The 1,153,433-nt window shown below is 44.9% G+C and overlaps 5 protein-coding genes, 1 long non-coding RNA gene and 2 pseudogenes across 10 annotated transcripts; 3 read left to right on the top strand and 5 right to left on the bottom strand.

Annotated features, from left to right (window-relative positions):
- The first annotated feature begins 4,061 nt into the window (after window positions 1-4,061).
- LOC115897591 lies at window positions 4,062-8,206 on the top strand (annotated as a pseudogene).
- Window positions 8,207-11,890: 3,684 nt separating this feature from the next.
- Window positions 11,891-22,793, bottom strand: LOC115897590 (golgin subfamily A member 6-like protein 22). The gene is given in 14 exon segments (XM_030930854.1): window positions 11,891-11,990; window positions 12,640-13,772; window positions 14,461-14,557; window positions 14,845-16,622; window positions 16,938-17,187; window positions 17,511-17,652; window positions 17,982-18,040; window positions 19,424-19,530; window positions 19,626-19,719; window positions 19,786-19,836; window positions 20,928-21,001; window positions 21,004-21,033; window positions 21,036-21,054; window positions 22,710-22,793. Coding segments are annotated over 14 exon segments (3,975 nt in total). The 3' UTR covers window positions 11,891-11,933.
- A 161,556-nt stretch (window positions 22,794-184,349) lies between these two features.
- Window positions 184,350-307,036, top strand: APBA2 (amyloid beta precursor protein binding family A member 2). The gene is made up of 12 exons (XM_030931682.1): window positions 184,350-184,407; window positions 243,360-244,350; window positions 264,191-264,271; window positions 265,319-265,355; window positions 282,495-282,640; window positions 288,004-288,090; window positions 291,103-291,288; window positions 294,926-295,105; window positions 296,128-296,340; window positions 297,995-298,114; window positions 302,964-303,104; window positions 305,758-307,036. Exons 2-12 carry the CDS (start codon window positions 243,400-243,402, stop codon window positions 305,827-305,829), a joined length of 2,214 nt encoding a protein of 737 aa, XP_030787542.1. The 5' UTR covers window positions 184,350-184,407; window positions 243,360-243,399; the 3' UTR covers window positions 305,830-307,036.
- Window positions 307,037-308,595: 1,559 nt separating this feature from the next.
- FAM189A1 (family with sequence similarity 189 member A1) lies at window positions 308,596-763,900 on the bottom strand. Its single transcript, XM_030931413.1, has 11 exons — window positions 763,574-763,900; window positions 579,525-579,581; window positions 448,616-448,726; window positions 389,978-390,112; window positions 340,425-340,532; window positions 328,176-328,336; window positions 327,533-327,668; window positions 316,599-316,674; window positions 314,718-314,942; window positions 313,160-313,234; window positions 308,596-312,099 (listed from the first exon to the last, which is right to left on the bottom strand). Exons 1-11 carry the CDS (start codon window positions 763,790-763,792, stop codon window positions 311,783-311,785), a joined length of 1,620 nt encoding a protein of 539 aa, XP_030787273.1. The 5' UTR covers window positions 763,793-763,900; the 3' UTR covers window positions 308,596-311,782.
- On the bottom strand, window positions 427,776-429,251 carry LOC104670272 (annotated as a pseudogene).
- NSMCE3 (NSE3 homolog, SMC5-SMC6 complex component) lies at window positions 457,657-459,368 on the bottom strand. Its single transcript, XM_010373451.2, has one exon. The coding sequence runs from the start codon at window positions 459,223-459,225 to the stop codon at window positions 458,311-458,313; it is 915 nt and encodes a 304-aa protein (XP_010371753.1). The 5' UTR covers window positions 459,226-459,368; the 3' UTR covers window positions 457,657-458,310.
- A 108,981-nt stretch (window positions 763,901-872,881) lies between the features above and the next one.
- LOC104678436 lies at window positions 872,882-874,949 on the top strand. Its single transcript, XR_750184.1, has 2 exons — window positions 872,882-873,069; window positions 874,661-874,949. It is a non-coding gene; the product is annotated as an uncharacterized LOC104678436 (long non-coding RNA).
- Window positions 874,950-897,592: 22,643 nt separating this feature from the next.
- TJP1 (tight junction protein 1) lies at window positions 897,593-1,028,719 on the bottom strand. 5 transcript variants are annotated; one of them, XM_030931096.1, is made up of 28 exons: window positions 1,028,243-1,028,719; window positions 1,006,777-1,006,833; window positions 979,392-979,516; window positions 978,217-978,319; window positions 970,379-970,655; window positions 966,113-966,216; window positions 965,380-965,548; window positions 964,917-965,064; window positions 937,976-938,115; window positions 936,668-936,773; window positions 932,576-932,726; window positions 929,597-929,705; window positions 928,401-928,620; window positions 927,941-928,125; window positions 927,743-927,838; window positions 924,600-924,682; window positions 923,498-923,708; window positions 923,100-923,200; window positions 917,101-917,451; window positions 916,518-916,757; window positions 914,998-915,870; window positions 914,761-914,858; window positions 913,335-913,562; window positions 907,961-908,130; window positions 905,697-906,174; window positions 903,073-903,290; window positions 901,663-901,806; window positions 897,593-899,145 (listed from the first exon to the last, which is right to left on the bottom strand). In XM_030931096.1, exons 1-28 carry the CDS (start codon window positions 1,028,267-1,028,269, stop codon window positions 899,051-899,053), a joined length of 5,307 nt encoding a protein of 1,768 aa, XP_030786956.1. In that variant the 5' UTR covers window positions 1,028,270-1,028,719; the 3' UTR covers window positions 897,593-899,050. The 5 variants fall into 5 exon arrangements, with proteins under 5 accessions (XP_030786956.1, XP_030786957.1, XP_030786958.1 ...); XM_030931097.1 differs by having other exon boundaries at window positions 901,702-901,806; window positions 1,028,243-1,028,708; XM_030931098.1 differs by having other exon boundaries at window positions 901,723-901,806; window positions 1,028,243-1,028,708.
- Window positions 1,028,720-1,153,433: the final 124,714 nt, after the last annotated feature.

Here is a 1,153,433-nt window from a genome sequence, read left to right as displayed (position 1 = left end):
TTTTTTTTTTGAGACGGAGTCTCGCTCTGTCTCCCGGGCTGAGTGCAGTGGCCGGATCTCAGCTCACTGCAAGCTCCGCCTCCCGGGTTTACGCCATTCTCCTGCCTCAGCCTCCCGAGTAGCTGGGACTACAGGCGCCCGCCACCTCGCCCGGCTAGTTTTTTGTATTTTTTAGTAGAGACGGGGTTTCACCGGGTTAGCCAGGATGGTCTTGATCTCCTGACCTCGTGATCCGCCCGTCTCGGCCTCCCAAAGTGCTGGGATTACAGGCTTGAGCCACCGCGCCCGGCCAGGTAATTCTTTATAGCAATGAGAGAACGGACTAATATACCTAATGACTAATGTTGTTGAGTATCTTGGATGCTTGTTGGCCATTTTTGTACCCTTATCTCTTTTTTATATTTTTGACTTTTTAGTGGGATTTTTTTGAGACACTGTCTCACTGTCACGCAGGCTGGCCTCAAACTCCTGGGCTCAAGCAATCCTCCTGCCTTGGCCTCCCAAAGTGCTGGGATTACAGGTGCCAGCCACCGTGCCTAGCTGTTTTTGTATTTTTGAGACAGGTCTCACTCTGTTGTCCAGGCAGTGGTACAATCATGACTCAGTGCACCTGGACTTCCCAGGCTCAAGCTATCGTGCCACCCCAGCCTTCTGAGCGGCTGGGACTACAGGCACGTGCCACCATGCCAGGATAATTTGCCTTATTTTTGTAGAGATGGGATCTCACTGTGTTGCCCAGGCTGGTCCTGAACCCTTGGGTTCAAGCAGTCCTCCTGTCTCAACCTCCCAAAGTGTTGAGATTATAGACATGAGCCACCACACCCAACCCTTCATTTTAAAGAAGCCGAATTTTTGAATTCTGACTGAGATCACTGTATTTTTTTCTGTCCTGTTCCTAGAATTATGCTTTAGGAACCAACTAAAGACAATGAAAAGTGATATTTTCTTTCTCAAAACAGTTCACATCTCTTGAGATAAGATAAATCTATATAGCCTCAAAGTCTTAATTTTTACAATATGTGAAGACATTGTTATCTTTCTAACATATGAAAAGAGATTTTGTTTTCTCTTGAAAGGAAAAAGAAGCAGTCATTCTAGTAAACTGTTTTCTCCTCACACTTAGAGCCAAATGATAAGGAAGTTATGGAGAAAAATCGACTACAATGAGGTTTCCTATAATGTGAATTGCCTGAACTTCTGTTTCAGGGCCAGAGGTTATGAATATCACTAAAGCATGGGATAGACAAGTTCACTTCACTTGGACATCTTGTAACTTGTTCCTCTCACGTTTCTGTATGTTCCGTATTTGATGCTAGGATGCCTATCAAGGAACCTCCAGCTGACCTGTCTTTTACAGAAGTGACAGCGTCAAGAAGAATTCAGGAACATCTGAACTCAGTATTTGCATAATTTTAAGTTTCATAGATGAAACTGCTTCTTTTTGTTTGTTTGTTTGTTTTGAAACAAGGTCTCCCTGTCGTCCAGACTAGAGTGCAGTGCCATGATCACAGCTCAGTACAACCTCCACCTCCCGGGCCTAACTGATCTTCTCACCTCAGCCTCCCAAGTAGCTGGGACCACAGGTATCTGCCACCATGCCCGGCTAATTTTTTTTTTTTTTTTTTTTTTGTAGAGACAGTGTCGCTTTGTTGCCCAGGCTGATCTTGAACTCCTGGTCTCAAGGAATTCTTCCACCTCAGCATTCCAAAGTGCTGGGATTACAGGTGTGGGCCACCGCAGCACCCAGCTACCAGAACTACTTAGTGTGCGTATTACGCTGAAGTTCACTGACCCTATCTACAGTTCTTTTCTTTTTTTCATTTATTAGATTGCAAGAAATACAATTGTTAAAAATACAAATAGATTCTATATTGAACTTCCATTGCAAATGGCACACACAGTAGAAATACAAAGAAGGGAAGAGTAGCTTGGTCAATGGTTTTGTTGGTTGTTAGTGGCTTTCATTTTGGTTTGGTTTTTTGAGACAGAGTCTCGCTTTGTCACTCAGGCTGGAGTGCAGTGGTGCGATCTCGGCTCACTGCAACCTGCCTTCTGGGTTCAGATAATTCTGGTGCCTCAGCCTCCTGCGTAGCTGGGACTACAGGCATGTGTGACCATGCCCAGGTAATTTTTGTATTTTTAGTAGAGATGGGGTTTCACCATATTGGCCAGGCTGGTCTGGAACTCCTGACCTCAAGTGATCTGCCCACCTCAGCCTCCCAGAGTGTTGGGTTACAGGCGTGAGCCACCATACTCAGCTGGTTGTTAGCATTTTGTATGTCATTAACAAAAAGAATGGCCTGAATTTATTGTGCACCTACTGTCTGGCAGTGTATTTATTTTTTACACCAACTGTCTAATCTTCACAACAAATCTGCAAGTTAGGTGCTTAGCGAGTAGTACCAGTATTTTTTAAAAACTGAAATAAAATAGAAAATATCAGAGCACATTACATCTAGAAAGCATTAGGTATTCTTTTTTTACAATTTAGTTTCAATTGTACATTCACGTATTTGTGTACCGGGTTGTAATCCACTTGGATTACATGGTAACAATGAGTCCACAGAACTGGGGTATATATATTCATCTATTGGGAATGAGAGTCTTTGGACACTTCAGTGACATAGACTGCAGTGTAGCAGAAGACCATCTTAGGCTGAATTTTGCCCTCTACTGACTTAAGATGTGTCAAATTTATGATCTTAAATAAGATGAAATAGTGTCACCTTAATTTTCTTGCTATCAAAAATTTCAGATAAGGAGCATTTTTTTTGTTAGCTGATGCTCTGTGATACTAGATACTGTTTAAAGTGTTTTTCATTAAGATCTAACAACTTGTTTAAATATGTATTCATTTTGCTATTTCACATCTTTTATTAAATGATATATTTTTACAGGATTATGTTTAAACCTCATACATGTGTATAACTTTCCTTCCGAGAGGAATCTGGCTCTTAAATTCCTGTGTTTTGGGAAATCGGAAAGCAGTGTTATACATGAGAAAAAGGCCTTGCAGCCTTCTTCAGTTACTGAGTGAAAGGAGGTTTCTTCACATTTAGAGGCAGTTCTGCCTCTAATCCTTCAAAATTATACAACTGTCTTAAAAATCTGGTCTCAGAGGAAATCCTCATAATTTAAATACCCTCTTGATCTTTACTTGTTTTTCCCCAACATGTAGATATTTTCCTCAGGTGATAATCATTCAAGTAAAATACACATTAAAAGAGTACTGTGTGGTTATACGTTTAGTGAACTTATTACAAAATATAAGACAAAAATTGGGTACAGGTAGAGAAAAGTGCCTGCTTTAAGAAGTATGTGTTGTTTCCTTGTCACATTCAAACTGACCCCCTGTGAAATGCAGAGAATAGCATGTGATTCGGAATATGCTGCTTCCTTGAACTGTTACCAGTAAATATGAATCATTGTTTCTGTCAGCCTGGCAAATCCCAAGATGGAACTGCTTCATTCATTGGAAAGGGACAGTCCAGTTGCAGGTTTTCTGCAGAAAAATGAGGCTGGAGGAATGCATCACGTCTGCATTGAGGTATTTTAATTATTTTCATGCTTCATATTTTAAATCTGTCTGTTGCGAATGTCTTTTACTTTTTTTTTTTTGAAGATGGAGTCTCGCTCGCCAAGGCTGGAGTGCAGTGGCCCGATCTCAGCTCCCTGCAACCTCTGCCTCCTGAGTTCACGCCATTCCCCTGCCTCAGCCTCCCAAGTAGCTGGGATTACAGATGTGCACCACTATGCCCAGCTAATTTTTATATTTTTAGTAGAGACGGAGTGTCGCAGTATTGGCCAGGCTGGTCTCGAACTCCTGGCCTCAAGTGATCCTCTTACCTCAGCCTCCCAAAGTACTGGGAATACAGGCGTGACCACCACGCCCGGCCTTTATTTACTTTATATATCTCACCTACTACTGCTGCAGTCTGCCAAAGAGAGGATGTGCTCAACCCTAACTTCTCCAAACCATCCCAAAGGGGAAGTTGGCTCCATGTCAACAGTGTTGTTTCTTTTAAAGACCATATGTCAACACACCAGATTATAGTAAAAGGATGTCGAGGGAGCAATATGAAAGCAAGCCTGAGAGTCCTGGAGAGAAGGTGGCAGAGCTGCCTTTTGAAGGTAGTCACTCCCTCAGACCCTGCTCTTCCTGCCTTGTTCCTCCAGTTGTCAGATTTGCTGTTGGGGCCCTCATGGGGCAGGAGGTGAGGCTGGACTGGGAGGGAGATGGAGAAGCTGCCAGAGGTTCTTTTGGATCTAGAATTGAGGCAGCAGTTCCAGCCAGGTCTGGAGGTTGGGGCTGCCCCCCAGTCCCCAAGGGAATGGTACTGATTCCAAAACGTGGCGAGAACTCCCTGGTCGGGAAAAGGAGGTGTTTGCTCCCTTGAATCACCTGAGGCTCAAAGGCCCAAGGGGGAGAATGAGGCCAGCTCACTCCCGCTCCATCCCCTCCCTTTAACCCTGAGCTGGTTAGCCTCCCAGACTCCAGTCCCTTTTCCTAAGTGCCCTCCCTGCAAAGTCTGCACAGAGCCGCGCTCCCTTGCACCAGCTCACCCCGTACCGTCTCGTCTTTCAGCAACCCCATGGGTTTGAACTTGAGATGATTCATTTTCCTAAAAGCCTCTTTGGGCTGAGGGAAGGCATGGGTGGCTCTGCGAGTTTTGAAGTGAGGGCTGCCTCTTCTCAGAGCTGCTGTGAGGGCCGGGGCCACCCTCCCAGGCGGTGTCTGTGGGCTGGGCAGCAGCTTTGCCGGCAGCCTGGGTCATCCGCACTGGTCTGGGAGGCTGGGGGGCACCAGCTCCTACTCCCGATAGGGCCAAGTCTCCTTCCTTACCTAAGAGCTGTCTTGAAGAGTGGGCACAGAGGAGCCAGCAACCTGGGAGGTGTAGGCACCTGGGAGAACATCTGCACCTCAGTCACAGAGAGAAGTCTCCAACACAGCTATTGTAGAGATGGGGAAACCGGGCTGAGAGGGAAGGGGGCTTGCCCAAATCACCAGGCCTGGAATGTTTTGAGCTTTGGGGGTGGATCTCCCAGGAAACGTGTTTTATGGCACCGCCGCCTCTGCTCAGCAACCCGGAGGTGTGGCGGGCCTGGACAGACAGCTTGACTGAGGGCCAGGCTGGTGAAGTCAAACCTACCACTCAGGAAGGAGACCCAGACCTTCTCCAGAGTTGAAATGTGAGGACTGCCTTCTTTGGGCCTCAATTTCCCCACTTGAATTCCAAGGACCCTTCTAGCTCCTACACTCTGGGCCAAGCTTTTCCTCTGAGCCCCAGTCAGTCTAGAGGACCAGGGCTACATCTTCCTTGGACAGAGACCCACCATAGGGGCAGCAGGAGGTAGGGGTGGGGGTAGGCAAGGTTCCTGTAGGGAGGTGGAGCTGTCATCAGAGATGGTGTCCGCAGGCAGTGGGAGTATCGTGGCTCTGCTACTACTTGCTGGGTGACCCTGTGCCATTTCTTTCCCCACTCTGGACCTCAGTTTCCCTATCTGTTCTATGGAGATGAGATGCCTGCCTACGTATTTGGGGACTTGGAAGTGTGTGGGGCAGTTGCAGTGTTTCTTAGGTGTGGTCCTGGGGCAGCCTACACCACCCCATAGAGATTTCCGGGCCCCACCCTAGGCTCACAGGACCAGAATCTCCGGGAATGAAGCCTGGGAACTTGCATTTACATGGGCATGGGTGATTCTGACATGATTGAAAATGCACTAATAGTATATGGCAAGTTCTTTATAAAAGGTAAATTCATAGCTGCCCTTTACTAAACATAAGTCTCACCTTCCCTTCCTCAGTGAAGGACACACACCCCAGTTGAAAGTCACTGTGCCTTTCCAGATGCAGAATCTGACCTTTCCAGTAAGATTCTGTTAACTGTTGCTTTCTGTAGTTTGTATTCCAAAACAAGGGGAATAGCTTTCCATTTTTTCAATATAAATGTTGAAGTCAGATATGCTTTTTCAAACTGGACACACACTCACACAGTTTAGAATTTCAGCTATGGCTTCCTCTCAAATTATCAGCCCATTTCTGCCAGGGAGCAGTTTTTCCAGACAAGACCCTGGACAGAGGCTGGTGAGGCCCCCTTCTCATAAGAATCACTAGATCATGACTGACCCCTAGAGGTAGCTTCTCTGCTTAACTGTCAGCCCGTGGGCTGGGATGTGACCCCCAAAGCTGCAGCAGAAGCTTCCGCCCATCCTGGGCCCCCCTGTCATCTGTGGGGAAAGGCCTGTTCCTTGTCTTCTGAGCCCAGCCGGCCTCACAGGCATTCCGCAGAGTGGAAAGTGGAAGCATGTGCTGTGCTTGGCCGGGCTCTCCTGCACCCCTTTTTGGGGTGAGGCGGAGTGCATTCCAGCCCCAGCATCCCTGCGGTTTATTCCCACCCCTCATCCCCACCCCCATACACACTCACAAGTACAAACACAGGCACAGTCACGGGCACACACCGCCCTGGACAGCACCATTTCCAGCCTCGGCAGGGCAGTCTCCTTACAGGGAAGTTAATGAGGCACTAAAAAAGGCTCAGGGGATGGGGAGAACCTCTGTTGAGAAGAGGCTCCTAGACCTATTTCTGCCTCTGACTTGCTGGGGGTCCCTGAGAAAGTTGCTTCCTCTCTGGTCTCAGTTTCCTCAGCTGAGAAATGGGGGGTTGGGCCAAATGGTCTAAGGTTCTGGGAACCTCTCAGTCAGAGCCCGTAGCTGGTGGTCAAGATGAGGGAGAGGCCCTCGGGGTCAGCTGAATGCCTGAGAGGCAGGACAGTCTTGAAGGTGAACAACCTGAGCACATCAGGTGGGCTCAGAGCTGGTGCATGAGCCCCACAGCCTGCAGAGCAGCCCTGGACTTGGGAACCTACTCAAACCAGCCCGGTGGAGCTGCAGAGATGTGGGGTCCAGCCTCTCCTACCATTGGAGGGCTGGGGGCTGGGAGCTGCAGATTCTGTCCCTACAGCTTCCTTAGACACACCAGATGGGCTGGGGCAAGACACACCCCTCTCTATGAAATGAGCAGTCAGTCCAAATAGATGCACTAATGAAGGGCTGTGGGATGGACCCAGCTGTAGCCTGGGACTACAGACAGGCTTCCAGGGTACTCAAGCAGCTGGCCTCTGAGGTAGCAGCCCCAGGTATGAAAGGCAGGACTCAGAACCTAGGCCAAGCCTCCATAGGAATGGAGAGTCTGGGCACTCTGCAGGAGGGGCAGCAGTCAGGAGGTACGCTAGCAACATGTTTCACAAGGTGCCCAATATTGCATCTGCTCCGATGGGCAGCGAGTTGGAAAGTGGACGCCCTGGGCAGGGTGGCGGCTGCTTCTCACAGCCAGGAGTCCAGCCCAGCACCACCTGAGTCCACCTCTGTCCTGCTCAATTGGGTCATCCATGTTCTGGGCCCTTTGGGACCACCCACAGGGGGAGGGCTTTGGGGCGACCAGGTGAGCTGGCCCTTGTGGGAGGATATAACCAACACCTGAGCCTGGGGAGTCAGGCAGCCCCTCGCCAGCATCCCCAACCCCACCTCTCCAGCCCCCTCATTCCCTGATCCTCCCATCCACTCCCCTGCCCCAGCAGTTTCCTCTGCTCACTCTCATCTCTTTTCCTGCTCCCAGGCTCGCCTGGTCACATGTCCTTCACTGTCCTCTGAGTCTCCCTCTTTCCAAGCCGCCTCCGCTCTACTTGACACATTCGCTGTTAAGACACCACAGTACACAAGCTCAAGTCCCTGCACCTCACCTTTACTCCCAGACATGAGAGGGAGATGACATGGAGACCCAAACGCCACTTGGCAAGAGATCTGGGGTATGCAGAGGGGCAGATCGGAGGCTGTGGAAGCTCCAGGGGCTCCTTGGAGGAGGCTGCATTTCAGCTGGCTATTGAATGTGGCTCTGAACTGAGATCTCTACTTGAAGCTCCAGACCAGGAGCCAGCTGCCAGCAGGACCCTCCATTTGGTGTCTCGGAGAAACCTTGCACTCTGTAGGCCTGTTTCATAGGGAAATCACCACGTCAGACCCAGTTGTACACCAAACCCACATTTGAGTCAGGGGCTCCTGCCCCGCATTGTGAGCACTCTAGATGAGCCAGTGCCGAGGGGGAAAGAGCTCTGAATGCCAAATCATGAGTTTCAACTCCACCTCCAGCTCTGAGAGCTGTGGGCAGGGAAGAGCGCTAGTCCAGTGTGCTGTAGAAAGACCAGTCTGCCACTGTATGGCACATGGATGGCGGGGATAGAGTGCAGGTGGAGAGACCAGAAGGTGGACAGGGCGGGGGAGGCAGGGACATGGCTGTAGCTGTGGAGATGGGAGGACAGACAGGACTTGGTGGCCACTTGAATGAACCAAGGGAGGAGTCTGGAAGAGACACCCAGTTTGGTATCAGATGTGTGGAGCATGGAATGCTGTTCATTGATCGAGGGAGGAGGAGGAGGAAGAGGTGTGGCATGGGAGGAGGTAGCTGAGCTCTGTCATGAATGTCATTTGAAGTCCCCAGGGAGAGCCAGGCCTGCCAGCGCCTTCACTGCTTCAACCGGCCCTCAGGGTGCCTGTGCTCCCTTGCCCTCTCAGCTCCCACTTTGTAGCTGTCAGCTGCAGTGGGGGACAGCTGCTCAAGGGTCCAGCATGTCTCTGTGTTTACCCAGGGGACTGCCACGTGGCCCATGCCCAGCATAAGCTGATGGACCACCTTCTGAACAAAACCCGTTACAACAACCTGATCTGCCCAGCCACCAGCTCCTCACAGCTCATCTCCATTGAGACGGAGCTCCCCCTGGCCCAGTGCATCAGTTGGTAGGTACAGAGGACACCTGTGGCTCAGGCTCAGGTGAAGAGGCAGCTCATGCCCAAGCCCCGGGCAATCAGTGTCCAGAGGAATGAAATGACTAGAGTTGACTCAGACTCACCAATGCATAGCGGGGAGGCTGGAGGAGGATCCATGAGGTTTACAGGTGTCCAATATTTAATGAGGTCATGATTTTGTTAAAGAAGAAACCAGGGTGGGAGCGGGATCGCCAATGTCTAGGCAGCCAATGGGCCTGCATAGACTCTGCTCCACTGAGTCTCCAGCACGACCATAAGCTTCTCCTCCTCATCCTCCTAGCCCCACCCTACTCTCTCCCCCAGCTTGCTCAGCAGGTGACCTTACAGGCTTCCTACTTGTTGGAGGAAATAAGAACCCAACTGGGGGAATGGACGGGTGCGGCGGCCCAGGTGTAGTGGCAGGACCCAGGGCAGTGCAGCCTCTACTGAGCCAGGAGGGTGAGGGTCTGGAGAGTGGGCATGGCTGCTGCAGGCATGGAAAGGAGGCGCAGATGGCGGCACTCCCAGGGACCAACGTCAGGGTCTCCGTATGTGGATGTGTGCAGAGGTGGGTGCTGAGGGAGGAGGTGCAGGGAATTTCTCATCTCTCTACTGCCTCTGAGTTGGAGATGTCAGAGGGAGCCATGGCCCACTGTAAACTAACACAATGTCCCCACCCATAGGGTTAGAACCCCTCCCCTGGAGGCAGCTCTGAGGGGAGCAGTCACATATGGAGAATGCAGGGTGCTGTGTCCAGCCAGGGGAGGGAGGTCACCAAGGGCATTGACCCTTCTCTGGCCAGGTGGCTGCCTTCTGACACACCAGCCTCTCTCTCTAGCACAGTGGCCCCCACACACCCAGCCCGTCAAACCTACAGCCCTCAAGAAGGCTTTGGCCAAATTAATGAACAGCTCCCTCTCTCAGGAGGAAGCACAGCTGAAGGATGAGGAGGGCAGTAGAGTTGTGTATGCTCCGCCCCCTCTCTCCACAGTGGGACCTGAAAGAAGGGGGCTTTCAGCCAGGCTCTGCCAGGCTGGGGTCTGAGTGTCACTGTCCAGCTATTGGCTTCTTGTTTAACGGGTGAGCCCAGCTGCTCCTGTGCAGCTGCCACCCTAGTGAGGGTGAACCAGCAGGCAAGTGACATTTCTGAGCTGGGGTATAAATATTAGGCTGTGGGCTGCTGGGCCAGGAAGGGGTGTTTATTTTCAGTTTGTTTATCCTTAGTGCTGGGTAAGGCAAGCAGGTTTGTCAAAGCAGTTCTTTTGGGGAGGCCAGAATCCTGTACCAATGTCCTCAGCACGTTCATCAGCTGCCGGGGGAGTGCCCGACAGGGTTAAAGCACAGGAGAACTTTCTGGATGATAGGAATGTTCTATATCTTCAAAGGAGGCGGGATACATGGGTAATGCATTTGTTCAAATTGATCAAAATATATACCAGATCTGTGCATTTCACTGAAGATAAATTATACCTCAAATTAAAAACATTTTTTAAAAGACAGATGGGCTGGATGCAGTGGCTCATGCCTGTAATCCCAGCACTTTGGGAGGCCGAGGCGGGTGGATCACCTGAGTCAGGAGCTCCAGACCAGCCTGGAAAACATGGTTAAATCCTGTCTCTATTAAAAATACAAAAATTAGCCAGGCATGGGGGCACAGGCCTGTAGTCCCAGCTACTCAGGAGGCTGAGGCAGGAGAATTGCTTGAACCCAGGAGGCAGAGGTTACAGTGAGCAGAGATCACGCCACTGTACTGGAGCCTGGGCAACAGAGCGAGACTCCATCTCAAGAGAAAAAAAAAAGACAGATGAAGGTTTTCAACTTTCACTGAAGGCAGAGTAGCTTGTTATAGATTAGCCTCCCCACAAAAGCAGTTACAGAAGCTGGACAAAAATGTGCCCCCCACCAAAACAACCTTTTTTTTTTTTTTTTTTTTTTTTGAGACGGAGTCTCGCTCTGTCGCCCGGGCTGGAGTGCAGTGGCCGGATCTCAGCTTATGGCAAGCTCCGCCTCCCAGGTTTACGCCATTCTCCTGCCTCAGCCTCCCGAGTAGCTGGGACTACAGGCGCCCACCACCTCGCCTGGCTAGTTTTTTGTATTTTTTTAGTAGAGACGGGGTTTCACCATGTTAGCCAGGATGGTCTCGATCTCCTGACCTCGTGATCTGCCCGTCTCGGCCTCCCAAAGTGCTGGGATTACAGGCTTGAGCCACCGCACCCGGCCAACAACTGTTTGAAGGTGATTGGAGACCTCAGCCAGGACTTGAGTGACCAGGCCAAGGTGACCTTGACAGTCTGTAGTGCTTTTCCGACATTTGGTGATTGGTTAACAGTAGAGGGCTAAGAGGCTAAGAAACTGAGTATGAAGTGGTAGTTAAGAGGCTGGAGACCCTAGCTGAATGTTTGGCACTCACAGGGCTGAAATGACCTAATGAGAATTTGGGTCCCAGTAAGGAGATGGGACCTTGGTGGGGACCCTAGAAGGGTCACCCCTAGGAGTCCAAATGAATAAAAAATAGACCAGCCGTCACAAAAACTAAAACCTGCTTTGAACCAGCTTAGTCCCAAACCAGATGAAGGTGATCTGCGCTTACTCCAATTGTGTGCCATGAAGTCAAAGTCAATACTCTCTGGAGGCAGATAAAAGTTTACTAGGAATGCCGTAAGAAAAGACAAGACTCAATGAGAAAGAACAAGAAAAAAACCAATAGAAACACACATGTAAGGAAGATAAGGAAGAAACTTTGTTTTTTTGTTTTTTTGTTTTTTTGTTTTTTGGAGAAGGAGTCTCGCTCTGTCACCCAGGCTTGAGTGCAGTGGCACGATCTCAGCTCACTGCAACCTCTGCCTCCCAGGTTCGAGCGATTCTCCTGCCTCAGCCTCCCAAGTAGCTGGGATTACAGGCATGCGCCACCATGCCCGGCTAATTTTTGTATTGGCCAGGCTGGTCTGGAACTCCTGACCTCAGGTGGTCCATTCACCTCAGTCTCCCAAATTGCTGGGATTACTGGCATGAGCCACCGCGCCTGACCAGTATTTTGCCACAATTTAAAATAAATAATTTTTTTTTTTCAGGTTTGTGCTCAGACTATATTCTAAATGGCGGCCGACTCCTCTCCAGGCCTTGCTTCCGGCTTTTAGATTGTTTTTGCCTTCTTGTCATCTGCTCGGTAGATGGCAGCTTTCAGATGCTCCTAAGGGGCCAGGAAAGAGAGTGAGAAGCCATAGAGGCTGCCAGGTCGTCCCCCTGAGGGCCCCACCCTCATCAACTCCCTCAACTGGGTCTCCTGCACTACTGGTGGCCATCTCGACCACCACTTTGCCCTGAGCTTCCTGCTGCTGCAGCTGGGCAGAGCCTCCTTCTCAGAGGCCAGCTGCTGATAGGTGGCCACGTACTGCTGCAGGTGACCCAGGTAACGGTCTCGCTGCTGCTGCAGACTCTGAGGCTATTGGCTCTTCAACTCCACCTACAGGATAGGCACCAGGGTAGGTAGTGGCTGGCTTCCAGATTCTGGGCCCATAAACAGGGTGGTGAGGGCACAGTGGGGCCCTGTTATCTGCCCAGGCCCCTGGCACCTGGCCCCTTCCTCCAGGCCTGAGTGACTGCCTCCCTTGACTAGAGGCCCATGCCTCCCTCCCCAGCCTCAAATCTCACACCCTTCTTCCCACCATTTAAACTGTAGGACACAGACTGGTGGAAAAGCAGAGGGAACCATCTGCTAAGTTGTGGTGAGGTCGCTCTGTATGATCTCCAGGGTTTTGCAACCACCTCCGCCTGCTCCCCCAGAGTTCAGCCTTCCGCCCCAGCTCCCCCAGCCTCTCCTCCTATTCCTGCAGCCTCACCTCCTGCTCCTGCATCTTCTCCTCCTGCTGCCACAGCCTCATTTCCTGCTCCCGCATCTTCTCCTCCTGCCTCTGCATCTTCTCCTCCTGCTCACACATCTTCTCTTCCTGCTCCCACATCTTCTCTTCCTGCTCCCACATCTTCTCTTCCTGCTCCCACATCTCCTCCTGCTCCTGCATCATCTCCTCCTTCTCCCAGATCTTCTTCTCCTGCTCCCGTATCTTCTCCTCCTGCCTCCACATCTTCTCTTCCTGCTCCCGTAGCTTCTTCTCCTGCCTCCACATCTTCTCCTCCTGCTCCCGCATCTTCTTCTCCTTCTCCCACAGCTTCTCCTCCTGCTCACACATCTTCTCCTCCTTCTCCAACAGCTTCTCCTCCTGCTCACACATCTTCTTCTCCTGCTCCCACATCATCTCATCCTGCTCCCGCATCGTCTCCTTCTGCTCCCATATCTTCTCCTCCTGCCTCCATATCTTCTGCTCCTGCTCCCGTATCTTCTCCTCCTGGCTCCACATTTTCTCTTCCTGCCTCCGCATCTTCTCCTCCTGCTCCTGCCTCTTCTTCTCCTGCTCTCGTATATTCTGCTCCTGCTCGTGTATCTTCTCCTCCTGCTCCCGTATCTTCTCCTCCTGATTGTGCATATTCTCCTCCTGCTCCTGTATCTTCTCGTCCTGCCTCCACATCTCCTCCTGCTCCTGTATCTTCTCCTCCTGCTCCCGTATCTTCTGCTCCTGCTCCCGTATCTTCTCCTCCTGCTCCTGTATCTTCTCCTCCTGGCTCCACATTTTCTCCTCCTGCCTCCGCATCCTCTCCTCCTGCTCATGCCTCTTCTTTTCCTGCTCTCGTATATTCTCCTCCTGCTCGTGTATCTTCTCCTCCTGCTCCCGTATCTTCTCCTCCTGATTGTGCATATTCTCCTCCTGCTCCTGTATCTTTTCCTGCCTCCACATCTCCTCCTGCACCTGCATCATCTCCTCCTTCTCCCAGATCTTCTTCTCCTGCTCCCGTATCTTCTCCTCCTGCCTCCACGTCTTCTCTTCCTGCTCCCGTAGCTTCTTCTCCTGCCTCCACATCTTCTCCTCCTGCTCCCGCATCATCTTCTCCTTCTCCCACAGCTTCTCCTCCTGCTCACACATCTTCTCCTCCTTCTCCAACAGCTTCTCCTCCTGCTCACACATCTTCTCCTCCTGCTTCCGCATCATCTCATCCTGCTCCCGCATCGTCTCCTTCTGCTCCCATATCTTCTCCTCCTGCCTCCATATCTTCTGCTCCTGCTCCCGTATCTTCTCCTCCTGCTCCCGTATCTTCTCCTCCTGGCTCCACATTTTCTCCTCCTGCCTCCGCATCTTCTCCTCCTGCTCCTGCCTCTTCTTCTCCTGCTCTCGTATATTCTCCTCCTGCTCGTGTATCTTCTCCTCCTGCTCCCCGTATCTTCTCCTCCTGATTGTGCATATTCTCCTCCTGCTCCTGTATCTTCTCGTCCTGCCTCCACATCTCCTCCTGCTCCTGTATCTTCTCCTCCTGCTCCCGTATCTTCTGCTCCTGCTCCCATATCTTCTCCTCCTGCTCCCGTATCTTCTCCTCCTGGCTCCACATTTCTCCTCCTGCCTCCGCATCCTCTCCTCCTGCTCATGCCTCTTCTTTTCCTGCTCTCGTATATTCTCCTCCTGCTCGTGTATCTTCTTCCTCCTGCTCCTGTATCTTCTCCTCCTGATTGTGTATATTCTCCTCCTGCTCCTGTATCTTCTCCTCCTGCCTCCACATCTCCTCCTGCTCCTGTATCTTCTCCTCCTGCTCCCGTATCTTCTGCTTCTGCTCCTGTATCTTCTCCTCCTGCTCCCGTATCTTCTGCTCCTGCTCTCGTATCTTCTCCTCCTGCTCCTGTATCTTCTCCTCCTGCTCCTGTATCTTCTCCTCCTGCTCCTGTATCTTCTCCTCCTGCCTCCGCATCTTCCCCTCCTGCTCCTGCCTCTTCTTCTCCTGCTCTCGTATATTCTCCTCCTGCTCGTGTATCTCTTCTCCTCCTGCTCCCGTATCTTCTCCTCCTGATTGTGCATATTCTCCTCCTGCTCCTGTATCTTTTCCTGCCTCCACATCTCCTGCTCCTGCATCATCTCCTCCTTCTCCCAGATCTTCTTCTCCTGCTCCCGTATCTTCTCCTCCTGCCTCCACGTCTTCTCTTCCTGCTCCCGTAGCTTCTTCGCCTGCCTCCACATCTTCTCCTCCTGCTCCCGCATCATCTTCTCCTTCTCCCACAGCTTCTCCTCCTGCTCACACATCTTCTCCTCCTTCTCCAACAGCGTCTCCTCCTGCTCACACATCTTCTCCTCCTGCTTCCGCATCATCTCATCCTGCTCCCGCATCGTCTCCTTCTGCTCCCATATCTTCTCCTCCTGCCTCCATATCTTCTGCTCCTGCTCCCGTATCTTCTCCTCCTGCTCCCGTATCTTCTCCTCCTGGCTCCACATTTTCTCCTCCTGCCTCCGCATCTTCTCCTCCTGCTCCTGCCTCTTCTTCTCCTGCTCTCGTATATTCTCCTCCTGCTCATGTATCTTCTCCTCCTGCTCCCGTATCTTCTCCTCCTGATTGTGCATATTCTCCTCCTGCTCCTGTATCTTCTCGTCCTGCCTCCACATCTCCTCCTGCTCCCGTATCTTCTCCTCCTGGCTCCACATTTTCTCCTCCTGCCTCCGCATCCTCTCCTCCTGCTCATGCCTCTTCTTTTCCTGCTCTCGTATATTCTCCTCCTGCTCGTGTATCTTCTCCTCCTGCTCCTGTATCTTCTCCTCCTGATTGTGTATATTCTCCTCCTGCTCCTGTATCTTCTCCTCCTGCCTCCACATCTCCTCCTGCTCCTGTATCTTCTCCTCCTGCTCCCGTATCTTCTGCTTCTGCTCCTGTATCTTCTCCTCCTGCTCCCGTATCTTCTGCTCCTGCTCTCGTATCTTCTCCTCCTGCTCCTGTATCTTCTCCTCCTGGCTCCACATTTTCTCCTCCTGCCTCCGCATCTTCTCCTCCTGCTCCTGCCTCTTCTTCTCCTGCTCTCGTATATTCTCCTCCTGCTCATGTATCTTCTCCTCCTGCTCCCGTATCTTCTCCTCCTGATTGTGCATATTCTCCTCCTGCTCCTGTATCTTCTCGTCCTGCCTCCACATCTCCTCCTGCTCCTGTATCTTCTCCTCCTGCTCCCGTATCTTCTGCTCCTGCTCCCGTATCTTCTCCTCCTGCTCCCGTATCTTCTCCTCCTGGCTCCACATTTTCTCCTCCTGCCTCCGTATCCTCTCCTCCTGCTCATGCCTCTTCTTTTCCTGCTCTCGTATATTCTCCTCCTGCTCGTGTATCTTCTCCTCCTGCTCCTGTATCTTCTCCTCCTGATTGTGTATATTCTCCTCCTGCTCCTGTATCTTCTCCTCCTGCCTCCACATCTCCTCCTGCTCCTGTATCTTCTCCTCCTGCTCCCGTATCTTCTGCTTCTGCTCCTGTATCTTCTCCTCCTGCTCCTGTATCTTCTCCTCCTGCTCCTGTATCTTCTCCTCCTGCCTCCACATCTTCCCCTCCTGCTCCTGCCTCTTCTTCTCCTGCTCTCGTATATTCTCCTCCTGCTCGTGTATCTTCTCCTCCTGCTCCCGTATCTTCTCCTCCTGCTCCTGTATCTTCTCCTCCTGCCTCCGCGTCTTCCCCTCCTGCTCCTGCCTCTTCTTCTCCTGCTCTCGTATACTCTCCTCCTGCTCGTGTATCTTCTCCTCCTGCTCCCGTATCTTCTCCTCCTGATTGTGCATATTCTCCTCCTGCTCCTGTATCTTTTCCTGCCTCCACATCTCCTCCTGCTCCTGCATCATCTCCTCCTTCTCCCAGATCTTCTTCTCCTGCTCCCGTATCTTCTCCTCCTGCCTCCACATCTTCTCTTCCTGCTCCCGTAGCTTCTTCTCCTGCCTCCACATCTTCTCCTCCTGCTCCCGCATCTTCTTCTCCTTCTCCCACAGCTTCTCCTCCTGCTCACACATCTTCTCCTCCTTCTCCAACAGCTTCTCTTCCTGCTCACACATCTTCTCCTCCTGCTCCCGCATCATCTCATCCTGTTCCCGCATCGTCTCCTTCTGCTCCCATATCTTCTCCTCCTGCCTCCATATCTTCTGCTCCTGCTCCTGTATCTTCTCCTCCTGCTCCCGTATCTTCTCCTCCTGGCTCCACATTTTCTCTTCCTGCCTCCGCATCTTCTCCTCCTGCTCCTGCCTCTTCTTCTCCTGCTCTCGTATATTCTCCTCCTGCTCGTGTATCTTCTCCTCCTGCTCCTGTATCTTCTCCTCCTGCCTCCGCATCTTCTCCTCCTGCTCCTGCCTCTTCTTTTCCTGCTCTCGCATCTTCTCCTCCTGCTCCCGTATCTTCTCCTCCTGCTCCTGTATCTTCTCCTCCTGCCTCCACATCTTCTCTTCCTGTTGCTGGTACAGGCGGTTCCACAACTTGTTCTCTTCCACCTGGGCTTGGAGCTTTGCTGACACACTCTGAAGCTCCTTACCCAGGTGGTCAGCCTCCTCCTGCAGCTGCTGCTGGAATAGTGAAAGTGTTGGTTTGAACCTCAGAAGGAAACAGACTCATGAGCTACCCATATAAATGGAATCTATAAAACAATGGTTTTCACCCATGATCCTTCAAAATATATATTTTTAAGCCCTAACTCTTGAGATTCTGATTCTCCAGGCAGGGCCCCCACTTTGTAGATTTTTAGCATACTCTGGAGGATTCTATGGGCCAGAACAAGGACCCCAATTTTCTAGCTCTTGACTGGAGCCTCCCCATACCCTGCACGATGCCTAGACCATGGTCCCAGCCGGACGGGGATCCCGCAACCCCTGGGGCTGCAGCCGCTTGCCTGTGGCAGCAGGAGCTTGGCCCTCTCCAGCTTCCTTTCTAGCTCCTTTACGTTGAGCTGGATCTCAGTCTTTTGAGTCTCTTGAAGTCGAAGTTTTTCTTCTAATTTGATATTTTTCTGCTTCAGCTCCTCATCGATTATGCTATGGCCAGAGACAGTAGAGAAAGGAATGAACGAAGAACAGAAAGGAACGCTTTGGTGGTCAGCCCTCTGCTTTCACCCCACAACCACAGAACCGTGGCACTGGATGGGACCCCAGGAATTAAAAGTCCCAGGTGGCAGGCCAGAGAGAAGACATGAGTTGCCTGAGGCTACCCCGTGAGTCAGTGGCACAGCCGGCACTAGAGCTTCCCTGTGCACACATGAAAACCTGTATGAGCCTCTCACCATGCCCACCTGTACCCCCACCTCCCAGCACACCCCCCAGGCTAAGAGCCCCCAGACCTCCCATCCCACTTTCCCCCAACCTACGTGTTCCTGTACAGTTCCAGACTCAGGGCGTCCCTCTCCTTCGTTAACTCCTCGATGTACTGCAAATAGAGCAGGTGAAGTCAGGATAGAGTAGGCAGAGGAGCGGCTGGCCGACCAGGAACAGCAGCCACAGTGACTCCTCCACACACCACTCCCCTCTCCCAGTCACACCTGACATGCTCTCAAGGCACTTCCAAGCCCACAGTCTCATTTGTTTTTCTTTTTTGTTTTGTTTCTTTCTTTCTTTTTCTTTTTCTTCAGGCAGAGTTTCCCTCTTGTTGCCCTGACTGGAGTGCAGTGGCGCAATCTCAGCTCACCACAACCTCCGCCTCCCGGGTTCAAGCGATTCTCCTGCTTCAGCCTCCCAATTAGCTAGGATGACAGGCATGTGCCACCACAGCTGGCTAACTTTGTATTTTTAGTAGAGATAGGGTTTCTCCAGGTCAGTCAGTCTAGTCTTGAACTCCTGACCTCAGGTGACCCGCCTGCTTTGGCCTCCCAAAGTGCTGGCATTACAGGCATGAGCCAGAGCACCCGGCCCTCATTTGTTTTTCAAAGAACTCAGTAAAAGTGGAAGGGACAGGGAAAGAGACTGAATTCATGGCTGACTAACAGGGGTCCAGAGACATCAGATAATATTGCTGTTGTTGTTACTGTTATTACTACCACTGTTGGAACCTTTACTGAGTGCTTCACCAGGCACTGCGCTAACAATCCCGTTTAATCCTCACAACCTCCACAGGAGACGGTTACCATTATTACCTCTATCGTGTAGATGAAAAACATGGGGTATTAAGGGTTAAGTGCTTGCCTAAGATCACTTAGAGCTGGGGTTTCAACACCCAGGTATATCTGATTCTCTAAGCCCATTCTTTCACTGGGGGTAGGGGCACAGATAGGAAGGAGGACATTAATCCTTTGTTGACATTTTGAAAGGATGATACGTTCAAATAGTCCAAAACTCAGAAAGTACAGAAGGGAAATATCTCCCCCCAACACTGTTCCTCTCTCCTGAGATGTTTATGAATCCTTACAAACATGTTTATTGTATATTACCATAATACATACGCACACACACACACACACAGGCTCCCTCTCTCAACACAAATAATAACATACTCAAGCTACTCTTCTGTACCTTTATGGTACAAGTACCCTAACCGCCACTTAGGACTTGGTCAAGGCCACAGTCAAGTATAGGCAGGGTGGGCACTTGGCCTGCGAGCTCTATGTCCGGTGCTCGCTCCCCACAGCACCCCCCAACTCACCCACAGCAGCCAACTCAGCCCCCGTCAGCCTCTAACCACCACACACAAAAGCAGCAAGAAATGGCCACGCTGTCTTCTGAGCAGGACACTCCATCCGACAGAAGGGACTTTTAGGCTCACTCCTCCATCTGCGAAGCTGTGCTCCCAGGGGACGGGGCAGGTGGTTGGACTCACCCTGTCTGCCTTCCTCTTCTGTGTGGTGATATCAGAGAGGGCCCACTCTAATTCTCTGGAAAACTTCCATGATTCATGGAGGCGGCACACCAGATCCCTGGTCTCTCCTGGAATGAGAGACATTCAGATGCGGCCCAAAGGACTCCCCCTAAAGGCCTGTCAAAGTGCCAGGTTTTAAGATGACAGGGTGCCGGATTCCCACCTTGCAACTGCTGGACAGCATGCTGGCTGTAATAGAGTTGCCGTCTGAAGCTCCGTTTTCTGAATGTAAGGATTTGTGTGGTATGAACCTGGGCCTTTGGGAGAAAAGACAAGCAAGTGCTGAAAGAGAAGCAAAGAAACCTTCTCCACCCTCCACTCACCTCTAGCTCCCTCCTTAGGGCATCCTGATGTTGGTGGCTTGCCTTCGTTTCCTACAGAAGAGGAAGACAGAGCTCTTACCAGGGGGAGGCAGAGATGGCACAGCAAGAGACATGCCCCCAGAATGGCACCACTGCCCCAGGACAGGCCCACCCATGGGACCAGGTTATCAGGAACCCTGTGGGGATGGGGTGGAATCTGAAGGGTGAGCCTTCTTCCCCAGGCTGGGTGTGGGCAAGATGAGACTGGGGCCTCTACATCTGAGTGCCCTCCAAACCCAGCAGTCATGTCATGAGTAAACAAAGAAATCACATTACTTCTTCCAGCTGAGCTCGGTTCTGTTGTTTCTGTGGGGAAGAGTGAAAGGAAGGTGACTGAGGGTGGCCCCCTCGACTCTATTCCCCAGGCCAGGAAGCGGGTAGGCAGGGGCCAGGGATGGATTTTAAAGGTAAAGTTCTTAGACCCAATGAGAACACCAGCTGGTAAACTCTTCTCCACTCCCAGAGAAAAAGGATTTGGGTCTTGGTTGGTTTTTGCCCACAGCCACAGAACTGAAAGTCTGAAACTAGATTCTCTCGAAGAGACAGTCACGGAAACCTTCAGAGATGGAGTGTGAGAAAAGCCCACCCTTCTGCCAGCTTGTGATTTAGAAAGGTACATTCATTCAACAAACATTGACTGAGCACATACGGGCCAGGGACGGTTCTTCACAGTGAGGATATAGGACGGAAAAGGCAGACAGGAGCCCTTGGCCCCGAGGTTTCCATTCTAGTGGGCCTTTAACTCTCAGACTCTCAGAGCTAACAGAAACCTGATACTCTCTAACTCTACCTCAGGAAACGCAAGCCCGAGAAGGAGACTTTACAGCAGGCCGTGGACTAGGGATTAACATAAAACAACAATGACAAATCTCATTTAAACTTCACCAATGTAGGTCAAACCACACCACTCCTATTTTGTAGATGTGAAAAGAGAGGCCCAAAGAGCTCAAGGAATTTGCCCTAAATCATATCCCCAGCAGATGGAGAGGATTCAAACCCAGAATTCTTAACCAGTGCCTGGGAGATCTTCCACAATCTTAACAATTACCCTCCACCACCCCTTGGGCCCTCTGTCCCCAGGAGCCTGGCCAGCCAAGACTCACATCCTCTGGTGAGTGGCAACCACTAGAAGTGGTTGTCTCAGGGTTAGCGCCATTATTTATGTTCTTCTTTTGGCGTCGCTTGCTCCTGTACCAACACGAGGGTTGCCTGGGGATGAGCGTCTCTCAACTGTGGAAAGGAAGAGCAGTGATACTCGTGAGAACTACAAGCTCCTACAGTCACATTCTGCTTTACAGTTTATACAAAATACTCTTATACACCATCTGATTTAATGCCACCAACAACTGTAGGAAGTGTTGTCACAATCACTTAGTGACTGAGAGGGATTGATAGCATGGCTGAACAAAAGGCAATAATGGAACTTAAACTCAGTCTTCTGGCTCTGAGCTCTGGGATTTTGCCACAAACTAGGCAGCTGCCAGGGACCAAAACCAGAGGCAGAGGTAGAAAAGCAAATATTAAGTAGGCAGGAACTGTACACTGTGTGGTTTAGAGTCATACATCCTCATGTCTGTTAGTGTGAAGAACGGCACCACTACCTCTCAAAATTTATATTAATGTATCCTAATGGCAGAAGGCAGCCTTTCTGTGAAATCTGGGAATTTAACAGAAAGAGGACAACCCAACCCTCACATCAGAAGTCTTACATATTCTTATAAGTTTATCTGACTGTCACCCCTAAGTACATTAATGTTTTGTCTCTCAGTAGACTCAAGGGAAACTGATGCTTCAGAAAGATACCCCATATTTATCCTGTGGCACTCAAAGTACCCCAGGTGGAGCTGAGATGAGGAAGATTCAAGCTGTCAAGTTCAGTTTCCCAAGATCTGTTCCACAGAAGATAGGCAGATCTTACTCCAGAAACCACTGACTGAGGGGCACTCTGGTCCTAGAACAATGCAGAATTCAAATCTGAGGTGGGGAACTCAGAAACAATGTTTGAGTCTCTCTGGAGAGTAGAAGCCTGGGAGAAAACCAAACCAAACCCGTTCTCCCATTGCCCCCCAGAGACACTGTCAATGTGTTGAGCTCATGGGGGAGGTGTCGGCTTTTCACACTGTTAGTGTCTGTATAAGGAAGTAAGGCAGCCTGAAACCTCTCTCTCCTAGGTCCCACAGTCCCCAATGCCCTTCCAGCTGGAAACCTGTGCTACAACCAGAGGAACCAGAAATGGGCAAGAACACTTAGGGGACTGGGTCCTAAGACCAAAGACCAGTCTCGTGGCAGTAATGACAGTTCCTAGAGGGACTGTGACATCACTACATTCCACTCCTCAGTGGACTGGTGGGGAGGACACGTGAGTGCAATGCCCAAGTTGCCGCTTTGAGATGGGGGGGGGATCACAGGATTGGGACCCAGGTCCTTGGAGATGCAAGCCCCAAGAGCCCAGGGAGGTCAGGCTTTGGGTGGTGGGAGGTGAGGGCCGAGTATGGAGCAGGGAGCCCCAGGAGTCACCTGTCCAAAGTGACCATGGGCCAACTAGTGAGGGCAGGTTCTGGGGCACCCAGGTCCTTGGAGACCTGAGCCCAAAGAGCCCAAGGAGGTCGGGTTTGGGGTAGCAGGAGATAAGGGCAGAGTATGGAATGGGAAGCCCTGGGAGTCACCAGCTCAAAGTCACCCTGGGGTGACTGGTGAGGGCAGGGGCAGGACTCACGAGGGGGTTGGGCTGGCTCACAAGATTTGGGTGTGGGGAGTCCAGAGGCACTGTGTGTGGGGGGGTCCCAGCCTGGTGTGCCTCAGCAGTGGCACAGACTCTGACAGCAGCTTGACTGTCAGAGGGCACCTGGGGCTGGGTTGGGGTGCCACAACCTGGTGCATTTTACCTTTTCCTTGGCCTTGGCCATTTTGATCTGTGGGGTTTCTTCGGACATCATGGGATGGGTAGGGCGGTGGGGTTGGGGCCACATCAGCACAATCCAGGCGAGGACAACTATACACCTCCAGTCACCTACCAGGTAGCTGTGTGACTGAGCCAGAGGAGGCGTAACCAGGGCCACACCAGAATGCAGAATAGGGGCGTGGCCTTAATGCTTCAAGCCTATTGGTCAGTGAGAAAGATGCAAGGGAAAGGAGGCGTGGCCAGACAGCAGCGTGTCATGACGGACCTGTGATGTCACAAGGAAAGCCGCCCATGCAACTGCTGTCCCCGCCCACTCCAGGAGAGGGGCGGGGCTGGCTTTCACTTTAAAAACTTTAAAACTTTATTACCTCAATTGAGGTACAAATGCTATTAAAATGGAAATTTTATAGTGTGCTTGATGATTGATAAAGCAGACTATATTATCCAACATTCCACTAAGATAAATAATCACAATGATTTCTCTTTTTTGAAAAAACTTTCTCTTATTCTCCTACATCATTGTTAAGGGGTTTTTGGTTTTTTTAAAAACAAAAAACAAACAAAAAAGAAAACAAGAAACATGTCTAATATCTTTAGAAACACAAAGCTTTTGAGCCAGGTGTGGCGGCTCATGCCTGTAATCCCAGCACTTTGGGATGCTGGGGTGGGTGGATAACTTGAGTTCAGGAGTTCAAGACCAGCTTGGCCAACATGATGAAACCCTGTCTCTATTAAAATACAAAACTAGCTGGGCATGGTGGCAGGTGCCTGTAATCCCAGCTACTTGGGAGACTGAGGAAGGAGAATCCCTTGAACCTGGGAGGCAGAGGTTGCAGTGAGCCAAAATCGTGCCACTACACTTCAGCCTGGGCTACAGAACAAGACTCTGTCTCTTAATACATACCTACATACACACATACACACACGCACACACGCACACACGGAAAGCTTTCCATTTAATAAGCACTCAAAGTTCTTTACAAGTTTAAAACACATACAGGACCCTCTAAAGTAAGGCTAAATGCTAAGTGATGGGGGAGAGGAAAAGGACATAAGTAACTCCCACTCTCATGAGGTTAATCACTAAATCCTATTTTTCTAGAATCACCTGGCCTCTCTAAGCCCTGCAAATGAAACTGCATTTCTCACTTGATACTTGGCTATGACTTGCAATCATGAAAACCAAGAATTGTGTTCTGTCACTGTGTCGTGCTTGCTACCTGGGATCAAGGGTTGACTTTTTCATGATTTGCTCCATTACCTGTGTGCTTCTTATCCCAGACCAAACTAAGCTTTTTTCTAGAGTTCTACAATTTACAGTTAGTATATAAGAGTGGTTCTCAAAAATATAGTCTCTGAACCAGGAGCACCTGAGAATGTCATAGATGTAAATTCTCAGGCCCCTGCCTAGACCTGATGAATCAGAAACTCTGGAGTAGGGACCAGCAATCCATGCTGCAATAAGCCCTCCAGGTGTTCGGGAAACTGCTGGCATACAGCAGGTAGAAAAATGTGTTTCCTTCTGTAGGTCCAAAGCCAGGGATACTATATGTTCTGTCTCGATATGAAGCAATGACATGCAATTAAAAGACATAAATCTCCTTCCTACTTCCACCCCCTAGCCAATGTGTTTTATTTTTACAAGTTCAAATAGAAAGCGAATGGCAATCAGAGATTTCATCTGAAAAGTATGTTTACAAGTATTAGTTCTCATCCAGCCTGATCTCATCCAGTATCATTTATATCCTCTTACATCTAAGGTTTTAGAAAGGGATCTTCACAATGTAAGACTCAGGCACACTAGGAGTTCTATGATAAAAGACCAAGTAGATCTGAATGTCCAAACTTACTAGAGAAGAAAAGTGAAATCACTGGCTATATTTTCACATTGCATTCAACAGGAAATTACAGTTTTGAATTGTTTTCACCTTCATCCTTCCAAGTTAATAGAATTCAACTGGAACACTCCATTCTTCCAATGCCTCTGGCCAGGCAAAGTTTTACTGTATTACTTCCTGCTTTTCAATGGATATAAAGCAGAGTCCTGGTAGGCACATTTTGTATACTTGCAAAGATGCAAAACTTAACAGGTTGCTCTGTTCGGTATTAAAACAAAAGTCCTGTAAACCTCAGATGGTGAGTGTAATACTTTAGCACTAGCACGAAAGCCTCAAATATAAAAAGATACCAAGAATACCACTAGCAAAAACAGTAAGCTCTTGGCCGGGAGCAGTAGTTCACGCCTGTACTCCCAGCATATTGGCAAGCAAAGGTGGGGGTAAGTCAGGAGTTTAAGACCAGCCTGGGCAGCATAGTGAATTCACATCTCTACAAAAAAAAAATTTTAAAATTAGCTGGGCATGGCGGCACACACCTGTAGTCCTAGAGCTACTTGAGAGGCTGAGGTGGGAAAATCGCTTGAGCCCAGGCGTTTGAGGCTGCAGTAGCTATGATCATGCCACTGCGCTCCAGTCGGGGTGACAGAGTGAGATCTAGATATTACATTCTGTCCTGCTCCTGTTTCCACTAAAATCACTAAGTTAAAACGTTTTCATTCAGTGGGATAAAAATTAAGTGAAATGTGACTTTGGTGTTGGCTCGCAAAAAAATAAAGGAAAAAAAAAAATAAAGGGAAATGACAAATTACTTACTTGGAGAAAGTCTTGGTAACCTCAATGACAGATAAAAGGCTTGTATCCTTAGCCTATAAAGAAATCTTTAAAAAATCCCAGCTCAGAAAAAAATGAATGATTTCCAGCAGAAAATGGGCAATGGAGAAACCGGCCCTTCCCACTAGAATAAAAATGGCCAATGAGCATATGAAAAAGATTCAGAAGCACTAGAAATCACAGAAATGTAATGAAAACAATGAGATGTTCTGCTTAAAGACCAGCAAAGATGACGAACGGAAGGGGGAACCTGGAGCTCTGTCCCTGTTGGTGGGAGTATACACTCAACCAATTTTCCTACAGGATCATTTGAAGATTTCTTTGAAAAATCCTAAAACTGTTTTATATTATTTTTCTCCATATATTCTACTCCTGTGAATTCAGCGTAAAAATCCTTGCTCGGGTTCATTACAATGATATAGAAGGAAATTCAGCTCTGGGGTGGCAACGATTCACTTAACATACATGCAGCTATTAAAAGTGATAATGCCAGGATATATTTCTCCCATAGAAACATGCTTAAAATATAGTCAGTGACAAAAGACCATGTATTATGATTCTACTTTTTAAAATGTTTACATGCATAAAAAGTGTAAAAAGGAACCAGAATGTTTTGAGTGGAAAAATTAAAGATTTTTCTCTACATTTTGTCATCCAAATCATTACACAAAGAATGTGATTTTCTTTATAATCAGGGAGAAGTGTTGTTTTTGTTTATTTATATTTAGATTTCTTTTCTTTTTTTTCCTTTTTTCTCCTGTATGTATCCCATGTATGCTAGCGACCTTGAATCCTTTCCTCTTGAGGTCAGTCAGCCCATTTTTGGGATGTGCAGTACACAAAGCTGCCCCATCTTCCATTTATTTATTTATTTATTTATTTATTTATTTATTTATGACAGAGTCTTGCTCTGTTGCCCAGGGTGGAGTATGGTGGTGTGATCTTGGCTCATTGGAACCTCCACCTCCTGGGTTCAAGCGTTTCTCCTGCTTCAGCCTCCTGAGTAGCTGGGATTACAGGCACCCGCCACCACACCCGGCTAATTTTTTGTATTTTTAGTAGAGATGGAGTTTCACCATGTTGGCCAGGCTGGTCTCGAACTCCTGACCTCAGGTGATCCACCTGCCTCTGCCTCCCAAAGTGCTGGGATTACATGCATTTACCACTGCTCCTGGCCCTTCCTTTTATTTTCTAAGGTCTGGAAACATTTTAATTTTAATTTTTTTTTATTATTCTCAGAGTATTTTTTTTTTTTTTAATCTGTGAAATTGGCCGGGCGTGGTGGCTCACATCTGTAATCCCAGCACTTTGGGAGGCTCAGGTGGGCGGATCATGAGGTCAGGAGATCGACACCATCTTGGCTAATATAGTGAAACCCCATCTCTACTGAAAATACAAAAAAATTAGCTGGGCATGGTGGTGGGCGCCTGTAGTCCCAGCTACTCCTCAGGAGGCTGAAGTGGGAGAATGGTGTGAACATGGGAGGTGGAACTTGCAGCAAGCCAATGCACTCCAGCCTGGGCGACAGAGCGAGACTCTGTCTCAAAAAAAAGGTATGAAATTGAGGAAAAGACAAAGGAAAGGCTGACTCCCTACCCTCCTGGTACTACTCTTCCAATTTTTCTGCAATTGCTATGTATTAATATCCACTGGGTATTAAAAAGATGGACAGCCCCTTAGATCCTTTTTTCTTAGCTATTTCCCGTAATCCCACTTCACTCCTTCATTCACTTATTTTTAACAGGGTAATGTGTACAAATACATAGTTCAGAAAAATTTAAAATTTAGCTGTCTATAAAAGTATATAGCAAAATCCCATTCGTAGTCTTATTCTCCCTCCACAGCCAAACACTTTTAATTGGTTTCTTACCTATCATTTCAGAATTTATCTTTGCAAATACACAGGTATATACTTACTCTACTCTTCTCTCTCAACACAAAAAGTAGCATACCACACATACGATACCATTCCTTCTTTTAAAAACACACACAATCTATCCGAGTTCTTCCACGTGAGTGCAGAGTCTTTCTCATTCTTTTTTTTTTTTTTTTTTTTTTTGAGACGGAGTCTCGCTCTGTCGCCCAGGCTGGAGTGCAGTGGCCGGATCTCAGCTCACTGCAAGCTCCGCCTTTCGGGTTCACGCCATTCTCCTGCCTCAGCCTCCCGAGTAGCTGGGACTACAGGCGCCCGCCACCTCGCCCGGCTAGTTTTTTGTATTTTTTTAGTATAGACGGGGTTTCACCGTGTTAGCCAGGATGGTCTCGATCTCCTGACCTCGTGATCCGCCTGTCTCGGCCTCCCAAAGTGCTGGGATTACAGGCTTGAGCCACCACGCCCAGCCGAGTCTTTCTCATTCTTCTTTTCAGCTGCACAGTATGCATCATTTGGATGGACCACAGTTTACTTCACCAGTTCCTGTTGGTGGACACTGAAATCATCCCTATCATACTATTACAAAAAATAATGCCAAGCACAACCACCTACACACACCGAGTTCATTTCTGAATCTGCCTTTGAGGAAGCCTCTGTTTGAATCACCTTAAGGTTGCAAGGCTGAAAAGTTTGCCTCTTTTTTAGTTTTCATTATGTATAGCAGTATGTAGCAAGACTCCCTCGAGCAAAGCAAATGCACTCTTCGGAGATTTCATAAAAATAAATGGATAAACAGACCATTCAGGGTAACCATTTCTATTTAACTATGCATATGTATATACAGAGTACATGCATATCCATAGAAAGTATCAAATCCATCAAAGCACTGACCATTGCCTCAGTATGGTGGACGCATGGAGTGCTTTGTAGACCTCCTTGCCTATCAGTTCTTTCTAATTTCATAGCAGTAAATACATACTATTCTTGCAATATAAAATTTCAAAAAATATTAAGTTAAGCGGATACATTCCCTCAGTCTGTCCTATATTTGTATAGTACTCCCGAGAGCTCAAATATCACTTCATTAAAAAATGTTTGTTTGGCCGGGCGCGGTGGCTCAAGCCTGTAATCCCAGCACTTTGGGAGGCCGAGACGGGCGGATCACGAGGTCAGGAGATCGAGACCATCCTGGCTAACACTGTGAAACCCCGTCTCCACTAAAAAATAGAAAAAACTAGCCGGGCGAGGTGGCGGGCGCCTGTAGTCCCAGCTACTCGGGAGGCTGAGGCAGGAGAATGGCGTGAACCCGGGAGGCAGAGCTTGCAGTGAGCTGAGATCTGGCCACTGCACTCCAGCCTGGGCGACAGAGTGAGACTCCGTCTCAAAAAAAAAAAAAAAAAAAAAAAAAAAAAAAAAATGTTTGTTTATTGTTTCAAATATAGAGACAGGCAGGGTCTGGCTCTGTCGACCAGGCTGGTCTTGAACTCCTAGATCCTCCTGGATCCTCCCACCTCCACCGCTCCAAGTGCTGGTATTACAAGTGTGAGCCATCATGCCCAGCAGGCTTCATTTTTTTTTTTTTTTTTTTTTTTTTTTTTTTTTTTTTTTTTGAGACGGAGTCTTGCTCTGTCGCCCGGGCTGGAGTGCAGTGGCTGGATCTCAGCTCACTGCAAGCTCCGCCTCCCGGGTTTATGCCATTCTCCTGCCTCAGCCTCCGGAGTAGCTGGGACTACAGGCGCCCGCCACCTCGCCCGGCTATTTTTTTGTATTTTTAGTAGAGACGAGGTTTCACCGTGTTAGCCAGGATGGTCTCGATCTCCTGACCTCGTGATCCACCCGTCTCGGCCTCCCAAAGTGCTGGGATTACAGGCTTGAGCCACCGCACCCGGCCCATTTAAAAAATCTTTCCCCAGCACTCCATATATTACTAATTATTCCTTTCTTCTTGTTTAGATGGCATTTTAGTCATATCTCTATGACCTCACTTGTCACATGATGACCAGTTGCTCACTTATCTGTCTCTCTTGATTGCCCATGAGCTCCTAGAGAAGAGTCTGACTTTCAGCCCCTTGAACAATGTGTGACACGTACATGCCTCATGCACAGAGAAGTCAAAGATGTCACTACAGTGTCATCATTCCCAGAATTCAATACCTATATTTCTATATTGTTCTAGATGCTCTGCCAACAACCTGAGAATGTTATGCTGTTTCCCTAAAACTTCCATCCATTAAGGAGTGTCTACAGTCATAGTTAACTTAATTATGATATGCCCTCTGGCCAAGCCCGTTCACAGTTTTTTCTTTAGGTGGTTTTTATTTTAATTGTTGATTTTGATTGTTTGCTTTCTGTTTTTTAGTCTAGGAGTGTTCAGTAAACTTCACCATCTCTGTATCTGTGTCCCTGCATCTGCTGGTCTCTGCTCGGAATGAGGCCTCAGAGTTACTGGTAAGAATTCCTACTCACCCTTAAAGAATCAGCTTAAATAATACCTTCTCTGCGAAACCTTTATATCCTCCCATTCTTTCAGTAGGAATTGAGAATTCCTCAACTCTTGAAACATTTGTGCCTCTATTAGTATGTATCAGTCACTGAACTAACTGCCAGGATAGCAAGATGAAACTGTAGACCCTGCCCTGATGGAGCTTCTGACCTAGTGTGGAAAACAGCCACATGAACAAATAACCACACTATAACATTAGATGCAATACCAAAAGGGAGATGTATTGAATATTTGATATGTGTCAATTACCTTGTTAGATGCTTTATTAACAATTATCTATGATCATATTAGATACGTATTTGAATTGGACAGAAGGCCATGAAACTCTAGGACTGCGATACTCTCAATTGTCTTCTAAAGAAATTGTCTAAGGGTTCTTTGTGAATACGCGACAGTCATACAACTATTGTGCGACTGTGGCATACACAAAAAGCATATCTGTAACACATCTGTATGACCAATAATGCATAAAACCAACCTTACTTCTTCTCCTTTTTTTTTTTTTTTTTTTTTTTTTTTTTTTTTTTTTTTTTTGACAGAGTCTTGCTCTGTCACCAAGCTAGAGTGCAAAGGTACGATCTCAGCTCACTGCAACGTCCGCGTCCCGGGTTCAAATGATTCTCCTGCCTCAGCCTCCTGAGTGGCTGGGAATACAGGCACACACAACCATGCCCAGCTAATTTTTTGTGTGTTTTTAGTAGAGACGGAGGTTCCCCTTGTTAGCCAGGATGGTCTCGATCTCTAGACCTCATGATCCACCGGCCTCGACCTCCAAATGTGCTGGGATTGCAGGTGTGAGCCACCGAGCCCAGCCAAAACCAACCTTCTTTGGCCACAAGTGACTGGACCAGGGCTCAGTGCTTCAGCTAAGGACAACATATAGGTTGAGCCTCAGGTTGGTCAATCACCAAGGACATGACGTGGCTCAAAATTCTCCCTAACAGGGACCTTCTGTTTTTAGAAGGTGACACACTCATCCAATCAGATATTCTCTCTTACAAAACACAAATGTTGGGCGAACAAAGGAAAAGAGGGCAGGTCTTCAGAGCTCAAATCCTATCCTAAATGCTGCTAAATTAATCTTGTGGGATGTTTTGAAAGTACTAGAGCCAAGAGACAATATGGCTGCTTAGATGACTTCCCATCCAAGTTTACATTCAGCCCTCATCACCAAATGTGATATGTGTGTGCCTCTTCCTTGCAACCCACCGGGGCCTAACATATCATATCACCACTTCTGAAATCAGGAAACCAGCTCAGAAGTCCAAGAGCTTGACCAGAGTAGCTCAGTTGGTAGGTAGCAGAATCAGAATTCAAAGACCAAGTCAGCACGATTCTTCTACAATATCCTGCCAGTTACATGGGCAAGTGGCCTCAAAATCAACAAAAGACAAGTAGAGGTTGACACGCGTCAATGAAGAGAGGCTCAAAAGGAAGAGTTTATACACAAGACTAGAGGAGAAATGTTCTGAAAGAATGTCTGGGGATGTGAAGTGTGGGGGGGGGGCACACCAGGTTTCACCTTGGTCAAGTGAATCTCTAGTTCCAACCTGGGCCTCTCCCCCGAGCTCCAAACTTAGCTATCTGTCTCTCTTACTCTACTATAAAATCCACAGGGCAGGACCTTAATCTCTAGCTTTTTCATCACAGATTAAAGCAATCTGCCTTATAGTAAGTGCTTAGTAAATATATGAATGAATAAATAATTGAACTATCAAAGAAGCTAAAGAAACATTCCACATGCTGGGGAAGGGGTTACCATGAAACAGACCCTAGCAGTCACTTACAAATACAGTTGACCCTCATTATTTGTGGATCCCGTATTTGCACATTTACTTACTTGCTAAATGTCTTTGTAATCCCCAAATTAATACTTGTGAAGCTTTCAAGGTGGCTCCTGGGTATAGACACAATAGCGAAAAATCTGCCGGTCCTTGCACACATCCCAAGCTAAGGTCTAATAAGGTGACCCTCGGTCTTCTGGTTTCAGCTCTCATACAAAGATGACAGAGGGCAGAGATGGTAGAGGGCAGTGCAGGGTAGTGTAAGAAGCTCTGGCTGGGGCCAACTGGAGGAGGTCTGAATCTTAACTCTGGCTCCTGTCAGTGGGGTGGCCTCAGGCAAATCACTTAACACTTCTATACTTTCTTTATTCTTTTGTAAATAAAGAAAATGTACTCTACCAGGAAGAGTTGTTTTTAGGAATTAAGGTTATAACCTGTGTGAGATATGTACATATGTACATATTTTCCCTGGCAACAAGGGTTTAGTATTTGATTAACTCAGTGTTCTAGGCAACTTTATAGAACTACTGCAAATAATGAGAATTAACTGTAATTATTTATAAAGAAATAACAGAGATGTAGACAAAACAGTTATGTGAATGAGCTAGAGGCAGGCTTCAGGAAGCTTCTGAAGAAACAGAACTTCATCAGGCACCTAAGTTGTGGAAAAGGCTTGCAAGGAGAGAGAACGGCGCCTACAGAGAGAGATCCAGATGGTGGGAAACAACAGGCAGGTTCAGGAAACAGCACATGGGGAAGTCTAGCGCAGAAGATGAGTCCGGAACACGGCGCCACAGCACTCCTCTGCACCCTGTATACAGCCTGTGCTGCAGAACCTCACTCTCTGCATGTAATTCTTGGTTTCTAGTTCTCTCTTCCATTAAACTATGAGCCCCTCAAGGTCAAAGTCACTAGGAAGAAATCATAGCTAGAGTCCTCTAAATTTGCAAACAAGTTATTACTAAACACAAAAACACCCAAAAAGACTGTACAAACATAACTTTGGTTTTCAACTGCAGTCACAGCAATTCACAACTGGTACAAATTTGCAATTTGTCCAGGATTTTTCTCTGATGACTGCTTAACTCTGCCATAAACTCTTTTCATTGTTTTAGACACCCAGACATTGTTGGAAGTTTTAAGATCTTGCTCTTTTTAGCGTAACTGATTCATTGGTTGATTGAGATGGAGTCTCATTATGTTACCCAGGCTGGTCTTGAACTCCTAGGTTCAAGCAGTTCTCCTGCCTCAGCCTCCCAAGTGGCTGGGATTACAGGCGCACTCCACTGTGCTGGACTCTCGTGTGATTTATTCACAGGGCTTAAACATATGGTCCAGTTGACAATGTTGCCACGACAGAGTAAAGGTTTCTTTTAATTCACTCTAATAGACTTACCTCTCTATATGCAAGATACAACTTTACCATTGTAAAATACAAGGAAGCATATATATATATATATATATATATATATATATAACAAACAGGAAAAGAAAGCAATATAATTTTTTCCACAAAAGCTTGCACAATCCTGGTCAAAACACAGTAAACATGATATTAAACTCACAGCTTACATTTCTCCACTGAGAGCTAGAAAAACAATGCCAGTTTTTGTAAAGTCACAAAACTAAGCACTGTGAGAATGTACAAGATTTTGTAAACTTGTATATTCTCCCCACCCCCACAGACAAGTAGCCAAAGGAATCTATCAGTCTTACCCCAACACTTCGATCTCCTGCAACCTCCAAAATAAAACTCCCTGTCCAATATCTGAATTTATATTTTCAGATGTCTAAAATCTTCATCAAAACTAAGAGTAGTACATTAGCTTTTCCCCACAAAATTCTTGGTATAATTTTACTTAGGCACAACATAGTTTGTACCATAATCTAAAAACATATGGATAGAACTAACAATACTAGAAATCAAATGAATATACTATGAAGGTGAAAAGGGAATAGGGAGTGAGTGTTGTTTTTAAACAGATTCAATGTTGTTATTACCCACTCAGGTTGGGTGTGATCAAATCATGTGCTGTACAGCTAAGTATGTCCTATATTTTATGAGAAAGTAGGGTGACAAATTATTTATTGAGGATCTGCTGGGTGCACAGAGGCATGCTAGAAGCTATAAGAGACTTGATTCTTGCCCTCAAGAAACTTCCAAGGTTATCGACTACTCCCAAAACAAATAAGGAGCGATGCTCTCTCAAATAGACATATGATCAAATGTGAAATGGAGGTGAAGATGAGGAAGGCCTTAGGCTCAGAGATTGTGTTCAGGCCTTTATAGGGACATTTCTTTGACATAATCATATGCATTTAAAAATAAGTTAAATTGTCATCAGATCGTTCTGAAATTTACAGAGGATTTTGTTGGTGAGAAACATATTTTATGTGTAGACCCATAGGTCTATACATATATATATGACCCATGGGAATGTATGTGACCCATAGGAATGTTTTTAATGTTAACTGTTAAACACTTCCGTTCACAATATTTCCACCGTTAATGGTCTATATCTTTTTTGGAGCTGATGTGGAGAAGTCAAGGACCATGTGCTAATTGCTATTTGATGTTATTCTGTGAGGAGAATTGATTGGCTTTGGGTGGGGGAGAGGGTTGGAAGTTGAAGACCTGAAGGCAGGTCTGAGTCAAGAAATCTTGCCACTGACTTCTGGAAAGTCTGTTGATTCTACCTTTGGAAGTGCCTTTAAATACCTTATGGAAGGCTGAGTATGATGGTTCATGTCTGTAATCCCAGCATTTTGTGAGGCTGAGGCGGCCAGATCACTCGAGGTCAGGAGTTTGAGACCAGCCTGGCCAACATAATAAAACCCTGTCTCTATTAAAAATACAAAAAGTTAACTGGGCATGGCGGTGGACAGTAGTCACAGCTACTCAAGAGGCTAAGGCAGGAGAATTGCCTGAACCTCGGAGGTGCAGGTTGCAGTGAGCTAAGATCATGCCACTGCACACCAGCCTGGGTGACAGAGCAAGACCCCATCTGGAAGGAAGGAAGGAAGGAAGGAAGGAAGGAAGGAAGGAAGGAGGGAGGGAGGGAGGGAGGGAGGGAGGGAGGGAAGGAGGGAAGGAGGGAAGGAAGGAAGGAAGGAAGGAAGGAGGGAGGGAAAGGGGAAGGAAGGAAAGAGGGAAGGAAGGAACGAGGGAAAGAAGAAAGGGGGAAGGAAGGAAGAGAGGGAGGGAGGGAGGGAGGAAAGGAGGAAGGAAGGGAGGGAGGGAAAAAGGAAGGAAGGGAGAGAGGGAGGAAGGGAAAAAGGAAGGAAAGGAGGGAGGAAGGAATGGAGGAAAAGAGGAAGGCAGGGAGGGAGGGGAAAAGGAAGGAAGGAAAGAAGGAAGGAAGGAGGAAGAGGGACAGAGGGACGAAGGAAGGAAGGAGGAAGGGGGAGGGACAGAGGGAGGGAGGAAGGGAGGGAAGGAAGGAGGCTGAGGCATGAGAATCTCTTGAACCCAGGAGGTGGAGGTTGCAGTGAGCCGAGACTGCACCACTGTATGCCAGCCTGGGCAGCAGAGTAAGATTCCATCTCAAATGAAAAGGAAATTTGAATGACCTGCAAACATAGAAGATTTAACATCAATATGAATGAGGGGGATGGACATAGGAATGACAGTGAGATACTAGCATTCCTAGACATCAGTAGTAAATGATTAGAAAATCATTTACTAATCACACTAGTCCTGTGAGTATAATAGAAAAGAAGATTGTATTCACAATAGCAACAAAAGCCTTAGAATATATCTGGCAAAATACATACAAGACCTTTCATGAAGAGTATTGCTGTGGTCTGAAGGCATCTCTCAAAATTCAAACTGATTGCCAAGATACTATCTTAATAGTATTAAGAGTTAGATAGTATTAAGAACTGGTGTCTTTAAGAAGTGATTAAGTCATAAGGGGGAGCCCTCATGGATGTGGTTAGTGCTTTATAAAAGGGCTTGGGCTCACGCCTGTAGTCCTAGCACTTTGAGAGGACAAGGTGGGTGGATCACGAGGTCAGGAGTTTGAGACCAGCCTGGCCAACATGGTGAATCCCCGTCTTTACTAAAAATATAAAAATCAGCCAGGTGTGGTGGTGTGCGCCTGTAGTCCCAGCTACTCGGGTGGCTGAGGCAGAGGAATCGCTTGAACCTGGGAAGGGAAGGTTGCAGTGAGCTGAGATCATGCCACTGCATTCCAGCCTGGGTAACAGAGCGAGACTCCATGGCAAAAATAAATGAGTAAAATAAAAGGACTTGGGGGTGATGATGAATCTGTTCTTTCCGCCGCATAAGAACATATTATTATTATTATTATTATTATTATTATTATTATTATTATTTTGAGACAGGGTCTTACTCTGTTGCCCAGGCTGGAATACAGTGGTGCAATCACTGTTCACTGCAGCAACAGCCTCCTGGGCTCAAGTGATCCTCCCACCTCAGCCTCCCAAGTAGCTAGGACCATAGCCTTGCCACCACACCTGGCTAAATTTTGAATTTTTTTGTGGAGATGGGGGTCTCACTATGTTGCTGAGGCAGGTCTTAAACTCCTGGGCTGAAGGAGTCCTCCAGCCTTGGCCTCCCAAGGTGCTGGGATTACAAGTGTGAGCCACCGTGCCTGGTAGTTCATATTATTTTGAAAGCCCCGTAATAGTAAGTGCCAGTAAGGACATGGAACAGCAGGAAAACTCGTCAGCTCCTGCGTGGGATGTAAACTGGCACTGCCAGTTTGGAGAGAACTTAATGTTGTATCGTGAAGTCAAAGATTCCTGTGTTCAATGCCCAGCCCTTCCACTTCCTGCTGTGTGCCCCAGAGAGACTCACACATTTACATGATAATGTTCATAGTCACCCTTGTGTTGTGACAACCGGAAACCACTTAGATGTCCATCAACAGGAAGGTGGAGGAGTAAACTGTGGGATCCTCAGGCAATGCGATATGACCTGGAGCAGGGGCCAGCAAACTCCTTCCCATCTGCCAGATCTGGCCCATGGCCTGTGGTGGTGCAGCCCAGGAGCTAAGAATGGTTTTCATAATATTAAAGTGCCACAAAAACAAAACCGGCCGGGCGCGGCGGCTCACGCCTGTCATCCCAGCGCTTCGGGAGGCCGACGCAGGCGGATCACGAGGTCAGGAGATCGAGACCATCCTGGCACAGCGAAACCCCGTCTCTACTATAAATACAAAAACTAGCCGGGCGCGGCGGCTCACGCCTGTCATCCCAGCGCTTCGGGAGGCCGACGCAGGCGGATCACGAGGTCAGGAGATCGAGACCATCCTGGCACAGCGAAACCGCATCTCTACTATAAATACAAAAACTATCCGGGCGCAGCGGCTCACGCCTGTCATCCCAGCGCTTCGGGAGGCCGACGCAGGCGGATCACGAGGTCAGGAGATCGAGACCATCCTGGCACAGCGAAACCCCGTCTGTACTATAAATACAAAAACTAGCCGGGCGCGGCGGCTCACGCCTGTCATCCCAGCGCTTCGGGAGGCCGACGCAGGCGGATCACGAGGTCAGGAGATCGAGACCATCCTGGCACAGCGAAACCCCGTCTCTACTATAAATACAAAAACTAGCCGGGCGCGGCGGCTCACGCCTGTCATCCCAGCGCTTCGGGAGGCCGACGCAGGCGGATCACGAGGTCAGGAGATCGAGACCATCCTGGCACAGCGAAACCGCATCTCTACTATAAATACAAAAACTAGCCGGGCGCGGCGGCTCACGCCTGTCATCCCAGCGCTTCGGGAGGCCGACGCAGGCGGATCACGAGGTCAGGAGATCGAGACCATCCTGGCACAGCGAAACCCCGTCTCTACTATAAATACAAAACAAAACCGGCCGGGCGCGGCGGCTCACGCCTGTCATCCCAGCACTTCGGGAGGCCGACGCAGGCGGATCACGAGGTCAGGAGATCGAGACCATCCTGGCACAGCGAAACCGCATCTCTACTATAAATACAAAAACTAGCCGGGCGCGGCGGCTCACGCCTGTCATCCCAGCACTTCGGGAGGCCGACGCAGGCGGATCACGAGGTCAGGAGATCGAGACCATCCTGGCACAGCGAAACCCCGTCTCTACTATAAATACAAAAACTAGCCGGGCGCGGCGGCTCACGCCTGTCATCCCAGCGCTTCGGGAGGCCGACGCAGGCGGATCACGAGGTCAGGAGATCGAGACCATCCTGGCACAGCGAAACCCCGTCTGTACTATAAATACAAAAACTAGCCGGGCGCGGCGGCTCACGCCTGTCATCCCAGCGCTTCGGGAGGCCGACGCAGGCGGATCACGAGGTCAGGAGATCGAGACCATCCTGGCACAGCGAAACCCCGTCTCTACTATAAATACAAAAACTAGCCGGGCGCGGCGGCTCACGCCTGTCATCCCAGCGCTTCGGGAGGCCGACGCAGGCGGATCACGAGGTCAGGAGATCGAGACCATCCTGGCACAGCGAAACCCCGTCTGTACTATAAATACAAAAACTAGCCGGGCGCGGCGGCTCACGCCTGTCATCCCAGCGCTTCGGGAGGCCGACGCAGGCGGATCACGAGGTCAGGAGATCGAGACCATCCTGGCACAGCGAAACCCCATCTCTACTATAAATACAAAAACAAAACCGGCCGGGCGCGGCGGCTCACGCCTGTCATCCCAGCGCTTCGGGAGGCCGACGCAGGCGGATCACGAGGTCAGGAGATCGAGACCATCCTGGCACAGCGAAACCCCGTCTCTACTATAAATATACAAAAACTAGCCGGGCGCGGCGGCTCACGCCTGTCATCCCAGCGCTTCAGGAGGCCGACGCAGGCGGATCACGAGGTCAGGAGATCGAGACCATCCTGGCACAGCGAAACCGCATCTCTACTATAAATACAAAAACTAGCCGGGCGCGGCGGCTCACGCCTGTCATCCCAGCGCTTCGGGAGGCCGACGCAGGCGGATCACGAGGTCAGGAGATCGAGACCATCCTGGCACAGCGAAACCCCGTCTCTACTATAAATACAAAAACAAAACCGGCCGGGCGCGGCGGCTCACGCCTGTCATCCCAGCACTTCGGGAGGCTGACGCAGGCGGATCACGAGGTCAGGAGATCGAGACCATCCTGGCACAGCGAAACCCCGTCTCTACTATAAATACAAAACAAAACCGGCCGGGCGCGGCGGCTCACGCCTGTCATCCCAGCACTTCGGGAGGCCGACGCAGGCGGATCACGAGGTCAGGAGATCGAGACCATCCTGGCACAGCGAAACCCCGTCTCTACTATAAATACAAAAACTAGCCAGGCGCGACGGCTCACGCCTGTCATCCCAGCGCTTCGGGAGGCCGACGCAGGCGGATCACGAGGTCAGGAGATCGAGACCATCCTGGCACAGCGAAACCCCGTCTCTACTATAAATACAAAAACAAAACCGGCCGGGCGCGGCGGCTCACGCCTGTCATCCCAGCACTTCGGGAGGCCGACGCAGGCGGATCACGAGGTCAGGAGATCGAGACCATCCTGGCACAGCGAAACCGCATCTCTACTATAAATACAAAAACTAGCCGGGCGCGGCGGCTCACGCCTGTCATCCCAGCACTTCGGGAGGCCGACGCAGGCGGATCACGAGGTCAGGAGATCGAGACCATCCTGGCACAGCGAAACCCCGTCTCTACTATAAATACAAAAACTAGCCGGGCGCGGCGGCTCACGCCTGTCATCCCAGCGCTTCGGGAGGCCGACGCAGGCGGATCACGAGGTCAGGAGATCGAGACCATCCTGGCACAGCGAAACCCCGTCTCTACTATAAATACAAAAACTAGCCGGGCGCGGCGGCTCACGCCTGTCATCCCAGCGCTTCGGGAGGCCGACGCAGGCGGATCACGAGGTCAGGAGATCGAGACCATCCTGGCACAGCGAAACCCCGTCTCTACTATAAATACAAAAACTAGCCGGGCGCGGCGGCTCACGCCTGTCATCCCAGCGCTTCGGGAGGCCGACGCAGGCGGATCACGAGGTCAGGAGATCGAGACCATCCTGGCACAGCGAAACCCCGTCTCTACTATAAATACAAAAACTAGCCGGACGCGGCGGCTCACGCCTGTCATCCCAGCGCTTCGGGAGGCCGACGCAGGCGGATCACGAGGTCAGGAGATCGAGACCATCCTGGCACAGCGAAACCCCGTCTCTACTATAAATACAAAAACTAGCCGGGCGCGGCGGCTCACGCCTGTCATCCCAGCGCTTCGGGAGGCCGACGCAGGCGGATCACGAGGTCAGGAGATCGAGACCATCCTGGCACAGCGAAACCCCGTCTCTACTATAAATACAAAAACTAGCCGGGCGCGGCGGCTCACGCCTGTCATCCCAGCGCTTCGGGAGGCCGACGCAGGCGGATCACGAGGTCAGGAGATCGAGACCATCCTGGCACAGCGAAACCGCATCTCTACTATAAATACAAAAAACTAGCCGGGCGCGGCGGCTCACGCCTGTCATCCCAGCGCTTCGGGAGGCCGACGCAGGCGGATCACGAGGTCAGGAGATCGAGACCATCCTGGCACAGCGAAACCCCGTCTCTACTATAAATACAAAAACTAGCCGGGCGCGGCGGCTCACGCCTGTCATCCCAGCGCTTCGGGAGGCCGACGCAGGCGGATCACGAGGTCAGGAGATCGAGACCATCCTGGCACAGCGAAACCCCGTCTCTACTATAAATACAAAAACTAGCCGGGCGCGGCGGCTCACGCCTGTCATCCCAGCGCTTCGGGAGGCCGACGCAGGCGGATCACGAGGTCAGGAGATCGAGACCATCCTGGCACAGCGAAACCGCATCTCTACTATAAATACAAAAACTAGCCGGGCGCGGCGGCTCACGCCTGTCATCCCAGCGCTTCGGGAGGCCGACGCAGGCGGATCACGAGGTCAGGAGATCGAGACCATCCTGGCACAGTGAAACCCCGTCTCTACTATAAATACAAAAACTAGCCGGGCGCGGCGGCTCACGCCTGTCATCCCAGCGCTTCGGGAGGCCGACGCAGGCGGATCACGAGGTCAGGAGATCGAGACCATCCTGGCACAGCGAAACCGCATCTCTACTATAAATACAAAAACTAGCCGGGCGCGGTGGCTCACGCCTGTCATCCCAGCGCTTCGGGAGGCCGACGCAGGCGGATCACGAGGTCAGGAGATCGAGACCATCCTGGCACAGCGAAACCGCATCTCTACTATAAATACAAAAATTAGCCGGGCGTGGTGATGGGCACCTGTAGTCCCAGCTACTCAGGAGGCTGAGGCAGGAGAATGGCGTGAACCCTGGAGGCAGAGCTTGCAGTGAGCCGAGATGGCGCCACTGCACTCCAGCCTGGGCGACAATGCAAGACTCCGTCTCAAAAAAAAAAAAAAAAAAAAAAAAAAAAAAAAAAAAAAAACCAGCCTGACCAACATGGCGAAACCTTGTGTCTCCTAAATACAAAACAATTAGCTGAGCATGGTGGTTCTGTGTGCCTATAATCCCAACTACTTGGGAGGTTGAGGCAGGAGAATTGTTGAACCCAGAGGGTGGAGGTTGCAGTGAGCCGATTGCAGCACTGCACTCCAGCCTGGGCAAGAAGAGTGAAACTCCATCCAAAGGACAAACAAAACCAAAACAACAGCAAAGCAAAACAAAGAGTTTGCAACAGAGACCATATGTTGCCTGCAAAGCCTAAAATACCTTACTGTCTGGCATTTTACACAAAATGTTTGCTGATCCTTCATCTAGAGCCACATGTATTCACACAAAAGAAATTTCTAAAAATAATGTTAAGCAATAAAAGTAAATTTTGAATAATATGTAAAATCACATACAATATATAACATCCATGGACATATGCATATTGGCTAACATTTAAAAACATGTTTAAAGACACCCACCTAAGCAGCAGAACTATAAAAACTGTACAGGGGTGATAAACTCTAAATTCAGAGGAGTGGGTACCTCCAGGGACGGGCAGAGCAGTAAGCCCGGGGGAGGCTCTGGGAGTTTTATTTCATACATAAGTTTGCTTTAGTTGGTAAAACAAGAATAGAAGGTCTGAAGCAAATAAGACTACATATGAGTATATTCTGATAACCCTGGAAAGTGGTACTCAGGCATTTGGTATATGGGTTCCTACAGATTTATGTATGTTTGAAATATTTATTTATTTATATTTATTTTTGACTGAGATGGAGTCTCTCTGTGTCACCCTCGGCTCACTGCAACCTTCATCTCCGCAGTTCAAGCGATTCTCCCACCTCAGCCTCCCGAGTAGTCGAGTTTACAGGCGCACGTGACTATGTCATCTAATTTTTATATTTTTAGTAGAGACCGGGTTTCACCATGTTGACCAGACTGGTCTCGAGCTCCTGACCTCAAAATCCACCTGTCTCAGCCTCCCAAAGTGCTGGAACTATAGGCATGAGCCACTGTGCCAGCCCTGAAATATTTAATAATACATTTAATTAATTTATTTATTATTTATATTATTATTATTATTTAGATGGAGTCTCACTCTGTCGCCCAGGCTGGAGTGCAGTAGCGTGATCTGGGCTCACTGCAACCTCCAACTCCCGGATTCAAGTGATTCTCCTGCCTCAGCCTCTCGAGTAGCTGGGATTACAGCCTCGTGCCACCACACTCAGCTAATTTTTTGTATTTTTAGTAAAGATGGGTTTTCACCATGTTAGCCAGGATGGTCTCGATCTCCTGACCTCGTGATCCACCCGCCTTGGCCTCCCAAAGTGCTGGGATTACAGGCTTGAGCCACCACGCCTGGCCTTATTTTGTTTTGAGGAATGCCTTTTGGTAAGGGTGCCCAGGAGGAGGATGGCTGTGGAGACGGGCAGGTGCCCTCCTTGCTATGCAACTGGCTGACGTCCTGGCCCTGGGCTCTTCCCAGGACTGCCGTGTGCCCTTTTTACAGTTGCCTTGGAGGTGGGTGAGCCCAGTTCTCTCCACCAGCTGAGGCCCAGGCTTCAGTGGTGCTGGCCAGAGAGAACGGAGTTAGCGGCCCAGGACCTGCGGAAATCCACAGCAGGAGTCAGAGTCTGACTTTCCTGTCTGGGGAGTGAGATGGTGGATCTCGTGGTCTTCAAGGAATCATCCAGCTCTGTTTTCCTGGGCCAAGGGTTTGTCCCAAGACCTGTGGCTGATGCCCTGGGCTCCAGCCTCTCTATCCAAGGGAGCAGGGCTGAGCAGAAGTCGGCCTCCGCATTCCTGGCTTTTCATCCCCATCCTGAGCTGCCTGTCTCTGGCGTCCCCATCAGTGCTGGTGCCCCTTGAGGAGAAGCCTCCCAGAGGAAGAGTTGGCCAAAAGGGGTGTTTATGTGTGACTTGGAAGGCAGAAGGAAAGAGACAGCAGTTGCTATCTGGAGGTGGCCGTGGCTGTCCAGCATCACTGGCCAGGTCGAGGTCCATTCTGCCTGTGCACAGCAAGTCCATCACTGTGACACGGGTGTTGCAAAAGATAAAAGATAGATTCACAAGACCGCTAAGTGAGGAGGTGGGAGAACAGCGCTCAAATCCTTATCTCCCTGGAGATAAGGCTGAGGGCTGTTTCTAGGTTAGGGAAGTGTGATGGTCTAAGGTGTCGGGGGAGGTGATTGGCAGTGGGGAAAAATGAAGTAGTAGGTTCCTTTTGCTCAAGTGTCATCAGGCAGCCGGCTGGGCTTGGTGGCTCATGCCTGTAATCCCAACACTATGGGAGGCAAAGGCGGGCAGATCACCTGAGGTCAGGAGTACGAGACCAGCCTGGCCAACATGGTGAAACCCCACCTCTACTAAAAAGATGAAAATTAGCTGGGTGTGATGGTGTGTGCCTCTAACCTCTAACCCCAGCTACTTGGGAGGCTGAGAGGGGAGAAGCACTTGAACTCAGGAGGCGGAGGTTGCAGTGAGCTGAGATCACGCCACTGCACTCCAGCCTGGGCCACAGAGCAAGACCCCGTCTCAAAAAAAACCCAAATGTGTGATCAGGCTTCTTGGCATTTCACAGGACATAAGTACAGAAAATGGTGGCATTAGCATGATCTGAAGGTGGAGTGTTGGGCTCTGAAGGTGGAGTTTTGGACCCTCTGAGGTCCAAATGGACCTTTTCTCAGGCACGTGCACAGGTCCAGTTAAAGGGTCAGTGGTCTCAACCGGTTTGAATTGGACAGGAGTTGGCCCAAGGTCCTGAAAGATAATGGAAGCACCATGGCCATGGTGACCTATGAATGTTATCTATAATGCAGCCAGTGAAGGTTGAGTTTCAGTGGTCAGTGTACCGTGGCCTTCGGGTTCATGGAAAAAGGAAAAAAAACAGTAATACGAAGCAAGCGGCCGAAAGCAAGCAGGGCAGGCTGCCCTGCACTGTGACCTGCTGTGGCCCCAAGTCCAGCACCAGTCACTTCATCGCAGACCCACAGATGGGGGCTCCACAAGGCACAGCGGCCCAGAGACCTCTCCAGGGCCTCGCCTTTGGAGGTCCTACTTAGGTGGCTGGGCATGCTTCAGCTCAGAGTGACTGATTGGTGACCTCCTCGCTGACCCTCCAGCGGTCTCCCCACACCTCCAGTTCCCAGCCCCTCCACAATCCTGTAAGGTCTAATTCCACAGCAAATCCCTTAGCCTGTGCTCACATGGTTCTGCTTCTTCCCTGACTGAATCCTGACACTTCCTTCAAGGTGGGCGTAAGTGGCGAGCGCTCTCTGGGCCCTGGGAATGCACCTGAACCAGGATGCCCCTCCCCAGGGGCCTTCCCTTCTTCAGCAGCTCCAGAGGGAGGCTTGCTTCCCTCAGCCCTTAGCAGAATGATTTGTTAAAAGGGTTACATCAGCCCCACACTAGCCCGAAAGCCCTCAGGGACGGGGCAGGGTCTTTGATCCCCATCTCTTAGGGCGGTGAGGAGGAAGCCACAATATGCTGGGTACCTGCTTGGTGCTAGATACTTCATCATTTTATCCTCGCAAAAAGCTACTGCCCCAGCTTGCAGTGAAAAGCTGATAGGGAGGGAGGTTGCTGGAGCTGGAGTTTGACCCCACACTTGAACCCACGCTTACCAAGTACCAAAGCCTACAGGTCCCGTGACCTGCCCACCTTCCCACAGCTGCGGCGGCAGGGATTTCTGCCCATGTCTGGCCTCTGCTGGGCCCTGAGGTCCTGAGCTCCTGGGCCTTGCTGCTCTCTGCATCCCATGGCTCCCCCAGGAGGAAGGAAGTCTTAGAAAGGATGCATTCAACTGCCCAGTCTCTATAATAATTATTATTTTATAAATATACATACATATAGGCCAGGCGCGGTGGCTCACGCCAGTAATCCCAGCACTTTGGGAGGCCAAGGCAGGTGGATCACGAGGTCAGGAGATCAAGACCATCCTGGCTAACACGGTGAAACCCCATCTCTCCTAAAAACACAAAAATTTAGGTGGGCGTGGTGGCAGGCATCTGTAGTCCCAGCTACTCAGGAGGCAGAGGCAGGAGAATGGCGTGAACCTGGGAGGCAGAGCTCGCAGTGAGCCAAGATCGCGCCACTGCACTCCGGTCTGGGTGACAGAGCAAGACTCTGTCTCAAAAAAAAAAAAAAAAGATATACATACATATATATTATTGCTATCTCTATTCTCTGAGCACCATTCTGAATGTTTGTGTCCCGCACACATTGTTTTCTCTACCGATACCCTTCCTTCCATTTTTCTGCCCAGAAACCCTAAGTGTCCTTCAAGTGCTCGAACTGTATCTCTTCATGAAGCCTGCCCTGAGCTGTCATAGTTACAATTCATTTGTCCTTCCAGTGCACTCAAGACCTACCTCTGTAACAAGTGCGTTTGGAATACACTGCTTACTGCTTCACCAAGTCTTGTTAGGTGCTTCACTAACGGGCAGTTTGGTTACTTCCAGTGAGTCATTATTACATGCAATACTGCAAAGAACATCTTTCTGCAACTTTCCTTAGATCTATGTGCTTTTTTCCTAGGGTGAACCCTGCAAATGGAATTGTTGGTAATAGCCTTTGTGTAATTCACATTTTTATTTTTACTAGATACTACCAAATGGTCATTTTTACATGTCTACCAGCCATTTTTAAGTGTACTTGTTTACTCAAAATCTTACCAATGCTCGATATTATCAAACTTAGTTGTTTTCCACTATAATGGAAGGAAATGGTGTTTTATTTATTTTAATGGAAGGAAAGGGGGAAGGTCAAAAGGCTGAATTTCTTTTTTTTTTTTTTTTTTGAGATGGAGTCTTGCTGTCACCAAGCTGGAGTGCAGTGGGGCAATGTAGGCTCACTGCAACCTCTGCCTCCCAGGTTCAAGCGATTCTCCTGCCTCAGCCTCCCGAGTAGCTGGGACTGCAGGCCTGCGCCATTATGCCTGGCTAATTTTTTGTATTTTAGTAGAGATGAGGTTCCACCATGTTGGTCAGGCTGATCTCAAACTCCTGACCTCAGGTGATTTGCCTGCCTCGGCCTCCCAAAGTGCTGGGATTACAGGCATGAGCCACGGCACCCGGCCTAAAAGACTGAATTTCTATGATCACTTGTAAGGCTATTGAACACTCCAGTTTTTTTCTCATATTAATTGCCTGCCATGTCCCTTGCCCACTTTTTTCTATTTATAGGATTTCTTTTATATGTTTGAGATGCTAATTATTGGTCATTTACGTATGTTGAAAATATTTCTCTGTTTGTCATTTGACATTTTCTTTATTTTCTGTCATACTGAAGTTTTAAAGTCTTTGGATGTCAAATTTACCAATCATTTCCTTTATGAGTTTTGCCTTGGGTATCCTATATTAGAAGACATTCTCTTCATGCAAGTTTAATTACATCATTCTCCTAATAAGTTTCAAGGCACTGTCCTATATTTTCTTCTAATAATTTAAAATTATTTTTATTTGTTAATTTCCTCTGGGTTCTATTTTAAGCTATTTTCCCAAATAAATAGCCCATTTTCCCAGTACCATTTACTAAATAATCAATTCTTTCTCTACACATTTCAAATACTCCCTCCAGCAGATATAAAATTTCCACATAAATGTGTCTGCTCTTGGGTGCTTTATTATTTTCTGTTGAGCCATCCTGTCCCTGAGCCAGTGTGATTCTGCTTGATGATTGAAGTCTTCATACCAAGTTGGCAAATTTCCCCACTTTCTAACTACTTTTTTAGAATCATCTTGCCTATTTTTGGATCTGAATTCTGAATTCATCCCTCTGAATATTTGTTTGTTTGTTTGAGACGGAGTCTCGCTCTGTTACCTAGGCTAGAATGTAGTGGTGCGATCTCAGCTCACTGCAAGCTCTGCCTCCCGGGTTCACGCCATTCTCCTGCCTCAGCCTCCCGAGTAGCTGGGACTACAGGCACCCGCCACCACGCCCGGCTAATTTTTTGTATTTTTTTTAGTAGAGACGGGGTTTCACCGTGTTAGCCAGGATGGTCTCGATCTCTTGACCTCGTGATCCACCCGCCTCGGCCTCCCAAAGTGCTGAGATTACAGGCTTGAGCCACTGCGCCCGGCCCCCTCTGAATATTAAGACAATTTGTTATATGCAAAACTTCAGTGGATTTTTATTGTGATTGCAATGAATATGTAGATTAATTGAGGGGTTATTGACATCTTTGCAAAGTAGATGCCTCCCATCCATAAATATGGCATATTTCTACATTTAATCAGTCGTTCTTTTGTGTCCTTCAGCTAAGTATTATTTTCCGTTTTTAATATGACCTTATTTCCTTTTCTTTTCTGATTGGTTATATGTTGTAGTATACAAAAACTTTTGATTTTTGTCTTTTTTTTTTTTTTTTTAATTGAGACTGATTCTCACTCCGTCGCTGAGGCTGGAATGTAGTGGCATGATCTCAGCTCACTACAACCTCTGCTGCCCGGGTTCAAGCGATTCTCATGCTCAGTCCCAAATAGCTGGGACTACAGGTGCACACCACCATGCCCAGCTACTTTTTTTGTATTTTTAGTAGAGGTGGAGCTTGGCATGTTGGCCAGGCTGGTCTCAAACTCCTGACCTCAGGTTATCTGCCCACCTCGGCCTTCCAAAGTGCTGAGATTACAGACATGAACCACCGTGCCCAGCCAAACTTTTGATTTTTGTATGTTTGATATTGTGTCTGATAATCTTGCTGAATTTTCTTAATCGTTTAACAGTTGGCTGGGCACGATGACTCATGCCTGTAATCCCAGCACTTTGGGAGGATAAGCCAGGTGGATCACCTGAGGTCAGGAGCTCAAGACCACCCTGGCCAACATGGCCAAACCTTGTCTCTACTAAAAATACAAAAATTAGCTGGATGTGGTCCCAGGCACCTGTAATCCCAGCTACTTGGGAGGCTGAGGCAAGAAGAATCGCTTGAACTTGGGAGGTAGAGGTTGCAGTGAGCCAAGATTGGGCCATTGCACTCCAGCCTGGGTACCAGAGCAAGACTCTGTTTCAAAAAAAAAAAAAAAAAAAAAATTAACAGTTAATATTCCTAGAATCTTTAGGGAAGCAACTGTATTGTCTATGAATAATAATATTCACCCTCCTTTCTTTTTTTTTTTTTCTTTTTTTTTTTTTGAGACGGAGTCTTGCTCTGTCACCCAGGCTGGAGTGCAGTGGCCGGATCTCAGCTCACTGCAAGCTCTGCCTCCCGGGTTTACGCCATTCTCCTGCCTCAGCCTCCCGAGTAGCTGGGACTACAGGCGACCACCTCGTCGCCCTGCTAGTTTTTTGTATTTTTTAAAGTAGAGATGGGGTTTCACCGTGTTAGCCAGGATGGTCTTGATCTCCTGACCTCGTGATCCGCCCATCTCGGCCTCCCAAAGTGCTGGAATTACAGGCTTGAGCCACCGTGCCCGGCCTTCACCCTCCTTTCTAATGTTTGTGTAGCATTTATATTTTCTTGTCTGATTACATTGGATAGGATAGTTATATCATGTTAGAGATTAGGCATGAAAACAGGCATATTGGATTATTCCTTGTTTTAATGTCTTTATTCTTTCTTCATTAAGCATTATGCCAGCTGTGCATTTTTGGTGAATACATCATTTAAGGCTACATGTAGTCACAGAAAAAATAAACAGGATTTAGTGACTTAAAGAAATATAGATTTCATTTTTGTCCCTTAAAATGTGCAGAGGAAGGCCGTCTAAGTTGTTTTTGTTCTTGTGGTTACAATGTGGCTGCTGTTTCTCCAGGCCTTGGATTGCCCTCCAGGGAGGGAAAGAGGAAAGGTAAAAAGACTGAATCTGTCTCTTTTTAGCTGAAAAACATAAATTTCTCAAAAGTTTTAAGATTATATTGCAATTTTCTGCTGGGCATGGTGGCTAATGCCTGTAATCCCACCACTTTGGGAGGCTGAGGCGGATGGAGCACCTGAGTTTGAGAGTTTGCGACCAGACTGGCCAATGTAGAGAAACCCCATTTCTACTAAAAATACAAAATTAGCCGGGCGTGGAGGCGCATGCCTGTAATTCCAGCTACTTGGGAGGCTGAGGCAGGAGAGTCGCTTGAACCCGGGAGGTGGAGGTTGTGGTGAGCCAAGATCACACCACTGCACTCCAGCCTGGGCAACGAGAGGGAAACTCAGTCTCAAAAAAAAAAAAAAAAAAAAAGTGCAGAGGCGGGCAGTCCAGGGTTCTTTTCAGTTTCCTGATACTTCTTTAGCCATGTTTTTGTTCTTATGGTTACACTTTGGCTGCTGCTTTTCCTTGGGTTGACTTCCAGGGAGGGAAAGAGAAAAGGTCAAAAGGCTGAGTCTGTCTCTTTTTAGCTGAAAAACAAATTTCTCAAAAGTGTTAAGATCATACTGTAATTCATTTTTTTTTTTTTTTTTTTTGAGATGGAGACTTGTTCTGTCGCCAGGCTGGAGTGCAGTGGAGTGATCTCAGCTCACTGCAACAACCTCTGCCTCTGCAGTTCAAGCGATTCTCCTGCCTCAGCCTCCCGAATAGCTGGGACTACAGGCACGTGGGACCACGCCCGGCTCATTTGTTGTATTTTTAGTAGAGAAGGGGTTTCACCATGTTGGTCAGGATAGTCTCGAACTGCAGACCTTGTGATCTGCCTGCCTCTGCTTCCCAAAGTACTGGGATTAGAGGTGTGAGCCACCGCATCCAGCCTGCAATTTCCATCTTTTGGCTGCACATAAGTTATGTCACTATTCTCAGCTGTGGGAGTGTTTAACTGGGTGTGTTGCATCCTCTCTGTTAGATAGGTTTTAAAATTTCTGAATAGGTACTGAATTTTATCAATTGCTTTTTTCTTTCTTGATTGAGCAATTTTTTTCTCATCTTTTTTTTTTTTGAGACGGAGTCTCGCTCTGTCGCCCAGGCTGGAGTGCAGTGGCCGGATCTCAGCTCACTGCAAGCTCCGCCTCCCAGGTTCACGCCATTCTCCTGCCTCAGCCTCCCAAGTAGCTGGGACTACAGGCGCCCACCACCTCGCCCGGCTAGTTTTTTTTTTTGTATTTTTTAGTAGAGACGGGGTTTCACCGTGTTAGCCAGGATGGTCTCGATCTCCTGGCCTCGTGATCCACCCTTCTTTAAAGAAATGTTTATTCAAGTTTTTTTTTTGTAACATTTTAAAAATTGGGTTATATATTTTTTCCACTGTTGAGTTGTACCAATTCTTTATACGTTTTGGGTTTTGTTTTTTTGTTTTGAGACAGGGTCTTGCTCTGTTATGCAGACTGGAGTACAGTAGCACAGTCACAGCTTACTTGACCTTCTGGGCTCAAACCCTCCTCCCATCTCAACCTCCCAAGTAGCTGTGACCACAGGCACACACCACCATGCCTGGATAATTTTTAAATTTTTTGTTGAGACGGGTTCTCACTATGTTACCGGGCCTGGACTCAAACTCCTGGGCTCAAGTGATCCTCCCACCTCAGTTTCTCAAAGTGCTGGGATTAAGGAGTGAGCCACTGCACCTGGCTAAATGTTGGATATCTACCCCTAATTGGCTGGGTGTGGTGGTTCACCCTTGTAATTCCAGCACTTTGGGAGGCTGAGGCGCTTGGATCACTTGCCGTCAGGAGCTTGAGACCAGCCTGGGTAATATGGTGAAACCCCACAATGGAGTTTTGTCTTCTTTAACTGAGAAATGAGGATCGTGACCATCCCTGCCAAGCAGGAGAGGAGATGGGCTGATATGTGCAGTGAGGCCCAACGTGGTGAAACCCCGTCTCTACTAAAAATACAGAAATTAGCCGGGCATGGTGGCGGGCGCCTGTAATCTCCACTACTCAGGAGGCTGAGGCAGGAGAATTGCTTGAACCCAGGAGGCGGAGGTTGCAGTGAGCCGAGATCGCACCATTGCACTCCAGCCTGGGCAACAGAGCAAGACTTTATTTCGGAAAAAAAAGAGTAGTCACTTCAATAAATGGTGAGACCAGCTTTGCAAAGATGACGATGGTGAGAGAAGTCTAGCATGACTGACTCCATCCCGCTTCTAGTCTCACGGGCTGGCTGTCTTTGCTTATTCCTGGGCATAGGCCAAATCAACCATGGGAGAAATTTAGTTCATAGTCTAACGTTGCCATTTCAAGTCCACAGGGGTCCCCTCTTTCCACTCCATGCTTAGTTATGAATTTATTACTCTGCTTTAAAATGTACATATTTTTTGTAATCCCAGCTACTCAGGTGACTGAGGCAGGAGAATCGCTTGGACCTGAGAGGTGGAGGTTGCAGTGAGCCGAGATCGCGCCATTGCACTCCAGCCTGGGAGACAGAACGAAACTCTGTCTCAAAAAACAAACATGACTTGAAATGGTCATGTCTTTCTTTAAAACCAAAGAACGTGTGCATGGCGGATGTCTTCCTGTCACTTCGCACAGCCTACTGCCACAGTGCCTGAGCCCCACACCCCAAACTCACTGTCCTGCTCGGGGACCGCCAGACCACACTGAACATTGAGGGCACCCCAAGTACTCTGCTATCCTCACCTCACTCCTGCAGTAATTGGCTAAATGAATAATTCAGAAGTGAAGCCAAAAAGAGAAATGCACATGGGGAACAGGAGAGGCGAGCAGAGGCCACAGCCTGGAGGCCTGGGCTGATAACGCTGGGAAGAGATGTCTCCAGGGACTGCCTGTGGGGAGCAGTCTGCCATTCAGAACACACCTAGAGAGGCCTCAACCACTAATAGCACCCATTCCTGAGTCCCCTGCCTGCCCCCAAAACTGTCCTTGAAAACCCCGGACCTCTGGGCCATACAAAGGACTCCGGTCCTTTCATATGGCTGGCACTGAGTTAAACTCCTTACTGCAATACCGTGGTCTCAGTGAACTGGTTTTGTCTGTGCAGCAAGCAGGAAGAACCCACCGGGCAATTACAATGGTATTGGGAAAACTGGATTTCCACATGCAAAAGAATGAATGCTGTTATCCCAAGTGGTTGGGGATGCAATCACAGGGGTGTGGAAATGGTCCTCATGCACTGAGTCCACCTCTGGGTGAGGCCACAGGTTGAGTCCAGCTGGGATGAGTCTGAAAAACATCTCAAAAGGCCAATCTTAGGTTCCACAATAGTGATGCTATCTACAGGAGTAATTGGGGAAGACGCAAATCTTGTGACCTCTGGCCACATGACTCCTGAGCAGTAAGGGCTTACAGAAACTATGCCTGTATTTTCACAGAATTCAGTCTCCCCACAAATCCTAATCTTGTGGCCTTCATTAGTCTTACGAAAGTGGGTTCAGCTCCTGGACAAGGACAGGATCAGTTTTAGGGAGGTTCTATTATCATCCTTGCTTCAATGTTAGCATAGCAGACAAGGGCAGAACCAGAAATTAACACATGCGGGGGAAGTTATACAGCACAAATAGGACAATCTGTGGAAGAACCAAGGGAATGGTGATAGCAGAATGTCAGGAAAGGACTTTATCATGTATAGACCTTAGAGAAATAGAGAAGGAACTGAGACAAGAATCAATTTGAATCCTTGGAAATAAAAAACTGTAGTTACTCACCATGTTGACCAGGCTGGTCTCGAACTCCTGACCTCAGGTGATCCACCTGCCTCGGCCTCCCAAACTGCTGGGATTACAGGCATGAGCCACTGCATCCAGTCAAGAAGGGACTAGTCTTTCTCCATCGTGTCCTCTTGGTGCCCTTGTCAAAAATTAGTTGGCGGGATATGTTTAGATTTATTTCTGGACTCTCTGTTGTGTTAATGTCAATTTTTCCATAGCCTCTTCTCCTCTTTTTCTTTTTTTTTTTTCTTGCTGCAAAAAGCTTTCTTTCCCTTTGGTCCAAGGCTTGGGAGAAGGCTGCAGGGTGGTTAAAAAGCTGCCTACTGGCTGGAAGGAGAGGTTGGGCGGAAGCCCTGATCCCAGGAGGTGCAGAGGTGCCCCTCAAAGGCTGCTGGGCTCTGGAGGCCCTGGTTGTGGTTGTGGGTGGGCTTTTGGAAGAGACACTGGCGCAGGCGGGCCTGGGGGCTGGCTGGCCAGCAAAGGTAACTGTGGTGGTTGCCCATCGTCTTGATGAGTTTCATCTTCCCATTTAGGAAATGGCTGTCCAGAAAGTCACAGAGATGAGGGTCTGTGTGGGCAGAACCGAGGGCATGCAGATCCATGAGGGCCTGGTTCAAATTCTTCTCCAGGCAATGATGGCTTTGATGGCATCCATGGTTTTCCCCATTCATCTAGAAATGGCTTCTGCGCACCTTGGAAGATGGTGCAGCTGGTTTTGCATTTCCAAGAGACACACCGTGCCCTTGTGCTTCTATTGAACCAACTCACGGAAGCAGCAGCCAAAGCGCTCCAGAGCCACTCATTGTGGTTAAAACAGAAGCCCAGGAATGGTAAGTGCAGGAGACCTGCCAAAGCACATGGACCAGGCAGCTGACCGCAGCTTCCTCCTCGGTGGAATCATTCTGACGAATCTGGGAGATCATGGTTGGTTGGCAATAAGGAGCTAACCTTATTTCTAACAACAACGGTGTTGGCTGGTCCTGGAAGCAGGATATGGCTGAGAAGATGGTCCTGGAGGTTGCAACTAGAGAAGAGATTGGAGGTTAGGAGAGGCTGGAAGAGAGGGAATCCTCAGGTCTGTTCTGTCGAAGCAAGGGACAGATGTGTGAGACCACCGGGAGTGCTGCCTAGACCTGCATTTTTTCTTTTTTTTTGAGACAGAGTCTTGCTGTGTCACCCAGGCTGGAGTGCAGTGGCGCAATCTTAGCTCACTGCAACCTCCGCCTCCCAGGTTTGAGCAATTCTACCGCCTCAGCCTCCTGAGTAGCTGGGAGTCCTGTAGGAGCCCACCACCATGCCCGGCTAATTTTTGTATTTTTAGTAGAGACGGGGTTTCACCATATTGGCCAGGCTGGTCTCTAACTCCTGACCTCAGGTGATCCGCCTGCCTTGGCCTCCCAAAATGCTGGGATTACAGGCATGAGCCACTGCGCCCAGCCTGGACCTGCATTTTTAATGTGTGTCTTTAATATGCAGAACATAGATACGAAATGAAAAGAAATCCGATATATTTTGATTTTTATGTTATTTTGTTGTTTGGTTTTGGCGTCTTTTTTGAGACAGGGTCTCACTCTGTCACCTTGGCTGGAATACAGTGGCATGATCATAGCTCACTACAACCTCAAATCCTGGGCTCAAGCGATTGTCCCACCTCAGCCTGGGGCTACATGTGCACACCACCACGTCTGGCTAATTTTTTTATTTTTAGTAGACACGAGGTCTCGCCATGTCGACAAGGCTGGTCTTGAACTCCTGAGCTCAAGCGATGAGCCACCTCGGCCTCCCAAAGTACTGGTGTAAGCCACCGAGCCTGGCCTGATTTTCTCTTTCTTTCTTTCTTTTTTTTTTTTTTGAGTTGGAGTCTTGCTCTGTCGCCCAGGCTGGAGTGCAGTGGCACTATCTCAGCTCACTGCAACCTCTGCCTCCCGGGTTCACGCCATTCTCCTGCCTCAGCCTCCCGAGTAGCTGCGACTACAGGTGTCTGCCACCACGCCCCGCTAATTGTTTTGTACTTTTAGTAGAGACAGGGTTTCACCATGTTAGCCAGGACGATCTCCTGACCTTGTGATCTGCCTGCCTTGGCTTCCCAAGGTGCTGGGATTTATACAGCCTGCAGAACTGTGAGCCAATTAAACTTATTTCCTTTATAAATTACTCAGCCTCAGGTATCTCCTCTTTCTTTTCTTTTCTTTTCTTTTTTTTTTTTTTTTCCTTTTCTTTTGGGACAGAGTCTCTCCCTATCACCCAGGCTGGAGTGCAGTGCTGCAATCTCAGCTCACTGTAACCTCAGCCTTCCGGGTTCAAGCGATTCTCCTGCCTCAGCCTCCCAAGTGGCTGGGATTACAGGCACGTGCCACCATGCCCAGCTGATTTTTGTGTTTTTAGTAGAGATGACGTTTCACCATGTTGGCCAGGCTGGTCTCAAACTCCTGACCTCAGGTGATCCGCCTGCCTCAGCCTCCCAAAGTGTTGGGATTACAGGCGTGAGCCACTGTGATGGGCCAGGTATTTTTTCGTAGCAATGCAAAATGAACTAATACACATGTCAGTACCCACAACATACCTGGAATATAGCGGCCCATCAGTATTTGTTGAAGGAAAGAAATATGCCACCCTGGCTGGGCGCCTTGGCTCATGCTTGTAATCCCAGCACTTTGGGAGGCCGAGGCAGGTGGATCACGAGGTCAGGAGATTGAGACCATCCTGGCTAACACGTTGAAACCCCATCTCTATTAAAATATTACAAAAACATTAGTCGGGCTTGGTGGTGGGCGCCTGTAGTCCCAGCTACTTGGGAGGCCGAGGCAGGAGAATGGCGTGAACCTGGGAGGCGGAGGTTGCAGTGAGCCGAGATCACACCACTGCACTCCAGCCTGGGCGACGGAGCAAGACTCCGTCTCAAAAAAAAAAAAAGAAATATGCCACCCCACTCTGGAATATGCTCTGTATTTGTTACCTATAACTGCATAACAAATTACTCCAAAACATGGCAGTTAAAACGGTATACATCTATTATCTCCCAGTTTCTGCAGGTTGGGAATCTGGGCAAGGCTTACCTGGATGCCCGCAGCTCACAGTCCTCTGCAGGTTGTAGTTCAGCTATAAGCAAGGTCTGCTGTCATCTGAAGGCTCACCTGGGGCTGGAGAAGCTCCTTACATGCACATGGAAGTGGTGTTCACGGGGCAGCCTCATGAGATTCATGTCCAAACTCACTCACCCACCTGGTTGCTGTCAGGCCTGAGTTCCTTACCATCTGGGCCACCCCACAGGCTGCATGAGAGTCCCCACCGTGAGTGTCCCCACCATGAGTGTCCCCACCGTGCAGCAGCTGGTGAGTCAAGAAAAAGAGAACAAGAGAGGGCGTGCATAAATGGAAGTCATAGGCTTTCCTTTGTAAACAAGTGTCAGAATTCACATCCCATCCCTTCTGGAGTTTTTTTTGTTTTGTTTTGTTTTGTTTTGTTTTTTTTTTTTGAGACAGAGTCTCACTCTGTTGCCCAGGCTGGAGTGCAGTGGCACCACCTCGGCTCACTGCAAGCTCAGCCTCCTGGGTTCACACCATTCTCCTGCCTCAGCCTCCCGAGTAGCTGCCTCAGCCTTCCAAGTAGCTGGGACTCCAGGCACCCGCCACCACGCCTGGCTAATTTTTTTTTTTTTTGTATTTTTTAGTAGAAACGGGGTTTCACCGTGTTAGCCAGGATGGTCTCGATCTCCTGACCTCGTGATCTGCCCACCTCGGCCTCCCAAAGTGCTGGGATGACAGGCGTGAGCCACTGCGCCCGGCCTCCAGGTGAGGACTCTTTGAGGGGCTGTACATACGCCCGGCCCTCCAGGTGAGGACTCTTTGAGGGGCTGTACATACGCCCGCCCTCCAGGTGAGGACTCTTTGAGGGGCTGTACATACGCCCGCCCTCCAGGTGAGGACTCTTTGAGGGGCTGTACATGTTCATTGCTGTGATACATCCCAGAACTGAGGCATAACCATGGTGTAGATCTGCAGACCTGCTGGGTCCACTGTGAGTCAGATTTGGGGCAAAACTCCATTATCACCTGACTACCATAAACCCCGACTTTGACTGGTAGCACACACTGGCATTTTGCTTCCTAAGAATATTCTAAAAATTTCATAAGTTTTTTTTTTTTTTTTTTGCAATGGAATCTCACTCTATCGCCCAGGCTGGAGTGCAGTGGCGTGATCTCGGCTCACTGCAACTTCTGCTGCCTGGATTCAAGTGATTCTCCTGCCTCAGCCTCCCAAGTAGCTGGGATTACAGGTGCCTGTCATCGCACCGGGCTAATGTTTGTATTTTTAGTAGAGATGAGGTTTCACCATGTTGGCCAGGCTGGTCTTGAACTCCTGACCTTGTGATCTATCCACCTTGACCTCCCAAAGTGCTGGGATTACGGGCGTGAGCCACCGCACCCGGCCAAAATTTCAAAAGATTTAATGTCATTTTAGAGCCCATGTCCAGAAATCCCCAAAAGGTCGTGGCAAGTCCTTTTTCTCCACGCACACAAGCCCTCAATACATGGCCAAATGTCCCTATGGGGAAGAAGTGGACGAAGATTTACAGCATATATTTGTGGCAATGTCACAGAGTCCTTCCTTGGGACACTGAGCCTTCTCTTCAATCAAGGGACTCTGAGTCTGTGAACTAGTTTCAATGTGGAAATTTGCTATATTTATTTCATTCCTTGAGGCCCATTAGCAACTGGCAAAGGTCATGTGGGTCACAGCGTTCTGGTGATCACTGTCTTCCTGCCCATTACAACGAATATACCCCTCTGTCTTTGGTGGTTCAGAACTGCTACCTACCACTGTGGAACTCCACCATCACCCATGAAACCAGGGGAACCATCTCAATAGTGACACTGCCCACTCTCAGACCTGGTCCACGGAGAGCAACCACAGGGTATTTAAATAAGAGGCTAATCTCTTTAGATATGGGAGAGCTGGCAGTTTCCACCAGCAAAGCAAAGACTTGGGTTCAGACAGGCTCAAGGTTCAAGATTCGCAGCTCCACCTGCATCTACTCATATGAATGCGGACAGCCTCTAGAGGCTGGAAAAGGTGGCCAGGTGTGGTGGCTCACTCCAGTAATCCCAGCACTTTGGGAGGCTGAGGCGGGTGGATCACAAGGTCAGGAGATCGAGACCATCCTGGCTAACATGGTGAAACCCTGTCTCTACTAAATATACAAAAAATTAGCCAGGCATGGTGGCGGGCACCTGTAGTCCCAGCTACTCGGGAGGCTGAGGCAGGAGAATGGTGTGAATCTGGGAGGCGGAGCTTGCAGTGAGCCAAGATTGCACCACTGCACTCCAGCCTGGGTGACAGTGCAAGACTCTGTCTCAAAAAGAAAAGAAAAGGAAAAAGAAGAAGAAGAAGCTGGAAAAGGTGAGGAAATCATCTCTCCTAGAGCCTCCAGAAGGAAGAGAGTCCTGCCAGCACCTTGGTTTTAGTCTATTGAGACCCACGTCAGACTTCTAACCCATAGAACTGTGGACTGACCCATTTGTGTTGTTTTAAGCCCTGTAGTTTGTGGTGATTTGTTACAGCAGCAGCAGGATACTGATACACTCACCTTCCCCTAGAACCTAGGAGATGGCTCCAGGGAAGCCTTGCCTCAACTCCTCTCCAGGAGTCGTGTCTTCTGCTATCTGCCACATACTGCCAGGAAGTGGCACTCTGAGTAGAAGTCCTGAACAACCCTTCTCTTGGAATAGCTCCATCATTTCCCCAAATTCTCTCAGAAGTTCAGTGACTTATGGGCATGGATGTCCAATGATTAAGTGGGGAAGATGCCAGCCTTAACCTCTTGTTGTTATTAGTTTATTATCTACCAACAGTCATTGTCTATGGGAAAAATCTAGCCTGGGGGAGACTTCGTGGAATGAGCTTCAGACCCGTGGCTGCAGTTGGTCTTGAGGCTATAAATGATAGTGAACAACTCCCTCCACGTTACAGGTTAAGTTTTGTCCCTGTAAATATTCTTATGTTGAAGTCTTAACTCCCAGTATCTTGGAGATAGGGTCTTTACAGTGGCGATCAAGTTAAAATGAGGTCATTTAGATGGGCTCTAAGCCAATGACGGATGTCCTTATGTAAAAAAGGAAATTTGGATACAGACACAGCCAGCCTGTCACTTCAGAAGGCTGAGCCCACGCTCCATCACGCCAGAAACTTCTGGCTGGTGTGGAATCTGACAGAAGCATGGGTGTGGACCTTATGGCCACGTGCCCATTGCTATGCTGCCCTTGCGAGAAAGGCAGTCATGTGGTCCGAGGATCCCACGTTGGTAAATCCTTAAATAGTGGTCCTGGCAAAAAATGCAGATTTATTTCTGGAATATATGGCAACCCCAATCAGGGTGAATTGTTGTAATTTTTCAAAGCTGAAGAGGTCTCGTGTAATTGTTTTGCCATTGAGTGTGCTGTGGTCTGAATGTTTGTGTCTCCAAAAAGTTCGCCTGTTGGAACCTAACCCCCAGTATGATGGTGTTCTGAGGTTGGGCATTCAGGATGTGATTAGGTCTTGATGGTGGAGGCCTCATGAATGCGATTCGTGTCCTTACAACAGAGGCCTCAGAGAGCTGGCTTGCCTCTCTAACATGCGAGGGGACGGCTGGAAGGCACCATCTATGAACAGAAATCAAGAACTCACCAGGTACTGGATGTGCCAGCACTTTGGCCTTGGACTTCCCAGTCTCCAGAACTGTGAGAAATACATTTCTCTTGTTTAGAAGCCACTCAGTTTATGATAGTTTTTTTGTTTTGTTTTGTTTTAGACGGAGTCTCGCTATGTCACCCAGGCTGGAGTGCAGTGGCGTGATCTCGGCTCACTGAAAGCTCCACCTCCCAGGTTCACGCCATTCTCCTGCCTCAACCTCCCGAGTAGCTGGGACTACAGGTGCCTGCCACTACACCTGGCTCATTTTTTGTATTTTTAGTAGAGACAGGGTTTCACCGTGTTAGCAAGGATGGTCGCAATCTCCTGACCTCGAGATCCGCCCGCCTCGGCCTCACAAAGTGCTGGCATTAGAGGCGTGAGCCATTGCGCGCGGCTGGTAGTTTGTGACAGCACCCCACATGGACAAAGCAGGCTGGTTGGTGGTTTTGAGGGGTGGTGGCTGACAGGGGCTCAGCATGGTCTGTGATGCTGACAGATTTGACATTCCGCAGTGATAGTCCTGGCTCAGCTTTGATGGGAGGAAGTCCCTGCTGTTGGGACATCCGTAGCCTCCTTCTCTGCCACCATGGCCACTCTTCACAGGCCCCTTGTGCAAGCCTAGGGCTGCCTGAGGGGAGGCATTGGTAGACATTGACCCAATGAGTCCTCCTGCCTGCCTGGTTGGTGGTTTCATGCTTCTTCTCTGGTGGGCATTGATGTGCAACACCACGACATTTTACGTGGTGCCCACTGCCAGGAGTCCATCCACATGTGGCCACCTTGTCAAAAATGTCCAGCCTTATTCCTTAGACCCTGACCAAGCAGCCAGGCTGTGTGCTATTGTCCATAAATATAGCTAATATTGGGCCATTCCTCACTCCATTCAAAGTGAATGACCACGTGCTTTGCCTGAGGCTCTGCCCATGGGAGGATTCTCCTTCTCCACTGTCTTTCAGGGCTCCCCTGAGAGGGGGCTCCCCTTCTTCCTGATCAGAGGCCTGACTCTGGCCTGGGAGAGTGCTGAGGCTCCTGCTTCTCTTCACGTGACCTGGGCCAAGCCTCCTCCTTCGGCTGTAGGAGTTCACATGCAGCCATGTGCCTTCAGTGGGTTGTCAATCAACCTGCGCCTATGCTGTTCTCTCACCTCCCTCCTGCCTTCAGTCATCAGAAACATTGCCCCATTCAGGGCACACCCTTCCACTCGGCTTCCAGCTTGGCAGAGCTGCAGACCAGGGAGCGTGCTGGAGTCTTGGCCCTCCACTCACCGCTGGGACTCAGGCCTTTCTGCCCTCTGCCTGGTGAGTCACTTGTCTCTAGAATCCCAGCCTCAGAGTCAGTCTCACAGGCCACTTCCTTACCAAGGTTCTTGGGTCTGTCTGGTGCCCTAGAAGCAGAACCAGAGATGAAGATTCCAGTGCAAGTGACTCCCTAGGGAAGCAGGACAGCTGGTAGAAGATGCTGAGGAAGGTGCAATTCCCAGCCTTGCTTGATCCCCTGGGGACCTCCGGAGCATCAGTGACTGCTCAGCGCTTGTCCCACCTCAGGGTAAGAAGGCTTCCGTGTTCCTGCTCCCATTCCAGGCCTGGGGGTAAAGGAGCTGTATACTCCCAGGCAATGCCAGCTCTCTGCTGGTGAGGGCAGAGCCACTGCAGTGGTGTGAGGGGTAATTATCCAAGGAGAGTGGAGGTACAGGCCTGGAAGAAAAGCTGGCAGAGGGTGCCCACAGGACAGCACAGGCAACATTGATGTTGGCTGCCACGTGCTGCTGGTGCCTTCGTTTCAAAGATGTTATCTGGTTTTCTGGGGCTGCTAGAACAAAGTACTGTGAATTGCAGGCTTGAACAGGACACATTTATTATCTCACAGTCCTGGAGGCTGGAAACCTGAGATCAAGGTGCAGGAAGGGTTGGTTCCTTCTGAGACCTGCGGGGAGACTCTGCTCCAGGCCTCTCTCCTGGTTTCTGGTAGCTGCAGAAGTTCCTCGGCTGGTAGAAAGCATTCTCCCTGCACGTGTCCACTCTGTTTTCTCTGGGTGCATCTGTCTCTGTTCAAATTTCTCCTTCTTATAAGCACGCCAGGCAGATTGGGTGAGAACCCACTCTCGTGACCTCAACTTCATTCAATCATCTACAAAGACCTTCTCACCAAACAAGGCCACATTCACAGCTACTGGGGGGCTAGGGCTTTGATTGTTTTTTTGTGTGTGGGGACACAATTCAGCAGGTGCTAAAATGTAAAACATAGGGTGTCTTAAAATTGATGACATGTGGCACGACCTGGACTCTCCTGAGCCAAATAGTAGTTAGCATGTGTCTTTATTTTTATTATTATTATTATTTTTGAGACAGTCTCACTCTGTCGCCCAGGCTGGAGTGCAGTGGTGCCATCTCGGCTCACTGGAAGCTCTGCCTCCCGGGTTCACACCATTCTCCTGCCTCAGCCTCCTGAGTAGCTGGACTACAGGTGCCCACCACCATGCCCAGCTAATTTTTTTTTTTTTTTTTTTTTTTAGTTTTAGTAGAGGTGAGGTCTCACCGTGTTAGCCAGGATGGTCTTGATCTCCTGACCTTGTCATCTGCCTGCCTTGGCTTCCCAAAGTGCTGGGATTATAGGTGTGAGCCACTGCACCTGGCCTGCATGTGTCTTTATATAAAATTTCTGACTTGGTCTCCTAAATGCACAAAATATCCCCAAACATAATACAACCCTGTGGTTATGTACAGGATTCAAATAGCGACAGATTCTCAATTGAAAACTTGATCCTGGCCGAGCATGGTGGCTCACACCTCTAATCCCAGCACTTTGGGATGCTGAGGCGGGCAGATCACGAGGTCAGCTCGAGACTATCCTGGCTAACATGGTGAAACCCCGTCTCTACTAAAAAAAAAAAAAAAAAAAAAAAAAACACATAAAATTAGCTGGGCGTGGTGGTGGGCGCCTGTAGTCCCAGCTACTTGGGAGGCTGAGGCAGGAGAATGGCGTGAACCCGGGGGGTGGAGCTTGCAGTGAGCGGAGATCGCGCCACTGCCCTCCAGCCTGGGCAAAGTGAGACTCCGTCTCAAAAAAAAAAAAACAACAACAACAACAACAACAAAAAACTTGATCCTGAGCAGTCCTATTGCAGTGGTTGAACTGACACCTCCAGCTCCTCTGAAAAGGCGTCTTTCAGTAACACTCAGGTTTGGGGGGGACTAATAATTAGAATGAGCTTCCGACAACTCAAAGGACTCCACCCTTTCCCCAGCGCCTCCTGCTAGAGGAAGTATGTGGCTGTGGCTGTGACTTGAAAGCCCTGTGGGAACTCACAAGGTGAGGCCCGCTCTTCCCATGTCCTCTCTCTTGCTGCCTCCACACCTATGAGAACGATCTCATCCCAACATGCCTGGGAAGGCCAATTTCAAAGGCACACGCACAAGGTGAACGCCTTCACAGCGAAATAAATGAGGCCTGGGATAGACTCTTCCAGTATTCCCTCTGCCTGGAAAGTCGGTGAGACCCCAGCCTGGAGTCAGTCCCCGCCCCCATCCACTTACCAAGGAGAGGCTGACAGCTTGGAGTGCGGTGAAGCCCTGCAGCGCAGCGCCGAGTTTGGATCTGAACCCCTCACCTGTCCCCGGTCCCTGCCCCAGCGTCTCTCCTCTCTGCCAATCTTTGCTGAAGCCCCTGGGTTCCCACTGAGCTTATGAATCAACCTGTGATCCATGAGGGAAGGGCCCAGCTGGACACAACGCCTTCTCTAAACAGGTGGTCAGCGGTGGGAATCGAAGGCACCCTGCAAGCTTATTAAGACAGATCTTTGGGCACGAGAAGGCCTTGAAGTGCTTCTGAAATATTTTTCTTCAGTTCATTCATTCAGTCAGCAGAACCCATACTTAGGGCCTCCTCATATCTGGGCATCTGACATGAGCTGTGATGTGTGGGGTGGGGGTCAAAGCAGGTGTAGTTCCTCTGAGGGAGGGAGGGAGAGAGAAAGAATTGCTGATCACACGAATAAAGGATTGCAAACTGCGATAAAAGCCAGGGAGGCCAGTGCAGGCTGGCATGAGCACGCAGCCCTCAGGATTGGGCCCAGTGGGGTGGCAGTTGGTGAAGGATTTCCTGGAGAGCTGAGGGCTCCGCGGGAAGCACGCTCGGGCCAGGAGCACTGAGAAGACTGTGAGCGGGGACCTCACAGAGCGGTGGGGAGCAGGGCCACTGGCCTCCCTCCCCTGCCTAAGGAGCCTGGTGTGGGGAGCACCACTGCTGGCCCATTTGGAACTCCCAGCCTTCAAGGCCTGGCTTTCTGTGGGGAGTGGCTTTGACAAGAGCGTCTCTGAGAAAGCACCAAAGAGACCACAGCAGAGAGAAAACAACCCTGCTGCAGGGGAACAACTCTGCAAAGGCTTTGCTCTGGGAACTCTAAGGCGGCTTCCTGGGGTCACTACATTCTGTGTAAAGGGTTCCAGGAATGCTTCCAAGACAGGCAGTCAGACCCAGGGAGATGAGCCCAGACCCAGTGCGGTCATTGGTGCAGGGTGAGGGTGGAGAGCGGGGGCACTGGGTAGGGAGGAGGTGGAGGCACAGAGCCCAGGACAGGGCAGCGGAGGAGGAGCAGGAGGGATGGGCTCCACACTGAGAGCCTGCACACTTCCTCCAGGAAGTCCCCCCTTAGCTTTTCTCTTCACCAGGGAACCACCTGTCTGTCATCTGCCCTAATGCAGGCATCAGGGTTGTCCTTGTCACCCAGCATAGCAGTCCCTCAGGCCTCACCAGGCAGAGGCCCTTGGCCTTACCCAGTGGAGCAGGCACTCAGCTATGCCCCTGGGAGAACAGTGCACGCACGTCCCCTGAGCCCTCTCCTTTTCCTGGTGCTGGGCAGCATCTGCTGTTGGATCTCGGATGATCCTCTCCAGGCCTGGGCTAGGGGTACTGAGAGGGAGGACAGGCATGGGGTGGCGAATATGACTCACAGGTGCCACTACTCTGCTCAGGAGCAGCGGCGCAGGACGACTGGACAGATGGCATGGGGGCCCTGCCTCATCTAGGGTGGGCTTCCTGCAGGGTCTCTGGCTGGACCCCCAGGGCTGGGGTCACAGCCCCATCACTACCTGGGTCTCTGTCGCCCCATACTGTGGAAATATAGCAATGTTTTTTTCTCGTTCTAGGTCATTCATTACTTGTGATTAACTTTCATATATTTAGACTTTCTGGCCTGGTGCGGTGGCTCACGCCTGTAATCTCAGCACTTTGGGAGTCCAAGGCAGACAGATCACAAGGTCAGGAGATCAAGACCATCCTGGCTAACATGGTGAAACCCCATCTCTACTAAAAATACAAAAAAAGTTAGCCGGGCGTGACGGGCGCCTGTAGTCCCAGCTACTCCGGAGGCTGAGGCAGGAGAATGGCATGAACCCAGGAGGCGGAGCTTGCAGTGAGCCAAGATGCCACCACTGCACTCCAGCCTGGGCCGCAGAGTGAGACTCCATCTCAAAAACAACACCACCACCACCACCAAAAAGACTTTCTTCCATGTAAATAAATGGACATATTTGAAGATATTATGGCAGTGGGGCTGGGCACAGTGGCTCATGCCTGTAATGCCAGCACTTTGGGAGGCCGAGGCGGGAGGATCACCTGAGGTCAGGAGTTCAAGACCAGCCTGGCCAACATGGTGAAACCATGAAAATACAAAATTAGCCAGGCGTGGTGGCGCATGCCTGTAATCCCAGCTATTTGGGAGAATTTCCTGAACCTGGGAGGTGGAGGTTGCAGCGAACGGAGGTTGTGCTATTGCACTCCTGCCCGGGCAACAAGAGTGAAGCTCCATCTCAAAAAAAAAGAAAAAAATAATGGCAGTGGTTCTTAATCTCAGCACATCTTGACAGTGATATCTTGGCTTGGACCAGTTCATTGCGTGGGTGGGCACCTGTCCTGTGTATTGCAGGATGTTTAACAACGTCCCTGAACTCTACCCACCAGATGCCGGTAGCATCACTCCCCTATGTTGTGACAGCCAAAAACATCTGCAGACATTTCCAGATCATTGCAAAATCACCCCCAGTTGAGAGCCACTGACATACAGGGTTGGGCCCCAAGTTCTCAGATGAGACTGGGAAAGGTGGTTCCTTTTGTATAAGCCAAGTGTGAGCAGGACTGAAGAACAAGAGAGGTGAACTGGGAGCCTGGGGTGAGGCCATTCAGGTCATGGTCTCGCGCCCACGGAGAAGCCACATTGTGCAGTTGTCCTTAGAGTCCCCACGTGTGGCTCACCAGGGCCCTCAGGCGAGCTCCCGCAACGTTGAAAGTCACTGTGTGGCCCAGCACTAGCCACTGTGAAACTGCTCCTTGTGGGCCCGTCTGCAGCGCTGGCCCCAGCACACATCTGTATCTCCCCACACGACAGCCAGTCCAGCCTCGGAAGGCAGCTCTCCGAAAAGCTCCCGGAGCCATTACCGCCACGCACTTTATGCTCCCAATTCCTTCCGTTCTTTCTCAGACACGGTCTACAGCTCCAGGGGAGCTGCTCGTATCAGATTGTTTCAGGAACGGAAATAGGCACTGTGACAATGAACGCTGCTGCTCTTTCTGGAAGCCCACAGCTTTGTTTCTTCCTACTACTTAAAGCTACAACAAATAACCACCATGATTCTCACTGTATCAGTGAGGACTCTTTTTTCTTTTTTTTTTTTTTTTGAGATGGAGTCTCACTCTTTCGCCAGGCTGGAGTGCAGTGGTGTAATCTCTGCTCACTGCAACCTCTGCCTCCCGGGTTCCAATGATTCTCCTGCCTCAGCATCCCGAGCAGCTGGACTACAGGTGCACGCCACCACACCCAGCTAATTTTTGCATTTTTTGAGTAGAGACAGGGTTTCACCATGTTGACCAGGATAGTCTTGATCTCTTGACCTCATGATCCGCCCACCTCGGCCTCCCAAAGTGCTGGGATTACAGGCATGAGCCACGGCGCCTGGCCAGTGAGGACTCTTTAAAGTTACAGGAGATAGGAGCTCAACTTGAGCTGACTTAAATAACAGAAATGTCCAGAGGCAGGGAGATCAGGCAGGGCTGGACCCAGAGCCAGATGCTGTCCACCTTCAGCTCTGCTTCCCTCCACTGTAGCCTCACTCTTCTGCGGGCCCCCTAATAGGGCAGCTCCAGGCTTGGATTGTCCTTACTGCTTACAATCTCAGTGGAAAGAGTGCTGCCTTGCCAGTGCTTCCAGTGAGGTCCTGGGATGCAATCGTAAGGGTATTGGGTTCCATACCCACCCCTCAGCTAAGCCCTGGAGTCGAGGGGATGGAATACATGCAGTGGCCACGTCCAACTCATATGCCCACCCCAAGTGACGCAGGACTGTTGAGTGGGGCAGAGGCCTGTTCTTCTAAATCAGGGGGCTGAGGATGATGAGGGAGGGTAGATCTGGGGGCACTGCTTCATTCTCTTTTCCTGTTAATCGCTGACATGCCGCCTGCCCTACCAGCAGGAAGCCATCCCATCCCTGGGTTGAAAATGCTCCTTGCCCTGGGAGCTCAATTCTCTTCCAAATGCCCCACGGCCATAGGACAGGGCTGTCAGGCCTTGACGGTGGAAGCCCCTTGATACCCACAGGCAGCCTTGCAGATGAGTCCTACCTGCCCTCTTCTGGCTCCTTGTTCCCTACTGTGGTGAGTCCCACAGCAGGCTCTGCCTGGCTCACAGCTCTGCTCCTGGTCTGCGGCCATCCCTGGCCACTTGTCCCGAGACACATCGCTGTGGGGCTGGGATCAGAAAAGTTTCCAGTATCCCCTCTGGCTATGTTCTCTGGAACTTTCAGGCTGGGTGCTGGGGTCCTGCCTGGCTGCCCCTTCCTCTGGGGAATGGGTGTCGCCAGCCTGTCTGCCCTTCTGCACCTCCTGGCTCTGATCTGGGTCATCCTGGCCCCCCAGGAAAGTTTCCTGTGCTGTATCTTGGAAAGGAGACGTTGCTGTCTTAGTCCTTCCCTCCCAGGAGGCCCGCCCTCCTGTGGACACTGACTCACCTCCAACACTCTGCTGCTGATCAGACTCACACAGGGGGTACTGGAGGGTGGCTTCGTTCCTGTCACCGTCTGGCCCACCAGGATACTTACGGTGCTGACTCGTTCTGTGTCCCTGTAACTAGACATGCTCAAGTGCCTGTCTAGACCATATTATACAATAAGAACTTCGCTCTTTCTTCCATATACAGTCCATACTATAGACGCTACCTATAGCCACACCTAATGATCTCTGCGACCTTCACTCTGTTATCTACACAAAAGAGTCTCTAGGATAAAGAAGGTCAGCACTGCAGTGATTTTCCACCCCTACGTACCTTAACCAAAATGCAGTTGGTGACTGGGCGTGGTGGCTCATGCCTATAATCTAGCACTTTAGAAGGCCGAGGTGGGCAGATCACTTGAGGTCAGGAGTTCCAGACCAGGATGGCCAACATGGTGAAACCTTGTCTCTACTAAAAATACAAAAATTAGCTGGGCATGGTGGCAGGTGCCTGTAGTCCCAGCTACTCCAGGAGGCTGAGGCAGGAGAATCGCTTGAGCCTGGGAGGCAGAGGTTGCAGTGAGCCAAGATAGTGCCACTGCAATCCAGCTTGGGGAAAAGAGCTAGACCCTGTCAAAATAAAATAAAATAAAATAAAATAATAAAATAAAATAAAATAAAATAAGTACAATACAATACAATAATACAATAAAATAAAATAAAACTGCAGTTGGTAACTTATCTCATGAAAAGAACAAACCTCTGCTCTTCCAGCACACCAGCACCTGCACAGTGTGTCCCTCCTCAAAGGCCCTCCCGGTGGGTAAGGGCTATATTTCAAGCTCCTCCACAGACAGTCTGGCCTGCTGACTGTTCTGTGTGGCTCCCAAGGCCCGGGTCTGGTTTCCATTGTTTACAATTATCCATTTATTTCTACAAAGCCTGGATTTTGAAGAATCTGAGTCTTGAGATCAGCCAAATAAATCAATGGTATTTACTTTTCAGGAAGATACTAGCTTCTATGGTTGTCAAAGGCATTTCCATGCTGTCTCTTTGTGTCTTCCAAAATAAAGCAGTGGGTCTTGGAAAAACCTGTTAGAGTGTGATCTGGTTAGTGATTTTTCCATTGACTTCAATCCTGAAGGCAAGAAAATCAGACGGCCACAGCGGGCTTTAGCATTTCCTTCTCACACACCCTGGACCTTGGGGGTTTTCTAGGCCAACTTCCTCACCTCAACCCAGGAGCAAACTGTACCGTGGAGGCCCCAGCTGATTTACCTGAGTCCCCCCCAGCTAGTGCCTTAGCTGGGATAGGAATGCAGGTCTCCTGACTCTTGGTTCAGGCACTTTAGACTCCACGAGGATAAAATGAGCAGTCAGCAGGAGGAGCCTATGAGCTCGAAATTCACAGGCCCAAGAAGGACTGTGCCAAGCAGTAACTTTATGAAAGGGAAGTTATTCTGCCATCCCCTCAGAGAGAGGACATGTCTTTATTAATTAAGCACATTTGTACAGTCAGCCAAAGAATGAAGGAAAAATTAGTATTCTGTCATTTGGAAGTTTTGTAAAGGAACATCTTGTTCAGCCTATAAAACAGTGCATTAATCTTCTGTCCTATATAGGAAAGGCATATGCTATTTTAAAAAAGTAAGTTAGGGTGTGAGGAATTGACAGGTTTCCAGCTCCACTTGGTAACACTTTGCAGGAAATCTGGACTGGTCCAGGAGCTCCTCCAGGCTGAATGGTATTGGCATTAAGCCTGCAATTCATGTATGCTGTCACTAAGTGGTGGTAGGGATCACAGCCATGTGGTCCAAACATACAGTCACAGAGCTTCCTTGTTCTTCTTTTTCCCCCCAAAACAACAGACAAAAGATTTTAGAGATCTTTAACTCTCCAAAGGGTTAAAAACCAGGGTTACAAATGATAATTGCATTTTTTCCCTCAGGGATAGATAATATCATATACTTCAAAAACGAAAAGGTGCTGCGCATGGTGGCTCACGCCTGTAATCCCAACACTTTGCGAGGCTGAGGCGGGCGGATCATGAGGTCAGGAGATCGAGACTATCCTGGCTAATGTGGTAAAACCCTGTCTCTACTAAAAATACAAAAAATTAGATGGGCGTGGTGGCGGGTGCCTATAGTCCCAGTTACTTGGGAGGCTGAGGCAGCAGAATGGCGTGAACCCGGAAGGTGGAGCTTGCAACGAGCCGAGATTGCACAACTGCTATCCAGCCTGGGCGACAGAGAGAGACTCTGTCTCAACAAAAAAAAAAAAAAAAAAAAAAAAAAATGGAAAAGGAAAATCACTGAAAAGTTTTCCTGTCACCCCCGCTCCAGACACTACTTTCTTTCACAAGGGTGACCAACATTTTTCATTTTCCTGTGATCCTTCCAGAAAGGCGTTATGATTGCATATGAACATTTATAGGCTCACTGTTTTTTCCTTTTTCCTTTTTTTACTCACATGGTGGCATACTACACACATCTTCTGCCCTTTGTTTTCACTTAACAATTATCTTGGAGAACTTCTGGTGTTCATTTATTATGCGTTTCTTCCTTCTTTTATGGCTGCATACTATTTCAGTGTCCGGAAGTGCCCTCATGCATTGAACAGTCACCTTTTCATGGATATCAAGATTGTCTGCAGTCATTTACTACAGAAACACAGCACCATGAATGATTCTACTCATGCCTATTTTGCACGTGTGATATACAAGTGGAAAAATTCCTAGAAGTAGAATTCTTAGGTCAAAGGGCTTGTGCATTTGTAATTCTGATCGACATCATCTGATTTTCCTATGTAGAAGTTGTACTGATTGGGCCGGGCGCAGTGGCTCAAGTCTGTAATTCCAGCACTTTGGGAGGCTGAGGCGGGCAGATCACAAGGTTGGGAGACTGAGACCATCATGGCTAACATGGTGAAACCCCGTCTCCACTAAAAATACAAAAAATTAGCTGGGTGTGGTGGCGGGTGTCTGTAGTCCCAGCTACTCGGGAGGCTGAGGCAGGAGAATGGCGTAAACGCGGGAGGCTTCACGGGAGTGGCCGATCTTGCAGTGAGCCAGGATCAACTCACTGTACTCCAGCCTGGGGACAGAGCGAGACTCCGTCTCAAAAAAAAAAAAAAAAAGTTGTACTGATTTATACTCCCATGGGCAGTATGGGAATCTGCCGGTTTCCTCTTGCTTTCTGGAATATATTGTGTTACTGAACTCCTGGGTCTCTGATCGGTGGACACAATGGCATCTCAGCGTAGTTTTAATTTGCATTTCTTCTTCTTTTTATGAGATGGAGTCTCGCTTTCTTGCCCACGTTCAAGTGCAGTGTTGCAATCTGGGCTCACTGTAACCACTGCCTTCCAGGTTCAACCGATTCTGCTGCCTCAGCCTCCTGAGTAGCTAGGATTACCGGTGCTCACCACCACGCCTGACTAATTTTTGCATTTCTAGTAGAGACGGGGTTTCACTATGTTGGCCAGGCTTGTCTCAAACCCCTGACCTCAAGTAATCCACCTGCCTCGGCCTCCCAAAGTGTTGGGTGTGAGCCACCACGCCTGGCTTAATTTGCATTTCTTATTATGAATAAGGAAGTACAGCTTTTCAGATGTTTAAAAGTCATTTGTATTTCCTTCCCTGTGAATTGTTGCTTCTTACCCTTTACCTGTTTGTTTTGTCTTTTATGTTAAGAGATAGTTTCATCCTGCTGCCCAGGCTTAGTGCATTGGGATGATCATAGTTCACCGCAGCCTGGAACTCCTGGGCTTAAGTGATCCTCCTGTCTCAGCCTCCTGAGTAGCTGAGATCACAGGTATGAGCCACGGTGGGGGCCTGGTGATAATCTGTCATGCCTTCGATTTTTTTTTCTTACCAATTTCTTGATGCTGTCTAGGTATTAGGGAAATTAACTGCTTGTGATATGAATTGCAAATAATTTTTCCCCCTTTGTTGTTGACTTTGCTTATGGTAGTGATTGCCATGCCAGAGTTTCTTTGAAGTCAAACTTAGCTGTCTTTGGTTACCACTTTTTGATTTTGTTGCATACTTAGAAAGGCCTTTCCCATTCCAAGATACTTTTTTTTTTTAATTTAAAATTTTAAGTCCCCAGATACAAGTACAGAACGTGTAGGTTTGTTACATGGGTGTATGTGTGCCATGGTGGTTTGCTGCACCCGTCAACCTGTCATCTAGGCTTTAAGCCCCACATGCACTAGCTATTTGTCCCAATTATGCTTCAAAAATTCTCTGAATACTGGCAGTTGGCTCAAGCTCACCAGATTTGGGGGTCCTGAGTGATGCTGGCGGCAGGCCTTTACCTTTAGTTTTAAATTTATTTATTTTACTTTTTAAAGTGATAGGGTCTTGTTCTGTCACCAAGGCTGGAGTGCAGTGGCACGACCATAACTCACGGCAGACTTGAACTCCTGGGCTCAAGCGAGCCTCCTACTTCGGTTCCCCAAAGTATTGGAATTATAGGTGGGAGTCACTGTTCTTGGCCTTAGGCCTGTATCTTTCATCTTGGTGGACTGTGGACATCAGCCGTTATCCCTCCTGGGTGCTGGGATGGGGCTTCATTTCCAGTGACTGGCCCAGAGCCTGCTCATGGGAAGATCTCAAGGGAGGCTGTTGAAGGAACAGCGTGCAACTGGCCGGCCCACACACATTCACACTGATGGGGGTGGGGGTTTGAGGAGGTGGGGGGTGTTGTGTGGATCAGCTTCAGGCACAGGTGTTTGGTTTCCTATGGGATGTGACCACATAACAGTAAGGCAAGAAGATGACTGCATTTATCTTCTGGGAATCACTTCTTCCTAATTGTTGCTCCCCACTATTGGCATTGGAGAAAGGCTGGCCCACAGGAGGCTGGATGAACTTGGTGTCAGCCAGGTAAGCAGAATATCTGTGCAGGTGGAAAGTAAGCAGTGAAGAGTGCTCATCTGAGTGGGGAGGGGCACAGGTCAGGAACCTTGCTGGCCTGCCCTGGCCTTTGCCCCTTTGGCCCTGTGGCTACAAAGCTCCCCTACCAGGTGCAGCCCCCACTGACGACTCTGGCCCTGGGGGCCTGTGAATGTTTGGTGGGGGCAGGGTGTGGAGAGGCCAAGTCCACACTGTATCTAACCCTAGACCATCTCAGGATTCAGCTTCCCCCGGCCCCTTCTCCTCAGGGTCTCAGCTCTGGCCCTCAGGGCAGCAGGAAGATGCGCTCTCCTCACCCCCCAGTCCCCCTGCCCTTCTGTGCCCCCCCCCCCCACTTCAGAACTTTCCATGCCACAGCTTCGCCTAGTCCAGCCACAGGAGAAAAGAAAACGAGGGCAAATCACCACGATTTGGGGGTGGGAGGCACCTGAGCCCTCGCTGTGCCCAGACAAGGCATCCTGTGCCTGTCCCACGGCTTATCACATCTGCCTCGGACTCAGTGAAAGAGCCAGAGGGCCGAAGGTGACACCGGAGTCTCCAGCATGACCTTCGAGGGCCTCCAGGGGATTTCTCAAGCAGTAGGGGGGGAAGACTGGCTCCCCTGGGGATGCATGTGAGTGTTTGGGAGTGTGTGCTCCCCAGGGCCCCGCGGAGGTCAGGGTCCTCTCCATTTAGGACAGCAAGGAGAGAAAGGCCTGGAGTAAGGCCCCGGGGCTGGGGGCTAAAGCTGCACAGAGTATCAGAAACGGGGTGCTGGGATGGTTACCGGGGACCGCCAGGGAAGACTTGGAGTCCAGCATGCGCCTAAGGGAGCTGCGGTGGGGAGGCAGCAGGGGGCCTCCCCTGCCAGATGGGGCTTTCGGAGGCCGCGATCCCCGAGGGTTCTTCGCTCTAGGGTCCCCTATTACAGCTGCGCGGCGCGGCGGCCCGGGCAGGGTGCGGAGCCTCGCGTTCACCGGCTCTACCTGCGGGACCAGAGCCCTGCAGCTCCCCAGCCAGCAGGGCCAGGGCACGCCCGGGAATCTGTGTGCTCCCCAGGACCCGGGGCGTTCGGGGCGCCGCGCCTTCCAGCGCCTGGGTTCCAGCCCCGGTCCCGGACACCGGCCTGGCGGGACCCAGGTTCCGAGTGCACCCTCCTGCCCTGCCGACTGCCCCAGCGCCGGGGTCAGGGGGCGCAAGGCCTAGCGCACGCCCGGCACGGACGCATCTTTGTCTTCCCTCTCTTCCCGGCGCGCGATCTAGCCGGGATTCGTTTTCCGGCGCCGGTGTGCCCAGCGGGGGTGAGGCGGAAGCGGCCGGGGCCGGGGGGCGAGCCAGGCAGCCGCAGGCCGGTGCGGGATGCGCCCCGCAGCCGCGCCGCGTGCGCCCGGCAGAGGCGGCCCTGCGTGCCGTACGCTGCGTCCGGGGCGCGCCCGCCGCTACTCGGGAAGCTATTCAGCTTCCCGGGCTCATTAGCAGTCGCGGTGTGCGGCTCGGCGCGGGCTCACAAAGAGCTCGGCCTCGCGGACTGAGCCGGCGGCGGCGGCGGGGCGGGGACGGCGGCATACCGGGGCAGCCCAGCGCCCTGGCCAGGTAAGCTGGGGAACCTGGGCTGCCTGACTCGCCGGCGGCGGCAGCCTGGGGCCGCCCGGGGCGCCGCGAGAACCCGGACGCGTGGGGGGCGGCGCGGAGGTTGCGGCCCGAGCGCTCCCGAGCGCTGCCCTCCGGACTCGGCGTGGCTGCGGGGCGGCCGCCGAGGGGATCTGGGGGTACAGCCCGGCGGCCCCACTCCTCTCTGTCCGGCCCCTTCCCCCTCCCACGACGGGAGGGCGGGCGGGCGGGGCGGGGACCAGGCGGCGGCTCTCGCATCCCTGGCAGGGGGGCACCGCGGCAGGGGGCCATCCGGCGCGGGCAAGAGGCGCTGTGTGGCGGTGCTGTCCGCTCGGGTTCTGCCGGGCTGGCCGGGCCGCTTGGCACCGGCATCAAGTCCCCGTACCGGGCGGCAACTACTGAGTTTGGGGTCGCCTCTGGGTTCGCTGCCCTCGGAAAACCCAAGCCCAGATCTTCGTCCCCTTCCCTTTCCCTTTATAATAAGGCCCAGAGGGATAAACTTATAAATTAAAAACCCCACACCCCGTTGCCCCTGGGCTGCAGGTGCCCGGTTGGGGGCACGGCGCGGACCTGCCCCTTGGCCTGGCCCCTTCCCCATGGCAGGCACTGCCTGGCAAGGCTGCTGGCGGGAGATTTGGCTGCAGATGGTGAAGGAGAACATCGAGGCCCCCGGTTCCCAAGCAGGGAGGGCTCCATGGGCCGGGCGGTGGGGCCTCGGTGTGCCCAGGCGGGGAGGGGGCGAACTTCCTTTCGCCAGCGCCTGCCAAGGACCCCCGTGGAGAGCAGAGCCTTAGAGGGGCCTGCTGATCTTAACTTCGTATTTACTGGCAGAAGGAAGGCTTAATTTTTCAGATCTATTCAGATAGGACCTGGCAGGCACCAGACGTAAATCTGTGGACTGAGTGCAGTCAGCTCCTAAATGGGCATATGGAGGGTGAGGCACCCCAAACTCGGCATCTTGCGTCTGGCCCTGTTTTTGGGCTAAACTGCCTCTGGCCTCTTCAGGCTCCTGTGCCTCTTCCTGTTTTTGTTTGTTTCTGTTGTCCTTCCTCTTTGAGAAAGGACAGTGGTTTTAGAAATAATGACGGGAGAGCTTTGCAGATTGAAGTGGGACAAGTTTTCTTGAGGTGCATGTTGGCAGGTGCCAGGAGCCTGCAGGCGGCGTTTTCTCAGGCCTCTGGGTCAGGGTCCCTCCAGTGAGGTGAGGCAGGGGTTTCTCCCTTCCCGGAGGTGTGGCCACTATGCCGAGGACAGGATCTCCGTTTCTGAGTCTGGGGCATCCAGGATGCTCTGCCCTCTGCGCTGATTCCTGGGTGACCATGGGAGGTGCTCCCCTCTGCAGCTTGGGGTGGAGGGAGTCTCCTGAGCTTAGGATTTGCGGGACAGGAGGGCCAGGGTGACATGGACCTGGAACGCTGGGATGCCGGGCAGTGTCCAGAGCGTGAGTGGATGAAGCTGGAGCTTGCGGCTGTGTGCTGGCAGCCCTCCCTCGGTGGACTCTAGCAGCATTGGCAGGGGGGCCCTTGGAGTGGGCTCCATGGCTGGGCTGGGGGGTGATGGCACTAGCGACGGGGCACTGAGTCTTCTCTCTCATTTGTTAGGAAGTGCGGATTGTGCTCCTCCTCACTGTCTCCTGGCCTCATGGGATTCCAGAAGCTGCAGGCTGAGTCCCACGGGCTGTGAGTGTGTGTGGGCAGGAGAGTTGGGCGGGTGCTGGAAGGAGGTGAAACGGGTGACCGTCAGCTCCTCATTCTCTTCCACCTTGCGTGTTTTCTCTGACACCCCAGACCCAAGCTGTGGCCTGCTAATTAACTTGTTTACATAACCTTCTTAAGTAGTTCTAACCTTTTTTTTTTTCCCCAACAAAATGTTAGTTTTACAAGCATAATTGGTGGGGATGGATTGTGAAATGGAGGTGCATAAATACCTAGTTTGCCAATTGAGCTAAGAAATACTGGATAAAAATAAGAGATAATTGTAAAAGACACTGATCACACCCCTGGAAGCTGAGAGGGGTGATAAGACACCTTGATTTTTCTAGACAAAACTGAAGAAGTCAGAGGAAAAACAGTTGATGCTGAGGTTGGCATCAATCTGGGCTTTGTTTGGATTGGGCCGTGGCGGCGGCGGTGAGGGCTGTTGTTGGGGAGAGTGGGGGTTGAGCCTGGCTGCAGAGGTCCCCTCCAGGCCTCAGCTCCTCTCCGGCGCTGCTCGCTGTCCTCTGCCACGCATACCTGCCCCAGTGACTTGACAGGTGTGGGCCTCAGGTGACACCATGGTCTGAAGTCTTGGAGAAACCTTTACTGTCCAGGAGAGAAGAGGACTGGCGGTCGGTGGGCATCGAGATCCTGCACACATCACTGGGTGGCTTGACTGGCTTCGGCAGAGATCACATGCCCTGCCTCGCAGCCTGGTCCTTAGAGAAACAGAGAGTGGAGAGAGCTCTGGGCCTGGGTGGCGGCCCTGGCTGCACCACTCACAGGCTGTGTGCCCTCCCCGCACAGTCTCAGTTCCTCACCCTTGCCAGGTGGCCGTCAGGACTGGGGACGTGGAGGCACAGGTAGGGTGTAAGGTAACCACTAACGACCAGGCAGGTCTCCCCAGTGTAGGTGAAGTTTGAGACAGTTGCTCACCCGGAGGCAGCATGTGTGCCCAGCGGGGGTTGGAGGTGCTCATTGTTCGCTTGGATGGTGGTTGGGCTGAGCGCCCACAGGGAGGCTTCTCTGGCTCCTTCCTTTCCCAGAGCTCCTCCCCACCCCCCTGCCGCCCACCGCCTGGGTTGAGTCCAGCTCGTGTCTCAGAGCAGCCTGCTGGTACAGGCTGAGTCAGCTGTCGTGGGCACCATCTTTTCTCGCCTCTCCTGAAGCCAATCCTCCCCTCTCTCCCTGTCCAGACACTCAGGGGAGCCCCAGGAGGTTGGTGACCTCAAGATCATGCAGCCAGGCTCTCTCTGTGGAACCCTACGTACTGGTGGGGTGCGATTGCTGTGTGCATTATGATTTCTGTGCTGGCTGTGAGGTTTCCCAGGTTGGGCTGTGGGGTACCCCTGACTCTGCAAGTTGGCTCTGGCCGGGTGTGTCACCATTGTCCAGGCCTTCAGTGTCTTTCCAGTGCTTCCTCCACATCCATGTTACTTGGCTGGATTTTCTCAAGTTCCCCTGCTTGCTCCCAAGAATGGCCCCTCCAGGCTGCCCTGGCTCCAGGCAGACAGGCTTATTGCCTAGATCTGCCCTGGGTTGTCCCCACCCCATCCCCACCTGTCATCTTGGCCCATGTCCATCCTGGAGATCCCAACTGAATGTGGGCTCTTTCCCGCTTATCCCTTGGTCCTCAGATTTGCCAGGCCACTCTTGACTCCAGGCCTTTGCACTTGTTGTTCCCACCCCTTTTGTATGAGCCACCCCCAGATGCCCACCTGGCCGGCTCCCTCACTTACTGCCTGCTCCCTGATAGCCCTACATAAATTAGCGTTACTTCCCCTTCTCTTGTGAACCTTGCTTTGTGTTTCTCCTTAGTACTCACCAGTCGTGTGTTATTTACATTCTTGCTTGTTTATTGTCAGTTTCTTACCACTCAAATGTAAAAGACTTTGTTCACCTCTGGATCCCCAGTAGCTAGAATAGTGCCTGGCACACACAGCCTTAGTGCTATCCTTGGATGAGCGAGTAAATGAGACATGGGAGCATTAGTCTCCTTGCATCACATGTCCTGCTCGCTGCGCCTCCTTTCCCCGAGTCCCAGAGCTGGAACCTAGCTGTGTTCACATTTGGATCCCCCTAGAATGTAGCACAGACCCTCACTCAGTGGACAGTCAGGAAAGAGCTGCAGAATTGTACAGGGCAACGTCAGTTTCACATAGGCCAGAGGAGAAGGTGGTTGGGAAGGTAACCAGCCCAAAGAGTGAGCTTTCTGATTCTGCACTAGGATTCCTTTTTGGATTTTCGGTTGTTTGGGTTCTCTGCACCCAGGCGGTCCCTGCTGCCAGAGTCAGCTCTGCATCTCCCTGCAGTCACCTCGGATGTGGATGCACTTTGGAAGGAGGCACCCCCACACCCAGATTCCCTTCCCGCTCCATCTGGATCTTTCCAAACTTGTCTTATATCTAATGTCAGACTCTGTCCCAGGGCTCTCAGCCACTCTGCTTTCCCTTCCAGAAGCCTCCGCCTGCTTGACTCTCTCCTGCCTATGTCCTGGCCTGGTTAGAGGAGATGCTTTAGTTTTATGAGAAAGGGACTGGGAGGTTGGAAAAGAGGATGGAATTTGGAGTAACAAGAGCTCAGTTCCAGCCTGGCCCTGCCACTAATCCCTGGGGCCCAAGGCCTGTCACCTGGCTTGAGAGTCTTTCTCAGCACCTGTAATACACGCATGAGGCCTCTTGCCTGTGGTTGTTTTCAGGCACAAACATGATGTGATATTCAACCGATGCAAGATATTTTATGACAGCAAGGGCTCTGTGGTGTGGCCACGTGGCTTCGGGCCTGTGCGGCTTCTCTTACTGTCCTGAGAGTTTTAAGGGTCAGGTTTGTGAGTTACAGCTACTGCGTAGTGAGAGCATGCAGAGGAGGCACGTCATAAACTCTAAGGGCTGTTTTAATGTAAGGTGCTACATCTGTTGCTTTGTGTTTCAAGGATCAAAATTAAGAGAAAAAAATATGGAGTTGAACTTCCTGCGTTGAGTGACTGTGAAAATATTCTCATCTCTAGTTTTCTGGAAACAGAAGCACCCCAACGTTTGAAGATGATTTTGATGGCAAAACTCCTGGAATGAAACACACATCATCGGGCAATTCTGTGTGTTGAGTTCCATCCCTCTTTGTTTGTCATTTTAAATAATTTTCCAACAAATCCAAAAGGTGCATCTTAACTTTGAAACGAGGAGGCTGGGGACAGGTAGCTGAGCTGTGGGTTGCCTAAGAGCACTCTGCTGTGACGGGGCAGTGCTGGCCATTGAGCCTGAGCTGGAGATAGCGTGAGGCCCATGTTTTCTCCCTGTTTCCTGCTGGGGCCCGTTTTGTATCAGATTTGTTTTTAACAGGGTGGGCATGACTAGGACTTATGACCACTGGCGGGCACGTACAGGGCTAATTTTCAACACGTGCCAAGAGACTGATGGCTGGCATCGGAGAGTCATGGAAATGCCACAGATGACGTGGGCCCTTCACAGGGATGGGCAGAGGGTCTGGGAGCTTGCCCTCCAGGAACATGGCTGACATGGTTGGTGGGACACTAAGGTGTTTTCCATTTTGCATTTGAAGCCAACATGGATTGTTAGCACTTCTTGTCCCTAGAATCAACTGTACAGAGAGACGCTTGGTTCTGAAACTCTCAGGCAAAGACAGTTCTGGGGAAACCCTAATTAGTAAATAGTGAGTCGGAGAACGCTTGACATTTAGCATTTTCAGTTGCGATGTATATGTACAGTCATGCGTCACGTGACAATGTTTTGGTTAATGATAGCATATATGACAGAGGTCCCATAAGATTATTATGGAGCTGAAAAATTCCTATCGTCTAGTGACATTGTCGTAAAGTTGTAGTGCAGTTACTTTATTTAAAAAAATTTAATGTAGCCTAAGTGTACAATATTTATGAAGTCTATGCTAGTGTACAGATGGACTCACCCAGAGAAATTTCCAGTCCTGCAAGCTCCATTCGTAGTAAGGGCCCTAGATGGGGTACTGTGTTTTATCTTTTTTTTTTTTTTTTTTTTTTTTGATACGGAATCTTGCTCTGTCACCCAGGCTGGAGTGCAGTGGCGCGATCTCGGCTCACTGCAAGCTCTGCCTCATGGGTTGACGCCATTCTCCTGCTTCAGCCACCTGAGTAGCTGGGACTACAGGCGCCCACCACCACGCCTGGATAATTTTTTGTATTTTTAGTGGAGACGGGGTTTAACTGTATTAGCCAGGATGGTCTCGACCCTCTGACCTCATGATCCACCCACCTTGGCCTCCTGAAGTGTTGGGATTACAGGCATGAGCCACTGTGCCTAGCCCCTGTGTTTTATCTTTTATACCATATTTTTACTGTGCCTTTTGTATGTTTAGATACATACTTACCATTGGGTTACAGTTGCCCACAGTATTCAGCATGATAACATGCTGCCCAGGTGTGTAGCCGATAGCCCAGGTGTGGAGTAGGTTTGTATAAAGTATGCTCTGTGATGTTTGCACAATGATGAAATTTCCTAATGACAAATTTCTCAGAACACATCCCTGTCATTAAGCGATGCGTAACTGTATGTGCGTTTGTGTGTGTGTGTGTATATGTGTGTATAGATATATAATTTTTTTTATTTGGTTGGTTTTACATTTCCGGAATTCACTCTCCAGCAGGGCAGCTCTAAATATGAATTGCTCTGAACTGTTGCATTGTTAATTTAATAAAAGAAGTACAGTTTATGGTTTCCCACAGTTGGTTTGATTGTCAACTGTCTTGGAAAAATCCATTGTTTCAAAAACAGGAAAACCACTAATTGAGTGAACGGGTGCATTTAGGGATGATGGATTTTTCAGGTCTCTCTGGAAGCAAGTGTGTGCATTGTGCAAATAAAACACAGTTTCTGTTTCTCAGTCTTTTGGTGTAATAAGTGAGCCATGTGCTCTAGCATCTGTCTGTATTATCTGGAGCTGGTGGCAGCTGTCACGGGTGTGGTGCAGTGGGGCCAGGCATGTGTTAGGGATTGCAAGCTCTGGGAAGCCAGGCTCTGCCTCCACGCGTGAGCCAGCTGTACAGCGTCACTGCTCAGAGTTTATCTTGACTCATCCCAAGAAGGCACGTGGAGATCTGTGTCTTCTTCCTCACCAGCCACTGAATTACTGTGGATGGAAGAGATGAGATGTGTGCAACTGTTCTGCTACAGTAAAGCACTTAGTCAGTGCAGTCACCAGGGTTAGGGTGTGTGTGTTTTACCAACTTGCCTGCTAGGTTTCAGATACCTGGCACTACCTGCAGCCTCTAATTGATTCTGGCTAGTACGTGTGAAAGCTGTCAGCTGAGTGATGAATGGACCGATTTTGGCCACAGGTGCCTTCTCTTCCCACCTGGCCTGACTGCTAGATTCTGAGCCCGAGGCAGGACTGAGGGGGTCACATTGATGGCTGATTCTCTCGGGAATGGCATTGGGTGAAGTTGAGGTTTTCCTGACCCACAGGCCCTACTAGAAGTGCTTTTTTTTGTGCAAGTATTGTGAAGATTCTGCCTGTGAACTTTCTCTACCCTTCGAGTCCTAAGGTTCAGGTACCTGGAAAGGAGCATGTCATCGTTTTGCAGGTTGGATGTGCGGTTGTTGGGGAGGACGTCTTTGTGCTATCTTGGGTTGGAAGCTTTGAGGGCAGAAGCCCCACCAGACCAGGAACTCCTGATTGTATCTTTCCCTTGGGCTTTCACAGATTTCAGCTTCTAAATTAATTGCATTTTATTAAGTAATGGTTTTCTTCTTGATCACAGGCGGGCCTGTACTTAATCAGCACTGAGGACTGGCGCTACTTCAGTTAATTTGATACACCCAGAGGCAGCCTCACCTCCAACTTGTCTTGACTTTGTTTGGGGAGCTGCCGTGGGGGACCCCTGGACTGGCAGCATTCCCACCCCTCACTTTGGCAGCCCTGGCCTAACTCCTTGTATGTGTTGCTCCCTTTATCCGTCACATAGGATGGCTTAATCTAATAGTGGAAACAAAGGGGTGCGGGACACTAACGTGGTAGGTCTCACCTTGCCCATCATTCACCTCTCAGTCCTTTGACACTCAGGGACTCTGCAGTGGTAGAACCGGGGGCAGGTACCCTTCTCTTTTCTTGTCCCCGGGTCCCTTTGCCTAGAGCTCTGTTCATCCATCCACCCATCCACTCAGTAGGTATTTTCCATTTACTGTATTCCAGCTTTCTTGTTCCCAGTTTAAAGCTTGGTGGGATGAGGAGAGAGAGCATGGAGGGGGCTGCTGGAGAATGTGCAGTGGTGTCGGACCCCCATTCTGGCTCTGGGTCCAAGTCCCTCCTAGAGAGGCACAGTCTGGCGGATGTGAGAGTCCCACGGTAAGTTGGGGTAGATCATGGACCCCATGCTATAAAAGTGGGTGGATTTGTCTCTTCAGAGCTCAGGCCTGAAGATCCCTCCAGGCAGAAGGGCGAGCCTGGAGTGGGGCATCCTGGGCACAGGGAGGACCAAGTTTTTGGCAGGAGGACTGTGTGGTTTGTGTAGGTCAGAGCTGGAGATGGGGGTTGGAGGGCAGTTCGTGACGATTAGGAGCTTGGTGGCCCTAGAGAGTCCTTGCTGTGGGTTGGGAGCGAAGCAGATGGGCCAGTAACAATGCATAGTTTACCAAGCGAACTCTGGGAGAGTGATTTCTGCAGCTGGCTTCCCTGGCGGACAGGTCAGAGCGTGGGAGAATGACACGGTCAGGGGCGTGTTCAGGGGTGCATCTAGAGGTGAGGGGAGGGGGCAGGGAGGTGCGGGTGGAAGATGCGTGGCATGGGGTGGGGAGGGACTCGGTGAGGATGCAGGAGGGTGGCGGGGGCAGGTGTCTGGCCAAGGCAGCTCCTGCGTCACTGAGGGGCTCGGGAGCCCGCTCCCTACTGTGTTCTGTAGGAGGCGGCAGCTGCTGCCAAGTCCCAGCCTTACTAGTGCGGATGTTTAATTTTACCCTTTAGAGATTTACAGGATTTCTGGATTAACTTGCCCCTGTTCTTCTACAAGAATGACAAAATCCACAACAAACCATTCATCACATTATTAATTTGCTCACCCAGCCTTAACCTGTGCAGCTCTGCTGACTTACCCTGGGTACACAGGGAGGCCTGGGTCCCACAGGCAGCTCCAGTGTGAAGGGGTGTGGGTGGCAGTGCAGGTGTGGCCTCCCTGCTGCTGGACCCCCGTGGCTGGCCTCAGCCGACTGGACACGCAGGCTGTCCTTAAGGGCCTCCCAGTGGCTTTCTGACCCTGTGTCAGGAGAGGGGACTGCAGAGGACTTGGGAAAGGGAGCAGGAGCAGCAGCGCTACAGGGTGATGGGCTCCAGAGGCCTCTGCAGCAGGGGCAATCTGGGGAGACATTTGGGTGCCTCCTGTCCGTGGCCTCAATATGTCAGGGCGCCTGCAGGTTGGGCCCTCTTCCCCTTTCGGATGGAGGGAGCTGTTCATCCTCTGGCTGCTGGGTCAGAAGTATCTCTTACCTGATAATGTCAAGAGCCAGAGGTCCCTGTTTCATGGGTCAGTTGCTGTATGTTTTGGAGCTGCAGTCAGTCTGTTTTTCTCACTGGCGTGGCGTGGAGGTGTGGGACAGTATTCCCCGCTGTGGGGCCCATGTCCGCCTCATTACCCCTGTCTGCTGGGGCTGCGCTGGTCACTGGCTGAGGCTGCCTTTGTTACTCCATGCGCGGTAAGTGGAAAGGCCTGCTACTTGTTAGGCTCCTTAGAAACCTGATTTGAAGGCTGGGCGTGGTGGTTCATGAGGTAATCCCAGCAGTTTGGGAGGCTGAGGAGGGAGGCTCGCTTAAGCCCAGGAGTTTGAGACCAGCCTGGGTAACATAAGGAGACCCCATCTCTACAAAAAATAGAAAAGTTAGCCGGATGTGGTGGCTCACGCGTGTGGTCCTAGCTACTCGGGAGGCTGAGGTGGGAGGATCGCTTAAGCCCAGGAGGTTGAGACCAGCCTGGGTAACATAAGGAGACCCCATCTCTACAAAAAATAGAAAAGTTAGCCGGATGTGGTGGCTCACGCGTGTGGTCCTAGCTACTCGGGAGGCTGAGGTGGGAGGATCGCTTAAGCCCAGGAGGTTGAGGCTGCAGTGAGCTGTGATCGCGCCACTCTACTCCAACCTGGGTGACAGTGAGAACCTGTCTCAAAAAAAAAAAAAAAAAATCTGATTTGAAGGAGAGAGCTCTATTTGATGCGGGGGTTGGGGGTGGAGAGCACCTCTGTGAGTAGACCTTTCTATCATCTTGATGGTTTTAATGAGATATCTAATATTATGCTAGTATTTCACGTCAACCGATGTTCCAAACCTATCTACCTACCTACCTACCTTCCTTCCTTCCTTCCTTCCTTCCTTCCTTCCTTCCTTCCTTCCTTTCCTTTCCTTTCTTCCCTTCCTTCCTTCCTTCTTTCCTTCCTTTCTCTGTCTCTCTCTCCTTCCTCCCTTCTTTCCTTCCTTTCTCTGTCTCTCTCTCCTTCCTCCCTTCCCTCCCTCCTTCCCTCCCTCCTTCCCTTCCTTCCTTTCTTCTTGATGGAGTCTTGCTCTGTCACCCAGGCTGGAGTGCAGTGGCATGATCTCAGCTCGCTGCAAGCTCTGCCTCCTGGGTTCACACCATTCTCCTGCCTCAGCCTCCCCAGCAGCTGGGACTACAGGCACCCACCACCATGCCCGGCTAACTTTTTGTATTTTTAGTAGAGACGGGGTTTCACCATGTTAGCCAGGATGGTCTCGATCTCCTGACCTTGTGATCTGCCTGCCTTGGCCTCCCAAAGTGCTGGGATTACAGGCGTGAACCACCGTGCCCGGCTTCTTTCTTTCTTGTGATATAGAGAAACTCTGGTGTATTTAATACATTGTGTTTCACAGCAGGGATCACTGCCTCGCTCGCCTATCATGGTGTGGGGGCAGTGCCTGATTCTGGAGATGGCTGTCATTGTGCTGAGTGGATCAGCAGTGGCTGCTCCCAAAAAGTCCGATAAAACCCACCTGTATTTGTAGAAATCCAGATAGAGTTTACTTTCCAGTGGCCACCGTTTTAAGTACAATTAGATTTAGTTTCAAGGAAGTAACTGGAGATCTAATACATTAATTTGAGACTGATTTTTGTCCCACCCATCCAGTCCCTGACAGTGGTCCCCAAACTCTCCATCATGTTCATTATTGGAACCTTCCAGGCTAACACAGGCTTAGAGTCCATTATGGGGTGTTCAAGGTCCAGAATTCATGTCACCTGATTGCTTGGACACAACTGGACCTCACATCTCTGGCCCTGACACCAGAAACTAGGCCTCCATCTGCCAGTGTCTCAGTGGAATCTATTTTAACAAATGACTCATCTTAAAATAATGCACTACGTAATCAACAAGAAAAGGAGAGAACAACCAGTAGGAAAACGGCAAAAGACACGTCACGTGCGCGTGCACACGCGCACACACACACACACACACACACGTCCACTAAAGAGATGAAAAAGCACTCCACTCCATTAGTCATCAGGGAGATGCAAAATGAATTGTAAATGGGACACCATTCCACACCCACCAGAATGGCTAACAGCAAAAGAGCAGAAAAAGCCGGGCACAGTGGCTCATGCTTGTGATCCCCGCACTTTGGGAGCTGAGGCGGCTGGATCACCCGAGGTTAGGAGTTTGAGACCAGCCTGACCAACATGGTGAAACCCTTTCTCTACTAAAAATACAAAAAAAATTAGCTGGGCATGGTGGCGGGTGCCTGTAATCCCAGCTACTTGGGAGGCTGATGTGGGAGAATTGCCTGAACCCAGGAGGTGGAGTATGCAGTGAGCCAAGATCGCACCACTGCACTCCAGCCTGGGCGATAGAGTGAGACTCCGTCTCAAAAAAAAAAAGCAGAAAATAGTAGGTGTCGGTGAGGATGTGAGACAAATGGACCTCTGATTGCTGGTCAGAGGAGACATCTGCTTTGGGAAGCTTTTTTGTAGAATTAACTAAAGCTAAGCTTACAAATACTCTGTGACCAGCAGTCTCAATCCGAATGAAATGGAGTAAAATGGACATATGGGCATTAGTGGCCTTCAAATGACATCAGGTTCTAATCCTTGAAACTGGTGAATGTTACTTTATATGATAGTGGTTTTGCAGATGTGTTTAAGGATTTTGAAATGAAGAGATTGTCTTGAATGATCTGGGTGGGCCCTAAATGCCATCCTCAAGGATCGTATAAGAGAGAGGCAGACAGAGATGTGGCCAAAGAGGCAGAAATTGGAGTGATGCAGCCACAGCTCAGGGAACGCCGGCAGCTAGGAGAAACTGTACAGGGCCAAGGAAAGGATTCTCCCCTAGTGCCTCTGGAGGGAATGTGGCTCTGCCAACAGCTTGATTTCAGCCCAGTGAAACTGCTTGCAGACTTCTAGCCTCCAGAACTGTGAGAGAAGAAGTGTGTTTTCAGCCACCCAGTTTTGTGGTCATTTGTCACAGCAGCCATTGGAAACGGATACAGCCATCAAGAGACACACGAAAGTGTCCATAGCAGTGCGATGGTAACTGCCAAAGTGCAAATAAACCAGATGGCCATCCGCAGCAGAATGGATCCGTACCCCGAGCATCTTCTCACCAGGTACACTGTACGGCAGGCCGAGAATGAGCAAGCACTCTGCGAGAGTGTGCCAGCTGTGCGGATGGGGCTGGCCGCGTGACGTTGAGCAAAAAAACCCAGATGCTAGAGTGCATACTGCGTGATTCTGTGTCTAGGAAGGGCAACAGGCAACCGGCTTGTGTGGAAGTCAGGTTGCCCTCGGGAGATGGTACTTAGAGGAGACCCAGGGGGAGGGGAGCGCAGCTTTTGGAGGTGCTGATAATGTCCCCTTTCTCTATCTTGGTTTGCATAGGAAGGTTCCATTTATGCTATGGAAATTTTGTGTGTATATATATTGTGTGTGTGTGTGTATATATATATATATATATATATATATATATATTTCAAGAAAAGTATAAAAACAGAGCAGTTCATCACTTTGGAGTTTTCAAGGTGAAAGTTGAATGGAGTGAGTCATGGCTTCTTTTACTGCTAGAACAATACTATCAAAATCGAGATTATACTTAATGTGAGATAATTAGATTTTGCCATTACAACAAAAGCTTCTAAATATTTAGATGCACATGACGTTTTCTAAGTGAGATCAGGGTATGTAAACCCGCGTAGGACACTAAGATCTATATAGATTTCATTGGTGTGGATAAGTTATCTGCAGGAAATGTATTTTTATTTCTGCATATAAAAGAAGCTGTGTTTTTAAAGAAAACTAGACACAAGTAACCCAAATGTTTAAGTATCAAATATTATGTGGTTGCAGTTGAGTGGGAAACCGAAGAGCTTTCAGAAGCGCAGTCGCGGGGAGATGCTACACATGGAAAACTCCTCGGGGCAGCCCCATATCCTCGCAGCCCGGAAGTCGTGGGTGGAGGTTCTATGGCACCACCTGGCCGCCTGCCTCCCCAGGCAAGGGCCCAACCCCTCAGGTCCCCAGAGGTGCCCTCTCTCCCTTGCCCACATCTCTCCCTGGCCTGCCTTCCTTGCCTCTTCCACCTCTGAACTTCTCATCTCTCTGGACTCTACTTTGCCCCTTCCTGGTTTCCTCCAGAGCTCTCACTCTGGCTGTGAGCCCACCAGGATAGGGCCACGTCGCTGAATTCAGAGGAGAGAGACTCTTTGTCCGACGACTGTTGACCTCGTAACCACTCAGCTTCGTGGGCCACAGTGTGGTTGAGTGAGCACGGCCACGGCATGGGTTCACCTGAGGCTTTGTGGAAGCCATGAGCACGGCCACGGCATGGGTTCACCTGAGGCTTTGTGGAAGCCATGAGCACGGCCACGGCATGGGTTCACCTGAGGCTTTGTGGAAGCCATGAGCACGGCCGTGGCATGGGTTCACCTGAGGCTTTGTGGAAGCCATGAGCACGGCCGTGGCATGGGTTCACCTGAGGCTTTGTGGAAGCCATGAGCACGGCCGTGGCATGGGTTCACCTGAGGCTTTGTGGAAGCCATGAGCACGGCCGTGGCATGGGTTCACCTGAGGCTTTGTGGAAGCCATGAGCACGGCCGTGGCATGGGTTCACCTGAGGCTTTGTGGAAGCCATGAGCACGGCCGTGGCATGGGTTCACCTGAGGCTTTGTGGAAGCCATGAGCACGGCCGTGGCACGGGTTCACCTGAGGCTTTGTGGAAGCCATGAGCACGGCCGTGGTGTGGCTTCCCCTAAGGCTTCATGGAAGCCATTTTGCACTGCGGCCGGTTGGAGGCCTCCATGTGCTCTGGGCGTCGTGTGTTCCTGGCCTTGCTCTGTACAGCTCATCTGTGCATGTGAGTTCACTTCCTCCTCAGCCTCCTACGGAGGCCCTGGGAGACTTTGGGCTGGACATGCGTGCAGGCCTGGTCACGGCATTCCTGCAATTGTGCTATCTGTGGACTATTTCCGATTCATAGAGCAAAGGGTGTAGAAATGCAGAATGAGCATGTAGAGACCTTCATGGTTGCCTCTGTGTGTTGGATTGGATAATAAAGTGAGGAATGTCTTTAAAAAAAATTCGTTTAGGTACTAATTCAGTTTTATTTTATTTTGCAAAAGTAGAGATCTGTAATATACTGGGAAAAAACCAGTCTTTCCCCCTAGATGGTTTGCGACCCAGTGGTGTGAAGTGTGAGAGTGTGTCGGGAGAGGCGAGGAGGAGGCAGGGCAGGTGGAGGGTCAGAGAGCGGGAGGTGAGGGACCCCTGGGGGAGAGGACCTCAGTGTTGTGTCAGTTCCTTTAGAAAGGCCCACTGCCCTGCCCCTGGCTGGGGCTGAGCCCTGGATCCCAGCACCTGGCACAGCACCTAGAACTCGGTAGCTACTCCAAGTGAGGAGTTGGAGCCCCAGACAGGTGGACTGGGCTGTGGTCACGGGTGGCAGAAGCAGAGCCTTTGTTTACATCAGACCTTGACCCTGTGCCCTGTAGGTCCTCCCAACCCTCCTTCCCGGCCTCTCCCTGCCGGACCCAGGCTTCTTTGGGCTCATTTGAACAGCCTGGCAGTGTGGCTGCATGGGAATGGGTGGCAGATGCTGTTCTCCCCAGTGCTAATCACTAATGCTGGGCACCGTGCATCAGCGTTGTGGTGACGGCAGCATTGGGTGGATCTTCAGGGAATGTCTCTTGTGCCCTCTCAGGGGCTCTGAGGGTCCCACATGACAGAGACCAGCATCCACTGCCCTGGCCACTCATTCGGGTCACTTTATGCTTGGTGACACATTGTTGTTGCTCAAACTGAAGCCTCCCTGTGGCTTTGTCATCTTCTCTCCAGCCACGGGAGCTGTCCTGACAGACTCTCCCTGTCACCTTGGCATTTTACTACTGCGGTGTGTTTGGTGACATTTGTAAATGTGATGATTTTTTTTTTTTTTTTGCTGTGCCCTTTGTTGCTGTGGCTGCTTCTACAAACGTGAGGATGAGCCTTCGGGGGCTGCTTCCTGGAGTTTTAGCCCTTTAGCCTGGGCAGTGCCCCTGTGTCCTGTTTCCCTGTCAGGATGTCCTGTCCCATCTGCAGCCTGTTCACCCTGCAAGGACTTCTCTTGTGTGTCTCTGTCCTGGGGCTGACTGGCTGCCTGGCAGAGAGGCGGGCACTCACTCATTTGTACGCCCGCTCACCCAGGTCCTCCTTGTAATATGTATTGTAAATTGTATATTGACAACTTACCCTTGCCCACATACATGCGGCCCACTGCCCTGCCCCTGGCTGGGGCTGAGCCCTGGATCCCAACACCTGGCACAGCACCTGTAACTCGGTAGCTACTCCAGGAAAGTGGTCAAATGGTTTCAACAGCTCCACACCCCATCCCATGTCAGAGAGATTGGAGTACCAAACGCAGCGATGCTCTGGTGGTCATTCCCAGGGATGTGCATGAAGCAAGCTGGTGTCATGTGATGCAGTCACTCGAGGACCTCAGAGAGATTTTGTGTCTCCAGCCATACTGCGGGCACACTTGACTCTGTCCTGGTGCTTGGGTAGCACAATGGCTTCATCAGCCATCACCGTGGCCTGAGGATCTGAAAGGGTGTCTGAGGAGTGGGCCTGGTGGTGCTGTCCCCACCTCCAGACCCCACCCAGCTCTGGGATTTGGGGTTGTCTGAACTGTGCCCCACCCTCCCAGATCCAGTGGGAGCCAGCCTGGCACGACACAGCCCTGTGGCTTGGGCCAGGCTCTCTCCGTGGTCTCCTGGCTGGCATTTGCACTATGGAAAGCCCCTCTTGCTGCGGGCCTGTCCTTGCCTTCAGCACAGCTGGGATTTGGGGTGGGTTTTCTGTATGTGGTGGTGTGTGTGGTTCAGAAGCACAGTCGCATGACTTCTCTGTGCCCTGGACACTTTCCAGCTGCATCTCCCGCGTTTGTGTTTGGGGGGCGGCACTTTGTTTATTATACCTGGGGAAGGGTTCAGTGGTCCTGGCTGCAGCCCCTTCTGATCTCCCTGTACCGTGGCCACACCCCTGACTGGTTTTGCCCTAGATGATTGATGTGGGAGCTGGACTGTGGCCAGAGAGTCTCCCTGCCCATGTTGGCCTGCGGACTGCTGCCTGGCCACCCTGCGGGATTGTGGACGTCTCAGGAGTGAGCGTTCCAGTGTTTGCAGTGCCGAGGGCATCATGCTGGGTTCTGGCACACACACAAACCAGCATCGGGAAGCCTGGACCCTGCCCTCAGGGAGCTTTTGGGGTGTGTGTGTGTGTGTGTGTGTGTGTTGGGGGTCTGCGGTGGGGGAGGGGAAGAATAAAGGGCCAGATGGGGCTCCAGCAACGTGTGGCAACAGGAGGGAAGATTCAGACCTGAGTGAAGCGGGCATCAGAGATGGGGGGGTCTTAAAAACCCAAGGGTAAAGGGGAGTGCATTTCCATCCTCACTCCTCCAATGTGGGCTGCACCCAGTGACCTCTGTCCACGGAGCCCAGTGCAGAAAGGGGTAGCAGAAACCCAACACACACTGCCTCAGCCTGGGGCCACAGTTGGCGCCAACAGCAAGTCCTGTGGGTAGCACGTGCCCTGGGTGACGTGGGGGAGAAGGGCATTTTCCCTCTGCAGCCCATCCTCCTCCAAATCCATTACCACTACATCATTAGGAGGAAAACTCCAGACAAATTCCGGTAGAGGGGCATTCTACAAAATACCACGCCAGTCTCATCAAAATATCAAGTCCGTCAAAACTAAGGACACTCTGAGATGCTGTCACAGCCAAGAGGAGGGCCCTCTTCCCCTTCCAGGTGGAGGGAGCCTGACGAGATGCAGCAGCCGAGCATGATGTGCTGTCCTGCAGGGGGTCCTGGAGCAGAAAGAGGGCGCTAGAGAGAAACTGTGGAAATCCCAGGGAAGTACGGACTTGAGTTAATAATAGTGCATGGAGATTCATTAATTCTGATTAATATACTGTGCTGATGTGTGCCGATGTTAATAATCGGGGAAGATGGCTGTAGGTATATGAGAACTCTGTGGAGTCTGCTCAGTTTTTCTCTAAGCCTAGAACTGTTCTAAAAATGAAGTCTATAAAAGATTGTTGGAAGGCAGATTGTGTCCCTCCACCATGTTCCCGGTGGTGGGGCCTTGGCTCCAAACCTCACTGTTCTCCCATCTGTCTCAGGACCCTCAGCTTTGTCATCCTTTTTGGTCCATCTTTACTGTTCCCATGAAAACTGGGGGGCAAGCTCGTGTTAGTATTTAGAATATGTATGTTTTAGTGCCCCAAGTTTCTGGGTGCTTGAAAATGACTGGTTTCTCAGATACAGCCTGCCTGGGTTCTGGGGGCCATCCCTGGGAGAGAGAGAAGCCCAGTGACTTGAGCATGGAAGATTTTGAGAACAAAACATCAAAGCCTGGTTTGCTGACGTCCTATGGCCCAGCTCACTTTCTGGGGTGCCGGCCAGGTTCTATGGTCTGATGACACCGGCAGCAGTGTCCCTGGCCTCTGGCTTTCTGTTATGTTCACTAGAAAAGGCGAATATGTCCTGTGATGCTCAATCCCCTGGTCAGCCCCTTAGGCTCACTTACAGTCAGTGACAGAGACCATGTTTTTTTGCGGGGACGACATTGGTCACGATAGACCATAGTGACCAAAGCTGTTGTAACTGCTGTTGACCGTCCAGTGAGGAGGCAAAAGAGAGCCAACATCTTCATGAACTGGGCTGGCACCTGAGCATTTATGGCCACAGTATAGCTGAGTAGCTGGTCGATCCACTTTGTTCCTGTAGAAAGGGGGGCCTGCTGGGGACACAGAAAACCAGCCCTGGCCACTGAGTTGGCCATTTCAGCTTCAACTTACTTGAGGGTCAGTGCCTGTATTTGTGGTGGAGGCCCAGGATGAAATGAAAGGGAGTCCAGGGAGGGTAGAGCTGCTGTCCCATAAATGGGCGGGGACCCTGTGGTCTCGTGGAGTCAGCAGGGACAGCTGCGGTTCAGTGGAGAGTCAGAGGGGCCTTCCTGAGACCCCACGGGCTCCCTGCAGTCTGGTTTGCTGCTGGCAATGACATCCACTTTGCAAGCTGACGTGAGTCATGACAGAGCCAGGACCTGGCCCAGGGGAGGTGCTGGGTGAGGGACAGGCAGTGCTGTGTGGTGGGCCGGTGGTGGGAAGGATCCTTCTGGAAGGTGGAAGACCTACACTGCCGAGGCCCTGGGCACGTCACAGCCTCCTCACTTGTCCCCGCGGAGGGACAAGGACAGGACAAGTCAGAGGAAGTGATTCCTGTGGGTCTCACCACTCATCCGGATTTTGTGACAAAATTAGGTTGAACCATATGAAACTGTTATTTCTGTATGTCAAAAAGTGATCCAATATAGGCAACTTCATATGCCTCAACTCAGCAGTTTAGCATTACAGCGACTTTTGGCAAGAGAGAACACTTTTATTTAAAAAACATTATTTTTAGTTATCACATATGAATTCATTCATTGTATTGGAAAATAGAGATAGCAGAAAGCAAAAGGAAGAAGCTTTGAGATACCCGACTCCACCTGCCAGGGGCCCTCCTGTTATTCGCCCACGATTCCTCCCTGTGCCTGGGCACCCAGGCTGCCAACATGCCTTCTCCTGGACGGTATATGAGGAGCTTTTTGCACAATCATGGACGGTTTCTTCCACACCCAGCCATATGAGTTTGTACTTTCTGGAGCTGGACCCCAGGGTTGGACATTGAATTTGTTTAGAATGTTTTTCTGCTATGAATGAATGCTGTAATAAATATCCTTGTAGTTGTGTTTTTTGTTTTTTATTGGCAGATATTCATGATCCCTTATGATAAATTTACAAGAGTAGAATGGCTGGGCAAAACGTTAAGGCTTTTTTGATTGACATCCGGAAAAGTTGTATTGTCAACTTTTCCGGCTTTGACACTAATAGTGTCAGCTTTGGTCACTATTGACAGTGAGAGGGAGGGGTTGCCCTCCCTTCTTCCTTCCTTTTCCCTCTTCCCTTCCTCCTCACACCCATTTGATGGTACAACATTGAGCAGCATCCAGCAAACAGCGTTGGCGGCCCCCCTTGGTATCTGCAGCACGCAGGCCCTCTGTGTCCAGCAAACAGCGTTGCAGCACCCCTCAGTGTCTGCAGCACGCAGACTCCCTGTGACCCAGCTTCCTAGGCTGGCTGATGGTGTTTGGAGAGGAAATCAAGAACGTATGGGGAAGCCGATGGAGAATTTCAGAGACTTCCCATGACACACGAGGCAGTGGGAGTGGGGCTGGAGAGAGACTTAGTTATTCCAGGGAGAGAGGCCTTTTCTGATTGTCCCACTCACCAGCACACTGAGGGGCTGGGCCATTGACCTGATGGGCTGGGGACACAGCCCTGGCTCATGTGCAGTTATTTCTTCTAAACATGTCTTATTTTGTTGGGGATCTGGCAAGTAGGTTGAAACCAAGCCCTCCCCTGGTTGCTCACCCGCCTGGGACTGCACAGGTGCCTGGGAGTCCGATGGCTGGCAGGCTGCCTTTTGAAGCTTGGCCTGGTGTCCCGGAGCTGTTGGTCGTCCTAGGAATCCAAGGAAAAGCTGCCAAATTCTGCGGCCCCAGGAGGATCTTTGTCCTTCTTTTGCAGAAGCAGTAGGTGGATTTGCTCTGTTGAGCTGGGAGGAGGAATTTTTAGATTTCCTCTGGCTGAAGAGGTTAAAATGGAACCAACTACATCAATTCCCCAAAATTGGACTTTGAAGCAAGCTTTCAGAAAAACGGACTAGACTATTTTCTATGCGTAGAAGCAAATCCCTTGGGAACTTCTGGTGACTTTTAAGGTGCTTGTCTATTTGGTTTCATTCTCCAATACTGAGAAGTCTTTGATAGCTAGAGGCTACCTGGGTAGGTCAAGGCCTGACGGGCAGGCAGCACTCCCCAGCAGAGCTAATCATTAAAACAAATAGATCTGCCATCTGTAGTTTCTGTTTTGCGTTTTGAGGTGGAGGTGTTGCTATGTTGTCTCTAGGCTGGACTTGAACTCCTGGGCTCAGGCAGTCCTCCCGCCTCAGTCTCCTGAGTAGCTGGGACTAGAGGTGCATACCACTGCATCTGGCTTGATATCTCTGTTTTAAAAATCCTGTCTTCTAGCAATTGTCTTGTGTCTCTAGAGGAGAAAGGTGCCATTTTTCTGGCAGTGGAATTTGGGGTTGAGAAGGATCCTGGCTTCTTCAGTGGGGGCTGGTATCTAACATGCTAGATCTTGAGATCCTTTAAATATTTTTTCTGATTATGAAGTTAAAATGTACTAGTTATAAGGACTCGAACTTTACAGAAATGCATCATGTAGAATAGAAAATGAAAGCTTCCCCCCAAGTTTCACCACTGCCCTGTTCAGCGCCCACAAGGATAATCATTATTACAGTTTGGTGGAGATTCGTCCCATTTTTTTTTTTTTTTTTTCTGTCTGTGGAAATATTTTACTTGTCTTTTGCACAAATACATATTTTGAAAGTGTTTTTCAACAAAATGAGATCCTGTTGTAAATAAGATTTGCAGTTCGATCCTCCAGCTGTGTGTCTTAGCCATGGTTCCTTGTCTGTTGTGCATAGCAGCATTATTTTTTTAAAAACTTTTACTTTAAGTTCTGGGATACACATGCAGATCGTATGATAGACTGGATAAAGAAAGTGTGGCACATATACACCATGGAATACTATGCAGCCATAAGAAAGAATGAGTTCATGTCCTTTGGAGGGACTTGGATGAAGCTGGAAGCAGCATTAGTCTCTCCGACACTTGCACAACATGTGACCGTTTACTTCTTGAATTTTAGGGTTGTTCCATTTTTCACACTCACGGAGAATGCTGACATGTGGAGTCTCGTACATTAAACCCTTGCGTCTGCGTGGGGTTGTTTCCTTGGCATAGGTTCCTAGAAGTGGACTTGCTGGGCTGAATGGTGTGGGCATTCAGAGTGTCAACAGATATTGCCAAGTTGCTCTCTGGACAGGTGGTGACCATTTTAAATGATGCTGGTGTGTGGGGCAGCGGTGTCCCCACTGGCACTCTCTGGACATCGACACTTTCTGGACATGATCAGTCTTTGTGGTTTCATTCAGTCATGGGGGTATAAAGTGATAGCTTATTTCATTTTGTATTTGTAAAAATTGTAAATGACAACAAGCTGCTTCTCGTGTGCTTAATACTGATTTGAATTTCTCCTTCTAATTCTCTTTTTCATTCTTGCCTCTTTTCCTCTTGACTTTTGAAGGTTTTTTTTTTGTTGTTGATTTATAGGTGTTCTTGGTACATAGCATTATTCCTCATTTGCTGTATACATTGCAGATATTTTTTCTCAGATGCCACTTGTGCTGTGATTTTGTTTAAAGACATATTTGACAATGCAAAAATTTGGAATTTTTACATTGTTATATCTATCAAAGTTGCTTTTTTAATTACCCTGAATTTTGTATTTTACTTAGAGAAAGGGTTTCTCTACCCTAATATATGTAACACCCTCCTGCATGTTCTGCTGATACTTGATAGTCCAGATTTTTTTACATTTACATCTCTTATTCAATCTAAAATGTATTTTAGATATGGTGTGAGTTGGGGATGTAGATTTCTTTGTAGGAGTATTCAATTTTCCAACTTAATTTCCTAGTCAGCCACTTTGACCTCTCTGTTTTGGCAGGTTTGTCATGGGTTAAGTTGCTGCTGTGTTCTGAGTGTTTCTCCTGTGTTTCTGGATTCTCCATTCTAATTTACTGCTTTATTCTTGTGCCACTATCCACCGTGCAAGTTACCGTGGCTTTTGGTAAGACTTTGTTTTCTTAAAGGGCCATTACCTCTTCATTCCTCTTCTTTTTTCATTTCCCCCAACCTTTTTCTATTATCCTTTGACTAGAATCCTCCTTTCAGCAGGAGCTAGGCAGAGCAGCTGTCCGTGGGCTCCCCTGTTGGCTGGGAATGTTGACCAGGATGTGGGAGGAATCAGGCGGGAGCCCCTGGCGGGATGGTCATTGTAGCGTCTCTGCACCTAAGTGATTTGTTTTCGCAGATATCAATGCTCAGGATTGATCAATCTCAGGATCAATGCTTGGGAAGGATAGAGCTTGTGTCCCATCACAGATATGACCCCGTATCTATGCCTCTTTGTGAGGCTGGCTCATAAAATGAATGGGCACCTGAGCCACTCTGTGTGGTGCTGAAAACCAGGAGCACTCAGGTGACCCTTTCAGCCGTAAAGTCTGCCTTTCCCCAGGGGAGTGGCCACCGATGGTGTGTTTTCTATTTGAACCAACTCTAAAGGGGCCTTCCCAAGTATCAGAAAGAAACTCAGGTTCTTGACATAGGCAGGGGGAACCCTTTCATTTCTAAAATCTGTTTAAAAACCTTAATGTTCTTTAAAAATCCACTTTACCTTTAGTGAAAATATCCTCTTATGCATTTGCAGTGACACCTCTGTCCTCTCTGAAGTACCCTGTGAGTGCAGACCTGTGCCTGTGACCTGGCTGGACCCTCGGGTTTTCCTGAGCCAGCCATTGGCCCTGAGCTGCTTGTGCTGTAGACAGGGCAGTCCTCTGGGCCTGGATAAGAGGTTTTGCATGCTCCTCACAGTTCACAGCAAGCGTGGGCCGTCTTCCGTGACTCCTGCCTTGTCCTCCGTTAGTAAGTCATGCCCCTGTCACTCCCTGATGGAATCACTCCTCTGAAGTTATTTTATTTATTTGTTTATTTATGAGACGGAGTCTCGCTCTGTCGCCCAGGCTGGAGTGCAGTGGCGCGATCTCGGCTCACCGCAAGCTCTGCCTCCTGGGTTCACGCCATTCTCCTGCCTCAGCCTCCCAAGTAGCTGGAACTACAGGCGCCCGCCGCAACGCCTGGCTAACTTTTCGTATTTTTAGTAGAGATGGGGTTTCACCGTGTTAGTCAGGATGGTCTCGAACTCCTGACCTCGTGATCTGCCCACCTCAGCCTCCCAAAGTGCTGGGATTACAGGCGTAAGCCACCGTGCCCGGCCCACTGAGATTATTGTTGATTTTACACTGAGGCTCCTGGTTACCCGACGGAGGAAACATTCTGGGAGAATCAGCTGGTGAGATGCCTGACCCCACTCTCCTGGCATCTGACATCAAGGATATCTTAATATTTTTAGTTTTAAAAAGTCGTGATAAATACATATAACATGACATTTACCATCTGAAATACTTTTAAGTGTATGATTCTGTGGCATTAAATACACTCAGTGTTGTGCAACCATCACCATCATCCATCTCCAGAACTTCTTCATCTTGCAGTCTGAAACTCTGTGTCCATTAAACACTTCCCGCCTCTCCCGGCCCCGCTTCCGCCTCTCCCAGCCCCCAGCAGCCACCATTCTACTTTCTGTCTCTGTGAATTTGATGACTCCAGATGCCACATCTGAGTGGAATCATACAATCATTTGTCTTTTTGCAACTGGCTTCTTTCACTTTGCGTGATGTCCTCAAGGCCCATCTGTGTTGTAGCGTGTGTCAGAACTTCCTTCCTTCTTAGGGCTGCGTACTGCCCCCATTGTATGGATAGACCATGTTTTGTTTGCGGTTCATCCCTTGGACATCGAGAATATCTCACACAGTAGAAAGAATCCAAGATGCCAATGAGGACTTCATCTTGGTCGCCTCTGCAAGGGTTGGGTGGACAGGCCAAAGCTACCTGCTCATCCTGCATTGAGCTGGATGCTGGGCACAGGTGCTGGACACACAAGATGCAAACTGGAGCAGGAGCCAGTTCCTGCCCCCAAAGTACAGCAGCGACATGCCATGTTACTACCAGCCTATCCGGGGCTTATAAAGTTAAGAAAAGAGCTGGCCGGGTGCGGTGGCTCACGTCTGTAATCCCAGCACTTTGGGAGGCCTAGGTGGGCAGATCATGAGGTCAGGAGATCAAGACCATCCTGGCTAACACGGTGAAACCCCGTCTCTACTAAAAATGAAAAAAATTATACGGGCCTGTTGGCGGGCGCCTGTAGTCTCAGCTACTCAGGAGGCTGAGGCAGGAGAATGGCGTGAACCTGGGAGGCAGAGCTTTCAGTGAGCCAAGATTGTGCCACTGCACTCCAGCCTGGGCGACAGAGCAAGACTCCGTCTTCAAAAAAAAGAAAAGAAAAGAGTCTGTATCCATCCTGAAGGCTGTGTGACCACAGGGCTTCTAAAGGATGCTTCTGTGTTCCCAGAATTAGGTGGGAGCTCCTGAAAGGCTCTCTTTTATCCCAGTGCTCTTGCTAAGAATGGAAAGCCCCTCTGCGTGACTGCAGTAGCTGGTGCGATCCTCTGGTCACTCGCACCAGAGTCTGGGAGGTCGTGGCTTGCAAAGCTCACCTCTCATAATGGGATGCCAATACATACTATCCGAAGTTGGTATACCCAGAAAGAGAGTTTAACATTCTTTAGAGAGGTGAAAAATAGCCACCAGTAGAATTAAAATCAGAAATAATGACCAGGATGGCCAGCGGAGTGGGGAAGTCCAGACTGGGGAATGGGATGTTTCATTACAAGGTCTTTCAGCATTTGTTTACTTTGGTCTGAGCGAAAGAATTGTCTCCTTTTTTAAGGGCCACGTACAGCAAAGGACTGACCATCTGTCAGACACACTGGTCAGTTCTGGCAAAGCAGGATTGGAGGTTTCTGTCCTCAGGTGGGTGGGCAGGGACGGCAGCTTGCTGAAGGTATCCAACAGCACCGGGGCAGGAAATGAGAAGTGCTCAGTGATTGGTGGGACCATGGTATCTAGCACAATGATTCCTGCCAAAATCTTAATGGTGTGCAATAAATGAAAATGTTGCCCCAGTCAGATGGGACTAGCGTTTTTCAGCAACCTTCAAGGTCTTGTGTCACAGGAATGAAGATCCGAGTATTTCCCACCCATGGCGGGGCTGGTGAAGGAGTTTTCAATCCTGGGCACCCGGAGCTGTGCCGAAAGCCTCTGCGTCACACCGCCTGCGTTAGTTGGGAAAGAGAGCTCCCACCATTCTCTTTTAACCCTTGTCCTTTTGTACCACAGCAGTTGCTTTCCTGGAGATCAGAACCACGACTGGGTTTAACATCATCTTTGGAAATCCTAAAAGGCAATGAAGCAATTTTTCTCTTTTCATTTTTTTTTTTATATAGCTGTGTCAGTTTGAAATTTTATTTTCATATCAGTTCTAATAGTATGTCTGCTTGACATAGTTTCTATTAAATGGGCTTGATGAGAAGCTATTTAAAAATTCAGATATTTAGAGTTTCAGGGCCCATCGTCTTGATTTTTGGGGCAGTACTTCAATTTCAGACAGGGTTGTTCTTTTCCAGAAAGATGGGTCACTGAATAATTTACATTCTATGGTTATTTTCTGAGGAACTCTTTCCAGTTATAAATGGTAAACATCTTCTAGGTTTTGCAGTAAGAAATAATTGATTATGTTAGAAAAAAAGAACCAGAAGAAGATGTGATTTGAATTTTGAGTTCCTGTAAGTACCTTCTGGAGCAGAAGGTTTTGTCTTCATGGATTCTGCAGTCTTGGATTTGGGGACTCGGTTGCACTGAGCTGTGCTCTGTGGGGAGGAGCCTATGGGCAGAACAGTTTGGGTTCTGCTGGCCGCCTCTCACTGTATTCAGGGAGGCTGGGTCCCAGAGAAAGACGACAGCAGTGAGGTCTCGTTGGGAAGAAAACTCGGCTACCAACCCTGGACCATTTTGCTTTCCCTGAACAGATAAGATAGTCATTTGCCTGCTTTGGGGACGGTGCCTGTGGTTCGCACAGGACGAGGTGGCAGCTGGCTTGCCTGCTGGCCTGCTTGGTGGAGATAAGATGTTCAGACCCACCGCTGTTATTCAGGGGTGGTGGAGGGAATTAATGCACTTCCTTCTGTCCCCCAATCTCATTTACGTGTCTCTGGAGCGGAGCATGTGTTCCTTTTTTTTCTTCACCTCAATAGAGCATTTAAATTAAATAGATGTTGCTTTAGCCACTCAGAGATGTTTCACACTTAAAAAAACAAAAGGTAGCTGCTGCCGTGATTCCTTTGCCCACCCCTACACCGGGGCCTCGTGGGACAGTCCCCGCTTGGCTGTGCTGAGCCCATCTGGAAGGGTTTCTGATTCTAATCAGAAGTGGAACAGTTTCAGTGCAGATTATAGGTTTATGTTAGCCTTAGTGATGGAGGGATGGAAATAGATGCTTCCTCACTATTACCATTCCAAGTGAAATAATGAGGCTGCATATTTGCAGTGAGCTGCTGAAGCCAGACGTCACTAGAGTAATTTGGATTAGTGGGAAGTTGGAACATATTGTTTTAAAAGCGATTTCAAGAGCATCATCTTTGGAAATCCTGTATAGCAATGAAGTGATTTTTTTTTTCACTTTTTCATTTTTATTTACGTTGCTGTATGGTTGAATGTTTAGTTTCATATCAGTTCCCTCTAATAGCTTACGTGCTTGAGATATTTTGACTTCTATTAAATGGGCTTAATATGAAATTCTATTCAATAATTTTTATTGCTATTTGGAAGACCTGGACGTGTTTCCAGTTTTCATATTTTGGGTCATGGAGATGCTACTTCCCATCCATTTGGTGACATGTAAGAGTCAGGCCATTTCCAGGAAAGGCCGGAAGAGAGACTATGTGTTTCTGAGACTATGCTATGGATTAGGACATGTGGGTTATTCAAAGATCTGTCCTTTTGTGCTTTGAAATCTGAAATGTAGAAACCGTGGCCTCACTGAGGAGGCGTTTTAGAATATGCAGGGGGGATGATCGGGACTGGATCTCGTAGTTGGGCACCACATCCAGTCCCAGACAGCATTGCAAAGGCGAGGAGCCCATGAAAGCACTGAGCTCCAGCTGTCGGCTACTTACCTCCTGGAGCAGCAGGGTGAGGGGGCTCAGGCTGGAGAGTCCTGATGGCTGCCTGGTTGTTACAGGATGTTACAGCTTAGGCCTGGGGACACAGCCGAGCAACCCCCAGAAGTTGTCTCTGTTCTTTACTTTTCAGGTTCCCTGGAGGCAGGAGAGGAGCTGCCCTTATTTCTGGCAGGCACCCTGCTACATTATTGAGCAATCTTTCAGGCTGCAGAGATGTCAGAGGAGGGCCCTAATGTATCCTGATTTTGATTCTTTTATTCTTTTTCCCTAGGCCTTTTACTTGCAGGTATCTTGAGTACCTTGTGTGTATATTTACTTTGAAAGCACACATTTAAATGTTTATAAGGAAAAGGTGCTAAAGACATCCATCGATCCATTCATTCTTCATTCAGCAAATACCTGTTGAATACCTACTGTGTGCTAGTGTGCTAGGCACTGCGTGGGCGAGCCAGAGGGCTTTATTGCTCCAATGAGCTTGCGTTCTAGTATTCTAGTTGTTTTCACGCATCTGCGCTATCTGGGACAGGCACCATTATGGTTTATTATATATGAAGCAGCATGTGTCTGCACTACAGTTTGTGTGTACCGTAGATGGGCAAGGATCGAGTGCAAAAATTTCTGGGTCAAAAGGGGTTGGCTTGGGTCAGGCTGCTCAGTAGCTGAGGTGAAAGCATGTGCCACCCCTCCTGATAGAGGGATCCTTGCTGATTGTGTGTGACACCAGAGCCTCCATATCTGTCAGCTGGGTTTGTCCTCACAATAGCTCGAGGAGCAGGTGGGGCCGCATCTGGAGGTTTGGTACTCTTTCACACCTTGCTGGGACCACCAGGCTGCTCAGCAGTGGCCCGTGCCCACCACTGCACCTGCCGCCCTGTTCCATCTCTGGGACCTGTCAGGTCACAGTACTACCTCCTGTCCCTTCCCCCTTCTCCTAGGGGCTCTGGCTTCAATCCCCTGTGCCCAGGTTTGCAGACCACTCCCTGGGAAGCTGTCCTGGGATCTGTGTCTGTCTACTTCCTGTAGTCTACCACCGGGAGGTAGAAAGGGACAGTCTGCTGACCTCCAGTCTTTCCATAGCAGTGTCTGAATGGATTCAGGAAATCCTTGTGGAGCCCCGGTATGTGCTGCTGCTGGCTTAGGGGTTCAAGCCACAGCAGTATATGAGACGGGGGAGCCCCCATTTGTGGGTCTCACCATCTTTAGAACTTTAGCACTTACTTAAATTTAAAAAAATTCTACTAGTTGTAGCTTAAAGTCACCGAGTTTCTTTCATTGTGTTTGATGACTTTGAAGCCAGTTTGGTAGATTCTATTTCATGAATAGTCCTTGCTGTGGTCTGACATCTGGGTCAGTGAGGAGCTTGGGCCCCTCCCTAGAGCCTCTTGTCCTGGGCTGCAGTGACAGGCTGCGGGCCGGTGGGGTACACTCACACACACCCCTCTAGGAACACTGGGGTCCTGGATAATTATGCCAACGACAGGCTATTTCTCCCTCCATGTGGACGTCCTTGAGGTGAAACATTGGGTTTTTAAAAAATATTTTAGTCTTCTGTTGTGTCTAGTCTGAAAATTACTTACTTGCTTTTTAATTCTGTGGAAGTGTTTCCTAATGGAAGGGTCAGAAATGTTCTCCTTGCACTTTCCATTAGTGCTGCAGTTGAGAGAGGGAAGGGGAGCGGTCAGGCTCCCCCTCCTCGTCCCAGGGGCTCTCACAGGGGCTGCTTTGAGGTATAGACCTTGGAGAGGCAGCTCACCTCCGAGCCTGGTGTGTGAGAGCACAATGGTATTAGGTGACTTTTGAAGGGAAAGCAGGTTTTGGAAGAAGATCTGTATATACAAAAATACTGTATATTTCACCTTCATCGATGAAGGATTCAGAATTGCAGCAGAAATTTGAAGGATGGCTGGGGGTTTGGGGCCATCTTGCACGTGGCTTCCTTTTGGAGTGCCTTTGTTCTTCTGTGACACCCATGGGGCCTGAGGGTGCGGCTGGATATTCCACCTGGATTGCAGCTGGGTAGCCGTGCTACAAGCTGCTCCTCCTCCCGTGCAGCGCACTTCCCGGGTCCTGCCGCCCCGCTCAGCTGCACAGCCCATAAGGGACTGGTCCTGTCCACGCACTCCGGATCTCCCCTTCCTGAGAAAAGTTACAGAAAATATCTTCCCCAGGATTCCTGGGCTGCACGACCCTGATCAGCCCCTTTGTGAGAGCTGCTTTGGGTAGAAACGGGGACACAGCTCGTTCTTTCCTCCTGGTCTCTTAGTGCAGTCAGGGTTCTGAGCTGATAGGGGCCTGGCCACTCCCCACCTGAGCCTGGCCTCGGCTGAGCTGCTCATCAATGTGTGTCCCGGGCAAGCGGCCTGCCTGTTATCTGCAGTGCACAGGTGTGCATGTGTGTACATACATACACACACCACACACATACCATACCCACCTCACACACACCGCACACATACCCCATACACACCACACACCACACACATACCATACCCACCTCACACACACCACACACATACCCCATACCACACACATATCATACCCACCTCACACATACCGCACACATACCCCATACACACCAGACACCACACACATAGCATACCCACCTCTCACACACCACACACCACATGTATACCATGCCCACCTCACACACATAATACACATATCCCATACACACCGAACACCACACACACATCATATCCGTCTCTCACACACCACACATTACATATATACCATGTCCACCTCACACACACTATACATATACCCTATACACTCCACACACATACCATACCCACCTCATACACACCACACACTTAACCCATATACACCACACACCACACACATCACACCCACCTCACACGAACCACACACCACACACATACCATGCCTACCTCACACACACCACACACACCCCATACACACCCCACACTGCAAACATACCATACTCACCTCACACACACCACACACATCATACCCACAACACACACACCACATACCCTATACACACCACACACCACACAAATACCCCATACACACCACACACACACACATACCCCATATACACCACACCACACACACACCCTTACACATCACACACCACACACATACCCCATATGCACCACACACCACACACCATACACATACACCATATACACTACACACATGCCACACATACCACACATCACACACCCATCACACACACCACACACATACCATGCCCACCTCACACACCACACATACACCCTATACATACCACATACATGCCATACACACCACACACACCTCATACATATTACACACACACCACATAATACCATACATACACACCCCATACACACCACACCCCTCCATACATACCACACACCACACAGCCCATAGACAACATACACACACCACACCATACTCTATATACATATCACATCACCCATACCACACACCACATTCCACACAGACATCTTATACACACCATACACACTATACACATACCACGCAATAACACACACACACCATGCACAGCCCATACACACCACACATTTGCATGCAAACTACTCATTGAATGAAACTGAATGATTGTTTTCCCACGTTAATACTGTCCGCCTGCACACCCCCGGCTGTCCTGGCCAGCACATCCCCTGGTCCTGCCCTCCCTTGGGTCAGCACTGCCTCCTGTGTTTCGGGTGTCTCTGGCTGTGCCCTGTGGCGTGCTCACATCCTGATCGTGTGGGAGGCTGGCTCCTCTACTCCAGTGGCCAGCCGTCCTGGAGGAGACCAGCCTGTTTGCCACCTCTCCTGATGCCCAGAGCGGCGGCCCGTGCAGGAAGTCCTGCTTCCTCCCCTCGCTGTCTGCCGTTGCCCACAGGTCACTTTGTTTCAGTGCCGACATCTCCCCAGCTAGAAAAGCAGACCCTCAAAAACGCACAGGTGGGTTTGATTAAAATGCTGGTGAATATTAAATGTGTTTTGGTGAAACACTCAGCCAGTACATACATTTTTAATAAAGTAAAATGTCCAGGCCCCCTCTGCTCCCACCTCTCTCCCCGCTCCCCTCCCCAGAGGATATGGCTGACAAGCCTTTGGGGGTTTCCCCTTTCTGTGTGCCTTTGCGAGCGTGTATGGGCTGGGCAGTGTGTGTATTCTCTCGCCATCTTGACGGACCTGTAACTGGGATCTACACACGTTCGCTCCCTGCAGCTCACTTGCTGTTTTCCCTCGAAAACGGGCCTGTAAGATCCCTCCCTGTAGTGCGCGTTGCCCTGCCTCTTTAAAAACGCCGTCGCCTCTTCCAGCGCGTGAACTCTGCCGTCGTTCGTTTAACATTCTCTTATTCATGGGTATTTAGGTTTCCAGTTTTTTAAAAGATTGCGGCAATGAAAATCTTCAGCATCATTTTTTATACGTGTGAGTCCTCCTGGAAATGGAGTTTTTGGGCACAAGGATATGCCTGTTTAAAGTTTTGATAGAGAATGCTGAATTGCCTTTCTGAAAGATTCATTCTAAAGAAATACACTTCTGCAAAAAAAGGGAAAGCTAGAAAGAAAGCAGTTCGCTGCCAACAGCTCAGTAGAGAGAGGGGGACTCTCTGAGGCCAAGAGGTGGGAAATGTGGCAGCCTGGGAGAAGCCAGGGACCTGGGCAAAGGGTGACATGGTTACTAAGGTTTCCTTTGCTGTCCCCATCCTCCCTGCCCTCCCTCCAAACCCCCAGGAGAGCAGTACTGGGGAAAGACGGTACATAACTAAAATCCTGAGAATTCTCATGAACACTCCTCAGTTTGGAGAGAGAGGGACTGTGATGAGGGGGGTTGGGATGGTGTCCGGAGCCTGACGGCCCTCACCAGTGTCAGGAGAAACCCGCTCCCCTCCAGGGCTCCTTCCTTAGGGTCTGGCTTGCACTGCATTCTGGGAGATTCCCGTAGCCCCATCTTCCCTTTACCCATTAACCCTTTAATAGTATCCCATTCTCACATTTAGCCCTTTGAGTCAATCAACTACCATATTAAAAAATTAATAGACTTATTTTTTTTCAGCAGTTTTAGGTTTATGGGGAAATTAAACAGAAAGTTTAGGGAGTTCTCCTGTACCCCCTCACCCCATTTCCCCCCTTTCCTCATTATTAACATCTTACATTGGTGTGGTACATTCGTTACCTTTGATGAGGTAGTATTATTATTAACTGGAGCCCATAGTTCAAACATATTAGGGTTCACTCTTCGTGTTGTATATTCTATGGGTTTTGACAAATGTGGAATGACTCAGCTACCATGTCTTTGTTTTAGTAGATCGTCAGTTGCTTTTTGTCTTATTAGCTGACTGCTGCTTTGAGAAGACCCTCTTGTCACATCCTTTTGCACCCTGGCTTACTGTGGCGTGGGGCAGGGGTACTGGGGGCCAGCTGGCCTCTGGGGAGTGGCACTCACTGCATCCTGCCCCTGCCCCACTCTGCTCCTCTCTGGTCTCAGCAGCCTCCCTTGCTCCTTTCACCTGCCTTACCCCAGCACAGCTACCTGCTGCTTAGATGCCACTAATGGGGCAAGGAAGCTGCTCCCAGTCAGTCTCCGAGGATTCTGCCCAGAGAGGGGTAAGAATCACCATGAGTGTTTGCTGGGCACTTGGGAGGTGCAGGCTCTGCGGGAAGGCCTGCAGGCTGAGGCGGTCTGCTTTGGGTTTTGCAGCATTGCCTGTGGTCTCCCTGGGTGAGGGAAAAGGCACAGGGAGGTTAAGAAGCGTTCCTGGTGCCACGGAGCCGGTCAGTGACACAGCCGGCTCTCAATCCAGGCCACTGACCTTGGCAGCCAAGCCCCTTCTTTATTTTGGAATGGCCACCCGGCCAACTGGCACACAGGGAGAACTCATGAAAGGAGTGGCTCACTCCTGAAGGGAGAGGGACACAGGAGCAGCCTTGATGTGCTGCACCCCCTCCAGGCCCCAGTCCCTGTCCTCGGAGGAAGCGGGACTCCCAGGTGGGCGAGGTGAAGCAGATGGCCTCCGCCACAGCGAGGAGGAATCCCGGTGATCCTCTGGCTTCCGCATCATTGTGGGAACACTCGGGCGGGATGTATTTTAAAGGAGTGCCTGATGTGTGTGGGTGTGGTGGGGATGGGGATGGGGGTGGGGGTGGTTGCAGTGGGGCCTATGCAGGATCCCGATTGGAGGGGGCTGCAGAGGCTACTGCTGGCCCGCGTGTCACCATGGCAGCTGGAGAGTGGGCGACGGTCGCTTGGCGTCCTGCTTGGGGTTGTTGCCCACATCGGTGAGCAGTTCCTGTCCCGCCCGCTTACTGCGACGCTGGGCAGGGCCGCTTGCCTGTTAATTGTGGGGATTCTCTCTCTCTCTCTTTTTTCTTTTGGAGACGGAATCTCTCTCTGTCACCTAGGCTGAAGTGCAGTAGCGTGATCTGGGCTCACTGCAAGCTCCGCCTCCTGGGTTCACGCCATTCTCCTGCCTCAGCCTCCCAAGTAGCTGGGACTACAGGTGCCTGCCACCACGCCCGGCTAATTTTTTTGTATTTTTAGTAGAGACGGGGTTTCACCGCGTTAGCCAGGATGGTCTTGATCTCCTCACCTCATGATCTGCCTGCCTCGGCCTCCCAAAGTGCTGGGATTACAGGTGTGAGCCACCGCCCCCAGCCAATTGTGGGGATTATCTGAGAGTTGCTGGAGTGTTCTGCCCTTCCCTGCGAACCTTTTACCTGGGTGGGCTGGGAGAGAGGCCGAGCCAAGAGAAGGAGGCAGGATGCCACACACGCCCTGCAGGGAGGGTCATCTGCTAGGCACTGTAACACACAGAAAGCCAGGAGCCTGAGCCCCGCCCGCGGTTGTTGAATGGAGGGAGAATGAACAACCGCTGACTCCTGGGTTCCTGGGAGGCTGTACCTCTGTCCCTCTGCTCCGGGTCAAACCGGCTGTATGCTTAGCCTCAGGAACATGCGGCAGGTGGCAGCCCATGGCCCCATGGCAGATAATGGTGGTTTTGCAGTGTGGTGTGCTGTGGGGGCTGACGGGCACAGCTGGGCAGGCCAGGCTTTCTCTGGCTCAGGATGCGGGGCTGGTTCTTCCCAGAGGAGGCAGAGGTCAGGGAGGAACTCTTTCCCTGTGTCTCCTGAACAGCTTCGTCAGCACACCCTGCAGTGTGGACTCAGTGAGTGTCCTGCAGCTCTGTTGTCCCACAGGGGCTGTGTACATTCAGCCCTCAGGGCAACCTCTGCATTTCCTTTCTGGGGACTCCCAGATGAACCCTGCTCTCCCAGGTCATCCTGCTCCATATTGATGTGATAACCCCTCCTCAGTCCGAAACATCTACTGGCCCCGTTTGTCTGTGGGATAAGAACGGGCTTGAGCATGGCTGTCAGTGCTCTGTGTGGCGTCAGTGGCATGTTCTGTGGCAACTTCTTTCCTCTGTAGCCCGGTATCTTTGACTCCCAGCCCAATGCTCCCTTCTCATCTACCAGAGGCCCCTTCTCAGCCTTTGCATTTGCTTGCATTTATCTTCCTTCTTTAAGGCTGCATTTGAGGGTTTATGGGCCAAAAGCGTCATGTCCAGTCTGTAAACTGTGTGCCCTCTCGGGGCCAGGTAGGAGCCCGAGAGGAAATGGGAGAAGTGGTCGTGAATGATTGTGAGGACTGCAGAAAGAAGACAGGGCTGAGAAGAGTGTGATTACCCCCAGAATTCAGAGATGCCTGCACCAGCTGGGTTTTGAAGAATGAATAGGAGTTTTCCAGGAAGATTCTAGAGGAACAACAGCAATGAAAAGATTTGAACATGGGCACAGAAGAGATGAGGCACAGATGGCACAGGGATTTGGGGTGTGATGGGGCAAGGCAGCCATAGGCAGGGCGTAGGCCCAGGACCTCAGATGCTTGGCATGCCATGGCTTGGAGGCCATGGCCTTGTCATGCAGCACTGTGTCTCCATGGGCCCCATCAGAGTCCCTGGCTCTTGGTGTGCCCTTCATGCCCACACCACGGTGGGAGCAGGCAGGTGGGGTTTGGCCTGAGTTTCCCCCGAATGGACACTACTCCCTCTTGTGCTTCAGTATCAGAGTGGGCCCATGGGGTGGGAATAAATGTTTGGGTTTAGGAGGCCTCCAGCTGGGTGGCCTGCTCCCAGGCAGGAAACACAGATGAGAGGAAGCAGCAAGTCGGAAGGCAGCAGCCGTGGATGTTAAAGCTGGAGGGACCTCTTAAGTAATGGGTGTCAGCTCCCTCGTTTGATGTGGTAGGAAGATGAGGGTGAGAGGGGTTGGGAGCAGGTGCTGGAGCTGGAGCCTGAACCCCCACATCTCAGTGCTGCCATCATCCTTCATGGTCAGGAAACTGAGGCACAGGCAGGTTACATAGTCTTCTCAGGATGTCAGTGGCAGAGCTGGGACGTGAACCAAAGTGTCTGTCTCTGCAGCTCAGTTCTGTGCGAAGTCCAGCCAGATGGTGCTGATCAGTAAGGGTGCTGGCTGAGCACTGATGGCCACCTGCGTCTCAAGGAGAAGCAGTGTCACCTGCTAATCTGATGGCTTCTCTGGGCACTGGCACGTGGGCCCCATTGCCCTTTCTCTGCAAGGGGTTTGTTTAGTGTGTTTGGAAACACATCCCCCAGCCTACTAGGTGTGTGGCGTGCACTATTTTAAGATAAATAACCCAAATCCCACAAGCTCTGTATCTCATGCAGCATTTTGTACTTTGAAAAACCAAGTTGGGAACAGAACCCTGATGAATGTGTTTCATTTCCTGTCAGAGCAAATGAAACCTGAAATATTAATGGCACCAGATTTCCCTTATCTTCCTACAGAAGGGCTGGAAAAATGTATTCCCCACAAACTTAGCATGCAGCTCTGCTACCTGTGGCCCGAAATCATTAGTTGTCTGTACTCACTGACCCTTGGGAATAAACATGAAAGTTCACTTGAAGACTTGGGGGAGAATCACGGTCAACCTGTGACTTGGTTTTTCCGATATTCTGCTGCTCTGGAGAGCCTTGGAGTTCAGCTGCTCTAGAGATTCTGGAGAGGGAGCTGTTAGCCTCCCAGAAGCACATGTGGCCCATCGTTGCCGTCCACACCTGCCCCTCTGTGGGTGAGTCAGCGCTTTCCTTTCTCAGCTGGTGGATGCTTCATTTGTTTGTATTCTTTTTCTTTACAGTCTCCTGAATATTTACACATTGCCGAATCTCCCGTGGACAAACCACCAACAGGCCAGGACTGTCCCGTGGACAGACGGGGTGAGCCTCTTCCTGTGTCTGGAGATTCTGAGTGAGTAGAACCCGTCACGATCCCCACTGCACTTAATGTGGCATTCATGCCTGAGTCTGGGCTGATGTGCTAATTGGGGGCCGTAGGAAGAGTTATAGCCACCATGGCCCTCACCTTTCTCTAACAAAAGCTTAAACACAGCTACGCTAAATATTTTTGCTTTCTGCTTTCACAGACTTCACATACACTTACATTTATTTTGAGGTGAAAAGGGAAGGACAGACATTTACAGGGGACCAGTTGCCAGGAGAAGACTGCATTCCCTGTGAACCCGTCCATCTCACCTCTGAGATCCTGTCTCTGGGACGCCCCAGGTCCCTTTTCCCAGCTGCACTGAGGCCTCCGTCCTCCTGGGGGAGCTGTGCTGTGCTGCCTCCTTGGGCAGCCTCCCTTCCCCATGGGTGCAGATGGGCCCGGGGCATCCTGGTGATCAGTTCTTCCCAGGGACCCAGGAGGAGGGGCCGGCAGGAAGTGGGCAGGTTCTTTCTGCTCGACCTGGCAATAACAATTCCTAAATTGTTCAGCACCCCAGGCTGCTTGCCTTGACAACCAGGTGGCCAGTCCCAGGCACTGCCAGTGTAGGCAGGGCCCTCCCCAGGGACAGCAGCAGGGCAGCCCAAGACACTGGTGGTCACACAGTTAGTCCCCACAAGGCGACGGTACGGGACACATTCTCGAGCTGCCTGCAGGGTCTGGTTGTGGGAGCGGCTCAGCCCCTCCTGTAGAGGCAGGAGCATCCTCAGCAGCTGACAGTTGTCCCGCAGGAGCCCTGTGCCCAGTGGAATATCTCAGTGCAGTGCACAGTGGGGCCACAGCTGGGCCACAGCCATGCTCTGTCCTTTAGTGGACCATCTGAGCCGTGTTCCACCTGCCTGTTCCGACACACTGGTCTCCCTCGATGACCCTGCTCCCACCGGCTTCCCCATGGTTTCGATCTGTAACCCAGACCCTGTTCCAGGAGCTGGCTCAGCACTGTCCTGCTCTACACCCTCTCTCAGGGGACATTCTAACCTGCCCCGCCTGTCCTGCTCCTGCCTCTCAACCCAGAACACTGCAGGTCCTTCAGGTTAATTAGGTGAGACCTTAGAAGCAGGGACAGCAGGATTTATCCCACACGCACCATGCACTGTGCTGAGGAAGCCGCGGTCACTCCCCTCATGGTCACTGGGGTGAGGAAACTGAGGTTGTTGCCCATGTGGTAGAACTGGGATTCAGAGCCTCGGCCACGCCTCAGTCGCCACACTGCACCCTGTGCAGGGCGCTGGGGAAACCAGGCAGCTAGGACCGGCCTGTGCCTTGGGATGCTTATCCAGACCACCCACCCTCACCCCCTTTGCACCTCAAAGGCTTGATCTACTTTTCAGACACAGTTTTTATGTTGTCAGTGTGATACATAGCGTATTTTAAGACGTCAAAGAATTGTATAGGTTTTATGAAAAAAATGGCAGACCCCTGGCCTCCCAGACCATCTCCCCACAGCCCCTGCCCTGCCCACTCCCCATAGATTACCACTTTCAGCTGTTGTCGCTTCTTCCTCTGGATTTATCTCCACGTTTGTAAAGAATATGGGCACGCTACTATTTCTTAGTCTCCTGTTGTGGTCAAGATTTCCCTCCTGAGAGCTGCTCCATCTAACCCTAACCCTAACCCTAATACATATGGTTATGTCGTCATTTAGGTGAACCCTTGTGCAGTGTGTATCAGTCAGGATAGGCTGCCTCATGAGGCTGTAACAAGCATCCCCAGAGCTGAGAGAGTTCCGTTTCTCTAGCCTCCTGCCCTGGGGGTGGGTGCTGAGTCTTGGGGAGGTGTGGGGTGGGGGGAGGGGCCCCAGGACTCAGCAAGCTGGTGCTCACCAGTGTCACCATGTTCCCTGCCCTCTTCTCATATGGAACCCGTGGTGCCCTTTTGCCAGGGCATCCCTGCTCAGGGGTCAGGATAGTCCTCCTCGGAGTGGCTGGGGGTCTGATTCTCCCTATTTAGACCATTGAGTAGTCCCCTGCTTTCGGCCTCACTCCCTTTCTGTGCTGGTGTCTCAGTGCTTGGGTCTTTCGGGGTTTTAGAGGTGGGCTGTGAGGCTGGGCACGAAAAGGCTTCTCCGCCTCCCCCTCTCCCCGGGGCTCCTCATCCCTGTGCTGCCTCAGCACTTCATCTGGCAAGATTTGCAGGTGCAGCTTTCATTTCTCATTCTCCTGGTTTTGAGTGACTTTAAGAGAAGATGCAGAAAGGCTGTGACCCCACCTCTAAAAGCCAGCAGTCAACCTGGCCACTCTTAAGCCTGTTCTAGTGGGCTTCCCTCCCCGTCACCCTGCTGTGACAACATCCCACGAGGACAGACTCGACACAGGATTCTGTCCTCGCCTTCCCGAGCGCCCGGCAGCCCTGGTGCTGTAGCTTTCCCTCTCCCCTCCTTGTTCTCAACCTCAGGAGGAAACTGTCATTCCTCACCATGAGATATGATGTCATCTGTAGGTTTTTTAAAAAAAAGGTAGGTAAAATTCAGATAACATTAGCCATTAACCATTTGAAAGTGTGTAATTCAGTAACATGTAGTGCATTTGCAGTGTTGGGCACCCACCATCTGTGTCTAGTTCCAACACATTTTCATCATCCCAGAGGGAAACACTCCATTAAGCAGTCACTCCCCAGCCTCCCTACCCCAGTCTGTGGCAGCCGCAATCTGCTTTCTGTCTCCATGGACTTACGTATTCTGAATGTTTCCCATAAGTTAGAAATCATATAATTTGTGACCTTTTCTTTCTGGCTTCTTTGGCTTAGCATAAAGTTTATGGGGATCATCCATGTTGCAACATGTGTCAGAACTTCAGTCCCTTTTTTTTTTTTTTTTTTTGAGATAGAGTCTCTCACTCTGTCGCCCAGGCTGGAGTGCAGTGGCGCGATCTCAGCTCACTGTAAGCTCCGCCTCCCGGGTTCACGCCATTCTGCTGCCTCAGCCTCCCAAGTAGCTGGGACTACAGGCACCGCCACCACACCCGGCTAATTTTTTCGTATATTTAGTAGAGACGGGGTTTCACCGTGTTACCCAGGATGGTCTTGATCTCCTGACCTCGTGATCCACCTGCCTCGGCCTCCCAAAGTGCTGGGATTACAGGCGTGAGCCACCGCGCCCGTCCCAACTTCAGTCGTTTTTAGGGCCGAACAATATTCCATTCTGCAGATACACCACATTTGTTTGCGCCTTCAATTGATGGACATTTGGGTTGTTTCCATCTTTCGGCTGTCAGGAATAATGCTGCTGTGAGCGTGTGTGGACAGTGTTAGTTTCCGTGTCTGTTTTCAACTCTTTCGTGTATGTATTTAGGAGTGGAACTGTTGGGTTCTGTGGTAACTCTGTTTCACTTTTCCAGGAACTGCCAAACTGATTTCCACCGCAACAGCTGCGCCACTTTACATTCCCGCCGGCAGTGAGTGTGGGTGCTCCTTTTTCGCCATCCTTGCCAGCTCCGGGTGCTCCTTTTTCGCCATCCTTGCCAGCTCTTGTTAGCTTCTGTTTTTTGTTGCCTTGTTTTCATTATGGCCAGCCTACTGGGTGGGAAGTGGGATCTGACTGTTGATTAGCATTTCCTGAATAGGTTTTTTGGTAGATGTTCTTTGTCAAGCTGAGGATGGTCTCTGCCTAATTTCGTGAGTGGTTTTTAATGAGAAATGGGTGTTGGATTTTTGTCAGATGCTTTTTCTGCATCAGTTGATCTGATCATACAATTTTTTCTCTTTAGTCTGTGATGTGGTAGATTATGTCCACTGATTTTTCTAATGTTGAACCAACATTGCCACCTTGGAAAAAATACCACTTGGTTGTAGTGTATAATTCTTTTTAAATGTTATTATATTTGATTTGCTAATAATTTGTTGTAGATTTTTCAGTTGTTTGCTCCTGAGAGGTAGTGGTATGTCGTTTTCTTATCATTTGTTTGGTTTTGATGTTAGGATAATTTCAGCTTCATAAAGTGAGGAAGTGTTTCTTCTCTTCCAGTTGCTGGAATAGGTTCTAAAGAGTTGGTGTGATTTCTCCCTTTGCTGTTTGGTAGAATTCACCAATGAAATCTATCTTCCTGTTACTGGTTTTTAGTTTAATTCCATTGTAGTCTGAGAATATATTTTTATGATTTCTATTTTTAAAATACTTGTTAAGATGTGCTTCATAGCTCAGAATGTGGTCTATCCTTGTGAATGTTCCGTGCAAGCTTGAGAAGAATGTGTATTTTGCTGTTGTTGGATGGAATATTCTACAAATGTCAATTCGATTGAGTTGTTGTATGGTGCTATTCAAGTGAACTGTCCTTGTTGATTTTCTGTCTGCTTGTTCTATCAATTACTGACAGGTCTTGAAGTCTCCACTTATAATAGTGGATTTGCCAATTTCTCCTTTAGAATTAAAATTCTATCAGATTTTGCCTCATATATTTTAATTATCTGTTGCTAGGTGCATAGCCTTTGAGGATTGTAACATCCTCTTGGAAAATTGATTTTTTATTATGTAACGTCCCCTCTTTAAAATTTCCTTGTTTGGTAGTCTGCTTTGTCTGAAATTAATAATGGTAATGGTACTCCAACTTACTTAGATTAGAGTTAGCATGGTATACCTTTCTCTGTCCCTTTGCTTTTAACCTGCCAGTGTCTCTGCATTTAGAGTAGATATCTTGCGGATGGCATAGAGTTGGGACTTGTGTTTTTATCCACTCTGAAAATCTCTGTGTACTTAGATTAATATCAAACTTTTTAGTAACTGTCTTCTGTACTTGCCAGAGACTTGTTTTTCTCTCTCCTCTGGTTTCAATGGACCATTTTATGTGATGCCATTTTATCTCCTTTCTTAGCGTGTCACTCATACTTCTTTTTAAAAGTTTTACAATATATGTTTACAATATATATTTCAAAATCATCTAAGTCCACCCTCAAATAACACTATATCTCTTCCCATTAGTACAACTACTTTATAACAGAATACTCCCAAGTCTTCCTTTATGTCCCTTGTGACATTGCTGTTAATTATTTCACTTATCCGTGTCATAATCATACAGTACATTGTTACTGTTACTGCAATAGATAGCATTTATTTTTATATCAAAATAGAAAATTTTATTTCACTGTTATTTATTCCTTTTTGAATACCTCTTTTTTTATGTAGAGCCAAGTTTCTAACCTATATAATTTTTCTTCTGTATGAAGAAAAATCTTTTAACTTCTATTTCAGGGTATATATGCCAGTGATGAATTCCCTTGGTTTTGTTTGCCTGAGAAACTATGTCTCCTTCATTTTTGAAGGATACTTTTTCTGGACATAGAATGCTAGGTTGATAGTTTCTTCTTTCAAAATGTTAAGGATTTCACTCCATTCTCTTTTTTTTTTTTTTTTTTTTTTTTTGAGACAGAGTCTTGCTCTGTTGCCCAGGCTGGAGCTGCAGTGGTGCTGTCTTGGCTCACTGCAGCCTCCACCTCCTAGGCTCAAGCTATTCTCCTGCCTCAGCCTTCTGAGTAGCTGGGATTACAGGTGCCTGCCACCATGCCTGGCTAATTTTTGTATTTTTAGTAGAGATGGGTTTTACCATGTTGACCATGGCTGGTCTCGAACTCCTGACCTCAAGTCATCTGCCTGCCTCAGCCTCCCCAAGTGCTGGGGTTACAGACGTGAGCCACTGTGCCTGGCCTACCCACCCTCTTCTTCCTTTCCTGGTTTCTGATGAGAAGTGGGCTATAATTCTTATCTTTATCCCTCTCTAGATAAAGTGTTTCCCCACCCTGCCGGTCATTTCCCTTGGTCATTTTCTCTTTGACTTTGGTTTTCTATAATTCAAATATGATATGCCTAGGTGTAGGGTATTTTGCTTTTTGTTTTTTTGTTTTGTTTTGTTCTTAGTATTTACTCTATTTGGTGTTCTTTGAGCTTCCATGATCTGTGGCTTGGATCTGTCATTAATTTTGAAAATATTTTGGCCATCATTACCTCAAATGATTTTCTTCTCCATTGTCTCTTTTGTCCCCTTTTGGTATTCCAATTACACTTGTAACATCTTTGATGTTGTTCCACAGTTCTTGGATTCTTTATTCCCCACTACAAAAATATTTTCATTTTTTTGTAGAGATGGGGTTTTGCCATGTTGCCCAGGCTGATCTTCAACTTGTGAGCTCACGTGATCCTCCCGCCTCAGCCTCCCAAAGTGCTGGGAGTACAGGCGTGAGCCGCTGTGCCCGGCCTCCCCACCATCCTTTGAGTGCATGTGTGTTTCAGTTTGAGAGGTTCCTGTTGACCTGTGTTCAGGCTGATTATTTTCTTTTCTTTTTTTTTTTTTTTTTCTCTGTCGCCTGGGCTGGAGTACAGTGGCCGGATCTCAGCTCACTGCAAGCTCCGCCTCCCGGGTTTACGCCATTCTCTCGCCTCAGCCTCCCGAGTAGCTGGGACTACAGGTGCCCGCCACCTCGCCCGGCTAGTTTTTGTATTTTTAGTAGAGACGGGGTTTCACCGTGTTAGCCAGGATGGTCTCGATCTCCTGACCTCGTGATCCGCCCGTCTCGGCCTCCCAAAGTGCTGGGATTACAGGCTTGAGCCACCGCGCCCGGCCAGGCTGATTATTTTCAGCCATGTTGATGAGCCCGTCAAAGGCATTCTTCATTTCTGTTAATAGGTTCTTTTGGACCAGGCGCAGTGGCTCACGCCTGTAATCCCAGCACTTTGGGAGGCTGAGGCAGGCGGATCACCTGAGGTCAGGAGTTCGAGACCAGCCTGACCAACGTGGAGAAACCCCGTCTCTATTAAAAATACAAAATTAACTGGGCATGGTGGCGCATGCCTGTAATCCTAGCTACTCAGGAGGCTGAAGCAGGAGAATTGCTTGAACCTGGGAGGCGGAGGTTGCAGTGAGCTGAGATCACGTCACTGCACTGTAGCCTGGGCAACAGAGCGAGACTCCATCTCAAAAAAAAAAAATGTGTTGTCCTTTTTGCCTTCTTAGCGTGCCTTGTAATTTTTTTGAAGCTGGATATGATGTATAGGTTGCTAGGAACTGAGGTAAACAGGCCTTTAACGTGAGATTTTCTGTTAATCTGGCTGTGGGCTACGTGTAATGTTTGTTGTAGCTGTGAGTGCCGGAGCGTTCTGATCCCTGCAGTGCCCTTGTTTTTGTCCTCTGGCTCTGGGCTTCCCTAAGTTCCCTTCCTCAGAGAGAGTGAGTGTCTTGCAGTTTGCCCAGCTTTCACCTGCTGTTGCACACTGGAGTCCTGTTGGTGTAGTTGTAGGGTGTGGGGAGGGCCAGGGGTCTATAGTCTTCCGATTACACCTCAGCCTTTCTGTGGGCCCATTTCCCTGGGCTGTGACTGTCACGCATGTTTCTTCTTACATAGCTTTTCCAGACCCCACACAGGAGACCAGAGGGGGCTGGACTCAGGAACGCCCTTCCCCCATGGCTCTGCAACAAAGTTCTGGTAAAGTCTTTCCCTGCAGGAAGCAGGCCTTTGTCATCGAGAACGCTCTGGCTGCATTTCACCAGGATGACATTTCTCCTCTCTCTGCCAGAGTCACCAGGAGATGTCTCTTGGGTTTTCATAGGTGAGAACCTAGTGGGGATCCTGGAGGAAAAGCCCATGAAAGTTTCGGGGCCCCCTAAGACTGTGGTTTCTAGGAGTTTCTCAGTCATGGGAGTCCACCCTTGGCCTGCAGCAATTTGTCAGAATTACCCAAACGACTGTGATGTGGCCCTGGAGGCTCTGTTCCAGGTCAGTGGATCTTTGGATTTGGCTGTCTCTCTGGATTTCCGGGGGGCAGTTTGCAAACTCAGTTCACTGGTGAGTTCAAAGAAAGTCACTGATTGTCAGTTTGTGCACCATTTTCTTGTCGTAAGGATGGGAGTGATGACTTCCAAGTTCTTTATGTGTTGGAGCAGAAACCCCAGTCCTTCCCCTGCTTTGATTTTCCTGACTCTCACCCCAACTGGGAATCGTGTTCATTATTTGATGATTTACTCAGTTGTCATCCATCTTCTTAATTAGAACACAAGCTCCAGGGAACCGGAGTGTCAGTGTTCCTTTGCGTCCTTGCCCCCGCAAGACAGCCTGGCACATTCTGAATGAATACACCAAAAGGGATAAATAGCGAGGCCAAGCCACCTGGCTATGGATGGCTGCTCATCTGTAGGATGTCTCATGCCTTGTGGTTTCAGTGAATTTGAGACACACATGAGTGATGCTGCCAATGGGAGGCTCCCAGATGTCCTCAGCAAATAGAGGAGTGACCGCTCAGATCCAAGGGTGCAGCACTTCCCGCCTATCACTGGGAGCACATGGGCTGTCTTTAGCATGGCACTTTCTATGGTGCTGGCGCCCAGGCTTCCCTGGGGCAACAAGGTTGGCCCAGTCGATAGAGAAGAAGAAGGGGGCTTTTCTGTGGTCACTTCTGCGTTGCCAGTTGTTTTGCCCTCTTACCGTGGCTAAACCTTCTGTCTGTACCTGTCCCACATTCCCAGTATTCGGCTTTTGGGATTGCAGTAGTGGGACTTGGGTGCAGTTCGCAAAAAACCAGTTTGCTCCCATTCTCCACGTCTTGTCGACGGTCCCACTGTCAGCATCAGTTCTCGTGAACAGATTTCTAAACCATCACCATCTGTTCTGCTCTTAATTTCAAGTGTAAAAAATATTATTTTCCTAATTCTGTCAAGGGGAGGGAGAATATGTATTCCTAAAGACCACAGTTCTTACATGAGGAAGTGTGGATCTGCTGCCCACCTACTAAAGCAAAGGTTGCTTCTGCCCATCATCAAAGCTGTTGAGCAGTTATTTACCTAGAGGGTAAAACTGGCCCATTCGCATCTCTATAAAAACAAGGTAGAAAAAGGTGGAAGTAGCTGAGTTGGGGAGGTGGAAGGGGGGCAAAGACTATGTCTCCCGTCCCTCCCTGACACTGCAGCCCCCCAACCCTCCAGCCCCCGCCAATATGGGTAGGAATGGGCTGGCAGGGCTGCGTCGTGGTGGTCCCTGCTGCTGCTGGGGCTGTTTCCAGAAGAAGGCCCGGTTTCAGGCATGACTTCCCCTCAGAAGTCATAAGGACGGTAAGGTCCATCTGGGCGGGTGCTGAGCTCTCCACTATGGGAGTAGGATAGAAATGAGCATCTTTACCCTCAGGGCCCCTCTGAGCCTGCCCTGGGGGTGAGCTCTTTTTCTGCTTAAATTAACATTCCAGGCAGGCCCTGGAACTTTCTGTCATTCTAAGGCAATAAAAGGTTCTTTGGTTACTTTCAATCCCAGGAACAGCGTTGGTCAGTCATGAAAAGGAGTAATTATAAACTCTTTGGAGCTTCTCCCACCCGGCTGGAGCCTGACCCGTCTTGGAGCCGACCGGGGAGGGAGGGCTGTGTGTCCCCTTCTTTCTTCCTTTGCCTCTGTTTTTGCTGGCCAGGGAGCACTCCGAGGGATGGAGTGTCTGGGGAGAGGGCACTCTCTCCACGAGTGGGCTGTGTGGCACTTCTAGCGTCCAGCAGATGTTTCACTTGGACCTCCTGTCTCCGGCAACCCTTGGGTGGGTTTCTCAGAGATGACCCTGCTGGGAACTTGCAGCTCATCCCTGCGACCTGGGGGAGGCCTTGCAGGGCTGATGCCCTTGACTGCACCCCCAGTCCTCCCCTATGCCCTGTGGGAGTGCTCCTGGGCTGTTCCTTCAAGGCGGCCCCAGGCTGGCCCCACACTGGTGGGAGCAGGCAGCTTCTCCTTGGGCAGCTCCTCGTCTTCCCCTGTGAGGCAGCTCTGGTCATGACCTCCTGCGTCTGGATTCTCAGGAAACTCAGGTGCCGTGTCCCCAAACACTGGGGGCAGCTATCCTAGGGGTCTGCTAGAAGCCCTGTTTGGGAATCAAGGTGAAGCCACCTCCCCAGCCCCCTCCATGAGGTACAGCCCTTCACGGAAAGTCCCTGTTCCTCTCCTGGTCCCCTGTAGGCCAGAAACCATGCTGGGGTTGGGAGCTGGGAGCATCTGTTGATGTGGGATGCAGGCGTGCTTGTCACCTCTTCTGGCCCTCAGGGCAGCAGGACAGCTTACATGAACATCTCGTCCCGCCACCGGTGGTCTCTGGCAAGAGACTACTCCAGTCGGTCCCCCTGTAGCTCCTGGATCTTAGCGGGGGCCTGGGAATGGGAGGCCACAAGGAGGTTCCAGAGCTGGGTAAAGCCACTCAGACTCAGAGGGAATCTCACGCCACTGTCTCCTGTGCCCCTATCCCCTAGCAACATGGAGCTGATGAGGGATGACCTTGCATCCTTGTCCCCTGTTCACTGAGACCTGGTGCTGTTGCCACCATGGGCCCAAACATCCACTGCCCTTTTAGCAAGGCAGCGCTGCTCCGCAGGGTCCGGCCAGGGAAGCGTCTGGCTTTGCACAGGTGGAAGATAGTGACCATTTCCAGAGTCCGTTGCCAGGCTCCACGCAGTTCAGGTTCCACGCAGTTCAGGAGCTGTTTCTCCCTCTGAGGGTCCAAAGTGGTTGTTTTCCGGAGTTTGGCAGTACCTAAGGGTTAATTGGGATGTTATTGTCTGCATTCGGCTTAGAGATAGGAAAGTTTTATGTTTATTCAGATGATCAGTGATTTAAAATTACAATTTTAGTCTTAATTGTATGTATTTGGAGATCCCATTTAAGTCTTTGGAAATAATTGCAGAGTAATATTTTGGGAAGTTATATTACAATGCACAGACGTTCAAGTGGAGAAAGGTCCCTGCATGTGAGCCTTGGCCTGGCAGAGGGACATCCGGGACAGCAGCCACGGCATGCAGCCCTCGCCGCTGGGTCTGGGCATGGCTGCAGCTCAGTCTAGCCCTCCTTTCTGTGCTGTTGCGCCCCAGGGAATGCGGCCACACAGGCTGCAGTTGCCTAGACTGACGTGGTGTCAGAATCACTGTCTCTGCTTTGGTAAGATGTCCTTGGGAGGGGAAGGGAGCCAGCCAATGAGATGAGGGTTAGGAGGGATGACAGGGTGGAGCAGACCCTCATGCTGGCAGAAGAAAGGTTCACATTCACCAGGGAGCAGGTTATTCTGAACCCTGGAAAGCTGAGGGGGGCACCTGGAGTGCCTCTGCAGCCCACAGCATGGGGTGCTGGCTTCTGTACCCTAGTGCAGGTGCAGTGCCATGAGGTGCCCATCCCTTGCAGTGGGGTAGGGTTTAAAACCCATAAGGCAGCCCTCCCTGGAACACAGCCCCATGGTGTTTAGAGACTCTCTCCTCTGAGCACGTGCAGGATGTGACAGTGCAGATGGGCCTGGTGCTGCAGTCTCAGAGACACCCATGGGCTTCCGCCATGCTCTTTATCCACCAGGGACAGTAAAAGCAACGTCCAGGGTGGCTTACCCTCCTGCAGAGCCTGTGGCAGGACAGCCAGGGTTCCCTGACGGTGGAGATGGTGGACGGCCCCATGGGGGTTGGTCCCATCTCGCCAGCAGAAGTGACCTGTGTGGCCTCAGTGGCCAGTGCTGCCTGTTGTGGTAGTGGATTGTTTAAAGCCAGGTCCCATCGTGGCTCCTGAGGGGAATGAAAATGAGGAGTTCTTTGCTGTGATCTGATGCTTGTGTTCCATCAAATCCATGTGTTGGAATTCTCATCCCCAATGTGATGGGGCTTTGGCATTCTCATTCCCAAGGAGGTGAGGCCTTAAAGAGGTGTCTTAATCTGTATTCTGCTGCTGAAACAGAATACCACAGACTGGGTAATTTATAATGAACAGAATGTTATTTTTGGCTCAGAGTTCCAGGGGCTGGGAAATCCAAGGTTGAGGGTTGCATCTGCTGAGGGCCTTCTTGCTGCATCCTGACATGGCGAAAGGCATCATATAGCAAGCAAGAGAGGGAAGGGGGCCAAACTCATTCTTTTTTTTGAGACGGAGTCTCGCTCTGTTGCCCAGGCTGGAGTGCAGTGGGGCAATCTCGGCTCACTGCAAGCTTTGCCGCCCGGGTTCACACCATTCTCCTGCCTCAGCCTCCCGAGTAGCTGGGACTACAGGTGCCCGCCACCACGCCCAGCTAATTTTTTGTATTTTTAGTAGAGACGAGGTTTCACCATGTTGGCCAGGATGGTCTTGATCTCCTGACCTCGTGATCTGCCCGCCTTGGTCTCCCAAAGTGCTGGGATTATAGGTGTGAGCCACCGCGCCCGGCCCAAACTCATTCTTTTGTTAGGAGCCTGCTCCTCAATCGCTAACCCCTTCTGGCGATAATGGCATTAATACATTCATGAGGGTAGAGCTTTCAGGACCCGATCACCTCTTCAAGGTCTCACTTCTCAACATTGTTGCATCGGGGATTAGGTTTCCAACACATGAACTTTGAGGGGCACATTCCAACTCTAGCAGTGGGTGCTCAGGTCCTGATCAGGTCCTGGTGGTGGACCCCTCACGATGGGATCAATGCCCTTTCAAAAGAGGCTGCAGAGAGAGCCTCCCACCCTCCACCATGTGAGGACAGAGTGAGAAGGTGCCGTCTCTGAGCCTTCTCATGTGAGCACTCACCAGGCACATAATCTGCTGGCTCTTTGGTCTTGGACTTCCCAGCCTCCTGAACTGAGACAAGCAAATTTCTGTCATTTATAAGCTACCCAGTTTATGGTATTTTGTGAGAGTACCCTAAATGGAATAAGACTCCCTTCAAACAAATGTACTGCTCTTTGAAAGAGAGTGTGGGGCTCACAGTCTGCTAGTAAAGACAGTTGTAGGAGCAATGGCAAGCCTGCACTGGCTCAGATTTTCAGACCTTATCATTGAGTTAGGAGCGAAGTCCTCGACCTGAGGTTTTATTGGTCCAAAGTCAGGGCCTGCTGGAGCCCCACAGGTTGCACGCTTGGCCTGTGGAGCCGTTTTCTTCAGAGCACCCGTCTCCCTTCTGCCTTGTGCCAGGCCCAGCAGGGACTGAGGGTAGAATAATGACAGGCACAGCTCCTCCCCTCAAGGAGTCCACGATCTGCGGTTTGATGCTGGAGCCCAAGGAGTGGCTGCCCACATGCGCGGAGCAGAGGGCCTGGGGAAGTTCCAGGAAGAAGTGACTGTGCCAAGGCTGCAGGAGTAGAGGCAGCCCAGGAGAAAGGGGGTCATGGGCTGGGGTTGGGGGTGGTTCCATGCAGAGAGAGCAGCTTGCACACAGGAAAACGAGGCATGGAGTGGGCGGCTCCTTCCTCCCGGTCTCTAAACCTGTGAAGAGGGGGCTGGGGAGGAGAGCAGGACTCACAGGCCGGCCAGCCCTCCACAGCGTTGAGAACAGAGTGAAGAGGTTGGACTGTGTCCTGTGTCCTGGGGCCGGTGCCACTGCCGGGTTTGGAGCCAGGAGGTACTCAGTGGAACCTGCTGTGTGTGATTGGGAGTGTGGGGAACGGTTTGGGGTGGGAGGCAGGACAAGCAGCTGTGGACTCCTGTCTGCAGGTGAGTGCCAGGGCTCAGTGTAGGTCCTGATTGGGCTAAGTAAGGTGCCCATCTGCCTAGAGTCCAGCTGTCCTTGTCTGGTCTGTAGACCCTATTGTCGAGGTCTGGCAGCTAAACGCTGGTCTTTCTGAGATAATGAAGAGGGAAAACTTTAGAGGCAGAACGAAGACCTTGCAGTAACTGGTGACATCCCCACAGGGTCTAGGTGGGCGAGGTCTATTGGCGCCTGTGTGGGAAGGCGGGAAACCTGGGGCTTGCTGCCAGCCACAAATGCCACACTGGGCTCTGCCTAGGCTCTGGGTGCTTTGGTTGCTGAATTTGGTGGTGGCTCGGGGCAGTCACTTGTCAGTCTCAGTGTTTAATCCCCTGGGGCCTCCGCAGAGCCATAGGAGATGGTTCACCTCTGAAGAACTGCTCCATGCTGTGCCTGGTAAGCTTGGTTACCCAGGGATGTCACAGAGATGGGCTGTGGGCCACACGGGCTGAGCTCATTTCCGCCCTGCCACCTACACCTTGCTGTGGTTACTTTGGCAGTGTTTCCCCAGCAGGAGAGCAGGTGGGAGGGGAGGCAGGTCCCTGAACTGGGATAGAGCCTGGAGACCTGGGTGTCCTCTGCTCTGTTGTACTGACCCTCTGCATGCTTATGAAATGAGGGCAGGGGTTCTCAGTGCTCCCATGGCATGGTGAGTATAATCCGTGAACGATGCCCACACAGTTCCTGGCATGCTCATGGCATGGTGAGTATAATCCGTGAACTGATGCCACACAGTTCCTGGCATGCTCAGTGTAGCCTTGTTGTTGTAAGAGAAAAAAGCAGGGATTCTCCACTTCCCCACAGAGTGAACTGGAATGAGGAGAGACTGGTATTTCTCCAACACGAGGTTTCTTTGGATTTTTGTGCTGGTTGATACTCCCTAAATCACAGGTTGCCTTAAAGAGAGCAAGAGCCCCGCATGGTGGCCTGGACCCTTGGGGCCCCCTCCATCCTATGCACCTCGTGGCCCAGTCTTTACCTGCTCACCATGCACAGCACTTCCCGTGGGTTTGGAAATGTGTCATCTGCGCGGCAAGGATGGGAATGGGGAGTGGGAACCTGCAATTTAGGGTCCAGGTAGGTGGATTTTAATTTAATTGGCCCCTGGGGGATTCTAGGGCCAGCAGAGCTCAGTGCTGCTGCTCTCTGGGCCTCCGGGCCGTGAGCTGCTGGGGGAGCCCCTCTGGAAATGGACAGTGGCTGTCCAGGGCTTAGGACACTAGGGGGTGAACAGAGGAAGCAGAGGCATCTGGGGCTGAAGTGCAAGGTTGCAGCATGAAGTTCAGGGTGGCAATGCCCATCCTAGCAGGGCAGGGCTCAATCTGGAGGACTGGCATGAGGAGGTGGAGGAGTCAGCCAAGCCCTCCCCTCAGCCTCTCTCCAGACACTATAGATTCAAGGTCAGGTCTGCATGAGGACAGCCACTTGATCTCGGCTGAGGTTACAGGAAGGGAATCGGGGCAAGGGCCAGTGAGTTTGTTTCTAATTTGGGTCCCCTAATTGTCCAAGAGAAGAAAAGCCTTCATTTCTCTTTCGCTAAGTTTTATACTATTTTAGTTCACGTTCTTTAACAATAGGTTATTCATGCAGAGCTCATCTCTATTAATCAAAACGTATGATTAGGCAGAAAGCCCTATTCCCACACCAGAGTGGTGAAATGCAGTGCATGTGTGTTCAGATCAATTTTGGAGGTCTTGATTTTGTTTTGTTGCATATTTATTGGTTTGCTTGCAGAAGAATGAAGTTTTCTGGCCCTCTGGAAATTTTTTTTTTCTCCTGAGAGGTTTTCCATTCTAGTAGAAATAGACGCAGAGTTTGGCTTGCAGTGATGGTGGTGTTAGAAGCGGCCCTGTACATTTCAATGTGGAAGACGTGATGGTTTTGTGTTTGCTCCTCCAGTTGTGCCCCATGGCTGTCTTTCTGCCAGCGCTCTTGCACATTTAGTTCTTGAGCGAGATGTTCTAAATAGAAGCCATGGTCCGTTTGGTCCCCAGCCTGCTGTCCTTCTGTGACCCGCCAGCCAGCTTTGCTTAGGGAGCTGTGAGCCCCTCCCACTAGGCTACAAAGTCATGGGCGGGAAAAGCATCTGTGCACGGCCAGAAGCAGAGCACCCAGGCCCAGGTCTGTCCCAGAGCCTGTGTGGACCTGGTGAATGGCTGTTCAGGTCAGAAGGGGGTTTGGATACACTGGTTCTGTATCTCAGAGGCTAGAGTAGCCCCCAGTGTATTTCACAGAAGTGATAGCAGCTCCTATCCCAAAGCACTAGTGCCAGCTTGTTAGGCACGTGCTAGGTGCCTACTTCAACATCTCCTTTGTTCCTCTCTATCGCCTGCTGTCCCCTGCAGAGGGGAGCAAGGAGGCAGAGAGTTGGCTGGTAGCAGCCAGTGTCCACAGAGCCCCGGGGCTCCCTGACTGGGCTGTGCCACCGGGGACAGGCAGATAGACCCCAAGTAAAGTTAAAGGGAAGCACAGTGGGGCCTGCACAGGATGTGAGTTAGAGGCTCTGGTGACAGTGATACCTGGTGGGGGATGGGAGACAGGGGCCTTGCTGGGACAGACAGGAGACCAGGGGCCAGTGGCAGAAATGGTCCCCGAACCATCCTCACGCGGATGGTGGCCTCCACCGGGAGCCCTGTGTGTCTCTGAACCTTAGTCTCCCTCCCTCCAGTCTGCAAAATAGGCATAATAGAAGTGGTGCATCTCACTAATAAATCTGTGCAGAAAGAGAAAGCAGTTCGCAACTGCAGAGCACTATTCAGATCTTCCTGGCTTTACCTCCAGGATCGTATGCCTCCGCTATCTCAGGAGACACAGGCCTCCCGTGCGCCTGGTGCTCGTCTCTAGGTCATCTGAGCCATCATCCACCCCTCTATACCGGGGACAGTGTGCTGCCAGGAGGGGCACCAGAAGAGGTGTCCTACAGTGGCTGAGCTAGGATTCGAGGCACTTCCTGCCTCTTCCAGTTCCTCGTGGGCCAGGGGTGCTTTGCTCAGATGGTGCTGGGGAGGAAGGGCAGTATCTAAGGATGTATTGAGAGGGTCACGTTCAGGTGTGCCATCTTCTGAGGGCCGGAACCCTCTCACGACAGTTTGGCCGTGACTGAATTCCCATGTCACAGAGTGCGCTTAGGGTGTGGCTCTGAACATTGCTGGCAGGTCAGGTGGAGCGTGGCTGCTCTGCGGAGCTGTGCCCAGGTTCCCTCGGTTCCTGAAGCTCAGAGGTTGCAGGAGAGAGGGCCTCCTGGTGGCTGCTTACTCTGCCCCGCTGTTAAGTGCCTGGTCAGGAGAGTTAGGCCCCTCACCCCCTCTGGGCCTCAGGGATCCCACTGAGGATGGAGGGTGTTGGACTTAGTTTCTTTTTTTTTTTTTTTTGAGACGGAGTCTTGCTGTGTCACCCAGCCTATAGTGCAGTGGTGCAATCTCGGCTCACTGCAAGCTCCGCCTCCTGGGTTCACACCATTCTCCTGCCTCAGCCTCCCGAGTAGCTGGGACTACAGGCGCCCACCACCATGCCCAGCTAACTGTTTTGTGCTTTTAGTAGAGATGGGGTTTCGCCATGTTAGCCAGGATGGTCTTGATCTCCTGACCTCGTGATCCACCCGCCTCGGCCTCCCAAAGTGCTGGGATTACAGGTGTGAGCCACCGCGCCCGGCCTATTGGACTTGGTTTCTTTAGCTCCAGCCAGTCCTGTGGCCTCTCTGCCACTGTGTGAATGTCCCCAACCCCCCACCTGATAAGCAGGTGTCCTGAAGTCATCAGGGATTTGGACCTAGTTATTAAAAAGCAACCAGCGCCTGGGCGCAGTGGCTCACGCCTGTAATCCCAGCACTTTGGGAGGCCGAGGCGGGCGGATCATGAGGTCAGGAGATCGGGACCATCCTGGCTAACACGGTGAAACCCCATCACTACTAAAAATACAAAAAATTAGCCGGGCGTGGTGGCGGGCGCCTGTAGTGCCAGCTACTCAGGAGGCTGAGGGAGGAGAATGGCGTGAACCCGGGAAGCGGAGCTTGCAGTGAGCCGAGATCACGCCACAGCACTCTAGCCTGGGCGACAGAGCAAGACTCTGTCTCAAAAAAAAAAAGCAACCAACTCCCTTAGGAGCCTCCAGAGCAGAGGTTGCCAAACTTTCTCAGATCACAGCACCCTGGATCTCAGCAATTTCATGGTATTTCTAGACCAAAACACACAGCTAACAACTCTACTTTTTAAGTAAGTAGGTCCAAACCACATGGTATGTATGTCCCAATAACTTGGAAGCCGCATGAGAAATAATACTCATAAATGGAAACAAATGTATTTCATCCTAAACCACAATTAGAAACGGAAGTGTGTCTGCTGAATGAGATTGGCACCATTCTCATTTCCTGTTTGATGCTGACTTTGTGTGGGACTTGCTGTTTCAAATTTTATTTTTATTTTCAATTTGTATACACATATCATAGTTATACATATTGTGGGGGTACGTGTGTTTTTTTTTCTTGAGACAGTGTGACAGAGTCTTGCTCTGTAGCCCAGGCTGGAGTGCAGTGGTGCCATCTCAGCTCACTGCACCCTCTACCTCCTGGGTTCAAGTGATTCTCATGTCTCAACCTCTTAAGTAGCTGGGACTACAGAGGTGTGCCACTTGCCTGGCTAATTTTTGTATTTTTAGTAGAGATGGGGTTTCACCACGTTGTCCAAGCTGGTCTGAAACTCCTGGCCTCAGGTGATCTGCCTGTCCTGGGCCTCCCAGAGTGTTGGAATTACAGGCATGAGCCACCGTGCCTGGCCTACATGTGGTATTTTAATACAAGCATATAAATTTTAAATTGTGGCAAAGTACACATAACAAAGTACCATCTTAATCATTTTAAGTGTATGGTTCAGTGGAATTAAGTACATCAACGTTGTTTTGGAGTCATCACCATCAGCTATCTCCAAAACATTTTCATCTTCCCAAAACTGAAATTGTTTTAATTGCGCACGAAATAGTACCTCTCCTTTGCCGCTTCCTCCAGCCTCTCCCAGCCACCACTCTGCTTTCCCTGTCTCTGAATTCACCTCTCTAAGTACCTCGTGTAAGTGGAATCATGCAGTCTTTGTTCTTTTGTGACTGTCTTACTTTGCATGGTGTCCACAGGGGTCATACACGTTGTGGCGTGAGTCAGAATTGCTTTCTTTTTTAGTGCTGAATAACACTCCATTGCATGAATATGCCACATTTTGTTGATCCGTTTGTCTGCTGCTGGACACGTGGGTTGCTTTCACCATTCGGATACTGTGGATAGCGCTGCTATGAACAGGGGTGTACAGATGTCTCCCTGAGTCCGTTCTTTCAGTTCTTTTGGGATATACCCAGAAGTGGAATTACTGGACCATATGGTGGCTCTTTTTTAAACTTTTTGAAGTGCCATGCTGTTTTCCGCAGCAGCTGCACCTGTTTATGTTTCTATTATGCCAACAGTGTACAAGGGCTCCAGTTTCTCCACATCCTCACCAGCACCAGCACTTGTGTTTTCATTTGTTTTTGTTTTTCTTTCTTTCTTTCTTCTTCCTTTTTTTTTTTTTTTTTTTTTTTTGAGAAGGAGTCTCACTTTGTCACCCAGGCTGGACCGCAGTGGCCTGATCTCGGCTCACTGCAAGCTCTGCCTCCTAGGTTCACGCCATTCTCCTGCCTCAGCCTCCCAAGTAGCTGGGACTGCAGGCACCCGCCGCCACGCCCGGCTATTTTTTTTGCATTTTTAGTAGAGACGGGGTTTCACTGTGTTAGCCAGGATGGTCTCGATCTCCTGACCTCGTGATCTGCCCATCTCGGCCTCCCAAAGTGCTGGGATAACAGGCGTGAGCCACCACGCCCGGCCTCTTCTTCCTTTTTTAAATGGTACTATCCCAACAAGCGTGATAGCAGGAATTTGCTTTTAATTACGGCAACTTCTGGCCTCACGAGATGTCTTTCAGAGAAATGTAGTGTGATCTCACCTTGCAAATGAGAGCTGCCTGAAGGCAGTGGTGCATGCGGTACTGACAGGTGCCAAGGGTCGCTGCCTTCCCCATGGACACCTGGACTATGCTGCGGTGCCCCTGTGGGTGCAGCAGGGCCCTTAGGGTGCCTCCGTGCAGCTTGGGAACCATGGAACCAGACAGTGTGCTTCAGACGAGCAGGTGAGCAGAGAAACAGAGCCGTAAGGACGGGGGGTAACGTCCAGTCCATGGTTCCGCGTGGAAGCACGATTCACGGAGGCAGCTGAGGGGCAAGTGTCGTGTACGGGGCTGTGCGTTCCATCTCCACGCTTACAGCCCTGCAAAGTGGGAAGAGAACGGAAGAGACAGGAGAGAAAAAGTTCCGTGTGGTTTCCCAGAATCCTGTAGGTAGTGAGAGTCTCAGGATTGTTATTCCTAGCATGTTTTGTGTGTAATGTCAGATGAAGCAAATGATTACTGATGTGATCTTTTAACTCTGAGGACCTTGACCAGGATTTTCAGTGGGGAGGAGAAAGGAGATACGGAGGAAAGGTGCTCCGGGTTAAGAAAGCCTCTGGAGGCTGGGCACGGTGGCTCACGCCTGTAATCCCAGCACTTTGGGAGGCCGAGGCAGGCAGATCATGAGGTCAGGAGATCAAGACCATCCTGGCTAACATGGTGAAACCCCATCACTACTAAAAATACAAAAAATTAGCCGGGCGTGGTGGCGGGTGCCTGTAGTCCCAGCTACTCGGGAGGCTGAGGCAGGAGAATGGCGTGAACCCGGGAGGCAGAGCTTGCAGTGAGCTGAGATCGTGCCACGGCACTCCAGCCTGGGCGACAGAGCGAGACTCCATCTCAAAATAAAAATAAAAATAACTTGTGAAGCAAAAAAAAAAAAAAGAAAGAAAGGTGGAGGCACAACCAGTGGTTAAAGGGTACATAAAAGGCACACATAGTGTGTGTTTAGGGATGTGTGCTACACGGAACAAGGTAGGGCTGTGATTGCCCCCCTACCAGGACATGGTCGGGGTGCCCAGGGAGGCTGGGTCCCGAGGACTGGAGTGGCCGACAAGGCCCCTCTTCTTCCCTGCCTGAGGATTGTAAAGGTTGTTTCATAGCTATTTATTAAGCTAAATATTTACACTGTTTTCTAAAAAATAAAATTATTTTAACAACATAAAAGTCAAAGGAAGAAGTGCCTGGGAGTGGTCTTGAAGCTGCAAGTGGGCAATTGTGAACAGTCTGCCAGTGTGGGACGTGGTGCCTCGTGGGTGCGCCGTCTCCCTCCACTGTGGGCCCCCTCTTTCCTGCAGCACATGCAGCTCACTGCTGCCGTTTCCCGTGTCTTCTGTCTTCACTCTGACCCACTCACATCTTTGTTGTCTGCGGTCTGTGCTTTGCTAGGGGACCTTGGAGTTCTGTTGATGGCTATGACTTCATTCCTTGTTCTTTTCCATAAGGAACTGTGTTGGGAAAAGTTTGTCCGATGATTCCATGGTCACGCCTTTTGGCCTGTCCTGTGAGGGGCGAATGGGGAGCATGTGGAACTTATTGCTGCCATCTTCAGAGTTTCTTGGGGGAGGAACTTGGTGTGGTTTGTTCCAGGCTGAGCCCACCCTGAGGTTGGTTGTGGGACCCACCTGCCTGGTGCAGGCTGCCAGGGTCTTCCTGCCAGCGTGGGATCCCACGCTTTCCTCTTCCTCCTGCACCCATCAGACCCAGGGACACATGTGTGGGTCCTTCTCCAGTTAGTGACCTGGGAGGCGTCCTTACTCCAGGACCCTAGTGAGCGTCTATTGGAGACACCCAGGCATGCAGGCCAGAAGGACACGCCCAGTTGTGTGGCTGCCTCTTCCCTGCAGGGAGAAGTAGAAGGCTGGCTTGGGGCTTCTCCCTCGGCTGGGCCTGCATTGTCCCCAAGGCCTGTGGCCGCTGGAGCAGCCCTTGAGCGACTCTGCTCCTTTCTGGGCCTCGGTTTCCTCATTCTCAGTGGGGGCTTCTGCCAGACTATCTGGGGGATGTTTTCAGCCCTCTAATTTGTGCATGCTGTGACTCACCCAGAATTACAGAGCAAAGCTAATGGAATCAGGAGTTTATAAATCCTCCTTCCTTCCTCACACGGTTCCTTGAGGTTTTGAAAACTACCGTTCAGAATGAGACAGTGGCTCTCTACCTGAGGCCACAGGGTTGTCTGTGGCCTGAATGATTTCTGGCCAGTTTGGCTGGGTGAACCCCAACGGCATAAACATGCTAAAGGCTTCTTCCTTGCCCTGGGACCCCGGTTCTGGCCAGGCTACAGGGCTCACAGCTCAGACCTGCCTCTGCCCAGGAGTGACACGGTCCCCTCTGCTCACATGCCACGGAACAGAACTGCCATGTGGCCCAGCCTAGGAAGGCCAAGAAGCATGGGAGACTCCCAGGCTATTCGACAAGCAGGACCTGTCCATGTCATCTCCCATCTGTGCCCAGCATCTGCATCTTCCAAAGAGCACCGGCCTGCACTGTCCTGTGAAATGCCACTGCGAGCCCTTCCTGGCAGGCGCAGTTAATCCTGTTTGATGGGTTAGGAAACCAAGGCTCTGAGGGAGGCTTTCGGTGCCACAGCTGGGAGGTGAGAGTTGTGAGTTGCAGATGTCTCAGCCATCCCGAGTGTGTCCATTCTGGGTGGTGGGAAGCTTTTCACTCAGCACTGAGTACGTGATGCCTGCGGTGTTCTGGGCCTCCTCCATTAGGAGTCAGGGGTCCTTCTCCCCAGGTGGCTCATCAATGGCCCTGGCTCCTCCAACCCCTCCCTGGGCTGCACCTTGGGCTCCACCCATTCCAGACCCAAAGGTCCATGGGCCAACTGGATACCGCCCCTACATGGTGTGCCCACAGGCTCTTATGGATCCCAGAGGGCCCCTTTGTCCTGCTTGGGGAGGCTGGTATGGCCCTTCCACAGTGCCCTGCTGTGGCTCCCATGCTCCCCGGCTCCCTACTGCGTCTGCTGGGCGTTTGAACAGCCTCCTGCCCTAACCCTTGCATCCTGCCACCCTGTCCCACTCTCTACCCGGCAGCCAAGTGATCTTTTCCAGCAGCATAGCTGACTGAGTATTGCTGATGGCTGTGACTGCTCTCAGGATCAAATTGTGTCTCTTCCAAAAGAGATATCCGATAAGATTGACTTGGAAAAGAATATGAATTGTGGTTGCCCAGAGCTCCTTCATGGTTTGGGATTAAGCCATGCAGAAAGGTGTGCAGGAGCCTAGCTCACCTGCCAACCCTGCCTCTTGCCATCCTCTATTTTGTATGCTCAGTGACCCCAGAAAATTGCTCTGGCCCTTGGATTTACCTCCGGGTCACTGTCCATCCGGTACCCTCTGCCTGGGAGCCTCCCTGGGTCTCCATCACCCGCCTCACTCATGTTTCCGCTGCACGTGGCATCTACTTCAGAAGGGCCCTTCCGCAGGGCGCCTTCCCAGGCTGGGTCTGGCCTACCCTGTGGACTCGCTCCTCACAGTACTGGCTACACACCCTCAAGCCCAACTGTTTCTTAGAGTTGGTGTCCGCTAGGGTGTGAGCTCCTGGTGAGCAGGAGGACCTGTGCCTTTTATAACCTGGTGTGCTGCTCGGCATGCGGAAGGAACCAATGCAATGCTGAGAAATGAATGGAGCAGCTGTACCGTGCAGAGATACATGCAGAGAGGGGCAGGAGGAAGCCTCCACTTCAGACTTCAGTGTGAAAAAGAGCCACTGGAAAAGAACATGAAGTGTGGTCGCCCGATGCTCCTTTGTGGTTTGGGATGAAGCCCTGCAGGAAGGTCCCGGCAGCGCTGCAACCCCGCCATGCTGTTTGCTCCACGTGGGTTCTGGAGTCTGGTGGCACCTGGAAGAGCAGATGGAGTGGAAGCTGCTAGAAGGTGGGAACCTGAGGGTCCTGGGTTGGCGGAGGCCTTGCCCGGACTTTGCCTAGGGAGGCAGTGGGCTTCCTGCTTCATTTAAACCTTGCACTGCAGAGCTGGGCCTTCCTTGTTCTTAGGGAGGCTGTTGCTTCTTCCCAGCACACCACAGCCATGCAGGAGGTGCGGCAGAGCACGTAGAGATCCATCTGGCATCTCGCAGCCAGCCGTGGTGCGACTGTCAGGACTCTGTGAAAAACAAGGTTTCTGTTTGGCGCGGGGACGACCAGAGGGAAGGAGACTGGTAGAGCATAAGGATTCAGCCGACCGTTAAAAAAAAGTCAGAAGCAATGTAAGTCAAAACTCAGGATATCTTAGGGTGACCTTGGCCACTGACAGTTGTTCGTGTTTGAGATCACATTGATTCTTGCAGCTGTCCAAGGCGCTTGAAATAACCACTCCGGGTGATGTCGTTGGGATGGTTTTGTCAGCACTCAGGATTTGGGGGTTTGATATGAAAATTTCACGTTACAAAAAAGGGAGAAGTGCAGTTTTGTGTGTTTAGGGTTATTAGTGACTAGACATCTGAAAATAAGGATCCCCGCTCATTGCTTTTTTTTTTTTTTTTTTTTTTTTTTTTTTGAGATGGAGTCTCACTCTGTTGCCCAGGCTAGAGTGCAGTGGCCGATCTTGGCTCACTGCAACCTCCGCCTCCCAAGTTCAAGTGATTCTCCTGCCTCAGCCTCCTGAGTAACTGGGATTACAGGTGCATGCCCCCTGCCTGGCTAATTTTTGTATATTTAGTGGAGACAGGGTTTTGCCATGTTAGCTAGGCTGGTAACTCCTGACCTCAGGTGATCCGCCCACCTCAGCCTCCCAAAGTGCTGGGATTACAGGTGTGCCGCTCCTTGATTTTTGTTGTTGTTCCCAGGAAGATTGATGGAGGGAAAACACACTCTCTGAAGAGGAGATCCTGTGTTTACAGCCGTCTTAGATAGAGTCGTGACGAGGAGGAGGACTCTGGGCCGACAGTGTATGAGGGTTCCGCCTCACAAGGCTGTTTAGTGTTTGTGCCCACACTGGGTGTGACGGGTTGAAGCAGTGGATAACAAGCCTATTACTGTTATGCAAATGTGGGTGGCATAGTTGCAGTCTTCATGCATTTGTCTCTTCCTAATGAGTTTCAAAATCTTAATTTAGATCTTGATTTTGTTGCAGATAGGATTCCAGTTTAAAGAGAGTATGTCGTTAAGAGACTGTGGTAGACAGAAAAATGATCTTCAAAGATATCCACACTCTAGCCGCAACGCCTGTAAACTTGTTACTTTATATGACAGAAAGGACTTTGCAGATCAGATTAAGTTATGGATCTTGAGAGGGAGAGATTATTCTGGATTATTCAGGTGGACCCTTATAATCATGGTGACCCTTATTAGAAGGAAGCTGGAGGAGTTAATTGTCAGAGGAGATCTGTGACAGCAGAAGTGGAGATTGGAGTGATGCACTTTGAAGATGGAGGAAGGGGCCGAAAGCCAAGGAATGCAGGTGGCTTTTAGAAGCCAGAAGGGCAAGGAAACAGATTCTTGCCTAGAGCCTCCATAAAGAACCAGGCCAGCCAACACCATGACCTTAGCCCAAGGAGACCTGCGTGGGACTCCTTCCTTCCTTCCTTCCTTCCTTCCTTCCTTCCTTCCTTCCTTCCTTCCTTCCTTCCTTCCTTCCTTCCCTCCCTCCCTCCCTCCCTCCCTCCCTCCCTTCCTTCCTTCCTTCTTTTTTGAGACAGGATCTTGCTCTGTCATCCAGGCTTGAGTGCAGTGGTGCCTTCTCAGCTCATTGCAACTTCCACCTCCTGGGTTCAAGCCATTTTCGTGCCTCAGCCACCCATGTAGCTGGGACTACAGGCACCTACCACCATGTCTGGCTAATTTTTGCATTTTTTTGTAAAGATAAGGTCTCGCTGTATTGCCCAGGCTGGTCTAGAACTCCTGGGCTCAAGGGATCCACCTGCCTCAGCCTCCCCAAATGCTGGGATTATAGGCCTGAGCCACTGCACTCAGCCCTCTGCCGGATTTCTTTTCTTTTTTTTTTTTTTTTTGAGACGGAGTCTCACTCTGCCGCCCAGGCTGGAATGCAATGGCCGGATCTCAGCTCACTGCAAGCCCCGCCTCCTGGGTTTACGCCATTCTCCTGCCTCAGCCTCCCAAGTAGCTGGGACTACAGGCACCCGCCACGTCGCCCGGCTAGTTTTTTGTATTTTTTAGTAGAGACGGGGTTTCACCGTGTTAGCCAGGATGGTCTCGATCTCCTGACCTCGTGATCTGCCCGTCTCGGCCTCCCAAAGTGCTGGGATTACAGGCTTGAGCCACCGCGCCCGGCCCGGATTTCTGAACTATAGAACTGTAAGAGAGTAAGTTGGTGTTGTCTGAAGTCACTAGATTTATGGTCACAGTAGCCGTAGGAAGCTAACACAGAGATTCAGGGACCAAACCTTTCCATTGCAGCAAGGTTGATCAGTTGTTCTCTCCCATCATGGGGCTCCCATTTTGCTCAAGTCCTATGTCATTGTCCCTCTTTTCCTGGAGAGCAGGAGCTGACTTCAGATGCCAAATCTTCTTTTCCTTCCACGGTGCACTCGCAGCTCTTGGGAGGTGCAGGTTCTGCCTGCTACTCTTCTGGAATGGTAAACGCTGGGCCCTTAGTGGAAATGACAGGTGAAATGGAAGGCAGCTTCTTGCGGGCAGTGACAGGACCTGCAGCGGGCCTCTTGGAGCTGGCACTGAGGGCTGCTCCTCCCACTCTGTGGGTGTATTGGCTGCATGCTGACTGGCCATCCTTGTGGTTGTGGCCTGGTGTGTGTGCAGGTGGACAGAGGCCGGAGTATCCTTGAGAGGCTGTGCCTTCTCCCGGCTTCTGTTGGAGCCAGAGCCATCAGGGAGCCATCACCTGTCCTGTCCTGGCCTGGCCTGGCCTGTCATGAGTGCTGGATTCCTTGAGCTGCCTCTCAGGCTGGGGGATGAGGTGGCTGCACTCAGGCCTGGCTTCTGCAGGCTTCTTCATATCTGTGGAGCAGCTCCACCACTAGAACCTGTGACATGAGAGGCCTGTAGCCCGGTCCCATCATCCGGAATGGAGAGGCAGCCCCCCAGCCTCCTGGGGACCGGAGCTCCTTGCCTGGGTCATCACAGAACTAAGCCTTAAAATCCGGCTGCCTCAGCAAAGCACCTCTGGAGACTCAAACCACCTTGTAAATCTCACTGGGAGTGAATGCTTGACTTTTTACTCAGTACCAGGACTACATACTAGCTCATTTACGGGTTTTTCCTCTGAATTGCTAATGTTCGAAGTGAAAATTTTCAAAGCTGACTAATGCCTCTGCTTCAAGATTTCCTTTCAGGCAACTTATTTATATATAAAGCAGCTCTTCAAGGAACACTAACAAACTAACAGAGTCACTTGCGTTAGGAGACTCAAGAGCCAAGTCGTGGCTCTAGGTTGGCCTCGCAGGGTGTTAGGGAGCCAGTTCTCCACTCCGGAGCCATGGGCTTCTGGGTCCTTGCACCATCCAGAGAGGTGATGGTGTGGTAATTCCCGTGTATAGAGTCTACTGTTTTCAGGCGGCGTTCGCATCTGTGGTTTCATTCAACGTTCAGAGCAGCCCCCGGGGTCAGTTCACGTAGAGGAGTCAGAGGCTCACGGAGGCTGAGGGTTTGCGGGGTCACCAGCTCCTAAGAGGGGCCCTTTGGGCTGAGGCCAAGGCGCTTTCTTTCTTGCAGGACAGAAATTCTGTTGTGCACTTTTCCTTTCTTTGCCATAATGGCCGCCTCCTTCCACCCCATATCCTTCTTCCCTTTGGCCACTGTTGAGTTCTGATTAGTTTTGAGAAAATAATAATAATAATAATAATTAAAACTCTGGGAGCCTGAGACTGAGGAAAAGTCTCCTTTCGTAGAGATTTTTGGCCTAACATGTTAGCTCCCTGCCCTGTGTAACTTCGGAGCTGGCAGGTGATGGGGACACGCCTGTTGGAGAGCGCTGGTGGGTCCAGTTTTGTCCCTGCAGCTTCACCGGCTGTCAGAGCCACAGCCTTCATTTATGGCTGCGCCCAGGAATATTTAACAGCAATTTCCTTTTTCTTTCTTCTTTCTTGTTCTGTCTGTGTCAGTGTTTTGTGGTCTGACTGTACCCGTCTTCTTATAGGCAGCTAATGTAAACGCTGATTCAGGCTGTGCCCTGTGGTGTGGTGTTCAGGGCCTTGGCCGGAAGCCGTTGTTTGGGAATGAACCACATGGTGGGATATCTTGGATCTCCCGGGCCAGGCACAGAGCAGCTGCTCAGTAAATGTTGCTGAGTGAGAGGCCGGGGGGTTGGTGAGGATAGGCAGGGGCATCTAAGCCTTCAGAGGAGCTGTCAACTGGTGGGCAGCCAGCAAGTCCAGCTCGAGGAAACACCATGGGGCCCAGGGGCTCTGCATAAGAAATGGCGGAGGTTTGGCTTCACTTTTAGTTGTTTTGTTTCTTGTTCAGGTGAGGAGAACACACCGAGGAGGAAGGAGAGTGAGGCTGGCTGAGCGTCATGGCCGGGTGGTAAAGGAATTAATAACCCAGACAGGTTGCCCGTTCGTGTAAAGTTGTCTGCACTGCTGTGATAGAAACTGCTGTGCTACTGAAACCTTCCGGAAAGCAGGCCACCCAGAGAGTGACTTGGGCAGGTGTGTATTTCTGTGTGCATCAGGGAGAGGAATACTTGCAAGGAGCAGAGCTTCCGGAAGACCAAGATTCAGTGGAGGCAGCAAGTCAGGGCCGGGCAAAAGTTGCTGGGGGTATCTGCGGAAGGGCGCTTGCCAGGGTGCATGGATGGATGTGTTAACCGGCCAATTCCTATGCGTCACTAAGGAGAGGTGCCTGCCCTCCTGGGATCTGTGCCTATTCTATTGCTTTTGTTGGTTTTTTTTTTTTTTTTTTTTTTGAGACAGGATCTCACTCTGTCACCCAGGCTGGAGTATAGTGGCACAATCTCAGCTCACTGCAACCTCTGCCTCCCAGGCTCAAGCGATCCTCCTACCTGAGCCTCCCAATTAGTTGGGACTATGGGTGAGCACCACCATGCCTGGCTAATTTTTAAATGTCTTGTAGAAACAGGGTCTCACTGTATTGCCCAGACTGTTCTTGAACTCCTGGGCTCAAGTGATCCTTTTGCCTCTGCCTGCCAAAGTGCTGGATTACAAGCGTGAGTTACCACGCCCGGCCTCTTGTTGTTATTAGTAAACTTTTAATTCTAGAACAGCTTTAGAGTTATAAAAAAAGTTGCAAAGACTGCAGAGAATTCCCATCTTTCTTCCTCCATTATCTCTCTCATTAACATCTTACATCACACGGTGCATTTGGCATAACTAAGGAACCAACATGGGTCCTTTGCTGTGAACTAAACTCTGCAGTTCATTCCAGTGTCCTTAGTTTTTGCCTAATGTTTTTTTTTTCCTGTCCCAGGAGCCCGTCCAGGCCACGATGTTACCTGTAGTCCTTGTGTATCCTTAGTCTCCTCTGATCTGTGGCAGTTTTTCAGCTTTCGTTGTTTTTAATGACCTTGATTGTTTCGAGAGTACAGGTCTTTGTGGAATGTCCCTCAGTTTGGGTTTATCTGCTGTTCTTCTCATGGTTAGACTGGAGTTACAGGTTTTGAGGAGGAAAACCACAGGAGTGAAGCACCATTTTCAACATACAGCAATGTTACATGATATCAACATGACTTGTCACTATTGATGTTGACCCCGATCACCTGGCTGAGGTAGCATTTGCCAGTTGCTCACTGTAAGATTACCCCACCTGGGAGGCTGAGGCAGGAGAATGGTGTGAACCCGGGAAGTGGAGGTTGCAGTGAGCCGAGATTGCGCCACTGCACTCCAGCCTGGCGACAGAGCGAGACTCCGTCTCAAAAAAAAAAAAAAAAAAAAAAAGTTTATCCCACCTTCCTTCCAGAGTCCTCCTTGGAAGGAGGTCAATGTGGGGAGCCCATGCTTAAGGAATGTGAAGTTACACTGCACCTCCTTCATGGGGGTTGGGGATATCTGTAGAAATTATTTGGAATATTTCTACATGGGAGACTTACTATTCTCCCCCATTTATTTGTTCAAACATTTACATCAGTATAGATTTGTGGGTATATAATTTATACCTTGCTTTATAATCCAGTGCTGTGTTATTTATTTTATTGTTCAAACTGTCTCAGCTTTGACCATATGAAGCTCTTTCGGGTGTGGCCTCCCATGTCCCCTTCAGAGACCCCTACCTTTTTGTTTGTTTTGAGTACAGTCAGTCGGCTGTATCTGTGAGTTCTGTGAGTTCTGCATCTGTGGATTCAACCAACTTTGGATGGGAAATATTTGGGAGAAAAATAGCTGGTTGTGTCTCTACGGAACAGACTTTGTGTCTTGTCATCATTCCCTAAACAATACAGTATGACAATTATTTACATAGCATTTACATTGTACTAGGTGTTATAAATAATCTAGAAAGGACTTAAAATATACTGGAGAATGTGCATAGGTTATATGCAGATTCTGCACCACTTTATAGAAGGGACTTAAGCATTGAGGATTATGGTATCTGCAGGGGGGCCTAGATTCTAACCAATCCCTTACAGATACCCAAAGAAAACTGTACCTCTTTTTGACACAAGATACTTAGGCTCATCTGGAATGTTTCCTACCCAGTGCTGGACTCAGCTATATCTGTGAGGATCCCTGCCTTGTTTTATTGAAGAATCGTATCTCGAAACCAAGGTGTGGACACGGAGGGTTCTTGTTGCCACCGAGGTACATTGCTTCCAGGCCCTCTCAGCAGACAGAGCTGGGAAATACGTGTGTATGCTAATCTGTGTATACATGTGTATCTCCTATGGTTTTTAAAATTTTTTTTATTTTTTGAGACAGAGTCTTGCTCTGTTGCCAGGCTGGAGTGCAATGGCACGATCTCTACTCACTGCAACCTCTGCCTCCCAAATTAAAGCAATTTTCCTGCCTCAGCCTCCCTAGTAGCTGGGACTACAGGCGTGCGCCACCATGCCCAGCTAATTTTTGCACTTTTAGTAAAGACAGGGTTTCACCATGTTGGCCAGGATTGTCTTGATCTCTTGACCTCGTGATCCACCTGCCCTGGCCTCCCAAAGTGCTGGGATTACAGGTGTGAGCCACTGCCACTGCACCCGGCCTTTTTTTTTTTTTTTTTTTTGAAGACAGAGTCTCACTCTGTTGCTCAAGCTGGAGTGCAGTGGCACAATCTTGTCTCACTGTAATCTTCGCCTCCTGTGTTCAAGGGATTCTCCTGCCTCAGCCTCCCGAGTAGCTGAGATTATAGATGTGCACCCCCATGCCTGGCTAATTTTTGTATCCCATAGCTTTTTGAATGCATGGCCCCATCTGGCGGCCCAGCCCTGGACCTAGCCTCCTGATCACTCAAGGGAACCATGTCCACGTGTCACATAGTAGAAAGGAAAACTTGGACAACTGACTGTGTAGACAGGAGCAGCAACAACAAAAAGACTTGGAAGGCTTAAAGAATATTTTCCAAGTATACACAAATACAGAGAATGATAAGAGGAATGACTTTGAGAGCCTGAGGCAGGAGGATTGCTTGAGCCCAGGAGTTCAAGAACAGTCTGGGAAGCATAGGGTGACCTTGTCTCTACCAAAAAAAAAAAAAAAACAGAAAAAAAAAAACCAGGTGTGGTGGTGTGCACCAGTGGTCCCACCTCCTTGTGAGGCTGAGGCAAGAGGATCACTTGAGCCTGGGAAGTTGAGGCTGCAGTGAGCCATGACTGTACCACTGCATTCCGTCCTGGGTAACAGAGCAAAACTCTGTTTAAGAAAAAAAGAACATCTGTGTACCTACTATCCAGTTTAAGACATGTACAAATATAATTCAGCCTTCCATGAGCATGCCTCCCCAGCCACCCCTGTGAAACCCAGTACGTTGAATGTACTGTTTGTTTTTTGGAGGCATATTTTATTTTTACCCTGCATGTATGCCTAAATGATATATCCCATTGTTATGATATTTTCAAACTTTGTAGAAATGATATCTTACTATGTTCCTGTAACCTGAATTTTCATTAACTGAGGCATTTTTCATGTATTTATCTTCTTAGCAATCCCGAGAAAAGCAAGAGTCACTATCTCCATTGCACAGGTGGAGAAAGTGATAACGTAGCACAATGATGTGATTTTTGCTCACTTCAAGCAGCTAATGAAGGTGGACTCACATTTGTATCTTCAGAGCCCAAGTCCATGCTCTTTGTACGACATAAATGTCGAGATTCGTCAGGAAAAGGAAGAACAAGCAGGTCTTGTTGGTTACTCTGTGACCCTGTTGCTTCCCTGAGGCCTGGAGGTCGTAGTGTCTCTCTTAGCCTGGAATCCCAGTCTCCATCTGGGTTTTGCAGGCTCCAGGAGTTTTGATGAAATGAAGACCCATATGGCTGGTTGAGACTCCCACCCCCTCATCACTCCCTACCAGCATTTGTGCAGAATCCTCCTCTCCTCCTGAGCCTGGAAATAACGCGTGGCTGGCTCAAAAGTCAGCCCCTCCTTATTTTAGCACCAGATGCTGCCCCTCAGCTTCACGCTGCCGTCCAGCAGCGTTGCCTGTGGTCCATGGGATTGTGGCCTTCACACTCAGCATTGAAATAGCTGCCTTCCACTCCCATCGTAGGAAAGAGAACGGAGTCTCCTGCTCCCACTCTCCTGCCCCACCCCCTGCTGCTGGCCTATTTTTGTGCTTTGTTTTCCTGTAGAACTTCTGGAAAGAGTTTCTGCAGTGGCTTTCTCCGTTTCCTCCCTTCCCATTCTCTCTTATACCCACTGCAGTCGGACTTTTGCCCCTTGCACAGACACCTTTCCTTACACTTTTGACCCCATCACTTAGAGATGAAGATTTCTAAGACTCCAAGTCTCCAGATCCAGTGGTCAGCTCTCAGTCCCTTCCCGTGTGACTGGCCAGCAGTGTTTGCCACAGTCGTCCCCCCTGGGAAACACCTTCTTCCCTTGGCGTGTCGGGCACACTGTGCTTGGGATTTCCTTCCTGCTTCACTGGACTTTGCTCAGTCCCCTTTGACCCGTGAGTGTCGGAGTGTCCCTGCGGTCAATCCAGGCCCCTCTTCTCTGCTCGGTCCACACTCCCACCATGGTTGACCTCATTCTGTCTTGTGGCACTGAATGCCATCCTCATGCTGAAGGATCCCACATTTATCTTTTAGCTCCGATTTCTCTCCTGACCTCCAGACTGTACACCCTGTTGCCCACCTAGCACTTTCCCTTAGAGTTCTAATTGACACAGCAGGCACCAAGCTGTCCCTGGCTGTCTCACCCCCATCTCCCTATCTCAGTAAATGGCAGCTCCATGCTTCCGGACGCCTAGACCATAGACTTGGAGCCAAGCTTGACTCCTGTCTCTCTGAAACCCCACATGGAATCTGTTTCATAAGCTGCCGCTGGTCACACCGGCACCGCTGCCGTGCGATGAGAGCCTGTCGTCTCCTTACTAGATTGCTGTGCCAGTTTCCTAATGGTTCCTGTTTCCACGCTGACTGCATACCTTCCTACCCAGGTCTGTGTCTGCTCAGCAGCTGGTTTACTGCATACAAACTTAAATGAGATTGCTCCTCGGACCAGAGCTCTCCATCCCCCCCCCATCCCACTCAGAGTAAATGCTGGAGGCCCCTCCTCAACTGACTTTACTTCCTAAAACTATCCTGCAAAATCCTGCCTGGCTAATAACTTTATCACCTTCTTTGTGTTGGTTCCAATGTTCCCTTCTCCAGGTGGCTTCTGCGGACTTTGGTACTGGCCCACATCTCTGCACCGGTAACCCCCCACCGTGCACAAGAACCCCCACATTAATTCTGTAGCTTCTTTGTTTATTGTTGTCTGTGCCACTCCAGACAGGAAGCCTGTGGGGGTTGGGGTCTTGGTCTGCCTTCTTCAGCCCTGGGCTCCCAGTCCTGGCATCTGCTTGAAGACGGTGCTCGCGGTGAGGCTGCAGCAAACTCACACTTGACACCTGGGAGTGAGGGCCTCCTGCCATGCTGTGCTCTGGCCTCTCACCTGCGTCCTGCTAGTCCTGGGCACGCCAGGAAGACAGTCAGGGAATTTCTTTCCCCATCTGCCCTGGCATCCTCCAAACCTGGGGACCTTTCTAAGACTTGACTGCTTGGTGACCGTGTGTGTGCTCCATGGATTTCTGTCCAGGAGGGTCCCTCACTCTGGCCCTCGGGGCCACGTGCATGTGGACACTGACTGGTAGGGTTGGTTTCCTATGCAGAGAGCCGGACCAGAGGCACAGCCGGCCCACCACCAGCTCCATCGCTCACGGTCCGCCCAGTCCCCGGGCCTTTCCGACGCTGTGCGCATCTGCATTTGTTGCAATGAACAGAGCCTAGAGTTGTAGGGCTTTGTCAGACAGTTTGATTTTCAACCCCATAAAAAATGCATTTTACTGAACCACCTAGGATGCCTCTACATTGTAGACCTCAAGCAGAAGTTTCAGGAGACGATTTCTTACTCTCATTAGAGGTGATGCGTTTTGTGTGGTCTTCGGTTTCATTGCCCCGTATCACTTGACGATCTGCCTGTGGGCCCCAGCAGTCTGTAGGTCGCAGCTTTCTCAGCCATACTTCCTGTTCTGGAGGAGAAACCTGAGCTGCAGAGCTAAGGTCCTCGCTAAGGTCACACCAGTGAATTCACCAGACAGCCAGGATTGGAACCCTATCCTCTGATTTCCATCCTGTGGCTTTTTTAGGCTGGTGTAATTAATTTTAATGATTGGACCATTGTGGCTTATTTAAATTACCCCAGGAGGAACATCAGCTCTGTTTAAGAAATGTTATTGTAGTTGCCTTACCTGCTCTGTTCAGGGAAATGTATCTTTTGTGAGATTTCTTCTGAGTAATTAAGAGGGTCTAAGAAGCCAGTTTTATAGTCATTTATTTAACTGTAGAGAACAATGAAGTTAAATACAAAAGCTGGTTCCATCTGCAAGAACATATGAGTGATTCGAATTAGAAAAGGTGTTCATCAAAGCACCTCCCAGGTGCCTAGGGAGGCGTGGGGCGCCTTGGTGGGTTCCCTGAGGGTCGGGCCGAGGCCTGGGGCCAGGGGCACAGTTCCATTGCACTGGGTGTGTTTGGTGGCAGAACCTTGTGCTTAGAGTCAGGTGTTGCTTCTGGCCCTCGGTTGCTTATTCCTGCAGGCGTGGCTGGCCGTGGACCCGTAGCTCAGCAACCATGGAGGAGCTGTGAGAAATGCGCGGTCTCAGGCCCCACCCTGCCTCTGCTGACTCCGAACCTGCATGTTAACGAGACTGGGAGTTTGTATGCACATCACAGCCGGTCTAGCTCTGGCCTGAGGACTGGGGTCTGTGGTTTCTAGTTTTTATCATCCAGCTGGTCATCCTCAGCAGTAGAGAGTGTGGTTGGTTACCATGCGCAGGGCACCATGCTAGGTGCTGTGGTAACAGAAGGGCGAGGCAGAGCCCTCCCGGCCCTCTGGGGCTTGCTATCTCCAGGGCAGGCAGGGGCTGGCGTATCCAGTTGTACACCATGGTGTTTTACAAAGCACGAGTGCCATGGACCCCAGGGGTGGGCTGGATTGAGATGCAAGGCGGGAAAACAGGTGGGGAGTGGTCCCAAGCAGGAGGAACTGCATGAGGAAAGGTGCAGAGGCTGGAGAGATGCAGATGCAGTCAGGGAATAGCCAGTGTCAGAATGGAGCAGGCGACGCCAGGTTTTGGAGGCTTTCAGTCCCACGTTTAGATAGTTGGACTTTCTCCAGTGGGTCATGGAAGCCACGATAAACTTTCTAAAATTAAATACTATTTTATTTAAAAAATTGTGTAAAATACACATAACATAGAATTCACCTTCTTGAACCATGTTTAAGTGTAGAGCTCAGTGGCATTAAGTACATGTACACGGTTGTGCAGCCATCACCCCCATCCACCCCCGGAACTCTCCTCATCCTGCAAAACTGAAACTCTGTCCCCATTCAACACTTAACTCCCATTCCTCCTCCCCTTACCCCCTGGCACCCACCATTGTACTTTCTGTCTATAATTTTGACTACTTCAGGTGCCTCATATGAGTGGAATCATGTAGGATTTACATTTTATGACTGGCTTGTTTCACTTATAATGTCCTCAAGGTGCACACACGTTGTAGCACGTGTCAGAATCTCCTTGTTTGCTAAGGTTGAGGGATACTTCCTTGTGTGAATAGACCACATTTTGTTGATCGTTCATCTGGGGAAGGACGCTTGGGTCGCTTTGGCTTCTTGGCTGTTGTGGATCATGCTGCCGTGAACATGGGGGTACAATCTCTTTGAGCTCTTGTTTTCACTTCCTTCAGGCATACATCCAGAAGCAGAGTCATTCCTACGTCATATGGTAATTCTACTTTTAATGTTTTAAGGATAGCATTTTCCAAAGGGGCTGTACCATTTGACATTCCTACCCACCATGTACAAGGGTTCCAGTTTCTCCACATCCTCACCAACACTTGTTATTTTCTGGCTTTTCAATTGTGGCCACTCTGATGGGAGTGGGGTAGCAGCCCTCTGTGGTTTGGATGCCGTTTTCCTGAGGCACGGTGGTGTGGAGCACCTCTGCTGTGTGGGAGCACTGTGGTCTGGTGAGCAGGGGCTCTGCAGTGGGGAGGCATGTGCCAAGGCTGTAGGAGAGGGCAATGGGTAGTGCTGTGCATCAGGTTTGGGGTGATGGGGACGTGCCCCTTGCACCTGTACATCAGGCCTCCCCCATGCTACTTTGGTGGCTTCTGTGGGAACACAGTATGTCCAGGGTGCCGTCCCCAAGGCAGAAGGGAGCACCGTCTGATTCGATGTGTGGCCTGTGCTGCACCAAGCCCACCACGTTTGCCCTATAAGACTGTGTCCTGCTGCGACTGGGTTGAAGTCAGAGGAGCCGAGACAGGTAGGGGAGCATTTGGAGGACGTGTCCCTTGCTATGGTGTCTTTGCAGAAGTGGCCAGCACTTGCACTGCCCAGTAGTATTTTCGATGCTCCTGGGAACATGAGAGGATTGCACTTCTCCGCTTTCTCAAAGTTAGATAAGACCATGTGCCTTGCTTCAGCCAGTGACATGTAAGCAGAAGTGACTTGTGGGTAGTAGCTGGAAGGAACTTTCTGTGCTGTCCTTTGTCCAGTCACATGGGTCCTAGAAGCACATGCCGAGGAGGAGGGGCTGTAATAGCAATGTGGCTGTTGTTTGCTTTGGATTTGCAGTGGACTTCGAGTGAGCAAGACAGAAACGATTACTGGGCCCAGGCCCTGTGGTGTGGGAGCTGTTTGTTGCCGCAGCACAGCCTAGCCTATCCTCAGTGATCCAGGAGGAACCTGAAAAGTATTTTAAGTGCACAGATAGGTGAAGATGAAAGTGTAGTGTTTTGGGATAATTCCACATGCTTGTTAGTATCTCCAACAGTTTCAAGACTTGGTGGAGGGGCTGCACTTTTCTGTGGGTAAGTCTCTCGCTGAAGAGTTCGTTATCAGCTGGTAATGGCTTCATTTTGTCAGCGGCACAGAGTTCTGGCTTGTGCGTGTCTGAGGCCTGTCCCCACTGGGGCAGGGAGCTAATGAGAACTCATGAACCCTGCATCTCTGCCTGGCTTGAACGGCCCGTGTGTTTTCCAGTGCTTATCAAATCCAGTGCCGTTTACATTCCAGGGGACAACTTCAGACTCTGTGAACCTCATTATACTTCCAAAGCAGGAGGGTCGTTGTTTTTGAGCATTATTCCCGACTTTTTTTGTTTTTTGTTTTTTGTTTTTGATTGCAGAAATGCCTTTTTAATATCAGACAATTTCCAAGTTTTCCTTACTTGGCTATAGTCTTGTTTTTAGTACTGCTTTGTTCAATTACTATTCATTAAACAAATCTCTTTATTTTAAGTTTATTTCTTCTGTAGAGCTTCCCTCCCCTCCCCTCCCCTCCTCCTCCTCCCCTCCCCTCCTCCTCCTCCCCTCCCCTCCTCCTCCTCCTCCCCTCCCCTCCCCTCCCCTCCCCTCCCCTCCCCTCCCCTCCCCTTTCCTTTCCACAGAGTCTCCCTCTGTCGCCAGGCTGGAGTGTGGTGGCGCGACCTTGGCTCACTGCAACCTCCACCTCCTGGGTTAAAGCAATTCTCCTGCCTCAGCCTCCTGAGTAGCTGGGATACAGGCATGTGCTACTACGCCCAGCTAATTTTTGTATTTTTAATAGAGATGGGGTTTCATCATGTTGGGCCAGGATGATCTCCATCTCTTGACCTCGTGATCTGCCCACCTTGGCCTCACAAAGTGTTGGGATTACAGGCGTGAGCCACGGCATTCAAATATACACAAAAACAGAGAGAATTGTGATCTCTGCAAATTCATGTGTTGAAATCTTCACCCCCAGGACCTCAGTGTGACTATTTGGAGAGAGGATCTTTGAAGAGGTAATTGAGTTAAAATGATGTCATCAAGGTAGCTTAATCCAGTCTGACTGATGTCCTTATAAGAAGAGAGTCAGACACAGACGCAGAAGGATGGCCGTGTGCATACATGGCGGAAGACAGCCGTGTGCGAGCCAAGGAGCGAGGCCTCCTCAGCCCTGCTGACACCGTGATCTCAGACTTCCAGCTGCCAGAACTGGAAGAAAATCCACTTCTGTTGTTTAAGCTCCCTAGCCTGTGGTACTTGGTGATAGCATTCCTTGAACACTAATGCAGTGCCTGTGTGCTATTGTTCAGCGTCAGCAGTTCCAGTTTTTAAGCATCTTCACGGACTGCCCCCGAAGTGCAGAGAGCATGGGGCCTATAGCAGAGAACTAGGCAGCAGCTGCCCTTATGAAACTGACACTCTACGGAAACTGGAAAAATTCGTGAGGACAAGCTTCAGTTAACAACACTTTGAGCCTGGGTGTGGGAGCTTGAGCCTATAATCTCAGCACTTTGGGAGGCCAAGGCAGGTGGATCTCCAGGAGTTTGAGAGCAGCCTGGGCAACACGGTGAAACCCAGTCTCTACTAAAAATACAAACAATTAGCTGGGCCTGGTGACAGGCACCTGTAGTCGCAGCTGCTCGGGAGGCTGAGATGGGAGGATTGCTTGAGCCCAGGAGTCGGAGGTTGCAGTGAGATGAGATTGCACCACTGCACTTCAGTCAGCCCAGGTGACAGAGTGAGAGCACTTTGAGGCTGGGTACAGTGGCTCATGCCTGTAATCCCAGCAGTTCAGGAAGCAGAGGCAGTAGTACTGCTTGAGGCCAGGAGTTCAGAACCAGCCTGGGCAACATAGCAAGACCTCTGTTTCCACAAAAAATATATTAAAATTAGCTGGGCATGGTGGTGCATGCCTGTAGTCCCAGCTACGTAGGAGGCTGAGGCAGGAGGATTGAGCCCAAGAGGTTGAGGCTGCAGTGAGCTATGATCATGCTACTGTACTCCAGTCTGGGTGACAAAGCAAGACCTTGTCTCAAAAAAGAAAAAAAAAAAAAAAGAGCACTTTGAATGATCATAATCATAATCATAATCATATGACATCTGTCTGCCTTAGAAACCCTCGCTGGTGGATGGTCACACATAATGCCGGTGGTCTGCCAGGGGCAGATGAACTCGCACACCCTCCTAGGTTCCCCTTTCGGGACTGAGGCTTCAGGTATGGGAAGGGTTTGTGAGTAAATGGATGAAAATGGAATGAGAAGCATGGCCTGAGCAACTTTGCCCCCATCAGAGCCAACCTATCACGTGGACCAGGATTCAGACCACCCTGGAAGAGGAACCAGGATGCACCCATCATTCTTTTTTTTCTTTTCTTCTTGAGACGGAGTCTCACACTGTCACCCAGGCTAGAATGCAGTGGTGTGATCTCGGCTCACTGCAACCTCCGCCTCCCGGGTTCAAGTGATTTTCCTGCCTCAGCCTCCCGAGTAGCTGGGATTACAGGCTTGCACCACCATGCCTGGCTAATTTTGTGTTTTTAGTAGAGATGGGATTTCTCCATGTTGGTCAGGCTGGTCTTGAACTCCCAACCTCAGGTGATTTGCCTGCTCGGAGTCCCAGAGTGCTGGGATTGTAGGCGTGAGCCACCGCGCTGGGCCTGCACCCATCATTCTTACACAGTGAAGACCCAGGAAGATGATGAGTCACACCAGGAAGTGATTCATTTGCTTACTGATAAGTTCATCCAGGATTCCTTTAAATACCAAATCCCCATATACACTTAAAAATACCTAGTTCACTCAGCAACAGTGTGCTGACTGACGGAAGCCAGACATGAAAGACTATAAGTGGTGCAATTCCATGTATAGGACGTTTCTAGAAAGGGCCTAATGACAGAGACGGAAAGCAGACAAGGGTCTGCCTGGGTCTAGGGCATCCATGGGGATTGGCTGCAGGCAGCGATGAGGAACCTTCGGGGTGATGAGGGTTCTCTAAGTGCGTCGTGTGCCTGAGTCACTGCGACATTCACTAGAAGTCCTCCGTGCTGAAGGAGGGTGAACTGTGTGGGGCCCAAGTTCTATCTCAGGAAAGCTGAGGAAGTCACTCAGTTCAGCTCTGTGAAAATCAAGGGAGTCTTCTTGGAGGAAGTGGGCTCTGAGCTGGATGTGAATGATCGAGGGTCTTTGGTAAGGAGAGACAGCTGCAGGGGACTCCCGATGGAGGAACAGGATCCTGGGGGAGCGGCCAGGTGGGTGACTGAGGCAAATGGAAGGAGAAGCCTGTCACAGGTGAGGGCGTTGAAGGGAACTGCAGGGACACCCAGCGCTTCTCAACTGTGGCTGCAGATTTCCAGCTGCCGTTTCTAAAGGGCAGGTACCTGGGCTGCACTCCTGGAGGTTTGGATTTGGTAGGTCCTGGGTATAGATCCCAGACGTTAGCATTTTTAAGCATATTTTTAAATGAAGTGATACTCGAATTCTTTCATTTTCTTTTTACTTCTCAGCTTGTTGCTTCTCTAAAGAGATACCTCCCTTTGTCCATTATGTGGTCACCCAGTGGGACAGTTCAGAGAGAAAAGGCTGGGTGACATGTGATTCTTCCACTTCATTTGCCAGTTTTGAGGATGATGAATTTGTTTCCCATGACCTTCCAAAGGTGGTTTTTAAAAATTTATTTTAATCTATTGTCATGAACTCCTGGGACGTGAACGTGTTTCATAGGTTTCGAACCACTGCAGTCAGTATCCTCACTGAGGTTCACTGTGGCCGGTGGTAGTGTCTTCAGCTTGGCCTCTGAGACCTGACCTGATTCTAGTTATCTTTGATAATTTCCTTGTCTTTAAAAAAATTATAATTGTATGTATTTTTTAATAATAAAGATGAGTTTTGGCTGGGCGCGGTGGCTCACGCCTATAATCCCAGCACTTAGGGAGGCAGAGGCGGGCAGTTCACGAGGTCAGGAGATTGAGACCATCCTGGCCAACATGGTGAAACCCCATCTCTACTAAAAACACAAAAATTAACTGGGCGTGGTGGCGGGCGCCTGTTGTCCCAGCTACTCAGGAGGCTGAGGCAGGGGAATTGCTTGAACCCAGGAGGTGGAGGTTACAGGGAGCAGAGATTGCGCCACTGCACTCCATCCTGGTGACAGAGTGAGACTCTGTCTCAAAAAAAATAATGATAAAAAAATAATAAAGACAGATTTTGCCGTGTTGCCCAGGCTTGTCTTGAACTCCTGGGCTCAAGCCATCTGCCCACCTTGGCCTCCCAAAATGCTGGGATTACAGTGTGAGCCACCATGTCCAGCCTAACTTCCTTGCCTTTTTAAGAGTGAAGCAGTTTTGTTTCCCATTGCTCTTCCACTAGCTTAAGGTATGTGTTAATTTATTATTTTAGGTTGTCCTAGAGGTTATGATCTGCAGACTCATTAGATGCTAGTGATGATGGTCTTCTTTAATTTGGTACTTTAACCACTTGCCGGCCAAGGCAGGGACTTTGCATACAGATATCAATATGATGTGGAAGGCAGCTACACTCACCACCACACCACCTGCGAGAGATCAGTATGTTTTGAAAGTTGCCTGGAGACCTTGGTGGCAATTCAGGGCTGAACACTCTGGGTTGGGCACTGGGTGGGTGGCAGGTGCACTGGGATTGGATGGGGCGCTGTGGGAGAGAGGACCAGACCCAAAGCCTTCAGTGAAGAAGGCCGGGTGTGAATTTTTTAGCTGGTTATCAGGTTCGTATTTTATTTTATTTAATTTATTTATTTATTTATGTATTTTTGAGACGGACTCTTGCTCTGTCACCCAGGCTGGAGTGCAGTGGTGCAATCTTGGCTCACTGCAAGCTCTGACTCCCGGGTTCACACCATTCTCCTGCCTCAGCCTCCTGAGTAGGTGGGACTCCAGGCACCCGCCATCACACCTGGTTAATTTTTTGTATGAATATTTCTTTGCAACTTCCTGTGAATCTAAAAATGTTTAAAAAGTTAAAAACAAGAGCATATCAACTCCCCCCAAATTCTAAAACAAGCCTATTTGTTGGATTATGTTATCAATGAGACCTTGGTCACAGCCCCTGTTTAGTGGACTGTGGCCAGCTTTCTCACCCGCCTCTGCTGGTAACAGAAGAGAGTCACAGCTGAGTTCAAATCCTGACTCTGGCACCTGCCAGCTATGTGGCTTGGAGAACCCATCTGGAAGGTTCTCATCAGTCCTCCACTTCTCATCTTTCAGGTGGGTGGGGAGGATGAAAGGGCATCTTTCAGGCAAGGCTCTCGGCAGATGCTAGGCGCAGGGAAGGCCCCTCACCAGCTGAGGATCTTCAACGATGTCCCTGCAGGACCTGAGCTCATTAGATGCTAGGGACCTTGAATATTTCAAGAAGGTCCTGAACACTCTTCACTTAGCCCTGCTTCAATGCTAACATTATGCATAACTATAGTACAATAGTCAAATCAGGAAATTGACAGCGGTGTAGTCAACAGAAACTATTCAGACTCCAGCAGGTACAATTTGTGTGTGTGTGTGTGTGTGTGTGTCATTCTGTCCAATTGCATGTGCAACTTCATGTAACCACCATCACAATCAAGATATTTAATTGCATCATCAGCAAAGGGCTGCCTCATGCTACCCCATTGTAGCCACATACACAGTTCCTCTTCCATCATTCCTAATCCATGGCAACCACTGGAGGACATTTGGAGTTTCCAGTATGGGGCTGTTAAGAACCCAGACCCACTATATGAACATTCACTTATAAGTTTCTGTGTGAAAACAAGTTTTTATTCCTCTATGATCAGTTATCTACAATTGCTGGATTGTATGGTAAATTCATTTTTAGTTTTTTTTTTTTTTTTTTTTGAGACGGAGTCTTGCTCTGTCGCCCGAACTGGAGTACAGTGGCCAGATCTCAGCTCACTGCAAGCTCCGCCTCCCGGGTTCACGCCATTCTCCTGCCTCAGCCTCCCTAGTAGCTGGGACTACAGGCACCCGCCACCTCGCCTGGCTAGTTTTTTGTATTTTTTTAGTAGAGACGGGGTTTCACCGTGTTAGCCAGGATGGTCTCGATCTCCTGACCTCGTGATCCGCCCGTTCGGCCTCCCAAAGTACTGGGATTACAGGCTTGAGCCACCACGCCCGGCTCACTTTTAGTTTTAAAGGAATTGCCAAACTATTTTCCAGCGTGGCTGTACCGTTTTATATTCCCATTAGCAATGTATGGATGATCCAGTTTCTCCACATCCTTGCCAGCATTTGGTGTTGTTACTGTTTTTTATTTTAGCTATTCTTTCTCTTTTTTCTTTTTTCGTTTTTTTTGAGACAGAGTCTCGCTGTGTCGCCCAGGCTGGAGTGCAGTGGCATGATCTCGGGTCACTGCAAGCTACGCCTCCCAGGTTCATGCCATTCTCCTGCCTCACCTTCCTGAGTAGCTGGGACTACAGGCGCCCGCCACCACACCTGGCTAATTTTTTTTGTATTTTTTAGTAGAGATGGGGTTTCACCGTGTTGCCAGGATGGTCTCGATCTCCTGACCTCGTGATCCACCTGCCTCGGCCTCCCAAAGTTCAGGGATTACTGGCAGGAGCCACCGTGCCTGGCCTATTTTAGCTATTCTCATAGGTGTGTAGTGATATCTAGTTGTGGTTTAGATTGCATTTTTCTAATGCCTAATAATGTTGGGGATCTTTTCATATGACTATTTGCCATCTGTGTATCCTCGTGGGTGAAATGTCTATTCATCACTTTTGCTCATTTTTTTTTTTTTTTTTTGAGACGGAGTCTCGCTCAGTCTCCCAGGCTGGAGTGCAGTGGCCGGATCTCAGCTCACTGCAAGCTCCGCCTCCCAAGTTTACGCCATTCTCCTGCCTCAGCCTCCCAAGTAGCTGGGACTACAGGTGCCCGCCACCTCGCCCGGCTAGTTTTTTGTATTTTTTAGTAGAGACGGGGTTTCGCCGTGTTAGCCAGGATGGTCTCGATCTCCTGACCTAGTGATCCACCCGTCTCAGCCTTCCAAAGTGCTGGGATTACAGGCTTGAGCCACCGCGCCCGGCCTCATTTTTTTTTTTTGAGATGAAGTCTTTCTCTCGTCCCCCAGGCTGGAGTGCAGTGGCGTGATCTCGACTCACTGCAACCTCCGCCTCCCAGATTTGAGTGATTCTCCTACCTCAGCCTCCCGAGTAGCTGGGATTACAGGCACCTGCCACCACGCCTGGCTAATTTTTGTATTTTTAGTAGAGATGGGGTTTCACCATGTTGGCCAGGCTGGGCTCGAACTCCTGACCTCAGGTGATCTGCCCACCTTGGCCTCCCAAAGTGCTGGGATTAACAGGTGTGAGTCATCACAACTGGCTCACTTTTGCTGGTTTTCTAATTAGATTTTTTTTTTTTTTTTTTTACTGTTAAGTTTTGGGGCTGTTTATATATTCTAGATACAAGTCCTTTGTTAGGTATGTGATGTGCAAATAATTTCTCCCAGACTATAATTTTTTTTCTGTTATCTTAACTTGACTCTTGACAGAATGAAAGTTTTTAATTTTGAGGAGGTCAAAGTTTTATCAAGTTTTTTCCTTTTATGAATATTGTGTTTGGTCTATGTCTAGGAGCTCTTTGCCTAATCATTAAGGTCCCAACGCTCTTTCTTTTGATTTTTTTCTACATGTTTTATGGTTTTATATTTAAGTCCTTGATTGCATTTTGAATTAGATTTTGTGTAAGGTATGAAATTTAAGTCACATTTCTTTTTTCTTTTTTTGCCTATGGATGTGCAAATACTCCAGCACCATTCATTGAAAAGGCCGTCTCCCCTCCACGGAATTACTTTTGCTCCTTGTGAGAAATCAGTTGGGCATATTTGTAGGGATAATTTTTCCTGGGCTCTCTCCTCCGTTCCATTTGATCTCTACGTCTCTCCCTTTGCCTGTCCCACACTGTCTTGATTACTGTATCTCTGCAGGTATCTTGATTACTGTATCTCTTCATATCAGGCAGGATGATTTCCCCCATTTTTTTCTCTTTTTCAAAGTTATTTGGTTATTCTCAGGCTTTTCTCTTTCTAATAATTTTTAGAATAAGTTTGTCTGTATCTACAAAATACCTTCCAAAGTTTGACAGGACTTTTGTTAAGCCTGTCAATCAATTTAGGCAGAACTGACCTTTTAACTATGTCCAGTGTTCCAATCCATGCGTTTGTCTCTTCAGTATTTAGGTCTTTGATTTCCTTCCTCGTCATTTTGTAATTTTATTTTATAGATCCTGTACATGTTTTGTGAGATACATTCATAAGTATCTTCTCGTTATCTTTGGAGCACCTTGAAATGGTGTTGCATTGAACAGTCTTGATTTCCACTTCGTTACTAGTATATAGACATGCAATTCAGTTTTTCAATGTTGATCTTGTACCCTGAAACCTTACTGAACTGTATGTTTTCCTCTCAGCACTGTCTGAGCTGCATCCGACCAATTTGGTATGTCATGTTGTCATTTTAGTGCAGTTCTATATAGTTTAAAATTTCCCTTGAGATGTCCCCTTTGACCTGTGGATTAGTTAGAAGTGTGTGGGTTAATTTCCAAGTATTTGGAGATTTTCCTGTAGTTTTTTGTCACTGATTTCTAGTTGGAGTTCATTTTGGTCAACATATTCTGCATGATTTTAATTTTGTTGAATTTATTTATCTATTATTTTTATTTATTTATTTATTTTTTTGAGACGGAGTCTCGCTCTGTCTCTCAGGCTGGAGTGCAGTGGCGCGATCTCAGCTCACTGCAAACTCCGCCTCCCAGGTTCATGCCATTCTCCTGCCTCAGCCTCCCAAGTAGCTGGGACTACAGGCACCCGCCACCATGCCTGGCTGATTTTTTTTGTATTTTTAGTAGAGAAAGGGTTTCACCGTGTTAGCCAGGATGGTCTAGATCTCCTGACCTCATGATCCGCCAGCCTCGGCCTCCCAAAGTGCTGGGATTACAGGCGTGAGCCACTGCACCCGGCCCCTTTCTTTATTTTTAAAATGTATTTTAATTTTTAGTTCTTAATTGTGGCAAGAGATACATACAAATGTATCATCTTAAGCGTTGTTTAGGTGTACAGGTCAGTGACGTTAAGGACATTCACACTGTTGTCCAGCCATCACCGCCATTCATCTCCAGAATGATTTCATCTTGCCAAAATTGAACCTCCGCACTCATTAAGCAGTAACTGTTCATTCCCCTCTTTCCACACCCCCCGGCAACCCCCATTCTACTTCTGGCTGTGAATTTGACTATTCTAGGTACCTCAACGTAAGTGGAATCCTTTGATATTTTTGTGCATGACTGACTGCTTTCCCTTAGCATAGTGTTCTCACAATGTTGTAGCAAGTGTCAAAATTCCCTTCCCTGTGAAGGCTGAATAATACTCCGCCGTATGTGCGGACCACATTTTGTTTATCCATCCATCCATGATGGACAGTTGAGTTGTTTCCACCTTTTGGGGACTGTGAATAATGTTGCCGTGAGCCTGGGTGTACAAATACTCTCTCTGAGATAGATCCTGCTTTTCATTCTTCTGGGTGTATACTCAGAAGTGGGATTGCCGAATGATGTGGAAATTTATGTTTTTCATTTTTTTGAGGAACTGCTATGCTATCTGTCCCTGTCTTTTCCTTACAAACACCTGGGGAGGACTGTGGGACATTTGACCTGTGGAACGTCTCCTGTCTTATTTTGGATGGGTGCACTCCTGGTGAAGCTCAGCGTGTCCCTTTGTCCTCTCTCTTCTGCATATAGGCAGCTGGATCCAGCACCTGCGCCAGACTTGGCTCCGTCTCTGGCAGGATCAGAGGAAGCACTCTGTGTCTGTTCGCCCATCTTTCTGTGAGCTGGCAGCCGTTGATGCTCAATGCCCCTTGTTTTGGGTAAAACTGTGTCTCCCCAAAATTCATTTATTGGAATCTTAAGCTCCAGCATCTCAGAACCTGCCCTTATTTGGAGAAATGGTCTTTACAGAGCTTATTAAAGCAAAATGAGGTCATTAGGGCAGGCCCTAATCCACTATGCCCAGTGTACTTCCAAGAAGACGAAATGCGGATGCAGACACGTGCAGAGGGAGGATGGGAAGATGTGGTGACTCCATTTGAACATAAACACGGCTGTCTCTTGCCCTTCAGTCTTGAACGCTTTGCTGGGCAGGAAATCCGTGAGTGTCTTAAATAGGCTACTCTATTTTTTTTTCTGGAGGTAATCATGGTTGTCAAAAAGTCTTGAGGGTCAGGCACAGTGCCTCACCCCTGTAATGCTAGCACTTTCGGAAGTCAAGGCGGGAGGATCACTGGAGCTCAGGAGTTAGAGATCAGCCTGAGCAACATAGGGAGACCCTGTCTACAAAAATCTTACCTTTCATTTCCCTTCCTTTCCTTCCTTCCTTCCTTCCTTCCTTCCTTCCTTCCTTCCTTCCTTCCTTCCTTCCTTCCTTCCTTCCTTCCTTCCTTCCTTCTTTCCTTCCTTCCCTCCCTCCCCCCCCTCCCTCTCTCCCTCCCTCCCTCCCTCCTTCCTTCCCTTCCTCCCTCCTTCCCTCCTTCCCTCCTTTTTGCCTTCTGTCCTTCCGTCCTTCGTCTCTCTGTGTCAGGCAGGCTGGATTGAGTGGCACAGTCTCGGCTCACTGCAGCTCCATCTCCCAGGCTCAAGCGATTCTCCTGCCTCAGCCTCCCAAGTAGCTGAGATTACATGCACACAACACCAAGCCTGGCTAATTTTTGTGTTTTTAGTAGAGATGGGTTTTTACCTATTGGCCAGGCTGGTTTCAAACTCCTGACCTCAGGTGATCTGCCCACCTTGGCCTCCCAAAGTGCTGGGATTACAGGTGTGAGCCACCGCGCCAGTCTTAACCTTTCATTTCAAATAAAAAGGAGCTAACTTGGAATTCTGTGTGGCTCTCAGTGTAAAGATAGAAGGACACAGAGTATTTTGAAACATGCCCCTCCCTCATCAGCAGGTGTCCTGCTGTGTCACACATGACTGTCAGTTCCCGACCCCTGGGCCGGCCGAACAGAAAGGTGTCCGGAGTCGGAGGTGGCCTCTGGGAGGTTCACTGCCCGAGGGTCCTGTTGCCCCCAGGACTGGTGAGGAGACTGAGGATTGAAGGGGCCAAAAGCTGACAAAATTCTGTGCGGGGGTTGAGCAGCGGATTCGGGTCTGAATCATTTCCTGGTTCCTGGAATATTCCCACTTAGGTGCCAAAGCCAGAATTGGAGGGAGCGTGGCGCCTACTCATGGAGCCTGCCAAGGCGCTGCCAGCTGCTCGCAGGCCAGGCCGGGCAGGCAGAGCCTCCTCACTGCCTGCTGGCTTTGGAATTCATAAGTTTCAGACACACATTCCAGCCTTCACTGATTGTTCAAGGTGACACGTGATTTTCAGACTGGACAGCTTGGCCTCTTGTCTGTTCTTGTGTTTTCCTTTATGTGCCCGGATAATATTAAACCCTTCCATGATGCTGCAAAAACCAAGTAGTGCAGCACACACCCCACAGCCCGAAACAGCTGCAGGGGCATGCGCCAGTGGTTCCGAAAGGAATACAGAGGCGTGGGGTTTCCGAATCTGCTGGTTGTTTTATTATGTATTATTATAGATCATGTTGTTCTAAGTTATAAAATAAAACTTATGTTAATATACATTTATACAATGTAATATGTTATACATTATATAGCATGTAGTGATATATGATATAATGTATGATACATACTATATAATAATTTGTAATATATTATAATTATTATAATAAAAATGACTGGCCAGGCACAGTGGCTCATGCTTGTCATCTCAGCCCTTTGGGAGGCTGAGGCAGGAGGATTGCTTGAGGTCAGGAGTCTGAGAACAGCCTGGGGCAACATAGTGAGACCCTGTCTTTCTAAAAAGAAAAAAATAGTAATTTATTATTATTATTCCTATTTTTATTTTTATTTTATTTTTTGAGACAGAGTCTCGCTCTTTCGCCCAGGCTGGAGTGCAGTGGCGCAGTCTTGGCTCACTGCAAGCTCCGCCTCTCGGGTTTACGCCATTCTCCTGCCTCAGTCTCCCGAGTAGCTGGGACTACAGGAACCCGCCACCACGCCTGGCTAATTTTTTGTATTTTTAGTAGAGACGGGGTTTCACTGTGTTAACCAGGATGGTCTCGATCTCCTGACCTCGTGATCCGCCCGCCTCAGCCTCCCAAAGTGTTGGGATTAGAGGCGTGAGCCACTGTGCCCGGCCTCCTATTACTATTTTTATTTTTATTTATTTATTTATTTATTATTTTGAGACGGAGTCTTGCTCTGTCGCCCAGGTTGGAGTGCAGTGGTGCGATCTCGGCTCACTGCAAGCTTCGCCTCCCGGGTTTACGCCATTCTCCTGCCTCAACCTCCTGAGTAGCTGGGACTACAGGCTCCCGCCACCTCGCCCGGCTAGTTTTTTGTATTTTTTTAGTAGAGACAGGGTTTCACCGTGTTCGCCAGGATGGTCTCGTTCTCCTGACCTCGTGATCCGCCCATCTCGGCCTCCCAAAGTGCTGGGATTACAGGCTTGAGCCACCGCGCCTGGCCTCCTATTACTATTTTTAAAGGACAATTTTGGAAACACACTTTACCTTTTCTAGTGCAGCAAAGAGTTTACATTTTGTCACCTGAAAGTGTCCTGGAAAATCCTTCCTAGTTTGTTGTAATTCTAACAGTCACCAGGAAGGCTACTTTGAGAAAATCTCATATGGTATGAGGGAAAACAAGAACATTCTCATGTTTTTGTCTTGCTGAATTAAAAAAAAAAAAAAAAGCAACAACAAGAAAAAACAAAGCCCAGGGCTGGGGTTAAGTAAGTGAAGGAGGAAAGGGAGTCCCCACCTGTCCATGAGTGCTGCTCTTTGCCATGCACACACCCGTATGTGTGCCCATGTGTGTGCACACAGACACCACGGGGTCCCCTTGGAGTTACCAGGCAAATGCATGTCCTCAGCTGTTGTGCCTTGATGTCTCCTAAGCTACATAGAATCCCCTCAGACCATGCCTAACACCCAGGACACCAGGGCAATTACTCACACGCCCATTTCACTCTCACCATGTAAGTTGCGTTTTCTATTTTCATTTCATTTTATGTCACGTTTCTTCAACAAGTAATTATTCTAGGGCTTTACAAAAACCCTGTGCTTTCTTAGTCTATTTATAATGGGTAAGAAGTTGTTTTTATTCAATTTCTTTTCTGTCTGTGCTTGCCGTTTTTTTTTTTAATCACGATTGGATAAAGGGGGATCCCTGCAAGATAATAGCACCCACCAAATTAGAGTCTCTCCATATATCTCCCAAAAAAACATACAGTTAATCAGGAGGAAAGTATAGTTGCTTATAGTCCATGATTATAGCACAACTAGGGGACAATTAATGTAGCAAACCTCTGTGTTTCCTCCCAAAAACGGGGACAGGGTTTCAGGGCCAGGCCAGAGCCCCGAGCCATCAGAACTCGGCACAGGAGAGTGCAGCAACGGCCTGGTCCCACCCTCACTCTGGAGATAATAAGAGACATCTGAAATGTGACTCAGTGGCTTCTGAGGGAGTAAAAGAGAGAGTCTTGGAATGTGCATGGGATGGGAAATTCTGCTCCTGGGAGATGTCTCCTGGAGGTTTGGTGTGAAAGGGAAGAGAAGAATTAGCTGAAAATAAGGGACTTAGTAAAACAACAAATCATCCACAAGGAAGAGGTCCTCTAAGGGGAGGAGGAGGTGGAAGAAGAGGAAAATCTCTCTCCCTAATTAAAGGAACAGTACTTTAGAGAAGTAAGAAAAGAGTGCACGGCTGAACTGTGTTTCTGAGCAAGCCACACAGCTCTTCCCTCCCAACTGACTCTACTAATCAGCTTTTGGAGAGTCTAAGTAAATTAACATAAACCTAAGCACACCTAGCATCCATGCAATATTACCATAAGAAAAGAAACAGAAAATGTGTAACAAAATGCTGGACATGGAAACAGCCAAGAAGTAAAGCAGCACAAATGAAATGTAAGTAACAGGCAATTGTAAATGTGAAAAAACACCATGAGCCACCTCTTCATAAAATGAGACTGGAAATGGATAAACAATGGGACAATGAAGACAACTCAAAAGAGATCCAAGAAAACTTTGATGACTAATACAGTCATCTGTATTTCCATGTAGATTTGGGTCTTATTTTATTTTAGGAAAGTTTTCTTGACTTGCAGTTTTACATTTTTAGTTCTGTTCCATTTCCTTGTTTTAGTTCTTCAGGGTCAACAATTACAGGTAAATTGCATCTCTTTCCAACAGACACTTTGGTTTTGATCTTTTCCATTTCTTTCATTTCTATCCTCACTGTGCTTTCAGCTGTAACTACTATCCCTTTGGGGCACCTTATCATTTACTGTTAATTTCAGAGATTATCTTAGACTTGTCTTCATTTGCTTTCCTTAATTAGCTCTCATTTCATATCTCCCATTGTTTATCCATTTCCAGTCTCATTTTATGAAGAGGTGGCTCATGGTGTTTTTTCACATTTACAATTGCCTGTTACTTACATTTCATTTGTGCTGCTTTACTTCTTGGCTGTTGTCATGTCCAGCATTTTGTTACACACAGGGCCTCCAGGCAAAAGGACCAAGTTATTTACAAAGGAAATTTACAGAGTTGTTTACAAAGTTATAAGTGATATACAAAGTCTGGTGTCAGACTTACAACAACAACATAGAAAGCAAGACAGCAGTGGCACAACGCTTTTAAGAAACTCAAGGAAAGAAAACATGAGTGAAGGATTTTATACCCAGCCAATGGTTCTTTAAGTGATTCAGGAACAAAAATACTGTGCCTACCAGGCGCACTTAAAGAATCGGCTGGAATTAGTGATATGTCAGGGGCTGGACGGCAGAAATGGGCTGCCCTGGTTGCAGGCAATGAGGAGTGTCATCATCTGTCGACAATTTAAAAACAATAATAAAACTGACTGAAAGTCAGTCTGCTTTTTATTGTGACTGTGATCCAACACTTTCAAACGGTGTCAGCCAAAAAACTACTCCTTCTGAAAAAGACCTATTGTTGGTCTAAGTTCTAAGCCATTTTTCCTATTACAGTTGAATTTTAATGATATGTGTAAACCTCAAATTAGCGTATTTGCATTACTTATGCTTTAATAAACGTTGTATTCTACATGGCAGTTAATTTGGAGAACTCCCAAGTATATGATCGGCCCCTGACATCTGCAGACTGAGGTACATGTGTTCATTTTGAGAGGAAGTTTGTACCAATCCAGAATCATGCAAACTCCATTGAGGTCCGGACTCCTGTGACCCTGTGTATTCCTCTGTTTGGATAGCAGATTAGGAATAACCAGTGATATCACAGTAGGTAAAGATAAACGGAACTTGGATTTCTTCAATTCTGTCGTTCTGTGTGAACAGGAGGGGTTTTTATTGGTGTGTAAAATTTGAAGAGTAAGAGCACAGATGATGAGAGTGGATATTTTTGTTTGATTGGTGCAACTTTTAGTTGACACATGAAATATTTTACTGAATATGAGCTGTACCATTAGGACTGAAATTCATCTTTTAAAATTGTCTATAGTTTTTAAAATTACAGATCCAATTAAGGAAATAGTGATTACTACTGGTTATTATGTGATAATTACTGAAGACACTGTTGTTACATAGAGGATGGAGGTGTTAAAAATTAGCCACATTATTTATGCCACATAGCAAGGGACAGGCTTCATCCAATGAAAAGATGATGTGAGAAACTTTGGCGAAGGCACTGGTAGTATTTTTACATTTAAACAAGTATTTTAAAATGTTTTAAAAAATTGTATATGTATGACCAAAAGCAAGGTAGGGATAAATATGGAGGAATGGCTATAAATGTTATATATTCTGACAAAATAGAAACAATGAATAAAAATAATGGAGTAGGAAGAGAAAAAGAGGAACAGAGAATCAGTTCATTGATTGCCCTGCAGGTAAGAAAGTGGTAACATTGTTTGGTATAGGAGAATGACCACTGAAACAAAGATATAGACTTTCTTAAATACCCAAAGAAATGCAAAAACAAAACAAAACAACTTTTAAAGAAGGAAACAGACCACGTAGTGAAATGCACAGTCAATGTAACACCAAAGAATAGAACTGAAACCAAACCTAGCAGCTGCATCAGTAAATTAGAGTGGATTTAACCCACTTATTACACGGCAAGACTGATTTTCGGATTGGTTCACACAGTGGCACCCAACTCTATACTGTATAAAGAAGTCATATCCAAAACACAGTGATCCAGGAAGGCTGAAAATGACGGGAGAGTATATAGTAATGAAGATAAACAAAGAGCTTGGGGGTTTTAATCCTGACTACAGCCAAGCTAGTGTCAGGCCAAAAGCATTCACGGAAACAAAGAGCGCCGCTGTCAATGCTAACGGCCGCAATTTGCAGAGAAAATACACCAGGTGTGGTTATGCCTGCTTCACATAACGTCACCAGAACCTCTATGATGTGGAAACCACAGGGACGGCGGGGAGACACGAGGGAAACGCAGTTCCAGGACATTGTGACTGCCTTGCTCAGCCTGAGACATGTGAAGGGGACCAAAACATATGCCCCCAAATGTACCAGACTTTGTACTGTGATAATAGGGAATACAACTTTGTTTCGAGACTACTTGGAACACTTAGGAAAGTTGACATATGTTAACTTACAAAGACAACCTCAGTGAGTCCCATAACATAGAAATAATATAAACAACATTCTGTGCTCACAATGCAATCAAACTAAAAATTAGTCGTAAGATTAAAAACCAAAAAGGCCCTTCAATTTGAAGAGTTGCAAGATTAAACTCTATTTAATAAGTTTTTAGGTGAAAGGAAATACACAAACCAAGTGCATAATTTTTTGAATTTGATGATAATTAAAATATATCACTGTGGAATACACATAAAGCTGTGGTTGTAACCTCAGAAATGAAACCAAACAAATTAATGGATTTATCATCTAACTAAAAATGTTAGATAAAAATAGCCAAATAAACTGAAGCAGAATGACAAAAATAAGAGTAAGATTGGAAATTCATGAGTTTTAGGAAAGAGAAAAAAATGAAACTAATAAATACACAAAATACTACATCACAGAAAAAGAATCAAGTAGACAGACCTCTATTTAAGCTAATCATGAAGGGGAGAGAGAGAGACCCCAAACACACAGAATAAGAAATGACCTTAACAGAACAGAGCATATTTTTAAAAAATCATTAAAAGCTAACTTTGTATAGTGCTTTGCAAATAAATGCGAAGACCTGGATAGAAAGGGAACTTCTCTAGGAAAATATAATTTATCCAGATTGACCCCAGTGGGCACAGAAAGTTTAAAAATATTTCTACTGAAAAAATTTCAAATCTATATATTTTACAGGAGAATTCTATCAAATCTTCAAAGAACAGATATCTCAATGCTACTTAAATTATTCTAGAACATAGAAGAAGAAACCTTAAGATTATTCAGTAAGAAAACCACACACCAATCTCACTTAGAAATATTGATGTAAAATGCCTAAATAAAACAGTAGTAGAGGGAACCCTTTAAAAATGGTTTTGAAACAACTGGATAGCCATTTGGAAAAAGATAAAATTGTGTTGATATCTTTCATCATATGCAAGCGTACATTTCAAATGTCTCTAGATAGGTAAATAGTTACCAAAAAAACTACCACAAGAAAACACGGGTAAGTTTTAAAATAACCTGTGCATAGGGAAAGTTATGATTCAACATCCAAAAGCAATGTAAAAAAGATTGAGAAATTTGGTTGCATTAGGAAAAAAACTTCTTTCACCTGAGCAGGGAGGGACACCATAAGCAAAGTGAAAAAGCCAGGAAATAAACCAGTAGAAAATATTTGCATCTTCTATCACAAAGCTCATTCCTTCAAAATATAGATTATAACAAGATACCATTTCTCATGGGCCAGATTGGCAGAGGAGAAAACAAAAACAAAAACAAAACAAGTGTGATGACGCCCTCTATTGGTGAGGCTGTGGAGCAGTAGTTCAGATTGCTCTACCCCTGGAGGAAACAGGATGCCTTGGGACTCAGTGCACCTGCATGGACCCTGACTCAGCCATGCCTCCTTCCTGAATTTACCGGAAGACAATACCCCAAATCCAAACATGCTTATGGCATATGGAGGTCCTCTTTTATGTCTTCAGTAAAGTAGTAGATATTTTTCTATAGAGATCTTCCATTTTTACATTAAATTGATTCCCAGGTATGAAATTTTGGGTAGTGTCCCAGTGGCAGCTCTCTGGAAATGACCTTTGTTGAGTTTTTGTTTTGACCTGATATCCAGCAACCTTGCTGAACAGTCTGAAGAGCAATTTGGGGCTTTTCTCTATGGACAGCATGTCTCCTGCATATAATGACAGTTGGCTGTCATTCATCCATTGCAATCTTCATCCTTTAATTTATTTTTGTTTTCTTATTTCTGTGGTTAAGAGTGACAGAACAGTGTTAAGCAGAAGCAGTGATACTGCAGATTCTTGTCTTATTCCTCAGGGCCATCTCTCATGGTCCACCATGAAGTGTGGAGTTCTCTGTGGGCTGTGGTAGATCCTCACTTTGTTAAGGAAGTCTCTTTCTGTTGCTAATTTGCTAGGAGTTTTTCCACCTTTAATTATGAATGCATGTTGAACTTTATGAAATGGTTTTTGGGCATCAATTGAGATGATCTGTTAATGTGATGAATTATGTGATTGCGACAATAGCTTTTCTAATATTACACCAAGTTGACATTCCTAGGATAAACCCGTATTTCATCATGATATGTCTCTTAGAAATTGCTGGGTTCACTTGGCTAATGTTTTATTTAGGATGTTTTTTCACCTGTGTTTATAAATGAGTTTGGCCTATAATTTACCTTTCTTATTCTGCCTTTCATTGGTTTTAGTATGGAGATTATATTAGCCCCATGACATTCAGCATCTCATCCTTTTCTCTTTTGGAGAGCAATTAATATAAGTCTGAGGTGATATGTTCCTCAATGGTGTTGTTAAAACTCACCTGTAAAAACCCTCTGGTTCCAGTGCATTACTAGTGGCCAGATTTTCAGTGACTAATTAAATTTCCTTAATATTTAAGGTCTATTCACAATGAGGAAATAAACCTTACCTCACTGGTTGGCTTCCTTCAACACTACCATTTTTCTTGTTTCTTGTGAGTATGTGAGCCTGTCTTAATTCGGGCTGCTATAACGCAAATACCGTGAATTGGTTTAAAGAACAGATATTCATTCCTCACAGTTCTGAAGGCTGGAAAGTCTAACATCAAGGGGCTGGTGATTCCTGGTGAGGGCCCTCCGCTTGGTTTCTGCTGGCCACCTTCTTCCTGTGCTCTCACATCAGGGAGAGAGAGAGCATCTCTCTCGTGACTTTTCTTCTCATCCCATTCATGAGGGCTCCACCCTCATGACCTAATTTCTTCCCAAAGGCCCCACATCATAATAGCATCACATTAAGGATTAGGCTTCAACTTCTGAATTTGAAAGGAGCACTTTCAGCCCTTAGCAGAACCCAAACCCCAAGATTTTCCTAAATGAATGAATAGTCATCCCCCAGCCTTGTTCCTGGCCTCTGAGAGCATTTTAGGAGGCGGTTTCTCATTACTGGGGTTGGCTGAGATGGGAATTTCCTGATTCCATTGGCTGTGATTCAGCCCCGTGCCATCCTGCCAGCAAGATGAGCACATGAGGCATGCTCATCTGCTGGGGTGCCTGGTGCTGCTCCCAGTTCCTCTGGGTGACCTCTGTCCAGCACACAAACCTCCTGAAGCATTCCGGATCTGCGGAAAGTGAGCCACCCTCCCGATTTGTACACGCCTGGGCCTACCGTTCCTGCTCCCGTATGTGACAGGCACACAGCCTTTACAGAAGGTGCCTCATTGCCTAGTACAGAAATGCTGAGCGGTGCACAGGAGTGAGAACCCTACTGACTGGCTGCCGTGTCTCTCCCAGACAGTCGGGTGTGGAGCAGTTGGACCCATGTACCTATCTGTGCCCATCCTCAGTTGAAAGGTAGTGAACAGCTTGGGCTGTGCTTCAAATCCCAGCTTGGCCACTCAGGGGCTGTGTATGCAGATAGGATGCATCTGTTGTCCAAAGCAAAACACAGGGAAAACGAAACAATCTGTCTCAAAGGGGTGTGGTGAGGGCTTCGGCAAAGGACTGGTGTACTGTGGTTCGGATGGGTTAGTTTCCATTCTCCTCTCTGTTTCCAGCTTCCCTCTCACTCCAAGATGAGGGCCCTGGCCCTCTTGGGCGTTTGCCAAAGGAGGGTCTGGACACCCAGCAGCTCATTCGTGTCACTTCCCAGTTTGCTGTCACCATGTTGCAGTGCAGAAGCCATAAGCTGCATGCTCTGTGAGCCTGGCCCTGCAGCCTGGCTCCTCCACACAGCGGCGTTTGCCTTCATTGTCACAGATGACTATGAGAAGATGCCCTTGGTCATCTTTGGCCTGAGCTCTGGAGTTCCATAGAACTTTGAGCCGCCAGAGCAAAGGAGGTGAGGCTCGCCCCAGGCCGGTGGCACACCCAGGACTGGGGCTGGATGACTTTACTGGTGGGACAGAAGGAAGAGCAAGGAGTTCCCCAGAGCCCAGCTGCTGGGGTGTGCAGTCCATTTGCAGTGTACCTCCAGGAGCTTGGATGGTGAATTTTGTAAAAGGGGGGAGTCTTTCTTCCCCACTTTTCTTTACATCATAGAGCTATTGTGGTGGCTTCTGAGCTGCAGTAGAATCACCCATGGGGATTTTTGTTTGTTGTCTTGGCATGAAGTTCCTGTCCCTTCCCAGTAATCCGGCAGGTGCCTCCCAGGGCACAGAATCATCGTGTCACATTCTTCTCCAGTACTGCAGGAGGGTGGACACAGAGTTCCACTACTTGAAATGAGGCAGGCACTTCAAAGGATCCTGCTCGCACCAGGAGTTGGATTGTGTTTTTCCAAATACATTAAGTATTTTAAGCAGCTTGAGCTGCTTAATGGTCCTGAAAGCATTTGATTAGTCCAGAGGGCTCTATGCCCGGCAGGTCAGGGGACAAGACGATCTTAAAATCCTATGGGTCTGACCCCTTCTGCTCTCTGTGGCTACAGCAGGTCTCCAGGGTTGCAGCAATAGCTGTGACCTGCTCATCTTCCCAGAAGTGCTGGAGGCAAGCTGATCCCTGAGCACTGTGCCTGGAGCACTGCAGGTGCCCTGCAGCCATCTCCATCCACACCTCCTGCCTGGCCTACCCCGATTGCAGGTTGGGCCTCTGGCTCCCCTCCCCTCTTCGTCCCCTTCCTCATCTATCTGTGGCTCTTTCTCTTGGACCCTATCACCAAGCCCTCTCCTTGCCATTCTCTTCTGTCCCTCAAGCCGTATTCCTCAGCATCACGTGGTCCTCCTGGGTCCTGGTCCACTCCTGTCATGTGAGAACAAACGGTATCTGCTGGAATTTGCTTTGGGCTTCTGTTGTGTTTTGAGCCAGTGTGTGTGGTCCTCCTCAGGTCATTTGATTCATCCAGCAAAGGGCTCTGCTGCCCGCCTGTCAGGGGCAGAGGTTCCAAGACCCTGTCAGTTTTGGACAATGAGGCTTCCGTGGGGGTGCAGGGTGGTGAAGCTGTTTGGAGTCCTTCTCTTGAGGTGGAGTCCAGAGTTTCTTCCTGTCAGGTCCTCCCCATTTGTGTCGGCAGGGTGCTATGTCCAGCGTAGGTCCTCACCTGGCTCCTTTCTGGCCTTGCAGAGTGCCCCAGCCCTGTGTGAGCAAATGACCTTCTGGGCGGAGCATGCAGTCTCTTGGCAGGGCAGCCAGGTCAGGGGTGAGATGGACCCAGGGCTCTCTGACCCCGTAGGCTTGGCCTAGGCTGAGACTTTGAGCAGGTCACTTACCTCTGGGTCCTCATGCTCAGGTTCAAAATGAGACAGACGGTGGAGTTAAGAAATGATTTTTCTGATCCTTCTTTGGGTCTTTGCATCAGTTATTAAAAAAAAAAGAGAGAAAAGCAAGCTAACACAACTATACTTGGCTGATCGGCAGAGCAGGGCTTATTTATGTGGCTAATTAAAGAAAATTTCTTTATGTGAGCCAGGATCAAAGCTGTCTTTCAGAGAGAGGGAAGTGCAGAAATGTTCAACGTAAATTTTGCCTTTTAGCTAAACACTTGGTAGATTCAGCACTGACCATGTAGGTTTGTCCTGCTTGTTTTGGGGGAACCAGAAAAGATCTGATTAAATTTAATCTGATTTCTGCTAGAGTTTGGTCATGTAAGATTTGAAAAGTGAACCTTCCCGAGCCAGAGCAATCAGGTAGCGAAGACATAAAAGGCATCCAAATAGGAAAAGAAGCCAAACTATCTGTCTTCACTGATGTTGTGATTCTATACCTAGAAAACCCTAAAGACTTTGCCAAAAGGCTCCTGTGACTGATAAACAACTTCAATCAAGTGTCAGGATACAACATCAATGTAGAAAAGTCTGTAGCATTTCTATACACCGATAATGTTCAAGCTGAGAGCCAAATCAGGAACACAATCCCATTTACAATCGCCACACACAAAAATACTTAGGACTGCAGTAAACCAAGGAGGTGAAAGAAATCAGACATGACACAAACAAATGGAAAAATATTCTATTCTCATGGATTGAAAGAATCAATATTGTTAAAATGACCATACTGCCCAAAGTGATTGACAAATTCAGTGCTGTTCCTATCAAACTACCAAGGCCATTTTTCACAGAGCTAGAAAAAACTATTCTAAAACTCATATGGAACCAAAACAGAGCCAGATAGCCAAAGCAATCCTAAGCAAAAAGAACAAAGCCAGAGGCACCAATTACCCAACTTCAAACTATACTACAAGGCTACAGTAACCAAAACAGCATGGGACTGATACAAAAGCAGACACACAGAGCAATGGAACCAAGAACCCAGAATAAAGCCACACACCTACAACCATCTGCCCTTTGACAAAGCTGACAAAAATAAGCAATGGAGAGAGGACTCCCTATTCAGTAAATGATGCTGGGATAGCTGACTAGCCTTATGCAGAAGAATGAAACTGGATCCCTACCTTTTACCATGTAAAAAATCAACTCAGTTGGATTAAAGATTCAAACTGTGAGAATCCTAGAAGAAAACCTAGGGAAACACCATTCTGGATATTAGCTTTGGGAAGGAATTTATGACTAAGTCCTCAAAAGCAATTGCAATAAAAACAAAAATCAACAAGTGGAACCTAATTAGCTAAAGAGCTTCTGCACAGCAAAAGAAACTATCAACAGAGTAAATAGCCTGCAGAATGGGAGACAATATTCACAAACTATGCATCCAACAAAGTCTAATACCACAACTCTACAAGAAGCTTAAACAATTGAACAAGCAAAAACCAAATAACCTCATTAAAAAATGGGCAAAGGACATGAACAGACACTTCTCAAAAGAAGACATATAAGAAGCCAACAAGCATGTGAAAAAATGCTCAACATCACTAATCATCAGAAGAATGCAAATCACTACCACAGTGAGATTCCATCTCATACCAGTCAGAATGGCTATTATTCAAAAGTGAAAAAATAACAGTTGCTGGCAAGGCTCCGGGGAAAAGGGAGCTCTTTTTTTTTTTTTTTTTTGAGACAGAGTCTTGCTCTGTCGCCCAGGCTGGAGTGCAGTGGTGGAATCTCGGCTGACTGCAAGCTCCACCTCCTGGGTTCATGCCATTCTCCTACCTCAGCCTTCCGAGTAGCTGGGACTACAGGCACCCACCATGCCCGGCTAATTGTTTGTATTTTTATTAGAGACAGGGGTTTCACTGTGTTAGCCAGGATGGTCTCGATCTCCTGACCTCATGATCAACCCGCCTCGGCCTCCCAAAGTGCGGGGATTACAGGCGTGAGCCACCATGCCTGGCCAGAAAAGGGAACTCTTATACACTGTTGGTAGGAATGTAAATTATTCAGCCACTGTGGAAAGCAGTTTGGAGACTTCTCAAAGGACTTAAAACAGAGCTACACTTGACCCAGCAATCCCATTCCTGGGTATATTTCCAAAAGAAAATAAATCATTCTACCAAAAAGACACATGCACTCGTATCTTCATCACTGTGGTATTCACAAGGGCAAGACACATAATCAGTCTCGGTGCCCATCAGCAGTGGACTAGATAAAGAAATTGTGGTACATATATACCATGGAATACTATATAGCCATAAAAAAGAACAAAGTCATGTCCTTTACAGCAACATGGATGCAGCTGAAGGCCATTATCCTAAGCAAATTAACACAGGAACAGAAAACCAAATACCACATGTTCTCACTTATAAGTGGAAGTCAAACGTTGAGTACTCATAAAGATGGCAATAGTAGACACCAAGGACTACTAGAGGACAGAGGGTGACAGTGGGGCAAGGGTTGAAAACTAACTATTGGTGCTTGGTACCTGGATGACAGGATTAATCACACCCCAAACCTGAGCATCACACAATATACCCAGGTAACAAACCTGCACATGGACCCTCTGAATGTAAAATAAAAGTTGAAATTAGTAAAAAAAAAAAAAAAAAAAAAAAAAAAAAAGGAAAAGTGGACCTTCCCCCTACGCACTTATAAAGAGTTAATGATTTTGTGTTTGTTTTAAGCCACATTGAACTCAGCCCAACATACACAAGGCAGGACTTAGTGCAGTGTCACTAGGCTTTAATTTTGCTGCCCTCTGTGCTAATAAAGTCAGGTTATCTCACTGGGCTGTTTCCTTATCCATTAAGACATTTGATGTAACGAAGTGTACCCATCCTATGGTGACATAAACTTTTTCTGATGTAATTGGAAAGTCCAGAATATCTGGTCGCAGGCAGGGCTTGATCTAGCAGCTTGACTTTTTTTTATCATGGGTCCAGTTTCCTTCCCTCATTCCTCCTTTGTATTATATCAGCTTCATCCTAAGGTTGGTTCAGGGAAGATACTCTGATGGTATATATTTCTGCTTTGGCAATGGAGGATTTATATTTGATCCTCAAAGTCCTCATATTCTATTTAAAGTCTAGTCATTGGAAAATAAATTGATAAGGATGGACCTGAAGAAAATAAAATAGCAATTTGTCATGACAAAGCAAGACTAGAAAGAGACATTGGACCAGCATGATCAATTCAAGGACACGTTGATGATGTCTTCAGCGCAAGTGTCTTTCCCAAGCTTGGGGGGCCTGGCATGGCTGCCTACAGGGCTGGTGCTGATGTCCGGCTTGCTCTATAGAAGCCGAATTAGAGACCGCAGTAATGGGCCAGCTTCCACGATGACCCCAGGTTGTTGTGATGTCTGTGTAGAAATGAAATAAATGCATAATTAAAACCAAAGGTAACCTTGCATTTGGGTTGAGGTCCTGGCACCTATGGAGGTCACAAGTGTGTCAGGGTGGAAGGTAACTTGGTGAAACAGGAAGTCACTGCCTATTGCCCACCCATGTCCCTACTGACCAAATTGGCTGGGGATCCCCTGGTGCAGACGCTGGAGAGGCATCACTATCTTCCTTGTTCAGTGGGCTTGGGTCACGTGCATGAATTCTGAGGTTGGGAAGGTGTAAACATTTCCGTGAACACCTCTAGCCCAGCTGCCGCCTCCCTGGTGCTTCACTGAGCCACCACGTTGGGGAGGCGTCATGCAGGGTGGTCCTTGCCTGAGTAGAGCCTGATTTTGAAAATGAAATTCATTTCCTTGCCTTCATTTTCCAGATGAGAAGACATGTATTTGTGGCATGTGTGTGACAGGAGAGTAATTGGTTTTGGTTTTGACAAGGAGGACACCAGGGTCCTGTTCTGATACTCAGTTTTGGGTCCACGTGTGATAATTTTGTGTTTCTTTTCGGCGTTTGCCAATACATTATTTTCTAGAGTCTCTTCCAGCATACTGAAAAACCCCTAATTCAAATTTGACTTTTCTCTTTGAGGCTGGTGTGGCATGCTGAAGCTCCCAAGGCATGTAGTGTGGTGAACAAGGTGGCCTCCAGAAGCACTGTCTGCTCATGGACCCCACCCACCCACCTCGCAGTGTGGGAGAATCCTCCAAGTTACTGTCAGAGTGGGTTGGAGAGACCTGGCCTGGTCAGTGTCACAGAGCCACCCAGTCCTGAGCCAGCATCAGCCTCCTGCCCCCTGACTCAGTCTCTCTGCTGTGGTTTCCTCCCAAGTGCCAGGATCCTTCCTGGTCCTGTTTGCAACTCAGACCAGTGGAGGGGTGCACTGTGGTTATTGTTCATTAGGATAGAGGCAGGGTCTCTCGGTCTCTCTGTCTCCCTCCATTGCCATCTCTGGGGGTTGGAGGAGCTGCTGTGTCTCTCTCTCTCTGTCTCTCTCTCCCTCCACTGCCATCTCTGGAGGTTAGGGGAGCTGCCTGGGATGCAGAGCGGCTTGGATCGGTGCTCCCTATGCCTCAGTGGTTGAACTGGCCTCTGTCCAGTCTGCACACATTGGATTCTGAGGCTGAGCTTGGGGTGGCTGTGGCAGGAAGGTTTGGTGGTGTCATACCCTTCAGGCTTGTGTCTGTCTGAGCCAGGCTCTAACTGGCTGGGAGAAGAGGAGGAGGCGGGGCTCTGGGAGGCCCTGAGGCTGAGCCCGGCTGCTGTGGCTGTGGCTGCACTGCAGGGGCACGGGCCGAGCACGTGCCGGGCCAGGGCACACGATGCTTTCAGATCAGGCTCCAGCGCCCTAGACACCCTTTCACGCTTTGCCCTTTTTGTCTACCAGCCAGAGGGCAGTGAATAATGAGAACAAACAGCATCGGGTCCAGATTCTTAAGGTCATTTTCCTAACAAGCCGATGCGAGAGAGTAGTGAAAGGGGGGCCTAAGTGCTTCTGTCACCTCGGCTGAGTGTTTTTCAAAAAGGAAAACACGCGTACGACGTGTGTATTAGGTGTTATGGTGATGTCTGTTGTCAGATCATGGCCAGAAAAGGGGTTGTTTCAATTAAAATGGAGTTTGGACTTTGTTTTTCTTGGATTGAGTAAATTGGGGGAAATAGCACACGTTGAGATTTTGGATTTCTGCTCTTAGAAAGGATTTAAAATAAGTGGTCTTCAGTGGTTCCACAGTGGATCTTCGAGACTGGTATGCTGGATTTAATGGGTTCTGGCTGGATTTAACGGGTTCTGGCTGCTTTAACTGGATTGGGTTGACTCTGTCTGACCAGCTCAGCTGGTTCGTTCTAAGAAATGAAATGCACCTCTGCTTTCTGGAACCTGAAGGAAGGAGAGAGATAGAAAGAGAAGGACAGACATGTTGGTGGCCGGCCCTGGCTTCTGAACAGTCCTTCCTGATGGCTTCAGGACCTGGGAGGAGCAGCAGAGCAGGTGGCTGCCCTGGGCTTGCCAGACACCCCCATTCCAGCAAGACCCTCCTGGGAGGTGTGGTGCCCTCCCTGCCTCTCAGGAACAAGCACATGCTTGTTTAGCCTAAAAACGTCTCCTTAATTAAAATTAATATCATATGCAGTGAATCCTTCTGCCTCCTCTTCCCCTGCCCAGTTACAATTCCCGGCAGCTCTCCAGCCCATAGAGGAGGCTTCTCAACGTTTCCTACCTCCTGGAGGAGAGAAGCCATTCCCCGATTGCCCAAAAGGACGAAGTATGTGCCCACTGTGCATCCTTGCTTGTCACTGCCCAACATCCACAAACATTAACTCGATTGCTGATCCCATTCAGGTGCAGGACTCGCTCGTTGGTTAATGTGACAGACAGCGTTTCCTGTGCCGGTGCTGAGTGGTCACTTCCTGTCTCCCAGCCCTCCTGAGTGTTGCACGGATGCCTGTTTCGTAGGAACATTCAGCCTGTTCCGTGAGAAGGAGCGCTACTTCTCAGCCTGTACTTAGCAGGTCACTACCGTTAGCCACTCTGCTTTTCTTTCTGTTTTAAATTTTAATTATTAAAAAAATTTTTTTGAGAGTTTCCCTCTGTTGTCCAGGCTGAAGTGCAGTGGGGTGATCTTGGCTCACTGCCACCTCTGCCTCCTGGGTTCTTGTGTCTCAGCCTCTCTAGTAGCTGGGATTACATGCGTTTGCCACCATGCCTGGCTAATTTGTGTATTTTTAGTAGAGACAGGGTTTCACCATGTTGGCCAGGCTGGTCTCGAACTCCTGACCTCAGGTGGTCCACCCGCCTCAGCCTCCCAAAGTGTTCAGATTACAGGCATGAGCTTCTGCTCCCGGTCCCCTTCTTATTTTTATGTTAGTCTTTGGGGTTAAATTTTTATTACAAAACAATTGGCATATATTTTAGTCTCTTTAGGTTACTGTAACAAAATACAGTAAACTAGGTGGTTTACAAAGAGCAGACATTTATTTCTCACAGTTCTGGATGTAGGAAGTCCAAGATCAAGGTGCCAACAGATTTGCTTTCTGGTGAGGGCCTCCTGGTTCTTAGAAGGCCATCTTCTCACTACATCCTCACTTGGTGAGAGGCTCAGGAGAGTTCTCTGGGGTCTCTTTTACAAAGGCATAAATCCCATTAATCACCTCCCAAAGGTCCACTGCTAATAGCATCACTTTGGGCATGAGGGTTTAACATGTGAATTTGGAGAAGGGCAGGCACAAACATTCAGTAGGTAGTAGCACACAACAATGTAACAAGAATAATGTGATGAACAGCTAGGTATCCCCAAGCTGCTAAAGGTAGAGAATATTACCATATTTGTTACCTATTTCTGTGTGACAGATTATGCCAAAGCTTAGTGGTATAAAATAATAAACATTTATTATCTCACACATAGTCTGTGGGCCAGGAATCTGGAAGCAGCTGAGCTGGGTGGTTCTAGTGGAGGGGAAAGATGTGGGCTGGGGCACCTGAAGCCTTGACTGGGGCAGGAGGATCTGCTTCCAAGAGCGACTTCACCTGGCTGTTGGCTGGCAAGAGGGCCCAGTTCTTTGCCATATAGACCTTTCCACAGAGCTGCTTGAGTGTCCTCACAACATGGCAGGCGGCTTCTCCCAGCCTGAGTGATTCAAGAGACAGTAAATAGGGAGTAGAGAGGAAGCCACAGTGCCTTTTATGACCTGGTCTCATTAGTCATACACTGTCATTTCTGCTTGTGTCTGTTCACTAGAAGCAAGTCACTAAATTTAGGCCACACTCAGAGAGGAATTAGGTTCCACTCTTTGAAGGGAATATCAAAGAATTTGTGGAGATACACACACACACACACACATATACATATGTATACACACACACACATACACATATATATATGTGTGTGTATATGTATATGGTTTTTTTTTTTTGAGTTGGAGTCTCACCACTCTGTCGCCCAGGCTGGAATGCAGTGATGTGATCTTAGCTCCCCACAGCCTCTGCCTCCCAAGTTCAAGTGATTCTCCTGCCTCAGCCTACCGAGTAGCTGGAGTTTACAGGCACATACCACCACACCTGGCTAATTTGGGTATTTTTAATAGAGACAGGGTTTCACCGTGTTGGCCAGGCTGGTCTCGAGTTCCTGACCTCAAGTGATCTGCCCACCTCAGCCTCCCAAAGTGCTGGGATTACAGGCGTGAGCCACTGCACCCGGCCTGTGGATATATTTTAAAGCATCATAACACCATTGCAGCTGGAGCCCCTCCCCAGTTGCATCTTGTCTTTCACACAGAGGTAACTACCGTTGAAGTTTGGTGCTTGTTTATGGCTTAGTACATGTATAAGTATACCTATCCCTGTTAGTTCTGCATTTTGTCTGTAAGCATTATGTAAATGATATCACCTTGTATTTTTTTCTGTAGTGTGCCTTTTTTTTTTTTTTTTTTTTTTGAGATGGAGTCTTGCTCTATTGCCCAGGCTGGAGTGCAGTGGTGTGATCTTGGCTCATGGCAACTTCCACCTCCTGGGTTCAAGTGATTCTCCTGCCTCAGCCTCCTGAGTAGCTGGAATTACAGGTGCCTGCCACTGCGCCCAGCTAATTTTTGTATTTTTAGTAGAGATGAGGGTTTGCCATGTTGGCCAGGATGGTCTCGAACTCCTGACCTCAAGTGATCCGTCTGCCTCTGCCTCCCAAAATGCTAGGATTGCAGGTGTGAGCCACCGCACTCATCCAGTGTGCCTTTTTTGCTTAACATTATATTTGTGAGATTCATCCATGTGAAAACAGGTGGCTGTATTTCATGCATTTTCACTGCTGTGTGGTATTGCATTGTACAAACATAAGACTATTTATCGTTCTCCATTGATGGACGCTTTGTTGGTTTCCTATTACTTGCTGCTACAAACAAGGCTGTCTTAAGTACTCCGGTATGTATCTCTCTGTGAATGTGAGCTGGATTTGTCAGAATATTTAGCAAGGATTGAAATTGCTATGGGAGAGAGTACAATATCTTCAGATCTTCAAATCTGGTATCAACAAAATCTTCAAATGTACTAGAAACAGCTAAATTTTATTCCAAAGTGGGTGGGTGTCCTCATGAGTGGTCTCACTGACAGCATATGAGTTTCCTTTTCTCCGTTTTCTTGACAGTACTTGGTGTTGTCAGATATTTTACATTTTTGTCTGATGCGTGAAAGCGCTGTCTACATGAGGTATTAATTTGCATTTCCCTGTGTGCCAGTGAGGCTGACATCTTTCCATATATCTATTTTCATGTATTTGGTATTCTGTGAATGACTGGCCATACCTTTTGCACCTTTTTTCTATTTTCTTATTGATCAATCTGATCCGTTGTTGAGCTTATGTACCATAAATATCTTTTTTCTTTTCTTCCTTCTAACATAATGTAGAAGCTAAGAGTGTGGATTCTGGGGCAACATTGCCAGGGTTAAATCCCAGCTCCAGCACTTCTGTGTGGCCTTAGGCTTAATCTGTGTGTGCCTCAGTGTCCTCATCTGCCAAATGGGATGATGGCTCCCTATGGTGGGCCTGGGAGGATGAGCAGGTTCGTATCTGTGAAGCAGTTAGTGCCTGTCATAGTAAGCACAAGATAGACTAATGCACCTTGGTGTGCTGGGCCCTGTGTGGTCACATGGGGCTGTATGCACAGGCGTCGTCCCCATGGCCAGAGCTGGAGCTCAGATGTGTCTGAGAAGATTGGCAGATGTTCTTCACTCTGACTCCCAGTCTCCTGGGTGGTCCCTGCTTCCGTCCCTGAGCTGCCTGAATGGAAAACGAAATCCCAGCTCCGTTCCAGGGGATGCCTGGGAATTGGAAGGCATCAGGCTCCTCACAGCAAAAATAGAAGCCTCATTTGCTTAGGAGAGAACAATGACGAGGAGGCAAGCCAGCAGAGGCGGCCTTGGTGGGCTGTGTACACCCTCCGCTCGTCCCCACGCTCCCTGGGGTCAGACACCGATGTGGCTAAGCTGCCTGCAGACCTTCCCTTCCCCTTCATCCTGGCCTGCTGTGGGCACCAAGGTCCATCCTGGGACGTGGACTGTCTTGGCACCAAGTTCCAGTTTTTTTTGTTTGTTTGTTTTGCGATGGAGTCTGGCTCTGTCGCCCAGGCTGGAGTGCAGTGGTGTGATCTCAGCTCACTGCAAGCTCCGCCTCCCAGGTTCACGCCATTCGCCTGCCTCAGCCTCCCGAGTAGCTGGGACTACAGGCGCCTGTCACCACGCCCGGCTAATTTTTTGTATTTTTAGTAGAGACAGGGTTTCACCATGTTAGCCAGGATGGTCTCGATCTCCTGACCTCGTGATCTGCCCGCCTTGGCTTCCCAAAGTGCTGGGATTACAGGCGTGAGCCACCGTGCCCGGCCAAATTCCAGTTCTTAATACTTCAGTGTCGCACTGTTCCCTGATTTCCCAAAGCTGGGCAGGAATTGCAGAAAACAAGGTCAGTTTAATATCGAGAATCACTGGAGAACCGTGTCAGAGCCCTGCTGAGAGGGGCGCAGGGAACTGTGTTTCTGTCTACCTCATGCTGTGGACAGCACAAGGACAGACTTTCCGAAGATTACAGCCCAGGGGGAAGAGGGCACGTTTAGTGTCAACGCCACACAGAAGAAGTTAGCTTGGCTGGGCGCGGTGGCTCACGTCTGTAATCCTAGCACTTTGGGAGACCGAGGTGGGTGGATCACCTGAGGTCAGGAGTTCGAGACCAGCCTGGCCAACATGGTGAAGCCCCATCTCTACTAAAACTACAAAGATTAACCAGGCGTGGTGGCACATGCCTGTAATCCCAGCTACTCAGGAGGCTGAGGTGGGAGAATTGCTTGAACCTGGGGTGGGAGAGGTTGCAGAGAGCTGCACTCCAGCCTAGGCAACAGAAACTACGTCTAAAAAAAAAAAAAAAAAAAGGGAACAAGTCAGCTCATCCCCACTGCAAGGAGGAGCTCCTGGATTTATTTAAGGGAGCCTCAGATGACTTTACATAAAAGCAAATGTGGAAAAAGCGATAAAGTCAGATATATTGAACATTTGTCCTGAGGGCACATTTCTGAGCTCTAAAAGCCAGGACTGGTTTTATGTAACATCTGTGAATCTGGAAACAGGCTGAAATACTCTACATCTGCACGCCCAACTCTGCCTTTGGGGTGGCTGCATGAGCCCCTGTGGTCTCCTTAAAAGAATTGGTCCCCACTGGGTGAACTAGTCGCCCATGAAGCGTCTCCGAATTCCGATCTGGAATAGGAAGTGAGGACCCGGGGGCTGAGTGTCCCTCATCACATGTGGCCCGTCACTGCTAGACTTCAAGGTAAGTTTCCAAGAACAGAGCTCTTCGTCCATTTTCATGATAGCGATTTGTACATTATTCCTAAATAATTTTAATGCCGTGTTTACAAGCCACCTTCCCAAACAAAACAATTGTTCTCGGCAGTTAGACTCTTGAAGACTTAAGTTTTAATCCAGTTTGTTCTCAAAACATTTGCACAAATGAGAGTCTTGAGGTTTGAGCTTTCTATTCTGAAGGCTCAGCTTCTTGCCCAGGAGAAAAATAATACATGCTCATGTTTATAAACAGAGTTATGGCATTGGAGTCCTTTATATCGCAGCCAGCCTAGGGACTCAGTTATTCAGAATTTAAACATTTTACTTGTAAAGAGCACTTCGGTATCCACCCCAGCTTCACTGTCACTGTCCCTGCCACCCTTCCCTCTAAAACCTGGGTGTCCTCCTCCCCGACTGGCTCTGAGGACCTGGAGCCCATCTGAGCCCACCTCCCCTCCCCACTGTCACTGGTCTTTGGCCATTTCTTGGAGCAGTTCCTGGGGCCCCTTTGCTTTCCTTGTCCTGGAAGGGCCCTGCTCTGCCTGTCTCAGCACCATCTCTGTGTATCCCATCAGGAAGCAACAGACAACTCCTCAGGCCCCACAGTAAAAATGTCACTCCTGGTCTGGGGGCACGTCCATCCCCCGTGTCCCCAGTCCCATCCTGGGTGTTCTGGGGTTCCAGTCACAGCTGTGGGGACACCGCCATCTCACTGCATCCCTCTTGCGGCAGCTTGGCTGAGCTACAGGACCGGGCCGCAGGAGGCCTCCTTGTGCTGGAGCTCACCTGCCAGGTGCCGAGCTCTGCCAGCTGCCCGACCCCACTGTGAGGCCGCCCCGTGCAGGCGAGTTCACTGGCAGCCCAACCAGCCCGCGAAGGCCATGTGAGTGTGAACCCCCGTTACAAGCTTTCCCTCATGAGGTGGCGCTGACAGTCTAGGGGATACCTGCCTTTCATTACCAGCTGCAGCCGTTAGGCTGGTACCAGGAGGTGCCAGGTCAAGCTGGCACTGGGGGCAACGCTCTATCTTTGATGCACCCTGATGCTTCCCCACATCCTTACGACCATGGTGCTCTGCACAGGCCCCTTCCAGCCCATCCCAGGGCCTCTGCCCAGTGTGGCCAGAGCCTCCTGTCAACAAGTGTGTCACTGTCTTCGGGTTATTATTGCTCACTAGATTCCACTTGCTCCACAACCCAGGCACAGTGTGCCAGAGTTTCCCAAACCTGTGTGCTCAGTGCCAGCCCCTTACCAAGTGCAGGGTTGCCCATTTCACTCTAGGAAATGCAGCCCTAGCTCGGGGGCCAGCTAGAGGAAGGAGTGTGATTGTGCCTTCCCGGGACAACTGCCAGGTCTGCGAGTCTGTGATGTTGTGAGTGTTGCCTTAGCTTTGCTAAGAAAATGCTTAGGGAAGTGGGTTCCTTCACCCGCTCTTCTACCCGTGTGCCGTTCTGGCTCCAGGGCCGGTGTCCCTGCTTTGGAGAGGATGCTGACATGAGCTGCCCTACTGGGGGTCTGTCAAGGTTCTCTTAGCCTAAGCAGCTTCCTGTCTCGGGCTCCCTCCCCAGCCATTTGGGTCACCTCGGGGCCCTGAGGATCGCTTCTGGATCTCAGACCCCCTCACCAACTCCTGTGACACAATAATCAAAGGTAATTAGGAAATGTATGAATCATCTTCTTTAAGGAATATTTAGCATTTCTGCTCATTCCAGAGTCCCTGGAAACATGGCATTTCAAAGGCTCAGTTAGATCACAAGTCCAATTTACTGCCAGAAATTTGCACGTAGAATAATACAGAGCCTATGATGGCAATTGAAGTGGTATCCTGTGAGAAAATTAATTAGTCCTGAAACTAAATGCCAACCGTCTCAGCAAAATATTCATGAGAGAGGCGAACCTCGTGCATGGTGTTTGAAGTCAGGCAGCTGAGGCTGTGTACTGGACGTGTTCTCTGTGGCTGAGTTCTGCTGTGGATTCTGGGCTCTAGGCAAGGCCTGTCTCTCCTTCTGGACTGGCTTCCAGGGCTGTGGGCTCAGGGAGGCCCTGCACCCTGGAGAATGAGGGAGCCCGTGAGCCTCTTTGGTCTTCTATTTGTGTGTACTTCTGGGCTAAGCTCCCAAGCCTCCAAACAAAAATAAAGACCTGTGAATGGCTATACTTGGAGAGCAGAGTGTTTCGATATCATGGGGAGACTGTGTACTTAATTTACAGTCTGAAGACTTGAGAAGGACTTAATTTTCCCACAAATGGTGAGAGAAGAGCAGGCCCCAGCCTTTCTGTCTGATGACAAACAGCCGAGGGGGACTGGGGAAGTGGCCTGGTCCTCACTTCCTCCCTGGGGGGGCAGGAAGAGGATGGAGTGATGTGCTTGGCAGATGCAGGAATAGCCCGGCCATGGGAAAGGCCCAGGGTTTCCAAGCAGCATCTGATCCTCTGTGTTCCTTCTGCCTGCTGGGATGGAGCCTGCCCCTGAAATGTGCCTGGCCCACTGGTGACTCAGAGTCAGCTGCCCCCAGGACCTTCCCAGCTCTCGTGACCTTGCTGGGCATGACTTTCAGGGGAGCTCTCTGTCCAGGAGAATCACACAGCCGTGCTGTAGCGAGTGCTAGCCTGGGGGCCCTGGAGAGGGCAAGCACAGGGCGCTCCTGCATGGAAACGAAAATGAAGATTTTTCTCTGCAGAAAATGTGCTGGAAAGTGGTGCTGGGTCCAAGTGGTAGGTGACCTGGCTTTTGAGCGAAAATGCTGCTGGGAAATGAGAGAAAGAAACATGAAAAGAATGCAAATGAGGATGGTGGACAGGGGCCCAGAGGCCTGTTTCCTCCGCCCTCCGCGAAGGCTGAGTGTGTGATGCCTATAAATAGACACTCAAAACCCGTTCTAAATGGAGTGAAGACATGGGCCTGCTTCCTCTTATGGAAAGGTCTTACATAAGGTGCAGTGCTGCTGTTGCTCCTGGGCGGTGTGACGATTCTGTGCCTTTGTTGGAAGTCTGTGTGAAGCCCGTGGGGCTGCTGGGGGATGCAGATGGATGAGCACTGGCCTTTCCGGAGACTTGCAGACTCTGGGAAGGAGGCTGTGGGCAGTGGACAGGCCTCCCAGGGCTGGGACGCAGTCCTGAGACAGGCTCCGGGTTTCCTGAGGTGCTTCTGGGCAGGAGCAAGTGGGAAAAGCTGCACTGCAGGGCTTGGTCAAGTGACAGCTGCCCAGAGCTGGGGTTTAGGGTGCCTGGAGAGGACAGGGACTGGCAGGCCTGACTTTCTCACTGATGTGCTTGGGGTCACAGAGCTAACCTGTAACCGAGTGAGGAACTGAGGCCGCATCCCTGGACTCCCAGCGGAGGGTTCTTGCTGCTGGACTAACCTTTGGTTCGTACCCTCATCAGAATACTTATTTTTGGAGGACCCCAGGTGGCGAGCTTAGGAGTGAAGAAGGGAATACTATTCGATGCTAATGTGATTCCAGGCAACATTCTAGAGGTTTCTTTGCAGTTCACCTTCCCAGCCACCTTTGAAGTAGTTCTTATTGTCCAGTTTTACACACAATGAAACTGACGGAGATGGTGGGAAGGGATTTTCTGACGTTCACACAGGAAGCAAGCAGCCCACGCTGACTCCACTGCGGAAAGCGTGTGTGTGATTGACATGCTTTTTGTGTGGTGCTCACTTTGGGTGTGATAAAGAGGCCTCCTTGCAGAGGGCCAGGCTCTGTGAAGCACCATGTTGCTTCAAAGAACAGGCCTGGAAAGGCCACAGAAGCACCATATCCTGGGAAAGAAATGGAACAACGGTGCAAACGGCCAGTTTCCCCTGAGCAGAGGCAAGCAGGTTACAGCTCTGCGGCTCCCTTCACGGGTACCTTGTTCAACATGGAAACATCTTTAGCCTCCTCAGAGACATCGGGTCATCTCCTTTACATGGGGACCAGAGGTATCTGCACTGGGCCATTTTGGGGAGGAAATTCCGTAATTATAACCCTCTGCTAGAAGTGTCTGCCTGGGAAGTGAGAGCAACTGGCCGCTTTCTTAGAGAAGCGAAGACGCTGAGTACAGAGTAAACCTTTGTGATGAAGTCGAAGCCACTGTCTTGCCTGTGTCCTGTTTCCTTCCCCAGTGAAAGGGGCTGTTCCCTGCTGCTGCAGACCCCGGGACCAGACTGCAGGTGCCCTGTGCAGCAGTGCAGCGATTCGTGAAGGGCTCCCAGCCTGACCCAGCCCAACAGCTGACACCCCCGGGAGGAGGCTGTATTGCTATCCTTTTTGAAAGGAACACAGAAAGCCTTTGTAACTTTCTCTGTCAGTAGCCAACATGGAGGGAGAGGCAGAATTCAGATGTGATGTTGCAGACGAATGAACGCTCCTCCTCCTGTTCCACCGCTGGCTTCCTGCCCGTAGCCTTCGAATGCCCTTGCTCTGAATTCCTGATCCAACCTAAGGTCCTGGCCTTGACACCCCTGAGCCTGCTGGCAGTAGCTTCCTCTTCAGCCTTCCTGTGCAGAGCTTCCACTGTTCAGGGAAGTCTGAGACCTGGTGGCCTCTTTCTCATTCTTTTCATGAGACGATCTCGCCCAGGAGAAGGTGGGCTGAGACCCTGGGCATTGGAAGGGAGAAGTGGTCCTCCTTCCTGTCTTCACTTTCATCGCTCTCCACTCCCAGCCCACCCCCATATGTACACCCTCCACAGTCTGAAAGTGTCCTGAAGCATCAGCCTTGCAAACCCGTGGGGTCAAGCTTTGTTGTGGGAAAATACATATTCATGAGGGCTTTGAGGAGCCTCATTAAAATGCAGAGAGTCTCTCCTTACAGAATGGTACATAAGCCATCTCTTTATTTGCCCAACACATTGTTCTTAAGGCAATAATTATGCGATGAATGGCTAAAGAAACATTTTAATTATTTGTTTAGGGTAATTTCTGATTATCTCATTAGAATTGTAATCTGTTCAGTTTTACAGGTGATTCAAAGCCTCATAGTTCCATTTTTATACTTGAAGGAGCTGTGTGCGGGCACCTGTGTCATTGCTGAAACAAAAGAAATTTTCTCTGTTTTCTTCTGTTTTCTTCCAGAAAGATTTGATCACCAGGCAGGAGATTTTTCGGAACATTACCAAACCACTCATTTTCGGTAAGAAATACAAGGCAGCGTTGCATGGAGTGAGGTTTTGCTTTTGCCGTGTGGGGAGCGGACCGTTTCGCTGGAGGGAAAATGCTACACTGCAGGCAGAACTGCCAACTGCCATGGCTCTTTTGTTTTCTGGGATCCTGTGTGTGTGAGCTCGGGGAGTTTGAAGCTGGGGTTTGAGTCACAGCCAAGGAGTGGACGGACAGTGGGGACTCTGCTGGCACTCACCTTGCCTGGAACCAACCTGCCCACCACCCAATGACAACAGCAAGACAAGCACTCCCCGTGCATCCCCTCCTCATCATACTGGTGTTTCTGTAAACTGTGGTCCTCACCAGACTCCGTCATTGATTTGTGTAACCCCTACCTAGGTTCCTAGTTACAGCGAAAGTAAACACGTGTATATTGGCAACAACAGGTAGCACTCAAACCTTTCACTCTCCAGTGTGGGCAGTGGCTGGTCTACTTCGAGAAGGGACCAGCCATTGTGAGATAAACCAGGAAGCTGAGCAGAACAAATCTAACTTTGATAAAAAGAGACCTCCTCAGCTTGCCAGGGATGGAGCGTGGCCCATCCTCCCTCCCTGTGCATGGAGCAGTATTGCAGCCCTGATGACACTGCCCTACGGTCAGCATCTGGCTTGCCCTTGCCCCGTAGGACTGGTAGGAACAGAGCCCTGGTGCCAGCCGAGTGTTCCACACAGGGGAGACTTGCAAGGGACAGGTTCTGCACTGCAGATGAATTGGCTCTCTTCTTCTGTGGCTGGAGACACACAAGGCGGCGGCGTTGTAGGGAAGCCAGTGTACGGGGTGGGGCGTGTTTGGAGACCGATGAGCAGAGGGCATTGTTGCTGGAGTTAAAGAAGCAGAGCCAGGGATGGTCTTCATGTCCTGATGCCTGGAGCACGCCTGAGCTTCTGAGGGATTCTGGGGGTTCTTATGTATTCTTGGGAAGGAGCATGTGGTAAGCTTGGACAGGGAGGCAGTTCAGAGTGTCACATGCAAGGCAGCAGTGGCCTCGGGACCACCGCCCGACCAAGGCAAGGAACACTTTGTGTGTCCCCGTGGGGAAGCTCTGTGCCAGTTGTGAGGGGGCAGATGAAGACCAGTAGGGGTGAGGATGGATTCTGGAGTGTCAAGACTCAGGTTCAGAATCACAGTTTTTCTTCCAGGGCAGCACAAGGCCACAGGTCTGGCTATTTGAAGCCACCCAGAGAGCCATGATTTGTAAAGCAAGGCAGCTTTATTGATTTCACTTTCTGTCCTGCATCTTTCCCACATCGTGGTAACCACTCACACCCCTTTCTGCTTGTGTGGCCGGAATTCCCTTGCATCCAGTTGGGAAGCATTCTTGTCACAGATGTCCTGGGTGAATTCCACGGTGGCTGTCCGTGGAGGGGGCACCTTCACAAGGCATTTAAGAGATGTAGGACAATCAGCCCTCGTCCGTGAAACAGGATGAAATGGAGAGGAGCTGCATGATTATTAATGGGTTTGGACATAAGCTGGAGTGTCTACTGAAATTTTTCTCTGTTGTCAGTTTTCAAAGTTTGTGAATGTACTTTTGTGCTCTCAACAAGGCCTTTTCTACTCTGTTTAACTTTCCACTTAGGGTTGTAAACATACTTCAGCCGTAATGACATTAGATGCATCATCCACTCTCGGCTCTGAAAGTGCTGGAGATTTTGATTGTCACCAGCAGTAAGGACGGCTTATGAAGGGAGATGTTGTTACTTATGGAGACGCAGCTCACGATTCCGTAAAATTCCAGTCTTCTGGGAGCCCAGGGTTAAGCAGCTGCCTCAGCCCATCCACCCTCTAGGGACTGTCCACGGCGAAATTGGCTTCTTGACGTTTTCCTTATGGAACCTGGGGTGTCATTACATTCTGATAGAGTCATAGGGTGGTTCTATTTATGTCTCTAAGGTATAAGGTATTTTTTTCTTCTGAGTCTAGAAAAGAACTACTGGAATTTTTATGTGTCCTGAAATACTATTAGACGATCAAAATCAATTGCAATAGAGAAGGTGCTGGGCTGTCTTCCCGATTGCGCTCACCCATCTGCAGTGTAATAGGCCTATCATGTAAGTGAATATACTCATCACAATTCTCTGCAGCTTCCCAGCAGAAAAGCATATTTCTTCTCAGAGAGAAAGGCGGCAAGGAGATGGATATTTTTAAATGCCAATTATGCCAGAATGAGTCTCTGTGAGGAGATCTGTAAAGAGAAGAAAGGGCCCGGGTTTATTTATTTTTCTACTGCAAATGGAATGATTCTGTAGCTTCAGAATGCTAATACCCGTGGTGTGCCTGATGTCTTTTCGTAGGATAATTTGTGAATGTGCTTCCACTTACAGGAAAAGTTTGAGGCTCTTTTCTTCTTCTTCTTTCTTTTCTGAGAATTAAATTCTAGGCCTCACTATATCCTATGATAACCATCCTATAGGCCCTTGATCTATAAAATGTGTGAATAATGAAATATATAAAAGCAGCAATTATCCTGAAGGGACATAGAATAAATTACAGCAAGTCTCAGAACATATATTAAGTTAGAAGACGTCACGTCCTGAAAATGACTGGCCGATGTGGTTCTATTATGTGCCCCAGTACAGATGCATATAAATGCTGTGTAAAACCTAGCCCCAAGTGTTTTTTAAAATATAAGATTCAAAGAATGGCATGGAAATTCCAAGCTACGAGACATGAAGAGAAAACACAAAGCCAGGGCACTAAGGGAGGAGGCCATGAGACCCCCAAACAGTGAGGTTCCTGTTGGAGAGCCAGGATGATGAAGACTGTGCGACATTTGTGCAGGAAGAGGCAGGGCAATGGCTGGGACAGGGTGGCGAGACTAGGAGCAAGTATAGGAAGCCAGGAGGTGGCAGAGCTGTGTTATGGACCAGGTGGGAAGTGGTGCAGGACAGCTGGTTGGCCACATAGGAAATGAGAAAAGATAAAGTGAAATCCCTACCTCACAGCATATGTACCCGTAAACGGCCATAGAATTAAAGGCCTATGCCAGGCATGGTGGCTCACACCTGTAATCCCAGCACTTTGGGAGGCCGAGGCAGGCAGATCACCTGAGGTTGGGAGTTCAAGACGAGCCTGGCCAACATGGCAAAACCCCATCTCTACTAAAAATACAAAAAATTAGCCAGGTGTGGTGGAGGACACCTGTAATCCCAGCTACTCGTGAGGCTGAGGCAGAATTGCTTGAACCTGGGTGGCGGAGGTTGCAGTGAGCGAGATTGTGCCACTGCACTCTAGCCTGGGTGACAGAATGAGACTCCGTCTCAAAACAAAACAAAACAGAAAACAAGAGAAAAAAAGAATTAAAGGCCAAAATGTAAAGACAAAAATGTTAAAATACATAGAAGATTTTTTTCTATCTGCTCTTGAGGTGGGAAACATACACACATCATAAAAGAAAAGATGGATTAAGCAAACATCAGTATTAGCAACTTCTTTAAGAGAACTACAGGCTGGAATAAATATTCATGATGAATGTACTGTGAGAGATTGGTATTCTGTTTGTATCAAGAACTCTTTCAGATTAATTTTAAAAAGACAATAGAATTGAAAAAGGAGCAAATACTGTGAAGATGAAGAAACGCACATGTCAGGTAGACGAATGAACTCTGCCTCGCTCCCAATCAGGAAACTGCCAGGGAGATCATGAGATACCACTGCACACTAACATGTTGGCAAATTGGAAAGTCTGATAATCGAAGGTTGCTCCGAGTGTGAAGCAAGGGGGCCTTCATGTCCTGTTTATCAAGGGCAAATTAGTAAAACCCCTTTGGAGAACAATTAGGTTTTATCTAGTAAGGTTGAAATGTGGATCCCCCAGGACCCAGCAATTCTGCTCCTGGGTATAGATACCTTAGCAGGCCATGAAATGGATTCAGTGTTGTATTAGTCAGTTCTCTTGAAAACAGAACCAATAGGATCAATTTATCTTAGAGTTTATGTGTTGATGGATCAATTCATTGGGGTCAATTGATAGATTATAAGGTATTGGCTTGTGTGATATGGCATCTGTGAAGTCCCACAATCTGCCATCTACAAGCTAGAGACCCAGGGAAGCCAGTATTGTAGTGCAAAGGCCTGGGAAGCAGAGAACTGGTGCAGATTCCAGTCCAGGCCAAAAGGCCTGAGAACCAGAAGCATGGAGGACAGAGAAGACCAATGTCCCAGTCAAACAGTCAGGCAGAGCATGAATTCAACCCTCCTCTGCTGTTCTGTTGTACACAGGCCCTCACTGGAGTGGACGCTGCCCACCTACACTGAGGAGGGCCGTCTGCTCTCCTCAGTCTGCCAATTCCAATGCTAACCTCTTCTGGAAACACCTCACAGACTATCCAGAAACAGTGTTTAACCAGACGCATGGGCACCTTGTGGCCCAGTCAGGTTGACACGTAAAATTAACCATCACAAGTGGGTCACAACCAGCATTTTCTAAAAATATGAACTGGATTAGAACAGAAGATATCAGGGTTTGTTCTGCATAGTGAATGATAGTGATCCTGAGAAGGGGGACTGTGAGGGGTTGGGCCTGACAGCGATGGTTAAGTCTGAGTGGTGTGTTCATGGAGGTTTGCTACATTGCTTTCTGTATTTCTGCGTATTTGCAAAGTTGAGGAGAAAAGAAGTTGCACTGAACACCTGGATGTAGGCACACAGACCCAAGTGTTCTCTGCTGTGGGTCCCTCTGATGGGGCCGTCTTGCCCCTGTCTTGCTGGTTCATCCTCCACCTTGGCTGACTACCTGGCACCCTTGTACAGACGGTTCTGTTTGTCTCTTCATTGAAATGGGTGGGATTTATTTATTTATTTAGAGACAGGGTCTTGCTCTATTGCCCAGACTGTAGTGCAGTGGTGTGATCACGGCTCACTGCAACCTTGACCTCCAGGACTCAATCAACCCTTCCTCCTTGGCCTCCTGAGTGGCAGGGATTACAGGCACGTGCCACCACACCCAGCTAATTTTTGTATTTTTTTTAATAGAGATGGGATTTTGCCATGTTGCCCAGACTGGTCTTGAACTCCTTGGCCCCTAGAGTGCTAGGATTACAAGTGTGAGCCACCGTTCCCTGCATGAAATGGGTAGGATTTCTGAATGAGCCAGGCTTTGCGCATTGACCTGGCTCTGCCTCTTAAACTGCTGCCTTCACATGGGAGGCTCCTTCTGGCCCTGCCTGTGTGGCTGATTCCTCTCTCAGGCCTTGCTTCTCTCTGTCTTCACAGATGAGGCTCGTGGGCTTCCCTTTTTGGGACCTTGGGTGGACATCTGAGTCCACAGCCCTCCTGCCTGGCTTCTATCTCCAGATTTGCAGGCCTGCTTGTCCCGTATCCTCCAGTGCCCAGTCAAGTGCCTCATGTACAGTGGATGCTCAAGAAGTATGTGGTCATCACATAGCTCTAATCTCTTATTTTTATTTTTATTTATTTATTTTTTTGAGACAGGGTCTCACTCTGTCACCCAGGCTGGAGTGCAGTGGCATGATCATAACTCACTGTGGCCTTGAGCTGGGCTCAAGCAGTCTTCCCACCTCAGCCCCCTGAGTAGCTAGGACTACAGGTGAGTGCCACCATGCCCAGCTAATTTTAAAATCTTTTGTAGAGAGGGCATCTCACCATGTTGCTCAGACTGGCCTCAAACTCATGGCCTCAAGTGGTCCTCCCACGTGGGCCTCCCGAAGTGCTGGGATTGCAGGCATGAGCCACTGCCCCTAGACTCTAGAAATGTTCAGAAGCTCAGTTTCCCATCTGCAAAGTGGAGACTCATGAGTTGGGGGCGGGTAGATTGTGAGAATGAACCACACAATGAAACAGGGATGTGTAGCACATGTGAGTTTCCGGATCTTGCTTGTTTCCTTCCCTGGAAGAGGCAAAGAGAGGACGAGGAGCTGGCTCTTACTATTTGCTTGCAGACTTGGTGTGAGCTTTCGGATTGGAAGCTCCTGCTCTGACAGCCAGTTCTTTTTTGTTTCCAGTTGTACTTCAGAAGAAAAAAAAATTAATCAACACCTTTTTTTTAAAAGATGGAAAATGGGTTAAGAAAATAGCACAAGGAACTGCTACTAGGTTGAGCCCAACATAATTGGTGTGATGAAAGGGAAGTTAGCCATTTCTGTATGTAACTTTTGATTAATGATATTCAGCTCTAATTAATTATGTCCAGTTCTAATTAATGACATTAGTGTGCAAGCTGGCATTCCCAAACTGTGTTCTGAGCAGTCCCAGCGGATGTTCCTGAATATAATAGTCCACATTCACATTAGGCCAGGAAGCGCTGTCTGTCTGCCGGTCTTGGACACTCCCAAAGCACCATATAAAAGGCCTTCAGAAGTCCTGCAGGAAAGGGAATAATTTAAATTCCGTTTAACCTGTCATCTCCCAGACTTACTTTTACCATGTGTGCTGCTAGGCACATACTGGATATGCTAATTTAACTCTCATCCCACAAGGTGTGCTTGGACGAATTGTTGAGCAACGTACATGTTCATGGAGACGTTTTCTAAGTTCCAGAGTCATAACAGGGGTCTCCTGTATCGCAGCAGAGCGCACTACAAAGAATTGCATTTCGTACAGTCTAGGGCTGCTATGAACTAATCTCCTTTCTTGGGCAAATCGCTTAATCTCCTTCCATCAGTTCATACATCTGCAGAGGAAAGGGTGATAGTATGCCACCCTGGATGGTGGGAGGACTCCTAGCAGTGGTCGCTGTTACCATCTCATAAGAGACCCTCATTCCAAGGAAGTCCACGTCATTTGCCATGTTCTGGTCTCAGGGGGTCAGCGAGTGGGGGGCTGCAGGGAGAGACCACCACTTACCTCGTGAGCCTCATGTGTGGGGTGCACTGTGCGTTGTCCGTTGTTGGATTTGTGTTCATTGTTCATGTAAAAGTGATTATGTTGAAAAACAGACTGGTGGCAGACAGGCCTGTTTGGCATGGGTTAATGTGAGGCTGGAAAGAGAGCACCTGACCTTCAGTTCCAGAATCAGCCACTGCGGGAAAGGGTGGCGTCTTGGTGTCTGCACACTGTGAATGTCGAGGGAGATGAAGTGCAGCCTGGGGAGGGTGGACTTATCAGTCCAGTGGGTTGTCCAGGAGGGAGTGAGGGTTGATCTTTCATCTCGAAGGATGAATATACATTTCTGCGAGAGAGGGGGAAGACGGGCGTTCCGGCCAAACAAGCATGTATATATGACTGAAGCGTGGACAGAGGAAGCAGCATGGTGTGTCCGGGAATGGAATTGTTTGACCTGGCTTGATGGAGGAGCCCGGGGTGAGGTGGAAGAGGTAACAGAGGTCAGCTTGACCTGTGTAGACGGCCTGGGAGAAGCCCTGGCAGGTCTTTGTTGGAGGCTGACAGGAGGGGATGTGTTTTCCATAGTTGACCTCAGTGGGTGCGGCATGGGGTGGAGGCCCGTGCACCAGAGGCTCCTCAAAGAGTTTCTCAGAGAGACGACCAGGCTAGTGTTTTCATGGTACGGAGGTCGTCTTCGGAAACTCCCTTCAGAATCTACTTAAGACCTGGGTCAGATCTACCCTCCAGAGAACATCTGCTGCTACTGGAGATAGCTCTTCAAAAGCTAATGCAGGAGCTGAATGTTTTTCCGCCACGAGGGTTCCTTCTGCGCATCCATTAGTCTAGACTCTTGCGGTTTGAGGAGAGAGGCTCAGAGTAGTTAAGCCACTAGCTCCAGGTCTGATAGCTGGCTGATAGGACATCGACCTGCGGAGTCTCTATGGAGATGGAATAGTTTCAGTGGTGCACTGAAACAGTAGGGGATGGATGGGAGAAAGGCTTGGTCAATTAGTCAGATTCAGCCAGAGAAGCAGTAGGGGATAGATATGAGGAGATACCATGTGAGGAATCCGCTCACGCGGTTGTGGAACCTGACCGGGCAAACCCACAGGGCAGGCCATGGGGAAGGGCGGGCTGGAACTCCCAGGCATGGCTGAAGCTGCAGTCCACAGGCAAAATTTCTTCTTCCTGAAGGAAGCCTTGGCTCTACTTTTAAGGTCTGCTGACAAATGGATCCACATCCAGCCAGATTATCTGGGATAATCTCCTTTGTAAAAGTCAACTCGTTATGAACTTTAATGACATGGACGGAAGACTTTCACAGCGACGCCTAGAAGAGTAGCGTGATTGCCAAGTCAGTACCTCAGAAAGACCACACGCTTGGTAACACATGGGGGCTCCAGGGCCCAAAGCTGGTGCTGCAGATGTGTGGGGTGGCAGCATTGTCACTTCCTGTCTCCCACTAACCTCAGGGGCACAGTGGGCTGGTGGCTGTAGCATGGTCCACACCTGCTCTCAGGGATGCTGGAGGGAGACTGAGGCCCAGGCTTTTGTCGTGGAGACTTGGGATATGTCTAGGATCCCTTCTAAAAGCCAAGTTCTAGGTAAGATCTGGCCTTTCAGGGTTGGAGAGACCCCACGTGGCTTCTGAGCAGACTTCCTTCCTGAGCTCAGTCTTGGAAATGAAGGTCTCACCCCTGTTTGCCCCCTTCCTGTGACAGAGGGCTCTTTGCTTCTCTGTACTCCATGCCCCAGAGACAGTCTGCGCTGGGGACAATTTTATCTGAAATCTATTCCCAGCCCTAGCTTAGCCTAGTGGCATACTCAGTCCTGAAACCTAGAGGCCATTTCCACATTGGTGTAGCATCGTGATTCTCAGACTGTGTTTGGTATCAGGATCACCTAGGAAACTTGGTAAAAATACAAATGCAGGCCGTATCCTGCTTCCTCCATCCTGGGCTTCTGTGTTCTTTGTTAGCCTTCTCAGTGGTTCTGACCTAGATCAAAGTTGAGGACCACTAGCATAACACACGGCTGCTCAAACTCCAGTGTGCACTGGAATCTCCTGGGGATCTTGTTTATTTTATTTTTATTTTTTGAGATGGAGAATCGCTCTTGTTGCCCAGGCTGGAGTGCAATGGCATGATCTCTGCTCACTGCACCCTCTGCCTCCTGGGTTCAAGCAATTCTTCTGCCTCAGCCTCCCGAGTAGCAGGGATTACAGGCGCCCACCACCATGCCCAACTAATTTTTGTATTTTTAGTAGAGATGGCGTTTCTTCATGTTGGCCAGGCTGGTCTTGAACTCCTGACCTCAGGTGATCCACCTGCCTTGGCCTCTCAAAGTGCTGGGGTTACAGGCATGAGCCACCACGCCCGGCCAGGGACCTTGTTTAAATGAAGAGTCTGATTCCATGGTTTTTGGTGGATCCTGTGATTTTGTGTTTCTAACAACCCCCCAGGTGGTGCAGATGCTTCTGGTCCTCAGACCACATCTTAAATAGCAAAGGCATAGATAGGGGCTGAAATTAAACACCTAAGAATTGCCCAGACTTGCATCGGAATTCTGCCTCTACCACTTAACTGTCTCTGTGACACCCTGGGCAAAATGCTTAATCTTCTCTAAACCTTGATTTTCTTATCTGGACAATGGGAATAATGTGCCTTTTTTGTTTGTTTGAGATAGCATCGCTCTCTGTTGCCTAGGATGGAGTGCAGTGCTGCAGTCTCCTCTCACTGCAGCCTCAGCCTCCTGGGCTCAAGCAGTCCTTCCACCTTGGTCTCCGAAGTAGCTGGGACCTCAGGCACACACCACCACACCCAGCTAATTTTTAATTTTTAATTAGAGACAGGTTGCAAAAATTTTCTCCCATTCTGTAGGTTGCCTGTTCACTCTGATGGTAGTTTCTTTTGCTGTGCAAAAGCTCTTTAGTTTAATTAGATCCCATTTGTCAATTATGGCTTTTGCTGCCGTTGCTTTTGGTGTTTTAGACATGAAGTCCTTGCCCATGCCTATGTCCTGAATGGTACTACCTAGATTTTCTTCTAGGGTTTTTATGGTATTAGGTCTAACATTTAAGTCTCTAATCCATCTTGAATTAATCTTCGTATAAGGGGTAAGGAAAGGATCCAGTTTCAGCTTTCTACTTATGGCTAGCCAATTTTCCCAGCACCATTTATTAAATAGGGAATCCTTTCCCCATTTCTTGTTTCTCTCAGGTTTGTCAAAGATCAGATGGCTGTAGATGTGCGGTATTATTTCTGAGGACTCTGTTCTGTTCCATTGGTCTATATCTCTGTTTTGGTACCAGTACCATGCTGTTTTGGTTACTGTAGCCTTGTAGTATAGTTTGAAGTCAGGTAGCGTGACGTCTCCAGCTTTGTCCTTTTGACTTAGGATTGTCTTGGCAATGCGGGCTCTTTTTTGGTTCCATATGAACTTTAAAGCAGTTTTTTCCAATTCCGTGAAGAAAGTCATTGGTAGCTTGATGGGGATGGCATTGAATCTATAAATAACCTTGGGGAGTATGGCCATTTTCACGATATTGATTCTTCCTATCCATGAGCATGGTATGTTCTTCCATTTGTTTGTGTCCTCTTTGATTTCACTGAGCAGTGGTTTGTAGTTCTCCTTGAAGAGGTCCTTTACATCCCTTGTAAGCTGGATTCCTAGGTATTTGATTCTCTTTGAAGCAATTGTGAATGGAAGTTCATTCCTGATTTGGCTCTCTGCTTGTCTGTTGCTGGTGTATAAGAATGCTTGTGATTTTTGCACATTAGGTCTCATTGTTTTGCCCAGACTGGTCTTGAACTCCTGAGCTCAGGTAGTCTTCCCTCCTTGGCCTCCCAAAGTACTGGGATTACAGACGTGAGTCACTGCTCTTGCTGCTTTTTTTTAATACAAATTGTTGGCTGGGCACGGTAGCTCACGCTAGCAATCCCAGCGCTTTGGGAGGCCGAGGCAGGCGGATCACTTGAGGTCAGGAGTTCAAGACCAGCCTGGCCAATATGGTGAAACCCCATCTCTACTAAAAACACAAAAATTAGCCCAGCATGGTGGCAGGCCCCTGTAATCCCAGCTACTCGGGAGGCTGAGGCAGGAGAATCACTTAAACCCAGGAAGCAAAGGTTGCGGTGAGCCGAGACCATGCTGCTGCATTCCAGCCTGGGCAACAGAGCGAGACTCTGTCTCTAAATAAATAAATAAATAGATAAATAAATAATGCTTTGACAGTTAGAAAAAAAAGAGTTTAATACTGCAACATAATAAAGACCCTACAAGGCAAAGCCCACAGCCAACAGCATACCCAGTGGTGAAAACTTGCCAAGGCTTTTCCTCTTAAGATCAGAAACAAGACAAGGATGCCCCCTTTCACCACTTCTATTTAACATAGTGCTAGAAATTCTAGCCAGAACAATTTGGCAAGAAAAAGAAATCAGAGGCATCCAAATTGGAAAGGAAGAGGTGAAATTTTCTCTCTTTTCACATGTCATGGTCTTACGCAGTATGTGGAAGGCCTTAAAGACTTCACACACACACAAAGCTGTTATAACTAATACATGAATTCGGTAAAGTTGCAGTATCCAAAATCAACATGCAAATATCAGTTGTATTTCTATACACTAGGAATGAGCAATCTAGAAGGGGAGTTAAGAAAACAATTCCATTAACCAAGGAAGCAAAAAATTTGTGCACAGAACACTACTGAACATTGCTGAGAGAAATTACGACACCAGTAAATGGAAAGAAATGGCATGTTTTTAGATTTGAAGACAATATTGTTAAGATGTCAATACTACCTGTATTAGTCCATTCTCATGCTGCTAATGAAGACATACCCGAGACTGGGTAATTTATAAAGGAAAGAGGTTTAATGGACTCACAGTTCCACATGGCTGGGGAGGCCTCACAGTCATGGCGGAAGACGAAGGAAGATCAAAGGCACGTTTCACATGGCAGCAGGCAAGAGAGCTTGCGCAGGGGAACTCTCATTTATAAAACCATCAGATCTCATGAGATTTATTCACTACCACAAAAACTGTATGGGGGAAACTGACCCCATGATTCAGTTATCTCCACTTGACCCCGCCCTTGTCTCAAAGGACACAGTCAGCAGTGAAAAGGCAACCCAAGGAATGGAAGGAAATCTTTGTAATTCGTACATCCGATAAAGGGTTAATATCCAGAATGTGTGAAGAATTCTTAGACTTTAACATAAAAAACAAGCCACCTGATTAACAAATGAGCAAAGGGCTTAAATAAACATTTCTCCACAGAAGACAGACACATGGCCAGTAAACACAGGAAAATGTGCTCAGCATCACAAATCGTTAGAGAATTGCAAATCAAAATCAAAAGATACCACCTCACATCTATTAGGCTGGCTATTACAAAACAAAACAGAAAATAAGTGTCTGTGAGGATGTGGCAGAATTGGAACCCTTGTGCACTTTAGGTGGGAATGTAAATGGTATAGCCCATCAGATATCAGTATATGGTAGTGCCTCAAAAAATTGAACATAGAATTGCCATGTAATCTAGGTGTGATTTCACTTCTGGGCATATGCCCAAGGGAAGTAAAAGCAGGGGCTCGAAGAAATATCTGTACATTCATGTTCACGCAGCATGAGTCACAAGAATCAAGGGGTGGAAGCCACCTAGGAGTCCATTGGCAGATGAATGGATCAACAAAATGTGGTGTGTACACAGAATGGAGTATTATTTTGCCTTGAAAAGGAAGGAAATTCTGACACATGCTGTAACATGGATGAACTTTGAACCTTGAGGTCATTATGCTAAATGAAAGAAGCCAGATAGAAAAGCACAAATCCTATGTAGTTCCACTGACATGAGGTACTCAGAATAGTCAAATTCATGGAGATAGAAAGTAGAATGGTGGTTGCCAGGGGCTGGAAGGAGAGGGAAGGGGAGTTAGTGTGTCATCGGGACAGAGGTTCAGTTTTACAAAGTGAAAAGAGTTCTGGAGATGGATGGTCATGATGGTAGCCCAGCAATGTGAATGTACTTAATGCCACTAAGCTGTATTCTTCAAAATGCTTCCAGTGGTAAATTTTATGTTATGTGTATTTTACCACATTTTTTTTTCTTACAACAGAAAAGGACCCGACGCCATGTCTAGTAAAACACACACTAAATGTTATTATTGGAAGCATAGATGGTGGGATCACTTGAGCCCAGGAGTTCGAGACCAGCCTGGGAAACACCACATAAAATTAAAATAACGAATTACCTAGGTGTCCCAGCTACTCAGGAGGCTGAAGTGGGAGGGTCCTTTGAGCCTGGAAGTTCGAGGCTGTAGTGAGCTGTGATCGCACCACTGCATGCCAGCCTAGGTAACAGAGCGAGACCCTGTCTCAGAACAACAACAAAAACAAATAAAAAAAAAAAAGCACAGAACCAATCACAGGGACACTCCATATGTACGAATTCTACCCACAGTCATTATTCGTGCCCCTGAGTGTCTGCCTTCCCACCATGCTATGGGACTTGGTTTCCATTCCCTCACCTCTCCTGTTGCTCTCTGCCAAAGGTAACTGAAACCATGTTTCTGTTCTTCCAGTCTGGTCAGGTGGGAAGCTGTTCTCTAATGTGGGTTAACCAGGACAGAGGGTGTGTGTGCGCATGGGAGAGAGAAGCCAGCAGGCTCCTTCTCCCAGATGCTGGACTATGGAACCTGGTACTAACATGGGGATCCTCCCCGAGAGCCTTGGATCTCCTAGTGCACCAAGGTATCCTACTGAGAAGGCATCAGAAAATCTGACTTACAGAAGTTAGGGCAGTGTTTACAGTACCATGACAGCAGGCAGAGCCCGGGGTTCAAAGCAGAATCGGAGGAAAAACTCTAAAAACATGAGCCCCTGCCCAAGATATGGTATCATAGCACATTGCACCCCCTCCCCTCACTGTAACAATCCACGCCCTCAAAACGAGCACCTGGAGTTTTTCATGGAGACTAAAGTGGGAGGAAGCTTTGGAGAGTCACCTTTTTGAAGTCTGTTGTGAATTGAACAGTGTGCAGATGATAAGCCACTTATTTTAAAATAAGCTTCTTAATTCAAGTATAATGTAAACAGAAAATTACAAAAATCCTAAGTGTTCACTGCCATGAATATTTTCAAAGTGAACACATCCATGAAACCACCACCCAGGCTAGGAATCAAAACATCACCACAGCGGAAGAACCTCCCCGGGGTCCTCTCCCAGCCATAACCTATGCCCCGCCAACCCCCACCACCACCTAAAGGTAATCAGAATCCTAGCACCAAATGTTATTTTTGCAAATGTTTGAATTTTTTTTAATAAGTGAATTTCTGCAATATATACTGTTTTGTGTCCGCTTCTTTTATGCAACGTTATGTTTGTGAGGGTCACTCACAGGTTTTGAGTGTGACAGCACTTCATTGACTCACTGTTACAGAGCATTGTAAAACTACAAATAATTCATCGATTCTGTGTTTGATGGACATTTGCATCTTTTCTAGTTTTGGGTCCTGATTGCTGCTGGGAACAGTCTTACACATTTGGTGTACACATGATTGCGTTTCCATTGAGGGTACATCCAGGATTGGAATGGGCAGGTCACAGGGTCTGGGTATATTTCTATTTTGGTGAAGGCTGTCAGTCCTTTTTCTGACGTGGTTGTACCCAATTACACTCCCACCTGCAAACAGGAGTTTCATTTGCTGCACATCCTTGCTCATAACTGGTGGTGTCAGTCATTTTAATTTGATTTCTGGTGGGTGCACGGTGGGATCCTCTGGCATGATGTTCAGCTCACTGAAGACTAACTGTTGAATATCTGTTTTGAATGCTTGTCTTGTGCTTTTCGAAACCTTCTCTTGAAGTTTTTGTGCAAGTTTTTGCTCATTTTTCTGTTGCATTTTCTTTCTCTTAGTGCTTTGTAGGAGTTCTTTTTTTTTTTCAGACAGAGTCTGGCTCTGTCACCCAGGCTGGAGGGCTGTGGCGTGATCTCGGCTCACTGCAAGCTCCGCCTCCCGGGTTCACACCATTCTCCTGCCTCAGCCTCCTGAGTAGCTGGGACTACAGGCGCCGCCACCACGCCCGGCTAGTTTTTTTGTATTCTTTAGTAGCGACAGGGTTTCACTGTGTTAGCCAGGATGGTCTTGATCTCCTGACCTCGTGATCCACCCGCCTTAGCCTCCCAAAGTGCTGGGATTACAGGTGTGAGCCACCATGCCTGGCCAGCAGTTCTTTATATAGTTAGTACCTGAGACCTTTGCTAGATGTACATATTACGAATATTTTCTCACACTTCCTCACTTTCAGTGGTATCTTTTGATGAGAAGGCCCAGATTATCAATCGTTCCCTTTAAGGTTAAAGCTTCTTTGTGCCCTCTTTAGGAAATCTGTGCATACCTAAGAACATGAAAACAACAGCATATTTATTTTTTCCAGCTTTCTTGTTTTCTAATATATGGCTTTAGCGTTATAAATAGCCTATTAAGCCTGCTTTAGCTGTAACCCACTATTTTTTAAAATTGTAGCAAAAAAACACAGCATAAAATTTACCATCTTAACCATTTTTAAGTGTACAGTTCGGTAGTGTTAGGTAAATTCATAATGTTGTGAAACAGATCTCCAGAACTTTTTCATCTTGCGAATCTGAAAATCTGTACCCATTAAACAGCAAGGAGCCACCATTCTGCTTTCCAACTCTGTGAATTTGACTACTCTAGGTACCTCAGTTAAGTGGAATCCTACAGCTTTTATCTTTTTGTGACTGGCTTATTTCGCTTAGTATAATGTCCTCAAGGTTCATCTGTGCTGTGTTGTGGGATAAGATTTCCTCCCTTTTTGAGGCTGAATAACATTCTGTGGTATGAAGAGACCACGTTTTGTTTATCCATCATCCATTGATAGACATTGGGTGGCTTTTATTCCTTGGCCGTGATGAATAGTGCTGCTGTGAACATGGCTGGCTGTCCAGCACCATTTTTGGATACATTATATCTTTATTATTAATTAGTTCAAAATGTGTTTAACTTTTTAAAATTTCTCCTTTGACATGTGGGTTATTTTAAAGTAGTTGATTTCCAAATGCCTCCATATTTTCTGGTTATATTTTTTGTCCTTTATTTCTAGCTGGCTTACACTGTAGTCAGGAACAGATTGTTTACAATGTTAACATTTTGAAATTTGTTTACACTGGCTTTAGACTTGTCCACCATATGATTAATTTTGACAGAATATCCCACGTGCCCTTGTGTGTAGTTCCTCGGTTCAGTACTTTAGGTATATTCATGAGGAAAAATGGGTAATTGTGGTATTCAAATCTTATATTTCCATTCTTATTTTTACTTCTTTATTATATCACTTACTGAAAGAAGTGTGTTAAAGTATCCTGCTGTGCATAATGTCTGTTTATGTCTACTAGGCACAAATTTCATAATGTCTAATGCTTTAGATTTGTCTTATAGCCCTGTCAATCCTCCCTTTATAAATTTTGAGTGCATTTAACTAGATACATATAAATTTAGAATTTATTTCTAGTACGTTGCCCTTTTTAATTATGAATTCTTTCTTTTCCGTAAGAATGCTTCTCTTCGTAAAATCTAGTTTGTCTAATTACCAATATAAGTATATAAACTTTCTTTTTTAACTTACTGCTTTAGAATAGTTTTAGATTCACAGAGATGTTGCAAAGATAGTAGAGAGAGTTCCCATACATCGTGTAGCTACTTTTCCCTATTGATAACATCTCACCTTAGTATGGTACCTCTGTTGTAATTAATGAACCAGTGCCAACACATTATTCTTAACTGAAGTCCATACTTCATTCACATTTTCTTAGTTTTCATCGAATGTCCTTTTGCTGTTCCAAGATTCCATCAAGAGATGCCTTTGAGTTCTGTTACCATGTTGCTTTAGGTTCTTTTAGACTGTGACAGTTCCTCTGACCTCTCTTGTTTCTGATGACCTTGACAGTTTTGAAGAGTACTGGTCAGGTATTTCATAGAATATCCTTCAATCTGAGTTTGGTTGACATTTTTCCCATGGTTCAATAGGGGTTATGCGCTTTGGGGCAGAATATCCCATCTGAAAAAGTGCCATTCTTATCCTTCCAAATGAGGGGCACATAATTTATCATTGTTGATGTTACCCTCAATCGTCGTAACACTCATCTCCATGAGGGGCAGTATCTACACCAATTATTTGCAGTTCTGCACAGGGAGATTGGTCTGTTCTCACTCATTTATTTTCTCATTCATTCATTTGTATTTGTGTGGACTCATGGATATTCATTTTATACTTTGGGTTATAAACCAGTAATGCATTGTTAATTTTGTGGTTCAGATAGTTCCAGCTTTTGCCCTTTCCTAAGATAGTGGACTCCCTCCTCTGTGTTGTTTCAACTCTACGAATTTGGGCCCTCAAGTTCTTGTTGCCTTATTACCCATAAATGGCAATTTCTTATTTCCCCAGTCCTCCGAGACTACTGAAAGTTCTGCTTAGCACTATTGCCTCTTAACCACTACTTTCTTCCTGTGTGTGTTTTTAGCCTTTTGGCTTCCATCACTCACGAATCCCCAAATGCCTTGATGAGAAAAGCAGCCCAGAATGCTGAGCTAATTTCTGGGTAATTATCTACTTGTCATGATCTCAGCCCCTCAAGTTCTAGCTTCTTGGTAGCTCTCTGATGTTTCCACAGAGATCATTTAAAAATTTTTTGTCAAGAGTTTCTGGTTGTTCTTGGTGAGAGGATTAGTCTGACACAAGCTAGTGCATCATAGCAGGCAGTGGAATTCTTCAGACATAATTTTATTTTTACTTCCCCCACTATGTCATGGTTAATGGTTCCTCATATTTTACTATCTGATGCTTTGCACCCATACAGCAACTATCCTGAGTAATGAAGATGTTATGTATATAGGAAAGTGAGTCATTCTTTGCATTTCGTTCATTTATGCCCTTAGTCACAAAGGCTTTAGCAAAGAATTGGCTTCCACTCTCTCTTTAAGGTAAGGAAATAAATAATGACCTTGGAAGATAGTATTCATCATAAAAGCATTTGATGAAAGGAGCAATTGGAGTGAACTATGTAAAATAGGCTTTTCAGTCTAACGGGTCAGTGTCATTATTGGTGCAGATTTCCAGTTAGGCCTTAAAGAAATTAAGCCTCCCTATATGGTTAATAATGGACTTGTGTAAGAAGATTGCTTCAGAGATTAGGTTTGTGATTCACATTAGCGTATCTGGCAGTGAAAGCGCACCTTTCTCACAATCAAGCAGGATGTGTAAGATCTTTGTGTATGCTTTTGCTCAACTTGACTGCTGCCATCCCTGAACTTGACTTGATGTTTTTACATCCCCTTCAAGTCTGCATCCCAGTTTTGTGTCATCTACAGTTCTGAAGAGCTGCCGTGTGCTTTCTCATCATCCAGGGTTGAAAAGAGCCAGATCGGTGGAGAATCCACACAGACGGACAGCTTTCCCTGAATCGATGCCTGCTGAGTGTGCTCATGCAGGTAGCTCCTACTCCATCCCTGCTGAGTGTGCTCATGCAGGTAGCTCCTACGCCATCTCACTTTGCTGCATGCAGCTCACATGTTTCAGATGATCCACAAGAACATTGGGAAGGACTTGCTAAAATCCTGCTTTGCTGCGGTCCAGATATACTCTCTTCCAGATCTCCCTTAACTTCCTTTGCAGATTCTGTATTGCAGAAATGAGGCTAATTTCACAAACTTCCTCTTACTGAATTCATTTTTAGCTCTAATAATTACTTTTCTTAGACGTGATCCCCAAACAATCCTTTCATAAATGCATTTTAGAACTGCACTGTCCATAGTGGCAGCTACTTGATACATGTGGCCATTTAAATTTAATTTAAATGAATGAAAATGAAGCAAATAAAAAATGCAGTTTCTCTATTGGACTAACCATGTTTCAAGTGTTCAATGCCTGCCACGTTGGACAGTGCAGATAGAACACTTCTATCATTGCAGAAATTTCTGTTGAACAGAGCTGTTCGAAAACCTTGTTTTAGAATCAGATTTGAGCTCACCCATCTACAGATTGCTCAGTCATCATTTGACTGTACTTTTTTTTTAAAGAGACAGGGTCTCACTTTGTTATCCAGGCTGGAGTGCAGTAGTGCCATCATAGCTCACGGCAGCCTTGAACTCCTGAACTCAAGTGATCCTCCTGCCTGTCTCCTGAGTAGCTGGGAGTACAGGTACGTGCCACCAGGCCTGGACATTATTTGAGTCTTTAAGAAACATTTACATGTGTTTTTTCCTGTCATCTCTCTTTTTCTCCATTTCCTCCAAAATCACCTTCGAAGGTAACTCTATTTCTGTATTGCCCAAATCAGTCTAAAGTGTGGGTGTTGGATGTGGACTTTTTTTTTGGTTTCTAATGAGGCTGTGTTGCAGATGAGTGAAGCCACCTTTGGCATTCTAGGATTTGTGCCTGAAGAACATCGCTTTCTGTCTTGCTGATGTTTACATGACTGCTGTGATTGTTCAGGGAAATAAGGAGAAATGAATGGGATCCACATTGCTTGACCCAGGATACCTGTTTCTGAGTGCTCGTGGAGGTGAGAGGCATGCTGTTGGAGAATCAGCCATCAAGCTGTCTTTTCCAGAGTGGGTGTTGTCCAGGGCAGTTGCAGAGTGAGCACACTGTACAATGAGTGTCTGGGGTCCTTCATTTATTTCTTTACAGCATCTTTAGTAGAATAAAATTCCAGTGTTAAGAGACCAAAAAAAAAAAAAAATGTGCCCAGCTCTCCTGGGCTTGACAATCTCAGCGGCTACATCCCATCCCAAGGGGGCAGCCCCTCTCCTGTCTGTGGTGTGCCTGCTGCCCCCCAGGACCCACGCTCACCAGTTTCGTGCACTGGTGGTTGATGAGGGGCAGAGGATCTTTTAGGACCCAGATCCTGGAGATGATTTTTAATGGAGAGCCTATTATCAAGTCAGGAAGAAGAAAAGTCATTGTTAGTTGAGTGAATACAGTTTAAAAAATGATGAAGTGTTCGTCAGGCACTTGGGATTTCTTGCTCTTATGCTAATAGGATTTTTGAAAATCCACCCACTGTTTGGAAACTTGCTTGCTCAGTGACAACTGCATCCGAATAGCACATCATGAGCCAGGTGTGTGGGGGGACAAGAGTGAAGGGAGTACTGGAGGAAGTCGCTCTGGGCCAGGAGGCGGAGACCCTGGCCACCAGCTGTGTGACCCAGGACAGGTCCTTGCAGTGCTGGGTCTTGGTTTCGGCCACTGCCCCCCCGGGCCCCAACTTCCCAGAAGTATTGTGAGAAACGGTGCATGTTTCTACAGGAGGTGGGTTAACATATCTACCTCTGGTTGGCCGGGCGCGGTGGCTCACACCTCTAATCCCAGCACTTTGGGAGGCTGAGGCAGGGGGATCACAAGGTCAAGAGATCGAGACCATCCTGGCCAACATGGTGAAACCCTGTCTCCACTAAAAATACAAAAAATAGCTGGGCGTTGTGCTACTCGGGAGACTGAGACAGGAGAATTGCTTGAACCAGGGAGTCGAAGGTTGCAGTGAGCTGAGATGGCACCACTGCACTCCAGCCTGGAGACAGAACGAGACTCAGTCTCAAAAAAAAAAAACAAAACATATCTACCTCTGGTCAATGCAGGAACGAGGTGAGCTTTTATTATCCCCTTTGATAGACAAAGCAGTGAAGCTTAATGAGCATCCATGTCATGAGGAAGCACAAATTCACGCTTATTATTTTTGTGGAAAGACCCCTCACTTCCTGGTCCTGATATTCTCTGTGGGACCTCTGGTGAGTCAGGGAAGGCCTCCTAGTGTGGAGACAACCATCCCAGCCTCTGACGTGCAGGAGTGTGGGGACTAAGTGACACTGGCTAGCAGTATGCTGCAAAAGTGCAGACCTGGATTGTTAGGAGGGAAGGTTAGAAGTCAAGAGTCAGTGGAAAATGGGGAATACCTGGCTGGCTCTTCAGAAGGGAGTCTTTATTTTGTGCACCTTGCAACTCAGGCAGTGAGCCTGGTGGGGAGAGAGAAATGACTGCTCTTTTTTTTCCTGTCCATGTGTCTCCCCCTGTGAATGTGTTACTGGGTGCAGGTGTCTCTGATGGTCTCTGGGCTTTTCTCTCCCCTCCCTTTCTTCTTTGCCTGTTTCTCCTTTGCTCTTCTGTCTCCATTTCTCTCTGCCTACATTTCATCGCTTTCTGTTCCTTCTTCCTTCCTTTTTTTATCTTCAAATGTTAACCTGTTCCTTTCATCAAATGATGCTTATTCAATCCATGCGGTGAGTTATGTTTTTGTTTCTAAGAAAGCTGATCAACATGACTGTGTCAGTTCAGTCTGTGAAAAGACAACAGTGATGACAGCCAGGCAGAGCTTTGGAGGAAGGAGGGTGGGGTCCGGGTCCCCCGACTCGGTGGGTGTCTGTGCATAGAGTGGTGCCTGCCTGCTTGAGGATAGGATGCTTTGCACTTTGAGGCCCTTGCTCCCTGGTCTGGGGCATCTGAAGGGCTGTGGTGGGAAGAGGGTCGGAACCAAGGCCCGATGCACCTGGAGCTCGCTGCACACACTTCTGGGAGGTTTCTCTTATTTTCTCTATTTTAATTTCTCCATTTTCTCTTTTCTCTCTTTCTGGAATTCCTATCTATCTGATTTTTTACCTCTTCATTCTATCTTTGAAGTCTCTCTTTTCTTTCATATTTTTCCATCTTCTTTTCTTTTTTTTGAGACGGAATCTCTCTCTCTCTTGCCCACTGCAACCTCTACCTCCTGGGTTCAAGCGATTCCCCTGCCTCAGCCTCTGGAGTAGCTGGGATTACAGGAGCCTGCCACTGCGCCCGGCTAACTTTTGTATTTTTGATAGAGATGCCATTTCACCATGTTGGCCAGGCTGATCTTGAACTCCTGACCTCAAGTGATCCGTCCACCCTGGTCTCCCAAAGGGCTGGGATTACAGGCGTGCACCAGTGTGCCCAGCACCATCTTCTTTTCTTTCTGTTCTGTTTTCTGGGATCGTTCAATGACTTTCAATACCTGTATTGAAATGTTGATGCTTGCTTTTACTTTGACTCTCTGAGGGCTCTTCCTATGCTTTCATTATTTCTTATTTTGTAGCACTGTATCTTTGTGTTTCTGAAGCGATATCTTCTTTTATTTATTTAAAGGTATTAATTTGTTATTTTGTTTCTTTTTTGACAATTACTTCCGTTTCCTTCACTCTCTTTTTTCCTTTGCTGTCCTTGCACTTGCTTGTGTGGATTGTCATCTTCCTGTTTGAGACCTTCCTCCCAGATCTGAGCCGATCTGAGCCGTGCTTGTCAATTCCCATTGACAAGTGAAGCTCTGAAAATTGACTGGAGTCTCTGCAACTGTAGCTGTACATTAGCATCACCTGGAAGCATTAAAAACTGCTTCTCCTGGGGGACTGTCCTGGGGCCATTGGATGAAGATCTGTTGAAGTGGGGTCTACGTATTGATAGGTTTATAAATAGAGATATTGATGGAGATGGGTAGAAATACAGAGTTTCACTCCTCAGCAATTCTAATGTGCAACCAGGGCTGGGCGTTGTGTAGTCTTGGGTGACGGTGCCGGGCCTCTCGAGAGTTGGTGTAAGTACCGTGAGTGAAACCACGCTGCGTTTTACTGCACTGGGTGCCTGGAAGACTTTGATTGCATCCATATGATTCTCTTTCTGTGCCTTTGGCAAATTGCAGATTGGGAGAAATTGTATATCCCTACAGAGACTGTTCAGTGAATGAAGTTTCAGGGGCCTATGAGGAAGAAGGATGAACTGGCGTCCCGGGAGGGGCCGGCTGTCCTTCTGCCAGAGGAGTCAGCAGGGCTGGGACAGGAAGCATGGGAAGGGTAGCTGTGCAGAGCCGGATCCAGGAGGGGCCACCTGGTGGCAGGTGTGGCCACAGAGCAGCCCCTGGCTAGGGATGGAGCTGGAGCTGCCAGGGAAGCTTGGAGGCCAGGTAACTTGGCTCTTGGGCTCTCATGAAGCCAACTGTTCATCTCCCAAGCTCTGAGAAAACAGTGGAGTCCAGGAGTGACAGGATATGGTAGCTCCATAAGGAGGAGGAACCTGCAGTTGGAGAGGGCAGCGAGGAGGGGCAACACCAGGAGGCCCATGAGTGATACTCTGCACCTGAGAGAGGTGGCCAGAACCTGGGCCCCCACTTGCTGCGGGTGACCTTGCACCTGCCACACCTCCTCTTGGAGTTTCTGTAACTGGGAAATGAGGATCCTGACCATCTCTGCCAAGCTGGAGAGGAGATGGGCTGATGTGTGTTGTGAGACAGTAGAGACTGGGGCATAGGAGGCAAATTGACTCTCCGAGTTTATGGTATAACCTTCTTCCATGCTGTAGGAATCAGGTTTGCCCCTAAACCTGCAGACTGGCTAAGGCCAGGGCTGGAAAGAGAAAAAAGTAAGCAGAGGACAGGGCACGCTGCAGGCCGGCCCCTCACCCCCTGTGGCTTGTGCTGTTGGAGTGAGGTCCCAGGAGGGGGTCGCCTGCCTAGGTGTGTCTCTCCCTTTCCCCCTCCTGTCTTGTGGGGCTGGGCCTAACACTGCCATTCTTTGAAGGAGGAAAGTGGCCTTTTGCATTCCCTGTTGGTGCGTTACTTATTGTCACTTATTTTTGATTAAGGATATTATAGTTAGGCAGAAATTATTTGCATTTTCTTTGTAAATCATCTGAAGAATTGTGCAACACAGGAATGCATTCTGGAAGAAAATTCAGACATCACAGATAAAGCGGAGCTCTCCCTCGGCTGCCTCTACAACTTTCCTCTCCCTAGAGAGCCCCTCTGTGGTTGGTGTTTTCCGCCATTATCTTATATGTATGCGTGTGTAGATGTAGACGGCTGTGTTTTGTTTTTATGCACATAGAAGGTATCTCAGTCTGTGCATTTTTCCTGCTGCCGGAGTTGTTCAGACACGGTATTGTGGAGAACCACATGACTGTACATACAGGTCTGTCTTAGAGATCCGCCTCATTTGTTTTAACTGCTGCGGAGGCTTCCAGGGACCATGTGTACAGTACTAGATACTGTTTAATGAACACATTCCTACCGATGAACATTTAGGTTGTTTCCTAATGTTTGCTATCACAAACAGTGATGCTGGTGGGTTAATGCTTCTCTAGGGGAGGGAGCAAGTAGCGGAAGTGCTGGCTGTCGTCTGCATTCTGCAGTTTACCAGATACTGTCAGGTTCCCTTCCCAAATGGCTACGGGTGGTTCAGTCCCGGCAATGTCATCAGTTCCTGACATTATAACTTTGCTGATGTGATGGGGAGAAAACCTCCGTTTTATTTTGTCATTTCCTGGATTATTTGCGAAGTCAGGTATATTTGCCTGTGTTTACTGGCACGTGTATTTTCTCTTTGGTCAATTTCCCCTTTGTAATTTTTGCTCAGTTTCCCATGGGGTTAATCGTCTTTTTCTTATTGATATCTAGGAGGGTCTTTTTGGTGTGCATGTGAGTGTTTGGGTGTGTAGGTATACAAGCAAAAAACATTTAATACATCCCAGATGCTCATTCTCTGGTACATTTACTTCGACTGTTTTCTTCCAGTCTGTTGGCTTCTGTTTTAGGTGTTTTTTTTTTCCCCCATCCAGGTTTAAACATTGTTTATTGTTGGAGCTAAATAATTCACTTTATTTAGGGATTATAAGAAAATGTAGAAAGGAAATTTGCATTCTTTTCATTTTTCTTAGTATTATGAAAGTCATTTCTTTTTTAAAAATACCAGTCTATTGAGGTAAGATTGCCATACAAAAGCTGTACCTATCTATTTATTTTTATTTTTTTTCCAGTGACTTTTTTTCAATATATTTAAAACTGGCTGGGCGCGGTGGCTCACGCCTGTCATCCTAGCACTTTGGGAGGCCGAGGCGGGTGGATCACCTGAGGTCAGGAGTTCGAGACCAGCCTGACCAACATGGTGAAACCCTGTCTCTGCTAAAAATACAAAAAAATTAGCCAGGTGTGGTGGCAGGCACCTGTAATCCCAGCTACTTAGGAGGCTCGGGCAGGAGAATTGCTTGAACCCCGGAGGCGGAGGTTGCAGTGAGCCGAAATCATACCATTGCTCTCCAGCCTGGGCAACAAGAGTGAGACTCTGTCTCAAAAAACAAAAAACAAAACCAACATCCTCCCAAATAACCCCCAAACAAACAAGCAACCAGATTAAATAAAATTTACAGTGAATATACCCAGCAAACATCTGTATGTGCAATTAAATACTGTGTCTGTTACTGCAGCATGAACCTCAAACAATATATAAGTGTGTTCTGCGGGCGGGTCAGGGGAATCCCAAGTTTTAACTCTGTGGGGTCTAGGAAGACAAGATGGGGAAGTGAGAGAATGGGGAAATGAATTTTGTTTATCTTAATTCTGTCCATATAAATATATTCATAAAGACCAAAAAAGAAAAGCAAGCTTGGGATGTTAAGGTAATAGGAGAATAGGAAGGTGTGGGACTTTCCCAATTCTGACTGACCAAAAAATATGAAAGAAAATAATTTTATGGTGGGAGAAAAGATTTTAAAACTATTTTATTTAAAAAATAAAAACAAAAAAGAGGATGGGGGCTGGGTACAGTGGTTCATGCCTGTAATCCCAGCACTTTGGGAGGCCAAGGCGGGCGGATCACCTGGGGTCAGGAGTTTGAGACCAGCCTGGCCAACACGGTGAAACCCCGTGTCTACTAAAACTACAAAATTTAGCTGGGCGTGGTGGTGCGCACCTGTAGCGCCAGCTACTTGGGAGGCTGAGCAGGAGAACCACTTGAACCCAGAAGCCAAAGGTTGCAGTGAGCCAAGATCATGCCGCTGCACTCTAAAAACCTGTGCATATTTAATGTGCAATTTTGTGAGTCTGGAGCTAAGCCAACCCCATGAAACCATTGCCGCAGTGTGTGCTGTAAACAGATCCGTCACCTGCTCACCTTTCCTCCCGCCTACTTTATTTATGATGTTGATGATTTGGAATGAGAAACTGAACAGAAGATCCACCTTCTCAGCAGATTTTTAACTGTACAATACAGTGTTGTTAGCTGTAGGCACTGTGCTTTATACTAAATCTCCAGAACTTACTCAGCTCGGATAGCTGACACCGCGTACCCTCGGCCCAGCATCTTTCCACTTCCCCTACCCACAACTCCTGGAAACTCCTGTTCTACTCTCTGCTTCTATGAGTTGACTTTTTAAGATTCCGCATATAAGTGAGATCATGCGGTATTTATCGTTCTGTGCCTGGCCTATTTTACTTAATGTCCTCCAGGTTCATCCATGTGGCTGTAAATGGCAGGATTTCCTTCTTTTTAAAAGCTGAATAACACTCCATTGTAAGTATATACCACGTTTTCTTTATCTCTTCATCCCTCAAAGGACATTTAGATTATTCACATATCTTGGGTATTGTGAATAATGCCGCAGTGAGCGTGGGAGTGCAGACTTCTTTCCGAAATACCGATTTCAGTTCCTTTGGATGTATGCCCAGCAGTAGGATTGCTGGATCATGCGGAAGTTCTATTTTTAATTTTTTGAGGAACCTCCATACTATTTTCCATAATAGTGATACCAATTTATATTCCTATCAACAGTATACAAGGATTTTTTTTTCCTGCACACCCTCAGCAGCGCTTCTTATCTTTCATCTTTTTGATACGAGCCATTCTTACAGGTAATGGTGTGGTTTGCATTTCCCCCATTGGTCTTTTCCTTGGTGATTTTTTATTGTCTTACTTAAAAAGGACTTCCTTACCCTGAGTATCTAACATTTTAGAGTCACCTATTTTACAGTGAGTCTTTAGTCCTTTTGAAATTTATTTTTGTGAATAGCATAACTCAGGAATGTCCTCTTGAAATTTATTTTTGTGAATAGCATAACTCAGGGATATATATAGCTTTTAAAAAATGAGTTACAAAGTTTATAACCTATTCCCCTCACCAACTGATTTGAAATGTTACCTTTTTCATGTGGTAAATTATTATAGATGATGAGTTGTTCTGGACTCTGTTCTGCAGGTCTATTTGTATATTCTTGCGGAATAAAAAATTCTATGGTTTTATTTTTATATCCTTCATTGTTCTTCTAGAGTGTTTCTGCAGTTGTTTCCTCTGCCATCTGAATTTTATTATTCTCATTGGAGGTTCTTTTGGAATTTCACTGACTTTCTAAGTTGATTTGGACCAAATTAAAATACTTAAAATTGAAATATTTATGATATTAAAATGCAGTATTATTTGTTTTTATCCGGGAATACAGTGTATTTTTTTCTGAAAGTTTTTTACATTTTTGTTATGTTCATTCCCTAGATGCTTCATAGTGTTGTTGCTATTGTGTATGAGATATTTTTTATTACTACATTTTCTATTTGGTTGGTGCTGGTGCTTAGGAGAGCCACTGATGCATATGTTAAACTCACACCTGTCCACCTTGCTAAACCTTTTTCTTAGTTCCAATAACTTGTCTGTTGATTCTCTTGGTTTTCTATAAATACAGGAATATTGTCTGGAAAAAAAGCCTCCTTCTTCCCTTCTTCCTTCTCAAACTGTACACCTCTTGAGATGTCTCTTCATGTTTGTACTTCTAGCTAGGATAACCAATTCCAGACTAAAAGGTGACAGTCATAGCAGCCTTCCTAATCTTGTCGCTAAATTTGCAGGGGATGCTTTTATGGCATACTGTAAAATGAGATGTTTTGCTGTGCTTGGCTGATAAATATCCTTTACCAAGTTAAGAGAATTTGCTTCTTGGTTTACCTTTTAAGGTTTATTTTAAATCAGGAATGGGTTGTGGAATTTCAAACTCTTTTTGAAGTCCATTATACCTTTTTCCTTTTTTTTTTTTTTTTTTTGAGATGGAGTCTTGCTCTGTTGCCCAGGCTGGAGTGCAGTGGTGCGATCTGGGCTCACTGCAAGCTCCGCCTCCCAGGTTCAAGCAATTCTCCTGCTTCAGCCTCCCGAGTAACTGTGAATACAGGCATCCACTACCATGCTCAGCTAATTTTTGTATTTTTAGTAGAGACGGAGTTTTGCCATGTTGGCCAGGTTGGTCTTGAACTCCTGACCTCAAGTGATCCATCTGCCTCAGCCTCCCAAAGTGCTGGGATTATAGGCATGAGCCACTGCACTTGGCCCCATTTTATACCTTTTTCATGGAAGTAAACATTTTCTAATTCACAATAAAAGAGAAAAAAGTATAATAAACACAACACATCCATTGCTATATTTGCTTAGTTTTTGTTGTTAGCATTTTATTATATTTGCTACTTCTTTCGTTTTGGTTGATTTTTTTTTTTTTTTTTTTTTTTTTTTTTTTTAAGATGGAGTCTCACTCTGTCACCCAGGCTGGAGTGCAGTGGTGCGATCTCAGCTCACTGCAACCTCCACCTCTCAGGTTCAAGTGATTCTCCTGCCTCAGCCTCCTGGGTAGCTGGGATTACCGGCATGTGCCACCATGCCCAGCTAATTTTTGTATTTTTAGTAGAGACGGGGTTTCACCATGTTGGCCAGGCTGGTCTCGAACTCCTGACCTCAAGTGATCCACCCGCCTCAGTCTCCCAAAGTGCTAGGATTACAAGCACGAGCCACTGCACCCGGCCTTTTTTGCTGAAGTTTTAAAAGTTGTACCCATCATTATTTGGCCGTACAAGTTCAGTGTGTACCTTAAAAATAAGCACATCTTCCTACATTTCCACAAGACCATTATCATAGTAACAACGTTCACAGTAATTCAATGATAACATTTCATACCCAATCTATGGTAAACACTCTTCAGTTGTTACCAGAATGTTGTCTACAGCTGGTTTCTTTACCAGGGCCCGGTCACTGCGCAGACAGCACTGTGGGCCCTGATGTCTCCACGCCTTCTCTCACTGGAATGCACCCTCTTTCCTTTTGTTCTATTACACCTTTCTGTTGCAGAGACTCACCTGGACCAGCTGTCCTGCATCAAATCCCATCTTCAGCATTCGTCCCATTGCCTTCTGGGCTAGCATTTAACTTTTCCCTCGAGCTCTCGCGCTGCTTGTCAACGGGAATTTCAGTCCAAAGGCTTGTGTGTTTTTGCTGTGGAACAACAGCAGAATCTCAGAGGGAGAGAATTTTTCTTCCTGTTTGTAGGCAGGGTCAGCAAAAGGGCAGGTTTGTTCAGGTTGCAAGTCTGCTGCGGTAGCTCTGCCTGACATGTTTATTCTGAGACCTAAACTAGAGGGTAGGGGCACCATGGGGCTCGTGTTGCCCACGGTGAGTCGGAGGAACACAGGAGGAGCGGATGGAAGCAGGAGATGGCCTAAGGTGTAGCCTCGGGACCTGTAGGTGGACGGTTCACATTCCACTGGTGAGTATCAGTGGAGTGGGCAGTATGCTTGTCTCGTGGAGGAGGAAGGGGTATTTGCTGAATCCACTGGTGAGTATCAGTGGAGTGGGCAGTATGCTTGTCTCGTGGAGGAGGAAGGGGTATTTGCTGAATGATTAACTCCAACCCACCAAAGCATGTTTAGATTCAGATAAAAGTTCTTGGGCAAGAATACTTCGTAAGTGGTGGTGTGTGCATTTTATTGCAACATGTCACAATTCACATGTAATACGTGGTTGTCTCATTAGCAACTGATTTGACTACTGTTTATTAATAAGATGCTGTGCTGAACTGAACCTCTGTTAACCTCAAAAGGTTCCCCTTGAGGGAACCTTTTGAGCACCAGGTTCAAGGCTGAAGAAGAGACCCAGAGCCAGGAAACGAGACTTGGGTTTTTTTTTGTTTTTTTTTTTTTTTTTTTGAGACAGAGTCTTGCTCTGTCGCCCAGGCTGGAGTGCAGTGGCGCAGTCTCAGCTCACTGCAAGCTCTGCCTCTGGGTTCAAGCAATTTTCCTGCTTCAGCCTCCCGAGAAGCTGGGACCACAGGCACATGCCACCCTGCCCAGCTAATTTTTTGTATTTTTAGTAGAGACAGGGTTTCACCGTGTTAGCCAGGATGGTCTTGGTCTCCTGACCTTGTGATCCGCCTGCCTTGGCCTCCCAAAGTGCTGGGATCACAGGTGTGAGCCACCGCGCCCGGCCAAGACTTGGGATTTTATTAGGGGCCTGCATACAAGGGAGATGGGTGGTGGCAGGTTGGATTGGAGAACTGCCTTACATACAGAAATGGTCCAGTGATGGGCCCGGCGTGGTGGCTAATGCCTGTAAACCCAGCACTTTGGGAGGCCAAGGTGGGCAGATCACCTGAGGTCAGGAGTTCGAGGCCAGGCTGGCCAACATGGTGAAACCCCATCTCTGCAAAAATACAAAAATTAGCCAGGCGTGGTGGCAGGTGCCTGTAATCCCAGCTACTCGGGAGGCTGAAGCAGGAGAATTGCTTGAACCCGGGAAGCAGAGGTTGCAGTGAGCCGAGATTGTGCCACTGCACTCTAGCCTGGGCAACAAAGTGAGACTCAGACTCAAAAAAAAAAAAAAAAAAAAAAAGAAAAGAAAAGAAATGGTCTAGTGATAGTGGGCTGGCTGACATATCGGCCTTCCTACAATCTTGTGGCAGTGGGCTGGGCAGGAAAGCTGCAACTTCTTGCCAACTTTATGCAGTTTATTTAGCATTTCTGCTTAACACCCTCCTCTTAACAACCCCTACCTGGCAACCTTCATTTACCCCAAAACTCAGGGCCTCAATGCCCTGTATGGCCCTTGTTCCATAGGATGGGCCAGGGGCTCAGATGTTCCTCATAGACAAGGAACGAATCTCTGGGTTGGCTGCATCTGATTCCACAGCTCGGAACACACACTCAGGTGCATCTGCTGTACAGGGTCATTCTGAGGGTAGGTTTAAGTTATCACTATCAGGTGTGTTTACCCTACAGCTGGTGACAACTTGAGTCTTGTTTTATAAAGTTTCTTATGCTTGAGACTGACGAGAAATCTGTGGCTAGTTCTTTGGCACCACATGTATGGGTGACCAGTTAACCCTCTGTTATCCATTGGTGATCCTGGCCTGAATCCGTTAATTCATTTGTTGTTGAAAATTGGTGGTTTCACAATTCTCTCATACTGTTTTCATTTATTAGCTGGTATTCTTCTGTAAAGAAGAGATTCTCCTCATCACCTGGAGCTGTTAGACCACCCTGAAATACAGGATCGTTAAAACAGAACAGGCCGGGCGCGGTGGCTCAAGCCTGTAATCCCAGCACTTTGGGAGGCCGAGACGGGCGGATCACGAGGTCAGGAGATGGAGACCATCTTGGCTAACACGGTGAAACCCCGTCTCTACTAAAAATACAAAAAAATTATCCAGGCGTGGTGGTGGGTGCTTGTAGACCCAGCTACTTGGGAGGCTGAGGCAGGAGAATGGCGTGAACCCGGGAGGTGGAGCTTGCAGTGAGCTGAGATCGCGCCACTGCCCTCCAGCCTGGGCGACAGAGCGAGACTCCATCTCAAACAAAAAACAAATCCTTATTTCTCTTCAATTATTACTTTTCAGAATAAGAAGTTGGCAGTAGCCAATTTTAATGGTATGATACATTCTCAGGGCGTGCCATCTTCCCCTTTATGATATAAACCATTTTGGTCATGATGTGTTAGTTTTTAATGCTAACACTGAACCTATTTGTTAAAGTTTGAGGTAAAATCTTTGCCTCTCTCATGTTGGATACTAGTTTGTGCTTATCCTTTCATAAAATAAGTTGCTTCAGCTTTCCGTCTTTTTCTGAGATGTGACGTTGCAATGATCTATTCCTTGAAAGTGTAATAAAACTTATTTGTCAATTCATCTGGGTCTGGCTTTTATTAGGTTACTTTGTTATTTTAAGATATCTTCTATAGCTAATTCAGTTTTTCTACTTATTGAGCCAATTGTGGTAATTTATATTTTCTAAGAAAATCTTACATTTCATTCAGTTAGATTTGCAAATTTATTGGCATAAAGTTCTGAAACGTATTATCTTATCATTTTATAAATTTTTCTGCATCTATAATTATGGGCTTCTTTTCCGTTCTGATGTTTGTGTTTTCTTTCTTTTTCTTGATTTGCTTATGGTATGTATTCTTTTTATACTGGGCCAACTTTCAGTTAATTTCCCCCCCTCCCTCCCTCCCTCCCTCCCTCCCCCCTCCCCCCTCCCCCTCCCCCTCCCTCCCTCCCCCCTCCCCCCTCCCTCCCTCCCTCCCTCCCCCTCCCAGGTTCACGCCATTCTCGTGCCTCAGCCTCCTGAATAGCTGGGACTATAGGCGCCCGCCACCACGCCCAGCTAATTTGTTGTATTTTTAGTAGAGACGGGGTTTCACTGTGTTAACCAGGATGGCCTCGATCTCCTGACCTCATGATCCACCTGCCTCGGCCTCCCAAAGTGCTGGGATTACAGGCGTGAGCCACCGTGCCCAGCCTAGTCTTATATTTTTCTAATTCCTGCGTTTTGATTTTCGCTTTCATTTCTTAGACTTATTCTATACATTAATCCTCTTTTCGTTTTCTTTTTTTAATTTTAATTTTTAAATTCTGGGGTACATGTGCAGGATGTGCAGCTGGTTTGTTAGGTAGGTAAACATGTGCCATGGTGGTTTACTGCACCTATCAACCCATCACCTAGGTATTAAGCCCTGCATACATAAGCTGTTTTTCCTAATGTTCTCCCTCCCCACCACCCGACCCCTGACAGGCCCCAGTGTGTGTTGTTCCCCTCCCTGTGTCCGTGTTTTCTCAGTGTTCAGCTCCCACTTACAAGTGAGAACATGTGGTGTTTGGTTTTCTGTTTCTTTGTTAGTTTGCTGAGGATAATGGCTTCCAGCTCCATCCATGTTTCTGCAAAGGATATGTTATCATTCCTTTTTATGGCTGCATAGTATTCCGTGGCATATATGTACCACATTTTCTTTATCCAGTCTATCATTAATGGGTATTTAGGTTGATTCCATGTCTTTGCTATTGTGAACAGTGCTGCAGTGAACATATGGGTGCATGTATCTTTGTAATAGAATGATTTATTTTCCTTTGCATCTCTAACTAGTAATGGGATCACTGGGTCAAATGATATTTCTGGTTATAGATCTTTGAGGAGTCACCACACTGTCTTCCATAGTGGTTGGACTAACTTGCATTCCCGCCAACAGTGTAAAAGCATTCCTATTTCTCCACAACTTTGCCAGCATTTGTTGTTTCTTGACTTTTTAATAATCACCATTTTGACTGGTATGAGGTGGTATCTCATTGTGGTTTTGATTTGCATTTCTCTAATGATCAGTGATGTTGAGCTTTTTTGCATATGTTTGATGGCCACATAAATGTCTTCTTTTGAGAAGTGTCTGTTCATGTTCTTTGCTTGCTTTTTAATAGGGTTTTTTTTTCCTTGTAAATTTGTTTAATTTCCTTGTAGATTCTTGATACTAGACCTTTGTCAGGTGGCTAGATTGCAAAAATTTTCTCCACTCTGTAGGTTGCCTGTTTGCTCTGATGATAGTTTCTTTTGCTGTGCAGAAGCTCTTTAGTTTCATTAGATCCCATTTGTCAATTTTTGCTTTTGATGCAATTGCTTTTGGCGATTTTCTAATGAACTCTTTGCTGGTGCCTATGTCCTGAATGGTATTGCCTAGATTTTCTTCTAGGGTTGTTATAGTTTTGGGGTTTACATTTAAGTCTTTAATCCATCTTGAGTTAATTTTTGTATGAGGTGTATTGGGGGGGGGGGGTCCAGTTTCAATTTTCTGCATGTAGCTAGCCACTTCTTCCAGCACCACTTATAAATAGGGAATCCTTTCCCCATTGCTTGTTTTTGTCACGTTTGTTGAAGATCAGATGACATTAACCCACTTTTCTACCAAAAAAAAAAAAAAAAACCCTCTGTGGTAAATGTGTGTATTTCCTAATGAGTACTAATTTGGCCATACCCCCTAGTTGTGATATCCAATTTTTTGTTCATGTCTAAAAATACATATCATTTACATTTTGAACGCTTTCTAAGCCTCAGTTATTTAATGTTTAAGAATTTCCCAGGCATGTCGTATTTTGTTTTTGTTTTTTAACTATCTTTGTAGCACTCTGGGTCCAGTCAGGCAATGGGAACCCCAGGGGGAGCGTCATATTTAATAGAATTATTAGGTACGATGAGAGAGTAACTGTTAAGAGGTGGAAGTTGTGTGTGGTATCCTGGGGTGGAGGGAGGGGACCTGAGCAAGGGTAGACCTGAGAAAGCCCCAGGGAAGGACCAGCTTGTTAGGGAAGGTGTGGTTCAGCAGCGGAGAGCGGGATGGCTGCTGGTTCAGTCAGTCCAGCACTGGTCTAGAGGTGCTGTTGGTCACAATAGGCCACCCTCTGGAGTACAGGCTGGGGAGCAGCAGCTTGAGGTGTGGGCCTGCGGTGTGAATTCAGGCACCAGCACGACCAAAGTCCCGGACATGCAAACGGAACGATTGCTCAACGCAGGACTCTCCAGACCACGCAGGCTATACCGGGTTTGTGGAGGGAGTCCAGAGGTGGCCGGCCATGTGGAGCTCTGGGTTCCCCAATGGGTGGCCTGAACAAGGCTGCAGGGTTGCATAAGAACTAGGTGCCTCTGTGGCCTGAGCTGGGAACCACTGAATCTGTTTTCCTCCAGCAATGTTCTCCTTCACCCTCTGCCCAGAAGGCTTAATGTGCACACTTTAAAGGAGAAACACAGCCGAGTGCGGTGGCTCATGCTTGTAATCCCAGCACTTCGGGAGGCTGAGGCGGGCGGATCACGAGGTCAGAAGATCGAGACCATCCTGGCTAACACAGTGAAACCCCCATCTCTACTAAAAATACAAAAAAAAAAAAAAAAAAAAAAAATCAATTAGCTGGGCATGGTGGCAGGCGCCTGTAGTCCCAGCTACTCGGGAGGCTGAGGCAGGAGAACCGCGTGGACTTGGGAGGCGGAGCTTGCAGTGAGCCCAGATCGTGCCACTGCACTCCAGCCTGGGCAACAGAGCAAGACTCTGTCTCAAAAAAAAAGAAAAAAAATCCAAAGACTTGGAACCAACCCAAATGTCCATCAATGATAGACTGGATTAAGAAAATACGGCACATATACACCATCTCAAAAATAATAATAATAATAATGAAATAAAGGAGAAATGCTTAAGGGAATTCCGTTGTTCATTTGGAGAAGATATCCAGGGGTGCATTCAGAATTGGGAGGCAATAAATTGATAACGGACACAACCTTTTGTCATTCCTTTCTAATTGTCCCATTGTAGTCAGTGGGTGTAGCCAGTACAGATTCTTGGTAGAATACCACATTTCTTTTGTGTCCTACTGATACATAGGCAGTTTTGGTTAAAACTGTGTGTGTGTGTGTGTGTGTGTGTGTGTGTGTGTAAAACCTCTGCCTTCTCTATTTGTTAGGTACAGGGTTCTAAATAAATCTTATTGTTGAAATTTTTATAGCTCATCTTTCTTTTGTCTGGTTAATGTGATTTTAATCTGTCAATATGAATGTGGCTATTAATTTCACCTTTTATCATTTTTGCTTGGTTTATATTTTGAAGCTATGATGTGAAGTTTATAAAGGTACATGATGCTCTTGGTGGATTATTTTTGTTATTAATGGGAATTTTTCTTTTTGTGCCTTTGCATACTTTGTTGTTTACATTCATTTTGTCTGATTAATACCGCCATGTGAGCCTTCCTTTTTATTAGCACTTGTCTGGTGTATCTTTTCCTATACTTTTATTTTTAGCAGTCTTCGTGCCATTTTTTTCAGGTGTCATCACAAGAGACTAAGGAACTCATGGTTTAATTTTCTAAAACAATCTGAAAATATATGTTTTTCAACAGATGGACTAAAAGAGAGTATAAAGAGCACTGTATTCATTTGCTCAGGCTGCAGTAACAAAACACCACAGATTTGGTGTCGGAATCCACAGAAATGTATTGCCTCACAGTTCTGGAGGCTGGGAGTCCGAGGTCAAGGTGCTGGCAGGGCTGGCCTCCTTGGGGCCTCTCTCCTTGGCCTTGATGCCTCTGCGTGTGTTCTTCCCTCTGTGCCTGTTGTGCACCCCTGGGGTCTCCCTGTGTACCCCAACTTATCTTTTTTTTTTTTTGAGATGGAGTTTCACTCTTGTTGCCCAGGCTGGAGTGCAGTGGCGCAATCCTGACCCACTGCAACCTCCGCCTCCCAGGTCAAGTGATTCTCTGCCTCAGCCTCCTGCAGAATGCCCTTTTTCGATCCTCCCTGCAATTGGCTACTTTTATGATCCTGCTGATTGGAGCGTTTTACAGAGCGCTGATTGGTGTGTTTTACAGAGTGCTGATTGGTGCATTTTACAATCCTCCTGCTAGCTACAGAGCGCCGATTGGTGCGTTTTTACAGAGTGCTGATTGGTGCATTTTACAATCCTCTTGTACAATAGAAAAGTTCTCCAAGTCCCCACTTGACACAGGAAGTCCAGCTGGCTTCACCTCTCACAACCACCCCAAGGAAATTGAGGGTGAAGGGCAGGTCATGCACAGGATGCTGTCTTGATACTGAGAAAAGAAAGGTGGTGTTAACCACATAATTTCATGGCCAGGGGTGAGAGTTACATAGCAGAGGGGCTTTCTTTGGAAGGGCTGTCTAGAAGAAGAGTGTGTAACTCTGGGAAGGATAGGAAGAGGTGACACCTCCATGAGAAAAGGAACTTGGTCTTATTTGCCCCTGTCTCCCCAGTGCCTGTGGCTGGTGTGTGTCAAAGGGGCAGAGTCATTCCTGTGCAGTCGTGATGGTTAATTTTGTGTGTTAACGTAGCTCAGCTCTGGTGCCCAGTTGCTTGCTCAAACACCAGTCTGGATGTTGCTGGGAAGGTGATTTTTGGGTAAGGTGCACATAGTAAACGTTGAGTAAAGCAGACTGTCCTTTATATTTGGATGGGCCTCATTCGACCAGTTGAAGGCCTTAAGACCAAAGGCTGAGGTTCCCCGAAGAGGAAGGTCTGCCTCCAGACCCCCTCGTGACTCAAGACTGGAATGTCAGCTCCTCATGGAGTTCCCAGCCTGCCTGCCTGCCCTGTAGATTTCAGATTTGCCAGGCTCTGTAGTCAGGTGAGCCAATTCCTTGAAATAAATCTCTTTTTATACATGCTATTGGTTCACTTTCTCTGAAAATTCCTAATACTGTAGTTTTTTCATCTGGTGGTCCATTTGGCTGTCGCACTAACTTCTGTCTTGGGACAGGCTGAAAGTCAGAAGTCAGGTGTCTCCTAGACCCTCCATCCCCAAAGCACAGCCTCATGCCAAAATATGCCTTCATGTTAGTAGCGCTGCCCAGCCCTGCTCGGTTTTCTGAGATCCAGTTCCTACGAGACTGCGGTGCTCAGCTCTTTTCATCTCATCGGGTTCTGTGCCTCTGAGGCTGTTCCCTCTGAGACAAGATCCTGGGCCCTTTCTTTGTGGGCTGCTTCACCCCTGCTGAAATCACACAGAAGGCGGACAGTACATGTAGACAGGTCAGACAGACACACCAATGGCCAGCTGCAGCGTGTGGAGTGTGGAGTCTGCCCACAGCTGTGGCGAGATGGCTCTGTGGTGAGATCTGGGCTTTCTTGTGTGCTGAGGAATGCGAGCGTTTGCCATCCTTATCCAAGCTGCATCACTCAGGGCTGGCCCCTCTGAGGCTGCACTGTGGGTCCCACCCAGCCTCTGAGTGAGAATTGGCATACCAGCCAGATGCCGAGGTGATCTGTGCGTGTGCTGCAGGTTGAGAAGGGCTGCACTGGACACCTCCAGAAGGATGATCTGGGACCAGGGTTAGACAAGGCCCACGTCTGCTGCCCAGCCCTCTCCTCTTTGATGTCCTTTCTGCACCCGACACCTCTTCTTGACATTCCCTTTCCTTGGTTTATGTGATAAGACCTCTCTGTCTGCAACAGGAATGGTCTTATTCATCTTATTCACCTACCACGTATTAATAGTTCCCTGTGCCTTAAACCCGTGATTCAAAACCTGCTTCCCCAACTCTCCAAAGTCAGCCAAGCTAGAGGTTATGGGCCCAATCTTCCACAAGACTGCCCTCACTTCTGACACCAGCCACAAATTCAGGGGTCCTAAGGCCCATCTTTACTTCTTACCAGCTGACTATAATTTCAGGGGTTCCCATGACCAGTCTTAAATTAGATAATTTGCTAGAATGACTCACAGAACTCAGAACAGCACTATACTTAACAATGAAAGTTTCATTATAGCACCTATTTACAACCCGGAACCAGACAAAAGAAGGGACACCTAGGGTGAAGTCTGGGAGGCTTCCAGATGCAAAGCTTTGGCATCCTCAGAGATGCATTATCCTCCCAGCATCCTAGTGTGGCAGTAATCAAAGGGTATTGCCAACAAAGGAAGCTCACTTGAGCTTCATTGTGTAGAGTTTTTATCTGGGATTCTTTATGTAGATATGATGCATGATGAATTGAATCAGTGAATTGATTAAATCATTGGCTGTGTGGTTGAGCTCAATATTTAGCCTTCCCAGAGGTCAGGCCGGTAGCCCGTGTCTCCAGTCTCAAAGCCCCAGCCCTCTAGTAGCTAGTTGGCCTCTCCGCATGACCAGCCTCCATCCTGAATCATCTCTTGCATAAACTTTGGAACCCACCATGAATAACAAGGACACTCCTATCACTTGGAGATTCCAAGGATAGAGGCTCCCGCCAAGGTACCAGAAGGTCAGCCAAGTTCTTTATTACACACCAACTGATTGCCATGACTTAGTGGTTAATAAAGAGTGGGGCTTGGGGTTCCTTTAGATTTCAGGCCTGACACAACCCTTTGGATATAGACTACATGAAATCAAAGTGTTAAGAAGGGTGTATGCATGCTATTTGTTTACTTTGAAGAGTGACACTTGGAACCAGTGTCAGTTTTACAGGCTGCCCTGACTTGCTGGGGCACAGACTGTGAAGTACATATTCAGAATGAGTGAGGTGTTACCCTAGAGCAGTGGCTGTCAGACTTTCAGGCATCAGAATCCCCTGGAGATCTTGTTAACATGCAGACTTCAGGGTCCTGCCCCTGAGTTTTCATTGGTCTGGGGGAGGGCCCAAGAGTTTCTATGTCTGTGGAGTTCCCAGGTGACGCTGATGCTGCTGGCCCAGGGACCACACTTCCAGAAGCCCTGGAATAGACTCTGTGGTGGGTGTTTGAACTTTGGATTCTTGGCCATAGGTTTTTACATTACAATGACAGAATGGGAAATTTGGCAGGAATAAAGATCACTTCCACCCACAGGTTCCCGGGGAGGTCCTTCTTCCCTGGGCCCTGGCCTGGTGCCTCTGCCTAGCAGCTAGCTAACATTCAGGTTCCAGGTCTCACGTTTTGGTTGGACTTGAATGGCAATTGGTGGGCATGTGCAGGCTGTTCTTGCAGGGGGAGGGAGCGCTGCCACTGCTTGGGCTGCTAGGCTTGGGGCCTGGTCACCTGGGGCCCCTGCCCTTCCTTTAGTCTTGCCAGGCAGGCAGGGGTGTGAGGGCTTGCCACTGGGGCAGAGAACATTGAATGATTGCAATTGAGGGGTCATTAGGATTAATTAGTAAATAACTATCAGGGCTTAAAAAATAGGTTCAGGAACAGCCTGGGAGGGCCGTTGGGTGTGTTTTCCCAGTTTGAGGGGAAAGCATGAATTGACTACTATCTCAGGTGGGGGCTCCTGTGCGAGGACCCTGCTCAGGCCAGTTAAGTGACAGTGGATGTGGCCTGCAAATGCTGTTTTCTCTCATGTTCAGTGAGGGTGGTGGAATTAGGGGTGTGTGTGGGGGACCTTGGGGGTGCCATGTGATGATTAATTGTAGTCTGTCTCAGATGTGGAAGCGGCCAGTCTGTTTTTCTGGGACATCATCATGGGATTTTTATTATCGATTTCAACAGTGAGACTGCTGTCTCATTATGTGACAAGAGATCGATGTGCTGCTCCACGTTTGAAGCAGGGGTTCCCCACGATGTGTGGGCCCTGGACCAGCAGCCTCAGCATCCCCTGGGCACGTGTGAGCCGTGCACACTCCCAGGTACCCCCTGACCTGCTGAGCCAGAAGTTCTAGGGATGGGGACCCGGCCCCGCAGGTGGCTCTGCTACATGGGAAGAAACTGTTGGGATGCAAAGCAGGCCAGAGAGGGTGGGAGCAGACAAAGATCTGAGGCTGCATGTGGATCCCTCAGGGTGCCAGCTGTCACCCCTGAGCACCCCCCTACCTGGGGAAGCTTTGGCAACTTTCCCAGTTGCAAGCCAAGGCCCAGGGACTCCACCACTGGTGACTCCCTCACCTGGCCCTGGCTGTGCCCTTTGGCTCAGGGCTGGGCCCGGGAGGCTAGAGAGATGCCAAGATTCATTGCCAGAGGCAGCCTTGCCCCTCCCTTGTGTCCTTGTAGGCAGAGCCCTCACCCTTATGCCTTCCCACCACCCACCAGTCACACCTCCTTGCCCAGGCCTCAGTGCCTGACATATGGCCTGAATACATATGTATTTTTTGGTCTTAAAAAACTATTTAAAAAAAATATCTACAGACTCTCCCCTTACCAGGTTTTTCTTGGGGAAGAAAATGTTGCTTAGTAGACAAATTGCCCCCAGGTCTCCTTCAGGGAGGATGAGCATCACCTGCATTGAGGAAGGGGCTTCATCAGAGATGCTTACTTCAGAGTGAGCCTCACTAGCAACCACAGGGGGCACAGCTAGGACGGGAGGCAGTGCTGCTGAGCCAAGGGGTGGTGGGACCAGCTCTGGAGAAACCTGGTGGGGTGTGGGGTGAAGCTGTCTCCACCCCAGCAAGCAATGTGGGGCCTCCCCACTGGACTGGGAAACCGTGTGTGACGGTTTGGGGTGCAGAGACCCCAGTTGACCTTCAAAGGAGGGGTGGCCAGAGGCCCAGCAGGTGACTCCCACACTTCTTTTACATCATCTCCTACTAAACACCCCAGAGTTCCCTGCTTCTTACAGTGGTAACATTTGTTTAAAAGTTGTGCATTAAATAGACTGGGCATGGTGGTTCATGCCTGAAATCCCAACACTTTGGGAGGCAGAGGCAGGCAGATCGCTTGAGTCTAAGACTTTGAAACCAGCCTGGGCAACATGGTGAGACCCTGTTTCTACAAAAAATACAAAAATTAGCCAGGCAAGCTGGTGTGTACCTGTAATCTCAGCTATTTTGGAGGCTAAGGTAGGAGGATTGCTTGAACCTGGGAGGTGGAGGTTGCAGTGAGCTGAGATCACACCAGTGTACTCCAGCCTGGATGACAGAGTGAGACCCTGTTTCCAAAAAAGAAAAAAGAAAAGTTTTGCATAAATAAAGTTAAATTATTTAAATTATTTAAAATAAAAGTTAATTATTTAAAATAAGCTAGGAGAAACTTGCTACTTAAAGACATCTTTTGGGAGATTTTTTATTCAGAAGATAATCATTTATCAGAGTGATTGAGTAACCTGTAATTTATCCAGTTGAGTTCAATTTCAGCATTTGAGTTTCATGTTTACCCTTTTAGCAGCTATCATTGAATCCCTCTTGGTCACGCCAGAGCACACTTAAATATGAGATGCAGCCCCTGCCTCCGTTGGCTTATGGACTGGGTGGGTGTGTAGCCACCGTGTACAGAGGTTAAAGACGGTTCTAGGGACCAGGCAAACAGGCTGGGGTGAGTTGCCAGAAGGATGATCTGAATCATTGTGTGAGATTACAGGTTGCCCATCACCATGGCCAGTGCCTCCAAGGGTTTGTTGGGATTAGATGGGCAGCTTCCAGGCCTTTCAGGAGAGGAGGGTCTTTAATGTCTTTTGTGGGTGAGGACCTGAGGCAAACAGGGAGAGACAGCCAGAGTTAGGTGGGGCTGGAAGAAATCAGGCCAGAGTGACTGGGACCCTTGACTCTCATTGTTAGAGGGTGTTTGTCCATTTTGTCCTCGTATGATGTAGTACCACAGACTGGGTAATTTCTAAAGAAAAGAAGTGTACGGCCGGGCGCGGTGGCTCAAGCCTGTAATCCCAGCACTTTGGGAGGCCGAGACAGGCGGATCACGAGGTCAGGAGATCGAGACCATCCTGGCTAACATGGTGAAACCCCGTCTCTACTAAAAAATACAAAAAACTAGCCAGGCGAGGTGGCGGGCGCCTGTAGTCCCAGCTACTCGGGAGGCTGAGGCAGGAGAATGGCATAAACCCGGGAGGCAGAGCTTGCAGTGAGCTGAGATTTGGCCACTGCACTCCAGCCTGGGCGACAGAGCAAGACTCCGTCTCAAAAAAAAAAAAAAGAGTATTTGGCTCACAGTTCTGGAGGCTGGGAATTCCCAGAGCATGGTGCCAGCATCTGGTGAGGGCCTTTGTGCTACCTCATAACATGGCGGAAGACATCACATGGCAAAGAGACAGACAAGATAGGGGCTGAACTTAACCTCTATGAGGAGCCTTCTCCCTGGATGATGGCATTAATCCATTCCTGAGGGCAGGGACCTCATGGCCTAATCACCTCTTCAGCATACTGTCTCTCTTTTTTTTTTTTTTTTTTTTTTGAGACGAAGTCTTGCTCTGTCGCCCAGGCTGGAGTGCAGTGGCACGATCTCTGCTCACTGCAAGCTCCGCCTCCCGGGTTCATGCCATTCTCCTGCCTCAGCTTCCCGAGTAGCTGGCACTACAGGCACCTGCCACCACGCCTGGCTAACTTTTTATATTTTTAGTAGAGACGGGGTTTCACCATGTTAGCCAGGATGGTCTCGATCTCCTGACCTCGTGATCCACCCGCCTTGGCCTCCCAAAGTGCTGGGATTACAGGTGTGAGCCACCACGCCCGGCCCCAGCATACTGTCTCTTAATACTGTTATAATGGCAATCAAATTTCCACGTGAGTATTGGCAGGGACTTCTGAACCACAGCAGAGGGACTGCCTTCCCTGTGGATCCTGGTGTCCTGCACCCTGAACCCAGTCTACTCGCTGACTGGCACCTCTAGTTTTGCCCCCAGGACTCTGTGAGCTCCAACCAAGGCAGCTGGTGCTGTGCTTGCCAGCTCTGTGCTTTGACGACAACTTCTGCCGTCCCCACACCGTCTAAACTCTAGGGTCTCTTCTTCGTTTTGGTGTTGGGGGACTCGGGCTTACCACAGAGCTCCCTTCCAGGCACTTCCTTCCACAGCACCCGGGAAATTCCCTTTTCTGGCTCCAAGTAACCTAGCCTCTGAGGGATACTTGGGAATTAACAGAACCTCAGCTATGGAGAAGCTCAGAGGATTGGGGGATTGAAACCGTAGGTCATCCTTGAATGGTTAGCTTTTGAAAACAATTTTGCATTTTTTCCATGATATGGAAATGCTGAACCAAATCAGCAAGCTGCACTTTGAAACTTTGATAGTTGAGCTTCCTGGTTTTGTGACTAGAGCCCTCAAGACAGTACTGAAGCATTAGGCTAATGGTAGGGACAGAAGCCCAGACTCTATCTGGAGTAGGGGCCCTGGAGGGACACATACCCACTTCCTTCTTGGCTCGGTCCTATATGCATGCAATTTTTTTTTTTTTCTGAGACAAAGTCTCACTCTGTTGCCCAAGCTGGAGTGCAGTGGGGCGATCTCGGCTCACTGCAACCTCGGCCTCCTGGGTTCAAGCGATTCTCCTGCCTCAGCCTCCTGAGTTGCTGGGATTACAGGTGCACACCACCACACCTGGCAGATTTTTGCATTTTTAGTAGAGACGGGATTTCACCATGTTGGCCAGGCTGGTCTCGAACTCCTAACCTCATTATCCGCCTGCCTTGGCCTCCGAAAATGCTGGGATTACAGGTGTGAGCCACCACACCCGGCACATGCGTTTTTTAGAAGGACCTTGAGATGATTTACTATTGTTGATCAAGGAAGAAGATGAATGTGGGGAGATATGCTGCCTTAAAAGTGTCCTTTGAACATGCAGCCTTATTTCAGCCGCATGTCAGGGTGTGAAGAGAAGGGAGAGCTGTGTGTGTGTGTGGGTGTGTGTGTGTGTGTATCAGGGTTGCTGCTGGGGAGTTGCATTGCTTCCCTAAGGCCCACCAGGGAGATTACTGTGAGGGGGTCAGACAGGGCCTTTGAAGTTTTATGTGTTATTAAAGAAGGTCACATGTTATTACCACAAAGACCTGGGATACCTGCAGCAGGGAGTGGTGGTGGAGAGGCTGTCAGGCCAGCCCGTAACAGCACAACTCTCCCGTTCCTTACTCAGTTCCTCCTTATCCTCCTGGCATCCAGCTCCGCATCAGAAACTGTGAACCCTGAGAGACGATGGGGCCATGGACCCTTCACATTTTTGTCATATTCATTATAGTGGTTCTCAGCCTTGGCTGCTTGTCAGCTACCCGGAGTGTCCAAATTCTCCTCACCCAGAAATTCTGACCTCATGGAGCTGGGACAGGATCCAGGAATTGATGTTTTTTATAAAACTCCCCAGGTTGATTCTAGCATCCAACTGGGGTTTAGACCTAAGAACCAGAGCCCGCCAGTTTTCATGTGGTGTGACCTCTCCTGCTGATGATGTCAGGTCTAGCTGAACACTGATGGGCACTGATATGTGTCTGATGAATCGAATGAAATAAAAGCAGGTTTTAACTTAATGTACCTCCCAAAATCTATGAAGAGATCAATGGAGGACATACGGTGCTGTCCAGGATGGAGTAAGCCCACTATTGCCCATTTCACTCACTGATTAGAACTCAAAACTCTGAACAGAATGAAAAGCAGCCCCACTGGGAAGCGGGTTAGAGTTGGAAGGCCCAGCACACTAGAACTGAGTTTCTCTGGTTGGGTTTTTTCCTCCTTTGATCTGAGTGCTGACTGATTTGGGAAATAGCGCTATGGGCAGAGGCAGCAGAACTCTGTGAGAAATCCGTCTTTCTGGCCAGGGAATTGAAAAGACGAGCCCTGCAAGCCAAAGAATAGGAGGGATCCCTGTTTTGTTTTGTCTTTTCCTCTCTCCTGGCCCTGCCAGACCCAGAGCAGTAGCACCTACAAGCCTGAGAGAAAATCCAGCTCTCTGGGTGGAGGAACCGGTTATTATATAAAGGTGGTGGGAAGAATCCCCATTTTTTTTTATCTTTCTCCTTCTGCTTTGCCCTCAGCAGGGGCTGCGGTTGCAAGAAACTATGAAACAGTGTGATGTGTTAGGCTAAAACTCTGAGAGAGCCCCAACTTTATGGGCAGAGGAACCAGGAAAAGGGTCATCTGGTAGTAGAAGAATATGGAAGATATCTTGGAGAGAGGAAATCTGGAAAAGAGGGTTTATTTAGCTTTTGGAACCAACTCCACGTATGGGGCATACCCAGAGAACCATAGCAAAGGCTTTGGAATTAAGCTGCAATAGAAACCATGGCCCAGGTCCCAGACTTCATCCCTGAATAGCTCGTGCTTGAAGCCAACTCACAGAGCACAGCAAAGGGTTTTGAAACCGCACTGACATTAGCACCATCCCCCAACGAAGGGGAGCCGGAGCTTGTGTTCTGAACCTGAGTGGATCGATCGCCTGGTGAAGCAGACACATGAAAATCAGCATTCTCTACATTCTCATTCAACATTTTCAATCAGCGTTAAAAGGTCTGGGATGCAATCTACAATTATTTGGGATACAAAGAAGCAAAAAAATCTGACCTTCAGTCAATCAATTAAAAATATTTTTTAAACGGGCAATTCTCAAGGGAAAAGGCAATTAACAAATGTCAACCCTGAGATGACATAGATGTTGAAATTATCAAAGACTTTAAAGTGACTGTTACAACCATGTTCCATGAGGTAAAAGATGGATACTTCTGAAATTAATAGAAACAGAGAAATTTGCAGCAGAGCAATATAAACAAAAAAGAAAAAAATAGGAATTTTGGAATGAAGTAAAAATATTACTGGACGAGCTCAAAAGAAAATGTGTATGACAGAAGAAAGAAATCTAAGTTAGCTCTAAGTAGATCAATAGAAATAATCTTGAATAAAAGAAAAATGAGTTTAAGAAATGAGTAGGCTGGGTGTGATGGCTCATGCCTGTAATCTCAACACTTTGGGGGAGGCCAAGGTGGGAGGATCCCTTGAGCCGGGAGTTTAAGATCAGCCTGGGCAATATGGTAAGAACTCTTCTCTACTAAATAAATAAATAATAAATAAATAAATAAAATGTTGCTGAGCATGGTGGCACACACCTGTAGTGCCAGCTACTCAGAAGGCTGAGGCAGGAGGATCACTTGATTCCCCGAGGTTGAGGCTGCAGTGAGCCGTATTTGTGCCACTTCACTCCAGCCTGGGTGACAGAGTGAGACCCTGTCTCAGAAAAAATAAAAAGCAATTATTTAAAAAAGGTATCATTTACAATAGCATCCCCCCAAAAAAGAAATATGTATAAATAAGAAAATATGCAAGATCTGTATGCTGGAGACTAAAATATGCTGATGAGGGAAATCAAGGACTCAACTACATGGAAAGACGTATTTATATATTGCAAGATTCAGTATAGTTGTGAATTCTCCCCAAATCGACCTGTAGATTCATTACAATCCCAATCAAATTTCCAGCAGGATTTAAAAAAATAGATATTGATAATGGGATTCTAAAATGTATATGGAAGAATAAGGGATCAATGGTGGAAACAATAGTTAGATCCCAGGTGAAAAAATATTCCTGATTACATGTGGGAGAATTTCCCAGAAGATGAAAAACAAGGAAACTCTGAACTTTGAATAAAGGGCGCATGATCCTTATGGACTTTTTTAGTTCATTAGGGCTGCTATAAGAAGTCCACAGACTGGGTGGCATAAACAATAGAAGCTTACTGTCTCAGTTCTGGAGGCTGGAAGTCCCAGATCGAGGTGTCATCAGGACTGGTGCCTCGTGAGGGCTGTGAGGGAAAGTCTGTCCCATGCTTCTCCATTTGCTTGTGGTGGTTTGCTGGCCATCTCTGATGTTCCCTAGCTTTTAGAGCCCTGCCTTCAGCCCGTTTGTGTGACTGTCTCCACAGTTCCCCTCTTTAAAGGACACCAGTCCTATTGGGTCAGGGCCTACCCAAATTGTATCTCAACTAATTACATCTGCAGTAATCCCCTTCCTCTCTCCGTCCCTCCTTCCGTCCCTCCCTCCGTCCCTCTGTTCGTCCCTCCCTCTCTCCCTCCCTCCCTCCCTGCCTTCCTGCCTTCCTGCCTGCCTGCCTGCCTGCCTGTCTGCCTTCCTGCCTTCCTGCCTTCCATCTCACTCTGTTGCCAGGCTGGAGTGCAGTGGCCTGATCTCAGCTCACTGCAACCTCTGCCTCCCGGGTTTAAGCAAGTCTCCTGCCTCAGCCTCCCGAGTAGCTGGGACTACAGGTGCGTGCCACCACCTGTATTTTTAGTAGAGACAGGGTTTCACCGTGTTAGCCAGGATGGTCTCAATCTCCTGACCTCGTGATCTGCCCACCTCGGCCTCCCAAAGTGCTGGGATTACAGGAGTGAGCCACCACACCCGGCCACAGTGATACTATTTCTAAACAAAGTATATTCTGAGGTATGGGGGATCAGGACTTGAACATATGCATTTTGAGGGGACATGATTCAGCCATAACATGGCTGTGGCTTATTTTAAATCTACACAGTGCTGCGTGCACTTGGAAATGACTAGAAAAATGTGAAAATCACAGGGCAACCAACAGAAACAGATTTTTCCCCCTTGAGTCTTGTGGCCGCTTCTCTGGGGGTGACAGGTATCTTTGTCTGAGAGGACGGATCTGGTAGAGGGTGTATTTAGCAGCGTACTTCTTCACACAGGGTCCTGGCAGCTGCAGAAGCTGCGCCCCCTTCTCCAGCATGTTAAGAAAAAGGTCAGTGCTGGTAATGTTCTGTGTTCAGTTGCCCTCTTATCTGGATCTCGCTTTTCCCCTAAAGGCATCCAGGAGCAAACATGACATGCAGAGGTAGACTTTGCCAAGGCACCGCTATTTCCAGAGGTTCTTGTGGGAGAGAGTAGACTTCTTACTGTAACCCAGGAAGAACAGCAAATACCTGCCGGGCCAGAAGTGCGCACAGTTACTCTGTTCCTGTTATGGCATTAATGCTGCTTTCAGGTGTGGACTACACTGTGAGATATTGAAAATGCCATTTCCTGGAGACTAGTATTGATGAAGGTCTGACAGCAGTTTTAATGATATGTAAAGGGCAGATTATCGCCTTTTGCTTATTTGGAGATGAGGATGCAGTGGGGCAGATGTCCCAGCATATTCAGTACCCAGAAGGAAGAAGTTAGGCCTGACATTAACCCCAGGCTTCTTCCAAGGGCTGCTGAGACTTAACACCCTTCCCACTGCAGAAATGTCACCTGACAGGTATGGCTGCCCAAGGCTTCCCGGGCTGCAGAGGGCTTTCAGTCCATGGTGCTTGTCTTTTTTATGTTATTTGTCTGTAGAAGTACCGTAGCCAGGAATGACGAGAGGAAGGAAATAGGTACCGTCGTCCCATCACTCGAAGGCAGCCCTTGCTAACGTCTTAATGCATCTCTTCACAGTTGATTCTATGTTTATTTGGTTGTGAATAAATCATAACAATGCATATTACATGCTAAGCCTTTTGTAAATATTTCAGACACCACAGAAGTGTCTTGTGCATATGCTAACAGTGATTCACCTAGGATCCTGATATTGAAGGTTTAGTGTGTGCTCAATATTTTTATCCGTTTCACTGCCATTTTCCAAAGAGAAACACATCCCTTTGTGACTCTAAGCTAGGTTAGAGAGCCTTGCTTGGCAGTGTTGGACATCAGTATGGTTTTTGGAAGATTAATTTATTAGTGTCTTTCCAGAGCTTGCGGTTGCCCATGATCTTGAAGTGAAATACTTATTCAGTGGCTTTTGTCTGAAATGCTTGGGCTGATCATGCAAGCATTCTCCAGGACTGTTCAAACCCACGTCGTGTATAGTGAAAGCAACTAAATTATATGTGAAAGGAACAAAATAATATTATCTTTACAACATGCGAGACCAAATGGGGGACAAGATTGGTGTCAGGAACAATTTGGCTGAGTCTGTTTCTCATTTGTATGATACGTTTTCACCCAGCCTGTATTGTGGTCACTGAATAGCTATTTTTCATCTGGTCTGCTATATTACCAGCTCTTCTAAGCACCAGCTAATGCTATTTTCCCGTGCAAAAGAAAAACATGGTTTAGAATAAGGACACTGGAGCCCTTTATTGTTGACAATGAGCCTTTATTTCCCACATCTCATTAGGATGTTTCAGGAGGCGAGTGGCGAGCACGGTGTCGGGGGCCGCATTTCCTATTGATTTATGTGCTGTTATAGAATTAATTGAGTCTGGACATGGGGACTCATTTTCTTGGACATGTAGCAGGTAATCATGCTTCTCCTGTACATTTGAATTGCTTTCCAGATGGTGTGTTGTACAGGATTTATCTTTAATATGATTGACTAGAAGCAAAGGACCTGAGTATGTTTGCATACATGCTCTGCAGTGCAAAGCCCCCAGCCCCCACTGTAGAGACGGTTAACTCCCTCCTGGGCTCATCTGAGGACCTGGGCCATGGATTGTCACTGTAAGTAACAAAGACAGTTTCAAAGGGTCCTGGATAAAGGCTCTGGGAGGAGAGAAAACGCCTGTAGTATATTATGAGGGAAACGCAGAATAAACAGCATTGCTTATTATGCAAAACCAGGACATAATGTGGGTTCAGCAGGGGAATAGTTAGTGTCTCAGTCAGCTTAGGCTGCTATATCAAAAAACGCCATAGACTTGGTGGCTCCAACAGCAGACATTTATTTCTCACAGTTCTGTAGGCTGGGAAGTCTGTGATGAAGGTATGGGCAGGTTCCGTGTCTGGTGAGGTCTGTCTGCTTTCTGGTTCATAGGTGGCCGTCTCCTTTCTGTGTCCACATGTGGTGAAAGGGGCAAGGCAGCTCTCTGGCTTCTTTTTCTTCTCTCTCTCTCTTCCCACCACCGCCCAGGTTTGAGCGATTCTCCTTGCCTCAGCCTCCCAAGTAGCTGGGATTACAGGTACATGCCACTATGCCTGGCTAATTTTTTTTTTTTTTTTTTTTTTTTTTGTATTTTTAGTAGAGATGGGGTTTCACTCTGTTGGCCAGGCTGGTCTCAAACTCATGACCTTGTGATCTGCCTGCCTCGGCCTCCCAAAGTGCTGGGATTACAGGCGTGAGCCACCGTGCCCGGCCTGGGGTCTCTTTCATCAGGGCACAGTCCCACTCATGAGCTCCACCCTCATGACCTCATCACTCCCCAAAGACCCCACCCCCTAATGCCATCACACTGGGGGTCAGGATTTCTGCATGTGAATTTTGTCGGGGGATGCAGACATTCAGTCTGTAGTGGTCAGATGATACCTATTCAGCTGGGAAATAGGATGTAGCCATTAAAACGATACCTATGGAGAGCTTGTGTTGTTTACCACGTGTTAAAAGAGAACAACATGGATCTGTGTTTACAGTAAGGTCTCAGCTATGCAAAAGAGATGCACAGATAAAAGACTGGAAAGAAAGAAACCACCAAATGAACACCGGCTTTCTCCGGGTGGGACAACTGCGAGTGGGCCTCCATTCTTCTCTGTGTCTCCTATTGAGAACACTGAGCAAAACAGATTGTAGTCCTCAGTGCTGGGAGGTGATGTGCCCTCAGAAGCAGTCACCCTCTGAGTACAGAAGTCTGCCCACATCAGTTTCACAAATGATGTGCTAGATGATTAGTCATATCTGCGGCTCTCTCCTGCCCTCCTACAGGGCAGCTGTCCCCATGTAACAGTTGTATCCCTAGAAGGAGTATGCGGTTAAAGTAATTGGAGATCTTTAGGCCAGACGTTTTGAGAGTCTGGCAGCCCAGAAAGCTGGAATTTGGCAGCTATGTGGGACCTTCCTTCAGGCACTAAAGGGCTTTCTGAAAAAGTTGCTTACACGTTGAGGTGTCTTAAATGGAATTCTTTATCTAATCAGGCTGCAAACTGCTTCTGTGCAAAAGGCAATGTGTTAGTTCCTTGCAGGAGTATACTTTTAGTGAACTAAATGAGATACCAGAAATCCAGTAGGAGAACTCTTTCTTTGAAAGAACCGCTTATTTCTGCCTACACTTTTGCCCACCTTTCCTTCTCACCTCCCCTTGACCACAGCCTACCTTTGTGGCTTGGGAATTATCTGCTGTGCTCTGCATAGCCCCTTCCTGCCAGGCCACCCACCTTTGCCCTTGTTTGAAGAAGCTGGGGACAGTTGTCCTCGCTCTCCATCCCCTGGAGTAGGGGAAGAAGGCTTGGAATGTGGTGGGCCTAGGCTACCAAGGGAGGGCTTTGTATTTGTTGACAAGGAGATCAGATCCATTCCCTGGGCAGTCACCAGAGACCTGCAAGCCTCTATTTAGAGCAGTTTTCAAGTGCAGTGTTGGACCTCTGACATGAGAACCACCTGCAGCTCTGGACCTTTGGCCCACCACCTTGGAATCTTGGACCATGAACCTGCACACTCTCCAGGTGGGCCTTGTGCCCACCGAAGTGAGTGAATCACTGCATTGGAGGAGTAAGTCTTAGCTTTCCACAGGGACCTCTCCCCGCTTTCTGCAGTCCCTCCAAGATGCACCCGTATTCCATTGCAGAGATGCACTTTGCATACACAGCCAGGGACAGTGTCACCTGGCCACAGCCACTCCCAGCCACCTGTGTCAGCAGAGTTCCCTGTTCCCATCTAAGACATTCACCTTATCAGGTATCCTCTCCTGGACCACTTCATTGACATTTTCCTTAACTCCCTTTATGTAGTGTTTATGGAGTACAGGCCTGCACTGGTTACTCTCTTCTTTAACTCACTTCAAGCCCTGCAGGCACATACTGTCATTTTCAATTTCCTAAGGAGAGGAAGGCCATCTCCCCATTAAATATCTTGCCCCAGGCCTCACAGTAAACAGAGGTCTGAATTGAAACAAGGACCTTCAGTCTTCATCTTTAACAGGAGGGCCCTTTGTCTTATACCAATAGTGCCTCGGTAGGTTCAGTGTAATTCTGTGGAGTCTTTGAAGACATGGCTGCCTTCCTGGGCAGCTGCTGTGGGTCGCTTACCCTTTGTACCCATGGGAAAGAGAACTGGATCAGAATGTCTGTAGTGTCAAACTCAGGAAAAGAGCTGCCGCTAGCCAGTGCTGGCATTGTAGTCATGGTGAAAAACGGGATCATTACCAGTCCACAGCCAAGCCACATATTGCAGCCGGAGGCAACAGGAAAAATCAAGAATACCAATCCTGTCTTCATTTAAAATGTTGATATTTTGTTCATCATGGATTTATTTTGTATTAATTTTGATTTTTAAAGCATTGCTTTAAAATATTATTTATTTGGATTGCTTAGGTTTTTGGGGCCTCCCTTGTCTCCCCCTGGTTCAGCCCTGGTAAAGTGAAAGCATTTTCGTCACAATGAGGAGTAAGTCAAGGGTGCCTCTTAGTGCCGTTGTTAACTGTGCAGGGAAGTGCAAGGCAGGATAGTTAGACAAGATGACCACATGCTGGAAAGGGGAAGCAAAATGATGACTTCTGAAGGTGACATCATTTACCTAGAAAAACATCATTTACCTAGAAAAACATCATTTACCTAGAAAAACATCATTTACCTAGAAAAACATCATCATTTACCTAGAAAAACATCATCATTTACCTAGAAAAACATCATCATTTACCTAGAAAAACATCATTTACCTAGGAAAACATCATTTACCTAGAAAAACATCATTTACCTAGAAAAACATCATCATTTACCTAGAAAAACGTCGTTTACCTAGAAAAACGTCGTTTACCTAGAAAAACATCATCAACTACAAACTATTAGTATTTAAAAATAGCTTAGTAAAACCTATTTTTACAAAATCAGTATCATTTTCTTCTGTATACCAACAATAACCAGGTAAATATGTAAGGAAGAGGAGATCTATTCACAACAGCCACAAAAATATTATATTTAAGAAAAAACTTCATATGAGATGTCTACAGCTATAAAGAAATTTACAAAGCTGTTGAGAGGCATTTAAGGCTTGAATAAATAGGAAGATTTTTTTGGGGGTGAAATTGGGTAAAAAGACTCAGTGTTGTTAAGTATGAAAAATTTCTGAGGCTGGGCGCGGTGGCTCACTCTTATAATCCCAGCACTTTAGGAGACCGAGATGGGCAGATCACTTGAGGCCGGGAGTTGGAGACCAACCTGGCCAACACGGAAAAACCTCTTCTCTACAAAAAATACAAGAATTAGCTGAGGGTGGTGACACATGTCTGTAATCCCAGTCACTCAGGAGGCTGAAGCACAAGAATCACTTTAACCCGTGAGGCGGACTGCCGTGAGCCGAGATCGTGCAGCACTTTAGCCTGGGTGACAGAGTGAGACCTTGTCTCAAAAGAAAAAACATTCCCTAAAGTAATTTATAACTTAAAGTTACTCCAGCCAAGATTTCAGTGGAATACTGGGTACACTTGAAACCACTAACTCCTAAGTTCTTTTGGGAGAATAAATTTGAAAATAGCAAGGGAAGATGAAAAAATGAGAATAATGAGAGAGAACTTGCCTCATGTCATATTAAAATATGCTCTAAAGTCATAATAATGAAAATGGCATGGTACTGTTTCTGGGCAGATAGAAATGACATAGACTAGAAAGTCCAGGGACAGATCTAATTTTATGTAAGAATTTAGTGTATGATGGCTGGACGCGGTGGCTCACACCTGTAATCCTAGCACTTTGGGAGGCTGAGGCGGGTGGATCACGAGGTCAAGAGATGGAGACCATCCTGGCCAACATGGTAAGACCCCATCTCTACTAAAAGAAAAAAAAAAATTAGCTGGGCATGGTGGCGTGCACCTGTAATCCCAGCCACTTGGGAGGCTGAGGCAGGAGAATCACTTGAACCTGGGAGACGGAGGTTTCAGTGAGCCAAGATCACACTACAGCATTCTGGCCTGGCAACAGAGCGAGACTCAGTCTCAAAAAAAAAAAAAAAAAAAAAAAAAAAAAATTAGTGTATGACATGCAGGGTGACCAGCCATCCCAGTTCCTCTGGAACTGAGTGTTTCCTGGGACATGAGACTTTGAGTGTTAAAGTTGAGATGGTTGGTCACTGTAAGACGTGAGAAACAGAATGGCCTATTTAATAAAGGGTATTGGGTTATCTAAGTAAAGCCGTGGTGCCCACACTTTGCTGTATATTGGAATCACCTGGGAAACCTTTAGGACTACTGATGCCTGGTTCCTGTCTGAGGCATTCCAGGGTCATTGGTATGAGGTGTGACCCAGGCATCAGGATTTTTAATGGGTAACAAAGCTTGAAAATCACTGGGGTAACCATCATGGGGAACACGAAGCTGCTCCCTACCTTGTATGTGTAAACTTTCTCATGGGTTAAATATTTCTATGTAAAGAATAAAAGATTCTAGACAGTGACTGGATTTGCTTGCTCCAAGGGAAGAAGTTTGAACTCTTCCATGAAAAGTCTGGAACTTCTAGAGCTGGGGGCAGGTGCAGCACACAGACTCAGGGAGTTTCAGGGGAGCACCTTATTCCTGTGCCTCTAGGAGGGGTGGACACTTTCCCTGGAAGCAAGCAGATCTGGCTGAGGACAGCCTATCTCTGTCGTACCTAAAAAATACAGGCACCTCTTCACATCTCAACAATAAAGTCCCAGATCACTGCCCTGACTGCCTCCAGCTCATCATAAAATCATCTCCCATTGTATCTTACACTGTCCAGCCATCCACCACTCACTGAGAGACCTGCACTGGTGTCTTAGGGACCCTTTGTTGCCAGCAAGAGCAAAGACAGGTCACATGCCACATCTTGCTGAAAAGTGAGTTAGTGTTTTGGAAGGTCAAATGGAGGAACTAATTTATACCACACAGAAAAAAAATGTGAAATGGGTACTATGAGTGTCAAGTTAAGTGATTTGGAGGGCAAATTCCAGAGATATTCCAGGAAGAGGAAAAGGCCATTAGGGAGAGAAACAAAGAAATAACAAGAATCTTCCTGTAGCTAAAGATGTGGGACTTGATGTGGAAAGGGCTCAGCAAATGAATCTCACATAAAATTAATGAGACCCTCGTAAAATTAAAAAAGACCCTTATCCAGACATAGTTGGCTGGAATTTCTGAACTCTAAGAGTGGAGAGGAAATTGTATCAGCTTCCAGACAGAAGGAATAGATTTTTGTACCAAGGTAAAAAGAATCTGATTAGAATTAAAGTGCACATCTGCGAGGCTGTAAGCTAGAAGATAGTGGAACAGTGTTAGCAAATCATTGTGAAAAGGATGCAATGCAATAATCTTTTTTTTTTTTTTTTTTTTTTTTTTTTTGAGATGGAGTCTCACTCTGTCGTCCAGGCTGGAGTGCAGTGGCCGGATCTCAGCTCACTGCAAGCTCCGCCTGCCGGGTCTACGCCATTCTCCTGCCTCAGCCTCCCGAGTAGCTGGGACTACAGGTGCGCACCACCTCGCCCGGCTAGTTTTTTGTATTTTTTTAGTAGAGACGGGGTTTCACCGTGTTAGCCAGGATGGTCTTGATCTTCTGACCTCGTGATCCGCCCATCTCGGCCTCCCAAAGTGCTGGGATTACAGGCTTGAGCCACCACGCCCGGCCAACAATGCAATAATCTTATACCCAGCAAAGATATCATTCTGTGTGTGAGATCAGAGCCATTTTATAGACACAAAAGGGTTACCTCCTAACTAAACAAAATGACTCTAACAATTATTTTTACAAAATAAAAATGAAATCCCCCTAAATAGTTCAAGAGAAAGAAATGCAAAAAGTATAGGAAGCAGTGGTAAGTGATGAATTGAGTAATTGTAGTCCAAATTACATGGTTGTGGTAGTGTTACACATCTGGGATAAATTTTTCTGAAATCATTTGAAGGCTTGGAGAGCTTGTGGGAAACACCAGTGGAAAATAAACTCCTGGTTCTGTTGTAGTTCTCCTACAGTGTCCTCAGTGTTTTCATGTTTGAAAACTTGGACAGTATTTTAATAGGATCGGGGACTGTTCCATGTTATTGTAGTGTGTATTTTAGTCCTTATGTCTTATATTGGCCCAGAGAATATTTTATTTAGTGTTGGTATACATATTTCTATGTGTATATTACAGATTTTATTCCCGTGGATGACAGAGAATTTGAAGTTAAGATAGTAAGAGTACTGTGTACTTTAGTTCATTCTCTAACAAGTGTGTACCTACCTTCAATGTGCACAGCTTGGTGTCTACAGCCTGGCGACATACAGGGATGCCATAGAGACAGCACCGCTGTGCAAGGAATGGGAGCTGTGTGCTCATGTGCCAGTGACGTACCATCTGCCCTTTGCTGTCCTGACAGTTAAGACATGGACATCTGGTTGCGTGTTAGCAGCTGCATTCAGCACATGCTTCTGAGAGACGGTCTTGAGGAATGTAGTTACTGGTGATTGTGTCTGAGAGTTGTGGTTGCTAAGTCCCTGACATCACTCCTGCAACCTGTTTCTTGTGACTGGCTGTCCTCTGTGAAGATAAGAATTCTGGTGTCAAACTGTGTGTGGTCTTTGAGACAGCTCAGTGTTCTTGATGTGTCCTCTGACACATCTGGGTTGCTGATGTCTTAGTGAGTGCTGGCCCCTTGTTCTCTTCTGGGGAACAGCTCTTTTGAATTGTCCTGCCAGTTTCAGGGTTTGGGAAGGGGGTAACAGGCCCTGCAGGGTCCTTCTCAGTGACAGTTTTGCTGGTGTGGGACATCTTTGCTGTCTGTGGGCCACTCTAGGGAGAGTGCTGAGAATTGTTCCGCTTACTAGTGATGGTCTTGAGACACGGCCATGGACAAGCCTGTGCAGGTGGCGGAGTAAACATTACTTCTTTCGATGTCAAGTGTCCTTGGAGTGAATTCACACGTTGGAAGCATGTGGCTCCATCAGTAATTGTGCCCACACTCTGAGTGTCGGGACTGGATGAAATAATTACCTCCTTCTTCATTCTTTTGAGAATGTTCATACTGCTGTAACTGTGACTATCTGGTACACTCAGTCTCATAACAAGATGTGTTTTGGGCACTACTACAAACAAGGTGCTGTGTTGGGAGCTCTGGGGGATATAATATGGAAGGCCTTGAGTTTGTGCCCTAAAAAGACAACAGGGGAAGAGGAGGTACAGGAAGGCAAGATCAGAGCCCGGGCCGGGCAGTGACTGCTGAGGGTCACTGATAGCTCCTCTTTCATCTTCACTCCCTGCTCCCATCTGAGCCCAGACCCCTTGCTTCTGCTACCTAAGGTGCTCGCTGAGCCACTTCTCCACTGTCCTCTCTACTGTTTTAGTTTAAGCTCTCCTTTTTTTTTCTTTTTAAAAATTGCAGTAAAATATTTACCATTTTAAGCATTTTCAAGTATGCAATCTCTTAACTGGACTACTGGAATATGTTTTTTTAAATAATTGAAGTATCATACAAGCAAAAAGGAATGTGTAATGTAAGAGTACAGTTGAAAGAATATGGACAAACACTTGGGGAAACACTTAGCTTAAGAAGTAGAACGTTGCTGGGCGCGGTGGCTCACGCCTGTAATCCCAGCACTTTGGGAGGCTGAGGCGGGTGGATCATGAGGTTAGGAGATCGAGACCATCCTGGCTAACACAGTGAAACCCCGTCTTTACTAAAAATACGAAAAGTTAGCTCGGTGTAGTGGGGGGCACCTGTAGTCCAGCTACTGGGGAGGCTGAGGCAGGAGAATGGCATGAACTTGGGAGGTGGAGCTTGCAGTGAGCCGAGATGGCACCACTGCACTCCAGCCTGGGCGACAGAGCAAGACTCCATCTCAAAAAAAAAAAAAAAAAAAAAAAAGAAATAGAACGTTAAGCAAACTTTTGGATGTCCTCTGTGCCACTTTCCTGATGCTAGCCCCTTGCTTTCCCCTAGAGGATAGAATAGCCTTTTCAGTCATCTCCCTGCCTCTAGCCTCTGTCCCCATGCCAGGCCCAGAGAGACAGGGCTAAAAGAAAAAATGTTGAAAATTGCTCAGTGACTCTGCGTATGTCTTAGTCTGTTTTCTGTTGCTATAACAGAATACCCGAGACTGGGTGGTTATATGAAGACTGGAGATTTGTTTTTGACAGTTCTGGAGGCTGGGAAGTCCAAGGTCAAAGTGTCAGCATCTGGTAAAGGGCCTTTTTGCTGTGTCATCCCAAGGCAGAAGGTGAGAAGGTGAGGGAGAGTGAGAGAGAAAGCAGGAGAGAGCTGAACTCACTTTTATAACAAACACACTCTCACAATAAAGAACTTCCTCCCAAGACAGAGATATTAATCCATTCATGAGAGCACAGCCCTCATGACCTAATCACCTCTTAAAGGTCCCACCTCTCAGCACTGTTGCATTAGGGATTAAGTCTCCAACACATGAACTTTGGGGGACATATTAAAGCCATAGCAGTGTGGTTTGGGGGATAGAGTGCAGAGTCCAGGGCATGGGGTCCAGGCCTTTTCCCAGTTTGGCCTGCCAGGTTTCTGCAGCTGCCCTGTCACCCCACGATACCTGCAGGCTGCAGCTGCACCCTTTGTCCTCTTCCCGCCATGGCCGAGCAGTGCTGTCCCCTCTCTTGAGCCCTCCAGTCTGCCATGCTGGGGACTTGTGTTGAGCTTTCCTGCACATTGCTCAGCCTGGATGGTTCCTGCACATCCAGTTCCTCTGCAAGCATTGTTCGGTTTGAAGGGGAAGAGGAGGGAGAGGATGGGATAAGCCTGAAGGGGAAGGGACCCAAGTTAGTCTTTGAAGAGCCATGGATTTAGATTGGGAAGAGTTGACATCCCTCCTCCTGGGTCCTCATTATGTCTTCTTAATGAGAGCTGCTCGTTTTCTTCTTGAGAGCAAACAACCTGATCTTATGACCATTTGTCTTGGTCACCTGGGCTATCCAAATTGAGTGAGAAGTCAGGAATGAGCCGGTGGGTTCTTGGGGAGAGGCAGGTGTCCTGGCGAGTTGCTGGTGCCTCCCTTGACTGCTTTTCCTGGAGCTCCATGTGCCCTCATTCTTCTTGGCGTGGATGCATGTTGTTCTGATGATGAGTCAGCCGGGGTGGATGGCGCATTGTTTGAATGGATGTGCATTCACATTGCTGTGGGAGAACGTGGTGGGAGGTGCTGCGGGAGAACGTGGTGGGAGGTGCTGTGGTGAAGTGGCCCCACACGTGGCTGGGCTTTGTGGGGTTTTGACTCTGTCCTTCCCAATGTTCCTCCCCACAGTGGCTGCCTCTGGGTGATGATGGCCGCATGAGCACCCGCCATGGCCCACCGGAAGCGTGAGAGCGCGGGGAGCGGCATGTTGGACCATAGGGTGAGACCGGGTCCTGTCCCCCACAGCCAGGAGCCCGAGAGCGAGGATATGGAGCTGCCCTTGGAGGGCTATGTGCCCGAGGGCCTGGAGCTGGCTGCCCTGCGGCCAGAGAGCCCCACGCCCGAGGAACAGGAGTGCCACAACCATAGCCCTGATGGGGACTCCAGTTCCGACTATGTGAACAACACCTCCGAGGAGGAGGACTATGACGAGGGCCTCCCTGAGGAGGAGGAGGGCATCACCTACTACATCCGCTACTGCCCCGAGGACGACAGCTACCTGGAGGGCATGGACTGCAATGGGGAGGAGTACCTGGCTCACGGCGCGCACCCCGTGGACACGGACGAGTGCCAGGAGGCGGTGGAGGAGTGGACGGACTCCACGGGCCCACACCCCCACGGCCACGAGGCTGAAGGCAGCCAGGACTACCCGGATGGCCAACTGCCTATCCCGGAGGATGAGCCCTCTGTCCTTGAGGCCCACGACCAGGAAGAAGACGGTCACTACTGTCCCAGCAAAGAGGGCTACCAGGACTACTACCCCGAGGAGGCCAACGGGAACACGAGCGCCTCCCCCTACCGCCTGAGGCGCGGGGATGGGGACTTGGAGGACCAGGAGGAGGACATCGACCAGATCGTGGCAGAGATCAAGATGAGTCTGAGCATGACCAGCATCACCAGTGCCAGTGAGGCCAGTCCCGAGCATGGGCCTGAGCTGGGGCCTGGGGACTCTGCAGAGGCGTGCCCACCCATCAAGGCCAGCTGCAGCCCCAGCAGGCACGAGGCGAGGCCCAAGTCACTGAACCTCCCTCCCGAGGCCAAGCACCCCGGAGACCCCCAGAGAGGCTTCAAGCCCAAGACCAGGACCCCAGAAGAGAGGCCGAAGTGGCTCCCTGAGCAGGTAGGACTCTGGCTGTCCCGGGGAAGGGAGCAGAGGGGCCCGAGAGCAGGGGACCTCAGGGTACAGACTTCACAGATGCTGAAGCGAGGTGGTGGTGGGTGCTGGGTGCCTTACAGTTCTAATGGTGGCTGACCTTGTCATTGGTCCAGCTGGGAGACGTGTTGTGTGGATGCTCCGGCCACTCTTAAGCTCACCACTCAGACTCAGGAGTGAAGCCAGTTGAGGGCTGAGTGGTGACTCGTGTCTCGCAGAAAACACCCCTCCTCCCACCCTAAAGAGAGGTTGGATTTCTTGCCCGCTGCCCTGGGTCTGCTCATGGTGGGACAGTGTCTGGGAGAGCCCCTCCATCCTCAGGGGTGTACTCAGACCAGCAGGGCAGTGGCAAAGATGTGCGGGTGCTGGTGCTCACACACTGCTGCGGCCAGTGGTGGGTGGCCTGGTGGCTGGGGTGGGGACCAGAGTGCATTTCACAGTGGATGTGTCTCTGAAAGCCCAGGGGCCTTGACCCGGTGGGTAAATAGTTATGAATAACTGTTTGGAAAAGGATTTTTTGAAGGTTTGACAAAACCTCGGGGAAGAAACGCATGCTAATGAGGGCAGTGGATGTCAGCATAACTGTATTTTAATTATAGCAAAGTCAGCGTGCATGCAATCTAATAAACACATTTGAAAAGCTGCCTTCCCAAAAAAAAAAAAAAAAAAAAAAAAAAAAAAAAAAAAAAAGCCTCACAGTGAATATATAAAGGAGATGTGATTACTGGACCTGTGCGAAGGAACTTCTGTTTGGCCAAGTGTGTGGACTGCTGTCATATTTTTTAAAGCCTTAACTATTAAATACTTTTTTCCGAGAAGAGTTCATGAATTTGAGAGAGAGAGAGAGGAGTGTGCGTGTGTGTGTGTGTGTGTACTGAAAGCTTGGGTTTGGAATGGAAATCATATTGACCCTTGGATTTTCAGCACTTGTATTTTAATGTCTTGTGTTCTCTCTGAAGAACATTAAGTGTCAGTTGACTTCACTTTGGGGGTGTTCCTGTCATTCACAGCAATTCTGTGTTTACAGGAGGCTGTGGGATGCATAGGAAGTCCCATAGTATTAGTGGATGTTGGGGGAGTTCACCCCTAAGGCCAGGAGGCTCTGGACCCTGGGTCTAGTCTTTAGGCCAAAGCACTTTAAAAGTGTTTCTTTGGTCTTGAGCAGGGCATGGGCTTGTCCCACAACAGTGGTGAAGGCACCTCAGAGATCGACGTGGGCTGTGCAGAGCATGTGACGTGCTGCATCTTGTTGTGACAAATGGCATTGCTGGCCAAGTTCTTGTCAAAAAAAATTATCTTTAGAGCGTGGTGGGGAGTAAGCAAGACCTGATATTTTCTGGTTTTGTGCTTCATGCTAACCAGATGGTAATTTGGGTAAAAACACAGAGATCTTGGGGTTGGAGAGCTGGGAGGTAAATGAGTGGGAATGATTGCATGGATGGGTGGTAGTAGCTGTTTAAAAGGGCGGGTGGAGGTGGGGGAAGTTCCCAGCCATTGTGGAGGATCAAGAGAAGGTCTGTTCTTCCCAGAAGAGGCATTGAATGGAAAAGTAGGTTGCTTCTCCCCCTAAGGAGAGTGTGTCCTTGAAGGAAATGCTCTTGTCCGAGACACTGGAAAAGTTCATTTAAACTGGTTAATGATTGAATAGCTTTTGTTTTGTTTTGTTTTACCCTCTCTCCCTCCCTCCCTTCCTCCCATCCCCCTTTCCCTCTTTCTTCTATTTCTCTCTCTCTTTCTTTCTTTCTCTTTTCTTTTCTTTCATCAGTTCACAAATTAACTCTGTCAAGGGGAGCACCTGCCAGTTCCAGAGTTCGAGGCTGACAAGGACCCTGGTGCCGGGGGTCCTGACTACTCTTTCTGAAGACTCTACCAGGCCCGCTGCATGTAGGCAGGGTCTCCATGTCCTTAGATTTGAGTACCCCATTCCAGATGAGGACCTCTTTGAAAGCTGACCAGAAAGAGCCGTAGAACTCATCTTGAAAGCAAGATTTTTTATGAAGGATGTGCACTGGGAGATTTGGTGCTGCCTTGCTTGAAATCACAACGTGCTTTCCTAAGAGCAACACTCTTACTCCCCTGGGGGACGCCAGGCTGTGCCGGGAGCCAACAAAGGCCTGGCCTCAAACAGGCGCACAGGGTGCCATGTGTCCTGTGCCCACCTCTCTGTTCCCAGTGCTGTCCACATCGTGTCGTGATCCCTATGGTTGAGGCTGCAGTTAAAAAAAAAAAATCTGAGGGGAGACATTGGCAATATTGGTCACTTAGGTGCTGTAGACTCTTGCTTTCTAACCCTAACCCAGCAGCATTGGCGTTACTGGAGAGCCCCGCCCCAAATTGCTGAAACTGAATCTGCATTTCAACAAGACACCACATTCCAGCTGTGATGCTGTAGGAGACTCACTTGGAGGAAACCCTCCCTTCTCTTCTACTCATTGTACAGCTTGAAAGGTGGCTCAAGCCTGTAATCCCAGCACTTTGGGAGGCCGAGACGGGCGGATCACGAGGTCAGGAGATCGAGACCATCCTGGCTAACACGGTGAAACCCCGTCTCTACTAAAAAATACAAAAAACTAGCCGGGCGAGGTGGCGGGCGCCTGCAGTCCCAGCTACTCGGGAGGCTGAGGCAGGAGAATGGCGTGAACCCAGGAGGCGGAGCTTGCAGTGAGCTGAGATCCGGCCACTGCCCTCCAGCCTGGGCGACAGAGCAAGACTCCGTCTCAAAAAAAAAAAAAAAAGTGTGTCCTGGATATTTTTAAGAGGACCAAATAGCATTTAGTCATTGCACGAATGGCAACAGTAGAGTTAGAAAAAATAAGGAGATGAAAAAATGTATTCTCCATGGTCCCTGCTACCCTCGTGGATGAGCTGTTTCATCAGTGCGCCTTTTCAGACCATAGCATTGAGCGTAAACGATGTACGTGGCTGTCGTCATAACACAGATGTGTTTTTGTCATACAGCTTTTCAAATCTGATGTTTGATACATGTTTCTCTGTGTCGCCATGTAATTTTCATGATTGTTTGTGGTGACCTTTTCACGATCCATTTGGGTGATGATGTGCCGTGTAACGTATTTCTCTGTATGTACTCTGCCACTGAGCGTGCAGATTGTGAATGGCATTTCCTCTTAGGTGTGAGGCTGCCACAGACCTCTTTGTACAAATCATGTTTTCCTTCTTTGTGTTTATTACCCGAGGAGAATCCCCATGCCATACGTCAGCGTTGACCATTTCCCCGGATGGCCTTGCCTAATTGTTTCCTTTCATCTGTGGATGTTGGATGCATGCCCTGTATCTTTTGGGGTCTGGATGCATTTCCGTCTCACAGAAGCACTCTCTGCACTGTAGGTGTGACTTTCTGCTGTGCATATCCTCTTCTTTAGTACACTTTCTTTTGAATTTCGGTTATATTATTTTCATCATCTCTGCAGCACTTTTAAGATGTTAATGACTCATCTGTGACCCCTCCACCTCCTTTGGGTACAGAGGGATTTAATTGAATGGTTCCTTCTTCCCACTCTGGGTGGGTGTGTTCACAGAGGACATTGCTTTGGTCTGGTCGATATGAAAAATGAGTTGCCAGCTGGGTGCAGTGGCTCACACCTGTAATCCCAGCACCTTGGGACGCCGAGGTGGGCAAATCACCTGAGGTCAGGAGTTCGAGACCAGCCTGGCCAACATGGTGAAACCCCGTCTCTGCTAAAAATACAAAAATTAGCTGGGCGGTGGTGTGTGCCAGTAATCCCAGCTACTTGGGAGGCTGAGGCAGGAGAAACGCTTGATCTGGGTAGGTGGAAGCTGCAGTGAGCCGAGATGGCACCACTGCACTCCAGCCTTGGTGACAGAGTAAGACTCCCCACTCCAAAAAAAAAAAAAGAAAAGAAAAGAAAAATGAGTTGCTGTCTGTACTCAGAAGTAGGTTGTGTGGCCTTTGGAGCCCTCCCAAGCTGTAGGATGCCATGCATTTTGAAAAGACTTCAGTTTGTAGGTAGCCCTCCCACCTGTGCAACTCTGCTGAGACCAAGAGGTCTGCCCGGAGACTGGGATATGAGAGACACAAAAGCGATAGAATTTCTAAAATTATAGGAAGACAGGATGGGGAACAGAGATCTATACGTGAATTATTTTAGTAAAATAAAAAAAGTTTCTTTCAAAGCACTGCAAGTTTACTGAGGAAAATTTGGAAAATACAGGCTTTTGCCATATGGCATTGTAGAATTCCATTGTAGAGAGTTTTCTTTTTTTTTTTTTTTTTTTTTTTTGAGACGGAGTCTGGCTCTGCCACCCAGGCTGGAGTGCAGTGGCTGGATCTCAGCTCACTGCAAGCTCTGCCTCCCAGGTTTACGCCATTCTCCTGCCTCAGCCTCCCGAGTAGCTGGGACTACAGGCGCCCGCCTCGTCGCCTGGCTAGTTTTTTGTATTTTTAAGTAGAGACGGGGTTTCACCGTGTTAGCCAGGATGGTCTCGATCTCCTGACTCGTGATCCGCCCGTCTCGGCCTCCCAAAGTGCTGGGATTCCAGGCTTGAGCCACCGCGCCCGGCCGAGTTTTCAAATCAAAGAGACAAACCTAGGTCAGGATTTCCCAAAACACGTTCTTAGAGGTATTCTGTAAACAAAGTACCACTTGATCCTTAATATTCATGGATTTCATATTTGCAACTTTGTTAACTTGCTGGAATTGATTTGTAACCCTGAAATCAATACTCATGGCACTTTTCCAGCCATTAGCGGAGGTACAGAGAAGGGAAGAATTTGAGTTACCCCAACTCTCACGCTCCCAGCTGAGGTTGCACAAGGCTTTGCCTTCTTGTTTCTGCTCTCTCACTGTAAACAGCTGTTCTTTTCACAGTCTATTTAGAGTTCTTTGCGTTTTTGTTGTGTGTGTGTGTGGGTGTGTGGGTGGGTGGTAAAATGGCCCTCAAGTGTGGTGCTGAAGTCTAGTGGTCCTCAGCACAGAATGACTGCCATGTGCCTTACCTGTGCTAGAGAAGCTTCCTTCAGGGCTGAGGGACAGTGCTGATTCATCTATGCTGCCACTCTGGGAGGTGCTAACGTAACTTCTGTAGTGTATGATGAAGTTAAGGAAAAGATGGAGGAATGGCTAAATTTGCAGATTCATGGGACAATGCCTGATTTAAAAAAGCACAGTGGACAGGCAGAAAACCCAAGAACTTTACTGTCTTGTGATCTAGGTTCAGGGAAGTGTTAAACTCTTCTCAGCTGGTGTTTTATGATAAAGAAATACTGTATATAATTAATTGTTTGTAAGAAATCTGTATTAAACAAGGTGTCTATAAACAGAAACACACATAAAACAAGGTTCTGTGTTGATTCATTGACAAAAATGTGTCCCGAGGCTCCTAGGAACCTAACCCTGTATCACCCCTAGGAGCAATGTATTCAGTATTCATCAACTCAACTGCTCAGGGCAGCTTTACAGAATGTAACTATATGAATGAGAATTGGCTGTATTTGGTTGGCAAATGACTTTGGGAAACTTTGCTGCAAAGTTTTTCCCTTCTTGGAGGTTTGCTGATTTCTCACACATGAGCAACATAAAGTCCCATGTTCGCTGTAGCAGAGACACCAGCCAGTCTGGCCAGTACTTCCCAAACACAGTGGATCAGCAAGCCCTTTTCCCTCCAGGCAGGGCCTATGGGAGAATACAGACCCAAGCTTTACACCCTGGGGAATAGAGGACCAGGACACATGAACTCCCAAGACCTCTCCCTGTGTGCTTCAGTTCCAGGATGATTCAGCAACCCCAAATGGTGACGATGGAAAGGTTGTCGCTGTGTTATTATCAGGACCCTTGGCTTCTGCAGATTTAACGTTTCTTATTTTGTGGTTTGTGTAAAGTCCCTGGGTGCTGGTGGAGGTGGCAGTGGTGTTGGTGGTGACTGCCGGCACGATGTTAGGGATGTTAGGAATATGATCTCAGTAAATCCCAGAGCAACCCAGAGAGATGGAGCTCGGGTTTGTCCCGTGCTGCAGATGGCACAGTTAAGTAGCTCCCCTGTGAATAGAATGTATTATGCCAAAACTCATGCCTCTAAACACTGCTTAACACAGCCCTTGAAGAACCTTAGAAGAGAAAGCGTCCAGTTCTGTGCAGTCCGCATTTGAACCTGCCTGCTGGAGAGTGAGTCAGCATGGGGGAGCTGTGCAGTGTTCCTCCTAGAGAGTGATGGTCTCTTCTCCTCTGTTGTCTGTGTCCTTGCTGTTGAGAGGCTTGGCATGCCCTGTTGTTCTCAGTGAGTGGGATATGGTGTCAGTGAGGTGACCAATAGATACAGAAGCCTCCGGTCTGTAAAATGTCCCTGTCTCAGTGCTAACACGTCCTGAGTTCACCAGAGCTCAGGCCACGGATCAAACAAGTCAAGTAAAGATTATTCATTGTGACATGTTTCTTAATTTTTTTGAGCTTTGTTGACATAAAGTATTGATTTTTTTTTTTAAACATGCAGTGATTAAGGAATACATGAGTTGGGTCCAGCCAGGCTCGTATTGAGTGACCTGATGGAATTAGTACTCCTACACCTACCCATGTGGCCCTCTACTATCAGGCAGTGAAGCGGGGGTGGAGGGAGGACCCCAACTGGGCACCAGTGCCTGGCTCAGTCTCATAGCTTCAGGGATGAGCCTGTGGACCTGGCACATCCTTGGCACCTTCCCTTGAAGAGAGTAGTTTGTTGATCATTGCTTTTCCTGGGGCGACTCACCCGCACTCCTGGGGGGCACCGTAAGAGCCTGTTTGTCCAGCACCAAAGATCCTAGTTCTGTGGGTCCGTGGGGTGGCTGGCCCTGGATGGCATGTTCTCTGGATGCCTCTGGGTGGCCTGTGGAACATACAGGTTTGGCAAGGGCTGGATGGATTGTTTTGGAGCCCCCATCATACCTGTTACCTTGTGACATCTATCAGGAGATACTCTGAAAAGGTCAGCCCTGCCTGAAATTCTCCCTGCAGAGACTTGCTCCTTGGGACCTTGGAGATTTCTGGAGCTGCAGGCATTCCTTGTCCAGGACCTCCATGGCTATTGAGTTGAGGTATTTGATTTACTCAACAAGTGTAGAATAGTTTCATCCCTTGGAATGGCAAACCAAATACGCATTTTGATTATTTGGGGTTTTCATGATTTCTGTTTATCCCTGGCCCAGCTGGTGCCTTCTAGAAAGAGCCTTCACACAACAGTTAAAGCGAAGCGTGATAGAAGGCCCAGAGGTCGCATCAAACGCAGAATTGTGCATCATTGCTCATTGTAGAGATGCTTTGGCCGTGACTTGGCATTCAGTAGAGCCTGGCTTTTTGAAGAACCTTCTGATAGTGTGAGAGGAGTCTGGCGCCAAGGGAGAGAAGGTGCTAAAAGCACAGGTAACTGGGTGTGTCCCCCAGGGAGACAGTGGCACCATGTGTGTTCTGAGCCGGAGCCTCACACACATGCCCTGCTAGGCAGCATATGAAGTGAGTGTCAGTCTCTGCTTTACAGAAGAGGACTGAGACAGGAGTGGTACCCTGGCACCCCCCCTCCATCAGCATGCAGTGGGGCAGCAGGTGTGCAGATGGGGCGGTCCTGCACAGAGGGGCTTTGGGGCTTGCACTGCGCCCAGGAGGGAGTGGGCTGGGGTCTGTCTAAACCTGGCCCACGGTAGGATGGGACTTGGGAAAGAGCCTGTAAGAGCCTGTAGGTGGTGCTGAGGGCAGAGGTTTATGGGGGGCATTGGGGCACGGGCCGCCTGGGCAGGGGAAGGTACTCTCCAGCCTCCTAGGCCTCAGTGGAGTATAGCTGGCTCCCTCCTTTCTGCAGCCATGCCCCAGAGTCTACAGTGCCCCTGCTTTACCCACCCATGGCATCAGGCACACAGGGAGGCTGCACAGGAGGGTTCTTGGGGTGCTCCTGTGTCCTCTGTCATCTGTACTGAACTGCTTCCCACGCACCTCTGCTCCCAGCACTGTGACAGGGTGGACACCGCACCTCCTGCTACTGATTCCCAGGATTGCCTTGAAAAATAAAATCCCACAGGGTGCATTGACACTTCAACCCTGGCTTGTTCCGCGTGAGCTTCTGAACTTGATGTCTCAGGGCCCGTTTGCTGAGTGAGCACAGCTGCCTTCTTGGATTTGTATGAAGCTTTTTGATGACGTGTCACCATGGGTGGCTGTTATTATCAGGGAGCAGTTTATCAGGAATCTGGGGTTGCTTAGGGTACTTTTAAAATCTAGGTGAAGCTGGGGTTTCTAAAACATTCTTCTAAAACACTGTTGGGGCAGAGCACGTAAAGCTCTCCCACTAATGGTGATCTAAAAAGTACCTCCCTCTTCAACACACCCCAGTCCTCAGGGAGAGAGCAGAGTGCAGTGGTTAGGAATGCTGGAGCCACTGTCTGGAAGCCGGCGTCCCACCCAGCTGCAGCAGCTCGGGGCCCAGGAACATTCTGGACAGGCCACCTGTGCCATCAGCCCCCCATCTCCTGGGGCTGTCGGGAGGGGAGTTGGTCTGGGGCAGTGTCCGTATGGATGGTGCGGGGCATGGAGTGCTTGCACAGATGATGATGATGATGAGTTTTCAGTCCATAGGAAGCTCATCGGGTCTGGGGGAGGTGGGTGGGCAAGGCCCTACACCCCGTTTGGGTACAGGCCCTCCTGAGCAGGGGTGGAGGCACTAGTGGACCTGTCCTAGGGAGTGACACAAAGGAGGTGGTGGGTCCCGCTTGTGAGACAGGACAAGAGGAAGACTAGGACTGGCCAGGGCCACACTGGAGCTGTTGGGGGCAAGGTCAGGTTAAAGCCTCCCAAGGTGCCCCGATGCTGTCCCCTCTGCAGGGCCCTCCTGAGTGTGGCTTGTGTCGTGCTGGGGGAGTTCTCACACGCCTCTTTCTACTCCAGAGTCACTGATTTGAGGGATGGGGCAACAGCTGCACAGCCCCAAGGGCTGCCCTGAGTTTCTCACACCCAATATCAAATAGGAAGTCAGCTGAGAAGCCCACACACCTCTTCTTCCAGGCAGACCAGCTGGGCCTGGAAGACTCCAAATGATAGCCAAGCCTCTCTTAACCTTGGGCACCTTTTTTCCAGTTTCTACCCCAAATTCACACTCTTCAAAACCAGCTCCCCCTGCTGGGCCGCTCCTGATGTGGGGGCTGGCCCTCCCGCATCCCTCCCGCATGGTCCATGCAAATTGGCACCTGCCATGTGGTAGGCACTGGGGCTGCAAAGGTGAAAGTGGCGTTATCCTGCATTTGAAACTTATTCTAGAGGGAGACGGACATGTGAGACTCTCCCTGCCCCCATCCCGGTGTGGCTAGGCTCAAGACAATTCCAGGCAGGCTTCCGGGACAGGCTGCAGAGTTAGGGACAGGTGGAGAGGCTCTGGGACTTTGAGGGGGGCTTTGGGAATTCAGTTGACAAGGTGGGGGTGAACAAGGATGGTAGAACATGCAAGGTGTGCGGGTGTCCTCAGCATAGAGGGAGCTGGAATTGTGATATGGCTTTGAGTCCTGAAATAGGACAAGGGGAAGGCGAAGGACATGGGTTGGGGGATAGTGATGAGAGAGGGACAGAGGGTTCCACTGGGGGCATGCAGGGGAACCTAGAAGAGAACTGGGGAGCTGAGGGGAGGGATATTAGGAAGGCCACATGTAGCAGGGCAGTTAGGGGAGATCCTGCCAGGGAAGAAAGCACCCGTTGGCGGTGGCCACCTGTTGGCAGGGTCCCCTGAGCCTGAGCAGTTCTAATGGATTGGGAAGGCAGAGGCATGGGAGGGGTAGATGGAGAGTGTCTATAGGGACTTGCACAGAGGGCCTGAGAAGGTGCCAGCAGGCCGAGGTACTCATTGTGTGTGTGTGTGTGTGTGTGTGTGTGTGTGTGTGTGTGTGTGTGTTTATGTGAGATATTAACTTGAATTACACTCATCTGCCACTGGGGTGTCTAGGGCAGACTGTGGGGAGTGAGAGCGTTGGGTACGGGACCCAGACTGTCTGCGTGCATCTGCTTCTCGAGGCCCCATGCCTTCCATTCTTGGGCCTCCGTGGCACCTGGCATCATGCCTCTCTTGCACCAGAGGCTTGAGAGACACCCAGCTGGCGAAATCGGTTAGTCCATGACATTCCTTAGGAAGTGCAGGGCTCGGTGCAAGAAGTTATAGAAATATCTGTTTAGGAAGAAAGATCGCATGGCTGAACGTGCTGAGATGCATAATGTCACCCATGGTATGCTTGCCCAAGATGTCACAGCGTGGCGATGACAGACATGGGAGTTTTACCCCAAAGCATTCAAATCACAACCAATGCTAGTCAGTTACTATGAAAAGACTTGGGACTATGGTAATAGGAGGCTGACCAAGAATAACTCCTAATCCTATGTCAGATAATACCATGGGCAGCTCAGGAAAACTAGGCACAACTCAGACATGTGCAGAAAGGAGATGTGGAACGGAATGGAGCTCCTGGGCTGATAGAGGCCTCCAGGACCTGCCACACCCATGTCTACCCCCAATTCCCCAGTCAACCTTCACAGAAGAGAAGTTGATCTCTCTCTAGCTGAGACCGAGCCAAGACCCAAACTGCTGGAGCTGAAGGATGTTTGGGCTAGGCTCACAGAAGCTGTTCCGCTCCTCCAGAGTCAACAGCTACCCGTGCTCCAGGTCTCCGTCTGGTCCTGGTCCTTTTAAGACACACTGGGTGCTGACTCAACTTCTGAGCCTGCCCCACGGGTGGCCCCCCTGGTCTGCTGTGGGTGCAGCCAGGCTGTGCAGGGAGCCTGAGGTGGACTTCAGGTGGGGAGATGCTGCTCCCCAAGAGCTGCTCGGGTGCGACGTCAGGGTGGAGGCTGTTGCTGTGTGTGGCGGCATCACTCCTTCACCCTCTTGTCTCATCAGCCCCTGTCCTTCGGCCCATGTGCTTGCAGGTGGCCTATGATTCTGCCTCTGGAGACTGCCCCCTCTGATTTGTTCCCTGGGCCCCAGTTATGTGAAAGGTAGCATGTTCGTTCATTCATTCATTGGGCCCCAGTTATGTGAAACATAGCATGTTCGTTCGTTCATTCATTCATTCATTGGACCCCACTTTTAGAAATACTTGCATTCATCTTCAGGAGAGGGAGGTCATCCAGCCATTCCCCAGCCCTCAAAACCTGCTAACAGGCAAAGCAATGGCGGGTCAGGGCTCCTCTTGCTGCATTGTGGCCTTGTATTTGCTCTTCTGAACCACAAGCATAGCGATAAAGTACAAAAGAAAAGGATTTCACGTACAGTAGAATGTTATTCACCCTGAAAAAGGAAGAAAATTGTGACACAGGCTACAGTATGGACAAACCTTGAAGACATCCTGCTAAGTGCAATGAGCCAGTCACAAAAGGACAAGTACTGTGTGATTCCACTTCTCTGAGGCACCCACAGTAGTCAGAGTCACAGAAACAGGAAGTAGAATGGCAGTGGTCAGGGCTGGAGAGAGCAGGGAGTGGGGAGCTGGTGTTTAATGGGTGCAGAGGTTCAATTGTGAAGATGGAAACATTCTGGAGGTCATCCGGTGGTGGTGGTCGCTCAACAGTGTCAGTGTAGTTAATGCCACTGAATTGTACACTTAAAAATGATTAAGATGGTAAATTGTATTTTATGTATACTTACCACAGTAAAAGAAATAAAGAGAGGAAGAGGTTTTTCGATGAATAACTGGTTTGAGCCAATTTGGATCCTCTAAAACCAAGTTGAGCCGGTCTGAACGCATGTAGCCATTATCACACCGCGTTAGGCTGTTCTTGCACTGCTTTAAAGAAATACCTGAGGTTGGGTAATTTATAAGAAAAGAGGTTTAATTGGCTCACAGTTCTGCAGGCTATACAGGAAGCAAAATACTAACATCTGCTTCTGGGGAGCCCTGTGGAAACTTTCAATCATGGAGGAAGACAAAGCAGGAGCCAGCACTTCACATGGTGAGAATGGGAGCAAGAGAGAGAGTAGGGGTTGGAGGGGGAAGTGCCACACACTTTTAAGCGACCAGATCTCTTGTGCGCTCAAAGCAAAACCTCACTTACTACCAAGGGGATGGCCCACTTGCGTGAAAGATTTGCCCCATGATCCACACACCTCCTACCAGGCCCCACTTCCAGCATTGGGGATTGCATTTCAGTATGAGATTTGGGTGGGGACAAATATCCAAACTGTATCACCCACAAAGAAGCAAAAACACTTTGGGCCAATGAGAACTGTTTGGATGTAGCCACAGTAGGGATGAGCTGTGGTTACACCCATTCAGGCCTGTGGGCCTGTGGACCTGGCGTGTGTGGTCATGGGGCGGTGGGTTGGCACATCCCTGGGAGGTTTCAGGAGGACATTCAAGGCCAAAATGAGCCCTGAGTAAATAATACAGCCACATCCTGAGTGGGAGGTGGGAGCCTCCCCTTCTCTCCTAAGTCTTGTGTGGGTCATGACCCCACCTTGGCAGGAGTGGAAGGAACATAGATCCTACAGGCTATGGCTTATAGTAAAGTGGTGGTGGTCATGCCTTGTGTCATTAAAATAAACATATACCATTAAATCCACCATTAAATAATAGCTATTTCTGCTATCTTCTTGCCTTTTCCACAAGTTTAAATATCCCAGATATTCTGTGTATATTCATAAAAGTAGACAGGTAGATTTAGTGAAGTTAACTGGATCATTGGTATCTTCTTTCTACATCATCTGGTGAAACTTGTTTTTCACATTATGAGTTGTAGGACTTTGTTTTAATGTCTGCAGCCTTAGGCAGTTCCATTGAGACTGAGTTTTTTTCTTATTAGGACTAATCTTATTGACTGGAACTGTGGCCTCCTCATTAGGAGAACAGAGATGTGGCCTACATAAATTAGTGGAAGTTAAATACTGTAGAAAATGCCCTCTGGAAACCAAAGTCTAATATCGACTTACTATTGGTCATTTAATTTCCTTTTGGCTTGGGCACCATCATTACCTTCATTTTTCAGATGTCAAGCTAGTTTTCTCAGAACGTATGCAGGGCTCGAGGCCAAGTGTGGAGGCCACAGGGGAGGTCACAGGTCAAGCCTCCTGGGAGAACTGCAGGCTTGAGCCTCTGATAAAGCCCCGTGATTGATTTTTAGCCCCAGTGGGTTGCTGTAATTAAACTATGCACACAGGGCTTCTTGCTTTTAAGTTAGCAGGATGGAAAAATTGCAGATGTTTACAGCAAACGTGTAGACTCAGTGGCAGAAGCAGTCATGCCGGCACCTAAGCAATGGTATTAGAAAGGGTTGATGAAGATTTTCTCGTTTGAGAATTGAATAAAAGCCAATGGAATTCTCCCTAGTTCTGCAGCACTAGGGGGTGACTCTCCCTGGGCCAGTCTCAGCCCTGCAGAAAGGGGCGCTGTCTGTTCAGCGCAGTCAGCACGGGGTCTGCTGCAGTGGAGTTGCAGGTGGAGCACAGCCCTTTTGTGGGGGAAGGATGGGTGGAGCTCCCACTTTCCCCACAGACGGACCCAGCACGGCACCTGGTATGTGAGGCCAGTGACCAGGAGAAGGGGGTGTCAGTGGTTGATGGACAGCTGCCTCTGCTACCTGGATGACTCACTCCCTCCCCTGGACCATCTCCCACTTTGCCTGGGTGTCAGTCACTGGAGGGTTAGCTCAGTACAGGCTGACGGGTGACCTCCGTAGAGCTTGGGTGAAGGGGCTCTCATGGGGCATATGTTTGAGAGCCTTACAGGGCTCTCCTTGCTCTTGCTTATCCCATTATTTTTAAACTGTAGTAACACACACGGAACACAGAGTTTACCATTTTAAAGTGTACAGTTCAGTGGCATTTAGTACAATGTTGTGCAACCACCTCTGCTGTTTAGTTCTAGAACATTTTCACTGCCCCCAGAGGAGACCCTGTACCTACTAAGCAGTCACTCCCCCTTCTTCCCTCTCCCCCCAGCCTCCACAATGAAAAATCTGTTTTCTCTCATTTGGATTTGGCTATTCTGGATAATCCATAAAGATGGCATCAGACAATATGTGCCCTTTAATATCCGGCTTATTTCACCAGCATAATGTTTTCAGGGTTCATCCCTGTTGTAGTATGTTTATTTTTGTGGCTGAGTGATATTCCGCTGAATGGCTGTTTTACATTTTATTCATCCACTCATCCATTGATGGACATTTGAGTTGTTTCTACCATATGATTAATGTGAACAGTGCCACTGTGACCACAGATATACAAGCTTGTGTGTAGACATTTGCTTTCAGCTCTTTTGGGTGTATTTCTAGGAGTGGAATTCCTGGGTCATGTGGTCATTCAGTGTTTACTGTTTTTAGGAACCACGATGTTTTCCACAGTGACAGAACATTTTACATTTTCACCAGCAATGCATGAGGGTTCTGATTACTTTCAAAGGAAAAAAATTAAGCAGGCCTGTTGCTTAATGGTTTAAGTGCTGACTGAGACCTTGATGGTTTGGTCTCTGGCCTCACTGCTTCAGCTCCTCTGGCCTGATCTCCCAGGGCCTGCTTTTGTTCATGTGTGTGTCTGTTTATACCCTGGCTCATCCTGTGGAGGGTCTGAGGCTGGCAGGATCACTGGGTTCTGTCTCCACATTGGAAGGTGAGCTGTCCCAGGTCAGGGTCTTTGTTGTATGCATCGTCCTGTCCTCAGCAAGAGCTGCCCTGTGCCGTACGGGGCATACAACAGGCACCTGTTCAGGCCTGGCCATGTGGGCCCACTTCTGGACGGTACTTGACAAAGCCTCAAAATGCAGTGACAAGTTTAGACAAATATGATTCTGCTCTGAAATGCTGCACTGGACACAGCCACCCACTGCCTGCCCTTTACAGGGCTCTGTGAAGAGACAGTGAACAATGAAGTGGAGGATGTGTGCAGGTGGCCCCAGTGGTCGGTGATGGAGGAGAGATTTCAGCAGACCAAGCACGGGGAATAAAGCCAGGCCAGAGTGTGCTATCAGCCTGTCTGTCCCCTGGAGCTGATGGACTCAGCAAATATCAGTATAGGGTGCCCAGTTACGTTTGAATTTAGTTGGGTATAGAATTTTGGTTTCTCGGGGTTGTACAACATTATGAATTTAATAACCCTGAACTGTACCCTCAAAAATGGTTAAGATAGTATATTTTGTTGTATGTGTACTTTACCATAATAAGCAATTGAAAAAATAAGTTGTATTTCAGGTAGATAGTGAATTATTTTTTAGTATAAATATGTTCCATGAAATGCCTGGATACTGGGTTGCAGGAGGGACTCCCCTTCCTCCTCCCATTCACAGGCCTGCCTAGAGATGTTGAAGTACAGACTGACTGGCTGGTTTTCCCAATGTGTCTTGTGGTGATACTTTTAAGCCACAGATCTGCTTTGAAAAGATATGATCTCCCCCCGGGGTGTAGCTATTATAAGAATAAATACTCTGTCCAAGCTTCCATTCTCCTCAAGATAAACATCACAGGAGTGACCTGAATTGTAAAGAGGAGTGGAAGGAAAAGAACAATACTGTAATGTTTTCTGAGCCACGCAGATGTCAGGGGACGGATCCAAGGGCCTCTGAAAGAGGACGTTCGCGCTGCCGAGTGAGACCTTCCATCCGACCAAGGGGTCACGCTGTCACCGGTCCTGCTTGGAGCTCTGGTGCTGTGGCAGGTCTTGGCTGCCCCTCCTGAGCTGGGTGGAGGAAGAAGTCCCTGTTGAAATATCAGATGAGTAGGGATGATGGCCTCTTTTGAAAACAGGAATCATGAAGTGACTCCCGGAGAAGACTGTCATCTAGTGGAGTCATTCATCCGCCCAGGGCTTCCCTGTCACAGGGTCATGCATGGGGAGAATTTTCACAGGCCACTGGGGATGGCTGTGGCTAGCCTGGCTTTCCGCTGATGCCCTCTGTCCCTAACCTCAGCTTCTGACGTGCCTGTCATTCCAGAGTGCTTGGAAGCCTTCTGCCTTTGTGGCAGATGGCCTGAGCGGAGTGGGTGTGCACTGGTTTGATGTTGGTTCATCCAAAGCAATGTGGTTATATTGCTGTATTTTCAGTTTCATCAAGCAGACAAAATCAGAATTGACACTTTTAAAAATCCAAGCTTTAGTTTCACCAACTGGAGCCAAGGTGTTTATTAGAAAGATTTATTGGCATTAGTGTATTTTTATTACAATCATTTATCTCTGCCCTGAACAGTTGTCCCTGGGTCCCGTGTGCTGTGAAGCGTCTGTCCCACACCCCACGTTAATTTTCTGTCCTCTGAGCTCCGCGGACACATGCTGATTCTCATGCTGTGCCACCGCCTTCTCCGAGTGGATGGCTGATGTGGGTTTCAGGCTCCACTACAGCTACTCAGCGAGGGATGGGACCCCGTGTCCCCTGTTGGCTGTGGGGAGTTGAGGTGGCCCTGGCTGGCATCTTGTTTTCAGGGGTGACTGTCTGCTGTACTTTGGGGAGGGCATGACAGGATTTAAATAGCATCTTTATCTAGGATGCCTGGAGCCCCAAATCCATGTGGGCCTCCAACTGTGTGAACTTCAGATGCTGCCAGCCCCCCAACGCCGCCAGCCCTGAGATGGAAATTAGAGCACCAGATGGGCTCTCCTAAGGAGAAGCGTCACAAGCCCACCCTCCTGCCTCTTTGGAAAGTAACTCTGGCTGTTTATTGTGAGATGTGGTTGTCATGGTGATGAGTGGACACCTGCTTGGGAGGGAGTTAGAGGAAACGCTGATGTGGAGGAAAGGGTCACCCGTAGAGACAAGCTTGTGTTGCCCGTGGACACCCCATACTATGGCCCCTGCACTGGGGAGTCCCGTGAGTAGGGCATGGGGGTGCGGGCATCAGTCTGCATCCCCAGCCAAGCCTTGAGCCCTGGCTTGAAGTTGCACAAAGGTACAGTGGCTGGCCCAGCCCTAACCCATGGCGGATGCAGCCCCTATTGTATCCCCCAACCCCTGACTTATCTGGCCGCCTGATGAGAGTCTGTTGCCCTACGACTGTGACGCTCCCTCTGCCTGACACATTAAATCCCACCCAGCTTACAGAACGGATGTTGTTAACCTGATTTCATTTGCTGGTTGGTTGGTTGATTTCTTTGGGGGTTTTTTGGAGATGACCGTCACCTGTCCAGCAACTAGTGAGGCAGGGAAGGGCTTCAGGAAACCAAGTCCATGCCGAAGGGCACTGTGTTGGGGAACTTCCAGATGAGCGGGTAAAATACCAACGTGTGCTGTGTGCACCTCGAAATAGCAAAGTGTCCTCAGCAGAGCTCTCTGGGGGATGTCCCAAATAAGGTTTACTTTAGGAGAACGTGAGCGGCGTCTGAGGCGAGATTCTCTTGTTGCATCCTGTGGGAGCTTTTGCTTGGTGTTCCTTGGCCATAGGAGGAAGAGCGGTGCTGGGGATGGGTGAGGGGGAGAAACCTTGGAGGAGCGGTACCTGGGCCAGTCTCAGCCCTGCAGAAAGTGGCACTGTCTGCTCAGCTTGCTCGGCACAGGGTCTGCTGCAGTGGAGTCCTGGCAGATCACAGCCCTCTTGTTGGGGGGAAGGATGGGTTTTGCTCCTGGGATGCCAGGCTTCGAGAAGCAGGGCAGCGTGCCCGCAGTCCAGACAAGCCAGAGCCGGGCCTTTGGTCATGCCAGGACAGCAGGGTGTGGTCTGGCTAGGCCTGTGAGCTCATGGGGCTTAGGGGTAGGGGCAGCAGGACCAGGGGAGGCAGGGACCAACCAGACTTCAGCACTACTGAGTCCCAGCTGCACCCCTGCACCCCCTCAGCTCTAGAAAGGGCAGCCCCATGTAGCTTTCTTGAGATGTAGCAGCAATGCTCTCCCTTCTCCCTCACCATCCTTAAAGCCCAGCACCGGTGCCTGCTTCCCTGCATCCCCCACTCCCATTGCCTCGAAATTCAGTGTTGTCTGTGATCCTGGAGGGGAGGCTTAGCCAGCAATCATTCCGGCTGCCTGGGGCACGGCATGTCTGTCCCCATCAGTGCTGGGAGGGTGGGCCCAGGTGTTTTAATTTTTCTCAAGCCCCCAGAGAGGCAGAGTTCCATCAAAGAGCAAGACACTGATAGGCTAGGACAGGGGACAGGGCTGGCAGCCACGCCTCGTGGCGTCACCTGACTCCGAGAGAAGCCGGCTCAACACTTGGGGACCGGTTTTCTCACCTGTCAAGCAGTGGGGAGAATATTCATCATGTACACAAAAGGTTTTTGTAAACCCTAAGGTGCTGGGTAAATTAGGTAAATGTAACTGTTTTTTTTTAAATTTTATTTATTTGTTTGTTTATTTATTTATTTATTTATTGGGGGGGGGACTGAATCGCACTGTGTTGCCCAGGCTGGAGTGCAGTGGCACCATCTTGGCTCACTGCAACCTCTGCCTCTTGGGCTCAAGTGATTCTTCTGCCTCAGCCTCCTGAGTAGCTGGGATTGCAGGCACCCGCCACCACGCACAGCTAGTTTTGTATTTTTAGTAGAGACAGGGTTTCACCATGATGGCCAGGCTGGTCTCGAACTCCTGACCTCAAGTGATCTGCCTGCCTCGGCCTCCCAAAGTGCTGGGATTACAGGCGTGAGCCACTTCACCCAGCTGGTAAATGTAACTTTTATCATCAGTGTCATCCTTGCCATCATCATATTGTTATTTCTTGATCATTTATTTCCAGAAAGTTCTGGAACTGGACTTACCATGCAGGCTCCGGAACCTCCTTTGGGGTTTGGACAGGGATTTAAGGGCTATGGATCTGGCTTCTGTCTTCTGAATGATCTAAGGAACTAAATGGAGAAAATATACCTAACCTTAAATTTTACTAATTAAAGTAGAAGCAGTTGTAGTTTGGTGTCTTCTTTGAGAGAAGACTTATGACATGTACTTGGGGCATTTTATATTTTGTAGTAATAGATTGGCTACTTTGCATTTATTCTCATCCAAGTATTTAGGTTTTTTAAAAATATGACTTTTAACTTTTTGGGCACTGTTGGTGGGAACGTAAATGGCACTACTCCTGTGGAAAATAGTGCGGAAAGTCCTTAAAAACGGAAAAATAGAATTATCCTATGATCCAGTGATTTCACCTCCAGGTATGTACGTAAAAGAAGTGAAAGTGAAGACTCAGATATTTGCACACCCATGTTCATAGCAGCACCATTCACAATAGCCAAGAATTGGAAGCAATCCAAGTGTCCATCAATAGATGACTGGATAAACAAGAGGCGGCGTGTACACACAGCAGAGTGTGATTCAGCCCTAAAAGGAAGGAAGTTCTGCCATGTGCTTCAAGGTGGATGACCCTTGAGGACATTTCGCTGAGTGCAATAAGCCAGTTCCAAAAGGATCATACTGACTATATAATTACTCCATTTACATGAGGGGCATAGAACTGCCCGATTCATGGAAACAAGAGAGTAGAATGGTGGTTGGCAGGAGCTCGGGTTGGGGTTGGGGTTGGGGAGTATTGAGGAGTTTGTTTAGTGGGTACAGAGTTTTAGTTTTGTGAAGAGGAAGATGTTCTGAAGGTGGATGGTGACCATGGTTGTACACCAGTGTAAATGTACTTAGTGCCACTGAACTGTACACTTAAAAGTGGTCAAATGGTGAACTTTTTGTTACGTGCATTTTACTGCAATCAAAAGATAATAAATTTAAAAATGATTTAAAATAACTTTTTTAGAAGTATGAAAATAGAATATTAAGTCCATAGCAGTTTAAGTATAATTAAATAGATGACTGCACACACACCTATACACACACCGACATACACATGCATTTTACAAAATTGTATCACATTGCATATCCAGGTTTTGCATCTTGCACTTCTCTAACATATAAAATCACGATCTTTAACTTCCCCACTTCCAGGTTTGCAATGGTCTGGAGCAGCCAAGGAAGCAGCAGCGCTCTGATCTCAATGGACCTGTTGACAATAACAACATTCCAGAGGTAATTTTTTTCAAGGATGAGAGTTCTGGGCCGAAACGCTCATCTAATGATGGAGTGACCCACTGAGTTGTGGTCTGCTCACTTAGTCCATGATGTTCTCGTCCCACCCAGTGCCTGGGGGAGAGAGAGTCCAGGTCAAGCCAAGTTGGTGTCACCATATGGGGAGGGGTGACGGCACGCTGGCCTGGGAGGAGGGAGGAGAGGGCCTCCCTGCTATTAGGACCATGCACATGGAGTGCTCATGTGTTGCAGATGATGTATGTGTGGGGGTGGGGGATCGTTGGTACTTCTTAATTTTATAAAAAGCCATTCTATTCATTGTCTGATAACGATGTTCTAAACTAGGGTTTCTCAACAATGACACCACTGACATTGAGGCCTAGGTAATTCTTTGTTTTGGAGACTGTCCTGTGTATTGCAGGAGCTGAGCAGCATCCGTGGCCTCAACCCACTAGATCCTTGTACCTACCCCATCCTCACCCCTGATTTGTGGTAACCAAAAATATCTCCAGACATTGCCTAATGTCCCTTTGGGAACAAAAATCATCCCAGTTGAGAGCCACTGTTCTAAATCAACAACAGGTTTTAACAAACGATTTCCTATAAACTAACAGTGCTATGATGGAAGTTATTTCCCCTTTCTTGGTAATGTAGTTTAGATGAGATTGTTTAACTTTGTTGAAATAATGATGGCCACCGATGGAGTGGTATCCAGTCTCCTTTATCTTGCTTTTAAAGACGTGCCTGGATGGCTCTCATGCCCACCGTTTGGAGCACCATTGTGTTGGATGGTCTCTAGACTCCCTTCTAGTCAAGATATGCTAGTCTGAGGGTCCCTAAGTTTTAGACGGTGGGCTTTTGGGCCACTCCCCAACATCATGTTGCCTGCAGCAGACTGGTTTGCTGTATGGAGCTGATACCTTGGGAACACCGTCACTCATGGTGGGGTTTGCTTTTCTCATTATGACACATATCACAGCCCTGCTTAGCCTTCACCTTGTGGGCTACCTACTGACAATTGATATATTTTTCCATTTTTCCTAACAGACAAAGAAGGTGGCATCATTTCCAAGTTTTGTGGCTGGTAAGTGACTTTTAATTTTCTCTCTCAAGGGGCAGTTGCATTTTACTTCAAAACAAATGATGCTTTTACTTTCGGCATTCACCTGCAAAGCTTGTTTACAAAGGGTGCCTACCTACCAGCAAGGTGCTTGGCCATTGGCTGTTTGAACACTGCGTAGGCCCACTCAGTGGCCTACTTAGTCCAGCTGATCTGCCTGCTTTGATACAAGGAAAGGTAGACCATCTCCTTTAATTACGCCCTTGCTAATTGCATCGCAGACAACACTGATGACTGAATAGATTGAGATGTGTCTTTATAAGCAGCTGGTTATAGCTAACACTTCTGATGAGGGTGGCATTCAAATTCAGGCTTTTTTTTTTTTTTTTAGATCCTTTGTTTTTCTTTACCGTTCCACCCTTTTTGAGGGGGTTAATAGTGCATTTCAACATTCGATAAAGAATGAAACTGGTCGATATGTTCTGTGTCACTCTTGGGGATGGGGAGCACACCTGCCTGGCTTTGATGGAGCTGAGCATCCAGAGACCTTATGGGGCTCCTGTAGGAGATCCCCTGGGTTTGCTTCTAGTGCTCCAACCTCAGAGTAAAGGGCTTTTCAGTAGGATTTCTCTCTTTGCCAGGAGGATGTTTCCTGCCCCTGCTAATGTGTTATAATAAACAATGTGAATTTCATTAATTCTTTCAATAAGCTGGTAATTAATTCTTATGAATATTTATGGGAGCAAGGTAAATTAGTCTTCAGAAATAAATGACTTTCAGCCCTTCCCATACTGCTTTTCTTTTTTTAGCAAACAGCTAAAGCCTGGGGAACTGAAGCCCCCAAATTTGCCTTTAGAGGACTAGTTTGAACCAGGCTAAACCAGTTCCAGTTGGTTGAAACTGGATTAACTGGCTCAAATCAATTTCAACTGTTATAACTGACTTAATGCTGCTCAGATTGGGTGAAAATCTGTTTTAAACCATCAGAATTAATATCACATAATTCAGATAGACTTGGTTCCATTTTGACCAATTCAGATAGGCTCAAATGGGTTTTGCCCAGCAGTTTGCATGTGGTTTTAGGTACATTTTATCTGGTTCAAACGGGCTCATACTGGTTTTCTTCAGGCCACAGCAGGTTATGATGATTCCTGGAAGAGACCACACTCCCCGCATTCCCGCTCGTAGGGTTTGATTGGGTTCCTGACGTATAGGAGCTGGCCCCTGATGAGCAGGGAGAATGCAGTACATCACTGTGCCATTTTCCTCGGCGGGCAGAAGCCAGGGTGGGATTGCCAGTCACACTGCTCCCGTGAGGCAGGGTCTCGTGGATCCAAGAAGCTCACTTTTCAGTGTATCATGGTGTCATCTGGACAGAACTCTCACACTAGGAGGTGATTTAGACATTAAATTCCCCAGCCCTTGACAATCTCATATCTGCAGGGAGTGGGATTGCGAGGGATGCCTGGGGTACCTCTGACTCTAGCTCCTGGCATCCCAGAAGACTTGGTTCCCTGCACCACTCAGACTGTTCCAAAGCAAATTCAAACATGGCCGGATGTCTTAAACCAATTCAGAAGGGCTAAAACTGCTGTGACCAACTGGAACCAATATGGAAAATCTGAATTTATAGTTTCTTCTATAGGAGAGAAGTCCTTTGATTGTTATGAAAACATAGAAAACTTAAGCAAAAGAACATCCCTTACTATTACAGCATTTATATTCAGTGAGGCCTTTATGGACCAAAAATCTTACTCAGCAACAGGAAGAGATCGTTATAATGGTGATGCAGAACCCTAGAATATAATGAATTTGGGAAAAGCTTCTCCAAATTAAACACCTTTATCAGTTTGAATGCATTTGGGTACAAGTATCAAAATCCCCACCTAACGTTAGCTTGCACAAATAGGAGGAGTGTGTCTTACATAAAGAAGTCCAGGGCTGGGCGTGGTGGCTCACTGGGAGGCAGAGCACTTTGGGAGGCAGAGGTGGGTGGATCAAGAGGTCAAGAGTTCAAGACCGGCCTGACCAATATGGTGAAACCCTATCTCTACTAAAAATACAGAAATTGGCCAGGCATGGTTACGTGCGCCTGTAGTCCCAGCTACTTGGGAGTCTGAGGCAGCAGAATCACTTGAACCCAGGAGGTGGGAGTTGCAGTGAGCCAAGATCGTGCTACTGCACTCCAGCCTGGGTGACGAAGCAAGACTGTGTCTCAAAAAAAAAAAAAAAAAAAAAAGTCCAGAGGCAAGAGGCCGCCGGTTCAATGGCTCAGTGATGTAAGGACCGGCACTGCTGCATCTCTTGACCTCCTCTTCAGGCTTGTCACCTCATCGTCACACAGTGTGTGAGCAGCCCCAGCCATTGCTGCCGCTTCTAGGCAGGAAGAGAAAAGGAAAAGGGCTGAAGTCCACACCAGCTGGACGTCCTCCCCTTGACATTAGGAAAGCAAAGGTTTTCTGTGGGTTAAGAGGTGATGACTTCTCTGCATGAGAATCGGACCGTCTGTTCCCTTTCATGGTGTGCCTGGGTAACCTGAAAGGCAGCGTGTCAGCTATGTCTCCAGGCAGCATTGCTTATGGTGAGGTGACTCTTTTTGATAAACTGTATCTAGATGGAAAAATTCTAATGCTTGGGGGACGGGGCATCCAGGGCTTTGAGCTTCCCACGGTGGTAACTTTTATGACTGGGCATGTCTCTTGAGGGTGACCCGGGAAGCTCTGCCCCACCCATGGAGTGATTGTGAGAGATACTGGCTGCTGGGAGCATAAGACTCTTAGACCAGATGGGTTGCACGTGCCCTTCTTGGTGGGAGTTTTGTACCTTTGCAGCTGACCCATCCAGGGGCCCATGAGACTAGCTGTGTGGGTACAGCGTGGACTCCCACCGGAGAGTCCAGGAGGCAAACTGGCATCTGCCTTATTTCCTTGGAGTAGACAGCCCTGTGTCTAGCTGAGCCTTAGGACACTGCGGGCCTCTGAATATCTAGTTGAACCTTACTTAACAGACCCAGAAGCCTCTTCAACACACTGCTTATTTCTTCGTGGCCAGAGCTGTGTCACATGACCAGCCTCTCAGATGTTAGTGTGGGCCAGACAATCAAATCCTGGGCCTTCCATGAAGGCAGGGCAGGTCTGGAATCAGCCCTGGGTGCCTGCCGCCACTCCCCATCCCGCTACGGGCCCTTCCAGCTTCCTGGCATGTCCAGTGCTGAGGCTGAGCGGGTGAGTTCCTGGGAAGCCTCTGAGTAAGGGAGGAGCAGCTCCTCCACCCCATTTGTGTCTGAGAAATTGCCCTGGAGGGAAATGTTCCTGGAGGATTCATGAGTATTTGGTCCCAGCTTCTGCCTTATTTCGTATCAGATAATTATTGGTAATGAGAAATAAAATAACAGTAACTAAATGATACCATGTGAACCCTCGGAGCTTGGTGTCCCACTCCCTGTGCTGTGTGACATCTCTCTATTTCATGTCGCCTGGTCAACCACCACATGAGGAGTAAGTGCTTTCCCCCATCCTATAGGTTAGAAAACTGATGCACAGTGAGGCTGCAGTCACTTGTGTGCGGTCCCATGGCTGTGTGGGGGACAAAGCCTGGACTTGGACCCACGTCTTGGTGCTTGACACATAAACTCTTAGCCGAGGTGATTCCTCCTTACCCACCATGCCTTCGTATACCAGGGATAGGTAAGACCTATCAGGTGCTTGCTTTGAGCCAGGCCCAGATCTAAGTGTTTTAAGTATATCAACTCAACAATCACTGTATCCACAGCTCAGGGAGAGTGAATCATGGGCTGAAGGTCACCAGGTAGCAAGTGGCAGAGCCAGGATTCAAACCAGTCTGGAATCTGAGCTCATCACCTTCACACTGCACTTCCTGGCGACCCTCGGCACAGAGTGGGTGAGGAAGAGCCTTCACTTAGAGAAGATCTACCATGCAAGTGCCAGAGAGTTCAGTGGAGGGGAACGTTCCAGATGCCAGAGCTGCTGGACCCTGTCAGTCTTAGGATCACAGCCTTCTCTCAGCAGAGGCATCGTGAGGAAGAGCCTGCCACGATCACTGTCTGTGGAAAGCTCTCGGGGTCTAGCGACCCTCTCAGACCGGGAAGGTTAACACTGCACAGAAAACCTCCTTGTGAAAGTATGGATTGTGCAGGGGATGCACTGCCTCTCCTGTGGGGAGGAATCTGAAAGCCACCCTCAGGATGTCCCCTCCTGCAGGATGTAGTGGCTGGCAGCAGCTCTAGCCCAAGCTGCTTAGAGGGTCACTGCCTCTGGATGGGTATATGTGAACAACCAGCTTCTCTGTAAAGGTAAACATTTGCTCATGAAAACCAAAAGGCTGGTGCTAGTCCCAAGCAATGGGGTCTAACGGTGGCAGCTCCAGTACAAAATAACAAAGACTGGTAAATCTTACTTTGCTTTTTGTACTTTGTTCTCCTAATCTGACAACCAAAGCTCAAAGAGGATGTTTTGAAACCCACCACCCCGCCAGCATCTTGAGACTCATGCCAAAATGCTGCCAGGCCTCAGAGTCCTGGGGTCCTTGACAGCCTGTCTGTAGCTCATCAACTTCTCCAGCTCCGTGCGGCTCTTGTGGAAGGCATAGAGATTACATTCCCCAGACCTGGAGCTGAGCTCACCTATCACCCCTTCCTTCTCTCAGGGGTCCTCACAGTGGTAAAGCCACTTTGCTGGTTTCATACAGTGGGCACATGGGATCTGCGACTTAGTTTGCTCTTAAAAGGCAATTGGGGCCGGGCACGGTGGCTCACGCCTGTAATCCCAGCACTTTGGGAGGCTGAGGCGGGCGGATCACGAGGAGATCGAGATCATCCTGGCTAACACGGTGAAACTCCGTCTCTACTAAAAATACAAAAAATTAGCCAGGCGAGGTGGCGGGCGTAGTCCCAGTTACTCAGGAGGCTGAGGCAGGAGAATGGTGTGAACCCGGGAGGAGGAGCTTGCAGTGAGCCGAGATTGCACCCCTGCACCCCAGCCTGGGTGACAGAGCAAGACTCCGTCTCAAAAAAAAAAAAAAAGGCAATTGGGGTGAACCTGTTCAGATAAGACTCTTAAAGTGAAGACATCTCCCACCTCCTCTTCTTTGGCATATTTGGGTGGGGGATGGACAGGAGGAAGGTCACCCTGTGGGACCAGAAGGGAGGTGGTGCATTCCAGAGAGGGGTTATGAAAGCCCAGATGACCTTCCCTTTTTTACAAACAAGATCATGTTTCTCCAGTACTACATGCAGTCAGCAGGAATAGGGATTAGTCATGTTTTAAAATACGAACTTCTATTCACTAGTAGAAGTAGTTAAAGATTTCTCAGAACAGTGCTTGTGTCAGACCAAGAGCTGCAAGAGTTAAAGGTGAGAAATCCCCACGGTACCTCTTGTTCTGCCTGTACATCCCAGATCTCTAGTCCTTCTGTAGAGTGGAAGCCACTTAAATTTCTTGTGAATTTCTCCAGGAATTTCTTAGACCCTTATCAGCTTATCCATAGGCCGTTTTCCTGAAATAGACGTTGCACTGGCCACATGGATCTGTACTTAGCTTTTTCATTTCTTGCTATATCTTGGAAACAGCAATAGGTCCATCTGATTATTTAAGTGGCAGCACAGGATCCGTTTAGTGGATGTGGGATGGGCTATTAACCAGCCCCCTTGGACCGATTGTTAGGAGATTTCCAGTCAGTGCAGCAATGAACAGCCTTGTGGCTATGCCTTTGTGTTTGGGTGTGGGTCCTTTTATAGAGGCAGTTCCTGGCTGCGGCAGGGGTACAGGCCAGGAGCATACCAACTCTGATAGGCCCAGGCAGAATGCCTTCCCAAGGGGGTCAGTGTACCCTCCTTTTGGTTATGTATGAGAGTTGGTGTATGAGGTTCCCACACTGTCACCAACGCTGCATGACCAGCTGTTTGATATAAGCTCCAGGCCGATGGGTACAAAGAGGTGTCTTGTTAATTTCATGTGTCTTTCATAATAAGTGAAGCCAAACACTATTTCATATGTTCATAAGTGGTTTTTCTTTTCAATGCACTGCCAATTTGTTTCCTGTGCTCATTCCTCTGTTAGATTTTCACCCCCAGCTTTATTGGTATATAATTGACAAATAAGTTTTGTATATTTAAGTTATACGATGTAATGTATTGATATAAGTTATATGGTGAAATGATTACCACAGTCAAGTGCATTAACATAGCCATCACTTCACATAGCTACCTTTTTGTGTGTGTGGTGAGAACACTTCAGATCGATTGTCTTAGCAGATTACTAGTATACAATACAGGATTATTAACTACAGACATCATGCTACACACTGGATCCCCAGCACTTACTCATCTCATAACTGAAAGTTTGTACCATTTGACCAATATCTCTCCATTTTCCCCACCCCTCAGCCCCTGGCAATCGAGAATTTGGGTGTTTCTCATTATTCTTGATTTGTGTTATTCTTTACATATAAAGGAAATGAATCCTTTGGTTTGTATTGTAAAAGTTTACCCCAGCTTACCATTCTTTTCTTCTTCTTTTTTTGGTATACTTTTTCCTTTGCTAAACATGTCATTTAGTCAAAAGATCAGTCTTTTTCCTTTGAGCTTACTGAGTTTTTGAGGTTAGTGTGACCATCACACTTCTAAGATTATTTTTAAAGATAAAGTTGTCAGCCGGGCGCAGTGGCTCACGCCTGTAATCCCAGCACTCTGGGAGGTGGGCAGGTCACCTGAGGTCAGGAGTTCAAGACCAGCTTGGGCAACATGGCAAAACTCCGTCTCTACTAACAGTACAAAAAATAAGCTGGGCGCAGCAGCGCGTGCCTGTAATCCCAGCTACTTGGGAGGCTGAGTCAGGAAAATTGCTTGAATCTGGGAGGCAGAGGTTGCAATGAGCTGAGATCGTGCCACTGTGCTCCAGCCTGGGCAACAGAGTGAGACACCATCTCAAAAAATAAATAAATAAATAAAATAGATAAATAAATAGCTGTCTTCCAGAACTTTGATATTATTTTAAATTATTTAAATAATTGATTTATCTGGAATTTATCTTGGTGTATGGATACAGGAAAAGTTACATTTTAGGCATTTTGTCCCAACAGCTAGCCAGTTATGCCAGAGCTATCCAAGGAATCTTTCCCTTGCAGGTTTGAAATGCTGCCTTTACCATACCCAAATCATCATGTGGGTCTCGGTCTGTTTCTGGATGTGTTACAGGGATGGTCCATTCAGGTTCCAGACCCAGGCTGCTTTATTTACTGGGGATTTATGGTGCATTTTATTACCTGGTAGGGCAACTTTCAGACCTTGCCACCATCATTCCATTTCAGATTTTTTTCCTGGATATTTTTGCACTTTTATTTTTCCATGGGAACTTTAAAACCAGCTTGTCTAGTTATTCACTGCAAACTCTTTTGTTTGTTTTGTTTTGAGACAGAGTCTCACTGTGTCGCCCAGGCCGGAGTGCAATGGTGCAATCTTGGCTCACTGCAACCTTCGCCTTCTGGGTTCAAGCGATTCTTCTGTCTCAACCTCCTGAGTAGCTGGGATTATAGGGGATGCGCCACCACACCTGACTAATTTTTGTATTTTTAGTAGAGACAGGGTTTCTCCATGTTGATCAGGCTGGTCTTGAACTCCTGACTTCAGGTGATCCACCCACCTCAGCCTCCCAAAGTGCTGGGATTACAGGCATGAGCCACTGCACCCAGCCCACTACACTCTTACTGTATCTTTATTAGGCATGCTTAAAGTCTGTCCATTTAGGGGAAAAAATGTCAGCTTTACAACATAGTCTTTCTAGCCAGCAAAGGATTTATCTTTCCATTTATTCAAGCTCGTGTATTTTCATAAATACAGTTTTTTCATAAAAATTCAACACATATCTTGTCTGCTCCTTGTCGTTTTAGCCATTTCATTGTTTTTCTAAATGCCGACTTTCATTTCATTATTTTTCAACATGTTGCTGTTTGTAGGTACAAAGAAAGCTATCGATTTTTATGTATTAAATTTGAAACCATTGCCTTAGTGAATTCTCTTATTTTTTAAAAGTAGATTTTTAGTTGTTTTCTTGAGTTTTTCCTGGCATGCAATCATACCATCTGCAAACAAGAATGATTTTTGCCGCTTCCTTTCTTGTTTTCTGTTACTTCTTCTTGCCTAATCAGATTGGGTAGAACAGCAGTAACAATTTTACATAATAGTAGGATATGGCTTCCTAAAAACAACACCTTTTTGAAAGATCTGTACTTTTAATTTTATCATAAAAATATCAAGCATATGAAAAAATAGCTTCAGTATTGACCCATTCATGGCTAGTGGTATTTAATCTATACCCTGACCCTTTCCCATATTATTCTAAAGCAAATCTCAGATCTTACATCATAGCCTCTTTAAATATTTCATATTGTATCTCTAAAATATAGGAATTCTGTTTTTAAAGATAATTTCAATGCTGTTATCACAACTAAAATAAAGTTAATATTTGTTTATACCATTAAATATTTGTTTGTGTTTGCATTTTCCCAGTTTACAGGGCACTGTTTGAATGGGGATCCAAACAAAATCTATCAATTGAGATTGGTCAATGCATTTCATAATTCTCTTATGTCTCTTATAGGTGGTCCATCCATCTCTTTTTTCTGTCTTACAAATTTTTGTTGGTGTTACTGTGGAAGAATCTGTCATTTATCCTGTAGTGTTTCTTGCAGTGTGGATTTTGCTGATTGCATCTTCATGGTGCTGTTTAATGTGTTCCTCTATTCTCGGTGTCCCGTAAAATAGTGGTTGTTTTTAGACATAGAGGCTTGATCAGATTCAGTTTGATTGTTTGGGCAAAATCTTTCATACATATTACTGTGTTGTTCTGTTGGGAGGCACATGATATCTGGTCATCTCTTTTTTGGTGACATTAGCAACCACTGATGATCATTGTCTAGATCTAGTAATTGATTAGAAGTTGCCAAATGGTGGTGTTCTAATTTCTTCATTTCTTCTTCATCAGTTAGCTGGAATTCTATGTAGAGAAACCTTCCCTCAAGTATTTGGTTACCCTGAATATGTTTCTTATAAGAAAAGCAGATTAAATGCTTGATTTTTCTCTTTACTGAAAAATTTAAAAATTAATGAGCTCTCCGGGCACAGTGGGTCACGCCTGTAATCCCAGCACTTTGGGAGGACCGAGATGAGCAGATTATGAGGTCAGGAGTTCGACCATCCTGGCTAACATGGTGAAACCCTGTCTCTACTAAAAATAAAAAATTAGCTGAGCGTGCTGCAGGCGCCTGTAGTCCCAGCTGCTTGGGAGGCTGAGACAGGAGAATGGCGTGAACCCGGGAGGCAGAGCTTGCAGTGAGCTGAGATCCGTGCCACTGCACTCCAGCCTGGGCAATGGAGCAAGACTCCATCTCAAAAAAAAAAAAAAAAATTAATGAGTTTCCCCAAGAGGCTTTAAAAGATAACCGGTGAGGTTGTGTATGTTGTTGTTAGCACAGTTGGTGTGTTTTGTGTGTTGTTACCATGATTATTGGTGCTCAAGTTTTCTATGGCCAATAGGAGCTTCTTTAGGTTGTTTTCTGAGTCCCATCAATGTAAACCCAGTAGTCTTTGATTGTTTCCTTCCTTTCTGGTGTATTCCAGGATCATCTTAAATATTTCTTGCCCCAGGTCTGGCCAGTTGGTTCTTTCTCCAAGGAGCCCTGTGAAATAACATGTAGAGACTGTAATCTGGGTAGTACAGTTGCTCATTGCTGTAGATTTGGTGAGAGTGTATATGTCTATGTGGAAGGCAGCCTCCTAAATGGCCCCCGGGGAACCCCGTCTCCTGGTATTCATGGCCATGAGTCCTTCCCTCCCCTTGTGTGGGGGATGGACCTATTGACGCGCTTCTGTTGAATAGAATCGGGCAGAAGTGATGGGATATGGTTTCCCAGATCAGGTTACAGGAGATGTGGCTTCTCTCTCAACTTGCCCTTTCTTGTTCTCTCTTACTTGTTCCCTCTGAAGGAACCAAGCTAGCCTGGAGTGGTTGGCAGTTACCCCATCCAGAGGCCCACATGGCACAGGACTGATGTCTTGACCAATGGCCTGGTACGAGAACTTGGAAGTGGGTGACCCCTCTTCAGGCGTTCAGATGGCTGCAGCACTACTCAGTACCTCGCTGCCTGTGACAGATGAGAGGTCCTGAGTCACAGTCACCCAGCTAAGCCACACCCAGATTCCCGATTCACAGAAACTCTCAGAGAATCCATGGTTGTTGTTTTAAGCCACCAAATTCCCGAGTTATTTGTTATGCAGCCAACAATAACTAATACACAGCATATTTTTTAAGATAAAATAACATCATGATTCCTAATGATACTTTGTGGGGTTTATAGGTTCTAACATTTGTAGCTTCTTTTTCCTGTGCCCCAAATTCCTGTTCTCAAGGACACAGGCATAATTTTGCATTGGTTGTATTCCGTTAACCTTACAACAGTCTCAGAATAACAATACCAACACTGCCAAGGACACATGATTGTAGATACAGATTACGGTTTATTTGCATTTACTTTTGTCTTTAGAATACATCCCACAAGGGATGTACAGTCAGACGACTGTGTTTTAAAATATTTTAGAATAGATCACAACTGGATACACTTTTAGATTCTTTTATTTCATTTTTCTCTTATTTGGAATTTGCTTTTCCCATTTAATTTTGTTTTGTAATTATATAAAATACTTACATGGTATGAAATTCAAATAAACAACACAGGGTATATGCAGAGAGGTCAGTTTCTTCCCCTATTTATCCCCCCACCTCCCAGTTTCGTCCCTTCCGTAGGTGACCATTTTGAGCATTTTACCTATTTTTATTGTGAGCATATCTTCCCCTTTCTTAGGTAAAGGGTAGTGGAGTAGAGCCCCGCACGTCCATCTTGCTTTCTTCACTTCACACTAAACCCTGGTGGTGACGCCACAGCTCTGTGCCGTTCACAGGAGCATGGAGAGGATATTCTGTGGAACTCGACTGTGCGGATAGATGTCTCCTATTCAGGAGCATTTGGGCGGTTTCCAGGGTTTTGCTATTACAGATAGTGCTGCTGCAGTGAAACGCCTATGCGTATGCTTTTTCCTGTTTTTGCCATTAAAAAAAATTATTTATTATGCTTTTTCTGGGAAGTCATCCTCCCAGCTGCAAGGGTTAGGATCTGTCTTGGGCAACTCTGCATTGTCTTGAGCTTGGCTTTGACCTTCCTTCCCTAACTCTCTGTTGTGGCTTCTCTTCCTCCTAGCAGCCAGTGACTTACTCTTGTTCACTGGGAGTCTCAAGTTCAACACCGTGGAACCCCCAAATCTCTTTTATCAGTGACAAAGGCTGTGCCGCAGGCCCAGGTGTGGCCTCTCCCTGGTGAATGTCCATAGGTGTGGTTGTCAGATGGCGTCTTCTCTTTCGTATCAGCCTTGTAGGGTCACCTTCTGTGGGGGCTTCTTGAAGCACAGGCCCTGGCAGTAGCGGAGAGTCAGGCCTGGAGGCCATACCTTAGCTCAGCAGCAGAAGGTCTCACTTGAGATGCCAGTTACACGACTGTGATGCTGACCCACTCCTGCCTCCTCTCCCCACTCCAGCCCCAGGGGGCACTCCAGGGGCAGGCTCTCCTGCTGATCTGGTGGCTCGCCTCCCCCCAGTCCTGTCCTGCCCCATTACAGCTGCAGCCCCCTCCTCCCAGTTGAGGCCGGGTCCCATCTGCACTTTGGAACCGCACACGATCTGATGTCGTTTGTCTCCTGTCCCTATCACTCGACCCTCCACTGGCTTTTGACTACGTCTGCCCCACCCTGCATCTGTCCACATCCCCACTCTACCTGCCCCTTTTCCTTCACAGCTGGAATCTGGGAGCGACCACCTCATTGTCTGCACCTCCCCTGCACCTCTCAGCCCCCTTTCTGGCTCCTGCTCCGCCTTTTCTGAAACGGCTCTTTGAGGTCACAGCTGATTTCCTTGACACTGTGCCCAATACACGAGGTCTCCTTGTAGTTGACCTCCTGCTAGCATGGGCGCAGGCGGGCAGGTTTCCCTTTCTAAGCCCCTTCTTTTCCTGGTATTTAGCAGAGCAGAGCCCTGGGGCTGCATTCTGCCCCCTTGCCCATGACCTTCCCTTGCAGACTCATCCATGCCTGCAGCTTCACTTGGCACCTGCAGGTGGTTCATTCCCAAATCTGTTTTCTAACCAGGACTCCTGAGTCCAGCCACCTACTGAACATCCAGGCTCCTGCCAGTAAACTTGCCTGGAGTTCCCAACCCAAGCTTAGTCCTCTTCCAGGCACCCCTTCTCAGTGAGGGGCAGGTCTATCCATCGAGCTGTGCAACCGTTGTCTAGCCTCCTCATCCTCTCTCAGACTCCAGTCCAACTTCACGTCCTTTTGACGGACCCCTAAATCCCCATCTGTTGCTGTTTCTCCATCATCACCTTGGTCCACACCATCATTGCCACTCACGTGCCGGGATGGTGACAGTAGCCTCTCAGCTGCTCTCCCTTCTGCCTCTCTGCCGCCTGCCCCTCTGCCAGAGTTCATTTCTAAAGGAGTGGTTGGGCCACTTCCCTGATGGATACCCTGGAGTGACAGTCCTTATGGCCTGTCACGCACGGCCCCAGGGTCCTCACATCTGGCCAGCGCTTCCCCCCTACCCTCGACTTGTCTCAGCGGCTGGCCCACCCCCTGGGCTTCCAGTCCAGACATCCTATAGCTCTTCTAAGGTGCCATTGTCTCTGCACCCTAGGGCCTTTCACCTGCTCCCACCTCAGCCTGGAAAGCTTTCTCCTCCTTTTGCCTATGGCTTGTTGATTCCTTCTCCTCCAGACCTCAGCTTAAATGGCAGCCACCCCCAAATTCCTCACCAGAGCAGGCTCCCCTGGCCCTTCCTTCCCAGGGCCATAGCCTTCCTTCCCAGCATTCACCACGGCCCATCCTGATGCATTTGTTCTGTGGCTGTGGGACTGCTGTCAGCCTCACTGTAGCCTGTGAGCTCCATGTTTCTGTCTTGACAACGGTCTTCACACAGTGGGTTCAGAAATGCTGAGCCCCTGAACTCATGACAATGAACTTGGGCGCAGCCATGTGACCCACTTAGATGGTCCTTATTTGTAAAATGGGGACCCTGAGATCGCTTCATGGGGTGGTTGAGGACCGGGTGGAACTGTACCATTGTTGCACAGAGGTCCTGGGGTGGTTGAGGACCAGGTGGAACTGTACCATTGTTGCACAGAGGTCCTGGGGTGGTTGAGGACCGGTTGGAACTGTACCATTGTTGCACAGAGGTCATGGGGTGGTTGAGGACCGGGTGGAACTGTACCATTGTTGCACAGAGGTTACGGGGTGGTTGAGGACTGGGTGGAACTGTACCATTGTTGCACAGAGGTCCTGGGGTGGTTGAGGACCAGGTGGAACTGTACCATTGTTGCACAGAAGTCTGGTGTGTTGGACGTGAGGGCTGCACTCCAAGACTCCCTGCCTTTGCAGAGAGCAGCGGGCCTTGTGGATGTACCCCCACACTCCCACGTACACCTGTGATCCAGCTCCACTCAGCCATCCCCTCCCAGACCCCCAGGAGATGCAGAGACAAGTCTTGGAGCTAATGAGAGCCCCTGGGGCCACATGGGTGCCTTAGAAACCTCTGTCCACCACCCATGTTCAGGGTAATTTTCTCCAAAGGTGGCAGGAGTGGACACCCTCAGGCTTGAAGCTGTGGAACTCCCATCCCCTTCCCTGTCCAGAGGGCCTAGGGTTTTCCTAAGCGGTGTTTCTAACAGAGGCTTCTTCTGGCAGGGGAGAACCTGGAGCACCTTATTCTTCTCCAGACTGTGCAGATACACTGTGCATACGCCTATGTGAGTAAAATATACAGTGTGAAAAGGAGAAATCACTCTCTGGGGAGACAAGATCCTTAAACCTGAGTCTTTATTTTCTTGTCATTTTGTCTCCCTCTGGTGGTCTCAGCTTAGGGTCAGTGCAAGACTTGAGCAAAATAACAGCAATTTCTACCCAAACATAGGGCTAGCCGCTTTCATTTTCTAGCGAAGCTGTTGGATTTGGGTTCTGCGTTTCCTGCAGAAGTCGAGAGCCGTGCCTGTGAATGTGATATACTCCCTGCACCGTGCCGCCCCCATTGGACTCTTCTCTGGGTCTGGGTTCTCTTCCCATGATGCATGTGAGTGGGAGGCAGGAGGCTGGGGCCACCGTGGGCTCGACTGTTTCCCACTGAACAGAAGGGCGAGGCAGGCGTGGAAGGCCCCCACGCAGAGGTGGGTGGTGGCTGGAGTTGCAGCAAGGCCCTTGAGTGCTTCACTGGCCTCGTCCTAGAAGTAGGCATCCTGGGTGCCAGTGGTGACCCCTGCCTGGGATGGGGTACCCTTCACCCTCAGGAGCCTGTGCCCAGATGGGCCCCAGAGCTGGTGACGCTCACTTCAGGGGGAGACGAGGCCAGACTTTCCTACATCTACTCGAGGACATGGGTGGACACGGAAATGTGAGCCTTAGAAGGGTCTGGTGCGCTGACCAGGGCCACCCTGGGGGCTGGCGAGGGAGAAGCCAGGGGGCAGTGCCTGGGAAGGTAGGAGTCAGATTCCAAAGGGAAGGCTGCCTCCCAGCCTCCCCAGGGCCTGGGGCCAACAGGGTGCCAGGCAGTCCCCGCCACAGAGAGGACATAACGACACTTGCCCAAGGCCCTGGTCACCTGCTGGGGCTGTGAGGCTGGGGTACCTGGGGCGCCTGGAAGAACCAGAGCTTTCCTGCAGAACAAAGTGATGCCATCTTGTGGTCAGTGAGAGCCACTGCATTGGGCGCCGCTGGGAGATGGGCTTCACTGGGGGTGCCTGTTGAGCCATGCTCACTGGGGATGGCAAGGTGGTGTGAGGTAGTAGAAACAGGCCTACCTCAGGCGCCGGGAGCCTTCCCAGCCCCACAGCCGGATGCCATAAAAGGGAGCACAGGGGATGTCTGGCGAGCCTGTGGCAGCCAAGGCTGTCATACGTGCTGGCCAAGCCCCCCAGCCAGGCAGACGTGCATACTTCACCCTGAAGAAGCCCAGGGTAGGGTGGGGGTGCTGCATTGAGATAGATGGTCCTGTTCCCTCTGTGGGGCTGCCTCTGATGCCCCTGGTGACAGGCCCCAGTGTACCCTCTGAGGGACAGGTGGGCAGGGGTTCCTCCCCTGGTGCCACCCCTGAATCCTGCAGACCCCCACATTGGTGCCTGCAACCCTGCCCAGCTGGAAGAAGGTTTATCGGCTCCAGAGCAAGGGGTGACTGGAGGATATTTAAAAGCCTTGGGAGGACCCCATTGACAGGACTCAGTTAGGTGCACAGGGGAGGGATAGAGCGGTCCTGTGAGGAGAGACAGCTGGGAACACAGGTGATCCTCTGACCCCAGGGGCACGCAGACCCACTACTGCCCAGGAAAGCAAGAAGGAGGGCCAAGTGGGCTGAGCACCGAGGCAAAGCTTCCCACCTGGTCTGTCTGAGCAGGCGAGGGAGGGGCAGCCAGGAGTTTGAGGCAGTGGAGGAGTCTGGAATAACTCTTGCACGGAGGAAGAGGCTGAGCTTCCCAAAGAGATAGATGAGAGTTGTGAGGGTGTTTGGGGGGCATTTGGGGTCAGGAATTTACAATACATTTACCATAGCACTCATTTGCCCTCTTGGGCAGCTTTTTCCAGCCTCAGGTCCAGAGAAAACAGGTTGGAGATTTGCTGAACTCCTGGGGGCAGATACACAGGACTGGGGGCAGATACACAGGACTGGGGTCAGGGAGCTGAAGATACTGGGCAGATGTTGTTGAGGTGGTGGGTGGCGGCACCCAAACTGGGCCAGTCGATGATTTTAGCAACGGAATGGGTTAGAGGTGAGACCAGGGATCAGCTGGCTGAGGGAAGGAAGAGGTTAGGAGGCTGCTGGCAGCGAGGGCTGGGGAAGCGCAGGATGGCTGGGCCCATGATGCTGGAGGGACTCAGGGTGGGGCCCGCTGGAGCAGGAGGGGAGCCAGGAAGCCAGGGCCAAAATCCCTGACGAAAAGGTCTCTGGCCAGGAGGTGGGCAGTCGGGTGGGATAAGGCAGGTGACATGGCCAAAGTGGGTCTGAGAGGACAACCCAGCCATGGTCTAGGATAGCTCAGAGGTTGGCTGACTGCAGCCCCAATGGCAAATCCTCCTGTCCCCCTGATTTTGCATATAAAATTTTCTTGGCACACAGCCACACCTCCTCTTTTATATATTGTCTACGGCTGCCTTTGCACCTCAGGTACAATGGTGAATAGTTGCAACGGAGACCACAAAGCCTAAAACACATACCGTCTCGCCCTTTACAGGAAAGGTTTGCCCACCCCTAGCTGGAGCCATACTGTCTGGCATAGGAGCCACTCAAGATTGGTTTGTGGGCAACGTGGACAGGACTTGGGGGTCGGTTGGATATGGCGCTAACATGTGGCTCTTTATATTTCAATTAATTAAAATTACATACAAGAAAACGGTCCAGTCCCTCAGCTGCAGGAGCCACAGTGCCAATGCTCAAAGCCATATGTGGGTAGTGGCTCCTGTATTGGGCACTGCAGAGATAGAACCTTCCATTGTGGCTGGCAGGAAATTTTGTTGGGCCACGATGGTCTAGGGGCAGCAGATGGAACAAGCATGATGTTGCCAAGCCTGGGCCTGCAGTGTGATGGGTGTGAGGAGCTACATGGGCGTCCTGAGAGGCTACATACAGGCAGGAGCCTCGTGGGACAGATGCACAGGGACCGGCCAAGGAGAAGCCCAGGGCATAGTCAGGTCACCAGCATGAGTTCCGGGGCTGCGGGCAAAGCATGGAAAGTGCTGTTGTGTTTGGGATGTGACGCTTCTGGATTTGCAGCCTGTGACTGTCACTTTGAGTGACAGTCATCTGGAATCCTGGCATTGTCTTCCTGACACCGTTTGTGCAGAGTTTTCTGGTCCACGCGTTGATTTTGTGCAGTTACTTGCAGCACGGGGCAGTGAGGGAAGAGACCGGCCGCCCGTGGCTGGCTACAGATCGCGATGGTTGGGCCCTTCTGTTTTGCCCCGCATCCTGCCAGCCGTGTCCCTTGTGCTATGGCCAGGCATGCAAGCCCTTTGTTCAGGGGACTTCTCCTCTAGGAAGACTCTGACTCTGTGCCCTCCTTCAGTTCCAGGGCCCTGTGAACCAGAAGACCTCATCGATGGGATCATCTTTGCTGCCAATTACCTGGGGTCCACCCAGCTGCTGTCAGAACGGAACCCTTCCAAAAACATCAGAATGATGCAAGCGCAGGAGGCCGTCAGCCGGGTCAAGGTAGAGGTGCTTCCAGGGCCCCTCAGGGATGCCCACACACTTTGGGGGGCACTGGCGGGAGGGAATGTGGCGGGGCTTAGGCCCTTTTCCAGCTCTGACTGCACAGCCCTCAGCACGGGGAGCAGGAGTGACCCAGGTGCCGACGAGGCTGAGGGAGGCTTGTGCCTTGGCCGGGAAGAAGCTGGCTGAGCAGAGGCAACCAGCTCCTTAACAGGAGGCCCACGGAATCCCAGAAATACAACCTTTGAAGATCATCGTTCCAAAGCGTTCTAGTCCTAAACAGTCCCAGACCCCAGTTCCACAGTATGTGTATTTTTAGTGCCATTCGGAGTGCTTCCAGAAAGGGGGAAAAATAAGTCACGTTTTATTTTATTTTTTTTGAGACGGAGTCTCGCTCTGTCGCCCAGGCTGGAGTGCAGTGGGCGGATCTCAGCTCACTGCAAGCTCTGCCTCCCGGGTTTACGCCATTCTCCTGCCTCAGCCTCCCGAGTAGCTGGGACTACAGGCGCCCGCCACCTCGCCCAGCTAATTTTTTTTTGTATTTTTTAGTAGAGACGGGGTTTCACCGTGTTAGCCAGGATGGTCTCAATCTCCTGACCTAGTGATCCACCCGTCTCAGCCTCCCAAAGTGCTGGGATTGCAGGCTTGAGCCACCGCGCCCAGCCAAATCATGTTTTATTTAAAATCAGGACCTCAAGAAAAACTTTGACCTGCTTGTAGCTCTGAGTGCTCTTTGGATTGTCTGGTTTTTAACACTGGGTGAGCCCGGGCAAGGGGAAGATGAGACCGCATCGGCAAAACTAAATGGGGTCGGGGGGAGGGAGCGCAGCCATCTGAGGTCTCCTCTCTCTGAGCAAGACAAGATCTGCAAATGCCCACCAGCCCAGGGGTGAGAAATGGGGGCAGCCTCCTCCCCAGCCCTCACCATATCCAACCTTCTCTAACAGAAGCAGAGGAGCACCGTGAGGCCATCCGGGGTGGGCAGGAGGAAGCCAGGGAACCCAGGGCGGTGCTGAGCCCTGCTGGCCAGTGCCCCTCAGCAGAGGCCCGGCCCTCCCACCCCAGACACTCGCCTTGCTCTGCCGCCTGGAGCTCAGCTTGCCTTCCTGCCGGCAGATGGCATCTTTCCTGTCCTCCGTAGATGGGGTGGTTGGCAGTCATTTTTAGCACTCCAGGGACACCTGTGTGGGCTTCTCTTGGTCAGTGTGTGTGCTTGAAGTGGGCAGTGGCTGTCCACCCATCCCTGCTGGGCTTTGCCAGGCACCAGGCCTGAGTATGGGGCCGTCAACCACGAGAGTGACATGACCTCACACACCTTCCTCCTCTCCGTGCCAACCTGTTTTTCTTTTCTCTTCCATGCTCTCAGAGGATGCAAAAGGCTGCTAAGATCAAGAAAAAAGCGGTGTGTAGGGCCTTGAGGCCCTGGGGCAGTGTTGTGTGCTTGTGTTTCCATGGCTTGTCCTGGGTGGTGGGGGCCGGGGGGTTGCCCTGGGGATCCAATGTTGCAAAGCAGCTTTTCCTCTTCCCTTGGTGGGTGAATCTTAGATGTTTGTAAATGAAACCACAGAACACTTCATTTTTTTAACCACCCATTTTGGAAGGATTTATTAGTTCCTCTTTCTTAGCATCTCCGATGTTCCTGTTTTACGTGGACATTTGAAATTGAGATGACATTTAGTTGATATGGCAGCGTGGTGGGACTGGGGCCGGGGCCTCCTGTGCAGTATCACTGAATTGTTCTGATAGCTAAAGATCCCTTGCGCTTCATTTACTAAGTCAGGAGGGTGAGTAGTACGCTTTGCCCGTGTGGGGCTTTCTTGATTGGAAATGAGTTTTTGGGCTGGGTGCAGTGGCTCACACCTGTAATCCCAGCACTTTGGGAGACAGAGGCAGGAGGAACATTTGAGCCTAAGAGTTTGAGACTGGCCTGGGCAACACAGTGAGACCCCTGTCTCCACTTTTTTTTTTTTTTTTTTAATTAGCCAGACATGGTGGCACATGCCTGAAGTCCCAGCTGCCTGGGAGGCTGAAGTGGGAGGATCACTTGAGCCTGGGAGGTCGAGGCTGCAGTGATCTGTGTTTGCACCACTGCACTGCAGCCTGGGTGACAGAGTGAGACCCTATCTCTTAAAGAAAAAAAAAAAGAAAAAAGCGAAAAGAAGTGTTGACACACCGGCAGACTTTTAAAAATGGGTTGACATTGAGTCATTTGTTTGTCACCTGGTCATTTAGTAAATGCTAGAGATTTTCCAATCCTCCTCATACAGAAAATGCCAAAATAGTTGGTGTCACGAGGCTTGTTGTCCACTGTTTTCTTCTGTTTAAACAGCAGGAGATGTAGTTCCCCCTCCCTGCTTTGAAGTAATGCCATTGTCTGGTGCTGTGGCCAGAAGACCCCGTGTGGGGACTCCCTCTTCTGCAGCGAGACTTTGGTCCACCTAGGACATCTACTTTTTGCCCAGTGCCGTCTCCTTTGATTCTGCTCAGGAGCAGGAGAGGAAGGATCGTGCTCATGCTCCTCTTCCCAGGCTGATTTCCTGCGGGCAAGGCAGAACGTGCCAAACATTGCAGACTTGCAGCTGGGGTGTGCTTTTCCCAAAAAAGAGGAGCCCTCGCTTGCAGCCTCCTGGTCCAGCTGGAGCAGGGAGTCCGTACGGACTGCAGCTGGCTGCTGGGACTTGCAGGTCCAGCAATCCTACAGAGTCACTGCCGCCTCTGGAGGGGTTGGTACAGGCAGACCCAGCTCAGAAAGCCCTCTGCGGCCAGCCAGGTGGCCACCCGACTACATTTAATTATGGTTTGTTCTTCCTCTTTGGAAAGTGGGATGCTCAGTGTCATTGTTGAAGGCCCCTTTCCTGGCCCGGCCATAGCCGTGCAGATGACTGCAGGTCATACCCCCCATCCGCAGACGTGCCGAGGCCCACCTTGTGGCCTGTTCTCTGGTGTCTGTAGGATCCGTACTGTTGACACCCTCCCTTCTTCCACCAAGGAGGATGATGGGTGTCCTCTCCCTGCCCTGTTACTGATGGGTTTTCTGCTCGAGCCTGGGTGGCTTCAGGCTGCCCCTCTTCTCCCATCCAGGGATCCCAGCCTCAGGTTTCCTCCACAATTGTCACTAGTGCCAAGGTCCACCTGCAACTTTTCTCACTTACTTCTGGCTTGCCCTACTTTTTAGCAAGAGGATTTTGAGCCACAATCCATGAATATAACCTTTACATGCACGCTGATGCTGGATGCAACCAAATTTTTAAAACAAGAAGTTCATCCACGGCCACAGATCGTCAGCTGCACTTCTTTCACAGCTGCACTTCTTTCACAGCTGCACTTCTTTCACAGCTGCACTTCTTTCACAGCTGCACTTCTTTCACAGCTGCACTTCTTTCACAGCTGCACTTCTTTCACAGCTGCACTTCTTTCACAGCTGCACTTCTTTCACAGCTGCACTTCTTTCACAGCTGCACTTCTTTCAACTCCTTTCTCTTTCTAATGAGTTAAAAGCAAAGAAAGCCCAAAAGACCCTTTCCCTTGAAAATTGAGCTAAAATTCACTTTTATTATTACAATACTGGGCCTCTCGACGACTCAGAATGCTTGAGGAATTGTCAGCAGGGAGATTTCTTATTTCAGATCTTCTAGTGAATAATTAAATCATAGTTTTTGCCGTTTTGAAATGGAAGGTAGACCACCCTGGGCTCCCCAGTGACCACGGAGAATTATTCACCTCGGTGGGCAAACTAATAGAAGTTGAAATTCATTGCCACTGTGCAGTGGTAATTAGGATTCTGACAAATGTAAAAACCAGTGAAAGGCTATCCTAGTTTGGGGCAGACCCTGAAGAGTTCACTCAGCTCAGAAGAGCCCATGAAACCTGTCTCACAGCCATATGGCAGGCATACTACAGTGGCTACAGGTGATGAATTAGGCCATGTGTGTGGCGCGTCTCTTGGCTTCTCTCTGTCGTTGTGAGGACAGCACTCAGGCCAGCCCCAGGGCTCAGTCCCCCAAGGCTGCTGTGGGGTGGACATGATGGTGACTGTTTAAATCAAAAGGAAAGGCTGACATTTTCATTCAGCTCCTCTGAAAATGTCTTCCCCATTTCTTAAGGATACTTAGAATCCCAAATTCAGGAAATGTAGCCTGAGTCTATAAATTCCACAGGGGTTGGCCAGAGGGGCCCTGCTTGCCACTGACAGGAGGGGCTGTGGCAACAGACCCAGGCATCCCACCCCATCTCGGTCAAGCTCCCGGCGGCCGACCCTCCTCCCTCCTGGTTGCCGCTTACAGACCGCCTCAAGAACTCACACTTAGCTAGATGACGCGGCCGGTGGCGTGCAGGCAGATTCCTGATGGCCAGTAGCATTTCCTTCTACGTAGACTCGGGATAAAATTGCTGAGCCTTCCTTCGAGTTATTACTTTTTACATTGACAGATAAAATTGTATTTACTGTGTACAACATAATATTTTGGAGTATATACACATTGTGAAATGACTGCGTCTAGCTAATTCACATGTGCATTACATCACATAGTTATAATTTTTGTAATGAGAACACTGCATTCACTATCTTAGCAATTTTTAAGAATATGAAATATTCTTAACAGTAGTCACCACGATGCACAATAGATCTCTGGAACTCGTTTCTCCTGTCTAGCAGGAGCTTTGTGTCTGTGGACCAGTACTTCCCCCTTCACTCCTTTTGCCCAGCCGCTGGTAACCACCATGCAGCTCTCTACTTCTGTGAGATCAACATTTGTAGATTCTACCTGAGTGAGGTCGTGCAGTATTTATCTTTCTGTGCCTGGCTGATTTCACTACACAGCATGTCCTCTGGGGTCATCCATGTGTTGGAAATGACATGGCTTTTTCTTTGCGAAGGCTGAGTAGGCCTCCAGTGTGTCTGCCCACCACATTCCTTTATCCATTCCTCGTGAACAGACATTGGGTTGATCCCGTGTCTTGGCTGCTGTGGATGGTGCTGCCATGAGCATGGGAGTGCAGGTGTCTCCTAGACATGCTGATTTCACTTCCTTTGGAAATACGCCCAGCAGTGGGATTGCTGGATCACTGGGTGGTTGTAGCTTGAATTTTTTGAGGAACTGCCGTACTATTCTCCACAGCAGCTGCACTAATTCACACCCTCCCACAGTGTACCAGGGTTCCCTTTCCTCCACCCCACGCCAATGCTGCTTTTTATCTTTTTGATAAAAGCCATTCTGACGGATATCAAATGATATATTGTTGTGGTTTTAATTTGGATTTATCTGGTGATTAGGGATGTTGAGCATTTCGTCATAATGCTATTTACATGTCCTCTATTCCAAGTTGGTTTTTGGATTTTAACAGTATCCACTGTCCTTTATTAGAATTCTGAGGGGGACGCCCAGACACTGACGGAAGTGGACCTCTTCATTTCCACCCAGAGGATCAAGGTTTTAAATGCAGACACGCAGGTAAGCGTTAAAGGCAGTTGTTCAAAATCAGGTAAACTCCTAAGTTCAACTCCTTCTTGTCCCATGGTATAGGCCCTGGTTCTCAGCAGCTTCTCTCCTGTGCCCTCTGCTCCCATCAACCCAAAGCCCATAGCTCGGGCTGCAGGAGGAGCAAGGAGCGCACAGCAGGTAGCAGTTGTGCTGGCGTCACCCCAGGGCTCTGCAGGCGGGAGGTGGGTGGGAAGACCTGCTGGGCTACGTGGGCCCTCCCCTGCTCCGCACTCCCAGGGAACCTGACCTCTGGAGACAGAGGAGGCAGCAGCAGCCCCCACTGTGTGGCTCACACTGCAGCCCACCACTCCCAACCCCAGCGCTGTGCCCCGACCACCCTCCAGGCCCTCGCACACCCTGATGGAGGCATGGTGGTGCCCTTCCTTGTCACATGTGTGTCCCGTGTCCAGGCTTGCGCCTTGTCCCACTGATCTTTGTGTCCTGCACCCCCTTATCCTGGAACCAGCCCCCTCCTGGAGCCTGGCGCTTGGTGAAAACTCAGGGAGACAGGTGCCAGGGCTCAGGCACTGGGCTTGCAGCACTTCACAGACTTGGACTCATTTTCAGATCTTTTGTGGGCAAACCATCTGGACTAGATCCCCCTCCCACCCGCCAAGCCCCACACCTCATCACCCACCTGTGCTGGGGGGCCCCAAGACCACCCCAGGCTGGATGGTTTCGGAGGACTGACAGGACTCAGCACACTCACAGCTGAGATTTATTTCAGCAGACAGCTCCAGAGCGGAATCGGCAAGTGGGTGCAGGTTTCCAGAGCCCTCCCCCCAATCACACAGGACACACTGAACCCCCTGGCAAGGGGCTGTGACAAGAGAGTGAAGTGGTGTCTACCAGGGAAGCTCACAGACACTCAGCCCAAGGTGTTTACTGGGAGCTGGTCACATAGGCACCCTCTGCCTGGCAGCTACCAAAATTCCAGACTCCCAGAGGGAAAAGAGGTGTCCAGCCTAGACCACGTTGTTCGCACAAAGGGTTTAGGCAAAAGGAACCATGTTTGTCAGTTCGGGTGCTGGGAACCCTCCTGAGATCCATGTTCCCAGATGCCAGAGAGGGCCAGCCTTGCAGGCGGGCCTTTCTGGGGACAACTGCTAGGCCTGCCCCGATAACTCTTCTTGCCAGTGTGCATGGAGGGCGGTGCCACACCCAGAGTGGGAGGATGGGCCTAGGGATTGAAGCTGGGCTGCATCCTCTTGAGCCTGTATAGCCTTAAACAAGTTCCTGAACATCTCTGAGCCTCCTCATACCCACAGCCCCAGCTGAAAGAGTAACTCTTCTGATGGATCCTGTAAAGGAGAGATGAGAAACCTCCTAGCTTGGCCCAGTTTAGGGCTCACTCCACTGGCCTCTTCTCCCTTCCCTTCCTTTCCCCTCTGAATCTTTGGGTTCTGAACAGGGCATGCACATTAAATCTGTTGGGGCAGAGGAGCTGGAGAGGAGGGAACAGGTGAGAGAGACTGGGAAGGCCAAAGTAGCCAGTCAGGGCAGGAGAGCAGATGCGGCCATGTTGGTAGGCAGCCTCTGTCAGTGAGGAGGAGGAGGGATCTGCCATTGATAGGAGCTGGGGAAGAAACTATGTTTCTGACACCTGGGGATTGATGCAGGCATTTATGACAGTGACAGAAATCAGGAGATGCTGAAGAGCCACTCCAGCTGTTTCAGTGTACCTCCCTGGAAGGTGGCTCTTGTGGTTATGAAACACCCTCGTGGCTTTGGCCGGAAAAAACATCAGCTGCAGAGACAAAGGTGAAGCAGCATCCGCTGCAAAGTGGATTCTGTGAGGAAGAAATGAGGTCCAGAGGTTGCAGAAACACTCGAGTTTCTTTTATGAACAGAGGACAAAAGCATAAAAGACCAGTGGATTAGTTTTTCTGAGCTTTGTGTGCAGTCTTGTTAGGTATGGGTTGTGGGCAAGATGCTGGCTGGAGATTCCTGTCCAAGGACAAAAGCCATCAGGAGTCATGGGCCTGCCAGAGGCTGAGGGAACTGAAGTCAGGTGGGCTACTTTGGTGTCTTGACCCAGGCCCAGGCTGTTTGGGCTCCCTGGGAAGAGCTCATTGAGTGACAAACGTTGGCCTTGATGCTTTCCTCTTCTGCATGGCAGGAAGGCCAGGCCAGGCCACTCCATGGGAGAGCACCTTGTTCAGGAGGGACCCTTCTCCAGAGCCATGAGTGGCTTCTCATCTGGGAGCAAATGGGTTTCACTATATGGCAAGCCCCTGCTCCAGCAGAGACAGCCCGAGAGCTCACCTGACATCACGCCTCCCTGGGTTCCACACAGTCCATTTGGGAAGCTGGGACTGAGATGCGGGCAGAGTGACTTTGACTGTGAACCAGTACCCTAAAACACTCTGTTAACTAGGGCCGTGGTTCTCAACCAACATGATTTTTGTCTCCTAGGGGACATTTAGCAATGGCTGGAAATAATTTATGTTCTCACACTTGGGAAGGGGGAGGTGCTACTGGCATCTCCGGGGTAGAGGCTTACAATGCTCCTAACACCTTGCAGTGCACGTGACAGCCCTCCACAATAAAGAAAGGTCCGGCCCCAAATGTCAGGAGAATCAGGGTTGCAAAACCCGAATAATTGGAGTGCTTTTTTTTTGAGATGGAGTTTTGCTCTTGTTGCCCAGGCTGGAGTGCAGTGGCGCCATCTCGGCTCGATGCATCCTCTGCCTTCCAGGTTCATGCGATTCTCCTGCCTCAGCCTCCCGAGTAGCTGGGATTATAGACACCTGCCACCACGCCCAACTATTTTTTTTTTTTTTTTTTTTTTTTAAAGTAGAGACAGAGTTTTGCCATGTTGGCCAGGCTGGTCTTGACCTCCTGACCTCAGGTGATCCGCCTGCCTCGGCCTCCCAAAGTGCTAGGATTACAGGCTTGAGCCACCGCACCTGGCCCTGTTGTGCTTTTCAATGGCTTGTCCCAGTAGTGTTTCCTGACGTGGCGCTGTCTCCCTCCTGACAGGAAACCATGATGGACCACGCCTTGCGTACCATCTCCTACATCGCCGACATTGGGAACATCGTGGTGCTGATGGCCAGACGCCGCATGCCCCGGTCAGCCTCTCAGGACTGCATCGAGACCACACCCGGGGCCCAGGAAGGCAAGAAGCAGTATAAGATGATCTGCCATGTGTTCGAATCAGAGGATGTAAGTAAGCTCTTGCCAGGGCACTCCCCTCCCAAGGTTCATAGCCCAGGGCGGCTCCAGGATCCAGGCACTGTGGAGACCACCCTCAGGTGGAAACCCTCTGTGGCGTTATTGACGTTTCCAGTGGATGAGTGATCTTTTGCCTACTCTTTGGGTTTGCAAAGATAGTGAACACAGTCTTATTCTACTTCTTGAAACAGGTTCTTCAGGAGCTGTTTATAAATTGAGCCATGGTTAAATATACAAGGGAGCTGTTTGAAGAAATCCCTTTACAAAACATTTTCTCTACGCAAAATGAAGTTAATCTCTGCATAACTTTTGTTATTAAAATGCAAATTTTGGCATGGCCCTGGCATGCTGTATAAAGAAGGCACATCTGCACATGAGGCTTAGTTCTGCCTTTGCGTGTGGTATGTCTTCCGAGCAAGTAAAAAGTGATTCTGAAGTAGAAGATACCAAAGACCCAGGAAAAGATCGCAAGCCCTTTGGCTCCCTTCTTGGGCTGGAGAAGAGCGTTGTTTTTAGCCTGGAGGGGGACAGAGGGACTGAGGAAGGAGCAGCAGGGCCAAGAGGGGAACTCAGAGAGGAACTGACCTTCCTGGAGGCTGATCTTACTCACAGACCAGCGGCGGGGCTGCTGGTGAGCCAATTTTGTGGCTGTTGCCAGAGTGAAATTTTAAGAAATGATCTATGGCTGGGCACTGTAGCTCATCATGCCTGTAATCCCAACACTTTTGGGATGCCGAGGTGGGTGGATCACCTGAGGTCAGGAGTTCAAAACCAACCTGGCCAACATTGTGAAACCCCGTCTCTACTAAATATACAAAAAATTAGCCAAGCATGGTGGCACGTGCCTGTAATCCCACTTGGGAGGCTGAGGCCAGAGAATTGCTTGAACCTGGGAGGCGGAGGTTGCAGTGAGCTGAGATCGCGCCATTGCACTCCAGCCTGGGCGACAAGAGGGAAACTCTGTCTCAAAAAAAAAAAAAAAAAAAAAAAAAAAAAAAAAAAAAAATCTATCCTTCATGGGCAGTTGGCCAGGGCATTCTTTTTCACATAAGGACTTGAGAGTGTCTCAGGACCTGGGCAATAGGGAAGGGTCCCCATATTGTCATGATCCTGACATACGGCATGGAAACTGAAGACAGGGTTCAAACCTGTGGCTGGCGCAGTTATCTGCTTCCTAAGAAGCTGGGTCCACTTGAAATGCTTCAGCGCGATGGCAGATTTACAGGAGGGAGAGGGCATTTCAACAGCGCACTCACACATTCCTTCCACCGCTACACAGAGACCCCTCGAAACCTGGATGGGCATTTCTGTGTGACTGAGGGCTGAGGATGTCTGAGAGACCTGGCACTGGTGTGGGCCACAGGTGCTGGCGGAATGAGGCCGGGGCAGGCCCGGTGGCGAAGGGTGGCAGTCAGTTGGTGAGAGTTTCCGAGGGGCACTGAGAGCCCCCAGGTGCAGCTGATGCGGAGGGTTAAAGCCAGGGGATGCCAGATTGGGTAGATGAGGTGAGGCTGAGAGACGGGGTAGAGGAGGCCCAGGGTGGTCCTGCCCGCACAGCAGCCTCCCCGTCCCCACCTCTCCAGCACCTGCAGGCTCTGCCCACAGCCTACCTGCAGGAGGCCGCTTGAGCCCTTGGGTGGGGCCTGGGCTGGACTCCTGGCCTCACAGCAGTGAACTCCCACAGGCTTGGCTGCGAGCTGGGGCTAGCAGGGCGACCCCTTCTCTGAAGCGCCAGCCGCAGAGCGAGCCCCTTGAACCCCACACCTCCCAGGAGGCAGCCGGACCCGGAATGGAGGCGGCGGCTGGCTGCACACCAGCTGGCCTGATGACGCCTGGAGGAGGCGCAGCCTCGCGGAGCCGGCTCCCCGGGCTTGGAGCTTCCGCGGGGGCGGAGGATGTCGTCCAAGGGGAGGAAGAATGGGGATGGCCCGAGGGAGACCAAGTGGAGTCCAAGAGCCTGTGCGTGGTGGAGCTGGGCTTCCGGGGCTCCCGTGCTCTCAGGCCACCCTTCCCAGCCAGGTGGCAACATCAGGCGCAGACAGGAAGCAGAGGCTTGGGGGCCGCCCTGCGCCCCGGAACCCTGAGATCCCGGGCGGGTGGGGCAGGGCCCCCCGCCGCCCTCCACTTCTCCCGGAGGCCCGACCCTCTCCTGCGCGGGTGCTGCCCCCGACCCTCCCGCCGAGCCCCATCAGCTCGTCAACTCCGCAGGCCAGCCCGGCGGCGCCATCTGGCGGTCCCCGGGCGTCGCGCCCCCAGCCGGGTCTGGCAGCGGCAGAGATGCTGGGTGTGGGAACCGGCAAGTCCTGGAAACCGCTTAGGGCCGGTCAGGGAGGGCAGTTCCACGCCTGCTGGAGGGAGGCCGCCTGCTGCGCGCTTCTAATCCAGCCCAGCTTGCCTTTCCCAATGCATACATTCATCTGCTGCTCTTACATCCTGCCACGTGGAGAGTGGGAAGGGAATTGAGGCCAAAGCCCTTGTTTTCACCTGTTTGAGAAGGAGTTTGCTGGGGGCGCCCGTGCAGACGAACCCCCTTGAGGGCAGCTGGGGAGGCAGGTGAGGAGCAGGACAGAGCATAAGGTGGGGCTCACACAGCCCAGAGCCTGGTGGGCGGCCCGCTGTGGGCTGAGACGTCATCGAGGTCGCCAAGAGCCCCACCATGCTCCCATGGCTGCACAACTGCCAGCCTGCTTGGTGACCTCCGGGAACTCAGTACAGCTCTCACCTCCCACGGTCTCCTGTCTGCGCCCTAGCAGGCGACCGACCAGGCCCTGAGTGCTGTTTCAATGTCCAGGCCTCTGCCATGTCAGAGTCGGTGATGTCCACTGAAGCAGCTCCATGGAAGTAGAAAGAAGCCATGTGCTCCGTAGGGCCTGTGTGGAGTCCCAGGTCTCATGTCTTGCAGGCCCGGCCTGGCACAGCCACATGTCCCTAGTGGGCACTGGGTTCTGTTGCTACCAATAAATACATGCAGGGTAGACAACTAGCAGCATGATGCTCTGGGAAAACACACTGAAAGTCCATTTTCGGCATAAGATGAGTGGAAAGGAAATACAGATGGGGCAGGGTGCAGTGGCTCACGCCTGCAATGCCAGCACTTTGAGAGGCCAAGGCAGGAGGATCATTTGTGTCCAGGAGTTTGAGACCAGCCTAGGCAATATGGCAAGACCCCCAACTCTATAAGAAACAGTTTTTAATTAGCTGGATGTGGTTGTGTTCACCTGCATTCCCACTCCAGTCTGGGCAACAGAGCCAGACCTCATCTCAAAAAAAAAAAAGCAAAAATATGACATGTAATCAATAATTTATTGTTGTCGTAGACTTTGTTTGAAACAGCTTTGACCTGGAGCATCTGGGCCATGCCACAGCTTAGGCAGGGACAGTCAGGAGCAGACCCTTCGGGGTTCAGGGCAACACTGGGGTTCGCTCACGGTGGGGTGCTGGTGGGAGACAGCCTTCACCAGATGAGGGAGGGCCCCCAGTTTCTTTCTTGTTCTTCTAAGCTGGAACAAGGGCCCCCTTGAAGGCTTACGGGTGCATCCTGCACCCAGCCCTGCTGCAGCCCCTGTTGAGGAGGCCGCGGGGAGCCTGTGCTGCATGCCTGTCTCCAGCAGGCCTGCCCTCTGCGCAGGCCCAGCTCATCGCCCAGTCCATCGGCCAGGCCTTCAGCGTGGCCTACCAGGAGTTCCTGCGAGCCAATGGCATCAACCCCGAAGACCTGAGCCAGAAGGAGTACAGCGATATCATCAACACCCAGGAGATGTACAACGACGATCTCATCCACTTCTCCAACTCAGAGAACTGCAAGGAGGTAAGCCACGCCCACCGGCCTCAGGGAGGCCACATTTGCCAGCTTCTGCTCCCTGAGCTCCTGCAGAGCGAGCCTTCCCGGGGTCCTCACCCACACCCTTGCCTTCCATCAGACTCGAGTGCGGCCCGGAATGTGCACCTCACTCCTGCCTTCCAGCTGAGCACTTGCATGTGAAATGAGGTGTTTGTAACAAAGAAGCTGACTACCCTTTAATGACCTTGAAAATGTGCCTTTTAATGCTGCTGTTATCAACCTGGCGCTCAGCACCTGGGAGCTATTTCTGAAAAGCATGTGGCATCTCTAAAGGGAGCTTGGGTGCTCTGGCAGGGGAGGCTAGAAACAGAGGCCTTAGCTGGTCCCAGTGGCTTCCCCCAGGGGACTTTGGAAAGTTCTTGTGGGCAGAGGAGCAAATACCCTGAGGATGGCCCATACCTTGACTGCTTGTTAAATGGCTGAATTATTCTGTCTGCGGTGGGGTGAGTGGATGGCCTCTGCTGTTTGTTGAATGGGTGAATGCATGATCCTGGTTTCCTGCTGAAGACATTCCGGGCAGTTTCCGAGACAGTGACCTTTGAGAGGAAGTAAAAGTAGAAGGACTTTTCCAACAAGAGTGAAGGCCGGGGGCAGGCTATGGGTGCTGGAGTCTGAGAGCATTCCTCTGGCCTCTGTGGGTGTGGTGGGGTGGAAGGAGCAGGAACCAGGACACTGGAGACCTGCTTGGGGTGGGAAGGTCAGTGTTGGGCATGGGTAGGGATGGAGTCAATGCCGGGCATGGGTGGGGATGGGGGTCTGTACTTCTGGGTTCCCAGGATTGCTGGGTGGACCCCAGGAAGGCATGGGAGCCAGAGTGGGGTAGGCAGGGCCTCTAGCCCAAGAGCTCTCCTGGCTGAGATGAGCCAGCCTTGGATCCCATAGCAGGGCGGAATGTGCTGGGACAGGGTCAGCCTCATCCTCCTGTGAGTCCTTGGCGGAGGAGCCAGTCCCTGCTGCCAGCCCCTCTCACGCTGCTGATCCCTTTGCAGCTGCAGCTGGAGAAGCACAAGGGTGAGATCCTGGGCGTGGTGGTGGTGGAGTCAGGCTGGGGCTCCATCCTGCCCACGGTGATCCTGGCCAACATGATGAATGGCGGCCCGGCCGCCCGCTCAGGGAAGCTGAGCATCGGGGACCAGATCATGTCCATCAATGGCACCAGCCTGGTGGGGCTGCCGCTCGCTACCTGCCAAGGCATCATCAAGGTGGGTGCCCTGGGACCCTCCGCCCAGGGGTCGCCTCAGCCCTGCCCCACTTGATCCCCACTTTGCTGCAATCTGCACTTCACCCATGGTGAAACTGAGGGCCAGGGAGACCCACCCGGCGACTGGTCGATGATGGCATCAAAATTTGAACTCAAGACTATTCCCCATGTCTGAATCAGAGGTGGACCTGGGCTGCCCTGGGGTGGGAGGGGAGGGGTGGTCTGAGCCCTGTTTCGAGCCCTGTGGCCCTGGGCAAGGGCCCAAGGACCAGTGAGTATAGAGTGACCAGCTTATGCTGTTTTGCCTGGGACTTTGCCAGGTTAGCACTGAAAGTCCCGCTTCCGGGAAACCCCTTCAGTGCTCTTGGGCTGGGGAGGTGGGGCACCCTGCATGGGTTGAGTTCTGGGACACAGGTTCCCTTAAGTAAGGAGGCCACCCTGACCGTCAGACTCAGTGAGCTTGCAGCTTTGGGAGGTGCTGCCTGTTGCTGTGGGGGGTCAGGCGGAAGGGTCACCGGCAGGTGGGGTGGGGACCTTCACACTGACCGCTTGCAGTGGAGCCGGCTCTGCCTGCTCTGGCGGCTCCTGTGATCCAGCTGTGGCCTGGCCCCAGCCCTCTGTGGCATGTTCCTCCCCACCCTGCTGTGGTCTTGGTGCTGGAGAGAACACCTTCCTCCTCTTTGTTCAGCGTGAGAGATGAAGGGCATTCCCCAGGCCAGAGCATCCCATAGACTAGCCCTCGGAGCTCGCCTGGCAGGGCTTCTGTCCGATGGGCAGCCACACAGAGAGACATGGGAGAGGCCTCTGCCAGTGAGGTCTCAGCAGCCGAGGTTCCCACTCCCAGGGCTGCAGCTCCCAGGTGGAGGCTTGGGTTCCTCCCCGTGCCTCTTCACCCCCACCGGACCCCAGCGGCCTGGCGCACCCGCTGACAGTTGCGTCCTCACTCAGAGATTCTCTGTGCGATCACTCCCTGCCCTGCAGGAGGTCATCCTTGGAGGGCATTGGGTTTTGAGGAAAGTGTCCCCACATTCTTCTGTAGGAAGCTCTCCTGAATGTGGCATGATGATGGCCCCCTCGACACCCTGAGGGTGAACTGGTGCCAGGCGCATTGGTTCTGCCCAGTGGCACTCAGAGCCTGGGCTCACTCCCGCAGCAGCTCATCTTCTCCAGGGCAGAGGTGCCCTGAGCATGGTGGGAAAGAGGGCGCAGTGCCACCCTGGAAACCTGGCAGCCCTGGGAAGGGCCAGGGCGAGGCTCGTCCTCACTGCACAGAGGGGCTACCGAGGCTGAGAGGGGACTGCCTGCCTCACCCAGTGTGCGTTCTCACTGCCCCCGGCCTCCGCCCTGCCAGCCTCACCCAGTGTGCGTTCTCACTGCCCCCGGCCTCCGCCCTGCCAGCCTCACCCAGTGTGCGTTCTCACTGCCCCCGGCCTCCGCCCTGCCAGCCTCACCCAGTGTGCGTTCTCACTGCCCCCGGCCTCCGCCCTGCCAGCCTCACCCAGTGTGCGTTCTCACTGCCCCTGGCCTCCGCCCTGCCAGCCTCACCCAGTGTGCGTTCTCACTGCCCCCGGCCTCCGCCCTGCCAGCCTCCCCCATCCTGGGTCAGGCTTGATGTCTAAGGCCCAGCCTTTGACTGCTATCCCCGTGCTCTGCAGGGCCTGAAGAACCAGACACAGGTGAAGCTCAACATCGTCAGCTGTCCCCCGGTCACCACGGTCCTCATCAAGCGGCCAGACCTCAAGTACCAGCTGGGCTTCAGCGTGCAGAATGGCATTGTGAGTCCCCCCTCCTGCCCTGGGCCGCCACCACTGCTGCAGGGCCCAGGGAGGGACAGCAGCTCCCGTCTGATGGGGCAGGCTATGCCTGGCAGCCTGGCAGGACCTGGCCCATGGGTGCAGCTGCCCACAGCCAGGCCAACCAGGACTGGAACTTTCCACGGCTCTCTGGGAGGTCCTGGGTAGAAGGGAAGTGCCAGGGCATGGTCGTGGATTGGGTCCCTGCAGCCTTTCCCAGGTGCCCTTGTCCCCACAGTGGCTGTCCCCTGCTTTGGAGGGAGGGCAGCCGGCTTCGCCAGCACTGTGGCTTGGACACAACCAGTCGTGGCATCACTTACTGTGCTCAACAAACATGCTCACTCATTCATTCATTCATGTACTCATTCACTTGTTCACTCAGCCGTTCAGCAGACATCTGTGAAGTACCTGCTCTGTGTTAGGCTTTGTGCCAGGCAGTGGGAAGGCTGGAGTGCTGCCTGGAGGAGGTGATGTTGGGCTTGAGTGTGGTTCTGGCCAAAAACCTGTGCCAGTTCCCCGGGCCAAAGTTCTTTAGCCCAGAGTTTCCACCCTCTCATTGACCTGCGTTTGGCCTGAGTTCTCTTTCCTTTGTTTTTCCTCCTGCAAAGGACCCAGAGGGGAGAGATGTGGCCACTAAATGGAATAAAGAAGAAAAGGGCTGGCAATACCCAAATTGTTTAAACCAGCCCTGAGTATGAGGGAGCACAGGAGGAGAGACATTGCGGGCTGGAGTGGAGTGGTGTGGAGGCGATGGGGAGGATGTATGCCCACCCACAGCCACAGAGGAAAGACAGTGGGAGAACATTCTAGAAGGACTACCAAATCTCCATTGTTTTCTGGTGAATCAGCATGGAGGGGTATATCCACCGTCAGGGTGGAGTCACAGGGCTTGGGCTCAGGGCCCATCTCTGACCCTGCTGTGTTAGAGCAAATTTGCTCCTATAAAAAAGATTCTACAAGTCTTCATATACTGAGAGCTTACTGCTTATTCATGCTGCAGTCTAATTTGCAGTGGGGGTGGTGGAGTGAGCTTCACTCCACAGAGCCACTCAGGGGCCCAGGCTCTGCCCTCAGCTGGGCTTCGGCAGCCCCCACTGGGAGCTCTGTGTCTGGCTGGCACTGCAGGAAGAGAGGCAGCTCAGAAGACCTTGTGAAGGTTTCAGGACCAGGGCAGAAATGGCCACTGGCCAGATAGCTCAGCCACAGACCCATGGGAAGCGGGGGCCAGCCGGCGCCCAGAACGAAGAGGGACGGGGCATTGCCAGTGTCAGCCATACCTTCCCGGCTGTGTGACCCTCGGCAAGTCACTTAACACTCACTGGATTCCCCTCAAAAGGTGCTTGTGAAGATCAGCGGAGAAAATCCATAATGTACCCCAAACTATCCAAGGTGGCCCTGCTGGTCCTAGTCTCTGCCAAGGAGGAAGGCCCGTGGCCCCTGGACCCGGCACAGGTGCCGGGACAAGTTGTCTGCACTCCTCTTGGGACATCTGTCCAGGACAGTGCGCCTGCCGCAGGAGCTGGCCAGTTGGTGGTCTGGCCTGGTCCGGCTCTGCCTGACTGCTCTGCACACATGTGACCTGGGCACAAGCAGTTGCCCCAGCTAATTTGGAGGCTCTGCAGAAAGTCAGCTGGGGCCCTGTCTGCAGCTGCCGTGAGCACTTTGTGGACGGGCATGGCTGGGCCCCAGGGAGGAGGGCTGGGAGAGCCTTCTGGGCTCCCGCACCCCAACCATCACCAGGCCTTGCCTGTGTGCCTCCCACCCCAGCACTGGGGACAGTGGAGGAAGCTGGGGACTGACAGCCCCCTTCAGTCCTCACGAGGAACCCTGCTGTGCAGAGCCTGGGGTGCTGTGTGGTGTCCCCAGGGCTGCCCCTGCCTGGCCAAGCCTGGTGACTACACAGTCTTTGCCTCCTGAGTGGCACTGGGGAGCTGCTTGTCCTGTTCCCGCACCCCCTTGCCCAGCCTAGGAGGCAGGTGGGCCTGGGTTGGTGGCCAGTGCCGCTCCCTGACAGCCCCGTCACTGTGAGCCCTGCAGGAGAGGCTGGCTTTCCCCACCATGGGGTGGCCTGGGGGCTGCCCACTCTTAGGGCCTGTGACTATAGCCCTGCCCAGGATGAGTTTGATGCCCCCTCAGTCTGCTGGTGTCCCCCAAACTATAACCGCATGAGGAACACAGGAACTGGAGAAGCTGGGGCACACAGAAGTTTAGTGGCTTGCCCCGGGTCACACAGCCATGTGGAGCACTGGTGGGGAGAGGGGAAGAAGAGAGAAGGAAGGGGAGGACTCCGGTTTGTGTTTTGTGGGGGCTAGATTAACGTGAATGGGAAAGGAGGGGACAGCCTGGAGCAGCCCAGCCAAGCCCAGGTGCAGGGTTCTGTGCCTTCCTTCCCAGAGAGCCAGAGAGTGCAATGGGTGAGTGTGAAGCCAGGGCGGAGGGCAGTGGATGGAGACCAGGGCTCTCTCCAGCTGCCTTCTGGGGCAGGTGCGGGGAGTCTGGAGAGCTCCCGAAGATGGGGCTGAGTGGGTCCAAGTGGCCAGGAAGCTGAGGGTGGTGGTGTGGATAGGGGTTTCTCAAAAGATTAGAGGGTGCAGGGTTGAGGGCAGCAGCAGACTTGCGGGGCCTGGAGTGAGGAGGGGGTCATGCAATTCCGAAGACAAAATCTCCGGGGTGGCAATATGAAAGAGAGGGTGCCACCCACTGCTTGGTGTCTCTGCCCTGGATCCCGGGTCTGAGTTCCGGAGTGATGGAGGGGGCCAAGCGTCTGTGAAACTTGGGGGGGGGGGGCGGTCTGGGGTCACGACTGGGGACGAGGAGGGTCTGAAGGTCCCAGCCCTGCTCGCGGATGTGCTGTGTTCCACCCTCTGGCCTCTGCCTCCCTGTCTGTGAAATGGGGTCCCACTTCCTTGAAGCCCCAGTGCTCAGGATGCAGGGGAGAGGCTGGCAGCCGAGGGGAGGGGCAAACGCTGGCTCTCAGGGGCTTTCTCCAAGATACAGGGCAGCTCACCCTGAGAGTGCCAGGGAGGGCTGGATGAAGCGAATGAACTGGTGTGGTTCTGTCCTGGTTATGATCCATCTCCCCAGTGATCCAGAAAATGGCATGCAGGCGGCCATACAGATCAGTCACCATCTCTGTGTAGCTCGGCTGCCTGGCGGTAAACACCAGGCCCTTCAGGCCCCCAAGTGCGGACCCCACCTTTTGCACCTGCCTCATGAGTGCCCATGGCCATGGTGGGGGTGAGCCCAGCGTGCAGGGTGAGCAGTGCCCAGCGTGCAGAGTGAGCAGTCAGATGAGATATGGGCCTGCTGCAGAAATCTGGGTGCTGGTGTGGGGGGATGGGGAGGCCCCCTCCCAGTTGTCTGTGTCTGCACGTGTGTGTGCACGCAGGTGTGTTTGGGAGAGGTGAGTCTGCTTCTCCCATCCCAGGCCACTCGCCTCCTGCCACGGCTCAGCACAGCCTCCTTTCTCCAGGGTAAGAGGGCCCCGGGGCGAAGGAGCTGCCTTGCGGTGTGGAATCTGCCTCTCCCCACCCCCTTCTCTTCTAGTCTTAATTCTCCTGGGACATCCATTTTTCTGGTTTTTGTTTTCATTTAAAAAATAACTGTGGTAAAATACATCTATAACATAAAATCGAGCATCGTAACCATTTTGAAGTGCAGGGTTCTGTGGCAGTCCATCTGCGTATCAGGCAGCCATGGCCACTGTGCTCTCCTGCACGACTTCGTCCTACCCAATGGGAGCTTGGTCCCCACTAAGCACCACCACCCATTCCTCCTTCCCAACCCCTGGCAGCCCCCCACGTCTCCTTTGTCTCTGTGATTCTGACTACCCCAGGTGCCTCATATCAGTGGCATTGCGCACCGTTTGTCCGTGTGCCTGGCCTGTGTCACGCAGCGCAGTGTCCCTGAGGTCTGTCCGTGCTGTAGTGCGCGTCGGACTCTCCTTCCTCTCCAGGGCTGAGTACTGTTTCCCTGCAGGCCTAGAGCACTTTCTGTTTCTCTGCTAGTCCGTGCTGTCACCCTCGGCTATTGTGAACGCTGCTGCCGTGAACACGGGTGTGCAGGGCACCTGTTTTCCAGTCTGTCCAGTCTCATGGTCACAGGCGCTCCCAGGCCCTCCTGTCCATCTGTTTGACGTCACTTTTAAGCTGGAAATGGAAACCCCCGCCACTGCACTCCAGCCTGGGTGACAGAATGAGACCCTGTCTCCAAAAAACACAGAACCAGTATGTTTGGCACAAAATGCTCTTATGTCACCTGGTGGGGGGGGATATAGGAATAAAAGTGACTCTTCCCTGCCTATGTAGAGCATTTGGGCATCTGACAAAGAGCCTTCCCTTGACAGAACAGATGCCCCGCCTTTCTGGTGGCCAGGGGACAGGCTGCCTCTCCTTTCCCACCCACCACCAGCTAAGTGCCTGTCTTCCAGGATGGTAACCAGGCTCAGCTGCAGGAGGCCAGGTGGCAGTGGCCTTGGGCTATGTCACCAGTCTCTAGCCTGACCACAAAGGGAGGGGCCCTGAGGGAGGTGCGGCTGCGGACCGGTTCCACCGTGGGAGTTAGAAAACGTGTTGGTTCCCCACACACCATGGCATTGACTCTCTTGTTTTAAGGAAACACACTCCAGATCATAAGCGCTGCCGTCTGAGTCAGTGAATTGCACGTGCACGTATTCATCACGTGGCGCTTTTCCCTCTGAGTCAGTGAATTGCACGTGCAAGTATTCATCACGTGGCGCTTTTCCCTCCACGTGTCCTGTCTTTGGAGACATGGTGGAGCGCCTGTCGGTTGTGGCAGGAACACGTGTGCTGACTTGGCCATGTCTGCTTAGATTTGCAGCCTCATGAGAGGGGGCATTGCCGAGCGAGGGGGCGTCCGCGTTGGCCACCGCATCATCGAGATCAACGGGCAGAGCGTGGTGGCCACAGCCCACGAGAAGATAGTCCAAGCTCTGTCCAACTCGGTCGGAGAGGTAAGGAGGGACTTCGGGTATGCCTCTGCGTGCTGGTTCCCGTGTGCTCCCGCCTGCCCTCCATGAGCCTCACCCGCTCCAGAGGACACAGGGCGTCTGAAGGCCAGCCAGGCTGTGTCTCCCACCGGGGCTGCTGTGACAAGGGTGAATGGAGTGGCAGGTGATGCGGGGCCATCCCGGTCTGGCTCTAACTGAGCAGCCAGGAGGGCACAGGCTGCTGGGGGTGCTGCTTGGACACTACTTTTGGGACTGGACCTGTACGTCCCATTCAGAAGCTCTGCAGGGCACGCGGCTCTGGCCACCCTGGCAGGCTTGCCTCTCTGCCCCTGTTGGCCGTCCCCTCCCACAGCCAGGCTGCTCGCCCTGTCCCGCTTCACTGGCTGAACCCCCCCAGTCCAGTTCTTTCTGGCATCGCTTCCACGGCAGTGCGAGGATGGTGTGGGGGAGGCGCCGGTCTTCCTCCAGAGCTCACAAGGCGGCAGGATCATTGGGAGGGGGGATGGTGCTGGGGGGGGTGGCCAGCGCGCTGCGGGGCTGTGTGTGTGTGTGTAGTGTGAGTGGGTGTGGGTGTGTGCATGTGGATGTGTGAGCATGAGCGTGTGTGGAATGTGATGTATGTGGGTGTGAATTTAAGTGTGGGCAGGTGTGGGAAATGAGTGTGTGCGTGCACATGTGGGTGTATAGGGGTGCATGAGTGAGTGGGTGTGTGTGGCTGTGTGAATGTACCTGAGAATGTGAGTGTGGAGGAGTGTCTGTGTGGGGGGGTGAGTGTATGTGTGTGGATGTACATGTGTGTGTGAGACAGCATGGGGTGTGTAGGAGTGCAAGTGTGGGTGTGTGCAGGGGTGTGTGGCTGTGGGTCTGTGAGTGGATGTGGGGCATAGGGGTGTGGAGTGTGAGTGGGTGTGAGTAGGGGTGTGTAGAAGGGGTGTTCAGCACAAAGGGGCTCCAGGCTCTCTGGGAAGCGCGGTGGTCATGTGAGCAGGGAGACTTTGAGCTGAGGAGCCTGGCCTGCAGAGGGGCCTGCTGGGGACCGGGCAGGGAGTTTGGGTCGGGGTCTGGGGACAGCAGTGGCAGGCTGGGCGGTCTATGGCGCTTCCTCCTGGTGGCCCTGTGGGGCTGAGTACGTGGAAACCATCCTTGCAGCTTGTGGGGTGGGTGGGCAGAGGGTCCTCCAGTTCCTGTTCCTCAGATGAGGTCTCCCAGAGCCACGTCGGGACACTTGTATTTTGTGCACTGCAGGGTCTGCTGGGAGCTGGGAGGCCTGTTTTCCCTGTACTGGTGAGGGCAGGGGGCTGGCTCAGGAGGAGGAGGGGCCAGGCGGACACCAGCCTCCCTTTGATGGCTTCAAAGAAAGGAAAAGCCAGTGTTCCCAAGTAGATGCTTTGAAGCGGCCGCCCCCACAGCCCTCAGCCCCACACCCGTGAGGGAATCCACCCGTGGAGGAGTGGGCGGGAGCATGGAGAAGAGGCAGGAGGCGGCCGGGGTGTTGGAATCCTTTCAGCCCTGCCGAGGTTATGGTGCCTGTTTCCAGCAGCCCTGAGCCTGCGTGGGACATGAGTCACTGATAAACAAGGCTTGCAGTTGTGAGGGGCCTCGGTGTGGGTTTCCGGTTGAGGAATGCCAGGGAGTGACTGATGGAGGAAGCCCGTGCCAGGGCCAGGAGCAGCAGAAACCTGCACTGGCCACACAGATCCCGGCAGGGAAGGCAGGGTAACACCTCAGAAGCAGAGCTGCACGATGTGCCTTTCTGGGCTGCTCAGCCCAGGACCCGAGACCTGCTTGCCTGAGGAGGGGCAGTTGCAGGGCAGCTGCACCCGGTGGGGAGGCCAGCAGCACCTGTGGCAGCCAACCCTGGCAGTGCAAGGGCCCCCATCCCGAGGCCGCAGCCCAGCACAGTCCCGGGCAGGACAGGGGACAGCGTCATGCTCAGGGGAGGAGAAGTGGGCAGCAGAGCTCCCCTTCTGTTATTGAAGCAGACGTTTAGAGTCTGCTCCTTCCCAGTGTCCCCACAGAAGGATTATGAGGCGTGCCACCCACACGGTTGGTCTCCCTGGAGCGGTCTGAGGCTTTGCTTGTGTACCTAGCCCCTTTGAAGCCAGGGCTCAACGCCAGGCCCCAAAGGGTCATTTGCTGACTGATCTCCAAAGGCTGGGGACCTGAGGTGCCCTGGGCCCCAGCGAGCCTGTTCCCAGCCCCCAGCACACTTGCCTGGCCAGTGTTAGTTCTATAAGAAGGGGTGTGTGTCTTCCCCCATTGGTCTCCTCCTCACTGAAGCAGAGTGCGCCCATTGCAGTTTCTGCTGAGGCCTGGGCACCCCCAATCAGCCTCAGTGGATGGGTAAACTGCTGTCACCGCTAGAAGTCCAATTTCTTACCCTCTGGGTGTCAGCAGGACTGGACGCAAAACTAGCACTCCACTGTGTAGACGCCTCTGGAGCCAGGGGTGGGGGCGCGGAATCTCGGTCTGCTGCATCTGGAAGGCGTCCTAAGTGCCCCCAGGCCTGGGCAGGCCGGCCCTCCTCTTCACTCTAGGAGATGGGCATTTGAAGCAGAACTCAGGGGTGGGGGGTCGTCTCTTGTCGTTTGCTTTCACCTGATTGTGGGAGGGGCAGTGGGAGGGCAGCGGCTCAGCCTCCTGTGTCTGTTGGCAGATCCACATGAAGACCATGCCCGCTGCCATGTTCAGGCTCCTCACGGGCCAGGAGACCCCGCTGTACATCTAGGCCCCTCCAGCCTGGCCACACAGCCTGGACACCGGGCAGGGCCATCCGGGCCCGGAGGAGCTGGGAGCCGGGCCGCAGATTTGACCCCGACGCCACAGCCCAGCCACGGACACTGGCTCCGCAAAGGGCGTGCCCTCACCGCCCACTTGGTTTGTTTTCATTTTGCCAAAAAGGGGTATGTCTTTATCAAAGGAGAGTCACAGAACAAATGTTTGTAAAGCGTTCGAGTATTTTGCCATGTTCTGGACTGTCTTCTCCCTGCACCAGCCAGGGTGTGTCTCGGTAGCTGTGCGTGGTGTGACCAGCCAGGGTGTCTCGGTAGCTGTGCGTGGTGTGGAGTGTGTGTCTTTCCTCTCTGAAGCTGTGTAGAGTGAACTGGCGCCTCCAAGGGAGGCGGCTCCCAGGGCAGGGCAGCCATCACCCCTGCCTCCCGCCCCCTTGGCCGGGATGTCTGGGGTCCTGTGGGGCCCCCGCAGTGGTCCCAAACAGCTGCCTCTGCCACTGACTGCAGGGACACAGGCCGCCCAGCTCCCAGGACATGACTTGTAATGCAAGTTTGGGGACATGTGATTGATTGTAAATAAAGGATGATGGCCACAACACGAAAACTCCCTATTTATTTAGATACTATTACTGTTTGGACTTTTATTTTGGCAGGCTGTTTTTCAGACTCGAGGGTTTTCCAGTGTGACCCATGACCACACCTGCCTCTCCTGTAGTCTCTTCTGGGCACCCTCCCACCCGGCTGCATCCCCGGGCAGGGCTCCCACAGAGACGAGGAGGGCGCAGGCATCCGCCCCCTCTTTAAAGTCGATGTACACACACTCATCCACGCACATGCTCCTTCGAGGAAACAAAACCTATGCTAGAAAACGCGACCTCGGCCACACCTAAGGCAGCCAGCTGTGAGTGCAGACCCCTCGGCCAGCGTGGCACGGCAGCCCTGAGCAGTAGTGGTGTGTGTGTAGATCAAGTCAGATCTAGTCCAGCTCAGTTCATTAGCGATCCATGTAATCTGACGTCATCTTGTCCCAAAGTCTCTTTTTTTGGCCCAGGCCTTGAAGAATACACTGTGACTTAAGAAGCCTTACCACGCAGTAACTAAAGCTTTAGGATGATTGTATTCGAGGAGTGCCGTGTGTTGCATGCAGCTGCCCGTAGGAAGACTTTGCGCATATCACTAATAAACCTGAAGTCGTGATGAAAAGCCGTGTGTGTGACTGCTCTGTTACCTGAGCGGCGGGTGCCACCTGTCCTCTCATTCACAGCTTGGATGCGGCTCTGCAGGTTCGCTATGCGGTGGCGGCCGTGGCTGCTCTGTGCCCCTCCTGGATCCTGAACCTTGGAAGCTATCACTAATGAGGTCGGAGGGTGGGCGCTCTGGGCAGCAGGTGTCAGCTGCGCAATGCCCTGCTGCAACTGGAGGTGCCAGCAATGCCAGATCACGGGGTCAGCGCCAGGTTCTTGACCCACTTGCCCCAGCGGGGAGACACGTCCGCAGAGCACTGACTAATGGAATCGGGGAGCCTTGGGCTGCTTCGGATTTCAGCATGAACGACCCCTGGGAAAGGTGCGCATGCATGTGCGTGTGTAACAGCCGGACCGCCCATCCCAGCACCCTCTCTGCACCTGTGGGTCCTTTGCAGCCTGTCTAGAGTGACAATTCTGGCAGCTGTGCCAGCACTTACCTTTCTTCATGGCCACCGTTCTGGCATCACCTGGTGTGGGAAAGCCAGGTAGCAAGCATGGGCTTTGGTCAGAGGCGGGGCCTGGGGTCCAGCTGGGTTAGGCTGTGGGCCTTGGATGGGCAGGAGCCCTCCTCTCTGGCCTGCCCACAGCAGAGTGAGCGCCATGCCGTGGGCACCGACCACAGCAGAGTGAGCTCCATGCCGTGGGCACCGACCACAGCAGAGTGAGCTCCATGCTGTGGGCACTGACCACCTTCAGGGCCCAGGATTCTTGGGGAACTGCAGAGTAAGAAGACTTACTGTCACCTGGCTGCCCAGAGGATGTGGGCAAAGGGCTTGCTTCAGCGTGACCTTGGCCATCAGGGGCATGTAAGAGATAGCCTTTCAAGGTGCACTCCAGCTTCATGCCTCCCTCTTCCCCGAAAGTATACATGGTAGAGGCAAAGAAAGCTGTTCCATAGGAAACTGTCATAGAGAGCTGTGTACACGCTGAAATGTATATGCACTCGCTCTGAATATGCTGAAGAATGAAAAGCAAATACAATTCTTGACGTGGCCAACAAACGAGAATGCTGGGGATGGCCACATCCTTGGGGAATGAAAAGAAATGTCTCCTGAGTCAAAGCTGGAGGGAATGGGATTCCCCTCAGGAGGCCAAGCGGAACATTCCTGCTGTGCCCCGGATGAGGCCAGGAAGCAGGTCCCAGGGAGGAGAGCCCTGGCTAGCTGAGGACATGCGGGCAGGACTCCCACCAAATCGTACACATCTTTTAAAATCCTGCATTTAAGGAAAACGTTGAGCCACGGCCTGCATTCCTCCCAGCAGCCCTTGGAGGCCACATCCATGAGGGGCTGCCATGGCCAGTGTGGGCGGGCCTGTGTCTCAGCCCTGGCCCTCCGCACTCTGTCCCGGAGTTGATCGTCTCCGGAAGGCTCCTGGAAGCACAGCTGAGTGGCATGGGTATCTCAGGCTCCCCGGCTGGCTGCTGCAAGACCCACTCAGGACCCTGCCCCTAGCCAGTGGTGCACACAGGCTCAGCCTGCCTCTGTCCCCGTTAGACCTCAGAGACACAGAGAGCAGAAATACTTTTTATTAAAACACGGATCATTATTAAAACACCTTGAGGTACATTAAATAAATACAACCGTTCCAGTTGTACAAACAAGTCTCTGGTGGCTTGGAAACAATTTCCCATAAATTCTGCCTTAGCAGCCTCTGCGAGTCAGCATGGGTGGGGAGAAGCATCCGTGTGTAGCGAGCTTTCTGTGGCCTGGTGTGTTATAAGCATTTAATGTGGATCCTCATCTCCAGCTAAGGTTGAGACCTGAAGTTCTTGCGAATGATGCTCCCCCTTCTCCGACCTTGCTTGCCATAGAGTTGGGGCCCAGGTTCTCCCCGCTCAGCATCCTCGTGGCCCCCAGGCTGGGGTCAATGGTGGTGTCACAGCAGATGCCAATCCCCCCCTTTGGGTCTCAGGGCAGGGGATGCCCAGGGCCCAGCTGAGCTGGAGGAGCATGTCACCCCCCCAAAGCAGCCACAGTTGGCCGATTTCAGATCCCAGACAGGGAGCATGATGAGAGAGGGGGAAGGACGCACACGGAGGGGGAAGCAGCCAGCTTTCTCCTTGGCTGTGAGCCAACGTGCAGCCTGGGGCTCGGGCTCTTGCTGCTGGTACCCAGATGCCATGGAGCCAGGGTCAAAGGCACCACAGCTTCTGGGTCAGGTTGCCAGCACATTCCCTAGTCTACCAGCACCTCTCTCTTCTGGGGACCCTCCCAGGAAGCCCAGAGGCTAGACTCACCTCCTAGAGTCCATGAGTGGCCTTGAGCAGCTGGGCTTAGCGGGGCACCCCACCCTGTCCCTGACTGCCTCATTTTGAGGGGGAGAAGGTTCCAGCCCAGCAGCATCAAGTTGGGTACAGTTTCTGTATCCACACAACAGCTGCCACCAGTGCAAACCCAGAGCTGGGTGAGGGTGGGGTGCAGGTGGGGGCCCACAGGGAGGCAGTGCTGGGGCAGCATCCCCATTGGCCACTGGGACTGGGCCCTGCTGCAGAGAAGGGAAGGACGCCGAGCAGCAGGCTGGGTGGTCCAGTGGGCCTCCACCCCAGCTGCATGAGGAAAACAGCCCAGAGGCCGAGTCCACTGGGTGGTTGGTGGTCTTGGCCTCGCTGGAATTGCAGCCGTGTCTGAGGACTGCAGCTCTAGCCCACCCAAGGGCTCGGCCCAGGGACAATGCTGTGTGAACCCCCAAGCCCTAGTGTGGACCCCCCAAGCAGGTGAAACCCCTGCAGCGTGGCCCCAGCACACCTCAGACAGTGGAGACTCAGCGGCCAGGGCGTCAGGCGTGGCTGAAGCTCTGCTCCAGGGCGGCCATTCTGAAAATCCACCAATTAATTTCACCTGCAAAGAGACTTGCCTTGAGGGAATTCACAAGCCCCCCACTTGAGAAAAACTATAGATTTCCTGTTTTATAGTCTGAATAAAGTGCTCATAAATTCATCTCTAGTACATCTTACCTGGAAAAGTGCAGGTTGTCGTCTGTTTTCAGCTCTCTAAAGCAATCGAAGCCTTTTCAACCCACTGCAGCTGGGGCAGTCCTACACCTCAGCCCCCAGGGCGGGGGTAATGGGCTGGAGGAAGGCTCTGGGCACCCAGGCTGGAACCCCACGCCCTTCCCGGCTTTCAGTCACACAGAAGCTCCCCAGCACGCTGGCCACAGTGGTGGTGGGGAATTGGGGGAACTCAAGGACGAGCCCCACGGAGCCGAGAGAAGAGCAGCATGAGCCCCCTGCCCTGGCACCCAGGAGTGGAAGGCACCCTCTGGTCCCCCTGTGCCCCCATGCCAGGCTCATGGGCTCTCCGGGAAGAACTCAGCCTCTAGGCTGCTTTGTTCACTGCAGGGCCCACCGACGCAGCTCAGAGGCTGTTGCTGCTAGTGGCCCTGAACAGGCATTTCCATCACTGCAGAAAGTTCTCGTGGATGGCGCTGTTCCAGGGCCATTGTTGGGAGCAGCTGCCACTGATGCCACCAGAAAACAAGGGGATAGGGGCCAAGAAAGTCCAAGGTCCCCAAGCTGCCCCCAAGCTGGGCATGCCTGCTTCTGCACAAGCAGCATGGCGGGTGTCTCTTCCGTTTCGCGTGGGTTTGTAGGTGGTTGATGATCCTCCTGCGCAGGTGTGTCTGTCTGCTGCCGCCTGCCCAGGGGAAGGTCAGCTCTGGGTCACAGGGATCTGCTTTATCAGAAGGGGCCACTTTCCAGAGAAACCGGCCTCTCTCCCTCAGAACTGGACCCACCGAGCTCAATCAGGTGAGCTCAGACACAAGGGAGACCCCCCCCAAAGGAGCTGGGAATCGGCACTTACTGTTATGGACCAAACAACTGAATCAGGTCTGCACCAGGGACAGGACGGGAGTCTGGAGAAGGGGCCCGGGAGGAGGTGGGGGAGGCACCCCATGGAGGGAGGCCGAGCTCGAGGCCCAGGAGATGGTGGGTTCCTCCAACCCTCTGCAACACTGGCCTGTCCCCTGGGGTGGCCAGGCTACGGCAGAGGCCCCCACTGTACGTTTGTTTGCACAGTAGCCCTGTGGACAGAAAGTTGGGCGCAGGCTGCCATCTGTGCTAACGCTACCTATTTCCTTTCATAGGAAATAGGCCAGAGCGTGATGAACGTTTAATGATAGAGCCATCGAGCCACATGAGAAAATGTCTCATGACTCGATGTCACCCTCTGTCCCCTGAACACTAAGTTAAATGAAGGATAGGGAACTCCTGCTTTGGATGGCCCTGATTTTGGAGATACTTCGAGTCTTTAGGTAACCTAAGTGTCGCCTGTTGCTGCATTCACGTTTGTGCAGCGCTGCTCAATTCAAGGCGCTGCACGCCAGATAAAACCAGAGTTCACTGTGGACATGAGAGTCATCTTTCCGAGTTACTGGGCTAGGCAGGAAACGCGATCCACAGGGCGACAACTGCTCGGCAGGAAACGCGATCCACAGGGCGACGACCACTCGGCAGGAAACGCGATCCACAGGGCGACGACTGCTCGGCAGGAAACGCGATCCACAGGGCGACGACCACTCAGCTCCCCTTGAGAGAGGGAGTGACCATTCCCTGCCCACGCCGCCCCCAGATCATCCTGGGTGTCCCCCCCCGTGTCCTCAGCCAAGCTGGGCCTGAGGCCTCTGTCAGGCATGATGGCTTCTGGCAAGACTATCTGTGGCGCCAGGCCCGTTGGTGTCCACGGTCAGACTCGTGGCTCCTTTATACCTGGTCCAGAACGCCAGCGCCGAAGACGGCCTCCTCCTCGGGGCGCTCCTCGTTGGTGACGGCCAAGCGCATGGCACCCACCATGTGCTGTGCCTCGGCGGGGAGGGCACAGTGTGAGTGTTCCAAAAACTTAGCCACCAAAACCCTGGTGTCCGCATAGGCCTTGCTGTCCACTAAAGAGCGTGGCCGCTGTTTGGAGGCTGCCAGGAAGGGCTCTGGTGTTGGCCGTCGGTCAACTTTCCAGGTATCTGGGTCCCCCGCTGGTGAAAGCTGGGCCCGACAGGCAGCCGTGGCAGAGCGAGACATGGAAGCTAAAAATCAAGGGAAAAAATGCAATGTGAAACTCACTGAAAGCAAAGTAAATTCAAGGCAGCCGTTGAAGAAGTTAACTCAAAAGCAAAAGACAGTCTGCCCTCGGGAGGAGACTCCTCCTGGGGTTTCCGTGTTCCCAGGGCTGGCGCTCTGGGCACTCCCTGCCATCCGCATCGCATCTCTGCTCCCCTTCTCAACCCCAAGCTGAGCTAGTGTCAACCTCCAGGGGCTGCAGCCTCCAGGAACGAAGGCCTAGGGGGAAGGGCCACTGCAGCAGGCAGGAACCTGCCTTCTGCCCCTGCTAGAATCCCAAGGGCACGGGGGCTGGTCCTTCCCAGTCTTCTCGGCTCCACGACCTTTGCCCCTTTGGGTCTGATCTCTTGCTGGGGCTGAACCGTGGCATCTAGAGACAGGGTCTGCCTTAAGACCAGAGTTGGGGGTGGCAGAGGGAACATGAGACCCCCCCTGCCATCATGCCAGGTGCAGGCAGCCACCGCCCAGTGCCCTGCTCCACTGCCTGCCAGGCCAGAGGCTGGGGACCTGGCTCCAGCTCCCCACAGGGCTGACAGCCTCTCTGCATGACCCACAGGCTGGACACTGGGCTGAGGGTCCCTGTGAGAAGGCCAGCTCTGGCAATCAGCGGCGAGGGACGCCAACAAGGTCCAGCGAAGGCCTGGCTTGCCCAGCCTGAGCTTCACGCCACACAAAGTTGGCACATTCTGGGTGGTCTGTTCTGGGGTCTTGTTTGGTGGCAACTGGCAAGCCTGGCAATTAAACATGAGAAATGAAGAAACTCCCAGGTGGGGCCCATCTGCCCAGATGAAATCTCATCAAGTGGGCTGAGCAGCCACATGCATGTTAAATTAGTGCTGCCCTTGAAATAAGCGCACAGAGAGAGAAAGCAAGAGAAAGGCCCTCAAAGCCAGAGAGTGGGCAGCCCCCATTCCCGGGGATGGGGTGAGGAGCTGCATTTGGAAACTATGTAGCCAAGGACACATCCACACCTGCCCCACCTCCCAGCAGGTGCAGTCACAGCGCTTTAGAAAAGAAGCATCTCACCGCTCCCCGGCACAGCCTCAGACAGTCCCGCTTCCAGGTCCTGGCTACACGACGGCTTGTGTGAAGAGGCATCGCCTTAACCAGAAGGAGAATTCAGTGAACACATGAAAGGGAAAAAGGAATTCCTGAGAAAGCTATCACAACTCACCTGTGACTAAGACATGTATTTTATATGGTGAGCAAGCAGGAGAAACCTGCTGAGCTGACGCCCACCCAGCGGCAGATCAGACAGGAACCGCCCTGCAGCTGGCCAGGTCTGCTGTGGGTCAGGTGGTGTCCTGGGTCCCACCCCGACACAGTGCAATGGGCTGGTGGCTCAAAGAAAGCCCAGCCCCCTTCACGGGAATACCCACCTGCACCCGAAGGGCTCCAGGCACCCTGGAAGGCAACTGCCTGTGGTGTGCAGATCAGCCTAACCAAGAGGGGACAGCGGCGTCAGGCAGGTGTGTGGGTGCCGAGGTGTGAATTTCACTGAGGGGGACAGGCCAAACAAAGTCATCAGGGAGCCACAGACTGGACCCAGGAGCCCCTCCAAGTACAGGGCATCCTCCTTCAAACCTCAGTGAGTGAATGTGAGCGTGGTGGAGAGAGGCTCTGGAGCTCTGAATAAACCAGCAGAGGGGGGTGTTTCAGAAGGTTCGACGGGACTGTCTCCCTGTGAGCCGGCAATGGGATGCAGGAAAGAGAATGCAGAGATGACCGCAGCCAGGGAGTCCACATGGGCCAAACCTGGTATCTGCACCAGGAAGGCACCTCCAGGCAACTGGCTACTGCGGGTCCCGGTTGCTTTCAGGGACTCGGTTCGTCCTGGCACAGCCGGGCTCCAGTAGGGGTCAGCTGGGCAAGACCATCGAGGGGAGACTGAGCTAGACCCACTGCGCCCTCTTCGGGGTCCCTGCACTTCCCTACCGCAATGGCATGGAGGTCAAAGGTCCACCAGTCTTTATTGGCAGAAACTGAGCCTCCTCTCAAAAGACAGCAATGAGGACTGGGTGTGAATTCTCCAGCCCCGGGGGTGCCCAAGACTCAGGGGGAGTTAGTGTGAAATGCAAATTCCTGGGCTGCTGGCCACAGGGACCCGGTGCCAGGTCCTAGACTCCAGGGCACTGCCCGTGGACACAGTCGCCTGGGGCGATTTTCGGAAGCTCTGGGCTGTGTGGAGAGTGCTGCCAAGGTGCCTGGGAAGTGCTTCTGAAAAAGCACCCGTGTCTGCCTGGGGTGGCTCCAGCCGATGACACCCCATACCCAGAGCTATCGTCGGGGGTCATCTGTCCTGTGCAAGACTCTAGGCCTTTTCTGGGCCCTGGAGCACATGTGCAGCACTCACAGCGAATGTCCTGGACTGGCCCCCTGGGCCACTTGAATCCTTCCTCCCCTGCCAGAGTGGCAGCCTGGTAGGGTACAGAGGAGCCCTGGCTCAGGGGTCAAGACCACATTCCCAGTGTGGCCCCAGACAGGATTCGCAGGGCCAGGCCTCCACTCTCAGGGATCACTGAGACCTGCAGCATCCAGGGAAAGCTGGCCACTCTGGGGACATGGGTGAGTCTGGCCACCCTACCTGCCGTGCCAGATGTGCACGAGGTGGGGTCACTGGTAGAGCGGGATACATGCCCAGGACCTGGCTGCACCTGTGAGCCCATGCCAGGATCCTCTGGAGACACGCAGCCAGGGTGAAGGGCAGATTCAGAGGGTGCTGAGGCGCTCACAGGGCCATCGGGGGATGGGCTGGAACCTGGCGTAGCAGTGCCCTCAGACACCAGGAGGCTTGTGCTGTCAGCTGGTACTGCAAGAGAAGGGACATGGCATTGGGGCAGGTGACCGCAGGGGACGCTGGCCTGGGACAAGGCCTGCGCCTCAAACTGCAGACCTAGATGAACTCTGAAACCCTGGGGTGCGGAAACACTGAGTAGGATGGACAAATGCTGCTCTATGCTGTTGAAAGTTGGGGGCACCAGATGAGCTCCCGGAAAGCATTCCAGGAATGGCACGGGTCCCTCAGAGGCCCCTCCCGGCGCTGGAGTGGAGTTGCCTGCATGGGGGACACTTCAGAGATCACAGAAGGCCTGAACTCCTCCAGGCGTAGGGGCTTCGGGTCTGCTCCTGCCATCCCTTTGTTTTTCCCTGCGTCTGAGAGCTTGCCCGTGGGTGACAGGCTTTTCAGGCACCTCCCACTATTCATCCTCACTGCCCATCTGTTACCCCCACCCCACGGCTGCAGAAATGGGCTTAGACAGGGAAGGGTTGAGGGTCACACAGCCACCAAGATGGTCCTCTACTCAGGAGAGTCCTGAGCCCTGTACCCCAGCAGGAGCCTGGGTGCTGGAGCCTGGGTCAGCTGTAGAGTTCACCGCCCAGGTCGCGGGCGGGCGGAAGATCCAGCCCTGCTGAAGTCTGGGCGAGGAGCACCCTGTCTATTTCCACCTGCCCTGAGACAGGAAGCAGGAAAGGGCTCCGTCCGGCAGCACAGGCCTCCCTCAGCCCAAACCCCGGAATGCTTACAGGTACGGCCGCCCTGTGACAGTGACTGAGATACACTGTACCTGGGGTTGCCCTGGGAAAGGCACTGAACGCCTTCTCGAACAGCCTCTGATGGCTTGCAGCAACCAAAGGAAGGACAAGCTTGCTTCCAAATCCCACAACTGCAAAGATGCTGTGCTCTACAACCCCAGGTGGCCTCCCAGACAGGCAGCCCCTTCCTGTTTCTCTTGGATGTCGATGAGTGTTCAGCAGACGACAGAGTGCCCTGGGACCATCATCCTGGCCCTCTGTGGGATCGCATGAGTTAGCTAACTTTGTTCTCCAAAGAAGGCAGCCCACGTGACCCCTCGCAGGGGCCCCAAGACAGTGGCTCTCTAGCTGGCCTGGCCTCCGTGCCCTCGTTCCCTCTGCTGTAAAGGACGCTTCTGCTTTCCTGCAGCCTTAGACCACCTCCCCAGCCCCGGCTTTGCACGTGACTCCCACCCTCTGTGTTTGGGGATTTGACTGTTGAACACATGTCCTTCAATGTCCTCAAGGACATGACTTCCAGCCTGCGCCCTCCTGCCAGCCGCCCAGCCCAGACACCTTCTTCAGAGGGAGGTGCCGTGTGGACATTCGCCCGGTAGGTACAACTTTGGCTCTGGAAAGGGGACCCTAGAAGGAGTCGTGCTCGTCTTCAAATCCATACCCGTCAAGTGAGAAAGTGGGACAAAGAGGGGCAAGTTCTTCCCGGAGAGTGCGGAGGTCTCCCAGGTATGCTGACTGTAGTGGATGGAGGCACGGGAAGAAATGTGGGGAACATACAGGATATTTAATGGGAAAGGCTGCTGCAAACTCCAGCCCCTTAAAGAGTAAGAAATGGAGGGAGGAGGAAGAAGAGAAGAGAATAGGACAAGGACACAAAGAGACATCCTTGAAAACAGGAACATCCCACTTCAGGAGCCGAAAGACATACGATTACCTGGAGTGCTGAAGCCAGCACTGGTGTTTGGGTCCCCGGAGCTGGACTCAGCCACCTGTTGATCTATACTTGTAACCTACAGTAAGAGACTGGAAAGCGTCAAGGCGGGTCGTCCATGGGAACGCAGCACAGCAGCCTCCAGTAGTGCAGGTGCTTCATCTTGTCTCCTGGTGGGAAGTGCTAAGAGACGTTCACCCACAGCTCCACTCCTCTCCTCTACATTTAGGAGGTGGGGTGTGAGGGTTCAAGTTGCCCTTGCCAAAGCCAAAGCCTAGTTTTCTTTTTTCTTTTCTTTGAGGCAGAGTCTTGCTCTGTGGCCCAGGCTGGAGTGCAATGGCACGATCTCGGCTCACTGCAACCTCCACCACCCGGGTTCAAGTGATTCTCCTGCTTCAGCCTCCTGAGTAGCTGGGATTACAGGTGCCCACCGCTGTGCCTGGCTAGTTTTTGTATTTTTAGTAGAGATGGGGTTTTGCCATCTTGGCCAGGCTGGTATCAAACTCCTGACCTCAGGTGATCTGCCTGCTTCGCCCTCCCAAAGTGCTAGCATTACAAGGCGTGAGCCACTGCGCCTGGCTGAAAGCCTCTTTTTCTGAACGTTTGCAATGAGAGCGCCTGACAGGGCCACAGAGCCACCTGAGCCTATGAGTTGCATGGTCATCGAGCTTCTGTGGCTTTCAATTTCTTTTTCTTTATTGATATATTTTAGAGACAGGGGCTCACTCCATGGCCCAGCTTGAAGTGCAGTGGTGCAATCATAGCTCACTGCAGCCTCGAACTCCTGGGCTTAACGATTCTCTGGCCTCAGCCTTCTGAGTGGCTGGGATTATAGGCATGAGCTACCACGCCCTGCTTTTTTCAGCTTTCTTCTTGGATATACTGATTCTGCCTGGAGAGGCCTTGGAATAAGGGGAAGGCTACACTCCCTCTGCTCTCTGCCCCATCTTTGTTCTGCCCATTCTGTGTGGGCCATGCTTTCCACCTCGGGGGGCATTAGGGCCTCCTGGATGCGATGTTTGGACGCGATACACACTATACACACGTCACGTGGGCACCCCCATGCACCCCATGCTACCTCAGAAAACAATTTGTGAATCCTTGTGTTATTTCAGAATTGCTTTGGGGATACACTTGCAAATACTGAGCTCCAGAGGAGACTGGGAAGGTGAGGGGGCTCCTGTGGCTTGGTCTGATTCCAGCTCAGGTAATGACATTTCTGCCTCCCTCATCTCCCGCCACTTCAATCAGATAGCTGGTCTCCTTCATCTCTGCTCTTCAACCAGGCTGACACCAGGGCAGGGGTTGGGGCTGCAGCCTTCCCACCCGCACAAAGGGTGTGAGCTGCCCCCGCAGCGTGGCGCTTGAGAGGGGGTTCCGAGACAGAGAAGATGGAGAGCTGCCCAAGTGAGTCCTTTGATCTCACTAAGATGCTTTGGTGTAATGCGGTCCATGCTATTTTTCTTCCTTAGCCCTCTCATTCTGCTGGCAGGGAACCGGTGAGGGGGAGTTCACCCCACCGTCAGCACCCACCTGCTTTTTCACTGAAGTCATTATGTGCCAATAACCAGTTTTGGAAAGCTCTGTCCAGAACCTTCCATGAGTCACAAGAAGCGAACAATGCCCTAATGGTTTGTTTCATCCTGTGTCTCTCCTCCCGTATCTAACCCTCTCTCGGACTTGCTTTTCTTTTGGATCATAGATGGGTGGTAACTTAGAACTCCGCTGTCTAAAAGAGAATCTTCTGGTAATAAAGAAATATAAATAAAACAAAAGAAAGAAAATCTACTGTGGGACAAGGTCAGGAGGAAACTGGATTCGCTTCATGTCGTGCAGAAGCGTCACTCACTTCCCTCTGGCTCCCGGTCAAATTTGGTTTCCAGAGGAGGCAGCTCCTGGGAGCTATCTATCACCTCTCGCAAGCAGAGTGTCAAGAGTTTAATTTAAATGTGGCTCTTCCCTGATGTCAGAAGCCACCTTGCCACGCTAAGCCATGGGGAACATGGTCTACGCCATGGGGAAAGGTTCCTTTCATACAGCATTTTCGATGAACTATAACTGCAGTAGAAAAGGGTGGGGAAGACATATATTTGTGGCATAGAATTTAAGTTGAAATTTGATTTCAGCGAGGAAGCTCATAAACACAGCTCCTTGTAGGAGAGCGGGGAGAGGGCTGTTGACAGGAGATCTGCGGGAATCCCTCCACCTGGATCTTTCTGGTCTGCAGATGTGCTATTCTGAACAGTCATGGTAAATGAAAAATCAATTGGCATTTCCACAAATAATTCAAATTTTACGAAGCTTGGTGGCTGAGATACTTGCATGGAAATTCTGCCCCATCCTGCGGTTTGTCTCCCACTCCTGGGTGAGGCCAACCATTTAGAACCAGATTTATGAAGAGCTGTTCTTTTGTGGCGATTCCAGCAATCATGGAAAACATGAGTTAAAATTTTAGGCTGGTGGCTCAAGGCAGATTTTGAAGACACTTTGCTAACAGATTTTATGCAGATCATAAGTTTTAGGACCTGGTGCTGGTCCTGGACTCTGCTGGTCCCGGACTCTGCTGGTCCCGGACTCTGCTGGTCCCTCTCCCTTCTCATGACTCCTTGTCTCGTGCTCAGGTTTCCTTCCACCCGGCATGCTGCCACCAAATTAAACTCCTAAAGCACCACTGGGTCACACCCAAGACGCCACTCCTCAAAGGCACTTCTACAGTTTGACATCCAAGGTCATAAAATATCTGCCCAAATGATTTCAGCCCTGGGGTGCTGAAGCTCCCACATTCAGGCTCCAGGCCATCCCGTCATGAGCCTTAGCTGGTGCTCTGACCTTCATCTGCACCACCTCCGCCTCCTTCACACACTGCAGCCCCTCACATCACCTGCCCCTTCACACCCCCCCACATCACCTCCCCCTTCACACACCCCATCCCCCACATCACTTCCCCCTCCTTCATACCCCCCAAATCACCTTCCCCTTCTTCACACACCCCACCCCCCCAAATCACCTCCCCCCTCCTTCACACACCCCACCCCTCCAATCACCTCCCCCTCCTTCACACACCCCACCCCTCCAAATCACCTCTCCCTCCTTCACACACCCCAGCACCCGACAAGCTCCCACATCACCTCCCCCTTCACACACTCCTCCCCATCACCTCCCCCTTCACACACTCCTCCCCATCACCTCCCCCTTCACACACTCCACCCCTCCATCACCTCCGCCTTCACACTCCAGCCCCCCAGATCACCTCCCCCTTCACACACTCCACCCCCATCACCTCCCCCGTCACACACTCCACCCCCCATCACCCTCCCCTTCACACACTCAACCCCCCACATCACCTTCCCCTTCACACACTCTAGCCCCACTCACCTCCCCCTTCACACACTCCACCCCATCACCTCCCCCTTCACACTCCAGCCCCCCAGATCACCTCCCCCTTCACACACTGCCACCCCCATCACCTCCCCCTTCACACACTCCACCCCCCATCACCTCCCCCTTCACACACTCGCACCCCCGTCACCTCCCCCTTCACACACTCCACCCCCAGATCACCTCCCCCTTCACACACTCCACCCCCATCACCTCCCCCTTCACACACTCCACCCCCAGATCACCTCCCCCTTCACACACTCCACCCCCATCACCTCCCCCTTCACACACTCCACCCCCATCACCTCCCCCTTCACACACTCCACCCCCCCATCACCTCCCCTTCACACACTCCACCCCCATCACCTCCCCCTTCACACAATCCAGCACCCCACATCACCTCCCCCTTCACACACTCCACCCCCATCACCTCCCCCTTCACACACTCCACCCCCATCACCTCCCCCTTCACACACTCCACCCCCATCACCTCCCCCTTCACACACTCCAGCCCCCACCCCACATCACCTCCCCCTTCACACACTCCACCCATCACCTCCCCCTTCACACACCCCACCCCCCACATCACCTCCCCCTTCACACACTCCACCCCCATCACCCCCCCTCCCCTTCACACACTCCAGCACCCCACATCACCTCCCCCTTCACACACTCCACCCCCATCACCTCCCCCTTCACACACTCCACCCCCCCATCACCTCCCCCTTCACACACTCCACCCCCATCTCCTCCCCCTTCACACACTCCAGCACCCCACATCACCTCCCCCTTCACACACTCCACCCCCATCACCTCCCCCTTCACACACTCCACCCCCCACATCACCTCCCCCTTCACACACTCCCCGCCCCCCAGATCACCTCCCCCTTCACACACTCCAGCCCCCCAGATCACCTCCCCCTTCACACACTCCACCCCCATCACCTCCCCTTCACACACCCCACCCCCAACATCACCTCCCCTTCACACACTCCAGCCCCCCAGATCACCTCCCCCTTCACACACTCCAGCCCCCCAGATCACCTCCCCCTTCACACACTCCACCCCCATCACCTCCCCGCCTTCACACTCCCCCCCCAGATCACCCCCCCTTCACACACTCCACCCCCATCACCTCCCCCTTCACACACTCCACCCCCATCACCTCCCCCTTCACACACTCAACCCCCCCCACATCACCTTCCCCTTCACACACTCTACCCCCCACCCCCATCACCTCCCCTTCACACACTCCACCCCCATCACCTCCCCCTTCACACTCCAGCCCCCCAGATCACCTCCCCCTTCACACACTCCACCCCCATCACCTCCCCCTTCACACACTCCACCCCCATCACCTCCCCCTTCACACACTCCACCCCCCCGTCACCTCCCCCTTCACACACTCCACCCCCGATCACCTCCCCCTTCACACACTCCACCCCCATCACCTCCCCCTTCCCTTCACACACTCCACCCCCAGATCACCTCCCCCTTCACACACTCCACCCCCATCACCTCCCCCTTCACACACTCCACCCCCATCACCTCCCCCTTCACACACTCCACCCCCCACATCACCTCCCCTTCACACACTCCACCCCCATCACCTCCCCCTTCACACAATCCAGCACCCACATCACCTCCCCCTTCACACACTCCAGCCCCCCACATCAACTCCCCCTTCACACACTCCTACCCCCATCCACCTGCCCCCTTCACGCACTCCCACACCCCACAGCACCGCCCCCGGCACACACTCCAGCCCCCCAGAGCACCGCCCCCCGGCACACACGCCACCCCAGCCCAGCTCCCGGCACATCACGCCACCCCCCACATGAACCTTCCCCTCCAAACACTCCACCCAGCACTCACCCCTTAACACACCCTCACCCACCCCCCACTTCATCCTCCCCCTTCACACACTCCAGCCCCCAAGATCACCTCCCCCTTCACACACTCCCCACCCCCATCAATCCCCCTCACACACTCCTGCACCCACCACATCACTCCCACTTCACAACTCCACCCCAATTCACCCCCCCCTTGCACCCTCACACACTCCACCCCAAATCACCTCCCCCTTCACACACTTCACCCCCCACATCACCTCCCCTTCACAACACGCCAGCCCCCCAGATCCCCTCCCCCCTTCACCACACTCCAGCCCCCCACATCACCCGTCCCCTTCACACACCTCCACCCCCATCACCTCCCCCTTCACCACCCCACCCCCAACATCACCTTCCCCTTCACACACTCCAGCCCCCCAGATCACCTCCCCCTTCACACACTCCACCCCCCAGATCACCTCCCCCTTCACACACTCCAGCCCCCCAGATCACCTCCCCCTTCACACACTCCAGCCCCCCAGATCACCTCCCCCTTCACACACTCCACCCCCATCACCTCCCCCTTCACACACTCCCACACCCCACATCACCTCCCCCTTCACACACTCCACCCCCATCACCTCCCCTTCACACACTCCACCCCCCCATCACCTCCCCCTTCACACACTCCACCCCCCATCACCTCCCCCTTCACACACTCCACCCCCATCACCTCCCCCTTCACACACTCCAGCCCCCCAGATCACCTCCCCCTTCACACACTCCACCCCCATCACCCCCCTTTCACACACCCCACCCCCCACATCACCTCCCCCTTCACACACTCCAGCCCCCCAGATCACCTCCCCCTTCACACACTCCAGCACCCCACATCACCTACCCTTTCACACACCCCACCCCCAATCACCTCCCCCTTCTTCACACACCCCAGCACCCCGACAAGCCCCCCCACATCACCTCCCCCCAACAACACGCACCCCAGCCTACCCAGGATCACCAGGCCCGATTCTTCTGCAGAAGACTCAAAGAAGTCTGTCTCTGTCCAGTCTCCACATGAGAGTGCCGTGACAAGGGGATTCTGTCCTATATCCCCTGGAGGACCACTGTCATCAGTGGTCCCTGACACATACACTTGCCACCCAGACAAGATCAAACTGGCAATTTCTCAATCACTTTCGTGCTATCAAAAGAAACTCACTCCCTGAACACTGGCTGAAGCGTACAGCCTCGAACCACAGGAAAGAGAATGGCATCTAACCTAATCCTACTCTAATCCGGCCTGTGACCTAAGCCGGAAAGGAAGAGTGCACGGCCCATCACCCAGGCAAGTGCTTATGGAGCCCACCTTGTGGCGGCTGCCCTCTTGGGTCAAACCTCTTCCCCAGCACACCCCCCGCCCCGCCCCAAAATGGGCTCTTCCCCCACAGAGCCCGCCTTCTGCAGCCTCCTCTCTTTATCCAAACGAGTGCTGAGGGCACTTTCTACGCCATTTGTCCTAACAAGGAGAAGCAACTGACCCTGCCTCGCCCGGGGTGGAGGGTCGTGCTGTGAAGGGGCGCTCCTTGCTGACTAGCCAGGGGGGCCTTGCTGCCTGGGGAGGGGGCAGCTGGTGGCGCAGCTGGCGGCATGGCCTTCCCTCTGTGGATGGTAATGGGCTTCTTTGATTTCCAGACTCCCAGACATGGCCGTGAACTGAAAAGTGCTCCCAGGCCACGGGGTCAGAGAGAGTGGGCCCAAGGGCTCTAGCGGCTCCTTCATCACCAGATGCTGCCCTGGTGCCAGGGGGCGCCCAGGGACAGGCCCTGCAGGTGGTCGTGCTGTGCCCCTGCCAGCATGGGGAGCTGGGGGTCTCTGAGCCAACACAAGCTAATTCAAGATCAGCCTCTGACCTTTCAGCTCTTCTCACCGCAGTTCTGAGAAAGAAATCTCAACTGAAAGAATTCCCCAGAGTTTTGGAGAAGGTCGCATTGGTTTCAGAACCAGCCCCATCCCTTCCAATGTATTCTGTTCTTCAGAGAAAACAGTGAAATTGTGACACAACAGGAACCCATTCTTTCCGGGTGCCACTGTGGGGTCAGGCACTGAATGGCACACCCAGGTCCAGAAGCTACTTCCAGCAGGCAGGGCCCTTGGGAAGCCAGGGCCTGGGCTCCATGGACAGGGGTTCCTGTCATCAGGAGGCAGAGGGGTCCAAGGGGCAGAAGGGAGAACAGGGAAGCAGGCTCAGAGTCAGTCCCAGTGCGGAGCTGGAATTGTGATGGCAGCAGGCAGGGTCGCTGAGCAGAGGCGGTGGAGGGGACAGAGCTGCCCCCTCGCCACAAGGCAGCCATGGGGGAACCACACACCTCTGCCACCTTCAGGGGTTTCCGGATCCACCCGCCACCCTGCCCGGTGCCCCTGCTGGCTACAGCGTGGAGCTGCCCATTGCACCCTCAGTCAGCCTCCCCTCTGCCTTCCCAGGGGCAGCTCGGAGGGCCCACAGAGGGCCCTGTCCTGGGCCTGCCATCCCCACCATCTAGGTCCTTCCATATCTGCCTGGTGACCTCCTCAAAGGTCCCAGATCCACACTCCCCTCTACCTACCATCCCACCTTCTCTCCTCCTTACCGAACATCCTGCAAGAGTGATCTACTCCTGCTCTCAACGTGGGAGCAGCAGCAGGGCTGAGGCTTTGATAGGCACCAAATTCTTAGCCCCAACCCTCCACTTCAATACCCCAATTACTGACTCAGGAGCCCTGGGGGTGGGCCCAGCCATTAGGATTTGATTATCAAGTTCCCCAGGGGGTGACCCACTGGTGTCTGAAAACCACAGCCACACCTGCGCTCCCCTGTGCATGTGCCATCCACTCCTTTACCTGATGTGGTCCAGCCCTGCCCTCCATCCCATCAAAGCTGCTCTGCCAAGGTCACCAGCAGCCCCTCCACAGTGAGCCACGTGGCCCTGGGGGTTAGCTTCTGGACAGCACCGGGCCCATTGCTTCCTTCCGGAACTGCTGGTTTTGGCAAATCCAGGCTCCTGGGAGCCTGCCTAGTGCCCTGTAGCCTGTCGTGTGTGGGGGTGGCATTGCCACCTGCAATGGTGTTGTTCTGGGGGGCTCCCTCTCTCCCATTTTCCAGGCTCCAGTGACAGCAGCAGCTAACTCTGATCACTCTGAACTACAGCTCCAGTCATCTGGTGGACACTCACTCAGAATTCAACCCACCACACCCAGATGGATCACCACCCACGCACACTCATCTGACACTCTTTATGGACGACCTTCTGTTTGGGGGATACGCTGTGCCTGTCCTTCCTTCTGAGACTTTGCACAGGCTGTTCCCTCTCTCAGGAGCCCTTCCAGCCCCACTCCCTGCACCTCACCTGCCTGATGCCCACCCAGCCTGACCTCCCAGAAATTGGGCCTGATGTCATGGCAGGTGCCCCACAGTGCACTGGGCTCCCCTCGCAGTGCTGACGAAACTCTTATCACAGCCAACTGTCTCCACTGATAACACTGATTTGAATTATTTTTATCATAAACAGAAAGCTAAACAACATTGGGAAGGCAGAGGTCCCAGCTCAGCTTTATAAAAACATCTAAGAACATCTCCATGACTGCACGTGCAGGAATGGGATTTCAAGGCCATGCCCACGTCCTCACTAAAGGATCCCTCCCCAAAGGCAGCCCCACACATCTGCTTCTAGTATCCACAGTAAAAACGGGGTCCTGGTCAGGGCTCAGGGGTCACTGGCTGCAGCCTGCCTAGCTGCTTTAGGCATCTCAGGGTGGCTGCTCGGGGACTGTCTGCTTGTGTGAGGGTGCACTGGGGGTTCACGGCCAGCCGGAAGCTGAGCTGACCCACCACAAGCCACCCTGAAGGAGGTCCCTGTGGTATATATGAGTGCCCAGGTGCGTAGTGCCTTACAGCGTCTGAATGTGCTGTCCATGTTTCCACAGGGCACAGGGCAGTCGTATCTCCTCCTGTCCTAAGCCCACCCTGCCTGCAATGGTGACCAGTCCTTGCAGGTGTGACGGTCAGCAGGGCTTGTGAGCTTATTCAGCCAACATGGAAACTGCTGCTCCACCCACAGGGGCTCCTCAGGGTCGGCGCTGCCTTGGTCACTGGTTGGGACCAAGGTCACAGGGACCAGCATTGCCACCTGGCTTGCGTGCACATGGGCTCTCGGGATCTCAAAGTGACAGGGAGAGCGTTGGGGGTGACATCAAAAGGTCTGAGCCCTGTGCTAGGGCGTCTTTACAGGAGTCAGCAAAGACGGCGGGCAGCCGGCCAGGCCTGATCTGATGCCCTGTACCAGTGCCTGGCCGGTGATCTGGGTAGAGATAACCATCCGGGGCTCCATGGCTGCTGAGAAGCCCAAAGCAGGTGCAGTTCTGGGCGGGCCTGGATGCCTCTGGTCATGCTGTCGTCTGCTCTCCTCCACTCGTTGCTTGGGCTCAGAATTGGCTTCAGCCCCTACCCCCGCCCCTTCCTGGTGAATCTCCAAGGCTCCCCTGCCCGTGCCCTCTGCTCCAACTCACTGCTGTGTTCCCCAGCCATGCCCCAGTCCCCGAGGCCTCCAGGACCTCCCTGACCACCTGTCAGGGGAGTTCTCTGCATTTCCTAAACTGGACTGTAGGCCTCTCTAGCAGGATTGGGGAAATGTTCACAGATGATATCCTAAAATATGCTTTCCAGTCGCTTGCTTTCTCTCCCTGTATTTCAGGGACGCCAGCGAGCTGTCGATTTGGTCTATTTACATAACCCCATATTCCTCGGAGGGTGGGTCCCTGGAGGGTCCCTTGCACTATGGGCCACGTGACTTTTCCAGATGTCCCCATCTCTCTGCCCTGGCTAGCAGCATTCCACACTGTCATGACAACAACGAGGATGAGGAGGAAAACAACACCCCAAAAGGGTGACTGACTTTTGCTGAACTCAGATCTTACTATGTTCCAAGTCCTGTTGGCTCCATTACAGACAACATCCCATTTCGTCCCATAACCTTGGTACTATTATGATCCCCATTTTACAGATGAGGAAACTGAGGCTCCACGAACACACTGCCTGTTGTGTCAGGCACCATGAAGCTGCGGGAGTGCCTGGCTTGCCCAGCTCAGAGAAGGCCGGAAGGACCTGGCGGCTGAGGCACTTCCCTGGCCCGAAACGTCTCAGCCTCAGGCAGGACCAGGGATCCAGGGCCACTTTCTCCCCTCCCCAGAGGGTGGTGATGGCAGTGTGGGATCAAGACAGGCTGGGGCACCCTGGGTACTTGGTCCACGGACCCAGCTCCACTCCTGGGGGCTCTCCCCTCGGGTCAGGAGCTATCCCAGGTCCTTCCGCCTGGATCCCAGACCACCCACCAGCACGAAGCTCAGATGCACCTGGGTTGTGACTGGTGGCTGCAGAAACGGAACTAGGGAGCCAAGGGGAAAAGCATCAACACTGGGTGCCCCAGGCCCAGGCTGGCGTCCCTGCAGGTGCCGCTCTCTGAGCCTGTGGCCTCATCTACAGCACAGGACTAATAAGACCAACATCCCACAGGTTTGCTGAAAGGCTTAGAGAGAGATGCATGCGTCCCGGGGCCTCAGCACAGGGTGCTCATGGGTGTCCACTCCACAGCCAGCTCGGACCTGGCGCGGTGTGAGGTGCCTTCCAAGGGCCGGCTGGGACAGCGTCCCTAGCATTCCATGGGAACTGGCCCTGTCTGGGGCCCTGGGCCTCACCTGGCTGGGAGGAGGCTGGCCCACCACCGCCTCATATGGAGGGGGGAGCTCAGCAGGATAGAGCAGGCCGGGGCTGTTGATGGCCTCGTCATACAAAGTGCTGAATGGAGACGGAGCAAAGTCCAGGTGGAGGCCCCTGAAAAAGACAGAAACATCACATCGTCATTGCCCGAAGAAGGAGGGCACAAGTGCTGACGGCTCTCAAAGCAGGGGCGGCCAGGGCTTCCCTCTCCTGATACTTCCCATCCTTGTGAAATGAAAGCTTCAGTCGCAGGGCGATTTACACTTTTGTTTTTTTTTCTGGAATGACATCAACATTTTCAATCAACTCTACTGATCTGTCCATTAAAATTCAAATCATCATACAGCCGATTACATCTTTCATTAAACTGTACATGTTACACGAATGACTGTAATGTGACCGCAGCTTTGCATGTCATGAGAACGTAAGGCAGCAACACCTGTCTGCCTCCGGTTTCTTTTGGGTTGCATTGCAGGAATGTTCTATGTCTAAGACCCTCTCCTTCCACTGCCCCTCCTCTGTTCTCACCACCATGCCTGCAGGACCACTGCAACTCCCACCTCCCAGACACTGCTGCCGATCTCAGTGGTTTCGAGATGTGGGCAGCCGCGGGAGACCAACCTCTGGGCCTCAGCGGAGGGTGTGCAGGTGTACTCTGGCGGGTAATAGGGTGGAGGCGGGAGTGGGGGGATGAACTCATCGAAATCCAGGGTCTGGTGGAGAACAGTGCCATGAGGAGTCACGCAGGCGGGGTTGGCCGGATGTGACCTCTGCGGAAGGAACTGGAAAACAGAGACAACCAGAGTTATCTGGGACATCTTGTGTGGCTTGTGTCTCATTAAGGTAATTATATGCGAGCTTTAATGATCAGTTTAGAATGCCTGTAATTTCAACTGTCAAGCCACAACTGCTAAGCACACACTTTAAAACGGAGGCTCCAGGAGGAACGCCTCGCATCAGTAATCTCAAAATGCTTTGTTGCCCATGCTGTTATACAGAATGCCTCTTTTTAAAGAAAAAATATGGTCTAGGAAATCTTTCATGCTGTCCCTACCGCTCCATCTTGCCCCTCTGATGACAGTACTCAAAGACTGCAGTCCAAAGGCTGCCTGACATTCGTGGTTTAAGATGACACTTCGGCTGGGTGTGGTGGCTCACACCTGTAATCCCAGCACTTTGTGAGGCTGAGGCAGGTAGAGCACCTGTGGTCAGGAGTTCGAGACCAGCTTGGTCAACATGGCAAAACCCTGTCTCTAGTGAAAATACAAAAAAATTAGCCGGGTGTGGTGGCGCATGCCTGTAATCCCAGCTACTTGGGAGGCTGAGCCAGGATAACTGCTTGAACCCGGGAGGGGGAGGTGGCAGTGAACCGAGACTGTGCCATTGCACTCCAGCCTGGGCAACAGAGTGAGACTCTGTCTCACAAAACAACAATGAAAAAACACAGCATTTCTGGAAGTGTGTTCATGAGAAAACACTAGACCCTCCCCTTGAGATGTCCCCACCCCACTCCCAGAATTCCTGTGGTGAATCTGTGGGAAATGCCACATGCTCCCTTCTTGGAGTCCTGCATTGAGTATTCATGTATTAAAGTCTCTGAGAAGGGCTGTGCTGAAATACTCATTTAGCTGTTTAATACTTTATCCCAGCATTTCTCAAATATTTCCTAATAGGCCCCATTGGACACAGAGTATCTATTAATATTTTGCAGTTCTCAGGATTTCACACAGTTTGTAAAGCACTGCTCTGAGGAAAGAGAGACAACTTCATGAGTTCCAGAACATTCTATGGGCCAACCTTGAGCACTGAGATGCTGCTTTAACAGCGAGGTGAAATCCCTTTAACAAAAATGAAACCCATTTCTGCCTAGTTTTCCACTTCTGAAGGACTAACCAACAGCCAACTGCTTTTCTTTCCACCTTCACGTCTCTGCTGCCCAGAGGTCACCTGTGGCGTGAGATGGCTGGGATATTGTTCCAGCTCCAGTCAACGCCGCCCTGTGAGGGTCTACACGGCAAAAAGATACATGCTGCAAAAGCTCTGGGGCAGGGGCCCTCCTGGCGCATGGCAGATGAGGTAAAGAGAGGAAGGGTGTGTGTGTGTGTGCATGTGTATGTGTGTATGTGCATGTATGTATGTGTCTGTGGATGTGCATATGTGCATATGTCTGTGTATATATGTATGTCTGTGTATGTGTGTATGTCTATGTATGCATGTGTGTATGTGCATGTGTGCACGTATGTGCACATGTGTGTATATGTATGCGCATGTATATGTGCATGTAGATGTGTATTTGTGTGTATAGGTATATGTGTGTCTCTGTGTGTATGTGTATGTGTGTGTGTGTATGTGTGTGTGTATGTGTTGAGGGGAAGACAGGGACCCAAAATCACGCCACACAAGCAAGGACAGCTCCATTAGAAAACAGTGAGGTCTCCAAGCACTGTGTGGGGACTGCAGTCCCCAAAGCATTCATGAAGAAGGCATTTGAACGGGTCTTGAAAGATTGGTGGGATTTCATCTAATGGGTGCGCAGGGAGACACTCAGGCTCCAGAACAGTTGAGCCAGGGAAGGATGTGTTTAAGAAAAGCAGATAGATAAGGCTCTGGAAGTCAATTCTTAATTCTGGGGCACTGGGGAGCCGGTAAGGGTGTTGGAGCTGGGGAGCAGGGGGACTGGAGCTGCGTGGTAGGAGGTGCCTTCTGGCAGCAGGGGTAGGGTGGGCTGGAGCTGACAGCCGCCAGGACGTGAAGCACTTTTGCACTGGTAGGGGTGAGGTGACGATTCTGAATGGGGTCAAGCTCTGTAAAATAAGCATGCTCTAGGTTGACGGAGAAAGGCTGGTGGCCGTGTCTAAAGGTGTAACACATCACAGGAAAATGGTCCCGTGGGCCTCCTGACACAGAGCACACTCCTCGCCTCTGGCTAGACCGACCCACGGCTGCATGTGTTTAGCTGTCCGAAACAGAGGCGAATGGTTGGCTGTGAGCAGGGCGCATGTGCATCTGTCGTCCTCCGCCTTGGAGGCTGTCAGTCCTGATGCCTGCTGCACAGAGCTGAGAGGTAGGGGCGAGGGCAAATGCCCTCAGGTCTAATCAGGAAATAGTTTCAATTCGTCTCTATCAGAAATTAGAAAAAAAAATCAATGACATACTCAAGCAAAACTAATGACATGCAGACACCAAAACACTTTCCAATTCAAGGCACCATTCCACCAGGAAGGAGAACAAGCATTTGAAGAGGGGCAGAGCTGCAAGGGACCCTCTCCGCAGGTGCAAAGTTAGCAGAGGCTGCCACACACTGGAGGCTATGTGAAGGTCAAAGGACTGCATCTGCGCTAAGCTCTGGGTCGCCTTTCCGGGGCGTGTTGGCCTCACCTTCCTGGACTCATTTCCCAGGGATCCTTTGACCTTGACTCCTCAGCTTCCCCAGCCAGAATCCTGCAAGTGGCGCTTGACGTCTCCCCTCTCTTCCCCACCATCTGTGTGTGTTTAATTAGGTCAGGGTGTGTCTCCCGGCCCAGGGTCGCCAGCTCTGTCCTCTGCTCTGCAGGCTGGGGCTGGAGGTCTGCAGACTACGCTTCCCAGGCTACCGTGCCAGGGCTGCGGGCGGGCGCTGCCAGAGGGCACCTGGCCGGCGGGCGGGGCGACGAGGGAGCTGCGGGTTTCCCGCGCCTTCCCACTTCTTCCCTTCTGTTCCCGGGCTTTGCGGGCTGAGAGCTGCTCTCTGCAGTTATTTCTCTCTCTCTAACCTCTCAGCACCCTCTTCTGTTCCTTCAGCCTTCCACACCCAAGTAACCGGCTCCCAGTAACTGTGTTGAAATCCTAAGGGCAATTTCTTTTCCTGGCCATCTGAGGCACATCTATTTTACCCCCCTCTGTGTTCCCATCTCGCAGTCGCACACAGCGGGTACTCAGTAAACTTCTGCAGAGGAGACGGGCAGACGCCTCCTTGCGGGGCACCTCCACTCAGCCCCTGTCCACGTCCTCCTCGCGGGAGCTTCTAACCTGTGTGCCTCTCTACCTTGATTTTCTCTCTGTAATTTGGTCTCCATCCTGCTAGCAGAGCTGTTTTTAAACCCATCTGATGAGGTCACTGCAGTTGAAAAGACTTTAATGAGACCCTGGCTCACGGAACTCCATCTGGTTTCCAGCTTCCTAACCAACCAGTGCCCCCAAACTCCCCGCTCCTTGAACAAAGTTGCTCTAATCCCAACTATCAAACACGTATTGTTCCTTCTTCCCAGCTCCCTACCTCCCTTTCACCTGGCGCCTCCCAGTCACCTTCAGGACCCACAGAAATGCCTGTGACCCTGAAAAGCCAGTGGGCAGCCACTCCTCCCCCACGCCGCCCAAGCTCCAGGCTCTAAAGCCTCACCTGCATGTTTACTGCCAGGTATAAAGCTCAACTCTGCACCCGGAGGTGGAGGGCGGAAAAGGGGCTCTGAACAGTCCCTTCTTTCCCAGGTGGTTCTGCTTGCTCTGATCTGTGACTGCCTTCTCTGATCCATGTGGTGACAAAAGTACACCTGTGTCTGGTGCCCAGCTGGGGCTCATGCACCTGACATGAGCATAACTAGTGCCTAGGGCTGTCCCCGCACAATAGGAGTGAGGATTTGACACCTTGCTGGAGAAGAGCCTCTGCTCAGTCTGCTCCGGGGAGAGGGGATCCGAACCCAGGTGTGTCCTGTCCTTCCGGGTGCATGTGGAAGTGATGGAGGATGAGAACTAAGGCTACCTGGCCTTGGGCAGCTTCCCAAAGCCCACTTAACACAGAGCCCGGAACATTTCAGTCTATCCACACAGCCCAGAGTCTGGGATCTGAGGGAGAGCGTGAAGAGGTCAACCTGCCTGGGATGGGGAGCAGACCTCAAGTCAGTTGTCTCTGGGCCTTGCCTGGGCACTGAGGGCCCACAGGATGTGAGCACATTTCTGACCCTGTGAGTCTCAGTCCCCTTCCCTGAGAAGCACCACTGCTCAGTCACAGACCCAGACAGCAGCGCTGTGTGGCTTAAAGGCAGGCTTGGATCATCAGTATGAGCTCGTCCAGCCCATGCCTCCATCTCCTGCCATCGGGAACAGGGAGGGGCAGGGCAGGCATCAGGGGTCTGTGGACAAGGGCTGGGGATTTCCAGGAACACTGTGGAGCTCTGAGCTGCCCGCTCCTCCAGGTTCCAGCCCAGTCTGCTCACCTCCCTTTATATTCAGTGGTTTCCTCCCCAGCACTCACTCTCCCTGCTCCCTCTACCAATGTCCTCGCCACATCCTGGCTCCTGAAGGGAGCACACACACCTCTGAGTTTTTCTAGAAAGACTCAGAATTACAGGGAAGGGACCTCTCCCTCTGCCTTCCTTAGACTTGGTAGAAACACCAGGCTTGTTACTACCAAAGTTTGCTGAATCAACTTCCTCCTGGACAACTCTGCAGATGACCTGGAGCTCCCGCTCTGCGCTCCAGACCCTGGGGAGAGCCCGCCCTGCGGCTCCCTGGTCCTGCCACCACCCCCAGGTAGGTTCCATGCCCACCCAGGGCTCCAGGGTGCCTTACTGCACAGGGTGAGGCCTGTGTTCATTATTACTGTGATTGCATAAGGAAAGAGGGATGCAGACAGGAAGAGCTGCTCGTTCTGTGAAAACTAAGTTGAATGCTTTGGAAAGACTCGATAAAGGAGGGCAGCCAAGCAGAAACCACTGCCAAGTCAAGTCCAGGCAAGGCAGGTCAACGAGCAGAGGAGAATCATAAAAATCTGGGGAAGGTCTGTACTCCTGTCGCTTTCCCTGGCTGGCTCCACTTTAGAGGAACTGAATCTAAAAATCATCGATGGTGCAATTTCCATGAACTTTCTCCAAGAAATATGCCCAGACAGGCCAACAGACCCATAACCAAAGGGATGACCACGGCCCCAGATGAGATGACTGGTGGACAGATGCTCATTAGCATATTTAACATTAAAGAAAAACGACCGTGTGTCCACATCATTTTGATGATTGTCTGCATGAGCTGTTCAGATAAGCAGCTGCCCATTGTTCCTGGTTTGACAGATAAGTAGCACCTACTGTCCAGAGACAATCCTGTGGAGCCCAGGCCTCAAGGACCTCAAGGTCACTGTGGGTTCCCGGAGCGCCCTCTCCAGCAGGTGTAGCCAGGGCTGGGGTGAGGCGGAGAGAAGATACTGGTGAACCTGGTGATGCTGTGGCTCCCATGGGGTGTCGTGTCCCTGACCAGCCAGCACCGCTTACCAGCTCCATGGGTAAACCCACAGTTAGCACGCTATGGAAGGCACAGTGCCCCATCTGCTGTCTACAGGAGGTCAACTCTGTCGGGCGGACAGCGACCTAAATGACAATCATGAAAGATGAAGTTAACAAGCGCATGCCTAATGGAGATACATGTCATAGTAGATGATATTCCTGAGGCTGCAGCAGCTGGCAAGGAAGTAAGTGAAGAAGAAAACAATGTAACAGAAAAGTGGAAGAACGAGATAACATTTAAAAACAAACAAACAAAAAGTACAGAACTTAAGTGATCAAAAATCTTTTCTGCTAAATGATGTCAATCAACCGCACTGTATCATCAGAATGTCTTCTCCCATGATTTCCACACATATTAGAGTAGCTCGGCTTCATCAGTTCTGACAATAGGCAGGACGCTTTCCTTCTCATGGATACAAGCATGCATTATGTTAGTTCCGTCGGCAGTTAATGATCCCAAATTGCTGATCCACAGAAATAAGATGGCAGTTTCAGGTTCTTTGGAGGACTTGTTCTTGCTATTCCTAGATTCCCACCAGCACTGGACATGCAGCAAAGCCCATGAGATAACTGCTGACTAACTGAATGAATGAATGAGCGAGCAAAGAAGTGAATAGATCAGTAAACACAAAACTGGGACACTTCCTGAAAAGCGGTTATGGCTGGAATTTTGATCAATTGTATAAGTTGTCAGAACATCAGTCACAGTAGAAATCACAGCCTGGGTCCTTCCCGCTAACATGGAGGAGCAGGCAGATGGGCTGGGGAAGTGGGGCTGGGACCCGCACAGTGGAGCAGAGTTGCCAGGCTGCAGGGCTGCCTCGGGGGCAAATTGGGAAGAGGTGCTCCTTCCTGTGGGAGGCCAGGGCATGACTGTCATCCCCTCAGCCCAGCACCCCTCTGTAGGGCACAGCACAACAGGGCACCAGAGAAGGGCCGTGGGGGCTGGAGCTGTGGCTGGAGGGGCTTCCCACAGGTTCTTTCTGAGAAAAGAAATGAGTGTCAGCTGATCGGGAAAGGGTGGGCGAAGGGCTTACACACACGTGCCCGCAGTGAGCTTCCTCCCTAATGATGCTTCCTTCATAAAGTAGTGCTTCTCACTTTGAAGGTCGCAGATGCAAATAAACACCGGAAATGAAGAGTTAGTACAATAAAAGCCACAACTGAATGCAAGAAATGAAAACCCGCTCAGAACAAAGAGGCCAACATAGGGAAGACAAAGAACACGGAAACAGCAGTGAGGAGTAGAGCTTCTATCAAGTTAAATCTAAAGGGGTCGTGAAGATGTGATGGGACGCTGTGATTTAAGGGCTCAGGATGAGTGACATAGAAAGGACATCCCGAAGAGCTTACACTCGAACACATTTCACCTGGAACTACATGACTACATGCAGGAAAACCCAGACGCTGGCCACGGTGTGGGAGGAGGAGGGAAGTGACACACTCCAAAGAAATGAAAGGGTAAGAAGAAAGTCACGCTGAGGAAAGCACAAAACACCAATATACACAGATGCCAAGAGGCGCCTTCTTCTAGGGGACTAGCGGTTGCCTGGTTATTGAACAAGAACATTAAAGTGGGGAGTTTCACACACACAGACACACGCAAACATAATACATACATACTGAACCCATTTTACTTTAACTTAAATCCTGTATACATGGACAAATTCATAGAAAGACACAAATACCAAAACAGACTTCAGAAGAGAAAATATGACAAGAGATCGAAGCTTCACTGGCGAGCTCTATCAAATAGTTCAAGAAGGGCCGTGCATGGTGGCTCATGCCTATCATTCAAGCACGTGGGGTGCCGAAGGAGAGAGGGTCACTTGAGCCTACGAGTTCAAGACCAGCCTGGGCATCATAGAGGGACCCTGTCTCTACAAAAAAATTAAAAAATTAGCCGGGCATGGTGACGTGTGTCTGCAGTCCGAGCTACTTGAGAGGCTGAAGTGGGAGGATTGCTCGAGCCCAGGAGGTAGAGGCTTCAGTGAACCATGATCGCACCTCCAGCCGGGGGGGACAGAGTGAGATCTTGTCTCAGGAAAAACAAACAAACAAACAAACAAAACATTTAGCCTGGACATGGTGGCTCCCACCTGTTATCCCTGCACTTTGGGAGTCTGAGGCGGGTGCATCACCTAAGGTCAGGAGTCCAACACCAGCCTGCCCAACATGGTGAAACCCCATCTCTACTAAAAATACACACACACACACACACACACACACACACACACACACACACACACAAATTAGCTGGGTGTGGTGGCACGTGCTTGTAATCCCAGCTACTAAGGAGAATGAGGCAGGAGAATCACTTGAACGTGGGAGGTGGAGGGTGCGGTGAGCCGAGACCAATCCACTGCACTCCAGTTTGGGTGACAGAGAGAGACTCCATCTCAAAAAAAAATTAATGAACAATTAATACCAATTCTTCAAAACAATCTTCCAAAAAACAGAAGAGGAAGAAACACTTCCAAATTCTTCTATTACTATAAAAAGGATTACATATCATGACCGAGTGGGATTTATCTCGCGAATACAAGGTTGGCTTAACATCAGAAAAATCAATCTGTGTAATTCAACATATTAATAGAACAGAGGACAAAAACCTCACGGGCGTCTCAACGGATGCAGAAAAAGCATTTGACAACATTCAACTTTCTTTGTTATAAAAAAGACCCCACAAACTAGGAATAGAAGGGAACTTCCTGAATCTGATCAACAGCATCTATGAAAAACCCACAGCTAACATACTGCTTAATGGTGAAAGACTGGATGCTTCCCCTAGATACAAGCCAAGAAAGTCCACTCTCACCGCTTCGATTCAACATTGTAATGGAGGTTCCAGCCAGGGCAATTAGGCAAGAAGACAAAATAAAAGACATCCAGAGTGAGGTAAACTGATTTCTATTTGCAGGTGACATGATTTTGCATACAGAAAGAATCCAGAGAAAAACCCAACAACGATAAAGCTCATAATGAGTTCAGCATGGTTTCAGGATATGAGAACAATATAAAAAATCATTTGTATTTCTATATATTAGCAATGAATAATCTGAAAATTTAATTAACATAGTCATTCCATTTATGACAGCATCAAGAAGAATAAGATACTCAGGAATAAATTTAACAAAAAAGCAAAACTTGTACACTGAAAACCACGAATATAACTGAAAGAAATTAAAGAACATCTAAATGAATGGAAGGGCACCTCATGTCCATAGGTTGGAGGACTTACTATTGTTAAGATGACAATACTCCTGAAACTGATCCACAGATTAACACAATCCTTATGTGTGTTAATGGGGAATTGTATGATAGGTGAATTGTATGTCAAGATAGCTGTTACCCGATCCCCCATCTCACAGATCCCTGGTAAAAGAAAAAACTATTTATACAGTGTCCCTCTGCCACCGGATACTAAAATCGGTGGAGGGTGAAGTATTTTACATAAAATAGTGTCGTATTTGGAAATAACTTACACACATCCTCCCTAGAATCATCTCTAGAATACTTCTAACACCTAATACAACATAAATACTATGGAAATAGTTGTTGCACTGTATTTTTTTTTTTATATTTTTGTTGTTGTTTTATTTTTATAGTGTTTTTTTCTTGAATAGTGTTGATTCACGGTTGGCTCAACAGGGGCTGACTGTACATACATGGACTGACCTTTTTTTGCCTGAGTAAAGCCTCTTCTCAGAGTCAGTCTGCTGTGTGGAGTGCCCTGTGGTCTTTCCTGCATAAGTTGCATCCATAAGACATGGATCTAACAACGCTTTTCTGTGTTTTTAAAGTGGGGCTAGAGCTGAAAGGCACTTGTCAAGCAATGTGTATGTGGATTCTCTCTAGATTTTATTTTATTTTATTTTATTTTATTTTATTTTTGAGACAGAATCTTGCTCTGTCACCCAGGCTGGAGTGGAGTGGCGCAATCTTGGCTCACTGCAACCTCTGCCTCCCAGGTTCAAGCCATTCTCCTGCCTCAGCCTCCTAGGTAGCTAGGATTACTGGCACCACCATGCCCAGCTAATTTTTGTATTTTTAGTAGAGATGGGGTTTCGCCATGTTGACCAGGCTGGTCTCGAACTCTTGACCTCAGGTGATCTGCCGGCCTCCAAGAGTGCTGGGATTACAGGCATGAGCCACCATGCCTGGCTCCTCTAGATTTTTATCAGAATTTATTGCAACCACCATAGTTGTCTCACTTGCATCTAAATGAACAGTAATATATTCAGCAGCACTCTTTCACCGAACCTTTCCAAAGAACTCAACTGTGTTGTACCAGAAACAATTATCTTTCTGCACTCATATTTCATGGCTTTACATAGTACTAGAATATGTAATTACAACAAATATCACTGGCATAAACTAGTTAGGAATAGCTACAACTGTCCCTTGGAAAGCTTATGGCCCAGCTTCTTGGAGCAGAAATGGTGCAGGGGTGAACTGTGGATGCTACTAGTAGGGAATGGTTTGCCCAGCCCGCCTGGCTCAAGCCTCCGGCCCACATGGCAAGAGCCAACCTCCATGTGGCCACCATGTTCCTTCAAATCCCATTCCCACAGATGAATGGACTCATCCCGTAAGCAGCTCTATGAGGACAGTAGGGCACACACTTCATCTTCTTCTGAGCCGAGGAAACGGGGTCCCACAGGCAGTGATGTGCCCAAGATCATGCCAGTCCCACAGGCACCATGGCCACCCACCACCAGCTCTCTTTTGCCTCCCCCATGACTCTGAAGCCCAGCAGCAGAGCCGGGGTCTCACCAGGAGAGCAGAGCCCTGGGCTCCCACGGCACCCGTCACAGAGCGGAAAGGATGTACTGGCAGGAAGCCTGATATTTCTGCTTCCAAGCCAGGGGTGTGAGGCAAACTCACCCACAAAGTACTCAGTGAGGAAACAATAGGACTTCTGACGGCAGCCGCTGTCGCCACTGCCTGCCTTTTCCTTGCACAGGACTTTCTGCTGGTAAAGAGCCTCAGCCACGGCGTCTGCAGACATTGCTGCGACATCCCAGTGACAGACTGATACTCCCTGCACGTTTCAAATCAAACAGTTCACATGTATTAGAGATCCCCAAGCCTCCCGTTCATTCCACTTCACAGGTGAGGAAACTGAGGCACAGGTAGTTCAGTGACACACCCAGAGTCACCTGCCTCGAATGCAGAAGAGGTGGGACTCAGACCCTGGCGCTCCTGGCTTCAGATGCACGGCTCCACAGCTGCTCACGCCCCACCCATCGCAACTACAGCGCGTCTCTGCACACTGCTGCTATAATCGTATATAAACAATTTACTTTATCCTTATTTAGTTGGCAATTTTTATTTTAACGCATAAAACCAGGAGATGCAAACTTTCAGCATTTACATGCCTTTAGTTCTGTAAGTTGGTCAAACTGATGTGATATTTACAGATCAACAGTAAAATCTGCTGAGGTGAGGAGAAACCCCTGGTACTTAACCTTTCCTTTACAGAACACGCTGGAGAAAATTGCCAACACGAGGCCCCGATGAACAAGGGCAGAAGTTCATGGTTACCGAATAACTGCTTAATTAGGTACCTTTCAGAAAACTGCAGCCTCCCAGAAAGGGCAGCCTGGCTGTGACAGCTGTGTGGATATACACCGGGAGGGAGAGACTCCCGTGGCATGCAATTAGGACCAATGAATTTTTAACGTCTTGGTAATGATGCTCTCTGGCCTTGTATCTTGATTAACTGATGTTGACTGCCACAGGGTGAATGACAAAGAAGAGAACATAAAAAATCCCACTATAAGAACCAGCTGCCTTTTCTTGCATAAGATGCATAAAACATTGTGTGGGAAGCAGGGTAGGTCTCAAATGGGCAAATTGAGAGACAGAGAGAGACAGACAGACACACACACACACATACATAGATATTCCTACCCTTACGATATTTTTTCATCAATTTCTCTTTGTTGTACTCAGTAGCATTCTGATCAGTAGGCTGTGTTCCATTCACATTGAAAATAGGAAGAGCCTTCACTATTTATGAGATGTGTATTTATAAATGTGTATTAATAACCCACATATTATAACATGTGTTAGTGAACCATGCTCCTGGCCTTGCTGCCCCTGGGAGCGGCAGGGCTTCCTGTGTACGACCCTGGGCAAAGGGCCAAATGATGGCCAGTGACTGGCCGCTGGAGTATGAGCTCAGGGTTCATCAGCAAATCAAAAATGCACAGGTTAGCAATTTTCCAACTGGAAAAGAACTGATCTTCTAACACCCCTAAACTTCCTGGATTAAAAGAGAATTCTGAAGCCCGAGGAAGGCACCTTGCTTTGGAGGTACTGGGTCCAGGGGATGTCCAGGGCTGCAGGAATTTCACGACATGGACTCAAGGGCACATGCCAGGGGCCATCCTAGAGAACACGACAGTGGCAGAACCCTGTCAATATGGAGCTCCAACAACACCTAAAATAAATACATCAGTGGCGCCACATGTGCAGATGCTTGGTCTGCCAGAGGGCAACACAAGGAAAACGCCAGGTGCCATGGACCGTCAGGGGCCACTGCTGAAGCCAGAAGTGTCCACTTCTACACTGGTTTCAAACTGGGTAGAGGAGGAGGGGATCAGCCACTCACCATCTGCAGGACGTCAGAGGAGACCATCTGCATACAGCACATGGCTGTGGCCAATGCACACACGATGGTGGACAGGACGTTGAGGGCGCACACGCTGAAGAGGAGATCCTGCAAGGAAAGGGGCAGGAGAATGTCAGCCTCATCCCGAAATCCCAGATGGCAGAATCCTTAGACCTCCTGCCAGGGCCCAGCATGAGCCAGGTCGATTGCCATCCATTTGACAGAGGTTTTGTTTTGTGTGTGTCTGTGTTTTCTTATAATCAAAATTGGCCTCTCATAGAAACACATTTGTCTATTCCGTTACAATGATGATCAGAGTATTCATAATACTCAACAACGTGTTTCACAATTTTGATAATTATTAGGTAGTCAGTAACATGTCTAAGAAAATCCTAAGGTGGCCAACATTTAAGGAGGTGGGCAATTTTTATCAATCACAGCCTATAACTCAAGTGAAACTTTTTATCTTGAGATAGTTGTATATTCACATGCAATTGTAAGACGTTTTCCCTCAATGGTAACATCTGGCAAATCTATAGTTCAATATCACAGCCAGATAGTGACATTGGTGGAGTCAGGATGCAGAACAGTCCCATCACCACATGGGTCCCCCCATCGTTGACCTTTTATAGACACACTCACCTCTCTTTCCCTGCTCCCCATTTAACCCCCAGTTCTGATCCCCTGTCAATCACTAGTCTGTTTTCCATTTTTTATAATTTTGTCATTTCAAGAATGTTGCATAAGTGGACTGCACAGCATGTAACCTTTCAGAATTGGCTTTTTCCACTCAGCATAATTCCCTTTAGACTCATCTCAGACTTCTAGACTTCAGGACTGTGAGAAGTGACTGTTGTTAGAGCCACCCAGGCTATGGTATTTTTGTAATAGCAGCTTGAACTGACTAAGACTCTATATGAAATATGAAAAGACAAGCTACAGTCTGGGGGAAAATATTTGCAAACCACCTATCTGACAAAGAACTAGTACCTAGAATACATAAAGAACTCTCATAACTCAACAGTACAAAAAAAAAAAAAAAAAAAAAAGCAAATATTGCAATTAGAAAATGGGCAAAAGACATGAACAGACACTTTACCAAAGAGGATCTCCAGATGGCAAATAAGCCCGTGAAAAGATGTTCAACATCATTAGCATCAGGGAAATGCAAATTAAGACCTTTTATAAAGGGGTATCATTACGCACCTGTGAGAATAGCTAAAATTGTACAAACAGTGACATTAAATGTTGGCAATCATGCAGAGAAACCCGATCACTCATACACTGCTGGTGGGAATTAAAAATTGTTCAGCTACTCTGGAAGGCATTTTTGCAGTTTTTAAAATAAAACTAAACATGCAATTACTATACAAATCAGCAGTTGTACTCTTGGACATGTATCTCGGAGAAACAAAAACTTATGTTCACACAAAAACCTATACACAAAGGTTCACAACCTTTGTTGTGAAGTGTTTTATTGATTTCCTTCCATTTTGTTACCTTTTATTATTATTATTATTATTATTATTATTTGCCTTGTAGTGCTAGCTAGAACGTTGAGTATTATAAATAAAAATATAAGATGACTAAGATAATGAAAGCAGACATCTCCATCTTGTGCTCTATCTTAGAGGGTAAACTTCATGGAGTTTTAACAGTCCAAGTGCAATATATCCTTCACGGAGAAGTCTACTCTCAAATCCATGCCAGAAACAGAAAAAAAAAAAAAGATTTAGAATGATAGTATGTCCTTCAATTAAATCTTTTCATATACAAGTGTACAAAATACTGTACACACTCAAAAACCTATCAAAAGCAAAAAGCTATAGATGAATCTTTCACCACAAAGGGATGGCATTAATCAGATTAGTATTAATTATCTAATCAAGGGGTTGGCAAGTCCTCAAGAGGAGACGGGGAATGCCGCCCTCACTGACATGCCCTGTGCATGCGCTAGGATGTGTGCACGCAGAGTCCAGCAGCATCCTCAGGGCTCGTTCATGTGTACATGAGCCCAGGTATTCCAATCTGTAACATCTGCTGGACAGTTCCCTGTTCTAGAGGCATCACTGTCCCATCCCCTTCCTCAGAATCTGCTCATCAGTTCTCAAGCCCACACTGTGAAACAGTAAAGAAGTGTGATTAGGATATTATGGAAGGTGGTTAACATACAGTATTTAAACACTTTCCCAAGTTTATAGAACCCCGTACACATGTGAAGACAGAAAAATGAGTCCTGAACTTAAGAAGCGTTAGGCAGAACCGGCCAGGTGTGGTGGCTCACGCCTGTCATCCCAGCACTTTCGGAGGCCGAGGCGGGTGGATCACAAGGTCAGGAGATTGAGACCATCCTGGCTAACACAGTGAAACCCTGTCTCTACTAAAAATACAAAAAATTAGCCGGGCGAGGTGGTGGGCACATGTAGTCCCAGCTACTCAGGAGGCTGAGGCAGGAGAATGGCGTGAGCCCGGGAGGCGGAGTTTGCAGTGAGCCGAGATCGCGACACTGCACTCCAGCCTGGGCAACAGAGCGAGACTCAATCTCAAAAAAAGAAAAACAAAACAAAACAAAACAAAACAAAACAAAACAAAAAAGAAGCGTTAGGCAGAACCAAGGCAAGGCTCAGTCTAGGGCTAACTATTCACCACTTTGGAGGTAAGGCCTATCAGAGTCCCTGAATGATGCAGGAACAGGCGCTGTTCCTGTGTGAGCACCAGGCACTGTTACCACTAAACCTTTCAGGCAGTTCTTCTCCCAGACTCAGGTCGTTTCTCCATATGCAGGTGCTAACCAGCATCCAACTGACAACTCCAGGCAGACCCTCTGAAGACCCCCTTGGTTCTCTCCTGGTGCAGCTCCACCCTCGCTGGTGCTCTGTCCTGAGAACTCTTGTCTCCAGGCCTTGATCCCCCTCAGACTCTCAGCTCTTTAAGCCTACCTCAGGGAGTCTGCAGGGACCCTGCTGAGTTCCCTTTCCAGCACTGAACCTGGAAACTCTCTCAAGGCAGTAAGCCGGGGCAATCACAGGGCTCACCTCGTTTATTGCCCACCCCTCAGGGATCAGGGTCCTTGAATACCTGATAGTGTCTTCCTACACCATGTCCATTTTGGGGGCTGTTTCAGGCATGAGGTTAAATCCAGTGTCCTGCTACTCCATCTGGGCCAGAGGCTCTCAGTGGCTTTTTTGTTTGCATTTTCTAAGTGTTTGTAGCAGGACTAGGCGGACTGCCTTAGGGCATGTGCATGTTACTATAGGCATCTCCACTGCCCTCCCTGCTCCTGCAGCTGCTAGAGGTAGAGCAGGATGGGGGCTTAGTTGTGGCAAACAGGAGGCACAGGTGGGGCTGGAGGAGGCTGAGGAGCCTGGATTGTATTTTGCAGGTGATGGAATGCCACCGAAGATGTGTGATGCTGGGAAAGGGGTCATACAACCTGGTTTTTGTTGTTGTTGTTGTTAGTGGTGGTGGTTTTTTTTGAGATGGAGTCTCGCTCTGTCACCCAGGCTGGAGTGCAGTGGCGTGATCTTGGCTCACTGGTAGTGCCCACCACCATGCCTGGCTAATTGTTTTTGTATTTGTATTTTAGTAGAGACTGGGGTTTCACCACGTTGGCCAGGCTGGTCTCAAACTCCTGACCTCAAGGGATCCACCCGCCTCAGCCTCCCAAAGTGCTGGGATTACAGGTGCAAGCCACTGTGCCTGGCCCATGCAACCTGTTTTCACAATTGATTGAGAAAGATACCTTTGCAGGAAGGGCCTAGCACAGAACTAGAGATGGAGTAAACATCAGCTGAGGTGAGAGACTGGACATAGGGCAGTGACCTGTGAGGAGGTATTGGAGAGGAGTCAAGCAGAGACCAGGAGGAGGCACACAGATGCCGGTCTGAGGGAGACTCTGAAGTTGAGAACAAAAGGGCATGGCTGTTTACCAGGGTAGGGGAGTCCAGGATGAGGGTGCAGATATAGTAGAAAGATGATTCTGGTGAGTGGAAACATGAGATGCCTGTGCATGGGCGAGGGACTGTGGGAGAGAAGCAGTCTTAAAGAACACCTCAACAGGCTGGGCACAGTGGCTCACGCCTGTAATCCCAGCACTTTAGGAGGCTGAGGCAGGAGGATCACTTGAGGTCAAGAGTTCGAGACCAGCCTGACCAATATGGTGAAACCCCCGTCTCCACTAAAAATAAAAAAATTTAGCCGGGAGTGATGGTGCATGCCTGTCATCCCAGCTACTCAGGAGGCTGAGGCAGGAGAATTGGTTGAACCTGGGAGGTGGAGGTTGCAGTGAACCGAGATCATGCCATTGTACTCCAGCCTGGCTGACAAAGTGAGACTCTGTCTGGAAGAAGAAAAAAAACAAAAAACAAAAAAAACACACACTTGAAGTGGTCTGGGACATGTGGAGGCTGAGTTAGCAGTGGTCCTGACCCACTGAGATGTTAGCGAGTGGTTGGAAATTTGGGTCTGGGGCTGAGGATGGAGATCAGAACCGGAGGTGTGGACCAGGAGTCATCCCTACAGAGTTCAAATGTGCCTTCACCTTGTGGATGTCCTTGATGTATCTGCGGGCCCCTGTGTGTCCTCCTTCCCCTCTCCAGATCCATCAGACTTCAGGGGCCTGGAGGCCTCTGCAGGCTCCCTCCAGAAGAGGGCATTTCTTTGATGAAATTACCATTCTCACCTTAAAGATACACCTCAGCATAGTTTTCCTCTAAGTGACATGAATTCTGTGCTGGATTCTAGATAACTGACAGATTTATCCGTGTGCACAGTAGCTGGCTGGGTGCCTTTTCTCTCCCGTGAGGAAGAGCTTCTAAAACGTCTCAAGGCTCAGCCAGAAGCTTTAGCACATTTTTGAGCAGGAAGTTGGACTCACTGTAGTCCTAAAACAATCCTGCTGGTGAATGACGTCATAATTAGAACTCTTTAAGTATATATTTTATGTATCTCAGGAGGGCAATTCAAAGTTATAACTAAAATAGCGACATCCTTTTTTTTTTTTTTTTTTGAGATGGAGTCTCGCTCTGTCGCCCAGGCTGGAGTGCGGTGGCATGATCTCGGCTCAGTGCAACTTCCACCTCTTGGGTTCAAGTGATTCTCCTGCCTCAGCTTCCCGAGTAGCTGAGATTACAGGCATACGCCACCACGCCCAGCTAATTTTTGTATTTTTAGAAGAGATGAGGTTTCACCATGTTGGCCAGGGTGGTCTCAAACTCCTGACCTCAGGCGATCCACCCGCCTTGGGCTCCCAAAGTGCTGGGATTATAGGTATGAGCCACCGCTCCCAGCCAATAGTGACATCTCTTAATGTACCATTGCTAAAATATAAACAATACCTTTACTTTGTCCTCAGTCTAGAAATTTCAACTTTATTGACCACACAGTCCACTGTTATTTAAATGAATGCCCTTCTAAAATATTAATTTTGCATATGCTACCAAATGAAACTACTCACAGAAACACCAACTCTGACCTTCGTCTGCATAGGCTTCATGAGGCAGTCCTGCTTCATGTCTCATGAAAGGTATTCATTTGAAACACGTGCCCGAAAGACTTTTCCCTCCAGCTGTTTCAATGCTTGCTGTGTTTCTAAGTAACTGCAAACCACCTGGTATTGTGTTTGTGTGTTTCTTCAGAATTCTTTTTTGGCTTAAATAATGCCTTTATCTCTGTTTGTTGTTGTTGTTGTTGTTTTTTTTGAGATGGAGTCTCACTCTGTCACCCAGGCTGGTGTGCAGTGGTGTGATCTTGGCTCACTGCAACTTCTGCCTCCCAGGTTCAAGCGATTCTCCTGCCTCAGCCTCCCGACTAGCCGGACTACAGGCACATGCCACCACTCCTGTCTAATTTTTGTATTTTTTTTTAGTAGAGATGGGGTTTCACCGTGTTGGCCAGGCTATCTCTGCTTTTTGAAAGTTTTATCAGAGTCCGTTACAGACACTGACATCCACATTCTATAAAATCCCTTTACAAGGTAATTCAAAATGGCAATATGGAAAGCAGGCAGGTCTTTCATGGCTGGTATTGAGTTTTGCTGCTGGACATTCTGATGTTATTAGCATTTTGATGTTATTAATGCTAATAAAGTTAAGGAAGTTATGTATATAATGAATGATGTATAGAACAAACACAAGAGGAAAAAATGTTTTAGATACTTAGGCAAAGCTACAAGCGATAAATTATTTCGAAAATCTCTTCAGTTCAAGTAAATTATGGATATTAATAATACGATTAACAGAGAATGGTGACAGCAATGACAATTTACATATGCCTACATGTTAAGAACATTAAGAGTTCAGGACATCCAGCCAGTCGTGGTGGCTCCCGCCTGTAATCCCAGCACTTTGGGAGGCTAAGGGCAAATCACCTGAGGTCAGGAGTTCAAGACCAGTCTGGCCAACATGATGAAACCCCGTCTCTACTAAAAATACAAAAATTAGGTAGGTGTGGTGGCAGGTACCTGTAATCCCAGCTACTCAGAAGGCTAAGGCAGGAGAATTGCTTGAACCTGGGAGGCAGAGGTTGCAGTGAGCTGAGATCATACCACCACACTCCAGCCTGGGCGACAGAGTGAGACTCTTGTCTCAGGAAAAAAAAAAAAAAAAAAAAATTCAGGACATTGATACTTTTGCTTGCTGGACAAAATGAGGACAAACTGTCCTACACCTATTTCTGCTAGTTCTTTCAGTAGTTTCTTTCCTATGTCTTCTCTCTTAGAAAAAAGAAAGAGGTCCCATGGGAACCCATTATCAGTCAAGATATAATGACAGAAGGTATGATGATAAGGAGAATTCCACAGCATAAAACAAAAGTGATGAGGAAATATCCAGCAATAGCTGTGTACATGCTAATACTTATAAGGGATGGGGGTTGGGCTTTATCTGAATTATCCTCTTAAATGCCTGCACCATTTATTCTTTATGGCCTTGTGATGGTAGACACTGGTCACGGACCTGACGCTCCTCACAGATCTATGTTGGGAGAGGTAGTCTGCCATGGGATCTGAGCATGCCCTCAAGTTCCTGCTAGGTGTGCCAAGAATGTAAGACCTTGACTGCTCTTTGTAGACCCATTTCCCAGGGCTATGTTTGCACCCAGAAACCTTGAGGAAGGAGGTAACGTCTTCCCTAGACAAAGTGTAGGTTCAGTACAAAGGCAGGGATTCCCCAAGCTCAGTGTTCACCACACATGTGCAGGCATCCATGGTGGGCCCTTAGCATCACCTGAGACCCCAGGGCATGGGGAACTGACACACACCAGCCTAGAGCTCTGGCTACCGCTTTTGCCATGAGTAATAAAGTCCCTTGTCTCTGAACCAGGAATCTCATGTCTTTTTGCCAGGAAAGTAACAGTAAACAGTAACAGACTAGTTTGTTAGCTTGAAAGTAGGTTAAAAGTTCAGACCCTGCAGTTCCTGGCAGTTTATTTCCATCTCCATCTTGTGAGAACATCAAGAGCAGAGATGAAGTCTTTTGCTACTCTGTATAGTAGAATATCTCATTCAAAATAGGTGGCTGCTAAATATTTGAAATTTTACAGGCTATCTCATTGTTCTCTTCTGAATTGTAAATTCAGACTTGAAGGAAATTATATGCATAATTTCCAAGTTTCTAACCACACACAGAAAATTCACCCTCACCTTTAAATAAAGTAATGCAGCACCCATAGGATCATAGTGGATGGGAGGCAGGACTAGATTGCAGCTCTGGACACAGCAATGTGCAAGGCTTGCATTGTGAATTTTAGCTCCAGATCGACTGTAAGAACAACCCAGCAACCCTGAGAGGACCTACAGACCTCTGAAGGAAGCCAACTGCTCCTGCAGGACCCGGGAGACACCCCAAATACTGTGAGTGCCCAAACTGCGGAAGTGGGAAAGGGACAGCATCCTCTCCCAAACACACACCCCTACTGGAGAAAATGAAGGTCAGTATTGCGGGAGAAGTTTCCAACCTTACCTGGAGCTGACTCAATTTAGAGAGTCGAGTGAAATATAGAAGTAGAGGAAGCAGCGGGAAAGGCCCCGGGAGCTCCCTGGGTCCCCAAGCAGGCCATTGCTGCCTGGCACCACAGGGATCCACCAGGAGGGCCGCCAGAGGAGAGAGGGGAAAACTCAACAGGGAGAAGGAAATCTCTAGCTGAAATCTGTAACAATTTGAACAGGGTTAGAAGCCGCCTGGCCAGAAATCCGGGGAGGGCGCAAATCTGGTGTGCAGACTCTCCACAGGCAGGGAAGAACAAGCCCTTTCTTTTGCAGCTGGGAGATGGGTAGCCTGGGGCAAGTTCTCAAGCCTGTCTTGCCCACTACCTGAAAACAGACTTGGGGCTGTTGGAGGGGGCATGGTGGGAGTGAGACTGGCCCTTCAGTTTGTGTGGGAGCTGGGTGAGGCCTGTGATTGCAAGCTTTCCACCACTTCCCTGAAAACGTGCATGACTCAGCAGAGGCAGCCATAATCCTCCTAGGTACACAACTCCAGTGACCTGGGAATCGCACACTCATCCCCCACAGGAGCTGCAGCAACACCCGCCCAAGGAGAGTCTGAGCTCAGATACACCTGGCCCCACCCCCACCTGATGTTCCTTCCCTACCCACTCTGGTAGCAGAAGACAAAGGACAGATAATCTTGGGAGTTCTGCATCTCAGCCCACCCCAGGTCCCTCTCCAAACTACTACAGCTGCTTTCTGGAAAGCACCACCTCCCAGCAGGAGGCCAACCAGCACAAAAATAGAGCATTAAATCACCAAAGCTAAGAACCCTCACAAAGCCCACTGCACACCCCCCACCACCTCCACTGGAACAGGTGCTGGTATCCACGGCTGAGAGACCCATAGACAGTTCACATCACAGGACTCTGTGCAGACAACCCCCAGAACCAGCCCGGAGCTGGGTAGACTTGCTGAGTGGCCAGACCCAGAAGAGAGGCAGCAATCACTGCAGCTCGGCTCACAGGAAGCCACATCCATAGGAAAATGGGGAGATTACTACATGAAGGGAACAATCCGTGGGACAAAAGAATCCGAACAACAGTCTTCAGCCCTGACCTTCCCTCTGACAGAGCCTACCCAAATGCGAAGGAACCACAAAACCAACCCTGGTAATATGACAAAACAAGCCTCTTTAACACCCCTCTGACCCCACAAAATCACACTAGTTCACCAGCAATGGATCCAAACCAAGAAGAAATCCCTGATTTACCTGAAAAATAATTCAGAAGGTTAGTTATTAAGCTAATCAGGGAGGCACCAGAGAAAGGCGAAGCTCAATGCAAGGAAATCCAAAAAACGATACAAGAAGTGAAGGGAGAAACAGTCAAGGAAATAGATAGCTAAAAGAAAAAAACAATAAAAAATCCAGGAAAAATTGGACACACTTACAGAAATACAAAATGCCCTGGAAAGTCTCAGGAATAGAATTGAACAAGTAGAAGAAAGAAATTCAGAGCTCAAAGAAGGACAAGGTCTTTGAATTAACCCAATCCAACAAAGAAAAGAAAAAAGAATAAGAAAATATGAACAAAGCCTCCAAGAAGTCTGGGATTATGTTAAATGACCAAACCTAAGAATAAGCAATTTTCCCGAGGAAGAAGAGAATTCCAAAAGCTTAGAAAACGTATTTGGGGGAATACTCAAGGAAAACTTCCCCAGCCTTGCTAGAGATCTAGATATCCAAGTACAAGAAGAACAAAGAACACCTGGGAAATCCATGGCAAAAAGATCATCGCCTAGGCACGTTTTCATCAGGTTATCCAAAGTTAAGACAAAGGAAAGAATTTTAAGAGCTGTGAGACAGAAGCACCAGGTAACCTATAAAGGAAAACCTATCAGATTAACAGCAGATTTCTCAGCCGAAACCCTACAAGCTAGAAGGGATTGGGGCCCTATCTTCAGTATTCTCAAACCAAACAATTATCAGCCAAGAATTTTGTATCCAGCAAAACTAAGCATCATATATGAAGGAAGATACAGTCTTTTTCAGACAAACAAATGCTGAGAGAATTCGCCACTACCAAGCCACCACTACAAGAACTGCTAAAAGGAGCTCTAAATCTTCAAACAAATCCTGGAAACACATCAAAACAGAACCTCTTTAAAGCATAAATCACACAGGACCTATAAAACAAAAATACCAGTGAAAAGGCAAAAACAAAAAACAAAAAACCAAAGTCCAAATAGCACAATGAATGCAGTGGTACCTCACATCTCAATTCTAACATTGGATGTAAATGGCCTAAATGCTCTACTTTAAGGATACAGAACCGCAGAATGGATAAGAACTCACCAACAAACTATCTGCTGCCTTCAGGAGACACACCTAACATGTAAGGACTCACATAAACTAAAAGTAAACGAGTGGAATAAGGCATTTCACACAAATGGACACCAAAAGAGAGCAGGGGTAGCTAGTCTTATATCAGACAAAACAAACTTTAAAACAGTATCAGTTAAAAGAGACAAAATGGAACATTATATAATAGTAAAAGGCCTTGTCCAACAGGAAAATATCATAATCCTAAAAATATATGCACCTAACACTAGAGCTCCCAAATGTATACAGCAATTACTAATAGACCTAAGCAATGAGATAGACAGCACCACAATAACAGTGGGGGACTTCAATACTCCACTGACAGCATTAGACAGGTCATCAAGACAGAAAGTCAACAAAGAAACAATGGATTTAAACTATACCTTGGAACAAATGGACTTAAAAGATATATGCAGAACATTTCATCCAACAACCTTAGAATACACATTCTATTCAACAGCACATGGAACTTTCTCCAAGACAGGTCGTATCAGAGGCCATAAAACAAGACTCAACAAATTTAAGAAAACTGAAATTATATCAAGCACTCTCTCAGACCACAGTGGAATAAAACTAGAAATCAACTCCAAAAGGAACCTTCAAAACCACGCTGATACATGGAAATTAAATAACCTGCTCCTGAATGAGCATTGGGTCAAAAATGAAATCAAGAGAGAAATTAAAAAATTCTTTGACCTGAACAACAATAATGACACAACCTACCAAAACCTCTGGGATAAAAGCAGAGGTGGTTCCAAGAGGAAAGTTCACAGCCCTAAATGCCTATATCAAAAAGACTGAAAGGGCACACACTGACATTCTAAGGTCACACCTCAAGGAACTAGAGAAACGAGGAAAACCAAACCAAGCAGAAGAAAGGAAATAACCAAGATCAGAGCAGAACTAAATGAAATTGAAACAAACAAACAAACAAAATACAAAAGATAAATGAAACAAAAAGATGGTTTTTTAAAAAGATAAGTAAAATTTATAGACCATTAGTAAGACTAACCAAGAAAAGAAGAGAGAAAATCCAAATAACCTATTAAGAAATGAAACAGGAGATATTACAGTTGACACCACTGAAATACAAAAGATCATTCAGGGCTACTATGAACACCTTTACAACATAAACTAGAAAACCTAGAAGAGTTAGATAAATTCTGGAAAAACATAACCCTCCTAGCTTAAATCAGGAAGAATTAGATACCTTGAACAGATCAATAACAAGCAGCAAGATTGAAATGGTAATTACAAAATTACCAACAAAAAAAAAGTACAGGACCAGACAGGTTCACAGCAGAACTTTACCAGATATTCTAAGAAGAATCCTTTTGACAATATTCCACAAGATAGAGAAGAAGGAACCCTCTCTAATTCATTCTATGAAGCCAGCATCACCCTAATAACAAAACCAGGAAAGGACCTAACCAAAAAATAAAACTACAGACCGATATCCTTGATGAGCACAGATGCTAAGATCCTTAACAAAATATTAGCTAACTGAATCCAACAACATATCAAAAAGACAATACACCATGATCAAGTGAGTTTCATACCAGGAATGCAGGGATGGTTTAACATATGCAAGTCAATAAATGTGACATACCACATAAACATAATTAAAAACAAAATCATCTCAATAGATGCAGAAAAAGCATTTGACAAAATCCAGCATTGCTTTATGATTACAACTCTCAGCAAAATTGGCATACAAGGGACATACCTCGATGTAATAAAAGCCATCTATGATAAAACCACAAGGCAACATAATACTGAATGGGGAAAAGTTGAAAGCATTCCCTCTGAGAACTGAAACAAGACAAGGATGCCCACTCTCAACACTCCTCTTCAACATACTACTGGAAGTCCTAGCCACAGCAATCAGACAAGAGAAAGAAATAAAGGGCATCCAAGTTGGGAAAGAGGAAGTCAAACTGTCACTGTTTGCTGACGATAGGATCATTTACCTTGAAAATCCTGAAGACTCCTCCAGAAATCTTCTATAGCTGATAAAAGAATTCAGCAAAATTTCCAGATGCAAGATGAATGTACACAAGTCAGTAGCTCTTCTATACACCAAGAGTGACCAAGCAGAGAATCAAATCAAGAACTCAACCCTCTTTACAATAGCTGCAAAAAAATAAAATACTTGGGGATATACCTAACCAAGGAGTCAAAAGACATCTACAAGGAAAACTACAAAACACTGCTGAAAGTATTCATAAACAACACAAATAAATTGAAACACATCCCATGCTCGTGGATGGGTAGAATCAATATCGTGAAAATGACCATACTAGCAAAAGCAATCTACAAATGCACTGCAATCCCCATCAAAATACCACCATCATTCTTCACAGAATTAGAAAAAACAATTCTAAAATTCATATGGAACCAAAAAAGAGCCCACATAGCCAAAGCAAGACTAAGCGAAAAGAATAAATCTGGAGGCATCACACTACCTGATTTCAAACTATACTATAAAGCCAAAGTTGCCAAAACAGCACGGTACTAGTATAAAAACAGGCACATAGACCAATGGAACAGAATAGAGAACCCAGAAATAAATCCAAATACGTAAAGCCAACTGATCTTCGACAAAGCAAAAAAACAAAACAAAACAAAACAAAACAAAAAACATAAAGTGGAAAAGGACACCCTTTTCAACAAATGGTACTGGGATAATTGGCTAGCCACATGAAGGAGAATGAAACTGGATCCACATCTGTCACCTTATACAAAAATCAACTCAAGATGGATTAAAAGACTTAAATCTAAGACCTGAGACTATAAAAATTCTAGAAGATAACATTGGAAAAACCCTTCTAGACATTGGCTTAAGCAAGGGCTTCATGACCAAGAACCCAAAAGCAAATACAATAAAAGCAAAGATCAATAGCTGGGATTGAATTAAACTAAAGAGCTTCTGTGGGGCAAAAGAAACAGTCAGTGGAGTAAACAGACAACTCACAGAGTGACAGAAAATCTTCACAATCTATACATCTGACAAAGGACTAATATCCAGAATCTACAACAAACTCAAACAAATCAATAAGAAAAAAACAAAGAATCTCATCAAAAAGTGGGCTGACATAAACAGACAATTCTCAAAAGAAGATGTACAAATGGCCAACAAACATGGGAAAAAATGCTCCACATCATTAATGATCAGGAAAATGCACATCAAAACCACAATGTGATACCAGCTCACTCCTGCAACAATGGCCATAATCAAAAAAATCAAAAAAATAGTAGCTGTTGCTGTGGATGCTGTGATCAGGGAACACTTCTACACTGCTGGTGGGAATGTAAACTAGCGCAGCCACTATGGGAAATAGTGTGGAGACTCCTTAAAGAACTAAAAGTAGAGCTACTATTTGATCCAGTAATCCCACTACTGGCTATCTACCCAGAGGAAAAAGAATCATTATATGAGAAAGATACTTGCACACGTTTGTTTACAGCAGCACAATTCACACTTGCAAAATTGTGGAACCAACCCAAACGCCCATCAATCAACGAGTGGATAAAGGACCCGTGGTATATACATATGATGGAATACTACTCAGCCATCAAAAGGAATAAAGTAACAGGATTTGCAGTGACCTGGATAAGACTGGGAGACTCTTATTCTAAGTGAAGTAACTCAGGAATGGAAAACCAAACATCATATGTTCTCACTGATATGTGGGAGCTAACCTATGAGGATGCAAAGGCATAAGAATGATACAACGTGGGGAATAAGAATGATTCAAAGGCCCAAGAATGAAACAATGGGGAGAATAGTGGGAGGCGGGAGAGGGATAAAAGACTACAAATAGGGTGCAGTGTATACTGCTTGGGTGGCGAGTGCACCAAAATCTCACAAAACACCACTAGAGAACTCACTCATGTAACCAAACATCACCTGTACCCCAGTAACTTATGGAAAAAAAGAATTTTAAAAAACCTAGTACACACAGTTACAAGCCCTAAATAAATAAAGTAATGCGGTGCAAGACTCTGTACAAAGACTCTCGGTAGCACAATCAGCGTGTGTGTGTAAAATCTGTAATTTAAATTTTCCATGAAATTTCTAGAGTGACGAGATACTTCCTGGAGCAGATCTAGGACCATTTAATTTGTCTCTGTAGAAAGCAGTTATAGTCCACAGAGGTCTTTGTGGCTGGCTTAAATACTGATCCTACAAAAGGAGCTAAAATTAGGCTATGGAGAAGGTAAGTGATTCATAGAGAAATCTGTGTAAGCTACAATTTCAAGAGGCAAACATCCATTTACAATCCCTAAAAAGGTTGATGGATTTTGGCCTTGCTTTGGCCACGCAGGCACCACCAGTAACACAAGCGCTGCTCCAACAGGGCAGGATTGCTCCCCACATGGTGCCTCCGTTTGCTCAATGGCACTTTTAACTCTGGGCAAGGACCCAGGAGGGAGTTCACACTGCTCTCTGCAAGGGTTCAGAACTGCACCCTATTTGGTCGTTGAAAACCTGGCTTTTGTCATCTGAAACAATAGCTTTTACCCTTTAGTGGATGGCTGTAAATTGCCTACATGATCATCTGTATAAATAATCATAGACTAATTATCTTACAGTTTTATGAAGTTTTAAGAAGAAAACTATTTGCCATTTTTCTGATATTCAAGGCAAAGTAATGAGGCAAAAAATGTTTCTCTGTGTATATACATACATGTATGTATCTTTGTGTTTGTATATATGAGATAGATTATATACATATATGCATATATACATACAGAAATCTTTCCTATAAATTCTGGATTTCTGAAAACTCACTGTGATCCTAATGAGCCTCTAGCTTTAAAACAATGTTGAACAAAACACCACTTTTAAATATTTGGCTTTACCCTAAATTTATGGGAATGAAAACAACAAGCATTGTCAAGAACCTTTTGGGGAAAAAAAGGTTTTGCACACATCAAAATGTACCCTAAATCTACAATAATAGTATAGGGTGGCATCAGTAAAGGGACAGAATAGAGAGTCCAGCTTGAGATCCTGTTACAATAAAAGAAGCACACCATATTACTTGTGTTGGGATAATTGGCTGTCTTTAAAAAACAAATAAGGCAGATCTAGATGTAAAAAGAAGAGAGGAGAATTCTTCCTCGTGAACCTAGATGCAAAAGTCCTAAATAAAATATTGACAAACCAAATATAGCAGCATTTTAAAAAACATTATGACCAAATGTGGTTTATTCCTGTATTACAAGGATGTTTTAACATAATGTAATTTATTAATGGAATTCACTACATTAAATGAGAAAAACTATATGACAATCTCAATAGATGCAAAATAGCAATGGTATTTCAACACTAGTGTAAAAGCCTCTAATAAACTTGAAATAGACAGCAGCTCCCTTAACTCAAGGAACCCTACAGCAAATATCCGGAAGGAGATGGGGATTGCTGCCAATATCACTTCTATTCTACACACAAGTCCAAGTCATTGTAAGAAGACAGGCAAAAGAAATACACTGTGTTCAAACTGGGAAGGAAGAAAAACTGTCCAAGATGATACAAATATTCATACAGAAAACTCAATAACATTTCCAAATATTTAGAACTAAATATAATAGTTGTGCAATGTTGCTGCATATAAAATCAATATGCAAAATTCATTCACTACCAACAAACAGCAAGTATAAATTTTTTAGATATGATTTACAATAGTGAAAAATGTAAAGTAGCCAAGAATAAATACAGAAAAAGATGGAAAAATGTGTTGAGAACAAATAAATAATGAGACACTGTAGTCATGAATAGGAAGATTCAATACTATAAATACATTAATTCTTTCCAAATCAACTTATAAATCCAATGGAATTCCAACAAAGACCACAACAAGACTTTGTGCGTATGTGTGAGTATGTATGTGTGCATAGTCTGTGACAGTATAATTTTAAATTCCTCATTTCCCTTCTCTCTCCCCTCCTCCCTGCTGCCCGCTGCCCCACACCATGTGAGGACACAGTGAGAAGGCTCCCCTTTGTAAAACAGGAAGAGGGCTTTGATCTCAGACTTGTAGCCTCCTGACTGTGAGAAATAAATGTCTGCTGTTTACACCACCCCATCTAAAGCTTTCTGTTACAGCAACCTGTCTTACTCTATTTTCTGCTGCTGTAACAGAATAACAGACTGGGTAATTTACAAAGAATATAAGTTTATTTGGCCCACAGTTCTGGAGGCTGGGAAGTGCTAGAGCATGGGGCCAGCATCTGGTGGGGGTCCTCCCGTGGTGGAAGGTGATGGGCAGAAAGTGGAAGTGAGTGTGTGCGACAGAGAGAGAGGCACCAGAGGCCAGACTCCCTTTATAACAACCCACTCTCACCATAACCTCTCCCATGATAATGACAATCCATACATGAGTGCTCCACCCTCATGACCCAATCACCTATTATTAAACTTGACCTCAAACACTGACTGTGGCATTGAGGATTATGTTTCTAACACATGAACTTTTGGGGTACTACTCAAACCACAGCACAGCCTGAACTGATTAAGAGAGTGGGTTTTTCTATCCTCTATCATTAAAGCATCCAAAACACCATTAGTCCTCTGATTGCAGGTCCAGCTGTCCTGAGCAGTTCAACATTTCATATTTCGAGGAATGCAGGTTCAGCCATAAATAACACCTGTGACAAAGCCACCGTCACTCACATCCTGGACACTCTACTGTCTGTTCAGCCCTGTGCATTCCAGGATGTAACATGCAAGATGATCCCAAGCCAGGCACAGCTGCAGTGTCTGCTGTGGGATCCTGTCTCCCTCCGCCCCCCAGCAAGAAAACCAAAGAAGGTTATTTTTTTTAAGGTATTGTTTTTTTCCTTCAAGTTTCTAATTTTGGCACAATGAAAACATTGTATTTATACTAGCAATACCCAATTAGCAATTTCATGTAAAGGCGATTAGGTATTTATAAAAGGTCTCATGTACTCCAACTAAATCAGTCACTGGTTAATAACAATGATCCATGAACTGTTTTCTTGGTTTTCATGTGGAATAATTGGCAAGGAACATCATACATGAAAAAAGAAAAAGATCAGCAGCTTTGCAGCTTTAGCCACTATGTGATGTGCTTATCAAAAAGCCACCTAGAATCTTTTTTAGTGAGTTAAAACACTACTGTCATCTATAATCCTGAACGGTAAGGTCTAGAAACCAATATTGACTGAGGTGCGCAAACAGCCCCTCTTGCGGTGCTGTGGGGCACATTTCTTTTAACCTTAATTGACTTCAATTACTGTGCTTCATCTCCCATGGCAAAATAATTCCCCAAAGAAACAAAGCAAAGTAGAGTGTTTTCACTCATGAAACAGCCTGTAACGCACCTCTTTTGCTTAGGAACTGGAAGCCAATTAGATTTGAGCCTGCTTGAAAGAAAATCCCATCACTGAAGAATCCATTAGTGGGCCCTCCAAAATCCACACAATCTTAAGGCCAGGGACCAATTGGATTTCAGCAATAGGATCAAAAAAGCCAATTACAGCTCCATCGTGATGTACTGCTTTAGCTTTGATTGTGAAGGACAGTCATTTATTGAGTAATTTATCTTGCTAACCAACGTATTAATCCACTACCCAATCAGCACTTCTCTCATTCATTCCAAGGAGCAGGAGTCCTAGATGGTTGGAAGTGTCAGAAGGGAAGGGAAGAGTGTCTTCTAGTGTCTTGCCCAGTAATTGTACAGGGCTGCACACTCCTGGGGAGGGGGAATGAGGTCTGACTTGGAGCAGGCCAGTGGGGATGGACAGAGAAAAGATTAAGCAGGTGTCCATTGCTGCAGTGCAGTAAGTAGAGCCCAGGGTAATAAGAGGTCTGGCAGAGAAGAGAGAGGAAGGGAGGACAGAGAGAACAATAGGAACACAGGGTCCCTTGCCCTTCATAATGCCCTTGATTCTTGTTGAAGGGAAATGCCATGGATGTGGTTGGTGGAGCCAACAGCTCTGCCTCATCCTTGATCATCTCACACACCCCATGTCCAAATTCTCCCTGATGTGTTGACCCAGCTGCCAACCTCACCTGCAATCCTCCCAGGGCTCCAGCTCCACCTGCCCTGGCTGAACCTCCCCCTCTCACCCGGACTCTGAGGTGGCCTTCCAGCACCTCAGGTCTACTCTCGCCTGTCAGGGCACCTGTTTCAGTGTTAAGTCGACTCCTATCCCTCCCAGGTTACGGTCTGTGAAGGGAGGCCCACCACAGTGATAAAATCTCCACGCCTTCCCCCGTCCCTAGCTGGCGCCCTCTGCAGCCTATTTCTGCCTCATTTCCACAGAGGCTGTGTCCCATTCTCTCTGCAGACCAGCCCCCAAGTAAACATCATGCTACCATAGTTCCACGCTGGTCTAGCTCTCTCTGCTTCCCAGTGCCCCACCCAGGGAAGGGGCTCACTGAACCAGCCTGGGCACGTGTCCACTCCCAGGACAGTCCACTGCAGGAATGGGCGGGGCAGGGTGCACAGGAGGGTGCCGTAAGCTGGGCCTGCTTTCTAAGCCAACCTGGGTGATCGGGGACCCAATTCACCATGGGGCCACTGCCTAGCCCTTCTGCTTCTACATGACTATGACAGAAGATGGCACTGAAGCCTTCCCTCTGAGAAAGCTCTCGGATCTTCTTTTGGTCACTTCTGGCTCACACCCCACAAAAGATCCCCTGGACGGACGCCTCAGCTCTTATTTCTGGGGATGGGCTTTGAGGGTTTCCTCACCACTCTGAGCCTTGATCTCATCTGTGAGGGGATGACTGGCTTAGACTTTAAACTGAAGTAGGTGAACCCCTGGGGCGCTTGGCAAAGGGAAGCCCTCCTGGGAGGATTCCACCAGGGTGTGCAGAGCCGCATGTCGTAGCGAGTGATCTCATTACTGGGAGGTTCTGAATCGGGGGGAGATGGTCGCCAGCACCTGGGAGGGTTGGGGCACCATCCATTTTCTGATTGGTTATCACATTTGGTTTGATTTCAGTCACCCCAGAGGACCAAAATGACGAAAATAAGTAAGTTATTCATCTATAAACATTATGAAGCATTTTCAGGTATTTAGCAGATGTAATAATTACCTATATCTCAGTCACTTTTGAAGGGTAACTAAATTTTAATTGCTTTATAATATGTCTTATAATCTTTTTATTAGCAATCATATAAGCAATTGATTGTAACTGTCAGTGAAAACTAATATCTTGATAGCCAAAAAAAAAAAAAAAAAGTCAAAAAATCCCACTCTTTTATTTAGATGACTGGGGAATATTGAAGAGTTGGGGAAACAGCAGGCTCTCTTTTAAGCACTGTTTTAAAGGAAATATAACACAATCTTAACCCTGGGGGGGGGGGGGGGACTCCAAAGAGTCCTTGTTATGATGGCGAATTCCTAAGTAAAAGCCATTTACAGATGTGACTTGCTTCCAGGTATTACCCCTGATTTGGGGGACATGTCTCTTCCCTTGATGGGAGATTCCCCTGGGTCACTGCATCCCTTATACATCAAGGTTTCTTTCATGGCAGATGCCACGTCATTTTTCTCTCCATGTATCAGAACGACAACTCATTCCTTGCATGACAACAGAGTGGAAATGCAGGGAGACCTCAATGACATTTTACCCAGCTGACAAGGAAGAGACAAACTGCCTTGTCCCAGGAGTCTATGAAACTAGAAACACGGCCGGGAGCGGTGGCTCACGCCTCTAAGTCCACCACTTTGGGAGGCCGAGGTGGGCGGATCACGAGGTCAGGAGATGGAGACCATCCTGGCTAACACGGTGAAACCCTGTCTCTACTAAAACTACAAAATAATTAGCCAGGCGTGGTGGCAGGTGACTGTAGTCCCAGCTACTCGGGAGGCTGAGGCAGGAGAATGGTGCGAACTCAGGAGGCGGAGCTTGCAGTGAGCTGAGATCAGGCCACTGCACTCCAGCCTGGGCAACAGAGAGAGACTCCAAATCAAAAAAAAAAAAACGAAAGAAAGAAAACTAGAAACACTTCATACTGGGAACTATAAAGCTTTGCCACTACTTTGTAAAACAAGAACTTCTTCCCTGCCCAAGGTTATCTATTTCATAGGTAGAATTCATAACACACTAAAACCTTCGACTTGGCCTGCTTGGTATAGAAAACTTATGCATCACAAAATATTCTGCTCAGAGTATATGCACATATGTAACACATGAATTTGTGGTTTATCAATTTTCAAAGAACCTTTTTAAACATGTTTTGATTTTTGGTAGTTCAGACAGTAATCAGTTTCTTGCTGGGCCTCAGCTTGTTCTGAGCATTCAGGTCCACAGTCCTGAGGCTAAGCCAGGGCTCTGGGTAGCAGCCTGGTGTATGTATCACTGCATATGGCGGTGAGAGCCTGGGCTCTGAAGCCAGACTGCCGGCCTGGGATCCTGGTTCCACCTTTACAATCTGCATGACCTTGCGGCGTGATTAAATGTCACTGCGCCTCAGTATCCTCATCTGTAAAATTGGAATAAATGATACCTATACTTCACAAGGTTCTTGCAAGGGTAAGATTAGTTTCACAAATATGCTTCCAGCAATGCTTAGCACACAGCAAGGCTCAATCAACATTAGCTATGACTATCATACACAATCAATCATCTGACTGTCTGATCGGACTGAAAACACAGGTTCCTGCAGATAAATTCAGCAGAGGACTTTCAGGCCTCGTGCATGAATGCTTAAGGAAAAGAGCCCTAAAGATGATGAGATGCCCATCCAAGAACATCCAAGAATGCATTCTGCAGTCTAAACTGATTCTCCAGGGTGCTCCTTGTGTTCAGCTGATGGGACAGGAACGCTGACGTTTGTCCATCTTTTTTTTTTTTTTTTTTTTTGAGACAGAGTCTCGCTCTGTCACCCAGGCTGGAGTGCAGTGGCGCGATCTCGGCTCACTGCAACCTCCACCTCCCAGGTTCAAGTGATTCTCCTGCCTCAGTCTCCTGAGTAGCTGGGATTACAGGCACCTGCCACCATGCCCAGCTAATTTCTTTTGTATTTTTTGTAGAGACAGGGTTTCTCCATGTTGGTCAGGCTGGTCTCCCACTCCTGACCTCATGATCCACCCACCTCAGCCTCCCAAAGTGCTGGGATAACAGGCTTGAGTCACCACACCCGGCCTGTCCATCTTTCATTGCTCTACTTTCTGGGTCTTGATCGTCCTCTCTTATGACTACTTCTTTTACTCCCATGCAGGTAAAGCGTGAGTGAAAGTAGTCTGATTAAAGCCCAGGCAGATTAAGGACGAAACTAAAAAGAAGGAAGAGACGCTGGTGGGAGATACTGGCTGACATGCAGAAGTAATTTCCACGATCTTATTAGCCTTTCGCCTCTTGAGTACTTGGTTAATGTTCATAACCAGAAGTAATGTCTCCAATCTGCATTTAACTGATATTCTCATTCTTCCTTAAAGATACGAGCACATCTCTTTTCCTCAGGCTTCAGAGACTGGACAATTATGAGGGCCATGGCACATAGGGGACGAGTGGTTGCAGGGGACACGTTCATTTGGCTGGAGTGTGGGAAAAGGAGCCCCCACCTTTCCTGATTTATGCAGCCAGTAGTTCTCCGTGTGTGCAGCCGGGTGGGCCTCCAGCACAATCAGTTTGGGGGTCATGAGGGGCAGGCTCTCCTGCATGGTGACAATAATTTTAAGACAGTGGAGGTCAGTACTTGGAAGTGGGAAGAGGCCAGAGGAGAGAAGAGGGTAGAAGAGCAGAGGAGCGTCCCTCCCCATCTCACCAGACAAAGGATAAAATGGAGGAAGGCATAGGACCCTTTGCCAGAGAAGCCCCCAGGAGTCATGGCACGTGCAGGGCAGGAGCCAAGGGCCCCACTTCATGCTGAGGTCCTTGTCAAGCCCACGGGCCGCAGACCCTGTTGGATGGGGCAGTAACGTGCACCTGAAGGCGGAGGCCGGGCCCAGGAGGCGTTAGATCTCTTTCCCTCTTTCCCTCCTTCCCTCCAGGTCGCTGGGCTTTGCTAATTTCATCTTCCAAATATTTACCAAGTCAATGTACTCTCCTCCTACTCTGATGTGCCTCTGCAGTTTTGGTCCCATTATCTCTGCCCAGGTTGGTGTCTGTGCCCTCTCTGGGCCTGGCTCTCCGTCCTGTCCCCTGCTGCTGCTGGATGATCTATTTCTGTAATACATCTGGCCACTGCCCTCTCTTCCCTGCTACCCCAAACACCCCAATTCGGTGTATCCACGTTGCCTGCAGCTCTGATACTGCAGGGCCCAGGACTTGCAGAAGGTAGAGCCAAGGGTGGGAGAAGGAGGAGTCAGACGGATGTCCAGCTCTCCACCTGGGAGCTGAGCAGCCAGGGGTGGTGGTGATACCATTGACAAGGTTGGGAAGAGAAGCAGAAGCTGAGCCAATGGATTCCCTCTGGGAGCAGCTGGTGGAGGATGGCAGCGAGTGATTCGGGGGGTCCCTCTCGTGTATGGGGCTCTGGCATGTGAGTACACATGCGATGGCTGGCAATAAAGCAACTGTATGGCAGGATCCTCATCCACGGGCAGGACAGGGCTTCTATTTTAAAACACACTGAGCAGCAAGGCTGCACGTGCTTTCTGGAATATAACATGAAGGCATCCTATGAACCAAATGCCAGAAAATATATTGGTGGTTGTTTTCTTGCTTTATTTTGGGCTCTCACAGGTGTGAGACTCTCGGGTTTCAGGAATATATTCTTTGCTCAATATGTACCTTCCTCCTGCCCTCCTTGCTTCCTTTCCTTCCTCCAGTGCACACAGATCGAGCCCACAACGCAGCAAGCACAGAGATGAAAAGAGGAAGATAGATGGGGGGTCTGTTCCCATGGAAATCGGTCTAGAGGGACACAGGGATGCCCTGGCCAGCATCTGGACTCCTGAGGCTGATGCACCAAGCCAGGGCAGAGCTGCCTGCAAAAGGTGCATAGGGAGCACTCTTCAGGGGCCAGAGGAAGGGACATCCAGGCGACACGGAGCGATGAGGCAAGTCAAGGGCGGCGGAGGTGGGTAGGGACAGTGTTACTGGGAGTGGGAAGGCTGAGTGCAGAGGTGGAGGGTAGGGATGGGAGGGGGTAGAAAGCGCTGTGAAGGGAGCTTAGTGGGTGAGGGGAGGCAAGGTGGGAGGGATACAGGGAGAAGGGTGGATGTGCTGCAGGGACACCTGGGTGGTGACAAAATTAAACTGCCTAAAAATACTCAAGGAGAAATTAACTTTGTTAACACAGTTTCTTTAAGAATGTAACATGCCTGTAATCCCAGCACTTAGGGAGGTTGAGGCGGGAGGATCACTTGAGTCCAGGAGTTGGGGACCAGCCTGGGCAACATGGTGAGGCCCTGTTTCTACAAATATAAAAATAAAATTAGCTGTGTATGGTGGTACGTGTCTATCGTCCCACCTACTCCAGAGGCTGAGGCAGGAGGATGGCTCGAGCCTGGGAGGTCAAGGCTGCCATGAGCTGTGATTGTGCCACTGCACTCCAGCCTGGGCAACAGAGCAAGACCCTGTCAAGAAGAAGAAGAAGAAAAAAAAAGAATTCAATGTGCTGGGTGAACCAGTTACCATCTCAATGAATTAGAGAAGACAGAACTAAAGAATATTTATATCCTGCCCAAGTGTTCACAATGCATCTCTCTGTTTTCACAATGCACCTTTCTTACCTTCTTTCTGTTTGTTTTGTCTGGACTAACTGCTAGTCAGACTGCTCTCCTCTCTACAGTCGCCCGAATTCTGCTTGTCCCTGGGGCCCGGGTGAGCACTAGGAAGGAGAATGCACCAGTAATCAGCTCATGCCACAGTGAGACACATATCCTAGTCATTTTCCTTTGCTCATCCAACTTCCCCTTAAGTTTCTGCTAAGATTCGCTGACCTCCCTACCCTATAAAAGAAAAGCCCTTTTCTGATTGATTTTGAGATGTTCACAATTCTTGAGTTCCAAGGATTCTCCCCTGTTAGTTGCAAGAGTCCTTTTGAATAAACCTTCTCCTTATCTAAGACAAGCTTAGTTTTGCTTGACAATGCGAATGACCAGAGGGACGGGAAAGGTCTTGTTGAAATTAAATCTAGACTTAATCAGTATCAGATCTTCTTGTATTTGAGACTTCCTATCTTGTGTCTTGAGAAGGGCAAGAAGCAGTCCGGTGATACTGAGCTATCAACTGGAAAGGTTTTGCTATCATCTTTGCAGAACTGAACTATTTATGTGGCCTAAAGACAGGTTTTCTGCAGGATGTTATATTTGTTATATGTTTATGGGAACCATTCTTCTCTCGAAATAAGAGGCTAAATTTGTCATTAGGACATTGAATTTACCCACCAACCTTGTAATAAATACTCTTCAGGCTGGGATGGTAATGGCTTTACTTTGGTCTAACCAGTCTCTAAGTAAATAGCATGAATATTCTTGCTGGTTTGGAACTGCTCTCTGCTCAATTTCATTTTCCTCCTGGACAGTGCCAGAACACTAAACGTGGTGACTATAGGAGTCATGTGCAAATGCACAATGCAAATCCCATTTTTTCCGCAAGAGAAGAGGATGAACATGATAGATATTTAGGAAGAATTAGTGGATAATCGCGCTTGGGAGCAAAGGAGAGAAAAGAGCCATTCCACGGTCTGAGCATGGGAAGCCATTCTCTCTCATGGGAAGCCATTCTCTTCCATGGGAAGCCATTCTCTGAGAGTGGGATGGCTGAAAGGGGCATGGAACTGCCAGGAGCTAAAGGGGTACTGAGGACAAGCTTAGTCTGAGTCATCGGAGTCTGCGTGGTGTTCTGCAGTAACTGCACGGATCAGGGCTGGAGTCTTAAATTCAGGAGTGGCCAGTGCAGAGATGGGACTGATGCTATGGAAGCAGATGAATTTGCCCAAGGATGGTGTGCTCAGTACAGAGAGAAGAGAGTTTGGATAAGGACCCAGAATCAGGAGCAGAAAGAAGCGTCTACAGAGAAGATCATGATGAGAATGAGCAGGGAGGAAGATGGAAACCAAGAACAGGAGGATACCTGGACAAACCCACCACAGGAGTGGAGGAACACATTTGTCTCAACGCGTCCAGCAGACAACTAGTTAGTGAGGACAGAGAAAAGCTGAACGTGCCAGATCTAATGGACATGTACCATATATACATTTACCTGTCCTCAAAAAGATATGTAGGACCTACTTCAAAACTTCACCACAAAGTTGTGCACAAATCAAAATCTCAACTAACACCAAAGACTTGTTATCAGACACATTGTAATCAGGTTACCTGACTACAGTATAATTAAATTTGCTATAAATAATAAAAAGTAGTCCAGGCGCAGTAGCTCACGCCTGTAATCCCAGCACTTTGGGAGCCGAGGCAGGCAGATCACCTGAGGTCAGGCGTTCAAGACCAGCCTGACCAACATGGTGAAACCTTGTCTCTACTAAAATACAAAAATTAGCTGGATGCGGGGGCACATGGCTGTGATCCCAGCTACTCAGGAGGCTGAGGCAGGAGAATCACTTAAACCCAGGAGACAGAGGTTGCAGTGAGCCGAGATTGTGCTATTGCACTCCAGCCTGGGCAACAGAGCAAGACTCCATCTCATAAATAAATAAATAAATAAATGTAACTAAAAAACCCTCCATAGATCTTAAAAATACTGTAAAATAACTCAGGGATTGAAAAAGAAATCATAAGGAAAATTAGAGAAGTCTCAGAACTGAATAAAAAAAATTACTAGACATAAAAACTTAGCGTATGCAGTTTGCCTGCTTATATGAGGAGGAAAGACTGAAGTTAGTAACAGAGCACACATCCAGAGCAGTGAGAAAAGGAAGAAGGAATTTGGAAGGAAGGAAAAACATGGAGAAGAGAGCTGAAATTAATGAAACAAGAAACAAAGCAATGACAAGATCAATAAATATAAAGCTGGTTCTTTGGAAAAAAAACTGATAAAAATAGGCAAGTCGATTTAGAAAGCATACATGGGGGGCGGAGCAAGATGGCCGAATAGGAACAGCTCCAGTCTCCAACTCCCAGAGCGAGCGACACAGAAGAACGGTGATTTCTGCATTTTCAACTGAGGTACTGGGGTCATCTCACTAGGGAGTGCCGGACAATCGGTGCTGGTCAGCTGCTGCAGCCTGACCAGCGAGAGCTGAAGCAGGGCGAGGCATCAGCCTCACCTGGAAGCGCAAGGGGGAAGGGGATCCGTTTTCCTAGCCAGGGGAACTGAGACACACAACACCTGGAAAATCGGGTAACTCCCACCCCAATACTGCGCTGTAAGCATACAGGCACACCAGGAGAATATATCTCCACACCGGGCCGGGAGGGTCCCACGCCCACGAAGCCTCCCTCACTGCTAACACAGCAGTCTGCGGCGATCTAACCGCAAGGCAGCAGCGAGGCTGGGGGAGGGGCGCCCGCCATTGCTGAGGCTTAAGTAGGTAAACAAAGCCGCTGGGAAGCTCGAACTGGGTGGAGCTCACAGCAGCTCAAGGAAGCCTGCCTGTCTCTGTAGTCTCCGCCTCTGGGGACAGCGCACAGCTGAAGACCAACAGGGGAAGCAGTGGGAGCCGGTGCAGACGCGAACGACTCTGTCTGACAGCTTTGGGGAGAGCCGTGGATCTCCCAACGCGGAGGTTGAGATCTGAGAACGGACAGACTGCCTGCTCAGTTGTGTCCCTGACCCCTGAGTAGCCTAGCTGGGAGAAATCCCCCACTAGGGGCAGTCTGACACCCCACACCTCACAGGGTGGAGTACACCCCTGAGAGGAAACTTCCAAAGGAAGAATCAGACAGGTACACTCGCTGTTCAGCAATATTCTATCTTCGGCAACCTCTGCTGCTGATACCCAGGCAAACAGGGTCTGGAGTGGACCTCAAGCAATCTCCAACAGACCAACAGACCAACAGACAGTCCTTCTGACTGTCAGAAGGAAAACTATCAAACAGGAAGGACACCTATACCAAAACCCCATCAGTACGTCACCACCATCAAAGACCAGAGACAGATAAAACCACAAAGATGGGGAAGAAGCAGGGCAGAAAAGCTGGAAATTCAAAAAATAAGAGCGCATCTCCCCCTGCAAAGGAGCGCAGCCCATCGCCAGCAACGGATCAAAGCTGGTCAGAGAATGACTTGGACGAGAGGAGAGAAGAAGGCTTCAGTCCATCAAACTTATCAGAGCTAAAGGAGGAATTACATACCCAGCGCAAAGAAACTAAAAATCTTGAAAAAAGAGTGGAAGAATTGACAGCTAGACTAATTAATGCAGAGAAGATCATAAACGAAATGACAGAGATGAAAACCATGACACGAGAAATATGTGACAAATGCACAAGCTTCAGTAACCGACTCGATCAACTGGAAGAAAGAGTATCAGCGATTGAAGATCAAATGAATGAAATGAAGCGAGAAGAGAAACCAAAAGAAAAAAGAAGAAAAAGAAATGAGCAAAGCCTGCAAGAAGTATGGGATTACGTAAAAAGACCAAATCTACGTCTGATTGGGGTGCCTGAAAGTGAGGGGGAAAATGGAACCAAGTTGGAAAACACTCTTCAGGATATCATCCAGGAGAACTTCCCCAACCTAGTAGGGCAGGCCAACATTCAAATTCAGGAAATACAGAGAACACCACAAAGATACTCCTCGAGAAGAGCAACTCCAAGACACATAATTGCCAGATTCACCAAAGTTGAAATGAAGGAAAAAATCTTAAGGGCAGCCAGAGAGAAAGGTCGGGTTACCCACAAAGGGAAGCCCATCAGACTAACAGCAGATCTCTCGGCAGAAACTCTACAAGCCAGAAAAGAGTGGGGGCCAATATTCAACGTTCTTAAAGAAAAGAATTTTAAACCCAGGATTTCATATCCAGCCAAACTAAGTTTCATAAGTGAAGGAGAAATAAAATCCTTTACAGATAAGCAAATGCTTAGAGATTTTGTCACCACCAGGCCTGCCTTACAAGAGACCCTGAAGGAAGCCCTAAACATGGAAAGGAACAACCGGTACCAGCCATCGCAAAAACATGCCAAAATGTAAAGACCATCGAGGCTAGGAAGCAACTGCATCAACTAACGAGCAAAATAACCAGTTAATATCATAATGGCAGGATCAAGTTCACACATAACAATATTAACCTTAAATGTTAATGGACTAAATGCTCCAATTAAAAGACACAGACTGGCAAACTGGATAAAGAGTCAAGACCCATCAGTCTGCTGTATTCAGGAGCCCCATCTCACATGCAGAGACATACATAGGCTCAAAATAAAGGGATGGAGGAAGATCTACCAAGCAAATGGAGAACAAAAAAAAGCAGGGGTTGCAATCCTTGTCTCTGATAAAACAGACTTTAAACCATCAAAGATCAAAAGAGACAAAGAAGGCCATTACATAATGGTAAAGGGATCAATTCAACAGGAAGAGCTAACTCTCCTAAATATATATGCACCCAATACAGGAGCACCCAGATTCATAAAGCAAGTCCTTAGAGATTTACAAAGAGACTTAGACTCCCATACAATAATAATGGGAGACTTCAACACTCCGCTGTCAACATTAGACAGATCAACGAGACAGAAAGTTAACAAGGATATCCAGGAATTGAACTCATCTCTGCACCAAGCGGACCTAATAGACATCTATAGAACTCTCCACCCCAAATCAACAGAATATACATTCTTCTCAAGCACCACATCGCACTTATTCCAAAATTGACCACATAATTGGAAGTAAAGCACTCCTCAGCAAATGTGAAAGAACAGAAATTATAACAAACTGTCTCTCAGACCACAGTGCAATCAAACTAGAACTCAGGACTAAGAAACTCAATCAAAACCGCTCAACTACATGGAAACTGAACAACCTGCTCCTGAATGACTACTGGGTACATAACGAAATGAAAGCGGAAATAAAGATGTTCTTTGAAACCAATGAGAACAAAGATACAACATACCAGAATCTCTGGGACACATTTAAAGCAGTGTGTAGAGGGAAATTTATAGCACTAAATGCCCACAAGAGAAAGCAGGAAAGATCTAAAATTGACACTCTAACATCACAATTAAAAGAACTAGAGAGGCAAGAGCAAACACATTCAAAAGCTAGCAGAAGGCAAGAAATAACTAAGATCAGAGCAGAACTGAAGGAGATAGAGACACAAAAAACCCTCCAAAAAATCAATGAATCCAGGAGTTGGTTTTTTGAAAAGATCAACAAAATTGACAGACCACTAGCAAGGCTAATAAAGAAGAAAAGAGAGAGGAATCAAATAGACGCAATAAAAAATGATAAAGGGGATATCACCACTGACCCCACAGAAATACAAACTACCATCAGAGAATACTATAAACGCCTCTACGCAAATCAACTAGAAAATCTAGAAGAAATGGATAATTTCCTGGACACTTACACTCTCCCAAGGCTAACCCAGGAAGAAGTTGAATCCCTGAATAGACCAATAGCAGGCTCTGAAATTGAGGCAACAATTAATAGCCTACCCACCAAAAAAAGTCCAGGACCAGATGGATTCACAGCTGAATTCTACCAGCGGTACAAGGAGGAGCTGGTACCATTCCTTCTGAAACTATTCCAAACAATAGAAAAAGAGGGAATCCTCCCTAACTCATTGTATGAGGCCAACATCATCCTGATACCAAAGCCTGGCAGAGACACAACAAAAAAAGAGAATTTTAGACCAATATCCCTGATGAACATTGATGCAAAAATTCTCAATAAAATACTGGCAAACCGGATTCAGCAGCACATCAAAAAGCTTATCCACCATGATCAAGTGGGCTTCATCCCTGGGATGCAAGGCTGGTTCAACATTCGCAAATCAATAAACGTAATCCAGCATATAAACAGAACCAAAGACAAGAACCACATGATTGTCTCAATAGATGCAGAAAAGGCTTTTGACAAAATTCAACAGCCCTTCATGCTAAAAACGCTCAATAAATTCGGTATTGATGGAACGTACCTCAAAATAATAAGAGCTATTTATGACAAACCCACAGCTAATATCATACTGAATGGGCAAAAACTGGAAAAATTCCCTTTGAAAACTGGCACAAGACAGGGATGCCCTCTCTCACCACTCCTATTCAACATAGTGTTGGAAGTTCTGGCTAGGGCAATCAGGCAAGAGAAAGAAATCAAGGGTATCCAGTTAGGAAAAGAAGAAGTCAAATTGTCCCTGTTTGCAGATGACATGATTGTATATTTAGAAAACCCCATCGTCTCAGCCCAAAATCTCCTTAAGCTGATAAGCAACTTCAGCAAAGTCTCAGGATACAAAATTAATGTGCAAAAATCACAAGCATTCTTATACACCAGTAACAGACAAGCAGAGAGCCAAATCAGGAATGAACTTCCATTCACAATTGCTTCAAAGAGAATAAAATACCTAGGAATCCAGCTTACAAGGGATGTAAAGGACCTCTTCAAGGAGAACTACAAACCACTGCTCAGTGAAATAAAAGAGGACACAAACAAATGGAAGAACACACCATGCTCATGGATAGGAAGAATCAATATTGTGAAAATGGCCATACTCCCCAAGGTTATTTATAGATTCAATGCCATCCCCATCAAGCTACCAATGAGTTTCTTCACAGAATTGGAAAAAACTGCTTTAAAGTTCATATGGAACCAAAAAAGAGCCCGCATTGCCAAGACAATCCTAAGTCAAAAGGACAAAGCTGGAGGCGTCACGCTACCTGACTTCAAACTATACTACAAGGCTACAGTAACCAAAACAGCATGGTACTGGTACCAAAACAGAGATATAGACCAATGGAACAGAACAGAGTCCTCAGAAATAATACCGCACATCTACAGCCATCTGATCTTTGACAAACCTGAGAGAAACAAGAAATGGGGAAAGGATTCCCTATTTAATAAATGGTGCTGGGGAAATTGGCTAGCCATAAGTAGAAAGCTGAAACTGGATCCTTTCCTTACCCCTTATACGAAGATTAATTCAAGATGGATTAGAGACTTAAATGTTAGACCTAATACCATAAAAACCCTAGAAGAAAATCTAGGTAGTACCATTCAGGACATAGGCATGGGCAAGGACTTCATGTCTAAAACACCAAAAGCAACGGCAGCAAAAGCAAAAATTGACAAATGGGATCTAATTAAACTAAAGAGCTTTTGCACAGCAAAAGAAACTACCATCAGAGTGAACAGGTAACCTACAGAATGGGAGAAAATTTTTGCAATCTACTCATCTGACAAAGGGCTAATATCCAGAATCTACAAAGAACTCAAACAAATATACGAGAAAAAAACAAACAACCCCATCAAAAAGTGGGGAAAGGATATGAACAGACATTTCTCAAAAGAAGATATTCATACAGCCAACAGACACATGAAAAAATGCTCATCATCACTCGCCATCAGAGAAATGCAAATCAAAACCACAATGAGATACCATCTCACACCAGTTAGAATGGCAATCATTAAGAAGTCAGGAAACAACAGGTGTTGGAGAGGATGTGGAGAAATAGGAACACTTTTACACTGTTGGTGGGATTGTAAACTAGTTCAACCATTATGGAAAACAGTATGGCAATTCCTCAAGGATCTAGAACTAGATGTACCATATGACCCAGCCATCCCACTACTGGGTATATACCCAAAGGATTATAAATTATTCTACTGCAAAGACACATGTACACATATGTTTATTGCGGCACTATTCACAATAGCAAAGACTTGGAATCAACCCAAATGTCCATCTGTGACAGACTGGATTAAGAAAATGTGGCACATATACACCATGGAACACTATGCAGCCATAAAAAAGGATGAGTTTGCGTCCTTTGTAGGGACATGGATGCAGCTGGAAACCATCATTCTTAGCAAACTATCACAAGAACAGAAAACCAAACACCGCATGTTCTCACTCATAGGTGGGAACTGAACAATGAGATCACTTGGACTCGGGAAGCGGAACATCACGCACTGGGGCCTATCATGGGGAGGGGGGAGGGGGGAGGAGGGAGGGATTGCATTGGGGAGTTATACATGATATAAATGATGAATTGATGGGTGCTGAGGAGTTGATGGGTGCAGCACACCAACATGGCAAAAGTATACATATGTAACAAACCTGCACGTTATGCACATGTACCCTAGAACTTAAAGTATAATAATAATAAAAAAAAAAAAAAAAAAAAAAAAAAAAGGCAAGTCTCTGGCAGAGGCTGATCAACAAAGAAAAGAAATAAATTAAAATATTAAAAACTAAGAGAGACATAACTAGGCATAGCATACAATGAATTTGAAAACCTAAACAAAATGGACAATTTATTGCAGAAAAGCAAAACATTCTAACATAGTCTCAGGAAGAAGCGGGAAATCCAAGTAACCTATAATCCACCGAATCAGGACTTAACTATCCACTGACTGCAAAATTACCAAGCCCTGGGGATTTTATAATTTTTACCAAACATTCAATTCAGGAAATAGGTAAGTTTAAACTTCTATAAACTTTGTTTTCAGAGAGAAGAGGAGGGGAACGCCTCCTAGCTCATCTTTCTAGGCTAGTGTAAACTAAAAAATAAAATAAAATTAGGCAATTGCAGTATGAACAGGGGAAAGCTTGATTCATATAATTTATGAATAATGATGAAAAATCCTTAATAAAACAAAACCAAAGTAGATTTTCATAATTATATGAAAATACTGTGCCTAAGTTTTATCCCAGAAATGCAAGAATGTTTCCACATTAGAAATCCATTCTACATGAATCTATATTCACTATAGATTCATGTATATTCACTACAGTTACATATATATGAATACATGTATACATATATACACACACACATACATATATATACACATGCATATATACTTATCTCAATAGATGCAGCATTTGCTAAAATTTAAAACTGATGGCAAACTCTTAGCAGATTGGGAACAAAATGGGATTCCCTTCATCTGGCAAATACTGTTTAGTATTAGAAATTTTCAACAAACATTATTATTATTACTATTACTATTATTATTATTATTATTATTTTTTTTTTTTTTTTGAGATGGAGTCTCGCTGTCGCCCAGGCTGGAGTGCAGTGGCGCGATCTTGGCTCACTGCAAACTCCACCTCCCAGGTTCACGCCATTCTCCTGTCTCAGCCTCCCGAGTAGCTGGGACTACAGGTGCCCGCCCCCACGTCCGGCTAATTTTTTGTATTTTTAGTAGAGACGGAGTTTCACCGTGTTAGCCAGGATGGCCTTGATCTCCTGACCTCGTGATCCACCCGCCTCAGCCTCCCAAAGTGCTGGGATTACAGGTGTGAGCCACCATGCCTGGCCCAAACATTATTTTTAATTATTAAACTCTTTCCTTTAAAATCGGGAACAGGACAAGGATGGCTACTGGCTCCACTTCCATCCCACTGTGTTGAAAGTCCTAACTAGTGCAGGAAGACGGGAAAAATTATGAATCAACGTAAAGACCGGAAAAGAAGAAACGAAACTGTCATTATTTCCAGACGACGGAACTCACTAAATAAAAAATCCTGAACAATCTACAGGCAAACTGTTAGAGCACAAAAGTTTTAAAGTAAAAAAAGTTTAAACTCCCTACTTTTCCAATAACAACAAAGTGATATGACACCTAGGAATATATTTAACATAAGATGATCAAGACCGTATATTAAAAATGGTAACATTTTTATTGAAAAACAGAAGGCTAAATAAATGAAAAGATGTACCAAAAATGATAACTCTCCCCAAATTAACCTAAAAATACAATACGGTTACAATGATGGTGTGTGTGTATACATGAGAAAAAAGAAAGAGAGAGAGAGAGACAGAAGGAAGAGAGAAGACAGGTCTCTCCCATCTCTCTTGGAGGACTCAGAATGGTCAAGACAGCTCTAAAGAGGGGAAGAGTGGGGATTTACCTATTAACTACAAGACAAATACAGAACCAGTATTTCCCATAATGTGGTAATAAGAGACATAAGCCATAGACTAATTAAAAAAAAAGAGCCCTCAGAAATAGACATCTTCAAATACAGAAACACAGATTGGTGCTGTAATAATTGATGACTATCCATACACACAAAAAATACAACTAGATCCATATCTCACAACACACACAAAATTAAACCCCAGAGGGGTTACTGAGCTCAGCGTGAGAGGCAAGGTTTTAAAACTTCCTTAAAAATACCAAACATGTTTATCACCTGGGGATGGAAAAACAGTTCTTAAAATGCAACACTAAAAGGACACATCCCGGAAATGAATTTGCCTGCATTAAAACTGAAAAGTTCTCTATGACAAACGATGACCAAAACAACTTCAAGTGACGGGTCACTGATCCTGAGAAGATTTTTATGACAAAGGGAAATGTCTGAAGAGCAAATAACTCAGCAGGAAAAGAAAACAGCAGGCAGTTAACAGATCCAAACCAACAGCCATCAGTCACACAGAAAGCCTGAGGATATTGAGAAGCAAAGCTGCCTCTTCCACCGGCCAGGAGAGTGGCGGTCCCTGCCACCGCTGTGGAGTGCGGTGACTAAAGTCCTGCAGATCCACTTCCCCTGGAGGCCGGCACGTCTGCAGGCTGGAGAAAATGCAGCAGGTGCACACACGCTGCAGAGTGCACGTCACTCCGCGTTCTGGCTCTGTTAGAATAATGAGAAACTGGGAACAACTCAGTGTCCACGAACAGGAGATGGAGAAGCCACCTGTGGAATACTCACTCAAGGCAAGATCACGCAGAAGAAATGAAGATGACTAAGGCAACCCTTATCTATATGGATCAATATCACAAACCTGATGGGGGTGAGAATAGAAACTGGCTTATGGTACCAAATGCGTCAAGTTTGATATAAAGTTTCAGTGAAGCAGACAACTCTGCAGAGGAATGCAAAACTCCCTGAGGCCTCAGGGTAGTGGCTGCTTCTGGACAATCTCTAATTTCAGACACAGGGAGGGAAAGCCGTGGCAGTGGAGGGGACTCAGTTGGGTCTGGAACAATGTATGATAATATATTTCTTATTTAAAGAAAAAGAGTAGAAGTAAATATTGTAAACATAGTGAGACTGAATAAATCTGGAAGGTATTATAGTATTCTCATACTTTTCTGCATGTTGAACTAGCTAATAACTTTTTTTTTTTTTTTGAGACAGAGTCTTGTTCTGTTGCCCAGGCTGGAGCGCAGTGGCATCATCTTGGCTTACTGCAGCCTCGACCTCTCAGGCTCAAGTGATCCGCCTGCCTCAGCCTCCCAAGTAGCTGGAACTACAGCCACGCACCACCACATCCAGCTAATTTTTGTATTTTCAGTAGACACGGGGTTTTGCCATGCTGACCAGGCTGGTCCGAAACTCCTGAGCTCAAGCGATCCACCAAGGTGCTCAGATTACAGGTGTGGACCACCGCACCCAGCCACTGACAACTTTTTTAAGGGTGCAGTGCTCAGCTTTCAGATGTGCCAGGAGATGCACAGAACAAGGACCTGCTGAGGGCACTGATGGTCATTTGCAGGGAAATGACCCATTGGCTGTCCCCTGCTCTGCTGCAATTCTTCAGACACCACCTAGTCTCTGTCTCCTACTAAGCGGATCAAGTAGGAAGTGGAGGAAGCAATGGATCTGGCATTAAAGAAGGAAATCTGGATCTACCACAAGTTATGAGTCTGCAGCTCAGTCCTGCACGTCCTGGGGCCTCTGTTTTCCCATCTCCTCACGGAAATCATGAAGTCCACCTCATGGACTTCACTGCGGCCGGAATGGTGGTGGAGAAAACAGTTCAATGGACTTAAAAGGGTTGCATAAACCAGTTCCCAAAGGTTGCCTCTGCAGAGAAACCAGCCTGGGACCAGCACAAAATAATACTAGCAGGTTTTATTTCTCCCATGGACGCTCTGCTCCTTTGTCCAGTGCGCTGTCCTGTGGCCCCTCTCACTTTGGGGGCCATGGGACATGGAGCCTACCTGGAGATCAGAGATTATTTTTAAAGCATTTAGTTATTTCAGGACCGTAAACGAATATCAGAATGAGAGAGACGAGAAGGCAGTATCGAACGGTATGAGACCATGGGTGTGGTGGTGCGTGGCTGTAGTTCCAGCTACTTAGGAGGCTGAGGCAGGAGGATCACTTGAGCCTGAGAGGTCGAGACTGCATGCGGTAAGCCAAGATGATGCCACTGCACTCCAGCCTGGGCAACAGAACAAGACTGTGTCTCAAAAAAAAAAAAAAGAAAGAAAGAAAGCTACTAGCTAGTTTGACATACAGAAAAGTATGAGAATAATATAATACCTTTCAGATATTGTCCCAGCATGTTGAGCAGGCTGGTCTTGAACTCCCGACCTCAGAATATCAAATCGCTCAGAACAATTTTGCTCCGCTCCCCTGTGATTACAGGATTCCCTCCTCAGGTTCCTGGAACCAGTGCCTATCAGTGTCAGAACCACACCCAATGCCCTCCACACATCTCTGAATTCATGCATTATTCCAGTTCCATCTTTCCTGTCTCTGCTTTTGTCCTTTCGTCTTCCCCTACTCACTCACCTGTCACGAGAGCTTCCAACAGTCTCACTGAGGTAAAACTGGCACACAATGAAGGGCACCTATTTGAAGCAGGAGTCTGATGAGTTTTCACACAGTACACATTCGGTGCTTTCATTTGCCCTGCCGCCATTTTTAGGTATTCTTTTCTGTAGCCCCTTTGTCCCATGGCCCCTTTATTTTTATTTATTTAGAGACAGAGTCTCGCTCTGTCCCCCAGGCTGGAGTGCAGTGGTATGATCTCAGCTCATTGCAACCTCTGCCTCCCGGGTTCAAGCGATCCTCTTGCCTCAGCCTCCCGAGTAGCTGGGATTACAGGCCCATGCCACCACGCCTGGCTAATTTTTGTATTTTTAGTAGAGACAGGGTTTCGCCATGCTGGCCAGGTTGGTCTCAAACTCCTCACCTCAGGTGATCTGTCCACCTTGGCCTCCCAAAATGCTGGGATTACAGGTGTGAGCCATCATGCCTGGTCCCATGGTCGCTTTATTCTTGAGCATCTCATATGGTTCAATATTGCCTTCTCCTCTCTCTCATTCTGATACTCATTTAGAGCCCTGAAATTACCAGACTTTTTAAAAATAACCTCTGATCTCCAGGTAGGCTCCGTGCTGTCCTCTCCTGTTTGTTTACTCATCCATCGGCAGCACTTTCTCCAGTCTGGTGTTTGGCGCCGGAATGCGGCAGTGGAGCTCCTCCTGTGTTTTCTGTTTGGACACTAGAGTGACTAGGGTACTTTAGAGTATGAAAATGGGTCTACTAATATCTATGCTGGACCATCCCAGACCATCTGGTTTGTGCTAACCCTAAACAGAACCCTCTCCTGAGATCCTGAAACCCAGCCTGCGCTGGCATGGCAGAGACCCCACAGCTGGAAGGAAAGAGGGACTATCTCTCTGTAGTTCCTTTATCTGAATGTGCCCCAAACTGTGGGTCCCTGCATTGGGGGGAGGAGGGAGACCACCTGTGTGGCACAGCCATCTGAGTCCCAGAGTCTCCCAAGAAGCTGCCCTAAATCCTGCCACATCACAGCTGTGCCTCCCTTAAAAACTCCGAAGGCAGTGCCTCCCTTAGCGGTGGCTCCAGAATTTCAAATCAGCAGAGGCTATGGGACTGCAGTCTGGAAGGACTGAACGGAGGGGTTCAGAGAGCTTCTGGGTCAGCGAACACATCCCCGTGCCAGGAAGGAGGCGCACACTAGCTCCTCGGGGACAGGGGCTCTTGTGCTCAGGACCCCCCTGACGTCCCAACTTGCATATCTCCACCTGGCTGTGCACCTGCATCCTGCCTCCTATCCTTTATCATCAACAAGGGCATGGAAGTAAAGCCTTTCCCTGGGTTCTGTGAGTCACTGTAGCAATTCAATCAAATCCAAGTAGGAGGTTGTGGAAGCCCCAGTTTATACCAGAAGTACAGGCCAGAAGTACAGGTCACAACCTGGGGCTTGTGATTGGCATGAGAAGTGAGTGTGGTCTTGTGGGGCCGAGCCCTTAACCTGTGGGATCCGACGCTGTCTCCAGGTAAAGAGCGTCAAAATTGAGTTGAACTGAGCATACCCAGTGGGTGTCTGCTGGAGAATGGTTTGGTGTGTGGGGGAAATGAATACAGCTGGTGTCAGAAGTCTCGTGCTGAGTGGTGTGTGAGAGTAGAGCACTGGAAGTTGGAAAAGCAAGCTGAAGGAAGGGAGGCCATGGCCTGAGGGCTGCGATCCTGGAGGTGGCACACAGTTCAAGGAAACCACCAGGTCAGGTGGTTGGGGGTAAGAGCGTGAGATGCTAGGGCTCTGCATGGACCACCTCCCTAGAAAGCCACGTATCTTCCCTGGAAAGAGAGGGGGACTTGGAGGAGAAACCATCTGGGGTGGACGAAGGCAAGGGCCTGGCTCCACAGAAAGCACCCTTCCCCGAGCAGTGAACAGCCCCTCCTAGGCCTGCCCTCTCCACACCTGGGCTTTCACTTTGCCGACTGCAAGGGGAGGGGAGGCATGGTGCACCTGCAGCCTGTGAGCCGGGCCTGGCGGAGCTGGGAACGCTGACAGACAGTCCTGAGAGGCGGACCACACAGGCTGTCCCTGCGGCTCTGCCCACCAGCCTCTCTAAGACTGGGAGAGAATGAGACTGCTATCGATATATCACTCTTAGCTCAACATCTGAAAACCTGGGACCTGGCTTTAACTTAGCAGGTACAGGCAAGTCCCAGCCCCCTTTGGTGGGATCACTGCTCCCCACGACTCTTTCAGAGAGTGCTGCCACACTGACGCTGCATGGCCTTGTAAGCGTGGACATCCAGCCAGACTCCGCATCTCAACCACACGGGGGAACGCAGATACCATTCGGATACGCAGGCTGGAGGCAGGCTTTCAGTGACGCCGGACACCAGGGACACGGTGGAAACATGTCCCACATCAGGAGGGAGCAGCTTTGCCTCGGCTGAGTTGGGTTCAAAGGTCAGCCGAGCCTGGTACTTCTAGGTGCTCCCTTAAATGGGCCCATGGTTGCCAGCGTAACTGGGAGAGCAGATATTTGACACCCTTCTCATCTCTGACCACATCACCCTCGACCCCAGGAACCTACCACTGCCCTCTTAGAAACCTAGGAGAGGGGAAAGCTGCATTAAGATGTGGTGCACTTGTCATGCCCTGTAGTGTCCATTTCTGAGAGTGGAAAGGTTGCTTCTAGCAGTGGTATGCATGTGAGTGTATGCGGGGGGTGTGGGGTATGTGTGCATGTGTGTGGTGTGTGTGTGGGGGGGTATGTAGTGTGTGTGGGGTATGTCTGTGGTGTGTGTGGGGTATGTAGTGTGCGGGATATGTATGTGGTGTGTGTGGTGTATGTGGGGGGGTATGTGTGTGGGGTATGTGTGTGCGTGTGTATGGTGTGTGTGGGGGTATGTAGTGTATGGGGGGTATGTAGTGTGTGTGGGGTATGTGTGCATGTGTGTGGTGTGTGTGGGGTATGTGTGCATGTGTGTGGTGTGTGGGGTATGTGTGCATGTGTGTGGTGTGTGTGGGGTATGTGTGCATGTGTGTGGTGTGTGTGGGGTATGTGTGCATGTGTGTGGTGTGTGTGGGGTATGTGTGCATGTGTGTGGTGTGTGTGGGGTATGTGTGCATGTGTGTGGTGTGTGTGGGGTATGTGATGTGTGTGGTGTGTGGCATATGTGTGCATGTGTGTGGTGTGTGGGGGGTACATGTGTGGTGTGTGTGGGGTATGTAGTGTGTGGGGTATGTGTGTGGTGTATGTGGGGGGTATGTGTGTGGGGCATGTGTGTGCATGTGTGGTGTGTGTGGGGTATGTGTGCATGTGTGTGGTGTATGTGGTGTGTGGCATATGTGTGCATGTGTGTGGTGTGTGTGGGGGGTATGTGTGTGGGGCATGTGTGTGCATGTGTGGTGTGTGTGGGGTATGTGTGCATGTGTGTGGTGTATGTGTGTGGCATATGTGTGCATGTGTGTGGTGTGTGTGTGGGGTATGTGTCTGGGGCATGTGTGTGCATGTGTGGTGTGTGTGGGGTATGTGTGCATGTGTGTGGTGTATGTGGTGTGTGGCATATGTGTGCATGTGTGTGGTGTATGTGGGGGGTATGTGTGTGGGGCATGTGTGTGCATGTGTGGTGTGTGTGGGGTATGTGTGCATGTGTGTGGTGTGTGTGGTGTATGTGGTGTGTGGCATATGTGTGCATGTGTGTGGTGTGTGTGGGGGTACGTGTGGTGTGGGGGGGTATGTAATGTGTGGGGTATGTGTGTGGTGTGTGTGGTGTATGTGGGGGGGTATGTGTGTGGGGTATGTGTGTGCATATGTGTGGTGTGGGGGGCATTATGAGTAGTGTGTGGGGTATGTGTGCATGTGTGTGGTGTATGTGGGGGTACGTGTGGTGTGGGGGGGTATGTAATGTGTGGGGTATGTGTGTGGTGTGTGTGGGGGGGTATGTGTGTGGGGTATGTGTGTGCATATGTGTGGTGTGGGGGGCATTATGAGTAGTGTGTGTGGGGTATGTGTGCATGTGTGTGGTGTGTGTGGGGGTACGTGTGGTGTGGGGGGGTATGTAATGTGTGGGGTATGTGTGTGGTGTGTGTGTGGGGGTATGTGTGTGGGGTATGTGTGTGCATATGTGTGGTGTGGGGGGATTATGAGTAGTGTGTGTGGGGTATGTGTGCATGTGTGTGGTGTGTGTGGGGGGTACGTGTGGTGTGGGGGGGTATGTAATGTGTGGGGTATGTGTGTGGTGTGTGTGGTGTATGTGGGGGGGTATGTGTGTGGGGTATGTGTGTGCATATGTGTGGTGTGGGGGGATTATGAGTAGTGTGTGTGGGGTATGTGTGCATGTGTGATGTGTGTGCATAATATTGACCATTCATTTATTCTCAAAATCATTTTTATTTCTTTAGCATGGGTAGGACTTACTCAAGATTAAAGGATGAATTTATTTTTCAGGTCTCTAGGTTTTTTAGGAAATTGGCCTTTTTTTTTTTTTTTTTTTTAACTTTCTTAGAGACAAAGATAAGAAGGCACATAAACTCAATAACTGATTGATTTCTTGGGAAACTTTTATCTCCTTGTCCATTGATAAGGTTTCTCTGGGTAATCTGGTTTATTGTGGCTCAGTAAATGAAACCAGGTACATGAAAGAAGAATAAGATCTTTTCTTTTTTTTTTTTTTTTTTTTTTTTTTTTTTTTTTTTTGAGATGGAGTCTCGCTCTGTGGTCCAGGCTGGAGTGCAGTGGCTGGATCTCAGCTCACTGCAAGCTCCGCCTCCCGGGTTTACGCCATTCTCCTGCCTCAGCCTCCAGAGTAGCTGGGCACCCACCACCTCGCCTGGCTAGTTTTTTGTATTTTTTTAGTAGAGACAGGGTTTCACCATGTTAGCCAGGATGGTCTCGATCTCCTGACCTCGTGATCCGCCCGTCTCGGCCTCCCAAAGTGCTGGGATTACAGGCTTGAGTCACCGCGCCTGGCCAAGAATAAGATCTTTAACTCCGATTTGAATTAGGTCGCTATGATAAAACCATAAGGACACTGTTGAATACAGCAACGCATTCAAGGTGGCTAGATGCAGTGTCAGCATGTTATGAAGCACATTTCACCAGTTAACAGTTCTGATTTTTGTGACTTAAAAAAATTCTGTGAATACCGTTCCAAAAATATGTCACCGTCTTGTGCTGGGTTTGACTTGGCAAAAATGGCCATCAATCTACCTAAGCATCTTTTCATTGTTTAAGCATATTTATTCTGTCACCGTTTGTTACAGAAGCCGAGACACTGTTTGAGCAGGAACGGGGTCTGTAGAAGCCGAGACACTGTTTGAGCAGGAACGGGGTCTGTAGAAGCCGAGACACTGAGCGGGAACGGGGTCTGTAGAAGCCGAGACACTGTTTGAGCGGGAACGGGGTCTGTAGAAGCCGAGACACTGTTTGAGCGGGAACGGGGTCTGTAGAAGCCGAGACACTGTTTGAGCGGGAACGGGGTCTGTAGAAGCCGAGACACTGTTTGAGCGGGAACGGGGACTGTAGAAGCCGAGACACTGTTTGAGCGGGAACGGGGTCTGTAGAAGCCGAGACACTGTTTGAGCGGGAACGGGGTCTGTAGAAGCCGAGACACTGTTTGAGCGGGAACGGGGTCTGTAGAAGCCGAGACACTGTTTGAGCGGGAACGGGGTCTGTAGAAGCCGAGACACTGTTTGAGCGGGAACGGGGTCTGTAGAAGCCGAGACACTGTTTGAGCGGGAACGGGGTCTGTAGAAGCCGAGACACTGTTTGAGCGGGAACGGGGTCTGTAGAAGCCGAGACACTGTTTGAGCGGGAACGGGGTCTGTAGAAGCCGAGACACTGTTTGAGCGGGAACGGGGTCTGTAGAAGCCGAGACACTGTTTGAGCGGGAACGGGGTCTGTAGAAGCCGAGACACTGTTTGAGCGGGAACGGGGTCTGTAGAAGCCGAGACACTGTTTGAGCGGGAACGGGGTCTGTAGAAGCCGAGACACTGTTTGAGCGGGAACGGGGTCTGTAGAAGCCGAGACACTGTTTGAGCGGGAACGGGGTCTGTAGAAGCCGAGACACTGTTTGAGCGGGAACGGGGTCTGTAGAAGCCGAGACACAGTTTGAGCGGGAACGGGGTCTGTAGAAGCCGAGACACTGTTTGAGCGGGAACGGGGTCTGTAGAAGCCGAGACACTGTTTGAGCAGGAACGGGGGTCTGTGGCCTCGCTTTTTCAGTAGCACTTGTCCACCACTGTCAAAGGCTTTCAAAAAGCAGATACTGAAATCCTAATCTTTAGACCCTATTTCCTGACTATTCATAATGAGATGCCCAGAGGCAGGCCCTGTCATCAGGGAGGAGGGACATGGGTCCAGGAGCGCTGAGACCCTCGGAGGCGCCCTGCCCTCCACCAGGACCTGCTCAGGGACCCATGAGGAGCCACCTGCCTCCCTCAGGGCTGCAGCCTTCACACCGCACCATTGGTGAATGGATACCACGATGCACCCTCCCTCTGGCTCTACAGTTCTGTGAATTCCTGTGCGCTGTGGTGGGGTTCCAGGTTCCCTGTGTGCCCTCTGCCCTGCTCTTCGCTCAACCCCGGAAGGAGGTAAGAAACCATCAATATCCTCAAGAGAGAGGCTTGTTGGCCCCCAGGGGTGCTCTGCTAAAAAAACAAAAACAAACAAACAAACAAAAAAAACAGAGAATCCAGGAGCAGGGCCAGTCAGGAAGGGCAGAACAGAGATCAAGGAGTTTCTGTGCCTCCAAACCAACAAAACCAACAAAAGACAATCCAAGGGATGAGCAATATCGGCATGCGCTTCTGGATGCCAAATTTACTCCTCCCTGGCCATGAAGAAAGCTGGTTTCTGCTTTTTTCCCTGAGGATGGGTTGTGCCTGTATAGCCTTCCAGGTATGGGAGGGGAGGAAGGAGGGAGGGTGGCCTGACAGGGAGCAAGCAGTTGGATAAATCTCATTAAGTCAGTATCAGTTAATTCAAACACAACTAAAATCAAAGTGCTTTGATTCCCAAGCCAATTATATAGGATTTCCCCCGCATAAATTGAGTTCATTACATACTAAGTATAGATAATCCATAATTTAATATGGAAAATTCAGACACAGAGTGTTACTAATCAGATACACAGAGCCTCAAATTAGACTATGGAAAAGATCAATGGACCTGCTTTAATTGCCAACCAAAAAGGAGCAAGCAAAAGGGCAACTAATCAAAGGAACATTCTCCTTTGCTCCTTCTTTAGCTAAGCGTCGAGAACATTTTGCAGGTGATAGGAAGGGGCTCTCACGGACATCTGTGCAAAAGAGTAGAGCAGCCTCTTCCCAGAGTGGCTCCATTTCCAGTGGCCCTGATTTGTTTGGCTGCCCAAGAGTTTTAATAAAGCAACACCGGGTCCCTGCAGAAGATCCTTTCACTGCAGTGAAAGTCATCAGGCACAGCTTGGCTTGGATGACTTTTCAAGAGTAAGGATTATATTAAAAATGCACCACTAATTATGAGAAAACTAGATAATGTGGCACATGACTCTCAAAGGAAGAAGTATCTATAATTATGGGAAGGAAGTACAAAATCTTAATTATGCTGACTATTTAAATAGAGCATAATGCTTGAGATAGAATTTAAGGGTTAGGAATCTGCCTGAGTGCTTTGAAGTATCCATAAACTTCAGAAAAGGGATCTGAAAAAGATCTAAAATACACTGAAAAATTCACTGTAATTAACTAGCGAGAGACATCCATGGGTGCAACCCGTAACCAAGGAGAGAAGAAGGCTGCTGCAATCTCAGAGATAAAAGCAAAGACACAAGGCTCATGGGAAAAAAAGATAAAGACAGAAGGAGCTGAGGAGGGAGTTGCCAAGACTCAAGATCACAGTGCAAGCAGAGGAAAAAGGTAATGCCTGCTGCAGAAAACAGCTAGGAAGAGAAGCTTTACAAAAACCCAACAGGGATAGGGGCAGTGGCTCATGCCCATAATCCCAGCACTTTGGGAGTTCAAGGCAGGAGGATCACATGAGCCCAGGAGTTCAACACCAGCCTGGGCCAGTGAGACCCTGTCTCTACAAACAATAAAAAAATTAGCTGGGCATGGTGGCATATGCCTACAGTCCCAGCTACTTGGGAGGCTAAGGTGAGAAGATCTCTTAAGTCTGGGAGGCTGAGGCTGCAGTGAGCCAGGATTATGCCACTGCACTTAACCTGGGCAAAAGACTGAGACCCTGTCTCAAAAGAGTTTGTTAGTCATTCATGCTACATTTCCAGTGTGGGTAAGGTGCAGGGGGCTCTGCTCACTGTAGTGATCCAGGCTAATGGCGCTGCCACCACCTTTTCTCTGCCAATTACTGTGCCAGTGGGAAAGAGAGCTCTGGAAGACCTCACACCACATTTAAACACTCTGACTTGAAAATGGTACATATAAGTTTTGCTTACATGGCCCCCAGCAACCACGAGGGGACAGGGAAGTACAATCTTACCATGTAAAAGGAAATTGGAGAGCTAGACATATTTTAAAACAGCATTAATGACCATCACATACCTAAAGGAGAGAAAGCATTTGGCTGACTTTAAGATTTTTCCCTGTATAGATATTCAATGCAAAAGAGAATAACATATCTAAAAACCCCTAAGCGGGAAAAAGTTTCCTGAAGAATTCTGCACCCAGGGGGAACAATGATGTAGAACATGATTCCAGATTCTGCTGAGGATAGAGAAAGCTGGAAAGAACATTGCCCCACTGTTACAACAACAAGAAGACATTGGGTTCTGCACATTTCCAGCTTAAGTTGAACCCATCAGACAGCTGAGGTCACAGGGCAGCAAATTCTAAGGAAAAGACAGAGTCTCCAAGGAGAGACATGAACCCTCACCTAGGGTGGATGCAGTCAGCCACCACCAGCTCCAGTGGAAAAGGTAGGCAAGATGCAAGATCACCGAGGTAAGGTAGCAGAGAGATGGTAGCAATGAGGAGGGGTCAAATGCAAATACTAGGAATGAAAAACAGGCACAGAGATGAAGAATGCCTTTGATAGACCGGGTCAGCAGTGGACTGGAAACAGTAGAGGAAAAAATGACCAAGTGGGATTTATCTTGGGAATGCAAGGCTGACTTACCACTCAAAAGTCAATGTTATTCACCATTTGAGTGGACTCAAGAAGACAATGTACAGGAACATCGAAGCAGATGCAGTAAAAGACTGATAAAATTCAATGGCCATTAGTGGTAAAAACAAAAAACAAAAAACCACTCACAGCAAACTAAGATTAGGAGGGCACTTCTACAACCTGATAATAAACATGTACGAAAAACTTAGAGCTAACATTATACTTAATCCCTAAAAGCAGGAACAAGACAAGGACATCTGTCCTCACCACATCTATTTAACACTGTACAGGGCAGTCTAGTCAGTGCAATAAAACAGGGAAAAGAAGTAAGAGGCATCCGGATTGCAATGTGTGCTGGTTTGTTTTAGGTGTCAACTTGACTGGATGAAGGATACTCGAGAACTAGCAAAGCATTATTTCTGGGTGTGTCTGTGAGGGTGTTTCCAGAGGAGATTGGTGTGTGAGTCTGTGGACTGAGTGGGGAAGACCCACCCTCAATGCTGGGGGGCACCATCTGATCGGCGGGGGGCCTGGATAGAACGAAAAGGCAGAGGAAAAGTGAATTATTTTCTTTTTCTCTTCTGGAGCTGAGCCACCCTGTCCTGCCCTTGGATATCAGAACTCCAGGCTCTCTGGCCTTTGGACCCTGGGACTCACACTGGCGCGACCCCTCCCCCCGGGTTCTTGGCCTTGGACTGAGAGTTCCACCATTGGTTTCCCTGGTTCTGAGGCCTTTGGACTTAGACTGAGCCAAACCCCCAGCTTTCCAGGGTCTCCAGCTTGCAGATGGACTGTCACAGGACTTCTTAGTCTCCATGGTTATGTGAGCAATTCTTTCAATAAATTCCCTCTCACCTATCCACATCTGTCCTATTGGCTCTGTTTGTCTGGAGAATGGAAGATGTAAAACTGCCTCTCTTTGCATAGCACATGACTGTCTACATAAGAAAATCCAAAGAATCTGCAAAACAGCTACCAGAACTAAGTGAGTTTAGCAAGACCACAGGATACAAGATTGGTAACAAAAATCAAATTTCTATACGCTAGCAGTGAATAAGAGACCATTAAAAAATACCATTAGGATAGCACCCATAAATGTGGAGTACTTTAAGCATAAGTATTACAAAATATGTTAAGATCTATATACTGAAATTTACACAAGGCTGATGAAGAAAAGATACACTGGAGAAATGAAGTATGACTTAAATAAATGAAGAACTATATCATGAATACGTCCAGTCTCTTCAAAGTGATGTGTGGATTCCATGCAATCTCAATTAAAATCCCAGCAGGATTCTAGTAGAAAATGAATAAGCGGATTCTAAAATTTATATGGAATTACAAAGGAAATGATAGCCAAGACAATTTTGTAAAGCAACAAAGTTGGACGACAGCAATAAACAGATACTCACTTCCAATAGTCCCTGGTCCTCTTGATCTCAGATGAAAGTCATTCCCTGCCAAGGCCATTGCTCCTTGCACAGGTCCTCAGGTAGGGGACAGGGGCAGGCTGTCTCTTCACTTACCACCTAAGCCACTGCTGCCACTTCCAGACCGTTGGCCTCGCACCTTGATCACAACTCCTGCCTCCTTTGAGCCTCCTGCCACCAGTTTTGATAGTTCCTACCTCTAGGTAGGCTTTGTACATAAATTCATTAAGGAGTTTAAAATGGTGTGGTTTTTCTTTTGCTATCAACTCTTACCAGTGTCCCGGGCAATTTGAATACCCATGGGGATGTGCCATGCATTCAGCTAGGCTCCCAGCCTTCCCTGGAACTTCTTGACTTCAGTGGCCTTTACTCCACGCCGTTTTTGCTACCTCATACCAAGGGCTTTTCTCACCAATGTACCAGAACAGTGAATAAGAGTGAGACTGCAATGTCACCAGCTCCCACTAGACCTGAGACTGCATTCTTAGAGACAGTGTTGCTTTTTTACCAGCATTACCTTTCAAGTCGCAGTCACCACTGCAGGGGCTGGAGAGTCATGAAAACTGGGTCCTACGTCCCATGAGTGAAGGCCTTCAAGGGGAATGCCAGGACCTTAGAGGAGCAGACTGAACACCCCGACCAGCCAGCTGAGGACCGGGAGGTAACATGAGGCCCAAATGCATCTTCATACTCAAGAAGATATCTCCAGGTTGAAGAAGAGACTTAGCAGTTGTCAGAATGAGATCGCAGAGTGAGCAATGGCTGCCCGTGTCCCCTTCCAGGAGGGCTGTGAAAGGCCACAGCAGACCTCAGGCACTGACCCAGGCAGGCCCCAGGATGCAGTGAGGTAGAAATGTGGGCGCAGGTAATGTGGGCATCATGAAATACCTGGTCCCGTGATGGGATGGGCTCTGGAGTGCTGCAGTTCTGGTTTCCTCCAACCCTGCTGCATCTGTCACTCTGGTGAGCTGCTGGGACCACTCACCTTGGACCATTCCTCCATGCAAACATGGCAGGTGCTGTGAGCCAGGTGCAGTCCTACCACAGAGAGGAGCTGCATCCTCTCTCTCCGTACATCTTTGTTTGTCTACCAGCTGGTGACCACCCATGGAAGACTAATCACAGGCACTCAAGGTCAACGCTTTCCTCGTCTCCCCACATCCAAGGTGGCTCTCTGCAGTTTCCCATCCCCTGCATACTGCGTTCCCTACACACATGCTAGAACCCCCTCCATACTGCAAACACAATTTTACCACCAACTGAGAGTTCCTTGGACTGTGCCACATATTTTTATACTTATTTATCCTTTTTTTTTTTTTTTTTGAGACAAAGTCTTGTTCTGTCACCAGGCTGGAGTGCAGTGGCTCAATCTCGGCTCACTGCAACCTCTGCCTCCCAAGTTCAAATGATTCTCCTGCCTCAGCCTCCCAAGTAGCTGGGGCTACAGGCGCCCGCCACCACACCTGGCTAATTTTTGTATTTTTAGTAGAGGGGTGGGCTTCACCATGTTGGCCAGACTGGTCTCGAACTCCTGACCTCAAGTGATCCGCCCGCCTCAGCCTCCCAAAGTGCTGGGATTACAGGCGTGAGCCACTGCACCCAGCCTGTGCCACATCTTTTTAAAAAGTTTTGGCACAGTTTTATTCAGGGGAAACAGAAGAATTGGGTTCACTCTTCTTATATATTTTTAAGTAGCCAATTTTGCTTTTCAAAATAAAACACTTGGAAGAAAAAATAAAATAATATAAACAATTTTTCCAAATCACTTTTTTTAAAAGATCAGATGCTACACAAGAGAACAGACTGTACGGGAGATTGTCTGATTTTTTTTTCCTCCAAAAATCTTTTAAAAAGCAAAATAAATCCCTATTTGTTCCCTGATGGTATAACAGCCAAAAATGTCAGAAAAGCCGTAGAATGCCTCCCATCAGCATTTGTAAAGACCTCTTTCAATCATTTGCATCCGACTTTGCACATGTCAGAGGTAGGACAATGAAATGTTAAAAATGCAAAGCGAGATCCAGAAAGCAACACCTTCAAAATCAAAATCTGTAATCCTTTCAAATGTTCTCTGGAAAGATACTCCCTCTTGCACTGAACCTACCCCAGGAAGTTAAGAGCTGAAAGGAATCTATATGTTAACAAGGCTTCCTAAACTGTCTGTAAGGCATGGGATGAAATGCATGCACAAGCAGCGCCCAGCGGGGTCACCTTCAAGGTCAGCCTCACAGCGTTGCAGTTCTCCTGCAGCGGGTTCAGCTTCAGCGTCTCCCCGAGGTTGCTGCAGCCGGACGACTGGTGCTGCAGCTCACAGCAGACACACACCTCCACACTGTCAAACTTAATCTAGACAGAGGAACACAGACAGACCTCACCGTTAACAGGCATTCAGCCCCCGAGGGTACGCGTGAGTGACACAATTCAGAACACAGGAAAATGGCTCAGTTCAAAAGAGCCTGTTTTGGTGCGTTTAAGTAGTAAAGCAAAAACAATTTCTATTGACCCAGGCCATTAGGAGGACTTCAAATTCCTATTTAAAAAAAGCTATGTATAAAAAAGCGAAAGTACATTTGAAGAAACTTAAGCTATACATTAGAGAAAATGGCAGGTGGATTGCAAAATGAGATAAAGGTCAATAAACTGAAAATCACTCACGCTGATGTATGCACTGAGATGTGTTATCCTAGCTCTGTGCCTTGGCTCATTCTCCTTCCATAGTCAGAAATTTCCTGCCTCACTTCATGGCCTATCAAACTCCTGCTCATCCATCAAGACCCAACTCCAGTGCCACCCTCGAGGCCTTGTCTGGTTTTCCTGCCTCACTGCTACTGAAGACTGACTTTATCCAGCTACAGGTGCATCTTATCACCATAGTATTGACAACGGCAGTAAGTTGTAGGCGTTCAATAAATGTTGAATGAATAAAAATGGCTTGGAAAAAGGAAAACCATGGAAAGAAAAAACAATGCATTTCAAGTATTTTACAAAGCAGTGTTAGATGAAAACAGAGTATGAGAGTCTCAGTGAGAAGGAAGGGAACAGAGTTACCAGTGCCTAGGAGAAAAGCAGCTTAAAAAAGTCAAGTCCTAGCCAGGTGTGGTGGTATACCACCTGCATTCACAGCAACTCAGCAGGCCAGGGCAGGAGGATCGCTTGAGCCCAGGAGTTTGAGACCAGCCTGGCTAGGCAACATATTGAGACCCTGTCTCAAAAATACATAGATAAAAAATAATAAAGTCCTAGATGTAAAACTACTAAAAAAGAAGATCAGGCCAGGTGCGGTGGCTCACACCTGTAATCCCAGCAGTTTGGGAGGCTGAGGCAGCCAGATCACGAGGTCAGGAGTTCAAGACCAGTCTGATCAACACAGTGAAACACCGTCTCTACTAAAAATACAAAAACTAGTCAGGCATGGTGGTGGGCACCTGTAATCCCAGCTACTCAGGAGGCTGAGGCAGGAGAATTGCTTGAACCCAGGAGGTGAAAGTTGCAGTAAGCTGAGATCGTGCCATTGCACTCCAGCCTGGGTGACAGAGCGAGACTACATCTCAAACAAAAAAAAAATCAGTAAAATCTATGCAATTTTATTCAAAATAACACTGAACATGAAACAAGTTATTTTCCTTAGACTAAGAAGTGCCCTACTTTCCAACAGATAATATGTTTACAGCAGCCAACTCAAAGTACAAATACTTTTCAGACAAATATTGGCCATTTATAACTGTAACAAATAATTTTTCATTGCATGAAGTATTACTGAGGCTGAGGCAATACTTATAAAACCTCCAGGTATCAATGTGTCTGCCTCTCCTAAATACTGGAGGAGGGGTAATGCAGCATCCTCAGAGCCAAGAAATGTGCTGATATTCACCGGAGGAGGTCAGCTTTCACTTTCTCCGGTTAGCTTAAGACTTAGCCCCTGCCACCCCCTGCCACCCCCTGCCCCATGTCAGGTGGGCTTTGCGACTGGCTTTCAGCAGTAGAATATGGGTAGAAGTGATAGCTTGCAGGTTCTGAACTTAAGACCTCAACAGGCTTCGTGTTTCTGCACCCTCTCCCTGGAACTTCCAATATACAGCAGGAAAAGAACAGGTTCCAGGGAGCTGCCAGCTCTCCAGCCCCAGGAGCAGACCCATGGAGCAAGCCCACAGAACTGTTCTGCCTATGGTACATGCACACACAGCATTACTAGGTAAGATCAAACCACGTCTTAAATAACTCAAACAAATGATACTCCCACCAATAGGGTGTGAATTCAGGCTAATCCACATGCTCACCAATGCTTGCTAATGTTGGACTTAAGACATTTCTGTCCATGCAGTAGCTAATATAATAGCTAATAATATAGCTAATAATAATAGTAGCTAATATAATAGCTAATAACATAATGCAGTAGCTAATCTAATTTGGGGGTGAGTGGGTTTGTTTTCACCTTTGCTCATTTTCTTAACCATTCACATTGCGAAACCTAACACACATACAAAAAAAGTGCACAAAGCAAACAGATTCAGTTCAATGATTTATCATTAACCAAGCACCCATGGGCCCATGACCATGTTCCTAGAAGGCCTTCCATGCCTCATTCCCTATCATTCCTCCCCCTCGCTGCTCACCACATTCCTTGCTTTTTAAATAATCACTTCTAGGCTTCCACCTTGATACATTTACCACTATAGTTTAGTTTCACCTGGTTTTCTAACTTGATATAAACAGAATCATACAATATTTTTAGTATTTGGCTTCTTTCATTCAAAATTATAAGATTCATCTACCTTACTGCATATAAATATAGTTGATCGTGTTCACTGTTGTATATTACATTGCGTGAATATGCTGCCATTTATATATCTATTCTCTTGCCAATGGACATTTGGATTGTTGCTAATTTTTTTTGCAGTAAGATTAATGCTGCTTTGATATTCTGTACGGTCTGCTGGCACATACATCTGCATATTTCTTTTGGGTACAAAATACCTACTAATCAGAGCTGCTGGGTCCCTGGGAATTTGCAGCTTTAGCAGAGAATACAAAGTCACTTTCCAAAGTGGCTGTTTCCATTTACGCACTCACCAGCACCGTTCGAGGGTTCCCATGACTCCACATCCTGGCTTGGGCTTGTTTTAGTCTTTTTAATTTTAGCCAAGAAAGTACCGGAAGAGGTACTTCCTCCCTGAAATGAGGGAGTAAGCCAAGGAAAAAAGAGAAGATGGGATCTAACACAGAAAAGAGAAAGAGGAAGTTCTAAGAAAATGGGAAAAGGATGTCCTCGCATGGTAAATACATAGACTGCCTATAGGCTGACTTGTCCAGACTGAAGCAGGAAACAGAGGCTCAATGGAAACGTCTCTAAGAAAATGAAGCTGACAGAAAGCTTGATGGGTAGGATTGTATTCAGAGGAGATTTTCAGTTCTCCTGGGAAGTTTGAGAGTAAATTAGAACAGAGACACTACACAAATAATAAAATAAAACAATTTTAACTCAGCATAAAAGGCAAATCATATATAGTCCATGGTTTTGTTACGTATGTGCCTTGTAAATATTTTCTCATGGTCTACAGTTAATCTTTTTATCCTCTCAAAAGGATCATTCATAGAGTAAAATTTTAAATTTTGATGAAGTCCAATTCATGTATTTTTGCTCCTACACTTTTGGTGTTGATCTAAGAACTCTGCCTAGCCCTAGATCTTTCTCCTATGTTTTTTCTAAATGTTTTATAATTTTAATTTTACATTTGATTGCATGACCCATTTTCAGTCACTTTTAGTGTAAGATATGAGACTTGGGATGAGGTTGATTATTTTTGCCTATAGATGTCCAATTGTTCCAACATTTGTTGAAAAAGCTAGCTTTTCTTCGCTGAATTCCTTTTGACTTTTGCCAAAAATTAGTCGGGCATGTTTGTGTATCTATATCTGGATTCTCTCTTTATTCCATTGATCTATCTTTCCACCAATCACCAAGTCCTGATTATTGTGGCTTTAATTTTTTTTTTTTTTTTTTTTTTGAGACGGAGTCTCGCTCTGTCGCCCAGGCTGGAGTGCAGTGGCCGGATCTCAGCTCACTGCAAGCTCTGCCTCCCGGGTTCACGCCATTCTCCTGCCTCAGCCTCCCGAGTAGCTGGGACTACAGGCACCCGCCAGGTCGCCCGGCTAGTTTTTTGTATTTTTTTAGTAGAGACGGGGTTTCACCATGTTAGCCAGGATGGTCTTGATCTCCTGACCTCGTGATCCGCCCGTCTCGGCCTCCCAAAGTGCTGGGATTACAGGCTTGAGCCACCGCGCCCGGCCTATTGTGGCTTTAAGTCTGGAAATCAAAAAATTGATTCCTCCCATTTAATTCTTATTTTTCAAAATTATTTCTCTTTCCATATACGTTGTTTTTTTGGTTTTTTTTTTTTTTTTTTTGAGACAGGTCTTGCTCTGTCACCCAGGCTGGAGCGCAGTGGCATGATCTTGGCTCACTGCAACTTCCGCTTCCCAGGTTCAAGTGATTCTCATGGCTCATCCTCCCAGATAGCTGGGATTACAGGCGCACGCCACCATGCCTGGCTAATTTTTGTATTTTTAGTAGAGACAAGGTTTTGACATGTTGGCCAGGCTGGTCTTAAATTCCTGGCCTCAAGTGATCCTCCCACCTCAGCCTTTCAGCCTTCCAAAGTGCTGGGTGTACAGTCATGAGCCATCACACCTGGTCTCCATACACATTTTAGAATAAGACTGTCATTGTCTACAAAAAACATGTTGCTGGGATTTTGATAGGAATTGAATCAAACCCACATTTTTTTCTTCTTTTTTTTTGAGATGAAATTTTCGCTCTCGTTGTCCAGGCTGGAGTGTAATTGCGTGATCTCAGCTCACTGAAACTTCTGCCTTCCGGGTTCAAGCAATTCTCCTGCCTCAGCCTCCTGAGTAGCTGGGATTACAGGTGCCCCCCCACCACGCCCAGCTAATGTTTTTTTTTTTTTTATTTTTAGTAGAGATGGGGTTTCACCATGCTGGCCAAGCTGGTCTTGAACTCCTCACCTCAGGTGATCTGCCCACCTTGGCTTCCCGAAGTGCTGGGATTACAGGCGTGAGGCACTGCGCCCGGCCCAAACCCACATATTAACTGGGGGAAAATTGACATATTTACTACATTGAATTTTCCAATTTATTTATTTATTTCATCATTGTTAAGTAGTTTTCAGTGTACGTTTTGTTAGATTTACACTTATGTATCTTTTTAAGCAATTTTTAATTTCAGTGTCCATATGCTCGCTGTTAATATGCAGTATTACTGTTACTATATAGCTCACTATTAATACACAAGAAATACAACTGAATTTTGTATGTTTATCTTGTATCCTACAACCTTGCTGAACTCACTTATTAATTCTAAGAGGCTTGTTTTTTTCCATTTATTTTTTAAAGATTCTTTGAGTTTTCTACATAGATACTCATGTCATCCACAAACAGGGTTAGTTATATTTCTTCCTTTCTAATCTGTATGCCTTTTATTTTATTTTCTTGCCATACTGCATTGGCTTGAAATTACATCATTATGTTCTATGTTGAAAAAAATGGTATGAATGAGCATGCTTGCCTTGTTCCCGAGCTTAGGGGAAAAGCATTCAGTCTCCATTAAGTGTGTTGGCTGTAGGTCTTTTGTAGATGCTCTTTTTCACGTTGGAAAGTTCTCTATGCCTATTTTTCTAAGTTTCCTTTTTAGTTATGAAAAGGTGTGTGATTTTGCCAAATGCTTTTTCTGCATCAATTGATATAACCATGTGGTTTCTCTTCTTTAGCCTGTTGATATGATAGAATACATTGACTGATTTTTGAATATCGAACCAGCCTTGAATCCCTGGAATAAATCCCTCTTGGCAATGATGTATAATTCCTTTCAGACATGTTGAATTTTATTCGGTATTATTTTGTTAAGGATTTTTGTATTTCCATTACATTAATAATGGATATTGGTCTGTAGTTTTATTTTTCTATACTGTCTTTGTCTGGTTTTTGGTAGCATGGCAATATTACCTTCACAAAAATCAATCTGGAAGTGTTCCTTCTTTTTTCTCAGAGAAATTGTTTAGAAATGGTATTAATTCTATAAATGCTTAACAGAATTCTCCAGTGAAACCATCTGGACCTGGAGATTTTGTTTTTGGAAGTTTTAGAATTATAAATTCAATTTCCTTAATAATTATAGGGCTATTCAAATTCTCTATTTTATATTGTATGAATTATGTTAGTTTGTGTTTTCCAAGAAATTGATCTATTTCATCTAAGTTGTGAAGTTCATTTGCGTAAAGCCGTTCCTATTATTCCCTTATCATCCTTTTGATGTCTGCTGGGTCTGTAGTTCTATACCGGTTTCTTCCCAGATATTAGGAATTCGTGTTTTCTAACTTTTTTTCTTGCTAGAGTTTTGTCAATGTTGTTGATGCTGTCAAAGTATCAGCTCCTTTTTCATTGTTTTTTCTCCATTGGTTTTCTGTTGTCTATTTCATTGATTTCTGCTCTTTCATTTATGATTTCCTGCCACCTACTTGCTTTGGGTTGATTATGCTGCTGTTTATCTAGTTTCTGTTTTAATTTTATTTTTAATTGAGAAATAATTCTATACTACATATTTATGGGGTACAATGTGATGTCTTAGTAACGTTTACATTGCAGAATGATTGAATCAAGCTAATTCACAAATCACCTCACATTTTTAAAACAATTTTTATTTTACTTTAAGTTCTGGGATACAGGTACAGAATGTGCAGGTTTGTTACACAGGTATATATGTGCCATAGTGGTCTGCTGCACCCGTCAACCCATCATCTAGGTTTTAAGTCCCACATGCATTAGGTATTTATCCTAATGTTCTCCCTCCCCTTGCCCCCACCCCCTGACAGGCCCCGGTGTGTGATGTTCCTCTCCCTGTGTTCATGTGTTCTCACTGTTCTACTCCTACTTATGAGTGAGAACATGCAGTGTTTGGTTTTCTGTTCCTGTGTTAGTCTGCCGAGAATGATGGCTTCCAGCTTCATCCATGTCCCTGCAAAAGGCATGAACTCATTCTCTTTTATGGCTGCATAGTATTCCATGGTGTATATGTGCTACATTTTCTTTATCCAGTCTATCATTGATGGGCACTTGGGTTGGTTCCAAGTCTTTGCTATTGTAAATAGTGCTGCAATAAACATATATGTGCATGTGTCTTTGTGGTAGAATGATTTACAACCCTTTGGGTATATGCCCAGTAATGGGATTGCTGGGTCAAATGGTATTTCTGGTCCTAGATCCTTGAGGAATCATCACACTGTCTTCCACAATGGTTGAACTAATTTACACTCCCATCAACAGTGTAAAACCATTCCCAGGGCCGGGCGCGGTAGCTCACACCTATAATCCCAGTACTTTGGGAGGCTGAGGCAGGCGGATCACGAGGACAGGAGATTGAGACCATCCTGGCTAACATGGTGAAACCCTGTCTCTACTAAAATACAAAAAAATTAGCCGGGCGACGTGGCAGGCGCCTGTAGTCCTAGCTACTTGGGAGGCTGAGGCAGGAGGATGGCGTGAACCCAGGAGGCGGAGCCTGCAGTGAGCCGAGATCACGCCACCGCACTCCAGCCTGGGTGACAGAGCAAGACTCCATCTCAATATAACAACAACAACAGCAACAACAAAAACCATTCCTATTTCTCCACAGCCTCACCAGCATCTGTTGTTTCCTGCCTTTTTCATAATTGCCATTCTAACTAGTGTGAGATGGTATCTCATTGTGGTTTTGATTTGCATTTGTCTAATGACCAGTGATGATGAGCTTTTTTTTCATATGCTTTTTGGCCGACATATTTATCTTTTTTGTGGTGAAAACATTTAAAATCTACTCTTAAGCAATTTTGAAATATACGATGCATTATTTATTTATTATCATCACCATCCTGTGAAACAGATCACTAAAACTTACTCCAATCTAACTGAAATTTTGTACCCTTTGATCTGTATCTTCTTTGGCTGCAACTGTTTTCCTTTGCTGTGATCAACTGGACAGGAGTCCAGCTCTCCTGAAACAGTTCACTCTCCCGCATCTCAAAAACATGCAAGGAATTATTTCAGAGGATCACATCTCTAGGGTAGGCAGTAAGATTGAAGTAGCTATCATAAACAGCAAGACATTTTCCTCAGTCTGAAGGATCATCCAGGGAAAGGGAGGGAGGATCAGCTTGGCTGGAAAGCACGATTTATCAAATAAAATAACCCTTCAATGACCCCAGGGAATAGACATCCAAATAAATCTTTTCCATCAGTTATTTCACTGAGTTTGTGATTAATTCTTAGAAAAATTCTGAAAACCTCCTGATGAGTTCTCTGACCTCGACATCTGGGTGTGCAAGAGGCTGACAGATTTATTTCAGGAGTACCCCTCAGTGTTCGGGTCATTGGGAACGACACCGCAGAGCTTTGCAAATGAGGCCACAGAAATTTTTCACAAATCTCTTTGAGGCACTTACCAGCTAGCCTGCCCCCTTTATTTACGGTCTATCAGCCTGTCTGGGAGCAGAAAGGGCTTATGCAACAGAAAGAGGGGGATGCCCCCATGATTCTCTTACAGAAGTACAAATGGGATGGGTATGTGACCTTCAGATATTCTCAAAGGTAAGGCAGTGTGGGAAGGCTGAGCCTGCAGGCAGAGCAGGGCAGAGGGCTGGGAAGGGGCTGGCATGCATCAAGCCCAAGAACTCACAGTGGGCACAGCAAGGCCAGTATCCTTGGATGTGAGGAGTCTGCTTTGAGGAGGAAAGAGGCGCAGCACGAGCGACAGAGTCAGACTACTCACAGTCCTAACTGCCGTGGAGTGACCCAGGACAAGCCATGTGACCTCTCTGGGCTTCAGGTTCCCGGGCCCCAGTGAGAATCAAATGAGATCAGAAAGGTAAAAATGCAAAGTGCCAACGTTATTTGCTGGTGTTATTGGTGTTATTATTTTCATTAAAGAATAGATTTGTATAAACTAGACCCTAATTTTTTTTCCCCAAAGGTTCAAACAAAGCTACAAAAACTAGACCATAATTTTTAAATTGTGGTAAAATACACACAACATAAAATTTACCATCTTCACCATTTGTCGGCATACAGTTCAGTGGCATGAAACACATTCACCTCGTTGCGCTACCATCATCCCATCTCCACCATCCACCTCCACAACATTTTCATCCTTCCGAACTGAAACTCTGTCCCCACTAAACAAACCCCCGTTCTCTCTCCCACTGGCCCCCAACAATCCCCACTCTACTTTCTCCCTCTGTGGATTCCGTACTCCAGGTACCTCCTGCAAGTGGAATCAGGCAGTATTCGTCCTTTTGTGGCTGGCGCATTTCACTCAGCATGTCTATTTAAAGTTCATCCATTGTAGCACACGTCGAGGATTTCCTTCCTTTTTAGGGCTGAAGAATGTTCTATCAGATGCATCTACCGTATTTTCTTGATCCACTCATCTGTAGATGGACACCTGGGTTGTTTTCAGCTCTTGGCTGCTGTGAATAATGCTGCCATGAACATGGGTGTGCAAAGTATCTATCTGAGTCCCGGCTTTCAATTCTTTGGGTAAATTCCCAGAAGTGGAATTGCTGGATCATGTGGCAATTCTGTTTAATGTTTTAAGAAAATGTCATAATGTTGTCCACAGAAGTCGTACCGTTTTATGTTCCACCAAGCGTGTACAAGGCTTCCAGCTTCTCTACATCCTCACCAACACTTATTTTCTGGGTTTTCAAAAAATCATAGTCATTGCAGTGGGTGTCAGGTGGTATCTCATTGTGGTTTCCATTTGCATTTCCCTAACCATTAGTGATGTTGTGTACCTTTCCATGTGCTCACTGTCACTTGTATATTTTCTTTGGAGAAATATCTATTCAAGTCCTTTGCCTGTTTTTAAACTGGGTTGTCTGTGTTCTTGTTGAGTGGCAGGAGTTATTTATACATTCTGGATATTAACCCCTTATCAAATATATGATTGGTAAGTATTTTCACCCATGGAGCCTCTTATCTCTGCTGACTGTGTTCTGTGATAAACAGAAGTCAACTCAACTTTTTGAAGACTTGTAGGTTTCCATCACTTTGACAAAAACTCTCAGTAACCTGATGATTCCTCCCTAATCCAGTAATTTTTGCTTCCTTTATCTCAAGAATGAGCCACCTTAAGTCCTGCTGCAGAGGTAAGCATCTCACTTGCCTCACTCTGTCCTCGTCCTGCTTTCTGAGCAATGCCACTGTCCTGCAGCATCCCTGCTGGTGGTGAGAGAGGGTCCCCACAACACCAGCCCCAATGACACAGGACGACATAACTGCCTTACTCTGGACTACTACAACAAATACCACAGACGGGGTGGCTTATAGACAGTAGACATTTATTTCTCAGAGTTCCGGAGGCTGGGAAGTCCAGGATTAAAACACCAGGAGATTTGGTGTATGGTGACGTCCTGGTTCACAGATGGGTCACTGTGTCCTCACCTGGCAGAAGAGGCGAGGGAGTTTTCTGGAACTTCTATTATAAAGGCGCTAACCCACTCGTGCGGGCTCCACCCGCATGACATAATTACCTCCGAAGGACCCCACCTCCTCATACCATCACTTTGGAGGTTAGAATTTCAACATAGCAATTCATGGGGGACACAAATATTCAGACCACAGCAAAAGCCCTTATGCTGGTGATGCTCAAGGCACTTAAAGGCACTGGTAAGACCCCAAAATCTCTAGTAATCACAGTGCAACATGGGTGGACCCTGATGACATTATGCTAAGTGAAAGAGGCCAGATACCAAAGATTGTACCCCACATGATTCCATTCAACGTCCGGAACAGGAAAACCCACAGGGACAGAAAGCAGCTTAGTAGTTGTCTCGGACTCAGTCGGGGACAGGGGCCAATCCAGGGGTGGGACATAAAGGGTATGGGATGTCTTTCTGAGGTGATGAAAATGCTCTAAAATTGACTGTGGTGATGCACATTCAGTAAATATACTAAAAACCACTGAATTTTAAACCTTAAGTGGGTGTAATTATATCACAGTAAATGTGAATTATATCATAATAAAGGTGTTTCAGAAAAAGAAATTACCATATGTGATTACTAACTTAATTTAGTTTGGATGGTTTTAATCCCTTCCGTGTTCTGCCTAAACATTTTATATTCACACGTGTGTCACCAACATAAGAAGTTTGAGATCAATTAAAACTACCTTCACCGCCAGTCTCCCCAGTGTAACCTCAGGGTCAGCATACAGGTGCTCCCTGGGTTGGATGACAGGGAACGCTTTCCCTCGTGGGGTTCAAATCCATTCGCCCAGCAGCTCCTGCAGCACTGTCCTCATCCGGCCCCTCCAGCTCTTCCTTACTCCAGAGCACCAGGGACTGGGCACCTATTTGTTCCTGGAGAGGTGCTGAATCCGGTCCCCACCAGGCCTGGGGACAAAGCTGGCCCATCACTGGGGGATTTCCCCTGTACTACACAATGGGCGTGGAAGCACGTGGACCGGCGTTGTGTCCAGAGTTGGTTCCTGCTGGTGGGTTCGTGGTCACGTTGACTTAAAGAATGAAGCCGCAGATCTTCCCGGTGAGTGTTACAACTCTTAAAGATGGCACGGACCCAAATAGTGAGTAGCAGCAAGTTTTATTGCCAAGTGTAAAACCGCAAAGCTTTCACAGGGAGCGAGAACAGTTGCCGCTGGTGGCTGGGGGGTGGCCAGCTTTTATTCCCTTATTTGTCCCCGCCCATGTTCCCTTTCTGTCCTATCAGAATGCCCTTTTCTCAATCCTCCTCGCGATTGGCTACTTTGAGAATCCTGTTGATTGGTGCATTTCACAGAGCGCTGATTTGGTGCGTTTTAAAGAGCTCTGATTGGTGCATTTTACAAAGCTAGCTACAGGGTGCTGATTGGTGTGTTTTACAATCCTCTGGTAAGACAGACAAGTTCTCCAAGTCCCCACTTGACCCAGGAAGTCCAGCTGACTTCACCTCTCCCTTCCTTACTCCAGAGCACCAGGGACTGGGCACCTGTTTGTTCCTGGAGAGGTGCTGAATCCAGTCCATGCCAGGCCTGGGGACAAAGCCAGCCCACCAGTTGGGGGGGTTCCCTTTTCTGCACAGTGGGTGTGGAAGCATGTGGACTGGCGTGTCACTGAGGGATCTCCCCCAGCCTCCCCACTAGGTTGGGAATGCAGTCCTCAGTGGGGGTCACCCCACCTTCCCTGCCAAGGTAGGGACACAAACCCCCACACTGGCCCCTTCTAGTCTGGCTCTCCCCTGGGGGCCTACAAATGCCAGGATTTCTGAGAATTGAGACTCCCTTTTGTGTCCCCTACAGCAGGGATGGCAAACACAGAACACACATCCCACCATTTCCCACTTTGGCTTTCACCCTCTCCTCCCCCTACCCCGAGTCCAGATAACAGCATCAGAATCCTACTCAACACACTGTTCTGGGCACTTAATGCCAGGCAGAGGAAGCTGGCACACAACGTGAAACCTACTTGCCAACCCTGCCCTACCTATAAGTAGACAGGGCCAAAAATAAGGGAAAATAAAATGCTTCCGACTAAATACATAAAGACATTGTAAAATGTTGACGCTTACTAAGAGGGAATTAGCTGACTCCTTAAACATGTGTCATCTGCTTTGAAATGATCTAGAAATGCTGGCGAAAAGGGCGGCCTCAGAGTGCTCTCAAGCCTCTGTCCAGTGTCAGGGGAAGCAATTCTCTGTGCTTCTGCAGGAAGTGACAGCTGAGGTTTGAGGGAGGCGCCAGCACACCACAGATGTTAGATTCCTCAGTAAACAGAACTCACATACACCCCTGGTGGGAGTGAAAATTAATAGGGACAACTTCGGAAACCAGTTTGGCAGTATCTACCAAAGCTAAACATACCTATACCTACATACCTATAGGTATACCCCTATAACCCAAAGACTTCACCCTGGTGTAACCAACAGATGGATGTTCATCCGAAGCAATGCACGAGAATAGCGACGCCTGTGCATCCACAATAGCCTCACACTGGGAGGAGAGTGGGGAAAACACACTGCGATGTACTCACACGATGGAAAACAGGAAACCAGAGCGACTTGCAATAAGATGAGTGAATCTAACTGACATGTTGAATGAAAAAAGCTAGAAACAAAAGGGTCAATTACATATGATTCTACTTATAAAGCTGAAAGCTAGTAAGAATTCTTCCGTGACATTAGAAGTTAGGATAGCAGGTGCCCATGAAGAATGTGCTGTGAGTGACTGGGAGAAGGAAGGGCGAGGCTCCCGGGAAGCTGGAGATGTTTTACTTCTGATCTAAGTGTCTGTTCCATGGGTTTGTTCACCTGCCAAGAGTCATTGGGTTCAATACTTAAAATGTGTGCTTTCTTCTCTGGCTATGTCTGAGCTAACACAGAGGATTAATTTTTTAAAAATACACAAACCTGTCTGGTCATGGTGGCTCACGCCTGCAATCTCAGCACTTTGGGAGGCCAAGGTGGGCAGATTGCCTGAGGTCAGGAGTTGGAGACCAGCCTGGCTAACAGAGTGAAACCCCATCTCTACTAAAAATACAAAAATCAGCCGGGCGTGGTGGTGGGCACCTGTAATCCCAGCTACTTGGGAGGCTGAGGCAGGGAAATCACTTCAACATGGGAGTCAGAGGTTGCTGTGGGCTGAGATCACCCCACTGCACTCCAGCCTGGGCAAAAGAGAGAGACTCCGTCTCAAAACAAAAACAAAAACAAATTAAAAAAACACAAATAGTCTAGGGGAGAGTCTGTTGCTTATGACTGAGTGGACCTCAAGGCCTGCCTCAGTTTCCCACAGAGAGAGAAGGACCACGGTCATGAGGAGACCTTTCAGGGATGGTGGAAGCAAAAAAGAAAGTTGTGTTTTGATTCTGGTTCCTCTGCCTGGAATGTGCGGGTCTCTCACAGGGAAAAGGTGGGTTTCTTCCAAGACTCAGCCTGAGCATCTTCCTCTGCTCTCAGCGACTGAGTTTCCCTCTCCCCATGAGCCTCTCTGTGCCCTGGTACCCCTGCAGGGTCACTCTACTCAGCTGTCACCCCATTCAGAGCACAAACTACTCCCTGGCATGTGGTGGCTGCTCACAACTGACTCTGAAATGAGAGGATGGATGTAAAAATTAAAAAGTGGGAGGCAAAAGTGTCACCTGGGTTAATTCAACTGGATTTTAAAGGTTTCAAGAAGGTTTTGTAGAATGCTTTTTACTTTCTACATTTTAAGATGTGTTGACATCTGGGGGTCTACTAATCCAGGAGAGACTGCCCCTCCCAGGGCTAGCTAATTGCTTCAGATAGTAAGCAACTCTCTTGCAAGCCCACTCTTCCTACGCAGACCAACCAATCCACAGCTCACACCTCCAACCACGCCCTTCATTTAACTCTCACAACTAAGCCACTATTTCCCCTGCCCTAAATCATCCCAGGGCCAGGTAAGGTACTAGACAACTGGGGGCTACTCCTACAGCCAACAGGTCAAACCAGCCAATTCTAACCTGGCTCAAACATGCCTGCACATTATTCCCCACAAAAAACACAATAAAGGATCTGGCCCATGCTGTCCCGTAGGTCAGGGGTCCCCAAGCCCTGGGCCACAGACCAGTCCCGGTCCTTGACCCGTTCGGAACTGGGTCTCACAGCAGGCAAGCGGTGGGTGAGCATTACTGCCTGAGTTCCGCCTCCTATCAGATCAGCAGCGGCATCATATTCTCATAGGAGTGCGATTCCTGTTGTGAACTGTGCATGCAAGGGATCTAGGTGGCACGCTCCTTATGAGAATCTAATGCCTGATGATCTGAGGTGGATCCGTTTCATCTGAAACCATCCCTGACCTGCAACCTCCCCCAGTTCATGGAAAAATTGTCTTCCACAACACTGGTCCCTGGTGCTAATATGGTTGGGGACTGCTGCCCTAGATCCCTCCGAGCTTCTCTGTGTGGTCTTGCCTGGGTAGCACAGCCCTTCCTCTTGGAAACTGTGAGTAATAAACTCTTCTTTCAAAGAAGTGGTCTCTGGCCTGGCACCCCACCATAATGGACCACAACAAATCCCAGGTACCTTTTAAAATAGGCTTGCAACTTAAAGATGATACATCCTTCTCTAACCATCTCTTATCCCAATTCATCTCTTTGCTACGTATATTTTCAATAGACACCTGTGCTTTAAATGCATTCAGATGTCCCAGAATGCAATCCATGGGTATGAACTGTGCACATACCACATGTTACTCTTAACACTTAGGATCAGATGATTAATAGAAGGGGATTTTCTGTAAAATATGCAGTTATTTAGGTTACTACATACTAATGGCAAGAGTAAAAATTCAAATTATTTCTTCAGTCTTTTACTAGGAAGATTTCTGCATTTTGTTTTTGCTACTGCTATAAATGAGGGAGGCCTCATTTGTCCTACAGTAAAATGATGAAAATCTGCCCATCATCCCCTCTACAGTGAAGCCAGTGGAGAGTCACGGTTTCTGCGACCATCGTGCTGTGCGACAGAGTGCACCCAACCACCTCTCAGACACACTCACTGTGTGCCTTGCACTGGAAACACCAGCCAAGGTGGGTGAGGGACAGGCAGATGGCTTGGGAAGCTCATGTGATGGAAAGTCCACTCCTGGGGCCCCACTCAGGCTCTTCCAGCATGGTGCTAGCTGCCACGCCGAGCCCCTCGCTGGTTTGCAGTTGAGGGCCTGGACAGCCCAGGAGCCCAGGTGCAGGGTTCAGACAGCTCACAGCCTCAGCCCTGAGGTTGCTCCACAATCCCCTCCCAGCATGGCTCAGTACCTGCTCCAGTGACTTCAGATCTATGTCTCACTTCACTTCGGAATTCTTTAGGACAAATTGTTCTCAGAATATGGGAAATTACTTTCTCTTGTCTGACTGCCCTGGCTAGGACTTCAGTAGTATGTTGAAGCAGAGTGGTCAGAGTGGGCATCCTTGTCTTGTTCCCGTTCTCAGAGGGGATGCTTTCAACTTTTCCCCATTTGGTATTATGTTGGCTGTGGGGTTGTCATAGATGGCTTTTATTACAGTGAGGTATGTCGTTTGCATACCGATTTTGCTGAGAGTTTTAATAATAAAGGGATGCTGGATTTTGTTGAATGCTTTTTCTGCATCTATTGACATGATCATGTGATTTTTGTTTTTAATTCTGTTTATGTGTTGTGTCACATTTATTGACTTGCATATGTTAAACCATTTCTGCATCCCTGGTATGAAACCCACTTGATCATGGTGGATTATCTTTATGATATGTTGTTGGATTCAGTTAGCTAGTATTTTGTTAAGGATTTAGCATCTATGTTCATCAAGAATATCAGTCTGTAGTTTTCTTTTTCGATTATGTCCTTTCCTGGTTTTGGTATTAGGGTGATGTTGGCTTCATAGAATGAATTAGGGAGGGTTCCTCCTTTCTCTATCTTGTGGAACAGTTTCAAAAGGATTGGTACCAATTCCTTTTTGAATATCTGGTAGAATTTTGCTGTGAATCCATCTGGTCCTGGACTTTTTTTTTTTTGTTGGTAATTTTTTTAAAGTGTCATTTCAATCTTGCTGCTGGTTATTGGTCTGTTCAGGGTATCTAATTCTTCCTGACTTACGCTAGGGCGGTTGTATTTTTCCAGGAATTTATCCATCTCTTCTAGGTTTTCTAGTTTATGTGTGCAAAGTTGTTCACAGTAGCCTTGAATGATCTTTTGTATTTCAGTGGTGTCAGTTGTAATACCTCCCGTTTCATTTCTTAATGAGCTTATTTGGGTTTTCTCTCTTTTCCTGGTTAATCTTGCTAATGGTCTATCAATTTTACTTATCTTTTCAAAGAACCAGAACCAGCTTTTTGTTTCATTTATCTTTTGTATTTTTTTGTTTCAATTTCATTTAGTTCTGCTCTGATCTTGGTTATTTCCTTTATTTTGCTGGGTTTGTTACTTCCTTTCTTTTGCTGGTTCTTGTTTCTCTAGTTCCTTGAGATGTGACCTTAGAGTGTCAGTTTGTGCTCTTTCAGTCTTTTTGATGTAGACGTTTAGGGCTATGAACTTTCCTCTTAGCGCCGCCTTTGCTGCATCCCAGAGGTTTTGATAGTTTGTGTCATTACTGTCGTTCAGTTTGAAGAATTTTTTAATTTCCATCTTGATTTCGTTTTTGACCCAAGTCTTATTCAGGAGCAGGTTATTTAATTTCCATGTATCAGTATGGTTTTGAAGATTCCTTTTGGAGTTGATTTCCAGTTTTATTCTACGGTGGTCAAAGAGAGTGCTTGATATAATTTTAACTTTCTTAAATTTATTGAGGCTTGTTTTATGGCCTATTGTATGGGCTAACTTGGAGAAAGTTCCACGTGCTGTTGACTGAATGTGTATTCTGTGGTTCTTGGATGAAATGTTCTGTATATATTTGTTAAGTACATTTGTTCCAGGGTATAGTTTAAATCCATTGTTTCTTTGTTGACTTTCTGTCTTGATGACCTGTCTAGTGCTGTCAGTGGAGTATTGAAGTCCCCCACTATTATTGTGTTGCTGTCTATCTCATTTCTTAGGTCTGTCAGTAATAGTTTTATAAATTCTGGAGCTCCAGTGTTAGGTGCATGTATGTTTAGGACTGTGATATTTTCCTTTGGACAGGAAAATATCATTTGTGATTATTAATACCAAGTGTCAACTTGATTGGATTGAAGGATATGAAGTATTGATCCTGGGTATGTCTGTGAGGGTATTGCCAAAGGAGATTAACATTTGAGTCAGTGGGCTGGGAAAGGCAGACCCACCCTTAATCTGGGTGGGAACAATCTAATCAGCTGCCCGTGCAGATGGAATATAAGCAGGCAGAAAAATGTGAAAGAGAGCCTGGCCTAGCCTCCCAGCCTACATCTTTCTCCCGTGCTGGATTCTTCCTGCCCTCAAACATCACACTCCAAGTTCTTCAGTTTTGGAACTTAGACTGCGTCTCCATGCTCCTCGGCCTGCCGACAGCATATTGTGAGACCTTGTGATAATGTGAATTAATAATAAACTTATATATATATATATATATATATATATATATATATTCCATTAGTTCTGTCCCTCTAGAGAACGGAGACTAATACACCATTATATAAATATCCCACTTTGTCTCTTTTAACTGTTGTTGCTTTAAAGTTTGTTTTGTCTGATAGAAGAATAGCTGCCCCTGCTCCCTTTTGGTGTCAATTTGCATGAAATGCCTTTTCCCACCTCTTTAAGTTGATGTGAGTCTTTCTGTGTTAGGTGAGCTCCTGAAGGCAGCAGATGGTTGTTGAGTTCTGATGCTCCTGAAGCATCTGAGTTCTGAGTCTCCTGAAGGCAGCAGTTGGTTGGTGAGTTCTTATCTATTCTGCGGTTCTGCATCTTTTAAGTTGCGCATTTAGGCTGTTTACATTCAATGTTAGTATTGAGATGTGAGGTACCATTGCATTCACTGTGCTATTTGTTGCCTGTGTACTTTGGTTTTTTTGTTTTTTGTTTTTGCTTTTTAATTTGTATTTTTGTTTTATAGGTCCTGTGTGATTTATGTTTTAAAGAGGTTCTGTTTTGATGTGTTTCCAGGATTTGTTTGAAGATTTAGAGCTCCTTTTAGCAGTTCTTGTAGTGGTGGCTTGGTAGTGGCGAATTCTCTCAGCATTTGTTTGTCTGAAAAAGATGGTATCTTTCCTTCATATACGATGCTTAGTTTCACTGGATACAAAATTCTTGGCTGATAATTGTTTTGTTTCAGGAGGCTGAAGATAGGACCCTGATCCCTTCTAGCTTGTAGGGTTTCTTCTGAGAAATCTGCTGTTAATCCATTAGGTTTTCACTTATAGGTTACCTAGTGCCTCTGTGTCACAGCTCTTAAGATTCTTTCCTTTGTCTAACTTTGGATAACCTGATGACAATGTGCCTAGGTGATGATCTTTATGTGATGAATTTCCCAGGTGTTCTGTGTGTTTCTTGTACTTGGATATCTAGGTCTCTAGCAAGGCTGGGGAAAATCTCCTCTATTATTCCCCCAAATATGTTTTCTAAGCTTTTAGAATTTGCTTCTTCCTTAGGGACACTGATTATTCTTAGGGTTGGTCATTTAACACAGTCCCAGACTTCTTGGAGGCTTTGTTCATATTTTCTTTTTCTTTGTCTTTATTGGATTGGGTTCATTTGAAGACCCTGTCTTCAAGCTCTGAATTTCTTTCTTCTACTTGTTGAATTCTATTCCTGAGACTTTCCAGAGCACTTTGCATTTCTATAAGTGTGTCCACTGTTTCCTGAATTTTTGATTGTTTTTTCCTTCGGCTGTCTATTTCCATGAATATTTTTCCCTTCACTTCTTGTATTGTTTTTTGGATTTCCTTGCATCGGGCTTCGCCTTTCTCTGGTGCCTCCCTGGTTTGTCTAATAACTAATCTCCTGAATTCTTTTTCAGGTTAATCAGGGATTTCTTCTTGGTTTGGATCCATTGTTGGTGAACTACTGTGATGTTTTGGGGGTATTAGAGAGCCCTGTTTTGTCATATTACCAGGGTTGGTTTTCTGATTCCTTCTCATGTGGGTAGACTCTGTCAGAGGGAAGGTCTAGGGCTGAAGGCTGTTGTTCAGATTCTTTGTTTCCCATGGGGTGTTCCCTTGGTGTGGTAATCTCCCTCTTTGCCTATGGATGTGGCTCCTATGAGCAGAACTGCAGTGATTGTTGTCTGTCTTCTGGGTCTGGCCACCCAGCAAGTTCTATCAGGCTCCAGGCTGGTACTTGGGGTGGTCTGCACAGAGTTCTGTGATATGAACCGTCTATGGGTCTCTCAGCATGGATACCAGTGCCTGTTCCAGTGGAGACGGCAACGGGGTGCAATGGACTGACTATGTAAGGGTTCTTAGCTTTTGGTGGTTTAATGCTCTATTTTTGTGCTGGTTGGCCTCCTGCCGGGAGGTAGCACTTTCCAGAAAGCATTGGCTGTGGTGGTTTAGAGAGGAACCCGTGGTGGTTTAGAGAGGAACCCATGGTGGGCAGGGCCCTAGAACTCCCAAGAGTATATGCCCTTTGTCTTCACATCCATTAGGATGGGTAGAATCAATATTGTGAAAATGACCATACTGCCAAAAGCAATCTACAAATTCAATGCAAGCCCCATCAAAATACCACCATCACTCTTCATAAAATTAGAAAAAACAATTCTAAAATTCATACAGAACCAAAAAAGAACCCACATAGTCAAAGCAAGACTAAGCAAAAAGAACAAATCTGGAGGCATCACACTACCTGATTTCCAACTATACTATATGGCACAGTCACCAAAACAGCATGGTACTGGTATAAAAACAGGCACAAAGACCAATGGAATAGAATAGGGAACCCAGAAATAAACCCAAATTTTTACAGCCAACTGATCTTCGACAAAGCAAACAGAAGCATAAAGTGAGGAAAGGACACCCTTTTCAACAAATGGTGCTGGGGTAACTGGCAAGCCACATGTAGGAGAATGAAACTGGATCCTCATCTCTCACTTTATACAAAAATCGACTCAAGATGGATTAAAGACTTAAATCTAAGACCTGAAACTATAAAAATTCTAGAAGATAACTTTGGAAAAAGCCTTCTAGATGTTGGCTTAGGCAAGGAATTCATGACCAGGAACCCAAAAACAAATGCAATAAAAACAAAGATAGTCAGGACTTAATTACACTAAAGAGCTTTTGCACGGTCAAAGGAACAGTCATCAGAGTAAACAGACAACCCACAGGGTGGCAGAACATCTTCACAGTCTATACATCTCACAAAGGGCTAATTGCCAAAATCTACAATGAACTCAAATGAATAAGAAAAAAAAACAACAACAATCCCATCAAAAAGTAGGCTAAGGACATGAATAGATAATTCTCAAAAGAAGATATACAAATGGCCAAGAAACATTATGAAAAAATGCCCAACATCACTCATGATCAGGAAAGTGAAAATCAAAACTATAATGCAGCATCATCTCACTCCTGCAAGAATGGCCGTAATCGAATCAAAAAATAGTAGATGCTGGCGTGGATGCCGTGATCAGGGAACGCTTCTACACCGCTGGTGGGAATGTAAACTAGTACAACCACTATGGAAAACAGTGTGGAGATTCCTTAAAGAGCTAAAAGTAGAACTACCATTTGATCCAGCAATCCCACTACTGGGTATCTATGCAGAGGAAAAGAAATGACTGTATGAAAAGGATACTTGCACACGCATGTTTATAGCAGCACAGTTCGCAACTGCAAAATTGTGGAAGCAATCCAAATGCCCATCAGTCAATGAATGTATAAAGAACTGTGGTGTATACATACAATGGAATTCTACTCAGCCATAAAAAGGAATTAATGGCATTTACAGTGACCTGGATGAGATTGGAGACTATTATTCTAAGTGAAGTAAATCAGGAATGGAAAACCGAACATCGTATGTTCTCACTGATATGTGGGAGTTAAGTTACGAGGATGCAAAGAAATAATAATAACACAGTGGACTGTGGGTACTTGAGGGGAAAAGTAGGAAGGGGGTGAGGGATAAAGGACTACAAATAGGGTACAGTTACGCTGCTCTGGTGATGGGTGCACCAAAATCTCACAAATTGCCACTGAAGATCTTACTCATGTAACCAAATACCACCTGTTCCCCAATAACTTATGCAAAAATAAAAAAGAAAAATAAATAAAAAAGAAAATTGGAAATTAAAGCTTTAAATAGAGAGGAGAAACAGTAGACCAGAGGCCGCTGTGCTTAATGGCAGCAGGCCTGGCCGCCTGCGTGATTTCTAGGGCTTATTTGAAGCTGTGGGCTGGGGAGCTCTGCTGGGCTGGCTCAGGGGTCTGCATGGGCTGGCCACAGCGCCCAGCCTAGAACCTTCAGGGGCTCGGCACCCCCAAGGCCTGGCCTACTAGTTTTCATTCAGCACATGTGAATCCAGAGAAACCAGGATCAGAAAGGTTCCTACCAGGTCTGTTATGATTCTGTCCGAGCTCATCAGAATTTAAATTTTTACCTTTAAATGCACATTATTTTTGGCTGTGCATTGGTTTTATCATCATATTTTATGCAAAGAAGCCTGGCCTTTATGACTGATCAGTGTTTTGATTTTCACTTTTCATGCAATTAAAGCCTATTAGAACACAGGCATGTGGCACAGGAAATGCACTCATGTGGCCGAGGAAGGAGAGGAGCTGCCGCATTCTTTGTATCTATTACACTTTATCTGCTAAGTGTGTTTCTACCTGCTCCATGGGAATGGTGGGAAACTTACATCAAAAAATATATATCTAAAAGAATTTGGGACTCCTTTAAAATCTCAAGTCTGATGAGAATCTAGGGTTTTGTTTGGTGCATGAATGTGTATACACAAAACACTTAGGAAAAAGTTATTTAATTCCAGAAAATAGAACTTTTATCATATAAATCATAAAATTAAGTCTTACAACATTCGTTGGTCTTTTAGGGGGAAAAAAAAAAAACTATCTGCTTTTCATTTCTAGCATCAGATATTTCACCTTTGTTTTGGTCTTCATTTCATCATATTCCGTTTGCTAAGTCATCTGCTGCTGTGCAACAGAGGCTCAAGTTATTTGTGAAATAGTAGATCTGAGTCACAGGCTTTTAATTTTTCATTTCATGTGTACCATCATGATGAGGGAGAGAGAGACAGGATGAGAATAAATCTGAGGATGGTGGGAATCTGCGATGCCAGTTGGAACTCCTGCCAAGAAGGAAACTGTCTAGTGTGAGCACCAAGCCAGAATCCTGAGTTCTCTTTGAAGACATGTCTTCCTAGGACATGGCAACCGTTCCTACAGCCCTAGGAATTTTTACACCACCTTTTAATGCAAATGACACTTTCTTTCTTTCTTTTTTTTGTTTTGAGACAGAGTCTCACTCTGTTGCCCAGGCTGGAGTGCAGTGGCACAATCTTGGCTCACTGCCACCTCCGCCTCCCGGGTTCGAGCGATTCTCCTGCCTCAGCCTCCCGAGTAGCTGGGACTACAGGCGCCTGCCAACACGCCCAGCTAATTTTTGTATTTTTAGTGGAGACGCGGTTTCACTGTGCTGGCCAGGCTGGTCTCGAACTCCTGACCTCATGATCCACCCACCTCGGCCTCCCAAAGTGCTGGGATTACAAGCGTGAGCCACCGCAGCCGACACTTTCAAGGACAGCCTAGCTTGCTGAGTTAGGAACGTTCACACAAGCCTCCACTTGAACAGGAAAATAAGACTGCCACTCCTGAGGCGCTCTTATCACACGAGAGACGTGTAATAAGTTAGAGATTCCTCCTCCCTGCCTTGCCTTGTCTCCTTCTGACACTCTTCTGTTAATAATGTAGACTTGCACTTTTAAGCCCGACTCAGAAATTTCATTAATTAGCACGGTCATCAAAGTAGAGCTCCGCTTTGCTGACAGAAAGGGAGAAAGGGCTAAAGAGAATTGTGCTGGGTAACAGGAAAACAAGGAACATTGTGCGATTTTCCACCACAGAGACCCAAGCAAGAATGTTCGCAGCAGCAGTGCTTGGAATAACAAAAAATTGGAAAGAATCGACACGAGGTTCTGTTGTCAAGTTAACTTGGGAAAATAGTGTTTCAAAAAAATTAAATTAGGAGCTCTCCTGCATGACTTCTTCAACTTGTAATATTTCAGTGTGTGTGTGTGAACCACAGCAACTTCATCTTGGATAGGGGCTGGGTAAAATGAGGCTGAGACCTACTGGGCTGCATCCCCAGATGGTTAAGGCATTCTAAGTCACAGGATGAGATAGGAGGTCAGCACAAGATACAGGTCATAAAGACCCTGCTGATAACACAGGTTATAGTAAAGAAGCCGGCTGAATCCCACCAAAACCAAGATGGTGACAGGAGTGACCTCTGGTCATCCTCAGTACTACACTCCCATCGGCACCATGACAGTTTACAAATCCCATGGCAACGTCAGGAAGTTACCCTGTATGGTCTAAAAAGGAAAGGCATGAATAATCCACCTCTTGTTTAGCATATCATCAAGAAATTGACATGAAAATGGGCAACCAGCATCCCTCAGGGTTGCTCTGCCTATCGAGTAGCCATTCTTTATTCCTTTGCGTTCTTAATAAACTCACTTTCACTTTAGTCTATGGACTCGCCTCGAGTTCCTTCTTGAGTGAGATCCAAGAACCCTCTCGTGGGGTCTGGATCGGGACCCCTTTTCAGTAACACTGTCACCCTCCAAAAAGAGAGGTGAGCATGCGGAGTGGACCGTGTCTTCCTCCTCCTCTTCCTTCTTACATTTAAAATAAGACCCATTTGCATCTCCCATCACTCACGCTCAGGAGAACGTGCTGCGGGAAGTGCAGAATGAGGCGTTCAGGAGAGGCCCAGGGGCCTGCTTCACTCTCCAGACATTCCAGCTTCTGAATGGGCCCAGCTCCCTCATGCTCACCCCACTAGGAATTACCCCATTTACAGACGCAAATGCCTGCCAGTTGGTATTTGTTCTTTCCTAGAACATACCATAAATAAAAACCAATACAGAATAACGTTTTTATGGGTTTAAGATTTTGTCTGGTCTCTAATCCAACAGAATAGCATGTGACACAATCTCATAACTTTCAGAGCCATACAGGAGAAAACTGCTCAGAGCAGCGTTGTGTGTTTCTAGGCAAAACTCCAAACATGAAAATAGCACTGGACACCTGGTCAGTCCTTAACCCATTACTCTCTGTTGATCAACTTCAATGACAGGAGCAAATCAAACCAAGAAGCTGGGCAGGGCTGCTGCTGACTGGTCACCTGTGGGCCAACGGACAGTGACTTTTAAAGTTTACTTTCTTTTATTCTTGGGCGAGATCATATCGTATTTGAGGGGATAGTTGGGGAACATCACATTAAAAAAATAGCAATTCTTAGCTTCTCTTGAAAAGTTTCGAGTTCCAGGTTCACTAGGCCATGGGTGGCAGCTGCTCCCTCCAGACAAGTCCTCCTGGTTCCGGGCTGGAGTGAGTTTGTGTCTGGCTTGGCTCCTGGCAGCCTCTGGGATTCTGTTTCCTCCTCTCTGCAAAGAAAGGTGTCCAGTTCCATTGGCTCTCCATCTTCCATGTGGGGACACCTCTCCTGCTGTCATATCTGTCCCTGTGAGCTTGTGCCTCTGCAGACATGCTAGTGGGGAGTCCAGAGGACGCACACACACATGCATGGGTTGACTCAGCTAGTGTAACTGGATATCAGTTTAACCACTAATACCCCCTAAAAGTGAGCTGTAAATCCAAGAGACAGTTTGAATGGTCCTTTTTCCCACTGGAGATCACACGTCTTGCAGACATTAAAGCCCTGCTAAATACAAATGCGGGTCCAGTAGGCCTCCTGCAGTGGTGCTCTTGGCCAGGGTGTGGGAAGAGGGGATGGAGGGAATGGAAAGGTAGCCAGAGAGGCTGGTCCTGGAGCCCCTGGGTCTCCAGCCCTCTCCCCAGTCCCTGCAGCAGAAAGTCCTCATCCTTCCACACTGCAGACATCCTGGCAGAAGAAAGGCAGGCACTCTCTGGAGAGGGCTCAGCTGACAGAGGACTGAGAAGTCTCAGTGCACATGAAGTAAAGTCTGAAGCTTGCCCCCCGCAGCTCCGCCTGTGAACACAGATAGCGCCAGCCATATACTCAGAAGCAGGAGGAGTCCAGTCCTAGAGAAAATAAAACCTATACACACTGACCTTCGGGGATCTGCCAAGGAATGCTAGATGATCCATCTGGGTCCACATAGCTGCTGTGACAGACAATGAACCTTCAAGATCTTGTTGCCTTTTGGTGAGGAACTGTGGGAATCAGGCAGTGAATCACTTCCACCCACAGCTTACCAGGACCTGTCTACAGGGATGACAAAAGCATCCCCTAGCAGGTGGCTGGAGACCTGAGGCTCACCAAGTGCCCCGGCCATGAAATCACAGAAACAAAACTACCAGAGGCCAGCGCATTGCTTTCCCCGCCAGGCAGGTGCAAAGTCAGTGGAGAGAAGTAGCATGGTGGCCGCGCATGCGGTGAGAACAATGCCCATGGAACCGGGGACACACAGCAAGGGCTGAAGCTGCGAGTTCTGAGCACATCAGCCCCTGCGCCTCACCCCCGCCTTCCTGTTCTCCAAACTGAAATTAGCCTCGGGGCCTTGTCCCCATCCACTTCTCTGCCTCCTTTAGGCCTCGGCTTGCAGGCCAGGTGCTCAGACAGGTATTGGCCACGTCCATGGCAGCTCCCCGCGTCTTTCCTTGGAGCCTGAGCTGCTCACCAGAAGGGAGCAGAGCCAGGACTTGTCTTGACACTGACATGTTCCCAGCACTCAGAACATGCTGGACACGGGGCGCTCCCTCTGTACAATGTATTAATCCACTGCATCAAAGGATGAGTGAATGTACACTACGGGCAGATACATATTTCTACGGAACCACTGTTACCTTACTTAAAACATACCAAGTTTTACTTTGCTGGGAATGTGTACCTTGCTGGGAAACTTTGGGGGTTTGGAGTCAACTTTCATTCCATGGTTTTTGCCATGGAATCGCTTTATCTATAATAATAGCAAATTCTCCTGAAGATGAATGAAAACAGAATGATGTTCCTACAAAGGGAAAAATTCTGGGCCATCATGACAACGCACAAATAGCTGTCAAATGCTACATTTCTCATGAAGCCAAGAGAGGCCAAAGCTATCCCTGACCTGTGATTAGTACAATAAAAGCTGTGCCTTTGGGCAACAATGGGAACAGAAATGAAGACTTCAAGCCAGACCGTCCAGCAGCCCCAGCCTGAGGCTATGTCCTCCTGTAATCCATTACTCAGGATGAGGAAGCTAAATCAGGGTTGCCCTGGTTACTATGGGGCTCTTCTGAGGACCCTGGTGACATAATTGGTGTTGGCTTGGAGACTGAGGCTTTCAATTCTGAGATTAGAGTGCTGGTAATAGAGGTGGCTACCCCCTGAAGAAGAAATTCAAACAGGCTTTGGAAAAAATGAGATAGTCTCAAAATTAAGGTCCTCCTTCAAAATGTGCCACTGTCTTAACCTGTGGTCCCGACAGATTCAGCAACAATATTGGCTCATTCAAATAATAAGTGCCTTGTTAAAATAGTAACAAACAGAATCACGAAATGCTTAACCAGATGATCTCAGCTAACCAAACTAGGTTGTCACACACAGAGAGCAGAGTCTGCTGTGAGTATCCTGCCCAGGTCACCCTTCGGCAGATGTTTCCCAAGTTACTGCCACAGCCCCATGCTGGTGTCGACACTCAGAGGAGGAAGAGCTCTGGGTTCAGCGGCTTGGAGGACTGGCTGGAGGGGGAATGACACGGGATGTGGCCCAAGAAACAGATTTTCTGAAAAGAAAGGGACAGTAATACAAAGAACAGGCAGGAAGAGGGAGATAGGACTGGAATACAGTTCATTAGAATAGAATTCAGCCATGGGCTTTTCTCAGGCGCCCAGAACCCTCATGGCTCTGCCACCAGGCTGAGAATAGCAAACAAAGGTGATTGGATCCCAGAAATCTGAAACATGTTTGGGAGCATCTGGGGATCTGTGCCCTGTGTTTGCAGGCTGGTCTTGAAGGCACCTGGAGTTTACAGGAGGTGGGGAGCAAGGCAGGAAAAGCGGAGGAGCGGCCAGCATATTTAGGATGCAAGGGTCTGCGATGTTGCCCTCACACCTACACCCAAGGTCCATAAGGGTCATCAGGCTCATCAGCTGGGTCGTCACTGCAGGCCAGAAAGGGCTGGGAGGACAGAGCACAGAACAGGGACTCCTACCCCTCCCACTGCTGTGAGGCTAAACCTGCTTCCCCCACACCCAGCCGCCACCAGGGAGAAAAGGAGAAGATGGAAGGAAAAGAGGAGTGGAGGGGCTGAATACCTTCTGGAAAGAGACAAAGTTAATCCTAAGGAGACTGTTTCAAACTGGTAAACGGGGAACCACTCTGCAGTGGTAAGAGTTGAATTCAATTTTTCTACATCAGTGGCCACAGAAGTAACTCACTTCTACATGCCAAGTAGAAGTCAGTTACAGAAAATGAAGAACACATTTCTGTAGTTCTGAGCCAAGATAGGAGAATTTTAATCACACCACATATAACAGAAGTCAACAGGCATGAGACCAAACATCCCTCATAAACATAAGTAGACAAAACTTACCCATGAGAAAAAAAAAGAAACTTGAAAACATGATGCTAAGTGAAAGATGTCAGACACAAAAGGACAAATAGTGTGCCAGGCGCAGTGGCTCACACCTGTTATCCCAACAATTTGGGAGGCCGAGGCGGGTGGATCAGTTCAAGACCAGCCTGGCTAACATTGGGAAACCCCGTCTCTACTAAAAACACAAAAATTAGCTGGGCGTGGTGGTGGGCGCCTGTAATCCCAGCCACTCAGGAGGCTGAGGCAGGAGAATCACTTGAATCCGAGAGGTGGAAGTTGCAGTGAGCCAAGATCACACCACTGTACTCCAGCCTGGGCGACACAGCAAGACTCCGTCTCAAAAAAAGAAAAAAAAAAAAAGAACAGATACTGTATGCTTCCACTTACACAAGTGACCTAGAATGGGATAAATTCATAGAGAGAGAAAGTAGAATATTGGTTATCAGGGGCTGGGGAAGCAGAGAAATGAAAACTTATTGTTTGATGGATATAAAGTTTCTAATAGGGATGATGAAAAAGTTCTGGAAATGGATGTTGGTCGTGGTTTCACACAATGTGAATGCACTTAATGCCACTGAATTGTACACTTAAAATGGTTAATTTAGTAACTTTATACTGTGTGTATTTTACCATAACCAAAAAGAAAATGGACTCTTACTTTCATAAATAGAGTAATAAATATACTGTTAAATTATTAATTTAGAAGCCCAATCAAAAAAAGGAAAAAAAGTCAAAACATACAAATTATCAGTGAGATAACAGACTTTGCACACAGAGGAACTTAAAATATTAGAAACGTATAAAAATATTGTAAAATACTAAATAATATATGAACTATTTTATGCTCACGACTTCAACAATGATTCAAAGCCCAAATAGATCACAAATATAAAAAAATGCAAACATTGCCAGATAACTATATCCTTAGCAATCATCAGTCTGACAGTTTAATTGGTGAATCTTTTCTTTTCTTTTTTTTATTAAAAAACTTTTATTAGTAACATTTTTGTCCTTGGTAATTCTTCCAAATAAAGAAATCTATGAAAATGCTATGGGAAATTAAATTAAACAACATATAAAATCACTTGGGCACCTGGAAGATGGTGAAGAAATATTTTGCGACATAAATATAAAACTGAACTATCAATTTTCAAAAAGCTTTAGTGTTTCGTTAAAAGTATGAAAAAGAAATTTAAAATATGCTTAAATAATCATTAGTCAGAGATATATTCAAAAAGGAAACTTATTAAATGTACTACTTTTTCCATTCTCTATGGTAAAACTGAGAACAGGAATCTTGGTATAGGTTAAAATTTTGAAATAATAGCGTATCTGGTGACATCAACTATCCCTTACATCTTTAACACACAATCTTTCTATTTACTCTGTAGACATGCTCAGTTTTGAACCTACCACCCCCTATACCCAACATTATCTTTGCTCTATCTTTCAATTCTTTTTTTTTTTTTTATACTTTAAGTTCTAGGGTACATGTGCACAACGTGCAGGCTTGTTACATATGTATAGATGTGCCATTTTGGTGTGCTGTACCCATTAACTCGTCATTTACATTAGGTATATCTCCTAATGCTATCCCTCGCCCCCCCTCCTCCCTACAATAGGCCCCGATGTGTGATATTCCCCTTCCTGTGTCCAAGTGATCTCACTGTTCAATTCCCACCTATGAGTGAGAACATGTGTTGTCTGGTTGTCTATTCTTGTGATAGTTTGCTGAGAATGATGGTTTCCAGCTGCATCCATGTCCCTACAAAGGACATGAACTCATCCTTTTTTTATGGCTGCATAGTATTCCATGGTGTGTATGTGCCACATTTTCTTAATCCAGTCTGTCACTGATGGACATTTGGGTTGATTCCAAGTCTTTGCTATTGTGAATAGTGCCGCAATAAACATACGTGTGCATGTGTCTTTATAGCAGCATGATTTATAATCCTTTGGGTATATCCACAGTAATGGGATGGCTGGGTCAAATGGTATTTCTAGTTCTAGATCCTTGAGGAATCGCCATACTGTTTTCCACAATGGCTGAACTAGTTTACAATCCCACCAACAGTGTAAAAGTGTTCCTATTTCTCCACATCCTCTCCAACACCTGTTGTTTCCTGACTTTTTAATGATTGCCATTCTAACTGGTGTGAGATGGTATCTCATTGTGGTTTTGATTTGCATTTCTCTGATGGTGAGTGATGATGAGCATTTTCCAATGTCTCTACCTTTTTTCCCCCAAACCTTTCTCCTCAAACCACTACTATCTGGGTTCCTGCCTCCACTACATCATATCTCAAACTAAAATGTCAAAGCAATCACGTTGCTAAATTTAAAAAAGGATTTCCCAGACCTTTTAGGAGTTGGTATCATTGCTTCACATGGCATTACTAACCTGTCCCTCTTTGCACTTCTTTTCTCCTGGCTTTAGATATGGCATTCTTTCTGCCCTGCATACTTCTCTGATCATTCCTGTTTGGTCTCATTAGCTTGATCCTTTTCTCTACTTGCTCCTGTAGTGCGGACTCTACTCTTCTCACTCTATCCTCTTTTTCTAGACAATCTCATCCACTCCCATGGTTTCAATTGCTATCTATAAACTCTCTTTATCTCTACCTCAGACCACTTTGGTGACTTCCAGCATCATACAGCCATTCAACCATCTATGAGATTTCTCCATGTGGATATCCAAAGACACTTCAAACTTAACATTAAAAAAAAAAACTCACATACCTTTTTCTCCCCTCAAATCAGCTGTTCCTCCTAAAATCTCTACATTGGCTGATGGTTCATTATCACCCTACCAAGACACCTGGATATCATATTCATTTCTAACTTAGTCTCAAAGCCCCATGAATCCAACCTTTCAACTATTTTTAAAATCTGTCCATTCCCACTTCTCACCACTATTGCCTTAGGTTGCATCCCTCATAATCTCTTAGGTGGACTATAGCAATGGCCTCTTACATGTTCTTGGCATTTTCAGTCTTACTCCTTCCAGTCAATCATTTATAATGTTGCCAAAATGATCTTTCCCATACACAAATCTGATCATATTTCTCCCAAGCTGAAGTAATCTCTACAGCTCTTAAATTATTAGTTGTTTAAAGAATTAATTCATTTACTCACTAATTTAACAAATATTATTTACCACATAACGTATGATTTTAGGCACAGAGGAAATTACAGTAAATGAGAATATTTAGAGAATACGCAGAAAGGTAGATATTAAACAATCCCCTAAATAAATGTATGATTACAAATTTGACAAATGCAATGAAGAAAAATAACAAGTCACAAAGGAAGAAAAAGAGGAGACCTACTAGACATTGTGAAGTTATTTTTGTGAGAGTACTACCTTGGTGAATTTTAAAAATGAGTAGAAGTTGCTCAACAAAAAAAGTAGTTTTGGTAGAGGAAATAGCATGTACAAGGGATCTGAAAGGGAAAGGAGGTTGGAGTGTTAAAAGAAATGAAAGTAAGTCTGTTTGGCAAGAGCTTAGTGAATGATGGCATAGTGGCCTGAGACGCAATTATGGATACAGAAACCAAGTCACGTAGGGTTTGTAAGCCAAGGTGTGGATTTGGGTTCTTTTGAAAGGCTATGGGAAGCAATTAGAAAGTTTAAGACAAGATGGCCGGGCGCGGTGGCCCACACCTGTATTTAAGACAGATGGCCGGGCGCGGCGGCCCACACCTGTATTGAAGACAGATGGCCGGGCGCGGCGGCCCACACCTGTATTTAAGACAGATGGCCGGGCGCGGCGGCCCACACCTGTATTTAAGACAGATGGCCGGGCGGCCAACGTATTAGACAGTGCGGGCGCGGCCCACACCTGTATTAAGACAGATGGCCGGGCGCGGCGGCCCACACCTGTATTTAAGACAGATGGCCGGGCGCGGGGCCGTAGTGAAGACAAGGCGGCGCGGCGGCCCACACCTGTATTTAAGACAGATGGCCGGGCGCGGGGCCCACACCTGTTTTGAAGACAGATGGCCGGGGCGCGGCGGCCCACACCTGTATTAAGACAGATGGCCGGGGCGAGCGGCGGCCCAGCACCTGTATTTAAGACAGATGGCCGGGCGCGGCGGCCCACACCTGTATTGAAGACGGATGGCCGGGCGCGGCGGCCCACACCTGTATTGAAGACAGATGGCCGGGGCGCGCGGCCCACACCTGTATTTAAGACAGATGGCCGGGCGCGGCGGCCCACACCTGTATTAAACAGATGGCCGGGCGCGCGCCCCCCGTATTTAGACAGATGGCGGGCGCGGCGGCCCACACACCTGTATTTAAGACAGATGGCCGGGCGCGGCGGCCCACACCTGTATTTAAGACAGATGGCCCGGGGCGCGGCGGCGGCCACACCTGTATTTAAGACAGATGGCCGGGCGGGGCGGGCCCACACCTGTATTTAAGACAGATGGCCGGGCGCGGCGGCCCACACCTGTATTTAAGACAGATGGCCGGGCGCGGCGGCCCACCTGTATTTGAAGACAGATGGCCGGGCGCGGCGGCCCACACCTGTATTGAAGACAGATGGCCGGGCGCGGCGGCCCACACCTGTATTTAAGACAGATGGCCGGGCGCGGCGGCCCACACCTGTATTTAAGACAGATGGCCGGGCGCGGCGGCCCACACCTGTATTTAAGACAGATGGCCGGGCGCGGCGGCCCACACCTGTATTGAAGACAGATGGCCGGGCGCGGCGGCCCACACCTGTATTGAAGACAGATGGCCGGGCGCGGCGGCCCACACCTGTATTGAAGACAGATGGCCGGGCGCGGCGGCCCACACCTGTATTGAAGACAGATGGCCGGGCGCGGCGGCCCACACCTGTATTGAAGACAGATGGCCGGGCGCGGCGGCCCACACCTGTATTGAAGACAGATGGCCGGGCGCGGCGGCCCACACCTGTATTGAAGACAGATGGCCGGGCGCGGCGGCCCACACCTGTATTGAAGACAGATGGCCGGGCGCGGCGGCCCACACCTGTATTGAAGACAGATGGCCGGGCGCGGCGGCCCACACCTGTATTGAAGACAGATGGCCGGGCGCGGCGGCCCACACCTGTATTGAAGACAGATGGCCGGGCGCGGCGGCCCCACCTGTATTGAAGACAGATGGCCGGGCGCGGCGGCCCACACCTGTATTGAAGACAGATGGCCGGGCGCGGCGGCCCACACCTGTATTGAAGACAGATGGCCGGGCGCGGCGGCCCACACCTGTATTAAGACAGATGGCCGGGCGCGGGCCCACACCTGTATTGAAGACAGATGGCCGGGCGCGGCGGCCCACACCTGTATTTAAGACAGATGGCCGGGCGCGGCGGCCCACACCTGTATTTAAGACAGATGGCCGGCGCGGCGGCCCACACCTGTATTGAAGACAGATGGCCGGGCGCGGTGGCCCACACCTGTATTGAAGACAGATGGCCGGGCGCGGCGGCCCACACCTGTATTGAAGACAGATGGCCGGGCGCGGCGGCCCACACCTGTATTGAAGACAGATGGCCGGGCGCGGTGGCCCACACCTGTATTTAAGACAGATGGCCGGGCGCGGTGGCCCACACCTGTATTTAAGACAGATGGCCGGGCGCGGTGGCCCACACCTGTATTTAAGACAGATGGCCGGGCGCGTGGCCCACACCTGTATTTAAGACAGATGGCCGGGCGCGGTGGCTCACACCTGTATTAAGACAGATGGCCGGCGGGCGGTGGCCCACACCTGTATTTAAGACAGATGGCCGGGCGGCGGTGGCCCACACCTGTATTTAAGACAGATTGGCCGGGCGCGGTGGCCCACACCTGTATTTAAGACAGATGGCCGGGCGCGGTGGCTCACACCTGTATTTAAGACAGATGGCCGGGCGCGGTGGCTCACACCTGTATTTAAGACAGATGGCCGGGCGCGGTGGCCCACACCTGTATTTAAGACAGATGGCCGGGCGCGGTGGCCCACACCTGTATTTAAGACAGATGGCCGGGCGCGGTGGCCCACACCTGTATTTAAGACAGATGGCCGGGCGCGGTGGCCCACACCTGTATTTAAGACAGATGGCCGGGCGCGGTGGCCCACACCTGTATTTAAGACAGATGGCCGGGCGCGGTGGCTCACACCTGTATTTAAGACAGATGGCCGGGCGCGGTGGCCCACACCTGTATTTAAGACAGATGGCCGGGCGCGGTGGCCCACACCTGTATTTAAGACAGATGGCCGGGCGCGGTGGCCCACACCTGCAATCCCAGCACTTCGGGAGGCCGAGGCAGGTGGATCATGAGGTCAGGAGATCAAGACCATCCTGGCTAATCCCAGCACTTCGGGAGGCCGAGGCAGGTGGATCATGAGGTCAGGAGATCAAGACCATCCTGGCTAATCCCAGCACTTCGGGAGGCCGAGGCAGGTGGATCATGAGGTCAGGAGATCAAGACCATCCTGGCTAATCCCAGCACTTCGGGAGGCCGAGGCAGGTGGATCATGAGGTCAGGAGATCAAGACCATCCTGGCTAATCCCAGCACTTCGGGAGGCCGAGGCAGGTGGATCATGAGGTCAGGAGATCAAGACCATCCTGGCTAACATGGTGAAACCCCGTCTCTACTAAAAATACAAAAAATTAGCCCGGCGTGGTGGCGGGCATGGTAGTATCCCAGCTACTCGGGAAGCTGAGCAGGAGAATGGCGGGAACCTGGGAGGTGGAGCTTGCAGTGAGCCGATCGCGCCACTGTACTCCAGCCTGGGTGACAGAGCGAGACTCTGTCTCAAACAACAAAACAAACAAAAAAAAGTTTTAGGCAGACGAATCACATCACATGGTTATAGTTACATCTTAAAAGTTTTACTCTGGCTGCTGATAGAGAATAAACTATAGCCTGAGTGGATGTGAGAAGACTAGTAAAGGGATTATTCCACTAGTCTAGGAGAGACAAATGGTGGCGGGCAGTCCCTGTTAACTTTTAGAAGTTATCTTTAGGTAATGTGAGCCTGCAATGTGAAGTTCCTAGTACTTTAAAAGTTAAAATGGTGATGAACAAAAAGGTATGTAAAAACTCAGAATTTAATTAGATACATTTTCCACCATTAGAACATTTCTGCCCAGAGGTCTTATTTACAAAGCTACATTTCTGATAGTCTCCTACGATGCAGCTCCTGCCAAAGCCACTCAATACGAACCTCTTACAGAGCATCTCTACTTACGTGACTAAAATGCGTATCATACTTCACATAGCCAAAAAGACAAAGAACCACCTGATTTCTACTTCCAAGCTACTCAACCCTAGTAAATGGCCTTACCATTTACCCTACCCAGGCATTGATGTAAAAAATCTGGGGGTTAATCATAATTTTTCTCTTCCTCTCATATCACATATCACATGTAAATTAAGTATCAACTTAAATTGAATATAATATTCAATGTAATGCTATGAAAATTATTGTATGTGACTAACTAGAATATAAATCTGGCTATAAAATCTCTGATAGTGATATATTATTTATATCCATATATCCTTAGGGAAAAAAAACCCTTTAATTATAGAGTAGTTATAAACAGTAGTCTAACATAGTATGCTATAGTTGTGTTTTGCCTTAAAGTAATTATTCTTCACTGTTAATACCTCTATAATAAACATAAAAATAAAACATGCTTAATTCCTTAGTTTGCAAATTAATTTACCAACTCATTAATTCTTTCTTTCTCAAGAACAGAAAACCTTATAGCAATACAGGTCATCTCAGGTCCATAAAGAGTAATTTAAGATCAGAAATTCATCTCAGGTCCATGAGGAATAATTTTTCTTTTTTTTTTTTGAGACAGAGTCTCACTTTGTTGCCCAGGCTGGAGTGCAGTGGCGCAATCTTGGCTCACAGTAACTTCTGCCTCCTGGGTTCTAGCAATTCTCCTGCCTCAACCTCCTGAGTAGCTGGGATTACAGGCGTGGGCCACCACGTCTAGCTAATTTTTGTTTTTAGTAGAGACGGGATTTCGCCATGTTGGCCAGGCTGGTCTCAAACTCCTCACCTCAGGTGATCTGCCCGCCTCAGCCTCTAAAAGTGCTGGGATTATAAGTGTTAGCCACTGTGCCTGGCCCCATAAGGAATAATTTAAGATCAAAAGTACAAAGGAAGTTTTCTAATTCATTTTAAAATTAGTTTCTGAATATTTCTCTAAGAATACAGTTTAAATTAGATCTATTTCACACCAAATAAGTAATACAGCAATATTTAATTTCTGCATTACTGTTGACATGTGAGTCATATAACATGTAAACTTTCAGCCAACCAAATCTTACGGCTTTAGTGCTAATTAAAAAAAAAAAAAAAAAAATGGGGCCGGGCGCGGTAGCTCATGCCTATAATCCCAGCACTTTGGGAGGCCGAGGCGGGTGGATCATGAGGTCAGGAGATCGAGACCATCCTGGCTAACACAGTGAAACCCCATCTCTACTAAAAATACAAAAAATTAGTCGGGCGTGGTGGTGGGTGCCTGTAGTCCCAGCTACTCGGGAGGCCGAGGCAGGAGAATGGTGTGAACCCAGGGAGGTGGAGCTTGCAGTGAGTCGAGATTGAGCCACTGCACTCCAGCCTGGGCAACAGAGCAAGACTCTGTCTCCAAAAAAAAAAAAAAATGTTTTTGAAAGGAACATTTGTAAAATATATAAAGGCAATCATCTGCCTTTTTAAAAAAAATTTTTTTAAGAGATGGGGGTCTCACTCTGTCACCCACGCTGGAGTACAGTGGCACAATCATAGCTCACTGGAGCCTTGAACTCCTGGGCTCAAGCAATCCTCCTGCCTCAGCCTCCTTAGTAGCTGGGACTACAGGCATGCACCACCACCCTCAGTGAATTAATTTTTTTTTAAGAGACAGGGTCTTGCTATATTGACCAGGCTGATCTCAAACTTCTGGGCTCAAGCAATCCTCCTGTCCCAGCTTCCCAAGTAGCTGGGATTACAGGTGATGTGCCACCACATCCAGCTATCTGCTTTTTTAAATAGAGAAAGTGAATATTGTGTTAAGTTATTCTTAAAGACTTAACTAAGATTACTTATCATACTTTGTCACAATATATTTAAAATACTTCATTAAATTCTGAGGTTCTCAGATAGTAAACCATTTGCCCTAACACTAAATAGCCTTTTTCGTTTTTGAATAGTCTTCCTATCTCCAACCTTTTCAGATGTCCCTTCAGGTCAGAATGTCTTCCTCTACTGATCCTTCTCTATGCTGTATTTGATCTGCTAGTAATAAAGTCTGATAAATAAGTAACCTGTTTATTTCATCAGGCTCTATTCAAGGCTTGGAGATTGACTCTATACCTTTCCCACATTGAAAAGTACAAGTGGAAGTGGGAGATTCCGATTGATAGCTTTAGAGCTTACCTCTGGGTTTGTAACTGTACTCTTTAGTTAAAGCTATCAGGAATTTGGCTATCATATAAGTGAGACATAAAACCAAGTATCATTACTATGGCGATCTAGTAATACAGAATATTAATGTGTTTAAATAACTTATCCTATATAAGCAATGAGGTAGTGTTAACCTCACACCCACAATTCCACACAATTTTATGACAGATATCTAGAATTTAAAAAATGGATATAGCTTGTATCCATTATAATTCTGTTATACAGAGAGAGTTCAAAGTTGGCATCAAGGGCCAAAGGTAGAAATTAGCTTACAGAGAAAATAATTTGTATAGGCCAAAAAGACCTTTTGTGTACAATACCACCTATTGTAATTTAGTCCACAAAATACTGACTATAAGACCATAATCAAAATGAAATGCTATGAAAGGTGTGAGAGAGCTTTGTTTATGCATTGCAATAAAGCTATGGATGGATGGGCATAGCGCGTCTCCTGTTGCATGCACCCTGTTGCTCGTCAAGTGACATGGATCCGAGCTATTAACCACAGAAGAAGAAGAATCAGACTGATGATTTGTATGGTGTCCAGATGCCTCAAAAGACTGCCTTTGTTCACTGTCTGGTGAAGACAGCAAAGGAGTAGAATGAGGGCTTTCCATGGGAGATGATATTGAATGAGCCTGAGCTGACATTGTAGAGGAAGCAGAAGGCTGAAGAAATTGTTCAGCTGGAGTATCTACTTCCATTGCAGCTTCACTCACTTCCAAATCAGGACTTGATGAGACCGCAGGAAGAGCTGAAATAGATGATTGACTTGTTCCACCTCTGGGTCGAGATCTTCCTCGTCCTCTATTGCTTTGTGCAACCTCACTTGCTTCTTTGAACTGTCTTGATAACATATCAGACATTCTCTGCATCCATTACACATTGGGACTCTGCTCTCCATCTTATTCTCATTCACTCTCAGGCCTTGCTCTGGGTCCAGTATCTGACCAATCATCACAAAGTCTCAAACGCTGAACTGGTGGTTGTCATAACTCTTCTGTTCTCTCTTCCACTGAAGGAGTTTTAAGTTCTTGTGCTGTATCATCTTTCGGGTCAAAAAGATATATGTACTCTGAATAGCAACTAACAAGAATCTCTTGACCATCTTCACTGTAACACAGAAATGTCACTCTGCAGGACTTATTATTAAGATGGGAAGCAATAAAACACGCAACCATTCCAATAGTCCCTTGACCTGCATAATTCCCTGTAGCTCTTGTGCCCAGCACTTGCCGATCATACATTTGTACTGAGATGTAAGAATGACCAACAGCAAGGTAATATGGTATTGGTGGGCAAATAGCAACAGATGTGGCAGCACATGGACAGTTACTTAAAATATCACCTTTACAATCTTCTTTTGTGCAGCTGGTTTTGATGCGTGTATCAAACCACCTAAGAGTTCCATCTTCACCACAAGAGAGAAAAGTGTAAGGGTCATCGGGTACAGTCATAATCTCATAAGTAGTTCCATAGTGGCACGTAAATTGGCATTGTCTGTTGGTTTCTGCACCTTGCCCAACACTGGTATAAAATATTACTCCATCTCCAGAGCAGGATACAATCTGTTTATCATTTGTGCAAGGTAAGAACTTTGCACTAAATATGTTTGCTTGGTGCCCTGAATGGATTGCTGTCAACACCTTTCTGCTGTAGGGATTACTAATTACTAATCTGGTGTCATCTGAGCCAGATAAAATATATTCTCCAGTGTCATTCCAACAGACTGTATTAACACAGCCATCATGCATAATTCAGGGTTGCTTCAAGTTTTAATCTTTGGATAAATTATCTTCTTCCCAGGTAGTGGTCCCACACCTGGGACGGGTCCTCCAGCCTGAGGGAGCTTTTCCTCATGTCCCACAACAGGTGTGGGCAGGAGCCACCCCGAGACATGGCTCTGCCTGAGCCAGGTGGCAGAGGAGACCCTGACCGGTGAATCTTTTCAATGTGTCATAAAACAGATAGTTCTATAGTCTTGATATCATTATAGAACATTTAAAGTAATAAGGAAAGTTTCTGTTTTCCAAAAGCACTATAATAACGATTGGTCCTGTTTACAGGTTGTGATATTTTGTGTACTCCTTCTTTTACTGTCTTTTGCTGTAAGATATCTGTGTGGCTGCCATCTATTGTCTTTTCATCTTGCTTGTCCGTAACATGAAAGTCCTGGCCACAACTTAGCTTTTCTTTGCTACCTTGAAGACAGTCTCTAAACATGTGAAAATGAAACATCACAGTTCCAAATAATTCATGGATCAAAGAGAAAGCCTCAAAGAAAAAATCAAGAGAACTGAATGGACACGAAACACAACATATCCAAATCCGTGGAGTGCAGCTAAAGCAATGCTGACAGGGAAATTTATAGCACTAGATGCTTACATAAGAAACAAGGAAAGCTCTTAAAACAGTAAGCTAATTCCTACCTCAGGAAACTAGATAAAGAAGAGCAGCTGGGTGTGTTAGCTCACACCTGTAATCCCAGCACTTTGGGAGGCCGAGGTGGGTTGATCACGAGGTCGGGGATTCAAGACCAGCCTCGCCAAGACGGTGAAACCCTATCGCCAACAAAAATACAAAAATTAGCTGGGCCTGGTGGCGGGTGCCTGTAATACCAGCTACTCAGGAGGCTGAGGCAGAGGTTGCAGTGAGCCGAGATCGCATCACTGCACTCCAGCCTGGGCAACAGAGTGAGACTCCATCTCAAGAAAAGAAAAGAAAAAAAAAAAACCAAAAGCAAAACCAACCCAAAGCAAACAGAAGAAAGGAAATCATAAAGATAAAAGTACAAATCAATGAAATAAAAAACAGAAAAACAATTGATATGAAAACTTTTAAAAGGAGTTGATACTTTAATAAGATCAACAACACTGACAGAACTTTAGCAAGAAAAATGCTAGAAAACAAAAATTACCAATATCTGGAATGAAACAAAAATGTAACTACAGACCTGCAGACATCCAAAGGACAATAAGTGAGTAATATGAACCACTCTTCACAAATAAATTTCACAACTTACATAAAATGTATCAATTCCTTGAAAAACACAAACTACCATAATTCTCATAATATGAAACAGATAATTTGAATAGCCCTGTAACCATCAAGGAAATTGGGGAGCCAGGCACAATGGCTCGCTCGTTCCTGTAATCCTAGCACTTTCGGAGACTGAGATGGGAGGATCACTGGATGCCAGGAGTTCAAAACCAGCCTGGGCAACACAGCAAGACTTCTCTCTACAAAACATTAAAAAAAAAAAAAAAAATAGCCAGACATTGTGGCATGTGCCTGTAGTCCTACTTACTCAGGAGGCTGAGGCAGGAGGATTGCTTGAGCTCAGGAGTTCAAGGTTGCATTGAGCTATGATTGTGCCACTGCAATCTACCCTGGGTGACACAGCAAGATCCTGTCTCAAAAATGTAAAATAAAAAAAGAGAAATTGAATTCATAACATTAAAATTCCCCAAAATAAAACCTCCAGGCCTAGACAGTTTCACTGGAGAATGCTACCAAATACCTAGAGAATAATTAACATCAGTTCTACATAATCTCTTCCAGAAACTAGAAGTGAAGACTTCTCAACACATTTTCTGAAGCTAGTATTATTACTCTGATATTGAAACCAAAGGTAGTTGAAAGAAAAAAAAAAGAAGGAAGGAAAAAAGGGAGGAAGAAAGAAAAGAAAAACAACAATAAACCAATACCTCTTGTGAACTTAGAGCAAAAAATCCACAACAAAATATGCACAAACCAAATCCAACAATGTGTAAAAATTACTATATGCAATGGCCAAGTGATATTTGCTTTAGGTATATAAAACTGATTAACATTTGAAAATCAAGCAATGAAATCCACCATATCAACAAGCCAAAAAAGAAAAATTACATGATCATATCAATTGACAAGGAAGAAGCTTTTGACAAAATGAAATGTATTTTGCCCATTTTTTAACTGGCTTGTTTTTCACTGTTGAATTTTGAGAGTTCTTCATATATTTTAGGCACTAGTCCTTTGGCATGTATGTGGCTCACTAACATTTTCTCCCTGTCTGTAGCTTGCCTTTTCAGTCTCTTCAGGTGGACTTTCAGAGAACTGGTTTTTAATTTTTCTTAACTTTTTCCTTTTAGAGATGATGATTTTGGAGTCAAGTCTCAGAATTCTCTGCCTAGCACTAGATTCTAACATTTTTTTCTCCTATGTTTTCTCTAAAAGTTTTGTGGTTTTGCACTTTATATTTAATCCCATATTAAATTTAGGTTGGTTTTTGTAAAAAGGATGAGGTTTAGGTTGAGGTTCACTGTTTTGCCTGTGATTGATGAGCACATGAAAAGATGCTGGAATCATTAGTGATCAGGGAAATGCAATTCAGAACCATCATGAGATATTACTTTATACCCACTAGGATGGCCTAAAACCAAGTCAGAGAAGAAACGCTGGCAAGGCTGTAGAGAAATCGGAACCCTCATGCGTTGCTGGTGGAAACATACAACGGTGCAGCTGCTCTGGAAAATGGTCTGGCACTTTCTTAAATGATTCAACTAGTTACCAAGTAATCTGGCAATTCTATTCCGAGGTATTAGGTTGACGCAGAAGTAATTGTGGCTTTTGCCATTAAAAGTGATATACCCAAGATAAATGAAAACATGTGCACATAAAACCTTGTACATAAATGTTTATAGCAGCACTGTTCATAACAGCCAAACGGTGCAAACAACCCAAATGTCGACTGACGGATGAGAAGACAAACCAAATGTGGTTAATCCATACCATGGAATATTATCCAGACATGAAAAGGAATGAAGTACTGATACGTGCTGCAATATGTATGAACCTTGAAAACATTACGCTAAGAAAGAAGCCAGTCATAAAAGACTACATATTATGTGATTCCATTAATATGAAGGTCCAGAACAGGGAAATTTATAAAGACAGAAAGTAGACTAGTGGTAGCCCAGGGAAGGGGGCAAGGAAGGTGAGTGAGAGCTAAAGTACAGGGTTGCTTTTTAAGGTGAAATTGACTCCAATGATGTTTACATACATCAGTGAATATATTAGATACCACTGAATAGTACACTTTAAATGGGTGAATTATGTGATACATGACTATTAGTCTGGAGCTGGGCACGGTGGCTCATGTCCTGTAATCCCAGCACTTTGGGAGGCCAAGGCGGGCAGATCACAAGGTCAGAAGATCAAGACCATCCTGACTAACACGGTGAAACCCCATCTCTACTAAAAAAATACAAAATATTAGCTGGGTGTGGTGGCACGTGCCTGTAGTATCAGCTACTCGGGAGGCTGAGGCAGGAGAATCGCTTGAACCTGGAAGGTTGCAGTGAGCTGAGATCACGCCACTGCACTCCAGCCTGGGTGACAGCGTGAGACTCCATCTCAGAAAAAAAAAAAAAGAAAAGAGGTTTAACTGGCTCACAGTTCCACAGGCTATACAGGAAGCATGGCAGCATCTGCTTCCAGGGAGGCCTCAGGGAGCTTCCAATCGTGGCAGAAGGTGAAGGGAAGCAGGCATGTCTTACATGGCCAGAGCAGGAGCCAGACAGAGAGGAGGGAGGTGCTACACACTTTTAAACAACTAGATCTCATGAGAATTCACTGTCACGACGACAGCTCCAAGAAGGATGGTGTTAAACCATGAGAAACCACTCCAGGATCCAATCACCTCCCACCAGGCCCCATCTCCAACACTGGGGATGACAACTGAATATGAGATTCGGGTGGGGACATACATCCAAACCATATCAATGGCTTACATGTCAATAAAGATACATAAAATTGTTTTGCTTTTTGAAAAAAATCTAACCTTTTAATAAGCCACTCTCTCAAGCCAATACAAGGCAGCTCCAGCACACCCCTGCTTCGGGAGATGTTTATGCCCCACGAAGGGAGGGAACCATAATCCCTCACACATCCCTCAGGCAGACTTGGAAATAAGGATAAGGTGAAAATTACAAAAACCAAACTCATCATGCCTCCTTCCCTTGCCACCAAATGCTTGTATTTCTTTTTAACACCTGTTCCCCTGGGTTGTATAAAATGTCCTTTGCTAATTACTTTTAGAAAAAGGGCTGCATTCTGGCCTTCACCTCCCGGAAACCATGCATCATACTTGAGGCACACACCAGGGAAGAGGCTGAGGTCAAGTTCACCAATCAGAAACATAAACAGACAAGGAGGCAGAAGGCAGCAATCAGTTTCCATCAAAACCCTCAGCCAGGTGTCAGATCTCCCAGGGACACCCCTCTTTAATTTGAGGGGACATAGGTAAATATGTGTATCCACAAAGCCTGGAGCGAGTCGAGAGAGACATTTGATTAGTGTGCAGATCACAGACACAGCTGGGATCAAGGCTAACCAGGCCTTCAAGGATATATAGCTGACAAGGATATATCATGTTGTCCCTGCAGTGTGATGAATTTAGTTAAAAAGGACTTAGGGTCAGAAACACTGGTGTAATAATGGGTAAGCACAACAGAAATCATTTTATTGTTTACTTACAGGAAAAACTACTTTTCCCGTTTACATGCTTGGCATGGCCAGCAAGGAAGAGCTCACACTTCATACAAAACTACACATTAGTTTTGCATCTCTTTGTTGTGACACACAATCTCTGCTTTAGGTTCTTTAAAATTCTCTGTATGGGACAGTTTCTCTCATTATTCAAAGAATGATTTTCCCAAAAATAAATAAAATATATTCCTTCCCTCCACTGTCTGGTGCTTCTCATGCTCTCCTTCTAATTGTTCTATAATTCTATAATTCTAGAGTTAAAGTCCCCTGTGCTATGGTTTGAATGAGCTCCTCATAAAGCACGTGTTGAAAACTTAACCCTTGGCCGGGCGCGGTGGCTCATGCCTGTAATCCCAGCACTTTGGGAGGCCGAGGCGGGCGAATCACCTGAGGTCAAGAGTTCGAGACCATCCTGACCAACATGGAGAAACCCCCGTCTCTACTAAAAATACAAAAAAATTAGCCGGGGTTGGTGGTGCATGCCTGTAATCCCAGCTACTTGAGAGGCTGAGGCGGGAGAATCGCTTGAACCCAGGAGGTGGAGGTTGCGGTGAGCCGAGATCACGCCATTGCACTCCAGCCTAGGCAACAAGAGTGAAACTCCGTCTCAGGAAGAAAAAAGAAAGAAAGAAAAGGAAAACTGAATCCTCAGTGCAACAGCATTGGGAGGTAGGGCCTATGGGAGGGGCTTCGGTCAGGAGGGCTCCACCATCAAGAATGGATTAATGCTGATTATAAAAGGGCTTGAGGCTGCGAGTTCAACATCTCGCTCTTTCTTTGGCCCTCTCTTGCCCTTTCCCCTTCTGCCATGGGATAATGCAGCAAAAAGGCCCTGGCTAGATGCTGACCCCTCAATGTTGGACTTCCCAGCCTCCCAAGATGTGAAAAATAAATTACCCAGTCTGTGGTATTCTGCTATAGCAGCACACAACAGACTAAGATGCACTGTGAAGCCAGAATATAATGACTTGCGAGTGGCTAACAGCGCAGGTTGGAATCTCATGCCGGCACCTGCTAGCTGCATGACTTTGGAAGAGCTGTCTAACTCCCAAGGTCTCAGATTCCCAGTCATAGCTGTCAGAAGTAAATGAATGAATGTGTGGAATGTGCTCAAGCAGCGCCCTGCACACAGCAAGGGCTCAGGAAAGTTAGCGACCATCTTATCATCATCATCAACATGCGGCAGTCAGTATTAGGTTTGTATAAAAATATCAAAGAGCACATTTTAAGCTGATGTCCAAACATATATTAAAATGTGTTAAATATGTACCTTTAATGGAATTTTCCACCCAAATTTCTAGTTTCTTTGACAATACGAAGTAGGAAAAATACTTGAATTCACTCAATACTATCATCATGAAGGTTTTGTTTGTTTTCTTTATAATGAAATTAGTGCCTGACAATATCTAAATTTACCAGAAGAAAAAGAATTCACTGAGGTCAGGCCTGCGATAGTAAAACAGAGGGGATGGGCTAACTGCTTCTCAGCAGGGGTAAAGTACTCTCTGCTACCTTTCAAAGATGAAGCAGTCCCCTAGGTACATAGCAATGTATGATATGGAACTTTGAGCAGGGAAAACATTGCAGACAAATGCATAGAGTAGAAGCACATTTGCTTAAAAATAAAACTATAAAGTTGTGTGACTATGTGTACACATACAGGTACATAAATATATATGTGCATACATAAAAACTGGATACATCATAAAGCAATTGCCTGTGTGGTAGGGAGTAGGAGGCAGAGAGAGGAGGGAGACTTTGTTTTGCTCCAGTTTGTGTATTTCTCGCATCTTTTACAATGAGAATCTATTACTATTTTATTTCATATGTTAAAAGAAATGGAAAATAGTATCTATTCATTTAAAAGCAAATATTCATCAAGCCATAAAATGCATTATACTACATTAAATTGCATTTTAAAAGCATCCTCTGTTATGCTTTCATTTAAAAATACAGTAAGGAAAGTATGATGGGAAATCCCAAACTTCTGCAGAATGAATTGAAATAATTGGGTCATTAAAAATCAGTTTATTTCCCAGTGCTTTGGGAGGCTAAGGCAGGAGGATCAGTTGAGGCCAGGAGTTCAAGACTAGCCTGTGCAACACAGCGAGACCCGTCCCCAACCACCACCACCACCACCACCCTTACAAAAAATTAAAAAATTAGCTGGGTGTGGTGGTGCATACCTGTAGTCCCAGCTACTCAGGAGAGTGAGGTGGGAGGATCACTTGAGCCCAGGAGTATGAAGCTGCAGTAAGCTATGACTGTACTACTGCACTCTAGCCTGGGCAATAGGTGAGACCCTGGACCTTGTCTCTAAAAAATTGTTTTATTTGTATTTTTATGATTTATTTATTTGAAGGCATGTTCTCACTCTGTCACCCAGGCTGGAGTGCAGTGGCACGATCTTGGCTCACTGCAACCTCCGCTGTACCCCTTGCGCCCCCTTGCCCCTGGTTCAAGTAGCTGGGATTACAGGTGCATGACACCACTCCCACTTAATTTTTGTATTTTTTGGTAGAGATGGGATTTCACTATGTTGGCAAGGCTGGTCTCGAACTCCTGACCTCAAGTGATCTGCCTGCCTTGGCCTCCCAGAGTGCTAGGATTACAGGCGTGAGCCACTGCACCTGGCCAAAATAACTGTTTAAATTAAAAAGCATACATATTTTTTAAATCCATTTTTTAAAGAAAGTTTTGTTGCTGTCATATTTTAATGTCCATGGAACCTCAAATTAAAACATAATGAGGCATTTTAAGGGGCATTTGAAAATGAATAATGCTCTTTTCTAATTAATTTAAGTGAAACAGCATGGTTGCTTGAAATCCCAAAATGGCTTTTTAATTTCCTAAGGGGCTCTTCAGACAGGAACAGTTGGGAGGCACTCACTGGTTCACTCATGTGCTCCCCTCCAGGAATGGCGCCAGGCCCTGGATGTGGGACAAAGCGCAGCACAGACATGGCCTTCTCCCTTGTGCTGCTTTGCCACGTAGGGAATGATGGGGAAATGTCAGGGCTTGGAGACAAAGAGACAGAATGCTCAGACACAGAACCACAGAGGTGAGGAGCCCCTTGGACAGAGGGCTGAGGGAAGGCCCTTCCATGGATGTCCCACTGACTCTGGAATCTACAGGTCCAGAAGGAGCCACCTAGAGACCAGCTGGCAGGAAGAACAGCAGTGGTGTCGCGTGTAGGAGCAGCCTGAAGTAGAAAGACCCTGAGATTCTAGCATAGCTGGCAAGGCAGGGACGGGGCACCCGGGGGTTCCACTGCAGGCTAGCGAAGCTGGAGGGGCCAGATGAAAGCTGGCACTCATAGGCCACGGTGAGGACGCTGGACAGCGGTCTGCGTCCAGTGGGAAGCACATGGCTGAGCTTATGTTATAAGAAGCTCTCTCGCCACGAACGCACACACACAGACACACAAATATGTGAATACACTTTGATCCCAACAAGCTGGAAATATATGTTTTGTTGTATTTAACAAAAACCCACAAAATACGTCTAAAAACTATTCCTATACAAAGTTACAGAAAATTTTAGTGGATTGTAAAAAGTAGAAATTAGGGGCTACATGCTCTCATGTAATGAAATTAGAAATTAACAGTAAAAGGAAAGTAAAAAACCAAAAAGTCTAACTACCCAAAAAGTTAAGAACATCAGTTTTAGCGATGATTAGGGTTAAAGAGAAAAGCAAAAATGAAAACTACAAACCAAGTGGAACTAAGTCCACAAGAGCACTGTGTGTCAATAATGCCAATCTATACAGTATTATTACTGTTACTCAACCATAAAAGCTGGAAAAGTAACAATAGATGCATTAAGAAAGTAGAAAGGGTTCATAAAATAAAAACATACATAGTCAACTCTTTCTTCAAATTCCCCATTTCCTCCCAAGACCCCCAGCTCTAGGCAACCATTAATCTACTTTGAATCTCTAAAGATTTGCTAAAATGTTTACTTTTAAACTGTAAAAGAACATTATCTGTAGCTTTATAACAATAAATTGGAAAAACCAGATGAAATATACAATGTTAGAAAGATATTAACAAAAATGATCCCCAAAAAGAAATAAAACACGAATAACAATATGACCATGGGAAAAAATGTTAAAAGTAGTCAAATTACCTCCCCCAAATTAAAATAAACCTAGATAATTCCCAGGTTATATAAACTGTTTCTGAGCATAAGTCAAATCAAATTCTTCCACTTTCATTTTAAAGTATGCATAATTCTAAGATAAAATTAGACAAAGAGGGCACCTCAAGGTAAACTGTAGGTTATCTCATTTCTTAATTTTGATGCAAAACTCTTAAATAATATATTAACAAAGTGAATGCAGCCTAATATATACCTTCAAAGCACCAGGACCATTGCCTACTTCTGCAATGCAAAGTGATTATGCGTTAGGAAATCCATTAATGTAAATCACTACATTAATAAACTAAAGGAGGAAAGCCATATGATCATCTTCACAGATGTTAAAAGGATGGTGATAAAATTTACATGCATCTTGATTTAAAAAAAAAAATCTTAGAAAGCCAGGATGGAAGCGAATACCTCCCACTAATAAAGGGAGAAGCTGACGGCAGCCATTACGCTAAATGGTAACCCATTAGGAGCAATCCTGTGAAAGCCAGGAATAAAACAAGGGTATTAAAAAATTCCAGTTAGTCAACCCTTTTCCCCGTAAATCCTTGATGTGAGTGAAGGGTAACATCGGGTCTGGGCTGACGCATGTGTGCCTGGAAAAATGACCTAAAAGTTCTGTCCTCTCATGTCACTGCTTCCTTTTCTCGGACACTGCAGTGTTGAGACAGATATGGAAGGCTGTGGCCATCTCCTGTGCTGGGGAGGATGCCTGGATCGGGGAAGCAGTGTGGTGGCCTGCAGGCCTTGGGCCTCCGTGAAGACAAAAGCATTGTAAAAACAACTGATGGAAAAGTGAACTGTGGCTTCTCAGTGAGAGTCTCTCCCACGCAGGCAGCGAACACTGCGTGTGGGTGAGAGGGAAATGGAGCTGTGGGACCTCCCAGTGATGTGAAGATGCTCTCCCTGCGGGGTCTGCTGTCCTGTGTCCTTCTAGGAAGCTCAGCAAATGGGGAGATTTGCTAATAGAAACCGTGTCTCAGCAGTACGCTTGGTGGCAGGTCACTAAGAGCTTCTCATTAAACTCAGGAGCGAGAGGTAGACGGTGAAACACCATCATCTAATGTTACTTTAACGAAACATCATTATCCAGTGTTATTTTAACAGTTTTTGCCACAGCAACTACACAGAACAACAAAACAAGACATACAGATACTGGAAAGCAGAAGAAAAGATAATCATTTCCTCCAACAAACTATGGGATCAAAGATTCAGGCGTACATTCAACTGCTTGTACAGGTCGATGCAAGTAATAAAAAAACTGCAAAAAGTCTTATATGAGGCGAGAAGCCTCTTCAGTATAAAATAATTAAAACAGGCATCCATCAGAGCAAGAAACTATTTACAATACCTAGGACTAAATTTGAAACAAGGGAAGTTCATATGTATATTTTAGAAAACTATAAAAGTGTATTAACATTTCAAACAAAATAAATCCTAGATTGATAAAACATATAAATATTTAAAAAATAAAACCCTAAAATACGGAGGGGATAGTAGAACATTATGTATAATCTTGGAGTGGGAAAGGCTTTTCCAGGAAAACACATAACCCAGCAACCAAAACGGTTAAAATGTGGAAATGAATAAAACCAATGTGAGTACAGAAAATACCCACACAAAGAATGCCATTCAGAAAGTCAAAAGATGCATAACAAACTATTAAAAAATATGTATTTGCAACCAATATAACAATGGCCAGTTTCCTTAACATAAGTACACACACACACACACACACACACACACACATATATAAATTATAAAAAACAACAATGTAACAGTAAAATAGGTAACAAAGGTGAAGTGGCAGTTAACAGATAAATATAAGCGACTTATAAACAAACATAAAGATGCTCAACTTCACTTTTAATTAAAGAAATGTAAATTACATAAAATTGTACCACTGTGCCGGACTGGTGAAGACAAAAACAATTCTGACAACACACAAGTTTGGATCTGGGTAACCAGGCACAGGCTCAGACCGCTGGCAAGGGTGTGAAAGGGTGCCTCATGTTTGGACAGCAATTTAGGAATAAGATTCTAAGTTTAAAGTGCACTCATGCTCTGACTGCAGGGACGGTCCTAGTGATTTTTTTCTCGAGATCTGTTAGCATTCCTTCCTTGTTCACTGCTCCACCCTCAGCACCTACGCCAGTTCCCCAAGTGGCAGCAAAAGCCACTCAGTATCTGCTGAGTAATGAATATGTACAAAGAGTACTATTCAATCAGGCCCACGGGCTTATACTTATAATCTCAGAACTTTGGGAGGCCAAGGCAGGTAAAGAGCTTGAGTTCAGGAGTTTGAGAACAGCCTGGCCAACATGGTGAAACTCTCTACAAAAAGTACAAAAAAAGTTAGCTGGGGGTGGTGGCACCTGCCTGTAGTCCCAGCTACTTGGGAGTCTGTGGTGGGAGGATCACCTGAGCCCAGGGAGGTTGAGGCTGCAGTGACCCGTGATGGCACCACTGCACTCCAGCCTAAGCAACAGAAAAAAAAAAGAAAGAAAGAAAAAGGCCGGGTGTGGTGGCTCACACCTGTAATCCCAACACTTTGGGAGGCCGAGGCAGGCAGATCGCCTGAGTTCAGAAGTTTGAGACCAGCCTGGCCAACATAGTGAAACTCCATCTCTACTAAAAACACACACACACACACACACACACACACACACACACACACACACAAAATAGCTGGGCGTGGTGGCAGGCACCTGTAATCCCAGCTACTCGGGAGTCTGGGGTAGGAGAATCGCTTGAACCCGGGAGATGGAAGTTGCAGTGAGCCGAGATTGCGCCATCACACTCCAGCCTGGGAAACAATAGCGAAACTGCATCTCAAAAAAAAAAAATGATTTGCCATGTTCATTTTAGCAAAAGACTAGAAACATCTTAAACTTATTCTTCGTTAAGGGGTGGTTATATGAATTATCACACATCCATCCAGTGGAATTATCTGCTACTCTCTGTTTAACAGCAGAGAAGACCTCCATGTGCTGATGTGAAAATGTCACCAGGCTACATGGTTGACTAACGAAATCCATGTGAGTAGCCCATGTGTGTAAAAAAAAAAAAAAATCCATAAACAAAAATATGCACAGATGATGACTGGAAGGCACCAAAAAACAAAAACAAAAACAAAAAACAAAAAACCAAGTTAGCAGGAAGGGGAGGAGCTAGGAGCCCAGAATAAAAGATTGACTTTAGTTTAGACATCCTTTTTATGCAGAGAACACTAGCTAATCTTAAATTATGCAGAGGAAAAAACATAATCACCACACAAACATATGGAAATGTACCAGGTATCCTAAAGAAAAACAAAAACTGGAGCGAAGAAGTTGAAAAGAATTTGGATAAACCAAAGTACACACTGTATGTTCGGGAATGGAAAGACATGGTATTGTTTAGATCTTTTAATTTTCCCTCAAAGTAATCTACAAATTTAATATGATGTCAATTCAAATCTCAAATCTGTTCTTTCCACGTCTTGGCAAAAGAAAATCAAAGTGCATCTAGAAGACTAAACATTTAAAACCAGGCAAGAACATTTTAAAGAAATAGATTAAAAGTCTGTGGGAGGCCGAGGCAGGTGGATCACAAGGTCAGGAGATTGAGACCATCCTGGCTAACACGGTGAAACTCCGTCTCTACTAAAAATATAAAAAATTAGCCAGGCGTGGTGGCGGGCACCTGTAGTCCCAGTTACTCAGGAGGCTGAGGCAGGATAATGTCGTGAACCCAGGAAGCAGAACTTGCAGTGAGCCAAGATAGCGCCACTGCACTCCAGCCTGGGTGACAGAGTGAGACTCCGTCTCAAAAAAAAAAGTCTGGGATGGGGTTAGGGGTAGAACTTGTCCTACCATATATAAAAATAGATTATAAAGTCAAGGTAATTTACGTGGTATTCTTCTGGGATATGAATAAACAGAGATATGAATGTTGAACGAATATGAATAAAAAGTCCAGAAATAGACCAATGGACATTACTATCTGTGTGTACATATGTGCATACAATGGTACTACCATCAGAGAATACTATAAACACCTCTATGCAAATAAACTAGAAAACCTAGAAGAAATGGATAATTTCCTGGACACTTACACTCTCCCAAGACCAAACCAGGAAGAAGTTGAATCCCTGAATAGATCAATAGCAGACTCTAAAATTGAGGCAACCCCATCTCTACTAAAAAATACAAAAAACTAGCCGGGCGAGGTGGCGGCCGCCTGTAGTCCCAGCTACTCGGGAGGCTGAGACAGGAGAATGGCGTAAACCCAGGAGGCGGAGCTTGCAGTGAGCTGAGATCCGGACACTGCACTCCAGCCTGGGCGACAGAGCGAGACTCCGTCTCAAAAAGAAAAAGAAATTGAGGCAATAATTAATAGCCTACCAACCAAAAAAAGTCCAGGACCAGACAGATTCACAGCCAAATTCTACCAGAGGTACAAGGAGGAGCTAGAAACATCTTAAACTTATCCTTCATTAAGGGGTGGTTATATGAATTATCACACATCCATCCAGTGGAATTATCTGCTACTCTCTGTTTAACAGCAGAGAAGACCTCCATGTGCTGATGTGAAAATGTCACCAGGCTACATGGTTGACTAACAAAATCCATGTGAGTAGCCTATTTAATAAATGGTGCTGGGAAAATTGGCTAGCCATAAGTAGAAAGCTGAAACTGGATCCTTTCCTTACTCCTTCCTATGAAAATTAATTCAAGATGGATTAGAGACTTAAATGTTAGACCTAAAACCATAAAAACCCTAGAAGAAAACCTAGGTAATACCATTCAGGACATAGGCATGCGCAAGGACTTCATGTCTAAAATACCAAAAGCAACGGCAACAAAAGCCAAAATTGATAAATGGGATCTAATTAAATCAGAGTTTCTGCACAGCAAAAGAAACTACCATCAGAGTGAACAGGCAACCTACAGAATGGGAGAAAATTTTTGCAATCTACTCATCTGACAAAGGGCTAATATCCAGAACCTACAAAGAACTCAAACAAATGTACGAGAAAAAAAAAAACAACCCCATCAAAAAGTGGGCAAAGGATATGAACAGATACTTCTCAAAAGAAGACATTTATACAGCCAACAGACACATGAAAAAATGCTCATCATTACTCGCCATCAGAGAAATGCAAATCAAAACCACAATGAGATACCATCTCACACCAGTTAGAATGGCAATCATTAAAAAGTCAGGAAACAACAGGTGCTGCAGAGGATGTGGAGAAATAAGAACACTTTTACACTGCTGGTGGGACTGTAAACTAGTTCAACCATTGTGGAAAACAGTGTGGCGATTCCTCAAGGATCTAGAACTAGAAGTACCATATGACCCAGCCATCCCATTACTGGGGATATACCCAAAGGATTATAAAGCATGCTGCTATAAAGACACATGCACATGATGTTTATTGGAGCACTATTCACAATAGCAAAGACTTGGAATCAACCCAAATGTCCATCAGTGACAGACTGGATTAAGAAAATGTGGCACATATACACCATGGAATACTATGCAGCCATAAAAAAGGATAGAGTTCGTGCCCTTTGTAGGGACATAGATGTAGCTGGAAACCATCATTCTCAGCAAACTATCACAAGAACAGAAAACCAAACACTGCATGTTCTTACTCATAGGTGGGAATTGAACAATGAGATCACGTGGACACAGGAAGGGGAACATCACACACCAGGGCCTATTGTGGGGAGCGGGGAGTGGGGAGGGATAGCATTAGGAGAGATACATAATGTAAATGACGAATTAATGGGTGCAGCACACCAACATGGCACATGTATACATATGTAACAAATCTGCACATTGTGCACATGTACCCTAGAACTTAAAGTATAATAATAATTTTTAAAAAAAGAGTTGATATTGGTTGTTTCTTCACCACCCAGCATACATGTCCAGCTTCCCTCCTCCCCCAACCCTGCTATTAGGCAGCTAACTTCGTTTCGGGTATTGCATCTTGAATCCCCTGTCGGTAGCCTATGGCTGTAAATAAAAAAAAAAAGTAGCCCATGTGTGACTGAATTCAGTCTGGTAGGACAGTTAAGCAAATTATCATCCTGCTGTGTCCAATTAAACACTCCCTCCCAGGTCTTTGACTCCAAAGCAAACAGACCGAGAGGTTAAGAACCGCAGGAATTGTCCACTCCTGCAGAGCTGTGCCCTGGTAAGCCCAGGGTTCCCGCTGTAGGCCCCAGTCTGAGTCAGATTTCCGAGTGAACAGAAGCAGCTTCCTTAGAACCAGCCAGTTTCCAAGCCTGATCTCTAGCCTCCTTGCTGATTCAATAGGCCTCACTATCCTCACAATAAACGGCCTGTGGCTTTCTTAGTAATTGTAACTTGCTGCAAATGACCCTTAATGGTTTGGGTGACATTTCAAATCAGCAGGGAAATATTAGAGTATTCAGAAAATGGTTTCAAGAAAACTACTAAACTATTTAGAGAGAAAAAGTCCAATTCATCAAGTAGATTGCAAAATACTAAAGAGTTAACTATAAAAAAAAAAAGCACACCATAACCAGGAAGTTATTGGGGTAGCATAATCTTGGAAAGGAGAAAATCTTTTTAAGCATGATTCTAAGGTAAGATTACAAAGAGAAATATTGGTAAATTTGAATATATAAAAATTAAAGCGTTTTCTATTTCTCTGACAAAAATTAAAAGGCAAATGACAATCCAGGGAATATATTTGCCCAATATAAGTCAAAGGATTCAAAGCCCCATAATATATAAAGAGCTCTAATAAATCATTAAGATAAATATTTAAATCTAAAACTGAGTACAGAATACATACAAACACAGAAGAAAATAAAATATAAATGGTGCATAAACATAAATATGTGACATAATTACATATATGTATAAATATATATAAGCTTATGTATATGCAATTATAAATGAATAAAAAGTTTAATCTTAGTAGTATTCAAAGAAATTCAAATCAAACAATGAAGTCGTCTTATATCTTTCAAATTAGCACGGGTTAAAAAGAATAACAACTTTCAGTGCTGGCAAAAGCACAGGACGAAGAGCATTCTCATATATTGGGAATATAAATGGGTAAACTTTCCTAAAAGGCAGTATGTCAATATGCATGAAATACTCTAAAGATACATTCATTTTTATCATGTATATCTACTTTTAGGAGCTGTAAAAAGGTTTTGATTTGTATAAGAATGATGGTCATCTCTCTAATTACAAAAAGCAGAGATCTGGTTAAACAATGTTATATCCATACATATAGAGAAGTCACTACCAATAAAATTGCAGAATATTTTAAAACATGGAACAGGCCGGGCGTGGTGGCTCACACTTGTAATCCCAACAATTTGGGAGTCCAAGGCAGGCAGATCACCTGAGGTCAGGAGTTTGAGACCAGTCTGGCCAACATAGTGAAACCTTGTCTCTACTAAAAATACAAAAGTTAGCTGAGCATTGGTGGCCCATGCCTGTAATCCCAGCTACTTCGGAGGCTGAGGCAGAAGAATCGCTTGAACCCGGGAGGCAGAGGTTGCAGTGAGCTGAGATTGTGCCACTGCACTCCAGCCTGGGCAACAGAGCAAGACTTCATCTCAAAAAATAAATAAATAAAACATAGGACAATGTGATCAGTTAAAAAAGAAATCATAGGCAGCATGAAGTAGATAGCACATTTAAATACATTAAATATATATATACATACATGCATACACATACATCCATATACACACACATTATGCACAGAAAAGACTGGAAGGACATAATCAACTGGGTGGTAGGATTATGAAGTGTTTCGTTTTTTGAATTTCTATAGTAAATGTATAATTTTTATTCTATGAAAGGGGTATACTTTTTATGTGTTGCATTGGTTTTGCAATATTCTATGAAGAATTCAGGGTAGGTCATGTCCACACCAAACAAGGATTAGTCCGTTCTCGCATTGCTAGAATGAAATATCTGAGACTGACTGGGTAATTTATAAAGAGGTTTAAGTGGCTCATGCAGGCTGTACAGGAAGCATGATGCCAGCATCTGCTTGACTTCTGGGGAGATTTCAGGAAACTTACAATCATGGTGGAAGGCGAAGGGGGAGCCAGAAAGTCACCTGGCCAGAGCAGGAGCAAGAGAGAAAGCAAGGAAGGGAGGTGCCACATGCTTTTAAACAACCAGTTCTCATGAGAACTCATTCCCTCATTATTATGAGGGCAGCACCGAGGGATGGTGCTAACCACTCATGAGATCTGCCTCCATGATCCAATCACCTCCCAGCAGTCTCCACCTCCAACACTGGGGATTACAACTGAACATGAGATTTGGGCAGGGACACAGATCCAACCCATATCAGCAGGAAAGGGAAGCAAGGCTGAGAGAGAGGGTTTCTTGTCCTAAGTCACATAACCAGGAGGTGGTGAAGCACGGTTTTGATCCCGGATTGCTGACTTCAAATCCAGTACTGTTTGCACTGCATGCATTGCCCCCAAGCAAGTGAACACACTGGTTTGTAGCTCTGAGATTTCTGGTCATGTATGAGCCAAGGCAGAGAGATACCTAGGATCAAGCTCTCAAGTGAGGTAAATATTGATGATTTCGTGGTACCATCAACCAAACAGAGGTATGTGAGAGCACACATCTGTGGTATGTGATGGTCTTTTTATGTATCTGTGGAGGTAGAGAAAGCGGCAAGAAATAGAGGAGACCAGATCTCCCTTTCCTATCCTTCCATGCAGTCTGCGATGTGGGGAAACAGGGTCTGCGATTAATACCAGAAGGGGTCAGCCCTTCAAGCCTGCGCACTGGGTGTGGGCTTTCTTTTTGGTGTGGACCTCCAGGCACTGTGGTTTCCCTTCAGCCAGTCACTCTGTCTCCCCCACACAGGGCCCTGCATTGGAAAATGAGAGTCCGAGAAAAAATGGCCAGTTCCTCGTAGGTCACCAGATTTTGCTATACTCATGGCACGTAGTATTGAGGAATAAAGAGGCTGGCCAAGTCATGTATACAAGATGGCGAGTTATCCTTTCTGATGGAGATGGGGATCCAGGTTGTGCCAACTGTCAATCATAAGGGGGTCTACACCATATACCAAGAATACTTCTGTGCACATGATACAGGGATGAAATCTGATCGATGTTCTCTAGGCCACATTCAACAGACAATAACAAGATGGAGCTCCAACAATTCATTTTTGTAACTCAGTGGGCACTTCAGCATTGAAACTGTGCCAACTGACACTGGTCCTGCTGGCTTCCGTAGATAAGAATGCAGAGAGCAGAGCAGCAGGCTTCCCAGTGGCTGCCCTGTGAATCCAAACAACATGGTCCCAAGCCAAGCAGGCATGGTCCCACAGCAGAAAAGCTTCTGATAATTCAGCAATCACTTCTCAGAATCATAGCCACAGGCAGAGCAGGCAGACGGCAAGTGTGGAGGGACATGGCTCTGAAAGGTAGCCTGCTGTTGCTTCCAACACAAAGAAATAAAGGCCCATGTCCCCATACCCAGGAGCCACAGTCCTATCGGGAGTTTAAGTCTATTCATACCAGAATGCAACCAAACATACTGCAATTTCTGTCACAGCCAGATGTACATATTACAGTACCATGAGCTAAGTTATCTTGAAATGATAGTTCTATCCAACAAACAAGTTGTTGATCTATAACAAGCTTGTCTACAACAAGCTCTGGCTGCATGCAGCCCAGGATGGCTTTGAATGAGGCCCAACACAAATTCGTAAACTTTCTTAAAACATTATGAGATTTTTTTGACTTATTTTTTTTTAGCTAGTCAGCTATCGCTAGTATGAGTGTATTTTATATGTGGCCCAAGACAATTCTTCTAACGTGGCCCAAGGAAGCCAAAAGACTGAATACCTCTGTTCTATAATGTACACAGCACACTGTCTACAATTTTCTAAATGTGGCCCAACACAAATTCGTCAACTTTCTTAAAACATTATGAGTTTGTTTTGTAACTTTTTTTTTTTTTTTTTTTTAGCTCATCAGCTATCGCTAGTTTTACTGTATTTTATGTGTGGCCCAAGACAATTCTTCTAACGTGGCCCAGGGAAGCCATGAGATTGAATACCTCTATTCTACAATGTACATAGCACAGTGTCTACAATTTTCCTGGATCTGAAAGACAATTATTTTTAATTGAAAAATGAGAACTACATTGTTTTGATATATTTGTCATCCAGCATAATACGTACATCAGCACTTAAAATTGACTTGCAAATTGATTTTTAAAAATTCAATACAAATAAGAATCAATGCAACAAATGCAAAAATATAATAGTTACTAACGATACTTATTCCAAAATAGCAACACATTGTGATCCTTAAAAATATATTATTAGTAGCTGATTTACAAGTAGAACAACTTTTAATTGTACTACTTATAAATCAGTAAGCAAATTATCTAATTTATAGAAATAAATCAGCTTAACCTAAATACCTTAAACTAGAAAACATAAGAATGAATTGACAGTGTACATGAGAACCTAAGAATACAATAAAATTATTTTAAAAATTGCTCTCATGCAAAATCAAATCCTATGACCTTTATGAAAGGGTTTGCATTTCATTACTTACCAACTGGCAGCCTTCTAGGGAGTTGACTAGCTGAGCATTCTGACAAGAGAGAATTGAACCAGCCAAATTCAGCATTACACACACTGCAGAAAGCAGCATGAAAAAGGTTATCTGGAAACAAACCAAACAAGAAATTGATTATTCACTTGGAGAGGCTCAAAGGAAAAATGACATGGCCTTACGACAGCTTTCATTTATTACACAACAGTTGATCACATAATTACATGAATAACATGTATGTGTTTTAAAGGAAAGTGGTAGGTTCTTTCTCAAACTTCCAAATTCACATGACCCGAAACAGAAAAAGTAAGATCTGTAGGAAGCCATAGCAAGCTACCATGATTTTGTTTAAAACCTATTATGATAAAATATTTAAGGAGTTAAACTTGCATTATAGACGGTGCATTATATACTCTTAAGAGTAACAAGTTATACATTATTAACGGAAATCCAGTGAAAGAAGTATACTTATTAGAAGGCCTTTAGGTTTGTTTTAATTTTTATTACAGAAAATTTCATACACATGCAAAATCAAAGAAAACAGTATAATGAAGTCACATGTGCCCACCACCCAATATCAATAATTAATCCATTTACAGCCAACTGTGCTTCATTTATGGCCCCTACCATCTGGATTATTTCACAACCAATACCAGGCATCATAAAATTTTACCCTTAAATATTTCTAAAGGAATTGAGAAGCTTTCTGAAAACATAGCCAAAATAATCATCATATCTGTAATAAATAAAAATTCCTTAATACCATCAGATATTGAGTTCACATTTCCCTAATTGTCTAAATTTTTTCACACTTTGAATCAGGTTACACAGGATACAAAGCAGGTCCATGTGGTACAACCGGCTGTTAGGAATCTTAGACAGTCTGTGGGTTTCCCATCCACTTTTTCCTCTGTGAAATTTACTGAAGAAACCAGTTCATTTGTCCTATAGAGTTTCCTACAGCCTAAACTTTCTGATTGTAGACCTCTATCATTTAACGTTTCTCTAGCCTCTGTATTTCTTGTAATTTGATGATTAAATACGGAGGTTTGGCCAAATTCAGATCAATAAAAGGCAAATATTGTCTCTCTCTTTTTTTTTTCTTTTCTTTTTCTTTTCTTTTTTTCGATGGAGTCTCACTCTGTCACTGGAGTGCAGTGGCACAATCTCAGCTCACTGCAACCTCTGCCTCCTGGGTTCGAGCGATTCTCTTGCCTCAGCCTCCTGAGTAGCTGGGACTACAGGTGCGCACAACCACACCCAGGTAATTTTTGTATTTTTAGTAAAGACGGGGTTTCACCATGTTGGCCAGGACAGTCTCGATATCTTGACCTCGTGATCTGCCCTTCTCAGCCTCTCAAAGTGCTGGGATAACAGGCATGAGCCACCGCGCCTGGCCAATATTTTCTCTCTTTTTGTGATGTTAGCGGCCATTTTTAATGATGACTTAGACTCATGATTATTAGGGTTTCCAAAATAGTGCTAGTCTCACTCTGTCATTTTTTCTTTATGAATAAGAATACATATAGAGACAGACTTTTACTCATCAACTGTTTTGTTACCCTGAGGTATAGTTCATATAGGAAAAGCAGGATATATACTCAACTCTTTCTGTTCATTTTTCAGGTTTTAAAATAATTTTAAACTGCAAAATAAACTCAACGAAGTCTATATGGTTAATTAGCACTCTTTCTGCATCTATGTAAATAATTAGGCCAAATCTAAAGAAGAAAGACCCTTTTTGTGATGGAGAATAATCTTTAAGATTAATCTGATCAAGAGGCAGGGAGAGTGGCATTAAAACTTGTTAAAGAGCAAAAATAAGTCACTGGATATCCTGTCTAATGCACACTTCAGGGTTATTTCTGCCTTACAATGTCTTTATGCTATCTCAAAACTCTGCAAAACTGATAGTTTATCAACTGACAGTCGTATAAAACTGATAGTAGTGCAAATGATTCTTAATGATACAAATGTAAAGGAATTTTGTCTCGTAGCATGTAACTGATTATTGCCCCACTGATATTGACCACTTTTACATTTATTTGTAAATTTATTTCAGCATTCCTGATTGCTTATATGTGTGCAGTGTTTGAATTAGCCTTTCAACTGCTTGTAACTTCTTACTGATTTCCTCATTAAATAATGAGTTAGACATAGTCTTTGACACATGTCTATTTTTTTAAAAAGCTGATTCCTGGTCGGGCACAGTGGATTATGCCTGTAATCCCAGCACTTTAGGAGGTCAAGGTGGGTGGATCATGAGGTCAGGAGTTTGAGACCAGCCTGACCAACATGGTGAAAGTCCGTCTCTACTAAAAATATATAAATTAGCCGGACATGGTGCTGTGTGCCTGTAATCCCAACTACTCAGGAAGCTAAGGCAGGAGAATTGCTTGAACCCGGGAGGCAGAGGTTGCAGCGAGCTGAGATCTTCAGCCTGGGCAGCAGAGTGAGACTCCATCTCAAAAAAAAAAAAAAAAAAAAAAAAAGCTGGTTCCCTAGCATCCTCCAAAATTAACAATATCATGAAATACTGTTTTGTCTGTTTAGTGGAGAGGGGAGTGAGTTTGAGCCATTGTGAGCCAATAACTTAAACACATTTGATACATTTTAATCATCTGCGTCATTAGACAGAGAGAGTCTAACCAAATACTGTATATTCTCACTTACAGGGTGGGAGCTAAACTTTGGGTACACACAGACACAAAGATCGGGACAATAGGCACTAAGGACTCCAAGCGGGGGTTGAGGGGAAGAGCTGAAAAACCACCTATTGGAGTACTGTGCTCACTAACTGGGTGATGGGATTATGAGAAGCCTAAACTTTAGCATGATGCAACATACTCATGTAACAAACCTGTACATGTACCTCCTGAATCTAAAATTTAAAATAAATATAGTCATACATAACAAAAAAACTGCAAACAAAAATACAAGGTTTTTATGTAACCATATTAATTTTACATCTGTATCTCCTTTCAACCATGCCAAAAACTGTTTCTTAATATAATTAATCTGTTGGATATAATTTCACAATATCCACGCAAGTCTCAAAATAACAATGCCAGCACAACTGCCAAAAAAAATGACTGAAAATAGTTTAAGATTTATATTTCTTTTTATTCTTACAGTACATTCTACCAGAAATAGTCAAATTATGGTGTTTTAAACTCACATGGTTCCTTTATGTGTGGTTATGCTACTGATCAGGAACCCAGGTTCGTTCCTTTTATTTCATTTTTTCTTGTTTAGGAGTTGTTTCTAAAACTGAGTTTCATTTATAATTATATAAAATGATTCTAAAGTCAGGTCTATAAGTGAAGTTTCACATAAATCTAGCCTTTATTCTGTTCCTCCACTCTATTTCCTCCCTTCTATTTTTTAATAGGTAAGCATTTATTTTTTAATTTTATATTTTATCTTTACATCTTTTTAAAATAAAAGTATATAATAGCAGCATAATACACACATTTTCTTCACTTACTTTTTTTGCACTTAATATAGTGAAGATCTTGCTATAAGAACACACAACCCTATTCCCTTCTACAACTGCTTAATACTTCATGGTACAGATGAATCACCATTTTTTATTATTTATTTATTTATTTAGAGATGGAGTCTCGCTCTGTCACCCAGGCTGGAGTGCAATGGTGCGATCTCGGCTCACTGCACAAAGGACAATACTAAGAAATGCTTTCTGCTAATTATATCAGAAAATATATGAAAATATCTTCTAGAAAATACAAGTGACCAAAACCAATTTCAAAAGAACAAAAAACCTGAACATAATCTTGAGAAAAATATCAGTAAAACTCTACCCACAAAAAACAGCAGGCCCACAGCCTTTCACAGGCAGATTTGTTTCAAACTTTCGAAAACATCTAATCTTCCGATAATAGGGCAACAGGCAAGTTCCCCAATGCATTTATAAGACCAGAAGGTTTTCTATTTCTTGAACAATTCAGTGCAATAGCCGTTAAGTGGGACAGAACAAGTTCCATGTCCTGGGAGAGGCCAAGGTCACCTGAGTGGGGTGAAAGCTCTAGCAACGGGAGAAGGGTGACTGCACAGACAAGCCAGTTATGGGGGACATCGCAGCCCAGGTGGGAAGCTAAGCGCACCCATGTGGGACGGAGTGGCAGCGAGGATAGTGGATTGGTTATTTACAAGGGGAATTAATCAAATAAGGAAATATGGTAAAGATAATAGGCACTGAGTTTCTCAAACCAGAATACACACGGTGCTGCTGTATTGCAAATGGCAGTCTAATGTAATCTCATAGTCTTCAGTGCTGTGTAGATGACTGATGGATAGATATCCCATAATTGCATCACCTAGAGGGCTGGGAGCAATGATATTCTCAGTAGGCATGAGCCAACCTAGCAACCTTGTTTCTTTTTTTTTGAGACGGAGTCTCGCTCTGTCACCAGGCTGGAGTGCAGTGGCACAATCTCGGCTCACTGCAACCTCCACCTTCTGGGTTCAAGGGATTTTCCTGCCACAGCCTCCCAAGTAGCTGGGACTACAGGCGCATGCCACCTCACACCTGTAATCCTAGCACTTTGGGAGGCCAAGGCGGACGGATCACGAGATCAAGAGATCGAGACCATTCTGGTCAACGTGGTGAAACCCTGTCTCTACTAAAAATGCAACTTTGTTTCTCAATTCCATTCTTCACAAAAAGAAACCAGAGTTCTTTAGGGAAAGGATTAATTCCAGGTCTAGGGCAGGAGAGCTGAAGACTGAACTCCTGGCCAGGCGCGGTGGCTCACGCCTATAATCCCAGCACTTTGGGAGGCGGAGGCGGGCGGATCACGAGGTCAGGAGATGGAGACCATCCTGGCTAACATGGTGAAATCCCCATCTCTACTAAAAGCACAAAAAAATTAGCTGGGTGTGGTGGGGGGGTACCTGTAATCCCAGCTACTCCTGAGGCTGAGGCAGGAGAATCGCTTGAACCCAGGAGGCGGAGCTTGCAGTGAGCTGAGATCGCACCAATCCACTACAGCCTAGGTGTCAGAGCAGGACTCTGTCTAAAAAAAAAAAAAAAAAAAAAAGACAGAACTCCCTCTCTTTTGGTGCTATCAAGTAAGGAAATACTCAACAATAAATGATGTTGGGGGCATGTTAAAGATGCAAACGCCAGCTTTAAGGGGCTCCCACTGGCCAAATCAGTGATAATTTGAGTATCGGAATATGTAATGATAATAAGAGATTAGATAATAATGATAAGAGACCCATGGGTCTATACAAAATCTCAAAGTATCTCCCCCAAGTTATTTACCTTAAAGGAGAAAACTTCGCAGTGAAGGCACATGACACCTTAACCAAAGTGATCAAAGTTTCAAAATAACAGGACAAATTGAAATTTTGTGTCACCTGATAGGATCCAAAAATAACAGCACTGCTTCTGTGATATTTTTCCCAAAGATGCATAATTCAAATCCGATCATGAAGAAACAGCAGACAAACCCCAGCTGAAGGATGTTCTATAGAAAACAGGCCTGTATTCTCCAAGTGAAGGTCATGATGGTCAAGGAAAGACTGAGGAACTATTGGCAATAGGAAGGAGACTAAAGAATCATAACTAAATAGTTCAGGGAACAAATTATTTTGCATTGGGCTTGCAACTTTTCTGTAAATTTAAGGTTATCTCTAAGTAAATTAGCATGACCTCAAAAATAATGATAATATATGAAAATTAAAGACTAAACCCCCTTATGTCAAAAGATGCAAAATTATATATTTTGAGCTATATGTATTTAAAAATTTTATCAACAAGTGTTTGGCTCTAAAATGCAAGAATGTTTAGATATCAGAAACCTCTATGTGTTATTATACCAAAGTATATGCCCAAAAAACAAATTTACAGAGTAAATAAGAAATTTTAATCATATTAGCAGGTGAATAAAGAGCATATATAAATCCAAAGTCATTCATAGTTTTTCTAAACCTCTCTAAGCAAGCTAGGACTGAAGGGGTAAATAAATAGCTCAATAAAAGGTATTTATAGGGGGAAAAAACTCTAACAGCAAACATCACACTCTATGGCAAAAGTTAAACATTATTTCCTTTAAAATCAAGAATAAGGAATCAGAAACATCTTTACAGCCTGCTGTAACTGCTTCTTTTCAATAAGATACTGCATTTTCAGCCAATGCAAAAAAAGACTAAAAGCCTTTAAGAATCGAAAAAGAAAACACATATGATGCTAAAGAATTATAGGCTGGGCACGGTGGCTCATGCCTGTAATTCCAGCACTTTAGGAGGCTGAGGCGGGCGGAGTACCTAAGGTCAGGTTCCAGACCACCCTGGCCAACATGGCAAAACCCTGTCTCTACTAAAAGTACAAAAATTAGCTGGGTGTGGTGGCAAGTGCCTGTAATCCCAGCTACTCAGGAGGCTGAGGCAGGAGGCAGGAGAATCGCTTGAATCCGGGAGGCAGAGATTGCAGTGAGCCAAGATAGAGTCACTGCACTCCAGCATGGGCGACAAGAGCGAGACTCCGTCTCAAAAAAAAAAAAAAAAAAAAAAAATTAAGAATTATAGTATGGTATATGCAAAGGGATACCAAAGAAACCAATTCAGTCCTATCCATAAACTTATCTATATATGGGACATTGCTATAGAATACTGAGTGTCATAAATCAGTGTGGAAAGAATAAATGATGAAAAATTGGTGCTAGGCTATCTATATAGGAAAAATACAAAAACTATTTCCATACCTGACATCATACACAAAAGCAGATTAAAAGCATAAAATGTGCAGATCAAAACTTTGAATACTTAGGGAAAAAATGCAGAAAACATCTTTACAATTTTAGGATTAGGGGAATTTTTTACAGCACTATACACAAATGTAGCTCTTATAAACACTGATGATTGTTACACATTAAGGTCAAATGATCTGTATGACCAAAAGAAGTGAAAATGTGGGAGAAGGTATTGGCACTAGATAGAGCAGACCATGGATTAACATGTAGAACATATAAAGATGTCTTACAAATCAATAGAAATGGGTCTAAGACATGAAACCTGACAGTCAAAAAAGAGTGAGAGTAAAAGATAGGCAGATACTTAGTATCACTAGTAAGCAACAGGTACAAGTTAATACCATAATAAATTATCATTCCACCCTGCACCAGAATGGCTGAAAAGATACTGAAAAGGCCAAGTGTTCACAGTGGGTGAAGGTTGAGGGCTTGGCAACAAAAACAAAACAAAACTGTATAAAATGTTGGTAGGAGTGTAACTTGACACAAGCTCAAGAACAGTTTGGCAAAAGTCCCTGATTGCTCCATTTGTTTCTGGCTGGAGAAACTCACACATGTGCCTAAAGAAGTACTGTACAATGCCTGCAAATCTCAAAGAACTGGAAAGACCTTAACTGTCTAGCCATTAAGGAATGGATAAAGTTATTTTTCCCCCATAAAAGAACAATTAAAATGAGTGAATCAGGTCTACATATATCCACATGGCTGAATCTCAAATACATAATGGTGAGAACAGCAAGTTGCATAAAGACACATGTAATATCGCTTATACAAATCATGAAAGCCCACAAAATAAAACTCTATATTGGTTATGTATCTATACCTGTGTAGTAAAATTATAAAGTCATACACCAGCCCGATAGCCGCAGACTTCTGTTATCTCTGGGGAGGGTGAGGAGGAAAAGATATAAGGCCTTGGTGTGGCCTCTGATGTTTCATATTTTGAATTTTGAAACAAGATTATTGATGGTAAATTGTTAACACCTCTGAGAAAAGCGGGGGGAATTTTGCCTCAGATATAACCGGTGGTGACTGCTGGGTAATAATTTTTACTATACAGGTGAGAATGTGAGTATCAGAGGGCACGAGGAGGAGAAAGCTGAGTCAGGGAGGTAAGGGGACCAGGAGGCAGGAAGCAATTTATACACTGAAATAAAATGCAGATCAAGAAGAAATGCCTATAAGGACCAAACATCTTCCACTGAGGAAACAAATGCAAATCCCAATTCAACAGAATGAAATAAAACCCAGTAACCTATCACATTCCTCCATACTCACTACAGACTCTTTCAAATGACATTCAGTCCAGTGTCGATGAAGTTCACTTTTTCCCCCCGAGTGAAAAATAGCTGCCTTCTTTCAAGGTTAATTTGCAGCACCCACCCCCAAAACAATTATACTTACTTACCCACTGAATAAAACGTGTTGAATCTTTGCATTAAAAACAGCATCTGCTACATGTAATGGAGAAATACAATGGGACTATGAACTCTTCTAGTTCATCTAGTCCATAAAACCAACTATTATATAGCTATCATTTTTCTCATTTTACAGATAAAGAAACAGATTCAGACAGCTTAAAACCTACCACCACATCACCATGCTGACAAGTTAGCACGAGCCGTAATTCAAATTCAGTTTGCCAGACAGCCCCAAGACCCACACCCTTTTCCCTATACCTAACTCCCTATGAGGTAGATCTTATGTCCTGCTCTTACTGTTCTATGTGGGCTATACTCACCATACACCTTATATTTATTTCCCCATACAATAGAGTCAGATTAGTGGAATATACTTTTTGAACCAGTAATTGCTCTCCTAGGAACGATTTGGAAAACAAGATAAAGAAAAGTTATATTTAAAAAGTGGCAGTTCCAGACTGAGAATAAAAAATAAAAACATTAAAGAATAACAAGCAAATTCCTCCACATCAGGGACCAAACCCATTTTACAGGTCAAGAAACATCTGCATACAAACTAAGGAACCTACGTAAATTCCTATACTAGTGATGGTGGGGCCAGGATCTGAACCCAGGCAGTCTGATTCCCAAGCAGGCATGTTAATGGTTACGCTAGTGTTTTATAAGCCTTTTTGGGATCCACAGTAGAAATATATTTTAACTCATGATCCTGTACACCCACACACAAAAGTGAAACAACTTCTACACAACAACATTGACCTCAATATGCAGCAAAAACTTTAAGATGCTGATTTCGTCATGAAATTGTCCCATGGCCCACGATTTAAAAAACACACAATGCTTCAGTGCTTCAAAAATACAGTATTTATTGTAGTAACTAGAGTAGCAAGTAGAAAAAAACTAAGTGGAACTGCATGTTTAGCAACAGAGCTGAGTAATTATGAATATAAAAAATTGCTATATGGAGAAAATACATCACGTTCATTGGAACCATGAATAACACTTACATACGTAGGAAATATAGAAAAAATAAAATAGGTTAAGGTAATAAGGATATAGGCAATTACGTTATTTTTAATTTTATAAAGACTTTCATTTTTCCTTACAAACTGGGGTGCTTAAGAGACCCGATAATAGCTTTTTTATTTTTTTTATTTTCTTGGCACCAAAGCAACTTACTTATGTGTTCCTTCTCGCATATCTGTTTCAGATCATAGTCAAGTTTTCCATTCGTTTTACTAAGTTAGGAAAAGTTTTTATACCAAAAAAAGTAAAATCAAAGCAAAACACATCCTCCTTTGTTTATAGATGAAAATCTGGAACCAAATAACACAACATTAAAAGAACAAAACTTTGCAAACACATCCTAAAGCTACACACATTGAAGCGCTACAGAAATATGCTTCCTGGGTTCGTTCTCCCTTCCCCCGCTCCTCCGCACTGTGCCTTTGGGTCTCAGACCCTTGTCCCAGGGGTCCCTTTGAATCCACCTCAGATTTCACGAGGATGGGGCTGAGCCACTCGGCTGAGGTCTGGCCCTGTTCTCCTCATCTGCCAACGCCTCACAGTACTGCGCTGGCCAGTCCTTGGGGTCTTGATTATGGACTTTGGCCACAAACTTAAGAACTTTCATCTTGCTGGTTTCCAGGTTGGTTCGCGGGCCCCACTGGAATTCGTAGTCCACGGGGTCCGTGTGGGGTATCCGCCGGTATTCCAGGTAACGTTGTCGCACAAAGTCCTCAGTAATGAGTTTCTTTGGATCTCCGAAAACGAAATGCTTCTTGGTGGGGTAGACCCCTAAGCGCCGCAGAAAGTCCCAGACTTCAGTCTCCTTGATGGTGTTGCCCTTCATAAAGATGAGCCCTAGGACGATCATCAGGAGGCCCGTAGTGGGCGTGCCTTGGTCACCCCTCACCTCGGCATCCTCCTCCACCGGCTCCAGGGTGTTGATGAGGATGTAAGTGTTGCTCTTGGGTTCAAGTTCCACCAGCTTATACCCGAAGACGTACTGGAGGCGCTCGGCGGCCCGTTTGAGGAGGTCGGGGAAGATGTCCCTGTAGTCCCCGATGACGTGCTTCAGTATGTCGGCCCGCTTGATCGGAATCTTCTTCTGGTCCTTAATCAGCAAAAACTGCACCAGTTCGGACACTTTCAGCTCCTGCTGCTTTTGGGTCCTGGGCCCCACGGCGGGGGCGGCCTGGGCCCGGCGGGCGCCCTGAGGCGAGGGGCCCTGCGACCCCTGCGAGCCGCCCGGCCCCCGGGAAGTGCTCGGGGCCTCCTCCGCGAAGCCGTCTCTAGGGGCCCGGGCGTCTTTGCCAGCCCGCGAGGCCCCGGAGTTTCCGCCACGGCTCCAGTCGCTGTCCCTCTCGGCCTGGCCGCCAGAGCGACCCCGGTTCCTCGGTTTTTGCAACATGTCACCGGCGACGGGTACGGTGCACGCTCCGGCAAGCAAGCAGCCCCGGCAGGGATTGTGGGTTGGCGACCCGCTAAGGCCGCTGACTAGGCGGGGCCCCAGAAGGGGCGCGCAGTGTCGCTGAGACTGCGTGCTGCGTCACGAAGCCTGCGCCTTGCGTCAGGGCGGCTGGGCGGTGCGTCCGCGCGGCTGCGGGGGATACCAAAAGGATCAGCGATTTCTGTGCAGCCCTGCAGCAGAATTTCAGTATAGTGAAGTGTTGTTCTTACTAAACCATGCAAGCAGAGAACGAGAACCGAAACTCCTAAACAAGTGTGTCGCTAAATTCAGGACCAGACAGGCGCAGACAAGTTTTACAGATGGTATTATGAGTTTCTAATTCTAAATCGGGAGCCTTTGTAAATGGAAAGATCTCACAGGATGAATGTGTGAGGGGGAAAAAAAGGTGAAGAGGAAGATACGACCGTGGAAGTAAAAGCATTTATTTCTACACAAAATGTAGAAGGACATAAAAAACCCAGAGGGCTCTTAGTTTTCGTCCCTCCGCTCAATTTCATACCCTCCAATCCACTGCCCCCCAGTTACTTTCTCTAATGCCCCGTGGAGTCTGTTAAAAACAAAAGTCTGCTGCAGGCTTTCCGCGCAAGCAGGACTTCGGTTTCACTATTTCCGTATGTATATTCTCTGCATCAAACTCCTTTAGCTAGACAACTATGAGAAAACCACACAAAACTTGTCAATATTAAGTAAATGTTTTAGCTTGGTCAAATGAGTTTATCCTCTGGAAAACAACTGCCTTCGGCTCACAACCACAATTTTAGCAGAAATGCGTAAGAGGAATGCTGCAAACAAACGTGCACTCTCAAGAGATTACCACTTAATTTTGGGCATCACTGATCAAGAATTGCAATAATGTGGATCTCTTAAATTTCTTAATTCATAATATATTAGCTTTGAGAAAGAAAAGAGAACACAGGGGTATTTATCCCTCATCTATGATGTGTGCAGTCTATGTATATTTTAATTGTGCAACTCAAGTAGCCAAAATGAGTCATTTCATTAACTCAAACCATCAGCAATCTGCTGCTGCCATTACTTCTATAGATCTTAGCAAATTTGTTTCTTCTCTATTTATTGACTTGCAAAGAAGAAACTGAATTTCCCTGTGTCTTTTTAAAGCTACCCAGAAAGTGGATAAACTCTTCAAAGAACCAAATCGAGTTCCTCTTTAATGCAAATATATTCAAAGGAAAGCAATTTAGAACACATTATCTGAATAATAGCATCAAACACAACCTTATTAAAATTTTGTTAAATGTTAGTAGCATAACACATTTGTTTGTAATTCAGTAGGAAAATGCAATCTGATAATGGCACTGGAACTGCTATAGTAAATGTAAAATCATATTCCATGAACTAATGCGAGTATGCTAAAATCTGATACGCAATGAGTAATAACTTACTGTTCCACACAAGATACAACTAGATCCTCAGGCATCAAGCTTAATGACAAAGGCCTACTACGAAAAACAAATGTATTATCAAGGTATTCATTTTTTTACAATGAGAAAATTCATCTGCTTCAGTTTCCTTGCAAATTAAAATTTGGACTTAGGTTCATAAAAGCTTCCTGCCATCTAGAATTCTGCAAAAGGTCCCTACCACAGGATGTGGATGGTCTACCTGGAGTCAAAAAAGTTCAGCGACCAAGATATAAGGGGAAAGTGGAAAATTAAATAAAAGCTATTGTCAACAATTGGGCTGGTTTTTCAGTGCTGTTTCTTGCTAAGGTATTCACTTACGTCACCAAGCAGTCCACCAATCAGGCTACCCCCGTGACTGTGAAAATCAGCAGTGTCCTCCAGCAGCACTCTTACCTAGATAGCACACTGTCATTACTCAAAATAGAGGAGAAGAGATGCCAGTTTTTAAGTCTCAAAACATCTCTCTATGCTCTGTCCAGAGGAATGCAGGTGAGAAAATGCAGACATAAAATAAGAGTATTAGAATGAAGTTTAGGCCCTGCATGGAGAAGTCATCCAGACCCATATTCCACCTTGGATTACTACTGGAAGCTATAGATGTTTGGGGAGAAACTGGTGAAAACAATACTAACATTAGTAACAATAATATAACTGACAACAGTCAATGATTATATAGTAGTTGCTGCTCCATCTCCATGTCTGCAGTTTCACTTTCTGTGGTTTCAGTTACCTGCAGTCAACTACAGTCTGAAAATATTAAGATACTTTCAGAGAGAAATCACAGTATAACTTATTACACTATATTATATTTGTTCTACTTTATTGTTAGTGTCAACTGAAGGATGATGAGGTTCATAAATTTGGAAAGAGCGTTATTTCTCATAAAGGGTTACAGTCTGTGGGGTGGCCATTCCAAAAGGCTGGGAAGCAAAACCTCATGCTAGAAGCCAGAAACAGACACTTCAACGGAGGGGCAAAGGGAGCACGAATCTATGCAGAGTGGGGTGGCCAAGTATACATATTTAATAAGCTATAGGAGGAGTCATGAATGTTTATGCAAGGAGAAACATGCACATGCACAACTGCACTTCACGCCTCTCCATGGGACCCATATTCCAAAACTGGCAGTTAGCATGATCCAGGGTAGGAGTTTTCGGACCCTCTGACATCAAAAGGTGAAGCAGAGGACATGAAAACCCTGACTGCACGTCTTCCATAGACTGGCCATAACTACTTCATAGCTGGTAGTCTTTTACCAGTAAGAACTGCTGGGCAGTTGTGCCAAAACTCCAAAAGGGAGGGGTAGCATCAGGTGGTTGGTTGATACCAGTGGTGGAGTCTTGAAAGGGCTGATTTCTGTCTAGCTCTTAGGGAAGAAAGCCTAATGGCATTTAGAGCGGGAGAGGGTTTCCAAGGTTATTCTGGGGTCCCCTTGGTCAAGAAGGGGTCTGTTCAGTCAGCTGGAGGGCTTAAGATTTCATTTTTATTTCTCATTAATTATTGTTAATCTCTACTGTGACTAATTTATAAACGAAACTTTTTTTTTTTTTTTTTTTTTTTTTCTGAGATGGAGTTGCACTCTTTTGCCACTGCACTGGAGTGCAGTGTCATGATCTTGGCTCAGTGCAACCTCCACCTCCCGGGTTCAAGAGATCCTCCCATCTCAGCCTCCTGAGTAGCTAGGATTACAGGTGTGTACCACCATGCCTAGCTAATTTTTTTTGTATTTTTAATAGAGATAGGGTTTTACCATGTTAGCCAGGCTGGTCTCGAACTCCTGAACTCAAGTGATCCATCCACCTCGGCCTCCCAAAGTGCTAGGATTACAGGTGTGAGCCACCGCTCCTGGCCTAAATTAAATTTTATCATAGGTTCGTGTAATGATTAATGTTGAGTGTCAACTTGATTGGATTGAAGGAAGCAGAGTATTATTCCTGAGTGTGTCTGTGAGGGTGTTGTCAAAGGAGATTAACATTTGAGTCAGTGGACTGGGAGAGGCAGACCCACCCTCAATCTGGGTGGGCACCATCTAATCAGCTGCCAGCGTGGCTAGAATAAAGCAGGCAGAAGAACGTGGAAGGACGTGACTTGCTGAGTCTTCTGGTCTTCATCTTTCTCCCATGCTGGATGCCTCCTGCCCTTGAACATCCGACTCCAAGTTCTTCAGCTTTTGGATTCTTGGACTTACACTAGTGGTTTGCCAGGCGCTCAAGGGTCTTCAGCCACAGACTGAAGGCTGCACTGTTGGATTCCCTACTCTTGAGGTTTTGGGACTCGGACTGGCTCCCTTACTCCTCAGCTTGCAGACAGCCTATTGTGGGGCTTCACCCTGTGATCATGTGAGTCAATACTCCTTAATAAACTCCCCTTTATATATACATCTATCCTATGAATTCTGTCCCTCTAGAGAACCCTGCCTAATACAGTATGCATCTATGTATAGGGGAAAACATTGTGTACTTAGGGTACACAATGTACCTAATTGTGTGTCCACGATTTCAGGCATCCACTGATGGTCTTGGAACACATCCTCCACAGATAAGGGGGGACTACTAGACCTTATTCCAGGTAGTTTACAGGTATGACTTCATTTAATCCCCACAACAAACCTATGAGGCATGTGCATTTATTATGTTTCTCTTCTCACAAACAGGCACAGGAGAAAATTATTAAGTTTTGAGGTTCTACAGCAAGTAAGTGGTAGGTCTGGGATCTGAACACAGCCAATCTGCCTCCAGAGACTGGGCTTTTAACTGTATCCTGATTCAGAGCAAACATTGACATGGTGTCCTTGAAAAAGTAAGGGCTTTTGGATCAGATGAACTAACATTAGAAACCTGTATGATACTGGCAGAGCTACTGAAACACCTCCACGCTCCAGTCTCCAAGTCAACAAAATGAGTCAACTAATCCTGGCACCAAGATTAAGTGAGTACCTAGCACAGGTCCTGGCAGGGTAGTTAACAGTTTCCTTCTTTCCAGGGATTTCTGTTAAGGAAAATAGTTGAGGACTACACAAAGTTGTGTATACTGCAGGGGAGACAAAACCTTCCCTCCACCCTCAAAGGGTCCCAGCTGGACCTGAGACCTAAATGGACATAAAATAGATTAACAGGAGAAAAGCATTCAAACTTCATTTAAGTTTTACAGGACATAGGAGCGCTCTTTAGGGAAATGAAGACCCAAAGAAGTGGCAAAACCTAAATGCTTTTACATTTGGTTGAACAAAGAGAGGTAACTGTGGGAAAAGTAAATTATGTGGGGAGGATAAAGGGAGATAATTATTTTAACAAAGTTGTTTGTACAGAATTCACTTGGCTTTGACTCCGCATTGAGTAATGTTTCTTTCCTCTTGGTACAGTAAAGCTATTTTTCACATGGGAGTTTTTATCGCCTGCTTTCAGGAAGAAAAGAGGAAATTCAAATGGCCTTCTTGCATCTGCTATTTTTCAAGTGCCTTTAGCTCAAAGTAATCCTTATGCCAAAGTGGCATATTTTGGGCATATTCTGCCATCTTTCAGTAGAACGATGAGAAAGATGTTCACTGCAGCAAAACACATGTACACAAAAATCAAAAGAGCTGAAAAGAAATACATATATCAAGGTGCTATTAAAGTTAATTTGCTTTTAAAAATCAAAATCAACCCTGATTTTCTTGCTTGGGAGATGAATGAAAAATATATTTTCAATGAAGTGTCACTTCAAAGTGACACTATGCCATAGCAGCTATGCACATTCACATGTTCAATAAATTCAGTGTGATTTGAATATGGCACTTGTGACTTTCTGTTCAGGCAGTGAAGTCACAAAGACAAGTGGCTAAAAAAGAAAAACATTTTCAAACACTTTATGTTAATGACCTTCATGCTTTTATTACTAGACCCAAAAGAAAAAATCAAAATTCTTTGAGGCAAAAGCTAAGCTAGCTAAGATTTCAAGTGCAAAGGACAAGGAAATGCCTACTACAAATTGCTCTTTAGATGTTAACAGTAATTAAATGTTTTGTCTTTTCGATAGCAAATGCCTGCCAAGAAACTCTAATCATCTTTATTATTTACCAGATTCTCCTCTTCATTCATGGTATTGCTTGTGAATCAGAAAAACGCTTTCATTTTTCTGACAGCAACACAGTGCTACAAGCAGGTGAGGACTTTTTAAGAAGAAAGGCAATGATCAAAGCATGCAGCCACCACATATGAGCTGTTCTCTGCCTTTTCCAGTGGAAGAAAGTGGGCCAATGTGCAGCATGTGAGCAAGGGAGCTGGGAGGCAAATACTATTTTGGTGGGTAGACAGCAGGAAAAGTGATCCAGACATCTTAATGGTTGCAATAAAGTCCCTTGTGTCCACACATTTACGACAGTTACATATATTCATTCATAGCAAAGATCCCTCCTGCTTAGATCACATGGTAGACTACCTAATAACACTTTGTCCCTCATAAATGAATATTTCGATGAAGCAGCAACAGAGTTTCCCTTGGCTGGTGGAAGCGAGTGGACAGGTGGGCCTTCGTAACATAGTGCTTTCCAAGCATTGCAGCCATTTGCCCAGAAGCCTGGTCTTAGACTCTCTTTTCAAGAAATGCGTCTTCCAGATATCCAGGGCCCTTTACTTTGGAAAATTATTAGGGCCTATTAAGTTATAAAATTACAAACATCCACGGTCTTGATAGTGGTCACTAAGATTCTCTTTGTTTGCTTGGTTGCTAACCCCTCTGTTCTGTATCCTTTCCCTTTAGGAACAGCCTCTTCCCACCTTTAAGAGACCTTAGTATAGGGCTCTGCCTTCCTTTCCTGAGTGCACAGGATGCAGGCCAGACACAGTGACTGGTCCAGAAGTCCAGTCAGCATCCTTCCAGGATATTCGGATAGATATTCTCGCTCCTCTGCGCTAACAAGCTGAGGGGTGATGTAAGCCTAGCCACCTGGGCCCTTGCTTCTGAAAAACCTGCCTCAGGGCGAAGCCAACTCAAAAGAGATCTAGGACGTGGGAAACAATCTTCATGCTGCCATTTGAATCCCTGGATGCTGAGTTCAAGATCAGACTCCTGGAGATAATGAATTACTAGAGCATCTCCTTTTGCTTCATCTGCTTTGAGTTGGTTCCTGTCACTTGAAAGTGAACAAGGTCTGGCTGAATCAGTAGCCAATCCTATTATTCAGGGGAAAAGAGGGTAGTAAGAAATGAAACTTTGGAGCTAGGGAAGGTTAATAATGAGGAGTTTTGAATATAATGAGAGGTGAATTGAAAACAATGTGACATTTTTGTTATGTTTCTTCCCAGTGTTCTGTGGTTGGGGAATGAGTTCATCATTTGAGTTGGTGGCAACAGGGGTAAGGGAGAGACAAATTATGAAGAGCTGTGCTTTTCCATATGTAAAGTATATATGGGCCAGGCACAGTGGCTCACGCCTGTAATCCTGATACTTTGGGAGGCCGGGGCGGGCGGATCACTTGAGGTCAGGAGTTCCAGACGAGCCTGGCCAACATGGCAGAACCCCATCTCTACTAAAATTACAAAAATTAGCCAGGCCTGGTGGCAGGTGCCTGTAGTCCCAGCGACTCGGAAGGCTGAGGCAGGAGTCGCTTGAACCCGGGAGGCGGAGCTTGCAGTGAGCCGAGATTGTGTCGCTGCACTCCAGCCTGGGCGACGACAGAGCGAGACTCCGTCTCAAAGAAAAAAAAAAGTATAAATGAGCTAATCTGGTGATTTATCTTTGCAGAAAGGAGTTTTACACAACTTGGAATATAAATTAAAGCAGCGGTCCCCAACCTTTTTGGTACTAGGGACCCGTTTTGTGGAAGACAATTTTTCCACGGAAGGTGCGGAGGTGGGAGGATGGTTTCAGGATCCCTGCCTGCGCAGTTCACAGTAGGGCTCACGGCCCTATGAGAATCTAATGCTGCCACTTCTCTAACAGGAGGTGGAGCTCAGGCAGTCATGCTCACTCACCTGCCACTCAACTCCTGCTGTATGGCCAGGTTCCTAACAGGCCACGGACTGGTGCTGGTTCACAGCCCGGGGTTTGGGGACCCCTGCCTTAAAGCATCTGCTACTCTAAAGTGTCTGTGTTCTCCATATTTAACCCAAAGCATTTGACCACTTGCTATACCACACAAGTTGCCAGAAACCTCATTCTTCCAGACTACGCTTTGGCCTAAAGTAGAGAGACATGCACAGGAAAGAGCTATGTCCACAAGCAGAGCTGACAAAGCCAATATCCAGACAGGAGCAATGCAGATAGGTTATGAGAAAACTGAACACATTCAAATGGAAAAAAAATAACATTAGAGAAAAAATAAAAATATTCAAGGCAGACAAGAAAGACCCCATGTATGCATACCTGGTGGTCTTGAGGGAGATAACAACCATAAAGAGAGAAAGAGATGACTGTAGGAGTCCTGGGGAGATGGGTTGCCACAGGCCCCGCCTCTCTGATCCCACCCCTGCCCTACCGCAGCTCCCTCCCTTAGACTAATAACCACAGCAGGCATGCTTTCAGGGCTCTGGGTTCTCCAAGATCTGCAGAAGAGAGATCCAGCACAGGGTTCCTCCCTCCCTGAGACACAAGTGAGAGCTTAGCAACTTCATGCGGAGAAGAGGGCTTGCCCCTTCCCAAGGCCTGGGAAAAGCAAGGATGGTGTGGTACTTGTGGGGTCTGTGCTGGCAGAAGCCTGTGTCTCCCTTCTGAGAGAGTCCACAGCTGTCCCCCTTCTGAGAATAGTCCTCCAAGACCCTGTTCCAGGCTGTCGTTCTTCAGGAGAGCCTCACAGGCAGGCCAAGTGCTGCCAGGCCTCAAGGTTGGGAGAGCCAGCAGTTTGCCTCCTGTGAGGCCCGGGCTGCAAGAGGCCCTTCGTGGTACTTCAACAGCATGTAGACAGTGCGCCCTCTGAGGCACCGTGGCCAGAAAAGCAACACCCGCTGGGCCTCCTGCTACTTGCCAGCCTCATACGTTTCCAGAGACTCCCAACAACATGACCCACAGAGGAAAGGGCGAAGCACCGACCCTCTTCCATTTATCCCGCTGGATATCCCTGGCCTCTTTTCTGCAAATCGGTTGACCACAGATGTATGAATTTATTTCTCAATTCTAATCCACGGCTCTACGTGTGCACTGGTTTCCTGGGGCTGCCGAAGCAGAACGCCACAGCCTGGGGGCTTAAACAACCAAGTGATTCCTCACAGTTCTGGAGGCTCCAAGTCCGAGACCGAGGAGTCAGCATGGTTGGTTCCTGCTGAGGCTTCTCTCCTCGGCCTGCAGATGACCACACTCTCATGGTGTTCTCACCTGGCCCTTCTCTGTGCATGCACATCCCTGGTGTCTCTTCCTCCTTTTGTTGACTATAAGGACACCAGTCCTATTGGATCAGGGCCCCACTGTAAAGGCCTCATTTTAACTTAATCCACTTCAAGAACTTATTTCCACACACAGTTTGTAAGTCTCAGGTTGAGTCTTTCGAATTCTGGGGGAGACACCGCAGCCCATCACATATGTGGATGTGTGCCACTGCTACACTGCCTGGTTACTGCACAGTGTTAGTAAGTTTTGAAATTAGAAGGTGTGAGTCCTCCAGTTCTGTTATTTTTCAGGATTATTATGGCTATTCTAGGTCGCTTCCATCTCCATAGGAATTTTAGAATCACCTTGTCAATTCCTGCTAAAAATTTAGTGGAATTTTTTTTTTTTTTTTTTTTTTTTTTTTTTTTTTTTGAGATGGAGCCTCGCCGTGTCACCAGGCTGGAGTGCAGTGGGACGGTCTCGCCTCACTGCAACCTCCACCTCCCAGGTTCAAGCGATTCTCCTGCCTCAGCCTCCTGAATAGCTGGGACTACAGGCACGTGCCACCACGCTCAGCTAAGTTTTGTGTTTTTAGTAGAGATGGGGTTTCACCATGTTGGCCAGGATGGTCTCGATTTCTTGACCTCATGATCTGCCCACTTCGGCCTCCCGAAGTGCTAGGATTACAGGCATGAGCCACCGCACCTGGCCTCAGTTGGGATTTTCATAGGGCTTGTTTTGAGTCTGTAGATCAATTTGGGTAGCACTGACATCTTAAAATTAAGTCTACAGATCCACATACATGGGATGCTAGTTAATGTGGACAAGTGAATTTATTACTCCTCCAAAAAACTATTTTTACAAACTTTATATCAACATGAGAAATGATGTTGTAGCTTTCTATCTGGAGGGAGCAAGAAAGTCAGGTGGTGTGTCCTTTGTACATGGGCAACCCAATTTCTTATCTAGACTTTCTTTTGCTCGCCTGGGGAAAAAAAAAAAAAAAAGATATTGCAGAAATGTGATCATTGCTTTCCTTAGTATGAAAAACTGTTAAAATGAGTAAAGCCTGTGCTGAGCTAGAATTCTCACATTTCTGTTTTGATGTATCTGCATTTCACAGTAAAACCCCTGAGTTATGTATATATGTGATCCTGAAGTACCCATGATTAAAAACAAATATTTCAATCTACCATGTTCAGTTCTATTAGATCATTGAAACACCTATCTCTACTCCAATTCTCTGAAAACTTGTAAATCATGCTCAGCATAGTGACAACTCCACTAGGAGAGGCTGACCAACTCATTTGTTACGAAGTCCCTGGCCCCCTGAGAGGGGAGCCCCCAGAAACCTAACGTGAAAGGAAACTTCCATTCCTTGAGTTTGCATGATATGCTTTGACTGCTCTGTAGAGCTGTCAAAAGCCTTGAACAGAGAAAATAAGGGAGAATGGCGTTCCAGGAAATAAACAAGCTTAATCTCAGCTGGACAGAAGGAGGTACAAAGGCGGCCTGGGGAAGGAAGAGGCAGGATACGGGGAAGACAGAATGGACTCTGTAACCTCAGGAAAAAATAGCAACCTTATAAATACAAAGATGTTCCCTGGCAGACACATGTCAGCACGTGGATTATAAAAGACAAACCAGCCAACACCCCCCAGGCAAGTGAGAATCACATTCATCAGGAAGAAAGACAGCAGAAGGACCCTGCCGCCTGGTGATGTCTCAGCTGACCTGGCTGCAGCTTTGCCTCCAGCAGCCAGGAAACCCCCATAGGAAGGACAACCCAAAATGCATGAAAGGTTTTCTGATGGTTTGCTGCCCTTTGAGGTCGGCAACACCATCCCTTCATCTGCATGGATAAACTTGGGCACCCTTTTTGAGAAGCAGTACTTTTTTTTTTTTGAGACGCAGTCTCGCTCTGTCTCCCAGGCTGGAGTGCGTGGTGCAATCTCGGCTCGCTGCAAGCTCTGCCTCCTGGCTTCATGCCATTCTCCTGCCTCAGCCTCCCGAGTAGCTGGGACTACAGGCGCCCACCACCACGCCTGGCTAATTTTTTGTATTTTTTAGTAGAGATGGTGTTTCACCATGTTAGCCAGGATGGTCTCGATCTTCTGACCTCATGATCTGCCCGCCTCAGCCTCCCAAAATGCTGAGATTACAGGTGTGAGCCACTGTGCCCAGCCTTTTTTTTTTAAGAATTTATTAATCCCACATGTTTGAGACAGGTGGTTGGGAAACCAAATATTAATGAATTAACTGCTTCCTAGGATTCAACCAGTCATTAAAAATGTACCCGTGAAATTTTCTTGAGCTGTTCAATTGTTTATCATTATCCCAGAGGTTCATACTCTTATGTATTTATTTTCCTTTCATATTTACCTCTAAGCAAATTATCTAATTCAACATGGTTATTCTGGATATTTAAAAGCTGTTCATTGGGAAACTTCACATAGTAATGTGAATACACCTGTTATGCTTAATCCTTTGTACTGAGGTGTGATTATTAGATGTAATTTATAGAAATTCTGCTGAACTCACTGTAATTTATTATCCATTTACAGTTTTACCTGATTAGTCTTACTCAAGGATGATATTTTCTAAATGTATAAATAAATAATGCAGCCTATTAAAATGGAGGTTAAACAATAAGCAACGGGTTTACAAGTGGACATGTGACCCAGCTCTGGCCAATGAGGTGCAAGGGATATTTTGGGGGGCATCTGAGAAATGTTTACTTGCTCTTAAAAAGAAGTTATAGGAAAAAAAGAAGGAAAACTTTCCTGTTCTACTGGACCCCCATACCAGGCATCTGCATGTACTGCCTCAAGCAGGGGCAACTGTCTCATGACTGAGTAGAGCTAAGCCACCAAATCAACACACTGAAACTGGCAGAGGGGAAACCCGGAAAGATTCTAGGTCCTTGACTTTGCGAGGCTGCTGAACCAGCTAACCCTGCGGCAGCCCCCCTCTGGACTTGCCATTTGACGTGATAACTTCCTTCATTACTGAAGCTTGTGTGAATTGGTTTATATCACTTGCAGGCAAAAGCCACCCCAAAGCCTCCCAGGTGACATCTGTAGACTGAGGAGTCCCAACAAGAGGAACAGACTTCACCTGGTGAAGCTGTGCCAACCCACTCCACCTGTCTCTGAGATCTACGGATATTTGAATGTAAGCATGAAATGCTGCTCAAGTTCAGGTAGACTACAGCTCAAGAATGTGAGACTACAGGTTGGTAGTCTGCCTCCCTCTCTAAGGCAAAGAGATGTTTCGATATTACCTGGGACCTGAGAAAGGGGGAAGGTCTATGGTTTGCCCAGATAGCTCAAGTCTGTAGGTTAGACAGCCAGGATTTGTTTGGAAGTTATAAAGACGTATCCTCATATGTCACAGACATCATGTGATATGGTTTGGCTGTGTGCCCACCCAAATCTCATCTTGACTTGTAGCTCCCATAATTCCCATGTGTTGTGGGAGGGACCCCATGGGAGATAACTGAATCATGGGGAAGGTTTCCCCCGTACTGTTCTCATGCTGGTGAATAAGTCTCACAAGATCTGATGGTTTCCTAAAGGGAAACTCCTTTCACTTGGTTCTCATTCTCTCTTGTCTGCTACCATGTAAGACGTGTCTTTTGCCTTCTACCATGATGGTGGGGGCTCCCCAGCCACGTGAAATTAACCTCTTTTTTAAGAGGCTTGAAAAAGAGGTCCATTAAACCTCTTTTTCTTTATAAATTACCCAGTCTCGAGTATGTCTTTATCAGCAGCACAAAAACAGACTAATACATTATCCTAACTTGAATGATGCCTATCCTCAGCCAGTGGTCCATTGTGGGTATCCATCAAGGATACTCCATCAAGAAGTTTTCTCCCACTGCACACTGGACCTCAGGGGTTATCACAAGCTCCCCAGCACTCTTCAAATTGTTCCTTGTTTCCAGCAAGTCATCTCTTCTCCACCTACCTCATGAATTCGGTATTTTAGATGCCTGTCACATTGCCTGTTGCTGATCCCTGACTCTTGAGACCCCATGATGTGCTACAATCTTGGCCCCTGAAGAAGACAGGAAGTTTTAATCCGAGGCTCTACAGGGCTTCAGGCATATCAGTCTGTTCTTGTTGCCTGGACTCCTCCAGTACATCCAGGTCTGCCCTTTAACTGTTTCTTGGCTATAACTGGTCTCAATATGGTGATGGCCAGGGGACAGATGAGCTTTGAAAGCCTCAGGCCAACCAGCCAGATGTTCTCTTGCCTCCAGTGGTCACTGATGATGCCTGGTATAGGGGTGTGTCCAGAGGATGACCCACTGTTGCTCCCCATGGCCTATGATAGAGGGTCATGCTCAGACGAGGAGCTGACACCAAAGACCAGAGTCCAGCAAGAATCTATGGACCAAAAGTCAAGCAGTCTGGAGACAGTTTGCATCTCTGGCAGACCCCAGGGTGAGAAGCAGGTATCCCAGGCCACAGTAGGGTCAGCTGGCCTATCTGAGAGCTCTGGAGCAGATGAGAGGGAGCCCGTCCTGCACACTTGAAAGAGAAGTTGCAAGGTAATACTGAGGACAATTAAACTCTACTTGATTCTGAAAAGACTATTCCCCACCCTCACCATTAGGAGAAGAGACAGTGTAGTTTGCCAGTGCAACTGTGGAGGGGAAACAATCACAATCCCACCCTATCTCCCACCCTATCTGCCTCTGTCTCTTCTTCTTCTTCTCCTTTTTTTTTCTTCTTCTTTTTTTTTTTTTTTTTGGAGACAGAGTCTGGCTCTGTCACCCAGGCTAGAGCATAGCTCACCGTAACCTCGAACTTCTGGGCTCAAGCGATTCTCCTGCCTCAGCCTTTCCAGTAGCTGGGATTACAGACATGAGCCATCATGCCCCACTCCATCTCTATCAATCCACCACGGCCTGGGGGGGATTTTAGTTATCACAGCCGACAGCTGGGCCCAAACCAGCACTGGGGAAACTCCACACCCACCAAAACGAGGCAGCACAGCAAACTCATGTGCCCCCTAAGAGGGACAGTGGTTTGAAGGAAGGAGACAGCCAAATTCTAGAACAGATGGCTACTACAGAGCAGAACTAATGACAGAAACGGAAATAGACTATATAATATAAACAATGAGAACACATAAAGAGAGATTATTAGAGCACGAAAAATGCTGTCAGGATGGAAAAAGGCTTGATTTTTTTATTGTTTTGTTGTTCCCGGATCCTAAGAGAAACTCCAAATGCTTGACTTTTTCATTTAAAAATTTAGTAGAGGTACTGTATAAGAGAACAGTCCCCACTAAAAACCAAATTACGATTTTAGGAAGATAAAATGAAAAATGTATCCCATAACACAAGACAGAAAGTTAATGAACTAAGAATCACGAGTTAAAGATCAAGATATGGAGGGTGGATGCAGGAGGAGGCATCCTGTGTAAATAATAGGATTTGAGGGAGAAAACAAAAGTATGAGAGAATAAACAAAGAAATGCCAAAGAAACAAAACCAGTCGAGTCTTAAGATTGAAAGGTTCTGAAAACGCTGAATTTAGACACATCCTCACAAAGTTTCCGAATTTTCAGAATAGGGAGGAAAATCATATAAGCTTCCAGACAACGTGTTCCAGGAAGAACACGTTGCTTTTAGAAATAACCAGTCTAGGGGCAGGGCGTGGTGGCTCACTCCTGTAATCCCAGCACTTCGGGAGGCTGAGGCGGGCAGATCACTTGAGGTCAGAAGTTTGAGACCAGCCTGGCCAACATGGTTAAACCCCATCTCTACTAAAAATATAAAAAGTAGCCAGGTGTGGTGGCACATGCCTGTACTCCCAGCTACTCGGGAGGCTGAGGCAGGAGAATCGCTCGAACCCAGGAGGCAGAGGTTGCACTGAGTTAGCACCACTGCACTCCAGCCTGGGTGACAGAGAGAGACTCCATCTAAAAAACAAACAAACAAAAAAGAAATAACCAGTCTAATATCACATTTCTCACCTGCAATCATGGAAAGTAATAGATCATGGGCTAACATTTAGTGGCTAGGGAGAAGAAAGAACCAATGAGGAATCCTCCACCAGGCAACTACAGAGAAATGGATGATTGGACCTGCAGTCAGGAAGCAGAGCTTCCTTGCACACACTCTGCAAATACTCCAGAATACACTACCAAAGAGCCAGATCAGAGCAAGGGCCCAAGGGAGAAGACAGAGTGCAGTGATTAATAGTGAGAGTGAATCTCATATTTATTTTTAAATCTTCATGCACAAGGGTAACGTGAATGTAAGTTATAACACAAGTGTTCTTGAGGATTCTTGAAATGAAATAAGGAAAAGTTTAGTTAGGTCCTAGCCCCAAACGATCTCAGCATACTCCAGGAATAAGGAGAAGACAAGGGCGAAGGAGTTAAAAGAAATATGATTCCCAGGGTTTCTCCTCCAGGTGGGACAAGATGAAGAGGACAGTGAAAATATTGAGGCAGGAGGGTGTGCTGGTAATTAAGCTATGTTTTCTCAATTTCAAATCCACTGCTCCCTGACGCTGGAGTGGGGGCTCTTTAAGCTGTGGTTTTCTTTTGTTAGATGGTGTTCTATTGGGTTCTTCCAGTAAGAGGCAATGGAGGGAGCCTGCAAAGTGGGGAGAGGAGATGAACTTGCTTCTTCCTTTTCTCTTGCTCTCCATGTCATACCAACCTGGCAGTATCCTTGCCCTGGGCTCCAACCTCTCTCAGGACTCCCAAACCAGCTTTCTTGTGCTCTCTCAGAAGTATGAACAATAGCAAAGCACTTCCCTGCAGATATGAAAAAGACTGAAAGAGACTACCAGAAAACACAGAAAATGGGCAAATCCCTAGAAAAACACAACCAAGAAAAACTGATGCAAGAAGAATCACAAAGTTTGAATAATTCTAGGAGCTTCTGACTCTGGAATTCCAAACTTTCCTTACCAGAAAACTCCAGGCCAAGATGACCTCACTAGTAAATTCCACTGAACCTTTGAAGAAATAACACCAGCCTTAAATAAATGCTTCCAGAAAAGCAGAAGAGGGACTAACCCCCATAGTGTTTTATGAAGGAAGTGTAACCTCTATATAAAAATCTGACAAGGACATTTTGAAAAATGAAGAGTAAAGGCCAGTCTCCCTCATGAATATACAATAAAAAAAATCCTGAAGAAAACATTAACAAACAGAATTGAGATTCAGCTCGAGCAAGCTGAGTTCAGTCAAGGAAATAAGGTTGGTTCAACATTCAAAAACCAATCAAGATAATTCACCGTATTAACAGAATAAGGGAGTTCTCTCATACGGTCTTCCCCCAAAACAGAAGTCATACGATAAAATTCAATATTTATGCATGATTTATTTTTTTAAACTAGCAAAACAAAACTTAGCAGGCTGGAAATAGGAATTTAAACAATCACTACAAACAACTTCCATTACACATCATATGTGAAATAATGAAAATGTTGCCTTAGAGATAAGAAATAAAGAAAGCTGCCATCATCACTTCATCATTTTACTGGAAGTCTCAGTCAGTGCAATTAGAAGAAAGAAACAGGCCAGGATTGTTGCTCACGCCTGTAATCCCAGCACTTTGGGAGGCCAAGGCGGGTGGATCATGAGGTCAGGAGATCGAGACCATCCTGGCTAACACGGTGAAACCCTGTCTCTACTAAAAATATAAAAAAAATTAGCCGGGCGAGGTGGCGGGCGCCTATAGTCCCAGCTACTCAGGAGGCTGAGGCAGGAGAATGGCGTGAACCCAGGAGGCGGAGCTTGCAGTGAGCTGAGATAGCGCCACTGCACTCCAGCCTGGGCGACAGGAAAAAAAAAAAAAGTTACAAAGATTGGGGAAAAACCCCAAGTTATCTTATTTTCAAATGATGTGATTCTACATATAGAAAATTCAAAAGAATGTGAAGATAAGTTAACAGACTCACTGGATTTATCAAAGTAGCTGGATATAAGGTTAACAGACATACATCAGTTTTATTTCTATTTTCCAATAACAAAATGGAATGAAAATAACAGCACATCTGGTACATTTTCCCCAAGATGAATGCAATGCAATCTCCTCCCTACACACTCTTTCATACCAAAATGTCGGTGGCTGAGCCTTCCCTCAAGGGAGGGGGACTATCTGTCCAGCCCCTCAAATGTGAACTCCTTTTGTGATCTGCTTTGAACAATGGAATGCGGTGGAAGTGACACTGTCTGAGCTCTGGAGGCTGGCACCTCTGCTTCCGTCCTCTGACCACGGTCCCCACTGTAGTGCTCTCCTTGCACGGACAGAGCTCAGCCTATGCCACTGACTGGGGATGACAGGGAAGGCTCAGCAGTCAGCATCAAAGTTCCAAACAGAAGAGTGAGGCCGTTTAGACCATTATGTAACTGAGTGTCCTGTTTTAAAAGTATGTCTTCTTTCTCCTTCCTGCCTGTTCCTTATCTTGCCTTTAGCATGAGCTAACAGTCTTTGCTCTCTCTCCTTCTACCAGGCACTCCCTGGCACAATGTTTCCTCATCTAATTATGTGTTTATTTAGAAGTTCCAGAGACTAAATCTTGAAACAATTCGGGCCACTGTGGGATTCTCCCCGACCTGCAGATTACTTCCAAGCTCCAGTTAATTTGTAACTGGGCTGTACCCAAGACGGCACCAGCCCATTCACCAGATGGGGCAATAACGCAAGACAGCCATCGGAACAAGTCACGTAGACTGGCACCCCCTCATTACTCCTGCATGTCCCTCATACCAAACTCCCCTTTTTAAGCTCTTACCCTTGACCCAAAAAGGCACTATCCTTGGCCATTTCCCATGGAATGGGGAAGAAAGCTTTTGGGATAAAGTCACTTTCCTTTCACTGTATCTCATCCTTGTTCTCGGCTTTGCAAGCAGCAAACAGCCGTGCCTGCATTCGGTTACAATTGGGTTGCTCCAGCTACACTGCAATCACAGAAGAAAGTCTAGGCAAGACCAGCCAAAAAAAAAAAAAAAAAAAACCAACACCAAAAACAAAAAACACCCATGGAATCCCAAAGAATGAGAGACTATTGTTGTTTTAAGCCATTACTTTTTGAGGCAGCTTGCAGCACAGCAATAGATAACCGAAACACCATACTCAATCACAATACCACACACATATTTATTTTGTTTAAAGTAGAAATATATCTAATGAGAGATATGTGGTGCCTCTACTCAGAACATTATACAATAGTAAGAGAAATTACATAAGACCCAAATACATGTGCATAGCACACATGCTATAGTAAAGATATCAACATTCCCCATATTGATCTAAAGCTTCAATATAATCCCATGAAAAATTCCAGCAGGGTTTCTTTATACAATTTGACCAATTTACTAAAAACCTCAGGTGAAAATGCACACGGCCCTGAAATAGCAAAACAAGTCTGAACAACAAAATGCTGATGTTATAGATACCAAGTCTTATTTATAAATCTATAGTTATTAAGGCAATTTGGTATTAATGCAAGTATAGACGAAAAGACCAAGAAGATCAGAGAATCCAGAAGGTGAGCAGTGGAGAGGAGAACACTCATTCGTCACAAAGATGGCACCGCACAGCAGTGGGGAAGGAACTGCCTTTTGAATAAATAGCCCTGGATCAACTGGATATTCATACAGAAAAATGAAACTACATTTTTTTTTTACAAAAATTGACTCTCAGTAAACTGTAGTTCTAAATATAGATGGGAAAATAAAGCTATCTGATAATAGGAGAAAAACTGTGACCCTGAGGTAGGAAAAATATTTTTTAAATCAAGATACCTAAAAGACCATTGAAAAGGCAAGCCTCTGAAAGCAAGAAACACACACTGTGATGTATGTATATTTGTGTGTGTGTGTGTGTGTGTGTGTATGCGCCTATACAGTCATGTGCCACATAATGCTGTTTTAGTCAGGAGTTTGAGACCAGCCTGGTCAACATGGCAAAACTCAATCTCTACTAAAAATATAAAAATTAGCCAGGCATGGTGGTGCGCACCTGTAAACCCAGCTACTCAGGAGGTTGAGGCAGGAGAATCACTGGAATCCAGGAGGTGGAGGTTTCAGTGAATCAAGATTGCACCACTGCACCCCAGCCTGGGTGACACAGTGAGACTCCGTCTCAAAAAAAAAATAAAAAAAAAATATATATATATAAGTGAAAGTTCACAGCAGCATTATTTGTAATAGTCACCAAACTGAAATAAACATCCATCAACCACAAAAAGCATAAATAAAATTCAGGATGTACATGACAAAGCACTGTACAGCAATGAGGAGGAGGAACTATGGCTAAATGCAGCAACATGAATAGATCTCATTCCTTCACTGCTTTTGTGGATCTGGCCCTGGCCTCCCAGGGCACAGATACCAGAGGGACCCTCCTGCAAGTCCGTCCTCAGCTCACCACCACTGCGGTCCTCAAAAAAGTCAAAGTCTTTAAAATCCCCCGCCAGTCTGCATACTGGGCAGCCCCTGTTGTCTAGCCTCACCTCCTTCTACTCTCCCTGAGGGTGCTCTTCTGAGCCCTAACTTCTCCTTGCTGTCTGCTCCTTGAGTGTGCCAGGCATGCTTCCACCTCAGGGCTCTGCATGGGCTGTCCTCTCTGCCTGGAAAGTTCTTCCCCTGAGAATCACGTGGCTCACTTCCTTGCCTCCTGCAGGTCTTGGGGACGATGAACGCTTTCCCATGACTAGCACCCCGTGTCCATACTCCCGAGGTTTCAAACCAGTTTCACTTTTTCAACTTAACACTTACCTGTATCTGGTATATGATTGATCTGCCCATTCTGTATGATCCATCTTCCTGCGCTAAAATGCAGCTTTGGGAGAATGAGAATTTCGCCTCTTTTGTTCTCTGTTATATCCGTAGGAGCCAGAGCGCTTCTAACACATAGAAAGCACTCAGTACAATTCTCTTAAAAGAATGGCCACATAAGAAGACATAAACATGAATGCTGACTGATGCTGCCTGTGCTTAGACAGAGCTTGTCTACTTGTGGGCCTCGCCGGTAGGTTCCTCTTCCTCCTCAAGCCTGTGATTTTCCTTCTCTAGGCCGTGAATTTCTATAGAAGGGACTTTTGCAGCTCCTGCCAGGGCATTGTTGAGACTAGCAGCCAGCACTGTGGGAGCCAAAGGGAGCAAAGCTGAGGAGGCTGATGAAGATGCAGCCTCATCTCTTCGAAAGCTCTCACTTAATCCCAAGTGACTTAATCCCAATGTTCACAGAACATCCATGTGTACCCCTGCAGTGCCAGCTTCCCTTGCAGCTGGGATGGGCCATGTGCCTGAGTCTGGCGAACGGACACGTGAGTGGAAGGGGTGTGTCCCCTCTGGCCTGAGGCACTCACCATCAGGTGCCTCCCCCATCCCTTTCTTCCCCCTAGGCAGCAATTCTGGGGGCCAGGGAAGGGGTCTCATTACCTCCCTTCCCACACAGAGGAAAGCTGCCCTGAAGAGTCATCCAGTCCATACTATGCATTTGTGACCAAGAAACAAACCTTTGCTACGTTAAGCCACTGAAATTTCAAGGGTTCTTTTTGTTACTGCAGCATAGACTATCTCATCCTGATGATGTTCCGTCAGGCACCCCACTCTTACCTTAGCTGTACTGGGCATCCCTGCACTCTGATGTCTCTCTGGTTCAACCTCTGTCTGCTACCGGGGTCAGAGGGACAGTTGCAAAGCTGCACAGGCTCCATCTGGGACTCTGAGGGGGTTGCCTGCGTACCACAGACTGTAAACCAGTGCTCTCGCTTTTGCCCTATCCACATTCCTGCCTTCAGAGACATCTGGTGACTAATTCCTGAGCCCTTGCCGGGCCCTGAGGCACAAATCAGCTTGTTTCTTCCTGCCCCACCCTGCACCCCCAGCTCTCAGCACAGTGCATGAGCAGAAAGAAATCGAAGCCAACCACACAATGACACGCTTCTCGTGCTTCCAAACTGCTGCTGACATTTCCCATCTGTTCATCTCCTCTTTGTGAGTCTGAATCTTTTCTCTTTTATTCTTTTATTGCCATTTTAATGGTGCTTCAGGAGAAATAGTGATAAACAATAAATATTTCGTGAATACCTATTTATTTTGAATATTCATTGTAACCATTGCTAAGAACAGCAAAACTTTTCGGTTTGCACAGGGCTTTTTTCTTCCAAGAAGTTCAGAGGACATTTAAAACGTCAGCTCAAAGAACAAAAGGAAAATATTATTATTACCATTTTAAATCAGATAAAGCCCTGTGAGGTCTGAAAACCTGCCCCAGCACCCAGTGTTTGCCAATGCTGGGACCCAATCCAGGCTCCCATCTCATGATCTGCTTTTCTACTAGTGGACACTATCCTGAGTGCCAACATTTATATCCATCTTCCCACCGTTCATAGGAATGCTATCTGCATAATCCAAAGAATACCTGCTGGAGACCTGACACTTACTGCAACTTCGCCAGCACTTTCCTGATCTTAACGAGGCATCTCACCAGTTTCACTACTGATCATCACTGACAGGCTTCAGTACATCATTTCATATATGAATCTTCATCTTTCCTTTCTTTCCTTTCCTTCCTTCCTTCCTTTCTTTTTCTTTCTTTCTCTTTCGTTCTTTCTTTTCTTTCCTTTCTTTCTCTGTTTCTTCAGTACATAATTTCATATGTGAATCTTCATCTTTCTTTTCTTTCTTTCTCTTTCTTTTTCTCTTTCTTTCTTCAGTACATAATTTCATACGTGAATCTTCATCTTTCTTTCTCTCTCTCTCTTTTCCTTTTTTGATGGAGTTTTGTTCTTGTTGCCCAGGCTGGAGTGCAGTGGCACAGTCTCAGCTCACTGCAACATCCGCCTCCTGGATTCAAGCGGTTCTCCTGCCTTAGCCTCCCGAGTAGCTGGGATTACAGGCACATGTCACTATGCCTGGCTAATTGTTGTATTTTTAGTAGTGACGGGGTTTCACCATGTTGGCCAGGCTAGTCTTGAACTCCTGACCTCAGGTGATCTGCCCTGCTCGGCCTCCCAAAGTGCTGGGATTACAGGTATGAGTCACTGCACTCAGCAATGCATTTTCATATATTCCACAAAACACAAAAGTGTATAATCAGATCATAGAGTGGCTTGGAAAATTTGTAAGTTCCCCATCTAGAAGCTGGACATCTTTGGTTTTAAAAGGAGAGGGCTAGAGAGAGGATAAATCCAATCAGTTGCTTCTTTCATTCCTTGTTTCTTTTCTACTGTTACATACTTGGTCATAAAGAACACCAGAAGCAGGCCAAATACATTTGCCATGAGCAAAAGACAAAATCACAATGTAGGGCTTCTCAATACTGCTTAATATTAAAACACAATGCCGCATTCTCTACTACAGCTGTGTAGTTACAAAGAATCTATTCGAGTGGCCATATGTCAAAGATAACGGCACAAAAAAGCTGGGTCTATATGGCTCATGGCCCAACATCCACTGCTTAACATGATGTCTTTTCTGGATGAAGATCCTGAAGTCAGGCAAAGGCTCCAGAGGAGGACAGAAAACCAAAGTGAAGAGATGCACTAGGTAGGGAGGTCTTTGGGTTGTAAGTAATAGAAACTCAGCTCCCATTACCTCAAACAAAAAGGGGAATTTATTGACTCTTAGAACTAGGAAGGGATCCCCCAGGACCCCGGCAGAGAGCGGGGATACAAGCAGGCCCAGAAGCAGGTGTCAGCTGTTGTGGGCATCGCTCTGTTCAGGCCATCCCCTCTGTCCCTGGCTTTGCTCTAATCCTGCAGCATGGCTTACTTCACACACAGGGAAGTGTGGAAGCTGGTCATGCTAAGCAACTCTCTTAATGGAGAGATGGAGTGTGGGGTCCACACCCTCCACCCCCTCTCCACCGCCAGCACACCACGCCAACTCCAGGTATTCTAGGGAATGGAATTCTTTGGGGTTCGCTGCCATGCCCAAGGCAGTGCCTTCATGCTGTCCTCACAGCACATCCTGCAGTAACTGTGGGGAAACTGAGGGTGGGGGGGGGGAGATTCTGACCTCCAACCCCCATGTCATTGCCGGGGAATCTTGTAGCCCAGGGCAGATAGCAAGAGCCTCTGCCCACCAGGTCTGGTGCTCAGAAGCAAAGAGGGCCCTGGGGGGACAATCAACACCAGGAGACTGAGGTTGGGTATGGGCAGCCCCAGCCCCAGCCCTGGGAGCTGGGATTAGGGCCCAAGAATGAGGAAACAGGGAGGAAAAAGCACATTGACCAACCCTGGAAGCAGCATGATTGCCAGGTTCTGGAAATTCAAAGAAGCAGGCAGTGTGTGGGCAGACTCCCATTAGTGGCCAGAGCCCAGAAGGAATTAACTGTGCCTTCAACCTCAGCCCACTCCCTGCTAACAGAGGGAGAATGACGACGAGCCCGAGGGGCAGAAGGAGGCCCAGGCATAGAACTGCACTTGTCCTGGGTCTCTGTAGGTCAGCAGTGGGATGAGTAGGAAGAGAGCCCACCCTGGGCATCTGCAGTAGGGAAATGAGACAAACGTGTGTCTCTTTTGCTACAGGACCAAGTCCACTGTCCTAGAAAGGTTTAGTTGACAGAAAAGGAGACATTCACACATTTCCTCCAGCAGATCTACTCACTGTTATTTGTTACCTGGGAAACCAAACAGCCATATATAAACAAGAAGGGTAAATCTTAGAAAATCTTAGAATCTTAGAAATCAAAGTGCCATAATTTCCAGGATGATATTAAAATGCCGTGACTTTCTGAAAAGGGTTCCAGCAACGTGGTTGAGAGAAAATATGGTGCTTTCTTTTCCACAAGGAGATTGAATGTGTCTTATTTACAGTTACCCAGAAAACAATGATGAAAGTAGCCACGTCTTCGCATTCTAGAGGCACAGGTCAGAGGTGTCTGAAGGACGATTTGGCATCTTGGAAAGCGAAGTCCCAGGGCTGGCACCCTGTGGGGAGCCTTCTTCATTGCCTGCTCCAAGCCGCCAGTCTCCTGCTGCAGGCAGAAGGCTGTGTGGTGCTGCCAGGATGGAGGGTGCTGTACAGAGCCCAGGCACTGAGAGAAGCTTGTTACAGCCAGGCCATCAGGAGGGAGAAAACAGGATGACAAGGGTCAGTTCATGAAGGTCCTTGGATTGGATTTCATTCCAAGAACAGTGAAAAACCCATGGAAATCAGGACTTCGTGGATGTGCTTATTCTGACTTCCAGAGGGAATAATGAATCAACTGTCTACTGAAAACCCCTGCCTGTGCTGCATCTGAAATGCTGCCCCGCTCAAAGCATGAAGCTGGAGTCAGCGCTGACGACAATGGGCAGCTGGAGTGGGACAAGAGGAGTGGCATGGCCTCATGGAGGACCGGGTTCCCCAAGACTGGATCCCCTGCACCTCTCCCCCGCTTGGTGTCCCCCACCTGGTCACTCCAAGGAAGTCATTGCTGAATTGACAGGCCTCTACTGAGCCGAGGGCAACATCTGGAAACGTAGAATCAAACGTGAAACTCAGCACAGTACTCATCCCTTATCTTAGGGGGATACATCCTAAGACCCCCAGTGGATACCTGAAACTGCAGATAGTACCAAACCCTACGCAGCAGTTTTTCCTCTTACATACATATGTAAGTTTACAAATTAAACATACATTTAATTTACATACATACATATGATAAAGTTTATAAATTAAGCAAATAAGAGAATAACAATAGCTATTAATAAACTAGAACAATTATAACTATATGCCAGTATAACTACTCCTGTGTTTTGCCACCATTAAGTAAAATGAGGGTTCCTTGAACACAAGTACTGCGATGTGTGACTGTCTGATAACCATCCCAGCTACTCAGTGATGGCCGCGTGGGAAGTGTGGACAGCCTGGAGACGCTGGACAAAGGGATGACGAGAGACGGCAGGAGATTTTTATCCTGCGACTCAGAACAGTGAATTTAAAACTTGTGAGTTGTTTATTTCTGGAATATCCCATTTAGTATTTGCAGACCATGGTTGATCCCAGGTAACAGAAATTGTGGAAAGTGAAACCTTGGGGAAGAGGGGACTGCTGTAGAAAAAAATTCTAAACTTTTTCCATATGCGTGTGGGCTCTATCCAATCATGTGAAAGCCTCAAGGGAACAAAGACTGACCTCCCCTGAGCCGGGAGGAATTCTGCCAGCAGAAGGGCTTTGGATCGGACTGTAGCTCTTCCCTGGGTCTCCAGTCTGCTGGCCGACCCTGCAGGTTTCCACAATCCCACGAGCCAATTCCTGAAAACAATCTCTCTCTATGTATATACACGTCCTGCTGATTCTATTTCTCTGGAATACTGCTATTCATTCCAATTAATAGAAACAGTAATCCAGATAAGAGATGATGGTGACTTGGACGAGAGGGTAGCAATGGAGGTGATGAGAAATAGTTACATTCGGGGTGATTTGCAGGATTTCCTGAAAGTTTGGATTATAGGATTGAGAGAAAGAGAAAGGTTAAGGATGGCCCTGCAGAAAGGCAAATGTCAGATGCCATAGAAAGTACAACTGGACCTATTTTAAAAACACATGAAATCCTCAGAACAAATACTGGAAAAAGAGATCCCTTAACAAAACTACAAAATAACTAGGCCTAAAATCGACAGAAAATATTATGAACCTAAAGCAAAATAAAAACTCTGAAACTCTACAGAAAATCATAAAACTGGATGTTTTTTAAATTAAACATTACATATATTGAATACTATAAAGATGTCAGTTCTCACTAAAATAACATACAAATCCAGTAATCCCAGTTACAATAACAACTGGATTGGGATATGGATTCGTTTTCTAGGGCTGCTGTAATCAAGTACCACAAATTGGGTGGCTTAAAACAACAAAGCATCCATTAGGAGAGAACTGGTCAAATCAGAGCTTTCTAGAAAGGCCATCCCGTAAGAGCAGGTCTATCTCAGCTCTAGAGTAAGGGTTCATCTAGGCCATTGGTTGGCAAACTGTAGCACATGGGTCAAATCTGGCCTCTTACCCTGTTATCGTATAGCCTGTGAACTAAGAATGACTTTTCCATTTTAATGAAGAACTCTACGTCACAGACCATCTGTGACCCACAAACCCCAGTCCTTTACAGCAAGTTTACCAACCCCTGCTGGAGACCCACCATAAAAAATCTTAAAAACAAACTCAAAAGCACCAAGCTGATCCACAAATAAGTGAACGAACTACTACCAGAACAAAATTCAACACTCTCTGAAGGGAACAAAATCTAAAATCCAGACATGCAGCCGTATCACATTTACAATGTCCAGCATACACTCAAAACTTAATAGATGAATTCACTAGAGAATAAGTTTCAGACAACCAAAATGACCAAAGAGACCCCGACAAAAGACAAATGGAAAGTTTGTCTCACTGGCCAAACTTAGAACAGTGTGCACATCATAGGAATAATACTTGCAGAGAGTTAAACACATCTATGAAGTTCATAATGATCTTTACAAAAACACTAATCGGCCACTTCCAGAGGATGCTCAAGAACCAGTGTATTCTCCTGATGACAGATAAAGGGAAAAAACAAAGCACAGTAGATAACTAGCACCATCTCCATATGAAAGAATCAAACTAATAAATGATGAGGAAATTAGAACTAGAGTATCACCATTTTGCAACCCTCAGTGTATTAATGAATCCAGGCATTGCACATTAAAAGTTGCTAACATCAGCCTAGCACAGTAGCTCACGCCTGTAATCCCAGCACTTTGGGAGGCCGGGGTGGGCAGATCATGAGGTCAGGAGATTGAGACCATCCTGGCTAACACGGTGAAACTCCGTCTCTACTACAAATACAAAAAATTAGCCAGGCGTTGTGGCGGGCGCCTGTAGTCCCAGCTACTCAGGAGGCTGAGGCAGGAGAATGGCATGAACCTGGGAGGCGGAGCTTGCAGTGAGCCCAGATCATGTCACTGCACTCCAGCCTCAGTGACACAGCAAGACTCCGTCCCAAAAATAAAATAAAATAAAATAAAATAAAATAAAATAAAATAAAATAAAATAAAATAAATAAAAAGTAGTTGCTAACATCACAGAGACCACTAGACTCTGACATGCCTTTTTATGAATGAACAAAGTCCCACCTATCGCCTTACCAAAGAGAAAGAATTGGAATCTGATCAGGCCTCTAAATCCTGTTGCTTATTAACAGGAAATACACAGAATGCAGGAACATCTTGAACTGCAGCAAAAGTAGATAATCAGTGAGTCCATGCAGGGTCTACTGGTGAAATGCTTCGGCTCTTCAACAGATAGACTATAAGGAAAAAGGACCCATGAAGATAAAAGGAGACAAAAAGACTTAAAAAAAAATCCAACAAAACAAGACTAAACTGCAGTGTCTTAAGGATGCACATTTAGTGTTGAAACAATAAAAGAATCTAGCAGCTGAATGCACATGGTTCTTAAACATGTGGAACATTGACAAAAACTGACTACACAAGGGGCAGAAAAGCAGCTTCAACAAATGCCAAAGGTTTGAAAGAGAAAAAGTATGGTTTCTGACAACAGTATAATTAAGCTAGGACTATATTAAAAAAAGATACTAGAAAACCTATGTTCACAAATTAATATCCTTCTAAGTAACCTATGAATCAAAGAAGAAAGAATAATCAATATTAGAAAATAATTTGAACAGAATGATGATATTAAAACTAATAGGATACAAGTCAAGCTGTGTTTAGAGAGAATTTATAGCCCTGAGAGCATTTATTGGAGAAGTAAAGTTGAAAAGTAATGACCTAAGAATTCATCTCAAGAATTTAGAAAAAGAACTGCCAACTCAATCTCCAGAAAAGAGAAAAAAAAAAGGAATAATAAAGACAGAAAGCAATGAAATAAAATTTCAAAATACAATAAAAAGGGAAAAACAATTCATTGCTAACTAACAAAACTGGTAAATCTGAGGTAAGATTGATGAAGAAAGCCAACTACAGGCATAGATAACTACTATCAGAAACAGAAAGGAGGTATCACTTCTCCTACAGGCCTTAGAAAGCTAGTAAGAGGATATTAGCAACAAATTTATAAGAATACATTTGAAAACCGAGAAAAAATGGAGGATTGCTTAGAAAAATACAACCCACCAAAACTGATACAACAAGAAGAAATACTGAATGTGAATATATTGTAACTATTAAATAAATTGAATCCATAATTCAGCACCTTCCATGAAATAAAATCGCACAGCCAGATGACTTCAACAGTGAATTCTAATGACCATTTAAGGAGGAGATACAATCAGTCTTACATGAACTCTTCCAGAAAATAGAAAAAGAACTATTCATTGTGTTTTTCTAAAGGCAGCATAATCTTAGTACCAACCTCCGATAAGACCTTTCGTGAAGGAAAATGATAGGAACCATCTCTCTCGTGAACATAAATACAAAGATCCTAAACAAAACTTTAACAAACATGACTTGAAAGTGAAAAAAAGAAAAAAGAAGAGTAATGTCCATGGTAACAAACTAGAAGTACATAAAAATGATAACACACCGTGACCACATAAGGTTGGATCCAGGAAGCTTGCTTTACCCCTAACAGGTTGAAGAAATATTTTATGATTATGTGACAGACGAAGAAAATTACAGAACTGTGTTTGACAAGTATTCATGTTAAAAACTCAGCATACTTGGTTTAGGAGCTTTGGCTACAACTTACTGGTGTTTAACAAACTCCTTTGACCTCAGCAGCTGAAAATCACTTTCCTATGGTCACGAAGTCTGTGGGTCAGGAACTCTCCAGGCACAGTGGAGATGGCTTGTGTCTGCTCCATGATATCTGGGCCTCTGCTGGAAAGACACAGTGGGCGGAGGTGACCTGCTGCCTCTTCAGCGTCACCTTTTACCTACCACTCAGCCCCAGGTCATGTGGCTGCAGCACACTGGCTTCTTGGCCGTTCCTTCAACTCACCAGCCAGGCTCCAGCATCACAGACCTTACTTGCTCTTCCTTCTGTCCGGGGCCTTCTTAACCAAACATCCACCTGGCTTGGACACTCTTCTTTCTTTTTTTTTTTTTTTTTGAGACGGAGTCTCGCTCTGTTGCCCAGGCTGGAGTGCAGTGGCGCGATCTCGGCTCACTGCAAGCTCCACCTCCCGGGTTCCCGCCATTCTCCTGCCTCAGCCTCCCGAGGAGCTGGGACTACAGGCGCCCGCCACCTCGCCTGGCTAGTTTTTTGTATTTTTAGTAGAGACGGGGTTTCACAGTGTTAGCCAGGATGGTCTCGATCTCCTGACCTCGTGATCCGCCCGTCTCGGCCTCCCAAAGTGCTGGGATTACAGGCTTGAGCCACCGCGCCTGGCCTCTTCTTTCTTAACTCACTTCTCAGTGAGGATTTCTCTGGCCTCCCTATGAAAAATCAAAATCCCCATCCTGTGCCCACCGACCCTCTCTGGCCCCCTTTCTGCCTGTAATTATCACTTTATAATATATAATATAGTTAATTTATTTAACTATACTTTTATTTTATATCTTCCCTCACCAGGATGTAAACTTCATGAGGCAGGTATATTTCATCTAATTTTATTCATTGCTGTATCCCCAGAGCCTAGCATATAATCTAGCATATAATAAGGCACTCAAACATTATCTGTTGATCAAATGGATGGGTAGGTAGATAGAAGAGTAGATGGGGGATGGATGGATGGATGGATGGATGGGCTGGCAGATAAATGGATGGGTGGATGGGTAGGTGAATGCATGAGTAGGTGGATGAGTGGATGGATGGATGGGTGGGTGGATGGATGGATGGGTGAATGGGTAGATAGATAGATAAATGGGTAGGTGGATGGGTGGATGGATGGATGGATGGATGGATGGATGGATGGAAAAATGAATGGATGGGTGGGTGGGTGGATAAATGGATGAATGGGTGGGTGGGTAAATGGATGGATGATGGATGGATGGATGGATGGATAGGTGAATGGGTGGACAGATGGACAGGTGGATGGATAAATGGATGGATAATGGATGGATGAATGGGTAGACAGATGAATCAATAGTTGGGTAGATGGATGGATGGATGGATGGATGACGGATGGGTGGGTGGGAGGGTGGCTAAATTGATAGATGGATGGATGGATGGATAAATGGATGGATGGATGGATGGACGAGTGGATGGACAAGTGGATGGGATGGATGGATGTGAGGCATGGCATCACCAATGATAGATAATCACTGGGTTAAAATGGAATATATGTTGCTATTAGGAAGTATGAATTAAAATTCTATGTGTTGGTATGAAAAATTACCAAGATTTATTATGAGAAGGAAGCAAGGTACAGAACATAGTCTTAATATGCCCCTTTTGTTTCCATTTAAAAAATAATTTCTATACAGGTAAATATGTGTGGCTATGCATCATCAGTGTTTTCTGAAAGAAGTAAAAAATACTATTCATAATGGAAGTTCTAGGGAGAAGGATTGAAATGCAGGTGGGAAGGATGCCTTACTTTTTCATTTAGCATTTTCCTGCAAAGTCTGAATTTTCTAACCATGCTACTCATATTTTTATTTTAAAATATCAACAGGAGTTTTTTGATGGTATGATTATGGGCTATTTAAAACAATTTTTCTTTACAATTCTTGCTACCTAAAATAATACTTTTTATAAAATAAAAAATAAAGGTAATTTTATTTAACAGAATCAAGGAAAGCATTGCTAGTTTTTAAAGACTTCCTTGAAGCACTGAGAGGTCTTCTTTCATCAAATAAGGATTAGATAATGTTCAATATTTTCTATCTGCTAAAGCAGAAGTACTTTTACTTATGTATGTCCTTAAAGTTTTCAGCAACAAAAATTTCAGATAATCAGAGCACTTTGTTCTCTACACCGTCTGCTTTTCTGTAATTTTACTGTAATAGGCAGTAAAACAGAGTTGACAGAAAAATACTTAGTAAATAAATATGGTTTAAAACTTTTCATACTAAGTTTTATGTCTGATTCTGTGTCTCCAGATATTACCTTTGACTCAGTAGAGGCACAGCTGTCCATTCAGTGATGGCTCCCTGGGAAGGACCCAAAGGAAGCAGCATTTTGGAAACCCTCGTTCTGTAATCTGAACGTTTGTGGCCCATGAGATTAATATATAGAAACCTAATTCCCAATGTGACAGTATTAAGAGGTGAGGTCTTTGGAAAGTGATTAAATCATGAGGGCATAACCCTAATGAATGGAATTAGTATCCTTATAAAATAGGCTCCAGAGAACTTCCTAGCCCCTTCCACCATGGAGGACACAGCAAGAAGGCACACCATCTATGAAGCAGAAGGCCAGACACCAAGTCTGCTTGTGCCTTCATCTTGGACTTTTATGCCTCCTGAACTGTGAGCAATAAATGTCTACAGTTTGTAAATTACCCAGCCTATGGTATTTTGTTACAGCAGCCTGAACAAACTAAGACACCCGGGGTCTTTGTTTATGCATATTGAAGCTTTAAACCCATGCCCGTTTCCCTGTGTTTTTTCATTTTTGATGTTTGCTCAGTTTGTAGCCTGTTTTCACTCTTCATCTTCATATTGCAAATATCTGATATGACAGTCGAGTGGAAGCTTCTCTTCCAATAAGACCATGTAACAAAAATGGAAAACCAAAAACTATTTTGAAAAAAGCCATTTAAAAAATGCATACGAAGATTTTTTAAAAATTCCTGTTAAATTTATCATGAGTCCAAGCTGTTCATTCAACTTATCATCTTGGTATTTGACACAGAAAATCCCTATTCACTGACTTTTTAAAAAGTAGAATGATGCTGGTGAGTTAAGGAGGTGTAGAGTCCCATGTTTTAAAAGAAGATGCAGCTCACTCACACTGCAGCAATATCCTTTGCCAGTGGAAGCAAAATGAAAATTAGTTCTACTGAAAGTTGATAAAGTTTAAGTCCATTAACAGAGAGAGTACTTTATATTAGATTTTCAAATGAATGAGAAATTAATGGAGAAAAGAGCTCTCACCATAGCTTCAAAATGAGCATATTTATAACCCTGTCCTGCTTGCCAAAAATAATCACATTCCATTTTTTTCTGCCAACCATTTAAACGCACTTCACAGAAAATGGAAAAAGAGGGTTGGTGCAAATGGGATGTTTCTCGCAAGAAAGAAGAACGGTTTTGGAACCCTTGAGCAATCTGCAAGGCATGTCCATTTTGGAACATTCTGTCTTGAAATGTTCGCTGTTTTGATGTTTATTTGTTTACATATTGTTTATTCTCCAAATCAATTACACAACATTTATTTCCAAATGCCACAATAATAGAAGACTGGCATCACATTCAGAATTGTTCCTAATGCTGCACAGTGGCCTGCTGAGGATCCCAGTCCGGCTCATGAGCTGAGGCTGATCTCAGCCACCCCAGACCTGACCAACTCTGCATTAACCCCTGAGGAGCAGGCCAGTCTGAGCAGACTCAAAGGGGCCGCTTCTACTCGGAGCCACCTTGTACCCACTCCACCCTAAGCTTCTAAGACACTTCGGAGCCCACACGACAGTCCTTCACAGGGGATGGGTGGCCTGGCCTGCCACTTGAAATATGGGGCTGCTGGCACCTGCTGTGTCCTTCTCAGCCTCAGGCGTAGCTGCTGAAAAGGCGACAGAAAGAGTCCATTTTCATGTCATCACTTGGTTCATATTTGTTTGCAGCTATTTCAGTCTTTTACATTTGTATTATACATTCTGAACAAGTTACTATTTGTTTCCTTAGTTGATGTAGTCAGCTGCACAGAAATACTTAACGCTTTTCTCAGATGATTCCAACCAAACTGACTTTGATTTCAGACAGATAACCATGGCCATGCTGACACATAAAACCAACCATGACACTAGGGTTTTCTTTCAGACTTTCATTTTTTCTTTAGGTTTAGCCATATATGTTTAGGGGTACTTTTTCAGGTTTAGGGGTACACTGTCATATAGCTAAATGGCATGTTGTTGGGGGTTGTTGTGCAGGTTATTTTGTCACTCAGGCGACTAAGCACAGTACCCGACAGGTAGGGTTTTGATCCTCACACACCTCCCAGCCTCCACCCTGAAGTAGGCCCCAGTGTCTATTACTCTCTTCTTTGTGTCCATGTGTACTCAATGTTTAGCTCCCATTTATAAGTGAGAACATGTGGTATTTGGTTTTCTGTTCTTGCATTAATTTGCTTAGGATAATGGCCTCCAGCTCCATCCATGTTGCTGCAAAGGATATGATCTCATTCTTTCTTAGGGCTGCACAGTATTCCATGGTTTATATGTACCGTATTTTCTTTCTTTCTTTGTTTTTTGTGTTTTGTTTTGTTTTGTTTTGTTTTGTTTTGAAATGGAGTCTCACTCTGTCACCCAGGCCGGAGTGCAGTGGCATGATCTCAGCTCACTGCAATCTCCACCTCCCAGGTTTTGTTTTGTTTTGTTTTGAAATGGAGTCTCACTCTGTCACCCAGGCCGGAGTGCAGTGGCATGATCTCAGCTCACTGCAATCTCCACCTCCCAGGTTCAGGTGATTCTCTTGCCTCAGCCTCCCAACCAGCTGGGACTACAGATGGCTGCCACCATGCCCTGCTAATTTTTTTGTATTTTTAGTAGAGATGGGGTTTCACCATGTTGGCTAGGCTGGTCTTGAACCTCTGACCTCAGGTGATCTGCCTGCTCTGGCCTCCCAAAGTGCTGGGATTACAGGTGTGAGCCACCGCACCTGGCTGTATGACATTTTCTTTATCAACACTCCACTGACAATACTGAACAGATCATCGAGGCAAAAAACTAACAAAGATATATGGGACCTGAACTTGACATTTGACCAAATGGACCTAACAGACATCTACAGAACTCTCCACCCAAAATCAAGAGAATGTACATTTTTCTCATCTGCACATGGCACATACTCTAAAACTGACCACACTGACCACACAATTGGCCATAAAACAATTCTCAGCAAATAAAAAAAAAAAATCATAACAACCGCACTATCAAACCACAGTACAATAAAAATAGAAATTAACACTAAGAAAATCACTCAAAACCATATGATTACATGGCAAACAACCATGACACGGTTACAGCCATCTTACCTGTTCCCTCCTTCAAGACCTCCCTTGCAGCCTGCTCTCAACTTAGCAACCAGAGTGGGCCTTTAAAAAATTAAGCCAGGCAATGACGTTCTCTGCTTAACACCTCCCAATGGCTCCCAACAGCACACAGAGTAAAAGGCAGAGATTGACTTAGAAGGCCCTGCGGTTTCCTTCCCTCTCCCTTCCTCTATGATCCCCTCTCTTCCCTCCCCACTGCTCACTTCCCTCTAGCCACAGGGCCTCCTGGTTGCTCTTAGAACTGTCAGTCCCACTCAGGGCCTCTGTACTGACTATTCCCTCTGCCTCAGACACCGCAAGGCAAACTCCTTCACCTCCTCACTCCCTCACTTGGCTCAAGAGTCACATGCTCAATCAGCTCTATGTCCCCATCCTATTTACAATGACAGTTTCTGCCCCCATCACTCCCTTAGCCAACCATACCACATTCTACTTTCTAACAGACATTACCATTTTTAGTCTATTACTATATACCTTCATGAGGATGTGAGCTCCATGAGGGCTGAGGTCTGGGTTTGGTTTGCTCCCCGATCTATCTCAAATGCTCAGAACAGTGTTAATAGTTGAAAAGCACTCAATAAATGCTGGTTAAATGAACAAATAAAGGGCTTATCAAATGCAAAGATAAATTTTTCATTTAAATTCTCTGCCAGAGTTTCTGGTTCCAGAAGATGGGCAGAGGACAAGTCATACTGGAGCTTACACGGCACGATGAGTTCGAGTTCGGATGACTATTCTGAGTGAGACTGGAAGACACATGAGAATTTTGAACTGGGGAGTGATATGAGGTGACTTACAGGGTTTTAAAAGTTCATCATGGCTTCTGTGTGGTGCACAGGATTCAAAGGCAGGAGTGGTGCCAGGGAGAGTATTTCAGCTGCCTTGGACCAGCAAGAGATTACAGTGGTTCAGACCAGGGAAGTCGTGCTGGAGGTGATGAGAAGTGGCTGGACCCTGGATATACCACGAAGGCAGAGCTAACAGGTCTTGTTGATGCACTCTGCTGAGAGGGAGAAGAAGAGAGGGAGTGGCGAGAGTCAAGGGTAACTAAAATTAAAGTTTTGGCCTGAGAAACTGAGTAAATGGTAGTATCCATCACTGGGACAGAACAGAGGGGAGAAGAACAGACTTGGGAGTGGAATCGAGAATTCTGCTTTGGATGTGTTAAAATGGAAATGCCTACCAGACATCCATATGGAGGTGCTGACTGGCCAGTTGGATACATGAGTCTGGAGCCCAAAAAAGAAGCTGAACTAAAGATAGTTTTTAAAGCCATGGATCTGGTTGAAATCCCATTAGAGAGAGAAGCTGGATAGAGAAGAAGACTCAGGGCTTGGTGCTGAAGCACTTCCCCTTTAGGAAGAAAAGCCAGCAAGAGAGGCTAAAGAAGCAGCCAGTGAGACAGGGGAGGGCTGGGCAGCTCTGCCGAACTGGAAGCCGCACAGAGCATGTGTTTCGGATGCTGCTGTGGAGTCAGGTGAGAGAAGTCTAATCACTGACTGTTGGATTTGGTCATATGAGGGCCCCAGGGCCCCAGGCAGCACTGCGATACCCCAGTGGGTTGTTGGTGATCCTTTGGGACGGGAAGCAGTGCCCACTGGGGCAAGTAGGGTGGGTACAGGCTGATTGTGGGAGGCCCAGTGCTCAGGGAAACCTGAGCATTCAGCATAGGCAGGAACCTGGAGTCAGGATGACGAGGAAAATCTCCCGAATCGGGCACAAGGATCCTTGCGGGTATGAGGGAGAGGGATTAAGCATGCTGCGTTTCCTAAATGTGCGGCATTAGGGTGCAAGGCGGTGCACCTGAATATGAACGGAAATAGCCGTCCTATACTTCCGGAAGCCTTGAAGACACCAAGGGTTACACTCACAGAGAAGAAAAAGGTCTGCTCTTCTCATGGAAAAGGCTATATGTAACAAGTTTAGGATACCACATAACGATGTCTTAGTTTTAATTAACTTTTATAATTCGGCACATTTCTAAAAACATATACTTTTATTTCTGATAATGCTATGCCAGTTTTTTACACTTGTTTCATATTTTTTCTCAAGGAAGTTATAGTAGTGTATCTAAGACACACAGAAAAATAATTGGCAAATTTTTTTTTTTGGAGACAGAATCTTGCTCTGCCACCCAGGCTGGAGTGCAGTGGCGTGATCTCGGCTCACTGCAACCTCCGCCTACCTGGTTCAAGTGGTTCTCCTGCCTCAGTCTCCCGAGTAGCTCGGGCTACAGGCGCATGCCACTATGCCTGACTAATTTTTTGTACATTCTAGTAAAGACAGGGTTTTGCCATGTTGCTCAGGCTGGTTTCAATCTCCTGATCTCAGGCAATCCACCCTCCTCGGCCTCCCAAAATGCTGGGATTACAGGAGTGAGCCACGGCAGCCAGCTGGCAAATATTCTTTTTCATTTTTAAGTTCTTTTGCCAAGAACTCAATTGTGTATAGTGGTGTTTCTCTCTAGCTTTCTGTAACTAAATGAGAACATTAATTTCAAATGTATCTCTCTACTAAAATCAAACAGGATGCTCTATCCTTCCTTTTATACAAAAAAACAAAAAACATGACAATCATCTGATGAAATAGGAAAATTTGAACAGCCATGTTTTAAAAGCGGATCATGTTATGCTTCCGCTAACAAAAAAAAAACACCTGAAGTCAAAATAAACATTTAAATAACCTGAACATGCCAATAATCAACACTGCTTTCTATCATAATCATCACTGAACATTGAAAGATTAACATCTTGCTAGTGGTTTAAAGTAGATCAGGCATTGGATACAGATCCTTCCCACTGGTGTTCACTATCCCACTGCAAGAGATGTTGGGTGAAATACGAACATAGCAAAAAATTTAAAAGGGAGAAATTGGATTTAGAGAAAAAACTAACTTCCCTATTGCTATGGACTAAATTGTACCCTCTCCATTCATATGTTGAAGCCTTAACCACCAATGTGACTATATTTGGAGATAGGGTCTTTAGTAGGTACTTCAGGCTAAATAAGGTCACAAGGGTAGAGTCCTGACACACAAGGATTGGTGGCCTTAGAAAAGAAGGAAGAGACAGAGACCTCTCTCCACCTGTACACACATGGAGAAGAGGCCATGTGAAGACACAGTGGGAAGGCGGCCGTCTGCAAGCCAGGAAGCGAGTCTTCGCCAGAACCAGACCATGCTGCCACCTTAATCTTGGACTTTCTAGCCTCCAGAACTGAGAAAAACTAAATTTTTGTGTTTAATCCACCTAGTCTACATTATTTCGTTATGACATGCCAAGATGACTAAACTACCTATTAATGAGTTCTTAAAAAATTATTTTAGAAGAGAAACAATATGTTGGGTTGTAATGTCCACAAATAAGTAATAATGTTTTTATATATTTCTATAATTTTTCTGAGAGAGAAAAATTTTTAATTGAGTAAATTTCTCCCCCTAGAATTCCTGTCTACAGATTACTTCTTCCATATACTCTGACCTCAACAATTACTCCTAACAGGAATTCGAACCATCTTGATACTTGACCAGCCTGGCCAACATGGTGAAACCCCGTCTATACTAAAAACACAAAAATTAGCCCGGCGTGATGGCGGGCGCCTGTAATCTCAGCTACTTGGGAGGCTGAGGCAGCAGAATTGCTTGAGCCAGGGAGGCAGAGGTTGCAGTGAGTGGAGATGGTGCCACTGCACTCCAGCCTGGCTGACAGAGTAAGACTCTGTCTCAAAAAAAAAAAAAAAAAGAAAGTGTGGTGTCTTGTTCTAGACACTTTCACTACTGATAATGACAGTTCACAGGACCAGGCAAAGCAGAGACTCAGCACAGTGCTGCAGCGAGACTCTGGCCTGGGCGCCAAGTGGACCTGCCACTAAGTCAGCTGCCTCCCCTTACCAGCAGCATGGCCCTAGTGTTCACTACATTTCCTCCCACGCCTCGTTTCTTCCTCAGCAACACAGGGATAAGAACTCCCTTGCAGGTGACTGGAGGCAGCGAATGATCCACACATACAAAGCAGCTGCAGTGGAACCTTGCACACAGCAAGAATTATTTTTAGAATGACTTTGAAGATGTTCAGAACACTCAACCCCCACATATGGAGCTCTGGCATACTGACTGTTTTGCAGTTAAAGACCCTTGAAAAACAGCAGAGGTAAGAAGGACATTCTAATCACCCCCTTTCTTCCTGAAAATAGGAGATCAACATTCGCATGTGAAAGATGCCCTCCTTCACCAGGAGAATGAAACATTCTTCGCTGGGGAGGAACAGCCAAGAGACCTTGTGAAAAGATTCTTACTCCTTCAGCCTCCCCACAGTGTACCTGTCCCCAGCTGCCTCTCTTCGTTCATCCTGGTATAAAAGCATTTGGGTTTTGCTGCTTCTCTGGGTCTTCATTTCCTTATGAGGGCTCCTGAGTCACATAAAACTTACATAAATGGGTGTGCTTTTTCCTATTAATCTGTCTTGTGTCAATTTAATTCACAGGCCCAGCTGAAAACCCTAGGAGATTAGAGGTGAAATTCTGTCTCCCCTATAATTGAATGTATTATAACACAAAAATATACTCAGAGAGAAGTCATGAATTTGAGTATAGTGATCATGATAGCTATCAGAGTAATCCCTTTTAAAATAGTTTCAGTTCCTGTAGTACCAAAGCCCACTCACATGCTGTAGTATTGTAATCACTGTCGCAGTAATTAGCTTCCCTGACACAAAATCACCTCACTTGCTTTCCCACAGAGGAAGCAACATGCTAAAAGTGCAGGCTCTAGACCAGGTCTCCCGGGGTCCAAATCAAATGTGTGTTGATGACCTTCCCTGAACCCTGGCTTTCTTCTCTATAGAAAGTGCTCAGTGGGGCAAGCAGGGTGGCTCACGCGTGTAATCCCAGCCCTTTGGGAGGCCAAGGTGGGTAGATCACCTGAGGTCAGGAGTTTGAGACCAGCATGGCCAGCATGGCCAACATGGCAAAACCCCATCTCTACTAAAAATACAAAAAATTAGCCAGGCGTAGTGGTGGGCACCTGTAATCTCAGCTACTTGGGAGGTTGAGGCAGGAGAATTACTTGAACCCGGAAAGCAGAGGCTGCAGTGAGCTGAGATCATGCCACTGCCCTCCAGCCTGGGTAACAGAGTAAGACTCTGTCTCAAAAAAAAAAAGTGCTCAGTGGTAATGCCTAACCCATAGGACAATTGTGGGATTTTGAAAAATAACATATGTCACGCCTGTGCATGAAGCCTGGTACACATGGCCCTTAGGAAATGTACACACTGACCTGGGCATAGGACTGAGACCGTCAGAGGGAAACACGGGGCCTGGGCGTAGACCCCGCATGCTCCGAGGGTCTGCTTCCATGTGACGTGGATTGCAGGTTGCTCTCCTGACTCTTCATGAGATGAGCCGGACAAACAGCTTATGAGTGTCACCAGCAGCAATCAAGACAGGAAGAAAGGGGCATCATGTCCTGTCATGAACTAGAAAGGGGGGCAGGACAGAAATAAGTGGAGAAAAGGAGATCCTGAAGGTTCCATGTCCTCCCCAGCCTCACCTGTGAGCACAGGTGAGCAGACAGAACCTGAGAATTTGCACTAATAACTTCAAGTCTGGGGTGATGGGGTCTGAGCTGGGTGCAGGTAGTTCTAGGACAAGTTTTTAAAATCTCTTTAATAAAAACAGAAGCTCCCACGCAGCAACTCAGGAGTTCAACCAAGAAAGAAAGGGCCGGGGCTGAGGGACGGGTGACGCTCATTGGAGCGGAACTGCCCCGGCTCAGTCAAGGGGACATCTCCCAGGGATGTCCTCAGAGGGAAGAGCAAGAAGCCAGGACCTAGCAAGGATGTGCTCAGCCCCTGGGGGATCTCCCCACCCTCTCCTAAGTTAGACAGTCAAGGCCAAAGGCAACATCCATGTCTGAAACGGAGCCTCTGACAAAAGAGAAACTGGCCCTGGTGGGTCTGAAGGCTGTCGGGGCAGGGAAGAATTGTCAGGGCCAAGCCCAAGAGCGCAAGGAGAGTGGGCACATCAAGGTGCGTGCAAGCACACCACAGCTTATCCGGCAAACAGAACGTCAGCAGAAACAGAGCTTGAAAACGGGGATAGAAATATCAACCAGACGCCGAAGCTCCCCACCAGAACTTCATGGAACCTAAATACACACATAAACTCAACAAAGGAAGGACTCGAAGTGAGAAAAACAAGACTATGATGAAAAGAAAGCTAGAGACAGAACTAAGGAAACCAATTACAATGTGAGAATTAAAACCCCGTCACTGCAAATCTAATAAATAATTTAGAAACGGCAAGGAACAGAGCAGACATGAGTGAAAATTCAGGTAGTGGCCTGGGGGAAGGTGTGAGATCTCCACAGTAATTTTGTGGAAGAAGGAAGAGAGAAATTACAATGAAGAGGATCTGTAAGGAGACTGGGAATTTTTTTTTTTAACTCTAGAAACAAATGTGCTTTGTGATGACAGACCTGTAATCTAAAATTTAGTATTCTCTCTTCAGTTTCATTTCAATTCTCCTGTTAATTTCAAACACAAACAATTTTTTTAAAACATACACATTATTCTTCCATAGCTTGTGTCTTGTATCATTATATGATCAATAGATTTCTGAATTTATGACCACATAATAGTCTGATTGTTTCTGGAGGGTATACTTCTGAGTAATTCATTGCCTTTGCGGTTGTACTTTTCTGTATTTGCTTACATAATTTATGAGAAACATGCATTATTTTTTATTTTTAAAAGTATAATCTTGGCCGGATATGGTGGTTCACGCCTGTAATCCCAACACTTTGTGAGGGCGAGGTGGGTGGATCACTTGAGATCAGGAGTTCCAGCCCAGCCTGGCCAACATGTTGAAACCCGGTCTCTACTAAAAACACAAAAATTAGCAGGGTGTGGTGGTGCACATCTGTAATCCCAGCTATTCAGGAGGCTGAGGCAGGAGAATCACTACAACCCAGGAGGTAGAGGTTGCAGTGAGCTCTGGAGTGCCACTGCACTCCAGCCTGGGTGACAGAGTGAGACTCCATCTCAAAAAAAAAAAAAAAAAGGATGACCTTTAAAGGGAAGAAAATCCACTCAATATTCTTTCAATAAGTAGAGATTAGACACTATTTTAGGCACTCTTGTTATGCGCTAGGCCAAGACCTTGCCTAGCTTCCAGATAAAGTCATGGAGGCTGTAGATTCAGGAAGACAAATGTTAATCCAAATACAGTTCATTCCAGAAATGCAAGAGTGATTCAGCATTAGTATACAGCCCATCCTATTATCAGAGCTAAAGAGAAAAATTATATGATCATCTCTATAGATGCACCAAAGGTATGTGAAAAATTCAGCATTCATTCATATGAGAAACACTCTATAAAACAGAAACTGAGGGATAGGATAAAGTCATGCCTAACAAGATAGAAAATACATATTTATGCAACACATACCTAACCTTAAAAGCCAGCATCTTAATTAACAAAGAAAAACTAACTTTTCCTGACACAGTCTTGAACAAGACAGGCACTCACTCTTCAACACTGAGTTTGAAGTATCAGCCCACATACTTAGATAAGAGAAATCAACTGCAGAAATAACATTCATGAAAGAAGTTAAAATTATCTTTATTTGCAGAGCATATGTTCATGTACTCACACGTGGAAAAACAAAAGAATCCCCACAAAACAAGCACCAAAAAAAAGAAAGAAAATCCAGTAAGAAAGCTGGTTGTACAATAAATACAGGCACACCTTGTTTCATTGTGCTTCACTTTATCATGCTTCACAGATGTTGAGTTTCCTTACTTACAGATCGAAGCTTTGTGGCAGCCCTACATTGAGCAAGTCGATGGGCAACATTTTTCCAACATCATGTGCTTACTTTGTCTCTGAGTCATATTGTGGTAATTCTCAGTACATTTCAAACTTTTTCATTATTACTATATCTGATAGAGTGGCCTGTGATCAGTGACCTTTGATGATACTATTATAATTGTTTTGGGGCTCCATGAACTGTGCCCATATAAGACAGTGAACTTAATTGAGAGATGCATATGTTCTGATCGTTTCATAGACTGGCTGTTCCCCTGCCTGTCTGTTCCCTAAGACACAACAATACTGAAATTAGGCCAATTAATAACTCTACAATGGTCTATAAGTGTTCAAGTGAAAGGAAGAGTCACACATTTCTCATTTTAAATCCAAAGCTAGAAGTGATTAAGCTTAGTGAGGAAGGCATGTTAAAAGACAAGACAGGCCAGAAGCTAGGCCTCTGGCACCAGTTAGGAAGTTGTGAATGCAAAGGAAAAGTTCTCGAAGGAAATTAGAAGTGCTACTCCATTGAACACATGAATGATCAAGAAAACAGCCTTATCGCTGACATGGAGAAACTATGAGTGGTCTAACAGAAGATCAAACCAGACACAACATTCCCCTAAGTCAAAATCTGATCCACAGCAAGGCCCCAGCTCTCTTCAGTTCAATTCAATGAGGCTGAGAGAGGTGAGGATACTGCAGGTGAGAAGTCTGAAGGTAACAGAGGTTGGTTCCTGAAGTTTAAGAAGCTGAGGCAGCAAATGCTGATAACCTGCAAGTTGTCCAGAAGATCCAGCTAAGATAACTGATGAAGGTGGATACACACAAACAACAGATTTTCAGTGTAGACAAAACAGCCTTATATTGGAAGAAGACACCGTTTAGGACTTTCATCGCTAAAGAGGGGAAGACAATGCCTGGCTTCAAAGCTTCAAAGGACAGACTGACTCTCTTGCTAGGGGCTAATGCAGCTGGTGACTTAAAGTTGAAGCCAATACTCATCAACCATTCTGAAAGTCCCAGGGCCCCTAAGAATGATGCTAAATCTATTCCATCTGTGTACTAGAACTGGCCCAACAAAGCCTGGATGACAACATAACTGTTTAAAGCATGGTTTACTTAATATTTCAAGCCCACTATTGAGACCTAATGCCCAGAAAAAATATGCCTTTCCAAATATTACTGTTTATTGACAATACACCTAAGAGCTCTGATGGAGATGTACAAGAAGGTTAATGTCATCTTTACACCTGCCAGTACATCTACTCTGCAGCCCATGGGTCAAGGAGTAACACACTTTCAAGTCTTATTATTTAAGAAATGCATTTCATAAAGTTAGAGATGCCATAGTGACCCTGTCATAAATCTGGGTGAAGTACATTGACAACCTTGTGGAAAGGGTTCACCATTCTAGGTGTCATTAAGAACAATTGTGATTCATGGGAGGAGGTCAAAATAGCTACATTAACAAGAGTTTGGAAGAAGATGATTCCAGTCCTCACAGGTGATCTTGAGGTTTTCAAAATTTCTGTGGAGGAAGTAACCACAGATGTGGTAGGAATAGCAGGAGAATGAGAATTAGAAGTGGAGCCTAAAGATGTGGCTAAATTGTTGCAATCTCATGATTAAACTGTAATGGACTAGCAGCTGCTTCTTATGGATGAGCAAAGAAAGTTGTTTCTTGAGATGGAATCTACTGTTGGTGAAGATTCTGCAGACATTACTGAAATGACAACAAAGGGTTTAGAATATGATATAAACTTACTTGATAAAGCAGCAGCAGGATTAGAGAGGACTGACTAAAATTTTGAAAAAAGCTCTATTGTGGGTAAAATGCTATCAAACAGCATTGCATGCTACGGAGAAATCTTTTGTAAAAGGAAGAGCCAATCAATGCAGCAAACTTCATCACTGTCTTATTTTTAGAAATTGCCACAGCCACCCCAACCTTCAGCAACCACCACCAATCAGTCAGCACCCATCAACATCTAGGCAAGACCCCCCACCAGCAAACAGATGACAACTTGTTGAAGGCTAAGATGACTGTTAGCATTTTTTAGCAATAAAGTATTTTTAATCAAGGTATATATGTAATTTTTTAGACACATGCTGTTGCACACTTAATAGGCAACAGTATAAGGTAATCATAGTTTTATATGCACTGGCAAACTAAAAAATTGGTGACTTGCTTTATTGTGATACTCGCTTTATCGCACTGGTCTGGAACTATACCTGCAATATCTCTGAGGTATGTCTGTATACCAAAATCAATAATGTTTATCCATAACATACATAACCAGTTAGAAAATGTAATAGAAGGCCAGGTGCAGTGGCTCACGTCTGTAATCCCAGCACTTTGGGAGGCTGAGGCAGGTGCATCGCTTGAGTCCAGGAGTTTGAGACGACCCTGGGCAACATGGTGAAACCCCGTCTCTACCAAAAATACAAAAATTAGCCAGATGTGGTGGTGCACACCTGTTGTCCCAGCTACTTGAGAGGCTGAGACAGGAGAATTGTTTGAGCCTGGCAGGTGGAGGTTGCAGTGAGTTGAGATTGCGCCACTGCACTTCAGCCTGGTGACAGAGTGAGATTCTGTCTCAAAAAAGAAAATGGTGACATGCTTGTGAAAGTAAAGAGTATTTTGAATAAATTGAAAGAAATATATTCTTGAATAAGAAGATACAACAGTAAAGAGATGTTAATTCTCCTAAAGTTAATCTATAAATTTAATGCCATATAGACTTTTTTTTAAAACCATTATGGTCTCGTAGAAGCCAGGCAAACTGATTATACAGTTCCTGGAAGAACAACCAAGCAAGAATCACAAAACAAACTCCATAAAAGATCAATACGGAAGGCTAGCCCTTCCAGATATTAAAATGTATTTAAAGCCCCACTATTAAAATGGTATAATATTGGCCCATGAATTGACAGACCAATAAAATCAAACAGAAATATCCAGAAACACACACATTTGTCTATGCTAATTTAGTATATGACAAAGGGGTCATTTAAAATAATTGAGGGAAACATAAACTTTTAATAAGTAGTACTGATGAAACCAGATGGGATGGCCATATGGAAAAAGAAACATACACATCTGTTTCTCACCAGTTATATCAGAACTGATTCCAAGTAGATTAGAAACTTAAATGGAGACAGAGGGACCCCACTTAAGTATTAGAAGAAAACATGGAATTCCTCTCTAACTGGAAAGTTGAGAAATATTTCCTACAACTCACAGTCCAAAGTAGTAAGGGAAAGACTGATGAACTTAACTACATAAAATACAAATCTTTACATATAAATACTACCAGAAGCAAATAAGAAAGACAAATGATAAACCGCATTATGCAGTAACCAGGAATAAGAAATGTCTTTATATACCGCTACGGACTGACCCCAGGCAATATCCCTAAGTTATCAAACCAAAGGCTGGAACAATGTTGCAGGGTAGGCACACGTACATGCAGTATGTGTACAGCACGTGTGCTTGCTTATAATTTAGAAACAAAAGGACAAAGCGAAAATCTAAGAGTAGTTACTACAGGGGCGGGGGGTGGGGAGGCAAGGAATACCAACCGGATAGAGATGACAACTAGGATTTTCAGGGGCAAACACTTTATTGTGTAGATTTGACTTTGTAACAGTAAATGTCTTATATAATTATGAAACAAAATTAAGTCATAAATTAATTAAAATCCCTAAAATCAAAAGCAAAATGAAATAAGTGAACCAGTATAATGGTCAGGTGCCTTAACCACAGAGAGTGGTTTAAACTGACTGTAACATATCACCATTTAATTGTATATCTCAAGTGGTTTATTTCCTGAAGGACAATCAAGAGACATGGGAACTCTGGTGGCCCCTGCTCACTGGGGCCAGCAAGGGAAAATAAAGAAGAGAGACAGAGAGACTTAAGAGACATAACAACCCAATGCAAAAAGAGAGAAACGGACAGACACACAGAAATTTGGACATGAGATATTTTATGAGAAACCAAATTATTGGTATCTATTAGTTGTGACCATGGCATTGTGACTATATCATTTTAAAAATAAAAAATAAGGGCCACCTTCTCCTTTAGAGGTACACATGTATGTATTTTGACATGAAATAATGTGAGGTCTCAAGCTTGCTTTCTTCATCCGAGGGAGAAGTGGTGGGGTACTGATGACGCAAGAATGTCCCGGAGTGGCTGGCAGCTACAGCTGAGTGATGGATGCCTAGGGTTCAACATGTGATTCTCTTTACTTGTGTTTATAGTTGAGATATCCACAATGTAAATGTCAAAAAATATGAAAAATACGGGTTCAGATAATAACTCTGCTACTTTGTCACATAGCCAGTTTGTAAAAATTTCCTATGTTTTGGGAACCTCAATTCCTTCTTTTTAAAAAGAAGACACATAAACCTAAGTTACAAGACAAATTAGTATATGATAAAGAGGTAACAAAATCATTGGCGGAAACAAATATTATAAATTTGTCTTATTACATATTACAAAGCCTGTCATATAGCAGAACTAAACAAAGGCCAATTATTTTTTCTTTTGGTACAAATATATGCCAAATTACTAAAAATATTTTACTAAACATAACATCAAAGTAAGACTTCAAATGGAGCTTTAAAGAGGAAATAAAGGATGAAGCCTTTTGGTTTTATAATTATACAAAATAGCAATGCGAGTATAGAACTAAATTTATACCCAAATGCATTCCTCAATTACTGCCCGATTCAAATACCAGATACAATGATGTTATTCTAAGTAAAACCCATAAAACTACATATAGCTATTACCATAAATAACATTTAATTTGTAGGACCATAGTTGCTAAGCCTGCTGTACCTAAAACTTTGCTGACATATTCTGCCTACTGTTTCATAAAAAACAATAATCAGATTAGGTCAATTAGAAAGCCACAGGCAAAACACTGTTCCCTTTCAAATGTCCTGGTAAATAGAATAATTTTAAAACGAAGAAATATTCAAATCAAAATAGTCAGGTACAGACCTCAAAGCATTAAAGAACTAGATCTTTATACTCTCGAGAGTTGCATTCAAAGACTCAATCAAATTCAAGTTCATCACATATGCCAAATGGAACACAAATCTCCCATTGAAATTATCATAACTGCTGGCTTATTAAAATGCTTGAGTGCATTAGACATAGCATAGAAAAATTCAATATAATATCACTCCAATAATGTTTCCATATTAATCTAGAAAACATGGGGAATGGCCCTAAAGCAAAAAGAGCTGCTACTGGCTCACGCAGAATTGAACTTACGGTTGCTGAGGCCAACCCACCTCAAAGAGGCAAAACGTGTCATGGCAGCAAGGTCCAGAGGCCTTCAGACGACCCGGGTGGGACAAAGAGAAGAATTCTCAGCACTGACCCACAGAAGGAGGCAGGAGGCTGTGGTCAGATGAACAGACTAGCGCCCACTCCAGCCAGCTCTCAAGGTGAGATGAGGGTGTCATGAGAAACCTCATGACAGCGTCTCTGGAAGTCCACCCAAACTTGGCTCTCACAGGCAACAAAACACACTCCTATTAGAGGTGTAAATTTTCCTTGTTTACAGAGCACTCTTCATATGTTGATGGAAAATTCCCAGCAACAAACTTGAAGGAGTAATTGCAGGCAGGCCGTGTTTTATTGCACTTCGCTGCATTGCACTGCACAGATACTGTGTTGTTTATAAATTGAAGGTTTGTGGCATCCCTGCAAGGAGCAAGTCTATCAGCATCATTTTTCTCATCTCCTGTGCTCACCTCATGTCTCTCTGTCAGTATATTTTAGCAAAGAAGTATTTTTAAATTAAGGTCTGTACACCTTTTTTTTTTTTTTTTTTTAGGCACTGTCTCGCTCTGTTGCTGAGGCTGGAGTGCAGTGGTGCAATCTCGGCTCACTGCAAGCTCCGCCTCCTGGGTTCACACCATTCTCCTGCCTCAGCCTCCCGAGTAGCTGGGATTACAGGCGCCCGCCACCCCGCCTGGCTAATTTTTTATATTTTTAGTAGAGATGGGGGCATGATGTTAGCCAGGATGGTCTCGATCTCCTGACCTCGTGATTCGTGCGCCTCAGCCTCCCAAAGTGCTGGGATTACAGGTGTGAGCCACTGTCCTCAGTCAAATTAAGGTATGTACACTTTTTAAAGATATAATGCTACTGCACACCTGCTAGACTACAGCTTAGTGTAATCATAACTTTGATATGCACTGGGAAACCAAATGATGTGTGTGACTTGCTTTATTGTGATACCCGTTTTACTGCAATGGTCTGCAACAGAACCCACAAGCTCTCCAAGGTAGGCCCATACATTTTCTTATTGGTTGGCCTAGTGCAAAAGATGAACCCAAACTGGCAAAGATTAGGTAGAAACCAGTTTCTGCAAACCGATTGCTCCCTTTCTCCAGGGACATCTACCATCACATAGCAGTTTCCTCTACAAAACTGTTACCAAAGAGAAGCCAATTTGTTTACAGTCACACATAAAATTAAAAGCAACGATCAACTGTATACCACCTAAAGTACCTACTCTAGTCAAAATGAAGCTATGAAGAGTAAGAACATCCCATTTTGACATCTGCACTTCATACTCAAACCAAGGCAGAGCCCTGAGAGTAAGGGCCAGGGAGACCCTTACGACCGCCATGGGTACTGAAGACACGAGAAATAGTTAATGGCAGGCCGCTTGTTACTTCATTTCAGATGAATGGAAATCTGAAGGCCTCCATGTTCTATAAACTCTTGGGTTTTCACATTAGAGACCAGTGGAGAGAAAGAGAAAGGGCAAGCCAGACCCCTGCTTTAAAGCACTGACCATTCTTTTGGAACAAGAAGCTCAGACAGCCTCAGTTTCCTCTGAAGTAGGGCAAGCTTCAATGCAGGCTGAGTGAACGGAGGTCCTGGGTTGTTCAAGCGCCATTTAATTCCCTACTGAAACTCACTGCTGCCATCCATCCAACAGCGGAGCATCTGTGCCCCTGGGCTAGGGAAGCGGACATGCCCAGATTTCTGACACACAAACCACTGGTGAGAAATTCATCTGGAATAACAAATTTATCTTTAAAAAGCCAAACAGGGACATCCAGTTTCAGTTCCAACACGTAAAAAGCTGGGAGTTGTCACTCCCATCCTTATGACAAGAAAAAAGCTGAACAAACAGAAACTCAGCAACCTTTCTTGGACCCTTCAGAGAACTGAGGCTGCAGAACAAACTGCCACTGGGAAATCTGAAGGGATGGGAATGCAGAGGGTCCCGGCTGAGATCTGCTCACCTAGAGATGCCGCTGGGCCAGCCCCCGGTTGGAGCCCCCAAACGTTAATTCTGACAAATTGTTGGAGGCTGAGGGCGGACCAGCCTGAGAGTGAGAGATTGCTGGGGCTGCAGTTTTAGGGGGACCCCCTACACTTTTGTGCGTTTTGCCTCTAAGAACATCACCAGATTCTCAGGGTTAAGAGCCCTGATGGCTGTATCCGGGGAGGGAAAGGCTAGTTCTAGTGAGGAAAGAACACAACCTGCTCCATAACAAAGGCCTGGTCTCCAACACGGCACTCCAGCTGGGGGAAGGCATCTTCCTAACCCCATGCCCCTGCAGCCTTCCTGTCTCCCCTAAGGCGGGAATAAAAGGCTAAGAAATGCTTGTTAAGGTGGTAGCCCAGAGACACAGGCCCAGTAAAACACTGAAATGTCATCATCAGAGTAAAACACATCACACACACACCTTCCCACCACAGCAACAGGGCTGCAGTATAACTACCACGAATTACAGTTGAAGGAGCTGCTAGACACAAGAAAGCGTTCTTAGGGAAGTCCAAAGACAAGAAAAGGGCAAAAACAAGAGAAACAGGTGAATTTGAACCCTCTGGCACCTACAGCCACAGCAAATATTAAGAGCCTGATACCAGCCATATTAATACAAAACCTCACAGGTAATTACCTCAAAGGTAATTAAAGTAATTCCTTTAATTCTTATTACCTGATACACTATATTTGGTTTTCAGCAAAAAATTAGAAGGCATGGTAAAAGGTAAAGAAAAAAAGTCTGAGGAGACAGAGCAAGCAACAGAACCAGACTGAGATACAGCGAAGAATTTGGAATGACTAAATGGGGTATTTAAAACCACTGTGATGAATATGCTAAGGGCTGCAGTGGGAAAAATGGACAGATATGCAAGAACAGATGGGTGATGTAAGCAGAGATGGAACATCTGAGAAAAAAACCAAAGGAAATGCTAGAAATTAAAAACACTGTAACAGAAATGAAAATTAACTTTGATGGGCTCATAAGCAGACCAGACACAGCTGAGGAAAGAAACGGTGAGCCTGAAGATAGGTCAGCACAAATGTCCCAAACTAAAGTGCAGGAAAGAATGAGAAAAAATAAAAATAACAAAAACCACCATAAAACACTCAGCAACAGTTTTATAATTTCAGAAAGTGTAATGTATGTATAACAGGAATATTAAAAGGCAAAAAGAGAATGGAACAGACGACACATCTAAAGTAATATCAGTAAACTGATAAACTTTCCAAATGTAATTTAATAATGATAAATTAAATTTATTTTATTTAATAAAATAAACTGATAGCTTTCCAAACAGACCCCAAACCATAGATCAAAGAAGCTCAGAGAAGTCAAACAGGGCAACTACCAAAAACTCTACACTGAGGCATCTCATTCAAAGTGCAGAGAGCCAAAGTCCAAGAGAAGATCTTGAAAGCAACCAGATAAAAAAAAACACCTTACCATAGATGAACAAATAAAAGAATTACAGTAGATTTATCATCAAAAAGCAAGCATGAAGAGAGTGGAGTACTTAAGGTGATGAAAGAAGAAATCCCACCAACCTAGACATCTACATCCAGCAAAATTATCCCACACATAATTTGCCAGGCCCAGCCAGGCTGGGCGCGGTGGCTCATGCCTGTAATCCTAGCACTTTGGGAGGCCGAAGCAGGTGGATCATGAGGTCAGGAGTTCGAGACCAGCCTGGCCAAGATGGTGAAACTCCATCTCTACTTAAAAAAAAAAAAAAAAAAAAAAAAAAAAAATTAGCTGGGCATGGTGGCAGGTGCCTATAATCCCAGCTACTCAGGAGGCTGAGGCAGGAGAATCGCTTGAGCCCAGGAGGCGGAGGTTGCAGTGAACCGTGATCATGCCACTGCACTCCAGCCTGGGTGACAAGAGTGAGACTCTGTCTTAAAAAAAAAAAGTGAAAAAGAAATAAAGACTTTTAGAGAAAGGAAAATGGAGGAACTGCGTCACCAGCAACGTGACCTGTAAAAAATGTTAAAAGTAGTTCTTTGCAATGAGAACACACGGACACAGGGAGGGGAACAACACATACTGGAGCCTGTTTGGGGGAGTGGGTGGGGGGAAGCATTAGGAAACATCACTAATGAATGCCAGACTTAATACCTAGGTGATGGACTGACAGGTGCAGCAAACCACTATGGCACACATTTACCCGTGTAACCAACCTGCACATCCTGCACATGTACCCCAGAACTATAAATTAAAATTTAAATTTAAAAAAAGTTCTTTGAAGAAAGGAAAATGAAATGGGTCAGAAACTCAGATCTACGTAAGGAAAGAAAAGAGCTTTGAAGAAGGAATAAATGAAGGTAAAATAAAATCTCATTTTTCTTATTCTTTTTAAAAAATTTGAATATAAGCTTATTTTATAACTGACAAAATTATATATATGTATTATGTACATCATGTTGTTTTGAAATATGCACACATTGTTGAGGGGTTAAACTGAGCTAATTAACACAGGCACTGCCTCACATACTTATTTTTTGTGTTAAGAACACTTAAAATATATTCTATTAGCAATTTTCAAGAATATACTACATTGTTATTAACTATAGTCACCACATTGTACAGTAGATCTCTTGAACTTATCCTTCTTATCTAACAGAAATTTTTTATCCCCTGACCAACATCTCCTCAATCCCTCATATATTTTCTTATTCTTAATTGATCTAAAAGATAACTGTTTTCTTAAAGTAACATGAAAGAAAAATAAATCCCGGGACCCTAACTCACTATGGCAAAGGGAAAAATTAAGCTGGAAGCTGAGCCACGCAAGAAGCTGCCTTTCCTTTTGTTGCCCAGCAGACAGCAAAGATGACAGGCCAGACAGAGGCCAGCCGTCTCCACAAGTGCTGCTCTGTGCTTACTTTATCTTGTGTAAAGTGTCGACTTGCTGAGCACTAGATGAATATATAATCGACTATTCCTATGTCCCCTCCTTTTCACGTGCAACACGTGGATTCAGTGATGTGACCACACCCGCCCTGCTTCCCCTCCTGCCCGCTTTTCCCCTTTAAATACTGAAGCCCTCAAAATCCTCTTGGGAAAAAGTACAGATCACAGATTGTTCCTGTGGCTTTCTGTTCCTTTTTCCCAGATGTGTCCTTAACCTTGGTTAAATAAACCTCTAAATTGCTTGAGACCTGTCTCAGACACTTTTCGCTTTAAGGTAATAATAGTCAACATCTATCGAGTGATTACAGCATATAGATAAATGCAATGAATGATAGCAATGTCAGTAAGAAATGGAAGAAGAAAACAGAGAATCTTCATTTACAAGGTATCTGTGATACTGTGAAATATTTGGTCTTGACCTCTTTTTTTTGGCAAACAGTTCCTAAAATCCTTGGAATCCGCAAAGGGCTGTCTTTTTGCTAATGATGCTAATATCGACTGACAGCTTCAGGACGGGGCTCTTCACCAGAAAGACAGAGGCAGGATTAGAGGGTTGGAACTTTCGGCCCAATCCCCCAACCCCAGGGGGGAGAGGGCCTGAAGGCTAAGTTGATCACCAATAGCCAGTGGTTTAATCAATCATGCCTACATAATGAAGCCTCGATAAAAACCCAAGAGGACTGGGTTCAGAGAGCTTCCTGATAGCTGAACACACGGAGGCTCCTGAAGAGTGGCGTCCTGAAGTGGGCATGGAACCCAAGTACACCTTCCCCACATCTTACCCTACATACACATCTCCTCATCGGTGTCCTTTCTGATATCCTTTATGACAAACCAGTAAATGTTGTGTTTCCCTGAGTTCCATGAGCTGCTCCAGCAAATTAACTGAACCCAAAGAGAAGGCTGTGGGAACCCCAAATGAAAGCTAGTCGGTCAGAAGTCCTAGAGGCCTGGACTTAGGACGAGTGTTGGGGGAGGGGGCAGCCATGGGTTCCAGGCCCTGCACCAGTGAGGTCTGAAGCTATCTCCAGGTAGATGATGTTAAAATTAAATTAGAGAAAGAGCACCTGGTGGCCACTCCTTGCTGTGTGGGGGGAAACCCCCACAATTTAGGTCACAGAAGTGTTTTGTGTTGATTATTGTTGTGGTGTGAGAGCAGAGGAAAAACACAGTTTAAGAACTTTTTTTCCCAAAGCACCTATTCTAGATATGAACCAGTATTGTGTTATTTGAGAGTGAATACAGAGTAGTTGAAAATGTAGAGTGAAAACTCTAGGGCAACCACTAAAATAATCTGTAAAAGAAGTGTAATTGATACGCTAAAAGAGGAGATAAAATTGATTCATTAAAAATGCTCTATTCAAACCAGAAAAGGCAGGGGGAAAAAGGGAAAGAAGTGAACAACAACAAAAAATGTTACAAACTTAGTAGAATTTTTTTTTTTAATTACAGGGTCTCACTCTGTGGCCCAGGCTAGAATGCAGTGGCAAGATCATGGTTCACCGCAGCCCCGACCTCCTTGAGCTCAAGTGACTTTCCAATCTTAGCCTCCCGAATAGCTGAGACTACAGGCATGTACCACCACATCTAGCTATTTTTTTTTATTTTTATTTATTATTATTCTTTAGAGCCTGGTCTTGAACCCTTGGGATCAAGCGACTGACCTACCTCGGCCTCCCAAAGTGCTCAGATTACAGGCATGAGCCACTGTGCCCAGCCATGTAGATGTTTTTAACGACATCAATCCAACAATGTAATAATCACCGTAAAGTAAAAACCTAAATAGCCCAACTAAAAGACAGAAACTATCAGAGTAGATAAAATAAAAAGAAAACTACATGTAGTCTACAAAAAATCCACTTTATATATAAAGATTCAGATTAGAAGTGAAGGGATGAAGAAAGTTATAGCGCGCTATGCTAATCGAAAGGAAGTTGGAGTACCAATATTAGCTTCAGAGAAAGCAGACTTTAGGACAAGGGAAATTATCAGAGATCAACAGGAGCATCCCATAATGATATAAAGGTCAGTTTTATGCACCTAAAAACAGAGCGTCAAAACACATGAGGCAAAGACCGATAGAACTGAAAGGAAACATGGACAAATGTATTATTATAGTTGAAGACTTCAACATTTTCTTCTTAGTAATTGATACATCATCAACATCTATAGACTACATCCAACAACAGCAGAATACACATTCTTCTCAAGCTCACAGGGAACACTCACCAACATTGACCCCATTCGTGGCCAGAGAACACACCTAGACAAATTTAAAAGAACTGAAATCACACAAAGTACGTTCTTAGAACACAGTAGAATTAAACTAGAAATCACCAACAGAAAAAGAGGGAAATTCCCAAGTATCTGGAGATTTTAAAACTCATTTCTAAATAGCATATGGTTTTAAAGAAGTCTCAAGTGAAATGAAAATATACTTTGAACCAAATGAAAATGAAAATACAACTTATCTCTGCCGTGTATAGCAAAAGCCATACTCAAAGAGAATTTGCAGCACTAAATGCCTATAAGAGAAAAGAAGAAAGGTTTATAACCAATAATATAAGCATGTACCTTAGGAAACTAGAGAGAGAAGAGTAATCCAAGCATAAAGCAAACAGAAGAAAGAAAATACTAAAAATTAAGCAGAAATCTGAATAGAAAATCAAAAAATAATAGAGAAAAATAGACTCGGAAAAAAGGATACGCAAATTATTAATATCAGAAACAAATTAAGGGATTACCAATATTACTCCATGGACATTAAAATGGTAACAAAGGAATACTATGAACTCTGCACCTGTAAATTTGACAAATTAGAGAAAGGACTAATTCCTTGAAAGATATGAATGACCAAAACTCATACAAGAACTAGACCATCTGAACAGGTCTATAGCTACTAAAGAAACTGAATCAATAATTAATGATATTCCAAAAAAGAAAGCACCAGGCCTAGGTGATTTCACTGACGAATCCTACTAAACACTGAGGGAAAAAGTAGTATCAATTTTCTGCAATTTCTTCTACAAAACAGAAGCAGAGGGAACACTTCCTAATTTATTCTAGGAGGCCAGCATTATCCTAATGCCAAAACCAGATATATAGAGTTTAAAAAAGGAAAACTACAGACCAAGATCTCTCATGAACATAAAATTCTCAACAAAATATTAGCAAGACGAAAAATGTATGAAAAGAATTGTATACTTCAACCCCAGCAAGACTGAAAGAATATTTGAAACTCAGTCAATGCAATATACCACATCAATAGGCTAATAAGGAAAAATCATATCAAATCAATTGATGCATAAAATGCATCTGGCAAAATCTAACACTCATTCATGGAAGAAAATTCTCTACAAACTAAGAACACAGATTATCTTCCTCAACCTGATAAAAAATGTTTATGAAAAGCTAACATCATACCTAATGATGAAATACTGCACACTTTCCCCCAAAAAAGAACAAGGCAAGGACATGCTCTCTCACTACTTCTGTTCAGCATCATATTAGAAGTCCTAGCTAGTGCAATAAGACAAGAAAAGGAAATAAAAGATACACAGATTGAAAAGTCAGAAATAAAACTGTCTTTGTTCACAGATGACATGATTGTTCATGTACAAAATCCCAAAGAACTGTCAAAAAACTCCCAAACTAATAAGCCAGTATAGGTCACAGGATACAGTGTTAATATACAAAAGTCAATTGCTTTCCTATATTCCAGCAATGAAAAACTGGAATTTGAAATTTAAAATGTACCATTAAACACTGCACCAAGAAAATGAAATACTTAGGTATAAATCTGACAAAATATGTATAAGAACTATATGCAGAAAACTAGAAAACTCAAATGAAAGAATTCAAAGATTACCTAAATAAATATAGAGATATTCCATGTTCATGGACTGAAAGACAATATTGTTAATATGTTAATTCTTCCCAACTAGATCTATAAATTCAATGCAACCCCAATCAAAATCCAAAAAACTGTTTTGCAGATAACAATAAGCTGATTCTCAAATGTATATGAAGAGGCCAAAGACCTAGAACAGCCAACAAAATGCTAAAGGAGAAGAAAAAAGAAGTTGAAGCACACACAATACCCAATTTAAGGATTTACAATAAAAATAGTATAAATCAAGTCAACATGATATTGGCAAAAGAACAAAGAGATCAATTTAATGGAATTGAGAACCCAGAAATAAAGTCCATGAATAGAGTCAACTGATCTTTGAAATATAAACAAAATCATTCAATGGAAAAAGAGAAGACTTTTCAACAAATGGTGCTGGAAAAACTGGACATCTATATGCTAAGAAAAAAGAAACCCAGACATAAAACTTACACCTTACTCAAAAAATTAAATCAAAAGGGAACATGCACCTAAATGTAAAATGCAAAGCTATAAAAGTTCTTTAAGAAAACACAGAATATCTTGGTGATTTGGGGTTTGGTGATGAATTCTTAGATATGACACCTAAAGCACAATCTATGTAAGAAAAAAAGTGCTAAGTTAGACTCTAGAAAAATTAAAAGTTTCTGTTCTTCAAAGACACTGTTGAGAGAAGAAAAAGAAAAGTCACAGACTGAAAGAAAATATTTGTAAAACACATATCTCACAAAGAATTTGTATCCAAATTGTATAAAGAAAAGTAAAACTCAACAATAAGAAAACAAAATGTCTAACTTTAAAAGAGGGCAAAGATCTGAACAAACATCACCAAAGAAAATATATGAACAGCAAATAAGCATATGAAATAATGGCCAATATCATTTGCCAGTAGGCAACTGCAAATTAAGGCAACAATAAGACACCACTACCCACCTATCGCAATGGCTAAAATCCAAAAATGGACAGTATTTATTGTCAGTTGCTGATGAGGATGCAATTGCTAGTGAGGATGCAGACCAACAGGAATTTTTATTCATTGTTTGTAGGAATGTAAAAGAGTCAGCCACTTAGGAGAACAGTTTAAAAGTTTCTTACAAAACGAGACATAGTCTTATTGTGATCCAGCAATCATACTCCTAGGTATTTACCTAACTGATTTGAAAACACCTGTATGTGAATGTTTATAGCAGCTTTATTTTTAATTGCCAAAAACTATAAACAAGCAAGGTATCCTTAAATGGGTGAATGAATAAACAAACTGTGGTACATCTACATAATGAAATGTTATTTGGCCCTAAAAAGAAATGACGAATCCAGTCATAAAACAATACGGATGAATCTTCCATGCATATTGCTTTGTGAAATAAGTGAATCTGAAAAAGTACATATTGCACAATTCCAATGACATGGCATTCTGGAAAGGGCAAAACTGTAGTAATAGTGAAAAAGATCAGTAAGAGTTCAGGGAGACAGGGAAGGATTAAGTAAGTGAAGTCCAGGGAATTTTTCAGGGTGCTGAAACTATTTTTATGATACTGTAATTGTGGATACATGACCATGCATTTGTCAAAAACCACTGAAGTGTACAGGCCAAAGAGCTAATCTGCAGGTAAGCTAACTTTTAAAAAGTATTTAAAAGGTGGGAGGATCTCAGGATCCCGATTTTGCAAAATGTGACAAAAAACAATCCATGGAACAACCTCACTGAAAGGGGTTGGGGGGAAAAGGTGCTGACTTAAATAACTCTGATAATAAATGGAGTCTGTAATACTAAAGGCCAAAGAAGCTGTACATCAGTGCTGAACTCTAGTTAATAAAGTTGTTTCCCAGGCGGGCAGTGGTTAATAGTTCTGATATCACTACTCACACATTCTGGAACTGACCATTAAGCAAATGGATGGCAGATGGCGAGAACCGGTTTCTCACTGCTGGAGTGGGAACAGAGGAGGAGGCTGGACTGATCCACACTGCAAAGGATTGGCACTGAAGACATCACTATGAACTCATGTTTACCTTAACAGAATACTGATGGTTATATATAGAAATAGTTACAGGTATGTGTATATACATGTGTTGGTATACACTCATATACAGTCATCCTCTCTTATATGTGGGGAATACATTCTAACACCCCTGTAGATGCCTGAAAGAACAGATAATGATGAACCCTACGTATACTATGTGTTTTCCTACACATACATACCTTTGATAAAATTTATCATTAGGCACAGTAAGAGATTAACAATGATCCCTAATAATAAAATAGAACAATTAGGCCAGGCACAGTGGCTCACGCTTGTAACCCCAGTAGTTTGGTAGGCCGAGGTGGGCAGATCACCTGAGGTCAGGAGTTCGAGACTTGCCTGGCCAAAATGGTGAAACCCCCATCTCTACCAAAAATACAAAAAAATTAGCCAGGAGTGGTGGCGCACGCTTATAGTCCCAACTACTCAGGAGGCTGAGGCAGGAGAGTCGCTTGAACCCAGGAGGAGGAGGTTGCAGTTAACCGAGATCATGCCACTGCATTCCAGCTTGGGCGACAACAGTGAAACTCCATCTCAAAAAAAAAAAAAAAATATATATATATATATATAACAATTATTAACAATATACTGTTCACAATTTCATGGAAGATTCATTCTTACCATGGATGTTAGCAAGCTCCACGTGTAATTTCTTCTTTACTATGAAGTCAAGAACTTTCACCTTTTCACTTAAATGAAGAACTTTATGGCTTCTCCTCAGCATATCTGGATTGCCAGCATCACAACTTTTGGGCTTTGGGGCCCTCATTAGGTAAAATAAGAGCTACTTGAACACAAGCACTGCGCTAGAGTGACAGTCGTCCTGCTGACTGAGAAGGCTAAGTGACTAAACGTCAGGCAGCGTGCACTGCCTGGGTATGCTGGACAGGGGATGATTCCGGTCCCAGGCGGGACGAAGCGGGACTGCATGAGAGTTCATCACACAGTGCACAGTTTAAAACTTATGAATTGTTGGCCAGACGCGGTGGCTCACGCCTGTAATCCCCGTGCTTTGGGAGGCTGAGGCAGGCGGATCACAAGGTGAGGAGTTCGAGACCATCCTGGCTAACATGGTGAAACCCCGTCTCTATTAAAAAAATTAGCTGGGCGTGGTGGCAGGTGCCTGTAGTCCTAGCTACTCGGGAGGCTGAGGCAGGAGAATGGTGTGAATCCGGGAGGTGGAGCTTGCAGTGAGCCAAGATCACGCCACCGCACTCCAGCCTGGGTGACAGAGAGAGACTCCATCTCAAAAAAAAAAAAAAAAAAGTATGAATTGTTTATCTCTAAAATTTGCTATTTACTATTTTTGGACCATGGTTGACTGCATGTAACTGAAACCATGGAAATGAAACTGCGAATAAAGAGAAACCAGTGTATTTCATTGTTTTGTCAGCTGAGTGAACCTAGAAGCAAAGCTCTCTCCCCCACCCAATAATAACAAGCACACCTAGCACCCAGATTTTGGTTTCTAATGCCAACCTTCAACCAAAAGAACCAGAGTTTTCTTGGAGAAATGGCCAGTTTGCCCATGGACTAGGGCAGGAAACATACAAAACGAGCCAGGAGCCTCCTGTGGTGCCAGAAAGTAAGAATGTGATAAAAATATTAATGACCTCACAATGATGGGGGTATGTTGAAGGGATACAGGAGCCAACTTTCAACAAGAAAGTAACATTGGATTATGACTGTGAGTATAAAATAAATATCCATGAGTCCATATTTATATAAATACATGACTGAACACGTAAGTAAATAAATAGTAAAGAGGGGACAAATCTCCTAAGGGAAGAAATTCCAAATACTTTCTGTGGATACTCCACCCTCAGGGAGGAGGAACACGATTCCCCACTCCTTAAGTGGAGGCTGCACATAGTGACTTCCCTCCATAGAATACAATATAGGAAGGTGGGAGGGTGGAACTCCACAGTTGAGAAAACTGCCAATCACTCCCTCAGCCAGTGATCAAGTCAGCACCAATAGTGATGCCTTACTGATAGTATGTACCCCTGATGTGATATGATAAGAATGGTCTTGGCCGGGCGCGGTGGCTCACGCCTATAATCCCAGCACTTTGGGAGGCCAAGGCGGGTGGATCATGAGGTCAGGAGATCGAGATCATCCTGGCTAACATGGTGAAACTCGGCCTCTACTAAAAATACAAAAAAAAAAAAAAAACAATTAGCCAGGAGTAGTGGCACGAGCCTGTAGTCCCAGCTACTCAGGAAGCTGAGGCAGGAGAACCATTTGAACCCGAGATCATGCCACTGCACTCCAGCCTGGGTGACAGAGCAAGACTCCGTCTCAAAAAAAAAAAAAAAAAAATGGTCTTTACCTCTCTGGTCTTCTTCCTCCAAACCCAGTCTAATCATGAGAAAAACATCAGACAAATCCCAATAGCGGGGCACCCTACTTAACACTGACCAGAACTGCTCAACACAGTCAAGGTCATAAAAAGCGAGGAAAGTCTATGAAAAAGCCACAGCCGCGAAGAGCCGAAAGCAACGTGGCAACGAATGTGATGTGGGGTTGGATGGTATCCTGGGAGAGACAAGACACATTAGGTAAAAACTAAGGAAATATGAATAACCATGGACTTTAAATAATCATAATGTATTGATATTGGCTCCTTCATTTTAACAAATGCACCATACTAATGTAAGATGTTACAAAGAAACTGGGAATTTGTTACACTAGCTTTGCAATTTTTCCGTTCCTATAAAACTATTCTCAAGGATGAACTTTATTTAAAAATCCAAATGGCAGTCACAAAGCATAAATATCACAGCTGACCACACCCCACCTCACAGTAAGTTGCTTTTATAAACCAACAGCTGCTGGTTGCTGCAGAGTCCCTAGGGCCAGGCTCAGAGGCTGTGTCCCCACTATACCCAGGGCAAGCCCCTGAGCTGCCACTGCTGGGGATTCAATTCCCCACCCCAATTAATTTACATGCGGTGTGAGTTTTACACTGACGGAATGAAGGCTTAATGTTTGCCTGGTGTAAAACTGATGTAAGGAGAGATAATTTTAGAGCATGACCTTTAAGAAAGACCGAAGAGGGCGGCTTTTCCATTGGCAGCAGGTGGCATGAGGATCAATAGCTGACGTCTGTCCCGTTGGACAGCAGACCCGCTGGGAGGAGGGAAAGGCACACTGGACACATGTGAAGGACACAGTGACGACTGCGCGATGGGCTAGGGACATCTCTCATACTAGCCTGTCAGGAAGGCCACAGTGCAACACAGGAGATTGAGAGGTCAGGTCAGAACACCTGTCCAGGGTCTCTCGACTGGGCACCAGGAATCTGAGACGAGTTCTTGGCACTGATGCTCAAAACGTCTTTCATACCTCTAGAAACTGACTCTCCTAATCCAGTTTCAAGCAGGAGGGACTCATCTATCTATGTGCAACTGATAGAATTAGAGGGTTCCCTTATGACAGCTAAACATCCCCATGAAGTGAGCATACTGTATGAACACTGGTGCACCGACATTCATCAATGACAGCGTGATCGTTAGTCCACCAGCCAAAAATGCAAGCTGAGGGGCTGGGAAGACAAGTCACTTGCCCTTGCAGGCTCCGTCTTCCCACGCGGACAATTCTACGTAACTAAAGAAAATAAAGCATGAAAGCTTTGAAACCACGGCTGATAGTGCAGGCTCCTCCGGGGAAAGGCAGGCACCCGATAGACCAAGAATCTGGTTTCCCCACCCATCACACCTACAGCACTGACTCAGCAGTGCAGCTGAGGTGATGGAACCAGGGGAAAACTAAGGGGAGGGACACCGAATCATCCCCAAAACCACAACAGAATTTTCTCTACGAACCTCTCCAACACTGTTAGCTAGAATCCTCTGCAAGGATTAACTGAATATAAACACCTAAAGCATAAATAATCCATGTCAATAATTTAGGCGTACAGTAAGATAAAGTACACTGCTCATTAGGCAAAACTACAGACAAAAGAAAATATACTTTAATAAAATTTACACTAATACCAGGTAAACAAGAGGTCAAAGAAAGTTGTTAAATTTCTCACCGCATCCTCAAAGACATAACAAAAGTTAAATAGGAAATTACAAAAGGAAGGTGGTTTTAAAATTCAGAAAATAAAAAGTTATGAAATCATCATGACTCCAGTGTAATTCTATAGCCATAGCTTTACATGTAAACACTGGATTTAAAATGCAAAACCTGTGGTTACTTTAGACCACTGAGACTCAATTATTTATGCTGATTATTTATAGGTAATTCTAATGGAAGTTGATTATTGAATATTTTTAAAGAAGAGAAAAAAGGAATAAATTCTCATTTGGCTAAAAAGCTTTGAGTCTTTTTCCTGAAGGGAAAAAAATAGATTAGGTGGTCTCCTGAGTTCCCCTGCAGCCTAGGGTGCCAGCATGAATAAATAACCATGGTAAGAAGCAAGCATGCTAGCAGCCAAACCACAGACGATAGTACCCAACGCATCGTCCATCTTCAGAAACGAAGCATGTTGCACAAGTCATTTTCCTAAAAACTTCATACTCGGAGCTGGGTTCGGTGGCTCATGCCTGTAATCCCAGCATTTAGGGAGGCCGAGGCGGGCGGATCACCTGAGGTTGGGAGTTCAAGACGAGCCTGACCAACATAGAGAAAACCTGTCTCTAGTAAAAATACAAAATTAGCTGGGTGTGGTGGTGCATGCCTGTAATCCCAGCTACTCAGGAGGCTGAGGCTGGAGAATCGCTTGAACCCGCAAGCGGAGGTTGCAGTGAGTTGAGATCACACTATTGCACTCCAGCCTGGGTAACAAGAGCGAAACTCCATCTCAAAAAAAAAAAAAAAAAAAAAAAAAAACCTTCATACTTGGACTTTAAACACGGGTCTTTCTAAAATGCATTCTAATTAGAGCACATGGGGCTAGATGGGGGTGACTAGCAGAAACTGGGGAGGTCCGAAAATGCCCCCGTTGGAGAACTGACCCTAAGAAAGCAGCAAGAGCCTGAGGAGACCCACGGAAGGCCACGAAGAGTAAAGTGACAAGAAGAAATGGCTATGCACACAGTCCTGGGAAACCAGGGAGAGGCCAGAGGGGGGTCACAGTCTGTCTTCAGAGCAGAACTATAATTAACATCAAACGCTACCATACGCAGAAAATAGAAGCTGATGCCGCCTCTGACCTCAGAGCTGAGAAAAATGGGTCCACATAGGGCTCATGAAGGCCTTAGAAGGGCCTGCAGAGAAGAGGGGGACTACTGTCCACGGAGCACTGTGCCTGGGAGGCAGCCTGGCCAGCAGTCCAGAGACACCCCGCACCCCCTGCCCCACCCGACACGGGCACAGCAGGGCGAGCACCGTTGATGAAAACACCCACTCCCTCTGCAGACAGAACCTGCATGGCCCTCCCGGGCACCTGGCTTTGGGGTGACACATGGGCAGGGAGCTGCACACAGACCATATCCCTCCAACAGGATCCCCCTTCCTCATTTGCATTCCGTTTAGTGGTAAGATTTTCCCCATGGCCTTAACCATTTTCTCTTATTCCCCAAGGAAAAATAATCAATATTATTAGTTGTTGGTGGTTATCCTATGTTATGGGTTGAATCTGTCCTTCCCCACAAAATTCATGGGAATTCCTAACCCCCAGGACCTGAGACTGTGACCTTATTTGGAAATAGGGTCCCTGCAGATGCTGTTAACTAAGATGAAGTCGTATGACAGGAGGGGAGGCCCCCGGTCCAATCCGACTGTGTCCTTAGGAAAAGGGAGATTTGAACGCAGAGACATACATGAACACGAGTAGGACGCCATGTGAACAGGACGCAGAGATGGGGTGATGTGTCTACAAGCCAAGGAACATCATAGATTACCAGCAAATCCCAGGAAGCTAAGAGGGAGGCCCGGAACAGATTTCCCCTCAGAGCCCCGGGAACAAATCCACACTGCCAGCACCTTGACCTCAGCTTTCCCAGTCTGCAGAACTGCGAAGGAATACATTGCTGTTGCTTAAGCCACCTTGTCTATCGTACTTTGTGATGGGAACCCAAGGATAGGAATCCAGCCTGTAATGCGACCTTCAGTTTCACAGAGACGTTCCAGCAACTTTCCCGGGACACGATAACCCAGAAAACAAGTGAAGAAGGTCCCGGGGGACCCTGCCATTGTCACACTTCAAGGTCCCTGTGCCTGACTCATGGGAGCCCCCAGGCCTTCCATCAGAGACCACGCGACACTGACTAGAAGCTCAGGAAGACACACAACCCGGGGCAGGTGAACACTTCATCCCTAATGAGCAGCAGCACTTTCACGGCAGTAAAGAATCTCCTAGCTGTTTTCTTCCTCGTCGCCATCAATTCTGAAAGGCATGTTTTCATAGTTGGAGGACTCTAGGGCTATGATGAAAGTCTCTGTCATCAGGCTAAATATTTGAACAACATCTTAAATATTCAAAGAGAACGTTAGGTTGAATTTCGACTTAAGTGTACTAGAATACTTTAAGGTTAACACTGAAAAGGAACATTCTGTAGTAAATTAAAGATGGTTTCTCCTCCTGAAGGAAAGTGGAGTCTAATTCCTAGCCTCTCATACACGGGCCGGCCTGTGACTTGCTTGATCCAGCGACTGTGACAGAGGTGACACTCTGGGACACGGGAGGCTGAGTTGTAAGAAGCCTTGTGGATCCTCTTAGCATGCTGGCTCTGGGAGAAGCCAGACGCCATGTAGGCAAGTATCACTCACGCTGTGAGGAAGCCCAGGTACCCGCATGGAGAGGCCATCTGAAGACAGAAAGGTGTCTGGCCAGCCCTGGCTGCTCTGTCTATCCCAGCCAAGCATGTGAGTAAAGCAACCTTTTTGGACATTCCACCGCAGCAGAAATGGCATGAAGAAGATCCAGGGAACCCAGCCAACAGCCAGAACCAAGATCCCAAATGTATGGCCCCAATGTAGCCACCCCGGCCATCTCCAGCCATCAGTGAGAGTTCTAGTCACTAGCCTGTCTCTGCGTCATCCTGCTAAATTCCTCACTCACAGAAGCATGAAAGGTGGTTGTTCAGTGCCACTAAATTTTGGGGTGGTTTACTGTGCAGCCATAGATAACTGGAGCACACTTTTCTGTGAAGTGTTTTCTTTCCAGACTCAAACAGTTAGATGGGTTTATCCGGAGGCTACGGTGTAATTGAAATTCCATTAAAGATGCTTTTTAACAAGTAAGCAGGACTAATACATCTTCCCACTGCAAAGCGTGCACTATCTTTGCCAAACCACATCATACTCTGTGAAATCATCCAGTACAACACGTACCCTAAGTTCATACTCTTGAACAGCTGCCTGACTCAAATGGAGCCTTAGTCGGGGTGAGCATGTCGCTGCAACGCTTGCAAGCAAAGCAGGATTCAACCCCACAGCAGAGGGCCGAAATGCCAATAAAAATCACCTTCTGGGGCCATCTATGGGTTTCACAGCTCCGATTTCAAGAGGTATCAGATACATCAAAGAAAATGTGGCCAAAGATCTGGAAATACGGGCTCTTCTGATTCAGCAGGGCCAGGAGTCGCTGCCCTAGCCAGAGGTCAGCCACCTTGGGGTCAGCCACCCTGGCACTGCCCAGATAAGACAGGCTCAACAGAACCTGAGAGCTGGCTCTCTCTGTTGTGTCTCTCCAGAGAAACAGCCCCAACTTCTGTTAGTTGTTTGTACAGACTTCAGAGGAAAAATATCTTCCTCCTATCTCATAAAAATATTCCTTGCTGGGGCCGGGTGCAGTGGCTCACGCCTGTGATCCCAGCACTTTGGGAGGCCAAGGCAGGCTGATCACAAGGTTAGGAGATTGAGACCATGTTGGCTAACACGGTGAAACCCCGTCTCTACTAAAAATACAAAAAATTAGCAGGGCATGGTGGCGGGCGCCTGTAGTCCCAGCTACTTGGGAGGCTGTGGCAGGAGAGTGCATGAACCCAGGAGGAGGAGCTTGCCGTGAGCCAAGATTGTGCCACTGGGAGGGTTGTTTGAGCCTGGGAGATCAATGCTGCAGTGAGCCATGATCACGCCACTGCACTCCAGCCTGGGTGACAGAGCGAGACTCCGTCTCAGAAAAAAAAAAAAAAAAAAAAAAAAAAAATCCTTGCTGGGACGTAAACCCTTTTCCTATCATCATATCTGCCCAAACTGTGAGTTCACAGCCAATGATACTTGGATGCGTGGCCTCTGCTGGTAGATAACCTATGCCAAACTGTTTCCAAATAGACAGAAAACCAACATTAATATGGTTTGTTGTTTTGAGACAGAGTCTCACTCTGTCACCCAGGCTAGAGTGCAGTGGTGTGATCACGGCTCACTGTAGCCTTGATCTCCCAGGCTCAAACAACCCTCCCACCTTGGCCTCCCAAGCAGCTGGGATTACAGGCACACACCACCACATTCAGCTAAATTTTATTTTTTATTTTTTGGTAGAGACAAGGTCTTGCTATGTTGCCCAGGCTGACCTGAAACTCGTGAGTTCAAGCGATCCTCCTGCCTCAGCCTCCCAAAGTGCTAGGATTACAGATGTGAGCCACTGCACCCGGCCTTAGTATGTTTTAAAATTCAAAAGTAAACAGTGTACTAACAGCGACCTGAATCTGCCTGCACTTGGAGGCTCACCGTTTTCATGTGCTCACCTATGCAGTCTCCTTTAAGCCTCAGGTCAAGTCCATGTCATGCTCATTTCAGCAGAAATGTCAGGCAGCTCTCCCTGGCCCACAGCTGGCTCCTGGTAGAGCAGTCAAAGCCAGATCTACCAGATGCCAGCACCCATGAGAAAAGGATCTGGATGGTACCAACCTAATACCCCTCCATCCCCAGCCACCAGCAGTGCCGAGGTCCTTCCGCTGGTGCTGTCTGCATGACTTTACTCATCCCCACTCTGATCCCAGCAGCTGATTTCCTTCCCAGATCCCGTGCAAAACGGCCAGAATTCTAGGTCTCAGGTTGTTCATTTGTTTGTTTGATGTGAAGTTAGACTTCAGTTACCTTGGTGTTAGGAGAGAACAGTGTTTAAATTATGTGTGGCAAGGAAAATTAATTTGAGATTACGAATTCCCTGCAGCGTTCAAAGAGTATCATGGAGCTTAAGAGCCAGTTGGCTGGGTCTCAGTTTATTGACCTGGAGGAACGTGGAAATGCTAAGGGGAAGCATGGGGCTGAAGAGTGCTGTGCAGACTGCCAATCCATTTCCATCTGAAATCACACTGGGAAACAGAAAAGCCTGCCTGCGGATCTGTGTGGGGGCATGGAGAACAGTGTGGGTGGAGATGCTAAAGTTCCACCTCAGACAGCTGGGAGGGAAGCTGAGTCAGGGAGGGCTGCCTGTTGTTCTCTGTAGACATTCCCCTACTGTCTGACTGGTGACAGTGACATTGTATTACGTCTGTAATTGACAGAAGGGGAAGGCACAATGACTGGTTACAGTGAGATTGTATTACATTTGTAATTTACAGAAAGAGAAACACACAAACTGCAAGAGAAATAGATCCCTAGAGAGCGTGGTCCAAGAGGGCCGTGTCCCCATTTCCACATTCCCTGTGGCTGAATGCCCAGACTCTGAGATCAACCCCGTCAGGAAGAAAGTTAAAGACAAATGCTAATCAGAGTTTGGCAATGCTGAGAGCTTCCACGTGCCAGGCCCTGCCTGGGCTCTTTACCTATATGACGTCAATCAGTTTTCACAACTTTCCCATGAGGTGTCATCCCTGTTACAAGTGAGAAACAGAGGCACAGAGACAGTAGCAATTTCCCTATGATCCTAAAGTGGTCAGAGGTACAGCTGGGATTCCCATCCAGGAATCCCAAAGCCTGAGCTCTCTAATGCTATGCTGTGACACTTACAGTTGTTCTGAGTTTTATCAAATCATTCAGCCTCTTTGAGGGTCATTTTTCTTATCTGTCAAATGAAGGTGACAATACCTCCCTCTTTTTGCAAAGAATCAAACAGTATTCCTTTGCAAAAAGGAGTATTACATATCTTTATCATATGTATCTATACCATCATACCTGTACATATATCATCTCACCCAGTGCCTGCAGACAGGGGACTGCAGAGCTACGTGCCCAACCAACCTCATGGGGACAGGGAGGGCACTGGTGAGTGTGGGCAAGATGCCATCAAATCCACTGATAAGGGACAGTTTAGAGAGTGAGGAGTGCACGGGCCACAGCCCCTCTGCATCTGAGGAGTGAAGAGGAGGGTGGTGATAAGGTAGGACAAGGATTGCAATGGGAGATGAGACTAAGAAATCAGGCAGCTCGGGAGGCTGAGGCAGGAGAATGGCGTGAACCCGGGAGGCGGAGCTTGCAGTGAGCTGAGATCCGGCCACTGCACTCCAGCCTGGGTGACAGGGCGAGACTCCGTCTCAAAAAAAAAAAAAAAGGAAAAAAAAAGAAACAAAAGAAACCAGGCAGGCACAGATGGCCACGTGGAGGGGTCAGCCCGAGAGGGCTCTGGATCACAGCTTGGGCAAACAGCATGGATGCAGGCAGCTGCCTTGGAGGACACAGCGGATGTCTCTTTGTGTCACCTCCCCAGGGCACTGGTGTCTGGAAGATCTCCTCGGCCAGCCATGACTTAGATGGCTGGCTGACTGGGTTAACTTTCCACCCACTCCCTCCAACCAACCAGCTTGATGTTCCTTCAATATCTCTTCAATACTCATGAGGAGGGATGGGAGTAAACTGGTTTTCTTTTAATAAAAAATATTATGCCTTTCTCTTTAATTACAAAGTAAGGCTTTTAAAATATCATTTCCAAATAAAACAGTTGTGGGAGGCATAGTGAATGTTTAAAATTTACATCATAAAATGAGTTATTGATTCCTAGCAAATAATACTCCCCACTCAGTTTCAGATTTTCAGCTGAATGCAGCAGGGACCTAGAGCCTGTGCCAGGCCCGTCCACTACATCAGGGACCAGGGAACACTTGGATGGGGTGGGTTTTTATGTGTCTCTCCATTGCCCTCAAAGGCACTGCCAATCTCAGCAACAGCAGTGTGCTGACTCCTAACTTACCAGTTCTATTGAGAGTCCATCACCTGCAAAACCTCAGTGATTTAGTCCAGTGACATGCTGGTGCCCAGCACTAGTGGAGCTGGCATGAGATGGGACCCCTGGTAGCTGCCCAGTGACCCATCCCTCCATTCAGCTTTGATGCCATGGGAGGGGGCTGGGTCCAGTGACAGTCAAGACCCATGGACCCAGGCCTTCAGAGTGGCTCTTAGCATGAGGGAGAAGGGGTCAAGTAAAGGGAAAATCAGCGGGGAAAACTGGTTCTAATGGCTAGTGGGGTGGAGGTGGAACGGGTAACCAGGTCTTTCTTGGTACAGACAGGCATGATAGGAGAGATCCATCCAAGGACCTGTGTTTGACTGGGACGAGTGTGCAGCTTCGGGATATGGGCATGAACTTTGAGGTAAAGACAGAAAGAAAATTCGTGCGCTGTAACAGGTTCAGTGCTCTCTCTACCATATGTCACCATAATATTCCAATCATTAGATCTGAACTAAATACAGATTTAATTTACTGAGTAATGTTTTAAAGACAACAGCAGTGGCCCCCAGCAGCGCTCCAATTTATGTACAACTTCGAGATAAATTACATCTTTTGACTCGCGAGAAAGATGTCTAATTAGGAAGATTTCCAGATATAAAGAACTGTCACTGTAAGGCATGTCATCTCATCACTGTAAAGTCACTCATTAACATATAAAAATGTTCCCATTTAATAAACTGCTTATGTCAAACGAGGTCCTGAAGATGGGATGTGGGTGAAGGTGCTGCCCAGTAGGCGGCTCAGCTGACTCATCACCTGATGTCACCGGCCATGGCCATCCCTCCGCCTTCAGATCGAGTCGCCAGATGGATATTTTTGTCATACAAGGTTCTTTCTTATTTCATTTCATTGTATTCTGATTTTCTAGCTGGCTATATTTCAGAATTAGTATTTGTTTTAGAATAAGATATTAGGATTCTCTTGAAGCACCGGTGTTTAACACAGTTTATCTTTAAGGCTGCTTCCAGGTTGCTGCAAGATAAAACTACCTTAAGGAGTCTGTCAATCAGATGCAACCATGGTAACCAGAGAAAACGGCAAAATGGCTATAATTCTGCAACTCTGCCCCAAATGAGGACAAAACTACCCTGTATCCAATACAATACATATACTGGGTTTTGTAGTGGCATGAAAGAATGCCTTATGAAGTTGGCCCAGTTTGGGAGGTATCAGGGACAACATCTCAGTGGGTTTTGCAGGAAGAATAGGAGTTTGCTGATAAATTTCATGCTTCCTCTGTAGACAATGGGGAAGCATCAGAGGGGACGTAGCAGGGTGGCCAAGTGACGAGTTCTACAGCAGAGAGGGTGGATTTGGAGCAGGGCAGGGATGAGCAGGGGACCAGCGCAGGGGAGGGGATCACTTAGAGGCATGCTACATTGTTTTCAGACCAAATGTGTTTGCAGCCTCACTGGGAATGTGGGGTTAGACCCTACACCAAAAACTCCCTGGAACAAGAGCTGTTCTAATAATGCTAAGCATATGTGAGGCTGTGATGACTCTAATATTGGAACTTTTTTTTTTTTTTAACAGAAAACCAATTATTATCACAGGAAGCTTCTACCACCTCTCATCCAACAGTGTTACCGTGACTGTTGCTAATATGTTGAAAAATAAAAATAAATAATGGAGATCTGGTGAGATGGCTGAGGAAATCACATGTATGCGAGACGGGTGGATGGAAAAGTCCCAAACCCCTTCAAGAAGCATCCGTGCCACTGCAAGCTTTCCAGAGCTTCAGAGCCATGGACTGTCTACTCCTGTTTCTCTATATCCTCTCCCTAACCCTGGTTTCAATTTCCATTCCATTTTCCCTTTATCCATGTACTATTTCACTTATTTATGACTCAAATATGCCAGCCACCATGGCAGAGCTGTGACACACGGTGAACTAACTGGAGCCAGCACCGTCCCACACTATCACTCCCGCCTTCCAGTGAAGGAGAGAACCAGTAACCACACAGCTGGTTAGAGAAGGACATCTGTGTCACAGACTCCCAAGGAGAGGCCAGGTGCCTCTGAAGGCTTATAGAGTAGACATGTCCTTCCCATCACACCTTCGTCACTTGTGTCAGAGCTACAACTAAAATCCAGAATTCCTAATTTCCACCTACTCACTCTGCCTCATTCATTTTTCGGTTTATTCGTTTGTTCATTCATTTGCCTGTTCCTTTGTTCACTGCCCATTCATTCTTTCAACATTCAATCAGTTGTCCATCCATTAACTACACACAGGGCAGGCCCTCTTGTCTCAGCTCAACTACGAGGCACAGAGGCATAACAAGGCTAACGAACAGTGCACAGGTCATAACCAGGGTGCTACGGGCACACTGGCCAGTGAAAGCTGAACTGGTCTGGGCGGCTCGATGAAGGCTCTGCAGAAGTGGCCCTGACAAGTGCCAGCGAATCCCTCCACAACATGCAAACCTGATCACTGACATAACATGCAACACACACTCACATGTTTCAGGGGCCGCACGGACAGGACCCCTGCCCCTTGAAAGTCAGAGTCAAAAGGGGGAGTGGCGAGGAAACAAAGGCTGCATATTGTGTCAAGCACCATGGAGGGCATAGTGAAGTACTGCCGGGTCTTGGGGGCCTTCTATGAAGAAGGTGGTGGCATCTGGGCCTGGAGCCTGCAGGAAAAGAACCGGGGGAAGCACCTTACAGGCATGGAGGGAAACCGTGGAAAGTTACAGAAACCGTCAGGAGGCCAGTGGGGCTGGAGTACAGGGTATTGTCGGATGAAGTCAGCAGCTTGAGTAACGCATTGCAGGTGGAAGGAAATTTTTAAATTTTTTCCTGTATGTGTCAAGAAGCCACTGAAAGCTTTCAGATGACTTTTTATTGACAGAATCCTATTGGTATCTTTAAAGAAGCATACTGGTCGGACCCTCAAGCCCACCGAGGGGTAATGTTGCAAGTAGAAAAGACCACCCCTTGCTCTAAGTGATGAGGCAGATTCCATCCCTTGGCCAGGCCGCCACGCAGGGCAAAAGGTGCCCTGATTCTGGCTGCTGCAGAAATTCGGGAATGGCAACTGAAACCAAAGAGCTGGCCATACAGATGGGGATGAGAGGATGGACTGCAGGGAATTTCTGAAGGAACGGCTAGTGGGATTTGACGTGCATGGGTGGGGAGGTGAGGGAAAGGGACTGCTTGCTGTACATTCCATACATCTTGATTCCATTATCTCTGTGGCCCTCATGCAAGCCTTCAGCTCTACAGGAAGGCTAAACGACTGCAGATTTCCCATCGCGCACATGCCAGAGATAAGTGCTTCCCAATCTTGGTTATTCTCAGTCTTCTGTATCACATACAATGGTGTGATGAGGTCTCCCTTCCGAGATGTACAGGCCTCTCTGCAGGATCAAATTCCAGAACCGGGATTACTGAGTCAAAGCAGGAATTAATCTATAATTGTCTTAATTCTGAAAAATTATCCTCCTGGGGTCGGGGGGAGGGCGCATTTTACATTCCTCTTAGCAAAATGTGAGAAGGTCTGTTTCACCCCAGAGTCAGTAAAAGATTATGTTCTCCAGCGTGTGGGGTTTTGCCTGACATGACAGGTGACATACAACATCTTACTGTTGTTTTAATTGTAATTTCCGCTACCGCGAGGTTCACAGTGTTTTCAGGTGGTGAGGCCATTTGAATTTCTATGAGCTCCCTCACCCCACCCATTTTTCTTTTGGATATTTGTGGTCTTTTTCTTATAAACTTCTAGAATGCAGGAACTATTAGTGATCTGAATTAGAAATATTTCTCCCAGTTTGGTATTTTGATTCTAAGTTTGCATACTTTCTTAGAAATTTTATTTTATTTATTTAGCCATGTAAAAGTTTTTGCTTTGATATGGTCACACTTATCAAAATTTTATAGCCACAAAGACTCCTACACGAGCTGGTAACAAGGAATTGGTGGGAGGTGGTTCTTTGATCCAGATTTAGAAAGATCTCCACATGTATTGTGAAGTGGGAAAAGCAAAGGTACATAGTATACCCTTTTTTCTCTAAGAAAGAGAAGAAAGTGGGCATGTATGTTCTTATTTGTTTATATTTTCATAAAAGAAGTATGACAGGTTATTTCATACGTCAGCTCGGCCAAGCTATGGTGCCCGGTCATTTGATTAAACACTAGTCTAGATGTTGCTGTGGCTGTCCTTTTTAGATGTCATTCATATCTGCAATAAATAGACTCAGTTAAGCAGATTACCCTCCATACTGCGGGGGCCTCATCCAATCAGTCAAAGGTCCTCAGAGCAAAGACTGAGGTTCCCCAAGTAGAAGGAATTCCTTTCAAGACTGTGACATAGAAAGCCCACTTGAGTTTCCAGCCTGCAGAACTCAGACTCACGAATGCAACTTCAACACCTACCCGAACCTCCAGCCTCCCTGCTGCCCTCCAAGTTTCAGGCTTGCCAGCCCCCACAATCAGGTGAGTCCATTCCTTTAAAAAAACATCAGGGGCTCTCTCTCTCTCTTTCTCTCTCTCTCTCTCTCTCTTCCTCTCTGTCTCTTCCTCTCATTGGTTCTGTTCCTCTGGAGAACCCTGATTAACACAGGAACACTTGGAGGATTCCACAAGAAATGAGTACAGTAACTGTGTGTGGGAAGGATGAGGGAAGGGTGGTAACGGGAATTCTCAGTTTAGGCCTTGTTATAGTTAGAAACTTTAAGCTATGTAAATATCTCACCTACTCAAAACAAAAAGTAAAATTTGGGGCAAAATCATCTTTTAGGTATAAAATAAAATAAATGCTATATAAATTAAGCAATAAAGGTTATTTGTTTTATAGAAATTTAAGATACAAAAAAAGAGAATTATCCAGGTTTATTTAAAAGATGAACTGCTCAGGAAGAAGACAATTTTTAAAAGCACTGAGATGCAATTCTTTTAAACATGAACCTATCTACCATATTTAAATCTATATGATATTCTACAAATCTGGTGTATCCTTCATGCATTTGATAGAAGGTTTAATTCCCACCAATTCTTCCACTCCTGACCCCACCAGGTGGGCAAACATAACTTGTAGCAATCTGCAAAGAGGCCAGGCCATGACCTGGGCTGGAGTGGCCAGCCTGTGGCTGGGGAGACTTTCCAGGGAACAGGTACCACCTCCCCAAAATGTTTCACGTTATGTGCGAGGATTCAGAGATGTCCAGGGTAAACCAACACTTTTTAAGCCAACTCTAAATCTTTGATAAAAGCTAAGAATAATGCATAACAAGAGCTTCATCCTGGGAGCACACACCATTTTACAGGAAACTCAAACCCTAAACGTATGTAACCTTGTTTGTTGCAGGGAACTTCCTCCCTGTCTAGATTGAAGAAAAGAATTACCATCTGAGACACATTCCTCTCACTCTCAGAAGAAGGGGCTCTATGGAAGGCTCTTTACTTACATTAGCAGCACCCTGCTATGCACCTGCTGATGTTCATAACACATGGGGCTTTCTGGTCCACTCCAGTGACTGCTGGGCTGGCACCTGATGACGTTTCTTCTAGCAAGTTGCCTTAGTTGACCCAGCTACTGCTCCACACCAGAGGCGGAGTGGGCAGGAGTGTCCCCTGATAGAAGGTCAGTGCCACAGAGAAACACTGGGCGCTCAGTCTGCATTCGGTTCTGGGACACGGAGCCTGTCCCCAAGCATCCACAGTGCATTACCCACAGAGAGGCCTGGCTCCCAGGGCTGACAGAGGCAGAGGACAGAGCTATTTGTTGAAACGACAAGTGCCCTGCTAAAAGAAACTGCATGCACAGCATTACAGAGCCAGGTAAACTCATGGTGAGGAGTCCGTGTTTTGGATTAAACACACACACACACACACACACACACACACACACACGCCTGTGTTAAATCCCAGCTCTATTACAGAACTTTCTGGAGGTTGTTTCCCTTTGCCAAGGCTGCCTTTCCTTACATTAAGTGGGAACCATATAATCCCACCATAAAGAACTGTCATGAAATCCGAATGCAATGATGACCACTAAGGCTACAGCGCCCGTACTGTAGGTAGTAAGTGCTTCCTAAATGCTGGCTCCTCCTCCGTAACTGATGGGAATATTAAGAGACACATAGGTCTTTGGACAGGTCTTGAAGGCTGTCTCTAGAGGCAGTATTTGGAAACACATCACATGGATCTCTTGAATGAAGTTCCTCCTGACCCTTAGGCCTTTCAGGAGTAACGCCAGGGTCCTTCCTGTGAGCAGCTCAGCTGAGTGGGGCCAGCAGGCAGCAGAGATGGGGCTGGGACAGAGCACAGGCACGGCCCTGGGGTGGGGCAGACAGGGCTGCTGGGCAAGCACCCCCACCTCCGCTCCCCGCCAAAGCTGTCTGCTTTCTGCGCCGAGGCCCCTTCTACCCCTGCAAGCCCACCCGGCCCACTGAACCCAGGAGAGCTGATGCCCCCCAAGGAAACAACAGGGGGAACGGGAACAAGGCCCCACATGCCTTCTTCAGGGGGACAGTTCTGGGGCATTCTGTATGGCTCCAGGCATCCCCCAGGCTCACAGTGGCAGCCCTGATAACATCCCCCAGGGATTCCTTCTCCTGCCCCACATCCGCCCCAGCTCCTCACACCCGCTTCCTTGTCCTGGGCTCTGCTTCTGTGCTAAAAACAATCCCAGTGGGGACAGCTGTTTGGAATGCAAAGAGGGACCAAGGACTTGAGGCCCCTCCTGTCACCTCACTTACATCCCTAGGAGTGCAGTCCACTGTCCATCAAAAGCATGTCCCTGTGAGGCAAGATGATGATGATCGCAGTGGACATTTATTACCTGCCAGGCACCAACCTAAGCACCTTATTTTTAACTATTTTAATTCTCACACCAACCCCATAAATTACTATGACTTCTTTTCCAAAAGATCCTCTTTTGGAAACTGAGGCACAGAGAAGCTAACTTTCTGAGGCTGCCCAGCTGGCAAGCAGCAGAGCCAAGCTTCCCACTCCGCCAACCAGCTCCAGAGCCCACTCTCAAGGCAGAAGCAGAGCTGCACGATGACACCAAGAAGAGAACCTGGAGGGTCCAGACTGGCAGAAATCAGGGAGGGCAAGGGCAAGGAGGATGCCAAAAGTTAAGAACAAAGTCAGACAAACGCCGAGGCAGAAGCCAGGGAAGCAGAGCATGTCACCAATTTCTGGGGACATGCTCTGAGTGAGAGGGTTTGAGAAATGCCACTGGCCGGCTGGGGACTGCTTGTTCTAAAGGTGCCTCAGGCTGAAATCCAGCTGGGTCTGTGCTCCAAGACAGGAGTCCTGGCACAAAAACACGGATCTTTGCTCTTTCTGTCCACAGGGCCTGGGTCCTCAGCCCCACCCCAAGAGGCAGCAGAGAAGGGACCCAGGCAGGGGCTGTGGTCAGTGGCTAGAACCTCTGGTTTACTAGGGAAGTCAAGCCTGCTGGTTCCCATTTTCTCCATAAATGACTCCCATTAAAGTCAAATATTGGCATTAACTAAATTTTTGATATTTCATGGAATGGTTCCACAAAAAGAGCACTTTCATTTAGCTTTAAACAACCCTTTCTGCTGACTTCCAAATTCCTATTTCACTTCCCTCTCATCTTCAATTAAAGCTTACTATCCTCCATGTAAACCAAGAAGATTTATGATGACATTATTTAGTGAGTTTTCTTTTTTTAAAATTATAAATAACAGTAAACTGCAGAAAATGCTCCAATTTCAGTTATTCGTTTTCAAGATTTGTGGCCACACACTAAGGCTAAAGCTAACCTCCAAAAGGCACAAGTCACATCTCAAATGAAAGCTCCGATCAAATCTAGTCCTCCCCACCTTCTTCGGGCATAAATTGGAATTTTAAGCCATAGGCCAAGAGTTAAAACTATAGCTTCTGATTTGCTTCCAATGTGATCTGTAACTAGTTATTAATGGTCCAAAGAAAAGTTTGGAATCATGTCACAACGGCCTCGTACACACAGCCATCTGAAAAGTCCCAGAGAAGCCCTGTTTAAATGCAACCCAAAACTGATCCTTCCATGTTTCTTCTAAAAGAAGGAATCATTTCCTGTCGTGTATATAGTTTCTTTTCCTTTCTTTCTTTCTTTTTCGAGACAAGATCTCGCTTTGTCACCCAGGCTAGAGTGCAGCTTCACCATTATAGCTCACTGTCTTGGACTCATGCCGTCCTCCTGCCTCAGCCTCCTGAATAGCTGGGACTATAGGCACATGCCAGTGTGCCTGGCTAATTTTATTTTATTTTATTTTTTGTAGAAACAAGGTCTCGCTGTGTTGCCCAGGCTGGTCTCCAACTCCTGGCCTCAAGCAATCCTCCAACCTCAGACTCCCAAAAGCTTGGAATTACAGGTGTGAGCCACCATGCTGAGCCCATGGCATCTTAATTTTTAAATGTTTCATCTCTTTTCACTATTTTTTCTACATGAGATCATTATTTCATTGAACATATATACACATAGTCACAAGGAGACTTAGGACTTCAGAATCAGAAAACAAATCAAAACAATACAATGTCCTGCCACAAGAAAATAGTTTTTACCTTAAAAATCATGGAGAAAGGAAAGTGCTAGGAAATGATGGACGAAAGTGATTGTGATTGAAAAGAAGATCAGGGGTAACTGGAACAAGCATTCACACGAAATCCGTCAGCACCTAGAAGGGCTCCTCAGGAGTCTACCCACATTTGCGAACACAGCAGCAGCTGCAACACTCACTGCTCTTTTACGGACAGGATCAAGGCATGTAGACGCAGGGTATCTGCGAGGCAGAGGTCAGTGAGATTTTTAATTTCTCTCCTGCAGCCCAGAGCCTTGTTATCGGGAGACCAAACTTCCATTCACTGTCATGGCATTCCGGGGGCCACAGAGAGTCAGGTGTAACAAATAGACAGGGGCACCATCTGGGATGGGTGGAGAGTATTGTCACATTCTGTGTCAGGGTGCAAGGGGTGGGCGGGCTTACCAGAGTGAGGGGGAATCTACAGGGAATGCATGTCCAACCTTGCACTTGGGTTTGAAAAAACATCAGCTTTTAAGTGCTGAATTCTGAATGCATTTACTGAGTCCAAAAATATCTGTGTATGTCTTCAATGTGCCAGGCACTGTTCTCAGTTTAGACATGTAGCAGTGAATAAGACTGTCAAGGCAACTTCACACAGTGAGAGGGCAAGAGATTTGATACATCATATAGGGTATTAGAAGGTGGTAAGCGGGGGAAATGGAAACAGGGGGAGGGCTAGGACCGGGAGCAGCAATGCTGAATGGGTCTGGCCTCACTGAAATGTCAACAGAATGAGAAGAGGGCCGCAGGGCTGCAGCTATATGGGGAAGAACGTTCCGGACTCCGGGAGCAGTGAGGAGGCGTGTGGCTGGAGCTGAGCTGGAGAGGAGGATCCAGGAAGACCGGCTCAGGAGTGGGAGGGGTGGTTGCAGATGGAGGAGTTGGCTTTCAGCCTGAGAGAATGTGGAGTCTTTGGAGCATTTCCAATACAGGAGTGACAGGATTTGGAATGAGCTTTGAAAGTCACGAAAGTAGCTCAGAAGAAGTGGGGTTATGTGGCTTCTGCAACGTGACCTGCAATTTGGCAGAACCTTGAGAAAACTCCAGCCCCAGCAGGAAAATGGCCAAAGGCCAAAAAGAAGTCACAGAAGAATTCACAGAAGAATATTTTCAGCTCCATGGTGTCCTATGAGTAAAACCACACAATTCAATTTCAGCACCAGGTGGGAACCTACCTCCTGAAGTTAAATGGTATAAATGAAAATTTAATCATCATGTTTTTCCCTTTCATAGAATTGTGGCTTAACTTCTGAATTCTGATAAAATAACTTAACATTGGCCAACGAGATCACTCAACATCTGAGACCTAATTTGATACCATAACTCAAATATCTCATCAACTGAAGTTGCAATTAACAAAAAGTCCAGTTGGCAGAGCAGGGCCTGGATGATGAACGATTCACAGCTGATCTGGGGCTGCCGTCTCTACCGCGGGGTCTTCTTTCCAGACCCTCGAAAGTTCACAGACTCTCACACCTGCACACAACTCCCACTGCCCTGCAAAACCGGCTCCCATCAGGAAATGCGTGTGCTCCTTCCTACACGATACAGTGAAAAGCAAAGTCCTAACATACTTCCTTGCATTAAAAAAAAAATAAAATGAGAAGACTCAGTTTTATGTCTACACAACTGCAAAAACAAAACAAAAGTCAGAGATGTGAACTCCAGATTGTTAACATATCTGCTGAAACAAACAGAACAGTTGAATCAGGAATGTGTACAAGCTATACTGCATACAAACTGGCGTCAATCATGAATAAATGAATTTTGGCTTTTTGCATCTCATGTATGGGACTTATTTACATGGCATACTGGCAAACTGGAATGTAAACTAACAATATAAATGATATTGCAAATTGGAAGCATCCCCAAGCTGCCAGAAATAGGAAGAAGGCAGTGTTTTTGTTTCCTACAGTATGAAAAACTTAGTGATAACCCAATTAATTCATAGTAAGGGCGAGAAGACAGCACACTAACCTTTAATAAATTAATAGGATTGGGAGGCTGAGGCGGATGGATTGCCTGAGCTCAGGAGTTCGAGACAAGCCTGGGGGCAACACGGTGAAAACACGTCTCTACTAAAATACAAAAAATTAGCCTGGTATGGAGGTGTGCACCTGTATTCTTAGCTACTTGGGAGGCTGAGGCAGGAGAATTGCTTGAACCCGGGAGGCAGAGGTTGCAGTGAGCTGAGATAGCACCACTCTGCACTCCAGCCTGTGTCACAGAGCAAGACTCTCTCTCAAAATAAAATAAAATAAATAATTAATCAATAGGAGCTGTTTTCCCTTTTCTGCAGGTACTGAAAACCATCTTCTTCCTGCCTACAGGCATCTCCGTTTAAGGACTCACCACACCTTGAAATACAAACGCCACCAACCAAGCTATAAATTATATTGCTTTCTATTCCTACTAGCTATTTCTTTAAAATTTGCTAAAATCTGCCTATAAAACTATTTAAACTTGGTGTCTATTAAGAAATAGGGAGACTTTTCAACTCTAATTTGAGTTCTTTAATAACTATTTCTCTGGGTTTTCTATTTCTTCTCAGGTTAATTTTGGCTATATTATTTATAAATTAAACCATTTCATCTATCTTCAAATATATTGGCATAAGGTTGCTGATTATCAGGTATGAAATCTCTTTTTTATATTATTTTCCTTTTCTATTTCTCCATTATTCATGTTTCGTCTCTTTTATTGTAATCAATAACAGGTGTGTGTACTTATAACTCTTTTCAAAGAATTTTTTATTGCCTCTATTGCTTCTTGGATTTCAATGTCGTTACTTTTCCTTTAATCTTACTTTACTTATTCTTCTTGTGAATGTATGCATTTACTTTGATTAACAATTTCAAATGGAAATTTAAGTTTATCTCTGGTGTTTGTGAGACGTGAAAAGTAACTGAAAACTGCAAAAACAAACACAAAAACTCCTAGAAGCTCCCACCAAAAGTTTACAATAATTATTAATATTTCACAAGAGAGGGTGGGTGTGGTAGCTCCCACCCGTAATTCCAGCACTTTGGGAGGCCGAGTTGGGTGGATTACCTGGGGTCAGCAGTTCGAGACCAGCCTGGTCAACATGGTGAAACCCTGTCTCTACTAAAAATATAAAAATTAGCTGGGTGTGGTAGCACGTGCCTGTAATCCCAGCTACTTGGGAGGCTGAGGCGGGAGAATCACTTGAACCCGGGAAACAGAGGCTGCAGTGAGCCAAGATCATGCCACTGCACTCCAGCCTGAGCAACACAGTGAGACTCCATCTAAAATAAATAAACATATATATATACACACACACACACACACACACAGACACATTTCATAAGAGATAAGAGAACACATCGATGCAGTCACGTGTCACTTAATGACAAAGACACAATCTGAGAAATGTGTCATTCTGAGCAATGCAAATGGTAGTTTCATCATTGTGCAAACCTCAGAGAGTGCACTTGCACTAACCTAGATGGCACAGCCTACTATGCACGCCTCGGCTATATGGTGTAGCCTACTGCTCCTAGGCTACGAACCTGCACAGCATGGTACTGGACTAACCACTGTAGGCAACTGTAATGCAATGGTAAGTATTTGTGCATCTAAACTTATCTAAACATACAAAAAGTACAGTAAAGTGTGATATACCACCACTGCTCTATAGGTGGTCTGTCATCGATGGACCATTACAGACATCATTATACAGCACAAAACTGTATTTTACTCATTCAACAGATGACATGGGAGTCTTCTTATTATTGTAATTAATAATAACAGGTGTGTGATCAATAACAACAGGATGAGTGATATGCTAATTGGGAACTGAGGATGTGCAAGATAAAAGTTTATACTCCAGGAATGAAACACAAATGAAAAATTAAAAGTAATAATAATAAGATGATAAACAATATCAATAGCAACTAACAGTAGTTTCTTGGTTACTTATCACATGCTAGGTAATGTTCTAAGTATTTCATATGAATTTTTTTATTTTATTTTATTTTATTATTTTATTTTATTTTGAGACAGGGTCTCACTCTGTCACCCAGGCTGGAGCGCAGTGATTGCAATCATGGCTCACTGCAGCCTCAAACTCCTGGGCTCAAGCAATCCTCCCATCTCAGCCTCCCAAGTAGCTGGGACTGCACGCACATTCCATCACACACAGCTTTTGTTTTTGTTTTTGTTTTTTTCGTAGAGATGGGGTAGGGGGTATTACTTTGTTGCCAACTCTTGATCTCAAACTTTCCTCCTACCTCCACCTCCCAAAGCACTGGGATTACAAGCATGAGCCACCACGTCCAACTAATTCTATTTTCTGTAGACAGGGTCTTGCTATGTTGCCCAGGCAACAAACTAGTGGCTTTGTTGCCAATCATTACTAACTATAACCTTGAACTCCCGGACTCAAGCGATCCTCCCACCTCAGCCTCCTGAGTAGCTGTGACTACAGGTGTGTGCAACCATAGCAGGCTAATTGTTAAATCTTTTTTTTTTTAATTTATTTTTTATTTTTTATTATACTTTAAGTTCTAGGGTACATGTGCATAACGTGCAGGTTTGTTACATATGTATACTTGTGCCATGTTGGTGTGCTGCACCCATCAACTCGTCAGCACCCCTCAATTCATCATTTATATCAGGTATAACTCCCAATGCAATCCCTCCCCCCTCGCCATGATAGGCCCCAGTGTGTGATGTTCCCCTTCCCGAGTCCAAGTGATCTCATTGTTCAGTTCCCACCTATGAGTGAGAACATGCGGTGTTTGGTTTTCTGTTCTTGTGATAGTTTGCTAAGAATGATGGTTTCCAGCTGCATCCATGTCCCTACAAAGGACACAAACTCATCCTTTTTTATGGCTGCATAGTATTCCATGGTGTATATGTGCCACATTTTCTTAATCCAGTCTGTCACAGATGGACATTTGGGTTGATTCCAAGTCTTTGCTATTGTGAATAGTGCCACAATAAACATACTTGTGCATGTGACTTTATAGCAGCATAATTTATAATCCTTTGGGTATATACCCAGTAGTGGGATGGCTGGGTCATATGGTACATCTAGTTCTAGATCCTTGAGGAATCGCCATACTGTTTTCCATAATGGTTGAACTAGTTTACAATCCCATCAACAGTGTAAAAGTGTTCCTATTTCTCCACATCCTCTCCAGCACCTGTTGTTGCCTGACTTTTTAATGATTGCCATTCTAACTGGTGTGAGATGGTATCTCATTGTGGTTTTGATTTGCATTTCTCTGATGGTGAGTGATGATGAGCATTTTTTCTTGTGTCTGTTGGCTGTGTGAATGTCTTCTTTTGAGAAATGTCTGTTCATATCCTTTGCCCACTTTTTGATGGGGTTGTTTTTTTCTTGTAAATTTGTTTGAGTTCTTTGTAGGTTCTGGATATTAGCCCTTTGTCAGATGAGTAGATTGCAAAAATGTTCTCCCATTCTGTAGGTTGCCTGTTCACTCTGATGGTAGTTTCTTTTGCTGTGCAGAAGCTCTTTAGTTTAATTAGATCCCATTTGTCAATTTTGGCTTTTGCTGCCGTTGCTTTTGATGTTTTAGACATGAAGTCCTTGCCCATGCCTATGTCCTGAATGGTACTACCTAGGTTTTCTTCTAGGGTTTTTATGGTATTAGGTCTCACATTTAAGTCTCTAATCCATCTTGAATTAATCTTCATATAAGGAGTAAGGAAAGGATCCAGTTTCAGCTTTCTACTTATGGCAAGCCAATTTTCCCAGCACCATTTATTAAATAGGGAATCCTTTCCCCATTTCTTGTTTCTCTCAGGTTTGTCAAAGATCAGATGGCTGTAGATGTGTGGTATTATTTCTGAGGACTCTGTTCTGTTCCATTGGTCTATATCTCTGTTTTGGTACCAGTACCATGCTGTTTTGGTTACTGTGGCCTTGTAGTATAGTTTGAAGTCAGGTAGCGTGATGCCTCCAGCTTTGTTCTTTTGACTTAGAATTGTCTTGGCAATGTGGGCTCTTTTTTGGTTCCATATGAACTTTAAAGCCGTTTTTTCCAGTTCTGTGAAGAAACTCATTGGTAGCTTGATGGGGATGGCATTGAATCTATAAATAACCTTGGGCAGTATGGCCATTTTCATGATATTGATTCTTCCTATCCATGAGCATGCTATGTTATTCCATTTGTTAGTGTCCTCTTTTATTTCACTGAGCAGTGGTTTGTAGTTCTCCTTGAAGAGGTCCTTTACATCCCTTGTAAGTTGGATTCCTAGGTATTTTATTCTCTTTGAAGCAATTGTGAATGGAAGTTCATTCCTGATTTGGCTCTCTGTTTGTCTGTTACTGGTGTATAAGAATGCTTGTGATTTTTGCACATTAATTTTGTATCCTGAGACTTTACAGAAGTTGCTTATCAGCTTAAGGAGATTTTGGGCTGAGACAATAGGGTTTTCTAAATATACAATCATGTCATCTGCAAACAGGGACAATTTGACTTCTTCTTTTCCTAACTGGATGCCCTTTATTTCTTTCTCTTGCCTGATTGCCCTAGCCAGAACTTCCAAGACTATGTTGAATAGGAGTGGTGAGAGAGGGCATCCCTGTCTTGTGCCAGTTTTCAAAGGGAATTTTTCCAGTTTTTGCCATTCAGTATGATATTGGCTGTGGGTTTGTCATAAATAGCTCTTATTATTTTTAGGTACATTCCACGAATACCGAATTTATTGAGCGTTTTTAGCATGAAGGGCTGTTGAATTTTGTCAAAAGCCTTTTCTGCATCTATTGAGATAATCATGTGGTTCTTGTCTTTGGTTCTGTTTATATGTTGGATTACGTTTATTGATTTGCGAATGTTGAACCAGCCTTGCATCCCAGGGATGAAGCCCACTTGATCATGGTGGATAAGCTTTTTGATGTGCTGCTGAATCCACTTTGCCAGTATTTTATTGAGGATTTTTGCATCGATGTTCATGAGGGATATTGGTCTAAAATTTTCTTTTTTTGTTGTGTCTCTGCCAGGCTTTGGTATCAGGATGATGTTGGCCTCATAAAATGAGTTAGGGAGGATTCCCTCTTTTTCAATTGATTGGAATAGTTTCAGAAGGAATGGTACCAGCTCCTCTTTGTACCTCTGGTAGAATTCAGCTGTGAATCCATCTGGTAATGGACTTTTTTTGGTTGGTAGGCTCTTAATTATTGCCTCAATTTCAGAGCCTGCTATTGGTGTATTCAGGGATTCAACTTCTTCCTGGTTTAGTCTTGGAAGAGTGTAAGTGTCCAGGAAATTATCCATTTCTTCTAGATTTTCTAGTTGATTTGTGTAGAGGTGTTTATAGTATTCTCTGATGGTAGTTTGTATTTCTGTGGGGTCCGTGCTGATATCCCCTTTATCATTTTTTATTGCATCTATTTGATTCTTCTCTCTTTTCTTTTTTATTAGTCTTGCTAGCGGTCTGTCAATTTTGTTGATTTTTTCAAAAAACCAACTCCTGGATTCATTGATTTTTTGGAGGGTTTTTTGTGTCTCTATCTCCTTCAGTTCTGCTCTGATCTTAGTTATTTCTTGCCTTCTGCTAGCTTTTGAATGTGTTTACTCTTGTTTCTCCAGTTCTTTTAATAGTGACGTTAGAGTGTCAATTTTAGATCTTTCCAGCTTTCTCTTGTGGGCATTTAGTGCTATAAATTTCCCTCTACACACTGCTTTAAATGTGTCCCAGAGATTCTGGTATGTTGTATCTTTGTTCTCATTGGTTTCAAAGAACATCTTTATTTCTGCTTTCATTTCGTTATGTACCCAGTAGTCATTCAGGAGCAGGTTGTTCAGTTTCCATGTAGTTGAGCGGTTTTGATTGAGTTTCTTGGTCCTGAGTTCTAGTTTGATTGCACTGTGGTCTGAGAGACAGTTTGTTATAATTTCTGTTCTTTTACATTTGCTGAGGAGTGCTTTACTTCCAATTATGTGGTCAATTTTGGAATAAGTGCGATGTGGTGCTGAGAAGAATGTATATACTGTTGATTTGGGGTGGAGAGTTCTATAGATGTCTATTATGTCCGCTTGGTGCAGAGATGAGTTCAATTCCTGGATATCCTTGTTAACTTTCTGTCTCGTTGATCTGTCTAATGCTGACAGTGGAGTGTTGAAGTCTCCCATTATTGTTGTATGGGAGTCTAAGTCTCTTTGAAGTCTCTAAGGACTTGCTTTATGAATTTGGGTGCTCCTGTATTGGGTGCATATATATTTAGGATAGTTAGCTCTTCCTGTTGAATTGATCCCTTTACCATTATGTAATGGCCTTCTTTGTCTCTTTTGATCTTTGATGGTTTAAAGTCTATTTTATCAGAGACTAGGATTGCAACCCCTGCTTTTTTTTGTTCTCCATTTGCTTGGTAGATCTTCCTCCATTCCTTTATTTTGAGCCTATGTATGTCTCTGCATGTGAGATGGGTCTCCTGAATACAGCAGACTGATGGGTCTTGACTCTTTATCCAGTTTGCCAGTCTGTGTCTTTTAATTGGAGCATTTAGTCCATTAACATTTAAGGTTAATATTGTTATGTGTGAACTTGATCCTGCCATTATGATATTAACTGGTTTTTTTGCTCGTTAATTGACGCAGTTTCTTCCTGGCCTCGATGGTCTTTACATTTTGGCATGTTTTTGCAATGGCTGGTACCGGCTGTTCCTTTCCATGTTTAGGGCTTCCTTCAGGGTCTCTTGTAAGGCAGGCCTGGTGGTGACAAAATCTCTAAGCATTTGCTTATCTGTAAAGGATTCTATTTCTCCTTAACTGATGAAACTTAGTTTGGCTGGATATGAAATTCTGGGTTTAAAATTCTTTTCTTTAAGAATGTTGAATATTGGCCCCCACTCTCTTCTGGCCTGTAGAGTTTCTGCCGAGAGGTCTGCTGTTAGTCTGATGGGCTTCCCTTTGTGGGTAACCCGACCTTTCTCTCTGGCTGCCCTTAAGATTTTTTCCTTCATTTCAACTTTGGTGAATCTGGCAATTATGTGTCTTGGAGTTGCTCTTCTGGAGGAGTATCTTTGTGGTGTTCTCTGTATTTCCTGAATTTGAATGTTGGCCTGCCCTACTAGGTTGGGGAAGTTCTCCTGGATGATATCCTGAAGAGTGTTTTCCAACTTGGTTCCATTTTCCCCCTCACTTTCAGGCACCCCAATCAGACGTAGATTTGGTCTTTTTACATAATCCCATACTTCTTGCAGGCTTTGTTCATTTCTTTTTCTTCTTTTTTCTTTTGGTTTCTCTTCTCGCTTCATTTCATTCATTTGATCCTCATTCGCTGATACTCTTTCTTCCAGTTGATCAAGTCGGTTACTGAAGCTTGTGCATTTGTCACGTATTTCTCGTGTCATGGTTTTCATCTCTGTCATTTCATTTATGACCTTCTCTGCATTAATTATTCTAGCTATCAATTCTTCCACTCTTTTTTCAAGATTTTTAGTTTCTTTGCGTTGGGTATGTAATTCCTCCTTTAGCTCTGAGAAGTCTGATGGACTGAAGCCTTCTTCTCTCATCTCATCAAAGTCATTCTCTGACCAGCTTTGATCCGTTGCTGGCGATGAGCTGCGCTCCTTTGCAGGGGGAGATGCACTCTTATTTTTTGAATTTCCAGCTTTTCTGCCCTGCTTCTTCCCCATCTTTGTGGTTTTATCTGCCTCTGGTCTTTGATGCTGGTGACGTACTGATGGGGTTTTGGTATAGGTGTTCTTCCTGTTTGATAGTTTTCCTTCTAACAGTCAGGACCCTCAGCTGTAGGTCTGTTGGAGATTGCTTGAGGTCCACTCCAGACCCTGTTTGCCTGGGTATCAGCAGCAGAGGTTGCAGAAGATAGAATATTGCTGAACAGCAAGTGTACCTGTCTGATTCTTACTTTGGGAGCTTCCTCTCAGGGGTGTACTCCACCCTGTGAGGTGTGAGGTGTCAGACTGCCCCTAGTGGGGGATGTCTCCCAGTTAGGCTACTCAGGGGTCAGGGACCCACTTGAGCAGGCAGTCTGTCCGTTCTCAGATCTCAACCTCCGTGATGGGAGATCCACTGCTCTCTTCAAAGCTGTCAGACAGAGTCGTTCGGGTCTGCACAGGCCTCTGCTGCTTTCCCTGTTGTTTTTTTAGCTGCACCCTGTCCCCGGAGGTGGAGTCTACAAAGACAGGCAGGTTTCCTTGAGCTGCTGTGAGCTCCACCCAGTTCGAGCTTCCCAGCGGCTTTGTTTACCTACTTAAGCCTCAGCAATGGCGGGCGCCCCTCCCCCAGTCTCGCTGCTCCCTTGCGGTTAGATTGCAGACTGCTGTGCTAGCAATGAGGGAGGCTCTGTGGCCGTGGGACCCTCCCGGCCAGGTGTGGGTATAATCTCCTGGTGTGCCCATTTGCTTAAAGCACAGTATTGGGGTGGGAATTACCCGATTTTCCAGGTGTTGTGTGTCTCAGTTCCCCTGGCTAGGAAAAGGGATTCCCTTCCCCCTTGCGCTTCCCAAGTGAGGCAGTGCCTCGCCCTGCTTCAGCTCTCGCTGGTCGGGCTGCAGCAGCTGACCAGCACCAATTGTCCGGCACTCCCCAGTGAGATGACCCCAGTACCTCAGTTGAAAATGCAGAAATCACTGGTCTTCTGTGTCGCTCGCACCAGGAGTTGGAGACTGGAGCTGTTCCTATTCGGCCATCTTGCTCCGCCCCCCCGATAATTGTTAAATTTTTTTTAGCGATGGGGTCTCCCTATGTTGCTCGGGCTGGATTCTAACTCCTGGCCTCAAGCAATCCTCCTGCCTTGGCCTTCCAATGCACTGGGATTACAGGTGTAAGCCACTGCACCTGGCTTCATATGAAATTTAATCCTCAAAAAATTTAAACCTCAAAAAAATCCTCAAAAAAAAAAAAATTTAATCCTCATTCTTTAATCCAAAAAGAAGAATGATGGAGAGTAACATTGTTCTCCCCATTTTACAGATGAAATCCCTAGGAATGAAGGTGGTGAGAGCTAGCAGGTGGGTGGTGTATAATGCAAATCATTATTAATAGCCACAAGCACATTATACAGAGTCTTAGTTTTAAATTCAATGGAAGTTTTACTATGTTTTTGACAGTTGCCAAAACAGATCAGGTACTGTGATTAGGCACACGGTTTCTTCCTGCTTATGAGATTACATTCTGAAGCCCTTCTCCTTCCTGTAACCGCTCCCCTGCCATCTGTCTGATGCACATCACCAGCTCATTCATCACCTGGCAGATTTCCTAACTCACTCCTCATGCAGCCACTGATGAGCCTGTCCTTCCACATTCATCCCCACACCCTGGTTGCCGCTCACTGACATACCGCCGCCTGTCACTGTTTGCCAGCCAAACCGATACTTTTCTTAGGAGCCGCTATCAGCTCATTTGTCAGATTATTTTATTCCTTTTTGCTTATTAACTTCCCTTCAGATATCTCTTAGACTTTTTTCTTCTTGTTCTCCTCTGCCAGCCACTTGGCTCATTTGCTTATCACCTGATATTATTCACCCCTCATCATTTGACAGCTTTTCAGATTCTATTAGTCAACATACATAATGTGAATTCTATCTCTTGTTTCTATTAGGTTAAACCCATACAGATCTTGCTCTGTGCCAAGTGACTTAGAATTTGCATGAGGATGACACTTATATTAGAGCATATTCACTATGGCACATGAATATCGGTAATAAAACCCCCATTCCCTTTCATAGGACAGAAAACGTGGGATAGCAGCAGTCTCTCAAAAGATAACACACAACGGCATTTTTTAAATGTTTAAAAATATACAAATAACTTATTCTCCCATTGCACAGAATGGCAATATGTTCTCTCCTAGGTGATTGAAAAGGATTCTCTCTTTAGTCTCTTACGGACTGGTGCACTTGATGGGGATCCAGAAAACAAGATGGGACTAAGTACTGCATGCAAAAGTGAACTGGCCGTGAATAGGACCCACACGCTGGACAAGAGCCCTGTGTCTGCCCGGGAAGGAGAGGAGCTCATTCCTGAAGGTCCCACCTGGACAGGCTGTATGCTTATGAATGTATGCACTTAGGTAGGTAGGTAGGTAGGTAGGTAAATGTGTCTATGCATGTATACACTTATGTGTGTGAATCTACGTCTATGGGTGTGTGTATGTTGCATGGAAGTACACATGTATGCAGCAGGCTAACACTGACAGCACCTACCGTGTGCAAGCCTCTGCAGTATGCACCCAAGACGCAGTAGCTCATTTAGTCATTACAACAACCCTTGCATAGAAATACCAATGGCCACCCATATTCACTGGTTCTCATTTGCCTGGTTGTGTTCTAAGCCTTGCCACCACCTGGGAGGTAGGTTCTATCATTTTCCCCGTGAAATAAATGCATGAACTGAGCCTCATGGGGATAGGGTCACTCACCCAATGGAGGAGCTCTTATGATCCTCATGTTACCAGTGGGGACACTGAAGCACAGAGAAGTTCAGAAACCCGTTCGAGGCCATACAGTAAGAAACAGAGTCTGTGCCCTTAAGCATGTCACATTGCTTCCCAGTAAGGAAAGATCACCTTCTGTGATGCCTCATTTTGCGAGCCAACTTGACGGAGCTCAGAGATGCCCAGAGAGCTGGTTGAGCATCATTTCTGGGTACGTGTGTGGGGGTGTCTCCAGAAGAGGCTAGGATTTGAATCCATAGACTGAGTAGAGAAGATCACCCTCACCAATGTGGGTGCACCTCATCCAATCCACTGAGGGCCCATAGAGAACAAAAAGGCAGAGGAAGGGTACCGCCTCTCTCCACTTGAGCTGGAACATCCATCTCCTGTCCATGACCATCAGAGCTTCTGCTTCTCCCACCTTCCGACTCCAGGCCTTAACACCAGCAGCTCCACCCCTCCTACCATTCTCAGGCCTTCGGGCTCTGGCGGAATCACGCCACCAGCCTTCCGGGGTCTCCAGCCTGGAGATGGCAGATAGTGGGACCTCTTGGTCTTCACAAATGCGTGAACCCATTCCTATGATCCATTTCCCGTATACCCCATTGGTTCTGTTTCTCTGGAGAATCTTCCTACTATACTTTCCTTTTAAGAATGTATAAAAAGACACACATATGTGTGCACACATTCACAGCTCAATGAAGACCCTTCTATCACGAGAGAATGGACATGCGCTCTAAGACACTGGGGGGTTGGGGGTGGGGGAGGGCCTGGCTCCAAATTAGATATTTTAATGAAACCAGGGTAAATTCTTAGAAATTTTCTGAGCCTCATGGTGATAAAAAGACACTGTCTCTATGAAACATGCACAAGTTTCAATGACAGAAAAGGAAGAGATGAGAATAGCTAGTGACCAGAAGGAAACACACCAAGAGAAAAACAGACTGCCCCAAAACAGAAAGAGACTGGCCCAGTTAAAATCTGCATTGGAAATAGTCAAGAGCAGGCCAGACACTGCAAAAAAAGAAAAAACTGGTAAAAATATTTTCTGTAGAGCAGTATTCTACATTTCCCCCCATTTTACTAGATTTTTTCTGTTTGCCCTCCAGATCCACCATACACCTTTACCGCTGCCTGGAGGCTGCTCTTGATAAGACTTCCCTGTTTTCCACTGGGTTCAGACTTTGGTGGCACTAAGGGGAGACTGGAGTGGGCAGGGGATAGCAACTAGGGTATCTGTTTCCTCTCTGCTGGAAAGGACCACTGCCTGCATTCTCTCACCAAAGGCCACCCCTGTCTCAGGCAGTCCTTTTCTATGAATTCAGGTCTCACTCCAGGCCCCAGGGCCACTCCCTCCCTGTGCTGCCCAGGGGCCAGGGCAGCTCTCAGCTGTGGCTAGCCCTGACAGCCTCACCATTTCTGCCCCTACCTTTGTAAATAGTCTCCCCATTAAACTCTCCATTACCCAATTTAAATATGTCACCTGTTTCCTGCTGGGCTACTGAGTATGAAGTGCTCCAGGCGTCCCCCAGGACAGAGTCCCTGTGTCATGATCTGTTTTATAAACTGTGGTTCTGTACAGTAATTTGAGTTTTTCAAGGTTCCACTACTTTTTTTTAAAAAAAAGCTTAAAAATCAAAGAGGAAGTTTAAATTTGAGAAGCATTCATGAGAATGCCAAAAAAGGGACAGAATGATACAAAAAAAAAAAAAAAAAAACTTCACACTTGGAAGATCAGAAGCTGAGATCTAAATGATTAATAATGCATGCTTCCAGAGAAGAGTCCAGAACAAATCGTTCTGTTCTCATTACGGAGTGAAACTTACACTGGCTTCAGACCTTTCCTGAAATTACCAATGCCAGAAAAACTGATTGCTCAAGAATTCTGAATCTAACCAAATTGCTCTTACGTTGAAAGTAACAGATGGCTACTTTCATTTATACACTGTGGGAAATATATATCACCCATGTCCCCATGGTGAAGAGATGAATGAAAATTCAGAATGCAAGAGAGCTGAAGTCAGATAGTAAGCAAATGATGGAGAGTGGAACGGCTGGGCTAAATAAACAGTCCCACAAAGAGGAGGCTTTACAACCTGTGTTCCCCCTATAAAATTAAAATGTGAAGGGGGTTTTAGATGCACAGAATAAAAAACGCCAATTTACTCATTTTTCTGTAAGGAAAAGATGTTAAAATTGACTTCTTTGGGGAGTATCACTTACCTACGAGGCAATGTTCTATATTCCAACAGCGATGGTGGTCACCCAGGGGCTTACTTTCGCTGAAGCTCATGGAACTCTATTCTTAAAACAAGTGTATCTTGTTCTATATGTGAGGATGAGAAGACTTTTATCTTTGGTTTTGGTAATTTGATAAATGTAGGATTGAGGATACTTTTGAAAAATCAACAAGATGGTCCAGAAGTGAAGAAGATATGAAATGTATTTTTTAAAAACATATTGATATAGGAGTTGAAAATCAGGTACCAAGGATAAGTACATGAGAAGATATGCAACCTCTGCAGAGAAAATCATAAAACTCAAATGAAATACTCGGTAAAAGACCAAAACAAATGGAGGCATACAGTATTCCAAGGTCAAGGCCATACAGGATCATACAGATGTTAATTCTCCCTAAAATGATACACAGATATAACACAACTCCAATAAACATCCCAATAAGGGAGTTTTTCATCAAATCCAACAAGCTGATTCTCAAGTCTCCATGGTAGAGCAAAGGCCCAAGAAGAGCCCAGATGCCCTTGGAGGGAAGAGAAGGCTGGGGGCCCCTCCTCCTCACAGGTATCCTGTCGTACAGGAACTACCAAAGCAGACCAAAGGGGCAGAACGGAGTACCTAGAAACAGACACACAGAGATGCAGAAAGTTTATTTACGACAAAGTGGGCAGTGCAGGTCACAGTAAAAAATAGGTTCTGGTGCCACTACAATTGGTCATGCGTAATACAAGAAAAGAGAATTCCTGTCTGCCAGCACATACACAATTTAATTCCAAGTAGATTAAAGGATTAAATGTGAAAAGCAACACTCTGATTCCGTAGGGGAGAAAAAAAAAGGAGGCAAACGTTTTTACCACTTCAAGGTAGGGAAGGATTTCTTAATAAAAGATAACCATATACATGCACAGAAAGTATCCACAGTGAAGGAATCAATAAATTAATAAAGATAACCATAAGAAAAATGACATGGTAAGTCAAAGCCTGGGAGGGGGTATTTTCACATAGTCCACCAAGAAATCAGCGCCAGAAGATATAGTACAAATAACTTTTACAAATTAGTAAGAAAAAGAGAAATGACACAAATGGGTAAAACACAGAAACTCACATATTACAGAAGAGGAAACACAACATAAAACGGGTTGATCTCGGCCGGGCGCGGTGGCTCACGCCTGTAATCCCAGCACTTTGGGAGGCTGAGGCGGGCGGATCACGAGGTCAGCAAATCAAGACCATCCTGGCTAAAATGGTGAAACCCCGTCTCCACTAAAAAAATATAAAAACATTAGCTGGGTGGGCATGGTGGCGGGTGCCTGTAGTCCCAGTTACTCAGGAGGCTGAGGCAGGAGAATGGCGTGAACCCGGGAGGTGGAGTTTGCAGTGAGCCGAGATCGCGCCACTGCACTCCAGCCTCAGCGACAGAGCGAGAGAGCAAGACTCTGTCTCAAAAAAAAAAAAAACACACACACACACACAACGTTGATATCATTAGGAACAAGGAAAATGCCAACTGGGACTGGAGATACCATGGCACATTCACCAGACTGGCAAACCTCTCGAGGCATGCCCTAAAGAATGCGGAACACTTGGGGCATCTACATGAGTACAGGTGCTTTGCAAAAACCACGTGACATCATTCCATCAATCACCCTGCCCGTGACCCAGCAATTTCATGTCCAAGTGAGTGCCCTGGAGGAACCCACGCCTGTGTACCTGAGGAGACAGGCATTTAAACATTCACAGCAACAGAGGTCACAGTAGCAAAATATTATGTACATGGACCATGTAGCCACTGAAGGAGAACAGACAAATATATTGCGATCTATTCACACCATGGAATATGGTAACAACAATCAAAATAATTGATCTAGAGCTACACAGGAACATGTATGAATCAACAAATACGGTGAATGCAAAAAAGCAAGTAATCAAAGAACATAAAGTGTGATTCCATTTATACAAAGTTCAAAAGCAAAAGTAAGCAGTGCATTATTTAGGGATGTGTACATATGTGTAAAAGAATGATGAACCTTGAATCTCTGCTCTGAAGACAGGCAGGAGACCAGATGGGAAGGAGCCCACAGGAGGGTCCTGGAGCGGGTAGCTCACACTTCTGGTGCTGGCTGGTGGGGTCCTCAATTGCCTGCTTCATAACGATACATGAATTCCATTGTATGTGTCATATATTTCATGTTTAATCATGTTTTATTAATAAATATTTCATAATTTAAAATGGAAAAGATGAAACACATTGTAAACATAACTGTCAGCAGAAAAAAAAAAAGCTAGCTTCCTACAGTCTAAATATTTACATAAAGCACTCTCAATGTGGTATTTATCGAAAAAAAAACAGAATAAAAGACAGAAGTGCCGAAGAAACGTGTAAAAAAAGATAAAAAGAGTGACTGAAACAATCCCTAAATAAGTAAAGAGATTTCATAATAACTCACTCCCTTATTTTAAACAATTTGATTTCTATACAATATGTACCTGAAAGAAAATGTCAGAGAAAAATTAAAGAAAAACTGATGGGCAAAGATATCAGGCACATTCGAACACAAGGAAAGCAAGCCCGGAGCTCTGATATAAACAAAGCCAAATTCAAGACAAGGAAACACTAAATTGAGACAAGACGGCTTTATATTATTAAAAGATATAATCCACAGGGAATGAACACTAATATCCCAACATCCAAACAGAGCAAAAGGTGACAGAAAGAGCCACTGTGAATACGAACATGAATACGGATCATGTAGGAAAAAGCTGTTGTGGAAAAATCTGCAAAAGCTAACAGTAGCTGTGGGCCAGGGCAGAACACGAAGGAGCATTTTCTAACCTGTTTCCGTGCATTTTCCAGGTTTTCTGCAATACATATCTATACTCACTTATCAGCAGAAGGATACTGTAAAGACCTGTGTTTTGGTGAGGACACCACACGTTTAAGAAAGGCAAGACTCCTTTCTTCCTCCAAAAGTCACTGCTGAAAGTCATGATTTTTAAAACTTCGTTTTTTCTGTCTCCTGAGACGAAGTCTTGCTCTGTCGCCCAGGCTGGAGCACAGTGGCACGATTTCAGCTCACTGCAACCTCCGCCTCCCAGGTTCAAGCAATTCTCCTGTCTCAGCCTCGCAAGTAGCTGGGATTACAGGTGTGCACCACCACCCCCGGCTAATTTTTGTATTTTTAGTAGATGTGGAGTTTCACCATGTTGGCCAGAATGGTCTCAATCTCCTGACCTCGTAATCCGTCTGTCTTGGACTCCCCCAAAGGGCTGGGATTACAGGCATGAGCCACTGCGCTTGGCCAATTTCAATCAATTTTTCTATCTATTGTTGAACCACACAAACTAAAGAGCAAAACAAATTTGAAACCTTGGAGCCTTCCTTCCCTTACTAATCGGAATGTTTATATTTTGACAAGGAAACACAGACCTACAACAATTTGATTCAATACATATGAAAATCAGGGTAAAATAAAATTGTTTCAACATCATCCCACTACTTATTGTATATCACAGAATTATTCAGGAATCAAAGATAAGGTTCATGAATAATATTCTTCATTAAAAGAGGGTGGATGTTTGAAAGAAAATCTGGTAACTAATAGCCTATAAGGTAGAATTTTTTAAAACCTGGGTACATACAAAGAGTTCCTCAGAATTGCATATTAAATTCACTTTCAATTAGTATGGTTCAGCATTTTATTTTGATGATTTGTACGCTTGGTAATACTTTTTAAATTAACTGTGCCACAGACAGCCCCACAGCTATAATACTTTTTTCTAACGCTGTATCTTTATAACAGCAATTGCCTTCTTTCTGAAAGAATACGCCTTTTGAATCCAGTGACTCTTCATTTATTACTTTTCTTCTATTAGAGCTACCTCAGCATATTAGATTTTTTCTTAATGACTTTTTTCTATTAGGAGACCAGGAAGACCCCAGGGCAAAGGAAGTCCATTAGGAAAGGGGGGCAGTTAGAGGAGGCAGGAATTTCTAAGGTAGACATCAGACAATTCTTGTTAAGAATAGACTGAACACAAGATCCTCCATTTCCTGTGAACTATAGATGAATTTTGATATCTGAACAATCAAGATGATGAAATCTGCAATATCCATCATTAATACAGTGAATTAAATTCCTAACATAGCAAAACACACACCAAATACGTCACTGCTCACTGCACCTCCCACTCTCAGTTGAGGCGTCACCCTGCACAGCTCCTCCCTGGACAACTCCAACTGACCAGAGCACCTGCTTATACCACGTGGAACAGGAGACCGAGGATCCTCTCACCTTGACAGCTGGCTTGCCCTCTCCTGGACCGTAGCAGCAGGCGATTATTCAGCGTGGGGGCTAAAAGAGTCCCTATCACCTCTCAGGTCCGGGAGCCAGATACTAGAGTACGTCCAGGAAGCACTTCTGAAAAGCTAGTCCCTGGACAGGCCGGGCTGCCTTGGGGCAGTCACCCATCTCCTGAAGCCAGGAGTGCTGAAGCCCAGGCTGAGGACGACTCTGAGGCTGGAGAGAAGATTCAACAACCTATTGGTGGCTCCACTATGGCTGTCCCTTCTCCCAAAACTCGATTTACTCCTGGACCCTTGCACCTGGTGCTTTTCCTGTTTCCTGGGTTTTGTCTTGGTTGTTCTGCTGACCTGTAAGGAGTCTACTCTCTCATCTACCCGCCTAAACTTCACCCATCCAATGATATTTGGGCCAAATCCCATTCTCACTGTAAGAGTCAGCCTGGATCAATCTTCTACTTCAACCTTAGTGGAAGCAGCATGATACAATGAAAAGAGCATGTCCTCTGAAATCAGACACGCCTAGACTTCTCCATCCAAGCTTTAGCAATTACCCTTGTATTATGCTACCCAAGTATATAACTTGGTAGTTATACCACCCAAGCACATAATCCCTCTGAAAAGGACATGCTCTTCAAATGCAGCCGTGAACACTTGTCTTGAGTCAATGTACAAAAAGCACCAGGTAGGCACCCGTTTCCTCCCATCTTTCTAAATAAAAATTGCATACATAATTCATTTTTCGATTTATTAAGTTCTAACTTGCAGCAATTTCCTCCCATTATCTTATACAACTTTATGTATCTTTAACATTTTATTGATATTTTTATTTCCCCAACTCATATCATAACCTCTCCTAGAACCTAAACCTAAATACCATATCTTAATCTTCTTAGTTTCCAAGTTCTCGCATGGCTCAGGGCCCTGTGCAATGGATTCCAGTTACTGCGGCACAACAGGCTCTGAGTCTCGTGGCAATTCTGATGACCACTCTGTGCTCACGGTGTGCTGATGGCGTCCTTTATGTATCCAGGACAGATAGAAAAAGGAACTGCTGACCAGGCAGGCGACAGAATCAGCCCAGGGTTAGACACTCACAGGTCCAATGGGGAAGCACCCTAGGACACACGTAGCCAAGCCTCCATTAGCAGCAGCTGGGCAAACTCTTCCCCTTTTCTGGAAATATCCTTAAGCTTTGCTGATCCCCACAATTGGGGATACTAAGTGGTTTATTGTAATCAAGAAATGTATCATGGTCTTGGGGACCAGCTAAAATGCAACTCACTTCACAGCACATTAACCAACAGACGTGGATCACAAGAAAACCACTCCAGCCATAAAGCAATACACAGAGTCTGGGACCCCATCCAGAGGCACATTCCGCCCAGGTCTTCCAGCTCCCAGAGACAGCCCCGCTCAGTACTGTTCCACAGATCTACCACCCACTCAGCCTCTACCTTCACAGGAAGAGAGTCACATTACCCAGACTGGGCTTTGAGAATAACTCCCTCTTTCTCAGAAGCTTCTCAGCCAGTCAGAAGCAGCAATCAGGGAAAAGTTGATTACAATTGTTTCCAGGTGAATTCTAGAGGATGCATTTAATTCTTTATGATTTTTGAGCACATAATGACCTTATTGGGTATCTTTGTCTGCCTTGTTTTTAATCGTTTTTTTTTTTTTTTTGGAGATGGAGTCTCGCTCTGTTGCCCAGGCTGGAGTGCAGTGGCGGGATCTTGGCTCACTGCAACTTCCGCCACCAGGGTTCAAGAGATTCTCCTGCCTCAGCCTCCAGAGTAACTGGGACTACAGGCACCCGCCACCACGCCTGACTAATTTTTGTATTTTAGTAGAGACGGGGTTTCACCATGTTGCCCAGGCTGGCCTCGAACTCCTGAGCTCAAGCGATCCGCCCGCCTCAGCCTCCCGAAGTGCTGGGATTACAGGCATGAGCCGCCGCGCCCGGCCCCTTGTTTTTAAACTTTCTATTCCAGCTTGCCGTCACTTGCAAAAAGTTAAGGTTTAATATCTTTTCAATTAAAAATGTGCCTGATGGATTAAGAGAGTTTATACTTCCAAGTTAAGTGATTTAAGCAAATACAAATAATTGCCATGTTTCAATGAAAATTAGTATTTTATCAACAACTATTTTAAATTTCACTTGGTCTTGAGTGGTTTCCTTATGTTATACTTTAATTAGTCTGTTTCACTCTCATCTTTCTGGTTAGACTATCTTTCCCTGCTGACAATTAATACTTTTAGTAAATTCAAAAGACGTGTATTAGTCTATTTTCATAAACAAGGTGGGAGGTTTAGATTCTTAAGCTGCTTTATGAACATAGCAAAATTCTGCACTGTTTTAAGGATCTGTACAAATATTTTTCACCCTACTTCCTTCTTTTCTTCTGCACTTAACAAATGAAGGCTTCATCTTTAACGTGACCAAACAAAATACATTCTCTTTAAAGAAAAAAAAAAGGTCATGATCTTGACTGTAAGAAACCCCCAAAGTGGATTTATAATGAATTTTTTGAATAAATAATGACTCCAAATACATTTACATTAAAAATATTAACCTTTAACTCACCTATATTTTTAATAGCATATTAAAGTGATATTTGAGCTCAATTCATGGCTTCGAAAGAGAGCCTTGCAGGCTTCCTATAACTCATATTAAAGGTTAAGATGATTCATAAATTTTTTCGACAGACTACGGCAAACATATGACTTTGTAGTGTGACTGGGACTGAATTTCTGATGGGCACAGCAGGAAACATTTCCGTTAGTGCAAAAATTCAAAGACACTTTTGAAAAGAAGTTAATATATGCAGCATAAGATTTTAAGCGTTCTTACATTGAAAAATGATCAGCATAGCAATGAAGAGAGAGAAATAAAAAAACACTAATCCAGGCTGAAGTTCATTTATCACATACTTCCAGTTCCTTGACGTCTGCATGTTACATTAAATACTGCAGTGGAGAAAAACAAAAATAAGAGAATCCAACCAGAATGGAAAGACAATCAAAGCTGGTTTTCTTCAACAGTTGTTGTCTATGGGTTTCCAATAAAATTGAGGCTATGACAAGAATTGAACATTGATACTTATGCATAAAGTAAGGGCTGGTTTCTCCAATAGGGCTAATTATCGGACACCCATTACCACCACTCCGGGGACAGCACCAATGAATCAAACTCCACAGCACTAGAAATATTCTGACTAGTGTCCAGGATAACAGGAGAGCTACTAGGGCTCTTGGTGCTACACACCTGGGTTTATTGGGGCCAGAATTGCTCTCTGTAGCCTAAGAACCACCCAAACATCCGCAGGATAAATGCACAACCCTGGGAACCCTCTTTTTTTGAGAAAAGAAATATGGAAGGAAAAAATTTTCCTCTATTTTGCAGCTTCTAATTAAAAGGAAATCATGAAAGAATTAATTGCACCTAAACGTATTTTACTACGTCTTACGTTGTGCTGCAGTAAGTAGGATGAGCTACAGAGGAGAATGGATTATGCCTTTTAAGGCATGGAAAGAGGTTTCTTTGGTTACATTTTAAGGTCTCAGGTAAGGCAGTGATTAAAAGCCGGTTGGCCTGGGCTGGAAACCTGCCCACCACTTAACCCGCCACACACCTGCCCTGTGCCTCAGTTTCTCTTTTGGCTAGGATGATAACAGAGGTGTCTCACTGGGGTGTCATGAGAACCAAGTGCAGCGGGCATCTGAAAAGGGCCCAGCATATGGCAGTTTCCCACCACGCTTGTTACTGTGGAAGGTGCACAGAAATGGTCGGATTTCTCTGCTGTGACGTCCTTCCATTCCGCTCTCTTGGGGTAAAACTGCTTCATTCTGAGTGCCTTCCCTCACCCAGCTGAAAGGCAGAACACCTATTCCCATTTGGGATAACAGAACAGGCTGTGAGTCATAACTGGTGTGGGAGACAGAGATAGATCCTGCCTTTATCTATTGTTAGTCATTTCAAATAAACTGAATGGAGCCTGCTTTGCGGGTGGTGCGTTTTTAAAAAATTTTTAATTTTTCATTTTTTTAGTTGACTTTATTTTTAGAACAGTTTTAGGTGCACAGCAAAATTGAGCAAAAGGTACAGAGAGTTCCCATATACTCTCTCCCTCCCCAGAGGCACAGCCTCCCCCACTACCACCAGCGCCCAGCAGACTGGTGCATTTGTAACAACTGGTGAACCTACATTGCCACACCATTATCACTCAGAGTCCATGGTTTACATTAGGGTCCACTCTCGGTGTTGTACATTCTGTGGGTTTGGAGAAATGTATAATGACCTGTATCCACCATTGTATTATACAGAATAGTTTCACTGCCCTAGAAATCCTGTGTTCCACCTCTTCTTCCCTCTCCCCCAACCTCTGACAACCACTTATCTTTTTACTGCCTCCACAGTTTTGCCTTTTCCAGAATGTCATATGGTTGGAACCATACAGTCTATAGCCTTTTCAGATTGACTTCTTTCACACTGTAATATGCAAAGTTTCTTTCATGTCTTTTCATGACTAGATAGCTCATTTTTTTTTATTTTTATTTTTATTTTTTTTTTTTGAGACTGAGTCTTTCTCTGTTGCCCAGGCTGGAGTGCAGGGGTGTGATCTCGGTTCACTGCAACTTCCACCTCCTGAGTTTAAGAAATCCTTCCCTCGCAGCCTCCCAAATAGCTGAGATTACAGATGCCTGCCATCACGCCCAGCTAATTTTTGTATTTTTAGTAGAGATGGGATTTCAACACGTTGGCCAGGCTGGTCTCAAACTCCTGACCTCAAGTGATCCACCTGCCTCAGCTGCCAAAGTGCTGGGATTACAAAGCTCATTTCTTTTTAGCACTAACTAATATTCTATTGTCTAATGCACCACAGTTATTTATCTATTCACCTAGTAAAGAACAGGGTTGTGTTTTTTTACCCCACTGCTCTGGGAATATAGTTTCCAAAAATTATTTTAAAAATACAGAGCCGCTTTTAGTATTTCTGGAGGCTGCTCTAATTTGTCTTTGTCCTTTAAAAATCTGCAGGAAAAAAAAAAACAACTGAATCTAATAAAGGTGCTTCTGACATTTCTGCAACCTAAACTTGCTTTACTTGATATCTCCTGGACCTTCACAGCAGAAGACCACACTTTTATCAGTTCTGTTTGTTAAAGACTCAGAAGCCAGGGCCCCAGCACCACCCAGCAACCCCCTGAATCAAGGTGCAGCAAAACCCAGCATTCACTCTGAAACACGTGTCCTGTGCTCTGATGTAGACCCAAATCTAACAGCCATTGACATGGATTGTTAGATGACTTCCGTTATCACCTACTGGGATAAAACCTATTTTGTTTTGGGTAATAAATACTGTTCTATGTCATTATTATTATTATTATTATTATTTTCAAAACAAAGTCTTGCTCTGTCACCTAGTCTGCAGTGCAGCAGTGTGATCTCGGCTCACTGCAACCTCCGCCTCCCAGGTTCAAGTGATTCTCCTGCCTCAGCCTCCTGAGTAGCTGGGACTACAGGTTCCCACCACCACGCCCGGCTAATTTTTTGTATTTTTAGTAGAGATGGGGTTTCACCATGTTTGGCCAGGCTGGTCTCGAACTCCTGGCCTCAGGTGATCCACCCGCTTCGGCCTCCCAAAGTGCCGGATGACAGGCGTGAGTCACTGCCCCTGACCTTCATTAAATTTAATGCATTATTTAAACTGGGATATTTTTATCAGCTTTATTGAAGTATAATTTACATAAAAGAAAATCCAGCCATTTAAGATACACAGTTCCTGACAAAGTACATCCTGATAAACTCATATGGCCATGGAAGCACCACCACAATTAAACCACAGAGCATTCCACGTCCCCAGAGTTTCCCTTGTGCTTCCCTGTAGCCATTCTCTTCCCACACCCCAGCGCCAGGTAACCACTCATCTCTCCTCCATCACTAGAGTTTCATAAAAATGGAATCATACAGTATGCAGCCTTTTGCGTCTGGCTTCTTCTATTTAGCCAATTGCTTCTGAGATTCACCCACATTACATGTATCAACAAGGAGAATCTTTTTAATCCCAGAAATACTCTGGCTGGAAAGTAGAAAACTATTCAGCAAAAGCTACTGTAGAAAAACACTCCAAGATGATTAAGAACTGTATTCCACCTCTCTCAAATGACACCCTTGAACAACAAGGGATTCCTATTTTAGGATAGAAAGGAGATTGCTAACTGATGGATACAATACATTTATTTTTTAATGTCTTGCTAGCTAAAGACCATTAAAGATACGCAGAGAGAGATGACATCAGAAAAAGTGGCAAAGACCTAAAAATTCACTCCTGCATAAGAGGAAAAAATAACGGAATGAAATGGTTAGAATCAACTTGCTCACACCTCTGGAAATTAACCAAAGACCTGCAGCAACCTTAGAAGCACTTCTTCAAGATGAAGAGCTGAATCTCGGTAAGAACAGTAGGATTTGGGGCATTTTGGCTTGCCCTAGTCCCATCCTCCATTCCTCATCTCTACAGTACCCTTGAAAAATTACAACTCACACGCCTGGTGCAGCCTGGAAGCCACTTGAGGGAAGGGAACAAAGCTGGATCTTCTCCAAAGTCCCATTCCCAAATAATTCTCATGATGTGACCATTCTGGTGATTCCCTAGAAGACCATACTTACAAACCTAGTTGCATTTGACCTGACCCTGAGCTCATCCAGTGTGAACAGTCTTTTCCCCGGGGGAGATTATCGAATACATTCATAGGCAAGTGTTTTCACTCTGCAGGTGCCTAATCAGTAGATAATAGTTGGGGCAAACAATGTATTAATCTAAACACTTTTTAAAAATCCTGGGGAATAAGATGCCATAGGGCTTTTGAAACACCCCAACATATCTCTGGGAATACAGAGTGCCACATACATGCACAGGGTTGTGCATATGCCCAGGAAAGCCCTGAGAAGGCTCCAAGCTCTCAGATGACAACTGCCTTGCAGAATGTTGAAGGTGTGCCGCAAGAGTCATACAGACTCCCTTGTCAAAGGCTGGGAGATGTACTGGCTCCAAGCATTTAAAGAAATCTCTGTCCAGTAACTAGGTAACTCCTAAACTAACTTGGTAGACAATTCAGCAGCCACACATGACAAAGGATAGACTTTACAGAATTCGTTCAGAAAAGACATTAACAATAAACTATGGTGCACAGGAAGAATTCGCTTTCTAGAGGCACCATATTGTAGTATTGAAAATGTCCGCCGGGCGCGGTGGCTCAAGCCTGGAATCCCAGCACTTTGGGAGGCCGAGACGGGCGGATCACGAGGTCAGGAGATCGAGACCATCCCGGCTAACATGGTGAAACCCCGTCTCTACTAAAAATACAAAAAACTAGCCGGGCGACGAGGCGGGCGCCTGTAGTCCCAGCTACTCGGGAGGCTGAGGCAGGAGAATGGCGGGAACCCGGGAGGCGGAGCTTGCAGTGAGCTGAGATCCGGCCACTGCACTCCAGCCTGGGCGGCAGAGCAAGACTCCGTCTCAAAAAAAAAAAAAAAAGAAAAAGAAAATGTCCAGTTTTCAACAAAAAAAAGAGAGAAATATGAAGATACAAGAAAGCATGGCCCATATACAGACAAAAAACAAAAAAGCAATCAATATAAGTGATCCCTGGCCAGGCACAGTGGCTCATGCCTATAATCCCAGCACTTTGGGAGGTTGAGGTAGCCTGATCACTCCTGAAGTCAGGAGTTTGAGACAAGTCTGGCCAACATGGCGAAACCCCGTCTCTACAAAAAATACAAAAACTAGCTGGGAGTGATGGCACATACCTGTAATCCCAGCTACTCAGGAGGCTGAGGCACAAGAACTGCTTGAACTCTGCCAGGAGGCAGAGGCTGCAGTGAGCCAAGATCATGGTGCTGTACTCCAGCCTGGGCAGCAGATTGAGACTCCATCTCAAAAAAAAAATAAAAACAAAACCAAAAACAAAATATACATATATCACATGTACCTATCTCATACACACACACACACACACACACACACATATATGATCCCTGAGAAAGGCATGGTGGACTTAGAAGATAAAGACTTCAAATCAGTTATTTAAACATATTAAAAGAGCTAAAGCAAACTGTCTAAAGAACTAAAGAAAAAGATGACAATGATACCCCCCAAATACAGAAAATTAATAAAGAGATAGAAATTATAAGAACCAAATAGGGCTGGGCATGGTTGCTCATACCTGTAATGCCAGCAATTTGGAAGACTGAGGCAGGATGACTGCTTGAGGCCAGGAGTTTGAGACCAGCCTGGGCAACATAGCAAGATCCTATCACTACCAAAAAATACACAAAAATTAGCCAGGTGTGGTAGCATGCACCTGTAATCTCGGGGGCTGAGGCAGAAGGGAGGATCCCTTGAGCCCAAAAGTTCGAAGCTGCAGTGAGCTATGATCATAGCACTGCACTCTAGCCTGAGAGACAGAACAAGACTCTGTCTGAAGAAAAAGAACCAAATAGAAATTATAGAATGAAAAGTATAATAGCTCAAATAAAAAACTCTCGACAGGGGTTAAACAGCAGATTTGAGTAGGCAGAAGAAAGAATCATCAGTTAACCTAAAAATAGGTTAACTGAGATTATCCAGTCTGAGCAGCAGAATAAACAATGAAGAAAAATGAACAGATCTTAAGAAGTGTGTGAGCCATCATAAAGCATACAAAAGTGCATGTGATGGAGTATCAACAGGAGAGGAGAGAAAGTTAAAAGAGCAGAAAATACATTTGAAGAAACTATGGCCAAAAACTTCCCAAATTTGACAAAAGACAAGAATCTACACATCCAAGCTCAATGAAATCTAAGTATAATAAACGCAAAGAGATCCATACCTAGACATATCATAATCAAACTGTCAAAAGCCAAGGCCAAAGAAAGAAGCTTGAAGGCAAAAGATCAGTGACTTACCACATACAAGGGATTCCAATAAGATTAACAGCTAGTTTCTCATTAGAAAACATGCAGGACAGAAGGCAGTGCAATGGCAAGAAGAAAAAAAAAAAAAGTGTAAACCAAGAATTCCATATCCAGCAAAACTATCCCTGAAAAATGAAGAAAAAAATCAAGACATTACCAGATAAGCCAAAGCTGAGATAATGTCTCTATAGAATCTGTCCTACAACAAATAGTAAAGGAAGTCTTTTAGGCTGAAATTAAACATACACACACACACACCCATGCACACGAGCATGTGCAAAACTAGATAGATAGTAAATTAAACTCACATAGACATAAGAAGCATGAGTAAAGGTAACTACAGAGATGCTGTGGTTTGCATGTGGTTTGTCCCAGTCAAAACTCAGGTTGAAATTTAATTGCCAGTGCAACAGTGTTTGGAGGTGGTGTCTTTAAGAGATGACTAACTTAAGTTGGATTAATGTCTTTCTCACAAGACTGGGTTAGTTCTCTGCAGAAATGATTAGCTTTGGTAAGAGTTAATTGTTACAAAGTGAGGTTGCCTCTCATGTTTTTCCCTTTTTGCATTTCCCTTTATCTGTCATGTTTTGAGCAAGCACAAGGCCCTCACCAGAAGCCAGCAGATGCGACTGTCCAATCTTGAACGTCCCAGCCTGCAGAACCATGAGCTAAATAAACCTATTTTTTTTAAATAAATTACCCAATCTCAGGTATTCTGTTACAGTAACATACAAAAAAAAGGTAAGACATACAGAAAACAAATAGCATACTAGGAGACATAATAATCCCCCATCAGTAATTACACTAAAAAATTAAATTCTCCAATTAAAAGGCAGAAATTGCAGAATGGATTTTAAAAACATGATCCAATTACACACTGTCTATAAGAGATTCACTAGAGTTTGTCAGTAAAAAGGCAGAAAATGATATACTGTGCAAAAGCTACCCAAAAGAAAGTTTGAGTAACTATCCTAGTGTTAGACAAAATCATCTTTAAGACAAAAATTATTACCAGAAATAAGGACATTTTATAATGATAAAGGCTTAATCATTCAAGAATATAGAACAATTATAGACATATTTGTACATAACAATTGTGCCAGAGTAGCAAAGAATTAGCAAAGAACAACATTCTGAACAGCTGAGCTGGTAGCTCTATACTGAAAAATGAGAAATGTCATTTGCCTAAATTATTGACAACCAGAAGACAGCAACCAAGATCAAATGCACCCTGGAAACGCACAGGTTTTCTATCCTGGCTGCACATTGAAATGATCCACGGAGTCTAAAACTACAGATACCTGGGCCCTATGCCAAGAAGCCCTGATTTCGTGAGTCTGAAGTAACAGTTGTTAAAGTGCCCCCGGTGTTCTGAAGTGCAGGCAGGATAAGGAGACACAGGCCGTGGGCTCTGGAACATACAGCCTGGGTTTCAACCTGAGCTCTGCCTCTTACTTGCTCCAAAAGACCTTGAACATGACTGAACCTTGCCGTACCCACATTGCAGAAGAGTGTCTGGAACACAGTGAGTATTGTTAATAAATGTTAGCCATTACTGTCATTGTCATCATCATGATCATCTGTCATCATCATCATTTGCCCAGGACAGGCACAACTTGACGTACCTCTGAACCCTCCCAATGGACACTGAAGTTGGGGAAGAAAGAGACAAACGGCAGCTTTACCTGGTGGAAAATAAGCTCTTCCCTCTTGAACCTGCTTCATCCCCCAGGAAGACTAAAGCGGATCCTGCCAGTCAGCACAACAGAGCTCCCACTTTCAAAGATGGCCTTCACATTCTGGACCGGCATACTGGGGTGGGGTTTAGGCAAGGTAAACTGTGCCACCCTCCCATACCACCACACGCCCCTGCACACACACACACACACACACACACAAGAAACCAATTAATCCAACAACGCCAACTTTCTATCTTCATTAACACAGTCCTTCTTTTGTAAATATAAATAGGATGATGAAAGATGGCCTGATACTGAATAGGAAAAAATAGCATGAATAATGACCTAGATTATTAAAGACACCAATCAACCTGTGGGGGAGGTGAGCGTATCTGATAAAATTCTAATTAATATACTTGAAGGAGACTGCACCCATCAAATGAGTTCCATAAAATGTGAACACATTGCTATGAAAAAAAGCAATTAGAGAAAAACACAGTTCTTAGAAAATAACATAGCTGTCTGACAAAATAAAAAATTCAACAGAAGGATCAAGCAGTAGAATGGATACAGCTGAAATCCAAAGTAGTTATCTAGAAAATAAAACAGAACCCCAGAAAGTAAAGAAAAAGAGAAAGAAAATGTTAAAAATCCCATAGGATCAATTTAGAAGGTAGAGCATCTATCCACTAGGAATTCAAGTAAGAGACGGCAAAAACAAACAAACAAATAAATAAGAGATACAATCAAAGAATTAATGGAAGAAATTTCCCCAATCAATTTTTCATGAACTATCCAACAGACAAATAATTAAAACTAGTCTAATAATGCACTATGGTATGTGATAAACAAGTATGAGATCAATATACATAATTTTTCCAAAAATTATAGCAGAAAATACAGTTGGTTCTTGAACAGCACAGGTTTGGACTGCATGGGTCCACTTATACATGAATCTTCTACCTCTGCCACCCCTGAGACAGGAAGACCAACCCCTCCTCTTCCTCCTCCTCCTCAGCCTACTCAACTGATGACGATGAGGATGAAGGCCTTTATGACGGTTCACTTCTGCTTAACCAATAGTAAATACATCTATTTCTTAGGACTTTTTGAAATGATATTTGCTTTTCTCTAGCTTACTTTATTGTAAGAATACAGCATACAATACATCTAACATACAAAATATGTGTTAATTGACTATGTGATCGGTAAGGCTTCCAGTCAGCAGTTGCCTATTTGCAGTTAAGTTTTTGAGGACTCACGCATTATACGCAATTTTTCAACTACATGAGGGGTCAGCGCCCCTAACTGCCATGTTGTTCAAGGGTCAACTGTATATCCCCATCTCTAAATATTATACACATTATTTTTCCAGGAATTAATCTATAAAATCAATGCAATCACAAAATCAAATCATGACCACACTTTACAAATTCATTCTAAATTTATTGAAGAATGCAGAGAAGTAGCAAAAAACATGTGAAAAATGGAAGAATGACTTATTATAAAGCTGGACTAGTTAAAACAATGTAGTATTGTCTTAGAAATGAACTGACAGATTCATTACACAAAATAAAGATTAATAAACAGACCCATATCTAGCAGTGAGGTGGCGGAAAACACTTCAAACGGGAGAAGAAATATTGAATTGTTGAAAGAAATCTTGGGAAAATGGCCATCCATTAGGAAAAGATAAAGTTAGAGCCTTACTTGATACCATATGTAAAAATAAGTTTTGATTCAATTAAACATAAAAAGAAAAACGAAACATTTTAGAAACACACAGGTGAACAATTTCAGAATTATGGTCCAAGAGATCTTTTAAACTAAAGAAAGAGACCCTAGAAGTCATATTTAAAAAAAAAAAAAAAAAAAAAAAAAAGCTGATTTTCCAAGATAAAAAAACTAGCACTTGTGTATTTTTTAAAAAGACACTTCGTTAAAAATTAAAAGACAAATATTTTCTCCCATTCTGTAGGTTGCCTGTTCACTCTGATGGTAGTTTCTTTTGCTGTACAGAAGCTCTTTAGTTTAATTAGATCCCATTTGTCAATTTTGGCTTTTGCTGCCGTTGCTTTTGGTGTTTTAGACATGAAGTCCTTGCCCATGCCTATGTCCTGAATGGTACTACCTAGGTTTTCTTCTAGGGTTTTTATGGTATTAGGTCTAACATTTAAGTCTCTAATCCATCTTGAATTAAACTTCGTATAAGGAGTAAGGAAAGGATCCAGTTTCAGCTTTCTACTTATGGCTAGCCAATTTTCCCAGCACCATTTATTAAATAGGGAATCCTTTCCCCATTTCTTGTTTCTCTCAGGTTTGTCAAAGATCAGATGGCTGTAGATGTGTGGTATTATTTCTGAGGATTCTGTTCTGTTCCATTGGTCTATATCTCTGTTTTGGTACCAGTACCATGCTGTTTTGGTTACTGTAGCCTTGTAGTATAGTTTGAAGTCAGGTAGCGTGACGCCTCCAGCTTTGTCCTTTTGACTTAGGATTGTCTTGGCAATGCGGGCTCTTTTTTGGTTCCATATGAACTTTAAAGCAGTTTTTTCCAATTCTGTGAAGAAACTCATTGGTAGCTTGATGGGGATGGCATTGAATCTATAAATAACCTTGGGCAGTATGGCCATTTTCACGATATTGATTCTTCCTATCCATGAGCATGGTATGTTCTTCCATTTGTTTGTGTCCTCTTTTATTTCACTGAGCAGTGGTTTGTAGTTCTCCTTGAAGAGTGAAATCTACTCATCTGACAAAGGGCTATTATCCAGAATCTACAAAGAACTCAAAAAAATATACAAGAAAAAAACAAACAACCCCATCAAAAAGTGGGCAAAGGATATGAACAGACATTTCTCAAAAGAAGACATTCATACAGCCAACAGACACATGAAAAAATGCTCATCATCACTCGCCATCAGAGAAATGCAAATCAAAACCACAATGAGATACCATCTCACACCAGTTAGAATGGCAATCATTAAAAAGTCAGGCAACAACAGGTGCTGGAGAGGATGTGGAGAAATAGGAACACTTTCACACTGTTGGTGGGATTGTAAACTAGTTCAACCATTATGGAAAACAGTATGGCAGTTCCTCAAGGATCTAGAACTAGATGTACCATATGACCCAGCCATCCCACTACTGGGTATATACCCAAAGGATTACAAAACATGCTGCTATAAAGTCACATGCACACATATGTTTATTGCGGCACTATTCACAATAGCAAAGACTTGGAATCAACCCAAACGTCCATCTGTGACAGACTGGATTAAGAAAATGTGGCACATATACACCATGGAATACTATGCAGCCATAAAAAAGGATGAGTTTGTGTCCTTTGTAGGGACATGGATGCAGCTGGAAACCATCATTCTTAGCAAACTGTCACAAGAACTAAAAACCAAACACCGCATGTTCTCACTCATAGGTGGGAATTGAACAATGAGATCACTTGGACTCGGGAAGGGGAACATCGCACACTGGGGCCTATCATGGGGGGGGGGGGAGGGATTGCATTGGGGAGTTATACATGATATAAATGATGAATTGATGGGTGCTGACAAGTTGATGGGTGCAGCACACCAACATGACACAAGTATACATATGTAACAAACCTGCACGTTATGCACATGTACCCTAGAACTTAAAGTATAATAAATAAATAAATAAATAAACAAATAAATATTAAAAGACAAACTGACAAGACAAACTGGGATCAAATATTAGTCACTTAAAACAGAAAAGTATTATGATAAGAAAAAAAAACGCAAAAAAATAATAAAAATAAGGAAATGAAGTGACACCCCCCAAGGAGGGCCAGTGGCGGTGAAGGAGAGGTTTGAAAGACTAGAAGGTAAGGAATTGGTATATTAATAATATGGTTCAGGCCGGGCGCGGTGGCTCAAGCCTGTAATCCCAGCACTTTGGGAGGCCGAGACGGGCGGATCACGAGGTCAGGAGATCGAGACCATCCTGGCTAACACGGTGAAACCCCGTCTCTACTAAAAAATACAAAAAACTAGCCGGGCGAGGTGGCGGGCGCCTGTAGTCCCAGCTACTCGGGAGGCTGAGGCAGGAGAATGGCGTGAACCCGGGAGGCGGAGCTTGCAGTGAGCTGAGATCCGGCCACTGCACTCCAGCCTGGGCGACAGAGCGAGACTCCGTCTCAAAAAAAAAAATAAAATAAAATAAAAATAAAAATAATAATAATATGGTTCAATATACTGAATCATGTCGGGAGGAGGAAGGAACCAAAGGAACCTGAGTTTAGGTTTTAGAACAAGGCAACTGAAGGATAGGGAGAAACATTCCTAATGAGATAGGGGAGCAAAAAGAAATCAGTTTGGGTTTGGAGTAGATTGAACTGGAGTCCCTGCAGGCTAAATGCTAACATGGAAGCCCCTCTGGTTTAGTCTCACTAGGCAGATTCACTTGAGTTAACAGAAAACTAAACTACAGACTTCGTGTGAAATTATAAGATTTTGTTGTGTTTTTGTTTCGCTTTCTTTTCATTCTCTTTTCTTTATTTTGCTTTCTTTTTATTTTTACTGTCTCCTACTTGAGTTGCTTTATTGAATCTTCCTTTGCAGACAAATAAGAATTTTATAATTGTTTGGATTTAAATGGTTATTTTCAAATTGCTTAAGGGTATTAGAAAACAACTTCTTTCCTTGCAATTTTTAAAGTGTCCCTTTCTCATTGCTTACATGTTAATACATTCACACAACAAAGTAATATGCAACTGTTTAAAACAGGTTGTACTGCGAAATATTTAGTGAATGGAGCAACAGTCATGAAATACTCCTAAGCAGAAAAAAAAGGCAGGTTACAAAATAGTTAGGTGCACTCTGATTCTAATTTTCATAAAAATATGTATGCATCTGTGTATGCACAGGGAAAAATGGAAGGCAAAACAGCAAAAATGTAATTACGTCTATCTCTAAATGTTGGGATTTGGGATAATTTTTAAAAATTGTCTTATTGTGTTTTTATGCATTTGCTAAATTCAAAACAATGAATATTTAATATACTAGCGTTTAAAATTTTAAAAAAAGAAATCTCACACATCAATGTCACACAGTCTCACAGAAAAAATACGTACAAGCAATGCACGGAAGAAATTCAAATAGAGAGTGGAATCTTACTATTTGCTTTGTTTCAGTTCCATCTAGTCTTTGTTTCCTTTCTCCTGTTTTCTGCCGTCTTTTGCATTAAATGGATATTTTTTATGATTCCATTTGATTTCCTTTGTTTCTTAGCCAACTCTTTGGGGTTTTTGGTTTTATTTTAGTGGTTGCTTTAGGCTTTACAGGATACAACTTTAATTTATCATAGTTTACCTTCAGGTGACATTAGACTTCATCATGTCTAGTCTAAGAATCTTACATTGTATACTTCCATCCTCCCTCTAGTATTTTCATACAATTACTTATATAAATGTTATAAACCCTATAATACATTGGTGTGGTTTTTTTTTTTTTTTTCCCTATTTTTGGTTCTTTGTATGCATTGAGCTTCTTGAATCTGTGGGTTTCTAGTTTTTATTCCATTTTGAAAAAAAAAATTACTACTATTTCTTCAAGTATTTTTTCTGTTTGCCCTCACTCCTTATTCCACATATATTAGTGATTCTGGAAATTATTCCACAAAGCTCTCTGATTTTTTTTCATAGTTTTGTTTAAAAAATGCTTTTTTTCTATGTTCTTCATTTTGGAGAATGCACATTGCATTGCAATGCCTGTAAGTCCACTAATGTTTTTTCTTGTTCCAAATCTGCCATTAATCTCATCCAGAGATTTTTCTCTCTCTTACATTGTAGTTTTCATCAGTGGAAGTTCAACTGGGTTTTTTTAGACCTCCATGTGTCTAACTTTTGGAACATATAATTTTAATAACTGTTTTAATGTCCTTGTCTGATAATTCTAATATCTGCATCAATTTTGTAGCAGTTTCAATGGGTTTATTTTTCTTGTCTCTTTGAACCATAGTTTCCTGCTTCTTTGCATGCCTAGGAATCTTTGATTAGATGCTAGGCATTAGGAATGCTATCTAGTTGGTGCTGGATACTTTTGTACTCCTATAAACTTCTTAAAATTTGCTCTGGGACACAGGTAAATTACTTGAAAACTATTCGATTCCTTTGGATCTTGCTTTAATATTTGTTAGGCAGAACTGGAACAGCATTTAGCTCAAGGCTAGTTATTCTCCACTACTGAGGTAAAACTCTTCTGCATACTCTATACAATGCCCAAGCGAATCATGAGCTTCTCCAATCTGGATGGTGGGAAAACCCTAATTTTGTGACTGGCACTTTTCCCTCTAGTCCTCTCAGATAGTTCTTTCATGGCCTCAGTTTCCTTACATGCAAGAGCTGACCAGTAGCAGCTGAATATTCACAGGGCTTCCTCTCCAGATCTCCAGAACCCTCTGCCTGAGTAAGTCGTTCCTCTCTGGCACTTTGTTCTGCAAATTCTAGCCACCTTGGACTCCCAGGCTCAGTACAGCCCCCTTAACTCAGGACTGCCAGGCTCTTCCCAGGTTCCTATGCTGTGGCCTGGAAGCTTTCTCACAACAGGAGGCTGCGGCAATCCTGATTTACCATTAATGGTGTGAGATCAAGGTAGGGAAAATATATAGTCGAATCAGACCACGTTTATTGCTACGGACCCACAGTAGCTTGTTTGGTTGGCTAAAATACAAAGCCGAAGGTGGGCTATATTAAGTGAAGTTGAAATGCCAGACTTTTTTGATGTACCACAGACGAAGGGATCTAAAGACTCAAGGAGATTGGAATGTTAGAATAGATTTGGCCTGTCTGACCTCACCCAACCCAAGAGGATCCAGAGGCACACATTTCTCTACAATTATGAGAAACAAATATGCGAGAGGAACCTCAGCATCCTTGAACTCTTCTCTGGAGGCCACAAATTACAGTTGGAATTTCTGTGCTACCATCTAACTAGGGTCCCTAAATGCAGTGAAGATGGTGAGATCCCAGGGTTGCAGGGGCCAGGTGGCAGCACTTAACTGCCAAAGGCATGGTGGATGCGGTTACTGTGAAGGACAGAGAGTCAAAGCAGTGATCAGAGTAGACCAGCTCACCAAAATCTTTGGTGTCGGCTCTAAGAAGCCCTGTTTCTCTGATTTGCCGTGATGGATACATGTTTCTGTCTGGGTTGATAAAGCTTAGCAATAAAAATAAACCACCATCTGAGTAAGGCAAAAAGCCAGATTCCTCAAACGATGTAATATAAAATGCAAACAGTACTAAACACATTATTGGATCTATACCATATAGTGGTACTCATATTCCCATAGATCAGTGCTTCTTAAAGTAGATTTACTTTGCTTTAAAAAAAAAACTGTCCTAAACTACAACTAATTTGTTATTGGTAAAAATAAATTCTAAAAAATGTTTTCAACTCCATAGTTATTACTCTCTCAATAGTATCAGTTATTATAAATAATCTAACATCCAGTTCAATGCTACTGTACTCAAGGTTTTAAAACTTGTATCACCTGTGATTATGGGAGACTGTTTTCATTATTGATACATAAGCCATCACAAGATGGTTCACTGAATCTTTTAAAAAATCATCTAATCAGAGCTATATAATCTGATTTTTAATTGGCATCCAGCATAATATAGAACCTGTTATAGTTTAATGTAAGGAAGACAATTATCTCAATCATAGAAGACACTAAGCACAGATTTTAAAAAAACTCTATCCCAGTAATGTGAAAATACATATTCTTTATTTATGTCGCTAGTTTTCAGCATTTGGAAAGGCACTTATAAAACACTATGGTAAACACACATACACACACACACACACACATAGCATTTCCCCTCTTCCCCTCCCTCTCACATTGTATTCACCAGCCTACAAAGGGAGGCCTCCCTCACCGAATGCCCACAGTGGCCTGCTGCTCCCCTCTCTTCCTCTTCCCCAACAGAGCCTTCACCCTCCAGCACATCAGTCACTCCGGCGGACACTATACAGCTCTCCTTCATCTTGCTCTGTGTGTCTGTAAGCGCAGAATGATGAAAAGAAGGAACTGCAGCAGGGCTCCGGACGGCCTTGTGCTTGGGAGCCCTGCAGAGGAAAGCTGCTGCCAGGAGAGTGATGGCAGCACCAAAACGCTCCAGCAGCAGGGGCCACTCACGCCTGTCCTCAGCCAGCCAGGCCTGCAAGGCGAATGGAGTGGCTGCACAGACCCTGGAGCCATGGGCCCAAAACTGCTTCTTCTCACTCTCCTGAGGGATACTCTCCTTTCACAGAGGGCAACTCACTGTGTGGTGTTTATGGAAGGAGTTGGGGGGAGGGCAGGCCAGTGTGTCCCCCTGGGAATGAACTAGAAAACTCACTGCTGCATCTTTAGTTGACACTTCCAGGAAGAAAAAAACATATAATTAGTACAGACAACAAAAGCAGGAGCTTTTATTTTAAAAATCATTGAAATCAAGACTTCTAGCCATTCTAGTGCTAAGTCCCAGGACAGGGTAGTTTGCTTTCTAGGTCTTCTTTTTCTCTTTCCTTGCACAAGGTCTCATACGTCATCTGGAAAACCTCAGTTCCATTTTGTGGGCCCTGGGGAACCACAAAGGGCTTAAAGAAGGGGAGTGACACAGTCCGGCGGACACTTTACATACCACCCATGGCCTCTGTGTGTGTGGAGAAGAGATTGGAGAAGAGCCAGATTTTGGGCACACAGATCTGTTAGGAGGTTACTACATGAGATACCAGGCAAGGACCTGCCCTAGAATGGTGGCTCAAGGCAGAGAGAAGAGAGGGGCATGGCCGAGAGCGGTGGCTCAAGCCTGTAATCCCAGCACTTTGGGAGGCCGAGACGGGCGGATCACGAGGTCAGATCAAGACCATCCTGGCTAACATGGTGAAACCCCGTCTCTACTAAAAAATACAAAAAAAACACTAGCCGGGCGAGGTGGCGGGCGCCTATAGTCCCAGCTACTCGGGAGGCTGAGGCAGGAGAATGGCGTAAACCCGGGAGGCGGAGCTTGCAGTGAGCTGAGATCCGGCCACTGCACTCCAGCCCGGGCCACAGAGCGAGACTCCGTCTCAAAAAAAAAAAAAAAAAAAAAAAAAGAGAAGAGAGGGGCAGCTGCATACAAATAAAATGAGTCACGGCTGGGCGCGGGGGCTCAGGCCTGTAATTCCAGCACTTTGGGAGGCCAAGGTGGGCGGATCACGAGGTCAGGAGTTCGAGACCTGCCTGACCAACATGGTGAAACACTGTCTCTACCAAAAATACAAAAATTAGCTGGGTGTGGTGGCACACATGCCCAGCTACTGTAATCCCAGCTACAGGCGGCTGAGGCAGGAGAATCGCTTGAACCCAGGTGGTGGAGGTTGCAGTGAGCCAAGATCGTACCATTGCACTCCAGCCTGGGCAACAGAGTGAGACTGTCTCAAAATAATAATAATAGTAATAATAATGAAATGAGTCACAAAGAGAGAGCTTGTGAATAAGCATGATGGATGAGGAAGGAGAAGGAAATCTGAGTGACTCTCCGTTTCTAGACTGGGTGGGCAGTGGTGTAACCAACTGAGACAGAAAATACAAAGGGACAAGAAGATGAGGTTGAAGGAATGTAAGTCATGTGATATACATATACTTAGAGAAGACAGACAATGTCCACACAGACTACAGTCGGCTGGAAAAAAGGAGGATTTGGGAGTCAGAGAGCTTTGCATTCAAGTCCTAGCTCATTACTTAAGGTGTGGAAGCCTTGGCCTCGCTTTAAAAACCTTTTTTAAAAAAACTATTTTAAACTTTAAAAACTCTTTAAAAATAAAAAAAGAGTCGGAAAACCTACTCTTGCCAGGACTGTTGTGAAGGTGAGGACACACAGGTCCCACTTGATGAATGGTTGCCATCATTGTTGACAGTATTTTCTTTGGGATTATTCTGGATAGAAGATCTTTGGTCACATTTCCAAAAACTCTGTGGGGATGGTTCCTGTTAAGTGTCAACTCAGCTAGACCACAGTACCCAGATATGTGGTCAAACACTAGTTTGGATGTCGCTGTGAAGATATTTTTGTAGATGAGATTAAGTTCTAAGCCAGTAGACTTTGAACAAAGCAGATTACCCTCCATAATGTAGGTGGACTGCGCCCAGTCAGAGGAAAGAAGAGAAAACGACGGACCTCCTCCAGGGAGGAGGGAATTCCGCCTGTTGCCTCCCTTCACGCTAAAGCTACAGCCTCAGCTCTGTCTCCAGCCTGCCAGCCAGCACTACAAACTTTCAAATTGCCTGTTCCCACAACTGTGTGAGCCAATTCTTTAAAATAAATAAATCTTTCTATATACATACACATACATACATGTTATAATCTAGATATTTATATATACATGGGTGAATGTGTGTGTATATCGATCTATATCTCTCTATATCTGTATATCTCCCATTGGTTGTTTTTCTAGAGCACCCTAATAGATATTTATATTGTAGATTTTCCTGGCATCTGTTGTGAATGCCTTTACTCCTCATAAAGCCAAAGCCGAGACTATCTCAATGGTCATGATTCAGAGAGTGAGTTTTTGCTAATGAATCAAAAGATTGTACTGTTGTGGTCAACACGACAGAAGAACACTCTTATGGTACAGATAACAAACTACCCAGCAAAACCCACACACTCCGTCTGCAGTGCGGAAACTGCCTCTGGGTAACGTCTGTCCAGAGAGGCAGTGCCTGCCACGGGTTCCTAGATGGGGCCTCATGACAAGCTCTCCTGAATGGCTTGAAAGGCAAGCAATGAATGTCATTTTCAGACCAAGAAAATTAAACTGCTAGGGTTCCCTTTCTGTTCTCTATTCCCTTTCACTGACTTGCAGCGGATCTCACAGCCCTAGGAAACACTGCGACCCTCGGGTGGAAGGAGCCAGGTCCCTAAGTCCCTCTGTGAAGGACTCAATCACAGGCCATGCCTGACCTGGACAAGGGCCAGAGTAGCCTTGCCCTAACGGAGCCACTGAAAGTCAGGGGGTAGTGCCAGCAGTTAGTGTCACCCTAATGACTCTAATGGAGCCACTGAAAGTCAGGGGGTAGCGCCAGCAGTTAGTGTCACCCTAATGACTCTAACAGAGCCACTGAAAGTCAGGGGGTAGCGCCAGCAGTTAGTGTCACCCTAATGATACCCTAACCTCCCTACATAAAGCAAGGAAGTCAGTCAAGCCACATGAACCCCTTCTCCTCTGCCTGGGGCTTGGGAGGAAATGTGTCCATGGGAGGTCAGTGCTGACCACCTCCCAGAGAGCAGGCTGGCCCTGCTCCAACTACTGTGGCAGGGCTGGGGAGCAAGCGCTCTGAACACTCCGCTCCAGTAGGTCCACCTGTTGCTATGTCCCTCTACTGTGATGAGTCCTGAGACCGCAGCCTGCTCCCCTGGCTTCCCTGGGACACTCCTCAGCCACCACCATCAGGGGTCCTAATTCCTCGTCAGCTCTAAACTTATGCATCCTGCGTGGTAAAATGCCCAGCCCCGTGAGATTCCCGATGCTGGGGCCAGGGCTGGGGTGGCACGTGGGGGTGACTGGGTGATGGACGTCATTCCTCTCGTCTTTTCGTCCACACACCCACTCTTCGGAAGGCGGCTTTTCCTTTGTTTAGAGAGCTTAATCTGTCTGCACCACGAAGGTGGGTGTGGACGGAGGAGGCAGCTGTCCCCAGGTCACTGAAGGCAGCGCAGTCACCACACTGCATACCCCAAGGATGTCAATCCCACAGTCAGCCTATTCACTGCATTTCCCCTCGGCACCAAGAGCCAGCTTCAAAATAATCCAGCAAGGGGCTGCGGAGGAAGGTAGGGGTGGGGAGATAGTGACAAAACAAGATGGGCCAGATGTCGACATCTGTTGAAGCCAGATGAGGGGTACACAGGGGTTCATGACAGCAGTCTCTTTACTTTTATGTATGTTTGAAAGTTCTAAATAAAAATATTTTTCTAAAAGGAATTTCCTTATATGAGCCGAAATACAGCAGAAGAGGAGCCTCAGCTGACTCTAAGGTCACTCCTGTCTTCTCTGATACCATTTTAGGGCGTCATGGTCACTCTCATGAAAGAAGAGGTGTTTGCAATAGACAAATGTGGGTTATTTTTCTACTCCCATTAATATTTACTACATGTCATTATCTCCAAGTCTAATCACTTAAAGAGGAGATTTTAAATTATTGATTAATATAAAAGAAGAAAAATGCCACACGGTCTGTTTCATTATCTATCAAAACCCGGAAAAACTCTTCCTCTAGTCCTGACACGGACACATACATATATTAATGCATACACTGAGAAGAACAGGCATACAAATCAATAGACACAAATCTGCTTAGGGTATTTTTCCAAGGGAAAAACCATCCTCCTCTCTCCATCTCCCGCGTGGCCTGCTCCTCAGCACAATGCCACAGCAATTCAAATAATTCTCTTTATTTTACTCACAGAATTTTAGATTCCCCCCAAAACACAAAAATCTAACATTTCTTGAACACTGATAAAATATGATCTGTTTGTGTGATCATACGTATGCATGCCTAGTGCATAAACAGGCTTTAATGTCTAGAGGAAACACATGCAGCCACACTGTTGTGTTTTGTTTTTTTTTTGAGATGGACTCTCTCTCTGTTGCCCAGGCTGGAGTGCCGTGGCGTGGCGCGATCTCAGCTCACTGCAACCTCCGCCTCCCAGGTTCAAGCGATTCTCCTGCCTCAGCCTCCCCAGTAGCTGGGATTACAGATGCCCGCCACCATGCTCTGGCTAATTTTTGAAATTTTAGTAGAGATGGGGTTTCACCATGTCGGCCAGGCTGGTCTCGAGCTCCTGACCTCATTATCCGCCCGCCTCGGCCTCCCAAAGTGCTGGGATTACAGGCCTGAGCCACCGCGCCAAGCCGCATCCACACTCTTAAAATGCCCTTGTTGGCCGGGCGTTGAGGCAGAGAATCATTTAAACCTGGGAGGCGGAGGTTGCAGTGAGCCGAGATCATGCCACTGCACTCCAGCCTAGGTGACAGAGCGAGACTCCGTCTCAAAAAAAAAGAAAGTCCTTGGTTCACGCTCAGTCCTTACAGCAGGACACCAAAACAAAACAAACACAAAGGATGCCCTTGAAGCATCTCAGCAAGACACCGAGTGGCGCTCTCAGAAGCACCTCCTGCAAGAAACACAGCGCTTCTCACGAGCCCATCAGCCTTCAGCAGTGAGATTTTATCAAGCTCTGCTTCCTGCTGCCTGAAAAGAAGCTAGAATTCTCTTCGCCATTGCCTCCAACCTGCTCACACATCTGAAGGTGGAACCCTGCTCCAAGGCCACCTGGAGACACAGGTGCCACTTACCACAAGGGAGAGAGGCCTCTTCCAGGAGACGACACCTATGAGTCCCGACAGCAGCACCTGGAAGGACAAAAGGTACAGGAAGGTGAGATGCTTCCGAAACCTGTCATGGGCAATCAAAACATGGTGAACCGTTTGAACCTGGAGAAGGACGTGTGGAACACAGCACGCACACGGTGGTGGGGCTACATGAGCTGCATTGTCACAGCTTGCACCCACTCTGACAGGCACACTGGTCTCTCAGGGCACCAGGGCGCTATGGAGGGGTCACTTGGTGCACTGCACTAGGTGGCCCAAGAGTGACAGGCTTTCTGAAACACCCCACCCTGGTCCTCGACGTGATTTGGCTGTGCTAGGCACACGCCTGTAATCCTAGCTACTCGGGAGGCTGAGGCACGAGAATCACCTGAACCTGGGAAGTGAAGGTTGCAGTGAGCCGAGATCACACCACTGTACTCCAGCCTGGGGGGCAGAGTGAGACTCCATCTCAAAAAAAAAAAAAAAAAAAAATCACAGAGAACACTATTTGGGGAAAAGGCAAAGGCAACCCCACCCACGGGCCACCCGGCCACCTGCCACGGCTGCATGGACCCTGGGCACGGCAGAGGCTGCAGGCTCCTTCTCCCCTCTACACGCTGGGCTCCCCTGACGCACTCCCTTCTCCCTTCTCCAGCCCCTGCGAGCCTCTCCCCTTCACTCATCACAGCTTCCCACCTCACCCGTACATAGGCAGTGTCTTCTGATGAGGCTCCAGAACTTTCTAGACCCTGACTCCAAGAGGCCTACTCCTTTCCCAGGCCAAGTCCTGCCCTTGACCTTGCCTGGGGTCCCACCAGAAGTCATCCCCTCTCTCCTGCCTCCTCCTTACTGTCCTGATCACATAAATATGCTGTGAAGAACCACTTAGAAGTTCTAAGAAGAACCCCTTAGAAGAACCACTGCTTAGCCCTGTGTCCAGCTCCTGGCCTGCCTGTCTCCTGGGCAGCCTCCCGAGTCCAGGTACCCTGAGGATGACACTGGCTCTGATCCCCACATTCCTGATTTGCTGGTGTCCAGGAAGGGCCAACTGATCATGGAGACACAGTCACTTCCCACCCACTACCATCTATCTAGTTTCAGCTCCACAACTCCAAGCAAATGTCTCCCAAGGTTCCCCAGCAGTCACTGAGTACAACAGACAAAGCTCAGTCCCCATCACCTGGCTGAGGGCAGAGACTCCCTCCCATCTGGGCTCCTGCGGCTCCTCACTCCCCTGTGGTTCTCCCCACTTCCCAAGGGGCTGCTCTTCTCCACAGTCTCCCTCCTGGCCTCCTCCCTCTCCCCAACCTCTTCCTGGTTTCCCAAGACCTGTGTCTCCTAAGCCTGTTGTCTCCTCTCCCCAGGGCTCTGTGGTGGCTGTCCTGAGGCTCCTCGAGCATCATCCACTGGTGTCTGCACAGGTAATTTTCAGCCCAGGGCTTTGCCATGGCCATGGCATCACACCATCCACAGGCTCTGCTCCTGGCATCTGTCCAACCCAACATGTCCAAAAATGCAGCTGCAGCCTCCACCTCGGAAGCCCACACTTTCTCTTGTAACCTCTGCTCTCCACAAGAGTACCCCTTCTTCCCGGTCACTCAAGCCCAAATCCTGGAGACCCTTCCCTTTCCCTCACCCCCATGTCCAACCAAGGAGGAACAGGAGGCTAAGGCTCGTTCAACAGGGCAGCATGTGAGATGGCCAAATTACAAGGAAGGTGTTTGCAGACCAGGTCTCCTGTGAAGACAAATCGCTCACTCTTGCCACAGTGGGCACAAGCCAGGCATCCAGGCACTGGCTGGAAGGGCTTGGCTGCATGGCCCCTGGAACTCCAAAAGCACCGGTCAGACCCGGGAGGAGGGCACGGTGCTGACAAACTCACAAGGTCCCCTTGGTCACAGACTGCAGTTCACCCTCAGCCACCTCCGTGGGGACAGAACCAGCTCTCAGACACAGCAGCCTCTATCACATCCAGCACCACACTAGTCCAGTCTCAAAAACATCTGGCCACAAAACAATAAAACAACAACAAAAACATGGACCAATGAGGGAGGGTCTGTAGAATGGCTTGAGGGAGGCTTTTCACGGCCCAGGTGCTGGGGCGCCTCCTCTCTGGAGAGACCTGTTCCAGCCCACTGGAGACCAAGGGTGGTCGATGTAAAACAAGCTCAGAGCCCCTGCTCTGAAACCATTGGATCTTCAACTGTTTTTGCTCAATTCCAGCTACCAGCAAGGACTATGTTGCACGTTCTGACATCTCAGTAATGCTGTAGGTTGATTTTGCACCACTCTCATGAGAAAAAGGGTCATGAACCTAGTTAGCCATGAAATTACCGCATCACGAAACCTTCCTCTGTTTAATTTATAGGTATCATTATTCAGAGTCCACAGTTCACAAAGAATATAGAGAAACCGAAGAGGGTTGGGGAAGAGTAACACAGAATTAAACAGCTGTGGGAAAAAAGCCAAACAGATTGGAAAAGGCATCATATTGCTCAGGGAGAGAAGGCTGAACCTTGCGGGCACCATGAGTCGTCACAAGGACACCAACTCACTCTTTTCTCCACTTCCCCACCCAGCCTAATAGAGGCAAGAGATAAAATTAGAACAGAGACAGAACTTCCTGCTGTTGAAGCTGATGACAGGGGATAACAGGCTGCCGGGAAATAATGACATCCTTAGAGTCAGAGACCTGCCCATTTGATTGGTGCCCTGCCTGGACACAGAGGCCTGGAATAAATTAGCTCTTTAAATCTTGTCCTCTCACACTGAAAAGTGATTTGACTTCCTAAAATCAAGAATGTTCTTCAGATAATAAAGTCTGGTCCAAAGGCAAATGATAGTGAAGCAAATCCTTCTACAACACAGTTTTGAAAGCCAAGTAAATTACTTTCACAAAACATATGGCAGATGGTTGCCCAATAGCTACAGTGGTATCAATTTACAACTAAGAAGCCAGCATTCACTGCGTCTGCAGAAAGCACTGTTGTTGCAAAAACACAGCAAATAATATTCTGAGTCCACCAATCCCCCATCTTCCAAACCTCCTGGACTGCAGCTCTGTGCAATATTCTTCCTACAGCCTCCTGGAGCAGCTGATCTTCCTACTTCACCCTCCCTCAATTCTCCTTGCTTTGGGCATGGCTTTCTTTCTCTGGGTCTTGCTGGGGCCACAGAAGGCTCGCTGAGGCATGCAGGCCTCCACCATCTGTCTCTACCTTTGAGGACACACTCATTGCTACCCCCACCCTGTCCATGCTTTCTGCCCCATCTCCTTGGGGCAACTTCCAATTCACCATTCCCTCTCCCAGCCTTTCATCCCAGGCTGTGGTCCAAACATCCTCCACACCATTTCCCTTCAGGGACCGCACCAACACATCACACTCATAATGTCCCTGAGAAAAGTTACCTTTCTTCTCAACCGACTGATAGAGAAAGAACTCTGCAGCTTTCATTGTCTTCTCAAGCAGAAGCAAAACTATGAAGTGATGACAAAGATCACCTCATGAAAGAAAAAAAACTCCATTAGTGTTAAAGCGTTTTCAAATATTCTAAATAACTCATGAGTCAAAAGCAACCAAAAGGTGAAATACACCATGGTCTGTTCTGAGGCAAAGCATGCTTCTTGGGTGCACATTCTCTCCTAAGTGCCTGGTAACAAACTCATTTGTCCTGGGCCTGCCCTTTAAGATGCTGCCTTCTCTTACAGGTATCTACTCTGACATTAGGGTAGCTAGCTGCTGGATTTTGTTATTTAGTGGGTTATTAGGTAGCACATACATTATTATAATACATTTAGAAATACTTTTAGTTTAAAAATTTCAAAATAATTTGTTCCCTTTGTAATAGTTTTATTTCATGCTTTTAAAAACCTTGCTCTGAGAAGGGATCCACAGGCTTCACTAGACTGTCATGCCAAAAGTTATGACCCCACCTCCTGCCAATTAAAGTTCCTTTAGAGCAGATCTTTTGGTGATAAACTCCCATTTCTGGTTTATCTGTAAGTAGCTTACTTCACCTTCATGCTTGAAAAATAGTTATGCTGGAAACACCCTAGGTTGACAGTTGTGTCTCTCAACAGTTTGAAACGATTATTCCACTGTTTTCTGGCTTCCATTGTTGCAGCCGAAAGTCAGCTGTCCTCATTCTCTAAAGACTTTTGAGATCACCTCCTTGCCTTTAGTATTCCGAACTTTTTGCATGGCATGTTAGGTGTGAATTTCTTTTTAATCTTCTTTGAGCGATACTGTGCTACTGAATCTGTGGATTTATATTATTCATTAGTTCTGGAAATTTTGTAGCTAATATCGCTTCAAATATTGTATCTTTGCCATTCTCATTGCCAGGGACTCCAATAGCTGTATATTTGTCCTTCACATTCCATCCTCCAGATGTCTTAGTTCTTCTTCCACATATTCCGTACACATGTCACACATGACTTCATTCTGATTACTTTCTTTAGCTGTATCTTCCAGATCATCAATTGTCTCTGTACTGCATCTAATCAGCTGTTGAACTATATAACTGCACTTGTTTAGAAAATTTCAGTGATAATATCTCAAATATCTAGAAATTCTGCTTTTTTATTTCCAAATGTATTTATTTCAAATAGTTCCTTGTTGTGTGCTCATCTATATGACTGTATTGATACTTACTTTAAATATTTCATACACTAATGTTCTAGATTCCAAGACATGTTGTCCCAGGAGGGTATCAAAGTCTGCCCTTTGTTGTCTCATTGTGACTTGCTTTCTTTGATGCTTGAGTGCTTGGAAGTGTCTGTGCATGCGTTGCCTGCTGCTCATCAGTGAGCTTCTGTGGAGCCAGGTTGGAAAACGTTTCCCTAGAGAGGTATAGTTCTGCCAGTAACAGGAATGCACCCAGGATCTGGAAACACTGTGATCCTTGAGGGCCTCAGCTCACAGCACAGTAGAAACCCCAGGCCAAGCCCCTACCTGGCAGTGGGCACCAGGCTCAGTCTCACTGCTATGGTGGGCACTCATGCTCAGGGCAAGTCCCTTCTCCAGCTACATGCCGCCTGATGCTGCTCCCTGTCATTGTGACTCCAGTCACCTGCCACTCTGGCCTCAGTTCATTATTTGTTTGTTTGGGAGTAGGGCAGTGGACCTTGAAGATCTGCAATGCTTCAAGGAGCATGTCCTTTGTGGTGTATAGTTGCTATAGAAGCAGCATCCTTCAAAGTGCCTACTCAGCCAAAATGCCAGAATCAGAAGGAAATCCCCCATTCCTGCTGTTTTTAATGGTCACATAAGTACACCAATAAAGCAATGAATAGAGGCCATTTTTATTTTTTAAAAGTTAACTAATGTTAAAGCTATCAAAATATGAAACTTTATTTAGCTAATAAAATTATTCTTTATAAATTCCAAAGTATTCCACATGCCATATTATTTATTTACTCTTTTAGCCCCAGCAACCATGTTTCTCAAATCACTTTACTTTCAAAAAAACAAAATGTTATCCCGAATTATTCTTTCCATTCATTTTCCCTTGGAAAAGAATATTACTCCCACCCAAAGCCTTTCTAAATCAGTACCTTTCCTACGCGCTGGCAAGAAACTGTAAAACAAGGATTCCATTCACGAAAGCAAAAAAGTTAAAAACTATCCAAGAATTAACTTCATGATAAATGTATAAGGTTTTTTAAAAGACAACTGCAAAACTCTACTGAGACATAGGAAGGAAGGTTTTTAGTAAATGGACATAGACACCATGTTCCCAAATGAGGAAACCTAAAGATAATAAAAATGCTAATTTCTCTATATTCATAAATTAATTTAGTGAAATCTCAATCAAAATCCCAACGGGCTTCTTTGAAGGTTGACAAAATGATTCAAAAATTTATCTGAAGGAAAAACATGTGATAGTAGAGAAGAAACAATGTCACTGAACTATGTGGAGGGAAAGAAGTTTACGTATTACTGGACACAATTTTCGCCCCTTCATTATTTTAAGTTAAAAATTCCCAGGAACAAAAACAGTTTAGAAAGCCACAATAGTTAAAAGTGGCTCAAGAACAAACAGACATGTAAAGAACAGAATGTAATGCCCAGAAACAGACTTAGGCATATATTAGGGTTTTAAAAAATTAGTTTTTAAATTGTGGCAAAATACACATACATGAAATTTACCATTTAACCATTTTTAAGTGTACACTCAGTGGCAGTGAGTCCATTCACCTTGTGCAAACATTCTCCTCATCCATCTCCAGAAAACCTTTCATCTTGCAAAATTAAAACTTTGTATCCATTAATTTACACTGATTCTCCATTCCCTCCCCCACTCTAGCCCCTCGCAACCACCATTTTGCTTTCTGTCTCTATATGAGTGGAATCATAATTTTATCCTTTTGTGACAGGTTTCTATCACTCAGGATAATGTTTTCAAGGTTCATCTATATGTAGCATGTGTCAGAATCTCCTTCCTTTTAAAGTCTAACAGTATTCTGTACGTACAGACCACATTCTGTTGAGCCACCCATCTACAGATCGATGCTTGAGTGGCTTCCACCTTTCAGCTAGGAGGATAATGCTTCTATGAACATGGCTGTGCAAATATGTCTTTGAGACCCTTCTTTCAGTTCTTCTGGGTATGTACCCAGAAGTGAAATTGCTGGATCATATGGTAATCTTATTTGTAACAATACAGAGTGGAAAACAGTATAAACCTCCTCAATAATTACAAATAGAATTACCATTTGGCTATTATTTTTTGTAACAGCCATTCTAATGGGTAGGAAGTGGTAGTCATTTTGATTTTTTCTTTTTCCTTTTTTCTTTTTCTTGAGACAGAGTCTCACTCTCACCTAGGCTGGAGTGCAGTGACGTGATCACTGCACTTTCAACCTTCTGGGCTCAAGCAATCCTCCCCCTCAGCCTCCTGAGTAGTTGGGACAACAGGGGCATGCCACCACACCCAGCTAGTTTTCGTATTTTTTTTTTTTAAGAGATGGGGGTTTCGCCATGTTACCCAGGCTGGTCTTGAACTCCTAAGCTCCAGCGATCCTCCTGCCTGGGCCTCCCAAAGTGCTGGGATTACAGGTGTGAGCCACCGCGCCAGCCATTGTTGTGATTTTTATTTGCATCTCCTTAATGATTAGTGATGCTGAGCATCTTTTCATGTGCTTATCAGACATCTGTATCTCTTCTGTGGAGAGAGGCCTAGTCAAGTCTTTTGCCTATCTTTGAAGCTTTCCTCCTGGCTTTATTGAGGTATGACTGACAAATAAAAATTGTATATAAAATGTACAGTACAACATGATTCTGATATACATATACTCTGAAACGATTACCACAATCAAACCATAACCATCACCTCACTAGTTACCATTTCTTCTGAGTGTCTGATAAGAACATATAAAATCTCTTTAGAAAATTTCAAATATACAGCACATTATTAAGTATAGTCACCATGCTGTACATTACATCTCCAGAATGTATTTCTTTTATAACTGAAAGTTTATACCCTTTGACCAACACCTCCCCTTTCCCCTCTCTCCTCCAGCCCCAGGCAACTACCCTTCTCCTCTCTGTTACCATGAGTTTGACTTTTTTTTTAAGATTCTACGGACAAGTGAGATTATTCAGTATTCGTCTTTCTGTGTCTGGCTAATTTAACTTAGCATAATGTCCTCTAGGTTCCTCCAAGTTGCCAAAAATTCTTTGCCCATTTTTGAATTGAGTTGTTTACTTTTCTGTTGTTGAGTTTTAGGAGTTTTCTATATATTCTGGATAATAATTTCTGATGAAATATGTGATTTTCCAGTACTTTCTCCCATTCTGTGGGTTGCCTATTTATTAATAGTGTCCTTTGCTGCACACGTTTTTAATTTTGATGAAGTCCAGTTTGCCTACTTTTCTTCTGTACCTTATGCCTTCAGCATCATATCCAAGAAATCACTGCCAAACCCAGGATTGTAAAGCTTTTCCCCTAAGCTTCCTTCTAAGAGTTTTATAATTTTAGCTCTTATGTTTAGGTCTTTAATCCATTTTGAGTTAATTTTTACATAGGATGTTACTTAAGGGTCCAACTTCATTTTTTTTTTTTTTTTTTTTGCATGTGAACACATTAAATTCGTTTTTACAATTTAATTTATATAATTTAGTTATACAAGGAATGACATAGTAACTGATGGGGGGAAAGGCTATTCAGTAAATGGTTCTGAGATAATTGTTAAATGTAAATAAATAAGCAGAAAGAGAAATTAAAATTAGTTTCCTCTCACAAACCAAAATACATTACAAGATGACTAAAATATTAAATGTAAAATAATTACATTATTTTGAGTTTTAGCCAGTAAGCCACCCAGCTTACTGGCTAAAACTCACAAAAAGGCAACTGCTCCTCAAAAAAATTTACCAAGAGGCCAGGCACAGCGGGTGGCTCATACCTGTAATCCCAACACTTTGGGAGGCCGACGTGGATGGATCACTTGAAGTCAGGAGTTCGAGGACAGCCTGGCCAACATGGTGAAACCTGTCTCCACTAAAAATACAAAAAATTAGCCAGACATGGTGGTATGTGCCTGTAGTCCCAGCTACTCAGGAGGCTGAGGCAGGAGAATCTCTTGAACCCAGGAGACAGAGATTGCAGTGAGCCGAGATTGCACCACTACACTCCAGCCTGAGCGACAGAGTAAGACTCCATCTTAAAAAAAGAAAAAAAAAATTTACTCAGAAAAACACCTTACAAGTAACCAATAAAATGCAAAGTGAAATAAGAGGTCCGTTGCTGCCTGTCAAGCTAGTAGTGGTTAGAAAGAACAGCGGTCCTCACTCACAGAGCTGTAGAGAATGTACATCAAGAGGCAATGCTGTCAACTGGCAAAAAAGTATAATCAAGAAAGCAAGCAAGGGCTCTATGCAAATAAATTCAAAACCCAGGATGACAAAGATAACTTGCTAAATTACTACAATTGATCCCCCAAAAGACCAAAACACTAACTGTTCCCATAAACACCAATAAATTGGAAATATGGTTCAACAGCTGCAGGCAAAGTCTTTAAAAACTTCTAAGTACAAAGATTTCCAAAGCTGTTTAAATTTTTTTGGAGCACAGAGGGACAAAAAGGGGGAATTTCCAAATTCTCTTTATAAAGGTCAATGTAACAATCACAAACCTGTAAAATATCACAAACATAAGGAAGAGACCAATGGCTTTTAAATAGAAGTACATCGTTTTTGTTTTATTTTTCATGTGCTGGATCAATATTTAATGAATTGCCCCCATGTATCAGGCACTGTTGGGCTCTTTCAGATGTTTAACTCCTTCCCCCCTCATCATTTATTTGGCAAAAGTTACATTAACTTATTCCCTCTCCTCACAAAGCGGGGCTCTCCCTAACTTCAAGGGCCAACATCCAAACAAAACCAAACATGAAAGACAGAGACTCAAAAACTTAGCATTCCTCATCTACTACACATACTAGATATAAACACCCAAATTTAAATGCTAAAAACTCATAGGACAGTGCATTAAAATGATAATTTTACTGGTACATCATTTTTAAATAAAAGGTTAGAAAACAGAATTCAGCAGTACATTTAAAAGAATACAGAACATAGGGGGTTCATGTGAGGAATGAGATGAAGGTTCTGCATATTAATGTGACAAAAATGAAAAATTTGATCATTCAGTAGATGCATGGGAGACATCCAATTTTCTCTTTCAAAAAAGAACTCTTAGAGCTGGATGCAGTGGCTCACACCTGTAATCCCAGCACTTTGGGAAGCCGACGCAGGTGGAGCACTTGAGGTCAGGAGTTCTAGACCAGCCTGGCCAACATGGTAAAACCCTATCTCTACTAAAACTACAAAAATTAGCTGAGTGTGGTGGCACATGGCTGTAGTCCCAGCTACTCGGGAGGCTGAGGCAAGAGAATTACTTGAACCCGGGAAACGGAGGTTGCAATGAGCCAAGATCACGCCACTGCACTCCAGCCTGGGTGACACAGTGAGATTCCACCTCAAAAATAAAATAAAATAAAACAAAATGATTCTGAAAATACTCATGCAGTATGCAGAATTACGAGATGGCCCCCAAGGTCCCCACTCCCTGGTGTACATGCCCCATATAATCCTCTCCCATGGGCGGTGGGTGGGACTATGAATAGGTATGTGATCAGGTTACGCTGCCTGACAGTGGTGGATGGGAGGTCCCAAATCAGTTTGCTGTTGAGTTCATCAAAAGGGAAGTTCTCTTGGGTGTGCCTGACCTAATCAGGCAAGCCCTTTGGTTCTGGGCCCTTGGTGAAGTCCCAATTTGAGGTGTAAGAAGTTCTGCTGTTGGCCTTGAAGAAGTGGGCTGCTGTAGTGCTGAGATGCCTCGAAGAGCTGAGAGCTTCCCCACCCACAGCTTGCAAGGAAGCAGGGCTGAGTCACACAACCCCTAAAATGAATTCTGCCAACAACCTGAAGGAGTTTGGAAGTGGATCTTTCCCTCGTCAAGCCTTTGGATGAAGATGCTTCCAGCCTCACCAGGATTTCAGCCCGCAGACCTTGGGGAGAGCCTCACCAGGATTTCAGCCCGCAGACCTTGGGGACAGGACCCAACTAAAACATTCCAGAGTCCCAACCCTTAGAAACCCTGAAATAATAACGTTGAGCTGTTTGAACCTGCTATGCATGTGTGGCGATCTGCCACATAAAAATAGAAAACTAATGTATCTAGCTAATAAAACTAAAAAGGAAAAATAAAAGAAAGTTATAAACATTGGAAAGAAGAAGCAAAATCATTGCTATTTGAAAATAATGTGACCACCTAACTGGAAAACCCAACGTAACTGATTCAGAAGAATAAGAAACCATAAGAGCCGGGCGCGGTGGCTCACGCCTGTCATCCCAGCACTTTGGGAGGCCAAGGCGGGCGGATCACAAGGTCAAGAGATTGAGACCATCCTGGCCAATATGGTGAAACCCCATCTCTACTAAAAATACAAATATTAGCCAGGCATGGTGGCGTGCACCTGTAGTCCCAGCTACTCGGTAGGCTGAGGCAGGAAAATTGCTTGAACCTGGGAGGCAGAGGTTGCAGTGAGCCAATATTGTGCCACTGCACTCCAGCCTGGAGACAGAGCGAGACTCCATCCCCTCCACCTCCCCCCCCCCCCAAAAAAAGAGAAAAAGAAACCATAAGAAAATAACCAGTATGTTATCTGATTACAAAATCAATATGTTGAAAATCATAATACTATACATAGTTGTCCCTTGAACAAGAGGGGTATTAGGGGTGCCAACCTCCTGTGCAGTCAAAAATCTAAGTATAAACTTTTGATTCCCCCAAAACAACTGGTAATAGCCTACTGTTGACTGGAAGTCTTACCAATCACATAAACAGTTGATTAACACACATTTTGGATGTCGTATGTATATATGCTGTATTCTTACAATAAAGTAAGTTACAGAAAAGAAAATGCTATTAAGAAAGTCATAAGGAAGAGAAAACATATTTTACTATTCATTAAATGGAAGTGGATCATCATAAAGGCCTTCATGCTTGTCATCTTCCTGTTGAGAAGGCCCAGGAGGAGGAGGAGGAAGAGGAGGCCTTAGTCTTGCCATTTCAGGGTGGCAGAGATGGAAGAAAATCCATGTATAAGTGGACCCACGCTGTTTAAACGCATGTTGTTCAAGGTCAACAGGGTCAGTATTTATTGTGCCCTGAATATATGCCAGATATACTTACTAAGTTTTTATACTTTATCCTGACACCCCTAATTAGTATGTGTGATTCTTGTGCCTGGGCACAGATGTGAAAATTAAAGCACAAAGAGATTAAGTGACTTGCCCAATGTTACGATGACGGGCAGGGTCAGGACACAAGCTCTTAAAACTACAGACAAATAGCTTTCCTACATATGTGCAAGCAAAGACTGGTTAGAAAAAGAAAACAATTAAAACTTCCATTTATAATGGTAAGCAAAAAGGTGGAATACCTTAGAATAAATAGATTTAATAAGAGGTGAGTAGGAGCAATATGAAGGAATCCTTAAACATCTACTGGGGAACATTAAAGACTTCATGATTAGATGGGAGGGAAATTCATTTTTTAAATAAAAAGACTAAATAATGTACAAGTTTCATGGAATTCTAATTAAAATACCAAAAAGGGGAAAAGAAAATCTATGAATAAGAAGTGCTAGAGCAACTGGCTAGCCACTGGGAAAGAAATGAAACTTAATCCCTACGCTTTCACCTTAAAATAAATTCCAGAGAAATCAAAGAGTAAAATATAAATCAAAACATAAATATTTGAGAAATTTGTAAAAGAATCTTAAAGAAGCCCTTTGAGGCACCACACAATTTTGAGTCATAATAGAAACAATTAATGAATTTAAAATGTATACGTTTATGGCTAAAAAAAAAAAAAACCACATTTCTATGTGGTAGGAGGAATCTGTGTTTTCAATCCCAGGACCTCTCTGCTTCAGAAGAATAAGTCTGTGCCTTTGACGTGTGAGGTCGGAGCCTCCTGTAGAGTGGGTGGAGTCCTGTCCCCGTCCCAGAATGAACCTGGCCATGGGACTTGCCTGGCGGGGGTGAGTGGAAGTGGCACGTGCCATCGCCCCTGGGCCTTCCGATGTATTACGTGCTACCTCTTGCCCTCCTCCTCGCCCAGGTGGCCACCGCCCCTTCAAGCCTGGGCCCCAGAATGGACAGATGGCACAGACACAAACCCCATGAGAAGCCTGCAACCCAAAGTGGAGCCACCCCAGCTAACCTGCAAACCCAGAGGAGAAAATAATGGCTCGCTACTGTCAAGCACTGCATTTTGGCGTGGTTTTCAATGTAGCGTTATTGTGAAAAGGGCCAAGGAACACATTTGTGGTTTAAAAAACAACCATAAAACCCAAGGCTGGTTTCAAATAGGAAAAATATTTATAATACCTAAACAGACAAAAGGTTGATTTTCTTAATTTACAAAGAGTTCATATAAATTAATAAAAGAAAAAACAGAAAAAATGACTGAATACCATGAATAGGATGTTTACATTTTTAATGAACAATAAACATGTAACAGAATGCATAAACCTACTCAAATGTTTTAAAGCAAGTGAAAACAATAAGACAAGTATTTTTATCAACCAGACTGGAAACGTTTTGGTGAAGTTTTGGTAAAACCCAGTGACGGCAAAGGGCAGAGGGGAAAGAAAGTTCCTCTTAAGCATTTCTGATGTTGGCATAATTTGATGTAGCCTTCTTTGGGGACAATTTCATAGCATCTCTCAAAATAAAAACTGTACATACCCATACTCGATGGTTTTAATCCTGGGAATTTAACCTGTGGATATACTAACAGAAAGAGGCCAGCCTATTTACACAAGGACGTTTACTGCAAAAACCTGAACCACTGAGTAGCAATAAAGAGCTAGTTAAATAAACTTTGATATTTACATAGAACATGAATATATGCATTATAAAGTTTAAGGCAGATCTATTTATGCCAATGTGGAATGATCTCGAAGATAAATAGCTGACAAGCAAGACACAGCCCAGTGTGCACTGAAGGATCTCCGTGTAAACGAGAAGGAGTGGATGAGTGCATTTACTACATAAATACTTCTCTCTGGAATGATGCACAAGAAACCTAACAATGGGAAACTGGACTAAGGAGGAGGCGAGGGGGAACTTGCTTTTTATGTGTAACTTTCTTTAATATTAACCTTTAATCCATACATGTATTATGTTATGCATATTTTAAACTCTGCATACCACTGAACCTAGAATTCTACTTCTAAGAATTCCCAGTATTAACCAAAGGATTATTTCTTATTTTAGAAACTGGAAACAACCAAGGTGTGCAGCAAGAGGGAATTACATATATTCATTGGGTCCTTCCCAGTTGCTGCCATTAAATCATATTATAGAAGAATATATATATATATACATTGTACACACACACATATAGAGAGAGAGAGAGATGTATATTGGAGACAGGGTCTCCCTCTGTAGCCCAGGCTAGAGTGCAGTTGCATGATCACAGCTCACTGTGACCTCCACCTCCCATGCTCAAATGATCCTCCCAGTTCAGCCTCCCGAATAGCAGGGAATATAGGCATGCATCACCTGGCTAATTTTTTTTTTTTTTTTTTTGAGACAGAGTCTCGCTCTGTCGCCCGGGCTGGAGTGCAGTGGCCAGATCTCAGCTCACTGCAAGCTCCACCTCCTGGGTTCACGCCATTCTCCTGCCTCAGCCTCCCGAGTAGCTGGGACTACAGGCGCCCGCCACCTCGCCCGGCTAGTTTTTGTATTTTTAGTAGAGATGGGGTTTCACCGTGTTAGCCAGGATGGTCTCGATCTCCTGACCTCGTGATCCGCCCGTCTCGGCCTCCCAAAGTGCTGGGATTACAGGCGTGAGCCACCGCGCCCGGCCAACCTGGCTAATTTTTGTATGTTTTGTAGAGAGAGGGTTTCACTATGTTGCCCAGGCTGGTCTCAAACCCCAGGCTCAAGTGATCACCTCCCTGTGGCCTCCCAAAGTGCTAGGACTAAAGGCGTGAGCCATCGTGCCCAGCCACAGGAGAATATTTAATGCCATGTAGAAATGTTCACACTAAATGAAAGAAGAAGAAGGAGGGAAAAAAAGCAGGTTACAAACTGCCCTTCTGAGAAGCAAACAAATACATAAAGAAAATCAGCAGCTGCATCTCAAAGTTACCATGGTTATCTCCAGACAGTGGGATTTTGGCTTCCTATGTATTTTTCTATTTCCCATGGTTGATACGTAACAGAGAAAATGCATTATTAAAAGCCAAGCCAGCGACAGCTGGTTCTGCCTCCTAAGTGAGGAGGCATAACCCACGCCAGTAGGCACTATCTCCCTCTAACGCTCCCATCAGCAGGTGGGAGAGGTGGACGGGGCCAGAAACATTCCAGCACTGGAATGTGAGGGCCACTGGCTTCAGAACAGGTATGGAAAGGCTCTGGAAACAATGGCGGCCAGTCTGAGTGAGAGGCAGGAAACCAGAATCCCTGCACAGTGACAGGGTCCGGGGTGGCAGGACGACAAACAAGGTGTGTAGGGGACGGACGGGGCCTGATCTGCACAGAAAGTGGTCAGCCAGGGTGGCCAGCCAAGTGTCCATGTGCAATTCTATGTGGGCGCTGCTCCTTGATGGAGAATACTGAGAATTTCAGACATAAACGCAAGCTTCAAGAATAAATTCCAACCAGCACCCAAATGTATTCAAGAGCCTCTGGCCCCCTCCCTTTCTCAACCCATTGTCAGAAAAAAGTATGAAGTGGGAAGGTAGATTGCCTTGCTTGAAAAAGAGTATTACATAAACCATTTGCAAATGACTTTTATTCTCTTCTTTTAGAAATCTCCTCATGGCACAATAATAAAAACAATGTATTTGTTGATACAGAACATTAATTCCATTAAAATTGCATTATGTGTAATGAAAAGCTATCAGAGTATAATTATGCAAGCAAATTCACAGACCCACATCAACTTTTAAATCCACTGGAACTATACAACAGGAACTGAACCTGTCTGGTAGACAAACTGCTCTTTCATTTCCAAATCATTATGAATAAAGGCCATTGTACTAATGTCATAAACCACACACTACTTATGCAAACTCTCAAATCCAGGACTGCTCCCTAGAGGTGCCTGTGCCTGCTTTTTCCCAGGACCTTCCTGTTCTCAGACCCAGAGGCTGTGCTCCCATTCCTGACTTAGCCCCAGAGCAGGCTCCCTTCTCAGAATTCTTGCCCAGAGAGCCCAGCTGTACCCTGAAGGCAGCCTGGTTGCACCCCAAAGGGTTGCCTGAATCCACACACTCTCAGCCCTCCGCCCCAGCCTGGGAGCTCTGCTCTGGTCTGCTGCCCCGGGCTGGCCGCTGCAGAGCCCGCAAGCTGCTCTCCCTCCTCCCTGCTGCAGGTACTGCACCCAGGTCGCCCTCCTGCCATCTGTTCTCACACCAGGCAGCGCCACACACAGAGACTGGAGTGCAGAGCCCATCTCCTGTCCCCAGGAGGTTCTGAGAGGAGGCAGAGGGCCACCAGGACAGGAGAGAAAGGGGGCAGGAGACTGGATTCCTTCAAGGGCACAGGAGAACATCCAGTGCCACCCACTCCCACTGATGCTAGCCCCGGGGAAAAGACACACTTTGTGACAGGGACTGTCTATGCCCCTCGCTCATCACATATGTCCATCCCTGGGTTTAGACACGTCTAGAATCCCCAAACACGGTAAGGATCAAAGGATCTGGACAACTGGTGCCATGCTGGTGCCATCTGACTAAGTGGCCCAGCACCCTTGTAACAGCTGTCCCTACTCCACAGTCCTGCTCCCCCTTACCCTCACTGGCACAGGCAGAACTCCCATGTCTGGTCAGTTCTGGGTCGCTGAGTCCCAGGAACCCCCTTCAGCACCCACCTGGCTGACACTGATCTTACTCCTGCTATGCAGAAGGAACACCCTCCTGCCTTGGCCGCCCCTTGCTTCCTCCCCCACTCACGCTCCCCAGCTGCTCCTCAGTAAGCGCTCCCTCAGCCCATCCATCTCCCCCGTACCTCCCCTCCCCTCCTCACAGGATCTATCCTGGGAAAGCCTGTTCCCTCCCTGGCTCCATCCTCCAGGATACCCTAAGCCTCTCTCAGCCTCTCTTCCTCCCAGATCCCTGTGTCCACCCACTGGCCCGATGGAAACATGATGGACGCCTCTCCAGCAGCCTGACTCAATACAGCCGGTGCCCCTGGAGCCTGCCCTACCTCCACAGGAGGCCCCATTCACCCAGACGTGACTGTCAGGGTCCCAGATGCCCCACGTCCCTCCCCCGCCCAATCTCATTCTCAAATCCACCCAAGTCAGGGACATCTACTGACCAGCTCACCCTGGGCCCCAACCCCCAGTTCCTCCCTCCACCTGGCACCTGGCTGCCACCTGGTACCAGAGCTACTGTACGAGCCCTACAAAGGCCTCCCCGCCCAGACTCCTGGTCACTTCTAACCTGTTTTCCACACTGCAGAATCATCTTTTTAAAATGCAAACCTGGACGGGCGTGGTGGCTCACACCTGTAATCCTAGTACTTTGGGAGGCCGAAGCAGGCGGATCACGTGAGGTCAGGAGTTCAAGACCAGCCTGGCCAACATGGTGAAACCCTGCCTCTACTAAAACTACAAAAATTAGCCAGGCCTGGTGGCACATGCCTGTAATCCCAGCTACTCAGGAGGCTGAGGCAGACAAATCGTTTGAACCTGGGAGGCAGAGGCTGCAGTGAGCCAAGACTGCACCACTGCACTCCAGCCTGGGTGACGGAGCAAGACAGCATCTCAAAAAAAAAAAAAAAAAAATATCTGACCATGTCACTCGCCCCACTCAATGACACTATGCCCTTCAGGGGCTTTCTTTAGCCCTTGGAGTAAGTCCCACATCTTCCAGCTCAGAAGGTCCCTGCCCACGCTTTCTACTTCATCCAGGTCACTCCATGGGTGGAGTCACCTCTGCCTCCCCGTCAACCCCCAAACAGCTAATTACCCAGCATGGGCAGCAAACAGCTACAGGACCACAGGGCTACGGCACCAGCACCCCACAGTGCTGCTCGCTCATGCACCTGTGTCCGGCTGCTCAGCAGGTTCCAGGGACCCAGAGCACCCTTGTTTCATCTGCACAGTGCCCACCAGAGCAAGGGCCTGGTGCCATGGCACACATGAGAGTGAAGGCTCTCAGCACGCACAAGCTCGGCCAGGGCTCGCCCCGGGGCGGGAGGCTTTGTGCCCATGCTCCTGACCAGTTCCACAGCCCCACGGAGGCAGCATCGTCCTGAGGGGCAGTGCACTGACTTTTCCCCTTTATTTTCTAACCAAAGCAATGCAAGTTCAATATATAACAAGGCAGATAAGCTGAGGGAAATAATGAAACCATCTACATTCACACGACTTCTCCTCAGACTCCTGTTAACACGCGGCTGGGTTCTATACAAATCGGTTTTTATAAAAATTAGGTCATCATGTTGTCAATAACCTTTTCTCATTACCATATAATGTGTCATGATCATGATGGCACACCCTGTAGGTATTTGCTGACATCACCTTAATGGCTGAATGGGACTCCATTGTATAAAAATACAAAATACTCATGACCTATTATTCTATAAACATTTGGAGTCACAAACATATGTGAAAAATATGTTTTTGAACAAGCTTCTGAAAAGATAAACATAAGCCTGTAATCCCAGCACTTTGGGAGGCCGAGGCGGGCGGATCACTTGAGGCCAGGAGTTCGAGACCAGCCTGGCCGACATGGTGAAACCCCGTCTCTACTAAAAATACAAAAAATTACCGGGCATCATGGCAGGTGCCTGTAGTCCCAGCTACTTGGGCAGCTGAGGCAACAGAATCACTTGAACCTGGGAAGCAAAGGTTGCAGTGAGCCAAGATCACGCCACTGTACTCCAGCCTGGGCGACAGAGCGAGACTCTGTGTCAAACATTTTAAAAAAGAATATTAAAAAATATATAAAATATATGAATACATTTTTAAAAGCATTTCATTTTTTCTGATCTAGTCATTCTTACACAATCTGAAAAGTCAAAATTGTTTTGTAGAGAGGCTGCCACTTACAACAAATAGTTTTGCTTGTTTCTTCAATTTACTTTCACATTTCTAAACTTGATGTTTTGACTGACTTCTGGCTATGAAAATTGAGGATTCTCACTTTCCCCTCCAACACACAGCAGACACAGCCAAATGCACACACTCGCTCTCCCTCTCCTCCTCACTTTCCCAATCCAAATATAGCAACAACCCACCTTTTGATAGTTCAGCATTCAGTATTGACATTATTATGACTATCCATAACTGAGCCACAAGGAGTACTACAATTACAGTGCCTTTAAAAAAAATCACATCACAATATGTAACTGGGGTTAATTGCCTCATTTTTCACTTAAATCTTCCACACAGTCACACATGACTTAACAACGGAGCTATGTTCTGAGAGGTGCGCCCTTAGGCGATTCCATCACTGTGTGACCCTCACAGAACGCACTTACGCAAACCTAGATGGCGAAGCCCACTACACACCTAGGCTGTACGGTATAGCCTACAGCTCCCAGGCTGCAAACTTGGGCAGCATGTTACTGTCCTGAACACTGTAGGCAACTATAATACAATGGTGAGTACTTGTGTATTTAACACATCTCAACATAATAAAGGTTCAGTGAAAACATGGTATTCGAATCTTATGGGACTACCATTGTATACGCAGTCCGTCATTGAGGGAAGTGTCGGTGTGTGGTATACAACTGTATATCCATCAAAAATTCATCCTAGCTCTCCGACAGTCCTGAGGTCTCCCTCACCATGTATGAGCACATTATGTCTATCAAAATATGCGGGAGCAAACCAAGAAAAAAGAAGACATGGGATCAAGAAAACAGAGGCTCCAGCCCAGGAGAGAGGCGAAGGGGAGGAGAAGGCACAGGGAAGTCCCTGGGAGCCATGGTGCACCAGGCCAGGGAACAGTCAGGTAAGGAGGGAGCAGGTGACCCAGGTCCAAGAGGGACATGCCTCAGAAAACCAGAGTGGTTTGCTCCCCGCATTTTTTTGGGGGGGTGGGGGTTGGGAGACCGAGTCTCTCTCTCTCTCTTGCCCATGCTGGAGTGCACCGGCTGGATCTCTGCTCACTGCAACCTCTGCCTCCTGGGTTCAAGTGATTCTCCTGCCGCAGCCTCCCCAGTAGCTGGGACTACAGGGACCCACCAGCACACCCCGCTAATTTTTTTTTTTTTTTTTTTGTATTCTTAATGGAGATAGGGTTTCATCATGTTGACCAGGCTGGTCTCGAACTCCTCACCTCCAGGTAATCCACCCACCTCGGCCTCCCAAAGTGCTGGGATTACAGGATTGAGCCACTGCGCCTGGCCCACATTTTTTGATAGACCGTATCCTCCACTAACTTTCAGAGAAAGGATTCACAGTAGGTGAAATCTGAAGGACCCTACACGTTTCACATGTAAGGACAGAAATTTTAGGTGGCAGATTATTTTTTCTCAGAACCTTTTAGGCAATGATCTAATATGTGCTCATCTCCATGGTGGCTCCTGAGGTCTGATTCATCAGCAGATATTGGTGAGGACCAGCTGTTTACCAGGTACTGTTCTAGGCACAGGGGATCCAGCAGTTTACAAGAAAGACATGCATAGTACCTCCCTCATAAAGCTGACATCCTGGGGAGCAGCAAAGGAGGGAGACACAAAAATAAGAGTGAAACCACGTGGCATGTTACACAGAATGAAGAAAAACAAGGTGGAACAGCGTGGGCTTGGGAGCCGGGAAATCCTGGGCTTGTAGGGGTAACAGATCCCAAAAGGAGGAACGGCCCTGGTGGGACGGATGCCGGTTCCTGATGGGAATATACAGGACTCTACAGTGGTGAGAGGGTCTTTGTTTTTATTCACGGGGTGAAGTGTGAGAAACTGATCTGAATCTGCCATCTCCTTTCAGTTCTGAGAATAAATCCTGTATCATTTTGGAAAGACGACTCTACTTCATGTGGTTTCCCCAAAGCCTATTTCTATTCTCTGGCTGACCCTTTCATTTACCGTCTTCCCTATTTCCAACTTCCTGGTCTTTTTTGTTGTTCTTGTTCAGTTTTCTGAGAGATTTCCCCAATTTCATCTTTCAAGCCTTTGATGATTTTTAAACTTTTTATTTTGAAATTTTTCAAATAGAAAAGTACAAAAATAAGAATATTCAATCCATCGACTTAGCCTGTCACCTTGATTAACAATTTTACTGTTTGCTTCATCTCTTTTTCTTTGCTTTTCAAGATAAATTACAAACCAGGACATTTTAAGTTTTTCAATGTGCGTACCTAAAATACAAGGACATTTTTCTATATAACTTACGAGGCCATTAATACATCTAAAATTTACTAATTATGAATAGATAGATCAACTTCGTATGATTTCATACTCAATTCCTATTCAAATTTCCCAGATTGTCCCCAAAATAACTTCTTGCAGTTAACTTGTTCAAACTAGCTTCCAATGCCTAGGAATTTGTTATGTGCCTACATGGTGGTAATTTTGTTAATTAGCTTTAAATTTTCAGCTTGTTCTTTAACCCACATGTCTCTGGTTTTCAGGGTAGGCAAGGGTTTTAATACAATTATGGTATCTTCCCTTCACACATCTCACCTCTCATTCTTTGCTAGTATAATCTAGAATTGTAGATTCAAACTCGTATTGCACTGTTTTCATATTATACTATCTTTTTCCCTTTTTAAAAATTAATTTTTCTTTTCTTTTCTTGATTTTTTTTTTTTTTTTTTTTTTTGGAGATGGAGTCTTGCTTTGTTGCCTAGGCTGGAGTGCAGTGGCACAATCTTGGCTCACTGCAACCTCCACCTCCTGAGTTCAAACAATTCTCATGACTCAGCCTCCTGAGTAGCTGGGGTTACAGGTGCCTGCCACCACACCCAGCTAATTTTTGTATTTTTTGTAGACACAGGTTTCACCATGTTGGCCAGGCTGGTCTAGAACTCCTGACCTCAAGTGATCTGCCCACCTTGGCCTCACAAAGTGCTGGGATTACAGACATGAGCCACCGTGCCCCGCCTATTTTTCTGTCTTTCTTTCTTTCTTTCTTTTATTTTTCAGATAGGGTCTCACTGTGTTACCCAGGCTGGTCTTGAACACCCTGACTCAAGCGATCCTCCCGCCACAACCTCTGAGTAGCTGGGACTTCAGGCATGAGCCTCCTCGCCTGGCTATATTCTGTCTTTCGATGTTTTTTTAATTTCCACTTTCAAGTTTTAACTAGTTTCAGTGTTCTGCATTAGTTCTGCCTAGCCATGATTCCGCCAACTCAAGCTGCTGACTTAATAGCTCAAATCACTGAATGACATCTTCACAAGACTTTTCTTCCCAGGGGACCTGAGGGCCCCCAAAGCCCGATACCTGAGCATATCTTCAGGGCTTCCAGGACCACTGTGGACTGCTCGACTGCTCAGTTGTCATCATGTCTGAAGAGCAGGTCGCCCTAGTGCAGGTCTGGAGTCACAGACTTTCCCCTCAACCACTGCAGATGCTGCGTGCCTGCCCTCTGCTTTGTCACAGCAGAGAACTCTTAAGGCCTGTCTCTTTGTTTGTATGTTTGCTTTGCTGAAAATAAGGTCCCCTACCTAGATACTTGTGGAATCCCATTCTTGAATGTGCATTGATAATTTCCTTCCCTTTCTCTCTGAAACTTTTCTGGCATACTTAGTTCATCTCCACAAGACAGTGTTTGGCGTTGCTTGTTTTTGCACTTTACAGAAATGGTGTCATAGAAAAGTCATAGTGTTTTTCCAGTGTGTCTCACAGGCAGAGAACTAATCGGCTCCTGCACCGCAGGTCTCACTCCCCTGCAGGGGCTGCTCTGGTGGAAGCCAGTGCCCCAGGAGCAGCCCTCAGACAACAGAGACCTGAGGCGACGGGCCTTGGGGAGGCAAGTCTGAAATGTGCTCGGTAACTGTGTTCCAGTCGCCTCCCGAGCCAGCACGATCACCCACTGTAGCCAACTGGATAACACACTTGGACGGGCTATCCTTCCTCCCCGCCTCCCTCTGCCTACCTGACTGTGCTCTGCGCAAACAGGAGAGCTTCCTGCTAGTCCTGCTCTCAGTCTCGGCTTTCAGGGTCATCCAGGCTAAGAACATTCATGTTCCTAAGATTCCTTTATCATGTTGTCGCACACAGCTATAGTTTATTCACTTTCACCGCGGTATAACAACAGTCCATTTCATTAGACCACAGAACTTGTTTTGTTTGTTTTTGAGACAGAGTCTTGCTCTGTTGCCCAGGCTAGAGTACAGTGGCACGATCTCAGCTCACTGCAACCTCTACCTTCCAGGTTCAAGCAATTCTCCTGCCTCAGCCTCCTGAGCAACTGGGATTACAGGCGTGCACCACCATGCCCAGCTAATTTTTGTATTTTTAGTAGAGATGGGGTTTCACCATGTTGGTCAGGCTGGTCTCGAACTCCTGACCTCGTGATCCACCCACCTTGGCCTCTCAAAGTGCTGGGATTACAGGCATGAGCCACTGCACCCGGCCTATAGAACTTATTAATATCCCATATGCTGGTGAACATATGCACTGTTTTCAGTTTTTGCTATCATGTACTATTCACTGATGACTATCCTGGTGCACGTGGGGGCGGTTACTGCAAGGTATATGCTTATGAGAAGAACTGCAGGTCATGGTTTGTGTGCCTGTTCAGCTATAGAAAAGAATTCCAAGTTGCATTCCATTGTATTCCAGAGTGGTCCCACCCATTTCCACTCCCACCAGGAATTCTCCTGATCCACATTCTGTCCAAATTGGCATTGTCAAACTTCTTAATTGTGGCCAATCTAGTAGGTGTAAATGATTTCTCTCCCCAATTGAAGTGCATTTCCATGCTGACTGGGGCATGCGCTGACATGTTTATTGACCCTACATATGCCCACTTCCATGAAATGCCTACGTAAGCATTTTGTCCACTTTTCCATCGAGTTTTGTGTCTTCATCCTATTGATTTGTGGGAGTTCACTACATGAAATCAGAATCAGTTATGTGTATTGCAAGCACCTCCTTCCAGTTGTGTTTTTGCTTTCTTGGTGATGTCTTTCAGTAAAAAGAACGCTTACATGTACTTACTTTTCAAACATATTTTTCAGTTTTGGCATTTCTGTGTCTTGTTTAAAAAATTCTTTCCAAATCTCTTACATCTTACATTTTATTCTGTAAAGTTCTGATGTTTTGCTTTCACAGTTAAGTGTTTAAACCACCTGACACTGATTCTCTTGTAATGGATAGCCAATGATCCCAGAACCATTTATGGTAGGCTCCCTCAATTCTGCTCCTGGCCTGCCCTGCGTCATTTTATATACGTTTCAGGTTCTCTTATGTTTTGCTGATTGCGTTGTCTTCCTTTGCACCTATACTTACTGTCTATAGCTTAAAAACGAGTCTTCTTTGGGAGGCTGAGGCGGGTGGATCACAAGGTCAGGAGATCCAGACCATCCTGGCTAACACGGTGAAACCCCCGTCTCTACTAAAAAATACAAAAAATTAGCCAGGCATGGTGGTGGGCGCCTGTACTCACAGCTACTTGGGAGGCTGAGGCAGGAGAATGGCATGAACCTGGGAGCTTGCAGTGAACTGAGATCCCGCCAGTGCACTCCAGCCTGGGTGGCAGAGCGAGACTCCGTCTCAAAAAAAAAAAAAAAAAAAAAAAAAAAAAAAAAAAAAAAAATCAGTCCTATACGTGGTGGCATAAATTCCCCCCAAATTCTTCAGGAGTCTCTTGACTTTTCTTGGCCTATTTGGCCTATGCTCTTTCATATAATTTTACAATTAGGTTAAGTCCTACCCTCCCCACAAAAACATTTGTCAGGTTTTTTTTTTTTTTTTTTTTTTTTTTTTTTGAGACGGAGTCTCGCTCTGTCACCCAGGCTGGAGTGCAGTGGCCGGATCTCAGCTCACTGCAAGCTCCACCTCAGGGGTTTATGCCATTCTCCTGCCTCAGCCTCCCGAGTAGCTGGGACTACAGGCGCCCGCCACCTCGCCCGGCTAGTTTTTTGTATTTTTTTTAGTAGAGACGGGGTTTCACCGTGTTAGCCAGGATGGTCTCGACCTCCCGACCTCGTGATCCGCCCGTCTCGGCCTCCCAAAGTGCTGGGATTACAGGCTTGAGCCACCGCGCCCTTGTCAGGATTTTTAATGAAATAAATTGAATCTGATTTGGAAAAAAAATAGTCATCTTCACAGTATTGAGTTAGCCTAGACTAGCTTTTCTCAAAATGGTATATCCCTCCATTTATTTAGGTTTTATTTAATGTCTTTCAATAAAGTTTTACACTTTTCTGCATATACAATTTACTTATTTTTTGTAAGATATAGTTCTAAGTTCCTTATTTTTGTGCTACTGTAAATAATGTCCTTAAACAATTTACATTTTCTGTCTGTGGCTGAAGTATAAAGATACAATTGACTTTTGGTATGTTAACCTTCTAGTTAACCACCTTGCCAAACTCATTATTTCTAGTTGATGGTAGATGGCTTATTCCTGATTTTAAAGGGAATACTTTCAATGTTTCCCCATTAAGAATACAACAGTTCTGTTAAGTTTGTATGTGTAGTTTTTCTACAACTTAAGTTCCGTTATGTTTTTCTATACATTTCTCTTTTTTATTCTTGCACATTCCTACCATATTTGTCTGTTCTGTTAGAATTTTCAAGGAGCTACCTTTTGGCTTTGTTTATCCTTTTTATTGTAGCTTTATATTCTATTTCATTAATTTCTATTCTTATCTATTATGTTCTTTAAATTTATTCATTCTTCTTTTTCTAAGTAAATCTGATCACTTCATTTTCAGTTGTCAATCTTTCTAGGTATCTAAGGCTATTCATTTGCATTACAATTTCTTCTCTGACAAATGAGTTATTAAAATGTTTTGTTTTTAATTTCCAAATATGTTAGGGCCATTTATCCTTTTGTTATTTATTTCTAATTTAATTAAATTGTGGTCAGAGAACGTGATCTTCTTGATACTCATTCTTTGAAATGTTTTGATATTTACAGACTAAAAAATTACAAGATCAATTTTTTAAAGATAGTCCCTGTTTATGTGAGAACATCTCTAAAAGTTGCAGAATTCTGTATATGTAAATTATACCTGGTTGTGTTCTTTAAATTATTACATAATTTTTAATTTTCTGTCTGATAGATCAACAATCACTAGGTATTGAAATTTCCCCTTTTCATGACAGATTGATCAATTTCTACCTCCATTTTTATCTAGTTTTTCTTTATACATTTTGTAGTGGTTTAATCATAAGTATATAAGCATAAAATTGTACCTATTTGGTATATGTAATGAGCCTCTCTCTAACAAGGCTTTTAAACTGAAAGTCTATTTTGTCTGAAATTAAAATGGCTCTGCCAATATTCTTTTGGTTGATATCTGCCCACATTATTTTTTATACCCTTTTACTTTCAATCTCTCCACTTCTTCATGTTTAAGATTTGCCTCTAAAAACATCTTATAACTGGGTTTTGGTTTTCAAGCTTATCTAACAATTTATGTCTCAACAGGCAGGTTTACTCCTCTTACACTTATTGAGAACATTCAGATATCTTGTTTTTTTGTTTTTCTTTTGACAGAGTTTCATTCTGTCATGCAGGCTGGAGTGCAATGGCACCATCTCGGCTCACTGCAACCTCTGCCTCCTGGGTTCAAGTGATTCTCCTGCCTCAGCTTCCTGAGTAGCTGGGATTACAGGCATGCACCATCACGCCTGGATAATTTTTGCATTTTTAGTAGAGACAGGGTTTCACCATGTTGGCCAGGCTGGTCTGGAACTCCTGACCTCAAGCAATCTGCCCACCTCAGCCTCCCAAAGTGCTGGGATTACAGGCATGAGCCACCGTCCCTGGCTTTTGTTTGTTTTAATATTTTTGTTTTTTACGTTACTTATCTCACTTTTTCCATGTTTGTATCTCCTTTCTTACCTTGTATTTTTTATTGAAATTATTTTCTAATTTCATTTTTTTCTACCAATTTAGAATTTATATAGCCTATTTCTTTTCTTTTAGTAGTTTCAGCCTGAAATTTTACCACTCATACGTAATTTACAAGGTCTAAAATTAAACTACAAATGAACCATCCCCTCCAGTTTCTAGAAGCCGTGTTTTCTCCCATACTACTGAGAATGCCAGTTGCCTGAAATTCTCATCGGGATATTCCGCTATATTTTTCGAGTCTTCTAGATACTTTTTCTTTTTCCTGTTGTGCAATATATTCATAGGTCACATTGTTCGATATTTTCTCATTACTTATTATTTTCTCATTACTTACTAATAAGATGAAGAGTGAATCACTCGGTATGAATCACTGGACCTTGCACTTGGTCCAGCTTTCTGTTAATTTGTCTGGTAGTTATATCGCCTTCATTTACGTTCATAACTCCAAGTCTGATTCAGTTTCTCAAAAGCATGTATCTGGTGTAGCAGATTATTTTTCAAATAATACATCTCTCTTACCCTACTGTGTACTCCTCCAGTTTTGTGTAGTTGATCCAAACAACTACACAAAAATCTGCAATTTCCAAAATACATTGTGACCAGGGTTCATTCATCACAACCCCTACATACATACGGTATTTTGCTTGTAAATTCTCTTCCCCTTCCTACTAAATTTTCTTAGAGCTTTGAAATTTGCCTAGATTTCCTAAAATGATGATGGCCCAGGGAAACGTTCAATAATCTGGGTAAAAAAAGAAACGTTGATGTGGCTGAAATATATACGTATGTATCTTGCGAATATAACTCATGGCTATTTTCCATATAAATCATCTCAAATCAAGATTTGATTTTCTCTAATAGATCTGGTCTGAAAAGTATAGTTATGAACAGGAGTGAAGTCATGGGCATTCACTGCTTCTTTAATTGCATTTTCTGGAAAACTCTGCAGTTCTATTTTTAATATTTGATTACACCATCAATAGAGCTATATTCCACAAAAGCAATTATGTTTTGCTCAGCAAAATATCAGAATGGAATAATATGTTGCATATTAACAGCTATAAGAATAGAAGCCATTTAGAACGTTTTAGAATAATGAGTGAGGTCACTTGTTCAGAATTTACAGCAAATGTGTTTTAAAGACCCACTATCATGGAGTCCACTGTGAAGTCCAAGTTATGCACGTCAGAAACTACAAATGTACAGGGAGCCCAGAATTTTATCAAAACGTTAACATCAGCGCTACTAAAAACCAAAGCTTTTATCCAGTACCCCCTGCTTACCAGCTCTCCCCATGTGCAAACACATTAGCATTTAACGTGATATGCTTTCCTTTTCTTTAAGGGTTTTATCCAGATATCTAGAAAGTAGTAAAGTGGTAGCAGGTAACTAACACAGGAGTGGCAAACAGGTAGCAACTCCCTTCCTCGACCCAGAGGGCCAGTGCTCATCTATCACCACACCCTCCGTGCCGAGTACAGAAGCCACCTTGGAATCCTTCTGACACAATGTTCCAGGCACCATGACTTAGAATCTGTGTTGGCATGCCAGATCCCACCTACCTGAAGGCGCTATATAGTAGGCTAGGGCAGCCAGGGGAATGCAGTTCTGTCGCAGTCACAATTCCAAAAGGCAGTTAGTTCATGGCTGCACAGGTCTTTTGCCTCCAGGTCAGATGGAGAAGTTAGCAGCTCATCAGTGTCCCCAGTAAGAACAACAGGAAAAGCTCAATAAGATGTGGAAATCAACTCTCTGAAATGGCTGACAGTGACAAAATTCAAATAGGCTTGAGAGAGAAATGAACCACCCTCCAAGAAGGGAGCTGAACGCTGAAGCTTCTTTTATCCTAGAGGCGTTGGCCAATTCTGGGCACAAGCAGCAGCCTGAGAACTCTGGCTAGGCACCTGCTGAGAGCCAGTTCTGGGGGAAACCCCAGCAGAGGTATGGGTGGAGACTTGGGGTCCAGGCACACGGTTGGCTTTTCCCTTGGGATAGCTTTCCAATTCTGAGGATAAGAGACTTACATTTTAACAAAAAGCCACGGGAAGGCAGCCTCAAAATAAAAACTGTAATCGGGAAACACAAGAGGAGGGGCTGTGAAGAATCTAAAAGACTCTCATTTGAAAACCCTACAAGACAAGGACAAACAACAGCAAGACCGAAGCTTGGCAGGGCTGCAAAGCAGCTCTGAGGCAGCACAGTGCCACTTCAGCGAAGGTGATGAACACCAGATAATGTGGACACTAAAGTGAGCTGGCTGACTTGAAAACAATGATAGTTACCTCGTCCAAGAAAACTGAAAGATGAACAAAATAAATGAAAAGAAGAATTTCACCAGACAACTATAATCGGTAAAAATTAATAATCAAAGAGAAAATATAAAACTAAAATATACAACATCTAAAATTAATAACAGATGGTTTAACAGCAAATTAGATACAGAAGACAGGACTAGTAAACTGGAAGACAGGGCAACTAAACACCCAAACTAAAACCTAAGGAGGAAAAAAAATTTTTTAAGAGTATTAGAGAGACATAGGACACAATGAATGGGCCTAGTGTATGTGATTCAAATCCCATTCAGAGAAAAAGAGAACAGGGTAGAAGAAATGATAGCCAAGAATTTTCTAAAACAAACAAAACAGCAAACCTCAAATCATTCAGTAAGCGCTGCAAAGCTAAGCTGGCCAATTACACAAAAGAAACCGAAAGGAAAGGAAAACTCCTCATTGCCATCTGGCCAATTACACAAAAGAAACCGAAAGGAAAGGAAAACTCCTCATTGCCATCATCAGAAGCCTACAGTGGTATCTAAAACGGATGAATCAAAGACAGCAGAATTTGTATCTTATTTAGAAATGTGGAGATGTAGTAAGTCCCAGGGAAAAAAGTTGAATTAAAAGTAGCTGCCTCTGTACAAGTTACAGCAGGGAACTACTGGGTTTTCCTATTTGCTATTTGACTTTTTAAACTATGTTTTCATTTTATTAGATGACATAAAAATTAACTTTAAAAACAGATAGACATGAATATTTTTCCTTGTACTAACATAAAACTTAAAATGCTCAAACTACTAACACCAGCATCTATAAAACCTACGGGAAAACAGCTGATCATTTTACATTTAACTTTTTTTAATATAAAGAGCACTTACTCTCCTAAATTAAGCCAAAACTCTCAAATCTCTCAATTTTTCATGGTGCCATGGGAAAAAGCAAATCTGATGTTTCTATCCTCAAAACACCAAAAGTATTAAGATCAGCTAATTTCTTCAATTATGACTTCATGAGTAATGGACTCTAAGTCCTGGACAGCAGCCAACATCCTGCCAGATGCTAAAGACAGCATGGTGGAGGCCTGGAAGAGAACTCAGAATGAGGGCGTGGGGCCGGCATAGTGGCTCACACCTGTAATCCCAGCACTTTGGGAGGCCAAGGCCAGTGGATCACCTGAGGTCAGGAGTTCGAGACCAGCCTGGCCAACATGGTGGAACCCTGTCTCTGCTAAAAATACAAAAAACTTAGCCATGTATGGTAGTGGGCACCTGTAATCCCAGCTACTCTGGAGGCAGAGGCAGGAGAATTGCTTGAACCCAGGAAGCAGAGGTTGCAGTGAGCCAAGGTCGCGCCACTGCACTCCAGCCTGGGCAACAAGAGCGAAACTCGGTGTCAAAAAAAAAAAAAAAAAAAAAAAAAAAAAAGAACGATGACATGGTCGCTGACTGGTGCTGAGCAAGTTACCTCTCACCCAGGATGGGGATCCCCCTGCTCTTCTGCCTCTTCGAGGGCTTAGCAACACTGCAACAGTAGACTTTGAACTATAGAGCAGAAAGAAAGGTTAAATTCTTGGACTTGAATAAAGAGAATGGCAGGGTAAACTCTGCGAGTTTGTAGGGGGAAAGTCAGCAAGTTGTTTTTTTTTTTAATTATACTTTAAGTTCTAGGGTACATGTGCACAAGTCAGCAAGTTTGTATGTTAAAGAAGGGAAGAGTACAAGAGAAATATCCCAGTGGCTATAAGGCCAAAGAACTCTGAGGCTCTGTAATGTTGGAAGTTGCTGGCTCTCTGCTATGCAAGGTAACCCTACCACCACTCCCTAGCACCTCACCTACAAAATCATCAGTAAATTTATCTGGACAAAGATACCTTTGTAAGAGTAGACCAGGGTGGAAGGAAGGTGACAAGGACTCACAAAGGTTTTGTGAAACTTAGGTAAGAGAGAAAGAACAGTGCTGAGACAGCCCCTGAGCATGACAGATCCAGGGGGATGGAACTCGTACTCCACGGAATTAGAAGAAAGTATGGAGAGAGCTTGGGACATTGTGGCCAATGGAACCAGTACACCTAAAGAAGGCTAGGGGGAATCTGAGACACAGAATCCAAAGGATAATTTCGGGATAGGTAAGTGTGTCTTTAAATGTTTTTACAAAATATTAGTTTCTCAAGGAACACATATAAAAATGGGTTCCACGTCAATGAGGTCTGAAAACATGACATAGTGTACCCTTTCCACGCAGAGTCACGGGGCACATGAGAATAACACAGTCAAGTTAAAATGCACACCACAGGAAAGAAAATGTTTCAACCCTGAATAACTTGGCCTGCCCCAAAGGTGACCTTGGATTCTTCTTTTTAACTCAGAATACACATTTAACATCTTGTATACACAGTTGTTTACTATACATGTCAGCGAAAATGCTGGCATAGGAAATTACAGTGGGAATTCAGACAGAGATAAGTTAGGGTTTTTTTTTCCTTCACAATAAAAATCCCTTCTTCTGACCATATATATAAATAGTATACCCTCATGCTGCTCACTTGAGTTAACATGAAAAATTCTAGAGAAGAACATAAAATTCACCTACACCACCATATACAAAGATAAATCAATGGCAATGTTTAAGTGTATTCATACCTAGAATTTTTTCAGTTTATAAAGTTAATTTGATTTTTTTATAAGGACTAGGTTCACAGTAAAGTTTTCCCTTAAAAATATATCACAGACGAATGTGGACACCAATCCTCCAATGATGGACACTCAGACTGTCTCAATGGGAAAAAAAATGAGGTTGATATTGTCATTGATTCTATTCTGTCCTGTCTGGGTAGGCTCCAACCTCTCAGGTGAAAGGGGCACAAGAGAAGGTAAAGGCTGCCTTGACCTCTAGTGACCCAATACCAGGTCATCCACGACAGGTCTGGACAGGGCCCCTGCAAACCCCTGGTTTATTTATTCCGTTCATAACCATGAGGCAGAGGAGAAATGCCAGGCAGTGCCCCAGGAATACTCAAGCTCACAGCTTTTTCAATACATTTCCTTTTCTTTACAACTTGAGTCTTTCTGAAAGTTGTCTTCTGCACATACTGCTACCAAAATCCACCCCAGTGTCTATCTCACTGCAGACACAAGACCAGCAAGTCTTATCATGCCTGTGTCTCCAAGTATCTTGTTCTTGCTGACCAAGTCATGGTTTTCTACTTCTACTGACACAGTACATTCTATTTCCATCATCAAAACCCATCAGATGGATGACAGATCTGCAAACACCATAATGGGGTGATTATACTTTTATGACTAGTTTTTGCTGTTGTTTTGGTTTTTGTTTTTGTTTTTTGAGATGGAGTCTTGCTCTGTCACCCAGGCTGGAGTGCAGCGGGTTCACGCCATTCTCCTGCCTCAACCTTCCGAGTAGCTGGGACTACAGGCGCCCACCACCACGCCCGGCTAATTTTTTGTATTTTTAGTAGAGACAAGGTTTCACCGTGTTAGCCAGGATGGTCTTGATCTCCTGACCTCGTGATCTCCCACCTCGGCCTCCCAAAGTGCTGGGATTATAGGCGTGAGCCACCACGACTGGTCTTTTATGACTGGTTTTAAATCTTCTTTATCCCGTTTGGAGTTATATTTTTGTATTGCATTCTGTTTGATCATATGTGGACAATCCTACTTTCCTTTCCTTGGCCATTGCCAGACATCTCTTTGCCAATGCCTTAAGCTATTTTTGTTTGTTTGTTTGTTTGCCAATAATATCTACCTGATTTTTGCTTTTTACCCCAATCTAAAAGCACTTTTAATAGAGGAAATGAAGTAACACCTTTAGTGTGGTTAGTTAACATAACTGAATTATTGCCTGGCTTATTTACTATATTTCCTTAATTTTTGTTTCTCTAATTTCCTGCCTTTTGCTGTTTTGTTCAACTTTTGTTTGTTGTTTGCTTTTTCTAATGATTTCAAAATTATATACCAATTTTCTAACCAAATTTTTAAATATATATTTGAAATTATATATCTAATAAGTATATATCAATAGCATAGCTAGCTATAGTCTCTATGCAATATGGCAAAATTTTCGACCTCACTCTGCCTCCCAGATTTTATCAAAATAGCCACATTAGCATCAGCAATTCCAACTTAACTGTACAGTTCATTGGTTTAATTGCTTACTTCTGTAGTACTTATACCAATACTTCCTGTTTATCTTTAACAATAATTAAATATAATTATTAAATTTATATAATTATATAAATTATTAAATTTAATTAAATAATGATAATTGTTTAATAATTAATAATTGGTTTATTTTAATCACAATTAAAGGCATTATTAAATAATTAATACTAATTTTCCTCATTTGGCTTGTGCACTACAAGTAATTTCCTTTATTCAGAAATGGTATGCAGAAATTTTGAGTCCACTGTATTTCTGAAAATGACTTTTATGGACCCATTCACATAAATAAGCTTAGAAATCTTACATATAGAAAGCCTAGAGGAATCTTGCTTCACAACCTGTTCCTTCTAAAATATGCAAATGTTGCTGCATTATCTTCTAGCATTTGACTTTATGGATTAAAATCTAGTGTTCATCTGATCCTTTTCTTTTCAAATAGCCTGCTTTGTCTTGTTTAATGCTTATCTTTGATCTTTTTTGATTACTGAAATTGAGAAAATTTTCTATTACCTGAATCAAACCAAAAACAAAAGCATCTCCTATATGTGCCCGTCTGACATCTTACACGTATTTTCCACGAATTTAGCTTTTCTCTCACAATTTCCCCATCGTGTCTCATTGCTCTCAGTTGCAAAATAGATCCCCCAGGTGATATCCTAATTCACTAATCCAATGTTGGTCATCTGGTTTCCTTCTCACAGTAACATTTTCATGTCCTCCGTCTGCCTCCAAGAGACTTCACAGTCTCTTCTTTTGCAATGTGGCACCTCTCAGATCTCACAGGTCATGAGCCAGAGTTGTTCTGAAGTTTTATTCCATTTCTCTGTTTCATTGTGTGCCATTTACTCCACTGACTTTGGAGTTGGTGTGTGATATATCCTAAACATTCACAAATACTTCAAAATGCTATGTACACTGAGCACCGAGTGGTCCGTGTGATGCCTGAAGCTTGGGGCAGTGCATTACATACAGAAGTAGAAGCGAACTGTCCAATCAGGATTAAACATGATGGCTTTGACCTACTGTCTGCAGGAAAAAAGTGATGAGAGGAGGCCAAAGAAACCTGTAGCCATGTGGCCTCCAGATGGACCTTATTATCGTATGGGTGCTTGGTTTCTTTTTGTTCTTTGACTCTATGTGATTTATTTGGTTATATTTAAAGCAAACTAGCAATTTCTGCTCTATAATTAAAAGTATTTGTATGTCTTTATAAACACTGAGTATATATACTATTAATTGTTGTTATTTTTCGATTCTCAAAGCTTTCCAGGCCTAATCGTTATCCTGCAACAACTTTCAAAGAAGTGAGAGCAATGATTTTTCTCTCCTCCACTGTTCATAAGAGTCATGGAGAAGTGGGGTTGAAAAAGAAGACTGCCTGAGCCCCAACCCCAGAGCCCAACTTGGGGTACCTGAGATATAGCCCTATCTGTTAGTTTCCTATTGCTGCTGCAACCAATGACCAAAAACTCAGTGGCTTAAAACAATACAAAATTATCACCTTTCAGCTTTTGAGGTCAAAAGTCCAAAATGGATTGGGTTGGTAAGACTGAGCTCCTTCTGGAGGCTCCAGGGGAGAGTCCCTTTCCTTGCCTTCTCCAGCTTCCAGAGGCTGCCATCAGCCCTTGGCTTGTGGTCCCACAGCACTCTTGAGTTCTGCTTCCATCCTTGCTTCTCCTTTTCTGACTCTCCTGCCTTCCTCTTGCCCTTATAAGGACCCCTGTGACTACCTTGAGCCCATTCAGATACCTGGCACCACCTCCGCATCTCCAAATCCACAACTTCCCCACATCTACAAAGTCCTTTTTGCCATGTAAGGTAAAAGGTTCATAGGTTCCAGGGGTTAGGACATGGACATCAGCGTGAGGGTGGAGGTACGAGTCTCCTCATACACCCAGAAACCTGCACTTTGAACAAGAACCAGCAGACTGTCTGGTGAGAAACACCCAATCAGACCTACTACATGGTGGCTGGAGCTTTTTCTTTTAGGACACTCTTCAGACCCATCACCTTAAAAGTCTGAAACCAACAGAGTGGTGAATAAATGTATCATAATATAAACAAAACACCATCCTTGACAATTTATTAAGATAAAACATTGCAGTATGTACCTAGACCTACCCAGAATTCATTTTTAAGTGGACAGATAAATGACAAAACAGAAATGTCTAAGAATCACTGGGGAAAAATAAAAGTCAAACCAAAAGCCAAGTCCTCTTTCCACAGCAGAATCAAGACGACACTCTATGGAGACTCTGATATACTCAAAAAACATACTTCCATGTTTATTTGTGACAGAGTCTCACTCTATCACTCAGGCTGGAGTGAAGTGGTGCGATCTCAGCTCACTGCAACCTCTGCCCCATGGGTTCAAGCGATTCTTGTGCTTCAACCTCCCGAGTAGCTGTTATCACAGGCACCCGCCACCACGCACGGCTATTTTTTGTATTTTTAGCAGAGATGGGGTTTTACCATGTTGACCAGGCTGGTCTTGAACTCCTGACCTCAAGTGACCCACCCGCCTTGGCTTCCCAAAGTGTTGCGATTATAGGTGTGAGCCACCATGCCCAGCCACTTCCATGTTTTAAAGCTTCACTTTTCCATGTGTCTTAAGCTCTTTTCCCAAAAAAAAGTAAAATTTCTGAATTGTTTAAATACATTATTAGGAAACAGAACTTAAAAGGCCAGTCTTCTTTAGTATATGCCCAAATTCCAAATGTGTCAGTATTTCTATAATAAATAGCACCAGCACTGACAGACTGCATAATGCAGGGTTTCCTGTGCTGCCATTCACCAGCACACACAAAAGTGAGTGTAATGAAAATGTCAAGAAACGGCATCCCATTTAGAAACCAGGAAATATAAAAATGCAGCTATCAGTCATCCCTAAGGCTGGCCAAATAAAAGGTTTTAAATATAGTCATGGATCACCAGTGTCACAAGCAACAACATTCGCTGTACAGAGAGGCAGCAGAATTCCTAGCATTGAGGATTTGCTGGGCGGCTGATGAAATCTGCCCACTTTGAACTTGCTCTCAACTGACATACCCAGATCTGTTTACACATCAGCTGTCAAAATGATAGTTCTCCTGCAGACTATGCCTGCACTGTTAATATCTATCTATCTATCCATCTATCCACCCATCCATCACCTATCTATCTTTCCATCCATCCATCCATCCATCCACCCATCTTGAGATGGGGCGTTGCTCTGTGGCCCAAGCTGGAATGCAGTGGTACAATCTTGGCTCACTGCAGCCTGGACCCTTCAGGCTGCAGCAATCTTCCTGCCTTAGCCCCACAAGTAGCTGGGACCACAGGCATACACTATCACACCTAGGTAATTTTTAAAATTTTGTAGAGACAGAGTCTCACTATGTTCCCAGGGCTGGTCTTGAACTCCTGGCCTCAAGCAAGTATCCCACCTCAGCCTCCTAAAGTGCTAGGATCATGGGCATCAGCCACCATGGCCAGCCAATATTTAATTTTTGAATTTGGGAATTCCACACTGGAGCTGGGATTTTGTACTGACATGTATACTCTCTATCACATGTAACCCATTAAAAACGTCATCTGCTTTGCTGGTTGCAATCCTTCCTCCCTCTGTCCTAATTCTGACAGGATCTGGTAGGAGGGACAAATCTGTCTGTGGTTGAAACCTATGGACAGCCATGAGCTGAAACTACGGACCCCGTAGTTCTCAAAGGAATACAGAGAAGCAGGTATGGAATGCCAACAGGGCTGCACAATGCCCGATCCAGGCCGCCGTGAGGGCACCTCCATGATGGGGTGAGGATGAGGGAAGGAGTCCCAGTTCAAGAAGCCGTTACCAAAAGGTGCTGCTAGCAAGCCAGGTGGCTTCACTCACCCATGCCTGATGTAGAGCCACCCACGTACCCCATCTGTACAACAGGGCTGGGTGCAGACTTCCAAACACCTACTGAACCTTTACTTCCTCTGAAACCCAGAAGCCTGTGTTGCAGACCTCAACCACCACGTACACATTGTCTCTAAGGAGAAATCAATTCCGTGGGGGAAAACCGGGGAATGGTGGAAGCGGGAACAAGAAAGTGGGAAGTGGGGAGAGGCGAGAAGGCTTTCTCTTTCAGAAGGCGCTTTCTCTTTCAGAAGGCGAGTTAGAGATAGCACCTGCCTCCCCCATTGATAGAAGGCTCCTCCCATGGCTGGCTCCACCCATCCTGCCAGCCTCAGTTCAAAGGCCACAGGCTCAGAGAGGCCCCTGCTGGGCCCCTAGTCCACAGCACAGCCCTGGCCCCTCTCCATGGCCTTGCAGTTTTATCTCAAATACGTATCTCTGTATGAAGTGGTTTCCTTATTTTTTGCCTGTCTCTTCTGCTCCAGGACTTGTACTCGCCAGGCAGAGGCCTACTGTGTCTTCTCCAAAGCAGCATCTCCAGCTCCCAACACAGGCTTGGCCCACAGCAGGTACTATGATCATTATGAATGCATTGAGAGGCCAGGCACGGTGGCCCACGCCTGTAATCACAGCTACTCGGGAGGCTGAGGCAGGAGAATCGCTTGAACCCAGGAGGCAGGCAGAGGTTGCAGTGAGCCAAGGTTGCGCCACTGCACTCCAGCCTAGGCAACAGAGTGAGACTCCATCTCAAAAACAAACAAACAAAAAGAATGCATTGAGAGACGGGTGGGGGAAGGATGGGAGGAAGGAGGGAGGAACAGAGGTACACCCATCACCCGGTAAAACAAGGCCTGATCTGACCTAGATTTAATTTTCCTGGAGACCACCCACTCTCCAAAAAAGGGCCAATGACTCACTCTGAAAGACAGTGTCTGATGAAACTGTGCTAGAGATCCTCACAGTGACCAGGTTCCTGGTCTCACTGACACATCTCCAGTGAACTCCCACCCTCCCCGATGTCTTTCTAGTAACTCCTTTGTGCATAGCTACCCAAAGCTGGCTTCTGCCGCTTGCCCCAAATATACCCTATTCCAGGAGCATGGATTCAGGGTTGTTGAGGCACACTGCAGGCCCAAATTGTTTTCAAGCTTTACATCTGGGCACTCTACCTGTTTAATCCTCACAAGGACCTAAAGAGGGAAACGCAATTACAATCTGGTATTCTAAGGATACCAGTGGCCAGGTTACACAACCCCGGGTAAAATCACATTGGCAATTAACAGAGGCAATTAATCCTGCGATGTCACGCTGGCCCCTGCAGGTATGGTTTATTGTGATAAGTAAAGAATCTTACATAACTTACGTTTTTATGAATCTAAAATGTTGATGAAACAGGTCTGCTTGGAGTAGCATCCACCTGTGTCATTTTGAGTCCTGTACAACTGTTACACTACGCTTTGAATCATTCTCCTAAAAATATAATTTTATTTTAAATTATATTTAAATTAATTAAAAATATAATTTTATAACTTGCCCTGGAGACATTTTACAGACATGCTTTTAGCAAAAATATAACCCACAAAATAAAAGTCACTTTGTGAAACGCTCTCCCAAAATTTATATAATACACATAATCATTTTTCTTAAAACTATTTTTAGATCTAAGCAATGGTAAAGTCATTAGTCTGATCATAATATGATGTTATACTCCCTGGCATCTGCAAACAGAACACAGAGAACTCAGCTTGAGGAAAAACAGTAAGCAAATTAAAAAGTAAAATAAAATCTTGGCCTATGTTCACACACGCAAAATTTAAATGACAATTTTTATAGGGGAAAGGAGTGGGAGGTGGAGGCAAAGAGATCAATCCATTTGCCTCTCACTCCAGGTCTAAGAACCCTCATTTTCTATTCTTCAAATTAATGAATGAACACAAGACCACTCTGATGAGGAATTCTGAAATAATGGAAACGCGCTGGCATTTGCATTCCTTTTCAATGTGAACAGGCTATTTTGATAGTTAGCAAAACCATGACAAATTGCCTGAGATTTCATCCTTTGTTGCTCTAAAATGACTCTCTGGCCGTAGGATGCCATATCACTGCAAAATGCACTTACCTTTAAATAGGCAGGCAAAGTGGATTGTGTTAAATACGAAATTAGCGACATGTTCTCTCAATGCATGGAGTCTAATTCTAATTTAAAAGACTTCTGCTCATTTCAGGCAATGCCCGTTCCTTCATGTTTATAAACTCAATTCCAATTTTCTGCAATTCAAATAAATCCCACCTCCAGCCCTGGGTTTTGGTCCCACCCACCTCTGCCCCAGGCACCGGGCTCAGCCTCCCAGGCCCTCTGCCTGCCCCGCACACCGGCCACGTCTGAGCTCTTGCGCATGGGTCTGTGCTGCCTAGGAGGCTCCTCGCCAGGTTTCCACATCACAGATGCCTCGTCGCCATCCTGGCCTGGGCTTAAACATCATCTCCTCCCAGTGGGTTGGCCTGAAGAACTGCTCTGATGTCTTCTTCCCCACATTTGCACCATGTTTGATTATCTTACTCTCGCTGGTTAGTGCTGTTCCCATCTGACCCTCTCCCCAACACTGTGAGCTTTGTTGGGATCAGGACCCTGGGTCCCCAGTGCACACTGGGGGAATCCAGCTGCAGCTGGTGACTGAGGCCGCAGGAGCCCACGCCCAGGGCAGTGCCCCTGACCAGCAGTGGGAAACAGCATGGCAGCCCACACCTACAGGGCCTGGCAGACTGCTCTGTCCCAGCGCAGCTTCACCCCTCCCCACCTCCCCCAGCTTCCAGCTTCAGCCTCCCCAGACCCTGGGATCCACATAGCTGTGAGGAGCCCTCGGCTCTCCCTGCAGGCCTGGAGTTGGCCGGCTCCACTGCTGGTCCAGCCCTGGCTCCTGCTTCCGGCCTCACTACTGGGCATCTACCCCCAAGAGGCACCGGGTATAATCACCTATTCTCTACCTGCTCATCGCACCCCTACCTCCATCTGCAGGCCTCTATCATGGTGTAAGCCTCCCCTGGGTAAAGTTCTCCATGAGCATAAGAGGCATCTTTTTTACAATTGAATCCCAGCACAAACAGGTCTCAATCACACCACTGCCCCGTCAGAAGCGAAGGAACCTGCCTGGGTCAGCCCCTGATGGTCCTGGCACTCTGTGCACTGGACCCAGTCCCAGCACCGGTGGCTGTGACTGTCTCCTCCCCGCAGCACCACAGGTGGGCGAGTTCTAGCCTAGAAGGGTAGGTCTCAGCCAACCTCAGTTCACTGCGTCTTCAGGTTACATTTCACTGCAGTGAATACTCAGAATGAATAATGCAATGAAGAGCTGTGCCCTGTTTCAAGGGGACCACAGGTGCCCCTTTCCGGTTTGCTCCTTTCCTTTTTGACCTGACGGTAGAAAATTCCCTTTACCCTTGGAAACTCAACTCCAACAGCGATTTAGCTCCATTTTATTCTTCAGGCTGCTCATAGTAATTCACATATCCATGAGAAAAAGACCAATTTACTTAATGGTACAAATCTTATTCCCCATCACATAACACAGCTAGTTAAAAATGCATTCTTTCAAGCCAAGATGAAATAATTCCCAGAATGTCCCTTTTAGTCAAATTTGGCTCTTGACAAGTCTAGAGAGAATCCCGATAACAGGCTTCAAAGGCTGGCCCCGGCCCTCGCTGGCAGCTGGTAGGGATTCCAGCCCTTCTCTGCCACTGGCTCAAGGGGGTCTCAAGGTCTCTCAGACACCAAACACAGACTCCTCCATAGAAACAAAGAAAAAACAACTACCTTCTGGCCCTAGGATCTGTGCATGCTCCTTTCCTAAAGCGAACCACCCTCATCCTCTCATAAAGAACCAAAAGGCAAGTCATTCACCTGAATGACTCTACACCACCAACCCTATTACTCTATTCCCATGCCCTGCTTATATGTATTTGTTGCTGTAAGACTTCTTACTACCCAGCATTACATTGTCGATTTGTTTGTCTGTCTACCCTCTGTCTCTCCTAGAGAATGTGAGCTTAGAGTGTACAACAGTACCTAGAAACAGATGACCAAGGAAATCTGCTGAATGAACTAATGACTATGTGGTTACCGTGGCTCTAGCTGGCATGTCAGTTCAGGATATATCTTGATTTTAGGAATTCAGGAATTCCCTGTAATCTTTCAAAGGGGTCATGGGGCTTCCCTGATTGCAGAATTCAGCAATCTATGAGCGAGTAGCTGTGCATTTCGTTGCTTCTGCTTCGGAAGAGACTGTTGTTCTGTAATAGGTCTGTTATTCATTAAGCCTTTCAAAAAGATGTTCCCTGGTGCATAGGTCAACATTGCAAATTGTTTCCTTCGCCTTCCTAAACAAGCCTCACATAAGAAGCTATGTGATTACTTGATGTTTGGGTGATTAAAACCACATCCTTGCCTTTCCTCAGCATCCCTTCACCTGTTCAGTGTCCCACACTAATCCACAGCTGTGCAATGTATCATAAGCGTCTCTGGAAGGATCATGTGCTACAAATTACAGAACACCCAGATCACCCAGACACATCCACGTGGTGCAAAATAAACCGCAAGGGAGAAAAGAATCTCGCTCCCGCAGGTTTGACCTGAAGCATACATGACATACATACATAGAGCATACATGAATGACCAAACCACTTCCACTGGAGTTAAACCTTACAGCCCATCCATGTTACTCAAGCAGAGATCAGAGGACACTGGGGCAGGGCAGGGCGGTGGCAGTGTACATTGAGTCTCACGAAGCTTGAGAAACAATGCCTTAGATGGTGAAAACAGTCCTGTGTTAAAAATTAACATTTCAAAATGGAATTTTGGTAAAACAATCAACAAGAAAGCATGGCAGACCATGGCCCAAGTGTTAGGCAGACTCCAAGACTGGAGTTTCTCAAAATGGGAGTCTGTGGCTCCCAGGGAATCTCCGCTATGATCCAGGTTGAAAAACTGCTCTAAACCCAGTGAGACTCGTTTCCTGCAACTATTTAATTATGGTCCATTTTGAGAGTACTGGACAGCTGTTTTCCATTCCTCCCCATTTCCCCCTCTTCCCTATCCCTCTCCAGGCTGCTCTCTACTAACTCCACCCTGCTTGACAAACATGTGTTTGCTTCTTTCAGTGACTTTTCCCTCCCATTTTCTTTTTTGGAAAGTCTCCCTTTGTCTGGCATTTGTGTTTTTAAGACAGCAAAAAATGTGAGCTCAGAGATCTGCAGCCACTCTGTGCTCCCCAGTGTCTCCAGGGTGGGAGCGGTCTTCCCAGTCTGCAAACCCTCAAAGGGAAAGAAGTAATACAAATTTCAAATGAGAAAACCCTCCTAAAGCAGCAGCTGGACCCCGATTTTGGGACATCTACCCGGTACTCCCAGGAATAAGCAGTGGGGACCATGCTTGACCAGCACAGTGTATCCTGGGTGATGCCTGGGGCAAGTTTTCAGCACCGCTTGTTTAATTTTTATGTTTGTTAATATCCTTTTGGGGGGATGATAAAACTTACCCAAGCCTTCAAACCATCTTTCTAGTGTAGTTTTATAAATTGTTATTTGGTTCTAATCACACTCTACGGGAGGAAAAGAAAGGTGGACATAAAAATAAGGCCCTTGGATTCTTTCGAGAGAATGTTGCTGCATATCTATATATAGAGATATACACACACACACACATACACATATGTGCATATATATACACACACAAAAAATGTAAATGGAACTGTAAAGATGCTCTTTCACTGTGGTTGAAAGTAAGTATCACATCTGAGTAAGCAATTCATCCCAGTTTGCCCTGGAGTTTCCGGTTTTAGCGCTGGAAGACCTCCATCCTGGAAAGTCCTTCAGTCCTGGTTGTTTACCCCATTTTCATGAAACATGAGCGAACCATTACGCCCTTTGCTACTGATGAGTCAACCAATGTACCAGAGCAGCCAATGGCGACGAAGCTAGATCTGGGATCGTGGCAAAGTAGAACTCAGGTGTACAAGGAATGATCCTATCTGGTGATTTCTCTCCTGGGGTGAGAATATGTGGAGTTCCTGCCATTCGATCGGGCAGGAGTTCAGATGTTGGAGAGCTTGCCATTTGTCATTTTCTCTACAATGTCAGGAATATTGTAAAACACCTGACATTGACCTGGAGAAGAAAAATGTAGCTGTTTGATTCATGTGTAACATACTCAGATTATCTTTTCTATGTTAGCCATACTCCATAGGTCTTGTCTACCTGCAAAGAGCCCTGGGTTCCATCGCTGAGGAAGCACTCTACACACCCTGCAGAGGACATGGCCTTCCTGAAGGAAAACCGCACTGCCCAGCTGGCACTGGGGTCAATCGTTTTTCAGTCGTTTTTAAACTTTAAGAGAACTGTTTATTTCCCAAAGATATTCCTATGCCGAATCTAATATATAAAACAGACAAAAGTGTTTTGTGAGCAGAGATTTCTTTTATAAGTTCAGATTTAAAATATGTATTACATATTCAGTCAAGAGAACAAAAAGGTTGGAAACTGGCATTATAGAGGGCAGCTGAAGTCATAATAGCCTACAAAAATCATCTACTTCTTTTTTTTTTTTTTGAGACAGAGTCTCGCTCTGTCGCCCAGGCTGGAGTGCAGTGGCCGGATCTCAGCTCACTGCAAGCTCCGCCTCCCGGGTTCACACCATTCTCCTGCCTCAGCCTCCCGAGTAGCTGGGACTACAGGCGCCTGCCACCTCGCCCGGCTAGTTTTTTGTAGTTTTTAGTAGAGACGGGGTTTCACCGTGTTAGCCAGGATGGTCTTGATCTCCTGACCTCATGATCCGCCCGTCTCAGCCTCCCAAAGTGCTGGGATTACAGGCTTAAGTCACCGCGCCCGGCCGAAAAATCATCTACTTCTAAACTTAATTTTGGCTGCCCGGTATCAAGAAAATTCTGAAAACAGATAGGTTTTACTTTGTAATTTTAGGACACCCTCAAATGAAATCAATTCAGAAGCTTGAAAACAAAATGCAAGGGAACACTGATGTCAATGCTGAATCATGAAGAGAAATCAATAAATGACTTATCCACGTGTTTAAATATTAATTACTTGGAAGAAAATGTTTTTCAAACATATCTGTAACATTATGGGATTTCCAACGATGTTATATTTTTAAGTATCAATCCAGTCTTTAGACAAAATTTAAAACGGTCAAATTTACTTTGTTTTCCACGCTGACCCCTACCTCATGTCCAAGAACTCAGAAGGCCCAAAAAGATCAAATGGACAGGAGGTAGAGGTCAAACAAAAATGACAGTACAACTTCCTGCTTAAACATTAAATTGTCCTTTAGACGTTACATTCCACTTCATGAATTATCCAAAACCAAAGCCCATGAAGCTGTCCCTGACCTTTCCTGTCCCTTCCAAACATCTCCCACTAGTGCCAAAGGCCAATGAAGAATCAGGTCATTGAAAAGTAATGATGGCTTTTTCCAGTAAACAATGATTTTTTTTTTTTTTTTTTTTTTTTTTTTTTTTGAGACGGAGTCTCGCTCTGTCGCCCGGACTGGAGTGCAGTGGCTGGATCTCAGCTCACTGCAAGCTCCGCCTCCCGGGTTTACGCCATTCTCCTGCCTCAGCCTCCCGAGGAGCTGGGACTACAGGAGCCCGCCACCTCGCCCGGCTAGTTTTTGAATTTTTTTTAGTAGAGACGGGGTTTCACCGTGTTAGCCAGGATGGTCTCGATCTCCTGACCTCATGATCCGCCCGTCTCGGCCTCCCAAAGTGCTGGGATTACAGGCTTGAGCCACCGCGCCCGGCAAACAATGATTTCTTAAAGCCTAAAGTCTACAATGGATGGTAAAGCTTTCTCTATCAAGTACATAAGCCAAAGGCTCACATTTAAAGGAAAAAAAAAAACAAAAAACTGCAATATTGTTGCAACTAGCTATAAAATGTAAAAATTGAAAAAGTAAACATCTACATTACTAAAATAAGCTGATATTTAGATTCTAATAGGACATCAGTAACCATGCTCAAAATGATCCTAAAAACACTGTCTTCTGTCAATTGGCCTGTTTTAAAAGTAACAGAACACTTTATATAATATTCCATCTCCAACTTCTCTTCTTATTCACCATTCTGAAACTAGACTGAGAAGTTGGGTAATTAATAAAATCAGCCCTTTCCACTCGCTCTTGATTATCCTTCATCAGGGTCATGTTTGTACTTCTCTTGTCGATTGTAATCATTTATTTGAAACAGTGTCTCAGCGGTTCATTAGCTCTTCATTAGTGCCTGTACGCTGGATAAAATGTGCTTGAATTTCCAAAGTAAATGCAAATCCCCTTGGTAATCCAGCAAGGACATGAATCCCAGAATATTTTCAAGTAAGACAGTTCCAATCAGAACTTCACCCTCTAGTGGGAAAAGTGGTGTCCTCCTGAATGGCAGAGAACTCACACTCCCATCCAGTCCTGAACATCAATTCTGAAAATGACCATCACAGTTTGCCTTCATCTTCGACCTGACCTTGGTATGCAGGGATATCAGTTACTTGATCAGAAACAAGGAGTACAAGTCAAAAGAATTCAACACAAATTTTAAAAGCCAATGTATTAGCTACTCAGTAAGTTAAAAATAAGGCTGCCAGGACCCCTCCCGGAGAGTCAAACTCAGCAGCTCCAGCCTTGAACACAAGAGCAGCACAACCTTGAACACAAGAGACCTGGATCTGCATCCTGCCTCTGGCCCTGGGCAGCTGTGTCGACCTACACATCACAAGCTGAGCTTGGTGTTTATATTTTCAAAACAGGAAAGATGATCCACAGTCCCAAGACTGGGATGGAGATCACAGAAATAATGAAGGGGAAGTGCCTTGCACTGTCCCCAACACATAGCAGGCCTCCACAAATGACCGCTTTACAAAGATCACAGATGCAGCCTCCCCAGTGTTAAAAGTATGTCCTCAGTGGACAGTCAAAATGGACTCCCCGTGGCTAACTGATGTGTGCAAAGTTAAAGCAGAACCAGATGGCCATAGTTGGGTGAAGGAAAGGTCATGTTCTCCGTGTTCTCAGAAATATATTGTAAAAGTGTCACAGGGACCTCCCTTTCTGCCATCCAGTCAAACCAGTACCTGTTGTCAGTGCTGAAACAGACTGCAGCTCACCACCCACAGACCCCCTGAGGCCAGCCCACAAAGAGAGACTTGTGGTGTTCTCCTTAAAGACCATCCAACCCAGCCCCTGCATCTGAACCCCCAGCTATCCTGTGGTTTGCACCTTTATGACCTTCTACCCACAGACTCTCCTTGGAGTACACTTTTGTTTTGTGCTGAAGGCTGTATCTCCCGATCTGCAAATTGCTTTTAGAAAATGAAGTTCTCCTTTTGCCTCCACAGATCTCACTGTTCTTTTGTTAACACCCTTAAGGGAAGATGAAATTAGAAGATTCAAATGCATGCCATGAGACAGAGGAACAGGTCAAACAGGTTAAACAGAAACACACATGAAACAAGGTTATGTACTGACCAGTTGAGGAAAATGAGGCCAGAGGCAACAGGAACTTAACCATGTACATGTGTATTTCCCCTGAAGGCAATGGCTCAGTATTCACTAACTGAGTATTCGTGATGACTTCATAAAACAAAACCACTGCAAATGATGAGAACTGACTATACATATATTTCCTAGTTCTGACCCTAAGAGAGCATAGAAGCAATGATACCCAACAGTAAGGAGCTCAACTAGCACCCTGGTTTTCTAATACCATTCTCTGATAAAAGGAGAAACGCATAAGCAGCTGATGATAGGGGCAGGGAAAGCATCAGAATGTAAGACGAACCAGGAACATCTTATAGTGCTAGAAAATTGAAATTACAATAAATACATAAATAAAATAAAAATAAAACAACAACAACAACAACAACACAGTAGAGGGTGGGCGAAGATGGGAAAGCAGAGTGTCAAAAGGAAGCAGGAGCCAAATGGCCAAAGGTCGAATAACTTGAGCAACAAAATAAATACCCACACTGTTGAATTACAACCTAAAGACCAAAATAAAGAGACAGGAACCCACATTAATGTCGCAATGACTAAATTAACAACGGAGGAACAGACCAATTTTCCTTAAAGAAGAATTCCAAATCAGAAATGTGAAAAACGAAGGAGGGAAATAGAAAGTCACCCCTAGAACATCACGGTGATCGCTACCGAGCCCAGATCCACTCTAGAATGCTAACACCAGCGCTTGAAATTTTAAGAGGAAACAGGATATCTGCATGGTCTGGAAGTATCTCCCCCAGAGTATTTACTAATCACTATGGCTTTAACTCATGTCTACTAATTCTTTGACACGTTCTCCTCCAGGAGGCAAAGCTTAATCCTCCTCCTCTTGAGTGTGGGCTGAACTGAGTGACTGGCTTCTAAAGAGGAGTAAAGGAGGGGAAAGATGGTGACTTCACAGAGGAGACACCTGGCAGACACCAGCCTGGCCAGGTGATCAAGCTTAACTCACCAGTAGTAAGTCACATGTTGACATCATGATATGATGTGATGAGGGGGGTACCTCACCTCTGCGGTGGTCTTCCTCAAATTCGTAACTCCAGTCTAACAATAAGAAAACATCAGACAAACCCAAATTGAAGGATATTCTACAAAATACCTGATCCGTATACTTCAAAGTGTCAAGGTCATGAAAAACAAGGAAAGAATAAGAAACTGAGATTAGAGGAGATTCAAGAGATATGATTAAATGAAACATGGTACCCTGCATAAAAAGACCATTAGTAGAAAAACTGGTGAAATCCCAAAAGTCTGTAGTTTAGTTATTTTTAGTTTTGACAAATGTATGATGGTTCCAGGAGATGCTGATTTTTGAACAACTCTCCGCTTCCATGTTAAATGACTAACACAGTAGTCCCCTCACTTCCTTTTCCTGTTCTAATGCCAGATACCAGCCAAAGCATGTCATTTTGCATCAGTCTACATGTGGGGAAATATTTTTTATTCTGCATATAATAGAATAGTATACATTAATCAAAAAATTTTCTGCAATAACTTTGAGCTAACTTTTCACCTATAAAATTACAACCCTCACTCGTTTCCAACATTAGCATGAAGAAAATGGTGACTCCCAGGTTTCCACGTCTTACTGGAGAAAACCACAATTAACGTCACCACAAATATCCAGTTTCCAAAGTTAGCTCAGCTGCCATTCTGTGTGTTCCTGTTCCTCAGTCATACTCAGTTCACCCGTGGTTCCTGTCCTGCCTCTCACCACAGGGTCGGCAGGGCCCAGGATGACAAGGGGCCTCCCTGCCTCTTCCGCTGTCACCATCCTCTGCCTCAGGGCTACCATCATCGCTCTCCCACCTTTTCCTGAATCCCAGCGCCACTGGCTCCTCCAGGGCCCCCTCCAGGGATTATCCCCTCCCCTGCCTCCACTCTGTCTCTACGTAGTCCTCCCTTCCATGAGCAAACACACCCACACTGTCTCCCCATCCCAAAAAAGAACCTTCCTCAGTTCCTCAAAACATTAAACACACAATGACCATATAGGCCAGCAATTCCACTTCTGGGTATATACCCAAAAGAATGAAAGAAGGGAGAGGCATGTGACCCCCACGTTCACGGCAGCGTTACTCACAATAGTGAAAAGGTGGAGGCAAACCAAGTGTCCATCCACAGATGCATGGATTGACAAAATAGGAGTCCATCCACAGATGCGTGGATTGACAAAATGGAGGCCATCCACACAAAGGAGTGTTACTCAGCCTTAAAAAGAAAGGAGATTCAGACACGTGTCACAACATGGATGGACCTTGAGGACACTGTGCTGAGCAAAATAAGCCAATCACAAAAGGGCAAATATGTGTGACTCCACTTCTGTGAGGTACCTACGGTAGTCAAATTCTTGGAGACAGGAAGTACAGTGGTGGTTGCCAGGGCCTGGGGAGATGGGGGAATGTGGACTTCGTGTTGAATGGTGAATGGATACAGAGTTTCAGTTGGGGAACATGAAAAGCGTTCTGTGAATGGACGGTGGTGGTCATACTAAGGTTACTAATAATCCCCCAAATGCCCAATTCCATCACCCATTCTCAGAACTCCATAGCATTTGACAGTGCTAACCAACTTCTACAGTATTAAGCCCGCTGCTCCCCAGCTCTTGTTCTGCAATTGTTGAGGGACAGTTATGTGTGTGTGTGCGTGTGTGTGAATATATGTTACGAATTATACTGAATGTGCATTTATGTACATATATACATATAGACAATGTTTTTATAATTCTACTTACTGGACATCTACTACCATTATCAGATATTACACAAGTATTTACATTCATCATCCCATATAATTCCCCCCAGAAAGCCCTGTATTGCTTCCTGACTCCATCTACACCACCACCAGTTTTTTCTTGGTTTCTTTGCTGGCACTGTTATATGGTGGAGTCCTTGAGGTTCTGTTCCTCCTCATCTACCCAGGTGAGCTCATGCACTTTCATGCCTCACCGCCATCTCTGTGGTGATGGCTCTGAGTCTTCCTTTCCAGCCCAGGCCCATCTGCTGAGCTCCAGACACCATACCCATGTGTCCACCCAACATTTCCCATGAGCCTCTCAGAGTCAGGACAGCCAATACCAACCCCGTTCTCTCTCCATCCCTCCCTCCCAATTCCACTCCAGCATCTATGCTCCTTGTTTTATAACCTCTGTTGCTGTTGTCCCCCTGAAGCACCAAGGGAAAGGAAAAGCCTCCTCACTGGGATTCCTAATGGAAGCGTTTGCACACAGTGACCCTCCCAGCACAGACCCCTTGTTAATAGATGGGTAGGAAGCACCAGAAACAGAGTATGTTCAAAATCAGATAAGTGTTGTAAAAACTGGTATGGGGTCAGAGTGGAGATCATTTTCCAAACCAACCATCCGAACCACCCCGTGGCCATCTGGGTAAAGACTGGGTTCTGCCTCCAGCAAGCTACTCTGACTTGGCAAGACCATGTGCAACTATCTTTGAGAAACACAGCGACATGCTCCTTGGCTGGAAATGACCAGAGGCTCTAAGGAGTGTAAAAAGGGAGCACAACCCTGATTCTAATTTTTCTTCTTGGAGAAATCATGTTTTATTTTTCGTATCAAAGAGGGGGAACTCTGTGCGCAGAGTACTCTGCCGAAAACCAGTTCTGCTCTGCAACTTGTCCCAGTCATCAGGAAAACACGTGTTCCAGGGAAGCCCCCCTCAGGGCACACACGGTCCCAAATCAGGGCATGCTGTTCACCTCCTCTCATTCCCTCGAGAGCCCACCTGGCCAAAGAGGTTCCAGTGGCCTGATTGGAGGGCACATCAACAACACGGAGGGTCCCCGTGACCGCCGGCCTGGAAAGTCAGCCTCAGCGATGGGGTTCTTGGAGCCTCTTGGACTAGGAAAAACGGAAGATGAAAAGACTGTTTGCACTTGTGAGCGATGCTGGCGCTGCTCACTATCCGTATTTTACTCTCCCCAAATAAAACTGCACACTTGATCTGTTCACATCACAAAGCCTCCCTTAGAGCCCCCAGAGGTGCCTGCTCCCAAAACAGCACTGTCAGGCCAGCAACCTCAGTCCTCACTGGACAGAAACCAGGGGCGGGGACAATCCTCTCTCTGTCCCAGCCCTTTCAAACCAAAGACAGCATCTCTGAGAAGGAGAGAAACCACATGTTCTCACGCTGAGATACAGTGTAGATCTGTGATCCGCACCTGTGAGTTCCTCGGGTACCTCTTGCTGGGACAGGGCGACAGGTTTCTAAAGGTTCTGGCCCTTGGCCTCTACATTTGTCACCACTCCTGTGGTCACTCTTCAGTGGAAGCTGCTCACCAGCCTCCTTGTCCCACATGTAAAAGCCAAAATGAAGGGCCCCACAGCACCACGGTCACTGGAATCCTTCAGACACTCCCCACCCACCTTGTTCCGTGGGAAGCCATGGTTCCTGCCAGCCCCTCCAAAGCCTAGGAACGTCTCCCTGTGCTGACATCCAAAGATGCCCGGCGTTCCCAAACACCAGAAATCCAGGGAAGAGGTCCTGCCTTGGGGATGAGTACATTAGGAAATAGTCAAGGAGCAGGATTAAGTAATTATACATTAACCCGCCAAAACAGACTCCGGGCAACCATGACGCTGAAAATCCCATGGGGCCCACGGGTCTGGAGGGTGTTTCTCGCCCACTGGAGGCTGGATGAGTGAGCATGAGTGTGTGCACCAAACAGTATTTGAGGCAGAGCTCAATCCAGTTAGAGGTTTATTTTGCCAAGGTTGGGATGTACCCAGGCAAAAGAGACACAAGTAACAGCAGGGTCTGCGGCCTGGGCTTTTCTCCAAAGAGGGGTCTGGGAAAGAGCAAGCAGGAGCAGAAAAGGAGGGAGGGGTGGCCATGAGACAAGTGGTTACATCCTCGGAGGCTCTGACTGGCGTTCAGTGAATCTGCACCTTACATATGAAGAGAAGCGGGTAGGGGAAAAGTCAAGTATGCATTCTTCTCGGGCTCAGCAAATCTACATTTTACGTAAGCAAGCATGTGAAATCATGGCTATCCATTGTGGGGTGCGGGATAAAAAGGAAGGTGGTTTTTTGCATGACTCAGTTCCCAAGCTTAACTTTCCCTTTGGCATCCTGAGTCTGGGGTCAACAGCTTTCTTTTTTCCTTTCTTTCTTTTTTTTTTTTTTTTTTTTTTTTGAGGGAGTCTCGCTCTGTCACCCAGGCTGGAGTGTAGTAGCTTGATCTCAGCTCACTGCAACCTCCGCCTCCCAGGTTCAAGCGATTCTCCTGCCTCAGCCTCCCAAGTAGCTGGCACTACAGGCACCCACCAACATGCCCAGCTAATTTTTGTATTTTTAGTAGAGACGGGGTTTCACCATGTTGGCCAGGCTGGTCTCGACCTCCTGACCTTGTGATCCGCCCACCTCAGCCTCCCAAAGTGCTGGGATTACAGGTGTGGGCCACCACACCTGGCCCTGCAGATTTCATTTTCCTTTCACAAATGCATGGTCTACCGGGCAAGGCCTGAGATGAAGATGGCTAGAGAGGCACCACAGTCCCTGGAGGGGGACACTGGCAGGCGGTCCACGGCCACTCAGGCTGAGACCCTGGCTCTAGAAAAGGGAGGAAGTGCAGGTACCAATAAGGTTTAAGGATGGAGGTATCAGACTGTGGACCAAGACTGGAAGAAAAAGGGCAGCCCGCCCAATACTGACCCCTCGCCTCCTCACGGAAGAGCAGATGTGTTGGGGTGGCAATGTGCCCAACTGCTATGGTCTAAATGTTTGGGGTCCCCCAAAATTCCTCTGTTGAAATCCTAACCCCCAATGTGACTGTATTAGGAGGTAGGGCTTTTGGAGGTGATTTGGTGATGACAGTGGAGCCCTCATGAATGGAATTAGTGCTGAGATACTGGGATTTACAAGAAGAAATACGTATCTGCTCTTCTAATTTCCTGGCAGACAGCTCCTAACACTTGGAATCTCCAAGGTGATGTGTCTTTTTGTGTACTAATAAGATGAGTGGTAGTGAGGGGCTTCTGGACAGCCTCAGGATGGGGGCCGGTTGCCAAGCAACTACTCCTGTGATTAGACTGTTGGAACTTTCAGGCCCACAGTCCCACCACCACCTTAGGGAAGGGAAGAGGGGCCAAAGGTTGAGTTGATCAGCCAACAACCAATGATGTAATCAATCACGCTATGCAATGATGCCTCCAGAAAAAACTAAAATAACTGAGTTTGGAGAGCTTCCAGTTGCTGAGCACATGGAGGTTCCTGGAGGGTGGCGCCCACAGAAAGCTCCACACCCCTTTCCACATATAAGAGGTTACCCTGTGCATCTTCTCCATCTGGCCGTTCATCTGTATCCTTTGTAATATTCTTTATAATAATTGGATAAATGTAAGCAAAAGTGTGCCCCTGAGTTCTTGAGCCATGCCAGCCATCCCACTCCTGGAGAAGGGAGTTGTGAGAACCCCAATTTATAGACCATCAGTCAGAGGCACAGGTCACCACCTGGGACTTGCAACTGGCATCAAGAGTGGAAGTATCTGAGCCCTCAACCGGTGGGATCTGATGCTCACTCCAGGCAGACAGTGTCAGGACTGAACTGAACCAGAGGAGACCCAGCTGATGTCTGCTGGAGAATTGCCTGCTGTATGGGAAAACATCCCACACACATCTGGGCGACCAGAGAAGCATTCTAAATTATTGAGAGTGACGGCTGGAAAAACTGTGTTTTCCTATATCTCAAATAGTGCCCTTATAAATTCAGAGGCCGCAGAGAGCCAGCTCGCCCCTTCCACCACGTGAGGACACAGCAAGAAGGTATGATGCACAAGGAAGCAGGCCTTCCTCAGACACTGAATCAGCCAGTACCTTGACCTTGCACTTCTGGCCTCCAGAACTATGAGAAATAAATGCCTGTTGTTTTTAAGCTACCGACTCTATGGCATTTTGTTATAGCAACCCCACACAGACTAAGACACCAACTAACAGTCCTTCTCCAGACCACACTGGCTTAGGAGTGGGCATGTGACCCATTTCTGACTAAAGAGGTGAGGGGGGAAGTCTGCTACGTGGTTCTTGGGAGGTTTTTTCTTTCCTGGAACAGGTTCCCCCCATTTCTGTTTCCAATTCTTGCTGCCTGGAAGACAGACATGCTACTTGGAGAAACAGTAGCCCTGCAGTAATCCTGAGACAATACGCACAGGGCAAAGGCAACACACCAAAGTTGGCCAGCAGAAAGGAGGAGGAACCTGGGTCCCCAGTGGCACCATGGGGGTGGGGAGTGAGATCACGGCTTCTTCTTGGTATATGTGTATACTGTTTCACCTCTGTATTAGTTTTCTATGGCTGCCACAACAAATTCCCTCAAATTGAGCAGCTTGAAACAACACAAATTTATGAACTTGCATTTCTGCAGGTTAGAAGTCCCACACAGGCCTCCCTGTGGAGATTCTAGGGGTGAATCCATTATCCTGCCTTTTCCCGCTCTTAGAAGCCACCCACATTCCTTGGCTCTCAGCCACCTTCCTCCATTCCTGACTTCCAGAGCCAGGAGCACGGTATCTCTTGGGCCATTCTTCTGCAGTCACATCTCCTTCTGATTCTCCTCTTCTGCCTCCCTCTTCCACTTATGGGACTTTCTTCTCACCCAGATAATCCAGGATAGCATCCCTTTTTGAGGTCAACTGACCAGCAATCTTAATTCCATCCACAACCTTAATTCCCCTTTACCACATAACCTAACATGTTCCAGGGATTAAGGCATGGACATCTTTAGGGCGGAGGGGTCACTATTCTGCCAATCACAAATTCTTACAACAAGCAAACTCCTTTTGTTATTTAAAACACAATCAAATAATTTTTAATTAAAAATTTTTAATTGAATATTAAAAATTAGGACTGTAATCCAATAAATCAAAAAAGAAAGTCTAATCTTTAAAGCACAATCAATCAAGAATCCTAAGATTTCCACGGAGAAAAGAAGTCATTCTGGGATTAGATGAGAACAGGCCCCTTCTACCACCTCTGCTAATCAGTGGGCGTGCCTTTACTCATAGAAAACAGAGTACAGGGAGCTCTGCATAGCACGCCACTTCACAGTCTTCACCAGGCTGAGGCTCCTTGCTAGCGCCTGTGTGTCTGCCTGGGCTAGTGCTTCATATGCCATGCAAAAGGTTGAATTTTTTATTTTCTTTGAGACAGGGTCTCACTCTGTTGCCCAGGCTGGAGTGCAGTGACACAATCGTAGCTCGCTGCAGCTTCAACCTCTGGGCTCAAGCCATCCTCCCACCTCAGTCTCCTGAGTAGCTGGGACTACAGGTATGTGCCACCAGGACTACAGGTGCATGCCACCAGAACTGGTTGATTTTTTTTTTTTTTTTTCCGTAGAGATGGGGGTCTCACCATGTTGCTCAAGCTGGTCTCGAACTCCTGGGCACAAGTGATCTTCCCACATGGCTTTGAATATTTTTAAATTTACTTTAAAAAATGGGCTTGGCCAGGCATGGTGGCTCAACCCTGTAATCCCAGCACTTTGGGAGGCCAAGGCAGGTGGATTACCTGAGGTCAGGAGTTCGAAGCCAGCCTGGCCAACATGGTGAAACTCCATCTCTACTAAAAATACAAAAAAAAAATTTAGCTGGTCATGGTGGCAGGTGCCTGTAATCCCAGCTACTTGGGAGGCTGAGGCAGGAGAATCACTTAAACTCAGGAGGCAGAGGTTGCAGTGAGCAGGATCGAGCTGCTGCACTCTAGCCTGGATGACGCAGCAAGACTCTCTCTCTCTCAAAAAGAAAAAAAAATGGGTTTAAGCAATTTCCAATTATTTAAATTCTTTTGAACTTAATAAGCCCAACAAGATCTTTCTCCTTTCTAATTAATGCTACCAGGTGACCATCTTGAGAAACAGCGACCTATAGGTGGGTCACCATTCTCTGTTGACACAAGCCCTCCTAAAACAGCACCTCGGGGAGGGAGCCTCAGCGGGCTCCAGCACTTCGTGAATGATGGGATTCTGCGGATTCAAAACGAACACACACCACTGACCTTCAAGAACCTCCCGGCAGCTATCTCCCAGACACTCCGTCCTCATGTAAGTATCTTTGTAACACGGAATTCACCTACTTCCAGAACGTCAGGATGGGTACCCAGGGCAGCTCTGACTGCCTGCTGCTTAAAATCAAGCCCAGGTCAAAAAGCCCTCCCTGTACTGTCTCTGACATGCATGGAAGCGACTGTTTCCTACAGTGTCCTAGTACTGAATGTTGACACTGACCTATGAAACTAAGTGTGGTACTTACTGTGAGGCCGAGAAACCATCAACCGACCACAAGGTTTGTTCCAAGAACAAATCGAGACGAACCAATAATGCAGAGGCTAATTTTTTCAAATTGATAATAATACAGTTCACATGCAAGAGCTTTTGAAAACTCTTCCATATAACAAATATCACATGATATCAGTAGAGATGGAAATTAGAGTGCTCAACCAGGTGAATCAAATTTAATCCAGCTCTTTCCATCCTGTTTTCTGAATATCTTGTAGTATTTTAAATTAGTTTTGAAAAATTAGTCTGAAAGTATGAAAGATACAAATGAAACCTGGGTCTTGCAGAGAATCTGACAGTCTAGGAGCCCAATTGCAAGAACACGTTTCTCCTGCAGCTCCACCCAGGGGTCTCTGCCCAACCTCCGGCCTGAAGGTCTCCAGCCTGGGGTGGAGCACCTCCTTCCATAGAAACAAACACCGTTACTGCATCTACATGAAATGGCTCAAAAGAGTTAAGAGAGAATGTTGCCATCACTGAAGAATGGGCTGAATGAGAAAGAAAGAGTAGTGGACATTAAAAGCTTAATTGCCAGGCTTAGCTTTTCCCTTAATGTGGGAAATTGACTTAATGAAAACACAGGGGTCTCTGTGAAGCTGCCAAACTCAAAGGAGGCAGGGCAGCATGAAGAGACATCTGAAGGCAAGTGTGACATCCAAACTAGGAGACGCTCAGAGAAAGAAGCAACCAGGGATGCGTCGACGACCTCCGTGAAGTGATGTGTTTGCACTGAGGTGCTGGCCATGGTGCTGACGGGGTCAGCTTGGGGAGGGCCGGGGAGGCGGAAGATGAAGGCTTGATCACCAACTGGATAGAAAGACAGGGAGAGGAAGAAGAAGGAGCTTGGCAGGTGAAGTGCAGGCACAAATACTTACCCTTCTCTGCTTTCAGAATGTGAATGATCATCCTTTCTGTCCTTTATAGGACAAAAACCTCAGCAGAATAAATAACCAACATGTTAGTCACACTAAAGAACCACTCTGAAGCACATAAGAATAAGCAGAGTAAGATGAACATGACAAAAACTTTAATAGTAAAGAAGAAAACAAGTTTGTTACAATAAAAGTTATACCAAACTTGTTACCAGAACAACGTGGTAAGACTTTAATTATTTTTAAGTCTTTAAGACTCAAGACTTTATTTTTCTCATCCTCAAAGGTCCACTTCATGGTTTTACTAGACGAACATTTTGCAGAGTACTATAATTCTCTATCTTTTAAATACACATTCACATTATGGTGAAATTGGGAATATTCTAATATTTATTTGTATTAAGAAATGTTTAAGCAGTCCCTTTCCTCTGCAAACTCACCAGTACCTGATGTTTTGACTTTTTAGTAACAGCCATTCTGATTGGTGTGATATGGTATTTCATTGTGGTTTTGATTTGCATTTCTCTAATGATAAGTGATATTGAGCATTTTTTCATAGGCTTGTTGACCGCATGTATGTCTTTGGAAAAGTGTCTGTTCATGTCCTTTGCCCACTTTTTAATGAGTTTCTTAGTTTTTTGCCAGTGCATTTGTTTAAGTTCCTTGTAGATTCTGAATATTAGACCTTTGTCAGATGTATAGTTTGCAAATATTTTCTCCCATACTGTATTGACACTAAGGCACAAATGACTAGTGGCCTAGAGTGTTAGCCACAACAGTCTGCTTTCTCAGCAGCACTCACACCTGGTACTGACAGCCCCTCACCCACCCCCATCTCCCATTCCCCATCCCGGAGCAGGCAAGAGGGGAAGAGGATATTGGGAATCCTGAGAGAACAGGGATTTGGGGCAAGCAGTAACCAAAGAAGGGAATCCACAGCCCTTCACCTCCGTCAGCTCCCAGAAGCCACTGAAACACCGGGAAGGAGGCCTTCATGCCACATGGTGTGGAATGTGGCTCAACTAATGTGATGTGGCGAATAAGCAGAACATGGGCTGCTTTGCTGTTTCATCTGCTTCTGTTTTCTCAGTAGTATCTGGCCTATCAGAGACAATTACGCCACACCACAGTCACAGTCCTATCTGCCTCTGAGTCCTAAGTGCTGATTATTAAGAAGAACAGATGGGAATTCTCCAGCGTCGTAGGGTAGGTGTGAGTCCATGCTCCAGGCTCCAGAGATGCTTCTGCGAGTGTGCTGCCCAAATCCACGTCTTTTCTGCTACTGGGAGCTCTCTCATCTTTAAAATACAGAATGCATTTCTCGTATTTGGAGAAATATATTTAACTGGTGTCTCAACGTAACACTTAAAGCAAAACCCAAAAGCAGAGGGTAGGGGGTGGTGGAGAGGAAAGAGCAGCCATATCCCAGCGGAGGGGCAGAAGGAAGAGAAAGAAGGCCTCGGGAAATCTGGGCAGGCGGCTGAGCAGCAGGGGACGCAGGACAAGCGGGCAGAAATGAATGGAAAAGCTGAGAGAAGCCGAGAGGAAATTATACCAGAGGAGGCAGAGCCAAGTAATGAGCAAACATAAAAGGAAATGCCTCCCTGCTTCCTGCCCTTTCTGAAATCACCTCGGGGCAACTGACCACACATAGCCTTCCATCACAATAAAAAAGGAGATCAGAAATTTCCCGGCTGTTCAGTGGCCTGCCAATGCCACACCACAGTCACCAGCCTTCACTGAACACGCCGGTGCAGGGGGAGAGAATGTGGTAACTCCTGAAGAATCTGCACGTAAACCTCAGAGGCCGGTAGGACTGTTACTATGGTGTAGTGGTCACGGTGCTGCAAGGCACGACAGGACAATTTCACAGCCATGTCCTGGAAGTGGCGGAGGGGAGGAGGACTGGGCCTCACAAGCAGATGTAGTAACCCAGGAATGAAAAGCACACATTTACTTAACCGAAAAGTCAGCTGTAGCTTTTGGCCCTGATATTAAAATACAATAAATATCTACTGCTGAGCAGAAATCATCACAGGGGTCTGCACAGAAGGCCTGGGGAGGACCCCGCTGGCTTTGCCCCAGCAAATACAGAGCACAGACACCCCCACTGGCCAGTGCGCCCTGGGCTGGGCTGCATGCTTCCTGTTGATTTCTTGTCTAATTATGTCAATAATACATCCTCAAGGAAGGAAGTAGAGAACACACAGAAAAGAAGAAAAGAAATAACATATATCACCACCAGGAAATAACCACTGCTCATATTTTTATGTGTTTCCAATCAGGCTTTTTTTTTTTTTTTGTACATGCACATTTTACAAAATTGGAATCCTACTATATAGCAGGAATCTTGCTGTGTTCATTTAAAATAACAAGAGACCTTCTCCAGGCTGTTGAATATTCTTTGAAAGCATGGTTTTAATGGCCATAGAATCTGGGAATGGCATAGTATAGCCACCCTGCTATTGTTAAGATATTCAAGCTGCATCCAATTTTCAGCTCTGATAAGTAAAGCTTCAGTGAGTCTCTTTACACATAAATTTTATTGACGACTCCAATTTTAATATAAACCCTTAGAAAGACGATGATTGAGTCAAAGATCACAAACGTTTGTTTTCCAGAAGGTTCCATCACTTGACATTTCCTCCACTGGAGTATGAGAGTATTTATCCTCCAGCACTCACCCGTACTGAGAATAAATATTTGTAAGACTCCACCAGTTTGGTGGACCCAAAAACAAAAATGAATTTTTTAAATTTTCATTTCTCTGATTACTTGTGGGGTTTGGTATTTTTCTATTTGCCTTTTATTTTTCTTCAGTGACTTGCCAACTGGAGTCCACTGCAAACTTGTTCCATTTGATGTTAATGTTTTCCTATTGATTTATGACTGCTTTTAGTATAATAGGGATGGACTGGCAGATGGACAGCGTATGTCCTGATTTGCCAATTCTGTTGATGGTGTTTGACACACACAGGATGCTAATGGATGTGTGGTCAATTGTATCACTCTTTCCCTTTATTATGACTTCCACTGCAAGTAGAGTGTCATGGTCCTTCAGCCTGGGATCCAGACTCAGCTCCCACACTCACTATCTCAGTGACCCTCTCTTTGCCTCAATTTCCTTGATTGAAAGTGCAGGATAATGAGAGTGCATTTAATCCATATAGTTAGTATGTGGCACCCAGCCCCAGAGATGGCCCCAATGCCCCCTACCTCCTATAACGGCATTCACATGTAACCCCTGCAGGTCCAGCCAGCAGGGACCAGGGCCTGCGAACGGCCACGGAGTGAGCTTGGAGGCAGATACTCCCCAGTAGTCCCCGGAGATGACGCAGCTCCAGCCAACACTTTGTGAGATCCTCAGCCAGAGGCAACCTGCAAAGCTGTGCCAAGATTCCTGGCCCACAGAACTGGGAAGTAATACACATTCGTTGCTGTAAACTGCTACGTTTAAGGGTGATTTGCTATGCAGCAGGAGATTACTAATGCATTATACATGTGAAGCACTTAGAACAGTGGCTGTAGTAGATCACACAAAAAAGGCCTAACACGTTGACAGTCCTCCCATGGAAACAGGAAATCCTTCTCCACCTAGGGTAGCTCAGCTTGACTGTGTGATTTGCTCTGACCAATAGAGCTGTGGCAAACGTGAAGTCGCCTACACACAGAAGCCTGCCTCTTGCAACTCCTGAAACCCTGCTCCCTCCATGTGAAGAAGCCCAGCCTGCTGGGGGATGAGACCACAAGGTCCATCAGCCCTGCTCACCCAGCTTCAGACAGCCATCCTAACTATGCAGCCCATTACCCTGCCCACCCCAGCTTACAGGCAACCATCCTAACCATGTGGCCCATCACTCCTGCCCACCCCAGCTTACAGGCCATCAACACATGACCATGAGTGAGCCCAGCAAAGACAGCCACCCAGCCAAGCCCAGCCTGCATTTCCAACCCAAATTACCCACTGAATAAGTGGTTGCTGGTGGAAGCCACTATGTACTGGAATAGTTTGTTACACAGCATTTGATACCTGATACAGCTGCCATCCTAACCATGTGGCCCATCACCCCTGCCCACCCCAGCTAACAGCCAGCCATACTAACCATGTGAGGCCATCACCCCTGCCCACCCCAGCTTACAGCCAGCCATACTAACCATGTGAGGCCATCACCCCTGCCCACCCCAGCTTACAGCCAGCCATACTAACCATGTGAGGCCATCACCCCTGCCCACCCCAGCTTACAGCCAGCCATCCTAACCATGTGAGGCCATCAATGCACAACCGACCATGAATGAGCCCAGAGAAGACAGCCACCCACCCAAGCCCAGCCTGCATTTCCAATCCAAATCACCCACTGAGTAAGTGGTTGCTGGTAGAAGCCACCATGCTCTGGAATAGTTTGTCACACACCATTTGATACCTGATACAGCTGCCATTATTACATTATTGCCTTGGGATCAGTTACATGGTCATACATATTTCTTAACAGTATATTTATGCTTTTACTTTTTAACGAATCCACAGGAAACTTATTTTTGTATATGATATTAGGTGAGGACCAAACAATGTTTTGCCACACAGCCAGTTCTCCCTTCTCCATAAAATTGCAACACCTTGCTTTCATATCTTAGAATCCAGAGCAGGGGCTCCCAACCCCCAGGCCATAGACCAGTATTAGTCCATGGTCTGTTAGGAACCAGGCCACACTGCAGGAGGTGAGCAGTGGGCAAGTGAGCAAAGCTTCATCTGTATTTACAGCTGCTCCCCATTGCCTGTGTCACCACCTGAGCTTTGCCTCCTGTCAGATCAGCAGCAGCATTAGATTCTCATAGGAGCATGAACCCTCTTGTAAACTGTGCATGTGAGGGATCTAGGTTGTGGCTCCTTATGAAAATCTAATGCCTGATGATTTGTCACTGTCTCCCATCATCCCCAGATGAAACTGTCTAGTTGCAGGAAAACAGGCTTAGGGCTCCCACTGATTCTACATTATGGTGACTTGCATAATTATTTCATTATACATTACAATGTAATAATAACAGAAATAAAGTGTACAATAAATGTAATGTGCTTGAATCATCCTGAAATACAAGTATGAGCACCGTCCTGGTCTAATCCACAGCTCTCAGGACAGCCACATCTTCCATGTCCCCTGCAGAGCCTCCCATGGTGGCAAGGGGCTGCACTGTGCAGGAGAGCAGGCCTGGTGCCTGCTGGAAAGGGGCATCATGAGAGACAGGCACTTGGGGCAGAGGCTCAGCTGCAGTCCCAGCAGCCCTGAGCCTCGAATAGGGCCTGTCCTGCCAGCGCTGGCACCTGCTGCCAGGGCCCAGTTATCCTGCCTGTTCCTTTGGCTGTGTTAATGAGGGCCTCTCTAACTAGCAGTGGAGGCCTCTTGCTTCCCCATCAGCATGAAGCTGCTAAGTGTCCCCCAAAACAGTCAAAAGTGTCACACGGGAGAGACATACTCAAGAGAAACTTCTGCTGCTCCTTGGGTTCCAGATTTGCAGTTTGATTCTGCTTGCCTCCATCAAGGGCCACACGAACCCCAAACTCCATACAAGTACACTGCAGGCCAGTGGGAACCTACTGCCCGTAGCCTGCAGGATGAGGCACGGCTTCCTCACACCTGAACCAAGAGCACCAGCTGTCTCAGCCCACAGAGCCCAGGCCTGGCAAGGAGCTGGAGCCTGTACTAGTCAGGTCCCTCCACAGAAACAAAACTGACAGGACACATCTATCAGAGGAAATTCGTTATAGGAACTGGCTCACACAATTACAGAAGCTGAGAAGTCCTATGACCTGCTCTCTGCAAGAGGAAGACCCAGGAAAGCTAGCATGTCAGTCAGTGTGAGTCTAAAGGCCTGAGGACAGGGTCCAAAGGCCCAAGAACCAGCAGCACTGATGTCTGAGGGCAGGAGACAATGAATGTCCCAACTCAAGTAGAGACAGCAAATTTGCCCTTCCTGTGCGTTTCTGATCTATCCGGACCCTCCACAGACTGGAGGATGCATGCCCACACTGGCAAGGGCAGATCTTCTTTCCTCAGTCTGCTCATTCGAATGCTTATCTCCTCCTGAAACACCCTCACAGACACAACCAGGAATAATGTTTTACCAGCACCCCTCGCCCAGGGAAGCTGACACAGAAAATTAACCACCACAGAGCCTCAGGCACAGTAGAGAAGGAAAGCAATCCTGAGCCCACCAAGCCCTCTACCCAACCCCTTCAGCTCTTCTCAAAGTCACCCTGCCCCTCATCCCAATTTGGGAGCTTCCGATCCCTGACCTGGACTTGGAGGTGACCCAGGAGTGATGCACTTGAGATGAGCCAAGGTCAGGTCATGCCTCCTCTGGATCCTCAGTTGACCCAACTTCTCCAGCACCATGATGTCAAACAATCATAGCTAATAGTACATTTTTATATGAAAAGGGAGGATTCTCTGCTGAGGATAACACATGCTTTAACACAAACGTTTTTTCTGGATTGTACTCATGTTCACTTTCAGCAGAATACATCTCCTCTGACTTCAGGAAATCATTCCCTTTCTTTAATGGGGTAGTATTTTTTCCACAGACTCCTTGGTACATTTTCTCAGTTTGCTTTTCCTCACACGAAGGAGACTTATCCAGAGCCAGGGCTTGCTAATGGCAGGCGTGGATTCAGCAGGTGTCCGGCGTTGATTCCCACATGTTCCCAGGCGCAGAGCGAGAGGAACAGACCCAATTCCCAGGGCAGGCAACCTTCACCCAGGCCAGCTGCCACTCAGGGTTGACAAGGGATTGTTCTGCACCCACTGACTCTTTCTCCCACCCATCCAATCAACAGGGGTCCCAAGAAGCTAAGATTTCCATCATTTCCTGCTGCGGGGCTCAGCCAGCCTCCCGCGCCACCCCCAGGCAAACTATCAGTCCTGGTCCTTCTGGTCAACCCAGCTGTTTCTTAAAAAGAGACCTTCAAAGATGGGGTGGAAGGCCAGGCATCTGGCCCATGGCCTGTGACGAAGTGGCAGCTCCATGAAATCGTTGGGGTGACACTTCCTGGGAGGGGACAGTGAATCCCATCGTCTACCCTGAGGACAGGCACTCTTCTTTAGGGGGCAATGTAAGCAAGGCCAGTTCCATCATCCTCATAGATTCCTTCTCACCCTTACTATAAGAGGGCCTCATTTCTCCAGTCTTCACAGGTACAGTATTTTAATCCAACTAGAAGCTGTATATGATGTTATATAAAGATTATCGCCAACAGCCAGTTATTATCCCTAATCCCCTCAGAGACTAACTACACCGACATTCAGAAAGGCTAGGTGACTGCAGGGTTGAAAGCCAGGAGGGAGTGAAGCCGGGGTTTGCACAGCGCCTTGGCCTTCTCCTGTGAGCCCCACATGCAGCAACACCTTGGCCCAGGAAGCCCACGGGCTCCCTTCTCACACTCTGTGTGGGGAATCCAACCTTTGGGAGGTAACTCTTCCATTAACACAACTTCTAATTAAATTAATTACTTGACTTGATAGGTTAATTCCCTTTGTTACTACAAACACCACTACCTGCAAGCTATGGTAATATTATCATGCTTCATTAAAAATTATCAAGCAATTTACTTTCTAATAGAGGTATAAACACCTAAACACAGCTATTTCAGGCCAGATGAAGTGGCTTACACCTGAAATCCTAGCGTTTTTGGAGGCCAAGACAGGAGGGGTGCTTGAGATCAGAAGTTCAAGACCAGCCTGGGCAACACAGCAAGACCATGTCACAACAAAAAACATTTTTAAAAAATAGCTAGGTGTCGTGGTGCGTGCCTGTAGTTGCAGCTACTCGAGATGCTAAGGCAAGAAGATCCTGTGAGCCCAGGAGTTTGAGGCTGCGGTGAGCCATGATAGCACCACTGCCCCCCAGCCTGGGTGACAGAGCAACACTCTATCTCTTAACAACAACAAAGACAGCTATTTCAGACTAAACGTTTAACTTTAAAAATATGAAACAACGTATGTCTCAGTTACAATTCTTAAATCATCATGTCTGCCTGAGTGCCGTGGCTCATGCCTGTAATCCCAACACTTTGGGAGGCCGAAGCGGGTGGATCATCTGAGGTCAGGAGTTCGAGATCAGCCTGGCCAACATGGTGAAACCCCCCATCTCTACTAAAAATACAAAAATTAGCTGGGCGTGGTAGCGCGTGCCTGTAAGCCCAGCTACTTCGGAAGGCTGAGGCAGGAGAATCACTTGAACCCAGAGGTGGAGGTTGCAGCGACCTGAGATCGCGCCACTGCACTCCAGCCTGGGCGACAGAGAGAGACTCTGTCTCAAAAAACAAAACAAAACAACAACAACAACAACAAGAAAAAAAAAACCCACAATTCTTAAATCATCATGTCTAACTGGAGTCAAGTCATTAACACATTTGAGAAATTTAGCAATGACAAAAAGATGATTAGGATTCTTCTAAGCTAACAATTCTAAATTCTAACTAGAAAACCAAATGTTCTGGCTTACTGCCACAAAAGAGAACAACATCCAAGCCACTATCACCTCTTTTCCAATTAGTAAGCCATTGGTGGTGTGAATAAAACCTAGAAGTCAATTGTCTACGAACTCTAGCAGGAAAAAAAGTGATTCAGCTTTACAGTTATATTCTGACCTATTTTTAGTCTTCATGTAACAAAAAACTTGCCAAGTTACAACTTTCTTATAGTGCCTCATTATAGAACATTTATTCTATACAAATGGGATTTTCTCAAGACAATAACTACGGCATCAACACGAAGATGCCTGTAAGACATCCATATTTATCTGTTTTCATGGATGTTGGACATACCCGACACTATCCCATTTTGTAAATGTATTGTCGTGTTCTGTGTGATATTTGTGATAAATGCATTGTCACAAAAAGCTTCCATGACTCTTATTTCCCTTCATTTTACAAATGCCAAGTTTATTTAAATCTACTGTCACATGACTTTGTTAACCAAACACAACTGTTGAAACGGTGTTCTAAAGCAATGCTTCCATCAGTATCAACACATCAGATAACACGAGTTGCTTCTCAAAACAATTTCTGATGGCCCAAAACATCCCAATATTTTGCTCAAGAAAGGTAATTTTTCATTGATGGTGTTATTGTTTTTTTACTATGATAAAATACACAGAAAATAAAATTTTCCATTTTCACAAGTTTTTTTTTATATATATATTTTTTGAGATGGAGTCTTGCTGTGTCACCCAGGCTACAGAGCAGTGGCACGATCTCGGCTCACTGCAAGCTCCGCCTTCCAGGTTCAAGCGATTCTCCCTCCTTAGCCTCCCGAGTAGTACAGGCGCCTGCCACTGCACCTGGCTAATTTTTGTATTTTTAGTAGAGATGGGGTTTCACTATCTTGGCCCTGCTGGTCTCAAACTCCTGACCTTGTGATCCACCCTCCTTGGCCTCCCAAAGTGCTGGGATCACAGGTGTGAGCCACCGTGCCTGGCCATCATTTTCACTAGTTTTTAAGTGTACGATTCAGCAGCATTGAGTACATTCACTGTGTTTGCAACCATCCCCACCACCCATCTTCAGAACGTCTTCCCAGACTGAAACTCTGTACCCACTGAACAACTCCCTGTTCCTCCCTACCCCCATCCCTGCCAACCACCATTCTACTTTCTGTCTCTGTGGGTTTGACTACTCTATGTCCCTCATATAAAGTGAAGTCATACAGTTATTTGTCCTTGTGTGACTGACTTACTTCACTCAGCACCATGTCAAGGTCCATCCATGTTGTAGCACATGTCAGAATCTCCTTCCTTTTTAAGGCTGAGTAATATTTCATGACAGGTGTAAACCACATTCTGTTTACCCATTCTTCCATCAATGGACACGTGCACTGCTTCCACGTTTTAGCTACTGTGTATCATGCTGCTATGAACATGGGTATGCAAATATCTCTTTGAGCCTCTGCTTTCCATCCTTTGAGTATATACCCAGAAGTGGGACTGCTGGATCACATGGTAATTCTGTTTTAATTTTTTGAGGAACCACTATTCTCATTTGTTCAGTGGCTTACAGCTGTAATCCCAGCACTTTGGAAGGCTGAGGCGGGCAGATCACCTGAGGCCAGGAGTTTGAGACTAGCCTGGTTAACATGGTGAAACTCCATTTCTACTAAAAATAAAAAAAATTAGCCCAGTGTGGTGGCGCCCACCTGTAATGCCAGTTACTCAGGAGGCTGAGGCAAGAGAATCGTTTGAACCCAGGAAGTGGAGGTTGCAGTGAGCCAAGGTTGCACCATTGCACTCCAGCTTAGGCAACAACAGCGAAATTCCAACTCAAAAATAATAATTATAATAACACAATTAAATTCCTCAAGATGAAAACAAAAGTGATGGCCAAGTGTCTGGTGTACTCTGCAAGTTCTGAGAACCACTGGGAGTCCCATCGCAACTTTTTCAGCAAAAGAATACTCTCTCTGGGCATGACCCCTGTGTCCAGAGGCCAGCGTCAGCCCAACTAGGCTCTGGGCAAGTGGCTGCAGCTTATCACAAAAAAAAGAAATGCCAACCAATAAGAATCTTCTACAATAAAATGAGAAACAGACTCCTAAGATACGTAGTTTCTACTCCTGTTGATAGTTTTTTTTAAAAAATGAAGGGTAGGAAGTTCTAGTTAATAGTGATAACTGGACGTTGTGCACCTACCTCTCTCCTCCCTCCTGAAACCTCCCAGGTGTAGACACACACGGAGAAGGAGATGGGGAGGTGCCTCCAGGGGTAGGAGAGTCCAACAGCCTTTTCAAAGCCTTAACATGGACAAAGGAATGGTGACTGAGATGGCAGGTACATGGAGGGGGATGAGGAGGCTCAGGCCGATTCCCCTGCAGAACTCGGGAGCCTGTGGGTCGGAGCCATGGGGGCTCCAGGAGGCAGGCTGCAGAGACACCCACCAGGCTGAAAACCAGGGGTTGGAAAGAACGCTTGGCCCAGGCGCCTCCACCTGTCTCATGAAGCACTGTGACCACACACCTCAGAGGATACTGAAATCCAGTCCCTGGAGAGAGTACCAGGAAAGGTCCAGCGGCTCAGGGCTGTTTAGCAACCGACCTTCACCTGGTCCAGGGGCTTCTAAGGGGATGGGAGTTTTCTAAAACTGGGCATGTGGCTGCACAATTATACAATGTATTAAAAAATCACTGAGCTGTAGATTTACAATAGGTGAATAGGACAGTCTGTAAATTATCCTGCAACAAAACTTTAAAAATGCACAGATGAGAGAAAGAGAGACAGAAGTAACCAAAATACCAAGGTACTATCAACTGGCAAGTTTTTGATTATTTTTTCCTGCTACCCAACAAAATATGAGTCTGAGAACAAGATAGGGTGAATTATTTTTAAAAATAAGAAATGATTTCCATGTGACACAGCAATTCCACTTCTGGGTACATACCCCAAATAACTAAAAGCAGGAACTCGAACAGATACCTGTGGACCTATGTTCATAGCAGGATTACTCACAGTAGCGGCATGGTGGAAATAACCCAAGCGTCCATCCATGATTGAACGGATACACAAAATGTGGCGTAGACACACCGTGGAATATTATTTTGCTATAAAAAGGAGGGAAATATTGACACATGCTCCAACATGGATAAACCCCGAGGATGTTATGCTGAGTAAAATAAGCCAGCCACGAAACGACACCTACTGCAAGATGCCACTCATATGAGCTGCCCAGAGTCATCGAATTCATCAAGATGGAAAAGAGAATGCGGGGGTTCCAGGGGCTAGGGAGAAGGGAGATCATGTTCAATGGGGACCATTTTAGTTGAGGAAGAGGGAGTCTTCCGGCGATGGATTGTGGTGGTGGCTGCACAGCAATGAGAATGTACTTAATGCCACTGAACCGTACTCTTAAAAATGGCTAAGACAGTAAATGTTATGTTATAGATATTTCACCATGATATATAAAAAAAAGATAAGGAATGCTATTTTTGCCCAGAAAAGAATAAAGGAAAAGAAGGACAGCTGAGAAACGTGAAAGTGGATGTCCCTGCAACTAGGGGCACCTGCACAGCGTGAGGCAAGAACAGCCACTTTCATTACCAGCTTCTCAACACAATTTCACTTTGACTCTGTTGTACACCAGATAGATTTTTAAGCATTAATTTTAAAACATGATGGAGAGTGGTGGAGATGAAGAAAACATCAAATCATGGAAGCTACACGCCAATAAGCCCGATGTCAATCACGGGCCAGATCCGAGAGGGGATTATCAGAGCAGAAGACTCGTGAGTACTTCAGGAAGTAAGTGGTAGGCCAAACGCATCTCGTTTTCTCTTTTAATAAGGTTATGAGGTTAGCATATTAGAGGAATGCTACGCAGATGAGGGCCTTCATTTCAATAAGAAGTTAACACAGTCTCTCGCGGAACCTATGCAGAGGAGGCGATGTGGAGACCCCCGGGCAGTGGGCAGCGAGACCGCTCATGGCACAACCTCGGAAACTGCAGGAGCAGCTGGTCCAGCCACAGAGCTCTGGCCCTGCCTGGATGCAGGACGGGGAACTTGTTTAAAACAGGCTGACAACATCGGGCCTGTACCCTCAGAGACGAGCCTCCCAATCGACATGAGATCATCTCAACAGGCTGGAATGCTAACTTCTAAAGCAAACAGATGAATTTACCGGTGTTACAAATGTTCTGTATTTTGGGACCACAGTTCATTAGCTGCCATGGGCTGCAGGCCACAGCGGAGAGGAAAGAAGCATGGGGCTTTAGCCTTCACCTGAGGCAGGGACGATGCAGGTGGGAGCTGCCCAGGCCATAGTGGAAACCACCCAATGTCTGCCCCCGACAACACCCACTCAGTGCTGGTGCCATGTCCAAAGTGACAAGATGTCCAGAAGCCACCAGGTCTTCAAATGTGCAAGTAGTAAAAAGAGCTACGCAGGGAATGGGGTGCAGAAGTGGTTTTCTCCATTTGCAGGACTACAATGTTGGAAGGAAAGTAAGGACATGTCTTGGTTCTCCAGGAAGAGCCAGGGAAACAGAATCATTGTCCAAAAATAAATTTGGCTCTAGTTAGAGCTGCCTGACAACTGAGCCGCGTGACACGGCAAGCTCCCCATCCCCAGCTCAGGGAATCAGAGTGCCCACACATCAGAAATGCCACTGAAGGACTGTGCACTCTGCAGAGGATTGACTTAAATGGACCATAAACACCTTCTAATACCCTACAGTAAAAGAGTAACGGCTATGAAAACAACAACCTCCATTTGCTAAGTCCTGACCGCAGCCAGGCAATACTGGATATACTCTAAAGGCTTCCTGACTCTGATTCTTCGATTCCCAAATTGTATGGTCCATTATAAATACAATCAACAATCAAACCCCCAAAAATAAAGGTATTTCACATAAATCATTAGCTCTTTGAGATGACAGTTATAAATAATTTTATGGTTCTTTGAAAGGAAGAGTTATCAAGTCTATAATAAAAATTGCCTAACGCTAACATTTAATTAGTCCTAATACCTGACCAGCTTCTTTCGAGATGTCAGGGGTATACCTAACAATGTTCAGATTTGATAAGGTCTCGAGGAAGCAGATAGCTCCTTTGTTTGCGGCCTGGGATCTGGCATTGCTGAAGCTAGACTGGGCCAGGCCTGGCTGTGCCAAATACTGATGAACTGCTAGGTTCATTCATTTATCCAACAAATATTTACTGAGTGCCAGTCATGTGTCAGGTGCTGCTCTCTGTACCTGCAGAGAGGGCAACCAGCCGCTGAGGCTGGAAGAATATGGTTTGAGGATCAGGAAAACCAAGATGATGGCATGATGGAGCAAGGCATGAGTTCAGCAGGAAGGGCCAGGGAGAGCAGCTCCAAGCATCAGTGCCTCAAAGGGCAGGTTAAAGAAGAAAGGAAGGGAGGGCAAGAAAGCAATGAAACAGACTACATAAGAGAACAATGAGGTGTGCTTTATGTTTCTGTCACGGTCACTCTAGCTGCTGGGTGGAGATGGTCAGAAGAGAGGCAGGAAAGACAGAAAAGAGACTAACCAGCAAGGAAGACACTGCAGCCCCCAGGGGAGGGCCCAGGGGAGGACGCTGCTGCCCCCAAGTAAAACTCGAGTTCCCCCAGAGGAGCAGGAGCAGGGGTGGAGGGAGGGAAGCCAGCCTGGGTGTGTTCTGCAGGCAAAGCGATGGGCAGGGCTAAAGGGAAAGGAGAAATCGAGATGCCCCTCAGGCTTTAGGAGTGAACAATGGACAAGAAGGGAAGCCACGTTTTGAAGATGTGCTTAGGTGGTGTTCCACCCAAAGTTCAAATCCAAGTCACTGCCAAAATGCAACCTGCCAGACTCGTGGTTTGTTCATCTATCGGTAAACAGGGATGGATAAAGGCAGAACATGCCTGTTCCCTTCAGAAACTAAATAGCGAGAATAAAGTACCACTCCATTTCCAGGGTGGCTCGGCTAAAATGCCAAGGTAATGGCCACCTGAGCATTCGATGGGAACACAGTGTGAGATGCAGGTGAAGAGGATGCTTTTGAAGGCTGCAGTGCTTTGTGGTTGGGCTGTCCTAGTTATAGGCCCTTCCAAGGCTGTGTCAAAGAGATTCAATGCACAGAGAACACCCGGTGAAACTACCACACCCCCCTGCTTTCATCACATCACTCAGAGGAACACATGTTACTCTGAAGAAGTTGAACATCCGTAGCCCAATTAAGACCATCTATGGCCAGGCACGGAAGGCACCGTCCAGCTCTGTTCCCCTTCCAGACTGGCCTTTCTGCAGCATGACTTACCAGCCTTCAATCACACTCTGTTTCCGCTCCCCTGTCCCTAACTTGGGGTCCCCACAACCCACTGCCCTTCTCTATTATCCACTGGATGAACCCCGCCCCGCAATCACGGCTAGCTCCAGTTCTGCCCCTCCCTGAAGCCTCTTTTCATTGTTCCTGCCTCCAGATGCCAAACAAACCACTGCCTAAAGACCTTGCACCAGAGCACATGGCTCACAGCTCTTTCTCCTGCGAGTAGATGGTACGGGCTGGACAGAACACAAGCTGCTTGAAAGCAAGATCATCATGCATTGTTTTAATTCCCCTAAAGAACCTAAGTCAGTGTTTCCAATTCTGGAAGCACCCTCCCTCCAATAGTGATCGATTGTAAAGCCATAAATATTTCTAAATGTATACTGCACATAATTAAGAAATTCCAAGACAGCAAATATTAATTTTATAAGCTGGTTCTGGGGGTGGGATCTAACTTGCATCACTAGACCACCAATGGTACCTAAATGCGAGTGATTAAGAAAAGACAGGCTGGATATGGTGGCTCACACCTGTAATCCCAGCACTTTGGGAGGCCGAGGTGGGTGGATCACTTGAGGTCAGAGATCAAGACCAGCCTGGCCAACATGGTGAAACCTCATCTCCACTAAAAATACAAATGTTAGGCAGGGTGGTGGGTGCCTGTAGTCCCAGCTACTTGGGAGGCTGAGGCAGGCGAATCGCTTGAACCCAGGAGGCAGAGGTTGCAGTGAGCCAAGACTGCACCACTGTACTTCAGCCTGGGCAACAAGAGCAAAACTCTGTCTCAAAATAAGGAAAGAAAAGAAAAGACAGATAATCCAAATGAACTTTTGCAGAGTTGATTAAACTAATTAGCAAAGCTTTAATAGTGTCTGACATTGCTTTTCAATTATTATTTGGATGCATTTTTGTTAAACTTCTGAATATGATTTTAAAACATATGACATATGACAATTAAATCTGTTTTGAAATCTGTTTTGAAACTGTTGAAAATTTTCTTATGTAACCCCCGTTTTCAGGGCTTCAAGCAACTGTGGAGCTACAAAAAGAAATATTGATATGATTTTTTAAAAAGTTCTCCCAGCGTAAGGTAACACTCACGCAAAACCTGCACAAAGGCCACAACAGCAGCCCCGTGCAGCCGAACGCAGTGGCCTTTCTTCCCTGGGACTCTGGCTCAGGATGAGGCTGGAAGAGCACCTGAGGTGGTTCCACCCCATCCCAGCAGCCCCCTTCCAGAAATGCTGATACATGCAACATCCACCAACGGATGAACCTCGAGGACATGGTGCTGAGGGAAGTACACCAGTCACAGAGGACGAACCCTGTGGAATCCCGCTTCTTTTTTGTTTTGTTTTGTTGCTTGCTTGTTTGAGACAGAGAGTTGCTCTGTCACCCAGGCTGGAATACAGTGGCGTGATCTGGGCTCACGGCAACCTCCGCCTCCGGGGTTCAAACAATTCTCCTTCCTCAGCCTCCTGGGTAGCTGGAATGACAGGCGCCCACCATCACGCCCAGCTAATTTTTGTATTTTTAGTAGAGATGGGGTTTTGCCATGTTGGCCTGGCTGGTCTCGAACTCCTGCCCTCGAAGTGATCCACCGGCCTCGGCCTCCCCAAGTGCTAGGATTACAGGCGTGAGCCACCACGCCAGGCCCCATGATTCCACTTCTGTGCAGTACCTGGAGCAGTTGGATTCACAGAGAAGTAGAGTGGTGGTTGCCACGGCGGGGGAGGGGAAACAGGGAGTTGGTGTTGAATGAGTACAGAGTTTCAGCCTGGGAAGATGAAAACGTTATAGAGATGGATGGTGGTGATGGTTGAGCGACAGTGTGAACGCACTCAATGCCACTGAGCTGTACACTTAAACACGGTTAAGATGATCAGTTTCACATATGTGTATTTTACCACAATTAAACATTTTTTAGTAAGTTAATTTTTTAAAAAAAGTCTCCCTTCCAGCTCCAAAGGCTACCTTCGACACAGCCTCCTGGAAGGAACCCAGCGGGTCCCCGTGTAAGACTCTGATTAAAGTTGCAAACTACCACCTCCGTATTTCTATCTATAGTTGAATTTTCTTTACCACTGAAGAAGTACTTTTGTCTCCTTTTCCAAATTCAGTGTCCCTGGGTCATCAGAAGTAGGAGCTAAAACCACTGATTTTTTGACAGGCAAGCCACAGAGGTTCAATATCATGTATGTTCAACACAGCTTTAAAAACCGCAGAACAGATTTCTTTAAATCACTAAAGAAGCCCAAGACAAGATCAAAGAATGGGTCCCAAATTAACTGAAAATCTTCATACACATACCACAGACAGTCACAGCATGTGTGTGAACACGGGCAGGATCCAGCAAAGCCACTCGAGGTGGGCAGAGGGGCTGCTCGGTGCCCCCCACTGCCGCGTTTGTTCTATTGTGTGGTTGAGCATCCGGGGGGTCCGGAGGCAGTGCCAGTCCACTGAGGTCACAGGTGAAGCCCACAGGCCCTGGGCCCTGCCAAGGGCTAAAGGACACTCGTCAATCAGCAGGTGAGAGTACATTTACCCACTTCATCTCAGGGAGCCTCCTGCCAGCTCCCTTGCAAACTTCATTCAACTCACGCCTCCCTCCTTCCTGCCCAGTTCACCTCTGTTGCAATCCAAGGCAGGCAAATACTTGTCATTCAGATGACCGGGCCCATCCTTCACCCCGACTGCCGCTACTAATCAACTATGAAGTCTTTTCCAGGGAAGCCCAGACACACTTCGAAATCCTTCCCAGTCTTCCAAACACTGCCAGAAGCCACAATCAACTAACCAGCATTGGCAGACAAGATGACGCGTGTGACTCTTCTACAGCATCCTGAGAGTGGCCAGCTTGGGGCTCATGCTGCTGGAGGACACTGTACCTTCAAGATGTCTGAGATGAGGCAGTCCCTCAAAGATACGCTAGCCCTGACAGTGAGCAGTTCCTCCTTGATTCTCTTCTAGATTAATTTTTTAATTGGTAATTAATGTTCATTCCTTAATACCAAGTCACAATTAAAAATTGCTCCAGTCACAGTCATTTGACAAACGTCATGCCTTGCTTCACATTAGCAGCCACTATTACAGGTGATCACTGCACCCACTCAAAACACTGACTATGGCTCCAAGTGACTCTGCTCAGTAAACGGAGGTGGGGCATTGGAATTACTTGACATTTTCCTGCCGACTCCAGGATTCATCAAGCAGAGCGCAGCCCAATGCACTGGTTTCTGATAGTGCCCCACAGAGCCCCAGAGGATCTAGGGGAGAGTTCACGGTCCTGGGTGGGGAGTTGCTAGGTGGAGAGGGTTGTAATGCCTGGGCCCCACCTTCATCCAGATCAACTCCATTTCCACATACTGAGCTTCCTCATAAGATGTCATGGGCAGAAAAGGCTCCATCACTGAGAGTAAAAACGTTTCCCAACTGTTGGTTAGTGCATTGTGCAGAGAGTGAATGTGCACATGGAAAAAGCTCCAAGAAGGACTTCTGACCACCCAGGGGCCCCTCGAGCTGCAGGGGCAGCCAGCATGGACTGGGGTGTGCTACAAATAGAAAGTGAGGGCACAGGTGGTTGAGAGTAGGCACAGGAGAGAACAGAAAGACAAGCACAGAAAACAGAGAGAACCTGAGAGGTGCCGGGATAGCAGAGAGGCAGGACGGCAGCTACAAAGCGGGAGGAAGGGCTGGCAGATCCCTAGGAATAAAGGGAGTTGCAAAGCTCCAAGCAAATGCTCGCCAGAGCCCACATGCCCACCATAACCCACACAGCAGCATGGAAGCCAAGGGCCACAAGAGGCAATGCACACATGCACCAGGGCAATATGTAAGCCCCGCCCCTGCCAGTAGGACAGCACACCTCTGGTGCAAAGGCCCTGGCTGTTTCTTTGAAAACAATTCATCACAGTGATCTACAACACACTGTTTCTCAACCTTTTTTCTATCTCATCCTTTCTTCTGAAAAAAAAAGATTCTGAACAGGCTGCACGCATGTTCACCTGCACACGTGGAGATTTGGAGGCCCTGATCCAGCAGCCCCAGGAGAATCAGAACCTGCAGGCCAGATGCACAGCACTCTGGTTCAAGAGCAATGCTGACAGTGGTCCCCCAAGGGGGAGTGGCCCTGAGGGCAGGGGAGGAGCAGAGGGTGGAGCAGCAGCAGCACGCAGTGAGGGCCCGGAAGGGCTGGGCCAAGCAACGGGTCAGTGAGCCCCCACACGCCGGGGAGAGGAGCACCCCAAAACAAGGGCATCTCTGTGTGGAGAGTGGAGGGGGCTGGCTGGATCCAAGTGATGTCGTTATCCTAACCCTGCTCTATCTTCCCCCAAGAAATGCAAAGCAAGAATCATCATGAGGCCTCAATGTCCTCATGTTACAGAACCAAGCTCTTCTGATGGTGTTGCCTTTGTTGCGTTGTCTCCAACTCTGGGGACAACTTAACTGCTGAAGCCAGGCCCGTCATGGAATTCACCCAGTGTCAGCAGGGACAATTCAGGAAGAGGGGGCACCAGCAGGAAAACAGCTCTGGAAGGGCAGGTCTCGAAAATCCAAACCCATCTTAAAAATGGCATCATGATGAACTGTTCAGACAAGGCAGCTCCGGCTTGAGTGTGTGAGTGTGTGTGTGTACAAAATATTTAACTATATATATATACACATATATACACACATGAATATATACACACACACACACACACACACGTATATATATTTGAGATGGAGTCTCGCTCTGTTGCCCAGGCTGGAGTGCAATGGCACAATCTCAGCTCACTGCAACTCCACCTCCTGGGTTCAAGCAATTCTCCTGCCTCAGCCTCCCAAGTAGCTGGGATTACAGGCTCCCCCCTACCATGCTCAGCTAATTTTTGTATTTTCAGTAGAGACGAGGTTTTACCATGTTGGCCAGGCTGGTCTCCAACTCCTGACCTAATGTGATCCGTCTTCCTTGGCCTCCCAAAGTGCTGAGATTACAGATGTGAGCCACCGCACCCGGCCTATAATCAATTATATTATAAGTTATTCTATAAATTAGTGTAATAATACATGTGATATACATAAAAGAATCCCCCTTTTCTCCATTTTTTAAAGATTTTAGGTTTAAGCATACAAGTACTTACATTTGACTACCAGAAAAAGAATAAAAAATAGATTGTAACTCTCTGCTGAAGGATAACAAAACAGCCACTGGCTGGTCAGTACACTCAGTCACCAGAGAAGGCTTCACAGTAGTCCCCAGAGGCCAGTGAGGAAGCAGGGAAAGGAGGCAGGGTAGGTTTTTGGGGGTGAGGGCAGCAGGGGAGGGGCAGCTCACCAGCACTCACTGGACAGCTGGTTTACCTGTTGGACAGGATGGTGTTTTTCCAGCAATCTCACTTGGGCAAGGAGGAGGAGCAGGTGGCCCAGCTTCACCCTATGATGAGTGTGACTTTCTTGCAGCCACACTATACCCGGGCTGCCCCCACCCTCTCCCTTCCCCTGTCTGGATACAGCTCTGACTAATCCGGGTAACCTGTCCCTGGGCAGCTAGAATATGTCCTCTTCTACAGCTGAACGTTGGTGTCTCTTTTCCTGGAAAACTGTAACGCTTCCAACAAAATAAGGAGGCCACTGAGGGATGGTGGCAGCTGCAGTTCCCCCCACGTAGAGGATTCCCTGTGGCAATCCAGACCCAGCATGGCCAGATCTTCCAATGCTGCAAAATAATTCAAAGTCCATTCCATACTGTGAACTCTCCCAAGTTTTAAGTATTATCAAATAAACATTTTTAAACACTGCATGAGCTAAAGAAAACATACCTGGGAGCAGAAGGCCACCTGTGGTCTTTGTTTTATGACCTCTGAACAAAAAGATAGCCTTCCGTGCTCAGGGTGAACAGAAAAATAAGTTTTTGAAAGAAATAACAACTTGTCAGAAAGACATCTACACTGATTTATGTCACGTCAATACCAGGCACAGCAGTGAGGGATCATCGGACACCAGATGTCCTCAGTTCAAGAAACCTCCTGAGGCTGCTGGCAGACTGACCTCAGGTCCCGGGCCGCGGCCCCAGCCCCACCTCCCAGGCTGAATGCTGCTGCTCTAGCACTCACTCATGACAACGAGGAAATCTCAAAGCTCGGAGGCCCCCAGAGGCTCCAATTCGACAACACACCCAAGGTGGCTCCGTGGGCCACGGCAGTCTGGACTCCCACATCAAGCTGGGCCTCCAGGAAGACAGCACCGGACCCAGCCATAGATTCTAGAGACGACCTTTAAACCCCCACCTAGAGCCTTCAATAGCAACCCTGAAGCACAGTGCACGCTGCTCCACCCTATGACCTAGTTACAGACAGGTTGTGACTGTTACTAGGAGTGAGAGCAGAGCTCCTCATTGTATAAAGACCAGTACTCATCCTGCTACCTCACTGAAACGGAGGGAGAAAGCCTAAATCACCACGTTTAGAGTTGGTGGGCGAGATGAGAGGCTACCTATGGTTCAGGGAAACCAGCAAAGACAAGCCATCCAGGCTGGGGTGGGGGCCATCCCCACGCTACCCCAAGTCCCCAGAAAGGCTGCGCCCGGGGTCAGGGCACCCCTCCTGGGTAGGGGCCCTGAGATGACAGTTCACAGAGAGCAGCCCTTCAGAAAACAGTCATGCTTCTCAAACACGTTAAACAGAAATGACTACGTTTCAGTTTCGTGGTCAAGTCCAGTCCTTCCAGTTATCTCTCCCTGACAATCTATATGCCCTGGTCACTGTGTGGAGACTTAGGTACCTCCTTAGCCACACAGTTCAAAGTCATTTCTGTTTTTTATTTCCTCTGGAGACAGGGTCTCACTCCGTCACCCAGGCTGGAGTGCAGTGGTATAATCTTGGCTTACGGCAACCTCCACCTCCCGGGTTCAAGTGATTCTCATGCCTCTGCCTCCCAAGTAGCTGGGATTATAGACATGTACCACCACGCCCAACTGATTTTTGTATTGTTAGTAGAGACAGGGTTTCACATGTTGGCCAGTCTGGTCTTGAACTCCTGACCTCAAGTGATCTGCCCGCCTCAGCCACCCAAAGTTCTGGGATTGCAAGCGTCAGCCACCGTGCCCGGCCAAAGTCATTTCTCAGGGGGGATCTTTTGTGTAGATGTCTTGCCTTGCTCATTACATATTGATTTTTCCTAGTTTTATTTTTGGAAAGAAACCCCATTTTCCCATTGTGGAAGCACCTCCTTATATAAGGCAAATGTATGAACATTTTTATCCTGCAGAAACCTGTGTGCCCTACATTGTATGATCCAGAATAGATTCTGGCCCTCCACCATAAAAAGCACATGTTCACACCAAAGCCAGCAGAGACATGCGGCACTGAGAGACAGAGTGTGGGAGGGGGTGACAAGAATGGTCTGTGCGCCCCCAGTCCTCACTGCACAGATGCCAATAACCACTGCTATTTCCGAGGAGTGAGCTGGAGACAGAGCGCTGAGCGGGTCCAGGCTCACAGCGGCTGCATCTGCGCACACTCTTGGTGTCATCGCTACTGCCGGCCTGCACAGGAAGGCCCACCCTGCCTCAGCGGTCCCTGCACAGAGCTAAGTCCTGTGACCACAGCCCCATTAAAAAATGCTCTGTGCTCCACCCAGCTCCCTTGGCAACCTCACAGGGTCCCAACCTCAGAGCAGGACCCGAAGGACTGTTCACTCACCACACCTTGGAATGCATTCAACTTGGCGGTGGCCTGAAGCTGACTCTCACCAGGGCAGAGGAAAAAACACATCCCAGTGGGCAAAAGGGGCTGAGGGAGGAGGAGCAGGGGGCGAGGGGGCAGTGCCGGACAGAAAGAAGGCGACGCCAAGGGCAGACACACCCCTGGAAGTTCACATGGAAAGAAGTGAGGAGGAGGAACGGTCCTTGAAGGGCCGTACCATCCCGCAGAGGGGACATCAGGCTGTCTGAGAGGGTACAGGTCCTGAGAAGCTAGCTCGCGCCTCTGATGCCAGCCCCAGTGTCCCCTCTCCCTGATCGACAGTGCACCCTCTCCAGGTGGGCCTTCCCGAGAGGAGAGACCTCCAGAGAAGCAGGATCCAGGGAAGGGCGAGTTGACCCACGGGGACAGGTCTCCTATTTCCCTTCTCAGGACATCCCTGCCCAAGTGGTCAGCATCTGTATCTTGTTCACAGTAAGATCTGCTCATGAGACAAGAGTCACTAAGAAACATTCACAGACAAGATAATTACATTTGGGGAAAATGTGACAGATCTGAAGTAAAAACAAAGGCCAACTTACAAAATGTCAAGAGTCCAACAGCCTGAAATGCAAAGCAATAATAAGCACATATACATTTTAGACAGCAAATTATACTCTTCCAAAGGAAACTTTAGCTCTAAATTTTTATAACTAAAATCTGCAATTCTTTTTTATGCCCCCAAATAACAACACTTTTAATAGGAGACTGGCTATTTACATAACACGTTCAATAGCGTGAAAAGCATTTTGTGTATTTCATTATATGTCTACTGTTTCAGAAGCCACCATAAAGTTGCCCACCTGCCACTGCCACCCCATAAAAGGGAAAAAGTCTATGTGTAGTTCTATTGGACGCACTGGGAAGCCATTAGCTGACCCTCCATTATCTTCAGGCTTCTGAGCTAAACTGGGAGAAGAAAATGGCATTAGAATGCCTGTTCACCAAACAGCCACTCAGTGGCTGCTGCCACAGACACCAAGGAGGTCAGCATGGGGCCCACAAAGAGAAAGGACACATCCCTCTTCGTGGTCCAGCCACCAAGGTTTTACCACCACCAGGCAGGGCCAGACCTGGACATGCATCCCCAATACCCTACCTCTGCCGCTGACCACCCTGTCCTTCCTGGACACTTCTGGAGCTGAGGACAGACATCTCCCTCGACTGCAAAGATGAGGCAGAAATGCCACCTGGAAGCAGGGGACAAGTGAGTCTCTCACACTTCCCTACAGGAGAAGCCACAGAGGCACCAAAGTGAGAGTGGAGAAACGCCAATTCCCAGCAAGGAGTGGCCAGACCTCTCACACACTGCTGGTGGGAGCGGACAGTGATGCTGCCACCCTGGAAAACCGATTGCCAGCCTCAACATGCGCCCCAGCAATTCCCCTCTCCTCGGCATACACCCATCCAAACAGGCGCATACGTTCACCAAGGCCACGTACAAGAATGTGTCAGCAGCATTGACTCTAAGAGCCTCCAAGTTTCCAAACTGGAAACTACCGTAATGCCCATCAACAGTACACCAGGAAGTAAGTGTACTCACGCAAGAGAGCACTCTACAGCAATAAACATGAATGAACAACTCAACAATACAGATGGCTCTTCACAAACACACCACTGAAAGCGTAAGAGATCAGACACTAAATAATACATGTTGTATGAATCCATTTATATAAAGTTAAAAAGCAAGAAAAAATAATACAGGATGCTAAAAATCAGAAGAAACGTTCCCTTTTTGGGGCAGTATGTAGAAGGGAGCACAAGGGGGACCCTGAGGTACAACTGATGTTCTGCCTTTGGGTGCTGACTACACAGAGACATTCAGTTTGTAAAAAACATACTGAGCTATACACTCAACTGTTTGTGCAGTTCTCTGCATGTATGTTAGACTTCAACAAAAAGTGCAAAAAAAAAAAAAATAAGGGCTGAGGAGAGAAACTGTTGCTAGGAGACAAAGAAACGAAGATTCTGGCTTTGGTTATTAGCCCTTAGAGTTTGGAGAACTGTGGATACATGCTGAAAGCCCATTAAATGTTTCAAGGAATCTTAGGACCAGAGAAACACCAAACCTGGCCATCAGTGGTCTCTGATTACTCTGCAGCTACCAATCTCCAGACCTGTGCCTAACAGAACATGGCTGAGAAAAAGCTGCAGGCCTGGGGAGGGGACCCTGTCCATCTCAGACATGGCCGGGGAAAACGGTCCAGGAAGATCTCTATACAGACCATGCCCACCCCCTACGCAGGGCAGACTCAAGGCTGTACCCACTTGGGGAAGGGGTGGGTGTACTTCATGTGGGCATGGGCATTCCTGAGGTGTAGACAGGTAAGAATGGACTGGATGGCCCTCACTGGTCAATCACTCCCCTGCAAATCAAGCTCTGCTTCCCTCTGGGAATCACTGTCCAGCAGAAGCAGAAGACAAGCCTGGGGTGTAGTTTACAATTTCCTCCTAGCCACATTTAAAGAATAGAAAGGAATTAAATTTAACAATGTATTTTCTTCAACCCAATACATTAAAAATATTATCCTTTCAATGTGTAAACAAAATAAAAAGTATTAATGAGATGTTGTACATTCTTTCACGTACCTCAAGTCTTTAAAATCTGTGTGTGATGTAGTTTGGATATTTGTCCCCGCCCAGATTTCATGGTGAGATATAATCCCTGATGCTGGAGGTGGGACCCCGTGGCAGGTGTCTGGATCATGGCGGCAGATCCCTCATGGCTTGGTGCCGTCTTTGTGATACTGAGTCCTTGCAAGATCTGGTCATTTAAAAGTGTGTGGGGCAGGCGCGGTGGCTCACGTCTGTAATCCCAGCACTTTGGGAGGCTGAGGCGGGCGGATCACGAGGTCAGGAGATCGAGACCATCCTGGCTAACACGGTGAAATCCCGTTTCTACTAAAAAATACAAAAAATTAGCTGGGCGTGGTGGCGGGTGCCTGTAGTCCCAGCTACTACAGGAGGCTGAGGCAGGAGAATGGTGCAAACCCGGGAGGCGGAGCTTGCAGTGAGCCGAGATCGCGCCACTGCACTCCAGTCTGGGTGACAGAGCAAGATTCCGTCTCAAAAAAAAAAAAAAAAAAAAAATGGTGTGGCACCTCTCCAACCCCGCTCCTGCTCTCCCTATGGCATGAAGCTGCTCCTGCTTTGCCTTCCGCTGTGAATAAAACCTCCCTGAGGCCTCCCCAGAAGCAGAGGCTGCTATGTTTCCTGTACAGCCTGCAGAACCAAAAGCCAATTAAATCTCTTTTTTTTATGAATTACCCAGGTTCAGGTATTTCTTTAGAGCAACACAAGAGGGGCCTAATACAGTGGGTGTTTTACATAAACAGCAGCACATGGCAAGCAGCACCAGCCACACTTTGGTGCTCAGGAACCAGCTGGACAGCACAGCTAGGGGAAGGAGTACCTGCTCCCTCCCCACTTCTCCGCCCCAAGGACTGCTGTGAATAGCTTTGTCTGAAATTCTCTCTCTCTCTCTCTCTATCTCTCTTTCTCTCTCTCTGTCTCTCTCTCTCCCCCTCCCTCCCTTTTGCTCTCTTTCTCTTTCACACACACACACACACACACACACACACACGCTGGGACGTGGAATGAGCTGTTCTAGCCCTCTAGCAACAGAGGTCAAGTCAATGAGAGATCTGCCAGGAATCTTGCAGAGGAAACAAACGCCCTTCCCCCTGGGCTGAAGGTGAGAGAAAGGCTGAGAGGTCTGTCATTGTAGCAGCTGTTGAGGCCATGAAGTAGAGGCTGTCTAGGAATGGAGCCACAGAGAGAGGAGAACAGAGTCCAGGAAGAGAGGAAAAGCAGTGCGGTTCTGTGGACATGGCTGGAACCTCTGCATCAACAGATACATCCCCTACTCTTGGAATTTTCAGTTTCATGAGCTAAAACATTTGCTTTTTCACTACGCAAATTTGGGTTGCACTGATGTGATCTGTGATTAAAATAGTCCTAGATAATACACCTCATTACTCTAATTATCTCTGCTTTTTTTTCCCTTCTAGCAACTTTAAAGTTTCATATTGTTGTTGAATTCTTCTTACTGATTCAAGTTACTAGTATGCTTTTAATAACATGTCTCAATATATCCAAGCCTCAAAACAAGACATTTCTTTTGAAGCTACAATTTCAGTTTTAAGGGCTCATCCTACAAAAATAACCAGACAAGTGTCCAAAAATGTGTACACAAGACCATTCACTATAGCAAAAGAAAAAAAAAAAATGACAAACGCACACTGAGAAAGAAGTGGGTGTCCAGTCCTAAGGAGATAGCTTCCCTTTGGCACAGAGGGCCCTCCAGTGGGCAGTGTTCCTCGTTCCCTGTGTGGACAGCACCCTGGCAGGGCAGGGAGGCCACAGGCTCACTGTAGCACAGTCAGAGAAGGACGTGATGCAAAGAAAAGGAGCTGGATGTGGTGGAAGGAAGGGAACATGCGGAGAGTTAGGCAGGGCATGGGGAGGCAGCATGGGGCCCGCTCTCCCGAGTCCCAGAAGAGAGGAGGGGAGTCAGAAGGGGGAGGAGGGGCAGAGCCTGCCAACCCGGACTGCTGTCAGAGCAAATCTGTGCCAGAGCAAACCTGGTGGACACTGGTTTGGACGCACTGAACATCCCATTTCCCAGGCCATTTTGACTTTCCAAAGGTGTGAGTGGGACCCAGAAAACCTCACGGCTGCAGTTGGGGGATGCAAGTCTGGGAGGTAACAGCTGGGTAATGTGGAGGGGAGACAAGGGGACCACCATGGCGAGGAGGCGAGGTGGCCCCCAAGGACCAGATGGGGGATGCGTCAAACACTCAGGAGTCCTACGGAGGAACCCAGGAGAACTGAGTCAGCGAGGGAAAGTCCCCAGACCACACCCAAGCACGGGAGAACAGATGACAGCAGTAAGCAGGTGGAGAAGGAGTGCTGCCTTGGGGGTCCATGACGCCAACGGATGCTGTGCCCAGAGTCTCTGCTCCTTGCCCCCAGTGACATCAGACAGTTACACCATCCCTGCTCCCAGATGCCATTCTGAAGAGGAGCCTGCAGGGCAGGCAGAGGCTGAGAAATCTGAGAGGCTCAGCACTACCTATGGGGCGCTTCTCAATCAGAAGTGTGCATAGGAATCCCATGCGAATGCCGTTAAAATGCGAATCCTGCTTCAGAATATCTGGGGTGGGGCCTGAGACCCTGCATTTCTAACAGGCTCCCAGGAGATGCAGAGACTCCTAACGGATGGCCACACTTGGAGTAGTAAGGCCCTCAGGGACCTCTGTGAATGAAACAGAATTAAAACACCCCTCCCACTCTCAAGCAGATGCAAGATTCATGCAGAAGACAGACTCATTATACAAAAAAAACTATTAATGAGGAAGACACACATTCCCTCCACATCTGAGATCAGTGTGAATACTGCACTCTGCAACTCCACTACACCTACTTATAATCTCATAAAAATTCTGAAGGAAACATGTATAAGGCATAAAGATTAAAAATATTAAATTATATGTTTAACATAGCCTGGCTAAGTGCACTCTGGGGGTTAAAGGCAAGGATAAGGCCATACGGAGAAGAGCAGTGCCTTGATCTTCCTCTATAAATCAGTCACTTAGTCCTAGACACAATTTGCCTTGTTAGGACTGCAATGGTTCTCTGACTTGATGAATAAATGGATCCTGCCTTCTACCCCCACATGCTGCCAAGCATGACGTTTTTAAGGTTTATTTAATTCATACACTTTATTATTTAGGGCAGATTTCGGTTCACAGCAAAATAGAGCAAAAAAGGGCAGAGTTGCCATATACTCCCCTTCTCCCCAGAAGTACAGCTTTCTCCATCAGAGTGGTATATTTTTCTTTTTCTTTTTCTTTTTCGATGGAGTTTTGCTCTTGTTGCCCAGGCTGGAGTGCAGTGGCATGGTCTCAGCTCACTGCAATCTCCACATCCCAGGTTCAAGCAATTCTCCTGCCTCAGCCTCCCAAGTAGCTGGGATTACAGGTGCCCACCACCCCACGCAGCTAATTATTTTTTGTATTTTTAGTAGAGATGGGGTTTCACCATGTTGGTCAGGCTGGTCTCGAACTCCTGACCTCAGGTGATCTACCTGCTTTGGCCTCCCAAAGTGCTGGGATTACAGGCATGAGCCACCATGCCCGGCCAGTACATTTCTTACAATCAATGAACCAACACACTGACACATCATTATCACCCAAGTCCGTGGTATACATTAGGGTTCACTCTTGGTGTTGTACATTCTGCAGGTCTGGACAAATGTGTAACAACATGTATCCACTATTGTAGTATCTTAAGGGACAGTTTTGCTGCCCTCTGTGCCCCGCCTATTCATCTTTCCCTCCCTCAGACCTCTGGCAACCAATGATCTTTTTATTGTCTGCACAGTTTTGCTTTATCTGGAATGTCATATCTTGGGAATCATAGCAGTATGTAGCCTCTTCAGAATGGCTTCTTCCACTTAGTAATATGAATTTAAAGTTCCAGATCTTTTCATAGCTTGATAGCTCATTTCTTTTTAGTGCTTGAAAGTATTACACTGGATGTCTCACAGTTTATCAATTTACCTACGGAAGGACATTTCCACTGCTTCCAAGTTTTGGCAATTATGAATAAAGATGTTATAAACATCCAAGTGCAGGCTTTTGTAGGGCCATAAGTTTTTAATTCATTTAGGTAAATACCAAGGAGTATGACTGCAGGCTCATATGGTACGAGTATGTTTCATTTTGTAAGAAGCTGCTCAACTGTCTTCCAAAGAGGCTGTAGTATTTAGCGTTCCCACCAACAATGCATGAGACTTCCTGTTGCTCCACCTCCTCATCAGCATTTGATGCTATCAGTGTTTTGGCTTTTAGCCATTCTAACAGGTATGCGGTGGTATCCCACTGTTGTTTTAATTTGCACTTTCCCAATGACATATGATGTTGAACATCTTTTCATATGCTTATTTGACATCTGCAGATCTTCAGTGAGACGCCTGTTCAGGTTGTCTGCCCATTTTTTAAACAGGTTATTTGTTTACTTATTATTGAGGTTGAAGAGTTATTTGTATATTTTGAATAAAAGTCCTTGATCAGATATAATTTCTGCACATATTTTCTCCTAGGTTTTTCTTTTCATTCTCTTGACAGTGTCTTTATCAGGGCAGAAGTTTCTAAGTTTAAGGAAGTCCAGTTTACCGATTTTTTCTTTCATGTATTGTCCCTCCGGTGTTGTATTTAAAAAATCCATCACCAAACCCAGAGATTTTCTCCAACGTAATTTATAAGGAGCTGTATAATTTTATGTTTTACACTTAAGTCTATGATCTGTTTTAAAGTGCATTTTTGGGAAGAGTTTGCATGCGGGCCTCTAGCTGTTCCAGCACCATCTCTTGAATAAACTATCCTTTTGCCCTTTAATTGTTTTTGTTCCATGTTTCAGATATTAGCTAACTATATTGTGTGGTCTAACTAGTTAGAAATAAATTGTCTATTATTTCATTAAGACCACACTATTGGCCGGGCGCGGTGGCTCAAGCCTGTAATCCCAGCACTTTGGGAGGCTGAGACGGGCAGATCACGAGGTCAGGAGATCGAGACCATCCTGGCTAACACTGTGAAACCCCGTCTCTACTAAAAAAAATACAAAAAACTAGCCGGGCAAGGTGGTGGGCGCCTGTAGTCCCAGCTACTCAGGAGGCTGAGGCAGGAGAATGGCGTAAACCCGGGAGGCAGAGCTTGCAGTGAGCTGAGATCCGGCCACTGCACTCCAGCCTGGGCGACAGAGCGAGACTCCGTCTCAAAAAAAAAAAAGACCACACTATCTTGGTTACTTTAAGTAAGTGTTGTTGAAGTCGAGTATTGTTAGTCCTCTAACTTGGTTGATCTCCTTTGCTATTGTGTCAACTATTCTTCAACTTCAGAATCAGTTTACTCAATCCTCAAAATAACTTGCTGAGATTTCTGATCATTACATTTTTTAAATAACTACAAAATGACTGATTTTATTAGTTTGTTGGAAACTGCCTATCTGGCTATAGTCTACGTTTGAGCTATTATAAAATCTGCAAGTCCTCATATAAAAGCTTTCACACTATGATGACCTCACTACCGACAGCCTCCTCTGCAGTCCTGGAGCTTCTGCAGGATACACGCTGCACGCACAGGTAGATACATGCAACCCGGGAGGGCAGCTGGGGCTTTCCCAGGATGTCAAAGCTCAGAAGGAACCAAAAATTGTAAAGATTTTTAAAAATGTTTTAATTTGTTACAATACAGGTTGAAAGCAAATAGGCTCCTTCAAGAGTTAGAACATTCACATCTAATAGCAAGAATGTTCAATTAAAACAGAAAGTTACCCTACGGCCCTTCCATTCATAATACCCATTCATGAGCCTCAGCATGGACTACAAGTGGATTTGGGGGCCCCTTTCGAGATCTTTAATTGTTCAGAGGGCATTCCACTGCCCTAGCGGAAGGATTAAATCTGTCACACCACCCACAACACAGCTAGCTCTGGAGGGCCAGGACCATGGCCCAGAAGAGGTACTGCATGATTAAACTTCTCTTCCTTTTAAGTGTCAGATCCCAAACTGTCCATAGTGTACATATGCATTGTAACAAACACAAACATTACCAACAGAAAATAATCATTCCTATGCCATATGTACATGCATGTGTGTACACACACACACACACACACACACACAGACTCTCACACACTTGCTTTTTATTTGCTTGTCTTTTACTGAGAAAAGGGATTATCATATATGCAAAAAACAGATTTTTTAAAGTAATCATGCTAACAGAAACACTCAGCTAAGATGCTACTCTATTCATTTATAAACACCTTGCTTCCTAAGGGCCTGCCACACCTTAACCCATAGAGCTCACTTGTGGAATAAATTCTTTACTGAATGAAATATGAACTTAAGTCACAAACTATCCATGGACTATGATACAGAAAAAAAAGCCGTTTAAAAGCACGTATTACCATATGTAAATATAGAATATGAACCAAGGGTTACAGCAGGCAAGAAAACACTAACTGGTTATGAATTTGAATTTTTATTTGTCTATTGCTTGAAGGGTTTTATTGGGCACTTAGCCTGTTTAAAGCATGAAAGCTTTAACCCTAAGACTCACCCTGCAAGCCAAAAGCATACTTTGTTGGCATTTCTGGCTTCTGGCCTGGGACATCAGCAAAAAAGCAGAGTAGGCAGCTCCAAGGGTCCATCCTCCACAAAACCATTGAAAATTTAAGCAAAAACTGACAGAATCAACTTTGTCAGAATAATGGAAACAGTCAATGGTTCGCAGCAACCAAGCAAAAATGGAATGGAAAGAAAGGCAAAATAAAAGCAGGAGGAAGGCTCTGCGGTGTTTTCATCTGCCCAAATCCACCCTCCTCTCCAGCTCCATGGTGCCACGGTCTTGAAGACAGCAGCAGCATTTCCAGGGCAGGACCTGGCCCCTGGTTCTCAAGGGTGCAGAGCAGACTTGATTCACACAGAATTGTGTTTGTTCTAACCTGCCGGGAGGCTGCCGAAGGACTGACTCAAGGGGCTCCTCTCTGTTTTGTGTAACTCAGAATGCACTCAGGGCAGAAAAGCAGCAGGCACTCCTGGAAAACACTAGAAGGCAAATGAGCAAACTGTAGCCCCTGAGACAGAAGATTACCATTGAGACACATGGTAGAGTGCCAAAACCATGAAAGAAAAGGCTGTGGACAGAGTTTCTTTAAGAAATTCAGGCATTCAACACAAGGAACTCAAACATCTCAACAGCAAAGAACAAATAATCCCATTAAAAAGTGGGCAAAGGATCTGAATGGACATTTTTCAAAAGAAGACATACAAATGGCCAGGAGGTATATGAAAGAATGCTCCACATACATCACCAATCATCAGGGAAATGCAAATCAAAACCACAATGATATATACCATCCCAACCCAGTTGCAATGGCTATTATCAAAAAGACAGAATGTAATAAATGCTGGCGAGAATGGAAGGGGAACTATACACTGTTGGTGGGAATGTAAATTAGTATAGCTGCTAAGGAAAACGGCATGGAGATTTCTCAAAAAAGTAAAAACAGAACTACCATATGATCCAGCAATCCCACTGCTGGCTGTTTATCCAAAGGAAAGGAAATCAGTATGTTGAAGAGATATCTGTACTCTCATGTTCATTACAGCACTATTCACAATATCTAAGGTAGGAAATCAGTCTAAGTGTCCATCAATGGATAAAGAAATTGAGAAAATGATAACAAAATTGATACATTGGTAAAGAAAATGGGAGACACACACACACATACACAAAATAGAGTATTATTCACTTAAAAAGAAGGAAATTCTGCCTTTTTTAATAACATGAATAAGCCTGAAGGACATTATACCAAGTGAAATAAGCAAGCCAGAGAATGATAAATACCATGTGATGTACATATGATATACTATTTGGCCATAAGATAGAATGAAAATGGAAAACTATCTGGCCATTAAAAAAAAAGAATGAAATCCTGTTCGGGCACAGTGGCTCATGCCTGTAATCTCAGCACTTTGGGAGTCCAAGGTGGGCAGATCACTTGAGGTCAGGCGTTCAAGATCTGCCTGGCCAACATGGTGAAACCCCATCTCTACTAAAGATACAAAAATTAGCCTGGTGTGGTGGTGTGCACCTGTAATCCAGCTATGCAGGAGGCAGAGGCAAGAGAATCACTTGAACCTGGGAGGCAGAGGTTGCAGTGAGCCAAGACTGCACCTCTGCACTCCAGCCTGGGGGGCAGAGCGAGACTCCGCCTCAAAACAAACAAACAAACAAACAAACAAACAAAAGAATAAAATCCTGTCATAAAGTAAGTCCGGCACTGGAAGATACCCACCACATGATCACAACCATATGTGAGGGCTGAAAAAAAATGAGCTCATGGAAACAGAGAATTCGAATTGTGGGTGCAGAGTCTGGGAAGGGTACCCGGGAGAGGGAGATGGTGAGAGGTTGGTTAATGGATACAAAGTTGCAGCTAGATGCATGAGTTCTGGTGTTCTACAGCACTATAGGGTGAATATGGTTAACTATAATTTATTATATATTCTCAAAAAGCTAGAACAGAGGATTTTCAATGTTCACAACACAAAGAAATGAGGTGATGGATATGCTAATTATCCTGTTTCAATCATTACACATTGTATACACATACTGAAATATCACTCTGTATCCCATAAATATGTACAGTTATTATTTGACAACTCAAAATAAAAGGGAAAAAGAAATTCAGGCATGCCAAAGCCCCTGTGTATATGGGGGATGTAGAAAGCCATGTGCATGCCCAGAGCAGAACGCGTGCTCAGAAGAGAACTGAGAAGACCCCAGTCTTTCACCTCTGGATGAGCTCTAGGTTCAGTATAAACAAGAAATGAAACTTAAGGCATAGCTATAAACAGCCAGGCTAAGAGTTGAAGGAGGACTCCACCACAGAGCTACTCCATACAGATAAGCAGAGTCAGTCTCCTCGCTCTCTGTCTCTCTGTCTCTGTCGCTCTCTCTCTCTCTCTCTCTTTTTCTCTGCCTCTCTCTCCAACCCCCTTGCTCTCTATCATGTTTTGGCATCTGGTGCTCAAGGAAATCTCTTTGACAGCACTAGTTGAACAAACAACTAAACACAGACTTCAGAGACCACACACAGTAAGGAATTACAGATCTTGCAAAACTCTAGTCTATAGCAAGCAACAACAAACCCAAGCAACAACAAACCCTGAGGTGGGGGAAGAATCTGATCTTCAGAGTTACCTCTGTTTAATATGCAAAATGTCCCAGGTGTTTGTTTGTTCGTTTGTTTTGAGACAGGGTCTCACTCTGTCACCTAGGGTGGAGTACAGTGGCTCGATCTCAGCTCACTGCAACCTCCACCTCCTGGATTCAACTGATTTACCTGCCTCAGCCTCCAGAGCAGCTGGGATTACAGGCATGCACCACCACACCTGGCTAATTTTTCTATTTTTAGTAAAGATGAGAGTTTGCCATGTTGGCCAGGCTGGTCTCAAACTCCTGACCTCAAGCGATCTGCCCACCTTAGCCTTCCAAAGTACTACAATTACAGGTGTGAGCCACTGTGCCTGGCATGTTCAGTTTTCAACAATAACTTATGAACCATGTAAAGAAACAGAAAATATGGCTCATTCACATGAGAAATCAACAAACATTGTCCCTGAAGAAACACACACATTGGACTTACTAAACAAATACTTTAAATCAACTGCCCTAAATATGCTAAATGACTTAAAGGAAAGAATGGAAAAGGAGCTAAAGGAAATCAGGATAAGAATGTATGAACAAATAAGTGAATTGCAATAAAGACACAAATTATAGAAGGGAGTCAAATTCTAAGGTCAAAAAGTACACTAACTGAATTTTTTTAAAAAAAATCACTAGAGCATCTCAGTAACACGTGACTAGGCAGAAGAAAGAACCAGTGAATTTAAAGACAAGGCAATGAAAATTATCCAGTCTGAGAGGAAGAACAAAAATGAAAGAAGATGAACAGGTATGAAACACCATCAAGCATACCAACACCAAGTACATAGCAGAAATCCCAGAAGGAGAGGTGAGAGCGAAAGGAACACAAAGACTATCTGGAGAAATCATCACCGAAACTTCCCATACATGATAAAAGATACAAATCTACACACACAAGAAGTTCAGTGAATTTCAAGTAGGATAAATACAAAGAGATCCACACTGAGACACATTATAATCAAACTGTCAAAAAGCCAAGGGCAAAGAGAAAATCTTGAAGTCAGCAAGAGAGGAGCCACTGATTCACATAAGGGATCCTCAAACAGATTAAAGCTGACTTTTCTCATCAGAGACCAGGGGACCACAAGGCAATGAAATGACATTTTAAAGTGATGGGCAGGATAGGGGGATGCTTCCAACCAAGAATTGTACGATATATCCTATAAAACTACCCTTGAAAAAAGGAGGAGAAATTCACACCCACATATTGTATGGCTCTGATTGTACAAAATATCAGGAACAGGTAACAATTCATAGGGACATAATTCAGACTGATGGGGAGAAACGATTTAATGAGTATGGGATTTGCTTTGGAGATAATGAAAATATTTTGGACTTCTATAGAGGGAGTGGTTACACAACAGTGTGAATGTACTAAATGCCAAAGAATTATTCACATACAAATTATTACTGTTATGTTAATTTCACCTCAGGAAAGAAAAATAAAAAATGGAAAAAAAAAAAACCGGCTTCTGACGAACTGACCAAAGTACTGAATCACCAGCAGTAGCAGAAGCAGCATGGATTACCCTGAGATCTCTTCCTTCCTTACCTGCAGGGCCGAGAGAAATATGGAGCGAGGGTACTCATTTAAGATAATACACTGAGTGTTTGTAGCAATATCAAAAAGTAATTTAATATAGACTAATCCATATGGAACCATGATCTGCCAAGGACATGAGCCACCTGCCAGTCAAAGTAAGACCTTGCCCTTGGGTGTAGAGAGGAAACATGGGAGGGTGATCTTTATTAACAGTCAGCAACAGGAGAAAATTCCACATGTAAGGGTGAGCTGAAGTTTGTTTCTTTCTTTAATTTTGCATGTGCATATTTTACAAGGATAAAAGAGCAGTTCAAAAACTATTTTAATTGAATTTATTCTATACATAGGTGCATCCCAATGCCAATTACTGGCATCAATTCTAAACCAATTAATAAGAAGACACGTATTTTACACATAGAATGTCACGTCTGCCTGGGAATCCCATGCACAACCCCAATGATGGCTGTCCATCAGAGTCCGCAGCTCTGTGAAAGAGAACTTACAACACTCTAGGTGAACAGGCCACTGCCTGACGCCACCCACAAAGCTAGGCACATTTGCAAATCTGGGTATTATCACTCAGCTTCACAACCACAGGCCACGATGGCATAGTTCTTCCAACTAGGCCATGCTGACAGAGAAGACGGTGGATGCTTTAGATGCATCCTGAGGTTTTGCTACGAAGATCACCACAAAAATGTTCAAGCATCAAAATATTTTAATTCTTCTGAAATGAAACTTAACTTTCTCTAAATAGCTCAGCAATAAAATTCAATAATTCTATTGGATTCAAAGCAGTTTAACAATGGAAAATGAATTATATAGTCAGAGGTGGTCCATTCTAGCTCTCCAGCGAACATGAGTTCACTGTCTAGACTTGTTGAGTGTGAATACCTGCACTTTCCGGAACAAACCATCACTTCTTTTGCTCCCTACAATTTTAAGTTCCAATCTGGTGAGCCCAGGTCCCTAGGCTTCATATTCTAGAGGCCTTTCAATCTAAAGAGTCCTTGGTTAAACGAAAGGGCCAAGTAAATCTCGAGAAGTTTCCTACAGTAGCTATCTGACTGCATTCAAGAAAGAAATCTCTGTATTTTCCTTCAACTTCTCTCACACAGTCCAAAGTTGTTGGGAGAAGGTAAAGGAAAAACCATGAAGATTTATTTCATGGAGATAGCCAGCATAGGGGAAATTATTTACCTTTTTGACTTAGAACAGCTAGAAAACAAGTTTGCAATCATGGTCACCCCCTGCCTCACAGTACACATTAAAGGTAAGGTACAGAATTGACAACCACACCCTTCTGACTGACACTATACACATCAATCTTGTTACTCAACTGGGGGCGGGGGGCGGGGGGGACTGTTTCCATCAGCTAGACCTTTTCCTCCACTCCATGAAAAGCTCAAAAACTCAGGATGTCAAACTTAAATTTTTTGCAATCACATAGCAAGGCCCAATCTGTCAAAGCTATATGATTCACTGCTTTTATTTCTACTGCTGGTTTGAATTTTTTTTGTTTGTTTGTTTCCCTAGCTTATGGGTTTCAGGGCAGACAAAGGCAGCTAAAAGTCTCAGGGAGAAAAAGAATCTCCAGTAGGCTGTACCATAGCCATTACCATTTATTGCAAGTAACTTTCTTCACTTCTCAACCCCACAGTTTAATCACCTGTATAAAACTGGCACAGTAATACTCAGACTGCAAAGTCATTGTAAGGATTAGCAGTAGCATGAGGAAAACATCAGCTCATGTTAGGAATGCACTGGTTATTACTTGGCATTATTTAGATTGATTAATAAGTTCACATACATATAGTGGGAAACACCTTGGTCTAACATTCTTTGGTTCTAATTATGATTACGGTATCATATGATTTTCATGTGATAGAGAGCAAGTCATAATTATCACCACTGTAAAAGGAGAAGTACATTCTACATTAGGTTGACAAATTGCGTTCTATAAAACTCTAAGAAGCCAGGCAGATGCCCCAAGAGCCATGAGGACTCCACAGGAAGGTTGCTAAATTCTATGAGCTCACTAGCAGTAATGACCTTCAAGTGTTGAAAATATTAATATAGAGGTATAACTTTTCCCGACAGGAAATAAAAGGCAGTTACCATTTTAACATGCTACCAAACACACTGCCCATTGTTAAAATAATTGTTAAAATTTTTGTTGAGGCTGGGCACAGTGGCTCACGCCTGTAATCCCAGTACTTTGGGAAGCCGAGGCAGGTGGATCACCTGTGGTCAGGAGTTGGAGACCAGCCTGGCCAACATGGTGAAACCCCGTCTCTACTAAAAATACAAAAATTAGCTGGGCGTGGTGGCATGTGCCTGTAATTCCAGCTACCCAGGAGGCTGAGGCAGGAGAATTTCTTGAACCCAGAGGCGGAGGTTGCAGTGAGCGGAGATGGTACCATTGCACTCCAGCCTGGGTGACAGAACAAGACTCTGTCTCAAAAAACAAAACAAAACAATAGCTATTCAGCTATTCAGGAGGCTGAGGCAGGAGAATTGCTTGAACCCAGGAAGTGGAGGTTGCAGTGAGCTGAGATCACCCCACTGCACTCCAGCCGGGGCGACAAAGTGAGACTCTGTCTCCAAAAATAAAAGAAGTTTTTGTTGAAATAAATTATTTTAAGTAACAGTGACTTCAGTTAAAATCCTAATTAGTGAACTTGTTAGTAATTCTATAACAGTATTTCCAATGCTTCCCTGACAACTCTTTTTACCTCGTAAAGAGAAGCTATGCAAATCCTGAGGCAAACGGCACACTTAATGCTGAGCATTTTAAAAGCATTCTCAGGCAGAAGGATTGCTTGAGCCCAGGAATTCAAGGCTGCCATGAGCTATAACACCACCGCACTCTAGCCAGTGTGACAGAGTAAGATCCTGTCTCTAAAAATAAATAAATAGATCAGATAGAAATAAACAGAATGAAGACGGATGGATGGATGGATGGATGGATGGATGGATGGATGGATGGATGGACAGACAGACAGACATAATAAAAGCATTCCTGGCCAGGCACAGTGGCTCAGGCCTGTAATCCCAGCACTTTTGGAGGCCGAGGTGGGCAAATCACCTAAGGTCAGGAGTTCAAGACCAGCCTGGCCAACATAGTGAAACCTCATCTCTACTAAAAATACAAAAAATTAGCTGGGGTGGTGGCTCATGCCTGTAATCCCGGCTACTCAGGAGGCTGAGGCAGGAGAGTTGCTTGAGCCCAGGAAGCAGAGGTTGCAGAGAGCCATGATCATATCACTGTACTCCAGCCTGGCCGACAGAGTGAGACTCGGTCTCAAAAAATTTAAAGAAAGCATTCCCAATGAAGACACAGCAAAAATGCTTACCTTCCCTACTACTATTCAATATTTCATGGGAATTCCCAGCCAGCACAATTAAGAAAATAAGTAACAAGGATCGAAAAGAGACAATATTATCATTCTTCACTGACAGAATGATTACGTATAAAATTCAAAAACATATACGAAGTATCAGACCTAATAAGAGTTTGGGAAGACTATAGGAAAAAAAAAACTTTATAAACGCTTTCCAATATTTCAATAACAATCAATGAAAAACAATTTTTAGAATTAGCAATAACCTCCACCAGGTACCTAGAAAAAAACTAAGACACAACTTTATACACAAAAAATTGTGCCAAAATACATTAAAATGTATTCAACTTTTCCAGCTTTATTGTAGTATAAGTGACAAAAACTGTATATATTTTAGGTGTACAACACAAGTCGATACACATACACACTGCAAAATGATTACCACAATCAGGCCAATTAACATATCCATCACCTCATGTAGTTACCATTTTTATCCTTGTGGTAAGAATACCTAAAATCTACTCTCTTAGCAAATTTCAAGTATACGAAACATTATTATTTTAGTTACAGCAACATTAGGTCTCCAAAACTAACTCATTGTGTAACTGAAAGTTTGTTCCCTTTGACCAGCACCTACCCGTTTCCCACAGGCCCAGCCCCTGCAACCATCATTCTCCTCCCTGTTTCTATGAGCCATGTTTCTAGATTCCACATATAAGTGAGACCACGTGGTATTTATCACTCCCTGGCTTGCTTATTTCACTTAGTGTAATGTCCTCCAGCCTTATCCATGTTGTTCAAAAAGGCAGGATTTCCTTTCTTTGAAGGCTGGATAATACTCCTCTGCCTGTGTGTTTTTCTGTGTGTGTGTGTGTGTTTGTGTGTGTGTGTGTATCTGTGTGTTTGTATGTGTGTTTGTATGTGTGTCACATTTTATCAGTTTATCCACTGATGGACATTAGGTTGTTCCCCTATCTTGGCTATTGTGACTAATGCTGCAGTGTACATGGGGGTGTAGATTTCTCTTCAAAACACTGATTTCAGTTACTTTGGATATATACCCCGAAGGAGAACTGCTGGATCATGTGGTAGTTCTATAATTTTTTGAGGAACCTCCATACTGTTCACCATAATGGCAGCACCAACTCACATTCCCAGCACCAATGTGTAAGGGTTCCCTTTTCTCCACAACCTCACCAACTTTGTTATCTGTTGGTATTTTGATAACAGCCATTCTAAGAGATGTGAGATCCCATCTCATTCTAGTTTTGATTTGTATTTCCCTGATGACTGGTGATATTGAGCGTTTTTTCCACATACCTGTTGCCGTTTGTACATCTTCTGTGAGTTGCCTTTACATTTGTTTCCTTCGCTCTAAAGAAATATTTTAGTGTGGTGTAGTCCCAATTATTTGTTTTTACTTTTGTTGCTGGTGTTTTTGGTGTCATATTCAAAACGTCATTTCTAAGATCCATTTTATTGAGCTTTCTCTCTATGTTTTCTTCTAGAAGTTTTGTGGTTTCAGGCCTTTACTTTAAATCGTTAATCAATTTTAACTTGATTTTTGTGTACAGTGTCAGATAATTCTCCAGTTTCTTTCTCTTTCATTTTTTTTTCTTTTTTGTATGAGGATATCCACTTTTCCCAGCACCATTAATTGAAAACAATGATCCTTTTCCCATTGTTTATTCATGGCACCCTTGTCAAAGACTGGTTGACCATACATGCATGGGTTTATTTATGGGCTTCCTATTCTGTTCCATTGGTCTATGTGTCTGTTTTTATGCCAGTCCCACGTTTTTTTGGCTCCTCTAGCTTTGTAATATAATTTAAAATCAGGAGATGTGATGACTTCATTTTTGTTCTTCCTGCTAAAGATTGCTTGGGCTATTCGGGGTCTTTTGTGGTTCCATATGAATTTTAGGATTGTTTTTTCTATTACTGTTAAAAATGCCAATGAAATTTTGATAGATTGCATTGAATCTGTAGATCACTTTGGGTATTATGAATATTTTTTATAATATTGATTCTTCTGATTCATGACCATGGGATATTTTCCCATTTGTGTATTCTTCCAATTCTTTTATCAATGTTTCATAGTTTTTGGTGTATTGATCTTGCATCTCCTTAAGTTTATTTATATGTTATTATTTTTGATGCTATTGTAAATGCGCAGACTGACTTCTTAATTTCTTTTTCAGATAATGTGTTATTAGTGTACAGAAACGCAACTGCTTTTTATATCCTGCAACTTTACTAAATTCATTTATAGTTCTAATTAGTTTTGGGGTGGTGTCTTTAGGAATTTCTATTACAAGATCACACCTCCTGCAATCAGAATGTTATTTCCTCCTTCCCATTTTGGATGCCTAATAAAATAAAGAAATAAAATTCTTTTTGTTGCCTAATTGCTTTGACTAGGATTTCTACTACTACTTTAAATAAAAGTGGTGAGAGTGGACATCCTGTTCTTGTTCCTGATTTTAGAGGAAAAGTTTTCAACCATTTATGGTTGACTATGATGGCAGCTTGTGAAATATGACCTTTATTGTGTTGAGGTATATTATTTCTATACCTAAATTCGTTTCGAGTTTTTGTCATAAAAGATTGTTGAATTTTGTCAAATGTTTTAAATATTTATTGAGATAATCATATAATTTTTGTCCTTCATTCTTTCTGTTAATGTGTTGTACCACACTTACTGATTATTTATATTGAACCATCTTTGTATTCCAGGGATAAATCCAACTTATTTGTTTAATATGCTATTGAATTCAGTTTTCCAGTATTGTGCTAAAGATTTCTGCATATATATTCATCAGGGATACTGGCTTGTAATTTTCTTTCCTTGTAGAATTTTTGCCTGGCTTTGCTACCAGGGTAATGCTAGCCTCATAAAACAACATGGAAGGTGTTCCTTCTCGCTATGGTTTGAATATGCTCCCCAACGTTAACGTGTTAGAAACTTCATCCCCAGTGCTACAGTGTTAAGAAGCAGGGCCTAATGGGAGGTGCTTAGGTCATGAGGGCTCCATCCTTATGAATGCATTAATGCTGATGATAAAAGGGCTTGAAGTTGTGCGTTCCTTCTCTTGCTCTCTCACACTCTCTTTCTCTTCTGCCTTCTGCTATGCAATGACATAGCAAGAGGGTCCTTGTCAGATGTGGGCCCCTAGATCTTGGACTTCCTGGTCTCCAAAATGATAAAAAAATATCTTTTCTGTATAAATTACCCAGTCTGTGGTATTTTGTTATGGCAACACAAAATAGACTGAGACATTTTCTTTTCGATCTTTTTGGAAGAGTTTGAGAAGCACTGGTATTAATTCTTCTTTAAATGTTTGGTAGAATTCATCAGTGAAGCCATCAGATCCTGGACCTTTCTTTGATAGATTTTTGTTACTGATTAAAACTTCTTACTCATTATTAGCCTGTTAAGACTTCTTTTTCTTCATGATTAAGTCTTTGTAGGTTGTGTGTTTCTAGGAATTTATCCATTTCTTCTAGGCTATCTAATTTATTGGCATATAAGTGTCTGTAGTACCCTCTTAGGATCCTTTGTAATTCTGTGGTATCAATTGTAATGTCTTCCCTTTCATTTCTGATTTTATTTTAGTCTTCTTTTTTCTTAATCTAACTAAAGATGTGTCCATTTTATTTATCTTTTCAAAAAACCAACTCTGAGTTTTGCTGATCTTTTCTATTATTTTTCTAAATTCTATTTCATGTATTTCTTCTCTGATCTTTACTATATCCTTCCTTCTACTAACTTCAGGTTTAGTTTGCTCTTCTTTTTCTAGTCTCTCAATGTGTAATGATAGGTTGTTTATTTGAGATCTTTCTTTTTTCTTCATGTAGGCATTTTTCACTATGAACTCTCATCTTAAAACTGCTTTCGCTGTATCACGTATGATATGGTTTGGCTCTGTGTCCCCATGCAAATCTCATCTTGAACTGCAATCCCCATGTGTTGAGGGAGGGAACTGGTGGGAAGTGACTGGATCACAGAGGTAGTTTGTCCCATGCTGTTCTTGTGTTAGTGACTGAGTTCTCATGAGAGCTGATGGCTTTTAAGTGTGGCACTTCCTCACTCTCTCTCTCCTGCTGCTTTATGAAGATGTGCCTTGCTCCCCTTCACCTTCTGCCATGATTGCAAGTTTCTTGAGGCCTCCCCAGCCATGTGGAACTGCGAGTCAATTAAACCTCTTTTCTTTATAAATTACTCAGTCTCAGTATCTTTATAACAGTGTGAAAATGGACTAATATACCCTAAATTTTGATACACTGTGTTTCCATTTTCATTTGTCTCAGGATATTTTTTAATTTTCCTACTGATTTCTTCTGATCCATTGGTTGGGAGTATGTTGTTTAATTTCCACATATTTGTAATGTTCCCAATTTCCTTCCATTATTAATGTCTAGTTTCATACCACGATGATCAGAAAGAAATATTATATAATTTGATATATAATTAAAATGTTAAATAATTTCAATCTGCTTAAATACATTAAGACTTGTTTTGTGGCCTAATGTATAATCTATCCTGAAGAATGTTCCATGTATACCCGAGAAGAATTTGTACTCTGCTGCTGTCGAATAGAATGTTCTGTGTATATCTGTTAGGTCTACTTGGTATAAAGTGTAGTTAAAGTCTAATGTTTCCTTACTGATCTTCTCTCTGGATATTCTGTCTGTAGTTGAAAGTTAGGTAATGAGGTCCCTCATTATTACTATATTGCTGTCTATTTCTCCTTTCAGATCTATTAATATTTGCTATATATTATTTAGGTGGTCTGATGTTGGGTACATATATGATTATTGTATCCTCTTAAAGAATTGATCCCTTTTTCATTACATAATGACCTTTTTGGTCTCTTTTGAAGTTTTGTAATCAAAGTCTACTTTGTCTGATACAAATATAGCTATCCCCGCTCTCTTTTCGTTTCCATTTGCAAGAAGTATCTCATTCCTTCACATTCGGTTTATGTATGTCTTTAAAGCTGAAGTGATTCTCTTACGGCATCATATAGTTGAGTCTTGTTTTTAAATCTATTCAGCCAATCTATGTCTTTTGATTGGATAATTTAATGCATTTACATTCAAGGTAATTATTGATAGATAAGAACTTTCCATTGTCATTTTGTTAATTTGTTTCTGGATGTTTTAAGGATGCCTTCATCCTTTCTTCCTCTCTTTCTATCTTTCTTTGTGACTTGATGATTTTTTGTAGCAGTATGCTTTGATTCTCCTCATCTTTTTTGTACCTACTATATGTTTTTGCTTTGTCATTACCATGAGGGTTACATAAAGCATATTATAGTTATAACAGTTGAAGCTGATAAAAACTTAACTTGTTTATTTGTTTTGAGACAGAGGCTTGCTCTGTTGCCCAGGCTGGAGTGCAGTGGTGTGATCATAGCTCAGTGCAGATTCTAACTCCACAATCCTCTCACCCAAGCCTCCTGGGTACCTAGGACTACAGGTGTACACACCGGACTAATTTTTTTTTTTTTTTTTTTTTCTTTTTTAGAAATGAGGTCTCACTATGTTGCCCAGGCTGATCTCAAACTCCTAGGCGCAAGCAATCCTCTTGCTTTGTCCTCTCAAAGTGCTAGGATTACAAGTGTGAGCCACCATGCCTAGCCAAAAACTTAACTTTGATAACATACAAAACCTCTACACTACTTTCTGATAGTGAAGTGTAAGTAAATTCTTCCTAATTGGTAATTATATATTGTGTAAATGAACTAAACTCTCTCTAAGAGAAAGGCAGAGATTGGCAGAATGAATTAGAAAATTGTGGAACTATATGCTGTCTACAAGAGACTCATTTTAGATTAAAAGACAAAAACAGGTTGAAAGTAAAAGGACAGAAAAAGATATTTCAAGTGTACAGAATCCAAAATAGAGCTGGAGTGTACATACTAATATCAGATGAAATACCCTTTAAGACAAAAATTGCTACTAAAAACAAAGAAGCACAATATACACTAATAAAATGGTCAAGTCATTAAGAAGATACTGCAATTATAAATATACCACACCTACCAACAGAGTCCTAAAAATACACAAAGCAAAAAATTGACAGGACTGAAAGACAAAATAGGGAATTCAACAATAATAGTTGGAGAATTAAGTACCTCAATTTCAATAATGGCTAGAGCAAATAGAATAACAGCAAGGAAACAGAAGACTTGAACAACACTATAAGCCAATCAACTTGACATCTATAGAACACTCAACCCAACAACAGCAGAATACACATTCTTCTCAAGTGTACATGGAACATTTTCCCAACAAAACATATATTGGACCAAAAAACACGCCTTTATAAATTTGTAAAGATTCAAATAATGCAAAATATGTTCTCTAATCACAGAGGAATAAATTTAGAAATCAATCACAAAAGGAAAACTGGAAATTCACAAATATATGCAAATTAACATGCCAATTAAGAGACCAATGGATCAAAGAAGAATTTACAAGAGAACTTAGAAAATACTTTGAGATAAAATAAAGATAAAATACAACATATTAAAGCTTAATCTTGCATATCAGAGTTTAATCCATTTGAATAAAAGTAGTGCTCAGAGGGAAATTTATATCTGTAAATGCCCTCACTAATAAAATAAAAAACTCTCAAATCAATAATCTAAACTTCCACCATAAGAAACTTAAAAAAGAGTAAAATAAATCTAAATCAAACACACACACAAAAGAGACTGGAGCCAAAATATATTAGAAAATAGAAAAACAACATAGAAAATCAACAAAACCAAAGTTGGTTCTTTGAAAAGATCAACAATACTGACAAACTTTAGCTAGGCTGAGCAAAGAAAAAATAGAAGACTCCAATTACTAAAATCAGGAATGAAAGAGAGGATAAGGTAATTCTAAGAAAATACTATGAACGCTGGATACCGTCAAATTAGATACCCTAGATGAAATGGACAAATTCTTAGAAACACACAATCTACCAAAACTGACTCAAGAAGTAATAGACCTGTAGCTAATAAAGAAATGAGTCAATTTTTCTTAAAAAAAATCTTCCAATGAAGAAAGCCTCAACCAGCTGGTTTCATTGGGGTACTCTACAAAATGTTTAAAGAAAAATTAACAATATTTCTCAAACTCTTACAAAGAGTAGAAGAGAAAGAAATACTTCCTAATTCATTCTGCAGAAGTGAAACACATCAAAAGTAAAAACTACAGATCAATAACCGTTGTGACTACAGATGCAAAAATTATCAACAAAACATCAGCAAATGGAATCTAACAGCATATGAAAAGGGTTATTCACCACGACCAAGTGGAGTTTATACCAGAAATGTGAGGTTGGTCCAACACATAAAAATTAATCAACATAATAAAGCATATTAGCACAAATCCACATGATCATCTCCAATAGATGCAGAAAAAGTATTTGACAAATTCCAACATCTTTTCATGATGAAAATTCTCAACAAATTAGAAAAAGAAAAGAAAATTTCTCAACCTGATAAAGGGCATCCTTGAAAAACCAATAGCTAACATCATACTTAACAGGGAAAGACTGAAAGCTTTGTTCCTAAGATCAGGAAGAAGACAAGGATGTCTATTTCTTACCACTTCTATTCAACATTCTACTAGAGGTTATAGCCAGGGCAAAAAAGAATGTTCTAGGCAAGAAGATGAAATAAAATGCATCCATACTGAACAGCAAGAAGTAAAACTATCTCTGTTCACAGATGACCTAATGTCATATAGAGAAAACCCTAAATAATGAACACATATACATATTAAAGCTAATAAATTCAGCAAGGTGACAGGATATAAGTTCAATGCACAAAAATCAGTTGTATTTGTATACACTAACAATGAAAAATTTGAAAATGAAATGAAAAAAACAATTCCATCAACAATACCAGTAAAAAGAATGAAACATTCAGAAAAAATATAACTAAAGTACAAGACATATACACTGAAAACCATAAAACATTGTTGAAATAAATTAAAGAAGATCAAAATAAATGAAAATATATCTAATCTTAATGGACAGATTCAAAGTGATCCCTTTGAATTCAAAGTAATTCAAATCTAATTCCTTATCTAGATTTTTTTTTTGCAAGGATCAACAAACTCATCCTACAACTCATACGGAAATTCCTGAAACCCAGACAAGTCAAAATAAGCTTGAAAAAGAGCAAAGTGAGAGGAATCACTTTCTGATTTCCAAATTTACTACAATGCTACAGTAATCAAGACAGTGTGACACTGGTATAAGACAGTCAAATAGATCAGTGAAACAGAACTGAGAGTCCAGGAATAAGCCCATAGATCTATGGCCAAGTAACTTTCAACAAGAGTGTCAAGACCATTCAATAAGAAAAGACTAATTTTCTCAAGAAATGGTGCTAAAACTAGATATCCACATACAAAGGAATGAAGTTGGACCCCACCTTATACCCTATATAAAAATTAATGCAAAATGAATCAAAGGCCTAAATGTAAGAGCTATAACTATAAAATCCTAGAAAAAAAGAAGAGATATAAATCTGTGCAACTTTGAGTTAATTAAACAAAAGTTTTTTGGAAAGGACACTGAAAGCATATATGACCAAAAGAAAAAACAGATAAATTGAATCTCATCAAAATTTAAAACGTTTATGCTTCAATCAGCCCTATCCACAAAATGAAAAGATAACCAACCCATAGAATGAGAGAAGACAGTTACAAATCATACGTCTGATAAAGGTCTAGTAACCAGCATATATAAAGGACTCCTAGTACTCAACGACAAGAAGTCAAATAATTCAACTAGGAAAAGGGATAAGGATTTGAACAAAAATTTCTCCTAAGAAGATATACGAATAACCAACAAATGCATGAAAAGATCTTTAGGGAAGTTCAACATCATTGGCCATTAGGAAAATACAGATCAAAACCACAATGACATACCAATTTCACACACACTAGGATGGCTAGAATAAAGGGGGAAAAAAAACTGAAAAGAAATGTTGGCAAGAATATGAAGAAACTAGAACTCTCATATATTGCTGATAGGAAAGTAAAATGTTGCAGCTCCTTTGGAAAACAATCTGGTAGTTTTTCAAAATGTTAAACATTGCATTACCATGTGACTCTGTAATTCTACCCTTACATATATTGATGTATTGAAAAGATATGCTCACACAAAATCCGGTATACTAAATGTTCACAGCAGCAATCGTAATAGTCTAAAAGTGGAAAGAAACCAAATGTTCATCAATTGATAAATGGTTAAACAAAATGTGGTATATACATATGGAATGTCATTTTCCATAAAAAAGAAGTGCTATTGCATGCTATAACATGGATGAACCTTGTAAAGATTATGCTAAGTAAAAGAAGCCAAATACAAAAGGCCACATATTGTATGATTCTAGTTATATGAAATGTCCAGAATAGGCCAAATCATAGAAACAGAAAGTAGATTCGAGGTGCCAAGGGTTAGAGGATTGGGGAATTGGAGATGACCGCTAACAGGTATGAGATTTCTTTTTGGGGTGATGGAAATGTTCTGGAATTAGGTTATGATGGTGATTACATAACACTGTAACTATACTAAAAAAACACTAACTTGTACACTTCAAAATGGTAACTTGTATATTATGTGAATAATACCACAATAATTAAAAGATATAAGAATAATAAAATCATCTTAACCAGCCAGCTATGCTAGAGCCAAAAAAAAAAGCTAAATATCTTTTTAGGATCTAGAGAAAATAAAATTACAAAATTATCATACTAATAGACAATGAGTATGCAGCAAAAAACTATTACAAAGATGGGTCATGCAATTCTTTAATTTGTAAATGTTATTTTTCTCAACTGTGTGGTATATTTCATGCATTTAAAAGCATTTTTAAGTTTATAATTTGTTGTGATTTGTTTTTTCATTCCAAATAAATACCCACTGTCATGACTAAATTTGTATTTATAATTTGGTATTCTTTCTGTTAAAAGAACTGAGATGGGCCCTACACAATTTGAATCCTCCACTGAAGATACCATTTCACAACCACCAGAGTAGCTAAAATTAAAAAGTCTAATAATATTAGGTATTGGAGAGAAAGTAGACAAATGTTAACTCTCCTTGGCCCCTACTAGAAGTACAGATTGATTTAAACAATTTGAACAGCAGTTTGTTGGTTTTAGTGACATTAAGGTGCCCTAGGAATTCTACTTCTAGAGACAGGCTCTACCAACATGTTTCTACCTATGCACCCTGGTGGCATGTTGTAAAGGCAGAACACCAGAAATAGGCTAAATGGTCAAAAACAACACAACACAGAAGATTAGGATACATTCTCAGAAGGGTACTCTATAGAGGAGTTAAATGACTTTATGCAGATCAACCTAGATGGAAGTAGAAAACAATACCAACTGAGAAAAGCAAGTTTCAGAATGGTATGCACAGTTAAAACCATTTGTGCGATGTTTTGAAACATGCACTCAAGTACTACATATTGATTCCAGAGATAAAGAAATGAAGTAAAAGAGAAATTCCTCTTTGTTTATGGAGGGAATAGACAGGCTGGAAAAGGGCATGAGAGACTGTAACTTCATCTGTGATGTTTTGAGACACCATGAAGAAGAACTGAAGAGTGTGTTTCCGAGTTTAGGCATCCACAAATTCTGCATCATGCTTTTATGCTTCTTAGGATTCTTAGGCTCACTCTCTGACCTTTTCTATTTGAAGCTGGCTTCAGACTATTGACCTGAATGGAGGAAATACTTGAATCTTAAAGATCAAACTCACCAATAAAGAAGGGGGAAAGCAGTCATGAGTAATTCATGAAATGCTAAGTAAAATAATAATGCATTCAGAACATTTTTCATCTATCAAATTGGAAGCTCTGGTGTCTTCCATGATGATACCCAGGGCTGGCACTGTCATGTTAGGTCCTTAGAAAGACCTGAAAACATATTTATCCCTTTGCAGAAGCAGTTCTAATCTGGTTGCTTCTCATAAGAAGATTCTCTTTTAGTGCAAATATTTTGATACAAGGACGTACAGTGCCAAGTCACCTTGTAGATGATAAGAAAACAAGGAAACAAAATTTCCAACAATTGTTTGGTAAATTGGAATTTCTTAGATAAACCATAAACATACAGTGGATGTTTATAAAGACAACAAAAATGGCATGGAGAACATTTAAGCACTCAGAAAACAGGATCCCTCTGGGCAGAGCTCACTGCAGTGCCACAAAGTCACTGTAGCCAGACTGCCTCTCCAGGTTCCTCTTCTCTGGGCAGACATCTCGGAAAGAAAAACAGCAGTGCCAGTCAGGGGCTTACAGATAAAACTCCCATCTCCCTGGGACAGAGCCTCTGGGGGAAGAAGTACCTGTGGGCACAGCTTCAACAGACTTAAATGTTCCTGTCCACCAGCTCTGAAGAGAGTAGTGGATCTCCCAGTAACGTGCTCGAGCTCTGCTAAGGGACAGACTGCCTCCTCAAGTGGATCCCTGACCCCTGTGCCTCCTGATGAGGAGACATCTCCCAGCAAGGGTTGACAGACACCTCATACAGGAGAGCTCTGGCTGGCATCTGGCAAGTCCCCCTCTGGAACGAAGCGTCTAGAGGAAGGAGCAGGCAGCAATCTTTGCTGTTCTGCAGCCTCCACTGGTGATATCCAGGGAAACAGGGTCTGGGGTGGACCTCCAGCAAACTCCAGCAGACCTGCAGATGAGAGGCCTGACCATCAGAAGGAAAATTAACAAACAAAAAGCAATAGTATCAACATCAACAAAAAGAATAACCAAGCAAAAACACCATCTGAAGGTCACCAACAGCAAAGACGGAAGATAGATAAATCCACGAAGATCAGGAAAAACCAGCGCAAAAAGGCTGAAAATTCCAAAAACCAGAATGCCTCTTCTCCTTCAAAGGATCACAACTCCTTGCCAAAAAGGGAACAAAACAGGATAGAGAATGAGTTTGATGAATTGACAGAAGTAGGTTTCAGAAGATGGGTAATAACAAACTCCTCCTAGCTAAAGGAGCATGTTCTAAGCCAATGCAAGGAAGCTAAGAGCCCTGAAAAGGGTTAGAGGAATTGCTAACTAGAATAGCCAGTTTAGAGAAGAACATAAATGACCTGATGATGGAGCTGAAAAACACAACACGAGAACTTCGTGAAGCATACACAAGTATCAGTAGCCCAATCTATAAAGCAAAAGAAAGGATACCAGAGATTGAAGATTAACTTAATGAAATAAAGCATGAAGACAAGATTAGAGAAAAAAGAATGAAAAGGAACAAAGCCTCCAACAAATATGGGACTATGTGAAAAGACCAAACCTACAACTGACTGGTGTACCTGAAAGTGACGGGGAGAATGGAACCAAGTTGGAAAACACCTTTCAGGATATTACCCAGGAGAACTTCCCCAACCTGGCAAGATAAGCCAACATTCAAATTCAGGAAACAGAGAGAACACCACAAAGATACTCCTCCAGAAGAGCAACCCCAAGACACATAATTGTCAGATTCACCAAGATTGAAATGAAGGAAAAAATGTTAAGGACATCCAGAGAGAAAAGTCGGGTTACCCACAAAGGGAAGCCCATCAGACTAACAGCAGATCTCTCTGCAGAAACCCTACAAGCCAGAATAGAGTAGGGGACAATATTAAACATTCTTAAAGAACAGAATTTTCAACTCAGAATTTCATATCCAGCCAAACTAAGCTTCGTAAGTGAAGGAGAAATAAAATCCTTTACAGACAAGCAAATGCTGAGGGATTTTGTCACCACCAGGCCTGGCTTACAAGAGCTCCTGAAGGAAGCACTAAATATAGAAAGGAAAAACCGGTACAGCCACTGCAAAAACAAACCAAAATGTAAAGACCATCGACACTATGAAGAAACTGCATCATCAATGGGCCAAATAACCAGCTAGCATCATAATGACAGGATCAAATTCACACATAATAATATTAACACTAAATGTAAATGGATTAAATGTCCCAATTAAAAGGCACAGACTGGCAAATAGGATAAAGAGTTCAAGACCCATCAGTGTCCTGTATTTAGGAGACCCATCTCACATGCAAAGGCACACATAGGCTCAAAATAAAGGGATGGAGGAAGATTTACCAAGCAAATGGAAAGCAAAAAAAAAAAAAAAAAAGGAGGGGGGTTGCAATCCTAGTCTCTGATAAAAGACTTTAAATGAACAAAGATCAAAAAAGACAAAGAAGGGCATTACATAATGGTAAAAGAATCAATGCAACAAGAAGAGCTAACTATCCTAAATATATATGCACCCAATACAGGAGCACCCTGATTCATAAAGCAAGTTCTTAGAGACCTACAAAGAGACTTAGACTCCCACAAAATAATAGTGGGAGAATTTAACACTCCACTGTCAATATCAGACAGATCAACAAGACAGAAAATTAACAAGGATATTCAGGACTTGAACTCAGCTCTGGACCAAGCAGACCTAATAGTTATCTACAGAACTCTCCACCCCAAATCAAGAGAATATACATTCTTCCCAGCACCACATAGCACTTATTCTAAAATTGACCCCATAATTGGAAGTAAAACACTCCTCAGCAAATGCAAAAGAAAAGAAATCATAACAAACAGTCTCTCAGACCACAGTGCAATCAAACTAGAACTCAGGATTAAGAAACTCACTCAAAACTGCACATGGAAACTGAACAACCTGCTCCTAAATGACTACTGGGTAAATAACGAAACTAAGGCAGAAATAAGTAAGTTCTTTGAAACCAATGAGGACAAAGACACAAGGTACCAGAATCTCTGGGACACAGCTAAAGCAGTGTTTAGAGGGAAATTTATAGCACTAAAATACCCATAGGAGAAAGCGGGAAAGATCTAAAATCACTAAAGAAGCAAGAGCAAATAAATTCAAAAGCTAGCAGAAGACAAGAAATAACTAAGATCAGAACAGAACTGAAGGAGATAGAGACATGAAAAACCCTTCAAAAAAAATCAATGAATCCAGGAGCTGGTTTTATAAAAACATTAACAAAATAGATACACCACCTGCCAGACTAATAAAGAAGAAAAGAGAGAAGAATCAAATAGATACAATAAAAAAAGATAAAGGGGAGATTACTACTGATCCCATAGAAATACAAACTACCATCAGATAATACTAGAAACACCTTTATGCAAATAAACTAGAAAATGTAGAAGAAATGGATAAATTCCTGGACACATACACCCTCCCAAAACTAAACCAGAAAGAAGTTGAATCCCTGAATAGACCAATAACAAGTTCTGAAATTGAGGCAGTAATTAATAGCCTACCAACCAGAAAAAGCCCAGAACCAGACGGATTCACAGCCAAATTCTACCAGAGGCACAAAGAGGAGCTGGTACCATTCCTTCTGAAATTATTCCAAACAAAAAAAAAGAGGGACTCCCCCCTAACTCATTTTATGAGGCCAGCATCATCCTGATACCAAAACCTGGTAGAGACACAACAAAAAAAGAAAATTTCAGGCCAATATCCCTGATGAACACTTATGCGAAAATCCTCAATAAAATACTGGCAAACCGAATTCAGCAACAAAAACAACCTACAGAATGGAAGAAAATTTTTGCAATCTATCCATCTGAAAAAGGGGTAATATCCAGAATCTACAAGGAACTTAAACAAATTTACAACAACAACAACAAAATACATCAAAAAGTGGGTGAAGGATATGAACAGACACTTTTCAAAAGAAGATATTTATGCAGCCAACAAATATATGAAAAAAACTCATTATCACGGGTCATTAGAGAAATGTAAATCAAAACCACAATGAGATGCCATGTCACACCAGTTAGAATGGCGATCATTAAAAAGTCAGGAAACAAAAGATGCTGGAGAGGATGTGGAGAAATAGGAATGCTTTTACACTGTTGGTGGGAGTGTAAATTAGTTCACCCATTGTGGAAGACAGTGTGGCGATTCCTCAAGGATCTAGAACTAGAAATACTATTTGACCTAGCAATCTCATTACTGGGTATATACCCAAAGGGTTATAAATCATTCTACTATAAAGACACATGCATATGTATGTTTACTGCAGCATTATTCACAATAGCAAAATCTTGGAACTAACCCAAATGCCCACCAATGTTAGACTGGATAAAGAAAATGTGGCACATACACACCATGGAATACTATGCAGCTGTAAAAAACAATGAGTTCATGTCCATCGCAGGGACATGCATGAAGCTGGAAACTATCATTCTCAGCATACTATCACAGAAAGAGAAAACCAAACACCACATGTTTTCACTCATAAGTGGGAGTTGAACAATGAGAACATATGGGTACAGGCAGGGGAACAACACACTCCAGGGCCTGTCTGAGGGTGGGGGGCAAGGGGAGGGATAGTATTAGGAGAAATAGCGAATGTAGACGACGGGTTGATGGGTGCAGCACACCACCATGGCACATGTATACCTATGTCACAAACTTGCACATCTGCACATGTATCCCAGAACTAAGGAAGGAAGGAGGGAGGGAAGGAAGGAAGGGAGGGAGGGAGGGAAGGAAGGGAGGGAGGGAGGGAGGGAAGGAAGGAAGGGAGGGAGGGAGGAAGGGAGGGAAGGGAGGGAGGGAGGGAGGGAAGGAAGGGAGGGAGGGAGGGAAGGGAGGGAGGGAGGGAAGGAAGGGAGGGAAGGAAGGAAGGAAGGGAGGGAGGGAGGGAGGGAAGGGAGGAAGGGAGGGAGGGAGGGAGGGAGGGAGGGAAGGAAGGAAGGAAGGGAGGGAGGGATGGAGGGAGGGAAAACATGCTCCCATGTGTTAAGTGGACTTCCTGCAGAGAAGGGCTCATTTTGACATAGGAATCCCAAAGCAGCCTCCTTATATCCAGATTATCAGAGATTTTTCTTTTTTTTTCTTTCTTTTTTTGTTTTTGAGACAGAGTCTCACTGTGTTGCCCAGTGGCACGATCTCAGCTCACTGCAACCTCCACCTCCTGAGTTCAAGTGATTCTCCCACCTCAACCTCCCAAGTAGCTGGGATTACAGTCATGTGCCACCACGCCCAGCTAATTTTTTTTTTTTTTTTTTTTTTTTTTTTTGTAGTTTTAGTAGAGACAGGGTTTCATCATGTTGGCCAGGCTGGTCTCTAACTCCTGGCCTCAAGTGATCTGACTGCCTTGGCCTTCCAAAGTGCTGGGACTACAGGCATGAGCCACCACACCCAGCTGAGAGTGTCAGAGATTCGTCAAAGGGCCTGCAAGTATCCTGGCCTGGAATCTCACAGGCCACTTCTGAATGACAAAAACTGACCTGTCACCTCTGCACCATTGGTTTCTGGTCTTCCATCACTTCCAACCTCGAAGGGTGCTCCCAGAGCTTAGTACATGCATAACAAACCCCTTACCCCAGCATATCTAGGATGCCAACAACTATAAGGCACACCACAAGAGAAAAACTATGCTGCCAATAAATGCTGACGTGCTATCTGTTGTAAAGAAGCATCCAGACCCTGGCAGTGTTGAAATGTGAAAATATGCACATTCAGCATTCAAAACACCTCAGGCATACTACAATATTAACAGTGATTGTTACAGAATTATGAAATCAGGGCAGGTGCTTTGGCTCATCTGTATTTTCTAAACTTTCTATGGTGAACGATATTACTGCCAATATTTGAAAAATGGTAAATAAACATTATTTTAAAGAAAAAAAATTAAATGAGCCAACCAGAACTACCGTGAACCTAATGAAACTAAAGCTTTGTGGCCTTCCAAAGGCTCCTGGAGGAAGCCCTAGTTTGTTTGTATTTGTATTTTTTGTTACCTGTCATAAAAACAACCCCTCAAACTATACGTGCCTCAGGCCCCATAAAGCTATGACCTCTCTTGGATTCAACAAATACGGAGTGCCTGACAAGTCCACGTTGACTGCTTTAAAAGACAGAGAAAAATAAAAACATTTCAGCTTAAGTGAGGACACAAGCAAGCCCAGATAACCACATCGAGGCAACAAGACCAATAATCCCTCTCCCTTTCCTAATTATCACTCCTGCTGCTATGTCCCCCCAAAACTCATATGTTGAGGTACTAACCCCAATGGGATGGTATTAGAAGATGGGGAGGTGGTCAGGGATAGATGAAGCCATGAGAGTGGAGGCCCCATGTTGGGATCAGTGACCTTATAAGAAGAGGAAGAAACACCAGAGCTGTCTCTCTCCACCATGTGAGGGCACAGCAAGAAGGTGGCCATCTGCAAACCAGGATATGAGCCCTCACCAGGAAGTGAATCTGCGAGCACTTTGACCTGGGACTTCTCAGCCTCCAGAATTGTGAGAAATAAATGTCTATTGTTTAAGCTACCCAGTTTATAGTATCCTGTTAGAGAGCAGCCCAAACTGACTAAGACACCCCCATACTACATCTCTAGTGATTATAACTGGTAATGCACAAATCCACTGGTCAACTTTCAGATATTGAAGCCACCACCATGCTCTATAGTTTGGTTCTTTTGAAGTTTTATAAGTAAATAATGAACTGCCAACGTTGTAGCAATGCTATGGGGAATATTCACCCAAGGATTCTTTCTTTTCTCTGAAATCTCTCATGTTCTTTAAAAAGTCAGCCTCTTTTCATCTGCAATGAGATTTTCTCTCTAAATCCTTCTTTAAACACTCCTTTTGTGTGATGTCTTAGCCTTAAGTACTGAGCCTTAAAGAAAAGCCGTTTTCCACTCACTGCCTTGTTTTAGATATGCTCTCCCCGACCTTTCAAAATGGCAAAATAAAGAATCTTAGGGACCACGAGGGCCACCTGCTTTGAACTGCCCAGCAGTAAAGGGGCCAAGTGACAAAGCTAGTTGGTACACCCAACCCAAAGCACCCTAAAGCCAAATGCAACAGAACACTTTGTCAAATTAATTATGAGGCTGCATTAAAATATGAGGCCACTGTAAGTGGATGTGCTCTATTTGAAAAGGAATTTTAAAAACCCTAAGGGTCCACAGAACCTAGTTTGAAAACCATTGGTCTACATTAGCAAGAAGCAAACAGAATGAGGAATTTTTCCCTCTGCAAAAGCCATGTCCCCTCCACCTTCTCCATAGAGGGAAGACACACACAGTGTTGATACGCATACCTGCCATGATACAGGGGAGCGTGCATGACACACATTTAAAAAGGCGTGGGGTGAACAGGCAATTCTCATTTTAGCAAGACTGTTAGAATCTTCATTCAGCCAATGAACATGTGCTCCACTTTAAAAACAAATGGCAGCCCTGTCTCACCCCTAACTCTCTGTCCCTATTCCCCAAGGAGCATTCCCACCCAAATGCAAGCTCTTAGCTTCATGGACACACTAAGGAGGCTCTCGCCAGAAGCACCTCTGAGTCCATGTCCACATCTCTGCAGTATGGCCCCAGCCAGATTTGGAGCACATTCTTGTATTCAACACATTTATAAAGTGCCTCATCAATACCTGGCACCATTCTTGACCATCTGTGAACAAAAGAAACAACAATCTCACCCTCGCGGTGTCTACATTCTAGAGGGCTGAGACCTCCTAAGTGATTAAATTGGGCACGAAAGAATGATGAGTGCTCCAGGAGAAAAACAGAGCCCAGAGAGGGGGAGCAGGGGATGCTCGGTCAAGTGTTTTGCTTCGGTTGTGGTTTGTATGTGGTAAAAAACATGTAAGATTTACCATCTTAACCATTTTTAAGTGTATAGTACTATAGTGTTAACTACATGTACCCCGTTGGACAACAGATCTCTAGAACGTCTTCATCTTGCAAAACTGAAACTCTATATCCAATGAACAACTCTCCTTTTCCCCCTCCCTCCAGCCCCTGGCAACCACCATTCTGCTGTCTCTAGGTGCCTCAGATGAGTGGAATCATTCAGCATTTGTCTTTTTGTGGCTGGCTTACTTCACTTAGTATAATGTCCTCAAGGTTCATCCATGTTGTAGCCTGTGTCAGAATGTCCTTCCTTCTGAAGACTGAACAATGTTCCACTGTGTATATAGACCACATTTTGTTTAGCTACTCATCTACTGATGGACACTTGAGTAGCTCCCACCTTTAGGCTATTGTAAACAAGGCTTCCATGAACATAGAGGTTTGCAAACATCTGTTCGATTCCCTGCTTTCAGTGAAGGCCTAGTTTTAACAGAGTTGTCAGTGTGGTTCCATGCCTTTCCTTTCCTCTGCAGCCCTCTGTCCACCTTCTGTGTAGGGGAAACTCCCACTTTAATCTATTTCCTGGCACTGTTTCATCAGTAGCTATGCAACCCACACCTGCATTTTCAGAACAACTCCCACAGACTACAGAGGACTCAATATCACCTATTTTCTAAAGATGGATTTCTTCAAAGCACAGGGCTGTTTGGACCAGAGTGCAATAAAAGAGTGAGGAATGGAGAATGAAAACATGAATCACGAATGTGAGCAGTTGGCTCTGTGTTTTCAGAGGCACTTCTCAGTTCCCCCAAAAGACATTCCCTCATCATGCCCTTCAACACGGCAGGATGGACAGGACAGTGTCACCCATGCTCCCAAGGGCCGCCTGTCCTTACTGCCTAGGAAAGCATGGCCCCTTGGTGGAATCTCAGTCTGCATGAAAACCCACCAGGAGCACCTTCTTCAAAGTTTTGGAAAGAAAAGTTCTGACACCTGTTAAAGGAATTTCAAGAATTCACAATTAAGTGGGGACTTTCCAAGGTCTCAAATAATCATGACACAACCTACTCAACCATGCAACAAACCCTGACTGCGAAGCAGAACCCCCAGCTAGACAGTGCGGAGCAGCCAGACTGCTTTCTGGAGGTAGACACGAGACCCCAAATATGAAGAAGATGCGCTAGGGACCCAGGAACCAGGAGTGCGGATGTCCAAAGGTCGGGGGGAAGATGGATGTCCCAACTCAAGAAGAGAGACAGGACGCACCCTTCCTCCGCCTCTCTGCTCTTTAAGACTGGCAACAAATCGGATGATGCCCATCTGCATTGGTGAGGATGATCTTCTCTACTCAACTGATTCAAACGCCCATCTCTTCCAGTAACACCCATTTCACCAGCTATCTGGGCATCTGTTAGCCCAGTCACATAAAGTTAACATCACAAACCACAAGGAATGAATTCTGTTGACACCCGAATGAGCAAGGAAATGGATTCTCCCCAAGAACCTGCAGAAAGAAACAAGACCTTGACTGTAATCCGGTGAGTCCTGTGTTGTAGTTCTAATCTACAGAACTAAAAGAACATAAATGTGGGTTGCTTTAAGCTGTTAAATGTGTGGTCATTTGTAACAGCAGCAGCAGGAACTAATACAGCCACTTTAATGAGCAGCCCAGGTGGCTAGTACAACTGATGAGGGATGTATCCCCTGGCAGTACCCCCAGGCGTGTGCCTGAGAGCATCACTGTCCTCCCGAACTCTCCACAGTGAGAGGAATGTTCTATACCTATGCCATCAAATATGGCAGCCACTTGTGGCTGTTAAGCCCTTGAAATATGGCTAGTGCAACTGAGGAAATGAATTCATAATACAGGTCATCTTAATCACCTTAAACTTGAATAGCCATGGGTGATCAGTGGCTCCTACGATGAACAGCAGAGCCTCAAGTAAAGGTTCTCAAACATTGCTGCATATCAGGACTTCCTGGAGAGAATTTTTTAATGCTGATGCCCAGGCAGCCTCCCAGATCAATCAAATCAGATAGTACTTAAGGTATGGGACCCAGGCATTGGTATTTTTTAAACTCTCCACGGGTTCCAACATGCAGCCAAGTTTGAGACTCAGTGACCCAGGGAAACGGTCACAGGGGGTACACACAGTCAGATACACGGATGGTAACTGAACCCCCGCCTTGGAATGTCAACAAATGGCAGACTCTTAAGTTTTCCATTCATGCAATGGAATAGAATGTCCACAGCAATTAAAATAAATGCATGGACCTACACATATCAACAAGGGTAAATACAGAAAACACAAAGTTGACTTAAGAAAGGAGAGGAAAAACACTCGTAACAATACAGTATCATGTCTATGAACTTGGAAGTGTACACAACAATACTACATGTTGACTATAAACACATGTAGCAAAAAGCATAAAAACTTGGGCAAGAAAAGCACATACCACCTGCAAGCTAGGGGCAACCTGCTTGGAAATGAGAGCAAAGGATGGGATGGGGGAGGCCCACGTACAAAGAGCTTCAACTCCATGCAGCAATTTATTTCACTTTAAAAGATGTGAAGCAACTATGGTAAAGTGGTATTACTTGTTGTAGCTCCATGTTATAAACACAAGTGTGTTGTCATATTTTCTGTATACTTTTCTGGGTGTATAACATTTTTCATAATAGCAAAAGAGACCAACATATGGGTCTCCGGGCAGGAAACGTCTATCCCAGGGCGGGCAGCACAGAGGAGGGTGGCTCTCTGGGGTGAGTTAGGCTATGTCATATTGAGGAATTTATTCCTAGTAGGTTTTCCTTCCAATGGAAAGCCAATTCTTTTCCAGAATTTAAGGGAATAAAACAATTATGAGCCCTAAAAAAAAAAAAAAAAAAAAAAACCTACTGGACAAGAAAATCTGGCCAAAGATGATCAGGCAAAATACAGAAGTTAGGAATGGCCTCAATAAAGGAAGCAGCTCAGGAGGAAGAGAGGCAGGTTGGCAGCATTCTCTGAGCACTTAAACATAGGACTTAGGCCGGGCGCAGCGGCTCAAGCCTGTGATCCCAGCACTTTGGGAGGCCGAGACGGGCGGATCACGAGGTCAGGAGATCGAGACCATCCTGGCTAACACAGTGAAACCCCGTCTCTACTAAAAAATAAAAAAAACTAGCCGGGCGAGGTGGCGGGCGCCTGTAGTCCCAGCTACTCGGGAGGCTGAGGCAGGAGAATGGCGTGAACCCGGGAGGCGGAGTTTGCAGTGAGCTGAGATCCAGCCACTGCACTCCAGCCTGGGCGACAGAGCAAGACTCCGCCTCAAAAAAAAAAAAAAAAAAAAAAGCATAGGACTATAAGGAGATACCACAGGAAGCAGGGGAGCAGCAGAGAGCAAATACTATCAACCTCATCCCACACATGCAACAATTTGCAACAATCTAGCTGCAGGAGGGAAATAATATTAGTGTGCCAGACACTGTCCTAAGTGCTTTACATTATAAATTATAATAACTCAACTGCTGTTAGAGTAATTCTACAAGATACTGCTATTACTTCTATCTTAGACGTAACAGAGGGAAACTGAGTCACAGCAAGTTCGGCGATTAGCCTAAGGTCAAGTGGCCAAGACGGGATTTGAACCCAGGCTGTTCTGGGTGCCATATGCTAACCCCTACACTATACTGTTCTTTGAAATCAGGTATGCCTGCACTAATGTCCTCTGCACTTCTACACTTGAACTTCTAGTTGTAAAAATAGGACTTCAACCACGTAAAAAATTCTATAGCCTTTTCTACTCAACTGTGAAGCATATTCATATTTTTTCTTGTTAATTTCAAACTTACCATTTATCCTGAAAGTAAAATGTATAATATATAACTCTTTGGACACACATCCTCCCTTTACATCCATGAACAGTGTGAGGTCGGAAATCCTGCTCACCAATGTCAATGAGGAGTTATTTGTGCTTCCTCTGTTTTTCTCTGGCTTTACTAAGGTACACTTAACAATTAAAAATTCCATGTATTTAAGGTGTATAAGATGATGTTTCTATATTCACCTTGCAAAATAAATTAACACACTCAAGCTAATTAACATGTCCATTACCTTACATAGCTCTGATGTTTTGTACCTGGGGTGAGAACCGCACCGCTGGGTGTGGTGGTTCATGTTTATAATTCTAACATTTTGGGAGGCTGAGGCAGGAAGATGGGTTGAAGGCAGGAGTTCAAGACCAGCCTGGGCAACACAGCAAGACCCTATCTCTACGAAAAAATTATAAATTAGTCAAGCGTAGTGGCACATGCCTGTAGCAGGGAGACTGAGGAAATGGATCACTTGAGCCCAGGAGTTGGAGGCTGCAGTGAGCTATGATCACTATACTCCAGCCTGGGTGAAAGAATGAGACCTAGTCTCAAAACAAAACAAAACAAAAAAACTACTCTCTTAGCAAATTTCAAGTCCACAACACGGCATTCTCAACTACAGTAACCATGCTGTACACTAAATCTGCAGAACTCATTCCTCCTGCATAACTGATACTTAGTATTTTTATTCTTTCTACTTTTCTGTATTGCTGGAATGTTTTATAGCAGGTATTCATGATTTTTCACAACAAATGTTCCGTTAATGACATTTCTAAAAGAACAAATAAAAGACAAAATACCAGTAAATGCACCTCCTATAGATACACAAGGAAAAGGAGGAGCGCCATGGACATGAGGAGAGAGAACACACCTCTAAAATGATCTGTAGGATCCAGGACGGTCTTTCCAGACCTGCACCCCGGAGGACTACAGGCAAGCAGTACCTCCCTGAACCCAAGGCAGACAGCCGGTAAGGGCAGGAGGAAGGCCACATGCACGGAGCCAGATGAGGTCAGCAGGAATGCCATTGAGACAACAGCTATAAACACAGGAGGAAAACCCATGCTGAAGGAAGTAAAGATCAGAACCTACGCCCTGGAAAACCAAACTAGTGACACAGCGGAAAGCTTTAGAAACTCTCCCAGAATGTCAAAACGAAAAAGAACACCACCTGACACAGTCTCTTATAGCAAAAACAGAGAGGAAGGTCACAGATGACAAGGACAACAGAGATCAAGGGCGTTTCAAGAGGAACTGCTAACTGTTTTCCAAAGAAAGGTGTGCACTACTGCAGCACAAAAGCAGACCCTTGCTCTAGGGAAGAAAATCCCTCTCCACCAGCGAGTACTTCAGAGACTGCCTGAAATGCTCCCCGAGCTGTTCTCAGTAAAAGGCCTCTTAGCAAGTCAGGAAAACAAGCCTGCATATTTGTTTGGAGCACTACATTTCTTGGTATTCTAAAATAATATACACCTCTCTCTCTCTCTCTTTCTCTCTCTCTCTCACAAACACACACACACACACACATGCAGAATAGATAAAAAGTCCCCTTTAAGCTAAATTTGGGAGGTCAGGTACAGCTTCAGGATTATCTATAAATATACAGCTGACCTTGGAACAACACAGGTTTGAACTATGCAAGTCCACTTATACATGGATTTTTTTCCCATCAAAGTTACACTGAGTGTGCCTGCCTCTCCTGCCTCCCCTCCTACTTCCTCCACCTCTTCCTCCTCTGCCACCCTTGACATAGCAAAACCAAGCTCTCGTCTTCCTTCTCCTACTCAGCCCACTCAATATGAACACTACAACAAAGATGAAGACCTTTCTGATGACCCACCTCCACTTATAAATAGTAAATATATTTTCTTTTCCTTATGATTTTCTTAGTAACATTTCTTTCCTCTAGCTTACTTTATTGCAAAAATACAGTATATAATGCATGTAGCCTACATAATGTGTTAATTGTGTTTATTGGTAAGACTTCCAGTCAACAGTAGGCTATTAAGTTTGAGCGAAGTCAAAACTTACACATGGATTTCTGACTGTGAGGGAGGCTGGGTCCTGTCAGGCCTCTGAGTCCAAGCTAAGCCATCATATGCCCAGTGACCTGCAGGTATACATCCAGATGGCCCAAAGCAACTGAAGAACCACAGAAGAAGTGAAAATAGCCAATTCCTGCCTTCCCTGATGACATTCCACCATTGTGATTTGTTCCTGCCCCACGCAACTAATCAATCGACCTTGTGACATTCCTCCCCTGGACAATGAGTCTCATGATCTCCCATGATATCCCCACCCTGCACCTTGTGACCCCTGCCCCTGTCCACAAGAGATAACCACCTTTAACTGTAATTTTTTACTACCTACCCAAATCCTATAAAACTGCCCCACCCCATCTTCCTTTGCTGACTTTTTTCGGGCTCAGCCCACTTGCACCCCAGTAAAATAAACAGCCTTGTTGCTCACACAAAGCCTGGTTGGTGGACTCTCTTCACACAGACGCACATGACAGGTCCCCTGACCCCTGCATTGTTCAAAGGGCCAAATGTGCATTATGTGACATGGATAACAAGTAATGTTTTTTTAAATGGCAAAGTCTGCAACCTACAAATTGAAGAATAGTTCTAGCTTCATTTGAAATGTTATTGAAGAAAATAATATTCTCCATAAAAATAGCAGGCAGATATATATTTTTAAAAGTCTCAACTAAAGCTGACCAATGCAAACAATCATTGATTTAGGTGATCAAATAGCAATTAGACTGTCAGAGACGCATTCAACCTGTGATATGTGACCTATGAATTCACTTTCTACCTTCACACTTCGAAATTATCTGGATTACTCACTATCAATACTTTTCACCAAAAAACAATGCAATCCTGAGTCTGCTCACCTGACCCTATATTAAATTGTACCCATCAATTCTACAAAACACCGCCCATGTTTCCTATGAAAAAAAAATTAGAAGAATAAAAGAGTAATCCACATACAACGTAAAGCTAAAAAACTGCATTGGAATAAAAAACAAAATTGAAGGATTTTGTGAAAACCTACAAGAACTAGTAAGTGAGTTTAGGTTAGCACGACTGCAGAATACAAGAGCAATATACAAGATGCAACTGTATTTCTACACACTAGAATAAGTAATCAAAAAGTTAAATTTAAAAACAATACCATTTACAATAGCATCAAAATATGTAAAACAAATAGGAAGAAATCTGACAAAAGATAAGTAACTCCTATACACTGTAAACTACAAACTACTGTAGAGAAAGATGAAAGACCAAAAATTGGGGAGATAAAATGTAGTCATAGGGCAGAAGACTCAATATTATTATAACATCAACTCTCCCCAAGTTGATCTATAGAAGTGCTTTTCGCCGGGTGCGGTGGCTGAAGCCTGTAATCCCAGCACTTTGGGAGGCTGAGACGGGCGGATCACGAGGTCAGGAGATCGAGACCATCCTGGCTAACACGGTGAAACCCCGTCTCTACTAAAAAATACAAAAAACTAGCCAGGCGAGGTGGCGGGCATCTGTAGTCCCAGCTACTCGGGAGGCTGAGGCAGGAGAATGGTGTAAACCCGGAAGGCGGAGCTTGCAGTGAGCTGAGATCCGGCCACTGCACTCCAGCCTGGGTGACAGAGCGAGACTCCATCTCAAAAAAAAAAAAAAAAAAGAAGTGCTTTTCAACCAGGGGTGATTTTCTCCCGCCAGGAGACATTTGGTAATGTCCGGAGGCATTGTTGGTTGTCCCTACTTGGTGGCAGAAGGTGCTACTGGCATCTAATGAGTAAAAGATAGGATGCTGCTACCCACCCTACAATGCAGAAAACAGCCCCACAGCAAAGAATTCTCCAGCCCAAAATGTCCACACTCCCAGTGCCGAGGTGGAAAAATCCTGATCTACAGATTTAGTGCAATTCCAATCAACATCCCAGCAGGCTTTGTCCTAAAACTGACAAACTAATTCTAAAATTCGCACGGAAATTCAAAGGACACAGCATAGCTGCAACAACTTAGAAGAAGAACAAAGTTAGAGAATTAACATAACCTTTCAAGAGGTTTCAAGAATCAAGTCAAAGGATGTTAAGAGACAATTCTCCATGAACTTCTGCATATCTGATTTTTCTAAACAAGCAGCACTGTAAAAATAGGGACAGAGGATTTGAATGCCTTGAAAGCTAGAAGTAGTATACTGCCCAGGAGAGACTTAGAGACATATCTCTCTTGTAATCATTTACTACCTTTCAGTAAAACAAAACTAGGGAACTTCCCCTCCTCTCCCCAGAGAAGATTTGTTTAGATTGCAGAGTAAGAGTCTCTCCCTCTTTGATTCTGGAGCAGAAAAAGGGCAAGGTATTAGACACCCTAGAGCAATGCAGGGGCTTCTCCTGAACAGCACTGCATGCACAGGGGAGTAAGTGGCACTGACCACACTGTCCCATGGGGAACTGACACTAGTTACACTGTGAATATAAAATATTCCCTCTGATCAAGAGACATTGTTCCTCATCAGAATATATACATATACTCAAACACACACACACACACACACAGACACATTTTTTAAACACATTAATTAAGACAGTGTGGTGTTGCCATCAAGACAGACAAGTAGACCAATACAGCATAATCTATTGCAGAAATAGATCCACATGTACACAGAAAAAAAATCTTTTGACAGAGATGCAAAAGCAATTCTGTGAGGAAAGGACAGTCTTTTCAACAAACAGTGCTGGAAAAACTGAATATCCATCTGGGGAAAAGATGAAATAAACCTCAATCCATATCTCATACCACATAAAGGAGTTAGTTTCAAATGAATCACAGACATAAATGTAAAACATAAAACTATGAAATCTGCAGAGGAAAGAATGGAAACAAATCTTTATAACTCTGGATTAAGCAAAGATTTATTACGTATGACAACAAAATTTTAAATGTGGCATCTTCAAAAGACACTGTAAAGGGAATGAAAATATAAGCCACATTCCAGGAGAAGATATTTAAAAGCATACAGCTGACACAGGTCTTGTACCTAGAACATAAAAAGAATCCTCAAACTTTAATAAAAATGATGTCAACAAAAATGTCAGTTAAAGACCAATGAAAATTCTCTCTTCCACAAAATCAATGAGAAAACTGGCAGAAATCCACTTTTTCAGAACCCTAGAAATTAAAAACAGATTGCAGCAATCTGATAAATGCTTCCTCAAGAAAAATGTCTGAATCTTGGTAAGAAGAGCTGAGCTTTGTGGCACATCAGCTTGGTGCCATTCCCTTCCCACCTCCCCCTCTCAGCAGGAGCCTTGCAAACCAACAGCCCATAATCACACTGCATGTCAGAACCCCGGCAAAACATGGCTGGAGCTCCTGCAAAGTCTCATTCCCAGAGAACTGACATGACATGACCCGTCTGATGTTTCTCTACAAGAAACCACCCAGAAGCCTGTCTTTATTTGACCTGACTCAGACCTTGCTCAGTGTGACATGTCTTTAGCCTCGGGGCATTTGCTGAAAACAATGGAAGGTGATCATTAACCACAACAGCTGCCAGAGGCAGTGGTTAACAAAGGGGCAAAAAGGAGCTTCCCAAAAAGCTTAAAGGAAAAAGCCATGGAATGAGATGTCCATAGGTCCTTTGAAAAACTCCAACAAAGTGCTGAAAATTAAAAGGCCACATGCACGCAAAGGGCTGTGCACATGCCAAGCACTGCGTTCATGCTCAGGAAAGGCCTGGGAAGGCCCTAAGCTCTCACCTCTGACTGACCTTGAGGTTTTTCACAAGGCTGTCAACTGCCTGGCTGAGTAGTAAAGTAATATTTGCAGATGACTTCCTTAGAAAATCTTAAGGAATCCACAAAAATACTGTTAGAGGTAATAAATGAGTTCAGCAAGATTTCAGGGTACAAAAATCAATCCACAGAAATCTGAGATTCCTGTACATGTGCAATAAACAATCAAAAACTAAAGTGAAGAAAACAATTCCACTTACAACAGCATCAAAAATACAATACTTAGGAATAAACTTAACAAAAGAGATATAACTTGTACACTAAAAACTAGAAAAGATCATTGAAATGAACTGAAGAAAGCTTAAAGAAATGAAAAGACCTCCCACGCTTCTAAGCTGGAAGACAATATTGTTTGGATGGCAATATTCTCCAAAATGTTCTACAAATTCAACACAACCCCTATAAAAATCCCAGCTAGATTTTTTTCTTTTTTTTTTTTTTTTTTTTGCAAAAATGGACAAGTTGATCCTGTAATTCATATGGAAATGCTTGGATCCAGAATAGCCAAAACAATCTTGGGAAGTCAAAGTTGGAAGACTCACATTTCCCGATTTCAAAACTTACTACAAAGCTACTGTAATAAGCCCATACATTTATAGTAAATTGATTTTCAACAAGAGAGTCAAGTCAGTATAACGCAAAAGGAACAGTGTTTTCAACAAATGGTGCTGGGACAACTAGATAGCCACGTGTGGAGGAAAAAATTGAACCCCTGTCTCACATCATATACAAAATTTAAGTCAAAATTGATCAAAGGCCTAAATGTAAGAGCTAAAACTATGAAACTCTTAGAAAAACATATAGATGTACATTTTCATGATGTTGGATTAGCCAATGGTTTCTTAGCTATGACACCAGAACAAGCAAACAAAAAAATAGATTGGATATCATCAAAATTAGAAATTTTGTGCTTCAATGGACACCATCAAGAAAGTGAAAGACAATCTATAGACTGGGAGAAAAAAATTGTAAATCATATGTCTGTACAGGTCTAGCATCCAAAATATATAAATAACCATTAAAACTCAATAATAAAAAAGACAACTCAATTGGAAAATGAGCCAAAGACTTGAACAGACATTTCTCCAAAGAGATCTGAAGGATCAATAAACACATGAAAAGAGGCTCAGCATCTCTACTCATGAGGGAAAAGCACATCAAAACCATAACAAGAAAGCACATCACAACCACAAAGATGGCTGTAATAAAAAATACTAGAAAATACATGTGTTGGTGAGGATGTGAAGTAGAGCCCCTCACACATTGTTGGTGATGTTACAGGCGGGTCTTAGTTCTTAGAGCTCCCAAGATGGCGGCGGGCCGCTCCCAAAATGGCTGCAAGTCTTTTGTTCTCTGACCTGGGGTTCTTGGCCTCATGGATTGCAAGGAATGGAACCTTGGGCCATGCAGTGAGTGTTATAGCTCTATTAGAAGCCGTGGGTCATGGAAGAGAACCGTGGAACCCAGCGAATAGTGTTCAGCTCCATTAGGATGAACCTGGGCACTTAGCCGTGCAGGAACAACGGTGAGCCTTTAGCTCGATCAGCAGCAGCAATGGGCGCCTCGCTGGATCAGGAGCGCAGGGGACACCCTGCAGGATCCAGAGGGGTGAAAGTCAGTGGCGGGTCTGCGACAGCAGCAAACACCAGTGGTGGACGGTTAGCGAAAGCTCAGCTCAAGCGGTAAAAAACACGGACCAGAAGAGTGTGCAGTTCCAAGATTTAATCAAGTGAAAACAGAGCTCCCATACAAGGGAGGGGACCCAAAGGGGGTTGCCCCCTCCCGGCTCGAATGCCTGGGTTTATATCCCGATCATTGTCTCTCCCCCTGTGCTCTCAGGCGATATATGATTTGACTGTTTCTTTACCTCCTGCTTTAGCCTAATTTGTATTTTAGTGAGCCCTCTTTACTACCTGACTGGTTGGGGGTGGGCTGAGTTACAAACCCCGTGTTTAAAGGTAGGTGCGGTCACCTTTCCCAGCTAGGCTTAGGAATTCTTAGTGGGCCTAAGAAATCCTACTAGTCCTGTCTCTCAGTAAGAATGTAAAATGACGAAGACACTTTAGAAAACAATTTGGCAGTTCCCGAAATGGTTAAACCGAGAGTTACATGTGACTATGTACATATTCCTAGGTACATCCCTAAGAACTGAAAACATATGTTCACTCCAAAACTTGTACTGGAATGTTCACAGCAGCATCACTCTTATCAACCAATGTCCATCATGCAATGCCTGGATAAACAATGGAATACACAATTGTTCGTTGGAATACTATTCAGCCATAAAATGAAATAAAGTATTATTAGATGCTTACAACATGGATGAACCTCAAAAACATTTTGCTAAGTGTTAAGAAACCAGACCACTACCAAAATTCTTTCAAGAGGTAAATGAGTCACAAACTGTGGTGCAGTCACCCACTGGGGTACTACTAGGCGATTAAAGGGGCTACACTAGGCACATGAAACAACATGGATGAATCTCAAAGGCTTTATGCTGGGTGAAAAAGGCCAGTCTCAAAGGTTATATGCTGTATAATTCCATTCACATGATATTCCCCAAAAGACAAGACTATAGTATGGAGAACAAGTCAGTAGTTGGTGGCCGGCAGGGGTTTAAGAGGACTAGCACAAGATGAAGCCATTTTATAAGGTAATGAAACTGGTCTCCAGCCTGATTTTGGCGGTGGTAACAGGAATCAATACATGTAATACAATTCTCAGAACTGTATATCCAGAAAACAAAAATAAAAACCTAACCACAAACAGAAAGTGAAGACACAGAAATAAGGTCCTCCTTTCCTGACATGCACATGCTTTAGTAACTATGAAAGTAATTTCAACTCCAAAAGGCACAAGTTTAACTGACTTGTTTCAAGAATGAGTTAATCAATTCTGTATTTATTAAATGCAAATGTTTCCAATGGGTAGATTTAATATGCTATGGCAGGAGAAAGTACAAGAAGTACAAGAATTGATTGTGCCAGCTTGGATGCAAAAAGTAAAATTAAAATTCCATGTACGTGATATAATGCTACACTTGGCAAAAAGCTTTTCTGTACAGTGAACTGAAAGCCACTTCCAAACAATTCAATCATCTGGTTAAAAAATTAAAAATAGCATCACAAGTCTCTTTTGTTACAGGGAAAGGGTCCATCTTCCAAAAACCAAGTGCTCCCCTCACGCTTCTCAAAGATGGTGTCCCTGTTGGACAGCCTCTGACTCTCCAAATCATTCCCTCTTTCCTCCAACCCCCACCTTGGAGGCAAGCCCCAGCCCGCAGACTGCTACTTCTTAATCTCCTCCTGTACCAGGTATTTTCTTTTTTTCAGAGACAGGGTTTCACTCTATCACCCAGGCTAGAGTGCAATAGTGCGATCATAGCTCACTCAGTCTCAAACTCCTGGGTTCAAGCAATCCTCCCATCTCAGCCTCCTGAGTAACTGAGACAATAGGCACATGACACCACACCTGGTTACTTTAAAAAAAAAAATTTTTTTTTAAGATGGGATCTTAAGACATTGCCCAGGCTGGTCTCAAACTCCCGGGCTATAGCAATCCTCCCATCTCAGTCTCCCAAAGTGCTGGGATTACAGGTCTGAGCCACTGTGCCCAGCCTGGAAAGGATCATGTTTGCCCCCCACACCTTCCCATCTTTCCAGTTGTGCCAACCTAACACCCCCAGAGAAGCATGTCTGCCTCCACACTCCCACTCTCCCTTGCATCACTCCCACATGGTCTCCTCACTGATCTTCCACAAAACCTGTCCCAAAATGTCACTAACGGTCTCCATGCTGTGGAATCCAGGGGACACATTTGTCCACTCACTCAGCTTCTCAGATGTCACCAGCCCATTTGGCCACACTTCCCTTCTGCTGATGTTTTCTGCTTTCAACATCCTTGACACCACATCCTCCTGCTTTTCCGCCAGATCTGGCCACACTTTCTTGGTTTTCTGTGGCAGCTGAGCCTGCTCTCCTGAGCTTCTAAATACTGAGGAAATTTCTCATGGCCAGGCCAAGCCCCTGTTTCTCCACACTCTTCAATTTGTTGCCTGCCTGCATCCAATGCACCTGTATGCACCTGCTCACTTTGTTTCACCAGCCCAACATTTGCTGGGTTTCAGGACATTTTCTAATCGGTCTGTGAGATCTAAGTAGATGTCCCATTAAAAGGGGGGTTCCATGGGAAAATACCTTTGAGAAACACTGCTTCACATGATGCGCCCCAACCACCCCACCATCAGCTGATGAGTCTTTATAAAAACAAATCTGTTTTTCTAAACTTTGTAAAAGTTTTGAAATCAGGAAATGTGAGTCTTCCAACTTTGATTTCCCTGAAATCAAAGTGTCCCTGTTGTAGGCTCAGGTATTTAACAAAATCCTTCTCATCTTCCCCACTGAAATTTAGTCTCGTGTGAAATGAAACACAGAATTTACTACTTTACTCCTAGGTAATTCCCAAGATCACCTGCCTCACTTCCTCTCCAGGGCACAAAATCAGAGACATGAAAACAGAAGGCATCCATTGCAGACCCTCTAATCTTCATGAACCACAATTCTTCATGAGCCGTGGAGAAGCTGATGGAAGCTGGACTTTCCTCTCCAGAAAAACAAACACACACACAACACACAGGATCTGTATGTAATCTCAAGGTTCCACCCCAAGAAATTCACCCCAGGATCCATGAATTCAAACTAAGCCTCCCTCAGTGAGGATGCTTCAGCAGACCCCTCTGACTCACAGGGGCCTCCATTCTCACAGGCTTCCTGGGTTTGCTGCTAAGATTATGACAAACTAGGGCTGACGAGATCTTGCTTCACTCCAGCAACACACCAGTGCATCATAACTGAGGCCTCTCTGCACACATCCGCCCAGCAGACACCGCGCATTCATGCATTTGACACACACTCACTGAGCTCCCCTACATTCCAGGTGCTGTGCTAGGTGAAGATGACACACTCCATGATCCTCGCCCTTGGGGAGCAGACCTCCTGGTGAACGGATGCGAACAATAAGCACAACGAATGACAGATTGTGATGGCATTATACCAAAATTCGAGGGGTCACGTGACAGGGTCAGATCCTTGATACTGGGTGGTCAGTAGTATCATTTGACAGCATCAGAGACTGCATTCCATAAAAATCCCATCGAGATTTGTAAAACCCCAAAGTCCTTCAAAATAAGAAGATACAGTCTCAGCCGGGAGCAGTGGCTCATGCCTATAATCCCAGTACTTTGGGAGGCGAGGTGAGGGATCACCTGAGGTTGGGAGTTCAAACCAGCCCATAATCCCAGCTACTTGGGAGGCTGAGGCAGGAGAATTGCTTGAACTGGGGAGGCAGAGGTTGTGGTGAGCCAAGATCATGCCACTGCACTCCAGCCTAGGCAACAAAAGTGAAACTGTCTCCAAAAAAAAAAAAAAAAAAAAAAAAAAAAGATACTGTCTCAATGTTAAGGGTTGACCAAAAAAAAAAAAAAAAAAAAAAAGGATGAGTTGGAAGAGAAGCTACATGTCCCTCTCAACTAATGAAGTGATGCTCCTCCTCTTGGCTCCCCATTCCCAGTAGAAATCCAGCCGCTAGTACCCAAGTGAGAGTGACACATTCCTGCCTAGCAAGCCTACAGTACAGACCATCTGGTACACTGGCCTTGTGCCCACTTGAAAGATAACAAGCCAGTTTCCAACGGTAAAGGAACCCAAAAATAAAGATGTAAAAACAGAGCCCCTGAAATGAGTCAAATGATACTTCCTCACCAAACACATCTTCTGATAGCAAATCAAGTCCAAAGGTCTCATTACAAAGAACTGTAATTCTAGATAGTAGGAGGATTAGCTCCACCATGAAATCCATATGCCAATGCTCTTGTGTAATTCACTTAAAGGCCCACTCACAGGTAATTCACTTAATTTCAGATCTCTGTACTTGAAAATCACATTTTTGTGTTTCAGATGGAACTATCTAAACTCCATCAATTGCAGAACAGTTACATAGATTATGTTCATAAAATGTTGTATATACAACCGTTAAAAATAACTGGGTAAAACTATGTTACTCAAGTGATACGTATTGTTTTATCTGCCTAAAACTCTAGTCTTCTTGTAAATTCACCTTTGTCCCATGTGATTGTACTTGAAACTTCCAAATATACTCTTTCTAGTCCCTCCCCAGCCACTGTGGCCAGTCCAGAGATAGGACCATGACATGACACCAGCCTATTTGAGTTGTCCCTGGGATTCTCCAACCTGGAAAACAAAAGCCTCTTGCATGTCCAGTCAAGCAGCTGTGGGCACATAAGCTCCCAAGAGCTGTAAGTGGCAGAGGGTCCACATAAAGGTGGGGTATATGGGGGTGTGGAGGGGTGTGTGGGGGCATGGAGGGATGTGTGGGGACATGGAGGGGTGGTGGGGGCATGGAGGGGTGTGGTTGGGCATGGAGGGGTGTGGGGGGGTGAAGAGGTGTGTGGGGGTGTGGAGGGGTATGGGGGGCAGAGGGGTGTGGAGGGGTTTGGGGGGCATGGAGCGGTGTGGGAGGGCGTGGAGGGGTGTATGAGGGCGTGGAGGGTTGTATGGGGGCGTGGAGGGGTGTGGGAGGGCGTGGAGGGGTGTATGGGGGCGTGGAGGGGTGTGGGAGAGCGTGGAGGGGTGTATGAGGGCGTGGAGGGTGTGTGGGGGCGTGGAGGGGTGTGTGGGGGCGTGGAGGGGTGTGTGGGGGCGTGGAGGGGTGTGGGAGGGGTGTGTGGGGGCGTGGAGGGATGTGTGGGGGCGTGGAGGGGTGTGTGGGGGCGTGGAGGGGTGTGTGGGGGCGTGGAGGGGTATGGGAGGGCGTGGAGGGGTGTGTGGCGGCGTGGAGGGGTGTGGGAGGGCGTGGAGGGGTGTGTGGTAGCTGATCCCAGTAAAGGCACAGGAAGGCTACAGCTCACACAGTTTCTGAGTATCTTCTCTATGAAGTCAAAAGAAGTTGAGGATGATCCGTGCCATTGGTGAGGCAGGTTAAGCACGGTTAGGATTGGCTAGTTTGAAGAATCCAGCAGCCTCTGGGCTGGAGGGGCTGTCCTGAGTTGTCTGGTACCTGGCTCTGAGGTGTTTAGGGCCAGTGGACCCTGGCCCAGAAGGTAAGAGCCGGAAGAAGTACTGGGAACTGGGCTCTTGGCTGGCTGGTTTGCATTCTGAAAGGCTCACTCACAGGCGAGTCATTACCACCTGCAGGAGTAAGCTAGCCTGGGAGGGGCAGTCCCTCCAAACTCAGCAAGGCCCCAGATGCCACAGCACCCAAATATAGAAAATATTTGGGTACAATGAACACACACCAAAACCTTGTCTCACAGAGAATGACACCTAGAGTGGCTAATTGATTTGACCAAGTTCAAATGAGCTAATAAAATTTCTACCTTAGGGTTTACACAGCGCTTACAAACTACCTCATTTTAGATCTAGCAAAAACTCTAAAACATCACAGGTTTATGGCCATTCTGAATCTCAGGAAAGCCAAAGCTCAGAGAAGCTAAGCGGCGTTTCTTTAGTCGTGTGACTGAAGACAGTAAGAGCTAAAATGAAGCTACATCTTCTTGTCTAGCCTTTTGCACGGCTTCTTCACCACACTGCCTCTGCAGACCTCGGGCCCCACCTAAAGCTCCATTCTGATGGACGAAGCCCAAGTCCCCTCGTGCTTGTAAGTCCTGGTTGGGGTGGTCTTTCCTGCTCACATCTCCCATGCTCGGATGTGCGGAAAGCGCCTAGGTGGGGAGGGGACGCTCCAGAAAATGCAATGCTCTTCCGAACAAGGCTTTAGATTCCACCTGCAGCTGCCTTCTCACCCCAGGGAACTGGACTGAACAACTCAGGTGCTCCCTGAGCCTCGCCCAGAGCAACGGTTCTCTGGGAATCTGTGGGGGGTGCAGGGTTGTCATAATGGCTGTGCAGTTCCTGACCTTTGGGGAAAGGTGGCCAGGGATGGTAGCCATCCATCAATGCAAGGAGTGTTAACCTTTATGTATGAATGTAGGTGAAACACCAACTTATAATATTCACAATCTAAAACTTGCTTCCACTCTTAACTCCCAGGGGTTTTCTCATTGTTTTTATATACACTAAGGTGCTCGGCACTGCAACTACCAGATCGATCAAGGGAACTTCAACGTGTCTGCAACTCTACTAGGAGCGGCTTACCACTTTGGAAAATCATGTCACCATTGACAAGGACACTCCAGTGCAACATCCTGTCCTGCTGTGCGGCTGCCATCATGTCTGTGGTGACAGGGTGGAGGTGCAAGCACCCAGTCATTCCCTGTGTCTCCCAGAGGTCGACATGTCTAAGCACGGAAACACACATTATTTTTGGTGAAAATTAAATTACTGAAAATTACATTTAGGGCTTTGTAATGCTTGTTGAAATCATAAGCGAGAATACAGTGCACTTTCTATGACTTCCATTTGGGGATACAGCAAAAACATCGTGACAAAGGGCTGTGAATCTGACAGAGTTCCAACCACAGGCCCAGAGCAGGCTCTGCCAGACAGCTCCTGCAGCCTTTCCTTTGAGCCCTGTCCTTGATCTCGATCCAGTCAAAATGCAGACCCATCCCAAAACGGTGCTGCACCCAAGTCTGGGACCAATGACGGAGAGAAGAGGGAGGCACCTGCCTGCATTCTTCCCCTTAGTGGCTCTGGCCACACGTGGAGTCGTGGACTCCCCTGTGTGCTGTTCTCAGCCCCAGGTAGGCTGTGTTCTACCTTTCCCCCAGCTTTCTTCTTACCTACAAGGGCTCTTGATTTCGCCTGTCTTTGCAAATCCTTTATGCGTGACACTCTCTCCTTGAGAAGACAGGGAGGTAAGGGACGGGAAGATAGCAATTTTATCCATCAATGATTCATTCAAGAAACACAATCTGAATGCCTACTATTCGTTTTACCAGGGCTCTTTGCAGACACGCCAGACTTTCAAACTAACCATCATCATTTAACGTCTTTCAGGATTTCACATTAGAAGCTTCTGGTAACTGAAAGTGGGCTGGCGTGGGGGAGGGCCAGGTCCCACTCTGACAAGAGCCTAGAAGACAGGCTGACTCCTGTCTGACGTCTGCAACTGGGAAGAACACGAAGGGCAGCCCTGGTGAGAGCCAACCAGGGGGACGGAAGGTAAAAGGCTGTGGGAAACCCATTTTTAGATTTTTTATTTCATTTTTAATTGACAATAAAAATTGTACATATTTATTGTACAATTTGTACAACTGCACATACTTCAACATGTTGTTTGAAATATGTAAACATTATGGAAGGCAAAATTTTTTCTGAGGCAGAGTCTCACTCTGTCGCCCAGACTGGAGTGCAGTGGCGCAATCTCGGCTCACTACAACCTCCGCTTTCCAGGTTCAAGCAATTCTCCTGCCTCAGCCTCAGGAGAAGCTGGGAATAGAGGCGCCCACCACCACGTGTGGCTAATTTTTGTATTGTTAGTAGAGATGGGGTTTCACTATGCTGGCCAGGTTCGTCTCGAACCCCTGACCTCAGGTGATCCACCTGCCCCTACTTCCCAAAGGGCTAGGATTATAGGCGTGAGCCACCGCACCTGGCTTGGAAGGTTAAACTGAGCTAATAAACATATACATTACTTTGCATCCTTATTTTTTGTAGTAAGAACAATTAAAATCTACTCAGCAATTTTCAAGAAGACGATGCTATTAACTACAGCCACCATGTTGTAAAAGAGATCTCCTAAACTTCCTCCTATCGAACTGAAATTTTCTGTACCTCTGTTTCTAATTTTTACCCTATATTACACAGAACAATTTTGAATTTATTTCACTAAACTGTGACCTAGAGAAAATATTTTATTCAGAAAACATCACTGGTAAACAAACAGCTCAAGAAGTGATCTGTGTTTACTAAAACTTTGAAATATATTTTACACATATTCTGCATTAAAATCTGATAAAAATGTAGTTATACAAAGAGACAATGTTTTCTGATTTGTAGCATTCATGGCCGAGATACACTATTTAAAAATCCACTTGATTTAGGCATTTATTCAAAATCATAAGCATAAAACATGATCATACCTTCCTACTGGCAGACACAAAGCTGGTACATCCCACACACTTGTTTGAGTAATTACAACACCAGCTGTTCTAGCACCTATCGAGAGAAGCTGCAACTGCAGACTGACTCCTGGTCACTGATGTGCCAAACAGCATCATCTTCTAACCAAAAATGAAAATCTCACTTTGATAAATGGGTTGTCCAAATTAAATTAGCTGAACCAATGCTTAAGTCTAAGTTCCAATTTTTAAAACTTTCTGTATATGCTATACTAGCAAATGTGGATTTATCTGACTTTAACACAAAAAAGAGAGACTGCCAATAGAATTGATTCCTGCTAGATTTTAAAATCTACAAAATCTGAGATCTCCCCAAGAATTAAAGGCAATTCTCAGGTTGAAATATTTATGAAACATACAAATTTCAATGGCATTTCACAGAAAATAAATATAAAGCATTAAACAGCAAGACAAAGATTACAGCCAAGACTCAACTATTCAACTGAAACTTGGTTCTATATTTACTACCCAAAGACAGCAGACCCTCCGTGTGCTGGAGCCTCTCCAGGGGGAAGGGGAGATGACCATGTGCTGAGTGTGTGTTCCAAGCCAGGGATTGTACACGGGCTACTTTATTCAATTTTCTCTCTCTGGATTTCCCACAGGATAGGCTTCTTAACAGCACTCTACAGTTGTGGAAACTGAGGCCTGGCAACTCCCCTCAAGGCTGCCGACCCAGGAAGCACCCGCCCAGCGGGTCTGACAAGGCCTCCATTCTCTTGCAGTGCACCATGTCTATCCACTCCAAAAGCCACAGCACACACAACTTCAACTCTCCAGAAAATATCCAGTCGCCCTGTCTATATCTGTCTTGTTTCATAAAAAGTACGCATTTTGGTTGGAGTAGACTTATGACCAGAAAGAGGCTCTCTGCAAAGCAGATGCTGCAGTTGCAATGGTGGGATGAAGGCGGATGGAATACAATAGCTTGAAAAGTGACCTGACTAGACTCGGGTATAAGAAATACTTCTCTATCTTTCCCCAAAGTTAAATATTTCTAAGCCTCCATCTGTCCATCTGGTGAGAAATTGCATTTCTTCACGGAGTACAGGAGTCTTCAGTGGTTTATACAACCCAGAAAATTTGGCAAGGGGTCCATGATGATCACCATTGAGCTCCCTGCCCATAAGGTCCAGTCTAGAGGCCCTGACCCTGGAAAGTGTTCTGTCTACAGACATCTGTGGCCATCCTCATTATGGAATTTCCCCTTCTTAAATGAGCCAGTCTGACATCAGTAAAAAACAGAAGTCAGGCATTTCTCCCCTGTAGAAAGGGAACCTCCCATTCTGGCAGACCAAGATTCAACACTCTCTTGGAAAGGAAGAAGGGAAACACCACTCATGCCTGCAATGAGCCAACAGCAGACCCCAGTGGGCCCAAACAATGAGAAACAGGACCGAGTTTGGGGTCTGCTTTACATCTCTTCCACTGCGAAATGCCAGGACCCCAGGGCTGCCCACGGCTCAGGAACGTATGGAGACACATTAGGTGGTAACATGTGCTGCTGCCTACGGAACGATCTGTGACCCACAGAAAGATTGTCATATGTCCAACCTAACACCACACTAGTGGGTCACATGTGCAAGTGCCCCTTGGCAAAACAGAAAAAAAAAAAAAAAAGAAGGGTATGTAGCCTTGCTCTCCTTCCTAATCAGGAGCTCACAGGAATGCTGGAGCCAACCAAACTAAACTCTGGCTCCAGCTTTTACAACCCTAACTACTGGGAATCTGTTTTCTCACTGGAGTCTTTGAGAGGATGGAGAAATACACACTAAAAAGGGTTCTGTGGAGATATTGGAGTTAGACTTTATAAATGTGGCTCATGAATTCCAACACCCAAAATGGAAAACTGGGCTTCCAGGATATTATACTGTTTTGTACTTAGCTACTTTATTTATACCCCTCCTGGTTCTGAAGAATATTTAACAGGTTTTATTTCACCATGAAAAAAGGGTTGCTTTAGCAACAGGGCAAACAAGTATACTTCTTTAAATGTCTATAAATGACCCAGATTAGTCTCCAAGTTTGTAAAATACTTAATCTCTTTCAGCAATGAAATGCCAAGATAAGAGTAAATTCCAAAAATTCTTTTGAAGGCATGAGGGCTTATTTATTGGTAAGTGGGAGATGAGTTAAGCCCATGGTACTCTCGGTCCACAGAGGCACCCTATAAAAATGTGGCAAGCCCAGGGCGAAGCATCATGGAATGGACCCTGCATTCTGCCTCAACGGTGCCCATTCCTGGGACCTCATTACCACACTGTGGCCAGGCACAAAGTTTTCACTGGCCAAGACAAAAATAAGAATAGTTCCCAGCACAAAAAAAGGCACCAATAAGTATCTGCAGACTGATGGACTGATAAGTGAATGACTGATACTGTATACTTTTCAAAAGTCAAGAGATAATTTATTACATGTGAAGAGCAATTCTTAAAAATAAAGCTGGGGCCAGGCATGGTGGCTCACGCCTGTCATCCCAGCACTTTGGGAGGCTGATGCAGGAAGATCACTCGAGGTCAGGAGTTTGAGACAGCCTGGGCAACACAGGGAGACCTCGTCTCTATAAAAAAAAAAGAAAACTTAAAAACTAGCCAGGCATGGTGGGGCAAGCCTGTAGTCCCAGTTACTCAGGAGGCTGAGGCGGGACAACCGCTTGAGCCCAGGAGTTCAAGGCTGCAGTGGGCTATGACTGTGCCCCTTGCACTCCAGTCTGAGCAACAGAGCAAAACATCATCTCTAAAAAAAAAAATAATAATAATAATAAAGTAAAAAGCTAAAGTTGAACCTGAGAGTGTCCCTTATAACATTCTCCTAATAAAATATTCTTCTTTATATAATAAAATGGTGTGATAAAAGACAACAGTTTCAGTGTGAATAAAAACAAAACAGTAAGGACAGGCATGGTGGCTCATCCCTGTAATCCCACAACTTTGGAAGGCTAAGGCAGGGGGACTGCTTGAGCCTTGAGCCCAGGAGTTCAAGAATAGCCTGGTGAGACCCTGTCTCTACCAAAAAAAAAAAAAAATTGATTAGCCAGGTATGGTGATAAGTGCCTATAGTCCCAGCTAGGCGGGAAGCTGAAGCAGGAAGAGCACTTGAGCCTGGGAGTGCAGGATGCAGTGAGCCGTGATTGTGCCACTGCAGTCCAGCCTGAGTGATGAAGCAAGACCCTGTTTCAAAAAACAAACAAACAACCCAAAAAGTTAGCAACTTTATATCAGAACCCCAAATATTATTATTATTATTATTTTTTTTTTGAGACAGAGTCTTACTCTATCGGCCAGGCTGGAGTGCAGTGGCACAATCTCAGCTCACCAGAACCCCAAATATTCTTTTTTTTTTTTTTTTTTTTGAGACGGAGTCTCTCTCTGTTGCCCATGCAGTGGCGCGATCTTGGCTCACTGCAAGCTCCACCTCCTGGGTTCACGCCATTCTCCTGCCTCAGCCTCCTAAGTAGCTGGGACTACAGGTGCCGCCACCACGCCCGGTTAATTTTTTTTTTGTATTTTTAGTGGAGACAGGGTTTCACCATGTTAGCCAGGATGGTCTTGATCTCCTGACCTCATGATCTGCCCGCCTCGGCCTCCCAAAGTGCTGGGATTACAGGCATGAGTCACTGCGCCCAGCCCAGAACCCCAAATATTCTTGAACTTGCACTTTAACTACAAAATCTGACAGTGTGAGAACCACTGCTTGAAACACTGGCTACAATCCCAGGAAGAAGAATGGAACTCCAAGACACAGGGACTAGTCGGAAAACAGTCCCCCAAGGCAGGGAGGCAGACCCAGGCGGCAGAGCAACCTGCCCAACAGCCACGTTCCCTCTTCCCTTGGCCAGATTCCCAGCTTTGTTAGAGGATCCTTTTCCCACGTGACTCAAGGTCAAGTGAATCCACCTACCATTCTAAGAAAAAGGTCAGTATTAGCTCATTCCCTTTGCCAGTGATTGGTTCAGGGATGATCACATGACTTAGGTCTGACCACTGAAGGGAAGTCTGGTGGGGGCACGTCTGGGAAAGATTTCTTTGCCATTAAGAAGAGACACAGGCATCAGTAACCCCTCTTCTTTTGTGTACATGTGGCCTCTGATTCCGATGCCTAAAACTACAGCAGCCTTCTAGCTGGATTCAGGATAAATTAAGATACTGTTACCAGCAGAGCAGAAAGATGGAAAATACATGGGTACTTGATGTCACCGAGGCACTAAATTCACAACCTGAAAACCTGTTATGGTTGAATTCTGTCCCCCATAAAAGATACATCAAAGAATTAGCCGGGCATGGTGACACATACCTGTAATCCCAGCTACTCAGGAGGCTGAGGCAGGAGAATCGCTGGAACCCAGGAGGTGGAGGTTGCAGTGAGCCGGGATCGTGCCACTGCACTCCAGCCTGGGCAACACAGCCTGACTCTGGCTCAAAAGAAAAAAAAAAAAGTCAAAGTTCTAACCCCTAGTACCTCAGAATCTCAGAATCGGAGTTTATTTGGAAAGAAGGTATTTGCAGATTTAACCAAATTAAGATGAGGTCATTAGGGTCACACCCAAGATGACTGGTGTCCTTATAAAAAGGGGAAATTTAGACACACACAGCACAGAAGGACGTGGTGAAGACACACAGGAGAGCCCCACATGAAGATGGAGGCAGAGACTGGACTGCTGAGACTGCAAGCCAAGGAATGCCCAGGACTGCCGGCCAGCACCGGAAGCCAGGAGAAAGGTGAGGCAAGGATCTCTCTACCTGCAGTCTCAGAGGGAGCACAGCTCTGTTGACGTCTTCAGGTTGGACTTCCAGCCTCCAGAACTGTGAGAGAAGAAATTTCTGTTGTTTTAAGCCACCCAATCCTGGCAGCTCTAGCAAGCTAATATACCTTCTTTCTTCTGGACCTTTTTATGTATACATAAATATGTAAATTAATAAATTTTCCTTCTGCCTAAGCCACTTTGAGTGATGATGTCAGTACTTGCAATTGAAAACAACTTGACCAACTGGTCCCAAGGGAGGGGACTACCAAGCAGAGACAGGGTCCTAGAGGAGCCAATGCCCACTAGAGCCCACCCACCCCTTTAACCAGCCAGTACCAACATTCTTCCTTCATCCCAAACTCACACTGCCAGACACAGACACAAATTGCTGCTCCACACAGCATGCCATTATCCTTGTATATACAACCAAAAGCACACACCACAAATTCCAGAACAAGTGCAGGATCTCAGGAGAGGTCCACTTCCCTTTGGGTTTCCCCCGATTCTTCTTTTAGTCTAATGTAGAGATTAAACTGTAAAGCTGAGGACCAGCCACACACCCTAGATACAGTTCATGCAAATCCAACTATTTCTCCTCAAACCCTTGGCCTGGCCCAGGGCACCACCGTCTCTCCCTGGATCATTGCATTAGCCTCCTAACTGGTATCTCCGCTTTGCTACCCTGGCCCTCCTTCAAAGCACTCTACAGAGCTGCCAGGATGATCCAGTTAGAATCTAAGGTCAGGTCACTCCTCTGCTGAAAACCCTCCAGTAGCTCCTGTTTCATTCAGAGGAAAAGCCACCATCCTCCCAGGGACTTAGGAGGGCCCTGCTGATGGGGATCCCTGTCATGTCATTGTTTCCCGTTGCTCCCCATCTTCCTCACTGCACTCCACTGGCCTCCTTGCTGTCCCATGAACATCCCAAGGCCGCTCCTACCTCAGCCTCTACACTCACTCTGCCCTTGCCCACACTTCTTCAGGTCTCTGCTGAAAAACCACCTCATTAATGAGGGCTTCCCCAGCCCTTCTTTCTACAAAGGGGCCGTCCCAACCCCTTTCCACTGACCCTTCATACCCCTTCTCCTGGATTTAACACTATACATTTTATTTATGTGTCACGTTCATGTCCACTAGAATGCATGCTGCAGGAGCATGGGGATTTTTGCCAACCCCACTATATCCCACAGCAGTGTGTGGGATGGGGTCTGCCACATGCTCCAACGAGGGAGAAAGAGAGGAAAGAAGAGGTGGGTGACTATGCATGTGGTTGGTTAGGTCACTTAACATGGCCTTGTGTTTTGTCCTAGTCATGTTCAGCTGGGCAGATACAGGCCTGGGGGAAGCAGAGAGTTGGATTCAGCAGGGCTGGAGTTTTGCCAACAAAGTATAAGGAAAGGAGAGAAGAGCCAGAGAGCTGAAGAGGCAAACAATGACTGATCATAACGGCTGAACTCAAAAATTATTATAAGTAAGGTGAAGAAGGAAGTGAGGGCATGAAGAGAGGGGGACATGAAAAGATCATCAAAGGATTATAGATCAGTGTGGGGTTTAAGATCTTTCTGGGCCAGGCGCAGTGGCTCACGCCTGTAATCCCAGCACTCTGGCGGATCACAAGGTCAGGAGATTGAAACCATCCTGGCTAACACGGTGAAACCCCATCTCTACTAAAAATACAAAAAATAAAAATAAAAATTAGCCAGGCATGGTGGTGGGCACCTGTGGTCCCAGCTACTTGGGAGGCTGAGGCAGGAGAACGGTGTGAACCCGGGAGACAGAGTTTGCAGTGAGTCGAGATCACGCCACTGCACTCCAGCCTGGGTGACAGAGCAAGACTCTGTCTCAAAAAAAAAAAAAGCAAGATAGATAGATCTTTCTGGGGGAGGTGCACCTACATTGATAATTTTTGTGTAATCTAAAATTGTGTTTGCTCCTCCTTGGTCTAACACCCTCAGGTTCCACCAGCATATATATTAGCCAAATTTACATCCACGTAAATTAGCAAAATCTCAGTTCAAGTGGCATGTGGCATGTAAGCTTTCTCCCTGTGGACTTTACAATGGCAGTTGCACCCTCCCTGCTGGGGTCTGACTTCAGTCTGGATATGACAAGGGGTAGTGAGGGAGAAACACTGGGAAACTGCCTTCGCAGGTGAGGTGCTGGGGCCAGGTGGAAACACTGCACCCGACAGAGGTCCCAGCCTGCCTGGGTTGGCAAGCACAGCTGAGAGGGATCCTGAGTCTTTCCAATACTCTCCCCAGCCCCCACCCCACCAGAATCCACCAGAGTGTCAGACCTCATGTTTCCTAAATCAGCGACAGTGTTCGGGAACCAGGCAAGGCCATGAACACAACTGCTGGTGCGCTCAGCAACCAGAAGGATCAGGCTCTGAAACCCTCTGCTCCTTTCTTGTTGCCCCCACCTTTTGTTTCAGTGCAATCACTGCAAGCCGTTCATGTTCAGGACATGCCGGGAGCTGAAAGTTTCAGAATGTGGGCTCCGCATTCTTTTTCTTTAAGCTGATCAGCGGGAGCCCCTGAATATCCAATTCCCCACTGCCTGCCATGGATGGTGAGGAGCCCACCACCCAACCCTGGCTGTACTTCCACTAGCTCTGCCCTTAAACTGGGCAAATTACCAGTCCCAGACGCCCTGCCCCTACTTCCTGGAGGATCTACCGCCTGCCTCCACTCCTTATTCCAATCCTGCCTTGTTGTAGGTTTTGACTTCCAAGCAACAGAATCAAGTTGGCAGAGCAAGGTGGAAAATGGCATTTACCTAAACAATGTTGGAGAGGGCCCAGGATCACGAGGAGGGCAAAAGGAAAGCCTAAAGGCTACAGAGCCAAGAACAGTTCCCCAAGTCCTGCCCAGAGCAGACGAAATCCCCTCAGGGACAAATGACAGATGACAGATGACGCTCCAAGCCAAGCCCCGGCGAGCCCTCACACCATGCCAGGGCTGCCCAGGAAGCCCACCTAGCTGCAAACATGGCCACCACCAGCTTTCTCACTCTGCTTGCCTCACTGGCTCCCAAGAGACAAAGTGTAGGCAGATGTGGTCCAGGCAGGCCAGTGGCTCCCGTGCACCCAGGACGTATGGGGATAACTCAGCTTGGGTCATATCATAGCCCACTGCCTCCCTGCGCCACACACTCCCGACACCCCAGCCTGTCTGGGATCCTTATCCACAGTTTTCCAGTTTAAATGAAAGAAAGAAAGTAGACCTCAAAGACAGGCCAGTGCATTGAATGTATAATAATCAAGCCAGGGTATCCATCACCCTAGGGTTTACCATTTCTATGTGTTGGGTACGTTTCAACTCTCTTCTAGCTATGTTGAAATGTATAATACACACTGTTGTTAACTGCAGCCACTCTGCTATCAAACATCAGAACTTATTTTTTTCTATCTAACTGTATGATTATGCCCCATAAATATGTACAAATATAATGTATCAAAAAAAAAAAAAAAAGAAGAAGAAGAAGAAGAAGAAAGAAAGAGGCCAGTGGAAGGCATTCAAAAACAAAACACAAACCTGACAACTCTGTTTTTGCCCACCAGGGCCCAGTGAAACTCTTCTTAGACATCACACGAGAGAGAAGGAAAACTGGCAAGTTCACGACATAAACACGCCGAGACAGGTAGACCTGTGGCTAACTTTATGGTGATCCGGCTATCTGAATAGAAATACAAAGGGTGCTTTAGCACATCAGGAGAGGAAAACCTAACACTCTGCCAGCCATCTATAATTGCTTGACAGCATAACTGATCATGTAACGGACAACTGTCCCATCATCTTATTCTCAAGCATTGATAAAGTGATGTAATACTACCAATGGCACATGGGATCTTCCCTCAACAGTGTGATCTGAGAAAGTGCCAGCACCAGCCAGGGCTCACACAGTTGATACCACTGGAATTTTAAAAAGCTTTCTGTAATCAAAAGGTATCTTAAAATAAATGAAAAGTAGACAAGTTAGCCTTGAGTATTTATCCTAGATGATGTCCTAGTGCTTACTGAACTAGAAATAGACTCTATCTGTGGATATGAGGGAAATATTTTTTTTAAATAACAATGCCCATCAAAAGAATCCAGCTGCCTTCTCAAAACGACAGAGCCAGAGCAGTTCTTTGTCACTGCTATGGCTGGGGGCCTGGGGCTCACAAACCTCCAGGTATCACTGAGTCTGCACTGACCAGAGAGCATCCCTCCCTCCCTATGTCAGGCATTTGGACATAATGTGGATGATTAATAAAAGGCACAGCAAGCTGCCAAAGACTCACCAGACCCACCTCAGGGGACCCAACGCCTGATCCAGAGCACACTGCGGAAATTTCAGCTTATTTCATCTGTTCACTCACTCCTTCCGTAAATCGGTACCACGCACCTGCCCTAGGCCAAGCACCGTCCTAGAGACACGACGGACACAGCCACCGAGGCCTCAGCCTCAGCCTCAGCCTCAGGGAGCCCATGTTCCAGGAGGGAAGACAGATGAGAAACAGAATTTAATTTCATATAGTGAGGAGCATGTAACAGAAGACAGAGCAAGCTGGGAGGACGCAGGGCAGGAATGCAGGCTGGGAGAGGGGCCTGTCATCCAGAGGAGGGGAGGGGAGAGTCTTCTCTGAAAGGGACTGCTGGGTGAGACCTGAAGCATAAGAAGGCATTACTGGGATCTCGGAGTCAGCTTAAGGGCAGAATCTCACAACCTTGTCTTAGAAAAAAGGAATGAGAAGTTTTCTAGATAGGGGAGAAAAGGCACCCGTGTTTACAATGGGAGGAACAGGCAGAGTTCAGGCGACTGTGAGAGGCCACTGTGTCTGGGCACAGAGAGCACACAGGAGCTGTACCAGACAGGTCTGCTGGTGGCGGCAGAGCCAGGACAGCGAGGTCCTGGGGAAGAAGGGGAAGGGCTTTAAGCTGCTAGGGCCAACACAGTCAGAACTACGACGCAACAGAAAAGCATAACAGGTCGGGCCGGGCGCGGTGGCTCAAGCCTGTAATCCCAGCACTTTGGGAGGCCGAGACGGGCGGATCACAAGGTCAGGAGATCGAGACCATCCTGGCTAACACAGTGAAACCCCCTCTCTACTAAAAATACAAAAACTAGCCGGGCGAGGTGGCGGGCGCCTGTAGTCCCAGCTACTCGGGAGGCTGAGGCAGGAGAATGGCGTAAACCCGGGAGGCGGAGCTTGCAGTGAGCTGAGATCCGGCCACTGCACTCCAGTCCGGGCGACAGAGCGAGACTCCGCCTCAAAAAAAAAAAAAAAAAAAAAAAAAAAAAAAGAAAAGCATAACAGGTCTTTCTTCTTCCAAATAGACCTATCTTTTATGCGCTCCTGAATTAGGTGGTTCTCCTGTTTTGGCTTGAATTGGCAGGGTTTACTCTATTTTTTGGCTTGAATTGGTTTGGTTTGGTGTGGTGTGGTGTGGTGTGGTCTGGTCTGGTTTGGTTTGGTTTGCTTTGACAGTTTTGCTCTTTTGCCAGACTGGAGTGCAGTGGTGCGATCTTGGCTCACTGCAACCTCTGCCTCCCAGGTTCAAGCAATTCTCCCACCTCATTCAGCCTCCAGAGTAGCTGGGATTACAGGCGTGTATCACCATGCCCAGCTAATCTTTATATTTTTTAAGAAGGGATGGGGTTTCACCATGTTGGCCAGGCCAGTCTCAAACTCCTGACCTCAGGTGATCTGCCTGCCTTAGCTTCCCAAAGTCCTGGGATGACAGGCGTGAGTCAGCTAGCCTGGCCAGTTTACTGTATTTCATTCCACCCAGGAAATGTTCCTAACTTCTTGCTTTTAAAAAAATTATTGGTAATTTTTTTATTGTTAATTTTTTTAAATGTTTAAATGGTGACACAATAGAAGCAACAAAAAATTTACTCCTTAGCCATTTTTATTTATTTATTTATTTATTTATTTATTTATTTATTTATTTATTTATTTTGAGACGGAGTCTCGCTCTATCACCCAAGCTGGAGTGCAGTGGCCAGATCTCAGCTCACTGCAAGCTCCGCCTCCAGGGTTCACGCCATTCTCCTGCCTCAGCCTCCCGAGTAGCTGGGACTACAGGCGCCTGCCACCTCACCTGGCTAGTTTTTTGTATTTTTTAGTAGAGACGGGGTTTCACCGTGTTAGCCAGGATGGTCTCGATCTCCTGACCTCGTGATCCGCCCGCCTCGGCCTCCCAAAGTGCTGGGATTACAGGCGTGAGCTACCGCGCCCAGCCCCAGACTTGCTTTTAATGAGACTCTCTACATGTTAACTTCTTGCTTTTAATGAGACCCTCTACATGTTAGTCATATGTGATTTACAACAGGAGGGAAGAGTAGGCTGGGTGAATAGTGTCCATTAATGCTGTACTTACACAGAGGAATCCTACAGTGCCAGTGAACAAAGGAGCAGACACCTGCTCCAGGACCACACAACACTCAGCACTGCAGACACAGATCACTACCTCCATTCTAACACACAACATCATTTGGTCTCAGGAACTTAGTGAGGAGAGTTTCCATTTTTCCTCCAAAGACACTTAGCAGAGAAAGAATGTCATGTTTGATGGGAGAATTTTTAATTCAGCTTCAGAAACCAATTACATATCTCAGGTTTTAAAAAAGACAGCAGAATTGGCCAGGTGCGGTGGTTCACCCATGTAATCCCAGCATTTTGGGAGGCTGAGGCGGGTGAATCATTTGAGGTCAGGAGTTCGAGACCAGCCTGACCAACATGGAAAAACACAGTCTTTACTAAAAATACAAAAATTGGCCAGGTGTGGTGGTGGGCACTTGTGGTCCCAGCTATTCAGGAGGCTGAGGCAGGAGAATCACTTGAATCCGGGAGGCAGAGCTTGCAGTGAGCCAAGATCACGCCACTGCACTCCAGCCTGGGCAACAGAGCAAGGCTCTGTCTCAAGAAAAAAAAAAAGAAAAGGCAAAAAAAAAAAAAAATCCCCCAAAAAACTTTTACAAACCCACAATCTGACTTTAAATTTCATAATGAAGGTGATCAACAAAGATTGACTTGGTCTATTACCAAAATAATGTCACATTTTCTATTATCTTTCTTTGTCCTTTACTTTTTATTTCCACTCAGATTTTATGTAAATGAAATTGAACTTTTACTAGAGCTGTTTATGGCCGGGCACCGTGGGAGGCTGAGGCAGGTGGATCATGAGGTCAGGAGATCAAGACCATCCTGTCTAACACAGTGAAACCCCGTCTCTACTAAAAATACAAAAAATTAACCAGGCACGGTGGCAGGCACCTGTAGTCCCAGCTACTCGGGAGGCTAAGGCAGGAGAATGGCGTGAACCCGGGAGGTGGAGCTTGCAGTGAGCCGAAACTGCACCACTGCACTCCAGCCTGGGCGACAGAGCGAGACTCTGTCTCAAAAAAAAAAACAAAACACAGAGCTGTTTACAAAACACATTCTATTAAATACAACTGTATTTTATACTTTCTTTTATTTTTATCTTATATAAATTTGTATTTATAAAATAGATTTTATTAAAAGTACTTTTGCTCTGAATAATTGTATTCCATACATGTAACTATAAAAATTTGCTACCATGGCCCTTTAAGGAATTTAATAATTTTATAAAATATAGTAACACTGCAGAAGAAAGACATAAGAAGCTTCACTGTTAGGAACATTCTCCAAGCCAGAAAAATAGACATTAGAGTAAGGACATTTCCACATTCAATATTAATTGATACTTGGAGCAGAATAATTCACAGTTAGTAGTCAGACTGATAGAGATAGGAGGTAGAACAGCGGTTGCCAGCAGCTGGGGGCAGAGAATAGGAAAATGTGACAGGGGTACACAGCTGCAGTTTTGCAAGATGAAAAGTTCTGGAGGTGTATGATGGTGATGGCTGCACAGCCATGTGAATGTACCTACTACTAAACTGCATGCTTTAAAATGGTTAACATGGTAAATTTTATACATGTATTTTACCACAATTAACATTTTTTTCTTAATGTTTTCAAATAAAAAATTCGGTAGTTATTTAAATAACGAATGCTAGGCAGGACTGGTCACTGGTCAGCAGGAAAAAGCTGCTCCAAAGGTGGTTGAGGGCAAGGAAAGCCTTCATAACTCCTCAGGCAAATCAACAAAGAGATCTTTTACTAGAGGAAGGTGCCACATCTGCCTGGGAGCCGAAGTGGTGCAGCACTGAATTTAGGTTCTGAATTTCTTTTTTTTTTTTTTTTTTTTGAGACGGAGTCTCTCTGTTGCCCAGGCTGGAGTGCGGTGGCGCGATCTCTGCTCACTGCAAGCTCTGCCTCCTGGGTTCACGCTGTCCTCCTGCCTCAGCCTCCCAAGTAGCTGGGACTACAGGCACCGCCACCACGCCCGGCTAATTTTTTGTATTTTTAGTAGAGACAGGGTTTCACCGTGTTAGCCATGATGGTCTCAATCTCCTGACCTCGTGATCCGCCTGCCTCGGCCTCCCAAAGTGCTGGGATTACAGGCTTGAGCCACCGCGCCCGGCCTAGGTTCTGAATTTCTTCAGGTCTAACACTGACATTCTTCACATGCTAACAGTTCTGATGTTCAGGTGCCTCACACAAGCAATGTCAAAAGAAACATGCTATCTGCCAAGCAAAGAAACAAACTGAGAAACAGCTGTGCCTGCCTGTGCATGCATCAACTTAACCAGGCAAAAAGGGTTCCTAGTGACACGTATCACAGTACCACAGAGTACTGCCATGTGGTTGAATCTGAACTGTCACGTAAATGTCTCCAAAAAGATTTCACCATGATATACAACTGAGATTAAACACTATTGTGTGGACAGAAGGTTGCCTTTCATTGGGCTAAGCTCCACAATTGAAATAAGTAAAAACTGCCAAATCTTTTGGGCAGATCATAGAATGTTCAAAGTCAGGACAGGCTGGTGAGACTGACTCACACACTGTAAGGACTACCACTGAACATTTTTCTGTCCTAAGTTCCAACTGACTTTCTACGACTGTTGTTTAATTTCCACAGATACATAATGTAGTTATGGAAAAATGATGTGGGGAAAAGAAAGATCAGACTGTTACTGTGTCTGTATAGAAAGAAGTAGACATAAGAGACTCCATTTTGTTCTGTGTTTGAGATGCTGTTAATCTGTGACCCTACCCCCAACCTTGTCCTTGCAAAAGACATGTGCTATGGTGACTCAAGGTTTAAAGGATTTTGGGCTGTGCAAGGTGAGCTTTGTTAAACAAGTACCTGAAGGCAGCTTGCTGGTTAAAAGTCATCACCATTCTCTTAATCTCAAGTACCCAGGGACACGCACACTGCCAAAGGTCGCAGGGACCTCTGCCTAGGAAAGCTAGGTATTGTCCAAGGTTTCTCCCCATGCGATAGTCTGAAATATGGCCTCCTGGGAAGGGAAAGACCTGATCATCCCCCAGCCTGACACCCGTGCAGGGTCTGTGCTGAGGAGGACTAGTACAAGAGGAAAGAAGGCCTCTTGGCGGTTGTTGGCAGTTGAGATAGAGAAAAGCATCTGTCTCCTGCCGGTCCCTGGGCAATAGAACATCTCGGTGTAAAACCCGATTGTATGTTCTGTTTACTGAGAAAGGAAGAAAACCACCTTAGGGCGAAAGCCGGGACTTGCTAGCGCAATGCTGCTCTTTATGCACTAAAAAGGTTTATGGAGATGTTTACATATGCATATCAAGGCACAGCACTTTTCCTTAAACTTATTCATGTCACAGAGAACTTTATTCATATGTCTTACTGCTGACTTTCTCCTGTAATGATCCTATTATCCTGCCACTTCGTTTTCTTTAAGATGGTAAAGATAATTATCAGTAAATACTAAGGAAACTCAGAGACCGGTGCTGGCGTGGGTCCTCTGTATGCTGAGCGCAGGTCCCCTGGGCCCACTTCTTCTTTCTCTATACTTTGTCTCTGTGTCTCATTTCTTTTTTCTCAAGTCTCTCGTTCCACCTAACAAGAAACACCCACAGGTGTGGAGGGGTAGGCCACCCCTTCAAATGAAAATCTGTTAATTACCAAAGAAGAAATGCAGACATCTGGTAGTTTTTAATATGCCTTGAAATTATGCTGTCAATGCTAAAAGGACACAAAAGGTCAAGAACATGAGCATGGAATATGAACAGTATTAAAGCTGTCAGGCAAAGCTATCAATGGCCAAAAGAGGTAAAAGAAAACATTATCCTATGAATGAAAAGAAAGCTTAAGAGACCAGTTTTGCGATCTTGAGTACAACAGTATGATGTATGGGGATAACTGTAGCTGCCACTGGTTAGATATTTTATGAAAGCTACATTTATTATAGTATTTCTTTTTTCTAAAACAATGCTGCTTGGTGGAGGGTGGGTTTTATAAGAGTAGGTACATGACCAGTCTTTTGCTGCAGTGACTTAGCTTGTGATAAGCCACATCATTTTTGCCACAGTGTACAATAGCTGCTGAAGGCCACCCTTGTCTCTTACTTTTCATTATTAAACCAATGCAAACTCTTCTGATGAAGTTAGAATACATTTTTTTAAGTTAGTCAAATGTGGGCACTATAAATCTAACTTCCAGTACTATGGATAAGCAATGGAAAACATCTGGTAATGTTAATCCTAAACACTAAGCAATGCTTAATGTTTAAGACTGATGTCACTGACTATGCTTAGCTGAGAAGAAAACACATGATTAACCAAGGGAAAGGCTCAAAGGATACGTAATAATTCTGTATCGCTACTAGACATTTAAATTTCACAAAGAGATTCAACAACTTGAAGAAGCTCTGCTGCCTTTACCACAGAACCTTCTATCTCAACAATGAAACTCTATCTCATTGCCCTCTATCTCAACAATGAAACTTAGGAGACTTCTGATACGACACACTGGGAGATCACTTTATGTTGGAAACTGAAAATAGAAAGCCTGAAATGCTACCAAAATTGACAGCTCTAATACACAAGGGAAAGTCCTACCCTGTGACACTGTTAATATTAAAGCAAGCATCTTCTTTAAGATAAAAGTACTACACAGTGGAAGGCAGGGGAAGGAAAGCAATGAAACATCTGCAGACCCTGAGAACAAAAGAACTACAAAATCGCCAATAGATAATCAGTGCAAAGTGCTGGAGCCATTATAAAAACGCAGAGTCCAATTTGCAAAACAAAACTACTGGGAGTAGAAACCAACTTGGGAAGAACATAGGTAATAGGGGCAAAAAAAAAAAGAAGGAAAAGGATGATACAAGTAGCAGGCTAAAGAATAGGAGCCAGATGTCAAAAAGTACATGGCCAAACCAATAGTCACTTTGTGAAAATAACGAGAATCTGTGCTAGAGCTATGAAACTAGAAAGCTATCCTATATCTAAACAGATAAAATTAGAAGATGAAAAGATCAAAAATTTTAATAATAAAAAATAATAAAGAAAGAGATATGGAGCATTCAAGAGAAAGGGATAAAGAAGACAGGTAAAGAGGGCTCAACATATGTATAATAGGAATTCTGCAAAGAAAGAAACAGAACAACCACTGAAAACTACATATTAACTTAAAAAAAATTTTTTTTTTTAGATGGAGTCTCGCTCTATCACCCAGGCTAGAGGGCAGTGGCGCAATCTTGGCTCACTACAACCTCTGCTCCCATGTTCAAGCAATTCTCCTGCCTCAGCCTCCCAAGTAGCTGGGATTACAGGTGCCCACCACCACATCTGGCTAATTTTTTCGTACTTTTTAGTAGAGACAGGGTTTCACCATATTGGCCAGGCTGGTCTCCCACTCCTGACCTTGTGATCCACCCGCCTCGGCCTCCAAAAGTGCTGGGATTACAGGCGTGAGCCACCAGACCCTGCCCATATTGACTCAATTTTTTAAAATGAGTAAAAGACTTGAATAGACATTTCTCAAAAGAAAATATAAAATGGTCAATAAGCATATGAAAAGATGTTCAACATCATTCATCATTAGGGAAATGCAAATCAAAACCACAACAAGGTATCACCTCACCCTCATCAGGATGGCTATCGTTAACGACAACAACAATAACGAAACATAACAACATGTGTTGGAGAGGATGTGGAGAAATTCAAATCCTTATACACTCCTGGTAGGAATATAAAATGGTGTGGCCACTGTGGAAAACAATTTATCTGTTCCTCAAAACATTAAAACTAGGATTGCCATGAGATCCAGCAATTCCACCACTGGTTATATATCCAAAAGAATGGAAATCAGGGTCTAAGAGAGATACCTGTACGCCATGTTCATAGCAGCACTTTTCACAATAGCCAAGAGGTGGAAGCAACCGAAGAATTCACTGTTAGACGAATGAATAAAATGTGGTATAGACATACAACTGAATTCCGCCTTTACAAGGAAGGAGATTCTGATACATGCTAAACATGGATGAAGCTTGAAGAGGCTAAGTGAAATAAAGCAACCACCAAAGGACAAATACTGTGCGATTCCACTTGTAAAAGGTATGTAAAATAACCAAATTCACAGAAACAGAAAGTAGAAGGGGAGTTATCAGGGGCTGGGGTGGGGGTAAATGGGAAATCATGTAATGGGTACAGAGTTTCAGTTTCCCAAGATGAAAATGTTCTGGGGATTAGTTGCACAACAGTGTGAATATACTTAACAATATTGAACTGTACACTTAAAACGGATAAGATGGGGCCCAGTGGCTCAGGCCTATAGTCCCAGTGCTTTGGGAGGCCAAGGCGGGTGGCTATCCTGGGTCCAGGATTCAAGACCAGCCTGGTCAATATGGCAAAACCCCAAAACCCCATCTCTACTGAAAAAAAAAAAAAAAATACCAAACATTAGCCAGGCATTGTGGTGCATGCCTGTAATCCCAGCTACTCAGAGGCTGAGGCACGAGAATTGCTTAAACTTGGGAGACAGAGGTGCAGTGAGCTGAGATCATGCCACTGCACTCCAGCCTGGGAGACAAAGCGAGATTCTGTCTCAAAAAACAAAACAAAACAAAACAAAAAACAAAAAAAAAAAAAACAAAAGTACCCTAGAACTTAAAGTATAATAATAAGAAAAAAAACTGATTGAATTAAAAAGAAAAAAAAAGTTAAGATGGTAAACTTTATGTTACGTGTATTTTACCAGTTTTTTAAAAAATGAATTAAACTGTATATTGAAAAGGTAAATCACATACCTAAGAAAAACAATTCACAGAAGCCATAACAAGACATATTCTAGTAAAATTATTAAAGAAGAAAGGGTAAGGGAACCACAAAATCCTAAGAAGGGACTTCCGGCGCTATTTGTCATGCTTCAATTCTTTGAGAGGGAAACAACCGCCTTGAAGCACATAAGAAAAGAGTTATATTTTCCATCATAAGAGGTGCATAAATGAGGATTTGTTATATTATCCTCTATACTTGTCTACGCACTTGTAAGATTTGATCACACATTCCCACAAACGATTAAGAGAACCTACTGGCTCTGTTAAATTAAACTAAATTTGGCCTGAGAAGGTACTTGTGTAATGAACTGCAGCTTAACTTAGTATGCAAACTAACGGAAAGCCTAACTCAGGAGGATACTTTGGGAGGAAACTGCTGAGTCTCAGGCAATCATAGCAGCTGAGCCCCAGTTAACTGCAGGCAGCCAGGACAACTGTCCAATCCTGTTCAAATCAGACGAACACTGAGCCATTAGCCACCAGCTGTCTCTCTACCTCACTTCTGTTTCTGTACTTCACTTCCCTGCTATCCATAAATGCTCTTAGACCACGTTGCAGCCCTGGAGTTCTCTGAACCTGTCCCTGGTTCTGAGGGCTGCCTGATTCTAGAATCACAAATAAAAGGCGATTAAAATCTACAAAACTAGATTTGTTATACATTCATCTTTAACAGTTTCCATAATTGAAGAGTTCAAAGACTAGTGCTATTGTTGGGGCAAAGCTTGAGCCAGGAGCTCGGTATCACCTAGTCCCAATTCTTCTCTGCTCTGCCAAGTGCATCCCCGGGCTCCTCACAGAACCCCTCAGGCTCTCGTATGACCATGATTAAATGTCTATAGCAGTCCCAGCCTAAATCCTCATTCCAGGGTAAGCAAGGGCATTGCTTCTAGAAACTCCCGTTCAGGCTCCTGGAACTCCCTCTCTCAGGCTGACTGAAATTGGGTCCTGAAACAATTGCTGTGTCAAGACAGTGAGGTTCAATGATTCAGAGACAGAGGGAGTTGGGGTGGAATCAACCCTATTCTGGAAAAAAGAAAACTGAGGTGAATCAGGGAGAAATGGGTTCTGTGAGGCACCTACAACAAGGACAGCAGAGACCATAGTTCTGGTGGCTGTTCCTCACCCTCCAGACACTGTCCCTCTGCTGAGCTCCTGCAAACCCTCCAGACATGATCAGACTCATCTGGACTTGCAGTGGGGACACATCCAGGCCCTGACTCTGTCACATATGTATAGTGACTTCCATCTAAAAGGCACAAGGTTCTTTATAGAGAGGACAACTTTGATAGCACTCATCTGAGAAAGAGAACAAATTAGAAATAACATCCCTCACTTCCTGACATTCACAAAAAAAAAAAAAAAAAAAAAAAAAACTAAGGTAAAGCAAGTACATATTCAAACAGAGCTGACTGCCAATGAGCAAGTCCTGCCAAAGATGGCAGAGAGGCTGAAAAGGTCCTCTGGGAACTCACTCAATAAATGCTCATTTATTCCATTTATTGCAAAACCAAGAATTGTAAATAATTTAACTCACTTAGGAAAGGATCTTCTCCATTATTTTATCTGAATGTTATCTGATCTTGATGTTCTGAAGTCTGACAGTTACCAAAGCGAGTGAGTAAAAATCCTCATGTTTTCAATGCTAGGAAAATCATTAATAATGCATCCAGATTGAAACTTTCTTGGCAACTGTTGATTGCTTGTTCTTGCCATAAATTAACTGTTTTTAAAAAGCTAAAATCTAAAGAATTTCCAGGACCTTAAAACCATTAGAATAAAAAGATACTCTAATTTAAAATAAAATTCATAACCAAAAGTAAACCCACCTAAACACAATGTTTCCTCATGTCATTTATCTTCTTTGAAGCCCAATCAATAACAGATGCATTCATTCACTCATGCAGCAAACATTTAGTAAGTGCTCTACATATGCCTGAAGGGACCTCACACATCATCCTTCCTGACCTCTTCCCTTTACGGATTAGGAGATTGAGGTCAAAAAGAGCGAGTGATCTGCCCAAAGTCACACAGCAAATATGAGAAGCCATGGGTGCGATCAGATTTCCTCACCTCTGGCCTGACCCGTTCTCCACCCTGCCATGTTTCCTTGGCTACAGCAGGTCTCTGATGCAATCGGCCTCCAGCAGAGAACACTACTGTAGTAAATATCAACAGCTGTCAAATTTGTGTCCACCCAGCATGGTTTGAACATCCTTCCTACAACTGGAAGATCTCCCACATGAGTTCCTTCTCCTGAAACGTAGAGGCAAAAGCTCATCCAATCCTCCTTGCAGCTAGAGCTCAGGCATATGGCTTGGCTTTGCCAATCAGAGGAGCAGTGTGACACAGTGGGCACAAGCAGGGTAGGCAGCAGTGGCAAAGCTTCTAGTGTTGGACCTGCAGCGAGCTGGCACTTCTGTGCTGAGCGATGGTCACAGAGATGCCTTCACTTGTCATTGCCCAGTGGTGAGGTTTGGGCACTGATCCTGGTTATGCAGGAATCTGCGAAAGTGGCTAAAATGGACTCTGGGGCAGGGGCTGCATCTAAGAACCCTGACCTCTGGGCTTCGTGATTACACGCTCAATACATATGCCTGGAGCTATGTATAAAATAAAGGGAGCCTCTGCTCAAAATTTCACTGTGCATCATAAGATACCAGTTGTCATCTATCTATTCAAGTCTTAAGACTTTTAAAAAAATAAATGGTTCTTTTCTATTAAAACTAAGACAATGATGGGACTACTTCACTTTTAACAACATATGCTGAATTATCAAGTGCCTCTTTAAAAAAAATAAAAAATCAAGAAGGTGGCAGAGCGAATCCCAGTATCAAAATACTCCTTCACCAAAAACAGCAAAGCAAAGCCGGTTCCAAGCCTCTGCAGCACACAGCAGGTCCTCGTGGCTCTTTGGAAGCAAGAAGCAAGGGAGAAGGAAGTAAACAAAATCCTGAACAATTTCCCTAACAGCTCCCATCTTAGAGAATAACAGAAGGGAAATAGCTGAAGGCAGCCTCCAGAGAATAAGCAGCATTTTCCCCAAAACCTTCATGTCATCCGTTTTTTTCCAGAGAGGGAAAAACTGCTGTGACTCCCTGCTGGAAGGAAAGCAAGAAACGCTTCCCTGTGGTTACAGATGGTAAATGCTTGAATGTGACAATGTCAAAGGAACAGTCTCCTTAATTGGACAGCATGGAGTGGGAAATAGAAAGACACAGAAGGGCCTTCCTGTCCTCTCCCCATCTTCACGAGCAGTCCTTAAGATAGGGCCTAAAATTCATAAACCTAGAAACAGAGGCGGCCTGGGATTTAAAGCGAAAATGTAGCCAACAACAAAACAAAAAAACTCGGGAGACAGAAGGGGAAAAGTGGTAATTTTTTCATTTTTCATAGCAAGTGAACAATAGATATAATTTAAGAGTTGCTAAATCAAGAAATAGAAGGTTATACATAACAAATATACAGAGTTATATGAGTAACCACTGGAAAAACTAAAAGTAGACTCTAAACCGTCCAAAGCACCAGAAGGGAAACAGTGCATGCACACACTCAAATAACAAAAAGGGAAGCAGGACGCCAGAATGTACACCTGTAGTCCCAGCTATTCTGGAGGCCAAGGTGGGAGGATCACTTGAGCCCAGGAGTTCAAGGCCAGCCTGGGCAACATAACAAGACCCCATCTCTAAAAATAATTTTAAAAAAAAGGAGGAAAATTGGCAACAAAAAAACCCCCACAAACTAGATGATAATTAGGACTTAAAATATCTGTGTTAACAATATCTACAGATGAGACAAATTATTATTATTATTGGAAAGTGATATGCTACACATCTAGAAAATAAGAGAATCCAAATTGTAAATTATTAGAAAGAATTAGAGTAGTTAGCAAGCTGACTGTTTGCAGAATTTTAAAGTATCTTTTTTCCTATAAACAAGCAAAATGATTGAGAAAACAGCTGGTAAGACCCCACTCACAGTAACTCCCGAAAAGAACAGCACATCTGAACCAGATGTGGGCAGAACCTACATGAAGAAAACTGGAAAGTTCTCCAATGAGGCAAAAAGGAGAAATTAAAAGTAGCACCATGTGCTTGGATTGGAATGTTTCACACTGTAAACTTGGCTCACGCCTGTAATCCCAGCACTTCGGGAGGCCGAGGCAGGCAGATCGCCTGAGGCCAGGAGTTCGAGACCAGCCCAGCCAACAGGGCAAAACTCCGTCTCTACTAAAAATACAAAAATTAGCCACTTATGGTGGCACATGCCTGTAATCCCAGCTGCTTGGGAGGCTGAGACATGAAAATTGCTTGAACCCAGGAGGCAGAGGTTACAGTGAGCTGAGATCGCACCACTGCACTCCAGCCTGGGCAACAGAGCAAGAATCTGTCAAAAAAAAAAAAAAAAAAAAAAAAAACCTGTAGAGTTGTTAATTCCCCCTAAATCAATTCATAAATTTAGTGCAAACCAATTAAAATACCAGGAGGATTTGGGAACTTACTTTGGAACTCAGCAAAATGATACTAATAGTAATCTGAAAAAATACATGCAAATTAGCAGGTGTGGCCGTTTGTATTTTCCACATGCTTTTCTGCAGTGTGACCCTTGACTCCCTCCTATCACAAGGTAGGGTCTATGTCCCGTCCCCTCAAATGCTGGCAGGTCTGTGACTGCTTCAGCCAACTGAGTACAGAGGAAATGACCTCAGGAGGCTTGAGAGCCTAGTCTGGAAAAAGCCAGCAGTTTCCACCTGGTGTTCTTGGGATACTTGCTCTGGGGGAAGCAGCCATCACGCAGGAAGTCCAACTACCCTGAGACCACAGTGCTGGAGGAGCTACAAGGATACACGTGGCTGCGGCCTCAGCTGCCCGCTGGCCACAACTACCAGCCATGTGAGTGGGGCGTCTGGGATGCCCCACCCCATCGGGTCCTCAGATGAGTTACAACCCCAGCCGATATCCAATACGATCACAGGAGACCTCAAGCAAGAATCACCCAGCAGAGCCGTTCCAAATTCCTCACCAACAAGATCATAAACAAAATAAAACACCTGTTTTAAACTGCTAAGTTTGAGGATAACTTGTGATGTCACAACAGTAACTGGAATTCCATTTAAAAGGAAGGAAGGGGGCCGTGCACGGTGGCTCACGCCTGTAATCCCAGCACTTTGGGAGGCCGAGGCAGGCAGATCACAATGTCAGGAGTTTGAGACCAGCCTGACCAACATGTTGAAACCCCATCTCTACTAAAAATACAAAAATTAGCTGCGCGTGGTGGCGGGCGCCTGTAATCCCAGGTACTCAGAAGGCTGAGGCAGGAGAATCACTTGAACCCGGGAGGTGGAGCTTGCAGTGAGCCGAGATCATACCACTGCACTCCAGCCTGGGCAACAGAGCAAGACTGTATCTCAAAAAAAAAAAGGAAGGAAAGAAGTGAGGAAGGTAAGGAAGGAAGGAAAGGATGGGGGGAGGAAGGGAGGAAGGAAGGGAGGGAGGGAGGAGGAAAGGAGGGAAGGAAGAAACGAAAGGGGTGGGAAGCGGGAAGGAGAGCTGAAGGGGATTGGCTCTATCACATCTTACAACATAATGAATCAAAATCCATTCATAAATTCATTTAACAAATATTGAAGGTCTACAGGTCCACAAGCTAGGCATTAGAGAGACACCATGTTGTGCAAAACCTTTGTCTTTATGGCATTTAGATTTCAGTGAAAAAGACAAATTTCAGATAGTATTAAGTGCGCTGAAGGAAAATAAAAATCAGGATAAGAGAAAGTTCTTCTTAAAAGAGAGTGCTCAGAGAGGCCTCTTGGAGAAGGTGGTGGTGGAGCTGAGCCAAGGGAGGGCCTGGCTATTCTCACCTACTGCTGTGGGGTTTGCAAACGGTTCAGCCTGTCCTGGGGGCAATCCGAAAAATCTATTTCCATCTAAAAGGCACGTACCTCTTGACCTAGAAACCTCTTGGCTAGGAAATTACCCAATGAACATTCCCACAAACGTTAGCAATACTTCCAAGTATGTTATGACAAAAACGAGATACACAAAAATGTCAGCTCAATGGGAGCTTATTAAATAAATTACATTATAGTCATTCAATAGAGCACCAGAAGATTTTTTAATTCCAGCACTTTGGGAGGCCGAGGCGGGCGGATCACGAGGTCAGGAGATCGAGACCATCCTGGCTAACACGGTGAAACCCCGTCTCTACTAAAAATACAAAAAATTAGCCGGGCGTGGTGGTGCGCGCCTGTAGTCCCAGCTACTTGGAGGCTGAGGCAGGAGAATGGCGTGAACCTGGGAGGCGGAGCTTGCAGTGAGCCAAGATCGCGCCACTGCACTCCAGCCTGGGTAACACAGTGAGACTCCGTCTCAAAAAAAAAAAAAAAAAAAAAAAAAAAAAAAAAATTACATGAGCTATATCCATTGACAAACAGTAAGCTACATGAGACGTTGTTAGGTGACAATAAGAAAGGCTGCAACTGTGTGCGCAGTATCTCCTCTTCTGACTCGTAGAGAGAGAAGGTGCCAGGGGAGGAGGGAAGAATACTCATCTGCGATCTGGAAGAAATCCTCCTTTCCTTGGGGAGCACCTCTGGGGAGAGGAGAGAGACTTGGGTTTTTCATTTGGTGCCTCTCCGTGGCACCTGAATTTTCTCACAAGATGCTGTACAAGTTTTACTTTTGTCCTTTAAATGCCCACTGGGGTTACCTGGACCATGAATCAGTGTATGACAGCTTCTCCCCAGAGGAAGAATCAGGGCTACTAAACCGGACAAGGTTGGTTTTGTCTTTTGGTACTCTGTATTTCCAAAAACAACTGAATGGTATTTTTTTAATCAAATATTTTAAAGAAGAAAGCCCTCTAAACAACAAAGTATTAAACTGTGTTAAAATATTTTCATTCTATTATAAGGAAGCCTGCATGGTCCCACTGCAGCAGCCACCGTGATGAGCAGCACTTTCTGTGAACGCAGCTCTTCCACGCTGCTCAGGGTGACCCACCCCGGTAAGCTGGTTACTCACAGATTCCCAGATCCCCCACCTGCACCGGGCAGGCATACGCCAGATCAGCTCAGAACTAGAAAAGACGGGCACCAGGAAGAAAGGCACCAAGCCCTCCCTAACTCCCCTCTGAGGGTTGCACCCTTCTTTCCCACCTCTTTCCTCCTTACAGAGCCCACTATGCTCTGGGCCCCCATGACCCGGCAGTCAGAATCAGACACACTTCGGCGCACAAACGGACCCATTCGTTCTTCATCACCATCTGCGCCCACAACCCCTGTCAAAGCTCCCCCACACCCATCTCTGAATCTCCAGCATGGGTAGGACAGCTTCTTCCCAAAGAAGGGAAATTCCTGGCCAGGCACAGTGCTCACACTTGTAATCCCAACACTCTGAAAGGCCAAGGTGGGTGGATCGCTTGAGCCAGGAGTTTGAGACCAGTCTGGGCAATATAGCAAGACCTCCTCTCTACAAAAATTAAAATTAAAAAATGAGCCGGGAGTGGTGGCATGCCAGCAGCCCCAGCCACTTGGGAGACTGAGGTGAGAGGATCGTTCGAGCCCATGAGGTTGAGGCTGCAGTGAGCCGTGATCCGCTACTGCACTCCAGCCTGGGCCACAGAGAGAGACCCTGTTGGAAGGATCTCTCCAACAGTTATCTCCCGGATAACTGCAATGGGTAAAGTGACAACTTTGTCTGGCTCTCCTAAGCCACAGTGCAGAATGGTTTGGAAACGGCAAGAAGAGTCAATCCCCTTTTCACAAATGATCAAATGAGGTTCAGAGAGATTAAAGAATTAGGCAGTCATTCTTCAGAAGGAAGGAAGGAAGGGAGGGAGGGAAGGAGGGAGGGAGGGAGGAAAATTTCTTGTGAAATTCCCAAAGAACAGAGAACATTTTTAAATGTTTCCTTACTCATTAGTTTACTCAGTATTTTCATACCCAAAAAATGTCAACAACCAGTTTTGCCAAGAATAATAAAAACAGATAATGAGTCTGAGCCTTTCTTGCAAGATCTCTCAGGGTACACACCTGGCTGACTCCCGCTCATTTCTGTCTCTTCTGCCTTCTCAAATCTCCCCATCTCCATCACTATCTCTTCTTCCACGCAAGGCTCTGTCCTCTAAAGTTCTCGCTCCCCTGGCTTCAGCCCCATGTAGGTGGCCCCCTCGCCCCACATGTGGATTCAGTTCCCCACCTATGGTCCCCATGATTGTTCTTCTCCAACTCAGGCTCTCATCGCCCACCGCCAGTGTGACCTGGGCACAGTGTGATTGCGCGCAGGATGGGGCAGCCACCTCAGGCCCCAGAGCACTCCATCCTATGGCCAAAGGGGTGGACACTCTGCCCCGAGACACCTGGGAGTGTATAATGCTCAAGGTATTCCTTCTTCAAAGCTGATAAGTTTGCCTGTGAGCAAATAATCCACTAGTTCCTCTGCAAGGGCAGCCAGTGCATACAGAGCTAGCCTGACTTAGAAAGAACACAGATGTAAAAGATTAGTCTTTCTCACACACTGCCAGTCATGTGTCAGAAATCTACAACAGCACCTCACCAGCAAACCTGGCTGGCCCCAGCCCCATCTTAGGCCCTTGTGTTAATGCTGGGTCTCTGGCCCAGACTCACCTCCTGTCTGATTAGTTCCCATTGTGCTTTCCAGGGCTCTTTCAGGTCGAGACTTAGATCAATACCACCTTAGGTGACCTGAACTTTGACTCTCCCTCAGGGAGCAGCTACGAGGTTTTAGTGTCTTCTCTCTGACAGCCCAAAGCGCAGATGCCAGCTGCTCCACCTCATTCCCAGGGCTTCTCCACTTCTGCTCTTGTCCTTCCAACCTGCCCTCCGCCTATCCACCTCACTCCCAGGGACGAGCTCTGCAGCTGAGGATCCCACCGGGCAGAGCAGGGGTTGAGATGCAAACAGTTCTGGTCACACGCCCCTCTCCCCATCCTCCCCAAAAGTGCCACCTGCTGCATCTACATAATTCAGACAGTCCATTCGAGCGACCGCTGCTGGAACCAAGAAGCTGCCTGCCTGGATGACGGAGGATCCCCAACGGAGACACGGGAGGGGAGGAGCGGTGGGACTGCTTCATACCCACACTCACTTCGTGTTCGCCCTAACAGGCACTGTGGAGCACTCGTTTGGGGCTGAAAAGGAATAAATGACAACTTGTTTACAGGATCTGTGTTGTAAAAATACCTAGTGGGACCTTGTTTCACCACCTAGATCTTTAGGGAGGTGCCCGTTCTCCCCTCAGAGCTCAGCCTGTCCTTACCAAGTCCCTCTGTTCCCCCTCCCTGGGAACTCTCAGGAATTATCCCCAGCCATTATTCCCAGAAACCTGTGCCAACCGCTAACGCCTAGCTCAGAGCATCACACTATCAGATACCTGGATAACTGCAATGGGTAAAGTGACAACTTGCTCTAGCTCTCCTAAGCCACAGTGCAGAATGGTTTGGAAATAGCACTAAGAGTTAATCCCCCTTTTCACCAATGATCAAATGAGGCTCAGAGAGGTTAAAGAATTAGACAGTCAGTCATTCTACAAACTTTTCTTTGACACCCACCTGTGCCAGGGGATGCCGGCCCCTCATAAAATACTGTGGGGGTGGGGTTTCTTGCTCCTGGAAACAAGAAGAGTAGGGGGAAAATGGAGAGAAAGAGGTGTGAGGGCGCTCAGAGAGGAGCAGCCTGTTGTCATGTGATCACTGCCCACGATGCCTACCAGGCCTCTGAAGCCACCCCACGGGAGAATGGCTCTGCTGTTTCCCATGCCTGGGGTCTCCCTCTCCCACTCCAGCATCCCAGCCCACCAGGTAGGATGAGTGACGCCACATGGACTTCCAAAAATGCTTAACCTCTGCAGACCATGGCACAGGCCCCAAGCTGGCCCCCAGCACCCAGGCTCAGTACATGCCTGCCCTCTTCACGACCTCCCAGACCAGCCCAGCCATCCACCCATCCTCTGCACACATCCCTCCCCAACCTCCCCTCAAACACTTCACCCAGGTGGGGCTTCCCAGGCAATCTCCAATCTACAGCTGACCTTGAACAACCCGGGTTTGAATTGTATAGGTGCATTTATACGTGGATTTTTTTCAGTCAAAGTTACACCAAGTGTGCCAGCCTCTCCTGACTCCCTTCCCACCTCCTCCTCCACTTCCCCCACCTCCTCCCCTACCTCCTCCAGCTCTTCCACCTCTTCAACCTCCTCCACCTCTTCCATCTCCTTCTCCACTTCCCCCACCTCCTCCTCTACCTCTTCCACCTCCTCCACCTCTTCCACCTCTTCAACCTTCTCCACCTCCTCCACCTCTTCCATCTCCTCCTCCACTTCCTCCACCTCCTCCCCTACCTCCTCCACCTCTTCAACCTCCTCCACCTCCTCCACCTCTTCCATCTCCTTCTCCACTTCCCCCACCTCCTCCTCTACCTCCTCCACCTCCTCCACCTCTTCCACCTCTTCAACCTTCTCCACCTCCTCCACCTCTTCCATCTCCTCCTCCACTTCCCCCACCTCCTCCTCTACCTCCTCCAGCTCTTCCACCTCTTCAACCTCCTCCACCTCTTCCATCTCCTTCTCCACTTCCCCCACCTCCTCCTCTACCTCCTCCACCTCCTCCACCTCTTCCACCTCTTCAACCTTCTCCACCTCCTCCACCTCTTCCATCTCCTCCTCCACTTCCTCCACCTCCTCCCCTACCTCCTCCAGCTCTTCCACCTCTTCAACCTCCTCCACCTCCTCTACCTCTTCCATCTCCTCCTCTACCTCCTCCACCTCCTTCTCCACCTCTTCTACGTCCTGCTCCTCCACCACCTCTTCCACCTCCTCCTCCACCTCCTCTTCCACCTCCTCTACCTCCTGCTCCACCTCCTGCTCTACTTCCTCCTCCACCTCCTCCACCTCCTCCTCCACCTGCCCCGAGACACCTCTTCTATGTCCTCCACCTCCTCCACCTCCTCCTCCACCAACTCTTCCACCTCCTCCTCCACCTCCTCCTCCACCTCCGCCACCTTGTCCTCTACTTCCCTCCTTCTCCACCTCTTCTACGTCCTCCACCTCCTCTACCTCCTGTACCACCTCCTCCTCCACCTCCTCCACCTCATCCTCTACCTCCTCCACCTACTCCTCCACCTCCTCTACCTCTTCTTCCACCTCCTCCACTTCTTCCACCTCCTCCACCTACTCCTGCACCTCCTTCACCTCCTCCTCCACCTCGTCCACCACCTCCTCCTCCACCTCCTCCACTTTGTCCTCCACCTCCTCCACCTTTTCCACCTCCTCCTCCACCTCCCCTTCCACCTCCTCCACCTCGTCCTTCACCTCCTCCTCCACCTCTTCTACTTCGTCCACCACCTCCTCCTCCACCTCTTCTACTTCATCCACCACCTCCTCCACCACCTCCTCCTCCACCTCCTCCTCCACTTCATCTACCTCCTCCACCACCTCCTCCTCCACCTCCTCTTCCACCTCCTTTACCTCCTCCTTCACCTCATCCTCCACCTGCGCCACCTCCTCCTCTCTCTCATCTACCTCCTCCACTACCTCCTTTTCCACCTCCTCCTTCACCTCCTCCTCCACCTCCTCCACCTCGTCCTCCACCTCTGCCACCTCTTCCTCCACCTCATCTACCTCCTCCTCCACCTCTTCTTTCACCTCCTCCTCCACCTCCTTTACCTCCTCCTCCACCTCCTCCACCTCGTCCTCCACCTCCGCCACCTCATCCTCCACCACATCTACCTCCTCCTCCACCTCCTTTAGCTCCTCCTCCATCTCCTCCACCTTATCCTCCACTTTCACCATCTCCTCCTCCCTCCTTGTCCTCCACCTCCTCCTCCACCTCCTCCACCCTCTTCCACCCCCTCCACCTTATCTTCCACCCCCTCCTCCACCTGGTCCTCCACCTCCTCTTTCACCTCCTCCTCCCTCTTCCACCTCCTCCAACTCCTCTTCCATCTCCTCCACCTCCTCCTTCTCTGCCACCCTGACACAGCAAAACTAAGTCCTCCTCTTCCTCCTCCTCCTCAGCCCCCTCAATGGGAAGATGACAAAGATGAAGATCTTTATGATGATCCAGTTCCACTTAATGCACAGTAAATATATTTTCTCTTCCTTATGATTTTCTTAACGATATTTTCTTTCCTCCAGCTTACTTTATGGTAAGAATACAGCGTATAACACATATACAAACGATGTATTAATCATCTATTTACGTTTCCAGTCAATATGAGGCTATTAGCAGTTACGTTTCGGGGGAGTCAAAAGTTATACGTGAATTTTCAACTGCAGAGGAAGTTGGTGCCCCTAACCCTGTACTGTTCAAGGGTCAGCTGCACAAAATGAGGATAAGACGTAGTACCCATTCCTCAGGGGTTACTGCTAGGCTTAAACGAGTTGATGTGAAACACTGTTAGAATTGCGTCTGGCAAAAAAAAATAAGCACTCATTAGTTCTTGTGATTGATCAAGTTACAGTCTCACATACAGATGACTGTCCCCACCCCACCAGCACTCACCAGAGGAGGCCCTTGGATCTAAACAGTATGGAAGCCACGCCTGCTCCCCTCACCTCACACAGGCCTGTGTACAAGGTGGGCTGAGTCCCCCTGGATTTCTGACTAACCATCTTTGGACCACCAGCAGGTAAACAACCCTCCCCTCCTGTGTCCCCCCAGTGCCTCAGCGGCATTAGTTTCCTATTGCTGCTGTAACAAATTGCCACAAACCTGGTGACTTATAGCAACACAAAGCTATTATCCCACATTCTGGAGGTGAGAGGTATAAATCAGTCTCACCGGGCTAAATTCTAGGGGTCGCAGGCCGGGCTCCTCCTGGGGGCCCCAGGGGGGAATCTGCTTCCCTGCCTTTCTGGGCTTCCCAAGGCCGCCTGCCTTCCTTGGCTCATAACTCTTTATTTTATTTATTTTTTTTTTGAGACAGAGCCTTGCTCTGTCGCCCAGGCTGGAGTGCAGTGGTGTGATCTCTGCTCACCGCAAGCTCCGCCTCCCAGGTTCAAGCCAATCTCCTGCCTCAGCCTCCCAAGTAGCTGGGACTACAGGCGCCGCCACCACACCCGGCTAGTTTTTTGTATTTTTAGTAGAGACGGGGTTTCACTGTGTTAGCCAGGATGGTCTTGATCTCCTGACCTCATGGTCCGACCGCCTTGGCCTCTCAAAGTGCTGGGATTACAGACGTGAGCCACCGTGCCCGGCCTCCTTGGCTCATAACTCTCTTCCTCTCATCATTCCAGTCACCACGTTCATCACCCACCTCCTACTACTGACTCAGATCTTCTGTCTCCCCCTTAGGAGAACCCCCGTGATTACACAGGGCCTGCCTACATAATCCAGGATAGTCTCCCTCTCTCATGATCCTTAACCGAATCACATCCATGAAGTCCCTTTTTGCCATGTGAGACACAAATTCACAGCTTCTAGGGATTAGGATGTGGGCTCCTCTGGGGGACGACAATTTCGCCTACCACATTGACCTAACCCATATTCAACCTATCCAGCTCTGCTAGCTCTTAGACATGGGGTTAGTCCCAATACCTGGTCCACAGTGGCCAAAACTGGAACTGAATATGACATTTCACATTTGCATCATAAAGATTCTCCAGATGCTGTGTGAAGGGCAGATTGAAAGGACAAGAGCAGAAGTGGAGAAGCCAGTTACGGGGCTACCAGAATAATCTGGGTAAGAGAGACACAGCGGGCAGAAGTCAGTATTTCTGAAGAAGAATCAGTGGGATGACAAGAGGCTATGTTTGGAAGGACCACTGGTGTCTGGTTGGAGGAACTGGGTGAATGGTGGTTCCACTCCTTGAAAACAGAGGGGAAGACACTTAATTTGGAGAGGAACTGAGCAACTTGGTTGGGGACATCCTGAATTTTAAGTGTCTATGACTTGCCCAAGTGCAGAGGTAAAGTCAGTAATGGGGGATGTCAGGAGGAGAGAGGTAACAGCTTCAGATGCAGAGACCTGTGTGAGTGACAGAAGTGGCATGTGGGGCAGAGAGAGGGGAGTCTGGGCCCAGGAATGTCCTCCCACTAACCAGCTGCAGTGAAGCTCCACTGGCCCCATCTCTCAGTGTCAGCCCTGCCCTTGCTGTGTCCACTGCCAGGGTGTCCCTTGCAGGGGCACTCACTGCACAATCATCATCCCCAGGGAGCATGGCCATTTCCCCTTGCTGCTCCGCTACACCTCTGTTTCGGGTGGCCCTGAGGATTCTCTGAGACTGGGCTACAGTCTCCACCGGGCTACCTCCACATAGACCACCTATGGAGGTCTGCCCCACAGTCTCATCTAGGGAGGTCTGTTTGCCCACCATTGAGTGGCCCTAGGGAGGTCTGTTTGCCCACCATTGAGTGGCAGCACCTGTCTCTTCCCTCTCTGCTATGTTTAACATGTCCCACAGCAACATGGAAACTTGCAGGTGTCTTTATTCTACACACTGTCCGCAGGAAATTTCAGACCCAATCTTCCAGACCAGAGGTCAACAAACTATGATCCCTGGAACAAATCTGGCCTGCTGCTTTTATAAACAAAGTTATACTGGAACACAGCTCTATCCATTCATTTACGAATGGTCTATGGCTGCCTCCACACTGTGACAGCAGAGTTGAGTAGTTGCCACAGAAGATCAGATGACCACAAAGCCTAAACACTGATTCTTCTGTACAGAAAAAGTTTGTCTATCTCTGGTATACACATTTTCCTCCCCCAGTGCTATCTTATGGCTCCTCCATCATGGTGGAAGACATGGAGGCCAAGGGGACAGATGGCCAATGTCCAGTCCTTATTCATTCAATCATGTAGAGTAGTACAGGGTGCTATAGTGCTATGTCCCTTCTTGGGGACCCAAGAAGCTTCTTCACCTCCAAATCTCTCCACCTGCTCAGAGTCCTTCCTCCCAGACTCAGATGGCTTTCTCCTTCCCCTTCCTTTCCACTCCCTGCTGGAGGGGAACTTCTCTCCCGTCATCTCCTCCATCCTGCCACCTTGGGACTGAAGAATAAAATCATTTTCAGGCCTCCTAGCTTTGCTCTCAGTATATAACAGAAAACTTCTGGAATATGATTCTTTTTGTCTTGCCACAAAGCTTGGTTTTCATGACTGGAGTCTCTCTTGAGACTGAAGAAAGTCAGTGCTGGGACTCAAAGCAGAGTAATGAGGTCTTTGTTCTAGATAGTACCTACTCTTCCCCCAAAGCAATGAACACCCTTGATTTAATGGGTGGGAGAGCTGCAGGGCAATATGATTTACAGAAAGAAAAAAAAATGGGTCAATTTAAATTTTCAAAACTACTTACTCTTGCAATAACTAGAGTGAGGTCCAAACAGTTTCCACCAGGCTAAGGAAAGAGAGATATAGCATGAAACTTGGAAAACTGGGTCAGGACTCAAGAGACAGCCAGCTGGAAATGGGCCCTGCTAATCAGTCTCTGAGACTGTGAGCTGCTCGCCTGGAGTTCTCCTGCTGATGGAGTTCATTTGGGTGGAAGAGGAGAGAAAGATGGCCATTGAAAGCTACGAATAAAAGTTAAGATTAGTTACTGGCAGAGGAAGCAGAGAGAAAAGTCTCAATTCAGCACATGAAGGAAAGAGGCTTTAGAGTGATAAGATGAGCTGCACCTAGGAACCCCCAGAGTCCACAGGTTCCAACAGCAAAAGCAAACAATGGGATCAAAAACCAGGTGACTAAAGGCTACCTGCAGAAATACAGAGGGACCCCAGGTCTCCAGACCCCCATGCCTCACACCAGCACTTACAGCACTAATATGCATTCTCAGGCAGAGGAAAAAATAATGCTGAACTCCCCAAAGAAATGAGCCATCAGCCTCTTCTGCTTTCAAACTGAGAAGTCATGTCCCAGAGCGAACACTCTTTATATTAGCCAAGATATGGCAGGAGAGGCAGCTCACCGATGCCCAGTCCAAGCATCCAAAGGTGAGGCCGCCAGCTGACATGCTCTGCCCACATCCAGACAGAGCTAGGCCACTCCCTCATTTGATGGGGAGGTCAGGGACATACAGGAACACATGCCAAGCACCGTTTAATCAACCGTATAAACGTTAAAGGACAACCAAGGGCCACCAGACTGTTAAGGAAAACCAAAACTATCAAAGATAAAGATTTAGAGCAATACACAGAAAAACTGACCCTGGAGGAAACTACAAAACTTATCTTACCTAATTCCAATTAGTACCCTCAGGTAGAAATGAAAAAAACATGCAACCAAAAGGTAAGACAAATACTAAGAAAAAGTGGCAGAAAATATAAATGAGAATTAAAAATACTGTATAAAATAACAAGTTGATCTCACCTGTTCTGTTGCAACCCTGTGCTAAAGTCTCCAGGAGGCTTAGAACCACCACTCACATCTTCAGCCAAACCAGGATGAAAGGTAACAACTAGCAACTAATGTCAATCCATGGTTGGGTCCAAGACTGACCAGGGGGCAACCTGTGTGGTCAGATTGTTTATACAAAATGTTCAGCATAATGGTCTGCAGTTTTTGTTATTGAACTCATCATGCATCCTGGTTCTAGATACCTGACCAAAGGGGTAGGAAAGACTCCTCCTCCAATGAGCCTGTTGCTCCCAAGGCCAAGAGTCTCGCCAACATCATGATTCACAATCTGAAGACAAAGTGCATCCCGTGTGACAGAGAAAGGCCTCTGGGAGCAGCACATGGGAAGGCTGGACCTCTCTGGTATTGGCCTGTGTGACCTTCCTCCTCCTGTCCTGCACCATTTCCCTTTCTGAAAGCCTTAGGGCCAGGCAAAGTGGCTCATGCCTGTAATCCCAACACTTTGGGAGGCCAAGGTGGGAGGGTTGCTTGAGGCCAGGAGTTTGAGACCAGCCTGGTCAACACAGCAAGAACCCATCTCTACAAAAAATTTAAAAATTAGCTGGGCATGCTCCTGAGTGCCTGTAGTCCCAACTACTCAGGAGGATCGCTTGAGCCTAGGAGTCTGAAGTTGTAGTGAAATGTGATCACACCACTGCACTCCAGCCTGGGTGACACAGCAAGACCCCAACTCTTAAAAAAAGGAAAGCCTCACCCAAGTATACCCTGGGGAGTCTCAGAGTCCTTTCAACTGTCCAACCCTGTGTCACTGATGTACTTAATGGGTACAATGTTCAGTATTTGGGTGATGGATACCCTAAAAGCCCTGACTTCACCACTATGCAATCTGTGCATGTAACAAAACTATACTTCCACCCCATAAATCTATACAACTGAAAGTAAATAAATAAAAATTAAAATTCAATAGGTGGTCCAGAAGATGGAATTAAAGAAATCTCCTGGATTATAAAGCAAAAAGCACAGCGGTGGGAACTGTGAGAGAGAAGTTAAGAGACCTGGATGATCAACATAGAAAGTCAACCTGGCCAGGCACAGTGGCTCACGGCTGTAATCCCAGCACTTTGGGAGGCCTAAGGTCAGATCAGGGCCATCCTGGCCAACATGGTGAAACCCCATCTCTACTAAAACACAAAAAATTAGCCAGGCGTGGTGGTGGGCACCTGTAGTCCCAGCTACTCAGGAGGCTGAGGCAGGGGAATACCTTGAACCCAGGAGGCGGAGGTTTCAGTGAACCGAGAGAGATTATGCCACTGAACTCCAGCCTGGCGACGGAGCGAGACTCTGTCTCAAACAACAACAACAACAACGAAGTCAGACACCTAACTAACAGGAGTTCCATGAAACAGAAACGAAAGCTGAGGAGATACTCAAGGAACAAACATTTCGGCATTAAAGAAAGAACACAGAGTAGCTCAGACCCATCACTAAGTTCTGCAAAATATCAGAAAATCAAAAACAAAGAGTAGACCCTAGCAGCTTCCAGAAGAGCAAGTTAGGTTACCAGCAAAAGAAGACGAACCCGACTAGCATTAGATGCTTCTTCAGTGATGTCAATTATGAAGACAATGGTGTGTTGCCACCAAAGAAGTAACAACAGAGAGTTGAAATATTTAACTCTGAGGAATAGGGAGGGCAGGAGATGAGGAGTAGGTTTTGCCTTTCATTTTGTACCTTTCCATACTGTCTGAATGTTTATTTCCATGAACATATACTGCTGTTATCATTATCATCATCATCACCATCATAAAGCACACATATATATGGTTTTATGCAGACACATACATATATATTTTAATACATATATGTATGTTTTATGGTGATGATGCTAACAGAAATATATGAAAACAATCAGTAATATATGAAAAGATCATATATGAAAAAGATAACAGAAGATATGAAAAGTACCGTATATAATATACATTATATGTAATATATATTACTATATGCACACACACATACACACACACATACAGCACTAGTATGTGTTCTCAGGCAGAAGAAAAAAATGCTGCACTCCCCAGAGAAATGAGCCATCGGCCTCTTCCGCTTTCAAGCAGAGCAGTCATACCCCAGAGCAGACACTCTTCATAATAGGCCAAGATAAGGCAGGAGAGGCAGCTCACCTATGCCTACGCCTAGCCCAAGCATCCAAAGGTGAGGCCGTCAGCTGACATGCTCTGCCCACATCGAGACATCAGATAGACCGAGAGAGAGAGAGAGAGAGAGAGAGACAGAGAGAGAGAGAGAGAGAGAGAGAGAGAGAGAGAGGGAGGGAAGGAGAGAGAGAGAGAGAGAGAGAGAGAGAGAGAGAGAGAGAGAGAGAGACAGAGACAGAGACAGAGACAGAGAGAGAGAGAAATGTGCTTTCAGTACCAGGGGAGCGTGTCACAGCAGGGCTCTTTCTCCACACAGACACAGTGCCTCTCTACTTCCTTAAACTCTCTTGGACGTCACCCCACTCACCAAGAGGCATGCATCAGGGCCACTGGGAGCAACCATAACTAGAACTTTTGAGTCACTGGATAGGTGCCTTCTCAGGGGGTTTCCAAGGTTTTTGTTTTCTCCTTTTTTTGTTGTTGTTGTTATTGATGATATGGCAATAAAGCCATAAAGGATCATGAAATGTATATATAATTATATGTACACTTTTTAAACACATTCTCTTTTTTCCAAAGAGAAAGCTGATCTTGGCGAGCAGCTACTGACTATGTTATGACAGACTCACAGCCCTGTCAACCTACTCGCGTTTCCTGGGTGTTACTTCCTCTTATTGAAGAGTCCGCTCTGGGGTGTCTCATACCCTCTCAAGGCACCAAAGACAGGGGCAGGCCCAGAGAGAGGACCTGGGTGTCACCAATGCTGGATTTAATGAATCGGCAGGTGCAAAGCAGATGCTATGTTCCTCTGCTTTTTTCTGACACTGGGTCAGAAATCAGTTTCTAAAAACATAGTATCCCTTTGTAAATGGTAGAAAAGAACTCGGGTATAATTGAAAAAAGATATGGTTTTTTTTTTAAATCAAGAGACTGATGAGGACATGCTCACTGTGGCTAAGTTGCTTATTAACATGTTAAGTAGGTAACATTATCATAATCCTTTCAAATTCTGCTGAGGGTTCCAAAAACGTCTTTCAAAATCACTATCCCTATTCACTATCAAAGCCATTATCTATAATTTCTCATTACAGATGAGAAGCCAGCACATCTCTTATAATTAGTTAACTTCGAGGTTTACTTTTCAAATAAAAATTTGCTTTTTCATGAAGTTCCACATGTTCTCTGTTTTCTCTGCAAAAGAGTGAGCTTAAACTTTATGGATTTATTTTAGAACAAATAACTTGAATGTTTATGTAATAATTATGTCATAGGCTCTAGTAGCTGGGATGCAAAAGAAGTAGTTTGTTTACATTTATTATACCCTAAATACTTGACTCACCAGCACCCCTTCCTCCCCCGCAAATGCCAGTGTTTTAACATCCTCCATTCCCGTGGGCTGCCTGCATCACCCTCCATCTCACTGTACCATGTCCTTCAGGTAAATTATGACACTTTTATCAGCAGTTGGAAGTGGAGCTAAGAGCAGTCCAAGCTTATAAATTGAAACTACAATTCCAGAACATGATATCAAAAATGGGGAGACATTGGTCAAAGTGTGCACGTGAGTTAAAAGATGAATCTGTACTGGGGTTCTAATGTACAGCCTGGCAAGTACAGTTAATAATACTGTCTTGTATACCTGAAGTCTGTTAAGGGAGTAGATTGTAAACGTTCACACACACACACAGAGGTAACTATGTCAGGTGATGGATATGTTAGCTCCATTGTGGGAATCATTACACAGGTATACTTACATCAAAACACCATACTGTATACCTTAGACATATACCTTAAATATGACAAACTTTTTGTCAATCATCACACCTCAGTAAAACTGGGGAAAGGCCGGGTGCGGTGGCTCACGCCTGTAATCCCAACATTTTGGGAGGCCGAGGTGGGCAGATCACAAGGTCAAGAGTTCGAGACCAGCCTGGCCAACATGGTGAAACCCCATCTCTACAAAAATACAAAAATTAGCTGAGCATGATGGCACCCAGCTACTCCGGAGGCTGAGACAGGAGAATCACTTGAACCGGGGAGGCAGAGGGTTGCAGTGAGCAGAGACCACACCGTTGCACTCCAGCTGGGGTGACAGAGTGAAACTCCGTCTCAAAAAAAAAAAACTGGGGAAAAAATTTTAAATGCCTAAATGCAGGAATAGAATTCAGGTAGGCCTGAAGCCCGGGCACACCAGGGGACAGTGGGCCTGGGAACCACACCTTAGATTCACCTGGCCTCCGGAGAGCAAGGCTGGGCTGCACCTGGCCAACACACAGGCAGGCATGTAGCCGGAGCTCCAGAAAAGCTCAGAGGAGCCACTGCGTATCCCACCTCCGCCACAAAGGCAGAGTAGGGTTCTCAAAGGCCCTGAGAGGACCCCATCCCCTCATCAGGCAGTGCTCCCAGCAGCACGTGCCTATGGGGAACCAAGGAGGGCGAGGTCCTGGGGACTTAGAGGAAGCCCTGTTCTAGCCTTTGCTGTCTGTCAACATCCCTCCTTCCATGACTGTCATCCTGAGAAGAGCTCTGTAATGACAAAAGAAAAAAAAAAAACACGTGGTTTAAACTCACTGTCAAACATGGAAACAACAGAGTCTGAAGAAACCATCCTAGGTTTTATTATAATTTCTTTACTCTTCAACAAAACTATCAGATACAGTACTTTTGACCTTCTCAAAATTCCAGTTCAAAATTCCCCCAAATAAAAAGGTGAAATACAAAGGAAAAAAATCTCTTTCACACACTCAAATTATGTAGACCCCGGCACAATGTTCAAGGTCCATTTCCTTTTGAAGAATTATTTTTAAAGGAACCAGGGCAGGGATTCTTCCTGTGGGGCTACAGAGTAGAAGATGGCAAGGAGGGGGCGGTGAAAGTATAAAGAAACCATTTGGCTTGAGCAAGAGGGATTGTGATCACAGCTGTCATTTAGTCTGGTGCACTAACAGAAAACACAGATTTAAACAGATTGTTAAAGAGGAAAGTGTAACCGCTAGAAGAATGGAGATGCACAGGAGAAAGTGGCTGGAGTTCATGAATACACATTTTTTAAAAGAAGACATACGAATGGCAAACAGGGATATGAACAAATGCTCAACATAACTACTCATCAGGAAAATACAAATATAACCACAATGAGATATCATCTCACACCTGTTAGAATGGCTATTCTCAAAAAGACAAAAGACAGCAAGTGTTGGCAAAGATATGGAGAAAGGGGAACAATTTCTTTGCTGGTGGGAAGGTAAGTTAGTACAGCCATTATGGAAAACAGTACCAAAGCTCCTTTAAAACTTAAAAATAGAACTGTCCCATGCAGCAATTCCACCTTTGGGTATATAACCAAAGGACATGAAACCAGTATGAATGAAGAGGTTATCTGCACTCCCATGTTCTAAAATGAATTCATAAATCCATATATATATACATACATACATACATAGGAGAGAATGGGAAAGCTCTTTCTACAGTAGAATAACAATTAATAAATGTAGAAGGAATGGGCCAGGCGCGGTGGCTCACGCCTGTAGAGATTCCCACGGGTCACTGCATCCCTTGTACATCAAGGTTTCTTTCATGGCAGATGCCACGTCATTTTTCTCTCCATGTATCAGAACGACAACTTATTCCTTGCATGACAACGGAGTGGAAATGCAGGGAGACCTCAATGACATTTTACCCAGCTGACAAGGAAGAGACAAACTGCCTTGTCCCAGGAGTCTATGAAACTAGAAAAACAGCCGGGAGCGGTGGCTCACACCTCTAAGTCCACCACTTTGGGAGGCCGAGGAGGGCAGATCACGAGGTCAGGAGATGGAGACCATCCTGGCTAACATGGTGAAACCCCGTCTCTACTAAAACTACAAAATAATTAGCCAGGCGTGGTGGCGGGTGACTGTAGTCCCAGCTACTCGGGAGGCTGAGGCAGGAGAATGGCGTGAACCCAGGAGGCAGAGCTTGCAGTGAGCAGAGATCGTGCCACTGCACTTCAGCCTGGGTGACAGAGCGAGACTCCGTCTCAAAAATAATAATAATAATAATAAAATAAATAATGTAGAAGGAGTGGAAACAGAAAGTAATGACTTGGCAACCATCATAGAGGAGGCTGGTTCAGACGGCAATCATCAACAGATGTGAAGTTGAAAGATAGAAGTTTGACCAGAAACAGGATACTGGCATAATCTGAGACTTCCTCACACAAACTATAATCAAAGGGGAAATGGTTAATTTAAAATAACAACACCTGGCGGACAGCAATATCATTAAGTGATCAAGGTGAATATCACCAATGCCTCCGATGCGATGCATTGAGAAAAGCAGGGCATCATCTTTGGGATTGTCCTGCCAAGAATGCATGAGCTGAGTCTGGCCATGAGGATAAATCAGATGGATCCAGGTTCAGGGTCATCCTACAGAATGCAAAGCCTGTGCCCTTCAAAACTGTGGAAAATGTGACACAGAGAGGAAGGCTGAGGAGAATGAAGGCACACGAGAAGTGCTCATGCTCCTGGGTAGGACCCTGGGCCAGAAAGGAAAAAGAAACACTATTTGGGCAGGTGATGAAATTGGAATGGGGTCTACAGATTGGGTAACAATATTCTTCCAATGTCGATTTCCTAATTTGGAGAGGCTTAGGATGAGTACATAAAGAGCATCCATGAGCGGTGAGAATATACACTGAGTTTTTGGGGGGTAAAGCAGCGTCACATCCACAACTTTCTCCCAAAACACTGAGAAAAAACTAATGATAATTGAGATCTTTTTTACCTTGAGAAAGAGAATGTGCACAAGCTCAAGCCATGGGGTGCATGCAATAAAATGTTTACAACTCGGGAATTTAAAAGAAGAGACACAGGAATTCTTGGTTCTGTGGTGTAACTTTTCTATAAGTTAGAAATTATTTCAAAACATTTCCAGAAAACAATATTAAGAGAGAGTTTCATTGTTTTTCGGCAAAGAATTTGGCTATGAGCATTCCAGTGCACCATATCTTCAAATAACTAGACTTTTTACCTGATGCCCAAGGGAGGGTTCTGTGTGCGTGTGTGTTTTCTCGTTGGGGTTTTTTTTTTTTTTTTTTGGTGTTTTTTGTTTTGTCTTGTTTTTGAGATAGGGTGTCTCTCTGTCACCCGGACTGGAGTGCAGCGGTGCAATCTCAGCTCGCTGTAGTCTCAACCTCCCAGACTCAGGTGATCCTCCCACCTCCGCCTCCCGAGTAGCTGGAGCTACAGCCGTGTGCCACCATGTCCAGCTAATTTTTTGTATTTTCAGTAGAAATGGGCCATGTTGTCCAGGCTGGTCTTCAACTCCTGGCTCATGTGATCCACCCACATCAGCCTCCTAAACTGCAGGGATTACAGGCGTGAGCCACCACACTCTGTCAGGTTTTTTTTGTTTTTTTTTTTCTTGAGGCGTAGTCTCGCTCTGTCGCCCAGGCTGGAGCGCAGTGGCCAGATCTCAGCTCACTGCAAGCTCCGCCTCCCGGGTTCACGTCATTCTCCTGCCTCAGCCTCCTGAGTAGCTGGGACTACAGGCGCCCGCCACCGCGCCCGGCTAATTTTTTGTATTTTTAGTAGAGACGGGGTTTCACCATGGTCTCGATCTCCTGACCTTGTGATCCGCCCGCCTCGGCCTCCCAAAGTGCTGGGATTACAGGCGTGAGCCACCGCGCCCGGCCTTTTTTTTTTTTTTTTTTTTTCTTATCTTTAAAATCCAAAGACTTGGCAGTGGCTCACGCCTGTAATCCCAGCACTTTGGGAGGCCGAGGTGGGCGGATCATGAGGTCAGGAGATCAAGACCGTCCTGGCTAACACGGTGAAACCCCGTCTCTACCAAAAATACAAATTAGCCGGGCGTGGTGGCGGCGCCTGTAGTCCCAGCTACTCGGCAGGCTGAGGCAGGAGAATGGCGTAAACCCGGAAGGCGGAGCTTGCAGTGAGCCAAGATCGCGCCACTGCACTCCAGCTTGGGCAACAGAGCAAGACTCTGTCTCAAAAAAAAAAAAAAAAAGAAAAAAAAATCGAAAGACTTGGAACCAACCCAAATGTACATCAATGATAGACTGGATTAAGAAAATACGGCACATATACACCATGGAATACTATGCAGCCATAAAAAAGAATGAGTTCGTGTCCTTTGTAGGGACATGGATGCAGCTGGAAACCATCATTCTCAGCAAAGTATCGCTGGGACAAAAAATCAAACACCACATGTTCTCACTCATAGGCGGGAAGTGAACAATGAGATCACTTGGACACAGGGAGGGGAACATCACACACTGGGGCCTGTGGTGGGGTTGGGGGAGTGGGGAGGGATAGCATTAGGAGATACACCTAATGTAAATGACGAGTTAATGGGTGCAGCACACCAACATGGCACATGTGTATACATATGTAACAAACCTGCACGTTGTGCACATGTACCCTAGAACTTAAAGTATAATAAATAAATAAATAAATAAAATTCATTATTTTACAGGGAAATATGTCAATGCTGACTATTCTCCATTGATTTCTCCCAGTTACACAATGCATCCTTTCAAATCTTCTTTTATTTTAGGAAAGTTTTCTTGCATTATAGTTCTAAATATTTATGCTATTCTATTGCTTTGTTTTTCTGTCCCTGGACACTAATTATACATATATTGGACCTCCTTTGCCTGTGTCCTACATTCCTTTAATTCACTTTATTCCCTTCTTTTTTTATTATTTTTCTCCTTTTCATCCTCTATTTTTATTTCCATGCTTCCTAAGAATATTTGCTCCTGTGTTCCTTCTAATTTAGTCTTCATTTTTGAAACTCATTTTTTGCAAACTCTTTTCTGACATCTTTCTGTTCTCCTTTCATAATTTCCTGTTATCTAGCCATATCTTTTGTAGTTTTTACAATTTCTGATTCAGGATGGGAGCAGTCATTCGTGCCTATAATCCCAGCACTTTGGGAGGCCAAGGTGGGTTGACTACCTGAGGTCAGGAGTTGGAGACCAGCCTGGCTAACATAGCAAAACCACATCTCTACTAAAAACACAAAAATTAGCTGGGTGTGGTGGAATGCACCTGAAATCCCACTACTTGGGAGGCTGAGGCTGAGGCAGGAGAATCACTTGAACCCGGGAGGCAGAGGATGCAGTCAGCCAAGATCAACAGCCTGAGCAACACAGTGAGACTCTGCCTCAGAAATAAATAAAAATAAATAAATAAGTAAAATAAAGTTTCTGATTCATACTACTCTTATGAAACTTTATTTTCTTTTAGCTTATATTGAAATATTAATTTATAATTTTTCTGGTGTGCTCTCATTTTCAGTAGTACCACTATGTTCATTTTCATCACGTTTTCATTGAATAAATGTTGCATGAAGTGGGATCGTATTCCTTTTTTGCTGTCCATGATTAAATGAGGAGGAAGTTCCTAATAGAACAGGAAAGTTCCTAATGAAGGGATGGACTAGAATAGCTTTCCCACTTGGCTCTACTGATCTGTGAAAGACTCAAAATATGAATTCTCCATGTATCCACTTGTTTCCCAGCATCAAGTCCAGAACCTTTGTAAAGCTCAGAAAGATCTCTTGCCTTTAGTCCTTTGCTCCGGCTCTAGAACTTCTAAGTCTTTCTTTTCCAAGGCTATAAGCTCTCAGCTTTTGATGCTATCTTTCACTGTTAAAGCAGTTTTTGAGATCTTTTTCCTTGGGGGTCCCCCTCCACACCTCCACCCTCTGAACTTATTTTCTCTTGCCATCTGTCTTCTGCTCAACTTGGTGTATGTTTCCAGTAATTTCTGCTCAAGGTGAGGTGCTGTCCTTCTAGAAGGGAGGACTTACTGTACGTTTCTAAGATTCTCCAAGGCCTGTGCCACCACATTGATGCTGATTCTCCCACATCCACACACACTTGGTTGCTCTCACCTGTCGCCAGAAGCCTGGGAGTCCCTTTCCAGTTTTGCCAGTTGCTCTCAGGTCTGTCCACCAGACTTCCATCCTACTTTTGGGGGTGAGCAGCTCATGGTAGTTTTTGGGTTCCACCACCTGTCAATAGTTCCTTTCATTTCCCATCACTCCCCTGAGGCCACTGCGGCTCTTCTCCAGGTCCTTCTGATGCTGGTGGTTTGGGCACACCCACCCAGTCCTGGGAATGGGGGAGGGGAGAGAGTCCCCATCACTTTTGTTGACACATCCTCTTTGGGCTTTATCTATGGCTGTCTTGCTGACTGGTTTAGCTTCCAGGAGTTGTTCAGGGGAGATTGAAAAACTACTTTGCCACCATGAATACATCCCCATAAAACATATTCTGAAGGGCATAAAATAAGGAACAAAGAAATGAAGAGACATACTCTGTTTCTGAATTGGAAGATTTAATATGATAAAACTGTCAGTACTCCCAAAATTCATGCATTATATTAAAAGTTTTTAAATTTCCTATCTGGCAAGACACCAAAAATTAAGCAAAATGAGAAAATATTTGCAACACATAATAAAGTATCCATGGAAATCCAGATCCAAAGAAATATCTTTCTGCCTCTATTAAATTAATAAAAATGCTCAGCATTGCTAATATCCCACGCTGCAAGAGGACAGGAAAAGGGGCACACACTGTACGTTTCTGTGGGTGGATGTGCCTACATTCTTCTGTGAAAATTAATCCAGAAATAGCTAACAAAACTCCCAATTTGAATACTCGTTGACTAACAATTCCACTTTGGGGAGTCTATCCTCAAAATAAAAAAGCAGTGGCATCTCAGGCTGGACAAGCAGCATTGTCTGTAGACACATAGAACCAGCAGAGATTATTCCCAGCAGGAGAATAACTGAATAACTTGTAATAATTCACACTTTGGACTATTCCACGGCCATTAAAAATAATGTGTTAGAAAAATAATAATAATGAGTTATGGCTGGGAATATTCGTTGTACATTAAATTTTCAAAAGAAGTTACAGAGTAATATGGGTGATATAATGTCATTTTTGTAAATTGTTTTTAAAAAGAAAAGAAACATTTTCCATACACATATATATACATTCTAATACATTTTATGATTGTAAAGGAAAGCGTGGAAGGACTACATTAAACAACACTGGTAATACCGGTGGTGTATGGGTAGAGAATTGGGGTAGACAAAGCTATATATTGTATGTGTGTGTGTGTATGTATGTGTGTGTGTGTGTGTGTATATATATATATATATATATTTTTTTTTTTTTTTTTTTTTTTGAGATGGAGTTTCACTCTTGTCCTCCAGGCTGGAGTGCAAAGGCATGATCTTGGCTCACTGCAACCTCCGCCTCCTGGGCTCAAGTGATTCTCCTGCTTCAGCCTCTCAAGTAGCTGGGATTACAGGCACTCACCATTACACTTGGCTAATTTTTGTATTTTTAGTAGAGACAGGGTTTCGCCATGTTGGCCAGGCTGGTCTCCAACTCCTGACCTCAGGTGATCCACCCGCCTCAGTCTCCCAAAGTGTTGGGATTACAGGCGTGAGCCACCATGCCCAGCCACTTTTTTATTTTCAGTTATTTTTACTTTTTATATATTACTTTCAGAGTATAAAAAAAAATCCAGTGGAGTTGCTTTTTAAAGGAAAAATACACACACACACACACACACACACACACAGAGAGTCAGCTCACAATGGCTGTCTTTATCAACATATGTAACTGGTAATGTGGATAACTCACAATGTACCTGTTTGCCCCTGAGTTCTGGGCATTGATAAAATCTCCAAGAGAAATAACAAACTACTCTATTAAAGGATAACTATTCAAGACCTCCATCCAGCTCTCTCAGTCTTCTAAACTATGAACACAGCTCATTACCTCTCAAAATGGGCAGGACGTCTATCCACAAGGGAACTGATCCACCTGCTGACTCACTGGCTGGCACAGCCCAGCACAAGAAAACCATCTGCAGGGTACTCTAACAACGGAAACTGCACAGCTCTGTGTTCATCACAGAGCTCCGGCCAGGCCTGCCACCCACTCCTGTCTCCAACCTTGCCGAGTCCTCCCTTTCAACCTTAAACTTCCTCAACTCGGCCCAATGGAATGGCTCCTTAAATTTCTCTTGTATCTTCACCTTTCCAGGCATGTTTTATGCTTTTCCTAATAAACAGAGAGCCTCCTTGCTGAAGTGGACCCCTTTACCAGCATGCTTTATTTCACCCCCTTCTGCCTAATGGTTAGCAGGAGTTTGGCCTCTAAAAAGTCAGAGCAACTAAGTTCAAAGCTACTTCGTAGCTGAGTGACCTTGGGTAAGTCACTCATCCCTCTTCCCATCAGTTTACTCAGCAGAAGCACCAAGATTTCCTAAGGCTTTGGCTCAGAACAGAGTCAGGCTCAGTTCTGCTGTGTTCCACTGGCTAAGGCAAATCAGAGGCCCAGTCCAAACTCAAGCAGAGGGAACCACACAAAACCCTGAACACCAGCAGGCAGAGGCCACCAGAGTAATGGGCTATTACACACACAGTAAGTGCTCACTAAGCATGGGCTGTCTGTCTTAGCTAACAATTTTGTTTCTTAAATCTAGGAGAGTTGTTTTTACAATGGGTTTTCACCATGTGCAAACCAAAGAGAGGGCCTAGAAAGCCATATGTTGCTAAAGAGCACATAGGTCTCATTTTAGAAGATTTAGAGAAACCAGAGGGAAGCCTTAAGCCCCACAGTGTGGATTTCTGTATGAAGCCAGCCCAGCTGCCATTCTTTTTTTTTTTTTTTTTTTTTGAGACGGAGTCTCGCTCTGTCACCCAGGCTGGAATGCAGTGGCCGGATCTCAGCTCACTGCAAGCTCCGCCTCCCGGGTTTACGCCATTCTCCTGCCTCAGCCTCCCAAGTAGCTGGGACTACAGGCGCCCGCCACCTCGCCCAGCTAGTTTTTTGTATTTTTTTTAGTAGAGACGGAGTTTCACCGTGTTAGCCAGGATGGTCTCAATCTCCTGACCTCGCGATCCGCCCGTCTCCCAAAGTGCTGAGATTACAGGCTTGAGCCACCGCGCCCGGCCCCGGCTGCCATTCTTAAATGAAGAACAACCTTGGCAAGGCAGCTGCACCAATCTCAGCAGGCAGGCATATATATGGCAATGGGTCAGCGTTTCCCACTCACAACCATGTTAACATGCAAACCTGTCTCAATACACCAGGAACCAATCATCATTTCTGCAAAGGGTTGCAGACAACAGGTGAAAAATGGTATACACTGTAGCGTACTGAAAGAACTTTCAAGGTGCTTGCAGCAAAGTAAGTTTGAAGACAGAAAAGAAGTCCATGAAAAAATAGGCGGGTGGGAGATGGAGGACCCAGGACAGAAGTCATCTTATAATCTCCAAAATGTAAGCAGAGTGTGCTGTGTTCATTGTTGATCTCCAGAGCCTAGAGGAATGTCCATATGTAGGAGAACTGTATGGAATTACTCTGAATCATAAGAAGTTAGAACAGGTTATAGGCCGGGCACAGTGGCTCAAGCTTGTAATCTCAGTGCTTTGGGAGGCCGAGGCAGGAGCATCCCTTGTATCCAGCCTGGGCAACATAATGAGACCCCATCTCTTAAAAAAAAAAAAAAAAAAAAAAAGTTTTTAATATTAGCCAGGCATGGTGGTACACACCTGCAGTCCTAGCTACTTGCGAGGCAGAGGCAGGAGGATCGCTGCAGCCCAGGAGTTCCAGGGTGCAGTGAGCTATGACAGTGCCACTGCACTCCAGCCTGGGCAGAACAGTGAGATCCTGCCTCTTAAGGCAAAAAAAGAAAAATAGGTTAGAGATGTTGAAGAGAATAACACTGCAAATGCAAACTGAATTAACTGTTTACACATTTATTTAACTCTTTAAACTAAAATGTAGGGGATGTGCACTTTTCACATAAATAAGCTTTTCTACTGCGTCCAATTAATGTTTTCCCCTTTAGGTTTGTTATTAAGAGGCAGTTCTCTCTCCACACCCTTGGGAACCCAAGGCTAAAGCAGGAAGGGGGGGCCTCAGGGAGGAGCCAGCAAGTGGAGCTAATTCACCAGTCTGCCACCTGTAGGCTGGTTCCAGCAGACTTTAACCTCAATGCCCGCTAGACAGACATGAAAACAATGCATATTAAATAATGGTAAAAACTCAGCAACAGATGTGTGAAAACTATATAGAGAGGGGCATTTAAATCATGGCTCCCGTGTGCTTGCCTCCAACCTCCTCTCTTTTATTTGAACACTCCCAGCTGTGACCACACAGTCTGTTGTTCCTATTCAGCTCTCCAAGGCTCACCCTTGATCTGAAATAAGCTTTGAAAGTTAATACCCCCATTAGGATGAACAACCACACCTGTATCGATCGAGGCGTTCCAGAGGCAATTTTGCTCAGATCTTATGGTAAAAGCCATGCAATGAACTTAAAGAACAAAGACTATTATGAAAAAACAAATAAGCAAGGCTGGACGAGTTTTTTCAAATTTTAAAACTCAAGAACAAATAGCAAACATTAGTTATAAAGGACTGGTTTGGATTTCTGTAGATGGAATTAAAACATACTGAGTTTACAAGCCTATGCGATGTATTTCAGCACGATACACCAAATGCAGTTACAGATGTCAAGAGTTCTCAGAACAAGTGCCTCTCTTCATAAATATCTGCTCTGCATATGTATCTCTCCCATTCCCATAACGTCCATTCTTTTTAATATAGGGAAAAAAACAACTTGCATCAAAATGCTACAAAATGCCAAAAATTAACTCTTGGGGACAGTCACTTTAATAGAGATGTCCTGGTGTCTTTCTCTTACGGAGATTTGTTCATCACTGGCTTCTCTGATTTGGTGGTTAAGAGTCTGAAAATCGGTCATCCTTAAGGTCTGGAGCTCAGAAAGCAGCCACGGCCCCCGCACCGTGCCCGCCCCCCGCCCCCCGCCCCCCGCCCCCCTCCCCCAGGCCCCTGCCCCAGGATGCCGGATGCGGGTCGCCTGCCCAGTCCCGCTGCCCACAAACCACGCTGTTCTGGGCGGACACGGGAAACCAGAAGTCCCCGAAGCCAAGTCGACGAGTGACCACAGGGGTTGGCCGGTCCCCGATAGCCGGACTGACCCAAAACCCGACGGAACGCGCCCCGCGCCCACCCCGGGCCAGGGCAGCCGCGAAGGCAAGAGGCGCGCACACACGCTGCTCTGCTCCGGGTTCGGATTCCACCTCCTTGCCTCGGCCTCCGCCGCTCGGCTGGCGAGGTCGTGTCCCCGGCGCGCGCGGTCCCCGGCGCTCCCTCCGGCCGCCGTGGGCTCGGAGGACGGCGGGCGCCTGGCTGCTGTTTCCTCTAAGAAAAGTAACTCCGGGAATCAGCGCAATAGGAGCGGGAACGCGATGCTCTGAGAGCCGCGAGCCGGGCCCTGTAGTTATTCTGCTCGGAGTTTCGAACTGCGCCCCGCGCTGCAGCTGCTCGGCCCCGGCGTTGGCACCCGGAACTTGCCGCCCGCGGTGGCGTCCCGGCGGCTGCAGCGCCTCGTTCCCCCGGCCCGCGCAGTACCCGGAGCCCGTCCCCGTCTGGCCGCGGACACTCACCGAGAAGCCTGCCCAGAAGGGGCAGGAGTGGCGGACGCGGGCCGAGGTGGTGAGCGCCAGCGCGGCGAAGCTGACTGCCACGATGAGGCATCCGAGCGCCATCTGCGTGGCCCCGAGCGCCAGCACGATGCGGGAGCGGCCCGGGCACTCGCGCAGGCGGGACAGGCTGCCGGGCAGCGCGGCGGGACGCGGCGCTCTGGAGCCGCCGGCCGGAGGCATCGCGCCGGGCGCCCGCACGCCTCGCCCGCTCTCGCCCGGCCCGGCGCGCGCCGCCGCCGCCGCCTCTCCTCACAGAGGGTCCGAGGCAAGTTGCGCCGGGTGCGGGGACGGCCTCCCAGCCGGCTACGGGGGCCGCGGCGGCCGCGCGCCGGGAGCGGGCCGGGCCGGGCTGGGAGCCGGGAGCCCGCAGCCCCCGCCGGTGCCCGCGCCCATGCCGCCGCCGCCGCCGCGCCGCCCGCCCGCCGGCCGCGCCGCGCCTCGCTGCGCCCTCCCCCGCCCGCCCCGCGCGCTCCCCGGCCCGAGCGCGGGCGCGAGCCGCCGCTGCTGCCGTACCGGGCGCGAGCCGCTGCCGTCCCCGGGCGCGAGCCCCGCCGCCGTGCGATGGGCCCCAGCTGGGGCCGGAGCGGGAGCCGGGAGCCGGGCAGGAAAGGCGCAGGTGCGGTCCTCGCGGCCCAGCCTCCGCGCTCACGCCTAGCGCCCTGGCTGTAGCGGGTCTGCGGAAGGAGAGCGGGGGCGGCAGCGCATCAAGGACAAGGGCACCAGCCTCCGCGGCAGAGCCCTAGGTCGGCGGCGCGGAGGGGCCCGGGAGCCGGGCGGCGGGCCGGCCGAGCCCTCAGAGCCTGGGGCCGGCTCGGGATGGGCGCGCGGGGCGCTGAGGACGGGGAGACGGGCTGGGAGCAGACAGGAGGGGAATTCCTAGCGCTGGGCCGCAGGTGTGGCGGACAGGAGCGTCTCTCGAATGCAGAAATCCAAGATCCAAGATGCCGCTTTTCTGCAGTTGGAGAATCCCAAGCCATCCGCGGAGAACTCAGCTCCGGAGGACATTGAGAACATTGCCAGGATATATACGATGTCTCTTACCCACCTTTGGTTTGCATGCTTTTGATACAAGTTAAAAGTTTGGGCTTTAAAAAAAACTGCACAAAACGAATTTAAATGCGCAATATCATTAATAACCGATTAAACCATCTCCACTCCCTCTTGCCAGCATAGAGTTTAAAATATCTAAGTACTGGCCCCTTTGGAATACCAGGAAAACCTGCAGGTTTTGATTGCCATAATTCCTTTGTGGCCCTGTCGATGAGCCACCTTTAAGACTCTGCTTGTGTTGAAAAGGGCTGCATTGACAGATTAAGAGATCCACCAGCGTTAGGGAGTCTGAAGGGAACAGACATGAAAAGGCAAAGTTCAGAGTAATAAAGGGAAACGGCCGGTCATTTCCTGAGACCATTCTTCCGTGGCTTTCTGGCAGACCTTACTGTTGGATGAGAAACGCTGGAGAGTGTCGTCCCAAAATATCTCAGTTGCTGGTGCTTGAAATTTCACCGTTAGAGATATTGATTCCTTTGGGGCTTGACGATCCTCTATTAAAATGCAAATTCCCCTTGAAGGGGCTATAGCTCAATCCTTTATCAGCCAACACCTTAGCAGGGATGGGATTTATTTTCCAATTTAACGAGATGGCCAAGGGATGAACAGGGGGTAGGGAATTCCACAGATAAAGTGGCTGATCTCAAAATGCTGGCCCGTGGCCAAACGCTGCCTTCTCCCCCCAGTTCTTATCTGTAACAGGACTAAGCCTCTGGCCAGCATTGTTTAGAGCACTCCAGTGCAAATTCCAATTTCCTGGAGATATTTTCTGCCTAGAAGTTCGTAGTGCAGCACTTTTTAAGAGCTTGAAACAATACAAGGCATGACCCTGGAGTGGCAGGAAGTTAAGTTCGCATTGTGATCATCTCCCCCATTCATTCATTCATTTATCCATTCATTCATTCCTCCAACAAAAGTTAATAAAGAGCTCTCTAATCAAAAGGCTTTTTTTTTTTTTTACGTTCTTAGGGTACATCAGTGAACAAAACAGACAAAAATCCCTGCTTTTAAGGGACTCAGAGAGAAACAGACAATAGCCTAACAAATTAGTGAATTACATTATATTGACATTGTATGCTATTCAAAAAGTAGTATACACCCACTATGTGCCAGGCACTGAAGATCAAAGAATGAGTTGCAAGTCCCCTGTGCTCAGGGAACTTTCGGTCTACTGGGAAGACTGGGGGCACACTGGGTTCAGTGTTATGGAGAATACTACACAGTTCCCCCCCAATCCCCCCCACCCCCGCCAGAAAAAAAGAATCAGATGATAAGGAGATTTGAAAAGAGCTTTCTGACCACAATACCAAAAAATGGGTTGAGGGGTGCCCAAGTGAAAGAATGTTCCGAGGGTGTTACTGTCTGCTGGCAAGAGGTGATAGTGTTTTGGATTAAGGTAGGGATAGTGGAGAAGTTGAGAACTGGGTGTGTTTGGGAGATGTTTAGGAGGTGTCAGTGATGAATTAAATAGAGAGGGGAGCCAGTTGGTGACCTCCAGTGATCTCCCATTTATGATTGAGAGATGCTTCCAAAATATATGTGAATTGATTTGTTTTATTTATTTATTTTGAAAGGTATGGAAAGAAAGCTCCAAGCAGCACAGCAGGAGATTTTGGTGAAGGTGGGTTAGGAGAGGGATCTACGTTCGCTGTAAAATTTCGTTTGCGTCTAGAGAAAGAGACTGATCTAGAAATTAAAATTACTTCTCATTTCTGTTGATAAAAAAGCAGTTCTATTGAGAAAAGAAAAACTTAAGACAAATTTAACAGAGTTTACTTAAACAATGAACAATTCATGAATAAGGCAGCCTTCAGGATCATAAGAGGTTCAGAGAACTCCACTCCGCCATGTGGGCAGTATAGACAGAAAAAGATTGAAGAAAGTAGAAATGAGGAACAAAATGCAGGTTAGTTGTTTCAAAGTTACTTTCCTTGTAATGGTTAAAACAGGGAACTTCCTTATCATGTCTGCTGAAACTGGCCTTTTTGGACATTTATCTATTCTCTCTCTTCTCTCTCTTTCTCTCTCTCTCTCTGTCTTTCCCCCACCCCTCTTCCTCTCCTTCTCCTGATTTCTCATAAAGTCAACTAAACAACTGAGTTTCAGCTTGGTGGATTAGGACTTTAGCATGATTGACTCCATTTTAATTTGTTCTGTCGGTGGGTGCTCTGTCCAAATCAATGGCCTCCTAAAAATTTTATTTCATACTATGTTTTACAGAATTTTTTAATCCTGTTGTATTAAATGTAACAGCCAAAGTTACCTTGATGAACACTTGTAATTTGGAGATATAAATAGGGAGATAAAAGTAGTTAAATTGAGTTGTTTTCATGGGAGTGAATCATAAAGAAAGAAAGGAAAGAAGAATGAAAGGGAAGGGAGGAAAAGAACAGAAAGAAGGGAAGGAGAAAAGGAGGGACAGAGGGTGCTGGCCTGAGCTTAGCCTCCCTGGTACTGATCAGGATAACTCATTGACTCTCTTTGATCTTCAGTGTTTGTCTCCTGTAAAAGCATTATAATAATACACGTCCTAGTGTTATGGAAGATGCTTGGAGACCCCTGGAACCAAGTTACGGCTTTTCTTCTCCCTAGATCAGATGGGACTAATAGACAAAACCATCGTTCTTTTGGGTTTTTTGTTTGTTTGTTTGTTTGTTTTTAAGATAGAGTCTCACTCTGTCATCAGGCTGGAGTAGAGTAGCATGGTCTCAGCTCACTGCAACCTTTGCCTCCTGGGTTCAAGTGATTCTCCTGCCTCAGCCTCCTGAGTAGCTGGGACTACAGGTGCCCACCACCGTGCCCAGCTAATTTTTGTATTTTTAGTAGAGACAGGATTTCACCATGTTGGCCAGGATGGTCTAGATCTCTTGACTTAGTGATCCGCCCGCCTTGGCCTCCCGAATTGCTAGGATTACAGACGTGAGCCACCACACCCGGCCAAGACCATTGTTCTTAAGGAGAGCACAACAAGGTGGCTGAGCTTCTTGCTGAAAGACGGGTTTCAGGGCTGCTTGCACCAGGGGAGACGAGGAAAACTTACAAATGCCTCGCTCACCACATGCTTGTTTCAGATTCCTGCTCTTTTTGACCTGTACCTCTCTATACATAAATGGATGAGAAAGAATCTAGACCCTTGGCAGCCTCTCTAACGCAGCAGAGAGTTGTACTTGGATCTCACAATTTCTGCCCCTGGAAGAGTAACAGGGGAGAAACTCTACTTCTAGGAATGGCAGACAAGCTACTTCTACTAAAGACAACTTAGAAACCAGGGGGAATATTTTTTAAGTATCTCCTTAAAAGTATCAAAGATTATGGAGATAATGAGGGAACAGTAGGCCTAGATCCAATAGGAGAAGGAATGCGGAGAGGTGTGTGCAGCACGTGGGCTGCCTTTCTAGCTTTGGCAGCTGCACACAGAATCAGAAAGATGAATTTGAGTTCAGGAGTCTCCAAGGGTGGGGACCCAGTAAACCAGTCCCCTGCCTTGTGACAGAACCCCAAATGGCTGCACCCCTGGAGCAGGAAATAAGTCAAACTTCCCTCTTTTTGTAGGTACCCAGAAACCCCAATCCTGTCTTGCTCAAGCACCTAGGAGCTAGCAAAAGCAATAGAAAATTCTCTCTAAGGAAAGATGTTTTCATTCTAGGCCTCCAATTATTTCTATGAATAGCATTTTTAAAACTCACTTTCCCTTAACTTCCTCAACATGATAAAGGACATTTATGTAAGTCCCACTGCTGACATCATAATCAATGGTGAGAGACTGAAAGCTTCTTCCCAAGATCAGGAATTTGACATGTGGTGAATGTCCACATTCACCATCACTGTTCAACATTTTATTGGAAGTTCAGCCAGAACAATTAGACAAGAAAAGGAAATAAAGGACATCCAAATTGTAAAAGAAGAAGCAAAACTATCTCTATCTGCAAATGACATGAATTGATACATAGAAAATCTCAAAGAATTCACAAGAAAGCTACTAGAACTAATAAATTCAGCAAAGTTACCAGGTACAAAATCAACACATAGAAATTGGTTGTGTTTCTGTACACCAATAATGAACAATCTGAAAAGGAAAACAATAAGACAATTACAATAATATCTAAAAGAATAGGCCGGGCGCGGTGGCTCAAGCCTGTAATCCCAGCACTTTGGGAGGCCGAGGCGGGCGGATCACGAGGTCAGGAGATCAAGACCATCCTGGCTAACATGGTGAAACCCCGTCTCTACTAAAAAAATACAAAAAACTAGCCGGGCGAGGTGGCGGGCGCCTGTAGTCCCAGCTACTCGGGAGGCTGAGGCAGGAGAATGGTGTAAACCCGGGAGGCGGAGCTTGCAGTGAGCTGTGATCCGGCCACTGCACTCCAGCCTGGGCGACAGAGCGAGACTCCGTCTCAAAAAAAAAAAAAAAAAAAAAAAAAAAAGAATGAAATACCTGGGAATAAATTTAACCAAGGAAATGAAAGACGTGTACACTGAAAACATTGCTCAAATAAATTAAAGACCTAAATAAATGAAAAGACATGCTATGTTTGTGGATAGAAAGACAATATTAAGATGACAACACCCCAAATTCTCTACAGATTCAAAGCAATCCCTATCAAAACTCCAACAGCCCTTTCTGGAGAAATGGAAAAGCCAATCTTCAAAATCATATGGAATTGCAAGAGTCCCCAGGTAGCCAAATTGTCTTGAAAAAGAACAAAGTCGAAAGACTCATACTTCTAGATTTCAGAAGTTACCACAAAGGTATAGTAATCGAAACAGCATGGTACTGGCATAAGAGTAGACATCTAGACCATTGGAATATAATTGAAGGTCCATAAATAAATCCATACATCTAAGCACAACTGATCTTTAACAAGGGTGCCCAGGTCATTCAATGGCAGGAAGAATAGTCTCTTCAACAGATGGTGCTGGGACAACTGGACTTGTACTTACAAAAGAAAGAAGTTGGACCCCAAGCTCATATCATATACAAAAGTTAACTCAAAATGGACCTAAATAAAAGAGCAAAAACTATGGAAGTCTTAGAAGAAAACACAGGCATAAACCTTCAGCTGTAGATTCTTAGATATGACAACAAAAGTATGAGCAATGAAAAAAAATAAATTATACTTCATCAAAGTTAAACACTTTTGTACATCAAAGCACATTGTCAAGAAAGTGAAAAGACAAACTATAACATGGAAAGAAATAAATGCAAAGCATTTATCTTGACCAGAGATATATGCCATGTATTCAGATTAGGAATAGAACTACTCAAAACAAAATGATAAAGAACCCAATTTAAAAGTGGGAAAACGACTTGAATAGACATTTCTCCTAAGAAGATAAATGCGTGTCCTGTGAACACCTGAAAAGATGCTCATCATTCATCATTGGGGAAATGCAAATTAAAACCATAATGTGGTACCACTTCACACCCATCAGGATAGCTGTATTTTTTTTTTTTTTTTTTGAGACGGAGTCTCGCTCTGTCGCCCAGGCTGGAGTGCAGTGGCCGGATCTCAGCTCACTGCAAGCTCTGCCTCCCGGGTTCACGGCATTCTCCTGCCTCAGCCTCCCGAGTAGCTGGGACTACAGGCGCCTGCCACCACGCCCAACAAATTTTTTGTATTTTTAGTGGAGATGGGGTTTCACCGTGTTAGCCAGGATGGTCTCGATCTCCTGACCTCATGATCCACCCGCCTTGGCCTCCCAAAGTGCTGGGATTACAGGCGTGAGCCACCACGCCTGGCCAGATATATTATTAAAAAAAAAAAAAAACACACACACACACACACACAGAAAGGAGCAAGTGTTGGTGAAGATATAGAGGAATTAGAACCCTTGTGCATTTCTGGTGGGAATGTAAAATGGTGCAGCCACTGTGGAAAATGGCATGGTGACCCCTCAAAAAAAATCAAACAAATTCTAATTCTGGATATATACCCAAATAAATTGAAAGCAGGGACTCAAAGAGATGTGTGTGTGTGTGTGTGTGTGTTGTGAGAGAGAGAGAGAGAGAGAGATAGAGAGAGAGAGAGAGAGAGAGAGAGAGAGAGAGAGAGAGAAAGGAGAACATCTGACAGGGTGTCACTCTGTCATCCAGGCTGGAGTGCAGTGGCACCAACACAGCTCACTGTAACCCAGACCTCCCAGACTCAGGCAATCCTCTCACCTCAGCCTCTCAGGTAGCTTGGACTACAGATGTGCACCACCATGCCTGACTAATTTTTGTATTTTTTGTAGAGATGGGGTTTTGCCATATTGCCCTGGTTGGTCTCAAACTCCTGAGCTCAAGCAGTGCACCTGCCTTGGCCTCCTGAAGTGCTGGGATTACAGGCGTCATACCCGTGTTCATAGCATCATTATTCACAACAGCCAAATGTAGAAGCAAACCAAGTGTACATCCTTGGATGACTGGATAAACAAAATGTGGTCTATACATACGTTGGAATCTTATTCAGCCTTTAAAAGGAAGGAGATTCTGACACATGCTACAACATGAACAAACCATGAACATTAAGCTAAGTGAAATAAGGCAGTCAGAAAAGGATAAATATTGTACAGATCTACCTCATGAAGTACCTAGAGTAGTCAAATTCATAATGACAGAAAGTAGGGTGGCAGTTGCTAGGGGCTGAGGGGTGGTGGGATGGGGAATTAGTGTTGAGTGGGTACAGTTTCAGTTGCGAAAGATGAAAAATTCCTGGAGATGGTTGGTGGTGCTACTTGCACAACTATGGGTATGTGCTTAATGCCACAGAATTGCACACTTAAATTTGTTAAAATGGTAAATTTTATATTATGTATATTTTACCACAATAAGAAAACAACAGAATGAAATTCTCAAATACACGAGGATGGCTATAATAAAAAAAACGAAAATAACAAGTGTTAGAGAGGATGTGGAGAAATTGAAACACTTGTATGTTGCTGGAATGAATGTAAAATGCTGCAGCCAATGTGGAAAACAGTCTGGAAGTTCCTCAAAAATAAATGTAGTATTTCCACATGACTCAGTAGTTCGACTCCTAGGTATATACCCAAAGGAAGTGAAAACAGTGACTAGATCAGATACGTGTGCACCAGTGTCCTGGAGCGCGTTTGTTCAGGTGATTGTCATTGGAGGGCTGGAAGCACGCTGGACTCCCTGGACGCTGATGGAGAATCAGGCACATATAGGATTTTGACTTGTCTTTGTTCCTTAGGTTTAAAATGTCTGTCTCATTGCTACCAAAATAATTAAAGGTTAACTAAGTACAGGGAGAGAAGAAATCTAATTTTGACGGGACTTGAAATACTTATTACTTCATAGGTTTTGTGATGAGATTTAAGTTAGATCATGAATATAGAAAAGTATTTTTCAAACATTATACACTTTATGAACGCTGGCATTATTCCGTTAGTAGTAAGTTCCTTACGGACAGGAGTCATTCATGTTTGCAGTATCTTAATGCACTTAGCACAGTCCTTAGCAGATAGTGGTAATCAGTTACTATTTATTCAAGCTAATTCTGTGTCTTAAACTATGTTAAAATTGAAGTTTTTAACACTTCTGGGATACTATTGACTAGAATTTTTGAAAAGCCCCTGAAAAGTAAATGACTGGATTATCCAAGGAGGGTAATAAGGCTAAGAAATGAGTTCCAGTTAACTCAACTAGCACTATTAAATCAGGTTATTAGAAACCTATGCATTCTAATGGTTTCATTAGAATAAGCAGTTATTCATATGCTCAGACCCAAACTTACACATGAAAGAAATGTTTTGCCTTTAGGGAAAAACTATGAAAATTATGAGTCAAGCCTCATGAGATTTGATAATTCTCATCCATCAACTGAACAAAAAATAATGGAGTAAAATTTATCATTTGGCTCTGAAGTATGAGTCACCTTCAGCCAGAACTCCTTCACTTTTTTTTAGTAAGAAGCAAAAGTAAAACTTTGCCTATGGATAAATGGAAAGATTTATCCACAGGCAAAGAGAAATAAGCATTAGGATGCCCTCATTTTTGGTGTTATGAGATTGGCCCCATGTGTTTATAGCAACAGCAAGAGCAGCAGCAGCAAATTGCTGAGACATCATTTTTATGGCATATGTTGGCTTTTTCCATGCAAGCAAGCTATATGTTCAGTGGTAACCTGGACCATTCAGTAAAACCCACTTCTCTCTTCACTCTCTCCAACATGTTTCTCTAATCCTGTGCTCCAGCAAAATACTGGCCTTTGGTTTCTTTCTTTCTTTTTTTTTTTTTTTTTTTTTTTTGAGACGGAGTCTTGATCTGTCCCTCAGGCTGGAGTGCAGTGGCGCAATCTCAGCTCACTGCAACATTCAACTCCTGTATTCAAGTGATTGTCGTGCCTCAGCCTCCAGAGTAGCTGGGACTGCAGGCGCCTGCCATCACGTCCAGCTAATTTTTGTGTTTTTAGCAGAGAGAGGGTTTTTCCATGTTGCCCAGGCTGGTCTCAAACTCCTGAGCTCAGGCAATCCGCCCACCTCAGCCTCCCAAAGTGCCAGGATTACAGGCGTGAGCCACCACACCTAGCCTGGCCTTTGGTTTCTAAGCTTCTGGACAGTAATGGGTCCCTCCTGCTGAGAATGACCTCCTTCATCACCTTTGCAAATTCTATCCCTCCCTTAGGTCTTCTTTCACATCTGAAAGTCAGGATAGCAGAATGGTTAGAGCACACGTGTTAGTGTCACACTGCCTTAGTAAAAAGCCCAACTCCACTTCCTAATGAAGATACTAATAATACCTATCTTACAAATTTCGTGTGAGGATTCAATGATTTCATTTATCTAGAGTTCTTGAAGCAGCACCTGGCATATAGCAAACACTAAGTGCCAGTTATTTTTCTATTATCGTGTCAGTACTTCTATTTGCCCATACTCCCATTAGGTCTAGCTTTCCCTGGCCTATAGCAGCAGAACAGGTTATGCTGGAAAAGCCCAAAGCGAAAGTTAGGCCCACAGGGTCTGCATCCAGAAGACTAAGTTAAATTAGAACCTCAAATGCCAGACTGAACCAAAATAGGAGAAAGGGTGAGAGCTAACACCATTGGTAGACTAAGAGCAGAGTACCGATGTTCAGCAAAGGCGGCTTGGTATCTGGCAGCCATCTTCTAGATCAGCATAAGGCAAAAGGGGTTAAGCTGTTTGCTCAAATATGTTATAATAACTTTGAGATGAGACTTCACAATGGGTATTTCTTTGAATTTCCCAGAGTGCACAGAATAACACCTTATTAGAATAAAAGCTATAGTAAATATTTGTATATTGATGTCTTAAAATCAAAAAAGTATTTAAAATGTTCCCCTTTTAACCCATCTGTTCTATAAATAGCTATTGAGTGAAATAATATACAAGACATTACCCTAAGCCATGTAAAGATCAATAAAATCTTGCACCAGACCTCATATTTCTTATGGGCTAATTACTGCCTATAACTCAGTAGTCATTATTGTAATGGCTTTATTAGTTTTAGTCTTCTAATTACATCACTATTTCAATATCTTTAGAATAAACAGACGAAGTAATGAAATTTCAGAAATCATTCAGTGATGCAAATGTGGGGTCTAAACAAAAACAACTTTCTAGGAGGTTTCAGATTTGATTATAATCATCCCCTAACCTGGAAAGGTTGTGGAAATCCCTTTTCTACTCTTTTCTTGTAGGAATTAAGTATAATTAGATTCTTAAGAAGGATATTCAAAAAAGGCAATAAGAAATACAATAACATCCCTATAGACAATGAGAGCATACCAAAAAGACATAACCACAAAATAGATCAACTGATTAGATGACTGAGGGCCACCCACATTATGGAGGGGAATCTGCTTCACTCAGAGTCCACTGGGTTAAATTTCCATCTCATCCATAAACACCTTCACAGAAATACCCAAAATAATATTTGGCCAAATATCTGGGTACTGTGGCCCAGCAAAGTTGGCACATAAAATTAATCACCACAATGATGACAATTTTTTAAAACTCCTAAACAAATGGACAGGCATAATGTATTCATGAATTGCAAGAGTCAACATAGTAAAGATGTAAATTCTCCCCAAATTTCCTGATAGGTTTACTGCAATTCCTATCAAAATCCCAGCAAGGTTTTTTTTCTTTTTTTTTTAAAGACATATGTACATTTATTTTTAAATATATGCAAAAAGGCACAGGCTCTAGAATAGCTAAAATAATCTGGGAAAAGAATTAAGTGGGAGTAATTACTTGATATTAAGGCTTACTATAGAGATAGAGTAATCAATATATTGTGGTATTGGCAAAGGATAGACACACGGTTCAATGTAACTGAATAGAGAACCCAGATATAGACCCCCAAAATATGCTGATTTTTTTTTTTTTTTTTTGAGATGGAGTCTTGCTCTGTTGCCTGGGCTGGAGTGCAGTGGCACAATCGCAGCTCAGTGCAACCTCTGCCTCCCGGGTTCTAGAGATTCTCATGCTTCAGCCTCCTGAGTAGCTGGGATTATAGGCATGCAACACCATGCCCAGCTAATTTTTTTGTATTTTTAGTAGCGATGGGGTTTCACCATGTTGGCCAGGCTTCTAACTGATTTCACAAAGGTGCAAAAGCAATTCAATACAGGAGGAAAATAACCATTTCAACAAGTGGTGTTGGAGCAATTGGACATCTATAAGCAAAAACAAATAAATAACCAATTTCTATTTAAACCTCACACTTTATACAACAATGTATTCAAAATGAATCATGGATGGGCTTACATGTAAAACAGAAATGAAAGGAAAAAGGAATTTCAGAAATAAAGACTAAACAAAAAGCAATACAAGAGTGAATAAACACAATACAGAAAAACCTGAGGAGGAATGAAAAGCAAAAAGGAGGAAAATTTTTAAGATCATAAAGAAATTAAAAAGATGCAAAAGATTTCAGACAGTGGCACATGTGAAGTGTGTTAAAGAAGATCCAACACGTGGCTGAAAGGAGTTTCTGAAAACGGAAACCAAAGCAAGGGAACAAAACAAATATTAAAAACTGTCACTCAAGAAAATAATCCTGAATTTATTTTATTTTATTATTATTTTTTTTGAGATGAAGTCTCACTCTGTCACCCAGGCTGGAGTGCAGTGGCGCAATCTTGGCTCACTGCAACCTCTGCCTCCTGGGTTCAAGCGATTCTCCTGCCTCAGCCTACTGAGTAGCTGGGATTACAGGCACCTGCCACCACGCCTGGCTAATTTTTGTATTTTTAGTAGAGATGGGGTTTCACCACGTTGGTCAGGCTGGTCTCGAACTCCTGACCTTGTGATCTGCCCGCCTTGGCCTCCCAAAGTGCTGGGATCACAGATGTGAACCACCACGCCCGGCCCTGAATTTTTAGAAAGATTGGAAATTTCATATTAAAGGAGGATACTCTGTACCAGCCAATATCAAACCAGAATGGTCATGGCCAAAATATACTGGAATAAAATTTCTGAGCTCTAAAGAAAAAGAAGATATTTGGGGGGCTCAAGGCAAAAAGACCAGGTGACTTAAGAGGGAAATAAAATAGTGGACAATAATTCGTTGTGCCAGAAAAATGATGTGAAAGCATTTTAAGGAAAATCAAGAAAAGAAAATATTACTCAAAGATTTTATATCCAGTAAAACTAAATTCCAAGTAGAAAGAACACAGATAGACTGAAGAAAGAAAATGTGGCACATATGCACCAGGGAATACTATGCAGCCATAAACAGGAATGAGATCATGCTCTTCGCAGGGACATGGATGAAGCTGGAAGCCATTATCCTCAGCAAACTAATGCAAGAACAGAAAACCAAACATGCATGTTCTTCCTTATAAGTGGGAGCTGAGCAATGAGAACACATGGACACAGGAGGGAAACAACACTTACTGGGCCATGTCAAGGGAGAGCAATGAGGGGAGAGCATTAGGGAAAAGAGCTAATACTTGCTGGGCTTAATACCTGGGTGATGGGTTGATAGGTGCAGAAAACCACCATGGCACACGTTTACCTATGTAACAAACCTGCACATCCTATACATGCACCCTGGAACTTAAAAACTAATAATACTTTTTAAAAAAAGAAAGGATGTGTAATCCCAGCACGTTGGGAGGCCGAGACAGGTGGATCACGAGGTCAGGAGATCGAGACCATCCTGGCTAACACGGTGAAACCCCGTCTCTACTGAAAAAATACAAAAAAACTAGCCAGGCGATGTGGCAGGCGCCTGTAGTCCCAGTTACTCGGGAGGCTGAGGCAGGAGAATGGTGTAAACCCGGGAGGCGGAGCTTGCAGTGAGCGGAGATCCGGCCACTGCACTCCAGCCCAGGCTACAGAGTGAGACTCCGTCTCAAAAAAAAAAAAAAAAGAAAGGATGCAGATAAACTACCATCAATGTGCAAACATTCAAGGAATCTTGTTCCCCATAATCCCTTTCTGAAGAATTGTATTAATGTGCTTCAAACAACCAAAATAATTAGACAGATATTGACATAGATGGTGAGCATTAATATATTGCTCCTTTTAGAACTGAGACTAAATGAGGGCCCTTTCCTCACACCATATACAGCAATTAACTCAAAATCCATGAGAGGCCTAATGTAAGAACTAAAACTATGAAACTCTTTGAAGAAAATATGGGTGTACATTGTACTTGACCCTGGATTGGGAAGGGGTTTCTTAGCTATGAAACATAAATCACAAGCAACCAAAGAGAAAAATAGATAAATTGGACTTCACCAAAATTAAAACCTTTTTTCAAAAGACAGTACCAAGAAAATGAAAAGACAATGCACAGATAGGGAGAAAATATTTGCAAATCGTGTATCTCTTAAGGGTCTAATATCAGAAAATAAATGTATATATTTATCCTACAAAAACAGTAAACATATGTATTTATAAACTGTTGCAGCTCAACAGTAAGGAAATAAATAACCCAACTGAAAAGCGGGCAAAAGATCTGAAGTGATGTTTCTCCAACAAAGGAAAGAAATGGCTGCTAAAGAAAACAAAATCTAGGCCGGGTGCAGTGGCTCAAGCCTGTAATCCCAGCACTTTGGGAGGCCAAGACGGGCGGATCACGAGGTCAGGAGATCGAGACCATCCTTGCTAACACGGTGAAACCCCATCTGTACTAAAAATACAAAAACTAGCCGGGCGAGGTGGCGGGCGCCTGTAGTCCCAGCTACTCAGGAGGCTGAGGCAGGAGAATGGCATAAACCCGGGAGGCGGAGCTTGCAGTGAGCTGAGATCCGGCCACTGCACTCCAGTCCGGGCAACAGAGCGAGACTCCGCCTCAAAAAAAAAAAAAAAAAAAGAAAAGAAAACAAAATCTATATCTTGAAGAGATATCTGCACTTCATCTTCATTGCAACATTATTCACAATAGTCAAGTTACAGAATCAACCTAAGTATTCATTGATGGATAAAGGAATTTTTTAAATGTGGTGTGTGTGTGCATGTGTGTGCATGTGTGTACATGTGTGTGTGTATGAAATGGAATATTATTCAGCCATAAAAAAGAAGGAAGTCCTCTCATTTGCAACAACATATATGAACACAGAAGACATATGCTAAATGAAATAAACCAGGCAGAGAAGGACAGTGTATGATCTCACTTACATGTGGAATCTAGAAATGTTAAACTCACAGAAACAGAGTAGAATAGTCACTGCCAGGGACTTCGGAGTGGGGGAAATGGGGAGATGTTGGTCAAAGGGCAAAAACTTTCACTTACAAGATGAGTAAGTTCTGAGAATCTAATGTACAGCATGCTGATTATTGTTAATAACACTGTATTTTATATTTGAAATTTGCTAACACAAGATCTGAAGTGTTCACATACACAAAGAATGATAACTATGTGAGATGATGGATGTATCAATTTACTTAATCGTGGAAACAGTTTTATAATGTGTATGTATATCAAGTCATCACATTGCATATCTTAAACATATACAATTTTATTTGTCAATTATACCTCAATAGAGCTAGAAAAATATAAACAGTAAACTCAAATATTGATGAATAGATAGATAGATAGATAGATAGATAGATAGATAGATAGATAGATAGACAGATAGATAGATGATGGATAGAATGGTTTAGTTGTTTGACCATTCAATGTAAAGTTAAAGATGAATACAAATTATGTTGCATTCCTCTTATGTACACATAATTACATCAGAGAGCTAATACGTCCTACAGAAAAATACATGAAAATGAGTGCTTTATAAGAGAACAAGAATTGAAGCTAACTGAGAAATCCTTTCATACACTTACTGTATACTTTTATAACCCTATATACACTTAAATAGGTGTTTCAACATCATGCCTAATTTTTCAGAGAAGCACATCCATTTTCAAAATTATTGATTCACTGAAATTTTTCTCTGATCATTTTCAAATCATATTGAATTGTGTGAAACCCTCTAAAAAAAGAAATGGCCAATAAGCACATGCAGAGATGCTCAACATCATCAGTCACTAGGGAAATGCAAATCAAAACTGTGGTGAGACACCTCTTCACACACACAGAAAAGATGATCATAATCAAATCTATGGACGAGAGAAAGTGCGGGTGAGGATATGGAGAAGGTGGAAACTTTATACGGCCAGTGGAAACAGAAAATGGCACAACCACTTTGGAAAACAGTCTGGCAATTTCTCAACATGTTAAACGTTGATTTAGCATACGACTCAGCAATTCCAGTCATAGGTATATACCCAAGAGAACTGAAAATGTATTTTCACACAAAAACTCATACACAAATATTGACAGCACTATGATTCATAATAGCCAAAAATGGTAACAACCTATATATCCCTCAACAGATGAATGAACAAGCAAAATGTGGGATATCCCAACTAGACAATATTTTCAGCCACAGAAAGTAATTAAGTACTGATGTATGCTATAACACAGATGAATTTTGAAAATATTATGCTAAGTGAAAAAAGCCAGTCACAAAAGACCATGATTCTATTGGTATGAAATGCCCAGAAGAGGCAAATCCACAGGGAGAAGGAAAATAGATGAGTGGTTGTGAGGGCTGGAAGGAGGAGAAATGGGAATCTCTACTAATAGGTAGAGGTTTCTTTTTCAGGTGACAAAGAAGTTCTAAAATTGGATAGTAGTGATGGTTGCAAAACTCTGTGACTATATTAAAAACCAATAAATTGTACACTTTAAAAGAGTGAATTTTATGGTATGTGAATTATGTTTTGTAAAGGTGTTATTTTCTAAAAGACCAACGGAGGGTTAAAAAAAAAAAGTATAGGCCGGGCACAGTGGCTCACACTTGTAATTCCAGCACTTTGGGAGGCTGAAGTGGGTGAATCACTTTAGATCAGGAGTTTAAGACCAGCCTGGCCAAAATGGCCAAATCCCGGCTCTACAAAAAATACAAAAATTAGCCGGGCATGGTGGTTTACACCTGTAATCCCAGCTACTCAGGAGGCTGAGGCACAAGAATCACTTGAACCCGGGAAGGGGAGGTTGCAGTGAACCGAGATCATGCCACTGCACTCCAGCCTGGGCAACAGAGCAAAAAGAAAGAAAAGAAAAAGGAAAATATAGTATGCACTGGTTATATGCTCTGACAGTGTAGATGTAATTTGGCTATTTTTAAAAACGAGTTGAATGGGGAAAGCATATGTAAAACTGGGAACTACTTGCAGTAATCAATTGATTCTGGTAGTATTAGTATTAGCATGGGGAATACTTAGCATAATACAGGATTAAGCAAATGAGGTATTATGGGATATTCTATCATCCCTTGTGTTCTTGGAAACCAAATTCTCGAGGTAGAGGAAAGGAGTTGGAGACGTACCCAGGCTAGGTTACATACAGAACTCTGTAGTCCTGAATTTGAACTAAAAATGGGAATGTGAATTCATGAGATAGGCTGTTTATCTGTGTAGCCAACTGTGTGTGTGTGTGTGTGTGTGTGTGTGTGTGTGTGTGTGTGTGTGTTTCGTAGCTCTGCCCACTGAAAAAAATCTACAATGACCATCCCAGTAGCAATGAATATCCCAAGGGCCCTGACTGTGGTCCTGAAATATTACACCATTTCTCAATAAAAGAAATGACTGAGCTGAAGTTTGGGATCATACAGGACTGTAAAAGAGCTGTGAAAGACTGTTACACTAGAACGATGACAAAAGCGTTCAAGAGCCCACTTTAGATGTTCTTATTTGCTAAAGATTAAAAAAAAATTTGTGAGTGCCAATAAGAATACTCGTCGCAATGCATTCAAACCTACCAAATGTGTTTAAATTCGGAAGTTTATAATCATATTTTTTGAAACTCATTGGTTGCCCTCAGAGGATGATAGGAAAAAAACTCATTATCTTAAAACCTGGCAAATTAGAAAACTATTATCTTGCCTTTCTATATGAAATGTGTCACTGGGAAACCAGTTAGTAGATGAGAGGAAGTGTCTTTTTTCTTTTTTCTCTTTTTTTTTTTTTTGAGAGAGAATCTCACTCTGTCATGCAGGCTGGAGAGCGGTGACATGATCTCAGCTCACTGCAACCTCTGCCTCCTGGTTCAAGCAATCCTCTGGCCTCAGTCTCTCGAGTAGCTGGGACTACAGGCATGCACCACCACACCTGGCTAATTTTTGTATTTTTAGTAGAGACAGGGTTTCACCATGTTGGCCAGGCTGCTCTCAAACTGCTAACCTCAAGTGATCCGCCCGCCTCAGCCTCCCAAAGTGCTAGGATTACATGTGTGAGCCACCATGCCCAGCTGAAAGTGTCTTTTTGTAATAATATTGCAAACAATAATCGAAAAAGATATTGGGCTGGGTGCGGTGGCTCACACCTGTAATCCCAACACTTTGGGAGGCCAAGGCAGGCAGATCACAAGGTCAGGAGATCAGGACCATCATGGCTAACATGGTGAAACCCCGTCTCTACTAAAAATACAAAAAAAGTTAGCCAGGCATGGTGGCGGGCACCTGTAGTCCCAGCTTTTGGGGAGGCTGAGGCAGGAGAATGGCGTGAACCTGGGAGGCGGAGCTTGCAGTGAGCCAAGATCGCGCCACTGCACTCCAGCCTGGGTGACAGAGCAAGACTCCATCTCAAAAAAAAAAAAAAAGAAAAAGAAAAAAAAGAAAAATATATTGAATTAAAATGTCTTCATTTTGCAAATCACAATTAGTTAACAGGTACAGGCACCGAGGATCAACAGCAGCTAACGTTGAAAAAGTGTGGAAACAAGACATGAATGCCTCCTGATGAAAGAACAGCCATTTATATCCTGCAATGGGGATCAAGCCAGACTCCAATTCAGTCTGGTTCCAGGTACCAATTTTCAGGAAACTCAGAAGACACAGTAATCATGTTGAACTGCACCAAGAGGGTATACTTGGCAAGCTCTAGATTCCAGATGTCCTGGGCACTTCAACAGGTAAATTGTAGGGAAAAGAAAGGGATAGAGGGTGGCGGGCGCCTGTAATCCCAGCTACCTGGGAGGCTGAGGATCGCTTGAACCTGGGAGGCGGGATCGCTTGAACCTGGGAGAATCGCTTGAACCTGGGAGGCGGGGGTTGCAGTGAGCAGATATCGTGCCACTGTATTCCAGCCTGGGCAGCAGAGCAAGACTCTGTATCAAAAAAGAAAGAGAGGAAGAGAGGGAGAGAGGGAGGGAGAGAGAGAGAGAGAAGGAGAGGAGAAGGGAGGGAGGGAAGGAAGGACAGAAGGAAGGAAGGGAGGGAGGGAGGGAGGGAGGAAGGAAGGAAGGGAGGAAAGAAGGAAGGAAAGAGAAAGAGGAAACCGGTACATTAAAGAGATTTGATGACATAGTACAAATTTTTAATGGACAAGACTAAACTACGGGCTGGGGCTGTGACTCACACCTGTAATCCTAGCACTCTGGGAGGCTGACGCAGGCAGATCGCTTGAGCCTAGAGTTCTGGGCAACATAACGAAACCCTGTCTCTACAAAAAATACAAAAAAATTAGCCTGGCGTGGTGGGACGCACCTGTAGTCCCAGCTACTCAGGAGGATGAAGTGAGAGGATCACTTGAGCCCTGGGAAGTCGAGGCTGCCGTGAGCCATGATTGTGCCACTGCACTCCAGCCTGGGTGACAGAGCGAGACCTTGTCTCAAAAAAAATAAAAATTAATTAATTAATTATTTTAAAAAGCCTAAACTACAGTGTCTAAGGATAGCTACTTGAGTGAAAAAAACATACAGAAATGAAAGGAAGTGATTACTACAAACCGGAGAGTGAGTACTTTGAAAGAGAAGAAAGGGGATTGTCACTGGGTCCAGGCACATGGAGGAGATTCTGGGGCAGCTGGCTCAGTTTCATGTCTTGACCAGAGAGGGTGATTACAAACCCACTCACCTCACAATAACTTATCCAGTCCCACACTTGATTTGGGTGGATTTCTGTGCCTGTTTTGTCTTTCCATAAAAAGGTTTTTAAAATCTCTCCCAGAGCATGTTTGTTTACAATTTCAGATTAAAACCTCGCCTTCTTGGCTTGTCCAAGTTCCATATGTCCTTCCTGCACCATGACTTTTGTGCCCGTATTTGAGAGCGAGTTTTTAAACAACTCAGTTTTGTGTCTGACATCACTGAACAAAGATGTTGATGCTGTTCTGGAATCTGCCTCTGCGTGTCTTCATTCGTCACGGAGAAGGGGCTGCATGCCATCTTCCAGATGGTGCTTGACAAGCACGCTCTTTATGGAATGAAAGGAAACCGTGGCTATGAACACTGCATTCGGCTTTCCCTCCGCTACCTCTGCAGCCTTTTAGATGCTAACATAGACTGCCTGCCCCGCTGCAGATTTATAGCTACTGGGATGTCAACTCCATTCCTCCCAGACTTTGCCTGCAGCAGATGAGTCAAGGCAGGCAGCTGTGATACAGACAGCCGGAAAAACAGTAGGCTTGGAATCAAGACACCTGGCTCCACTGGCAACTCCTTCCAGCCCTGTGACCTGGGACAGGCTGCTCAATATTCCTGCATCCGTTTCCTCATCCGGAAGGTGGGGATTATACATGGGATTGTTGTGAGAAAGGTGATCCATGAAAAAGCAACTTGTGAACTTTGAAATGCACTCTCACCGTTCAGAGGTCTTCAGCATCCTCACACAGCTCACTCCCGGTGAATTTCTTTCTCCATGTCATCACCCACAGTAATGGGCCACAGGATCATGCTGTCCCCTCCAACACAAAAATGATCAGAAGAGCTTACTGTCCTTTGAATGCCGTTGCAGCAGGGGCTGCTGGGCCACTGAGGTTTGGAGAGATAAGGTGTTGGAATGGGAAGGCCTCAGGGGGTCTCAGAGCCATCTGGTTCCCTGAGTGTCCTGTTGTGTCCCTTCTAAGGAGCCTGGAGTTCCATGGCCAGGTTCAGCGACCACCTTAGGGTCAGGAAGTAGATGTCAGCCACTCTAACCCTCACCTCTGCCACTTCAGAGCAGCTCTGCATTATCCAATCCACATCCTGGCACATTTGTAAGTAAGAGTTCACTTCACAGGTTCTGAAAACAACAGCAGCAACTAGTATGAGTTCAAGGCAGGGTGCGGTGGCTCACGCCTGTCATCCCAGCACTTTGGGAGGCCAAGGCGGGCAGATCACCTGAGGTCAGGAGTTCGAGAGCAGCCTGACCAACATGGAGAAATCCTGTCTCTACTAAAAATATAAAAACATTAGCCGAGCGTGGTGATGAACACCTGTAGTCCCAGCTACTCAGGAGGCTGAGGCAGGAGAATTGCTCGAACGCGGGAAGCAGAGATTGCAGTGAGTGGAGATTGCACCACTGTACTCCAGCCTGGGCGACAGAACAAGACTCCATCTCAAAAAAAAAAAAAAAAACGCAAGAAAAGAAAAATACACTTGCAGGGGAGAAAGAGAGCAGGAAAGGAAATTTTATGTGATTGATATAATGTTATGTTTAAAGACACAACACAAAAGGTTTTTAAAGGAGCCAAATATTCATAAACACACTGATAAGAAGCCTGTGCTTTATAGATGTTCTAACATAACTTCTTGTTAATATGCAAATAACTCCCCAGGAGAGCTATCAAGTGATTCTCTTCAGAAGTTTAACAAACTGCTGTGTAAACTAGTAGCTATTAATACTTTCTGCATTCATCTGACACGTTAATTAAACCTTCAAACATTACTGTCAGTTGTTCTTTCACCAATCTCCTGTCAAACATTATTAAATACAATTTCTCATTTCTTTCTATCTAAAAACATCCTTTTTTGTCCTGAAACCTTTAAAAAACACTGTAATGCACCAAAAGATTTGAGAAAGCTTGTCTTTTCTGGGAGATGCTGTGGCAAATCAATTCCTTCTAAATAATTAATTTTCTTGAGATCAATGCCTAATTAGTTTTGCATTCTCTTTTAAAGAACTCACTCAATTTTAAAAGATTATTGTTAAGGGAAAACTTATTTTCCATCTTCATGCCCTGGAAGGGACAGTATCGGAACACACAGCTCAGGCTTCTCGACTCCTCGCTTGCTTCTCCCCCAAAAGGAGTGACTTATTTGATGGATGAACAGACCCCATCTGTAGGGCAGTGACCCCCATCCTACCTGCTACCTGTTATGAGCTGAATTATGTCTCCTAAAAAGTACATTGAAATCCAAATCTCCAGTAACTGTGAATGCATCTTTATTTTGAAATAGGCTCTTTGCAGATAGAATCAGGTTAAAATGAGGTCACTACCATGAGCCCTAATCCAAAACGACTGGTCTCCTCAGGAAAAGAGAAGGCAGCGTGCAGTGTTCCCACCTGCACTCCCAGCACTTTGAGAGGGAGACCCTATCTCTACAAAAAATAAAACATACAGCCAGGCATGGTGGTGCATACCTGTAGTCCCAGCTATTCAGGAGGCTGAGGTGGGAGGACCATTTGAAACCCAGAAATTCAGGCATCGATCACACCACTGCACTCCAGCCTAGGTGACAGAGTGAAACCCCATCTCAAAAAAGAAGAGAAAAAACACAGATGTTTCTACAAACCAAGGGTGTATCTTCAAGCCATGCAATGCCAAGGATGGCTGGGAAACACAGAAGCTAGAAGAAAGAGGAAGGAAGGATTCTCCCCAACAAGTTTCAGAGAAAGTGTGGCCCTCCTGACACCTTGATCTTGGACTTCTAGCTTCCACAGCTGTGAAGTGATAAATTTCTGTTGTTTTAAACCACCCGGTTTGGGGTACTTTGTTACGGCTGCCTTCACAGATGAATACACCATCCTTGCTCTCTCTGCCTCCAGGTTCTGCTGGCACCCAGGCATGGCGAGGACTTGCTCAAGCCAGGTCTGATCTTTCAAACGCATCTCTCATCTGTGCCAAAATCAGGGAAGTCATGCTCCTGAAATTCCTATAGGTCTATGTTCAGGGAGGGAGACAAGGGGACTGTCTTAGTTTGTTTTGTGTTGCTATAACAGAATACCCAAAACTGAGTAACTTATAAAGAAATGTATTGGCTTATGGTTCTGGAAACTGGGAAGTCTAAGCCTGAGGGCCTGACATCTGATGAGGGCCTTCTCACCATGTCATCCTATGGTGGATGGTGAGAGGGTGAGAGAAAGCAAGAAGGCCAAATTCAAACTCACTCCCATGATAACGTTAATCCATTTTTGGGGGCGGAGCCCTCGGGGCCTAATTCCCTCTTTAAAGGTCACACCTCTTAACACTGTTGCACTGAGGATTCCATTTAAAACACATGCTTCTTGGGGATGCTATAGTTTGGATGTTTCACCTCTTCAAACCTCACATTAAAATTTGATCCTCAGTGTTGAAGCTGGGGTCTCATGGGAGGTGTTTGGGTTGTGAGGATGGATCCCTCATGAATAGATTAATGCTGTCTCAGGTTGAGGGTGGGGGAGAAGTCAGTGAATTCCCGCTCTACTTTGTTGCTGCAAAAGCTGGATGTTCAAAAGAACAGGCATCTCCCTCCTCTCCTGCTTCCTCTGTTGTTATGTGATCTCTGTAATCTCTGCACACAGCAGCTTCACCTTACACCATGAGTGGAAGCTCCCTGAGGCCCTCACCAGAAGCAGATGCTGGCATCGTGCTTTTGTACAGCCTGCAGAACCATGAGCCAAATAATAAACCTCTTTTCTTTAGAAATTCCTCAGCCTCAGATACTCGTTACAGCAACACAAACAGACTAAGACAGAGGACACATTAGAACCATAGCAAATCTCTCTTCAGTCCAGATCTGTTACTTTACTAGCACTGCTCTAGAACTTTCCTTCTGTTTGTCTCTTGTGTCTCTGTTTCCTTTTTCTTTCTTTTCTTTTTTTTTTTTTTTTTTTTTTTTTTTTTGAGATGGAGTCTCGCTCTGTCGCCCAGGCTGGAGGGCAAGGGCGCGATCTCGGCTCACTGCAAGCTCCACCTCCTGGGTTCACGCCATTCTCCTGCCTCAGCCTCCAGACTAGCTGGGACTACAGGCACGGGCCACCACGCCAGGCTAATGTTTTTGCATTTTTAGTAGAGACAGGGTTTCACCGTGTTAGTCAGGATGGTCTCGATCTCCTGATCTCATGATCAGCCCGCCTTGGCCTCCCAAAGTGCTGGGATTATAGGCGTGAGCCACCACAACCGGCCCCTTGTGTCTATGTTTCTATAACTATGTCATATGTATAGTTACAGCCTGCCATTTAGCTATAACATACTGTCCCACTGTGTCACCTGGCTCACCTCCTGTGCCAGTTAACAAGCTAATGTCAGGGCAAAATCCCCCATTCTATTCTCTGCTCTCGGTGGCTGGTATGCCCCCATTTATTCCTGATAGCTTCTCCACTCAAGCCTGCACCACCCTGAGTAACTTCAACATCCCTGCGACAACTCCCTGACCAGTGACAGCCTCTTGACTCCTCTCTATGTCCCAATCCACTCCATGTCAGCTGCCCCCTCCCACAGGCACACCTAGGATTTTGTCTTCACCAGAAGCTGTTCTACCTCCAAAACAGTAAATTCACAAACAGCCCATGCCCTGTCCATGACTTCCAGCTTGCTCACTCAACAACGTTCACCCTTTGACTATCGTTTCTTCCCTTGGCTGATATTCTCATATTTGTCCTTGCCTCCTCCAATCTACTTTATGCATCAAAAACAGGGAATGCTTTTCACATGGGGTCAGGTCTGTCTGTGCATGTCAATTATCAATATAATGTATATAGAGGGGACATAGGGTTGCCAGGGAATCATAATAATGTTTGTTAAGGAAGGGTGTGGTGGGTGTGGCTTGCAGTGATGGAACAGTATCTTGATTCCTCAATCAAGATACTGTTACATGAATTCCACAATCAAGATACTGGTTACACAAATCTGCAAATGTGGCAGAATTGCATAGAACTATATACACACAAATAAATACATATGAAACTGCTGAAATCTGAATAAGCTTTATGGATTGTATCAATGTTAGTGTCTCAGTTTTGATATTATACTATAGTTATACAAGATGTTATGGTGGGGGAAACTGGATGAAGGGTACAGAGGACTTTCCTGCACATTTTTTTGCAACTTCTAGCGCATCTATACTCATTTTCCAAAAAGGTTAAAAAAAAGGAAATCAAAATTTCTTCCTGACCTTTTGCTAGGTGGTAAGGATGTAGCCATGAGCAAAACAGGCTGTATCTCTAGACTCATATGATTGAAACAGATGGGGGGATAAACTGTGGTTCTCATCACTCTTGGGACAAGCCAGGATCCTGAATAAGGTCTATTAGTCCCCCTAATGGGTCCTGCCAATCCTGGTGGCCTCACCTCCCACTGTTCTCCCCTAACCACCTTGGCTTTTACAAATTTCCTAGCGTGTGGGAGCTTCCTCCCTGACATATGTCCCAACTCTCACCTGGAACAGCTTCCCCTGTGCTCCTAACCTGGTCAGGTCCCTGTACAGGCTCTGCCAGCTCCTTGGACCTCTTCTCCAGAGGTGCAATAGATCTCATCTCCCCTATTAAACTGTAAGAGTCCATGTTTTCTTTGCTGGTAATTACATCCTCAGCAACGTACCCAGTGGCCAGAACATAGGAGTCACTCATGAATTTTTTGAATGAGTGAATGACTGAAAGGGCTTTAAGCAGAGGATGATGCAATCTGATTTGCTTTTTAAGAAATAAAATTTTGTGGGGCCGGGCACAGTAGTTCACACCTGTAATCCCAGCACTTTGGGAGGCCAAGGTGGGCAAATCACTTGAGGTCAGGAATTGGAGATCAGCATGGCCAGTGAGATGAAGCTCCCTCTCTACTAAAAATTTAAAAATTAGCCACTTTGGGAGGCCGAGGCGGGCGGATCACGAGGTCAGGAGATCAAGACCATCCTGGTTAACACAGTGAAACCCTGTCTCTACTAAAGAATACAAAAAAACTAGCCGGGCGTGGTGGCGGCGCCTGTAGTCCCAGCTACTCGGGAGGCTGAGGCAGGAGAATGGGGTAAACCCGGGAGGCGGAGCTTGCAGTGAGCAGAGATGGCGCCACCGCACTCCAGCCCGGGCGACAGAGCAAGACTCCATCTCAAAAAAATAAATGAATAAATAAAAATAAAGATTAGCCAGGCGTGGTGGCGCACACCTGTAATCCCAGTGGAAGAGGGGTCTGAGGCAGGAGACTCTCTTGAACCTGGGAGGCGGAGGTTGCAGTGAGCTGAGTTCAGGCCACTGCACTCCTGCCTGGGCGGCAGAGTGAGACTCCGTCTCAAAGCTAAAATAAAATAAGCTTTTGCGTTTTAGGGCAGCTATAGAATTACAGAATAATTATTGAAGTAGCATAGAGTTCCCAAATATTCCACACCCATTTTCCCCTATTATTATTAACATCTTACGTTAATCTGTTAGATTTGTCACAATCAATGAAACAATACTGACGTATTATTATTCACTGGAATCCATACCTGGTGCAGAATTCCTCAGTTTTTCTCCCTAATGTTCTTTTTGGGATGCCATCCGGAACACACGTCCACAGTATAATTAGTTGTCGCGTCTCCTACAGCTCCTTGTGGTGTGTCAGCTTCTCGGGCATTCCTTATCTAAATTCTTTTTTTTTTTTTTTTTTTTTTTTTTTTGAGATGGAGTCTCACTCTGTCGCCCAGGCTGGAGTGCAGTGGCCAGATCTCAGCTCACTGCAAGCTCCGCCTCCCGGGTTCACGCCATTCTCCTGCCTCAGCCTCCCGAGTAGCTGGGACTACAGGCGCCGCCACCTCGCCCGGCTAGTTTTTTGTATTTTTAATAGAGACGGGGTTTCACCGTGTTAGCCAGGATGGTCTCGATCTCCTGACCTCGTGATCCACCCGTCTCGGCCTCCCAAGTGCTGAGATTACAGGCTTGAGCCACCGCGCCCGGCCCTAAATTCTTATCTATGCTTCACCTTCTTAAGAGCAGCTACATAGATTGAAGTTCTTCTGCCTCTTCTTCAATGTGTCTTTACTCATTCACTGGACTATTTATTTATATAAATTCATCTATCCTTCATTCACCTATTGAAGGGTATTTTGGACATATATTTATTTATGTAAATATGGTCTCATGGATATTTATGTTTTGGGTGATAGCCTCCTTTATTTTGGTGTTCAAATTGTTCTTTGGACATTGGGAGCTCTTTCAGTTGGCCTATGTGTCCTGTTAACATAACCCCATCATTATGGGAATTTATTTTGTGAGTGCTTCCTTATTTTCTGGCACTAAAAGATGCTCCTGGCTTATCCTGTATATTTCCAACCTAAGTGCGAGGTTCAGCCTTTCTCCAAAAAGCCCTGGTTCCTTCTACTGAAAATGGTATTAGAAACCAAGCTCTGAACAGTAGGTATGCTCTTTGCTACTGGGGAGTCGTTGCTTCATTGCTTGTAGGCCTGCTCAGCTGGCAGAAGAGCAAAATATATTAGGTTGGTGCAAAAGTAATTGTGGTTTTGCCATTACTTTTAATGTAACTGTCTGCATCTATAATTCTATATGTAACCATTTATAGATATACCTGTGCATATATATAATGCTGTGTGTAATCACCTGCAACTATATTGAGAAGCATGAGTTCCTACTGAAGGCTTCACCTCTAATCCATTACCACATAGATCTTTCCAGACTCCTCTCCTTGCTTATCTGGAATCTCCCACGACTGCAGTGAGGAGCCTAGCTTCCATCATTTACTTATTTTAGTTAATTATTTAATCCCAGTATACGGGTACAGTAGTTTCAGAATTGTTAGCCCATATTCCTATGGGGCACAACTTTGTCAGCTAGAGTAGAGTGTGTATGTACAGTTCCTGTGCCTTTAGTCATTCATTTCCAAAGATACCTAAGCCAGCATTTTATTCCTCATCTCCTTCAACAAGATTGTTCCATACATTTGTAGTACATTTAGATCCTTCTGTCACATTCTGCCTCTCATCCTGGGTTCCCCAACATCCTAATTATTTTTTATTTTTATTTTTTACAATTTTTTTAACAGAGTCTTGCTCTGTCATTCAGGCTGGAGTGCAGTGGTGTGATCTCGGCTTACTGCAACCTCCGCTTCCTAGGTTCAAGCAATTGTCCCTGCCTCAGCTTCCCGAGTAGCTGGGATTACAGGCGCCCGCCACCATGCCCAGCTAATTTTTGTATTTTTTAGTAGAGACGGGCTTTCACCATGCTGACCAGGCTGGTCTTGAACTCCTGACCTCAGATGCTCCTCGCATCTTAGCCTCCCAAAGTGCTGGGATTACAGGCGTGAGCCACAGCACCTGGCTCCTAATTTTTTTTAAATTTTCCTGATTAAGGTTTGCACTCTGCACTGTAAAGTTCATAGAAATCCCCCATAGGGTTTTGCCACATCCTTGTATACACCGTTATAGTACCAATCATACACACACAAAAAAATTCCCTGCGCTTCACCTATTCAATCATACCCCCAACTTCTAACTTCTTGGCAAACACTGATCTGTTTACTGTCTCTGTCGCTTGCTTTTTCCAGAATGTCATATAGTTGAACTCATACAGTATATTGCTTTTTCAGACTAGCTTCTTTCATTTAGCAATATGCATTTAAGATTCATCCACAACTAGGGTCGGGTGCAGTGGCTCATGCCTGTAATCCCAGCACTTTGGGAGGCTGAGGCAGGTGGATCATCTGAGGTCAGGAGTTCGAGACCAGCCTGACCAACATGGAGAAACCCCATCTCTACTAAAAATACAAAATTAGCCGGGCCTGGTGGTGCATGCCTGTCATCCCAGCTACTCAGGAGGCTAAGGCAGGAGAATTGCTTGAACCCAGGAGGCAGAGGTTGCAGTGAGCCGAGATCACCCCATTGCACTCTAGCCTGAGCAAAAAGAACAAAACTCCGTCTCAAAAAAAAAAAAAAAAGATTCATCCATAACTTCGTGTGGCTTGATAGCTCAGTTCTAGTTGCTGAATAATATTCTATTGTATGAATGTACTATAGTTTGTTCCTCCATTCACCTATTGAAGGATATATTGGTTGCTTCTAATTTTGGACCATTATGAATGGAGCTGCTATAAACATTGGCATGCTGGTTTATGTATGGACATATGCTTCCAAATCAGTTCAGTTTCAAATCACCTGAGTGTGATTGCTGAATCTGATAGTAAGACTGTGTTTAGGCTGGGCACAGTGGCTCATGTCTGTAATCCCGGCATTTTGGGAGGCCGAGGAGTGTGGATTGCTTGAGTCCCGGAGTTCAAGGCCAGCCTGGGGAGCATAATGAAACCCTGTGTTTCCAAAATGTACAAAAATTAGCCAGGCATCGTGGCATGCACCCTGTAGTCCCAGATACTAAGGAGGCTGAGGATGGAGAGCCTGGGAGGCAGAGGTTGCAGTAAGCTAAGATCACACCACTGCACTCCAGCCGGGACAACAGAGTGAGACCACTGTCTCAGAAAAAAGAAAAAGACTAGGTTTAGTTTTGTAAGAAAGCGCAAACTCTCTTCCAAAGTGGCTGCACCATTTTTGCATTCCCACCAATGAACTGGCATTCCTGTGGCTCCACATCCCCTCTAGCAGTTGGTATAGTTGGTTGTTGGATGTCAGCCATTCTAGTAGGTGTGTGGGGGTTATGTCATTATTGTTGTGACTTGTAACTTTCTAATAACAAATTATGTTTAACTACAGATTAAGTATTCTAAAATCATCATTTTGGGCCACCGCCCGTTATTTAACTGGCTTACAAGTAATAATAATACTGATTCAGAAATTTTATTTAGTCAGTTATTTAAGAGAACATTTTGCAGCTAGTTTTGCTTGAGGGTTCATCAGGTCATGACAGGTTTAAAGCTATTTTATCATTGCACTGATGAGATATTTTATCACTAAGATGATATCTGTTTTAAAAATTTCAAACTAAAACTACTAAATGTATGGTAACAAATTTTGAGGCTTCTGTTCATCCATTGTTGAAGTGACCTAAAATCTTGACCCACTCCAAGGGTACTTCCTCATCCCATCTCCATGCAGGGAATGTTCATCTTTTTAGAACATGTTGATAGTAAGCCAATCATTTTTCTTAAGAGGATTTTTAAACCATATTCTCAGCTCTACTGAATGTTAAATCATGTGACTATGAACTTAATAGGCAACGTGCATCACAGGACGTCAGGGAAGATAGGCTCAAATGTATTGCTGCTGAGCGTGCACAGAAAGCTTTGGTAAGAGAAATAATAATGATGCAGGATTACTTGAAGGCTGTACTGACCATCTATTCATTTAGACTAATAAGGATAGAGATGGATTCAAATTGGTCACAATGGTGATGCTCTAAAGAGACATACCATGAGGTTCTGCTTCCCAGTTCCCTAGAACTCCCCTGGTCCAGGGCCTTCTGAGGGCTGGTGGTTGAGGTTTTCATTTGATTCTCACAGTTGATAGAGCAAACTTTAAGAAGCTGATCTAGAGGAGAAAAAGCATCAAATTAGGCATCAGTTTCCTGGGTCCACTACCTAACACCAGTGCTTCCTTGGACAAGTTACTTAAGCTCCATAAGCCTATTTCCTCATGTGAAAATTGATCATAACAACTGCATTATAATCCCTACTTTGTCCAAATTAGATGAACACTGTGTGTAAGACAGCACCGTTGTCTTACAAAGCAGTTACAAACTGGCAGCCAGATCAGTCACAGGGACAGGCCATTTACCCTGCTAGAAGATATATGTTTTAAAAGTTTGAGTCAACTTTTTCAAGTTCGAAAACTTCATATTAAGCCAACAGTTATGACTTCCTTTAAAAACTTTAATGGATCTCACAGTACTGTCCCTATGTTTCCAAGAGCCGAGCAGCAGCCCTGCCCTTTAGGCAAAGCATCAGCTCTCCAGGTGCCTCAGCTCCCAACCTTCCTAGCCATCTCTATGTTTTTATATTAAAAGCACAAATACGGCCGGGCGCGGTGGCTCAAGCCTGTAATCCCAGCACTTTGGGAGGCCGAGACGGGCGGATCACGAGGTCAGGAGATCGAGACCATCCTGGCTAACATGGTGAAAGCCCGTCTCTACTAAAAAAATACAAAAAACTAGCCAGGCGAGGTGGTGGGCACCTGTAGTCCCAGCTACTCGGGAGGCTGAGGCAGGAGAATGGTGTAAAAACCCAGGAGGCGGAGCTTGCAGTGAGCTGAGATCCGGCCACTGCACTCCAGCCTGGGCCACAGAGCAAGACTCCATCTCAAAAAAAAAAAAAAAAAAAGGCACAAATAAACTGTAAAGCCATAAAATAAGTGATTAATAATATTGCTGGAGATAACTTATGGAAGGCTTCTTAACACCCGAGAGGCGACATTCCACTCAGGGTAAAGGTGAGGGTGACCTCTATACAGCTGGTGACAGAAGGTGCCCATAGCACAATTCAGTTTGTTGAGCCAAATTTTCTGTGCTTCATTCCACAATCTTTGTAATCTGAGCATGCATGGCTTGAGAAACACTTTTTAGGCACACACTTTGATATAAAGCAATTTGTCAAAAAAAAAAAAGATGCTTGAAATTCCACAGTTAAGTAATCTGTCTTACTGACATCATTCATGGCAGTAATATTATATGGGCTGCTATAAACATCTGCCCACTCTCCTAGAATGCTACCTTTCTTTCACTGGGTCTGTCCAAATTGGAAACTCCAAAGCCCATCCCAGTTCTCTCCCATCATCATCATTATTATCATCATCTCATCATCATAGATATGATGATGATGATCTCTCTCTCCCTTGACCTCTTAGGGAAATTACTATCTATAAAAATTAACTGGCAATGTGTCATATGTTGCTTTGAAACCGTTCTATAGTATCATGATGTCTTATTTTATAACCTATAATTTATTTTATTTTATTTTTGTAGAGACAGGGTCTTGCTATATTGCTGGGGCTGGTCTCAAACTCCTGGCCTCAAGTGATCCTCCCACCTCAGCCTTTCAAGTAGCTGAGACTACAGGCATGAGCCACCACACACAGCTTATGACTTAATTATTCATATACAGGTAATATTCACTTTGCATGGTACCGTGGAACTATAAAAATCACCATGCAATCTGAAACCATGCCAAGAAATATTAATAATCAATGGGAAAATACGATTTTTCAATGATACATTCTAATGCTTGTAAAAACATTAAAATCTCTTTTACTGGCAGTTATAAACAATAGGAAAATGAAAAGGAATAGTAAAACTGATATTTGTTTATGCCTTCGTGAATTGCCATACTCTTTTCTAAGTTTGCATCACTTCCAACATCATTTTCCCCTTTGTGCTTTCAATGTCGTAAAATATATCTGAGAGTTCCGTTAACTTCAAGTGTTTCCCCACCACCACCATTTTGTGTGTGTGTGTGCTAGAGTTACTTCCTCTGGGGTATCTTCTTCATTCTTTTTGTCATGATCTTTTCCCTCATTTACGTCTGTAAGTTTATTGTCAATAAGTCCTTCTGGTTGTATATCTAGAGTTTCTCCAAAGGTGACAGGGTCAACATTCACATGGTCAGCTATTTCTTCTATAACTCCATTTACATCCCATTCAAATTTCACCTCCATCTTTAACACTTTGTGTTTCTTTGGTGTACTTTCATCTTTGTTGACCAATTTGACCTCCTGATTATCTGTTTTTATAAAATGCCACCAGGGTTTATCACTGAGAATCACAGAGGCAGCACAACGACACACTTTGCTGGCAGTGCATGAATTGAATGACAGATGCACACTGACAAATCACTGCAGATTTTTTTTTTTTTTTTTTTTTTTTTTGAGACGGAGTCTCGCTGTGTCGCCCAGGCTGGAGTGCAGTGGCCGGATCTCAGCTTACTGCAAGCTCCGCCTCCCAGGTTTACACCATTCTCCTGCCTCAGCTTCCCGAGTAGCTGGGACTACAGGCGCCCGCCACCACGCCTGGCTAGTTTTTTTTTTGTATTTTTTAGTAGAGACGGGGTTTCACTGTGTTAGCCAGGATGGTCTCGATCTCCTGACTTCGTGATCCGCCCGTCTCGGCCTCCCAAAGTGCTGGGATTACAGGCTTGAGCCACCGCGCCCAGCCCAAATCACTGCAGATTTTGAAAGAACTTGCTGCGATTGGTCACCAAGCACTGCAGGTGTTGGGAGAAATGTCATGATTGGTAACTGATTGTGGTACACATCTGTTACTTACATAGTGATTTGTGGACTGAAGAGCTAGCAGCCCAATTTGTACTCCATGCAGTGACCCACAGTTAATATGCCATGGTAACTGTAATTTGAACCGTGTTGTTGGGAGAGTTATTTAATGAAACCATGGTAAATGAGTTCATTTCATGCTTAATCAGAACCACGAGAAGTAAAGCCTGCCTGTATTTGTATTCTGTCTTCACAAGTCCAGTGTGAGCCCCATGAGGGCAGGAACCATGACTCAAGAAGTCATCTGCACATATTCCCCATGCTCACCCCAAGCACCTACCACAGTACCTTGTGCATGAAAAAATACTCAATAAATACTTACTGAATTCTGTTTTCTTCACCAGAGAAAGAATTGTGTAGATATAACAGAGTATTGAAAGTCAAGAGACTTCAATTCTTGGTCTGGGTCTGAAACTAATTGAGTATGATTTTTCAGACACTCTCTCTTTTAAAAAAATGTATTTTAAGCACAGTGTCTACCTATGATAAGGATAAAATCGGAATTCTAACAAGTATTGTGTCTTAGTCACATTCAAGATGGAAAAAAGTATGCTTTATTTTATTTTATTATTATTTATATAATTTCATTATTTTTTTGAGACGAAGTCTTGCTTTGTTGCCCAGGCTGGAGTGCAGTGGCGCGATCTCAGCTCATTGCAACCTCCACCTCCTGGGTTCATGCAATTCTCATGCCTCAGCCTCCTGTGTAACTGGGATTATAGGTGTGCACCAACATGCCTGGCTAATTTTTGTATTTTTAGTAGAGACGGGGTTTCACCATGTTGTCCAGGCTGGTCTTGAACTTCTGACCTCAAGTGATGCACCCACCTTGGCCTCCCAAAGTGCTGGGATTAAGGCGTGAGCCACGCCACCCAGTCAACCCTTTGTTTTACAGTCTATTCTCCTGTTGGAACTTTGAAAGATGCATCTAAACGGTCGGCAGCATCCATTCTGGCAGACCCCTTTCTCTCATGCATGCACATTTATGTGAGCCTGAGCTTTGTGAGATGGCACAATTTGATTCCTTTCCATTCTCCATCGATTTTGTATTACTCATCTAGTCTCTCAGTCTTTATCCCTTTAACCCATACCATATGTACTCTATTTCTTCCCTCAGTACAGAAGGAAAAGAGTTCTGCTCAAAAGACTCTCTAGAGCCTTAACATTTATGAGGCACAGAGCTTGAAAGCTTTATAAATCTCTAATTTAGGGCCAAAAATGGCACGAAGGCATATAATTTCCTCCCTAAAATATTAAAATTATAACTGGAAATTTCAAGTGACTTTTTCAGAGATCCTTAGCAAGTCTATAAATATTGGAATAAAGTCTTTTATATTTTATAAAGCTATTAAAATATTCTGTTAATGAAATAAACCTTATACTACATCACCACTGAATAATATTGATTATGAATTTATCTGACTGCAAAAATACAGTTTATAAAAATGATGAGGATGTTTTTTCCTTCTTTTCATATAAGGCATGCAGTAGGTTCATTCATTTTATAAATGATTAATTTATCTACATCTACAATATCCTAGCTATGGATCCTTAGGCTCTTCATATTCTCTGCACTTTTATCACCATCATTAGAAAATGCCTTTCTTTTGGAGGCCATTTTCCCCTAAGGATATGTTCCCTCTTTCAGTGTTGCTGGGAGCTCCTTAATGAGCCAAAACACAAAGCCATTCTGACAGAGAATGCTGGCTGTCAGCTGCATTCATTCAGAGCTAAGTGATCAGATCCACACACCAGCCTAATAGTCAATGTGATCTCACCAAAATGACCAATATCACTGCAAAGGAAGGGTTTCCAGGCCAAGAGAATGCGCATGTGCAAAGACCCTGGGGCAAGAAAGAACCTGGCATTTCACAGCTACCAAAAGCCCATATGCAGAAGAGCACAAAGGGCAGAAAGATGTGAAAAGTATCACCAGATGGCCCAATGACGACAGGGGAAGAGCTGGAAGAGAGTGCCATGAGCACCTGTTGAAATCCCTCTGGCTGCAGTGTGGTGGTGGATGGCAGGAGTCACAATGGATGTGGGAAAAGAAGCTGTGAAAGGATGCCAGAAGAAATGTGACGTGACCTGGCCCTGGGTGCAAGCAAGGGAGATAGGAACAAAGGCATAGCTCCCAGAGAGGTCAAGATGTCAAACCAGTGTTTGAGGCAGGTGGTCCACGTCTGGTCCCAGAACAGCAGCATCAACATCTGCTGGGAACTTGTTAAAATACGAATTCTCAGGCCCACCGTAGACTTCCTGAATCAGAAACTCTGAGATTTCTGAACAACTGGGGTTTTCCCAAGCCCTCTGGGGGAGTCTGCCTCTTGCTCAAGTGGGAGGTCCACTGGACAAGGTGATAGAAACAGAGAAAAACCTGAAAAGATGACTCCTGACCAAGGGGGCGCTCCCACAGGGCCTAGGTGTCAGCGGGGGAAAGAGAGAACCATGGGAAGCACTGAGAAGCAGACAGCAAAGCCCCTCCAAGAGATGGTGTGAAACTCCAATTATTTATTTATTTATTTGGGACAGAGCCTCACTCTGTCATCCAGGCCAGAGTGCAATGGCATGATCTTGGCTCACTGCAACCTCTGCCTCCCGGGTTGAAGCGATTCTCCTGGCTCAGCCTCCCGAGTAGCTGGGATTACAGGCAAGCACCACCACACCTGGCTAACTTTCATATTTTTAGTGGAGATGAGGTTTCACTATGTTGGCCAGGCTGGTCTTGAACTCCTGACCTCAGGTGGATCTGCCCACCTTGGCCTCCCAAAGTACTTTGATTATAGGCATTAGCCACCATTCCTGGCCTGAAACTCCAATTTTAATTTGAAGGACGCATTTGACAACATATGAATTAAATGTATCTATATGGTAAATTTCTTACCAAAAATTTAGATGAGCAGCAGAGGGAGAGGAGACACTTGTATCATTTATGATGGGGGAAACGGTCACTATCCCTAATACGCAAAGGAGTCCATGAGGAAACTCGATAGAAAACTGGATGAAGAATGTGAGTGGCCTTTTCACAAAATGAAGAAATACCAATAATGAATAAAAAGATCATCAGTCTCCTTAGTAACCAAGGCAATGCAAATTAAAGTGGCAATGAGATTTCTGCCTATCAGATGGCCACAAGAATTTTTTAGACCAAGTAACAGCCAGTGGATCATGTTCCACATTGTGGTTGAGAATAGAAATTGGTACAATCTTTGGTGATGGTAATTTGATAGTGTCTTTTAAAACTTAAAAATGCTCATTCTCTTAAAATAAGCCAGAAAAAAAAAAGAATTTCTATAACACAATAATTTTTGAAAGTGATAAACTGTTAAGACAGTTTAATTTCTACATAGATACCATCTTATCCATAACATACTATACCAAGTAATTCTCAATTTACTTTCAAAGTAATTATGTTATAAATCCCTGAAGCCATTATACACCTCACCCGAGGAATTATAATATCTAGCAATAACAAAAAAAACATTGAAAAGGAGTAACCTGCTCAGAAGATTTTGAATGTTTTATTTTGAAATTCAGCGTGGGATTTAATCAGTTTTTTTTTTATTTCTCTTGGCAAAGTATCTCAACAGAGAGCTATTTCCCTAGGAAAAAAAGAAAACCTTCCATTCCCTATGAAATCAAGTCCACTCTAAAGAAGCTGATTAGGAAGGAGACCTGAGTGCCTTGAGCTCAGTAGTGCTGTCCTGTGAAGATGATGTGACTCGGTCCCCAAAGGGTGGAAGAGCCCTTACTGGCACCACAAGTAAGGGCAGGTGAGAAAGCTGGGCACCTGCAGGTGGTGCTCTGGGGTCTACACAAGGTGACATACACAGGTGACACAAACCGTGGTATTTATAGGAGTATTCAAAGGCAGGCTAACCTCAAACACTCTCGGCTTAGAAATGTACGGATAGATAACGTTTAAACCAAGAAAAAGCTTTGCAGCTTATGTGAAGCTCAAATGCTGCTGAAGTCACTCTGTTTCCTGGCCCACTCATCCGCCAGCCTGTATTATCCTCCGCAGTGAACAAATGATGGACCAAAATGTGGTATGGCAAGTGGCAAATGTAAAACTGGAACAAAGAGATTGTCAGGCTTATTACTTTTTCTAAAAGAATATTACTTTTTCTAAAATATAGTTAATTAATTATTCTTTTGAGAGATAAGCATAGGCCCAGTGGAAATTCAAAGGTGTATATCGAAAGTCGATTGGCCTCCCACCCTCTGAACTTGCTCTGAATTCCTTGTGACTCCTCCCAGGACAGTCTATGCACACACAAATACCTCCTCTATGTGTAAATGTCAGTGGCGTGTTATTCACACTCTTCTGCCTTGTCTTATTTCACTTAACCATATACTTTGGAAATTGATCCACATCTGTATCTCTAAATCTACTCATTTTTAAAAAGTCATTTTATTTTAAATAAAATGTGGATTCAGGGCCAGTCCTGGTGGCCCATGCCTGTAATCTCAGCGCTTTGGGAGGCCAAGGCAGGCAGATCACGTGAGGTCAGGAGTTCAAGACCAGCCTGGCCAACGTGGTGAAACCCTGTCTCTACAAAAATACAAAAACTAGCTGGGCACGATGGTGGGTGCCTGTAATCCCAGCTACTCAGGAGGCTGAGGTGGGAGAATTGCTTGAACCCGGGAGGCAGAGGTTGCAGTCAGCCGAGAGTGCCATTGCACTCCGGTTTGGGCGACAGAGCGAGACTCCGTATCAAAAGAAAAAAATAAAATAAAATGTGGATTCAGAAAACCAAGCAAATAAAATATATGGCTTAATGAGTTATTTGAAGGTAAACACTACCTAGGACAAGAAATAGAACTTTGCCAGCCACCCCAGAAGCGCCTCCATTTTCCCTACCTACTCCCTGTCTTCTCCCTCCCACCATAAGTGACATTAATCTGACTTGTGTTCATTTTTATTTGTATAGCTTTATCACCCAAATTTGTTCCCCTAGACCTTATACAGTCCTACCTATTCTAAAAAATGTGTGCTAGGTCTTTTAAGTCTCTTTTAATCTATATGGTTCCTCCTCCATCCATTTAATTTCTTTATAACTTATCTATCAATGAATCTGGGCTAGTCAAATTTCCCGTGACTGTCTTCTTCTCTTTTCTTTTCTTTTTCTTTTTCTTTTTTTTTTTTTTTTTTTTTTTAAGACAGGGTCACACTCTGTTGCCAGGCTGGAGTGCAGTGGCGCAGTCTTGGCTCACTGCAACCTCTGCCTCCTGGGTTCAAGTGATTATCCTGCCTCAGCCTCCTGAGTAGCTGGGACTACAAGCATGTGCCACCACACCTGGCTAATTTTTTGTATTTTTAGTAGAGATGGGGTTTCACCATGTTAGCCAGGATGGTCTCGATCTCCTGACCTCGTGATCCGCCTGCCTCGGCCTTCCAAAGTGCTGGGATTACAGGCGTGAGCCACTGCGCCCAGCCCCACCCATGTCTGTCTTTTTCATGAAGACTCACTTTTCTTCATCTACTATGTGGTTACCCAAAGGTATAGCTCATAAGGAAAAGCAGGCATATGCTGGATTATTTCCTTTTATTTCTCAGTTTTCAAGTTAAAGAGTCAGCTCCCTTATATCCTCTGAAGGTGACCAATTCTTCTCGTTTTAATATGATTATGAAGTAATGGATTTAAACACATTCTATGAATTTCAATCCTTTTCCACTATTATCCTGTTGAAGCTGCCTTGTTTTTCTTGGGCCAGTATAGGCTTCTTCAAGTTGTCTCCTGAGTCCTTTTGACCTGACCCTACTGGTCCTTGATAGCTTATTTGCCAGCTAGTGTGACAAAGCATTACAGGCTCATTTTGTACAGCTCCTGCTCCAGACCTCAAATCAATCACTTGGAGGTCCTGAAGCAGTATTCCGTGAGCACTTGCATGTTGGTAGCAATTTGCTATGCCCTTTACACTTCAGGTCAGTTTTTCTGGGTATAAAATTCTTGGCTTATACTTTCTTTCCTTGAGTATGTTAAATATGCTAATCCATTCTCCTTTGGTATAAAGCATTTTTCTCAAAAAATCCTGGTGATAGTCTATTTTTCTTTTCCGTATAAGTCACATAAGACTTTTTCAAGATGTCCAAAGAATTTTTCTAGAGGTTCAAAAGGTTTTTTTTCTTAGGTACTAGTAATTTCAGTAGGATATAGCTTGAGCGCAGTCATCCTTGGCCGATATTCTCAAGTGTGCATTGAACCCTTACTTACTTTGTGTGTGTGTGTGTGACAGGTTCTTGCTCTGTCGCCCAGGCTGCAGTGAGTACAGTGGTATAATCTCAGCTAACTGCAACCTTTGCCTCCTGGGTTCAAGCAATTCTGGTGCCCCAGCTTCCTGAGTAGCTGGGATTACAGGTGCAAGCCACCACACCCAGCTAATTTTTGTATTATTACAGGATGAGATTTCACCATGTTGGTCAGGCTGGTCTCGAATTCCTGGCCTCAAGTGATCTGCTCACCTCAGCCTCCCAAAGTGCTGAGATCACAGGTGTGAGCCACCATGTTCACATTTCAGTATATATTATCAAATCTTCTCTTTCAAGGAAATTTTCTTGGATTATAGCTCTTAGTACTTCCCCTGTTCTCTTGCTTTGGTTTTCTTTGTGAGGAAAACCTATTATTCATACGTACAATAGCCTTCAATGTTCATTACTTTCTCTTAAATCTTTCTCTCTTCATTTCTTTTTTATTTTTTTCTCTTATTTCACCTTCTATGTCTCTTGAGGCATTACCTTTCGTGTTTGTTTACTTTTGTCTTCCTTCCAGGAACACAGGTATTGACATCCATCAAATGTATTTAAATCCATGGATTCATAATAATTAGTCTACCTTACAGAATAATTATTGTTTAGTTCTACTTTTTTCCTGAGTTGTCACTTCATTTCCAAGTTTCTCTAATTCTGATTGGTGCTGTTCTGCCATGTCTGTCATTTACTTAATGTCTTTTTCTGCAATAGATCAAACAGAAGCTTGCTGTTTTATGACAATGTCTCTCTGCCATGACTTCTTTGTCAGTTACAGTGTTATCCTGTTCTTTATTCTCTCTAGTTTTTAAAATTACTTTGCATAGGATAGAACTTGATACTCTTCTGGTGCTTTTTTTTTCATGTGAGATCAAGTTTTCCTAAACTTTGAGAATAAGTCAGGGTTCCCTAGTGGGACAGAACTAATAGAATAGAATAGATAGATAGATAGGTAGATAGGTAGATAGATAGATAGATAGATAAAGGGGAGTTTATTAGGTATTAACTTACATGGTCACGAGGTCCCACAATAGGCTGTCTGCAAGCCTGAGGAGAAAGGAGAGCCAGTTCGAGACTCAAAACTGAAGAACTTGGAGTCCAATGTTTGAGGGCAGGAAGCATCCAGCATGGAAGAATGCAGGCTGGGAGGCTAGGCCAGTCTTGCCTTTTCACGTTTTTCTGCTTGCTTTATATTCCCTGGCAGCTGATTAGATTGTGCCCACCAAATTGAGGTTGGGTCTGCCTTTCCCAGTCCACTGACTCAAATGTTACTCTCCTTTGGCAATGCCCTCACAGACACACCCAGGATCAATACTTTGCATCTTTCAGTCCAATCAAGTTGACACTCAGTACTAACAGTCACAAAGGCCATGTTAAGGAATGCTTTTCAGACTTCACAGGGCTCCTGCTTACGTGTAAAGTAGAGCCACCTGCTTTCTGGGATTTCCTGGCTGTTTCCTTCCCCCAACACAGACTGAAACTGCTCTTTCCTTCCTTTCTTTCATCCCTGTCTTGCTCAATTTTGATTCCTCTCCCAGCGCCTTCTCCTGAGTGTGGAGCCCTGTCCTGATCAGTCTTGGGAGTTCCTAGGGGCCCGACTGCTCCTGCCTCCTCCCCACTCCTCCTGCCTTCTTATTGTGGGCACCTGAACTACCTCACACTAGAGAGGCTCCACCTGCTCGTCTTGAATTGGCCCACAATACTTCCTAGTGAATAGCTGGTATATCTGGGGGTTCTTCTGTTCTCAGGTCTATCATACCCCACCCCCTTGCTTTCTAACTTCTTTCGACCCCTCAAACCCAGACACCATGCAACTCTTGAGGCTGTTGGCCATTTATATATGCTGAGGTTAGTGGGAATAATTTGTCACCTAGTTTTGTCATAAATATTTTCCTTGGGTTGTGGGGTTTGCTGTCTAATTTCTCTGTGTCTGCATGAGGACTTGGAAAAACTGAAAACTTGGACCCCTTGCCTAGGATCTGGTTTATTCTTTATAACAGGGGCACTGTGTTTATCTAACCAGCCCCCACTGATGGACATGTGGGTTCTTTCTGAATTTTGCCATCACAATCAATGTGCCCTATTATTGTCTGAGTGTTTGCCCCTCCCAAATCCATGTTGAAATTAAATTGCCATTATAACAGTATTAAGAGGTGGAACCTCTAAGAGGTGATTAGGCCATGTGGGTTCTGCCCTCATGAATGGATTAATACAGTTATTGTAGGAGTGGGTTCACCCCCGTTCATCTCTCCCAGTGCTTTCTCTTTGCCATTCTGCCATGTTATGACTGATCAAGAAGGCCCTCACCCCACACACACTTCCCAGAACTGTGCACCAGTTATCTGTTTATTATAGATTATCCAATCTGTAATATTAATAATTATTATTATCCAATTAGTACTAATTAATACTCAATCTGTAATAATAATCTGTTTATTATATATTACCCAATCCATGATATTCAGTTATTGCAGCACAAAATGGACCAAGACATACCCTTTACACAAGTGCACATGAGCAGGTACACCTGTAGGATACATTTCTAGAGGTGGAATAGTTAAATCAAAGGATATGAACACAGTAGGCGCTCAAAAATATTTGCTAATTTGAATTAGAAAATGTATTTGCCACAATAGTAATAAAATTTGTTCTGGCCCACAGCCCAGGTAGACTTCTATTGAGAACAATGTACTTAAATACTGTTAAGTACAACTTTGAGGCTCCTTGAGCAGAAGAAACAGGAAACAAAAAAACCATTGATTCGTTCCTGCAGTTAGCAATCAGGTGTTGCCTAGTGTACTACAGACTCTACTGGGGCCTGGGGATATAGCAGAGGTCCTAGCCCTGGTGGAGCTCACAGCTCAGAGTGGAGAAGCCTTAGTTGTTTGAGCAAGTTTGAGAATTAAATGATTGCTCTTCATACGCATAATTGAGTAACACTTCGTAAAACGTACCATCTGATCTTTGTCTATGCTTAGAAAAACTTCAGGGTAAACTTCAGTGCAGAGCACAGGGAGAAAAGCTGTCCAGGATAAATACTTAGATGTCAGCTGTCCACTTGGTCATTTGCCGTTTCTGAGAGTCAGTCTGCAACCTCCTCTTTAGAAGGCACCCAAGGTTTTCAGTAAACAGATGAGGCTACCTCAGGGGTACACTGCAATGCTTCACTTCTGTCGGTACTGGAGTTCAAATCTGGGGACTTTAAAATGCATCAATGGAGGAAAAGAAGAAAAACAAAACAAAACAAAAACCAATAGCAAAAGCAGTGTGCATTGCTTCAGTTTCATCCAAGTTCATTCTCTTTTCCAGAAACCCAGCTTCCATGCTGATGTCCTTAATGCCATCGACGCCGTCAACAATGCTGTTATTCTCTAAGTTCAGGGTCAATACATGCAGAGCTAGCTCCTCAGCTCATGGCAAAGATCTCCATTTGGCCATAACATTTTTCCAGATTGGCATCGTAATGTTTTTCAACATAGTGCTCCGGACAACCTCTACAAATAGGTGAAGGCATCCAACCCGAATCTCATCTCCCATCCCCTATGCGACTACTCTGCACTGAAACCTGGGACTCTACCTCCTTCTTTATTCCTCTGTGTGAATCAGTCCCCAAGTCAAAGTCTATTCCGATGATCCCTTCTTCACCTCTGTATTTCCTCTACTCTTTCTGATCAGCCTCCGTAAGTTCTGCTGCCAGATTAATCTGTCACCCCTTTGAAGCCATGATTCATGTGGGCTGGTCTCAGGCTGATGTGATGTTCAAAGAAACGCAGTCCAGTGTCTACATGTATTTTTAAAAATTGCTCCTGTTCTTTACGTCTCTTTAGCCCCATGCAGGGGATACTTTGCCTATAGAAACATTTCTCAAACACCCTCCTTGTCTGTCCCCTACTCCCATCACTACCTGGGGCTTCTCCTGTGCTTTCTTTTCCAAACTCTCCCAATCCCCAGGCCCGGCCTCTGAGACACTTCTCACTCCACACCTCCTGCTTCCCTGGTCTTTGCATCACAAAAGACCAAAGAGTCAGCCGGGAAATGACCCAGCCCTTCTTAGAGAGCTTGGAGAAAGAAACCTGGTGGGGAAACTCTTTTTAGTTGGACAGACAGAGGCATATTAAAACTCATTAAAAAAAAAAAACTTTTAAAAAGAAAAACACTTTGTAAATGTAATTTTTCTGCTCGTTGACACAGATTTTCCCACCCTCCCCTAGCGTCTAATGGATAAGAGTCCACGCTCCTGGCCTGGGAGTCAAGACCCTCCACGTGTGCCCTTAACTTATGTCTCAAGCTTCTCCACTGCTTCCCAGCCTTACCCCTCTGCCCTTCCCAGCCACTGTATCTGCTGTCCCTGACCACACCACCAGTATCCCAGCATGCTGGCTCCTCTCTGCTTCCCCATCCAATTCCTGATTTTCCTTCCAGTGGCATCTCGAGTGGCTTTATCCCAGGGTTTGATGTTTTCTGCTCCTCCCAAACCTCCCAAGTCTTCCAATTCTTCGTAAGAGTTTGTTCAGTGAATGAATGAAACCCTCACTCCGTGTCCTTCTCTGGTACAGTAATCTCATCATTCAGGAAGCTTCTTTGAGCAACTAACAGGCATTTTCTTAGCTTATTTCATTGCCTTTAAACCAAGGCTGCCATTTCTGCCTGTGCGTTCAGTCTGCCTTCACTGCACCTCCACTCCTTCAAGCTTGGATTGATGACTTCTGTTCTCTAATTTTATCTGGGCAATCAAATTCCCAAAATATGTGTAAAAGAGAGGATTGCATTCCTATTTTACAAACGTGGCAACTCTGTGGAATTTTTAATCAGATGCCAGCTTTTCTGCATCTCTGTGATGTTTTTCCTCCTTCAGAGTCAGTAAGTAGATAGAGCCTTTTGCTTTGCAGTGTTGACCGTTGTCCTTGCCTTCTGACATTTTTTGCTATCTTCCTCACGTGCATTCCACAGTCAGAATACTGGGCTTTGTCCTTCGCTGTTTCATTGCATGAAGCTCTGCTACAAGGATGTTTTGTGGGTTCCTCAGCTCTAATGAAATTCCAAGCATTTCCTTGAAGCTGGCCCCCAGGGAGAAGCTGTTCACACTGGTCTGTGACGCTGAGCTAGAGAGGAGGTGATGGCCTGAGTTTGGTTCTGGGCTGGCATTTCTTGTTGCAACATCCCAGCGTGGCCCCTCTTAGAACCTTCCTACCACCGCATTTGGATCTTATTCCTCCAGCCTCAGGCACACCTTCAGCCTGCTACGAGCAGAGAAAAAAAAAAAATGACGTATTGTCTTGCTCTATATATCCTTGAGGTGAGCAACAAAATTAAATGTTAACCATAGAGGAAATTGTGCACATCCAGACAGGACAGCATGGTAGTCAGATCGGTGCCAAGTTCTGGGAAGTTATCAGTGATGGTCACATCATGGACCCCACTAGTACCTGCCCAGGGACCGTGATCTGTAGCTGGACCACATCTCAGCGTGCCACAGTGAAGGCACTGGGGACAAATATGTTCCTCCCACTATCCTGGTGGATCCAGAACCTGGGATCATGGACTCTGCTCAGATCCTTTTGAAACCGTGCCCCAAAGAGTTAAAGAAACCAGTGATTCACAGAAATTCTTAAAGCCGACAGGATGGCAGATAAGAAAAGAAACAGCTTGCTGAAATTCCCTCCAACTGTAAGGTAATGAAACAGGCTGAAATCAGCTGAAACCAATATGGCCCACTGGAGTCTACGCAGAATGAGATTGGTGATGCTAAGACCTGAATTTCCTCTGCATGTTTCATCCTAACTCCCCCAGAATTTGCACGTGGGACCCATAGAAAGGCAGCTCTGAAGAGATCATTGCACATGCCCAAGGACTTTGCAGACCACCCTTTTCACTTCCTGAATCTTTTCTAACAAAAGTACAGCCTTATGCCCAGCACAGGGAGACCTATTTGAGCTAGACTCCTACCTCCTTGTTGATAGACCTGCAATAAAAAGCGTTTCTTTTCTCAAAAACCCAGTGTCATAGCATTGGCTTCCAGTGCATCGGGTAGTGAGCCCTTTTGCTCAGATCTGCAGACCAGACCACTTTGCTTTCAGTCAGTCTGGGGCAGGCAGCAGTGCACAGAGGGGCTGAGCTGGTTGATTCGTTCCTAGATATGTGCAGAAGGGAGCCAAGAGCTGTGACTGCCTCCAGGGCTTCCAGCTGACCCACTCACTAAGTGAGGGCACAGGCTCTGGAATGGGCACCCTCCTTAACAGCCAGAGCTGAGAACGATGAGTCACGATGACTGCATCGTGAACACCTCCAGTGTGTGCCCTCGTTCAACGTGTTTGGCATTGTGGCTGAGCCCCGCAGTGCCCCCTCCCCATCCCTCCGCTGGTAGAGAACACTGATGAGACCTGCGGCACAGACACTGAAGGCTCCTTATGATGTTTGCTTCCGCACTCTTGAGCTGATCACACAAAACCATGAGGACCTGACCCACCTGTCTCAGCTAACATGAGTGGGGTCACCACCTGCCTCTGCTTCCCTCACCAGCTCACTTCGGACCTCTGCAAGCTAGCAGTCAACACAGTGTCATTCCCACGCCTCCAGTTCTTCATGCCTACCGTTGCCCCTCTCACTAGTTGTGGAAGCCAGCAGTATAGGGCTCTCACCATGCCCAAACTCACCCAGCAGGTCTTTGATGCCAAGAACACGATGGCTGCCCCACCAGGACTGCCTTCTTCCATGAATATCCACCCGTCCATGAAGGAAGTCGATGAGAAGATGCTCAGTGTGCAGAACAAGAGTAGCCAGCAGCTACTTCATGGAATGGATGCTGACAACATCAAGACAGCCATGTGCGACATCCTTCCTCATGGCCACAAGATGGTGGTCACCTTCATCGGCAACAGCACAGCCACCCAGAAGCTCTCCATGGCCTCTCAGGGCAGTTCCCTGCTGTATTCTGCCAGAAGGCTGTCTTCCACTGGTATTCAGGGGAGGGCATGAACAAGAAGGAGTTTGCTGAGGCCGAGAACATGAATGACTTCATCTCTGAATGTCAACAGTCTAGAACACCACCACAGAAGAGGAAGAGGACTCAGTGAGGAAGCCCAATGGGAGGCCTAAGGCAGAGCCCCCATCACTTCAGACATCTCAATTCCCTCAGCCTTCTTCCTTGGCTGCTCCTTTCTTCTCCCTCAGTAGTCTTGTTTGCTGCCTTTACCTTGTTTATCTGGGGAGAGGAAGGGTCTAGAGCAGTGCCTGGTACATGGTAGGTGCTCAATAAATATTTGTGTGCTGAATGTCTCCTCTCTCTGTCCACTCCAGGAAACCTAGGTTTTCTGCCAATCTGGGTAACCGTGTATTTGCTTCCGGTACCCTCCTCCCATCTGCCCAATTAATATGTCCCTCTGTTTTCAAAATAATTTTCCAGAAAGCTGGGTCCCATTCAGATCCCATTTAGAACCAACCGGGTGCTGAAAACCCAGATAATGTGTACCATCCTATGCCCACATAGTAGCTAGCACTTGGAGGGTAGAAGGTGGCAGGAAGAAGTTACTGCGAAGGGCTGGGCATGGTGGCTCATGCCGATAATCCCAGCACTTTGAGAGGCTGAGGCTGGAGGATTGCTTAAGCTTAGATATTTGAAGCCAGCCTGGGCAACATAGCAAGACCATGTCTCCATTTTTTTTTTTAAGTAAAAATAAAAATAAAAAGAAGTTACTGCAAGGAAGAGGATGGGATTTTCCATTCTAGCACAGTTTTGGAGAGGGAAATCCAGGCCCATAAAGTCACAATTCCCAGGTATTTCTGTGCTCCAATTCTCAGCTTCAGAGGAGGTGGTAACAGCATTATCCCATTTTCAGTTTTCTTTGCAGGAGTCTGCCCCGCTTCATCAAGTGAGGCCTTTCCTTCTCCCACTCTTCCCCTCTCAAATGTTTTTTTTTTTCTTTTTTGAGACAGAGGCTCCCTCTGTTGCCCAGGCTGGAGTACAATGGCGCAATCTTGGCTCACTGCAACCTCTGCCTCCCAGGTTCAAGCGATTCTGCTGCCTCAGCTTCCTGAGTAGCTGGGATCATAGGTACACGCCACCACATCTGGCTAATTTTTGTATTTTTAATGGAGATGGGGTTTCACCATGTTGGCTAGTCTGGTCTCGAACTCCTGACCTCAGGTGATCCGCCCACCTCTGCCTCCCAAAGTGCTGGGATTACAGGCGTGAGCCACAACGCCTGGCCCCCTCTCACATTTTGGATGCCCTCCTTTCTCCTAATCGGAAAAGGAGATTAAAAGGGAGAGATCTGCCTGGGTCCCTTAGCCTCTAGAAATGCCCTCCCCATTCCCACTTTGTCTTACCCTCTAAAAGGAGTAACATCCCTGACCTAGGCGGGAAGGCGCGCACCGCCACCTGGACGTTTGGGCCATTCCCCAGAGGAGAGGGGACGGGGCAACATCTCGCCTCTTCCTTTTGCTGTTCCCTTTTCTCCCCTGCTCTTGCTTTTGTCCTATCCCACACTTACGATTTCTATTTTGGGTTGAACTTGCTGCTTTTTCCTCATATTGAAAAGATGACATTGCCCCAAGAGCCAAAATTAAATGGGAACTGGAAAAAAAAAAAAATCCACTGTGCAAAGATTGTCTTTCTTCCCTACCCTGCAGGGATGATATATGGAAGCAGAGTCCAACACCACCTTTGTTAAGAGCCTAGAAACTCAAAGAGTGGGCACTCCTGAGACAGGGCCTCAGGCACACACCGTGGCACCTGATGACCTGGTGGGAGAGCAGCCCCCGCCCCAGTTCACAGAGCAGCTGCCATCGCCCAGGCTAACCTGGAGCCTGCAGGTAGCAGTGTCTGTTGGAGGATCACACATATGTTGTTACTAGACAATGTACCTTGAACAATGCAAATATACAGCAGTTTTGCAAACACCAGAGCAGACAAAAGCCATTCTTGATGTTTTACGCTCAATTTGGAATAAATCCTTTTGCAACAGAGCATTTCCCTCATCCTTTATAAAAAGCTCCTTTTAAGGCAGACCTTTGGACAAACCAAGGGGACGATGACCCCTTGGTCAGACTTCTTTTTAGCAGGATGTGGCAGAGTTAGCCTGCAGTGTGAGAAGGCAAGGCCTCTGACACCACATGAAGGGAGTGAGACAGATCCGGTCAGGGCTGATGGCTGTCAGAGGGCTCACGACTCCACACTCAGAGGCGGATTCTTTTCCAATCCCCTGCTCTGTGAGACAGTCACATTCACAGCGTGTCTCTGTAGAAGCTTTTATGGAAGCTTTTAAATTTGTTTCACAAAATGTTAACCTGGCTGTGTTTTCTGCATTGCATATATTTAAGGTGTATGACTTGATGATTTGATTGGTTGAATTTTTGATTGTTTACTTTTTCCTTTTTTCACACTGCATTAAGTATAACAAAAAGGGAAAGGAAACTTCTAAAATACATCGGATCTCATTTTCCCTTTACAAGCAAGTATTTTGCTTCCTATGACTCAACTTTTACATTAGTCAGGATTCTCCAGAGAAACAGACTCAATAGGCTATATAGAGATGAATAAGAGGAAATTTAGGGACTGGACGTGGTGCCTCACACCTGTAAACCCAGCACTTTGGGAGGCTGAGGCAGGCAGATCACTTGAGGTCAGGAGTTCGAGACCAGCCTGGCCCGTCTCTACTAAAAATACAAAAAGTAGCCAGGCGTGGTGGCACATGCCTATCGTCTCAGCCACTCCGGAGGCTGAGGCAGGAGAATCACTTGAACCTGGGAGGTAGAGGCTGCAGTGAGCTGAGATTGTGCCACTGTGCTCCAGCCTGGGCAACAGAGTGAGACGCCCTCTCAAATAAAAATACATACATACATACATACATGCATACATATATACATACATGAGATTTATTCCAGGAACTGGCTCATGTGATTATGCAGGCTGGGAAGTCCCACGGCAGGCTGTGTGCAGGCTGGAGGCTGGGAAAGCCAGGGGTGTACTGCAGCCGGAGTCCAGAGGCCAGAGAATCTGGGGAGCTTATGGTGTAAGTCCTGGAGTCCAAAGGCCTGAGCACTAGGAATGCAGACATCCAAGGGCTGGAGAAAATGCAGGTCCCTTGACTGGCCGCAGTGGCTCACGCCTGCAATCCCAGCACTTTGGGAGGCCGAGGCAGGTGGATCACGAGGTCAGGAGATCGAGATCATCCTGGCTAACATGCTGAAACCCTGTCTCTACTAAAAATACCAAAAATTAGCCCGTCTCTACTAAAATAAAAATACAAAACATTAGCTGGGCATGGTGTCGGGCATCTGTAGGTAGTCCCAGTTACTTGGGAGGCTGAGGCAGGAGAATGGCGTGAACTCGGGAGGAGGAGCTTGCAGTGAGCCGAGATCGCGCCACTGCACTCCAGCCTGGGCGACAGAGGGAGACTCCGTCTCAAAAAAAAAAAAAAAAAAAAATGCAGGTCCCAGATCCAGAAAAGAGAGAGAGAGAATTCCCTTTGCCTCCTCCTTTTTCGTTTTGCCTGGATTCTCAGTGGATGGCATATGACCACCCACATTGGTGAGGGTGATCTTTAGTCAATGGATTCAAATGCCAATCCCTTTCAGAAACACCCTCACACACACCCAGAAAGGCTGCTCTACAGGCCATCTGGGTATCCCTTAATCCAGTCTAGTTGACCTGTGACATTAGCTGCTGCAACTCTTTATTTCATGTCTTCAGCTGGTGTATTGAGAACCGTAATGGAATCCATCAACCTACGCCATCAGGATTCATCAACACAGGTGCAACTTAGTTTAAAAGATGAGGCTTTGGAGGAAGATATGTCAACCACCAAGTCCTACTTGTCACTAAAAGTAGAATTTCAGATCAGTGGGTGGACGTTGGGCAGGAGGCACTGTTGTGTGGCATCCCTCAGAGAGCTCTGCAGGGTCTCATCCCGATGGCTGCACAAAGTGGTAGGTGACGGGGACGCCCACTGAGCCTGAGGCCCAGGGCAGCCTGACAGAGGGCCTGCGTCTCAGCTCTCTCAGGCAGAGGGTTAGAACCAGGCAGCCTGGCGTCTTGATTTCCAGAGCCCTTTATCCTCATCCTCTTGGTCTCATGTCCTGGTCTGGACTCTAACTAGCTGGTTAGTTCTTGACCAAGGTTGGGCTTCCTCCACACCCACCTCTATTTCTGTTTTCTAATTTTTATGGGCTGCCTATCTCTTCCCTAGAATCTTAGAAATAATGGCTATTTCATCTGTAGCCGTGTCTATAGCATCTATAGGCTTAAAAATGTTCTCACGGAGGCTGGGAGTGGTGGCTCATGCCTGTAATTCCAGCACTTTGGGAGGCTGAGTCGGGCAGATCACAAGGTCAGGAGTTCGAGACCAGCCTGACCAACATAGTGAAATCCTGTCTCTACTAAAAATACAAAAAAATAGCTGGGCGTGGTGGCAGACCCCTGTAATCCCAGTCACTCGGGAGGCTAAAGCATCGGAGAATCGATTGAACCCAGGAGGCGGAGGTTGCAGTGAGCCCAGATTGCGCCATTGCACTCCAGCCCAGGTGACAGTGCGAGACTCTGTCTCAAAAAAAAAAAAAAAAAAAAGTCCTCACAGATGACCCAGGAAAGGCTCTTTGAAGGGTCCTAAATCTGCTTTCCCTCCCGTGAGCCTCTTGTGAATCTGAGGTTCTCAGCAGATTACCAGCCTGTAATAGAATAAACAGAAATCAGTGCAAAAACCTTTGTTGCTATGTTTTTCTTACAGAAATTACAGACATGTTCTAGGTAAGATAAGCATACATTCCCTGTTAATGATTATCAATGTCATTCTCATCTGAAATGCCAACTAGAAAACAGGTCTCCAAAGGCTGCCCTGATGGGTGGCAGCTGCCGGCAATGTGCCCTGAAAAAGGAGACTGATCTGGTCACATGGCCCTCCCATCCCAGGGTGGCAGCACCTACAGACTTAGGAGAGATACAGAGGAGGGTGACTCAGCCTGACTCTCAAGAAAAGTCCAAAACACCCTTGGTGAGAAAGCACAGAAGACGCTGAGACAAGCCCTGGAGAAACCAAAGGAAGAAAGCTACATGCAGGAGACAGAGCCTGAGCAGACAAGAGCTGGAAGATTCCCTGGCTGCCGCTGGAGTGGAGGAGGACCACACTCCCAGTGCAGAGCCACTTGGCAGGGGCCCACTTGAGTTTCAAAGCGAAATCACCCTTTCTGAGTACTCTGTGTGTCGGGCATGTGCTAGCTGTTCTGCATGCATAGCCAGGCGTGGTGGTTCACTCCTGCAATCCCAGCACTTTGGGAGGCCGAGGGAAGCAGATCACAAGGTTAGGAGTTTGAGACCATCCTGGCTAACACAGTGAAACCCTGTCTCTACTAGAAATACAAAAAATTAGCCAGGTGCAGTGGCACGTGCCTGTAATCCCAGCTACTTGGGAGGCTGAGGCAGGAAAATCCCTTGAACCTGGGAGGTGGAGGTCGCAGTGAGCCAAGATCACACCACTGCACTCCAGCCTGGGGGACAGAGCAAGACTCCATCTCACCATCCCATGGCTGGTCATGGTGTAGCTGGGACACGCACAACCCAGGCCTGTCAACTCCAGTGCCTACATGCTCATCCACCGCCTCCAGTGGGGGACAGAGACACAGTACTGAACAGTGCCTGCAAAGGACAAAGCGTCACCCGTCTCATTGCAGTAGCAGATAAATGGAGCTCTGACTGCTCAGGAAAGAAGAGGTCGGTGCTCTTGGAGCTTCACTCACTTGTCCCATGCAGGTGCAGGGTAGAAGCTATGGATTTCCTGACACCCACCCTCCTGGCTGTCCCCCGACCTCGTCACCAGGCTCATCCTCCCACTCCTGGCCACGTGCCCGGAGGTTCTCCTGTCTTTGCCCCAGGTGGCTTTTCTGGTTTCCGGGTCACCTCTCACGGCCTCTGTGACCCTGTCCTCCCATGACTCACAGTTTGCTCCCTGAATCTCACCTTCAGACTCTCACTGGAGGGTCCATCCCAGCTTTCCCGCATCCTCAGTCCCAGCCAGTGGTTCTGTGTCCGTGAAGGCTCAATCAGAGAAGCAGAACCAAGGGGATGATATAGAATGTGGGGGTCTATGATAGGAATTCGATCTCATGCAAATGTGGGAACTGGTTAGAGTTTATGTACGTTTTTTGCTTCTGTGTCTGGTCAGCTGTGAGGAAGGACAGATGGGTGTGAAGTGGGGAGAAGGACAAGCTCACCCTGGAGAATGAGCTTGGAGCCCTCCTGGGCTTCTCCCTACCTCAGGGAAGCACCTGGCAGGTGACTTGCAGAAGAAGCTGGTACCTTTGCCATGGAGCTGAGCATGTACTACCTGGCCCAGCAGACAGGGAATTGGGAGAAACTGGGGGGGGGGGTTGGTTGCTGCAGGCCGGGTTGATATCCCATGCCCAGGAGGTGGGCCAGCAGGTCAGGGACAGCACATCTGGGCTGTGAGGCTTGTGGTGCCTACACTGGCATTCTGAGCCAGGTGGCTACTGTTTCCCCTCCACCTTGCAAATCTCAAGAATGGGTCTGGGCCAGGTGCAGTGGCTCACATCTGTAGTCCTAGCTACTTGGGAGGCTGAGGCAGGAGGATCATTTGAGCTCAGGAGTTCCAGGCTCCAATGAACTATGATCGCATCACTGCACTCTAGCCTGAGCAACAGAGTGAGACGATGTCTCTAAAAATAAATAAATGAAAAGGAAAAAGAATGGTTTTGCTAGGCTCTTTTCCATACTGACTGATGAGGGCCAAAGAAATAAGCGGGAAGAAGGAGTCCGCGGAAACTGCCTGGCTGTTTCTGAGCCACTGTCCCCTGTCCCAGAGGCTTTGCTTGGGCAGATGGAGGGCAGTTCAGCTTCCTGAGAGGTGGGGAAAAGGGCAGGAAAAGAGGAGAAAGGAAGAACAAATCCCTCTCATTTGATCAGTTCATTTATTGAATGTTTCTTGTTAAAAGCTGAGAATAAAGACATGCAAAAGAGGCAGCCTGCCCTCTGGAAGTAGACAGTATCGATTCTCCCAGGCACTTGGGAGGAGCCGGGTGGACTCTCAGGGTCTCGGCGTGCTGCTCTCCCAGGTCTTGCCTTAGGCACCACCATTACTGCATTTGAGAAATGGTGCTGGCAGTAGTTGCTTGTGCTTAAAACGTAAGGGGGCGGCCAGGTGCATTGGCTCACGACTGTAATCCCAGCACTTTGGGAGGCCGAGGCAGGCGGATCATGAGGTCAGGAGATCGAGACTATCCTGGCTAACATGGTGAAACCCCCGTCTCTACTAAAAATACAAAAAAATTAGCCAGGCATGGTGGCAGGCGCCTGTAGTCCCAGCTACTCAGGAGGCTGAGGCAGGAGAATGGCATGAACCTGGGAGGCGGAGGTTGCAGTGAGCCAAGATCGTGCCAGTGCACTCCAGCCTGGGTGATAGAGCGAGACTCTGTCTCAAAAAAAAAAAAAAAAGTAAGGGGGCAGCTTGCACCATTAGGATGGCTACTATCAAAAAAAAAAAAAAAAAACCATAGAAAATAAGTGTTGGTGAGGATGTGGAAAAGTTAGAACCCTTGTACACTGTTGGTGGGAATGTAAAATGGTGCAGCCGCTATGTAAAACAGGATGGCAGTTCCTCAAAAACTTAAAAATAGAATTACCATATGATCCAAAAATTCCACTGTTGAGTATATACGCCAAAGAAAGCAGGGTCTTGAAGTGATATTTGTACACCGCGTTTGTAGCAGTATTATTCACGTTAACCAAAAGGTGGAAGCAAGCCAAGCGTGCATCCACAGACAAGTGCATAAACAAAATGTGGTGCATTCATACAATGGAATATTATTGAAGATAACATTTCTACTAAGTGAAATGAGCTAATCACAAAAGAACAAATACTGCATTATTCCAGTTATATGAGGTGCCTAGAGTCATCAAATTCACAAAGACAGGAAGTAAGATGCTGATTGCCAGGGGCCGTGCAATGGGGAAGGGAAGGGATGGGTACACAGTTTCAGTTTTGCAAGATGAAAAGAGTCCTGGAGATAGATGGTGGGGATGGCTGCACAACACTGTGAATGTATTTAACACGACTAAACTGTACACTTAAAATGGTTAAAAATAAAAAATGGTAAATTTTATTTTATTTTGAGATGGAGTCTCGCTCTGTCACCCAGGCTGGAGTGCAACGGTGTGACCTTGGCTCACTGCAATGTCTGCCTCCCAGGTTCAAGCAATTCTCCTGCCTCAGCCTCCAAGTAGCTGGGATTACAGGTGCCCATGACCACACATGGTTAATTTTTTTGTATTTTTAGTAGAGACAGGGTTTCACCATGTTGGCCAGGCTGGTTGTGAACTCCTGACCTCAAGTGATCTGCTGGCCTCGGCCTCCCAAAGTGCTAGGATTACAGGTGTGAGCCATCGCGCCCAGCCAAAATGGTAAATTTTATTGTATGTGTTTTTCACCATAACTTTTTATGAAAAACCTAAGAAGAAGTGTTGAAACTACCAAGGAGAGGTGTTATTGAGAATAAACTCCAACAGCCAAAACCTGTTGGTCCTCTTTGGTCAATTGGAGCAAGTGAGAGGGGCTGCCCTAACCTCAAGCCTCCCCTCTCCAATTGTTTCAAGGTTCACTTCTGTGGAAATGAAAATGGAGGTTTACTTAAACCCTAGCATGTGTTTTATTTTGTCCTAATTGTGTAGCCAGGCATTCACTGTTCTCATTTGTTCTGCCAAGTCAGCACCAGAGGCTGGCGAGGTGGCCATGGAGATGAACGAGTCCTTCCAGATGGCAGAGAGCGGTGTGAGGCTGAGGCTTGTCGTCGTGATATGCAATGCCCCTGAACTCTGAAGCTGAGAACTTCCTTTGGGCGGCTGGGTGACCATCTGTGAACACTTCCACCCCAAACACCATCATCAGTGGTTTTATGATGATGTTTGAGTTCCTAGTGTAGCAGTTAAATTTTGTAGCAAAAGCTATAATGCTCCTTTATACTTTGTTAAATTATCTTTGGACAAAGAGTTATGCGAGAAGGTGAAGAATGAAGGATTCCTTTCTGAAACACAAGAAAAAGAGCACATCCATGTTTTTCGGTAGCTCCTGGGGCCGTCTTCCCCTGACAATGTTTCTTAGCGCTGAAACGCATGTGTGTTCTTGCAGAGCCAGCATCTGAGGGAGGAAAAGCTTGGCACCCTGATGTCCTGAGTGGGCTCAAGTGCAGGCTTCCAGGACCATGGTGCCCAAGCTACAGGCAGCCAAGGTTTCAGATGTTACCATAGCTAATTGTAATTAACTCAGCTTTATCCTCACAAAGCTGAGGACATTAACACTGTAATTAGCTCCATTTTCCAGCAGAGGACCTGGGGTTTAGACACAGAGTTAGGTTTTGCTCAAGGTCATGCAGCAAGTAAATGTGAAAAATGAGGTTTGAACGCAGGCAATCTGGGTCTAGAGGCTGAAGACTTTACTACAGGCAGCTTGGGCTCTGGTGGCAGGAATGTCAACACCATCAGAACAATACAGAACTCAGGAAAGCTCCAGTTCCAGAGAAGATGTTGAGGACACCACAGTGTCAGAAGGTGTCACACTGGTTTTGTTTTTAAATCAAGAAGGCGCTAAAAGGAGGTAATCAGATAAAAGTCACTACCCAGTCGGGGCACATGCATGAGCCTGCAGGGACAGGAAGGAGGGAGGGTAAGGTATCTCTACCCAGACCCTCAACTCACCCTCTCCCTCCTTCTGGGTTCAAGTGATTCTCCTGCCTCAGCCTCCCAAGTAGCTGGGATTACAGGTGCCCACCAGTACGCCCAGCTAATTTTTGTATTTTTAGTAGAGACAGGGTTTCACCATGTTGGTCAGGCTGGTCTTGAACTCCTGACCTCAGGTGATCCACCCGCCTCGGCCTCCCAAAGTGCTGGGATTACAGGCGTGAGCCACCGCGCCTGGCCTCCAGTCCCTTCTTTTGGCCTGTAGTTATAAAGGTAATTGTAACCATGAAATATCCAAGATATAAGTTCCCTTTGCCGACTTGGTTTATCCATGTTTTCGTGGGCTCTGTGTCTTCTTAGCCTATATCCTATGATAGTCATTCAACGATTCACACAATATCCATTCTCTCATTTCTTCCTTTTTTTTTTTTTTTTTTTTTTTTTTGAGACGGAGTCTTGCTCTGCCGCCCAGGCTGGAGTGCAGTGGCCGGATCTCAGCTCACTGCAAGCTCCGCCTCCCGGGTTCACACCATTCTCCTGCCTCAGCCTCCGGAGTAGCTGGGACTACAGGCGCCCGCCACGTCGCCCGGCTAGTTTTTTTTGTTGTATTTTTAGTAGAGACGGGTTTTCACCATGTTAGCCAGGATGGTCTCGATCTCCTGACCTCGTGATCCGCCCGTCTCGGCCTCCCAAAGTGCTGGGATTACAGGCTTGAGCCACCGCGCCCGGCCCATTCTCTCATTTCTTATGACCAAATTTAACTTCAACCTTTTCTAACTTTGCGATAACAGAAAATCAAAATAATTTATCTCTTTCCTTCTGTCTCCCAATAACGCACACACATGCACGTGCCTGCACGTGCTAGTGCACACATATGTACATACAACATAGTTTCTAGAAAACGTTCATCTAGCTCAGTTTTCTGGCCCTTAATCGAATGTGTGAGTGGTATAAGGATGCATTTTCTTGATCCTGTGCTGTGTTTAAGGCAATATGTCTCCATCTGATCCGGGTTGTGTCTCTACAAATGTTGGATTTATGTAAATGCCACTCTGTCTCCAACCAGTACAGCACATGATTTAGCTGTAGTTCAGTGATGTTATTTTGGAGAACTGCATGAGTTCTAACTACAGAATTTAAGAAATTCTATATTAAAGGAGAAAAACAAGCATCAGTGCCGGCTTTTTAAAAAACTATTGATTTCAAAATGATTGCAGACTCACAGGGACTTGTAAAAATAGGAAATAGAGTTTGTGGAGCCCTCTCTCACCTTACTTCCCCCAGTGGTGACATCTTTTATAACTCTATTGCAACATGAGAGCCAAGGACCAAGAAATTAACACTGCTACATTACGCTACAACCTTATTCAGTTTTCACTTTTTTTTTTACCCTGCATTGTGTGTGTGTGTGTGTGTGTGTGTGTGTGTGTGTAGTTTTATGCAATTTTACTCTGTGAATAGATTTATGTAATGTCATGATCAGGATATGGAGCCATTTTATCATCGCTGGGGAACTATCTCACACCCATCCTATCCAGGCTCACCCATCCACCCACCCCTGTCCCTATCAGCAACCACTAACCTGTTCTCTATCTCTATAGTTTTGTCATTTTGAGGATGTTTTGAAATGAACTCGTACCATATCAAAAAACCATTTCAAATTGGCTATTTTTAGTAGGTATAATGCCCTTAAGATCCATTCAAGCTACTGCATGTATCAATAGTTTTCATTGCTGAGTAGTATTTTCTTTCCTGGATGAGCCAGAGTTTGTTCAACCCTTCATCCTTTGAAGGACAGTTGGGTTGTTTCTGCTGTCTGGTTATTATGAATAAAGTCGCTGTGGTGTTCATGTACGAGTTTGTGTGTGAATATAACTTTCCTTTTCACTACTGGGTTGTATTGTTAGTATATGCCGAGTTTTTTGTTGTTCTCTTTTTGAGATGGAGTCTGGCTCTGTCAGTCAGGCTGGAGTGCAGTGGCACCATCTCGGCTCACTGCAACCTCCACCTCCCAGGCTCGAGCAGTTCTCCTGCCTCAGTCTCCCGAGTAGCTGGGACTACATGTACTTGCCACCATGCCCGGCTAATTTTTGTATTTTTAGTGGAGACAGGTTTTTGCCATGTCGGCCAGGCTGGTCTTGAACTCCTGACCTCGTGATCCGCCCACCTCAGCCTCCCGAAGTGCCAGGATTATAGGCGTGAGCGGCCACACCTGGTTGTATATGCCTAATTTTTGAAGAAACTTATTTTTCAGAGTGGTTATACCATTTTTTCACTTCCACTAGCTATGTGTGAGAATTCCAGTTTCTCAACATCCTTGCCAAGATTTCATGTTATGCCTATTTTTATATTTTAGCTATTTAAAATTTTTTTTTCTTATTTTTTGATCTGTGCCCAGGCTGGAGTACAGTGGCACGATCTCCACTCACTGCAACCTCCGCCTCCCTTGTTCAAGTGATTGTCCTGCCTCAGCCTCCCAAGTAGCTGGAATTACAGGCATGTGGCACCACACTTGGCTAATTTTTTTACATTTTAGTAGAGACAGGGTTTCGCCATGTTGACCAGGCTGGGCTTGAACTCGTGACCTATATGATCAACCCGCCTCGGCCTCCCAAACTTAGAATTATAGATGTGAGCCACCAGGCCTGGCCCCTATTTTAGCCATTCTAATAGCTATGTAATCATATCTCATTGTAGTTTAAACTTGCATTTCCTGAATAGCAATGATGTTGAGTATATTGTCATGTGCTTATTTGTCATCTGCATCTCCTCTTCAGTGAAATGTAAAGTTCATGTCTTTTGTGCATTTTCTAATTGGATTCTTTGGTTTGGTTTTTATCATTGTTTTACTGTTGAGTTTCAAGTATTCTTTATGTATTCTAGATACAAGTCCTTCGTCAGATGTGTGGTTTGCAAATATTTTTCTCTCCATTTGTAGCATGTCTTTTCATCCTCTTACCAGGGTCTCTGAAGCCACAAAAAGTTAATTTTGGCCAGACATGGTGGCTCACGCCTATAATCCAGCACTTTGGGAGGCCAAGGCAGGTGGATTACCTGAGGTCAGGAGATCAAGACCAGCCTGGTCAACACGGCAAAACCCTATCTCTACTATAAAATACAAAAAAAAAAAATGAAAAATAAAAAACTAGCCAGGCATGGTGGCGTGCGCCTGTAATCCCAGCTATTCAGGAGGCTGAGGCAGGAGAACTGCTTGAGCCCAGGAGGCGAAGGTTTCACTGAGCTAAGATTGTACCACTGCACTCCAGCTTAGGTGACAGAGCGAAACTATGTCTCAAAAAAAAAAAAAAAGTTTTAATTTTGACGAAGTTTAATGTATTGTTTTTTCATTTAAGTGTTGTGGTTTGGGTGCCAAGTCTAAGAATGCTTGCTTCACCCTAGGTCTAGAAGATTTTCTCCTAGGTTTTCTTCTGAACGTTTTACAGTTTTATGCTTTACATTTAAATCTGTGATCCATTTTGAGTTAATTTTTGTGTAAAGTATGAGGTTTAGGTTGAGGTGTTTTGTTTTGGTTTGGTTTTGCCCATAGGTATTCACTTGCTCCTGTCTCATTTGTTGAAAAGGTTATCTTTCCTTAAATTGCTTTTGCACATTTGTAAACAATCATTGAGGCATATTTGTGTGGACCTATTTCTGGGTTCTCTATTTTGTTCCATAGTCTCTCTGCCAATATCATGCATAGCTCTATAGTAAGCCTTAATATTGGGAAAAGCGATTCCTCTCATTTCATTCATCTTTTGGAAGATTGGTTATTCTAGTGCCTTCCCTTTCCATATAAAATTTAAAATATGCTGTCTATGTATACAAAAAGCCTTGATGGGATTTTGATATAAATTACTTTAAAACTACTGAGTAATTTGGGAGAGTTGACATTTTTACTATGTTGAGTCTATCCATGAACATGGCATGTCTCCATTTGTTTACATCTTCTTTGATTTTTTTAATTAGCAGTTTGCAGTTTTCAGCAGACAGACCCGAACAAGTTTTATTAGACTTATATCTAAATATTTATCTTTTTTGAGTAATTATAAATATTTTGTTTTAAAATTTGGTTTCTTCATGTTGTTGCTAGTACATAAAAATACAATTGATTTTTCTGTGTTGATCTTGTATCTTGGACTTTGCTGTACCCACTTAGTTCTAGGAGCTTTTCTAGATTTCTGATATGGTTTGGCTGCGTACCCACCCAAATCTCACCTTGAATTGTAATAATCCCCCACATGTCAAGGGCAGGGCCAAGTGGAGATAATTGAATCATGGGGGCAGAATCCCCCTTACTGTTCTTGTGTCAGTGAACAAGTCTCATGAGATCTGATGGTTTTATAAATGGGAGTTCCCCTGCACAGTCTGTCTTGCTTGCCTCCATGTAAGACGTGACTTCGCTCATCATTTGCCATCTGCCACAATTGGGAGGCCTCCCAACCCTGCGGAACTGTGAGTCCATTAAACGTTTTTCCTTTATAAATTACCCAGTCTTGGGTATGTCTTTATTAGCAGTGTAAGAATAGACTAATACAATATCTTACTTAGCATATTTTGCTTAAATAATCAGGTCATCTGAAAATATGGACAGATTTATTTCTTCCTTTTTGAGCTGTATGCTTTTTATTTTCTTTTCTTGCCTTATTTTACTGACTAAAATCTTGAGAAGAAGCATCCTTATCTTGTTCCATATCTTGTGAGAAAAAAATGAGCTTTCACCATTGAGATGATGTCAACTGTAGGTTGTTCTGTAGATGACCTTAATCAAGTTTAGGAGGTTCCCCTTCATATCTAGTTTGCTGAGGGCTTTTATCATAGGCCGGGCACGGTGGCTCAAGCCTGTAATCCCAGCACTTTGGGAGGCCAAGACGGGCGGATCACGAGGTCAGGAGATCGAGACCATCCTGGCTAACACGGTGAAACCCCGTCTCTATTAAAAATACAAAAAATTAGCCGGGCGAGGTGGTGGGCGCCTGTGGTCCCAGCTACTCGGGAGGCTGAGGCAGGAGAATGGCGTGAACCCGGGAGGCGGAGCTTGCAGTGAGCTGAGATCTGGCCACTGCACTCTAGCCTGGGCGACAGAGCAAGACTCCGTCTCAAAAAAAAAAAAAAAAAAAATTTAAACAAATAAATAAAAATTTTAAAAAGAGTAAATCTGATGGCAACAAATTCTATTCCTTTGTCTGTGAATGTCTTTATCCTTCAGAAGTAAATGGTACTTTCACTAGTTATAGGACGTAGGGTTTACAATTCTTTATTTTTCAGCACTTGAAAAATGCTGGGCTACTTCCTCCTAGTCTCCATGGTTTCAGATGATGAATCCTCTGTCATTCAGATCATTGATTCCCTGTAACTAATTCACTGTTTCTTTCTAGCTGCCTTCAGTTGTGTTTCTTGGGGATTTTTGTCTTTAGTTTTCAGAAGTTTTATTAAAATGTATTTTGATGTGGATTCTTTTGATTTTATTCTGTTTGAGGTTCACTTAGCTTTTTGAATCTACAAGTTTATGCCTTTCACCAAAGTTGAGGAATTTTCAGCCATTATTTCTTCGGCACCTTTTCAGCTTCACAAATTTTCTCCTATCCTGGAACTCCGATGACATAAGGCTAGTTCTTTTGTCATTGTCCTGCAGGTTATGAGACTTTGTTCATTTTTTTCCCAGGCTATTTTCTCTATTTATTTATTTATTTACTTACTTATTTTTTGAGACGCAGTCTTGCCCTGTCATCCAGGTTGGAGTGCAGTGGCATGATCTCGGCTCACTGCAACCTCCACCTCCCAGGTTCAAGTGGTTCTCCTGCCTCAGCCTCCCGAGTAGTTGAGATTACAGGTGCCCGCCACCATGCCCGGATAATTTTTGTATTTTTAGTAGAGACAGGGTTTCACCATGTTGGCCAGGCTGATCTCGAACTCCTGACTTCAGGTGATCCCCTGCCTCGGCCTCTCAAAATGCTGGGATTACAGGCATAAGCCACGGAGCCGGCCCTCTTTGTATTATTTAGATTAAATTTTATTTCTCTCTTCTCACATTCACTAATTTTATTCTCTATCATCTCTAAGCTAGTACGGAGCTCATTCAGCAAATTGTTTATTTCAGTTCCTGTATTTTTAGTTCTATAATTTTCATTTAGTTCTTTTTTTACATCTTCTATTTCTTTGCTGAGACTTTCTATTTTTACTTGTTTCAGGAGTATTTATAATTGCTTGTTGAAACTTTTTGTGATGACTGCTTTGAAATCTTCATCAGCGAATTTCAACCGCTGAATCATCTTCGTGTGTGCTTTTGTTTGTTGTCTGTTGTCATTCAAGTTGTTATTTTCTGGGTTCTTGGCATGACAAGTGGTCTTTGATTGTATCTTGGATATTCTGGGTACTACGTTAGAAGACTCAGAGTCTGCCCTCTTTAAAGCTTCCATTTTAGCAGGCAGTCTCCCCACTTAGATTTAGGATGCAAGTCCTTTAGGCTGTGGTTCCAATGACGAGTTTTCAGAGCCTTTGTAGTGCTATTATAGTCGAGTTTGTTAGTGTGCTACTTGGGGGGCACTCTGCAATGTGTATGTACATTTGCATGTGTGAAACTTTCATACTGGTCCAGTTCTAATCTTTTGACGTGTTGAATCGGTCAGTTTTACCTTTGGGTTGATCAGCTGTCTGCTCCAGACCTTCTATGCAGGCTTAAAGAATCATTTTGTCCAGCTTTTTCCTATCTGAGATCCTCTTCCTCATGTCTAGCTGGGGGTGGGGACAGAAGTCCAGACTCCCCACTCCATCTCTGCGGACACCATGCCAGTAGGGAAGGAACTTGCTGCCGACAGTCCCCTGGCCCTGGTGGGTGGGAGTGGGAGTCCACACCCCCTACCTGGCCTCTGCTGATGGCACCAGCCCAGGCTGCTGCTGCTGCTGGGTAGGGAATGGGAGTGTAGACTCTCTCTGAGACTTCACTGCAGTGCTGGAGTTGCTGCGGTGTTCACTCAGCTGAAGGTAAAGTGGGTATTATCAAAAAAGATTTCTGTCCTGTGGGCTGCCCATTTCCCTGTCTCTGCTAGAGAAATAAGGCTTTTCTTCAAGCTTTATTTTCCATCTGTGCCTAATGGTGGTTCTGGGTTGCAGGCTTCTCCAGCACCCAGTCCAGAATAGAGCAAAGATAAAAAGAAAACCCAGAGATTCGCCACCACCTCAGTCTTCAAGTCCTGAGTTCTCCAGCCAGGCTGCCTGCCTCTTTTTTACTTTTCCAAGGGTCCTTATGATTGTCCATTGAATTATTTCCAAGGTTTTTAGTTTTACTTAACAGAAAGGAGCAGAGGGAAGTGAATCCACTTGTCTAGGAGTAGAAAGCCAGCTCCTTTTTTTTTTTTTTGAGACGGAGTCTGGCTCTGTTGCCCAGGCCTGGAGTGCAGTGGCCGGATCTCAGTTCACTGCAAGCTCCGCCTCCCGGGTTCACGCCATTCTCCTGCCTCAGCCTCCCGAGTAGCTGGGACTACAGGTGCCCGCCAACTCGCCCAGCTAGTTTTTTGTATTTTTTAGTAGAGAGGGGTTTCACCGTGTTAGCCAGGATGGTCTCGATCTCCTGACCTCGTGATCCGCCCGTCTCGGCCTCCCAAAGTGCTGGGATTATAGGGTTGAGCCACCGCGCCCGGCCGAGCCAGCTCCTTTTTTATGCTAGATGTTTTTGTCTTTTACATTGTAACTAGAAACTCCTGGATTTTTTTCCTCATAATATTGGAGTCAATCAATGTTTCATTCATTTTCAAATACAGAAATGTCTTATAACCTGTTTACTAAAATGATAAAGAATCAAGTTAACAGATGCCAGGCATGGTGGTTCATGCCTGTAATCCCAGCACTTTGGGAAGCCGAGGCAGGTGGATCACCTGAGGTCAGGAGTTCAAGATCAGCCTGGCCAACATGGCGAAACCCCATCTCTACTAAAAAATGCAAAAATTAGCTAGGCGTGGTGGCAGGCACCTGTAATCCCAGGTACTCGGGAGGCTGAGGCAGGGAGAATTGCTTGAACCCAGGAGGCAGAGGATGCAGTAAGCCGAGATCCCACCACTGCACTCCAGCCTAGGCAGGTCCCAAGAGCAAGCTGCAAAGGTCCCTGGCAAGTCTCAACCCGCGGCTGGATCCTCCCTCTGCTGCCTCTACTTGTTGGTTTTATACCAGATTTCCCACCTGGTTTCTTTCCAGAAGCCTAGTCCTTGCAGGGGGTACAGGTGATTTTGGACAGTACTGCAGAGAGACCAGCCACTCTCCACCGTGAGACAAGTTGCATGAGGATGAGGCTTCAGAGGTCTGGCCTGATCCTGATTCAGGTGCGATGTCAGGAAGGAAACAAACGTTGGCATTAGGATTGCATCCAGCATGAATGAACTGTGATTGCAGAATGAGTAAACTTTTAGTTGGAGGAACATTTCCACTCCAAACGCCCGTGGGAGTAAGTTCTTCAGAAAACTGCCTTCAGGGTGCCCCAGGATTCTGTGGAAGTGCAGAGACTGGAACCGCCAACTGTCAGCCTTCTCTAGGGCAGGATGACAGCATGTTTCAGGTCCCACTGAATTGCCCAAAAGGCTGAATAAGCACATGTACCAGCTTTCCAAGGTCCCCAAGGCTTGAGAGAAAGGGAGGGGTTGGAGGAAGTATTGATGCCAACTTTCGAAAGAAAACAAAATCAGCATCAGCATTCATAGATCTATAAGGTGTATTTTATGTCAAGTAATCCATCATAATTCAACTTATAGGAATATAAAATTGCATTTGATGTTGGGGGGACATTGAAATGTCTTTGGTATGACATGGAGTGGAACCTTCAGTATTTTTATAAAGGCCCAATTGAACCAGGAAAGCAGGGACAAAAATAGAAGGGTGGGGAGGGAAAAGATCAGCTTCAATCAGTTTGTGCACAATTTTGCAATCAGAAATGTCAGAAGGAAACTATTTTAGTGTCCACACACATAAGTTTTGTTAAATGGGGTGAGGGGGCCGGGCGCGGTGGCTCACACCTGTAATCCCAGTACTTTGGGAGGCTGATGTGGGAGGATCACCTGAGCTCAGGAGTTCAACACCAGCCTGGCCAAAATGGTGAAACTCCGTCTCTACTAAAAATACAAAAATTAGCCGGGCTTGATGATGGGTGCCTGTAATCCCAGCTACTCGGGAGGCTGAGGCAAGCGAATCGCTTGAACTCAGGAGGCGAAGTTTGCAGTGAGTCGAGATCGTGCCTCTGCACTGCAGCCTGAGTGAAGACTTCATCTCAAAAAAAAAAAAAGAAAACGGGGTGGGGGTTTCATGAGAGGCTCACTGCTCCGGGTCTTACCTGGGTTCTGCCAGTGGTGGGGCTGTTACTTTCCACTGGCAGCCACACCAAGCTGGCCACACCTGGCACCTCTGGTGCGGTGGCCGAGGATGCCCCAGAGATGAGGTCTTCAGATGCCCCTTCATGTGCACCAGATGCCAACTGCCTGCTGTAGGGGAGGGTGGTGGAGACCCTAAGGGTCAGTGTGCAGGAAGATTAGTTGGTTTGCCAGACAAGCTTAGAGCATCCCTGCCCTGTGGGGTAAAGGGTAAGAACTGTCACCCTTTGGTGCTGGCTCCTGTGCCAGGACCCCCTCCCGGGACAAGTGCACACAATCCCCTCTCAGCACTGCTGGCACATAGCCCTGCAACTTGCAGTGGGCTCCGCCCACCTCTTCCCTACAACCCCCACTCCTGTTTGGGGCTGTAAAAATAGAAAAAAACTCCCATACAAGCCCAAAATGCTTTTGCTATTCTCTCACCCCACAACAATCAACACAGAAGACTTCTATGGCCAAATGTGTGGGGATTTCTCCCCAGCAATACACAAGCAATCGGTTCTGCAGCAGACACCAGCTGGGTGTCCCCGACTTCAGTTCTGAGACTGTCCACCTGGAGGTAGCACCAGATCTGAGGTGAGGGCTCCGTGCCCAAGACTACCCCCCTCCCCAGCCCCGCTGGATACCAGGAACAAGTGCGGGGCCTCCAGAACTCCTGACTGGCTGGCTTCAAGTTGGGGTCCCCATGGCTCCTCTTTTGGTTTGATGAATTCGCTGGAGTCGCTCTCGCAGCTCTGGGAAACACTTACCTTTAGTGGTTGATGACAAAGGATACAAATGAAGAGATGCAGAGGGTGAGGTATGGGAGAGGGAGCACGAAGCTTCAATGCCCTCCCCAGGGACCGCCCTCCAAGAAGCAACCTGGGTTCAGCCATCCAAGAGCTCCTGGCATCCAGTTCTTTGGGGTTTTTACGGAAGCTTCACGGCTGATTAAACCACTGGCTATTGGTGATCAACTCAACCTCCAGGTTGGGGGGTGGAGCTGAAAGTCCTGACCTCTCATCCTGCCTAGGGGTTTCTCGTACCCAGCTCCACCCTCCCTAGGGGCTGCCAGCCAGCAGGTAACTCATTCCTGTACAAAAAGACATCACTGTGGAGTTGCTAAGGATTTCAGGAGTCATGTGCCGGGAAATGGGGTTCACAATATCACAGGGGCCATGCTGGGGCTCCCGTGAGCCTGAGTCACCCAGCCTCGTCCATAGTGGGCTCAGGAGCCCTGAACTGTAGGGCAGGATGTGCATCCTGTGCATGGGACAGGGGACACAGAGGACACAGAGGAGCTTGGAAGTGTGGCAGGATTGGGGCATGACAACCCATTCTCCTGCAAAGGAACAGTGAGAGAGAAGGCTCCCCAGGGCGCAGCCACAGCACACCTGGGGGTCCATGGAAGCAGACCCCATGCAGGCGTCTCCCTGTGACTTCGGGTCCTCTGAGACTGGTCATTTGAGCCCCGGCCATGCGCTGTCGATGATGTGAGACCATAGCCTATCCAGGAATTCAAACTGAGGCTTCTGCTCCAGCCACCTGTGATTTATGGGCATTCATTGCAGACCTGTCTTATAAAATCAGGATGGAGCCGCCATTGCTGAGGCAAGGAAAAGATTTGTCTAAAATATTGGCTGCTGTCGTTGATACTGGGACCTCTTGAGCCAGGTCCCTTCCGCATTCTGATGAGGTAAGGCTGCTCTGGAAGAAGAAGGTCTCCAGAACATAAATCTATTTGACACCAAACGTCTCCTCATGGTGAGCCAAACACCCCTGTGCAGGAGCCAGAGATACAGACACAGAAAAAGAGGAGCTGGTTCTGTCTTCAAGGACAGAAAGAAAGAGAAACCGCCTGGTGCTAAAGCAAGCCCTCTTTGCAGCTCATTCTAAGCTCAAACCAGCTCCTGCAACTCTAGCCAAAGCCGTAGCTCCTCATGGGGATGGAAAAGCAATCTCATCCTGTGTGGCCATCGGGATGATTTTCTCCTCCCCTCGTGCCTGCTGTAGACGAGGGGCGTTTCCTCATGTCGTGACTGTTGCTTTGGCCAATGGAGCATTAGCAGTGAGGTGTGGGCAAAGGCCTGCAATATGCTTGTGCGTACAGTTGGCTCAGCTCCTGGGCTCTGGCCCTTCACCATGAGAACACGTCCAGGTGCTGCTGATCAAAGAAGGAGGAGCCTGTGGGGCACATCGGAGGCCACCCTGCCGCTTAGAGCCCAGTGCAGCTGGGCCCAGTGGCCTGCACAGCCTTGTGTGAAGTGCTACAAGACACAAACTGTGAAGCTGTCTGTTATACAGCATTATTGTGCCAATAATCCGTCACCACATCCAGGACTTTAGAGAAGCAAGACGCTGATAGGATGCTCCCGCCACCATCTTCAGAATTATCTGAAAAGCAACTCTGACACCAACATAATTTTTTTTTCTCTCACTTCTTCAAATTACATTATTCCCTCAGTCTGTGAGTCAGGGGTTATTTTATTTTTAAAGTTTGCTTCCTCCTCAGTATATATAATTTGACCCTAATTTGTAAGACATGAATATATATAAATATATTCCAGAGATGAGACTGAAATGCTCAAGATGGTGACAGCAGTATTTCTGGGTTGAGAGATCTAGAGTGACTTATGTTCCACTGAAAACATTTCTATATTTGTTCACATTTTCTATAATAAGTCATTATTTTATGATCAGTTATATATACTTGATTTTTGAACAGATAAAGCTTAACATAAACATGGTTTAAACATAAAGTTTACTTCCCTAGAAACTTTGTTCAGAATGTCAAAAACACAGGGCAGGAAGATAAGTCAATCCTTGCACAACGGAGTCACTGTTCACCCTGGGAAGGGAGGTAACTGCCAGAAACCCAGACAAAGGGATCCTCAGATGCTGTTGGCCTCTTCTGCTTAGGAACTGATGGCAGAAAATATTTGTCCTTGAGAAAGCCAGCCCCTGATTAAATGTTACTATGCTCTGATACAGTGTCAGTAAATCATTTCCAAAACCCCGAACACTGAAATAGTGGGAGGTGGCTATGACCACTTGGGTGATTTCTCACCTGGGAGGACATCATAAAGGTGAAGACAAGCACTGGGGTACAAATGTGCTTGCAATGGGGATATCTGCAGCGAGCAGAGAGTGGGGCACACACGTCCCTAGACTTGTTTCTCAGAAACACATCAGGTCACCCACTTTCTCTCCAAAAGCAGAACATAAAGTTAGATTGAGCTCATGTTCCCTTGTCCATGAATAACTGGATGTGTGAGGTTATGACAGATTTAGAACCTGCCAAAATCAGAGTGAGTGTCCTTCCTAGGCTAGAACACACTCTATTTCTCTGAAGTGGAATAAGATGGAAATTTCATAACCTCAAGGGACAGAGAACATTGCCCACTGCAGCAGATGGTAATACTCAGGGGCATCCTCCAGGGTTCGTCAGGTGGGCAGAATCAGAATGGGTCATGGGATGAGAGATCTATTACGGGAACGAGACCTTGCCAGTTGCGGGAGGAGCTAGAGAAGTGAAGGTATCAGAGGGAAGTTGGCAGAGCGGAGGAGTCACCAATTAGCCACTCTGAGAAATCAAGCTCGTCGCGTTGCCAAAGCTGGTCCCTGAAGGCAGAGGAGACATCTACAGCAAGCTATTTCTTCTGTGGGTTTTCAGCCAAGCACCTGAAGATGGTCTGGAGCTATTGTTGGCCAGGAAGATGCCCCACAGTGAAGAAGACCAAATGGACAAGGAGTACAAGGACACGCAGGAGGCTGTGGCACCTCCAAGTGTGTCTGTCACCATCCCTAACTGCGCTGATCTTTGGAGGGTAATGGCTGCTGCCTGCTGATCGGAATTGGCTGAGTCCTTTCCGTAAGGAAGGAAGGGAAAGGGAAATCAAAAGAGAATCTGGCCTTGTCAGTTTCTATGGCGAGGCTCTGCCAGCAAAAAAACAGTGGCTATGGGCCAGGCAGCCCGCCTGCTGCAGAGCCAGCTCTTCCAGCTAAGGGCTCCTCCACTTCGGCACTGCTGATGCTTCCAGCCCAGTGATCCTTTGTGGTGGGAGTTTATCCTGAACATCCTTGGCCTCTACCCACAGGATTCCAAGGGCATAGTCCCTGCAAGTTATAACCAAAACCATCTCCAGACATTGCCGAATGTCCCCAGAGTGGTGGCAGACAAAATCCTGCCAGCTGAGAACCACTGTTTTACCTTCTCCATCTCAGAGTGCTGAACCAAGGTTTGAGAACATAATGAAGCTTATTTGGTCATATCGTGCTCACTAAAAAACTGTTTTAAAAAATTTTAGTGAGAATAGAAAGGATTTCTATGCAATTAATAAACAACTAAGGGCTGGGCATGGTGGCTCACACCTGTAATCCCAGCACTTTAGGAGGCTGAAGCAGGAGGATCACTTCAGGCCAGGAGATTGAGACGAGCCTAGGTAACATAGCAAGACCCCATCTCTACAAAAAGTTTAAAAATTAGCTGAGCATGGCTGTTGCCTAGCAAGTAAAGAAATCCAGTGTTCTATTTTTCCATCACTGTGGCACTCATTGCCTTTCCTTGAACAATTCTGGAGAGTCCACTAAGATTGCCTTGTCCAGTCCCCTTGTCTGGAGCAGTGGACAGCTCAATCTGAGGAGTGTGAGCCCTCAGCTCAAAGGGCTGAGCCCACGGTCAGGGGCTCTGCTGCTTTTCGTGGTGAGTCACTCAACAGCAATAATGCTTTTCTTGTTTGCTGAGTTATAACCTGAGTCCCGGTCAGCAGTTTCCAATGCATGACTCATAGGGTGAGACGTTGCTGGGATGCTAAAGTGATTTGTTGAGTTTTCAACCTTGATTTGTAACTTATCTGTTAACTCTCTTTTGAAAGAAATCTTTGTCGTGGAGGAGTGAATAAGCTACTGAGCATCTGCAGAGTCCCACAGTTCTCTAAATTTCTGCCTATTCTATGTATAGTCTGTACTTCTCATTCAAATGCATGTTGGGTCATGGAGACCAATGCTGTCCAGAAAAAAACTGGCCCAGTCTTGACTCAATCTGAAAGTCTCTCTATTACACAAAATTGTCATTTTCCACACTTATCCCCGTTATCTGTGGGTTTGTCTCTCTGTTTCTTGTTCTAAACATTCTGCAGAAAGTTTGTGATTGAAGCATTTATGCAAGAGTCATACGTAACAATTAAAATGGTAAATTTTATGTTATATATATTTCATCACAATAAAAAAGTCAAATGCTGGCTGTACAAACTAAAAATAGGCCGGGCGCGGTGGCTCAAGCCTGTAATCCCAGCACTTTGGGAGGCCGAGACGGGCGGATCACAAGGTCAGGAGATCGAGACCACCCTGGTTAATACGGTGAAACCCCGTCTCTACTAAAGAATACAAAAAACTAGCCGGGTGACAAGGCGGGCGCCTGTAGTCCCAGCTACTTGGGAGGCTGAGGCAGGAGAATGGCATAAACCCGGGAGGCGGAGCTTGCAGTGAGCTGAGATCCGGCCACTGCACTCCAGCCTGGGCCACAGAGCCAGACTCTGTCTCAAAAAAAATAAAAATAAAAATAAAAAAATAAACAAACTAAAAATAAAGAGTCAGACACAGACTTACAGGAGGCAGCTAGAGCAGTAGTTACAGATAAATTTATAATTGTAAATACTTATGATAACAAAGAAAACAGATCTCAAATCAACAACTTAACCTTCCACAGTAAAACACTATGAAAGAACAGCAAGCTAAACCCAAAGCAAGCAGAAGAAAGGAAATCAGAAGAATTAGAGAGGAATTTAATGAAATGGCAATTAGAAAAACAATAGAGAAAATCAACAAAATCGAAAGTTGGTTTTTGTTGTTGCTCTTGTTTTTGTTTGTTTTTCCTTTTTTATTTTGAGAGAAGTCTCACTCTTGTCACCCAGACTGGAGTGCAATGGCACAATCTCGGCTCACTGCACCCTCCACCTCCTGGGTTCAAGCGATTCTCCTGCCTCAACCTCCCAAGTAGCTGGGATTACAGGTGTGCACCACCACGCCCAGCTAATTTTTGTATTTTTAGTAAAGACAGGGTTTCACCATGTTGGCCAGGCTGGTCACGAACTCCTGACCTCAGGCAGTCCGCTCGCCTTGGCCTCCCAAAGTGCTGGGATTACAGCTGTGAGCCACTGTGCCCAGCCAAAAGTTGATTCTTCTAAAAGATCAACAAAGTTGGCCAACCTTTACCTAGTCTGACTGACAAAAAAGACAGATGAGTCAAATTACTAAAATCAGAAATTAATGAGAGGCCATTGCCACCAACTTACAGAAATAAAAAAGAATTGTCAGGGAATACTATGGACATCTGTATGCCAACAAATTAGATAACTTAGATGAAATGGACAAATTCCTAGAAAGACACAAACTCCAAAACGGATGCTAGGAAAACACAGAAGATATAAATAGTCATAGAAAAGAGACAAATTAGTAATAAAAGAAAAAATCTAGGCCAGGTGCAGTGGTATAAGCTCGTAATCCCAGCACTCTGGGAGGCTGAGGTGGGTGGATAGTTTGAGCTCAGAAGTTTGAGACCAGCCTGGACAACATGGTGAAACCCCATCTCTACAAATACGAAACAACAACAACAGAAAAACTAGCCAGGTTCAGGGGTGTGTGCCTGCAGGCCCAGCTTCGCTGGGAGATGGAGGTGGGAAGATCGCTTGAGCCCAGGAGGTCAAGGCTGCAGTGAGACTGCACTCCAGTCTGGGCAACAGAGTGAGGGCCTGTCTCAAAAAGAAAAAAAAAAGGAAAAGAAAAGAAATTCTCACAAAGGAAAGTGCAGCACTGAGGAATTCTACCAAACGTTTACCGAGGAATTATACTGATCTTTCACAAAATCTTCCAAAAAATAGAAGAGAAAGTCACACTTTCCAACTCTTCCTATGAGCCTGATAATAGCCCAATGCCAGAAACAAAGATATCCCAAGAAAACCATAGACCAGTATCTCTTCTGAGTACAGATGCAAAAATCCTGAACAAATTACTACCAAATTGAATCTAGCAATGTGTAAAAAGACTTTTACACCATAATCAAGTGGGATTTATCCCAGGGATGGAAGGTTGGCTTAATATCTAACAATAGATTATTTTAATATACCACATCATTACAATAAAGGAAAAAACACACAACAATCTTAATAGATGCAAAAAAGCACTTGGCAAAGTTTAATACTCTTTCATAATTTAAAAAACCACTTTTGAAAACTAGCAATAGAAGTTCCTAAGTCTGATAAAAAGCATCTATGAAAAATTTACAGCTAATATCATACTTAGTAGATAGACTGCTTACTTTTCCCCTATGATCAAGATGTCTGTTCTTGCCACCTCTACTCAATATTGTACCAGAAGTTCTACCCAGTGAAATTAGCCACGCAAATGAAACAAAAGCCATCAAAATTGTAAAGGGAAAAATAAAACCATCACTATTTGCAGATTATCTAATCCTGTCTATAGAAAATCCTAAGGGGTCTAAGAAAAAAATTAATATTAGAACTAATAGGCCGGGTGCGGTGGCTCAAGCCTGTAATCCCAGCACTTTGGAAGGCCCAGACGGGCGGATCACGAGGTCAGGAGATCGAGATCATCCTGGCGAACACGGTGAAACCCCGTCTCTACTAAAAAAATACAAAAAAAAAAAAACTAGCCAGGCGAGGTGGCGGGCGCCTGTAGTTCCAGCTACTGGGGAGGCTGAGGCAGGAGAATGGTGTAAACCCGGGAGGCGGAGCTTGCAGTGAGCCGAGATCGCGCCACTGCACTCCAGCCTGGACGACACAGCGAGACTCTGTCTCAAAAAAAAAAAAAAAAAAAGAACTAATAAATGACTTCAGCCAAGTTTCAGGATACAAGATCAATATCAAAAAATCAGTTGTATTTCTATACATTAGCAGTGCAAATCAAAAAAATGAAATTAGAAAAATAGGCTGGGCACAGTGGCTCATGCCTATAATCCCAGCACTTTGGGAGGCTGAGGTGGCAGATCACTTGAGGTCAGGAGTTCGAGATCAGCCTGGCCAACATGGTGAAACCCTGTCTCTACTAAAAGTACAAAAATTAGCTGGGCATGGTAGTGCGTGCCTGTAGTCCCAGCTACTCGGAAGGCTGAGGCACAAGAATCACTTGAACACGGGAGGCACAGGTTGGAGTGAGCCAAGATTGTACCACTGCACTCCACATTGGGCAACGGAGTAAGATTCTGTCTCAAAAAATAATAATAATAAATTAGAAAAACAAATTCATTTACGAGATAATTAAAAGGAATAAAATACCTGGGAGTAAATTTGACAAAAGAAGTACATAACTTATGCTCTGAATACCATAAAACATTGCTGAAAGAAATGAAAGAAACTCTAAATATATGCAAAAACATATCCCATGTTCATGTATTCAAAGACTTAATAATGTTAACATGGCAATATTACCCAAATTGATCTACAAAATTAAAGTAATTCATGTCAAAATCCCAGCTGACTTAATTGCAAAAATTGACAAGCTGATTCTAAAATTCATATAGAAACTCATGGACCCAAAATAGCAAAAAAGAAAAAATTTTGAAAAAGAAGAACAAATCTGTAGCACTTAAAATTCCCAATTTCATAACTTAACGTAAAGTTAACAATAATCAAGACAGACTAGTATTGGCATAAGGATAGATATATAGATCAGTGGAATAGAATTAAGAAGCTAGAAATGAACCTGTGTATCTATATATTCAACTGATTTTCATTAATGATCCCAAAACCATTCAATGGGGGGAGAGAATAATCTTTTCAACTGGGTGTGGGGAATAACAATTATACACACACACACACACACACACACATATATACATATATATATATATATAATTTTTTTTTTTTTGAGACAGAGTCTTGCTCTGTTGCCAGGCTGAAATGCAGTGGTGTGATCTCAGCTCACTGCAACCTCTGCTTCCTGGCTTCAAGTGATTCTCCAGCCTCAGACTCCCAAGTAGTTGGGACTATCGGCGCACACCACGACACACAGCTAATTTTTTGTATTTTTAGTAGAGACGGGGTTTCACCACATTGGCCAGGATGATCTTGATCTCTTGACCTTGTGATCCACCCGCCTTGGCCTCCCGAAGTGCTGGGATTACAGGCGTGAGCCACTGCACCTGGCCAATAATAATCTTTTCAACAAATGGTGCTGGGACAACTGGATGTCTACATGCAAAAGAATTAAATTGAACCCCTACCTCATGCCACATGCAAAGCTGAAAGACAAGTAAAAATGAATTAAAGACCTAAACATAAGAGCTAAAACTATGGAATTCTTAGAAGAACACATAGACTGAAATCCTCATAACCTTTGATTAAGCAACATTTTCTTAAGGATGACACCAAAAGCACAAGAAACAAAACCAAAAGTAGATAAACTGGACTTCACTAAAATTAAAATTTCTGTATTTTAAAGGACAACATTAAGGAAGTTAAAATACAAGCACAGAATGGGAGAAAATATTTGCAAATTATCCCATCAACTCAACAATAAAAACACAAATAACACAACTGAAAAGTGGACAAAGGATTAGAATCGACATTTCTCCAACATATACAAATGGAGCAATAAACACACAAAAAGATGTTCAACATCATTAGCCACCAGGAAAATGCAAATCTAAACCACATGAGATAGCACTTCCCATCCAACAGAAAATCTAGACTCAAAAATACAGGTGATAACAAGCATCGAAAAAGACGTGAAGGGGCCAGGCGCAGTGGCTCACGCCTGTAATCCCAGCACTTTGGGAGGTCGAGGTGGGCAGATCATGAGGTCAGGAGATTGAGACCATCCTGGCTAACACAGTGAAACCCCGTCTCTACTAAAAATACAAAAAATTAGCCGGGCTTGGTGGCGGGCGCCTGTAGTCCCAGCTACCTGGGAGGCTGAGGCAGGAGAACAGCATGAACCCGGGAGGCGGAGCTTGCAGTGAGCCGAGATCGCAGCCTCTGCACTCCAGCCCGGGTGACAGAGCGGGACTCCATCTCAAAAAAAAAAAAAGAAAGAAAAGAAAGAAAGAAAAAATGTGAAGGAATTGTAACTCTCATACACTACTGATGAGAATGTAAATTGGTACAGTCACTTTGGAGAACAGACTGGCCGTTCCTCAAATGGTTACCATATACCCCAGTAATTCCATTTGTAGGCGTATACTGAAGATAAATAAAAACATATGCCTGCATAAAAGCTTGTACATGAATGTTCAAAGCAGCATTATTCATAATATCCAAAAAGTGGAAACAACCCAAATGTCCACTAACTGATGTATGAATAAAATAAAATGTGGTATACATTTTGTTGGATATCATTTGTCAAGAAGAATAAATGAACCACTGATATATGCTTCAGCATGAACAAACCCTGGAAACAGTATGCTAAGTGAAGGAAACTCGTTCCAAAAGACCATACGTTCTATGATTTTACTTTTGTGATATGCCCAGAAGTGGCAGGTCTTTACAGATAGAAAGTAGATTACTGTTTGCCAAGGGTTGGTGGGACAATGACAAAGGGGTGCAGAGTTCCTTCTTGGGAAAATAAAAACGTTCTAAAATGGATTGTGTGATAACCCTATGAATAGTGCAGAGTTCCTTCTTGGGAAAATAAAAACGTTCTAAAATGGATTGTGTGATAACCCTATGAATATATACTAAAAGCCATTTAATTGTGCACTTTACATGGGCAGATTGCCCAGTATATAAATGATATCTCAATAAAGCCAGTTATTGAAAGGAGTCATATAATATAGACAGGGAAGTAAACACTCAAAGGGTTCTGCCTGAATTCGTCATCATAGAAGTGAGTCCTGGCCGGTCACAGTGGCTCAGGCCTGTAATCCCAGTACTTTCGGAGGCCGAGGCAAGCAGATTGCTTGAGCTCAGGAGTTCAAGATCAGCCTAGGCAACATGGTGAAACCCCATCTCTACTAATATATATAAAATTAGCCAGGCGTGGCAGCAAGCGCCTGCAGTCCCAGCTACTCGGGAGGCTGAAGTAGGAGAACTGCTTGAACTTGGGAGGTGCAGGTTGTAGTGAGCCAAGATCGCACCACTGCACTCCATCCTGGCTGGCCCACAGAGCGAGACTCCAAGACTCCATCTCCAAAAAAGAAAAGGAAAGAAGTGAGTCCCAAAATTACTAACCCAGTCAGAAGAAATTGGGATCAGCCAGGTATGGTAAGTCATGCTTGTAATCCCATAATTCCAGCTCTTTGAGAGGCCAAGGCAAGAAGATTACTTGAGCCCAGGAGTTCAAGACCAGACCGGGAAACATGGCGAGGTGCCATCTCTGAAAAAAGAGAAAGAAATTGAGTTCACTGGGAGACTGCAAACTTAGAGGAACACCAAATGCACACTACAGCAGGACATTAGCAGAGAATACTTCAAAATGGAGCATATGGAAAAGAAAAGAAATCCATGGCCCTCCAATTTGCAGAGCTCACGCCAAACCTTAAAGCCAGGGATGAGGAGACATGTGACAATTCTGTTTCTCAGTTAACCTAGAATTAAGTCTAAATAGTGAAAAAAAAAAGATGTAGACCCTGCTAACACCAGGGACTTTGGAAAAATGTATCCAGCATCAAAGGAGGACTCAAAGGCGAAAGTATTTTGAAAAGCAGCAGCAAAGAATGCAAGGCAGATATCAGGAGCCTTTACCCATTAAATCATAAAGCACGAATGTTGAAAACCACAGCAACGACACCTCCCTACCACCTCATCAAAGTTGCCACATTACAGTAGCTTGTTCATGGTGGGCAACCAGTCATTTTCTCATGTGATTACCATATTTATTTATTTATTTATTTATTTTGAGACAGAGTCTCACTCTGTCACCCAGGTTGGAGTGCAGTGGCGTGATCTCGGCTCACTGCAAGCTCCGCCTCCCAGGTTCATGCCATTCTCCTGCCTCAGCCTCCCGAGTAGCTGGGACTACAGGTGCCTGCCACCAGGCTTGGCCAATTTTTTTTACTTGGTAGAGACAGAGTTTCGCCATGTTATCCAGGATGGTCTCGATTTCCTGACCTCATGATCCACCTGCCTCGGGCTCCCAAATGCTGGGATTACAGGCATGAGCCACTGCACCCAGCTGTGATTACCATATTTCTGAAAGACATAATAGTTTTGTGGGAAATGCTCAGTATTTTATTGATTTGGGGTACTAGAATAAGACGTGATTTATTTCAGAGTGAAGTATGTGAGGTTTTTCCTCACTGTGGCAGGTCACACTGGAAGCAGGGCAAATGTCAGATTTATGCTTTTGGTCTTGTCTTGAAAGCAAAAGGCTGGTTGCAGCCAACAGAGCTCTTGCTGGCATAATTCCAAAGGCCATAAGAGTGCTCAGCTATGTCTTCTATTGTCTCATTCAGAAGAAAAGAAATCATTGATTGTATTAGCTTTCTACTGATGCCTAACAAATTACCTCAAAATTAGCAGCTTAAAACAGCATGCGTTGATCACCTCACCATTCTGGAGGTCAGAAGTCCAGGTGGTTTGACTGGCTTCTCTGCTCAAGGTCTCACGAGGCTGACATTGAGGTGCTGGCCAGGCTGGATTTTTAATCAGAAGGCTCGAGGAATAACCCATTTCATGCTTACTCGGGATGCTGGCAGAGTTCGGTTCTATGAAGTTGTAGGACTGGGGAACTTGTTTCCTTTCTGGTTGTCAGCTAGGGGTGAAGAGCCACTGTCCTCCTGTATGTGAGGCCGTCTGTGTCTTCAAACCAGTGATGGCACTTCAGTTCCTTCTTGTGCTTGGGCTCTTTCCCCTTCTGCCTTCTCTTCTACCTGCCTCTTCTCCCATCAGCTAGGGAAAGTCCTCTACATTTAAGGACTTGTGTAATTAGATTAGGCTCACATGGATAATCTCACAGGTTAATCTGTGAATCTTAAGTTCAGCTGATTTGGGACCTTAATTATAACTGCAAAATCCCTTGTCGGCAGTACCTAGATGAACATTTGATGGAATAACCAGGGACGGAAATCTTGGGGCATGGAGGCACTTTTAGGACATGGCCTACCATATCTATAAAGAGACACTTCAAACTATACTACAAGGCTACAGTAACCAAAACAGCATGGTACTGGTACCAAAACAGAGCTATAGACCAATGGAACAGAACAGAGTCCTCAGAAATAATACCACACATCTACAGCCATCTGATCTTTGACAAACCTGAGAGAAACAAGAAATGGGGAAAGGACTCCCTATTTAATAAATGGTGCTGGGAAAATTGGCTAGCCATAAGTAGAAAGCTGAAACTGGATCCTTTCCTTACTCCTTATACGAAAATTAATTCAAGATGGATTAGAGACTTAAATGTTAGACCTAATACCATAAAAACCCTAGAAGAAAACCTAGGTAGTACCATTCAGGACATAGGCATGGGCAAGGACTTCATGTCTAAAACACCAAAAGCAACGGCAACAAAAGCCAAAATTGACAAATGGGATCTAATTAAACTAAAGAGCTTCTGCACAGCAAAAGAAACTACCATCAGAGTGAACAGGCAACCTACAGAATGGGAGAAAATTTTTGCAATCTACTCATCTGACAAAGGGCTAATATCCAGAACCTACAAAGAACTCAAACAAATTTACAAGAAAAAAACAAACAACCCCATCAAAAAGTGGGCAAAGGATATGAACAGACATTTCTCAAAAGAAGACATTCATACAGCCAACAGACACATGAAAAAATGCTCATCATCACTCGCCATCAGAGAAATGCAAATCAAAACCACAATGAGATACCATCTCACACCCGTTAGAATGGCAATCATTAAAATGTCAGGAAACAACAGGTGCTGGAGAGGATGTGGAGAAATAGGAACACTTTTACACTGTTGGTGGGATTGTAAACTAGTTCAACCATTATGGAAAACAGTATGGCAATTCCTCAAGGATCTAGAACTAGATGTACCATATGACCCAGCCATCCCACTACTGGGTATATACCCAAAGGATTATAAATCATGCTGCTATAAAGCCACATGCACACATATGTTTATTGCAGCACTATTCACAATAGCAAAGACTTGGAATCAACCCAAATGTCCATCTGTGACAGACTGGATTAAGAAAATGTGGCACATATACACCATGGAATATTATGCAGCCATAAAAAAGGATGAGTTTGCGTCCTTTGTAGGGACATGGATGCAGCTGGAAACCATCATTCTTAGCAAACTATCACAAGAACAGAAAACCAAACACCGCATGTTCTCACTCATAGGTGGGAACTGAACAATGAGATCACTTGGACTTGGGAAGGGGAACATCACACACCGGGGCCTATCATGGGGAGGGGGGAGGGGGGAGGGATTGCATTGGGAGTTATACCTGATATAAATGATGAATTGATGGGTGCTGACGAGTTGATGGGTGCAGCACACCAACATGGCACAAGTATACATATGTAACAAACCTGCACATTATGCACATGTACCCTAGAACTTAAAGTATAAAAAAAAAAAAAAAAAAAAGAGAGAGACACAAAGGCCTATTTCTAGTTGACACAAGGGCCACTCTGTCTATCCTGAACCCTACTGCAATAAAACAGTCACTCAGAGAAATCAATGGGTTACTACAATGGGTATTTCAAACCCACTTTTCTATCCATAGCCTTGACCACCATATGAGGACCAACAGAAGAAAACACTGTTTTCTCCTCCGTGGTTTCATGCCTCTCCACCCACCTGGCAGAGGCCCTTCATATAAATGCAGCTACAGGATTAAGTGTCCACCTGAAAGATCATTCTTGGAAAGTAAAGAACTACTAGAAACCCAATTTCACGGCATGCTATTTCTACACTTGACTTTCCTAAACTTGCCTAGACCATAACTCTTGAAACTGTAGATAACTTACTCTGGCTGGTACATTGCAATTTATGAGCAAAAGCTCTGTTAATGGAGGACATACAATAGGAATGGAGCCTAAAAACACACAGGTAGATCCTCTGAAGTCCTTGCCTAAGCTACTCTAATATCCTCTGAAAGCAGAAGTTATTCAAAGAATAAAACCAATTATACATTCTCAAATCAAAAGTGTCTCACAAAAGTCTGTGTATCGCCTTTTTACAAACCTAATGGAAAAGGATGGGATGTTCATTTGTTCAAGACTTAAGAAACATCCCTAAAGTTATTCCTAGGTTTCCCACAGTGCCCCATTCTAATGCTATTCTATCTCCAGTTTCACTTACAGGCAAATAGTTCACTGTGGAAGACCTTTCTCAGCCTTCTTTGACATCTCTGTAAATAAAGATAATTGATAGATATTTTCTTTATTTGGAATGACTAACAGTATACAGATATTTGGGCAATAATACCTCAGAAACACTTTAGATTCCTTCCAGTCTTTAAATCATGATTTAAAGGACATACTCCTGAAAGGTTACAATTTCATTCAATATAGAAGATGTGGGGAAAAGAAAGAGAGATCAGACTGTTACTGTGTCTATGTAGAAAGAAGTAGACATAAGAGACTCCATTTTGTTCTGTACTAAGAAAAATTCTTCTGCCTTGAGATGCTGTTAATCTGTAACCCCAGCCCTAACCCTGTTCTCGCAGAAACACGTGCTGTGTTGACTCAAGGTTTAATGGATTTAGGGCTATTCAGAATGTGCTTTGTTAAAAAAAAGTGCTTGAAGGCAGTATGCTTGTTAAAAGTCATCACCATTCTCTAATATCAAGTACCCAGGGACACAAGACACTGCAGAAGGCAACAGGGACCTCTGCCTAGGAAAGTCAGGTATTGTCCAAGATTTCTCCCCATGTGATAGCCTGAGGTATGGCCTTGTGGGAAGGGAAAGACCTGGCCGCCCCCAGCCCAACACCCATGAAGGGTCTGTGCTGAGGAGGATTAGTAAAAGAGGAAGTCCTCTTTCCAGTTGTGATAAGAGGAAAGCATCTGTCTCCTGCTCATCCCTGGGCAATGGAATGTCTCGGTGTAAAACCTGATTGTATGTTCTATTTACTGAGATAGGAGAAAACTGCCTTAAGGCTGGATGCTAGCAGCAATACGGCTCTTTAATGCACTAAGATGTTTGTGTACGTGCACAACAAAGCACAGCACCTTTTCTTAACCTTGTTTATGACACAGAGACCTTTGTTTACATGTTTTCCCGCTGACCCTCTCCCCACGATTACCCTATTGTCCTGCCACATCCCCCTCTCCGAGATGGTAGAGATAATGATCAATAAATACTGAGGGAACTCAGAGACCAGTGCCAGCGCAGGTCCTCCCTATGCTGAGCGCCGGTCCCCTGGGCCCACTTTTCTTTCTCTATACTTTGTCTCTGTGTCTTTTTCTGTTCTCAGTCTCTCAACCCACCTGACAAGAAACACCCACAGGTGTGGAGGGGCAGGCCACCCCTTCATCTGGTACCCAACGTGGGTGCTTTTCTCTAGGGTGAAGGTATGCTCAAGTGTGGTCATTGAGGACAAGTCGACGAGAGATTCCCGAGTACGTCTATGGCCATGCCACCCCTTCAAGAAGACTTTGCCTCATATATACCTCTCCCAAAAAACTCTCAAGAGGACTCGATCCATCTTTTAAAGGAGGAAGTGGCTAAATATGATAAAGCCTCAAAGGAAAAATGACTATTTTTCCAAGAGGTGGGACATGGTTCAGGAGGTGACCTCTCCACTAACAGGCACACTCTACCCAAAAATAGGACACTCGTAGGATTTGGGAAACTTGAGAGGTATGAAAAGCAATGGATTCTCAATTTTTCCAGCACAACTTGACTCCTCTATGAACTTACCAAAAACACGCAACCAGAAAACTTCCTTGATGAAACTGACCTTTGATGAAACTTCCTTGATGAAATTGTCGCTTTGAAATCTAAATCACAGCAGACCCCAAAACCAGCTCTACCTGAACAACAACATCATCATTTACATTACGCCCGTTTGGCACATTTCCTTTAGCTGAGGCAAAAAGGAGGTGCCACGGGGTACCAAAAAGAGGCTTTAGCTCAACAACATGGGAAGTACCAGAAACCACTCCTGATTTAGGCACTTGTCTGGACTCAATGACTAGGGTTTTCTTCCGTGTTATGTGCCGTAACAGTGGTTGCAAAACAGTCAGTGCTTCTGTGGGTATTATCCTTGTCGCACCATTAACTCCATGGGTTGCACAGGCTGTTCAGTCCTTACTGCTGACAAGCAACAGCCAGCATTGCTCTGCAAGCCCATTAGCTCAGGCTGGCTGCTGTTGTTGGTCTCTCATGTTACCTACCATGTGTCAGTGTTATCATCTCAGTCTTGCAGTATTGCTTCCACCACCTGAGGAAGAGCCCCAGGACTACAGTACAGCAAATATGAAGTCAGGTATCTTCAAGAGAGATCTAGTTGATGTTCTCCTAGAGAATCTGGAGCCAGTGTTCTTTTTAAATGATCAAGGTCAATACCATTGAAGTTATGCAGTGACTACATAAAACTGTATTAGGGCCAGATGATGGCTCATGCCTGTAATCCCAGCACTTTGGGAGGCTGAGGTGGGCAGATCACCTGAGGTCAGGTGTTCAAGACCAGACTGGCCAACATGGTGAAACCCCATTTCTACTAAAAATACAAAAAATTAGCTGGGCATGGGGGCATGTACCTGTAGTCCCAGCTACTTGGGAGGCTGAGGCAGGAAAATTGCTTGAACTAAGGAGGCGGATGTTGCAGTGAGCCAAGACCGCGCCATTGCACTCCAGCCCGGGCAACAAGAGCGAAAGCAAACAAACAAACAAAAACAAACACAAAAACAAAAAAACTGTACTAGATGATAACCTTTCACCCAAAGTTGAGCCAGCTCAAACAGTAGAACTAGTAGCCCTTACCAGAGCTGCTGTCAAAAGGGACACATGTACACACACACACACACACACACACAGCTATTATGCCTTTGGTGTTGTATATAATTTAGTGATGCTATGGGACTGAAGGAATAGCTGACCTCATCAGGGAGGCCTAAAAAAATGGAGAAAAAAATAGATTTGTCAGAAGCATTGATGCTCCCAAAAGAGGCATACAATTAAAAGTGAAGACACATAGTACAAGCGATAATAAAGAAGGTGACGGGAGTGCATTGGCAGACATTAAACAAAAGAAGTGCACTTTCCTCCTTGTTCTTAGGAGTAATTTATTATGAAGGAAATGTAAAAACATGAATAGATTTTTTACATACAATTTATTTCAGAGAGAGTATTTAGCCCTAGATTCAAGAAACAGAAACACCGGGCCAGTCACGATGGCTTATGCCCATAATCTCAGCACTTTGAGAGGCTGAGGCGGGTGGATCACCTGAGGTCAGGAGTTCGAGACCAGCCTGCAACATGGTGAAACCCCGTCTCCACTAAAAATACAAAAACTAAACAGGTGTGGTGATGTGTGCCTGTAATCCCATCTACTCGGAGGCTGAGGTAGGAGAATCGATTGAACCTGGGAGGTGGAAGTTGCAGTGAGCTGAGATCGAGCCACTGCACTCCAACCTGGGTGACAGAGCAAGATTCTATCTCAATAAAAAAAAAGAAAAAGAAAAAAAAATAAAGAAAAGAAAATAGAAACGCAGGTTAAAATCAGCTTGTTCTGTCAATTTCAGTGGTCTCTAATGGAGCAAGGATGACCACTTGCTTACACCAAAATACTGAGGTAAAAATTGACCAAAATGCACAGCACTGCTTCTCCCATGGATAAGGGTTAGTGGGGACACTTGCCCTTGGCAACTAGAGAAGTGAAAGGCATATGCTTCATCTGTACTATTATAACCACCCCCCACAAAAAAAAAAAAACTGTGACAGTGGGACACAGGTCTGAGTCATATCCCAGAGGACTTTTAAACACTTGAAGATGGGCTTTATCCACTTTCCCAAGTCACGAGATTATGCATATGTGCTAGGGCTTGCCTGTAAAGTCTCTGGAGGTGACCTCTTCTCAAGTAGAAAAGCCACTGCAATAACTAAACAAGCAAAAAGTTAGACAATGGTTTTTCCCACCAGGGAAGCCAAACTTACTAATGTTAAAGTACTCATTTACTGGAGCAGTCATAAAGGGACTTGGCGAGGTGATACTACTTCATCAAAAATCTAGGCTGGGCATGGTGGCTCACACCTGTGATCCCAACAATTTGGGAAGCTGAGGTGAGTGGATCACCTGAGGTCAGGAGTTCAAGACCAGCCTGGACAACGTGGTGAAACCCCGTCTCTACTAAAAATACAAAAATTAGCCAGGTATGGTGGTATGCACCTATAGTTCCAGCTACTCAGGAGGCTGAGACAGGAGAATCACTTGAACCTGGGAGGCGGAGGCTGCAGTGAGCCGAGATCATGCCATTGCAGTCCAGCGTGGGTAACAGAGTGAGATTCCATCTCAAAAAAAAAAAAAAAAAAAAAAAAAAAGTCTTGTTACCCTTTCCAGGTACAAATGTAGGTACACAACTTAAATTGGTGGTGACGTGTGCCTATGATCTCAGCTACTCAGGAGCTTTTCATTTTTCTTTCTTACTGCTTCTTGCTTTCTGTCCTGCTTCTGAGGCAGGAGGATTGCTTGAGACCAGGAGTTCAAAAGCAGCCCGAGCAACATAGCAAGACCCTGTTTCCAAAAAAATAAAACAAAGTACAATACATTAGCCGGGGATGATGTTACGCACCTGTAGTCCGAACTACTTGGGAGGCTCAGGTGGGAGGATTGCCAGTGAGCTATGATTGCACTAGTGCATGCCAGCCTGGGCAACAGATAGAGACCTCTGTCTCTGAAAAATAAAAATAATAAAACTGGTTAAGTTGTCTGAAGCTCTTAAACATCCATGGCTGAGAATTTTACCCCTAGTGGCCATCAGGTCAGCCTGTTCCGGAACTTACAGACTGTAACCTTATGAATTAACAACTAGAAGATCCATGCACCTGTAAGTTTTTCCACTCGTCATTGATTGGACCTTGCTTCAGGCAGACTTAGATACATACTGTTAAAGAGAAATTCAATAATCATTCTTTTTTTTTTTTTTTTTTTTTGAGACGGAGTCTGGCTCTGTCCCCCGGGCTGGAGTGCAGTGGCCGGATCTCAGCTCACTGCAAGCTCCGCCTCCCAGGTTTACGCCATTCTCCTGCCTCCGCCTCCCAAGTAGCTGGGACTACAGGCACCCGCCTCGTCGCCCGGCTAGTTTTTTGTATTCTTTAGTAGAGACGGGGTTTCACCGTATTAGCCAGGATGGTCTCGATCTCCTGACCTTGTGATCCACCCGTCTCGGCCTCCCAAAGTGCTGGGATTACAGGCTTGAGCCACCGCGCCCGGCCTCAATAATCATTCTTATCTTCCATGAGTGCAAACTAGATTTTCAAAAACTTCACCTTCAGAACCTCTACACTCCTTCAACCTAGATATTAGGTACTCTGGAAAAGACACCAGTTGGAAATATTCTCTAGAGACATTCTGGAAAAGATCCTGGGAAGGTGATGGCAGAAGTGGCCCACCTAGGATGGCAGCTGTCAAGACACCAGCCGCAGCAGAGAGGCAGGCCCAGGCCTCCAATTCCTGGAGCAGGCAAGAGCCCTGCTTTCCCCAGGGTACCTCTGCAGCTGCCCTCCCAGGCACAAGACCTGGGCGTCTCTGCAGTTTGCACCCTTGGGGGCCTGGGAAGGCCTCCTGTCTCCACAGGCTCAGGGGTGTCTTCTCCGCTGCCTGGCCTCTCCCAGTTCAGCACCCGCTCTGATCTTGAAGCATGGTTGGGGCCAAGTCCGGGCACTGTCACAGCCCAGGTGGGTGTATACACACTCAGGGCATCACCAACACACCAGCTCCCTACCACCTCAGCCTCCTACAGGCTTTGGGCACCCATGAGCATGGGAGGGGATGCCAAGGAGGGCAGTTTGGTGCCGGCCTGCAGGTGCCCCTTAGTTCAAGCAGCCTGGGCACCACGGACAGCAGCAGGAGACAGGTACCTAGGTGGAAGGGGGTGGGTCCCCAGCAAAGCCCTGCCTTCAGGCTGGAGAAGGCCTAAAGCCTGGGAGCCAGGCTGCCAGTCCTGTGGACTGGAGGGGGAAACTCATGGCGCTTTTTCCTGGGCCCGTCCATGGCTGCCCATGGAACAATCAGAATGCACTTCCCCACTCAGAGGCCCATAAAAGCCCCAGGTTCAGCCAGAGCAGGAGAGACAACAGGATGACCAGCGGCAGAGAGGGCCTTCCCACTCCAGCAATGAACTATCTGCAGAGAAGAGCAATATACTCCAGGGCCTCCTTTCTGCTAAGAGTTGTAGAGATGACAGGACAACCTGCCAGCAGAGGGGGACCACCCATCCCAGGGCCTCCTCCTCTCTGCTGAGGGCTGAACACTCATCAGGACACCCTGGCTGCAGAAAGGCGTTACCCACAGTGGGTCCCTGAGCTATTCTACTGCTCAATAAAGCTCTATCTTGTTCACCCTCCACTTGTCTGCATGCTTCATTCTTCCTGGTTGCAGGACAAGAACTCAGGGAGCTGAATGGCAAGTCTAGAAGTGCTGTAACACAAACAGGGCTGAAACATGCCCCTTGCTCTCCACATTGCAGGTGAAGAGTGAGAGAGAAGAGTTGAGGCCCTCTGGGGAACCCAGACCTGGGAGCTCCCCAAGCCAGGGTTGTGACTCCCTCTTTGAGGCCCTGTAGTTCTTGGAGTCTCTGAGCTTCTAGGTGTCACTGCATTCCCCCTGTGCCAGCCAAAGCTGCTTGCAGTGTGCCTGGTCCAGCTGCAGCCTTGCAGAGAGCTGCTGTCTGTGCTGGTACCTGGAAACTGCCCCTGCTACTTCAGGAGCCAGCCTGCTTGACTGTGTGCAGTGGCCGGACCCCATGCTCACTTGCTCACACATCTTGGACTCCACACCTGGCTCACCCTTGGCAGGGGTGGATCCAGGCTGGTAGCATGAGCCAAGTGCAGCCTGCCAGGCCGAGTGGGAGGAACAAGCTGAATCGACCAGATCAAAAGTAGACAAAGGTACCACCAACTACAGAGGCTTCTGGCCACAAAAATGACACCCCAAAGATCCCATAACAAAGGCTGTTAATAACAGATAACAGTAAAACTGTGAGGTGTGTATCCTTGGATCCAAGTACTTTGCACTACATTGATGTACTTGAAGTAGCTTCCACTCAAGATCATCAGAATAAGACCCAATCACCAAAACCGCAAATATTATTTTCTTTTTTTTCTTCTTGTTTCTTGCTTCTGTCTCTAATCCTTATATTGACTTGGATTCCTTTTTGTTGATTTAAACTGCTGATAGTACACTGATACAGTTTGGCTGTGTCCCACCCAAAATCTCATCTTGAGTCGTAATCCCCATAATCCCCACACATCAAGGGAGAGACCAGGTGGAGGTAATTGAATCATGGGGCAGTTTCCCCAGTGCTGTTCTCATGATAGTGAGTGAGATGTCATGAGATCCGATGATTTGATAAGTGTTTGGTAGTTCCTCCTGCATTCCTTCTCCTTCCTGCCACCTTGTGAAGAAGGTGCCTTGCTTCTCCTTTGCCTTCTGTCATGACTGTAAGTTTCCTGAGGCTTCCCCAGCCATGCTGAACTGTGAGTCAAGTAAACCTCTTTCCTTTCTAAGTTACCCAGTCTCGGGCAGTTCTTTGTAGCAGTGTGAAAATGGACTGATATATATACCAACAATGACTTACTCATGTTTTTTATTCTTGTCCTTAATACACGTGGTCCAGGCAGAGGTTATGCTTACCAGGGCATTTTCCATCTAAGAGTGTAAAGCTCCAGGAAATCAGAAAGAGTCTGGATTTTTAAATCCATCTCTGACCTCTAATGTATCCCTTATTACTGGATATCAAGCATTCCACATTTCTGCTCAAGATTTCCAAGCTTATGATGCTAACTTGTCCTGTTCAATCATGTGGATTGAACATATTTCATTTATACACATCAGCATAACTATACTTAAATATTTATAATATTACTATAATTATACTTAACTTAAATATTAGACCCATCCAAGGCCTAAAATCTTTTCCAAAGTTTGAACTGAGAAACTGATCAGGTTTGCTCTGTTTTTTATGTTTCCACCTAAATTTTTGTAATTGTACACTAAATTCTGTGACTAACGGTAAAATTTCTCAAATTTTAGCATTCATATCACGGAAAATCTCATCAGACCCAAATCAAAACTGAAAACTAAAAGTTGGACCAATTACCAAAGTTTGTGCCAATACTACATAGAGGAAGGCAAACATATTTGTGCAGTTGCAGAATTCATATATATTAAACAATTAACATTCATTGTATACTGAAAGTAGAACATACGCTTTGACAGAAAGATTTCATATAAAAGCTGTACTGAATCTGGTCAGTTTTTAACTTGTGGAAAGACTTGCATTAATAAGAACTTACATGAATTTTTAAATTCCCCATTTCTATCAAGGATGTTTTACACCTCTCTGATGCTCTCAGTGGAATGCAAATCTATTTGGAGGAATTAGAGATGGTGAGATCTGTATCTCTGTGTAAGGTGTCTTTCCTTATCTTGCAGTATACAAAATCTCTATTGCCATGGTAATCATTTCAAATAAAACTATATTTGCACTATAGGCTTAAAAAAAATGAGCCTGAACTTTCTTGATGAAGTGTTACTAGACAACAGAATTGCCTTTGATTATACACTAGCCAAGCAAGGTGATATCTGTGTCCTAGTACCTCCCGTTGCAGCTGAATCAATGAAAGTTCCTTATGTAAACTTCCAGGACAAGCCAACTCATTGTCCAAAGTGGGATAATGCATACAGTGAAACTTAGTCTCATGCCTTGAGTTTTGACAAAACGAGGGGCACGTTGCATTGGTTGTGTTGTTTCTATCTCCGTTTCTAATCATTGCTGTTGTCAAATGATTTGTAAACAGGTTCTGAAATGCTGCTGCACCATCTCAACAAACATCAAATTATCCTAAGTTGAAAGGATTCTAAAGTGACCCTGAAAAAACACAACTGAAAAATGAGCACCTTTGGTAGAGCGTGATGACGGCCTCAGCTCTTCATCCCTCCAGTAGCTCAGCTTTTTCCATGTGCCCTTTCTCTTTGAGACACAGGACCACAGGACTACAGCTGAGAGTGTAACAGGAAAAACTCTCTGGCAGCACAACCCTAATCTATGCACAAGGTAAAACTAGAGCATTTTGAATCTTGTGGTTCACCGAAAGTAACCATAGCAACAACAGAGCCCATGTCCAACTCAGGCATCGCCTATATTGACTCAGCTCCCCACACTAAAAGCCCAGCAGAAGAGGATATGTTACCATCTCTATGCAAAACACCATTCCCTTTAGCCTTCACTGTGCAACACACCATGTTTGGCTTTCAACTAAAAATTACAAGACACACAAGACAGCAACAAAAAAAAAAAAAAAGCAATCCCCAGTCAAGAAACAGAGCAATCAGCAGAGCCAGACTTAGGTATGACCGGATGTTGGAACTGTCAGACAGGACATTTAAGATAACTATGATCGATGCGTTAAAGGCTTGTGGAAAAGTTGACAATGTACATGAACAGATGAGGAATTTCACCTAAAAAATAAAAACTATGAGAAAAAATCAAATGGAAATGCTAGAATTAAAAAAAAAAAAAAAAGACTGGGTGTGGTGGCCCACACCTGTAATCCCAGCACTTGGGGAGGTCAAAGTGGGTGGATCACTTGAGGCCAGGAGTTTGACACCACCTGGCCAACATGGCAAAACTCTGTCTCTAGTAAAAATACAAAAATTAGCTGGGTGCCAGTGGTGCATGCCTGTAATCCCAGCTACTCAGGATGCTGACACATGAGAATCGCTTGGGAGGCAGAGGTTATAGTGAGCCGAGATCATGCCACCTCACTCCAGCCTACGTGACAGAGCAAGACTCCATCAAAAAAAAAAAAAAAAAAAAAATCTATGTCGGCCAGAGGCATAACATTTTTAAAGTGCAGAAAAAACAAAGCTCCCACCTTTGAATTCTATACCCAGTGAAAATAGCTTACAAAAACAAAGACAAAATAAAGACTTTTTCAGATAAACAAAAATTGAGACAATTCATTACTAGAAAATCTTTAACATAAGAAATGTTAAAGGAATTTTTTCTTTTTGAGACAGTCTCACTCTGTCACTCAGGCTGGAGTGCAGTGGTGCGATTTCAGCCCACTGCAACCTCCACCTCCCAGCCTCAAGCAATTCTCATGTCTCAGCCTCCTGAGTAGCTGGGACTACAGACGTGCACCACCACAGCCGGCTAATTTTTTGTATTTTTAGTAGAGACAAGGTTGCATAATGTTGCCCAGGCTGGTCTTGAACTCCTGAGTGCAGGAAATCTGCCTATCTCAGTCTCCCAAAGTGCTATTACAGGTATGCGCCACTGTGCCTAGCTAGAAAATTTTTAAAGTAGAATTCTGATAGCAGACAGAAACTTGGGCCAACACAGCAAATGGAAAGCAGCTCAAAATAATTAACCATTATTTGCCAGCGAAGTGCAAATTAAAACCACAGGACATACCACTACACACCTACTAGAATGGCTAAAAAACTGACACCACCAACTGCTAGCAAAAGACATGGTGCAACAAACACTCTCACATCTTGCTTGTAGGAAAGTAAACTGGTAAAGCCACTCTGAAAAACAGTTCATTTGTTTCTTTTAAAGTTAAACATGTACTTACCATATGACCCTGTAATCTCACTGCTAGGTATTACCCAAGTGAAATGAAAACTTATCTTCACACAAAAACCTGTACACAAAATGTTTAAAGCAGCTTTTCATGATCACAAAACTCCGGAAATAGCCCAAATGTCCATCACCTTGCGATTATATGTCTGGAGTTGGCTACAGCCAGTTGGTTCTGGTCTCACTGACTTCAAGAATGAGGCCGGGCCTTCACAGTGAGTGTTACAGCTCTTTTTCGAGACGGAGTCTCGCTCTGTTGCCCAGACTGGAGGGCAGTGGTGCGGTCTTGGCTCACTGCAAGCTCCGCCTCCCTCTTTCATGCCATCCTCCTGCCTCAGCTTCCCGTGTAGTTGGGACTACAGGCACCAGCCACCACGCCCGGCTATTTTTTTTTTTTTTTTCTAATGGAGACAGGATTTCACCGTGTTAGCCAGGATGGTCTCATCTCTTGACCTCGTGATCCACCCGCCTCTGCCTCCCAAGTGCTGGAATCATAGGCGTGAGCCAAAGTATCCAGCCGTGTTACAGCTCTTAAACATGGCACAGAGCCAAAGAGTGAGTGGCAGCAATTGTGAAGAGCCAAAAGACAAACCCTCCTCAGGGTGGAAGTGGACCAGAGCAGGTTGCAGATGCGGGCTGGGGGGAGGCCAGCTTTTATTATCTTATTGGCCCCACCCATATTCTGTTTCTGTCCTATCAGAGTGCCCTTTTTTCAATCCTCTGCACGAATGGCTACTTTTAGAATCCTGCTGATTGGTGCATTTTACAGAGTGACATTGGTGTGTGTTACAGAGTGCTGATTGGTGCATTTTACAGAGCACTTATTGGTGCATTTTACAATCCTCTTGTGAGACAGAAAAGTTCCTGATTGGTGCATTTTACAATCCTCTTGTAAGGCAGATAAGTACCCCTAGTCTCCACTCAACCCAGGAAGTCCAGCTGGCCTCACCTCTCAAGTAGATAACCAAATTGTGACATATATGTATGAAATACTATCTCCAGTGTGTATATATATATATATTGAAATATTACTCAGCAATAAAAAGGAATGAACTACAGAGACACATAACAGCATGAATGAATCTCAAATGCCTTGTGCTATTAATACATGAAAGGAGTCAGATTCTAAAGGCCATATGATATGATAGAATGGGAAAAAACGTTAAAACAAATCAGGGGTTGTCAATGGTTGATGATATGGTTCGGCTGTGTCCTCACCCAAATCTCATCTTGAATTACAATTTCCATAATCCCCACATGTCGGGGCGGGGGGTGGGGGGGGACCAGGTGGAGATAATTGAATCATGGAGTGGTTTCCCCCATCCTGTTCTTGTGACAGTGGTGAGTTCTCCTGAGATCTGATGGTTTTATAAGGAGCTTCCCCCTTCACTGGGCACTCATTTTTTTCTCTCCTGCCACCTTGTGAAGAAAGACATGTTTACTTCCCCTTCCACCATGATTGTAAATTTCGTGAGGCCTTAGCCTCCCTAGCCTTGCTGAACTGTGAGTCAATTAAACCTCTTTCTTTTATAAATTACCCAGTCCCGAGTATGTCCTTATAGCAGAGGGATAATTAACTAATACAACTGGGAATTTAGGAGGAGGTGATTATCGAAAAGCGGGATGGGGGAAGGTGGAATTTTTAGGGGTGATAGAATCATTGTGTATCTTGACTGTGTGGGTGGTAGCAGCAGTGGTTACACAACTCTATAAGATTCAAATCTCATAGAATTGTATACTAACAAGAATTTTACTGTATATAAATCACACTTCATTAAATATAAAACAAATCAATAAAACAGAAACAATCTACTCAATACAACACCCAAGACTGATCTGAATGTTAGCTGAATCTGAAAGTTTGATAATTTTCTCATCCTTTCAGGTCAACCTTTCATCTCTGAATAAGGTAAGGCCATTATAAAGGACTATAAAAAACAACTTTATAATTATAGAAATACTTGCCTGGAGTTTAATCAAACATAAATGTTATTTTCACCAGCCAAAGCTGTTAAATGACTATAAACTTTGAGCAATACACTAGCAAAGGTGATAAACAACCAAGAGGTGATCCTCACCCAACCTAACTGAAAATTCTTTCCCAACTAAAGAGCAATGAGACTCACTTCACACAACCAAATACATACAGACGGATGCATTCTGCCCAGTCCAGGCTATGAGCTGCAATTGTTAACTGGCAAAATCACAATGAACCTCTCCTTGCTAGCACATAAAATTCCTGATATTTTTTTCCTTGTGGGGATCCACTCAGTTGAAATAAATATAGTGCTCACATTTTCAGTCAGTAGGTGGTCCTTATCTTTCCTTTAACAATACACCCAGAGGCCAGGCGCGGTGGCTCATGCCTGTAATCCCAGCACTTTGGGAGGCTGAGGCTGGCGGATCACGAGGTCAGGAGATCGAGACCATCTTGGCTAACACGGTGAAAGCCCATCTCTACTAAAAGTACAAAAAAATTAGCCTGGTGTGGTGACCTGTAATCCCAGCTACTTGGGAGGCTGAGGTGGAAGAGTCACTTGAACCCGGGAAGCAGAGGTTGTAGTGAGCTGACATCGCGCCATTGCCCTCCAGCCTAGGTGAAAGTGCGAGACTCCCTCTCAATAATAATAATAATAATAATAATAATAATACACCCAGAAAACCACTATCACCACTATCTAGGTCATGAACCTGAACAGACTGGAACCACAGTAATAATGCATTTTCCCAAAACATTACATTCCTGCCTCCCTAAAGGTAACCACTGTCATACTTTTAACACCATAGACTAGTTTTGCCTTTTTTGTAGCATTATGTAAATTGAACCATATAGCATAAATAATTTTATGCCTCAACCTTATGCTTGTGGGAGTTGTCCACATTACAGCATGAGTAAATAACTGTTCATTTTTATTACTGTATGATATTTCATTGCATGAATGTGCCACTACTTTTTTTTTTTTTTGAGACAGAGTCTCACTCTGTCACCCAGGCTGGAGTGCAATGGTGCTATGTCAGCTCACTGCAACCTCCGCCCCCCAGGTTCAAGCAATTCTCGTGCCTCAGCCTCCCGAGTAGCTGGGATTACAGGTGTGCACCACCACGCCTGGCTAATTTTTTTGTATTTTTAGTAGAGACAAGATTTCACCATGCTGCCCAGGCTGGTCTCAAACTCCCGAGCTTAGGCAATCTGCCTGCCTTAGCTTCCCAAAGTGCTAGGATTACAGGCGTGAGCCACCACATCCAGCCACCACTATATTTATGTTCCACTATCAGTGAACATTTAAATTGTTTTTGGTTTGAGCTATTACAAATAATGCTACAAGGATGTTTCCATTACGCCATGGTTCGAATGTGCCCCCTCCAAAATTCAAGTATTGCCAATGTGATAGTATTAAGAGATGAGACTTTTAAAAGGTGATTCAACCATGAGGGTTCTTTTTTCTAACTGAAATTAGATATCCTTCTAGAGGGACTTGATGGAGGACTTTGCTCTCTCTTGCCGTTCTGCTGTCCATCCTGTGAGGACACACACACAAATGCCCTCAGCAGATGCCAGTGACTTGATCTTTGACTTCCAGCCTCCAGAACTGAGAGAATAAATTTTTTTTCTGTGTAAATTACTCAGTCTTAGGTATTCTCTCACAGCAGCACAAAATTGGCTAAGACAGTTGCCTTTTCGATGTGTATCTTTTGGGTTTCGAACCATGTTCGAACTATGTTACCTCTTCAAAATTGAATCAAATTAAAATTGTAAAGTAATGAACAAATTCAGTGAGCATTTCTTTGGATTTCTTTTTGACAAGTAGTAGTGCAAATACACTCTGTGTGAAAAGTAGTTCTAAAGTAGCAGTTTATTTTTATCATTTGCAATTAGAATCCAATAATTACAGCTGACCCTTGAGCAACATGGGTTTGAACTGCATGGGTCCACTTCTATGAGGACTTTTTTCAACCCAACGAGGACTGAAAATACAGTATTCATGGGATGTGAAACCTGCATACACAAAGGGCCAACTTTTCTTATAGGTGAGTTCCAGAAGACCAACTGCAAGATTTAAAGATGTACAGATTTGGGTATCCTCTGGCAGTCCTGGAACCAGTCCCCCTCAGATACCAAGGAACAAGTCTATAATTATTGCAAAGCATTCATGATATTTACCTGAATTAAGAGTGTGGCTGTAATTTCAGCATTTCCACTGATTTGTAAAGAATGCTCCATTTAATGAAAATTAGTAAACAAGGCCAAAGATGTTTTAACTGAGAAAGGAAAGGAAAGGTTCATTTGAAAGAACCTGAAAACTGCATCCTCTGAGGAGATGCTTTTGTTTGTTTGTTGTTTTGTTTTGTTTTGAGACAGACTCTCACTCTGTTGCCCAGGCTGGAGTGCAGTGGCAAGATCTCTGTTCACTGCAACCTCCACCTCCCGGGTTCAAGCGATTCTCCTGCCTCAGCCTCCCAAGTAGCTGGGATTAAAGGCAAAGGCCACTATGCCCGGCTAATTTTTATATTTTTAGTACAGACGGGGTTTCACCATGTTGGCCAGGCTGGTCATGAACTCCTGACCTCGTGATCCGCCCGCCTCAGCCTCCCAAAGTGCTGGCATTACAAGTGTGAGCCACTGCACCCGGCTGAGAAGATGTAATTTTATCTCATAAAATTCAGATACCCTCACTGTGTTTTAATTCAGCTGACTAATTTATCTGAGATTATACTTTAAAACCTGAGTATACACAAAAGTTATGTAATATTAGGTTGAATATTATAATTCAGCAGAATATTTAATGAGCTACACACATACACACACATTTACAAGCATCCAAGGCTATAAAATACCCAGAAATCATAAAACCAATGGCTGACAGTCTCCACTTCATTATTACTGTTTACTCTAAGGGTCATTATTAAAGTAGTGTGAAAACTGTTGCCCAATGGAATAACTGTTGTTTTCCATTTGAATACAAACGTTGTCAGTGACACATGCATTAACCTTTAAAACACCCATGTTTTCCATGTCCATGTCTACCTAAGATGTCAGAAAACTATTTACTTAAAGAAAATGGGCCAGGCATGGTGTGTCACTCCTGTAATCCCAACACTTTGGGAGGCTGAGGCAGGCAGATCACTTGAGGCCAGGAGTTCGAGACTAGCCTGGGCAACATGGGGAAACCCCATCTTTACTAAAAATACAAAAATTAGCTGGAAGTGGTGGTGGGTGCCTGTAATCCCAGCCACTGGGGAGGCTGAGGCCAGAGGATTGCTTGAGCCCAGGAGGTGGAGGTTGTGGTGAGCCAATATCGTGCAACTGTATTCCAGCCTGGGTGATAAGAGTGAAACCCTGTCTTAAATTAAAAAAAAAAAGAAAGAAAGAAAGAAAGAAAATGCAGCTGCATAACTGAGTGCTCACAAAGCTACTCTGCCATGAGTTACTACAGGAAAATGGAGATTCTGGGAGAAGAAACAGTGTATAGATGCAAAAGTTTTGGTTTTGCTGCGGTCTTATTGTGCATGCTTTTAAAAAATCAGATGTGGGATTTTCCCCAAATAAAAATAGTTTTTAGGCCGTGCGCGGTGGCTCAAGCCTGTAATCCCAGCACTTTGGGAGGCCGAGATGGGCGGATCAAGAGGTCAGGAGATCGAGACCATCCTGGCTAACACGGTGAAACCCCGTCTCTACTAATAAAATACAAAAAATTAGCTGGGCGTGGTGGCGGGCGCCTGTAGTCCCAGCTACTCCGGAGGCTGAGCCAGGAGAATGGCGTGAACCTGGGAGGCGGAGCTTGCAGTGAGCCGAGATCTGGCCACTGCACTCCAGCCTGGGCGACAGAGCAAGACTCCTTCTCAAAAAAAAATATATATATATATATTTTTTTTATAATAGGATAAAGTTATGTCCCAGCATAGTGATATTCATGACCATCCTCGCCCCTTCTTTGTACTGTCTTTGTGACATTCTTGACAGGTCTACCATTTTAGTGGATTACGCCCTGCAACCTGGCTCTAGGCAGAAGACTGCCTCTTCTTCTCAGAAGCCTGCCTGGGTTGCACGGGGACACCTCGCCCAGCAGGGTTCACAACTCTGTCAGCTCTCTGCTGCCCCTCTCCATCCATGCCATGCACACAAATCCATAAGGACTGGCTCCCGATTATTATTATTTTTTTTGAGATGGAGTTTCGCTCGTGTTGCCCAGGCTGGAGTGCAATGGTGCGATCTCTGCTCACCGCAACGTCCACCTCCTGGGTTCAAGCAATTCTCCTGCCTCAGCTTCCCGAGTAGCTGGGATTACAGGCATGCACCACCATGCCCGGCTAATTTTTGTATTTTCTTTTTAGTAGAGACAGGGTTTCTCCATGTTGGTCAGGCTGGTCTCGAACTCCCAACCTCAGGTGATCCGCCCATCTTGGCCTCCCAAAGTGCTAGGATTACAGGCGTGAGCCATCACGCCCGGCCAGGACTGGTTCCCGATTCTAATGGCTGCCCGAAACCCTGTGCCCAGCCCAGCTGAGCTCTGTACCCCCCAGGGCACTTGATCTGCTATAATTGCTCTGGGCCTCAGCCTCCCCATGCAGCACACACACACACACACACACACACACACACACACACACACACACACGGTCAGTGTGCTTCACAAGGATATAGGGAGAACTTTAGGAGAGGGAGACATGTCTTCTAAGAATCACTTTTAGTAATAAATAGCACGGGGGCGGGGGCGGCGGGGGCAATGGCTCACGCCTGTAAACCCAGCACCTTGGGAGGATGAGGCGAGCAGATCACCTGAGGTCAGGAGTTCAAGACCAGCCTGACCAACATGGACAAACCCCGTCTCTACTAAAAATACAAAATTAGCTGGGCATGGTGGTGTGCGACTGTAATCCCAGCTACCTGAGAGGCTAAGGCAGGAGAATCACTTGAACCCGGGAGGCAGAGGTTGCAGTGAGCCGAGATCGCACCATTGCACTCCAGCCTGGGAAACAAGAGTGAAACTCCGTCTCAAAAAAAAAAAAAAAATAGCATGGGGGGATGAAGCCTCATATTTTGACAATAAATTCCTCCTGGCATATATTACAATCTGATGCATTCTTAAATGTGAATTCCTTTGTGCTATAAACATTAAGTGCCGCGTTTTCTCAATGCTGTGAGCTTTTAATTCTGCGGCATGGCTCTGTGACTGTGGCTGTGAGTACGGCTGTGTGGATGTGCACGTGGTCATTCCACACCTTAGATGTGAGAGGTGCACTCTGGTCTGTGGTCGACAGCTAAGTTGCTCTATCTCTTTAAACTTCACTGCACCAAACTGGAGAACCCACAGCTGCTGTTTCCCAGTGGGTCTGGGCAGTAGCTGAGGTTGGTTTGCAAGCCAACTATAATTTTCTGTGGTAGATTCTTTATTTTTCTTTCTTTCTTTTTTCTTTGTCTTTTCTTTCCTTTCCTTTCCTTTTTTTTTTTTTTTTTTTTTTTTTTTTTTTTTTTTTTTAGCGCTCCTGCGCACTGCCTGATGTTCCCTCCCTGGGCTGGATGCCAATGCTGGGAGACTCAGAAGCCACGCGTGGAAGATGGCGGTGTGGGTGTGGCCTGGGTGCTCCCATGATGGGGTGGAGGGAGCCATCATCCCCAACACACACCTGCACACTGACTCGGATCCGCATTGGACTGTGGGACCTGGGTGGACCCCCTAAAATGTGGGTTTTGTGATGGTTATAACAGCCTGCATTGACTGGCTCCTCAGCCAGTCTCAGGGTCTTTGGCAATATTTGGAACTTGCTTGGCCCTTTGTCTTTTGATACTTATCTGGCCAAATCTGGCCTGAATGGACCAAACTTCGGCCTTTTCTGTTTCTGGGCAGGCATTGTTGGACACTGCCAGAGAGAAATCTCAAAGTCAGACATTACATTGTTTGGGATGCAGCTGTGCCCAGCAATCCTGGTGTGTCCCCAATCCAACTTTCTCTGCCACCTTCTGGAGTGGCTACTTCAAGTCTCTGGTTTTCTGAAGCCCTCAAGTCTCTCTTTCCACTTCAAAGAGAACATTGCAGTCATTGCTTGGGAACTTGCTCCAAGTGACGGGCAACTGTGCCCACTCTCCCATCCTCTCCCACACCTAGGGAGTTCATGGCTAGCCCTGCCCTCTGGGCACTGGCCCCCAGTCAGAGACCTCTGCAGGGGCAGTGCTCCATCTCATGCCATCTCTTGCCTGCACCTTCCTCTCTGCTAGTGCCTTTCTTCTGTGTATCTGGCTGTGTAGGAGAAGTTCTCTAGCAGCAGAGCCTAGTTCAACGGTTTAAAAAAAAAAAATACACCATAGGTTTCATGCCCTGAATACCACTTACAGAGCAGCTGCTGGGTACTTGCAATATAGGCAAAATGCAGATCTTGCTCAACTCTTCTGGTGTCTGTCTTTGTTAACTAGCCGTCGCGCTCCCCGAGGTAAAATGGCTCTCTCGAGAGGGGTGACACAGGTCATTGATGGTGGGTAGCAGACATCAGTCGCTACCACTTGTTTTCTTGTTGGTGGTAATGGAGACCCTCCAGAGAACCCTTACACCCCTCTGAATCTCCTCATGGGAGGAAAACTGGGTTGTGCTCTGAAATGTCATAAAGTCATATTTGGAGAGCTGTGCTGACTCTGAGGGGCTGGCTGAGATCTCTCTCTTCCTGAACAGCATGCCGACTGCCATGCCACGGTTCCTCATGCAGGCAGCGCAGGGCAAAGCTGGGAGGCACATCTTGGACTCTAACGTAATGATTTTTTTCCTGCTTCTGTGGTTAAACACATTTAGAGGACCTGCTTTGAAGGTTCCTATGTTCCTGGCTGCATTATGCAAATCATAGGCACGTGTATGTTAGGAATGCAAGGAGCCTGTTTACATCATCTTTGTTGTTGTTGTCGTTGAGGTTGAGTCTTGCTCTGTCGCCCAGGCCAGAGTACAGTGGTGCAATCTTGGCTCACTACAACCTTCGCCTCCTGGGTTCAAACAATTCTTGTGCCTCAGCCTCCTGAGTCGCTGGGATTGCAGGCACACACCACCACACCCAGCTAATTTTTTTTTTTATATTTTTAGTAGAGATGGGGTTTCACCATGTTGGCCAGGCTGGTCTCGAACTCCTGACCTCAGGTGATCCTCCAGCCTCTGAACCCAAAGTGCTGGGATTTCAGGCGTGAGCCACCACACCTGGCCTACATCATCTTTTGTGGAAAAAAAAAAAAGTGTTTATACACTTGAATGTCTAATCAGCATTTCAAAGGTAACATGCCCAAAACTAAATTCTCATTATCCCTCCTCCCCAGCCACCTTCATCCCAGCAGGGGTGTCACCGGCAGCTCAGGCCAATGATCTAGTCATCAGACCTGACTCCCCTCATGCGCTCTCACCCACCCATCCAACCAATCAGAAATATTACTGACTCTGCTTTCCAAATCTACCCTCATTACACCTCCCCCCAACTCACCTCCACCCTCTCCCAGACGTCACCATCGTTCCTGGACAGTTACAGTGGCCTTCTACAGGTCATGTCTCCCCCATTGTCTTCTCTCCTGAATTCTATTCTCCATAGACAAGCTAGACTTTTGATCATAAAAATCTCACTGTGCTATTCCCTGCTTACAATAACCTCCTCTCCCTTGTGGAATCAAATCTGAAGTCCCGAAGTGCTGGGATTATAGGCTCATGCCTGTAATCCCAGCACTTTGGGAGGCCGAGGCGGGCGGATCACGAGGTCAGGAGATTGACACCATCCTAGCTAACATGGTGAAACCCCGTCTCTACTAAAAAATAGAAAAAATTAGCCAGGCATGGTGGTGGGTTCCTGTAGTCACAGCTACTCGGGAGGCTGAGGCAGGAGAATGGTGTGAACCCAGGAGGCGGAGCTCGCAGTGAGCCAAGATCACACCACTGCACTCCAGCCTGGGCTACAGAGCGAGACTCCATCTCAAAAAATAAAAAATAAAAAAATCTGAAGTCCTCGCCGTGACTGCACCAGCCCTCCAGCATCCCTGTTTCTTGGGCCTACCAGGCCAGTCCCCACCTGAGGACTTTTGCACTTATTATGTCCTCTGCCAAGAAAGCTCTTCCCTGAGATCTCAGTTCCTGGAGTGGCCTTCCTTGACATCTTAGTGTCCCAGGGCTGCTGTAACCACAGACTGGATGGCATAAACAACAGAAATGAGGTCTCTCACAGTTCTGGAGCCAGAAATCAAGGTGTCTGCAGGGCCATGCTCTCTTGCTCTGAAAGCTCTGAGAAAGAATCTATGTTACATATCTTTCTCAGCTTCTGGTGGTTCCCATAAACCCTTCGTGTTCCTTAGTTTATAGACGCGTCATTCTAATCTCTGCCTCCAGTGTCACCTGGCGCTCCCACTATGTGTCTGTGACCCCTTCCCTTCTTGTAAAGACACCAGTCACGCTGGATTAGGACCCACTCTAATTCACCATGACCTCACGTTAACTTGATTACTTCTGTGAAGACCCTATTTCCAAATAAAGTCACATTCACAGGTGCCAGGTTAGGGCTTCAACATATCTTTTTTTCCTTTTTTTAGAGACGGAGTTTCGCTCTTGTCACCCAGCCTAGAGTGCAATGGTTTGTGGTCTCAGCTCACTGCAACCTCTGCTTCCCAGGTTCAAGTGATTCTCCTGCCTCAGTCTCCCAAGTAGCTGGGATTACAGGTGCCCACCACCATGCCCAGCTAATTTTTGTATTTTTTTAGTAGAGACAGGGTTTCACCATGATGGCCAGGCTGGTCTCAAACACCTGACCTCAGGTGATCCACCCACTTCAGCCTCCCAAAGTGCTGGGATTACAGGCATGATCCACTGTGCCCGGCTGTCTTCAACGTATCTTTTTGGGAGCCCTTTGAATCTTCAATGCATAAAAACATCCTATATCCTATAGATGTAGAGTCGCTATTTGCTCTACATCTTGGCCTGTTTTCTTCACCCCATGTCATTTCCCACTATCTGGAACTATGCCCCAAAGGATAGTGGCAGCTGTCTACATTAGAATCTCCCTACCCATTCTCCTTAAAACTGTACAGGTGAGCAAGGAGAGACACCCATTGCTCATGTCTACACCACATCTAGAAGGCAGAAGAAAAAAGTGGCTTAAAAAGGATCCAGCTGAAGCAAGAGATCGCCCTAGCAATCAACCACAGAAGAAAAAGGGTGTTGTTGATTAAAGAAACTGCCCTTCACTCTAGCAACAGAAGAGGGAGCAGTTGATCTGCACAACCAATAGGCCACTGGGGCCCCTAGGCCTCCACTGCATTGTCTGCTATTGCCAGTCCAGGGAAACGCAACAGAAATAAACAAGAACAATCACAAAGCAGAAAAGGAGAACCATACTTTCTGGCAGATGGAGCCACTTTGGAAAACAGTTTGGTGAGTCTTCAAAAAGTTAAACATGGAATTTCCGTGACCCAGCAATTCCACTCCTAGGTATATCCCAAGACAAATGAAAACATGTCCACACAGACACTTGTACATGAATGTTCCTAGCAGTATTACTCCATAAGAGCCAAAAGGTGGAAACCGCTCAAACGCCCATCAACTGATGAATAAGTGAACACGTTGTGGTATATATCGATATAACAAGAGACTATTTGCGGTAAACAGGAATGAAATACGGATTGATACTACAACATGGATTAACTTTGAAAACATTGCTGGGGTTCGGAAGCTGATGCCCCATATTTGATGCTTTGTACATGCTGAACTGGAAAAAGAGCTTCAAGGTGTCTCTCCTCCCTCCTGCCCCAAAGCATAGGCTTCCCTGACATTCCCCCATCTGTCTAGAGTCTGGGCCTACGAAGGAAAACAATCACCTCCAGTCACTTCCCTGAGTTTTCATTAATTGCACCCATATCTCAGGAAGGAAAACTGAAGTCTGTCAACACACCTACACAGAATTTGTCACAAACCACTGTCTGCTCTGCAGGCCCAAAAGACTTTACCGCAGACCCTGGCGTGTTCTTCAAGCCCTTTGAATCTTCCGCAGTCATCATTTATTGCCCCTCCACAAAATTCCTCTTCTCCCACTCCCGTAACTATGACTAGGGAAGATTCAAAGGGCTAAAAATACAAAAATCAGCTGAGCGTGGTGGCACATGCCTGTAATCCCAGCTACTTGGGAGGCTGAGGCACGAGATTTGATTGAACTCAGGAGGTGGAGGTTGCAGTAAGATGAGATCGTGCCACTGCACTCCAGCCTGGGGGACAGAGCGAGACTCCATCTCAAAATAAAAACAAACAAACCAACAAAAACAGGTGATTGGGTCATGACAGTGCTGCCTTTGTGAATGGATTAACCCATTCATCAACTAATGGACTGGTGGGTTAATGGATTAATGTGTTATCACAGAGTGGAACTGGTGGCTTTATAAGAAGAGGAAGAGACATGGGCCAGCATGCTCAGTCCCCACAACCCCCTCCTCCCCCGCAATGTGATGCCCAGCACCACCTTGTGACTCTGCAGAGAGTCCCCACCAGCAAGAAGCCCTCATGAAATGCAGCCACTCAACCTTGGACTTCCCAGCCTCCAGAAGTGTGAGAAATAAGTTTCATTTATTAGCAATTACTCCGTTTCAAATATTCTATTATATGCAACAGAAAATGGACTGAGAGAGTTCTTAAGGAGTTCCCCATCACATCCGAGGCTTATCCAGAGGTGACCCTTTTCTGGTTCCCCAGGAGGCTCCTGGAGGAAAGGAGTGGACGCTGCCCACCACCCCATTCATTGGATGCAGGGCCTGAAGGGAGGACCTGCAGAGGGTTTTTCCAGCGGCTCCTTAAAAGGAGCCTGGAGAGAGGTGGTTGAATTACTTCCTCAGTGCGTCTTATTTGTTAATGACATGCTGATTTCAATGATCCATGTCATCCCTGTCCCTATTACCATAAATAATGAAGCATTAGCTGTACGTGGCAGTGGCTGTCTAGAGCAGCAAAGAGCCGATCCCACGGTGTGTCTGCCCTGTCAAAAGCATGTTGGCTGTGCTTAAAAATGACACTCCAGCCTGTCCCTGCAATCCCCACGCGCTTTCATCGTGAGTCAGGACTTCAAGATGCTATTCATTCCGAAGCCATGTCAGCTCAGCTGTCAAGATAAGAAAGTTTACTGCATCTTGTATTTATGATAAACTGGAGTGACATGCAGATTTTGAATTTCTTATTCTAAAGCCATTTTAATCTAGGCTACATGCAGCCTGTCAAAAGGCAGGATCCATGGTGGGGGCTGGGGACTGAAGAGAGGTGACAGCAGTGCGATTGGCAGACAGGTGAGAGGGAAGGTGAGCAACCGAGAAAGGTGCCTGGGTTCCCAAACAGGGTTCCAGAGGCAAGTCCACGCTGCCTAGAAGTGAGATGGCTCTGGGGCAGGACGCATGAAGGGTCTCGCCCAGAACAGCGGTTCCAGCGGTGATTCCCAGGGATCTATGGAAAACCTGAGCACGGGGAAAGCTTGAGTCACAAGATGTTTCAGCCCTTTTGAGGACTAGGTATTTGTGAACACAGGCCAGCCTTCGAAATGGAATATGCTCTCGACTTACAATGCTGCCACTTAAGAGGTTGTTGGGCTGGGGGTTACTCATTCAGGGCACTGTTGTCACTTTTGGGGTGAGAAAAGCCAAATTATTACACGCTGAAGCGGATGTGTGGGGCCTGAGGTTTATGCCACCAAAAGGGCCTGCAGTGAGGGGTCCTAGTACCCCAGGCACAGAGGACCATGAGCTGCCCAGGGCCTCATGCCTGGGGAAGGCTGAGATGTGAAGCCCGGTCCCCGTTCCTGGCACAGAGGGCCTAAGACCTTTGGAATCTCTGCAGTGAGAAGAATGAATGTTTTTTGTGTACTAATGAAATGACTGGAGGCTGGGAGCCCCCGAACAGCTTCAGGATGAGGGCTGGTCCCAGAAAGACCAAGGCAGGATTAAGGGGTTGGAACTTTCAGCCCCACTCCCTGCAAACCTCCTCTGGGGAGAGGAGACAGGCTGGAGATTGAGGTCATCACCAGTGGTCAATGATTAATGAATCATGAATCATGCCCATGTCATGAAAACTCCCTGAACATTCCTGAACAATGGAGTCTGGAGAACGTCCAGGTTGGCAAACACGACCGTGTATTGACATGGCGGCACACCCCCGACTCCATGGGGACAGAAACTGCTGGGCTCGGGACCCTTCCATGACAGGGTGGCACACCCCCGACTCCATGGGGACAGAAACTCCTGGGCTCAGGACCCTTCCAGACCTAGCCCTGGCTGTTTGTCTGTGTCCATGGTAATAATCTGGTAATAGTAAATAAGTGTTTTCTTGATTTCTGTGAGCTGTTCTAGCCAATTATGGACCTGAGGGAGGTGGAGATTGTAAGAACCTCCTGACTTTGTAGCCAAGTCGGACAGAAGTGTAGGTTCTCTGAGTACCTAAGACTTGTGACTGGCGTCTGTGGTGTAGGCGATCTTGTGGGACCGAGCCCTTGAACCCGTTCAGTCTGACATTAGTTAGTGTCAGAACTGAATTGAATCATAGGACACAGCTGGTACTGGAGAACTGGCTGGCATGGGAAAAGATCCCACATTTGGGGTGAGAATAGTTTGAGTAAGAACAACTCAAGCCCATTCTTCATTTCTCAGCAGGGTGGCTTTTGTTTGCTTTGCTGCTCCAACATTTCATTACTCATCTGGGCCCCAGTGGGCCTTTATTAAGAAGATAAACCTTTTAACATAAAAACTGGCTCCAGATCTGAGCCACTCATTTCCCCTGAAGCTCTCTGGGGTCCTCGTGGGCTCTCTGTTTGGACAGGTGATCCCAGCGAGTCTCCCAGCTTCAGAGGCTGAGAGGCTGTGATCCCCATCAAAGGCAGCACACACCAGTTTCCCCCAAGGAGCCCCCATCTGCCTTCAATTCCACCTACAGTAGGACAGAATTGGCAGTGGGCACAGCTGGCTGCCATGGCTTCCAGGGGCTGGAAGGAGACAATTTACTGCAGGGATTCTTTTTTTGTTCGTTTGAAACAGCATCTCACTGTTGCCCAGGCTGGAGTGCAGTGGCACGTTCTTGGCTCACTGCAACCTCCACCTCCCGGGTTCAAACAATTCTCATGCCTCAGCCTCCCGGGTAGCTGGGATTACAGGCACACGCCACCACAGCCGGCTAATTTTTTATATTTTTAGTAGAGACGAGGTTTTGCCATGTTGGCTGGGCTGGCCTCAAGTGATTCACCCGCCTTGGCCTCCCAAAGTGCTGGGATTACAGGCATGAGCCATCGTGCCCGGTTTACTACAGGGATTCTTATCGGAGGGCTTATGGATCCCAAAATGGCATGTATAATTTTTATTTTTAAGGTCTGGTTTTCTGAGGAAATCAGTTGTCCAATTTTCAAATGGGTCCTTGACTACCCTCAAAGGTTAAAAATGATTTCCAGGTGAAAAAATAAAGAAAAATACTGTTGCATTCTCTGTTTTTTTTTTTTTTTTTTCTAAAAGTCAAATCAAGTATGGGAAATTCCAGTTATCCAGGGTGCCTCGACCAGGGAGTCCTCTGGCTGCTTGAACATGGAGGCACCACACACCGTCCATGTGTAATCACCCAGCGGGCTCTCCATGCCCACTGCCTAGACAGAGCCGATGTATCAAGACAGGGGAATTGCAGTTGAGAGTTTAATTCACGCAGAGCCGGCTGTACAGGAGACTGGAGTTTTATTACTACTCAAACCAGTCTCCCTGAAAACTTGCGGATCTGGGTTTTTGAGGAAAATTTGGTGGGTTGGGGGAGTTGGAAAATGGGGATTGCTGATTGGTTGGGTGGAAGATAAAAATGTTCCTGGAAAGGGGTCCCGATCCAGATACCAAGAGAGGGTTCTTGGAGCTCACACAAGGAAGAATTCAGGACGAGTCCATAAAGTTGGCTACTCCACAGGCAGGGCAGAGGCATGAGCTGCTCGAGGGAGTCTACTTAGTTATTTCTTGATTATATGCTAAACAAGGGGTGGATTATACATGAGTTTTCCAGGAAAGGGGCAGGCAGTTCCCAGAACTGAAGGTTACTCCCTCTTTTAGACTATATGGGGTAACTTCTGGATGTTGCCATGGCATTTGTAAACCATAATGGTGCTGGTAGGAGTGTCTCTTAGCATGCTAAACATTATAATTAGAGTATAATAAGCAGTGAGGACGACCACAGGTCATTCTACTCATTATAAGACGTCGTCATCTTGGTTTTGGTGGGTTTTGGCTGGCTTCTTTACGACATCCTGTTTTATCAGCAAGGTCTTTATGACCTGTATCTTGTGCTGACCTCCTACCTCATCCTGTGACTAAGAATGCCTAACCTCCTGGGGATGCAGTCCAGTAGGTCTCAGCCTTATTTTACCCAGCCCCTATTCAAGATGGAGTTGCTGTGGTTCAAACACCTCTGACAAAATCACAGAAAGTCGAAGCTGTCCTCTTTTGCTGAGTCAGTTCCTGGGTAGGGACCACAAGACTCGATGAGCCAGTTTATCAATCTGGGTGGTGCCAGCCCATCATCGATCATCATGTGCAGGGTCTACAAATTATCTCAAGCACTGATCTCAGGCCTTACCATAGGGAGGTTATCCTCAGGAGCAATTTGGGAAGGCTCAGAATCTTGCAGTCTCCAGCTGCACGACTCCTAAACCCTAATTTCTAATCTTGTAGCTAATTTGTTAGTCCTGCACAGGCAGTGTAGTCCCCAGGAAGGCAGGGAGTCTGTTTTGGGAAAGGGCTGTTATTGTCTTTGTTTCAAAGCAAAACAATAAACCAAGCTCCTCCCAAAGTTAGTTGATGCCCAGGAATGAACAAGGACAGCTTGGGGGTTGGAAGCAAGATGGAGGCAGTTAGGTCAGATCTTTTTTTTTTTTTTTTTTTGAGACGGAGTCTTGCTCTGCCGCCCAGGCTGGAGTGCAGTGGCCGGCTCTCAGCTCACTGCAAGCTCCGCCTCCCGGGTTCACGCCATTCTCCTGTCTCAGCCTCCCGAGTAGCTGGGGACTACAGGCGCCCGCCTCGTCGCCCGGCTAGTTTTTTGTATTTTTTAGTAGAGACGGGGTTTCACCGTAATAGCCAGGATGGTCTCGATCTCCTGACCTCGTGATCCGCCCGTCTCGGGCTCCCAAAGTGCTGGGGATTACAGGCTTGAGCCACCGCGCCCGGCCGGTCAGATCTCTTTCACTGTCATAGCTGTCTGTTATAATTTTGCAAAGGCGGTTTCACACGGACATTGCTTTGGTAAGATCTACCATTTCTCTGAAGGTTGAGTTTGGGATGCAGTAGCCTTTGAGTACCACTGTCCTGTTGCTGTGTGTGTGTTCAGGGCAATCCAGGAAATCTGGAGAAACCAGAGTGTGTGGGCCCCGCCCCCATTTCTCTGGTGGGTCAGGCAGGAGGGTGACTGAGGAAATGTGTCCTGGGATACTTCCCGCCTCCCAGGGTGTGTGGGACTCAGCCCTTCCCCAGCCTGCAGAGGATGGGGGTGCTTTGCCAGCGGTCAAGGCATGTGCCCCAGGGGGCCAGGAAGCCTTTATCAACTCCTTGCTACCCCAGCCAGAAGCAGCAAAGGCTCCACCCTGTCCTGCTGCCTGAGCACAGAGTTTTTTTTTTTTTTTTTTTCTTTTTTTGCTGTTGTTGTTGTTGTTGATTTTTGAGCCAGCGCCTCATTCTGTCGCCCAGCCTGGAGTGCAGTGGCACAATCTCAGCTCACTGCCTGCAACGTCTGCCTCCCGGGCTCAAGCGATTCTCCTGCCTCAGCCTCCCGAGTAGCTGGGACTACAGGCGCCCGCCACCACGCCCAGCTAATTTTTGTATTTTTAATACATAGGGGGTTTCACCATGTTGGCCAGGATAGTCTCGAACCCCTGACCTCGCGATCCGCCCACCTCGGCCTCCCAAAGTGCTGGAATTACAGGGGTGAGCCACCGCGCCCGGCCTGACCACAGACTTTTATCAGATTTTTTCTTTCTTCTAAATTCCTGTGAGACCAGCCGGCCGAGGGATTAAGAATATCGAGGGATGGAAGGGAGAGTAAAAGAAGGGGCACTTTTCCCCAGGGAAAGGGAGGCAAGGAGGGAGGGGTCGCGGAGGGAAGGAGGGGGCGTGGAGGGAGGGAAGCAGGAAAAGGGGGAGGGAGGAGAGGGAGGAGGGGGCGCGGAGGAAGGGGCGGGCCTCCCCCGCCGGCCTCCCTTCCTTCCCTGCTGCCCCCGCCTCTCGCACTAGCGCCCCATACCTGTGGCGCCCTCGCTCTGCCCAGTCCCGCGGCCTCCTCGCCACCGCTCCCCCGGGCTCCTCTCTCCCCCTCCGTGGGACCCGCCCCTCCGGCAGCCTCCGCCCCGCTGGCTTCCCCTTCCTGCAGCCCGGGACTCGGAACCTCCCCTGCCGCTCCCGGGCCTGGGCGCGCCTACCCTTCGTTTCTCCGACCTCGTGCTGCAGCTCCGGGCCCCTCGGCCGCGCCCTCCCCTCCTCCCCTGCGCACCCCACGGCTGGCCTCGGGGTCTCCAGCGCGCCGCCCCCGTCCCTGCCCTCGGCGTCCCGCAGCGCTCGCCTGGGTCGCTGAGCCGCCCCTGCCGCCTGGCCGCCCTGCAGTGCCGTCCTCCTGCGGGGGTCCCTCCGCAGGCCCCTGCTCTGGCCACCCAAGCACTTTCCGCCCTGAGCGTGGCAGCTGCTGCCGGGACCGCGGGATGGGAGCTCCCACGCAGCGTCCTACAGGCTCCTGGCCGCCGCGAGCCCGCGCGACTCGCACAGAGCAGGTCCATCCGCAGCGAGGGGCCGCTCACTCCCGCGGAGCCCGCCAGAGGACAAAGCCCCAGACAGACAGCAAATAGGGAGGCGGCTGGCACCCGGGGAGGCCGAGGCGGGAGGATCGCTGGGGCCCAGGAGTTCGAGACCCGCCTTGGCAACATAGTAAGACCCCGCTCCAACCGCCCACTATCTCTACAATAAATTTAAAAATTAGCCAGGCGTGGTACCAGTATTTCGGGGAGGCTGAGGTGGGAGGATCACCTGAGCCGGGGACGGTCGAGGCTGCAGTGAGACGAGATCGCGCCACCGCACGCCAGACTAGGCGACAGACCCCAGACCCCGTCACAGCAAAATTGAAGGAGGCGGCGGTTTCCTTCCGGAACCACTGCAGATCAAGTGCAGGGAGCTGTGGAACTCCTGGGCACCCAGCCCTCGGCGCCCTGCACCACCAGCCCTAGAGCTGGGTGTTCCGGCCCGGAGGGATAGGGGTTTGCAGGGTGGTGAGCGCTGAGGCTGCCCGCAGGGCGAGGGAGCTGCCGGGGAGGAGGCAGGGAGGCCGGCGTAGAGGGCCTGGGAGGCTGCACGCACAGCGGGGCCCCGGCTTTGTCCCGACCAGTTCCCAGAAAAGAGCTGAGAGGAGCGGGAGGGAGAGGAGGAGGAGAACCAGGCCGGGATTTTCCCGCCTGGGGTCAAACCAAAGCAAACAAACCAAAGTGATGCGCCTCGCAGGTGCCTTGCTTCCGCCCCTGCCGCAGCTGAGATTTGAAGGAAAGGCTCTGTGCCGAGTCCCAGCGGAGGTTTTGTAAATGCTGCGGAATTGGTCTCTCAGGGTTCACAGAGCAATCACCACACTTGCTTGGCCTCCTGGAAAGCCTTACTCTCTTTTTATAATTAAAAACAATTTTTTTGGCCGGGCTCGGTGGCTCACGCCTGTAATCCCAGCACTTTGGGAGGCAGAGGCGGGCAGATCACCTGAGGTGGGGAGTTGGAGACCAGCCTGACCAACCTGGAGACCCCTTCTCTACTAAAAATACAAAATTAGCCGGGCGTGGTGGTGGGTGCCTGCAGTCCCAGCTACTCAGGAGGCTGAGGCAGGAGAATTGCTTGAACCCAGGAGGCAGAGGTTGCAAGTAAGCCGAGATCGTGCCATTGCACTCCAGCCTGGGCAACAAAAGCGAAACAAAGTCTCAAAAAAAATTTTTTTTTTGTAGCAAGGGGGTCTCACCATGTGGGCCAAGCTAGTCTCAAACTCCTGGGCTCAAGTGTTCCTCCAGCCTGGGCCTCCCAAAGTGTTGGGATTACAGACATGAGTCACCGAGCCCAGCCAGCCTTACTGTTCAGAATGATATCACATCTTTGTGGACTGTTGAAAATGAGGTTGTTTTCCTCAGTCTCCTAGAAGCCCCAAAATAGCCATACAGATGTCCAAGCAGTTCTGGTTTGATTATCAAGGAGGATGTATAAAATAGCTACGTGTGAATGGGGTCTCTGCAAATGGAAACTGGCGGGGGAGGCTCGGGACTCAGAGGTCTGCGGGAGAAAGTGCATAATGAACACATACCCACGGCCTCTCCCCGTGTGCCCGGGCATCCTCCCACATAGGCCAAAAGTGCTCTGCAGAACAAAGTACTTTCGGTCCACAAAATGCCTCCCAGCTCTTGCCTGCAAAGGGAAGAAAGGATAGCTGAGGGTCATTAAGCAGAATGCCAGGAGATTTATGGAAACCCCCTCTGATAACTCAACCTAATTGCAGCTCCCTCCAGCGTGCAAAATGCGGCTAATGGACAGCTGCTCCTGCGGCTCTGATGTTGCTAGACCTCCTCAGCACTCAGCCCAGGGCAGCCAGGAAGAATGAATAGTGATTCAGAGGGATGGGAGGAAGCTGTGTGGCATTTCACAGATACTTATTGTAAAACTGCTGGTGGCCATGTCTTCTTTTCCTATCAGAGCCAATGAGTTTTGATATGTGAACATTTCTTCTCCTTCAGAGGTAATGTGTTGATTTGGCACTTTAATCTTAGAATAATCATTTCTAAAACCAACCCAACTGCTTTTCTTTACCATTTTCGCCTTGGCAAACAGATGAGTCTGTAGACTTGAGCATTGCTTGGGCACCGTCTGTGTGCAGGTCAGGCAGGGGATGCTGGTGGCTGGGAAACACAGAGGATGGAAGTGTCTTAGGTGCACATGAAGGGGTGGGGTCAAGTCCACAGGGGGTCGGCCCCTGGCAGCAGTCCGGGAGGGCTTCGTGGAGGAAGGGAGAGTTGAGTGATAAAGCGGTCCCCAGGTAAGGGGAAGAGCATCCAGGGAGAGGAGACTGCTTCTGGGAAAACCGGAGGCATCACCTCGCAGGGGCTGGTATGGTGGTGGCTCAGGTGGGAGGAAGAGAGACCCCAGGGAAAATAACAGGTTCCATTGACAGGAGGCCTGCGCCGCTGGGGAGGCGGGCTGGTGGTGGAGCCATGGCTGCAGGCCAGAGGGCTGCCTGACCAACAGGTGTGTTGGCCAGGGTCCTTGTAGCAAAAACAGGGAGCTGAGGACCTCATGGCAGATGAACAGTTCCCTGGAGAAATGAGTGGTAGTAGCTGCAGGGGCTGCTTCCTGGTGAGGGCTGCCTGGCTAGAGCATGGCCTTACATGGGAGGGTGCTGCCACCCGGTGACCCTGCAGGGACCCTGTGTGGAGGGAGCCGGGGGTGGCATGGGGATAGTTGCCTTGCTCTCCTGCTTTTGGCCTCCTGCAGCTCCCCTCACTCCCCACCCTGCCACACAAGGTTAAACCCACCAGGAGTCAGAAGGTGAAGGGCAAGGTCCCAGGGTGAGGCGCAGGGAGGAGACGGTGGCAGCAGGGAAGGTGCTACCTGCTGCAGTGTGAGACCTGGGAGCATCCGGGAGCTGAGGAGGCCTGTAGCGGGAGGAAGACAGTGGCCGGCAGCGACAGGAAGGGAGGGCCAGCATGGGGTGGCAGTCCCAGAGCTCGGGTTCCCTGCCAGGCCAACCTCTGTGGCCTGGGGGGTGGAGGTGGTAATTGCTGTCATATCATAAACACGTCAAGCTTACAGTGAAATCTCTAGTGTGGCTTGGGAACAAATGCATGTGCAGGTGTTTGAGTATCTGCGCTTACCTAATCTCAGGGAGCAGGAAAACGAAAGCTTACCATGTAAACACATCAGCAGTGGGGCTTATGTGTGTCTCCACATTGGAACCCCCAAGACAGAGACTGGAGGCAGAGTTGATTTCCAAGCCCAGAGTGCTGGGCAGCCTTTGGGTTTTATGTCTGCTTACTTGGAGCTCAGTGATAGAAATCTAGGCCCCAAAAGAGGAAAGGACTCTCCTGCATAACCGGCACAGCCGAGGAGTGCTTCAGGTGCAGCTGGATCCAGGCATCCTCAAATAGTGTGATTAGGACTCCACTTTGCTTTCTCACCTTGGCTTGGCTCTGCCCTGCTCTGTGTCGTTTTCAGACGAGGTGGGGCCCCAGCAGCTCTGGTCCCCTTGACATGATCCCAGAGAAGAGCCAGCCCTTCCCTCCTGGGTTCTACACCGTCCCCTAAGGGACCTCAGACTGGCCTGATGGGAGGTCTCAAGCAGGCCATGTGAAGGGCATTGCACAGGAAACACAGAAACGGGAATTCTGTAAGGTCAGCGGAGCTCTGAGCCGTTTGTTCTTGGGCCTGTTTTTATGATCCTCCCTCTAAATGTAGCTCACACTTCCCTGCTCCTGTGCAGGCACCTGGTGAGGGGGTTGTCATGGCCTCCTGCCACTCATGAGGCTGTCAGATACTACCTGTGCTGTCCCTGCATTCTTAAGCTCCAAATTGTCAACTAAGAAATGGTCATTTAAACAGAGAAAAGTGAGGCCGGGCACGCTGGCTCATTCCTGTAATCCCAGCACTTTGGGAGGCCGAGGCAGGCGGATCACCAGAGGTCAGGAGTTGGAGACCAGTCTGGCCAACGTGGTGAAACCCTGTCTCTACTAAAAATACAAAAATTAGCTGGTAGTGCTGGCAGGCACCTGTAATCCCAGCTTACTTGGGAGGCTGAGGCAGGAGAATCGCTTGAACCCAGGAGGCGGAGGTTACAGTGAGCCAAAATCGTACCACTGCACTCCAACCAAGGTGACAGGGGGAGACTCCATCTCAAAAACAAACAAAAATTGATTTCTGAAATGGTTTTTTCCACGGGCGGTGCCATCAGTGATCGTGCCTGTTCCACTGTGAGGTCGGTCGTGAGCTCTGTGACATTTCACTCTCAACTCAAGGCTTTTTTCTTTCATTTATGGCCATAGTCCAAATGGTTTCACAGATAAAGAAATCTACAAGCCCAATCGTGGTGCGAGAAAAAAACTTTAACACTACGTCGTTCAGAAGGAAATCAGGAAGAGGAATTTCTCCTTTGAGACTAAAAGAAAGTCAGCTTTAACCAGTACATTGGGGGGCTGGCTCGATGTGGTAAACAAACCAAAACATTGTTTTTAAATAAACAGAAATACATTTTTTCCCCTCAACAATGAACTCTTTGTTTTTTTTGGGGTGGGGGTGGGTGCACAGGATTTACTGTTTTGTTTTTTTTTAACCCAAAGAGAAGGAAAACACTTTCCTTACTCCTGAAAATGGTGAGTTTGTACATTGCCCCTTTATGTGGAGCAGTGTCATTTCAGCAACTACAGACAGATCAGTGAAGCTGAATCTCGTCCATCAGAGGCTGGGCTCTCAGGCACCAGGACCAGGGGCTTTTCTTCTAATAAGGGACACCTCTTCTCTGTGGGACCCAAGGCTTGGGACACCTCTTCTCTGTGGGACCCAAGGCTTTGGATTCCTCAAAGCCTGGAAGCTAGAGCTGGATGACAGGCTGATTCCAAGCGCATTTCTTGAGGCAACTTCAAAGTGACAGGTTTTGTTGAAGAAAAAGCTCTTCGTGGGGTAGTTGGGAAGATGGTTGGACCCTGTGTGGGGACCAGGAGGAGGGCAGAGGGGAAAGAGAGGAGAGAACACGCTCTCTGCGGTCACTCGAAGAGCTCCAATCCCATCGTGGGCCGGACCCTCATCACTTAGTCACTTCCCAAAGTCCCGCCTCCTGATACTGTCACTCAGGACCCCAACCCTTTTTTGGCACCAGGAACTGGCTTTGTGGAAGACAATTTTTCCATGGACTGGGTTGGGGGGATGGTTTCGGGATGATTCGAGCGCATTACATTTATTGTGCACTTTATTATTATTACGCTGTAATGTATAATGAAATGATTATACAACTCACCATAATGTAGACTCAGGGGGAGCCCTGAGCTTGCTTTCCTGCAACCAGACAGTCCCATCTGGTGGTGATGGAAGACGATGACACCCGAAGTGTGTTTCTGCTCTGTGATCTCATTTTGATCACTGTCACTGCAGAAAACCCTCCTTCACAAAGACAGGATGTTGGAAATGGAAGTGGGCTTTTCAGTGCTTTGGAGACAAACTCAGGAGATTCTGCCTTGACTGTACTCCAGAATGTATGGAGATTTGAAGTTGTCGCAAACATGCTTTGAAGGCCACCACATGCAGCTGTATAATTGAAGTCCATCAGCGCACTTGCCTTGATAAAGCCTGCCACTGCATACGGCTTCGTTGTCACCTGCCACTCACTGATAGGATTTTGATAGGACTGTGCGAGCAATTGATTTATGATGGTTTTTGTGCTGTCAAAACTCTCTGCTAATGTTCATCTGTATTTGCAGCCACTCCCAAGCACTGGCGTTGCCGCCTCAGCACCACCTCAGATCCTCAGGCATTAGTTAGATTCTGATAAGGAGCGTGCAACCCAGATTCCTCGCATGCGCAGTTCACAGTAGGGTTCGCGCTGCTATGGAATCTAATGCCACTGCTGATCTGACAGCAGGCGGAGCTCAGGCAGTCATGCTCACTCGCCCACCTGCTGCTCGCCTCCTGCTGTGCAGCCCAGTTACTAACAGACAGGTGCTGGTCCGTGGCCCAGAGACTGGGGGCCCCTCCTGTCACACAACCAAACTGGGTCCACTTGCCCTCAAGCAACAGAAGCCAAACACCAAAGCACCAAGTTTTTGCTACAAGAAGGCTTTATTGCCAGTTGATTGACATGGAGACTGGAGGAAGTGTTCCTATCTGTCTTCCTGCTGGCCTTGCACCATAGATGTAAGGGAGAGATTTTGAGGGTAGGGTTTTGGGGCTGGACAATGATTGGCTGGAAGGAGGGGGCTTTATTGAGTCCCTCGGGCACTCACTGTTGTCCTACGTGCTGCTTCGTGGGTTGCATGTTTTAAAAAATGTTGGCATTAGCAGGAACTGGAAGTGGGGTTTTTGACCCTCTGACATCAAAAGGTGGCTCGTGGGTGAGTCAGTGCACTCTGCAGACTAGTCAGCCACGTTGGCTCCAACTGGTCCCTCCTGGCAGCCCACTTAGTTGCAAATAGAGGGGGTTGTAGCAAATTGTCTTCTTCTCCACTGTCCTGCAAAATGAGCTCAAGAAATTTTCCTGGTTAACAAATCCTGTCTAATCCTGGGGCAGGTTTCAGTACCATCCCGTTAGGGATTGGGGCTTCAGCACATGAATTTGGGGGGTACACTTCAGCCCATGGCAAGCTGGATACTTGTGCTCCCTTCCTCGAGATGAGAATGTGAACACACAGAGGCAAAGCAGCCCATACGAGGTCACAGAGAGAGAGGATGCCGTGGAGTCAGAACGCACGGCAGGGACCCAGACCCTAGGACCCTGTCTCTGAGCCCCAGGCCCCGTGCTGAGCAGCAGGAGTCACTGCGTGCCTCTGCTTTGTGCTTTGTGACCACGCGTCATGGCCAGGCTGGGGTTTTCCACCCTCTGTCCGTTATTCCTATCTTAGCGTGAGGTCAGAGGCCTGCAGGACTTATTTCCTGGCCCCCACAGGATGAAGGAGGAAACCCGTGGGAACTAGCACATGGCCCTGAAAGCAGCCTCTCCTTGCCCTCATTGTCCATCAGCACAAGACACTCCCACCAGCACCATGACAGTTTACAAATGCCTTGGCAAAGACCTAGAAGTTGCTGCCTTTTTCCTAGAGATTTCCGAATAACCTGCCCCTAATGTGCATGTCAGTAGAGTCAGTATAAGTGGCTGTGAGTGCAGCTGCCCCAGCCCGTATGCTGCGGACTCTGGGTGCACTGCTGAGGAGTTAGCTTTGGCCCAGTTCAGGAAAAGTGGCTGCCTGATGCCAGCAGCTGGCCTTTGCATTCTTTCCTGGGTGAAGCCGAGAACCCTAAGGGGCTAAGTGCCACTGTGAGAGCCCGCTGCCACCTGCATCCAGTGGGTAGGCCGTCATTTCCAGGTTTCCCGCCAGTGCTGCAGCAAACATCCCTGTAGGCCGCAACTCGCACACTTGCTTGCATTTTTTTTCTGTGAGATGAATCTTCAGCCGCAGGATTGCTGAGCTGAGTCTAAAGGATTTCAAAGTTTTATTTTCAATTTTTTTTTCTCAGTTGTCCTGTAAGAGGGCAGAACTACTTTACTCTCTTCCAGTGGCAGATAAGAGGTGCTTCTCCACACCGGCCCAGCCCCAGGGATTATCCCTCACTTTAGTCTTGGCCAGTCTGAGACGATCCATGAGGGGAGCTGATGACTCACTGTTTTCCAAACATTTGGTGGTTGTTGAAGTTGAACGTGTCTTCATGCTTACTGGCCGTTGTTCTTCCAGGAACTGTCAGTTACTGAGCTCTGTCCTTAGATTTGTCATCCAGTAAAAACTGATCGGCAAGAGCTCTTTGTATATTAAAAGAACTACTTTTACTATTAATGCGTGACAAAATATTCTCCCCATTGACTTGATGTGCTCTCCATAGGTATAGTCATGAACCACATAAGCACATTTTGGTCAACAACAGATTGTATCTAACAGTGGTCCATAAAATTAGAATATCACATTTTTACTGTACCTTTTCTATGTTTCGATGCGTTTAGATGCACGAATACTCATGACTGTGTTACAGCTGCCTACATATCCAGCACGGTGCCGTGCTGTACTGGAGCCATGTAGCGTAGGAGCCACAGGCTACACCGTACAGCCTCGGTGTGTTGGAGACTGGACCATCTAGGCTTGTGGAAGTGCCCTCTATGAAGTTCTCATAACAATGAAATCACCTAACAATGCATTTCTTGGAATGTGCCCCTGTTGTTAAGTGGCATATGACTGGTGTGTTGCTTTTTGTTTAAAGTCTGCATTTTAACGTCAGTAAAGAGGCACAGTTTACACTTTACATACCCATATATATATATGTATGGGTGTATGTATGTATTTTTTGCAAAAGGGTCTTGCTGTGTCACCCAGGCTGGAGTACAGTGGCATGATCTCGGGTCACTCCAGCCTCCGCCTCCCTGGCTCAAGCAATCCTTCCACCTCAGCCTCCTGAGTCGGTGGAACCACAGGTGCGCACTGCTGTGCCTAATTTTTTAAAATTTTTTGTAGAGATGGGGTCTTGCCGTGTTGCCCAGGCTGGTCTTGAACTTCTGGACTCAAGCAATCTGCTCGCCTCAGCCTACCAACATGCTGAGATTACAGGCGTGAGCCACTGCACCTGGCCTACATGTATTTATTTTTATTGTCGTATTTATCTGGTTTTTTTAATGACTTCTGATTTTGTGGCATGTTTAGAAAGGCTTTTCTTGTTCCAGGATTATAAAAGTAGTCACCTATACTTTTCTTGAGCATTTTTATTATTTCACTTTTCAGATTTAAATTTTTGTTTCATCTGGAATTAATTTTGGTCAAAGAGTTCAATAGGGGTACAATTTATTTTCCCCCAAAGAGGCGGGACAGCTGTCCCAATATAATTTATGAAATAGCCTATCTTTCCTCTGCCAATCGGAAATGCCAACTTTACTATAATGTCTGCAACTTAATCTCAAATGGTGGAGCAACAAACATATTTATAGTGTATGTGTGTTGAAATTAAAGCAAATGTGGGGAAATGTTAGCATAGCAATTATTGAATCAAGACAGTACATTTGGCCTTCGTTACCCATGGGTTCTGCATCTATCTGCCCATTCAACCAACTACAGATTGAAAATATTCTGGAAAAAATATTTTAAAAATACAATAATAAAAAATACAAATAAAAACCAATATAGCATAACAGCGATTTCCATAGCATTTACATGGTATTAGATATTACAAGAAAACGAAAGATGATTTAAAGTATATAGGATTTAAAGTATATAGATGGCCATGGAGTTTATATGCAAATACTTTACCATTTTCTCCAGGATTTGAGTCTTTTCAGATTTTGTTATCTTTGGGGGTCCCAGAGCCAATCCCCTACAAATACTGCAGGATGACTGTATATGGAAGATCATTACACCATCCAGTTTTGTTTTCACAATAAAATTGTGTTTAGGCCAGGCGCAGTGGCTCATGTCTGTAATCCCAGCACTGTGGGAGGCCGAATCACCTGAGGTCAGGAGTCCGAGAACAACCTGGCCAACACGGCGAAACCCCGTCTCTACTAAAAGCACAAAACAAGATTAGCTGGACGTGGTGATGCATGCCTGTAGTCCCAGCTACTTGGGAGGCTGAGGCAAGAGAATCGCTTGAACCCGGGCGGTGGGGGGTTGGCAGTGAGCCGAGATCGTACCACTGCACTGCAGCCTGGGGGACAGAGCGAGACTCTGTCTCTATTAAAAAAAAAATTGTGTTTAAAAGTCTAAAAGAAAAGGAGCGTTAGAATGGAGATACAGTCTCTACTTTCAAAATGGATGGTTGAGCAAAAGTTCATTTCCTGCAGAAAAACCTGGGCGGGTGTGGCCAGGACAAGCGGAGAGCTGACGAGGAAGGCAGAAGGCCGTCAGGCAGGGCTTGCACTGCAGGAAGCTGCTCTGGCTGTCCCTGAGTAGAGAAGAGAGTTGTGATGTGTGGACATGGGCCTGTTGGGGGCCTCCAGCTCCAGCTTGAATGACTGTTGCCATTGATGTGCAGGAGAAACCCGTGGGAGCCGCTGGCCCCTGGGGACAAGGGTGGTGGCTGAGCCAGCAGGAGCGAGCAGCTGGCTTATGGCGAGGTGGCGGGTCTGGGATAGGCTGTGGCCTTAGGGTTGGTGGTGACCATGTACCAAGGCACACGGCTGGCTTCCCTCTCACCTGCAATAGCTGGGCCATGGCTCACTGCCCTTCTTCCTCCTGTCACACCAGTCACACCGAGAGAGGGCCCTGCACGTGGTGACAGCATGGGCTGAACCGACTCCATGTGGCCAAGCACCAGGGACACTCCTTTACCTCCTCAGGAAGGCTCAGCTGCAGAAGAGCAGAAGGAAGATCTGAAGATAAGAAGAAGGAGAAAAAGTTGGAGGAAGGGCGGGAGTGGAGAGTGGGCCCGCCAGGGAGGGAGAGGGAGATCGAGCAGCCAACCCTGCCCGCATCGCCCACACACACCCTAGCCCCTTCCCAGCAGAATTGGTGACACTTTTCTTCCCAGTGCCTTTCAGATTTCCAAAGCAGCTCAGAATTGCTCATAGATAACAGGTTTGGGGTTTTATCCTTTTCTTCCTAATGACAAGGCTCCTGAGAACAGAAGCAGCTGCCATCTGTAGGTATTCATCATCCTCCTGCAATGGGGAAATGAGTCATTTTAGCATAAAATGTAGAACTGCCATGAAATTCAAATTGCAGTACGTTGACAAGAATTATAATGTTTGCAGAAAGTTTCATCTAGGAGGCTGAAGTGGTCCTGAGGGAAGCCCCCTGTTACCTGAGAAACGGCTGCAGTCACCAGCAGGGTCTGACCACCTCTCCCAGGGTGGACAAGACCGAGGCCGCCTCTTAATTTTTTCCACCGTTTTTGCTCCTGGACATTAAATAAGACAGAGAAAGCAGGAAGATGGAGACAGAGCACCCCTGCAGATAAGAGTCATCATCCAAGAGAGTATCAGCCGAGTGGGCAGAATTCTTGCCAGTATAGTTGACTGTGCATGGGAGGGGAAGTTTCTAAGACCTTCTGGAAACAGAATATTGTCTTAAAAGGGTCACCAGTGATACCCTTTGGTCATTCCAAAATGACCTCTCTGGGCTTGAAGCCCCTGTAAGAGGTGAAGGCAGCTGGACTTCCTGGGTCCGGTGGGGACTTGGAGAACTTTTATGTCTTACAAGAGGATTGTAAAATGCACCAATCAGCACTCTGTAGCTAGGATTGTAAAACGCACCAATCAGCGCTCTGTAGCTAGTAAGAGGATTGTAAAATGTACCAATCAGTGCTCTAAAACACACCAATCAGCACTCTGTAAAATGCACCAATCAGCGTTCTGTAAAATGCACCAATCAGCAGGATCCTAAAAGTAGCCAGTTGCAGGGAGGATGGAAAAAAGGGCACTCTGATAGGACAAAATCAGAACATGGGTGGGGACAAATAAGGGAATAAAAACTGGCCCCCACCTCACCACCCCTCTAGCCAGTAGCTGGGTTCCTTTCCGCACTGTGGAAGCTTATTTTTTTGCTCTTCGCAATAAATCTTTCTGCTGCTAACTCTTTGGGTCCATGCCACCTTTAAGATATGTAACACTCAGCCGGTGTGGTGGCTCACGCCTGTAATCCCAGCACTTTGGGAGGCTGAGGCTGGCAGATCATGAGGTCGGGAGATTGAGACCATCTTGGCAAACACAGTGAAACCCCGTCTCTACTGAAAACAAAAAAAATTAGCTGGGCGCGGTAGTGGGTGCCTGTGGTCCCAGCTACTGGGGAGGCTGAGGCAGGAGAATGGTGTGAACCCGGGAGGCGGAGCCTGCAGTGAGCCGAGATCGTGTCACTGCACTCCAGCCTGGGCGACAGAGCAAGACTCCATCTCAAAAAAAAAAAAAAAAAAAAAAGATATGTAACACTCACTGCGACAGTCCACGGCTTCATTCTTGAAGTTAGAAAGACTGTGAACCCACTCGCCGGAACCAATTCCAGACACATCTGGTCAATCTAGTTCCAGATCCAGGGAAACGAATGCCCTGGTGGCAGGAGGGAATAACTGTTCCAGCTGATAGCAGTTGTTCAAATAATAGCAAAGGCACATAGAAAGTGTGTTGGCAAGGTGCAGTCTGACAATTGCTCCAAACACAAATTTTGCCTCGAAGCTCCTGTAAGCCGTGGGTTGTACATTCTTTGTGCAAAGGCTGGAGAAGGCAGCGAGAGGGCCACGTGCAGGTCTTTTCTCAGAGTGTGGGAAATGAGGCTATCATCCCTTTAGGTGGCAGGGTGGCCCAGAGCCTCTGTGCCCACAGCAACCAGAATGAGTTCCCCCTGGGGTCATGGACCCAGTATCTCGGTTGAGCACATGGTCATTTTCACCAAGGCTACCTGGTGTTGTGTAAGTTTAGTGGCCTGTGCACACGAGCGCCCCAGGCCCTTGGGTATCTGCGAGCATGGGCTGGGGCTTCCCTGTTGGGAGGGAGCCACCCTGCACCTGTGGGTGAGTCCTGTCCCCTGGCAGCCTGGCAGGCAGGTGTGGCCTGGGAGGAAGGCACACCCTGCCACACGGTGTCGCTACTGGCTGGCAACTGTTGGGGAATTTATTGAAGCAAGTGAAAGACCCCCACCCTGCCACAGCAATCACGTGCCTTTGGTGAGGCTGAGCCTGGCCCTGGGACCCCACTGACCTCTCCTGGCCTCACACTACATGGAGTTGTATTACTCCTCCACATTTCAACCAAGACGACTGAGAAGTTGGCCTGAAGCAGGCACACATGTGGAAAAGAGGAGCTGAAGCCATGTGGGGGCTTCTCCTTCAGAGGAGGTAGCTTGGTCTACGTTTTCAAAGCAATGGCCACTTCGCTGCATCAACCTGCGTGCCACGTTCCTGGCTTTGATCATTGACATGTGCCTGGCTTTGCTGCTCTCAGCTCCTGACCTCTGCAGGTTGTGTCCTCAAACTTCCTTTTGAAGAAAATCGCTGAAGCTTTTGGCCTCACTTCTTCCAAGATGCAGCCACAGATACTCTCCAGGCCCAGCTGCCTGTTTCTCGGGGCTGGGCCACTGGCTTGGGTTTGCTCTGCTTCACCAATGCCATGTGACTCTGAAGGGCCTCACTCACACCAGGCCCAAGCACTGGCTCGGGGACATGCCAGGCTGGCATGACCCTGATTCTGCAGATGACATTTTTAGTGACTCTGCTAGTAACTGGTTCCTGAGATAACAAAGCCACGGACACAGGGATGACAGATGGTTAACAGCACCTCCCGAGAGGCCTGTTCTGAACACTTGACCTGTGACAGTGCATCCATGCCACGCGGCTGCTCGGTGAAGTAGATGCTATCATCATGGTCTCTGCAGTTCTATGATGGGGACACTGGGGAGAGAGGAGTGGCTGTGCTGGAGCATGCGTGGATGGGCGGGGAAAGGGAGGGCGTGAGCCTGGTGGTCTAGCACCATATTGCCCCGCTCCACTTTCCTCCAAGGCTTGGGTCTGCACGGGCTGGAGCCCTCCTTCTCTGGGATGGTCACAGCCCTGTCCTGTGAGAGGTGGTGTGTGGATACCTCCTGCTCCTGAGAGAGCCTGGCCCTCCGTAAGGAGTCAGGGAATGGATCCACCATGCCAGCCCAGTCCTGTGCCGCCAGGGGCCTGTCTTTCTAGAATATGGGAGTGCAGGCATAGGCTGCCCGCCCAGCTGCAGAGTTCCCTCCTCAAGTGCACCCTGGAGTAGGGAGGGAGGAGCTTAGGGCACTCATGGGCTCATGGGCTCCACGTCCCTTGGCTCCCTGCCACCCTCATGGTGATCTGTCCTTGCATCCACGGGGGGACTCAAGTGACCAGGCCTTGGAGTATTTCCACCCATTTTTTCTTCATGGCCTCCAAGTGTGTGCTTGGGGAAACTGAGGCTGGTAAGGCTGTAGAACCCATCACCCACAGCAAGGGCCAGAGGGGTACATGACCAGGGGAAGACCAGGCCCTTCAGGGCTCATGGCCCCAGCCCATGGCCACAGAGACAGAGACTTTTCACTTGGGTGGACACTGATGGGTCCTGCTCCCACTGCGTCCCCCTGCCAGCTCCACCTGGGGCCTGCCCTGGGACTGGGGAGTTGTGTTTTGAGTCCTGCCCTGCCTCAGTGTTCCCTAAGGAATCCTGCCTGGTTATGACATGAAGCACACGTGTGGTGCCTTTTGTGCTTCTGGAGCTGTTGCCCTGAGCCATCTTGAGAAGAGCACTGGCAGTCAGGGGATCCTGGTGCCTGTCCTGGCTCTGCCCACCTGTGTGTGTGTGTGTGTCAGCCAATGGGACAGTCTGTGCCTCAGTTTCTCATTTATTTTTTGAGACAGGGTCTCACTCTGTTGCCCAGGCTTGAGTGCAGTGGCATGATCACAGCTCACTGCAGCCTTGACCTGCTGGGCTCAATCAATGATCCTGTCTCAGCCTCCTGAATAGCTGGGACTGCAGGCATGTGCCACCACACCTGACTGACTAAAAAGTTTTGCCATGGGGAGCCGGGCGTGGTGGCTCACACCTGTAATCCTAGCACTTTGGGAGGCCGAGGTAGTTGGATCACTTGAGGTCAGGAGTTCGAAACCAGCCTGGCCAACATGGTGAAACCCTGCCTCTACTAAAAATATTTTAAAAATTAGCCTGGCGTGGTGGTAGATGCCTGTAATCCCAGCTACTCGGGAGGCTGAGGCAGGAGAACCGCTTGCACCTTGGAGGCAGAGGCTGCAGTGAAGCGAGATGATGCCATTGCACTTCAGCCTGGGCAGCAAGATCGAAATTTCATCTCAAAAAAGTTTTTTTTTTCTTTTTTTAGAGACAGGGTCTCTCCATGTTGTGAAGGCTGGTTTTGAATCCCTGGGCTCGAGCAATCCTCCTGCCTTGGCCTCCCCAAAGTTTCTCATCTCTAAATGGACCCTGACACTGGATTGGGATCTCAAGCTGGCATCCCATGAACTGAACCCCGTAGGAAGCTGCCTTTTTTCTTCTTTTTCTTTTTTTTTTTTTTTGAGACAGAGTCTCGCTCTGTCGCCCAGACTGGAGTGCAGTGGCGCCATCTCGGCTCACTGCAAGCTCCGCCTCTTGGGTTCACGCCATTCTCCTGCCTCAGCCTCCCGAGTAGCTGGGACTACAGGGGCCGCCACCATGGCTGGCTAACTTTTTGTATTTTTAGTAGAGATGGGGTTTCACCATGTTAGCCAGGATGGTCTCGATCTCCTGACCTCATGATCCGCCTGCCTCGGCCTCCCAAAGTGCTGGGATTACAGGCGTGAGCCATCGTGCCTGGCCAGAACCTGCCTTTCTGAAGGAAGTTAGAGGAAGGTGCTTCCCCAGGGCACTTGGCCTCGCCTCTTCCTGTGGTTTGCAGCCCCGGGCTCCCACAGCCTGGAGAGAGCCCACATTCCCTGCTGAGGGCCGTACTGTGTGCTGACTCTGCAGACTGTTGGAACCTGTCCTTCCCTGGGTAGGTCAGGGTCCTGTCACCACATTGTCTGGAGGACAGCAGGTGCTCCCAAAGTGTTTCTGAATTGGACCACATGCAAAATGTACACCAGACGAAGTTTAATAACCTATTGCTCCTAGAGTAATGGAAACCACCACTGTTGAAACTCCGCCTGGCCTGAGGAATTGGCTCAGATGAAGGAGACTGAAGACACGTGGCACGTGCAGGCAACATGGGCCCTGCGCTGGGTCTCACTGAGGGGACGTGCTCCCCAGGGCTTCAGTGGCTCAGATGACTAACTGGAATATAGGTAGACCAGATGCATACATGCATGTTACATCTCCTAAGGCTGGAGTTAGGACGGCAGAGTAAGGAGTTTAGCAAATCCTTCCCTAAAAGGTAACAGCAAAACTGGATAAAATGGTCAAAACCATCATTCCAGGACTGTGGAAAACAGCCAAAAGCAGACAGCATGTTGAGACATGTTTACTTGAGAAAAAAAACCCTCCATGAGAAATGGCATTTTTGCCTGGGCTTCGCCTAGCCCCACTTCCGACCCCAGTTCTGTAGATCTGCTAGGCAGGGCATGCTGTGGAGCCAGCTGCTTTACTGCCCCGTGGGACTGGCTGGATTTGAAGCAGGAATAGCAGCAATCTTGGGAAAGGCCAAGGTGGCTAGCCTGATGTGGTAATCTGAGTTAACAAACATCAGACCAGCAGACCAGCCAGAAATTTGCGAGATTGGGAGAATGAGAAGCAGAGTGGGCTTTGGTAAGTGCTCACATGTCCACAGCAGTCTGGAAGGCCAGGTGCGTGTGCAGGGCTGTGCACAACACCCAGGAGAGACTGCAGAGTCCCAGCTATCCATAGAGTCCGCCTTGTATCTGCAGATTCAACCAACCACGGCTTGAAAATATTAAAAAATGGCCAGGGAGGTGGCTCACATCTGTAGTCTCAGCACTTTGGGAGGTCAAGGTGAGCCGATTACTTGAGCTCAGGAGTTCGAAACCAGGCTGGCCAACATGGTAAAACCCTGTCTCTACATAAAATATAAAAATTAGCTGGGCGTGATGGTGGCACGCACCTGTAGTTCCAGCTACTCGGGAGGCTGAGGCAGGAGAATCGCTTGAGCCTGGGATGGGGAGGTTGCAGTGAGCTGAGATGGTGCCACTGCACTCCAGCCTGGGTGATGGAGTGAGATTGCCCCAAAAATCAATGAAAAATAATAATACATGGGGTGGTGGGGGAGCATGGAAAATGGGAAAGGTTAATGGGTACAAAAATATAGTTAGATACAATGAATAAGATCTAGCATTTGATAGCACAACAGGGTGACTATAGCCAGCAATAACTAGTTGTACATTTTAGAATAACTGAGGGAGCATAATTGGAATGTTTACAACCTGAAGAAACAATGAATGCTTGAGGTGATGGATATCCCATTTATCCTGATGTGATTAGTACCGATTGCATGCCTGTATCAAAATATCTCATGTACTCCATAAATATATACACCTACGTACCCTTAAACATAAAAATACAAATACAAACTACAGTGTAACAACTATTTATACAGCATTTACATTGTATTAGGTATAAGTAACACAGTGATGATTTAAAGTCTGTCAGAGGACTGCACAAGTTATATACAAATACTCTTCTATTTTATGTAAGGAAATTGAGCATCTGTGAGTTTTAATATCTGTGGAATCAAATTTTGGGTCCTGTAACAAATCCCCTGTCAGTACCAGGGGTTGATTATACATATCTCTGGCTACACATGAGGCCTTGTGCATGTGCAGAGGAGACGTGAAACCTGAAACAATTTGCTGGGGCACATTTGTACACTGCCTGAACTCCAAATGCATTCCCCAAACCACACACAGATCCACTGGCAAAGCGTGGAGGCCTTAGTGGTTAAAGGTGTTTAAGTACATTTGACCCATCATTGGCTGACCACATATGCTAACCCACAGGCAACCACTAGGAAGCTAGACTTGAAAATAAAAACAACAATAAAAAATCCCAAACTGAACAGAAACATCAGTGGCTGCACACTGAGGTTGAGACTGATTCTATAGGATTTGTTCAGTGAAGTCACTAAAACAAAAATAGGGGGTAAGGGGAAGGAGCAGAATCCAGAGGTGCTACAATGTTAACTAAAGTGTCCAGTTTAAAAAATTACGAGACATGCAAAGAAACAAGTAAGTGTGATCCCTATTTGGGTAGTAAGTGGGGAGGAAGCTATCAGCAGACACTGCCTGATGGGGCCCAGATATTTGAATTCAGTAGACAAAGATTTCAAAGCAGCTATGATAAAATGTTTAAAGACCTAAAGGAAACCGTTTCTTTTTTTAAAATTTGATTTGACTTTTTTTTTTTTGGAGTGACACAGTCTCACACTGTCACCCAGGCTAGAGTGCAGTGGCACGATCTCGGCTCACTGCAACCTCTGCCTCCTGGGTTCAAGCGATTCTCGTGCCTCAGCCTCCTGAGTAGCTGGGATGACAGGCACCTGCCACCACATCAGGCTATTTTTTTGTATTTTTAGTAGATACGAGGTTTCACCATGTTGGCCAGGCTGGTCTCGAACAACTGAGAGATGATCCGCCTGCCTCAGCCTCCCAAAGTGCTGGGATTACAGGCGTGAGCCGCTGTGCCCAGTCCGTTTTTAAGAAACAAAGTATGAGAGCAATGACTCATCAATACAGACTATCAATAAAAAGGTATTGTAAAAAAAAAAAATCAAATGGAAATTCTGGAGTTGAAAAGCACAATAACTGAAATATTTACTAGAGGGGTTTAACAGCAGATTTCATTTTGGCAGGAGAAAGAATCAGTGAACTTGAAAGGGGATTAATAAAACCCATCCCAATTGAAGAATAGAAAGAAAATGAATACAAATAACTGAAAAACAGACCTAAATTTGGGACTCATCACGCATACCAAACACATGTTCTCTCCCAGAAGGAGAGGAGAGAGAAGGGAAGAAATATTTGAACAAATAATAGCAAGAAAGTCCCAAATTTGATGAAAAATACACCAGTGAAGCACGACAAACTTCAAATGGGATTAACAGAAAGAGATCTATAGCTAGATGCATACGGAGTTGAAGGACAAAGATAAAATTTCAAAACAGCAAAGAAAAAAAAAAACCCATAACCTTATCACATACAAGGGAAGAAATATGTTTAACAGCTGTCTCAAGTGAAGAAGACATTAAAATGACATATTCAAAGTGCTGTAGGAAAAATATTTATTAACTAAGAATTCTTTAGCTAGCAAAACTATCCTTCAAAAGTGAAGACAAAATAAAGATAAACAAAAATTGAGGAAATTCAATGCAAGCAAATCTGTCTTATAAAACATACTAAAGGAAGTCCTTAGGCTGAAAAGAAATGACATCAGAAGATAACCTGCATATAACCCAAGCATACTAGAAAATATCTATATTTCTTATATGCTCTATACAGATATTTTCTAGTATGCTTTTAATTCCTTTATTTTTTATTGCTTCATTCTTACTTTTTTGTTGTAATTGGTTGCTCTAGGAATAAAAAGAGCAATAAAGGAGAAAGAAGAACAAAAAAGCCTGAGTTATATAATCATTAAATAGAGAAGTGGCAGGAAGAAATTAAACCATATGAATAGTTAGATTAAATGTAAATGGATTAAACACTCCAATCAAAAGGCGGAAACTGGTAGTAATAAAACAAGATCCAACTATATGCTTTGTATAAAGAGACACCGTTTATATTAAAAGACACAAATACCTTAAAACTAAGTAAGAATGAAAAAATATATACCATACAAACAGAGACCATAAGAAAATTGTAATGGCTATTCTAATATCAGTTAAAATAGACTTTAAGACAGAAAATATTGCTAGAAACAAAGACGGATATTTCATAATGGTCATAAGGAAGATATAGTAAGTAGAAACATACATGTTCTTAACAACAGTGCTCCAAAATATGTAAAACGCAACTGACAGAACTGAAAGGAGAAAAAGGCAATTCAATAATAGTTGGAGACTTCAATACTCCACTCTCAGTAACTGAGAGAACTAGCCAGAAAACAAGCAAGGATATAGAAGACCCAAAGAACAGCAGCAACCAACTTGACTTTTCCTCTATCTATAGAACACCCCACCCAACAACAGAATACACATTCTCTGCAAGAGCACATGCAGCATTCTCCAGACAGACCTTGTACTCGACCACAAAAAAGGCCTCAATGAAGAGGATTCAAATAACACAAAGTATGTTTTCACATCAAAATAAAATTAATTAAAAACAATGGAAAGATATTTGGGAAAGCCCCAAATATTTGAAAAATTAAAAAATTACTTCTAAATAACTCAGGGGTTAAATCACAAGGAAAACAGAAAATATTTTGAACTAAATGAAAATGTAAAAATATCAACATTTATGAAATACAGCTACACAGTGTCTGGAGGGAATTTATAGCTTTTAAATGCCTATTTTAAAAATATCTGAAATCACTAAACCAAACTTCCTCCTTCAAAAATTAGAAAAAGAACAAACTGAACCCAAAGCAAGAAGGAAATAATAAAGACTAGCGCAAACTCCACGCAATGAAAAACAGAGTCAACAGAAGAAAATAGATGAAGACAAAATCAATTCTTGTAAACCTTTCTGAGGTTAAGTGTACTGTAGTTATATAAGAGAATACCCTGGTTCTTAGGTAATATGCATCATGTCTTCAACCTTATGCTCGGATGATTCAGAAGAATACTGTTAGGGGCAGAAATGTTTATGTCCCCTAAAATTCCTAACCCCCACTGTGGGTGCATTTGGACATGGGGTCTCTAAGGAAGCAACTGAGGTTGAATGAGGTCCTAAGGGTGGGCACTGAGCTGATAGGATTAGGATCCCCATGAGGCACCAGAGGGCGTGTCTGCTCTCTCCATGTGCATGTATCAAGGACAGGCCACTGAGGACACAGAGATGATTGCTGTTTACAAGTCAGGAAGAGAACCCTTAACAGAAACTGACCATGCTGGCACCTTCTAGCCTCCGCAACAATGAGAAAATAAATGACAGCACAAACTGCAAATCTTCCAAGGAAGCATCTTGGACCTGATTTAAGCCACTCGGTCCATGGTATTTGGTTACGAGAGCCCAAGCTGACTACCCACCTACCTACCTACCTAGAGTGCACTGCACAGGTGGAAAATTGGCAACACTCAGGGAGTCTAGGTCAAGAGCAGAAGGAAGTTCTCTGTATTATTCTCGCAAACGCTGTGTTATTGCAACTAAGTGTGAAAACACGCTAAAAAAATAAAAACTAACCCTTCTCCTGCCTGGGTGGTGGACACTAAAGTTGCTGGGCTGTGATGGGCCGAAGTCAATGCTCTCCTGGTTCCCTGACTGAGGTGAGGGCCTTCGGTTTAGTCCCGTCCTCCCTGCACAGGGTTCTTTGCCTCTATCCCACAAAGTCATCAAGACGGTGGATGCAGATCCACTTTCTGCTTCTTCCTGGTGCCTGCCCTGTGTTTCCTGTGGTCCTCCTTGGAAAGACCACAAAAGTGTTTCAAGAGGACTCAAGTCCAAGATGCTTTCTTGGAAAATTTGCAGTTTGTGCTGTCATGAATGTGGCACATTAATGGTTGCTAAAACTGGGGAGCAACTCCTCAAGGCTTGGTGGGAGCACTTCAACTGAGTTTAAATATTCAAAAACATAAGAACCAAATCCTGTTCCCCAGGGGCAGCAGCACTGGATCCTACTGACCAAACTTCCACCCTCCTCCCTGGGCCTATCAAGAAACCAATGGGCAGGGCGCAGTGGCTCATGCTTGTAATTAATCCGAGCACTTTGGGAGGCCACGGTGGGCGGATCACTTGAGGCCGGGAGTTTAGAGACCAGCCTGGCCAACATGGTGAAACCCTGTCTCTACTAAAAATACAAAAATTAGCCGGGCATGGCGGCGCAGTAAGCTGAGATTGCCCCACTGCCCTCCAGCCTGGGTGACAGAGCGAGACTCCGTCTCCAGGGAACAAAACAAACAAGCCCTGGGACTCTTTGGTATGTGTCCTCTACTAAAGAGCAGGCTGCAAAGAAACTGAATTTTGCTTTAAAGCACTTGGTTTCAAATGCTTCTGAAAGCCCTGAGCTTCCCACTACAACTGCAACCGCCGCTTGGTAGGTATTTCAAGACTGGGGCTGCTCCCTGGATCTCAACCTTCGTCCTTTCCACTTGGTTCCCACTCATCCTCAAGCTGTCCTTATCCAACATGGAAGATGCTCATTCTCAGAAGTACTCTGGGAAACCCCTTGTCCTCAAGGTCCTCTCTAGGAACCCCACTGCCGTCATTCCAGCCGGTTTCTGCCACACCCCCTTTGACAAGAACTGAAGAGCTGCTAGGGTGAATACTTGGCAGGCCCCTCAACACTCAACAGCCACATGTCAGTTTCCACATTTTCCTTCCTTCTCTGTTTTTCAGGGGGTATAAAATGACTTAGTACCTGCATATTTTCAAATCCACTTAAGACCAGGAGGTGATATGTGGACAAATACATCAAATTACCTCAAAACTTTACGGTGACAATCAAGCCAAGGTACAAACACGCTAAAATCACCACCCGTGCACTCACCTCTTCCTCTTTTTCCGTGGGCGAGTGCTAGAGTAGGGCAGTCCACATGGGGGCTCTGCTGCGTCTCACAAGGCCCACTGCTCTCATGCACCAGGTGAAAGCCCTACACAGCTTCCCTGCCTGCCACTGTGCCAGTAGGCAGAAAACTTGGTGCCACAAAACTCAGTTTTTAGTCTTTATTGGCATGTGATTTCCTAGACAACTGTGGGCACAATTCCCTCAGAATGGCCTATGCTACAAAGGGAAGGAAGGGAGTGTCAGAATGTGGAAGGCTTGTCGCAGTTGGTTACAGATCTCTCTTCTGAGCACCTCGTTTGTGTCAACTTCTGGCTAACCTGAGTGAACACCCATCAGCTGGGAGAAACAAGCGCTAGGGGGCACCTTCATGGCCACTGGTAAAGAAAGCCCTAATTATCTACAATAGAAATGGAAAATAATTAAAGTTTTATCCATTTTAGTTTTGAACTAGAAATCTTCCAAATTTAATATATACCTTCTTAGTGAATTCCCCCGCCAAAAACAAACAAAAAACCCCAACCCCAAACCAAATGGTATTCCTGCATCTTGGGCAATAGCTCCTTCACTGTTGAGTTGTTCCAAAGAAAAACACACGAGTAGTAAGAGTCAAAAATGCCACTGAGTTTTTGCTGGGATCAAATTGATCAGGAGACAACAATGTGGTTCTGTAAAAACCAGCACATCACAATGGGACTTCCCATACTCCATCATCTGGGGAAACCCAGGTAAGCAGCCTGGGAACAGAGTGCCGGGTCACTCTCTGTAGGGCTGCTGGGCAGCCACGGTAACGTGTCCCGGGATGCATCTGTGCACACAGCTCTTGGGTTTGCTTTCTGCAAATTGCACAGAAAACAGCGTGGCTTCCTATCCAGTAAATGGTTTTCAAACTGCAAGTCCAGGCAAACCGAAAACTTATTCCCCATCTGCCTGCTAGGTGGCCTTCCTGCATCTGCTGCCACATCCCTTCCTAGCCAACTGCTCCCGGTCTAGACGGAAGCCACACAGTGTCAACGTCTGTATCTCCTCACCTGAGTCATCTCCATCTGCACAGTGCCTTGTGTACTGCATCACGTATCTGCTCAGAGGTCAAGAGGAGGAACTGACTCATGCGGCGTTAATGGATGTTCACTAAGCCTTTGTCGAGTACAGTGTTAGTATAGGGGAAGGGCAAAAGCAGAATTCTGCCTTGAACACTTGGCCATCTGAATGAACTCACTGCCCATGCTCAGTGCTGTGCGAAGATGGTGAGGCACAGAAATGTCCTTCAGAAGCAGCGATAGGTATCTACACCTGACCAGATGTTCCTCACATACTAAAAGGCCGGGGGACAAACAGACTTGCTGAGTTCTGTCCCTTTCACAATACACTGTTTCCCTCATTTATTTAAATGAAAACTGTCTTATTTAGGCCTTATATATGTGTCTGTGTTTACAATAAGGACACATTTAAAACAATAAAAAACTCAACCCCCACATCATACTACACATAAATTAACTCAAAGTGGATCACAGACATAAATATAAAACAAACGATTCTGAAACTTGAGAAATCTTTACACTTTGGGCTAAGTGAAGATTTCTTAGTGAAGATGTAACATCTTAGTGAAAATATAACAAAAGCACAATCTATGAAAGAACAAACTGATATAAACTAGACATCCATCAAACTGAAGTCAAGCGAAATGAAGAAATGTTTACACAAAACCCTGTACGCAAATGTTTACAGCAGTTTATGAATAGTCTCCCAAACCTGGCAACAACTCAAAAGTTCCTTAACTGGAGAATGGATAAACAAGCTCTGGTACAGCCACACAATGGAATGCCACATGGCAATAAAAAAGAACCTGCAACATCATCCACGAATCTCAAATGCATCACGCTAAGTGAAATAAGCCAGACTCAAAGGCGGCATATCGTAGATTCCATTTATATGACGCTGTCCAAAAGGCAACTACAGAAAGAGAAGAGATCACCCTGCCAGGGGCTGGAAGAGGGTTGAATACAAAGGGGTACAAATGATTTAAAAGACTGTTTGATGTATTAACTGTGGTAAAAAAACAGTATGTGTTTGTCAAAATCTGAACGATACATTTTAAAAACAATAACTTACTGTATGTAAATTATACCTTAATAAAGATGAAACAAAATAAAATCCACATAGATGGATTCAATCCACAAAGATGTTTACTAAACTACAGCAATAAGCTAAATGTCAACAGGGGTGGCAGTTAAGTAAGTAGGGTATCCGCAATGGAATATTTATGCTCATTAAACCCATTTTCTTCCCCCAAATGTGGGTGACATGCTATTTACCTGGGGAATAAAACCATACACAAATGGTTCCTCACGCGCGTGCGTGCACACACAGCAACGCACGTGTGTTTCCCCACACAGGGGTGTTTCCCCATGCAGGGGTGTTTACCTGCAGGGGGACGTCTACCTGCTGTTTTCTCCCACTCTGTCTCCAGGTCCTTCTGTCCCACTTCGATCTGAGCCCTTCAGATGAGCGCGGCCCACCCATCCGTACGTGCTGGCCAAGGGGACAGACTCTGCATGCGACACCAGACGACGAGGTGGTGGGTGATGCTGGGTGATAAGGATGTGTGTGCAGGATTTTAAAACAGGATTATAAAGCTGCAGGAAACTAGAAAACAGGGGGGCAAACAGACCAAACCAGCACTTTATTTTAAAAAGTTTTATTTTGGAGATTTAGAAATTTGAGATTTTTAATAACGGCAAAAGAAATTCAGTCACACCTAATGATTAACAGAACATAGTGGTGTATTATCTAAACAGAAATCGTGCTGATGTGCCATAATAAATTGTCTATTAGTAAAAAAATACACTTTAGGGCACAGCATTGTATCACAAATTACAGTAGGGATACTTTGCAAGAATTTAATCAAACTAGAGAATTCTGAGTAACTGTATCTTTTAAATGCAGCACTTAAAAATGTAACAACTCTGTGCATTCTTTTTCTTAAAAAAAATGACCTTGCATGTGTCATAGAAACGCTGCTTTATTGCTGCAGAGGTCAAAGTTCAAGGCTCAAGAGGTACAGGAGAGAATACAAAGGTAGCCTTTAGAAACTTGGTTTTGTTTATGTATAAAAAAGGTAAAGTTTATAAAAGTTAATTTACAAACCAAGAACAAAAGTGGTATGCACGCATTATATACAAGCATCCTTAAAACATCAAAATTTTCAAATGCATAGCCAGAAAGAACAGAAAACAACCACTGCCCCTTGTCCAAAAAAAAAAAAAAGAAAAAGAAAAAAGAAAAGAAAAAAATCCCCAAATCACACCACTATTTTCTCCTGGGTGATAACACATTTCTGAAACCACCAAATGCACAATTTACTCAGTCTTTGTCATGATACAGTATCTCGATAATGCACAAAAGCCATAAAAAACTTAGTAACATACAGCGAGAATGAGCTAAGAATTAAGAACATGAGGGTAAGGCATTCCTGCTGGTTAGTATGTTTGTGGTAATACGGTGAAGTTAGAGATCTTCATGAAGAGGCCATGGAACCAGTCTCACGTGCTTCTGAATCCTTCCCTATGAAAAATGTGTTTCCATACACAGTAAGTCATCGTCTTCACTTCACCCTCTCCCAGTTATAAATCCCCTTGCTGTACATTTCTGTTAAATCCACAACACTGGTTATATATTCCAGGTGCATTTTAAAAATGTGTGCATATTACTTCATGCATAATAAAATAAAATGTGTATGTACGCTAGGCCAGGGCCATAGTAAAGTTTGAAACAGTGTACTTTGGAAAGAACAGATCTCAAATGCACCCCCATTTACTGGCTGGCATTTTAACGGAAATCAATATGTGAAGTTAAGCAGTGACGATAAAAAAAAACTACAAAAATCACAAAGCAAAATATCTCTGAACCTCTAGCCAATACCAATAGTCCCGTCAATCACAAACCACACAGCGTGTAGCATGTTTTCTGACCATGGTTCAGGGGCATGCTCACTAATCTTTATCAGTTCAAACAAATGCTTCATACCAACAAACTGTAGTATCAATTCTAAAAAAGGTATAATACTTGATAGAGTGGTTCCATTTAGATTAAGTTTAATCCAGTTTCACATTATTTAATCAAGTTCCTATATTTCAAGAGTTAAAAGTGGTCAATAAGGACAGAAACACAGTTTGCTCCAACGAGATAATTTGGATCTCCAGGAAGACACTTGTTTTGCCAGGTTTTAGGATCACCTATGAGAGAAAAGAAGGTGATGTCATTTACAGTTGAGTAGATTGCTATCTGCAATGCTTTGCAATTATAGGGCAAATATGTATATTTAGACATAATTTTCTTCTGTTTCTTCAGCATATTGTATTTGTTATCAAAACTCACTGCTTTATTTCAATGCACACCTGCTGGCACCTAACAATTTCAAAGGTGTTTCACACTTCTATTTAAAAAAATATTTAGAACTTTCTTTCCAACTCACACCATTAAGAACAGCTGTTTTTTTTTTTTTAAACTTTCAGACTTCTCCTTTATTACATTACCAAGTGCATTGACTTTTCAAAAAACGAATACAAATGAGTGACGGCAATCCTATGTCTGGGACAGTTCAGTTTGCCCGAGCCCACATAATTATCAGTAGCACTTTTTTTTTCCACTTTCAAAAGTCTGGAGGATAATTATATGATCACCTATTTGAGCTGAGAATGAGGACACATTTCTCATACTCAACTATAGACCAACAAATGAAACCCAGTTCTGCAGAATCTAGTTCTTGAAGACTGTCTTTCCCCTTACAAAAAACAAAGAAACGAGACTGCACCAGAGCTGCTCAGCTCTGATTCCAGCTGTACAACAAAATTAATCATGCAGCTTCAGAAACTCATTGACTGGGTGTTAGTTAGATTTCAGGGTTTAAGTTTTTAATAAGCTCTTGGTGATTTCTATTAAATGTGAAGAAGGCAGGGACAAGTATATGTCTCTGTGGTATCCAAGCAAGCTGAGAGTCACAACTGTGGATTTCTGCTTCCCTTACAGCAATAGCTCTCAAACAGGAACGGCCCTGCCCCAGATGGGACATCTGGAGACAGTTTTGCTTGTTACCACTGGCATCTAGGGGTAGAGGCCCAGGGAAGCTGCTAAATATCCCACAATGAACAGGAGAGCCCCTACAATACTCACTTGGCCAAAATGTCAACAGTGCCAGCTGAGAACCCTGCCTACAGTATGTTAGACATTACCTAAGCAATATCTGGAGCCAAAAGCATTTCATTTTTCCAGAAAATACGGTACTTGTAAATATGAGGAAATATGTATTTAATAGTAATTTTTTTCTTTGGTAACATTAAAATATGCTCTTGCTATGATCTTTATACCACAAACTTTTATTTCATACTGTACCAAACTAAAACTAAATAATGCTCATCTGATTTATCAAAGATTTGGAAGCAGGACTTTAAATCAGGTTCGCTTAAAGTGATCTACACCCAAAATAAAATCCTAATTGTTAACTGACTTAAGTCACTCAAGGAAGTGAGAAATGTGAAAATGCAATGGAAGCTTTGAAATTATGATCTTAGGAGCAAAAAGTCATTTACAAATAGTGTATAAAAGAAGCAATTTAGAGTGTTACACTGAAAAACCATGGCCAAGTATGATCACAATGGAAGATCTTTTTAAGTTTCTCTGGTATACATACTTTGTAGATTAAGAAATTAAACAGGCCAGGTGCAGGGGCTCATGTCTGTAATCCCAGCATGCTGGGAGGCCGAGGCGGGTGGATCACTTGAAGTCAGGATTTCAAACCAGCCTGGCCAACATGATGAAACCCCATCTCTACTAAAAATACAAAAAATTAGCCGGGCGTGGTGGCGCACTCCTATAATTGCAGCTACTCGGGAGGCTGAGGCAGGAGAATCGCTTGAACCCAGGAGGCAGAGCTTGCAGTGAGCCGAGATCGCGCCACTGCACTCCAGCCTGGGCGACAGAGCAAGACTCCGTCTCAAACAAAACAAAACAAAACAAAACAAAATAAACAAAAAAGAAACAAAACAACAGTAACCAAAATATAAATAGTTATAGAAAGGAATGAACTAATTTTAATAAGATAAAAATGCCTGTTGGTGCGGGACAATAATAATTCTCCCACTGCATCCTGAAAAAGTGGACAGAATCAATCATTTTGAATACCAAGAAATACTCAATTATTTGGCCAAATTATTAATTTTTTTTTTTTTTTTTTTTTTTTTTTTTTTTTTTTTTGAGACAGAGTCTCGCTCTGTTGGCCAGGCTGGAGTGCAGTGGCATGATCTCAGCTCACTGCAACCTCTGCCTCCCTGGCTCAGGCAATTCTCTTGCCTCAGCCTCCCGAGTAGCTGGGACTACAGGCGTGTGCCATCACGTCTGACTAATTTTTGTATTTTTAGTATAGATGGGGTTTCACCATGTTGGCCAGGCTGGTCTCAAACTCCTGACCTCAGGTGATCCACCCGCCTTGGCCTCCCAAAGTGCTGGGACTACAGGCGTGAGCCACCACGCCTGGCCCAAATTATCAATTTTTAAAAGGAAGAAACTCTTCTATCTTTCCATATTTATTTACAATATATGCACCATAAATAAATGTGGAAATACTGGTGATGCCTACAAGGCCACAGGAACAGAGGGAGAGATCTGCTAACATAAGCATGGGTAGCATCATCAGCCCAGGTATTAATCAACGACAGTCCCCAAAGCCCCCAAAGGACAGAGTGAAGACAGCATACCCGACGAGGAGTCGGATGATTTTAGAGCAAAAGACCAACCGTCAGGAGTCATGGACGCACAGTGTGGTAAGCGCAGCTCCACAGGCTTCAGGAACTTGAGGCCATGGGGACCACACATCACCAAGGGACTCAGCAGTGTTTCACCTGGAGTTGGAAAAGGGGATGGGCAGAGAGGTTGGATGTGGTCTTTCTTCTAGACCCCCGGTTTTCCTCACCCTGCTTCTAATTATATGCTTGAAAGCCTAATGGAGTTAGTTCTCTACAATCACACTGACCACAAAAAAAATGTAACAGCAGCCACATATGGAATTTTAAATTTCCCAGCAGCCACGTTAGAAAGTAAGAAGACACAGGTGATAACAAATACTATAGTATTTTAACTCAATATAACCAAAACACTGTTATTTCAACATGTAACCTATCTTTGGAACTTGGTGTTTATTTCACATTTCCAGCATCTTTCAATCCAAAATTGTCACACTTCAAGTGCTAGCTAGCCACGTGCAGGTAGTGGCTACTGCATTCAATCATATGGGTCTATAGTATAAAACATAGTCAAATGTACTTGTTACAAATGTGACATATTTTCCATTTTTAAAATTTGCTCCATAGATGCTTAAAGAGATTCATGCAGGGCCAACAGAGTCAGTCCTACTGGTTTTTAAAACAGCATGTCCCCAAAATCAGAGTACAGAATCAGATATCAGTATTCTGGCAAAACGTAAGAAAGTGTTAACTGATTTACGGAAGTAAAAGCACTGCTAAAAGATGCTAAATCACGACACAGTTCGTTAAAATATCCTGATAGATCCAGGAGGATTATGAAAATAACAGTTTCCTTAAGAAGCTCAGAAACATACTGTCATCTCCTCTGAGACTCCTTCGTGCACTCTGCTGAGCATGTACTAGTGCTAGGTTTCTGGGGTGATGAGTAAGACAGTACCTGTCAAGACGTTTAGGTTCTCCAATCAGGTGAAGACACAGCAAAGCCTTTCTGAGTGGGTGTTACCTAACCCATCTCCAGAAACGCAAAGACCGACTGACTCAAAGACAAATTTGGTCAGGTCAGCCCAGGCTGCTCAGCAGGCACAAGTGAGAGACATCCCGTGGCCTGTCCTATGCCATCATTGTTTTACTTCACACCAAAAGTAAAAGCAGGCAGTGTGGCCACCACAGCCTTGCCTCAGGCCACCTCCTGCCTGCTTGCAACACCATCCCCAGGGCACCCCTCGCTACAGCACTCATCTGAAAGGACCTCTCTGATGAAAGGAACATGCTATTATTAGTGGCCCAGGGTGGAGGTAGAGAGAGGTGCTGCATTACCCCCTTAGCCAAGCACTATAAGCTTTGAAGTGCACACAGGGCAACTCTTAAGTTATCAAAACTAAGGTGAAAAATAAACACATTTACCTTTCTCTTTATCTAAAGGTGGGAGGATGCTGTTGTCTCGGCAGACCTTGAAATAGATTTCCTGCTCAACTCCGTCGGGAATGGCTCCTTGAGGGATAATTATACTGACGCCAGTTTCTATGGAACTCAGCACGCCACCATTGCTGTTAAATATGCCGCGGGCTGTGGCCACCACAGTATGACCATCTTCATCTTCATCCTCTTCCACAGCTGAAGGACTGAAAGTTCAGAAATGGCTAGTGAGTGAATTCCTAACAGTACACAGGCGCTTTGCTTTTACTACTACTGTATTGCGTGCTTTCATTTTACTTTTGTTTCTCCATAAGAAGTTACTTTAACAAGGTAAGTTTCTGGCAACAGATTTTACTGACAGGGTTATCTCAGAGAGTATTATTATCATTATTATTATTTTGAGACAGAGTCTCACTCTGCTGCCCAGGCTGGAGTGCAGTGGCACGATCTTGGCTCACTGCAACCTCTGCCTCCCGGGTTCAAATGATTTTTCTGCCTCAGACTCCCGAGTGGCTGGGGCTACAGGCGTGTGCCACCATGCCTGGCTAATTTTTGTATTTTTAGTAGAGACGGGGTTTCACCATATTGGCCGGGCTGGTCTCAAACTCCTAATCTCATCGTGATCCACCTGCCTCAGCCTCCCAAAGTGCTGGGATTAGAGGCATGAGCCACTGTGCCCGGGCTGTTCTTCCATTCTTAGTGACACAAAACAATGGTGCATCTCACAGCTGACAGCATCTCAGACTTGATAACATCTCCCTAGGATTTTAAGTGCACATGAATATGGTCCTGCCTCAGCATTCCCCGAGGACCAAGTGCCCACCCTGCTGCAGAAGGCAAGGCTTCCAAGGTTCCATGAGCTGAAGACCCTTGTATGGGCACATCCCAAACATCCATGAAAAGAGAGACAGCAGATTAACTCAGTAATCACAGAACACCAAAGGCACAGGGGATGTGGTACCAATGACTGCTTCAAAAATAGAGGCTATCACGACTTCCTGAAGTACAGTTTTGAGCCAGGGCTTAAAGGTGAGCAGAAAAGCCAACAAAACAGAACTACATGAAGGTAGCTGCAGCTTCACTCCAGTATGACCGGGTGCCAGGGACGACATCCTGCGGCACAGTATCAAGGGAGCAGAGTGCGGCCTGAACTGCACAGCAGGGGTCAGCTGTGTCTGTCCCTGACCACCTGTGGATGTGCGGAGTTAGGAAGGCAGTGACCGCCATAACCATCCCTGCTCTTGGAAAGCAGACTCAGGTGGCCATCCTGACCTTTGGTTCTCCCTGTCTATAAGTGCTTCTGCTTTATGGTGGCATGAAAATGGAACTGGCTGTAGGAGGGTGAGATGAGCTAATGTGTGGCCAGAATCCATCCAGTCAATCGCCACGGAATGAAAGACAGGAAAGAGGAGCTGCAGGGAGGCTCCAGGAGGGCTTGTTTTGTCTCATTTGCTCAGCCATCTTACTAACTGCTGCTCTTTAAACAGTCAGGGTTATTCTATTTTTCTTCTTAGCATCATTGTGGAACAAATAATGAAAGAGGAACATAGATACTTAACGTTTTTAGATGTCTTCCACATGCCCCTTAACAGCAGGTCAGGAGAATACAAGAGGCCATGGCTGGTTAAGAGTATGGGTTCTCAGCTGGGTGCAGTGGCTCACACCTGTAATCCCAGCACTTTGGGAGGCTCACTTGAGCCTGGGAGTTTAAGACCAGCCTGGGCAGCATGGCAAAACCCTGCCTCTACTAAAAATACAAAAACTAGCAGGGCATAGTGGTGCATACCTGTAGTCCCAGCTACTTGGAAGGCTGAGGCACGAGAATTGCTTGAACCTGGGAGGCGGAGGTTGCAGGTTGTAGAGAGTAGAGACCATGCCACTCCTGCCTGAGTGACAGAGCGAGACTCTGTCTTGGAAAAAAAAAAAAGGGGAGGGGGGGCCAGGTGTGGTGGCTCACACCTGTAATCCTAACACTTTCAGAGGACAAGGTGGGTGGATCAGTTGAGGTCAGGAGTTCAAAACCAGCCTGACCAACGTGGTGAAACCCTCTCTCTACTAAAAATACAAAAAATTTAGCTGGGCGTGGTGGTGCACGCCTGTAGTCCCAGCTACTCAGGAGGCTGAGGCAGGAGAATCGCCTGAACCCAGGAGGTGGAGGTTGCAGTGAACCAAGATCGCACTACTGCACTCCAGCCTGGGCGACAGAGGGAGACTCTGTCTCCAAAAAAAAAAAAAAAAAAAAAAAAAAAAAAAAAAAAAAAAAAGCAAGCAAGGGCTCAGAGGTCGGATGACCAGCGGCTAAATCGAGGCTCACCTCACTCTAGCTGTGTGACCCTGGGCAATCTGCTTACTGTCACTCAACCTCAGTTCTTAGTAAAACAGGGATGATGACAATACCTACCAACCATACATGACTGTTAGCTTTATTATTTTACCAACATCTTGTAACTCCTGGAGGACCTTCTATGTAACAGCATTCATTGCAACAACACTCTTCAGTTTAAAGGTTGAGTTAAAAAGATCACTTCAAAGTCCCAAGTCAAATAAACTACAACAAACTCACAAGAGAAAAATCACAGGGGCAATGCTTTGAGCAAAGGCAAAAGTCTTACCTCACAGGAATAGCTTTGGGCACTGTGCTGATATTATTTATTTGATATTTAGGCTTCTCTGCATGGATAGAGAAAGTTTCAACTCCACTGTCAAACTCAGGAGGCTGTGCCAAACTGTGCGATTTCACAAGAGTTTTTGGAGAAGTGGGAGTTTTTGAAGACAAGTCAGGTTTATGTGCAGTTTCACTTGGCAGAAGATTGTGATTGAATTTCGGACTTTCAAACTTGCGTTCAAACGGTCGGGCAGAACTTGTATATGGTTTTGGTGTGAATCGATTGTATGCTGGAGTGACCGTTTTCTGAGTCTGTTCAGTTCCATTAACTGGGGCTTTATCTGGAAAACTTTTCTGGGGATAGAAAGCTGGCTGAGCAGTATCTTCTCGGTTTGGTGGTCTGAAAGTTGCTGGCTTATTCTGAGATGGAGGTGGGTCTGGTTTGGACACTAAGGAATTCTGAAAATCCAATGACACTGAATTACCTGAAAAACAAACATAAGCATTTAAAAACCTTTCTGAAAAAAGGTGTAACAGCCCTCTCCCAGCTTAACTTGTCCTGGTGCTGGAGTCGAGGCCCAAGTGTGGGTGGCACAGCCAGAGCCTGACTCTTGAGCCCTGGAGGCTAGGTGTGATGCTGAGGGATGAGGGCAGCACGGACAGGTGGTACCATGAGTATACCCTGCTGCCCTGGGTCCAGCTGCTAAGATTCCTGGCCTCCAAAGACTGTTACTAGTCTTTGTGAAAACCGGAATGTCCAATAATCATATAATAAGGATACTCACTGTTAATTAGAAAAATGTAAAACAAAACCAACCAAAGGCATTAAATACTATTTCACACACACTAGAATGGAAAAACTGAAAAGTGCGATAATGCCAAATGTTGGTTAAGAAGTGGAACCACAGGATTTTTTATGCACCGCCAGAGGCAGTGTAATATAGTACAACTGAACTCTGTGAAATAATTAAAGACACTACAAGACAAGAGAATTATTAATCCAAATTCCTCATGAACATGGTAATATAATTTATCATAGTATGAGAAGAAAAATCATATGGTCATCTTAATACATGCAGGAAAAACATCTGACCAACTGCTTGCAGCAAACTCTGAATATAGGGAACATCTTAAACATGACAAAGGACATCTACAAAAATCCTACCGCTAACATTCTAAGGGTAAAACATGAAGTCCTTCCTCCTTAAGATCAGGAACTAGCAAAAGAGGTCCAATTTCACCACTTATGTTTCAGAGTTCATTGGAGGTCCTGGCCAGTGCAATCAGCAAGAAAAGAAAGAAGGCTAGGTGCTTTGGCTCACGCTTGTAATCCCAGCACCTAAGAGGCCGAGGTGGGCAGATCACCTGAGGTCAGGAGTTTGTGAACAGCCTCGCCAACATGATGAAACCCTGTCTCTACAAAATATACAAAAATTAGCTGGGCGTAGTGGTGTACGCCTGTAGTCCCAGCTACTCGGGAGGCTGAGGCAGGAGAATCACCTGAACCCGAGACACAGAGGTTGCAGTGAGCTGAGATTGTGCCACTGCACTCTAGCTTGGGCGAGAGCAAGGCTGTGTCTCAAAAAAGAGGAAAAAAAGAAAGAAAGAAAAGGCATAAAGACTGGAAAGTAAGAATTAAAACTGTCTTCATCTGTAAACATAGTTGTGTGTGAAACAAAATCTATTAATAAGTCTCAATCCAGAACTATAACACGTCTGCTTGAAGACTCACAAGTCCTGGGAGGTGCCTCCTAAGGGAATAAGAGAGAAGTCTGTGCTACGAAAATGCCTGTTCACGGCAGAAGAGATAAACACTTTGTGTTATATGCTGAGGGCAAAATGTTACACAGCTCTTAAGATGAATAAGGTGGAGCTGTATGTGATCTACCTGGTATGTAAATGCGAAAGTCAAGCTGCTATGGGATACATTTTATGTGAAACATCATGGCTTTTCTATTTGGGTGTGTGAAGATAAAACATAACAATACGTTTTACAAACCATCTTTAGATATACTGGCAAACACTACTTCCAGAAGATTCAGAGACTAGCACAAAACAGATTAAAATCTGTTTAGCTAAAAGGCTTGTCCAAAATAATGGTCTTGTAAAAACAGGAGACACACTTTTAACAAAATTCTTAGTTTTTACTGTTCCCAGCCCAAAGGTTTCAATCATGTATTTTTTAACGTAAAAACCATTTTGCCTAGAAACCACCAGAATTTTACTTCTTAAGCATTACTGTGTTATAATGTCTACTTCCGTACTTCCTACCTTCACCATGTGTTCCCTTAGCATGTACGTGGAGAGACGCGCTGGTGACAGGTTGAGATGGCTGGGCGTACTGCGAGGGCAATGGAGGAGGAGGGGGAGTGACCTGGAGGGGTTCATAGCGTTTCTCACCAAAAGATCTATCTACACCATCAGCTTCAGGAGGCTTTCCCCTGTTAACAAATGAAGAAAATGCCAACACCTGTAAATGGACTCACATTTACAAAACAAGTTCTCATTTCTCCATGTATCTCTAAGTTAAAAAAAACTAGAAATTTCACAATTTATTCTCATGAGTATGGGTAGCTACTCTACTGAAATATAAAAACAGATTCAACCATTTATCGGCACAAGAAATGTCCAGACACACAAATACTTTAAGAATATTAGTAAAACATCCAGAAAATGGCAACCAAAGGCAGGTGAAATTTTGGGTATATTTTAATATTTAATTGTTATTTACAAAAGATAATAACATTGACAGATTTAAGAAAGTCTTGCAAATATTCTGAAAACATATCATGGCACAAATTTTCCTGAGACTCACTTTTTTTTTTTTTGAGCTAGGGTCTCACTCCGTCGCCCAGAGTGGAGTGCAGTGGCGTGATCTCGGTTCACCGCAACCTCTGCCTCCCAGGCTCAAGCGACTCTTCTGCCTCAGCCTCCCGAGTAGCTGCCATTACAGGTGCCAGCCACCATACCTGGTTAATTTTTGTGTTTTTAGTAGAGATGGGGTTTCGCCATGTTGGCCAGGCTGGTCTCAAACTCCTGACCTCAAGTGATCTGCCTGCCTCGGCTTCTTAAAGTGCTGGGATTACAGGCATGAGCCACCGCGCCCAGCCCTAGACCCACTTCTGATTTTGTATCTGGCATCTGGCATACTCGGAGCACTACAAAAACAGATGTCGCAGACTACGGGTTGGCAAACTTTTTCACTGAAACACCAGAAAGTAAATGTTTCTGGTCTTTTGGTCCATACAGTCTTTGTCACAACTATTCAAACTATGCGGTTATAGCCTCAAAGCAGCCACACACAATGGGCGTATCTGTGTTTCCGTAAAACCAAAAAAACTGGAGCTTTTACTTTAAAATTTCCTCTTGAGTTACCAGGTCCATTGTTTGGTTAAATGACTGCTAGAGCCGCAGATACTGCTTTATCTTACAAGGTTCATTTAAGTCAAATTGTGCCATGTATGCTTATTTTTTCAGATTGCCAATTGTTAATATGTAACACAAAATTCACACAAATCTTTTTAGAAGACCCATAATTGCAACATTGCCATCTAAACCTTACTGCTGAATGCCAAAGCCGCACTAGCTTTATGTGCACCCACAATAACAAACGCATTTGGAACATCCCGGTCATTTTCATCCATTTGCATTGAAGAAGTCTCATGATTGGCTTCTTTATCTTGCTTTCATGAATTTAGACTAAGCCCTTGACAATGACATTAAAACCTGAACGTGCACATAATGCCAGTGACACAGCGAGGGACACCTTACGGAACAGCCTCACATTAATTGCCAGTCTTACCACTTGACGTTCCTTTTCAAGTAGTCATAGCTAGTGTAAGAGCCAAGAAATCTAGGTGATGGCAAAGCAAGCGCAACAGAAAAATGAAAGAAAATGGTCAATCTAACTAAGTAAATTTGCAGCAAATGGAACTCAAATGTCATTTAAAAATAACCAACATCCACGATTTCACCATAATTTGGTCTATAAAGGAACATATCACTAACTCTCATTTGGCCAAGGAAATTAAAGATAGATAAAACACAGTCACTTAGTTATGCCATCTGCTGGCCCACCCTCCATGTACTTTAACTGGTACTGCAGTGAAGAGCAATGTGTTTGAGCTTTGCTCCTTCTGCACCTCTGTTGCAGCTGCTAATAGTGAGCAAAGAAATTTATCAAATCAAAGAGTGGCGATCAAGGATAATCAGCAGGTTCTGAATAAGTGGGAGTGAAATGTCCTATTAAAGAAAAAAAAAAAAAAGGCTGGGCAAAAGAAACACTGCAAGTGAAGACACAGGAAAAAGTAACACAACAGAAGAGCTACACCGAGCCCCTGGGAGGGGAATGGTAAATGGACAGATATAAACATGCCTGGCTTGAAACCTGGCCAGACTTCACATGTTCCTTTCTAGCAAGACCTCCCGCATCGGCAATCGTAAGCTGGGCCCTGTGGTGGTGGAGTCTTACTGGTGAAGCTGCATGCTTGATGCTCAGACTCTCTCTCATCTAATGATGTCTCACAAACACACAAACAACTGAACATCAGTCTCTTACATTTAGTTCTTTAAAAGCTAAAAACCACCATCATTTGAGACCTGGAAGTCTCAGAGTGAGTTGAGTCCTGAAAGGTAGATTTGATAACAAAAAATCCCTGGTTGTTCTGAAGAAGTTGACTCGATCTCTGGGCGGAGACATGTGCCCAGCCCTGGAGGGACACTGCTCTTCTTGCACTGTCTTAGAATCCGGGAAACCTCCCATTGACTTTGGAGGTGAAATGTCTAAGCTACTGTCTCCTAACCTTTCCAGTTGTAATCCAGCTCTATGCAACTGTAAGACTGGGTTATCTGCTTGCTTCCTGGGGCATCTGTCCTGTGCTAACAAAGATTATTTTCTGTCTCTAATTCTCACCATTTCTGAGGTGTGTTTTTAATGAAGCATAAGCACACATCATCTGGAGGAAGAAAATTTTGCCATTCCTGTATTTTACCGAAAGAAATAAATGCCTGAAGGCAGTCTATTTAGTGACAGACAGTCAATGGTTTTGAAATGCAGGACAGAGTTCTACATTTTAAGCTATTTTCCAGTCGATGAAGTCGTACTCATTGGATAAGAGGATGAAAAACCATTACAAGGGGAAGTTACAGAAACAACTTCCCTCTTAGTTATCTTCCATGACCCTTATTCTCCTTTCCACTTCTCTAACCATTAAATACCTATATAGGAAAATGTAGCACAATTATAAAGAGTTTCAATTTCACACTACAAAGGAAAAAAAAGTATACTGGTCTCCATCCCAAATTATACTTTTCTCACTCACAGCAGCAGGGAGTAAATTCACAAAGACAGATGTCATCTATTTCACAATGTATCCCTGTGAAAACAATGACCAGGTAATACAGGCTCCTTCCAGAGCTGTGTTAATGGAAAGGAGGGTGGCGGATGCACCTAGTACACCACGCCGTTTTAAGCTTCATTCACTCAACAATTATTAAGCCCCCACTGTATGCAAGGCAATGTTCTACACCCTGAAGTTATACATCACAAATAAGCTAAGTCTTCTTTCTAGAAAAACAAAGCAAACATGCATTTCAATCGATTCCCTGGCAAAAGTTTACTTTTTAGATCTAAATATAATCCTTTTTTTTTTTTTTGAGACAGAGTCTCAGCTCACTGCAAGCTCCGCCTCCCGGGTTCATGCCATTCTCCTGCTTCAGCCTCTCGAGTAGCTGGGACTACCTACGGGTGCCCACCACCACGCCCAGCTAATTTTTTGTATTTTTAGTAGAGATGGGGTTTCACCGTATTAGCCAGGATGGTCTCAATCTCCTGACCTCATGATCCGCCCGCCTCGGCCTCCCAAAGTGCTGGCATTACAGGCGTGAGCCACTGCGCCTGGCCATATAATCTTTTAAGGTTGTATTCTATTTACCAAGTACGTAAAACGATAAATAAGAGATATCTTTAAACTACACCCATGAACCTTCTTCTGAAAGGAATGAATGTGTTTAACGGTGTTTAGTAAAAATAATAACTAAAGGGTACACCCAAAGGTGAGCTCCTAAGGCTCAGTGCCTAGCTCACTTTAGGCTAGACACCATTTAGATGCTACTGTGATAACTGTAAATGAACTCCTGTAACACTGTAAATGTAAACGAATTCCTAATGACAAATCCACATCAGTTTTTGTTCTTGTGGGTTTTTTTCTGTTGAGGTATGAACCCAGCTGTGCGCCTGTGTGGGTTTACATTGTGCCTAGCTCACTTCAGTCTAGACACCATCTAGATGCCACAACCTCTTTCTAGTGTTGTGCTAAGGGGAGGTTCACAACACTAGTGGAAGACACGATTTGCATTTAATATAACCCTCATTGCAGCACTCTCAGTTTGCATTTGTATTCTCATAAACTGCTTTCTTCTGTAAACATAAAGCCTTAAACACAGGAGAGTGAAAACAAATGTTTTAAGTCTTCACTTTGAATGATGTCTTAGAAAAAGCAGTGGTAATTAAAATTAGGTTTTAATGTTAGTGGTTTTAAAGTACATTCTAAAACAGTTTTCACACAATAGTAAATGACAAATAATTTCCCAAGATAATCCCAAGTCCATGTAACTAATTAAGGAAAAATCTAGGTGCTTTTAATCTAGACACAATACTATGTGTGATGAATTCTAATACGTCAATCTGGCTGGGTACTGCTATGAAGGGATTTTCCAGGTTTTATGTCCCCAGTCAGTTGACGGGAGATGGTCTTGGGAGGGCCTGGCCTAATCAGTAGAGCCCTCTGAATGAGAATTTAGGCCTTCCGTGATCTCACACTCTGCAGTAGCTCAAAACCTTCCCTTCCTGACCAACTGCCCTCTGAAATACGACTTGCTTAGCCAGCCCCTGTAACTGTGTACATGGATTTCTTTTGACAAATCCACATCTGTTTTTGCTCTTGCGGGTTTTGTTCTGTTGAGGTATGAAGCCTGTGTGGGCTTAGACCCAACTATCAGTACCAAATTCTCTTATCAGTCAGGGTTCAACCAGATACACAGAACCAGCAGGAGACACAAACCCATGCAGGCACAAGAAAGGAGAACAAACTAACATGAAACCCGGGGATGAGCAAACAGAGGGGAGCAGCAAGCACGGGGGAAAGATGACTGGGAGTCAAGAAACTTGGGTTCAGTCCCAGCTCTGCCCTGTCATTTTCCCTCACCTGTAAAACTGGATCAGAAATCTTATAAAAACAAAAAACCTCTTCGGTATTTCCCTCAAACAGGATTCTCCTCACATCTGTTTTTATATTTAAAAAATAAAAACAGAAAAGAAAAAGAACCAGCATGAGGTCATTATGTGTGTGTACAGAAGTGAAGACTGAAGATTACCTAACAATGAGGGTCCTTGTAGTTGACACTGTCTTCCGTCAAAACCCTGTGATGTTAGCATCTTTGTGAATGCAAAAACTGTGTACATCTAACAGCAGACTTTAAAAGCAAAACACACATCCCAGAACTAAAAAAGCATGTACAATGCTGAACCACTAGAGCCTACAGAAATCATATATTACATTTAAACTATTTTTCTTCAAAATATATTGAACTGCACGAGATTAATATGCTGCATCCTATTTTTTAAAAGCCAGGTGAAATAGCTTACTTTGAAGAATAACTAGAAAAATTTGATTGATTCTGAGAATGAGCTGGCTTTGCAGGCTCGGAGAGATGGCTGGCAGCAATGTGTGCAGAAGGCTTATTCTCAAAACTTCTTCGGTCAAAGTATGAGAGCTGTTTTCGATAATATTCTTCATCTTCTTCAGGGTCATAATGATTCGACCGAACGATATCTTCAGGCGGCTTCAGTTGAGGCTTTTGAGGTTCTGGGACCCTAGCAGATAATGAATGACAAATGGAACACCTTTTTAGATAGTAATGTTGTGAAGGAAGTAGAACATGTAAATCTTACCTTGACCAAAAGGTCAATAATTACTAACTGCTGTGATTACTGAGGATCTGAGCAGTCCAACAGTTAGAATGGATATTTCAAATCCCATGTCCTAACAGAGTATCCTCAAAAGGCAGCCTCTTTCTGGCTCATGAGTCCTTTAACACAATTTAATAAGCTAAACGATTATATGATTAGGGGACAGCAGTTTAGAAGTAACCAGAAAGACAAAGGGGAATGCAACCAGGACAGCGAGCATCTTGAGAAGTACATATACGAAGGCCAAGAACAGTCAATGATAGACTTTAAGAACTTTCACAGGGATTTTTAAGAACTCAGTCCAGGATCTCAATGATTCTCATATGAACGAATAACTCTATATGGTCTCAAGTTCTAGAAGGCATAGAAAGCAGATGAGGAAGAAAGCAAGTCACTAAGTAAACGCATATTAGACAGTTCTCTTCTTTATCATAAGTGCAAACATATATTCAGGCAAAAAAAAAAAAAAAAAAAAAAAAATCAGAAGACCTGTATTCAAATCTAATCTGTCACTTATTGGCAGTGCAATGAGGCCATGGGAAAAAGCTCAGGCTGAGGAGCAGCGGGCCAGGTTTCTCTTCCAGCTCTAAGAAGTCTTGTAAGCTACTTAACCCTCTCAGCCTCAGTATCTCTCTCTACAATGCAGAACAACACTGTCACCTCAATATGCTGATGTGCTTAGCACAAGGGCAAGCACCTGATGCACACTCACTGAATGATTTAGTTATCTTAACCAGTCTGAGTCTGTTTCCTCACCACTGGAAACTAAGAGTTCACATGTTGAAAAGCACTTTTAAAACTAAAAAACATAATACAAATGTCAGAGCTTAAAAATGTTTATTTAATCATCTGCTTGGAGACTATCCTTCCGAAAGTTTGCTAAAGGTATAAAGATTTGTCAGAAAAGGCATAATAAAGTTCTACTTTTTTTTTTTTTTTTTTTTTAGAATCACTGTTTAGGAGAGCTGATAGCTTGTATTTAAGGACAAACTCCTCCTATTCACACCTCTCCTCTACTAACACAGTGAAAGGTTTTCTCATTGACTAAGAGGGATAAATTCCTGGTCAGTTCTATGCCACAAAGAGCGCAAAGTGCACTCACCTGTACAGAGTTTTGTCATGTTCACTGAATTGATTCTGAGAAGTGGGTTTGGGACCAATGATGGGAGCACCTGAAGGTTTAGATGCTACTTCTGGAGGCTGTTTAGAAAAAAAAAAAGACAAATATGCCTAAGGAACAGATAATTACAGAACAGATATCATGTACTGGGGGAGGCGAGAGCTAAGAAGCCTTTTAAACTGTGTGCCTATGCATCCAAGGCAGTAAAGACATATTTACCTTAAAAGTGGCAGTGTCATTTACATCCTTCTTGGTCTCTAAGGATGCAGATCTTTTGTTTTCAAACATCTTAACTCTGGTGAGGACAGACTGTGGCTTCATTGCTGGATCTTCCTCTTCTTCAGTTTGAGTTGGGGGTGGAGGCAGCGGTTTGGTATTTGAAGGCAGAGCTTCTGGCTTATGCTGAGATGAAGGTATCAGCGGAGGGACAGCTGCAGCACCATGGATAGGCTCAAAATGACCTGCTCTAGAGGTAAATCCTTGGGGTGGGACTTGCTCGTAACTGCGTGAATACTGCTCAAAATACTGCTTGGGCTCTGCGGGCTTGGGCCCTGCTGAAGGGTAGGGCTGGGTTTCCGGCCTGTGTCTACCATGCGTGTCATACCCAGGAGCTGGCTGCTCTTCGTGCCGTAGGGCAGACGCTCTAGGTGCCTGTTCATAACGTGGTCTGCTGTCATAGGACAGAGGGGCTGGCTCTTCAAAACGTGGAAAGTACCCGCGTTCTGAGGACTCTTCCGGATGCTGTCTGGAGTCAAGGTCTCGAGAGTGCTGATTATCAAAAGGTGGCCGAGATGGGTAGGGCTGTTTGTCATCATAATATGACCACTGTTCTTCATACATGGGGACGCGATCTTCGTATCGCAGACGATGTTCATAGGTTCGAGAAAACTGGTCCGTATAACTTGAGGACTCGTATCTGTATGTGGGCTGCTCAAGGTCTCTGCTGGCTTGTTTCTCTACGTATGGGAGTTGGGGTTCATAGGTCAGATTAGGCTCTTTGTCTGGCCTGTGCCCTGGATGACCAACGGCTGGCTGTTTCAAAACATGGTTTTGTCTCATCATTTCCTCGGGATATGGATCCTTTCTGTATACCTGTATAAAAAAAATTCACATTTAAGGACAAAGTCTTGTTTTTAATTCTAGTCTATTTTATTAGACTATGATTAAATATTATACTATGATTTAATATGTGAAAATGGTACGTTTTACCATTTATTATCAGGATAGACAAGATTAGTGGAAAATGCTGGTTTAAGTGAAAGCTCAAAATTTATAATGCAGGTAGGGGCTTTTATTTTTCAGCATGTACTAAACAGTGAGTTAAGATAAATATTAAATTTAGTAGAAAATTAACGCACTAAACTATTGATTACACCTCATTTTGACACTGAAAAATCCTAAAGAAAATTTATGGGCATCATAATCTGTGTTCACATAAATATGTTTATAATGGGTTTCGATTACTTATTAAGGAATTCTGGAAGATACTGAAAGCCAAAAATAAAAATAATAAACAATAAGCACAAATCTCAATTAAAAGGCCTGTTTTCAAATAATCAGTATACCAATGGAAGCCATGCAAACTACAAAACTGAAATGATTTGTATTGATTTGAAAGCATTACAGTGTACAAGCCCACAGTAAAAAAGCAAAAGGAACACTTAAAGGGCAAAGCAAAAATGATCATGTGCCAGATTGATGGAGAGCAACAAATTAGTGCAACACCGCAGCACAGGTACCTTTGTTGGATCTACATGCGACGACAATGATGGTTCTTGATCTCTTAGCATTATGTGAGCTGCCTCAGTACTTGGTGTTCTTAAAGAATCAGCTTGTGGTGAGTAAGTGGTGGAAGGAGCTGGGGTGGGCTCCTCCAGTCTGACATTAGTTAAATTTACATTATGATTAACAGCAGAGGTTGATGATGCTGGGTTTGTTTCAGGCGAAAGGTAAGGGACTGGAGATGAAGCTTCTGCTTTCTGTGAAGTGTTTAAAATATTTTAAATATAGTGTTTCTGTTTACTGCTAACCTCCCACTTCAATTTATAGTGATTGGTAGACATACATTTTAAGTGTGCTGAATAACAAAACTATGACCTCATGCCCTAAACTTTTCGGAAAAAAAAAAAAAAATCCAGTACATTGCTGTGTTAAGACAAACACACAAAATTTAGAATTAAGTCCTTGGTACTCTCAAATTGAAATTGAAGATTAATTCTTGATCTGGAGAGAGGACAACATATATATTTTTAATTCAATCACCACATTCTACAATGTAATAATGCACCTCTATCTACAAAACGTTGAATGTTTGCTGCTTACCTGTTGAGAGGCTGGCTTAAATCCAGGGGAGTCTATTCTATGAATTGGTTGTGGCTGCGCTTGTGGTGAGTAAGGAGGATATGTTTGGTTTTCATGATGCATTCCAGAGGAGTCCTCTCTTACAGGCTCAGAGGACCGTGTAATGGCAGACTCCGGTGGAGTCCCAACCTCATCATTAAGAGTTTCATCTAGTTCTTGATCAGTGTAGGCCCCGCCTTCTGTGTCTGTGTCTTCATAGTCAGAAGTGTGTCTACTGTCCGTGCTATACATTGAGTATTCACTACCTGGAGCTGACAGGTAGGACAGACGATCATCATGCAAATCAAGGTCATCACTTGTAGCACCATCCGCCTGGGTCAAATAAAAGTAAATTACAAATTTTATTCAGTAGTTCTTTAAGAGATGGCCTTTATCGTATAAGGGAGATTGAAAAGGATATCTTTCTCTGGAGAAGTCACATCTACTTCTTAAAACTTCTGGTAAGGAAAAGTCAAGAAGATTGCACAAGCACACACACAGACACACAGAGCACCCCTTGAGATCTGAAGGGCATGGATGAAGGAAACAGTGGCTGGTAAGCCAGGACAAAGTCAGACTCCAGGGCCCAGCCCCAGAAGACGACGAAGAAACCCTGACACTGCTCAGATTTATAAAACCTACTCACTAGCTCTTCAGCCCTTTTAAGCAAGGGGAAGAGGGAGAATTACCAAACTAAGCTCACAGAAACAAGGACACACTGACAGAACAGCACACAGGGGAATACCTATGAAATAAACCCAACAGTTCAAAAGTTGGACAAGAGCTAATATATTTATGTTTAGGAAACAACTGATATGGTTTGGATTCGTGTTCCCACCCAAATTTCATGTTGAATTGTAATCCCCAGTGTTGGGGGAAGGGCCTGGTGGGAGGTGACTGGATCATGGGGGTGGTTTCTAATGGTTTAGCATCATCTCCCTCACACTGTCTTGTGGTAGAATTCTTCCAAGATGTTTTTTTAAGTGGGCAGCACCTTCCCCACTCCCTTCCTCCTGTTCCAGTCATGTAAGACGTGCTTCCTTCCCCTTCCACCATGACTGCAAGTTGCCTGAGGCCTCCCCAGAAGCAGGAGCCTGTACAGCCTGCAGAACTGTGAGCCAATTAAACCTTTTCTTTATAAATGACCCAGTCTCAGATGGTTCTTTATCGCAGTGTGAGAATGGACTAATACAGTAAATTGGTACCAGAGAAGTAGGACATTGCCAAAAAGATATCTGAAAATGTGGAAGCAGCTTTGGAACTGGGTAATGGGGAGATGTTGAGACAGTCTGGAGGGCTCAAAAGAGACAGAAAAATGAGGGAAAGTTTGGAATTTCCTAGAGACTTGTAGAAATGTTTTGACCACAATGCTGATAGTGATATGGACAATAAAGTTCAGGCTGTGGAAGTCTCAGACAGAGAAGAACTTACCGGGAACCGGAGTAAAGGTCATTAATTCTTGCTATGCTTTAGCAAAGAGACTGGCAGCACTGTGCCCTTGCTCTAGTGATCTGTGGAACTTTGAACTTGAGATAGATGATTTAGGGTATCTGGTGGAAGAAATTTCTAAACAGCAAAGCATTCAAGAAGTGACCTGGCTGCTTCTAACAGCATGTGTTCATATGTGTGCACAAAGAGATTATCTGAAACTGGAACTCATATTTAAAAGGGAAGCAGAGCATAAAAGTTTGGAAAATGTGTAGCCTGGCCATGTGGTAAAAAATAAAAACCAATTTTCTGGGGAGGAATTCAAGCTGGCTGCAGAAATTTGCTAAGTAAGGAGGGACAGAATGTTAACAGCCAAGACAATGGGGGAAAATGTCTCCAAGGCATTTCGGAGACCTTTGTGGCAGCCCCTCCCATCTCAAGCCCCTCCATCTCAAGCCTGGAGGCCTAGAAGGGAAAAATGGTTTTGTGAGCCAGGCCCGGCCCTGCTGCTCTGTGCAGCCTCGGCACATGGTGCTCTGCATTATGGCTGCTCTAGCTCCAGACATGGTCAAAAGGGGCCAAGTTACAGCTAAGGCTGTTGCTTCAGAGGGTGCAAGCCCTAAGCCTTGGCAGCTTTGACATGGTGCTAAGTCTGTGGGTGTACAGAGGCAGACAGTAGAGGCTTGGGAGCCTCTGCCTAGATTTCAGAGATGTATGGAAATGCCTGGATGTCCAGGCAGAAGTCTGCTGCAGGAGCAGAGCCCTCACGGGGAACCTCTAGGGCAATGTGGAAGGAAAATGTGGGGTTGGAGCCCCCACACGGAGTCCCCACTGGGGCACTGCCTAGTGGAGCTGTGAGAAGAGGGCCACTGTCCTCCAGACCCTAGAAAGGTAGGTCTGCCAACAGCATGTACCATGCACCTGGAAAAGCCACAGGCACTCAATGCCAGTCCATGAAAGCAGCTGCGGGGGCTGTGCCCTGCATGGCTTCAAAGGCCTTGGAAACCCACCCCTTGCATCAGTGTAGCCTGGGTGTGAGCTGAGGAGTCAAAGGAGATTATTTTGGAGCTTTAAGATTTGATGACTAATCTACTTACTTTTGGAATTGCATGGGGACCAGAGGTCCTTCGTTTTGGCAGATTTCTCCCTTTTCAAAAGGAAGTATTTACCCAATGCTTATATCCCCTTTGTCTCTTGGAAGTAACTAACTTGTTTTTGATTTTACAGGCTCCTAGGTAGAAGGGAGTAGCCTTGTCTCAGATGAGACTTTCAACTTTTGAGTTAATGCTGAAATGAGTTAAGACTTTGGGGCACTGTTGGGAAGGCACCATTCTATTTTGCAAAGTGAGGAGGATGTGAAATCTGGGAGGGACCAGCGACAGAATGATATGGTTTGGATTCGTGTCCCCATCCCAATCTCATGTTGAATTATAATTCCCAGTGTTGGAGTGGGGCCTGGTAGGGGATGATTGGATCATGAAGGCAGTTTCTAATGGTTTAGCACCATCCCCCTAGTGCTATCTTGTGATACGAGTTCTCCCAAGATCTGTGTGTTTAAAAGTGTGCAGCACTCCCCACTTCTCTCTCTTCCTCCTGCTCCAACCATGTAATTAAGACATGCTTATTTCCCCTTCACTGTCTGCCATAAGTTTCCTGAGGCCTCCCTAGAAGCAGAAGCCTGTACAGCCCACAGAACTGTGAGCCAATTAAATCTCTTTTCTTTATAAATTACCCAGTCTCAGGTAGTTCTTTACAGCAGTTCAAGAGTAGACTAAAACAACCTGTTAAACATTTGGCCCTTAAGGCTGTTATGAAACACAATGGAAAATCATCACCTACGTGGTGGTTGCCACATTAAGAAGAAATTCTTTATTATTTTTCATAGAAGCAGTATCCAACGGATGGAGAGGGAAAAATACAGTAATGCTTTTCTTTTGCAAGTAATTAAGAACTCAGTTTCTAATAGTTTATGTTGATTGTCTTCTGAGTAGATCAGAAAGAAAGTGAGAAGTATTTGAGGGAAAGGAAGCTACAGAGTTGCAATCAACAGGTTATCACTGGACGCTAATGTGACACTAGTACCTGGATTAAAAAGAACACTCCCTGAAGACCCTGCCTAGACACTGTGCTTAGTCATGACAGCTGAAGGATCTGGAATCCAGAAATCAGAAAGTATTTCTTCCACTTCAGCATGGACTGAAGGACAAATATAAAACTCTTGTCCTCCAGGAAGATGCACTGCTATTAACTAGCAGGTTTGGTGTGGCTCTGCAGGTCTGCTGTGCCAGAAGCATGGTCTTGGGAGTCAAACTGCCTGAATGGAGCTTTCCATGCAGTCCCCAAGCTTGGCTTGTTAAGACTCTGACCTTGAGCACGACCTTCCTGATAAGAAAGACTAGGATGTGTCAGGTCTCCCCATACTCTGGTTTTCGAGAGAGTATCTGCCAGGCTGGGATGGGGAGAGTGGGAATCCAGGGATCTATCCTGGTAGAGCACAATCTCTCTGAACAAGTCTCAATGGCTTCCAAACTCGGTAATAGCTGTTGCAGAAGAAAAGTCTTCTTGCTATCTACTCTAATCTTTAACTTGCCAGGGTTCTGAATACTATAATCCAGTAGCCACTCAAGGAAACATTGAAAGTCCGGGCAAAAATAACTTAGAACTAATCAATCCACTTAGTTTTTGCAGCTGGTTTGAAATGCGTATGTGAGCAAGAACGATGAGTTGCTTTGAACTAGGAAATATGTTAAGAAAGCCTCAGGATGACTTTTCCTGGTTTAGCAGGGAACATATAAGACTGTGTTAGATCTTGTAAAAAGGAACTCCTAGCAATTAGGTCAAAATAGTTGGTTCAGGAAAGTCAATGTGAAATGGAGTGGTTTTAGTTTAAGAATCTATTCTATGAAATATACTTGACAGGAAGATAAACTTTAAGTTGTAACAGTGTTTTCTGCCTTACAAGACGCATCAGTTTAGCCTGATAATAACCTGTTTTTCCTCACATAAAAAGCTATAAAATTGGACCTTTACTTTAAAACCAAGCAAAGAAAGCAGACAAGAATATCACGAAAAGAAATTACAAAAAATTAAGATTTGTGGATTTTAAAAAAGCCTCTCAGGTAGTAGACATGTATACTTTGTGCATTTTGGGAAAACATTTACAGACTAATTTCATTTTAAGAATTCACTAGTGCAAGCTATTAACACTGGACCTGACAAAGGACGTTAATAGAATTGTGTTGCTATAGAAGATTAGCATGAAGAAGACTACAATCCTCTCAAGTGCTGCAAAAGTAGAAATTAGTAATAGCGTGTTCCTGTAAAGTGGTGTGCTTTGTTTCCACCTTCATTTTCCTATCAAGTTCCAGGTGATCTTCAGAGTGGTCTTAGGCTCTATTATATACATGGTCCATCCCCCAGACTGGTTCACAAAGAGAAAAACCATAGTTCTGGCACCTTACTATACGTGAGAACAATAGACACTGCCTCTCAGTGTTAATAGCTCTCCTTGCAGAGGCTGTGTATGTCTGGGTAGGGGACATGGGGGGTCCTAAGCATGCAGCATGCACTCTCAGAGCCATCTGTAGCCACAGCCAGACAGAGGAAGATAGGGATCATGCAGGGGCAAAACACAACAAAAACCAAACCAACAAGAAGTACAAAAAACAAAATAAAAACCAGAGATATTCTCAATCTTCCCTAATAACCAAAACTTATTGCACTGATCTGAAAAAGGTAAAAGACATTAAAAAAAAAAAAAAAAAGCTTCCTTCAATGGTGTACTCAGAGGAAACGATTAACTCTCCAGACAAAATAAATAGACCTTCCCATCAAAGATTGCTATAAAACCAGAAAGACTGACAATAGAAAGTAGTTATTTTAAAGCTGGCCACTTGGACATATAGAAAACAAAATTCAAAGCCAGGAAGGAGCTAGTACTTTGTTCAATATCTCCCAGTATGTTGTAAGAATATTAATAGGTGTTGAGTGAAAAATAAATGTGAGGAAATGCATGTAGTAGGCTTTTTAACTTTTAAGATGTCTCAGAGCCTTTAAATGCCAGTGGGTACCAGGATACTCCTGAAGGGGTCTAGGGTTTATTTCCCACCTGCTGCTTGCCTTCATAGTGCCTTCTCTCTCAGAGCAAGTCCTGAATTGAGAATGCTGAGGACAGCACTTTGGGAGATGCTCATCTAGGCCTCCAAATCCCCTCATTTTCAGAGGAGGAAACTGAAGCCAGGCTCAAAGTTGTCATTCATAGCCAGATAGGGGTAGCATCAGAACTCAACCTGCTCTTCATTATAATTTGAGATTCTTTAGGAGACAATCCTACTGTAGTGGTAATTCAACAGGTGAGAAAATTTAAGAATTCTCTTACCATGAGAAACAACTTTCATAACCCCTACACACAAATTATAAAAACCTAAAAGCTAACTTTCCCTAAATTTCTCCAATATGTTGATCTAATTAGAAAGCACTGGTATCTCAAAAGCATCTCTGATTAGTTACATAATTTACGGAACAAGTCAAAAATGTAACAGGAAATGTCTTACCTTTCCCTCAGAAACCCATACCAGCTGGTTTTGCTGTTGTTGAATTGCTTCTTTCAGTGCACCATACCAACCATCATTCATGGAATTTAAGTTAATTGTAGCTGAAAATAAATTAACGATGTAGTTTTATGGTTAGAGCACTGCCAAAAGTCAGAAGAATTCAACCCTGCTTACAGCTAAATTGTCACTACTGAAAGATGGTATCTGAGGATGCAAACATCTGAAATTTCTATTTTGCTACTGTATATTTTCTTTTAACCAAACAGCAGCTGTTAACACAACAGGAAGCTTTCCAAGAAAAGATCGTGTAAGTTTTAGTATTTGAACACTGTAACATTTTGGCCTACTTAATGTTGCCCAGACATTGTAAGCTGAAAGAAGGCCTTTAACATACTCACTTGTAAAAAGATGGTGATTATTTTTACGAAGTTTATGAGATCGCTCATATAACTTCCTGGCACTTTTCCGAGATTCTGGACATAACCTCATTCTCATTGTTTTTACTCCTTGCTTAGAATCAGGATTAAGAAATACAACAATTGGATACCACTGGGCATAGTTAAGACGATCAACTGCATTTGGTGTTACATCTAATAAAGCATGTTTGTCCTAGAAAAAGAAAGCAAAATATATACAAAGACACAAGACATCATTAATTAAGAATCATCACATTCAGTTGGGTGCGGTGGCTCACGCTATGCCTATAATCCTAGCGCTTTGGGAGGTCGAGGTGGGTGAATCACTTGAGGCCAGGAGTTCGAGACCAGCCTGGCCAGTATGGAGAAACTCTGTTTCTACTAAAAATACAACAACTAGCAAGGTATGGTGGTGCACGCCTGTAATCCCAGCTACTTCGGAGGCTGAGGCACAAGAATCGCTTGAACCTGAGAGGTGGAGGCTACAGTGAGCCGAGATCACGCCACTGCAGTCCAGCCTGGGTGACAGAGCAAGCCCCTACCTCAAAAACAAAAACAAACAAAATTTCAGTGGTAACGGATCTTTAATTGTATTCTAATGTCTCAGGAGCACATATTAAAAAACTAATTTTAACTTAATTCAATTCCATTTCTAGCCAAATTTCTAAAAAACCTTTCTATGAAGTTCACTTTTAAGACTTAGCCCTAACACCCCAATCTGATAGTATTATCCGTGTACAGTTAGAAAAAAAGTAAGTTTAAGAATTTAATGTTCCTGACATTCCTTATGAATGTAAATATCAAACTACAACTTGAATTGTACTGATGTAATATATAAGCAGTCTGTTAATTACATCTAAACATCATACACTTGTTTTCTGGTAATGAAAAATCATCTTCTGATGCCTACAGTAACTATTCCCTTGAAAGTAATTATTATAATGCTTTTCAGTAAGGGCTTAATTTTCTTATAGTATGTCAGTAATAGTCTTAGAAAAATACCTTCTACTTTCAAATTAACCAAATCCCATCCCACTCAAAACCACAATAACATAATGAAATAGGCCAAATTTTAATAACTTACTTGATCTATGATTTGCTTTATTGTATGCAGGCGAATAATGCCAGAGCTACGTTGGTCAGTTCCAGCGTCTCGTGGTTCACTCTCTATTCATTATGTCAGGACAAAATAAGACATCAAATTTTCATTGGTTAGATCAGAGTTTCTCAACTGCTGGCCACCACTGATATGCCGGGCTGGACAGTACTTTGTGGAAACTGTCTTATGCATGCAGTACTTAAAGTAAGTTTTAATATGCACACTTCTCATTTTTTTTTTTCACTATTTTTCCAACTACTTTAATAGTCTGGGAAAAAATTAGCCATTAAAGAAGAAAAAATATATAGGAATGCACATTGTTTTCTTTTGCCTGGGGCTCTAACATGGCTCAACACGGCACTACCTCCCACCCCTTTTCACACTGTGACATCCAGAGAAAATATTATTTGTATGGCACACTGAGATAAACCGAGGAGGCTGCTCCTTTGCCAAGCTCTAACCAGCCACTACTGGCTGAAGAGGTCAATACCTTGGCATGTCCATCAACCATCAGTAATGGTGCTACAGCAGATTGCCTAGGGAGTTCTGGGTTAGAGACCTTAGTTACATCAGTAGAAGGGGAACCTGGGGGCAGGGAGCTGTTCATCTGTAACTGTGAGACAGCCTATGGCTTCATCCTGGCAACCTGTCTTCACTGGTGTACAATGTGCCAAATGCAGCTTGGACTGGTTTCCAACCACCATCTCAGAGCACAGCAACGTTTGTGACTGTGGTCACAAGGATGAAAGGAAAGGAAGAGCTTTGGTGTTTCAGAGATCAGACAAAGGCAGAGATCTGGAAAGACAAGTCACACTGACGGTCAAGATAAATGGTTTTAGAGAATGAGACTACCGTAAGACAAAGCACCACGGGCAAGCAGGGCAGAATTTCAAATCTAGTGAACACTGGAGAATTAAGAAGAAAGACCAACTGGGAATTCTGGCTGGAAAAAAAATGCGACTAACTCCTCAATTCAAAAGACTGTCATTAGATTCAAAGAAGATATACAACTAAGCTACCTGAATTCCTCTTTGTGGAGTAAACCTGATTAAACCAATGTATTACCCTTTAAGGCAGAGCTTTGTAAGTCATCATACTTGCTTTTCCCAAATCTAAAAATCCTAAATTTGGTTATGGATAAGGGTCACCACCAACTTCTTCAGGTGAAATGTCATCTACAGATAACTTAGCCAGGCTCAGTGGTAGGTGCCTGTAATCCCAGCCACTAGGGGAGGCTGAGACAGGAGAATCGCTTGAACCCAGGAGGCGGAGGTTGCAGTGAGCTGAGATCACATCAGTGCACTCCAACCTGGGCAACAGAGTAAGACCTTGTCTCAAACAAAACAAAATAAAACAAAACAAAACCTCTTCTGAAAAAACTAAGAAGACAGAAATAAACACTTTCTAACTTGCTCAAATTTTACTCAAATTATTTGTCTGCAAATATTCTGATATTCAGAAAATAAATATCCTTATTCAATTTAATTGGCAATCAAATGAAAAGCAATGTATTAAAGAAAAGATGATATTCTGATTCTTTAAATTAACACTGTGCAAAGATGTTACTGAGGGTCAGCTGGGCACAGTGGCTCACGCCTGTAATCCCAGCACTTTGGGAGGCCGAGGCGGGCAGATCACGAGGTCAGGAGATTGAGACCATCCTGGCTAACACGGTGAAACCCCGTCTCTACTTTAAAAAAAAAAAAAAATTAGCTGGGCGTGGTGGCAGGCACCTGTAGTCCCAGCTACTCGGGAGGCAGAGGCAGGAGAATGGCGTGAACCCAGGAGGTAAGAGCTTGCAGTGAGCTGAGATTGCGCCACTGCACTCCGGCCTAGGCGACAGAGCAAGACTCCATCTCAAAAAAAAACAAAACAAAACAAAACAAAAACCAAACTTACTGAGGGTCATATAGTACCAGTGGGAACAAAATGCCCAGCACAACTCTCTGGAAAGCAGGATTGCAGAATAATGACATGAAAATATGCCATTACCTATGAAAAAGGAAAATAGGATATAAACTTTTCTAAACAGTATAAATAAAACTTTGCCAAAATATGCTTAAAAGAGTGGAAGAAAATACAATGGAATAAAATATAGGGTGGTGATGATATGTGTAAAAATTAATTTTCCAACTTTTCGAAACAGAGAATGGCACTTTTATAATTACAAAAACAGTTTAAAAATAAAACAAAACCAGGTGCAGTGGCTCACACCTGTAATCCCAGCACTTGAGGAGGCCAAGGCCAGAGATCACTTGAGCCTAAGAGCTCACGTTCAGCCTAGACAACATAGGAAGACCCCGTTTCTACCAAAAAAAAAAAATAAAAAATAAAAATAATAATAATAATAATAAAAAACTAGCCAGGCGTGTTGGCACATGCCTGTAGTCCTAGCTGCTTGGAAGGTTGAGGTGGGTGGATTGCCTGAACCCATGAGTTTGGGACTACAGTGAGCAATGATCTAATCACTGCACTCCAGTCTGGGCAAGAGTGAGACTCTGTCTCTAAAAAAATAAAGTAAATAAAACAAGGATCTGTAAGCAAAACGTATTTGGCAAACAAAGCACTGCAACCTCAATACTTATACTTACTATCTTGTTATAAATGTCTGCAATAACAACAGCTGATAACATTAGCAATGTTTTATTACCCTTTTCAACTATTTGTGTATTTGTCAGTTTAATGACTCTAAGAGCTGGAGAGCAAGAAAGGGTTGTGGTCAAAGCCGAGTCTTGTCACTCGTTCACTGAGGGTCACTAGGAAGTTTAGATTGAAGCAACTGGTAAGGATCCACACAATCACCATCCAAGTCTCAGGCTGCTCAACTGTAACATGGATATTATACTCCTTACCTCGGAGCATGACTGTGAGGATTCAACGACATTGTATGTTATCCAATTTTCATATGAAGCCAAGAGTTTCCTAAACAGTGATTTTTTTCTCATTAAAAGAATTGGTGGAACAAGGACATGGTCACTGGGATTTTCTCACCAAATTAAAAGAATGGGATAAACTGCTGATTCTTCACTGACAAAAAGTCTTATTTTCATTGAGTGAGTGAATCAGAACTCACTCACTTTAGAGGTTTAACTCCCAACCTCATTGAAGTTAGCCCTGAAGCTACTTACTTGCAATTTGATAAATATCTGGTTCTTCTCTAGCCAGCTTTTCTCTGGCAACATCAGCTATTGGTCCAAAAATGGTTACAGGCCTCAGAAATCCAGCTGGAAAGAAATTCACACGAAAAACAACATATTTTATACCTTTTCTTTCTTAAGCATATTGATGTTAAAGGCTATTAGGTCAGTCTGTAGAAAATAAACTACCTTCTCGAAGAACCACTCTTTCATAAGCTGGAAACTTTGTTTGAACAGGCTGAGCAGACAAATCCTCTCTGCTTTTTCGAAGATTTCTCTTGGAGCTGCGAAGACCTCGGAATCTCCAGAAGTCAGCACGGTCTCCCCCTGCTGTTTTTGGAAGTGTATACTGTACACTGGCTAGCTGCTCAGCTCTACACAAGAAAGGAGAAAATTAAAGTAAGGGCATTTAAAATGCAAAATGGAAAAAGACCCACAATGAACTGAAATGTACAACACTGGATAGAAGTTCACACGCAGTTTAAATCTTAATGGTTATAACAAAGAGGAGTTTGTAAAGCTAAGCCAGTTATAGATATGAGCACAATGAAAAATAATTCTTTACATTACCAAAATTTCCCAGTGGGATTGAAATGATCTATCATCATTTACTTGATCCACTCTGTGAGAAGTATCCAAGCATTCATACCTGTTCTTATTAGGGATGATGCCTCGTTCTACCTCCTTATGATTTTTGCCAATTCGAATAGCAAGCCAAGAGCCCAGTTTTCCATTGTACAAGGTATCCACAACACGGAACACCTCTCCTTTGTTAAAACTAAGTCCATAGGGAGACTCCTTTTCATATTCAAAATGGGTTCTAATATAGAAAGAATCTCCTACATCTGATTCGACAATGCGACGATAAACTAAAAGGAACAAAAACAAACACATTATCAATATTTAGTGGGATAACAATCTGAAAGAGTGTATTATGTAAAGATGCTATGATAATATCAATAACAGTATCCAACAAATTCTTACTATGTGCCGGGTACTGTATTAAGTATTTTATTTCATGTCTTCATCACTGTAAGAACTGAAACTCTTAGTATGTCCATTTTGCAGACTAGGAAAACTGATGCAGAAAATACATTAAGTAACCTGTCAAAAGCCACATGCTTGTTTTCTATTATATCTCCTAACTTATCTGCAAACATTATAGACATTTCCAAATCTAAATCAGCAGTTCTCAAATAAAGGTAATTTTATCCCTCGCCATCCAACACTGGACATTTGCCAATATGTAGCTCTGACTGTCCCATCTGTGTACTGAAAGGGTAGGGGGTGTGTGCTAGGGGCATCTTACCTAGTGAGCAGAGGTTAGGAATGCTCCTAAATATCCACAATACACAGGACAGCCCCTAAAACCACATTACTTGGTCCAAAATGTCAACAGTGCCAAGGCTGAGAACCCTGGCTCTAAGTGAAAACTGTATCTACTTTATTACAGAAAAAATGGGGTTTTCTCTTGAATTAGTGCTAATAAACAACTGAGTGTATTGCTTAGAAACATTAGCACAAAATTTGAAAGCTGCTCATACATACTTTTGTATGGTTCTGGTGGCTAATAAATCAACACTTTCCATCACTTGCACAGGGTTGGACGGCATTTTATTTAAATGAGAATACTATAAAGGTTAGTCATATTAGCATGCTCTGCTAATGAGAATCATCTGAAATTCTGTGCCCCTAAATGACTCAGAATACGTAACTTTCTCTGAGATTAACAAATTCATTCATCACTCAACTTTGAGTGACTTATTTTTTAAAAATGGAATAAATCCCTCTGTAAGTCCTCAAACTCCACAGGTTTATCTCCTCCATTTTCTGACAGCATCTCACCATCCTTCTTCTTCTGAGCCAATATGGTCACTTCTTCTCCTTTAGGGAGGTCAAGCAGGAAAAGGACGGCTTCTTCTCTTATGATATTTGTAAAATCTACGTTGTTTACCTGTTAAAATAAGATTTCATAAATCATTCTTGGCTGTTTAAGAATATGAAAATAACATACACAGATACTCTCAGTCTACCTATTTTGAAAATATCACTCTTTTTTTTTTTGAGACAGTCTCCCTCTGTAGCCCAGGCTGGAGTGCAATGGCATGATCTTGGCTCACCACAACCTCCACCTCCCAGGTTCAAGCGATTCTCCTGCCTCAGCCTCCCGAGTAGCTGGGATTACAGGTGCCCACCACCACGGCCAGCTAATTTTTTTATATTTTTAGTAGAGACGGGGTTTCACCATGTTGGGCAGGCTGGTCTCGAACTCCTGACCTTAGATCCGCCCGCTTTGGCCTCCTAAAGTGCAGGGATTACAGGCGTGAGTCACCGTGCCCGGCCGAAAATATCATGTCTTTAAGAGGAAAAAACTTATTTTACTTTGGAGAAAAGAATACCCTCTAATTTTAAAAAAAACAAAGTAAGTAAAGTGAGTTGAAGGTATAAATTTATTTAAATAGATTCAGTGTGTCCTGACATTAAGATAATCTGTTGTAAAATTTAACCTATTTAGATTAAAAAAAAAGATAACTTTTTACAAGTTGCTGAGAAAAAAAATCAAAAGAAAATGCGATTAGAAAAGACAGTCTGCACTATGGCATCCCTGTAGCAGCATCTGTGTAATGCAGGCTCAGTGTTTGCCAAGTAAATATTTACTTCTATTAGAAGCTTCTAAATGCCAAAATGAACTTATCAAAATGTCACCAGTGACTGTGTGCAGGATTACAGGCAGGTTTTCTTCTTTCCACCTTTTGGAAATTTTCCAGATTAAAAAAAAAAAAAGCCAAAAAGCCCACAAACAAAAAAATCTGACATGTACCACTTTTATGATACAAAACAAAACTGAACTATTAAGAAACATTTTTTAGCCAGGCGCAGTGACTCATGTCTGCAATCCCAGCACTCTGGGAGGCCAAAGTAGGTGGATCGCTTGAACCCAGGAGTTTGAGACCAGTCTAGGCCATGCAGTGAAACCCTGTCTCTACAAAAAATACAAAAATTTGCCAGGTGTGGTGGTGAATGCCTGTGGTCCCAGCTACTCAGGAGGCTGAGGGGAAGCTCGTTTGAGCCCAGGTGTTTAAGGCTGCAGTGAGCCGTGATCACACCACTGCATTTCAGTCTGGGTGACAGTGAGGCGCTGTCTTAAGAAAAGAAAAAAAAAGACACATTTAAAAAATGTATGCCCTGATTACTTCAAAACAGGATTAAGAGGTGGGTAAGAAAATAGGTCTCTTTAATTTCCTTGGTATAGTGAACATTATAATACATGTTGTATTTAAATGTTTTTGACATAACTTGATTGACAACTATGTAAACATCTTCAGAAAGAATCACCATATCAGATCAGATGGAAATAGGTCTGAAGTCACGATGATGCCTTGACTTTCTGACATGCTAAGATTGAAGGGAAAAAGAGGAGGATTTAATGAGCAAAGGACAGGGCTCAGGAAATCGCTCAGAGTGAAAAAGGTTTTGATTGTGAGCTGCTCACTTGAGCAACCAAACCCAAGAAAGAGACAGTGTAGCAAGAGAAGCAGAGAATAACCAACGTTCCCCAGGTTTTAAACGTATCAGTAAAGAAGGCAGGAAAAGGATAAAAAAATTAAGAGCACCAGAATGGCAGTATTATGGAATCTAAGGAAGAAAGTACTTCAAAAAAGATTCAGACAGTCAAAACGCTGCTAAAACATAAAGGAAAATGAGGCTTGAGGATGACATTAGCTCAGCCACGGCTTATTGAAAACTGAGCTTCAGTAGTGGTGAAGGTGGAAGCCAGGCTGTAAAACTGTATGACCACAATGACTGACAAGAAAACAGGCAAGGGCCTCAACCACATCCTTCAACAAGTTCAACAGCAAAACAGGACAAATAAGACAGTGGAAGACAGATGAAGAACCACGGGAGACAGAAAGAGAAGAAAGTCAACAAAGCTACAAGATTCTGGAACAGAGAGGAGGCTGAATCCAGGACACTGGCAAGAGGCAGGCTGAACACAGAAAGAGACCAGAATAGAGAGGCCACGGTAAAGACTTCGTGGTGGAGAGGCAGAATAAATGCAGGAGCTTACAACGCACAGATACCTTCTGATTAAAATGGGACATAGTTTAATCTAGCAAATCAAATGGAGGTTTGGATATTTTAAGAAGAAACAGGAGACAGATTAAGATGGTACTATGTCACTAGATGACACTGTTTATGGGGAAGGAAGGGAGGACTCTATAGACTCTCTTGATAATCTGCATCTAACCTGGGCTTTGCTGATTTATGTAACAGATTCTGTCTCTTGTGGAGCATGAAGTTTCAAAGCCAGGCAGCTTACACATCCGCCTTTAAGGTGAATTCCATCTCCCTGTGCCTGAGCCATTATCTGGGGTTAAGAAGGTCCCAGAGGCTGTGTGGCCTGCTTCAAGATGACTCATATGGGAGTGGAACACTGGATGTTGCCTGCCGGCAAGTTGTGGCCCATGGCAGAGTCTTGCCAGTCTGAACGTTTAGTTGAACTTCCAAAGACTACCTGGTAGATATTATCATCGGGATATAAGACTTATCTTCTTCTGTTTCTGTGAACACTAGTGGTAGAAATGAAATGTCATATTCTTTACTAACACATAATATAGCAGTAAACAAGAGCAAGATACAAGAATGGGAAATGAGAAGTTATGCATAAGGTAGACCTGATGGATTTTGACTTGAAAGTTTAATTGGCTCAATGGAGACTGCATACAGATTACAATCTAATTACAGTAGTAAGCTTGTTGTTTGATACCTTTTTCTGGTGATCCAAGTACTTTCTAACCCATGTAAGTTGCAATACTGACGTACCCTGAGAATTTGATCACCTTCCTCTAAGCCTTCCTTGGCTGCAGGGCTATCTTCTAGAACGCCAGCTACAAATATTCCAACATCATTTCCACCAGCCAGTCGCAGTCCCACACTATCTCCTTTTCTGAATTTTACCAATTTCATGCTGGGTCTGTTAAAACAGGTATTTCATTTGAAACAGTTAAGAAGAGCTTAAAACATTATAGCAAACACTACAGTGAAAACTACATTCAAAATTAAATAAAGAAACATCATTTCTAAAACTTCCCACATACCATTGATTTACTAAATAAAATTTAGTGTTAGAATTCAAACCAGACTTAATAACACTATTTTCTGATTAACAAAGTTTTGGAATATTCAAATTTAATATGCAAGTATTATTTTACATAACTAATTTATAAAATCACTTTGTAAAACAATGTTTCCTCAACTCTCAAACAGTCTTGGGAATACACGGTACATTCCCAATGGCTAAAAACATCTTCCATTTTTTCTACCCCAAATCACACAGCATTTCTATTAAATAACTGAAAAGTCAAAATTTTTAAAATAAAGGTAGATATTGAACTATAAATTGACTAATTTTCCTGACACGATGGAGTCAAAATAAGGCTCCAAGCATTGTGATTTCTACATGCAATAGATAGTGATTTTTTAAAAAAACTTTGCAGTTGGTGGACTCTTTCAGTAGTTGACAGTAGTTAACTTACTTGGCTGCCCCTCTGAGTTTTACAATGCAAATCATATAGTCATTCAGCCTTTCTAGATTAGCCCCACATCCAATCTCTGTCCCTTTCTAGTTCTCTGAATGGAAAAAAAATAATGCATACACACCCACCTCTAGCATCAGTGTAGTGTTGAAACCTTGTGACACTCCTCAAAACAAATACTAAAAGATGCCTTATAAGAATTGACCGGACAGAAACAGATTGTAATTAAAAATTACCCACAATATTTCCTTTCTAGGTATTCATAAGTACTCCCACATTCCTAGCCAAGAAAATACACTATTTTACCTATTCTGACAAGAAGGTAGAAAAAAATCCCTATAGCCTTTATTATGTAATAACCAAATTATTAGAAACTAACAGATAACAACAAAAAAACACAAGTCAAATAAATGAATGAATGTGCTGAGGAAGGAGAGATTTCTAGTCTCTTTAAGCCAACTAGAGATCACCTGAACTTTCAGAACTTACTATTTATTCACTTCTGATTGGGTGACCTGACCTGGAACTAACATCAGCCTGTCATAACAGTAAGAGCCTGAGAATCAGAAGAGGTCTCTCACTGGCTGGTGGCATCCTTGATCCCTCCATGAAACTATTTACCAGCTTTACTACAAATGGTCCAAGTCCCTTGGTTGTAGTGGTATCCTAGCCAGGTCAAAAGCATTCTCATAGATTCCTCTCCTAAACCCACTGTACTGAAAGCTCTTTAAATATTTCCTCGAAGTCCTTAAGACTCCAGGTCTAGTTGGGTGTGGTAGCTCAAGCCTATAATCCCAGCACTTTGGGAGACTGAGGCAGGAGGACTGCTTGAGCCTAGGAGTTTGTTACCAGCCCTGATCAACACAGCAAGATCCTGTCTCTACTAGAAAACAAAACAAAACAAAAAACAATTGGCTGGGTTTCCTGGCTGGTTGCCTGTAGTCCTAGCTACTCCAAAGGCTGAGGTGGGAGGATTCCTCGAGCCTAGGAGTTTGAGGCTATGGTGAACAATGATCACACCATTATACTCTAGCCTGGGTGACAGAGTGAGGCCCTCTTTAAAACAAAACAAAACAAAAACAAAAAGACTATAAGTCTTTGGAAATCCTCTTTTAACCCTGACCAATCTAATGTGCTTCAGAAAGTAAAAAAACTGAGCACAGTATCCACCCTTTAGTAAAACCTGGCTTCTGAAAACCACTGTTAGAAGACAACTTTTGGCCAGATCTCACCAACAGTGTCATGTGCCTTCGATGACTGACATTTCATACTTAGTCCTGCCTGCAATATGTTAACTACTTGCAATAGCAAAACAGACTAACTTCTGCATCAAATCCATTCATTGGCTTTAAATGAAAAACCAGACCTTTCCTGGCACAGCTACTAATCCTGCCCACATCCACAAATCCTCTTTGGTATTTGTTCTCCCAGGGAAGGAGGTCTCTGGAATTTTTCTTTCTTTCTTTTTTTTTTTTTTTTTGAGATGGAGTCTTGCTCTGTCACCCAGGCTGGAGTGCAGTGGCACGATCTTGGCTCACTGCCAGCTCCACCTCCTGGGTTCATGCCATTCTCCTACCTGAGCCTCCCGAGTAGCTGGGACTACAGGCGCATGCCGCCATCCTGGCTTTTTTTTTTTTTTGGTATTTTTAGTAGAGCTGGGGTTTCACCGTGTTAGCCAGGATGGTCTCAATCTCCTGACCTCGTGATCCACCCGCCCTGAAGTGCTAGGATTACAGGCGTGAGCCACCACGCCTGGAATCTTGTCATTACCGTTTCCTAAACCTTAAATACTAACGCAAATTTTCAAGCAATTCCCAAGAAAGGAAAAAGAAGGGGACTACCTATGCCTTCACAACTTATAAAAGGTTCAATTATCAGTTACCTAATATTAAAATTGTACAATTTTAAACTTGTAAAAGCCCCATCTCTTTCAGAAACTACTTCTATCTACCTAGCTGGGTCTACGACAACCACCCAATTTTCTTTAGCAATGAAAATACGAGAGTCAGGGGTCCAGATCCAACCCATTTGAGGAAATCTGCCAATTTTCAATTATTCACATAATGTCCCCTTTACCAGTGCCAATAAAAAACTAATTCGGGCTGGCCATGGCGGCTCACATCTGTAATCCCAGCACTTCGGGAGGCTGGTGGACTGCTTGAGCCCAGGAGTTTTAGACCAGTCTGGACAACATGGTGATACCTCATCTCTACTAAAAATACAAAAATTAGCTAGGTGTGGTGGTATGTGTCCTTTCGTCCCAGCTACTCAGGAGGCTGAGGTGGGAGGACTGTTTGAGCCCGAGAGGCAGAGGTTGCAGTGAGCCAAGATCGTCCCACAGCATTCCAGCCTGGGCGACAGAGCAAAACCCTGTTAAAAAAAAAAAACTAACCAAACAAACAAAAAACTAATTTGCTGATCATGATGGTTTGAAATTTGTTTACAAATTTACATCTCAATTCTACCAAGTATAAAAGGTAAAGTAACGAAAGGCGTTAAGATAGCAAAAACTAGCCGGGTGCGGTGGCTCACGCCTGTAATCCCAGCACTTTGGAAGGCTGAGGCGGGTGGATCACCTGACGTCGGGAGTTCAAGACCAGCCTGACCAACATGGAGAAACCCCGTCTCTACTAAAAACACAAAATTAGCCAGGCATGGTGGCACATGCCTGCAATCCCAGCTACTCGGGAGGCTGAGGCAGGAGAATCGCTTGAACCCGGGAGGCGGAGGTTGGGGCGAGCCGAGATTGCGCCACTGCACTCTAGCCTGGGCAAAAAGAGCGAAACTCCGTCTCAAAAAAAAAAAAAAAGATAGCAAAAACTTACTTTTGAGTTGCTAACTACCCTAGAACAGGTTCTCAAACAATCTCAACCATGATTTTGCCCCCAAGGAAACATCTGGCAATGTCCAGAGATAATTCTAATTGTCACAATTAGGGAACTGCTATTGGCATCTAGCGGCCAGGAATGTTGCTAAACATGCCACAATGCACAGGACAGCCCCTCACGATAAACGCTTACCTGGCCCAAAATGCCACTAGTGCTGAAATTGAGAAACACATTTTTTTTTTTTTTTAACGCTCCATTGGAAAGCTATGGAAATTCTGATGTCTGAACAGAAATTTTTTTTTCTAATTGCTAACTTAAAAACTAGGCAGGAGAGAGTGGTGAGAAAGAATGCATCCAAAAATTTCCTCTGTTGTCTAATTTCTAACTATCACGTATAAGTAGCAGAATGTTAAATAAAAAAACTAATCATAGTATTAGGTGGTATGTACTATTTTAAAAAATATATGCAATATGGTTTACAATTAAATTCCTACTCTAAATAATGCCTAATAATGAACAAAGAAAACAATACAACTTTAAAATTGTATTACCGAAGAATCCCATCTTCATGAGTTGAATTAGGTAGGACACCATCTGATGGACTGACAGGTAAATCCACATCTGGTTGCCCAACCTGGGCATACACAGGCTTTGGTTCTAAGAAAAAAAAAATTGGGTAGGACTCACTTTAGAAAAACATGGAATAATAATGCAAGCAACCAGGCAATATATAATTCGTAAGTTCAGAGAACCTGATGAGGAACATATCTACCACATGTATTAGAGTACATTTTATGGTAATAAATTCTGAAGTCTTTATAACAAGTAGGTATGTTACACATTCACCTGTGTTTTCCATAGTTCCAGCAATCAGAATTTGAAAAATCTATTCTTTAGGAACGAATAACAAAAATAGATGAGAAGAGAGAATTCCTACATTTCCCTGTTAAGACTACCCAAGTAGCTACCTTTCCTCATTATGCTAAAATTTGGTTTTCAATAACCATATTTCTGCCACTAAGCAAGCAGAGCAAGAAAGACGATTTGAGAAAAGGAAGCGAAAGACATCACAAACAAAATCTCCAGGCCTCCCAGGCAGCTGATCTTAGCACCCTGCTGATTCTTCTGTTCTGTCTTCACAGACAGCTTGAAAAGGGTTCTTGGGTCAGACACAGCGGCTTGCGCCTGTAATCCCACCACACTAGGAAGCCGAGGTGGGAGGACTGTTTGAGGCCAGGAGTTGGAGACCAACCTGAACAACAAAGCAAGATTCCATCTCTCCCAAAAAAACACCCCACAAAGAAACCAGAAAACCCAAAATAGCCAGGTGTGGTGGTGCACACCTGTAGTAGGGAGGATCAGGTGGAAAGACAGCTGGAGCCCAGGAATTTTGAGGTTACAGTGAGCTAATGACACCACTGCACTCCAGCTGGGTGACAGAGTGAGACTCTGTCTCAAAAAAAACAAAACAAAAACAAAAAACCATAAATAAATAACGGTATAATCAGTAAGATGTTTATGAAAACACTTTCAAAAAAGCAAAATAACTTTTTTTCTAACTTTTTGAAGCCAATCTCATATTTCTCTTTAAAGAGAGCAGTGTTGGAAAACAACTTTCTTAATTGCAAGAAGTTGTTAACGATGAACATTTTCCATCTAGAAAGTAAAGGATAACATTCATGAAAGGCTACTGATTTGTGCCAACCTGCTACCCATAAGGAAAATGCTGGAAGTCATATGCAGACAAATTCACACATGAGAACAACAATAATTGCATCTTTAAAATCTTCTGTAAATCCTAACAATTACTTTACTCTAATTGCAAACATTTCTTGAACTTAGTGTTTTGTTATGCTTACCTGGAAGAGAAGGTGTTTGTTTCTCATTTCTTTCAACTGTAACTTCTTCCACTGTTTTAGGTGTGTGATCATCAGCATTCTTTACAGGAGTTGAGACAGCCCCAGGCTTAGAAATTCTCTCTTCATCTCTACTCCGGAGACTATATGTCATTAAAATAAAAAATCAAGAGCATAAGAATGATTCTGGAAAGCATCTGTAAGAGAACAGTATAAGAAGAGGCAATGCAACTTCAAAAACAATGACAACCTGCTCTAACAGATACCAAAATATTACAAAAACCTAGTAATTAAAACTAGAATAGCATTACCACAGAAAAACCACATAGATTAATGTAATAAAATCAAAAATGAAGAAATACATCTATAATAGCAAAATTTATTATGAAAGTAGCATTCCAAAACTGTTGGAGAAGAAACACAACATTTAATAAATGGTGTTGGGACAACTGTCCACAAATGTAGAAAAATTAAATCCCTATGACAAAAATAAACTGATTTCAGATGAAATCAAGTCCTAAAAAAAGAGTTTAAACATTCACATAATCAATAGGAGTCTTTTAAAGTAAGACTCAATGAAGCCACAGTATATCAACAAAAGTGATTACATAAAGTACGTGCAAATAATTGGGAAAAATATATAATACTGGGCTGAACTAAATGAAATGGGAATTCTTTAGTTCAAACAGCTCAATGTTAACAATTTCACACAGTTTGACCAAATATAAATGCTGACTATGTACTGACCTAAGCAACATACATAAGAATTTGATACTTAAAAAAAGAAAAGACAGGTATGATGGCTTACGTCTGCAATTCCAGCACTTTAGGAGGCCAAGGCAAGAGGACTGCTTGAGCCCAGAAGTTTGAGACCAGCTGGGCAACATAGCAAGCTCCATACTCTAAAAAAAATTTAAAACTTAGCCAGGCACTGTGGCTTGCTCCTGCAGTCCTAGCTATTTAAGAGGCTGAGGTGGGAGAATTGCTTGAGCCAAGGAGTTGGAGGCTGAAGTGAGCTATAATAGAGCCACTACACTCCAGCCTAGGCAACAGAGCAAGACTCCGTCTCTTTGAAAAAGAAAAAGAGAACTATAAATCAATCAAGACAACTCAAGAGAGAAATGCGAAAATACAAAGAGGCTTTTCAGCAAAAAGGATGTACAAACACGTAATAAATATGCAAACACATTTAACCTCACTAGGAACTAGGGAAATACAAATTAATTAGAAACTGTATTATCGGCCAGGCGCAGTAGCTCACACCTGTATTCCCAGCACTTTGGGAGGCCGAGGCGGGCGGATCACGAGGTCAAGAGATCAAGACCATTCTGGTCAATAAGGTGAAACTCTGTCTCTACTAAAAATACAAAAATTAGCTGGGCATGGTGGCATGCGCCTGTACTCCCAGCTACTCGGGAGGCTGAGGCAGGATAATCTCTTGAACTCAGGAGACAGAGGTTGTAGTGAGCTGAGATCGTGCCACTGCACTCCAGCTTGGCAACAGAGCAAGACTCTGTCTCAAAAAAAAAAAAAAAAGAAAAGAAATCATATTATCATCCATGAGAACTTTCACATGATAACATCACTGGTAGGGAAAGATATGGAGAAACAGACATATTCACAAAATGATGGTAAAAGTTGATGACTATTTGAAGGCAAAATGGAAACTATCAAAACAAAAAATGTAACTAGGTCATACCTTGTAATTCCACTTCTATATTTATTCTAGAGAAATACTAACAAATGTACTCAAGAAAACATGTGTAAGAACATTCATTCTAGTATCAGTTTGTGGCAAGAAACAAAATAAAACTAAATATTCAATAATTTCCCCAGATAAACAGAAATCGTACAGTGTAAATTTAAAATAAAAGATTTAAAATAAAAGAAGCCAATAAATGCATCTTTAATAAAAAGATAAATCAAGATCTATAATTTTACAAAGTATCACGTATATACGGTTTTCCAGCTGCAATCTCCCAACCTTGGAAGAACAAAATAATTTGTTTAATTATCCTGGACCACAGAAAAATATAAAAAGCTCTCTAATTCACTTAAAAAAAACCTTTATTTCCAAACATATACAGCAATACAGACAATAGTATCATAAAATCCCATGTACTCATCTTCAACAATTATGAATACTCTGGTCATCAGCATTCCAATCTGAGGCTACCAGAACCTTTAACATCCAAATCTTGATGACAACAGTACAAAGAGAGAAAATAATATTTTTCATTATGAATGGAGGAAAAAATTCTAAATAAATAAAATACTAGCTAGGAGAATACAGTAGTATATTAGAAGACTATCATCAGGGTTATTTCAAGGGTGCAAGATTAGTTCAACATTAGGAATTTGTTGACACAATTCATTATTGTGCACAAATATTTACAGAAAAAAAGTGTTACTATCAAACAGGCATGAGAAAATCTGCAGTCATTCCTAAACAAAAAATGAAATAAGCAATATAATTATGAAAGAAACTATTTTCTACAACCAAGAGCAAACACCCTATCAAACAGTGAAATGCTGAATGTATTTACACTGTTTACACCAAAATCAGTGACAGGACAGTGATACCTGTGAACACTACTGTTAATTCACTCTGATTTTGAAGACCCAGGTAATATAATCATGAGCTAATGGTCCCAAAATATTGAAAAAAACAAAAAACAAACAAAAAAAACTTAATGAATATTAAAGACTACAAAACATTTTCTGAATTAAGATAATTTTAATTACATAAAAAAAAACCTTTTGTCAATATCAACGATTAGATGGAAATGAAAATGAAAAAATAACACCAGTAACAAGAGCATTAAATATTCCAAAACTTTAGACTGCGGGAAGTCTTCGCAAGTAAGATAGAAATTTGGAAGCCATAAAGGTATCTGACATAATAATAAAGTCACAGTAATATCTGACAAGATTAAAAATTTTTACTTGCATAGTAAAAGATATTATAAAGACTTACATTTGAAACACATCTATATCAGTAATCTGGTACCATCCATTAAAATTTTTAAACAACACAAACACACTCTTTGAAGACTTCAGAAATAAAATGCACCAGCACAGTACATGAAATCAAGTACGAAGGTGCTTACTGCCATGTTTTCGCAGGCAAACACCTAGAAACAAGATATCCATAATATGGAAAGTTTTTAATCAAAAGAATAAACTGGATGTTCACCTTGTATTGTTCAACTGAAATAATTTAGCTGAGTAATAATTCAAAACCTGATCTCTTAATTTTTAAAAGAAAAACCCAAACTCTATATATGATACCAAATGTCAGTATGAGTCTGGAGAATGGCTTAATTCAAGAAGAGTGAGAATTGGGGGTGAACTGGGGGTGAAGTGGAGTTGGTGGATTTGATCTATTTCACTTGTTCTAATAAGCATACATTGTTTGTAAAAGACTATTAAAATTAGGTACAATGAAAGAGAACGATACGTACAGACATGAAAATAACTCTAAAACGGCCGGGCGCGGTGGCTCACTCCTATAATCCCAGCACTCTAGGAGGCTGAGGCGGGCAAATCACAAGGTCAGGAGATCAAGACCATCCTGGCTATGGTGAAACCCCATGTCTACTAAAAATACAAAAAATTAGCTGGGTGTGGCGACATGCACCTGTAGTCCCAGCTGCTGGGGAGGCTGAGGCAGAAGAAGGGCATGAACCCAGGAGGCAGAGCTTGCAGTGAGCCGAGATCGCACCACTGCACTCCAGCCTGGGCGACAGACCGAGACTCTGTCTCAAAAAATAATAAATAAACAAATAAATAAAATAACTTCAAAATAAAATGCCAAGTAAGACACACAGATTACAGAATGCATACAGCAGGATACCATATAGCTATTTAAAAAGTTATCTCTATAATACAAACAGACATGTTTGCACATGCCCATGTGCAGACAAGCAACAGATATCAAACAAGCAACAGTGGCTCACCTTGGAGGGAAAAATAGCCAAAATAGTAGCCAAGAGGAATTTTAGAGTTATCTCTACTATTCAACTTTTACAAAAATTTACTTATGTATTATTTATAAAGATTTAAAAAATATATTTAAAATTATTTTTAAATAAAGCCTAACTTTAAACAAAAAATTTGGTTTTATTAACGCATATTATTAGTAGTCTCTTTTCAGGAAAAGGTTTCTTTCTATGTTGTCTTCCTGAAGGAGTAAAACTTAAGTGCTTTGCATAGTTTCTATTTTTGTATTCCTTTAACCATTCTGTGGAGGTATATTCTGCTTTTAACTTGGTATATTCTTAATGAGCTGCACTGAAGTAAAGCAATCTTTTGGGGGGAAAAAAAGCCAAGGTATTTTCTAACTTAAATAAGGATGAGCTACTTTTAAATTGTAAAAGATTGGCCAGTTACATATGCAAATGATGTTTAACAAGAAACATCACTCCTGTAATCCCAGCACTTTGGGAGGCCAAAGTGGGTGGATCACCTGAGGTCAGGAGTTCGAGACCAGCCTGGCCAACATGGTGAAACCCCCCTAATTAGTCGTGTGTGGTGGCACACACATGTAATCCCAGATACTTGGGAGGCTGAGGCACAGGAATCGCTTAAACCTGGGAGGCAGAGGTTGTAGTGAGCCGATATTGCGCCAATGCATTCCAACCTGGGCAAGACAGTGAGACTTTGTCTCAATAAATAAATGAATGAATCAATCAATCAATAAATTATAAAAGATAAAAATTTTTAGCTATTGCCTTGTGTAATAAAATACAATTAGCTAAGTATAAATCAACAAAATTAAGCTCTATCCCCAAATTGTGCTGTGCTCCTCAGATTAAAAGGGCAGTGCAAAATAGTAAATTATCCCTGCATTCTTTGCATTAAAAAATACAAATATCATACACACAAAATTATTTTTAAGAAGAGAAAAGTGAAAAAATGAGTTAAAAATGAGTATTTTTAAAAATAATGAGTTACTCACAAAATTTTAATAGTTCTACAGATTTCTATTGCTCTGTACAAAGCAGAATTTGTTCAGAAAAGGTAACAATTCCAATTAATTTTCTTCTTTCTTGTAACTGAGCAAAACATCTAAACATTAAAATGTGATTAACAGAATTACCATCTTGGTATTTTAACTTACAATATTTTAACTCAAATGCTCTCCTCAATGATAAACAATAGGTTGTCATTGGCTATACATGTAGAGCTCTTGCTCCATATATCACACAAAACTCCTGGGCGTATTTTTATCTTTGGCTAATTTGTAAACCCCATTGCTAATTACCTTTTTGTCCTGTGATATAATCATTATAACTTTAAATGCAATTAGCCTTCAAAAACATTCCACATAAATAGGACTCACACCACTCTATTCAAGTTTTCATACAATTAATATTTGAAATATTAGCTCTTTTTAGTGCATTTCCATTACCTACCAAAAGATGGAGGCATTATTCAATAATACATAAAGAACTAGAACAGTAGTAAGATAATTATAAAATGAGCTGCTTATATAATCAAAAATTTTCTAGAATCCATGTTAAATAAAATATGGTGAAATCAATTTATAAATTGTATTAACTCAATGTATCTAAAATATTTCATCTAAGTTATTAATGAGGTATTTTATATTTTTTGTATACTACGTTTTCCAAATCCAATGTGCATTTCACACTAACAATACATCTCGATTTGGACTGGCCACATTTCAAATGTTCAACAGCCACATGCGGCTAGTGGCTATGGTGTTGGACAACGCAGATCTAAAGTTACAGCACAAAATAAAATAATCAACTTTTCTAAACATAAAAATGTTCTATCACAAGCAAATGTGACTATGAAGTCAAGATACAATCTGAATTTACACATGAAATTAGTCAACAATCAGTGGCAATTACTGAAAGAAATGGGTGAGGTTGTGATAATGAATCACATTTTCCCCAAACCAAACCTTCCTCACATAATTCCTTTTTTTTTTTTTTTTTTTTTTTTGAGTCAGGTTTTCAGTGTTGCCCTGGCTGGAGTGCAGCGGTACAATCATACTTCGCTGCGGCCTCAGTCTCCCAGGCTCAAGCAGTCCTCCCACCTTAGCCTGCAAGAGCAGCTGGACCACAGGTACACGCCACCATACCCTGCTAACGTTTTCTGCTTTTTGCAGAGATGGGGTTTCGCTATGTTGCCCAGGCGAGTCTCGAACTTCTGGGTTCAAGTGATCCTCCCACTTCAGCTTCCAAAACTGCTGGGATTACAGGTGCAAGCCACCATGCCCAGCCCTTCCTCACATAACTCTATCCTAATGGCTCTCGATATTTAAGCTTAAAAACATGTCTGTGGTTTTGTTTTGTTTTGCTATTATGAGGAAAGCTTTCTATAAAAATTATGCGTTAGGAGTCAGACTCATGTTTATGTATTCTAGCTCCTGGTAGCCTAGAAGGAAACTTTGGGCATTTTAAGGTACCGCAAGACCCTCTTATGGGCACTTTTGCTTTTCTCCAGAAGCGTAAGACGGGTTTCTGGTTTTTTGTTTTTTTTTGTATTAACTTGCACGTATTAATCTAAAGGTAATGACCTTGTTATCTAGAGGCTATGAGCTAGTTGAAAGCTCTAGACAAGATAGCTGACAGACAAAGATAGACTGGAAAGGAGTCTCTGAGAGAGATTTCATAGCTCCCATGAATGGACTCACTGTAAGCAGGGCCTTCTTTAGGTCTTACTCAATCAAATATGTGACCAGGGTAGCCGATTAATACACACTCAATTAGATTAGCAAGGAGTAACATGATGTTTCAAGTAAAAAACTTCGGTTGTGAAATTGCAGCTGTTTGGAGCCGTTTAGTATAGGCAGAGGGCAGGCAGCATGGTCAGTACAGGGTCCTGGGGAGACACTGTAGGAGAGAAGGTGCATCCCCTCAGCATGCTCCTGCAGTACCCAGCATCCTAAAGTACTCAGTGGCCAGCAGCCTGCTCCAGACTCTTTCAAACGGTTCTGTCGTGTGAAGTCTCCCATGAGATACCTCTCCAGCACATGGGAGTACAAATACCATGCAAGTTCGTCTGGTGACATACCACAGCAAATTCTCGGCCACTCAGTGAGCCACAGTTGTTCTCCTTCCAAGAAGGCCAGATCTCAGCCCTGAGGATGGGTGGGTGCTGGGAGCCTCTTCCTTTGGCACTCTATCTCAGCACCAAGGAGAGTAGCTGCTCCTTCTATCTGTGGTTCTTTTTTGTTTTGTTTTTGAGACGGAGTCACGCTCTGTCCCCCAGGCCGGGGTGCAGTGATGCAATCTCGGCTCACTGCAACCTCTGCCTCCTGGGTTCAAGTGATTCTCCGGTCTCAGCCTCCTGAGTAGCTGGGATTACAGGTGCATGCGGCCATGCCCAGCTAATTTTTTGTATTTTAGTAGAGGCAGGGTTTCACCGTGTTGCCCAGGCTGGTCTTGAACTCCTGACTTCAGGCAACTGGCCTGCCTCAGCCTCCCAAAGTGTTGGGATTACAGGTGTTGAGCCACCGTGCCCAGCCCTATCTGTGGTTCTTAATCTTCAGAGCTCTCTTTAGCTCTTACCAGTTAACCCCTCATTACCCCCATTGTGTTTAATTTCTTTACATTCAACTTTCTCTGTTCATGAACACTGTGCTTTCTGTCTCCTGTTTTAAGATATGCCTGGTCGCCATTTCATAGCATTTTCCCTTTTACTTCTAGCTCTATGAACACCTTTCCAATAAACTTGATGTGCTTTATTTAAAAAATAACCTTAATACAGGAAACAAACGGAGGGCTGAACATTCACTCTAGTAGAATATCCTTTTATAAAGCCAACTCCCCATTACAAATTAAAGACTTATACTACAAAAACGGATTTATACATACTTTTTACAAGTTCACTAATTGCCTAAGGTAGGCAAGAACACCACAGTTTAGGTGAACACAAAAGCTAGCTACTAATCCCTTTAAAAGGTATTGGATTATCTCAGCCACAATTAACAATAAAAATATGCTAAGAATTTAAGTTAACCGTATTCCAAAGTTTTTTCCACTGACAGGAAAATTTCAACCTGGAAGGCTCTATTGCGTATGATAGAAAAGTGAAGGCACACTCCAGTTTCATACTTAGAATGTTGCAATCACTGCTAATCCTCTAATTTTATCTGGAAACAAATATATACACATTGAAGTTCCTCCTTCACAGCAATTAAAAACTTGTCTCTCTCTGCACTGGTGCCCAAAGAATTCTGGGGATGAGAACGCAAGAGATACAGGGCTGGTACTTGGGAACAAATGGTAAAAAAGTCGCCCAGGAAGCATGCTGAGAAGGCAGGAGAATAATTCCCTTAATTCCACTTTGGCATTTTGCAAGCTAATTTCTCACAATGTAAATCTGTCCTTTACATGTCATCTGCTTTCTAAAACATACATGTGTTCATGAGCATGCTTCTGAAAAAATCTGAGTCTATTTCATTGTGATATGGTTCTTAGGCAATAATTGAGATGTATGTGTTTGTGGAGCTTATTCTACTGTACAAGTGCTTCTCATCTTATATATTCATGTATTAATCTAGTCCATCTGCATTAGAAAACAGATCTGCTGTTCAAAAGTAATTTTCATGGATATGGACAACTTTAGTAAGAAACAACTGAGGAAAGCCCAAGAGGACTTTTTTCTCACTTAAAGAATTGTGTTGTTACACCTTCGCTGGTGGTATAACAATTATTCTGTACTTTGACTAATACTTATTAGTAAAATAGCACTTTGTGCAGTTTATTTGGTAGATTTTATACTGGGAAACCAATGTTACAAATCTTATTAGGATTCTCTCAAAGAAACAGAAAATTATCTCACATTTTAAAAATCTGCAAATAAGATTTTTTTGTACATTTACTATTTTTATACATATAGACAAGTGGAGCAGTCTGTTTTGAAATTTGCCATTTTTAAATATTGTACTTGTAGAAGAAAACAAGTCTCAGCTGATGGAGTAAATGAAATTTATACTTTTACTTTTTACTTCTATATTACTTATTTTTATTTTTGAGACAGGGCCTTGTTCCTTTGCCTGGGCTAGAGTTCAGTGGCATGATCATGGCACATTGCAGCCTCAACCTCTTGGGCTCAAGCAGGCGATCCTCCCAGCTCAGCCTCCTGAGTACCTGGGATCACAAATGTGCACCACCACACCCGGCTAAATATATATTTTTTTTCAGACGGAGTCTCGCTTTGTTGCCCAGGCTGGAGTGTAGTGGTGTGATCTCGGCTCACTGCCACCTCTGGTTCAAGTGATTCTCCTGCCTCAGCCTTCCAAGTAGCTGGGATTATAGGCACACTCCACCACGCCTAGCTAATTTTGGTATTTTTAGTAGCAACTGGGTTTCACCATGTTGGCCAGGCTGATCTTGAACTCCCGACCTCAAGTGGCCTCCCAAAGTGCTGGAATTACAGGTGTGAGCTGTCGTGCCTGGCCTACTTTCACTTTTTAAACAGGGGATATATGGTAAATACTGAAGCCTGACTTTCTGCTCTTTGATCCATGATCTCCTCTTAAGGGTTAAAATCTAACAGCAATCACTGAATACCCCAGGACTACACTTGGGTTTCTGTTAACTAGAGAAACTTCATCAACTAAAATCTTCCCTCTTCTGGCCCTTCACAAAAGCACACTGAAATAAAACCTCACAGTGGAATTTCAATGAAGTAACCTAAAATCCCCACAAACTGAAAATAACAGTTGGTTCACAAAAGTTCAGGATGTCATTGATATTCCACTCACTTTGACATGTTAGATAAAACATATTAGCAAAAAAGCATATAATAATATTTCAAGTAATAACATTAAAAAAACTTCCATGTTCTAACCAACAAATTTTTTAAAACAGAAAAATTTCACTTCTTGGATCTCCAAATCACCTTCTCCCTTGCTCTTACGATGTAGCCACATGGGCTATACTGCTGCCCTTCCAACAGGTCCAGTTTCCATCTCAGGAGCAGTACATGCTTTGTCTTATTCCAGAATGACCTTCACCTGCCAGGGTCTTTCTTACCCAGCTCAAAATGATGTGACCTCAGAGAAGCCTTCTTCCCCGAGCCTGTTATCTAATATTGTCCCCTCCTGCTTCACTATCACACTACCCTGATTCTCTTTACAGCATTTAATCACTAATGAAAATTTACTTTTTCATATTTTCAAATTTATGTATTTGCTTTAGTCATTTGGATATAAGCTCTATATCCAAATTATGGCAGGGATCTCACCTAAGATTGCTCAGGATATGGCCGGGTGCAGTGGCTCACGCCTGTAATCCCAGCACTTTGGGAGGCTGAGGCAGAAGGATCACGAGGTCAGGAGATCAAGACTATCCTGGCTAACACGGTGAAACCCCGTCTCTACTAAAAAACACAAAAAATTAGCCAGGTGTGGTGGCGGGTGCCTGTAGTCCCAGCTACTCAGGAGGCTGAGGCAGGAGAATGGTGTGAACCTGGAAAGTGCAGCTTGCAGTGAGCCAAGATCATGCCACTGCACTCCAGCCTGGGTGACAGAGCGAGACTCCGTCTCAAAAAAAAAAAAAAAAAATATTGCTCAGGATATGTATCGCCATACACTGGTAACATAAATGTGGTATCAGTAAGTATTTGACAAAAGATGAATGAGCAGGATAACATCCACATTACTGGTAAAACCATTCAACCTTCACTACAGAAGGAACATTCACTGTGGTGCCTATTGATCACTCAGAACCAACGGTCATGGTGTAAGGTACAGGAGTCATGGGAAAGAAGTCATTGATTCGTTGATTAACCATTGAGATACTTAATGAATCGTATCTTTCTAACTGGCACCCTTTCTATCTTTCTCAGATTAAAGGGAAACAGAAATAAAAAAACAAAAACAAGGGACCTCATGGTGTGCCTAAAAAAGAACACGCAGTAGTACCAACACCACGTTCACTACCAACAATATATGTAATTCTTGTTTAGAATAAAGCACTTATCAAATTGGATTTATGAAATCTATTTTATTTAGACAAAATACTAACACCAGTGATCAGTAAATAAAATCTGAAACTCACCAATATACCCAAGGAATATAAATAATTCTATCATAAAGACATATGCACACAAATGTTCACTGCAGCACTATACACAATAGGAAAGACATGGAATTAACGTATATGCCCACCAATGACAGAGTGGGTAAAGAAAATGTGGTATATACACACCATGGAATATTATGCAGCCATAAAAAGAACAACATCATGTCTTTTGCCAGAACACGGGTGGCGCTGGAGGCCATTACCCTTAGTAAACTAACGCAGGAACAGAAAACCAAACACAGCACATTCTCACTTATAAGTGAGAGCTAAATGGTAAGAACTTATGAATACAGAGAAGGAAAACAATAGACACTGGGGTCTACTTGAGGGGGTAGGGTGGGAGGAGGGAGAACAACAGAAAACTATTGGATATTGGGTTTAATATCTGGGTGATGAAATAGTATGTACCAAACACGATGACACATGTATACCTATGTAACAAACCTGCATATGTACCCCTAAACCTAACGGTCAAAAAAATAAATAAAAAAATAAAAATAAAAAAAGAAACTCACTAGTCAGAAGATGGTTACCTCTCCGCATTTGAAATAGAAAAAAGAAATGCTCATCAATATGAGGATGTTTCAACAATAATTTTTAGCCTGTTGGCAAAGTTGCACAGGTTAAGCATCCCCTGCCTGAAATGCTTGGGACCAGAACTGTTTTGGATTTCGGATTTTGGAATACGTGCATCATACTGGTTACCCATTGAACAGCCCTAATCTGAAAATGCAAAACCTGAAATGCATTTCCCTTGAGTGTCATATTGGCACTCAAGTTTTGCATTTTGGATTTTGCACTTTCAGATTACCTATGCTCAACCTGTATGTAAGTTTCAGAGAAAATTAAGCAATATGTGACAGAAACTATGTACAGTAAGATGAAATAATATTTATAGTTCTCAAATGTTGAAGAAAACAATTATGGAAGGTAGAGGAAAAGGTGTGTAAATAAAAAACTAGATCTTTAATTTAAAAGCTAAGACCACATAAGGATATTTTAGTCAACAATGGACCCCACAGACAATGGTGGTCCCTCAAAATTAAAATATTGTAGTTTTACTGTCCTTTCCTATATTTAAGATACACAAAAGCTAACTGCTGTTTCAACTGCCTACAGTATTCGGTACAGTATCATGCTGTACAAGTTTGTAGCCTAGGAGCAATAGGCTATACCATATAGCCTAGGCGTGCGGCAGGCTCCACCACCTAGGTTTGTGTAAGTACTCTATGATGTTCACACAAGGACGCATTTCTCAGAAGGTATCCCCATCAAGTGACACACGACTGCACATTATATGCTCTACCTGCATGTATATTTGGACTTACTCAGCACTCTTAGAAAACTCCTAATACAGAGTGGACTGTATAGATAAGAGCTCTTGATTCCAAATATATGACCTTAACTTGGCCAAATGTGAATTTAGGCTAAAAATTTCTGATTCAAAATATTCAATTTTACTGTCATGTATTTGCTGTATTATAAGCTGTATCAATGCTGACACACCTTTTACTTTAGAATTTAGTAGATGCATTTCTCAGGAGGAACAATGAATGAAGAGATTAAATAACTGTTACAAAGATTCAATCTTCTGAAAATATTGCTTTTAAGCTTCTCAGAAGTAACCATTTTCATAAAATGGATTTGCTAAATATAAACTGGACTGTTTTTCTATTTGTGAAAACACATTCCCCAAACACTTGAGAACACAGTTTAGGCCTTAGATGAACTCTGTTGGTTTCAGGGAATTAGTGTAACAAAATGTCAATGGGTAGAATGCAAAATGTCAGTCTTAACAATCCAAATTTCCCACATTTCAATTTTATCCTGTTAGTCTGAACTTTTACTGTAACAGAATTTTTTCAATATTGTACCTGCTTATGACTAATCACGCTCACTTTTATAAAACTTTATAGGGTAGAACAAAAAAGGTAAACACCTGTTGTCCCGCTAGAGGGAAACATAAAATGGGTCTGTTAAAATAGCTGTAAATATGAAGAAGAACAAAATCTAACCAAGCAGTGGCTCAGATCATACCCTGCAAATCAAAACCCTCTAGTTATGCAGGGACTACAGAAAGATCAGTGAAGTATCTTTTCAATGATACCCACTCAGTAATCAGCAAGAAGCAAAGTGTCACCATCCACTGTGAGCTCTCTCAGTATTCCCAGCTCCTACAGTGCAAGTCTTGGCCCACCCTGGGCTCCGCAACAATACTAAGTAAAACACAAAACAAAGCAAACAAGCCCAGCAACAAGCATTAAGATATAAGAAAACCACTGTAATTATTTTTCCTATGTATATATATTTTTTGAATTTAAAAACAAAACAGAACTATTTTAACATTCCAGACAAAGCATTTGGAAACTTTTTCTGTAACTGACTCCCTTGGCCACATAGTCTCTCTTTATAACTTCTCGATTATACCACTGTGGAATGGGTTTCCAATAAAACTTTACAAAACTAGGAGGCTGGATTTAGCCCACATGGTGCAGTCTGCCAACTCCAGTTCTAGACAACAGTGATGATACTTTGTTCATCTAATTATAATGAAGAACAAGCTTGTGTGTTTTTCTCAGAATTCTCTCCATATGTTTGCTCTCTAAGAAAAGAGTATCACACAGAGGAACATAAGTAGGTCATGACAACAATGGAACTCTGGTAGATTTTAGTTTCCTGAAGATTAAGTAGTAATTAAGCTACGAAATTTCCAGTAAGGTCAAAGATTTCGGTCAAAGGGCCAACAGTTTTAATCCTGGCCCCAATCCCACGTCAACAACATAACCCTGGACTTTATCGCAACCTCTCAATTTTAGTTTGCTTAACTATAGAATGAGGAAATCTCAGAAATGGTTAAATACAAGAAGATAAGAAAGCACATTTGGAAATTCTAACTTATGATAGATACTATTATTACTACTATGAATCATCATAATAGTTACAGTAGCGAACACATGTGCCAGGTATTGTAATAACTAATTTCTCTCCATTCTGTAATGTATGACCTGCCTGCTTCACTGCATATGGGGGTGCTGAAACACAGAGGTTTCAAGGTTATGCAAGTAACCAATGGCAGGCTGGGACATGAACCCAGGAAGTCTGGCTCCAAGGCCCTAAGAAATCACTATATTCTATCGCTTCTCACAACATGAAGATGAAGAGGTTTATTATTCTCAGCAGATAATCGCACATCCTAAAAATATACAAAAGTATTCTGAAATCTAGGAAGAGAATAGGGCAGGGCTGATGTTTGCCAAAACGGACTTCCTTTTACACTCAAGTGAAACCTTTCTCACAGAGACCAAGTCATTTCTTAAATTAATTCTTTAAAGATAATTTACAAACAATTTGTAAAACAAAAAGACACTTATACAGCCAAAATTAAATAACAAAAACAAAAGACTATATATGGAAGTCCCTTAGGGTTTTTTTACACTAGCATTTTACTCTTATAATGTATCTAAGTTGTTTCTTAAGATGCAGGGCATGCTCTAAATTAAAACTCCAGTTACAGGATTTGAAGATTAAACTTTGGGGTGGAAATGAAACCTTTAAGTAACTGGTATTTATATCTTGTCTGTACGCAGATTACTAAATTTTCAGGAATTAAATCCTCACCACAAAAAATCTGACAAGAACCTGAAGAGTTTTTTCCTTCTGTAGTTGAAGTTACCTTTTCTTTTAAATACTACACTTTCTAACCAGTAGTCCCCACATCTAGCAGTGCACAGAAAGATACTAAGGGAGGAGACCACCCCTCGTATCGTCTTATGCCCAATTTCTGCCTCCAAAGAAAGAAGTAAAAACTAAAAGGCAGAAATGAAATCCACAGGCAGACAGCCCGGGGCTGCACCCTGGGCCTGCTAGTTAAAGATCGACCCCCGACCTAATCGGTTCTGTTATCTATAGATTACAGACATTGTATAGACATGCACTGTGAACATCCCTATCCTGTTTTGTTCCGATCTAATTACCGGTGCATGAAGCCCCCAGTCACGTACCCGCTGCTTGCTCAATCAATCACGACCCTCTCACATGCACCCCCTTGTGAGCCCTAAAAAGGGTCAGGAATTGCTCACTCAGGGGGCTCGGCTCTTGAGACAGGAGTCTTGCCAATGACTCCGGCCAAATACACCCCTTCCTTATTTAACTTGCTGTCTGAGGAGCTCTGTTTGCAGCTGGTCCTGCTACATTTCTTGGTTCCCTGATCGGGAAGTGAGGTGAATGGCGGATGGAGGCAGCTCCTTTGGTGGCTTAAGTCTGCCCTGTGGAACACCCCTGTGGGGGACTCTGACCAGCCCGAGCGACGCAGATCCTGAGAGTGCTCCTGGGTAGGCATTTGCCCCCGTGGGACGCCTATGGCAGGCCCCGTGGAGGATCAACACAGTGGCTGAACACGGGGAAGGAACTGGTACTTGGGAGTCCGGATATCTGAAACTTGTTAAGACTCGTCTTGAGAACTTGCCCACTCTGTGTGAGTGGAAGCGTGGCCTGATCACCCACAGCATGCCTTTATCGGCACTTTGGTTTGGTTTTGGTTTTGACTTGGTTTGAACTGCTTGACAGGACCGGTCTTGGGAACTTGTCCACTCCATTTGAGTGGAAGCGTGGCCTGATCACCCACGGTGTGCCTGTACCGCGGTGCACTTTGGTTTTTGTTTTTGACTTGGATTGCTTGATACTTTGGTTTTGACCTGGCTTCGATTTCTTGATACTCTGATTTTGGTTTTGATTCTGATTTGGCGTAAACTGTAAAAGTGTGTGTGTCCTTTTTACCCGTTCTTTGTTTTGTGGTGTGCGTGTGGTGTTTTCTCTCAAGGAAACACGGGTCAGGCACAAAGTAAGCCCACCCCACTAGGAACTATGTCGAAAAATTTCAAAAAGGGATTTAAGGGAGACTATGGAGTCACCATGACACCAGGAAAACTTAGAACTTTGTGTGAGATAGCCTGGCCAGCATTAGAGGTGGGTTGGCTATCAGAAGGAAGCTTGGACAACAGGTCCCTTGTCTCAAAGGTACGGCACAGGGTAATCTGTAAGTCAGGGTACCCAGATCAGTTCCCATATACAGATTCCTGGTTACAGCTAGTTTTGGACCCCCCACAGTGGTTAAGAGGACAGGCAGCAGCAGTACTAGTAGCAAAGAGACAGTTAAGGAAAGTCCTCGCTCCACCCGCCGAGGGAAGTTGGCACCAAAAGTCCTGTCCGACACAACACCAGAAGAATCATGGCAGGAATTGGTACCAGCAATACCCCCTCCTTATCGGGAGGAAGGGCTCTCCACCCCTGAACCCACAGCACCTCCACCTCCACCAGATGACCACACCCCTAGACCACCCAAACAAGAGAGGAAGTGAAGCCGCGGAAGAAATTCCTCCCTTGGCAGCTCGCTTATGGCCCAAGACTGGAATCCAAATGCCCCTGAGAGAGCAGCAATATACTGGGGTGGATGAGGACAGACACATGGTGGAAAGGCGTGCCTTTGTGTATCAACCTTTCACCTCTGCTGATCTCACTTGGAAAAATAATACTCCATCTTACACTGAAAGGCCTCAAGCTTTAATTGACTTGCTCCAAACTATTACACAGACTCATAATCACTTGGACTGATTGCCACCAGCTGCTCATGTACCTCTTTAATACAGATGAAAGGCGAAGGGTGCTCCAGGTGGTAACTAAGTGGCTAGAGAAGCGTGTCCCAGTCGATTACCAAAACCCCCAAGAATATATAAGAATTCAACTGCCAGGAACAGACCCCCCAGTAGGGCCTGAATGAGGGACCAGACATGAAGAGGTTAAGACGGTACCGTGAGGCATTAATAGAAGGTCTAAAGAAAGGGGCTCAAAAGGCTACAAATATAAATAAGGTCTCTGAGGTCATCCAAGGAAAAGAGGAGAGTCCAGCGCAATTCTATGAAAGACTGTGAGGCTTACTGTATGTACACTCCTTTTGATCCAGATAGCCCTGAAAATCGGTGCATGATTAACATGGCCTTAGTTAGTCAAAGCGCGGAAGATATCAGGAAAAATTGCAGAAACAGTTTGGGTTTGTGGGTATGAATACCTCACAGTTCCTGGAAACAGCCAATCAAGTGTTTGTGAATAGAGATGCAACAAGCTGCAGAGAAAGCCGTAAGGAAGGCGAACGCCAGGCTAGGCGAGACGCCGACTTACTGGTCGCGGCCATTAAGGAAATTCCCCCGAAAAGAGAGGGAAAGGGGGGTTCAGGGGAGAATATCCAGTCTAATCGCCCACGCTTGCAACGTAACCAATGCGCCTGTTGTAAGGAAACAGGACACTGGAAAGATAAATGTCCCCAACTGAAGGAAAAGCAAGGTGGTTGGGAACAAAAGACCTCAGATGAAGACGAGGGAGCTTTGCTCAATCTGGCTGAAGGGCTACTGGACTGAAAGGGACCGCGCTCAAGTGCCCCCAAGGAGCCCACGGTCAGGATTACAACTAGGGGCAAGGACATCAAGTTTTTGGTTGATACTGGTGCTGAACATTCAGTAGTGACCACCCCAGTCGCCCCCTTATCCAAGAAAACCATTGATATCATTGGAGCAACAGGAGTTTCCACTAAGCAGGCTTTCTGTCTACCACTGACCTGCTCGGTGGGGGGACATGAGACAGTTCACCAGTTCTTGTATATGCCTGGCTGTCCCTTGCCCTTGCTGGGAAGCGACTTGCTTAGCAAGCTGAGAGCTACCATCTCCTCTACAGAACAAGGCTCTTTACAGCTACAGTTACGGGGAACAGGAGTTATCATGGCCCTTACGGTCCCCCGGGAAGAAGAATGGAGACTTCTTCTAACAGAGCCAGGCCAAGAGATAAAACCAGCTCTAGCTAAGTGATGGCCCCGAGTATGGGCAGAGGATAACCCTCCGGGACTGGCGGTCAACCAAGCCCCCGTACTCACAGAAGTTAAGCTTGGGGCCCAACCAATTAGACAAAAGCGGTATCTGGTTCCCAGAGAAGCTCTCAAAGGAATCCAGGTTCATCTCAGGCGCTTGAAAGCCTATGGAATTAGTTCTTTGCCAGTCTCCATGGAACACCCCCCTCCTGCCTGTCCCTAAGCCGGGGACCAAGGACTACCGATCAGTACAGGACTTGCGCTCGGTCAACCAAGCTACAGTGACTCTGCACCCAACAGTTCCTGACCCTTACACATTGTTAGGGCTGCTACCAGCTGAGGACAGCTGGTTTACCTGTCTGGACTTAAAAGATGCCTTCTTTAGCATCAGAATAGCTCCTGAGAGCCAGAAGCTTTTTGCCTTTCAGTGGGAAGATCGGGAGTCAGGTGTCACTACTCAGTACACTTGGGACCCGGCTTCCCCAAGGGTTCAAGAACTCCCCTACTATCTTCGGGGAGGCCCTGGCTCCGAGATCTGCAAAAGTTTCCTGCTGAAGACCTAGGCTGCGTCTTGCTCCTGTACATGGACGACCTTCTGCTGGGACACTCCACGGCAGTCAGGTGTGCGAAAGGAACTGATGCCCTGCTTCGGCACCTAGAGGACTGTGGGTATAAGGTGTCCAAGAAGAAAGCTCAGATCTGCAGACAGCAGGTACGCTACCTGGGATTCACTATTTGGAAAGGGGAGCGCAGCCTGGGGTCAGAAAGAAAGCAGGTCATCTGCAGCCTACCAGAACCTAAAACCAGAAGGCAAGTAAGGGAATTCCTAGGCGCTGTGGGGTTTTGCAGATTATGGATTCCAAACTTTGCAGTACTAGCCAAATCTTTGCACGGGGTTACAAAGGGGGATGACCAGGAGCCTTTTGAATGGGGGCATCTACAACAGTAAGCCTTTTGTAAGTTAAAGGAAAAACTTACGTTGGCTCCAGCCCTAGGACTACCAGATTTGACAAAGCCCTTTACACTGTATGTGTCAGAAAGAGAAAAAACGGCAGCTGGAGTTTTAACCCTGGCCAAGGCCAGTGGCCTGTCTCTCAAAACAACTAGATGGGGTTTCCAAAGGCTGGCCACCATGTCTAAGGGTCCTGGCAGCAATAGCCCTGTTAGCACAAGAAGCAGATAAACCCTTGGGCAAAATCTGAATATAAAGGGCCCCCATGCTGTGGTCACTTTGATGAATACCAAAGGACATCATTGGCTAACAAATGCTAGATTAACCAAGTGCCAAAGCTTGCTGTGTGAAAATCCCCACATAACTACTGAAGTCTGTAACTCCCTAAACCTCGCCACCCTGTTCCCGGGTTCAGAGAGCCCGGTCGAGCGATATCTGTGTAGAGGTGTTGGACTGAGCATATTCTAGCAGACCTGACGTTCAGGACCAGCCATGGGCATCAGTAGACTGGGAGTTATATGTGGACGGGAGCAACTTCGTTAATCCACAAGGAGAAAGACGTGCAGGATATGCGGGGGTAAGTTTGGATGCTGTCACTGAAGCCAAACCGTTGCCACAGAGCATTGCAGCCCAGATGGCTGAGCTCAATGATTTAACTCGGGCTCTAGAACTCAGTGAAGGTAAGACTGTAAACATCTACACTGACTCTCAATATGCCTTTCTAACCCTCCAAGTGCATGGAGCATTATATAAGGAAAAGGGTCTGTTAAACTCTGGGGGAAAGAACATAAAATATCAACAAGAAATTCTACAATTATTAGAGGCAGTGTGGAAACCTCAGAGGGTGGCAGTCACGCACTGCAGGGGACACCAGCGAGCCTCCACCTCAGTGGCCTTAGGAAACTCTCGAGCTGATTCAGAAGCTGGAAAAGCAGCATCTACCCCTTACCGGGCATTGGTAGTAGCCCCCTTAACTCCCTCAAACACCTGACCTGGTACGTACCCATTCTAAGGAAGAAAAAGACTTCTTCCATGCAGAAGGGGGGCAAGTAATAAAAGAAGGACGGATCAGACTGCTAGATGGGAGGGTAGCTGTGCCGCAGTTGCTGGGAGCCACAGTCGTATTGACGGTGCACAAAACCATTCATCTAGGTCAAAACACTCTTAGGCCGGTACTTCTACGTCTCACACTTGCCAGTTCTTGCCAAAGCAGCAGCACAACGGTGCGTTACTTGCCGACAGCACAATGCAAGGCAAGGCCCTACTGCTCCACCCAGCATACAAGCTTATGGAGTGGCTCCTTTGGAGGATCTTCAGGTGGATTTCACAGAAATGCTGAAACGTGGAGGTAACAAGTATTTGCTGGTTCTTGTGTGTACTTACTCTGGGTGGGTGGAGGCTTATCCAATATGAACTGAAAAGGCCTACGAGATAACCTGTGTGCTTCTCTGAGATCTTATTCCCAGGTTTGGACTGCCCTTACAAATCGACTCAGATAATGGGCCGGTGTTTATGGCTGACTTGGTACAGAAGACAGCAAAGGCATTAGGAATCACTTGAAAGCTACATGCCACCTACCGACCTGAGAGTTCCGGAAAGGTGGAGCAAATGAATCTGACTGTCAAAAATAGTTTAGGGAAAGTATGTCAGGAAACAGGATTAAAGTGGATACAGGCCCTTCCTATGGTATTGTTTAAAATTAGATGCATTCCTTCTAAGAAAACAGGATACTCCCCTTATGAAATACTGTATCATAGGCCTCCTCCTATACTACGGGGGCTTCCAGACACTCCCTGAGAGTTAGGTGACATTGAATTACAGCGACAGCTACAGGCTTTAGGAAAAATTACACAAACAATCTCAACTTGGGTAAATGAGAAGTTTCCCATCAGCTTATTCTCCCCAGTTCGCCCTTTCTCTCCAGGTGATGGCGTGTGGATCAAGGACTGGAACATAGCCCCTTTGCAGCCACAATGGAAAGGACCACAGACTGTCATCCTGACCACCCCCATGGCTGTAAAGGTAGAAAGAATCCCAGCCTGGATCCACCACAGCCATGTGAAACCTGCAGCCGAGGAAACCTGGGAGGCAAAACCGAGCCTGGGCAACCCCTGCAAAGTGACCTTGAGGAGGACGACAAGCCCTGTTCCAGTCACATCTGGAAGCTGACTGGTCTACACACAGCCGAAGCATGAGGAGAATCATCATGGGACTCATTTTCCTTATAACGTGGACTTGTATAGTAAAAGCTTCCACCGATTTTCCCTGCATGGAAGACTGCTCTCAGGGTATACATCAGGTTACCGAGGTAGGGCAACAAGTTAAAACAATCTTTCTGTTCTATAGTTACTATGAATGCCTAGGAACTTTAAAAGGAACATGTTTATATAATGACACTCAGGACGAGGTATGTAGCCCAGGAAACGACCGACCAGATGTGTGTTATGACCCCTCTGAGCCTCCCATGTCCACAGTTTTTGAAATAAGATTAAGGACTGAAGACTGGTGGGGACTCATGAATGATACAAGTAAAGTAGTAGCCAGAACAGAAGAAAAAGGGGGCCCAAACGCATAATCTTGAAATATGATGCCTGTGCCATCATTAACAGCAGTAAGTTAGGAAGGGGATGTGGCTCTTTCAGTTGGGAAAAAGGCTATATGACTGAAAATAAGTACATTTGTAATGAATTAGGACTGTGTGGAAATGAATGTGGATACTGGTCTTGTGTCATTTGAGCCACTTGGATAAAAAATGAAAAGGATCTAGTCCACCTTCAGAATGGAAAAAATGGCCCTTCCTGCACTAAGGGACAATGTAACCACTTAGAGCTAGTAATAACCAATCCCCTTGATCCTCACTGGAAAAAAGGGGAGCGTGTGACCTTAGGAATCAATGGGGCCGGACTGGATCCTTGAGTAAATATCTTGGTTCGAGGAGAAGTTTACAAACGCTCTCCTGGGCCAGTGTTTCAAACTTTCTATGATGAACCAAATGTACCAGTACCAGAAATTCCAGGAAAAACAAGAAATTTGTTTTTGAAATTTGCTGAGCATGTAGCCCAGTCTCTCAGTGTCACTTCATGTTATGTATGTGGAGGAACTGTAATGGGAGATCAATGGCCATGGAAAGCCCGAGAATTAGTACCTACAGACCCAGTTCCTGATGAATTCCTGACTCAAAAGAATCAGCCCGATAACTTCTGGGTCCTAAAAGCCTCAATTATTGGACAACATTGCATAGCTCGTGAAGGAAAAGAATTCACTCACCCCGTAGGACGACTCGGTTGTCTGGGACAGAAACTGTATAATGGTACCACAAAAACAGTCACTTGGTGGAGTTCAAATCAAACAGAGAGGAATCCATTTAGCAAATTCCCAAAGTTGTACACCATGTGGACCCACCCGGAGTCCCACCGGGACTGGACAGCCCCCACTGTATTATACTGGTTATGTGGGCACAGAGCTTATGCCAAATTACCTGACCAGTGGGCAGGTAGTTGTGTTACTGGCACTATTAAACTATCTTTCTTCCTACTGCCCATAAAAACAAGTGAACTCCTGGGTTTCCCTGTCTATGCTTCCTGCAAAAAGAGAAGCATAGCTATAGGAAATTGGAAAGATGATGAATGGCCCCGAGAGAATCATACAATATTATGGGCCTGCTACTTGGGCACAAGATGGCTCGTGGGGATACCGGACCCCCATTTACATGATCAACCGAATCATACGATTATAAGCTGTCTTAGAAATAATCACTAATAAAACCAGCAGAGCCTTGACTATTCTGGCCCAGCAAGAAACTTAGATTAGAAATGCTATCTATCAAAATAGATTGGCTCTCGACTACTTGCTAGCAGCTGAAGGAGGAGTCTGTGGGAAATTTAACCTTACTAATTGCTGTCTACAAATAGATGATCAAGGGCAAGTAGTTGAAGACATAGTTACAGATATGACAAAACTGGCACATGTGCCTGTGCAAGTGTGGCATGGATTTGATCCCGGGGCCATGTTTGGAAAATGGTTCCCAGCACTAGGAGGATTTAAAACTCTTATAATAAGAGTTATAATAATAATAGGAACCTGCCTACTGCTCCCTTGTTTGCTACCCGTACTTCTTCAAATGATAAAAAGCTTCGTCATTACCTTGGTTCACCAAAATGCTTCAGCACAAGTGTACTATATGAATCACTATCGATCTATCTTGCAGAAAGACATGGGTAGTGAAAATGAAAGTGAGAACTCCCACTAATAAAATGAGTGAGAGTCTCAAAAGGGGGGAATAAGGGAGGAGACCACCCCTCATATTGTCTTAGGCCCAATTTCTGCCTCCAAAGAAAGAAGTAAAAACTAAAAGGCAGAAATGAAATCCACAGGCAGACAGCCCGGAACCGCACCCCGGGCCTGGTAGTTAGAGACTGACCCCTGACCTAATCGGTTCTGTTGTCTATAGATCACAGACATTGTATAGAAATGCACTGCGAAAATCCCTGTCCTGTTTTGTTCCGATCTAATTACCGGTGCATGCAGCCCCCAGTCACTACCCCCTGCTTGCTCAATCAATCACGACCCCCTCACATGCACCCCCTTAGAGTTGTGAGCCCTTAAAAGGGACAGGCATTGCTCACTTGGGGGGCTCGGCTCTTGAGACAGGAGTCTTGCTGATGCCCCCGGCCGAAGAAACCCCTTCCTTATTTAACTCGGTGTCTGAGGAGTTCTGTCTGTGGCTCGTCCTGCTACAATACCCGGAGCTTAAAAAAAAAAAAAAATACAGCTGACCCTTGAAGAACATGGGATTGAACTGTGTGGGTCCATTTATACGCAAATTTTCTTCCACCTCTGCCACCATGATACAGAAAGACCAACCCCTCCTATTCCTCAGACAACTAAATGTGAAAACAAGGATGAAGGAAATGAAGGGTGAAGGAAATCGAGGATGAAGACCTTTATGATGATCCACTTCCACTTAATGAACAGTAAATGTATTTTCTCTTCCTTATGGTTTTCTTATTAACACTTTCTTTTCTTTAGCTTACTTTAAGAATACTGTATATAATACATCTAACCTACAAACTTTGTACTGTTTATGTTATCAGTAAGCTTCCAGTCAACAGTAGGCTGTTAATAGTTAAGTTTTTGGGTAAAAATCACAGGTGGGTTTCTGACTGTGTGTCAGGGTAGGAGGGAGGTTCTGGTCCCCCTAGCCCCCAGGTTGTTGGAGGGTCAAATGTATTGCCTGCTTCCGTCTCAGATGAACTGAAAGCAAGCCCCAGAAGTTTGTATTCTTAAAAGTTCCCATATTACTGGTGCTACACATGAGAACACTTAAGATTCCTAGGAGAAATAAAACATCACAATATAATACAAAAATAGTAATTTTGGGGGAAAAAAAACCCCTCAACTTTTAAGTTAAGGTTACAGATTCGTGTTAAGGAACTCTAAATGAAGAAAGTAGATATCAGAAAGAATTTTCTAAGATTTAGAATTTGTTTACAATGTAAACTAATGGCCAAACATTTAAGATTTTAAGATTGCTTTATTTAAAAGGGGAAATCATGTCCAAATTACTTAAGCACGGTTTCTAGCTGAGAAAGGGATGTTAAAATTACAGCTGCTCCCATGAATCATCAAAGGTGCTGTATCACTGTGTGTGTTTGTGTTGCGGCAGTAATCCTTTTCCTGATAACATCTATGCTGTGCCAGGAAAATTTTTAGAATATATTAATTGCAGCAATTAAAAATCATCATCAGTTATAAGCCAACTTTACACGTAACATGCCATAATATTCCTTTAAAAAATCATTATATCCTTAAAATATCCTTAAAATAAACACCAGGGTTCTTTTAATTTATAAATCTAAGTTTGAAATTTAGAAATAATCGGCTTCACAAATACATAAAAACTACAGTGGATATGAGTTAGCAACCACATTCATAGCTCTTACAAGTTATCCTCTTCTCTTACTAGTTCCCATTTTAGTAGAATGTGAAACACTTTTGTGAATATACAGTTTTAACTACCGTGTCACTATGGTTTTTTACAAACTTTAAAAAGGCTCTCTCCTGGCTAGGTACGCCTCCCTTCTCTTACTTCTCCCTTGCCTCTTCAGCTTCCTAAAAGAATGTGCTACCTGTTATCCAGTTCTCTGACTTCTTTCCAAATTGTTTCTCTTAGCAATTTTAGTGACTTCTATGGCTTCTGCTAACACCTCTATGCAAGTTAAGTCCCAATTCAGCATCTCTAATCCAAAATCATCTCTTCAGATCTAGAAGAGATGACCAAATTTACTTTTTCTTTCCAGCTTCACTGAGGTCTGACAAATAAACATTATATCTACTAAAGGTGTACAACAGTGATGTTTTGATATACATATTCAAATGATGACTGCAACCAAGTTAATTAACATATCCATACCTCACAGTTACTTTTCTTAATGTGTCAAAAGAATACCTTAAGATCTACTCTCATATACATTATTAACTCTTGCCACCACAACGTAAATTAGGTCTCCAGAACTTATTCATCTTATAACTTAAACTATGTACCCTTTCATCAACATCTCCCCATTCCTCCCCACCCCAATCCCTGGTATCCACCATTCTACTGTCTGTTTCTATGAGTCCAACTTGTTTAGGTTCCACAGTAAGTGAGGTCATGCAGTGTTTGTCTTTCTGTGTCTGGTTTATTTCACTCAGCACAATGACCTCCACGTTCATCCATGTTGTTCCAAATGGCAGGATTTCCTTCTTTTATAAGGCTGAATCATATTTCATTGTGTGTGTGAACATATACACCACATTTTCTTTATCAATTCATGTGCTGGACATTTAGGTTGACTCCATACCTTGGCTATTGTGAATAATGCTGCAACAAACATGAGAGTGCATATATCTCTTTGAGACAGTGATGTCATTTCCTTTGGATACATACCCAGAAGTGGAACTGCTGGATCATGTGCTAGTTCTAGTTTTAATTTTTTGAGGAACCTCCATATTGTTTTCCAGAATGGCCGTATCAATTTACATTCCCATCAACAACATATAAGGGTTCCCTTTTCTTCTAAACTGTCTCTTCAGCCCTGGACTCATGTTTCAAGTGATCTTCATGTGGACTGCAGTTAACCATGGGTCAGCTGGTGGCCTATAGAGCCTTGGGAGTCTCCAGAAATTGTATGCAATTGCTGCGTGTATATGCACATGCAAATTGTCTGGAGAGAAGGATCATAATTTTCTTCAGATTCTCAGTGTACATGTGACTCTAAAGAAAGATAAACTCAGGTACGTCACATACTACCACTATGCCAGAACCTCTGGCATAAATACTAGTGTTTTGTTTTGTTTTTGAGAAAGAGTTCCCCTCTGTCACTGAGGCTGGAGTGCAGTGGTGCAATCTCGGCTCACTGCAACCGCTGCTTCCCAGTTTCAAGCTATTCTCGTGTCTCAGCCTCGCAAGTAGCTGGGATTACAAGCATGTGCAAATATGCCTGGCTAGTTTTTGCATTTTTAGTAGAGACAGAGTTTCACCATGTCGATCAGGCTGGTCTCGATCTCCTGGCCTCAAATGATCCGCCTGCCTTGGCCTCCCAAAGTGCTGGGATTACAGGTGTGAGCCACCACACCCGGCCAACACTAGTGTATTTTTAAAAGAGAAAATAGTCCAGGTTAAGGTGTTTATTAAAGGACTTCAATAGTTAACTTTCCCAAGTAGTAGATTCCTGAAGCTTGCTAGCATCTTCTAATGCAATAGTATGGCAAACTGCAGCTGTGGATCAACCGTTTTTGTAAATACAGTTTTATGGGAACATAGTCTGTCTATTCATTACATGCTGTCTATGGTTGCTTTTGCAGTTGAGCAGTGACAAGAACTGTATGGCCTGCACGACTGAAATATGTTTACTATCTGACCCTTTAAGGAGAAGTTTGCAGTTATTTTAGATTTTAAAAATGTCTAAATTGAGGAAAACAGATCTAATCTTGAATAATCAAAAGAAATCCATCTTTTATTTGTAAGCAATTTTAGATACTGGTATCAAGCAAACAAAACCCCTGTATTTTTTTAAAAATAGGGTGTCTTACCTGCCATTGCTTGGCTGCTGTGGAGAGTGTCTGGAATGATCAGAAGGCTCTGACCGCTGGTCAGGAGATCGTGACCGGCTGCGGCGGGGAGGCCTATCGTGTGATCGACCAGAATGATCTGAGGCCAGTGACTGAATTTCTGAAATGTCTGTTAATAAAAGAGTGCTACTTATTTTCCCACAAAAATAATTACAGTCAAGTATAAAGTACTCCAGTAATAACGAAGATAGGCTAGTAAGTAAAATTATATATAAAATGGAAAATGTATGCATTAATTTCATCAGCCAGCGATCAAATCAATAGTGGCGAGTTGTCTACAGGAAAAAATACATATAAAACTTTTAGATTTTGAAGGTGTTTGGCTGGTAAAAAATTATCATTTCTTTCAAAGATGTCCAATCTCCCTAGTGTTTTTAAGAAAATAGGTCACTTAGAGGGGGCCTTCAAACAGAGTCACACTCACCGTCTCTCTCAGAGGCATTAGCAGAGTGGATGCTGTCAGACAGATCAGGGACATTCAACAGCGTAGCCCGTTCATCTCTTTGAACAACCATTTTTAATTTGCCTTTAGACCTTTCTATCAATGTCTTTGCATCCGTCAATGACATATTTTCTGTCACAGTACCATTTATCTGCAACAGAAAATAAATTACAGGTTTCAAGTAAATGATAAAATACAAATGTTAACTTGGTTTGTTATAAACAGAAATATCCAAACCACTCCTTGCTGTAAGACCTAAAATATTCTCTTTATACTTTTCCAAATTATCAAAGTATTCCACCTTCCTGAGATGATAAAATCTTTACTGTACTGCTGCTGTCAGAAAAACCCAAAGTAGTATCCCCTAACTCCTCCTCAAAAGGCTGTCACTTTCTATTACTTATAAACAAACAAATAAGCATTTCAATAATATCTGGAAGCAATTATCAGAATTTTTTAATGTGTAAGAACAGACATATCTTATCTACGAAGTAGTACCGGCTGGTGAGTAATTATCTCAGGATGACCCTGTGATACCTAAAGTATCAGTGTCGACATATAATAATGCATAAAGGGAATTTACATCCCTCTCCCCCAAACATTGATTTTTAAATTCTCTTTGGCAAAATTGCTTCAAACAACAGCACAGACCACACAGTAACTCTAGAACTTGTTTTCTATTTCAGTTCATTAAAAAGGAAGAATATGACTATACCTTCAATACAACATCACCTTCTTGAATATTGCCATCTCTTGCTGCCAAACTATCTTGTGAAATTTCCTTAACAAATATATGGCTTGCCAATCGAAGACCATATTCTGAAATAATTTAAGTAAGTATTTTTAGTGTCACATCCTAAGACAGTTAAATAGATTTCACAAGTATACAACTAAACTAATAGCCACTGCATAGAGTTTTCAAGTACAATCAATAACAAGACATTTTTCTTGGCCACCCTGCAAATAAGACATTCCCTTTAATTAGCAAGTCTGCAATGTCTCCGTGAAAGCAAAGGGAAAGTGTATGGTTCAAACGAAGGACTAATAGACCGTGTTCCCATGTTACTGAAAAGGAGAAAATCCCCAAGAGGACACCATTTCTTTTTGACCAAGCATTGATACACTAGCTCTTCAGAATGCTTAAGGAATACCATTTTCTTTAAGAGACAGGGTCTCACTATGTTGCCCAGGCTGGACTCGAATCCTGGGGTCAAACAACCCTCCTGCCTCAGGCTCCAGAGTACCTGGGACTAACAGACATGTGTCACACTATGCCTGGCTAGAAAGATAATTCTAAAGAGTAAACTGCTTGAGGTTCGAAAAACTTTGAAAAGATTGACCATTTTATTGAAGACTATTATCATGCATATACTATTTCTATTTTTCCCAGCTCCTAGACCAAAAATATTTCTGATCCTATACACCCCATGACACTGGACAGACATACTCAGAGTACTAGCACGTACTAAGTATGAGTGCAAAGGCTTACAACCAGCTAGGCAGATGTGGGCAGGAGTTATTATGCCAGTCCTTTCCTTTAAACCACCAACCAAGTATCCAAGAGTGAGGACACTGATTCTGTCTGTGGGTAAGGAATGTTGGAAGTTGAGGAAATTACTAGCAGAGTCCAGAGAACTGCCCAGGTTCCTGCAACAGCTGTAGAAAAATATATTTTAAGAAAAATAAGAACAATGACTACAACCATCAGTATAATGTCAGTAGTAAAAGGACTGCCCCTGGTTCTGTAAGGAGAGTCTTACTCCATTAAAAACAAAACCAAAAACCAAGATGGAAAACAGAAAATTGTTTTAACATGGGATAAATTAACAGACTTACTACTGAAGTGTCTAAAAATTACATAACAGTAGGCTGAGCGTGGTGACTCATGCCTATAATCCCAGCACTTTGGGAGGCCAAGGTGGGCAGATCACAAGGTCAGGAGTTCGAGACCAGCCTGGCTAGCATGGTGAAACCCTGTCTTTATTAAAAATACAAAAAATTAGCCAGGCATGGTGGTGCACACCTGTAATCCCAGCTACTTGGGAGGCTGAGGGAGGAGAATTGCTTAAACCTGGGAGGCAGAGGGTGCAGTGAACTGAGATTGTGCCACTGCACTCTAAGCCTGAGAGACAAGAGTGAGACTCCGTCTCAAAAAAAAAAAAAAAAAATTTACATCAGGGTTACAGTTTAACTTAAGACAAATATACAAAGAGTACTCACAGCCAGAAATAGAATCAGGGTAAAGAAAACAGCCTTTTAGGAGATCTGGGCAAGGAATGAGGCAGTCATCCATATGGTCATTACATCACAGAAGGATACGGTATTGGTTAAAAGACTGTTCTTTAAGATTAAACACATATAAATGACCATTACACAGATGATCCCAAAATATTCCTTGTATATTAGTTTGTTCGTTCATTCTAAATATTTCTTGGGGTATATATCAACTAGGTACCAGGCATTAGGGAGAAAGCAGCAAATGAGATAGTTCCTGCACTCTGGCAGGAGTCAGTGAAAAAAAGGATGTCAGCATGGCAATTCCAAATGCGATGAGTTCAGAGAGCAGAAACACAAGGATTCTGCGCCTACTGGGGGAAGGAGAAGGCCTCCCTGAGGAAGAAATACTAAAGTTAAAACTTTACCTAAGAAAGACCTAAACCTGGCCGGGCGCGGTGGCTCAAGCCTGTAATCCCAGCACTTTGGGAGGCCGAGACGGGCGGATCACGAGGTCAGGAGATCGAGACCATCCTGGCTAACACGGTGAAACCCCATCTCTACTAAAAAATACAAAAAACTAGCTGGGCATGGTGGTGGGCGCCTGTAGTCCCAGCTACTCAGGAGGCTGAGGCAGGAGAATGGCGTAAACCCGGGAGGCGGAGCTTGCAGTGAGCTGAGATCCGGCCACTGCACTCCAGCCTGGGCGACAGAGCAAGATCTCAAAAAAAAAAAAAAAAAAAAAAGAAAGACCTAAACCTGAAGGGTATGTTTGTGTGGGAGGGGATGCATGGGGTGAGTGATGGCTGAACAGTTCAAAACAAATGCACCCAAGTTACGAAGAAAAAAACCTGGTGGACCTAATGAAGTCATAAGTCTACCGTAGCAGAGACTGAGAATTAATGAAGAAAGGGGAAAAAGAGTAAGACAGAAGTGTCACAGAGGATCTATGAAGAAATCTGCAGAATCAACTTAAAGGGATCCAAGAGACAACCTACGAGACCAAACAAGTCTATGTAAGAGATGACAGTGGCCTGAAAAAGGGTGGAGGCAGTGGAGAAAGAGTGGGATGAGTAAGAGTGGTATTTAGGAGTGACAACATTCATCATGCATGGGAAAAAAAGAGATGTCAAGGGTAACTACCATGTCATCTGGGAATGGCCTGAGAAACTGGATCAATAGGAACACGTTCAATTGAATACTCTGAGACATACAAAGAAACATTTTAAGAGGGAGATGTGCTTCATTTGAGATGTGCTGTGTTTCAGGGACCTACAGGAACATCTAAGTGAATATGCCTAACAGCTGGAACACAAGAGTGTACAGATTTGGGCTGGAGAAAGAGGTACTGCCATCAGCAGTGACTGGAAGCAGGGGAGCAGATGAGATTGCCTAAATTGTTATTCAACCTGAGGAAAAGAAAAAAAAATTACCTTAAGTGGAAAAAAAGATTCTAGGAGAGAAACTGACAGAACATTATAAAGGGCAGGGTGAGAAGAATGAGCCTGCAAAAGATACAGAAAGGTGGTGGGGGGGGGGGGGGGGGGGAGAGATGCAGTATTACCAAAAGAAGACATTATTTTTTAAAATAAGGAGTGATTAACCATGTGAAATGATACTGTAAGGCAAGCAAGCTAGAGACTGAAAAACTTCCACTAGATTTAGTGTGAACATTTTTGGGGGCAGAGCGGAAAAGATACCAGACCAGAGAGGGTTGAGGGGTAAGTGGTGAAATGAAGTAGAAACAGCAAATGTTGACAACTTCACTGAGACTTCACTGAGAAGTCTGCTCTAGAGTGGGGGTACGGAGTACCACCTAGGAGATATGCCAAGTGGTAAAGCAGATCAAAGTAAGCCTTGATAATATTCCAACTGTAACACCCCTATATATCAAAATGATCAGTCATGCATGCCCACAGGAGGAGGAAGTCACAGTCAGATCCATTTTTTATCAAATTTAATGAGGTATGAGGGAAGGCAGCTGAGTTTCAGTTTCAAAAACTTCAAAGAAATACTGCATTATAGAGAAATGCCCTACAAGGGGTTCCTTTCCTTAAATTCCTCCATTTAAAAAAACAGTCTGGAGTGAGGGGGAAGAAGTCACAGCAGGGCACAACGGCTTCCTGCCTGTAATTCCAGCACTGTGGGAGGCCGAGGTAGGTGAACTGCCTGAGCTGACGAGCTTGGGCAACATGGCAAAACCCTGCATCTACCCAAAACGAAAACATTAGCTGGACATGGTGGCATGTACTTGTAGTTCCAGCTACTAGGGAGGCTGAAGTGGGAGGATTGCTTGAGCCCGGGAGGCAGGGGTAGCAGGGAGCTGAGATTGTGGCACTGCACTCCAGCCTGGGTGACAGAGCCAGACCTTGTTGTAACAACAACAACAACAACATCACCACCACCATAACCCCTACCCCCACCCTCCCCCAAGATTTCTCTCCATGATTACATTACTAACAGTTAAGAAAAACACTGAATTTCCATTTGGTGATGGTGTGACATTTCTTGTTAGCATAATTTGTACTTGGTTATTCTCATCAGGACAAATCTGAAAGCCAACCCCTGGACCACTCACTTGAAGTGCTATCTGTTCCAACAGAGAAAATGCACAGTCCCTGAAGCCATAACAGGACCTGACTTACAGTGATAGGGCACAACACAAAGACAACAAAGCAAAGACATGAAGAGACAGCAACTGTACTTCTCACTCAAATTAGTTTTAAAGCTTCATGGGAAAATAACAGCAAGAGTTGGCAGAAACTACCTTCATTCTTCCGGGATTTCACCAGTGTGACTTTGGTGGGTTTAGCGGGCTGGCTGGAAGCCACTGACCGCCTGTCTGACCGCGGAGACAAGCTCCTCTCTCTACTTGCACTTCTATCCCTCGGCCAAATCTTCTCACTCCTTCTGTTAACCACACCACTCCGGCCACTTCTTGGATCATGTATTTCCTCATCGTAACTATCTTCTTCATTATCAGATACTGGTTCAGGATCAGGACGACTTACTGGTATTTGAACTTTCTTCTTCCTTCTAATTGTCTGCAAGTTAAAAAGGTTAAAAAATACGTTGACTGATTTTCATATATGTATGTTCAGTTCCAAAGAGAAAGGAACATTACACTTCTCATCCCGTATTATGAACCAGCAAGAAACAACACACAAACGACGACAACAAACTGCTAAGGAATACGTTTCCATAAAGGCTGTGTTTTCTGCTCTCCCGATGAACAGATCTAGTTAAGCACAAATAAGAAAGGGTGGGCCTAAAAATCTCTTTATTTACTTCACACAGAAAGATCTTCCTGGTGTAATAATCACAAGCTTACAGGGAAACTAACAACTGTTGGTGGTTTCAATAAAAAGGACAGCACTGTACTCTAATGCCATCAAATATACTCTAGGTGCTACCAAAACCACAGCAAACTTCCAAGTCCAACTTGCTTCCTTAAACATTTTAGACTGCATCAATATCAAAGCCCACCATTGCCCCAGACTTCTAAGAGATGAATTTATTCTACAGCCACACTAACATTCAATAATACGTTGGAGCTAATTAACTCAGCTGTACTTCACCAACACAAACTGCTTTCAGTCTCCGGATCTCTCCAATGTGTACTGGTCTAGGTGCAAATTCTTCCCTCTGGCATTCTTCTCTCAATGACTCTGGTAACTGGCTCTGTATTGCCTGTCCACTTATTTCCTTCATTCTCCGCAAGCTGAAGATCTACATGTATCACACCTGCTGACTGAGTGGCCCTGTAATCTGTGGACTACACTTTGCCTTCCTACAATAGTATACACTTGACCTCACTGTAGTTCCGCAGGATCTTCCTGTGTATCACTCCTTGTCTTCTATGTCAGACACCGTGAGCTACTGAAACTTTTCACTACCTTATTTCCATTTCCTTCATCCTCTTATTTTCAGTTCATCAGTTCCATCCTGGTTTCACTCACGTTTCCCCCAAGTTGGCATGAGACATCCTGCTGCTGTATTTAAATGACTTTCTCTTGACCCCTCAATCATCTGCCATGACAAACTCCAGTCCTATTATTACCTTCACTTCCACACTTTGCTGATTAGGCCCTCTGTAAATTCATTTTACAGAAGTCTTGCTCTTGTTCAGCAATCCTTTCATCTACATCTTGTTGCCTCTCTATGGAATTTGCTAATGTAGGTATTCTACAACCATTCTTTGAGATCCCAGCCACTCAGCCTGCTTTAAGGCTATCAGTGCCATTTTACTCCCCCTACCCTCCTAAATTTTTTCAGTATCTCATTTATTTGGTCCTCCTTCCTTCTGGCCTCAAAGACCATGGCGATCTTCTTCCAGGATGAATGAAACTCTTGTATGTGAGCTCTCATTCTCATCCCGACTCATCTCTAAGATTTTTTCTTCATCAATTACCATACTCCAGTTTACCTGAAACTTCAATCGCTTTATTTACCTAAAATCTATCCTCTACCTACTAAGCTCCCCCAATTAATCTTCTATTTCTCTGTCTTACTATTCACCTGCATGTTATCATCTTATCTCTTCTCTATGTGGCTAAACTTCTTCAAAGGGCTGCTCTACACTTAATACTGCTGCTTCCTATTACTACTACTACTACTATTATTATTATTATTATCAAGTGCTGGTTCAGAATCAGGACGAGGGCCTAAGCAGAGGGCCACTCTGAGGAAACAACGCTGAAGCTCAAGGATGAGAAGCAGCAGAGGCCAGCATGTGAAAAGGAGGACAGCCAATGCCGTGTTATGAAATGAAAGAGAAAGGCTGCCCTTCTCATCTTGGAGCAACCCACAGCTGAAGTCCTTATCAATTAATATTTTCTGTAAAGCATTCCTAATGCTAGCTGTCTGCTTTTACATCTCACGTCTACTTAATTTCCAACATATTATATTGGAAGCAATACCTGGTATTGGTATTTTAATCTTCAGTTCCTCCCTAGTAATAAACAAAAACAAAGTTGAGCAGATGAGCACTCAAGGCTTTCCCTATCATTCCTGTAAGAGTGCCACCTCTTTGGGATTCTACTGTACCTGACCTATTAACCTGAGATGACATGTATTATATGGTTATCAGTATGTACACCCATCCAGCCCACTAAGATTCGAGTTCTTTGAGAAGCTCCTTCCCATGCATTTAACTGTACATGGAATGCAACGCCTGCACCTAGCAGGTGCTTTACTTATTGAAAGGTATCCAGTCCTACTGTGATTCTCTACTTATGAGTTAACAGTTACAAACATGAATAATGATTAGTAGGTGAGACGACTATGCTTGATTTTAACACTATGAAAAATGTGGAATCAAAATTTTTAGGAAAAAAATGCGTACTTCAAACAGTTTAGCTTAACTGAAGTCTCAAATGTAAAAGAAAACAAAATGATGCCATGTAAGTACTAGAATAAAATACAAGAGAGAGGCTTTTGCAATTAAAAGGCTTTTGGAAGCATGACACCAAGGCAGAACCAATAAAGTGAAAGTCTGACAGACATGACAAAATAAAAATGAAAACATTTCAATGTTGTAACAAAATGATACAAAACAACAAACACAAACAACTTACAGTCACAAAAGCAAAGAAGATAACAACACATGAGGTATGTACGACAAAAGGTTAATAATCTGACTACACAAAACACCCTAGTATGACCATCACCACCACAGAAATGCAAGGGACATGAACAGGTAAATGAAAAAACAAATGGGTAGTAAACACAGCAGGAGAGGATCAAATCCACTTGTGATTTTAAATGTTTCACTTCAAACACTTTTTTATCAGGCAAAGATTTAAGATGTGTTGAAAACTGAACTCTTGATAGCCTATTGATTTTCTGAAGAAGGACAAACTGGCAATACATACATCAAAAGTCATTCAGGCCCTTTGACTCTGAAAAGCCACTCTTAGAAAATTATTCTAAAAATTAACTAAGCAAGTAGGTAGCAATATGATTTTCGCAGCCGAATTTTAAAAAACTCGTGGACTGGACACTGAAATGCCTGTGAACGAGTGAGTTCGATAAATATATATGCAGAGTGAAATGCTGCATGGCCACGTGGATACATACACAGTCATGCACCATGTGAAACAACGGACAACACATCTGCAGAGGTCCCATAATACTACAATGGAGCGGAAAATCTCCTATCACCTAGTGACGCCACAGGGTCATAATGTCGTGGGTGCACTGCAGTGCTGTTTGTCATGATGCTGGTGTAAACAAACCTACTATGCTGCCAGTGGAATAAAAGTGCAGCAGATATAATATGTACAGAATATAATACTTGATAATGACTATGTTACTGGTTTATGTATTTACTATGCTACACTTTTTATCATTATTCCAGAGTGTACTCCCTCTACTTATTTTTTTTTAAATGTTAACTGGCAAAACAGCCTCAGGCAGGTCCTTCAGGAGGTGTTCCACAAGAAAGCATTGTTGTCATAGGAGATGATGGCTCCATGCATGTTACTGCCCCTGAAGACTTCCCACTAGGACAATCTGTGGAGGTGGAAGACAGTGACACTGATGACCCCGATCCTGGGTAGCCCTAGGCTAATGTGTGTACTTGTGTCTTAGATTTTACTAAACGTTTAAAAAGTGAAAAATAAAAAATTTTAGGCCGGGCGCGGTGGCTCACGCCTGTAATCCCAGAACTTTGGGAGGCCGAGGCAGGCAGATCACTTGAGGCCAGGAGTTCAATACCAGCCTGGCCAACATGACAAAACCCTGTCTCTACTAAAAATACAAAATATGGGCGTGGTAGTGGGTGCCTGTAATCCCAAGGCTGAAGCACGAGAATCACTTGAACCAGGGAGGTGGAGGCTGCAGTGAGCCAAGATCATGCCATTGCACTCTAGCCTGGGTGACAGAGTGAAACTGTGTCTTAAAAAAACACAAACAAAAAGAAAAAAATTTTAAATAGAAAGAAACATTTTCGTACTGCTGTACAATGTGTTTGTGTTTTAAGTGTTATTGCGAGAGTCAAAAAGTTAGAAAGATATAGGTTAAAAAAGTTTCAGTAAGCTAAGGTTTTTTATTGAAGAAAGAAGACTTTTAAATAAATTTTATAAATTTATAAAATATTAAATACATTAAAAACATTAAAACACTAAAAATAAATTTAGTGCAGCCTAAATGTACAGTGTTTACAAAGTCTACAGTAGTGTACAGTAATGTCCTAGGCCTTCACATGCACTCACCATTCACTCGCTGACTCACTCAGAGCAACTTTCAGTCCTGCAAGCTCCATTCATAGTAAGTACACTAAGTAGGCATAGAATTTTTTTTATCCGTTATATATTTTTAGTGTACTTTTCCCATGTTTAGACAGACATACACTTACCATTGTTTTACAGCTGCCCACAGTATTCAGTACAGTAACATGTTGTATGGGATTTATAGCCGGAGAGCAATACACTATACTATATAGCCTAGGTGTGTCGGAGGCTATGCCTTCCAGGTTTGTGTAAGTACACTCTGATGGTCACACAAGGATGAAATCATGTAATGAGGCATTTCTCAAGACCTATCCCTGTCATGAAGCAACACAGAACTGTTCTGAAATGCTCACAGAGGTTTTTGCTAGGAAGGTGTTTTTGCCTCTTTATCCACTTTATAACGCTTTTTTACTATGTTCAGAATTTTAGTAAAATTATACAGGCTATTGGGGATATATAATATATCCCCAATGTTAAGTGACACATGACTGTACTGAAGTTAGATTGGATCTTGTCATGTGTCAGTTTGAAATATATGGTCCTATTTTCTGGTATAAGATGAGTTTACTGGGCAAGTTTTGCGTCGCCCCTTGAACACATGCATGTCAGCAGCTATTTTCCTTATTACTCTGATAGTCTGAGGAGAGAAAATGGAGGAGCACAGGAGAGAAGACAGAGATCAGTAGAACGGAGAGCAGGGAAGACGATCTGGTAGAGTTCAGAACTGGGGAAAATAAACATCACATATATCATGACCTGAGTGTTTCTGACGCTCTGGTTATGTCCAGGGATGAGGTTAAAAAAAGACATCTTATAATGAAAGGCCACACTCTCAGACACAGCATTTTATTCTAAGAGTCATACGGCAATGAAAGCTTTAAATTAATGACATGACTGAAACTGTCAAAATGCAGAGATCAACAACTGCTTTTTGCTGATTAAAACACCTTTCTGCCCAAAGCCCCTATAGCCTTTAACCACAGAGTAAAAAACACCTTTCCAACTGACAGAGCTTTGAACAGCCCCTAAATCCTTCTCCTTACATGCTGGGCCAAAAATGTGCTATTTCAAATACATTATTGATTTCAGACCTACTTATAATATCACCTCTATGTGGAAAACTCTGGAGTATAGCAATACAACTTTCTTGGATGTATTATCAATGTAGTGTATGTGTGCCAAATATTTTGCATGGAAAAACAAAACAGCTCAAGATTACAGAGGAATGGAAGGCTTAAAAAGTTGAAAGTATGGATGAAACTCACCACACCTGATACAAGGGATAAAAAACAAGTTTCCCGAGGTGCTGGCCTTGGAATGTGCAGCAAGCCACCTGAAGAACACTATGCAGAATAAGGACGGTGCTCAGGATCAGCAGCTAAAGCAAGACACTGAAGCTCACGCAACTGATCAAACCCAACAAAACTATTAGTAATTTGCTGTTTTAAAACAAACCAAAAAAATAGCAATTTGTTTCTGTAAACAGTGCGACCTCTTGTTATAAAAACTGTTTAAAAACTTTATCATCCACTAGGCAGTCTGTTAATTAACTGCAATTTTAAAGTAACATCACAGTTGTAAAACTACGGACTACAATGAGATTGTGAAAACATACAAAATAAAAGATGTTTGTTCTCTGGAACAACACCATAACCAAATAGTGGTCCTACTGCGATATGAGAGAACTCTCATCTCACCAGCAATGATGCTGGTGTGAAACAAGCCACACAGCAAGGCAGCCTACACAGGGCAGGAGGGCCGAGCAACTGCTGGGTGCAGTCTCAGGGAATAAATACCCTTTTCAGCTTTTACCACCACTCCCAGACATCAAAACTCAAAAGCAGACCTCCCTTTACCCACCCTTATCCTTTCCATCAGGTCTGCTGTGGTTCTGAGCATCCGCTGGGAGATAGAAAGGTTCTCAACGGACAAAGCAGGGCATAGCACCCAGCCACCCAGCCTCTTCAGCTTTGTATACCTGAGCTGAGGCTTCAAGGCTACCTTCATTAGTCCTTTCAGAGGCAGGATGGGATAAAAACAGCGGAGGAGCAAAGTGGGTGAAGTGGCTCCTGTGTTCCTAAAAGTGTATCATTTTAAGTAAGACTTTTGGGTGGGCGTGGTGGCTGATGCCTGTAATCCCAGCACTTTGGAAGGCCAGGGCAGGCGGATCACTTGAAGTCAGAGTTCAAGATCAGCCTGGCCAACATGGCAAAACCCTAACTCTACTAAAAATACAAAAACTAGCCAGGCGGGCATGGTGGCACGCATCTGCGTTCCTAGCTACTCGGGAGGCTGAGGCACAAAAAGTGCTTGAACCTGGGAGGTGCAGGTTGCAGTGAGCCGAGATCACGCCACTGCACTCCAGCCTGGGTGACAGAGTGAGACTGTCTCAAAAAAATAAAATAAATAAAACTTTTACATTAAATCTACTGTGCTACATTTACCAAGTTTTAACTGTGATTTCAGGCCAGTTATCAAGAGTTAACTAAATTTCTTTTTCCCTTAATAAAAAGTAGACTTCTCAGAGAAATATGAAATAAAGACTAGCTATACAGTAAAACAATAACATTAAATGCACCCTGAACAACTCTACAAAAAACAATCTTAGACTTTCCCTCTCCTCAAACTATCAGAGTAATAAGGAAAGTAGCTGCTGACATACATGTGTTCAAGGGACAATGCAAAACTTGCCAGGTAATTTCATCTTGTACCAGAAAATAGGGCCATCTATTTCAAACTGACACATGCCAAGATCCAATCTAACTTCAGTACCGTCATGCGTCACTTAACATTGGGGATATACTATGAGAAGTGAATTGTTAGGCAACTTCTGTCTTTGTGCGAACATCACAGAACGTATCTTTCAAACCCAGATGGTATAGCCTACTACACATCTAGGCTACATGGCATAGCCTATTGCTTCTCGGTTACGAGCCTGTACAGCATGGTACTGTACTGAGTACTGTAGGTGACTGTAACAATGGTAACTATGCGTGTATCTAAATACGGTAAAGGTAAATACAGTACTATAATCTTATGGAACCACTGTCAAATATGCGGCTGTTGTTGACCAAAACATTGTCATGCAGCACATGACTGTAGAGGAGGAAAACAGGAGGAAACATTAAGCCTAAAAGAGCTAACTATTCAACTGTCCCCTTTCCTTTTTCAATTGAAAAATTCCTGGTATCTAAACTGAGAAAATACACATACCAGTGACAAACCACACTACTGTTAAAAGAAACACTCTTAACTGTAAACAACTAACGTTGGAACTATTGTTTGTTTTCCTTTTCTTAAACGGGAAAGATAAATTCAAATACCAGAAATGTAAAGGGGTACCTTTACTGAATTAAAGATAAAAGATACTTACAATTTTTGCATTTTTCCCACTTTTCCTTAGTTGCTGAACAGCAAAAGCATGTTCAACATTATCCATTGAAACTCCGTTAACCATTGCCACTCGGTCATTTTCCCTAAGGGGAAAAGGGCACAAAATAATATGTTAGAGATAAACATTCTGGTAAGTTTATGATGATATTTTCAAGATAGGTACTTCTAAAATGTATTCTAATTATGAGCCAATTAATCAATTTCTCTTCAGATCAATAAAATAATGTCAACTGATTTACTTTCAGATTTCTCCACAGAATGTTTAACAAGTAATTAACCACAGGTCCTTAATTTTTTTAAGTCATTAACAAAGTATTTCCCCAGAAGACTGAACAGATATCACATCCATGAAATCATTCTTGGTAGTACAGTTACAGGGCATTAAATGATACTGAGTCATAGAGCTGGAAAACCTATTTCCTTTTACCTTTTAAGTTTTTCATCTTTTAATTTTCTTTTAATACTTCTAATTGTAGTGCCATTATTTTGCTAGTATATTTTGTGTTTTTCTTTAGCTTACTAATCTTCATATGGAACAAAAAGGGTGCAAGACTTTGGAAGAGAGGCTTCTGAAGGCTAGATTCTACCCAAAATGGAGTTATAATTTTTTTTTCACTATTTTTACAGTTACACATTCTATTAAAAGTGAGTGATACTAGCTTTCCAATTTTAAGAGGGATAAAGCTTCCTTTATTTTCTTTGGAGACAGGGTCTTGCTCTGTCACCTGGGCTGGAGTATAGCGGTGCAATCATAGCTCACTGCAGCCTCAGACTCCTAAGTTCAAGGGATTCTCCTGCCTCAGCCTCCCAAGTAGCTGGGACTGTAAGCACATGCCACCATGCCCAGTTGATTTTTAAACTTCTTTTGTAGAGATGGGGATCTCACTACATTGCCCAGGCTGGTCTCGAACTCCCAATCTCAAGTGATCCCCTGCCTCAGCCTCCCAAAGTGCTAGGATTACAAGGAGTGAGTCACCACACCTGGCCAGTTTCCCTCTTAAGTAAACATATGTTAATTTAAGGAAAAAATATATGAACCATGGCACAGGTGGTGTATGAATATGGCAAAACACTAAGACAGTGTAAGACAGGCCAGTGCCTGAGGACAGGAACACTGCTCGTCGCACAGGTGCCCACGATAAGCAGCACTCTTACTGTAGCTGTCCTTCAGCTGGTCCTCCTTTCAGCACATCTGAAATCACTATTGATGTTTCCCCACTCTGAAAATGAGGATTATCTCGTCCACCAGATATTGCAATTCCAAATCCAAATCCAGGAGCCTAAAATAAAAATTATAGTAAAATATTGCTATTAAGGATAAAAATAATTGTTATATCATACTCTACAATCCAGAGAAGTCGAAATACAAAAATTACAATCTTAATATATTTGTGATTCATAAACACTCACCTGCATGGTTACCATTAGAATTATCCTTGTACAAGAATGTATGCTCTAATAACTACTGAACATAACAGAATATTAAAAATCGCCAACTATATACATGTTCTTTAAAAACCAAAAGACATTTAAAACGTATTAACACTGAAATCCTCACTTCATTTTTGATTATCAGAAGAGGTCCTGAGGAGATTGGCAGTGCCCAGTGTGATCATCATTCATCCTGGCAACTGATTTAGAAGATGACAGACTTATCCAGCATATATAACATTTGCCGTTTTACATAAAATATCAATTGCTTTGAAAATCGAGTATTAGTTATTTCAACAACTTCTGCAAACTTCTAAAAATCTCTGTAGAATATAACGTCTTGTGCACATTAAACAATAGAAGGTGTACATTAGCCATATTGAACAAACATTGTAAAATTACCTTTTTTAAAAACTGAATTACAATAAGCTACACACTTCTGAAAGAGCCAAGAATCTTTACCACAATGACTCAGGACAGGCCAGTATATAAAAAATTCAATATATTTTCAGGTTGTTAAAAAATCACCTAATCTCAAAGAAATCACTATTCCCCAGAAAGGATATGAAGTACTTAGAGTAGTCTAACGAGACATCATACATTTTCTTAAGACTACAGAATCATTAAACCAGAAATACATGTTTTTGTATAAAATGGTACAATTCAAACTGCCTGAGGACAAAGGTAACAACTTCCTCCCTCAGCTTTCCAGTCCGCAACCAAGGAGACTATGTTCACCACGAAGAGTGCGTACATCACCTTTCCTCCCATCCCAAAGCCTACAGAGGTAGCAAAAGAAAAAAAACTCTTCTGAAGAATGAATACCAACTATTCCAAGTGTCCATCAACTGATGAATGGATAACACATGGTATACATCCACAAAAGGAAACATTGTGTGTAAAAAGGGAAGTACTCATACACAGTGTAACATGAATGAACCTTGAAAATGTCATGCTAAGGTGAAGAAACCAGTCACAAAGGTTAATAGATTCTATTATTTCATTTATATAAAATGCTCAGAAAGGCAAATCTATAAAGACAAAAACTTGATTGGTGGTTGTCTAGGGTTACAGGGATTGGGGGGGTGATAGGTCAATGGGAGTTTCACCCCTGCCCCCCAGTAATGAAAGTGTTTTAAGATGGACTCTGGTGATGGTTACACAACTCGGAACATGCTAAAAAACAATGAATTGCATACTTTAATTGTATGGTATGTGAATTATATGGCAATAAAGAGAATACAAAAAGAAGTTAATATGAAAAAAGAAAATAATAACAAACAGGGAGAATTCTGAGTAACTAAAGACAATGGCAACCATCTGGATCTGTTTCTCTATATATCTTCCCAAAATTTAATACAACAAAAATAGACCAACTACAGTGGTTCTTCCTTATCCTTGGTTTCATGTTCTTTGCTTTCAGTTACCTCAGGTCAACTGCAGTCTGAAAATTTTAAATGGAAAACTTCAGAAGTAAACAATTGGTAAGATTTACACTGCACACCGTTACGAGCAGTGTGATGAAATCTTTTGCCATCCTGCTCAGTCCCATCTAAGACGTGAATCATCCCTTTGTCCAGTGTCTCCATGACATAGGGGCTCCCCGTCCATTAGTCACTCAGTAGCTGTCACAGTTATGAGATCGATCAACTGTGGAGAGGTAACACAATGCTTGTGTTCAAGTCACCCTTATTTTACTTAATCATGACCCCAAAGTGCAGCAGTAGTGATGCTGGCAATTCAGATATGCCAAAGAAAAGTTGTCAAGTGTTTCCTTCAAGAGAGAAGGTGAAAGTCCTCCACTTAATACAGGAAAAAAAAAAAAAAAAAAAAAAAATCATATGCTGAGGTTACTAAGATCTACAAGGAGAAGGAATCTTCTATTAGTGAAGTTGTGAAGGAAAACGAAATTTGTGCTAGTTTTGCTATCACACCTAAAATTGCAAGGGTTTAAGCCACAGTGCATGGTGTTTATTTAAAATGGAAAAGGCATTAAACTTGTGAGTGGAAGACAGGAACAGAAATGTGCTCCAATTAACAGCAAAATTGGGTTTGATACTATCCGTAAATTCGGGCATCCACTGGGCGAACATGTGCCCCATGGCTTAGAGGGAACTACTGTACACAAAACCATACACTCATCATAATTCAAAGACAATATCCAAATTTCAAATTAAAAGCAGGACTAAAACTTCGAAAATAAATGATTAGACTATTAGTACGGCATTAGAAAACATTAAGAGACTACTGAACAAATTCAAAGAAATTTGAAAACCTAATGAAACATAATTCCTTAAGGAAATACAGATTGCCAAAATTGACCCTATTATAAATAAAAAGCTTAAATGGCCCAATTTCTGGAGAAAAAAGCAGCAAAACTTATGAGGGAATTATCCCACAAAAAGGCACCATGCACAAATGATTTCCCAGGGGAACTGTGCCAAAACATGCAATATCCAGACAGCCTCAATACAATGTATTGTTTCAGAACACTGATATCAAGGAAAACTTCTAAATTATTTTTATGAAGCAAGTATAATACTGACACTGAAACCTGATGACTGTCCATGATCATGACCAACCCCCCAATATTACAGCTTAACATAATTTATTCGTATCAGTGCAAAATACAAAATAAAAATAAGCAAACAACGGCCAACACTACATAAATACTCCATGATAAAGGGCTTAATTCCAGGAATGCAAGATTAGTGTATTAGGAAATCCACTGGCATAATACATCCTATTAATAAATCTAAAGAAAACAATCATATGATATCTCCAAGATCCTGAAAAAGGCTTTGACAAAATTTGAGTTTCACCGCTGAAGAGAAAACAAAGTTTGTGAAAATGCACTGTAACAAACCCCGTAATATGTTGCTTTTTGTTCAAGTACACACAGAAAATCCAGCTTTTCATACACATGTACAGTCATTGAAAAAGAAGAGTTATTTTAGTAGCCTTTTTAGGTAATTATGAAAATTCATGCTTGATTTTATGCCAAAAACGTAATACGTTTTCTAAAGGAGAGTAACAATGTACAGTTTGAAACCATATCAATCAACTGTCTGTATTACTGCATGAACATCTATTGGCCTATTTTACACTCTGAATGAGTATTTCATCCATGCAAAATTTTATTATAGCATGCCTTAGTCTTTTGGAAAATACTGGTTCCCTGAGTTAGGCAAATCTTCCAAACGATGCCACATTTCACCACACGGTGTAATTTTTAAATCACGTGTTAATATCACTATCAAGCTTATCAAAAGAGTCTTTAAGTACTGAAAAGCTATTGAGCTTATGGTGGCAGATAAAAATTTTTCAAATTTTAATTTTTGTTTTAAAAATCAGTTTTCATTGTTAGCAACAAATACTATCAAGAATTGTTCTCCTTGAAGCAAGGTATTCATTTTAGAGAAATACGTTTGTCAAATATTCAAGTTTGGATAACCATACATTCCTTCAAGTAAACAATTGTTCCTTCAAGCAAAAGTGATGTTGGCCTTCCATCCCCCACTCAATACACAGCTGCAATTCAAATAATCACACAAGTACTTTAGTGCAAGGCAGAACTACTTTAGGCACACTTCCATTTGCATACCTAGACTACTGAAAACGTGTGTACTCAAGGGTTGGAAAGCAACAAGACATAGTTCTTACTGTTTCAAGTCATTCTTAAATAAAACTGAAATTGTTCTTTTAATCTATGAGTGTGTGACAATGACTATTATAAGGTTTGGTGCCACTGCCTTGACACAGTTTTAACCACCATTGTTTCTAAACCTTCACTCAAATAATAACACAGCAAAGAAGATAAGCAATACCTTCATAAGGTATAAAAAGAGTTTTGCCCTTGAACCTAAAAAGTTTTCAGGGACCTTCAGGAGTCCACAGACCATACTTCGAAAATGTTGATATCAAGAACTACTTAAACATGAAGGAAGAAAAAACAAAACAAAATAAAACAATGAAACAAACAATTTACAAAAGACATATGAGATGTTAAAACCCACAGATAAATGCAAGTTAAAACCAAAGAACACCAAGAACAGAAACATTAAAGCATGACATCTCTCAGAAAAGGGAGGCTATTGGGAAACAGGCTGTCTACTACTGATGGGCACACAAACTGCTACAACTTTCAGGAGAGGAATTTGGCAATAACCTAACAAAACTACAAATGTACTATCTTCTGACAGAGCAAACTAGCTTCTAGAAAATACCTCTCTCACAATACAAAGATAACAAACGCACAAGGTTACTCATTGCAGACTTTGTAACTGCAAAATGCTGGAAAAAACCTGAACACCCCAGCCTTACAAAAGGATTATCCTTTCCCTTTTTTTCTCCTTCAAAGAGGTGGGGACTAATCTTTGTAATTTAGTAATTTGAAAAATTACTCTTACGTAATTTTACAGTATGAACTTACATCTTGTTTGGTAGTTCTTTTATTTTCTTCTTTTATTTAAAAGTTAAAAACATAAAAAGATTAAAGAAATACCAAAAACATTAGGAACTTCCAATAAGCAAGGCAGGGATGCGAGCATACATTTTAAAAAATCACTTGTGAGCAAGTAAATGTAGTTCGGGTACCTAGCAGGGCAGGTAATCCTGCTCCGTCAGTGCTTACCACAGTTCACTTAATGACTATCCAGGAAGCCTGCCACTTCTTACCCGGGCTGCAGGTAAGCATCACTTGGAAACAACTTCAAAACTGCTTGCTGATGCACAATCCTCAATCTATACCAATTAAGTAAAAATGGAGAAGAGGAGTTGGTGGACTCAAAAAAAAAAAAAAAAAAAATAGCCCCCAGGTGATTCTAATGAGCAGCCAGGAACGCGAGCTGCAGCTTTCAATGTTTTCTGAATGTAAGATCAGTTCATCAAAAATGTCAAAGGGTTCTACTCTTTCCCACGTTCCCTTCCTTCTACCTTCATATACCTTCATAATTGTCTTATTTGGCCCTTTCAACAGATTTCTCACCACCGCATTACAAGTGTTGGCAGTGCTGTCCCTCTAACAAAGACCTAATCCAATAGATCCTTGCCCATAAGTTCAAATTACTTAGCATGCAATGCCTTTGAATACAACTCCAAAGTTGCTTCCCAGCACCCCAGTCTTTGCTCCAAACCTACTTAAATACTGATTCCTGCTTAAGCACATCATGCAGTATCAAACTATGGTTTAACATCTCCTCTCTGCCTAGGATTTCCTTATTACCTTATCAATCTTGCAAGTTTCAGCTCATCTTTCAAAACCCAGGTTCCATGTCATCTCATTCATAAAAACACCGTTGGCTTTCACAGAAGTGGTCCATCCTGTAACCTGCGGGGGCACACACACACACTTGTGCTACTTAACACACAGCACTACAAGTAGCCTGGGTCATCAAGGCCCTATTTGGGAGGAACTTGCATATTTAAAATCGAAGGCCAACCTGATTAAGCCTGCGAAACTTAACCTGCCCTGCTTTTTCATCGCTTGCTTCTAGTAGATCTCTTTTAAAGCCCCCACTAGCAAGTCACATAGCAAACTCCCACGAACTTCCTTACAGATAACTTCCGAATGTGGGTCACTACAGTAACTGTTGCTTACAGTTATTTCCAGGAAACAGTGGGCAGCTCTTGTCCACTTCAAGCTGATTAAGACCACCGACCCTTCAGCTGGGCCTGCATGAATGCCCAGAGAGGTGACTGATGTCCCAGGGCCAAAACCTCCTTCCTCTGATCATGGTGGTACTGCCATTCTTCAAACATGCATTCTATTAAGAGCTGTATAATTTGACTGCATGTATGCAGATCCTAACTCACTCACTTTTCCTTACTCCCAATCTCTCTTACCCACACCTTGGAGAACCCTGGTACTCTATTCCAAAAACATCCTTAAAATCCCATCTGTGGAGGAGGGTTTGAGACTTGTTCTCCCATCTCCTCATTTGGCAATCTTGCGAGGAAAATCTTTTCTCTTTGCCAAAACAAGTCATTGCAGTGACTGGCTTGCTAGTTCAACATATCCATATGCATCTTTCAGTTCAATGCAACCCTGCAGAAGCCTGACACAGAGTGGCTCACCAAGTCAGTGAGCCTCAACAAGTATTTGACTGATTATTCAATTTAACTTTAATTTTATTTCCCTTTATACACTCTTAAGAAAAAACAACAAAAAAAAACTAGCACTAATTACAGCACTAAAAACAGAATTCTGGAAAAATTAGCAGCAATGAGAGTAGGCATAAATGAATCTTACTGAATAAAAACAGGCAGGTTGACTACGTAACAAACCAAGAATCCAAGTACAACACTTACAACAAAACTAGGGGGTCAATGTACACCCTTGAAGTGCAAAATGCAACAAGGAGGGGACAGACAACTGGCTATGGAGACTTCCTTAGCATGTGAACCAAGCCATATTCTAAAACAAACAAACAAAATCCTTCGCACCCACCTCCGCCTTCCGCAAAAAACAAACAAACAAAAAACAGAAACACACACACACACACACACACACACACACCCATCCACCACAAATTACAGGCAAAAATGAGAAAAAGAAAAGGATTAGAATCAAACCCTCTATACCAGCAGTCCTTAACCTCTTTGGCACCAGGGATTGGTTTCTTTGAACACAATTTTTCCACAGACTGGCAGGTGGAGGGGATGGTTTCGGGACGATCCAAGCACATTACATTTATTGTGTACTTTATTTCCATTATGATTACATTGTAATATATGATGAAATGATCACAAAACTCACTATATTGTAGAATCAGTGGGAGCCCAGAGCTAGTTTTCCTGCATCTAGATGGTACCATCTGGGGGTGATGGGAGACAGTGACAGATCATCCGGCATTAGATTCTTATAAGGAGTGTACAACCTAGATCCCTTGCATGAATGGTTCACAACAGGGTTCACACTCCTATGAGAATGTAATGCTACCACTGATCTGACAGGAGGCAGAGCTCAGGCAGCAATGCGAGCAATGGGGCGTGGCTGCAAATACAGGTGAAGCTTTGCTCACTTGCCCGCCGCTCACCTCCTGCTGTGTGGCTCAGTTCCTAACAGGCCAAAGATCGGTACATGTCTGTGGCCTGGGGGATGGCGACCCCCGCTCTACACAGTTACTATATAATGCATACTGAGTAGCAGAATAACATCTCTGCAGACAATAAAAGTATGCCTGAAAGAAGGCTTAAAAGACGGGGAGGATTACAACTGTTATTAGCACAAGAAGATACAAGACATGAAAGAATTAGAAAAATTGTAGAAATGAAGTGGAAGAATTTGAGACCAAATCTGAAATTTTAAAAAGTCATTTTAGATAGGAATATCAGACCAAAAAATACCTTGAGAAAAAGTAAAAAGAAATCAACCTAACGTTCTAAGATTAAATCAGTAATACATACGACATTAACAACATTACATACATTAACAACCTAACATCACAACAAAAAGAACTACAGGAACAAGAGCAAACCAACTCCAGAGCTAGCAGAAGACAAGAAATAACAAAAAAGAGCTGAACTGAAGGAGCCAGGCACAAAACATCATTCAAAAGACCAACGAATCCAAGAATTGAATTTTCGAAAAAAATCAGTAAGATAAACTATTAGCTACACAAAGAAGACAGAAGATCCAAATAAACACAATTAGGACAAAGGGGATAATACCACTGACCCCACAGGAATACAAGTAACCATCAGAGAATACTATCAACACCTGCATGCACACCAACTAGAAAATCGAGAAGAAACTGATAAATTCCTGGACAAACCCACCCTCCCAAGACTGAACCAGGAAGAAATGGAATCCCTGAACATACCAGTAACAAGTGCCAAAATTGAATCAGTAGTAAATAGCCTACCAACTAAAAGAAGCCCAGGACCAAATGAATTAATAGCTGTTCTACATGTACAAACAAGAGCTGGAAGAATTCCTACTGAAACTATTCCAAAAAACTGAAGAGGACGAACAACACCCCAACTCATTCTATGAGGCCAGCATCATCCTGATACCAAAACCTGGCAAAGACACAAAAAATAAAACTTCAGGCAAATACCTTTGATACACATTGATGCAAAAATTCTCAACAAAATACTAGCAAGCTGAATCCAGCAGCATATCAAAAAGCTAATCCACCACCATCTAGTAGGCCTTATCCCTGGGATGCAAGGTTGGTTCAACATATGCAAATCATTAAATGTGATTTGCTACATAAACAGAACTAAAGACAAAAAACACATGATTATCTTAACAGATGCAGAAATGGCTTTCAATAAACTTCAACATCCTTTCATGTTAAGAACTCTCAATAAACTAGGCATTGAAATAGAAGGAACACACCTCAAAATAGTAAGAGCTGTGTACGACAAACCTACAGCCAACATCATACTGAATGGGCAAAAGCTGGAAGCATTCTCCTTGAAAACCAGCACAAGAAAAGGATGCCCTCTCTCATCACTCCTATTCAACACAGTATTGGGAGTCCTGACCAGAGCAATCAGGCAAGAGAAAGAAATAAAGGGCATCCAAATAGGAACAGAGGAAGTTAAACCATCCCTGTTTGCAGATGACATGGTTCTATATCTAGAAAACCCCATGGTCTCAGTGCAAAAGCTCCTTAAGCTGATAAATAACTTCAGCAAAGTTTCAGCATACAAATTCAATATACAAAAAACACTAGCATTCTTATACACAATCAACAGCCAAGAGCCAAATCAGGAATGCAATTCATATGGAATCAAAAAAGAGCTCGAACAGCCAAGACAATCCTAAGCAAAAAGAATAAAGCTGGAGGCATTATGTTACCCAGCTTCAAACTAAACTACAGGGCTACAGTAACCAAACAGCATGGTACTGTAACAAAGACAGACACTCAGACCAATGGAACATAACAGGGAGCCCAGAAATAAGGCCACACATATGAGCATCTGATCTTCGACAAAGCTGACAAAAACAAGCAATGGGGAAAGGATTCCCTATTCAATAAATGGTGCTGGGGTAACTGGCTAGCCATATGCAGAAGATTGAAACTGGAACCTTTCCTTGTAATATACATAGAAATCAACTCAAGATGGATGAAAGACATCAACGTAAAACCCAAAACCATAAAAACCCTGGAAGACAACTCAGGCAATACCATTCTGGACTCAGGAACTGGCAAAGATGGCATGACAAAGACGCCAAAAGCAACTGCAACAAAAGCAAAAATTGACAAATGGAAACTAATTAAACTAAAGAGCTTCTGCACAGCAAAAGAAACCATCAAAGGAGTAAACAGACAACCTACAGAATATGAGAAAACACCTGCAAACTATGCATCTGACAAAGGTCTAATATCCAGCATCTATACACAATCTTACAAGAAAAAAACAACCGCATTAGAAAGTGGGCAAAGGACATGAACAGACACTTTTCAAAAAAAAAAAAAAAAAGTTGCCAATTATCATATGAAAAAATGTTCAACATCAGTAATTATCAGAGAAATGCAAACCGAAACCACAATGAGCGGCCGGGCGCGGTGGCTCACGCCTGTAATCCCAGCACTTTGGAAGGCTGAGGCTGGTGGATCACCTTAGGTCAGGAGTTCAAGGCCAGTCTGACTAATATGGTGAAACCCCATCTCTACTAAAAATACAAAAATTAGCCAGGCATGGTGGTGCATGCCTGTAATCCCAGCTATTTGGGAGGCCGAGGCAGGAGAATCATTTGAATCCGGGAGGCAGAGGTTGCAGTGAGCTAAGATTGTGCCACTGCACTCCAGCCTGGGCAAAAAGAGAAAAACTCCATCTCAAAGAAACAAACAAAAACACAGAGATATCATCTCACACCTGTCAGAATGGCTAATATGAAAAAGTCAAAAAAATAACAGATGCTGGCAAGGCTACAGGGAAAAGGCACTGCTTATACACGCTGGGGAAGGCAGTATGGCAATTCCTCAGAGCTGAAAGGAGAACTACCGTTCGAGCCAGCAATCCCATTACTGGGTATATACCCAAAGTAATATACATTATTCTATCATAAAGATACATGCACGTATATGTTCACTGCAGCTCTATTCACAATAGCTAAGATGAGGAATCAACCTAAATGCCCATCAATGGAAGACTGGATGAAGAAAATGTAGTATAACTATGCAACCATAAAAAAGAACAAGATTATGTCCTTTGCGAGAACATGGGTGTAATGGGAGGCCATCATCCTTAGCAAACTAACGCAGGAACAGAAAACCAAACACTGTATGTTGTCACTTATAAGCGGGAGCTAAATGATGAGAACACATGGACACAGAGGGAACACACTGGGGACTACCAGAGGGTGGAGGGTGGGAGGTGGGAGAGGAGCAGAAAAAGTAACTATTCGGCACTAAGCTTAGTACTAGGTGACAAAATAATCTGTACATCAAACCCCGTGACACAAGTCTACCTACGTAACAAATCTGCACATGTACCCCGAACCTAAAAGTTTTTAAATAAACAAATAACATTTTTTAAAAAAAGAACGCAAGAGATTTTATAAAAAGGATTTGAGGAACATTACAAACACTGAAGACAAGCAAAAGAAGCACGATATATATGAACAGCAGGAGCCCTAAAGAAGCAAATCAAAATAAGGGAAAAAAACAAAAAACAAAAACAAACAAACAAAAAACTTTCCTGATACTATTTTTGAAAAAATTGAAACTAGGTACTAAAAGAGTTTACATCACTGTGGATATGTGAGTTATCTGAGAATATCAACTCAGGAGGACTAAACACCAAAAATATATTTAAATGACTGAATTTTAAGAAAAAAATAGTGACTCAATGATTTTTTTTTTGAGACAGAGTTTTGCTCTTCTCCCCCAGAGTGGAGTGCCATGGCGCAATCTCGACTCACTGCAACCTCTGCCTCCTAGATTCAAGGGATTCTCCTGCCTCAGCCTCCCAAGTAGCTGGGATTACAGGTGCCCACTGCCAAGCCTGGCTAAAAAATTTTTTTTTTTTTTTTAGTAGAGATGGGGTTTCGCCATGTTGGCCAGGCTGGTCTCGCACTCCTGCCCTCAGGTGATCCGCCCACCCCGGCCTCCCAAAGTGTTGGGATTACAGGCGTGAGCCACCACACCCAGCCGAGTCAAGGATTTTATATTCAACAAAACTGACCTTCAAGTACAAAAAACACAAATAAACCAGTCAACATGCAAGAACAAAGGAAATATTGTCTTTATTATCTCATCCTGAGGAATCTAATAGAGAATAACATTCTGACAATCAAAATGACAAGAGATACATGGATAGGACTGGTGGTAAGCATTAAATGTATACTGTACTTATTTATAATACCGAGATTAAACAAGGATTAAAGGGTTAAATGATATAAATAATCTAGATATGGTAAAAACCATTTTAAAACAGAAATAAATGATAGCCTATGCAAAAAAATTTTTTTTACTGTTTCCAGTAATCAAAGTTGACAGAGGTAGATTACTCCGAGGCAATAATATGCTCTCCGTCTTAGACTTACTAACAGACTATCATGGCACATTCCCAAGGGGTTTTCAACAGAAATGGAAAACGTGACTTTTTTTCTCATCTATGTTTAATGTAAAAATTGTGCAGTTCTGCCAAGATAGTTGATTTTTAAAAGTATGTTTACATGAGAAAATGTACAGGATAACTTTTAGCTTCTGGGGATGGAAGAAAGAGCAGCAAAGACTTGCCATATTTCACATTTTCGAAACCTTAAGCAACCATGAGCAGCAGTAACTTCTGCGTTGATATGTCTATGCCTGGCTAGACAACTGAATTTATGTTAGAACTTGGAAATGGGTCCTGGAATTTTTTCAGTTATGTGTCCTGTTTTACTGGACACTAGCCACGTCCACTCCTTCACATATAATTATGACTGCTTTTGCACTGAATAGTTGCAGGGACCTTGTGGTGCACAAAGGCAAGTTATTTATAATCTGGTCTTTCACAGAAAAGGTCTGCTCACCCATTCACAGGTTAAAGTATTTCTTGGTTCCTTAAAAAAAAATTCCTGAAAGTTGCTCCTGTTTCACAAATAACTGCTTAATTTCTTCTCCAAAGATTCCTCTCTGTTCCTATTGAATATGCCCAATTACCTACTTAAGGATTCCACTTGTTGCCTTTTGTTTTATTCTCCCATTTGTCCACATCAAGCTTGTACAATCAGCTAACTTATAACTTTCCTCACTAACTCCAGTTTTATTTTCTCCTCTTATTCTTCCAATTAACTTTTCAATGGAATTTCAATTAACATTCAATGGGACCTGTTCTAGCCATTTGTTTTCACAGTGGCCACTGAGATTACAGAATCTGAAAACCAGATGGAGCCTCAGCAATTGTCTGTTCCAGCTCCCTTCTTACAGGTGAAGTCAGCAGGCCTGGGTCCTGTGTGCCAATCATGACCTTATGTAAGACCTCCACAGATTTAAGTTCCCTCATCTGCATAAGAGAGGTTTTAATGTTATCAACTTTAATATACTTTGATTCCATGGGGGTCTCAAAAGATTTTAAAGGCCTGTTCAAAATTAGTGGTCAGCCCAAACAGATTAGAAGTCACAAGACCCAAGCACTGCAGATTTTCTACCAACTTGGTAGTTCTCAAAACGTTGTTCAATCCTCTATGACTGTCAGATGGATTCGATTTTTTAACACTTGTGTCCCTTGGCTAGTCAAATTGTGTGTGTCCTTCTGTTTATTCTTACTGTCATTCTGATTCCCAAATCACAGTTTTCATTTTTCATTCCTGTTCCATTTTCCTATTTCCAGTTTCCTACAGAATACCTCCAATTCCCCTTCTTTAAGACTGTCATTTTCCCTATAAAATTAGCCTCACCACCAATGTTCTAAACAAACATTGGCTCCTCCCTTGCCAAATTACCTACCCTTTATTTTATTCACTTTATTGCATGTATAGAGAGACCTTTGTGTAGTTTATGTGAATTACATGAATTCTTAATTTCAGAAATTAGGTTCCAAAAACTTTTTGCTTTTTAGAGACAGGGTCTCACTCTGTTGCCCAGGCTGGAGTGCAGTGGTGCAATCACAGATCACTGTAACCTCAAACTCCTGGGTTCAAGAGATCCTTTGGCCTCAGCCTCCTGAAATAACTGGGACTACAGGTGTACACGACCATGCCTGGCTAAATTTTTGGGGGGTGTGTAGAGACAGGGTCTCACTATGTTGCCTCTGCTGGTCTTGAACTCCCGGCCTAGAACTCCTGGCCTAGAGTGATGCTCCACCTTGGCCTCCCAAAGTACTGGAATTACAGGTGTGAGCCACTGTCCCAGCCACATTTAAAAACTGTAAATTAAACCTGACATATATACATGACATATAAAGAGCACAGTATGCTGAGTCCAAACCTGGGTTCAAGTTCTAGCTCTTAAGGGGCATTTTACTAGACGTTTCTGAGACTCACCTTATTTCACATGGTTAACACCTACTTCACAGACAAATATAATGAAGGGTCTGAAAAACTCATAATGCACTCTGTAAGTGCAAATAATAGCCTTCTACCAGATAAAGGGAGTGTATCTTAGATTACATGTTTGCTTCAGCTTAAATACTTACATCTATCAGATAGCGGTTTGGAGCTGCTTGACAGATAAGTAAAATTTCTTTTATCACTTTATTGATACATAATTCATATATCATAAATTCACTCTTTAAAGTGTATGATTCAATGGTTTTTAGTATGTACATAGTTGTAACCATCACTGGTTACAGATGGTGCTTGTTAACCACATGCAAAATAATGAACTCGGACCCCTACCTCGCAACATCTACAAAAATTAAGTTTTAAGAACCATAGGTTTAAGTCTAAGAGCTTAAACTTTAAACCTCTTTGAAGAAAACACAGGAACAAATCTTCATGACCTGGGTTAGGCAATGGCTTATTGAATATGATGTCAAAAGTATAAGCAACAAAGGAGAAAACACATACATTGGACCCCATCAAAATTTTATAATATTTTCATCACCCTAAAAAGAAACTCTGCACCCTTTAGCCATCATCTCTCAAACCCCTAGCCTCAGCAACCACTAACAACTCTCTATTCACCTATTCTGAATACTTCTTATAAATGGAATCACACAATATATGTTCTTTTATGACTGGCATCTTTCACTTAGCATAATGTTTTCAAGGTTCATCAATGTTGTGGTATGTTATCAGTACTTCATTTCTTTGTATTGCTAAATAATATTCCATTCTATGTATATATCAAAATGTTTATTCATTATTCATCAGCTAATAATCAGATCTATTATGAATAATGGTGCCATGAACACTCATGAATTAACTTATTATGTAGACATTTGCTTTCATTTCTCTTGGGTGTACACCTATGAGTGGAATTGCTATGTCCCATAATTCTATGAGGAATTCTGAAACTGTTTTCTACAGCAGCTGCGCCATTTTACAGTCCTATCAGCAATGTGCAAAGGTTTTAATTTATCCACATCCTTGCCAATATTTACTGTCTTTCTGAGTATAGCCATCCTAGTGGGTGTGAAGGGGTATTTCACTATACTTTTTGATATACATTTCCTTGAAGGCTAATGATATTGAACATCTTTTCATGTGTTTATTGGACATTCATACATCTTCTTTGAGAAATATCTATTCAAATCATTTGCTATTTTTCAACTGATTTGTCTTTTTATTGTTCAGTTATAAAAATTATTTATATATTCTAGAAACAAATCCCTTATCAGATATATGATTTGCAAGTATCTTTTCCCGTTCTGTGGAGTATCTTCTCCCTTTCTTGATAGTGTCCTTTGAAGCACGAAAGTTTCTAATTTTGATGGGGTCCAATATATCTGTTTTCCTTTTTGTTGCTTGCACTTTTGACATCATATCCGATAAACCATTGCCTAACCCAGGTCACGAATAATTATTCCCGTTTTCTTCAAAGAGGTTTAGAGTTTAAGCTCTTATACTTACACCTATGGTTCATTTAAACTTAATTTTTGTAAATCTTGTGAGGTAGGGGTCCAAATTCCTTATTTTGCATGTGGTTAACCAGCTGTCCTGGGTCTGTTAATGTCTGTTCTTCCCTCCAGTGCATTGCCTTGGCACCCTTGTCCCAAATTTACCTCTTAGGCAATCACCTCCCTAGTTGAAACAATCACTAGCTTACCCTTAAAATTATCTCTTGCCTAGTTTCCTTGCTTTCTATACTCATCTTTTAATGCTTTAGTATACAAATACTCATTTAATCCTTTACATAATTCTATTTTAGAAAATGAAAAAGCAGAGTAACGACGAGCAACTCATTCCTGAGGAATTCACTTCATTTCCCAAAGAATTAGAAAAACGTATGCATTTTCTAAGGGAGAGTATCTGAAAGCTGAAAAGGTGTGGGTGTGTTACAGCTGCAGGAGAGATGAACACATGCAGTTACCATCTGAAGCTACACACCTACACTAATACGATAAGCATTAGACATGTGACTATTAAGCACTTCAAATATGGCTAGCGTTACCTGAAAGGTGCTGACATTGAAAAGTGAACAATTTTGTAGGACTCAATTGATCAATTTTTAAACTTATCACATGTTGAAATATATTTTGTACATACTAAATAAAACCTATTATAAAGTTAGTTTCACCTGTTTTTTTTTTTTTTTTTTTTACAGGTTTTAATAGGAAGACTAAAAAACTTAAATTTACATATGTGGTTTATACTATACTGCTACTGGGCAGTGCTGTTGTAGACCTCCCAAGAGTGACTTTTACTCAACATGATTGGTGTCCTAGGGAATTCAGTTTTTTGGGGCAGAACTAGGTACTAAGCACTAAGGGGACAGAAACCTGACAAGATTTCCAACCCTTGTGAAAGTTATCACGTAGTAGAAGATGGGGTAAACAACTATCCAATGTACATATTTAACTGTCACTGAGGACCAGCAGAGAGATGAGAATCCATAAGGAGGCAAATTCTGCCTGTTTTTTTCTGACATAATTCCAGGGCCTACAAGAGTGCAACAGTGCTTGGCACACAGTGGAATACCAAAAAACTATTTAGTCTTTAAGAATGAATAGGGTTTCAACGGTTTATAAAATGTAAGATGAAGAAAGTACCTTCTGGAAATACAAATGCAAGAATGAAGCATATATTATTATAGACAGTAAACAGCAGAAAATGATAGGTTCTCATCAATTAAACGGTTTTTTTATAAAACGACCTCCAACTTTCATAAAATTGACTGTCAGATGTCAAAGAATATGAATTTGTCCTTATTTGGCAATATAGAGTATCTATACTCCAGGTTACTGCCAAAAGAATCTAGTTTCCAATTATCCCCTTCAGTTACTACCACTGCCAAAAGCCCACTTGCTCACCCCCGAGAGAACAAGCTTTCTCATTCCTCTGTGAGTGTTTCTTAAAAGTGGGATGCCAGAGGCCATAGTCCTTCATTTCAAACTGAAGCCTATTTAAAATACGTGTTAGGGGTCCCAGCCCAGACAAACTGAGTAAGAATCTTTGATGGGGAGGGACTGCGCAGTTGATCCCTCTTTATAATAAAACCTGGAGAGCCACTGCTCTAATCAGCGGTCAGTACACTATGGCCCACAGTTGGAACACAGCCACATTCACTCGTTTGCCTGTTGTCTATGGTTGCTTCTACAATACGGCTGCAGGGTTGATCAGTTTTGACAGAGATTTATGGTCTGCAAAACCTAAAATACTTATTTACTATTTGGCTCTTTAAATAAATACTTTGCTGACCCTGCTCTAGATAGTCTAAATTTTATTTGGCATCATCTTAGAACACCAAAAGACTGAGACAGTTGAAAGTATCGTTCTGTAGCCTCAGAGAATGAAGTCAACTAAGTTATTATGCTTTGATATAACTCTCTCAGCTCGCACTGGCAAGACTTTTTCATTGCCCAAAGATTTAAAAAATATTTTTATTTTTAATTATTATAGTAAATAATAGTTGTTATGGGATCCACGTCATACATTTTGACACAAGTATCATGTGTAATGATCAAATCAGGGTAACTGGGATATCCAGAACCTCAAGCATTTATCATTACTTTGTTGTTATGAACATTCCAATTCCACTCTTTTAGTTACTGTGAAACATACAATAAATTAACGATAGTTGCTCTATTGTGCTACTAAACACTATACCTTACTCCTTTTTTTTTTTTTTTGAGACACAGTCTTGCTCTGTCACCCAGGCTGGAGTGCAGTGGCCGGATCTCAGGTCACTGCAAGCTCCGCCTCCTGGGTTCACGCCATTCTCCTGCCTCAGCCTCCCGAGTAGCTGGGACTACAGGCGCCCGACACCACGCCTGGCTAATTTTTTATATTTTTAATAGAGACGGGGTTTTACCTGTGTTAGCCGGGATGGTCTCGACCTCCTGACCCACCCGCCTCAGTCTACCAAAGTGCTGGGATTACAGGCGTGAGCCACCGCGCCCGGCCTATATCTTACTCCTTCTAACCGTATTTTGCACCCATTAACTATCGCCACTTCCCCACCACCTTTCCCAGTCTCTGGTAACCATCATTCTACTCTCTGTCTCCGTGAATTCATTTTTTCTTTTTTTTTTTTTTAGTTCCCACATGAGTGAGAAGATGTGGCACTTGTCTTTCTGTGCCTGGCTTATTTCACTTAACGTAATGTCCTCCAGTCCCATTCATGTTGTTGCAAATGATACAATTTCATTCTTTTCTATGGTTGAGTAATATTCCATAGAGCATATTTACATTTTCTTTATCCCTGCATCAACTGATGAGACACTTATGTTGATTCCATAACTTGGCTGTCACGAACAATGCTGGAATAAACATGTGAGTGCAGTTATCCCTTTGATATACTGATTTCTTTTTCTTTTCTTTTTTTTTTTTTTTGAGACGGAGTCTTACTCTGTTGCCAGGCTGGAGTGCAATGGTGTGATTTTGGCTCACTGCCATCTCTGCCTCCCGGGTTCAAGCAATTCCCATGCCTCAGCCTCCCGAGTAGCTGGGACTACAAGTGCACACCACCACATCTGGCTAATATTTTGGATTTTAGTAGAGACAGGGTTTCTCCATTTTGGTCAGGCTGATCTCGAACTCTTGACCTCAGGTGAACTGCTCACCTTGTCCTCCCAAAGTGCTGAGATTACAGGCATGAGCCACCGCAGCCAGGCCTTTCTTTGGGATATATACACAGCAGTGGAATTGCTGGATCATATGGTTGCTCTATTTTTAGTTTTTGAGGAGCCTCCATAATATATATATTTTTTCTTTTTTTGAGACAGAGTCTGGCACTGTTGCCCAGGCTGGAGTGCAGTGGAGCAATCTAGGTTCACTCCAAGCTTCGCCTCCCAGGTTCACGCCATTCTCCCGCCTCAGCCTCCCGAGTAGCTGGGACTACAGGCGCCCGCCACCATGCCTGCCCCATTTTCCTGTGTAAAAAATTTTTTTTTATTTTTGTATTTTTAGTAGAGATGAGGTTTCACCGTGTTAGCCAGGATGGTCTCGATCTCCTGACTTCATGATCTGTCCACCTCAGCCTCCCAAAGTGCTGGGATTACAGGCATGAGCCACTATGCCTGGCCTCCATACTATTCTTCATAGTGACTGTACTAGTTTACATTCCTATCAACAACATATAAGAGTTCTCTTTTTTCTGCATGCTCACTAGCATTTGTTATTGCCTGTCTTTTTGATAAAAGCCATTTTAACTGGGATGAAATATTTCATTATAGTTTTGATGAGTATTTCTCTGATTAGTGATGTTGACCATTTTTTCATATACCTGTTGACCATTTATCCATATGTCTTCTTTTGAGAAACATCTATTCAGCTCTTGTGCTTCAGATCTTTTGCCCATTTTAAAATTGGATGTCTTTTTCCTATTGTTCTAGCTCCTTATATATTCTGGTTATTATCTCTTGCCAGCTGGGGAGTATGCAAATATTTTCTCTCATTCTGTGGGTTGTTGCTTCATTTTGTTGGGTTTATTGTGCAGCAGCTTTGAGCTTGACGTGATCCCATTGTCCATTTTGTTGTGGTTGCCTGTTCTCTGGAAGTCTTACTCCAGAAACCTTAGCCCAGACCAATGACGTTCAGTATTTCCCAATGTTTCTTCTAGTAGTTTCATAATTTCAGGTGTTTAATCCATTTTGATTTTAGTATATAACAAGAGATAGGTGTCCAGTTTCATTCTTCTACATGTGGATGTCCAATTTTCCCAGCACCATTTATTGCAGACTGTCCTTTCCCCGATGTTTCTGGTGACTTTGTTGAAAATGAGTTGGCTGTAAGTATGTGGATTTTTTTCTGGGCTCTCTGTTGCGTTCCATCGGTCTGTGTGTGCTGTTGTGCCAGCACCATGCTATGGCTCTGGGGCACCATTTGAAGTCACATCATGTATGTAATGTGATTTCTTCAGTTCCGTTCTTTGCCCAGCATTGCTTTGCCTACTCTGGGTCTTTGTGGTTCCACAGAAATTTTAGGATTGTTTTTCCAACCCTAAAACATTCTTCTGTGAAGAATGTCATTGGTGTTCTGACAAGGGTTGCAATGAATCTGTAAATTCCTTTGGGTACTGTGGCCATTTTAAAACACTGATTCCAACAGCACTGAATCCATGACCATGGAGTATCTTTCCACTTTTTGCTGTCCTCTTCAATACCTTTCATCAGTGTTTTATAGTTTTCACTGTAGACCTTTTTTGCTTCTTTGGGTAAGTTTATTCCTAGGTATTTTATTTTATTTGTAGCTACTGTAAAGAAGATTATTTTATTGGTTTATTTTCCAGATTGTTTGCTCTTGGCATACAGAAATGCTGCTGATTTTTATATGCTGACTCTGCATCCTGCAAGTTTACTAAACCTCAGTTCTAATAGTTTCTGGTCGAGTCCTTAGCTGTTTCTAAATTTGAGATACTGTTGTCTGCAAACAAGGGTAATCTAACTTTTTTCTTTCCAATTTGGATGCCTTTTCTTTTCTTCTCCTGTTTAATTGCTCTGGCTAGGACTTCCAGTACCACACTGAAGAAAGGTGGTGAAAGTGCGTATCTCTGCCTTCTTCCAGATCTTACATATAGGAAAGGTTTCAGATTTCCCCCCATGATACTAGCTGTGGGTTTATCTGTCTGTGGCTTTTATTGTGTTGAGGCATGTTCCTTCTACATCCAGTTGTGTTTTTATCATGAAGGGATGCTGAATTTTACTGAATACTTTTTTGGCATCTATAGAAATGGACACATGTTCTATGTCCTTCATTCTTTTGATGTGATATATCGTATTTACAGATCTGAATAAGTATTAGGTGGTTCTCTCACTGCTATAAAGAAATACCTGAGACTGGGCAATTTATTTAAAAAAAGAAGTTTCACTGGGTCACTATTCTGCAGGCTGTACAGCAAGCATGACAGCATCTGCTTGGCTTCTGGGGAGGCCTCAGGAAATGCATAATCAGGGCAGAAGGCAAGAGGGGAACACACAGATCACATGGCCAGAGTAGGAGAGAGACGAGAGCAGGGAGGTTTAAAGAACCAGATCTCATGAGAACTCACTCACTATACAGTAGCAGGGGGAGGTGGTGCTAAACCATTCATGAGAACTCCACTCCTATGATCCAATCACCTTTCACCAGGCCCCTCCTCAAACAATGGGGATTACAAATCAACATAAGATTTGGGCAGGGACACAAACACAAACCATATCAGAGTATGCTGAACCATTCTTGCATCCTTGGGATGAATCCCACTTGATTACAATGAATGATCTTTTAAATACGTAGTTGAATTTGGTTTGAGGATTTTGCATCTCTGTTCAAAGATACTGGCCTATAGTTTTCTTTTTTTGTTGTGTCTTTGTCTGGTTTTGGTACCAGGGAAATACTGGCCTTGTAGAATGAATTTGGAAGTATTCTCTTCTTAGCTTTTTGGAATAGTTTGAGTAGGAGTGATATAATTCTTTAAATATTTGGTAGAATTCAGCAGTGAAGCCATCAGGTCTTGAGCTTTTCTTTGAGGGGAGACTTTTTATTACTACTTGCACTGAAAATCTATTTTTTTAATTCAAAAAAAAAAAACAAAAACAAACAAACAAAAACAACCAAAAAACCATTCCTGGAGGGATGGCTGGTGAGGACTTTGATTTTGTCATAGTCTCACTGTGATAAGGCTCAGAGGAAACCCAGCTATTTTCCTAGTGCAACAGTTAGTATATTTAACAACCAAAGAATTGTGAGTTATATACTTCTCTTATCTCTATGTATCTTCTGATGACATTTTCTGGGCTGCCCTCTCATGGCAAAAAAAAAAAAAAATTGAGGCACAGAAAGCAGCCAGGTACAAAATGGAACCTGCACTAATCATCTAAAACAGGCATTATCATAACAGACTTGCCCGAGCCATTACCTACCACGATGAATTGGTATGACACTTTTTAACAAGGTCAGAAAAATCAGATTCTGTTTTCTTAATATTCAGCATCTTTCTCACTTTCCCTGAGCTAATGAGACACAGGTTTGTGGTAAATACATTTATTATTTTCCTACACATGAATTCCCAACAAAACCAAGCAAGAGCATACAAAGGGAAGACATACTTCAGCTAATTTAAAGGTGTCTTATGTTATTTTGCTTATTGAAAAAACTGAAAAGGTAACAGGGAGAAGATGTAACATGGGAATAGCAAACTGCACCTGTGGTCTCTAACGAATAATCTCACTTCTAGCAAAAAAAAAAACCATCAAAAGAGCTTAATTGAAACTCAAGGTAAACAAAAGGGTGAAAATATTAAAATAAGAGCAGAAATCGACGAAGCAGAAAACAGAATAAATAATATCAATGAAAACAAAAGTAGGTATTTTGAAAAGATCAATAAAATTGTCAAACCTCTAGCCAGACTGACCAAGAAATAAGACACAAATTACCAATATAAATAATGAAACAAAACCAAACGGCCTTACAGAACCATCCAAAATCCAAAATTAAAAAAAGGGAATAGTATGAACAATGTTATGCTCGTAATTTTAACAACTTACATTATAAAGACAAATATTTTGAAAGATACAAACTACCAGTCAGGCACGGTGGCTCACACCTGTAATCCCAGCACTTTGGGAGGCTGAGGTGGGAGGACTGTCTGAGGCCAGGAGTTCAAGACCAGCCCAACCTGGTGAAACACCACCTCTACTAAAAACACAAAAACTAGCCAGGTCTGGTGGCGCATGCTTATAGTCCTAGCCACTCGAGAGGCTGAGGCAGGAAAAGCGCTTCAACCCCAGAGGCTGCAGTGAGCCGAGATCGTACCACTGCATTCCAGCTTGGGTGATACAGCAAGACTGTCTCAAAAAAAAAAAAAAAAAAAAAGATACAACCTACCAAAACACAAAACAAAACTGTAACAAGGAAGAAACACATAACCTGAATATTTATACACAAAGTTAAAGAAACTGAATTTGTAATGAAAACCCTTCCCACAAAGAAAACTCTAGCACCAGATACAGGGAAGTTCCTCAATCTAACAAATGGCAAAACAGAAATACAAAGGAACTTCCTTAACCTGATAAAAGGCATCAACCAAAAAAAACACTTACTGGGGAAAGACAGCTTTTACCCAGTATTAGGAGTAAGGTAAGTATGGCTACTCACCATTCCTAATTAACAACATCCTCAAAGTTCAAGCCAGTGCAATAAGGCAAGAAAAAGAAATAAAGAGCATTCAAAAGGAGGGAAAAAACTGCCTCTATACACAGATGACATGACTGCCTACACATAGGGAAACACCAAGGAATCTACCCAAGAAAGTTCCTGCAACTAGTAATTTTAAGACTGCAAGGTTGCTATTAAACAAACAAACAAACTGCATTTCTACACAGTAACAGGGAACAATCAAATATTGAAGTAAAAAAAAAAAAACTATTTACAACAGCACCAAGAAACATGACATATTTAACTATAAACCTAACAAAATGTGTGCAGGATCTATTTGCCAAAACCTACAATACATTAAAGAAATAAAACAATGAGGAGATAACATTATATTCAGAGTTTGGAACATTCAATATTATTAAAATGTTAATTCTCTCCAATGATTTGTAGATTCAAATGCAATCCCAATAAATCCCAGCAGGTTTTATTTTCTTTGAGGGAAGGAAGATAAAAGTTGACAAAATTATTCTAAAATTTATACAGAAAGGCAAAGGAGCTAGAATAGCCAAAATAATTTTTTAAAGTATTTGAAGGATTGCCCTACCTGATTTCCACATTTAATATAAAGCTACAGTAACAGATACAGAAGTAGTTGGTAAAAAAGGCAGACACACAGATCAATGGACCAGACAAGGGAGTCTAGAAATATATGGTCAATTTATTTTTGACAAAGGGAGAAAGGCAATTAAATGGCCAAAGTGTAACCTTTCAAACAAAACGCTTCTTCAAAATAAATACTGGACATCTGTATGAACAAAAAAAACCTCTCTGCCCGTATCTCATGGCACAAACAGAATTAACTGAAATAAAACTTTTAAAGGAAAACAGAGGAAAAACTTTTTGATTTTGGGTTTGGCAAAGATTTCTGAGACACAAAACCAAAAGCATGATTGATAAAAGCAAAAATTAACAAACTGGACTTTATTAAAAATTTTTCTTTCTTTCCTTTTGAGACGGAGTCTTACTCTGTCGCCCAGGCTGAAGTGCAGTGGCGTGATCTCAGGTCACTGCAGCCTCTGCCTCCTGGGATCAAGCGATTCTCCTGCCTCAATCCTCCCGAGCAGCTGGGACTACAGGCACATGCCAACATTCCTGGCTAATTTTTGTATTTTTAGTAGAGATGGGCTTTCACCATGTTGGCCAGGCTGGTCTCAAATTCCTGGCCTCAAGTGATTCGCCTGACTCGGCCTCCCAAAGTGCTGGGATTACAGGCGTGAGCCCCTATACCTGGCCAGAGCTTTATCAAAACTTAAAGCATGTACTGCAAAAGATACTGTCATTAGAAAGAGAAGGCAAATCACAGAATGTGAAAAAAATATTTACAAAATAATACCTGATAACCTGTATCCTGAATACGTAAATAAATAAATAAATAAATAAATAAATATCAAACAAAAAAAAACCCCTCTCAAAACTCAGTAACTTCTGTGTACCAAAAAGAACAATCACAGAGTAAAAAGGCAATCCATGGAAAGGAAAAAAATATTTATAAATCATATATTTAATAACTGGCTAATATCCAAAATATATAAAGACTACTGCAACTCAACAACTAAAAAACAAGCAACATAGGGCTTAAAAATGGGCAACAGACTTGAATACGTGAAGTCTATGTTGTATTTTGCCACAAGGTTATAAAACCTCAGTAAGAAAAGCCCAATTAAAAATGGGCAAAAGATTTGAATACATTTTACCAAAGATATATGGGTAACAAATGAGCACATCAAGAGATCATTAGTCTTTAGAGATAAGCAGACTAAAACCACATGTGATACCACTAGGTACACACTGAATGGCAATTAGTCTTGCTCTGTTGCCCAGGATGGAGTGCAATGGCGTGATCTCGGCTCATTGCAACCTCTGTCTCCTGGGTTCAAGCAATTCTCCTGCCTCAGCCTCTCAAGTGGCTGGGACTACAGGCATGTGCCACCACGTCTGGCTAATTTTTGTATTTTTAGTAGAGATGGAGTTCCACCATATTGGCCAGGCTGGTCTCGAACTCCTGGCCTGAGGTAATCCACCAGCCTCTGCCTCCCAAAGTGCTGGGATTACAGGGGTGAGCCACTGTGCGCAGCCTTTTTCTTTTTTTCTTTTCAAATCTGACAATACGGATTGAGTATCCTTTACCTGAAATGCTTGGGACCAGAAGTGTTTCAGATTTCAAATGTTTTGGATTTGGGAATATTTGCATTATACTTACCAGTTCGGCATTCATAATCTGAAAATCCAAAATTCAGAATGTTTCAATGAGCATTTCCTTTAAACATGACGTCATCACCCAAAAAGTTTTGAATTTCGCATTTTAGATTTCAGATTTGGGATGCTCAACCCATATCAAGTGCTGATGAGGACACAGAAAAACTGGAGCTCTTATACACTGCCAGTGGTGGTGTTAGATGGTATAGAGAGTTTGACCATTTATTTAAAACTTATATAATTACCATGGGACCCACAGCAAGTCTTCTCCTAAATATTTACCCAAAAGAAATAAAAAGGTATGTTCATATAAAAACCTGTACACTAAAGGAGGTTTGTTCATAATCAATGGAAACTATAAAACCCAAATATACCACAGCTGGAGAATGGATACACAATTATACATGCATACAATGAAATGCTACTCTGCAATAAGAGAAACTACTGATAGAGTAACATCATGAAGAAACCCCAAATACATTAGGCTATGTGTAAGAAGTCAGCCTCAAAAGGCTACATGTTGTATGAGTCCATTTATACGACATTCTAGAAAAGGCAAAAAAGTACAAAAAGAAACCCTATCATTGGTTAAGTGGAGGTGAGGGGACAGGGATGATTAAAAATAGGTGTAAGGGAAAGTTTTTGTATTGAAGTTGTCTTGTATTTTAATTGTGGTTACATGACTGTGTATGCTTGTCAAAACTCAGAACTGTACACTAAGGGTCAATTTTACTATATGTAAATTATACCAATAAAAACAATGAAAGTCTTAATAAAAACAAATGTAATGTGATAAAAATAATAGCAAATCATTGACATCACCACCAGTCATAAGGTAAGAAGTTATTTTATATGTTTAATCATATGTATCTGATTTAAATATGCTGCCTATCAATACATTTCAAACAAAGGGAGGCCATATTGCAGGTTTATGAAAGTTAAGGTTAGTATTATTTAATGATTTCCTTCACCATTTAATAATGAAACATTACAAAGTTGACTATAAAGTTTTTTGAGAGGGAATCTCGCTCTGTCGCCCAGGCTGGAGTGCAGTGGCACGATCTCAGCTCACTGCAAACTCCGCCTCCTGGGTTCATGCCATTCTCCTGCCTCAGCCTCCCGAGTAGCTGGGACTACAAGCGCCCGCCACTATGCCTGGCTAATTTTTTTGTATTTTTAGTAGAGACAGGGTTTCACTGTGTTTTCCAGGATGGTCTCGATCTCCTGACCTCATGATCCGCCTGACTCGGCCTCCCCAAGTGCTGGGATTACAGACGTGAGCCACCGCACCTGGCCAAAACCCACTATTTTTTAATAATTAATTTACCCATTATCTACTATGTGCAGATCCAAACATTCACGAGATAATCAGGGGCAGAGTCCAGGAACATGGTTCTTTTCCCTTTCCATCTTCCTACTAATGGATACAGCTGGTAGAAATAGTAAGTGTAAAGTGCAAGGTCAATATTTAAATATTCTCTCTTTCCATACATTCTCTAAGAAAGGGAGTAATCAGTAGATTCAGCTCTCTTCAAAGAGAGGAAAGAGAATTTTGAGAGGCACTTAACTTTACAAATTGGTAAAGCATGAACTGGTGTCAATTTGTGCCATTTTAAACTCGTGAAAATCAAGGCTTTCGAAGGTGACTGAATCACTTCCCCATTTCTAAAGCAAGAGAAAGGAAGAACTAGAATTCAAATTGATAGCAGTCTCACTTCAGACAAAGTTCTTAGTCCCACCAAGTAAGAACTCATCTCTTACTTCTACTCATCTCTCTTCTTGCATCTGCAATTGTTTAAGCAACAGCTTGGGTCAACATGGTTGAAATCAATTAAGTATCTTTTAGGATTTTATTATGCATACAACCCGGTTTAATTTCTAAATTCACTCCCACAATGCATGCATATATACTCAGAAAGGTTGAAGCAGTTTATAATAATTTATACTAACATACAGAGTCTTTTATCTGATCACTCAAAAATTTAAAAAGCAAATCACTTAATTTTTAAGTCAGGAATAAAAGCAGCAAATACTCAAAAGGATATATGAAAAAGTAATCATGCTCACTTTTGACCTTAATAAAAAATTATTTTAACTCTAATTTTAAACAAAAGAATATAGAAAAAGTTTCCTCCTTCCTCTGGCTTCCTGACATCTGGCTTTCCTCTATTGTTTTCAAAGCTGCCAGTATCCTGAGTTATACACAGATTATTTACTGCAACACAAACTTACCCTGTGAAGCGTCACTGTATGTTGTTCCCATATAGCTGTTTCCTCCATTGCTGTGCTCTGATAAAGGAAAAGAAAAATAAATCATTTACCTTTTAAGAAAATGTCCTTAATAAGGTGAGCAAGAATATCCAACAACTCAGCATACTGAAATACCAAAATTCACACTGTTAATATTAGAGATACTCTGAAAGGACCTTAATAATTATGGAAAGTTTTTTGTTTGCTTTTAAGAGACAGGAAACGACACACAGGAACTTCCTTTGTTTTTAACTTAATTTGGACAGCTGCTCTATATTCATTTCATGCAAGATGAAATCAGTGTTCAAGCTAACTCTGCAACTTTACACTTAATATTCGATAGAAAAGAGTAAAAACTGGAGCGGTATTATCTTAAAATACCTAATGGCATGTAGACATTTAAAAGCATCTCTTATGTTTTACAAAGGAAGAGAAATGCCTCTGAACACAGTGATTATAAATATACATGTTACAGGAAAACAGATAAAACCATTGCTAGGTTTGGCAAATGGCTGCTTTAAGGTCACAAACATGACTGCTTCACCTAGCTTCAGTTTTGCTACAGAATTACCTTCTCAAGCTTCACTTATAACCAAAAGAAAAAGAACAGCTTTTCTAGTGTATGTATCACACAGGTAGACACACACAAGAAACAAAAACAAACAACAACAATCTCCCAAACTCCCCCAAGAGTCATTATAAAATAAAAGCGATATGAGCTCCAATACAGGCCCCACCCAAATCACAGTGGACTTCACTTTTACCTCTTGTCAGGAGCCTCTCACGAGAGGAAAATAAATTATTATCTAAGGCAGGGGTGTCCAATCTTTTGGCTTTCCTGGGCCACACTGAAAGAAGAAGAATTGTCTTGGGCCACACACAAAATACGCTGACACTAATGAAAGCTGATGAGCTTTTTAAAAACAAAAAACAAACAAACAACCCCCCCCCCAAAATCTCATAATGTTTTAAGAAAATTTACAAATTTGTGTTGGGCCACATGCGACCTGTGAACCACGGGTTGGACAAGCTTGATCTAAGGAATTAGCAGTAAATAATTCAAAATAAATTTCTTTTAAATGGGGTTAACTGCTCTTGGAGACTTAAAATACTTCAGTCTCTCTTAACGTTACCATTTTACGAAATTGGGACTCCAAAAATGTATTTACAAGTAAATTTTAAAAAGATTCTTCAGAGTTATCAAAAGGTAAAGTAAAATGGGAGAAGGCTAAGCATGACACTCTCAGACCACTAGTCACACCATATAAATGCCTATTTCATAAGTGAGGTCTGTCTTCTCTTACTGCTGTTATTAGTATCATGAGAATATGCCTATCAAGGTGCCATAGGCCCAACCTCTCCTTTCCCACAGCGACTTTAATTGAAGATTAATGCCATTTTAGAAAGTAAGTCCCTATAAAGAAAGCCTGCTTCCCTAAATGCAAAGCAACTAGATTAACTATCCTGCCAGATGAATGCGAGAGGAGAGAGAAAGGATCTCTGTTCACTCCCATAGATAAGAACTGCCGACCTCACCAGCGTTTTGTTTCAATCTTCCAGTGCAGCAAAACCTCCCTTTAATGAGACCTCTACGGGAAACAAAGCTGTTCTTTTTGTTTTTTTTTAAACAAACATTGACCAGGATAATGCATTAAAAAAATTTTTTTTCCATCAGTGAGAAGCAGCAATAGTATGAGTAAATCAGCTAAACATCAACTGCCCCACTAACGTATACATGATAAAAGTATCTGCAATAGTTGCCAGTTTGTCCAATCTCAGCTGATATTAAGAATGAGAATTGCTTGCATAGCTCTCAGCTCATCTTTTCTTGATCTATTTCATTAAGCAGTGACATTGTTTTACTGCCTTTTTAATCTTTTTCCCACCAGTCCAAACCGCAAGTGATGTGATAACATGCACTTAACTCTCCTTGATAACACACTCTATGGTATGAAAGTTAATCATCCTCTCTAAGGTCTTAATGAATACAGTTTTCCATTTTGTAAGAGGATGTTAACCAAGTGAGAAAAATTATTTAACATAAAGGGGGGAGCAGGTTGTAAAACAGTGTGTACACGGTTATCCTAATTTTGTTTAAACATTAGTAGGGAATAAAGGCTGAAAGGGTAAAATGTTAACACTGTTTATCATCTTCAAAGTAAAGGGACTGTGGGTGACATTTTTCTATCAGTTGTTTTATCTTCCTTTCTCCATTCCCCATCAGAACAAACTGGCAATGTATTTCAAACCATATTCACCAAATCTCATTCCTATTCGACATTTCAAATACAGACAGTCCTGACTTAGGATGGCTCAGCTTGATTTTCTGACTTGCGATGGTACCCATACAACCATTGCTTTTCATTTCCACTACAGTATTCAAGAAATTATGAGATATTCAACACTGTACTGTAAAATAAGCTTTTGTGTTAGATAACTTTGCCCAACTATACGGTAATGTAAGCGTTCTGAGCATGGTTAAGGTAGGCTGGGCTAAGCTTATGCTATTGGGTACACTGGGTGTATTAAATGCATTTTTGACTTAAAATATTTTCAACTTATATGAGTTTAATCAGGACATTGTTCTAAGTGAGTTGAGAAGCATCTGTATCTGTTTTTCATTTGGCTTTTAGGAAAATCAAATAATGTTTAAGAGGATTAATGTTCTTATTGTTAATTATAAAAAATGTTTATTCTCCTGTTAGCAATCTATACATTAAGGTCTTATTTATTTATTTATTTTTGAGACGGAGTCTCGCTCTGTCACCCAGGCTGGAGGGCAGTGGCTCACTGCAAGCTCCGCCTCCCGGGTTCACACCATTCGCCTGCCTCAGCCTCTCGAGTAGCTGGGACTACAGGTGCCCACCACTATGCTTGGCTAATCTTTCTGTATTTTTAATAGAGACGGGGTTTCACCGTGTTAGCCAGGATGGTCTCCATCTCCTGATCTCGTGATGTGCCTGCCTCAGCCTCCCAAAGTGCTGGGATTACAGGCGTGAGCCACCACTCCCGGCATATTAAGGTCTTAATGTACAGTCTCCAGAAACTTATTTTGTCCAAGGGAGAAGACTAAAATACTAAAACATAATTGCCCTCACACCATTCCATATCAAAATCAATAGAGTTTTTCTTTGGAGGACTGGAAAAGTACACATCTCAACAAACTTCTCTGTTAAACATCAAATATAGCTTGATCTATCTGAAGGAAGACCTATGTAGAAGTAATTGAGAATGAAACATCAAAAGAAGTGGTTAGGCTCTTGACCAGCCACTAAACCAACTTAATCCATAATATAAGTGAGTTACTATGTTTTACCACTCCTTATCTTTTTTAAAAAACAACAGAAAAATATATTCCCAGTTTAAATCATGGACCATGTCATTTCTCTCCATTCTCTAGCCTTTCATTTGCTTCTGTGGCAAAAGCAGCAAATTCTATCCATGGTTGTTTATGTAACCAGACAGTCCTGATGAGGAGTTCTAAATGAACTGAGGAATGGACAGATGCACAAACACACAAATACGTAATAATGCAAATACAGTAAAATGAGAATGGTAGAATCTCAGTGGTTGGGATTCAGGTATCCATGGCAGACTTCTTTCACTCTTGTTATGTGTTTGAAAGTGACCATAATAAAACGCTGGGGAAAAACTAAGAAATCCTTCTAGTAAATCACTCAGAAATCAAAGCTAAAATTGATAAAAGACATTTTTAGTACCAGTGAATTTATTAACCACTATTTTCATGAGCATTCCATAAAGAAAAAATGTTCACTAATGACTGAGAATTTTAATTCTTTAGAAAAGCAAGGGGTGGGGAGGTTCCTTTGGAAGAATACCTAAGAAACGCATGGCTTCTGGGGCGGAGAAAGGAAAACCAGGTGGGAGGAGTATCACTTTTCACTGGGAGCCCTTTGCACTTTTAATCACATTCATCTATTACTTATAAAATATTTTTAAAACTTAATATCCTTATCGTAAACTTGTCATTTTCTCATTTCAAAAATGCACAAGAGATAATTCCGTAACTTGCACAAAAAGCTTCCGGGAAATTACCAGTCTCAGGCTCAAGACATTTAGGCTTGTAGGAGATCAAGGGGGAAAATGTATTATTCCTCTAAGCATGATTCTAGCACTGCCATTCCCTAGTAACTCAGACAGATGTTGGCAAACAGGAAATGAACTAGACCAAGCATAAGAAGACCCCAGCCCAAAGGTATCATCAACTAGACACGTGATCTTAATTTTCCTCACCTATACAATTAGGGAAATGGGTGAAATTATCGCAAATGAAAAGGCTTTTCTAGCTCCAAAATTCTATTAGACTATAATTCCAATGAACAGGCTACAAATTCAATAATTAGTGAAGTACTGCAGGCATCAAAAGTGAGTGCAATTCATGGTTGCTGGATTCTGAGTTCTGTGCACATTTCTAAGCATCAACTGACTAGAATCACAATTTCTGAAGAAGCAAAAAGCTGTATTTCAGAATCTGCCACGAGTTTGTTTAGTTTCTTTGTTCTAAGCTCCAGCTGGCAAAGACACTACTCAGATCACCAACTCTGAAGGGCTTCCTGCCAAAACTTCAGATCCTAGTTCTAGGCAGTTTCACTGTCCTTTAGGACTGATTACTGAATGGGGAAAGACAGGAGGGCACAAGAACTGACAAGACAGGATGAGCCTATAACTGGGAGAAGAACAAATCCAAAAGAAGATATAAAGTATACTCCAAATGAAGAACTCAACATTATCTAAATACACAGCCACTTAAATTTTGCTATCCTTACGGCTGTAATTTCAAAAACAATCCATGTATCATTCATTCATTCATTCAACAAACATGTATCAGATATGGTAAGTGTTGGAGAGGCCAAAAATAGATCCCTCTTCCTGCCTAGGGGCTCAAAGCAGCAGCTGAGAACACTAAATAAATGGTATTTAAGTTGGTGCAAAAATAATTGCAGCTTTTGCCATTAAAATAGCATCAAAAGATAAGAGCTTTTTGCACCAAATAGATAAGAGCTGTTATGGAAGATGCAAAAGGACTGTGTCTGCTGTGAAGATCAGAGACCTATTCCCTGAAACAGCAACAGTTTTGAGTTCAAGCTTGAAGGATGTCCACGAAAAGAGTGGAGAAAGATGTTTCAGAAGAAACAGCACGTCAGCAAGATTGTATGCTGCTACACATGATGCTGGCTTTGATATGACTAAGTTATACAATTTGTGGAACAGGGAGAGAGGAAAAGGAGAGAAGGTGCAAGGGTATCAGATCACAATGGGCTTTATAATATAATGCCTATGACTTTAAACTCAAACGGAAGACACTGAAGAATTTTTGACAATCAAATGACATAATCAGAATTCATTCTGAAGGCTGTAATGGGAAAATGATTTGAGAAAGGGAAACCAGTTAGAAAGTTAGTGAGAAGTGGGGGCGGAATTCAAGATGGCTCTTGAGTAGTCAACCAAGTAGCAGCGCTGAAGTCAAATGGAAAAGATGTAATTACCCAAGGACTAAGATAACCCTGTGGACAACCAAAGGAACTTGAGAAGGAGCAGACAATGAGGATACATGAAAACCAATGGAGCTAATACAAAATACTACTTACTGTCCAGAGAATACAGCAAAGCTTAAGATCCCTCAATTTTTGTTATCAATACACCTCATTTACCTGACATCATAAAATAATAAAATCTCCTCAAATCTTCAAGGAACACTCTTTCTTGATGACATGGAGTTCCCCACTAGGAAAACCAAATAGTAAAGGCATTAAGAACACTCTGTGACCCTCCAAGTTCCTTCTGTGAGCAAAGCTGCTACACTGAACTGTTCTGATTCCTTCTGAACTTGAAAGTGTTTCTGTTTTGGTCTTTTTGGCTTTTTTCCATCAAAATTGAAAGCAAGATCATCTATGGAGATGAGGTTGAGCCAGGAACTTAAGGAGAAGTACAATGTAAGTTTTAGTGAATAAAACAGATGACCCCTGCCCTTCAATGAACTTTCAATTACATAATCTCAAATTGTGATCACTGCGACACGAATTACAAAGGGAATAGTGTTATGTGTTAAAAGGTAAGGCAAAATATGTATATTTGGACTGATCTGAGGGGCTGTCATTTAAATTCCCAAAATAGAAATGTCCAGGAGGTAGTAAAAAAGAGCACTCTAAAATCAAATGAAGAAGGGACCTAAGGATATTCAGGGATTCAACAAACTTCATGAATAGAGGATAAAAATTCAGGAAGCATAAGAATTAAAATAATGATCAAAATAAGAAGGCAGCAACTCTAGGATAAAAGTCTCAATAGAAATTAAGTAAATTTAGCATCCAACACCCCACTGTATTCAACACTGGTTAAATTCACAAATATATCATTGTGTCCATCTCTTGGCTAACAGTTTAGGAAACAAATGATGAGATGGATATGATTAGGAAGTACTAGTTGGAAAGAAAGACATAGTGAACCTGTAATTTTTTGGTTGATCAAAGTTGAAGGTCTGCTAAAAATGTAAGTTCACAGATAAGCTGCTATATTAGCTATAAAATAGGAGTAAAAGAACATCAGCTTAAAAGTTACCATTATGTGTACATTATATATTGAGAAAATCTCAATAGGGACAGTTACAAATATTCCTGGAAACTTAAAATCTAGGGTGCTTTCCAGTTACCAAAAATAAAACTATTTTTAGGTATAGCATCTTCTAAAGGTTGAAGATAGATAAAAAGATCTCTCACAGTTTATTCAGGTAAAAAGGAGGAAGAAAGGAATGGTATAGCAGGGATGAAGAGACAGTGACAGTCCTCTGAGTATATCTTTTTGTGTAAACTCTCTTTCTTAGAACACAGTATTGTTTCACGACATTACCCTTCACAGACCAAAAAATTAAACTATTAAAACCAAAAAGACATGGAGGGAAGGGAAGCAATCAAAAACAGAATAAGAACAGTAACAAATTAACTTAACTATATTACAGATGGAGAATGCAACCACACTAAAGAAGTTTAACTTTTCTATAAATCTAGTATTTTAAAATAAAAAGTTTAAAGAAAAATGTTATAATGGTATAGAAAAATGCAGAAAGATACCAATTTCAGAAAAAATCATATTTATGTACTCAGAAAAAAAGTTTGGTTTCAGAGTTGTGTATTTTAAGTTTTTATATATTCTACAATGAACACATGAATTTCATAATCCTTGAAAACTGGTAAACATCACATCTGAATTAAGAAACAAAAAACAGGCAGAAGGGGCCAGGCACGGTGGCTCACGCCTGTAATCCCAGCACTTCTAGAGGCTGAGGCAGGCAGATCATTGGAGGCCAGATGTTCAAGACCAGCCTGGCCAACATGGTGAAACCCCGTTTCTGCTAAAAATACAAAAATTAGCCAGGCGCGGGGGCGCATGCCTGTAATCCCAGTTACTTGGGAGGCTGAGGCACGAGAATCCTTGAACCCAGGAGGCGGAGTTTGCAGTGAGCCGAGACTGCACCACTGCACTCCAGCCTGGGTGACAGAGTGAGACTCTTGTCTTAAAATAAAAACATAAACAAAGAACAGGGAAAACTGACCTACACTGTTAGAAGTTGGGACGGGGTTACCTTTGTATATGTAGTAACTGGAAGGGATGAAGGTGGGGGAGCTTCTGGGACACTAGTAAATGTTCTTCCTTGATCTGAGTTGTGGGCAAACAGGCGTATTCACTTTGAAAATTAATCAATCTGTGTACACCTATGATTTGTTTAATGTATTATGTTATTTAAAAATTCAGAATAAAGTAATCTGACACAACGGTAAATAATTTGACTGCAATGGATTAAAATAAATCAAATATGCTTCCATCCATCCATATGCTCATACTGATTCTAAAAAATGATAAGTGCTGGCAAAACTCATTATTTTGAAACTGTACATATAGGAAAAGAATAAGATATTTACTCTTCCTTTCCTATACAAACAGTACCAGTGGGTGATCAAAACAGTAGATGAAGGGAAGTTTATTTTTTTAGAAGCATTCCAGCTAACCAATGAAAAAGGAATAATAAAAATTGAGTATCATCATTCTATAACACCTAGTGAATTATGGGATCTAAAATTGATCATCAGTGGCTGCAGACACCATCCAAAAACAACAGAAAAAACCCTGTGACTGAATGCCACTTACGAAGTAGAACTGCAAAAACAAAAAAATCAACTCTGAACTGATCAAGGCTCTAGATCGACATTCTGTGCTATCCAGTACAGAAGCCACCAGCAACATGGGGCTACGCAGCACTTAAAATGTGGCTGGTCCAAGCTGAGATATGGTATATGTAAAAGATACATATGATATGAAATACATTATGATATGCTATGTGTAAAATATACATGACACGTAAAATATACACACAACAGTATTCAGAGACTGAATATGGAAAATAATTTGAAATATCTCAATCTATAATTTTATATCATTGCATGCTAAAATGGTAATATTTTGGATATATGTTTTAAATAAAATATGAAAATTAAGTTTACCTTAAAAAACTTTTTGGTGTGGCTACGTTATACAGATGGCTCATGTGGTATTTTTATTAGAAAGAATTGCTTTAGCTTCAGTTAACCAATTCACAGGAAATACAGTGGGCCAACCACCACTGTAATCACCACAAGGAAGCAAACACCAAAATCCATACTGTGAAAAATTCTACAAACAATTCTGTTTCTCAACCAATAAAGCTGCAAGGGAAGAGGCTAAAGAGAGAGAAAGAAGTGGCGGACCTCAAATGCCTAAAAGAAATGTTAAACAATCACAGTAAGAGGACTTCATTAAGGAAACCTGACATTTAAAACAATTAGAAAACACTAAATATGGCTGGGCGCAGTGGCTCACATCTGTAATCTCAGCACTTTGGGAGGCCAAGGCAGGTGGATCGCCTGAGGTCAGGAGTTCGAGACCAGCCTGGCCAACGTGGTGAAACCCCATCTCTACTAAAAATACAAAAAAATTAGCCAGGCATGGTGGCAGGCGCCTGTAATCCCAGCTACTCAAGAGGCTGAGGCAGGAGAATCCCTTGAACCCAGGGAGGCAGACGTTGCAGTGAGCCAAGATCACACTATTGCACTCCAGCCTGGGCAACAGGAGTGAAACTCTGTCTTAAAAAAAACAAAAAAAAAAAACAAAACAAAAAACAAAACAAAACACACTTAAGTATTTGGAGTTTATTTTAAAAGTGTGCTAATGATAATGCAATTACAGTACTTTAAAAAGAAAGACATCTTTTAGAGATACATATTCAGATACATGTTGAGTATTCTCTTTCTTCTCTGAAATGCTTAGAACCGTAAGTGTTTCCGATTTCAGGATGGACATCCGAAATCCGAAAATCTGAAATCTGAAAAGGAAGACACAATGAATGAAGTATAGATGAAATGAGATTGGCTGCTAAGTTGTTAACCGTACTGGGTGACAGTAACGTGGGAATTCATTATATTCCCCACATCCACTTTTCTATGGGTTTGAAAATTTTCCACTTAAAAGAAGGTAACTTGAGGGGACTAGAAATTAATTACTGATTTAGGAAAGACCCAAACCAAGAATGCTACCACCATGATGCCAGGACATTGAGCAGTGTTTCCATGAGCTGGCTATTCCAGCAACAGATTCCCCTTTCAGAAATAGTAACAAAAATGCAACTACTCCTGGGGTTGGATTAGTACCTTCTGCTGCTTTTCTAAGCTGAATTCAAGGTGGTCTAACATTACCAGAAAGTGAATAACAGAAGTAAAAAGGCAACTTTCGTCTGGAAGGGGTATCAGATATTAATCAAATAATAGCAGAGAACTAAGTACATGTTGTCATAGTGCTATAAAGGGATACACAGTTTAAAGCACAAGTTTTGACCTAGTTTCTGGGCTCTGGGCAAAGTCCTTGAGGAGAAGAATGAGGGATAGCTATGAGGTGCATGAGGGATGGAGGTGGGAAGGTTTCCGGGTAGAAAAAACAGCACGTGCAAGAGCCTGGTGTAGGAAAGAGCATCTCTCATTCGTTCAAATAATGTTTGAGAGTTTCCTATATGCTAAACACTGTGTTAAACCACACGAATAACCAGACACAACTAGTGTGACCTTTGTTCTCATGGAGCTTATAGTCTAGCAGGAGAACCAGATGATCGAAAAGCTCCATGGCTAAATATATAATCACAAGTTTAAATAAGTACTATGAAGGAAGGAAAACAGTGCCATGAGGAACTCAGAGAGAAAGCTGATAGGAAGTACACCTGCTAGGAACTGAAAAGAGGAAAGTACAGTTTGCGAACAAGAAGCAAGGAGGAAAAAGATCCAAGATGTGGCTAGAGGGGTAGGCAGGGGCCAAATAATCCGCTAGGAGCTTACTGACTACAGTAAGGATTAATTGATCTTTTACTCTAAAGGTAATTAAGCAGCCTAGGAATTCTAGGATGAGTGTTCGTATGTATGTGTGTAGTGGGGGGGGGGAAGGGAGAGAAACTAATCAAACTTGGATTCTGAGAAGATTATTTTAGAAAAACAGATTGTAAGGGGAAGAGGAGGGTATGATACTACTTAGGAGGCTATTACAGGAATCCAGAGGGAGGATTACTTGGTGGGGGCAGGAGGGAGGAGGGAGAATGTAAATGGTTCGAAGTAGAGATAAAACAAGTAGAAAGACCTGAGATGCTCAGATGATCAAAGCTGAATGGAACTTGCTAATCAACCATTCACCACACTAGGTAGACATCCAAATTGAGCCAGGTACCCTGGATTTGGAATAGTCTTTCATCTCTATTGCCTAATCCATCAGACTAAAGACTGTATCTCTTACCTAATGCCATTGTAATAATTTTTTCAAAAGTATCTCAGGAACCCAGGGAACCTTCCTCCGGAACCATAAAACATCTTGCTGGGCTGAAACTACTAACCTACAAGCTGATTGATCTTGGTCCAGAAATAAATAAATGAATGAATAAATGAATCCTTCTTCTGAAACCACAAAACATCTTGCTGGGCTGAAAACTACTAACCTACAGACTGATCTCTGTTCAAAATGAATGAATGAATGAATGTCCTATATAATCTACAGGCCAACCTTTGTCCATAAGTAAATAAACAAGTAAATAAATAAAATTCCTATATGCCTCCTCTCTGATACTAAAATGGGCTTCACTTAAAATGTTTTTAGAAGACACGGCTAACATAATAGCTTAGTATGTGCTGAGCCCACAACCACCCTGAGATGGGTCCTGTTTGCCTTTTTACATTTGCATTTTGTGTACAGATGAGAAAACAGCCATTTAGTGGCAGGCTCAGGATTCAGATTCCAGAGCCTAAACTCACATAGTAAGTAAAACTTAAGAGTTGCTCAATGATAATCTTTTCAGTCCTTCTTTTACTTGACCTCTCTGTGCGGGATCTGGCCTGCTGACAGGTGAATGGTGTTTACATGGGTGTTCACTTTGTAATAATTCATTCATGGACATTTGCTCTATGTACTTCTGTACACATGGCAATATATTTCACAATAAAAAGATATAAAAAACTAAGTCAACTAGCAAGACTTAAGTCAGGGTGATTTACATGAAAATCCAGACTTACAACCTCTTTTGAAAAACTGGGAGATCTGGCCTGTCTTCTTCTAAGACAACAATCAGCTGGGGCTGAGCAAGAGCTGCTTCCTTTAGACGAGCTGGCTTGTGCTCTGATGGACCCGTGCCCTCTCTTCCGGCTTTCACGATTCATGCTGCTTGTCTGGTCTAAGACTCACCTAACACCATTCCATACTCTTCTCCCTGGCACTCTCTTACAACACATAAACATATAAGGATGTGAATGTATGAGTTACAGAACATATAAGTAGATGCATGATTACCTATGGCAAGTAAATTTAACCTCAGATCTCTCACCTGTAAAAACAGAGATAATGGTAGTATCTAACAGAATTGTGAAGATTAAACGGGGTAATGCACATAAAACACTCAGTATCTGTCACAGAGTCAGCATGCAACGTTAGGGGCTACTGTTTGTTTTGACACATATTTCTCACACTTACAACTAAAATGTAAGCCTACTTGCCACGGCTACTGACTTGATTTTTATAGTTGACACAGCATCAAAATAGCGTACTTCTGTATTTAAGTATTAATATTCCAATAATCACCACTGTTGAAAAAAAAAAATCAGTACATACATACATCTTCCTTATACCTTCAAATGACATTACCAGGAAATTTTTCCTACAATTATATTTTGAAAGGCAGACTTCTTTTTGCCAAATTCATGTATTTCCCCTGATTGTGGTTTCTGGTGGTCTGATCAGCTAGGTAAGTGGGTATCTTACTACTAAAACATACTTTAGTATGATAGATTGAAGATCTTAGTCATAAAACATCCTCAAAACTATGACCAACTTGAATTTTCAAGATAATCACAGGAACACCAAAAGAAGCTTACTACCTTTTACTCAGCTGTTAGTACTCCAATGACTGCCTAATAACGCATATCTAATTCTTGCCCCTCAGACAGACATATACAGTATTTTTCTCCAAAAAGCCACAAAAGTCTAACTGAAACTATTTTTCTCCCAAAACCAATAAAGTCCTCATACAATGGAATACCACGAAATACAAGAACAGAATGAAAACTAATGAGCTACAGTTATCCACAACATAATCTTACAAACATAATGCTAAGCAAAAGAAGCCATACACAACAGAATTCACAGTACAAGATTCTGTATGTGCAAAGTTCAGAGAGAGTCAAAACTAGTGCTTTCAGAATGCATAATTAGGTGGTAACTATAAAGAAAAACAAGAAAACGAGAACCCTAGAAGACAAGATACATGTAATCTTTGAGGGAGAGAGAACATGACCCAGAGAAGGCAGGTTAGGGATTCTAGCACTTATCATCAGGGACAGAATTTTATTTGCTGCTCTCTACACACACCATTAAAAAGCCCTATCAGTACAGAGATGTGCTCACCGCTCCATCTCCAGCACCTACAACAGTGATTGGTACACACAAGGTAACCAACAAAAATCTGTTGAATGTAAAAATGCCTGCTTTAGGAATCCAAATTGTTACATATTTCACAGCTTCTTGAACCCTAAATATAACAGTAACAGGTACTATACTGTCCATTTGCCTTGTCAGTATATTCAACAAGTTGTTAAGCATATATGTCCAATGACTTTATAATTCTTAATGTGTCCCTCCTATTGAGATACTGATACCAAACATATGCAGAAAACACTTACATGAACGTATCCAGATTCAATTCAAACATTTAAAAATATTAACAAGGAAAAATACAGAAGCTGCTGAACAGCAAGCCCAGGTTCTGGATAATGACTTTGCCACCTCCTCCAACCAAGAAAGCACACAAGATTGCTCTGTTATTACAGGATGACCTTAAGTTTGCTCATTTTTTTTTAAGAGCAAACAATGCAAATCCTTTGTTTCTTGAACAATGAGTTACGCAATTCACAAGGTCATCATTACAGCGTACAGCAGTTGAAAACTGTAAATTTCTAGATCAGGATCCCAAACAAAATGTACTCATTTAATATTTGTTAAGCTAACAAAAATAATTAGTCATTACTGGTATCCTCCTGAATTTTAAAATTACATACTGAATTAAGTGAGCTAATCTTAACTTGTGATATTCAGTTACCAGAAACTGTTGTACAATCTCTAAGATAGTGACAATTCCAAAAGAGTGAAAATTCCTAAGATAACCAAGCAGGAAAATGAACTTTCCAATCTTTGGGAATGTACATTTTTTTAAAAAGCAAAAAATACTTCAGTAAATAAAAAAAAAAAATTAATTAAACTAGGTATATGCTAATCTTATGTTCCTAACTAGAACCCACAGAAAGTAACATGAGCTTCTGTTTTCCATCCTTTCTGGACATAAACTAGAATTGAGATCATTCACCAATCAACTCACTTCCCAGTATTCCCAGTGTAACAACTGAAATATATCCCCAACACAAACTAATAAAACCTCATCTCTTGATCTATCCCCAAGTGAGGGCCACCTGAGATTCAGTATTGAGCACTACATAAATGACAGTCAGGGTTTTGTTATCACATTTCAAATGGTGTTTTACAGTACAAAGTTTGGTAACACTGGCGTTCTCGTGATCTAAAGCTGTGTTCTTGTGGTAAAGGCAATCATTCAGAGTCCATTTATTTTCATCCATGTTTAGAATATAAGATAAAACTTCCTACCCACGTATTCCCCACATACTTCTCATTATTAAGAATTTATCTGTTGGGGCCGGGCGCAGTGGCTCAAGCCTGTAATCCCAGCACTTTGGGAGGCCGAGATGGGCGGATCACGAGGTCAGGAGATCGAGACCATCCTGGCTCACCCGGTGAAACCCCGTCTCTACTAAAAAAATACAAAATAACTAGCCGGGCGAGGTGGCGGGCGCCTGTAGTCCCAGTTACTCGGGAGGCTGAGGCAGGAGAATGGCGTAAACCCGAAAGACGGAGCTTGCAGTGAGCTGAGATCCGGCCACTGCACTCCAGTTTGGGCGACAGAGCGAGACTCCGTCTCAAAAAAAAAAAAAAAAAAAAAAAAAAAGAATTTATCTGTTTAAGAGGAATGGAAATAAAGCACCTGGCTAACCCATAAAGGAGCAACCTGAAGCCACTCTTCTCTGCAATAAATAAATAAAGATGCACTCTAGGTCAGAGACAGCAAAAGTCTTACTTTTATTGCTGGCTTATGCAAGATATACTGAAACAAACCGATTTTATAGGATTAACTTTAAAATCTGTAAACTATCCTAATGTATACTTCTTTCTACAAGACTAAAAGTTGTTAAAGTAAAAACGTTTTTCAAGATTTGCTTTCAAAATTCAGAGGTGCAAAGCAAGTTCCAGTCAAATATTCCAGGAGGATCATTCTAGACATAAACTATCTTTTCATTTAACATATGATCCAAACTTTGCTAATTAAAAATAACTGTGCTCATTCCACTAGCTTGTCTTCAGCTATTACAATGCTCAGTCATACACAACGCTGAGCATGTGAATGCTTTCAGACAGGCCTGAAATGAGCAACGATGTCAGAGATGGGTGGCACTACACATGAATTTACAGCTGGACTCGCGGTCTTTCAGTAAAGTGAATTTTTACCATATCGGGGTATGTCAAGAAACAGAATTGCATCTCCAAATTTTCCACGAAAACTATTATTTTTGAAGACATCTTCCTTAGCAGCATGGTGATCTCTCATATTTATACACAGTTTTATTCTTAGAACTGTACAGAGTTTACATTTGGTCTCTAAATAGAAAAGAGATTACAGAGCAAGTGAGAGTCAGAGCCAGACCTTGTTTCCAGGATTGGGGGGAAAAAGGGGAGTGGAATTACTGTACTTTTTTTTCCTTCAAATCAAATGGGAAGCAGTACTACATATACTGCATTACAGCCCTCAAAGCCACAGATTGGTTTCCACCTCATTATTTATTGGTGTCTTTCCTTTTTTTTTTTTTTTTTTGAGATGGAGTCTCACTCTGTCGCCCAGGCTGGAGTGCAGTGGTGTGATCTCGACTCACTGCAACCTTGGCTCACTGCAAACTCTGCTTCCTGGGTTCAAATGATTCTCCTGCCTCAGCCTCCCAAGTAGCTGGGATTACAGGCATGTGCTACCACACCCGGCTAATTTTTGTATTTTTAGTAGAGATGGGGTTTTGGCCATGTTAGTTATGCTGGTCTTGAACTTCTGCCCTCAGGTGATAGGCCCACCTCGGCCTCCCGAAGTGCAGGGACTACACGCTTAAGCCTGGCAAATTGGTGTCTTTCCTAATAATACAATGTAATTTGTGCCAATATATAACCTGAGGGGGAAAAAACACTATAATTTGAAACATAACTGTCTTATGAAGCTGTCCTGAAACAAACTTAAGAGTTGTAAAATGCAGTTAGGATTATCAGCCAACTATATAAATTAAACCTGTAACCATGATGGTCTAAAATGCCAAACACATACAAAAATTATGGCTACAGTGAGGATCATTAAGCTGGCAGTCGAACTTCAGTGACTTCTCATAAACTACAATTAGTTTTTTACTTTTAAAACAGTGTGAAGCAAGTATGCATTGATCAGTAACTATCATAATTAAAACTACATTGCATCACTCACTCAAAAAACAATTCCTATATGTAATGACTGATTTGTGTCATTAATTTTTGTTCATTAGCTTGGCCACTTTCTGCAGTTCTTAAGGTTTCAAAAATGCTGCGATATCAAGAAAAGCTCAGTGTATACACAAATTAACTCAAGATGGATTAAAGACTTCAATGTAAAACCCAAAACCATAAAAACTCTAAAAGAAAACCTAGCAATACCACTTAGGACACAGGCCTGGGCAGACCTTCATGATGAAAACACCAAAAGGAATTGCAACGAAAGCCAAAATTGACAAATGGGATCTAATTAAACTAAAGAGCTTCTGCACAGCAAAAGAAACTATCATCAGAATGAACAGGCAACCTACAGAATGGGAGAAAAACTTCTGCAGTCTACTCATCTGACAAAGGTCTAATATCCAGAATCCACATGGAACTGAAACAAATTCACGAGGAAAAAAACTAACAACCCCATCAAAAAGTGGGCAAAGAATATGAAGAGACACTTCTCAAAAGAAGACATTTATGCTGCCAAAAAAAGGAGGTATTTATGCGGCCAAAAAACATATGAAAAAATGCTCATCATCACTGATCATTAGAGAAATACAAATCAAAACCACAATGAGATACCATCTCACGCCCATCAGAATGGTGATTATTAAAAAGTCAGGAAACAACAGATGCTGCTGAGGCTGTGGAGAAATAAGAACGCTTTTACACTGTTGGTGGGAATGTAAATTAGTTCAACCACTGTGTAAGACAGTATGCCAATTCCTCAAGGACCTAGAACCAGAAATACCATTTGACCCAGCAATCCTATTACTTGGTATATACCCAAAGGAATATAAATCATTCTACTATAAAGACACATGCACACATATGTTTACTGCAGCACTATTTACAATAGCAAAGACATGGAACCAACCCAAATGCCCATCAATGATAGACTGGATAAAGAAAATGTGGTATATATAAACCATGGAATACTATGCAGCCATAAAAAAGAATGAGTTCATGTCCTTTGCAGGGACACAGATGAAGCTGGAAGCCATCATCCTCAGCAAACTAACACCAGAACAGAAAACCAACCACCACATGTTCTCACTCGTAAGTGGGAGTTGAACAATAAAAACACATGGACACAGGGAAGGGAACATCACACACCAGGGCCTGGGGCCTGCTGCTGGGAGGTGGGGGGACAAGGGGAGGGAGAGCATTTAGGACAAATACCTAATGCATGTGGGGCTTAAAACCTAAATGATGGGCTGATAGGTGATGCAAACCACCATGACACACGTATACCTATGTAACAAACCTGCACATTCTGCACATGTATCCCAGAACTTAAAGTAAAATTAAAAAAAAAAAAAAAAAAAGCCCACTGTGCTCCACTTGATACAATAAATCAATTCCTGGGAATCATGTAAATCAGTGTAACAGTAAAAAGTGTAATTTCAGATAGCCACAGCGGGGAATACTACTATTCCTGATACTTAACAAAAACATTTTAGTATGCAGCAAAATCTAAGAAGCATATACAATAGCACAATCTTACATTAAATTTTACTGCTTCCTCCAAAGGGAAACAGCTTGAAAATACAGAAGTCACTGAGACTTCCTTCAGTTACTTTCTGTGATTCAACCAATGAAATTGTTTCTTATTAATGATTCATAGCATTTTCTTACACATTTAAACAATTCTTTGGTGACGCAGAGAACCATTCTAATTCTTTTCAACTTTCTAATAATCTTATATTAAGTACACCAGTAAACAAAATTCTGATTGCAAATGCAGATGTATATCACACATACAGAAAACGTTTTTTTCCTTTATTTATCTATTTAGAGACTGAGTCTCGCTCTGTGGCCCAGGCTGGAGAGCAGTGGTGCGATCTTGGCTCACTGCAACCTCTGCTTCCCGGGTTCAAGTGTTTCTCCTGCCTCAGCCTTCCCAGTAGCTGGGATTACAGGTGCCTGCCACCACGTCCGGCTATTTTTTTTTTTTTTTTTTGTATTTTTAGTAGAAACAGGGTTTCACCATGTTGGTCAGGCTGGTCTTGAACTCCTGATCTCGTGATTCGACCCCCTTGGCCTCCCAAAGTGCTGGGATTACAGGCATGAGCCACCGCACCCAGCCACGTTTTTTCCTTTATTACTTTTTGTTTGTTTTTGAGACCGAGTCTCACTTTGTCGCCCAGGCTGTAGTGCAGTGGCCCGATCCCAGCGCACTGCAACCTCCGCCTCCCAGGTTCAAGCAATTCTCCTGCCTTAGCTTCCTAAGTAGCTGGGATTACAGGCACACGCCACCACGTCCAGCTAATTTTTGCATTTTTCGTAGAGACAGGATTTCACCATGTTGGCAAGGCTGGCCTCAAACTCAAGTGATCTGCCCACCTTTACTACTTCTTTAGTATCTTCTTTTCAATCTAGGTACATACATACATATATATATTAAGTAGTATTCTATATTTTCTTCTGCTATCATTTGTATTGCTCTTTGTCATCTAGATTTCCTTTGTTTTTTTAGCCTATGAAGCAGAAAACATTTTTAAAACATGGATAACCAGTAGTCCTAGCACCACGTATTGAACAAGCCACTCTTTCTCCAATAGACTACAGTGTTATTTTTACCACATACTTTTACCACATATTTAGCCACCCTGCTGGCTAAATGAACTTAAAAGTTATTGTATATCTGTGTTTCAATTTCTTCACCAAAAAGTAGAGATAACAGTTCACTTCATAGGGTTACTGTGAGAATTAAATAAATTAAGCACTTAGAATAATACCTGACATGCATTAATACCAATGATCATAATTACTAAAAGTCTACAAATGCACAGATGTTTCTGGACTCCCTGGTTCCTGAACTGATGGGCTGCTTTAAATGTGAATTTCTAGCAAGTTTCCTGATAGGGCCTTCTTTTTCCAGAATTTTGTGGCTATCATTTTATCAGGTAGGTTTTCTTATCAATATGTCAAAATTCTACAATACGACACTAGAAGACACTGGCTTGGGGAAAATCAGTAAATTCTACAACAGTGACTGTCTCCATCCGAAAAATATACTGTTTCATCTCGTTTTTTCAGATTTCACTTTATGTCCTTCATTAAGATTCCAGTAGCTCACCAATATTTGTTATATTTATTTCTAGGTAGTATTTCTAGAGAAAGATTTAGTAGTATATATCAGCATTTAAACTGCACATAGCTTTTGCCTCAGTAATTCCATTTTTAAGAATCTGATATGCACTAATATATGTGTACAGATATAAAAAGGCTACTATACCAACAGCAAAATCCTGGAAACAAATTATCAATAAAGCAAAGATAGTCTAAACAGCAGCATATTCATAGGATGACAAACTATTCAACCATTACGAAAAAAAAAAAAAATCAAAAGCACGGGCTTATTAGACAGGAGTTTTCCAAACTATTATGCTAAAACAAAACAAAACAAAAAAAAACAAGCTGCCAAATTAATATTGCCGCCGCTGCTGCTTTTCTTTTTTTTTTTTTTTTAACTGAGCGGGGGTGAAGAAAACAAAAGCATCATACGTAAAGCACTGAGTCCAGCCTCGCTCTTAGTAAGCATTTTAATCACCTTCAAAAATTAAATGTGATTTAGGGAACCAGGGTCACTGAATATTATTTCATCTATTTATTTATGGCCTGTTTTGCTCTATATAAAATTCTGAGGTGGCTCCATAATACAGCATCCTAAAAAATAAGCTTTCAACTTGCATTTTACTCGTAAATATTTAGAATACAAAAAACGTCCCTACAATGTAATATTTTCAATATGCCATACGAATCTCAATACTCTAATTCAAGAGAAGTACTCCTTCTTCTAAATCACCTTACTGTGGCAATCCACTGAAAACGTATTTCTCTCCATACTTGAAATAACCTCTTAAAAGTGTGTTGTCTTGCATATTAAGTACCAGAGATCACACTTCAGGAACAAAGTGACATTCTGTGTAATACGGAAACAAAGCCTTTCCTCCTAGGAAAGGAAGCCCCAGAAAAGATAAATAATGGGAGCGTATTTTAAAACCAAAGCAAAATGTTGCCTTTTATCCTAAATCTCTGGATAAAGTTTTACCTTTTGACCTCAATGTAAGGTCAAAAAGGTACAAGTTAAATTTTTCTTAAACGAAGAATAGTATATCCCTTAAAACGATCTATTCATTAATAAGTGTAACCTCTAGCTTCTCCCAGCCAGCAAACAAGCTTCTCTGAGAGTTCAACAGTTTCAGAGGCGTATTATTCCTGCTCCCAGATGTTACGAGTAAGCATTTCAAACAAAAATGCACACATAAAACCACTACCTGCCCAAGTATCTCGACACTATTTTAAGTAATGAATTGATTTTCTTTAAAAGGGAGATTTTTACTGCTTACATTTCTGTATTCCTTTAATTGTTTGAAATAGCAAGTACTACTTTATAAAAAAATTAATATACAAAATGGGAGAAGGATTCTGTTTTTCAGGAACTTTGGCTTTTTAATGTAACACACAAGTCAGTTTCCAAGCAATGGGAAAATGGAATAGTATTTCAGAGCACATGGGAAAAGTGACAGGAAGAATGTTACTTTTTTTTGGCTGAACTCACCGGTCTTAACTAATTTTTAAGAGCTCATCCTATTATCCATTCGTAGGAATACTTTGTATTACTTTTGAAAGTTTAACTCAAGTTAAATTATTAAATGTTATAGAGGTTATTTTCAAAGTTACCTTAAATAAGTCGTACGGCACGAAAGAAACCCGACCTACTACGCCTCACAGGCTGAGTGGAGTGTTCTGCAGTCTCAAAGCCTTATCGCTGGCGTGCGCATACCGCAGGGAGTGACATCAGATCGAAACTACAAGGTTTCGCCCGGGACCAACCACTCCTCCAAAGACAGCAGCTCCCGGTCAGCTGGAGGTGGCACCCCAAGCCCCGACCCGCCGAGGGCCGGCTCACGGCCGCCGCAGAACCCTCACCGGAGCCGAGTTTCTCCGCGAGGGACCTGTTGCGCGTCCCCGCCCTCGGCGAACCGCAGCCAGAAACAGGCGCCGGCAGCGATGCACCTGCCCGGGACGGGGGCCGGGCGCCCGCAGCCCCCTCCCCGGCCGCCCCCAGCTCGGCCCGCGCCGCCCCCGCTCGAGGGTCTCCCCGCGGCCCGCGGCCCCGCGCCAGCCCTGCCCATCCCGCCGCCCCGGGGACCAGGTAGCCGCCGGCGAGGGAGGGCGGGACGCCGGCCCGATGCCGGCGGGCGGGCGGCGGGGCTCGGCCCGGTCTGGCCCTGGCGGCCGCGGAGGCGCTCACCTTGGCGGCCGCAGCTCTGGCGGACATCTTGTCTCTCTCCAGCGCCGCGCGAGGCTCCTCGGACCCGAAACTCCGCGGCGCCGGCCCGCCTGCTCCTCACGCCACAGCCCAAATAAACATCTCCCGAGAGCGAGCGGGGCAGGGGCGGGGGCGGCCGGAAGGGCCCGGCCCACGGGGAGGGAATTCAACTCGGACAAAAGTCCGGGAAGCGCCCGCCCCGCCCGGGTCTTCTCCACGGGGCGCGCCCGACCGGCACCTCCCTCCGAGCGCGGCCACCCGCTCGGCCTCCCGCAGCTTTCGCAGCCCGGCCACGTCGGCCCCGCCCGTTCGCCCGCCCCTCGGCAGCACCCGTGGCCTCCCGGCGTCTCCTCGGAAGCCGACTTCCGCACGTAACTTCCCGGGAACCGGCGGCCGCCAAGAACGCGGCGTCCGCTGGCTCAGCCGGCGCCGGCAACTCAGCGGCCACGCAAACCTGCCGGCCCGGCCCACTGAGCATGCCCGGCCCGACGGGGGCGGGGCTGGACGAGGCGAGGCGAGGCGGGGCGGGGCGGGGAGGGGGCGGGACCGCGGCGGAGGAGGGGGCGGGGCGAGCGCCCGGGGGTCGGGGAAGGAAAAGCCGGGTAACCCAAGTAACTTGGAAAGACAGTTTCCGCTGCCGTGCGAGTCTTCCTGTTTGTTTTTATCCAAGGTCCGGCAGAATTCGCCCCAAGGAGAAAGCGCCTGTGCACCAAAGCTTTCCTTGAGAGACTTGTCCACTTGTTCCTCGACAAGCCACGCTGGATGAGCCCCATGCATGAGTGCGGCTGGAAAGGCCGGCAGAGCCGATACCCGACAGTTGTTTCCTTCACTGGGCAAAGAGCATGGTCAGGGCTGTCACCGCGTGCCTGGGCGTTGTTTCCACGGAAGGCGGAATGCATTTTCTGTAAGGCGCGTCATGGCTTTCATCTCCGAGGAGCTCCAGCAGGGTCAGAAGCATTGCTTTCGTTCACCAGCGCCGACTGCCAAGGCTGAAACTGGTGATGAGGTCATGGGCACCCGGAGGCAGCAGCCTGAGAAACACCCTAGAGACCTGTGCCATCTCGGCCCACACCCCACATTAGACCTCAAGATATATCCAAAGTCTCTTTCCCGCCCATCTAGACAGGAATCTCAAAAGTTTATTTTTGGCCATCAAGATAGCTGAAATTCTTGTTAACTGAACGGGTCAAGCTGCCCTGCATTCCAAACGCTGTCCCTGCAACTCAAAGTTGGGCAGAAAAGGGTGTAAACACGTGCAGTCCATGGTCCAGTTTAATCAGCCACTACACAACCTTCCCACAACGTTGACGGCTTTGCTAAACACCAAGGAACATGGTAAGAAACCTTTCCTAGCCTCACTAATCTACACTTGTAAATGTAAAGGTCTTCAAAAATGCCAGAAATTCTTAGTAACATCAATGACAACATATTTAAAGTATCTGGTATAGTGCCACAACCGGCACAGAAGAAATGGAAGAAAACATAAACATCAGGTTTTAGACAATGGTTTTCTCTTTAGAATTCAACTGTATGAAAAGAACAAATTTAACAAAGAAATACGTGTAGATGATACATAAATATCAATTAAGGCTTCAAAGTAAAGTGCCACACATCTTGCAATTCAAAGCCATCTGAACTAGAAAAGAGCCATTTTGCTCTTCATAAAAATGGTTGAAGTCATTTTTGTTTTAAAGTCATGTTGTAATTGTTTTGGTTTTGGACAAAGTATTATTTATTCTTTTAAGAATTGTGGGCCGGGCGTGGTGGCTCACGCCTGTAATCCCAGCACTTTGGGAGGCCGAGGCGAGCGGATCACGAGGTCAGGAATTCGAGACCAGCCTGGCCAATATAGTGAAACTCTGTCTTTACGGAAAATACAAAAATTAGCCCGGTGTGGTGGCGCGTGCCTCTAGTCCCAGCTACTCGGGAGGCTAAGTCAGGAGAATGGCGTGAACCCCGGAGGCGGAGGTTGCAGTGAGTGAGATCGCGCCACCGCACTCCAGCCCGCGACAGAGCAAGACTCCGTCTCAAAAAAAAAAAAAAAAAGAGATTTGTGGCCAGGCGTAGTAGACCATGCTTATAATCCCGGCACTTGGGGCCGGGCGTGGTGGCTCACGCCTGTAATCCTAGTTCTTGAAAGGCCAAGGCAGGCAGATCACCTGAGGTCAGGAGTTCAAAACCAGCCTGGCCAACATGGTGAAACCCCATCTTTACTAAAAATATAAAAGAAAAGTAGCCAGGCATGGTGGCGGACACCAGTAATCCCAGCTATTGGGGAGGCTGAGGCAGGAGAATCGCTTGAACCCGAGAGGCAGGGGTTGCAGTGAGCTGAGATCGTGCCACTGCACTCCAGCCTGGGCAACGAGCAAAACTCTGCCTCAAATCATCATCATCATCATCATCATCATCATCCTCCCCCCAGCACTTTGTGAGGCCAAGACCAGAGGATTATTTGAGGCCAGGAGTTTGAGACCAGCCTGGGAAACAGTGAGACCCCATTTAAAAAAAAAAAAAAAAAAATTGTGATTAAATTTCCTCATGTGCAAACACCATTTTAAAAGGTTTGGGAGGTATTTTTAAATTTTAAAAGGTGGTGATGAAAGACCTTCACATTATCTTTACCATTTACGATGTGCAATTGCATTACCTGCCTAGAACTAGGTGTGATGTCTTTAATAGCACCTAAATCTAGAGACGTATCTACAAATACACTGATATTTTTTCACTTTTCCTTATTTGTCACTTTTACAAGTTGTCCAATGTATAATTTAAATGCTAGACTGCAACTATTTGTCACTAATTAAAAATAGTTACATATTTAACAGTTTCACCTTTGCCATGGTTTAAAAAATGAAATCAAGCAAAAATATTTCATCATGAGAATCCTATTCTTTAAAAATTGTATTTAGTATTTCAGTGACTAATAGGATCACTTTAAAATTTTTCAATGGTATTTTTAATATCTAAATTAAACTCCATAAAGTCTGTTCTTTAAATAAACAAGAGAAGGTTTTTATCAGTTGTAAAATACTGTTGCCAGCAATTAAAAACAAAGTTCTATTCCTACAGTTTATTTTTTGGGTAGGTGCTTTGATAACAAGTGGAAAGCATAAAGCATAATCTGAAAGAATCACCCTTTTAACAATTAAAGAGTTTATCCATGGAACACCAAAAAAGTATTTTCTGACTTTTATGCTTACACACACATGTCATCATAGCTCCTCTAGATCAATATGGGAAGAAATACAAGTGAATTAAGGATTCTCATTTAGAGTTACAATAATGTTTAACCACAAATCTCTTTCCATTGTACAGATTTATCTTATTTCTCATCATCTTTGCAACTGAACAGGAAACTAAAAAAACCACAACACTTAAAAGACAACTTCCTGTGGGATTTTTGGTGTCTGCGGCTCAGAATGAAAAAAGCATTATGTGTGCAAAATCTTTACACATTTTAGATACAACTACTTAATAAAACAGCCTTGACCAAATGAACGATCTCCACGCCTAATTTGTGTATATGTATATTGATGGTTTTAATTGCAAAAAAAGATCCTTATGAAAGCATATTTATGTTTTTTTATATGAACTGTGAGTTTACGCTTGACATACAAAGAGGAAGTATTTATTTACGGTAGTAGAGCATGAGACAATCTCGATAATGTCAGAGAAGAGAATATATACAAAATATTAGAAGGAGAAGCACTTTATCAAGATGTTATAACAACCAAAAGTAATCCTGATCTCACTCCTAGGCCATACCATTAAAGATTCTACAAGTTGTTACAGAATTTTCCTCTGCCAATAAAGTCATGTAACAATGTTAAATGGGGGAAAATTTCTTTTAAGGCTCATAATGTTTCTAAATTTCATAGACCAATAAAAATTTTAAAAGCATCTTAGAGATGCATTATAGGAGTACCAACTTTTTAATCTTATCAAGTAAAAACATTTTAAAACAAACATTATAAACTGTATATGTAAAGATAATTAAAATGGCAAATTTTATATTATGTACATATTACCACAGTTTAGAAATACAAAAAGAAAGCTATTACCAACACCATTTCATTTTTTTTTTTTTAAGAACACACAAACACTAAAAAACAAATCTTTTTAAATTCAATTCAGTATACAGAAAATTATCCCTCAAAAGAATTCCTCCTTTGGGGCTACCCTTACCTCTGTTAGGGGCAAGGTGGAGCTTTCTTTATTCAGGGTCCTAAATACTGCACAACCAGGCAGGTCGGAAGTTCCATAAATCCATGACTGGAATCCAGGCAGGCTGGCATATAGGCCTCTGGCTCATCTCTCAGAGGTTTTTCCTCCATTCTTCACAGCTCCTCCACTCTGATCTACACTTTCCTATGATTCCTTTAAGACTCCCTCCCCAGCCCAGGCAAAACATCTCATCTCATAATCCATAGAGAAAGCAGACATTAAGGAATAGAAACTCCCTTCCCTTCCTGCCAAAACACTGACAAGCCTACCCTGGGCATCTGCTTTTCCTCTCCATCTTCCCCCCAAGGGTTACGAATCCCATCTGGGGGGCTGACCCTCTCAGCTGTGTCCTCTGTCTCTATCATCTTCATCCTGTCATTACCTAATGAATTCTACCTCTGAGAATTCAAGCTTCCTCTAGTGTTTCCCATCTTAAACACAGGGCTCCCCCAGGCTACCTACCAAGGTGTGCACTACTGCAGGTGTACAAGACCCCAGGGCAGAAGGGCTTGCAGTTGGGGTTTAATGTGGTTGCTGTCTTGAATTGTAAGGACTTTTCGTTTTGGATTTGTGTTTTGTAAGTGAAGGTCACTGGGAAAATGAGGCACACACTGGGGGACTGGGGCCTCTGCTCTCACAGGGTCTTGTCACCTCCTAGGAGGGTATCTGAGCTGCCTGCTCCCACAGCTCTTGATACCCCTGCTGGTCCTCTCCCACTCTGCACCACTGCCACGCTGAAAGGGATCCGAGCAAGGAGTGAGGTTTGAGTATGCATACCCACAGCGTCTTGAGTGCACAAAAGCCCCAAACAGGCAGTATCACTCTGTGTGGTGGCTGCTTGGCTGGAGGCCATGTCTTGGTGGGGGTGAACCTTTGGTCCAGCCTGGGTTCCAGATCCAGTCATGGAGGTTTAAGAATTCTTGGTGGTTACCATCTGCTGTGGGTTGGAGCAATAGTCTTGTGGCTCAAAGTCCCCAGACCCCGTCCCCAGCACGGCATTTAGGTCAGGAGGTCTGCTTGAATGTCATCACAGCAAGCGATCAGGTCCAGCACACATTAGTGGGACCCCAGCCTATGAGGGTCTATACTTGCTATGATTACCCACCCCCGATCCCCTGGGGCCTCAGGGCCACAGTGTTCCCTGGGCTGTCTCTCTGCCTGGGGATGGGATCCTCTCCCTGCTTCCAGCCTTCCCGAGTCTGGCTGTGTTCAGTCTCTTCTAGCCAGCTTGAGGCATCCTCCAGGGACAAGCCACAAAATATAAACTGTGTAATTTCAGTGACTCCTCATAGGAGTTAAATATTCTGAAATTTGCATTTAAAACTAGTGTTGCACAATATAAACAGTAAAATTCATGCTGATAATTCACATTTTTAATTGTTCTTTACTCTGAACATGAAATAGTGCATTAAAAAAAATGACAAGTCAGGATAGAAACCCTGGAAGAAAAGAAAAAGCTTTATGTGTACCTTTAATGACACTTTTTTCCTCCCTTTGAAACAAGGGGCCCCTAGATTATAGAGGCAGCTCTGAGTCCACCTCTTCCTGCACATACTGTTCTGTCAGTTTGTGACAAGCTTCTCGAGAGTCATCTGTCATAACTAGGTCTTTCTGTTGTGAATGCATGCCCAGGTTTTTTGACATTCTTCCCCCTCCCCACTTTAATTTCACAAGTAATACTGGCATATAGTCCTTCCGTGAAAGATTCATGCAACTGAAATATTTTTTAAAGTCCAACAGAACAACACCCACTGCATTCCCATTCCTATAATTACCCAGGAATACTATGATCTAAGCCTAACTAGAGAGTGTATTTCCAGATCACTTTCTGTTTATTTATTTATGTGATATGTGTGTGTGGAGACAGAGACGGAAAGAGAGAATATACGAATATAAGAATATGGTTTTGTGTGTTCTAAATGATAGACAATATTTACATTCTGTAACTTTTTAATGTAATATTTCACCTTGGAGATTACATTAAATAATGAAAATCTGCTTCATCATTTTAAAATGGCTGTTTAGTATTCCATAATATGGGTGCATTATAGTTTATCAAACTAAGATGATTTCTATGATAATGTCACAACAACAACAATAAAATACATATATATCTTTTTGTACACATGTGTAAGTATTTCTCTAGGAGAGACATCCAAAAGGGAATTTTCTAGGTTAAAGAATATGCTTATGCCGGGCGTGGTGGCTCACGCCTGTAATCCCAGCACTTTGGGAGGCCAAGGCAGGTGGATCAGCTAAGGTCAGGAGTTTGAGACCAGCCTGGCCAACATGGCGAAACCCTGTCTCTACTGAAAATACAAAAATTAGCCGGGTATAGTGTGCCTGTTAATTCCAGCTACTAGGGGGGCTGAGGCAGGAGGATCGTTTGAACCTGGGAGGTAGAGGTTCCAGTGAGCCGAGATCATGCCACACTGCACTCCAGCCTGGGCAACAGAGCGATACTCCGTCTCAAAAAACAAACAAACAAACAAACAAAAAAATATGCTTACTTAAAAAAACATTTTCACTGATACTGCCAAATTGCCCTTTAAGAAAACCAGATCAACTTATCTTGTTTCCTCCCCTCCCCGCATATGAACACTTGATAATATTAATCTTTTGTAGTTTCACCTTTCTGGTAGACAACAATGGTACATCACTTGCCTATTACATCACTTACCCATTTTGCTCTATCAGGTTATTTATTTTGATTTGTTAACATGTATTCTTTTGAACTGAATGAATTCTAAGTCTTCTTTTTTTTTTGAGGTGGAGTCTTGCTCTGTTGCCCAGGCTGGAGTGCAGTGGCTTGATCTCTACTCACTGCAACCTCCACTTCATGCGTCCAAGAGATTCTCCTGCCTCAGCCTCCCCAGTAGCTGGGATTACAGGAGCCTGCTACAGTGCCTGGCTAAGTTTCTGTTTTGTTTTGTATTTTTAGTAGAGATGGGGTTTCACCATGTTGGCCAGGCTGGTCTTGAACTCCTGACCTCAAGTGATCCACCGCCTTGGCCTCCCAAAGTGCCAAGGATTACAGGCATGCCTGGGATTACAGGCTCATGCCTGGGATTACAGGAATGAGCCACCATGCTGGGCCCCAATTCTAAGTCTTGGCTCTTGGCCGGCTCTATGTGTGTATGTTAAGTACAATTTATTTCAGAGTAAGTTTAGCTTTACAGAAAAGTTGCAAAAATAGTACAGAGTTCCTGTACACCCTTTACCTGACTTCCCCTAATATTAATATCTTGCATAACTATGAGACATTTGTTGAAAACTAAAAGATTCACATGGGTACAGTATAATTAAATTGCATCAAGTTCTGCCCGTTTTAACTCTTTAATTTCTCTTACATGCTTCCAATTTTGCCAATTCCTCCTACTTTACAAATCTTGTGAAAACTATTTTGGACATGTTACTTTTGAGCCTCTGGAGTTTCATAAACTTAGGTGTGTCGGGGTGCCCGGAGGAGGTGGCAGAGCATCAATACAAAGGCACTCAGAGGGTCCACATGGAGTTTCACATTTCTGATTCAGTTCAGGAAACTTTTTTCCTCATGCTCACCTTTGTGAAAGAACTGCTGTGAGACTTTTCTGAGCCTCAAACCCTAAGGGGAGATTAGAAGAAATTTACATTTCTTTAGATTAGAGTCTGTCCTCCCAAAACGGCAGGTAGTGCCAAATTCATTGACTTAAAAAAAAAAAAAAAAAGATTTCTTAAAAGAAGCAGAAGCCTCCCCGAAAGTATAATGTTGGCATTTGTTTTTCAATGTGTGTGTTATAAAACCTTCATAACAAGTCTTTCAAAACAAATAAATGTAAAATACAGAAAAATTAGTAGAACTTTGTAAAACACTGCATTTTAAAAACAGGTAAGTATATTTATTTTTAAAATGTTTTAAAGAAGGATAAATACCCATCTGTAAAAAGAAACACTGGAAGGAAAACTAAGAACAAGTAATATGGTTATTTTTAGAGGAGACAGGGCAGCAATGATACGAGACTTTTCTAGATATGCCCTATAAACCACTTTGGCTCTGGAAACAAACATATCTTACATTAAAAAATAAAATAAAATGAAATAAAAAAAAGCAATCTCTTAAAAGCTGAAAACAAATTGAAGCAAGAAAATTAATATACATTAAATCAGTGACCTAACTATACAGATAAAAGAATTACCTCCAATGATACTAGCATATTGTAATGAAAGTGGCACTGTAAAAAAATCTTAAATTTAATTGAGCAGTCTTTTAGTAATAACATTATTACTTTGAAACTGCTCTATATGTGTGTATGTGTACATTAACTAATATAAAACTGTTACATATTCATTAGCATGTCATCTAATATGTAATTATACATGTCAGAATAATATTTATGTAAGTGTATAATATGTATAATGTATTGTCTAATATATGATGTAATATATATGTTTTACATCTATTAGCAATTAACACACATCAATTTATATGAACATTACCATACTATGTATATAATAGTTTTGAAGCTACATATAAATATATAAGAATTTCAAAGTAATATTAAGATTATTATATACTAGTATATAATAATGCTAATATTATTACATATTATTACACTAATATATATTAATGTATGTTAATGTTGTTAGAAACCAAGATTTTCTGTTTAAGAGAAAAGAGAAAACAAGTATAAAATAAAAAAGTTAAGTAAAAATTTTGTAATTCTAGTTTAAGTTGAAAAATTCAGAATTAATTTTTTTTTAAAAATATAATTCCTAGCTCTGGCCATTGAAAAGGACTGGGAGTAATGGAAACTCAATAGCAAGGAGCACTCCTAATGTCTGTATTGTAATCTCCAACCAGGAACAGCTGATTACAGGTCTGGAGCAAGAAATATACAAGATAATCAGATAACCTTGGGACATTTGGGGCCAGAAAGCAAGGAAGTTCTCAAAGAATAATGAATCAAAAGGATACGGAAGCTGACAACAAGTAGTTCCTATTGGCCAAAGATGATACAATGTGATCCTCAAAAATAAAAAAGAAAGAAAGAAAGAAAAGAAAAAGAATGCACCTGACTGAAACACCCTGAATATCTAATTCACAATTAACAAAAAGAGCAGGAAAGCAAGAGAGCCCCCCAAACAAACAATAACCTATTGAATAAAACCAAGTCCTTACTCTGTAAGCTCTCAATTAAAAGGGGAAAATATACTTTGTATGAACTCTATTTCAGATAGCCAAATAACTCTAATTGCTGAGGGAAAGTTTTTCCTAATGAATCTGGAAGGAATTATAGAAAATCATCATCCTGCAGCACTTAATGAAATAATAGATTCAGGCAGTGATCCTTAAAGGATCCAATGATCAGTCTTACAAACATGTTAAAAACAAGACAAGCAAACGTTTGTACCTCCCATGCGAGGCAATTGAAGCACACAAGTACTATCTATGAAGGATTCCTGCCAAAAAGTGAAACCTGAATGAAATCTGGTCTACAGGGCTAATGTGCATCAACAGAAATACCAGGGAAGAAGGTGCAAGTTAAATGACTCCAAAGGCGAGCTTAACAGACAGATGTAGGAGGGTCTATATAGGAAAAAAGACCCCATTTTAAAAACAAGTTAATAAAAAAAAAAAAAAAGAAAAATGGGACTGCTGTGGATTTTATGTGGATTTCTTTTCAAATATCCTCACTGTAAAATGACATTTTAAAGACAATTGGAGAAATGTGATTATGGACTGAGTGTTAGATGGTACCTAGATGTGACAATGGCATCATGGTTACATAAGGAAGGGACCCCTTTTTAGGAGATACATGTTGAAATACTTAAAGTTGAAATGACATGTTTAGGATTTGCTTTTAAATACTTCAGCAAAGAGAAAAATAAAAAATAGAGGAGGCAAATGTAGCAGAATATGGAAAACTGGTGAATCAAGAGATGAGCACATGGAAGGTTTATTGTATTATTCATCTTTCTTTGGAGTATGTTTAAATGTTGGTGTACATTTGACAGTTTTTTTATCACACAAATCAACAGTAACATAAAAGCTGAAATATTTCTGTCAGCTGAAGTAGGTAGATTGTAAATAATTGCCACACATTATTCCTGACCCTGTTTGGATGTGCCACTGTGGCTCTTCTCATCAACAGATGGAATCTTTTCTTCCATCCCTTGAATCTGGTCAGCAGTGAGAACTGCTTTAGATAAAGGGTAAACATGACACAAGCAGAGCCTTGAAAAGCACTACGGCACTGGGGCTGCTGAGAGTCCCGAGCCTACCACAGGAGAAGCTCAGACTAGCTTGCTGGAGAGGTCATGTGGAAAAGAAATGAGAGACCCTGGCTGAGGGTCTGCCAACCTGTAGACATATGAGTGAGGGAATTCTAGACCACACAGCCCCAGCCAAGCCACAAACTGACTGCATCTGCAGAGTGAGCCCAGGCAAGTCTCGCTGTCTGAGACAGATTTGCCTACCCACACAATCATGATTGTTTTTTAATATGCTAAATACTGAGGTAGTTTGTTACATGGCAATGACTGACTGATACATAAGGATAAACCTATAGAAGTACTATACACATATGCAGAAGACTGTCTTAGCTTCTTAGCACTGTGAGGGACATACCATGTACTCAATAAGGGTGTCTGAATGGGAATTCCATGTCACTAGAAAATGGTATATATGGAAACCGTCTAAAGGCAATGGAAGGCTTAGGTAGACTACTTCCTTTTGTATATATGAAGTGCTATAAAACCAAGCAGTTACTCCACTGATAGAGGCAGATGTGGGAAGATAAGCTTATGTAGGACTTTTTTCCTTGGAAGACTAAAACGGTCTGGCTCTGCCTTTGGTCAACTATGACCAGACACTACAGAAACAGTCATTGAGATTACTGCATTGAGATTGCTGGCAGATGGCCTGGCCTTTCTCCCCTGACACAATTCTGCAACCCAAGTGGCCAGTGTGTGGAGACAGCACACATCCCCGTGAGAGGCCCCCTAGCCTTTCCTCCCCTGAGGGCCACACTGGGCCACCCTAGCACACATCAACTTGGCTGGCACACTTTCCCGCAAAGCACATTCCACGCTGTGTACTCTGAGAACAAATCATGTTTCCTCCTTACCAAAGGTTTTTGCTTGCAAATGTTGAATCCAGGTATAAGGACTAATGAGGGAATATTTAGAGTGCCACAAACAAAAGGTCTATAGAGAAGCCACGGAGGTACTCGTGGATCTTCTAGTAGAGGTATTTTTTACTAAAAGAAAATATCAAAACATTTTCTCCTTAAAAAGCTCAAGTAAATCTGATCAATTTAGCAGAATCACATAATTTATAATAATATATATATGAGTTGTGTAGTTAATCTTAGTATCATTAGCAAAATACTGTACTTGTAAAAGAAAAATTCAAGATAGTTAAATATTTCTCCATAAGAGTAGCTATTTAATTGGAAATTTTTTTGTTTTGAGACAAGAGTCTTGCTCAGTCACCCAGGCTGGAGTGCAGTGGTGCAGTCTCAGCTCACTGCAACCTCTGCCTCCTGGGTTCAAGCAATTCTTCTGTCTCAGCCTCCCAAGTAGCTGGAATTACAGGTGCACACCACCACATCTGGTTAATGTTTGTATTTTTAGTAGAGATGGGATTTGGTCATGTTGGGCAGGTTAATCTTGGAACTCCTGACCTCAAGTGATCTGCCTGCTCTGGCCTTCCAAAAGTGCTAGGATTACAGGTGTGAACCACTGCACTCGGCCTACTTGAAAAGTATTTTTAAATTAATTGATACTTTAATCTTTGATGAATATAGCTATTTTCAGTACCTTAAAATGACTACTCACACAATGCCACCCACATTTACATGCTAATTTATCCAACCTCCTCATTTATATTTTTAAAGATGCAATATAATTTTTGTAAGTGTATTTTTTAAAGTCTAAGACTCTTGTTAGTAAATGAGGATTTTTTTTTTTTTTTTTTTTTTTTTTGAGATGGAGTCTCGCTCTGTCGCCAGGCTGGAGTGCAGTGGCGCGATCTCGGCTCACTGCAAGCTCTGCCTCCCAGGTTCAAGCAATTCTTTGCCTCAGCCTCCAAAGTAGCTGGGATGACAGGCGGGTGCCACCACACCCAGCTAATTTTTGTATTTTTGATAGAGACAGGGTTTCACCATCGTGGCCAGGCTGGTCTTGAAGGCTGGTCTTCAACTCCTGACCTCATGATCCACCCACCTCGGCCTCCCAAAGTGCTGGGATTACAGGTGTGAGCCACCGCGCCCGGCCTAAGGATGTTTTATACTATTTTGCAGTAGCAAACTACTATCCAGTAAATGTTTCAAATACTTTTTTGAACCATGACTTTGGAGTTAACATTATTCAATAAGGTTAATGACACAAAAAGGTAATTAAATATGGCGAGTGAAAGGAATGGACAGTAAAAGCTAAGAAAAATGGGTGGCAGCTTCATTATTTGTGAAACTAAACTTGAAGGGGACAAATGAAAACTTGCAGCTGAGCTTCAAGTGCGGCAAAACCCGGCAGACACCAGCACCCCACAGGGCTTCTGCGCCTCGGGGAGCATTGCTGTTCTCCTGCTCCTGTTTTGTCCTGTTTCGTCTTTCTGAAAAGGCAACACAAAGAGCTGAGGAAAAGCCAATAGGTTCATTATCATGCTGCCTAATAATAAAATAATGTTCTCTTAACAAAGTGTGGACACACATGGTGAAGGCATCAGGAAGAACCTGATGGAAACAATCTGGAAAAGGTCTTTTGGGCATGAAGTTTCCTCATCTGCAGAATGGGGGCGGGGTGACGACAGGGGCTTGTTGGGGGCCAGGAGAAGGGAGCTGGATGAATTCCAAGATCCTTTATAGCTATAGCTTTGAGTGACCGAGGTGAAAAGCTGACCTTCTTCATCCCTGCCTGGGAGGCCAGTGTGGGATGCAGTTCTTTGTGGGTCTCGCAGTGCTTGTTATAAAACGATATATTAATACTTTGCTTCCATGAAAAGCTCTAATTTTAAGTGTGTAATTTTAAATGCGATTAATATTTCCATAACGGAGTGCACATTATACGAAAATCAAAAGTTTTATAAAAGCTGGGCACATTTAAAACCATACAAAATCCCAGCTCAGCTTAAGTATATGGTTGGGAGAGTGTGTTTTCAAAGGGTGGGGCTTCCTGTCTCTGGATTGTTTGGAAACATTCTGACAAAGCCAAATTCATTTCTCTGGTATCCTGAATGCAGCAAGGAACTGGTGCCTAAAATAGCACAAAATTGCCTGTAGTCCCAGCTCCTGGTGAGGCTGAGGTGGGAGGATCACCTGACCCCAGGAGGTTGAGGCTGCAGTGAGCTATGATCGCGCCACTGCACTCCAGCCTAGGTCACAGGGCGAGACCCTATCTGCAAAAAAACAAAACAAAAAGCACAAAACATGATATTCTCACATGTAGAATCAGTTTAAGTCAACTAAGAAATGTGATAAACACCCAAAAGATTTCAAATCTGTATTCTCTAAATCCTTTTGAGAGAGTCTCCACAATTAGCTGGACTGCAAAACTTAGCAACACTTAGCATACTTTCGGTCACTTATTCATTCTTTTTTCATCTATTCAATAGGTAAATAGATGGACAGAGAGAGAAACAGAGAGAGAGAGAGAGAGATAGGAGATAGATACCTCTTACTATATGCCAGAAACAATTTCTTTTTAAAATTTTCCAGTTTTTTTCTTCTTTAATTTCATACTCCCTTTGTCTCACTCCCGTCTCTGTCAGGTATGATTATTCAAGAATACATTTAAATTGTGGCACTAAATTCAGAGCGCTCTCTTAATAGGGAGAAAACGCAACCACTGTGGTGTCAGGAGGAGGAAGTAAATGTGTGAGCAGCGTGGTATACTCTTCACTCTCCTCACCTCAAAGGAAATACAGAGGTGGATCAGGAAGCCAGTTTGAACTGGACTTACTGCTGCTTCTTGGTGACACTATTGTTATTAGTGGGATGATCAACTTTTTTTTTTTTTTTTGAGACAGTCTTGCTCTGTTGCCAGGCTGGAGTGCAGTGGCGCAATTCTGGCTCACTGCAAGCTCCGCCTCCCGGGTTCACGCCATTCTCCTGTCTCAGCCTCCTGAGTGGCTGGGACTACAGGCACGTGCCACCACGCCTGGCTAATTTTTTGTATTTTAGTAGAGATGGGATATCACCATGTTGGCCAGGATGGTCTCTGTCTCCTGACCTCGTGAACTGCCTGCCTCGGCCTCCCAAGTACTGGGATTACAGGCGTGAGCCACTGCGCCTGGTCGGGATGATCAACTTTTAAAAGAGTCAACCTGGGACACAATGATAATGACAAAAACCATAATAACATAACATTGCTATGGTCTGAATATCCCCCCAAATTCATGTGTTGAAACTTAATCGCCAATGTCATAGAATTATGAAGTGAGGCCTTCAGAGGTAACTAAGTCACAGGACAGAGCCCTCATGCATGAGATTATTGACCTGATAAAAGGACTGGAGGGAGAGAGATCACCCCTTTTGGCCCATTCATCATTTTTCTGCCTCTGCGATGTAGGAAAACAGTCTTCCTCCCCTCTAGAGGATACAGCAACGAAGTGCCACCTTGGAAGCAGCCCTCACAGACGCCAAACCCACTGGTGCCAGCCCTCTTGGACCTTGCAGCCTCCAAAACAGTGAGAAATAAATTCATATTATCCATAAATTACCCAGTCTGTGATATTTTGCTATAGCAACGCAAATGGACTAAGACAAACATAAAATAAGTAATTATACATGTGTTACTGCTTTAACTCAGAAAAGATGTGGAGGTGAAATATATTATTCTGTATTATTTACCTTTCTGTAACATAAATGTTATTATTTAAACAGAACAATAGAACTAGTTAATGATAGTAGAACAAATTAAGCAATGTGAGAGAAAAATATAACAATACTTTTAAATATTTCATTCTGTTCTCTGATACAGGAGTTTAACTATTTTTTAAAAAAGTCTTCCCAGCACTTTGGTAGGCCGAGGTGGGCGGATCACCTGAGGTCAGGAGTTCGAGACCAGCCTGACCAACATGGAGAAACCCCGTCTCTACTAAAAATACAAAATTAGCTGGGCATAGTGGTGTGTGCCTGTAATCCCAGCTACTCAGGAGGCTGAGGCAGGAGAACTGCTTGAACCCGGGAGGCGGAGGTTGTGGTGAGCCAAGTTTGCGCTGTTGCACTCCAGCCTGGGCAACAAGAGCGAAACTCCATCTCAAAAAAATAAAAGTCTTTATTGGCTATTTAAATTTTGTAGGCTTTATATGTTGTGTATTCTTAACACAAAGACATGTAAGACTTTTATAAAGAAAACATAAATACGACACGGCTAATTTAAAAGACACTACCTGTATTTAGTAACAACAGCAAAAGAGCATGTCCTGTTTCTTTCTGCCCCGTGACAGAGTGGGGTATCTTTACTCTTTCTGCTCCTTTTCCAGTAACATTTCCTTGCACTGCCTGCGGTGGTAAGACATATCTCTTTTGACTTGCACCTCTGCTCTTCTCAAGCGCACAATATGCTGATTCCTGGTATCAATCCAATGTGATGACCTCAAGTTAAATATCCTCTCAAAAGCATCTGAGCGTGGAATACCTACAATTTTATTTCCTAGCAAGAACAGGATTTTAGACTTTTGAGGGTTCATTTCCAGCTCTCCAAAAATGTCCATCCCTTTGTTAATTAGGTTGTTAGCATGTATAAATTCATCATATAGGCTATCCATATATAAAATATCCACTGTTCTATAAAACTGTTTATTTTGAAACAATTGTAGATTAACAAGAAGTTGGCCAGGCGCAGTGGCTCACACCTGTAATCCCAGCATTTTGGGAGGCTGTGCAGTGGATCACTTGAGCTCACGAGTTCAAGACTAGCCTGGCCAACATGGCAAAACCCTGTCTCTACTAAAAATATAAAAATTAGCCGGGCGTGGTAGAGCACGTCTATAATTCCAGCTACTCGGGAGGCTGAGGTATGAGAATCGCTTGAACCCAGGAGGCAGAGTTTGCAGTGAGCTGAGATTGCACCACTGCACTCCAGCCTGGGTGACGGAGTGAGGCTCTGTCTCAAAAAAACAAAACAAGGAGTTGCAAAGAAATGTACAGGGGAATACAAGTTACCCACACCCAGCCCCTCCAATGTGAAGAATACCTTACACAACTCTAGAACAATATTCAAACCAAGAGATTAATACCTTACACAACTCTAGAACAATATTCAAACCAAGAGATTGACATTGGTACATTCCAAACATGTTATTCAGATTTCACCTGTTAATACATGCACTCGCGTGCGTGTGTGTGTGTGTGTAGTGTGGGCACAGCTCTCTGTAACTTTATCACAATGTAGTCTTTCTTGTATAACCATAACCACCACCACCACCAAGGGATTTAACTATGCCTTCACCACAAGACTCTCTCATGTTACTCCTTATAGCCTACACCCATCCTCTCTCCCCAATCCCTAACCCCTGGCCACTACTAACCTGTTCTCCCTCTCTATAATTATGTTACTTCATGAACATCACATAAATGAAACCATACAGCACGTAACCTGTTGGAATTATATTTGTTCATTACCGTAACTTCCTTGAGGTTTATACAAGTTGTCGCGTGTATCAATGGTTCCTTCCTTTTTATCAGAGTAGTATTCCATGGTATAAATTCACCTATTGAAGGACATTTGAGTGGTTTCCAAATTTCTTGCCATTATGAAAATAGTGGCTGGGTACATTAGCTCATGCCTGTAATCCCAACACTTTAAGATGTCAAGGTAAGAGGAACACTTGAGCCCAGGAATTCAAGACTAGCCTGAGCAACATAGTGAGACCTCATCTCTACATTAAAAAAACTAAAAATTAGCAGGGTGTGGTGGTGTGCACCTGTAGTCCCAGCTACTCAGGAGGCTGAGGTGGGAGGATTGAGCCTAGTAGGTGGAGGCTGCAGTGAGCTATGGCTGTTACACCTCACTCCAGCTTCAGTGACAGAGAGAGACCTTGTCTCTAAACATAAAAATAAATAATAAAATAACAAGAAAAATATTATATGAAAACCATGAAAATGTTATGAACATCCGTGTACAAATCCCCATGTGAAAATAACTCTTCATTTCTCTGGAATAAATGCCTAAGAATTGAAATGATAAGTTGTATGGTAAATCCATTTTTAGTTTTGAAAGGAACTACCGAACTGTTTTCCAGTGTGGCTGTCTCATTTTATATTCCTACCACCAATGCAGGAGGGATCCTTGCCAAAATATGATGTTTCTTTACAGCCTTGCCAAAATATGATGTTTTCACTATTTTTTCACTCTAGACATCCTGATGTGTGTGTAATGATACCTTGTGGTTTTATTAATAATCTGCATTTCTTCAATAGCTAGTGACATTGAACAGCTTTTCATGGGCTTACTTGCCACTTGTATGTCCCCTTTGATGAGGTGTGTGTCTTTTATCCCGTTTCTAATTAGATTTTTTTAAGCTACTGAGTTTTGAGAGGTCTTTATATATCTATGTGCAAGGACTTTGTTAAATATGTGGTTTGCGAATGCAGTATTTTCTCCCCGTCTAGATTTTGTTTTTCATCCTTTCAGCAGGCTCTTTCCCAGAGCAAAGGTTGATTCTGATGTGTTCTAATTGATCAATTTTTCCTCTTACGGATTGTTTTTGGCATCAAGTCTAACAGGTCTTCACCCAGTCCTAAGTCCTCTCTCTTATGACTTTTCTAGAAGTTTTATAGTTTCACATTTAAGTTTGTCTGTCATTTTTAAACACTCTGAAGAGATGTTATTAAGTTAAACCTCTCTCAGGTTGGGCAAGAGGGAAGAAATGTAGGTGAGGACAGCTGAAGGGGCGACAAGAAAGGGCGATGGTCCTGGCTAACATGGTGAAACCCTGTGTCTACTAAAAATACAAAAAAATTAGCCGGGCGTGTTGTTGGGCTCCTGTAGTCCCAGCTACCTGGGAGGCTGAGGCAGGAGAATGGCATGAACCCGGAAGGCAGAACTTGCAGTGAGCCAAGATTGCACCACTGCACTCCAGCCTGGGCAACAGAGCGAGACTCCATCTCAAAAAATAATAATAATAAATAATAAATAAATAAATAATAAAAGAAAGAAAGGGCGATGGAAGACAGGCTCAGCAAACTTTTCCACGAGAGAGATGCTCCAGACAACATCCCGTTCTTCCAGGAGCTGAATCTTGGGCATGGATTCTCCCCACCCCATCCCCCCGCGTACCGCTCACAACACTGCCCCAGGACTCGCCTCCTAAGGCCAGGCAGCCTCCATCCTTATGTGACCAAAGGGGCTCTAGGTAGTTGTTTGTCAGCTTCAGCTTCTGGAAAGAGACCAGCTGCTGTCTCCAGTGGGTCCCAGCAGTTTGCTTAGATAGGATGCCACTTCCTATGCCAGGTGTTTGGGATAGAAGAATAACTGGAAAGTCTCAGTATTCAAAGAACCTACAGTCCAGAGAAGGACACAAAATAAGAAAGAAGACAGCAAGGGCTAAGGGTACAGGTAGGAGAGAGGAGCAGAAGAGGGGAGCGTGAGTGAGACCTGGGGACGGCTTCTCTAGGAGATGGTACCGTAGATGTGTGGCTATCTGAAATTGCAAACTATGAACCCAAGAATAAGAGCTCCTGCATTTCAAAGTCCTTGAAGTAAATTTCAAAGGGTACCAGTTGGAGGGCTGCTCTTCTAAAAATAGGACATTGGCATTTCCCACGAGCAACAAGAACTCACAAGAAGGTGGAATGTGACTGGATAAGGCTGACAACAAGGGGAAGCGAGCCTGACGTTCTCCCCACCAGCCTGGAAGTCTGGACCTTAGCAAATGCGAAAGGCTTAGGGTTCAAGCTGAAACCCCGTGTCCTTACGTAACCTAGACAAGGCTGCAGTTTAGTTGGGCTAGGCTACAGCAAGAAGCTTACCAAGCAGAAATTCAGGGGGAAAATATTTCAGCAAAAATATTTAACCCACTGAAAATAATTTATACTTGTTCATATGTTTACAAACAACCTGCTGATTAAAATGACTCTTAACTACTCATTAAAAGGGGGCCCACCCTTCAGGACCTATACTTTGCAACACTTAGTTACCATTTAATTGGAGATACAGTATAAGCAAAAATATGAAAAGGCTGCATTTCTTTATATGCTATAATTTTACTTTGTGATGATTCTAACTTTCTCTGTCCTCAATTAGTCTGATTTAGTGATGTTTTGTCATGTATAGGCTATAAAGTCCTGATGCTGTTTCTCAACTTGCCAGTCAGAGTAGCAGGATTAGTAAATTCTCAAGATTTTTAAAAGATCAAAACTGTAGCCCTCACTTTTTCCTTCCTTCCTCCTCCTCCCTCCCTTCCCCTTCCTTCCTTTCTTCCTTCCTTCCTTCCTTCCTTCCTTCCTTCCCTGATTTTTAGTAACATTTATCATAAAAAATACAACTTATATATTTCTTGACCGTAACTTACATGTGATTGAGAAGCATCAAATTAGAGTTTGTGGTCTCTGTCTTCCAATATCTTGTATGTACTATACATAATAAAGTTGGTTCACCATCATAACTAGGGCTTTTTAAAGCCAGAATCCCATTAAGAATTCCCGTAAGTAGAAGCATTTCCAGAAGTGGTGGGTACAGTAAGATTTTCTGATCTGCTGGTAAACGTTGATGGGGATACCCACTTAGGCTATTTTATTTTGAAAGAGAGATGAAAATTTGAGCAAATGATAGCTTCCAGATACCGTAAGTCCTCACTTAACATCATTGACAGAATCTTAGAAACTGGCACTTTAAGTGAAACAACGTATAACAAAAGCAGTTGTATCATAGGTTCATTGATATAAACAAGAATTAAGTTCCTAGAGCATAGTTCTGGCCAGAAAAACATCACCAAACTTCTAAATAAAAGCCCCAAATGCTATTCTAACTATTAAGCATTGAAATAAATGTGAGCTATACATACATTTAAGAAAGATTAATAAGAACAAGTAACATAGCCATTTACTCAATTCTTCCATTATCAGGAATAATTAATTGAGTCTGCCAGATCGTGTCCTAACAGCTCAGGGTGCAAGGAGGGAACCAACCCTGGACAGGATGCCATCCCCACCACAGGTGCACCCCCACACACCCACACTCACACTGGGACCACGCAGACATGATGGTTCACCTCACATGCATGGCTTTGCAGTGTGGGAGGAAACCAGAGTCCCTGGAGAAACCTACAGAGACATGGGGAGACCATGGAAACTCCACACAGACAGTGGCCCCGGGCCAGGAATTGCTTTCTAGTCAATGTCGTAAGAAAATGACATTGAGTGAAATGATGTTGTTCAAGCACCTGCTGTAAAGGAAGGCCAGTGTATGATCAGAAGTGCACATCTCTAATGAAGAAATCAGGAAGAACCATTTTGCTGTTCCCTTAACCCTCCTGCCCACAGGTAACAACAGCAAGTTTCCTTCAGTTACCCCTTTCTTCTCCACATATAAGAAGGAAATTTCACTTTTGAAATGTTGAATTAACCTGTTTCCACACAAGCAAAGTTGCATAATGGTCTTGGCTTTGCCAGCTACATGCTATCTACAGGTGGACAAAATGGGGATAATCACTGATTTTTTAAAAATTGTTGCTATAAAGATTAAAACGAGCTCCTGTATGAGAAAGTATATATAACCACTCAAAAATATGAGTAAAAATGCTCAATTTTTTTTTTTTTAGACGGAGTCTCGCTCTGTCACCCAGGCTGGAGTGCAGTGGCGCGATCTCGGCTCACTGCAAGCTCCGCCTCCCAAGGTTCACGCCATTCTCCTGCCTCAGCCTCCAGAGTAGCTGGGACTACAGGCGCCCACCACCTCGCCCGGCTAGTTTTTTTTGTATTTTTTAGTAGAGACGGGGTTTCACCGTGTTAGCCAGGATGGTCTCGATCTCCTGACCTCGTCATCCGCCTGTCTCGGCCTCCCAAAGTGCTGGGATTACAGGCTTGAGCCACCGCACCCAGCCAAAATGCTCATTTTTTAACCAAACAATTCTTTATGTCCCTTTTATTTTGTCCTGCTATTTGCTATTGATTGCTGTTCCTTTGACTTTTCTTTTTGTTTTTTTTTCTTTTCTTTTTGTTTTTCTTTTTTTTTTTTGAGACAGAGTTTCGCTCTTGTTGCCCAGGCTGGAGTGCAGTGGTGCAATCTTGGCTCACCACAACCTCCGCCTCCCGGGTTCAAGTGATTCTCCTGAGAGCCTCTGGAGTAGCTGGGATTACAGGCGTGCACCACCATGCCCGGCTAATTTTGTATTTTTAGTAGAGACAGGGTTTCTCCATGTTGGTTAGGCTGGTCTTGAACTCTCGACCTCGGGTGATCTGCCTGCCTTGGCCTCCCAAAGTGCTGGGATTACAGGCGGTGAGCCCCTGCACCCAGCCTATCTTTGATTTTTCTATCAATGCAAAGTTGGAGAAGTTAAGCAACCATTCCTAAGATGAAGAAAGTTATCTTCTAGACCAAATTCAATTTTCAGCAGTAAGGAGCAGACAAAAAATCCTCTTCCCCTGCCCCACAGCTTCCATTGTACTAGAAAAACACAGAAGACAAATAAATAAGAAAAATATGTGAAATGTTCAATGGTAGTAAGTGCTAGAGAGGAAAAACTAAGTGAAGAAAGTGAAAGGGGAGGATAGGGCATCTGTGGGGAAGGCAGGGGACAGCTCAATCTATGGATTCAGGAAGGGCTTAAGGAGACATCTGAACACAGGGCTGGAAGAGGCCAGGGAGTGAGTCACATGGACATCCAGGGAGAAGGGACAGTTACCACAAGGTGGGAGAGGACTTGGTATGTCTGAGAACAACTGGAGGTCAGTGGGCTGGAGCAGAGTGAGAACTGAAAGGGAGGAGACCAAGGAAGCAGCAGAGCTGGGCTAGTGGTGGGCAGAGAACCAGAGTGACTGTTTTTCATTTTGTTTTGTTTTGAAACAGTCTTGCTCTGTCACCCAGGCTGGAGTTTTGAGACGGAGTCTCCCTCTGTCACACTGGCTGCAGTGCATGGCTCACTGCAACCTCCTCATCTCGGGTTCAAGCAATTCTGCCTCAGCCTCCCGAGTAGCTGGGACTACAGGCATGCACCACCACGTCTGGCTAATTTTTGTACTTTAGTAGAGACAGGGTTTCATCATGTTGGCCAGGCTGATCTCGAACACCTGACCTCAAGTGATCCACCCTCGTCAGCCTCCCAAAGTTCTGGGATTACACGCGTGAGCCACTGCACCCGGTTCAGAGTGGCTGTTCCAACAGAAAAGCTGCTGCTGTGCAGAGAAGGAAGGCAAGAGCAAGGGTGGACACAGGCCAGTGAGGTGGCACCAGCAGTGACCCAGAGATGAGATCATAGCAGCCTGGACCAGACAGCATCAGTGGAGGTGCTGCTGGACTCCAGACACATTGTGAAGGCAGAGCTGACAAGATGCGAGGGTAGATTGGATGCAGGGTACAGAGAAAGCAGGGAGTCTAGATTTTTTATCTGAGCAACTAGAAGGACAGCACAGTCATCTAGTAAGACGGTAAAGACTTTTGGAAAAGCAGGTTTTGGAGGCTGATGTCAGGAGCAAGTTTGGGGCATGTTATATGTGAGTCATGTATTAAATATCCACCTAGAAATGTTGAGGAGGCAATTGGTGAGATCAATCTGGACTTACGGAGAAATGTTCAGGTGGGAGGTACCAATAATCATCAATTTAAGATGCTATTTGAAGCCATGAAGAGGGGCTAGCTCACAAAGCAGGGTGTAGATACCAAGAAGAGATCCAAGACCAGGCTTTGGGCGTGCCAATGGTAAGAGGTTCGGGAGAAGTGGCAATGGTGACTAAGTTCGAGTGGACAGTAAGACAGAGTATGGCGTCTTAGAAGCCAACTGTAGAACATGTTTGAAGAAGGAACTGATTGACTGTAACCTGTGTCAAATGCTATTGTTAGGCTAAGAAAATAACAACAGAAAAATGACCAAAATGGATACTCCCAAGCCCTCAAACAAAGTATGCTAAAGCAGTTTGTAATGTTTTAGTAAGGTCTTAAGTTTAAGATAAGAATTTGCACAAATATTTATAGCCTCTCCCAAATCTCACTAAAATGACCCTAAAAATAAGAAAGGACAAAGAGACAATATTGGTCAGGCTACGTCTCTTCCTCTCTCTTCCCTGAACTCTAAACAGATGCTGGGATCAATTCAAAGACGGATTTTCCAGCTTAAACGGACTGTTCATCCCAGGAAATCCAGAGGAATGGAAGCTCCAGAGATACAAAAGGAAATACGAAACCTCCCAGGACTCCAGCAGGTTTGTGAGGAGATAACAATATAGGCAGAGTGACAAGAAGACACAAGTAAAAAGTCAAGAGAATAAAGAAGACAAATGTCAATTTACAAAATAAATTGTACTGGCCGAGTGTGGAGGCTCACCCCTGTAATCCCAGCACTTTGGGAGGCAGAGGCGGGCAGATCACGAGGTCAAGCGATTGAGACCAGCCTGGCCAATGTGGTGAAACCCCGTCTCTACTAAAAAAACAAAAATTAGCCAGGCCTGGTGGTGGCTCCTGTAGTCCCAGCTACTTGGGAGGCTGAGGCAGGAGAATGGCGGGAACCCGGGAGGCGGAGCTTGCAGTGAGCCAAGACAGCGCCACTGCACTCCAGCCTGGGCGACAGAACAAGACTTCGTCTCAAAAAATAAATAAATTAATTAAATTAAACTAAATTTAAAAATTGTACTCATAATCTAACATAGCTTTCACGATTCTATTACAAGGCAGCAGAGAGTGCTGGCTCACCAGTGGCCAGGGGGAGGACAACATTCACATGGATTACATGAGCTTCTCAATTCCCAGTCTTGCCTATCTCCATTCCCTCTCAGCTACACATGTGCACGGGCACACAAGGGACTTCTCCATCATCCCAAACTGCCTCCTCCCCCAAATCATTGCACTCACACCTCCAACCACACACACTGAACTCCTATCTTTTTGTCTTTCTACTCTTGCCTCCTGACCCCTCCAATCCATTCTCCACACTGCACTCAACTCATCTTCAACAGACACCTCACCATAACCTCTCCTGCTCATAATCCTGCAAACCTGAGGCCCACATCCTTAACACGGCCTACAGGTCCTGCAGACTGGACCTTCCCCCAGCCTTGTCTTGACGTCTTTCCATTCACTGGGAAAGCCCCAGTGAGGGTCCCGCTAGTTCTGGGATGGCACCATGCTCCTTCCCAACTTAGGCCTTGCACCGATGCGGCGCCTTTCATGGCCTTCTTCACCAGTGCCTGACATGGCACATGATGTTAGAAAGCTTTTGGTTAATAACTATTTCTCTAGTCACTTGCTGATTTGATGTCAGAACTATGAGTTACACACAGAGAAGGGAGACCTGGATAAAGGGGGGAAATGAGAAGCAGAGAGAGCAAAATGATCAGTTTATTCACTCATTCTAGACACACTGAAGAGGTTAGGGAGGTCCAGGTAAACTGGAGCAGTGGAAATCTTAAAAAGCCAGGGATCAACATATCAGCCCTACAAAACAAAACAAGGGCTGGGATCAAGGAAAATGGTCTGAATACATATAAATGCCTGATTCAAGTAATGTTTTGAACAAATCAGTAAATATTTATTGAACACTTACTATGTGCAAAGCAACATGTTACAAAATGATACATAGTTTATTTTTGTTGACTTATTTAATTTTTTTGAGACGGGGTCTTGCTCTGTTACCTAGGCTGGAGTACAGTGGCGTTATCATGGCCCACTGCAGCCTCAAACTCCTGGGCTCAAGCAATCTTTTCCCTTCAGCTTCCAGAGTAGCTGGGACCACAGGTACGCACCACTACACCTGGCTAATTTTTGCATTTTTTTGTAGAGACGAGTTTTACCATGATGCCCAGGCAAGAACCAGCCTTTTGACTTTTTTGTTTTCTTTTGTTTTCCTATTTTTAATTCTATTAATTTCTGCTCTTTATTACTCCCTTCTTTTGCTTGCTTTGGGCTGACTTTGCTCTTCTTTTTCTAGGTTCTTGAGGTAGTAAGTTAGCTTACTGATTTGATGCCACTCTACACTTTTAAAGTAAGCAGTTGGGCTGGGCATGGTGGCTCACGCCCGTAATCCCAGCACTTTGGGAAGCTGAGGCAGGTGGATCACGAGGTTGGGAGATCGAAACCATCCTAGCTAACAAGGTGAAACCTCACCTCTACTAAAAATACCAAAAATTAGCCAGGCGTGGTGGCGGGCACCTGTAGTCCCAGCTACTCGGGAGGTTGAGACGGGAGAATGCGTGAACCTGAGAGGCGGAGGTTGCAGTGAGCTGAGATCACGCCACTGCACTCCAGCCTGGGTGACAGAGTGAGACTTCCTCTCAAAAAAATAAAAATAAAAATAAAACAGATTTTTAAAAAAGTAAGCGGTTAGTGCTATTCATTTCCCTCTGATCTACTGCTATGGCTGCATCCCACATATTTTGAATATGTTTTCAACATATGTTTTTATTTTCAATTATGTGTATTTTTATTTTTTCTTTGAGAAAACTTTCTCTTTGACCCATTGATTATTTAGAAGTGTTGTTTTATTTCCATGTTTAAAGATTTTTCCTGTTGTGTTTTTCTGTTACTGTTTCCTAGTTTGATTTCACTGTGGCAGAGAACATAATCACATGATTACAGTTATTTTAAATTTTCTGAGGCATGTTTTATGACCCAAGATATGATCAAATATGGTCTTTCTTGGTGAATGTTCCATGAGGGCTTGAAAAAAAAAAAGTTTGTGCTGAGGGTTGGGTTACTGTTCTACAGATGTTAATCAGATCCTCTTAGATTGTGTTGTTCAGATCTTCTTTCTCCTTGCTGGTTTACTACCTAGTATTTCTCAGTTGCTGAGAGCGTGCTGTGATCCCCAACTATAATTGTGGGCTTGTCTAGGTCTCTTTTTGGCTTTATCAATTTCTGTTTTGTGCATTTTTGAAGCTATGGTGTTTGGTGCATATGAACACTTACATTTTAAGTATCAGTTATGTTAAACATATCTTAAAATGCTGAAAACTCTATTTCTAGATATTATCTATGTAGCCAGACTGATACATTTTATAGTAGTAACAGAGGAAGTTGACTAGAGACAAATTTAAAAATAAAACTTCCAGTATAGATAATGTAGAAACTATTGGCTGGGCGCGGTGGCTCATGCCTGTAATCCCAGCACTCTGGGAGGCTGAGGCGGGCAGGTCACAAAGTCAGGAGATCGAGACCATCCTGGCAAACATGGTGAAACCCAGTCTCTACTAAAAAAATACAAAAAATAGCAAAAAATAGCTGGGCATGGTGGCACGTGCCTGTAGTCCCAGCTACTCGGGAGGCTGACGCAGGAGAATCACTTGAACTCGGGAGGCGGAGGTTGCAGTGAGCTGAGATCACACCACTGCACTCCAGCCTGGTGACAGAGTGAGACTCCATCTCAAAAAAAGAAAAAAAAAAAAAAGAAAGAAAAAAAGAAACTATTATCCCAACATATTATTTTCAGTGTTTTTTTTTTCTTTAAATATTTGGAGAACTGATGGTGCTATATTTTTATAAAATACTCTTTTTCACATCAGGTAAATAGAATATATAATAACTTGCTGACATATCATCAGTAAAGACTTCTAAATGATACTGTAACATCTCTGAAACATGATCTTATAAATAAGAGAAAAAAAGAGTAGAACCAAAATGAAACTTAAAATTTAATTACATTAAAATTAATGTTTTGAGTACATTTTGTGGAATAACTAGTAGGCTTGACCCTTGGCTAAAAATTAATTTTCTTCATGAAATCTACATACAGCACTTTTACCTTTCTTATATTTGCCACATTTCATTTTGTGTTATAGTTACATGTATGGCTGTTTTAATAGTATTACTACATTGTTTGTACACAGCCACACATACAATATGCTGGTTTTAAAATATATATCTACAAAGTCTTAGATACTCCTCCCTTTCAGCAAATGGAGCTTATTCCCCCCACTCCCCATCTCCCACTGTTTTAACGTGGGCTTAGTGACACATTTCTTTTTTAAAAAATTTTTATTAAAAAATAAAAAGGCCAGGCATGGTGGCTCACACCTGTAATCCCAACACTTTGGGAGGCTGAGGCGGTCCTGAGGTCAGGAGTTTGAGACCAGCCTGGCCAACATGGCGAAATGCTCTCTACTAAAAATACAAAAAAATTAGCTGGGTGTGGTGGCATGTGCCTGTAATCCCAGCTATTCAGGAGACTGAGGCAGGAGAATTGCTTGAACCCAGGAGTCAGAGGTTGCCATGAGCCGATACCATGCCACTGCACTCCAGCCTGGATGACAGAGCAGGACTCCGTCTCAAAAAAAAAAAAAAAAAAAAAAAAGAGAGATAGGGTCTCCTATTGTCCAGGCTGGTCTTGAATTCCTGGGTTCAAGTGATCCGCCTACCTCAGTCTTCCAAAGTACTGGAATTGCAGATGTGAACCACCATGCCGGGTCATTAGTGACTCACTTCTAACAAACAGAATAAGGCAGAAGTGATGGCATGTCCTGCAGATTTGGTCATGTATGGCCTTGTGGGTTCCTCCTTGTTCTCTCTTGGATCACTCGCTCTGGGGAAAGCCAGCTGCTCTGTCATGAGGACATTCAAGCAGCACCCTGGAGTGGTCTATGTGGGGAAGAACTGAGCCCTCCTCCCAGCAGCCACGTGTTGGAGTTAACCTGACAGCAGATCCTCTAGCCTTGGATGGACCCTGGATCTAAATCTCACACCTTATACAAAAATTAACTCAAAAATGTATGACACTTAAGTATAGGTGCCCGTAGTTCTGGCAGACGTCTTGACTGCAGCTTCGTAAGAAGTGCTGAACCAGAACCCCCTCAACTAAGCTGCTTCTAGAGTCCTACTTATTGTGAGGAATATTATTTTAGAGACTTTGTGAAATAATAAATGTTTATTTATTTATTTATTTATTTTTTTGTTTTGTTTTGCGATGGAGTCTCTCTCTGTAGCCCAGGCTGGAGTGTAGTGGCGCTATCTCAGCTCACTGCAGCTCCACCTCCCAGATCCTGGTTTAAGCAATTCTCCTGCCTCAGCCTCCTGAATAGCTGGGATTACAGGCATGTGCCACCATGCCCAGCTAATTTTTATATTTTTAGTAGAGACAGGGTTTCACCATGTTGGCCAGGCTGGTCTTGAACTCCTGACCTCGTGATCCGCCTGCCTCGGCCTCCCAAAGTGCTGGGATTATAGGCATGAGCCGCCGTGCCCAGCCAAATGTTTATTGTTTTAAGCCACCAAGTTTTGTTATATAGCACTAAATAAACAAATAAAATAGGCTGAGCACCGTGGCTCATGCCTGTAATCCCAGCACTTTGGGAGGCTGAGGTGGGCAGATTTCTTCAGCCCAGGAGTTGGAGACCAGGCTGGAGGCAACAGAACAAAACCCTGTCTCTACAAGAAAAAACAAATAAGTAATAAAATAAGTATAAGCTGGGCACAGTGGCTCATGCCTGTAATCCTAGCACTTTGGGAGGCCGAGGTAGGTGAATCACTTGAGGCCAGTAGTTTGAGATCAGCCTGGCCAATATGGTGAAACCCTGTCTCTACTAAAAATACAAAAATTAGCTGGGCATCCTGGTGTGTGCCTGTAATGCCAGCTACTTGGGAGGCTGAGGCAGAAAAATCACTTGAACCCAGGGGGCAGAGGTTGCAGTGAGTCAAGACTGTGCCACTGCATTTCAGCCTGGGCAACAGAGTGAGACTCTGCCTCAAAAAATATATATAAACTAAAAATTAAAAAAATAAATTATAGAAAAAGCCAGCTCTTTAGGAAAAAAAAAAAATCAATAAAATTGATAAACCTCTAGCAAGACTGACAGAAACAAAAAGCAAGGAAACACACACAACAAATTAAGACTAAAATAAGGGCTATCACTACAGATCCTACAGTCATTATTAGTATAATAACCAAACACAACAGACAATTTTATACTCTGAAATTTGATAACTCAGAAGAAATGGGCTAAAATACCTCAAAAACCACAAAGAGCCAACACAGATGGTACAGACAATCTGAATGGCCATATTACCAATTTAAAAAACCAATATCGAATTTAAAAACTCCCAAAAGATGAGTTTTCAGGGCCAGATGGTTTCACTCGAGATTTCTACCAAACGTTTAAAGATGAATAACGCCAATAAAAACCCCTGCAAGATATTTGTAGATATAGACAAGACTATTCTAAAGTTTATATGGAAAGGACAAGAAATTAGATTAGCTAAAACAATTTTGGAAAAAATAAAATGGGAGAAATCAGTTTTCCAGATTTCAGGACTTATTATATAGCTATGGTCAAGACTATGCAGTGTTGGCAAAGGGATACATACAAAGATCAGTGGAACCCAGAAAGAATCCTGCACAAATATGCCTGGGAGCCAGGCATGGTGGCACCTGCCTTCTACCCATATCATACACGCCCCAACTCTTTTTTCATAAAGGTGCAACAGCAGTTCAGTAGAAGAAGGATAGCCTTTTGGATAGAAGAAGGACAGCCTTTTGCTTGGGCATTTATCCCAGCAAAATAAAAACTTAGGTTCACACAAAAACCTGTACACAAATATTCATAGCGGCTTAATTATAATATCTCCAAACTGGAATCAGCCCAGATGTTCCTCAACAAGTGAATGGTGAAACTGTGGTATTCACCCCATGGAATATTACTCAATAATAAAAAGAACAAACTATTGATACATGAAACAACTTGGAAGTATCTCTAGGAAATTATGTTGAGTAAAATAAGCCAATCCCAAAAGTTTCATTCTGTTTTGGGTTTTAAATTCCATTTATAGAACATTTTAAAGTGATAACATTTTTAAAATGGAGAATAGATTATATAACATTTTAAAGTGATAACATTTTTAAAATGGAGGATAGATCAGTTCTTCCAGTGTCTGGGGACCAGTAGAGGGGCTGGAGGAACATGGGTGTGATTATAACAAGGCAACATGAGAGTCTCCCAGTGTTGGAAACGTTCCAGATCTCAATCCGATGGTAGATACGTGAACCAATGCAGGTGATACTGTACAGAACTTAATATGCACAAATTCAAATAAAACTGGGGACATCTGAATAAGATCAGTGAATTACATCAATGCTAATATCCTGGTTATAGTTCTATAAAACATTACCATTTGGGGACACTGGACAAAGTATACAAGGGACTTCTCTGTAACAATTCTCATAACCGCATGTGAAACTATAAATAAAAAATACTAAAGATGATGTGAACAGAGATACACACTTTTTGGTGGCTGTATTTCCCCCCTCCACAGGAGTCATACTTAACACAATGGCCAAGCTATAAAAGTTGAATGAGAGGAACTGATGTCTTAGGGTTACTTACCAACATATCTAAAGTAAAATAAATACAAGCATAGTTTTTAAAATTTCAAAGCTCTATAAAATGCAATTTTACAAGGTTACTAAATGTGCTTGTTTTCAGAATCCTGAAGGCAATTTCCTTGTATCAAAACCCACACATCCTTTGTTGAGAATGACTTGCACAAAGCTATTCTGCATTACATGGTAATAAAATGATGGGTGGTTTTTTTCCAAGAGAGAACATATCCAGGAGCAACAACGCACCTGCAATTAGAGCAGACAGTCGCTATACTTTCACCGCATCACCACTAGATTTCCACGAATCCTGCATGAGAAAACTGTGATTGATATGTCAGTTTCAGTTTTTTCACTTAGTTTATAGTACACGCAAAAATGACAAGGTCAGTCTCTTGCTATGTTATTTCCAAAGAAAATTATTTGGAAATAATTACCTTTCAGCAAACTCTAAATCCATGTGCAAAATGTACTATTTTATACATCATATAAAAACACCAAAAAACATCTAGTGGTACCAAAACAACGTGAGACACGAGAGAGATTCTATGCACCGGTAGCGCAGGATGGCTTCTGTAGTAAGCTGTATGGTGTGGTCTCCAGTAAGATATGTCCTAATCCCAGAACCTAGGAAGGGGACCTTATTGGAAAAAAGGGTCTCTATAGAGGTAAGTTAAGGATTTGGGGCTGAGGAGGTCATCCTAGACGATCCAGATGGGCCCTATGTCCAATGGTAAGTGTCCTTATAAGAGGGAGGCAGAGAAAGACTGGTCCGAGACAAAAGAGGGGAAGGTGATGTGAAGATGGAGGCGAAGATTAGAGAGATGTGGCCACACGTCCAGCAATGCCCAGGCATGCCAGGGCAATCGCCAGAAGCTGGGAGAGACAAGGAACACATTCTCCCTGGGTCTCCCACAGGGCGTGTGACCCTGCCAGATTTTGGAGTTCCAGGCTTCAAAACTGTGAGAAAAACGATTTCTATTGTTAAAGTCACCAAGTGTGTGGTAATTTATGACGGCAGCCACAGGCACAGTTGACTCCCTTCACCCAGAGTACAATCCACGCACCTGCCAATCAAAGCAACAAAGTATGAAAATCACTACTTTAACAACTCAAGACAAAAGAAACCTCAAAAATACTAGCTTATGTAACCATAAGACCTTCAAACTGGCCTTGAATTCAGAACAAACAAGAAACAGTCAAATAGAAAGCTATCATTGAGGAGGGGAAAAAAAAAAGTTCTAATTCTAATTTTTAATTCTGTTCAAAGAGAAGCAGTACTATCAAAATATTAAATAAAGAATTCCTTTAATTAATAAACAATCTGCAAAGAATGAGCATGAAATTGTGAATATGAATTAATTTGATACACCCACTGTATACCAAAACACTACTTTAAAATATAATGGAAAAAACACTCCTCTCACAAAAGTAATGAAAAATATGAAACATAGTTTCAAGAAGTAACTTTAACCAACCTTGCATGGACCTATATACAAAAAAGAATAAAAAGCTTTTATTAATCATTAATTTTTTATATCTTCAAGAATACCTGAACAAGTGGAACCTGCTTGGTTGTTGGGTAGAAGATTGAGTAACTGTAAGGTACAAGTTAGTCTCAAGATGCTGACAGGTTTGACACATGCAAAAAAGAAGTCCCGAATATATTTTTTGAGTGAATTTAATCAAATGACTCCAAGGTACAACTGGTATAAAAATCTAGTGAGATCACAACACAAAGAATAGATAAATGCTTGAAGTTAGAGATATCCCAATTACGCTGATTTGATCATGACACATTGTATATATGTATCAAAATAGCACATGTATCTTCAAAATACGTAAACTATTCCATATCATAATTTTTTAAAAAAATAAAGTGAGAAAGAAAAGATTTATAAACACTTATAGCCAGGCATGGTGGCTCACACCTGTAATCCCAGCACTTTGGGAGGCCAAGGCAGGCGGATCACTTGAGGTCAGGAGTTCAAGACCAGCCTGACCAACATGGTGAAACCCAGTCTCTACTAAAATAGAAAAACTAGCTGGGCCTGGTGGCACACACCTGTAATCCCAGCTACTCAGGAGCCTGAGGCACGAGAATTGCTTGAACTCAGGAGGCAGAGGTTGCAGTGAGCCGAGATAACATCACTGTACTACAGCCTGAGTGACAGAGCAAAAACTCCATCTCAAAGAAGAAAATAAAAAAGACTTATAAAGTAAACTAATGGGCATAGTGATGACAGAGTCTGCTAAACATTAAAACAGGATATAAAGGTACACTTATTAAAACATAAGGAACAACACACAGCTGCACAAAGCATATGTCCATATAAGAACTTGTATGCAAACATTCACAGCAGCATTATTTCATAAGAGCCAAAAAGCAAAAACAGCACAACTGTGCTTCAGTTGATGAATGGATGAATAAGATGTGGCATATCCATACAACAGAATATTATTCAGTCATAAAAATGAATGCAGCCAGGAGAGGTGGCATGCACCTGTAGTCTCAGCTACTCAAGAGACTGAGGAGGGAGGATCACTTGAGCACTGGGCAACATAGTAAGACCCTGTCACTTTAAAAAAAAATGAGGCTTTCCTCTTTACTTCTACAGGTATTGATACATAATACAATACAACATAGATGAACCTTGAAAACATTCTACTAAGTGAAAGAAGCCGGACACAAAAGACCAATATTGCACTATTTCATTAAAATGCTCAGAACAGATGAATCCACTGAGACAGAAAGTAGATTAGTGGTTGCCAGAGACTGGGGAAAGGGAGAATGGGGAGTGACTGCTAATGGGTATGAAAGTCTTTTGGGTGTGATGAAAGTCTTCTGGAATTATAGTTATATTCTTACCTGTATCATGTCAAGAAATAAACTTCAGATGGAGTAAAGATTTAAAAATAGAAAATAAAGTCCTGAAAGAACAGTTGGATCTCCCTATCTGTGAGTTCTGCATCCGTGGATTCAACTAACAACAGATCAGAAATATTTCTTAAAAAAACATGTGGGTGCGGCCAGGCGTGGTGGCTCACGCCTGTAATCCCAGCACTTTGGGAGGCTGAGGCAGGCAGATCACAAGGTCAGGAGATGGAGACCATCCTGGCTAACACGGTGAAACCCCGTCTCTACGTTTGTGCCATTGCACTCCAGCCTGGGTGACGGAGCAAGACTCCATCTCAAAAAAAAAAAAAAAAAAAAAAAATGGGTGCATCTGTACCAGACATGTACAAACTTTTTTTCTTGTCACTATCCCCTAAATAATACAATATAACAATTATGTACAGAGCATTTACATTGTATTACATATTATAAGTAATCTAGAGATGATTTAGCATATACCAGAGGGTATGTGTAGGTCATACACAAATATTATTCAATTTTATATAAGGAACTTGAACATCCATGGATTTTGATATCTGAAGGGAGTCCTGGGACAATCCCCCATGTATACCAAGGGACAACTGTACTATAAGAAAATAAAGAATAATATTTCTATAATCTTATACTGGGGAGTCCAGTCTAAATATGGCATGGATTAGAGAAGTTATAAAAGACACATAGACTTAAGCACATAAATATTGCAAGCTTCCACAAGATGAGAGACTTCTTGAATGGACACTGTTTTTTTCTTTTTTTAAAGGATGTTTCTATTTACATATCTTACCCATTTCCTGTTTAGAAAAAAAAAATGCAGCTCACTGCCAGTGTGCATTTCTCAGGGCAAATGGGAAATGGGTTAAAAGGACTATGTATGTAATAGACACCTGCTGGGTGGTCTCTTGATTCAACCATTCTTTCTCTTACATCACATGGATCGGGCCTCCGATCCATGGTCATGTTTCTTCTTGCCACATGGACAAGAAGCACAGGGAAGGCCGTTTTACAGACAAGCAAGAATAAAATATGTATGTGAAGAGGGCAGACATAAATGATGCAGAACTGAATACTGATATCATGCAAATTTTCTGTTCCAGCCTTTTTCCAAAGCCAATATGCATTCTTGCCTTAGGGGACTGGGAGACCCTCCAATATTCCTCTATGGGTTTCTTCTTCTCTTACTTAAAAGATGTTTAAATGAATATATTTTGTTACATTTAAAATGACTCCATTTTTTGAGATGGAGTTTCACTCTTGTTGTCCAGGCTGGAGTACCATGGTGTAATCTCAGCTCACCACAACCTCCATCTCCTGGGTTCAAGCGATTCTCCTGTCTCAGCCTCCAGAGTAGCTGGGATTACAGGCACACTTCACCATGCCTGGCTAATTTTTTGTATTTTTAGTAGAGATGGGGCTTCACCATGTTGGTCAGGCTGGTCTCGAACTCCTGACCTCAGGTGATCCACCCGCCTCAGTCTCCTAAAATGCTAGGATTACAGGTGTGAGCCACCCTGACCAGCCTAAAGATGACTCCATTTCTTTAACTCAGCAATTCTGCCTTCAGGACTAAGGCAGGCAGGACTGACACAGGCTGGCTGTGGTGTCTTATTCCTGTAATCTCAACACTTTGGGAGGCTGAGGTGGATGGATTCCTTGAGCTCATGAATTCGAGACCAACCTGGGCAACATGGTGAAACTTCGTCCCTACAAAAAATACAAAAATTAGCCAGAGGTGGTGGTGTACACCTATGATCCCAACTACTCAGGAGGCTGAGGTGGGAGGACGGCTTGAGTCCAGGAGGCAGAGGCTGCAATGAGCCGAAATTGCACCACTGCACGCCAGCCTAGGCAACAGAGCCAGACCTCATTTCAAAAATAAAATTAAAAAATATGGAAACGCTGCAGGTAGAAATATTAATCCAATGATTACATACTGAGTCCCTAATATGTGCCAGGCACTGTTTAAGGCCATGTGATGCAGTGCTTCCGAAGACAGACAGCCACTGAAGAATTAATTTCTTTCTTTTTTTTTGAGACAGGGTCTCGCTCTGACACCCAGGCTGGAGTGCAGTGCTACAATCATAGCTCACTGCAGCCTCAATCTTCCAGCCTCAATCAATCCTCCCACCTCAGCCTCCTGAGTAGCTGGGACTACAGGAACACTCCACCATGCCCAGCTAGTTTTTGTATTTTTGTGTAGAGACAGGGTTTTACCATGTTGCCCAGGCTGGTCTCAAACTCCTGGGTCTAAGGGATCCTCCTACCTCAGCTTCCCAACTAGCTGGGACTACAGGCGTGTGCCACCATTTTTGTATTTTTGGTAAGCTAATTTTTGTATTTTTTTTGTTTTTTGTTTTGCCATGTTGCCCAGGCTTGTCTCCAACTCCTGGGCTCAAGGGATCCCCCAGCCTCAGCCTCCCAAAATGCTGGGATTACTAGGATGAGCCGCTGTGTCCAACCTGAAGAATTATTTCTAGTAACAGAAACCTCTTAGACAGATGAATGTCCAATAACTAAGGATCGATTGTGGACTATTTAAGTGACATTAGTTACATTAATGTTATTTGAGCATTAACATGCTATTTGTAATAACGAGGAAAAAGTATGTTATTTTGTTAAGCGAAAGAAACAACTTACAGTTTAATCATAACTATATAAAACATTTTAAAACTATATATAGAACAAAAGATTGCAAGGATCAAAGTGTTGGCATCTATTATCTTTGACTGATGAGAGACTATGGTAGCGTCTTCAGTGGTAGAAAATATCCAAATTTTCTATCATGAGCAAACCTACTTTGGAGAATAAAATAAAACAAAGTCAAAATTAAGAAGAGCTTTGGGAAAACAGAACCCAAAGTGCAAGGCATCAGAGAAGTATCCACCATCTGATTATAAAGTCTCGGGCTCTGACCCCACAGCAATCTACCAGAAACTCCAGGCAACAGGGATGGGCCTTCCTGCCCCATACACAGAGGTGGCGCCGGTAAGAAGGCAGAGAGGCTGACAGTCAATGTGTGGGTTCCCACCCACAGCTCCTGTCAGGAAGTGGCTGTACAAATGGGCTCCTCAGAGCCATCGTGGCTCTCTGGAGGTAATCTGGGGTGGGGAGTGGCTGGAGGAAGTAAATAGGGGTCCAGCTTTCTTTGCCTTCTCAGCCTGGTCCTCTCCATCACAGGTAGCTTTCCACAAACTCTAAGTTGAAAATACAAGCAGCTTCTTCCAAGTGTTGTTCTTGGTCTCTAGAGAATTCTCTTCATTAATGCTGTTAGTATCCCTTGACTGGAAGGCACCATTCATAGCATTTATGTGTAATTCCTGAATCACCTCCATGATTTTCAGATATTTTAGGAACTGGGATGTTTTCCTCAAATGAAATCTCCTGTGTATACTCAGGATAAAAGTGAAAGAGGGGAGAAAAAGAAAGAGGAGGCCTTGTGCTGCTGTGAAACCCAACAGCTCTGAGGAACGAAGCTTCACAGCCACTTTCTTAAACAGGAGCTGTGGGTGGGAGGAGCTGTGGGTGGGAGCCTCTACACTGACTGTCTCCGCCTTCTTACTGGGGCTACCTCTATTCAAGGGGCAGGAAGGCCCAGACCTTCTGCCTAGAGTTTTTGGTGGATTCTCTGGGAGTCAGAGGCCACAGAGTCTGCTGCCCAGACCTGACCACATCCCAGACTCTGACTCAGGAGTAAGTGCTTTCTTTCCCTCCCCCTGGAATCCTGTTTCACTGTTTAAGTATTATTGTACCTCCTCTTCTGCACTCCTGTTCCCCGGTTCCAGGGAGCAGAATGTAATTACTGGACAACTATGCTGTCCTCTCCATCCTTAAGTAGTCCAGAGGTACCCTTGGATTCGCACAGCTATACTTAAAAACCTAGAAGACACTTTGCCCTTGCCCTAGGATAACCCCCTGAACTCCATAGTCCCTGGCAATCATTTCTCTACTTTCTGTTTCTACAAATTTGCTCATTCTGAACATTTCATATAAATGGAATGATACAATATGTGGTCTTTTGCTACTCATTTCCTTCATTTACCCTAAGTTTTCAAGGTTCCCCCATGTGGTATTACGTATTAATACTTCATTATTTTTTATGGGTGAACAATATTCTAATATACTATGGATATACCACATTTTGTCTGTCTGTTTTTCAGTCGATGAACAATTAGGCCGTTTCTATCTTTTGGTTATTAGGAAATGCAGGCATACCTCATTTTGTTGTGCTTTGATTTACTGAGCTTTGCAGGCACTTGAGTTTCTTAAGTGGAAGGTTTATGGCAACCCTGTATCGAGCAAGTCGACAGGCACCATTTTTCTGACTGCCTGTACTCACCTTGTTAGCATTTCTTAGCAAAATTTTAAAATTCAGGTACGTACATTGTTCTTCTTACATGTAATGCTACTGCACACTTAATAGACTACACTATAGTGTAACCATAACTTTTATATAGACTGGGAAACCAAAAAAATTGTGTGATTCACATTATTGCAAAACACAACATTTGCTTTATTATGACGTTCTGGAATGGAACCTGCAATATCTCAGGTACGCCTGTAATGCTGTGAATATGCATGTACACATTTTGTGTGGACATACGTTTTCAATTCTCTTGGGTATATACACTTAGGAATGAAATTGCCGGTTCATATGACAACTCTGTGTTTAACACAGATCTGCAAACTGCTCAGGAACTGCGAATTATTTTCCGCAGCAATGACACTATTTTACATTCCCACCAGCATGCATGAGGATCCCAATTTCTCTCTGCTCTTCTTTTTGATTACAGCCATCTTAGTGGATGTGAAGTGGTATCTCATTGTGATTTTGATTTGCATTTCCTGACGATTAACCCATTTATACTGGAGGTTGCAATTTTTTGAATTGCAGATATGTGTGAAAAATCAAGAGCTTGGTGATGACCTTGAGCAGTAGGATATAAATAACTCCCACAGGTTTAGCGTTCCAGTAGTGGAACACTAGGCATAAATGGGATTCAGTGGTGCTGGCATCTGTTCATGTGCTTATTATCTTTGGGGATATGTCTACTCAAGTCCTTTGCCACTTTTTAATTGGCTTGTCTTTTTATTGTTGATTCGTGAGAGTTATTTATATATTCTGGATATCAGACCCTTTTCAGATATAGGATTTGCAAATATTTTCTCCCACCCTGTGGGTTGTCTTTTCAATTTCTTTATTTTGTGTGTGGGGAGCGGGGAGATTAGGGAATACCAAGAAGGCCTTTTCTCTTTACTGATGGTATTATTTAAAGCACAAAAGTTTTAAATATTGATGAAGCTCATTGTAACTATTTTTTTTCTTTTGTCACTTATGTTTTTGGTGTCATATCTAAGCAACCATTCCTCAATCCAAGGTCATGAAAACTTATTCCTGTGTTTTCTTCCAAAAGTCTTACAGTTTTAGCTCTTATGTTTAGGTCTATGATCCATTTCGAGTTAATTTTTGTGCATAGTATGAGTATGAGGAAGGGGTCCAACTTCATTCCTTTAGAGGCAGATATACAGTTGTTCCAGCATCATCTATTGAATTCTCTAGTTAAGAAGCACTGAATCTTAGTCCAACATCTTCATTTTACGGATAAGAAAATTTTGGCCCAGAAAGATCATGTCAAAATTACTTTGTGTTGAGAATAAAAGAAAATACATCTGAAAGAAGATATACCCAATCAATAACAACAACAACAACAAAAGAACATGCAGAGAAAGAGAAAACTTTTTGTTTCTGTTCTTCAGAATTTCTACGTCCAGTGACAGAGGTAAACAGTACAACATGGGATGTTCAGGACAAATCACAGAAATATACAAAGTGGGGGTGAAATCATAGAGAAAAGACTGATTAACTGCCTGGTGATTTAAGCTAAGATTCACCAGGGAGGATCATTCTAGGCAAAACAAACAAACAAAAAAAACCCCCTCATATACAAAAGCCTCTAAGCTGGAATGTTTGGGAAACATACATGTGGCAAGATCTTAAGTTGAGGCAAAAGGAAAGGGGAGTGATGGGAGCCAAAGCTGAAGCAGAGTTGGAGCCAAACACCAGGCTGCATTTGCCCTTCTGAGGTAAGCAATAGGTTTTTTTCGTTTCTTTTTTTTGTTTGTTTGTTTTTGAGACAGAGTCTCGCTCTGTCACCCAGGCTGAAGTGCAGTGGTGCGATGTCTGCTCACTGCAAGCTCCGCCTCCCGGGTTAATGCCATTCTCCTGCCTCAGCCTCCTGAGTAGCTGGGACTACAGGCACCCGCCACCACACCCAGCTAATTTTTTTGTATTTTTAATAGAGACAGGGTTTCACCGTGTTAGCCAGGATGGTCTCGATCTGACCTCGTGATCCGCCTGCCTTGGCCTCCCAAAGTTCTGGGATTACAGGCGTGAGCCACTGTGCCCGGCTGGCGACAGGTTTTTATAACAAGGCATGACACCACCAGATCTGTGCTTTAGAAATCTGATTGCTTGGCTGGGCACGGTGGCTCATGCCTGTAACCCTGGCACTTTTGGAGGCTGAGGTGGGTGGATTGCCTGATGTCAGGAGTTCGAGACCAGTCTGGCAAATATGGTGAAACCCCCAACTCTACTAAAAACACAAAAATTAGCTGGGTGTGGTGGTGGGCGCCTGTAATCCCAGCTACTTGGGAGGCTGAGGCAGGAGAATCACTTGAACCTAGAAGGTGGATGTTGCAGTGAGCCCAGACCGTGCCACTGCACTCCAGCCTGGGTGACAGAATGAGACTTTGTCTCAAAAAATAAATAAATAAATAAATAAATAAATAAATAAATAAATATATAAACAAATAAATAAATCTGATTGCTTGCAATATGGACAATGGTTTGCAGGAGGTAGAGGCTGGAGGAAGGGTTTAGGTGATTCTTGCAAAAGGTCATGACAAGAGCCTAAAAACAAAGTCCTCGGCCCACAACCAGTTCTCAGATGCAGCTGGCAGATATGTGTTGTTTGGCTAGAACAGTGTTTTTAAAGCATCTTGAATTCCTGATTGGGGAGGAGGCAGAGGCAAGCTCTCTCTGGGGTGTCACAACCACAACACTCCCTCTTTAGGCTCGCCCAGGCAGAGGCACCCATTTATGTTACCAGCCTGGCCCTGGTGAGCATTTCAGTCACAACCTAAGCCTAAACTACGGCAGTGATGATGCAGACACAGAAAAGAGCACATGTACTCTCAGAACAATCTAGAAAGTGGGTTGGCAGTGCTGCTCTTTGGTGGTAGAGAACATAGGGTGATGTTCATCTCTGGGGGATGGGGTGTGCCTAACTCACACCCCATCCCCCAGCATGATAACAAAGCTTTTGCTGAACTTGCTACTCTGAACAGCTTGCACTCCTGGTTCATGGCCTCTCATGGAAATAATAAAAAATACATAATCTCTTAAAATGTCTTGGGAGCTGTGTTTTCTTTCCTGCTGAAGGTTTGTAAAGTAGACCTTCCAATTCTCTAGGAAGCACAGTTTCTTTTAAACCATAGGCTTCAACTTCCCAAAGTTGTTCAAGGATTCTGGTGCTAGCCAATGATACAGTATTACTTTTGTCTTAAATTGGTATCTTTCAAAAGGTTTATGTTTCTCAAAATTAAAAAGCTGTACCCGGCTGGGCGCAGTGGCTCACACTTGTAATTCCGGCACTTTGGGAGGCCGAGATGGGTGGGTCATGAGGTGAGGAGTTTGAGACCAGTCTGGCCAACATAGTGAAACCCCACCTCTACTAAAAATACAAAAAAATAAAAATAAAAATAAAAAGTTAGCTGGGTGTGGTGGTGTGTGCCTGTAATCCCAGCTACTTGGGAGGCTGAGGCAGGAGAATTGGGTGAACCCCCGAGTCGGAGGCTGCAGTGAGCTGAGATCATGCCACTGCACTCCAGCCCGGTGACAGTGCGAGACTCTGTCTCAAATTAAAAGAAAAAAAAAAAGCTGTACCTTAGTTCCAAGATAATATTTTGTTTTCTTTTGAACTTCATTCACTCAAGTCTTTATTCAGAGTGTAAGTTCCTAGAGGGTGGGGACTGTGCATCTCATTTAGCTTAGTAGTCCAAGAGCTTAAGAAAGCTGCTAACTCGTGGCAGTGGCTTATTGAGAACTGTACAGGTTTCCTACTGTCAACACTGTTATCTATTAACTCTTTTCAGCTCCAGTCACCTGCACGTATCTGGGCCGGGTTCAACTGCAAAGGGCTCTCCCCCATACAAGAGGAAAAAGGGCAGTAGAGGAAGGAACCTGGAAGTTGACCTCTGCACATTTCAGGATCTTTTTTGTGGTGCTGGCATGTTGTGGGCCAGGCAGGAACCGGCTTCCAGTTCCTGTCTGTCTTATCACTATCTCCACCTTTCTTATCAGTTAGCTATGTGGGGGGCTTTCTCTCCTACAAATCCTTTATACTTGGCACACTTTTTTCTTGGCCTTACTGAGTACCAAGGGTGAACATTTGTATGTTACTATTTATTTTAAATATTTTGCTTTATAAACACCTATATTCTGTTGACAAAACTGTTTTCTAAAATTAAGACATATTTATTTATACCAACAGGCAAATGTGCAGCTACATTTTCTTCTTCTGTAGGAGTGACACACTAAGAGCACCCTTCCAATTCTGTGATTTGAAGGTTCAAGAAACCACGAACGTTCCTGTGAGCCAGAAGCTTTATAATTTGCTTGAGCTGGAAATCTACAAGTGAATTTTAACAGGATAAGCAATCTGTAACAGGACCAGGAAACTATTCAAGGACAAGAATAGACTGTTTTTCTTGGTTTTAGCTACACAGATCAACACCAATCCTTCTGATAAGATGAGAATTACTCTTTCAGCAGTTACTGACAGTAGCAAATGCCATGAAGATATTAACAAACAGCACCAATTTAAAGGCTAAGAGCATGGGGAATGCAGCTGGTGATTCTTACAAATGTTAATGTAAATTCTGCAGTTTATTCCACTCCACATTGTTAAAAATTTTATCCTGCCAGGCCCACCGCAACCTCAAAATAATACTCTTCCCAGCATAAAGGGCTGCTTCTTTTAACTTCTCCAGAGTGATTGTTACAAGGAAGGAAAGTTGCCATATCTGTAAGACCCTAGGGGAGTTTAGAATACGATCAAGTTCCGAAGAAGTGCATTTTTGATTTGTAAAAATTATTTTAACAAACATTGGTCAGATGAGTGAACTGCATTCATGTGCATAAATAAGTAGAACATCTGAAAACCTCTCACATGCATCCAGAGGAATCCTACTCTCCCAAGGGGTCTTGGAGCAGGGAGGCCTAGCAAAGACGGCCACGCACTGAGCGATGTGCGGTGTCTGGGCTGGACACTATGACAAATATCAAATGAATCAGAGGGGCCATTAAAAGCTGGCTGCAGCTGGGCGCGGTGGCTCACGCCTGTAATCCCTGCACTTTGGGAGGCCGAGGCGGGCGGATCACGAGGTCAGGAGATCGAGACCATCCTGGCTAACACGGTGAAACCCCATCTCTACTAAAAATACAAAAAATTAGCCAGGTGTGATGGCGGGTGCCTGTAGTCCCAGCTACTCAGGAGGCTGAGGTGGGAGAGTGGCATGAACTCGGGAGGCGGAGCTTGCAGTGAGTAGAGATCGCACCACTGCACTCCAGCCTGGGGGACAAAGCGAGACTCCGTCTCAAAAAAAAAAAAAAAAAGCTGGCTGGAGAAAAAAATACATAAAGCAAGGTAAATGTGGGAAAGTGAGGGGTGAGTTAGACAAGCTGAAAAGCTAAAGAAACAGAAGTAGAGTGTTGAAGAGAAACATGTACCCAGTCTTATTCAGATCAATTGAAATCGCCAGGAACTGTGCTAGGAGACAGGGAACACAAGCTATTTAAGAGAAGCTTTCTGCCCTTGATTGTAATGAGACAGAAATAAATCTGCAATTAACAATCTCAAAGGCATACTTTCATCTGGGGCATGTGGAAGAGAGGAAACATAGAGCTGACATAAACTTTGATGTAAATGCAGCTTTAAGCAATTTTTCTTTTTCTTTCAGTGATATGGCACCTTCTCCTTTTCAAAAATAGCAGCATATTAATTCTCTGTTAAATCTTTTCTTTGAAATTTGCGTTTATGTCTGGCATGACTTTACCCCATGTCACCTGGTCCTGCTCCCTGCATTCTTGTTCCTTCTGGCAACACCCACCCAAATTTCAACACATTTTTCCCTAACAAATTTAGCATTAGCTTAAGTCATTAACTATATTTAGAGATTGTCTTCATCCTTACTGAAACATAAAGGATGGTTGCAATAAAGAGTGTGTTTTGTTTATGAAGAAAAATGTCCATTTTTAATCAGTCTGCTTAAATACATCATTTCTGTATTTGAACACAGCTTTGGCAGATGCAGGGAAGGATGAAAACTCCACGCTCACTGGAAAACAAACAGGCAGCATTCTTCATTTTATTATGTGAACTCCCCACACAGTGTGCCATGTGGAATTTGTGTGGGATCTTATTTACTATATCACAAACGCTGTCCTTAGTGTATAATTATGCAGAAAAAAACAGGCTGCTTTTATGTAAGTCAAATGTCACATCAGAAAATAATACCCCGGAATGTCTGGAAAGTAGTCCGGTGTTTTTCATCCATTAAAAAAACATAATTTGTCTTTCACAACAACAAATTAACTGAAGGGGTAAGGTATGTTTAATTAAAAATAACGAGGCTTGGCCGGGCACGGTGGCTCAAGCCTGTAATCCCAGCACTTTGGGAGGCCGAGACGGGCGGATCACGAGGTCAGGAGATCGAGACCATCCTGGCTAACACAGTGAAACCCCGTCTCTACTAAAAAACACAAAAAACTAGCCGGGCGAGGTGGCGGGCGCCTGTAGTCCCAGCTACTCAGGAGGCTGAGGCAGGAGAATGGCGTAAACCCGGGAGGCGGAGCTTGCAGTGAGCTGAGATCCAGCCACTGCACTCCAGCCTGGGCGACGGAGCGAGACTCCGTCTCAAAAATAAATAAATAAATAAATAAAAATAACGAGGCCTTCTGGCTGGAGACTGAGCTGTCAGGAACCTGGAGAAGGAGATCTGCAGGCTCTTTCCAGGGGCCACCCTAACCTGAGACAACCAGGAAGACAGCGGGGCGGGCCCCTGTACATAAGGACCCACAAGAGCCACCGTCACCCTGAGCACTCAGAAAGGATACCCAGACTTAGCCTGAGCGCGTCTTTGCTCAGTTCCAGCTTCATTCACGTGGGTACTCAAAGATGCCTGTGCTTCTCCTTGTTTCTGCGTTCTCTGTCTTCTCCTGCAGAATCCATTGAACTGGACTTAAGACATTTATTTCAGACAAGTAAGATAAATTATGTAGTATATACAATGTAAAAGGTGGAAAGAGCAATTTCTGATGACGCAGGAACATTCCTGGACACAAGAAAATGCAACCCATCGATGCTGAGGGAGACTCAGACCAGACGTGCTGTTTGTGGCTAATATTAGAAGTCATTTAACTGTCAAAGCAAATGGCACTTTATGAGCAAGAAATCAACTGAAAAAAATGAATTATTTATGGTTTTGATAAGGTCATAACCATCACAAAAGGCAACAAGGGCAAAACTGTAAAACTGTCTGTTCAAGTAAAAGCAGTCCTCTCTGGAGGAAGGTAACCTGCTTCCTGTCTTACTTTGGGCCTTACTGGCTCCAGCGTGGCCCATGTGTGCTCATGTTGGGGAAGTATTTCTTTCCCTTGTCACTATGTGGGAGATTTTAATACAGTTCTCCACTCTCCGTGAGCTCCCTGGGTGTGTATATTCCCTTAAAAATTATGTCAGTGTGTAAAAAATTTGTTTTAAAAACCTTTTAAAGAAGAATTGGCTGGGCGTGGTGGTTCATGTCTGTAATCCCAGCACTCTGGGAGGCTTAGGGAGGCCAAGGCAAGAGGGTAGCTTGAGGTCAGGAGTTTGAGAACAGCCTGGGCAATGCAGTGAGACCCTGTCCCTGCAAAACATTTTAAAAGTTAGGGCTGGACGCAGTGGTTCACGCCTGTAATTCCAGCATTTTGAGAGGCCAAGATAGGCAGATTGCTTCAGCCCAGGAGTCCCAGACCAGCCTGGACAACACAGTAAGACCTTATCTCTACAAAAAGTACAAAAATTAACTGGGTGTGGTGGTGCATGCTGGTAGTCCCAGCCACTTGGGAGGCTGAGGTGGGAGGATCGCTTGAGCTCAGGAGGTAGAGGTTGCAGTGAGCTGAGATCACACCACTGCACTTCAGCTTGGGTGACAGATTAAGATTCTGTCTCCAAAAAAAAAAAAAAAAAAAAAAAAAATTAGCTGGGCGTGATGGTATGTACCTATAATCCCAGCTACTCAGAGGCTGAGGTGGAAGGATCGTTTGAGCCTATGAGTTCCAAGTTATAGTCATGCCTTGTGCCACTGCACTCAGCATGGATGACAGAGTGCGACCCTGTCTCAAAATAAATAAATAAATGAATAAATGAAAACATCAGCAGAGGATTAGCGGCAATAGCTCCTAATTCCCTCTTTGTAATTTTCTGGGCATTAAAAATAACTGGTCACTTAGGAGGTGGCTAACTCTGCTCAATGGTTGTGCAAAAAGCTTAGGATAAAATACAGAAACAGAAGCTGAGGAGGCTTCTTTCCCTTTTCAGTAGTGGCTTCTTATAAAATCTACATGTGAGCTCTAATACTGGTCTATGCATGCCTCTGGGGCTCTGAGAGTCCTGGAGGCCAAGGCTAAGCTCACTATAATATAAATGAATCAGGACTGCTGAGTTCTTCTTTCAACCCCCAGGTCAAACACAGTGTCTGCCACATAATGTCAAATAAACATTTATGGAAAGGCAGAAAGGGAAGGAAAAAATAAACCAAGGGAATCAAACAGGTCATGAATGGCATTGGTATCCACTGGGTTCCCATATTTCTTGAGAAAATGAACCCTCTAAGCAAAATAGCCCAAGTGTTAAGTTTTTTCAAATTTCCCTTAAAGACCAGTTCTGGGGACATAAGAGAAAGATTTTGCTACTGCTAACAGAGTTTGCAAAACTTTGAAAAGAAAGGTTTTGGCACAGGCAAAATCTGAAAAGAGGAATAATGAGTAGAAACTAGCCCTAACAGATAATAAATCTTCACATTCTGAAGCTTCCATATTAAAAGTGTGGAACTGGAGAAGAAATCATCGACACAGATCAACGGATCACAACAACAAATTAAAAACATATAAGGGAATTTCATTTACTATAAAGGTATACAATAAAGGCATATTATATTATTATAAAGGCAGCATTTCAAGAAAAGAGATCACTTAATAAATGTGTTTCATGCAACTAGGTAATCATCTGAGAAAAATAAAGCCAGATTCCGATCTCATTCCTTATACCAAAATTAATTTCAGATGAATCAAGTTTTCCAAATGTGAAAATGAAGCCGTAAGAGAAAGCAAGGGTGAACAGTGAATGTGTGAATAACCTCAAAGGGGCATGGTCTCTTTCTATGCAGGGCACAACACTCAAACAAACAACAAACAGGAAAAGTATTTGCAACACAGCTACAAAGGGCTGGCTTCCTTAATTTAGAGAGACACTGTTTATTTTATCCATCACACTGGCAAAACTCTGGGAAGGGCCTGGGAAAACATTTGCTGAGATACTACTGAAGGGAGTGTGTGTTAGAAGTAACATTTCTGGGAGATTTGGCAATGTTTATCAAAATTTAGAAAACAGGTATCTCAGCAATCCCTGAGCCACAAATAATTTATCATAAACTCCCACTACCCAAGATTCTGCACCAAAGCCCAGGTTCCAGAAGAAGTAACGCAATGCCAAGTTCATCCTTCCTACCGTGGTCAAGGTTAAACCCCACACCCCACGATGTGACTGCTGAGGCGACTTATCAGCCCCTTGAAGCCAAATCAGACAGGCACCTTACAGACACGGCATCACCCACTGCCCTGTTCCACCTGCCAAGGTCTGTGCCTCCTCACTAGATTCCAGCATCTTGAAGGCAGAACGATGTCCTTTCCCCTTTCTTAATATTTTCTTTTCTTTTCTTTCTTTTTTTTTTGAGACGGAGTCTTGCTCAGTTGTCCAGGCTGGAGTGCAGTGGCGCGATCTCAGCTCACTGCGACCTCCACCTCCCTGGTTCAAGCGATTCTCCTGCCTCAGCCTCCTGAGTAGCTGGGATTACAGGCACCCGCCACACCATGTCCGGCTAATTTTTTTGTATTTTCAGTACAGACGGGGTTTCACCATGTTGGCAATCCAACCCCTCCCTCGGCCTCCCAAAGTGCTGGGATTACAGGTGTAATCCCTGTCCCTTTCCTCTTTCTAATATCACATTTACATAGCCCAGAGCAGGGGCTCAAAGTAACATGAGATGCATGAACAAATAAATGACTGAATGTGTAAATCAGATAAACTAGCTAGCTAGAAGTACTAGTGGGCGGGTTAAAGACAGGATGGAATCATAGGTAAACGGTTTAAGAAAAAAAAGAGAAAGGGACCCAAGGGTTTAGAATAGTTTCTAATACATTTAAGGTTAGCCCTGTGTGTAAAAACTGTCTTTATATTAAGGATACAAAATTATATTTTAATACATAGAGGAACCCGAGCAGACAATAATGAATGTCAGGCATTTAGCAGGCTGAGTTAGACTTGATGAAACCAAAAACTCCTAAGCTTGGAAACTAGCTTGTTAAATCACAATGTTCCTGTAAACAGGCAGGCTAGATTTATTGTGCCCCTGGGAAACTCTCTGGAATGAACACAGAAACTGCTTCTGTTTATTAGCCTTTTTAGCTTGCGGGTGAGTGTTGACCTGAAAGGGAAAGGCTTGCCCTCCAGATTTTACGTAACGTGCCCTTATCAATTCCTGTCAGGAGAACTGTCCCTGCAGGGATGTTAGGAAGACTAACGATTCTGTCTCAGTAATACAACCTGTGCTCCCAGGAGCCTACTGCAAAACAGCAGCTTATCTCTTACACCTGCTTAGGGACTAGAAAGACCAATTTTAAACAGAGGGCCAATGCAAAGAGAAGAGAAGATAAAGGGTATTAATAAAGCTAACAAGTTGATTGATATATTCAAAGAGAGGAAACCGAGGCTGAGCATGTGTGATCACTGGCCCAAGGTCACGAGGGAACTGGCGGCCAGCCCCAGAACACAGAGGGCTTCCCTCCTCCAGCCACCTCCTCAACGCTAGCTGGAGGAGCAGGGAGGAGGCATTTCCCAGAGGCCAGCTCTGAATACTCCTCTGTGTTCTCACTGGACAAAAGAAAGGAAAGATACTCCTCTAAAGACGGCACTGAACACTTATTTAGAGACGGGAACAGAAGCCTCTGTCAGCAAGGCTCATTTACCCAACTTTTGGTCTATTTCCCATACAGTTCTAAAAACGTGTGCAAAGCAGGAAGTGAGATCAAAGAGACCTCAAAAAGCATGAGAGTAACTATAAAATTAGACATATTAATAAACGTAAAAGCGTTATGTGAAAATGTATTCAGTTGGTTTCTCTGGCTGTGGTAGCTAATCTCCAAAAATGACATCTCCTGCCAGCTCCCCCCACTCCCACTGTGCCCTTGTGGGCAAAACCTGCTACGATTTGCCCCTGTGTAGCTCCCTCCCTTTCCTCTGTGAACGTAGGAGAAGCGAGGCCACTGGCTTTCTGAGACTTGCTCATCAGAAGCCTTGCTGCTGCCACCTGCGCCTCTTGGAAAGCTTGCCGTGGGAGAGGTGCAACCGCCCGGAGAGGCCTTCCTATGAGGAAGTGCGTTAGTCACGTAGGAGACGGCCCCAGCTGGCCTGGCCACCCAGCTGAGGCGCCAACCTGCATGTGAAAAAGCCATCTTGGGCGTACAGCCCACTGGGCATTCCCGTGAGTCCAGCCCTAACGTCATCAGACTGCAGCCCCAAGAGAGACCTGAGGGAGAACTGCCCACTCACAGAACCAAGAGGGAGAATCATAAACAATCCACAAAGTTTCTTGCAAAGATACAGATAACTGAACCATTGGCTAGCCAAGCTGTGAAAAAGCATTAAAATAGATTTATTGCCATAAGACATGAGAAGCATAAACAAAAACAGTTACTAAACAATTATAGAGTGCTTATGTCTCTTCTTTGAATGGAAGCCCTTAGAAATACTTCCATATTTTCTGAGGTATTTTGAAGGAGTGCAGGTCTGAACACATAGCACACAACTGTCAGAAGGAAGGCCAGGCATTTACACAGGGTGGACCGTGGGAGAAGAAACCTCAGTAGGCAGAAGGGGGACACAATGGTGACCGCAGGAAGGCCTAGGAGGCTGTCAGCTGGAAGACTCCTTGATACCATTTCATTACCAATCTGAAACACAGTCAGCTCTGCTTGTTTTTTCTCTTACAAACTCTAGTATGCTCTAGGGTTAGAGAGGTACTTATATTGTAAGCATACATGTGCAAATAATTGTGCCAGATTATGTGGCAACCTGATTTTCCTTATATTTGTCATCTGATATTTCAATCAGACATGATGATGAAGAGCCTTGAACTCAAATTCAAATTTAAAACAAAAATGAAAGCACAGCCTAGAACAGAAAATCAAAAACACAATTCAAGGATAGTCTAACAAAAACCTATTTCAGATACTGAACAAAGCTGGTCCTTTGCAAAAGACCATGTTCCACAGAGGACTCCCTCTAACAAGCCGAGGGCCTTACGGCACATAACCTCTTGGAGACGTGAGATCTTCGGAACTGTCCTGAAACTATTTCTCCATTGGGAAGAAAAAATGGTTCTGTGATCCTCAACGGTGGCCAAGTTCTAGGTAAGAGCTTCAAGCGAAACGATGGAAAAAGAGTGAGTCAGAACTAGGAGCTGGTACCTTAGAAGCATCTACTGCATGCAAAGCCCGCGTGAGGCCCCTTCATACAAACCTCCTTTACTCCTCGTCATGGCCCTGCACAGAGGGCTTGGTGTCCCCTCTTTGGAGAAGCCACCACACAGAAAGATCCAGTCACCAGCAAGGGGTCGTGCGGCAGGTCCACTCTGAGTGAGTCTCACAGGGGATCTCAAATGCCCTCTTTCACTCTGCAAGGTATTACCTGCACTGTGGGCTCAGCATTCCAGAGATACACATGGGGATAGGGCCAGGTCCCTGCCTCCAAGAGCTGACAGAAGGCTGGAACACACACACATGTGCACCATTCATTTCCACAGAAAATCATTTTTGGATTCAAAGCTGCGTTTGAAATGGGTCTTGCAGGATGAATGGGATTTCACAGATGAAAACTGGTAGAAGAAAACTGCATAGGGCTCATGGATTCGTTCAGCAAGCACACACACAAGGGCCTGCGGTGGGTGAAGGTCAAATTCTGTCCCCAAAGGGCAGAGTGAGTGCTGGGAGCTTCAAGCATTTCTTCTGATGTCCGTTTAGCAAAAGAATTTCTTATGAAATAGACAACTCACTTTATATTTTGCCACACACACTAAACATTTGTAGGAAATTCTGCCATTGAGATTTTTAAAAATTGATTCTAGATTATTAGCTGTTCCCAAATTCAAAGGTGACATCCCTCACAGCTAAAACCTAACACAGGTCCTGGAAACCGACAAGGCCCTGCTGCAGGAGCTCACACTCCTGTAGTCCCTACTCCCAGGGATCAAGTCTGGCCGCCACAACTCTGTGTGTAAGAGCAAACTGTTTCTTGTGATGAGTCAGTTTCTTTTTTGAATCAAAACAGAAATGTTAAGAAAATATGGAGAGCTATTCTTTTATGATCAAGATAATTTTTGCTATGCTTGATATTCTTTTACAGTTTCCTATTTTAACATTCTCATCTGGTAGATTTCAAGCACTGACCTTTCCTTTTCTTTCAACAAGGGTATGAGTAGACAGACTCCACTTGCTCAGACTGGGCATGGGGCTTTGTGGCCTTCAGGATTTCTTAGGGGAGACTTGAGACTTGAGAGCTGGAGAACTGTAAAACTAATGAGGTACCCCTTTTCCTTGCCATTTCAACACAAACAGGTATTTCTCTCCGAATCGAGAAATCCTTCTGTAAATGGAATGGCAGATCATTATTTTGCATTTTGCTGAGAACAAGAAGTACATGAGATATTGCACAAAGTATAGCATGAGGCATAGCTTTTACCCAATAGGCTCAAACATCTAAATTAAAAGAAAACAAAGGGACAGAAAGAAAAGCAGTCTTCTTCTCTTCCACCTCCTCCTCCTCTCCCTTAAAATGTGCCACCCACGGAAGGTGCACAGCGTAGGGCTTACGCAGAGATGATATTCCATGTACTTTTTCAGGTTTCCCATTTAAGGCTGTCACCACCATTAAGCCAAATGACAGTAAGGGAGGTGCGGTCACATTAAGAACATGAGGGCTGTTCTAGGGCAAGGCAGGGCCTGAGTCATGGCTTCCTCTGTCCCTGAGGAGGGTGACGGAAGAGAACGCCTGCAGGGTGACAGTAAAGGAGTGTATCTGAGATGAGGTTGCAGAGCACTGCGCGGTCCCCACAGTGGGCTGTCAGAGTCAATCAGGCACTCGGCTTTCTGTCCCCTCAGCAACAAGGGCGGAGGGCAAACCTCGCAAATGACACATCTCAGTTGGAGGACATGATTGGGGCTGGCATCATCAACCATATGAGATGAGCCTACAGCAGACAGCAGTCAGAAACAATACCCCGGGTTAAAAAAGGAATCTACCCCATTATGAAATAGAAGAAACCTCAGCAAGTTGTTGTCTGTGTTCTCTGAGCTGATAAAATGGTATTACCATGAACTAAGGGTAGCTAGTCCCTCAAAATCCATGCTAATGAAATTCTCTTAAGTCCAGAAAAATGAGCAAAACCATCCTTTAAACACATTTAGAAATTTTTATTTTTATTTGCTAATAAACTTGATTGTGAGCTTTTAGAACAAAAAGGTCTAATTTCCTATGTAATGAAGAATGGCTTTAAAACACCACAACTTAATGCATAGCTGTATCAATATTATGTAAATTGACAAATGTCACACAAAACGTGGTGCCTAATTGATTTTGACATGTACATACATAAAGTAGGACCATTTAGGTAAACACAGAGCTAATAATTACAAGAAGCAAATAATAGCAATTAAAACCATTTTTTTAAGGGTATTAGATTTTCATCCTCTTCCTCATCAAAAAGAAGCATGTATTGAACATCTCCCTGTGGCTAGGGTTGTAGTAAGCAGAAAAGTGACTTGCCTAAAGGATGAGAAATCCTATTACATAAAGATTTTTTATTTTAAATGTAGGCCCACTCTCCACACACCCACACCCATCAGTTACCTAGCAGTTCCTTATGAGGAGTGTGAAATCCAAGTTTGGCAACTCCCTGGGGACTTCAAGCAAAACCTTCTACTCTGTCCTGTTAAGTGTGCAGCCCTATGAGGCACTGTGACCATCTGCAGAATAGGCAGAAGGTAAGCCTCTAATCTATACTTTTCAACCAATACCTGGGAGGCTTTTTAAGAGTGATACTGACCTTGTTTTCATTGGTTTTATTTCATTTTACTCAAGTACCTGTTGCCATTGAAAATTACAGCCAGCCTTATTGTCTTCAATTCATTTGCGTCCCCTTTTCCAACTGCTATTCCTAAAGAAAGCCATGCATTTGTTTTTGTGCAAGTGTCTGAGGACTAATTTCTCCCTAAAGATGTGGTGTTCAAATCCCCGAATACATGCTGTGGGTTTTGGTTCTTCATATTTTTTTATTTTTATTTTTATTTTTTTTTCTGAGATGGAGTCCTGCTCTGTTGCCCAGGCTGGAGTGCAATAGCACGATCTCGGCTCATTGCAACCTCCACCTCCTGGGTTCAAGCAATTCTCCTGCCTCAGCCTCCCAAGTAGCTGGGATTACAGGTGCCCGACACCACGCCCGGCTAATTTTTGTATTTTATTAGAGACAGGGTTTCACCATGTTGGCCAGGCTGGTCTCGAACTCCGTGATCTGCCTGCCTCAGTCTCCCAAAGTGCTGGGATTCCAGGCGTGAGCCACTGCACCTGGCCAGTTCTCCTCAATATTGTCACCAGGCTCCCTGTGAGGTGGAATGACCAAATGTAGTTGTTACTTAAGTCAGAACTCTGTACCTGCCTTGTCCAATATGGTAGCTGCTAGCCACATGTGACTATTTAATTAAAATTAGATAAAATTTTAAAATCTGCTCTTCAGACACACAAAAGCCACATTTCAAGTGACCCATGTCTCATGTAGCTAGTAGCAATGATACTGAACAGTGCAGAAAGTTCTGTTGGGCAGCATTGCTCTACATTAAGCTCGTCACACCTGCCTGGCATGTGACCCAGGATGGCTCTGAATGCAGCCCAACACAAATTCATAAACTTTCTTAAAACATTATGAGATTTTTTTGTGACATTTTAGCTCATCAGCTATCATTAGTGTTAGTGTATTTTATGTGTGGCTGAAGACAATTCTTCTAACGTGGCCTAGGGAAGGCAAAAGATTGGACATCTCTGCTCTACATGAGGGAAGATGGGTCTGCTTGTGATCCTGGTTCGTATAGAATAGTTTCTATCAGTACACATTCAACTGAGAATATTCAAATGAGTAAAAACCACGTGGACTGCTGCAGCCCTCCATTCCTCTGAAGAATCTGGGGGCAATGTAATACCAGGCAGTGCTGTGAGTAGAAGCCTAAGGACCTAGCACACTCCTGACCATATCCTGAAACTGTTCCAAACCTTTTCCTGTAACAGATTTATACCCCCTAAGTGCATACAACACACATTATGAGAACACAGCAAAGCAAAAATGCTCAAGAAATGGAAGTTACTTCAGTTAATATCAGCTCAGGGTTGACTCAGTTTCTCCTCACTTTTGTCAAAATTTTCTGTGTAACCTGCCAGTCTGCATTGCTTCTCTGATAGGGCAGTGTTCTACAGCTAATGTTAACTAAATGAGGATGTTACATTAATTAAAACTCACCGTTCTTATAATTTCATGTAAACCAATTAACAAACGCAAAAGATTTTAGAAAACTGGTTTTAACATTTGACTCCAAGATATAAATGGAAGATTATTTATTTTTATTTTTTGAGACACGCTCTGTCGTCCAGACTTGGAGTGCAGTGGCGTGATCACGGCTCACTGCAGCCTCGACCTCCCAGGCTCAAGGGATCCTCCTGCCTCAGGGTCCTGAGTAGCTGCAACTGCAGATGTGCACCACCGCATCTAAATAATTTTTGCATTTTTCATAGACACAGGGTCTCACTTTGTTGCCCAGGCTGGTCTCAAACTCCTGGGCTCAAGTGATCCTCCCGCCTTGGCCACCCAATGTGCTGGGATTACAAGCATGAGCCACCACACCTGGCCTAGATTATTTCTTTTTCTTTTTCTTTTTTTTTCTTTTGAGATGGAGTCTTGCTCTGTCGCCCAGGCTGGAGTGCAGTGGCACAATCTCGGCTCACTGCAACCTCCGCCTCCCGGGTTCAAGCAATTCTCCTGCCTCAGTCTCCCGAGTAGCTTGGATTACAGGTGTGTGCCATCACGCCTGGCTAATTTTTTTATTTTTAGTAGAGATGGGGTTTCACCATGTTGGCCAGGCTGGTCTTGAACTCCTGAACTCATGATCCGCCCACCTTGGCCTCCCAAAATGCTGGGATTACAGGTGTGAGCCATCCTGCCTGGCTGATTATTTCATTGTTTAAAACAAATACTTCGACTTTTTAAAAACTGAAATTTGCCTGTTTTCCCCAAAAGTACAGTTTTTAAGAAGCAGGTTAACTGTGACTAATCAAGTACAACCTAAACTAACTTGATGTCCTTGAGTAGCCTCTGGACTTTCCCCAGAGCTGTTATGAATTCCTGGGAAGCAGCTAATATATTCTCAAATAAATACCTCATTTTTATAAGCCAGATAATTCTGATATAATCTTATTTTAGAAACACAGTCCATTGTTCAGTATATGACAACAATCTGTTCTTAGAATAGAAATCTGCAAAATTAAAAAAAAGGAAGCCTCCAGAAGCCCAGAAGCATCTTTCAAAGGTGTCTCTACAATTTTAGAGTTTCATAGCTCTGTATAACATCCAATCACGCATGTAAACAGCTGAAAGGAAAAGCAACTTCCCTTTTATATGTATCTGTTTCCCATTCTTCCTGGACCATCAGGGAAGCCCATGTGGGAGGAGGGGATGGCCTGAGATGAGTATGGGAGAAAAAGTGACTTGCACATTAACACCCATGCTGGCCCCGCGTGGTGGCTCACGCCTGTAATCCCAGCACTTAGGGAGGCTGAGACAAGCGGATCACGAGGTCAAGAGATCAAGACTATCCTGGCCAACATGGTGAAACCCCATCTCTACTAAAAATACAAAGATTAGCCGGGTGTGGTGGGGGGCAGCCTGTAGTCTCAGCCACTCGGGAGGCTGAGACAGGAGAATCGCATGAACCTGGGAGGCAGGGCTTGCAGCGAGCCGAGATCGTGCCACTGCACTCCAGCCTGGGAGACAGAGCCAGACTCCGTCTCAATCAAAAAAGAAAAAAAACAAAACAAAACAAAAAAAACACCCATGCCTCCTCCGGCTCCCTTTCCTCCACCCCCTGACATTCATGTCCAAGTGGTTAAAATAGGCTAAAGAGAGGATCAGTACAGTTTCCGTGGGGAAGAACATCTAGGAAAGGCAACGCCATGCTGTCCTGAGGCTGGGAAGAGATGGATGGCAAGGCTGAGGCTCCCGTGCTTGCTCCCCTGAGCTGGTTTTCACCACCAGTGGATAGATGCCTCCCGTTCCCTCTAGCTGCCTCTGGGCTTGCTGCCCAGGAGCCTCCCCGGAGCCAAGACCTGAGAGCCCAATTCTCCAATGGCCTTTTTTATTTTACATTTTGAGTATTTCTTAGGTTTATATTTCTAAGGCTACATTAATGATTATTAGTCGGGAGAACTTTTACAGTAGTTTTAAAGCTAAGTCTGTGTATTCTAGGAACTAGCTACCCTAGCGACAGCAACCCTGTGGTCACCACCATCAGTCACACTCCTCCGGCCACCTGGTACCGTAGTGATGGAATTGTGACATCAGGTGTGCGCACCTCCACATATGGCTTAGACTCTTTTTTTTTTTTTTCTTTTTGAGACAGGGTCTCACTCTGTCACCCAGGTTGGAGGGCAGTGGTGTGATCTCAGCTCACTGTAATCTCCACCTCCCAGGCTCAGGTGATCCTCTCACCTCAGCCTCCCAAGTAGCTGGGGTACAGGCGTGTGCCACCGCGCCCAGCTAATTTTTTGTATTTTTGGTGAAGATGAGGTTTCACCATGTCAGCCAGACTGAGGACCGACCAACTTATAACATTAGATAAATGTATTGGAAGGGCAATGGAGAATATTGCAACTGTGTTGGCTATTCTGAAATATGTTGAGTATCACCTCAAAAGAAATTATCATTAGAATACAGTTAATTTTAAAATTATGAAAGCTTTTACTGTTTAATGTTTACTGCTTTCCTCTCTACCACATCTTCAATAATTTCTCTCTTGGTGCAATTTATTTCAACAATTTATTCAATCATTTCTCTGTGTATATACGTTCGAGGGTTTTTATTTTTGGTGTTTAAACCTGAAGCTGTAATAACAATAAACATCCTTGTTCTTGTTCTGGTGTGTCCTTTGTTTAGTTTATTAAAATTTAAACAGATTAACTGAGGTAAAATTGGTATACAAAGAACCGCACATATTTAGTGTGTGTAATTTGATGAATTTGGACATACACAAACATCTATGATACCATCTCCACAATCAAGGATGGATATATCTAGCATCTCACAAAGTTTCCTAATGTCCTTTTTGTTTTTGTTTTTGTGGTAAAATCTACCCTCTTACCGGATTTTGAAGCACACAATACCATAGTGTTAACTACAGACACCACGTTGTTCAGCAGTTCTCTAGAACTCACTCATCTTGCATATCTGAAACTTTCATACACACTGAACAGCAATTCCTCATTTTCCCTACACTGCAGCCCCTGGCAACCACTATTGTATTCTCTGCTTCTGCGAGATTGACTATATTTACAGATACCTCAAATAAATGGAGTTATGCAATATTTGTCCTGTGACTGGCTTATTTCACTTAGAATAATGTCCTCCAGGTTCATCTGTGTTGTCACAAATGGCAGGATTTCCTTCTTTTTCTAAGCTGAATAATATTCCATTGTATGTATATATCACATTTTCTTTATCCATTCCTCTGTTGATGGACAGGCGGGTTGTTTCCATATCTTGGCTATTACGAATAATGCTGCAACAAACATGGGAGTGCAAATATCTCTTCAAGATACTGTTCTCACTTCTTTTGGATATATACCTATACATGAGATTGCTATATCGCATAGTTCTATTTTTCATTTTTTGAAAAGCTCCAGCTGTTTTCCATGACTGTGGCATTTTACACTCCCACTAACAGTGCACAATGCAAGGGCTCCCTTTTCTCCACATGATCTCCAACACTTGTCTTTTGTGTTTTTCATAACACTATCCTAACAGATGTATGCTGATATTTCATTGCAGTTTAGATTTGCATTTCCCTGATGATTAGTAATATTAAATGCCTTTTCATATACTTCTTGGGCATTTTTGTATGTCTCCTTTGCAGAAATGTCTGTTCAAATCCTTTGCCCATTTTTAAATTGGGTTATTTGTATTTTTGTTATTGAGTTGTAGGAATGTGTCATATATTTTGGAAATTAACCGCTTATCAGATACATGGTTCGCAAATGTATTCTCCCCACTCTATAGGCTGCCTTTTCACTCTGCTCATTGTTCTCTTTGTTGACGTGTCCTTTTGGAGACAGGCAGTCCATTGCGGTAGTAAGGAGGTGAAGTTTAGAGCCCCATTACCTGAGTTTAAATCCTGCCAGTGTCACTGTTTAACCTTGATAGATACTTTATTCTTTAGGCCTAGTTTCCTCATTTGCTAATCTAGGATAATATTAACTGAACATGACAGGTTCACATCCACTAAAATTTTATCCAATTAATGTTCATCACATTCAGCAGATTCCAGTTTGAACCACACGTTGGATATATACTTTTCACCTCTACTCTGGAAGCTTTGTGGATACGTATCAGTAATTCCATATACCCAGTGACACGGAGCTTTAAAAAGTACTTCTGGACAATGAAACCATGACAATGTATTTGAGAGTGGTCTATTCCCTAACACACCTACATACACCAGTCCTAAAATATTTTCTGTGCTAGAGAAAGCGAAGTGTTCAAGGATGTTTATTTGCAAAGAGTCTGACAGATACAGCTGAGATTATCAAGTTTTTTTTTTTTTTAAATTATTGAGTTCATCATTGTTAGGGTGGTTTCGAAATTTGAAGTTTTTCTTATTTCTGTGCTATTTTATAACATTAAACCCAGGGATGGCATCAAACACAATTTCAAATGAATGCGTTGCTGTGCTGGATACTGAGAAGTCAGACTACAAACCTCTGTCCTCACATCAGCCCAAGCTAACCTTAAATCCCCCAAGTGCACTGACTAAAAAGACCAAGTGGGCCCTTCATCAGCACACTTACCCCACTAGCAAGGAACTGGCAGAGTTTTCACCGTATGTTTTGTGTTTGTGTTTTGGTTTTGGTGAAGGGGAGAAAACATGTCAGTAGGCTCAAAGCTATAACTACAGAGCAGACTTTAAATATGAAACGGCTTACATACCTTCATCTCATTGCCAATATCAACAACCAAGGACTTCCTGGCAACACTTGGAGATTTTAGAGACATCAGTAACCTTTCTAAAAATGATTTTGTGACTTTCATTCTAAATGGCTAGGCAAACACCTCATTTGATAGACTGCAGAAAATGGGCCACAAAATGACCAGGAGGCACATGATATCATACACAGGAAGAGAGAAGGGGGACAAAATTCAGTTTGTTATGAGATTTAAGTGCAAAATTCCTAACTGACGTAGGTGCCTGGATTAACTGTGTTGGGCAAATGAAGAGCAACTGCATCTCCATGTGTAAGACAGAAAAGTTCCTTCTATAATGACCCTCCCCAGACAAAGAGCCACTGGTCCAATCAGTTTGAGCTTCCCTACAGGTTATCAATAAAGTTTTCTAAAGGGCCGTTGGATCAGTCTGGTGGAGGGTGATTTAGAAATAACCAGAAAAAGGTCTGGCCCAAGATTTGGCCATCTGGCTGCTCCCCACTTCGGCCACAGCGACGGCTCCCCTACTCTGGAATGCCTTCCAGACTTTTCCCTGCGTCTTCTTGCTGCCCCTTTTGATTCTGCCACTCTTAGGACTTCTACATGAAAGGAATACAAAAACCCCTACATGACTTAAATTCTTTAAAAAGGGTTGTTTGAAAGAGCTAACCTAATTAACAGGGGAAAAAATGCCTTTATTTGCACTTCAGGACAATTGTTCCTGCTACAGAAGAACCTTTAATAATCTTCCCACGCTAAACTGTGGAGACCTTTGATTTTATACAACCAGAAGCCCTCTGGAAATCTGTCTGCTTCCTCCAACTATTGTCAAAGAAGTTTAATTTGGAATTTAACAAAGTAAAAGATTTCTCCCAAACTCTCAGCTTGCCTTGGGACTTAACGACACTGGGTCTGTTTCCTGCAGCCTTGGGATGCTTGCAAAGCGAGGCTCTTAGGGAGCCTTGTTGACTGTGTTGGGTGAAATGCACAGGGAATGCAGGGAATGTGGCATGGTGTTCTGTGTTCCTTCTCACTCTGCATTGTTTATCCTTGCTCAAATAACTTATATTTGCTCCTTCTCTATCATGACTGAGGTATAAAATTATAAAATAAGTAAGTATAATCTCCCACAGTCCTCACAGCAACCATTTCCCTACCTCCTTCCACACACAAACAACTTTTCAGCAGTAAAGTGGTACATGTCCTTCTTTTTTCCTTTGAATCTCAGGATCATTTGGTCTATCAAGGCCATTTAATGGAATGACCAGACGACAAAGAAGAAAAAGGAGTGTTTTGAGTAAAGAGTTTCCTTTTGCATTTCTGGCTTTAATTGTGAGGCTATGGCTTTAAGAAAGAAAAGAAAATACCTGTAGTGATAAAAGAGCTGTCTTTCAACAAATGGTTATATTTTTATAAATCTTGTAGAATTTGTGGATGTATTTTATTAATAAAATATTTACACCTCAAGTTTATAAAGGAATAGACAAAATTTACCCAGGGTTTGACAGTCTCAGGTATCCGGTGGTGAAATTATCACAATTCATACCTACTCATACAATGCTATTAATAAACAAAATGCTTATGACAAGTATGGGAATTCTTAGAAGGTAAAAATTTCCAGGAAAACGATTTTAGGCTGAAAGCTATACTAGGGTATCCCCACTAAAACAAGGCTATCCTAATGATTATTTTCTCCTTTAACAGAATTTGAAAGCACACCTTTTCCTACTAAATTATGGGCAGTGGTCATAATTTGCACTTGTTGCTGTGTTGAACTCACAATAGAAAAAATAAACATCTTTTGAAACATCTTTTGAGTAAACTAAACAGATATATTATCCTTTTAAAATACAGCTGGAGAAACATTAGAGATCATCGTGTTCAATGGTTCTTAACAGATGCTCCCTGGATCACCTGTATCAGGACCATCTTGGGGGTATATTGAACGTGCAGGCTGTCATCACCCCAGCCCAGTGAATCTTAAGACGGTACAGCCCAGACACCTACAGTGTTACCAAGCACCTATTTCATTCTTCCATACAATAAATTTTGAGAACCTCTGTTGTCCTATCTTTTCCATTTCCAACAAAGAAACTCTTACCCAGGTTGTCCAAGATAGATGGCAGAGGCAGGCAGAACCTAATTCAACAGCAAAAATATCACACTGCTCTTCTGTAATATAACATTTACGAAAAACCAAACTATAGAAAAGCAGATATTTATATTATTTAATATAATATTTACATATTACATTAATATTATATTTATATTAAAGTTCTGCGACTTACAGCAATATTTTAGGCCTTTCTCATTCATTCTTTTATTCCACAAACCTTCACTGAATGCCCGCACTACCTAAGGCATCGATGCTGTAGCAGTTTAAGTTTACAACTGAGCGGAGATGAGACATTACACAAAGAGGTACAGTTCAAGGAAGGCTGCCACAAACACCACAGGAGCAGGTTAACTACAGGGATCAAAAAGTTCTAAGCAGCGAGCCCTCACCTCTGGTTCAGATGACCCAGATGACTTCACAGAGGAGGGGCTGTTCTGGCCATGGCTGAGCTAGCAACAGATAGGGATGGACAAGGGATACACTCACCTTACCATTCTCGTTCACTAGCAAGTGTAAACATTAAAGGCTTCTGTCATCCTGGGGCTGCAGCCTTCAAAGGAAGTGCTTTATACAAACTAAAAATCAGAGGCGAAAGAAAACAGGATCCTCATTTTAGGTGTGGAATCTCTAACCCTACTTTCCTTGACTCCCTGCCTCAAATACTCCTCGCTTTCGGGCTCTGTTGCAGATCTGGATCCTGCTCTCCCCCTACAACTTATGACAGGGAAGCCTAACACTCACCATTGATAATACATTATCCTTTTAGGAGGATATCCTTTGAGGGGACTGGCAATCTCCCTGGGGTCTGAAAATGAGTACGTGTCAGCTACCAGGGTCATGCAGCCACCCAGAGCCTGAGCCAGCGTTCCTACCACTGCACAGTTCCCTGGCAAGGGAACTCATGGAGATAGTATCTGGGAGAGGAAGGGGAATCCAGAGCAGACTTCTGAAGGCTGTGGGGCAGGACTGCAGGCTGTGAGGCTTTGCTCCTGGCTCCTTTTCCTCTTCCTACTCCTTTACCAGTAAGAGCTCCCCATCCACGCTTGGGCTATGGCCATGCCGTGTGGCAGTACAGTCAGCAGACAACTTCCCTGTGTTTTTAAGATTTAAAAAACAAAGACACTAAAAACTGATAAACAACCAGCTTTTCTTTGCTTCCTTGGATGAGTAATTTTAAAAAAGAAGGAGGGGAAGGAAAACAGAGAACTGACCTAGAATTGCCAACCTTTTATTTGGGCATCTAAGAACATTTGAAAAATAAGCAAAATAGAAAAGCCTCTACTTCAGCAAAGAGCAATCCTTTAAGTAGAGTAAATTCAGACTATTAAAAACAAACATATGATGTTTTAACTGTTTTTTTAAAAATCATTTTTCCTTGGACTAGTAAAAATTGCATCATGTGGCCCCATCTGAAGTACTTAGAAACAGCTGCAGCCTGTTTAAGCTTCTATAAGTTTCTATAAGCATAGCTCAGAGACTCAAAAAAGAAGGGGGAAGAAGGCTTGGGATGGGAGAGGAAAGAGGAAAAGCATTAGGGTTTTTCAAGATGTACCAACAAGCATAAAGTTCCACTCGACAATTTCAGATTTTAAAACCCCTCATCATCTATAATCCAGGCTATGCCTGTTCTTTGAGCCAACAGAACCAAACTGGATGAGATACCAATTTAAAAATACTGTGTGCTCTAAATAAATTTCAACATCAGCAGTGTAGAAAAACCACATTATATCAAAACATATTGCTTAAGGTACCAAGAAATGTCTCTGCAAAACTTAATATGAGCTTTAAAAGCATATCATGCCGCCATCACCATCAGTTATTAAATTTTTATTTTTTCATTTAAACTTTTTTTATTATTTAATGTTCAGATTCAGGCCAGTGTTAAAGTGTTAAATATATGAGGCAGAAAACAAAACTTAAATATTAAAAAGGCAGATCAAATATGTATTTTTGGATGATGTGTTTATAGGAATCAAATGGGAAACAATTAAATTTAATTTACAGCTGAGGGTCCCTGTAGTCACAGTTACTTGGGAGGTTGAGGCAGGAGGATTCTTTCAGCCCAGGATTTTGAGGCTGCAGTGAGCTATGACTGTGCCTGCGATTAGCTGCTGCACTCCAGCCTGAGCCGTAGAGAGAGACCATGTATTAAAAAAAAAAAAAAGTAGGTGAATACTAGATATACAAAACCAAACTACCAGATACTACCAGTTTGAAAATATTATAAAACAGATCAAAACACAAACTATAAAATAAGTAATAACAATAACCATAATGAGAAATATACTGGACCTATTTAGAGAAAACTGGAAAATTTTGTGAGAAACATAAAAAGTAAGATTTGGATAAACACTTAGTACATGTCATGGGCTTGGTGGTAAAGACTGAAACCTTTCAGATAAACAGTTTTTCCCAAAATAATCTGTAAGTTCAACATAAATTTTCCAAAGTTCATCTGAAAACACAAACAGGAAAGAACAACAAACATAGTCCCGCAGGGGGACTGGCCCTATAAGATGTCACATCACGTGAGCTGTGCGGCACGACAGAAGGACAGGCAAGCAGAACAATGGACCAGAGAAGACAACCCAGAAGAAACACCACCCAGATTCAGAAGATACCACAAATCCGCCAAATAAAACTGAGAAAAGATGGCACCCGCTAGGTAACAATTCAGACCGAAAACAAGAGCCCCTCATCTGATTCTATGTGGTGAAACATATTCCACATGAATTTCGAGTTTAGCAACAAAAATTTTGTTAAGGTAGAAAAACATATTGTATATATATAATATTAAAAAATGTATATATATTTTTTGAGATGGAGTTTTGCTCTTGTTGCCCAAGCTGGAATGCAATGGCGCAATCTGAGCTCACTGCAACCTCCCCTCCCGGGTTCGAGCAATTCTCTTACCTCAGCCTCCCGAGTAGCTGGGATTACAGGCGTGGGCCACCACGCCCAGCTAATTTTTTGTATGTTTAGTAGAAATGAGGTTTCACCATGTTAGCTAGGCTGGTCTTGAACTCCTGACCTCAGATGATCCGCCTACCTGGGCCTCCCAAAGTGCTGGGATTACAGGCGTGAGCCATCGTGCCTGGTCTATATCAGATATTTTAAAACACTTCTAGGAAAAAAATGACTTTCTAAGCTAAAAAATAATAGAAGAATCTAAAAAGAACAGAGTAACATATTTTACCATCTGCAAATCTTAAACTTCTATTTTTATTTTAAAAATACACTTAAATGCAAACACCAAATTGGAAAAAGTATTTGTAGCAAAAGTCATCATCAAAAGACTAATTGCTTTCCAATAAACAGAGCCATAACATTTGTATAAAATTTTTGGTAGCCCAGTAAGCTAGGACAAGCTCTGGGGAAGGCAATTTGGCAATACATGTAACTGGAGTCTTAAATATATTTGTATCTAAGACCCAGTAATTCCACTTCTGGGAATCTAGCCTAAGGAAACAATCCACATATAACAAATATTCTCTGTGTACAAAGATGCTCTTCACAGCGAAAGAAACTGAAGCGATCTAAAAGTATATTAAAGAATAGTTAACTATTTAAAATTTTTAAATGGTGCTTAGCATGTATAATAGTACTTCAAAGTGTTTATAATAAAATGTTAAAGAAAAAATCAAGATACTAAATTGCATATCCAATAAAAATACAATTTTTTAAAAAAATACAGATTTATATATAAAAGTATTAAAATATTTACACTGTTTATTCATTTTATATATGTATGTACATATATGTGCATATGTCATATGTTTATAAATATGTAGAAATATATTAGGTACTATAAGGACAGAAATATATGTGATAGGAATACACACATATATATACACACACATAGATTACCCATTTAATGCCTTTAATCCATTCAAAAAAGAAGGCATTGAGGCTAAGACATCAATGTATTATGACCATTCATTTCAAAGTGTAATATAATTAATTCTCAGAGCATCCTAAAGTTCCAATATTTTCCCACCAAAATAAAGTCATAAAAGAAACACTTGGTTAATGAATTAAATGTATATTAAAGAGTCCTTCTCATATTAAGGCTATCAGGCATTTAAATACAAATATAATGATTTAGTTTCCTAAGATGGTGAGCCACACACATTCTGGATACAAGTTCTTTATTGTTTCTACTTCCACCAGTGTACAACCTGAACCTACATTCTCTCTCTACACAAGGAGTGGCTCTGTCTCAAGTGTCCCCAGAGCTCCAGCAGCTCTCATGCGTTTTCACCCCTGCTATTAGAATGATCCCAGTGTGTAGCCGCACACCCTGACTGCAGCATGGAGGAATGTGGGATGGCATCAGCAGTGCTAAAGAGTGGGGCTAAAAGCCCAGCGAGAATCACAGGAGAATGCAGAACTGTGTTCTGAGGCAGCAGGGATGGACTGGATCTAATTTAGTGCTATAGCTGCAAAATGCCCAGGAAATGTGCTCTGTGGAAGGCCAGGGACTCCTCCTCCCCAAGACAGAGATGCAAATCTGCTCACTTAGTTGGGTAGACAACTCTGGGAAGATAAAAAAGTGAGCAGGCCTCCAAGTTAATCAACCCACAGCGTGTGTGCATAACGTTGTAATGTCAAATACAAGATAATCCTTGACTGATTGTCATTCCAAGTGTTTATAATATTCCAGGGGTCCTGTCACAATATTCTTATCATCTGTAAGCTGAAAGACATATCAGAAATATATTAAGTTTGCAAAGAAAACTGCTATGTTTGAGATCACTTGATGAGTGCAAAGTTTGATCTATTTTGTATGAAACACTTTTTTTTTTCTGTTAAGATGGCAAGTTTGCCTCTCAGATGTTTTAAATATTTAAAATAAAATATATGAAACCTACAAATGTAGTTTTAAATGTTTGAGAGAAATCAAATTAGCTAAAATTAATCAACAATCAGTCTTATTTTATGTGAGAGAAATCCAATTAGCTAAATTAATCAACAGTCTTGTTTTATGCAAAAATATTTAGATACATTAATAGAATAACAAGTCTTATAAATTGAAACGAAAAAGAAAAACTAGCTTTTAAAAAGTCTAACTTCAGTAAACTGAATGCTATTTTTGAACACCAGTAACTACAACAGTTCTTTTGGACATTACAAACTAGCATTAACTCACCCCAACCTCTCCAGCAGCCAGGGTGCGGAGATGTAAGTTAGGCTCCACGGAACAGGCACACCCATGGGAAACTTTGATATGAATGTCACGGCAGTCCCTAGCCTCTCCTCAGTCCTCTCCCACTTTTAGCTAGCACTGAGTAATCCATTCCATCCTCTAGAAGAGACCCAGTGCTGTCAGGCATCATCCAGTCAAAGTGGTTTTACAAAAGTAATTTAGAAACTGACTTACTAAACTACTTAGTAAACGACTAAGTCTTTGGTAAACAACTTCACTAAACTGCTAACCATAAGGAAATGGTTAGTAGAATTAATATCTTTCCCACATACCACAGAGCAAAACCATTTTAATTTCTTCCATTACGTATGTCCTTTCTTCTGCTCAAAAGTTGCCTTTTTCACTCTCTCTCTTTTCTCCTCTTCCACCCGCCTCTTCAGATTCAGATCTGGCTGTCAATGGCATCTCAGCAAAACAGAAGTTCCATCATGGGCCAGAGAGAGGCCATCCACCCCCACCTTGAGTCCACAACACCCAACACAGTATGTGAAAGCCCAACGAAACTGGGAGGGGACGGGATGGGATCCTGCTGCCAAGGAAATGAGATTTTTCTCCTATCATTTAAAATGAAATGATTGTTATACATAATTTGAAGTGAAATAAGAGATAGCAGGAAACAGGCCATCTGAAGGGAACAGAAGCAGAGCCACTTCATCATTTTGCTTAACTCTTCATGCCACCAGTAAGGATCTTTAAACTGGAAAAGGCTGGAGACCGGGCAGAGCATTTCAACAACTTCAAGGTGCAGTGAATTACTCCCACTGCAACGAAAAGCAATTACATATGTTTCTGTGCAGCCATTGTTGGTGTGGTTTCCTAAGGGAAAAAATGGACGACTGTCAGGAAATGGAAGCCAGAGGAATGTTTCTCGGTTTTCCGAAAAGAGCAAAGAGTAATGTTCTGGAAACCACACACTGGTAAATATGGCCTAGGAAATAATGAAATTCTAGGACAGACGGTTAGACGAATGTTCGGTTGTGAAAGGAATAGAGTACGTTCAATAAAAAATACGTTGAAAAATGATTAGGCTATCCTCTAGTCCTTCACAGAGAACTTGGTGAGACAGTACCTCTCTATACAACTGCTAATGTGGGAAAGGTAATCTTACTACCTGCATCTACTGTTTAAAAAAGTAGAATCATTAGAAAATCAATGCCAGAGAGTGAAAGCTATAAACGACAGACTCTGCCAGCGAGATGTCTACTTGTTCCAGTGTAGCTGGTGAAGCCTGCACTCTAGAGCTTGCATCAGTGCATGCTCTCTACAAAGGTACCAGGGAGGCAGGGGCACTGGCACAGGCCAAGCTCTACCTCCTTGCCAGGTACCGTGGTGCAGGGCACACATTCTCCTAAAGGAGCATCTTTTCTGAAGATACTTTTTGTGGCCCTATGAACAACTGAATGAAGTCAGGAGCTGGAAGCTCAAACCCCCTTCTTCCATGCAATACTCTGAAACCCTCCCTGGGCTGCAGTCCCTTATGAATGGATGTGAGGTGGCCTTCCAGATTGACGGTGAGGACTGTCAACAGGCAGAAGGAGCATCCAATGCAGTGCCTGGGGCCATCACAGGAAAATCCTCAAGGGGAACAGATCTCTGAAGTTCTCCTATTCTCCAATTCTGAGATTCTGTGACCAGGGTTTGAATTGGAAACTCTTGACTCAGATCCTTTTTGGTCATCATCCTTTCCTTGCAGTAAAAATGTAAAATGTGAACTGAAAAAAGGGGATTCCCTGAATGGGAGTTTGTTTTTCTATTCTTCCTATCTTGCAGAGTACAGGCAGCCCTCACCTTATGGTGCTTCATCTTATTGCACTTTGCAGATATTGAGTATTTTATAAATTGAAGATTTGTGGCAACTCTGTGTCGAGCGTGTCTACTGGCACCATTTTTCCAACAGCATGTGCCGCCTTTGTGTTTCCATGTCACATTTTGGTCATTCTCACAATATTTCAAACTTTGTCATCGTTCTTGTATCTGTTGTGGTGATCTGTGAGCAGCAACGTCTGATGTTACCACTGCAATTGTTCTGGGGCACCACAAACCCTGCCCATATAAGATGGCAGCCTTAATCTACAAATGTGTGTGTTCTGACTGTTCCACTCACCGGCCATTCCCCCATCTCTTCCCCTCTCTGCAGGTCCCCCTATTCCCTGAGATACAACAATATTGAAATTAGGCCAAATAATAACCCTACAAGGGTTTAACAAAAAGGTTCAATGTTCAAGTAAAAGGTCTGTCATATTAAATCAAAAACTAGAAATGATTAAACTTAGAGAAGAAGCCATGTCAAAAGATGAAACAGGCTGAAAGCTAGGTATGTTATGCCAAACGGTTAAGCCATGAATGCAAAGGAAAAGTTCTGAAAGGAAATCAGAAGTGCTACTCCAGTGAACACATGAATGATAAGAATGCAAAACAGCCTTATTGCTGATATGGAGAAAGTTTTAGTGGTCTGGACAGAAGATCAAACCAGCCACAACATTCCCTTAAATCAAAGCCTAACCCAAAACGAGGCCCTAACTCTCTTCAATTCTACGAAGGCTAAGAGATTTGACTAAGCTGCAGATGAAAAGTTTGAAGCAGACGAAAAGTTTGAAGCGAGTAGAGGTTGGTTCATGAGGTTTAAGGAAAGAAGCCATCTCTGCAACATAAAAGTGCAAGGTGAGGAAGCAAGTGCTGATGCAGAAGCTGCAGCAAGTTATCCGAAGATCTGGTATGATAATTGATAAAGGTGGCTACACCAAACAACAGATTTTCAATGTTGATGAAACAGCCTTCTACTGGAGCATGATACCATCTAGGACTTCGATAGTTAGAAGGCAAAAGTCAAGGCCTGGCTTCAAAGCTTCAAAGGACAGGCTGACTCTCTTGTTAGGTGCTAATGCAGCTGATGACTTTAAGTTGAAGCCAATGTTTATTTGTCATTCTGAAAATCCTAGGGCCCTTAAGAATGATGCTAAATCTACTCTGCCTATACCCTATAAATGGAACAACAAAGTCTGGATAACAGCACATCTGTGTTCAGAATGGTTTGTTGAATATTTTAAACCCACTGTTGAGGCCTACTGCTCAGAAAAAGATTCCTTTCAAAATATTACTGCTCATTGACAATGCACCTGGTAATCCAAGAGCTCTGACAGAGATGTACAAGGAGATCAATGTTTTCATGCCTGCTAACATAATAACCATATGCACCCCAGCCCATAGATTAAGGAGTAATTTCAACTTTTGAGTGTTAATATCTAAAAAATACATTTTATGAGGCTACAGCTGCCATAGATAGTGATTTCTCTGATGGATCTGGGCAAAGTAAATTAAAAATCTTCTGGAAAGGATTTGCCATTTTGGTTGCCATTAAGAATATTACTGATTCATGGGAGGTCAAAATATCTCTATTGTTGATTGATTCCAACCCTCATAGATGACTTTGAGGGGTTCAAGAGTTCAGTGGAGGAAGGAACTGCAGGTATGTGGGGAAATATCAAGAGAACTAGAATTAGAAGTGGAGCCTGAAGACGTGACTGAATTGCTGCAATCTTATTATCAAACTTGTCCAGTCAAGAAGCTGCTTCATGTAGATGAGCAAAGAAAGTGGTTTCTCGAGATAGAGTGTACTCCTGGTAAGACACTATGAACACTGTTGAAATGACAAAAAAGGATTTGGAATACTCATAAACTTAGCTGATAAAGCAGTGACAGGGTTTGAGAGGACTGGCTCCAGTTTTGAAAGAAGTTCTATTGTAGGTCAAATGTTATCAAACAGCATCCCATGCTTCAGAAAAATCTTTCATGAAAGAAAGAGTCCATCCACGTGGCCAATTTCACTGTTGTCTTCTTTTAACAAATTGTCACAGCACCTCAATCTTCAGCAAGCACCACCCTGATCAGTCAGCAGCCAACAACCTTGAGTCAAGACCTTCCACAAGCAACAGGATTATGACTTGCTAAAGGTTCAGATAATCACTGGCATTTTTAACAATGAAATATTTTAAAATTGAGGTATATATATTGTTTTTCAGACATAATGCTATTGCACAATTAATAAACTATAGTGCAAACATATTTTATACGCACTGGGAAACCAAAATATTAGTATGATTGACTGCATTGTGATATTTGCTTTATTGCAGTGGTCTGGAATCTAACCCCCAATGCCCCCAAGATATCCCTATAAATGAGAAAAACCAAAACTTCTGAAGTAATAGGTTTATACTTGTTCCCCTGTGAAATAAGGTGCTGAAGAGTCGTAAAATCACGCTCTTTGCTGCCCTGTTTTCTTTTGTGTTTTGATCAGATACGAGGAAGCAATATTTATGTAACAGGTAGATTTTTACACAGAAGGTTGGGAAATTCGATCTGACTGGGTCTAGCTTTTGCTGGTGATTTCACTAAGTGTGTATGGGACCACATGGATAGAAATGAAGTCACTTAAGGGATACACATTGAAGGATGTGCACTACCTACATATCTGAGATTTTAAAACATGCAAAATTGGCCAGGCGTGGTAGCTCACGCCTATAATCCCAGCACCTCGGAAGGCTGAGGTGGGCAGATCACTTGAGGTCAGGAATTTGAGACCAGCCTGGCCAATATAGGGAAGCCCTGTCTCTACCAAAAATATAAAAATTAGCTGGGTGTGGTGGCACATTCCTGTAGTCTCAGCTACCTGGGAAACTGAGGCAGGAGAATCACTTGAACCCTGGAGGCGGAGGTCGCAGTGAGCCAACATCATGCCACTGCACTCCAGCCTGGGTGACAGAGCAAGCCTCTGTCTCAAAACTATATATGCAAAATTGAAAAAAGCATATACATAAAGGAATGTGAACATAGGTGTCTTAGCCTGTTGTGCGGCTATAACAAAATCCCACAGGCTGGGTAGGCTCTGGGCAGCCAAACCCCATGGCTTTGCTGAGCACAGCCCACAGCACACCTATTGCGGGTTGTAGTCAGGCGCCTGCAGCTCTCCCAGGCTGGAATCGCACACCAGTGGCTCTACTGGTCTGGAGTCATGGGGTGGTTCACCCTCACAGCAGCCTCTGCTTGGCTCATTTGACCAAGACTTCCAGCTGCTACATTCTTCAAAATCTAGGAGGGTGTAGCAAAACCCCTACAGTTTGTGCACTCTGCATACCTGCGGAGATGGCACTCCCTGGGGGCTGACAAAGTTTACTGACTATGTCTTCTGCAGGGGCAGCCACTGCCACACCTGGGCCTACTAAAGCCAAACCTGGGGTAGCTGAGGATCCCTGGCCTAGAATGTGGGGAGCAGAGCTTTGAGGTAGTACCTGGTAGTGCAGCAAGCACAGGGGTCCCACAGTTCATCCTTGGCCCATCCTTTCAAATTGTTATGCCACCAAGGCCCTTGCGTTCTGGCCTTGTGATGACAGTGGTAGCCCCAATAAACTCCAAAATGTCTTCAAAGTCATTTTTCCATTGTCTCAATGACTAGCATCTGGTGGATTCACACCAATCACATCAAAGGGTTGCTTGGCCACACCCTTGCTCTTCTCTCCCAAACACACTTCCACAGTATGGACAGGCTTAGAATTGTCCAAATATTTAAGTTCGTCTTCCCTCTTCATTGAAAATTCTGCCTTTAAATCATTATTCTCTTCTCACATTTTACTATAAGCACTCAGCAGAAGCCAACCTGCATCTTTGACACTGCTTAGAAATTTCTTGTGCCAAATATCCTATTTCATTGCTCACAAGTTCTACCTTCCACAAAATGTGAGGACCCAAACACAACTTAGTGAAGTTCTTTGCCACTTTATAACAATGATCATGTTTCCTGTGGTTTCTAATAACATGTTCCTCATTTCCGAGACCTCATCAGAATTGCCTTTACAGTCCGTATTTCTAACAATATTCTGATCACAACCACTTAAGCATTCCGTAAGAAGATGGAGGCTTTCTCTACAGCTCTCCTCTCCTAAGCTCTCACCAGAATTGCCCTGTAGGGTCCATTCACAGCAATCTAAGCTTTTTCTAGCATGCACCTCAGAACTCTTCTTGTCTCTATCCATTACCCAGTTCCAAAGCCACCTCCACATTTCTAGGCATTTGTTATAACAACATCCCCACTCCTAGTACCAGTTTCTGTCTTTGTTCATTCAGGCTGCCATAACAAAATACCATAGACCAAGGAGCTTATAAACAACAGGTGTTTATTTCTCTGGAGGCTGAGAAGTTCAAGTTCAAGGTGCCAGTAGACCCAGTGTCTGGTGAGAGCCCACTCTCTCTTATATAGTGCCGCCTTCTTCTGTCCTCACATGATGTAAGAAGGCAGGGCAGCTCTCTGGGGCCTCTTCTACAAGTGCACTAATCTCATTTGTTAGGGCTCCACTCTCATGACCTAATCACCTCCAAAAAGGCCTCATCTCCTAACACCATCACTTTAGGGGTTAGGATTTCATCACATGAATTTTGAGGGAGCACAAATGATATGGTTTGGCTGTGTTCTCACCCAATTCTCATCTTGAATTGTAACTCCCACGGTTCCCATGTGTCATAGAAAGAACCCCAGTGGGAGTTGATTGAATGATGGGGGCATGTGCTATTCTCCTGATAGTGAGTGAGTCTCATGAGATCTGATGGTTTTAAAAAGGGGACTTTCCCTTCACAAGCTCTCTCCTCTTATCTTGCCACCATGTGAGATATGCCTTTCACCTTCCTCCATGATTGTGAGGCCTCCCCAGCCACGTGGAACTGTAAATCCAATAAACCTCTTTCTTCTCTAAATTGCCCAGTCTTGGATATGTCTTTATCAGCAACATGAAAATGGACGAATACAGTAAATTTGTATCAGGAGTGGGGTGCTGCTGAAAAGATACCCGAAAATGTGGAAGCAACTTTGGAACTGGGTTAACAGGCAGAGGCTGGAACAGTTTGGAGGACTCAGAAGAAGACAGGATAAAGTTTGGAACTTCCTAGAGACTTGTTGGTTTTGACAAAAAATGATGATAGTGATACGAACAATAAGGTCCAGGCTGAAGTGGTCTCAGCTGGAGATGAGGAACTTGTTGGGAACTGGAGCAAAGGTGACTCTTGTTATGTTTTAGAAAACAGACTGGCAGCCTTTTGCCCCTGCCCTAGAGATCTGTGGAACTCTGAACTTGAGAGAGCTGATTTAGGGTATCTGGTAGAAGAAATTTCTAAGGAGCAAAGCTTTCAAGAAGTGACTTGGGTGCTCTTGAAGGCATTCAGTTTTATAAGGGAAGCAGAGCATAAAATTTCAGAAAATTTGCAGCTTGACAATGCAATAGAAAAGAAAATCCCATTTTCTGAGGAGAAATTCAAGCTGGCTGCAGAAATTTGCATAAGTAATGAGAAGCCAAATGTGAATCCCCAAGACAATGGGGAAAATGTCTCTAGGGCATGTCAGAGGTCTTCACGGCAGCTCCCCGCCCCTGTCCCCGCCATCACAGGCCCAGAGGCCTAGGAGGAAAACATGATTTTGTGGGCCAGGCCCAGGGTCCCCATGCTGTGTGCAGTCTAAGGACTTGGTGCCCTGCATCCTAGTTGTGACTAAAAGGGGCCAAGGTACAGCTCAGGCTGTGGCTTCAGAGGGTGAACGCCCCAAGCCTTGGTAGCACCCATGTGGTGCTGAGCCTGCAGGTGCACAGAAGTCAAGAATTGAGGTTTACGAACCTCTGCCTAGATTTCAGAGGATGTATGGAAATATCTGGATGTCCAGGCAGAATTTTGCTGTAGAGGTGGGGCTTTCATGGGGAACCTCTGCTAGGGCAGTGTGGAAGGGAAATGTGGGGTCAGAGTCCCCATACAGAGAGTCCCTACTGGGGCCCTGCCTAGTGGAGCTGTGAGAAGAGGGCCACTGTCCTCCAGATCCCAGTATGGTAGATCCACCAACAGCTTGCACCATGTGCCTGGAAAAGCTGCAGACACTGAATACCAGTCCATAAAAGCAGCTGGGAGGGAGGCTGTACCCTGAAAATTCACAGGGGCAGAGTTGCCCAAGACCATGGGAATTCACCACTTGCATCAGCGTGACCTGGATGTGAGACATGGAGTCAAAGGAGAACATTTTGGAGCTTTAAGATTTGACTGCCCTGCTGGATTTCGGACTCTCATGGGGCTTGTAGTCCCTTTGATTTGGCCAATTTCTCCCATTTGTAATGGCTGTATTTACCCAATGCCTCTACCCACATTGTATTTAGGAAGTAACTAACTTGCTTTTGATTTTACAGGCTGATAGGCAGAAGAGACCTGCTTTGTCTCAGATGAGACATTGGACTGTGGACTTTTGAGTTAATCCTGAAATGAGTTAAGACTTTGGGGGACTGTCAAAAAGGCATGATTGGTTTTGAAATGTGAGGACACAAGATTTGGGAGGGTCCAGGAGCAGAATGATATGGTTTGGCTTTGTCCCCACCCAAATCTTATCTCGAATTCTAACTCCCACAGTTCCTACGTGTCATGGGAGGAACCCAGTGGGAGGTGCCTGAATGATGAGGGTGGGTCTTCCCTGTGCTGTTCTTGTGATAGTGAACGAGTCTCACAACAGCTGATGGTTTTAAAAGGGGGGGGTTTCCCTTCACAATCTCTCTCCGCCATGTGAGACATTCCTTGTCTGCCGCCATGTGAGACATTCCTTTCACTTTCCATCATGATTGTGAGACCTCCCCAGCCATGTGGCACTGTAAGTCCAATAAACCTCTTTCTTTCCTAAATTGCCCAGTCTTGGATATGTCTTTATCAGCAGTGTGAAAACAAATTAATACAACAAACATTCAAATCATGGCAATAGAAAATATTTATATAGAATCCCTCAGATTTTCTGAAAGCAACTATTTAATTTTAATCAATAGTGATATTTAGTGATTATATTTCAGAATGTTTCATATAAAATCTATTAGATAAACGAACACAACACGGTTATTACATAACGCTAATACAAGTGGAACACCCCCAGTCTGAAATCTGAAATGCTTCAAAATTGGAAACTTTCTGAGTGCCAACATGATGCTCAAAGGATGTTCACCAGAGCATTATGGATTTCAGATTTTCAGATTACAGATACTCTACCTGTTAAGTATCTGCAAATATTCAAAAATCTGAAAAATACCTAAAATTCAAAATACTTTTTCACAAGCATTTTGGAGAAGGTATAATCTTGAAGAATTATTCCCACCTTGAATTCTCTTTGGAGTGAGGGAACAATGAATAAAATGCTTATTAAATGGAAATACGTAGGTTATACGTAACAGAGAAGCTAAAATGTATTGATTTTTTGGTTCATTTTGATTCAGTTTCAGCTAATATGGATGGTTGAAATGAAGTATAAACAGATGAAATAAGAACAAAAATAAGGAGTGTTATGGTGGGTCCCTAGGAAGGGAATGTGAAACATTACTGGGACTATAATAATTATCCAATTAGGTTAATCTCTATTATTTTATACATTCAATCAGTAGCCCTGAAAAGATAAAGGCAATGTTTCAAAAGCAAGAAAGTGACTTCTGAGGAAAGAAGCTCCACAAAGCCATGATCCTCCCAACTGTTAGGTAAAAGTGGACCTCCACTAGCATGAAGAAATAACCATCTCTTCTGTTTTTAATTATATATGGAGAGACAAGTTTCAAATCTTTATTTTATGTTTTCTGCTTCAATTATTCCTTTCCTATTTCAATTTAAGCTCATTCTCTATTCTGCTCTCAATTAAGTCACCATTTTCCCTTTAATCATGTGTTATCCTCCAATTTACCTTCCTACTTCATTTGCTTCCTTAGTATTGTCTTTGGGAAGTTTTGTCAGCTCTTCAGATGGGCAGAAGATGTGGTGGCAGGGAAAGGGGCACAGGCCGGCTGGTGACCACCTGACAGGGAGTCGAGGCCTGTCTCACCAGGTGTGTGAGCACAGGCAACTGTGGAGCCCTCTGAACCCCAACCTCATCTTCGGTAAAATGGAACAGCTACATCTACATCACCACAGGTTTGCTATAAAGTTTACAGCTATTCTACATTAGGAGTTCAATAATCATAATAAAGTTGTCAGTTTTCTTTTTACCTCCTAATCAATGTGTTAGTCCCTGAAGAAAACCATAAAGCGAAAAGGACCCCACCCACTCACCCACACACTAACACAAAATAGTCGTCCAACAGCAGGAAGCTGGATTAACTGATTCATTTATTCAGGAAATATGGATTTACACTTTGGTCTACTCCATGCCAGATACAGTTATAGGTACTGAGGATACAGCAGTGAGCAGGCCAAAGCTCCTGCTCTCGTGGAGCTTTTATTCTAGTAGGGAAAACACAACCAATACAACGAATGAGCAAAATATATAGTATATTAAACAGTGGTCAAGTGCCATTAGAGAAAGAGAAGGAGGAAACTCAGGGTGGGGGATGGCAAATGTGATCTTACAAGGGGTTCAGGCAAAGGTGACATGGAAATGAGACTGGAAGTAGTGAGTGAGGAGCCATGTGGCTGTTCAGATGCAAGGAGCCACCTGTAAAGGCTCTGAGGCAGGAGTGTGCTGGGCACGTGAACACAGCCAGGGTGGCCAGAGCGAGTTCCAGGGGAAAGAGAAGGAGGAGATGGTGAGAAGGTAGAGGTACGGGCCTTCCTTTGGCTTTGACTGAGATGAAAGGGCAAGCCAAGTTCTGAGCAGAGAAACAACATAATGCAGCTTACCTTTAATAGAATCCTTCTGGTTCTCTGAGGGGTGCACTGGGGACAGGCTGCAACAGGGCAAGTGTGACAGCAGATGCTACTAGGAAGCTACTTCAACAGTCCAGGTGAAAGATGGTAAGAGTTTAGGTGAGGGTGGTAAGCAGTCACATACCGGATCTATTCCGAAAGTGCAGCCTCAGCAGAGGTTGCTCAGGGACTGGATACATGCAGAGCTGAGAGAAAAAAGTCAAGGATGACCCTAAGGTTTCTGGTCTCAACAAGTTGCTAGCTGTATAAACTGCACACAAACTTGATTACTGACCCTGAGGACTAGATGAGTAATCAGTATACACGAGGGCACAGCCCAGTGGATGGCACATGGGCTTGTGTGTTATGCTTAGGTTCAAGTTTACAAACCCTACTGAATTTCTATTTTGTGCTTTGCTCTGACTCTGCTAGGTCCAGAAATATAAACACGAGTAAGATGTTAAATCCACCCTCAGGAGTTTATGATCTAGTGAGACAAAGAATCATCCTTTATAGTACAAGCTTCCCCAGCAGCCACATAAATGAGTAGAAGATTCAGATGTCAGCAGGGAAGGGATTGATTGACTCAGAGGGAGGATACCTAGGAGGGCTGCCTGGAGTAGGTGACAACAGAGTAGTGGTGTCTTCTCAAGAGGAAAATCGATGAGAACTGGCACAGCTGGGAAAAAGGTGATAAAGAGGGGCATTGACGGAATGCTTACCTGCTACTGAATGATCACTTATTGTTGAAGATAGAGACTGTCTCTTCTAACACCACAATCCTGAGATGCAGGCACGACATCCTGAAGATCGCAATGCGTACACAGTTTCTTGTAAATATTCCTCAACTACATAGTTATTATCTGGTTTGACTGTTCTTGCTTTCACAATTATAATTTGGTTCAGTCAACTCTAGTCAGCAATATAACTTTACCTTGTACACCTCCAAAGCAAAATTGTGCAAAAGTATAGCTGCCTGAGGAGGCGAGTCCTGATCCCCACCCACTGGGGCCTTCTCTATCCATAGATTCAAAAAACCACAGATGCCTCTGGTTCGTTCTGCCAATGATCCTTGGCAGTAAACAAGTGTCACTTCTGGCCAGGTGCGGTGGCTCACGCCTGTAATCCCAACACTTTGGGAGGCCAAGGTGGGCAGATCACCTAAGGTCAGGAGTTCAAGACCAGCCTGGCCAACACGGTGAAACCCTATCTCTACTAAAAACACAAAAATTAGCTGGCGTGGTGGTGGGCACCTGTAATCCCAGCTACTCGGGAGGCTGAGGCAGGAGAATAGCTTGAACCTGGGAGGCAAAGGATGCAGGGAGCCAAGATCGCGCTACTGCACTCCAGCCTGGGCAACGAAGTGAGACTCCATCTCAAAAAAAAAAAAAGTGTCACTTTTAATAACATTACTCAATTGAGGACATGTCTGCATCATTATCAATTATGATTCAGGTATTTTCATACTGTTCTTACGTACTTCGTACCAGCCCGTAATTCTGCATTTGCTTTGATTTTCTTAGTAAGATGAAATAAAAGGACTACAAACATTTAGAATAATATGAAAAAGAAGCCAAAAATATTAACCCTCTAGTTCATGTCATCAATCCTGAATGCAACTCTATTTCCACAAATTGTAAGACGGGAAAAAATCCAGATATTAAACGAAATTTTTACTGTCATATTTGATTCTTTAATTTGAATCATGAAGAACTTTGAAAGTTTATTTTGTGAGAAAACTGGAAAATTAAGAACTAACAGAAATAGTTCACAAAGAAATGCACTTTTTAAAACCTTTCCACTGCATTCTTTTCCTCTTGGTGGGGAAAGTTATAGATTCAACTGCTTGGAAAAAATACAGGTTACGCGTCCAGTATCGTCAGTTTGTAGTTTGTTCTAACTGCAGTACAGATGGAGGAAGAAATCATCAGCAAACTAAAGGTAAAATAAACTCAACTATCTGAAAATCAATCAACAGTCAGGCTTCATTTTAAAAAGAAACCTTCCATTAAATCACAACATGCGCTCAAGTTTACAAGGGTCAAGTCCTAGTAGAAACACCTTTAAAAATGAACAAGAAAATAGGAACTATTCTTTACTGACGTTCCTTTTTTGTCATGAACCAGTTCTGTATGAACAAAATTCCTTTATTTAATAAACTGCACTAAGGCATCATTTGCTCAGTCATAATGGAATTACTGTGATCCAGGGGAAATAAATAAGGACTAGAGAAGTGGAAATCAACAAGTCAGCAAGTTAACATCTCAGTTGTTATATGCCATTCACCACTAAAGAAAAAAAACACTAAAAACCCAGTGTGGTGGCTCACACCTGTAATCCCAACACCTTGGGAGGCCGAGGTGGATGGATCATGAGGTCAAGAGATCAAGACCATCCTGGCCAACATGGTGAAACCCCGTCTCTACTAAAAATAGAAAAATCAGACGGGTGTGGTGGCATGCACCTGTAGTCCCAGCTACTTGGGAGGCTGAGGCAGGAGAGTTGCTTGAACTTGGAAGGTGGAAATTGTCAATCCCATGTAAGAAAACTATCTTTTCTATCTAATATGCCAGGTTTTGACCTAAGTGATTACAGGCAAGCCCAGCCTCTATAAACAAAATGAGGCTGTTCTCACAAAACACATCAGGAGGGGGCCCTTGCCAGGCTCCCTGTCTGACCCACCTCCCTCCCCATACATACACTTGGTAGCTTCTGGTTTTTAGTTTCTTACGTGATCAAATGTACTTATAATATCATGTAATACTTACCTAGAAGGATCTTCTTGTCACTTGGTAACACAGTGGGTAAAAAATTAAAGTCCAACTCACTGAGAAACTATTAAGTGAACAAATTACATGTTCAATCTTACCGAGTTTCAGAATCTTAAAACATTAGGAAATTAGATATTTGTCCTCTTTTTCTGAAATCAGAGGAACTTCTGGGAAAAAGCAGCAATCTAAGCAGACCACAGCAACAAGAAATTCCTTTATGGAAAATTAGCTTGTAAAAATCCAAATAAAGACATGTATTTGTAGAGGGCAACCTGAAGGCAAAATATCATGCTCATACAAAATGAACTGCAGAATTGAGGAGCACAAGTGCCTGGAGGCAGCCCCATTATCAATTCCTTGACCTCTTGCAGCTGGGTGTGGGGGCTAAAAATAAACTTAGTTCACCAGCTGAACTGCTTCAGGCCTTGACACCTAAAGTCCTGGATCTATAGATGTGTTTGGATAAAGGATGGAGACCAGGGGTGGGCAGAGTGGTAGCAAAGGGGTGGCGGGTGCTGCGGGCCACCATGAGGGTTCAGGATTTCCTTCTAAATGTGATCAGCAGGAGAGTGACAGGATGATTTACATCTGAGAAGGATTGCTCCAGCTGCTCTGCGGAGATGAGAACAGGTGGATGCAGAGAAACCAGCTACTGGCTACTGCAATAATCCTTGTGAGAGACAAAGGTGGCTTGGACCACCGAGCAGTAGAGCAGGCAGTGAGAAGTTATCAAATTTGGCATGCAACTAGGGGGGAAAGCCAACAGGACTTGACGGTCAGTCAGATGCAGGATGCAGAGGAAGAGAAAGTCAAATTTCTACCACTTTTCACAAAAGTAAACTACAGACTGTTCCAGTAGTCAAGATACACCAATCAAAGGAAAACTATGGCAAGCGCTATAAACAAATAATTTACAACAACAAAAAAAGATGTATGTGCAAATGACAACATCAAAATATTTCAACACCATTAGTAATTACAGAAATGCAAACTAAAGCAAAAACTAGAATGCTTTCCCCTGTCTTATTAGAAAAAAAAAAATGAAGATAATTGAAGTGGGCTGAATAGCATTCCTCAAAATTCATGTCTATCTGGAACCTCAAAACATGAGTCTTTGCAGATGTAATTAGTTAAGATGGGGTCAGATGGGATTACAGTAGACCCTAAGCACAATGACTGATGTCCGTATAAGAAGAGGAGAGGACAGAGAGAGATAAACAGGCAGGGAAGAAAGCCAGGTAAAGATAGAGGTAGAGACTGCAGCGATGCAGCTACAAGCCAAGAAACACCAACAGGAACTGCAGCCACTGGAAGCTAGGAAGAGGCAAGGACGGATCCTCCCCTGGAACCTTTAGAGGAAGCATGGCCTTGCTACACCTTGGGTCAGACTTCTGGCCTCCAAAACTGTGAAAGGATACATTTTTGTTGTTGTAAGCCACCAAGTTTGTGGTTCTTTGTCACAGCAGTCCTAGCACACTGACAAAATAATTGACAGTATTACTGAGAGCGTGAAAAGCACAGTCATCCTCAGGTCTGCTGGCAAAAGCAGAACAGCCTTTGGGAAAAATAATTTGGCAATGCTTGCCACAATTGTAAACGACCAGATCTTCTGACTCAGCAATTCCAATGTGAGGAGTTTATTCTAAGGAAATAATTAGAAACATGTGCAAAGATTTTAAAAGAATGTTCCTCGCAGGGTTAAAACTGGAAAAAAAAATCTAAATGTTCAAAAATTTAAAATCAGTAAAAAACACACACACACACAAAAACTATGGTGCAAACTTACAACAAAGTACCATGATGGGAAGATAGTTTGGCAGTTTCTTACAAAACCAAACATAATCTTAGCAACCCATCCAGCCATCACACTCTTTAGTATTTACCCAAATGAGTCAAAAACATATGCTCACACAAAAATCTGCACATGAATGTTTATAGCAGCTTTATTCATAATTGCCAAAACCTCTTGGAGTAACCAAGATGTCCTCCAACAGGTGAATGAATAAACAAACTGTGGTACATTTATTTACCACAGTTTAGAATATTATTCAGCAATACAAAGAAATGAGCTGTCACCTACAAAAAACATGGAGGAAACTTAAATACATATTTGGTTTCTTTTACTTAGTAATCTGAAAAGGCTATGTATTGTTTGATTCCAACTATCTGACATTCTGGAAAGGAAAAAACTATGACTGTGAAAAGATGAGTGGTTGCCAGGGGTTTCCAGGGGTGGTATGTGGGACAGGTGGAGCACAGAGGGTTTCTAGGGCAGTGAAACTACTTTGTATGATACTATAATGGTGGATATAAGTCGTTACACGTGTCCAAACCCATAGACTGTAGAATGCCAAGAGTGAACCCAAATGTAAGCCATGGACTTTGCATGACAATGATGTGTCAATGTAGGTTAATCAGTAATAACTAAAGTACCACTCTGGTGTGGATATTGATAGTGAGGGAGGCTATACCTACATGGGTGCAAGGGGTATACAGCAACTCTCTGTACTTTCCACTCAAGTTTGCTGTGAACCTATAACTGCTCTTAAAAATAAAGTTAGGCCGGGCACAGTGGCTCACGACTATAATCCCAACACTTTGGGAGGCCGAGGTGGGTGGATCACTTGAGGTCAGGAGTTTGAGACCAGTTTGGTCAACATGGTGAAACCCCGTCTCTACCGAAAATAAAAAATCTAGCCAGGTGTGGTGACACACACCTGTAATCCCAGCTACTCAGGAGGCTGAGGCAAGAGAATCACTTGAACCCAGAAGGTAGAGGTTGAGCCGAGATTATACTATTGCACTCCAGCCTGGGCAACAGAGTAAGACTCCGTCTCAAAATAAATAAATAAACAAATAAATACATAAATAAAGTTTAATAATCTAAAATAAATATTTTTTAAATGTTCATGAAAAATACTTTTTTTTTTTTTTTTTTTTTGAGAGACGCAGTCTGACTCTGTCACTCCGGCTGGAGTGCAGTGGCGCAATCTCGGCTCACTCTAACCTCCGCCTCTAGGGTTCAAGCAATTTTCGTGCCTCAGCCTCCTGAGTAGCTGGGACCACAGGTGTACACCACCACACCCAACGAATTTTTGTATTTTTAGTAGAGACAGAGTTTCATCATGTTAGCCAGGCTGGTCTCGAACTCCTGACCTCAAGTGATCCGCCCTCCTCAGCCTCCCAAAGTGCTGGGATTACAGGCGTGAGTTACTGTGCCTGGCCTTGAAAAAGTATTTGATGGTAAGAATATTCAAGATATGTGATGTATTGTTAACTGGATAAAGCAGAATATAAAAATACAACCTACAGTATGATTCTAATTTTGTTTTAAAAAAGCATATGGTAGCAAAATATTAGCTAACAATTGGTGAATCTAGATGAAAAAGTACATAGGAGTTCATTGTATTATTCTTGCTACTTGTGTGTAGGTTTGAAACTTTTTCAAAATAAAAAGTAAAAGAATTGAAAAGGCCAGGTGCGGTGGCTCATGCCTGTAATCCCAGCACTTTGCGGGGCGAGGCAGGCGGATCAAAAGGTCGGGAGATTGAGACCATCCTGGCTAACATGGTGAAACCCGACCTCCACTAAAAACACAAAAAATTAGCCAGGTGTAGTGGCGGGCACCTGTAGTCCCAGCTACTTGGGAGACTGAGATTGGAGAATGGCATGAACATGGGCAGCGAAGGTTGCAGTGAGCCAAGTTCACGCCACTGCACTCCAGCCTGGGCAGTGAGAATTTCTTACATTCTCCAACATTTCTACAATAAACATGTTTGTAATCAGGAACATAGAGTTAATGTCATTTAAAAGCAATAACAAATGCAAGGGTCTAAGAAACCTAAGAACATTAATTTGAAAAATAACAAACCTCTTCAACTAAGCTATCAATGCCACCTGCTTTGTTGTTTTAACTTACCCATCACAATTATGATCATGGCCTCTGTAACCTCTTCTATTCCTCCCAAGCTTCCCCCAGGTTCCCGTGACCTTTTTTTCTTTTCCCTGGCAACCTGTGTCCCTATGCAGAGATGTTGAACAATCCCTAATTCCTCCTTTGCTTGCATAACAAAATTCCTCAGAATTTTCAACCACAAGTTCTTCCATTCCTCTTATCATTTTCTGTTCTTTAGAAAAACAAACAGAGAACAACAGTGCTCTTGGAAACTAAAAATATGGGCATAGAGGGGGAAAACACCAACAGAAATTTGTAAGATAAAGTTAAGAAATCACCTTATAAAGCAAAAAAAAAAAAAAGAAAGAAAGATAAAGAGGGAGGAGACAGGAGGTAAAAGATCCAATGTGAGAAGAAGAAAATGCCACTAAACCATTTCCCAAATTTCAAAAGACATTTTCTATTTTGAAAGGGCCTACTCAGCAAGTACCCATCACAATGAATTTACAAAGACCTACTCCACGGACATCAGAACACCAGGGATAAAGAGAAGAGCCTAAAAACTTCCAAAGAGGGAGGAGACTTGAGAAAGTGTAAAGGACTGGGATATCAGAATAGCATTGGATTTAGTGACAACTCTGGGAACTAGAAACAATTAATGATGCCTACAAAATTAGAAGAACCAATTTCCACCCTAGAATGCTATACCCAACCAAGCTATCAAGTGGGCAGGTGATATAAAGACATTCTCAAACAGTCATTGTACCTCCCTTGACACTACAGTAGCCACTATTGATGGCCACCCCTGCAGCCACCCTCATTCTTCTTTGCTAACAAATTCTAAATTTATTCTGATATTAAGTGGCCATCTGTTTTGAAGGAGGTGGGGCACCAGCCCCAAGAGGGTGAATTTATTAGTAGATGCCAGTTATGGCAAGTCCAATCCCTTTGATATGGTCTGAGATGTGAAATTGGCTAGGAGGTTTTGAGAAAAGAATCTCCTGGCTTTTAAAAAGAGGCTTGGCCAGGCACGGCAGCTGTAATCCCAGTACTTTGGGAGGCCGAGGTGGGTGGATCACCTGAGGTCAGGAATTCAAGACCAGCCTGGCCAACACGGTGAAACCCCTTCTCTACTAAATATATAAAAATTAGCTGGGCATGGTGGTGCGTGCCTGTAGTCTCAGCTACTCGGGAGGCTGAGGCAGGAGAATCGCTTGAACCCAGGAGGCAGAGGTTGCAGTGAGTGGAGATCAGGACATTGCACTCCAGCCTGGGCGACAGAGCATGACTCCATTTCCAAGAAGAAGAAGAAAAAGAGGCTCACCAGAGAAAATGGTTCATTTTTAAACTTCCAGCTGTTGTGGTCTGCATATGACTCCAGCGACATGGCAGCCACCTTGCAGCTATCCCATGAAGCCAAATCCTTACCTTGAAGAATTGAAAGTTGGCTCAAAGAAAGACTTGAAAGTTGGAAAGAACCTAAGTCCTTGGAAATATGACTAAGCCTACCATGTAGCCAGCCCTAAAACTAGACTCATGAGTCAAAAACAAAGCTCGCTTTCTTGATGGCCAAGTCCTGAGTCCTCAGCACCTACAGGAGAAAGACTGGTCTCCTGTGCGAAGCCCTGCTGCAGCCCTTCGGGTATTGCTCCCTGGCAACCCCGATTCTCACACCATGCTCACACAGGATTTTGAGGGGAGCTGAGCATCCCACCCACCAAGTAGAATGTCTTTGTGCCTTCGGGCCAAGCTGGAGTCTATAGATTAGAATCCAGGTATCTGAGGAATAGGGTAGCTAGACCCTTCCAGGACTTCACATGGAACCCATCCATCCATTAAATTGTAGGAGGCAAAGGTGGGAAACTAACTTAGCTTTTAATTTTAATTATTCTTTAAGTCTTCATCACTTATCTCAGTCAAAGCAGAGCTTCTAGGCTGATCCAGATTTATGCTCTGCAAAGGACTGGGTATCTGCATTGAAATCAGAAAACACTCTAAAAGGCAATGTGATCTTTGTTTATTTGTACTACTAAAAACCACTGGAGAAAATGCCATATCTGGAAAAATAGTTTGAACTTTTACTCACCTCCTCAAATCTAAATTGACATCTAACACCCATTTTCCTTGCAAAACAATAGCTGGCAGTAGAGACAGAACCTTTTATACTAAGAAATGTTATAGAAACCTGAGAAGAAATAAATACAGTACTTATTTTCTATGTACACTCACTTTCTCCTTTAACATCAAAGCATGTTTATATTTTTAAACACTAAAGCGGAAACAGTGACTTTATTATGTTCACTCCACCCAAGTTCATTGCTACAATACCTGACCCTCTGCCAAGGTGCTTAGCCTATCACTAGGAAGTCCTAAACACAGGCCTGTTTTTAAACACTTTCACCACTCCCTTAGCCTTTCCACTTTAAAAATATTTTCTGGTATCATGTTTACTTTTACATTTTAAACACTGTTTATATGGAGAAGTGAATTTTAATTATTGTCAAGTGATTAATACTAGTCTTACTAACTGAATGTGGATTATTCTATATTTCATTAAAGTTGAAAGTAATTATATTTGTGGTTTAGCTCTAACAACTGTGCTAATAACACTAGTGATAAAAATGTACTCATAAGTCAGTTTGTATAATTATTGATATGCACAATGACTAACAAAATTGCTTTCCCAATAACTCTAAAGATATGAGAGTAATCACCTCCTCTCCTAACACACTACAAGCACAGGGAAGTACCAACTTAGACATGGATTCTGTATCGTCAATTATATGTGATGGGGTAAACTGAAAGAGCGTAAGAGATTATCTGAGGTGGAATTAAATGATCAGTGAGCCCTCAAAGACAGGAGAGGAGAACATACACCTGTAAGGAAAGAGTGCAACAACGGGTGCCCCTCTACTGCTCATTAGCTGATACTTTTAGCTTCAGATAGCTCTGTTGCTTTCAGACCACTGGAGGCAGTAAGCTGTACTATGATAATTTCAGGGAGAGCAGAGGCAAATAAAGAACGTGCTAACGATTCAGTCACCTTCTTCCTCTTCAATACATTTACCTGCACTGGTGTCTCTCACAAAACCTACTCAAATGCAGTCATATCAGCAGGTGCCCACTGTAGCTGAGAGGTGTTCCCAAAGCCTCAGGCTCAGAGCTGGCATACAGCACACCAGATCTGCTCAGTCTCAGAACTTAACTCCAAAGCCCAGAGGCTGACAGAGCTGAGTTGCTGTTTCTAGAATGACTATCTCAAGAACTGGGCAAGGCATAATGGAACCCATTAGTAAATTCAGCAGGAGGAGGAAGAGGCAGGAAAATAAGAAGGGGGAATGTACTAGCCTGTCTTCATGTTTCTATAAAAAACTACCTGAGACTGGGTAATTTATAAAGATTCAAGACCAGCCTGGCCAACATGGTGAAACCCCGTCTCTACTAAAAATACAAAAAACAAAAACAAACAAACAAAAAAACAGGTTTAATTGGCTCATGGTTCCATGGGCTGTACAGGAAGCACGGCTAAGGAGGTCTCAGGAAATTTACAATCACGGTGGAAGGCAAAGGGAAGCACGCACGTCTTCACACAGCCAGCATTAGAGAGCAAATGAGGAGGTGCTACACACTTTTAAACAACCAGATCTTGTGAGAACTCACTATCACGAGAAGAGCAAGGGGGAAATCCGCCCCTGTGATCTAATCACCTCCCACCAGGTCCCTCCTCCAACACTATGGATCATAATTGGACATGAGATTTGGATGGGGAAACAGAGCCAAACCATATCACGGAAGTTCAATCTCATAATGAAAGCAAATCTCATAATTATTTTTGTTAACCATGAATTCCTCTGTTGACTCAGGCTCTGGGAACTTAAAATGCACCAGGTTCTATCTATGTTAGGAGTTACAGGGAAATACAAAAATAAGGCATGATTTGGATTCTTGAGGAGTTTGCAATCCAATGAGGAGAAAGATAAGTATCTTAGTAACCTGGGCTGCTGTAACAAGATACCACAGACTGGGTGGCTCGAACAACAAATATTTATTCCCCACAGGGCTGGAGGCTGAGAAGTCCAACATCACAGCTCTGGTAGATCTGATGCCTGGAGAAACCTGCTTCCTGCTTTGTAGGTGGCTTTTTGTTGTGTCCTCACATGGTGGAGAGAGAAAAGAAAGGCATGGTCTCCTCCTTCACATGAGGGCACTGAGCCCATTCACGAAGGTTCCACTCTCATGGCTTAATCACCTCTTAAAGGTCCTGCCACCTAATACCATGGCACTGGCGGGTTAGGATTGTGAATTTTTAACACAAATAGGCAGTCCATAACCACAAGCAAACAGCTATTTAGTTTTGAATTAAATATTAGGTTGAACCATACAAAATTATGTTCATTGTAGTGGAAAACAAAAATATTTGTAGTCGAAGAGGTAGCTTGGGGCCAGGCAAGGTGGCTCACACCTGTAATCCCAGCACTTTGGGAAGCCAAGGCAGGTGGATCACAAGGTCAGGAGTTTGAGACCAGCCTGGCCAACACAGTGAAACCGCGTCTCTACTAAAAATACAAAAATTAGCCAGATGTGGTAGTGCATGCCTGTAATCCCAGCCACTCGGGAGGCTGAGGCAGAAGGATCGCTTGAACCTGGGAGGCGGAGGTTGCAGTGAGCTGAGATTGTGCCACTGCACTCCAACATGGGAGACAGAGCAAGACCCTGTCTCAAAAAAAAAAAAAAAAAAAAAAAAAAAGAAAAAGAAGAAAAGAAAAAAAAAAGAGGTAGCTTGGAAAGATATTCTGGGAGGTGATGGAACTCTTCTGAATTTTGATCATGGTGGTGGTTACATAACTTATTGCATTTATCAAAACCCTCAGAAACTGTACACTGAGCAGAGTGAATTCTACTGTATGTAAATTTAAAACTAAATTTTAAAAGCAGCTGAATATCTGTAATTTCATATGGTTTAATCTAGTAGATGCGCCAGCTCAGGCAGACAGTTCTGTAGGTTTGCAGGAAGCAGAGACAAGCAGAGATTAATAGAGGAGTAATAGTCTCATGAACAACAACCATTTCATCAGAGCCTTGAAAAAATAAAGAAGCCCTCAACAGTGAAGAAAAGGAGGGCAAGAAGGTAAATATCCTAGAGACAAGTATAGCACAAGCAGGCACAAAGTTCTACAAACTCACAGCAGGTGTGGAGAATAGCAAATAGAGCAGTAAGCAGTTCATGAAAGCAGGGGGATCATAAAAATAAGGAGGTAGAATACGTAGGACTTAAAAGACCAGGTTAAATAGACTAGAATTTATTCTATAGTCAATGGCAAGTTAGTAAAGTGTTTAGACAAGGGACTGATATGACTAAATCTATTTTGGAAAGACAACCTTGATAAAAATACGGAGGATTTATTTGTTGTGGGAGGTATCAGAGGCAGGAGAATGACCTACGAGGGTTTCTTAATCGGGGTCCGTGAATTCCTTAAAATGGTCGCAACATTGTGTATATGCACACACATTTGTACAAATACACATTTTTTTCTAGAAAGGGGTCAATAGTTTTCATTAGCTACTGAAGGAGTTCATAACCTCCAAAGGGTTAAGAACTATAATGTTCAAGTGCATCAAGATGCAGCAGGAGTTAAGTTTGCAGTGAGCAGAATAAATTCATGAGACACTTCATAAAGATTGCATTTCTGGACTTGCAATTAACTAGTGAGAGAGAGTGAGAGACAGAGGATCTAAAGATGACAACAAAGTTTCTAGCTTTCTGACCTGGGAAGTGTTGGGGGAGAGGAAGGGAGAGGAAGAAAAAGGGGTATCATTACACTAAGAATAAAAAAAAACCGATTTCACTTCAAAGAACTGAGTATTTAACCTCTGCACTTGTGTCACTCTTAGCTGGAGATTTTCTTCTATTTTTACGGGCCAAAGTATTTCTGGCTAAAGAGAGAGATAAGATGAACTACAGAGGACCGTACTTGCATATAAAAATAAAAAGCAGATGAGAAAACAATCTTCAAAGCCTTTCTCAGAGTGAGTTCGCTCTCCGCAGGCTTGCTTTCCACATTCTCATGGCATTAGGAAACCTCAGGGGGATGGTATCTGCCTCTGTCACACAAGGGAATGAATGTAACACATAGAATTGGAATAAGCTGAAGATAGCCATCCAAACAGTATTAATACGTTTTAAACATACAAAACATTTCATATGACTTGAGGATTTTTGTAAGTTAGGAATTTGACTCACTAGCATGGATTACACCTTAAATAAATATAGTTTCTTCCCTGGTGTTTTCATACATCATGGAGCAAATTTATGTTTCTTTGGTAAACATTTGTTTATTAAATAAACATCTGCCTGAAGATGAAAGGGGATGCTCTACAGAGCTCCCCTAATTGTTCTGTTAGCTCATCTGACCTCCAGAGGCCCTGGGATCCAAAGAGCTGCACCCCAACCTCGGGAAGCCTCGAGAAAGCCAGGCAGTGGCAGGACAGTGAGATTTTGTTCAACAAATCTGTATTCATAGCCAGATACTATAATGGGAGTCGGAAAATACAAAGATGTGAGGGGCTCTCAGCTTGTCTGTAATGAAGTGATCAGGGCAGGGCAAGATTGTCAGATTTAGTCATGTAGGAGCAGTCCTGGGCAGGAAGAACCCGACGGCCAGGGAGGGAGGCTCCAGGGAGCATATGGCTGTCACAGGGAGTCGAGAGGGCTGAGAAGAAAGACCTTCGGGGAGAGTATCTGAGGCTTCCTAAATGCTCATCCCTCAACTTACAGCAGAGTGCTGTCACCTGAATTCCACTCACACTGCTCTGCTGGGTCTCCTCACTAAAGCAAGCACACCCACTGAGAACTACAGCACGCTCAGGCCATCTGGCCCCTCTCCCACACCCTGCAACACACACACACACACACACACACACACACACGGACAGGTACAGACACATGCACACACATGCATGCACACGCAGGCACACACTCACCAACTGAGCTCCGTGAACAATACAACCTCAGTCGGTTGTACTGTTTCATTTGTACTTATTACTGTAACCAACAAACGACTGCAAAAATACTGTTGTTCAATGAATGTTCTGGAAATGCTTGATGGAGGCAGACTGCTAAAAAAAATGCTGCCAAATCAGGTGCGAAAGACATTATCTGTAAAAAGGGGGAAGGAAAATTGTTTTAAAAAATCTTCTACTAGATTTCCAGGTGTCCTTAAGTCCTTCCAACTGTAATATGGCTGTGGTTAACAGAAAAACAAAGATGTGTAACAAGGCAGATCCATATTAAAAGAAATAGCTTGGGACTTATGTCAAGTAACTGGTGAACAAATGTGCATTTATGTATATTTAATTAAAATAAACTGTTTAAGGAATGTATGGATCATTTTTTTTTAGATTCTGTTTACTGGCCAACTGGCCAACTACTATAGGAATTAACCAAAAACCTAGTGATTCCCCAATTCCTCTTCTACATAAATTTAACAACCTCCCACTGCCACCCCATGTCACTCCCATTACCAGTTAAACTCCCTTCCAACTGGAAAATCATTGCTCTGTTACTGGTCGTTATCAAAGAGGATTTCCAAACCATACAATCTCATTTACTGTGATGTAGATTTAGCTTTACTTGTTAAAAAGGATTTTACATTAAGATTTAAACCTTAACCACAGCCAAATCTTCCTTCAACTTGCCCAGTAAGATTTCATACAACCTAAAAAAGAATTTAGAGCCTGAATAAATATATGCAGTGCTCCAGCAAAGCATTTTCTTAGTGTTTTTATCAATTATATTCCAGTAGCAGAATTTCAGATATTGAAGATTATTTCAAAAAACTTTTAAAATTAAAATTTGAATGCAAAGTAAGTGGCTACTTTCTTTGTTTTGGTATATGCCAATGTAAGATACTAGAGAGTAAAACATTCAAGTTGTAACTACTGAAATTAAATTTGATAAGAAACTTGTCCTTTTATTGAATAATGACTTTATTCATGTTTTTTGAAAAATTTATTCAGTTGGAGGAGCTATCCTCTATTTAAAACTCATGCTTTAAAATCCACGTTATGAAAAGATTACTAGGCCAAGCCAGGCGGATCACCTGAGGTCCCCGTCTCTATTGAAAACACAACAATTAGCCAGGCGTGGTGGCAGACGCCTGTAATCCCAGTTACTTGGGAGGCTGAGGCGGCAAAATCACTTGAACTCGGGAGGCGAAGGTTGCAGTGAGATTGTGCCACTGCACTCCAGCCTGTGTGACAAGAGCGAGACTCTATCTCAAAAAAAAAAAAAAAAAAAAAAAAAAAAAAATCATCGCTCTTTCTTCCCAGTGTCTTAAAATATCAACATATTAGTACACAATATATCTCTAGCGTTTCTGTATGGTCTCAGAAGCACTATGAAATGCTCCGGGTTGTACACAATATATCTCCAGCGTTTCTGTACGGTCTCAGAAGCACTATGAAATGCTCTGGGTTGGCACTTGATCTTTACACACAGGATTCAACATAACAGAGCAACTTGAGAAGACAGAACCGGATTTCCTGAATGGGTACCGAGCTCCCTTACATTTAATCCACTGGAGGCTAACATCATCCTTCACTAAAAATGAAAAAATATGGTACTATTAAAATTACATTTACTTCCTATAAAAGAAAGCCAAAATGGGAACTACCAGAGCTTCATGAGTTTTAAAGTCCTGCACAAATATTGTTGCACAAACACAATTTCCTCCAGTCCTAGAAGTTTTGTTCAAGTTGTGTTAGCTCCATACAACCTGATCTACTTGTTCTAGAATATTTGGTTGCGATTCAAAGACGGGATTCTTTCTTATGGATCTCACATTTATACAACAAATGTACCTAAATGTTAATATGTTCATCGTAAATTAGATTTAAAACTAACTCGTTAATTTCAGTGTGTCATTATACAGTATTAACTAAACAATTAGGATAAATCACTACAAAACAGTGAGCTGTGACATCATACCGCCATTTCCTTTCAAGCCCTACCCTTAATCCACACTTCCACCTGCCAACACACACACACACACATGTGCACATACGCACACAGATACCCCCCGGCCCCCGACCTTTCATGGTGTATTTTTCAACCCCTTTAGAGAATTGACAAGACAGAAGACATTTAAGATTTAGGTCCATGAAGTTTTCATTATTGTTGTTTTCTGCTTTCTTTAAGAACTGTCTCGTCCCACCAGGACCCAGAGCTATGCTAGCTCAGCTGTAAACGAAAGGATATGACCTTGAAGGTGTCCATAGCTCACTGGTTTTAGATGCTGACTCCACATCTTGATCACAGCTCCCAGGTGGTGGCTGCGCTGATGTGAACAATAAGATAAACTGAATCGCTAGCTGAAATAAGCATTTTGAATTTTCATTTGTATGTGAGTGGATTCAAAAGATTGAAGTGCTATATCCATAATTACATGCTCACTACTATTAAAAAATACCTAAGCTAACTTCTAATTAAAAGGGTGGATAATACACGTATATTACCTCCTCTCCTTCCTGAATCTCTGCCAAAAAAACATATAAGGCCACAAAGAAAAAAAGATTCAAGTGAACAAGAGATGCAACACTTTTCAGAAGACGGAAAATGAATACAGGAATGGTTACAGGATAAGAAATTGCAGAGGCTACAGAGGGGAACACCACACAGAAACAAATTTGCTCTGCAACCCGGGCTCCAGGCTTAGGGGAGCAGGACCCACCCACAAAGGGAATAGCAGGATGGGTGCAGGGCTGAAAACGGGAGTCAAAGAATGCCAGCATATGCAACACTTGGATCCCCAGATCCTACACAGACACTTTCTCCCCTGACCTGCAGAGATAGTTTCTCCCAGGAAAAGAGCTGGCTTGCTCAAGAGCTTCCAGTTTGCTTCCTAGTGACTCACTGTGTTTTCTGGTGGTAAAATGCATACAACATAAAATTTACCATGTTAGCCATTTTAAAATAAACCATTCAGCGACATTAAGTATACTCACATTGCTGTGCAACCATCACCACCATCCATCTCTAGGACTTTTTCATCTTCCCAAACTGAAACTCTGTACTCATCAAACACTAACTCCTCACTCCCTCTTTCCCCCAAACCCCTGCCACTCTACTTTCTTCCCTATGACTCTGTCCACTGTAGGTACCTCATGTAAGAATCATCCAGTATTTGTCCTTTTACGACTGACTCACTTCACGCAGCCTAATGTCCTCAAGGTCCATCCATGTTGTAGCATGTGTTAAGAGTTTCCTTCTTTTTTAAAGCTGAATACTATAGCATGAATACACCACATTTTATTTATCCATTCATCCATCAGTGGGCACCTGGGTGACTTCCACCTTTTGGCTATTGTGAATATCGCCGCTATGAACATGGGTGTACAGATAGATCTTTATATCCCTGCTTTCTAGCGACTCACTCTTACATATGAACAGATAACTAAGGATCAGAGGACTTCTTAGGAAAACTTCCCAACGTTAAAGACAGAAACCAAAATAAATAAGGAGGAAGGGCTCTTGAAAATTAACAACGGTATAGGCCAGGAGCGGTGACTCCCGCCTGTAATCCGAGTAGTGTGGGAGACCAAGGCGGATGGGTTGTTTGAGCTCAGGAGTTCCAGACCAGCCTGGGCAACGTGGCAAACCCCATCATTACAAAAAAATACAGAAAAATTAGCCAGGTATGGTGGCACATGCCTGTAGTTCCAGCTACTCCGGAGGCTGATGTGGGAGGGTCACCTAAGCCTGGGGAGCTTGAGGCGGACATGAGCTGAGATTGTGCCACTGCACTCCTGCCTGGGTGACGAAGTGAGAACCTATCTCAAAAAAAAAAAAAAAAAAATTATAAATAAAAAAAGTTAGATGGGTTGGAAAATAAAGTCATAGAACTTTCCCAGCAAATAGCGTAAAAAGAGAGATCAAACATAGCAGAGAAAAGATAACAATCAACAAAGATGGTCCAACAGCAAATGTATAGGATTTTTAGAGAGAAGAAAAAGTGTTTATCAAATAAGCTAGAGAAAGTATTTCCTCCCAAAATGATATTGGTGTCCACACTCAAAGGGCCTTCCAAGAGGCTTGCAAAGATGAAGAGAGACCATACAAGGCACATCATGGTGAAATGTCACCATACCAGGAATAAATATGCTAAAAGCTTCCAGAGCAAAAAGCAGGTCACACCAAGGTTCTAGACACTGAATAGTATCAAAGATCTGAATAGCAACATTCAGACGCTAGAGTAGAACAATGTTTTTTTCAAATTCAGAGAACAATACGTTTTAAGCTAGAACTCTGTACCTAAGCAAATCATCAATCAAAAAAGCAGCAAACAAGGTCTCCATGAGAGGAGAGGAACAGGTCCCAGGAACACAGGCAGCAGGCCCAGAGAGCATTAGGTTGGTGGGCACAAGGGCACAAGGGATAAAAGCTTCTGACTTCACACTATGGACCTGTGGCTTTGTTTCTGATTAATTCAGTCCTGCAACAGTGTTTTTCATCTATTACGTATCAGGCACTTCCGTTCTAAGTGCTGGGAACACAGAGGTGAAAAAAACAAAAGTTCCTGTCCTGGTGTAGTTTTCATTCTAAGGGGGAGAGGGACAATAAACAAATATACCTTGTTAGGTAATGTTCCATGAGGAAAATAAGCAGGGAAAAGGGATAGAGTGTGACCAGGTGGAGTGCTAGACTGGAAAGACTATAGGTGACCTTGGAGACCTGAGTGCAGTGCGGGAGAGAGCCCTGGGGGTTTTGGGGGTCTGGAGAGCGAGCTCTTAGGCAGAGGGACTTCAGGACCAGTTGCCCTCATCAGCCTGGCCTCCTGACAGGCAGTCTCCATGGACGAGATTTTCTCTTGCTCCTGTTCGTTTTTTCTGGACCCTCTGGGAAACAACTCTGCCTGGAGCCCGGTGGCAGGGCTAAGCAGCCCCAATTACTACATGGCTGGGGCCCTGTTGGGCCAGTCCTCTTTCCACTTCCCAGTGGGGAGATGACACAGGACTCTGCAAGAGAGATGGGACCCCAGAAGACAGAAAGGACGCAAGTGGTTGAGTGCTAAGGTGGTAAGTCCAGGCCCTGAAGCCATCTAGGCAGACACAACATCTGACACTTACTGCTCTTTCTGTGCGTTTTCACAAGCAAAAGAGAGGAAGAGCAGGTACCATCATCATGCACAGATGCCGAAACTGGGGCACTACCAGGTAAGGAACCTGCCCAGGGTCACAAAGCATGTTAGTTACTGTCCAAACTCTAACTGGGGCCTGCTTCAGAGACCAGTGCTAGGTCAAAACCAAATGTAAACATGTTTTTCCTGTTACTTTTCACGTTCTCCATACAGGTAAAAATAAACCCCAAGTTGTAAGTGGTTCCTGAGAACAGAGGATGTTTTTATTTATAATTTCATAAAATATAAGGCTATTCCTCTTGAGACTTCACCTTGAGCTGTAATTTTCGAGTTACCCGTGGGTCAGAGACAGGCACCAGAACTTGGTTAGATTTACTCCACGTCAGATTAGGAGCAACTACGGTTCGGGAAAAGAAAAGCAAACTGAAGGATGGAAGAGTCTACCTAGAAGATGTTTCAATGATTGGATAACTAGCATTACACTAGTTCCCCGCCCGAATATGCCACCTCAGCCTTCCCTTCCAAACGCTGCACTCTCCTTTCCGTTACCTATCTTCCCGGTTGCAGTTTTGTTCTAAGAGCAGAGGAGCATTTGCATCTGCCAGTGAAGGTGCTGGGTGGGAGGAGCGGCCACTGCATGCCCACAGAGGAAGCTGCTGTGACAGTCCTGCTGATCCTGCTGAGCAAGGGAACTAGAGTGGCCCAGTCTCCACCTGGGTCTGGCTCCGTTCCCGAAGCTGATTCAGGAATTGAGTCATCATTCGCAACCTGAAATCAAGGAACCTCTCAGATTTAAAACACTGTGTTTCAGTAATATCTAACAGTTAAAAAATACCCCCACATTTAACCCTCAAAATTCCTCCATGAGCGAAACACAGTGGTGCCTGCAATTTACTTGAAATGAGTGAAACATGTGAAATGGACAGATTGATGCATAGGCAGACACATGATGAAACGAAGTAAAAGAATAAAGGTAGAATCCAGGTATTGGATAGATGAGTGTTCCCTGTAAAATTCTTTCAGCTTTGTTGTAGTTTTGAAATCTTCATAATAAAATGTCAGGGAGAGTGGGAGGGAGGGACTCTCCCATCAACCTGGATTATTTCAATATCCATGTGAACGATTAATTCAACAACCCAGCCTCAAGCTTCCTGGCCCTCTGAATAGCAGGACTCTCCCCTCACCTCCTGGACCTTACCTCACTTAAAACAGTCCTGCCTTGATCTTAAACTATTTCTTCACACCAGATTCCTTTCATTCCAGCTCACTGCCCTCATAGGTGCTTCCACTTCAGGAAGGTATCTACGCCTAAACCCTCCCTTTCCCCATGACTTCTGCTACGTCTGTATCCAACAGAGATGTATCAGTCCCCTCAGCACCTTCCCTGTGAACCTGCAGGGCCAGCCACTGTCAGGGAAGAGGATCACAGGGGCAGGAAACAACCTCACAGCCCCTGCCTGCAGCGAGCACATTTGGAGCTGAGAGTAGGGACAGAGGAGATGTATGGGCACAGCTCTCACGCGGCTCTGCTGCCATGGTTCCTGCGGGCTTGCCTGTGCTTCTCTCCCCTGCTAGATCCCCTCTTTTCCATGGCTGCATCTTCCCAGATAGCTCAGTTTACTCTCATTTTGATGAATTATATTTTTCAACAGCTTAAACAATTTTTATTATGAAGTATTTTAAATATAACCAAAAGAAGAGAGAATGGTATAATGAACCCACATATACCCATTCTCAACAGTATCAAGAGTCGGGCATATTTGCTTCATTATCCCTTTTTTTTTTTCTTTTTCTTTTTTTTTCCAAGATGGAGTTTTGCTCTCTTTGCACAGGCTGGAGTACAATGGCACGATCTCGGCTCACTGCAACCTCTGCCTCCCGGGTTCAGGTGATTCTCCTGCCTCAGCCTCCCAAGTAGCCGGGATTACAGGCGTGCACCACCCTGCCCCGCTATTTTTTCCATTTTGTTAGTAGAGACGGGGTTTCACCATGTTGGTCAGGCTGATCTCAAACTCCTGACCTTAGATGATGCACCTGCCCCAGCCTCCCAAAGTGTTGGGATTACAGGCATGAACCACCACACCTGACCTTTTTCTTTTCAATCTTTGCTCAAGTATTTTAAAGGAACTCAGACTTCTTCAGGGTGCCTCTCTTAACCTCCAGGCCTGTAATCCCAGCACTTTGGGAGGCTGAGGTGAGAGAATTGCTTGAGTCTAGGAGTTCGAGACCAGCCTGATCAATGTAGTGAGGTCATATCTCTACAGAAAAATTTTTAAACTGTTTTCAAATGTATTTACAGAGTTGCGTAATTTAATCTCTTACTTAATTTTCAATTTCTGCTGTGTTGATAGTTACTTCTTTCTTGTGATACCTTATTTGGATATATATTAGGAGGGCTAGGATTTTGTCTCTTTTCTTGATCTGTATCTCAGTAGTCAAATTATTTACTTATTAATTGTTCTGTTTCACCATTTACTAACTGGTTAACTCCAGCTTTTATATTTATTAATTTTTTTTGTTTTCTTTTAGTTTACTCTGTTGCTTTTACCCCCGTGTTTTAAATTTCATGTTTAGTTCACTTTGATAAAATCTTTAAAGTTTTTATTTTTATAGATATTGATGTTAGGAATCTTCCTAAGCATTGTTTCAAGTATATCCCAGAGACCTTGATATGTCATGTTTTCACTCATTTTCTCAGAATTCTGTAGTCTTGTTCATATTTTCCTTATGATCCAAAAATTGTTTAATAGACTTTTTACATTTTTGAAATTGAAGGGTGCTATGGTCTGAATGTTTGTGTGCCCTCAAAATTTGTACATTGAAAGCTAGTCCCCAACATGATAGCGTTAGGAGGTGGGGCCTTTGGGAGGTGACTAGGTCATGAGGCTGGAGCCTCATGAATGGGATTACAAGAGCCCCCAGAGAGCTGCCCTTCCCCTTCCACCATGTGGTGACACAGCAAAAAGGTGCCATTTTTGAAATAGAGAGCAAGTCCTCACTGGAAACCAAATCAGCTGGCACACTGATCTCAGACTTCTAGTCTGCAGAACTGTAAGAAGTATATTTCTGTTGTTTATAAGCCACCTGGTCTGTGGTATTTTTGTTATAGCAGCCCAAAAAAAAAACTTAGACAAGGGGACTTTTTTTTTTTTTTAACGAATAAAGTAAGTATTCCAGATTTTGCACTTTGGAGCAGAAAGGCATTGTTATTCCACTCTATAATTTTACACATTGTAAGAAAGTTTCATTTTTATTTGTACTTGTTTTATCTTTTTCTTTGTGTGTTGTTAGCCCTCTTCTTCTAGTGCTACTAGTTTTACTCCAAAGACGTTATACTTCTAGTAGCCACTCTTGACACAAAACAACATCAACTCCTGGCTCTATTACTAATCAGCTGTACAACCTGCAAGGAAGTCAATTAATCTCTCTGAGCTCCAACATCCTCATCTGCTTAAGTAGGGTATTGACTCTAAGGTTCATTTTAGGCCTGAATTCTATTCTATAGATGCACTGTCAGTGATAATTATATCTATTTTCTATTTAGAATAAATTGGCACTGAAGCAAAATGCAACTCCTCACCTGTTCTTAAGATTTAAAGCAGAAGACTTCAGAATCTTGTGACCACTTATTGCATTTCCCTCTTGACATCCATGTTAGTACTGCCTTTGAATGTTAATGAAAATTGAAAATTGCGAATTCATGTTAAGACTCTTCAAGGGTTCATGTCATGGATATAACTGAATGTCAAAAACTTCGATGAAAGAAACATAAGGGTGTCCTTGTACGCCGCACAGAGTTAGATTTTACTTTATCAGTCAATCTGAGAATTCTAACTTTTCACAGAAGCTTAATCCAAATTAGATTTATCAGTGTGACAGATTTGCGTAATACTTATGGTATAATACGAGGTCCATTTTCTTTGCTCCTCCTTTTCTTTGGTATTTCTTTTAGCATTTCAAAAGTTTTGTAGTTTTGTTCCGAGAGTTTATTTTTGTTCCAAGAGTTTCTTTATACTAATACCACTATAATATTCTTAGTTATCTCTTACTTATATATTAACTGTGGCCTCACAACTGAAAAATTCCAGAATTATTATTCAGAACTGGAGTTACCTCTGATTCCAAAGACAGGCTCTTTTCCCCATGTCTATTCATGATAAAGCAATGCATGGAATTAAAAAAAATTTCTAGGGAGAATAAAAAGAATGTAACCTCTCCCTCTTTCCAAAGAGGGAAAGAAGAAAATTAAGAAAACTGAAAAGAGTAGTTGGGGAAATCAGGAAAAGAAGCCATATAAAAATATAAGAAATTAATGCAAAGGTCAGCTAAAGTTGCAGTCTATTAATTTGATATTTAGTAGTTTTCATTTGTAAATTAACTAAATCTTAGACTGCAAATAAACATATTTGTAAAGGGCTATGTTTTTCAGTTTCTAAGAAAATCTTCAGTTAGCAGTTTAGAGTCTTCTAAAATTAAAGTAGAAAGAAATAATTGGTGTGAAAATGCAAGGGTTAGCTGTGTGGGAAAATGTCTAATTGAGGGTTGTAAGTTTCTTCTATCTTGAGAAGAATAAATATTTTGAAGAGTAACATTGAAGGTGGCATTTTTAAAAGAAATTAAATGGTTATTCCAAGCCACAGGAAAAACAGTGGAAAGGAAATGTTAACAGAACAATCAAAGAAAAGGATAATGGGATAATGAACAGGTTAACAATGCAATAATGATAATTAACAGTAACAAGATATTGTCAAAATTTTAATTAAACTTAAAGCAGCAGGAGGAAATACTGAAAAATAAAAAACTACATAAAAATGTACACTTCTACTTACACACTTCTAACCTTATAAATTCTAAAAGAAAAAACACAAATGGTAAAATACATATGAAAAAACCGTTTAATCTGAACAGTGCAAAAAATGCTAACAATAACACTAACGAACAATTTTTCACACTGCAAACCACCACAGATTAAGACGACTGATGTTTTTAATGTGATGAAGACAAGTTCCTTTCAGCTTTTGGGAAGGCAGGGTGGCACTCTGTGTCAAAATGTAAACTGACCATACCCCTTCACTCACCAAATCTATTTCTAGAAATTCACCCACAAAAGACAATCATATAAATGTTCAAAGATGTATCTATTGAAGCAGTTTTCAAAAGAGTAGTGATTAGGAAAGACTTATCCACTAATAATGGATACGGTAAATAAACCGGTACATTCACAAAAATGACTACTGCTATGGTCATTGAAAATGTAAGGATGCTGGAGAAAGTCACATAATAAAATCAGTGCCACTGTAATTCATGATCCCTGCTCCCAAATGGGTCCTCGATTCCCTTTCTCTAACCACAGACTCACAGGCCCTTCTGCTGATGTGATCTAAGCTCTCCTATCAGCAACAACCAGGAACGAAGTATTGATACGTGCTACAACATGGATGAACCTTAAAAACAGCGTGCAAAGTGAAAGACCAGACACAAAGGACCGTATATTATATGATTCCATTTATATGGAATATCCTAAATAGGAAAACCTATGAAGACCGTAGATTAGTGGTTGCAGACTTGGGATGGAGGTAGTAGGGGGTGATAGCTGGTAATGAAAATATTCTAAACATGACTGTGGTGATGGATGCATATTCAACTCTATGCATGTAGTAATATACTCAACTCTGTGAATATACTACAAGCCACTGAATTGTACACTTTAAATGAGTGAATTGTGTGGCATGTAAATTCTCTCCATAAAGCTGTTAAAAATCAAAAGCTCTCCCATATGTGGAATGTTTGCATGACCCCTGCCACCTCAGTACCCTCATGCTTACAGCTAAACATGCCTATGTGTTATTCTAACATGTGTGTGAGTTTCACCATTGGCATGCAACAAACCAGGTCTATATTTATTTGTTACTCTACCTTTCTAAAAAGCCATCTGACATAATGACATAATGACAGTACATACTGACAGCTAAAATTTCTTATCCTTTAATTCAGAGGTGATCTTTTTGAAATCTTTCATGAGGAAATACAAAAACTAAATCTGTCACCCAGACTGGAGTCCAGTGGCACAATCACTGCTCACTTCAGCCTTAACCTCTCTGGGCTCAAGTGATCCTCCCACCTCAGACTCCCAAGTAGCTGAGACTACAGGCACATGCCACCACACCCAGCTAATTTTTGTAGAGACAGGGTTTTGCCATGTTGCTCAGGCTGGTCTCAAAACTCCTAGGCTCAAGTGATCCGCCCATCTTGGCCTCCCAACGGATGAGCCACCATGCCTAGCCAATAATTTTTATAATTGGAAAAAACTGCAAAAAATCTAAATGTTTAACAGTAGAAGAATGGATAAACCATAATACGGCCATACAAGCGATAGCAAAAAGACATTAAAATGTTTTCAAAGAATATGAAATATAAAGAGTGTTCATGATCTACAAGTGAATAAAGCAGAACACAAAAGTGTATATATAATGTGATCCCTGTTACGTATATTATACATTTCTACAACAACATGGATGTGGGAGCACCTACTGCCTTCTCTGAAGACTATCCCCTTCCTTGAGAGCCACTGTCTTGTGTAAAGTGACCACACTGCCTAGTCTCAGGAGCAGGGGCTAATCTGGGGGTGGGGTGGGCTAATGACAGGCTCTTTCCCAGAAATCTCAGCCATAAGATTCAACTTGGTTGCTCTCCTAAACGGAGATCTCAACCTAAGCCCGGTTTGCAAGTTGGCTGCAGTTAGCTGTTATCTAAGGAATGCTGGGAATGCTGGTAGGGGCTAGGCCCACAGGGCAACTCTGACTCCTCCCCATAGTCCCTGTGCTTAAATTCCAAGGTTCTTAGCTTTCGCTGGAATGTTGGAGCAGGAAGTCTCCCAGAATGCAGTGGTTGTGAACAGCAAGGCTAATCCCATGGGAATGGTGGCTGTGTCTACCTGTGTCAGCAGCTCCCTGTAGCATCTTCTTGTTGAACCCACTCCAGTCACAGGAAATAATCAGAGAGCTGATTCTGCTATGCAAACAACCAGGGGTTGTGGCAGTCTATGATTTCCAACCAGTTGTCTAAAGCGTGATTCAGAGAGGCAGGAACCAGTTCTGGTCACCACAAGCTGTTACACTTTCTGCAGGCTGGGTATGCAAAATTTACCTTTCTTTCAGAATATACTGTATAATTTTACTTGGAATTCTTATTCTGTTCTCACAGCATGTTCCAGATGTCACACAGCATGAGGAAGCAAGCACTCTCCAGCCCAGGGTGTGACAGCACCCACATCTTTGAGGACAGGGCACTGGGAAACCCTAACAACTCTGGCACATCTGCCACCAGGTGTGTGGTGAGGTCATGAGGGCAGACACTCAGGCACTACTCCTCCTCTTCTCCTGGTTACTCAAGAAAGCTGCTTAGTACTTCCATACCTGAGTTTCCTCATCTTCGAAAGGGAGGTTACACCCTCTAAGCCATGGCATTCACCAAGAGGCTGGGACATTACCCTTAGAAATACATGCACCCTTTTTACTAGTACGGGCTGTTCTTAAAGGTATGTGTCACACCGAGTCAGCAGGCTTCTGGGTCCACAGGCAGGTCAGTGGTCTCTGACACATTCTCCTTCAGCTCTTCTGACAGGTAGATCTTTCATTTTTACAGCTTTATGGAAGGATATTTCACAGACCATAAAACTCAACATTGAAAGGGCAAAGTTCAATGATTTTCATTATTAACAGGCAGATCTTGACTGTCACAGAGAGAAAGATAAAAAAGAAATTAGCTCCTTTCTCTAGCGGCCTGCATCCTCTGTTCCCTGCCACCTCTTAATCTTTCCCTCCGGTGATTTTTTCCTGGGCATCCCCTCTAACCCGCAGCCCCTTTCAGACCCCTCAGCAGCACCCCCTGGTGGCCAGCAAGCCTTGGAGGGAGGGAGCTGCCAGCGAGTGCAGCAGTTAGCTCACCATGCCAGGACCCACACTCCCCCCAGTGGAATAAGCTCTATGCTCAGACAACAGATTTTATGAAAACCAAAGAAACAAGGATAAAAATGAGGTGAAAGAAATAAAAGCGTTTTTGTGAACTTTTAAAGTACAGTAAATAAGTCCAGAGTTTATAAGCAAGAGATAAATTTTTTTTTTTAAAAAAGAGCTTTACTATATAATCTTTACCCTTATTCCCACAAGCAGTTGAAAATCCCACAACCACATGAACCTATCAAATAGTAAAGAAGCATTTGGGGACAAGAGCTGGGCGTGGTAGCTCACACCTGCAATCTTAGTGCCTTGGGAGACCGAGGCGGGTGGATCACCTGAGGTCAGGAGTTCAAGACCAGTCTGGCCAACATGGTGAAACCCTGCCTCTACAAAAAATGCAAACAATTAACTGGACATAGTGGAGCATGCATGTAATCTCAGCTACTCTGGAGGGTGAGGCAGGAGAATGGCTTGAACCCGGGAGGTGGAGGATGCAGTGAGCTGGGACTGTGCCACTGCATTCCAGCCTGGGTAAAAGAGCAAAACTCCATCTCAAAAAAAAAAAAAAAAAAAAAGTATTTGGAGACAAGAAATGAATTAATATGTGTGACAGACAATGACTTTATAATACCTAATCTGGTTCTACTTTCTTCATCTTGATTTCTACTTTTGATTGCTTCCTATTATAAGGAATATTTTCAAGACATATTTTCTGTTTCTCATTTATTTTTCATTGGTCGTATTTTCTAATCCTGCCTTCACTTTGGTGTCTTCTCTGGATTTTAGTAGTGAAAATGATTGACATGTTTTGAAATAAGTGTTAAAAAGATAAAAAGAAAAACTATTGCCTGAAAAATTACCCTAGTATTCAAGCTACTTGTATAAATTATAGAAATTTTTAAAACTCTAGATCATATAATTATCAGATATAAATTCTACAATGAGTACATTTGAAATGATTAAAGACCCAAAGAAATAAAAATCCCAGGGAACAAAAGGTAAATACAAAGCATAGAAAAACATGATAGTGAGGTGGGTGGATCACCTGAGGTCAAGAGTTCGAGACCAGCCTGGCCAACATGGTGAAACCCCATCTCTACTAAAAATACAAAACTTAGCTGGGCGTGGTGGTGCATGCCTGTAATCCCAGCTACTCAGGAGGCAGAGGCAGGAGAATCGCTTGAACCTGGGAGGCAGAGGTTGCAGTGAGCCAAGATCGCCGCACTGCACTCCAGCCTGGGTGACAAAGCAAGACTCTGTCTCAAAAAAAGAAGAGAAAGAAAAATATGATAGAAATATTTCCAAGTACATCATAAATCACAAGTATAAATAAATAAAACGTGTCCATTTAACCGGATGAAAATTTAGACCATGTAAAAAGAAAAGTAAACCCCACAAAATCCATAGAGACACATGCAGATACAGAGAGGTTAAGAGAAAAAGAGGAAAAAATAAATATACTGGAGGAATTTAGATGCTGAGACTGAAGGATGAGATAATTTAGACTAACTCCCCCTCTGAACACAACTGGAAAAAATATAAAGGATATTTTCTTGAAGGCATTATAGAACCAATAAGATAGTAAAGAACGGCCAAGCCAAGATCCTGGAAGAATGGAGGTCTGAGAAGGTGAGCCATGCACATGAGGCCATCTTCCCCTTGGGGTATCCTCTGATTCTGGAGAGCATCGCTGAGCAATAAGGACTCCATCCAGGGCTGAAGGGACATAAATTGGAATCCAAGGCCCCCCAAAGACAGGGAGCTTGGTTAATTTGGATTGGGATCCTGAAGGGGTACTCTTTATAAGTAAAGACCAACCAGAAGTTGGCAGGCCCTCATAGGCACTGCAGCTTAGTTCTGAATCATCTCAATCCTTGAAATAGGACTGATGTTAACCCAGATTGCTGCTGCTGCCAAGTGCCCATCAGAAACAAACACAAACCCATCCCGGAAGAGAAATATGTATCATCCTAGACCTCAATTTATTTTTATACTTTTTCAATCTTTAGAGAACTCAATCAAAAATAACCAGCCATACAAACAGGCAAGATTATATGAAAACAAAAACAAAAACAAAACAAAACAAAACACTAGTAGACACCACAAGTAACAGAAACATACCCACAATTGCTCTAGATTTAGAGCAAAAGAACAATGTTTCACTATATTCAACAAGATAAAAGACGAGATTGATTGTTTTGGCAGAGAATTGTAAACCAAAAGATGAACCAATAAACATGCAAAGAGGCTCAATCTCATTAGTAGTTAGGGAAATGCATATTAAAACTAAAATAAACTACTAGTACATCCCAACTATGATGGCTAAAAATTGTTTTTAAGTGATGACAACAAGTGTTGCTAAATATATTGAGTAATTCTCATGAGCTGCTGGTACAACTATAAATTGTTTAAGCCATTTTAGAACTGTTTGGCAATATCTAATATAACTGAACATATGTGTAACCTATGATGCAGTGACTTTATGGCTAGGTTACAGATCCAACAGAAATTCGTGCACATCTACACCAAGAGACATAGACAAGATAACCCCTCCTCGCAAAATCAGATCACTAGAAGGAAAAATAGATAATCTTACTCTCACAATAGTAGAGTTAAAATACACACTTGTCTAAGTAAACTAATTGGTCAAGTAGAGAAACGCTGAATAACAATCAGTAAACCCAATCTGAAGGAAATATGCAGATCCAACTAGAGAACCCATTATTTTCAACTCCACAGTCATTAAAGAAAAAGAAAATGCAAATTTCAACAATGATCCAAGAATCTTTATCATACAATTACATTATTGTAACCCAATAAAATCAGAAATCAAGGACAAAAAAAAAAAAATAACTAATTTGTGCCCCTCTTGGAAATTTATGGACATAGTTTTAAAAAAATCATAGGTCAGAGATGAAACCATAAAGGGTATTAGGAAATACTTACAACTTTAATGACAATGAAAGCACTAACTATTGAAATATATGGGACTCAGTTAAACCACTACTTAGAGAGAAATGTGGAGTTCTATGTGCATATTAGAAAAGAAGAAAACCTGAAAACCAGTAATTTAAATGTATGACTCAGGCTAAGTGCTGTGGCTCAGGCCTGTAATCCCAGCATTTTGGAAGGCTGGGGGAGGTAGATGACATGAGGTCGGAAGTTCGATACCAGCCTGGCCAACACGGCAAAACCCCGTCTCTACTAAAAATACAAAAGTTAGCTGGACGTGGGAGTGCACATCTGTAGTCCAGCTACTCGTCGGGAGGCTGAGGCAGAAGAATTGCTTGAACCAGGGAGGTGGCGATTGCAGTGAGCTAAGATGGCGCCACTGCACTCCAGTCTGGGTGACACAGCGAGACTCTGTCTCATAATAAATTTAAAAATAAATAAACAAATGTATGACTCAAGAAGTCAGAAAAAGAACAAGAATATAAGATAATAGGAGCAGAAATTAATGAAACTCGAAACAAAAAAATCCTGATTTTTAAAACAGCAGCAAAATCGAAAGCTGCCTTTTTGAAAAACTATAGAAAAATAGAGAAGGTATAAATGGGAATGAAAAAATGATTACAACTACAGATACACTGACATTTTTGGAAAAGAATACTATGAACACCTTTACGCAATACAACTGAAAATTTAAGGAAAAGTGGACAATTCAGAAAATAAGTAACATTAAAATTCAGTCAAGAAGAAATGTAAAACTTGAATAAATCTACTAAAAAAATTGATTCAGTAGTTAAAAACCTATTCCCTCAAAATAAATTAAAAATAAACAAATAAAACCCTGGACACCTGCCCTAGATGTATTATCAGCAAATCATATCAAACACTCAAAATGCAGATAATCTCTATTTACACAGACTATTACAGATGACAGAAAAAGAAATTATTCCCAACTCATATAATGAAGCTAGGAAAACCCCAAAACCAAGCCAAACAAGTACAGCATGAACATCTCACTTACTAACATAGATTTTATAAACCTGAATAAGATGTTAGAAAATCCAATTTTACAAAATCTTAAGCAACAGCATTGTCAAGTACAAGTTATCCAAGTAACACAAAACAATATCATACTAGAAAATAGTTTAGTATCATAATTTAATTCACCACATTGACAGACTAAAGGAGAAAAACTGCATTATCATCTTAACAGGTACAGGAAAATCACTCTTTAAAATTCAACACTCATTCCTGATACAAACATCCAGCAAACCAAGACCAACAGAGGATTTCTCTAACCTGATAAAGACTATCTACAAAAACATACAGCAAATATCATACTTACTGATGAGACATTAGAAGCAGTCCCTTTAAAATCTGGACTAAGATAAGGGTGCTCACTATCAATCACAGCCTCCATTCAATACTGTGCTGAAGTGCCTGACATGGAAGTAAGACAAAAAGGACTGGCATAAGGATTGGAAAAGAAGATGCAAGTCTGTCAAAATGCGCAGAGAATAGGAAAGTCTACACAGAATAACTAAGAAAATCTGTAAGTTATTAGAATTAAAGTGAAAGGTTCCTGGTTGTAACCCAAAAATACAACAGTCAATTATGTGTACATGAGCATAAAAATAAAAATATACAGTTGACACCTGAACAATGTGAGGGGTAGGAGTGCTGACCCTCATGTAGCCCAAAACCCACCTATAACTTCTGACTCCCCCTAAAACTGCTAACTACTAATAGCTTACCGTTGACCAGAAGCCTTAGCAATAACATAAATAGTCGATTAACACGTTTTGTATGTTATAGGTATATACCGTATTCTTACAATAAACTAGAGGAAAGAAAATGTTGTTAAAAAATCATACAGAAGAGAAAATGTATTTACTTTTCATTAACTGGAAGTGGATCATCATAAAGGTCTTCCTTCTTGTTGACTTCACATTGAGTAGGCTGCAGAGGAGGAGGAAGAGGAAGGGTTGGTCTTGCTGCCTCAGGGGTGGTAGAGGCAGAAGAAAATCTGCATATAAGTGGAGCCTCACTATTCAAACACATATTGTTCAAGGGTCAACTGTAAGTCATGTACAACAGCAAAAAAACTACGTAACAAATTTAACTAGTCACACAACACAAAATTTTATTGAAAGTAATTTTAGAAGAATAGAGAGATGTACTCTATTCACATATAACAAGAGTCCAAATTATAAAGTTATTAATTTTCCCCATTCTAATTCTATACATTCAATGTAATTCCAAACTCCTGCTAGGGTTTTCTGTGTAGAATCTGACAGATTGATAATTATGAAATGTGTAAAGAAGATCAAAGAGCCAAGTACAATCAAGGCAACTTCCAAGAACCAGTGTAAGGTGGGAAAGTACTTGCCCTACTGTTAGAGGAAAGAGGGTTCCGATCCAGACCCCAAGAGAGGGTTCTTGGATCTCACACAAGAAAGAATTCAGGTGAGTGAGTCCATAGAGTAAAGTGAAAACAAGTTTATTAGGAAAGTGAAGGAATAAAAGAATGACTACTCCATAGACAGGGCAGCCCGAAGGGTTGCTGGTTGCCCACTATTATGGTTACTTTTTGAATATATGCTAAACAAGGGGTGGATTATTCATGCCTCCCCTTTTTAGACCATGTAGGGTAACTTCCTGACGTTGCTATGGCATCTGTAAACTGTCATGGTGCTAATGGGAGTGTAGCCAAGGACCACTAGAAGTCACTCTTGTGGCCATCTTGGTTTTCGTGGGATTTAGTGGCTTCTCTACTGCAACCTGTTTTATCAGCAAGGTCTTTATGACCCGTATCTTGTGCTGTCCTCCTGTCTCATCCTGTGACTTAGAATGCCTTAACCATCTGGGAATGCAGCCCACTAAGTCTCAGCCTCATTTTACCCAGCCCCTATTCAACATGGAGTTGCTCTGGTTCACATGTCTCTGACACTACCAGCTTCCAAGATTTGTTATACAATTATAGTAACTAAGACAGTGTGGTTTCTACACAGGGAGAGGTAAACAGACCAAGGGAAAAATAGAGAGAATCAAATCCACACACACATCTATGGAAACCTGGCATTTGACAGACATGGTATTATAGATTAGTATGGAAAGGATGAAACACCCAATATATGGTGCTGAGACAATGGGTAATCCATACTGAAAATAACAAAGCAATCTCTATTTCTTGCCACATCCAAAAACTAAATTTCAGAATGAAAGACTCAAATGTAAAAAGCAAACTTTTAAACTTTAAAAAAATATGGGAGAACATCTTTATGACCTGGGCAAAACAGGTTTTTTGTTTGTTTGTTTTGTTTTTTAAACAAGACATGAAAATAAAAGAAATCATAAAAGACTGATACATGACTACATTAAAATTAAGAGCAAGAAGCAGAAAATGAAAGGTAAAATTACTGACAAGAAGACATTTCCAGTGTATATTACCATCAAAGGACTAATAATAGAATATACAAAGAACTCCTACAAATCCACAATCTTCTCTCCAAATAATTATTTTCAAAAGTGTGAAAAGCCTCCATTTTTGTTTTCATTTTGAAAAATGAATTATTTAGGTTCACTGAGAATATTCTTTTCCTTATTGTCATTTCTAACAGAGAATTCTAACATTGATTTTGAATAGTATTAGAACTACTGAAAACAATTTAATACTTAATACATTTGAACTGTTTTTATGATTATAAAATAATTTATAACTATGAAATTTGTAAAGATATCAAAATATACATTTGAAATATTTAATTAAAATGTTAAAATTAAAAAGAAACAAATGTAAAAAGCATAAAAATCATTAAAAATCCCTCATGCATTGCACACACACATCTTTGTCAACATTTTGGATTTTTTCCTACACTTTGTTTCTATTAATAAATACATATACATATATGCACAACAAGCTGGGTCCGAAGTGAGAGTGGCTTGTTCAAGTGATGATATCCATCAGTCAGTAGATGATGCAAGCTAGTGCTTAGGAAAGAGGTGAGGTCTGGGGATGTTGACTTGGGAGGTCATTCTTACAGCAATAAAAGTTAAGACTCAAGTCTTGGATGAAGAGATTGTAGGAAGAAAATAACAGTGAGGACAGAATATTAGAATAAGAAGCAGAATAATATGTTGGGAAAAATAACTTGAAAAAAGAGAAGGCACAATTAGATAGGTAGGAGGAGAATCAGGATATTGTGGAAGAATGTCAAGGAGAAGATAATAATCAACTGCCAATCCTGCAAAGAAGTTAAGGAGAATGAATCCTAAGAAAAGGCCAACATATTTAGCAGTTGAGAGAGACGGCTGTGGAGTAAATGTCTGATTACAGGAATGCAAAGAAAACAGACTGAAGAGATATGGATATGTACGTATTTATATCATACAGTCAACAAATCTAGCCAGAAAGAAAGGTGGCAAATCAAGTTTTTTCCCGAGATATTAGAGATCTGTTATCTGTCTACCTTCTCTGGGCGAGAAGCCCAGTATACTGAAAGACTAAAGATACTGGGAAGAGAGAAGTAAACAAAAACACAAAGGCCTGAAAGCAGAGGGAGACGATGGACTTTTAAAGAGTTCTGGATCCTGATTTGTCATCTGACATAGGAGAAAAGAACTGGGGTCACAACAGACATAGTTCAAGCTGATGAGGAGAAGAGAAATCTCTGGCTAGGTAAACTTAGTAATTTTAGTACCAAGGTACGTCACAGGACAAAACTCAACTTAAATCAAACAGCATCCACACTAAACTATATCTAAGGGCTTACAGGAGACAGAAAAAAAATCCCTCATTACGTATTTGCTTCAACTCACCCATGACATTAGAACCAAGACTGGCATCTGGGTGAAGCTTCAAAACAACTGAAACTATGGAGAATGTTTCAGACTAGTTAAGCACTGACATAAATGACTGAGAAACTCCGGTTTCCTTAAAATAAGCAGAATATTCATTTATTGTAATTTTTTTTTGATGATACAAGTGTCCATCTTTAGTAGCTAGTCAATAAATATGGGTGCGTACTACATGTACTGAATGTTTCTGTGTCACGTGGTCAATTGCATAATTGCCAGTTTAAGGTACAGTATTAAGAGCAAAACAATTCACAGTGAAATACCCCACCCATGTTTTCCTACACATCTGTGATTCAACAAGGAATATAATGATTCACAGTATTTGCATTAAGTTTATATTGAGGTTGTTCTTTTGTAACCGAGAAGTAGGGCTGGGTTGTCACTGTGATCTTCCCAATCCCTTCCACATCCAAACCCTCACTTCCCTTCTCAGCCCCACTTTGAATGACGCCAAGTTAAAACACTAAGGTAGACATCCTCTGTCATAAAGCCAACAAACCAGAGAAACAAGAATGCTTATTGACCTCCTTCCTTAACTACTTCTTAAAAAGGGATCTAAAATTTATGGGTAATAAAATTCTAAAAAGAACACTTACCTTCTATGTATATGCATAACTAAAGCCTACAACTGAAATATGTGGAACTTCTGAAGTAGTTTTCAACGTCAAATACAAACTTGTGTTAGAGACAAAAGCCAATTAGCTTTGTTATGAGGAGTGTGAAGAGTTGATGTGACTTGAGGAAGCAAAGTTTGCAAAGATTTTCATTTGACTATAGATTTACAAAATGTGTAACAATTTCAGTTCCTGAAATAGTTAATATAGGTTAAAATAAACTAGTAAGTTAAATGTGGAAGTCTTTAAGGTAATAACAAAGTAAGGCCATCAGAGGGAAACTAAGAATTATTTCACTCTGAAGTATCTGGAGAGCGACTGTCAAAAATCAAGTTACAAAGAAATTACTACATTCACATTTCCTCATTCCACACATGTTGCTTCTATTGCTCACATGAACTCTTTTCTCTTTGTTTTCACACTCACCAGCAATACTTGTAGATCTCCTAGGTCATTTGAACATTTAGCATTCAACTCTTTGATCAGTTCGAACTGCCTCCACAGAACATCTTTTTCTTCTTTCAAGCATTCCCTATTCTCAAAATGTTCCTTGAATTTCAACCAAATTTAAATTCCTTATATTTACCTTCTAAACTTTGTATTCATCTTCTCTGATCCGTAACAACTCTCTAAGCCCTTGTTTCTTGTAGTAATCATTGCCAGGCATTTTCTTAAAATTCTTACACCTCCCTAGAGGTGCTGGGAGCTTTAGAAATGTCACCGGAGCAGCGCAAAACTAGCCATGGCTAGGACAGGACAGTCAGGAATTGCTGAAGACTCTCATGCCTGCTTCACCACCTATGGTCATTACAAAGGACTTCAAAATTCCTGGCTTTCCCAGTCCTGGAATGACCCTGATCCCTGCCCCATTCCTACAGCACAATCCCAAAACATACATGGTCTTTCTCACCACAGTTCCCCTGCCAATCTCTTAAATGCTCACATCTAATGCTTAGGCCAAGGCTCTTGTGTTGCACAAGAGGTCCCCTACACCCCAGTCCTGCTGACTTGACCTCCTTGCATCAACAGTCTGGTCCCCTGGGCCATCATTTCAATCACCCTCTCACCTTTAATCACAACTATTTCCTTCCTTTGTCTTTCTCCACATACACACTTCAAAACTAGCAGTGCCAGCTCTCCACTGCCACCCTCAGGCAGATGTGCTTTGCTGGAGAGACTGACACCAGATTGGCCCTGGTACTGTCCTCAACGTCTTCCTAGCCAGGGTTCCTTCTCCTTCTGGTCCTCAGCAGCAATCCTACATCATCACCTCTCTGTAGCATCCCCACCTTCTCCCTCTTCCTCAACTGGCAATCTCAATGCCCACTCAGGGAATGAAACTACCTCCCAACCCCAAACTGATCTCTATATGAGTTCCCTCCTCGCTGGGGTTCCCCCACTCCCATGCGCTAGAGTCCATCCATCTGTCCCATCCCTACAGCACCAGGGCCCTCCATTCTCCCTTTCCCTCTGGTATCTTCAAAGACTCTCCATAGCCATCTAAAGATACTCAACACTCTCCCACTTAAAAAAAATGGCACGTGTTAAAAATTAAAGACTTCTATAGAGAACATTAATATGCCACTAAATACTGAACAGAGTGGTCCACTCAGTCTTCATCATCTATCTCCTCTATGTTGTCAGCACCTGCCAGTGCCTGCCTTCCCCAGTCCAACCTATTGCAGAGATCGTGCTCATTCCTTGTTTCTTCAGCCCCAGAACCTTCCTAAGCCATCCTGACCAAGACTTCGGGCTTCCTATGTCTGGATCTAGAGGGCCACCCGCTAGCTCTCCAAACTGAGGCTCTCTTCGCCACATCTGCAACTCTGATTGCTCAACTCTTGGCTTAGTTTCAGATTAGTACTCCAGGTACTGCAGTCTGACGAAACTCCCACCTATTGCACTCATGTCCAGTCAGTGTCCTGACAAGAGACCAGCTCCTTTTCCCTGGGGGTGCTAACATTATCTCAATCCCGCAAAATATTAGGGGTCCCCGTGCTCCCCAATTCATGTCACTACCACTAACTAGTGGAATGAAAGTACTGTTATTGCTTACAGACCGCTCTACTGAGTTGATAAGATCCACCTTGGGTTTATCAAATTCCCTTAGAAAATATACTCAGAACGCCGGCAGCCCAGTGGAGTCCAGCTACACAGCTCGTCGCTTTAACCCTGGGATCCCTTGTTTCTGGTTTCCTTTCATTTCCTTCTCCAACCAATTTCCCATCATATCTATGGGCAAACACCCATGTTATAACAAGCAATTCATTAACTACTTATCTTAAGTTATGGTAAGTGTTACAACCATAACATTTATAAGTGTTATGAAATTTATAAGTTCTGAAATTTATACAACTCTTTCAGTGGTTAGCAAACCATATTACTATTATAAACACTATTATGTTCCATAACAACATATTATATATAACATGAGTACTATATGATTTATGCTTAGAGAAGATCTCTGTTTAAGAGTCCCACCTATGGTATTTGTAAAACTATTCAATCAGGCAAAGACAAATGTAAAAAGAGTAATATCAGATAGTAATACACTAGAAAACCAAACCTTGAACAAAAATTTGGGGATCCCCAGGCTTACAAGTGTATTGGTTTCTATTGGGTAAAGTCTTGGCTTTCTCATTTTATATCATTCAGACAAAGGAACTGAAAATTATATTTTAAAATAAAAAACCATAATCTAAAACTAATCTGAGAAAACACTGAGAAAAAAATAGCAGTAAATTTATATATTTTCTCTTCTGTAATGAAAACTACAGGGAAAAAGCATGCTAAAAGCAACTAGTTCTAAAGTAACCTCATGAATGTACCACACAGAGTACTTAATAGCTTTAAAAAACCGTATGAAACGCCCATTTGAACATCAGATACCAAGGACAGAACAAGTATCCAACCTAAAGCAGACAACACGGACCCACTCAAAGATATGCAGTGACATGCAGAGTCGTGCTTCACACAATCCTCATTTGGAAAATGAGTCAAGAAGGGCAGCAGCGCAAGCCTCCAGGCTTTTCCTAAATGATACCCCTGATAACTGAGGAGCTCCAGCTGGGCTGTTCTTTTGCCCTGGTTAAAAACATATCTAGATAGGGAAAAGTACAAAGGCGAGCATTTCCCATCCACTAGAAAAGAAGTTCAATTATCAAATGCTAAATCTAGGTTACACTAAAAAAAATTAGATGAATTAAAATGTGGCCTGCCTCAAAGCAGAGCATGTCTTACCAATCTTTTTTTTTTTTTTTGAGATGGAGTCTCGCTCTGCCGCCCAGGCTGGAGTGCAGTGGCCGGATCTCAGCTCACTGCAAGCTCCGCCTCCTGGGTTCACGCCATTCTCCTGCCTCAGCCTCCCGAGTAGCTGGGACTACAGGCGCCGCCACCTCGCCCGGCTATTTTTTTGTATTTTTTAGTAGAGACGGGGTTTCACCGTGTTAGCCAGGATGGTCTCGATCTCCTGACCTCGTGATCCGCCCGTCTCGGCCTCCCAAAGTGCTGGGATTACAGGCTTGAGCCACCGCGCCCGGCCACCAATCTTATTGTATCTCACTTAACACACTCAACAGGAAAAGAAATTGAAACATTTAAAATTAAATAGTCCATCTTCAACATTCTGTTGTGAATACAGGACCTGTAATATGCTTGTTCTACTTGACATATAAAAAGAATCACATTTATGTGGAAGCCTAAGATTAAAACAGGTTTTTAAAATGTAAACAGCAGTAACATGAATATATTGAATTATGGAAGCCCCAAAACACTGAAAAATTTTCATGCCACAATGGTATGGGAAGGTCAGTAACTGAGTCACCTAAATAAAATGCAGTAAGTCAAAGTATATAGTTAGAACAAAAGGAAAAAGATAAAAACATTTAAAAAACTAATTTATGGTTTTAATTCTCTATAATAAATCTTTTAAAATTTAATACACAACAGAAAATGGAGAAACAAAGTTAATAAATGCTTACAAAGATGGCTTATGTTATATTAAACATGAAAATGATATCAAAACATGATTTTGAAATCATCAAAAATCATGTTTGGAGTACAAGTATATAGCTAGTTTTAAATAAAGAATTTTGACCAATTTACTTTCAGAAAGTAAACAAGAAAAAAAGCTTGATTTCTTTCTGACAGCACAGAAGTCCTTAAGAAAGGGCAGAAGCACTTTCACCTTCACTCCAAAGAATAAAACAGAGCACTATGTCACTCAACTACCACCCCCCAGTTATCACAGTTCTTGGTATATAAATCACTTTCAAATAAGCACAAGGTGGCTGAAATTTCCACTCTGCCCTAAGTAGCATCATTCAACTTATCAATTGCTTCCAGCAATTCAAACAATGAAAATAACTTTAAATTGGAAAGATTATTCCACTTTCATTTCCACATTAAAGTCCATCCACCACAAATTTAAGTAGAGTTATGGTGGGCAAGACGTAGCAAGAATGAAGTAAAATATTTTAACGACAAGAGACCCAAACAGGGGGATCTGGCAAGGCTTCCTAACTGCACACCTTAGAAAGCCCTGCCCCCATGTGGCTGAAAGGCTTGTACAGCTGGCCAGCTTGCCCTGGGGCATAAGGGAGAAGGTTCCTCTCTGAAATGGCCATGTTAAATGCCCACTTCTGGCTGTTGGAAGATGTAGGGTGGCGTCTACTAAGCAGAAAGGATACCTTTTTCCCAGGCTCAGTGTCTTGGGCAATGTGAACACACAACTAATAACTGCTGAACTATGGAGACAACAGCTTGTATCTGCATAATGCCTTATGTAAGGTTCCCTCCCACGGATGCAGCAAACACGGAACATTCCAGTTCTGAGATGATGCTGAGGCTCAATTTAAAAACGGCATCTTTCCTGCTCACAACTCTACTTTCCTGGTAATGCTTCATGACATACAATCTTTTAGTTACTATTCCTAAATAATAGTGCCCTGTCAGTACTGGGGGCAAAGGATGCATTTTGGCACTTGGTGCTTTTGCTATTCTCTCTCCACCTGGTACACACTCTGCAGTCTGTGTCCCTCCATTTTCACCTCCAGCTGCCTGGAGTCTCTCTGGGAATGCTTCAATTCCCTCTGGTTCACAGCCCAAAACAGAGCCTACACCTGGTTTACCCACCATTAGCCATTTCCCAAGCCTGTACTCTGCTCCCCAACCCCTACTGCAGGCTCTCAGTGCCTCTGAAGGTGAAAGCTGGCAGCAATGCTGGTGAGTCATAAGAGAAGGGAAGGAAAAATACCACCCAGCTACACACCATGTGCTATGGTCAGAATGTCTGCATCCTCCAAAATGCATTTGTTGAAATCCTAACCCTAAAAGTGATGGTATTAGGAGGTGGGCCCTTTGGGAGGTGATTAGGTGCTGAGGCTGGAGCCCTCATGAATGGGATTAGTGCCCTTACAAAAAAGGCCCAAGGGAGCTCGTTTGCCCCTTCACCATGTGAGCATACAACGAGATGATGTCTGTCTACCAGGAAGCGGGCCTCACCAGGCGCCCAATCTGCGATGGCCTGATCTTGGTCATCCCAGACTCCAGAACCTTGAGAAATAAACTTCTGTTGTTCATAATCCCCCGATCCCCCAGTTTATGATATTACGTTATAGCAGCCAAAAAGGATCAAGACACCACGCATGTGAATAACAAACTCTGGAAACAGAGCCACTGTCAAGCCCAGCAGTGACTCTCACTGTGAGAATTCCACAATAAGCAGGCCACAGGATACTCTGGGGAAGACCGGGTGGGGCTTATGACAGCGTCCAAGTCAGGTCCGGAGGAATGCATCTTCCTATAACCTACAAAGTCATAACTAAAGAGAACTGTAACATTCATTTGTCCATTTGCCATAGGAGAGAAAAGAGTCAATCATGGGAGAGACAAAGTGATTCCTTTCCTCTCGGTTTATAAAGCCTGCCCAGAGCCAGCATACAGAGTGTGTGCCCATGTCACAGGTGGCCCTCCCCTTCTGCACCAGGTACCCAGTCAGGCCTCACAAAACATTAGCTGCTACAAAATGTACAACTTACCCAAAAAGGAACATGTGTAGAGATAGAAAACAACATATTCTGAAACATCCATTTTTCATTCTAATTCTCAGCAGTCATATAATAACCAGATGACCTAAGCTGCTTTCATTTAGATTGATGGGAACAGAATGGTATCTGTCTCAAGACAAATAAAACCAATTTTCTACCTATGCTTGAAATTACATGTGTGTGCACACAGAGAGATACGCTATGTCACTTACTATGTTCCTCAGGGATGATTTACTGTTCCATAGCAAACGTGGTGATCAAATGAGTCTATTCACTGACTGAAAAGTAATGAAATCATCTAAGATCATCTCTGAAAAGTTGAAGCAGATCCACATTAGATAAAAAAGAAAGACTTCCATAAACTGACTCATTCAACACACATGAAAACATTCTATCTTTATACTTCTGTATTTTTCAACCTTCTCTGGCCTGCTTGCCATCCCACTGCCCTTGGCCTATGTCACCAATCACCTCCAAGTGACCCCTACCCTTGCCCTACCCCGATGACCACCATAACCACAGCACGCAGAGATGAGTCCACTGCACTGTGCCAGTTTCACAGATGGGGGATGAAGGGAGCTGTAACTGTCAGAAATACATGAAAACTGTCAAAAATGCATGCCATCAGCTCTGGAGATTTTGGAGCACTGATGGCTTTCTGTTCTGTGAATGTATTAAAAAAATTATATTATCCTTCCTTTCAAGGTTAGCAAACAGATGAACTCACTTCTGCCTCCTCAAATGACCTCCTATGACTGCTGACAGGCCCACACTGCCTTTGCCTTCCCTACCTGCTTGAGGCCACACACGTCTCTGTGGATCACTCCTCCCTTCCAGAAACTCCCCTGTTCTGCTTCTTCAGCCTCTACCCAGGAGTTTCCTTTGCTAGCCCCCCACTTTCCAACTGCCTATGCACTGGTGAGGTTCCCTGGCCCTGCCTTAGCCCTTGCTGTTCACAAGACCATCCTAGCAATAAAATCTTTTTTCCCAAATAAAATGGTCTGTGCTTCTCACCTTCCAGTAGAACAGATAAAAGCAGAGCTACTCTGGCTGGAAGGGGGCATGCGGGCTTGAGGCCACCCTCATGGGGAATCTCTACAGTGCTCTAGGGTTAGGAATCACCAGCAGTTTCCTTCAACCAGCTGGTGTGAGCTCCATCTCCGGTCCCCGCTCTGCTCCCTCAACACCTCCCCACCTTTTGCCCAACAAAGTCATTGGTGTCCTTCCAGATCCAGTTTCTCAGCCACCTTCTTGGTGACTCTTTATGTACAAAGTAGCTTTGAGCACTTCATTATCCCCCAAGGCACTCTGCACTGCCTCCACCATTGTACACATATCAAATGTTTGCTCACATTTTTGCCGGCTCCACTAGATCATGACCATTTTAAAGGCAGACAAGATGATGACAACGGTGTTAGTGTGTGCGTGCATGTGTGTATGTATTTGCATGTGATGGGACAGGGGAGTCCCCAGCTGAACCTAAATTTAGGCTTAAACTGTTCTGGCTGTGAGGCTGGTGCATTGATCTGCATGAAGAGGCTGTGAGGAGGGAAGCAACTGGAGAAATGGGGAGGAGTGGTGGCTGAGGTCTCCATGCCAGCCAACCAGAGCTGCGTCTAAGCCCTAGAGAGAGAGGGTCAAGCAAAATTCAGGAACTGCTTTCATGAGAGACTTCATGAAATACTGGTTAAAGCAGAATACCAAATGCATCATATTCTCTTCTTTGAAATAACATTTTCTCTATTCTTTTCATTAAGATCCAAATTTCTAAAAGGCCTATATTTTCTTCTCAGTTCTGATGAATAAAATTCTGCCTAAAGTCAGAGTCAATAAGCTCCCGAACTAGCAGTTGCTAATGAAAAGAAACTCTGAAGAGATGAGAGATGATGGCACAGGTCCACTGGAATGGAGACAAAATACCGAGCTGCAAAACCAATCCAGAAAGCCTATTAGGTGGAGATGAAGGCCAGTACCACTTACAAGAATGGAGTGTTTGCAGCTTCTGTACTTGCAACCATTTTTTAAAACAAGAGTTCTTGCAAGGCTGTCTGGAAGAGTCCTTTAGAAATATGTGAACACTCCCAGTTTAATGAAGAAAGTATCCATTAAGGGTAAAAACCTCCTACCAATTAGTTGTCAGTTGGCAAACCGCATTCAGACTGGCCTCTGGAACTCCCAAAGTTATAAAAATAGCTGGATTCCTTTTTCTGCAAAAGAGCCTCAAGTCTCTCTGACTCCTCTCCATTTGGAAGATTAATAATGGTGATAATTCTGGAAGACTCTTTTACCATACAATGGTGCGCACCTCCACAGAGGGCTGGGAGCGGGCTCTGATGTCCTGTGCAGTTCGCTGACACGCAGGTTAGCAACACAGGCAGGATGCTCGGTAAACTGGGACTGGCAAGGGTAGGCCTGGGAGTCCTGCCAGGGAGGGGACTTGTTCATGAGCACCTGTAAGAACCAACTCCCAAGTCATTTTTCTTTTCTTCCTTTTTTTTTCCTTCTTCAAGTGAATACTCTCTGTATTTTGGTTAATCAACAATCTTTAGCACCCATTATGGACAAAACAATATGCTGTATACATACCAAGGATACAAGGAGGAACGAAACTACCCTGGCCTGTGCTCTGATGGAGCGCACTTTCTCCTGGAGACAGACGGAAGAATAAGTAAAACAACTGCAAGCTGTGATAAGACACTGGGGACACCAAGACCACCAGCCCACCAAGTAACGCTAGAAGATCGCCACAAGGGATTCTATATGTGTAAGAGAGACAGCGGGTGGGCATCCTCTTTTGACATAAAGATGATGGAGAAGGTCTTTTTTAAAACATGAATTTACAGTCAAATCCATGAATTTAGCTAATCCTTCTTTCCCTAAGTGTACAATCAGGGAACACCTAATGACTACTTTACAAGTTAGAGTTTTGGTTTCTTTTACCATTTATTAAAAACATAGCCAGGCGCAGTGGCTCATGCTTGTAATCCCAGCACTTTGGGAGGCCAAGGCGGGCAGATCATGAGGTCAGGAGTCTGAGACCAGCCTGGCCAACATAGTGAAACCCCGTCTCTACTAAAAATACAAAAATTAGCTGGGCATGGTGGCGGGCACCTGTAGTCCTAGCTACTCAGGAGGCTGAGGTAGGAGAATTGCTTGAACCCAGCAGGTAAAGGTTGCAGTGAGCCAAAATTGTGCCACTTCACTCCAGCCTAGGTGACAGAGCAAGACTCTGTCTTAAAAACACACACACACACACACACAACTAAATAACACTAAACAAAAATTTTCTACCTGGTAAGGTACTTAAAGGAAATATTTTATATGTAAAAATTAAAAATCATTTGAAAACAGGTACTTGACCTTTTAATATCACAATTTTGACCTAGTGAATACTGTGACCAGCTTTTGTTGCGGTGTGGGGGGGGGGGCACCAAGGAATTTTAGACCCTATGTTTATAAATACAAAAATGTGAATTGGAATTATACCAACACTGGCAACATATTATTGACAAAATATTTTAATTTCATAAAGCCAATATAATCCCTTGTTCAATTTTCTCTAAAGTACATGAAACGGCTAATTTTTTCTTTCTTCAACTGATCTTTTCCTGCAATTATTTTCACTGAGATAAGGCTTTTCTAGGTAAATTTTAAATCAATCAGATCAGAAATACTTCAAATGTGTACCAATTATAGCTTCATTCATTATGAATTCTCTCTACTGGTTACTGCTTTTTGTTTATTTCATAAAGTCCAATATCCTGGATCAAAGTCTGAAGATTTTAAATCTGTCATGAATATTTTATTCTTTTGTTGATCTGAATTCAAAAATAAATTTTACTGTATTAAGTATCAGCAAATGTCCATTTTAATTTTATTTCTTCTGTCAGCTTTTCAACTGTATCAAGTTCCGCCATGCCACTTAACCCAGTGTCCGTCTTGTTTTATGTTGACTGTTTCTACCAAGAATTGTCATTATGAAACATTCTACAGGACTGGTCTACTTTAATAAAAATCCAACCCTCCCACATACTTATACACGTGTGATCACTTGGGATCTCATACTAACCTTCCTCACTGGTGAGCAATTCCCCTCTGGTGTCTCATATATATGGTCACGGAGACAAGGGCCAGGTCAAAATGTCCCTAAGACCAAAAGGTCTAGGCCCTAACACTGGAGCCAAATGTTCAGTGCGCGTGTATTTCTTCCAAGGACGCATGACTTGAATCCGCTCATGAAGAAACACTCGATGGACCCAGGCTGAAGATTCTTTAAATTTGCCAAGGCCATGAAGGACAGGGAAAGGCTGATTCCTGTGTCCATTTTCAGTGCCCCTCTCATGGCGTAGCTGCTAGCAAGGCTACTGATTCACTTAATCATATCTATTCATTCATTTGACAAATATTTATACTGAGCTGCACTAAATCCTTAACATTATGCCAGCTATTATGAAGCAATCTAGTTTTATCGCATATAAGCTGTCAGAAATTGGGGAAGCAATATGAACACACAAATTCTAACGTACGGGATCCCGTAAGGTTGCACAGTCAAATAAAGACTTCCTGAATGGGGGATAATTCGGGGAACAATTTGTCCTAGATAGACAAGTCTTCATAAGTCTAACTAAAAATGCTACTGCAGGCACTAAATCGTTTTGTATTTTAACCATTTGGCTGCGTTTTTTTCTTGTTGTAAAATATATTACTCACTTTCCTGCCTTCCTAAACTGAACACAATTTGGTCATTATTTTATGCAAATTTTAGTTGTATCAATCTAAATCATGCAACATAAAACATTAATAAAGTCTCACTTCATGAACACATTTGAAATTATGCAAATGTCCCAAATTAAAACTAAGCACCTGGAATTCATAATTTTAAACTGGCAGGCTGAGTGAATTAACCTGTGTGTCTACTACCGGTCCATGGTAAACCAATTTATCTGAAAACAGAAATAAGCCACCATTCTTGTAGCTTATTGAGAGTCCTATGGGAAAAATAAAAGTCTCAGAATCATAGGAATTTTGAATTATGTAGACACCTCAGATACATCTCTCTCATAATGCCATGAGAGCAATTATAATTTAACCTATTTATGAGTTGGCTTTTACTGTGGCATTAATTATCTGGTCTGTACTGTGAATTGAAGACTTGCTGGGAGGTGCTGGCGGAGCAGACCCTGCTAGTTACCTACAAAGTACCCATTTCCTCCTTCTTCCTTACCAGCAGAACCCCATTTTCATCCCTAGGGAGCCTGTGCCACCAAAACTCCCCGTTTTTCACCCTCCCTTAGAACAGGAAATGGCAATGTGATGCAATTCTTGACAAAGAGATGGAGAGGGATGTTCCTGGGGAGGGCATCTCCGAAACAAAAGGGCAAAGCTTCACCAGGAGAAAGTTTTCTGACCCTTTACTCTGCCCCGTTATTTTTGTTGGAAATACAAGATGTGAGAGCAGAGTCACAGCAGCCGCCTAGAGACTAACGAATGAGGGCTGAGGCCCTATAAACCGAGAGCAGCCTGGAACAGTGGGGAAGGCTGGTCTCTGGGAACTTCACAGCACAGCTGTGCCAACCCTGGGCTGCCTGCCCCACACTCCTTGCTACAAGAGAAAAATGCTCCTGTTACTTTACTTTAAATGACAATCATTTGGGCAGGGACAGTGGCTCACGCCTGTAATCCCAGCACTTTGGGAGGCTGAGGTGGGCGGATCACGAAGTCAGGAGACCGAGACCATCCTGCCTAACACGGTGAAACCCTGTCTCTACTAAAAATACAAAAATTAGCTGGGCATGGTGACACCTGCCTGTAGTCTTAGTTACTTGGGAGGCTGAGGCAGGAGAATCGCTTGAACCCAGGAAGCAGAGGCTGCAGTAAGCCAAGATCGTGCCATTGCACTCCAGCCTGGAAACAGAGCAAGACTCCATCTCAAAAAAAAAAAAAAAAAAAAAAAGACAATCATTCAGTCAGCCAAAGGCACTGAATGATATTTGAGGACTATTTATTTGCTCCTGTCCTAAACAGTCTTACTTTATTAATACCATGTCTTTTATCTTTTATATTCTTATGGTCATTATTTATGGATTCTCAGACTTTTCCTTTGGTCAAAGAACCCAGCTAAGAAAATCAATACATGACATTCACCAAGCCAGAGCCTGGTCCAGCATAAGGTCCAGTGAGACAGAAAGGAGAAGTAGGAAAGAGAACTTTAGGGTAAGTTTTCTATGCTTGATAGAGAGCCATAGAAAGAGACACTGCCCTTCCTGCCTTTATCCCTGTGGACATGAGGCCTGAACTGCTGCCCATGGCATGGCACAAGCCTACTGAGGAAGTCTACGCAGAGGAGGGGAGATGCAAGTATCCCAGGAAAATGGAACTAGACCCACAGGATTCAATTAGCCCTAAAGAACATCCTACTGCAGAACTTCTAGTATACAACTTAATATCTTTATTATTTAGACCAGTTTGAGTCAGTGTTGTTATTTGCAAAAAGGAACATTTCAGCGACCTCAAAACAGGAAAGACCCGGCCTACTGTAAGAAAAGAAGGCTCAATCACCTCCGCCTCCACATCTACTACTACTAACACCTCCACCACCACCTCCTCCTCTTCCACCTCCACCACCACCACCCCCTCCACCACCTATATCATCACAACCTATTCCTTCACCACCACCTCCACCACTTCCACCTCTATAACCACCACCTCCACCACTACCACCACCTCTACCACCACAACCTACTCCTTCACC

The sequence above is a fragment of the Rhinopithecus roxellana genome, chromosome 5, assembly GCF_007565055.1.
Source record: "Rhinopithecus roxellana isolate Shanxi Qingling chromosome 5, ASM756505v1, whole genome shotgun sequence".
Taxonomy (NCBI): Eukaryota; Metazoa; Chordata; class Mammalia; order Primates; family Cercopithecidae; genus Rhinopithecus; species Rhinopithecus roxellana.
Note: the sequence above shows the minus strand (reverse complement) of the source record. Positions and strands in the feature narration are given on the sequence as shown.

Excerpts from the sequence above, each read along its gene's own strand:
- NSMCE3 (XM_010373451.2), bottom strand. The coding sequence starts at position 459,225 with ATGTTGCAAAAACCGAGGAACCGGGGTCGCTCTGGCGGCCAGGCCGAG.
- FAM189A1 (XM_030931413.1), bottom strand. The coding sequence starts at position 763,792 with ATGCCTCCGGCCGGCGGCTCCAGAGCGCCGCGTCCCGCCGCGCTGCCC. Across the intron at positions 448,727-579,524 it reads AGAGGCCTCTCTCCCTTGTG|ATAACCTTTTTCATGCTGCT; the intron begins GTAAGTGGCACC and ends GTTTGTTTCCAG. Across the intron at positions 390,113-448,615 it reads CCCTAGAAGGCTGCCAGTTG|ATTAAGTTTGACAGTGTGGA; the intron begins GTAAGTAATGAA and ends TCCTCTGTCTAG.
- TJP1 (XM_030931096.1), bottom strand. The coding sequence starts at position 1,028,269 with ATGTCCGCCAGAGCTGCGGCCGCCAAG. Across the intron at positions 929,706-932,575 it reads AAGGTGATCAAATTCTCAGG|GTAAACAACGTAGATTTTAC; the intron begins GTACGTCAGTAT and ends TTATTTTAACAG. Across the intron at positions 899,146-901,662 it reads ATCATCCGACTCCTCGTCGG|GTGATCCTAAAACCTGGCAA; the intron begins GTATGCTGTCTT and ends TTTCTCTCATAG.
- APBA2 (XM_030931682.1), top strand. The coding sequence starts at position 243,400 with ATGGCCCACCGGAAGCGTGAGAGCGCGGGGAGCGGCATGTTGGACCAT. Across the intron at positions 291,289-294,925 it reads ATGTGTTCGAATCAGAGGAT|GCCCAGCTCATCGCCCAGTC; the intron begins GTAAGTAAGCTC and ends CCCTCTGCGCAG. Across the intron at positions 298,115-302,963 it reads TCAGCGTGCAGAATGGCATT|ATTTGCAGCCTCATGAGAGG; the intron begins GTGAGTCCCCCC and ends ATGTCTGCTTAG.